We start from the raw sequence: 1,153,433 nt of genomic DNA, 5'->3' as shown, positions 1-1,153,433 counted from the left end.
ATTTCTATCACTATAGATTAGTTAAGCCTATTCTTCAACTTGATGTAAATGGAACAATAAAATGTGTATCTTCTTTTGTCTTTTATATGGGACCTAAAATGTGAATCATCTACCCTGTTGTATGCAGCTGTAGCTTTTTCTTTTTCATTGCCCTATATAATATTCCATTATGAAAATGCCATCATTTATGTTTCCATTCTGCTGCTTTGATTGTTGTAAAATATGTCTTTTGATGGGCAAAGCACTCTTTTTGTTTTAGTGGACTTTAAGTTATAGAGCAGTTTTAGGTTCACAGCAATATTGAGCAGAAGGTATAGAGATTTCCCATCCCCTTCCCCCACACATGTACAGCCATCCCACTAACAACATCCCCCACGACAGTGGTACATTTGTTATAATCAATGAACCTACGTTGACACACCATTACCTAAAGTCCAGAGTCTACATTAGGTTTTACTCTTGGTGTTTTGTACGCTTAGTGGGTTTTAACAAATGTATGATGATGTGTATCCACCATTATAACATCACACAAAATAGTTCCCCTGCTCTAAAAACCTTCTGTCCTCTGCTTATTCATCTCTTCCTTCTCCCTAATCCCTGGCAACCACTGATTCTTTTACTGTCTCCTTACTTTTACCTTTTCCAGGATGTTGTATGGTTGGAATCCTGTAGTGTGTAGCCTTTTCAGATTAGCTTCTTCTACTTAGTGAAATGCATTTAAGTTTCTTCCATATTTTCTTATGGATTGATAACTTAGTACTTTTTAGAACTGAATATTATCCCATTGTCTGGATGTTCCATAGTTTATTTATCCAGTCACCTACTGAAGGACATTTTGGTTCCTTTTTTTTTTTTTTAATGCTTATTTATTCTTGAGAGAGAGACCAATAGAGCATGAGCGGGGGAGGGACAGAGAGAGAGAGGGAGACACAGAATCCAAAGCAGGCTCCAGGCTCTGAGCTGTTAGCACAGAGCCAGATGTGGGGCTCAAACTCATGAACCACAAGATCATGATCTGAGCCAAAGTCAGATGCCCAACCGGACTAAGCCACCCAAGCACCCCTTGGTTACTTCTAACTTTTGGCATTTATGAATAAGGCTGCTGTAAACATCTATGTGCAGGTTTTTGTGTGAACATAGTTTTCAACTTCTTTGGATACATTCTAAGAAGTACAGTAGCTGGATTGTATGGTAAGAATACATTTACTTTTGTAAGAAACTTCCAATCATCTTCCACAATGGCTGTACATTTTGCATTCCCACCAGCAATGGATACAAGTTGCTGCTGCTCGTTATCGACATTTGGTATTTGTTGGTATTCCAGATTTTGGCCGTTCTAACAGGTTTGTAGTGGTAACTTGTTATTTTTAATTTTCATTTTCCTAATGATATATGGTGTAGAGAATCTTTATATGTGCTTACATACTATCTGTATGTCTTCTTCTGTTAAAGTCTGTGACCCATTTTTTTAATTAGGTAGTTGTTTTCTTATCGTTGGTTTTTGAGAATTCTTTGTACATTAAAAATAATTTTTTTTAATGTTTATTCATTTTTGAGAAAGAGAGAGAGAGAGAGAGAGAGCGGGGAAGGGGCATAGAGAGAGGGAGACACAGACTCCAAAGCAGGCTCCAGGATCTGAGCTGTCAGCACAGAGCCTGATGCAGGGCTCAAACTCACGAACCACAAGATCATGACCTGAGCCGAAGTCGGACTCTTAGCCGACTGAGCCACCCAGGCACCTGGAATTTTGAATAACAGTCCTTTATCAGATGTGTGTTTTACAAACACCTTCTCCAATCTGTTGCTTATCTCTTCATTCTCTTAAGAGTGTCTTTTGAGGAACAGAAGTTTTTAATTTTAATAAAGTTTTTCAGCAGATACTCTTAAAATGATTTTTACCAAGCTTCATCTCAAATTTGTTTATGGTAAGCAATGTTCATCCCAAGTTTTGCTGGTAGGGAGTTATGTTTCTTATATAGATTATGCCTCTGGTATTGCATCTAAAAAGTCATCACCATACCTAAGGTCACCTAGATTTTCTCATATGTTATCTTCTAGGGATTATATAGTTTTTCATTTTAAATTTAGTTCTATGATTCATTTTGAGTTAATTTTTGTGAAGGCTAAAGTCTGTCTAGATTTTTTTCATGTGGGTGTCCAGTTGTTCTAGGATGTCTAGTTGTCTAGACATTCCATTTGTTGAAAAGACTATCTTTTCTCCATTGTATTGCTTTTGCTCCTTTGTCAAAGGTCAGCTTTTTATATTTATGTGGGACTATTCTGGGGTTTCTGTTCTGTTCTATTTATCTATTTGTCATTTCTATCTGTCTATTCACCAATACCACACTTGATTACTACAGCTTAATAGTAGGTCTTGAAGTCTAGTATTATCAGTTCTGTGACCTTGTTCTCCTTCAATATTATGTTCGCTATTTTGCATGTTTTGACTCTCATAAAAACTTTAGATTCAGTTTGTTGATATCCACAAAATAATTTGCTGGAAACTTGATTGGGATTGTGTTGATCTATTAGACTGTATTGGGAAGAACTGGCATCTTGATGCTATTGAATCTTCCTATCCATGAACATGGAAAATATCTATTTAGTTCTTGCTTGATTTCTTTCATCAGAGTTTTATAGTTCTCATATAGATCTTATACATATATATTAGATTTATACTTAAGTATTTCATTTTGAGGGTGCTAATGTTCATGGTATTATTTTTAATTTCAAATTCTATTCATTCATGCTGGCATATAGGAAAGTGACTGACTTTTGTATATTAATATTATATCCTGCCATCTTACTATAATTACTTATTAGTTTCAGGAATGTTTCTGTCAATTCTTTCAGATTTTCTTCAGAGACAATCATGTTGTCTACAAACAAAAGACAGTTTTATTTCTTCCTTCCCAATCTTTATAACTTATATTCCCTTTTCTTTTATCAATTAGTTGATACTTCCAGTACAATGTGAAACAGCAATGCTGAGAGGGGTCATCCTTGCCTTGGTCTTGTTCTTAGCAGGAGCTTCTAGTGTTTCACCATTAAGAATGATATTAGCAGTATGTTTTTTGTAGGTACACCTTATCAAGTTGGGGAAGTTCCACTCTATTCTTAGTTTGATGAGAGTTTTTATCACAAATGGGTGTTCGATTTTGGCAAATACTTCTGTATCTACTGATATGATCATGTAATTTTTCTTTTTAGCCTGTTGATGTGATGAATTACATTAATTGAATTTTGAATGTTGAAACAGCCTTGCATATGTGGCATAAATCCCACTTATGTAATTCATTTTATATAGTGTTGAATTCAATTTTTTAATAATTTGTTGAGGATGTTTGCATCTATGTTTATGAGGGGTATTGTTCTATAGTTTTATTATAATATCTTTTCTGCCTTTGGTGTTAGTGTAATTCTAGCCTCAGAATAAGTTAGGAAGTATTCCCACTGCTTTTACACTATGGAAAAGATTAAGGAGAATTGGTATAATTCCTCTTTACATGTTTGGTAGAATTCACCAGCGAACCCATCTAGGCCCAATGCTTTCTGTTTTGGAAGGTGATTAATTATTGATTTAATTTAGTTAATATACATAGGCCCATTTAGAGAGTCTATTTTCTATTGTGTATGTTTTGACAAATTGTGTCTTTCAAGGACCTGGTTCATTAAATCTAGGTTATCAAATTTGTGTGCATGATTATTCATAATATTTCTTTATTATTCTTTTAATTTCCATGTGATCAGTAGTGATGTCCCCTATTTCTGATAGTAATGATTTGTATCTCCTCTCTTGTTTTCTTAGCACAACCAGAGGCTTATCAATTTCATTAATCTTTTCAAAGAATGAGTTTTTGGTTTCATTGATTTTCTCTATTGATTTCCTGTTTAAATTTCATTGGTTTCTACTGTAATTTTTATTATTTATTTTCTTCTAACTTATTTTAGATTTAATTAGTTCTGTTTTTAAAAACTTTCCTAAGGTGGAAGCTTAGATTATTGATTATTGATTTTAGATCTTTCTTCTTTTCTAATACATGCAATTCAATGCTATAAATTTCCCTCTAAGCACTTCTTTTGCTGAATCCCACAAATCTGGTAAGTTGTATTTTAGTTTTCATTTAGTTAAAATTATTTTTTAAATTTATCTTGAGATTTCTTCTTTGACCTGTGTTTTATTTAAAGGTGTGTTGCTTAATCTCCAAGTATTTTGGGATTTTCTAGCTATCTTTCTATTACTGATTTCTGGTTTAATTTTATTGTGCTCTGACAGTAGACATTAAATGATCTCTCTTCTCTTAACTTCATTTAGGTGATTTTTATAGCCCATAATGTGGTCTGTCTTAGTGGATGTTTCATGTGAGTTTAAGAATATGTGTTCTTTTGTTGTTGGACAAAGTAAGCCAAAGATGTTAATTATATACATTTGATCGATGATTCTATTGAATTCAGCTATGTCTTTACTGTTTTCTGTCTGCTAGATCTGTCCACTTTTGACAGAGAGTGCTGAAATCTCCAATCATAATAATGGATTAACCTATTTCTCCTTGTATGTCTACCAGTTTTTGCCCCATGTATTTTTCAGCTCTGTTGTTAGGTACATACATTAAGGATCGTATGTCCTCTTGGAGAATTGACCCCTTTATCATTATGGAATACCCTTCTTTATTCCTAATACCTATTCTTGCTCTGAAATAGCTAGCTATTCCTGCTTTCTTTTGATTAATGTTAGCATAGTATATCTTTCTCCATCCATTTACTTTTTATCTATGAATGTCTGTATTTAAGGTGGTTTTCTTATAGACAATATATAGTTAAGTTTTGTTCCTTGATCTGCTCTGACAGTTTCTCTTCTAATAATATATGAATCACTATATCATATCCCTGAAATTAACATAATACTTTAAAACATAAAAATAAAGTTACACTTACATAAAAATAGTATGCTTGACCATTGGCTTTAAAGTTACTGCTATAGTTGGATTAATAGCTACCATTTTTGTTACTGTTCTCAATTTGTTGCCTTTGTTCTTTGTTCCTATATGTTATTGAGGTATAGTTGACATATGACATTATATTAACTTCATGTATACAAGATAATGATTGGATATTTATATATGGTGCAAAATGATCACCACAAGTCTAGTTGACATCTATCCCCATACATAGTTACATTCCTTTTCTTGTGATGAGGACTTTTAAGATCTACTCTTAGCCACTTTCGCTTTGTTCCTATCTTTACATCCCATTATTTTCCATATTTTGTGATTGTAATTAAGCATTTTACGTGGTTATATTTTCTCTCCTTTCTTAGTGTGTTGATTATACTTCTTTTTTTTTTTTAACTTTTTTTGTTTGCCCTAGAGATTGTAATATATACTGACAATTATTCCAAGTCTACTTTTGAATAACAGTATACCACTCAATGTGCAAAGCAAATACCTTTCAATATCAAAATAGTCCCCCAATTATATATATATATATACATATATATATATGTATATATATATATGTATTTGCTATTATTATTTTGAATAAACTATTATCTGGTAGATAATATCTTCTTACTTTTACTTACTTTATGTAGATCCTAGTTTCTGACATATATCATTTTCCTTTCTCTAAAGAATTTGTTTTAGCATTTCCTGTATGTTTGTTTGCCTGAAGAAGTCTATTTCTCTCACTTCTGAAGGATAATTTGGCAGGATACAGAATTATGAGTTGGTGGAGTTTTTCTCTCAACACAGGCAATATTTCACTGCACTTTCTTCTTGTTTGTGTGATTTCTGATAGGAATCTGATATCATTCTTATCTTTGTTCCTTTATAGATAAGGTGTATTTTTCTTCCAGCTTTTTTCAGAATGTTTTCTTTATCTTTGATTTTCTGAAGTTTGAATATGATAGGCCTAGGTGTGTGTGTGTGTGTGTGTTTTTTAAGTTCATTTGTTTATTTTGAGAGATAGAGAGCAGGAGAGAGTAGAGAGAGAGAGGTAGAGACAGAATTCCAAGCAGGCTCTACACTATCAGCACAAAGTGTGACATGGGGCTCCAACTCATGAACCACATCATGACCTGAGCTGAAATCAAGAGTTGAATGCTTTACCAACTGAGCCACCCAAGTGCCCCATAATATGGGGGTTTTTGTTTGTTTTTGTGTGTTTGTTTGCTTTGGCATTTATCCTACTTGGTGTTCTCTGAACTCCCTGATTCTGTATCTGTGGTTTGGTGTCTGACTAATCTGGGGAAATTCTCAGTCATTATTGCTTCCAATATTGTTTCTGTTCCTTTCACTCTTTCTTCTTCTTGTACTCCCATTGTGTGCATCTTTTTTTTAGTTGTCCCACAGTTCTTGGGACACAGAATAAAATTCTATATATTTTTTCCGTCTCTCTTCTCTTTGCTTTTTTAAGCAAAAAGCAGTTTTAAAAAATTTTTTTTTAATGTTTATTTATTTTTGAGACAGAGCGCAAGTGGGGGAGGGGCATAGAAAGAGGGAGACACAGAATCTGAAACAGGCTCCAGGCTCTGAGCTGTCAGCACAGAGCCCGATGCAGGGCTCGAACCCACAAACCGTGAGATCATGACCTGAGCCGAAGTCGGGCACTTAACCAACTGAGCCACCCAGGTGCCCCTCTTTGCTTCTCAGTTTTGAAAGTTCCTATCAACATATCCTCAAGCTCAGAGATGCTTTCTTCAGTCATGTCCAGTTTACTGAGTCCATCAAAGGCACTCTACAGTTCTGTTACAGTGTTTTGTTTTATCTTTAGCATTGCTTTTTGGTTTTTAGAATTTTCATCTGTCTGTTTACATTACCCATCTGTTCTTCTATGTTGTATCCTTTTTCCATCAGAACTCTGTAATACTGTGATAGAATAAGAAGTATGTATTTCATCTTCATCTCTTCCTGGTAGACCTTCTAAAACTTGTAAATTCTAGAGTGATAGGGATAATAGCAGTGTCTTTTGTTATTCATAATAAGCCCCTTTCAACCATACAAGAATTTATGCAAATAAGTTGATACTTGGAGCACTGGAACTTTCAGCTCCACCCCCTGAACTCCAGGGATGGGAGGCAGGAAGGAAACTGAGTTAATCACCAATGGCCAAGGACTTCGTCAGTCATGCCTACCTAATGGAAACTCCATAAAACCCTAAATGATGGGATTTGAAGAGCTTCCAGATCAGTAAATGCATCCACATGCTGGGAGTGTGGCACACCCCAAACTCTATGGTGACAGAAGCTCCTGTGCTTGGAACTCTTCTGGACCTCACCCTATGTATTGCTTCATTTGGCTATTAATTTGTATCCTTTAAAATAAACTGGTAAATGTATGTAAAGTGTTTCCCTGAGTTCTATGAGCTGTTATAGCAAATTATCAAACTCAAGGAGAGGTTGTGGGAACTCCTGATTTGTATCCAAGTCAGACGACCTGGGAGCCACTACTTCCAATTAGCATCTGAGATGGAGAACAGTCTTGTGGGACTGGGCCCTTAACCTATGAGGTCTGTGCTAACTCTGGGTAGTTAGCGTCAGGCTCGAATTAAATTGCAGGGCACCCAGTTGGTGTCCACAGAGAATTGGAGAATTGCTCAGTGTGGAAAAACCACACATTCGGTGTCAGAAGTATTGTGAGTAGAGACATAATCTTCCTTTCATCCTTTAGCATATTAATCACAATTGTTTTATTTTATTTTATTTTATTTTTTTCTTCGACGTTTTTATTTATTTTTGGGACTGAGAGAGACAGAGCATGAACGGGGGAGGGGCAGAGAGAAAGGGAGACACAGAATCGGAAACAGGCTCCAGGCTCCGAGCCATCAGCCCAGAGCCCGACGCGGGGCTCGAACTCCCGGACCGCGAGATCGTGACCTGGCTGAAGTCGGACGCTTAACCGACTGCGCCACCCAGGCGCCCCCACAATTGTTTTAAATTCGTAGTCTGATGTGTCCAACGTCCCTGCCATAGCTGATTGTGATTTCAGATACTTGCCGTATTTCTTCAAAGTGTGTTTCTTTTTCCTTTCGGTATGCCTTGTGACTTTGTCTTGATAGCTGGGCATGATGTACTAGGTAAAAGGAACCTCAGCATATAGGGCATTAGTGGTGTGGTGCTAGAGGAAGGGAAGCATTCTACCTACCATCTTGTGATTAGCTCTCAGTGTCTTTTTGTGAGCAGTGTCCCTGGGCTGTGAACTTCACCAGTGCTTCTCAGTTCTCTCCCGACCCAAGGCTAGAGTGAGCTGGGGTTGCATGTTTCTTTTCTCCCAAGTCAGTCTCTGACAAAACTCAACAGGCTAGGCTCTGGTAAGTTTCTCTTGAGGTCAGTCCTTGCTAAGAAGAATGGAATGCTCTGGTTTATTTCAAAATGGTTTCTTTTCCCCTCTCCTTTGCTGAAAGCACGAGGGGATTTTTCTCTGACATTCACTATGAGAATCTGTTAAAGCTCCTAGAGCCCAAACTCACAACAGCATGCCTCCTTCCAGGGGTGCCTGGGTGGCTCAGTAGGTTGGGCGTGAGCCCCGTATCAGGCTCTGTGCTGACAGCTCGGAAGCTGAAGCCTGCTTCAGATTGTGTGTCTCCCTCTCTCTCTGTCCCTCCCATGCTCACTCTTTCTCTCTCAAAAATAGATGAAAACATTTAACAAAAATTTTTAAAGTATGCCTCCTTCCAGACTAGACCCCTTCCCCTGAGGTTTTAAGCTTCAGCGATGTCCACACCAAGCTTCCAGCTATTTGTGGGTTACAGTTCAGGTTTTCCTATCTCATTACTGGTTCCCGTGGAAGTTTTTGCTCATGGGTTTCAGCTCCAGTAAAAATTGTGATTCTCCGTATTTGCCCCCTCCAATATGGGGGGCAGCTCTTTGCCCTATGACTTCACTTCTCTGACAGATCAAAGAAGAAGAGTTGTTGATTATTCTGTTTGTTTACCTTGGTAGGATGGAGTGGTGACTTTCAATCTCCTTATATTCCAGACTGGAAACTGGGCTATGCACTTATTTTTGTCACCTAAGAATGGAATTTCTGGGTCATGAAACATTTGCACTTATGTTTATATTGATGGGGAGTTTTCCAAAGTGGCCATACCAGTATACCCTATCTTGAGCAGTGTGTAAGACTTCTAGTTGATCCACAATGTCACCAGCTCTTGGAATTGGCCGTGTTTTTATTTTAACCATTCCGCTGTGTGTGTAGTGGTATTGTATTGTGAGAGATGATGATCACGATGCTGAGCACGTTTTTATTCCATGCTGTGTTTAGCTTCTATTTAAGTCCCTTCACTTTGGATTTATTTACCTAAACTTCTTCTTGCTTTCTGAAGGTATTTGACTTATATTTCCCCTTCACTTCATGCTTACTGCTATGTGCTGGCTCTGCACAGTAAATTCTCCTTCAGCTTCCAGGGTATTTCAGCCTGCCTTCTGCTCCAACTACCTGGAAGGGTAGTTAAGAAAGAACTAAATGCCAACACTCTCTTCCTCCAATAACCTTCACCCTACAACTTCCCACCAAAGTTCCCTGGATTCTTCTGTGAACAGACCCCTGGGAGACCAGCAAGTTTCTTTGACATATTTAATTATGCCCAAGTTGCACAGTGAGTACGGTCCCATCTCAAGCTGGAGTTCTGCTACCCTTAAGTAAGTCAGAGGCACAATTAAAGAGTTTTGAAATTTGATTCTGTGGATTTTTATTGAACAGAAAGTACCAGAGATAGAATTAACTCCTCTTGGACATGGCTAAGTGTTTCCCCAAAAACCCAGTTGGATTTTGCAGTTCACAAAGACCCTCAAACCCAAAGTTTAACTATTGAAGTGACTGTCATCAACTTCTGCTATTGTAACTGGTTATTGTGATGCCACAGGCTTGATGAAGTCCTTTTGCTAATAGAGATTGTCTTGTACCTTTGTACTAATAAAAATATATTTTTGCCTGGGGATGATTTTAGTTTGGAGAAGGTAGTAAAAGTCAATTATAGAGAGAATTGGCTTAATTTGGAATGAAGTTGTTTCCAGTTGCAGTACTCATGCATACTACTGGTCACTATATTGAACTGAGATCCCCATTCTTTGAGCAAACTAAAAGTGATACATTTTCCACAGTGAATTATGAAAAACTATAAACCTTACCAAGAATACACAGAGTATATAAAAATAGCTGAAGGGAACAGAGAATATCATGAGTTTTAAAATTAAGTAAGCAAAATCTTTTTTTTTAAGCTTTATTCATTATTTGAAGATTGTTTTCAGTAGTAAGTTGCTCAATTTTTCTCTGTGTAGCATTGAACTAGCTCCAAAATAAAAATTAAAGACTTGGTCTCAAACCCATAATAGTGAATCTTCTGTATTTTAATAGCCTGGAACAAACTCCACAACATCAATCATTATGCATCTTTGAAATATAGAAAATTATTGTTATGAAAGTTGAAATGAAATTTTAAGGGTTTCAGTGGGTCTTTTTTAACATGTGAATTGTAGCATTCATTCCCCAAAGTGAATTCTAAAATAATAAAATGCACCCAGGGATATTGTAAAAATGTAGATTCTGATTCATTAGAACCTGGGAGGGGCCTCAGATTCCGCATGTCCACAAACTCTCAAGAAATGCCATATTGCTGGTCCACAGATCACACTTACAGTAGAAAGGGTAGGTGACCCCTAATGAGCCCTCATTATTTATGAAAGCACAGTGGGGAAGGTAATGTGTTGCAACAGGAAGAGCAATGACTCAGTATCAAATGACATTAGTTCAAGTTTAAGTTCTGCTACTTGCTTGCCGTGCATTCTGGAATAAAATCATGCACTGATAGTGAACTTCTGTTTTCTCATCTACTTTGTGTGTGCAATTTCTGCCCCTACCCAGCTCAAAATAGGGAGGGGTTCTTCCAACTTGAAGTTTACATTCTAAATAAACATGTAAGGCAGAAATGTATATATGCATATACTCTGTGTGTGTGTGTGTGTGTGTGTGTGTGTGTGTGTGTGTGTGTATGATCTGTATGTATATATGTGGAAGGACATTTAAATCTCCCACTGTGTATATTATTTCAATAAATCCAACACAAGTACATAGAGGCTTTGTGTACTCATCTAGACGATCATCTCTTCCTGGACAATTGGCATCATGGTTTGTTGTGACATCTTTTAGTTCCAGTGAGGTTCACATTACCTTCTATCACCGGGAAAGGGTGGAGAATACAGTAATAGTACAAATCCCCTAAGGATTGCCCTCTGATCCCCAAAGACACAAGAGTAATTTCAAATTAACTTTCAAATACATTTGTATAAACGGTTGTTTTCTTTTTCAGAAAGAATAATCCACAACATTCACTTATAAACAGAAACTTAAATTGCACCAGATGTTTCCTTTTTTGAAAAGGTTCTTGAATTCATTGACAGACTTTTGGCTAAACTGATGAATTAATTTGTCCAGGCCAGAATTCATAAATCCTCTAATAATTCTTCCCTTTACACATGTTGACTTGATTTTTGAGAACTACAGCATGTGGTTTCAAAGTTTGAACCTTTACTACTTTAATCAACTAACATTTATTGTGGGGCTGGATGATGACCGATCACCGAAAGATAGTTAACTCAGACATAAAGTCCAATTCGTCAATTAAACAAGCCTGGATATCTAAATAATAAGCGGAAATCAATCAGTGTCACTGAATTTTGAAATGTTTGGCCATTTTGATATAACTCTTTTTCTTCCAACTATATTGAAGATAAATTTCTAGGTATTACTACAAAGCTTGGAAATGTATATCATTGCTACATTTAGATGTGGTTGGTTTAGCCTAGCTGTATACAAGCCAGCTATTAACTATACAAAAAATTTTTAACTAAACTGTAAATAGGTTTATTTATAATTCGTCAGTTTCTTTTTTTTCATTAATACATGAAAGCTAAATAGCAATTTAGCAGGGTTCAAGCCAGGCTTCAATAAAACATTTAGCAAAGCTTTAAAAATTTTAGTCTTGTTAACTCCCTACACTAAAACCAGAGGTAAACATTGCTCACCATAAACAAGTTTAAGATCATGTTGGGTAAAAATCTTTTTAAGATTATCCGTTAGAAAACTTCATTTCTACAACTAAGTTAACCAGTTATCATGGGTCTTTCCTTGTGGTTAATTCTAACAGGTCAATGGGGAAAATATACTGGATCACTTACTAGTTATAACAAATATGGATTTAAATTGGTAACACTTTCCTTTTTGATATGAATCAAATGTCTTGGAATCCTGTTAGATAATTGTAGTGAGACTAGTCATAATTTCAAGATTAAATGCCTTCTATGCATTGGGAAGTCCAGATTATGACTGTCCCATTCTTATGTTGGTTAAGTATAAGATAAAGGATAAAACCCACTTAGAATAGTGGTTCTTAAATTTGGGGATACATTAGAGCCACCTGGAGGTCTAGTTAAAACACAGATTGTTACCAGGGTGCCAAGATCGTTCAATGGGAAAAGGACAATCTTTTCAATAAATGATACTGGCAAAATAGAACATCCACATACAAAAGAATGAAGCTGAATCCTTGTACCACATACAAAATTTAACTCAAAATGGATCAAGGACCTAAGAGCTAAAACTAAAACAAATTCAGTCTATACATACAATGGAATATTATTCTGCTGTAAAAAACAAACAAACAAACAAACAATGAAACTCAGATAGATGCTACAACATATATGAGCCTTGGAAACATTATGCTAAGTGAAATGATCCAGATACAGAAAAAAAAAAAAAAGTGTTGTATGATTGCATTTATATGAGGTATATAGAAAAGGCAAATTTATAGAGATAGAAAAGTAGAAGTAAACAGAGAGACTCAGAAGTGGGGTGGGAGGAATGCGGAGTTATTATGTTTAGGATGATGTTATGTTTAGAGCTTATGTTTAGGATGATGAAAACGTTCTGGAAATGGATAGTGGTGATGGCTGTACTACAATAGCTGTGCATTTAATGCTACTGAACTGTATACTATACAAATGGTTAAAGGGTATATTTATATTACGTTTATTTTGTAACAATAAAAAAGATAAAACTCATGGACTCCTAGGCTCTGTCCCCAGGGTATGTAATTAGGTCTGGGTTAGAGCCGGAGAACTTACATTTCCTTTTTTTTCTTTTCTTTTTTAATGTTCTATTTATTTTAGAGAGAGAGAGAGAGAGAGAAACAGAGTATGAGCAGGGGAGGGGCAGAGGGAGAGGGAGACATAGAACCTAATGCAGGCTCCAGGCTCTGAGTTGTCAGCACAGAGCCTGACATGGGGCTCAAACTCACAAACCACAAGATCATGACCTGAGCCAAAGTCAGACGCTTAACCGACTGAGCCACCCAGGCGCCCCCATGAGAACTCACATTTCTAACAAATTCCCTGGTGATGCTTATGCTACTGGCTTAGAAACCACACTTGAAGAAACCTTTCGTTTAAAGACTAGTTCTTCCCACCCAATAAAAGAAGGCATTCGAAAAAGGATTTAAAAATATATGTACTCCAAATTGTGGACCAATTCTGGTTGAAAGTGGTAGATACGGTGTTCAGAAGGATTTTTTTTTAATGTTTATTTATTTTTGAGAGAGACAGAGACAGAATGTGAGTGGGTTAAGGGGCAGAGAGAGAGGGAGACACAGAATCCAAAGCAGGCTCCAGGATCTAAGCTGTCAGCACAGAGCCCGATGTGGGGCTCTAACTCACAAGCTGTGAGATCATGACCTGAACCAAAGTTGGTCACTCAACCCACTGAGCCATCCAGGTGCCCCCAGATGGATTCTTGAACAATGTCTAGGCTCAGTGGGAAAGAGCTTTAGGACAGAGTAGCAGTGCACATGATATACAGGAGGAGCAGTGGACAGAACAAATGCCACATATTTATTATCCACAAGGTTGGTTGGTTTTGATCTTGTTCTTATTGTATCCATTTTATAATACAGAGTCATTCTTGCACTTGAATTTAATTCATATCACAGAACTATAGCTCTTTGGTGCTGGCTTCAGCCAAAGTTAGGTCGATGCTGCCCAGCCAGGTCAGGGTGTAGGTTTGTCTTGTGTAGGGGTTGGGGAAGATGGTGAGGTGGGGGAATGGAGGAGGAGAGAAGAGAATCGGACTAAAGACAGTGAAAGCTGATAGGATCAAGTTGGAGAAAAGAGTAGCAAGTAGAAAAGCATGTGCAAAGATTTCTTGTGAATTCTCAAGCACTCAATTAAAAGCAGGCCAAAGCTGGAGAACTGGGTTGAAGGCTAAAGACTGTGTGTGGGAGGCAGAGGTGGGTTAAGGGTATGCAATGCATTTTTCAGGGACAGGCCCCAATACTGGCTCAGAATCTCTTAGGCATGGCTTTTTTAAGGCAAGTCGTACCCAAAGCCTGGTTTACATCTGGAATTCAAGAACTCTCCGTGTTTTGAATATGGCCTAGAGAACACATGTGGTCCACAGGCTGCATTTTTGCCACCCACAACTTTGGGCCACATTTGTAGGAGCCAGCAAAAGAATCAATCTGCTGAGTCAGGATAAAATCTCACACTTTAGAAAATATTATCCAAATAAGCATTCATACATGTTGCCATATTAAGCACTCAAGTGGCCCCGTTAATAATAAACTCTTTAGACACAGAAGCACTTACATCACAAATTATGTTATGAATTATAAATAGAGGATAAAACAGCTGAGAATGTGAAGCCAGGAGTTCTAAGTTCTGTTGCTAGCTCAAGCATAGGGCTAAAAAAAAGGCACGCACCTCTCAGTTCAGTTTAAGAATTTTCCTTGAGTATTTTTTTACAAGGCACTTAGGCAAATGGTATATAAATGAGACCAAGTGTCTGTCTTGAAAGTGCTTAAAGGGGCGCCTGGGTGGCGCAGTCGGTTAAGCGTCCGACTTCAGCCAGGTCACGATCTCGCGATCCGTGAGTTCGAGCCCCGCGTCGGGCTCTGGGCTGATGGCTCAGAGCCTGGAGCCTGTTTCCGATTCTGTGTCTCCCTCTCTCTCTGCCCCTCCCCCGTTCATGCTCTGTCTCTCTCTGTCCCAAAAATAAATAAACGTTGAAAAAAAAAATTAAAAAAAAAAAAAAAAAAGAAAGTGCTTAAAATCTAGGAAGGGGGTAAAATAAATACACAAATTAATACGTGCAAGACATGGAAATAAAATGTTATGAGAGAGACACAAGCAAAACACTGACTAAGGTTCAACAAAGGAACAAACAAAAACAGTGCATTATTAACTTCTCTGTATCCATTAGATTCTCTTAGCATGTTTGGTTCCCAGGACAGAGTAAGCATTTGATAAATGGTTTTTTGAATGACCTAAATGATCATGTCTCTTCCAGTCCTAAACAGTTTGCTAGTGGCCCGGTCGGCAATTTATTTACTCTTAATTTGCATTATTAGACCCAGTATCTATTTCTGTGCCACAAAGTCACACATAGGTCAGTGCATGAATAATCGTGAACTGGTTTATAGTCCTGTGCTCCTCCGGTGGAAGATAAGCAACTTTGGTACAATCTATTAAATAGAATATAATTCAAAGAGGGATTTAAATAAAAGAAGATATTGATAGAACCCATAAATACAAATACAGGAAAGAGAAGTTAAGAATTGCATGTAGGGTCAGTAGAGTTGGAGGAAATGATTATGTACGGTTTACCTCCAAAACTCACGTCTATTTCTACCAGAGGAGCTTGGAACAATTCTTACAACTGTGAAATACTAAGAGCCATGTATGAATCAGTCATGCAAGTTCCTCTTAGCATCCGATTCATATCACATATCATATTTGGCATACTGACCCATTTTTGCAGGAGGCCAAGCTGGAATGTGCCTGATAGTTGAAATCCTTTCATTTTGCAGACTGGAGATTCCTGCAGATGAGGTTTCATGTGCTTGGCAATATGGAGACCATGTTGCAAAGGAAAAGCAAAAGGAGTTCGGTTGCTGGGAATTTCTTGGCTGTGGAAAACATCTTTTAAAGAGAAGTGACTTCAAGGCAGTGTTCTCAAAAGTTATGAAGTTCTAAATGTGTTTTAGCAACTTTTTTTAAAGGCAAAGCTCAAAACTGATTAATTTATTTCTGTTCCACTGAAGAGTACAATAAATATGTTATGGTTCTTAATCTTACTAGGCAAAATTAATCTTTCTAATTACATAAGCAAACATGAATCCAGAGCTAGTAAAACTGCAACCACAAAGGATAACAAATGGAGAGAATCAAGCCTTTTGGCAGAATATTATGATACAGTGTTGCAATACAAGAATTTTATTATCTGCTCCACAGTTTTTATGATAACAAAATTACAATTCCTTTCACTTTTTTTGTCTATTTAATGCATTACTATTTGACAAATAATTCAAAGTCTAAATCAGTAACATAACAATATCACATCTTACCATATAAATTTTTAGGTGAATAAGGCATCCCTTCGGCCACTGACCAAGCATCTACACCTAGGGAAATTACCTGGCTTCTCCAAACTTTCTCCAAACTCTGTTTTTATGTTCCCCAAGAAGCAGACCCTGAAACAAAGATCTGAGTGCAAGCAGTTCTTTAGGAGCGGGGAGAGAAGGGGTGGGTGTGGAAAGCTGGAGGCAGCTCCTACTGGCTGGTGAGAACTGACTGTACACATTTCTTCTCAGGTCCATGTTCAGTGATGTCACACTGAGAGCTTGAAATAGGCCACGGCGGGAGCGTTTACACCATGGAAAGCAGCAAGTGCTAAACATCAAGGCTGTTTTTGTTTTTGTTTTTGTTTTTTGTTTCCTTTATGCTTTGAGCACCATTAGTACAGGATACACAGTAACAGAGTGGAGCCGTGAGTAAGACAGGAAAGAGACACACTATTCAGGACACACTAATAAGCCTGTTGTCCGTGGACTTAAGCTGCAGTTTAATTCAGTTTAATTCTGCGGAGAAACTGTGGGCATTGATAGAGGACACACTGCAAAACTGTAGCACTGCTGAAGGTAGAATGAGCTGGGCATTTATATACCCACTCAGTCATTGGAAAGGTGTCTGGGCATGGGTGGTTGATTCCCCCTGACATATCTGCCTCTAGTGAGTGGGGAAAAGAGGCCTTGCCTATCCTCACCCAAGAGACACAGGTCCCAGCAGCTGGAAAGTGGCCCAGCGGCCACTGAAACAATAGGACCCAGGAATATGGGTGGGGCCCCAACAGCATCTGCTATAGTTTCTTTATAAAATAAAAATAAAAGCATCTACCATCTCATTTCACTTTTTTAAAAACATTTTTAAACGTTTATTTATTCTTGAGAAAGATAGAGACAGAGTACAAGCAGGGGAGGGGCAGAGAGAGAGGGAGACACAGAATCTGAAGGAGTTCCAGGCTCTGAGCTGTCAGCACAGAGCCCGATGTGGGACTTGAACCCACAAACCATGAGATCATGACCCGAGGCAAAGTCAGATGCTTAACCAACTGAACCACCCAGGTGCCCCTTTTTCACTTTAAATTAATGGAAATATTCTAATGTAAATATATATATGCTTACATATGGGTATTTATTTATTAATTATATACTTTTTTTCTAATTTTTTAGTCGATGCACAATGTTACATTAGTTTTTTATAGAAATACTTGGCATTCCTAAGAGAAAGGCAGGATGTTCTCTCATTGTATTACTGTTATCATCATAAACATGATAATGAATAATAGCAACCCATCAATTTAGAGAGCCAGAGAAATGAAAGAAAAAAAACAATTCCTTAATGGAAAGACTAGTTTACTTTTTTATAAGTAGAATGTCACCACTGGAGACCAACAGTTTGTGAAGGTGACATTGACAGGTAGGCACGTTAGGGGCACAGACAAGACCTCTACTTAAAATTACCTCCTCTGGACTATTTTGACTCCAAAATCTCCCCCATTGGTTCTCTGTCTGGGTTTGGAGCCTGACAGGCCCTGATGATGATTAAGTAGGATATTTAAAAATAATACATGAACCCACAAACTTCACTGATATTGGTGCCCTGATGATTTGTCAGGATACTGGATGCTAAGGAATCAGACTGTAAAAGGAAGTTTTATAGGAGAAGAAGGTTGGGAAAGTTCAGAGCCTGGAATTCTGGGTGAGGACAAGGCAAGTGCAGAATGCAGAGGTCAGAAGAATGCCACTCTGGTCCCAGCTTTTTCCAGAGCTGTCCCTGCGTCCCCTTGGCCCTCCCAATAATTGCCTACCACTGTCGCGGGCTGGTCTTAACATATTGGATAAAGTAGTTGGGTGGCAACAGACACTAAATTACCTCCCTTACTCTTTTTCTGATGCCTGAAGTTCTATTGTCAAAATTTCTTTCTTGGACTTAAAAGAGAATTCTCTGAAATTGTAAGCAACTAAGTCTTAACAATACGTTAATAGTTTGCTCCCAGGTGTGTGGGTGAGGGGAGAAGGCAGAGAGGAGAGGAGAGGACCAAGAGGTAGGAGAGCACAAGAGTGCAGGATCCCTGCAAAGTCCATAGGGTTTGAAGAAGATACTCAGAAAGGATAGAAGGAAGGACACTAGGAAGAGAAGAAACAGACATGTTCCAAAATGACTCAAGCCAATCTGGCCATGTACCACTCGTAGGTTCCCTTTGGTCCTAGGTGAGAGCTGCTGAGGATGAAGTTTTCCATGGTAAGGGTTAGTGGCATCCCTCCAAACTCACTGTCAGGTTATAACAAAAGCAATTCTCAGGGAATTCTGCTACCTTACAAACATTTATCAAACACACATTCGCAGGCAAGAAGGTCCCAAACATTTCTTACCACCTGTTTCATTGGCCCCACAAGGTCCCAGCCTCCTACCCTTCTAGGTGCTCTGACCACTACGTTTCATGAAAGGCTCATCTGAGAAAAATGCGACAATATTCCACAGGCAGGATTCTATTCATCTTATTAGTTCTCTCATCAGAACATAAACCAAAGACTGGACATAGGACTGTTTAGGGATTAAGGACCATTTAGGGATCAAGCATGAACATTATGGCAAAAGGCACTGGCTATAGACTCATTAGATTCTTACATCCCTTACATTCGGGGGGCGGGGGGGGGGGGGAGAATGTTTAAATTAAAAACAAACTTTTGATTAATCTTTAAAAATTCAACATTTAGAGCTCATGTATAGCGTTTGTCATGACAGTCAACAGGCCATTATTTTAATCAATAAAAACTCATTTTCAACATTCACTAGCTAATTAGAAAAGCCCCATGTGTGGGCAAGGAATGGCCTCTGAGTGTGTCCTCTCTGTTAGGATTCAAGCTCACCATCTTAGATGGGAATTCCTGGTTAGAGCAACTCATAGTGCCGGACTCAAGGCCGAGTATTTTGTGGCCAAGTGCAGACATTCTAATCATCAGCTTTCGGAGTGGAGAGGGGAGTGGGGGCACACCAAAGACAAAATCCACGAACTTAACGATTTTGAGTAAAACTAACCTACCGATTGGAGTTTCCCATCCAAGTATTTTTCTGTTTAACTCTATTAAAAACATCCTATCAATTTGATTTCTCAGGCTTTGTGTTTTTGAACAAATAAAACTGTTGGCTCTTCTCCAACAAAGAAAAATGTATACTCTTTTCTAATCACTCCTGGAGACGTGCACTTTTCTCACTTCACTCCTTCAGTTAAGCCTAAAAGATAAAAAGTTGAAATCCTAACAGACTTTAAAGAATATACTTTAATCTTATCCACTGCCTGGAGTGCAACTGCAGGTTACCTAGCTGATTTTTATAAAGTTATCTTTCAATAACAATTTGGGACGAATGACTACTTTTCATTGTTGTGTCTTCTTGGAGTTAAGACATCAAAACTGCAGAGATATTATGCTCACATCAGGTTGGAGGCATTCTGGGCAAGTAATCTAAATCTTACTAATCTGGGCAATGGTTCTGCTAATCTACCAACAAATAATCTAAACTGAAAAACTAAGTGAAGTGTCAGGAAAGGAGGAGTCAGAGAAGAAAACACTTGTCCAAATCCATGTGCAATCACAAGTAATACTGTTTATTGGCAGAAAAGTACAAGGGAACTTCTACTGTCATTTCCCATCAAGAGAACAGATGTAGGGATTATTTATAATTAACCCATGAACTAGGCAGCAAGATCGTTAATTCCTACTTAACATATCCATGAACATTCAGGTTCGGAAGGGTAACTAATCATGTGTCGAATAACTACAAGGGTTAATGAAACTGAAACAAAGTGAAGGTGTCCTGAAGTTCATAAAACTTACTTGGTGGAGCCAAGAATTCATGAGCCTTGACTTGGCTCTTTTGTTGGAGCAGCTTCCTCACTAGCCATGGTAATGGGCAGTCTAATAGACAAGCTGTGACTACGCCATGCCTGGCAGCCCTGGCCTTGATTTAGTAGACACTTCTGGAACAAATAGTCTGGCTAAGTAAGAAAGCTTCGTAACTATAATTCTCAAAAACAAACAAGTCCACTTAATTTTGAAAGTAAATTCATCTTTTAAAATATAGAAGTCAATCAAATCTCAGTGGAAGACAGCCACCCAGGCTACAAGTGAGTGAGGATGTAGGGCCACGATGCTGCATGATGGGGAGCTGGTGTGAGATTCAGGGTTTCATAGTTAGAGTCTGGTAACTTTCAGTTCTACCCATCCTCAGTACAATACAAATGGTTATTAGTAATCATTTGGAAAATGGCATTCAATGAAGATCTTTATGCCTTCAGAACTGTTTAAATCCTGCTATGGACTTGAACTTCCATAACTATTTATTGCAATGAAACAACAGGTATCACTCGTTCAAGGTGGACTCACAGGTACCCCATCTGATTTTCAGAAGAGTCACTCTCCACCTTACTCAATCACATGGCTGACTCAGCATGTCCACATCCCCAGGCTGGAGGTGTCTTCATCTGATGTTTTTCAGGAGGGTCAAGCAGCCTTTTTTTTAGTGGCAATGAGTTTCCGTAGATCTTTTCCATACTCAGCTTTTTCTTATTGAGAAAGTGCTTGAAATGTCTCTCAGTATTTACTAATCTGACATGGTAGGCTAAGCTGTATGATCTCAGAAGATTCCAGAACACAAATATTCTGTCAAAGACTGTGTGGTTAAACCCTAGTAGAAGCATGTATATCAGAAAAATAAAAATCAGATTCCATTCTTAAGTGGTATAAAATTAAGATACTGTCCTAGCTCTCCTTCCTGTTAAACTTAAATCTGTATACTAATACAACATGCCAATGTCATGGTTTTTAATGATATAATCCAATAGGTATGATGAGAAACAATGACTGTTGGTTAAGTGTTATTGGGAAAAATGCCAAAGAGGTTACTGCCTGTGTTCTCTTCTAGGATTTTTTATGTTGCAGGTCTCACACTTAGATCTTTAATACATTTTGAATTTATTTTTGTGGATGGTGTAAGAAAGTGGCCCAGTTTTCCTAACACCATTAATTGAAGAAATTATCCTTTCCCCATTGTAGATTCTTGGCTCCCTTGTTGTAAATCAGTAGGGCATATATACCTGGGTTTATTTCTGGGCTCTCTATTCTGTTCCATTGATCTATGTGCCTGTTTTTATGCCAATACCATACTGTTTTGATTACTATAACTTTGTAATACGGTATGAAATCAGGGAGCATGATGCCTCCAGCTTTGTTATTCTTTCTCAAAATTGCTTGGGCCATATGGAATCTTTTGCGGTTCTATACACATTTTAGGATTGTTTCTTTTATTTCTGTGGAAAATGCCACTGGAATTTGGGTAGGGATTGCATTGAATCTGGAGATTGCTTTGGATAGTATGAACATTTTAACAATATTAATTCTTCCAATCCATGGGCACAGAATATCTTTTCACTTATTTATGACGTTTTCAATTTCTTTCATCAATGTCTCTAAGTTTTCAGTATATAGATCTTTAACTTCCTTGGTTAAATTTATTCCTAGGTATTCCATCTTTCTACCTCTTGTCTCTCATTGTTCGAAGTTTGCCAGGCAGGTTCTTTTTGGTGCTGGAGAGACCAAAGGTGAGAATGCATGGGGCTTTCTATCTAGCAAGAGTGAGGAGCAGAGGGGGTCAAGTGAAGCTAGGGAAGCTGGGGTCAGTGACAGCGATGATCCCAAGTGTAGAATTTAGCGTCTGTCTTCACAATTTTCCTCTGATCAGTTCCCCTGGGCTCAGGCCTGAGTAATAATAATCAGGTGCTGCACCAGAAGAGAGTATGAAAACAAGAAGCTGTACCACTAAAGCCGTTATAAGCGTCAGCAGCTTTGGCCCCAGTGGCACCACAACATCAAGAGATAGTTACAGGTGCCATGGCAGAGATGCCTGGTTTCTGGCTTCTGTGGCCACTGAAGATAGTAACAGCAGTTTTAGCAGCAGTAACAGAGAGCTGCCTGGGTATTGACCATGCTAACTTTGACAAGAGACGTGAATGAGCCACCCCACTGTGGAAGGTCTGGGTGTCAGTGGCAGTGGCTGTGGCTGTTTCAGTGACATTAACTGTGGCTCTGACATGGACAGCAGGAGGAGACCTAGCTGCTGGGAGTCTGAGTGAGAGAGGGGGCAGTGGTGATGCCAGTGGCTCCAGTACACAGACCACCCTGCCAGGGTGACTGACTGGTATAATCACCATATTTTACCCTTAAGTGGGGCGGTTCTACCTGGCATAAGAAAGATTTTGCTTCTTGCTATCAAGGAATGGATCTATTAGGGTGAATCAGAAAGAGGTCTCTTCATCTCAGCAACCCAGAAACCTTCTTCTCATCAGAAATTAGCTTTTGAACTGTACAAAAGTCACGTTTTCAGCATCAACCAGAAGAAATATGAACTTAAACTTTAACATGCCAGGGGTGCCTGGGTGGCTCGGTAGGTTAAGCGTCCAACTTTGGCTCGGGTCATGATCTCATAGCTTATGAGTTCGAGCCCTGCGTTGGGCTCTGTGCTGACAGGTCAGAGCCTGGAGCCTGCATCAGAATCTGTGTCTCCCTCTCCCTGTACCCTTCCCCCACTTGCACTCTGTCTCTTTCTCTCTCTCAAAGATAAATAAACATTAAAACATTTTTTAAAAAAACTTTAACATGCCAAATCCCTGTTCCTCTTCTTGGATCCTCTTGTACTGCAGCTTCTGGGTGGCTTGGCCTTATCTTAGTATTCACCTTATTGGTTAAAGACATTGAAGAATCATACAGTTTCATTACATTTTTTGGGTAATTCTCAGCTCCTTGAAAGGGGTAGAGACCACACTTCCATGGAGAAGCGATTTTTTAAAAGGAATTTCATAGTCAAGAAGGAGAGGAACACTTGGAGTAACTGACTGAATTTATTCAAAGTCACATCCAAGAAGGACAAGTACCACTCAGGGGAGGAAGCAGACTATTCTGTAACATTTCATCTACTCATTGCAGATCTGGATCAAGAGGTGGGACATCTGGGCAGAGGTACAAGTGCAAACTGCCAAGTGATGAAGGCTCTGACATGTCTTCGGAAATGTTGCAGGATGTAGACCAGTGTCCTTATCAGGACTCCTCAAGGAGAGTGTGTCATGTGGCCAGGAGGTGGGGTGGGCTGGGGGAGACCCAGCCAAGCATAAGCTTAAGGAGAAAAAGATGGCCAGTAGTTTATCTTCAAAAGCGTACAGCATTGCCTTGAAGAACTTCGGCTCTGCCGCCACAGCCTTCCCTGGTCTTCACACAACACTTTGATCCTCCTTTAGGTAGATATTGAGGAGCAACTATTAAAAAGCAGACACATCTGGGGCTGACAAATGACAAGCCTGCCCTAGGCTCCGCCCACTTTTACCCCATCCCGGGTGCTACCAGGCAGAACTGGTTCTGGCCCCTCTGGCCTCTCCTCCAGACTGCATTTCCTGAGGCTCCAGCCATCTCACTTCCATGTTCCCAAGCCGCCAGTGATTTCCCATCCACAACTCAAAGAGGCCCATCACCTCATTCTACAGTGTCCAGAACTTGCTCCTGCCACCATTTTAACTTTATTTTCAGTTCCTCCCTCTCCGTATCCCTATTCTGGTCAAATTAAATTCTTGCTGCTTTGTTGCACACCATGTGCATCAGCTTTTTGTGGCTGTGCTCATGAAACTCCTTTAGGTGACATTGCTCTTGGTGGATTTCCTCCCTCACCGCACCCCTGCTCCTCCACATCCAAATCCATCCTGGCCTTCGCAGCCTGACTCTGTGCCACCCCACCCCCCACCCCATACGGAATCTTCCATGATCTACGAAGTCTAACAGCTGGACTTCAGGTGCATTTCATCTACACGACTCCCAAGAGATGGACTGTCGTGTAGATTGTGTCATGGCTGACTAATGTTTGTCTTATTCCCCCGTGATAAGCCTGTCAATTCTTGGAAGCTCCCCCAGGAGTCAGTGTGACTTCTTGGTGGCCATCTAATCCAGGACCAAGCATCTTGCTCCTCCTATTGGAGGAATGTTGGCAATTAAAAGATGTTTAAAACGAAATGACTATGTGTAATTCTCCCTCGCCTACCACCAAAATAAGCTTATCATAGTGAATAATGATATAACCTGCCTTAATAATATGTGAGTATAATTTAAAAAAGAAAATATAGTCATAGGTATAATCAAGGGATGCAGAATGTCTGAGAGATCAATGAGAAAATTACCTTTTTACATTTAATATTTATCACTCTTGCTCAGGTCTAAAACTATACACACAAAAGGAGTAGGGAAACAGTTCAAAATGTTCAAGAAAGAACTATCTAGTTGATTGGAAAATTGACATTAAAGGAAAACACTCAGTGTGTCAAAAGGAATATTTCCATCCTGAATTGGGACAATCAGAAGTATGATTCTGATTTGCAGCTATGTGAATGCCTGTTAAGTAAAGCAAAGTGAGAAACCCCCAATGAATAGAGAAAACCATTAAAGCAGTACTTTGTGTTAGTGTAGGAATTTAGTAGATCTCTGCTGTCTTATTCTAGCCCATTCATTCACTATACACATAGTTATTAAGCTCCTATGAAGTGTCATTTACTTCTCTAAGCACTGGGGATATAACAGTGAACAAGGCCCTGCTTTCATGTGCTTCTATTTACAGAAGAGAAATGAGCCATAACCAGCAAACACATAAATGAGTAAGTTAATTTCGGGCAGTAAAAAGTGTTATGAAGAAAATAAAATAAGGTGATACGAGGGCAAGTGAGAGAGAGACTATACATAGTCTGGATGGGTAGTCAGAGAAAACCTCGACAAGGAGGTGACTTTTATTCTGAGACTTGAGTGACACGGAACCAGCCGTGGAAGGGCATACAGCAGGGTAACTCAACCATGACACCAGTGACATTTGGACAGGATGACTCCTTTGGGTGACTGTCCTGTCATTGTAGGGTGCTTATTAGTAGCATCCCTGGGTGCTGTTCTCCAGTAGCAGCAACCTCACCCTCCCCACACTTATGACAAAATGCCTCCAGATTTTGCCAAATGACCCCTGGGGGCTAAAACTATGGTTGGGAGCCCCAGAACCGGAGTGAAGGCTCACAGTAATAATCAAGCTTAAGGTGTCCAATGTACAGAGACAAGGTCAAGAGACATTTTTAGCACTTGCTCCCTCTATATGACAAAATTATTTTCTATAATAATTATGTAACAATCCATAGCAATCATTTTATTCATTCTTCAGTTATAAAATAACCAGCAATTAAAGAAGAAGAAATTTTGATTTTCCATTTTGAATACAAATAAAAACTTCAAATAGATACATACAAAACAGAATAGAAACAAGTCAACTCCTGTTTTTCATCTTTACAAGCATTTCTGTCTCATTGGGTTGGCTACATACTGTGTCTAAAGAGAGCTTGAATGATCCTGAACTGTTACAAATTCACTCTTGGAACTAGCATGCATAGTAGAGTCCTCCCTAACTGCTGTATCTGGGAGTACTCCAAATTAACCTACACGTAAAATACAAAGTGCATTAAAGGATAAGGGATAAAAAATATGCTCCCTTAAAGCCTACCTATATATCATTAAAACTCTACATACTTTAAATAATTGTTCAGAACTCAGACCAACACATGCTTTTTGCAAGGAAAGAGTATTTTTACCACTTACATAGCTTAGAATTACTGGCTCATGGTGATAATAAAAAGCAGACTAAGTGGGTTTTACCACAGTTTTTAAATTTTCTGTAGCAAATGCATCCCCTTATTGTCCACACCCAGAGCTGACCGTTCCCCTCACTCTGCCCTTGGGGCGGGCAAGGCCACAGTGTGTATGACTCTGGAAGCCCAGGGTAAGGGTTTGGGATTTTATTTTTACTTGAATGTTAAGTGCAGAAGAAAGCCCCTGGGCGGGGGGGGGGGGGGGTGGGGGGGGGTGGGGGGGTGGGCAAGGCGAGGGGGGGATTATGGATCAGAAGAGTAACTTCATGTTGGCAGGAGCAGACACAGGAAAATGAGTCAGAGACTGACACAGGAGTCCAGGTAAGCCCTAGCAGTGGCCAAGACGAGGAGGACAGTCAGGCAGAGCCATGTGAGCCAAGTCAGTAAAGGTAAAATCCAAAAGAGTGAAGTGCAGGTCCAGAGCCCAGGGAAGAGATCAGTACCCGGGATTTCCATTTGGGAGTCACTGGCATGCATATTGTATTTAATGCCTCAGGCGTCCAGGGAAAGTGTAGCTAAAGGATTGTAGCCTCCTTGCAGACAAAGAGGAGCTAGCAAAGGAGGCAGGAAGGAGAAGTGACTGGATGAGGTGCCCTGGTTTAAGGAGGAGGGAGTGGCTCTATGTCATCCTGGTGAGATGCTAACAATGACAGATTACAACCTGGCTTTGCATGCTGGGGATTATCAGAGGACATGGGTGAACTTGGGGATGCCCATCTGTGCAGTAATGGAACAGAAGCCCACCAGGTGGATGATAAGAGCCCAAGGTTGTGACAATAGGCAATTCTTTTAAGGCATTTTGCTGAATATGAACAAAGAAATAGAACAGAAGCTGGAGGAAGACATGGGAACATTTATTTTCCTTTCTTCTAGTCATGCCATTGACTTTTTTCCAAGGAACCTCTCCTCTCCCATGCTCAGCACATGTGGTTCAAGAAAGGCTCAACCCCTACTCCAGGGACAAAGCATGTGACCCAGCTTGACCAACTACAACATCATATTCCATGGCCACAGTGATTGGTTAAGAAACGGGTACATGACTTGAGTTGGTACAACCCAGAACTTCTTTGGAAGCTACGGAGAAGTCACCTTCCTAATTCACCTGAATTTGATCTGGGAAGATGTGTGTCTGGATCTGCAAGCAGCTGCTACAGGAATTCTTAGAACACAATGAAATATTCTGAGCTGAGAGATAGAGTCCTTTGCCTGGATTCATCTACCCTTTGAGTCAGTGAATTTCCTTCGTTTTACTTTTCAGTTTGAATTTTCTGTTTTCTTGAAAGAGAAAGTGTCCTGACCAGTAAGTTCTAAAATTTACAAAGGGCACCCCTACACAATTTGCATTAAGATGGTCAGGATGGGGGGTGCCTGGGTGACTCGATCTGTTAAGCATCTGACTCTTGACTCAGGTTAAGGTCATGGTCTCATGGCTATTTGAGTTTAAGGCCCACATGGGCTCTGTGCTGACAGCACCAAGCCTGCTTGAGATTCTCCCTCTTTCTCTGAACTTCCCCTGCCTTCACTGTTTCTGTCTGCCTCAAAATAAATATTTTTTAAAATTTTTTCCAAGTTTTTCTATAAAGTCCTTATTAATTTCCAAGAGAAATATAACTTACTTTTTTCTTTTTCATTTATTTATTTATTTATTTAATATGATTTATTGTCAAATTGGCTTACATACAATACCCAGTGCTCATCCCAACAAGTGCACTTCTCAATGCCCATCATCCACTTTCCCCTCTCCCGAACCCCCATCAACCCTTAGTTTGTTCTCCATATTTAAGAGTCTCTTAACAGTTTGCCTCCCTCCCCCTCTGTTGGTAACTATTTTTTTCCCCTTCCCTTCCCCCATGGTCATCTGTTAAGTTTCTCAAGATTCACATTTGAGTGAAAACATATGATATCTGGCTTTCTCTGACTGACTTATTTCACTTAGCATAATGCCCTCCAGTTCCATCCACGTTGCTGCAAATGGCATGATTTTATTCTTTCTCATTGCCAAATAGTATTCCATTGTATATATAAATCACATTTTCTTTATCCATTTGTCAGTTGATGGACATTTAGGCTCTTTCCATAATTTGGCTATTGTTGAAAGTGCTGCTATAAACATGGGGATACCTGTGCCCCTATGCATTAGCACTCCTGTATCCTTTGCATAAATACTAGTAGTGCTATTGCTGGGTCATAGGGTAGATCTATTTTTATTTTTTGAGGAACCTCCACACTGCTTTCCAGAGTGGCTGCAACAGTTCGCATTCCCACCAACAGTGCAAGAGGGTTCCCGTTTCTCCACATCCTCATCAGCATCTATAGTCTCCTGATTTGTTCATTTTAGCCACTCTGACCAGTGTGAAGTGATATCTCAGTGTGGCTTTGGTTTATATTTTTCTGATGGTGAATGACATTGAGCATCATTTCATGTGTCTGTTGGCCATCTGGAAGTCTTCTTTGGAAAAATGTCTATTTATGTCTTATGCCCATCTCTTCACTGGATTATTTGTTTTTCAGGTGTGGAGTTTGGTGAGTTCTTTATAGATTTTGGATACTAACCCTTTACCCAATATGTCATTTGCAAATATCTTTTCCCATCCCATCAGTTGCCTTTTAGTTTTGTTGATTGTTTCCTTTGCAGTGCAGAAGCTTTTTATCTTCATGAGGTCCCAATAGTTCCCAATAGTTTTTGTTTTTAATTCCCTTGCTTTTGGAGATGTGTTGAGTAAGAAATTGCTGCAGCTGAGGTCAAAAAGGTTGTTGCCTGCTTTCTCCTCTAGGGTTTTGATTGTTTCCTGTCTCACATTTAGGTGTTTCATCCATTTTAAGTTTATGTTTGTGTAGGTGTAATAAAGTGGTCTAGTTTCATTCTTCTGCATGTTGCTGTCCAATTCTCCCAGAACCATTTGTTAAAGAGACTGTCTTTTTTCCATTGGAAACTCTTTCTTGCTTTGTCAAAGATTAGTTGGCCATACATTTGTGGGTACAGTTCTGGGTTCTCTATTCTATTCCATTGGTCTATGTCTGTTTTTTGTGCCAATACTATACTGTCTTGATGATTATAGCTTTGTATAGTAGAGGCTAAAGTCTGGGATTGTGATGCCTTCTGCTTTGGTTTCTTTTTCAATATTACTTTGGCTATTGGTGATCTTTTACGGTTTCATAGAAATTTTAGGATTGTTGTTCTAGCTTTGAGAAGAATGCCGATGCAATTTTAATTGGGGTTGCATTGAATGTGTAGATTGCTTTGGGTAGTATTGACATTTTAACAATATTTATTCTACCAATCCATGAGCATGGGATGTTTTTCCATTTCTTTGTGTCTCTTTCAATTTCTTTCATAAGCTTTCACAGATCTTTTACATCTTTGGTTAGGTTTATTCCTAGATATTTTATGGTTCTTGGTGCAATTGTAAATGGGATCCATTTCTTTATTTCTGTTTCTGTTGTTTCATTTTTGGTGTAAGGAAATGCAACCGATTTCTGTACATTGATTTTTGTACCCTGTGACTTTGCTGAATTCACATATCAATTCTAGCAGTCTTTTGATGAAGTCTTTAGAGTTTTCCATGTAGAGTATCACATCATCTGCAAAAAGTGAAAGTTTGACTTCTTCTTTGCCAATTTTGATGCCTTTTAGTTCATTTTGTTGTCTGATTGCTGATTGCTGACTTCCAACACTGTGTTAAAAAACAGTAGTGAGAGTGGACATCCCTGTCGTGTTCCTGATCTCAGGGAGAAAGCTCTGTTTTTCCCCCATTGAGGATGATATTAGCTGTGGGCTTTTCATATATGGCTTTTATGATGTTTAAGAATGTTCCTTCTATCCGGACTTTCTTGAGGGTTTTTATTAAGAAAGGATGCTGTATTTTGTCAAATGCTTTTTCTGCATTTATTGACAGGATCATATGGTTTTTATCCTTTCTTTTATTAATGTGATGTGTCACATTGATTGATTTGTGAATATTGAACCAACCCTGCAGCCCTGCAGGAATGAATCCCACTTGATCATGATGAATAATTCTTTTTATATGCTGTTGAATTCGATTTGCTAGTATCTTGTTGAGAATTTTTGCATCCATGTTCATCAGGGATATTGGCCTATAGTTCTCCTTTTTTGTGGGGTCTGTGTCTGGTTTGGGAATCAAAGTAATTCTGGCTTTATAGAATGAGTCTGGAAGTTTTCCTTCCCTTTCTATTTTTTTGGAACATATCGAGAAGGACAGGTATGAACTCTGTTTTAAATGTCTGGTAGAATTTCCCAAGGAAGCCATCTGGTCCAGGACTCTTTTTGGTTGGGAGATTTTTGATAACTGATTCAATTTCTTTACTAGTTATGGGTATGTTCAAATTTTCTATTTCTTCCTGTTTGAGTTTTGGTAGTGTGTGGGTGTTTAGGAATTTGTCCATTTCTTCCAGGTTGTCCAGTTTGTTGGCATATAATTTTTCATTGTACTCTCTGATAATTGCTTGTATTTCTGAGGGATTGGTTGTAATAATTCCATTTTCATTCATGATTTTATCTATTTGGGTCATCTCCTTTTTCTTTCTGAGAAGCCTGGCTAGAGGTTTATCAATTTTGTTTATTTTTTTCAAAAAACCAACTCTTGGTTTCATTGATCTGTTCTACAGTTTTTTTGGATGCTATATTGTTTATTTCTGCTCTGATATTTATTATTTCTCTCCTTCTGCTGGGTTTGGAGTTTCTTTGCTGTTCTGCTTCTAGTTGCTTTAGGTGTGCTGTTAGATTTTATGTTTGGTGGTTTTTCTTGTTTTTTGAAATAGGCCTGGATTGCAATGTATTTTCCTCTTAGGACTGCGTTTGCTGCATCCCAAAGGGTTTGGACTGTTGTGTCTTCATTTTCATTTGTTTCCATATATTTTTAAATTTCTTCTCTAATTGCCTGGTTGACACATTCATTCTTTAGTTAGGTGTTCTTTAACCTCCATGCTTTTGGATGTTTTCCAGACTTTTTCCTGTGGTTGATTTCAAGTTTCATAGCATTGTGGTCTTAAAAGTGTGCATGGTATGATCTCAATTCTTTTATATTTATTGAGGGATGTTTTGTGACCCAGTATGTGATCTATTTTGGAGAAATTTCCATGTGCACTCAAGAAGAATGTGTATTCTGCTGCTTTAGGATGAAAAGTCCTGAATATATCTGTCAAGTCCATCTGGTCCAGTGTATCATTCAGGGCCATTGTTTCTTTATTGATTTTTTGTCTGGATGATCTCCCCATTGTTGTAAGTGGAGTATTAAAGTCCTCTGCAATTACTACATTCTTACCAATAAGGTTGCTTATGTTTGTGATTAATTGTTTTATATGTTTGGGTGCCTCTGAATTCAGTGCATAGACATTTATAATTGATAGCTCTTCTTGATGAATAGACCCTGTAATTATGACATAATGCCCTTCTTCATCTCTTGTTACAGCCTTTAGTTTAAAATCCAGTTTGTCTGATATAAGTATGGCTATTCCAGCTTTCTTTTGACTTCCGGTAGCATGATAGATGGTTCTCCATCCCCTCACTTTCAATCTGAAGGTGTCCTCGGGTATAAAATGGATATTTTGTAGACAGCAAATATATGGGTCTTGTTTTTTATACATTCTGATACCTTATGTCTTTTGATTGAAACATTTAGTCCATTTACATTCAGTGTTATTGTTGAAAGATATGGGTTTAGAGTCATTGTGTTATCTGTAAGTTTCATGCTTGTAATGATATCTCTAGTCCTTTGTGGTCCTTGCAACATTTCACTAACAGAGTCATACTTGTAGGTCTGGTTTAGTGGTGATGAATTCCTTCAGTTTTTGTTTGTTTGGGGAAACGTTTATCTCTCCTTCTATTCTAAATGACAGGTTTGCTGGATAAAGGATTCTTGGATGCATATTTTTCCTGTTTATCACATTGAAAATTTCCTGCCATTCCTTTCTGGCCTGCCTAGTTTTAGTAGATAGGTCTGCTACTACCCTTATCTGTCTATCCTTGTATGTTAAGGCCCACTTATCCCTAGCTTTCAGAATTCTCTCTTTATCTTTGTATTTTGCCAGTTTCACTGATATGTCCTGCAGAAGATCAATTTAAGTTATGTCTGAAGGGAGTTCTCTGTGCCTCCTGTATTTTGATGTTTGTTTCCCCACATTGGGGAAGTTTTCAGGTATGATTTCAGGCAGAAGTACACCTACCTTCTGCCCCTTTGTCTCTCTTATTCTTCTTCTTCTGGAACTCCTACGATACAGATATTGTTCCATTTCATTGAATCACCTAGTTTTCTAATTCTCCTTGTGATCCAGATTTTTTTTATCGCTCTTTTTCTCAGCTTCCTCTTATTCTGTAATTTTATCTTCTATTTCACCTATTCTTCCCCCTGCCTCTTCAATTCTCACTGTCACCACCTCTAGTTTATTTTGTACCTTGTTTACAACATTTTTAAATTCATCATGACTATTTTTAAGTTCCTTGATCTCTGGAGCAATAGATTCTCTGCTGTCTTCTGTGCTTTTTTTCAAGCCCAGTGATTAATCTTATGACTATTATTCTAAATTCTCATTCATTTTTGATCAATTCTCTGTCATTTCTTCTTGGAATTTCTTTTGAGGAGAATTCTTCTGTTTCATCATTTTGGCCAGTTTTCTGTCCCTTATGTGTTTTAAAAGCTCGTTATGTGTCTTGCACCTGCGAGCACTACTATATTAAAGAGGGATCATATGCTGTCCAAGGCCTGGCCCTTCAGGAGGTGTTTTTTGGAGAGTTGCTTGCTCTCCATTGTTGTTACTGTGGTTGCTTTATCTCCCTACTTGTAGTGATGTTTTGGACCCTCCACCAGGTGTGCTGTGATTTGTTCATTGAAGTAGCCCTGGAAAGGAAACAAACAGACAAACAAAAAACAAACAGAAAACAAAAACACGCAAACACACACACAAACAAAACCCCAAAAACAAAAAACCAGAAACACCAGCTACAAATAAACAACAGGGTGGAGGCGCTGCTGATGGAAGAGACCTTATCCCATACAAAGAGAGAAATGACAGGTGTGGAGAAAAAGAAAGAATAAAAATTGACCAGAGAAACTATAGGGCTTAATCCAGAGAGAGAGAAAGGAAAATAAAGAAGAAGGCAGGGATAAAGAAAAACAAAATAAAGTTATCTGGACAGAGAAACTATATGGCTTAATCCAGAGAGAGAGAGAGAATGGAGAATAAAGAAAGAGGTGTGGAACATGTATCAAGAGAATGGATTAAATATGTCTGCTTAAACAAACCAACAACCAGAGTAACGAGACTAGAGGAGGGAAGAGATAAGAAGAAAAGGAAGGAAGAATATATTTATATAATAAGAATTGTCCAAGAATTAAACCAGGCAATGAAGCAGCACAGGTCTGGAGGAGAGGCTGTCTGGTTCATCAGCGTCAATCCCTCCCCAGTAGATACCAGGCTGGAGGGGCGTGGTTTGGTGTAGGCGTCCCGCCTCCACTGTGGGCTGGCTGTCCAATCCCTGAGGCCCCATCTTGGGGGGTTGTGGGGAGAAAGATGGTGACACCCCAGTCTCTCCTCCACAGAGTACTTTGTTTGAGCTGGCATCATTATGCTGTGGAGGTGGTTTGTCCCACTCCACCAACTCCAGTGACTGACTTGGCTGGGATTCAAACTCTTGTGCTTCTTGCCCCAGTACTAGGGAAGTGTCTCTTTGCGATGCCCATATGTGGTCCCTGGCTGACAGGCACAGGTAGGCTTTGTCTTGTCTCACAGCAATCCAGGGAGGAATCGCTTTCTCCTACTGCAGACTGCACCCCTGACCTAGCCACCCAGCCCAGGGGTGGCTCCCCTCCTCCCTAGGTGCACAATCCAGGCAGCTGGCCCCTGTTCCAGAGCAAGCCCTGCAGTTAGAGATTGGATTTTTCTCTATCCACGTCCAAGGTTTTTCTCTTGTCCAGATACAGTCCTATGCTTTCCCAGCAGCAATTTCTCTTCTCTTTGTCTCTCCACAGAAGGAGATCCCTCCCCACCATTCGTTTTATCTCTCCCAGTTCACAATCATGCACCTATGGCCCATCAGTTTGTCCCATTGGGTCCCTGGAAGCACAACTGTCTCTTTTCCTCCTGAACTGTTGGGATTCAAGGTCCTTTGGCTTCAACTCTTCTTTATTTGAGAGACAAGGGAAGTTTGGATTCCCCCTACTTCTCCACCATGTTGGCCCTTCCTCCCCTCTCTCAAAATTAATAAATACATAGAAAGAAAAAAGAAAGAAAGAAAGAAAGAAAGAAAGAAAGAAAGAAAGAAAGAATGAAAGAAGGAAAGGAAGAAGGAAGGAAAGAAAGAAAGAAGAAGAAAGAAAGAAAGAAAGAAAGAAAGAAAGAAAGAAAGAAAGAAAGAAAAAGAAAGAAAGAAAGGAGGTGGGGAGGCACTTGGGTGGCTCAGTCGGTTGGGCATCTGACTCTTGATGTCTGCTCAGGTCATGATCCCGCAGTCATGAGATTGAGCCCTACATCAGGCTCCACACTGGGCATGGATCCTGCTTAGGATTCTCTCTCTCTCTCTCTCTCTCTCTCTCTCTCTCTCTCTCTTCCCCTCTACCACCCAAGTGCCTCCCCACCTCCTTTCTTACTTTCTTTCTTTCTTTCTTTCAGGAGGAGGACAGCCTTGTCCCAGTTTTAGGTTTGTGTGAGGAGCAGTGGGAAGTTGTGTCAAATTCCAAGAGTTGCAGATTACTATCACATTGACAGAGGCTTTTATTCCCCATCTCCTTTAATGGTCTTGCATTCAATATTTGGATGATATGATTTTGTGTCACTGCATGGCCCCAGGGGCTCCTCCTCCAGGCCACATCAGTCGGTTAAGCATCTGACTTCGGCTCAGGTCATGATCTCATGGTTTGTGAATTCAAGCCCCTGTCAGGCTCTGGGCTGACTGCTCAGAGCCTGGAGCCCACTTCAGATTCTGTGTCTCCCTCTGTCTGCCCCTCCGCTGATTGCACTCTGTCTCTCGCATTGTCTCAAAAATAAATAAACATAAAAAAAATTTTTTTTAAGTTTACCTAATTATGTTAGAAGAGGAAGAAGATTTCTAAAATATTGCTGATTTTTTAAAAATAACCTACTTTCTGACTATTTTATGTGTCACATACCCAGATGCTGAAAGAATTCAGGAAAAGGCCAAGAAAAGCAGACAATAAATGTAAAAGAACATAATCATTTATACTCTGTAAAACCCATGCCCTTGAGTGGTAGTTTACATGTAAATCTTGATCTGGAGCTGAAGGGGGAGGTGTCTTGATATGTTTGCATCCAGTGGTCTCTGGCTCTCCCAGAAGAGGGTCAAGGAAAAATTAGAAAGCTGATAATATTTTTTAATGCAGATGGGCCCCAGGAAATATGGCCAATAAAAATTCATTGCATTTAGCATAGCTTCCAGAAAGCTCCCCAATATAGCTTACCTTTCCAGTTTCATGTCTTCCTGTGTCCTTTCTAGGCTTTGTTCCAAGGACGTTGACCCATTTACAGATATATATTTTGTTGCTTTGTGTCTCCAAAACTTAGCACAAGTCCTGGACCATAGAAGCCACACAACAGATGTTTGTTGAACTGATGGCTGAACAAATGGAAACCTAACCATTCAATATAGATTGGATCTCATCACGTTCTTTCTGATTCCCTTGTACCATGGAGGGCAGGATTAATATGGTGGAAAGCATCAATAATAACTGGAAATGTGAGGAGCATTATTGTCTGGATAAACGATGACACGTTGAACCATCTCAGTCCCGTCTCATAGAGAATTCCTCAATTTCAGCTGAGGAGAGAGGGCCTTGGGCATTTGGAACCATTAATTCCATAACAGGAACTGAGAAGCTCACACATTCACTGTCTTAAAACATATATACGGCAACTGATGACAAATGGACTCACAAATCCTTCTCCAAATCTTCAATCTCACCCACATTATGTTCATACTAGGGAATTTTTATTGGTCTTACTTCCTAGGGGCTCTAGGCTTGGTGAATAGAAAGGCCCAGCTCCTTTGCAGCCAGTTGAGACAAACTACCATGTACCATACACTATAGAGTCCCCTATAGGATTAGGCTGATGCCACCACCACCCCCACCCCAGGCCTCAGCCTGAAATAGCTCCCCTGTTTGGCTTCCACCCCTTACTGCCCTGCTTCCCTCCCTCCTGACTGGGCTTCCCACAAGTACTTCCTTAATAAATCCCTCAAAATCCCTCACACGGAAATCCTCATCTCAGAGAGTGAGTTCTGGAGAAACTAACCTTACAAGGGTGTTTACTATGTGGGTGTATGAACATGTATAAAATGTTGCAACAATTCTTGAGGCCTTTTCAACCAAGTTGAACTTGATTTGAAGTTGTATACTTATTTCTCATTGGAAAGTAACCCCCCTCAAGCCTAGGAACAGCATGATTGTATAGGTATTCTTGGAGTCCCGAGGACAGTCCTTCTGTTTTTACAAAGAGCTGCCTGCCTCATATATGGCAGTAGGTTTGACAATTTGGCCTTGCCTCACTAAATTAAACAAAAACAAGCATTATCAAATGTTTAGATTTCCTGGAGTCTTGGCTTCAAGTAGCTTGATGAGTCATTCCTGACAAGTTCATATACAGACCTCTAGTTCTATTAAGGCCTTAAGCTTTGTGGTGGTGAGGTGAGTTTCCTTTGTTTTATTTTTAAATCTAACAACACAAGCAATGCTAGCCACACCAATTAAAACAAGGAAAGAGTAAACCTTCGAGATGACCACAGTCCAGATGGCAGCATAAAAGTCACCAGAGCCATTTCATCTTCCAGAAGATTTATCACTGCAGAAATCCAAGTCTTTCATGTGGATTTCTGCCACAATCCATATTGCACACTCACACAAGGAATCTGGAGTTCATGAGTCTGAAACAGCACTGCGAACACGGATTTGTGCTATAAACAGGACCCTGGAGGCGCAAGGTTGGCCAGGAAAACGATGCAGCTTTTACAAAATCAGGATATGTGAAGACAGGTGCCCTGATGACAAGAATATCTGAAGCCCTTGGTGTCACTTTGCAGGCACCCACTGCTTTGCTCTCCTGCTTTTGCCTCCGGTCCTCATTCTCAATCTTGCCAAATGCCTCTTTTTTTTTTTTTTTTTTTTTTTTAGCTACAACACATTCTCTTTTCTCTCAGTTCCACCCCAGATGTTTGCCCATGCTCTGTTCCAAAAGCCTCAGTTTCCCCTTCAAAAGCTGTTCCTTAAGAAGTATTTTCCTTCAGGAATCCCAAGCTGTGGTGTCCCACACTGGTAGTCTGGAACCCAGGGGAAGAAAAGAATTTAAAGTGCTGCCTGGCTTTTGAGCATTGGGGTAGCACACTAATGTCCTCATACCCAAGTCTTGTTTCAGACACCCTGAAATCAAGTTTAAGAGCTCATTCTCAATGGTCATGAAATTTTACAAAATGCTACAGAGAATCAAATTTAAATGATGCAACCACTTTATTTTCAGTACAATGTATTTTTAGCTGAAATAGGTTTTCAGAGGAAAACCATATCTTTTATGGGATATCATGCTTGTCAAAAGCAATTAAATAGTACACGGAGGCCTCAGAGTGGGCTCCAGCATAATCTGGATATAGTTTGGGTACATGAATAAATATAAATTTGATGAAACCTCCTCGTATATGAAATGTAGCCTAAAACATACTACTTTTGAAAAGTAATGAAGTTATTCAAATACTTTGATTTCAAATTGCTTCCACCAGTCATTGATTTATAAATGTCATTTGCCATGTGATTCCAAATGACTTTACAGACTACAGAGCATGGAACTATGGGGATAAAGGAGACTTTAATGATCTTACATAAACCAGAAAGACTTTATTTAAACTTTATATAGAACAATGTATTGATTGTTTGGTCTAAGAACCTCTTGTTTCAGACACCTGTCATTTGAAAGACAGGATTTAAGAGAATACATGGCATTCCTAGAAAACTGGACCACAGTTTATAACAAATAAAGAATGAATTTGTTGTTTCTATAGTCCAATATATTTCAAACCCATGGCACCCATTGCTCATTCCTTTTAGACACGTGATCTTAGGTCCGTTTACACCATCCAGACAGCCCAAAGCAAAATTATTAGTCTTGTATTTTGCTGCATAACCAACTCTCCCAAACTTAGTAGCATAAAACAACTACCATTAGATTATGCTTATGAATTCTGTAGGTCAAAAATTTGGAAAGGACACAGAAAAGCATGGGCATACAAGGACTCCATGATGTCTGTGGCACCAGCAGGGAAGACTGGAACAGACCGGCCTGAAGGATTCACTTCTGAGATGGCTTCTTTACCCATAAGTCTGGCTTCTGGCTGGGCTGCTTGGAGCTGGGTCCCTGGAGCTGGTGACCCAGGTGCTGTTATGTGCCTCCTCTCTGTGCCATGACTTCTCACAGCATGAGAGATAGGATCCAAGCGGGAACATTCCAAAAGCAAGCATTCCAAGAGCAAGGGTTCCAAGAGAACCAGATGGAAGCTGTCTTTCTGATCTAGTCTTGAAAGTTATATAGCATCATTTCTGCCATACTTATTGTTTAAAGTACTCACATTCGGTTTTGAATCCTGATGCCTCCACTTCTAAATGGGTGACCTTAGGCAAGTGGCTTCATCTCTTCCTCACTCTACAAACACAGATGCTGATCGATCACAGGGTTGCTATGGATAAACACAAATCCATGTTAGAGTGCATCACTAATTTATAAACAGTTGGCTAATTCTAATCCTCTTTCTTGTTTTCTTAGCTACCTTTATTTCCCACATTTCTCAGGCAGGAGTATGTACAATCTCCCTGCAATAATTCCATCAAAATCTGCCCTCAAATCCGTTGTTCAGAAGGTGGAATCTCAGGGGCGTTCCTCAATGGCTCAGGGAAGAAATGGTAGATGCCCACTGATGTTGCACCTTGCAGAGACCCCCTACTCCACCACGCCTAAGAGCCTGCCCCTCCTTCTGGCTGTGTTAGAATTCCATATCTCCTCTCTTGTGACACCTGAAGGAGCCATTGACAGACATTCTTTAAGCCCACAGGAATTTACTTTTTCTTTTAAAGAAAGTGAAATGGAATTCCAGAACAGGGACCCATGGGATGGAGTTTTTCTGAAGTACATGTTTCTGTTCTTTCTACTTCCCATCCCCACCTGGTGTCAAATCAGTTGAGGAAAGGGCACGTTCAACCTGGCTTTCCTCTCTGCCTAATTTCTTTGAGCACATTACCCAAATCTTCTCCAGTCACTGGAGCAGTTGCACTTCACTGGTCTCTTTACTGTCACTACTGGTCTTCTGAGATTCACCTTCATACAAGAGTCAGAGATCCTTCTAGAAGCAGCCAGGCCACACTGCTCCCCTACTCAGAACCTGCAGTGGTTTCCTATTGCACTTGGAGTAAAATCTAAGGTCCTTGCAGTGGCTTACAAGGCCATCTACAGTCAGCTCAGATATTTCTCAGACTTCATATCCCTCCTGAGACAGGGCCAGCCAGGCTGACGTGTGCAGGTGCCCAGGCCCTCAGCTTAGAAGGGCCACACACTCATTTCATTTTCATTAATCTCTTCAGTGCTCTGCTATTGCTATTTTGAAGGTTTTAATAATTTTCAAACAAGGGCCCTACATTTTCATTTCATCTTCATTTGGCACCGAGTCCTGCAAATCATATAGGGGCTCTCTCTGTAGCCACACAAGACTCCTCCACTCTGCAAATGGGCCAGGCCGTAAGCCACTCGTGCACCAGGAATCAGCCCGGTGCTGCTCCTTCCCGCTTCTGGGAAAGCTCTCCGTGATATGTTCGCTCGGCTGCCTCTCTCCTTCGTGCAGGTCTCATATGTCCCCACCGGAGAAGCCTTCTGTGACCACCACGTCCACGCTGTCGCTGCCTCCCCACATGCAGAAGTATTTCTTCTTCAAAGCACCCTCACCGCCCACATTATGGAGTAGATTTACTTGGATGCAGTTGTTTCTTCTTGGTCCCATAGAAGTTCCTCCAGGGCGCGGACTTAGCAGCTTGGTCATTTCTTTGATGTTGGGGACTAACACACTTGCTGGCACATAGCTATTTCCCAGTATGCTTTTGTTGAGTTAACTTATTCTTCACTAATACCACACATGCTGCCCTTCACAGCAGGAGCACATTTTAATTCTATGAATTTGGTTGTGAGAAAAGTTCAGAGGACACATTTGGAAATACACTGTTTTGCTTTCACTGTGGTCACCTGGCTTTTCTCAGGCTGCCACTCATCCCCATTCAGCTTAATCTTTCTGCCTTCTTTTCTCTCTTTCTCTCTCTGCTTTGCAATGACTCTAACTCTATGCTTCGAACATTCGAAGTATGGAGACATTGAGATTCGTTTTCTGATTTTGGAGAGAGAAACAAGAGAAGTCATAGGAAGTATCAGAATGATGCCTACTTCAACCTGAATTGGACCATCTCAGCTGGAGGAAATGGCAGCTGCCCAGTGTCCTGACTACTGACCCCAGTGCCTTGCCACAACCCACACAGCAGCAGGGATGTCAGAGCCAGAGGCACCTTTGATATCATCTAAGGCAAACTCATGACATCTTGTGTTCTTTCAGGAAGGAAAGGATATTTCAGGTTAGAAATAGAGAGGAGGGGAGGGGCGGGCAGGGAAAGGGAGGTGAAAGGGGGAAAGGAGTGATAAAAGGTATGCTTGAATCATTCTAACCCCTGACAAGGAACGTCATCTCTGGAGGTCGCAAAACTGATTGGTTGTAAGCCAGGTGCAAAAATTCAAATTTTCTGACTTTCTCTTTGATATTAAATGTCCTTTAATTGAAGAAATAATTGTTGGCTTCAAATTTCCAATATGGTCTGGTGTTATTACTGTCCTCCATGTTCATTTTCTACCACTGCTTACTTCACAGTCTTTTAATCAGGAACTGGTCTTCCTGCGAGTAGGTGTCAGGTGGCCCTGCCTGCCAGGCAGGCAGCAGACTGCACATGGGGCCTGCATCAAGGTCAAAAGGGAGCCAGGTTCCTTGGCAGAGTCCCCACGATGTCACATCTCTTGTCCTCTTGTTCTCTCTGCCCCTCGGGTAGACAGAAATCTTAGGTTCTTGACATACTCTCATCAATGGTCCATACATGCCCTTCTATGGTTTATGTGTACATTTGTGTGTTTTTAATAATTGTATCAACTCACATGATCTCACCATCCAGCTCAGGAACTGGCCACACTGCTATCATCCACGTGGTTCTGCCCATCCAAGCCCCAGAGAGAGGTGGTCACTATCCCGAGTCTTATGTTGCTGATTCCCTTTGTTCCAAACCACTGTCTTTCATGAAATATATGACATTTTTGCACATGTTCTCAAAAGGCACATTTAGTTTGGGTTGTTCGTATCCACGTATAAAAGTCTCAAGTTGTAGGTAATTTTTCAGGACTGGCCCAGGAAGGGGAACTGACTGCGTGTCGAGACCAAATCCTTCTGTGTCAGGTCGGGTGGAGAGGCCCCAGCCGTTAGCTGGATCTGGCCCTGAAATGACCCACCAACGTGGAGAGGCCTGCCGGACCGCTCCTGCCTCTGCGGAGGGAAGCCCACAACACCAGAACACACAAGCCTCTTCCTGGGTTTGCTTTTCTTCCAATAGCCCACCTGTGCTCCAGGGCAGAGCTCCCAGCCACCCACTTTGTGAGGCTGCTCGCTCCCCACCTGTGCAAACACAGGGCTTCCTGTCACCACGTGGCCCAAGCAGAGCAGGCCTGCGGACGCCCAGCTTCGCATTTTTAATTTCCTAATGAGAATGATTGCAGACCTGGAAAACAGCTGTTATCCCAGGGGCCACGACACAATGTAATTCAATTGCACCTTTTTGATTTCTGTCTTGTCTTTCACAATTTCCCACAAACCTGAAACGTGTTTCGCTACTCACTTTCTGCCTCAGAGCGATCACAGCACTTGGCCCTCAGGGAGACTCTTGCATCGTGAAATGGCTTTTACTCTGCAAATCCCAAGTGGAAATGAGAGGATATTGAGTTATGAAATCATGGTGCAACACAAAGACGCCAAGGCTGTGAGGATAACCCAGTCCTAGGTTAGGGTCCCCTTCCGTGTCCTCTGTCACCACCTATAATTAACTACTATTAAAAACAAGAGGCTGGGGGCACCTGGCTGGCTCAGTTGGTAGAGTGTGTGACTCTTGGTCTTGGGGTTGTGACTTTGAGTTGGGTGTGGAAGTTACTTAAAAATAAAATCTTTAAAAAACAAACAACAGAAATAACAAGAGGCTGATGTGTCACGATGAGTAGAAAGAACAAAGATTTTGATGCCAGAAAAAAAAAAACAAAAAAACAAAACATGAGTTCAGGAGTGCATGGGTGGCTCAGTTGGTTGAGTGTCTGACTCCTGATTTCGGTTCAGGTCATGATCTCACAGTTTATGGGTTCAAGTCCTGTGTCGGGCTCTGTCCTGACAGTGTGGAGCCTGCTTGGGATTCTCTCTCTCTCTCTCTCTCCCTCTGTCTCTGCCTCTCCCCTCCTCACGCACACATTCTCTCTCTCTCTCTCTCAAAATAAATAAATAAGCTTAAAAAAAATGAGTTCATATCCCACCTGCATCCTTTGCTCCTTATGTGACCTTGGACCTCTCAGAGTTACTCTCCTGCTTTGAAAAATACCTACTCTGTAGAATATTGGGAGTTACCTGAGGAAGGTGCAGAATGGTGAGCTCACTTGGCCTGTAGCATGGTTACAGACTAGGTGCTTCATCACTGGGGGCCTTTCTCATTTCCTCACACCAAGTCTACTGGTCCCTGACCCTCCAGCCTCTCCGTTCTGATCAATCACACGTCACAGACAGATGAATCATCCTGAAGCAGCATTGGTGTATATCACATTTCCCCACCTCCCTCACCAGATCCAGACCCCCAGACAACAGCAGAAAACTTCTGTGGTTTCCCAGTGCCATTAAGATGTCCAAATCCCTTAAATTGACCTTTTATCTCCAGCACAATTTAGAATCAATGTACCCTTCACAGTGGCCTTTTCTTGCTCCTATATCTGAATCCTGTGTTCTAGGGAAACTTCGTCTCTGAACATGCCAGATACATGTCAGGCCCATCTCTACCTCCGCATTCATACTGTCCCCTTGCACACACTGCTTGCCTCCCCCTTTTCACTGATATGCATTCCATCCTTTCTTGGAGGTTCAAGTAAAGTCCCCACCTCTCTTCTTTCCTGCCTTTCCTTCCTGCTGGCTAGTTAGTGTGTCTTACCTTGTTTTGTCATTAGTCATCTGTGTATGCAGCCGCTGACACCTCGCTTGGGTTCTATGGAAGATGTGCAGAAGCATGTGGTGATGATTGCAAATACAGAAGCACAAATTTCAAAGACACTTCTGTTTAGAAATGCATTTGTAAATTCACCTGGAATTTGACTTATCACAATTTCCTTCCATTAAAGTTTTTTCAAAATTGTTAGCAGTAGCCAGATCGAAATAATCAAGCATTGAGTTTGTGTTGCTGTTAGGGTGGGGTGTGTGTATGTGTGTGCATGTGTGTGCATCAGGGAGCTGCACTGACTGGGTTAGCTTCACATCAATCCCGGTGGGAAACAGTTATCTGCACTCTGCTCTCCTTTGCCACTTTCAGGTGACAGGTTTCATCAGCTCACATCGGTTGTCCAAACATCCAAGATTGTACTGGAATTTAAGAAAGATAACTGAAGCAAGTATGAGCCTGATGGTTGATCAGTATCCACCATTTTTTGAGCAGATCACCTCCCTGCAATGGTTTAATCTTGTAATATGCCAAGGTAAGTTGACTTCGCAGAGTTCCCTGGCAGGACCTCAGGCAAACGAGTGGCTGTATTGGCAGTAAAAGGACATGAGGAAGGGGGTTCTGTTGAAGCTCTAAACTTGGCTGTTTAGATTCCAGGTATTCTTGGGAAGAGTTATACCTAAACCTGAACTTGGGCAAAGGCCAAAAAATTATGCATTAGCACCATACCCAGAATATCTGGGGATGCTGTCAAGTTGAAAGTTGGTCAGAATCCCTGTGCAATGGTGTAGCCTGAGCGGTACTGAATTTGAAACAATTAAGCCTTGAGTGAGAGGCTGTTTAGGAGGCTGTTAATTGGTGTCCATTTTTTTTTCTTTTTCTTTCTTTCTTTCTTTCTTTTTTTTTTTTTTTTTTTTTTTTTTTGCCTAATAATGGAAGAGTTTTAAGTCTCAACTCCAAAAAGGAAGACATTGATCCAGCTCAGAGATTTGCAATAACTTCATCATACAGAAGGTTGCTAATGCTCTCAGAAGAAAGCCTCTACCAAGGAGAATATTTGCATATGGAGCCCTCCCAGGTTAGCCTGAGAGAAGCATGCTATGTCACATAGCGAGAGCAGCCCTGGTAGCCAATAGAAGGGATTAAGACTTGCAGAGCACTCCAAAGTTGTAGAACTGATACTGATGTCCAGTCAAAGATGGCTGGTCAAGCACACACCTCAGGCTTAGTGAACAGCTAGTCCAGATGGAGCCAGTCAGAAAGCTCTGGGAATATTTCTTCAAACAGATAAAACTGATTGCATCCCAAGTGCATTTGAACATATTCAGAGGACATCATACAACTTTTGAATTAATGATAAGTCAATGGGAAGCTAAGAAAATGAAAAAAATAGATAGCTCAATATCACCTCTGGGACAAACAAAATTTTATTCAAGAAAGGAAAAGCATCCATAGTATACTGCAGAGATCAGTTTTATATACTATTTCCATTTGTCCTAATTATATAAACACTAAATATTTATCTATTTAAACTTGCAACATAACTATTTTTTGGAGGTTTGGAAGGGATGGGTAGCTGGTGTGCAGCAGTATGGAGAGGGTGGGAGAGAAGGAGAAAGAGAGTGGAATATTCAAATTCCAAATTGGAAACTCAATAGAGAATGTCTATATAAAATATCAGATAGAAGTATGTTATTTAAACATATTACGGTTGGTTCTGGGAAAAAGAAAAGAGGATTTAAAACAAAGATATATGGATGAAAGACAGGTTATGCTGCTTTAACAACAACAACAACAACAAACACTTCAAAATACAAATGCTCAAATGACATAGGTATATCCTTTCTTGTTTGATATGGTCCAGAGAGAAGCATTTGGGGGTGGAAGGTTGATGTTATGACCCTCAATGTGGCTTCCATGTCTGGGACCACAGCAGCAATTCTGGTTCTTGTCATTCCAGCCAGGGTGGGGGTGGGGGGAGGTGGGGGGTGGAGAAGAGGGCAATAGGTCAGGGAAACACATGTGCATACTTTGACAGAAACACTCCCCAGAAGTAGCACAGATCTATTGGCCAGACTGTGGGCATATGGCCTCACTGAGCTGCAAGGGAGCCTGGGAAATGCAGTAACTAGCTGTTGGCTATGTGCTCCACTAAAACATGGAAAAAGACAGGAACTAATGTCAGGGCTCAACCAGCAGCCGCTGTCAAATAAACTTCGTAGAATTATTTGACACTTTTAACCAAGTGCCTATGTAACTTCAATACAAACTAAAATGGAATTTAAGACAGGGTGCCTCAAGATCATCTTTTGAACAATGAAATAAATGAACAAAATGTAGAAACAGGGTCCTGAAGCAGAATGCAGGCACCACCAGAATAGACAGTACAGATGGCACGGAACCAAGAGGATCCAGTCCTGTTTGTCACTATGCTTTATGTCCTCCCATTTCAGGATGCTTATAGCTCCTTTTCTGGTATGAATATGCTATACATTCTGCAAGAACACATGGGCACCCCTGCAAACCTATGATTTTATAGTAAATCATTCCAAAACAACAAGAGTCTGAGATGGAGATTAGTGTGTAGGACGTAGGCAAAGGGAAGGAAGCAGGATTGGGCAGGGGGAGAGGCTGGGAGTTCTGGAGCTGGGATGGACCAGAGGTATCAAGGCAAGGAAACCAGACTTTTATATCCCAGTATCGATCAGTCTGGATGCTCATTGTCCCAGGAACTTGCAACATTAGGGATTAACCTTGTACAAAGTAGCTGTCTTTAGCTTGGGCAGTTCACAGAAGGTCTGAGAAGTTTGTCCTGCCTCTAGCAGAACTACTACCAGCTCAGGGAACAAGTTCTTCATTACTGAAGAAGCATCTGAGCAATGTATCACAGCCTCTACTGTATGTGGATCCTAGTAGCTGTCTCCAGGTCTCTGTGAAATCAATCATTTAGATTTGGGTTCCAGCAGGAGTGGCTCTTCCATTCCTCTAGAGGAGAAGTTCAATGGTGGTGATCTCATGAGGACAACAGAGGGGTTGGGAGATGCCAGAGGACTTGGATGTATGTAGCAAGTATGCTCTTTGGCTTAGGTTATACTTTTGCTGGAGGTAGCTTTAAGACTGCTGTTGGAGATTAAAGGGAAGGGTCAAACCAGATACAGGCAAACCAGATAATATCTATGATTATACTTTGCTTTCATCTATGCTTTAGGATGATTAGTCAACAGTTGTTGGTTAACATATAAAGAACTCTTATGAGGAGTTTAGGCTCCCGAAGAAACAAAAGCAAGGGCTTCAAATAAGCCTATCTCCATCTGCCTCAAAGGGTATATTTGTTACCAGAAGGAGTATTAGAAGTAAGTTTGTTCCAGAGAAATGAGTGGTGTGAAAGCCTGTGGTTGGCTAAGAAGATTTCCAGGGGCACCTCCTCTTTTGATCTGGCAGACCCAGCAGTCAACACCTTTGGAATGATGCCCTAGGGATAGAATTCTGCACTGTAGTCCCCAACTAATGGAGGGCAGGCAGTCTGTCACCTCTGTCACCTAATCCTGATGTCAAAATTTCATCGTGACCACATCAAACTGAATATTTCCTGCAAGGGGTTTGTCAGCGTTCCTAAAAAGACAAGAGAATGGGGACAAAAGGTTGAATAGTTTTCTGTGGGTACCTGCTAGTACACGTTTGAGTGTAGGCGGCAGGATTTGGTCTGAGGCTTGTTTTCATTTAAACATATGTCTTGTTGGTGAGGTTGTCTGGGGAGGGGACACAGACCTTTAATGGCCAGAGGCTATCAATATTTTTCAAAAGAATCTCATAATTGTGAATAGTCAAATTAGCCTAGGGGCTAATTTGAATGATGGCTCATGTTATTGCTGGTTAACTGTCCCAATAATTAACCTGTAAAGTAATGACACCTGAAACAAATGTGATTATTAACACATTGGTTTAGTGCAATGATTGATTATAAAAATTAACTGCCCTGTCTTAGAAATTCAGTGCATGATATATGATAATAACAAAGTAAACCTAACTTGATCATTCTAGTTACTCGTTTGACACTTACGTGGTCTCTGTTATCAGACTTGGTCTTGGGCAGGTTCAGTATCTGGCTCAGGCTCTAGAATAAAGTCTCTCATGTACCTGATGATCTGTGGCATGGCTGTGGAAAACTGTTTCATTCCTACATGTGAAAATCAAGAGGATTCTAATGGGAGAACATCACAGAAAAGTGAATTCACAGGCCTGCTTTTGTTGATGTGGCCTGGAGGAAGGGCCCCTGGGGCCGTGCAGTGACGCAAAATCATACCATCCAAATATTGAATGCAAGCGCATTAAAGGAGATGGGGAATAAAAGCCTCTGTCAATGTGATAGTAATCTGCAACTCTTGGAATTTGACACAACTTCCCACTGCTCCTCACACAAACCTAAAACTGGGACCAGGCTGTCCTCCTCCTGCCCCCAAGGGCTTACCCATAGATTCACATCTTGGCTCAGAAATCTGATTGCTCTTCCGTCTTCACAAACCCTCCCCACCCTTCAATAATCTTGTCTTCATAAACAAAGACAAAGATGTCTCCCCCAGCTCCATTGGCCAACATTAATCCCTTTATGTGAACTCCCTTCATTTTACCACTTACGTATCTCATGCTTTTTCTTTTTGAGATCCTCAGTCCCAGGAAACTGAGGAAGAGCTTGTATCTGTCCAAGGCATCTTCATAGTGCCTTAACATAGGCTAGGAGATCAGGAGGTCCTCAATGTGTGCTTGCTGAGTCTCAGAGGTTGGAAACTCAGAAGACCTAGGAGAGCTGAGCAGGAGCAGCTGGGCTAAGGCAAACTAGAGAAGGAATTCAAGTTCAAATGATTTTTTTTAAAAAGCAGTTATAGCAAAACAGGACTGCTGTTGATCTGCAAGCATCAGGTTTGCAATTCCTGGTCTTTAAGAAATTAGCAAACAATGTCTGGTCCCCTACACTGGATAAACCAATGGAACAGCAGAGAAACATTACTTGCTTCACTCTGGACTTCTCCCTTAACCCAGGTTTGCTTCTGGGCAAAGAGGCACCCCAGGAAGTCACGTTCAGATGATGTAAATGCATCCCTCTGTAAAGGGGCCATTATGCTCAAGGTACTAGTGTCCTCCAGATCTCACCCTGACCCTGAGTCCAGCTCTTTTGTCTTCTAGAATCTGCGCTGGGTGTCTGCTCCAATATAGTGTGCCATGCAGCTATGGGGGTAGTGTCAGAGGGCAGGTGGACAAAGGATGGAAACCAGCAGACTTTTCCTGTCCATGCAGTGCTGCCTGAAGGCAGAAACCAGCTTGTGCTTCATTCCTAAGGGTTTGGGATGGTGATGTTGGCATTTGGGAAAACAGAGAGACGTAGGTTAGTTGAGGAAGAAGGTAGAACTATCTTCTGAAAGAAGGCTAAATGTGGAAACATACCCCCAAAATGTGGGAAAATGGGAGTCTTTATATTTCATGTAAACAAAGAATATAAGACAATCGAAAGATGAATGCAAGTATCTTTTGATTTGCTTTTTTAAAGATACTCGTGTGAAAATAAGATCATGTGGAGATGAGATGACATGTCTGACTGTTGCTAACAACAGCTCTTTTGGGGCCAGGAGATGTGGAGCAAAATGTCTTCAGAAAGAGATTTCTCTCTAAAAACCATTACTCACTGCCCTGCTGCCAAGGTCACTGAGAGCTGCAGTTTTGCTGCTGTGAAACTGTTTACATCCAAGGATACACAGGGACACAAGGTCATGGGAGGTAAGCAAGCCTGGAGACCTCAAAGTCAAAAGACAATAAACACACTAACTTCCAGGGCTTTTAAAGAAGCTCAGGCGAGGCAGACAAATTTCCACTTCAGATGTAGATTCACAACATCTTGTAGCAGATGGAAATAGAAGCAGGGCAAGAGTTGGTTCAAACTGAAGTACTATTAAGTTTTATCAGAACCAAAACAGGCACCAGAGGGTTAAGGTCTGGAATGGTTCTTCAAACATGTCTGGAATAGAATGAAAACTCAATTGGCCTGGAGCACAGGGATTAAATTCAGGAGCAAGTTTCCAAGGAGACCTATAAGAACCCAGGGAGAGGAAAACCTCTTTCAGAAAATTCATAAAATGTAATGAGTCGCCACTGAAGCAATGGAAAGAACATGAAATGGCCAAGAGTGGATGGAGGCTTAGTGCAGAGACTCAACTATGACCTGAATAGGTGTCTCGTCAGCAAATTATTTAGGTATATTTAATTGAAATGCATTTGTAGCAAGTCACCTCCTACAAAAAAATGTGAAAATATCCTTCCTGGAAATAATATGGAGTTTTGTCCTAAATTTGACCACTCACATTAAGCAGTCTGAATAAATATGGCAGGACTTGGCACCCTTCTGAAGCATCATCTGCTAAAAAGAGAATGCTTTTAAATCTCCTAGAACTCCAAGAAAAGGTGCAGAATGCTTGGTTTCATGGGAGCCCAATGTCCCTGTCCACAGCATATCCTGCTTGCTTCTTCTCTCTCGCCATCCCGTGCTAAAGTTCTTCCTAAGGCATAAAAACAAATCTGACTCACTTCTTTCTTACTGAGAATCACAGCAACTTTTCTTTGAAATTCAACTTTAAGGAAAACAGAAAGGCTATTTTAATCAGAGAAAAACCTCAAGCTGAGTGAAAATTACTCTGCTGGTCCTGTTGAATGTAGACTAGAACCACTTTTGAAGTGATCATTAATTTTATGGAAGTGATATACACCAGAATGAACTTCCATCCTACTTTATAATCAATCAGTTAATCAACTAGTCCCAGAGGAGTAGGAATACTTTGCATTCTCTGTAATGCTGCGTGAGGTTATGGAGAACAGAGTGTCACTGTGTAGTAATTGAATGTTCAGGGCTGGATTCAAGTAATTTTAACCACAGAATTGAAATTATCAGGTAGAGAGAAGGAAATGCAGAATGACTTAACCAACTACTTCATGAAAAGGAAACATCCAGGACCTGTTTCTATGTCCTCATTTGGTGGGATTTCTTTAAAAATGTGGCAAATTATGATACCTTTGAAAAAATCTTTAAACTTAAGCATTTCTAAAAATATGTGTGCAACCATAGGAAACACCAGAAAATGCATTTTGTTTATGGTTTATGCACATTCATTTTATGTATTTTTTCCTGAAATCACCATGCATTAGTATTTTTCAAAATTTTTTCTGTAATATTCTTTTAAAAAGCCCTAATTCTAGTTTATCACACTTTGAAACAACTTTTTCTACGCAGATTCGACTAGATTCCACAGTATATTTCACATGCCAGAGCAAAAGTTTTCTTGTACAAGGTCATTTCTATTAGACTAAAAGTGTTTGGGTTTATCATTTATAAGTTATTTTAAAGAAACAATTAAACTTCGAAAGTTAACCACCTTAGTTGTTGTTGTCAAGACTGTATTCCCATAAATGTGGCCCTGAAAAAGAACATTTGCTAGTGTTTCTTTAATGCATAAAATTGTAAAGAACACACTAATGTTCTGAATTCATGTAGATAATGAAAAATTTAAGCTGTACAGAAAGTAATACAATGAAAGTAATATTCTACTTCCTTTTCTGGTTATTCTCATCCCAGTTATTAGCAATTTCTTACAGTTCTTCTAGAAAACATTTTTCCTCATACATCAAAATAAACATTGCACTTACACATCCATGAACACACAGATGGACATATTTTAAAATTTTTATAGGGGGATCATACAATCAATACCTAGAGTGCCTCATCTGGTTTGTTTTCACATAATAAGATGTTTTGAAGAACTTCCACGTTAGCACAAACAGACCGGACTCATTCCATTTAGCAGCTACATAGCATCCAGTTCTGTTGGATGTTGTATATATCCAATATATTCTACAACATATTTCAGTATCCCTTTGTTAATTGACATTTAAACAGTTTCCAGGTTTTTCTGATTAAAAAAATGCTGACTGAAGATCCCTTTATAGCTTGGCTTAAAAAAAGGAGCGTATTAGTAGGTTAAATTCCTAGAAGCGGAATTTTCTTCAAAAAGAAGTTTTCTTTTTCAGTCTATTCTAACCTTTAATGTTGCCTACAATTTAGAAGGGGAAAGCTTTCTAATTTTGCTTAGGTTAGGGGAAAAAATGGAAAATACCGATGACACCCAGTGTAGAAGTCCAGCGGCATTGATTCGTTTCAAATTTAAGTGGGGAGGCGCTTATCTTGAAGAGGTGCTTAAAGTGAGGTCCTTAACAACGTTGTTCTCACTCTAGAAGAACACAAAATGAGCTATCAAGTGAATAGCATTTCCTGCTTAGCAGGCTGTGGAGAAAGTTCCATAACATGGCCATCTAAAAATTATTGGTACCTGATCAGATCTTTGTGATTAAGTCACACTGAAGGCATTAGCTATCTGGTCTCTCTCAGATAAGATTTATGTGAAGCTTTTAGACCTGGTCCTCAAGTGGAGTCACCAAGGAGATTTCTTTGGATAAAATAACTCCCCTGTGTATATCATCTAAGTGGTCCCCGGGCCATGTGTAATTTTACGAGACCTAGATGTTGTAGGGTAGAAGCCAATTTTAGAATCTTGCTTTCATTAAATGCAGAATGTTCATCCTATTGGGAAAAACTCAACTCCTTTTGCCAGTATTAGCAGCCAGACCAAACCTTCTGTATATCAGCACCATATGACAGATTCAAATTATGCCTAAGTCACTGGGGTTGGCAGAGATCGAAGGGGACTGTGTCCTTAAAAAAACAAAATTGCTGATGTAAGTCTGAATATAGAAGTTTCATTTTAGGAAAAAGAGAAACTTTTCTGGGCGAGGCTAGATTTGCTCCATAAATCAGGTCAGGCAAATTCCCACAAGGCCAGGCCCTTGGGTGTTTCTAAGAAGAGCAGACCACTGATACCCCTTTACTCAATCCTGGTCTGTTTGTGAGCCCAACTGGGCTCCCCTAGGTGATAGTCTTTCGGACATTTCTGGGAGTTCGAGAAAACTAACGCTCCATGATCTCCTTTCACTTAGTTGTGACTAGGAACCATTCTTCCATAGGTTTTCTGTACTCTTAGTACGTGAACAGTCAGAATTTGGATGGATGGTCAATGATATATTTCTGTCCCTGAGAAATTCCCACTGAAAATTAGATATGGATCTCACATAACAAACAGGAATAAAAAATATGACAAATGGGAAATTGCAGAAATAGATGGAGGTACCTATGGAGCAAAGCAGACTTGAACTGCTTTGATTAGACGTCCTGGTCCATTTTATTCATTAAACCTTTGACTAGAGGCACCTGGGTGGTTCAGTCGGTTGAGCTACCGACTTCGGCTCAGGTCATGATCTCACAGTTTGTGAGTTCGAGCCCTGCGTTGAGCTCTGTGCTGACACTCAGAGCGTGGAGCCTGCTTCGGATTCTGTGTCTCCCTCTCTCTCTGCCCCTCCCCCACTCATGCTCTGTCTCTCTCTGTCTCAGAAGTAAATAAACATAAACAAAATTTTTTTTTTAAATCCTTTGAACAAGTATTTTTGAGCATCTTTTCATCAGACTCTTCCAGGTATATGTATTCAAAGATTTTTACACCATAAATAAAGTAATGCTTTGAGTTTAAAATGATTTCTGTCACAACTACCACAGTACAACAGTAGGCTGGACAAATAGAAGATCTACAGGAGCAAAAACATACCAGACAAATAATAGAAAAAATAAGGAAAGCTAGGTTTTAAAAATATAATATAAAATGAATATTTATAGAATCTGAAAAAATAACTTCTTTTTAATGATAAAGGAATATATTTTGAGGGGTGCCTGGGTGGCTCAGTTGGTTAAGCTTCCGACTTTGGCTCAGGCCATGATCTTGAGGTTCGTGAGTTTGAGCCCCGCATTGAGCTCTTGGCTGTCAGCACAGAGCCCACTTCAGATCTTCTGTCTCCCTCTCTCTGCCTCTCTCATTTTCTCTCTCTCTGTCAAAAATGAATAAACATTTTTTAAAAAAGAATATTTTTCCCCAAAATCCAAGGAACTTATATAAAATTAACCATATATTAAGCCCGTGTATCCCAATAAATATTTTTAAAATGCAGATCACATTCCCTGATCATAATACAGGGGGAGGAGGAAGGGAAATTACTTAAAAAAGAAAGAAAGAAAAGAAGAAAGAAAGAAAGAAAAAAAAAGAAAGAGACAAAGAAAAGAAAAGAAAAGAAAAGAAAAGAAAAGAAAAGAAAGAAAAGAAAAGAGAAAAGAAAAGAAAAAGGAGCACCTGGGTGGTGCAGTCGGTTAAGCATCCAACTCTTGATCTCGACTCAGGTCTGATCTCACAGTTCATCAGTTCGAGCACCACATCAGGCTCTGTGCTGATGGTGCAGAGCCTGCATGGGATTCTGTCTTTCCTCTCTGCCCCTCCCCTGTTTGTGCTCTGTCTCTCAAAATAAATAAACTTAAAAAAAAAAAAAGAAAAAAAGAAAAAAGAAAAGAAGCCAGAGGCCATAAATCCTGTCAACCTCTGGATCAAACCATACCTGAAAATAATTTAACTTTGGACTTGTGGGTTATTTTCACCAGAACCTCCTACTCCTCCTTTTAAAATCAAACTTTCCGATGCTTGCAATAAAAATATTCTAATATTATCATCTGGAAATTCTATATTCCATCTAATTATAAATCAAATGTGACTAAATAATAAAGATATATTCAGACCAAGTTTAGCTCTCATATGGCTTTTCTCAGGATGAATAATACCGGAATCTGAGACACAGAGAATTGAACCCAGGAGAATGACAGAGGGAAGTTCCAGAATGCAGCTGTGCAGCAAACCTTGAAGAACAGTCAGTGTGGGGGAGCTAGGTGTCCAGGAAGGAGGTGTCTTGGAAAAGAAGATTTCGTACATTTAATAGTATTCTTTGGAGAATGGGGGGAAAAATTAAAGATGAAGTAAAGCCAGCAACGGCAGAATAAATAAGCAATTAGAAGCTCCAGGAGGAACAAGAAAAAGAAATATAAACGTAGAGCATTCTTTGGATCTGCAGTGAACAATATTTACATGGTCATAATAACATAAACACTTTATTGAGTTTCAGCTTTTAGAATCAAAGCCTTGGCACAGTCCAATGGATTTAACCATTTCAGAGCAGAGTCTAAATAATAAATAACATCAACCTTGATGATGTGGAATTTTCTTTTTTTTTTTTACTTTTTTTAATTTTTTTTTAATTTTTTTTATTTTTTATTTTTTTTATTTTTTTTATTTAAAAAAAATTTTTTTTTTTCAATGTTTATTTATTTTTGGGACAGAGAGAGACAGAGCATGAACGGGGGAGGGGCAGAGAGAGAGGGAGACACAGAATCGGAAACAGGCTCCAGGCTCCGAGCCATCAGCCCAGAGCCTGACGCGGGGCTCGAACTCACGGACCGCGAGATCGTGACCTGGCTGAAGTCGGACGCTTAACTGACTGCGCCACCCAGGCGCCCCTATGATGTGGAATTTTCAAGGACAGACCACAGAACATGGGAAGCAGAAAGGGACAAGTGACAGAAGAGGAAAATACCAGGAGCCTCAAGTCCTTACCTTAGGAACTAACCAAAAAAAAAAAATGTGTAAGAATATTATTCAAAGTTACAAAAACAACCACCAGAGATAAAAATAGTGATGCGACTGTATACAAGATGGGACAGGAGATGAGCTAAATCCTTACTGTGGCAGGAAGTCAAGAAAAGTTCACTTCTTAAAGGGATAAATCAAGAAATAGAGGTTTATATAGTTTATTTAGAGGTAATGAAAAAATTTAAAGACATTGAGAATCACATCAAGAACTAAAATCAGAAAATATTACAAGAATAACATGGTTGATTGGGACTGAGATTAGGATCTTGACTGAGATGGGGCTAGGGACTGATATTTTCATTTTAAATTCTTATGATCCAAATAAGTATTTAAACCATGTGTAGATTGCTTTGATAAAAATAAAATTTCAATGCTTAAAAAAAGAAATCAGACTCAACCCCACTCATAATTAAAGGAATTCAACCTAATCACTTTCAATTGATCAATTTTACAAACATATGCAAAAGGCCAGGATATGAGGAGCAAGGAGGGAAATTACAAATATTTTAGCAACCAGAATAGAACAGACACCAGCCACTGAGAACTGATGCTGGCCATAAAATACCACATGCCCATCCTGGTGCATGGCAACTTCATAGCAGTCTAAGGGAAGGCAACTTGGTTGCTATTGGTAGGGGTGTATGTTGAATGCAAGCCTTCTGAAGGACATCACTGTCTATTGTGTATTCTTTTCAAAGCTATTAAGAAAGATTTACTGTTTGAATTAGCATATTCATCTTCGTAAAACATAAAAAGGATATGATTTTTGTAAAAGTCTTATTGAAATGTAATTCATAAACTACATATTTCACCAATTGAAAGTGTACAATTCAAGGGATTTTAGGTTATTCTATTCCCAGAGTTGTGCATCTTTGCATAATTGATTTTAGAACATTTTCATCATCTCAAAAACAAACTCTTTTAGCTATCATTTGCCAATGCCCCCATTTCTCCCAGTCATAGGTAATCACTAATTGACTCTGTCTATAGTCCCCCACCTTTTTCTGGACATTTCATATAAATAGAATTATATAATATGTGGTCCTTTGTGACTGGTTTCTTTCACTTAACATAATATTTTCAAGCTTCCTCCATGTTATACCATGTATCAGTAGTTCATTTCTTTTTTTTTTTTAGTTTTTTTTTTTTAATGTTTATTTATTTTTTAGAGAGAGAGACAGAGTGCAATTGGGGGAGGGGCAGAGAGAGAGGGAGTCACAGAATCTGAAGCAGGCTCCACGCTCTGAGTGTCAGCACAGAGCCCAACATGGGGCTTGAACTTGCAAGCCGTGAGATCATGACCTGAGCCAAAGTCGGACACTCAACCTACTGAGTCATCCAGACGCCCCAGTAGCTCATTTCTTTTTGTTGCCAAATAACAGTCCATTGTATAGATATGCTGCATTTTATTTATACAGTCATCAGTTGATGGACACTTGAGTTGTTTCCACTCTTGGCTATTATGAATAATGATGCTATAAACATTCATGTAAAAGTTTTTGTGTGGGCATATGTTTTCATTTTTCCAAGCAATAGAGCAAGGAGTGGATTTGCTGGGTCAAGTAATGCAGTATTTAACTTTTTGAGGACTGTCAAACTATTTTCCAAAGTGGCTACACTGTTTTACATTTATTCCCACCAGCAGTGTATGGGGGTTCCAATTTCTCCACATCTTCTCCAACATGTGTTATTATCTGACTTCATGATTTTAGCCTCCTAGTTTATCGGCCATTTGTAGTATCTTCTTTGGAAAGCTATTCAGATATTTTGCCCATTTTTAAACTGAGTTGTCTTTATCACTGACCTGTAACTGTTCTTTATATATTCTGCATATGAGTACTTTTTCCAATATATGATTTGCAAATATTTTCTCCCATTCTGTGGGTTTGTACTTTTACTTTATTGATTATATCCTTCGAAACACAGAATTTTTGAAGTCCAGTATATCTATTTTTATTTTATTTTTTTTTTAATTTATATATGAAATTTATTGTCAAATTGGTTTCCATACAACACCCAGTGCTCATCCCAAAAGGTGCCCTCCTCAGTACCCATCACCCACCCTCTCCTCCCTCCCACCCCCCATCAACCTTTAGTTTGTTCTCAGTTCTCAACAGTCTCTTATGCTTTGGCTCTCTCCCACTCTAACCTCTTTTTTTTTTTTTTTGTTCCCCTCCCCCATGGGTTTCTCTTAAGTTTCTCAGGATCCACATAAGAGTGAAACCATATGGTATCTGTCTTTCTCTGTATGGCTTATTTCACTTAGCATCACACTCTCCAGTTCCATCCACGTTGCTACAAAAGGCCATATTTCATTTTTTCTCATTGCCACGTAGTACTCCATTGTGTATATAAACCACAATTTCTTTATCCATTCATCAGTTGATGGACATTTAGGCTCTTTCCATAATTTGGCTATTGTTGAGAGTGCTGCTATGAACATTGGGGTACAAGTGCCCCTATGCATCAGTACTCCTGTGTCCCTTGGATAAATTCCTAGCAGTGCTATTGCTGGGTCATAGGGTAGGTCTATTTTTAATTTTCTGAGGAACCTCCACACTGCTTTCCAGAGCGGCTGCACCAATTTGCATTCCCACCAACAGTGCAAGAGGGTTCCCGTTTCTCCACATCCTCTCCAGCATCTATAGTCTCCTGATTTGTTCATTTTGGCCACTCTGACTGGCGTGAGGTGATACCTGAGTGTGGTTTTGATTTGTATTTCCCTGATAAGGAGCGATGCTGAACATCTTTTCATGTGCCTGTTGGCCATCCGGATGTCTTCTTTAGAGAAGTGTCTATTCATGTTTTCTGCCCATTTCTTCACTGGGTCATTTGCTTTTCGGGTGTGGAGTTTGGTGAGCTCTTTATAGATTTTGGATACTAGCCCTTTGTCCAATATGTCATTTGCAAATATCTTTTCCCATTCCGTTGGTTGCCTTTTAGTTTTGTTGGTTGTTTCCTTTGCTGTGCAGAAGCTTTTTATCTTCATAAGGTCCCAGGAATTCACTTTTGCTTTTAATTCCCTTGCCTTTGGGGATGTGTCGAGTAAGAGATTGCTACGGCTGAGGTCAGAGAGGTCTTTTCCTGCTTTCTCCTCTAAGGTTTTGATGGTTTCCTGTCTCACATTCAGGTCCTTTATCCATTTTGAGTTTATTTTTGTGAATGGTGTGAGAAAGTGGTCTAGTTTCAACCTTCTGCATGTTGCTGTCCAGTTCTCCCAGCACCATTTGTTAAAGAGACTGTCTTTTTTCCATTGGATGTTCTTTCCTGCTTTGTCAAAGATGAGTTGGCCATACGTTTGTGGGTCTAGTTCTGGGGTTTCTATTCTATTCCATTGGTCTATGTGTCTGTTTTTGTGCCAATACCATGCTGTCTTGATGATGACAGCTTTGTAGTAGAGGCTAAAGTCTGGGATTGTGATGCCTCCTGCTTTGGTCTTCTTCTTCAAAATTACTTTGGCTATTCGGGGCCTTTTGTGGTTCCATATGAATTTTAGGATTGCTTGTTCTAGTTTCGAGAAGAATGCTGGTGCAATTTTGATTGGGATTGCATTGAATGTGTAGATAGCTTTGGGTAGTATTGACATTTTGACAATATTTATTCTTCCAATCCATGAGCAGGGAATGTCTTTCCATTTCTTTAAATCTTCTTCAATTACCTTCATAAGCTTTCTATAGTTTTCAGCATACAGATCCTTTACATCTTTGGTTAGATTTATTCCTAGGTATTTTATGCTTCTTGGTGCAATTGTGAATGGGATCAGTTTCTTTATTTGTCTTTCTGTTGCTTCATTGTTAGTGTATAAGAATGCAACTGATTTCTGTACATTGATTTTGTATCCTGCAACTTTGCTGAATGCATGTATCAGTTCTAGCAGACTTTTGGTGGAGTCTATCGGATTTTCCACGTATAATATCATGTCATCTGCAAAGAGCGAAAGCTTGACTTCATCTTTGCCAATTTTGACGCCTTTGATTTCCTTTTGTTGTCTGATTGCTGACGCTAGAACTTCCAGCACTATGTTAAACAACAGCGGTGAGAGTGGGCATCCCTGTCGTGTTCCTGATCTCAGGGAAAAAGCTCTCAGTTTTTCCCCATTGAGGATGATGTTAGCTGTGGGCTTTTCATAAATGGCTTTTATGATCTTTAAGTATGTTCCTTCTATCCCGACTTTCTCAAGAGTTTTTATTAAGAAAGGGTGCTGGATTTTGTCAAAGGCCTTTTCTGCATCGATTGACAGGATCATATGGTTTTTCTCTTTTTTTTTGTTAATGTGATGTATCACGTTGATTGATTTGCGAATGTTGAACCAGCCCTGCATCCCAGGAATGAATCCCACTTGATCATGGTGAATAATTCTTTTTATATGCCGTTGAATTCGATTTGCTAGTATCTTATTGAGAATTTTGGCATCCATATTCATCAGGGATATTGGCCTGTAGTTCTCTTTTCTTACTGGGTCTCTGTCTGGTTTAGGAATCAAAGTAATACTGGCTTCATAGAATGAGTCTGGAAGTTTTCCTTCCCTTTCTATTTCTTGGAATAGCTTGAGAAGGATAGGTATTATCTCTGCTTTAAACGTCTGGTAGAACTCCCCTGGGAAGCCATCTGGTCCTGGACTCTTATTTGTTGGGAGATTTTTGATAACCGATTCAATTTCTTCGCTGGTTATGGGTCTTGTTCAAGCTTTCTATTTCCTCCTGATTGAGTTTTGGAAGAGTGTGGGTGTTCAGGAATTTGTCCATTTCTTCCAGGTTGTCCAATTTGTTGGCATATAATTTTTCATAGTATTCCCTGATAATTGTTTGTATCTCTGAGGGATTGGTTGTAATAATTCCATTTTCATTCATGATTTTATCTATTTGGGTCATCTCCCTTTTCTTTTTGAGAAGCCTGGCTAGAGGTTTGTCAATTTTGTTTATTTTTTCAAAAAACCAACTCTTGGTTTCATTGATCTGCTCTACAGTTTTTTTAGATTCTATATTGTTTATTTCTGCTCTGATCTTTATTATTTCTCTTCTTCTGCTGGGTTTAGGCTGCCTTTGCTGTTCTGCTTCTATTTCCTTTAGGTGTGCTGTTAGATTTTGTATTTGGGATTTTTCTTGTTTCTTGAGATAGGCCTGGATGGCAATGTATTTTCCTCTCAGGACTGCCTTCGCTGCATCCCAAAGCGTTTGGATTGTTGTATTTTCATTTTCGTTTGTTTCCATATATTTTTTAATTTCTTCTCTAATTGCCTGGTTGACCCACTCATTCGTTAGTAGGGTGTTCTTTAACCTCCATGCTTTTGGAGGTTTTCCAGACTTTTTTCTGTGGTTGATTTCAAGCTTCATAGCATTATGGTCTGAAAGTATGCATGGTATGATTTCAATTCTTGTAAACTTATGAAGGGCTGTTTTGTGACCCAGTATATGATCTATCTTGGAGAATGTTCCATGTGCACTCGAGAAGAAAGTATATTCTGTTGCTTTGGGATGCAGAGTTCTAAATATATCTGTCAAGTCCATCTGATCCAATGTCTCATTCAGGGCCCTTGTTTCTTTATTGACCGTGCGTCTAGATGATCTATCCATTTCTGTAAGTGGGGTGTTAAAGTCCCCTGCAATTACCACATTCTTCTCAATAAGGTTGCTTATGTTTATGAGTAATTGTTTTATATATTTGGGCGCTCCGGTATTCGGCGCATAGACATTTATAATTGTTAGCTCTTCCTGATGGATAGACCCTGTCACTATTATATAATGTCCTTCTTCATCTCTTGTTACAGCCTTTAATTTAAAGTCTAGTTTGTCTGATATAAGGATGGCTACTCCAGCTTTCTTTTGGCTTCCAGTAGCATGATAAATAGATCTCCATCCCCTCACTCTCAATCTAAAGGTGTCCTCAGGTCTAAAATGAGTCTCTTGTAGACAGCAAATAGATGGGTCTTGTTTTTTTATCCATTCTGATACCCTATGTCTTTTGGTTGGCGCATTTAATCCATTTACATTCAGTGTTATTATAGAAAGATATGGGTTTAGAGTCATTGTGATGTCTGTATGTTTTATGCTTGTAGTGATGTCTCTGGTACTTTGTCTCACAGGGTCCCCCTTAGGATCTCTTGTAGGGCCGGTTTAGTGGTGACAAATTCCTTCAGTTTTTGTTTCTTTGGGAAGACCTTTATCTCTCCTTCTATTCTAAATGACAGACTTGCTGGATAAAGGATTCTCGGCTGCATATTTTTTCTGTCTAGCACACTGAAAATCTCGTGCCAATTCTTTCTGGCCTGCCAAGTTTCAAAAGAGAGATCAGTCACGAGTCTTATAGGTCTCCCTTTATATGTGAGGGCACGTTTACCCCTTGCTGCTTTCAGAATTTTCTCTTTATCCTTGTATTTTGCCAGTTTCACTATGATATGTCGTGCAGAAGATCGATTCAAGTTACGTCTGAAGGGAGTTCTCTGTACCTCTTGGATTTCAATGCCTTTTTCCTTCCCCACTTCAGGGAAGTTCTCAGCTATTATTTCTTCAAGTACCTCTTCAGCACCTTTCCCTCTCTCGTCCTCCTCTGGGATACCAATTATGCGTATATTATTTCTTTTTAGTGTCACTTAGTTCTCTAATTTTCCCCTCATATTCCTGGATTTTTTTATCTCTCTTTTTCTCAGCTTCCTCTTTTTCCATAACTTTATCTTCTAGTTCACCTATTCTCTCCTCTGCCTCTTCAATCCGAGCCGTGGTGGTTTCCATTTTGTTATGCATTTCATTTAAAGCGTTTTTCAGCTCCTCGTGACTGTTCCTTAGTCCCTTGATCTCTGTAGCAAGAGATTCTCTGCTGTCAGCTATACTGTTTTCAAGCCCAGCGATTAATTTTATGACTATTATTCTAAATTCACTTTCTGTTATATTATTTAAATCCTTTTTGATCAGCTCATTAGCTGTTGTTATTTCCTGGAGATTCTTGTGAGGGGAATTCTTCCGCTTGGTCATTTTGGATAGTCCCTGGCATGGTGAGGACCTGCAGGGCACTTCCCCTGTGCTGTGGTGTATAACTGGAGTTGGTGGGCGGAGCCGCAGTCAGACCTGATGTCTGCCCCGAGCCCACCGCTGGGGCCACAGTCAGACTGGTGCGTGCCTTCTCTTCCCCTCTCCTAGGGGCGGGATTCACTGTGGGGTGGGGTGGTCTGTCTGGGCTACTTGCACACTGCCAGGCTTGTGATGCTGGGGATCTGGCGTCTTAGCTGGGGTGGGTAGGCAAGGTGCACAGGGGCAGGAGGGGCAGGCTTAGCTTGCTTCTCCTTAGGTGATCCACTTCAGGAGGGGCCCTGTGGCAGCAGGAGGGAGTCAGATCCGCTGCCGGAGGTTTGGCTCCGCAGAAGCGCAGAGTTGGGTGTTTGCGCGGAGCGAGCAAGTTCCCTGGCAGGAACTGGTTCTCTTTGGGATTTTGGCTGGGGGATGGGCGGGGGAGATGGCGCTGGCGAGCGCCTTTGTTCCCCACCAAACTGAGCTCTGTCGTCAGGGGGCTCAGCAGCTCTCCTTCCCTTTGTCCTCCAGCCTTCCCGCTTTCTGAGCAGAGCTGTTAACTTATGACCTCCCAGACGCTAAGTCGCGCTTGCTGTCGGAACACAGTCCGTCAGGCCCCTCCGCTTTTTGCAAGCCAGACTCAGGGGCTCTGCTTGGCCGGCGAGCCGCCCCTCCGCCCCGGCTCCCTCCCGCCAGTCCGTGGAGCTCGCACCGCCTCGCCGCCCTTCCTACCCTCTTCCGTGGGCCTCTCGTCTGCGCTTGGCTCCGGCGACTCCATTCTGCTAATCCTCTGGTGGTTTTCTGGGTTATTTAGGCAGGTGTAGGTGGAATCTAAGTGATCAGCAGGACGCGCGGTGAGCCCAGCGTCCTCCTACGCCGCCATCTTCCCTCAGTATATCTATTTTTAATTTGTTGCTTATGCTTTCTGTCATATCTAAAAATTTATTATCAAATCCAGATTCACAAAGGTTTGTCTCTATGTCTTCTTCTAAGATTTTTACAGTTTGGGCTCTTCCATTTAAGTTTTTCATCCATTTTGAATTAATTTTGTCTATGGTGTGAGGTAAGGGTCTGACTTCATTCTTTTTCATGTGCCTTTCCAGTTGTCCTATCACCATTTTTTGAAGAGACTATTCTTTCCCTCATTGAATGGTCTGGACACTCTTGTAGAAATCAATTAGTCATAATTGTATAAGATTACTTTTGGACCTAAATTCAATTCTATTCACATCTATGTCTAGCCTTGTGCTAGTTCTACACTCCCTTAGTTATTATAACTTTGTAATAATCTTTGAAATCAGGAAGTATGAATCCTCCATCTTTTTGTTTTTTTATTGTTTTGGCTATTCTGGGGCCCTTCCGTTTCCACATGAATTTTAGGATCAGCTTCTCAATTTCTACAAAGGGATTTTAATAGGGATTGTGTGGAATCTGTGCAGAGTTTGGAGAGTTTTTGACATCATGCAGAGGCCCACCTATGGTGTTGGATCAAACTGAATGTTCCAAACTTTGAGAAACATACCATTATTGCCCATGTCTGCTTGTCTGGTTCACAGACTAGCGAAAGCTTAGATGGGAAGAAAAAGTCTTTGGCCTCTGGGATTGGAGGCATAAGTCTGTACCCCAGGTCATAAGGAATTGGTCATGAGCATGCCTTTTGACTAGAGGTAAGTTGGTTCCTGCAACCTGCTTAATCTTATTTATGTTTATGATTTTATGCTTAGCCTTTAAATGTCTTTAAGTGTCTTTTCTATTTTGCCCACCCCAAGGATTCTTTATAAGGGTGAAGCCAAGAAACCAGTGTAAAAAAAAAAAAAAAAAAGTAATTATCCCTTCTTTTCTCACACCTTTTTTTTTTTTTTTTTTTTCAGTCTCTCCCTATCCATAATCAAGGCCGGCAGAGACAGAACTTCCAAGAGTACTGGGGCAGAGGCAAAGCAGAGCAAAGGGTTGGGTCTGGGACACAGAAGAGGATGGGAACACCTCACCTTAATGAATCTCGTCTCCATGATATTAGCATATCATTCAGGACATTTCCTACCAGAGCTCTTGATAAGTACAAGCATTTTCTTGCCTCTTCTGCCTCTGGACTATAAGTTCCTCAAGGCCAAGCATTTGTTCAGAGCTATTTCTCCAGTACTTAGCAGAGTTCATGGCAGGCAAACTGGTGCTCAAACATTTGTTGCATAACTATTGTCATGTTTCAGATGAGAGTACCTCGTGTAGTTGTAATGGCCATCAAATCAGATGATGCATGGGGAAATGATAATAATTGTAAGGACCCACAAATATAACACATTTGTTTTCAAAAAGACATTTTTTAAAGAAGCAAAATGTGAGTAAGATATCACCTGAATAAGGTGTTGGAAACACCTCCTCTGAACAAGAAATGAGAACGCTGGTTCAAATGAAATATGATGATTATAAACACATCATCAGATCTGAAATGTTTGTGATTCCTGTGATGTCTCATGCAGATTCCCAATTTCAACATATGTTGGTTAAATAAATGAAGAAAGGTCAGATCTTTTATGACTAAATGTTTATAACAATGTATATTTTAAATCTTATCTTTTCTTGACTGTCTTTTCATACAAGTTTGTTTTTATTGGACCACCGGCAGCAAATTCCTGCAATTTTATAGCCATGTGACATTGTTGTCATTGCTTTTAGCACAGGCATCTGTTAGTAAAGAGACTAAAAGTATTCTCTTATGAGTCACTAAAATACACTTGCCAAGACCAATTAAACTAGTGCCAAATATGACAAGTCACCAGAAGACTTTTAACAATTTATACTGTTTTTGCTGGGGAAGGGAAATAAAGAAGAGAAAGAGGTAAATTTGCATAACACTTTTTTTTTTTTCTGGTGAGCCTCAAAAGCTATAATCACTGAAATTCAGTAATACTAAGTGCATTACTATTTCTTCTGGTATTTTCTACACCATAAACCAGAGATAATAATTAAGATTCTTGGTGGTTGGTCCTTTCCACCTCCACAGTACAAAATATGCCTTGTTTTTCCTGAGCAGGAAGTGCTAACCAAACATGAATGAACAAAGTATAGAAGAAGCAATGCTGAATTTTAGGTTTCTGAATAATTAGGGGTTGGCCATATACTTAACAGGCAATAAGGTAAAATTCTGCAAATGAAACAGCCTGAAGGTAGGAAATTTAGCTCAAATAAAGGTTTGGAATATAGTTAAGAGGACTTACAGGGTTAGTATGTTGCCGCACCAGGTTCAAAAGTAGTAACTAGTTGGCAGGACTTTCAGGAAATGGGACATCTCATTAAATGTAAGTCTTAAGAAACAGTATAAATTTGTCACAATGTAAAATATAAAGAACAAGAAGACATTTGATTTACCTTGTATCTTACCACTGAAACCTCACTCCTCAAATGGAAAACTGAGGCAATTATGTCGACAAAATTGGGACTCTGGTATTATTTTTTCAAAAATATTCTAAAAATAGAGGAAAATATATACCTTTGGAATCCTGTGACCTGGAGGCATCCTGGCTGCTTTGGCAATGCCTGATTATCCTTGGAATCCTGTGGTCTGAGACACTTCACATCAAATGGGCACCCACAGGAAACATTGCCCCTGAAGACCCCTGTGGTAAATTCTTCAGGTCGGTCAAGTGCTATGAAACAGTCCCCCAAAGTATACCTTGGCTGAGATTGAATTTAAAGACATGAAAATTGCTGCAAAAAAATACTTCAGGTTGGCTTTTTTTATTTTAACCAACTTCATTCTGGAATAATTTTAGACATGTATAAAATTTGCAAAGATAGTAGAGATAGCCCCTGAAGTTCACTTAGCTTCCTGAATAGTAACATCTTACATCACCATCGTAAATTTGTCAAAACCAAGAAATTGACAATGGTTAATCCATAGCCTTTGAGGGTAGGTTAAGTTAGGATAATTATCAAACTTTTTAGAGGACATGAAGAAAAATTTGTCATATGGACAAAATAAGCACTATTTTCTTATGGGATGAGCCCAGGAAAAAGTAAAAGTTTAACACCTTTCAAAGTCCAAATTTCAAGTCTTTAGCAGGGTGTAATCGGGTGAACCAGAGCAATGCTTCTCAAATTTCAATGTCCACATGAATCACCTGAGCATCCTCTTAAAGTACAGATTTTGTGGGGCACATGGGTGGCTCAGTTGGTTAAGCAACTGACTCTTGATTTTGATTCAGGTCATGATCTCACTGTTTGTGCATTTGAGCTCTGTGACACACAGAGCCTGCTTGGCATTCTCTCTCTCTCCCTCTTTCTCTTCCCCTCCCCTGCTCGCTCTCTCTTTCTCTTTAAAAATAAATAAACTTCATTTTTTTTTAATATCTAAAAAATACAGATTTTGATTCAATACGTCTAGGCTGGAACTGCTCCTCAAGCTTTCCATTGAAGCTGATCCTGTTGACCCTAGAACACACTTGAAATAGCAAGAATATAGAGAAGTGCTTCCAATAGAACTTTCTGTGATGATGGAAATGTCCAATGTGACAGCCACTAGCTGCATGTGGCTATGGAGCACTCGAAATGTGGCTACTGCCACTGAGGAACTGGATATTTCATTTTAGTTAGTTCAAATTTAAATAGGCAGGGTGGCTAGTGACTACCAGATTAGACAACACAGAATTAGTGTGTTTCATAATCAAAAATATTCTCCCTCATTCTGAAAGATCTAGGTTTTTAAATACTTCCGAGAAAGGAAAAAAGAGAGGAGGACACAGAAGGAGAGATGGAAATATGTTTGTATACATTGCACATGATAATAAGCAACAAACTTCAAAACAAAGTTACCCATTAAGATTAATCTGGATGGGTGGGGGCCTGGGTGGCTCAGTTGGTTGAGTGTCTGTTGATCTTGGCTCAGGTCGTGATCTCATGGTTCATGAGATCGAGTTCCATGTTGGGCTCTGAGCTGACAGCACAGAACCTACTTGGAATTCTCTCTCTCCTTCTTTCTCTCTGCTCCTCTCCCATGCTCTCTCTCTCTCTCTCAAAATAAATAAATAAACATTAAAAAAAAAAAGATTAAGTGTGCCTGGGTGGCTTGGTTAAGCATCCAACTTTGCCTCAGGACATGATTCACAGCTTGTGAGTTCGAGCCCCATATCAGGTTCTGTGCTGACAGCTCAAAGCCTGGAACCTGCTTCAGATTCTGTGTCTCCCTCTCTCTCTGCCCGTCCTCTGCTCGTGCTGTCTCTCTCTCTCTCTCTCAAAAATAAATAAACATTAAAAATAAAATAAAATAATTTTTTTTTAATTTGAAAAAAGATTAATCTGGATGGGCAGTGACAGGGGCTTGACATTACCACATGTGCCAGTGAATCAAAGATGCCTCATCCCACTGAGCAGACAGCCAGTGACAAAATTATCTTTCTTTTCAAATGAAGATGCTGCAAAGTGCTGACCTAAACTGGGGCTCTCCCATTTGTCCTGTGGTGGAATGGGAACCATTAAAGATGCATTTCCAGGTGAATGGAGTCTTGTTACATGGTGACCTTGCAGAGGGACATTCTGTTCAACAACAGGTAGCCCACCTATCTCTCTGTGAAAGTCTTCTGAGTCCCTTTTTGGCTCCAGCTAAACCATGGCAGCAGTTGGAGCTTGGCAGAAGTCTATCCACTGAATGAAGATTCAGCCCCAGAATCTAGCCTCAGATGTACCATTCTGCATTTATTTTGCACACACTGAAAACTGAAAGCTACCCTCAGTCAGTCCCATTTCTACTTTTGGACCCCTCTGGTTCTCTATTGAATCAATTCTCCAAGAATAACACACACAACATGTTGTTCCTGAGCACTTTGTGATCTGAAAATGTACACCGTTGCATGGAGGACCCCCTGGTATCACTAACACGAGGACCTGGAGCCTGCCTTTCATGTATATCCTTAGAGTAGGTCATGGCAAGCTAGACTCTCCTAGTGATTCTGCCATCCTTTGCCAAGAGCAAAGGAAGGTGTCAGCATATAAAGATCTTGAGTGCTCAGTGGACACTGAAGGTTTGGGTAAGTTCTGATTGAGAATACCCAGGACGCTCCACAGGTGACAATGCCCCCTGGAAGTGTAATCCAGGACTCAAAGTTTCACTTTAAGTATTCTCCTCAATGTCAAGACCAACTCTACTCAAGAATATGCCTTCTATAAGTTGAACCTTAATTGTGTGCCACCTATTATTTCTAAGTGTGGGGGATACAACAATTAACTCAGTAGATAAAGCTTCCTGCTTCTACAGGCCTATGGTTAATACCTTTTAAAACTTAGAAGAATCATAAAATATAATTCATATATATTCACTAATAAATTATCATTTCAACTTGGATCCAGTTAGGAACATCATCTTTCTCAAAAACAATTTAATAATGCTAAAGTTTATTTTTGCCAGAGGAAAAAGTTTTGACATTTCCTGTAAGAACTGAAAACAACAACAACAACAACAACTAACATTGAATACATTGAATATTTCTGTGTGCCAGGAGCTATACTAGGTAAATTTACATAAATTATCTCTTTGTATGCTCATAACAATCCCATGAACTAGGCACCACATTATCCCCAGTTTACAGATGAAGAGCATTAGGGGAATAATAAAGCAATGAATTTATGGTTTCAAAAGCAGAAGCCAAGCCCAGCAGATTTGGAGCACAGAGACTCTTCCAAGGTGTAGGTAAGGCAACTCTTCATTACCCTGGGAAGTAAAGTACAGTGTAGGAAGATTTCTGTTCAGCCAAGAAGAAAAAGAAGGCCAACCAGAATGAAGGACTGGAACTCACCATCTTTGCTTGGGGAGAGGTTTTGACTGTCTCTTGGCTGTTAGCAAACCACACCGACTTCCTCTGACAGCTATGTGACAAGGTTTGAGGGTTTCATGATAAAGAGTGGAGGGAAGGAAGGGAAGAATATATTACGTCTTGAGTACAATATGACTTCAGCCTGCCTTTGGACTGGTCAATATAAGATAATACATTTCGTCAGTGCTTCAGGCAGTATGACTTAAAGGTCCAAAATCCTGATTGATATGGTCACACCACTTCAGAGACTGCAAGCCATGCATCCAAGCCAGGGGCCAGTTGGGAGACAGGCAGAAGTTTAGAAGTGTCTGGGGCATCAGTGAGAGTGGAGAAGAAGGTCAGTCATTGAGGACACTGGAGTCTACACCAAGCCAGGAGAACAAACTGTCAGTTATCTCTCAGAACTCTAGGACAGCAGCTCAAGGAGCTGTGGAACCAGACGACAGCCTGATGGAGATAGCACCAAATCAGAATCCCAGAGCAGCTCCCATGCTGCGGCTCCTCCCTTCAGCCACCAGTTTCCAATCATGCTTTCCCCCATTGTCATATATCCAGGTACCCTCTTGGGAAAAGCAAGATGAGGAAGTAAAAATTGGAAAGGCCAAATTACCCACATCCTCCCCCAAAAGACTATTTAAATGAAAAGAAAACTGAAAAAAAACAAAACCTGGCAAATTAAAGTGGTTCCCAACACCTCCCTCTTCTCCCTGCCTCCTATCTTTTCCAGCTATTCAGCAAGGTGAGTATTTGCAGGATCCCTTTAGAAAAGAAAGAGCCTTTGTCTTTTTTTGTTGTTGTTGATATGAGATAGTGTGTGTAAATGTGAGCCCTACAGCCCCACAATGTAAGACCTACAGAAGTCACAAAAGTGCAGCAGGATTTGAAAACAAGCAATATGACTCAACCCTTGCTGGTTACCACTGTTCTAATCTACAGGGGATGCAAATAGTTGGACTATGTGCTACCTCTTTCCCCTGTGGGGACCCATGGCAGGTACCGATGATTTATCCTTTATCCTTTGAGTCCAGACACTGCCTCAGAAGCCTTCTCAACACAGTGTTCCACGAAGCCACTACTGATCGATCAGAGTCGGAAAATAAGTGGAAAAGTATTTGCAAAGCTCTTTGGTAAACATCATGAATCAACATTCTTACCCTCGTTTCTTATTAGAAGGAAGTACTTCTGGGAGAGAAAGTCCAAAACTCATTCTGAAGGACATCACTGCTCTCCAGGGCAGGGAGAAACGTCTGCGGAATTCACAGCTTTGCTTAAAGAACCTGGATTTTCATACTGACTCCTTCTATCCAAGCAATGAGCAGGCCTTTTATTCTTCCTTCCTCTCGCTTGTCCCTAGGCACCATAAAACACACAGCGTAAACTCTTCTTCAAGGCTTTTCAACTGGTTCCAGAACCATACGTAACACCGCTGTTTTTAAGACACCTCACTGCAGCCAAAAGTTTAACCTTCTGGTGTGGGCTTCCCTTGACTTTCAGTGTGGTTGAACATCTGACAACCATTTGGTGGAATAAGTGAAGGGATTAGAACAAGAAACACAACCTTTTGTTGACTTTTCTGCTGAACCATTGGAAATTCATTTAGGCCCACACAAGCTTGCCGAGTCTTCCTTTAATGTTAAAAATGCAATTTTGCAGGAGCCAGTTCCCATCTTGGAGGTCATAGATGGCTGTCAACACAGGATTCCTAAAGAGGAGTCCTCTCTCACCCTTGTCTTTGCCCTGCCACCTTTTAAAATTGTGCCAGCATTCTTGAGAAGGCTCCAGGTGGATGGCCTCAGCCAATGATGTCATTTGTTCACTACCAGGCTGGAGCGCCTCACCAGGCTGCCGTGTCACAGCGTGGAAAGCTGCCTCGCCCAGGGAAGCAGTTCCAGGACTGCCTCTAGGCAGCCTCACTTCCAAGGGGGGCTGATTCTACCAGGCCTACAGCCCTAAACTGACTACATCCTGGTCATTCCACAATTGGTTTCTGACCCCTCCAGATCCCCTCCTTATCCTCTCTAATGAAACGTGCAGTACTTCTGTAACCCAGATTGTCAGAGTTGCTGAGCACATTAAATCTGAAAAATCTTATAATTCTCTTGGCCCTTCTAGAACTCTGAAAGCTACCCACGAACCTACAGCAGGCTCTGGGAGAATTTCCCAGGAAAAGTGGTCTGTCCTCCGAGAGAGGTGGTTCAAGGTAGAGTCAAGAGTATAGCTATGTGCCCTTAGACAGGTTGCTTAATCTCTCTGAGCCTCAGTTTCCGCATTTCTAAGAAGCATTGTAGTAAAACCTGCTCCTTGGGCTTTTGGGATAATGGAGAGAAATTAGGGGAACAAATCTCTTTTCATGGTTCTTTGCTTCTCTCCTCTACCACCCTCCGCACATGCAGAGGGGAGGAAATCTTCCGGAAAAAAAATCCACTCGTATCATTTCACTGTCGTTACTTTCTGGCTGGGAAGAAGGGGTTGCTGTCGGGGTGAAGGGGATCTGCTTGCAGCAAAGCAAGAAAACAGAGCCTCAACCTCTTGCGCCTGCTTGGGGCATAGCTTCTTAAGTCTGGGAGCCCATGCAGAGCCTGAACATGGAGCTTTTGGGGTAACTGCCTCAGAGGGGGTCCTCCCATCTCACCGCTCGGCCCCCGGAGCCCAGCCTGGCAGTGCAGCAGCCAAGGAAACCTGAAACCGGCTATTGAGTTCTGCTGTGGGATTTTCACACAGGCCTGGGAACCACCAACCTGGGAGCCCGCTGACCCGGCGACCTGGCAGAGAGGCCAGCTTGGGTCGCATTACCACCCACAGGCCCTCCAGGCCTCAATGCCGGCCAGGCTGGTCCCTGTAAGTCAGCCCTGTCCTGTGCCGTCCAGTGGCCCTACCCGGCTCCCAAGGAAGGTTCGTGGGGAGATCAGGAAAGCCAATTTTCAAAATGTAAAGTAAAGTAATGAGTGGGCCCCTGGGTAGATTTTCAGTGCTGCTTTCATCTGGTTTAAGCGGTAGGTACGTTTCAAGGGGAGATCTGATGATGTGGCAGGAGGCGAATGGCAACAGCTGTAGTGCCCAGGCCCTGGGTCCATGGATGTTAGGCGCTGGGAGCTGGCAAAGGAGAGTGGTGGTGCAGCCCCTCACTTTCCAGATGATAAAACTAAGGCACAAAGAGCTGAATTAGTAGGAGAATGGAGGCATGGGGCTGGCACCCAGCTGTCCAGTTTCTCTCCTGCTGCCTTCCCACCAGCATCTCCTGAGGTATGTTCCATCTGGTATGAACCCTAGTGAGGGATGGCGATAGCTGTTCTAGAAAATAGCTGTGGTCAGATGGCTGCACATTAATGCTGCCTCTTGAGATAAACAGTGCAAGAAAAGGAAGCATGGCCATTCAGGAACTGCTAATGATCGGCCACCTATTGGGAAACGCTGGAGCAAACAAAAGGATGAATGTACCGGCAGCTCCACGGTATCGGGTACTAGACTGACACCTGTCTCAGTTCTCATGGTCACAAGATGGCAGTCACAGCTCCAGGTATCCTGTTCTCTCACACAACCTCGCATAAAAGCAGAAAGCAAGGAGGTGTCAAAAAGGAAGCACTATCCCTGCATTTCTCGTTTTATTCCCAGAAGCCTCCCAAACCCCCATCCCCTTAGTAGGTCTCATTGTCCAGAAGAACTGAGTCACATGCTCATCCCATACTCATCCTTGGCAAAGGAGACCACAAGTCCTGTGACTGCCACAAAAATATTGTGATTCATTCCCTGAGACTGGGCCCGTTATCTCTCAATTCTTCTTTTTTTCTTTTTCTTTTTTTTCTTGTATAGTTTGTTTTCTCTCTGATGGCAAAAAAGGAGGAATGGCTTTTTGGAAGCTACTAATGGGGTCTACCATGATAGAGTTCTGTACTCCACAACTTCTGAAAGCTTTTATATGTGAATGTGTACTGTTTGTGGTAAGAGGCAGAACTAATGTACAGTTTCCCAAACTTAGCTGGCCACAGAACCCTTCTGCCACTAAGCATCTCATGAGACTTGGTTCTACGGAACACACTTCGAGAAACATTGCCCAATGTGTCCCCTCAGCATTTCCCTTCGTAATTTACGTGACATCACTTTTAGGCTAGACAGAAACCTCTTCAACCTTGAACAAATACAATTTTCATAAATTTCTGTATTCTTGATGTTTTCTTAAGTCTTTCCCTTTCCAAGTCAAACTTAGATTCAGAATGACAATTTTTCTGTCTCTGCCAAAAACCTCTCATTTAGACATTTATCCTGAAATATCTTCAGTACCCACAAAATTCTTCAAAGGTTTAAAAATAAAAAAGGCAAGAGGAAGTCCTGAAACCTACGTTTCAGCAGCTGTTCTAGAATGTTCTAACAATTCCATCCAACCATGGATGCCATGCTCACCCTGGCATATGTTCCATGTGTCTCTGTCTTTTCTCTCTAACTAGCTGTTTAAATTTCTTTTCTTCCAGGAGCCTGACTGTGGTGTACACTCAGAGTGACTAGAAACTCCGTAGTTCAGACCGAGAGAAAAACTTCAGCTTGTATTGACTGAGGTTCCAGAAAGCCTCTCACCTTCTGCACAATGATCGTGAACTATTACAGCTATCACTTACCAAGCAGCACCCAAGGATAGTGCTAAGCATTTCATCTGCATGATTTCCATTCTCCACCAAGCTGTGAGCCAGCTAGTATAATCATCTCCAGTTTTACAGATGAGAACACCAAGCCCAGGGCTGCCTGACTCCAGAATCTGCGTGTAAGGTAAAGACTGCTGGCTCGCTGGAAAAATTATCTATCTGCCCATTGTTGGGAGACACGTGGGGTAAAACTTTTTCTATTTTAATTTTTTTAATGTTTATTTATTTTTGAGACAGAGAGAGACAGATAATGAGCAGAGGAGGGGCAGAGAGAGAAGGGAGACACAGAATCTGAAGCAGGCTCCAGGCTCTGAGCTGTCAGCACAGAGCCTGATGTGGGACTCGAACTCATGGACTGTGAGATCATGACCTGAGCCAAAGTCATCAGACACTTAAAAAACTGAGCCACCCAGGTGCTCCGGGGTAAAACCTTCTCTATTTGAAAGTCAACCTGGGCTCACGAGCTCCCTTCATGAAGGGGTAACTGCAGGCCTAGTAAAATTTGCTGATTGCTTCATAGAACTTTTTTTATTTTAAGGCCAGACTTGGCACAAATTGCAAAATGTGTAACCAAGCCCTCCTTGGGGAATATTTGATGTCTGTATGTGTATGAACCAGGGGAGTGGAGTTATAATCACATTTTCCCCCTAGTAGGTAAAGTCAGTTCAGAAGTTCCATTAAGGGAAACCTTGAAAGAAAGCATTTCTAAAAGGGGAGCTTGTGATATTTGCAAAGCAGCAGAGTACCAATCCCACTTATTAACAAAATAAAAATATGTAAAGCCAACATTTTTCGAACATCTCCTATATGAAAGACACAGTGCTACCGACATTAAATACTTTCCTTCAGGTTCTTACAACCATCATTATTACTCTAACTTAACATCAGGAAACCAGAGTTTCAAGAGGTGAATTGGCGAGGTGATATCACAAAGCTAGATTTTTCATCAAATTCAGAGTTGAGAAATACATGATGATTATGGGGTGAGGAGTCTAGGCTCTAGAAGCTAAGTCTACCACCTTCTGTCAGGCCATGGTGGCCCTCCTGAGGCACTAGCCCAAAGCTGGAGAGTTGCCAAGACAAGAGGTTTGGGCAGTGATACAATGGCCCCCTCAGCTTGGGAGCGAGACTGAGCAGGATCGGGCTGGCCTGTACCATTTCCGTATACTCAGGCTGAGATGCCAGGAGCTTGAGGGCATGTAGTAGGTCCTTGGTTCCCCATTTGCACAGAAGGATAAGTCATTACTACTTGCTTAACCAGCTGACAAGGTACTCACTTGCCTTGCAAATTAACAATGCTTATAAATCACCAGGAGCAACTTAACTTGGAGGAAGGCGCTGTTCCACCCAAAGCATTATTTGACTATGACGCTTCTCGCTTTTACCATGCAGCCTATATTATTAAAATAGACTCTGAAATGTCTACTTGAATTGGAACATCCTTTTCAATGGATCACTGAAAATGCCCATTGTCTTGATTTCTGGAGATATTTCATGTGCGCCACACAATCTCTTAACAAAAAGGAAAAGCCAGAAAGTAAATTCACCTCGACATAGTGAAACAAAAGAGCACGTCTGTTTCATATGATCATGCTTAGGCTTGGCTGCTTTTAAGATGTTTCAAGGGATTTTCTTTCTTTTTTTTTTTTCTCCTTCCAAACTACCTTCTTTATTTAAGGATCCCTATTTGCCCTCGTGCCTTTTCTACGGTGTCACTTATTGCTTTGCCAGAAACTAAATGAATGTGAGGACACAAAGGGACAATGAGATTCGTTACCCGAGGCAAGAAGCCACCTGCATGCATTTAGAGAGGCTCCTTCTCATATATCTTGCCAGTTTGTACCAAAGGCATTAAGAGGAGGGCCACCACTCAGCTTTCTTACCCAGGGTGGATGAGGGAGGGATTATCCCAAACTGAGGAGTTCTGAAGAAGCCAGGGCAAAATGCACCCAAATTATTATTGTTGTTGTTGTTGTTGTTGTTGAGATTATTCACTCCAGTCCTTTCCTGCTACGAAGAAATTACAGAGAGGTAGTGGTAATTGATCCATCCTGATTGACATTAAATGCATCTAATTATAAGTTATTTTTAGGCATAAAGAGGCCAATGCCATGTAGGCCAGACTGAAAGGGCAGAGATGTTAAGTGACCTGCCCAGTTCATTCCTCACCACCTTTACCCACTACCATATGGCAAGTCACAATAATATGAACAACTCAAGATGTCTTGCTCTCAATAGTCAATGGTAGTTAAGAGATTGCAGACCCCTTTGTCTTTCAGCTGAACAACTGGCTTTGTTTCTCCCTTTTATTCCTTATTCTCTCTTCTCTCCACTCCTTGCCAAATTCTACAGAAATGAAGTTTGGAAATATTAGGCAGAAAGCATCACACAAAGCCCACACACTAAACACATTCATAACCGCTGCTTTCAAAGACAAAATATAAAGGAAAAGCTAGCAGGGGAAGTCTCAGTGTAATGAAAGACCCATCTGGGCAGTGACAAGTTATCTAGCTGAGAGTAGGAAGTCAATGACCGTTGTTTACATGGAATAAATGAAGGCACTATTTATGCAAGAAGCCCCATTGTACCCAGCTGAGACGAAAGACACAGAGAGAGAAAGTCTGTGTGGTTTGCTCACTTCAGATTTTGCCAAGCATGAAGAACACCTGCGAGATCAACTCATGAGGCATTTGTGTGGTGGGCAGGGCAGGTGATGGAGGAAGGTCTCACTGTCAGGACATGCTGCTGTCAGCATAAGTCACTGCAGGGTGAGCACTTCCAGCACAGGGCCTCCTGGCCCCCGTCCAAGGTGCCTCCTTACTGAATTACCAAAAGGACTCCTGATCAGGCGACCCTTCTAAAAGGTCAGCCATCGTGCAGCCCCAGGGATGACATGACGGCAAGGCCCTATTACAGCTCTCATCTGGAAGCTAACCTGCTTCCCAAATGATTGGTGTTCGGGAAGAACCAATGACTGGAACCATTATGGAGTCTGGCTCATAGCAGGCATTTAATATTTGTCGAATGAGTAAATGACCACAATTTTAACTGTCACCTATGGAAGATTTAGTCTCACGTTCTAAGTTTGCTGATTATTCGAGAAAGTAGATATCTGAGAAATTGCAGTGTTTTCCTTCTCATTCTATAAGCTACAATATAGGTGCTATATGCTAAGTGGCACAAAATAAAGAAGGAAGGAAGGAAGGAAGGAAGGAAGGAAGGAAGGAAGGCAGGGAGGGAAGGAAGAAATATTCTCCCAAGTTATTAAACAAAACACTGTGTTCAATTCCCCAAGCCAAGGAAAGGTGAGAGGGGCCTGCACCAGCAGTCAATCTAGAAAGCTGGTCCGTGAGGGCCAGAATTATCTTTTATTCATAATCCAATCAGGGCAGAGCCTATGGGGAGAGGCCCAAGCAGGCAATTAGAGCCTGAGACATCTGAGACCATGTATTAAGACCCTAGCATAACCTGAACAGATATTTTTCCAAAGAGGACATACAGATGGTCAACAGACACATGAAAAGATGCTCAACATCGCGCATCATCAGGTAAATACAAATCAAAACCACCATGGGACATCACCTCACAGCAATCAGAATGGCAAGTAGCAAAAAGACAAAAAAATAACAGGTGTTGGGGAGGATGTGGAGAAAAGGGAATCCCTACACACTGTTGGGAATGTAAATTGGTGCAGCCGCTGTGGAAAACAGTATAGAATTTCCTCAAAAAGTTAAAAATAGAACTGCCATATGATCCAGGAATTCCACTTCTGGGTATTTACCTGAAGAAAACAAAAACACGAACTTGAAAAGATGTATACACCCATATGTTTATTGCAGAATTATTCACAATAGCCAAGGTATGGAAGCAACCTAAGTGTCCATCAACAGATGGATGTGATGTGGTATATATACATGATGGAATATTACTCAGCCATAAAAAAGGATAAGATCTTGCCATTCATGATACCATGGATGGACCTGAAGGGTATTGTGCTAAGTGAAGCAAGTCAGACAGAGAAAGACAAATTCTATATGATTTCACTTACATATGGAATCTAAAAAACAAAACAAATAAATGGAGAAACAAACAGAAAACAGAATCAGAGTCATTATTACAGAGAACAACAGGTGGTTGCTAGAGGAGAGATGGGGAGGGAAATAGGTGAAATGGGTAAAGGAGATTAAGATGTACAAACATCCAGTTATAAGTAAGTCACAGGGGTGAGAAGTACAGTACAGGAAATGTAGTCCATAATATTGTAAACTTCGTATGGGGACAGATGGTAACTACTCTTACCATGATGAGCATTTTGTGATGTACATAATTGTTGAATCACTATGTTGTACACCTGAAACGACTGTACTATTGTATGTCAACTATACTTCAGTTAAAAATAAAGCAAAATTTAAAATTTAAAAAATTAGGGGCACCTGGGTGGCGCAGTCGGTTAAGCGTCCGACTTCAGCCAGGTCACGATCTCGCGGTCCGTGAGTTCGAGCCCCGCATCAGGCTCTGGGCTGATGGCTCAGAGCCTGGAGCCTGTTTCCGATTCTGTGTCTCCCTCTCTCTCTGCCCCCTCCCCCATTCATGCTCTGTTTCTCTCTGTCCCAAAAATAAATAAACGTTGAAAAAAAAAATTTTTTTTTAAAAATAAAATTAAAAAAATTAAAAAACATAGACCCAGACAGAGCCAGAAAGTAGTTGAGTGAGAAATGACAGAGGGGGAAGGGGAGGAAGAAGGGTTGAGTGTAGGGAGAAGTAAGTCAGAATATGAAGAATTAGAGGAGTTCCGTATAAAACCTGAGGAGTTGAGCTGAGGAATGGGCGAAACCAAGCTCTCAGGTTAGGCATGTTGTGAATTTTAAAAGTAGTTTGGGGTGCCTGGGTGGCTTGGTCAGTCAAGTGTCCAACTCAGCTCAGGTTTTGATCTCTTGGTTTGTGAGTTCAAGCCTCGCGTTGGGCTCTGTGCTGACAACTGAGAGCCTAGAGCCTGCTTCAGATTCTGTGCTCTTCTGCCCCTCTCCGACTTGTGCTCTTTCTCTGTCTCTCAAAAATAAATAAATGTTAAAAAAAATTTTTTTTAATTCAAAAATAGTTTTAAAAATAATGGATTTTATTTTGTATTCCCTAACCATATTTTCTCTCAACATTTTATTATAAACATTTTCAAATATAACAGAGAAGCAGAAAATTATACAGTGAATACACCACCTCATAGTTGCTTTACCACAAATTGATTCATCCATCCATTCCTCTTTCCTATTATTCACCCATTCTATTTTTGCTACTTTGTTTCCAGCATTTTCCTATGAAAACATAAGTCTATTGTTAAATGCTCATTGTTTTTGTTATTCTATCCAGGTGACGGTAGATGGGACAGCAAATTGTCTCACAATATATATTTTCCTCTATTTCCATAGTAACAATTGTAAAATATGTATATGGAAATTTAGTATAAAAACTACATTCCCCAGCCTCCTTTGCAGCTAGGTATAGCCATGTGACTAAATCATGACCTGTAAAATAGGAAGTATCATGTGACAGCTTCCAGGATGTTTCCCTTAGAGGCAGCATGCCTGGTTTCCCATCTTCCATTCTGCTGCCTGGAACATGGATGTCATGATGTGGACAAGGAACACAGCCTAAAGATGGCATTGTGCAGCTGTGAGCTGGGTGAAGTTTGCAGTTTCGAAGACTGCGTGGGGCAGAGCCATCATAACAGTCCTGGACTGCCTACCTTGGACTAAATTTATATGAAAGGGAAGTCAACATCATTCTTATTTATGCTACTGTTATTTTCAGTGTTCTGTCACTTGCAACTAAACCTAATTCTAACAAATACAACAAGACAAAAATCAAACAATACAGAATGTCACTTGCTTAGAGTGAAAAACAAGTGACATTTCCCAGGACCTCCCTAGCCCCAGTTGAGCTCCCTACAGGTACACTTTTAACTCTTTTAACTACTTACTTCCACATCTCTAAATAATGTTTCTATTTTTATGTCTCCGTTTTTCCATTGTAGGCGCCATCTCTTGACTTCAGCTCACTGAGCCTCTCTTCCATTCCTTTATGCTTCCTGTCAATAAAAGTTCATTGCCATTTTGATTTCTCTATTATTTGTCCTGGTAAATGGAGTATTATTTATACTATTATTTCTTTTTCCATCAACTAAAGATGAAATACCTTGTTTCTCTGCTTTGTAGATGAGGTCATGAGCCTGCCTACCTCCTAAGTCTCTCCACTTCTCTGCTGTCATCTCAATCTCCATTGTTTTCATGTTTCCACTGTCTACACTGGTGCCATTTGCATGCTTTGACTGACAGCTTCACTTTAGAGTGAGGGGTGCCTTCCTTTCTTTATTCTTTTCGATTCTGAAATGCCGGAATGTAGGGGAGTTTGCTCTAGGGTGTCAACTCCTACCTTTGGTGGCCTAATTTGGCTGTGGTCCTCTAGCTTTCAATCTAGAACTCACACAGTATACTGTAATTATGTGTTTACATGTCTATACAACCAGGCCCTTTATCCTTAGGCACACCAAGTGTGTGGCACATGGAGCTATAATGGATGACCAAGTTTTTGATTGACAAAACTGAACCAGAACCCTGGTAATTTACTTCATATCCATTGCTCCTGGAGATTTCTTGAAAAGTCAGTGCTTGAGGACCAATTTAGCAAGCCCACGTTTTCCTGCAATACAATCAGCTCTATTACTTCTTGGCAGATAAAAGTGAAGTTTGCATAGACCCATTAAGCATGTTTCTCTTTCTTCAAGTCTCAGGGACTCTAGAAACCTTAGTGGACACCCTGGAAACACCATGTTTGAGATGAAGAACCACATCTCTGTAAAGTTAGGATCAAGCTGAGAGTACAAATGCCTGTTTGGTGGCCACAGACAGAGGCTTTTGAAATCATAAGACACAGCTCCAAACATGCTGCTGGTTCAGCGCATGTTTTCTCCACAAAGAGACATGAGAATGCAGGAACTTATGTTCAGATGCATTTAAATGGGAAGAATGGCAGGACTCTCATGTGTATTTTTGGCACAAAAATTCAAACCATAATAAACATAAGAAGCACATGTTTCTGAAGACCACTTTTAATTTGGTGCTATTAGGTTGTTGAATGAAGATGGAGATAGGCACTCTAAAATTAAAAATATGTGTACTGAGGGGCGCCTGGGTGGCTCAGTCGGTTAAGCGTCTGACTTCAGCTTGGGTCATGATCTCACGGTCTGTGAGTTCGAGCCCTGCTTTGGGCTCTGTGCTGACAGCTCAGAGCCTGGAGCCTGCTTCGGATTCTGTGTCTCCCTCTCTCTGCCTCTCCCCAACTCATGCTCTCTCAAAACTAAATAAAAATTTAAAAAAATATGTGTACTGATATGTGTTCCCTACTTTGTTTCATGCAAGTTCAAGCCTGTCTGACTTCTCAGACCAAGTTGTCAACAGCTCAGTGGAGATCTCAGGGCTGTAAATTTGGAGAAGACAGTGAAAGGTAATGGCACCCATCCTTCTCATCCCAGGTGAGACAGACTCGAAACCACTCTGGAAGTCTTTTGCCCAATCCTACCTCCTTCCTTGCTGATATCATTACATCCAGACCATAGGCGGGAGTGATCAGTGGGTAGAGCTCATATAAGAAAGTGGAAACATGAGTGGAAAGACAATGAAGTGACCCCAAAATGAATGACCAAATGATTCAAGTAGCAGAGAAAAATCCCAGACAGGATCAGGCTGTCCCAGAAAAGGCACTGTGGTGATGTGCCAGTCCTCAAATAACACTTTCTCCCTCAATCCCATATGGCAGTGTGCCTACCATAGTGCAGCTACATGCATGAACACTCCACCTCCTACTACACTGCCCTCTTTACAATGCCCGGGCCCACAGGGTTCTCAGGGGTCAGTGGCTCAGATCCCCTCAGCCAGTCAGCCATTGTTACCACCCTCTTGCTACCCAGTGTCCCTTATTTGGCAAAACTGTGCTCATCTGCTGTGTCATCTACTATATCGCTATCCCTCTCAACCTACTCTCTAGACTGCTAGCTATTCCTCGAAGATCCACTCCTTCTTCCTGTGGTAAAAGAGTAACCAAATTTTAACTGGCCAGATGGCAACCTAGCAGTAAGACTACATTTCCCAGTCTCCCTTGCTAACTGGTGTCATGTGACTAAATTATTGTAGGAATATGTGTAATTTCCAGGTCTTGTCCTTAAAGGGAATGGTTGTGCTTTCCCTTTTCTCCTTCCTGCTGGCTGGAATGCAAAGCTGTCATAGGTGTCTGGGAGCTAAATGAACCAGATGAACACCACAGGAGAAGGCACAGTGCCCAGGCGGAGAGAGCCTGGTGCCATCAGGCTACCACTGCAGCCCTGGATTGCCTACCCAACCCTGGATTAAGTAAAAAATAAGATTCTGTCTTGTTTCAGCCACTATATTTCCAAGTCTTTTTGCTCTGCAAAAGCAGCACCACTCCAGGTCATTTTTACCATGTTCACGACCTACTCCAAATGCCATAACTCTGTTCCCACATCCCTAGCACCTCACTGCACCCTTCCATTACCCTCAACCAAGTCCTAACTTTCCCCACGTTCATCTTCCTTTTGTGCACTGCGCTTGGAGTGCTCAGTATTAGAGTAGTGGGGAGTGCTTGTTTAGGGTGGTAGTTCTTCATTAAAGGGAACCAAAAAGTACATTTGAGTTCATAGAAGGTAACTAGTAAGTGCTTGTCAAATGAATGTATGACCAGTACAAAGTCCTACCTCCTACCATTAAATGCAAAGGAACCAGCTAATAGAAATTTCCCCCTCAAATTCTTTAAAACAATTATCAGCATCGTTATCTTACATTATTTAATTAATGTGCTAAATTCTGTGCTAGTAAGCAATTTGCATGCATTGTTTTTTAATCTCAAAAGAATTTGATAAGCTATGTATTATTTTTTTAGTTTAATTTTTATTATTATACCCATTTTACAGAGGAGGAAACTGGGCTGGGAGAAGCTAAGTAAACTTGCCTTAGGCAAGCTCAGGGGCAGAGCCAGATTCAAAGCTACGTCAGCCTTGTTCCAGTCTGCATTTTTAAAAAAATTTTTATTTTGTTTTTATTAATTTTTTTAATGTTTATTTATTTTTGGGACAGAGAGAGACAGAGCATGAGCAGGGGAGGGGCAGAGAGAGGGAGACACAGAATCCGAAACAGGCTCCAGGCTCTGAGCTGTCAGCACAGAGCCCAAAGCGGGGCTCGAACTCACGGACCATGAGATCATGACCTGAGCCGAAGTCGGACACTTAACCGACTGAGCCACCCAGGAGCCCCATCCAGTCTGCATTCTTAATCACGGTGCTAACGGCGGTGGTTGAAGACCAAGAAACAGGTAACTGCAGAATGAGTTTCTGGAGCTCTTTCTCTTCATATTTGCTGCACTGGGAAGTCCCCCCCCAAACCCTTGAGAAAGTCACTGTGGCAGATCATGCAGAGACCACTGTTTGCCACCTAAGAGCAAATGGCCCAGATATCCCGGGTTCTGGATACACAGATTTCCAGAAACACTTAATACTTATTTCAAGTTATTTTTTAAAGCAAAATAACTCACATTTGTTGTACTTTCTGGTAAATAAATGTTTTACAAACCCTAGCTCACTTAATTCGTAAAACTATCTTATAACACAGTCGGGCCTATGATCTTATTCTTCCCATTCCCCAGAGGAGGAAACCAAGACCCAGAAAAATTATTGACTGTGCCAGTAAGTGGCTGAATAGGGATTTGAACCCAGGATTTTTGCTTCCTTCATGTCTCACGCTCTTCCTATTTAGCCCACTAACGCTCATCTGTCCCTCACCCACCCCCTTCCCTGAAGCAAGCTACAGAGAAATTGTTTTCCGGAAGGAAAAACAAATAATACTAAGTTTTAAAATACTTCGAAATGGTTTTTTGGAGGTATCCAGTCCCGATAGCTAGGAAAGCTGTTGAAAGCACAAAGTTGAGTGGTGTGAATTCAGCCAAGACTGGGGGAAAAATGCCATCCATAGTTTTCACTTAGGTGGCCAAAGCTACCTACGTTTTTCTAGTAGTTTCTGGCCAAAGCCCACATCTGACAAACCATCTTGAACCCTGACAAGTCTCCTGCTCGCCCACCTCCACAGAGAACAGGATGGGTGAGGTCCAGGTAACGGGAAGCCAGCAGGGCAGGGGCCGCACTCTGACGCCAGCGCGGACGGGCGCCGGGCACCCACAGGATGCCGGTTTCCTCCGGTGCCAAACACGCATGAAACGCCCAGTCTTTTATTTCTCCATATTCAGGTCGGATGCAGAGCCCGTTCACCTGGACACTGAACTTTTTGGTTGAAAGCTTACCCGAAGCGAACAGGGAGTTTCTGTGCTGGGTATGTTCCCGGGGCCGTGGGTCCACGGGGGTGAGGGGAGGATCACTCAGCGGCGAACAAAGGCCTGCCCGAGTCACGCTGGGCCGCTGCTGAGGACAGCAGAGACAGCGGAGAAGAACGGCCGCAGGCCCGGGGAGGGCAGCCGCCAGAGCTGTGGGTTGTTTTCGGGAGACACCGCTGGGCTCGGCCGGTCTGCTCCCGGGGCCGCAGGGCCGGCGACCGCCGACTCGGGGAACGTGGGGACGTAGGGACGTGAGGTCTAGCCCAGGCCGGGCGGCCTCCTGAGGCCAAAGCACTGTTAACAAGAAAGAGAAGGGGCCAGGCCAGGGCAACAGCCTAAGTCAGGACAAGGGGTGAAGGTGTGAGAGCAGAGAGAGCAGGGGGAGAGCGGGATCCTGGGTGTGTGTGTGTGTGTGTGTGTGTGTGTGTAAGAGAGAAATCCTTTGGGGGTGGGGGACAACCAGGTGAACTGGTGGCCCCTGGGAAGTGGTGGACATCACTTCCTCTCTCACCTCAGGCCAGTCCCTGCCCTGGCCACTGCATATCACCACCTCCACCCTGCCACCCCCTACCCCCACCCCTGCGGCCTTCCTGGTCCCAAATGCCCCAGGAATCGCTCAGCCCTTCATCCCTCCTAGCAAGCACCTCTTCTGTTTTCTCAGCACTGTTGAAGAAGGTTGGGACACTCTAAACAGTCCTTTGGGCACCTTCCAAAACTATACGTCTAAAAAGAAAGGGGGGTTGTAAAAGAAGCCTTTTAAAATGAGGGCTCCCTCACCTTCCTTGACTAGGAACAGACTCAAATCTCCGCAGCTCACTGCTGTTTCTCTCTTAGGAAAGATGTTCCCCCTGCCTGCCCCCCTCCCTCAGGCTGTCTGTCGGCAGGGAGGGAGGTTTGGAAAGCCTTCAGGATAAGCAACAGTGGGAACGCTGAGCTTTCACCCAGAGAAGGCCACACACGGAGACAGTGCACGAAGAAACACACACACACACACACACACACACACACACACACACAAATACGTGCAAACAAAAAGAAATCTCCATTCAGTCCATCTTTCAACACGAAGCAAACGCATGGCAAACATTGCAAAATCTGGGCTTGGCTGGAGGTGGCCACAGGGTCTTTAGATGGGTATTAAAGCAATTGGCAGACATTAACCCTTTGTGTGCTGTTTGTCATTTTATTCTTCACACGAGAATGGAGGGAGATACTGGGTTTTAAGAAAGCCTCAAAAACAATCAAAAGTGATGGCGTCAGAGAATGCAGTTAAGGAAGAGAAGCAGGACACTAAACTGAACATTTGAATGATATTAAAATAAAATTAAAATGTTTTAAAAGTCGACGACTGCCGTATTAATTATTGCGTATTTATCCCAACTTTAGTAAACATATAAACTACCAGGAGGTGAACTCAAGTGTGGTTGTGGGATTATCTAGCTCAGGGCTTCTTAAACTTGAATATGCACACAACCCCGCTGGGGGTCTGGGGAAAATGCAGAATCTGATCCAGGAGGTTGGGAGTGGGGCCTTGCTGACAAGCACCTGTGGGACAGCAGCGGCTAGCCAAGGGTACATGGGTTTTTCTCTTCTTTCCATCCTATGGTATTTTCGAATCTTCTCTAATGAACCCAGTACTTACTTTAACAATCGTGAGGCTATTTTCCTTCTGGAGATAAGGTATTTGTAGATGGAGCCCGGCACCTCATCTGACCAGATCCTGGGAGATGAGACTTCGCAACAGGAAGGGCAGTTCAGAAGCTTTGATCCTCAGCCTAGAGTAGGGGTCACTGGGGAATCCCTGGGAAGCTTGACAAAGCGTTTGCCCCCTGGGGACTTGTCGGAATGGGGTGGGGGGAGGCTGTGTAATTGGAGCACTCCTGGACCACACACCACGCTGGTTCCCCAGGGCAGAGAGCCACCACTGCAGACACTCTGGCTCAGACTTTCCACTTAACTCTCATTCAGATCTAAGCCTGCATGTGGCTCTGGCTGCAGTGGCCTGGAGTGGCAGAATAGAAACATACCATATTTTATGTTCTCAACCAGTAAAACCCAACGTTTATATAAGGAGGGCCATTCACCCCTCACACTTTGTGTTTGTGCTAAAGAAGCCATCCCACAACTCACTTTTATATAGAATTGGGAAACATAAAGAAGTGGCAGTGGCCGAGGGGTGAAGGGGTGTGGGAGGTACAGACTTTCAGTTATGGAGTGAGTCAGGAGGACCACAGGTCCAGCGCAGAGAATATAGTCAAGGGGGGAAATTTGGTGTGAGCTTGTTGCTATCATAGTTGCAGACTGAGGCAAGTAACCAGACAGGACCCTGGGTTTTAGAGGTTTACAAAGTGGCACCAAGAATCTGATAGTTACAAAATACCAGATAAATGGGCATCTTGGTGAGTCTTTCCGTCAGTAGGATAATGTGAGAATAAGCCCACTGACCCAATCAAAGGAGGGACACAGAGACTCAGAGCACAGTGAAGAGAGGCTTTAATCAAGGCATTTGCAAGAGCAGGTGTCTGATGGACAGGCACACTTGGGGCAGTTACAGCAGGTAATGATCTCCTAGCAGGCGAGTCCTCTCCTGGTTCCTCATTGGCTGAGTACTACAGAGTCACAGCCTTACCCGGAGGTCACCTATGCCCCCGAGAGGCAAAAAGTAGTCTGATTGGAATAAACATACATTCCTTGAGGTGATGCAGAGGCTTTCAGTCCCTCCTCCCTTTATCCTATGGTGCATGCTCATTGCAAAGCCCATGAAAATAAGCCCATGAAACTAAGCCTATGAAATGGAAAGAAGGAGAAGAACCAGGAAGTGAAGTGTGTACAGGTTTGGGATTCCATTGTAGGGGGTGGGGAGAGTTCGTACATATTTCCAGTAGGTTGTAAACCTACTGTTAACTGGCCAGCTTTTATTTAGTATTTCTGAAAATGAATCATCTTTCTTACTTCTCACAGATAAGTCAGAAGCATCACTGCCCAAAATGTTCCTCTTTTATAGAAATACAGAGAAATTGGGTTCATTCAAAATGCTGTCATAGCAGATGATAGTTACACATGGGGTGAGCATATCATAAGTATAAACTTGTGGAATCACTATGTTGTAACCCAAAACTAACATAAAATTGCATGTCAACTATACTTAATTTTTTAAAAAATATAATAAATCCAACTGCTCTGCAGTGAAATGTAACTGATGTTAAAAACAAGACAACGGGTTCAAAATGGAGTCACTTATGCCAAGCCTCACATCACCCAACCAAGACTTAATTATAGTCTTAGCTCTCCCAAAAATGAAATTTTAAACCCGTCAGTCAGGAATCACCTGATCAGCACTAGTTAAACTGCCTAACAGATCCCTGCCATCCCCTGAAGAAAAGGGAAAGGAAAGAAAAAAAACTTTGCAATAACCAACCCACTTTTTTGCCTACTATAACTTCTTGTATCTGCTCCCTTCTGTCTATTAAAGTCTTTAATTTTGCACAACTTGGGCCTCCTATTTACTATATTGAATTCTGCACAGTTTGAATCATTTTTGCTCAAATGAGCTCTTAAATGAAAAAATGCTGTCACAAATACAGCAATATTAGTTTAATCATCAGTAATGTGCACATTTACATTTTTTTTTGTTGTCATGCTTCAAGGATAAGGAAAATGAGATAGGTTGGTTTGTGTGCTATATTCTCTGTGTTTTATTTGATTAGTCAGGTCTCCTGCAATTCAAACCAGTGTAAGAAAATGAGAATATATTGAATTATGTAACTGAAATGTCCACCTTCAGACATAGCCAGATCCAGAAACTCCAGTGAGGCCATCAGAACTTAGCCTCATTCTTTCCCTCTCAGTTCAGCTTCCCTCCATGTTGGCTGTTTTATCAGGCAGACTGGAGACAGATGCCAGGAGGTTCAGGCTTATTCTTTATCCTCTGAAACTCTAGAAAAAGAAGAATCTCTGTCGTAACAGTTCAAACATCCCCTCATTGAGTCTTATTAGGCAGGCTTGGATTACGTACAGGAATCTAGACCAATCACTCCGACATGGGAAATGCATTCCTCAGGCCTGGGGCAGGTGTCCACCTCAGATCCAGACATAAATGTAGTCAGGGATTTAAGAGTGGAGAAGCATTCTGGAAAAATATGGATTCTATGATTAAAAGGAAAATATTTCTAGGCAAGAAAAAGAATGTGTCCAGTTCGGTATATAATTATCAATATACTAATATTCATAAATAGTCTTTTTTGAACTTTACAATTCAGGTTGATTAGCTGGAGCAGTGGTTCCCAAACTTCTGTATGTCTTGGTTCACATGGAAGAATTAGAATGTGTGTAGGCAGCCTGGGGTGGAGAGGAGTTGGGCTTTGGGATCCCCACGGTGGCTGCTGATCCCCTGGCCAGAAGTTCCAGGCATCCCAAGTTCTGAGAGGAACAATAACTTGTTTTGCAGTCAACTCTTGGAAACCTCTAAGTTTGGGCACAATATGGTGCTTCAGGCCAAACGTGGCCATTAAAAAAGAAAGAAAGAAAGAAAGAAAGAAAGAAAGAAAGAAAGAAAGAAAGAAAGAAAGAAAGAAGAAAGAAAGAACTATTGCAACACAGTTCCAGGTTTATTGCTACCTACCCTAATAACTTCCCCTCCTCACCACACCCCGCCTTGCCTCCAAACAATCATTTTCTGAGAGCAATTATTTATTGAGCACATGCTGTGTGCCAGACAGTTTTAGGACCCTGGAGTATATTCGTGAATAAAACAAAGATCCTCATCTGGCAGAAATTCTTTCAAGTATATGTAGGTGGGTGGAGACAGACCATGAGTAATAAACATAATACATGAGTAAATTAAAAAGCATATTAGAAGGCTGTGTTAGGGAAAGAAAGAAAAAGTAGAGTAAAAGAAAAAGACTATTTCAAAAACAATTCAAGAAATGGCTCTGCCTCCAGTAGTTTCAGAGCTTTCCTTGTCTGTAAATTTCAGGAGACTTCGGGACAACGGATTTCAGTGCCCACATTTGGGCATCAGAGCATACCTGGAAGTTCTAGCCCAGGTCTACAGAGGAAAGGAAGGGCAAGACTTTTGCTCAGGAGAAATATAGCTAGTATCAAATACCAATATGGGCAAGCCATCACAGTCTCAAGCTTCAGACCTGCAAGGGATCTTCTAGGTTAGAATCACTTGCTTGTGCTGTAGATGAGAGTAGCACCAGGCTGGTCTCTGACTCAGGGTCTTGTGTGAGGGGACACAAGTCGCAGCTGGGGACTGTATTTATTATCTCTTGTTGCATAATAGATTATCCCCAAATTCAGTGTCTTATATAAGAATGACTTATTAAAATCGCAAAGTTTCTGTGGGTCAGGCACCTGGGCATGGTGTTAACAGGGTCCTGTTCTTCAGGGTTGACAAGGTGTTGGCTCCAACGTCACCATGAACTTTAAACAGAGATTCTCAACTGGGGCAGGATCTACTTCCAATCTTGCTGGGTGGTTGTCTGCGGGATTCGGGTCATCCGAGGCTGCTGGGCTGAAGACCTCAGTTCCTGCCACATGGGCAGTTTCATCAAAGCCAGCAAGAGAGAGAGGGTGCTAGCTAGATGGAAGGCACAGTCTTTCGTAACCTAATCATAGAGCAAGTCAGTAGGCCCAGCCTGTGCCCAGGGCGAGAATTGCATCAGGTTATGACTACCAGGAGGTAGGAATTGTTGTGAACCATGTTCAAAGTCATCTACTCCAAGGACCCTGGGCTCTGCCTTCAGGATTTCTCTGTTAGGTTTCCTTGGCCCCTCACATTCTGTTTCTACTAAATGACAGCACTGCCAGTCCCACCACATAATTTCTTTAGTCTTGAATGCTAGGGCGTGCTTTCATTCCCTCCCTGCATCTGCTTTTCCAGGTTTCTCTTAGTGAAGTTCACCCAAGGAGGTCGCCTCACTCAGAAGCTGACCGAAACTCAGCGAGGTCCGCATGGCCAGACGACTCTCACTTACTCAGCTGGTTTTAACTCCATTTCAAACTCCTAGCCCCAGTCAGACCCCACACCCGCCAAACCCACTGAGACACTTAGGAAGAAGGGGTTTTCCCCACAGGGAATTTGGAACAGGAAGCTTTTGTCAAACTGAGGAGTGAGGCCCCGACAGGGAGGATCAGTGGAAACATTTGGTCGGTGTTCATTGCTCTTGGGCATTTCCTGAGAGGATGGTTTCTCACGAACTGGCAGATAAATGATAGTAATGGATGGTTCTAAATAAAGAGAATTCTAACAGCCCTGCTCTAGCCTTGTCCATACAGGCCAGATTGCATTGTAAAGAAGACACAATTGAGCTTTCCTTCTGAGATCCAAATAAGGCAATTCCACAATTGATAGGGCACAGATTTGGGGGATGGCTGTAATCTCTCATGGTCCTTTCATAATGGGACATAGAGAAACACTGCACAGTACTGTGTCTGTGGCCCACAATCTAACACTATTCTGAACACATGCAAATGAAAACTTTGATGTGCTGACACACACTTCCTTTGTCCCTCCTCTTTAGTCCATTTCTTTTTTTAAATTTTTTTTAATGTTTATTTATTTTTGAGAGACACAGAGTTTGAGTGGGGGAGGGGCAGAGAGAGAGAGAGACACAGAATCCCAAGCAGGATCCAGGCCCTAAGCTGTCAGCACAGAGCCCGACGCAGGGCTCGAATCCACAGTGAGCCCAAGTCAGATCCCCAAATGACTGAACCACCCAGTCTCCCCTAGTCAATTTCCCATATTTTATTATATATTTTCTTTAAATTTTTTTTTAATGTTTATTTATTTTTGACAGAGAGAGAGAGAGACAGAGCATGAGCAGGGGAGGGGCAGAGAGAGAGGGAGACACAGAGTCGGAAGCAGGTTCCAGGCTCTGAGCTGTCAGCACAGAGCCCAACATGGGGCTCGAACTCACAGACTGTGAGATCATGACCCGAGCCAAAGTCGGACGCTCAACCGACTGAGACACCCTGGCGCCCCTATATATTTTCTTTAAAACCCCTTTTCTATTATGGCATCTACCCATAGTGGCCATTTTGAAACTCCATCTGCTAAAACATTTGGGTCACTTATGTCTTGTCTCCCTCCCTCTCCCTTCCTTCATCCTTTTTTTTTCCTTCCTTCCCTCCCTCCCTCTCTGTCTCTCCTTCCCTCCTTCCTTCTTCCCTTTCTTCCTTCTTTCCTTCCTTCCTTCCTTTCCTTCTTTCCTTCTTTCTTGCTATGATGCCCATGCCTTTCATAACCTTGAATGGCTTTCATAAACTAAACTGACTTTTCCAAAGCAGTTTTTAAAAACGCATCTGAAGCAGAGAGGTAGTGGTTATAATGTATTCCCCACAGCCCAGTGTGGTCACCAAATGCAATCCCTTGAGGGCTGGGTTCCCTTTGATTGTACAGCCTTCACCTCAAGATCACTGTCTGACCTTCTCGGGCAGGATGCCACTGACACATCCTCTTCTATTCTTCTTGGGGTACCCACATCTCTCCTCTTATCCTTACAGCCAGTTTTTAAAGAAGGCTTTCATTTCCACTTGGAGTCTCAAGCATGTTGACAATGTCTACTTTGGTTATTCTTTTTAAAAGATTTTTCTGTTTCTTTTTCTTTAATTACTCGTTTGTGTACATACTTTTCTTTCACTGGAAAATCGTCATTGTGTTAGCGTGCCAGAGCTGTCAAAACATAGTACCACAGACAGGGTGGCTTAAACAGGAATTTATTCCTCACAGTTCTGAAGGCTGGAAGTCTGAAATCAAGGTGTAAGCAGGATTGGTTTCCTCTGAGGCCTCTCTTCTTGGCTTGTAGATGGCTGTCTGCTCCCTCTGTCTTCACACAGTCTTCTCTTCCCTCGTGTGTGTCTGTGTCCTAATCTCCTCTTCTTGTGAGAACACCAGTCAGATTGGATTAGGGCCCACCCTAATGGCCTCATTTTAACTTAATCACCTTTTAAACGCCGCGTCTCCAGATGCAGGTACATTCTGTGGTACTGGAATTAGGATTTCAACAAGTGAGTTTTGTGGGTGGACATGATTCAGCCCATAATAGCCATAAAATACAAATAAACAAAAAGAAGATAAAAAATCACATAGAATCACAATTTTTGGCCTTCCAGTGGCTTCTGATTGTGCTTCGCATAAATTTTACCTCCTTATTTCAGCTACAGCTCCCTACCTGATTTGACCTCATCCCTCTCACACACCTCCTTGGTCACTCACACCCGTCACACTGGCTTGCTTGCACACGCCCAATGCCCATTCTCCTCAGGGTCTTTGCACTTGCTCTTCCCAAATATGTGCATGTCTGATGCCTTCTGATGTCTTCTGATCATGGACTCAGTTCATATATAGAAGATATGAGCCTTCTGTGACCCTCATCTGATGTTGCCCTCTCCTCAGGGATTCTAGAACAGAGCTTCTCCACCTCAGCACTGCTGACATCTTGGGCCAGTTAACTCTTTCTTGTGGAGGCTGTTCTGTGTACAGTAGGATGTTAGCACCATCCCTGGCTTCTACACACTAGGCAAGTTGCGACAATAGAAAATGTCCCCGGACATTTCCAAATTCTCCCTGGGGGGCAAAATTGGCCCCAGCTGAGAAGCCCTATTCTAGAGAAACAGTGTAGTGTGGTGGTGAAGTGTAGGCATGGGAGCACCAATCCTCACTCTCATCTCTACCTCAGTTTTCTCATTTATAAAATGAGAATATCAATCATTAATGATATACTAACTCATTTTATATGAATTGGGTTAGTTAGTTTATTTTTTTTTAAATTTTTTTTTTTCAACGTTTATTTATTTTTGGGACAGAGAGAGACAGAGCATGAACGGGGGAGGGGCAGAGAGAGAGGGAGACACAGAATCGGAAACAGGCTCCAGGCTCTGAGCCATCAGCCCAGAGCCTGACGCGGGGCTCGAACTCACGGACCGCAAGATCGTGACCTGGCTGAAGTCGGACGCTTAACCGACTGCGCCACCCAGGCGCCCCTGGGTTAGTTAGTTTAATATGAGGTAGATTATTGTGAGGATTCAATGAGATAATATACATCAAGCGCTTGGAGCAACACCAGACCCAGAGCAGGCATTCAGTAAACTTTAGATGTGATTGTTCCCTCTCACTATCTGGATATTTTCCTATATATGTGTTTATTTATTAGTTTGTAAATGCCTCAAGGTGCCTAGAACACTGAACAGCACATAGTGAGTGCTCAATGACTATGTGATGAGTGAGGAAACAGAGGTCTGTCTGCACCAGAACAGAAAGCCATTGTCTATTGTGTTCCAGGACACACCTCAAGTGCAGATGGCACACAGCACATGGCACATAGTAGGTATTCAGTAATTATATGCGCTGATTTATAGAACATATTGAATGAATGGAGAGATTTATTGTAAACTCAGGTACATATTTCCTCAACTTGCCTTTTGTTATTGATTGCTCTTCCCATCATCCTTTTCTTTCCCCAGGAGCTTTGGAGGAAATCAGAGAACAGATCTGGCCCCTTTTCCTTCCCTGAAGGGACTCCTATGCTGAGGGGATCTTTAAGGTTCCTGACTAGCTCAACGGTCTAAATCTCTGCTTGACTTCCCCTTCTCTGAGCCCTGACAACCCCCACTTACCCTGGGCTCCTCCCCATCCATCCCCATCCGTGCCCAGAGCAGTGACCATCTTACCTGCTTCCTGCAATGAGCCATGGCCTCTCCCTCCAATAGCTCACAGTGAGTCTGTGGTTACACCATCCTACCAGGAGGTGGATTCACAGTCATCCACAGAAGCACAGGAGATATCCAAGCCCCGAATGTCACTGCATGGAAGTTACCAAATACCTGTTTCACAAGCATCTCACATAGTGAAGGAAGGTTCCAGTGGACTCTTCATGATGTCCATAAGTGATGTCTGCATTCTGGTCATTAAACTGCATTAGCTCTCTGAAGCCCATCTGTAGCATAAGCAGGCCATTGTTTAGTATAAAAGTGACACCAAGCACATTCGTGTTTGCTGTATGTCAGGCATGGTTCCAGTGCTGATTGTCTCCTGTACTCCTCCAACCACACTGTAGGTTGGTTACTGTAGTAATGCCCTCACTTTATGGACAAGACACTGTCTATAAACTTCCTCCAGTTTAGGATGGCCAGCTTGTTCCTGTTTGCCCAGGACTTTCCTTGTTTCAATGCTATAAATCCCATAACCCAGGAAACCTCTCAGTCTCTGGCAAACCAGAACAGTTGGTCATCCAATTCATGTCACCCAGCCTGTAAGCAGCAGAGCTGGGATTTAAACATCTGCCCTCGTCAGTCAGGGGCCTGCAGAATCCATACTCTTAACTCCTATGGAATGTGGCCTCCAAGGTTTTGTGATGTACAGTAACCTAAGAAAACTCAATCCATCAGTTAATCAAATTCAGGAAGACCCTCTGAAATAAATCTTATTTTCATAATGACAAAAAGAAAAAAAAAGGTGGGTCTGCTTCACCAAAACCATCAAGAGTACAGAGGAAATGAAGTTGACATTCCCCCTTGGCTAAAATTATCCAGTGTTTGCCTCAATTTTCTCCCTTGTCCTTGGCCACGAAGACCTAGTCATTCATTTTATGATCTTGATCCAGAAGCTATCCCCATGGCTAAGAGGATGAGTCAATGATCTCACATGTTGATACTAGATGAACATAAAACATACCTAATTTGTTTCTTCACTGCATTGCTTACCTGGCAAAAACTACTGCTGGGGCGCTTGGGTGGCTCAGTCGGTTAACCATCCAACTGCAGCTCAGGTCATGATCTCATGGTTCGTGGGTTCAAGCCCTGTGTCGTGCTCTGTGCTGACAGAGCCTGCAGCCTGCTTCAGATTCTGTATCTCCCTCTCTCTCTGCCCCTCCCCCACTCAAGCTCACTCTCTCTCTCTCTCAAAAATAAACATTAAAAAAAATAAAAAAAAAAATTACTGCTTAAGTATTTCCTCCAACCAACAGGATTGTTTCCTGAAGCTAATGGTACAGCTTAAAATAATAAAATAGGGATAAATAAAATAATAAAACAGTGTCAGCTGTTGGACTGAGTTTAAATCTGTCTTTAAAAAGGACAACACACACACACACAATTGGTTTCTCTTGATTATTATTATTTGTCTTTTGCTCAGCGCATATTAAACTCATTGCAAATATGCAGCCACATACCCTGGCTTCCAGGCTTGTTCTTAAAGTAAGAATGGCATTCTTGACCTCTCTCTGATCTAAAAAATTGAACCTAAAATCTACTCAGGGGTCCTGGGCTGCTTGGCACTCTCTCTTTGGCGAACTGTTCTTCATAAGTCTGATTCTTGAATAGCCCGGGAAACGGGGCAGGCATGGGTCCTTCCCAATTCTGAATGATACTGAGCTCAGCTCTTGCCTTCAACTGTCAAGGGTATTCCTGGTGTTTGAGACAATAAGAAAGCTAGGAGATTAACGAAGAACCACCCTCTTTAGGAGTTAAACTTTACAACAAGTTTCTGCAGTAGCTATGCTAAAGAACCAGCTGGGGACTTGAATACAATCCTGACTGTCCCACCTGGAGGTTCTGATGCAGGGGTACCAGGGTGAGCCCAGGCATCTTCATCTTTAGCAAGCTCCCCAGATGACTCTGATGGGTTTTGCAGTCTCAGTGGGAGAAACTCTGCCCTGAGATGCCAATTAAAGTTTGTCTCAGAAGGTGTTTTCTTAAAATCTCCCATTTAGGAAGAAATGGAAATCTAAAATGTAAAGTGTTTCCCAGATTTTCTCTTTGTTGTGAGTTTTGTGGGACACCCTCATCATGGGTGTCTGGGCAGGCAGACCATCACAGCACACATTTCACATGTGCAGGTGTAACCATCCATTGTCATTGTGGTATAATACTCCAGAATATGGCCACACCATAGTGTACATCTGAGTTGGTTCCAGCTTTGAGAAATTATGTACACTGCTACTATGAATATTTGTCTACAGTGTGATCTTTCTTTAAAAAGGCTAAAGGTGGGGGTGCCTGGGTGGCTCAGTCGGGTAAGTGTCCGACTTTGGTTCAGGTCATGATCTTGCAGTTTGTGAGTTCAACCTCCGCATCGGGCTCTGTGCTGACAGCTTGAAGCCTGGAGCTTCGGATTCTGTGTCTCCCTCTCTCTCTGCCCCTTCTCCACTTGTGCTCTCTCTCTCTCTCTATCAAAAATAAATAAAATGTAAAAAAAAAATTTTTTTTAAAGGCTAAAGGTGGTCAAAGGATGGAAAAAACCAAATGTCCATTGGCTGATGAATGGATAAAGAAGATGTGGTATATATATTCAATGGAATATTACTCGACAATCAAAAAGAATGAAATCTTGCCAGTTGCAACAACATGGATGGAACTAGAGAGTATTATGCCAAGCAAAATAAGTCAGTTAGAGAAAGACAAATACAATATGATTTCACTCATATGTGTAATTTAAGATACAAAACAGATGAACATAAAGGAAGGGAAGCAAAAATAATATAAAAACAGAGAGGGAGACAAACCATTAGAGACTCTTAAATACAGAGAACAAACTGAGGGTTGCTGGTAGGATGTTGGGTGGAGGGAAGAGCTAATGGGGTGAGGGACATTAAGGAGGACACTGGTTGGGATGAGCACCACTGGGTGTTATATGTAAGTGATGAATCACTAAATTCTATTCCTGAAAATATATATATATATGTGTGTGTGTATATATATATATATATATATATACACACATTATACATATATATTATACACACATATATATGATTTAAAAAAATCTTAAGAAAAAACGAAGTTATAGTAATCAAAGCAGTTTGGTACTGGCACAAAAATAGACCATAGATCAATGGAATAGAATAGAAACCCCAGAAATAAACCCACAACCATATGGCCAATTAATCTTCAGCAAAGCAGTAAAGAATATCCAATGGGAAAAAAGAGTCTCTTCAACAAATGGTGTTTGGGAAAACTGGAAAGCTACATGCAAAAGAATGAAACTGGACCACTTTCTTACACAAAAAAATTCAAAATGGATTAAAGATTTAAATGTGAGGTCTGAAACCATAAAAATGGTAGAAAAGAGCACAGGCAGTAACTTCTTTGACATCAGCCTTAGCAACTTCTTTCAAGATATGTCTCCTGAGGCAGGGAAACAAAAGCAAAAAGAAACCATTGAGAGTACATCAAAATAAAAAAGTTTCTGCACAGTGAAGGAAACAATCAACAAAAATAAAAGACAACATACTGAATGGAAGAAGATATTTGCAAATGGAATATCTAATAAAGGGTTAGTATCCAAAATATATAAAGAACTTATATAACCTAGCACTCAAAAAACAAATAATTCAATTAAAAAATGGACAGAAGACATGAACAGACATTTCTCCAAAGAAGACATCCAGATGGCTACAGACACACAAAAATATGCTCATTATCACTCATCATCAAAGAAATGTAAATCAAAACTCCAATGAGCTATCACTTCATACTTGTCAGTATGGCTAAAATCAACAACACAAGAAACAAAAGGTGTTGGCGAGGATGTGGAGAAAAAGGAACCCTCTTGCACTGTTAGTGGGAATGCAAACTGGTGCAGCCACTGTGGAAAATAGTATGGGGGCTTCCTCAAAAAAGTTAAAAATAGGGGTACCTGGCCGGCTCAGTTGGTAGAGCATGGGATTCTTGTTCGGCGTAGAGATTATTTAAAACTAAAACCTTTTTTAAAAATGATTAAAAAATAAAAAGACTAAAAGTGGAAGCCCATCTTTACAAAGGCCATCTCCAGTAAAGGCAAGGGTCAAAGACTGGTTAGAGACCAGAGACTGGGGACAAAAGACCAATAAGGCAGAGCAGGGGTCTCTGCAGAGAGGTGGACATGTCTATATCATCACCTTTTTAAAAAATGTTTATAAGGAATTAAAATAAAATGAAAAATAATTTATAAGAGACTAGCTTTAGTGTTGAGGAATGTCTGAGCTGGAAAGTTCTAGGTAATCAGTGCTCTAATTTCACAGATGTGGCCCTGTGAAGTGATTTGCCCATGGGCAAGAAGAGGTGTGAGAGAAAGAAGAACAGGACTAAATTATTTCACCAGGAAGCACTCCTTCGGAGAGGTTGGTGCAACTGTGCGCAGGTGGTGGAGATCAAGCTATCTGCTGTTATTTCCTTTCTACTTTTGATGTTCAATATCCCTGCATTTGAAATGTGTAGAGAAAACTGGTGTTTCAAATGTTTTTTTCAAATGCTGTGTCTGATTCCTGCTGGCTCCATCATCTCAGCCACATCTGTGATGGAGAGAGACGTCAACAACATCGCCGGGCCACAGCATCTGGGACTGAATCTAGACTGGGCCCCACTATGCAGGTGCCCACTCAGTTCCCTTATTTTGGAGGCAGTGGGGACAACCATTCAGCCATGCTCTACTTTTTTTTTTTTTTAAGATTTTATTTTTAACTAATATGCACCCCAGCCACACTCTACCTTAATGAAGCATCTCTTTCTTCACACATCTGACACAAATTCAGTAGGCATTGGACATCTATTAAGTGTGGGCACTGGGTACACAAAATGAAGATGACATGATCCTGTCCCCAAGTACTAGTAGGCCAGTGGGGAGGTGGACAGAAAATGCCCGAAAACCAGGTCATGTAATAAAGGCAAGGTGCCCACAGAGATACAATTGTAAAGTATTTGCAGTGACCTCCTTTGCGGCCATCAGACTCTGATGCCCCTGGCAGCTCCCAGCTGCCTGACCTTTAGTATCAATGCAAAACGCCAAGAGGTGGGCCACCACCAGAGGGCAGTGTGGGGATGTTGGCCTGCACATGCTCAGTTTTTTAGTTTCCCCCTCATTCTGGGATTGAGGATTGCAAAGTGGATTTCAGCAACAGTATCAATTATAATTTTTTCTTTTTCTCTAAGAAACAGTGCATATGACTTGCACAGCAGGCTGCTATGGTTTAATTTATAGTCTGAGGGGTGCCTGGATGGCTCGGTTGGTTGAGTTTCCAACTTCCACTCAGGTCATGATCTCACAGTTCGGGGGTTCAAGCCCCGTGTGGGGCTATGTGCTGACAGCTCAGAGCCTGGAACCTGTTTCAGATTCTATGTCTCCCTCTCTCCCTGCCTCTGCCCTGCTTGCTCTCTCTCTCTCTCTCTCAAAAATAAATAAACATTAAGGAAAAAAAAAAAAAAAATATATATATATATATATATATATATATATATATATATATTGAAAAAAATGAAGTCCCATAACTTTCTCGTTTGGATTGCAAAATTTGTATTATCCAAACCAACATTTTCCATTGTTTTTCTCTTGCTTTTTTTTTTTTTTTCTTCCTGGCCCCTGAGGCATAAAGTCCTGTCTGTAACAACCATATTTAAAAGTTTTATCATCTTCATTTAAAAATGAAATAAAGCAAAATGAAAAAGTAATGTCTTTCCATTTCTTTACAGCTTAACTTAATTTGCTTTAGACCTCTGTGGACATATTGATTTTTATGACAGAAACAATGGCTTCATCAAACCACCTATGGGCAACTTGATCTAGGATTTCTCTGGTGAAGAGAAATTCCTTGTGTAAAAGAGCAACATTACTTAACAGAAAATGCTAATTCCCAAGCAAATTAATGAAAACTGTCCCTTCCGTGCCTGCCAGTTGGTTATGGAGGAAGGAACAAAGGTATATGTCAGTAGCAGAGATATGTTGTGATGGGCTCATATACTATTTTCTCTATCAATACGAGATCATTATTCCCTGATTTAAATTACAGAAGAGGGCAGGAAGGGTTGAGGCCAACGGATTATACAATAGAGGATCCCAGCTAAGTGCTCCAGGTGAAAATTGAAAAAAAATGCAAAGTTCCTGCCAAAATGCCCTAGAGAGAAATTCCTTCCAGAACCCAAATTTGGCAAAAACTTCAACGCAGTAAAAATCACCATAGCTCGGTTTCTGATTTCATTTTCCCCTGAAACTATATGGGAGGTAGAGTGGCTCTGGCATGCCTGTTAGAGCAGAAGTGGTAAATACTAATCTTAAATTCTAACTCCTAGTTACTGTGAACCCTTGCATAATCCATGTACTTTCCTTCCCCAAATATGTAAATGATATTTTAACAAGCGCATGGATGAAACTGGCCTGAGAGTGACTTGGAAGACAGGGGTATAGGTTTCACTTTTAGAAAATTATGGAAATTTGTCAAAGAATTCAGTTAACAAAAATTTACAGAGAAATACTTTGTAGTAATGGCAAAGAATAAATGTATATTGTCTCTTTTTCCTTTCAGAAATTCCCTTTGCTTTGCAAAATAAAAAAAAAAAAAATAGGGTATATTTTTTAACTTAGCAAATAAGTATAATTAACCTGGATGCTTTTGCGAAAAAAAGACCAAGATTTTTTCTTGCTTTTGTTTTACTTTTCGAAGTAGTGAACCAATAAAATTTTGGTATTTGTGAGAAATTTGGTAGCAGAAAGAAAGATTAATATTTAACATGTATCAGAAAACTTTCATGCACGGGTACTGTATTAGCTGTAGAAAAAAGCAAAAGCCTCACGTAAAAGAATTCCTACATTAAGATGTCGAGAAAGGATATGAGAAAGAATGGGGAAGGCGTGGTGGCCTTTTATACCAACCAGACCTAAGTTTGAATCCTAATTCAGCTATTCACAAGTTGTATGACTTTGGATAAATTGCTTAACTTCTCTGAACCTAGTTTTTGACAGCTGGGCAAAAACGATCATGAATTCCTAATCCCACTTTGGCAAGGCTGTGGCCTGACAAGAGTGTGTCTTCAGAAAGCAATAGCTAATGATCCATTACATAATTGTTGCTCACGACAATGTCCACCCTGCCCTGCTGCCCTTGACACGATAACAGCCTAGTTAGGGATGTAGGGAAGCAAATGCACACCTTCCAACTCCAGTTCTGTATTACCAACTACTTGCTAGGTATTTCCATTTGGGTGCTTTGCCCCTAAATTCAAAGTGCTGTCCTTTGCTTCATTTTTCGGGATTGCTGGTTTCTGTCTAAGGTATTTTCCCCTTACCTATCAGTCAGATTCAGGCCTCGCCTCCAGCCTGGTCTTGCTGACTGTCCTCACAGAGCCCAGCGGACTCCGCGCTCTCTCCCATCCCCCTCTCCAGCTGCCTCTCAGCTGCCCACTCCTTATGCTTGGACTCCCTCAGGCATCTTCTCTTTTCAAGGTATCTGACCTTTTTGCCTGACCCACCTTTTCCAGCCTTTCCTGCTCAGGCGTTACAAGGGAAGGACTGACCTCTTCAAAGAGGATTCAAGCTCTTCACAATATGGCCAGAACTTGCTTCCCTAATGATAACTTTGACCATCTTTGGAAGCGAAATCAAGTCAAATTTTCTTGAAGCCTTCCTGCTCTTTGGCTCCTTATGCCTCCCTTGACAACTCTAGTGACATTTATTCTCTGGGCCATTGCTTTGCCAATTCTCTATGGCCTTGAACGGTTGATGATCTTGTCCATGAAAGGTCTTCTGTCCAGCCCAATTATGGGTTCCCTGAGGATGGTTTCTAGCCAGACTTCCATAGCGTCCACAGTGCCTTGAGCCTTAAGCTTTCTTGTGGCAAATAAGAACGTCGATGTAGAGAAGTTAAGATATGTGCTAAAGGTCCCATGGCCTAGTAAGCGTGGAAGGGTCTGGATCCTAGCTCTGTGGGTACCTGCCTGGCACCCTTCCTGCACCATACCATGGCCTAAAAATTAGCCATCCCTAGGCACCACACGGGTGGCTCAGAGCCTCTGAAAACTCTGGTCATACCCAGTTCCCAACTTTGGCTTCCCTGGAAGATAAAGGGAGAAATCAGAAATCTCAGGCTGGGTCAGCTGGCTCTGCCCACTCCCTCACTTCCCCGGTGAAAGGACAGGCGTCATTTTTGTTATTTAAATGTCCAGGGCCCTTCTTCCCCATTCCTCACACCATTTGCATTTCCAAAACTGCCCCGTCAGACTTTTAATCCAATAACTGCCAACCTGGGGCAAGACAGTGGTTTAGCTGCAACCGTAGTGCATTTACTGAAATGCTTCTCTGCACCAGCCCCTACAAGCACAAGTCTGGATCTGCAATTGTCTCAGACTGTCAGCATCTAAATGCAGCATCCCTATCCTCGCTTTCTTTCAGTGGCGGGGGAGAAAAAAACCCAAACTAAGTGTGTGCGTGAAAGCTCACTTTTTAGACAACTCTGTCCATGCATTTGAGTCCCAAACTGAGATTTGCGATCTCAACACACATGAGATATTTTAGGGAGTTCTAGCTTTGGAATTTCCTTTTCACCACCAAACAGCTAAGGGAAAAGATCTGATGCCCAGGGAGTCTGAAAGTATCCAGGGCTGCTGTCATTATCCACAGACACAGCACCTCCGTAGGGCACCCCTCCCTGCAGACAGCCATTTGGACATCCTGTAACCTGAAACACATACTTTCAAACAGTTGAGAGGGGGCTGCAAATGACAGTCAGCTACACAAATAATTTGCCCCCCAAATGTTTGTCAGCTCCCTGCCATGGCCACTTCCATTTATAGCTTATAAATGGTTATTAGCTGGCTCCTTCACATCTGATAACCCAGCCCCAGAGCAGGTGGCGAGAACGGTGGGTGATTACAGGGCCTCCCAGGGAGGTGCTGTGTGCTTGCCTGTGGGTGGTCTTCCTGCCTGAGTGCAGTGCCCACATGAGAAGACATTGTAGAAAGCCTCCAATTTGGAAGATAACAGTCTGTGTTGTCTGTTTGTGTAAAGTGCTGTCCAAGTACAGCTGGCTTTGCTTTCTGGCCAGCAAACATTGCTAAGAAGGGTTGAAAGTTCAGCATCAGCCCCCCGAACCCAAGCCCTTCCCCCTCCCGGTTTGGCCAAACAGCCTCAGCGTTCATGTTCCGTGGATTCCTTAGGAGGTTTGATTGAAACTGAAAATGTTGCCCCAGCTGAGACAAGGCCCATACCCCGGCCAAGAACACGGATGCCAGAGCGGAATACCCAGTCAGGAGGAGGGACTGCTCAAAATGCTCTGGCTGTCTGTGATTTTGTTCTTTGGTTTAACAAAGCTTTACAAGTCCTCACGACTCACTTTTCCCAAAAACACTGCCTGGTGCGAGAGACCAGTCATCAGGCCCGCTCTCTTGGTGGTTCTCAAGCAGAAAGGGCAGGAAGAATGGAGGTTAGACCAAGAGTTTTCTCAGCATCAGTACTACTGTTTGGGGGTAGATCCATCTTGGTTGTACGGGGCTGGCTCATGCATTTCAGGATGTTTCACAGCACCTCTGACTTTCGGCCAGGAGATGCCAGTAGCAAATCCCACTCCAATTTTGACAAACAAAAATGCCCCTAGATATTGCCTAGGAGCTTGGCAAATTCATCCCCAGGGAAGACCCACTGGGTTAAATCCATGAGAAATAGAAGTTAGCCTGAACTACCCTGATAAGATAGGAGAAATTCACCATACTAGAGCAGTGTGTTAGAGCAGTGTAGAATAGACTGTCAGTAAATATTTATTAATTAGCCAATAAAATTCTGATTATGTTGTCTCTTGACAAAAAATGGTGGTCAGTTAGTGAATCAAAAACTAGACAATTCTTGGTAATAAAATCGAAAACAAAATACAAAAAAACAAAACAAAACAAAACAAAAAAAACTAACATCCTCCAAAATTTAAGAAGTGACTATGGTGATGATAATGTGATTAGTTAAAACAGTAAAGATAATTGCTAACATATTCGAGGATTTTCTATGGAACAAGAACTGTGCTAAAATATGCAGTATTTTCTTTAACCCCAGCCACTGGAAAGGAGGTAGGTCCCGTTATCATGGCAACTTTGTAGATGGAGGATCTGAGCCTGATCCAAGACCACTGTTCCCAGAGTGCTTTTCAGAATGTTCTCTAACTCCAAACCATTTCCTATTCTCTGAATCCAAACATGAGCTGAAGAGTTTGAATGTATGTGGATAATGGGCACTAGAAAATAGGATTTTAGAAAATCCTAAACTCAAAGTAATAATAAAAATAATATGAGCAGTTACCTTTAGTGATTGCTTCCTAGGAGGCAAACCACCTGCTAAGTGTGTTGCAAACATTCTTTCTTGAACCCTTGCAATCATCTTGAAGGAGGAAGAACCCCTTTCATAGGCAAGGAAAACAAGAGGTTAAGAGACTTGTTGGAGGTCCCACATCAGAGATATATTTCAACCCAGCCCTTTAGGTTCCAGAGCTTGAGATATGGATGCTTCTGTTCCACTAACGTCTCTCACCTGAGCCCAGCTGAGGTGACAGGCTGGTAGGACTGCCCATCTCAGCCCAAGATGCCCTGTGGTCTCTCTCTGATTCCTCCTTAGCCTAATTTAGGGCTGAAGGTCTTTATGGTGGGATCCTATGTCCCTGGCCCCCATTCTCATGGCAGTCTTCTTCCTGGTCCCCATTACCTTCTATTTTTCTGCTCCCTGTTCTGTTTCAAGACTTGCTTCACTGGTAAAGGCAGTAAGGAGTCACCATCCTTTGGTGGGTGTCATTGGGCTTGATATTCATTGGGACCCCTTAGTATGTGACCAAAATCTCCTTTAGGGGCAGCTGAAGTAGCCCATGTGCACAGGTCTTCCCTGAAAGGGCATGGGAAGAGGGTCCCCTTGCTAGTGCCCTGACCAACCTCTGTAGGCCTGGCTCTTTAGCATCACGACTGTCCATCCAGAGGCTAGCTGACAGGACTGGTCACCTTCTAAGTTCTTTCTTGGAGGACAAACTGCTCCTGCAGGATCCCATGCTTCTGCTTGAATTCTCCGACGTTGAGGATCTTGCATGCATTTTTGCTGGTCCATGCCACCCTTGGAGAGCTATGTTTGTTGGGATGGGGCATTCTTACTCTTAGGTTGGGTATAGATCTGCCTCCCTGAAGCTCCACCACTGGTTCAAGTTTTGGCATTCAAGACACCACTACTTTCCCACTCTCCACACCCTCCTTCACATAGGTGTGAGGGAGCAGATGTGGAGGGAAAGGCATGGCTTTGGAAACTTACCTAAACTCAATACGATTCCTACTTACCTACAGCGTGAACATGGGTGTCACCAACCCATGACAGTTGGTGTTCTTATCTGTAAGATAGGCATATACTTAGGCATATACTTATACATATCCATAGGTTTGTGGATTCAAGCCCTGCATTGGGCTCTCTGCTGTCAACAAGGAACCTGTTTTGGATCCCCTGTCTCTCTCTCTCTCTGCCCCTCCCTTGCTTGTGCTCTCTCTCTCAAAAATAAATAAAACATTTAAATAAATAAATAAATAAATAAATAAATAAAAACAATAGCAACAGGGGTGCCTGGGTGGCTCAGTTGGTTAAGTGTCCAACTTCGGCTCAGGTCATGATCGCACGGTTCATGAGTTCAAGCCCCAAGTGGGGCTCTGTGCTGACAGCTCAGAGCCTGGAGCCTGCTTTGGATTCTGTATCTCCTTCTCTCTCTGAACAACCCCTCTCGCTCTCACTCTCTCTCAAAAAATAAATAAACATTAAAAAAAATTAAAACAACAACAAAAATGAAACATTGTAAGAATCACAAATAATATGTGAAAGGCCCAACATGGTCCTTCTCGAATAGCAACACATTTTTTTTTTTTTTTGGCACACCCAAAAGGATCAACAGGTTAGCATTTTTTAAAAGGATATAATTTGAAAAGTTGGAAAAATGACTTGTATTCCTAACTAATATAGTCTTCCCTTGGCTTCCTACCATGTCACGTTGGCATCACAGTAGAGCTAGTCACTGCCCTGACAACACTGTTTTACATCCTCACTCTCTTGCTGTGCCCTAATGAACATGACACCTTTCCCTGGCTAGGCTTAACCCTACGGTCTGTCCAGTAACTCACTCAGCAGGGTGCCCTTTAACCTCCCCTTCTTCGCCCAACCAGTATAACTTAACACCCTGACCTCCAGATGGTATCATAATAGTGCACACACATAGCCTTGATTGTAGGTAGAATACATTTGTATATATTGATCAAAACTTGGTGGGGTTTTCTCTGGCATGATGGTGGAGAAAGTGCCTGTACATAGAAGGTACTTAAGGGGCGCCTGGGTGGTTCAGTTGATTAAGCGTCTGACTTTGGCTCAGGTCATGATCTCACCATTTGTGAGTTTGAGCCCTGCATTGGGCTATTTGTTATCAGCATAGAGCCTGCTTTAGAAACTCTGTTCCCATCTATCTCTGCCCCTCACCCACTCATGGTCTCTCTTTTGAAAACAAACATTTAAAAAATTATATAAAAAATGAAAGTACTCAAAAAAGGCAATTATTATCATCATGGAAAACTTTAGGGACTGTTTTCAGGTTTTTCTTCTTTAAAAGCACACAGGACTTGGGGTGCCTAACTGACTCAGTCAGAAAAGCATGCAATTCTTGATCTCTAGGGCTGTGAGTTCAAGCCCACATTGTGTATAGAGATTATTTTAAACATAAATAAACTTAAAAAAATAAAAATTAGTAATAAAAGCACTCAGATCTTTATACTGCTTCTTGTGGAAATGGTCTTTGAGTCATTGCATTATGCCTACCAACTCAGCACCAACCTCTCAAGATTCCAAGTGCCCCTGTGTGCCCTGGAAACACAAAGTTGAATCAAACTTGGCTTCTTCCTACAAGAAATGGCTGTTTCCTCAGTTACTCTGTGGATTTTGAAATTGTAGCTCAGAGTTCCCTAAAGTAATGGTGTCTGAGCCTAGGTGTGTAAACAAAGGCCTTGAGTTCTAAATAATTGTAAAAAGCAAATATAGGCCTTACATGCCCTTGAGTCTTCAAGACTAGACTTTGAGATGTACTAGGTGGTATAACCTTGGACATGTGGGATAACTAGCAAAGTTGCACTTATGTCTTCTAAATAGGCAATAATGCTTACCCTGACCACTTGAAAGGCTTGTCTGAGAAACATAGAAAATAATGCTAGTGAAAGCATTTGCAAAATTTAAAATTACAAATAAATTTTTTCTTCGTAAAATGAAATGTATTAAACAGACTCTCTTAGGTCCTTTCCCCTGTAATCTACTAGATTTGCAGGATGGATCAACAACGCAGTTTGAAGCTGAGGCATGTGGGAACACGCTGTGCGCACTGGCAGCTGCTTTCTACTACCAGGGATTCAAGATTTTCCTGAATGGGGGACAAATGATAAGTGGTGGTGTATCAAGGGTGGGGCAACGGGAGCGGTCCAGCCAAGTGCACAATGGGATGGAGTGTTCGAGGGAAATTTAAAAACGATCATAAAGCCCACGCAAGCAAGGTGTGGCCGGCTTTTTACTTTCTCCACGTGCAATCATCCTAAACAGCACCAGTGATAAAGTACTCCTGGGGGGTGGGGGGGGGGTAGGGGGGTAGGAATTTGTTGGTCTTTGTAAACAATTGCTGTGATTACGGTGGAGTGTTAATGGTGTAGATGCTTCACATCAGCATGTTTTTGGACTTATCCTTTAATAACATTGCACTGTATATGAGGTTACTTTGGAGTGCTTCCACTGACTGATACAGGTGACCTCCAACACATGAGGGCCCAGCTCTACTACGGTTTCATCTTAAGACTGAGTTCAGAAGGCTTTGGAATACTTCAGGTAGGAATCCTTTCCAGAGCAGCCCCTGTGGCACCATATTCCTGGAGTAAGCGGCAGCTTTGCGATCCACGGGGATAGCCCAGTGCGTGTAAAGATGAGAAGCTCAGTCTAAGGTATTCAGTTCAGGTACTCCAGGTGATCACTTGGAGTGTTTGTGTTTAAAATTTAAAACTCTGGTGTGAATTGCAAGGGGTAGTATCTTTTCATTAAGTGTAGATTTTGCTTCATCCGCGAACCATTTTAATGAATGTGAATCTTATCTTTAAATTGCAACTTACTGTTCTTTTTAAGTTGTTTTAGAACTAATAAACAAATTAGGATAACCATGATTATGAATGATTAGTACTGAAAGTAATATTACTATGCAGAGGGGGTATTAAAAAAAACTAACCCAACTGGAGTCAAATACACCACCAAAGATGAGAATGATGTTTATTTCTCTCCATCACCATGACTAATCAATCTGGAATTGCAGCTAGTAGGACATGGCCAATCTCCTTCCTTAGGTCTCAGATGGGTCTGCACCCCAGGGGAGAGTTGATTGGCTGACTTGAACATTTCTATGATGTTTCTCCTGAGACATACAGTAAGTAGTGCAGGTACCCATTTTCTACCAAAGAATAGCAGAAGAATGGGAACTATTCATTCATTCCACTCACTCACTCACTCACTCACTCACTGATTTAAGAAATCTTCATGGACTGCCTACTACTGCATATCCGACACTCTTCTGGAAGTTTGGGGGCATAACGTCTTTAGCCTCGAGGAACTTCCATTCTAGTTTTTGGAAGAGGGGTGCAGGGAATCAAACAATCACAACCAAAATATACAGTAGGTCATAGGTGGTGAATGATGTGGGGAACCGTAAAGCAGGGAAGGGGGACAAGGAGCGGCACGTGTGTGTGTGTGTGTGTGTGTGTGTGTGTAGGTAGGCTTGTTTAAATACAGTGGCTGGGGAAGGACTCACTCTAAAAGGGTGACACATAAGCAGAGGCTCAAAGGAGGGGAGGGAAAAGTACTTTAGAGAGCCTGAAATTTAGGGAAAGGGAATTCAGATATCTGTCCTGGTAGTGCCACGGCTCTGAGGCACATTAGAACGGAGGAGGCCCACGTGGGTGGAGAGAAGGGACAGCAGGGGAAGAGGCAGGGAAGAGTGCCAGAGAAAGTAGGGTCAGGTGTGCAGGGCCACATGCACTGAGGGCCCTTCCTGTTAAGCTCCGGGAGAAGAGCTGAGAAAGGACATGATGCGGCAGGTTTTACAGAGATCTGGCTGTAGCTACATGATTAGATCAAGGGAGGTACGCAAACCTGGGAGCCACATCTGGTCTTCCACCTGTTTTTTTGTACAGTATAAGAGATAAGAAGAGCTTTTACATTTTTAGGTAGTTCAAAAATGTCCCCCGAAAGCACTATTTTGTGACATGTGAAAATTTGTGAAATTTGAGTTTCAGCATCCATTTACTTGTGTCCATTTTCTGTGACTGTTTATGTGCTCCAAGAGCAAACATGAGTAATTGTAACAGGACCATAAAACCAGAGAAACCTAAACTATTTACTGTTTGGCCCTTTATAAGAAAGAGAAGGTTTGCCAACACGTGCACTAGACCATAGAGGGCGGATGATGATGGCTTGGGCCAGAGTCCAGCAGAGGTGATGATGAGAACTGGCAGGACTGGGGATGTATTTTGACAATAGAGGCAACAGAATTCAGTGACAAATCCAATAGAGCATATGAGGGAAAGAAGGAGTCAAGGGTGACCTCCAGAGGGAGGAGCTTGTGCATTGAGCATTGGGGTTGCTTTTGACTAAGATAGGGAAGCTCCAGGGAGAACAGGGATTTTTGTGGGGGAGGAGACAAGAGTTCTGTGCATCACGGTCCTGCCTTGGTAGTGACCTTTGTGTATTCTTTTTCATATTCACTTAATTCAGCTCTCTTAGCTGCAGCGATCTAACATAAATGACTGGCTATAATTATCAGGTCCTCCTACTCACTGACATGCAATTTAAAGTCACCTGTATGTTAGATAGACCAAGAGACTCCAGTTAACCTAAGAGACATTGCACGGAAAACAACTATTACACATTGCATTAGGATCGGTTTCCCTGGAAGCTGATTTTGAGACACATTGATGTGCCCCACTTCATTTAGAAGACAATCTCAGAAACCAAGGAGGGGCACCTGGGTGGTTCAGTCGGGTAAGCCTCCTACTCTTGATTTCGGCTCAGGTCATGACCTGAGTTGGAGCCCTGTGTCGCGCTCTGTGGCAACAGTGCAGAGCCTGCTTGGGATTCTCTCTCTCCGTCCCTCCCCTGCTCACTCTCTCTCTCTCTCTCTCAAAAAAAAAATAAACATTTAAAAAATCACTTTTAATAAAACAAAAGGAAACCAAGAGGAGTAGAGGGGGAGTGAGGCAGAGAGGAGAGGAATGTCTTTACAGGCAGCAGGTCACCGTTTCTGACAAGGGTCCAACCTGCTGGGAACCTCTAGGAGACAGAGGGTGGGGGGGGTGCAAAACGTGCCTCTGAGTTGTCATTTTCCAGCTCCTCTCCGTTGTTGGGTTGTCGGCCGAGAGTGACTCCAGGGGCTGTTAGCTCCCTGACACTTCCAACCTGTCTCACGTGTGGATTCAGCATGATCCTGCAGCTGAGAAAGCCTCTTGGAGAATTGGAGAAGTAGAATGAATACTGAGGAGATGCAAGTTACAGGTGAGACACCGAAAGGCTCCTGCATTATAGTCATTGTAATGCAAAAGCCCTCTGGAGCTGATCCCAGGGATACCGATAGACTCTGGGGAAATTTGGTTTATCCAGGAACCTGTTTCTACCTACAGCCAAGGAACTTTCTCAAGACCAGCAGGAGTTTTTGAAGATCCAGGGAATTGTTGCTGTTTTTGGCCCTCGTGGACTCAAATTAAGGTCTCTTTGTGACCAGAGCTAAAACGTCTTTATGCAATGTGCTTCCTAAACTGCCCAAGCATTTTCAGTTATATAGCTTCAACATCTATTTACCTGGAAACAACACATATTTTCTTTTTGTCTCTTGAAAACATCACTTCATTTACTGCGGACAGTGGCAAAGTTTTCTAGGATGCTGACCAGAGGCTAGAATGACTCCCATTTGTGCTAATCAGCAAAGAAGCATTAAATGTAGGCTAGTGGATAGAGCTGAATTGCCATGAAGTGATAAGAGGATTTTGTAGGCAAAAAGCACTTTTAGGGGTAGAAGCACATTTCACAGACCTCTAACTTAATTTATAAATATCTGAAAGACTGAACACATTCCACAAACTCATACTTCCTGATGTTTCTAGAAATTATTCAGATCCACCTCTAGTTAGATGTAAGGAAAATAACAATTAAGCTGTCCACATAGAAGGGTGAACAAATAAATGGGGACCCCAGAATTAGGTTGGTTAACTACTAGGAAACACACACTCATAGACACATACACTCACGGGGACACACACACAGAAGCTCATTTGCACAACTGTGATACCATGGTTTATACTAAGAAATATATATTTGGTCTTTACCCTGTTTCTGACACAGAGCTCCTAAAACTCTTGGAATTTCCTAATTAAGTGCAACGGGAGTATCTTTTGTTACATCATCTGGTCTTAGTTGTCCTTAGACATCTGTTGTCCTTAGTTCCTAAAATAGTTTTAAAACATAAAGGTGAAAGCAGCATCCTGTTATTCAAAATGAGCCCCTTTCAACCAAACCTGAGTTTACATTGACTTTTGGAAAGCCTCCTGGTAACTTAAGGATGGGGGCTGGTTGCCAGGAGAACCAACAGTGCTTGGAGGGCTGGAAATTTTCCCACTGACTCCCACTGTGACCTCCAGGGAGGGGGGAGGGGCTGGAGATTAGTTCAATCACCAATGGTCCATGAGTTCATGATTGATGAACTTTTATGTCATGAAGCCTCCATGAAAATCCAAAAGGGGGATGAGGTTTGGAGAGCTTCCAGGTTGGTGAGCACATGGAAATCTGGGGAGAGTGGCATATCTGAAAAGGGCATGGAAACTCCCAGCACTTTCCCACATAGCTTGCCCAATGGATCTCTTCCATCTGGCTGTTTTGAGTTATATCCTTTTACAACAAACCTGCAATCTAGTAAATAAGTGTTTTCCTGGGTTCCGTGAGCAGCTCTAACAAATTAATTGAATCCGAGGAGGCCCTTGTGGAATTCATAGGTAGTCAGAAGCACAGGTGACAACCTGGACAGGAGATTGGCATCTGAAGTGTGAGTGGTGGGGGGAGGCGGAACCAATCTGCTTGTCTCCAGGTAGATAGTGTCAGAATTCAATTAAATCGTAGGACACCCAGCTGGTATTGCCGAATTGGTTGGTGTGGGGAGGAAAACCACATATTTAGAGGGCAGAAGTGTTCAGAGTAATGTGTATCACTATAGAGTTCTTCCCTTACAACAACCCAATGGCTCTAAATGCCAAATAAGTCACTGAAAGCCTGCCAAGTTCTGAGTCTTGGAACTAAAAATTGCTTAAACATTTTTTGTTGAATCATCCAGATCTTTTAAAGATTTCCATTTTTCCTACCAGTTAGGAGTATATAAAATATGCAGTGATTTAAGGAAAACGAAACTCCTCGGTCCATAAAATTATGAGGGTTGTCATGAAAAGGATGTCAGTAGAGAAAGCCGTGAATAGGAAACATGGTAGGAGCACATTTCAATTGTGCATGCTTAAATGCTTCACTCAGTCCTCAGTATGAAGTTAATGGAGAACTAGAGGAAAAGCAGAGTTCCCCAAACACAGTATTATTTTTAGTTTAGTGATGAGCCACCATCGTTTGTTAGAGAAACCAACCAAGCTTTGCCATTTCTGAATCCTGACTAGATCATTAGTGTACTAGATCAAAATACATGCATTTTGATCAAAAAAAGATTTCAGCTCAAAGAATGTACAATTAATTAAAAACATATTTCCATGAAAAGATTACTTTAAAAAAAACTGTTAGTTAAGGGGTGCCTGGCTGACTTAGTAGAGCATGTGACTTTTAATCTTGGGGTTGTTTGAGCCCATGTTGAGGGTAGAGTTTACTGAAATTTAAAAAACAAAAAACTTCTAGTCAAAACAGCTCATATGTGAAAGGATTTCAGCTCCTCATTAATTCAGACCAGATAATATTTTGTGGAAGGAGGTCTTTAGAGTGGGGTTCAACAAATGTCATCCACTCACCTTGAAAGTGTGAAAGCTAGAGCATTCCACCTGCTGGTAGTGACTGGAGATCCAAAACTACCCCCATTCTCAAGATTCTTCCACTGTCAAGAGTCAGAGATGGTGTGGGAAAGGGAGGTCAGTGCAGGGAAAGGTACTGGATAGGCAAAGCCAGCTCAAGAAGCCTGTTCAGCGAGCTAATGCCAGTCAGAGCCCAGAAAAGCATCTGGGCTTTGTTCCCATCAATAGCAGTTCTTTGGGGTGGACTGCCATTAATCTAGCACAATGAAGAGACACCAGCTAAACTCGGAGGCCTGCAGAGGTGGGCGGCTGCTGGCTGAGGGGCAGGCCAGGAATTCTGCATGCCAGTGCCTTCTGGAAAGGACACAAAGAAATGGGACATATGGCCACAGTAGACTCTATCCAGCAGAAGCTGTGGGATACAAGGAAGTGGGAGAGACACCTGTGCTGGTAAGGTGGTTCTTAAAGGCTGAGGCCAGAAAACCTTGGAGGAGCCACTCAGAGTGCTTTGAGCAGAGGTATTTTGCAGTGGCTGTAATGGACAAGGGGATTATTCTGCTGCATACTCGGCCTCCAGGGCTTCACAAGAAAAAAGCCCGTAAGGATACACCTCTAGGAACCTGCTCTCACATCTTCCTAGGTCCAAGCCAACATCTAATGCCCTGAGGCAGGACCATTGTTTCTAATCACCCAACTGTAAGCCATGAGCCACTGTTTCCCTTGCAACCTCAGGCCACCCCTTCTAGCAGAGCTAGGACCACCTTTCACAGGGATGTTACCTTCATGAAGCCTGGACATTTTGTTTTCAATATCTAATGGCTTTCCAGACTTATATAAATTGTTTACAGCTTTTGCCCATTTTCCTGGTGAAGTGCTTGTCTTTTTCATATTGATTGTAAGAGCTTCTTTATGTTAGCAAAAAGAAATGTCAACTTGTCTTAACTGTTGCAAATCTTCCTTTAGCTTTTCATTTCTAAAAACTTCTGTGGCTTTTTATGACATGCAGAATTTTATATTTTTATGAAGTGATAGCCAAGGTCTTTAGTTTTATGATTCCTTTCTTCACTCTTATGTGACTAGGTAAATATCCACCTGTATTTTTGTAGTTCATCGATGTTTTTATTTTACACATTTAACTCTTCAGACCATCTGGAGTGCATTTTTGTGTGAGGAAGGAAATTTAACATTTTCCCCCCAAATAGTGAATCAGTAGTATCAGCCATGAGCTACTGACTTGTTAGCAAGGTGAAGAATTTTATTCCTCAAAATGCTTCTTGAGTTCTTTATTGAAGTGAGAAAACAGCTCTATCTCCAAGGACTTGCCAGATGCTTTTGTCCACAAGAACCAAGGGATGGTCAGGAAGAGGGGCAATTCTAGATTCTCTGGCCATCCTAGAGAGATCTAGGAGAAGAGGCAAGTGGACACAGAAGTCCTAGTGGCCAGTGAGGTACTACACTGTGATACAGTGTGGAAGAGAGAAGAGCTTTAAAAAGAGAGAGTAGGGGAGCAATGAACATGCTGCATCCATCCATGCTGCATGGATGAGAGGAAGGAGGGAGATTTGGTAGCTATTGGGAGTATTGAGCTTTGGGAGGAGAAAATATTTCTAGAGAACTTTGGGAAGTTTTTTAGAGATGAATTTTGTTAAGAAAACGTATAGTAAAATTTCCATCATTCTTCAAAGCACATTCATTTGAAAATGTTTTCTTTGAATGGGACTACAAAAACTGGCCCACGCGGGACATATATTTGGGTTACCTTTGGAATGGTGCCTCATTTGCAAATGCATTGTTTATGTATTCTTTTACTTCGGTTGTACTACTAAATTCTTAAATCTACTAGAATCTCCTCTGAGATGTATATTCTGCTCCTTCCTTGTACTAGTGCCTACTTGAAATAGTACATGAATTCTCATCATTTTTAACTTTCTGTAGTCCAACTCATGAGGGGAATCAGTCAATCATGAAGAGACATCCAGATGATAGTAGAATTGAACCCTCAGCAAAATACTGTATGAGAAACACAGCTGGAAATGGTACCTGGTTTGCCAGGTAAGAACAGAGGGGCACTCTTTCTTGCTTTTTATCATGCTGGTCTGAGCAGAAGAATAGATGCTGGTGGTGACAGGAGTGCCTGGCTGCCAGAACCAGTTAGGCTTACAGTAGGCATAACAGATCGGGGTGAGAAGGAGGTTTATACGAGTAGGGGTCACAATACTGAGTACTGAAGGGCAAAAAACTATGACAACAGGATAGCAATATAGATACAAGATCCCAGGAATATCACCGGGAACTGAAATTTAAGAAATGCAAGGGGAGTGCCTGGGTGGCTCAGTCGGTTGAGTGACTGACTTTGGCTCAGGTCATGATTCCACGGTTTGTGGGTTCAAGCCCCGCATCAGGCTCTGTGCTGAGAGCTCAGAGCCTGGAGCCTGCTTCTGATTCTGTGTCTCCCTCTTTCTCTGCCCCTCCCCCACTCATGCTCTGTCTCTGTCTCAGAAATAAAAATAAAAAAACATTAAATAAAAAAAGAAATGCAAGGAAAAAGTGTGTCTTTCTGTTACCATCACCATAAGGCTCCAAGAATGTCCCTAAGTATATCGTGGACTTGGAAAACATTCTGAGCCTTCTGTTGATCTGGAGTTACTTTTTATTCCTTTTATTTTAGACTCTTTTCTTTTGCACAGGATTTTACTGGGAAATCTTTAAGAATATTCAGACTTAAAGTCAGAATTTGCAATGAGGTTAAGAGAAAGTATTGCGATAGTAAAAGTAAAAAAATTTTCAATAAAATTCCATCAACCATTCTTTTTGTGCTAATGTATAGCAAATATGTCTTTTTTTTTCTGGCTATGTTATCTTATAGTATAGACATTCATTGATGTCCTATCATTATGGACAGTAACTTGTTTCTAACTTTTTGCTATTGCAAACAAATCCGGATTGAACAATTTGTTCATAAGATGAATCAAATCAATTAATTGCTTTAAAACCATTATTGGCTATGACCCTGTTGCCCTTTGGAAAACCCATCCTCTTAAATCTGGCACGTGAAGCTCTTTATAATCCAGCCCCAGTTCACCTTACAGCCTCCTCTCCAGCCAGGCTTTACACCCCCAGTGCCTCCAGACTCAGCTCAGATGTCTCTTCCTTTGTAAAAAGCTCTCCCACCTTTTCCCAGGTCAAGTGTTATTTCCTTTCTCTGAAGAACCACAGATCTTTATTCCCACATCGATAAAAACTGGCATCATAATTATTTTTCAGGATACTTCTCTTGCCCCAGAGTCAGAGTTTAAGGCTAGTAAGTGGATTTACTTTCCTGTTGTATAGCCAGTCTTGTGCACAGGGCCTGACACAGAAAAATAGTTGCTCAGTAAATGCTTGTTGAGAAAATGTATGATTATTTGATGGAGTTTTGTTAAATCACTGAGATTTTTGGCTGAAGTTTAAATTTTCTCTTGGGTTTACCCCTTTTTAAAAGTCAGTAGACTATCATCCAAGAGTAAACAGAAAAAATGAGACTGTAACATCAGTAACAGTCCTCTTATAGCTGCCTAGAGTGTTATAAAACCATCTCAAAGATCCCCTAGTCATGGTTTGGTGGGTTGGGCTAGACAAATGAGAGAGTGCGCTGGAAGGAAAAGAAAAAAAAGCCCAAAGTTTTCCTATGAGATCAGTCCCAGAACCATGTCTGCAACAGTTTCCCAGACAGAAGAATCCAAAGTCTACTGTAGGATGTACCACAGCATGTATCTAGGTAATATATTTTCTGAGGCCTGTCATCTTAGCAGGAAGTAGGAGTGTGGTGCTAGTTGGGGGACAGCAGCACTTTGGGACATGGAATTAGGAGTGGAAATGTTTTTGAGAAACTGGAAACATGGGGACAGATAGGACCCTGAAATCTAGCAGGGCACCTGACACCAGCCCATGAGGCCAAGTCTTCATGGCAAAAACTTGCTTGTGAGTTTAAGACTTTGCTTTTCAATAATTTAGTTCAGTGGCTTCAGAACTTTGCAGTGATCCACAATAAGAAATACATTTTATGCCCCAAGCCAAAACAAGCATACAGAAATAGGCATAACTAAAACAAAGTTCTCATATTTATTTTCATATATGCAACATAGTCTGACCTATTCTATTCTATTCTATTCTATTTTAATTTTTAATGCTGGTCATGGCACATTGCATTGATTTCAGGACCTGAAGTGTGAAAATCAGTGCCCAAGGATAACGGAAAAAAGAACAATATCTTAATTTCATGACATTAGGAGTGGTTAGCTGCCAAATGGGAGGTTATTACACAAGGACGACTGTCATGTGTCCCATGACCATTAACCTTAAGTAAGTGATGAAGGCTCAGAATCCTCAGTTGTTAAGAAAACACTGGCCATAACTTGTAAAGTTTTAATTGCGTGTTGGGAAGAGACAAAGAGATTGAGAAGGAGAGAGGAGGCGCACGCTTGGAGAGAAGAAAGACCCTTTCAGAAAGCCCATGTCTTTCACGAGTGGAGTGGCTGATGCAGTAGGAGGAAGACATAAAAGACAGAGCAGAAGGTCAAAAGAGTCTTTCTGAAGAAGAAATTACTCATACTCATCTTTTTGCTAAGCACACAAAATCACAATCTGCTAGTTGAGTTAATCTGGACATCGAAGCTCATTCCTGGTCCAGAGAAAAGAGGAGATTATAGGTAGGAGCTAAGCAGACAGCATGAACTTTTTAATAACAGAAAGTTCACAAATATTTTTTTTCCCACTCCTGGGAAAGTAGAAGGAAATAAATTAGAGGCACATGCCAGGACCTTCAACCTCCCTGCCTCCCACTAACATCTAGAACAACTAAACATCAAGCATCCCTTAGTGGTTTCCTCTTTGTGTGAACATGCATGAGCGATGGGAAAGAGATATACTTGAGGCCAGTACATTTTTAACTCCCTGGGAGGTATTTTTTTAAAACTAAACAAGCCTTCATTTGGACCTTCAAAGATGAAATAATGAAGCAACTTTCCTTGAGTGCCGTATCTTATTCTATCAGCAACTTTTTGTAGACTTGAACACTACATCAATTAACACCTTTTAACTCAGGATAAACTCCTCCTCTGGGAATAGTTCTATCCTAAAGGAATGCAGATATAGGAAGGGCCAAAGGTGTACTGTAGTTGTGGATTTAGGCATTATCCTCTATTCCAAGCAGCAACAGTAGAGTTTGCTGTGTTTAGAATATCCCACTGCCAAAGGCAAGTGTGCCAAAAACAAAAACAAAAGCAAAAACAAAAAAAACAAGAAACAAAACAAAAAAAAAACCCCATACACAATTTATTTTTTTAATTTTTATCTATTTATTTGGGGGGGAAGGGGCAGAAAGAGAGGGAGAGAGAATCCAGGCAGACTCTACCCTGTCATTGCAGAGCGTGACGCGTGGCTCGAACTCATGAACCATGGGATCATGACCTGAGCCAAAACCAAGAGTTGGACACTTAACCCACTGAGCTACCCAGGGGCCCCTTATTATTATTATTTTTTACATAAAACTTTATTTCTATTTGAAACCCTCATTCTACCACCTGGCAGAAGCGTAAAGTGCAAAATTCTTTTCAGCATTTTCCAGTTTCCCGTTTCTCTCTTGGGTTGTACCTTACATTCTGGAGGACTTATGTTGGATTCCTGGCTGTCAGGGATGACAGCCTGCCATTCCCTGAGGCGCCACAGGCCCACCCGCCTCCAGCTGGGCCGGCCACATGCTCCTGCTCCCTGCTGCACACCCTCAGCTGAACAGCCAGTCCTTAGCAGGTCCGTGTGTCCCACTTTCTCCAACATCCTTTTGGTGTTTCAGGAATATCCACCTCTCCACTGAGGTGGAAATTCTCATAAGGTCCCAGAAAAACATACTTGAAGCTCCAGGATGCGAACTCCAAGTCTGATTTCCTTTCGCTTGAAAATATGTGAAATGTAATAAGCAGGGAATATGCTACTTCCTTGGGACCAAGTCAGTGTAGTTGCTTCTGGCCAACAAGCACTTCAGGGTGAGGAAAGTGAGGGTGCTGAGTGTGATCTGCTCTGCCCTCCTGCGTCCCACCGTGCTCTGTACTCTGCCATATCTTCCCTCGGGGCTCTGCCCCAGGCTCCAGCAGCTTCAAGCAGACAGGCACTGGCAATAGATCAAAGGGCAGGAGGAGGGGGAGAGGGAGGTACTGATCTCCCCGGCTCCTTTCTTTCTGAGTCACAGGTGGGCAGACACTGTATTCCTCTCCTGAAAGCCGTGTGGTTGTTGTGTGGCCGTCTCCTGCAGACACAGCCACCGTGATGGCTACAGCTCTCTCCAGGCCCCGGTGACCTAAAGATGGCCGTGGGTCTCCAACGTGTCACCACTTTATCCTGCCCACCCACAGCTTTGTAAACAGTTCCTTCACTGAACTCTCTCTAGTCACCCTGCTCGCCTGTTTCTGTTTCATCTGTTTTCTACTGGAACCTGACAGAATGAGTTCATTTTACAGATATTCAGCAGTGGGAGGACCCTGCTTTCTGTAGTTCTAGAGCAACCCTTCTTGGATCTGGGGTGGGACAGGTGTTGGGTGACGCAGAACAGAGAGACTGTTCACACCCCATGGTACTATACCCAACACATCCATCCTGGTGACTGCCATACTTATAGCCCCTTCAAAGGGACCACCCTGTCCTCAGCACCTGATGCAGAGACAGCCCTGGGTGGCCATTTCTTTCCCCATGTGTCTCTGTGCTTTTTTTTTTCTTGTCCCCATCTGTGTCCCTAAAGCTGGCTCAAGACCTCATACCTGGACCAAAGACAGTAAGGTCTTAGGCTCGTGGAAAGCTATGCCATACTCAGCTTGAAAAGTCAAAGCAGACCTATCAATATCTTCCTTCCAAAAACTGAATCTGAAAAAATATAAAGTGATTGGCAGCTGCACCTGAAGTGGAGAGGTGGACAGAGAGTCATTGGGCAAAACAAAGTCCACATGTTAGGGAGGCCAGCCTAGTTCTGCCAACCTGAGCCTCTGAGGAAGGTAGGAGGTGGTGGAGGGGAGTGGGGGGAAGCTGTGTATAGTAGAGGGAGACAGAGTGCAGGTAGGGGGTGTTGGAGGCCACAGAGTGACTCTGCTGAGCGGGGTAAGAGCAGAGCCCTTGAGAAGAGAGTCTTCTGAGCCTTTCAGAATGTTTGTCTAGAAGAAGCAGGGGTGGACTTCCCGACTGCTCCTCATGAGGCCTGTGTTTACATGGGAACAACGCTGTTCTTACCTGGAACGTTGTGTCTATTTAGAGTGACTTCAGAGGACCTGATAGTGGAGGACCTCAGTGGGCCCAGGTATGGCCCCTGAGACCCCAAATTCCTCATGCTCCTACAGCTCCGGATCTTCTCGGAACAGCTGTCCTGGTTCCCCGGGGACGAGTTTCCTGGGAGATTGCTGAGCAAGGTCATTAAGAGCGTGGCCTCTGGAGCCAGTCTGTCTGGGTTTCTAGCCCAGGTTTGCCACTTAACTACGTGGCCTCTGGGCAAACTGCTAACTTCTCTGTCTCTGTTTTCTCATCTGTAAAATGAGGATAATAATTGTATCCCTCTCATGGAGTCACTGTCAGGATTAAATAAGTTAATACATACAATAGTGATTAAGACACGATGTTTCCTAAAATTGTTATTAGTATTACTTGCACAACCCCGATTCCCCTCATTCATTAGATGGTAGTGAAGGTGGGGGGGGGGGGGGCGAGGGGGTTGGGGGAGGGGTGGTCAGTGGTGATCAGTGGTGGGGGACTGGTTGGCAGCAATGGTGCAGTGGTTAGCACTGGTGAGATGTAGAGGCTTCAACATTAGCCTGCCAGTTCACCATCTGTATTACTAGCTGCATGACTTTGCAATTTACCTCATTTTCCATTTCCCCACCTACAAAATCGGAATAATAATACCACCTTGAAAGGTTGTTGGACGGGCCCAGTGAACAATGTACAGGGAAGGAAATGCATTGCCAGAGAAGGGCCCAACACACAATAAATGTGGAGGAAAACTGAAGTGTTCTTATTGTTCCAGTGAGAGTATGTGAACCTCTCTCCATTAAAGCGGTCTGTCTAAAACAGGACTATTCCACTTACATGGTGCTTTTTAGCCTAAGGTGTATCTTTGCTTCGTGGTAGTTCTAAAAGTGAGCTTACATTAATACTTCCCTTCCAAAATATAGAAAACGTATGTAAGTTATTAGTGATGTCAATGTCTAGATGCCTTCAAAATCTAAAATAATGAAATCTACTTATCAGACCCTAGAGTTGAATACATGCCTTCCTGTCCTATTTATTGAGCACCCATTGGCCTTGACCCAGAATAAAGATGAATAAGATCTTACCCCTGACCGTGAGGAGTTCATAGTTTAGGGAAGGAGATGGGCATGTGAGCACATAGTTCCCGTATGACATGATACTTCCTCTGAAAGAGAAATTCACAAAGGGGCAATGACAGCTCAAAGGAAGGAGTAATTGACTCTGTCTGCAGGCAGGGTTGGGAGCAACCTCTAGGAAACCTTAATATATCACATTTCAATTGGGTCATGAAGGCTGCACAGGAGTTCACTGGAAAGCCAAGGAAGTGAAAGGAATGCATTGCTAGAGAAGGAACAATGTGTCCGCAGACCTGAAGCTGTCTAGGAAGAGGTAGAGAGAGAGGAGGGGAGGGAAAGAGAAGAAGTTGGAATGAGGTCAGAGCTAACTCAAGAAGGGCCTCCTAAGAGTGCAAAGGAATTTGGAGCCCATCTGCAGACAGTGGAGAGGAGGTCAGATGTTTTTAAAGACAGTGTGACCACTTTCTTGTTTCACTCTGGCAGTAAATATGGTGGACAAGAGACTAGAGCAGAAGAAGGTAAGAGAAGGAGGCATGGTGTGCAAAAATGACCTGATCCCAGCACACATGAAATGCATATGTGGAAAAGTTTAAAAGCATAGATCTTTTCCATGGGATGTTTGGGAGCCAGTCCAATGTGAAATGTCTCACTGTCTCTCATGAACAAGAATCCACTTTGGGGTGATGGAGTTCAGTGATGCATTCTAAGGAGGAGGAGAGAGAAGGATGGGTGAGGTCCCCATTCCATGGCCTTAATTTGGTCAGGAGCTCTGTTATCACACTGCCATCAGGTGGTGATTAACTCAACCCAAGTTCAAAGACACCCACCACAATCCCAATAAGACAAACCCTTGGACCTTCTTTCTCAGGTGTAGTGGATGCAAATCTTCTCCACTGTTCCCAATAGACATGTTTAAGAGTTTCTGGGTCAGCCGAGGGCTGGGCAGCCATGGAGAAGGGAGGAAAAGCTTTGGGGCCACAGGGAGAGTCATGAGAAGGGCAGCTCTCCTGGGATTCACCAAGGTCAGAAGAAGCAAGGAGAGCACTTTGTTAGAAGGCAGCCTCAGCTCTGTTCACTAGAAAACCAGCCAACGTAACTACAGTCAGCGTTAAATGATTTTGGCAGGTGAACACAATGAAATCACAGAGGAAAAGGCAAAACCCCAGAGACCTCTGGCCCAGGTGCAGAGTTTAACCAGGTCTTCACCACAAGAGGGGTCCCCAGATGCTGCCCAGAGGAACTTGAACATGCCCACTCCTTTCCTTCTTCATTCTTCAAATACACCACAGGAAACATGATGCTAATTTTTCAGAGGAAAATTGCACCATACTTTACTGATCAAAATGGTACAAAATTGTGATAAGCTCTGTGTACAGTCAGATTCTAGTAGCTGTTGTTCTCATAGCAATCTAACTGCTAGAGATCAGGGGCCCCTAGGCTTTTTTGCGTGTTTGTTTTTTTAGTGCACCTATATACAGGTAATCAATTTAAGACCTACCAGGTCATTTCCAATTCCTGAACTGCAAACAACCATTTCAAATTGGAAACAGCCCACAACCAGCAAAATGGACCCCACATTTAGCTTTGGACCTCTCACCAAAGGCCCTGCCTGGGCACCACACACATACATCTGTGTCCCCATATTACAGCTGCATCAACAGAGGCACGCGGTTAAGGGACAGCCCCGGGATCGCCCAGAAAGTCCCTGTCTGAGCCAAGAATAAGATCTGGGCCTCCTGACTCCTGCTCAATTCCCTTAATGCTCTCTGCCCTTATAAGGTGATTAAATGGTCCTTTTTCTCCTTAAAAGGGGGGGAGTGGTGGGAAGTGGGGAGGGGGAAGAAGAAGGGGGCAAAATTAATTTGAATGCAACTATTTTGCACAAGCCTCAGAACACTGTAGTTCTTTTATTCGTTTGGAAGGAGTGGGTATACAGAACAGCTTTGTTTTTCAATTCATTCACTTCCACAGAAAAAGGCCACCCTTTCTGTTTATACTAAAGGGACTGGATGTCAGAGCCATCGCCATGTGTGTGGTGTAAATAAGAAAGGCCACCGATGGAGATCCGTCCCTTTCAGGATGGGAAAATAAAAGTTAGTTACTTGGGATCCAGGGGAAGTTTCTTCCTTACCAGATGTCAGCTTTTATTTTGTGTTTTCCAGTAGGTAAAAAAGCTGTGGTTTTAAATTCATTCCCTTTAATTTTTAGAGCCCTGGTGACTTCTAAAGCACTTCTACAGACATAAATGCTTTCATGGAAAAGGAAGGCATCCAGAAAATGCGCCCTAGATGAGAGACATCCAGAGAACAAAGTACTCAGGGTTATCATGGGATAATTACATCCCTGCAGCCTTGAGCTCAGAGCTGGGTGTTAGTAATTCCTCAACCAAGATAACCAGGCCCCCAAGGAGCTCGGTTATTACTGCTGTAACATCTCGGTGGGAAAGGGATGCAAGATTTGTGTACATCTGTTGCAAGAAGATAAATCTAGTTGTGCACATGGGCCAGAGGTGACATGGGGATATCAATAACAGATCTGGACTTTTCAAATGCTCCATCTGTACAATTTGCTCCAGTCCAGTTCTTTAGAGCCCTTGCCCCAAACAGCAATTCTTGACAAGGTTTGCAACGAACACGATGGGGTCACTCATTTCATCGTCCAGCCCTCTCTCCAAACAAAGCTCTTAACTACAGCATGTTTATTATTCATCTCCAGTTATACTCGCATAATTAAAATATATAGCAAAGAAAACATTTTGGTAATGTCAGTGTTGACCTTTGAACTTGTGCTTTGCTCCATCAGTGTTGTTTGATTTACAAGGAAGTGACAGTTTGTTTCTGTCTTAAGCTTGTAATTTTCACTCGAGTTCAGCAGTGACCTCCAAGGCACAGGCCAACTCTTGTGATCAGGGTGGGTCAGTGACTCAGAAAACAGGCTTCATGTCCAAGTAGTAATGCAGGGAGTTTTGAGGAGGCTAAACTTCACAAACTTCCAGGCTGGAGGTTCGAAGGCTGAGGTGGTTAATTATGTTTGAATAAGTTTGGAATAAGTTCCCAGTCCCTTGAGTCCCAGGATCGCACACCACTTAAGACAGGTGTGGACTTGAGAAACGAATCTCCTCCCTCACCTTCATAATGCCATTCTTTTCACCCTATCATTTCCTGTCTCGCCCTGGTGGCTCTGAGCCGGCAGGATGGCTGATAAACTGGTATATGCCCTTGTTAGCTTGGTTAAGGAGCAAATGCTGGAAGAACCTGGTCTGAGAAACCCATCTTAATTGTTCTGTGACTCTTCACTTTGATCCTACACAGGAAGATTGAAGCCTCATTAGCATTCAGAACCCCTTGTCCCCTATGGGTTGAGGCTCCCACAGCTAGTCCCCAGAAACAGGGTCTCCTGGTCAGTGTGCTCAGTGTTAATCATTCTACCCAGAATTCTCCCCTCTGTCTGATGCCCCTACATCCAGCTCTTATCCAAGACGCCTCAGTTCTACCTCCACTGTCTGTCCTCGACCATCTGTCCCCTGCGCTGAGAACTGCCTCTCGCCGCATCGCCTCAGGCCCTACAGCGCTCTCTACGCAGCAGGCAGCTGGGGGTGATCTTTCGGAAACATAAATCAGATGGAGCCAACCCCCCACTTAGAATCTTTTAATGGCTTTCTGTTGCACCAAGAATAAAGCACAATTTTCAACATGACTCCTAAAACTTCCGGTGATCTTGTTCCTTCCTGCCTTCCCAGCCTAGCTGTGGGCCTCTTTCCCCTGCCCACACTCCAGGCCAACAAGGCCGGCCTGTATTCGGCTGCTGGACCATGGCAGAGCCAAAGTCTCCTGGACCCCTGGGATTTGCCAGTGCTGCACTCTCTGCTGGGAATGCCCTTCCTCCTGCTTCTGTGCCTGGATGATGCCTACCCACCAGTCACACTCACGATCAGAGTCGCTCTGCAAGAGCAGGGCTTCCTAAACACTCCTACCCTCCAAACATGGGCTTTGACTCACTCCGGTAGTTCTTTTCTTGTGCTTCTCACAGCAAATCATTATATTTATCACTGTTAGATTAATAGCCATCTCTCCCTGTGGATGGGTGGATGAGCCTTTTCATTAAGGATGAAAAGTCTGCATTTCACACTCTTCCCTGTGGCTGGCTGTGGCCAGTTAACTAGGTTCTGGATAATGACCTGTTCCCTTCCCCTTCCATCTTCTTTTTTGTGGCTGGAATGTGGTGGCAGAAGTTTGGGTGGCCATCTTGGACCTTGAGGTGAAAGTCAGAGGCTTACAATGCTGTCACAAAAGGAAAGAAAATGGATCCCTGGAGATACCAAAATAGCCTCCGTACCAGCCTTGGATTGTCATATTTCATTACCCCCTTCATCTGAGAGAAGCAAACTTCCATCTTGTTTAAGCTGTTTTTGTTGTTGATCTGATTGAATGAATATCTACAGAAAAGTGAATGCTCTATAGTGTGAAGGATAGGCTAATAATTGAGCCCATCTCATATCTTCTCTGGGGAAAGAAAAGGGAGCATGAGCAAGGTTCTAGATCTTTAGAACTTTGGGGGTCTTTCATGCGCCATGGGTTTTCGATCTGTTCAACATCTTTTTTACAGTCTCACACATCTTTGGCAAAGGTTTCTTTTCTCTCTTTGAAAAGCTGAAATTTCACTTTGTTTCTTACCATAATCTGCTTGTAAATTAGGTCACAATATTTATTGAGCCAGCTTTTTAGAATGTATGTGAGTTAAGATTCTCAGATCTATGTTATATAGGAATATGTTCTAAATATAGCTTCATTATAATGAATAAGTGAATTTGTAAAGAGAACACCTGCAGATCATATGTCTCAATAAGGTCCTGACATCCCTGAAAAGGAAACTGGCGTCCAGAGAGGCAACAGGCTTTGTCCAAGGTAAGGCTCATGTTGGTTCAAACACAAATGCTCAAGGTCAGTCTGAAGTCGACATAACATAGTGCCTATAGAGTTGTTATCCACAAGCTTCTTAAGTTAATTTCTAACACCAATAAAAAAAGGGACTAGTGCTTTAGAACATTGTATCAGGGCTTGGCAAACTATGACACACGAACCAAATCCAGCCAACTCCCTTTATTTGTAAATAAAATTTTATTGGAACACAGCCACACCCACTTGTTTATGTATTATCTGTGTCTACGCTGGGACTTTAATGTAAGTAGTTGAAACACAGACAGTGTAGCCCACAAAGCCAAAAATATTTACTATCTGGCACTTTATGGAAAAAAATTGCCAACCTCTGGTTTATGTGATAGGGACATGTCTTTCTCAGCTACGTTTTTATTGCTCTAATTAATGAGAATTAGAATGTTCTCCCAGAAGTACACCTCACATGCCCAAGTGAGACCCTATCCATGCCTGCTGTATGTACTTTGGATTTTTGAACTCTATCCTGTGGGGGGTCTCTCAGTTTGTTGTGTGTGGTACATCTCTAGCCCCTTCTGTAGAGACAGAAGGAAGGTGACCTTAGTCCTTCTCAGGAGGGGTCCTCCCTGCCCTCCCTATTTGGGGGCTGCTGATGTCCAGGGAGGAAGAGCTTCTCCCTACCTATCCTAGGAATGGCCCCACCCCTTCCCTAGACTAAATCCACGTGGTGGAAGGTGGAAATCATTCTTTGCTGAAGAGCAAGACTGTGTGGATGCCCTTTAAAGGTGCCACCAAGGACAGAGTCCCTCTCCAGCTGTGGTCTTTCCTGCAGGGGTGAGGCCTCTCCCCTTGGTCCCCAGGAGGTCTCCAAAAGCCAGGACTCCAGCCTGGGGGATGGCTCACGTGGAAGTGCTCCTCTTGTCTTTGGTCTCCCCTCTCCTCAATCTCAGGGTGCATTTCCTCTGAGCTCTCCTACCTCTCCTACCCCTACCTCCTACCTTTCCTACCTCCTCTTTCTGGTAAAGCATGAGTTTGTCACTCCCACAGAAACTCCTCTCCTTGTCTCTTGGCATGTTTTATCTTCAGAGGCTGCTGGTATGAGGTAAAAGGTTAGCACTGGCACCCCTGAAAGCTTCTATTTGGTTCAATTGTTTTTGAGACTCTATTTCTGGGAAAGGTTTGCAATGAGCCTTTCCAGGTTAGTGGGTAGAACAGTCTTTTTTATACCTCCCTCTCAAACAAGTCCTGTCCATACAAGCTTTTCCCAGCCATTGCCAGTCTCTCTGACCTCAGCAGATGGCCCTGGAAGAAATGTAGAAGCCAGGTTTATGAATCATTTGGCATTTAAAGACCCTGGGATTAGTGCTGAGCATGAAGGAAAAATATAATAACAACAATAATAATAGTATTAATAGCTGACATTTGTTAATTATTTACCATTTCAGGCTTTACATATATCCTGTTACTTGATAAACAATTTCATGTGGTAGGAACTAGTATTATCCCATGTTACAGAGGCACAAGATTAATCTTCCAGGGTTGACTCAAGCACAGGAAATCTCCCTGCGAATTCCACCTGCACCCTGTGCTGCTGCTGCTGCTGCTGGCCCATAGGCATGCAACTTTCCCAGGAGATTCATTACTGCCATGTTTCAAAGCCTTGGACCTGGCTTTTCTACATTCTGGAACTTTTCCAAACCAAACCAAAGATGTGGGCAAATATGTCTGTATAAGAATGCTCATAAAAATGTTTGTCATTCATGTAAACAATTAATAATAACCTGAATATGCAACAATAGGGCATTAATTAAGGAAATTGAAGAATATATTTATGATAGATTATCAGAAAACTATTAGCAATTATAGTGTACAAAGATACTTATGGAAATGAAATACCTTTTATTCTATGTTGGGAAGGGAAAGCATCAGATTATAAAACAGTATCCCATAATCCTAAGAAAATGAGCACATAAGGACAAACAAACTGGAAGATCTCCAAAAATTAACAGTGTTTAACTCTGGGTGGGGTATTTTGATGTTGTTTCTTTTTTTTTTTTTTAATGACGGTCAGTAAAAAAAGTTAACAGCAAAATCTTGACACTTACCTATGTAGAGGTCTATTCTCAAATCTCACACACTAAAAAAGATTTGCTCTATCTCTCACTTTTATTTCCATTAAGCTACTACACTGTCTGGAAAATGAAATTCTCTGGATTCTGCATGGGCAATTATCTTTTCATCTCAACTCTGAAAAAAAAACCAAAATAGATTTTTCACTGGTGAAATTCCTTCATAACTGGAATCGAAAAATAATACCAAATAGAGTCTATCAGCAAAGACATATAATATACCCATCTATTCTAGCCTACCTCAGCCAGAAGCAGTTACTCAAGACTGCCTTAATCTATTTATACAAAATTTAATTTATGCAAAAAAATAGGGGGAAGACATTGCAGAAAAAATATGCATTTAACTGTTTGCAATGCCTCTGGCTCTCTAAGTTTTATTTGATAAATAAATATTAGTGCCACCAACCTAGATTTCATGAGGAAAAGCTATAATAACAAATCTTTGGGAAGATATCCTTTGAGATGATTGAACTCAAAATACAGCTGGCAGATGGGAGGAGGAGGGAAGAAGGAGAAGGAAAGACAAGCAGAGGAGGGAGAGAGGAGCAATGGGAGAGGGAGAAGGAGGAAGAGGAGGATAGGATAAAAAGAAATATGGACCCAGCTAGGATGAGATGTAAGCTCTATTTTCTATAAGGAAGCTGAATTGAGGCAATGTTCCATCTGGAGATCTTGAGCTCTTCCTGAACAGCCAGTACTGTAGCACCAACAGCATCATCATCATCACCTGGGAGTCTGATGGAAATGCAGAATCTCAGACCCCACCCTAAAACTACTAGATCAGAATCTGCACAAAATTCCCAGGTTATTCATACGCACATTAAAGTTGAAGAAGCACTAATCTTCATGTTGTCCAAAGCCCATGGCTATTCTGGAATACTTAGAAAAAATTGAGACTGTCTCCCATCTCTCTTTAGTGACCCCTAGTGGTAAACCCAAAAGATCTGTGTAACAGAATGGCTGAATTTTGATCTCCAGCATAAACCGAAAGGTGTCCAACTTTCTGCCAGTTGATCTACCCAAGGTCTCAAGAATGTGGAAGATTAGAATCCTGGCCATCCTGGTGGAACATCGGATGTAGTCCAATGCAAGCTGTGGCAGTAATACTTTTCTGTATATCGCTGCTGTTGGAATTTAAAAATAACATTCCTGAATGAGATTATTCTCTAGGAGTATCTGTAAAACACTGATAACTAACTTTGGGTCTCTTGACTGCAGACGCATCCATATAATCCATATTTTTATACTACCGAGTGCATCTTATATACTGCCTCTTGAATTGGCCCAGTGAAGTCTTTATTTAAGAATAAAAACATGGGCAAGGCCTGGGTGGTTCAGTCAGTTGAACATCTGACCCTTGATTTGGGCTCAGGTCGTGATCCCAGGGTTATGGAATCAAGCCCCGAGTTGGGCTCTGTGCTGAACGTGGAGCCTGCTTAGGATTCTCTCCCTCCCTCTCTCTCTCTGTCTCTGTCTCTGTCTCTAAAATTAAAGAAAAAATTTTAGAAATTAAAAAAAATAATGAAAAAACAGTCTCCTTTGTGGCTCAGTCGGTTAAGTGTCCAACTGTTGATATCAGCTCAGGTTGTAATCTCTCAATCTTGAGAGTGAGCCCTGTGTCAGGCTCTGTGCTGAGCACGGAGCCTACTTGGGATTCTCTCTCTCTCTCTCTCTGCCCCTCCCCCACTTGCACACACATGTGCTCTTGCTTTCTCTCTCTCAAAATAAACGTAAAAAAACTAAAAGTATAAATTTCCAGGTTGATCAATGTTCAACTAGCCATAGAATTTATGTTATGGTTTCAGTTTTATGAGAAAAGTAGGTAAGTTCAAGGTCTTATAGAGGTGAAAGAACTACCTAGACATCATCTGAAGCATTTCTCAAAGTGTATTTCATCTGCAGAATATTAATAGACATTACAAAAAAGGGGTTCAGGGTCAAATTAGTTTGGGACACATTGGGGTGAATAAGAGTGGAAAGGTTTCTTTACTGTAGGAGTTCTCAGAGCTTTTATTAAATTAAGATGCCTTGTAGGTCTCCAAAGCAATTTTTTCATAGAACACACACACCTCTGTTTGTTTGTTTCTTTCTTTGCTTGTTTTGTTTTGTTTTGTTTACTCTTGGGGAAATTTGGGTATCTGGAGCCTCTGAGCTGTTGACTAGTTCACTGTCAGTCATCATACTGATAACAGTGCCCACACCTTCTGATTCACAGTCATTGCTCTTTGCACTGTATTATGTATGCTGCACCCTAAAATTGTTTGCCATTATTATCAGTTCTGATCTTATCCATCAACCTATCCACCATTTTGTGTTCTATGGTTAAATGCAGAAGTGTGGAGGAGAAAAAAAGTAGCAGGGATAAAAGAAAGGAAAGAAAAAGAAAAGAGGAAAAAGAGGAAAAGGTAAAATGAGAAGTTTGCATCAATTTGGAAGTGAGGACTTGGAAGCAAATCAACCAAATGGAGACTGACTTTCTTTGATGTTTTCCTCTCAAGCAATGAGCTGCTGTGAACTGGTCACAAAAATTCACATGAGACCACTAGTGCACGGTTCAAGTAGTCCAAACTGCTACCCCATGTTGATGGACACAAAATACCTTTTCTTCATTTCACAAGGAGCCTGTAGACATCGCTCCCATACATGTCACTGCTGGATCCTTCAGTACTCTCGTGGCATGTCTTTACTGGTAGCTTCTGCTTCTTCAGAGGAAGTCTGTGTACCATAAGTATGCTCCAAAAGGATTCTTAGAAGTTATCTGGCATTTATGCCTTTTATTTGACTTGATTCCCACCAGATGATTTCAGATCTGCCCACTGTGTACTGGATTGTTCTATTGTTAACTGTGTGTCCTTGAATTCTCTTCTCTTTATGGTTCCAAGTTAGAGTTGACCAAAAATGTCTCTGCACAAGACTTGGGGTACAGTAGTGAAATAGTACTTTTGTTTCCTGAAGGTCATTGCTCAATGTGGAGCAAGCAGTGCCAGTGGGTTCCAGTTTCTCCTCACCCCTCCCCAACTCCATATCTATCTGTCCTTCCCAACTGCTGCCCTGATATCCAATGGCAATGTCAGGTCCTCCACCATATGCACTGCCATGAACTCACATTTCCATTAGCCTCAAGGGACCAGGGACTCCCCTTCTCAGTCCCAGTGCAGGACCTGAATGTGCTTCGCTTCAAGATTTCCTGAAAACTCTGACTCATTCACCAGCATCAGGGCTTTTCACCAAACCTTCAACTCCCATTTTCAGATTCTTGCTTCTTCATCTCTGCCCACGATTGCATAAAGTCCAATCTCTACACTAAATTCTTCATTCCATGATATTCATCATAGTTCAGCTTCTCTAAGCCCTGGCTGATAAAACCCTGAACCCTGGCTCTTGTGTTCTTCTGCTCAGATTTTGATATTTCCTATTGGCCTGCCCTAATATTACAGTCCAGTTCACTCTGGTTTTCTTTCACAGGCCATTGGGCTTCTTCCCAGCCTTCACTTTTGCTTTGAACATCCTGCCCTGAAAATGGCATCTTTAGATACTGCCTCCTGCCACAAGTCCAAGATTTTTTCTATTTCTCACCCTCTCACCAGTGTCTGACAAAGGTCTCTAGTCAAAAAGAAAGCGAGTAACTTAACACTACATGCATACTACTAAAGAATCTAAAGACAATATAAAGGTTTACTTTCTGTGACTGAAAACTTCAAGTCAAAGATTTGTAGTAGAAATAAAGATAATAAATGTGGTTCAATGAGCAGAGATCCTTCTAGTTGGTGCTGTGAGAATAATTCATTATAGGTTATAGCCTAACTGCTTCAAGTACTAATTTCTAGTCCTTATTAATATGTGATATCTGAACACTTCTCTTCAATCTTGGTGCAATAGCAGAATGCTAGTTTTTAACATCAGACTTGAGGTGATCATCTGATCATCAAATCCTTGGGAATAAATGAGTGCTCTGACTTCATCAGAGTTAATACCCTAGAATACAATGTTTAAAAAAGCAGGGGGATTATAGGCTGTTCTATCAGTGCAGTGCTACTGGGCATGTCCCTTTGGCTTCCCATTGACTAGACTATTTTACAGTCTGTAGGAAAAGAGATTAACTTGTAGAACACTGATAACAATGAGAAATGATTCTTGTTTGAGGGCAATGCAAATTATTCCTACGTATTACAACACAAATGAATTGTGCTCAGTAGAGATGCATCCAGTTTCCATCTAATGGAAAGGATAGCCCCAATCAAACCCCAGACATTACAGTTTATTACTCTGTAGAATACTAGTTTCACTCTGTTAGCAAGTTTATTTCAGCATTTTTTAGTCTGAATATATAAAGCTGTTCTTCACAATCTCCTTTGAACAAGTCTTAATATTCTACTGGTTTCCTCACCAATTAATGAGTTATATACAATTTTTAATGTATATAATTTATATTTGAATAAAAGAGTCATCATGTTTTTAACTTTTTGAAAAGTACATTGTATCAATAGCCCAAGTTCTAGTCATTATTTCATTTATAGTTGCTTGTGGTATTTATATCATGTTAATATAAACCAAGCTTGATGTTCTGACATCTGGGTGGCTGGTTTCAGGGACATCTGGGTGGCTCAGTTAGTGAGGCATCCGACTCTTGATTTTGGTTCAGGTCATGATCTCATGTTTTGTGGGTGGATCATACTCTGCACTGTCAGTGTGGAGCCTGCTTTGGATCATCGAGCTTATAAGAGGGAGCTCTCTCTCTCTCTCTCTCTCAAAAATAAATAAATAAACATTAAAAAAAATAATTTCAAAGGGAAGGGCAGCTCTTCTGATCTTAACTTCTCTTCCCATACATTGTAAAATACTTGGATGCCTTATAGCCTAGTCTATCTCAATATTCCAGGTATTCCAACAATATGAAGTTTCCTCAAAAAAATTTTAAATTTAAATATCATACAATCCAGTAATTCCACTACTGGGCATTTACCCAAAGAAAACAAAAGCACTAATTCACAAAGATCTATGCACCTGTATGTTTATTGCTGCATTATTTACAACAGCCAAGAATGGAAGCAACTTACATATCCATCAATAGACGAATGGATAAAGAAGATGTGCTGTATATATACAATATATTACTCAGCCTATGAAAGAATGAAATCTGGGGTGCCTGGGTGGCTCAGTCGGTTGAGCGTCTGACTTTGGCTCAGGTCATGATCTTGCTGTTCATGGGTTTGAGCCCCGCGTGGGGCTCTGTGCTGAGAGCTCGGAGCCTGGAGCCTGCTTCAGATTCTGTGTCTTCCTCTCTCTCTCTCTGCCCCTCCCCTGCTCACGCTGTGTCAATCTCTCTCTCAAAAAATAAATAAACATTAAAAAAAATTTTTATAAAAAGAATGAAATCTTGCCATTTGTGACACATGGATGGACCTAGATGGTATTATGTTAAGTGAAATAACTCAGAGAAAGACACATACCATTTGATTTCACTTATTGTAGAATCTAAAAAAAAAAAAAAAAAAAAAAAGAACAAACAAACAGAAAACAGACTCATAAATACAGAAAACAAACTGATGATCACCTGAGGGGAGGGTGTTGGGGGGAGGGAGTGAAATTGGAAGAAAAAAAATGTCAAAGGGCGGCTCTCCTGGTCTTAACTACTCTTCCATATATTCTAAAATACTTGGGTGCCTTACCACCTACCTAGCCTGTCTCAATATTCCAAGCACCATAACATACCTGGAGAGGTTAGAGACCCACCCAAGGTAGATTGGGCCATCCATCTTGACTCAGTTATCAATTACACTGATGAGAACATGTAGAAACCACTGGAGTTTGAAATGTCCAAATCTCTTAGTTCTTTTAGGATAAGATGATAAGAAGAGGATTCCAGGCAACCACAACTGAGTAGACTCAAGAGTAAAGAAGTATCACAGTATTTATTTTACCAAAACAAATAAGTGAAATAAACAAATCAAGCACACAAATTGTACAAGGCAACTAAAACCATAGGAATTCACTTAAGTTCCTCTTGTACTTTACCTCTGTAATGGCTCTTACCATTCAATTCTTTACTAGATTCATTTACAGTTGGATGTTACCCAATCCTTTCTGTATCAAGCCCCTTGATGTTGGGGAATGTGTCCCACAAGACCTTTCCTCCTGGCTTTCTTGCATTCTTTGCTCCTCCCTTCTTCCACATTCTACCCTGCTTCTGCAGGATACATGCTCTTTCTCTACTATCTGGAAAGTCCTGTGTGTACACACACACACACACACACACACACACACACACACACACACTCCATGACTCCTCCTCATCCTTCTGCTCAGCATTTCTCAAGGAAGTTTTTGTAGCCATTGCTGACCAGAGCAGACTGTCCCATTTTACACCCTCACAGACTGTGCTTTTCCTTCCAAGCTCTTGTATGTGATTATTTGTCTCTCTCCCTCATTGTCAATAAAATCCGGGATCATTGTATCACCACTGTATCCCCAGGCCTGGCAGAATGCCTGGTACATAGAAGGTGTTCTTGAATGAATTAATAAGGACTCAATGCCTATTTGTTACACGGATGAATAGATGGTTGTTTGGTCTGTTATAGTCCCTAAAAGCAAAAGAAGCTGTTAAAATAGTGTGACTCTGACTTACTGTTAATGTCTGAATAAAAGAGACCATTCAAATTTTAGACTGAGTTTGACAATGTACTCTGTTGGTGAATTGTGAGGAGTCATTCCCCTGCATTTCTAGGGGGAACTGGTAAACTTTTTTGGAGGACAGTTTGGCAAAAGCTTTAATGCTGACAAAATTCTTTTGACCCAATAATTCCACTTTCAGAAATATATTTTCTTTATGTGCTTCACATTCATGAAATAATCTTTCAGTGGTATTTATAAGTGACATCTTATATGATTGAAACAATCTAAATATCCAAGGATAGGAGATTAAAATATCTCATAAGAAATTACATATTATTATGCAATGAAAGTTCCAAGCAACAGAATACTCTGCAGCCATTAAAAAGAATGAGGTAGGTTTGTACATATTGATATGAAATAGTCTCAAGGATTATTATATCTTTAAGCAAAAGAGCAACTCTTATGTATGTGTGCATTTGTGTATGCATGCGATGTTTCTGAAAGTATCTCTAACGGATTGGTCCCAGGAGTTGTTTTGGGGAGGGGAGATGTGTGGCTGAAGGGCAGCAATAGGAAGATTTATGTTTCAGTGTATACACATTTTTAACTTTTAGTGATGTACCATTATCATGCATGATTTACTCCAGCAACTAACAAATACAAGTCTAAAAAATATTTTAAAAATAATATAATTATTGATGTAGTAATTTAAAAATGTTAATGAGGGTTAGAGCTAGATTAGGTTTTATTGATGTTTCTTTGACTTTCTCAATCCCAAACTTTCACACATGGACTCTTAACGCATTACTGATGTAAGCGGTTTTTTCAGTCATTTCTTCTCTCCCTATCTCCCCCAAACCTTTCAGACTTCCCAGCAACCTCAAAGTCTTATCTAATTTGGAAATGGGGGATCCCTTATTTGGGAGGCTCCAAAACAGGACCATGCCTGGATGAACACCAAGGCTCTTGACATAAAATCTCACCACCGTTGTGAAACCTGCCCAGCACATCCTGGCCTACTGTATTGACTTTGGCAATACTTGTTGGCCAGGTCTTGCCAATAATGTTATTGAAACTAAATTGAATGAGCATGTAGCTATGTCCTCCAAATGTTTTCTGATACAGTTAAATGGAAAACTGTAGATTACATTTATTTATTTTGTGATAAACCCTTTGTTTATGTTGCTGGTGATCCAGAAAAAGTGGTCTCTTACAACAGGCTATGACCCAAACAATGACAAGTTGAATTACTATTTCATTTACCATAGGAGACATTCCACCGTGTATTTCACAGAAACAAATTTTGACACAATTTTAGCAATGATAAATTACACCCAACAGAAACAAAAGAGAAACTTGGAGTTTTATAGCAGATGATTGTAAAGAAAACAGTTATTTGCTTCTCTGTCTCCCACATTTTCAAAAAATACTATACTTGAAACAAAAAAGACCCAAGAATAGTAAAAACAATTTCATTTTCCTCTTATAATTGGAAACATTTGGAAATGGCACTTTGTCTACTCAGGCTGCATATTAAGGGCTTAATTGTACATAGGGAGTATTACTAAACCTTTTCCCCTCAATTCATTAGTATTCTAATTTTTACAAATGACAAGTATTATGTCATTGAAACAAATGAAACAAATACATCAGCATTCCCATACATGCACATACCAGCATAGCTGTCTTTTGCATTCCAAGGCATTCTGTTGAAGTATTTACCTAGTCTGCAAGTTCATACAAAAGAAAGAAGCAGGACTAGAAATGCTTTCCACACCCCTATCAGTAACAATAACAATTGTGTGGTCAAGTTGCATGAAAACAACATGAACTTCTGGTCATTGATGCACACACAAAGTTATCATAAAAATCAAGAATGGCATGAAAACACTCACAGGACATCAGGACATCAAAGAATAACTCTGATTTTAAACAGGCTTATGATGTTCTGTATCCTCCCTTTCCTTTAAATTATCTTTTAATTATCTGAAACTGCTTTGGAAGGAACTACATGCATGTTACCTGATTGTCAGTTAGACAAATACTTTTATTGTTAAGAACCATTTTATTGTTAAGGAATAGAATTGAGTGCTATTTTTCAGAAATAATGACATTAGAAGTGCATTAACTTTTTGGAAGCTAAAATCATTATATTTAAAATTTTTTTTTAAGTTTGTTTATTTATTTTGAGAGAGAGAGAGAGCAGGAGAGGGGTAGAAAGAGACGGGGACAGAGGATCTGAAGCAGGCTCCACTCTGACAGCAAAGAGCCCAATGCAGGGCTCGAACTTACAATCCCTGAGATCATGACCTGAACTGAAGTCAAGAGTCAGATGCTTAATTGACTGAGCCACTCAAGTGCCTCTAAAAGCATTTTCTTTAACAGTGTCCAGAATCAAATCTATTTGTATTTATTAACCTCAAGCTGGAGATGAATCGATTCAGTAATCCAGGGATATATTCTCCAGCTCAATTATCCCAGTAAGTTCACTGAGAAGCCATGTTTTTGTTTTTTTGTTTTTTCCAAATCAATTGGTTCAAGATAGATATATTGAGGACTTACATGGCTCTAATGGGTGACTAATTATTCCTGTTTTAAAATTTTAGCGATCAAAACCTCTTTAGCCAGGTTTTAGGCCATCATATATTGAGAACTCAATTAAGCAATGATTCCCATACTGTAGTTGGCACAAAATTATTTCCTGAGGAAAATTCTGACTCTACGAATGTCCCATCTCTGTTTGCTTATGAGTTGGCAATCCCTGATTGGACTTTTTATTTTCATAACAGGATACTAACCTCATCAACTGCCTGGTTTTTTTTTTTTTAAGTCCACAGATTATCTCCTCGATTATCTCCTCACAAAGGTTAAAGGTAGAACTGCTTTCAATAGCAAGAAATAGGTAACGCCTCACTGCCAGAAGGATAGACCATATTTATGATTTCTTATTATATTGCTATTACTTTATTGTTTACTTAAGAATCTACTAGTGGGCTGTCTCAAGATTGGACTGACAGCTCAGTGTCAGCTCTCTCTCTTTTCTCAAGGACTTGCTCCACTAGTTGGCTTTTCAGTCTCACACTTTTTGCCCCTTGATAGCTACCACTGTGCCAGGCATCACATCCATGTTCAAAACGTGAAGAAGAGAAAAGAGGCTTTTATAGAAAAAGACAGGCAAGAGAAATGAGGTTTGGAATAGAGGTTGTGTTAGCCAAGCGATGAGTGGCTGCCTCAATAGGCAGAGAACCAGGACTTCCAGGCTCCATCAGTACTAATCTCTCATCGAGCTTACAAGAGAGTCAGGCATTCTCTCCACTCCTCCAGAAACTCTGAGATCTATCCTTGAGTCACTAAGGATTACACGTTTGTCCTTTGCAGAATCGCTGTCACTTAACTGATGTTAGTGGTATATCTTAAATGCTCATGGAATCTCTTATACTATAGGACCCAAGCCCATGAAATCCATTATTGAGATTTGCTGTAAAATTGTTCTTGAGGACAATTTCCACGCATTGTTCCTTATTCCCAAAATTAAGCCCTGAGAGATTTCTTTTAGAGCTCAGTGCTGGGAAAGAGTCTATTGCTGTAGGGAAATTGGCATGCTGTCTTCTTTCAAACACAAATAATGTAAAGCATGGTCCCATCCACGTAGCCTTGGGTACCAGGGAGTACAGATCCAATGTTGGACCACAGCTGTAACAGTGCATGGCCCCAGGAGAGGCTTATTTGTCTTCCTGTTCTTCCTGACATGGTTTTCATTTTGTTATTGTTTTATTGACTATATCCTGTTATAACCCACATCAAGTTTTCTGTAAAAAGGAACAATCGGTAGCTGGGGAAGAGAGAGAATTAATGTGTTCTTATTTCAACACGTTTTATCAAAGCCAACTCAAAAAGCTGCAGTCACCACAATGGTAAATCAAAGGGGCCATCCTCAAAGAATAATTTGACTGAAACACAGCACATTTTCTTACTATGTAAAATACTCCCAGCTTAAATGATTCCTTAATGACCAAGGACTGGGTTCTAAAATCCCTATTTTGAGGATGTGTTAAATAGGTGATGAGGATTAAGGAGGGCACTGGTGATGAGCCCCAGGTGTTGTATGTAAGTGTTGAATCACTAAATTGTACACCTGAAACTGTATGCTAATTATGATTTAAAAACTTTTTTTTCATTTTTTTTTAATATATGAAATTTATTATCAAATTGGTTTCCATACAACACCCAGTGCTCATCCCAAAAGGTGCCCTCCTCAATACCCATCACCCACCCTCTCCTCCCTCCCACCCCCCATCAACCCTCAGTTTGTTCTCAGTTTTTAACAGTCTCTTATGCTTTGGCTCTCTCCCACTCTAACCTCTCTTTTTTTTTTTTTTCTCCTTCCCCTCCCCCATGGGTTCCTGTTAAGTTTCTCAGGATCCACATAAGAGTGAAACCATATGGTATCTGTCTTTCTCTGTATGGCTTATTTCACTTAGCATCACACTCTCCAGTTCCATCCACGTTGCTACAAAAGGCCATATTTCATTTTTTCTCATTGCCACGTAGTACTCCATTGTGTATATAAACCACAATTTCTTTATCCATTCATCAGTTGATGGACATTTAGGCTCTTTCCATAATTTGGCTATTGTTGAGAGTGCTGCTATGAACATTGGGGTACAAGTGCCCCTATGCCTCAGTACTCCTGTATCCCTTGGATAAATTCCTAGCAGTGTTATTGCTGGGTCATAGGGTAGGTCTATTTTTAATTTTCTGAGGAACCTCCACACTGCTTTCCAGAGCGGCTGCACCAATTTGCATTGCCACCAACAGTGCAAGAGGGTTCCCGTTTCTCCACATCCTCTCCAGCATCTATAGTCTCCTGATTTGTTCATTTTGGCCACTCTGACTGGCGTGAGGTGATACCTGAGTGTGGTTTTGATTTGTATTTCCCTGATAAGGAGCGACGCTGAACATCTTTTCATGTGCCTGTTGGCCATCCGGATGTCTTCTTTAGAGAAGTGTCTATTCATGTGTTCTGCCCATTTCTTCACTGGGTTATTTGTTTTTCGGGTGTGGAGTTTGGTGAGCTCTTTATAGATTTTGGATACTAGCCCTTTGTCGATATGTCATTTGCAAATATCTTTTCCCATTCCGTTGGTTGCCTTTTAGTTTTGTTGGTTGTTTCCTTTGCTGTGCAGAAGCTTTTTATCTTCATAAGGTCCCAGTAATTCACTTTTGCTTTTAATTCCCTTGCCTTTGGGGATGTGTCGAGTAAGAGATTGCTATGGCTGAGGTCAGAGAGGTCTTTTCCTGCTTTCTCCTCTAGGGTTTTGATGGTTTCCTGTCTCACATTCAGGTCCTTTATCCATTTTTGAGTTTATTTTTGTGAATGGTGTGAGAAAGTGGTCTAGTCTCAACCTTCTGCATGTTGCTGTCCAGTTCTCCCAGCACCATTTGTTAAAGAGACTGTCTTTTTTCCATTGGATGTTCTTTCCTGCTTTGTCAAAGATGAGTTGGCCATACGTTTGTGGGTCTAGTTCTGGGGTTTCTATTCTATTCCATTGGTCTATGTGTCTGTTAAAAACTTTTTTAAAAATCCTATTTTTGTATTGCTTATACTTTTTATACTTTTATATATTTCATTTCCCTAATTTTTTTCACTAATTTAATGCTTAAAAATCACCAAAAGATTGCTATTAACATCTCTTATGTTTACTTTTACAGGTGTCTGTGTCTGTGAAGGACCACCTAGTTATCTGTCAAAATGCAGCTTCTTCTTCCATAGAAACAGAACCTCGATTTAGTTGGAAGTGCCAAAGTGCCCACCTAAGAAACTGTATTATTTCCCAATTTCCCTTGAAGCTCAGAATGACCACACATCCTGATTCTGACCAATGAATGAGCTGGAGCTTATTAGAAAGGGTTCCTAGGAAAGCCCCTTAAATGGGGTGGACTCAATTGGTATCCTAGTTTGGGTTCTCCCAAAAGATCCTGAGATAAGGACTTAGGTGCAGGTGGTTTACTCAGATAGTGATCACAGGAAACAGAAATGGAAGGTAGAGTAGGAAGGGGAATGCAGAAGGGCAAAGGAAGGAAGCATTAGGGAGCCAGTTGCCAGTGGTGGCCTCAGTCCAACTAGGGACCCTAAGAGGAGCTGTGTAGAACATGCCTCATGACCATCTCACTGGAGGACAAGTGAGTTGGCACCCTTTGTACTCCATTGATTGAGATCTACACTAACAAGTTGTTCTTGCTTGTGGTTGAGTAGTCTTCTGTGACCCCAACAAAGCAAAGAGATGCTGCAGTGTGGCTGGTATGTAATGCTTATAATGTGTTGGCTGGCTGAAATAAAGGGGGCCAAGGGAATGTGGTCAGAGCATCACAGCATCTACCAGAACCGGCACACATCCATGTGCATTCCACTTTTTCTTTTTCCTTCTGCCCAGATTGTAAACATGACAGCTGGAACTCTAGTCACCATGAGCATGAGACGAGGCCATACCCTTAGAAGGGCTGAGTGGAAAGTTATTAGAAATCTAGGCTCCTGAGTCACTATGGAGCTAATAAAGGCTTGGACCATATAACACTAAGTGTGTTACATGACAGAAAAATAAACTTTGATGTTATTTAAGCTTCAGTTACAGGTTTTCTTGTAAATATTGCTGAACTGAACCCTAAGTGATACACATCCCTAGTACCATCCACACTCACCAAGATCACCTACATGGGTACCATTAATAAACCACTGATTTCTCATTGTGACAAACACCCTCTGATTCAGTTCAACCTGGGTTCCTTCTCAGTGAAAGCTACCCAGAGGAATCTTTCCCACTTTAATTTTCCTAAGCTGCCTGGAAATCAAGCAGCATCCTCCCCTCCATGTATAATATTAAAAACATTAAACATCTGAGTTCATGGAGTTTCTTCTTTTCAACAGATTTTAGCATAGGCTAATTACTGCAACAAAAAATGCTGAACTCTCAGGGGCATAGCAAATAAAGGTTATTTCTTGATCACATTACAGTTCAAAGCAGGTTGGAGGAGGCTTCCCTCTCCCCAGGCATTTGGGGACCAAGCACCATTTTTGTGGTGGCTCTGCCATGCGCTCAGGCCTTGCAGGCCTCCACTGGATCATCCACGCCTGAGCAGGAGGAGAGAGAAGAACAAGAGGGCAGGGGATTCCACAGGTGGTTTCATGGTCTGTACTTACATGTGGTATACACCACACTATGAAGTGAAGGATGTTCCTTCAGCCACATCCTCTGCTCAGAGCTTGGGCCCATGGTCCCACATGTCTGCAGGCGAAATCTGGGAAACAATGTCTATCTGGGTGCCCAGGAGGAAAAGAAAGCAGAGCTTAATGGACATTTAACATGCCTCTGCCACAGATGTCAATGTTTACAAAAGGTTCCAAAAGAAGCTTTCCAACAGTGATCAGGGTGAGGACAATCTTGCTGCCATGACTCCAGAGATTTGCGTTCATATCCCCCTAAAACTGTGCTCACAAATTGTGTACCCTTTTGCATTTTAAAGTTTGCACCTGAAATTTTTCACCATAAGTATAAAATAGTTGTGAAAGCATATAATCCTAGCATATTATAAATAGGATGTTTGTAATGGTTGCAGTGAGCTGCCACCCAGATCCCCCTTCAAGGAAAGACCTGCTGCCCCCAAACCCCCTGATGCTGCGCTACAGCCCAGCCAGGGTCTGTCTCAGTTGCAGAGCTGCCTCATCCAAGGTCACATCCTTTCCCAGCAACCTACCACTTCTGGATGATTGTGATAGGCATAGGGCAGGGGCAGGCAATGCTGACAGACCTTTTTAGTGGCAGAGCTCCCTTAGGATTGGCCAAGGCTGCACCAGGATTGTGCAGCAGGTTGACTTCTTCTGCCACTCCTGCTTTCCCCCTCTTCTTTCAATTGAGGTTCCTCTCAAGGGACCCCCAGAGGACATTCTTTCTGCACACAAAACTCAATGTCACAATCCCCTTCCCAGAGATTCAATCACAATGCCACTTCAAAATAAAATGGTCATCCTGGGGAGCCTGGGTGGTTCAGTCGGTTGAGCATCTGACTTTTGATTTTGGCTCAGGCCATGATCTCATGGTTCCTGGGATTTTCTTTCTCCCTCTCTCTCTGCCCCTCCCCTGCTTGTACTCTCTCTCTCTCTGTCAAAATAAATAAACGAATAAACATTTAAAAAATAAAAATAAAATGGTCATCCTATTCCTCTGTGGCAAAAATACATAAATCCAAATTCATTTTTTAAAACATTCCTTAGGACCATAAGGTTTCAAATAATTAAAAATGTAGTCTGGATTGAGTTGTCATTTCATTGTTATTACAATTGATTGAAAGAAATGTTGATATTAATTTTGATGATCTTTAAAAAGAAAAAAGTAACTTTTTGGAAATGAATCTCTTACTGTGATGGAGGGAGATTTTGTTTTTTGGTCCCTAGAATGGAGGATCCACATTAGGAGACACTAATATTTTAACTATGACCTTGGTAGTCACTCTGAAAGTTTTCAGACCTTGAAGCAATTCACTTGAGAATATTCAGGAAGAATAAGGATATGCTTTGCTTTTGTAAAATGGGAGAAGGCTGATTTTAAAAGTAAAGATGAGCAAAGAAAAGCAGTAGAATATCTCCTGATCAGTTTTAGGAAGAGAACAATACAAGTTGACTCTCTGAAAACTATCCAGATCTGGATCACAGATCACACTGCTAGTGTACCTTTTGAAAAATGTGTGAACCTTACTTGAAGACTGCTGTCCACTGCACAGAATTCTACCTCCATTTGTTCTTCCTTTCATCTCTGTTCTAGACATGTTGATCATATCAATCAATTCCAAAGCATGTTCCCAGCGCAACATCCTTTCCCATGGCCTTCTGAAATGGCATACCCTGCAATTGTGGTCCCAGGGACACCTGCCGCAGCTATAGCACAGGTGGCATCTGATGGGACAAAAGCTAATCTATAGGTGGGCCAGCAATCAAGGGCCTGGTACAAGATGATAAGCTGAGCCCATCAGAGGCTCTCTTTCAAGGGGATTTGAAGAGGAGACATGGGACATGAAGAAAGCCATGCATTTAGAAGACAGAACAGAAGGTAAGGGGGCTCAGAAAGAGAGGACCCCAAGGGCAGACTCATGGCCACAAGGGCCAAAAGGCACAGAGCCTGTGTGGGGCAACTGTAATGCCCTGGAGTCTCAGAGCTCTGAGTTCCTGGCCATCCATAGTCATAAGAACTATTCTGGCTCTCTGTTGCTGAGCAACAAACCACCCCAAAATTTAGTGGCTTAAAACAAGTCATTTATTTGGCTTATGAATCTGCAGTTGGGCAGAGCTTGGCAGGAGCTACTGGTCTCTGCTCCATTATGCCTGGGGCGTCAGCTGAGATGACTGGGGGCCCAGGTCACAGAGCCAGTGATCCCAATTCAGATCTCTGAGTTCTAACTTTGACACTCGTGCCATCTTCAGGCTGCTCTCTGGGTGAAAGGTGGACGTCACTGGGATGTACAAGTTGCTGGAGTTCTATCACTCCTTCCTTGTTCTTCCAGGAGCCATTTCCCCTCACACTTCACCTCCACAGCCAGCACAGAGTTGTCCACAGTTTCAAGGATGTAGAATAATAGCTGCAGTTAAAGTCAAATTGTCTGCAGTTTGGACTGCACATTGCTGATTCAGGGCACAGAGATCATGTCCAGTGGGTGGCCTGAGGCACAACCTGGCCAAAAGAGTTCCTACTTCACCTTGGAAGACTTATTAACGGAAGTGCTGGGAGCACCAAGGGAAGAATACAGAAAGAGCACAGTGCTCTACAGAGGGTCCCAGCCAGCCTTTCATCCAGAGGCCTCAGAATAGCTGGTGGCCTAAACAGCCCACAGACATATTTGTTTGGTCCATACTGTACTTAAAAAAAAAAAACCAAAAAGTAATTGCCAACTTTTATTGGGAGAAAATGTAAAACCTTAATATTTTATTGAGAGAATTTGCATTTAAAAATAACTTTCTAGGGGCGCCTGGGTGGCTCAGTCAGTTGAGTGTCTGACTTCGGCTCAGGTCATGATCTCACGGTCTGTGTGTTCAAGCCCTGCATGGGGCTCTGTGCTGACAGCTTGAAGCCTGGAGCCTGCTTCAGATTTGGTGTCTCTCTCTCTCTGCCCCTCCCCTGCTCGCCTCTCCCTCCCTCTCAAAAATAAATAAACTTTTAAAAAAAAATTAAAAATAACTTTCTAACTTCTCTTTAAAAAACTCAAAGTTGTAGAAACATGGCCTACTTTCTCATACATTGTGTGTCCTCTGGTGCCGAGTGTCCCTGAGTCTCCAAGTGGCCTGGTTTCTCCTCACTAGACCTCCTGCATGGCTCCTCTGAGCTTCCAAGTTTGAGATTCCTGTGTTTTGTAAGGAAACATGAGTTTAGAGAGAAGCACCTCTGTATGGTGAAGTACAAACTCTCCCTTTTAAATGATGCCTGATGAACTTGTAGCCTGGCAGGTTAATTATGGCAAATCGGGGTCATAGGTCATAGTTTAGCTTAAAGATTATTGTCCAAAGGTTGGGTATGAGGACACTGCAAGCATGAAAGTGGCACATTTGTCATGAGGCATTAGCTTCTCCTGGCCACATATTTGGACTATTTTTACTGCATTCCTCATAATCATTTTATTACCTATTAAATGCAAATTCCCAGGTCCTAATCTTTTACCCTATGACAACATTTTTGGCACAGCAGGCCATTTAGATCAGTCCCACTGCCTGCTGGAGGGGAGGCCTTTCTTTGTCAAGAACCCTGGAGGCTGTAAGTCTTGCCCTCACTCTGGGCTCCAGCAAAGCCAGGGGGCTTTAGAACTGAGGCTTAAAGCAGAGTGCTCTTGCCGAGTTTGGTCTTGTTTCCTCAGAACATACAAACCTGTGGGGTTTCTCCTACATACTGAACATGTAGCCTTTCAGTAAATTTGCCATCTTCTTCTTAGGATGCTGTTGCTCTCTTGTGGCACCTGCAGTTGAAGCCACTCAAGCTCCCTGGGGGCTATCATGTCCATATGTCCATGCAATGGCACATCTGGCATGCTGGCTACATGTGGCTCCAACAGAGACCCCCAGAGAAAGGACTGTCATCACCCCCAGCCTCACAGCTGCTCTGTCACACAGGGCAGTGAGGCCTGCGCCCCACACTGTGTAGCTCTGAGCTTGGAGGACTAATGCAGCCTCCTTTCCCAGGACTCAGTAATGGTCCCTGGGGCTGGGCTGAGGACAGTGTGAGTAGTTGACATCATGATACATATTCAGAGCCACCCTCCCATCCACCGGTCCATTGTTCTTGAGCCAAAGCTGGGCCCTCAACTATTTCTGCCACAGCATTTCCTCAAGTTCCCTCAGCCCCCACAACTGGTCTGGATACCAGGCCCAAACACAGATCAGGTTTCTACTGGGATCCTGCACATGGGACCACCTGCCTGGGGCTTTCCAGAATACCAACTACATGGGCTGTTTTCCTGACTGCCTCCAGATAAATGTCCCCCCACTTCTCCAGTACCCCCTTTCAGTGTCCTTCTTCTGTTTATGCTTTTCTCCTCATTGTTTCCTGTCATACAATATCTTTCTTTTTGGTTATCTGTTTCCTATCAACTAGAAGATAAGCATCATGAGCAAGGACACTGATTTTGCTGAATGTTGTATTCCTAGCACCTAAACAAGTGCCTAGCACACAGTAGTTGCATAATAAGTACATTGAGTGAAGAATAGAGGGGGATTTCTTTTCCATTCCAAAAACATGATTTTTTTTTTAATTTATTATCCACAGTTAAGAAATGGAAGGCATAGAGAGTAGAAGATAGGATAGGAGATACTCCTTTTGTCTACTTTTTACATTCAGCATTGGCCATAACAACGCCCAACAAGGAAAGGTAAAGACGTTAAGATTCTTCCCAAACTGATGCAGACTTAATCACTTTGGATGATGATGGTGACCCTTTGTGGATGAGCCTCTGTGGGATGAGGAAAGATTTAGGTCTCCAAACCTGAATGTAGGGGATTGTCTGTACCCAGTTTGCCTCCTGTGAGCATGGACACACCCATATTATTTGCTATTATATTGTGTTGTACTATTTCAATCAATATCTGTGGTAGAATGATAATGTAACCAGCACTGTGCTAGGCCCTGGGTGCAGCACCTGGTGGGAATAGTTGCCTATTTGTGGCAACCTGACTCTGTTCTCAGAAGATTGATCTGATTTGGACTATGGAAGTAAACACTTTAAATTACTTTCTAAAATATCTAAATCCAACCAGGAAACCAAGAAAGCTTGACCTGGAAGCCTTCATAGTACTTACAAATTCACCGAAAATTCACTGGCATATATTATTTTCTTGTTAAAGATGATTTATAGGTCAAATCTGTGTTCATGATTCTATCTCACTTAGCTTACTCATTTCCAATTTTTTAAGAGGCTCTATTTTAATAGGTATTAGAATACTTATTTATTGAGGGTCTGCTCTGTGTCAGATATAGGAGAAAGAGATTCAGAAAGGAGATACATCACGGAAATGAGAGATTCTTCTTGGTGTAGGAGATTGTGCAGGGGCTTTGGAATCGAGCAGATCTGGTTTGGGAACCTGTCTCTTCCTCTTCCTTACTGGTTGCCAAATCTTGCCTCTGAGCCACGTTCTTCTTTTATAAAATAATCATACCCAACTTGTAGAGTTGTTAGCATATTTAAACAAGATAAATCATGTAAAGTACCAACCCCGATGGCATTACATAAAGGATGTTCCATCAAAGGACTCCCTGAAACGCTCTGAAACACTCTGGTTGCTAGGGGCCAACAGAAGTCTGGAGCAATTCAATGGCATTTTATACCGAAAACGGACCTAACATTTTAGGAATTGGTACAACTAGAGACTGTCAAATGTCATCCAGTTTCCCAGAATGGTGGGCAAAGGAAGCCATGGTATTGACTGGTGGTGGTCCATTTTCTGTTCATGGGACATAGACCACTCACCTGGAGGCAGTCAGCTTCTATGAGGGCTTTGCTCCCTTTGGGCACAATTATCATACTTCATGACAATGTGGAATATCTAATAATAGTCTTTTTCCTCCCAAAAAGCAGGGGGCTGTTTTGCATAGTTTGAATCCTTTGTAGAGCCCTAAATCACTTTGTAATGTGAAACATGTCTGTGGAGAGCCTTTGTGTTGTTTGTTCTTATGGTTTCATGCAAGGATTGAGCAAGAAGAATTTGTTATAAACAGCTTGCAATTATTTAGTGAAAAAATATAAAAATAAAGTTGGGAGGGCATCAAGCAAACTTCTGGACAAATCCAAGCTCCCTCAACAAGAATGATCAAGTGCGGTGGCACACAGGGTTCTGACCACAGACCTACATTCATCCTACTTTAAAACTGAGGACTGTCTGCTTCTAGAGCCTCTGGTCTATACATGAGTGGCTTGGAACCATGGATGACCCCAGACCCCATACACCAGGACACATTAACCAACATGGAAAGTCAACCTCAGAAAGATTTGGAAGAGTGATTCTCAGCTTTAGGAGGCCAGAAGTGGGGAAATGAAGAAATTCTGTAAAAGGGATAGTGTGGGACTTCTCATCTACTTTTTTTTCTATATAATTTCTAGTTCAAATTTTCAAGTTTATGAGTTGCAAACTCAATGTGGCTTTAGACAAGCCATCTGCTCCTTCTGCCACTTACTTCATCACCAGGAATCTCCTGGTGGAAAAAGACAAGCAGGGTGTGTGTGTGTGTGTGTGTGTGTGATGGAGAGAGTCTCTTATGGTTCTACTGCTGTGATATTTTTGAGAGTAACTGCAGTAGCAGCAAAAGTCTTGATATATGTGTTCAGTAAGCCATTGTGACAGAAGAATCGCTCAGGGAACTGATCTTTTGAGATGATGGTCAGATTGCCAAGTGCAAAGATATTTTGCTAATTGTGCCCATACCATTTTTGATAAACAGACTCTAGTCTTTGCTCTATCCTGACATAGTTACTGCAATTTGCACATGACATTTCCATGCTTCTGCTGAATTCATTAACTGTGATCGTTATCCTTATAAACTTCATAAACTACTTTGTAAATAACTGTATTAACTAAGAGTGAGCTCTATTTCCACTCTTGCTATATCATTTTTCTGATTTCTGCCGAGAATGCTTTATGAACTTTTGATGTCTCCATAGTTCGTACTTAAGAAGAATAGCATGTTCTGCTGTAGATGAAGTTTAACATTTTTCTTTCCACAAATGGAACCTGAGAGGAGCTATTTCCCCTACATTCTTTCTCAAATGGAGCCACTAATGCAGACGATCTAAATGACATAATTGTATGTATGCTGTGTGTGTATGTATATTTTGACTAACCATGGGAATACTGTTCTGGTATTCCTGAGATTGATTACTTCTACTCCAAGATTTTCCCATCAGCTCTGGGCCTTTTGTCAGAGGCCTTTCTGGTCGAGTGAGAAAAGCAAGACAGCGATGCACTCTGCGGAGACAACACGTGCTTTATGTTCACGGGCGGGGAAAGGGTTTGCCACCCCAAGATGACAACGCGAAGATGAAGCAAACAGTCTCCACTTTCCGGATGTAGACAGTAGCTTTGGAAAATGTGTCTTCTGGAATTCCACCTCCCCCACCCCTGCCATCCAAACAAGGGCCCTTTCCAAGAGAAACATCAGCAGCTCCAACTCTGCTTCCATTGTCTTGCAAATGAAGCCTCTCCGATTAATAAAGTTACCTCTGGGTGTGTTTCAAGGTTTCCAAGAATGGAATAAGTCAGTGTGCTGCCTATTAGCCTTATTAGTAGTTGATGACAGCTATTTGTGACCCACAGAGAAAAACACAAGTGTGAAAGAGACCAAAGTTCTTGTGATATTTTAACAAAATCCTGCCACCCCACACCAGTCACACACAGACTTGGTCACCTCTGCATCTGCTCCCAGAGTTCTTCGTTCACACTGCAACTGGGGAATACACATTTAACACTTCTGCCTGGGCCACTTAGCCATGACCTCCTCAAGCTTAAAGATGTGCTTGCTGACTTTTGATCCTCAGTGCTGAGGGCAACATCTAAGACATAAAATAGATGCCTGCTGATTGAGTGGCCATATAGAATTTCAACCCTTTTAACACTTACAAGGACTTCCACATACATGAATATATCTGAAGACTCTAGAAGCTCAGAGGCAGACAGCCTCTTCTGGCTTTGGCTGTAGTAGCTTTTTGGGTCAGCCTCAGCCTCGCATTGACCCAAACCAGTAGCTCAGCATGGTGAACACCAAACAACTAATCAGTTAACTGATCTTCCACTATTCAGTTGACTTGATGCTTTGCCTGAACTTTAAAATCAATTAATTTATAAGTACAAAGCAGCTCTAGAATTGCTTTGGTATCTTGGGTTTTATCTCATACATTAACAAGAAAAATAGAATTATCTTTTAAGAAAAGTTACAGAAAAATATTTTTACATGTTTTATATGAACTGAATTTTTCTAGTAAGTGCTTTTTCACCTATGTTGACAGAAATAAAATAAATAAAGCAAATAAATAAATAATAAATTAATTAATTAAATAAATAAAATAAAATAAAATAAAATAAAGTGGTTCTCAAACTTTAGTGAACATCAGAACCACCTGAAGGCTCTGTTAAAACACAAGTGGCTGGGTAGGTTGTGAGAATTTCCAGTTCTGGCAAGTTCCCAGGTGATGGTGATGCTGCTAGTCTGGACACCACACTTTGAGGACCACTTGATGTGGAAATGTTGGGGTTCAGAGCCAATGGCCAAGAAAGAATTCTTGAGACGTCTTTGGTGCAAATGGGTGGTTTTCTTAAGGCATGGGAATAGGACCTGTGGGCAGAAAGAGCTGCACTGGGGTTGTGAGCGGTGACTGATTATATACTTTCAAGTTGGGAGGGAGTTAGGGACAGCATAAGTCTCTAAGGAATTTTGGAAGCAAGGTTTCCAGGACCTTGAGGGGGCTAGCTGCTGTTAGGAAAAGGTCATTTTTTATTATCTAATAAAACTTCAGTCATGAGACCCTTCAGATATGTATCAGTGGGCCATATGCTTGGACAATGATTGCTAACATATATCTTGGGAAGTAGAGATAAAGGAAGTTTCCAAAGGAATTTTATATGTTAAAGTAGACTTACAGGATCCTGGAGGTTGGGATAATGTTAAGCTAAGATTCTCTTTTGCCCCTAGCAAACTGTCAACATGGAGGCAGCTGAACTCTTAGAAGAATGTCACTCTGCCTGTCTCAAGGACTTGTCAATGTGCTATAAGTTGTAAGGAATTTAATTGTTTCTTTTTTGCCTTTGTTTCCCACATCACACTGACCTAGATAGAGAATTCAATCAGGCAGTGATTTTTTTGAACATTTATTTATTTGAGAGAGAGAGAGAGAGAGAGCACAAGCAGGGGAGGGACAGAGAGAGGAGAGAGAGAATCCCAGCAGCCTCCGCACTGCCAGCACAGAACGCAACGTGGGGCTCCAACCGATGACACTTAACCGACTGAGCCGTCCAGGCGCCCCTAATCAGGCAGTGATCTTAATGGTTCAGAATTAAGTTTATCAGCTGTTTGACTTGATATAATTGGGTTGATGTCCTATCATTGAATAGATAAAGGCCTCATTTTTATTTGTCTTATTTCCTTTCTTCAATGAGGAAAGGAAGGCATGTATTGGGTGGACACATGCAATTAGTAGGATGGCAGAATAGTGCAGTGGTGAACAGAAGGCTCTCAGCAACAAGAGAAGCCCTGAATTGTAGCATCTGCCTCCTGTGATGTAAATCCCCCTGTGGTGGACAAGCTACCAGCACAAACCCTGGGGTCTGGGGCTCGAAAGGGAACCACACACAGGGCTGGCAGTAGGTGCTCTGAATTGGAGAGGCTCAGCCCTGTTACCTACTAGTCATTGACTCTGGGCATGTTGCTTAATCTCTTTAAGCCTCAATGTTCTTATCTGTAAAACAGGTAAGAAGAGCTCCTGGTACTGATGGGAGGGGTAGCAGAGCCTGCCAGGGGCACCTGGCACATGGCACTCCATGGGCAGCAGCCGTGGCATTAAAGGAACTGGCAGTCTGACCTGGTTCTCAGATAGTTATGCTTTAGCTGTCTGGAGTGTGGTCTTGTGTAAGAAGGCTGCTGAGAACCCGAACATCTCCAAGGTGTCTCTCATGTATGAAACCGCCTGTGGGTGTGCCCTAGTCAGGGCTTACCTGTGATTTACTTCATTTGCTCTAAGAGTTTGTTGAGCGACTCTCTCAGCTCTGCAGGCACGGCATTCGTCACAGTAAAAATTTGAGCGGAATGTCCTGTTAATGCTTCTCATTTCCACCTGCATTGTTGATTTGGTTCTTTGTTCATCACCTGGAAGATCTCATCTTCTGGGTCAGCCACAGAAGGATCATTGGGCTCTCTTTTAGCTACTTATCCCCTGCCTTTCTCGGGCAAATTTATAATCTGAACATTGGTCTAGTGCTTGGATTGTAAATTATCCTGCATTCTTTCCACACAACAGCATGCTAAGGGGTTGGCAACCTGTAAGCAGTTAAAAGTAGGCATGGGATTTATAATTGTGAAAAAAAAAACCCAAAACTGGAAACAGCTCAAAGGGCCAACAATCGGGGATTGGTTAAGTAAAGTCTGTATAGCCACAGGATGCCCACTATGCAACAATTAAAAATGACATTTGTGATGTGTTTCTAAGAATATAGGAAAATGCCATGGCTTATACTGTAACAAAAACAGTACAACACACACGTACTGTGATCTCAACTCTGTACCAGAGACAACAATGCACAGAGAAAAGACTAAAAGAAAATATGTTAACATATTAAAGTTGGCTGTGACTGGGTAGAAAGATGAAGCATAATCCTTGCTCCCCCCATCTTCCTCCTATAATTTCCAGATTTCATGTAATAATATCTCCTGTTTATTGGGCACATGTGTGCCAGACCCAATGGTAAACCATTTGTGGATATGGTCTCTCATCCCCAGGACAGAAGTCAAGGTCAGTTTGATCCCTCTTGTACAGGTAGGCAGACTTAGGTAGAGAGAGATTGGCCACCTCGTCCAAGACGACAGAGCAGTTAATGAGAGAACCAAGATGCGAAGTAACATCTGTTCGACTCCAAACGCCACACTCTTTCCACCATACCACGCTTTGAAGATTATGCGTTGCTTTTATGATGTTAAAGCCATGTAACAAACATTGTTTTTAAAAAGCATAGTATGAAATTTTTGTTTAAATAGCTATGAAAGCCAAGGCTAGCACTCATTTAAAGGCAGAAACATATGGGTGGAGAGGGTTGTACTCAAGGCCACTGCTTAATAAATCTTCTGTATAATTTAGAAAACTGCCTTTCCTTCCCACCAGCAGAGTCAGCCCCACATGGAGGCACATGGCTCAGGGTGCAGGCTCTGGTTCAGCCGCTTTTCCCTTTTGGCTGAGTGCACTGGTGCAATAAGCAACCTGTGCTACTGCACTAGGCCACCACCCTGGCTGAGCATCACAAGCAACACACCCCTGAGAGATAAAGCCAGCATCTCTTTCATCTGTGTCCTCACTGTTACCTCTCAACATCCCTTTCTCTGAGCTTCCTGTCACCTGGGTTTCTTCCTGGCTGCCCTCCCTCCCTGTTCCTCTCTTTTTCCCTCTCCTTTTTTAGACAACACAAGCTTTATTGCCCTCTCTTTTTTAATGCCTTGTGTGCTGAGAAAGGTGTGTGCTGCTGTATCCTGCTCTTCAATGCTCTTCCTCAGATGGTAGCATCTTCAGCTTGTGTCTCAGACAACAGGTTTACGGGAAGAGGCTTGCAGTGTTTAAGATGATAGTTATTTGCCCTGAGGAGAATGGACTTGTATTACTTGTAAAGTGCGCCTGGGTGGCTCATTCGATTAAGCATCAGACCGGCTCACGTCATGAGCTCATGGTTCATGAGTTCAAGCCTTGCATAGGGCTCTGTGTGGACAGCTGAGACCCTGGAGACTATTTCAGATTCTGGGTCTCCCCCTCTCTGCCCCTCCCCTGCTTGTACTCCCTCTCTCTCTCTCTCTCTGTCTCAAAAGTAAATAAACATTAACAAAAATTTGTTAAGAGTATACTGTTAAAACCAATGCACTTAGACCCTAAGCTTAAACCCTCTCCACTTATCACAGAGCCTTTCTTTTCTTCTTTCTTTTTTTTTTTTTTTTTTTTGAGTGTACTCAACATGTTACATTAGTTTTAGGTATACAACATAGTGATTTAATTTCCCTGTACATTATGCTAGGCTCGCCGCAAATGTAGCCACCATCTGTCACCATATGATGCGATTTTACAAGGTCATTGACTATATTCCCTATGCTGTACTTGATATTCCTGTGACTTACTCATTCCATAACTGGAAGCCTATATCTCCCCCTCCTCTTCACCCATTTTGCCCATCCCTCCACCCTCCCTCCCTCTGGCACCCATCAGTTTGTTCTTTGTATTTACGGGTCTATTTCTGTTTTTTGTTTGTTTATCCACTTGTTTTATTTTTTTAGATTCTACATATGAGTGAAATCACATAGTATTTGTGTTTCTCTGTCTGACTTATGCCACTTAGCATTATGCCCTCTAGGTCCATCCATGTCACAAATGCAAGATCTCATTTTTTTATAACTGTGTAATATTCTAGCGTGTGTGTGTGTGTGTGTGTGTGTGTGTTTGTTTGTTTGTATCATGTCTTTCTTATATCATCCTTTTAGCATCCTCTGGGATCCCATAATTCTTTGCCCATCTCTATTATTGTATACATCACACTTTATTGTGATGATCTGTTTTATGTATGTTTCTGCTGTTTGACCATGAGCTCTTTGAAGGCAGGACTGTGTCTTCCTATCTGTACCCCTGGCACATGGATTTGGTCAGAAAGGATATGAATGACTTCATCTAAAAAAACTAAGAAGCCACACATGACCTTGAGCATGTGTGTCCTAGACAAGAATCACGAATAATTGGGGACAACACAAATCATTGTTCTTAAGGTTGCTCATGAATTTATCTCTTAGAGAGCACAGACCTCTCCATGTCCCACCAAATCCTCCCAGCTTGGATCTCAATCTCTTCCCTTTTTTTCAGTCCTGAAGGCCACAAAGAATATTGATTGGTACTTATTTTGTAAAAACACTCACATATGTATATCTATTTTCACTTGCCTTGTTCCAAGAAAGATTTCAGTTGGCTTATAAGAATATAAAACCTCTGAGGCACCTGGGTGGCTCAGTCAGTTGAGCGTCCAACTTCAGTTCAGGTCATGATCTCATTGTTTGTGAGTTTGAGCCCCGCGTCAGGCTCTGGGCTGACAGCTCAGAGCCCAGAGACTGCTTTGGATTCTGTATCTCCCTCTCTGTCTCTGCTCACACTCTGTGTCTCTCTCTCAAAAACAAATAAACATTAAAAAAAAATTAAAGAACATAAAACTTCCAACATAAGAGCATGAAAGTAGGAAAAAAATAGAAACTAAAGAAAGAGAGAAAAACAAAAGTGGGGATATAATCATTCTCATATTGAAAGGAAAACGTTCTTATGAATATAGTCAGCAGCTTCTTAGCCAAATGAACTCTTGTACAGTGTCAACTTTGACCTTACATTGAATTGAGCTGCCCCCACCTGCAGTTAACTATGTCATCTTCCAAAAAATTCAGGCATGGTGGTTCTGTGACACAAACTGAATTTCACCCCATTACCAATTCCCACCAAAACCTGCCCAAAGGACAAGATGACCAGATTTCTCTCAGTCCTGCTGCTGATTGGTTTGAAGCCTAATCTGAGTCATTGTATGCCTTGCTCAGGCCAATGAGTATGATGGTAAGACAAGAGTGAGGCCATAGTCTCAGTCCTCTGGCAGGTTCACGTCAGGAAAGGAGGGATGCACAGGTATCGAGTAAGAACTTTCTAAAAAATCCACAAGAGGTAGAGGGGCGCCTGGGTGGCGCAGTCGGTTAAGCGTCCGACTTCAGCCAGGTCACGATCTCACGGTCCGTGAGTTCGAGCCCCGTGTCAGGCTCTGGGCTGATGGCTCAGAGCCTGGAGCCTGTTTCCCATTCTGTGTCTCCCTCTCTCTCTGCCCCTCCCCCGTTCATGCTCTGTCTCTCTCTATCCCAAAAATAAATAAACGTTGAAAAAAAAATTAAAAAAAAAAAATCCACAAGAGGTAGAGACTTCTTAGTTGTTTGATAAGCAGACAGACACCAAGAGGTGACCACAAAGTGTACAGCATTATCCTAAGAACTATGGATGTTTCCATTTTTAAAAGTTCTTTAACATAAAAAGAGTTGTATACCAAAGGAGGGTAGCAAAATATCCCCAAATCCTTGGGCACCAGACATGCACACATTTTAAGTATATAGATATAGTGGAGTCATAAGTTGGCCTGAGAAACTTTCCTCCCGTTTAGGAGAAGACAAATTGTCCTAAGTAACTCTGCATTACTTGGGCAACAGGAGGAGAGAGGGAGGAAACAGTGACCCATTCATCATGAACCTGAGGGACTTTCCACAATGGTTTTGTTCATTATTCCCTTATAATATCACATGGGCGAGAACTTTTATTTCAAAACTTAGAAATTCTCAGATATTCTTGATCACATATCCTGAGAAAGGGAGTTGATGGGGATGGGGAAGTCAAAGGAAACCACTGGATTGGTCAGATCCTTTGGTCATAAGTCACAGGAACCAGTTTAGCTCAGGAAGAATGCGGGATTTATCTCACAGACTCTGCAGGAGAGTTGAACAACCCAGTCATCAGACAGAGAAAGAGCTGGGGCTCAAAAAAACTAGAATATGGGGTGAACCCTGACAAGATTCTTGCACTCTCCCTCTCTTTTCTGCTTCTTTCTGCATTTCAGCTTAAATCATTCAGGTTGGCCTTCTCTACTTGGTAATATATATGTCTTCCAGGCTCTGCTATACCTTTTATCCCTCAGCATCACCATCAGAGAGTGGTCCAACCCTTTTCCACAGCTGCACTTAAAAAGCTGCCAGGGAAGGGCACTGATTGGTCAAAACTAGATCAGGTAGTCAATCAGCTATGGCCAGATGTGTGAGAGCAGAGCACTAGGATTGATGAAAAGTTGGTCAGGGGACTTCTTTAGCCCAAGAAATGGCATTGAGTAAAAACTTGGAAGCCCTCACTTGAACCGACAAGCTGGAGAAGTGAAAGCAGCACTTCTCTGAAGAAAGGGAAAAAGAGTTGGACTGACAAAGACATTAGGTGTCCATCACAGCCACCAACCACCAACCTATAGGGCTCACATAAGGTGCCAGGCACAACAGAGTGGACAAGCTTGGCAGATGGAGTAAATATTATAATTTGTTATTAAAGCCATCTATTTGCTGATAGGATCCTCCCTCCCTTTACCTCCAGCAGGATAGACAGAAACACCCTGGGACAGAGAGGGTATGGGACCCTGTAGGTCAAAGACCAGAGTATCTTTATTCACATATGGAGTTCAGGGCATGGACCTAGAAGGGTATAGGAAGTTCTTCTTTCTCAACATTTTTCAGGAAATAAGTACTGGGTAGAAGATCAAAATAAGAAAATAAATTTATGTCCATATTACTTCCTAAATGCTACAGAAATGGTCTGAATGCAAATGACCAAATAATGTAAATGTAGTAATGAAAACAGTTTTAAAGATTGCTCTACAGTAAATGGTTTTTTAAGTATGTAACAACAACAAAATACTTAATTGTCTGTAATAACTCTCAGTCTTTGGTTGGGTGTTGTCTCTGTGACCTACGACAGCTCTGCCAGGTATCATAAGACCTTGCTGCTAAAAAGATGGTGGCTTCAGTCATTCATTTGACGACAGTGTCCATGTTCTGGGCCAGCACTGTACTCAGTGCTATGAGACAGAAAGAGCCCTGCCCTCACAGAGTTTGCATTCTGATGGGGAGTACAACTGTAAATGAGCGTAGCAGATGTGATCCTAAGGAGAAAAGGTTCCAGGAACCATGAAAATTTCAAATGGGTGAACCTGCTGTCACACATGAAAAATGTTCATTATCATGGAAGAAAATCACAGGCCTGTCCTGGTCCAGGTTACATATTAGTAGACCTGTCCTCAGAGGACAGGACACCTCCAGGCACACATAGACCATTAAAATAGGGAAATATGGGTTGAAAGTGCCAGATGAGGACTTGTTCTCAGTGGTTCTCTGTATTCTCTCAGTTCCCAAAACTAAAATTAAACCATGGATTGGGGAGTTTTCATCCACTTGCAGCAAAAATGCTTTCCAGGTGGTAGCTGTGTGTTCAATTCATTGACAAATTGCAGGAGAAACAGAAGAAAGTTCTTCTGTCTTGGATATGGGACAGTGAGCTATTTGTTCCCCTTCAAATTCAAGATAAAAAAGCCTATGCTTGTTATAAACAAACAACTGAACTCTCTAGACAACTACTTAAGAGAACATGGACATGAGATGTGAGATGTTTTCAAAAATGTCAGACTCAGAGCTTCAAGAAGATAGGTGTTTTTGAAAGATTGTGATTCTGAAGAATAACCATGTATCAGTCAGGATCAGTCTAGGTCACACTGCAGTGACAATGACCCTCGTGGTCTCAGGGGTTTCAGCAACAGTGGATTGTTTCTTGCTAATGCTACATATACATCCTAAATTGGTGGGTGACCTGGCCCATCGTAATCCCTCAGGGACCCAGGTTGGTGATGCCGCCATCCCATACACATTTCCACAGTCGCTGGGGGTAGGAAAAAAGGAAATGGAAAATCATGTATTGGTTCTTAAAGCTTTTGCCTGGAAATGACATGTCACATTTACGTTTATTTTATTTTATTTTATTTTATTTTATTTTATTTTATTTATTTTTTATTTTTTGGCCAAAGAAAGTCCCATGGATATACCTAATTTTTTTCTTTTTTGAAAGGTGGGGGAGGGAGAGGGAGAGAGAGAATCTCAAGCAGGTTCTGCACTGTCAGTGCAGAGCCCAACACTGGGCTTGAACCCACAAACCATGAGATCATGACCTGAGCCAAAATCAAGAGTCGGATTCTTAACTGACTGAGCCACGAAGGCACCCCTATATCTAATTTAAGTGGAACAATAGAATGCCTTACTTACTAGTGGCTGACTTTATAGAAAATGATAATAATTCAGAATGATACTTCTTAAGGATTGGAAATCTAATTCAGCTATATTTAATGTTCCATATGTTTTAATTTTTAGAAGCCACTTTCCAAGGCTTTAATCATTTTAAGTAGGCACTTGATTAATACATGGAGGGTTGGAGTCTAATTATCCCCTCTTTGAATCTGGGCTGGTTTCAGTAAACTGCTGGACTGACAGAATGCAGCAGCAGTGATGTTATGGGACTTCTGAGGTTATGGCATAAGAAGCTTTGCAGCTCCTACCCAGACAGAGCCTGTGCCAGCTTAGGATGTACACGTAGCATGAGGCATTTGCTCTTGGAGCCCTGAGCTGCCATGTAAACAGCCTAACTACCCCAAAGTCACCATGCTGGGGAGGCCACTGGAGAGACCACATGGAAAGCCCAGAGATTACGTGAGGAAAGAAATGCTCCCAGCTGGACACCAGCTTATTTCTTCAGTTTGAATCTTTTGGATTAATGTATTTCCGCCTTCTAGATGTTTAAAGTATAGGCATCCCCGGGCATAATCATCCATCTAATTGACTTCTTTGGACTCTAATTCCTAAGTATGAATAAATGGATCAGATTTTTTTCTTAGGAGTTTTGGAAGGAATAGAAGTCTTAGTTCTTGAACGGAAGGGAGAAGAAAGAAATAGTTTTGAGGCTTGAACTATTGCCTGTGGCAGGGCATACTTGTGTGGTGAGCTACCAGTAATCAGTTAAAAATGAAGCACACCCAAGAGTGAGATCCTCAGAGGACTTCCCACCCTCACCTCCACCCACGTTATGCTTGGACTGCCCAGAGCTGGCAGCAGGGTGGGCTCTGAGCAGATCTGAGGTGGATCGTGGATTCAGTCTTGTCTCCTGGAACCCCCCTGTCACACCATGGAAGCTGTTTGGGTCTTTTGAGGAGAAACAATAAATAGCAGCCCTCTCCCCGACCTGAGCTTAAACCAATAGAGAAAAAATAATCCCCCCGCCCCACCACCCAATGTGTGTGAGCCGGGGACTGGAACTTCACATTCCTTCTGATAAAGCTGATGAGGGGGGATGCAGCTTCAGGACTTATATGCTCATGGGCTTATGCTGTGAACCCCAGAATTAGGTAGGCATCATCATCCAGCCAAAGAAAGCACTGGATGACAGGGGGCTCCCAACGTGGTGAAACTTATGACATGGAGGAGCACAGGAAAACACATACTTCTGTGCGCATCTAAAAGAAAAGAGAGGGGCTGAAATGACAAACCCCAATGTATTCCTCTCAGCTTTATCAAAAAGGTAAGTCCTTGGGGTGCCTGGGTGTCTCAATCGGTTAAGTGTCCAGCTCTTGACTTCAGCTCAGGTCATAATCTCATGGTCTGTGAGTTCGAGCCCTGCATCAGGCTCTGTGCTGACAGATTGGAGTCTGCTTGGGATTCTGTCTCTCTCTCTCTCTCTCTGTCTCTCACCCGCTTGCTCTCTCCATTTCTCTCTCAAAATAAATTAAAAAATAAATTTTAAAAAAAAGTAAGTCCCTGTATGTCCCTGGACGGAGTAAATAAAGTGGCAGAAAGAGACCAGGAGCCTACACTAACTGTGCACCCTCCATATGGAAAAAAACAGCAAAAGTGGGAAGGAGCATCTCCCCCACTGGTAGAGTTGACAGTCACCTTGAAACTTGGGCACAGGCTTCATCGCAGCAACAGAGATCTGGAGCAATCACATTGGTCCTGAGATCTGAAATATAGGTTCACTGGATCTTATGCTTGCTTCTCATTTCATGTCAGCAAGCATTCATTAGATGTCTGTATAAACATTAGTCTTTGGTTGTATGATTCTAACTAAGACCTGTGTGAATGAGGGTATACTGCTATAACCAACAAATCCTAAATACAAAGGGTTTATGCCAGACACTTTAACTAGGTTCTGGTAAAATGAAATAAATAGGACAATATCCTACTGTTCAGGTGTTGTATATTCAGTAAGTGAGACGGGCAGGTATAGAACAATAACACATCCTGGGGACATGTTCATGGCATCACAGAAATAAAGAAACGATCACTTTTGCTTGCTGGGTTGAAGGAGGTGCACAAGGGAGGTGATGGCTGAGCCAAGCCTTGAAAGAAGGGTGGGGATTTTGCCAAGTTAGGGAACAGCTTGAGGGAAGCCATGGTAGTAGGAAAGAGCAAGTCATATGCCCAGACTACAGCAGGGTCCCTCACCCAACAGGTGTTTATTAAGTCCTCCTGTGGTTGGTTTTAGGGATTTGATGCTAAATGAAATAGGCACAATCTCTACCCACGGGACATTTATTATTCTACTCTGGAAAAGAGAGAACAGTGGGAGGCAAGACTGGGAAAGTAGGGAGGGGTCAGATTATGTAAGGCCTTGTATATCATGCCATGGAGGTTGGTATTTACCCACAGCCTGTTCCCAGTCCATTATTGCCCACATCATGCTACAGAACAAACTTGTGATGGGGATGCACCACATCCTCTTTGGGTCCAAAGGAGGATGGTGATGAGAAACAGGATTTTCAACAAAGCAACGGCCTTTCATGTTTGAGAAATTCTAGTACGCGGGATCTTTTCATCTTTTTTCTCAAGCCAAACCATAATGACAATGAGTGAAAACACTAGTGAAAATAAATCGAAATTAAAATAAGTACTTGCACCATTATTACATTTAACACTGAAATCAGGATGTAAAAAATTTAGCAAATCTTTTTAAAGTACTAAAAGGATTAAATTAACTCTCCATAGTCTCAGAATGTCTTTCTGGCCAACAGAGAAAGAAACAAAGAAAGGAGAGAGTTTTCTCCAAGTTAAAAGTTAAAGAGGGAAAAACCAACTCAACACCAAATTTTTATTGGACACCCATATGCTCTAGGTTTGGTGTTGCAGCATGGGAGAAAAGAACACTGGCTCTTTAATGAATATTTAATATTTAGTGTTCAGAATTTAATGAATAAAATGTCATTATGCTCAGTATAAATATGTTTTAAAAGTAAAGTTCCAGGGGTGGCTGGGTGGCCCAGTTGGTTAAGCATCCAACTCCTGATTTTGGCCTAGGTCATGATCTCATGGTTTGTGAGTTCAAGCCCTTATCAGGCTCTGCGCTGACAGTGCAGAGACTGCCTGGGATTCTCTCTCTCTGCCCTCCCCTACTTGTGCTCTCTCTCCCAAAATAAATACATAAACTTAAAAAAAAACTTAAAAAAATAATAAATAAATAAGTAGGTTTGGATTTCTATAAGAAGAAAAGAGATATTCTTCACTGAAATTAGTTCATCTGAAACAATTGTGGGAGACACACTGCTGAAGTGTTTTAAGAATACGTGTAATCCCTTCTGAAAATTTCAAGTCTTTTCTGATGCTCCTTTTTATTTTATTTTATTTTAATTTATTTTTTTTTTAAACATTTATTTATTTTTGGGACAGAGAGAGACAGAGCATGAACGGGGGAGGGGCAGAGAGAGAGGGAGACACAGAATCGGAAACAGGCTCCAGGCTCTGAGCCATCAGCCCAGAGCCTGACGCCGGGCTCGAACCCACGGACCGCGAGATCGTGACCTGGCTGAAGTCGGACGCTTAACTGACTGCGCCACCCAGGCGCCCCCTGATGCTCCTTTTTAAAAAGAAAATATATTCCTTTCTGATTGGGGACACAAAGATAATGATGGGAATTCATATTGCTGACCTGTAGCTGTACTGTTTGGTGTAACTGTCTCTCTGTTCTGGCTTTTTTCAAGCTGTAGGGAGGGAAAAGTGTGGTCTCTGAGGTTCTCATCCCAGTTGTTAAGCAAAAGCCAGACATGACTGCGTTCATTTCCAACAACTTCCTGGATACGTGGTAGTCGTTAGGATTTTTCACAAATATCTTATTTCGCATCTCTCTTCTACCTCACTGTAAGTTGGAAGCCTCTTTGAAGGGAGGAGTGGTCATGTGACTTGCTTTGACCAATGAAATGTGAAAGCTCCAACTGCTAGTGTGTGACTCCCCACGTTCCCTTCTCCACACATCCACAACCGTGGAGGCAGAGGGCAAGTTGGCACCTCCATGCCCCAGTTCATTTGATGAGAATCTTTCATTCAAGAGCGAGATCTGGGAGTTTGCTATTCCGGTGTAATGGGACCTCTGTTGACAGTTGTCCACTCTGTACCCAGGCTCCAAGGACACCACAGTGGTCACACAGTATCCTTCTTCTGCAGAAACTCCTAGCCCAGGAAGAGAGAGAGAGACAGGAAAACAATTATGAGTATTAGATAGCCACAGGTGAATGGTAAACCTAGCCTCAGGGGAATTAAAAAGTGAAGAAAAGTGGTGAGAGATGTTTCTTACCTTTAAATGTGAAGGAAAAAGATAAGGAAAATCTTTTATGTATTTAGTTACCACCTGATCTATACTTAAAATAGTCTCTACTATTTATAGTAAAATGACAGAATTGTTCATGGAGAAAACTTGATATTCTACTTGATAAGGTTAACTATTTCTATGAAAATTCTAGTTCCAAGATGGCAAACAAGAGCCATATTTTGAATCAATTGCAATAGAAAAGTAGCGGCTGCTGGCATTTTATTTGAGAAAGATTATGATGCTGTATCTCAACTCAGGAGCAGAGTAATGGGATCAATTAGCAATGTCTGTCTTGTGTTTAGAAGACGGGAGTAGCAACCCATATGTTACTATTTGCAAACCTACACCTAGCTGAAACAGAAGAATTTTCTGACAGCTTATCATATTTCCCACCTCCATAAAAGAATGCAATAGCCTGGAACACTCACATCCATAAGCTATGGAATATGCCCCTGGAAAATAATAAGGAATATATGATGCAATTTTAGCTCCCTCCCCCCAAGCAACATATCTATATAAACAAGGCTAACATATGAAGAAAAAATACACCTATCCTCTTGGCTGTGCTCTCTTAACTCTATGTACCTGTGATGGAGAATAGGCTAGCTGCTGTGACAGAAAAGACCTCAAATACAGTGGTATTATTTCTTTGATGAAACAGTCCCAGAGCAGCTCTGCCATCCTTGTCCTGTGGTTTAGTCAGGGACAGAGGTGGCAGCTCTAGTCTGCATGGGTGGTGATGGCTCCCAGAGGAAGTCTAGGGGAAAAAGCCCTTATCTCTAGTGAGCAGGAGTCATCTCTACTCACATTCCATTGGCCTCACTTTGGTCTAAAGTCACACCTAGTTTCATGGGGATCAGAAAACATAATCCCCGGCTGGACAGCCACATACTCAGCTGCACTTTGGGGTAGTCTATTACTAAGAGGAAGAAAAGAAGGGTTCTACTGGAAAGTCAGCAGTAACATGACTGCTGTTTGAGAACAGAAAGACCACTTTATTTTTTTACTTTTTTTAAACTTTATTATTTTTATAAGTTTATTTATTTTGAGATAGAGAGAGCACAAGCAGGTGAGGGGCAGAGAGAAAGAGAGAGCTAATCCCATGCAGGCCCTGTGCCATCAGCACAGAGCCCAATGTGTGGCTCAAACCATTGAACTGCGAGATCATGACCTGAGCTGAGGTCAAGGTTCAGATGCTTAACCGACTAAGCCATCCGGGTGCCTCCAGAGAGACCAATTTATACCAAAGAATTCACGGAACGTTTTTATGAAGGGATGAAAAAAAGCAATAAAGGATCTAAATTGGTAGAGAAGACAGAAGAGAGGCTCAAAACCAAGATTTTCTAAAATGTTCACCAATGATATTCACCAATTGTTCATCAGTCATCACCAATAAGACACATCAGTATCATGTACTTCCTGATACTATGCACTGAGAAAGGCACAACATCCTTCTGTATTCCTGCCAAAAACGTATAACAGCAAACTAATAATGAGGAAATATTACATAAACCCAAACTGAGAGAGTTTTTTCAAAACAGCTGGCCAATTGTCTTCTGAAGTGTCAAGATCATGAAACATAAGGAAAGATGAGGAACTGGCCCAGATTGGAAGAGATAAGGAGACGTGAAAGTTAAATACAGTGTGGGATCCTGGAACACAAAAAGAACATTAATGGGGAAAAAACAAAATCGAATGAGGTGTGTAGATCAGTTACTTGTATTTTGTCAACATTAATTTCCTGGTTTTAGAGCTGTACTATGGATTTGTAAGATGTTTACTTTAAGAAAAACTGGGTGAATACTCTATAGGACCATACCTACTATTTTTATAACTTTTCTGTAAGTCTAAAATTATTTCAAGATGAAAAGTTTGAAAATGTCTCTGTCATGTCATATCAACACATTTCACATAAAAGGCTGAGGAAGGCCATGGAGTCAGAGACCCAGGCCCTATGAAGGACATCCGCCTCCTTTCCTTTCTCGGCTATTCGAAAAGTCATTTAACTGATCTGCATGCCTTTATTCACTCCCCAACCCCACAGCCTGAGCACTCTATTTCCAACACAGGTCTGATTATTCCACTGCCCTGCTTGGAATCCCCTATTGGCTCCCCTTGTCTGATGGATTAAACCCACACTCTTCACAACAGTCAAAGGCTGTTAATGTTCAAGCCCAAACCTGCCTCTCCATTCTCAACTCCTACCATTTCCAGACATCCACTGCCCTCTCAACCCCTCAGAACTTCTCATATATTTTCAAATATTCCACTTCTATCCATACCTGCTGAAATTCACACTTACTGTTTTGATTACCTACAATGCCTCCCCCAAGCTCCTCTTCCCCTTTGCTTTCTTATGAATTCCTATGTTTCCTATACCCTCTATAATTTTTCTTAGCAATATTGTTTCTTATCAGTACTTTTCTCTCCCAACTCTTATAGCTTTTATTATTAATGTTGTGATTTATCTATTCTTTCATGATTAAGTGTTGTTCTTGGTTCTTGAATAACAAAGACAAAGAGCTCCTGATGGAGTGGGTGAGGCTAGTGTATGAGCCAGCAGTCATAGAACAGTGTGATCAATAGTGCAATAGAGGTCAACACGGAATAGTTCCTCCTAGTAACAGTGAGTCAGGAAGCTTCTCAGGGAAGATTATCTATGAGCTGGGTCTTCAAGGATGAATGTGGATTTCCAATCTTTCCATTGAAAGGCTAGTTCATCCTATATCTTATTGCTTTACTTCTTACTACTTTCCTTATCCAGCTACTCAAATTCTTTTGGACCCATCTAGTTTAGTTGCCAGTTCAATTCAATTCAACAACTTTCCTATATATCCTTTTATGAAAAGCATGAACAATTATGACAAAAATTGACCCATACATGCTTAAATATGGTGGTATTCTCAAAACTATAGGAGACAGACAACTACTTGTCTTGACCCTCCTTACCAATGAGGAAATTCTTTGCTAGACAAGTATTACAGATGATCAAAACATTTAAACTTCAAACAAAATCACAATGAAACACATTATACAGTTTTCAAGATAACTGCTGAAGTATAATAAAAGTTGTCACTGCTAATGATGAACCAAGGGTGTTTATTACTATTGATTGTATCCATGGTTCTCACATTATGTATCAAGGCTACCATGAACACCAAAGGACATAACAGAATATGTTAGATTTTTGAAGAAAATGTGGAGCCACTTGACATCCTTTTGATGGTGCCATATCTTTGCAAAACTGGGTTTTTTGTGGTTTCTATGATTAAAAGCCAGTATTGCATGAAAACCAATGTGGAGGAGGAAATGAGAGGGTGATGGCCAATCTAATTCCAAAGTCTGAGAAGTTATGCAGTATCAATAGCCACACACACCCCAGTAGTAACTGCGGTTATTAAAGAATGAAATAAAATATTTTTTTAATGTATGTGTTTTATTTTTTCAAACAGTTACTAAGTTGTTAGGACATAAATATCTTAAGGTGTTTGGACTCCATAAATGGAATTATTTGTTATTTCTTTTGGCCTAGAGTGCCATGAAAAAGTTACTGTGACATTAAAGGTGCCTTGAACTAAAAAAGTTTGGGTATCTCTGGCCTATTCTGTTATTGAATTGACTGCTATATTGCTCTTTTAGTAACTATTTCATCTGTAGGCCACTGGGTGGATACTTTTGGATTCCAAGGACTTTGTTGGTTTTCTAGTGCAAAGACAAACGTAAAGGCCTAACAGAATGAACTCTTTGCATAAAGGAAATTCAAAGGACCTGTTTTGTTACCTTTGGTTTCACCAGTGGCTTCTTGCAACATAAAATGTCCCCATTCTGCAGATTCAGATGCCATTCACAAGCTTTATCAAGGAGACACAACAATGGGCTTGGACTATCTTGCCCTGTCTACTTGTGACAAAAACCAAACCAAACCAAACCAAACAAAACAAAAACCCACTAGACTTTCCAGGTTTGAGGTCGCTTTCTGTGACTGATTAGGATATAGTGAAATTTTTCTTGTTTTGCTTTGCATAAAACTACTTGCCTTGTTCAGGTTTTACCTCACTACCTTGACCTCAACAGCACTCTGATCACTGTGATTACTGTGATTTAATAGATAAAGCCACCAGCTCTCTTTTAAAGCTAACTCTGCTATGCAATTAAATCAGCTGATTGAGTCATTAAGTGAGCATAATTAGTCACAGGAGAGAGTCCAGATTGGGATTCGGGAGAGAAGGGGAAATGCTAAGTGCATTTATTTCAGCAACAATGAGTTAAGAACCTCACCTTTTTCCTGTAACAAGAGAAATAGGCAAAATTACAACTGCAGGGAAATAGTTGACTAATAAATGTACTAATAAAAGTATCAAAAACCTTTTTTTCAATATGTGAATAAAATTTTCAATTAAAGAAAAAGCCTGTGTTCTAACAGATCTTTATTCTTTTAAAGCTGAAACAAATATTTACTAATATTTCAGAATGTACCTAAGTAGGTAGACTAATATAAACAAGTTATTTTTGTATCCTGCATGCCTCGCAGTACCAGATGATTTACTTGTTTATTAGGGTCATTGTTGGCCATCCATTCAGCACACTTACTGAGAACCTGCCCTGTTCCAGGTACTGTACAAGGCCACACGACATGCTGACAAATCTGAGATTTGGGAAAGGCATGAATCCAAGTGGATTAGCCTCATCTTTCTTGCCCAATAAGGAGAATGTAGGGAATTACACTGTGGTTACACTAACACAGTGTCCTCTGTAGATCAAAGAAGGGCGTTTTCCCCATGAGGCTGAATGACACACGAATTTGGGCAATGGCAGAAAGACTATGTTCTTCCTTGGCTTAGAGGGATCTGTTCAAATATCATAAGAGTGTTTGTCATGAGTGTCCACCACTGATGAATTATAGAATTGTCCAAATGTTCTTTTTTTCCTGGAACCACATCCTGTTTCTAAAGATTGAGGCAGCAAATTAAATGAAGAGTTCTTGATTTGAGATTCTCCAGACTCTTTTTGTGTTCAAATTAGGAGCAATAGATGTTTATGAATAAATGATACTATCTAAGAAATGCCTTTAGCCCCTTATGAAATGGGTAAAGTATACTATGTCATTCCAGGTTATGGAGACCTAGAAGTGATTTCCTTAGGCTAGCAGCAGGGTTAATACAATACTTCTTACGATATCAGGAAGAAATTACTTGGCAGATTCGTCATGATGCCAATGAATGTTGTTTGGATTGTAGCAATAGAAAACCAAGCCCTGAAAAACTTAAAAAGAAAATATATTGGCTCCACATGGAGCCAAACATTCACTACAGTATGAAATTCCCCTTCTCCAAGAAGGACCAGTCATAGAAGGTATCTTCATGGATTGTGAAGTCCATGAAGTAAGTTTTAAAACACAACTCTGTTTCAATTGCTCAAACATTGAAAGAGTAGGGATTCGAGGCAGAGTGTTGGGAAGTGTCAGACAGCCAGCATTCTGGAGAGATTATTGGTAGCATCTGCTGATGTTCATGGTGTAAACACTCCTACCATGGCCCATTTCAAGTTACCAACATGGTGCCACTGAGTGTGTTGCCAGCCCTCATGAGCTGGTACAAACCAGTATAAGCTGGTGCCAGCACACCACTGACAATGAGTAATGTTCATAAGAGTTTTGCAAACTGAATACCTTACTTATGCCACCAAAGTGATAGCAAAATACCTCAAAACATACTAAATTAAGTCAGACATGAAGGTTGGGGTAAGGTTGGGTAGGGGAACAGTTACAAGAGGTATCTTTGTCACTTTGTCAAAAATATACATATTTTTAGCTACTTTTGATGGAAACCATGCAGATCCATCATTTGGTTGGTGTTATAGCCACATTAAAATAGCCTTCCTAAGTCTAAATAAAATGTTGGAGAAAAACAGCAATTATGTGGCCACAATCCCCTCTGTCCCTATGAACTGCTGCACAGTCAAGCATTTCTGCACACCATGTCCCCCGAGATGTCACTTACTCCTCAGGGTGGTCTCCTAGGCTCAAAATTTTCTGGCCACAGAAGACACATCTGTTTGTTGATATTTTTCGAGACTGCTAATTACATGAACCCTATGATTTTCCACTCTGGTGAATGAACAAAAACAAGGTTCGCAGTCAACGCTGCAACTCAGAACACTGGTGACTTGTTATGAACGAAGAAATAACCACAATGGCTGAGACTAAGGTAAAACTCTCACTAAGAAAAACCATCTTAAAGGTTTAGGCTTGTTCTTTGCAGTCAGCTCCTCAGACAGCACACTGAGTGGACATGTCCTCAGGTTTGTTTGGGGAATACAAATAAATTCCTCTCTCAAGTTTTTCAGGAAAACCAACTCTCCATGACATGCTGTGTGTCCAGATCTTACCCATCTGAAGCTGAAGGTAGGAGTGACCTCTGGAAAGAAGCAACCACCCTCAGATTGCTTCTTCTTCCATCCTGTTGGGCCCTGCTGTGGGGACATCTGAGTCATAAATACAACCAGTCAGGAGTGATTGGCAGAAGGGATGTATAGTTGGGGGAAAAAAAACTTCTCAAGATTTCTTCTTTCCCCCATCTTTCAACAGGGTTGCATACAATCTGGGGTGTTATCCAAATGTAATAAAATAACACAGTTCCAAATATGTGCTTTTGCATTTCAAATCCCAGAGCACCAAAATAGTGGAAAATCACCTAGTTCTTCCCCAAATGTCCATGTGGTCACACAATTTGCAGTAGCTAAAGTGAAGATTTACAAAAACAAAAACACAAACAAAAACAAAAAACCAAATTATTTAGTGTGTATCAGAATGCCATCTAGGGTGGGGCACCTGAGTGGCTTAGTCAGGTAAGCATCTGACTTCAGCTCACGTCATGATCTTCCAGTTTGTGAGTTCAAGCCCTGCGTCAGGCTGTCTGCTGGCAGCACAGAGCCTGCTTCAGATCCTCTGTTCCCCTCTCTCTCTGCCCCCCCCCCCACATTCTCTCTCTCTCTCAAATAAATAAACATTTTTTAAAAAATGTCATTTTGGGGCGCCTGGGTGGCTCAGTTGGTTAAGCGCCAGACTTCAGCTCAGGTCATGATCTCACGGTTTGTGGGTTCAAGCCCTGTGTCAGGCTCTGTGCTGGCAGCTCAGAGCCTGGAGCCTGCTTCAGATTCTGTGTCTCCATCTCTCTTGACCCTCCCTGCTTGTGCTCTCTCTCTCAAAAAAATAGATAAACATTTTTAAAAATTTAAAAAATAATAATAATAAATTTTAAAATGTCATTTCAGGGAAGAACTTGAATTGAAATCCTTTTCACCTACTAACAGCAGGATAGTAACAAGCTTCTCAGTGAGTCAAACTGCTTCATAAATCCAACCCAGCTCTTCCAAAGAATTCAGAGTCGATCTCTAAACGTAGTATTATTAATAATAGTAATAATAGCTAACACTTATTTCAGGCTTCTTTTGTGCCAGACACCAAGATATGCTTTTTATGTGTATACTTTAAGTGTTTATTTATTTTTTTTGTGTGAGAGAGAGAGAAAACAGGGAAAGGGGAGAGAGAGTGGTGGACAGAGAATCCCAAGTAGGTTCTTCACTGTCAGTGCAGAGCTGGATGTGGGGCTTGAGTTGAAATCAAGAATCTGACAACCCACTGAGTCACCCAGATACCCCATGAGTAAACTTTAAAGAGTGGTTGAAGTAGGTTTACCCCCACAACAGCCCATGGGATAATGTTCTATTATCCTTATTGCATAAAGAAACTGAGGTTTGGGGCACCTGGTCGGTTAAACATCTGACTTCGGCTTAGGTCATAATCTCACGGTTCATGAGTTCAAGCCCCACGTCAGGCTCTGTGCTGACAGCTCAGAGCCTGGAGCCTGCTTTGGATTCTGTGTCCCCTTCTCTCTCTGCCCCTCCCCTGCTCATGCAGTCTCTCTCCCTTTCTTTCTCTCTCTCTCTCCTTCTCTCTCTCAAAAATATACAAACATTAAAAAAATTAAGAAAAAAGAAACTGAGTCTGAAAATATTCAGTGTTTAGATGAAAGGTCATAAAATTAGTACAGCCAGAACCAAAGATTAAAATGAGTTCTGGGGCACCTGGGTTGGCTCAGTTGGTTAACCTTCCAACTCTTGATTTCGGCTCAGGTCATGATTTCACCATGGTGAGAACTAGCCTGGCAATGGGCTCCGTGCTGAGTGTAGAGCCTGCTTAGTATACTCTCTCTCTCTCTCTGCCCCTCCCCCATTGTGTGTGTGCGTTTGCGCTGTCTGTCTAAAATAAAAACATTCAAAAAAATTCAAACTGAGTTCTTAATCATAGTGGATTTCCAAGTCAATTAGACAAAAACCTGCAAAGTACATAAAAGAGAAAGGATGAGGAAAAGATATTTGAAGGCAATGCAGCTATAAATACACAGACAAGTTCAACCTTTGGGTTAGAATGATAATAATTAACATTTGCACAGCGTGCTTTAATTTGCAAAACATTTCCGTTACATTTGATCTTCATAGCAATTCTGAAACACAGAAAAAGAAGTCTGTGATTTTCATTTTGCAGAGGTGAGGTTGAAGTTCAGGAAATGACTTATGACAACAGATCACTGCTCTGCTACTCTAGGTCAGCAGAAAAGTTCCTCCGTTCATTTTGAAGTCTAAGACTGCCATAATACCAAAATCTGATAAAGACGGACAAATACTACAGACTAATTTCACTCATGAATATAAGTTCTAAATAAAATATTTTCAAATTAGTATAAACACAGAAATTCTAAATAAAATATTTGCAAATAGAATCCAGCAGCATATAAAATAATTACAGTTGACCCTTGAACAATGTGGGGCTTACAGATGCCAACCTTCCACTCAGTTGATAATCCACCTATAATTTTGGATTCCCCCAAAACTGAACTGCTAATAGCCTACTGTTGACTGAAAGCCTTACTGATAATATAGTCAACACATCGTTTGTATGTTACATGTATTATATACTGCATTCTTACAGTAAAGTAAGCTAGAGAAAAGAAAATGTTAGGAAAACTGTAAGGAAAAGAACATACATTTGCAGTACTACATTAAAAAAATCTGTCTCTAAGTGGACCTGCAGAGTTCAAATCCATGTTGTTCAAGGGTCACTGTATATACTATGACTCCCTTGGTATACACCATTCTGGAATGACTCAACATAAAAAAGCTCTCAATATAGCATATCATGCCAAGAAATTAGGGAAAGCATAATACAGTGTCAGCCTCCTAAAGACACATTTGAGGGGCTCCTGGGTGGCTCAGTCGGTTGGGCGGCCAACTTCGGCTCAGGTCATGATCTCGCGGTCCATGAGTTCGAGCCCCGCATCGGGCTCTGTGCTGACAGCTCAGAGCCTGGAGCCTGTTTCAGATTCTGTGTCTCCCTCTCTCTGACCCTCCCCCGTTCATGCTCTGTCTCTGTCTCAAAAATAAATAAACGTTAAAAAAAATTTTTTTTAATAAAAAAATTTTAAAAAGACACATTTGATAAAACTCAATAACCATTTCTAATTAGTTGTGTGTGGGGGGACCATGATGCTTCTACTCAGTGCTTAGCACTCCATCTCATACTACACAGCAAGGTCTCAAGCATTTGGTAAATCAAGAACACACGCTCTAATATAAGAGAAGAAATGAGACATTTAGACCCACTATCAACTGAACATGAAGGATCAAATACACTATATATCTGACATATATGCTTAACTTATCTGTACAGGAAACGTGCAAACAAAGCCACTAAATTAACAGGCAGCAACCTTGCTCAGCCCTTCCTGGCACAACCACCTGTCTATAGGAAGGTTTGGGGATGCATGCAGCTTTATCACTAAGCAGCTCGTGGTTGGATGAGGCGAAAGTCTATCAGCCATGATCAGTGGGTGCTCTCCCCCTCTATCATGGGATGATAAAGCCCTAATCAGCCCATGGGGAGATGACCCAGGGACATCTTTATTGGAGGGCACGCCAGCAGTCTCCACAGTCACTAGTCCCTAAAATCTAAGGTTGCAGGCAGTAGAAAGAATGGCAGTGACAACCTTCTTTCTCTTCGATGGGGAGTGGCAACAGCCCCAGCCAGATCATGCCTCACCCAGCCACGGAACTAGTACAAGCACTCCCCCACCATGGCAATCTCTGCTGTGCCACAGATCAACCAACCAGCCCCAGGGGTCAATGCACAGAGCCAATTTTGAGAATAGTGGTGTCCATGCACACGTAGATGTGGCTGCTTGGTTCACGTGAGAGAGAGCATGGTTTGTGCACTTATGGTTTGCAACGAAGCTATAGGTGGAACACATCACTGTGCCATCTGTCTTAGGGGTGCAGAGAGTGGACTGAATGGTGGGTCGTGAGTGGTCTTGAGCCAAAGCCCAAGCTTCTTTTGGGAATCTTGTTAGCTCATCAGAGTGTTCAAGGAATGTAAAGAGCAATTAGTGTAAAATAAGCACTATTTTCTCACCTCCTTCTCCTCCTTCCCTAAGTCACAGAAGGAATACAGTGACCCAGAAAGTTCTACCTGACCTGCAATTTTTATTTCAAAAATGCTGAACAAGAAAACTGTTCATTTCCTCTGAGACCCCCAGAAAGAGAACTGATTATTAGCAGCTGCCTAATTGTTATACTAATGATCAAACTTCAACAAAAGTAAATTATTTTTTAAAAACAGGGTTTTTCAAAAATTAAAACTAAACAAAGCAGCATTAGCCTCATAGCTAGAGAATATTATTTCTTTGGACTCCAGCTAAAATACAAGCCTCACATTGCCTTATGCTTTATTAGTTTATAATAATTTTATATAGAAACATCAGGTTCTTTAGCAGGTTTTGAACACTATGTAGAATTTTGTACCTGACCTGCGTGGCAGTATGCCTGTGCCAGTTGAAGTGTTCTAGTTCACTAACTCTTGTGTATCCCCAGATATTTGGTTAGCTGGGTCAAAATTGCAGAGGCTGTTTTAAAATGCATGACCCAAGTGTTTTTGCTCAGCAATATTATAAATCTAAAAAGGCAATACTGACAATTAGACTAAAATGGATGCATAAAAACGAATCCTTTAACTTCTACATGCTTTTATTTAACCAATTTAAAACGTGCTTACATGTTTGAAATGTCCTCAGTAGCAAAATCTTTCTTCCTAATTTTGCAACTTGGATATTCCAAAACAAAATAAATATTCTAAGAACTACTGGTCAATTAATTATAGCCCAATATGAAAAGATACCATTCTACTTTTCTCAGTTAGAAAACCAATTAATTTACCTTAAATATTTCCACTTGCTAATTTTCTCCCTAAAAGATTTGATGTATAGGAAATATACTCTTGTATTTTTTTTTGGTTATCACAAAGACCCAAAGTTTCAACAAAATTCCATTCCTTGTAGAGGGCCAGTATGTATGCTGAAGGGGAAGCAGTGTTTGTTGTGGAATTTGAAATCCCAGCTAGTGTAAAAGATTAATAGTAATTATTTGAGTCTTTTCTTGGTTCATCTTTTTCATATCATGAGAGCTCCTCTTATATACACACTATCCACGGGCACATTTATAAAATACTGTATATTTACAGAGTTTAAAAAGCAAGAGGAGTGCAGAGACACAATAGAAAGACTAGGAGATAACCAAGTGGAATAAATCCAGTTAAGTGTTCCCATCAATTCTCATGAATTTGAGAGCAGAATGGTCCAGTTTGGTATGCTTCCATGGTGGCAAATAAGCCAAAGTTCTATGGATAAAAAACAGTCTTATAAAAGTTCAAGAGCCTATGAGTAAAAGGCTAAAAACCTAGTGAAACCTTTCCATTTGCTCTTAATACATTGGAAAGTTACAAGCCATCTGAAAGAAAAAAAAAGCTTCTGTTCACCATACACACAATAGTCTTCAATACGGTCTATTCCCCTCTAAACATCCCATGAGTTATACACAAGTAGGCAGCTAAGAAAGCTTAGCACTCATTCATACTTTTAATCAATATTTGGGCACCTCGTATTACACACACTCTGGCAAGTTCTGGGAAGACAGAGGGAATATCAGGATAAATAGGTAGTCTCTAATGAGGAATGCATGGCAGGTAAACTAATAATCATCACATAACATAATTTACTATCCAATGAGAAAGGAGAGTATGAGAGAGAGAGAATAGTTAACTGTTTCAGAAGAAGAGATGACATCCTAGAAGAAATACACTGAGTTGCACAAGAATGAGGATGCATTAAGGTAGGGAGTAAAAAATGATCACCCTGGGGTCACTCCTTGAATGAAGAGCAGAGAGATCTTAATGGCCACAGGAAATGAGGAGCTCTGTCTTTAACTTCTGGTCCAACAAATGCAGAGCTGAGAAATGGTGGTGACAAATAGATTTATAGACATGAGGGAAGAGTGGTGGCTTAGGATTTGGATGACAGGGCTATAGACTGCAGGGTCAGACAATACAAGTCCAGGCAAATTTGAGGTCGACAGTCTTCTCTGGCTTTCAGTAAAGCACATGACCACTGTGACACACTGATTAAACTGGTGGTTTTAGCTTGGTGAGGATACAGAGCCCCTCCTCAAGCCCTCACTCACTGTGCCCCATTTGGCACCAATAAAATGGTGGGGATGAACATTCCACATGCAGATCTTTGTAATGATTTTATAAACTACAAAAAAGAAGAAATGAAAGGGAGACTTCACCCAATTGTTCATCCAAAACAATAATGAAATCTCTTTTAAGATCATAAAATCTTCATAAATTTGATTTTGAAATTTTGCCTTCATCTTACAAGCTTTTGTCAGATTGCAAAACACCATAATATGACCCAATAATAATAACACTTCTACTGGAGTGTTCAGTGTTTATGGCAACATAATTTGTGATGATAAAACATTCAAAACAGCCAATATATAGGACAAATCAGAAATGTTAAATTATAACTAACCACTGTCATTTAAAAATTATCTTACATTTAATGATGTGGGAAACTGTCCATAATATGAAAAGAATTAAAGTTTACATGCTATATATCTCTTTTGGTCCCACTTTGGTAATACGAAAAGAAAAAAAAAATTGGAAAGCAATTGCCTCGGGATCAACAGTGATTCTCTGTAATCAGTGCAATCAAAGGTCAATTTATTTTTTTTCTTTACACTTTTCATCATTTTCTAATTTTTCTGCAATTAACACCTATTCACTTTATAATCAGAGAAATACTTTGCATTTTTAATCAACTGGATAATAATCAGAGAAATACTTTATATTTTTAATTAGCTGGATAAGAATAATTAACTGGATAATAATTAAGGAAAACATAGATGCTCAAAACTCTACTTGCAAAAGATGTCCTGGAATTGTAGCGACAGAAGTTCACTTTCTACACTGCTGAAGCATTCATGCCAGGTTTTGACAATAGTAGTGATTAGGGCATGTTATGTGCTATTAGGGGAAGATCCTCCTGTTGACCCATATGATGAGGAAACTCAGTAATCTATGGCTGACAATGATGTTGAGAAAGCAGAGATAGATGACCGTCCAACTAATGTCCCTAGAGTCATGGGGAACCATAATACTTGGACCAAGCAACATGAATTCCATGTACAAACCAAACTTAAATGGTTTAAAATGTTCCAATTTAATGAATTAGAAACCATCTCACAAAGTTCAAGCAGTAGCCTCGGACCACCTAAAGGTCCCTAACCACAATAGCAAAACTGCTTCAGCAGCCTTTTTGGAACGCCACAAAGGTGTTCTAAGACTAATTTGACAAAAAAGCCTTAACTATGAGGCTAAAGACCAATGAAGCACCACAGAGGGAATTATGTCTAAGTTGGGAATTGTTCAGGAAAGGGTATTAGAAAAATGAAGATACTATATTGCAAGAAGGGAGAAGAGGAGGAAGAGAGGAGAAAAGAGTAGATTATTCAAAATAGTGATTACTTGCATGGTGAAAAAAAATCAACATGGGGAAAGAAATTTGAGTCAGACCCAGAAATGGGACCAGCAGAAACAGACACCAAGAGTGGAGAATCTAGATAGCTAGATGTTAAGTATGAGCAAAGAGTGGAATTTTTTTTTCAGAAATCTACAAAAAGAGAGAGAACAAAATTCTATGCATTCAATTTCATTCATTAGCCTTTAAAATGCTCTGTCCAAAATAAAATTTATAGCACTTTCCAACTTCTAATGGTGTTCTGTAAGCCAAGCATGATCAAAGTTGGCTTTCTCCTAGTAGCTGGAAGCCAAGACCAGGTTCACAGAATGACACAAAAGCTGAAAGCCTCCAGGCAGAAGAGGTGACCCCAGCTCTCTCCCTGAGAGGAGGTCAGACATCTGGCAGCCACAGCTGGCCCCGAGCGAGGCAGCAGAGAACGGTAGAGCCATGTGCAGATGGTTACGAATGAACCTCCCAAGGAGAAGGGCAGTGAAACGGAGCAGAGAGGAGTATCTGGACAGACTGGTTTACAACTCTACAACTCCGAGGTCCAAGGTGGCTGCAGCAGCTCCCAAAGAGGAAAAAAGGCCACAGCTTGAGAGTGGAAAAGGGCTCCTCGATCCTAAGAAATCTCATTTAGGAACTAAAATCTGACTCAACTGGTGGTCTTGTCTTAAACAAAACATGTATTTATCTTCCTCCACACACTTTTTAATGGTTTTTTTCTTTCAAATACCAAAAAAGGACAATAAAAGACATTTGAATCTTTTTTTTTTTAAGTATTTTCCTGTGGTTTTAAACCAACCTTTTGAGTGAGTTTACTGTCATTGTAGATGACGCTCCTGGTTCCCTCGCGTCCTGTGTTCCGCACTCACCGGCACCAGCTCGGAAACCTGTGGTCTCCGTTTCCGGCGCTTGGAACCCCTAAGGTCCAGTGCTGGCAGGTGTAGTGTTGTTGCTCCAGGACTCCACCAGGGCTTACAGTCCACTGGTCTGCCTTCACCGTCCCTTTCTCACACCTCTCTTTAGAACCTAGAATCTAGGATTTGTCATTATGCACACCCCCTTGAATCCCTCCTCGCCTCTCTTGCCCCTGCTTCACCTTATACTCACCAGCTGCAGCGGGCGCTGTGGCCCGCTACCCTTTAGAATGGAGACCATGTTCCCATAGCTGCCAGAATCACTGCTGCCTGAAGACTCACAGCTCACCTGCTCTCTGGGAATGGCTTTTGGCAATAGGGATTTGTCCTGTTCAATCGTCCAAAGCATCACTACCACCCCCGCCCCGCCCCTCTCCAAGGGCAGCTTGCATCCATGACAGGGGTGCAGAAGCCTGGCTCCCTAGCCTTGACCTCAGACAACACTGAACAAGCCCAGCTCCAGAGTCTGGTAGGACTGGCTGAGACCTTGGTTGCACCTGTGTCACAGTACCTTCACCCTCTGCCCCATCCTGCTTCCCTTGCTTCTTTGTCAAAGGATTTCCCAATAAACCTTCTGCTCGCAAATGTTCTCTCAGAGTATTCTTCCAGGGAACCAGACAGGGAACCTAGCAAAGCCCAAGTCTGCCTCATCAGTCAGGGTTCTAAAAACAAAAAATGCCCTCACATCCAAGAAGGATGAAAAGTGAAAGTCAGTTTTACAAAGTCATGAGCAAGGTTGAATGGAACAAGGAGTGTTGTTGAAATGGGGGTTGATATAGAAGAAAGAAAAGGATCTTCTTTAGTTCTTTAGCTATTGATTCTAAGTCTAAGTCAATCCCACTAAATAAAAATGAACATTCATGACAGCAAGGCTTTACTTTGTTTCCCATTCCAGTTGTATGAAAAATCAGTTAAACCCAAGAATATGTACTGAGCATCTACTATGTATCAGATAATATGCTAGGCACAGTGCAACACCAGAATGACCAGTTATTAGCAAAAAAAGTCAAACATTCAGCAAATCTGGGTACATGATACTCATTGATTTGAAAATTAAATGTACTGAATCAACACATTCTTTTGGAATCTGGTAAACAAAACCATAAAAATATAATTGGCACACCATTCTCCATACAAGATTAAATTTAATCACAAGGATAAAATTGTCTTGCAGACATTTCTTTAATCCACCAACAAATGTAAATATACCAGCCAGCCTATAAGAGAGAAAACTACCTCTCTCCACTGCCTTCACCTGTCATCAACTCTGCCTTTTGTTATATTATACTGTGATGCTATATTCAACCCTTTACTTCTTAATTGATAAATAAAGCTCCTCACTATGTTCATGTTAAAGTTTGGGGGCTTGATTTTAGAGTCCAATAGTTGTGATTTTTAATGAAGACTTTATACTTTCAGAGAAGCTGCAGTATTACTTAACAACGACTTGAGTGTTTTGGCAACATCCAATTCATTAATTTCATTAAAGATTTCAGTCCAGTGTCTAATGGGGATGTCCATTTTCATAAATTTGTTTTCTCAGTGTCACCATTTCACTGCTAGAGGATGCTCCTTACCTATTCATCATTCAATGAAGTACAATTTCTTTTTTTTTTTAATTTTTTTTAACGTTTATTTATTTTTGAGACAGAGAGAGACAGAGCATGAACGGGGGAGGGTCAGAGAGAGGGAGACACAGAATCTGAAACAGGCTCCAGGCTCTGAGCTGTCAGCACAGAGGCTGACGCGGGGCTCGAACTCATGGACCACGAGATCATGACCTGAGCCGAAGTCGGCCGCTTAACCCACTGAGCCACCCAGGCGCCCCTGAAGTAGAATTTCTTGAGTATCTGCCATACTCAAGACTGTGAGGGCACTGTGGGATGTCAATGAACTAGCAACCATGATGGGACAATGACATGGACACTTAAATACTGAATGATAGTGACAAATCCTACACTTTGTACTAGGCTGCAACCCACTGGATATCTCTTGCTTGTCAAAGGTAACTCACTGGAAACCACAGAAATGACCACATTTTTCTTGTATTCATTACTTGATTTCAGGAGAGATATTTGAAATCTGTGCCCTGGAGTCAACATTTTAAGGGGAAGCCCACCAATCTTTGTTAATTGCAAAATAAACATCTTTCCAACAGAAATAGAGCCCACATTGGCATTATCTGTTGGGCATACATGTTCACTCTAGCTAGCCTCCATGCTAAGTTTAAAGAGGAGAGAGAAATTTGAAGTGAGATTTGAAAACAAAAAGTGCTCTGGAGGCTCATTAAAGATGCATATGTCATGCTAAAGCAAGTATCCATAAATGGCATCGGACTGAAATCTGACCACAATGGAATTAAATCAGAGATCAATAATATGATGCTTTTAGCAAAGATTGCTAGAAAACATCCAAGTATTTAGAGATTAATGACACATTTCTAAATAACAAATAGTTTTTTTAAAGGAAAGGGTCATCAGAGACCTAGAAAGTATTCGCACTGAATGATAATAAAAACTCAGCATGTCAAAATTTGTATGTAGATGCAGCAAAAACAATCCTTAGAGAGAAATGTGTTCTTTTAAATGCCTATATTAGAAAAGAAAAATGTTTAAAATCAGTGATTTAAGCGTCTACCTTAAGAAGCTAGAATAGGAAGGACAAAGGAAAAGAAAGGAAAAGAAAGGAAAGAATATAGATAAAAATGGAAATCAAAGTAATAGAAAAAAAATACAGAAAATCAACAAAGCCAGATGCTGGTTTGTGGAAAGACTTACTTTAAAAAAAATGCTTCATCACACATATAGCACATGTCCACTCTTATGTTTTGTTCAGAGGGGAAAATTGCTCCAGAAAGATTAGCCATTAATATTTATTCCATTAAAAAAGCAGGAAAAAAATCATATTTATGCATGCAATAAATAGTTTGGTTTCATATGTCTGGTCAAATTGAGTAGCCCACAGAAAAAGACCTAAACCACATTTTAAATTGAAACACATACACATACACACCACATGTGGGAATTTGCCCAAAATATTGCTATTTTTATTAGAAAAAAAAATAAGATCCAAGGTTGCTTTTAAAAATAGAGGATTATTTCATTTCTATATTTTTTCATCTCATATATGAAATAGAGCTGTTTGAAATCATTTATAACTACAGTGTAGACACTTTTCTCTCCACCCTTCTGGTAGTTTTCATGTTGCATTATTTTTTAGTATAAAACTCTCTACATAACTAAGAAAACTTTCAGGGTTCCATTAATGGCACACTTGTCAGAAATAATGCACTAAATATATAATTTTTAAAAGCTATAGTTTAAGCTGCTTAGAACTCATCTTGATGAATTACTGCCTATATTCAGTAGGAACAGGAGATCTTGGTACACTAGGGAGCTTTCCAAAAATCCAGCCTAATTGTAGACGAGTGGCAATTGCTCAGCAACATGGGAGGTGATTGTCGTCACAGTGACTGGATGGGCGCCCTAGGCGGTAAAGCCTCCTAGGTTGTGGGCAGAGAGACCAAGAAGGGGAGGATGGGAGTGCCAGGAAGGCCAGCCGTGGCATAGATGAACAAAGAAACAACAGGTCACTGTGAAGACCAGGCTTCCCTGTGCCCTTCTGTCAACGCTGAGGCCAGGAGAAGGCAACAGAAAGAGAAAACACCCAGGGGCCAGAGGAATTCAGGAACAAGTTTCAAGGCAAAGGTAGACTGGACCTGTCTTTACATGGACATGATGTGGGCAGGAACATCCAGGTTTTGACCAGTAACTCCAAATAAAGGACTGAGAAATGATTAGCTAGAAGGTTCTGTCGTGTTGCCAGTTTGCATGAGCTAGGAGAAACAGCAAGTTTACTTAAAACTATGCACAATAAATTCCCTTTTACATTTATTTATTCAATCAACAAATATTTATTGAAGGTCTTACATGTGCCAGCTCCCACACTAGGCATGGAGATAATTAAGACAAGCTTTTGTAAAGTTTACATTCTCATGGTGGAGGCAGACAACAAAAAGAGAAAACAGATTAAAGGGATACTTTTGGAACATAATATTGCTATAAGAGACATAAAATAGGGTGATACGATATGGTGTGCCTTGCACAGTGTGTATGGAATGGGGCTATTTTAGATCCGGGATCTGAGCAGGTCCCTGAGACAATGCAGTCACATAGGACCCTATGTTCAAAGGGGCCCCCCCACTCTGAGATTAATACCCTGCAGTTGCCATATTAAAATTCTTGGTAATTCTATCTTTAGCTCTGTGTTTTGTAAGTGGCATCTGATGGGTAATGGAGCATATGCTCGAGGATGGTTTCTCAGGGTCTGTGCCCAGCAAGGGCTGTGGCACCAGCGCAAGGAGGCGCGAGGTTAAGCGTGACCCCCAGGAGCCTGTGAGGGTCTGCACTTGGCCTACAACTTTCTTCACGCCCAAGGAAGCATGACATTAAATAGCAAATAAAAACCCCATGACGGTCAAAGAAGAGACCATAAGAAGAAAGGTACAAGCTTGTTTCCTGCTTTTAAAACCAAGGGACCCACATTTTCATTTTGCACTGAACCCCACAAATTACATCCTTGGTCCTGCTCTGAGAAGGGGCATTTGGAGTAGAGGTTGGATTATTCCAAAGAGGGAGAGCTGCAAGTGCAGAGGTCCTGAGGTGGGCATAAGCTCAGTGTGTTCACAGAACAGAAAGCTGACAATGGCAGGAAACTCTGATCAAGGCAGAGGCTGGAATGAGCGACAAGAAGAAGAGGCACAACCAGGGGCTGAGGGAGGACTCCATGGGGTGGTCCAGGAGGAGTTTTCAGCTCTGGAGAGAGGGGACAGTGATGGGGGAGGGGAGTAGGGGAGGAGCTCAGGTGTAAAGACTGTCCACTTCCCTTCCTGAATTGGCCCAAAAAGTCCCAGGGGGCCTCAACCTTCTGAGATCTGTCACCTTCCTGGGAAGCTGGGAATCCCATATTCTACACCCAAGCTGGCTTTGAGCTATGGGCTGCTTCAGTCGTCCACATTTGTCTCTCCATAACACACACTAAATGATGTGCCCCACCTCTGTGTCACAGCCTATGTTCCATGTGCTGCTCTCCCCTGCCCCTGCCACTGGATCTTCATCCCAGGCTCCCAGGCCTTCTTTCTGTTTTCAGAAGGACCACACTTAACATTGTCCTGGGCTTGCCTCCACTCAATGACTTCTCCTCTCTGCCACACCCAGCCAATTCTGTTCCCCTCCTAAGACTCTGCATAAATGTCCCTTCAGAGTCCTTGTGCAAACCCCCAGCCTGGCTTGGGTCTCTGCATTGTTGGTCCACTTCTTCTGTAGCAGTTGTACATTTATTCATGTGGTCATTTGATTAGTATCTGTCTCTCCAAATGAACTGTGAGGTCTTTAACGGCAGGGAACAGGTCCCTTTTGCCTACACTGGAGTGCTTAGCACCCTGCCCAGGGGAGGCATATGCAGGCTGTCAGTCATGAAGGTCTAGAGGAGCATGGGGTGGGGAATGAGCCCTGCTGCAGAGCTGGTACTTTGAGTTGGGCTTTCAGAAATGCAAAGAAGGGAGTAAGGGATCTGCCTTAAAAAGCGATCTTAAAAAGATCTGCCTAGTTTAGAATGTACTCAACTATGAAGGCAGAGAGGAGGGAAGAAATGGACAGGAGAAGACCTTTTCCCTATTGCATGCAAGGTCCTGGAATGTGAGAGGTGGCCAGCAGAGCAGCAGAGGCCTGCCAGCCAGGACAGTCACCCATTCCTTCCTTCCTAGCCCTTTCAGATCTCCTCAGCAGGCTTTCTGGTCCTGTCTTATTCACTGGCAAAAAGCAGTAAACCAGGTCTCTCCTTGGAACATTTGGGGTGAAAACCCAACACCCTGGGCTGCTCAGAAAAAAAGATTCATGGAGTGCCTTAGGTGGCTCAGTCAGTTGAGTGCTTGACACTTGTCAGCTCAGGTCATGATCTCACAGTTCATGGGTTCAAGCCCCATGTTGGGCTCTGTGCTAACAGATGGGAGCACATCCCATCTGTTAAAAAGATCCCTCTCAAAAATGAATAAACATTTTTTTAAAAAAGAAAAAATGATTCATTGGAAAAGAAGCTTTAAGTATCATATCACTCTGATAAGAATATAAATTAAGGAGAAAATAGCTCTGTGTGGTAGGCAGCCTCTAACAGGTCCCTCGGAATGCCCACCTTCACATAACGACACCCTGTGCAGCCCCCCCCCCCCCCGAGTGTGGGCTAGACTTAATAAGTTGTTTCTAAAGACAGAATGACAGCAATGATCAGGTGACCAGGCTGGGATTCGGTTATAAAAAGATTTTGCCTTCTGCCTTACCTACCTTCTTTCTCATGCATGGCTTGCCCTGGGGAAATGAGGCAGCAGCCTCATGGAAAGGCCCACATGGCAAGGGACTGAGGGCTGCCAGCAAACACCTGGGTGGGCTTCAGAGAAGGTGGCCCCCACAGACCTGACCTCAGCCCCAGCCAACAGATTCACAGCAACCTCATGAGAGATTTGCGCCAGAGGCACCTAGTGAAGTCCAACTCAGATTACTAATCCACAGAAACTATGAGACTAGAAATGTTTGTTGTGTTAAGCCATTAAGTTTTGCAGTAATTTGTCACACAACACTAGATGCCATACACTGCTATGCATCATTTCTGAACTCTACACCTGTGCTGAGGATTGAGACTTGAGCACCAATAATGTGCTCGGCACACTGGCACGTGGCACAGTGTGAGCTGGAATTTCTGCCCAGTGGGGTTTAGCAAATAGCAAACACAAAAGGAATTATCTTGCTGAGGAGTTTTTATAGTGCTGGTTATGTGAGCAATGTTTAGAAATCCACAATCATTACCGATATCCTTTCCTTAAAAAGAAACTCATGAAAGAAAAAGGAATTTGGGAGTTTTGATTCCCTTTTTAAGAATATATTGAAGCATGTGTCCACAATGTGTAATGCTCAGTGGACTGGGCCAGTTCTTTCTCATCCCAAATTCACATTGTGAACAATCCATTGCATACGTGGCCTTTGCAGGTCTTGCCTGTTCCCTCTCTCTCCTTCTCTCTCTCTCTTTTCCCTTCCTTCCTTGCCTCTCTGCCTTCCCTCCTTCCTTCCTTAATATTACAGGTAAAGCATTAGGAGCCCTTTGTCCATTAAATAAAGTATCCCTAAATGATGGCAGCCCTCAACCTAACTTTTTTAACTTGGGCATCTCTCCTAACCCACGTAGACAGAAAAAGTTTAATACAAACAAGAAAAGTTATTACAAATCATATGTTTAGTTTAGTACTAATCCGCCTCTGCAATGTAGTGAGCTCCTTAGAGTAGTGCTTCTCAAATCTTATTTATACAGATCACTTGGGGAATCCTGTTAAAAGATAGTTCAGTAATTCTGGGAGGGCCTGAGATTTTGCATTTCCAACAAACTTCCAGTCAAAGCCCATGCTGCTGGTCCCTGGCTCACACTTGAAGGAGAAAGGCCACCCCAGATGGAGACATTTTCTTATTTCTGGGCCTGAGTAACTGCCACTGTCAGATGAAGGGTTGCGTTTACTGACCTCTTAAATCCTACGAACTCATGAGCCTCCCCTGGAGTCTGCCTTTCCTTCTCTTCCCCCGTGACCCCCGTTGCAGTACTTGGTGCTACCACCTGCAGTGCCACTTGTCCCCTCTCATGTTCCCCTCACCCCCCGGCACACCCACATCTGATCCATGTGCAAGCCCTGTCACTTTTATGTCCTGTATCCTTCCTTACATCTCCACCTACCTGTCTTTACCTCCAGTTCCAGCCTCCACTCCACCTGAGCCATTTGCCCTCTTACCTAAGCCAGTGTCACCAACCCCCAGGGTCTTTGGATAAGGCTCATCTAACTACATCATCTCTCTGCTTAAACCCTTCAATAATTCCTTAAGGTGGCCTATGTGAAGTTCTTCTAATAACTCAAGATCTTTTCAGCTCAGAGGCCTCTGCACAGGCAATCCATTTGCCCTGAAAACACCGTTCCCCAAGTTTATCATCCTGTGGGTGGGGCTCTTTTGGAAGGCCTGCCAGACCTTCAGAGTAACTTAGGTATCTTTATTATGCAGTCTTTCAACAAGCTGTATTTTTCCTTCATAGCATGTATTACAATTAATTTATTAAATCTCACGTGAGTGTCTGGTCTATGACTAGGCTGACATCCACACTCACTCTGGGTCGCTGATCTTTCCTCAGTGTTCAGCACAGGAGTGGCACATGTGGGCACATGATGGAAATTCTTTGAATGAATTATTTCCCACCCAATTCAGAATTCCAGATAGATATCTCTATAGCGTATCTATTACGTTCTAATGGGAATTAAAGCGTTAGTTAAAGATTTAATCTTGGCCTTGCAACATGGGGATGTTAGACATGCTGCCTTATAATTATTGTACAGTTTCCTTTCTAGGAAGGCTGTGCATGCTGTGGCTAAGTGTGATAATAATTAGTGGATGGATGCAAGGGGCGTATGGCTCATATACTGAAGTTCCAAATAATTGACACAGGAATTCTAAATATTGACACGAACAACGCATAGAGAACACGTGGTTTCCAGGCCTCCTCGTTTAGAACTTTAGTTTGCCTCTGCTTTTTTTTTTTTTTAACAGTGAATTAAAGAAGTAAATCCCTTGTCTATCAAAACCCCGGACCAGTCGCAGACACAGACAAAATTCATGGCCAAGGGGTGTCTATCTGGGAGGTCTGAGTAGAGGGCTGGGCCCCCCCCCCCACAATGTGTCCACAGTACCTTCCTAGTCACCTCAGTTCCACCAGAATAAATGTGTTTCTTTAGAATTTGAAGAGCCCTGTTAAAATGCAAATACCCTTTGGATAGCTGAGCCATCCAAGGTTAGAGAAACAGTTTCTCCTCAAGCCAGAGTTATGTGTACACAGACAAAATAGGTGCATTTTCCTAGAGTGTTTGTTTTTTCTACCCTAACAAACTCTAACGTAATTTATATTTTAAACCAAATACAGAAATATTATAGAATAATACCAAAATTTGCATGAATCTTCAAATGAAAGGAGAGATTCAAGGAAATGTTATGAGGAACACTAATTCAGGCCTGAGGTATTAAGGACCTGTCTTTGTCATACTTACAAAGCACAGACAAGAGTGTTCTCTAACCAAACCAGTCAGCCCGTGGGGTTGGTTGAGGGCGGCATGGGTTTGCAGGGAGGGTGTGTGCTGGGGACTGCTGTTATGTACTGTCCTTTCAGAGTAATAGATTCCTTGTTTTATTTTATTTTATTTTATTTTATTTTATTTTATGTTTTATTTTAGAGAGAGAGAGAGAGCATGCAAGCAGGGGAGAGGGGAAGAGGGAAAAAGAGAGAGAATCTTAAGCAGGCTCCACACTCAGTGTAGAGCTTGACATGGGGCTCGATCCCATGACCCTGGGATCATGACCTGAGCCAAAATCAGAAGTCAGACGCTCAACTAACTGGGCCACCCAGGTGCCCCTACATCCCTCATTTTAACCTTGATCCGTCACCAGCCATGCCCAATTCTGGATTTCCCAGCCTTCTTTGCAGCTAAGCACGCTTCTGTGACTAAATTCTGGCCAAGGTAACAAAAGATGAATTGTGATGAGACAATTTCTGAAATTTTCCATAAAGACAACTGGCAAATGGCCCATCTTTCTTTTCCCTCTGCCTTCCTTCTGGCTGACTGCCGATTTCCTGTGGGGCTGAGGCTGGAACAGCCAGACCTGGCGGTGGGAACTCTTTACATTGGATGAGTCAGACAGAAGGGGCAAGACTTGCATGCAAGCCCTGGACAGTCAGCCCCAGACTTTACAAAAAAGAGAAACAGAAGCCAATCCCTTGCTGAGACCGCTGCTGTTGGGAAAAACAACAAAACCTGGAAACCTAAGCCTAACTAGTACAAAAAGTAAAAAGAATTACAAAGCAATTTATTACCCCACCTGGGACACTTTTGGAGGGAAATGGGCATTGAAACCATTAAAGTTATGTCATTTTGAACTATTTTTTATTGACTAGCATTGGTGTTACTATTTTGATGGATCTACAAAATAGTTCAAGAACTGTTTTCAAAAATAAACTTTTTAAAATAATAATTAATACATACCTGTGGAGTCAAACTTGAAAACTTCTTCATATTGATTATCTGAGTGCTGGAAAGTAACATAAGTAGGATTATTCTTGGTGCCTAGCCCCTTGCTCTAATTAGTTTCTTAGCTAGCTCTCTCTTGAATGTCATGCCACTAATATTTTTGTCTGAAAAATATACTTTCTTCAATTTGCTTTTGGTATTACCTTTTATCTTTTTTATAAAACTGCCAGCAGTCTTCTTCAAAGTCACTTTTTGTGGTTAATAAGTCTTAAAGCATTAGCATCTTCAAGGCATCTCAATAGACCATAATATTTTTAATTGAGAAAACTTTTCTCTACACGTAAGTAGTATATAAATTCTGCTAGCCAGAGAATATTCGCAATTCTAATTTCTGTAATGGAAATGTGTAAATATTTCCACCCAAGCTTTTATAGTCTCTTTTTAACCTCTACTCAAAATAAAGTTTTACTGATTTCCACTTCCAAGGGGCAAGGAGCAATTGGAGAGCTAGTGGAGTGAATTTCACTGTTGCACATGGGAACATAAAGGAAACTTTTTTTCTAGAAGCACATCTTAATCCACAACTCCTACGTTGAAAGAATAAAGCACTTAAGGTTTTCAAGGTGCTTTAACGGATAAGTCTTCCTCCAAAGGACCAGGTTGGCCCAACTGTCCTCTTATTTTTGTATCACATGGGCCATCTATTATTTGCAATAAATAACATACATGCAGGTAATTCTAAACCACAAATTGGCCCACATCATGTCTGTGCTTAAACTTTTTAGTCACTCTGCAGTGCCTGCAGAAGAAAATGTTAAAACTCCTTAAGCTGACTTCATATGGAAGCCCCCCTAGCTTCAACCTCTTCTCTCTTCAACCCACTGCTCTTCTCTTACACAGTTGTGTTTTCTGCACTCTCCCTGCCTCAACATGCCCATCCTTAATCGTGCCCATGAGGCTAACTCCTCCCTGACCTTCAAGATTCAGGCCATGCCTTATTTCATCTTGAAAACAGCTTCCAACACCTCTTTCCCATCTCCAACCCCTCCCCAGTCTTTCTCCAGGCCCCCACCTGTTTGTTTTACATATGTTCACAGTCCTCAGGACGCAGATCTGTGTTAGGTGACTGTCGTGCTTGTCACCCCAGGGCCAGGAACCCCTTGAGGGCTGGCTATCAGGACTGTGTCCCTGGAAACAAACACAGCATCTGGCCAAAGGTGGAGACATTCATGGAGGGTTTGGTGGAGGAGAAAATCTCAATCATGGCTCTCAGCTGGCTTTGGATGCATGAAAGTTCAAAAAACTGAATTTATTCATCACAAGAATCACTTCTTATTTAACTTCGAGATCAAATTTCATTCAAGCTTGAAGCTGTATTCGCTGACATATTTCTTAGTTTAAACTATGGTTTTATAAATAGTCTTCAGGTCTCTAATCAATCAGCATTGTCCAGCAACTAGAGGATCACCACACCAAATGCCTTCTATTCTCGTGCCTTTGAATGTGTCTAAAATAGAGCAACTTGGGAAACAGGGATGAGGGACCGTTTCTTCCCTTTCCAGCGGAACTTTCTGAGCTTCTGTGTGTTATTGAAATGAGAGACACTGAGAGATGAGACCACAAACCAAAAGTTACACCCTTTTGGTCTGAAAGGTTTGGACAGACACTAGCGTTTCTGGAAGACAAAGAGAATCCGCAAACATGAGAATGTGGGAATGGATGTTTGCACACAAAGGAGGGCACGTTCTGGAAGCATATTTGTAGACCATGGTGTAAAAACACTTAAAACTCACCAGTAAGAATACATGTGAGACAAAGGGCTTTGACTATAGGGAAGGGGCTCGAGCGCACTCAGAAGAAGGCTAGCAGATTCATACTTCCACGGATGAGCAAAACAAAGCATAAAAACGAAACTCCAATAGTCATTTTCCCTATACATTACATCCTGGTAGAATTCCCATCTCTTAAGAGGAAACCTCTGTGACCACATAAGAAAAAGACGTTTTTAATTTCATTCCAGTTTTTAAACGAGTCCAAACTAAAACAAAGATTTTATGACTCTCTCAGTCTGCCATGCGGATTTCCGCCTCTGACAAATGCCAGGAATCCTTGTGGCTACTTTAGATGTTCAAACCATTTATTAAGAGTAAAAGAGTGCCATGTCGGAAATCGGGCTCCAGAAAGGTAGCTGAGGCCACCACTTTGGACACCAGCCAGAAGAAGATTTCTTGGCAACCAAATGGGCAGTTTTAGGAATTTCACAATTGTTTAAACTCTCCTGTGCAGTTTAAGAACAGTGTTTTCAGTGGCAAGGAGGTGCCATAGAGCTGCGAATACAGATGGAAGTATTTTCTCCAGATCATTGTATTAAGCTGAAAATGAAAACTAAAACACAATAAAATGCTGCCATTATCCACCAGAGGCTTCAAGAGGAGCCAATTCTGTTCTAAGAATTATTGGGCTATTGGATAAGCAGAAGAAGAAACTGAACACGAATTTTGAAAAACACAGACTTTGATTTTCAGTCGAATCGACACCAGAATTTTGGTGGGAGGGAAAGGTGTATACTGTACATTGGACACAGCTGTCTTTAAACCATGCAGTAACTGGACATTGAGAAAATTATCTCCTTTGGATCTATGTGAGTCCAGGATTGAATACCACTGGAATGCATTTGGATGTAGATATAAGGAGGCAGGAAAAGAAGTGAGATCATATGGTTAGCTGCCGGCTAGATGGAAGAAACACTTGGCAGTGATGGAGGCCATTCAGTTATCCAGACAGCCCCTGGAAGCAAGTCTACCACAGTGTCTGAAACGCACACACACGTTCACACACACGCACGCACAATAATGTCTCATTTGGTGAGAAGTAAGGCATATTTTCAAAAATGCAGGTGCAATCTGGTGAAAGCCAAATTAGGTCCGCACCTGACTTAATAGTATTGTATCAATGTCAGTTTCTTCGTTTTGCTAATGTACTCTGTTTCTGTAAGATATAATCACTAAGGGAAGTGCAGGAACTCTTTGTACTATTTTTTGCGACTTCCTCTGAGTTTGAAACTATTTCAAAATAAAAAAGCTATATATATAAAAAAGTAAGGTGTAAGATACATTCTTGACATGCCACACGTTGAAGATGACAGTCTCCGTCAGCTTAGGCCCAGGGTGGCTCTGCTCAGGAGGACTGTCGCACTGCCTCACTGACCAGCCTAGTACCATCATGTGAGTGAGAAATAACTTCCATATTGTTGCCATTACATATTTAGGTATCTTTGTTACCACAGCCTAGCCTACCCAGATTGATATGGTCCCTCCTTCTCCCACTAGTCCATGACTGAGCTCCATCTATCAGAGTTCTAAAAGAAGAGAAGGAAGAAGGACAAACTTTCAAATGAACTAAGCTTGTGAAAAAACATTGAAGGCAATTTAAATGTCTTCCTTTAGTTATGTTCATGCAGCAAGAGCTGACTAGGCAGAGCTTTAGCTAGAGGAACTGCAGTTCAAAAGTTGTCTTCTAGGCAGAGGGGCGCCTGGGAGGCTGTCAGTTAAGTGTGCAACTCTTGATTTCGGCTCAGGTCACAATCTCATGGTTTGTGAGACTGAGCGCCACATCAGGCTCTGCACTGGGCGTGGAAACTGCTTGAGATTTTCCCTCTCTCTCTCTCTCTCTCTCTCTCTCATCCCTCTCCCTAGATGAAAGCTCTTGTTTTCTCTTTGTCTCTCTCTCTTTCTCAAAAAAAACAAAACCAAAAACGGTTGTCTTTTAGGTAAGGACAGGAAGACCCCTCCGAGCAGGACAGAATAATGTGGTCATGGCTGTCTTGGTCATTCAAATTTAGGGAGTCCCAGCCCCCTTTGCCCTGGGAGGGAGCGTGATGGGGCTTTTGTGGCATGGCAGAGACTGCCTCTTCTCCTGTGGTTTGGAGACCTGAAAAACTGGTAAACTTGTACTGGAGACCAGGACAAAGAACTCAACCCCCACCTTATTGGATTTGGGATGTTCTCACTGATGTCTGCAAGAAAAGCATGAAGGGCCTTGCAAAAGAATATATCATGAGGGAGGGGAATGTGGCTGGAGATCTGGGCTCACACCAAAGTCTGGGCGATCTTGAGAAGAGAACTCTTTCTGGGCCAAAGTATGGCTGAGCTCAGATGGACCTTCTGACCCAGCCACCCTGGTATTCAGACCACTTTGGACAGTGAATGGCTTAGGAGGATAAATCCAAAGATTCTTACCTTGGAAGACCAAGAATGGAGTATAATGCTTCAGGAGCCAGGACTGTCCATCTCAGAGGCACTGAACTAGCAGAAGCACCATCCCAGCAGTGCACAAGGGTAACAAACTGGTGTGGGAACAAGTGGAGCTAGCGAATAAATCAGATTCTCCAACAGTGTGTACACCAAACAAAATAGCACCCTGAACTGGCTAAAACCCTGGAAATCTTGAAAAACTGTCACAGGAAGATGGGTTAAGCAAGTATTCCAGACGAACTGAGTATCCTGCTAATTTAATACATATTTGACTCTGAAAAATAGCCATAAACTTTTTTTTTTTTGCAGTTCTAAGCTATGATGGATCATATCAACTTCGCTTGAAAAACATGTATAGAAGAAGTAGATCTTCCATGGAAACCTATATTGTAATGTTGATGGATGGCAAAAAGCAAGTATGAGTTTGTATTCTCTTTCAAAGACATTACTTTAGCAAAAAGAGTATTGGTTAAAGGGAATTGAACTCTGTAGCACTCTAAGATGAATTCTAGTCTTCTGATCCAGATAAATCATACCTGAGGCTAATGGTAGAATCAATGCCTAGCCATGACCTTGGAAAATAATGAAGACCAGGAGAGGGGCCAAAAGACAAGAAATGGGCAAATGCTATTTCAATTTCCAGAAAGAAGAAAAAGGCATATTCTGAATACCATATGATTTCAATCTCAGGCAAGCAACATGAACAGATTATTTAAAGACCAGTGTGATTGTTATGAGCTTTGATAGGCTCACTGAGAACAAGCCATTTTAGATTAACCTCATTTCCTTTTTTGAAATGGTTGTTAGACTAGTAGCTTAGAGAAATGTGGTTGATGCAGAAAATGTTGATATCAGAAAAAACATTTGACAAAATCATGATAAAATGTGGGCAATGTGGATGAAAGGGGATAGTGATGAGTGGGTTGATGTATGACTGAATCAATTAATTCATTCGTTTCATTAGTGATGCGTCACAAGATTCAGACCTGGGAATTGTCTTGTTCAACGGCTTTTATTTATTTTTAATTTTTTAAGTTTATTTATTTATCTTGAGAAAGAGAGAGAGAGAAAATGACAAAGAAAAAGGGAGAGAGAGAGAGAGAGAGAGAGAGAGAGAGAGAATTCCAAGCAGGCTCCACACTGTCAACACAGTGCCTGATGCAAGGCTCAAACTCACAAACCTCAAGGTCATGACCTGAGCCAAAATCCAAAGTCAGACACTTTAACCAACTGAGCCACCCAGGTGTCCCTAACATTTTTTAATGATGTAAATGAAAACATAGACTACGTATTTATTAAAATCTCAGATGATGGGCAGACTATCAGAGTCCAAAATTATATCAAGTTGAACCAAAGGACCAACTAACAAGATAAGGATTTTAAAAATTATTCAATTTTCTTAATAATCAAGTTTTGATTCCTTTTTTCCCCTAAAAATAGTGAAAGCCAAAGCTAAAAATTTAAAACTGTTTTGTAAACTTAGTAAATCATTTCCAAATTATTCAGGTAAGGATATATTGCCCAGTGTACAACAGAACATAATAGGAAACGACATTCTTTTGAAAAGGCTAATTTCTTCTTAAATCTCTTCTAAATCAGTGCATTTCATTTCTTGGTAATTCATAAAAGCCAGAAGAACCCTGTATTTTCTTTTTCTTAATCCTCTCAGAAAAGACTCTTTAAATGAAAATTTTTGTGCTAAACCAGATGGATAATTTGTTTCCCAAATGAATAATTTAGAGAATGCTTTTCCATGGAGCTTAATATGGATGGCAAGAAGAAAGTGTTCCACAGGCCAATAGATTGGGAAACCTTGGGTCAAACTTGGCTGATGCATTTCACTTCTGCAGAGTTTTGCAGTCTTGGAATGTGGTTAACTATGCTAATATAAAAAGGAAAGCCCCACCAGGGGCTACAGCAGGATTCCAACCAATCCCATGGTTGGTCTTTCTAGTGACCAGTCCCATCCTGAAACCATCTAGGAGTAACCAGGATTTCCTCATTAGCATAACAAAACACTTCTGAGCTGGGTGAATTCCAAGAGTTTTCTTTTTTTTTTTTTTTTTTTTAAATTTTTTTTTTTTTCAACGTTTATTTATTTTTGGGACAGAGAGAGACAGAGCATGAACGGGGGAGGGGCAGAGAGAGAGGGAGACACAGAATCGGAAACAGGCTCCAGGCTCCGAGCCATCAGCCCAGAGCCTGACGCGGGGCTCCAACTCACGGACCGCGAGATCGTGACCTGGCTGAAGCCGGACGCTTAACCGACTGCGCCACCCAGGCGCCCCGAATTCCAAGAGTTTTCAAAGCTCTGAGACAGGAAACGGGAAAAACACTAGATATATTTGTTTATTATACTACACTCCGTATCCTATAAATTGATATATCAAATCTAGACTTGACAAAATTTCAGGTTTGAATTTTTGGCAAAAATACTGCATAGGTGGTGTTTCATGCTTCTGTCAGGAGGCACACATAATGTCTGGTGGCTGGAATGGGACATTTTAAAAACCAAAACTAGTAGTCCTATTAGCTACAGAGGAAAGCTTTCTTTCAGCCAAGGTACCAGGAGGTTTGTCATCATATTCTCCATCCATGGTGCAGTACCTGCTAAGTACCTCTTACCACCTGTAACTCATTTCCTTTTCTTAGTTACATTTTGCTGTTACCATGTTCAGTTCCAAATTGTGTAGCAGGGGTGTGAGAAATAAGTCCATTGACACAATCAAAGGGGGGACATGGAGACTCGGACACAGTGCAGCAAGGTTTTAATCAACGTTCCTGCAAGAGCAGGTGTCTCATGGACAGGCATACTCCAGGCCATTACAGCAGGCAATTTATCTCCTAGCATGAAGTCCCTCCCCTGGTTCCTCATTGGCTGAGTACTACAGAGGTTACAGCCTCATCCAGAAGTCACCTATGCCCACATAAGGCCAAAAAGTAGTCTGATTGGAACAAATGTACATTCCTCGAGGTGATGCAGACACTTCAGTTCTTTGGTGCCTACTCATTGCAAAGCCCATGAAAAATAAGCCCAAGAAATGGAGAGGGGAAGAACCAGGAAGTGAAGTGTCTAAGGGTTTGGGACTCCATTGTGGAGGGGGGGGGGATGGGTTCATACATCTTTCCAATAGGTTGTTTCCAATAGGTTGTTTCCAATAGGTTGTAAACCTGCTATTAACTAGACAGACAGCACAGCTTTTATCCAGTATTTCTGAAAATGAATCATCTCACTTACATCTCACAAGGAATAAGTCTCTTTTAGCCCCTGCAGGAGAAACAGCTTATAATGAGAGAGGTGATCTACAGCTTTTCCACTCAGAATGTGTCTTCTTATTTCTTGGGATTTCTGTACCCAGTCAGTCAGAAAAAGAAATGGATGCTTACATCTTGATAAACACCTCCTACCCATAAGTTGGTATCTTAGAGAAGATCTACACAAACGGTCTTTCAGACTAAGTGGAAATGCAGGACAGTGCTGTTGAGGTGTCACTGAATGTGGGTCAGCATCAGCAGCAGGGTGGCAGCCTGATGGCACAGAAGACATCAGGAACTCAAGTCCTCTTGAGAAACATAACCAATCACTTGTTTTGAAAGAAGGAAATCAACCTCATCCTTCAATAGATGGTTGATTATTGGGCACTTAGAACCCCTTTGATTTCAGAGATTAGAGGAAATACAGTCTAAGACTGTGCTATTGAGGATAAAGAGTGTCTGCATTCCAGGTGCCTGGGTCACCGACGATGCTCAGTCGGTTAAGCATCCAACTTGGGCTCAGGTCATGATCTCACCATTAGTGAGTTTGAGTCCCACATCGGGCCCTATGCTGACGGCTCAGAGCCTGGAACCTGCTTCGGATTCTGTGTCTCCTGCTCTCTCTGCTCCTTCCCTACTCATGCTCTGTCTCTCTAAATAAATAAATAAATAAATATTAAAAAAAAAAAAAAAAAAGAATGCTTGCATTTCAAACCAAGATGCCATTCAGGGAATTTAAGCAACAGTAAGTGGAGTAAATGAGAGGGAAGTAAAATTCTTTTTCATTTTCCTCTAATGCAGGTGAGCCATATGTCCACCTGCATGATAAATAATAACCCCTTTTCCCAGACAAGGAAGCCAGAATGCAGGTGAAGTCAGCAACAAACACCATGGGAAGTAGGAGGAAGCCAGTAAGGCAGGAGCCCTGTGCAGAAACAGGCAGTTGAAATGCCATCTTGAGGACAGCTGCCACAGCCAGGGAAAGGGAATCCATGGATAAGCCCAAGGCTGCAAAAAGCAGAGTCTGTCCCTGCATGTCTAATACTATTTCAGGGGCTAAGGGGTTCTTTCCCCCAAATACCCCTCTTAACACATTTAGTATCACCTGAAACTCCTTTCAAGAGGAATCATCCCAGAAGAAGACTTTTGAAAGTTACTGCTCCACACATATTACATGGCAGAGGTGTTACTACCACAGGTCTGACTAGAGCCATGGTGACCAGGCACTAACCTTGTGGACGTGTAAAGAGGAGAGTTCTTGGGACCAGTGCCTCCAGATCTCCCGACCGGCCCTCAAATTTTCCTCTTCTTTTTTTGTTCCCTCCCTTCTCAGCAGCAGAGGTGGTTTGGGAGGGAGAGAACCAGAGCTGAACTCATCTTCATACCCCCCTTCTCCCATAGCGGCATCTGGGAGGCTGGGGTAACCCAGTGTCACTTCCTAGCCTGGGACTGGGGTGACAGGAATTGCTGCAGTGAGCTGGTGCCATCTAGATCACAGGGCTCAGATATTTATCCCTGACATTCAAACAGATTCCTCACACTGGTGTTGTGACTGCACTATGAATAGGAGAAGATCACTTATAAACCATCTGTAGGACTTTGGAGAGTCAGCACAAGAATAAAGGCTGTGGCGTTCCCAGCCTCAATGGAACAATTGTTTTCAGCAGAGAATACTGCCCTCTGCTATAAGGCTAGTCTTTAGGAGCAATCTAGACTTTTCCAGTCTCATGGCTCATCCCCAGTGTGTCCCCTACAATGCTTGGTCAAGTCTCCTTCCTACACATCCATGTGCATAAGCACACACACGCACACACTCCCACACACGTGTGTGCTTGCATACACACTGCTAAAATACTCAGCCTCTCAGACTCCCAGGATGTCAAGTGAGCCATGAGATGTGGAGGTCCCTGGGATGGTCTTACCTTCCTGAATAAAATGTCAGTAGGAAACAACTCTTACTGGTCAGTCTGCCCCACCTTGTTCCAGCCTAGTGTTGCAGTAACAATCCCGTGACCCTGAGGATAAAAACCACACACTAAAGACAGTGAAGCAGCAGACAGAAGGAAACCAGCTCCTGGGGCACATTTGATCACATTTGTCATCAGCCAATCAGCTGCCTACCTACAGACTTCTGCTTATAAAAGAAAAAAGAATCCCTTTGTTGAACATATTCTTAACTGACAGTCCCCTGACACCCTGGATTTCACTGACGTGCACATTGGCATCATGTCCTTGGCTGTCATTGAGAGATGCACTAAGGAACTCTGCTGTAACTGTTGCTATTGATTCTATTGCACAATATAACTTGTCTCTGTGTCTGGTCTTGACCCCTCCAATCCACTCTCCATTCTGCGGTCAGGATGGCCTTTGTAAAATTCAAGCTTGAGCATACCACGACCCTGTTAACAACTCTCCAGGGGCTTCCTGCAGCAGAAACAGCTGACTGTCCTCCAAATCCCACGCCCCCTTCCAGAGTGGGGAGATACTGCTGCCAAGTGGCTGCCCAGCCAGGGATTATCTTTCCACTCCCCCCTCCTCCGGCATGTAGGGGAGACTCTGGGACAACTTCTTACCACTTACCAGCGAATTATGTGGAAGCAACAGGAGTCATTTTCAAGGCCAAGGTGATTAAGACATACCTATGTTCTCACGACTTCCCTTTCACCCCCACTATCAGCAGAAGATGGAGGAAACACCCAACAGAGTCACCACCTGAGGTAAAACTGCCCATCTACCAGAAATACGGTGTCAGAGCACTATGAGGGTTCAAGGTACACTAGAGTGTGCACTGAGCCACCAACATCTTGGGTGTTATTCACTACAGCAGCTGACAGTACACTAATACACTCTACATAAACCGTAAGGCAAAGTCCAAAATCCTTAACATGGGCACAAGCCTTATCTCCACCTTACCTGGAAACTTCCTTACCTGCTCTTAGACCCCTGTGCCTCGCTGTTCTTCCACTTCTTTGGTACTCACTGCATATGTCAATATTTGCACCCAGTGCCAGACTGTGAGCACCAAAAGCACAGAGGCATTTCTCTCTGGCTTACAACTCTCTTCCTAATTGACTAGTACAGAGCCGGATAGGTGGCAGGCAATCAGTGAATACCTGTTGAATGCATGAGTAAATGACCTGATATTGTTAGAACAACTTTAGTCCCCCTGTTTAGGGAGGTTCCTGGGAAACATCACTCATGTTGCAGGCATTGCTAGCAATTTTTAAAATTCTATTAACAATGTTATTCTTACATGATCATCTTTCCCTCTTTGCTCTTGCCACTAGCAAACTCAGAGACAGAATTACAGCCTGCCTTTAAGAATTGCACAAGCCCTAAGCCATGTATATGGCTTTACATATTTTCCCTTGATCTAGTTCCACATAGTAATTCAATCTTATCTCTCTCACTATCCTGAGTTTATTATTCTTTACCTACAAGTTCTTAAAGTACTTTTGTGGAGTCTCTGAATGCTTTTCTGTGCAGAGTGGCATGTAAAAATTTTTGTTTCATTCTTAACGAGAGGGTTGGCTTATAATTCCTCTATGCTTATGTTAACTTGGGAATAGTTAAAATTTATCTCTTCCTTTATTTTGCTGATAAATATTGAATCTTCCCTGATACAACTTAGCACAAAGATGCCTATAATGGATTTATATTACTTACCATAAAGGTGACTGTGACATAAGGCAGATGTTTAAAAGATATTCTTTATCAAAATCATAAAATGTAAAGATGACAGAGCTCAAAAAGCATGTAGGGACCATATAGTCTAATTCCTTCGCATCATAAATGAGAAAAGCTAAAAGCCAGAGAGGTAAAATGACCCTCCAAAGGCCATACATACGGTTCTGGATCTGGGGCCCAACTCAAGTGAGCTAGATCCTAAATTGGTCTTCTTTTTACAGCAGCCCCCAAGCCTCCAGTTACTTTGAACAGGGCAGTGGGAGAATGAACAATGGCCCCCAAGATAGCCACATCCTAATCCTTGGAACCTGTAAATGTACTTACATGGCAAAAGAGACTTTGCATAAATGATTAAGTTAAGCACCTTGAAATGGGGAGAGTATCCTCAGTTATCCAGGTGGACACTAAATGCAATCATGGTGTCCTTGTAAGAGGAAGGCAGAGGGAGATGTACCTACAGAAGAGGAGAAGGCAATGTGACAACAGAAGCAGGGACTGATGTGGCCACCAGCCAAGCCTGCTGCCATAGAATCCAGAAGAGAAGGGAACCCGAATCTCCCCTGGAGCTTTCAGGGTGAGTGCAGCCCTGCTGATATCTGACTCTAGCCTAGTGGTAGTGATTTCCTGCAGTGGGAGAGAAGAAAACTGTGTTGTTTATGTGCCACTAATCTGCAGTAATCCGCTACAATGTTAAGAAGAGACTAATACACGAGAGTTGGCAAATGATGGCCAATGGACCAAATCTGGTCTGTTGCTTGTTTTTTGTAAATAAAGTTTTATTGGAACAGAGCCTTGCCTATTCCTTTATGAAATGTTGCTGATTGTTTTTTGCTACCCTAGCAGAGTCAAGTGGTGTGACAGAGACCACATGGCCTGCAAATCTGAAGCTATTTACAACCTGGCCGTTTACAGAAAAAATTTACTGACCCTGCTTTCAGCTACAAATTATTTCCATCTTTTCTCATATTTTCATTGTCCTCTTGCACTGGAAATAATGCATGTTCATTATACAAAATTAAAACACTACAGAGTAATGTTTTAACTGGAAAGTAAATTTCCCCTGACAACTCTCATCAAAAGTGTGGGGCATGTTCCCCATTGGTTCACTTTCTCTACACACATGATAACCTTTACCATTACAATTGTGTTATCAGCGTTTGTTACATTGATATATATTCATAAATTACAAAGGACTAAAAACTTCAGAAAGATGATACAGTCGTGACATGTTTTAATACGTGAGCCAGCAGCAAAAAGAATAGCATAAATTTGACAGGTGCCAAAGGTCCGTGCTGGAGATCCACGTGTGATGTCCAACTGGGAGCAAGTGGGGTGAGTGGTTAATGGCTGAGACTTTTCATCTGCCAGACCCAGTCCAGATACCCTCTCCTCCTGTGGGGCTGCCCCTTTGCCTCTCTGTGTATCAACTGCCTCATGGATAAAATGGAGAGAGTAAGATACATGGAGCAAGGTCATTAAGTAACAACTGTAAGAGATAATAATGTGAAGCACTCCACACAGTGCCTGGCACACAGTCAGACTAGATACAAAATGTTGCCATAATGTAATAAATATTGCAATATTTTGGTTTAAAATAGCTAAGGAAAATGATCTTTTAAAAATAACTGCACAGAAGCACCTGGCTGGCTCAGTCAGTACAGCATGCAACTCTTGATGTCAGGGCTCTGGGTTCAAGCCCTATGTTGGATTTGAAGATTACTTAAAAATATAAGCTTAAAGGGGCGCCTGGGTGGCTCAGTCAGTTGGACAACCGACTCTAGATTCAGGCTCAGGTCATGATCTCACCATTGTGAGATCAAGCCCTGCAGTGGGCTGGGCGTGAAGCTTGTTTGGGATTCTCCCTCTGCCTCTCCCCCCAGCCCACCCAAATAAAAAATTTTTTTAAAAACTGTCTTTTTAAATCACTCACTCAATCAATCAATAAAATCTTTAAAAATAGATAAAATCTTAAATAAAGAAATAAAATTCAAAAAAATAAAAATAACTGCGCAAAACTTTTCAAGTTTAGTTTTTGCTAACTATAAAATTATTATTGTAGATAATTTAAACATAAGTGAAATCACAGAAGCATTAAAATTAATCTCATCACCCTAAAATTACTATGCTTACTATTTTATCGTATTTCCTTCCAGTCTTTCTCCTGTGTCTACATATTTATGCCCATTTACAAAAAAAAGTGAAATACTGTTATAGGTAAAGTTTGTGCCTGGCTTTTTTCATTAAAACCATTTTTCTCCATGCCATTAGATGTTTTGGGAAAAAAGATTTTAAGACCCAAATACTGACTGAAGTGTTTTCCATGGGTGTATTTCAAGTATTTTAACCATAAGTATGTCCTAGGCACCTACCTATTCCATGTTAGCCTTTCTGGCTGATGTTGAAACATGAAAGAGGAATTAAATGTTTTGCCTGCCTTCAAAGAGCTTATAATTTTGCATATGCAAAAAATTTTTTAGAGAAGCAAGGACATTTGTAGCTCATAATACAAGATAGAATAAGGTAGATAAGCAGAAATTTTAAAAATAACAGCACAATGGGCTCAGGGATGAGTACAAAGTAAAGTTTTTCTCCCCCTTTGAATTTTTGGCTACCTAGTTTCCTCAGTCAGATTAAAAAAAAAAAGTTACCATCATTTGAGGGGTCACAAAGCTAGCAAGAACATTTTTTGCCAAGAAAGGAGAATGCTACCCCCCAGTGAGCACTCTCTGGGAGATATTTTGGAAAATGCTACAAGTTCTTTTAAAGAAAAGGAAATGAGGAGATTGTCATGTCTGTCTCACCTTAAATAATAAAAGCTGGGTCGGCATCAGAAATTAGAAACAAATTCTAGGAAACGTCTCTGAAGTTTCCACAAGGTGATCCAATTAAGATATGACTGGCAGCCATGAAAAGCTATGATATTGCCAAACCACAGCGAAATTGTAGATGTAGAAACACAAGAAATATCTTGCTGGATAACCAAATAGTTTTTAGAAGAGCCATATAGTATAGACTTAAACTTCCAAGACATCACTGACTATTTTTCTTGCCCTCCAGCCAAAGATAACCTAAGACAAGGGAAAACACTGGCTATCCCACGAAAGCCAGACAAGTAAACAGAAATTTGCAATGAATCTTTCTTAGCCTCAGCAAAGGCCAGGCCTAAAATCCATCTTCAGCACATTAGAATGGAATCTCTTAGGTCAACTAACAAGACCCCCCTCCTTGCAGGGGTGCTGACATTGAACCACTCTGGAATCCCCTACTCCACACACCTCCATCTGCTGTCATAAAGTGCTTTGTAAACTGGGCACCAGATATTCCGGGCATCTCAGAGAGCTACCAGCTCCCCCTGACTCCAGAGAAAAACCAGCTCCCAGATCAAATAACATCTGGTCCCATATATAGTGAACGCATCAAGGCGGTATCCTTCGAATTGGATCATTCTAGATGACAGGTGATAGCACTAATGAAGGCCAGAAGAAGTAGACATCAAACCCACTCCACAAGCAGGGACATCAATTTTTAAAAAGTCAAAGTTCTCCTGATTCTTTCGTATTCTTGAATGGTCACACTGAAGACCAAGATAAGCAGGATAACCTGGAAACTTAGGAAAATCTCCCCAAAACAGGATACTCTAGTTGGTTGTATAATAAAATCCCATTTTTCTTAAAAATACATCATTTTTATATGATTTCAGCTGTACCCTTATTAAACTTGTCCCATCAGTTAGAACATTTTGAGATCATGAAACATTTTGAGATTATTTGTTGAGTGCCTTTTGAGAAGAATTAGATTCTTTCTGGAATGTGATCAATCAAGCAATACTATGAAGGGCTGGCCTGCTGTGAGTACACAGTAGGCTATTCATTGTGTATATAGGGAAATGGGGCAAAGAGTCTCTATCCTCAAGTTTAAGTTTCTCAGGAAAACAGAACAAACACAAATGTCACTGTAGCAGATATTTTTAATTGCCAACCCAATATCCATCAAGACTGCCATTTCCAGTCTTCTAACAGACATTAATTATGGACAGGTATAAACCCTACAGTATTATGCCCATGACTTCAAGGAGAATGGCCCAAGTACCACCCTCAGGGGAAGGGCCTGGTGAGTCTAACTCAACAATGACAGTCCCATTTCCCTTTGCATGTCAGGCCAATGAGATGGCCAAGTGAGGTTTATTGAGTGGCTTCTGAGAAAGATCCTCTTGCTTAAAAAAAGAAAAAAAGACAATAAGAAATGGATCTTCATCCTCTAGATTTTTCTTTCTTGATGTGATGCCTAGAGCAGCAGCAGCTGTCTTGAAACCATGAGGTACAACCATGAATAGGAATACTTACTACCTCAGGACAAAGCTGGTTGTGTTGAGAATGGCAGAAAAGGAAGACTTTGATGAATTATTGAGCTGGTAGTGTAACCCATTCTGGACCTGTCTTCTCTGCAAACTTCTCGTAACATGAGATAATACATTTTCCTTAAAGAATATGCCATTCCAGGATGAATTTTTTAATACATACAGCTGAAAGCCTCCTGGGTGATACAGATGCATAAATAAAGATGCTTTGTCAAAGCGTACTGTCAGCTGATGCAATGGAATAAGAATTCTGAAAAGAGCAACTTGGCCATAAAGGAGAGCATATGCAGAGATGTGTAACTCAGCTGTTAACAATCCAAGTGTTTTGGGGGACATTGTAAGAAATTCCTTTTCCTGTTTTTAGTTCCAGGTTACCAGTTAGGCAGGCCAAGCATCTTATCTAGACAGATATATCTTTGGAGAAAGAAATTTCATAACAAATAAACTAAGAAATATTTCAATTTACACCAGTTAGAAGAATGTGTAAATTAAGGAAGTAGGTGAAGTAAGATGAGTAACTTCTTTAGGTTCTTCTGATAAAATGGAACCCAGTAGGTGAATTTTAAGAGCATTTTATATTTTAATTATTTTCCTTTTTTATTTTTATTTTTTTTTTAACATTTATTTATCTTTGAGACAGAGAGAGAGAGAGCATGAACAGGGGAGGGTCAGAGAAAGAGGGAGACACAGAATCCGAAGCAGGCTCCAGGCTCTGAGCTGTCAGCACAGAGCCTGACGCGGGGCTTGAACCTACAATCTGCGAGATCATGACCTGAGCCGAAGTCGGACGCTTAACCAACTGAGCCACCCAGGCGCCCCTATTTTCCTTTTTTAAAGCATGACTTATACAGTGTAGATGTGCTGATCTTACATGTACCATTCAGTTTTGAAAAATGCTTATTAAGACACAGAACATTTCTGTTTCCCCCAAAATGTATCCTCATGCTCCTTCTAACTTACATTATTTTTATGATCTGTGCTTTCTGTATCCTTTCCAATGCATTTTTGCTTAGCCTGAAGTCATGAAGATATCCCTCTAGGTTTTCTTCTAGTAGATTTATTGTTTTAAACATTACATTGAGATATTACATCTATGTCAAATTGATTGTTCTGCATAAAGTAGGACACACATAATAGGATACACACATAATAGGATATTCATATACGTATGAGTCTCATTGTTCCAGTACCATTCCTTGGAGAGATTTTCCTTTCCCCATTAAATCACTTTAACATTCATATCAAAAACTATTTAGTCATATATTTGTGGATTTATCTCTGGATGCTCTATTCTGCCCCATGGATCTACATGTCCAGCCTGTCATCAATACCACTCTAATCTAATTAATAGTGTGGAAGTCAAGTAGCATGAGTCTACCAAATTGGTTCTTTTTCAAGATTTTTTTGGGCTGTCCTTGGTCCTTTGCTTGTCCAAATAAATTTTATAATTGTCTTATCAATTTCTGGATAAAAGTCTTCCAGCAATATATTAAAGGTGATGGAACAAAGCTTTGCTATGAGAAAGATGAAACAAACTTTGAGGTGAATATCCTGGTGGCAAGCATGTGCCTGGGGATAAAGGGAGCAAACAACATGTGCAATGTCAAGGGCAATTAGAAGCTTTTCTTGATTAAAATCTTGCACCATGAGCCAGAATGAGGACTGCTTAGACTGAATCATGTCCCTTCAAAAATCTGTATGTTGAAGCCCTTAACCCTCAGTGTGATGGTATTTGGAAATAAGGCTTTTTTTTTTTTAATGTTTTTATTTATTTTTTAGACAGAGAGAGACAGAGCATGAGCAGGGGAGGGTCAGAGAGAGAGGGAGACACAGAATCTGAAGCAAGATCCAGGCTCTGAGCTGTCAGCACTGAGACCGACACGGGGCTTGAACCACAAACTGGGAGATCATGACCTGAGCCGAAGTCTGACACTTAACCGACTGAGCCACCCAGGCGCCCCGGAAATAAGGCTTTTGAGAGCTAATTAGGTTTACATGAGGTTATGGAGGTAGGTCCCTTATGATGGGATCGGTGCCCTCATAAGAAAAGATACCAGAGAGTTGCTTCCTCTCTCTCTTTCTGCCATGTGAGGACCCAGTGAGAAAACAACTGTTTACAAGCCATGAAGGGACTCCTTCCCAGGGACCCAAATCACCTAACACCTTGATCTGGGACTTCCAGCCTGCAGAACCATGCGAAATAAATTCATTGTTTAAGCCCCCACCCAATCTATGATATTTCATTATTGCAGTCTGGGCTGGCTGGCACAGAGATCTTAGGGGAAATTATCATGGTCCTTAAAGTTGCTGGTTTATTTTAAGTCAAGGGGCCATTAGAACTTACAAATGGCAGATTGATTGTATGTATTTATTGCCATTCCCTTCCAAACCCTACTAAAATGACAGGAAAGACAAATATCCAACCCATAAATGCTAGAAGAATGGGAGAGGAGATATGTCAATCAACTTTTTTAAGGTGGAAAGCCGATGGGGAATAACTGACCTAAACAGAGCAGAGGAAGCAGAAGCCGTTGAAACCAAGAGCCTACACTGGGGAGAAGCAAGTGATTTGTTGTGCATAGTCCAGAAAGGACTGGGAACTGGAAGCAATGGCTCCCATTAACACGTGGGGCTGAAACAGTAACAGTGTAGCCATGGGTCCCATCCCTGCAACCACAGAAGAACAGCTCTGTGAAATAGGAATATAATGCAAGCCACGGATGTGATTTCAAATTTTCCAGCAGCCACATTAAGAGAGGTAGAGCTAATCTTAATAATACATTTTACTTAACCCAATATGTTATTATTTCAATATGTAATCAGTATTTTTAAATGTGTAATGAGATATTTTAGTTTTTTTCATAAAGTCTTTCATGTTTGTGTTTTACTCTCACAGCACATGTCACTTCTGACCAGCCATTTTTCTGTGGCTCCATGGCCACATGTAGTGGGGGATGATGGTATTAGACAGCATGGGTCTAGAGCAATGGAACCAAAAACCCCTGAACTCAAAGACACAGGCACAGGGCAGTCTCAGTTCCCGAACTGAACTGAACTGAACAGGAGTTCTAAATAAAAGTCTGCATTCCAGCTTCCTCTTGCCCCAAAACCAGAATATAAGCACCTGTCTCTTGGGGTGCCTGGGTGGCTCAGTTGGTTAAGCAGCCAACTTTGGCTGAGGTCATGATCTCACGGTTTGTGGGTTTGAGTCCTACATCAGGCTCTGTGCTGACAGCCTGGATCCTGCTTCAGATTCTGTGTCTCTGTCTCTCCCTGCCCCTCCCTCACTCATGCTCGGGCTCTTTCTCAAAAATAAATAAACATTAAAAATTTTTTTTCAATAAAAATAAAAAATAAGCGTTGGTCTCTTCTTTGGCCCCAATTCAAGAGATTGGGTCCTTCTTAGGGCCTTGGAAGAAACAAAAGCAATTTAAAGGGCTAAATAAAAACTTCAGAAATCACAAACCTCAGAGAACTAATAGAATATATTGCATCCATAAAGCAATACCAGGATACTGTAAATATTAATAAGAAAAGTATTTTGAAAATTAGAAAATATGGTAGCTAAGTAAAAATGTCCATGGAGAATTGGATAACAAAGACAAAGGAATCCCTTAGATGAGGGTAAAGATAAAGAGATGAACACGAGAAAAGATAAAGAATTTAGAGGATCAACCCAGGGGATTCAACATGCAAGGGAGTTCAAGAACAAGACAGGAAATTCACAAAGAAAATGAGGAAAAATTTCCCAGGAGATATTACTCTTTTTGTTATAAGCCTTATGGTGCTATTTAACTTTCAGAAGTATGTACATATATAACTTTGATAAAAATTTAAAATCATTTTTAAAAAAACAAAAACTGTTATAAAAAGGAAAAAGGACTTTGCTTAGGATGGGTCTGACAGAATAATGAGCTGTTCATGATGGACACGTGCCTGTTACTAGTACCTGATAAATATTACATGACCAGAGGCAACAAAACCATCAGAGAGGTGGCCTCCTCCCCACCCCATGCCTGGTTTTATAGCACTGTTTTAATGCAATAGCAACAACAAAGGTCTCTAGGCTTCAAACTGACGAAAATCTCAGGTGCCTGGCTGGCTCATTCAGCACAGCATGTGACTTTTGATCTCAGGGTTGTGAGTTCAAGCCCCACATTGGGCATAGAGCCTACTTAAAAAAAAAAAAAAAAACTCTAAAAAAATAATTTAAAAAATTGCAGAAAATCTCATTTGAGCTTCAAGACGTTTTCGTTTCGATTCAGAACTTGTGGTCTACACATTTCTGTGGCACTTGTCATCATCCTATCAGAGAAAACTCAAATGAAACAAAGGACAGAATATGCCTTGGCATCCCCTGGAAGGGTCTCTGCAGGAAGCATCCACACCTTGACAGGCAGGGCCTGTCCCCAATGCTGACTGTGCCAAGGCTGCCAAGAATGAGGAAGGCAAAGTGGCAGCCAAGTTCCCATGTTCAGGGGGCCTCAAGGGGCGGGATTCAGGGGTTCAGGGGCGGGAGCATCCACGAGTGCCCTCAAAGGGTCTCCATCTTTGAGAACCAGCCATATCAGAATATGGGGAGCAGGCTGTCAAAGCACAGATTCCTGGCCCCATCCTGGACCTGCTGGATTGATATGTCTGGAGATGAGGCTCAGGAACTGGGTTTAAAAGGACCCCGTACCTCCAACGCTGCCCCCATTAATTTCCATGCATGCCAACCAAAATTAGAGAAACAGCATGCAACTGTGGGAACTCAGCATGGAAAAACCTAACTTCAGGCTCTGAAGCTTACATTAACCTCAAACTGTGTCTCCATGAGGTCCTTCTGGTGGGCCTCTTGAAGAAAACATTTCAGATGAGATCTACAGGCCAGAGCAACCATCTACTTCATGGGCTAGAAGAACTTGACATGGTAATCTGGGTCCAAATACCCAGATATATCCCAAGCGAACACTCATCCATTGTATCTACACTCATGAGTTTAAAAAAAAGCAAAAAGAAAAAAAGACATGTTGCGAATAGGGCTTGCCTTGGACTTAACTATCAAGTCAGGAACTTTTATCCCATTTCCTTCTTGTTGGGTGACCTTGAGCACGTACTGCTGGGAGAGGAAGTATTTATTCTATCCATTTATTTAAACCATCTCTGCTGAAAAAATAGGCTCATCATATGCTTGGGATCTTCATGTTATGACGGTGGGTGGTACGGCCACATGTGTGAGGGTATGTGCGTGTTTATGCAAATGCCTCTCACACACAGCACTCAGGAATTGGAGCTAAGCCAAGGGCAGATATTAATGAGACACTTGATTAAGATCAAGCCCTGCCCACTCATTTGAAGTGTGTGTTAACAAAGCATCAAGAAAAGGGGCCTGAGTGCCAGTTCTCCAAGAACATGTGGGGGGCAGCCCCAGTCTGTGTGTGTGCTGGCCGGGAGGCAAACATTCACATTTCCAGCTGCTGGGAACCAGATGAGAGAGTGGCCCGTGTCACACCGCTGCTGCGGGTGAGGGAATGGGCCTCTTGAAGAAAACATTTCAGATAAGATCTACAGGCCAGAGCAATGCTCCCGGGAAGTTCAAAGGCCTGCGGAGAGAATGCAGCTCTCTCCAAAGGCAAGTGTTGGCCTTTGCCTCCCTGGGGCACTCTGGTTGAGGCTGTCAGCTCTGCATGGAGAACAGAGACTGAGAGGAATTATAAAAATGACCAGAATGAGGGTGCCCGTTGGTCTCCAAACAAGACAAAGCTGCCTGTGTCTAGGAGCTCTGGCTGCCCTCTTGCCTCCAGGAAGCAGGATGCACCACAGGCTCTCAAACTTGGGCCTTAATTAATCCTTCTGTGTCTCTAGGGCTCTGAGTGTGAGCATCAGGCAAGACTGCGTGCAGAAAATCTTACACCTAGAACATGTGAGGACTCGGATCGTACTCAGGGATGTCTTGGGCGCTAAACATGATCCAAGCCCATCTTTGGCAAGGTTTGTTAATGAGCTCTCACATTCTTCTGGAGAGAAAGTCTATCTGGGAAAGGTAGGTCAGATGATGAGAGATATACGTGGCATTTGGAGGGAGGGGACAGGTAAAAGTTTGCAAGACAGAAAGAGGGAGTGCAGTCTGACTATGATTAGAATTCTGCACCAAGGATATTCTCAATGTATCAAAATTAGAATTTTGCACCAAGGTGATGATGGTGACAATGACACTATTTTCTGAGCACTTCCAATGAACCAAGCCCTAAGTACTTTACCTATATTTACTTTGTTTATTGTTACAAAAGTCCTGGTACCACCTCCCTTTTTTTTTTTTTTTTTTTTTTTGGATGAGGAAGCTGAGGCCCAGAGAGGTTTAATTACTCATCTAAGGCCACGCAACTATTAGAACTGAAGTCGACCTCACACCAGTACCCCTGAGAGATACTATCACCACAGTTCTATCCACATGAAAGATAGCTTATTGTTTTTCAGTTTTGCTCTGTCTTGGAGAGAAGAATAAAAATGAAAAAACTTAGAATGGTTTTGAGAGAAATCTGGGAGGAGTTTAAATGCAATGAAAGAGTCCTGGATATGCTAAGGAGTGAGAATGATGCAGCGAATCTTACAGGCACTACCTTCCTGGTAAAGGAAAATATTGAGTCAGATTGCTCCAGGGCCTAAACCTCACTCTTGGGAGTAACATAAACCCTTTTGGAGTACTCAGATTAGCCAGAGGAACATCTTTTGCCTATGAGCCTAAGTGCCCTGAGACATCACCGCAGACTTCCAGGAGGGGTGTTCCATGCAGAGGCCTCAGCAGGACGACCACAGTGGGCACCTTTCAGCCCAGTGATACATGACTGGAGGGTGTAAATGCTACTTTTCTCAAGGTTGTTTTGTGACACCAACTGACTGTCTTCACTGCAGATTCCCACGCCCCTTATTTTTTTAAAAAATTCTGCATGGATTTCTTTGTTATAGAATATCCATTTAAATATTATAGAAGTGCCCCATGGACCATATGCTGGTCTGGGTGCTGTTGGTGGTAACAAACATGAGACAGGCTCTTCCTTCAAGGATCTCACACCCATTTCTGAGACAGGATTGACTCACATCATGCGACCAGAGAACGAAATAAAGAGAGTTCTTCTGGCCCATCAGATGCTCTGTGCAAACTGGAAAACAGAGATGCTCCCTACTCCAAGGGGATTTACTCCTGCTCCCACTGCTTGTGAGCAGAGAGCATGGACTGAATTTTTGTCTCACTTCATCCTCTTAGCCAGGTGCCCTATGTGCAGTGAACAACTTACACAACCTTATATGAAGATAAGACCCAATAAATTAAATTTAATCAAATTTCACTATGATTATCAATAGCTGAAAAGAAGATGACTAGGCTGTAATTATCAAAGAGCATTCCACACTTTAACGTCTAAATCTACCAACGTCACTGCGCCTGCCTCTTATGCTCCACCTTCTTTCTGACTTTAATGTGTGGATCATCTGGGCTTCTAACTTAAGGTGCAACTTCATTCTCTGTCACTGACTCAGAGACCACACACCTATACTCGAACAAGGGCTTAGCTCAACAGTTTCCTTTTTCTATTAAATAATTCCAATCAATAAACAAATACTGGGCTATCTTTCAGCTTAAAAAACAAAGGCTGACCTCATCTTTTTCAACTGTTGCCCCAATTCACTCTGCTCCACTTCTCAGCAAAACTCCTCAAAAAGTTGTCTAAACTCCATCTCCATTCCCCCCACCTCCATTTGATTGTTTTCCCCTTTGCAAGCCTGGAACAGACCATGTCCAACCCCTCACTTACAACAGGGTGGTACCTGGCACTTACTGTATCCTCTATCCTTGGCCTTTGGGCTTTAGTCACAGCTGAGATAGAAAGAGTCCCAGTTTATCATCCTAATACAGGACTATCAAGGAGCTCTAAATCTGGGAAGCAATGAGACTCCCTGAGTTTTTCTTACAGCCTTCAAGGTTTTTATTCCTCTTTTCTTCTTTTGTATTTAAATATCTGTTAGATCAGTCGTTCCTTGTCTTAAATGCCTTTCAGCAACTTTGAGTTTGAGGCATAAAAGCCCCTTAGGGCATGACATGCGAATACCCACAGTGTCCAGGCAGGGGGCATGAATGAATGAGACTTGCTAGGAAGAAGCAGGTAGTAGATAAAGAAGATAGACACTGGGCTTAGAGTTGGGGGTGCAATAAGGAGTAGTGAGACCACACTCAACTGCAAGGGGACAGCCACTGTCCTATCCAAACGGGATAACCACTCACTAGTTCAAACCAATTATTGCTCTGCTGCTCTGCTAATGTTGCTTCAAATTTTGATTTTTCAAAAGAAGTCGTAAATCTGCCTTTTTACGTGAAATCTCCAAGTATTTAGATACTGGCTACTAATTCAGATTGTCTACCCAATGCTGTGTGGACTAACCAACCAGAAGCCCATCAAAATACGTATGGGGACTGGAGCTGGCCTCCAGGTCTTCCGTTTGTAACCTCGATCTGATATTTTCATACTGAATTCAGCCTCTCGTTGATTATGTCTCTCAAGTTTCCCCACGGTTTTATTATTTCTTCCTCATTCTCTCAAGCTCTTTTCTTGGTTCTTGGAAATTAGAACCAGGAAATAGATGGACAGAAAACAATGTTTTATCCCACACACCAAACGTAGAGCTTTGTTACTGATTCACATTATACTTGTGAGTCAAGATTTGTTGCCCTTTTTCTTTCTTTAGCTTATTTCTGTTCTCAATCAGAGCACAAAGAATAAAGTTCCAGGGTGACCTACCAGATGACAGAACCACCCAATGGAAATCACTCCCATTGTTTGTGAGCTGAAAAGCCCCAAGCATAAGTCTGACTAGAAAATTAAAAGGCAAATGAGACAAGCTCTGGACCCAAAAGAATGAGTGCCTAGCAGTTTTTTCTCATTCAACGTATCACCAGTGAAACTTCCTTCTGTGTTGATTTCTTCTAAGAGTGATGGCTTTTCGAGCAAGGGTTGAGTACAGTGCAGCAAGCCATCCTTACATGCATTCGCCTAAATTTCAGGGGCCTGGAAATGAAGAAAACTCCAATGTCAACCAGTAAAGCTAGAAAAACACCTCTCCCTAATCCCTTCAGGTTAAGAAGTTTAGCCTTCCCTAAAATACAAAATTTCTGAGGCACCTGGGTGGCTCACTCAATTGAACGTCTGACTCTTGATTTCAACTCAGGTCATGATCCCAGGGTCTTAGGATCAAGCCCCATGTCAAGCACTGCACTGGGCATGGAGGCTGCTTAAGATTCTCTCTCACCCTCTTCCCCTCCCCTACTCATGCTCTCTCTCTCTAAAATAATTTTTTTTTAATTTTTAAAAAATATTATAAAATTCCTTAGGAAGAGGCCATGTTACTTTTGTACCTTAGTATCGAGTAGGTTTCAAACCGTTCCTGAAAGACTTATTGCAGAGGAGAAGTTTCACCAGGAGTTGAGAGGGACATTTACTGCAGACCTTTCAGAGTGCATTAGTGCTCACTGATATCCACATGCGCCTTCCTATTTCCCCTATTCCTTCATAGTTAAGTTGATTACATGACTAGTTTGGCCAATGAGCTAGCACTTCTGGTTGAAGTGATCAAGTATCTGGTATTCCTTTTATCTTCTCTCTTCTGCTCACACGACTAGAAGCATTCGGCCCAGACAGCAAAGTCACGCAATGATTTCGGAATCACTGCTTTGGAGGACAGCTGCCATGGACTTCACGGAGTGAATAAGAAACAAACTAGTATTAAGTCACTGGAATCTGGGGATATTTGTTACAGCAGCTATCATTACTCTAACTAACACAAAGAGAAAACAGAAAGAATAGTGAAAATTTGCTGTTAACCATTCCAGTAGCCACTATGCTACTGGAGTTCTGAGAAAGAGAAGCTATTTACTATTCCACACATACAGGAAAAAGTGCAACTTATAACTCATTACCCAAGTTCTCAGACCAAGTTATGAGACAAGGTCCATCTTTTCTCTGGGATTGTGTTGTCCAGACTTGCAGGTCCTTGAGACCCATCTCAAATGTGGCTTTCTCCACTGAAAAGCTCATATGGTTACCACAGTTTTTCATTGTTGGAACTTTAACATTGTTTGTAAGCCCCATGCAGTTCTGCTGAGGTAAGTACAGCTCACATCAAGGTTGCCAGTGAGCTCAGGCAATGAAAAGTTGTTTTGAAAGAAAAGTGTCTCTCCAAAGCCCAGGTGGAACAAAGGAAGATTCACGCCTGACTGCAAGAAAACTATGCCGTCTGCCATAGGTGATGGAAGAAAGAGAGAGACGCCATGACTTAGGTCCTTCAGCTTGTTTTGTTCAACTGGTTTGACATACTTTCAGCACTGGCTTCAATTCCAGAGAACCTGCTTCAGAATGACGAATTTGGTTTTCAGACTCCAGTTATGGAAGCTGAACCCCTCAAACTCTGATCATCCAGAGATAAACAGAGACCCTTCTCTCAGCTAAATAGATACACTAAGACAAAGAACTGTAACCTCAAACAAAAAAGGTCCATCTTTGTCCATTAAAAGAAAGAAACAAAAAAGAAAAAGAGGAAAAGGAAGAATAGGAAGAAGAGATTCATGCCCTGTCTTCCTTATTTGACACAAATGCAGAAAGGCGTGTATATTTGGCCATGCCAGAATCCAGTATCCCATTATTTGTTGAGAGTTCTCCCAGTATTTCTGACTCATATTCTCCCTCAGTCCACCACTATTTGAGGATTAACTTGCTCCCCCCAGCTCACTGATTCAGATAGGTAAGAAGAACTCTACTTCCTGCTAATTTAGCACCAGGCCAATAGGAAACATTAACTTTAGTCTTTCTCAGAGCCAAAATGAACAGGAACCATGGCTGCTGGGTGAGGGAGTGCATGTATCAGCTCCAACACATGTCCTCACTCGTGACACTGCTCCAGATTTGACACCTAACAGGGAGAATCCAGCCATCCCAACTTGAACAACAAGCCCACCTCCTGGCTGGGGAGAGTGGGGCACTGTGATTGACAGTCTACCAACTCGGGTGAGCTAATTCCCTGGAATGCACAGAATGGGGATGAGGTAATTTCCTGGAAAGGAAATGGGGTGCTATTAGTATGAATGGGGAACAGCAAAAATAACAAATGTCCACCGCACCTCCTCCCTAAGTTAATATATTTGATTTTAACCCAAGGCTCCTGGAGACAGATTGACATCCGTGGAAAAGCAGGAAAGCGTCCCTTGGCTTCATCATAAAGGAGAGAGCACCATCCCATAAAACATCCCAACACTGGAAACTTACAAGGTGCCTGTATGTATATTTCCTCCTGGGAAATTATTAGTCTCCTATTTCACAAATGAGGAAAGGCAGACAGGGAAGAGAGAAACCCTGCCCAAGATCATCAGCTAAGCAGAAAGCCTGCCTGCCATGCACCAAAGAACTCAGACATCTCTCCCTATTGAAGGGAGAATTCATGGGTATCTCTGCAGAGCCCCTCACTACCATTGGAAAAATTTCCCAAGATACACATCCTTTTGGGGGTGGGGTGTGCAGCTGTAAGACAGGCCTCTATGTTGACTGTTACTGCAAGGGTTTGAGGGGTTAGGCAGCGGGTGGGGAGGGGAAGGGACCCAACATGAAAATTTTCAAAGGTGAAAATATTTTCCTGAAATACAGTGTCTGTGTGCAGTAGGTGTCAATATAACTGACCTTCTGTCTTGAGCTGGAGCTGGGAATGGATTTTTTTACAGGAAAAAGGAAATGCATGGGTGTGGAGCTGCCAGCAGCAAAGGAAGTTTCCAGGCGACCTGTCATGGCGCAATTTATAGACATAAGTCTCTGAAGGGCTGTAGCGAGGCTGTGGAGAGGGTGTGATTTGTTGGTTGTGGAGCCTGGCACCTGGCATCCGTCCATGCTGACTTAACTCAGCATGCACATGTATCGCCCCTATGCACAGCAGTATCTGGGCAGTTAGAATGAAAGGAGCAGAAAGAAAACGCACTCATCCAGAGGGAAAATTTAAAATGGAACCCAGAAAGGAGCAAAAATCGTGATTGTGGGGACGGGTTGCTGGAGGAAATGGCTGGAGGGTAATGAGCCTCCCATGGCCTGAGACTTGACTTAAAGCAGCAAATTCAACTTGCCTTTCCATCCCAAAAGACACATAGGACAGATGCTTCAAAGGTCTTCTGAAGAGAAGGCAAGTCCCTCTTAGCTGTTAAGTTGGGTCCACTGGGAAGTGAACAAATGAACAAAGGGACAGAACCAAATAACTTGACGCCCATCACCACCCCCAAAGCTTCCCCACAGAACAAGGGAGTCCAGAAAGAAGCAGCCCATAGCTCTTCAGCAAGAACCAATTAGGCAGTAAGGCATGACAGTCAACACACGTCCTGGGGGAGAGGCCATGCAGTGTTTACAGAGCCTGGCAGCTGGTGCCAGAGCTAACAACCCACACGCACGGCCCATCTGGGCAAGTTTGAAAAAGTAAACTCGTTTCCTCTGGGTCTCGATGGCTGCGGCTCAAAACATTCTGCACAGCCACATTTGCTTCCCGCCTCTCAGATTCCTTCCAGAAAGCCCACACATCTGTATACACACTTTAAAATAAATATGCATAAAAGCAGAATCCAAGCTGAGGGGAGTTGGGGGGGTGAGAAGGGCCTCTGAGGTTCTTCTCTGGGTGGACCCTGACCCAAAGCTGCTTTCCTCCCCAAGGAGAGCCACCCTGGACAGACTCTAATTGTAGCATTTTCGAGAAGTGTGAGAACTCGTTAGAATATCATACCTGCTTTGTGGTTCCCCATTCAACACAAATACAATTTTGAGGTCTGCAGCACAAATTCCCCCCCCCCGCCAAAGACATCTACAAACTTCTGAACTCAGCTCAGAGGGTAAAAACAGCCTGAGTTTCTCTTCAAGTTCATTGGAAACTCTCCAACCCAAGACCCATCCCCACCCCATCCCCCCCACTTTACCAAAGTTTTTCTTCCCACTAAGACAGGACAAGCCAAAGCTCTGCTCCTTCTCTTTGAGAGCTTATTCTTGTCCATTGTCCAAATCCAGTCTCAGATTGACCCCACAGATCACAGGGATGGAAAATGCCGCCCCGAGTTGTGGAAGGCTGAGGATGAGTAGTTGCTCTTTTGATATACTGTGGACCCTAAGATTGCACTTGAGGGCAAGAGAAAGAATGAGGTTGGAGCCAAGCTAATTCAGGGCACAGCTGAACAATGAAAAGGTGCTACAGTTTGGCCAACGGGCAGAGAAAGTGGAGAATAATACTTAGCGCATCTGCCAGCATATGGCAGTGTCTCCTGGAGGCTAAATTGTGGACCCATCACTTAACTTCTTCTTTCACTCAGGTCCCTATAAAAGGGCCAAGGTATTAGTTCTCACATTCATGAGGCTCAAAGTTATGGTAATGGGCATACTGGTGAAAATGTCAGGAGCTGGCTTCATGCCCATAAAACATCAGCCTCCCCAGGCTGGCAGCTGCCAAGGGCCCTCCTCCGCCTGGCAGACACCTTCCGCCATCTGTCTAGGTCCATCTCACACATCACTCCCTCTTAAAGCTCCACCCATCTGAGCAGATCTAGTTGCCCCTTGTCTGGCCCCCAAGAGCTGTGGCCTCCTAAGTTTTTGGTTTGCGTGCTCCCCAGAAGCGGTTTGAATATCCATACACCCTCTCACACAGTTTTAAGATGACATAAAAAACTTTTACTGGAAGTTTAAATAGTTCCAGAGGATGTCATTTCCTTAGTATTGTAAATATTAGCATTTTAAAATAAAATTATTACATTGCTCTTTAAATGTTGCCAAAGGGATCTAGGTATCCGAGCAATTCTATACTCCGAAACTTTATCAGTTTTAAAAATACGTGAAAAGTCTTCTTTTTTATTATTTATTTATTTTCTTTATTTATTTTTAACCAATCTCTATCCCCAATGTGGAGTTGGACAAGATCAAAAATCTCACACTCTTCTGACTGAGCCAGTCAGGTGCGCTCATGAAAAGTCTTCTTTATCAACTTATTGGTCCATTTTCTACTTGAACTCACATTTCCATTCTATTTACTCTTTGTACATTTTAGCAATTGTCGTATACTTTCATGTTGGAATGTTTTTTTTCACAAGTGATCATTGTACCATTCTTTTCTGGAACAGAAAATGTAAATACGTTGAAATTTTAATTTCATTATCACTGTAAATAAGTCTGTGAGTTTTAAGCAGCTTTTTTCTACACCAACTTATAACTTCAATAATTATTTATAAATAACCATTAAGCACAACGGTAAATTTTGTTAAAAATTCACATCTTAAAGAATTTAAATGGCACTTTTTTTTAATCCAATTAGATGTATCCATGGTTGAAAAACATTTATTACTAGGATGAGATAGGGTTCAGAGTCACTTCTATTCCTATTTAATATTTCTTGAGGCACTTCTGGGCTGGCTCAGTCAGTTGAGCATCCGACTCTTGATTTCAGTTCAGGTCATCTCAGGGTCATAGGATAGAGCCCTGCATCAAGATCCACACTAAAAAATAATAAATAATAAAATAATAAAATTTAAAAAGTAACATTGGAAAAAAACATTTCTAGAGAGGAAACTCTGAGAAACATTGTTCTCCCCAAAATAAGATATGAATGAGAAGTTTTATGATGCCAAAAATTCCATGACAATCTCTAAAGTTAGTAGTGACCTATCACCTGACAAACCAGTCTGATCTTTAAATTTTGTTGAAAGAAAAGAATTAGAAACCATAAGAGCTGAAAATACATTTGTTACGCAGTCATTAGTCATTTGCTTTCCTGATTCTGGGAAATACACCAAAAAGACTGTACCCAAACTTCTCAGATGACTGCTAATTATACCTGCTACTCATTTACTTAGAGCCTTCTTGTTTAAACTGAAAAGGTTGGGAAAATTAAAATGCTTGTTATTTCAATACAACTTTGCCAATACAATATTTTTTTTTACTTTTGAAATTGAAATATAATTCACATATTATAAAACTCATCCCTTTAAAGTGCACAACTTAGTGGGTTTTGGTGTCTTCACAAAGTTATGCAATAATTATCAGTATCTAATTCCAGAACATTTTCATCAACCCAATTAAGAACTCCTACACTTTATGAGTACTATTCCTCATTGCCCATCCCCCAACTCCAGCCAAAACAATTTTTAATAAAATCGCATGCTTTAAATATATTTGCTTCAAAAGCTTGGATTTTCAGATTTAGCTGATTCTGTTCAGGGAAACGTCTCCTATGCAACCTGTCTGGCAAAGTAGTCCATACTGTCAAGCCAAGCAGCCAAACCAGATTTAGTTTCAGTTAGAAAAATGCTGATTTCAATTTCAAATATATGTGTTAATATGCATCCCTAGCCAACAACCTTACTTCTGAATTTGAATTCTGAAACAAGAGATCAATACATAGGCAAATAAATGATAGACCCGTTATCCAATCAAGAAGGCACGGCACCATGTCACGAATTATCTTGATGAAATAGGCCTTTGTTATTGCTTATTGGTGCCCCCTTTACTTCATGTTTGAGACTCTTTCTTTAGGAGGTATATATCCTTTGATGTTATTTTGAGGATGGAAGAGGAGAAGTTGTTGAGCAGAAATCCTCATCACTCCCACTGCCTCACTCTACAAATCATCTAAATTCACAGGCCCAAATACTTCCTTTCTGAGCACCACATTTCACCCTTAGCAGAACTGCATACAACACAGCAAAAGTGTGGTAGACATAACGATGCACCATGAAGATCCCCTCCAAGGAAACCCTGGCTGCCCAAGTGTGGGAAGTGAGCCAGCAGATGGCCTGCAACTGTCAGCTCCTTCAGGGCTGGCCTCAGCCTCAAGAAAGCCAGCCTTGTGTGCCTTTCCTGCCCAGTGAGGACCCATCTGGTAGTGCTTGCTCCAGAGCTCCCCAAGAGTTGCCAAGCCTTTGTCAGGCTTGCATCTCAGTTTGACTTCTTCTGCCCAATCTTGTTTCTTCCCCTCTCCTATGGCAGGTGTTGATTCCTATAAATAGCTGGCATCCCAAACTCTGTTTCAGCTTCTGCTTCTGGAGAACTCAGCTTATAACACAAAGACACTAGGTTCTCTGCAGGTCAGTGGTGTCCAGTTACAGAAGGTTTGCCAACACCAATATGTTGAGTCATAATTTTACTGCCCCAAAGACTTTTACACCCCTGTGCAAGACCCCATGGAGAGACTCATAATGAGTAAGAGCCCATACCTCTCTCCGGCCAGGTGAATTGGGAGTTGAGGAAGGTGATAGGCAGCCATTTTTTCAGCCAATGTGGAATTTGAGCATCTGAATTTGATTCCCTTAAAACCAGCTCAGCCCACATGCACCCTGGAAGGCCTTTGGATTTACAGTTCAAAACTCCTTCCTATACACGTTGTTTGCCCTAATAATCACATACTATATTTTAATTGATCTATGTGAACACCTTTCTTTTCCACTCACACTATTCTCTCACAGAGAGCTTAATGGAAAGCACTGAGCTTCATTCATGCATTCATTCATTCATCCAGTCAATCAGTTACTCAATCAGTCACCAATAACTTTTTTTTCAAACAAACATGTCCTGAGTACTCTCTATGAACTGAGGGTCCATGGGTGAGTGACACCTGACATCTACCTGGTGTAGATGACCATGCTCCCAAGAAGCTCACAGTTTTGTAAGAGAAGGAGGGAAGAATGAGGGGAGTGTAAAGAAACCAATGACCCAGAGGCAGTGAGAACGAAGGCAGACTCTAGACTCAGTCACACTGAAAAAGGGAAATGATGACTTTTATTACTTAACTCTTGAAATCTCAGTGTCTCCTTAGATAAAGTAAACATTGTCAGCTGCTTTTCAAATAGAATTTTATTTAACTGAAGTAAATACTGGAGAAATATTGGAGCACCTAGATTTTCCCCCTTTAGTTTACACAGATTTGATTTGATTTGATGTGATTTGATTTGATTTGATTTTTAGATAGAGAGAGAGAGCATACATGCCCATGAGAGGGGGTAGAGGAAAGATTCGAGGGAGAGAGAGACTCAGCACAAAGCCCAACATGGGGATGGATCTCACAACACTGAAATCATCACCCAAGCCCAAACCAAGAGTCAGATGTTTAACTGACTGAGCCATCCAGGTTTCCCAAACATAGATTTTAGTAAATAGTTAATCTACATGAATATTCAAGAGCTTTAGTCTTTAAGAGTTAGTAAAATATGGTCCAATTTACATTTAAATTTATCTCAAACTCCTGATTGTCAATGGTACTTTTCTCCTTTTTGCCAATTTTCACTTCAAATCTCAAAGTACTCTTAAAGAAAGGTAATATTACATAAAAACAATAGTAGCTAATGCTTATTGAAGCTTACTATGTTCAGACACTCAACTAAGTGGTTTTAACCTTCATCGTTATTTACTCCTTGAAATAATCCTATGACTCACATACCATTATTGTCTCTACTTTACCAATGAGGAACCCAGGCTTGGAAAGTTCAAGATGCTGCTGGAGGGAGGTGCTCTGCAGCAGGTTAAGGGGAGAAGAGAGTCACACCCCCACCTGGCTGCGTGCCTCACCTGCCCCTGCCTGAGATGCTCTGTGCAGGTCTCAGGTGTCCAGAGTCCTTCTCTGGCTCTTCGAAGCATCAGGTCCATGCCGCCCCAACAGAATGAAAAGGCACAGGCCAATGTCACCCACAAAGACCCAGGCTAAAAGGAACCTCATCTACAGGCAGGTGATTAGAAGTAAAGTTGTCAGTAGCTACTTCACTATAGCTCTGTCTTGACAAATTCATTTCCAAAATAGCAGAAAATGTTCCCCAAGGTCCCCCTCTTCTCTGTGACTTCTCAATGCTGGAGGTGCACAGCTCTTCTCTCGATGACATCCATATGCTACAGGCTGGCCCTGGTACATCTCCAGCCTGAGCCTTGCCCCCAGTCTCCAATCATGTATATCCACTGGCACTTTTGGACATTCCTACTTGGGTGTTTAAAAGGCTTCTCACACTTAACATGTCCAAAGGGCGTTCAGAGGGTCTCCCAAAATAACGTCCTTCCACAGACTTAGTTCATGGCAACCATCTTATATTCTCTGGGGAGATTTTAGGTTCATCTTGACTTCTGCTTTCCCTCACACCCGACACAAAACCCATCAAGTCTATCAGAACCCAGTCACTGTGATCTCTCCTTTGATTAGTGCCCTGGCTCCCAGACTGTCTTCCTGTTTCTGCCCTTGCCTCTCTTGTGTCTCTTCTCAACACCAGCCAGTGATTATAAAGCACAGGACTCCACTGGTCAAATGCTTAACAGGTTCCCATTTCACTGAAAGGAAAAGCCAGACTCCTCTCAGATGGCCCTTGGGCCCTGAACAATGGGCATCACTGCCCCACTCTGCCTCCATAGCCCCCCCCCTCGATCCCAGCAATGTGACCTCCTTGCTGTTCCCTCTGCTGGAATGTTCTACCCCAGGTACTTTCCCGGTTCATCCCTTGCAGTCTCCGTGACTTTACCACATGGCATCCCCTTGGCAGCACCTCTCTGGCCACTCTGCTCCAAAATGCAACTCCTGCTCTTCCTGTCCCTCCTCCCACTTTCCTGCTCTTATTCCTCTTCGCAGCACCTACCACCATGTGATACTCCACACTTTTACTTAAAAATCCTGCACCCTTGGGGTGCCTGGATGGCTCAGTCAGTTAAGCGGTCAAACATCTGACTTTCGCTCAGGTCATGATCTCACGGGTTCATGAGTTGGATCCCTACCTCGGACTCTCTGCTGCCAGCACAGGACCTGCTTCAGATTCTTTGTACCCCCCTCTCTCTGCCTCTCCTCCACTCACTTTCTCTTGAAAATAAATAAACATTTTTTTAAAAAATCCTGCATCCTTTGCCATTCGGACAGAGAGCTCTTGTCTGCTTTGGGCTCTACTCTTTCCAGATCCCAAGATATCAGGGCTGAGTAAGGAGTCACATGGCAGGAGAGCTGAGAAGGGCTGCCTGACCCCAGTGAGAGTTATAGGTGTGGAGTTTGTTCCCTTAAAGCCAGCACACCTTAACCCAACGCTTTGTGTTTGTTGAGCTTGCCCTTCCCTGAGAGGTGGCAAGTCAGTTACATACCTTCAGGCCACGGAATCACAACTGCTAATCGAGATGCTACCTTTCAAGTAGCTCCAATTCCCCAGCAAAGCTGTTTCATGAGCTCATAAGCTATAAAGGAGGTGAGAACAGGATTCTGCCAAGGGGTACACATACCCTTGGCTGGAGACCCAAACTGCCTGCACCTTGGTGCCATAGATGGGGAGAATGCCTACCTTGTCCACCCCAGGAAGTATTGTGGAATCAGATGGAATGAGGTCTAGGAAAGGATCTGAACTGTTCTCCACACTGTTAATACAGTGATAAGTTCACTTTGCCCCACAAGGTGTGCGTTCTTGCCTTTGAATCCAGAGTACAGTTTACCCCAGGAGCTCACCAAGGACTTTAGTAAGCTGCCTGACACTTCATGACCTTAGTGTGTGCCCCCATGAGCAAGGCAGGGAAAAACCATCACAGTTCTTCACTAGCTGAAGAGGAATCCATGCATCTCTCTCTCTCTCTCTCTCTCTCTCTCTCTCTCTCACACACACACACACACACACACACACACACACACACAGAAAGCAAAAATAAAAGGAAAACTGGCATCCTGTATTCTTGATTTCCTTCTTGATAATCTTTCCTTCTAACAACTCTTGCAGAAATTTCCTAGTGGATCAAATGGAACCTCTCCCAGGGAAGACCCTCTACTCACAGGTGGCCACTGACAAAGCAGCCAAGAGCAATCTGCGGTGATTTTCCTTCCTCACACAGCCCAGCTCGCTCACCCCACTCCCAAACTCTGCCAACAGGAGATATAAAGAACCACCAAGCAAAGCTATTTATTTCAGACTCCCCACTTGGCTAAGACTCCTCCAATCACAGACTTCCTCTTTACCTTTGACAGTTCTCCCACCCAAGCTGTGGGTACAGATATTTTTCTCTTCCTGGTGTAATCCTGTCACCCTGGCACCTTATTGTGGCTACAGCTTTTGGGGGCCAACACCCACTGAGCATACCGCTTTCACTTCTCTCTTTTTAAACATCTCCAAATATCAGGAGGTCTCTAATCCTTCTTATTTAGGTTGGTGGCTTTCACGGGTAGAATGTTTTGGGTTTCTATATGAAAGGTGTTTAGGTTGGCACAGTCACAAATGGCACGCCAACAATGTCAATTCTAAAACCAGTTCTCCCCCTTTTGGGTGGCAATGGGGTCTATGAATTCAGACACTCCCTGAGATGCCAGACAGCCTCCACTGCTCCCTTCCAGTTAAATCTAGATAGCGAGAGATAAACACCTCCCCTGTCCCATGAGTATCTCCCCCTCATGTTAATACTGCCAAGGGAAATGCCTCTTAGAGCCAAAGCCTGGCCAGTGAAGGAAAGAAGAGACGATACTTGCTAACGACCAATGTCAAGACATGATCCCCAGGGAAGACTCTCATGGGCCCTGAATCACCCACTGACCTGGCGGGGATTTTTTTTTTCTCTTCTGGAACTCATCTTTGTACCATCCAAGAGATGTGAACCAAACTCAGTGTCTTTGAAAGAGGAAACTGAGAGCAAGAAAGTTTCCCTGTTCTGTAAGTGAGTTTGTTTCCAGAATAGGAGCTCTTTTCAGGAATGGAGAGGTGGCCACCAAAAAAGCAAAAGTAAGCTGAGCAAAGCCAGAAACAGGCAGCCATGCTGTGGTATAAATTAAAATCCAGCAGCCCAGAACCCTGGTTCCAATCTTACACCTTCAAAACAGCCTGCTCTCTGGCCTGCCTTTCAGCTAAATTATAACACAGAACAGAAGCCAAGTAAAATTCAAAAAAAAAAAAAAGTGTTTTAATCTTTAAAAGGCTTTCCAGAGCATAAATTAACAGGCCATGATAAAAATATGGGGTGAAGGAAGCAATTTAAGTGGCTGTTGAAAATTCCTGTCTGTATGATTCTGAGAGAGTCATCTCTCAGATAGAGCCTTGCTGGACACTGGGTTCCCATCTGCTTGGAGAAGGAGAGAGTTTAGTCTTTTCTGCCTTTCCTAATGAATTCTAATCCATTCACATATAATGTTGATGTGCTAGCAGTGCTGAGATTCTGAAACTTGCAGTGGTGAGATCTGACTCCCAGATCAAGCTGCAAAGCCTCTACATAGAGCTCAAGGAAAGGTTGGAGAGCAGGAAGGCCAGTTTTAGGGGCAGAGAAATGAATTCATTATAAGGCAGGTCACACCTCTGAACCACAACCCTAGATCCAAAGCAAGCAGTTAGAGAGAGTGTGTCTACTGGTTGGGAGACCTTGCTCTTAGATTCATAGAAAATGCTTGTGAGGGCATTTTGTGAGCTCAACAGCACTCTTTGAAATCCACTTGTTCTTATTTGGGGCTGTGAAAGAAGAACTCCTCTGGAGGCTTGAACCCTTGGAGTGTAAGCAGCTGACATTAAGATTTGATTGCCAAGGCACCCATTTTAAAGACCACATCTCAAATAAAGGTATTGCCAGCTGTGTGACACAGCTACTAGTGAAACAAGCAGATAAGGAGCCAGGCTGCCCCCACCTGTGAGGTTCCCTGTTTAGAAAGCCTTGGATGAACTAAATAGGAGATCACTTAAGGGACCCCACTCTTCCCTTCCCATGGCTTAATTCCACTCTTATGTTTTAAATTCACCAATGAACGTGCAAAACCCTAGACACCAACCCCTCAGCCCCAATAATGGCATAACCCCAGGTCTGCTTGCCCTCTTTCTCTCTCCCTCCCCAACTCCACCCCACACCTCACTGCCCCACAGGCATGCTATGTACCCTCCAGCACTCCCAGGCATTCCTAATTGATAGCATCTGTATTTATAGGCAGAGACCAACAGGAAACAACCCTTCACGACATCTGCTCAGGTTCCTTCTGCCAAGAAGAGCTTCCGCCAAACATGACCACTCCCTTCAAAGTCCATCTCAATTTCCTATCCTTCATGAAGTGGTTTTAAGCTCCCAAAACATTTATCCTTTTCTGAATCCCCCAGAGCCTTTTATATATTTTCAGTAGCATTCATATTCTGTCTTGCATCAGTCGTTTGTGTACTTATTGTGCCCTTCAGTAAGGGTTTGTGTCTCTATGTCATTGAGTTATGCTATTCAATCATTGTGGAAGTGGAGCAAATCAAACCCAGTGTTCTGTGATGGCAGGAGAACCTTCTAGCATGATAGGAACTTCCACTTTCAAAGGTGCTCAATTATACAGAAGGAATGGTATATGTCCTGGGGCAATATGCCTAAAGCAGGTTGGGGGCCTGGGGTGTCCAGGTTCCCTCCACATTGATTGTAAGAACTGAAAAACATTTTCTAGAAGTCCATTCCAATTGCTTTTAAAACTCCAGCATGGAGGCACCTGACTGACTTAGTTGGTAGCGCATACAACTCTTGATCTTGGGGTCATGAGTTCAAGTCCTTTGTTGGGCATAGAGCTTACTTAAAAACAAAACAAAACTGCAACATGATCATTCACATGGAGATTTAGGATGTTGTCCACTTTCAAATTATAATCCTACATATCCGTTAAGAAGTACTTGTTAATTTGCTCACTCATTTGCATTTCTGAAAAACTAGAGAATCAGAAAATTTACAAACAGCGATTAATGGCAACGCTCTGTGGAACAGTAATTTTCCAAGGCTGTCAATCATGCAATTAGAGAATCCACTGACACCATGCCCTTGTAATAGGAGTCTTTTGTTTGTGCCTGCCCAATATCTATTATCCCTTCTTCTGATAATGACACCCAACCCAGTTCTCCTTAGGATTATCCCCCCAAGCCTCCTTCTGGTTCATGTGAGTTTACCAGTCCCTGGATGCAAGGTCAGACACACGACCACAGCATGACAAACATAGTCAAATATTCTGGACACAATAATTGGAGTAGAGGTAGGAAGATAATATACCTAAATCATTCACATTAGAATAATATGTGAGGTGCCTGGGTGGCTCAGTCAGTTAAGCATCTGACCTCGGCCTAGATCATGAAATAGTGATTTTTGAGTTCACGCTCCTTGTCGGGCTCTGTGCTGACAGCTCGGAGCCTGAAGCCTACCTCGGATTCTGTGTCTCCCTCTCTCTCTGCCCCTCCCCTGCTTACGCTCTGTCTCAAAAATAAATAAATGTTAACAAAATATTTTTTAAAAGAATAATATGCGAATATGCTAAGCAATTGGAAAACATGTCCTTTTTCTCCCAAGGTTGCTCAACTGTTAGAATATAAATGTGGATCTATTGATGTCTATCTTTGCTCCCACTTGAATGAAGCCAGCTCAAAGGGAAGCAGCCTAAGAGGTGGAGAAAAAGAAAGACTGAGTTCTCATGAAAATCAGTTTGAGCATTTAGATTAAGTCGTGCTTGAAATTCTAGACTTTACAGTTAGATAAACCAGTGAAGTCCCTTTTGCTTATGTCTTATTGTGAAAAGGTTGACGTCACTGTGACTATGAATCCTGACTAATGCAGCACAAATGATGATATGTTAATAGTAGCTACCATTTATTGAGGACGTAGTATGTGCCAGGCAGATTAAACATATATTCTCTCTAAGCTTTAGAGCCATGTAAGATGGCCATTATAAGATTGGTTTTCCTGGTGAGGAAACTGAAGCTCAGAGAGATGAATGTTTTGTCCAAGATCACACCATTAGTTCGTAGGAGAAGTGGGATTCGAACTCAGGTTTTCCTGCCTCCAGAATCCATATTCTTTTCCCTACACCAGGCTATCTCATCAAGGAAAGGATAATTTTTCACCAAATCTTTTGCTGTGTTGTGTGACTTCAATGCCCAACAAGGAACTCTGGCTGGTCTTACCATTCGGAAGGAAGGAAGGAAGGAAGGAAGGAAGGAAGGAAGGAAGGAAGGAAGGAAAGGTACGTGAGATCCAGACTCCAACACCCTCTGTTAGGCTGTGTGGTTTGGACTCCTGGATTATGAAGACTGGAGCTCTATTACACAGCCAAGGGAGAGGTGAAAATTTTACTCTGACACCAGATCAACTTGCCAACTCCAGGGTCCCATCCATTCACTGGAGTCAGCACCAGAGGGAGACAGCTTGTACTTCAGCAGGCATCTGGCTGCCCAAACCTTGATGATGTATGAGTCAACCCCATTGAGGACTGTCATCTTCAGTAGGGAGATTATCTGGGATTATCAGAGATTAAGGGGAAGGGAAAAAAGAGTACCTGTTTAATCCCACGGCTAATGAGTTGAGAAGGAATTCTCTGTTAAAACGAATCTGCCTGTTTTACAGACCACAAGTCTCTTTTCTCCCTGTGGCCTGAGGCAAAGCCAGATTCGAATGCCAGCTATGGGATCACTTGCATAAAACTGGGTTGCCAGTGTCCCAGACTCATCCTTTCCTCCAGAATGCCTTCTTTACTCCTTAGTGAAATCTAGATGTGTATGGAAAGGAAGATTCTTTAAGCCTTTACTATTTATTCTTCCTGTAGCAAAACTGATCAAAGACACTTAAAAATGAGAGAGTAGAAGGAGTAAAAAGCCTGTGAGAAAGCAAGGGGCCACCAACTCTGGGGAAGGACTTCCCTACTTTACTAAGGCTGCTGCTGGCCCAAACCATAAGAGCAATGGGAACTTGGCAGAGCCTCCACCTGTTTTGCTTCGGAGTCAAAGACTGAAGTTACAGAACTGCAGCAAGAATCCTCTGCTCCTCAGTTATTCAGGGGATGGTCAATGCAGAGTTGTCAAAATGGCACCCCTCAACCAGTGATCATAGAATGAGCTGCTTTCTCTCTTTTAACCATCATTTTTAATTTAGTGTTTAATTGCAAAAATAACACACAAATCCACTCTACTTTTAACAATTAAAGTATTTGGATATTTCTCCAGTCCACCACCCCAATCCCACCCCCTGAGGTAGCCAGAGTTAGAGAGCAACTCCTTCTAGATACTTGTGTGCACACACGTATACATGCACATGTGTGCACATATATGCTCTCAGAAACCTTATAGCATTTTTGTGTAAATTTTATGTCTTTACATAAATGGTATGTTACCCTTCTATGATTTGTCTTTTTCACTCAGAGAAGCATCCTGGGGGTCCATCCATGTTGAAAGCCACTGTACCCTCTACCTGGACTTCTTGAAGCAGAGCCAAGTACCGTGACGTTGCATGGCATTAGCTCATCCACTCACCATGTTCCTGCTCTTTCTTTCTCGCTCAGGCCGGGTCAACACTGCTTCAACAGCATTACTTAATCCACATTGGGTCCCAGTTAAGTCCAGATAAAAGGACATGCCCACTGTGGCTCAGGAGTGTCCTCCAGCACCTTTCCACACCTGTGAATACCCACCAGTCTCTCTGCCAAGTGGCCTGGGGAGGTGGACTTGGGGACACCATAGCCACTCCACAAGAGTCCTCTCTCACCGGCCCATTCCTACTATAGAAGATTCCCAGGGGCTGGGCCTTCCATGAAAGCCAGCATAGAACAGCGAAAAGGACATGTATTTCAGAATTGGCAGATTTAGGTGTAGATGCTTTCACCCAGCCCATTTACTTACCAGCTGTGTGTTCTTGGGCATCTTATTTAACTTCCATAAGCCCCAGTTTCCATGTCTGGAAAATGCAGTTAATTCTAGCTACCTTGCAGGGTGTCTCCTTACACCAGTATTTGAGAAGAGTAAGCTGTTCTTTTGATGACATCATGAGCTGATGCATCTGCAGGGGGGCTCAAGTTATCCAGTTTAGGGGTCAACCCAGGAACTTTCCAGACCTTGACAGAGGTAACTTTGCAGGCAGAGTTGCAGATGCTTCACGGTTACATCAGGCCTGAGAATTCACCTAATAGGCACCAGGACCCTAATGAACCCCAACCTACCACCAGAGAAGCCTATTGGCCATGCAGCACCCACCACCCATGGCCTTCCAACCAGCCACACTATGGGGACATATGGCCTTGGGTGCCACAGGCCTTCTCTGAAGCATCAGTAGCTCAGGCTTTCTGCCTTTAGCCTCTCTCTGCCCCTTGCTCCTCGCTCATACATTGGTGTCTCGAGGCAAGAAACTCAAGATGAAATGAATCACACCCTTGGACTTGCCAGTTCAGAAAACAGCCTGAGCTGTGATAGAAAGAAGGCAAAAGTTTTCTTCCCAAATTTAAATTTTTTAATAAATCAGGGGTAGATTTTGGGTTTGGTTTGACAGGCATGGCAATATAGCAGAGTGGTTAAGAAGCCAGCTTTGGAGACTGAGCCGTGTGAGCTCCAACGCAAGCTTGAGCACAGTATCCTCTGATCTGAGCCTCGATTTCCTCCTCCCTCACACCTCTACACACCAGCCCTGGGATTGGTGCATGGTCAGTGCTTGATAACTGGAATCTATTCTTCTTTTTCTCTAACACCCCTGACTCTTCGGTAACATGTGTGTCCATGAGCCGGCTGAACAACCAATTTCTTAAACCCTTTGCAAATGCTTTAATGTGAGTCAAAGGAAGAAAAGAAACAAAATGAACTCCAACCACAGGTTGTCATATTCCAAAATGAGGAGGACCACCTCGGAACCAAGATTTAATTCCACCAAAAAATAATGTTCTGCAAATTGTATGAGCACTTCAGAGTTAAACAGAAATCACAAGAGTGTGTCTTTGCCTGTGAAATTTCTAAAATCAATGTGAGAAGTGACCTCACTATCCTCATACTGCTAGTATCTTCTCTTATTTATTGGGAATTCTAGTAACACCTTACTCGGGGACAAACCCACCATACACGTTTAATCTTTGGCACAACTTCTGAGATAGAAGTACTATTACCCCTGTTTAATGGATGGAGAATTGGGTGCCAACTCAGTGGTGGGACCTCAAGCTCTCAGCCTCTATTTGGGGACTCCTTTCTTCACCAAGGTTCCTTCTCTGTCTCCTTAAGGTGTGTGTGTCCCACTGCCTCACAGCATTGGGACAACTTCATGACAGGAAATGGAGTCGGGGTGAACAGGCTGGGACTCCGCACCCAAAGGTCTTGCTTGTAGTCTATATCCAGCCTTTTGAGCATGAGTAATCTCCCATCTCAGCCTCCATTTATTAATCTGTAAAATGGACAAAACCATTCCCCACTGGGCCAGATGACATAATGCATGTAAATTATAGATCACTCCACAAATATAACGCAAGGCATGTAAATTATCAACAATCCACAAATGTAAAGCTGCCAAGGCCTTGGCAAGAAGTGAGATGAAAACTGGACATCACGAAGTATCTCATCAAACATTTACTGGACCCACAAGACCTGAATCAGAATCTCTGAGGGTGAGGATCAGCATGTGAACAAGATCCGCAAGTGATTCTCATGCACGTTCAGGTTTGAGAGTTGCTAGTTCACAGGTGTCATGGCCTAGCATACTTTCTGTCAGTCACAAACAAGTAGATTATTAACACACCTCACCAAGATGCAGAAGAGTCTTTAGGTTAAAGTGGACTTAGGGCAAGGATGCGCCTGTGACCCGGGCAGCTGGAGATCACTCACCATGAAGAGCTGGGGTCTGAATTTAGCTTGAGAGAACAAAGGTAGGGAGAAGTTAGTGGTGGGAGACAGCAGTGGGGGAAGCATGGGCCAAGGATGGAGCTACTGATTTGAGGGGTGGTCTCCCTTGATAAGACAGCTGTGACTGGCCTCCCAGCAGATTACATGAGGCTGAGTGTCATTGCAAGAATCATGCAAGGTACTATATGTAAAGCACATGGCAGGTGTTCAGTTAGCTCCTGTGACCTTCATTGTGATTTCCACAACAGCCTCCACTATCCAGCACAGGCTGTGTCCATGCATATCTGTATGAGTCAACTTCTCCCCTTCGTGTGTACCCGTGTTGAGAAAGAGGTCAGGAAAGGGCATTTGCATGTTTTAAAACAGGCCCTTTGATCATTTGTAGAAACGCCTATCGTCAATAGGAACCTCAGAGGGAAATTGGGGTCCTGTTTTGTGCCCTCCAGGCCTCTGCTAAGAGTGACCCCATCATCAAAGGGATCGTGGTAAACCAACTGCAAACCAAACGAAACTGGTTTCTATGAGGAGAAGTGATTCAGAGTGTGTAGCAGCTCATTAAAAAAAAAAAAAAAAGATTTGCTAATGAGTGCAGAAAATGCCAGTAAATGAGAAGGACCCCCTCCATTATGATGGTCCCAGAGTTGCTCAAACCTAATTTTGCAACAGCAAGGACAAAATAAAAGCACCGAGAGCCGGTTGTCCTCGGCTCAGAGACAGGATAATCTTGGAGAAACATTTTACGGTGTATCGCTTGAAGAAAAGTGCATTAGTCTTTCCTGAAAAAACATTTGGTTGACCTTGAAAATAAAAGCATTCATGAGAAGTATGAGCAGAAGTTTTCATTCTTCCTTAAGCCCTCGCTTCAGAGGGACAAAAAATTCCACCCTCCATTGCAACGCCACAATGCCAAGTTGCCAAGCAACTGATCTTTTATGGTGGATCGCCACGGAGACCGATGTAAACAAAATCATAAATCCCATTACCCTGCTAAATACTGGGTCTGGGTTAGAAAGGGAGCAAAAAAAAGCTGCTTTTCAGGTTAAAAGAGATCATATGAAACGGTGAGCAGCGAGATTTTAGTCCGAGTAAATTGTCATGGGTGAGACTGTAATTAATGTAGCTCTTTTTTTTCTTTCAATGGACAACAGCCCTTGATTCTCCTGTATCAAAGAAAGCAGTCATAGTTGGAAGAGTCATTTCCACCTGAAAAATTAACTCCACCACCCCCGGGGCCCAGGCCCAGCCATGGAAGAACCAGTCCATTGTGGCTCTTCTCAGATGGCCTCCAAGTGGACCTTCTCCAATACCCACTCAGATCAGCGGTCAGCCATGACACAGCTCCTTGAAGAAGGCTCTAGAAACTACACTGTGTACTTTGTACCTTTTCAGACAAAGGGAGAGACAAATGGCATTTATGGAGTGTGACTCTGGTAGACACTGTGGTGATGACCGGTTTGTGGGATTTCATTCATTCTTACGACCCTCCTGAGAGGTAGACAGTGCTATTCCTACTGAATCTACAGGAAGCCAGAGGCCCAGAGGTTGAGGACATCTTATCCCAGGTCACACAGTTAATGATCAGAAGAACGGAAATTCTAACTCTCAAGTTGAATTAAAGATTCCATGAGGCCCCCACCAGCTTGGACCTAAGGCCCTCTGTGTGTAGAGTTTTCTGCCTCAAACTGGGCAACAAATCTCACGTTGGGAATATTAATCCCTCTGAAGGCCACAGCTCGTGTCACGTTTCCCATTAGAATGACATGGGGCTCTTTAGGGGTGTGCTGGTTAATGTCTAACAACAGGCTCCCTGGAGACACAGAGTGAGCTCTGGTCACTGCGGTGTAAATACTTCTACCACAGTCCATTTCAACAAAAGACACACCATGGGCTCTCCTGAGCTGTACAAGCCTACTCTGGCACGCACCAGCTGTCTTAAAAAATATCAGTACCCTGGGCCAACCCCAGACAAGTCAAACCAAAATCCCTGGGGATAAGGCCCAAATCTTGGTATTTTTAAAATGTTTATTTATTTGTTTTTGAGAGAAAGAGAGAGAAAGAGAGAGAGAGAGAGAGAGAGAGAGAGAGAGAGAATCCAAAGCAAGCTCCACTCTGTTAGCGCAGAGCCCCAGGTGGGGCTCAAACTCACAGTGAGATCATGACCTGAGCCAAAGTTGGAGGCTTAACTGAATGAGCCACCCAGATGCCCTGAAATATCTTGGTATTTTTAACAAGTAAGGCCAGGGTTTCAGAACCACTGGACTAGAACCTTCATACTCAAGGGCCTGTTGGCCTTTTTGGCTTTGTTCAGTTAAGAAGGTACCAGGCTCCTGAAATAATCATAGTCCATGCATCACCTAATAGCAAGCCCAGAGCTCAGCAGCCCCAACATCACCATTCTGTCAGTGTGATTTAGCACAGGGCCATATGCCTTTGCCCCAAGTCTAGGACCCCGGCCATCTCTAGACAGGATCTCCTCAAGCCAAGGAAACCAACCAAACCGGGTCAGTGGAGATGTAGAAACCTGGAACACACAAGCCCCATCTGAAGGGGGCGGCAGCTGCTCAGTTAGGGCGGCTTGTTGGCATGATGAGAAAGTGCTGGCATCATTAGCTGCATCTTCCAACTTTTCCAGACGAGACACAAATGTGGACTTTTATGTGAACTCTTTTGGGTTTGGCAACTAAATCAAGTTCAAAAAATTACAGGCCAAACAAAATCATCCCATGGGCCAAGTCCAATCCAAGGGTCCCCTTCTGCCACCCCTGCATCTGGATCCTTAGGCTGTGCTTCCTGTCCCTTTGGCCTCCAAGAGAGGGGGTTTGCTCTTCTGTGTTCTCAGCAATGACACTGCAGGCCTGCAGGACAGCACAGGTCCTCATGTGCCTCTCTCACCCCTGCTCCTCAGGGTTTTCACTCAGCCAAAGATCTAACCCAGAGCAGCAGTGACCAAGAGGAGATAGCATGCTCTGCTGTCCTGAAACAGACCTCAAGAGAACGATTCCAGTACTACTGTTTTACTTGGGAGGTAATTCTAAGAGATGCTGGTCGGAAAATGGGGAATCAGTAGAGGAGGCAGTAAAAGGTTTGCTTAAGCCAGCTATTCCAGAAGGCAATCCCTGGGGGAACCTTGGAGGCAGTGTGGAGCATCCTCAGAATTATCCCAACCAAGAGGCAAGAAGCTAGGGCATTTATCCGATGCTTTGTCTGTCTTCTGGAACATCAACTTCACAGCACTTCTGGCCAGTCTTGAGCATATCCCATGACCAGAAAAAGCTTTCACAGGTGCCTACTATGTGCAGCCTTGGTGCATGGAGGTGAATGTCAAGGGGAAGTGGGTGGGGCACGGGCAGCCTCTACTCTAAAAGGAAACCAAAACGTCAGTGTCAAAATCAGAAAGCTGGGTGAGGAGCTCACTCTGGGGTACAGAGAATAAGAAAGTGACCTTGACATCAAGTTTTAACTTACAAGATGGAGAATGAGGACCCCAGGCATGATAGAAGAGGTAAGATCAGCGGGGTCAGGGTCAAGACCTGCTATACCTCCCCAGTCTGGTTGTGGGGTACAGCCTCTGTTTCCTGGCCCTGCCCTTCCTTAGCCTCTTGGGTGGGCTTCCAAGGGAGGCCAGGACGCAGCACCTGAGAGAGAAATCCTAAAAAAAAGAAGGCCCCCAGAAAGTTGTCAAGCAGCCGGATGAACCCTTGGGGCCTCTTTCTCTGCTTTCTTCTCTCCCTTTGGACACTCCAGCCCCTGCCTGCAGAATGCTCCAGCTGGGGCCAAAGCCAAGATGGCCAGAGACAACCACAAATTGTGGAGGAAGCGGCAGTTACCCCCTAAGAGGACGTAAGTACCTGTGTTGGTGCAGGTCTGAGAAGCAGATGCCGAGACAGGATGAAACATGCAAGGATTTTGTTAGGGAAACGCCCAGAGAGAAAATTGAGCTGGAGGCGGCTGGGAGAACCAGCAGACGCAAGGCAAGACTGACTGGTTAGAGAGGAAGGAGGGAAGAAGAGCTGGGTGGGAGCAGCCCCAGGGAGGCAAGGCCCTCGGGGAGTCTTCAAGCCAGTCAGCTGTCGGGCTCTCTCCAGACAGGTCTGCCCTGCAGAGTCCTGGAAGCCGCCTCAGCACAACCACTGTGATGGATTTCAGATCCCAGAGGAGGAGGGTGGCCTTTGGCCAGTTAGCTCCCCCTTCTCCACTGCACACGCAGAATGCTGGGAATACTGAGAAGGGCACTGGATTCCCCCAATTCGAACTGATGAGGACCCAAGTAACTTTCACTCAGAGTTAAAGGAAAGAGGAAAAGATAATTAGGTATATAAAAAGGAACAATTATTATCTCTAAGTTGTGGGATAAATAATCATTTTTCCTTAACCTTCCCTATATTTGTCAATTCCCCTATAGTAAGAATTACTCCTGTAACTGGTGGTAGAAGGTGTAGTAACTCGGATCCCATTCGTCAAGCCAGCACACCCACCCATCCCAGCCGTGTCCGCTAACAGCTTACAGCCTTCTCAGCCTGGATGCCAGCCTCTGGCCCTGGGTGTTCGCCCATCTTCCATCTATCTCCCCAGCAACTGACACAGGAGTGGGAAAGGGCGCCCCCTGCCTCAGTGGACCAGTGCTGCTGTGCAAGTCCAGCTCCAGAGTCCCCTGGGGCCGGGATCCTTCCCTGGGCCCTGCTTCCCTAGCCCCCCTCTCCTGAGACCGCCAGGAAACAGATCCCTTGCACAAGAATCTTTGGCTTGGGCTCTGCTTCTAGGAAACCCAAGCTAAGACAGGGAATTATTTGTTTCCATCCCCGCATAGACTCCAGTGAGGCGTTACTCTCAGGTTTACAGCCTTCGGTCTGCTGTACAATTTATTTGTGCTATGAAGCAATTGCTTTAATTTTCAAATTCCCATGCTTGCTTCTTGAAATGAAAGATGACTTTATCTCAAGAGTGGCAAAATCCAAAATCCAGAAGGCAGCGAATGGCAATACAGAAGGCCCCCCTGGTGGGGACTGAGATTGGCTGGAGAGTGATGGCCTCATCTCAAAGGGGCGCCCCTGGCTGCTGCCACACTGGAGTGTGGACTGGAATGCCTAGGCCTCCTGAATTGTTAGGACATTCCAAAATGCAGATATTTATGTGAAATCACCCGATTTTTAAATGTTGGCTCAGAGTTTTCTAAAAACCCAGTATGGGCCAAGCAAAACACGTCTGCGACTGAGTTTGGCCTGAGAGCTGTCATTTCAAGTCCTTTGTTTTCTTGAACAAGTTGGGAAAAAGAAAAAAAATCCCCTCTGCCATGTACCCCCACATGCTTACTGAAAAGGGGATATTTCTTTGCCATTGTCCCTTGTCCTTTCCCCAAACCCGACCAGAAACCTCTCAGGGGAACCCCAGGAGACTCTGATCCATGTAAGAGGAATTCCAAACACACACTCCATCTGCATTTCTGAGCTGACTTGGGGGGTCCAGAGGCTTGCTGTCTCCCCATCTGCACTGAGATGTTTCTAGGGTGTTCACAGAGGCAAGAAATGAACTCATTCCTATTTCCTGATCATAAACTCAGGAAATACTAAAGGTTTCCCACACAATCTCCTCAAAATGCTTTTTCAGGTCAAACTTCCCAACCCTGGCCCTAAACTAGGGTTCTTTAGTGCAGAAGGCCCTGCTGCCTTCTAGAGGCTCTATGGGTCGGAGGAAGCCACACAGACCCCCCCAAGGGTAGCCCCCACCTCCGCTCTGTGCCTGATGAATACTTTCCCCGAAGTAGTCAAAATTGACTTCAGTGAAGGGATTTTACCACTTCCTTGGGACCCAGTGGCACCATATAATCAGCTTTCCTGTGAGAGCATTTTCCTTTGCTCAATTTCACCCCATTACATGTAGTTATATCCCTCTGAGTTCAGAGACCACCCAGGACCCTCCAGTTGTTTGGGCTAGTTTTTAAAGTACTCCAACTTTGACCAAATATTGTTCCCGTAAAATCAATCTAATTCTATTCATCCCTTTGACTCATTTTCTGCTGTCCCATGCCGAGGCGGCTCCCAGGAGGCCGGGAGGGGAGGTTCTTCACTGATTCAGTCAGCAAACACAGAGCCAGGCACTGAGCTAGGCTCCTGTGACCTCCTGGGTGTCACTTCCAGTCCTGGGCCCTTGTTCTCCCAGGTGCCCCGGGACTTCAAATTGCCCAGGACCCTTGAAGGGTCAGATTGGACAACGTTCCAGCCCTCTATAAGCTGAGGTTACAGTGTCAGGGAAGGACTCTCTAAGCCTAGAAGAACTCAGGAAGTGGCCTTGGGAGACCCCAGGACTTGGCCTAGGGGCACCCCCAGCGTTGGGGGTGACAGCATCTGACTCCTGAGGAGGTTTGAAAATTAGATGAGACAGAGGAGAGGAAGTGCTTGGCACAGGTAAGTAGAGTGTCAACATCAGACTTGATGCTGACAGAGGCTGTGTGGGACAAGCTGGATCCATCCCCAGGGCAGAGTGTGACAAACAGGGTGGCGTTCACCAGAATACACTTTCCCTGAGCGTCTAGCTCATTCATTCATTTTACAGGTATTTATTGTGTCCCTTCTGCCCTGAGAATATGATTTTTGAGTGAAGACCTGCAAGAAGAAGTGAAGGAGCCACACTGAGTCCTGGGGAAGGAAAGGTATTCCCAGCAGCAGGAACAGCAAGCACAAAGACAAGGCATAGTCCATGAGAAGCAAGGAGCCCAGCCAACTAAATGAAGTGAGCAAGGAGACGTGGGGATTTGCATATGTCAGAGCAGGAACTTTGTCTTTTGCTGTGAGTGAATAGGAAGCCGAGGCACGACATATCTGACTTACATCCTAATGGACTCATTCTGTCCACTGTGTTGAGAATAGACTAACAGTGTCCAGGGTTTAAGCAGAGAGATAGTTAGTGGTTCATGGTGGCCTGAGCCAGTGATGTGACCTTGCTTGCAGTGAGAAGTGGTTGCATTCTGGGGCACCTGGGTGGCTCAGACGATTAAGAGTCCGACTTCAACTCAGGTCATTTTCTCGCGGTTTGTGAGTTCAAGCCCCACGTCGGGCTCTGTGCTGACAGCTCAGAGCCTGGAGCCTGCTGCGGATTCTGTGTGTGTGTCTCTCTCTCTCTCTGTCCCTCCCCCAGTCGAACTGTGTCTCTCAAAAATAAATAAACAAAAAAAAGCTATTTAAAAAAAAAGAAGTGGTTGCATTCTGGTTACGTGTTGAACAGAGTCCACATGATTTGTTAACAGATTGAACATAAAGGAGTGAAAGAATGGGAGAAATCAAAGTGGCTCTTTGGTTTTGGACTGAGCAATCAGAAGGATAAAATTTATTTTGAGACAGAGTGAGAAAGAGTGCACACACACAAGTGGGGCAGAGAGAGAGAGAGAGAGAAAGAATCCCAAACAGACTCTGTGCCATCAGCACAGAGCCTGACGTGGGGCTCAAACTCATTAAACTGTGAGATCATGACCTAAGCCAATATCAAGAGTCAAACACTTAACCAACTGAACCACCCAGGCGCCCCAAGGATGAAATTTCTATTCACGAGGATAGAAGAGGAAGCAAGGATTCTTTTGGAAAATTAACATCAGTTCAATGTTGGGCATGCTTAGTGGGTGAGAACTATTACACTTATCAGTAAAGTCCTCAACTTAACAGTTGTATAGGACTGGAGTTCTTAGGACAGCCCTGACTGAAAACTGATATATTTCAATTTATCAGGTTCAAGATGGGATCTATAGACATGGAATTGAGTGGGATCACCCAGAGGGTGAATATGGAAAGAGAAATAGAGGCCCAGGCACAGAGGCCAAACATGTCATCACAGCATGGCTTTAAGGGGTTATTCAAATACCAGTTTACAAAAGAAGTAATCCTTTCTAACAAATCCACAGCCAGAGAGTGAAGAAAAGAAATCAACAAAAACAGCCCACATACACACACACAAACCATTCACTCCTCTCCCAGAAGGTAGTCTTGAGGAATTTAGTCCTGGAGAATATACATAAAATGTTCCTTTTTTTCTCTCAGTATTTATTTCATGATTTTAGCTCAGCCGTGAACTTCACAGCCCCGTTCATGACTGCTACATTTCATTCCCTCTGGTCCTTGCCAGGCCAGCTTTCTTAGATGGCCATTGCTGAGCCTTAAAAGTTATCCATAAATTCTGTATTATCAGATCTCATCGTTTGCGTTTCTGCACGAACAGTTCTACTGCAGGCCTGCTTGGGTCAACTGGAGACTCCTCCAAGCTACATGGTGAAGCTGTGGCATGGGCATTCATGCTTTCTTGAGTTGTGTTAATGAAATAAAGGGCACAAATCTCATCTCTAACGACTCTGTGATATTTAACATTATGTGTCAGCTTGTCTGAGTTAAAGGATGCCCAGATAGCTGGTGAAACATCATATCTGGGTATGTCTGCTAGGGTGTTTCTAGAAGAGATTAGTATTTGAATTCATAGCCTGAGTGAAGAAGATGGCGCTTGCCAATACAGGTGGGCATCTTGCAATCCACTGAGGAAGGGGTGGAACAAAAAGGCTGTGGAAGGGTAAGTTCGCTGTCTGCCTGAGCTGAGCTATCACTCTTCTCCTGCCTGTGGACGTTGGTGCCCAGTTCTCAGTTCTTCAGTTTCAGACTGGAACCACAGTATCACGGACTTTCCAGAGCCGTCAGCTTGCAGACAGCCATGGTAGCAGGTCTCAGCCTTTATAATCACCCAAACCAATCTATCATAACAAACCATCTTCTATATATCGATATCTATATTGATATTGATATATAGATATAGATACAGATATAGATATACCTTATTGGTTCTGTTTCTCTCAAGAACCCTGATAGACTGTATCTGTTAGCTTTCTCAGTATCGCTGCAAAACAAAACGCCTCCAGCTGGTAGCTACAACAATAAGCATTTATTGTGCCTTCCAGCTCACATTTCTGTGGTCAGCCAGGCTTTGTGCTGAGCCTGAGTCCAGGCTGCAGATTTGCTTTGGTTCTGCTTCTCACATTTCCTTGTCTTTGGGGATGAACAAGATTTCCAGAGCACATTATCATGGTGACAAAAGAAGCACCAGAGGACAGATCTAATCTCACAAGCGCATTTCAAGTTTTTGGTTTGTTTGTATTATATCTGCTAAATAGCCCACTAGCCAAGCAAGTCACGGGGCCAAACCCTACATCATTTGAGCAGGAGAGCAGTCACCATGTCCAGTCAAAAGGAAAAGGACATACCCAGAAGGAGAGGTTAAAAAAAAAAAAAAAGGGAACAATTCTGCAATCGGCCATATCAGCTTTTCTTTGACTCTATAGCAATGCCACATGGTGTCAGACATTTCACAGTTGAGAATACACATGTGTTCATAGTCTTTGCAAGTCAGTAACAAGATCGAATATGGCCGGGGAACTCTGTTCTTTGGAAGCAGAGCTGCCGCCTTGAACCTGACTTGCTAATGCACCCAGAACGTTTGTGAAGTTGAATAAAGAATTACATCTCCAGGGGCGTCAGGGTGGCTCAGTCCATTGAGTATCTGACTTCAGCTCAGGTCATGATCTCACGGTTCGTGGATTCAAGCCCTGCATCAGGTTTGCTGCTGTCAGCAGAGCCTGCTTTGGATTCTCTGTCTCCATCTCTCTCTGCCCCTACTCAACTCGTGCTCTCTCTCAAAAATAAATAAAACAATAATAATAAAAAAAAAAGAATTACATTTCCAGATGAGAAAGCTGGGTCACAGAGGTAGACGAGTTTCTTACAGGATGGTTGGATTTCTGCAGTGTGCCGTAGAGGAGGCTGGGATAAGTGAAATAGGGAAACCACTCAAGGTATCCTGTTATGGTTATTAATATAACTTTTCTCACCCGGGTTTTACAAATAGAGGCCATAAGGAAATTGGCCCTGGACATTTCACACCCAAGTGTTTGCTGATTTGACCTTCTAACCACAGGATTAGCAAGACCCATTTACTCTGGCTAGTTCTGCAAATTCTTCCGGTTTCATAATTCAATCAAAGATAGTAGTAAAAGGGATGAAAGGCTGCTCATGGGAAAGCCAAATGCAGAGGGGGAACAAAAATAAGGGGAATCAAAGACTTAAATTTTATGGATGTCTTGAATTGGTTTGGCAACAAACCAAACAGAAAAAATTTCTTCCCCTCCTTAGCTGGCATATTTCCACATCACAAAAGCATTGTGCGGTCAGGTTCAGCTCTGAAGCTTCTTCTCACGGAAGCCCCAGCCTAAGGGAAAGCCCAGATGTGAAACACAACTTTCAGACTGCGGTGTGCAGGAAAATGGGTTGGTGGCTCGCTTCCTGCATCCAGGGATATCCCGTCCCCAGATGAAGAGGCTCCCAGGAACCCACTAGTTAACAATTCAAAGAAAAACAATGTTGTTTTATGTAAGATCTCCTCAAGTGTAATGGTCAAAACCATGTGCTTTAGAATTAAGGAAACCTGGGTTCAAACCCTGAAACTGTGATGTTGGGCACGTTACTTAAGCTCTCTGATCCCCAATTTTCTCATCTGTACATTGGGGGAAATACTGGAACCTGCCTCGTAGGGTTGTGGTAAAGATGAAAGGAAATGGTGCATGGACAGCATTCACACAGTGCCTGGGTACCTGGCAGTTATTATACCTAGGAAGTTCTGGAGGAAATTTCGTGCAATCACAGGTACTGCTGTCCAAGAATCCTTCCAATTTCCTATCTCCCCTGCTTTTATTGGAACTGAAAACAAAATACAGATCATCTTCATAAACGCCAAAGACATACAAGGGCAATATTCCACCTACCTGTGGAAATCTATCCAAATCAACCCAAAGAAAGCACCTTCGAGGCTGGCAGAAGAGGCAGGCCTACAACCAGTTGGGATAGACACCAAGCTGGACACCAGTGGGCCCTGTGCCTCTCACACTTCAAAGGACTCGTTTGGCCCTTCTCTAACCACCCTGCGCCTCCCCGTCCTCCACATGGAGTGAAGAGGCTACAAGCTCAGGACAGGCCCACCTGGAGCCCAGATCTTCTTTTTCTAAACTACACTCTTGGTAACTGGGACCCAGGTTTCTCTGCCCAAAGAGTTTTCATGCCTGCTTCCGGGGCCTGTGGGTCTCTTTCCCTGATTTATCTCCCATGATGACTTTTGCTTCCTGTGCATACATGTTAAGCCCAAGAAATGACCACGAGGTGGCTGTTTGCAGGAGGCACAGATAGGGCTTGAATATGCCAACTGGCATGTTCACCCTCACACATTCAAAGCCCGTGTGGTGGGAACAGCTGGGCTGTGAAGCAAGCAGGGTTTGGGCTGAGGGCTGAGGACTGACTGGTTCTCCCCACTCAGGAACTCCCAGGAATCCCAAGAAATCCCAATTCAAATGTAACCTTCCAGGTTGTTATGAAGAGTATTTGACAAAAGGGCAAGGTAAGATATTTATTTAAGAATTAGTTCATAAATTTTATAAATACAATGTATGTATTTGTAAATTGTAAATGTTCAGACATCTGGTAGGTAGGCCACCATGTGTACATTTGCTTTGAGCCCTATAAATGTTAGGAGCGGGTCTATCACCTAATAAACCCCAGAAGTTTGATGAATATTGACTGGAATCTGACGTTTCTTCCGTTTATTCACTTAGAGATCTCTGAAGCAGAACTCTCTGGTAGCTCACCCAAACCCCAAACACCTCCACACCACCAGGGAGCATATGGAGCAGCCATAAATGGTGGTCTCATTTTGGCTGGCTAATTCCAGTGACAAATAATGCCAAGAGGCTCATGAGAGTTCCAGAGTTTGCAGAATCCCTGGAGTTGCACCCCACCCCATAGACCAGGGCCCAGTTAGGAGACCGTGGCACGTTACGTTTTCCAAAAATGGCTGTAACATTTTTTCCTTTCTCATGCTTTTCTAGGACCTTGCAACTAACCCACCAAGAGATGGACAAGCCTTGAACCTGCTCACACTGGTAGAGTCTGTGGAAGTGATGCCCCTTGATTTCTAAAGTTAGATCATAAATGGTGACAGAGCATCTCTGGGGTCTCTCCTTCTGGGGATTTGCCTCTTGGGAGCCCTGAGCCTCTCTCTTTAAAAGTCCCACCGCTCTGACATGGACATGCTAGAGAGTCCCCATGGAAAGACCTTGTAGAGATAGAGATGCTTAAGGAAAAGACCCACCCTTAGAGTACTGACATGCAACCCAAGATAGGGCCGCACAGATAGAGGCCAGTGCCAAAACCACAGGAACCTACAGTCAGATTTTCTATATTTGCAGAGACTAAACAATTGTTCTGATGATCTTTGATGGTAGCCTGTCCTGCATTCAAGGTGGGACGGTGAAGTCTATACAAGTGACTGTTGTCACTGGTTTCCATGGCAACTGAGTACTGTGATGCTACTAATAGGTATCCTCAAATCTGTACAAGACCCCCAGCTTGGCCCCCTCTCTGCACTTGTAGGCCCCAGGTCACACAGTGTCAGCAGATTTCTCCAGCAGACAGCACCACCAAGCCTTGGCCCCAGGCCAGGCCCAGACCAGAGACTTCACACAAGGGCTGGCCTGTTGAGTCCTCAAGTGTCTTGGGCTTGGTCATGCAAGTCCGAGGGTCGGTCATGTGAGAAGGGGCCCCAGATCAAAGTCCTGGCCCCTCCTAGGTTTGAGGGAGGATAGAAGGAACTACATATATGAAAATAATGGCAAGAGTTTTCAATACTCTCACAAGCCAAGCATGTGCAGGTCATAGCTCTCTGGGGAGAAGTGGGGAAAAAAAAACCATTTATATCTTATTTTTCTTTATGCCATTTTTCATGAGTACATCAGGTCAGCCATTACTTATGCACCCTGGGCTGGGAGTTGTGTGGTCTCAGTCAAGAATCACAAATGTAAGCACCCACCAGGGCCATGGCAGAAATGTGACCAAGTGCAGGAGACTGGAAAGAGTTAGTGAAGAACTGGAATATAATCCACTTCCAACAAGTGGAAATGTCAGCCTACTTTTGCCAGCTGTTCACATTTCTTCTTCAAGAAACCAGAAATTTGGGGCCCCTGGGTGGCTCAATTGGTTAAGTGTCCGATTTCGGCTCAGGTCATGATCTCACAGCTTGTGAGTTCAAGCCCAGCACCGGGCTCTGTGCTGACAGTGCGAAGCCTGCTTCAGATCTTCTGTCTCTCTGTCTCTCTGACCTTCACCCACTCTCTCTCTCTCCCTTAAATAAACATTTAATGGGGAGTCTGGGTGGCTCAATCGGTTAAGCATCCGACTTCAGCTCAGGTCATGGTCTCTTGGTCTGTGGGTTTGAGCCCCGAGTCGGACTCTGTGCTGACAGCTCGGAGCCTGGAGCCTGCTTCGGATTCTGTGTCGTCCTCTCTCTCTGCCCCTTCCCCTGTTCATGCTCTGTCTCTCTCTGTCTCAAAAATAAACAAAAAAATTTTTTGTTTAATAAATAAACATTTAAAAAAAGAAAAAAAAGAAACCAGAAATTCATATTTTGCATAAAAGCCCTCATTTTTAAAATTTTGGCAACCAAAAAGAAACAATGGGTGCTATGCTCAAATCCTAGGGCCTCACTATTTCAGTGTGTGCAAGCTGACTTCCCAGCTGCCAGTAACAGCATCTCTGGGCCTGGGAGTTTCTCTGAAGCACTGGAAGCCCTGTTGTCTGTGTGCAGAGGCTGGAATTATCAGGGAATTAATGTCCCAGGAGCAGGCCTCACCAGCTGATAGGACTTGGTGTATACATGCCCCAGCTCCCTCTCTCTAGCTGGGATAATTCCGAGGCCTGTATCCTACAGTGCTTCCCAGACTTTCCACCAGGAGAAAGGACCATTACTAAAAAGTTTGATCATGGATCTTAATTGTCTTCTCAACTTTCTCTCTCTTGTGTCCATAATCCTCTGCTGGCGTTTTCTGGAATCACCTCCCATATAAGCTTTATGCACTTGAATCTTGAAACCTACTAATGATTTTTTTAATGCCCAGAGCCACTGTATAAGGTTGTACATCACGTCCATTTTTCAAGGACATCCATGAAGGGATAGAATGTGTGGAGGGTAAAATCCAGCCTAGCTTCTCCCACCAAGCCCACTTTAACAGCACTTGAGTGAGAGTGGTGTCAGCCAGAGACCAAAGCACCTTTCTGGAATTCACACATAGATGTCAAATGTACTGCCAGGAGCCAGAGAAACATGTCAGAGGCCAGAATGGCTCCTGGGTGACCAGTCTATACCTTCTGACATAGAGGATGCCTGAGTCTGCCTTTGCCATGGAACAGAGCCCAGTCCTTGTTGCCATAACCCATCCTGCCTCCTCTCCCATGGATGACAGTTACCTTCCAGAGTTTTCTTATTTTCTCCACTATTTCTCATCAAAATTCCATCTGAAGGAGGTAGTAAATTAATTCCTTTACAGGTAGGTTTATATGATGAGCCAAGGTAGCACTATTGCCCAATGTAGAGGTATTTATGTTTTTTGGAAATGAAAAAGTCAACACAAAACATTCCTGTATTCGTTCATATAGTAAATATTTACTGAGCACCAGGCATTGTTCTATGTGCTTGGAAATAAGTGAGTGAAGAACATAGATAAGGGGGCATCTGAGTGGTTCAGTTGGTTGAGCATCCAGACTCTTGATTTTGGCTCGGGTCATGATCTCACAGTTCATGAGCTCAAGCCCCACATTGAGCTCTGCACTGATGGTGTGGAGCCTGCTTGGAATTCTCTTCCTCCCCCTCTCTCTGTCCCTCCCCTGCACTCTCTCTCTCTCTCTCTCTCTCAAAATAAAGAAATAAACCTAAAAAAAAAAAAAAAAGAAAACAGGTAAGGGTCCCTGTCCTCATGTCACTTAAATTCTTATTAGAGGAGACAGTCAATAAACAAGCATACTTTATTTTACAGAGCTTTATTGAGATATAATGCACATACCAGAAAAATCCATTTAAAGTATACAGTTCAATGGTTTTTATTATACTGAGGTTTGTGCAGCCATCATTTTCTTCACCGCAGAAAGAAACCACATTCACATAAGCAGTCAGTCCCCATTCCACGACCCTCCCCCTCACCTCAGCCTCTGGCAACCACTAATCTGCTTTCTGTCCCTATGGATTTGCCTATTCTGAATATTTTGATATAAATGGAATCATGTGACATGGGACTTCCTGTGACTGACTTCTTTCAACACTAGCCTAATGTTTTTAAGGTTTATCCATGTTGGGGTATATATCATTCATTCCTTTTTATAGCCAGATAATATTCCAATGTATGGATATACCACATTTGATTTATTCATTCACAAATTAATGTTTATTTGGATTGTTTACACCTTTGGGTTGTCATGAAGAGTGCTGCTGTAAACACTCATATACATGTATTTGTTTGGGGACATATTTTCAATCCTTTTAGGTATATTCCTAGGGTGTAGGATTGGTAACCCTGTGTTTCACTTTTTGAGGAACGACCAAACTATTTTCCATAGTCACTGCACCAGTTTGCATTTCCACCAGCAATGCACGAGCACTCCTATTTCTCCATACCCTCGCCAACACTTACCTTCTTTTCTTTTCTGTTATTGCCATCTCGGTGGGTCAGAAGTAGTATCTCACTGGGATTTTAATTCCTATCTCTGCAATGACTAATGACATTGAGCATCTTTGTTACATGCTTGTTGGCAATTTGTACATCTTCTTTGGAGAAATGGCTCAAGTCCTTTCAGCGTTTTTGAATTGGGTCGTTCATCTTTTTGCTGCTGAGTTAAAAGAGTTCTGCATATAATCTGGATACTTCTCAGTTGTAGGATTTGATAAATATTTTCTTCAACTGTGTGGGTTGTCTTCTCACTTTCTAGATGGCATCTTTTGCAGTACAAACTTTTTTCAATTTTGATGAAATGCAATTCATCTACTTTTCTTTTGCCACCTGTGCTTTTGGTATCATAAATAAGAAAGCTTTGTTAGCCCGAGGTCACAAAGATTCACTGCTCTGCTTTCTTCCAAGAGTTTTATAGCTTTAGCGGTTACATGTAGGTAGAGGTTTAAGATGCATTTTGAGTTAATGTTTTGCATACTGTATAAGGTAAGGGTCCAACTTCAGTCTTTTGCCTGTGGATATTCAGTTGTCTGAATTTTTCTTTCATCATTTAATTGCTTTGGTACCCTTGTTGCAATCAATGGAGCATAAATAGAGGGGTTTATTTGTGGACTGTCAATTCTATCCCATGGATCTATACAGCAAAAAAAAAAGGGGGGGCAGTTAAAATTCAGATAGAGATTGTATTATCTATAAATCAATTTGGGGACTATTTTCATCTTAACAGTATGATGTTCTCCAGACAGAAACAAGAGATGCCTCTCCATTTAATTCTTTGAGTTCTATTTTCTGACTTTCAGTGTACAAGTCTTGCACTTCTTTGTTAAATTCATTCTTAAGTATTCTATTTGTTTTGACACTATGTAAGTGGAATTGTTTTTTTAATTTCATTTTTGGATTGTCCAGTACAATTTTTTTACTTTTTAAATTTAAATTCAAGTTAGTTAACAATAATTTTTTATATTGATCTTGTATCCCACAACCTCACTGAACTCATTTATTAGTTTTCATAGTTTTTTAGTGGATTTCTTAGGATTTTCTGTATATCATGTCATCCTCAAATAGAGATAGTTTTACAACTTCCTTTACTATCTGGCTGCCTTTTGTTTTTTCCTTGTTTAATTGTCCTGGCAGACATAATTTTTATTTTTTTTATTTATTTTTTTTATTCTTTACTTATTTTTGAGAGAGAGAGAGAGAGATACAGAGTGCAAGTAGGGTAGGAACAAAGAAAGAGGGAGACACAGAATCTGAAGAAGGCTCTAGGCTCTGAGCTGTCAGCATAGAGCCCAGCACAGAGCTCAAAGTCACAAACTGCAAGTTTATGACCTGAGCTGAAGTCAGACGCTTAACCGACTGAGCCACCCCAAGCAGACATAATTTTTAAAAAGTAAACAACACAGTATGTTAGAAAGTGACATGTACAATGGAGAAAAGAAAAAGCGGGGGTGCCTGGGTGGCTCAGTCGGTTCAGCGTCCGGCTCTTGGTTTCAACTCAGGTCATAATCTCACAGTTCATGAGTTGGAGCCCCATGTCCGGCTCTGGGCTGAGAGTGCAGAGCCTGCTTGAAATTCTTTCTCTCCTTCTCTCTCTGCTCCTCTCTGTTTCTCTGTCTCTCTGTCTCTCTGTCTCTCTGTCTCTCTCTCTCAAAATAAATAAATAAACTTAAAACAAAAGAAAAAGCATATCCAGGTAAGGAGTATGGGGTTTCTGGGGGTTAGAGTTGTGATTTTTAATTGCTCCTCAGTGAGGAGGTGACATTTGAAGAAAGACCTGAAGGAGGTGATGGAGTTGCAAGGGTTTAACATCCCAGCAGTGGGAACAGCCAGGGAAAGAGCAGAGGCAAGAATGTGACAGGCAGGTTCTCGAGGAACAGCCAGAGCCACTCTGTGGCTGCAGCAGAATAGCAAGGACGTCCCACGTACAGTCTTGTGATCGGAGGGGCTGGAGCAGAAGAGTGGCCTCACCTGACTTATGGTTTGGAAAAGATTGCTGAGGTTGTTGTGCAGAGAACCTTCCAAAGGGGTAAAGAAAGAATCAGGGAGGTTAGCTGGGGGCTAATGCAGTAATCCCGAGAAAGGTGACAGTGGACCAGGGCAGTATCCAGGGTGATAGTGATATTGAATTCTACATATATTTTAAAAACAGAGTTGACAAGATTCATTGACAGTGTAAAAAAGAGGAACCAAGATGAGCCCAAAGTTTTTGGCCTAAGCAACTGAAAGGTTAGGGTTGCCATCAGCTCCCTGGTGACAGCTGCAGAAGGAACAAGTTGGGGAAAGACCAAGAGTCACTTGACACGTTGAATTTGAAATGTCTATTCGACTTCCAAGTAGAGCTCTCAGGTAAAGAATTAGATAAACAAGTCTAGATTCCAGAGAAAAGCCTGAGTTTGAAATATAAATCGAGAATCTTTACCAACTAGATGGCATTTGAAGCCATGCAATGGAACATGAGCCCCAAGGGAGTGTGTCCATAGAGGAGACAGGAGGCCCAAGGTCTTAGGTGTGGAGTCTTCTGGTGTCAACAGGTTGGGAAGAAGAGACTGAACCTGGAAATGAGGCTGAGACGGAGCTGCCAGTGAGGTAGGAGGGAAACCAGGACTGTGCAATGACCTGAAGACAGGTGAAGAAAGTGTGTGGAGGAAGACCAAGTGATCAATTGTATCAACCACTTCTAAAGGTCAAGAAAGATGAAGGCCAAGGTCTGACCGCTGGCAAACTGCCCAAGGAGGGAGCTTATCATTTTAGATATCACAACATGGAAAAAGAAGGCTTTTTTCTCTATATTCCTTATTGTTGCAGAGGGGCACAGGTGGGCAGGGCTATGGGACAAGGGTAAGGGCCATAACGAAGCATGCAGCCAGAGATAGTACCTGGTTCTCTGGGGTCTGTTTAGCTTCCTACTGCTGCATAACAAATTACACCCAGCTTAGTGGTTTGAAACAACCTGCTCATCTCAAAGTTTCTAAAAGTCACAAATCTGGGCATGGCTCAGTTGGGTCCAAGATGTAAGAACTGTGGTCTTATCTGAAGGCTCACCTGGATGAAGGAGCTCGACTGCATGGTTGTCAGCAGGACTCAGTTCCCACTGGCTGTTGGCCAGGAACAGAGAGCCGACAAGATGGAAGTCAGGCTTTTTGTTGCTTAATCACAAAAGTAACATCTCAGCACTTTTTTGTTTGTATGTCATTTTGTTTTTATGGGTTTTTTTTTTTTTTTTTTTTGACATTCCAGCATTTTTGCTGTATTCTCTTTGTTAGAAGCAAGTCACTAGGTTGAGCCCACACTCAAGGGGAGGGATTACACTGGACCATAAGTACCAGGAGGCAGGGGTCATTACAGGTCATGACAGAAACTGCCCACCACAAGCAGGTCCACTGCTTCCAAATGGAATTGGGGCGGGGGGGAGCCCACACCACATTGACTGGCATTTCTTTAGTGCATATAAACAATGAAAAACAAGGAAGTTATTTCTACTCAGGAAATGAACTTATCAATGAAGCTCTTTGTCAATACTTTTCATGTAAATCCAGGTCTTAATATGCCAAAAAAACTTACCAGAAGGAAATGTCTATCCTATTGATGGTTTTATTCAACTTAAAGCAATGATGCTCATCACGAGCACCACAACTAAATGGAAAGTTCTTTGAGCACAAAGATAATCTTCTTACAACTCAACACCAGCATGCCACCTTGCATACAATTTGCATACGTGAATGACACATTTTGCAATGTGGCAATTCTCAAAAACAAGAGTGGCAAATTATGGAAGAGGTAGGTTGGGTCATTCCTGTGAGTCCAGTTCCATGAGGTCAAATTTGGGCTCTGTGACTTATCACCCGTGTGATGTGGAGCAAGTCATTCCACTTCTCTGTGCTACAGGAGCTGCATATATAGAATGCAGGTACTAATCCCCATCCCCCAGACCACTATGTTGGTTAAATGTGATACTGCATGCAAAGATACTAAACACAGTCTTGGACATCTGGTCTACCACAAGTGCTTGATCAAAGAAGGTCATCATTATTACTGCTATTTTAATGAACATAAACTGTATTTTTTTAAATTTTTTTGATGTTTATTGTTTATTTTTGAGACAGAGAGAGACAGGGGAGGGGCAGAGAGAGAAGGAGACAAAGCAGTCTCCAGGCTCTGAGCTGTCAGCACAGAGCCCAATGTGGGACTCGAACCCACAAACCGTGAGATCATGACTTCAGCCAAAGTCCGATGCCTAACTGATTGAGCCACCCAGGTGCCCCTAATGAACGTAAACTATAATAACTGAAGGCATTTGTATGGAATGAGATGACTAAATAAATTAAAGCATAAAAGTTCCTTTACAGGTATACAGTGTATACCTGGCTCATAGCAAGTGTTTAATAAGTGGACATTAATATTATGACTATTAGCTTTAGGCTGAAAATGATAATTACTGAAGAAATTTGCATGCATGCATACTCATTTACTCTTAACTATATCCATTCTTCAAGAACAGTCCTCAGCACACCTCTTCCTGGTATCCTTCCTGATTGGTCATATCTAGTTTCAGTGCCTTTAATAAAACTTTACCTATCATTTATCTGTAAGGAAAATTTGTCATGCTCTGTGCCTATGTGCCCCCAGATGCTGAATGCTATTCTCAGGCCTGTTCTGGGCATGCCCTATTTCCCTCATTTGGTTGTGGCACCTCAAGAGCTGGACCATGTTTTCCTCCCTCCACACAACCCCAGGACCTGGCCCTCTGTTGTATGCCCAGTCCTGAGCCACCCAATCCACGTGCCATACCGCCCCAGACACAGTCGTTCAGGGGCACAGCCAGATACTACTGCTGGGAGATCATTCGAGCAGGCTGCCCAGAGGGTGAACAGCAAGGCTGATGGAGGGCTTTAGAGAGGGCAGGAGATAGACGAAGAAACAGAAGCATGCCGCCAAAAGGGCAAAGGCAAGCTTCATGGTCACATTCATCCTTACAGAGAGTGGTGGCCATGGGTAACAGCTGCTCCTGCACCAAAGCCTCCCACATGGCCATGAAGTTGAATGATGGGGATTCAAACACGGCTCTGTCTCAGCCTGCTTCATGAGGTACAGTCATTCCATGGTGAGGGGAGCCTTTGAAAGTGAATTTGGTCAAAAGGAGAGGGAAGGTTCTTGAATCAGCCAGCACAGCTCTGTCAGAACCTGTGTGGCTTTAAGCAGCTAACTTAACCTCTCTGAGCCTCTCAGTTGTCATAATAGCTAATACTTACTAAGAAATTCCCATGTACAAGGCACTGTTCTCAGCGTTTAATATCATGATAAGCCAAGTAGATAAGTATCTATTTTAATGATGAGGAAACTGAGGCAAGGGGAGGTGAAAAACTTACCCTGGCTCATTTAGCTCAGAAGTGATACAGGCAGGATTTGAATCCACATTCCCATTATGGTTCTAACTTCATGCACTAGTGAGGGCTTTCCAGAGAAACAGAACAAATGGGATATGCAAAAAGAGATTTATTATAAAGAATTGAGGCACACAATTAGGGAGACTGACAAGTCCCAAGATCTGCAGAGTGAGGTGGCAAGTTGGAGACTCAGAAGAGCTGTTAGTGTAGTTCTAGTTTGAAGGCCAACAAGCTCAAGATGCAGGAAGAACCAATGTTTCAGTTTAAGTCTGAAGGCTATAAAAAGCTGATGTCCCAGTTTGAAGGCTGTCAGGAAGAAAGAATTCTCTCTTAGGGGAAGGTCAGCCTTTTTGTTCTATTCAGGTCTTCATGATTGGATGAGGCCCACCCACATTAGGGAGAGTGATCTACTTTATTCAGTTTTAATTTAAATGTTAAACTCATTCAAAACCACCTTCACAGATACACCTAGAATGTTTGGTTATATATATCTGGACAGCCCATGAGCGAGGCAAGTTGACCGTAAAGTTAACCATCAGGTCTCACACGTGTTACTTAAGAATTAAATGAGACACTATTTGCAAACGTTTAAAAAAGGGGGGTGGGGGCTGGCAAACAGTGATCAGTAAATGGTAGCTTAAAAAGAAAAGATGGGAATGCAAGCTGGTGCAGCCACTCTGGAAAACAGTATGGAGGTTCCTCAAAAAACTAAAAATAGAACTACCCTATGACCCAGCAATTGCACTACTAGGCATTTATCCAAGGGATACAGGTGTGTTGTTTCAAAGGGACACATGCACCCCCATGTTTATAGCAGCACTATCAACAATAGCCTAAGTATGGAAAGAGCCCAAATGTCCATCGATGGATGAATGGATAAAGAAGATGTGAGATATATATATATATATATATATATATATATACACACAAATATACACACACACACACACACACACACACACACACACACAATGGAGTACTACTCGGCAATCAAAAAGAATGAAATCTTGCCATTTGCAACTACGTGGATGGAACTGGAGGGTGTTATGCTAAGTGAAATTAGTCAATCAGAGAAAGACAAAAATCATATGACTTCACTCATATGAGGACTTTAAGAGACAAAACAGATGAACATAAGGGAAGGGAAACAAAAATAATATAAAAACAGGGAGGGGGACAAAACAGAAGATACTCATAAATATGGAGAACAAACTGAGGGTTGCTGAAGGGGTTGTGGGAGGGGGGATGGTTAAATGGGTAAGGGGCATTAAGGAGTCTACTCCTGAAATCATTGCTTCACTATATGCTAACTAATTTGGATGTAAATTTTAAAAAATAAAAAAGAAAGTTAAAAAAAAAAGAAATGTAATGACTCTTAGGTACATCAAAAATATATGCATTCATGAGACTGTATGCACACACAACTTTGAGTTGTCCAATTATAAAATTTAAAAATATATATTATATATTAATGTATATGTATTATTAATTATGTATTATATAACTACAGATTTTACTCAACTTATAATGGGGATGCCTCACAATAAATAAGTGCATCATAAGTTGAAAATAAAAAAAAAAAGAAAAGAAGTTTAAAAAGAGGTGAGTGACTCAGCCTCATTATTAATAAGTAGGATTGAGGTTCAGGGTTTGGCATGGGTTTTACTCATTTGTTATTAAATGTGCAGCCTGGGACGCCCTCCTAGACCAGAAAAATCCATACAGGGGACATTAGACTTCCAATATTTGGTACAAGAAGGCCATGAGAGAAGGGTCACCCATTCATCCGAACTAAGTTTCAGCGGGCATTTATTAAGTGCTTGCTGCTTGCCAGGCAATGTGCTGGAATCTCATCTGCTCACTTCCTGCAATCTTCACAGTGCCCCATGCACAAGTCGCCATCATTCCCACATGACAGACAGAGACAGAAGCACAGAGAGCTGGAGTGCCTTATTCAGGATCTCTGAGCTGATGAGTGATAGAGTCAACACTTGAGTTCAGATCCACAAAATATGTCCCTTCATTTCTATGCCAAAGATGTCTACCTGGTTTCCAAGGATCTGGCAAATGCACCCCAAATCAGGGCTAAGATCTTGCCCTAAGACCTTCCACAAACTCACTTTGGTCAAGACGAAATAAATATGCATGGGCTCAGGTTTTAGTAATCGCCACTTTGGAACCTACTCAGTCGAGCAGAGGAAAAACATCAGTTATTTCAGTAAAAAACGTTTTTCTTATTCTAGTCCATCAGTGTATCGTCCAGAGTTACAGAGGAAAAAAAACAACCTGAGGGAAGTTCTGTCCCCTTCCTGTACGCTTACTCTACTCCAGAATCAGATGGACGTGCTAGAGAGGTTGACTGTCATACCAGCTGTTTTTAATGGTAACTGCACTGCCTTGCTCCCCACCTAAGAGCTCTCTGTGGGAGAGAAGAAAACCTGAACTCAGAGCTTCTCTGCGAGGCAGCCCACAGCAGGAGTCAGGATTCTGCTCTGCAGAGGAGGACCCAAGGATAGAGAGGAAGAGACCTGTTCCAGGGCAGAAGGTGGACACAGGGGATCTCTAGAGGTGAGCCTTAGATCACAAGTCTTTTAAAGAGATGGACCTTTCAAGGGAAGGGAGCGCAGATGGCCTGACCTATGATGGTGGCTTCCCACTATTCCCTGTGCTGTGAAGCAGCCTCACTGCTGGGTCTGTGTAGCCCTCAGAAGCACATCAAAAGTGCCTGGGGTGAGTTTAAACATTTGGAAACTAAGATAAGAATCAGAGGCAAGCAGCCGATGCTTTTCTCTTCCTCTGGGGTCAGTTCCATTTTCAGAGCCCTCCTGGGTCCAGTGAATGACCTTTGACTGCCTCCAGAGAGGCCAAGACCAGGAGGGCAAGTGGTCTGGCAAAGGGCATGAACCGTCTCCAGAAGTCCTGGGCGTCTTTTGTTACTTTCACACAGCACATGGGGTTAACATTCCCACTGACTCAGGGAAGATTCTCCAAGGATAATGAGTGCAATATGAAACAGGGCTTCCCCCTCTCCCCCCCCCCCCCCCCCCCCCCGCATCTGGGCTTGAAGGGGGGAAACAGCAATCAGGACTCACTCAAGTTCCAGGCTTCTCCCGGAGGGAAGAGCCCCCAGAAGTTTCATTTCTTTTGCTCAGTTTGGAGACATTTTCCCCCAAATCATTCTGTTCAGCCCATCTTCAGCCACAACTGGCAGAACCTACAACATGGTTCTCATGAGCTTTAGGAATCCAGCTTCCTAATTTTTTCCAATTCCAAATATAAAACAAACCAAAAAAGCATTAAAATAATTGTACTTCAAAGACTCTTTCTAATTCCTAGTGGCCACAATGAAATTAAATAAGAATCAGTCTCTCTCTCTCTCTCTCTCTCTCTCTCTCTCTCTCTTTCTCTCTCTCTCACTCCCTGTCTCAATCTCTCCCACTCTCTCTCTACTTTTTCTCCCATCTTTAAGGAAAGGAAAATAAAAGCTAAAGGACACAGGGCCCATGCAAGCCCAGGAAATACTTGCATGAAGCTTCTTTAGCTTCTAACTAGCATTTGTAACTGGGGATTAGCAGAGCAGCCTCTTGTAATTACTGTTGTTGCCCCATTTGTGGCTATCTCCGTGAGGCCAGTAAATCTTGAAATTACAGGCTGACCACCCTGGAGAACTGAGACAGAGTCAGCCACATCTCTCAAAGGCACTGCCCTGGGCGATTCCCACCCCCCTCAGCTGACTTGCTTGCCAGGGAGAGGGCCCCGCCTGGGAGTGACTCCCCAGACCTCACAGTGGCTTGGAAGTAAATAAAACCAGGGTGGGTGGCCCAGGAGGCCCTGCACCCCTTGTGAGTAGAACATGGGGCAGCTGGCTCCTAAGGTCCCCGTCACTTCCATCACCCTGCCCCAGCTTGGACTCCTGGTTAGGGCCCCAGAGATGAACCAGGAGGACAGACACATAGAACTGAGAAGGGGAATGTAGAAATGCCTTGAAAAGGAGACTTTGTCTCTTGAAATACTGTTCCTCTCTATTGAGGAACATGGTACCTGCAGAGGACAATTAGGTTAACATTACCTGTCATTTTGTATAAATGGAGCTCAACATATGACTTGAGATTTAACCACAATTGTGACCATGACTTTTTAAAAAAATTTATTTATTTATTTTGAGAGAGAGAGAACGTGCCTGTGCGTGGGGGATGAGCGGAGAGACCAGGAGAGAGCATTCTAAGCCGACCCTATACTGTCAGCCCAGAGCTGGACATGGGGCTTGAACCCATGAACCATGAGCCAAAACCAAGAGTTGGACGCTTAAGCACCTGAGCCACCCAGGCGCCCCTTGACCATGAATTTAAATGAGAAGTTATAATGGATCTTCATAACATGTGACTATTCTAAACCTCTAAAAAAACGTCAAAGTATTCAAAATCAAATAGCCAACACCTACTGACTGTTGCTCAGGATGCTGTCTGGGCTATTTTTGAAATGACACTCTTAGTTCACCTTACACCTTCACGAGGACAAAGATCAGGAATGACATTTACATTTTCTCTCTGCAGGTCCTTTAAAAGGAAACATTTTTTGTTATTTCCCCCTATAGTCTGAGGCCTTAAACACCACATTTAAATACATTAAGAGGACCAGGATTAGGAGATGTTAAAGGCCCTCCCAATGCCAAGAGCCTATGATAATGAAAGGCAATCTCAGTGTTCTGCGCCTGGTGATTTTGCCCCCTTACATGACGCATTTCATTCAGCTTTTTCAGTTCGGTTACAGATACCTACGAAATCTGCTTTACGACTGCCTCTTTCAATTCTGCCACTTACAAAAGCACAGTAGCATATTATTTTGTGTGAATTCGTATAAATAACACATGGAGGTATACATTAAAATAATATTTCCCAAGCCATTTAGCACTTAGTAGTGGCTGGCTGTGCAGATAATCTGTCTTATCTACTCTCAGCTGAGGTCTGCCAGACCCTGCACTCAACGTCCTAATTCCCCACCTACACTCCCTTCAGCATCTCAGAACAGGTGCCACCGGGGGCTCTGAGGAACCCTGCCTGACAAGGCGTCCCGTAGGGCTCGAGTCTTTGCCTTCTTGCGAAGAGAATGACCCAGAGGTCAGGAGACTTGTCCAAAGCCACAGAACAAAAAAGCCTAAATAAATAAATAAATAAATAAATAAATAAATAAATAAAATGCTTTCTTCCTACTGTCCCTTCTGCTGTCCTCAGAACACTGGAGGTCTGAGAAGCGCCCATTCAGATCTGGATACTGCTGGCTTTTCACTTCAGAGGGGAGATCCATCCACCACACTGATTGCTGCACTACACAAAAGGCTTTCTGTACACAGACAACAGGAAGTTCTGAATTATGATTCTTACACAACGTTGCATTTTAAAAAATGACCAAAAACGAAAAAGAGAAAGAGACGAAACAGGGCAAGAGGGTGGAGAGAGATGTAGGAAGGGAGGAAGAAGCGCAGGGGAAGTCCCAGGAAGCTGTTTTGCAAAAGAGGTCACAGGGCAGTCGCTCCAGGAGCTGCTGGGAGGGAAAGGGTGGAAGCCCAAGAATTCCCTGCCGGCCGGGGATCACTTTGGAACTGTTTACCGCGAGAGAGCCCCCAGGGCGGGAGCAGTGCCCCCTGCGGCGCAGACTTCAAAGTGCCGGTCGGACATTAACATACTGATCCTTCCGCCCCTGCCACCCCCAGCCTCAGGGAGCCTCTGGGGGTGGCAATCTGCCGCGGGGAAACTGAGGAAGAAAAAGGAGCCAGTGGAGAAAGTGGGGATAGCTCCGCGACTCGCCAAGACCCATTACTAACACCAGCCATCAAAGGTTACTGCCCTTTGTCATCAGCCGCCGGCCTGCACGCCCCAGGGCTTGAAAGAGACAGTTCTCTCTGCGGCCAGAGATACAGGAAGTCCCAGGTGAATAATAAAAATCCAGTAGTTTCCAGGCCCCTTCCATTCAAGGCGGGCTGTCTCGGTGGCCCACTTTGATACCGACCCTTACTGAATTCCTAAGGACTGGCAACATCCCGGCATGCCCTCCCGCAGCCCCCCAAATATTTGCATCCATTCAATACTTGGATTCCCTCTCGGCCTCCTACAGAGAAAAGGCTGCTGGAAACCCAGACGCCCCGTGGAGGGGACTGGTGCCAAGTCGTCTGGGGCCCCCTCCCCCGGGGAAGCAGGAAGCACAGCCAGCCTTGTCACCATGCCCTAAAGTAGGATGGATGGCCCCGGTAAGCCGATCCTCGCTAATGTAACCATAGGTGCTATTTCATATAAATACATCCACCCAGACATTTCCCATCAGCACAGCGCCTTTCCCCGAGGCCGGCTATCCCGCCTCTGCCCCCTCCACAGCCTCCAACCACCCGGGTTAATGACATGCTCCGGGTGGGGACCCGAGTGTGTGAAGTGTCTTCGCAATGGCAAATAAGGGGCCCCCAAAGCCTTCCTTTTCTTCATTTATCATTTTCTATAATGTACCTATCACATCCCCTGCTCCTCTCGTCTTTGCCAAACTAAACAGCCTTAGTCGGGCTAATCTCTCTTCAGATGGAGACCAGGGCCATAAATCTAATCACTGTGCAAAGAAAGCCTTCCCTGACCATGCCTTGGGCGCTCGGCACAGCACATATTCTAACACACACAGCAGATAATGGTAGAGCCGCTGTCACAGGGCACGTTATAAAATACAGATGTTGCAATAATGCCCCTGTTGTGAAGTTTCAGCTGTAAATTGGCCAGCCCGCTAAAGGGATAAAGGCCATTTAATTTGCTCATCAACCCCACCCTCTCTCTCCTTTGTCCTTTGTCTCCTTTGGCACATTATGTTTGAATGAAATTTGGGGTGGAAACTGGAAAAAGAGGACTAGGCTCTGGCTGTGTGAGGATAACACGGAATTAAATCCTATTAGCTTCTTGAATTAATTTTAAAAGGTAATGACTTCAGTTAAACATGCTGTCTGGGTGCATTTTTTAAGAAACAGGATACCTTCTCAAGTCCCCAGATCTGATTTAACACTTCCCACACTCCCGTGACGTGCGGAGGCATACTTTCCATTCACCTTTTTCTCCCAGTCATCCAGGCATTGACAAGGGATGTCGTGAACTTATTAATGTCTTTTTCAACAAATACTAAATTTTCCTGGTGTTCTGCTTTCAGAAAGTGAGAGGAAGGGAGACTTTTATACATCTTTAGAGAAGAGCAGCAGTGGGCTAAATCTCACAGAACATATCTCAGAGATGCTAATGTAAGATCTTCAAGGAAGGCAGGTTTACTGAGAGCTTCCCTGAGTCACCAAGGAAACCACATTCTCCTTTCATCTTTCTCCTCTCCCAATCCTCCTCAAAAGAGGCGAGTAGTTCCAAGAGATAGAAAGTACTGGAAAGAGGAAATATGAACACTTTGTTACTTTTCATGCTTTAAATGTCTGCCTGGAGCAAAGAGCTGAGTTTGAGACTTGGGAGGAATGAGTTATGGGCCACCACCGGCGCCCAAGAAACAAATCACCTGGCTCGGCTTTCCCCACACAGGGCCATGGAACTGAAAAACCCCACTGTTTTGTCTGGCTCTCATCTTGAACATAAATAGCCTGGAAAAGACCTAGGTCCCAAGTTACCTGATGACCCAGGATTCCCCAACGGGTCAAGGTGAGAAGCTGGGAACTACCAGAAAACCCTCAATTCTAAGAGTAAGGGTGGACCATCTTATCGAGCCATCAATTTATCTGATGGTAAGCACTTGAAAATATTAACGCATACCTTAATTTTCTGTAAACGTACACACCTAATGTATGTACCTAAAATATTATGCATATATTTATTTTGTATTAAATGTAAAATTCACATAAACCTTTATAGAGAGATGGAACAATGCAACAAATTTTGAACGTATCCCTTTAGAAGTCTCACAGCTGGCAGGTGCATCCCTTCCTCCAGAAGTCAAGTTTGAGAAGCATCTTAGTGGGCCATAGCCCATCCCCTAGAAACACAGAGCCAGGAAGGAGTTGGGGCCTAAAGAAGAAAATTAATGTTAATATTGCAGAGGCCTGGGTGGGGAGTAGCTGAGCAGCACAGGAAGCTGCTCAGAGGAACACAGGGTCCAGGATTGGAGTCCAGGTGTTCCAAGAATTATCCCGATGAGGTACAGGAGCCGTAACAAGATAAATAGCAAGAGTCAGGACCTTTCTTGTAGTAGATCAAGAGAGATCTTGAGAGAGCTTCCTCTCTCTCTTAGTTTGAGCTCCCCCTCCCCCACTGCTCCAAGCACACCCTGAGATAAGAATTCAAACACAAGCAGTTTACTTAGTAGGGGATCCTAGGAAACACCAATTGGGAGTGGAGAAGTGAGATGGAGTAAGAGAGGCCATCCATTAGGGATGCATAGTCAAGCAAGCTACCACAGTGAACAACTGGAGCTTGATGTCTCTGGGGAATTCTGGAAGATACCATAGAACACATGATTCCACAGCATCTCACTTGACGTGCAAGGGCACTGGGGTACTTTACACACCAACTTCCAACAATCACTGGTTGGAGGCTGTTGGGGGTGAAAAGTGGTCATGAATTCCCTGCATTTGGGCCTGCTTGAGTAGAGCTCACTCCAGAAGACCAAAAAAAGCCCTCAGGCAAAGAGAGGCCAGGGCTGGCAGTTTGAGATGAACATGCCCTTAAAAGGGTAAGGGTGAGGGGGTATGGGCAAGGTGGACACAGCAACTGCTGTAGCCTCTGCATGGAGGGCTCTGGTCCTCCTAATGATTGAGCATCATACACGGTGGTTGATCTTTAGATAAAATGATGTACCATCACCACCAAAAGCTTTGTATCAGGCAATGTAGATGCTTTCTATTTGGTTCTCCCAACAAACCTATGGGAAGATGCTATGATTACAGACAAGCTAATTGGCCATTACAGTTGAGTAGCTTCTGCAGAGTCCTGCCATGGGTAAAGCTGGGATCTCAACCTCAACTCTGTGGTTATAACCTCTGCATATGTGGCCAATATAGAATGCCTGCCCAGTCACACCCTCTTTTGCAGGTTACTGCCTTATCCATGGCCCTGCCAGGAGGCACAGTTAGGTTTTTGTAACATGTGCCTGAGTTTTCCCACCTTACCTGTCACTTGAGGTCCCTCATACAGTTGTAGCCAGCCTATAGCTGAAGCTGAGTTCGTCTGAAATCTTCTCCACTCACCCGCATGGTGCCTGGTCTGAGATGTCTGAAAACGCTTGAGACTGGCTGGGCATCTCTCATTCTCTCTCTCTATGGCCTCTTCATATAGCTAGCTTGGGCTTCCTCACAGCATGGTGATCTTGGAGAAGTTGGAATTCTTCCATGGCTGCTGGTTTCTCCCAGAGTGAGTGTGCCAAAGCATTGCTTTCACTGTATTCTATTTCTCAAAAGTCACCAGCCTGCTCAGACTCAAAGGATAGAATACCTTCCATCTCTCCATGAGGGAATGTATGCATACAGGGAAAGAGCAAATTGAGGGAGGGTAGCCATCTTGGAGACAAACCATCCCATAGCCACTGGCTTTTTACTTCAAGCACTGGCAACTCTATTTGAGACATTATCTGCCTATGGCAGATGGCATTCCAGAGAGTTCACACTCCCAGGAGCAGTTCTTAACTGCAACTCAAAGGGAGTCTAAATGTTCCAACTTCCTCACACTTGACTGAGCTAAATCAGAGGTAGAATCTGCATAGTCCCCAGAGTGATTGAGCCACAATCACCCAGAGTAGACACCTGCTTCTTGCCATACCCACAGTGGTTGCCTTACCCTCTCCAACTCAATTCTCCACTGTTCTATCTGCACCTCCTGAGATCTCCTCTCCCAAAAAAACAACTTCACCAAAAAGACTATTAGAACTAATACACAAACCCAATAAAGTTGCAGGATACAAAACTAATATACAGAAATCTGTTGCATTTCTATACACTAATAACGAAGTAGCAGAAAGAAAAAATTAAGAAAACAATCGCATTTACAATTGCAGCAAAGGGGCGCCTGAGTGGCTCAGTTGGTTGAGCGTCCGACTTTGGCTCAGGTCATGATCTCAGGGTTTGTGGGTTAGAGCCCCATGTCAGGCTCTGTGCTGACAGCTCAGAGCCTGGGGCCTGCTTCAGATTCTGTGCCTCCCTCTCTCTGCCCCTCCCCCACTCACACTGTGTCTCTGTCTCTCAAAAATGAATAAAAAAATTACAAAAAATAAAAAAAATTACAATTGCAGCAAAAATAATACAATAGGAATAAATTTAACCAAGGAGGTAAGAGACGTGTACTCTGAAAACTATAACACTGATGAAAGAAATTAAGAATGAGACAAGTGGAAAGATATTTCCACCCTTACAGATTGGAAGGACCAATATTGTTAAAATATACATACTACTAACGCAACCTACAGATTTAATGCAATCTCTATCAAAATACCAATAATACTTTTCACAGGACTAAAAAAAAATCTGAAAATTTTTATGGAATCACAAAAGACCTGAATAGTCAAAGAAATCCTGAGAAAGAAGAACAAAGACAGAGATATCACAATCCCAATTTCAACATATACTACAAAGGTATTGTACTCAAAGCAATAAGGTATTGACACAAATATAGACACATAAATCAATGAAACTGGTTATAAAGTCTAGAAGTAAACCCATGCTTATATTGTCAATTAATCTTTGACAAAGGGGACAAGAATATACGATGGAGAAAAGACAGTCTCTTCAATAAGTGGTGCTGGGAAAACTGTACAGCTACATGCACAAGAATAAAACTGGACCACTTCCTCACACCATATATAAAAATAAATTCAAATATATTCAAATAAATTCAAAATGGATTAAAACCTATATAAAAAGGAAACCATCAACAAAACAAAAAGGCAACCTGATGAACGGGAAAATATTTGCAAATGATATATACAATAAAGGGTTAGCATACAAAATATATAAAGAGCTTATACTACTCAACACCAAAAAAAAAAAAAAAAAAAAAAAAACAAACAATGAAAACAAGCAGATGACATTTTAATAAATATACATTTTCCCCGAAGGAAACATTCAGATGGCCAACAGACACGTGAAAAGATGTTCAAAACCACAACAAGACATCACCTCACACTGGTCAGAAAGTCTAGTATCAAAATGACAAGAAATAAGAAGTGTTGGCAAGGATGGGGAGAAAAGAGAACCCTCATGCACTATTGGCAGAAATCTAGACTGTGGTACAGCCACTGTGGGAAACAATATTTGACTATTTGGGGTCTTTTGTGATTCTATAAAAATTTCAGATTATTTTTTCTAGTTCTATTAAAAATACTATTGGTATTTTGATAGGGATTGCATTAAAACTGTAGGTTGCATTGGTAGTATGTATATTTTAACAATATTGGTCCTTTCAATCCATGAGGGTTGAATACCTTTCCATTTGCTTGTCTCATCCTTAATTTCCTTCATCAAAAAATTACTAGAAAATACCGTATAATCCAGTGATTCCACTACTGGGTATGTACCTAAAGAAAACTGAGAAAACACTAATTTGAAGAGATATATGCATCCCTGCATCTATTGCAGTATTATTTGCAAAAGGCAAGATATGGAAGCAACTTAAATGTCCATTGGTAGATAAATGGATAAAGAGGATGTAGTTTATATACACAATGGAATATTACACAGCCATAAAAAAGAACAAGATCTTGCCATTTGCAACAACATGTATGGACCTAGAGGGTATTATGCTAAGTAAAATACATCAGGCAGAGAAAGACAAATACTATATAAGTTTAAAAACAATTTAATGAACAAACAAACAAAAAAAAACAAAATAGACTCATAAATACAGAGAACACACTGGTGGTTTCCAGAGGGAAGGGGACTGGGGGGATGGATAAAACAGGTGAAGGGGATTAAGAGGTACAAACTTTCAACTGTAACATAAATAAGTAACAAGGATGAAAAGTACAGCAGAGAGACTATAGTCAATAATATTGTCATAAGGTTGTACAGTGACAGAGGGTAACTACACGTATCATGACGAGCATTAAGTAATGTATAGAATAGTCGAATCACTATATTGTACACCTGAAACATTGCATGTCAGCTACACTTCAATAATAAAAATTAAAAAAAAAAATTGCACCCAAATCTTTTTCTCAAAGTCTGCTTCTGAGAGAACCTACCAAACACATACCCCATATTCTCCCAAAATCTTCCTTTCTTGGGTAAATTAACTATAGTTGCTTTCTTTTGCTTTCAAGCAAAGAACCATAAGTGATAGAGTCTAGAAAGGAGACAGAGAGAGAGTATGAGAGCCACAATTGTCTGAGTGCCAGCCGGCATCGTTGAGGGACATAACAGTGAAGCCACAGAGGAGGCTGCTCTGTGGAAGAGATTGGGGCAACCATACAAAAAGAAATGACTCTTCAGGGAGGCCATACTGCAGTTTTGTTCCACTTGTCACTTGTGACTCTCAGTCTCTATGGACTGTCTTGCCCTTGGAATAAGAATGTGATTGGGTCGCCTGGGTAGCCCAGTTCGTTGGGCATCTGACTCTTGATATCAGCTCAGGTCGTGATCGGAGCCCGTTTGGGATTCCCTCTCTCTCTCTCTCTCTCTGCTCCTCCCCCTCAAAATAGATAAATAAACATTAAAAAAAAAAAAGAATGTGACTCTGTCTCTTCTCTCCTGTCCCATCCCCTATAGGGATTGGCCTTATGTGTGAGCTCTGTGACTTAAATAACAAATGGAATGTCCTCTTGTCCCAAACATCTCCACTAACAGAGACGTAGGAGGATTAACAGAAATAAGGACATTTTGTCGCTTTCCTAAGGTATGTCTGGGGACAATAAAGTTGATAAAATTTGACCTTTCATGGGATATAGTGAGAGATTTAGTGAGGGCTGATGGAAGAGGTTATAGAAGCCCAGAGGACAATCTGGGGGACATTTGGCACGATTTGTAGGATTTCTGGTCAGAATTAGATGGTAAAGGATTGTGTGGGTATCTAACCAAGGCTTCTATTCTACATTAGGTATTTATATCTGGGGACCCCAAAACTCTAAAAACACAGACATTCCTCTTCCATAGAGGAAAACATTGATTTGAAAAACACAGGAAGCACCTGATATAGAAAGGTTCAGTGACTTATCCAAATAAAACCTATGAGACTGGGTTCATAGTAGAGTATCCAGATAATTTATCATCTAAACTGGAACACTTTTGAAAGTGAAACAGGGAACTATGAATAATTAAGCCAGGACAACTGGCACAAACCAGGATGTTCCAGGCAAATTGTGACATGAGTTTAGGAGCCCAGGGCACATTCTGCTTCCCCAACTGGAAGACATGTTTGGCTGCAAGTGAAAGTCTAGGATCTGCAGTTAAATAAAACTGGTAAGTCCCATATTCCTGCTTGGTAGGTATGGAATCATGGAAAATGTGGGAAATGCACTGGTCTTAGAACTAAAAAGACCAGCATCCAAGCCCAACTCTACACCTCCTTAACTGACAGGACTTGGGCAGATCTCTTTACCTCAATTAACCCAATTTCCTCTTCTGTAAAATTGGGGTGATTCCCCACCATTCACAGGGGGTGTTGTGGAGATCAAAGACTGATGTAAGAGAAAGCACTTTGTAGGCTCTCATCCAACAAATGGGCGGTGGTGTTGTTATTTGTCCATTCCGCAGCAAATCTGGGCAACCTCATTGCATGAAAAAGGTCAGATCTGATACGTGATTTCTAGCAAAGTTATGGGAAAAATTGCCCCCACATTTCCATTCTGTTGACTTCATCTTGAGGCATGTCCTTTTTCAGACCACAAGGCCCCTCCTTTCACTCAATGTGAAGGCAGTTTTGACCCTTGAACTTTTAGCACCTTCCTCATTGGGGAGAAAGAACAGCTCCACATTTAAGTGAAAACGCATGTATATTCCTTGACTCTCTGCCTGACACCACTCACTTTCACCAAGAACAGGCAACAGGAGTAGCTTGTGTTCAGCACTGGACGTCTGCGTGGCCAGCTTGAAGGGTAACATGGAAAAACTTATAGGGGCATGAGGAGAATAATATGGAGGTTTTCAGCTGTAAAAGAAGACCACACACATGGTCCCATGTGGATTGCGCCCTGGACCCTCTTCAAAAACATGGAAGTTGCACGCTCTGCAGCCATGCGTAGGCCTGGTTTAATTAACTGTAGGCCACAAACGGGCTGGCAAACATGACGTCGAAAGGCTGTCCATTTCTGTGGTAGAAATTTCCCATTGCTCTGTGTTCCCTGATAAGATACTATGTGTGGAGAGTACAACCTGAATGCTTGGCAGATGGTTCCATCTGTTTTTCCATCATTTTGAATTTAGCAGGAAAACCCCAAGATGTGTTTTGACACAAGCATGCTTTTTTCCTTCTCTGAATTTTGAAATGGCTGTGTTTGGAGGCTAATTAAATCCATATGCTTCTGATTCATTTACACTTAACTCATCAAAATGTTGTTTTGTAATAGTCATTTGAAGTCCAAGGCGCCTCTCTTGAGCCTTTTTTTCTAAAAACCAGGAAGCTATGGTTTGCCAGCCAACAGCAGGGTTCTCATACCAAAAGGTTCAAATATGGTTCAAGACAAGACCCTACACCCTGGAGATTCTAGCGGTTAGGAATTGTCCTAAAACATCACCGTCAAGTGTAGGGTGTGACTGAATCTGCTGTTACTCTCCAAAGACACTGTTCAGAATGGTAGAACACAATTTGTGAGAGAGAAAAATTGTGCTAGAATCACTGGGCCCCATAGGGAAATTTAGTTTAAGTAGCAATTGGGTGGTTCTTCCATTTTTGAAGAAGAGTTTTCATTAAGCATCACTAAGATTTATAACTGCAGGTTTCATGCCAACCCGTTAATAGCCTCCCCACCATTGATTTTTGCTATCAAATGTCACTTAACGCTTCTTAAAAAAGTATCCATAATGCGGACTTAAAGCAAAATCATAACTCCTATTCTTTCAATGTCATAGCAGAGCATTATCTAACCAGCCCACCTGATTTCTGAAGTTGGTAATCTATGTTTGACTCAATATTTACTACGGTTTGGGCCCTAGACTCTGTAAAGTAAGATATTAAGTTGTAGAGTTGAAAATTAGTGTTGTCCACTAAAAAAGCAAATATCTCGATCCAGGAGAAAAGATATCTGCAAAGCTTGCCATTTTGCTGGGCTGTAGGACATTAACCAGTTTCGTAGCTAACTTGGCAATATGATTTCAGCACTATTTTCTTTGACTGACTGTATACACCAGTCTTTCCTATCCTCCCTCAAACCTGCTTTACTATCTGCTTGGTTTTCTCATTAACACAAAGATTTATTTAATCACACTCAATGTGTGTAGGAGGGTCCTTTAACTTTTTGAAAATGATGCTTTGAAATTTCCTAGGGCTCGATCCTGGCTCATCTTATAGACCCTTCCTTCTGCTGCTGCTAGTCGGAAACGTATGTCAAGCAAATAAGCACTCAAAGAGTTGAAAATTGAACAGATGCAGCACTAGAAAAGGCCCAGAAACTCAGTCTAGAAGGAGGGAAAGGAGAGGGTTTTGAACACTGAATGAGTTAACCTATGTGGTCTCCTTTCAGCCATGTAACAGCTCTGATGCAAAGGCATCAGCCCACTTTCTAGGTGAGAAAATTGAGGCAGGGAGTGGTTAAGTAACTTGCCCAGAATCACACAGCTTTTGGAAATGGCAACACCCAGGTTTGAACAGGGAGCTGTCAATTCCAAACCCACGTGTGCTCGTCCCTCCACATTCCCCTCTGCCATATTGTTAAAGACTTCAAGGGGTGAGGCTGTAAAAGAATCACTGAAGTGGAGAGAAGAAGCAGGCCCCACCAGGCCAGGATGGAGAGCAAGACAAGCGGGGCTTGTTCCACAGAAAAGTAAGTCACGCATGTTCACACTGACAGGAAGTATGCCCAAATCTCCCTGTGATTGGACAGTGGCTCAGAATAAAATTTTTTAACGTTTATTTATTTTTGAGAGACAGAGCAAGACAGAGCATGAGTAGGGGAGGGGCAGAGAGAGGCGGATACACAGAATCCAAAGCAGGCTCCAGGCTCCCAGCTGTCCGCACAGAGCCCGATACGCGGCTAGATCTCAACTGCGAGATCATGACGGGAGCCAAAGTCCAAAGCCTAACGGACCGAGCCACCCAGGTGCCCCAGAATAAATGCTTTAAAAACAAAAGCAGGGGCGCCTGGGTGGCTCAGTCGGTTAAGCGGCCAACTTCGGCTCAGGTCATGATCTCGCTGTCCGTGAGTTCGAGCCCTGCGTCAGGCTCTGTGCTTGTGGTGACAGCTCAGAGCCTGGAGCCTGTTTCCGATTCTGTGTCTCCCTCTCTCTCTGACACTCCCCCGTTCATGCTCTGTCTCTCTCTGTCACAAAAATAAATAAACGTTAAAAAAAAATTTTTTAATAAAATAAATAAAAACAAAAACAAACAAAAAAAAGTCTTACAAACCTAAATGACAACCTGAGTTGTCCCTGTTGGAGTCCCTGGCTCCGGTCTGCAAAGGGTTGGGGTGGGGGAGGGGAAGGGGTTGGTTGGTTGGGAAGAACTGGGCATGCTCGGTGCTGCCCCCCCATCTGCTGGAATTGAAGGTGTCTGCAGGGGCTGGGTTGATGCTCTGCGGCATCTGTGATGTTATCCAGCTCAGTCTAAGGCCAGGTGGCCAAGTTCCATTCTGGGGTGACATGTAACACATCCAGGCCACAACCTCCCATCTACCTTGTATCAGTTACAGAGCTGACATTTTGATCATCTGTCTGACTCCTGCTTTATCTATACTTGTTAGGTTTTACTGGTGTGAATCACACCTCTCTTCCTTCACTGAGTTTGGAGTACTTGATGCTATAGGAATATGCTACACAAATTAACAAATTATACATAAAAATCTATAGAATTCAAGGTAGCAACACTAATTAACATGATGCGAGAGATGGATTCTGTTGTCTCCTAGACATTAAACCACTGGCGCTCTTGTTGGCATGGTCCCCTAGGGAGCCCCACCCACTCCATCATTCTCTTTCCTACCAATTTGACACTTTCCTTGAAAGGTACACCTTGGTATCATTTTGCCTTCATTGAGTACAAATTCATCATTAATAAGACTACCTCAATTCTTGCCCTATTAACTCAAGGTAATGAAAATATTTCTATTTGGCACTAATATGTCCCCAAACATAAATGCAGACACAGGCCTATACATACACAGTAGTTCTTGGGTTATAAAGTGTTGACCTAGATCATTGTTTCTCGAGTTTTTCATTATTATCCACTCAATGAGCTTCTTGAGACATATTTTTCTCCTAATCCCATCCATGAAATTTTAATACCATAGACATACGGTATATTCGTTATATGTCATATGTATAGTTAAAGATTTTAAAAGATTACAAATTTTTCATCACACTCCTCTAAGAATCAATTCTTACCCCCTAAGGAATAATATCATGCCCTTTGATAATGCATAATCTAAATCAGTGCTGCCCAACAGAAATCTAATACAAGCCGCATACTGCATATAATTTTTAAATTTTCTATTAGCCATATTAAGCAAATAAAAAGAGACAGGTAGAATTAATTTCATAATATATTTTATTTAATTCAGTATATCCAAAATGTTATCTTCCATCAGATAACAAGTACGAAAACTTCCTAATGAGATATTTTATGTACTTATTTCTTACTCAGACTTTAAAATGTGTTCTACACTTCAATTACAACTCAATCTCTATTAACCACATTTCAAGTTCTCTATAGCCATATGCAGACAATGGCTACAGGTATTCACTTAACTCGAAATGATCAACTCATCCAAAAGCCAGGCTTACTTTCAGAAAGCTTGCAAACTGAAGAAGATATGTGTGTGGACCTCCAGAGACCCATAGATTGCAGTTTGGAGAAGCACTGACTTGGACAGTAAGAGTTTATAAGAACCCATCTAGTCAAACTTCAGTGAGCAAAGGAACCCTGCTCCTGCTGGTCAGCAATTGCAGCAAATCAAATGGTCAAGGGAGACTCTCAAAACCACTTGTCTCCTTACTCAGCTCCTGAGTCCCCACCTCTACTCTCTACTCTCTGTTCCTCGCGTCATACCCCATGCTCCTCTGCCTCATGGCTTCTCATTCTTGTCTTCCTTCCAAGTGTACCCTCCCCATACCCCCCGCCCTTCCACTGGCTGCCTCCAATTCCAGCTCTGATCTGACAGGAGCTGATTGGGTGGGGAGGTGGGCATCTTTCCAGGTTATGGCACCTCTTCGAAGTGGAGCGCTCCCTCCACCACCTTGATGGAGGTCCCCTCAACAGAACAGGCTCCAGGCAGGAGGACAAAGTGAGGGAAGAGCCTGCCTACGCTGCCCACTCTAGACCCCCTTTTCTTGGAGCCCCAGCCAGCCTTCCTGGCTTTCCAGAGCTGAAGGTGTCTCCAGAGTCTTACTTCGCCAGCCACACTGAGAGGAAAGAGAGAAGGGCGAGTAAGAGAACAAAGAGACAGCCACTATCCTCCTAAAGTTGCAACTCAAAACTTGCCACACACACACACACACACACACACACACACACACACAGTGGTCCCATTTTTTATGATCTTCAGGACTCTACTTTGTCCTTGACCTGTTTTCAGAATGCCACTTGCTTGAACATGGGGTTGGGTGGAAGAAAGGAAGAGAATGGAAATAAGAGAACTTCCAACCATCTGGTTTTGGATTGCATCAGAGAGCGATTTTTGTGGCACAACCCCCTACACACACACACACACACACACACACACACACACACGTACATATAGCTACCAGTCTTTGTGTTTAGGAGAACATTAAATGCAGTTTGCATTCCTTTAGGACAGTGATTGGACTCTCCCCTGCCCAAGAGGATATTTGCAATATCTGGAGACATTTTTGGCTGTCACAATTAGGGCTAAGCATGCTGGTAGCATGTAGTGGGGAGAGGTCAGGCATGCTAAGTATCCTGGAGTACACAGGACAGCTCCCCGTAGCAAAGAATTATCTGACCCAAATGTCAGTAGTGCCAAGGTTGAGAAACACTGAGCTTTAGGGAAAGAAAATTTGTTTCACTGGTGTGAGGTTAGGGGGACCTAAACGCAGAAGAGGGGGAGTAAAAAAATGAGGGGATCTCAAAGCATGTTGGACAACTGAGAGAGAGCAGCCTACCATTGAAAACACAACCCCCATTTGTATGCTGGAGAGATGTTTTTGCTACGTTTTTGCAATAGGGGGAAGACACGGGTCGCTAGGATGACCCAGAAATGGGATGGAATGTAAGCCTCTGAAAGTCTGGGTGCCACGCTTGGGCCAGAATCCAGAACTTGTTGAAAGATGAGAGCTTGTCTACTGCCCCTGATACTCCACAGAAGAAATGCAAAAAATACTGGTGTGAGTGGGGTGTCTGGGTGGGTCAGTCCGTTAAGCATCTAACTCTTGGTTTCAGCTCTGGTCATGATCTCATGATTCTTGAGATCAGACCCTGCGTCGGGCTCTGTGCTGGCAGTGTGGAGCCTGCTTGGGATTCTCTCTCTCTCTCTCTCTCTCTCTCTCTCTCTCAAGGGTGACCTCTCATCACACTCTCTCTCTGCCTCTCTCTCAAGATAGATAAACATTAAAACAAAACAAAACAAAATAAAATGATTAAAAAAAAAAATACCAGGGTGAGAGATGGCCAGCCCATAAAAGAACACAATAGCTTGTGTTAAACTTCTGAACCAGTCACGGGTAAATCCGAGGGGCTCTCCACCCTCTCTTCTCAGGGCACATCGCACATTGTGTACACACACAGAGCCTTGTGGAGATGGGACTTCACGATTCCTGGTAGTTTCCCCATTTGTTCTTCTATGAGTCCAGCCTTCTTCTAAACTCTTTTCAACATGCTGGGGAAGGCCCTACTGCCATCTTCATCTTGCAGGTGGGAAATCTAAGGCACAGAGAAGTTAGGTCAGTGGCCCACGGCCATACAGCTGGTGAGACGTAGAGGCAGGATTCAAACTAGGTCTGTCTGATTTGATCTCTCCTGGCTTGACACTTGACCACCAGGCCATGATGCCGTTCGGCATGGAGATCTCAGTTAATGGAGGCTGACACCTTCAGATTATTAAAGCCAAGACAAGCAGATGTTTGAATCCACCGAGCATCTCCCCTAAACCATAGCACTGACAGTTCGCTGGGCCCAGGGAGAGCACAAGAGGCCAAGCTCTCACAGACTGCCGTGTTCTTCCCCTTCCCCTCTCCCCTTGTGCCTACTAATTGGAAAGTCCAGGCACCACACTTTATCTGCACGATAGAAAGCAAATTTCAAGGCACAAGAAGGCAAGCTTGTTCCCAAGGACTCTCTCAGTAGTTTTAAGGAGTAATTGAAACTCGTAGTTGACCCCAAGCCTGTGGAGTTGGCACCAGGAGGAACACAAGCATTTTATAAATGCTCTTCCAGGAGGGGAGGTGAGCTCACTTCCTGAGGGAATTACTGCAGGGGGTGTCTGCGGGGGCCAGCCAGGCCCGGCTTTCAAACATCTGAAACGGCCCACGGTGTAATCAGGCATGAATATTGATTCAAATAAATTATGCATGTTTATACACTCGTTTATTATTTTATTCACACGCTCGCTCCATGTAGTTAGCCTGGGCAAGTGCCATGGGGCTAGTCAGCTCTTGGATGCTGTAAAAATCAGTTGCTTTGAAATATTTGGTGGCCAAAAGGAAATCCAAGTCATTAGTGAAAATTATAAGCAAAATGACAGCAAACTTCTATCATCTGGAAGGGCCTTGGCAAGTCCAAGTCATCGGGGTCAGACATTGCCCTATTCCTCGGGCTTTCATGAGACCATGGAAGAGTGAATATGGACGGCTCCAGAGCATTCTAGCAATTATCATTTTAACAAATAGGGCTCTTTTCTAATATTCACATTCCTTTCGCATGGCCTCATGAAAACACAAACATTCACTCCATCCTCAAAAAATGCAGGCGCTCTGGGAGGAAAGAGCTACCCGCTCAGCCCTGAAGCCAAGCTGGAGGAACCAGAGATTGGTGTCAGGTCTTGGGTTATGAAGCTGATGGTTTCCGACTCAGTTGATAAACTAAACCATACCTCTGGGGGCATTGTCTTGCCCTGCTCCAGGGGCCCTTCAAGAAAGAAGACATCTCTTCCAGAAGAGACCCTTGGAGGCACCCTTCCAGAAGCTTTGGCTTACCTGTTGGGTGACAGTAGTCAAGAGTGGGCAGACAGGCCTGTCTGCTCCCAGATGGGAAGTAAGGTCACCAGGGAGAGCCAAGGCCCTGACAGTTCTGTGAGTCTAGATGTGCAGACTAAGACCCGAAGGAGACCCTCCACATGGGAAGCTGGGCTCTGATGGTCAGGGTCTGCCCTACAGATGGAGCTTTCCCCCAAGAAGATGCATTTAAAGCTATTCCCAAAGCCTTGTGTTTTGAGGGCTAAAGCTGATACTGCCCTTTTCACCCTCATCTGATTTCTGGTGTTTTGTCATTCAGTTACCAGCCCAAAAGGGAAATAGAACAAAGAATTCCGCTTTCCTCAATACGTGATACAAGGAAACTTATATGCTTCTACTTACTGAAAAGTCCCTGAAATTAACCTCAGTACACTATTTTTTCTCTTGATAATTATTTCAGAAAGTACTCACACCCCAGAAACTTGCATTATGGGTTATGAATGTTTAAATTAATACATGAATTTACGTCTGTACTTTTTATGGATTATTTTCAAATTTCATGGTCTGAGAGAATTGAAAGTAAAGTAGATAAAACCCAAGAACAACAAACTCATCTCTGAAAGAGATAAAAGTTTTCACTTTCTATGTTATGTGTTTCTACAGTTTTTTAAAACAACGATGTGAATTATTTATGTAATAGGAAAAAAATTGTTTTTAAAGAAATGAAAAAGCAGCAACACTTAATTGTAAACACTTAGACTCTTGGAGAAAAGAAACAGTATCCCAAAATTGGGAGGGAGAGAAGGAAGGAAGTTTAAAAATTGTGTCACTATAATCCCAAAGTACAATTCTCAATAGTTTTTCACTGAAAAGATTGATCGCTCTAGTGTCATAATGGACCCAACCTCAGAGTTAGAATCCTAAGAGCCTGAGATGGAAAGTGGTCCTTAAGTAAGTGCCCTCAGCGGCACGTGGACTCAGCTGTGGCTTCCAGGCACTAAATATTAATGGAATGGGCATCTGGACATCTCCGGACACCAGCGGAAAGGAAATTTTCTAATGGAAAATTCTAGGTGCTAATGGAAGAGAAAATGGTAAATGTGAACCAAATTAAGAAAAAAGATCAGCATCGGGCTAGTTACATCAGTAGAGTGTATCTCTCTAATCACAGAAAACAGTGTGGCCAACAGGCCTTTGAAGCCAAATGTCCAAGTGACAGATTTGAGTGAAATTAATCCCCAAAACTCATTGCCAAGCTGCATGCTGCATAGTGTTGCCTCTGTAGCGATACCTCCTAGGGAGACATTTTTCTCAAGCTTTTCTCACAAGGCGATCCTATATTGGCAGATTTATTAGTCGGTGTTATTATCCTTACAGAACGTTCTATACAGAAAGGGAAATACTTGTTCGTTAACTTCTTTGTACATTCTTGACTTGGAAATAGTTGTTAAGAGTGATGAAATGGAGTGAGTCCTAGAGCAACGTCCCTCTATTGCATCACTCCTTGTGAGCCCTCCTTCCCCTGGAACCCCCCCCCACACAGGTAGGCCAACACAGAGGAGGGGCCGGCATCCACACCCACACACACAGTGTGTGCATAGGCAGACCACACGTGTACACGCACCACACACACATACCACATACACATCACACAAACTACACACACCACACACACATCACACAAACTACACACACCACACACACACTACACACATACACACACACACACACACACACACACACCACATACACACCACGTATACCCACACCACACAAACTACACACACCACACGTACGCAGCCACACACACTACACTCACACACCACAAACACATATACATCACACACACACTACACGCCACACACACACACACACACACACCACACACTACATACACTACATATACCACACACATACACACCACACACACCACATACACAGAAATACACCACATGCACTACACACACCACACATATAAACCACACACATACATACATAACACACACGTACCACATACACACATACACATCACACACACACTACACATACCACACATACACATATACACCATAACACATACCACACAACACCGCACATATACACACCACACAAACTTCACACACCACATAGATGCAACCACACACACTCCACACAGCACACATACACAACCACGCACACAATCCATGCACATACGCGTCACACAGACACACTCCACACACCACACAGACACACCATACACACATATACACCACACACTAAACACACAGCACATATACACACACTGAACACATACCACATATACACACCACACACACACATACCACACACACAGATACACCACTTACATACACCACACACATATATATATCACACACACCCCACACACACCCCACGTATACACATATACAACAACACATATACACATAAACACACACATTCACACACCACACACACATTCACACACCACACACACACTACATGCCACATATACACGCCACACCACACCTACACACACACCGCACACACACACACACACAGGTACACACCACACATACCACGTGTCCACATATACCACAGACCGCGCACACATACACACACTACACATACCATACATACACACATGTGCCTGTAAGCCCTGATTGCACAGGTAGCAACCCCACTGTGCCAGCCTGTGGTCAGTATCTGAAGAGTGAACAAGGGCTTAGCTAGTGCAGGGCCTAATTTCGGAGACCTTTGTGCCACTGGGTAGCCAAGTGTAACAACATCCTGTGCTACTTCCAAGAGCACAATAGGCTGGGCCTCTTTCAGCTGGGAGGGGTAAAGGGAAGGGGGAAGACATTGTGAGTCACGAATTTTACCAAAACAAAGTGGACTGCATTCCACATTCTAGAAAGTGTGAGCAGCACCGATTGTATGAGTGTGTGAAAAGGAGCAGGAAAGCCCAAAACAAGCTGAGCATTCTTCTCAAGCATTTTTAAAGCAAAATGAACACTTTTTTAGAGAGGCAAGCTGTGATTTGCCATTTTTCTGGGAAGTCCCTACGTTTTCATCATTAAAGGAAGAGTTAAAAGATGGTAAATACTATGAGCCCTTAAATAAAGTGAGATTCATCTCCAAAATCTAGTGTCCAGCAGGGAAAAAAAATCAAGTGACGAAACCATGCATAGATTATCATCCCACTTCTGAGGAAAGAGAACTTTATTCCATGGCCACATCTATGTGTGTGAATGCACAGAAAAATGACTTGAAGGATCCACCCCAAACTGTTAACAACTGTTGTCTCTGAAAAAGGAAACGGAATCCCCAGTGAGGAGAAGCCAGTGATGAAGAGGCTTTTCACAGTATTCCTAATTCATTTGACTCTCCAAGAAAGAAAAATTCACTCTGGTATTACCTGCAAAATGACAAAGGCAAGAAAAAATAATAGAGGAGGGAAAAAAGAAATTGGATTTACACACATAAATAAGAATTACAACTTGTTTTTTAAACGTCATGCCTCAGTCGGCAGGATGCCCTGGTATTTTGTGTGTTTTTAAGCCGAAGGCACTTTCAAGGTCACTAGTGGAAAGCAAAAGACTTATAAGACACCGAGAGCTTCATTGTAAGTCTCTTGTGGGTCCCTAAGCTCTGAGCTGAGTCTAGGAGCTCCAGGGGCTTGATGGCAGCAGACATCACTGTAGGCGGAAAGGTTCCAACTCCACCTCGGCCTCTTACCTGCTGGGTGGTCTGAGCTATTCCCTTCCCCTCTCTAAGCCTCGATTTCCCAGTCTGTAGAATGGAGTTAAAAATAGTATTTACCTCACCGGTTGAAAAGAGTGACAGAGATAAAATTCTATGATTCAGAGAGGCACTTAATGGGGCACTGAGGATATACAATAGTTGTTCTAGAAATATTGACTACCGTTATTAAAGAAGCACCATGAGGCATTCCCACCAGAATGCATGATATCATCCCAAATCCAGAATGAACAAGAAGACTCCACTCACACACTTAGCCGTCTATGAGGAGTTATTGAGCACTTTCCATGCACCAAACGCTCCTGGTACTGCACTTCAGGAGTACTCACTCCAGGAAATGAGCGGCAGTTCCAGCAGAAGGAAAGGTGCTAGGTGCCTCAGGAGCACATGGGTGTGGGTGGCGGAGAATTCAGGCCAGTCTTAAGAGAGGGGAATCAGGTCAGGATTCTCAGAGGAAGCAACATCTAAAACTGAAAAAAGTCAGGTAGAATGAGAATATGTCCCAGACAGAACTCAGGAGCAAAGCTTAGCTGTGCAAGCAACTCAGCAGGCAGCCAGTAACACAGTTCAGGTGGAGCAGGCGATGCGAATGCAGGGGAGAAGCTCGGGAGGTAAGCAGAAATAAAAGATAGTGTATATCTAATAAATTCTCCTCCCCGGCACATTACACACCCAGTTATAGGTTTCCCCTGCTGAGCTGAACACTGCAGACTGGCTCATTGCTCTGTCAATGGAAAAGCTATGTGTCAGGTCAGGGGAGGAGCCTTTACAGCAACAAAAAGGCAGGACCAGGTTGGGAGATATTGGGGGAAACTAATGCCCACAGGTAAGAAGAGACATCGTCGAGTGTTTGTGAGTGTCAGGTATGAGCCACAGACAGATGAGGGTAACTAAAACCTAAATGATATGAAACTCCCACCTTAGTCTCCCTTTGCAGACACTTGCAGGTCAAGATCTCCCAAGCCTCATCTCAGGGAGTTTCTAACACAGTGTACTCAGCTGGGCCAACACAGTAGGAAAGTGCCAAGGTGACATGTAGTGGGGAACAGGTTCTGGCTCCTTCAACAGAGCACTTGTGGTGCCCAAGAGAAAATCAACAGACCTCCACTTTGAGTTTGAGCAGATGAGCACGGGGAAGGGTGAATTCTTGGAACTAGAATGAAGCCCAGGAAAATGAAGAGGTTGATCTGATCCCAGATTCTCTAGGTATCAAGAATAAGGTCATCAGTATTCCTACCTTACCTTTTGCTCCCTTTTCAGTTAGGTTAGAAAACTATGGCCCGCTGTCTAGTTTTCCTTTCTGTCACCAACACTGGTCTATGGATTGTTATGGACTCAGCTTCAAAGCAATAACAGGTTGAGGAATCCCAATGTCCAGTGCTCACACAGGCCCCACTGTCTCCAAAGACCTAGGAGCCATATGTTGTATCACAGGCTCCCACCCCCACCACCCACATGATCGGACCTGGGTGTAGCCACTCCTTGGACTAGCCAAGTGAGAAGGAGCTGGGCCAGTGAGATTCTCTCACTCTTGCAAACATTACTTGAGAGACAAGAGAATCCAAGCTGAGAACCCGAGCCGAAGGGATGCAGAGAGAGGAGACACATGAAGTACAGTAGAAGCCACAAGAGGCCATAAGCAAACTGAAGTTATAAGGAAGCCACGTTTTGAGGAAGAAGACAACATGAGCCGAATGGAGAGGAGCTGGTTGGTAAACAAAAGAGGAGCAAGAAGACACCATTAGAAGGAAAGGCTGAGAGAAAGGCCACGAAGGAGAATGTAAAACACTCACAAAGAGATGCTGGTGCTCTCAGGAACAATGCTGCATCAGGGAAGGAGCCCCAAGTGTTTCCCAGATCACCATCTTTCACCTCCAGAGAGGCTGGCTCCTTCACTAACATGGTGGGCTCAATACTTCTCACCTACCTCAGCCAGCCTGAATGCACTTCCTGTCCTGGGGTCCAAAGAACCTGGGAACACAGATGAGAGACTCTGAGAGGCCTGGAGGAAGACATACACCCTAAGGACTAGGAGAACATGGGTATTTTTCACCAAGTCTCTGCTACCAATTTCTGAGGAACTGTGAAACATAGGAGTAGTGCCAAAAATACAGACATAGAAAATCTTTGTCTGGGTTTTATGAGGGTGGGCAGGTCGTGGATCCTACCACCTTGTGAACTTGGACTCTATTTTGTGCAAGATTCTAGGGCAGAAAAATCAGACCAAAGGAGGTGGTCATAGGAGCCAGCAATGGCTTATGAAGAATTGTTTGTAGCAGATTTAACACATCTGCTTTTCTAAAACTGGAATGGAAATTCAAAGAGTTTCTGCTAGACTATGCTTTTAGAGGAATTGACTTTTTCCACCTTTGCCCCCGTGTGGAAGCCATTCTTTAAAATACAGACTTTAAAATCAAACACATCCCAAAATGTGGTGAATTAGGCACTATGACTCTTCAGTCCTTGAACATTGTGTCCTTCAAGTTTGACTTTCTACATCCAATAACATGTGATTTGTCAGCCTTCCTAAATTCTCCCTAATTACCACTATTTTTGTTAATAAGAGAACATACCAAATATGTACCAGATAGCCAGATAGCCAAATTTATTAGTTCGCTAAGACTCTTCTCCTGCAAGTCCTCTTTTTTTGAATAGTAAGCAGCTTTTATCAGTAATTTATTTCCAGAAGCCAAAAAGGCTGTATATCAACTTTCAACTACCTCCTGTCCCCAGAATCCCCCACTCTCACAAGCATGGAAAAACTAGTTTGTCTTACTGTTTTCAAGGGGCCCAGCCCTGTCTGCCTTCTCCTTGGGCATCCCAACTATGAAACCTGGCAGCAATTCTGGTTTTTGCCTCAGTGCCTGATGCAACTCTTCAGTGAAACTGGGTTAGGGTGGGAGGAGATATGTCAGAGCTCAGGTCTTATTGGAAGCTGAACCATGACTAAGACATAGGAAATCAGGACTGAGGCTACCAAAGATCTCTCTCTTCTGTCTCAATAGCTTGGATCTTCACTGGTCTTATCGTTCTTTATGTTTCTAAATCCGATCCAGGATTTCCACTGCTGGCCATGGACCCAGCTCATGAGATGAGCCAATAAACTTGAGCACATTCCTAGTTCAAAAGCTCGAAGTGATCAATAAGACATTTGCTACTGTCCCATCTATCTCATGGAATGAAATTTATGGAGCCATATTGGGATATATGGTGATATTCTCAAACCAGACATCAGACTCATCCTTGAGGAGATCATGGAGGTATTAATATTTTGAGCCATCAAGATCTTTCTTGGTTGAACTCCAGTTGAAATCAATCGTTGTCCACATAGTCTTGTTCTCTTCCTATCAGATGAGGAAATGCTAGTACTGCTTGAACCACTGCATCACAGCCTCAGCACTGGGGGCTCTGACACAATGGGATACAAGATTTTTTTATTTGTCACTGTATTTTTGGTCTCTGACTTATTTTTGTTGTTGTTGCTGTTTCTAAGGATTTCCATCTTTCCACTTCCACCTGTTCTTGCATACTGTCTACTTTATCCATTAGAGCCCTTAGTATAATTTTTTGAAATTCCCAGCTGGATAATTCCAACATCCCTTCCATATGTGGTACTGATGCTTGCACTATCTCTTCATATTGTGTCTTTTGTCTTTTGCTATGCCTTGTAATTTGTTCTTGATAGCCTGACATGGTGTACTGGATGAAAGGAACTGCCATAAATAGGCCTTTAGTAACATGGTGGTGAGGCACAGGGGGTGGGGGTGGGGGTGGGAGGGAAGCATTCTATAATTTTGTGCTTAGGTCTAAGCCTTTTAGTGACACTATGACCCTGGACTGTGAACTTCACAAGTGTTTCTCAGTTTTTTCTCCTTAGATGGGACAGGATGGCTATAGTGGGCTGGAGTTGGGTATTTCCTTCCCAGGGTCAGGCTCTGGTAAAATAGTTTCCACTGAGTGCAGGCCCTGTTAAGAAGAGCTAAGTGCTCTAGCCTATTTCAGAATGGCTCCTTTTCTTGTCCCCTGCTGGGCAAAGGAATTTTTCCCAGATATTTGATGTTTACTGTGAGGACCTGGTCAAGCTCCTGGAGGTAAATCTCACAAAATTGTGGAGAGTTCTCCCCCTGGAGAGTTTTTAACTCTTAGACTTGTCTACTCTGAGCCCCCCACCATTTACCAATTCCGGTTCCTGCTCTCCCAGGTGGCACTGGTTCCCATACAGCTTCTACTTGGCTCTGCTCTAGTAAGCCATGACCTCCTATCTCCCCAGCCCTGGGGACAGAGGTTTGCCCTGTGTCCTCACTTCTCTTACAGATTCAAGAAGAGTTGTTGATTTTCCAGTCTGTTCAGGTTTTCACTTGTTTTTAGGATGGAGTGGTGGCCTCAAGCTCCTTCCACGAAGAGCTGGAAGCGGAAAGCCCCAAGAATTTTTTTAAATCCCCTTTGTCTCCACCATTATACCATGAAACAAGACAGGGAGCATGACAACCACCATCCACATTTTATGTTATCTTTGTTTTTAAGATGTACTTATTTGAAATGTATTGGGGAAGTTGCAGCGAGTGGGGAAAGCATGACTTTTAAAATTATAACAGCTTCATTACAAATAATTATCTCCATTACACTCAACATTTTTTTGAGTTTTTTATTTATTTTGAGAGAGAAAGAGACAGCCCAAGTGGGAGAGGAACAGAGACCGAGAGAGAGAGAGAGAGAGAGAGAGAATCCCAAGCAGGTTCCATACTGCCAGCACAAAGCCCAAAGCAGAGCTTGAACTCTCAAAACCATGAGATCATGACCTGAGTTGAAACAAAGAGTTGGATGCTTAACTGACTGAGCCACCCAGGCGCCCCTCCATTACACCCAACATTTTATGTTATCTTGGAGTACATTCTGAAATATGCTTGAGAAATAAAAAATACCCTCTGATCCATGATCTGACCTAAACCAAAAAACCTAACAGAAATCAGGGAAAATAAAGGCCACTGAGCTAAAAGTAAGTGCTTGACCCTTTGGTGTCCAAGGGCCTTTCATGGAAAGTAGGGATTGTCAAAGTCTACTGGCTTTACATGGATGCTTAACTGTTGTGCTCTGTGCATAGTGACGCGACTGGTTCTGGCAGAGGGAATGCCTGAAAGGACAATGTTTGGGAAATGCAGGCAAGACCCAGGTAAACATTTCTTCTGAATGGAATTAGTGCTGGGAGGAGGAGAACAGTGATCCGAGAAGACCGTTTCTTTTGGTGATTTTGTTAGTTGTCTGCGGCAGATACTGCATATTATTTCAAGCATCATCTCCTACTCTGTCTAGTACAGGTCCCTGCTCTATAGAGTCTTAAAAGGGGGAAATCCATCCTTCCCAGACTCCCTGAAGAAGCACTTGTTGCTCTCCAATTGGATCTGATTATTGTCTGCATTTTTATGGGAGTAAGCAAGCGTTCTAGATTATACCAAACAGATGCATCCATGAGAGACTTGGAAAGCGTCAGTGAGTGATGGAAGGCAGCACTCATGAGGGAAGAAGGATCTGTGGCAGCCATGGCCAAGGTCTCCTCTATGGTCCCAGCAGCATGTGGTCTGGTTAGTTGGCAGTGGGGGCAGTGAGGTTTCTGCTAGAAAAGTCTCATTGTGTGGTTGGTGTTTCTTCTGGTTGCTTATTCCTGACTATGTAGTGTCCAAGCTTAGCTCCCTGGTCCTACCAGAAATTCTGTACTAACTCTGTTTGAACTAGCTGGGTGGATTCTGTTGTTTGCCTTTGAGAATACTTGGCCTCCTCATGGTTTCCAGGCAATGAGGTGGCAGGGAATGGCCACACAATCCATTCATATCTTTCTCTCTTCTCCAGTGCTTCCACATGACCAGATAAGGCTCTGAAAGATGAATCGTCTGAAAGATGATTCTGATGGGCCAGCTAAGAGACCTGAACCTAATCTTTAAAAGACACTAGAAAGACCAATGTGAAAAGTTCAGAATTTCCTCACAAACTCTATCCTGAAAACACTGCTGATATCTTTACGTTTGAAAGAACCTATCTTGAAGAAATTAATCATATCCTATATTTTATACAGGAAGCCCACTTCAATGAGCTTCATAATAGTTAAAATTTTTTTAAGAAAAAGAACACTTAAAGGAAAATATGCAGTCCAATTCATTAGTGAAGAGTTTGATAAGTTGTTTTTCTTTACCCTGTCACTTCTTTTACATCTCTGAATTCAGAACTTTTTATTAGGCTTTAACATAGGGTTTCCATGTTTCATTGAGGTTCTCCTCAAAAGATTTTTTTTTAAGCAACTGCATTTATTCTGAGAACATATCTATCTCTGCTACCTTCCCTATTAGGGCAGCTTACCCTTATTTAAAATCTGGAAGTTGACCTAGGGCTATAGGTTTACATAATAAAAAGAACTCATGGGGCATCTGGGTGGCTCGGTCAGTTAAACATCCAACTCTGGATTTTTGGCTCATATCATGATCTCATGGTTCATGAGATCGAGCCCGTATCAGGCTCTACACTGGCAGTGTGGAGCCTGCTTGGGATTCTCTCTCTCTCCCACTCTCTCTGTCCCTTCCCCGCTTGCTCTCTATATCAAAGTAAATAAATAAACTTAAAAAAAAAAAAAAACTCATTCACTGAGTCTCACGTGAAAACCATGACCCAGAAGCTCTGGGCACAGAGCATATAAATACTCAGTAAATAAATAATAATTATGGAAGAGGGTATGAGTTTGTAAACAAAAACTAGATGCCTCTTATTTTGAGCCTGAGTATAGAACGATGTCAGGAGGATAGGGACGAGAAGGTTTTAAGCACTAGAAAAGGAATTTGATGTCCATAAAAAAGATTTCACCATCTTAGGAAAGGATAGCTCCTCTCGCTCAGTTACCGATGGCAGAAACCTGGTAGTTATTCTCCACTCCTGTCCCTTTCTCACTTCTCATAGATGATCCATCACCCAACTTCTCCGTTCCAGCTCCAACATGTTTCTTGAATTCATCCATGTCTTTCCAAGTCTTCTGGCAACGTCAAAGTCCAGCTGAATATCATCTCTGGCCTGGACAACCGAAGCAGCCTCCTGACCAGCCTGCCTGCTTCCTTGCCAGGCCTCCTACCAGCCATTGTCTTCATAGTAGCCAGAGCCAACGTTAGCCACAGGGCAGCAGGCCACACCTGCCTCCACACCATGCTTGGGTCCTGCCCACCTTGCCAGGTTCATCTCAGTACCATCCACCATGCTTCATCACGTTCCCCTTCCCATTAATTACAGGCCAACCTCCTTTTTTTCTCAGAGCCCACACAGGAGAACATCTTATCTGCCTGGAATGTCCTTCCCTGACTCTTTGTGGCATTCACTCAGCTCTGAGCTAACTGCCACTTTTCAAGCCAGGCTCTCTCCCACCCCCTCCCCCACACCCCCATACCTCATGGTATGTCCCACCCCACTGCCCCTTATACTCTCCCAGCACCTGTTCTTTTCCCACAGATTGTCTCAGAGTTTGTAATCATATATTTACTCGTATCTTATCCTGCTTATGTCACTTCCCCACTAGACTTTAAGCTTCTCAAAGACTGACCCTTCCCTATTTTATTCACCATTGTGTTCCTAGAACGTAACATTGTTCCTGGCACATAGCAGGTTCTTACGTGTATCCATTTTAACTTCTGGACAGATCAAAAAGCTGCTTAGAATATTCATTCAGAAGGATTTAGCAATAAGCAACAAAGGGGGAATTAAACTTAAATGAAGAAAACTCTGGTTGAAAACCGGATCTGGCCAGTACCTCCAGAAGCTGGGGGGAAGAAATGACAACTAATTACATATACTGCTCACTCTGTGTTGTTTCCACCTGCCAGTCTTCAAAAATATAGATAACGGTCCTTGAAATTGGAGTTGCAATAACCAGTTTGTAAAGCAGCTCACATTATCTACTAATGTTACAGATAAGTGTACCCAGAAATCCACTCTTACTGTATAAGCAACAGACGCATGTGCAGGAATGCAGGAATAATACTTAATTATTCGTAACAGTCCTACACTGGAAACCACCCAGTGACCACCAACAGTAGGCTAGATACATAAATTATGGTTTAGTCATGCAGTATAACACAACTACCACCATAGACGGCAACAAGGATGAATTTCACAAACTCAATGATGAGGAGACAAAAAAAAAAAAAAAAAAAAAAAAAAGTCAGATGCTCAAGCCACAAACTGTATGATTCCATTTATACAGAACTCAAAAAAACAGACAAAATTAAACTATGGTGTTTAGGGATACAAGCTTAAATGTAAATGTATTGATCCTATTGATCCTAAGAGAGCAAGAAAGTGATTGTCATAAAATCGGGGTACTAGTTACCTTTGGGGAGCAGTGGGGCCATGAGGGGGTCTCTAATTGCTGATAAATTTCTATTTCTTGACCAGGGTGGTAGCTAAATAAGTGTTTGCTTTCGGGTAAATATTGAACGGTGTTTTTAAAAACTAAATATGCATAAGAGTCACTTATTTTTGTTTTGGAATAGAGAGAATGAGAGAGACAGTGGGGAAGCGGCAGAGAGAGAGGAAGAGAGAGAGAGAGAATCCCAAGCAGCATGGAGCCCGATGCAGGGCTCAAACCCACGAACCCACAAACCGTGACCTGAGCCGAAGTCAGACGCTTAACTGACTGAGCCACCCAGGCGCCCCTAAACATAACAATTCTCAAGCCCGAGACCCAGAGAGTCTGATTCAAAGAGTATAACTGAGGCCCAGGAAGTTACACTTTTTTTTTTAATTTTTATTTATTTTTGAGAGACAGAGTATGAGCAGGGGAGAAGCAGAGAGAGAGGGAGACACAGGATGCAAAGCAGGCTCTAGGCTTCGAGCTGTCAGCACAGAGCCAGACGCGGGGATCACTCACGAACTATGAGATCATGACCTGAGCCGAAGTCGGACACTCAACCGACTGAGCCACCCAGGTGCCCCCAGGAAGCTATACTTTTAACAAAGGACTTGAGAGATTCTAAGGCAGGTGGTTCTCAGGCCAGACTTGGGAAAATAAAGATTGACAACCTCAAAGTTGGAAAGGACTTTAAGGGACAGTCAGAAAGCTTACCCAGATTCCCAATTTATCGCTTGGCATGAAGGGCTTGGGGGCTTCAAGGTCCTTCCTTCAAGCCCTCCTTTGATCCAGGCATGGAGCCCATTGGTAGGGGACAGAGATACAAAGACCACTTGCAACCCAGCAATGGTTTAAGTAAACTTAGAAACAAAGTGAGGGAGAAGCTCAGAATTGTACTGCAGTGTCTCTAAGGTCACAGCTGTGTGTCTCATGAGAAAATTAACCATTGCAGAGTTTCTTCACTACATTTGATCACTTTTGTAGCTTTTAAAAGAGTGGCCTTATAATCATCACTGGGCTCAGCATTGCTTATTTGTCAGGTGTGAAGGGCCATGATCTTGCAATGTGCGATATAGAAAACCAGGCCCGTCTTGGTGGAGGTGTTAAATCTGCAAGCACCCATGTCCAGTACAGCTGTGCCCTGCTGGAAAGACTGGTTTCCTAGGGAAATGCAGGCAGATGGAATGCACAGACCCATTGTTTCCTTGCCTCTCTAACAGAGAACTTCCCAGAGCTTTCTCTCTGGGCAGCAAGCTCCTGGGCCCCAGGCCTCTCCCAGGTGCCCTCCCCACCCCCACCTGCACCCGCAGGGCTCTGTGCCTCACAGAATGGTATGCAAGCAGTGGTGATAACAGGGAGGCTGCCGATCAACTTTGCTGGGCTGAAGTCACCATTGAAAACCACTCAGCCAGAACTAGCCAAATATACCCATTCATCAGAACCACTTGCCTCTTAAAGTTAGGTCCTAATCCCTAATGCTACTCACCAAAGAAGCCTGTGTTGTGTCGTGTTGTGCTTCAGTTCCCTGGAGACTTGTGATATCTGCACGCGGTGGGGTCTTCCCTTTATTTTTTGCCTGCTCCTCAACCCCTCTTGGGTTCTATGATTTTTCAAGGACCTGTGCTCAGGATTCCTCCAATGTTGACTGGAGCCAGACATGTCTGGGCACATCTGGAATCCCTATCTTTCCTTTCCTGGACTGAGCGGACAGCTTTCTCTGAAAACCCCTCTACTCTGATGATCCCACCTGCCACCTGGAGTCCTCTCACAGCCAGTCCCCAACCCCACGCTTCCCAAGCCTTATTGTTGCCCGGATTGTTTCCCACCAGCCAGAGGAGTGTTTTGTGTTTCAACCTCACCCTCCCCTCTATAACCTCATAAGCAAAGGGAAGCTGCCGGAAAGGGAGTATTCCTAAGCTGGAGAGTTACAATCAGGGTGGGCTTTGAGGAAAATGATCAGGGGGCAGTAAGCTTCCATTGCTTTATTGAATTTGGAAAGTCTGTGAAGGAAAAAGTATTATGCATATGCAAGCATAACCTCTTAACGCATTTTCCAAGGATCTCAAATGAAAAAATTTAATACACAAAATGGGAAGAACTGCAACTTTGTGGGTGGTATCCTGGAAAAAGCTTTGGGCCAGGACGAGAGAGAGAAGGATTCTCTTCTCATTTCTGCCAATAAATAGTTTGAGGCCTTACGCAAATTGCTTGGTCTTCGGTTTCCTTATTTCTACAAGGAAGCATTTGGATTTACCAACAATTTCTTCCAGCTCAGAAATTCTATAAATTTATGGGTACACATTATTCGTATTCTATTACATGTAAGGACTATGTGAGCAAAAACTTGACCTCAAGACTTAACTGTGCTACTTGTCTCCACCCATCTTTTCCCTCCCTGTCCCAGGCAATATTAAATTTCCAACAATGCCTGCTGGGCCAGCGTCCCACTTGCGCACCATGCATGTATAGTCATTTGTGTCCTCAGTAATTAGCTTATTTCTCTCCCACCTCATCCCTGGATTGCAAAAAAGAACAAGCTATACAGTATAACATAACATAATAGGAGCAATTAGGGTTGGGGCAATGTCAATAAGCCTGGAAACTCCCAACGAGAGAATAAGATATTCAAGTCCCATAAAGTTGTTATCGTTCCATCTCAGATTTGGCCCCAAACTTCCTGGAAGCCAAGGAGAAAAAGGAAGCCCCACAGATAGACAATTAGCACCTTAGAACAGAAAGTTCACAAACATATGAACCAGCGCTTTCAGGGATGTGCGGCTTCCCTATATCCTATTTCCAAAAGATCTCTGGGGCTTTTCATATGGGAACAAAAGTCAACAAAGTGGATCCTGCACTCAGCAGCCGGCCCTCAGTGAAATCGGTGGGAGAGAGCATCTGGCTTATTTTTGTAGCATTTCTCATAAAACCTGCAGTAGTCTGACTATAGCTACAAAGTCAGGTGATAACCAATGCTACACACGAAAAGGAAGAGGCTTAAGGGGGACAATGAGTGATGAAGTTGACCAGAACTGTTTTCATAGAATAGTTAGGCAAGTCCTTTCTGATTTGGTGGCATCTGAGCAGAGATCTGGAGGAAGTAAGGGAGAGAGTCTCCAGAATCCCTGAAAAGAGCATTGCACACACAGAGAGAGCAGCAAGTGTAAAGGCCCTGAGGAAAATACTAGCAGGAGGCCAGGGTGACTAGAGTTGGGTAGGTGCTGGGACTAATGATGGGGAGATGGCATCAGAAAGGAATAAGGTCAGAGGCAGCGTGGAGGACAGATTGTGTGTGGCCAGCAGGGCTTTGGCTTTCACTGTAGGTGAAATGAGAAGACATTGGAGGCTTTCAAGCCCAGTGTGATTGATGTATGTAGCCAGAAATAACTGCAGCAGGGGCATCTGGGTGGCTCAGTTGCTTAAGCCTCCAACTTGATTTCGGCTCAGGTCATGATCTCCGGGTTCATAGAATCGAGCCCTGTATCAGGCTCTGTGCTGACAGCATGGAGCCCCTGAGGGATTCTATCCCTCTCTCTCTGCCTCTCCCTTGCTCGCACTCTTTCTTTCTCTCTCAAAATAAATAAGTAAACATTTTTTTTAAAAGAAATAACTGCTGCAGCTTCTTCCTCCTTCTGAAACCCCAGAAGCTACAGAGAGAGCCAGGACCCCTCCTCTGCCATTGATGGGATCTTCGCAATCCAACCCGAAGATTCAAGGTATGCATAGCCCTGAGAGTGAGCAGCTCCTTAAATTTTGCCTCACCCTGGTCCAGAACTTGGCTCCCAAGACCAGAACCCCAAGAGGGCTAAGACAGTAGTTTCCAATTGGTCTTTGTTCCTTGTATCCTGTGGGTTCTTCAGAGAGATAAGCACCCACCCCTGCTTGCTTGAACAAGTATGTTCTGTTTCCATCTGTGTCAGAGCTTCTGTTTTTTTGTTTTGTTTCGTTTTTAAGATTTTATTTTTAAGTAGTCTCTACACCCAATGTGGGACTTGAACTCACAGCCCTGAGATCAAGAGTTGCAAGCTCTGGGGCGCCTGGGTGGCTTAGTCGGTTAAGCCTCCGACTTCAGCTCAGGTCATAATCTCGCGGTCTGTGAGTTCGAGCCCTGCGTCGGTCTCTGTGCTGGCCGCTCAGAGCCTGGAGCCTGTTTCTGATTCTGTGTCTCCCTCTCTCTGACCCTCTCCCATTCATGCTCTGTCTCTCTCTGTCTCAAAAATAAATAAACGTTAAAAAAAAATTAAAAAAAAAAAAAAAGAGTTGCAAGATCTACCAACTGAACCAGCCAGGTGTCCCAGAGCTTACGTTCCCTGTCAGTCAGTTATTGCTTGCAAAAAAATCTGTCTGGGAAAAAGGATTGCAGGATATTCACCAGACTGTCCTTGGTTATCTGTGGTCATCATAGGTGGGTATGGGAGGGAGGATAGAGGAAGCCAGCAGGCAAAGGTAGAAGTTATTCTAAATTGTTGCAACTATGTACTATAACCAGGCATAAATTTTGTTCCTTTTAAGGGAACATGAGGGGCACCTGGGTAGTTCAGTCAGTTAAGTGTCTGACTCTTGATTTCTGCTCAGGTCATAATCTCACAGTTCATGAGGTCGAGCTCCCGAATAGGGCTCTGCACTGACAGTGGGGAGCGTGCTTGGGATTCTCTCTTCCTCTCTCTCTCTGTGCCCCTCCACTGCTCATGTTCTTTCTCTCTTGCTCTCTCCTCTCTCTCAAAATAAATAAATAAAAATTAAAAAAAAAATAAAGGAAACATGGTATGAAAAAACTAAAACCTGTAAAATTATTGGAAGATGCTGGGATATGACCATTCTGAGGTGGTCCTTCGTGGGTGCTGTTCAGTCTGGATAAGGAAGAGAAAACTGGAAGGGAGAGAGGACGGGGAGTGCTTTGTCCTGGTGGACACCCCAAAAATTCTGGATTTAATAGTAATAAAATGTTGAACTTGATGATTCCACAGGAAGCGTGTTGAATTGGATGGTTGTCTGCCACAGACAGAACCAAACAAGAAGCAGGGTATTGAGAAAGCAAGCCTCTTTATTGGTATCCTCAGGCTACCTTAACAAATGCTGCAAACTAAGTGGATTAAAATAAGCAAGTTGTATCCTCTCATCTTTTGGAGGCTGGAGGTCTGAAATCAAGGTATTACTAGGGCTGTGTTCCCTCCAAAGACTCATGGGGAAAAGCCTTCCTTGCCTCTTCCAGCTTCCCACAGCTCCGGACATTCCTTGGTTTGTGGTTCCAGTTTCAGCCTCTGGCTTCACATGGCCTCTTCCTCCTTTTCTCTAAGGTGTCTCTGATAAGGATCTTGTGTTGGACTTAGGGCCCACCCTAAACCTAGGATGATCTCCTCTGGACAGCCTTCATTTAGATATGACATTCCAAGATATGACATATCTTTTTGGGAGCCACAATTCATCCCATCCAAGGGACACTTCTAGAGACAACAGCCCACAATAAATGGTAGATGTTACGGCCTCCACCACCTGGGAGAAGCAGGAGTGCAGCCCAAGGGTGTTGCCAAGATAAAGTGAGATGTCCAGCACAAAGTAACTGCACATAGTAAGAATTCAACCCCACACGTGTAAAAAGCAAGGGAGAAGCAGGGGAGAAACAGGAAGGGGCACGAAGCCAGAAAGCAAGCAGCTAGATGAAGGCTCTGAAGTCAGGCGAGCAGGTGTGACGGGATCAGCAGGTCAATGAGGTAGCTGGCACAGGGGACAACGTGATGAGTGGGTGTGGCACAGCAGTTTGGGCCCTGGCTGCACTTTAGAATCACCTGGGAACTTCTTTAAAAAAAAAAAATAAAACTCAGTCCCCTCCCTCAAAGATTCTGATTTAATGGGGTTGAATTGGTGCCAGGGCATTCATACTTTTTAATGGTCCCCAGGGGATTCTAACGTGTGGCTCAAGTGGAGGAACACTGGTAGCTGAAAGAGCAGTTGAGGGAAGTTGTCCAAGACCTGGGTTCTTCTCCAGGCTCTGATGCTCTCATTGGACCAGTAAATTCACTTCTCCCTGGTGATGTGGTGTCGCTCAGAGAAAATAACTGAGGTTGCTTTTTTTGTGCTTGTTAAACACTCCCTCCACACGATCATCTTAGCTTTGCTCCTGCTGCAGGGCCAGTTTTGAGACCTTTCGTGAAAGCATACTGCTCTGATTTTGCTTTCCATAGGCTTCTGCACAACTGGAGTGATTGCACTATGCTTCGGGACTCCAGCGTGGCCAGCTGTTCAAATTGTTACAAGATTTTAATGTCCATGTGATGTGCCTATCTAAGGAGACCCGTATTCTTTCAGAGCGTTCCCCAAGTGTCAGCCATGGTTATTTAAAGATCCCCTCCCCATCGACGGCACGGCACCATGGCTCACTCCTTTGTCCCTCTATTCTGAGTACTCTTTCCTCTGGGGTCTGAGGAAATGTCTTTTTTTTTTTTTTAATGTTTAAAAGAGAGACAGTGTGATCGGGGGGGGGTAGTGAGAATCCAAAGCAGGTCTATGCTCTGAGATGTTAGCACAGAGCCCATTATGGGGCTCAAACCCACGGACCTTGAGATCATAACCTGAGATGAAGTCAGACACTCAACCGACTGAGCCACCCAGGTGCCCCTAAAAAAAAATCTTTTATTCTCATATCTAGCTTCAGCAAGAAAGAAGACACAAACTCACCAGAGCTCTTTGTATTGCAATACTTACTCATCTCTAGGCCTTAGAGTTTTATTACCTATGTAAAAGTGTTACGGGTGACCATACAATATCTTGAGATACTAAATTAAGTGTATTTTTTTTAACCCTCTCCCCCATGCAAGCAAGTAGCCAAGCCTGTGTTGATCCTCACAATCATGCCCTGGATCCTCAGAGGGCAGCTCAAACAGAGCACAGTCTTGGGTGTGCCCTCTTGGGTGTGTTCCCCACGAGAAGCAAGCCCAATGAGCAACATCCAGCATCCTGGGCTCTGAGATAACCCACTGAGTGTGGCCAAGGAGCTCTTCTATTCAGAAGGGGCCCTGCCATCCTGTTTAGACATTCTAAACACCACACCTGAACTGCAAAACTAAGCTACATTGGGAACAGGATAAATAATCTGTCAGGGATTGAGAACTAACATAAGGCTGAAAATAAAGATTAAATGAGCCCCTCCTGGGACAGAGAAGAGGTAGAGGTAGGAGTTTCCTGGGATTGGTATCAGCATAAGATTTGAATGACTTTTTATTTTTTTTAATGTTCTGAAATTCCACAGTGAAATATCCAGGTTTAAAAATAATGCTAAGCCCCCTAAGAATGCAAGTAACAGAGACAGGAAACAAACAAATCTCCTGTGCTGTGGTAGAAGAGCACTGAATTGGGAATTGATATAGTTGGGCCAGCCTTCAGTGCTACCTTGTCATTAACTACTTATACTTATGTCATTAACTACTTAGGTAAGATTCATAACCTTTCCAGGGCACATGTTTTCTCACCTACAAATGAGGAAGTTGAATTACGAATTATTAAAATGGGCTCCTAGGGCACCTGGGTTGCTCAGTCAGTTGAGCGTCCAACTCTTGGTGTCAACTCAGATCATGAGCTCATGGTTCTTGAGTTCAGGCACTGTCAGTGCAGAGCTGGCGTGGAATTCTGTCTCTCCCTCCCTCTCTTTCTGCCCCCCCCCCCACTCACTCTCTCTTTCAAAACTAAATAAACATTAAAAAAAACTTTTAAAAAATAAAATAAAATGACTTTATACTGGCGCCTGGCTGGCTCAGTCAGTTGAGTACCCAACTCTTGATTTCAGTTCAGGTTATGATCTCATGGTTCATGAGATCAAGCCCCACATTGGGCTATGTGCTGACAGTTTGATGCCAGCTTAAGATTCTCTCTCCCCCTCTCTCTCTGCCCCTCCCCTACTTGCACACATGCACTCTCTCTCAAAATAAATAAATAAATAAACTTTGAAATAAAAAATAAAGTAAAATAGGGGCACCTGGGTACTCAGTCGGTTAAGCGTCCAACTTTGGCTCAGGTCATGGTTTCACAGTTCATGAGTTCAAGCCCTCCATTGGGCTCTTTGCTGTCAGCATGGAACCTGGAGCCTGCTTGAGATCCTCTGTCTCCCTCTCTCTCTCTCTCTGCCCCTACCCCACTTGCTCTTGCACACTGTCTCTAAAAAATAAACATTAATAATAATAATAATAGATAAAATGGATTTATACATTTAGAGGTACAAACTTACTTTATTTACAAGGTAAATAAGTCATGGGGATGAAAAGTACAGTATAGAGATTATAGTCAGTAAGATGGGAGTGGTGTTGTTTAATGACAGAAGGTGACTACACTTGTGGTGAGCACTGAGTAATGTATAGAATTGTTGAGTCATTATGTTGTATACCTGAAACTAATATAATAATGTATGTTAATTATACTTCAATAAAAATGAATAAATAAGTAAAAGAATTATGTTAGACTCTTAACAATGATAGGTAGATACACACATACATAGAAAGATACATAGATACATAAATACATAAGTAAATAGATAAAATGGCTTTCTACATACACCATAATCCAAATCCATGGGAGTAAGCTAAAAATTAAAAGGGAATTATTATTTGTTTATAGTGAGGACCAGCATTGAGCTGGGTGTTCAGTGAGATCTGTTACCTCAATAAAATTTTACAAGCTATAATGACACAGGTGGTTGCCCCACTCTATATCCCTTCTACAGCCGAGAAAACTGAGGTTTCTTGGCTTAAGTAATTTTTCCCAAAGTCACACAACTTGTAAGAGGTGAAGTTTGGGATTGCCTAGCTAGGTTTATTTGATTCCACAACTCGTTAAAACATGATTCGCTATACTTGCGATTTTGTTTGTGAGTTTTCATTGTTAGTTGGAGCCTAGCACAATCCATGAAACACAATCCATCCAAAAACATGGTTTTTGGGGAACGAATGTTGACTCTATAATCTGTGATCAAACTGGTTCACCAGAAACCCACAGCAGCTAGAATAGTGCCTAGCACACAGTAAATGGTCCATAAATATCTGTTGTTAGTAGACTACTCCCCCAACATATTAGCCCAACATGCTGCTACAGCTAAAAGGACCAACAGGTTCAAATTTTTGGTCTAGAAGGATACCAGAAACCATGAATAAAGCAGAAATAGCATATCCTTAACACAACAGGCTATGTGCTATTCACCATGCATTGTGGCTGGCCCTGCGAGGCTTTATTTCCGTCCACTCTCTGTACCTGCATAGAGAAGTGAAGGAACTGGAGAAAATTCAGAGTTGAAAGTGCTTTTGTGAGTGAACAACCTTAGACTATGGACTCTTCAGGGATCCTGGGTGGCTCAGGCAGTTAAGCGTCCGACTCTTGATTTCAGCTCAGGTCATGATCTCACGATGATGGAATCAAGCCCCACATCAGGCTCCACGCTGGGCATGGAGCCTGCTTAAGAAACTCTACCTCTCCCTCTGCCCCTCTCCTCATTCACACTCTCCTTCTCTCCCCCCTCCCCCCCCCAAAAAAAGACCATGGACTCTTCAGTCTCCAATGCTCTCTTCTCAGTCATCATTGTCTCAGCCAATCAACAGAGTTGCTACTTTTTCAATACGTGGTTTGTCTCTAGTCAGAAAGCTACCAGATGATCTCCAAGGCAATGTTTGTGTTCAAACATTCCAAAAAGCTAAGCTGAAAAAAGGCAACTGTGCTTGACATGACACTTACACTGATTCAAAGATACACTGAATTAGATCACCACAATCTAATTTTAGAATATTTCCAATGTCCCTCAATGAAACCCTATACACATTTGGAGTCTTCCTGGTCCCTGTTTAGCCATCCCCTTCTCCAGGCATGGATTTGTATAGACGATAGATAGCTAGCAAGCTAGATAGAGATTCATTTATTACATATATGTGTTATGTATGTAATGTACTACATGTATATTTTGTTATGTATACACTACCTATATATTATATATTATATACATACACAGTTGACAGACAACATGGGGGTTAGGGGTACTCACCACCCACTCAATAAAAAAATCTGTGTATAACTTTTGACTCCCTCAAAACTTAACCACTGATAGCCTGTTGACCAAAAGCCTTACTGATAACATAAAAAAGCCTTATGATAACATAAACAATTGATTAACACATATTTTATATATTATATATTATATACTGAATTCTTACACTAAAGTAAGCTAGAGAAAATAAAATGTTATTAGGAAAAGCATAAAGAAGAGAAAGTACATTTAGAGTACTATACTGTATTTATCGGAAAAATATCCATGTGTGAGTGGATCTGCCCAATTCAATCTTGTGTTTTTCAAGGGTCAACTGTATATTTTCCAGAGAAACAAAGTCAATAGTATATATGGAATGATGTAGAATATATGATATTTGGATATATATTATATGGCATATACAAGGATATATATCCAACATATTGAAATATACATTATATGAAACATATATTAAGATGTAGTTGTTTCTCCAACTGATAATATTTCTCTGAAGAACTCTGGCTAATATACCAATCTTTCCCCTGAACTGATTCATTGTCTGATTCCTGTATCTTAGGCTGGATTTCTCAGGAAAGACTTCTGGGACTCAGATATACGTGGGCAAGTCAAGGAAGCAGCATACCTTGCTCAGGCAGCTTTCTTGGGCTGACATCAATTCCCAGAGAGCGACTTCCCTGTGAGTTATCAGCAACATTCCTGGAAGCTTGGAGAATGAGTGCCCTGTCTTGAAGGGGGAAATTGGGCAGCATACGACAGCATCCACTCTACCTTAAATGTTCCCATGTTCGCCAAATCAATGTGAAATTTGAAGATGTTTTGACTAAATCAATCGAGAGATAAAAGTCATCCTTTGTAGTCTGTGAAGAGGTCTTCCTTAGCTGTCTAAGAGCTTAGCAAGCAAAGCTGAACAAGAAACAAAGAAAATTCGTCCTTGCTAAGGGACAAAAGAATTGTACAGCAACTGGCAAGGGCACGGAGAAGCTAGTGTTTAGATATTAAAAGAAAATCTTTACTTACACAAAACACTGGCAGTCAAAATGGAGTCTCACACACAAACACAGGCAGGCTGACAGACTGACAGAAAGACCAGTCGTTCTCAAGGCAAACATCTTAAGTTACAGCAGCTCTTGGCTTATTTATTTTCCCCATTAGGTAGTGCATTCAAAGGACCTTCATGTGATACACTGAAGATCAAAGTACATTTTTTCAGAGGAGAGGAAAAAAAAACCCAGAAAGGACCAACTATTCCAAATATACATATGTTCTGAGTTGTGAATATTTTCCATCCTTTGTTGTAGGAAAATAAGTTGAAGACAGGAAAGAACTAGGTGATAGAATCAATTGTGTACATATCTTTGTCAAGAGAGGACGACGCCAGATTCAGCACAATGTGAGCCTGTCTGGAAGCCGAAGCTTTCAGAATGTAAAATAATCAGTGACTCCCTTGCTGGCTATATCGTCTGCTGCTATTACATTTGAGACATTTGTAAAAGTCAATTTTCTTTTAAAGAAAAACAATAGCATATTGTGACTTCTAGATACCAAAGCATTTTCATGGTCTCAACCTTTTTTTTTTAGCCACAGACAAGAGCTTTTTCTTGCAGAAAGTCCTATTTCCCCTTCTATTTCAAATATAGTTTAGATTAAAGGGCCTCTTCTACATTACACTCGTGCTCCCACGAAAAGAAAAATCACACATTACATTCTTGAAAATTCCCCAATAGAAAAGTATTCTAATGTACATTTAGCAGCACAGTTCAACACATATTGATTATTGGCCTTCTGTGTCAGATATTACCGTAGGCACTGAGGCTATACTCATTGGCTAAGACACAGTTCTTTTACATATATATATACACACATACATTTATTTATTTATTTATTTAGAGGGTGGGGGGGGCAGAGGAAGAGGGAGAAAATCCCAAGAAGTCTCCAAGCTGTCAGCGCAAAGCTCGACGCAGGGCTCAAACTCGTGAACTGTGAGATCATGACCTAAGTCAAAATCAAGAGTCAGGCACTCAACGGACTGAGCCACCCAGGTGCCCCAAGATACAGTTCTTACTTTCAAAACATGAGGAAGACAGGCAGCCCCAATGCTTGGTGGGAAGTTTCAAGATAGCACATAAAGGACCGCTCTCATGACGCCGTGGAAGCCGCCTGCCCGGTCCTGGGGAGGGAGTTAGAGGACAAGGTAAGGTTTCATGGAAGAAATGACACATGAGCCTAGTCTTAGAGGCTGAGCAGCAGTGATGCATGGGATGCATGAAGCAGGGATGCATGAAGAATCCCGGGAAGGACCTTCTAGGTTTGGGGAATTGTAACCACAGGCCCCTCCTTGTTATTGTCGTTCAAAGAAAGGACAGGGTGGGAGGAGGTGAACTGGAGATGTGGGCAGAAGACAATTGTGGAAGGCTTTGAATGCCACATTAAGGAGCTTAGAGTCATTAAAGAGGATCACAGCCAGATCTGCTTTTAAACCAGTCCTTCAGGCAGCCGCACGGAGGAAGAATTTAAAGGATACAATACAGAATCAGAGAGACCAGCAAGGTAGTTCTTACAGTCCAGGCAAGAGATGGTGAGAGCCAACCAACTTCATTAGGCAGGGGCACTTGGGAGCCAGACAAAAGGGCAAATGTGACAACAATTTTCGAAGCATTAGGAGGACTGGATTACTGACAGGTTTCAGGAGTGAGGGACAGGGAGAAATTAAGGGTGGTTCCCAGGTCTCCAGATTGGGCAACTGGGTGGAAGGATGGATGCGCAGGCTGTTGGACAGTCAGAATTCAAGGGAGTAGATAACAGAACAAAAGGATAAGGAGTTTGATTCGAGGTATCTTGAATTTGTGGAATAGTTAGATGTAGATGTGTCTAAATCTTTAAAGAGAAGTCTGAGCTGAGCATGAACTTGGGACTCATTCTCATTTTCAAGCATTTTAAGGGTATGGATTTTTGTCTATTGTTATGTGTTTTATTCACTGCTCTATATTCAGCCCCTGGACCAGTGCACACCATAGGTAACTATCAGGCGAACAGCAGTAAGTTTATGGGAGTGAGGGAATTGTTTAGGTAGAAATGCAGAATAAGAAGTCGCCAGAGGACACACGGTCACATTGAAACAGATACTCATTGGGCATCTCCACTTCTCACACTGCCAACACCAACTTTATATTTCAAGTTTAGTAGAAACTACAAAGGAATTGCCAGTTAAAATTACACATCATAATTTCAGTACTTACTGGGGCACCTGGGTGGTTCAGTCAGTTGGGCGTCTGACTCTTGATTTCAGCTCAGGTCATGATCCCAGGGTCATGGGATTCAGCCCCACATTGGGCTCATGGAGCCTGATTAAGATTCTCTCTCTCCCTCTCCTCTGCCCCTCCCCACATGCTCTCCCCTGCCCGCACACGCACACACACTCTCTCTCAAAATTAAAATTAATAAAAATTTTAAAAAATAATTTCAGTACTTCCCATCATGCAATTACCTCCAGAGTAATAAAGCACAAGAAAAGCATTTTCTTAATCTACAGTGGGGAGACAAATCCATTTTATGTATTTCAACTGATTTTTATGAGCTAACGTGGATATTACAAATGGATGAGAAACGCACACAAGCCCTTGCTAGTGTTTCATCTAATTTTTAAAAACTTGGAAAGAACAAATTACATAATAATAAAAATGAACAGTTTGGTCTCCAGATCTATGTATTCGTGCCAGCTCAAGAAATCCACTTAGGTGGCACCTGGGTGGCTCAGTCAGTTAAGCGTCTGATTCTTGGTTTTGATCTCCATTTCGTGAGTTTGAGCCCCGCGTCAGGCTCTGTGCTGGCAGCGTAGGGCCTACTTGGGATTCTCTCTCTCCCTCTCTCTCAGCCCCTCCCCCACTTGTGTGCACTCTCTCTCTCTCTCTCTCTCAAAATAAATAAATAAACTTAAAAAAAAAACCCTCCATTTAGAAGACTCAAATACACTTCAAAATTATTATGTTGAAGAGCGAATTTATGATCTTGCCCCCAACTCCTGGTGAATGGCAACATCGTGCATGCAGAAACACAAGTCAGAAAACTGAGCCATCTCCCACACCTCCCTCCCTCCTGCTTGTCATAGCTACACTATCCCCAAGTCCTGTCAGCTTCACATCTTACCTACCTCTAGAACCAAGTCACTTTCTCCCCCTCACTCCACGCTACTCCAAGGAACTGCCATCTGCCCCCTGGACTTCCCCCACAGCCTAGTAATTCTCCATCCCTCCCTGTATTGTCTCTGACCTTCCCTCCCTCCACCCCAATGTATTTGGTGCCAATCTGAGTATTTCTGTTTTTTCAAAACACAAACCTGTCACATTTCCCTCCTATATGAAGCCCTTCATTGGCTTCCCAAGGCTCACCCAATAAGGACAGATCTCCTTAAATGACCTAGAAAGCCTTCAAAACACAGCCTCAGCCTCTCTCTCCAATCTCAACTAGCCCACTGCCCACACTTGCTCTGGGCTCAGACTTTCCTTCAGAATCTAATTACACCATCCCCCTCCTACCCCAGGGTTTTTGCACTTGCTATTCTCTCCATTTGGAACATTCTCAGCCCCCACTCTGTAACCTAACCCATTTGGGCCTTGGTAACCCTACTATCCTTCATGTCTCAGCACAAACATTCCTTCCTCAGCCTAGGTCAGATTCCACTATTAGGGGATTTCACGGAACTCTACTGCTATTCGTCAGAACACGTGTCACTTTGTAACTATACACATTCTTCACAATATAATTATACATTCATTTGTTTAATTAAATAATATCTGTTTGTTGGACCATAAGTCTTATGTCTGTTTCTATTTTTTTTAATTTTTTAAAAAAAAATTTTTTTTTCAACGTTTATTTATTTTTTTTGGGACAGAGAGAGACAGAGCATGAATGGGGGAGGGGCAGAGAGAGAGGGAGACACAGAATCGGAAACAGGCTCCAGGCTCTGAGCCATCAGCCCAGAGCCTGACGCGGGGCTCGAACTCACGGACCACGAGATGGTGACCTGGCTGAAGTCGGACACTTAACCGACTGTGCCACCCAGGCGCCCCTAATTTTTTTAAATGTTTATTTATTTTTGAGAGAGAGCGAGCACGTGAGCAGGGGAAGGGCAGAGAGAGAGGGAGACACAGAATCTGATGCAGTCTCCAAGCTCTGAGCTGTCAGCACAGAGCCCCATGCGGGGCTTGAACCCACGGATCATGAGATCATGACCTGAGCCGAAGTCGGACATTTAACCAACTGAGCCACCCAGAAGCCTTCATATCACTTTCTTGAACCCTATTATACACCCAGCTCCTAGATCAGTGCTTGGTACATAGTAGCTGCTAATAAATATCCACTGAAGTAATAAATGCATGAATGAGTAGGTCTGTGCATTTTTCTCTACAATGTCTACTTTGGATATTTGGGAGGATTGGGAATTATTTACCAAAAAATATCTCCCAAAACATAAGTACCACATGTTTTTGCACCTACCTCAGTTATTATACAAGCTATGCCCACACCTACTCCTTGACAAAAACATTTATTTATTGGTGATTCATCTGATTTAACCTTTCAAGTTGAAGTGAAAAACTAGATCAATACTCATGTAAGAATGTCAGAGTCCCTCCCCTTAAACATTCTGTCACTAAAAAGACGGAATCAACGAGAAATGGCAAATCAAAAGCTAATTCATTCCCTCCTTTACCATAATACATAATATGGACACTTTTTAAAGTCAAAATAAAACAAAAATATTTTTTAATGTTGCTTTGAACAATCCATATAACTTTATGGAAAGTTAATCAGGATATTGCTGGTTAAATATAGAATTTTAAAAGTGTTAGGCAAGCTTTGGAAATATGTTTTAAAGAACCCATACCTATATACCTTAGTCAGTGTTTCACATGGTTGTTTTTTCAGCCATAGCGGGAGCAGGACTCACTGATCTTTTTATTGCCAAGGGCTCAGGCCCACATGCTCACCACCCACTAGCAATACATGCTCCTGGAATAAATAACTGCCAGTTTCAAAACTTTCATTAAATGCTTCCTCTTTTTTCAAAAATAACTAGAAGGCATTCAGTTCAAAATAGTGTCCAGAGATTGAATCTTTAGTGTTTATATTTATTATTTTTCCTATCTTCCTCAAAAAAAAAAAAAAAAAAAAGATACTCTGTTTAATCAGAGAGAGAGTTGTGATGTTTTTCGCACCACCTTCTAAGGTCAAAGCTGCCGGACAACAGATAACTCTGTCTCAAGGTAAGAAGGATGGCAAATCGAACATCAAGAATTACTATGTCAAGAGAACAAATCTGGAAGAGATGGGTAGTCTTTTCACTGCAGCAGCCCCTGGAGAGTTGCCCTTTAGATCAGTTGTGCTAATTAAGAAGAAGAAAAAAAAACAATTTATGACTCAATTGGTTAAAAGGCCTCAAATCCTGCTGGCAAGAAGGTTTCTTGTAGAAATTTTGGGACCTGGACCTGTATAAATAGGCATGACTGAGTCCAACATTGACAACAAAAGTCTTTCCTCATGTTCAAGGTGAATGTCTTAATGTATGTTTCCCCAGAAGCAACTCTGAGGAAGGATTTGGGTACAAATAGCTTATTTAGGAGTGGCAAGTGGAGAAGTGCAGTAGAGAGAAACAGAAGGGAAGACAGCCAGCAAAAGGTCCATTATCAAGAAAGTCATCCCTGTGTATTACTGGAACTCAGTCCCACTGGGGAATTCCAGAGCCAGGCAGAAGCATGGGATTCTAATTTATTCCAGTCAAAAGGCAGGAGATCTGGGGTATGTATACACCAGTCTGACCTTACTAGAAGGCTACCTCCAGAGTTGTTCATTCCTCAGCTTCTCCAGCCTGCTGTGAGGGCAACAGAGCAGGTTTGGTGGCCAGAGAAAGCCCTCTGGCAGAGATAATGCAGCTACCAACAGTTGGATTGGGCTAGCATGTGCTACTGGAGTAGGGACAGAGGATAGAGCAGGGGCACCCGTTCATAGCATCTGCCACGCTGTTGAATGGTACAGAAATAATTCTTATGCCTTGAGTGCTTGCTCTGGGCAGAGTCCTTTACATTTATGATTTCGTTTTCCAAAGCACAGCAGCCCTGGGAGGTAGATATTATTATGATAATTTTAGAACTAAAGGGAGAGGGTAGGAACGTCTCCAAGGTCATGCACTAATGTACCGCTCCAAAGTCTAAGTTCCGAACCACTACCCTATGCTGGAAGGATTATCCCTGCACCTCAATAAATATACACATACCACCCATTCCTACACCGTGGAATTCACGCAAGACCAGAGTATCCTTCCTAACCGTCGGGCCATTGCACTCTTTGCCTTTACTGGTTCTTTCACGTTGGCATCGAGAGCTGTGCCAATTATTCAACAGTCAGTTGACCAAATACAGGACAACTTTGTGCAGGGTAGCGGAGCTCTATGGGCCTTTCACTGAAACTTCCAAATGAACATTCCGTGTGGCCAAGTGCTCAGCGAGAAAGAAGGTCTAATGAATCTGCATGGCGTATGACTAAAAGCAGCGCCTGAACCACCCGAGCTTGAATACAATTATAAGGGGGTCGTCCCAGTGCTCAGGGCACAAAGTAACTGTTATCTGAAGTTGGAAAGGAATTTCCTGAAATAGCTGGTAATTGTACAATGAATCACATCATAAATGCTTCCTATCCCCCAGTCCCTGATCATGACGACAAAATTGGACCAGTTAGGGCATTGATCTAGACCATGAAATTATTTTCAGAGGCTTTCCCTCCAACAGAGAAAAATCCATGTACCTAAAATAGCCTCCCTTTAATAGACTGTTACAGTAATAAAGGGGTTTATTTGATGGAACTTGCTGTGTATACTCAAAGTGAATTTGAACCAACCAAATTTCCATCCTCCTGAGAAAGTATGATAATAACTTCCTATGCATTTATGCATTAAAGTCATAGCATTTTTATTTTGTTTTGGGAAAAAAGTTGAATTATTCAGAAGTTATACTTCTAACTTCTCAGAATCCTCACTTTTTCTTTTATAATTGCTTAAAGAATCTCCCTAAATTCTTTGACTCTATGGAAAGCCCACTACTAAGAAAAAAATAATAATCTGTCCCATAATCCTTTTTAAAACTACAAAACTATTAAAAAACAACTAAAAAGGTAATCGCATCCAATACAAGATCAAATGTTTAGGAGAAGCAGGAGCTAGGAGCTCAGCTGACACAAGGAATCTTCCAGGTTCTGCCTGATGCTGTTAACGTTCTCTGTCATGCAAAGTTTCTACCACGGTTTGCATTCTCCGGAGGCCAAAAAAAAAAAAAAAAAGTGTGAACGGACCCCACTGTCTGCAACAATTAATTACTAGAAGTGTTACTGCAGAAAGGCATCTGGAACAACTTGAAAATCAAATTAGATCATGAAACATTAGGGTCTTCTGAATTCCAGCTGATAAGGAGTCCCCTGAGATCACCTCTTCTAGAGGGAATTTGGTTTGTTCTTTTAACATAGACGTTGTAAAAAGGCTAGTGTGTAGTAGCATGAAAGAACATTTTAGCTACCCTTGGGAGGAAACCACCAAAACGTGGCCTTAGGAATGACTGTTTCATAAATGCAGTGGTGGGGACTCCTGAGGTCTCTGTGATGTCCTCTCCCATTTAACCAACGACCATCTCCTTTTCTCCCAGCCACAGCAGGCTTCCTTTAGAGACACACTCTTCTGAATACTAATTCAAACACACTGTGGTTCATGCTCATATGTAAAGGATGCCCTTTCTCTACTAAAATGTTCTCCTCCATAAAGCAGTGGAATAGCTCTAATTTTGAGACGAACTGGCTAGGCTTCACATGAAATAATAACTCCTAACTCATAAAAACTCAATCAGAAAAATAAATGTGGATGAAGAGTTTGTGGTATGGGGAAAATCACGAGGTATTGGCATCGCCATCATCAATGTTGTCGTCTTGATTGTGACTTGTGCCAGCCAAATACATCACCTGTGCATATCAGCACAGATGTGGCCGTAAAAGCACTAGGCTGTGCTAAAAAAGATGCTAAGAAATAAGAGACTCATTTTTTAAAAAATGAGTGAGGGTAAAGCTGCAGTTTATCTCATACCTAAAGAAAGGCAACTCCCTATCTTCAAGCTCAGCAGATAAAAGATAACGCAAAAAATTAGAAACTATGTACATTGATATGGAAAGGAATATTTAAAATTTTTTTAATGTACAAGATAGAGCAGCAGTTTGATACATTACCTTTTGTATTAAAAAAAAGGGCATATATGTATACAGGCTTAATTATATTTAAAAAAATCCAGAGCCCCTGGGTGGCTCCGTCAGTCACCTGACTTCAGTTCAGGTCGTGATCTCACAGTTCATGGGTTCAAGCCCCACATTGGGCTCTGTGCTGACAGCTCAGAGACTGAAGCCTGCTTCAGATTCTGTGCCTCCCTTTCTCTATGCCCCTCCCCCGCTTGCGCTCTGTCTCTCTCTCTCTAAAAAGTAAGCATTAATAATAATAATAAAAATAAAAATAAAAAATTTTTAAGAGATAAAATCCTAAAATGACGTCTGCCTCTGCAGGTAATTTGGAGAATTTGAAGTCAAGAGTAGAACAAGGACACTTTTCATTCTCTCTCTATACCCTTTCATGCTGCTTGGCTTTTTATCGTGTCCATATATCTCTTCTTTTTAAATACTGAATATTTGGAAATGCACAGCCTGTTTAGAAAGCAGGAGCAGAGGGGTGTCTGGGAGCATCAGTTGGTTAAGCATCCAACTCTTGATGTTGGCTCAGGTCATGATCTCATGGTTCAGTTCTTGAGCTCGAGCACCGAGTCGGGCTCTCTGATGACATCATGGAGACTGCTTGGGAATCTCTCTGCCCCTCCTCCCCCCCCCCCAAAATAGATAAACTTAAAAAAAAAGAAATTCCTTATTATAAAAAAAAAAAGAAAGCAGGAGCAGAGAAGCAGAAAATCCAACCTCACACATGTTAGAGTTCCAAAAATTACACAGATTAGAAAGAATAAGTGGCATGGAATTAGTATTCATCTTAGGGAAAATTAAGACCTTGATAAGACACTAATTTGGGGGGGTTGGTGAGAGGCAGAATACTGGTTCCCCACATCCTAATCCTGAGATTAATAATTGATTAATATGTTACATTACCTGGAAAAAAGAGACATTGCCAATGTAATTAAGTTAAGGGTCTGGAGATGGTGAGTTTATCTCTTGGGTGGGTGAGTGATGGGAGAATGAAGCTTAACCCTGCAGGGAAACTCTGGGCACAAAACACAAGCCTCGGAATTATCCAACCCAAGCTGAAATAGTGGGGTGTTGATGCACCATCCTCCGGCATTCTGTCTGAAACAGACGCCGCTTTGATCTGCTACATGGGTGGGGGTGAGGGTGGGGTTTGATTCCTGGGCGCTGTGGGGCAGTGTGGGTTTGGTTCCTGGGAGGGAGAAGAATCTTCAGGCACAGTACTATAATCTGTTTCTACTCACAACACTTCTGACACAAAATGTGTGCGGTTTCCCCGCCAAGCAAGTCTGTCATTCTCCATGGACACTAACTGGGTGTCCTACAAGTTGATTCAATTTTGACCCTAACTACCCAGAATTAGCACAGATCCCACAGGTTAAGGGCTCAGCCCCACAGGATTGCCCCCCACTTCAGAAGCCAACCACAAGTAGTGGGTCCCCAGGTCATGCACACCTTTGTGAGGGGTTCCTACAGCCCTATCCTCAATTTGTTATAATGACTCTCAGGACCCAGGAAACTGTTTTACTTACTGTTTCCAATTTATTATAAAGAATAAAAATGAACAGCCAGGTGAAGAGGTACATATGGAAAGGTCCAGAAGGGTCTGGAGTACGGGCATTTCTATTCCCATGGAGTTGGCACATGGATATGTTCACCAACTCAGAAGCTCCCCAAACCCCCACACTTAGGGGTTTTGTAGAGCTTCCATCACATAGGCACATTTGATTACATCATTGACCGTTGGTGAGTGAACTCAGTCCCCAGTCCCTCTCCTCTCCTCGCAGGCTGTAAAAAGCTACTGATACAAATGAAGGCAGGGAGGCGGGTGGTCCAAAACTTCCAGCCTTCTGATCACAGGGTTGGTTCCTCTGGCAACCAGTCCCCTCCCTAATGCCCTCCTGGGGCCCACGGAGAGTCAGCTCATTAGCATAAACTCAGGTGTGACTGAAAGGGGCTTATTATAAGACATTCTTCTCACCACTGTCACTCAGAAAATTCCAAGCGTTCTAAAAGCTCTTGTGCAAAGTCCAAATATGCTCCAGTACAATATCACACGCAGAGATGCAGATTCTAGCAGCTGGAAACTGAAGAACACGCTGATGAGTCATGGAGGTACGACGGAGCACTGCTGGCAACCACTCTTTAAAAATTTTTTTTTTAATGTTTATTTATTTTTGAGAGAGAGAGAGCGCACGCGTGCACTTTTGCGCACGAGCAGGGAGCAACAGAGAGAAAGGGAGACAGAGAATTCGAAGCAGGCTCCATATTGTCAGTACAAAGCTGGATGCGGGGCTCGAAACCACAAACCATGAGATAGTGACCTGAGTGGAAAGCAAGAGTTGAGCACTTAACGGACTGAGCCACCCAGCCTCCCCTCCTGGCATCCATTTCTGAGGTCAATGTAGTGACCTACCAACCATCACTGGGTGTCTCTGGCAGATACCTCTGGATGGTTCCTAACATTTCTGGGGCTGCATCTGACAGGAGCTTTGTTTATGCTTTTACAAGTTGTGACAGCGGGATCCGTGGAAAGCAACACAGGAAATAAAAGAGTTAAAAAAAAGGGTGAATGTTGAGGCCAGAACAGCAGTGGCAAACACAAGGTCCCTGTGCTGTCATCCCACTCATAGAAAACACTACTGATCAGTTATGTCACTCTCCTCTTTGACCTGAACTAACTCAAAGTACTCTCCAACATCAGATGATTGGAAGCCACTCACAGACTATCAAATTTGGCTCTTAAATTTTTAGCTACAAACTTACCTAAAACAACACACACGTATTATTTTATTGTCTGTAGAAGTCTAACTCAAGTCTCACGGGGCTAAAATTTAGTGTCAGCAGGGTTGTGTTTCTTTCTCTAGACTCTGGAGAAAATCTGTTTATCTGCCTTTTCCAGCTCTTGGAAGCTGCCCATAATCCTTGACTTGTGGCCCCTTCCTCCAAAGCCAGCAATGGCAGGTGAGGTCCTTCCCAAATGGCATTTGACCTCTTCTGTCCCCCTCTTCTGCTTTTAAAGACTCCAGTTTGGACCCACCCATCCAAAAAATCCAGGATAAACTCCCCATCTCAAGGCCCTAACTTAATTACATTAGCAATGTCTCTTTTTTCCAGGGAATGTAACATATTCACAAGTTCACAGAATTAGTATATGGACCTCTTCAAGGAACCAATATTCTCCCACAAAATCCTCCCCCCCAGTGGTGTTTTATCAGTGTCTTAAGTTTTCTTAAAATGAATCCAGATTCTATGCCATCTCACTTATTCTTTCTAATCTTCATAATTTTTGGAACTCTAACATTCACAAAGTGGCATAAAATTTTTACCAAAGCTGTTCTGGATGAGTAGGCAGAAATACTCTAAAGGTTTGTTAGCTATACATTGTGAAGACTAATTCAAATCGTAAAGTCATCTAAGTGTTTAAAGTAGACAGAACTCCCTCAAATAATGCAGATTGGATCAGAATCTATCTTCTAAAATCAGCTTTATTATGGGGCGCCTGGGTGGCTCAGTTGGTTAAGCATCCGACTTCAGCTCAGGTCACGATCTTGCGTTTTGCGAGTTCGAGCCCCGTGCTGGGCTCTGGCTGACAGCTAGGAGACTGCAGCTGCTTCAGATTCTGTATCTCCCTGTGTCTCTGCCCCTCCCCTGCTCATGCTCTGTCTCTCTCTACCTCTCAAAAATAGATAAATGTTAAAAAAAATTTTAAAGAAAATAAAATAAATAAAAAACAAAATTAGCTTTATTATGGAGGAACTGACACCAGCAAACACTGGCTCGACCAAAACTCATATTGATGAACATGTAAATATCTTTGAGCGTACAAAGAGATATTCGCACACCCATGTTCATGTAAGTGTGATCAGTAATAGCCCAAAGGTAGAAGCACCCCAAGTGTCCATCAATGGATGCATGGATAAACAAAATGTGGTAAATCCATACAACGGAATACCATTCAGCCTTAAAAAGGTATGAAATTATCACAGGTTACAGCACAGATGAACCTTGAGGATATTACGTTAAGTGAGATAAGCCAGTCACAAAAGAACAAATACCGTTTGATTCCACTTAGATGAGATACCTAGAAGAGCCAAATTCGTAGAGACAAGAAGTCAAATGGTGGTACCTAGGGACTTGGAGGAGAAGGGATAAGGAGTTAGTGTTTCACGGGCACAGAGTTTCTGTTTCACAAGATGAAAAGAGCTCTGGGGATGGATGGTGTGATGGTCGCACGTCAGTGTGAATGTACTTCATGCCACTGAACCAAATACTTAAAAACGGCTAAAATGGCATGTTTTAGGTTATGTGTACTTTACCACACTTTTAACAATGAAGATCTTTAAAAAGTGTTTAAATATCTGTAAGCCTAATTGTTTTAAAAATTGTTTACAAAACGGTTGCAAGGTTTCCCATGATAATATGAGAATACAGAGAAGTTCTTTCCTACGAGCAGACGCTTTTCAGCAACACAGAAACTGGAGAGTGAGATTTACATACACTTCCAATGCTTAACAGTCTGGAGAAAAGCTATTACCGCATTGCCTCCACCAACTCCTTTGTCCTTTGCACAGGAAGTTACAAAGCCCCAGAAAGTCCTAGAGTTTTGTTTTATTTTGTTTTGTTTTAACCTACAGGCTCTGTGGTGCAACACCCAGGCAGCGATTATTGGTGTCTGGGCATGAGCACAGGTGAGAAAGTAGGTCACCCAGGGGAAGCACCTGGGGTTAGGGCTTCCAGTCAGTGAGCAGGCACTGAGTTAGACAAGGCTGTGGATGGACATTGATAGGAAGGTGCTGGCAGCTAGGCTGGGCATTCGCCTTCCTTCAGAAAGTGATGGGACCGATTGAAGGTTTTTGGCATAGGGCTTGCTTGAAAAACCTGTGCCTGAGGAATGGGATTTTGTCATCATGCATGAGAACCAGCTGGAAGACTATTATAATAGTCGTTGGAGAAGTCCTGAGTGCCGGGGGGGCCAAGAGGCACCTATGAGGGAAGAGAATGAGCATGAGCTAAAGGACAGCGGGAGGGGTGGTGGGGTGGAGGGAGCCATGCGACTGCTTGAATGGGGGTAGGGAGTAAGCCGGCCAAGAGAAAAGAATAAAAACAGGAGTGTACATAGAGTGCCAGGCATGGACGGACATTGATGCCTTTTGGGTGGGGGATGGGAGGGAGAGGAGTGATATTTTGGCTAGAGCATGACAACTGAGATAGAGATTATAAAAGTCCTGAGTTATAAAGGAATTGAAGGACCAGAACGTGTGGCCATACAGCACCCACACCCCTGCGTGACCAAACTCTGTCTGCTGGAGCTCAGTAGCTGCCGGTCCTTCTGGACGGGACGCAGCAGTTTGCAACACTATCACTCCCTAGTGTTTCCCCTAGAGAAGCTTGTGTTTCTCTGGCCACTTAGTTTATTATATTTTTTACCACTCAAAAATATTTAATTTTTTGGGTTAAAATACATCTTTTTTCCCCCCTCTTATTGACTGAATTTCCTACTTCTCTTAAAAGAGCTTCCTTGGGGCGCCTGGGTGGCCCAGTCAGTTAAGCACTGTACTTGAGCTCAGGTCATGATCTCATGGCTCAGGAGTTGAAGCCCGGTGTTGGGCTCTGTGCTACTGTCCCTACCCACCAGCTCCTGGTAACCACTGTTCTGCTCTGTTTCTAGGAGTTCCACTTTTATTTATTTATTTTTTTAGATTCCACATATAAGTGGTACTGTGCAGTTTTTGTCTTTCTTTGTCTATTTTACTTAGCATAATGCCTTCAAGATCTGCCCATGTCCCGCATAGCAAGATTTCTTTCTTCTTAATTTTTTTCTTTTCTTTTTTTTTTTTTTTTAGAGAGAGAACATGAGTGAGGCTGGGGGTAGAAGGATAGAGAGACAGACAGACACACAGAATCTCAAGCAGGCTCCATGCTCCATGCAGCCCCAGATGCAGGGCTCAATCCCACAACCTTGGGATCATGCATGACCTGAGCAGAAATCAAGAGTAGGACACTCAACGGACTGAAACACCCAGGCACCACTTTTATTTTATTATTTTATTTTATTTTATTTTATTTTATTTTATTTTATTTTATTTTATGTAGAGAGAGATTTCCTTCTTTTTAAAAGCTGAATAATAATACTCCATTGCTTATATATACACCACATTTTCCTGATACATTCATCCATTAACAGATATTTAGGCTGTTTCCATACTTTGGCTATTGTGAATTACGCTGTAACAAACATGGGGGTAGCACAGATGTCTCTTCAAGATAGTGATTTCATTTCCTTTGGACATATACCTAGAAGTAGGATTGCTGGATTATATGGTAGTTCTGCCTTTAATTCCTTGAGGAATCCCCACACTGCTTTCCACAGTGGCTAAACTAGCTTGCATTCCCACCAACAGTGCCCGAAGGTTCCATTTTCTCCCCATCCTCTTCAGCATTTGTTATGTCTTGCCTTTTTGAAAATAGCCATTCCAACCTCTCACACATAGGTGATATCTCATTGTGGTTCTGATTTTCATTTCAACAGGTACAAATTTTACATGCTTAAACAAATTTTTAATGTTTATTTTATTTATTTTGAGAGAGAAAGAGAGTGCACATACACAAGTGAGCGGGGGGGGGGGGCAGAGAGAGAAGGAGAGAGGACCCCAAGCATGCACGGCAGTGTCTGCCGAGCCCGATGTAGGGCTTAAACTCAAGAACTGTGAGATCGTGACCTGAGTCCAAATCAAGAGTCAGACACTTAACCGACTGAGCTACCTAGGTGCCCCTAAATTTTGCATGCTTAAAAAATGTTTTTAGGGGTGCCTGGGTGGCTCAGTCGGTTGAACATTCGACTTCGGCTCAGGTCATGATCTTGCAGATCGTGAGTTTGAGCCCCACATCAGGCTCTGTGCTGACAGCTCAGGGTCTGGAACCTGCTTCACATTCTGTGTCTCCCTCTCTGCCTCTCCCCCACTTGCACTCTGCCTCTCTCTTTCTCCAAAATAAATAAACATTAACAAAAAAAAATTTTTAACGGTTTTAAATTTCTGCCACTTGCTCATGCAAAGTTTTAAAACATGGTAACTAGGAAGAATTTTAAGAAATCATCATTTAATCATCTTGAAGAGACCATTATTTAAACCTTACTCAGAGTCATTTTAGGCATAAAAGCTGACATTAAAAGTGGTATTCATGGAAGGCAGTCCAGGTTTCTCAGTCAAACACTTGAAAAGGTTTCATTTGGAAGTTTTATACAGATTTCATATATAATGTTTTCCCTAAATTTTTATTTATTTATCTAGTTACTTATCTTTGTTATAATTGCATAACATAAAAAGATGTAAAAATTCCAAGCCCCCCACAGATAGGTGCCTTCACATCTCCGCCAGTTTATTCCATTGTGTTGTACCAATTCTTTCTATGTGCATCATGGCATAAAAACGTTGGAAAGCACTAGAAACACCAGAAGAGAGAGTATCAAGAAGTGATTGGTGGGGCCAGATAGAATTGTATGTCTGCAGAAGAGGTGGGGGGCAGGGATATGAGTGGAACACTCAGTGGTGGGTGGGCTGGTAGCCTGTTTCAAATCATGAAGGTTAAACAGAAGTGTTCACCTGTATAAGCAAATAATGAACTGCAATCCATAAGCTGCTTTCTCCTTGGCTTCCTCCAGGCCAATACTTGTTTGTAACTGAATATTTCTTAAGCAGTCTGTCTGTCATTTTACCCATAGCTAAGTCACTTCTTAATAAAACATCCTATCAACATGCAAATTCACAAGGGAAGAGAGTTGAGGTCGCCATTTTATGGATTTTTACTATTACTCACATTTAGAACCCCTCATAGTGTTTATAGTAAATTAATAACATTGCCTTACATACAAAGAATAACTGAAATGTCATTGTAAGATGATCGCATCAAAGAGTTGGTTGACTTATATAATGCAGCGTGTTTTTTTTTAATCCAGGTTTGAGCCCATAAAGTGCCATCAACTACACACATTTCCTGACTTTCAGCTTGTATAGCCTCATTCCCCTGGAAAAGATTGCTCGGGTTTCTAGTCTTTACCTAGGGTATCATGTTGATACAGGAAAAGCATGAAGGTGGTAGCTCAGAGCTTAGCCAAGTCGGGGTCCAGAAATAAGGACTTCTAAGAATAGGGTTTTCTTTCAGGTGCCTCTGGCTCTCCCCCTCCCCCACCCCCCAAGAATGCCCTTTTTCTCTTCCTTTGACCCGGTCAATAACCCTCTTCCTTTTCTCAGCATCCCCCTCCCTAGACCCTGCCCTCTCAGGAGACAGGGCTCAGACTCACATTCCCTGTGCTCCTGGGTCCTACACCAGTCATGTTATTCTACAGTTAATTGTTCTTCTTCATACCCTGTTCTGCTATGAATTTGTCTAGGACCAGGATAATGTCTTTTTTTAATGTTTTTATTATGAAATAGATCATGAATTCGAAAGTATATTTGTCACCTGTATGTACATTTTAAAGAACAATAATAAAATGAATTTTTTTTACAATTTCTTTCAGTAGGCTCCATGCTCAAGGTGGGACTTGAACTCACGACCCTGAGATCAAGAGTCGTGTGCTCTACTGACTGAGGCAGGTAAGCACCCCAAAGTGAATCATTTTTGAAGCTTCCCAATCCCTTTGCCTCCTGCACCCCTAGAGGTAACCACTTCTCTGAGAGGGTTTGTCAAGCTCTTGCTTTTCTAGGTACTACCTGGTTTTGACCTTTGTATAAATGGAATTCATGTATGCATTTTTATGAGAATTGCATCTGACCTAGGTATTTCACCCAAGATAACGTTTGTAAGATTCATCCTTGTTGCTCTAAGGTAGCTAGGTCTCGTTTATTTTCACCTCTTGGTAGAATTCCATTGTGTGATTTCTCCATAGTTTACCTTTTCTACTTTGATGGATATTTTAGTCATGTCCATTTTATGCTATTACGAAAGATGATGCTATGAACGTTCTTGAATGCACCTCCAGGGCCTCATCTTTCTCGTAGAGATATATCTAGGAATGGGATTCAACCTTTCTAGGGGATGCCAAATTATTTTCCAAAAGCAATTTTCCAGCCTGCACTCCAACCAGTGGTGCCCCAAAGTTCCCACTACTCACAGTCTTGGTTAAACTTGATATGCTCAGACTTTTAATTTTTTGGCCAATCTGATGGATATGAGATAGTATTTCATGGCGTTTTTAAGGAAGATGGCTTTTTCATTCCCCAATTCCCAGCACCCAACAGAAGACTCTGCAGTAGGAGCTCACAAATCTGTTATCTGATGAATCAACAGCAACAATGCAAGGTGACAAGTGCCAGTAGAAACGAGAATGTTAAGAACATATTTGTAAATCTTTCTGCGTATCAGGATCACCCAGGTATCCTTTTATTTTCTCATTGACATTTTATATGAACAACTTCAAACGTACAGCAAAATTGGAAGGATTTTACAGTGAATACCCAACCTGGATCCTACCATTAGCATTTTACCACACTTTCTCTAAGGAGTTTCTTTTGAAGAATGTCAGTTCCCCAGGGCTGAGACTCTGATTCTATAGCTCTGGGATGGGAGCAAAGAATCTCATTTTGTTTCTTCGTTTCTGTTTTTAAACTCCCCAGGTGATTCTGATGAGCAGCCAGCCTTAGAAACCACTGCCTGAAGGAACTTGCAGCAATAAATAAAGAAGACAGATTTATAATTAGCCTAACAGGGCTCATTCTTTGTGGGGGGATTAGAGTTCTGCTGCGTGCCTAAAGCCATTTTCCTAGACCACCAGCATTCCTCGGAAATGTGTCACCCCATGTCAGATTGGCGGAGGTGTGCACAGGTTCCTGGGAAGTGGTGGGTCAGGTCCTCCTCGCCCCAGAAGCCAAGAAGCACCCAGGTCCTGTCCACCCTGTTCCCCACTCTGATAGTTGCAGGAACTTGCCCTTCAGATCCAAGCCAGCTCCTTTCAACGTTTGGGTGTTTTTAGGGGCTGAACTATATACCCCCCAAATTCCTGTGTTGAAGCTCTAACCAGTACGCCAGAATGCGACTGTGTTTGGAGTTAAGGTCTTTAAAGAGGTAATTAAATTAAAATGAGGTCCCATATGATGGGTCCCAATCCAATATGACTGATGTCTTCACAAGAAGAGGAAATTTGGGCACAGACACGCACAGAGGGAAGACTACGTGATGACCTAAGAAGATGCCAAAGAGAAAGGCCCCAAAGAAACCAACCTGGACAAGACCTTGATATTGGACTTCCAGCCTCTGGGACTGCGAGAAGATAAATCTGTTGTTTAAGCCACCCAGTCTGTGGTACTTAGTTATGGCAGCCCTAGCAATCTGATACAGGTGTAGATGGGAAGGCTCCAAGTGTGGGGTCAGATGGCAGGGCAGGCAGACCCAGGCTCCCACTCCCTTCTCCCACAAAACAGGCCTCCATCAACAACTGGCCATGGTTGCAGGAGAAGGTGCCACTGGCCCCAGGGCCCTCCCCACGGGGCTGCTGGGAAACAGAACGTACCTTCACTCCAGGCCCTTGTTCCTCAGAGGGGTCTACCCCACAAACACAAGGAAGAGAACTGTCTATACGTAGGAGGGGTCTTCAGAGCTACCAACAGTCCCGCCTGCAGCTGACTGGCCCCCCAGAGAACAGCACCGTGACAGGGCTCAAGAACGTTTCACCCCTTACACCTCAACCCTTTCCCCTAAAAGCTCACCCACATGGAGCCTTGATTCACACAAACTCTCTCACTCACAGCGTGAAAAATGAACTGTGGCTCATGCACCCAGATTTTGAAGCACGTAGCTTAGGTAAATGCATTTCGGTTCTGTGCCTCTTCCCACCGGTCTCAATCATGACAAATGATGAATTCTGAGTAGCAATAATGCCAATTGTGTAAAACAGCCCTTTGTGTCAGACAGAGGCTGTTTGTTTGTTTGTTTGTTTGTTTGTTTTGTATATACCACATTTAATATCTCTTTTAGTCTTCCTAGGTACAATTAGAACCTCATGGTAACTTTTCGGACCTGCTTGATTGCAATCACCTGTTTCTCCTGGCCCTGACCCACCAGCCACCACCGTCACCCTCCCCACCAGCCAGCCTGGCCACACCTGCCTCCCACAGTTTAAAAATCTCCTTTGGCAGTTCATTTCTTACCACATTCTCCCTTGGCAAGGCTTGTCCCCTGCAGGTCTTGTACATAGGGGATTGTCATCAGGATTCCTAAGTGGACTCTCTACACGAGCCCTACATGAGCCTCTCCACTCAGTAATGTGGTCCCCTGGAGCCTTTGGTTTCACACTTTGCAGATCTCACCCCACCCCTTTTGTTTCTAAACTGTTTGTTTGGATTCTTCTATTCTGCAATCCCGTTTTACTTCTTGTTGCTGTTTAAACAATTCTCCTTTTACTATTTCAGCATACTCAGCACTGCTATTCAATTGCTCACTCGGTCTCCTAATTCTAACCAACCACCTTTAAATATTCCTTACCCCTCCAGGCTTCAAAGCCCCCCGCTCTTCAAGTTGGCTTGGCTGTGGGTATCTTCCTGACAGGAAGGAGGCAGAAGGTGGGGGTGGCTCATTTCAGAATTGGGATCCCTACACTGAACAAAATTGCTTTTTATGAGAGCTTGATCTGTCTATCCAGGATCAAAGAATGGCTGCACCTGAGGTGACTGTGTGCAAGAGTGGTGGATAGCTTCTTAGATGTGGACAAATGTTTCTTCTGAACCCTCAATCAGTCATCTGAAGCATTCCAGTCGCTGGAGGTTGCTCTGAGGGAGGGATTGAGTGAACATGTTTGGCACCCACTTTTAGCGGGAGCCAGGAAAGAGGGGAACACACAGTGAAGAATGTGTCTGGGAGCACCTGGGTGGCTCAGTCAGTTAAATGTCCGACTCTTGATTTGGGCTCAGGTCATGATCTCAGTTTGTGTGATCCAGCCCTGTGTTGGGCTCTGCGCTGACAGCGTGGAGCCTGCTTGAGATTCTCTCTCTCCCTCTCACCCTGCCCCTCTCCTTCTCTCTCTCTCTCAAAATAAATAAATTTTTAAAAAGTTACAATGCAAGCATTAAAAACTAAAGAATATGTCTGTGTGCATACGTGTGTGTGTGTGTGTGTGTGTGTGTGTGTGTGTGTGTGTGTAAGTAACAAGGTTAACAACTTAATCTCAAGTAGCGACAGATAGTCCAAAGGCAGAGCCAGGGATGACCTTGCCCATCAACAGATTTGATTACGCCCATGTGATTTGTTTCAGACCTGTTTCAAGAAGTCCCTCTGTTATCTCCTCTTTTGATGTGTCCTTAATGTTCCCTCTGGTCCTGCCTTAATGCCCTCAAATCTCCAACTTTAGAATTACTTCTCTGGATATAGGACCACAAGTCCAAGTTGACTTGCAAAAATATTGCCTAGTAGCCTTGTCAGCCATTAACACTTTGATGCCAATTGGCTTATCAGACTCACAGGCTAGAGCTGAACTCTGTTGCCTGGAAGCCTTGTCAGTCATTGACACCTCCATACCAAGTGGGTTATCAGACTGGACAGTGCTAGAGCTGGTTTTGCAGGAAGGGATGGGGCACAAACAACTTTAGAAGGGTGGAGGCAGCTGTTTGGTGACAAAGAGCCTGCCCTGGTGGGGAGTCTCAGAGAAATGCCAGAAGGTAACAACATATGGGGCTCTGGGCCCTGCAGAACACACATATTTCAGACTTGATGATTTAACATTTCTAGCATCTAGGAGTAGAGGGAAGAGGGGGACAGCACCGAGATTATTTTCAAAGGCTGATTTCAGAGGAAGGAAAAGACGGGCAGGGAGTTCTCCTGCTCTTGGGAGAAAGGATTTCCAGTGAGTTCCCTCCTTGCTGACCTTTTAGGTTCCAACACCACAGGCTTTCTCTCCCTGTTTCTTTACATCACCACTGGCCAATTCGAACTATTTACACTCAAACTGTCTTTGCTCCAATTATAAAGCATTTGACTGAAATAGAACATAATATGAACACATTCAGTATGAACTAATGGATGTAAGACCACAAAATCTGGGTAGCTCTGTAATCTCCCTGTTCTGCACTATAAAGGGGACAGGAGGCTCACGCAGCTTCAGGGCTCTTCCCTGCACAGACCCCGTCCAAAGCCAAGGACTGTTATTTTGTGTTTGTAATTTTGAGTCCCTAAAGAAGCACCCCCATCCCAAACTGCATAAGCTCAGGCCCCACCAAACGTGGACCCACCCCTGATTATCAGCCTTGGCCACATGCTCAAGGATCATGTGGCCAAGTGTGCTTGCTGAGGGTGGGGAGAGGGGCTCATTTTAATGAGGAAAGGCAAACTTCACAAGGTCTGCTGGAATTTCTCTGCAAAATTAGCATACCTAGTGACTTGATATTGTGGACCTTTTAAATATCCTTTGCTAAGCTGTTTCTCTTTTTTCTTATTCCCCACCCCCCTTTCTCTTTCAAATTCTAGACTACTCTATTTGGAGACGTATTTATATCTTCCTCTTCCTCACCCCACCCAAGTTTATAGGAGGTTCTGAATAGAGTCTTTTGATATGACACCAAAATGTAGTGTTTCCGAGTGAAACGTTGGTGGGTTTGTTTTTCCAATTATTATGACTCTTAGGATTCCTGCTCAGCTTGGATAAATGGATAATATCTATTTAAGACCATTTTTTACTTAAGTCAATTGGTATGAAGTGACTTTCTGGACCAGCCTAATTCACAGGGCTGCCCAGCATTCCAATGCTTAATTACCTAGTGCGTCTCAAACATAAGCACTCTGGAAACTCAAATAACCCTGTTAAAGAATGGAATATCATCTTTGGGACAAGGAGACTTGTCCTAGGGACCGAGGGACCTAGGAGACAACTGTGACTCCTAGGTTGGTTGTATGCTTTTTTTTTTTTAATAACACCACACACACACACACACACACACACACACACACACACACACACACCCCTCCCTAATCACACTGTCAGCCCAGAATGAGGTGAGAAAAGGCTGGTTTTACCTAAAGGGCAGCTAGTTAACTCTTTATATTTTCAAGAAATTATCTTACCGTCCCCCTCATCTGTAATTCATCTATATTCATAATGTGGACCATTTAAAATAGCACCTTTCATCTGTGTGTGAAACACAAGTGTAGCCTGTAGGTTTGAGCAGATGAAATGTTAAACACTGTAGCAGGGTCTCTCCGGAATAGGACTTTCCATTTAGGGCAAGAGGCTGAGAGCCCTTCCGCATGGAGGCACTTCCGTCTAACCCCATCACCCAAGCTTGCCTCGTTTGGGAAAGCAGCGTGGGTGGGAGCATTTGGGTGGCATACCCCAAAAACCACAGTAATTGGAAGGGAAAAAAAGCAAATATCAATTAGTAATTCCTCAGCCAGCTACCAATCTTGGTTTCCAAGGGACTCCACCTTGGGCTCTTCAGAAGCAGCAGCTTCCCAGGGACCTCGGACAGAAACGACGCGAATCTACATACATCTTGGTGCGCTGAACATTTCCCCAAGGGAGGCTCTTGTTATCTGCCCGGCTTCCCTGGCTCTCTGCCTCCCTGTCAGCCTGTGGGCCTGTCAACCAGAATGATCCCAGCTTCTCAGGGCTTCCGTGGGAATGCGAGCAGGAAAGGGCTTTGAGAATTGAGGACAGGCAAGGTGGTGGTGTTCGGCCGCGCTCTGGGCACCCCGCATTTCCCGGAGCGCTGGGGATGCTGCAGTGAGCTTCCCCGCTCCCCTAGCAACCCCCGCCCCCGGGTTCGGGCAAGTGGCTAAAAGTTAGCAAATAAGGTGGGGGTGGGGGCAGAGCACAAGGTGGGGAAGGCGAGGTGGCGAGCCGAGACCCCCCGCCCAGCGGCCCCCCGCAGACAGGGCCGCGGGGGGCGGGGAGGGGGCGGCCGGGGCTCGCAGGAGCTCGCGCGGCTGGGCGCCTCCCAGGAAGGCGGGGAGGGGAGCGCCTGTTTACCCAGGAGGGCTGTGCTGATAGCACGTTCCTCGAGTTTACTTTGCTTTCCTTGAGTTTATTGTAAAGGGGTAAAGTTTTCGGATCTGTCACGTGACCCTGACAGGTCCTGCCTATGGCGCGGCAGACCACCCACGCCGAGGGCCATGGAACTGCTTAATAGAAACAGGCTTGTAATTGTGAGTCCGCGCTGCACTCCGCCGAAAGCCTCCGGCGGCCCAGCGCGCCGGGGTTTTTACACTTTCCGTTCCTTTTGTAAAGACGGAGGAGGAGGAGGAGAAGACGAAGACGAAGACGAAGAAAAAGACGACGACAGGGAAGACAAAGAGACCCGCAGCGACAAGGCTAGGGGGAGACGAGGGAAGACGGGGAGAAGACGGAGGAGCGGAGGACCAGGAAAGGGGGGCGAGGGGAAAAAAGGAATTGATGTGAAATCCAAGCCCAGCGTCCGCGCCATCGGCACCCGCGCTCCGGGCAGGGCTTGACGGCCGGCTATGGTGAGTGCAGCCGGCGCGGCCGCCGCCGCCGCCACCGCCGCCTTGCCCTCGCGCCGCGTGCGCCCCCGGGGCCGCGGGGTTGCGGGGCCGGGCGCCCCGCGCGGCGGACAGAGGGCCGGGCGCCGGGCGGCAGGGTGGGGGGCGGCGCGCCGGGGCCGTGGGGCTGGGTGGGCTGCGCCGCCGGGGCGCGGGAGCGCCGGTCCGCGTCTCCACGCTCGCTCGCTCGCTCCGGGCCCCCGCCCCCCGAGGCCGGCCCCGCAGAGCGGGGCGGGGGCCGACGGCGGCGGCGGGCCCGGCCGGGGAACGGCTCCGGGGGGAGTTCTCACGGAGGGGGTCGCCTGGGATCCCATTTTCACGCTTGAAAGGGTCGCCACCTTGGCTTCCGCTCCGCAGCCTGCTGGTGGCTCCCGACTCGCCAGCGGAGGCAGAGCTGGGTCGGAAGGGCTGGTGCGGAGAGTGACAGCGCCGGGGGGAGGGTGCGGGCCGGGAGCGCGCGCGCACCGGACCTAGTCCTCTCGTCTTGGAGGCGCTGGTGGAGACCTGCTGGAGGGCACGGGCGCACGCTCCCGCACCCACACCCGGACGCCTGGAGTGCGACACCCTGGGCTAGGAGAGAAGCACCTTAAAATCCCGGAGCTCACACATTCCCCCCTCCTTCCGCCGTAGGTGGGAAAAAGGGCCAGAGGTGCTTTTCTGAGTACAGGAAGGGGGCACGGGTGGGAGAGAGGTACGTGTTGACTCTTGCGCCCACGGAATCGGGCGTTCTGGTGCCTGCCACCCATTAGAGAGGTCGCCGGCTAGCCGGGTGCTGAGTGTGGCCTCAGGGGAGTCCTGAAGTGGGGTGGGCTGATTCAAACCCCTTTAGACCCGATGCCACACTGGGCCCACAGGACCTCCAGAGACTGTACCTCTGGGATGACATGTGCTATGCCTCCAGGTATTTAAGTTCATGCTAAAAACGACTCCTAGTGTGTGGATGAGCAATCAGTCCAAAGTTTTCAGATGTCAATTTACAACACCTAAGAAGAACCATATGGATTGTTGTCTATGGAAGACACCCAGAGACCAATCTTTTCCTAGACCTGGGAGAGAAGACTTTCTTCCGCTTTTATCCTCCCCGGGGAGGGGAAATCTAAAAGGACTAGACAGAAATAAAGACCCACAATGGGTGGCTCTAAATTTTAATAATTGTGTAACTGAGGTCTTGAACTACAATAGTGCTTTTTCAGGACTATTGCATTCTGTGTGTGTTCCGTTTTTGTTTTGTTTTTCCTCCAGTAGTTCAACATGCAATTAATTGCCTCCACAAAGAAAGACAATGCTTTTTGGTGTCATCCTTTGTTACTGTAACTTATTATTTCTGGGTGGTACCTCAGGATAAATTGTTGCCCCAGGTGCATTGTGCACCCATGTTGTAAAACAAGGGGCTTTCAATTGAGAGTTTGTGTGTGTTCAGTTGTCACCCAGCTTCCTTCCACAAGGCTGTAAAATGCCTTTGAGTCCAAGACCTTTTTATATTAAAATGTTGAATCAAGGTGGACACCAATAGACCCATTCTCAATTTGGGGTATTAGCTTCATTTCAAACTCACTGTAAGAAGTGTATCTAATTTCTGGTTATAATCTAGTCCTAATCTAACAAGCTATTTGAATAGGAGTTCACACCATTTGGAATGATTTTGTGGGGGGGGGGGGAGGCTGTTTTTACAAATTGTCTTCAACTTTCTACAGATAGCAAAACAATATGGATTAAAATATCTGTCTTCCCTGTTTTTATCCTCATTCCTCTCTCTCTCTCTCTCTCACACACACACACACACACCTTTTATTTTCTCCCGCCTCTGCCACAGTGTATAAAGCCCTATTGAGACATGTAGGCGTGATGTGTAAACCGGATTAGCAGTATGAAAGAAAGACACACAATAAGCTGGAATTGTTTTACTTCCCTTTCATTTCTCATGCCTATATCTCTAATAAATTTGTTGCTCCAGCAGTGGGTCAAAGGGATCATGTTGCTCAGCTTCTTTTTCATGCAAGACCCAATGGCAGAGATCACTGAAATGAATGGTGTACCTTCTGCCAAATGCAAAGCTTGATACAGATATATTAGATGGGGAGATAGAGATGAGGCAAGAGAGAGATGGAGAAAAAAATGTTCAAAGTCTGGGTCTTTCCAGAATACATCTCTATCCACTGGAGCAATGTGGGTAAGAAGATACTTGAGAAGGGGGGAATCAATACAAGGATCAATGCTGTGTTTTCTTTCAAGTTCATTGTAGGCTCTGGACATTTTCTCTGCTGCATAAAGTCTAATTCCCCTTTTCAAACTAGTATTTGAACCTGGAGTAATAAATGTGGATATTTCTGGGATCTTCTCAGGACATCTCCCCTCTGCCACCCCACCCCAGGCTCACTACAGACTCAAAAAATGCCAGTGTTCCTGGGTTTGTGCTGTAGACCCCTCATTTACTCCTTTGTGGAATTGGGAGCAGCTTCCCATTAAAGGAGATCAGGGGTAATTAGCAGCATTATTTTGACAAGTTGGCTAGAGCTGTTCCCTTTCCTCCAGTCCTGGGGAGGGGGGAATAGGGGAGGAAACAGAAGGTAGAAGGGGAAGGGGAGGGGAGTCATACTTAGGGGTTTCACATTCTGTGGCTGCTGAGTCTTTTTTTTCACTCCCACCCCTGAAACCTTTTAGACTCATTTTCTACCATCACCTTTTAAATAAATACAAAAACTGCCATTGAGAAAATAATAAGGCATTCTTAGGGAGCCAAGAAAATGTGGTGGATGGTGGCATACTTGCTCAAATAGAATAGACTAGTTATCCAAGGTACCTGCTTTGAACTGTTCAGGCTCTGGCCCATCACTCACATCTTGCACCCTGGGCTCCCCACCCAGAAACAGACATTACATCAAATCCCCAGTTCCTCTCCCCATCCCAGCCTCTCAACAGGCATACTGTGGGACTTAATATAATACTTGCACTTCTTTGCATTTGAAAAGAATATTAAACTCAGGCAAAATTATAACATGGCCCAGAGATCAATTGACTGGAATACATTTACCCCTTTATTCATTTCTACTCTGCAAAAACTAGCTAAATCACACTAGATTTTAAAGACCCATTTAGTTGCATCTGAGTAACCAGTGAAAAGTCAAATCTCACTATGGTTTCTCATTACTCAGCCAAGTCCACAATTGCTTATCATTGCAATGTCCAGATACAAAGGGCAGATATTTCATTTCCCAGTGTTATCACTTGGATAACTGGATGTCAATTTTGAGATGTGTGTGGTGTGGCCATGGATATTTGAAGTATTGGAATGGAGAAGGGAAAATATATGAAGGATTCAGATTTTAAAAGTTTAAGAATATCTGTTTGAAAACTACAGACTCCTATGAAGTCTTGGATAATGATGGGGAGACCCAAATGACAATTGATAGATTGAGACGATACATTCCCCTTTACTTGGAAAGGGGAAAGACAGCACTCAACTGTTGCTCCAAAGAGGGCCAGCAACTCCTGCTGGTTGAAAAGGCCCCAAGCTCTCACTTATCTGGTAACTCTCAGGAGGGGAGCCACCCTGCAGAAAGGCCAAAAGGGACTGTCTTCCTAGCAGACACCTTCCCAGGCCTGGCTGCTTCAGCCAGCCTCATTTCAGGTCTGGAGAATCCTTATGGCTAGTTGAAGTTAACAAACCCGGTGTGGCACAGCAGTCCCCTGCACAGGGCATGCATATTAAAGCCGACAACGCTTACAAATGTAAATAAGGGCAGATTGATTAGGAACAACATTATCGCTGGGAATGTCGCACTCGCATGCATCAGCAATGAGGCAAATTGGGGGCAGCCTCAGCCCTGACCACCCAAGTCGAGCAGGCTTTTACACTGGCTCCTCTTCCCTTTCTTAAAACGTTACAGAAACAAGGCCAATTAGATCCTCAAAGTAATTCATCTCTGTGTATGAAAAAAGCAGACCACAGGGGAAGCGGCGGGTGGGGGTGGGGAGATTAAGATAGCGCTTGTTAGAGCCCAGGCTGGGGACTGCGTCCTGGAACCGATGGGTAGAATTTACAGGCCTGGACTATTGTCTGAGATGCTGAAAAGTTAACCTATCAAACAGCGGGTGAGGAGGCTGAGGGCGCTGAAAACCCGGGAGATCAATGTTCAAAACGTTTAGGAATTAAGTCAAACTGAGGGAAATGAGCCCGAGTGGAAGAGGCTTTACCATTGAAATGGTGCACATGTAGAAGCAGTCAGAACGAGAGGATATGCAGCTGCGTGCAGAGAGTAATAAGTAACCATGATGTGTACATAGCCTATAATTTCAGTTTAGAATTCCATAATCCAAGTGGCTATACTAAAATTGCTATAAATAAAAGATTAGGAGGCACAACTAATGTTCTGGTCTCAAACGCTGTAAAGGAATTTGAAAAGACAAACATAGCAATAGCAACCTATGGCTACATGATTACCTTGCTACATACATACAGCACGACTCAAATATCAAAAGACTGACATGTAAAACTAGGGGCACAACCCCCAACTCTCTGAAAAATAATTTCCAGCAGCAAGCACTTAAGAGTTTGACTTGAAACGTCTGCAGAACCAGTCAGTAAAAAAAGTTAGAATGAATCACCTTTCCTGCTTTATGTTCTTTATCAAACAAAGATCAGGATATCGCTTCAAGATTAAACTTGATATGTGTCGAGCCCAATCTTCCTGCGATATTATATTTTAAGGTAGTGTCATTTTAATTGCACGGTGCTTGCCTTCCCTTCTGGATTTTAGCAGCCCTCCCAGAGCTGCGCACAAAATCACGTGCTCCTTCAGAGTTTTGAGTTTTGAATTTCCGCGCTAGCCGAGTGCTCCGGTCCTCCTGTTGATCTCGAAAACATCCTCAAGACACTTTTACTGTCTTTGTCTCTATTCTACGAGCCACCCTATTCCGCCCAGGGTCCCCCACACGTTCCGCCGGTTTGGGATTCAGGAGACAGGGCCTCCCACTGACACCAGGACGGAGAAAAAGCTAGAAGGAAGGTGGTGAGGCTGGGTAGGGAGGAGAAAGGGTTCACGTGAAAGAGGAAAAAGAAAGGAAAAGGGAAAGGAGGGAGGGGGAAACCGCCAAAGAGGAAGGAAGAGAGCGGGGAGGGCTGCCGACAAGCCCCCCGCAGGAACCGCGTGGGCCGCCCGGGTGGCCGGCGCGCCCCGCTGCAGTCCCCTTCGGGCAGGGGCCGCGGACGCCCGGCAGCTGAATGGGAAGGGAACCCGTGCGCTCGGCCATTGGCCGGCTGCAGGGAGGCCGCGCGGACATTGGGCAACGTAAGGGGGCCGGACCGCCTTCAGGAATGTACTACGGCGCGTTCGGCACGTCCGTCCGCGCCGGCGGGGTGCGAGCCTCGTCTGGGCTCCCGGGAGGCCGCGCTGGAGACTTGGAGTCCGCCCGGCTCGAGCCAAGCGCACCGACTTCCCTACCTGCTCCGCCTGGGCCGGGCGGGGAGTCCCGGAGCTCGGGTGCGCGCGCAGGCGGAGGCACGCGCGCGCCTAGGCCTCCCGGCAGCCGAGTGCGCGCCGTGCTGGCCCGGCCCTGAGTCACGTGGCCGCATGGGCTCCGCCTTCTCCCTGCTCCTCCCCCTTTCCCTCCATCTGGGTTTCTTTCTTTCCTTTCCTCTCCTTTCTTTCTTCTTTTTTTTCAATGAACACACACCGTGTCTATCTTAAAGCCACACTGCTCCAATTCACTGCTGCGGTCGGCTTCTAGCTGCCGCGGGGTCCCCCTCTGCAGTTCAACCACGTTTTTAAAAAAGAAAAATACTAAAAGGAAGCAGAATCGAATTTGCGGGGTCTGGTCCCTATCTCAGGGAGGAATTTAATAACTTGCAAACTTAAGAAAAGCAAATTACACTCTTCAAAAATTCTATTTTTCAATAAAAAGCGGAACTGTGTAGATAGTTTAATTTGTCCATGGCCCCAGGATCTACTTCAGAGGGTCGCGTGTTTTCCTCCCCAACGGGAAGCGAATCCCCGGGATGTCTCGGTGACACTGGCCGCAGTGTCCTGACAAGTCCTCGCAATCAGCGCACAATTTGTTTCGAATGAATCCAACATCAAAGCCTTTATTCTCCCCAACGTCACGCTATTATTAAATATAACAGGATGCGTACCAATTTTTGAAAAAAATAATAAAACTTTAAAAACAGACTTTAAGTAAACAAAGGCACATGAGTAATAAAAGGGGGGCGTCCAAACGAACCCCAAATAGTCATGAAAACTTTTTTCTCTTAAGGAAACAGTTCCGTTGCTCCGGATTGTTAAAAAGATTCTGTTGTTTCTCTTTTGCATATGTCATATTAAAGATTCAAATAAAAACGCCTCTGCCTCCACAAGACTACTTCGGTGTCTGGATTCCACGTTTTTAAAACACTGACTCCTTCAAACGGCGACTGTGCTGCCGTGGGTTTTGGTGTGGGGTGGGGGGGAGGATTTTAAGAAAGGGTGGCTTTCCCCAACGTCCTTACTTTCCTCTTTAACTTTCCATTTTGTTTATCTTAATGCGAGGCGTTGTTCCCTGCGAGAGCCTAAGTCTTCTCTTTAGTTAGAAAAGAAAAGAGAGGAGAAAAAAAAAAAATCTGGCACACACTGGCGCACTATCCACCACCCTGTCATTATTGGTGCAGGCCTGGGAATTCAAGCCGGACCTCCCAGTATTTGCTGCAGCTTGAGGCCAAGGTGCCTCTGAAAGGGTTTTCTTTGAGGAATTTCAGAAATTGTTTAAGCGCTTAAAAAAATATTACATTTCCCCCCGTGTCTATCGCGAGGCAAATGCTCGTGGATGTGTGTGTGTGAGAGAGTGTGTGTGCGCGCGCAAAAGGCGTCTTACAAAAAGAGGACACTGTTGAAAAGAAAAGAAATAAGAAAGAAAAGGGAGGGGGGAGCATTCCTTAATGGAAGTATTGCATGCGAGAAGGTTGGCGCTCTCGGAGGCTCCCCCCGAAGCCGGGGATGCACACACTGGGGTTGCCTACCTGGGTGGTCTCTCTACTTTGGTGAGCTGTTGCTAAGCAGCTAATAATAGTCATGTTTGCTGAGTAATTTCTGCCCTCCGCGAGCCAATCGCGTCGCAGAAACCCAAGCCATCTGACAGCCCCGGGGGCGGGAGCTCCAGCCTTTTTCTCTTTCGCTCGGTCTCTCCCCCTCCACCCCCTCCCCTCCTCCTCCTCTTTCTCCAAATGGAGAGAGTTCTTTTTTTTCTTCTTCCATCTCATCTATTGAATCAAGGAGCTGCTGCGGCCGCTGCCCGCTGCACACACACAGAGCGGAGTCCCCAGGTCCCGGGAGCGAGAGAGGCGCGCTGCACTGGGGCAGAATGGTCCAGCGGGTCGGCGAGGAGCACAAGAAAGCAGAGTCCGGGACCGAACAGCCACCGCGAACCCAGCAGCCAGAGCCCGAGCAGCCCGAGCAGCAGCTTCAGGAGCCGCCACCGCCAGCAGCAGCCGCCGCGGGAGCAGCGGCGACGGCGGCTGCCCCGGCCCGGCAGCGCTGAGACCCGCCGGGCACCTACGGACCCTGCGGCAGTGGCTCTGCGCTTACCCTCCGCGGCCGCTCGGGCGACCCGGGAGGCGCCGAGGGAGACTGCGAGGCCGGCGGGAGCGGCGGGGATTTGCTGGCGCTTTCTGCAGTGAAGGGGTCGCGGCGCGGGGCGGGGGGCGGGTAGGGGGAGTTGGGGACCGCGAGGAGCTCCGCGCGAGCGCCCGAAGGACAGGCTGGCTCCGCGCGCCGGCTCTCGCCTTCCCGAGAACTGGATGTGGGCAGCGGCGGCCGCAGGGACCTCGGGACCCCCGCGCAATGTGGCAATGGATGGCGCAGGGTCTGACTCCCCGGCAGCGGCTGCGGCCGCAGCGGCAGCAGCGCCCGCCGTGTGAGCAGCAGCGGCAACAGCAGCAGCAGCAGCAGCAGGTCTGTCAACCCCAGCCCGAACAGCCGGCGGCCAGCAGCGTCCTCGCCAGCCGAGCGCCCGGGCGCGCCGGGAGCCCGCAGCGGCGGCGGCAGCAGCGCGCCGGGCCGCCCGGGAAGCCTCGGTTCCCGCGGCGGCGGCGGCGGCGGCGGCGGCGGCGGCGGCAACATGGCCTCGGCTGGTAACGCCGCGGAGCCCCAGGACCGCGGCGGCGGCGGCAGCTGCAGCGGGGCCCCGGGCCGGCCGGCCGGCGGCGGGAGGCGCAGACGGACCGGGGGGCTGCGCCGCAACGCCGCGCTGGACCGGGACTATCTGCACCGGCCCAGCTACTGCGACGCCGCCTTCGCTCTGGAGCAGATTTCCAAGGTGCATTTCAGACTCTCTCCTCTCCTCCCACTCTTTCTTCCCTCCTCTTCCTCTTTGGGATCGCCCCCGACACACACACACACACACACACACACACACACACACACACACACGCACACACACACACACACACACCTCTCCAGGAAAAGAAGCAGACAAGTGGGGATTGAAAAATTCAAACCCTCCCTCCGGTCCTAGGAGGAAAGGGCTGTCTGAGGTCCGCAGGGGGTGGAGGGCGTGTGTGTGTGTGTGTGTGTGTGTGTGTGTGTGTGTGTGTACACGCGCCCTCCCCGGCAAGCCTTTTCCGGAGCACTGGAAAGCGGTCCACAGAGGACCACCTCGAGGGCGGCCTCAGCGCGGCACAGCCCAGTGCCCCCAGCCCCGTAGCCCCCTGCTCCCGCGCCCCTGCCCCTATTTGCAACCTAAACCCCTGTAATGCTGCCACATTTCTTAACATCTTGGAGGGGGAGGCGGAGTGGAGAGAGGCGGAGAGAGGAAGGGGGGGGAGGGAGCCGAAATAAAGGTGGTTTCCTCTTTTGGCAACCGGTTTTGCTTTTGTTGAACATGAGATCTCTACCCCCTTAAAAATTATCCTTGGAAGAGGGCATCTCCCCTCTTCCTTTTTAGTTTTTGAGCCACCTCTTCTCAGAGCCTGAGGGGAAAGGGAAAGTTGTAAACAAATTGCCACCTTAAATCCGCGGTACTTGTCTGCCAAGCGGCCGGGTTCATTGTGTTTACGAGGCTCGCTGAAATGTGTGGAATCCAGGGAAGGCGAGCACCCAGACGGGGGCCCGCCGGGGCAGCGGCCAGCGCCGGGGAAACGCCGCCGCCGGGAGCAGCCAGCGCCCAGCCAGGACCCCCGCCTGCGCCGGCCTGGGCCCTTACCCTGTGCACTTGGCTACTTTTTACGTTTAACCAGATGGGAAGGGAGAGGAGGGAAAGATCCATGTGGCTGCCCTCTTCCGATCACAAATGTTGTCGTAAGTTGCAGATGGCTGCCCCACTTCCTAATTCAGCTCACACAGCGTCTCCCAACGCTATGGAAATGCGTCGCGAGTGAGCTCCGGCGGCCGCGCTCACCACGTGGATCCCCACTTACTACCACGCGGGGCGGGGGTCAGGCTCGGGGAGCCCGCAATATATTGTTCCCAGAGCGCGCTCGTCCCCCAGCCCCCATCCCTGCCGGGGCACCCCGAGAGGGGTAAAAGATGGGGCTTGACTTGCGGGGAAGGGACCCTTGGTTTGCTGGTTCTTAAATGGTGGGCTCCATCGCAGACATTGAGCAGCCCCTCCCTTCCCGGCTCCGGGGTGAATATTGCCTGTGATGAGTGATTTCTCTCCTCTCTGCCTCGGCTTCCCTTCCCCCTGTTCTTACAGCCCTTCTCCCCAACGCCCCCAAGACACCTTCGGGGATGTTGCGCGGGTCGAGCGGGGGGTTGCCCCTGCTGTCGCCAAGGTGCAGCTCCCACGCTGCAGCCCCACTTTGATTTATGTCCAGGCGCCCCCCACGCCGCTCGCCTTACCCGGGGCCAGCCTGGGTTCCAGTCCCGAGGGCACCCCCCACCCACGGATGTCGCGGGATCCGCGGGCGGGTGCGCGCAAGCGGGCGTGGGCGCGCGGGCCGCGACTCCCCGGCGCTCACTCCTCCCTTCTGCTTCATCCTCAGGGGAAAGCTACTGGCCGGAAAGCGCCGCTGTGGCTGAGAGCGAAGTTTCAGAGACTCTTGTTTAAACTGGGTTGTTACATTCAAAAAAACTGCGGCAAGTTCTTGGTTGTGGGCCTCCTCATATTTGGGGCCTTCGCTGTGGGATTAAAGGCAGCTAATCTCGAGACCAACGTGGAAGAGCTGTGGGTGGAAGGTAAGAGACCTAGCGCCCGCCGCAGCGCCCTCTCGTCCCCCAGCCCAGGCCCCCTTCCCGTCCTCCTTCCAACTGATAAAGATATTTGCCAGCGTACACCTAGAGCCTTTCTGTGGCGAGCGAGAACCCCCTGCCCGCACCAGGGGGAATTGTTTATTGTTTGGGCGCCTGGCTGGGAGCCAGGCCCGCCCGACAAAGGCCGCGCTGTAATCTACTCGGGACGCTGCGCTTTGCTAGGTGTTGTGGGAGAGAGTGGCGAGGGCGGGCCGGCGGGGGCGCCAGGCCCCTCCGCGGGACGGACCACTCCGCGCGGCCGGGGACCCCTGGGGCCTGCCGCCGCCGCTGCTCGCCTCCGCCGCGCCGGAGACGCGGTCGGAGGAAGGCCTCTCGGCTCCTGGCTCTCTTCCTCGGCGTCCTTCCCTCCCCCACCCCCACCCACCACGTCCAAAGAGAATGAAGGGGGGGGCAGAGAGAGGCCACCCCTCCGGCTGGAGGGAGTGCGCGCGCCCCCGGCGGCCGTGGCCGCCGCGCCGCGGAGGGCGGGGGGCGGGCGCAGCGCGGGCCTGCGGAGGCGGCGGCGTGTGTGGTCCTGTTTTTGGACAGCTTTCAACTCTGGGGGAAAAAAACATTTGTCTCAAGGTACAAAAAAAAAAAAGTGGGGGTGGGGAGGAAAGGAGTTGAAAAAAAAACAGTAAAGCATAGACTGGAACGCATGTTTGCAAAGTAGATTAATGTTTCCTGGCGAGTGGGGGCTTTTTAAATGGTATGATTTGGGGGCAAGGCTGCGTTTTGCAGGCTGAAAGAAATGAGTTTTAAGAACGCGGGTTTGGAGGGCGGGGCCACGCGGGAGCTCTCCAAGGCTTTCTGCCAGTGTTTTATACACATTCCTCAATTTGGGGGTTCTCAAAGTGTTTTTTTTTAAGCAGTTGTAAATTTAAAATAGATCTTCCCCCCCCCCGAAACATTTTACATTCTTTTGGTCGCACGGCTTTTTTGTTTCGGGTGGGGGGGGGATGTTATTGGTGGTGGTTTTTTAATTATTTTCTGGAAAGTAACAGATTTGCTATTGGAAACATTTAACCCCTAAACACTGCCTTGGATATCTCTGACAATAGGATGGGAAGGAACGATTGAGGTAATTATGCAGATTTTTCAAAACAATATCTTGAGCATTCCTAGGGAAAGCTACCTAACCCAAAATTTGGAAGCCTAAGAGTTATATGTGTAATTACGTGAATGATTCCTTTTAGGATGCTGAGAACTAACCTTGGAGAATATTTTGTTAACTATGCCTTGTTTATGAAGATTCAGCTCTCTGTGTTGCAAGCATATGGTGGAGTCTTTAATTGAGAAGTGACAATTAAAATAATAGTCCAAATAATTAAGGAAGGAAAACATTCTTGCTTTAAGTAGCTTGATAATTAATACAAAAGTATTCTTTGGATTGAATCCATGGGGTAATTTACCTCAGTTGAGCACTTCAGCATCATTGGTAGATAAAAGAAGGGTTTTATTGAACACCTATGATATCTTAACACCAAGCTTACTGAGCACCAATAATGTCCCCAGCACGTGTTAGGTACTGTAAGGGTCACTGAAGTCTGTGAGACACTCTCTGTGCACAAATCCACTCACTTACAAAATACTAGAGTTGAATGGGCTTGCAGTAAATTTGAGCTCACGGTTGAAGTGGGCCATGAAAGTCAAATGGGGAAAAAAAGCTTCTGCAGAAGTGAGGCAAATTAGGGTGACCTGGAGAGAGAGAGGAGAGAGGGAGTTCTGCACAAGAGCTCAGAAAGGGGGTCAAGCAAAGCCCAAGTGAGTGGAGGCCCCTAGTGTAGTGGGAATAGGGTGCCATGGCTCATGTGTGCCCTGGAGCGCAGGGCTGTAGTTCAGAAATGATGTGATTGGCTAGGCTGTGGGGAGCTGGACGAAACAAGGGATGAGCAGAGGGGCCTCCCGGCTCTGTCCATATGTTCACACTGCACCACTAAGACCAATGAATTTGCTAAGTATCAGTGATGATGACAAAAGATAATTTTTTGCTGTTTTGAGCAAGACTTTTAGGTAGACCTTTAATACATGTAAAGAGAAGTGATGCTATTTATTTTCTTAACATTGTATATTTCTGGAAGCAACTGTGTTTCTGCATTACACACTTCATTTCAAGTCCTGAAAGAAGGAGGAACATGATTAGGGGCAGTCTCTCTGAGCTGCCGCTTAGTGAGAGAGTATTAAGGCGTGATACCTCAGACACTCATGACTCAGTTTGCCAACTTTGGGCCTCTGAGTTTTGGTATTTTCAGCGTGGCTCACAAGTTCTTTAAGCAAATGTTATTTTACTTAATGCTATCACTTGTTGAGCAACTGCCATTACTGTTTATTATCTATTATCACATGCCTTACAACTCAATAAAGTAGCCATCTATTATATTTATTTTTATAACATGATAGTGTATGTGGTATTTCTGCATGTAATAGCTGAATTCTTGTTCCATTTTACAATGGCAAAATGTCCACTTTGCCTACTAATGATTTAAGTCAACTTGGCCTCTTGATTTCTTGATTTGTCATCACTCATTCATTCATTCATTCATTCATTGGGCATTAGATTCTTCCCGGTAGAAGAAGCAATAGTTTCATAAATGCGAGTACACCCTACCAGGGATCCCATGAGGCCACCATACCATCTTATAATTTTAACATAAATTCAAAGAAGAGGTAACAGTGAGGAGGTCTTGTTTATGATGTAGTGAGCTTGGTGTTCATATCAGCAATAAATAGTGTAAGCATTTGTTTTCAGGAGTTGGAATTTCCTGCTGTCCTACACTGTAGCAGATTAAAATGAGCAGCAACTCAGAATTTAGGTTAATTTGTACTTTAATCTCTTTGATAAATTCTTCATCACTATCAGCACAAGAAGTCTGTTAGATGGTTGTTTTCTTAATGGAGACTGTAAATGTTCTGAACATAAACATGGGTGCTTACTACTCTAAATAAACCAAATGAATAGAGATTGCGTATTTCCCTAGTTAAAAAGCAACAGACTGAGAAAGCATAAGAGATTTTAAGGGGAGGGGAATGCTGAGGGACAGCTTGGAAAAATGCTATTTCCCTTGTGATATTTAAAAATATGACCTACCACACACACTACATAGATAAATATACAAAGGCAACTAGAGATACATATATCTACATACCTACACACGAATACATATTATATACCAGGTGATTCCTGCACAATATGTGGGGTTAGGTGCGCCAACCCCTCCACAATTAAAAATCCGTGTATAACTTTGACTCTTCAAAAACTTAACTACTAACAGCCTGTGTTGACTGGAAGCCTTACTAATAACATAAATAGTCAATCAACACATATTTTGAATGTTACACACATCATTTGCTGTATTCTTACAATAAAATAAGTTAGAGAAAAGAAAATGTTATTACAAAAATCAAGAGGAAGAAAATATATAGATATGGTAGAGTATTTATATCCCGAAAAAATCTGCATATAAGTAGACCTGCACAGTTCAAACCTGTGTTGTTCATATATCTCCACTTATATTTGTATTTGTGTGTACACATAGACTTACTACATCTATCTTTGTATCTGCCAAGATAATTGTTATCTTTTTAATATTGTCGGCAAATGAAAGGGATCCACTTATAGGCTACTTCACTGATTTGACTTTCATGCTTTTAACATGCTGGGGAAATGTGGCTTTATAAGGACAGTTTGAATACATTGGCCACAATGTGCAGACCAATATAAGCTAGATAAGTAAGATTCTGTCCTATTTTTATCTCATTGGTGATAAGAATTTTTTGATTCTCTTGTTAAAATGTTCGTACAACGATTGCTGTCATCATTGTAACAGCAACCAGTTTCTTTTAAGAAACTCAACATACATTAGATGTTAGCTTAGGTCTCAGGGTTAGAGTATTTGCAAGTCAGAAATACCAAATTTAGCTCACTTGTGAATAGAGTCATGAGGTTTAGTAAAAGAATATGTGGAATGATGTTGTGGACATCTGCTGTTACTGAAGCACATGCCAGTGGTGGCAAGGTCCGGGAGAGACTAATTGTTATTTAAAAATAAAAATATTCGGGGCACCTGGGTGGCTCAGACAGTTGAGAGTCTAACTTTGGCTCAGGTCATGATCTCACCGCTTGTGAGTTTGAGCCCTGCATTGGACTCTGTGCTGACAGCTCAGAGCCTGGAGCCTGCCTCAGATTTTGTGTCTCCGTCTCTCTGTCGCTCCTCTCCTCCCCCGCAAATAAACAAACATTTAAAAAAAATTTTTTAGGGGTGCCTGGGTGGCTCAGTCGGTTGAGTGCCCAACTTCGGCTCAGGTCATGATCTCACAGTCTGTGAGTTCGAGCTCCGAATCAGGCTTTGTGCTGACAACTCAGAGCCTGGAGCCTGTTTCGGATTCTGTGTCTCCCTCTCTCTCTGCCTCTCCCCCGCACATGCTCTGTCTCTCTCTGTCAATATTTATTTTTAAAAAATTTTTTTTAACTTTTTAAATAAATAAAAATATTCAGCACATGTTCTCCATGGCTGCTCTGTGCCACGCATTGCATGAGGCTCCAGAGAGATGTTAGTGAAAGGCCACAGCCCCTGCCCTCAGGACCTCCACCCAGCAGGCACATAGACCACTGGCACTAGGACAGGGGTCTGAGCCAGGCACAGGGGCTGGAGAGGTGGGGGTGCTGCTGGGGCATTCCAGAACAGAGGAACAGCTCCTGCAAAGGCTCAGAGGCTGGGGGTGTGGCCTCCAGGAGAACTCCCAAGTGCTTGACTCCAGTTGGGACATCCTGTCTGAGGCGGGGAGCCTTGGGGCCTGGAAGGCCCAGCTGCATGGCAGAATGGTTTCTGCTGTGTGCAGGGCATTCGGCTGAGGGGCTACCAGCTCTTCCTTTTAGTCATTCTTTGCCTGTCTCATTATCTGTACTAGCATATTTGGCCTCTAGTGCCCTCCCCGGGACTGGAGTGCTTCAGCTGGATTTCTCTCTGGGCACAGAAGGGAAATACTTTATTTTTATTTTTTTTTTTTTAATTTTTTTTTTTCAACGTTTATTTATTTTTGGGACAGAGAGAGACAGAGCATGAACGGGGGAGGGGCAGAGAGAGAGGGAGACACAGAATCGGAAACAGGCTCCAGGCTCTGAGCCATCAGCCCAGAGCCTGACGCGGGGCTCGAACCCACGGACCGCGAGATCGTGACCTGGCTGAAGTCGGACGCTTAACCGACTGCGCCACCCAGGTGCCCCTACTTTATTTTTAATCTTGCCCATTTCTCTGTTGGCTTTTCCTTTTTTGCTTAGCACCCATATCTTCCTGTCTCCCTTAATAGCTACTACCCCCCACTCCAACCCTCTCTCAGATGCAAGTTTGTTGTCACAACTCTCCAGTGGCAGAACATTCATTTATCTCTTTGAGATTTGTTTTTCCCCTCAAGCTTTGCCCAGCCCCTGGCGTCCTTTACTGCAAAGGGTTATAACAGCCTTGAAATGAATCCATATTGTGTTGTGTTTGGTTATTAACATCAAAGGAAGAAGGCACAAGTTGTGACTCTGATTTTTTTTTTGTTGTTGTTAAGGAAAATTTAAAAGATGTTCTTAATGCCTGCTTGATGCTTCTAAGTGCTCTCAAGTTTGTTTCTTGCTGGTATGATGGTTTCATTGTTCTTGGCTTGAACTCAGGCAGTTGTAGGAGATAAATGAGCTTCACCATCCTTTCTTTAAGTTTAGAGCAAGTTTTCTCTTGACATTTTTCTGGATAATTCTGTGTTATGGGGGCTGCCCTAAGCACCCCAGGATGTTTAGCAGCATCTCTGAACTCTACCCACTAGATGCCAGTAGCAGCCTCCCAGTTGTGACAACCAAAGATGTTTCCAGTCATTGCTAAATGTGGCGTGGGGGGGGGGGGGGGAGCTGCACAAAATCACCCCAATTGAGAAGCACTGGTTTAGATAATAGATTCCAATTGGAAGACTCATGCTGTGCAAATGGAGGGCTTTTATTATGATGACATTGTGGCTGCAAATACATTGCCTTACATGCAAAGGAATTTTTTTTTCTTTAAGATAATGTCCCCTCCCCATCTCCATATTTACTGATCTAGGTAACTAATTTTTTATGCTAATAATTTAAGTTTTTTGTTTTTCTTAGAATTACATTAAATATCAAATAAAATGCATGACAAGTTGACAGAGGGAGGGAGGCGGGGAAGACACTGTATGGGTGGGGGCCAGCTATGCAAGGAAGAGAAAGCTTTATATTAGAATAGATTTTCTTCAGGTAACTTAATTTTGAAGACAGACCTTGTTGCATTTCAAGAAGCGTAGGATGAAGGTTTTATTTAGCATGAAGGTGACTTTGTAAAAAGCAGGAAAAGACACCACTAAACTTAGTTCAAATTGAAATAAGAGCTCCTTTTGGAAGCCCGCTCAGTACATTAGCTCTTCGGTGGTCTAGCTCTCCTCCAGATGTTCCTATGACAAACCGCTTTTCCCCGGGTGCCCTTTTGCAGCAGAACCAAAGGGATGGTGAGGGGCTGAGACCTTGAGCCCATATGGGCAATATGAGCTCTGATTTTACTGCCAGTTTCTGCTCTGCAGGGCTGTCAGTTTGGGTGCATTTCACAAGGAACAAGGGACACAAGACCTAATGAAATGCAGCATATTCTCCTTGGTCCCCTAAGCACTTTGAAAAATTAAGAATATGTTTATTAGCTAGGTATTGATTAGATTGCAATAGCAGGCGCACACATACAGGTGTAAGGAATTGTGGTTTTTCTTTTACATCAGGAGAAAAATAGCTGAAAAATTTACATCCAACAATAATTGCTTTAAAATACCAAATAGCCTCAGGTGCCTTCTCCCCAGGGCAACTGACTCTGGGAATCTTCCGTGTCTCTTTACTGCCTGCCACTCTTGACCCTGCCAAGGAGTGTAGAAGCCAGGTTGGGCAATGGGGTGTTTCAGATCCACGGACCGCCGCTTGGAGGCTCCAGAAGATGACAGCTTCCAGATGTACGAACCGCCGGATCCGTTTGTTTGGATTATGCACCACAGCTGATGGCGAGATTAACGCTGGCTGGACAAGCTATGGGAGATTTGTCTGGTTTCCACAATGCTGTGTTTATATTTCATTGGGATTTCTCCTTCAAAGCTGACCTCCCCATGACCCCCAGAGCTCTGTCCACTCAGGCCAAGCTGTAACTTGTCTGCCCTTCTTCTCATGTTGGGGGGTCACAATTGTGCAGCGGAAGGGGCTGCTTTCATGGTTTACCACCCCCCACCCAGCTCCATGCCAGCTGTTCACCCAGATTTAGCCCCAGAAAAGTACTCTTATTTTATGAGGGTGGGAGGTGGGGAGGTGGAGGGGGGTTTGATTTTAAAAGTCTTTTTGGCTTTTAAAACAAATATGGAAATGTTTTTAAAATACTTAAAAAAATTTTTAAATGTTTTATTTATTTTTGAGAGAGAGAGAGAGAGAGAGAGAGAGAGACCAAGTGCAAGTGGGGGAGGGGCAGAGAGAGGGAGGGAGACAATCCTTAGCGGTCTCCAAGCTGTCAGCAAAGAGCCTGACATGGGGCTCGAACTCACAAACTGTGACATCATGACCTGAGCTGAAGTTGGCCGCTTAACTGACTGAGCCACCCAGGTGCCCCTAAACTTACTTTAAAGGACACCATATCTAATAGGGGCCGTTTTGCAGAAGTATAATATTTGACTCAGCACTAGTGTGATACTATGTTGAAAAAAAGACATCCCTAAATAATCGCCATGCCTGTGTGACTCTGTTATTATAACACTATTTCCTTTGCCCCTCACTGGCTCCCAGAACCTCTTCTCCCAACCCCCCTTTGCTCCCTCCCTCCCTTCTTTCCCCCCACAGACTCCTAAACTGCCCTAATCATTTCTTCCCAGTAGATCTCTGGAGTTACTAGTGTGAAATCTGAAATGGTAGTAAATCTGGTTAATCACAAACTGACAGGAGGGAATTAGAACATGTATTATTTCAAACCAGCTGTGGGAGATACCAAATCCCAAGCTGCCATTTGCATCCTTGAGGTTCTTGTCTTGGTAACGGGTGGTACCCGGACCTCACTCTCTGATTGGGTCTTGTCAGCAGAAGATGTACTTCCCCTGTTGAAGAGTCATGGCATCCTATGGACTTTTGAAGTGCCTTAGAATTCATTGACAAATGGAGTGTTAAATAAGTCTTGGTCCCATGTGTTTAATGTGTTGTATGGAGTATGAAGAATTGGGCCCCTTAGCATTTCTTGAGATGGTAAGTGAAATGTAAGCCAATACATTCCAACCCAGGCACCATACTTCAGGCTTTGCATGGATGGAACTCTCACCAAAGGCAAAAGGAACATGGTGCTTGGGCATAGATGGAAGAGGACAGATTTCCTTATCCAAACTTTGGCCGACTCTGCAGCATTAGATGGTCCATCCCACATGAGAGGTCCCAGAGAGCAGAGGGTTTTGCTCATGAAGGCACTTCCAGCAGTTCATACGGAGAAAGCTCCCTGGGATTTTCTTAGTGGGAAGCTTCCCTGACTACACAGGTACCATCAGGGTCATCAGGATATAAGCACTTTTATTACTTGTTCTTTGCTTTAGAACTTTGAGTTTGGGCCCTTCATCATAAGACCTATTTATTACATTTGTTTCTCTTAAACTGGATTTAGGATTGTGTTTTTCTTTAAATGGCAGTTTGTTTCCCTACATGTATGCATCTTTAGGTTTGACACAAATAATTTCATCTTCCAAAACAGTAGAATGCTGCATTGGGAAACTGCTTGACTGTCATAGAGATTTTTAGGAAAGATGCATCCTGTCCACAACCTTTCAAGACTCTGACTATTTTGTTGTATTTGGGTTCAGAGCATAGCTGGAAAAACAGCTGTCATGTGTTAGGGAAACTGTGTCGTTTGTGGGCAGTCAGGCACCTGCTTATGAGTGACAAGTTAGTTGCTGGGGAGATTTATAATGTGGATGTAGGGCCCTATTTCTAGAAACCCAGTTGTGAGTTGACCCAGATAGTCCACACTGCATGTGGGTCCCAGAACACCACTGGCTATGAAGGTGAGGCTAGTGAGAAGCAAGTCTCCATACCACAGCACAAGCTTGATTTATTCTCGTTAGGATAAATGAAAAGAAGCAGTAGGTTTCCCCAATTTATCAGCCAACATAGTTTTCAGTTATTGATGAAACACGTACAAAAGCAAGCAAAAGGAACTGGAAGTAGGCTTTGTTAAGTCAGTGTGCATGATTTTTTTCCCCTTAAATCATTGCTTAAGGGCTTCTGGCCCCTAGCTCAGGAATCCTGCCCAAAAATGCCAGATGTATTACACAGTCAAGTACTGCAATGTAAACAGTGCTCTGTGCCATGAGGCAGGGTGGTCCATCTCCTATTAAAGAAGAGCGAGAGATTGAGAGGGAAAGAGAGGTAAGCCCTCTGCAGTGGCACAGTTGTGGTCGTGTTGTTTGTGTTTTTGGCTGCAGAGTCAAGATTTGGAAGTACAAAAACCTAGATGAATTAATACTTTTTACTGGCAAAGAAAAGCAGCTTGAATTGGGATGCCAAAGAGAGCACGATGTGGCTTGGATAATGTTGCTTCATTGGGTCAGATAAGTTTATAAAATGTTGAACCGAATGGGGAGGGGCTGATAGGAACAAAGCTGTTGTTTTCATAGCAGCATCTGTGAGCATCACCCTTTTCATCTGCTGTGAGCTCAATTGAAAGGTGAGTGAAGTAAGGCAGGGAGAGACCAGCTTCTTTCACCCCCCTCTCCCGTGTATAAGAAAGCCTCCTGGCTTGGTGCACCTTCTGTGTGTAAACCTAAGAGGTATCATCACAAAGCTTCTCTGGTGTTTTGTAGCACTGGGGGGGGGGGGGGGGGGGGGAGGGGTAGCCCAAGATCTATGTTGCAGAATAAATGGCCTTCCAGTTTGCTCCCAGTTCCTAGATTTCAGTAAAGCAGCTACTAATGATGTTCGTTTGGAGGTAAGAAAGTAACTGGACGCTTTGAGCCACCCCTCCAAGTAGAACTCGTTTTACAGTGCTTCGGGCAACCCAAGGAAATTGGAACGCCTAGGCATTAGCTGTACATCCAAATAATCTAACACTAAGCAGTCCTTAGACTCCCTAACTTTAGGATGTTTAAACATTAATATGAAGGTATTTTGGGAGTTAGGAGGAAATGGGGTTTCAGTTTGAATTTGGGGAGTTGTTAAAACAACTTGCAACCTGCGATAATATTATCCTGATTTTAGAAATCCATTCTGTAGAGTGATCTGAGAAAATTGCTTTTAGAAACAGGGATGGGAAATAGGCGTTTTGAGATTCAGGAAAATGTAGGCTTCTTGACTCTGGCTCTCCCCCCACCTCCCTCCAGCACTTTTTTTTTCTGTTTTGAACTCTCCCATCTCCCCACCCCCATTCCCTGATTTCCTTTGCTCCTTTAGTGGGGAAACCAGGAAATTTCACAAAATAGACATAAATATCACACAATGTCTTTTGAAATAAAAGCATTCTAAGAGAATAACAAAAGAATTTTCCCTAGCTGCCTAAGAAATTATTTCTTCTCTTACCTGACTTTTCTCCATGAGGTTCATACATTGTTGCACTAAGTTTAAAAATGATAAATATGATGCCATCATTTTAGGCTACACATGATCCAGAAAAAAAAATTGCACGTTTAATATGTTGCTTAATTGCAAACAAAGCTTGCAATTTGAGAGAATTGGGATTAGGGCTAAATATCTATTAACTGCTCTTTCTAGAGATTTGGGGAATAGGATGACCCTTTTTTTTTCTTTTTTTTTTTTTTTTAAATAGGCTACAGTTTCACATGGCTCCCAAAAGAAATCTCTCTCCCTTTTTGTTTCCCACACCAATTGATTTATCATTTTGCTTGCAAGCAGATCCAGAATGTTAGGGCAAGAACACACTCACTTTTTTCTCGTAACTTTTTTGTTGCGGACCGAAACCAGTTGACTTGAATAAATTTTTCTGAGGCCTGAATGTAGCCAGCAACGTGGAAAAATCTTGCCATTCAGGGCCGTCTGAATGTACATTTCAGCCACACAGTAAGCTGCATTGGTAGGCACTGGACTGCTAAATACAACCATTTTTCGCAGCAGCGAGTTAGACAGGTGATTAGCATAATTAGCACCGAGCAGCTATACATATGGTAATGCTGAGTGTGTAAATGCCAGCTGCGGTGTAAAATTTATGTCAGGGGTCGGCAGGGCTGTGCGAAAGTATTGTGTTCCAGCTGCAGGTCAGGGCCGCCAAAGCTTACCTCCTTTTCTCTTGTTGGTGAATACGCCAAACAGAAGAGAAAGACAGAAATATAACAGATACGGCTTTGATGGAACAGCCCAGTTCTGTGCAAGAAGGACTGTTCTATAAAACACACACATACACACACCCTTGCACACACTTGCAGAAATCCCGTTGCTTTCTCTACAAATCATGTTTACTTCATGCAGGGTGCATGTAAGCGGCAGCCAGGATGCGGGTTTGGGGAGGTACAAGGACCAAGTGATTTTTCTGGGAGGAAAAGTTTCAGTCACTGAATTTTTACAAGGCGTTAAGAGTTGTTCTGTTTCTTTCCATCCTCTTGCTGACCGCCCCCCCCCCCACTCCTGCCCACATTGTTTTCCTTCAAATTAAATGGGAACACCCCTACCTCCCCCACCCCCACCCCATGGGATAGGACTGTAATATAAGGTTCCAACAGCAAGACTCTCTTCCCAAATTGCTTGACTGGTTTTAGCAAAGGACTAGAAGTTCCTTTGTGTTGTTTTTCTGAGGCAGCTCTGCTCACCACTTCACTGCCACTATCAGACCCATGACATCCTTTATAGATAAGAAAAGAATCAGTAGGGCTCTTGCTGGAAAGGAGGACAGTCTTGAATGGTTCACACCCTTGGGAATGCATGATGGGGGAATTTATGGCTGTGACGAGTTCATGCATTTTCTCTGCTGTCCCCTCCCCTTTTTTTCAGTTGGTGGCTATAAGGAGCAGTGGTGGTGACAGAATATAGTTCACACCATGCTGACCTGGTGATGAAACTTCCTCGAGGCACCAGGGGGTCCTTATGCATCAGTCCCTAATCCAGCTAATCCTGATGGCAACAAAATCATGAAAGTGGCCCCCAGGGAGGGTGTGGGAGATAAAGCAGGCCAGCGTGATGTTCCTCAGGGCCCTGGGAGCCTGCCTGTGGAGGTGGGGACTCACATTGTCTTCTCCCCTGTGCGTGCTCAAGTAGGAGGCCGGTGCCAAGAGGCCCAGGCCGGATAATGGCAAGAAGACTGTTGAGAGCAGAGAGGTGATGTCAGCCCCACAGAAGCTGAGAGAAGGGAGCTGGGGTTAATGTTATGCAGCAGCCCGAATGCTGGGGTAGAGAGCCCGCAGCCCGGGCAGGCACTTGGCTTTTGTCGTGGTTGTGTTGTGTTCTGTTTTTATTTTTTGAGTGAAGAATTTAGGAGGCCTTAACTAAGGACTTAAAACTGGATAACAACACTGTCTTTGGTCCCTGGGTTCTGCTTCTTGGTCCAGCTTTGCCTCTGAGCATGCTGCTCTGTGTCGAACCCTCCCAGGCTTGCTCAGCTCCTGCAAAAGGACAGGACTTGAGTTTGCATCTACTTGCTTATAGACTGGAGCACTCAGGTGAATCTTGGTAGTGCCTGGGACAGTTCCCAGTGGGGCAAGCGTGCAGTTAGGGATAGAGCAGATCTCCATCCCGTTCCAGCCTGCCGGAAGCCAGGAACATTCTTGAGTCCACAGGCTGTGGCTTCACTCGGCCTGTCTTTGAGGGGGTGGGGCCGGGGGAGGGGGGGTTGACCGCAGCCCTCATTTGCCACAGCAGCAAGTGACCAAAGAAGAATGGGTCTCCTAACAGATGCAGTGTGATCTTGGGAGTGCTGGCCCTGGAGAGAATACCAGGTGGGGGGAGCTGTGGCAGGCAGTAGGTCCGGTGTGGGCACAGTGCTGGGCTGACCTGATCGTGTCCGACAGGGTGAGTGGGCAGCTCCAGGGAAAGCCATTCAGAGAAGCAGCCTGGGCGGTAACAGATGGTACCACAAACAGCTGGTGTGGGGGCTTGTGGTGGGCACATGCTCAGGCCTGCTACCCCTTCTACCACGTTCCGCCCTCCTCACCACCACCACCCCCCTCAAGCTGTCCCTGGGGAGGTGTGGGGATGTGTCCTGCTCTTGTCTTGTTTTTGTGGTTTTCACTCACTGGGCTCACTTCATGAAGGCAAATTCTCTTTGGGCTATCTGATTCTAGCATTTTCCCATGGCAACACCCAAGGGCACAATCCCACGAGGAGAAAAACAGCCCTGAAGCTTAAGCAGCAGTTGGCTAGTCATGAATAAAAGAGATGGCTGGAAGACTGACTAAAACTCACAGCTCAGGAGTTTTCAGCCAATTGCCCAAATTACGGAATCTTCATTTTTTTCAATTTAGAAAACGAGCTGGTGCTAATAATTTTGCAGTTACACCCTTTGGAGATTTGTAGTTTTTCACCCTCACAATAACTAATCGCAACATTGAAAGAAGGACCTGAAGTAACTAAAGGGGAAGAAAAAAAAATCTCTCTAGAGGCTGTTAGATAATTCATGGGATTAATCAAATGCAAATGCTCCGCTTGCATATACACAGACCCCATTTTCCTAATTGGACTCTGAGTGGGTACTTTTCAGGCTGAAAGGGTCATTTGTTTTGACTGATTGACTTTTTGAGGCTTTGGGGAGAATTAATATCTTATACAGATGACTGCCTGTTCCCAAGGCTCTGTATTGAGGCTGTTCATTCATTTATTCCTCTGACACACTGAGTGTGCGCATGCGCCTGGTGTGCCGAGATAAGTGGGCAGCGGGCAGTGCCTCCCTGAAAGGACTTGGAATTTACTGGGGAAAATACTTCGTTTGGTCCCTCAGATCACCTTTATGTGGATCACAATAAGCTTTTGCTAAAAGTTTTGTGCATGAATGCTGCAGCCGTTTATTAAGCTCTGGGCAAGGGCCATGCTGAAGAATTGTACAAGGTGGGAGAGCATCATGAGGGGAACATCTCTTGTCTACCATGGAATGGAACAGCACTGGCCCAGAGGTATGGACCCCTGGGTGGAATGGTTTCTCACCTGTGCTGGCCCTTCTTCACCTTGGAAAACCATAATGGTTTGATTTAGGGAGGAAAGGATCAGCAGAGCTTGAGCAAGAACTTCTTTGGGGAAGTGATGCTTTTTACCCCAGCTCTTTCAAAGAATTGGTTTAAGCCTCAGATTTCTGGAGAATTTGCAGGTAAAGAGGCCTAAAGCTGTGTACCCTAGTCTCTCTAACCCCCTCCTCCAAATCAGGCCCCTCTGGGGACCCCAAGGAAAATGGGGGGCTGTTACTGCCACCCATGAGGTTCTACTGAAAAAACTATCTCCTCACAGTGGCAGTAAACACTGTGGGAAGCAGTGTTGTCCTTTAAGCAAAAATGCCAATCGTTGTCCTGTGTAATACTCTGGTGCAGGTGCATTCTAAAAGCTCTAGCTATGAGCTTGACACAGTCTGGTATATGGAATTCAGGACTTCTAAACTCATATCCTCAACTAGTGCTCAGAAGCCACAAGGCTCTCTCCAGGCAGTTGGACTAGGGTTGAGGGTCGGTTCCACCTCCTCTCAGCTGGGGGACCTTGGGCAATTGCAGCTACTTTTCCTCTTCTGTAAAATAAGAGTGATGATACATGCCCTGTGATGAATAAGCAACAGAATGAGTGGATGAGTTCAGGGTTTGGGAAATTTCATAACACATTGTTAACACTCACACCAATTTATGAGGTTAGTAGTATCATTTTCATCCCATTTCATAGAGAAGGTTACTGAAGCCCAGTTATGTCACAGGGACTCATCCCAAATCTCAGTGCTGCCTTTCTGGTCCTGGTTCCCACCACCTGACTGTCCAGTCAGCTTGCCCAAGCTTGATGAGGGAACAGCACCGCACTGAGCAAAATATTTATAAATAGGTAAAGAATGAGTGGGAAATGGGTTTGCAGATGAAAAACATACACAAATGTAAAAGGCTATTTCGTGTCCCAGGATCCTGAGACAACATTTTTCATGAGTCTTGTTCAAAGAGTTTGATTGTTATTTTATTGTTAAGAGTTATTGCATTTGGAAGAAGGAAAAGAATATAAGAGGACTTTAGAATTTAATGAATATGCATGTTTTGTTTTGTTTGCGTTGAGCTTTTTAATTCAGATCCCTACCAAGTACCTTTCTTATTTTTCTCTTTTTGTCACATGGAAGTCTTTAATTATATGGGTTCTTTGCAGAAAAATTAAGAAATAGTGATAACCCTCAAAAAGGGAAATGGGTAAATATTATCCATAAACCACCACACAGCAGTAGTGGCTGTTCACATGGCTGTCAGCATTCATACATCTACATCACAAATACTGGATCGTATGGTTCATTCTGCTCAGTAGTCGGAAATAATTATGCAGTATTTCATGAACAGATTGTTTTTTAAATAGAAAGGACCTTGACCTTCAACATGGGACAGAGAAGGGAGAAAAACCATCTCCCCCAGACTGCACCTGTAACTTCAGTCGCTTGAAATGGGGTCTGTGGGGCTTCCTGCTGATGGAGCATCACGCTGATGTGTGATGAGGAAGACTCACAAGAAAAGGAACAGCTTTGGGCTGTCACCCCGTTGTGATTTAGGATAGGCATTTGCTAGGGTAGCAAAAATCAGGGGAGTCCATAAAGTTGCTCTGTCCAGAGAGGTTTCTGTTTCTGGTAGCTTGTTCCAGAGCACCTTGGGTGAATACTGATGTAAGACCATACGAACGCTGAGCAGCTTATGACACAGGTACACCCGAGAAGGAGCTAAGTCTACCAGTGCAACCAAATGAATGACATAATTATGGTCTCACCAAGCTCCAGCCACACTGGCCTCCTTTCTCTTCCTGCAGCAAGCCAGACATGAGGGCTTAACAGTTGCTGGTTCCTCTGCCCAGACACTGTCCCCCCCAGCTCATCAAAGTCAGCTTAAATGTTACTTCCATTTAGGTCTCCCCGGGCTACTCCATTTGAAGGGGGCTTAACCCTTCCCCACCACCCAGTAACTATCCTGGCATTACCATCTGTGTTGCCTCCAAGGCACTTGTCATCCCATGAGATTATCCTATTGATTTGTTTGTCTACTGCTTGTGTGCTTCACTGGCCAGCAAGCCTTTTGGAGCAGAGAACGCACCGGTCTCACCCCGCATAGCACCCCACTGTGTAGCACACAGCAGGCACCTTCATATGCTCACTGGGTGAGTGTTAGGACTCTTTGTCAAGTAAAGCGGATGTCAATGAAACTTTTTAAAAAGTTACCATATAGTTTTGCAAAAATAATAGATGGAATGTTAAATAAAATATGGCCATGTCGTATGTAAAACCGAACTGAACGCTGCTGAAAAGTAGGATACAGCATAGGTGCTGGAGGCCATTCAGGGTTTTTGAACTCCAGTTGCTCAGTCTACCTATGATGAGAGTCTTGGTTGAAAATGATTGTCACATTAGCAAAATATTACATTTATCACTAGAGCAAAGAAATGAAGGAAGAAAAAAATATTTTCAGTTCCAGAGACATGATAGACACCTTTATTAAAAAATATACATCTTTAAATATACATTTTAAAACATCTAAAAAGTGACACTATAAAGCCCTTGAGGTACGTTTTATATCTTGTAGGAAATAGCATCATTTTTGAAAACCCCTGTAATAAAATAATTGCTCGAATGTGAGGTTGGTCTGGAAGATGTAGACAGTTCTTTTCAGGAGCATGAACCTTGCATTTGATCTCTATTTTTGTGTGCACTCGTCTCTTGGATCCTCACCTTATCGGTTATAGTTAGAGGCAGCTGCTATAAAGCAGGAGAGGTGGGAGGGAGTGTCTGTGGTCCCACTCTGTTGATGTTTGTTTTTACCTCATGGTTGAATTCACCTGAAGCTCTAAGCGTCAGGAAACATAAAGGAAGTAGGACTTTGTAAGCAGAATGAGGGATCGTGTGCTGTGCCAATGCTTCAGGAGCTGGTAGAAATATAGATGATTTATAGGTGTGGGGTATTGATGTCAGGAATATAGCCAGGAAAAAGGAAGGAGTTGAGGTTTTTTTCAAAAAGGCTATTTGGAGATCTTGGCATGGCAGTCTGTAGCTTTTCAGAAGTGACCTCTGGACTAATAATTGGCTTTTTAGCCTCAAATAGCCTTTTTATCTCCAGAGAATGTGGATTGAGTCTAATTCAGTTCTCTAGTTAATTGCTTGAAATAATACATTGTGATTCCTGCCAGAAGGAGCCAGACCCTGCCTGCAGGCAGCTTTAGAAGAGCATCCTGAAAAGGCCTAGGACTTCATGTAAATTTATCCTTTGTTGCAAGTTTCCTATGTTTTCCTGTGGTCTTTCTTTAACTTCAAATTGATTGCAGTATCCTGGGCAATTCCCCAGGGCATTTGTCAAAGTTTTCTGCGCAAGGAATCTTAATACTTTCTGTAACTGATAATATCCTTCCCTCTGCCCCTCCCCATTTCTCCTTGCCCCTCCCCGCTCCTTCTTCCTCATCCTCCCCCTCCTCTCTCCTCTTGGACACACCCAACAGTATGTTGGGCCTCACCTCACAGTATTCCGCAGTGGCCTTGGCCATCTGCGTGGACCCACACACATGATCCTGCCAGTCTGTGAATCTGGACTAGCTTTCCTAATGAGGGCATTATTTGCTTTTTAGCCTGCCCCCTTGTTTATAAAATATGCCAAGAGAGCTAAACAGCCCGCTGTTCCCAGTACTTCCTTACTTGCCCAAACCAAATGTTTATGTCCTTGAATGCTAAACTTGAAGAAAAAGGATTCCTCCTCTTGGGAAAGCTTACCATGATTGCTGAAGGCTCTTTCTACACTGTAGCTGAAGGCCTGTTTCCCAGTAAACATGCAACTTACCAGTGACTTTAGGAACTCTTCAGACTCACTGTTCAGACTCATCAGCTGGCCTTGGAGTGTGTGTGTGTGTGTGTGTGTAGGGAGGGGGAGAAGGGTAGGGGGTGCTGCTTGCTCTAGGATTGTCTCTCTCCTGCCTTCCCAGGCCTTTCTGGAACAGCCCCTTCCCTGTGACCATATTGGATCAAAGCATGCTCTCCAGAGCACTCCCAACTGCATCCCCCCACACCTACCCTGTTGGGAAGTGACACTCCCTCCCAACCCCCCCCCCCCCCCCATACCTCCCAGCCAGGTCCAGCATTCTGAGCTTGGCTTATTCTAAAGCCATAGTTGAAATATAACCTAAGACCTGAGAAAGAAAACAAAAAGCGTACCTTGTTGCCCTCACCTGTAGCATGCCCCACTGTGGCCAGCCTCCTGGAGAGCCCGGTGCTACTGGGGCAAGGCTTCTGGGCTTGCAGCAGGTTCAGGATCCCTGGGGAGCTTCTGGAACACAGGCTGCCTGCTCACAGGCAACTCAGAACCTGGTACCTTTGTTTCCGGATGCTGACCAGGTGAGTCTGATAGAGCCAGGATCCAGAGACTGGCTGTCCTGGCCACAGCTGAGACATTTGGTTCCTCTCAAGTACATCTGATGTAAATCACATTATTTATCTTCTCCTGGCAAGTTTTCTGCCGAGCACACATTTGCCACCTTTCTTTGTTTCTTTTTCAACAGGGAGAAACATTTCCTTGTTACCTTTACTAGATTATTTAGGAGGAGAGTGTAAATTGAAGCCATTTATCTTGAAATGTGCTGCCGGGGCACATTGTTTACACAAGTGAAAGAAATTGTAACAGGGGTATTTGGTCTTGTCTGCAAGGAAAAGGTGTCTCAAGTTTTCCTTCCCCTTCCCCCTTTATACATATGGCACATTAGTTAGAAGGTGCACAAAGCACGTATGCATTAGGTTTGCATATGCAACAGACAGGACAGTTGTTCATGGCCTTAGTATTTTTTCCGTGTTGTTTTTTTTTAATTGGTGAAATGAACATTGCCAGTAATAATAAAGTGAACGTTATCCCCCAAACATCAGCCCTGCATTTTCATGACCAGAGATAATTTATCCTGTATCCTATACCTCTTAGTGAGATAACAGAACATGAATTCATGGGGATATTTCTGTTCTAATTGAAACCTGTACATGTTTGTCAGTTGGTGGACGAGTAAGTCGCGAATTAAACTATACTCGCCAGAAGATTGGAGAGGAGGCTATGTTTAATCCTCAGCTCATGATTCAGACCCCGAAAGAAGAAGGTGCTAACGTCCTGACCACGGAAGCTCTCCGACAACACCTGGACTCCGCCCTCCAGGCCAGCAGAGTCCATGTATATATGTACAACAGGTAAGGTGGCGGGAAGAAGCGGCTGGTTTTACTAAATAAGGTTGTGCTGGAAATATGCTTCCAGTGTTCAAGTAGTTTTCTGATAAGTGGGATTTTCTTAAATCTTGAATTTCATTTCTAGAGTTTGGTAACAGATCAAATATGTTATAATGTATTTTCACTAAGTATCTTGGCACTATATACCCAAATGAGTATGAGTTTTCAAGCAGCCATTTGGGTGGCTATACAGCCATTCTGAGGATCTTTCCTGCTTAAGATATTTTTGGAGCAGTTACATTTTGAATTGCCTTTAGTCAAAAAGACTGAGAAAAGAGGGGCATCTGAGTGGGGCTCAGTTGGTTAAGCATCCGACTTCGGCTGAGGTCATGATCTTGTGGTTCGTGGGTTCAAGCCCTGCATCAGGCTCTATGCTGACAGCTCAGAGCCTGGAGCCTGCTTCGGATTCTGTCTCCCTCTCTCTCTGCCCCTATTCCACTCACGCTCTCTCTCTCAAAAATAAATAAACATGAAAAAAAATTGAAAAGAATGAGAAAAATGAAAGACTTTATGTATGGTTACTTTGTATTCACTACAGATATTGACAGCATGTGTCACAAAGCATATAGCGGTTGAGTCACTATGGTGAATTCTTACTGACGGGTAGGCAGATATGGTGGAATTATATATATATATATTTTTTTAATTTTTTTTTTCAACGTTTATTTATTTTTGGGACAGAGAGAGACAGAGCATGAACGGGGGAGGGGCAGAGAGAGAGGGAGACACAGAATCGGAAACAGGCTCCAGGCTCTGAGCCATCAGCCCAGAGCCTGACGCGGGGCTCGAACTCACGGACCGCGAGATCGTGACCTGGCTGAAGTCGGACGCCTAACCGACTGCGCCACCCAGGTGCCCCAGATATGGTGGAATTATAATACAGCCTCACAAAATATTTCCCTTTAGCTTCAAAACTAACTTAACAGTGCTGTGGGTATAATAAAAGCATATGAAGAGTTCGGGAACAAAATTGACAGTCCTTCTTCTCTATTTAAACAGTGCGTTATTCAGGGCAGGGACCACATCGTGTCCATTCTTCCACCCCCAGCATTTAGATCAGAATTTGTTGATTGACTAACTGCCTAGATTGATACATTTGAACTGGATCTTCTCCCTGAACTATTGGGATGACTGTCACTAAACCCTGTTTTCAGGGGACTGCTTACTCAGTTGGCATTTGCCTAACCCCAACCTGTCCCTCACCTCTTAACTGACTGGTTGATGATACAGTTTTTCACAGGGGAGGTGAGGAAGTGCCACTGTATACCTATTCAGAGGCCAGGGAGAATGAGGGGAGAAAATAAAAGGAAAATCTGTACTTGTCCCTGCTACGGTAACCTCCACTCCCCATGGTCTTCACTGGATTGTCTCTAAGACCCATCTAGCTGGAGACAGCACCCTAAGGTCCAGCATGAGTCACATATCTTTGACATGCTCTTGTTTCCTCATCTGTAAAGTCAGTTACTGATCAAGTGTGGTCTATTATCCTCAGGAGGTTCTGAGAACAAGATATATAATGTATGAAAAGGAAAATGTAAGAAGGTATTCTAGCACTCTTGTCAAGCAAACTTGGCTGGTGAGCACATCCCCGATCTTATCAGCACATCCCTCCCATTCTGCAGTGGAAGCAACTCCCCAGGGCAGTTTTGCAGAACTTTCAAGTAGAGGCCCTGCTGGGAATTTGGAAATAAATAAGTTCCAGGGCCACTGAAAGCATGCTGTGACCCATTCTTAACACAATGGGACCCTACCTTGAAGGACTTGTCACTTAGACACTTAAGGAGAAGATGTGAGTGTCTGTACAATGAAATTAGATTCTTAATCTGAGATGGAACCAGAGAACTTTTATGTGTTGGAATGAGCTTTAAAGAACACCTAGTTAAACCCATCTCATTTTTTAGATGAGAAAACCAGGAATTAGATTAACTGGACCATTTGTCCAAGTTCATACAATTTTTAAACACTAGAGCCAGTTTTCAAACCCTTTCTTCTGGCTCCAAGCCCAGGGGCTTTTTTAAGGCACAGCCATGACCTCTCAAGCAAGTGTAAATGAGTTCACTGATCAGGTGATATTGACAACCCACTCAGGCTAGATGGTCTGTGTTGATGCTATGTGGAGTTCAGTATAAACATACACATAGATACATGAGTAGGTGGGTGGGTGGATGGGTGGGTGAGTGGATGGAAGGATGGATGGATAACTTGGGCCCTGCATTAGGAGCCAATGGTCTAGTTAGAAAGAGGAAAGTATCACACCATAGATGGGCATGTACGAAGCCAAACACAGATACTCCCAAGTCCAGGTGCTCCACGTATCAAACAGATCAGACCAGCAGTGTTCTGTGGTTCATGAGAAAGGAGTCATTTTCAATAGCCCTGGGCAAAAAAAAAAAAAAGCCTAGTGGGAAGGTGTGGCATTTCAGTGAGGACCCTGAGGGATAGATGCGAAGGTTCCACAGGGAAGAGGGCTAAGTCCAGAACATTCCTTTGGGTGACCAATAAAAAAAAAAGAAAAAGGAGATGAATAAATAAATAAACTAGAGCAATTTAGAGAGACTCAAAAAAATTTTTTTCTCTTGGATTTCCCATCCCTATACTTTCCAAATTTCTTCTTTTTTCAAGTTAAACTCCCTGATACACTTGCAAAGGCATGTGCTTATAGAGCATTTTTCTAGAGATGTCAGAGTTCTTTAGTATTCTATAGATAGATGATAGATAATAGAGATAATTGGTGATCAGTATATTTAATAACATTTCTATAGAACAAGAATAAAAAAACTGTAAAGTAGGAAATCTGTCTACCTGGCAATGCTGTTTACAGCATTCATGGTTCAGAGCAGAATTCGTTTGGAACACTGTCTGTTAATAAGGACGTTAACTGCCAGTAAAAATAAGTCAGTTACGTTTTCCCACCTAAATATATGTTAATACATTATAAACCTTACTAATTAGTCTCCACGTATTTTGAATTTGTGATAATTCAACTGAATTATCTGCCCTGAAGTTGTTCAGTGTATGTAGAAAAGCAGATAATGGCGTAAACAAGATTATTGGGAGAACACTTAAGAAAACAGGACTTTTCAAGTACTTTGGTAGCATTCATTTACATAAGCACCCACATGTTAATTACAATTGAGTATTATCTATTCATTAAATTAAGCTTGTTGAGTCTTTACTTGCCAAAAGTTGTGTTCATTTTGACAGATACCTAAAAGTGATCAAAATTGCAGTTCTTTCTATATGTTCTGTTGTCCTGATTTTGCATGGATTTCCATACTTTATTACAGTGACAAATGTTTGTCTCTCCTTTCTATTTTAATAGGCAGTGGAAATTGGAACATTTGTGTTACAAATCTGGAGAACTTATCACAGAAACAGGTTACATGGATCAGGTATATTTTCTTTTTTTGCATACAATTCTCAAAAATTCCTCAATGCTATGCAATAGCCTAATGTGTGGCCTATTTTTTTTTTTTTTAACTTTGACAGATAATAGAATATCTTTACCCTTGTTTAATTATTACACCTTTGGATTGCTTCTGGGAAGGGGCAAAGTTACAATCTGGGACAGCGTACCTACTGTAAGTGTGTGATATCATTTTCTGATGTCTGATTTCTGAACTTTAGAAGGTTTCTGTGATGTTACTTCATCATTGTTTATTCTGTTTTAGTTTTGAACAAGAAATAAAAACATTGAGATTCCATGGGCATGTTTTGAGTGAATAGTTGGGGGAGAGGGGATTTTAGCAGAATGTTTTTCCTCTTTTCAAAAAAAAAAAGTTCTGAAGGCATCATTAAATTTCATTCACTTTTACCAACCTATTTATATGCAAATAAAATGCAAATTATTTCAGAGTATGTATGATTTTTAACTCTTTAATAAGATATTTGCAGTTTTGCTGACCAAGCCCTTCCATAGGTTTAGTTTATTTTTTAAGCAGAGAATTTATTAGTGCGTGCATGTCAGAATTAAACATATTGAGTTAAAGTTCAAGATCTTCCTGTGAAGTAAAATACTAACCTTTCTTTGGATCACATTAATGGCATTTAAGGGGGAAATCCGCTATCTTTGAAGGCCGTAGCAGGGGATGCTTCACAGTTTAGCAGTTGGATATTATACATACCACGTCATTTAAGGAATAATTGTTAATCAGTGTAGACATTTTCAGTTAATTATGCAAGAGTTCGTGCTTGGGTTATTGTTTCTGTCCTAGCTTGCACATATCTGCAAAAGCAATTTGCAGTGGCCATACCCTGACCTTCAGTGTACAGTTTTAGATGGGAAATAAGGGGTTTTGTGTTTTCTGGTTGGGAGATTCTGAATAATGACTTCAGCCTGGTTAAGCAGCTACAGTGTGGTTTGAACCACATAACAGGCAGCCAAAAGCCTTTCTGGTCTGTCAACAGCACAAATTCAAAAGTGAGTGTGGGGGGAAGTGGCCTTGATGGTGGTGATGGCAGAGGCAGCGGGGGGCTTTCGGGGTCGACTGCCAGGCTGTCAGAGAGAGCTCATAAGTATGGGATTATTAAAGGTAATGGAGATCAAATATTTTGATTGATGACATTTACAAAGCATTTATTAGGCTGGCAAGTGCTAATTTGACATTGTGATTCCTTCTCCCACCCACCCCCCACCCCCCCTAATTTTGGATCTCAGTCTTTTGCTAGGAAGTGCCCTTTGGCTAATTCTGTAGTAGGTATTAAATATGACATATCAGCCAGTAAAGATTCTTTGATCACTTCATTAATTTACAAGCTCTCTGCTTGGCATTTTTGTTCATGAATTACTTTCCTGACTCAGGTTTGCATACAGATACACTGGAAAGGAGCATTTATTTTGTATGCCAGGGTCCCAGAATTGCAGCACAACCAGAAAGCCTCATGCAATCCAGACACAATATATACAATATACGCCGTCTTGGAGGCTTGGAAAAGAGGCTTGGAAGCCTCCTTTCATGGTCTCGCCTCCTAATTTCTTTCACAGAGGTAAGCCTCCTTTGCAGTGGACAAACTTTGACCCTTTGGAATTCCTAGAAGAGTTAAAGAAAATAAACTATCAAGTGGACAGCTGGGAGGAAATGCTGAATAAGGCCCAAGTTGGTCATGGTTACATGGACCGGCCCTGCCTCAACCCGGCTGATCCAGACTGCCCTGCCACAGCTCCCAACAAAAATGCAACCAAAGTGAGTACAGTCCTCGATTCTTTCCTGAGAGAGAAAAACTTGATGTCTTTCCCCCATTTGGAGTTCTATTATTTTCATTTTTAAGATTTGATTCTTAACGACTTTTTTTGTCTATGGAGCTAAGTTTGTTTATAGAGCTAAATTTTGCTGTAAGATTTGCCATACGCCTCTCATTAGCCTTGTTATTAATGTTCTCTCTGAAACAAACAAGCCCTTAAAGCACTGGATTTTAACAAGGCATGTGACCTGCCTACTGATTCCCGTAATTATGTGGCTGTCTTTTTATTTTAGCCTCTTGATGTGGCCCTTGTTTTGAACGGTGGATGTCATGGATTATCCAGAAAGTATATGCACTGGCAGGAGGAACTGATTGTGGGTGGCACAGTCAAGAATAGCACTGGGAAGCTTGTCAGGTAATCCAACATATGGAGGAAAAATCCAAGCCGTCTATTTTTTGTCCTTTCCTCAGAAACCACTTCCCTTCTGACATCTGCAAGTGTATTTGCATTAATACCTAACTGTTATCCTAGCTAGCCGCCTGGTGTAATAGAATCTTAGGAAATATTACTGGACCAGACCAGCTTGAAAGAACACCTTGTGGGGAATTTTTCAAGAGGAGATTTGTTGTTTTCATTGAGACTCTAGTTAGTGACTATAGGTTTTTAGAAGACCTGTCAGGTAGAAGATCAGGACAAGTGTAAAGTGGGCAGAAAACATTGGTCATAGCCAGTGGGGTGAAATGCTGTGACAGCTAAACAAGAATGATCCTCTGTGCACTTGCGGACTCTGCTGCGGCAAGCGTCAGGCTCTCCGTCTGAGATCTGTCCCTTGGGAGAGCCGTCGTCTGGGATTTCTGCACAGGCAAGCACGCAGCGCTGAGCCCAGCATATCTGGTCAAGCTATCTACTCCCCGACCCTTCCTGTTTCACTGAATAGAAACTGAGAAAGGAAATTGCCTATTAATTTAATTTCGGGGTATATCTGTAAAAGGTTTGTAAGGTTACACCTTTAATATGGTACATCAATCTATTAAATAAAATAACCATCAGGTCCTGTTTAATGGAAACATGTGCTCACATAGAAGGAGAGAATGGCCACAAGTGAATTGGGGGTGCTTGTTTGTGATTCTAAGCTGTGAGAACTACTTCCTGGAAATGCTGATGTTGTGTCTTTACCACCCATCACAGTGCCCATGCCCTGCAGACCATGTTTCAGTTAATGACTCCCAAGCAAATGTACGAACACTTCAAGGGGTATGAGTATGTGTCACACATCAACTGGAACGAGGACAAGGCAGCAGCCATCCTGGAGGCTTGGCAGAGGACGTATGTGGAGGTAAATCGCCAGCATTCCGATGCCTACCTTTGAATCTGGGTACAAACCCCTTAGTTACTAAATACTTCATTGTAGCAATGTTTTAAAAGATTTTTTTTTCATTAGAATTTATTTTCAAAGCAAATTGTCATTTTGGGTACTTGGTGGGATGGAAACTTTTTTTCCTTTCCTAGATAGACATTGAAAATCTTAATGTCTGGGTGATGCTAATTCTAATTGGGATGCCTGAAATATTCTGAGTAACCAGTTGTGAACTCCAGAACTAGGCATAACAGTGTTTAAAACAACAACAACAACACTTGGTTAGCAAGAAAAGGTGTCTGGAAAACATTAGCAAGGCATAGAATCTATTCACAGCTGCAGTCCCCTTGGTTAGGTCATATGACAGGAGCTGGCCTTTGTTTCCCAAGCAGTGACCTCTGCTGAGCTGCATGTGACCTTTTAAAAATGGCCAGCAAACAAAGTGGGGAGGAGTCACCACAGGAATGAGTTATTTTAGATTAGTGGGGAGCCGAGGGGACCCACAGATCAGTTGTACAGTGGCAGAGAGGTGAATGGGTGGAGTAAATAAAGCTTGGAGTGGGCTTCAAGGATTCTGGCTCACCGCAGCACCAGATTCTCACCTGATTAGCAATGGCCTTCATTGTTCCAGGCCCAGGGTCATTTCATGTTAGTCCAAGTTCAAACCTGGATCATGTAGAACTCTTTAATGCATCAGAAAAAAGTGAGGGTTGAGTGGAGGGGGCATGTCCCCCAAGATCTGTGCTGTCAAAGCCCATTGAAGCTTTAATTCCATGTCGGACTTTATCCTTATGTTGTGACCACAGGTAGTTCATCAAAGTGTCGCCCCGAACTCCACACAGAAGGTGCTTTCCTTTACCACAACGACCCTGGACGACATCCTCAAGTCCTTCTCTGATGTCAGTGTCATCCGAGTGGCCAGTGGCTACTTACTGATGGTAACAGTCAATTCAGTTCTCCTGGGGGATGGGGCGGTTGGTTTGGTTTTTAGTTTTTATCTTTCCATGACCGCTCCTGCTTTTTAACTGCTCTTAACACACACGTGCATCCAAGACAGAGAGAGCTCTGCTTCATAACGGTTTCAAAAGTGGTCGTGTAAAGCGTTTTCTCCCATTTGTAGTTTGCCCATCTCTGACTCATATCATTTCATGTGATGTCTGTAATGTAAATTTTTTGTTGTTGTTGGATTCAATAAGTTCTACTTTTTGATTTGGGGTGATGGGTGGGGGAAAACATTAGAATCCTTACACATTCTAATGTTTGGCTTTTGTTTTGTGTCTCCCCCCACCGCCCCCCATCCCCCCTTGTTCCTTCACCTGCCCCCCACCCTGTGGTTCTGCTCGCAGCTTGCCTATGCCTGTTTAACCATGCTGCGCTGGGACTGCTCCAAGTCCCAGGGTGCCGTGGGGCTGGCTGGCGTCCTGTTGGTTGCACTGTCAGTGGCTGCAGGATTGGGCCTGTGCTCATTGATCGGGATTTCCTTTAACGCTGCAACAACTCAGGTACTAAAGGAGACATCCATCCACTATTTATTGACAAACACCCCTCCCCAGGCTTAGCCCTGCGACCTCCTATGTGTCCCTGTCACCTAAAGAGTCTTCCGTCCTTTGCCACCAAGATGCCACACTTCGGGGGAGGGGGCTGCTGCCTCAAAGTGGAGCTCTTGGCAGTGGGGGGGGGGGTGGGTGGGTCTGAGTGGGCTTGTTGCTTGGTTGAGGCACTTCACTTATCAGTGAAATTAAGACCATTTATTAGAGCCGTGGTTCCCAAACTTAGGTGTTTGCTAGAGTCACCTGGAGGGCTTGGACAACTCAGACTGCCCGGCTCCACCCCCAGAGTTTCCAGTCATCACTTCTCAGTGATGCCAGTCCAGGGCTCATGCTCTGAGATCTGCTGCTTTCCATGAGTCAGATTCTTTCTCATTTATTAATTTTAAAAAATATAACGGAGCTTAGAAATAGAAATGCACAAGATCTCCTGTGCGCTAAAACAGCTCGATCTGGGGGATTTAAGCCTCAGAGAAAACTAGATTCAATGGTGTGAGCTGTCCTTTGGGGAGCTTGGTGGGGGGGGGCTCTGGTAATGTTTTCAAGGGCTCGGGAGTGGTCAGAATTGGGCTTCACACATCTAATCTGCTGCCCTTTGTTTTTGCCGCAGGTTTTGCCATTTCTTGCTCTTGGTGTTGGTGTGGATGATGTTTTCCTTCTGGCACATGCATTTAGTGAAACAGGACAGAATAAAAGAATCCCTTTTGAGGTAATAGAAAATAAAAAGAAGAAAGCTTTGGGGACAGCCAAACTCCCCTCTGTTCTTGAGTTTTTGTCCTCTAATTTTCTGTAATCTGGCCCAATAAATATTTCAGTCCCAAGTCAGTGACGTGGTACTGGCTCTAAATAAGTAAAAGAAGTTAGAAGAATCTCAGAACACTTATTCTAAGGCCCAAATTTGCTTTTCTGTTTGTGTGTGTGTGTGTGTGTGTGTGTGTGTGTGTGTGTGTGTCTCACTTTGTCCCCATCACACCCTCCCCCACACCTTTTTTTTTTTTCAAGTGTATTTATTTTGAGAGAGAGCAATCGAGGGAGGGGCAGAGGGAGAGAAAGAGAGAAAGAATCCCAAGCAGGCTCCACACCTTCAGCACACGGCCCAGTGTGGGGCTCAAACTCATTAACCTTGAGATCATGACCTGAGCTGAAATCAAGTGAAGACATTTAACTGACTGACCCACCAAGGTGCCCCTCCCCCACACCTTTTAAATCTGAAAATTTTACTTAAATCATTATCTTGCAGCTCTGTGCTTTGGATGTCAGAGCCGTGAACAACACATAACCATGTAGATAATCCTGAGAACTTTCTCAATGCCAGTGTTAGGGGGTAAGGCAGAGATCGCCCTTTCTTTCTTACACCCCAATGTCAGCATTATCGACTCTCTGCTGTCTTACTTTGTCATGTATGTGAATTGTTCACACGGTCTGTGCTCTGAGGGCACCCTGTCCTGTGCAGTTTTCAGCACTGTGGTTTCTCGTGCTCAGGACAGGACTGGGGAGTGCCTCAAGCGCACGGGAGCCAGCGTGGCCCTCACATCCATCAGCAACGTCACTGCCTTCTTCATGGCCGCATTGATCCCGATTCCCGCTCTGCGGGCGTTCTCTCTACAGGTGAGTCTCCAGTGATGAAACCTATGGTGAGCACCCCACATTGACTTTTCTCCATTAACACGCTTCTAGTACTGCTGTAGCATGTACCATATGGAGCTCGTGTGGGTGGGTGCTTCTTTAAGCCATAACCCTCACAGTCCCCCTGAAATACAGCCCAGGGTTCTTCCCTTCCTTTTAGTCCTGTAGCCCAGATGCCTGTGGCCTGAGTGTCCTCAAGACCTGGTGCCTTAGGGAGCGGCTCTTTCCTTTACAGTTAAACTAAAATGACACCAGAGCTGCTCCATATAGGATGCCAGGAAGCCCCTGCTCCAGATATCCAGAAGTCCTCTGGTCTCATCCACAGTGCGGCCAGCTTCTGGCCATCCCTGCTTTGAAATCCCACTCGGTTTCTGTGCTTACCCCAACATGCCACCCTCTGTCTATTTCCCTAAAGCAGCCTCAACACAAGGCAGTTGTACAGAACACACTTCATTGACTATGAAGACGAGCTTGCAGTATAGACCAGGCTAGGCGATCACTTAGAATTGAACACATGGGGGTTATAATGGGTGCAGATCCTCCCCCACTCCTGCAGTCCAATCTACATATAACATTTTTTTTTTTTTTTCTGAGAGAGAGAGAGGCAGAAGGAGAGGGGGAGAGAATCTTAAGCAAGCTGCACGTCCAGCGCAGAACCCTTCATGGGGCTCAATCTCACAACCATGCAATCATGACCTGAGTCAAAATCAAGAGTCTGATGCTTAACCTGCTGAGCCACCCAGGCACCCCTGCATATAATTTTTGACTCTCCCCAAACTTAACTAATAGCGGCTGTTGACTGGAAGCCTTACTGATAACATAAACAGTCAATTAACACATATTTTATGTTCCGTGTGTTATATAGCGTATTCTTACAGTAAAGTAAACTAGGGAAGGAAATGTTATTAAAATCCTAAGGAAGAGAAAGTACTTTTACAGTGCTGTAGTCTATTTATTGAAAATAGCCTCCAAGTGGACCTGTGTAGTTCCAACTTTAGTTGTTCAAGGGCCGGCTGTATTAGCTTCCACTGTGCAGATGTATTGGCCACCCTCTGCCTGCAGGGGGTTCATTGGTGGGCCCTTGCTTGCCAGCTCTCTCCTAGTTCCCCCACAGTCTCTTCTGTCCTCTCCTCTGCCTTCTTTTGGTCTCCTCGTCCCCTCTCAGGCTGCACAAAAAGACTCAGAATTCCTTTCCCTTCCTTATGCAGAGCAGTTTGGCTCCTGCATTGTTCTCCTTCCAAACTAGGCCCTTTCAAAGCACCAAGATATTTTTTGAACAAAGAGCCAGCTTATGTGAACGGTAGGAATGGAGAGCTCCCTGGGCTGGGGCCATAGCAGTGGTCCATTCTGTGCTTGGCCTGCAGTGCCGGTATCGCCCTTCAGCTGCTTGAAGCCCCCAGGGATCCGGAAATCGATCAGCACAGCAGGTGAAAGCTCACCGCCCAGTTTGAGATGTGGCCTTCCTGAGCCCGAGATGGTTTTGGGTTTTGATGTCTCAAAGACGTTATTGCAGTTTTGTGAATTAAATTCAAATTTTATCTTTCTTTTTCTCTTACAGTGTGATACGTAATTTATGAGATGGCCAGGTTTTTAAAGGAAACTACCTTTGGTGTCACTTTTTAAGCCTTATTACGTCCGTCGTCTTCATGTTGCTTTACTCTTGTAAATCACCAAAAGGTGATTGTGACCAGGAAGAGAAACGGACAGATGATAAATTATGTTTCTCTTTATACTTTGTCAACACGCTTCGCTCTTCTGTAGTCTTCATATTTGAATTTCACTTCACTAATGGCTAATAAAGACCTAAGCAAGTAATGATGCTACTGAATTTGGGATGCTAGACTTAATATTTAGTGTAAGACAAGACATGAAAAAAGATTTTTATACCAGTCACTATGACCACCACCCCCAAAAGAAAAAGGGTTTATTACAAAAATATATATAAAAATAGAAGCAGTAAGTGAATTAATGAATAAAGGTAAGCCTTTAATGACCAAAGCACAGGAAAATGAAAATGTAAGTGCTCAGTAATGTGGAAGATGAGTGAACATTGCCACTAAATTATGGGTGCAACCAAAGTTCTAGAATGCCTTTTTGCATGGGCATCTGCGCCCCCACATTTTGTCTCCCATTCTTATTACATATAGAGCAGATTCTAGTATTGAAAAATTGTTATACTCCTTGGACAGTGGGACCCTGTCTCCAACCTCTCTCCTTTTCTGCTTGCCTTTTTCTCACTGTTCTTTATTTCCGCTCTGCCTCACACTCCTTCTTTTCTTCTTGTGTGTGTCTCTCATTTTCTCCTCTCCTCTCTCAGTATGCACTGATGATTCATCAAGACATACTCTCCTTTAATGATATCCTATGGTGTGGTGCTGAAAAGCTACATGAGTTGTCCTTACGTCTTTTAGAAAATCCAGTGCGCTAAATTCTCCCAAGGTAAGCACCTTACCAAGAAGAGAGGAGTACTGTGAGTTTTTTATTTCTATTCTGAGCCACTGGGGTACCACTTTAGAAAATTGAAGACTTCCAGGAGTCTTCATTTATTAAAGACTGGCTCCACCAAAGCACTGGCTCATGCTCTGTCAAAAAACTAACAAAAGCAAAGAAAAGGAAAGAAAAAAGAAGATAATGTAAAAAGAAAAGAGACAGAATGTGTTTTGCAGTAGCCATCAGAAATTTACATTGGTTTCCTTTTAAATACACTGACATTCAAAATCGACCATTAGGTAGCTTCTTCTCTTTCTTTTAGTGAATAACATTAAGTTGTGCCTCTGGGTATTCATTTGTGTTTATATTTTCAGGATACTACAGATTAAGCCTCAAAAGAGCTGTACAGTGGTTCGGTCTAATAATAAGTCCATGTTAATTTAGGATTATTCCCTATGGAAATTTTCCAATTGTCTAACTTTACAAAAATAAATAGAAAAATTTTCCCCAAAGAAACCATCTTAGACTTCCTTGTCAATGTCCATCCATCTGTCCAAATACCACCTCTGTGCCAGAAAGCAGTGGCTTTGGTAACCAGTGCCCCGCACTGGCTTTGCTGGTAACTGAGTGGTGTTTGTTCTTCAGTGAAAACTCCCAGAACAGAATGTCTTATTGTTCCAGACAGTATGAGGGTTTCAATGAGGGCCCCCCTAGGCAGGGCCCAGTTGTCTCCGTGTCGCAGCAGGGCCACCATGGGTGGGTTGCGGGGGGCAGGGTGGAACACGGAGGATGGGGACATTTCCCTTAAGCACCGGAATTAGAATTGCTTGACAGTGCAAATCATCCCCATCATCTTTTCAGATTTTCTACAATTTCTTAAACTCCCCTTTGCTCCAGCGATTACACGTGTCCCTTGCTGAGAGACCTTGCAGTTATTTATTTATTTATTTATTTATTTATTTATTTATTTATTTATTTTTACTATTTTAGTGCACTTGAACAGGGCACTGAAACTGTGTCGTTTTCTTGTCAGAATATGTGCTACCTGTGTATGTAATATGCCACTTGACAGTAAGCATGGGCGAGATGCTACACTTTGGAGTTCTGGGGTTCTTCATTTCCCCCACAGACTCCTCCAGTGGATATGGCTGTTACCAGATGTGTTCCACAGTCACTGTGGAAGCATCGGTGTCATTCGGCCCAGATCACCTGGGCCACTTGCGTTCCTCATCCTCAGGAACTTCTGTCCAGAGTGAGGCCCAGAGTGTTCAATCCGCATTCCACCCCTGAATTCTGAACATGCCTATCGTAGAAAGAAAAGCTGAAGGGATTCCACCTCTGGGACTGAATTTTCCTGAAAAATCTCCTTGAGAATCAAATCCGTTCTTCCCAGCACCCCTGTGGTCAGATTGGTCAGGAGTCCTAACCCCGCCTGCATCCATCCCCTCAGGAGGTGACCAGGTGACAAGAACTCCCAGGTCTCAGGCTGAGGGCTTTGACATCAAGCCTGTATTTAAATTCTGTTTACTCCATAACCTGAGGCAGGTGACCATCCTCTGCACCTCGGACTCTCTGTTAGGTAATAGTGTCAACAGCAGTAATAACGGCTGACCTGGTTGCTGTGAAGACCGGATGAATCATGTGTTAATTCCCTGGTCTCTCATTACTCCCCCTTTTACTCCTTTCTCTTTTCCTCCACAGAATTTTACGTGTCCCCCTCAGACACCGCTTGTCAGTTTCCTCCACGTGGTACATCCTTCCTCCTTGCCCCCCAGAGTCCTATTTTTGTCTTCTACACCTCCCAAGTACCTGCCTTGACCACCCTCTGCCCGCCATCCCCACACGCACCCGCACCTGCACGTTCTTTCCTCCTCTGAGCTGCTCTGAAACCCTGTGCAAGCTTTTACTACTGTATATATCAGCCTGAATCATAATTTGTTTAAGGGTCTGGCTGTGTCGGTCCTTGGAGAGCACCAGGATTTTGTCTTATTTCTCTTTTTGTCTTTAGTACCCAGCTCAGTACCTTGCCTTTTCTTTTTAAAGTATTTGCCTCTTGGATGAATCCTCCAGGCAAAATAGTGATTTGCTTATTAAAACAAGTCTGACCTTCCATACATTAGAGTGGTTAAGTCCACAGGTTTCATATGTTTTGAGTTGATGAGGAATCTCAAAGCAGATTAAGAAGAGAGAAGTTATGTAATTTTTAGCAGAAGACTTGATAATTTTTTGGTTTTGTAGATTTGACAGGGAATAAATTATTGAAGGTCCCTTTCCAGAACTTAGACTTGCTCTCTCGCCTTGAGCATAAATTCACAATTACTATGAAAAGTTTTTTGCAAAGTTCTCTTCTAATTCTGTTAGGTATCAGTTATAATCAGTCAGGTTTTCTTTTCTCACCTGGAGATTTACCCAGTTGGAGAACGTTTTAGAACTAAGTAGTTCTTCAGAAAGCTTCCTAAGAATTTTTAATTTGCAAAAAATTTTCTGATGATTTCTTGGTTACTTAGCATTCCAGTTGCTTTTTTTCTTTATTGTGCCGCTTCTTTCCATGCTTTTCTGAAGGGGAGAGCCCTTTCAACTGTCCTCTGTTGACTTTCCCCTATTAACAGCCCAATTGTATAATTTTTACTAGGTCAGCAGGAGATTTGCCAAAGCACTACAGAATCTAGCCCCATGTTTATTCTAGGTTATGGAGTGACTTTTGAATCTGTACTTATTTATTCTGCATACTATAATCACACGCAGGAATTTCTTTCTGCCTTACTCTCCTTGACCTTTTATGTTACTGTGCTCACATACCCCACAGGCTGCTCCAGAGGCTATTTGGAATGTGCCTATTAAAAACCTCAGGGGATGTGTTTGAAATTTTATTTCATGTTTTAAAGGTGACATTTTTGATATACCCAATCCACTTTACATATAAATATTCTAAGTATAAAATCAGAGTTGCGTGAAACTCTTAGAAATGTTCTGAAAGGGGAATGTTTGTTTTATTTTTTATTTTTTTTTTTTTAATTTTTTTTTTTTCAACGTTTATTTATTTTTGGGACAGAGAGAGACAGAGCATGAATGGGCGAGGGGCAGAGAGAGAGGGAGACACAGAATCGGAAACAGGCTCCAGGCTCTGAGCCATCAGCCCAGAGCCCGACGCGGGGCTCGAACTCACGGACCGCGAGATCGTGACCTGGCTGAAGTCGGATGCTTAACCGACTGCGCCACCCAGGCGCCCCGGGAATGTTTGTTTTAAATTAAAACATCTCAAGTATATTCTGTATTCTGCCTTTGTAAATTTGGTTTGGTTAGGTTGCTACCAAGACACTCATTTCATTCCTGTGTTTGTACATCATGGGTTCGTGAAATTCTAAGAGATGGAAAGGATCAGAACGATGGGGCCTGTTCTAGTCAGATGGTCTCTTAATGATGGAAGAGAAGCAAAATGATGAGAAACTCCAACATCTATTTCAGCTTTCTTTCATTTCCTTACTGAAGTGTTTATAAAGATGATGTTTAATTTTTTTTAATTTTTTTAATGTTTGTTTATTTTTGGGAGAGAGAGACAGAGCATGAGCGGGGGAGGGGCAGAGAGCAAGGGAGACACAGAATCCGAAGCAGGCTCCAGGCTCTGAGCTGTCAGCACAGAGCCCAATGTGGGGCTCGAACTCACAAACCGTGAGATCATGACCTCAGCCGAGGTCGAATGCTTAACTGACTGAGCCACACAGGTCGCCCAGAAAGATGTTGTTTAAAACATCTTTATTTTCAGAGCAGTCCTCTGGCATATTGGTGACCTCTGCTTTTTTTTTTTTTTTTCCCTGCTTCTAGGCGGCTGTAGTAGTGGTATTCAATTTTGCTATGGTTCTGCTAATTTTTCCTGCAATTCTCAGCATGGATTTGTATCGACGGGAAGACAGGAGATTGGATATTTTCTGCTGTTTTACAAGGTACAATTTCTGGCTGCTGTGACTTTTATTTGTTGGGTACAAAGTGGTAGGGTTTAGAGAGGTCTTTAGTCTGTGGACTTGGAAGAAAATGTAATCAACAGGGCTTATACCAGCGTGATGGAGGCAGAGGAGATAATGGACGGAGGATGCTTTTTTAGGGATATCGAAAGACTGGGGCTCTCCCTGCCCCCTCTGCCCCGCCCCTGCCAACAGAAGACACAATCACAGCCCCAGGGTTGTGATGTGCATGGCCATTATTTCTCCTGTGGATCAGTTTTGCTGATTATCAGGAGTGTGTCATATCTGTATGGATTCAGGCAGAACAAAGGTTTGAAAACCAACCATCCAGAAAAAATACACCCCTTTGGGTGTTGTGGGATTGAGGGGGGGGTGTTTTGGGGCAGTTTTTAGGAATTATGCTTTGAAGGGGTTCATCAGCGTGTAACTTGATTTTGTCAGCCAAATTCAGGTTCGGCCATCCATTTGGCTTCCTTTGACTTACTAGTGTCTATGTCCAGATGGTTAAATCAGGTGACGTGTGAAGTTGAGCAGTACGATATTTTCCTCCTAAATCAGAGCTATGTAAAATGGATCTTGTCAGTCATTGGCAAAAATGAAAGCACTTTGTTTCCCTGTTTCAGTTATACCACTGCAACATATTTTTCCCTCTCAGCCCCTGCGTCAGCAGAGTGATTCAGGTTGAACCTCAGGCCTACACGGAGACTCACGATAACACCCGCTACAGCCCCCCGCCCCCCTACAGCAGCCACAGCTTCACCCACGAAACCCAGATCACCATGCAGTCCACAGTACAGCTTCGCACAGAGTACGACCCCCACACGCATGTGTACTATACCACTGCTGAACCACGCTCTGAGATCTCCGTGCAGCCCGTCACCATGACCCAGGATACCCTCAGTTGCCAGAGCCCCGAGAGCACCAGCTCCACGAGGGATCTGCTTTCCCAGTTCTCGGACTCCAGCCTTCACTGCCTTGAGCCCCCCTGCACCAAGTGGACACTTTCATCTTTTGCCGAGAAACACTATGCTCCTTTTCTCTTGAAACCAAAAGCCAAGGTAATCTACCAAAACAGAAGATTCTTGTCTTCAAGAAATGGCAAAACAGTCTCCTTTGGAATTCATCAGGTTGCTTCTTTGGGTGTCGCTTCTTTCAGGCCTTCTAAAGAGTCCATCCATTTAGCATGTGAGGCCATTTTAATGAGCTCATCTTCTACAGCAGTGAATCTCTATGCAGCAAGTGCTTCTGTGAATTTAGTTCAACTTCTTACATTATAAACATTTCATTCTTCATGAGCTTATTTTTAAAATGTGCTTACTATGATTACTTGTTTTTCCCTGCGGGAGAATGACCCCTACATGCTGCATCCAGGCCATTGTGGTGATAAAAGTGAGGTCTAAACCAAACAGCTTGCTTTTGTTGAGGGAGAGTCTATCCCATCCTCTGACTCTGATCTTGTGCCTTTTACTGTGTTACAGGTCATGGTGATCTTCCTTTTCCTGGGCTTGCTGGGGGTCAGCCTTTATGGGACCACCCGAGTGCGCGATGGGCTGGACCTTACAGACATTGTGCCTCGGGAAACCAGAGAATATGACTTTATTGCTGCACAGTTCAAATACTTTTCTTTCTACAACATGTATATAGTCACCCAGAAAGCAGACTACCCAAATATCCAGCACTTACTCTACGACCTTCACAAGAGTTTCAGCAGCGTGAAGTATGTCATGTTGGAAGAAAATAAACAGCTTCCCAAAATGTGGCTGCACTACTTCAGAGACTGGCTTCAAGGTAAGGTACTGCTAGAGGGCGTTTGCCCTTTGTAAACTCACCCTTTGGCCCTTGGTGTGTTCAGCGTCCACAAGTTCCCTTTGTTCGCTTAATTAAAGTGTTAGATTATAATGTAACACTGACGTGTTTCATTGACTCCTAAGTGTTGCTTAAAATTCTTATATAGACTGTTTCTGGGGCAGCCTCCCAAATCTGGCTTTCACCTATTAAATGATGCAAACAGTTCACACGGGTGACTCAGGAACTTCCGTAAGAATTTATGGGTGCACATTAGAAAATGGGAAAGTATGTTATAAAATAGGGAGCTGGGTGCTTCTAGTGCTCTTTTTTGGATGGTGGTCAGTTGGATGACCAAGTGAAATCAGAGTGATGGAATTTCTAGACTGACTTCTTGTCAGATTATGGCTTACTATACCAGCGGATTTTGCATCATTGGTGAATATAATGTAAAATTCCATATTTTGACCGTCTTTTGATTTGGCGTATGAAATAAACTTATCAGTGCTTAACCACATCTCACAGTACTTCATACTGTAATAATGAGTCAAATTCTGCTGTAAAATGCCTTTCTTACTTCTTACCTTGTTCTTAGAAACATTTCTAGGAAACGGTAGTCAGCTGAAGAAAAAAAATGGCTTAAATATGCTCCTAACTGCTGACTGAATATGAATGTATTCAGTGATTCAAAGAACATCTGTTCATTTATTCCGTGTTGACACATGCAAAGTGAAGTGGGGAATCAAGATAATTATCCACACAATTCAAGCAAAAATGCTTTTACTGAAATACCCAAATAATTATGGCCCCCAACATTTTTTGGCTTAAGTTATCCAAATGACTGTCTTAATTTCCCACTTAATTAGGCTTGTTTAAACACAGATTTGAGTGCCTTTTTTGGTCTTAAGTCAATACACTTGTATGTAAAGATTAAGCAGCCAATTTCCCTGTGAGTTTGCATGGAATGGTAAACAACTTGAGTTTGATTGAAAATTCTTCAGTACAGTTTTTCTGGCCTTGACTTCTGTTCTTACAGTTTTGTTCATACGTGTATACCAGATTTGACCTCTTTTTTTGAGGAAGGCAAAGAGAACCACATGATCTTAATACTATTTTTTAACATGCTCTGAGATTAACTCAAATTTGTTCAAGTCTTATTTTTGACAGTAGTTTGGGAGGTAGTGTTTTTCAGATAATGGGTCAAAACAGGACCAGACAGTTGAGAGATTCCCTGCTTTTCATTTTTCCTCCGTTGGCCAAAGACATGCAAATAGCTTGCCACGAATGACAAAAGAGTGCACTGCCAGTATCTGAGCAAAGGAGGCTTGTTGTAGAATTGATTTCAGTGTCTTCAGCCATTCCTTTGGAAGCTCAATATGGCATGTTAGGCGGAGCTTGGGAAGAGGGCAGAGGGGTATTGTCTGCAGGCAGTGCTGAGGGCTAACCTTTTTATAGCGTATTGTAAATTATCCCTATGCTTTCATCCATTTAAAGACCTAAAGCAGTTGGACTTGATAATCACACTTTTTTAAAGGTGCCATTGAATCATGTTCTGATTGCTAAGTGAACAGCACCCACCTAAACCAAGTGAGACCTGTTCATGCTCCCAAGTCAGGGTCCCAGCCAGCTCTAGAACTCTGCTTGTGACTCTTAGGAGGTCCCGCAGAGAGCACTGGACACAGAATGGCCAGATAATGGGACACTTGGGTTGCCTAGATACTTTTCAGGCCTGTCAAGTGGTTGATTGGGTCTTTGGACACTTCCTGCAAGGAATCAGCTCTCCTTGAATCATTCAGAACTTACTGTGCGATTGTTAAGTGTTGGGAACCTTGTTGGTTTTTAGTGGACTTATCACTAAAAACCATGTCATGCTGTTAATCTTTATTGACATTCCAGTAGTTTGGGAGGAGTAGTTAACTCATACAAAATACATAATGGTAATACCACATGTTATCTTTAAATGCACGTGCAAGGAAGGCTAAGTTGCAGGTAAAAACCACACTGTACATCATGTCCAAGTGGTGTTCGTTTATATTTCACACTGAATTATGCAGATAAAATTTAAATTAATGTTTTCTTTTTAAGGTTCCATATCAAGGAGAAATTGACAATTGGGATAATTAGCTCAAAACTCTCACTAGAAAATGAAATTTAGTATAAAATTTAAAATGAGACAGGTTCTAGCTGAAACTTTTACGTTTTGCTATAAGATGGCAGTGGAGGCAAAATCCGTGTGCCTCGTTTTGTGTATAGAATCATATGTTATACATGCATCTTAGGCCAACTCATTGTTACTCAAGCTTTTTAGTAATTAGTCAGAAAATAAAATAATCTGAGTATACGGACTTAACTTTTCTATGAGGTCAGTGACTAGTTCTCATTGGTGTTTGTACTCCCAAATAGAGTGAATGGCGTGGGGAGGCCGGCAGCATGGATGATGAGTTGAGCTGAGTTGCCGACAGGGTTGACCTCCCCAAATCCAATCTCTCTTACTTTGGTTCACTGTAGGGTGTCCCCAGATCCTTAGTGCATAAGTATCTTAAACTTACACTCAGATTTTTGGAACACCCTGTTTGCCACTAGACATCATCGGTGCCCACGAGAACTCTGCTGATCTTATTCCTGCCTTCAGCAAATAACTTCCTGAGCACGTTACTGTGTTCAGGGCAATTTAGAGCAGCCACGGTTCAAGCCAACCCTGGAACTCTGGATCCTGCTGCCTGGATCCAAAGCTTAGCTCCAGCCCTGGCCTGCTAGGTAGCCTTCATCAAGTTGCTTTCCAAGCCTCAGATGAGGAAACTGAGTGGAACCATAATGCTAACAGGGCTGTCTCATGAGGTGGTTGTAAGAATTACACGAGCAGTGATCAGTGTAAAATGTGAGACAGCTCAGTGCTCACTGAGCACGAGTGGCTCCCTAGGATTAAAGGATCAAGAGGGAAAGGGTTAAAGTACCACACAGGCCATGAAGTGATGAAGTTTCTATTAAGGCGAGGAAAACAGACCAGGTCTCTTTTCTGGGGAGAGGAGGGGTTGTTTTTCCTCTCCTGTTTATTTTTTTTCAAAAACAAAAAAAGGCTTTAGGTAATAAAATAACATCTGTTCCATACGGCTTGTTGTGTGCATGCCTCACTGTGAAAAACAGTCTGTGTGAGAGTTGGGAGCACGGCTGCTCCGGTGGTCCCCCCCCCTCCCCCCCCCCCCCCCCGCCCACCGCTCCTCCACACTGGGCCTTCTTTCACCACCGAGCCCACGGGCCTCATCCCCACATTGTTCATGTAAAAACAATGCCCACAGCAATGTCAGCAGGAAGGTTTAAAGAGAGAGACAGGGAGACAGGGTCCTGTGCCGCCCTCTCACCCTACTTCATACCCCAAGAGCTTAATTATTTTGAGCACTAAGGGAGCCGGTATTTTGGGGGGTGGTGTCTTTGAAGTCACTCGAGGCATGTCATGAAATGAAAGGAACCCTTCTCCCTTCTTACTGGCCATGTCTAACCCGTGCATACGCAGCTTGTTCAAAAGATGTGGTTTCCTGAGCTGCCGGGGCTGGGGAGTTCTACTTGGGAGGGGATTTGGGGGAAGCAGGGCAGTGGGAAGGGGGTGGGGTGTCAGGGGGGTGTGGTGGGGGGAGAGTGTGTGCACACGGGATCACTCAGCCCCTAAGGCCAGGTCACCAGGGCCCTGTTTTCTCTTCCAGCACGCTTATCTCTTTACAGCTGTAGCCAAACCATCAGGTCTGTAATGATGGTTTTGATTACAGAGGCCAAGCACAGCTGTGTGTGGTGGGCTGGTGGGCTCGCCCATCCCCCACCCCCAGAAAGCCCTTTCCTTCCCCTCCCTGTGCTTGCGGTTTGTCATCTGTTCTCACAGAGCCCCCTTGTATTGGCCTGTGGCTTCCTGTTCTCAATCTGATCCAAATTTACCCCGTGAGGCATTTCCCTGCGCACACGGCGCACCCGAGATCCCTCCCCTCCCCCTCCTCCACACCCCCCCTTCTGAGGAAGGGTGGCAAAGAGGAACAGTCGAGAGTGAATAGGTGTTGGCTGTGATCTTTACACAACCTGGCAGCCGATCCCACAGCTTGTATTAGCTCCACAAGTCTAACAGATGGAACAAATTGACAGAATCGTGTTCACTCACCCTGGGCTCGAGAAGCAGCTGAGTTGCTGTTTGAAGTTGGGAGTTTGAATGCGTTTTTCCTTCTCTGAGTGTACTGAAGAACCCACGGCTTCAGCACCTGACCGTGGCATGAAGTGGCCAATGAGCCCATGCGTCGTCCTCACCCAGCCAGCTGGCTCTCCCAAGCTCTCTCTCTCGCTTTCTTTCCAAATAGCCATGGGGGAGAAGCAGGGGTTTCTTTTTTTATGTAAAGGTAAAACACGTATATTTGATTCCCAGAAATGACTATTCCCCTCTTCTGCCTTTGAAGCAGGGATTGTTAGCAACCTGAAGTTCACTCATGAAAAGTCTAATAGTGTCACTTGAACTTGATGTAGGAAAACAAGTAGAACAGAGAGTCTTTGAGGTTGACGTCAAGTACTTCCTTGTTCTGCTCAGCGTCCTCAGCCCATCCCATGGATCGTTTTTGTTAAGAAGTGTAATGTGTTATACACGTTTGCCTTTTCTAGGACTTCAGGATGCATTTGACAGTGACTGGGAAACTGGGAAAATCATGCCAAACAATTATAAAAATGGATCCGATGATGGAGTCCTTGCCTACAAACTCCTGGTGCAAACCGGCAGCCGTGATAAACCCATCGACATCAGTCAGGTACTCTCATGGCCTGACACCCTGGGGGTTTCAGAGGGCATCGTTGAGCAGAGCTTTGGGGAAGCTGCTATACTGAAAACTGTTCGACAGCCTACCATCCCAGCCTGCGCTGTCTGGAGACCAGAGGCATCAGGGGCTGAGAGAATACTGAATTGGCTCTAATTCACTTCATCCCATCAGCTAACTGTGTGACCGCAGGCAGAGTGCCTCGCTCTGCTCCTCTGTCAAGTGGGGACAAGTGTGTTACCCTCCCTCGGGGGCAGTTGTTCTAACCAAGGACCCTCAAGGCAGTGCAGGCTCTTTCGGATCCTAGAAAAGCTGTGTTGTACTGTTCTCTTTTGAAAATAGTACTTGTTACCATGTTGGTCTTTATATTCCGACTTGGAGGGCTAGTAGCAGTCATTTGAATGAGCAGGATTTGGGGCGGATGTGTAAGTTAGGAGACCAGAGAGGTTACTAGAGGGGAGGATTGGTTGCATTCAACTCCTGGGGTCACCCTGGCCCAGCAGGTAGAGGAGGAGGCTAGGCACGTGGCTCTATGGTGAGGCAAACAGAAATGACGGCTGTTGGACCCTGAGCGCACCCACTGCTCTGATCACCCCGCTAGCTAATAGGAGCTGTTTCAATTTGGCGATCGTATTCTGCAACTGCATCTGCACCTTCGGTGATGCCTGCATCCCTGCATATCCCTTTTGATTCCTCGGGCGTGTTGGGAGTGTGTTCGGACCCTTCAGATTTCACATGAGTCCAGCATTACTACTGGCTCTCCCCGGATCCCATTCCCTCTGCTCCTTGCAGCTTACTTATTTCCCTCAGGCAGAAAACCGTCATGCTAATGATCTTCCCAGCAGCTCTGTTTATTGTCTCCCCTTTTTTGCTGGCATTAAAGGTGACAGATTTACAAAGTACATTGTTCAGAGTTATTATGGAGTGTGAACTTGGTGCTTTATGGCCGCATGCAGCAGGCTGTCAGGTTTGACAAGGATGTGGGCAGAGGAGCCTGTTGGAGAGATAGCAGGGGGATGCCCAGGGGCTGGGCCAGGCTTTAGGGACCAGGGACAGGGAGGAGCAAACTTGCTTGGGCCAGGCCCCCGGATATCACTTCCTCTGCCTGGGAGGGAGAAAAGCGTGCTGCGTGCACGGAGGCCACGAGCTGTGCTATGTAATTCCAGAGACGGCTTGAAGACATGCAGTTGTTACATATCCCGGGGATTAATTGAATCCAGACCCCTGAAATTTCGTTTTCTCGCTCTACTCTTTCTTCCTTCACTCTTTCTCTATTAACTGCTGTCACTGGTGTTTTTCATTTTGTTAAGAAGGCCCAAAGCATTGGAATCAGGCCTGCACCTAAAGTAAACAGGAACAATATATTTGTGTGTTTGTGTATGTGTGTCTCTCTCACAGTGTTTTCACCTAAGCAAAGCCCACAGGACCTAGTATTTGCCATGCCCGGGATGGGGCATGCTAAGCGTGACCACATCCCTCAGAAATCAGGTTACCCAGAAAGAGTGGAGCCATGCACAACCCCTTCCACTCTCTGGCGATGGGCATTTTGTGAATACACAGGTCATAGGAGGCTAGTGTTAGCAAAATTTATACAGATGTTGTTTTATTTTTATAGCTCTCCTCCATTTACTGGGTGGCATTTCCTTCAGTGTTAACAGCAGAGGTTAACTGCACACAGACGTGTATGGGGATTCTTGCCAGGTTTTTTTTCCCCTTCCCCTCCTATAAATATGTTTCTCCAGATTGTTCATTCTCTGCCTTGGCTGCAGACAGTCTTTTAGCATTCAGATTTAATTGGTTCAGTCAATTCCTGGACCATCTGCAGAACTGTGTGTGTGTTATAAACACACCGATTACTGCACCCTCTGATAAGTGCGTTTTGAAAGAAAGCAAAGGTGCTCTGATGGGATTTTCTACATGTTCAAAGAAGGGGCATTCTAGTCATTATTGCAAATGCTGGGACAGGGTTCTGCTCCCCCCACCCCTCCAGGGAGGAGTATGTTTACCTCCAGCCCCATTCTGAAGGACCCCTGTTCTTCCCGTTTCGCAGTTGACCAAACGGCGCCTGGTGGATGCAGACGGCATCATCAACCCCAGTGCTTTCTACATCTATCTGACCGCCTGGGTCAGCAATGACCCCGTGGCTTATGCCGCCTCCCAGGCCAACATCCGGCCTCACCGTCCTGAGTGGGTGCACGACAAAGCTGATTACATGCCGGAAACCAGGCTCAGAAGTAAGTAGCCCTCCAGTGGGGCCCGCCGGCAAAGGGCCTTACCCTGCTCTCCCAAGCTCTGTCATGGCCCTCATCTGCTGACGCTACCCAGGGTTCAAAAGTGTAAACAGAACAATATATTTCTTTGAGTTTAAAACTCTGGGAGACACATGAGGATGTGTAATGGGATACAACCCGTGCTCTGTCACGTTGGGAAGTGAGAGCCCCTAACCTCCGTTTGTAACTTGCACTCTAGGATGTCCACCAGGCAGCTCTCTTTAATGCCAGCTGTTCCATGTGAAAGCTGGGGACGCCTCCAGGTTGAGTGGTATTTTACTATTGCAGAGTTTTATCGCTGGGGATTATATGTTTATCTTTACTTTGTCAACTCTGGCGTTGAAGGGATTTTTGGCAAGTTGGGTCATTCCTATAAGCCACCAAGCACCTGTATTCTGTCAAATCTGTTGAAACTGGAGCAGAATAGTTCTGTACACAGCAGCATCCTCTTCCTTTCCTCTCTCAGCCGCGACCTGGAGAGGTGGTCCCATACGGATTTAATTTGCATTTATGTTTAGAGGCGTTAGTAGCTTATACCTTGGATATGAGGCCGAGGGAGGATGTGACAAAGAAGACTGGTCCCTTTGCAGACATGGCTGGAGAGGAAGCGGGTTGTGCTTCTCTGTATCTAAACCCCAGAGCCTTGTGGCAAGCAGCCAAGGCTTGTGTTAATGAAAATTTATAGTTGAGATTATAATAGGGCAAATCATGTTTAGCAAGTCAACTGAATGACCCCAAAGGGTCTGGAACACACAACGGCAGTAACTAAATGCTTGTTGTGTGAGGATTTCTTCCCCTGCTGCTGAAGACTTAGCATTGCATTAAAAAAGAAGCATGGAAGGTTTAAGTGTGTTAGATCACTAAAAGGATAAGAAAGTTAAGCGTTTTTCTCAGTAAAGCATGACTTTCGAGTTATTTTGTTCTCATAAGTGATTGAGTAAAACAGTTTGAACTTCGTATTTTCTCTTGTGTCAGTTGAACAAAAAAAATGCTCCTGCCATTGAATTCTTACAAAAGTGACTGCTTCTAGAAGATTAAAATCAAAGGTTAAATAAATACACAGATCCTGGGCTCCTCTTCTCCCCAAGCAAATTAAAAAAAAAAAAAAAAAATCAAATGTTGATTATTAAAACCTTTTTGAACCAAAGATTAAAACTGTAAAGGCCCGAAGACTGCGCTCGGTAGCTCGTTAGGGGAGAAGTGCAGCGAGGGACTCTGTTGCACAGTTCGTTGTCGTGGCGGAGAATGCAGGATACAGATCTGGGGATGGCCGCCAGCAGGGTTTGCCACGTCTCTTCCATGCCTGGGGCGTGCCTGTTGACCAGAGCCTTCAGCCACAGCCCCTTCCCCCTGTCTTGTCTGTCCAGTCCCAGCAGCAGAGCCCATTGAATACGCTCAGTTCCCTTTCTACCTCAACGGCTTGCGGGACACCTCAGACTTCGTAGAAGCAATCGAGAAGGTCAGAACCATCTGCAACAACTACACGAGCCTGGGGCTCTCCAGCTACCCCAACGGCTACCCCTTCCTCTTCTGGGAGCAGTACATCGGCCTCCGCCACTGGCTCCTGCTATCCATCAGCGTGGTGCTGGCCTGCACGTTCCTCGTGTGCGCCGTCTTCCTCCTGAACCCCTGGACGGCCGGGATCATTGTGAGTTCATTCGGAGGGTTTTTGGGGAAGTCGGATTCCTTTCAGCCTAGCTCTTGCTGCAGCCGGGAAGTTGTGTTTATGTCTGGGCCTCTGGAGGAGGGTATAGATTGCATCATTCTTACTATATTTATTCTGCTGGAGGTGGCAAGGTTCGTGGTTAGGTGGTAGAGCCTTTAATGGCCTTCATCTTGTGTCCCTTCTCCTACAACTTTAAACTTTCCATGTAAAGATAGGGGAGTTTTTAAACACATGTTCTATAACAGCTTCTAGCATTTATTAAACACAAACACTCTGAGCATTTATTAAATACAAATGTAATTAAATTTTTTTAATCTTTTTTTTTTTTTTTTTTTTTACTTAAAGGGCCTTTTTGTGACTATATCCCAGACCTAACATAGAGAAGATTCTTCTAAAACAGGGGAGGGGGAGTAATTAGAGAAATTAGGACCAGGGGTACAGAGGTAAAATGGGTTTTGAGATGGTTTTGTGGGTGGTATGTGTTTCAAACATTGAAGGATAATGATGAACTAGTATTGCTGACCGATTTTTTGGCATCCTTCTTCCAAGTATAATACTCTCAGATTTGAAGTAAGTTTCATAGAGAGTCTAATAAAATCATGGCAGTGTTTAAATTCCATGAACTGTGGTATAGACTTCAAAATGCCAAAATTATAAAAACAGAGACCAGGACTGGTTTCTGTACCATAAGTCTGTGCAGCAGGTATGTTAAAAGGTAAATGTTTAGTCTGCAGGGGTTTTCATGGTACTTAAGCAATTGATGTTGTCCATCTTTCATTAGCTTACTAAAAGAAAGCAAAGGAAACTTTTATCGTACTTGCTCCCCACCCCCGCCACCACTGTCCACTGCCCCACCCCCAACAAGGAAAGACCATTCACTCCTTGTCTTCCGCCCGGGGAAAGTTTACCATTTTATTTGGATTTTCTCCCCTTTGACTCAAGAAACTCCAGTGTCTACCTCACAGATTTTCTTTCCATCTCTGCGCAAATTTTTACAAGGCAGATGGAAGGCAAATAAAAGCTTTTCCTTGGATTTAACTGTCTGCTGTGTCCACCCGCCTCTCTCCTCATTTCTTCAAAGTGAAGGCGCCTGTAACCTGACCCATGTCAGCTGACCAGAAGGTCCTCTTTTTCCCTAGCCATCCTCTCTTAACCCATGGGCTCTCCAAACAAAAGCAAGGCTGCCTTTGCGTAAAAGAACTTTTTTTCACCCATCCTGTCTGCTTTCTTTAGGATGCAGGGTACAGAAACCCAAAACACTAACGTTTCAACTCTGTTATAAGTTTGGAAGGACACTTTCTGATGATTAAGATCAAAACAGAATGAAATACCCTGTTTTAAACTGTATTAGATTTGTAGCTAGTGACGAGTCCATGTTTGTGTAATTCTTATATGCCTCAAATGGAATAATTGTCATTTTTTTTTCGTTTTCTAGAGCAGGTGTGTTGGAAAAACAATTCTTGGTAGAATACTAAGCGTTGCCTCTATGTACTCCTTGTACAAGCTGATGTCCCAAAGCAGCTGTCCCAAAACTGTCCCAAAATCTCCCTTGTCAGCAGGGACACGGTGAATTAGAAAGTAAAGGCAGGTGTCCAAGTTAAAGCAAGTCAGCGCCTGCCTTCTGTCTGGGTCCCGGGTGTTTGTCCATGCCCCACCTGCAGCGAGCCCTTCCCTCCTTTGTCTTCAGCACCTCCAGTGTGCGTGTGTGTGCCCATCCACTCATGCTGTGCATCTTCCTGAAGGTGACGGTCCTGGCTTTGATGACGGTCGAGCTCTTTGGAATGATGGGCCTCATTGGAATCAAGTTGAGTGCTGTGCCTGTGGTCATCCTGATCGCTTCCGTGGGCATCGGAGTGGAGTTCACCGTTCACGTTGCTCTGGTATGGTGGACCTCTTCACTGAGAACTTTATGAAGAGGCAGCGTGTTTCCTCTCACTCTCGTAGTCTCCCAAGTTGGAAACCTTTCCATTTTCTCCAGTGTCAAGGAACACACATAATGACATGTCCTAGTGAAAAGGCTTCAGAGCACAGGCAGTCCTGTGCTGGGACAGGCTGAAATCTAGGCGGTGTCCTTCCCCACTGGGAAGGGGGGAGGCCCTCTAAGGAGAAGGGCACGGAAGGTGAAAGAATACTGGGCCGGGTCAGCGTGGGCCAGGAAGGATTCTGCTTATTTGGTGCCCTTAGTGTCAGGTCCATAAGTTGTCACCTTGGTTCCTAAGTTCCATGCTGAGAGTGTGTGTGTGTGTGTGTGCGCGCGCGCACACACGCACACACACACGAATATACATGGGTAAAGTGAGACCACACTCATAGGCCTGGCAGGGATGGCGTGACTGAGGGTGAGGCAGGTCAGCAGCCAAGGAGATACCCTGGGGCCGATAAGGCAGAGGAACTCCTTCTCCCAGGTAAGCCCACCCAGTTCCTTCAACATCCCGGCCTCCAAATTCATGAAAGCAGAAAGTAAGAGAACTGGGGTTGTTCTCAATGGCATTTCTCCCCACTCTCTCATTCTGTGCCTAGTCCCGTGAATGGTTTGTTGGAGGAAGTTAAACGTCAGGGTCTTTAATCCGAGAGGCAAACCAATAGTGTATATTTCTCAGAAAATGATTCAAAAGCCTCCTAGCAGTGTGTGAGTTCTGTGCACACTCGCACTTATTACACCCTCATCCTTGGGGTTATTGATAGGTGCTCAATAAATAGTTGCTGACTGAGTAAATACTCATGTTTGGAATGCCCTACCTAGGAAACCTAGCATTGAGCTTGGGTCAAAGTCCTTTTGGCCTTGCTTTCTCAGTCACTAGCATTGATTTTCTTTGGGCTCAACACATGGCATATGCATGTGTATATGTGTGCACATCTGCACATCTGCTGTGTCGTGTACCTTCTTAGTTTCTCCACAGGAGTCTTTCAGGGCCATTTTTATGGACTTTGGAGACTGTAAACTTTTGTGTTTCAAAAAAAATGTTTTGTTGAGGTTGTCCTGTTTTTCCTCAGTGTATAAGGAACAGCTGATAATACAGAAGCAATATTCTCTAAATTTGGAGCCTACCCCAATTTTTTTCCTCCATTGATCTGAGAGGAGGGAGAGGGTTTTTTTTTTTTATGTAATGTTTATTTATTTATTTTTGAGAGAGAGAGAGAGAGAGAGAGAGACAGTGACAGAGAATGAACAGGGAAGGGGCAGAGAGAGAGAGGGAGACACAGAATCGGAAGCAGGCTCCAGGCTCTGAGCTGTTAGCACAGAGCCTGACACAGGGCTCGAACCCACAAACCATGAGATCATGACCTGATCTGAAGTCCGATGCTTAACAGACTGAGCCACCCAGGCACCACTGAGAGGGGATTTTTTTTAAAAAGAAGAGCCCACTAACCTAGAGCTTAGAATGTAAATAATTCTTAGTATCATTTCTTCAAAAAGGAGAAAACCTTGAGAGTTAAGAATCCACCAGTCATTTTATTCTGTGAATGAAAATTACCTTTTTAAAAAAACTTTGGTAGCTAGCAATGCAAATAAGAGCATTCTAGAACAGGTTGTTACAGTAAAAATGAAAATTGCAGCCTTCAAACTGTTGTGGCGTCCTGGGCCTCACATGTGAGGTAGTGTGAACATAAATGTCCATACCGGTGCTGGGTAAACAATTGAGGAATGCTTCTACCAGTTGTATAGATTTAATTCCAAGAATTTAAGGACTCTCAAGAGCCAACTCAGCTTTGCAAGCAGTAACCCCCCGCTCAGTGCTGGTAGCCCACACTTTCACTGAGACACTCTCTACACTCAGGATATGGTGTTCCTACCTGATCCTGTATGTGAAGATCTATTTAAAGCAGGCAGTTACTGCTCTTCCAAGGTGTGTAAAATGATGGAATAAGGTTGGTGAGGAGCACTCTTCAGGGAATCAGTGGTTCCTGTCAGCTATTCCCACAGCCTAAGTTGTACATGAGATGATAAAACCCTGCTTGACCCCTGTGGCCTCATGGCCCAAGTATGGCACAAAATAACATGGTTCCAAACCATCTTGTTGCTTTTCTCCCAAAAGAAGAAAGGTAATTGTGTTGACCCTAAAGTCAGCCCCACTCTGAAAGAGCAGATACACTTTAGAGAAAGTATGGACACACATAGCACATTTTTGTAAACGTTTCTTTCTCCATCTGCTCAGAAGAACAACCTTAGTGTTCTTCCACAGGCTACCCAAGGGATGGGAATGCCCCCAGTGTGTTATAGACCTTGATTTATTTTTTTTATTTTTTTTTAATTTTTTTTAACGTGCATTTATTTTTGAGACAGAGAGAGACAGAGCATGAACGGGGGAGGGGCAGAGAGAGAGGGAGACACAGAATCGGAAGCAGGCTTCAGGCTCTGAGCCGTCAGCACAGAGCCCGACGCGGGGCTCGAACTCACGGACTGCGAGATCGTGACCTGAGCTGAAGTCGGACGCTTAACCAACTGAGCCACCCAGGCGCCCCTAGACCTTGATTTTTAAGGGGCTGTGACCTGCAGTGTGCCCGAGCTGTCTCATCTCGGCATGTCCCAGGGCAGCCCTTAAGTTTCAGGCAAAGAAAGGACTTGTGCCAGCCTCAGTCCTCTCTGTTGGGGCCCCACTGAAAGGCCACGCAGGGTATAACAGTAACTGACTCACGTTAAAATGGTCCTGGGTCACACTGTCAAGCCAATAGTCTGATTGGTGTCAACAGCATTCTTGACCTAGCAGAGCTTTAGGAAGGTAAAGGAGGTGGGGATATAACCACATGGAGTTAAAATAAGCTTGAATTTCTTTTTTTTTTTTTTTAATTTTTTTAATGTTTATTCATTTTTGAGAGAGAGAGAGAGAGTATGAGTGGGTGAGGGGCAGAGAGAGAGAGGGAGACACAGAACTTGAAGAAGGCTCCAGGCTCTGAGCTGTCAGCACAGAGCCCGACACGGGGCTCAAACCCACGAACCGAGAGATCATGACCTGAGTTGAAGTCAGATGCTCAACCGACTGAGCCACACAGGCGCCCCAAAATTGGCTTGAATTTCAAGTCCTGTATTTTTCTTGTGATACTTCCAAGGTGTTTAGAGAACACAGCAACAGAAATGCCACGTCATCCACGAGGAAATACGTACTTAGCACCCAGTTGCATGCAACCCTCAACTAAGCCTACTCGGAAGTAAGATCTTGACCTGCCACAAAATCAGAAAGAATGCTGTCATTCTCACACCACAGCTCTCCCATGTGAATGCTGTGTGCTCATTCAGGTTGGGGGGGGGTGGGAAACAAGGGGAGTAGCAGTGAATAAAGGGACATTTTGCTCCTTTTTGTATAGTTTTGGTTTGGTTTTTAATTTAAAGTAAATATGCTTGGGGCGCCTGGGTGGCGCAGTCGGTTAAGCGTCCGACTTCAGCCAGGTCACGATCTCGCGGTCCATGAGTTCGAGCCCCGCGTCAGGCTCTGGGCTGATGGCTCGGAGCCTGGAGCCTGTTTCCGATTCTGTGTCTCCCTCTCTCTCTGCCCCTCCTCCGTTCATGCTCTGTCTCTCTCTGTCCCAAAAATAAATAAACGTTGAAAAAAAAATTTTTTTTAAATAAATAAAGTAAATATGCTTTCTGTCTTTTTTTGTCGTTCAAGATTTGCGTCAATATCAAATATGATGCAATATCATGAACAGGTCATTTTAGCGTAAGCCTAGATTTAGGTACCTGAGCAGCCCGGATTAAGTAGCCCAGGAGCTAAATGGGAAGCTGTGAGGAGGTCCGTACAGGTCCATACAGACCAATTAAAATAGCTTGTATGTAGCATGTTGGACCAAGCTGACCATGGACCAGGCCCAGTCCGGACATCTGCTCACCCCACGTCTTCTCCTTGCACAGGCCTTCCTAACAGCCATTGGTGATAAGAACCGCAGGGCCGTGCTTGCCCTGGAGCACATGTTTGCACCTGTCCTGGACGGCGCTGTCTCCACTCTGCTGGGAGTGCTCATGCTGGCAGGATCTGAGTTTGATTTCATTGTCAGGTAAGCAGAAGGGGAGAGAATCCTTATTTTCAAGAATTGTTACCACTGTTAGGATCTCTGTTGCTTACTTCCTTGTGTGTCCGGTAGACAGCAGCATGTCTTCATTGTGACTCTACTCTCCTTCCCCCTAGACTGATGGAGGTATAACTGACAAATCAGAATCGTAGTGTCTAAGGTATACAGCATGATGTTTTGATATGCCAACCAGTACATTGTGAAATGATTACCACAGTCTGTGACTCCACTTTCTCTTGCATTTATTAACTCAGAGATATGCTGAGAGGTATAAGGAAAAGGTCTTTTTTAGAGGCCTTTTAGGGAACATCTTGGGGAGAAGAGACGGAGAGTCTGTGGCCAGCAGCAAAGACAGCTCCACAGCTTGAAACCAGAGGGCCACCCAGCACCCCGGTGTTGACCTGGGTTCCCCTCAACTGCCCAATTTTGACCTTGACTTCTCTTCCGAAACTATAGAAAACTTAAAAATACCTGAAATTGTCACCTACATTTTATTCTTTCAGGAAGCAAAGGTGGCATGCCCAGATTTCACATTCAAGTTCTCACTAAGATTTAGGGAGTCTTGGGTATGTGACTCTGGTGCCATGTGTTTGAAATCCAGGCCTAGTTTGGATACTTCTCCTTGGAACCCAAGGCAGGCAGTTTCTGGTAGATTTATGAAGAATGCGAGTTTGTGAGGTAGAAAAGGAGGGCCAAGGTTTCCTTCTGAAAAAAACTTGACAACTGCAGGGAAAGACCATTTTCTTGTCTGAAGAGCCTCCACAGCATCGTAAAGTAGCTACTCTTGGATGTGACAGTGCTGCTCTGTGGAGGGACAAGGCCAGAATCATCAATAAGTGAAAGGCCAAAATTAGAACCGTGGTAAAGCAGAACCAAATGTGAGACATGACTGCATTGTTTGGGATGCTTCAAATAATCTGGAGAGAGAATAGAAAAAGGCTTTCTTGGTGTGCATGCCTGTAATAGGTCTTTGATTTTCAAGTAAAAAGAAGAGGGTTTAAAGTTTCAGCCCAAGTTCCCTTATTACAGAAAAAAGATCTATCCATTGGTCTGTGGCATACCCCATAACCCGTTGGGCAGTTCGGCAACAGAGAGTTAGCCTTCCTTGAAGGAGTGCCGGAGTTTACTGTGTGTAGTTTAGTACAGGGTAAATGAAGAGGTAAAATAGCTCTTGCATCGTGGACCAGTACTTCTCACACCACAGAGTGCTTATGAATCATCCAAGGCTCTCTGCAAATGCAGGTCGGATTGCACTGGGTGCAGGGAGCGTGTAGAGTGGGATTGGCATTTCCAGCCAGCTCCCAGGTGATAACCCAGGCTGCCAGTCTTCTCTGCACACACTGTTAATCACCTAACAAGCCAATTAGTACATTCTTGTTTGCCAATACCAGGTAGATAGATGTATGCCTAAATTAGATCAAGGTTTTGGCCTGAGTTTTATTTTCAGCTCTTAACTTCACTTTGGCTTTTCCTTTATTTCCTTAGCACACACATATTCAGGCATTAGTCGATGTTTCTTTATGGTATAAAACCCCTGTGTCAAGCAGAGTTTCTTCTGTGTTTTTCCTCACTCGACACAATGCAGTTACAAGCACCTCAGTGCCATTTTACACAACGAATAATGTGGACCCCGACGGCCTCCATGTAGCTTACAGTCTCTGGGGGGAGAGAGTTCATGACACTTCAGAACCATGGGAAACACTGAGTGTGATGGGGTCTCAGAGGATCTAACTCAGCCCTGTGGGGACACTAAGTGAGACACAGAGGGGAAACGTAGCCAGAATTAGAGCAACCAGCTGGGAACCACGATGGAGGGCAGAATCCCAGCTCTCATCCAACCCATAGCTTCCTGTTCTCTCCCAGAGATATCAGGGTTCTTGTTTCAAGCACTTAAAAGGGCTTCCCATTTTCTAGAACTGGATGGATTAACCTGATAAAGCCCTCACTGCGGTCAACTAAATGAGCAGACATTGTATACGCTAAGCCGTCAGAAATCTAATTGGTCTGTTTATTCTACAGTTAGATGGATGGGATGCAAATGTCTTAATGCCTGCTGCTGATATATGCTTCAGCCTAAAGTTCCAGCAGTTTACATTAGAGCAAGACATTGGCGGCTTGGTTTTTACTAATGCAGTTCAGAAGTTTCTAGTGTTTACAATAGCTGCAAGGTATTTGTGTTTTTATAGGGAATCTCTCTCCTTTCATCTAATGTCGAAACATATATAGTCATGGCAAAGTTTGGTGCCTGTTCTGTTTTATGATCAAGAGGACCCTTAACAGATAGATATCTTGCCCTCCCTCTTCCCAGAACATCCTGAGCTCTCCGCCCCTCACTGCAGCCCCTCCTTGCAGCAAAATCGCCCTACACTCAGTTCCAGAAATGCACGTTTGCGTGGAGCCCACTCCCTCCAGCTGTGTGGAGTGTCCTCCAGCAGCTCTCCCGGGCTGACAGGTTTACCTTGGTATTCATGAAGGATCCCAGACCTTAGCCCTCAATGGTGGGAAAGCAGGGCCACTTGCGCACTCTCCCCTTCTTCATGGTGCTGCGGCCTTTATGTTTGAATTGGCTGACGCAAAACAAGAGTATTCAGAGATGCTAAATTGTTCAACAAAAGCTTGGCCCGCAGAGCAGCCCCCTCATTGTGGACCGCCCTCCCCCACACAGAATGGGCAGCGTTTTCTCTGCAGAAAGCTGGTTCTTGTGTTCTAAAAAGGTTGCAATTGGAGCTGTTTGGTAAAACTGGAACTCACAGAATTCTAGGCAGAAAGTTGTGATTAATGAAAGCCCAGGGAAAGCCTTACCTGATACGCTAGAGACTTAATTAGAGATTCTGCTCTAAGATGCTGAAGCATTTCACAGTGGATTAGCTGCCTGCAGAAGTGGGCTGCTTTTCCTCCTGAGCTAAATTGTTTAAATTCTACACCCTTCACTTCATTTGTTTGCTTCTGCTGGGTTTTCACGGACGGGGCCCCTCTGCATTGTATTTGTGCTTCCAATCTGCTCAGCCATTCAGCTCACATTCCATATTTTTGTGTTTGTGTAACACATTCATAAATAACATTACATGCCAGGAGATTTCAGCAAATTAACAAACTAATTTTTCTCTCTTCCCTTCACGAACTAACACTTTGGGTTGTGGAATGTAGTCCTCGAGAGTCACAAGGTAAAAAGAGAAAAAAAACTAATGTCGTGCTGAACCACAGTCTTTTAAACTGTGTGGGTTTTGTTAATTTGGGGTTTTGATGCGCTGTGTAATATTTGGGCACGTGAAGGCTTGCTGCTCTTACTTTTGCCACAGTGAATGTTCCTGTGTCCCTTTTATCTTCAAGGTATTTCTTTGCTGTCCTGGCAATCCTAACAATCCTGGGTGTTCTCAATGGACTGGTTTTGCTTCCAGTCCTGCTGTCCTTCTTTGGACCGTATCCCGAGGTCAGTAATTATGCCGGGCTGTAATGGACAGTCCCCAGGCCACCTGAATGCTGTTTTTCCTTGTGTCACTGTTCGTTTAGATCTTTAGGCAGACCCACATTGCCGATTGTTTACTTTTTCAACATATTTCAATAATTATGAAGTTTTTCATAGAAAAACTATGGCTTTTTTCCTCTTCAATTTAATAGTTTGGGAGATGCAGGACTAGTTTTGTTTGGGTTTTTTAAACCAACTGGCGGCCTGAGTCGTGTAGTTCGGTATCAGTGAAGCATTTTCCACTCAAGATGAATATCTGGGCTTGAATCGAAGGAAGAGGGTCACAGCCTGCCTTTCCAAAGTGTAAAAGCAGAGGGCAGCTCTTTTGCTCCAGCTGTCAGGCCTGATGGTCCTCGAGGTGGCAGAGTGGGGGAGGGGATAGCGGGAGAGGCTGGGGCAGTCGGGGGATGGGTGCAGAGACCCCTGAACAAATACTGTGCTTTGCACTTTAACTGTGACCAGCAGGTAAATGGATGATCACACTTTTAACATGGAATCTCCTTCAATAGGTGTCTCCAGCCAATGGGCTGAACCGACTGCCCACCCCTTCCCCCGAGCCGCCCCCCAGTGTGGTCCGGTTTGCCGTGCCCCCTGGTCATGCAAACAATGGGTCCGATTCCTCTGACTCAGAGTACAGTTCTCAGACGACAGTGTCGGGCATCAGCGAAGAGCTTCGGCACTACGAGGCCCAGCAGGGCACCAGGGGCCCTGCCCACCAAGTGATCGTGGAAGCCACAGAAAACCCTGTGTTTGCCCGCTCTACAGTAAGTCACCCTAGAGGCCAGCCCCTGCCTCCTCTATGCAGCAAATCCCAGACAGATAGGATTTAAAAATAAAGTATAGGTTAGGTAGAATCCTATGAAATTGCCAATCTTTGACTCCAACTATAAAAACATGAGTTGCGTGTGGTTCTCTCTCATATAGATTGAAAAGGGCAGGGGCCAGTAACAGTAGCTACAAAAAGCATTGGTATGTGTCTTGTTTGGGCTAAGTATAATTTGAGTTTAAGGGCCAGAGGTAAAGCATGCTTTGCTTTTTTTTTTTTTTTTTTTTTTAAGCCGTATATCATTTTAGAATAATACTTTTTGTTTTTAATGTAGTGGTATTTTTATTGCCAACAGAATGATTTTTTTTTTTCCTCTCACTTCTGTTACTTTTAATTGCCCTTGGTACAAAATTATTTCAAGTATTAATGTCCAAGATTTTACCAGAAGGAGCTGGAGGGAGCAGAGAAGCTTAGCCTTCAGTAATTCAGGACAGCCATAAGCAGCCTGGGAGCCCCTTCTTGGAGGCTCTGAGAGCCGCAGCCATGCTCCCTAGGATGTCCTTAGCCCCCCAGGCCTAGAGCACAGCACACAAAACCCGAGGAAGGTTCTAAGGCGCGTGCTGCTCCAACTCAGGGCCTCCTGCTGTCCCTCCAGGAAATGGGTATTCCAGTCCCAGGCCAGAGCAGCCCTTCCATGAAAGAGAGAGAGGCCAACCAAATAACCTAAATTTTCCTCCTCTTACCCCCCGTGACGATGCCTGCTGAGCTGCAGTGTGAATCTGGTTTTGTTCAGCGGGAGCCTAAAAATAGGTACAAGCTGAACGACTTTGAAGTTGGTCACGGTCCTTTTGATTGATGTGGCCACTGTGTTGCTCCATGCTTTGTATAGAGACCCAGAAACCAGATTCCTAACAACCGGACAGAGCAGCACTGCCCCATGGAACTTTCTGCGATGATGGAAACGCTCCCTCTGTGCTTGCCAGTATAGTAGCCACTCACCACATGTGGCTGTTGAGCACTTGAGATGTGGCTAGTGCCACGAAGGGACTGAATTTGGAATTGTTGTTAATTTAAATGCAAATAGGCATATGCTCCTAATGGCTACCGCCCTCAACAGCATAGGTATAGACAGTCCTGCTGACGTGCTGCATTTACGCGAGCCGGAGCCAGATGCTCAGCAGTTCACAAAGAGGACGAGCTTGGGATCTGACTGTGCCGCACAGGGTGGAGTGGCAAACCGAGAGGGGGGCAGCCCGGGTGCTCTCCGACCACAGCCCTGCATTTATGGGCAGCAGCTGTATGTGTCTGGCCAGCTGTGCTACAGAAAGCCTAGACATAGGGTCCAAATAAGGCCTCTGCCACGTCGTGGAGGTTCTAAAAGAACAAGTTTTTCTTTTGTGGGTGGAAGGCCCAGTTGGCTCCCGGGGGCCTCTCCCAGCCGTTTGTGGGGCTGACTGAGCACTTGGTGAAGAGCTGTGTGTGGGTGGCCGGCGGGAACCGGAGCCAAGAAGGGAAGGCTGGGAGTGGCGGGGGGCGATGCCCCGCCTGGGGTTAGCACCCCGCCTGTTTTAACCTGCCCTCGCCCTCTGCAGGTGGTCCATCCCGAAGCAAGACATCACCCACCCTCAAACCCTCGACAGCAGCCCCACCTGGACTCAGAGTCCCTGCCTCCAGGACGGTCAGGCCAGCAGCCCCGGAGAGAACCCCCCAGAGAAGGCTCACGGCCACCCCCCTACAGACCGCGCAGAGACGCTTTTGAAATTTCTACTGACGGGCATTCTGGCCCTAGCAATAGGGACCGTGCGGGCCCCCGGGGAGCCCGTTCTAACAACCCTCGGCACCCAGCATTCACTGCCATGGGTAGCTCTGCGCCCAGCTACTGCCAGCCCATCACCACTGTGACGGCCTCGGCGTCCGTGACTGTTGCCGTGCACCCGCCGCCTGCCCCCGGGCCCGGGTCCGGTCGGAACCCCCGAGGGGGTCTCTGCCCGGGCTACGGGGACTACTCTGAGACTGACCACGGGCTGTTTGAGGACCCCCATGTGCCTTTTAACGTCCGGTGCGAGAGGAGGGATTCCAAGGTGGAAGTCATAGAGCTGCAGGACGTGGAATGTGAGGAGAGGCCCCGGGGCAGGAGCTCCAACTGAGGTATGTGCGGCTGGTGGGTGGGCCTCAGCAGCAATGGAGGGGCACCCAGGGGCACGGAGGGCAGAGCTCCCTGGGAGTTCTTTAGGCTGCATCCTTGGGGAGCCCCTGGGCATTGGTATGTCCCACACTGAGCCCCAGTGACCTCTCATCTCCCTGGCAAGGATGCCATGTCCAAGCTTTGCCATCCTCGGGGAACCCATGGAGCCCCAAACTGGGTGTCACACCTCGCTGCTCACCTGTTGAGGGTTAGTGCAAGTTAACAAAGACGCTAACAGCTGCACCTTTCACCTGGTTTTCAGGCTTTATAAAGCCCCAACGCAGATATGTATGCCACACATAACAGCTCGATGCGTCGGTTACATAGTGAACACATCCGTGTCGCCAGGCCCCAGATCAGCCTCTCATGCCCTCCACCCAGCACCCCCAGCCTGAGTTCTAATACCAGTGAGCAGTTTGCCTACTTCTGTGCTTTCTGAATATACAGACTCGTATACCTATTGCTTAGTTTGACTTCCTTTTTTTTCTTTCAAAGGGTGAGTAAAATCTGAAGCAAAGAGGCCAAAGATTGGAAGCCCCCCCAACCCCCCCCCGAACTGCTTGAAGAAAACTGCTAAGAGTTATACAGATGTGCGCACCAGGAGAGCAGTTCAATGTTACTGTAACCGACTGTATTATTTTGTGAAATAGTTCTATAAATATTTAAGAGGTGTACACATATGTAATATACGAAGGAACCGATGTAAAGTAGTGCGATCCGGGCTCTCTCCACTCCTACCCCCCGAGTGGGCGGTGGGGAGGCCACAGCGGGGCCCCTCCTGATTTGTACATTGGTCTCTGTGCCACAACCAAGCTTAACTTAGTCTTAAATTTCAGCATATGTTGCTGCTGCTTAAATATTGTATAATTTACCTGTATAATTCTATGCAAATATTGCTTATGAAATAGGATTATTTTGTAAAGGTTTCTGTTTAAAATATTTTAAATTTGCATATCACAACCCTGTGGTAGTATGAAATGTTACTGTTAACTTTCAAACACGCTATGCGTGATAATTTTGTTGTTTAATGAGCAGATATGAAGAAAGTACGTTAACCCCGGTGGCTTCTCCAGGTGTAGTTGGATGCGATTCTGTTTGGCTGTGCGTGTGAACACGTGTGTGGTTTCCCGATGTACTGTACTGTGATTTTTTTTTTCTTTTTTTGTTTCTTTTTACTGTCTATAACCCATCGTGGGCTCCGCCCTAGTTAGGCTGGAAGAGTCAGGATATCTTTATTGCTTGGTGCTGGTGGAAAGCTAGCCCTGAATGTCGCCTTATCCCTCTGCCCGACTTGCTTCAGGTACAGGGCGTCTCTTACGATCATTGGCTGCTATCCAGACACTCCTAGTTCATGCCTCAGAGGAGATGGGCTCCGCTGTGTGGGTCATTGTAGTGGACGTTGGAACCTCAGGGTTTAGAGCTAACATCTGTTCATCTTCATTGGTGTTAAAGAGTTCTAGAACGTGCTTAGTGGTGAGCCTCACCTGAGCCATGAATGTTACTCTAGAGTAGGCAGCATCATTGTACCTCTCGTGACACACACACACACACACACACACACACACACACACACACACGCCCACACACCCTCAAACGTTCAAGAGCAGATTGGAAATCTTTTGGAGACAATGATCCTGCTATGAGTGGAAAAACCTGTTGATTCTGGGTCCACAATAAACCTGGAGGTGATGTTTTGAGTTCCTACAATTTAAACTCCCCTCTTCCTAAATTGCACAGTTGGTGGGGCTTTCTAGATCTCTTTGTATCTTCTTTAAAAATAAGTAGTGAGCATCCAGTGTGGTGGTATGGAGTCGGAAGTTCTACAGGATGAGAGCTTCAGAAGGATCCTTCTCAGTGCGTTAATGTTAACATTATGAGTACACGCTTCCTAAATAAACTGTGTCCCTCCTCTCAACCTTATTAGTGTTCTTTCAATGTGACATTGATCGAAGAGCAGGGAGATGTTAATTGCATACACCCCACTGAAGAATGTATACGGAGGCAGATCTGTCAACCAGGCATTATTTTTAAAGATTTGCTTCTGTATCGATTCTGTTGTCTTGCTTTGAGGTTTGGTCTTCCTCAGCTCTTAGCCAGAGACCAGCAACTGTCGGGGAAGCAGTGGATACCCGGACTAAGCTACTGTAGGAGCACAAAAATGGCAGCTTCCATTGTGCCCTCCTGTTTTACACGGAAAATCTCAGTCAAAAGTCAATGGGCTCCCAGTAGTACCGAGCAGTATAGTGACCTCAGACCCTAAAACTTGCCACAAAACTGTAAGATACTAATTGTAAGCCACCTGTGGCCACCAGGTGTGTGTGTTAATGTGCCAGGGGCCCCGACGGGCCCACATCTACTGTTTGGTGCCTCTGTCAGCCACACTGTCTGTCCACCTAATAGCCAGCTCTGCTCAGAAAACTTACGTCCTGCGTTCAGGAGAGAGATGATGCAAAATTCTGAGGTCTGCTTCCCTCTGGCTCGTGGCATGCCCTCCTCGCTCCTTTCCTGAGCCCAGCTTGTGTGGCGCATGACAGTTTGCACAGCCCTGCTTTCTGCACAGTGTAGAACTTTCTCCCGTAGTCACATTGGCAAAGGGAGAACTCGGAGGTTGGCAGGCAACTAGAATTTCTCTCTCTCTCTCTCTCTCTCTCTCTCTCTTTAAAATAGTTTTATTTTGTCTGTCTTGTTTGTTCATTTGGATGTTTTAATTTTTTTTAAATCTTTGCTGATATTTATAATTTTGTATCATAAGAATGTTTTCCTACAGTATTTGTCATGCCAGTTTATAACAAAAAATGCAGGGATTTTATTTCTATTGGAAACACTATTACAGCTATGTTTTACTTTTGAACAGAATTTTTATTTGTATAGAGTGCTTACTAATGTTAAATAGTTCAGAGTATATAACATCTTCATTAAAGACTCATGGTAGGTTTTAGTGTAAGGAGTTTAAAGGAAATAAATATTCAAACTGGGTCTCATTGTCTGCCAATTTTGGCAGAAATGGGTTTGTGTCATTTCAATTACAAAGATAAAAGTATGCCATATAATTTATTTATATGAAAATTTATTTTTGTAGTGTACATAGTAGTCATCAAGTCTTTTGACAGAAGTATATTTTTAAAGAATTTATATGTGATGAATCCATGATGTCTGGAACTTTGCTGAGACATGAGTGGGGCACGCTTTTCATTGTAAAGTACAGCAAGGAAAAGAAAATGCTTAACAGTGTTAAGAGAGTGAGATGGAGTAAATATTCATGCAATTGTGAAATGTGTATTAGTTACCATTTGTGACCTAGTGTGGTTCTCATTTTAAACCTTGGAAGGCAAAAATGTACAAACTCTCTAAATATTAATGTTCAAACACTGATAGAAATTCTAACATGAATAAAAAATAATATAACTTGTTGGTTATGTCTTTGTTCATGGAATGTTTTTTATTACAGTGTTTTATGTAGGCAGCACGTCAGGCCATCATAAACTTTGTTGATTTGTCTTAGTAACATTGCTAAAGAATCCTTTCTTGTTCTACCTCATGGAGGCATTGTTGATATACGAAAAGTTCTAGGTTTTTATTTTCTGACACCGAGAAAGTTCCTCAATTACAATTCAAAGGGATCCCCTCCTCATCACTTAACATCTTTGTATGTGATGCCTAATAATTAGAGGGAACATTTATAAAGATAAATTTGATGACTATTAAAATAAATGGAGGTGCCATACTTAAATAGGAGGGCTGATGATACGGGGCTAATTGAACCTGATCTAGAATGTTTTCTTCTGAATGTTTATATGATTACATCCCATCTTTACTAGAGCCATGGAGAAAAATAAGACCAGGAATATCATAGCGATCTGAAAGCAAAGAGCGGTGGGGAAGAACTCAAGACCCAAACTGTTACAAACACATGGTGAGAGGTCGGCAAACTGCAGTCCATGGGCCTCCTCCTGTTTTTGTAAAAATTTATTAGAAGACAGACACACCCATTGACGTGCAGATTGTCTGCCTATGGCCTCTTTCCAGCTACAGTAGCAGAGTTGAGTAGTTGTGACACAGTGTACAGCCTACAAAGCCTAAAATAATTTACCGAGTGGCCCTTGGGAAAGAGTTTGCCGATCCATTTTAAGATAGGGTCATCCTAGGCTGATGATACTCAAGAGGGGCTCATGGATCGGCAGCACTGGAGTGTCTTGGAAGTTTTCTAGAAAAGCAGAACTTTCACTGCCACCCCAGACCTACTGAGTCCTGGGAGTGAGGCCAGGAATTGTGCTTTAACCAGCTGTCCATAGTTCTGATGAACGAGCAGAGGCAATCCCTAAATTCCTTCCAGCTGAATGTGACCATGGTTCTATTATTCGACTCAGGCTACACAATCAATGCAGGCCAGATCGGAAAACAGCATAGACATCCCAACTCCTCTGGGTGGTCTTTCCACAAAAACGCATGTTCATCCCCGGGAAACAGTGGAGGAGACCTGTCAACTGCATTTGTGTCTGGGAGGCCAGAGAGAGGAATTCCTTTTTGGTGCTCTACTACTGCTGTGGGGCAGGACGGACCTCAGTGGAGGGTGTAGGCCTCAGACCCTCATCCACCCTTCCTGCTGAGAGGGTTACGGGTGACCAACTCTGACTTGGGCAATTCTCTTGAAACCCTGGAGCTTCTTTTTCCTCATCCGTATATAAACTAAAGATAACACATATCCTTTACAGACATCTGAAGGTCAAAAGCTGTGATGGTTGTGATGAGGTCTGGCCCAGAGGGGACAGTAAGAGTCAACTGAAAGAATTGGAACCTCTGTGGACCCTACACTGAATAAGATGCTTGGGTAATACAATGTCTTCCTTGATAGATGCTTTATCTTAAAAAAAAAAAAAAAGTCAAAGTGTTAAGCAGGATTTTCTATCTTATAACCTCATCTTCCTACCATGGGTCTAATCAGCAATCTGTTCCTAAAGCCCTTCAGTGGTAAATTTCATGCATAATGCTCATTTGGTTCATTCAAAAGTCATGAGGAGTTGGTACTCCCTAAAACTGGCATGGAAAATATTAATTGCATTAATTGGAATTCAAATTGAGAGACGCTTTCTTTTAGACATGTTTTATACCACCAAATGCCCATTCATTACCATCCAATTTTATATTCTTTTAAAATTACATATACCTAACTAAGTAAGCTAATTTAGTTTTTCATGTTGGCCTAGGGAGAAGTTTTTAATCAGATTTGTGTCCCAAAATCCACCATATTTATTCAGGACTTAGGTAAACATAAGGCCCCATTATTTTTGGCACGATGGGCATATTTAACAGCTTTGGGAATGCTGCATGCTGCTAAATTTCGGGCAGCAGCCACGTTGATGTAAAGGCAGGTGTTTCATTTTTGGTAACTGGCATCTGACCTCCCAAAAGGAGAAGAGGAGATGGCCTATTAATCATCCAAAAAGAATATTTGCCAAGTTTTAATTACTTTTAATGAAGGTTGCACCTAATGAGAACACGCCTAGAACATGAATCTGTTTAATCGTTCACATTAGAGCCTGTTGGACGCCATTTTCTGCCTCAGTTCGCTGCCGGGAAATTACAACAACTGCCATTACAGGGGTCTTGAAGGGACATTCCAGTGTGTTAGGAACTCGGTAGACCTCAGGAAAACGGAGGGACCCAGGGGTCTCTGTTCCATGAAGAAGTGATCAGTAGAGATGACCCGAATTAAGTTTGGCCTGGCCAAAGCATGGGCGTTCTACATGGCAGGGTGTTTTTTATCATTGATTCCCACCAACTCTTTAGGAATTTCTTTTCTTGGGGCAAAGAGAACAAGCCTTTCAACTGAGAGGGAGCCTGTGCCCTGACAATGAGACCCCCCCCGCAACCGCATAGGAAGCAGTGTAATCTAGAAGAGGCAACCACAGCCATATCTTTCTCAAAGTCGACCAACCCCTTTACATTCCTTTTTCCTGGAGTGTGTTCTCTTCATTCATCTGCTTCCTATTTACAGGACTCAAGACTGAGGACATAGGAGTGTGATGTAAGTTATCGATGAGGCAAAAAGGAAAAAAAAAAAGGCAAAATAAGAGTTCACACTAAAGCAAGCCCAGAAAATACCTCTGTCAATAGTACCATCTTTGTACACAGTGGACAACAGCTTGTGTTCTCATGGAAAAGGGGGTGGGGGTAAGAACCGGTTTTATTTTTATAAAGAGAAAAATCACGTAGATGGAGGAGAAATTGATGAGCAAGTTCTGACTGGTGAGTTATTATAGGAGGATTGCAGCCTGAAGCCCACACTAAGATGCCAAAAGAATAATCTTTGTAATTACAAATTTCAATCAGCAGCAGCAGTGGGTAGACTCCTGGTGAGAGCCTCTTTTGCAGCAAGAGGAGAAGCAAGATGAGGCAGGAATGGAGAAAGGCAGGAGGCCCTCTGCTTCGCAGTGGGAGAGAAAACAGCTATCTATCAGAGGGCACGCAGCCAGATGTCCAGAGTGAGGCCAATACCGTGGAAAAGCCCAAAGTGCCACCCAAACTAGGAAAAGACCGTCAAAATGAGGAAGGGGCATGACAAAAGAGAGGAATAGAACACCGAGATACGAAGATCTTCTTCAAAACGTCCACGGGCTGCAAGGGCACTTGCCATCCCATAATACTTCCATTGTGACCAAAGCGTCAATGAACACACCTGGCCCTTCCATCCGATGGATGCTTTTTCTTTTTTTATTCAGCTCCCACCTTACGTGGAATCATGGAAGGTTATCATGAATCATGAGAATTTGTCATGGATCATGGAAGGCTAAAGCCATAGGAGTCCTTACCCTCTGGGACTGGAAAAATCTGGAGAAGTGATATGACATTCTTAACATTAGCCAATGCCTTCAGTAGTCAAGTCAGGCTTCGGCCCTAGATCTGGTGCGGTCTGATGTTCTTATTCTCTCCTATTGCCTTCATTTCCCAGCCATTTGTTTTACGTGTTATTTTCAAAGGTATGGGTGACTGCTACACAACTACACAACTACTACAGCAGAAGAGCTTCTGGACACCTCGGCTCCCATGTGTGTGCCCGATCCTGTGCACAGAGAGTATATGTCTGCACTGAAGGCAAACAGCTGCAATGGACGAAGCAATTAGCAAATCTCTGAAATATCCTTCTGATTACACTTAAATTCCAAAAGCTAATTGGCTAAAACGTTCCTCCTTAATTAGAAGCAATTAATATGTGAAGCTAGGTTTGCATTTCACAAGAGAGTTTGCATTTCATGATTGAAATCTCATAGTTCATTTACTAATGGTCTCTAATGGCTCGTAATCATAAGGCACACACAATTAGGGTGGGATTTTCAAAGTGTAAGTAAGGGAGGATGGCTGGATTTATGACCTATTCTTCCACTGCTCAGGACATAGCCCGCATCCACCTGGGACTACAAAACACACATCATGCCTGCACACGCTAGCCCAAACACACCCACACATGTAACAAGTCCCGACCTGCCAACTTTGACCCCTTCCGAATTTCCTCCCCTCTCTCTTGTCCTCTCTCCCCTGAGAAGGCTTGTCTTGTCTCCCTTACTTGGTCAAGTCAGACTCTCAACAGCAACGCCAAGAGAAGTCTGGATAGAGTACAGATAGATGCTACTGGTGGAGGCCCAGCCTGGGGAGCAGTAATACTGGTATTCTTGCTCGGCATGTGTCAGGCCATTGGTTATTTCACCGAACAAACCCGATACACATGACACTGACAGAGACTCCGAGTGCACAGCGAAATAGGGGAAAGAGAGAAGGAAGAGATAAAGCAGGGAGCTGAGGAGGGAATGAAGCCACAGAGACATGAGGAATGACTGTGGTGAGTTAAGAAAGAGAAGACAGAGGGGCGCCTGGGTGGTTCAGTCATCATCTCACGGTTCCTGAGTTTGAGCCCTGCATCGGGCTCCGTGCTGACAGAGCCTGGAGCCTGCTTCGGATTCCGTGTCTCCCTCTCTCTCCGCCCCTCCCTAGCTTGTTCTCTCTCTCTCTCTCTCTCTCTCTCTCAAAAATAAATAAACATTTAAAAAAAAGAGAGAGAGAAAGAGAAGACAGAGGCAAAGCCTGAGTCAGAAGCGTCATCTGAGGAGTCGAGGCCATGATAGGAGTCCCTCACCCACACTCAAGTAATTTCCTGAGAATAGTGGTGAATCTGAAACCAAGAGAGAAGACAGAGAATAAAAGAACAGTTCCTTTGTTGTATGTGTTCGTTGTTTCCTCTTCCTTTCACTTTCCAAAATCTTAGAGTGAGAGATGTAGTGTAGGCCAACTACAGCCTATAGGCCAAATGCAGACTGTCACTTGTCTTTGTAAGTAAAGTTTTATTGGAACACAGACATGTTCATTCACTGTTCTATTGTCTATGGCTACTTTCATGCCACAGTGGCAGAGCTAAGCAGTTGTCACGGAGACCACGGAGCCTATGAAGCCTAAATATTTCCTATGTGGCCATTTAGAAAAAGCTTGCCACTCCTGATTTATAATATAACGCCTCCATATCAAATCAGGTGTCCACTCTGACCACTGGACAGACAACGATGTCAATCCTTGCTATTCCTCAAACAGGCCAGGCACTATTTTGCTTCAGGACATTTGTACTTACTCTTCACCCCACCAGGACTGGACATTTTGTCTCCCAGACAGACACAGGCTCAGTCCCTCATCCAATTCAGTCTTTGTGGAAACGTCACCTTCTCAGGGGGTCCCTGCCATCCACTTTAAAACTGCAAATACACTCCGCACCTCTCCCCCAGCACACCTCTCTCCCTCTTGTGCCTAATTTTCTCCACACCATTTAGTATTTCCTAATATCCTCTATATTTTGCTGACTTATCTGTTTATTGTCTTTCTTACCCTAATAGAATGTTAGCTCTTTGAGGACAGGGATGTTTGGCTCTGGTGTTTCCTACTGTATCCCTGAAGACTAGAACCATGTAAGTACAGTATTTGTTAAGAGAATGAACCCTACAAAGTACCTACTGTAATTACTCCCATTTTATGGATGAGAAAACTAAGTCCCTATGGGGTTACGAGACTTGCTAGAAATTGTAATGCAGGTAATGGATTTCTGAGCCTCCAGGCTTAAGTATGACCAGTGGGAACTCTTTCCATTGCTACTTTTTGCCTCTACTGTGCATTCTTTCCACAACTAGCGACTGAGTCTAGTACCCTATCTAGATCCAGGCACCATTCCAGATTCTGGGTAGGATAAAAAGAGTAACAGGGCCACAGTCCCTGATACAAAGAACCTTAGACTCTATTTCTATTTCCTACGAATATATATAAATATAATGACACATATACGTGCATTTTTGTTTTGTTTTACTGTACTTTTTATTACAGAAAATGTCAAGTACACAAATATAGCATAGGATAATGAACCCCCATGTATCCAGTTCCAACAACTGGTAACATTTCCCCAGTTCCGTTTTGTCTGTCCTCCTCCAATTTCTCATTGTTTACTGGAGTACTTTAACACAAATCCCAGACATCATCCCATTTCACCTACAGATACTTCATTACGTATCTCTAACCAAGAAGGATCTTTTTATTATTGAAGTATAGTTGACACGCAACGTTACATCAATTTCAGGTGTACAAAACAGTGATTTGACAACTGTATATATTATGCTATGCTCACTACTTGCTAGCTACCGTCTGTCACCATACAACTATATTACAATACCATTGACTCTATTCCCTATGCTGTACCTTTCATCCATGTGACTTATTCATTTCATAACTGAAAGCCCATACCTCCCACCCCACCAGTTTTACCCAACCCCCTCCCTCTCTCCTTCTCTGGCAAACTAACCACCCTGCTATTATTACACCAAACAGAATTGCCAATAATTCCTTTAAGTCACAGAATACCCAATTCATACTAGAACCCCCTGATTGTCCCAAAGTTGACTTGTGCATGTGTGTGTGTGTGTATTTATTTTCTCGTATGTTTTCATGCAAACCTTCCCATAATTATTCAAAATAAAACAAAAAAAGGTGGAGTGCCTGGCTGGCTCAGTCAGTAGAGCATGCATATGGCTCTTGATCTTGGGGTCACAAGTTTGAGCTCCATGCTGGGTGTAGAGATTACTTAAATAAATAAACTTTAAAAAAAACAAAAACAAAAAAAGGAAACAAATGGTTTTTTTCAATTTTAGAATGAAATATGTTAGATAAATGAAGATAGATATACAACCAAATATAATATATAATATGATACATCATTTTTAAAAAAGGAATAAATCAAGCAAAATGGGACCCAAGGGATGAATAGATCAGGAAAGATGTCATGAAGGAGATGGCATTCAAATTTGCCCTTGAGAGATAGGATTTCAGTAGGTAGAGATTGCGGGAATGACATTATCAATAAAAGAAACAGGCTGAGCTAAGTCCCAGAAGATAAGAAATTGAGGGTGTGTCTGAAAAATGAGAGGTCCATTTTGTTGGAGCAGATGTCATCCATGAGCTATGGTTCTCAGAGTGTTGTCCTAGGACTAGTGGCTTCAACATGACCTGGGAAATTGCTGGAAATGTAAACTCACGGCAAACCCCCACCCCCACCCCAAGCTCCACTAAATCATAATCTTTGGGTTGGAGACCCAGGAATCTGTTTTAAGAAGCTGTCCAGGTGATCCTTTTCTTTCTTTCTTTCTTTCTTTCTTTCTTTCTTTCTTTCTTTCTTTCTTCTTTCTTTCTTTCTTTCTTTTTTATTTTAAAGTTGTATTTGTTTAAGTAATCTCTATACCCAACCTGGGGCTTGAACTCACAACTCTGAGATCAATGGTTGTGCTCTTTCAACTAAGCCAGACAGGCACCCCTTTCCAGGTGATTCTTAAACTCCCAAAGGTTTAGGAAGGGCACATGTAGGACACATGGGAAGAAAGTGACCTCAAAAGCTAGCCTACAGATAATGGCCTTATCTGTTTGCCCTCTGGAAAAGTGTTAAACAGTTACCTGATTGTGCCTGTGTTTCAAAGCTCTGAAGGATGGGTGAGAGGTACAGAAATAGAACCTTGAAGCAGGAAAAGCACAGGAAGCTATTGCAGTGGCTGTAAAATGGAATTATAGCAGCAATCCATTGTTTGTGTCTCCCAACATCCATTTACTTGTTGGGTTCCCATAACCCAATTTTCATCTGGAGGAACCATCCCTTTCCTGACCCTCAGCCTACTCACTGCAGGTACAGTTGTCCAGGGTCCAGGGTTTATCATTGACTCAGACTATCCAATAAGTGCATAATTACTTGGCCACAGTGGTTGGTTCAAGGACGGGAGCAGGAACCAATTAGGATCTGTTAGATGTTGTGAGACTTCATCTGAAACTTGTAAGAGTAGATGTGCTTTGAGAAGATGTGCTACCCAATGGGAAACATGCACCCATCTTGTGAGTGGTGTGGAAGACTGCGTTTCTGAGAAAGGAGCCAGTACAGTGGAAGAAGGCACAATCAAGGAAATAAGACGATGAAGTCAAAACTGCTTCCATCATTTGAACCCTGGATCAAGCTCTACCTAAAGCTCAACATTTTCGGTTCTGAAAGGCTTTGTGGTCTGGCCAACTGGAGGCAGGGTTTTTTGTCCTGAGTGACCTAAACTTAGCATGGCATTGGGCTTGATGAAGGGAGCCACAGATTCACAGGACACTGACTTGGGATTGTCACTAAGAGAAGAGATTGAGGAAGCCAAACGCGATTGACATTGTTGCAGGTTGGATTCCATGAGAAGCAGACTCTGAGAAGGACATGTGTGGGGGGCGGGGGGTGGGGAGGAATGTTCACTGGAGACAGTGAAAGAAGCAAACACTGAGCAGAGGGAGAAGTTGAACTGCCACACAGCTGGTCCTATGGGGACTGAGATGGCCCTTCAGAGTTGAATCAAATTATAGCAAGGAGGCCAGAGCTCTACACTCTCACATTGACCAGTCACTGGATATAGGCTGCCTCCAGAAAAGGGGCATAATATTGGGCCAGGTGTCTTTCTTCCACCAAGTGCAACTCCCAAAGAGAGACTGAGCTGAGCCATCAGCCACCAACAACCCCACAGCTGGGGAAGAGTGCTGAATCTGGGTGCGGAAAGAGCAGCCCAGCATTCATGACATCCAGGTTTCCTGCCCTAGTGTGCAGCTGTGAGGACAGGAATGCCTGCAGTTGAAATGAGGGAGGGAGGAGGAGTTGATGCGTCTGGGAGAGGGTGGAGGCAGTTTTGAACTGGTTTAAACCTCTGTTTAAACATTTAAGGAGATGTTCCCAGAGGTCCAGACTGACATCCATCTGGGGAGCACTGGAATAGAAAGCAGAGTTGACAAGCACCTGCCAAGAGTGATTGGAGGTTGAAAGGGAGGAGGATGGAGACTGAGGAGTTCCCCATTTAGGGAGAAAGGAGAAGAAAAGGAAACCATGAAGGGAGAAATGAGGAGCAGTTAAAGAGGTAGCAGATTCAGGCAGTGCTGCAAATTCCAAGATAGTCATACTAATAGCAAATACAAATATTCCCTCCGTGCCAGGCTGTGATCATTTGTGGGCAAGGAACTTAAGGTGGTGGCAGACGAGTTGGGTGGGGGTTAATCAGTTGATGAGCGGTTAAATTAAGGAAAGAATCTGGAATCTGGGCATAGGACAAGTGTACTTGAAGCATGTGTATTGGCTGACTAAAACATAAAAGTCGTCAGAAACAAGAGTATGTTTTCTGCATAAATTTTCTCTCTACTCTGTTTTCATTTAATAGCTTTATTGGGATAGAATTCACATACCATACAATTCGTTCATTTAAAGTGTACAAGTCAATGGTTTTTAGTGTATTCACAGAGTTGCACAACCATCACCATGGCCAACTTTAGCACATTTTTGCCTCCTTTTAGCTGTGACTCCTCTAGAGCCTTCCCATCCCCCTCAGCCCTGAGTAACCATTAACGTATTGTCTGCTCTGTTTTGAACATTTCGTATGAATGGAATCATATAGCATGTGGTCTTTTGTGGCTGCCTTCTTTCACTTAGCGTAGTGTTTTCAAGGTTCCTCTGGGTATTAGTAATCTTCACTCCTTTTTATGGTCAAATAAGATTCCACTGCATGGCTATACCATGTTTGTTTGTTTGTTTGTTTGTTTGTTTGTTTGTTTGTTTTTATCATCAGCCAGCTGATGTACATTTGCGTCCTGTTCATTATCTCCTAAAAATATTCATGTACCAATTTTTGTATGGACATCTTTTTTCATTTCTCCTGGGTACTGCTGGGTCATGTGGGATATCTGTTTGTTTAATCATTTGAGGAGACATTTATAGGAAGATTGGGAGTGTTTCCCATCCAAAAATGCATGATAATAATAAAACCAAACAAATGACCATCCTAAGGAATGACAACCTCTGAGATTCCAAATCTTCAGTCCTAAAGAGATAACCCCATTTGGTCACAGGGTAGCCATGAATTTAGCTGTTTCCCCACCCTTTCCTGTCACCACCTGTTCTTGGGGGTGGGACGAGTAAAAGAAGAATAGAACAAGTCCTTTGATCCTAATAATGTACCTATTTTACTTGCAAAGAGTATTATGCTGCTTATGATAGAGTCTGGAGTTGGAGTCAATCTATCCAGTAGATGCCCTAATCTTTTTAAGTTCCTCTGTGGGAGCTGGGAGGGAGTAAATGATGCATGATACTGTGTATCAGATGAGAAAGGATACTAAATGGCAGGTCAGGTTAAACTTCCGGAAGAGGTAAGCAGAACCTAGAAATTCAGAAGCATGAAGGGTCATTGTGAACTGGCAGGGTCATTTTGGTATTTCTGTGGGAGGCAGGACTGGTTTTTGAGGTCACCGATCTGGCAGAGCTATTGGCACCCTATGAATAAATGTTCGGATCAGATGGGAGTAGAGAGAGTGTCCAGAATAGAGCTGACATATTTGCCAGGTGCTGGGCTTTACATTCCCTCTCTTAGGTAACCCTTAGAGCCAGCCTAGTGTGAAACCGTAAGTCCAATCACGCAATTAATTATACTAAGGTTCAGAGAGTCTGTCAGTTAGGGTCCAACAAGAGAGGCAGAGCCAATAAAAGACATGACAGATAGGGGCGCCTGGGTGGCGCAGTCGGTTGAGCGTCCGACTTCAGCCAGGTCACGATCTCGCGGTCCGTGAGTTCGAGCCCCGCGTTGGGCTCTGGGCTGATGGCTCAGAGCCTGGAGCCTGTTTCTGATTCTGTGTCTCCCTCTCTCTCTGCCCCTCCCCCGTTCATGCTGTGTCTCTCTCTGTCCCAAAAATAAATAAAAAACGTTGAAAAAAAATTAAAAAAAAAAAAAGACATGACAGATAGATGATAGATAGATGGGTAGTTAGATAGGTAGAGACACAGGCGGATTTATTACAAGAAATTGGCTTATGCAGTTGTGGGGACTGGCTAAGCAAGTCCAAGGTCCTCCTTAGGGAGGACAGGAAGGGAAGATAGTGATCAGGCTGGAACCCCAGAGGCACGAGCTGAAGAGAATCTCTAAACTCAAGGAAAGCCTGTACCCTCTGTGGAAGGCCTTACAACTGATGGGTCAGGCCCACTCATGATAATCTCCTTTTTAATCAACTTAAAGGTGATCAATTAGGCATTGTAATCACAGCTGTAATATTCCTTCACAGCCACACCCACGTTAGTGTTTCATTAAATACTAAGAAAAGGTGCGTGCATGTTACAAAAAGGCCACTGCTTCCTTTCCAACCCCCCAATTCTCAAAGGAGAATAACCCAAGCAGAAACTAATGAAAGAGAATGCTGGGGACTGTAGTTGAGCCTTCACAAGGAGACACATCAGAAGTCACCACAGAAAGGTTAAGGAACTCTGTTGTCTCCATTATGAAGAACAGAATCCATTCTTACTGGTTTAAGCCAAAAGAGATTTCCCACAAGGTAACAAATGATGGAAAATAGTAACAAAGTTAAAAGGCTGGAGAAAAAAACTGAGAGCTGTGTTGGGAGAAGCACTGCCAAAGCCACCGAGGCAGACTACCAAGAGGGTTTCTGCCTCTTTTAGGATCAAGAAGCTGGGGCACCTGGGTGGCTCAGTTGGTAAGCATCCAATTCTTGATTTCGGCTCAGGTCATGTTCTCACAGGTTTATGAGTTTGAGCCCGCATCTGGCTCCTCCCCACATATGACTGTGCAGAGCCTGCTTGGAATTCTCTCACCCTCTCTCTCTGCCCCTCCTGCACATGATCTCTCTCACAAAATAAACACATAAACTTAAAAAAAAAAAAAAAAAAAAGGTTTTAAATAAGATCAAGAAGCCACCAGTGAAACCGGCCAGTTCTTGACAGCTCTTGACTGAAGCCACCACAACCATGCTACCCAGGAAAAACACCAGAAGCAACACAAATATGTCCCCAGACTCACTTCTGCTTTCTGTCTTCTTTGCACCAGATGGGTGAGACTAAATCAGATCCTAACTCCTGGCTGCGAGGGGGCCTGGGAAATGCTTTCAGTTCCTCACCTCTGAGATGTAAGATGGATGTTAGGCATCAATCCACCACAATAATATACAAGGTCCTCCAGCCATTAGAGAGCAAAGCCAGTATCCATGACAGGCTCTTAACCCCCACAGTACACTTCCCATGATCCAGAATGGTCTTTCCTCCCTTTTCAGATTTGGGACTTTTTTTCTGGGCCTTGTCTAGAGATATTCCTGGTCTTTACTATCTAAATTTGCATTCACCTATTATAGACAGTTTTCATTGTTGTCATTGGCTGCAGACTTCTCTGAAACCACCTATCCAGGAGCAAACAAAAACAACCCACTGTGTTTCTACCTGCTCACATGGCCTCAGGCACTGGGTGAGGCTGCGATTATGTGGAACCCTCTCTTCCTGAGCCAGTCACTCCAAAATCTTCTGTTTATGGAAGCTAGCAAAGGGGTCACTGGGCAATTAAACCTAGTGGTCTTAGTGATACTTGGAATGAGAAGAAGCATTTGGGAAACAAACAAACAAACAAACAAAAACCCTTCTGGCAACAGTGTAAGGAGAATCAGGTCTTCTTGGATCTTCTATTTGTGTCCTTTTTGTGTCCTGGTCATATCACCCCAAAACTCCTGAATAAATCCCAGTGAACACACCTAGGCTAGCTAGGTGGGCAGTTCATGAATGAGGAAAGATTTACACATGGGTCAGTATGAAATTTAGTTCCTTTGTAGCCATGAGGAATTCAGAAATAGACATTATAAGGTCTCTAGAGAGAACCAAATCAGCATTCCTGGCAAATATCCCCAATATCAAAGTTCTAGGTAAATGATACATAACTCCATAAATCTAAGCAAAGAGATTTTTCTGGCACAATTGTACAACTTCTTTTTGGGGAGGAATCTCCACAGTAAGTCTTTGTTTAAGGGAAATAACCTTGCTTCATGTGGCTTGTTCAGTAAATACCACACGTATATAATTTGGCTGTATACATATGAGGACTGATAAGTCACACAGCAAGACCTATGTACATATTTATTTGGAACAAGTTGATTTTCTGTAAGATCAGAAAAATCTTTGTGGGTCTGAAGAGATTATATGTTTACTGACACTGAAAAAAGTTCATGGTCAGTTAAAAAGCAGACTACTGGGGCGCCTGAGTGACTCGGTTGGTTAAGACCTGACTTTGGCTCAGGTCATGATCCTGAGTTTGAGCCCCTCATCGGATTCTGTGCTGACAGTGTGGAGTCTGCTTGGGATTCTCTCTCTCTCCCTTTCTCCCTGTCCCTGCCACCTGCCCCCCACCCCCCTCCACTCTCTCAAAATAAACAACAAATAAACTTAAAAAAAAAAAAGGAGATTAAAGGGGCGCCTGGGTGACTCAGTCGGTTGAGCGCCGGACTTCAGCTCAGGTCATGATCTCACCATTCCTGAGTTCAAGCCTTGCGTCGGGCTCTGTGCTGACAGCTCAGAGCCTGGAGCCTGTTTCAGATTCTGGGTGTCCCTCTTGCACTTTGCCCCTCCCCCGCGCGCGCGCGCGCGCGCGCGCGCGCGCGCTCTCTCTCTCTCTCTCTCAAAAATAATAAAATAAACATTAAAAAAATTTTTAATAAAAAAGATTACAAAAAGTATATACATTATAATCCTTTTTCTGAAAAAAAGTATCTTGACAGTAGAGGCAAAATCAGAGAGAGAGTACGTTTTCATGATGTGATTCTTACAAATAGTTTTCAATATTATTTGTTGATATTAATGTAATATTATTTAATAATTATTATGTCATTACTTAATGTGTTGCCTTATTCATTGTTTCTTCTGTTATGTCACTTCAGTGTATCATTGTTTCAGGTGATTTTATGTTTCGTGTGAATCTGTATGTCTTAATTACTCTGCAAAAAACAGCTTTCATGTTATGAAGAGAGACTTTATTATTTTCCTTCCTCCCTTGCTTTCCCTCTTCTGTCCCTCTCCCCCACCCACCCATCTTTCCTCTTTTCCCCTTTCAAACTAGCATTTTGAAAACTAGCTTTCTTCAGGGATTGCTCACAAGAACCCATGGATCATCATGGAAGCAAGGAGCCTCCTAGAACTTCGTGATGACCACAGACATGCTCTGGGAGAAACGAAGGCAGCCTGGCCCCTGGGAGATGCTGTGAGGCAGGGCCGGGCTGGGGTCTGCCATCAGACAAAGGGACCGCAGCACATGGGAGGCGAGCAGATGCCAACAGACAGCTTTTGTGAGTCCCTTCATGTTAATTAACTTTTGTGAGAACTTTCATGTTAATTAACTTTGCTTGAGCTTTCCCTGGACTTGAAAGCTTTGGAGTGGTTTGTTTTTGCAAAATGCTTTGACTCCAGGGAGAGCCGCTTCAAGAGAGAAAAAAGGAAAAACAAAAAGAAAGAAAGGGAAAATTTTTAAGTGGGGTTTTACTTACCAGGAAATTTCTACCCTTGGCTCCGTCTCTCCCCTCCCCCTGCAAGGACTGACTCAACCATCAGAGAGAATTTTAATGGCCTTTTTTCTTTCCCTAAAAAATAAACCAGAACCAGACTTCCATGCAGTAAGAACTAGCTTTGCCTCACCCAGGCGAAGACAGGTGTGTGTGTGTGTGTGTGTGTGTGCACGTGTGTGTGTGTGTGTGTGTGTGTGTGTCAAAGGAAGCAATTTCAAAGTATGAAGAACTTTGGCCTAATTTATTTCAAGCTAGAGAAAAAGGAAAACAGAGCTAGATTTGTGAAGGCCAGTTCTGTAGGTGAATAACTTGCCCATCCACAAAGTGGCAGGACCCAGGTGAGAGACAGGTGGTGGTTTCATTCTTAGTGTTTCCAAGATTTTATGTGACAGAATGGGACGGTAGAAGCTAACAGGGGCCAAGTAAAAAGAGAAAGTGCTGGAAAGTGGAAGATCTAGTCAGCCGTCTAGTTATTAATAAAGTCTACACAACATCAAACTACTGACTTACTTTTCTTCCTTCCTTTTATTATGAACATGTTCAAACATATAGAAAAACAAAGTTGAAAGAATCAGATACGATCTATATTCTATAATGAAAATTTTGCTCTATTTGCTTTTTTTTTTTAGGAGAAAGAGGGAGAGGAAAAGAGAATCTCAAGGAGGCTCCAAGCCCAGTGCAGAGTCAGACGCGGGGCTCCACACAGGGCTCGATCTCACAACCCACAGTGACATGGTGAGATCATGACCTGAGCCAAAATCAAGAGTCAGACACTTAATCAACTGAGCCACCCAAATGCCTCTGTTCCATCTGCTTTTATCATGTATGAAATCACCCATCCATCCCTCTCACATGTCCATCAGGCCATCTTATTCTATAAGATTCTGAAGTTGCTGACATTGGTATTCTTTACCTGTAAGCACTTCAGTGTGCACCTATTAATTAGAATTCAATATTTGTTTATGGTTTGTGGAATTTTTTAGATAAAATTTACATACGGAGGAATGAATATATCTTAAGTGGACCTTTTGATGAATTTTAACCAAAGCATACAATTTGTCTTTTTTAAAAAAGTGATTTCAAATTTTAAAAAAAAGTTGCAAGAATAATACAAAGACCTCTCATTTGCCCTTTTCCCAAATTCACTACTTTATTTTTAACTAGTCACGAGTAAGTTGCATATGTCATGTACCCTTACTTAATAATTTTGTGTACATTTCCTAAGAGCAAGTCTATTCTTTTATTTAGGAAGTTTGACTTTGATATTACACTTTTAATCTACACTACAGTCCATATTCCAATTTTGACAATGATCCCAATTCTTCCTAGCATTTTCCCCTCTAATACAGGTTCCATTCCTCTGTGAGTTATGGTTTTAAATTTATTGTGCCTTTCTTTATCTTGCTTAATGTTTTTTGGCTTAAATTCTACTTTGTTTTAAATCATAGTGATGATCCTTGAATTCTTATTGTTTCCATTAGCCTGGTAAATCTTTGTCCATCTCTGTATTTTTACTCTTTTTGATTCACTGTGTTTTAGGTGTGTCTTTTGTTTTTTAAATAATTTTTTAAATTTATTTGCTTATTTTGAGAGAAAGAGAGAACAACCAGGAGAGGGGCAGAGAGAGAGGGAGAGAAAGAGAATCCCAAGTAGGCTCCCCTCCGTCAGGGCAGAGCCCTGTGTGGGGCTCAAATCCATGAACCACAAGATCGTGACCTGAGCCAAAATCAAGAGGCAGACACCCAACTGAGCCACCCAGGCGCCCCCTAGGTGTGTCTTTTGATCACAGCATGGAGTTGGGTTTTGTTATATAAGCCAATTTGAAGATATTTTCATATATAGACAAGTTAAACCTATTCACATTTAACAAGATGACCTATGTTTGGTCTCAACTTTGTCATATTTTTAAAGTTGTATTTTTAAAGTTGTATTTGCTATGCTTCTTTCTCTATTAAGTCTATGATCTATATTAATTTTAAAGGTTTTTTGGTATTTAAGAATTTTTGTTCTAACCTTTTTTTTTAAGTCGGCTCTATGCGCAATGTGGGGCTTGAACTCACGACTGAGAGTTCCATGCTCTACTGACAGATCCAGCCAGGTGCCCCAAAGAATTTTTTATTCTAGTTATTACCTTTGTAGTTATACATTTTATAGTTTCCCTAACTCCATTTTTTTTTTGCTTATTCTCTTATTATCTGACTCCTCAGTGGTATCTTCTTACTCCCACTCACCACCATACATAACGATTTTATGCTGCTTTCCCCCTCTTTGACCTGTCTCCTTGCATTTTTAGTTGTTTTCCTTCTACTTTGTCAGAACATATAATATTTATGCTTTCCACCCATATTTGCTCTCTAATTTACTCCCAGATCTGCAATTAACTATATTAAGTGTTCATCATTGGTTATTTGGCTTAAGTTTTCTCTGTTACCACTTAGTTGGATGAAGTTCATTCTCTGCTATATTCTTCAGGAAGGGCATATGCAACAGTATTTATTCCACAGTTTGGATAGTCTAGGTGAATATAAAATCTTTGACTAGCATTTTCTGTCCTTGAGCATCATGAAATTGCTGTTTCACTATTGCCTTACTTCGTATGTGGCTCATGAGAAGCCAATACCCTGCCTGATTTTCTAACCTGTAAGTAATTGGATCTTTTTGCCCAGAGGCTCTGAGGATGTCTTCTGTTTTTGTTTTTGTTTGTTTCTTTCTTTTGTTGTCTTAAAGTCTAATGGTTTTACTAGGATATGTCTTGGAGATAATTATCTCATATCAGTTTTCAAAGTTACACTATGGTTGTATATGTAGACTGAAATGTTCTTTTATTTCCAGAAAATTGTCTTGGATGATAAATTTAAATACTAGTTCCATTACAATGTTTTGTTTGTTTCTTCAGAGATCACATTATCCATGCATTGGACCTTTGTTATTTGCCTTCCATTTTAGCCACTTTGTCTCAGGTCTTTTTAACCTCTTTATCTCATTTTAATTCTCTTGATTGTTTATTCCTTTTTGATATTCCTTAATAAGTTTCCACTGAAATTTATTTTCCACTGGATTGTAATTTATTCTTTTTTTTTTTTGTAATTTGTTCTTAATTTCTTAATAATTGCATTTTTTTTCTTCAGTATCTTTCAATTAATTCATGTTGCCCTTCTTGTTTTACAACCATTTCTATTCTTAGGGGTTTAATTTCTTTAATTTTATGATTCGAGGATTTAAAAAAATCTATCTCTGGGGCACCTGGGTGGTTCAGTCGGTTAAGCTTCTGACTCTTGACTTTAGCTCAGGTCATGATCTCACAGTTGTGAGACTGAGCCTCATGTTGGGCTCTGCTCTGGGTGTGGAGCCTGCTTGGGATTCTCTCTCTCTCCCTCTTCCCTCTGCCCCTCCCCTGTTCACATTCTCTCTTTCTCTGCCTCAAATAAATAAATAAATAAATAAAATTTAAAAATCTATCTCCATGTACGTGTATTTGCTTTAGGATGCTTAATTCAGTTTAGAGAGTAGCATTAAGTTTTCTTCTGCTTTGTGAATAGTTTTTGTGAGGAGAATTTTCATTAGCTCAAATGTCATGATTAACATGCTCTGTTTTCTTTTTATAACTAACTGTCTCATAGAAAGTCTGCTTGATTTTTTTCAATTTCTAACTACTTGGGGGCAGTTATTTTATTCCAGTTTACTAAAGTGTATCTTCTTTAACAGATGATATTGACAGTTGTGGTGGTGGCGGGGTGGGGTGGAGAACTGATTGGTGCAATAGTGTAGTGATAAATGTTTAACAACCAGATCTCCAGTGGAAGAAATAGTCTGAATTCTAACAGTTGCCAGTTTCTGTGGTGCATGTCCTCCCTCCATGGTGGATTTCAAACTACCAAAGGGATGTTGCTGAACACAGACTTGGGAAGAGATGCTGTCACTCTTTGTGAGCCATTATATCTCCTGAACATCTTGTTTCTCTTTTATTTTTGCGTGATCTTTAACTTCCCCTCTCATTTCCTTCTTGTCCGTCTTGGCAACATCTTCAGGCACAATTCTCATCTTTCTGTTTGATTTTTTCCATGGAAGCAGCAATGTTTCTTCAATGATGCCACTTCTGGTGCTGCTTATCTCAAGTTTCTCTGCTATAGCTGGTGCTTTGAATTATGAAGTCCCAGACATGTGTTCAGTATTTTGACACTTATTGTTGGACTCCTCGGGAGTGATTTTGCCTATGCTTCAACTGCATTTTTTCCCTCTCTTATTTTTTATGGGTCACTTAAGTCTTCTTTCTAACCACCACAGCAGTGGTGGGAGTATCCCGGAACTTGGTATTTATTTCTTTGTTTACATGTAATTTGAAGGTCAAGGAATTCTCTGTGTGTTAGTAATGCTGAGAGAGTGGGTCATGCATGGTTTTATTTGCACTTCTTAGTAATTTTATGTTTTGGGAAATAGATGTATAAGGATAGAAACAGAGATTTGGATTCAGGCAGCCATGATTACCTCTCAGACATGAAGACTCTTTGGGCTTGACTTTTCATTACCAAATTCATTGACTCTTTCAAAGTCATGTTGATATAAAATGTGGGTTTTTCACTTTACCTCACTTCAGATGAGTTTAGCCCCTTAGACTAAGTCTGTGTGTCCCAGTAAGTAAACCATGATTTTAATAATCAGGCAGAATGTGAGTGGTGGACTCATCCCTACAATTCTGGGTCAGTGGGACTTGAAAATTGATCCAACCAAAACTTCAGATCAAGTCTCATCCAGCTGCTCATGTCAGCCTGACCCCAATGTGTACCAAGTAGGCAGAAATGCTTGACCTTTGATGGCACTAATAGAGGGGGAGAGAGTGAAATATGTCAAAATAATAGTAATTTAAAGCTATTTTGGGGGCACCTGGGTGGCTCACTCAGTTAAGCGTCAGACTCTTGATTTCGGCTCAGGTCATGATCTCAAGGTTCATGGGTTCAAGCTCCACATGGGGCTCTGCGCTGACAGTACAGAGCCTGCTTCAAATTCTCTCTCTCCTCCTCCCCCTGCATGTACGTGCACATGCATGCACTCTCTCTCTCTCACACACAAAAATAAACATTTTTTAAAAAGTGCTATTTTTAATTTTGGTGTACAATGGAGTAAGGTAAGTCTTCAGTTACAAGCTGTTCAATGTTCCCATGGCTCTCAGTATTCACAAATGCATTTAATGTTCATTTGTTTTTTAATCTCATCGCAACGTGTTCCACACATGAAGATTTATCCATCTTTGTGTTTACAATCTCTGTAAAAAAAAAAAAAAAAAGTCTGTGTGCACGGATCCATGAGTAAATTTGTTGATTTGTTGACTTTATATTTTAAAAAATTTTTTTGTTTTTGAGTGAGTGCCACACAGTCATAAAATCAGTGACTCAGCAAAACACATAGGCTACACCAAACAATCTATAGCACAGCCTACAACTCAATGTGCTCGCACACTAATTCACTCATTCATTCATTCAGTCCATCAACAAACATATTCTGAGCACAAGCTCAGGAACGGTTCTAAGGACTATAGGAAGAGGAAGTGACTCTGACATAGGCTCTAACCCGAGATACCTGGACACTCAGTTCCTTGCTGCCTTTCTGCCTTCAATTTCCATTTCAACTGTGGGTACTTACTGTGTCTATATAGCATTCAAGGACTTGAATAAAAAGATGGAAATTCTGAAACTTAAAGAGGGCAACACAAATCAGATGTCCATCCAAGGGATTTTTAAATGTATATATACATCTCCTTTGGATCTTCAACAATGTGATTTTCTTTGCAGAGATTGTCTTGCACATGATATAGGCCACTCTCAGTAAGCAGCTTGCTCTGAAGCAATCCATCATGCTCAACTCCTTCAATCTTGTAATTTTTCTTGCTCATGATACATTTACCAACAGAGCCCCTTAATTATACATGCCACTGCAGGGTCTTATTATGCAGCTCCAGCTTCCTTCACTGACTGGGTGAGGGAGACCCCATTCGATTTCCTAGTTTCATTGAAGTGGAGAAATGCTTCACTACCCCTCATCTTAAATGTACAGCTACAAAGCTCCCTTGCTTGAGTTGTATTAAAAAGTTTATAAAGAAGCAAAATGATTAAAGCTGGAAGGGGTCCACTGGCTTTTGAGATTACGGATGATTTTTTTATACTTCTCCACATTTTCTAATTTTTTTTTAGTGCATGTGTATTGCTTTGTTCAAAACTGCACAAATTTATTTTAAATGCACACACACTAAAAATTGCAAGGAAATATACCAAAATTATACAGTTGGAGAAATTTTTATATTCTGCATGCTTTTAGTATTTTTTAAATATTATTTTAAAAAATAGAACAATTATATACAAAAAGGAGCCCATGAACTACTTTAAAAATTTTTCTTTATGGAAGTCAATGAGCATTATAAAGCATACAATCTAGCATTTAGATTCCCATTGTTTACATACTCTATTTCAGATAACCCTTCTTGATGAATCTAAAGATTTAATTTAAGACCTTCCCAGCCTTATTGACAGTTTTAATATTTTCAATACACCAGACTATTCACTGCATCCCTGAGGCTTTTGAAAAGCAAGCCTATCTTCCCTTCCCTCCAACACACACACGCACATGCACACACACACACACACACACACACACACACACAGGCCACAGTGGTGATCTCTAGGTAGTAGAAATAAGATTTTGGTTTGTTTTTGGTTTTTGTTTATCTCTATTTTCTATTTTCTTCAGTGTTGCTTCCATATTAATAAACAGTTAAGAAAATAAATTGATCATGTAAATAACTGCCTCCCAGGCAATTAAATAAAACATTGTTCCATTTTCTTACCAACATTTAATATTATCAGAAGTTTCCATTTCTAGAAATCTGGTGGGTAAGTAGTATTACCCAGAGTGATATTAATTTGCATTTCCTGATCATTAATAAAACAACCATAGGTATATTTGTCTAGCTCTGCACAAAGTTTACACTGTCATAATTACACCACTAAAAAAATAAACTTATGATATATGGTAGAGTAGCGTATCTAAACTTGATCTAAATCTGCACTTAAATACAGTAGCCCTTGGGGCACCTTGGTGGCTTAGTGGGTTAGGCGACCTACTACAGCTCAGGTCATGATCTCGTGGTCTGTGAGTTCAGCCCGCGTCGGGCTTTGTGCTGACAGCTCAGAGCCTGGAGCCTGCTTCGGATTCTGTGTCTCCCTCTCTCTCTCTGCCCCTTCCCTGCTTGCTCTCTGTCTCTCTCTCTCTCTGTCTGTCTCTCTCTCAAAAATGATAAACATTAAAAAAAAGAACGGTAGCCTTTGAAACGTGGCTGGTTCAAATTGAGATGTGCTTTAAGTCTAAAATACACTTAAGTACAAAAGACTTGGTACCAAAGAAGAATGAAAAACATTTGTTAATAATTGTTATATTGATTACATGTTGAAATGGTAATATTTTGAATATATGGATTAAATAAATTACATTATTAAAATTAATCATACCTGTTTCTTTTTACTTTTCTAAGTGTGACTACTAGAAAATTTCAAATTACACAGATAGCTCACATTCTCTGGCTCATGTTATATTTCTCTTGGACAGCACTATTCTAGAACAGTCAATTTTTTTCTATTTTTTTAATATCAAAATTAATGTTACACATTTTCTAGAAACATTACTACCTTGTAGTTTTCAAATGTATTAATGTAGAGTTGTTCATAATATTCTTTTATAATCTTATTTATTTATTTATTTATTTATTTATTATTTATTTATTTATTTTTGAGAATGAGAGAGAGAGAGAGCACCTACAGAAGGCACAAATAACAAAAATCAGGAATTTTATGAAGAAACATCTCTACAGATGCTGTAGACATGAAAAAGATTATAGGGGTGCCGGGGGAGGGGCAGAGGGAGAGGGAGAGAGAGAATCTTAAGCAGGCTTCCAACACAGAGCCTGACACAGGGCTCCACATGAGGCTCGATCACATCACTGTGAGATCACAATCTGAGCTGAAGTCAAGAGTTGATGCTTAACCGCCTGGGCCCCCCGGCACCCCTATAATCTTTTTCATGTCTACAGCATCTGTAGAGATGTTTCTTCATAAAATTCCTGATTTTTGTTATTTGTGTCTTCTGTCTTTTTTTCTTGAGCAGTCATGCCAGGGATTTGTAAATTATCAATCTTTTAAAAAAACCAACTTTTGATCTTATTGATCCTCATTTTATATGTCTGTTTTGCATTTCACTAACTTCTGCTCCTATATTTATGTCTTTCTTCATGCAAGCCTCTTCATGTTTACTTCACTGTTCTTTTTCAACTTCTTGAGAACGTATACTTCAGTTGTTTATTTTTAGACTTTTTTCTATTTTAATATGTTTTACATTCCCTATGTTTTAATATGTATTATTTTGTTCAGCTTACATATTTCCTAATTTCCACTGTTGTTTCTTATTTGACTCAATACATTTAGGAGTCTTTATCAGCATTTCCAACCAAAGAGAAATTCTTTCTTTTTTTTTTAAATTTTTTAATGTTTATTTATTTTTGACAGAGTGAGACAGAGCATGAGTGGGGGAGGGGCAGAGAGAGAGGGAGACACAGAATCCCAAGCAGGCTCCAGGCTCTGAGTTGTCAGCACAGAGCCCGACTCGGGGCTCGAACTCACAGACTGCAAGATCATGACCTGAGCCGAAGTCGGACACTCAACCAACTGAGCCACCCAGGCACCCCTAGAAATTATTTCTTTTAATTATTGATTTAACTTTTAGTGACAAATCTCCAACATAATTTCATTGTGGTCAAAGAATATTCCTCTGTAAAATTTATTGAGACTTGTTTTTATGCCTTACTAGATTGTCAATTTTTGTATGTCTCCAATTTGCTTGAAAAAGACTGTGTACTCTGCAGTTCTGTACTCTACAGATTCCATATATAATTTAGGTTGAGTTTGTTGATCATGCTCAAATCTTATTTTTTTAAGATTTTACTTTTAAGTAATCTTTACACCCATCTTGGGGCTCAAACTTACAACCCTGGAATCAAGAGTTGCATGTTCTACTGACTGAGACAGCCCTTTGCTCAAATATTCTATAGCGTGATTTTTTTTCATCTGCTGAGAGATATGTTTTTAAATTTCCTCCCATGATTATGAGTGTGTACATTTCTTATTTCAGTTGCTAAATTTTAGTTAAATATATTGAGTCTATACTATTAAGCATTTATAAATATAAAATTATTCTTGTAAGTCTAGTCTGTATCATTAGGAACTGGCTCCTCATCTTTCAGAGTGCCCTTTGCCTCAAAGTCCATTTTATCTAATATTCATAAAGCTACACCAGCTTTCTTTGGTTAATACTTGTATGGTATATGTTTTTCCATCCTTTATATGTGTCTCTCTTAAACAGCATATAGTTGAGTGTTTGTTTTAATATATGACAGACTGATAATTTTTTTCTCTTATCTGAAGAATTTAGTTCATTTATATTTATTATAATTATTGGCATATTTTCACTTAAATATACAACCTTATCATGTGTGTTCTGTTTATCCCACTTTTTCCTGCATATTTTACTGAAATTTCTTCCATGTTTTTCTCATGGACTATTTTTACATCCCTCTCATTTTTCTTCTTTTGCTAGCTTAGACGTTATAGATGTTTCTATTTTATAGTGATATAAAAAATTACAATGAGCGTATTTAATTGATGAAAGATAAAGTTAATAAATACTATTCCAAGCTTTCTCCAGTGTTCCCGGTCTCAGTTAATGATAACTTCCATTTTCCAATTGTTCAGGCCTAAAACCTTGATCAGGGTTGGCTTCACAGGTTTGTGACCTATGCAGTCACACAGGGCCCCACAATAAAAGAGCAGTGAGATTGGTTTAGTGCCTGCTGTGGCTGTCTTGAAATTCTTTATAAATTCTGAAGAGGGAGCCCTGAATTTTTATTTTTCCCTGAGCCCTGAAGATTGTGTAACTAGTCATGACTTTAATATGTACTTGACTCTTCTTTTTCTTCATGCTTTACATCTATTCCATTATCAATTCCTATTGGCTTCACCACCTAAATATATCCACAACTTGACAGTTTCTCTCCACCCTCCTTCCCACTACCACCATCCTAGTCCAAGTCACAATCATCTTTTGACTGAACTAAGTAATCCTAAGCAACTAAGTAGTCCTCCTCAAACTCAAGTCAGATCACGTCAAACTCTCTGAAGCCTCCTTCTTACTCAGGGTAAACCTTACCAAGTCTTTATCATGACATAAAAGGCCCTACAGGATCTGATTTCCTATTTCTTTTCTCACTTCATTTCCTACTACTCTCCCTCTCTATTCAGATCCAGCCATGCTAGCATCCTTCTTGATCTTTGAGCACTCTAGGTATGTTCCCAATTCAGAGCTTTTGCAGCTTTTCTTCTTTCTACATGGAATGCTCTGTTCCTCTATCCACCATCCTCACGTACTCACCCCACCCCACACCCCAGATATCCACATAGCTTGCTTCTCAATTCTTTCAGATTGACTCAGCAGTCACCTCCTTTGTGCAAATTTACCTAGCTATCCCATCTGTAATTTAAAAGCCAAGACCCAATATTTTACATTCCCCTGTTCTGCTTTAGTTTCTCCTATGCATATCACTTTACAAGATGAATTTTTTGCTTTTATTTCTTTCTCATTTTCTTTGTTCTAACTAGAGTGTAAGTAAGCTCTATAAAGGTAAGGGATTTGTCTGTTGATCATTACATTCCCAGTGCCGAGAACACTGCCAGATACATAAAAGAAGCTCAAAAACTTTTGTTGAACAAATGAATGAATGAATGAATGATAAGACCAAATTTGAACACTCTGACTTCATGAATTACTCCAATATATTATTGTTGCCTTATATTTTATTCTACTTATTCTTTTTAAAAAGTAGACATTATTGTTGTTTCTTTACCATCAGAATCCATTTAAATTTGCCTATATTTTTACCACTTTCTTTGCTCTTCATTCTCTCTTGCATTTTACACCTACCATCTATGATCAATTTCCTTATGCCTGAAATATATCCCTTAGAATTAAAGTTAATAAGTGTGTGCTTGTTATAAGATTTCTCAATTCTTTTCTCTAAAATTGTTTTTTTTCCCTAGGTAATAGTTACCTTCTTTCAGCACATCAAAAGTGTCATTTCTCTGACTTCTGACTTTCATTATTGCAGATGAGCTCTCAGTCTATTAATCCATTGAAAGAAATTGTCTTGATTATTTAGTATGTGTGGTAGGTGGAAAATCACCCCCAAAAACATGTCCATGTCTTAATCTCTGGAATGTGCCCTGTTACTTTATTTGGAAAAAGAATATTTGCATATGTAGTTAAATGAAGGATCTTGAGATGAGAAGATTGTCCTGGATTATTGGGTGGGCCTTAAATGCCACCACAAATTTTCTCATAAGAGAATGGCAAAGGGAGACTTGACATACACACAGGAGAGGAGGCAATCTGACTATGGAGACAGAGATTGAACTGATTTGTCTATCAGCCAAAGAACAACGAGTGGTGGTAGCCATCAAAAGCTAGAAAACTCAAGAAATAGCTTCTCCCCCATAGCCTCAAGAGGGAGCAGCCCCACTGACATCTTCATTTCAAACTTTCGGTCTCCAGAATTGTGAGATAATAAATTTTTGTTGTTTTATTATTTTTTAATTATAATTTATTGTCAAATTGACTAATATACAGTGTGTAAAGTGTGCTCTTGGTTTTTGGGGTCAATTCCCATGGTTCATCGCTTACAATACTCAGTGCTCATCCCAACAAGTGCCCTCCTCAATGCCCATCACTCATTTTCCCCTCCACCATCCCGCATCAACCCTCAGTTTATTCTGTTTTTAAGAGTTTTTATACTTTGCCTCCCTCCCTCTCTGTTTGTAGCTATTTTTCCCCCTTCTCTTCCCCCATGGTCTTCTGTTAAGTTTCTCAAGATCCACATATGAATGAAAATATAGATCTATCTTTCTCTAACTTATTTCACTCAGCATAATACCTTCCAGTTCCATCCATGTTGCTGCAAATGGCATGATTTTATTCTTTCTCATTGCCAAGTAGTATTCCATTGTATATATAAACCACATCTTCTTTATGCATTCATCAGTTGATGGAGATTTAGGCTCTTTCATTAATTTGGCTATTGTTGAAAGTGCTGCTATAAACATTGGGGTACCTGTGGCCCTATACTTCAGTAATCTTGTATCCTTTGGATAAATTCCTAATAGTTCTATTGCCAGGTCATAGAGTAGTTCTATTTTTAATTTTTTGAGGAAGCTCCACACTGCTTTCCAGAACAGTTGCACCATTTGCATTCCCACCAACAATGCAAAAATTTCCCGTTTCTCCACATCCTCGCCAGCACCTGTTGCTTCCTGATTTGTTCATTTTAGCCACTCTGATCAATGTGAGGTGGTATCTCAGTGTGGTTTTGATTTGTATTTCCATGATGATGAGTGACATTGAGCATCTTTTCATGTGCCTGTTGGCCATCTGGATGTCTTCCTTGGAAAAGTGTCTATTCATGTCTTCTGCTCATCTTCACTGGATTATTTGTTTTTCAGGTATTGAGTTCGGTAAGTTCTTTAGGGATTTTGGATACTAACCCTTTATCCAATATGTCATTTGCAAATATCTCTTCCCAACCTGTCAGTTGCCTTTTAGTTTTGTTGATTGTTTCCTTTGCAGTGAAGAAGCTTTTTATCTTGATAGGTCCCAATAGTTCATTTTTGCTTTTAATTCCCTTGCCTTTGGAGATGTGTCAAGCAAGAAATTGCCTGCTTTCTCCTCTAGGGTTTTGATGGTTTCCTGTCTCACATTTAGGTCTTTCATCCACTTTGAGTTTATTTTGTGTATGGTGTAAGAAAGTGGTCTAGTTTCATTTTTCTGCATGTTGCTGTCCAGTTCTCCCAGAACCATTTGCTAAAGAGGCTGTCTTCTTCCATTGAACACTCTTTTCTGCTTTGTAAAAGATTAGTTGGCCATACTTTTGTGGGTTTAATTCTGGGGTTTCTATTCTATTCCATTGGTCTATGTGTCTGTTTTTTGTGCCAATACCATGCTGTCTTGATGATTACAGCTTTGTAGTAGAGGCTAAAGTCTGGGATTGTGATGCCTCCCACTGTGATTTTCTTCTTCAATATTACTTTGGCTATTTAAGTTCTTTTGTGGTTCCATACAAATTTTAGGATTGTTTGTTCTAGCTTTGAGAAGAATGCCGGTGCAATTTTGATTGGGATTGCATTGAATGTGTAGATTGCTTTGGGTAGTATTGACATTTTAACAATATTTATTCTCCCAATCCATGAGCATGGGGTGTTTTTCCATTTCTTTGTGACTTCTTCAATTTCCTTCGTAAGTTTTCTATAGTTTTTAGCTTACAGATATTTTATATCTATTCCTAGGTATTTTATGGGTCTTGGTGCAATTGTAAGTGGGATCTGTTTATTTTCTTTCTGTTGTTTCATTATTGGTATATAAAAATGCAACCAATTTCTGAACATTGATTTTGTACCCTGTGACTTTGCTGAATTCATGTATCAGTTCTAGCAGCCCTTCAGTGGAGTCTTTTAGGGTTTTCCATGTAGAGTATCATGTCATCTGCCAAAAATGAAAGTTTGACTTCTTCTTTGACATTTTTTATGTCTTTTACTTTTTATGTCTGATTGCTGATTCTAGGACTTCCAACACTATGTTAAACAACAGTGGTGAGACTGGACATCCCTGTCATGTTCGTGATCTCGGGGGGAAAGCTCTGTTTTTCCCCATTGAGGATAATATTAGCTGTGGGCTCTTTATATATGGCTTTTATGATGTTTAAGTATGTTCCTTCTACCCCAGCTTTCTTGAGGGTTTTTATTAAGAAAGGATGTTGTACCTTGTCAAATGATTTTTCTGCATCTATTGACAGAATCATACAGTTCTTATCCTTTCTTTTACTAATGTGTTGTATCACATTGATTGATTTGTGAATATTGAACCAGCCTTGCAGCCCAGGAATGAATCCTGCTTGATCATGGGGAATAATTCTTTTTATATGCTGTTGAATTTGATTTGCTAGTATCTTGTTCAGAATATTTGCATCCATGTTCATCAGAGTTTTTGGCCTGTAGTTCTCCTTTTTTGTGGGTCTCTGTCTGGTTTGGGAATCAAGGTAATGCTGGCTTCATAGAATGAGTCCAGAAGTTTCCCTTCCATTTCTATTTTTTGGGGACAGCTTGAGAAGGATAGGTATGAACTCTGCTATAAATGTCTGATAGAATTCCCCAAGGAAGCCATCTGGTCCAGGACTCTTATTTGTTGGGAGATTTTTGATAACTGATTCAATTTCTTTACTAGTTATGGGTATGTTCAAATTTTCCATTCCTTCTCATCTGAGTTTTGGTAGTGTGTGGATGTTTAGGAATTTGTCCATTTCTTCCAGGTTGTCCAGTTTGTTGGCATATAATTTTTCATAGTATTCCCTGATAATTGCTTGTATTTCTGAGGGCTTGGTTGTATTAAATACAGTTTCATTCATGATTTTATCTATTTGGGTCCTCTCTTTCTTTTTGAGAAGCCTGGTTAGAGGTTTATCAATTTTGTTTATTTTTTCAAAAAACCAACTCTGAGTTTCATTGATCTGCTCTACTGTTTTGTTTTCTTTTTCTTTTCTTTCTTTTTTTTTTTTTTTTTTTTTTGGATGCTATATTGTTTATTTCTGCTCTGATCTTTATTATTTCTCTTTATTATTCCTTCTGCTGGGTTTGGAGTTTCTTTGCTGTTCTGCTTCTAGTTGCTTTAGGTGTGCTGTTAGATTTTATATTTGGGATTTTTCTTGTTCTTTGAAATAGGCCTGGATTGCAACGTATTTTCCTCTTAGGACTGCATTTGCTGCATACCAAAGGGTTTAGACTGTTGTGTTTTCATTTTCATTTGTTTCCATATATTTTTAATTTCTTTAATTGCCTGGTTGACCCATTCGTTCTTTAGTAAGATGTTCTTTAAACCTCCATGAATTTGGAGGTTTTCCAAACTTTTTATTGTGGTTGATTTTAAGTTTCATGGCATTGTGATCTGAAAGTGTGCATGGTATGCTCTCAATTCTTTTATATTTATTGAGGGATGTTTTGTGACCCAGTATGTAATCTATCTTGTAGAATGTCCCATGTGCTCTTGAGAAGAATGTGTATTCTGCTGCTTTAGGATGAAAAGTTCTAAATACATCTGTCAAGTCCATCTGGTCCAGTATATCATTCAGGGCCATTGTTCTTTATTGATTCTCTGTCTAGATGATCTGTTGATTGTTGTAAGTGGAGAATTAAAGTCCCCTGCAGTTACCACATTCTTACCAATAAATTGCTTATGTTTATGATTCCTTGCTTTATATATTTAGGTACTCCTGAATTCGGTGCATAAACATTATAATTGTTAGCTCTTCTTGATGGATAGACTCAATAATTATGATATAATGCCCTTCTTCATCTCTTGCTACAGCCTTTAGTTTAAAATCTAGTTTGTCTGATGTAAGTATGGCTACTCCAGCTTTCTTTTGACTTCCAGTAGCATGATAGTTCTCCATCCCCTCAATTTCAATCTGAAGGTGTCCTCAGGTCTAAAATGGGTCTCTTGTAGAGAACAAATAGATGGGTCTTTTTTTTATATATATATCCATTTTGATACCCTATGTCTTTTGATTGGAGCATTTAGTCTATTTATATTCAGTGTTATTATTGAAAGATATGGATTTAGAGTCATTGTGTTATCTGTAGGCTTCATGCTTGTAGTGATGTCTCTGGTCCTTTGTGGTCTCTTTGCAACATTCCACTCACAGAGTCTCCTTTAGGATCTCTTGTAGGTCTGCTTTAGTGGTGATGAACTTCTTCAGATTTTGTTTGGGAACAAAACAAAATCTCTTTCTCTTCTCCTATTCTCTTTATCTCTTCTCCTATTCTGAATGATAGGCTTGCTGGATAAAGGATTCTTGGCTGCATGTTTTTCTTATTCAGCACACTGAAACTTTCCTGCCACTCCTTTCTGGCCTGCCAAGAGAGTCAGTAGATAGGTCTGCTACTACCCTTATGTGTCTACACTTGTAGGTTAAGGCCCCGTTTGCCCCTAGCTACTTTCATAATACACTCATTCTGCCAGTTTCACTATGATATGTCATGTAGATCAATTCAAGTTATGTCTGAAGGGAGTTCTCTGTGCCGCCTAGATTTCAATGTCTGTTTCCTTGCCCAGATTGGGGAAGTTCTCAGCTATGATTTGTTCAAGTACACCTTCAGCCCCTTTCCCTCTCTCTTCTTCTTCTGGAACTCCTATGATACAGATATTATTTCATTTCATTGAGTCAGTTCTCTAATTCTCACCTTGTGGTCCAGAATTTTTTTTATCTCTCTTTTTCTCAGCATTATCTTTTTCCATAATTTTATCTTCTATTTCACTTATTCTCCTCTCTGCCTCTTCAATCCTCACTGTCACTGCCTCTAGTTTATTCTGAACCTTATTTACAACATTTTAAAATTCATATGACTATTTTTTAGTTCCTTGATCTCTGCAGCAATTGATTCTTTTCTGTCTTCTATGCTTTTTCCAAGCCCAGCAATTAATCTTATGACTATTATTCTAAATTCTTGTTCAGTTATATATTTTTTTATCTGTTTTGATCAATTCTCTAGCTGTCATTTATTCCTGGAATTTCTTTTAAGGAGAATTCTTCTATTTCATCACTTTGGCTAGTTTTCTGTCCCTTAGTGTTTTAAAAGCTTGTTATGTGTCCTGCAACTGTGAGCACTACCATATAAAGGGGGGTCATACACTGTCCAGGGCCTGGCCCTTCAGGATGTGTTTTTTGCAGTGTGTTACTTGCTCTCTGTTGTTGTGTCTTTGGTTGGTTGCTTTATCTCCCTACTTGTAGTGATGTTTTGGACCCTCCACCAGATGTGCTTTGATTTGTTCATTGAAGTAACCCTGGAAAGGAAAACAAACAAGCAAACAAAAACAAAAGCAAACACGCAAACAAAAAAACCCAAAAACAAAAAACCAGAAACACCAGCTGCAGCAAAACAACAGGGTGGAGGTGTTGTTGATGGAAGAGGCCTTATATGATACAAAAAGAGAAATGACAGGGGCAGGGAAAAAGAAAAGAAAAGAAAATTGAGCAGGCAAAGAAACTCTATCCAGAGAGTTAATGGCTTAATCCAGAGAAAGAGAGAGAGGAAAATAAAGAAGGAGATATAGAACAGGTATAAAGGGAATAGATGAAATATGTCTGCTTAAACAAACCAACAACCAGAATAACCAGACTAGAGGAGGAAAGAAATATGAAAGAGAAAAGGAAGGGGAAATATATATATATACATATATATATATATATATACATATATATATATATATATATACATATATACACACACATATATATATGTATATACATAATATAATAAGAATTGTCCAGGAATTAAATCCAGAAAATGCAAAACCACTGGGTGCCTTGGAACCAGTGACAAAGCTGTTTGGGAGGAGAGGCTGTCTGGTTCATTAGCATCAATTCTTCTCCAGTAGATACCAGGCACAGAGGGGCATGGTTTGGTGTAGGCAGGTTCTGCCTTCCCTGTGGGCCTGCTGTCCATCCCTTGAGGCCCCACCTGGCGACATCCCAGTCTCTCCTCCACTAACCAGGTGTCCCAAACCACTCTGTTTAGGCTGTCCTCACTGTGCCGCAGGCTCGAATGAGTTTTTCCCCGCTCCACTGATTCCCACACCTCCCTAGTGTTTGGCTGGGATTTAAACCCCAATGTCTTTAAGGGTCCTGTTCCATGTGCCCTGGTTGGGGGAAGTGCCACTCCTCGTCCATAAATGGTCTCCAGCTGGTGGGCACAGCAGTCTTTGTCTTTTGAACAGTTACATACCTCTTCCCACAGCACTCCAGTGAGGGGATCGCTTTCTCCCACTGTGGACTGTGTCTCTGAACTACTGAGCCCAGAGCTGGATCCCCTACTCCCCAGGTGTGCGAACTGGGCAGCTGGCCCCAGTCCAGAGGAAACCCCACAGAGATTGGATCTTTCTCCATCCTGGTCCGTGGCTTTTCTCTTGTCCAAATACAGTCCTACACTTCCCCAGCCTCTCTTTCTCTTCCTTTTGTCTCTCCGCAGAAGAGGATCCCTCCCCTCCATTCTTACCTGGCCCATTTTATCTCTCCCAGTTCGCACTCACCCAAGGCCTGCCAGCTTGTCCCGGTGAGTCCCTGGAGGCATCTCTGTCACTCTTGGAATTCAAAGTCCTTCGGCCTCAACACTGCTATGTTTGAGAGACAAGGGAACTTTGGGTCCCCCTACTACTCTGCCATGTTGGATCCCCCTCCTTTGTTATTGTTTTAAGCCACTATATTAGTGATAATTTCTTACAGCAGCCACAGAAAATGAATACAGCATGTTTGAGGTTCAGTGTGCCTCTTAAATATGTGAATATATGTCTTTAGTCAGTTCTAGAAAATTATCCATTATCTTTTCAAATATTGCCTTTGCTATTTCTTTCTTTCTTCCTCTTTTGGAAATTAAATATATGTCAGATTTTTCTCAGTACATTAAGCTCTTACCTTCTTTTCTATATGTTCCATTTTCATATTTTTTCTTTATACTACATTTTGTTTTTGTTTTTTAATTTTTTTTAACGTTCATTTATTTTTGAGACAGAGAGAGACAGAGCACGAACGGGGGAGGGTCAGAGAGAGGGAGACACAGAATCTGAAACAGGCTCCAGGCTCCGAGCTGTCAGCACAGAGACTGACGCGGGGCTCGAACTCACAGACCGCGAGATCGTGACCTTAGCCGAAGTCGGCCGCTCAACCAACTGAGCCACCCAGGCGCCCCTCTTTATGCTACATTTTGGATAATTTGTTCTGTTCTGTACTGCAGTTCATGGATTCTGTCTTCTAAAGCTAGTATTTTATTTACTGATTTTATTAAAGCATTTTTTACTTCAACGAGTTTTGTTAGACTCATTTTTTACCTCAATATTTATTTATTTTTGACAGAGAGAGAGAGAGAGAGAGAGAGGGAAGGAGGGGCAGAGAGAGAGGGAGACAGAGGATTTGAAGCAGGCTCCATGCTGACAGCAGAGAGCCTGATCTGTGGCTTGAACTCACCAACCATGAGATCATGACCTGAGCCAAAGTTGGGCAGTTTAACCAATAGAGCCACCCAGGTGCCCCAACTCATTTTTGTATGTGTAACATGTTTCCCATGTTTTATAACTTCCTGTTCCATGCAGACAAATAAGTTGGCATCTAGAAGACCCTTTAAGCTAGATAACAGAGTTCCTAGGAGCCCAAAGGGTGCATGGTTCCACAACAGTTTGATGCGCCTAATTAACAATAAGTCCAGAGAGAAAGATGTACCTCAAAAAGAACTGTGTTGTGACTTTTGCCACGGAGTGGAATGAAATACATAGAAATCTATAGTGTTTTTAAATTCATATTGGTTAAAGTGATGCCAGCTCAGACTAAAAGAGGAGATTGATGTTATGATCCTCATTTTCATAATAGGTTGTAAGATTTTAACTGGTACTGATGGTCCTCTCCCCACACCAATTCCACTATTGAGTCTATGTTTCCTTTTAATGGAGAGCTTACTTTCCAGGGTTATTTATCCAATGGACTGACCCAAATCTTTATTAACAGAAATGTAAGCCTTTAGTCTCACTGCACAGGGTTTCTGTGTTCTTCCGCTAATTTTTTACCATTGAACATGGTCAAACCAGTAGATGGGTCTTCTGACTTTCACTTACACTCTTCCCTATTCCTGTTGTGTGACATAAACCCTATTCCCCTGGAAAATCAGAATAAATCAACCCATCCAATGCTTAATCTAACTTTTTCTTGATTACTTAGTGGTTATAGAAGCCTCAAATGATCAAGATGAAAGTCGTAGCTAACAATTAAGTGGTTGTGTACCCATTGGAAGCATTCCTTTCTTCAATATTAAGATTCTAAATCAAGAGACCCTAAAGTAGCAGAGCCAATAAACAAACTTTGCAAGTGACAATAAGGGAAAAAAATTGAAGTGGGTGATAAATATAATAGTGAGAGGTGTCATGCCTTCTTCAACTCATTAATTCTGGCAATGGGAGAAACCACACTATTGGTCATTGATTCCGAGTATATAATGTATCCCTTAAGATAACATGTCAACCTCATAAGATGTTGGCCACACACTCAATCTTTAATTGGCTATTTTGTTGTAAAGTGAAATGCTTTTGAATATGTGGGAAGTGAAACCTATTTCATTTTTCCATTGCCTTACTCCTTTATGGAGTGAGCTTCTTTGTCAAAAGCACAAAGATCATAAGGAATTCAGTAAGATCATGAATGCAATTGCTAGAAGAAACATGGTAGTTGGGAAGCAAATCCAAACCCAAAGTATGTATCTATTTAGACTCATCAATTGTAACAAATGTACTCCTGTGATGGGGAATGCTATTTATGGGGGAGCTATGCTTCTGTGGAGGCAAGGAATACCTGAGAAATAGCTGTATCTTCTGCTCAATTTTTCTGTGATCCTGAAACTGAGCTAAAAAATAAAGTCTATTTAAAAAAAAAAAAAAGGTATCTACTTCATGATCATGCCCCCTTCTCTGTAACCAACTTGCCATGGGTCAGGCTGGCTTGTCCTCCCAGGCATAATTGACTGTTATTGGGAAGGCTTCTAGTCATCAGCAGGCTATTAGTAGTTACATTTTCTGGAAATCAAAAGGAATGCAACATGGATGAATCTTAAAAAATATTATGCTCAGTGAAAGAAGCCAGATTTCCAAAAACACTTTTTATATAAAATTCTAGAACTGGCAAAACATACTCAATTTATTGTGATTGAAATTAAATCAGTGGTTACTTTGAGAGTGTGGGGTGGGCTAAACTAGGTAGCAGAACAAGGGAGCTTTCTGGTGGATAGAAATTTATTTATTTATTTATATTTATTTTAAGTTTATTTATTTTGAGAGAGAGAAAGCACAAGTGAGGCAGGGGAAGAGAGAGAGGGAGAGAGAATCCCAAGTAGGCCCCCCATTGTCAGTGTGGATCCTGATGTGGGGCTCGAACTCACAAATGTGAGATCATGACCTGAGCCGAATTTAGACATTTAACTGACTGAGCCACCCAGGCGCCCCGGGGATAGATACTTTCTATATCTTACTCAGAGATATTAATTTGTTAAGTCCTGTGGAGAAATAAAGTTAAGATCTGTGCTTTTTACTGAATGTAAGTGACATCTCAATAAACTTAACACATGATATATGTATGTGTATGTATACAAATATATGTGTATACGTATATCTGTTCTTTGTCCCACTCCTTTCCATTCCTCCTTTGAGAAGATATAAGATCTAGGATCTAGATAATACAATCCCAGAGAAAGGAAATTCCAAGGCCCAGATGGAGAATAGAGGTCTGCAGGAGGGAATTCTCTAAATAATGGAACAGATAGATCCCTTCACAAGGAAGCCTTAGGACTTCTTGTGGAAAGTTGTACTGAGAGGCAGGTGTGGGAAAGAAAACTAAGGAAAAGAAAATGAAAGGCAATCATTAACTTCAAAAAGGAAAAGGAAACTACCATGATCAGAGTACTCTATAATACTCAGCTGAGGGTATGGGGCACCTGGGTGACTCAGTCGGTTAAGCGTCCGACTTTGGCTCAGGTCATGATCTTGCGGTTTGTGAGTTCAAGCCCCGCATTGGGCTCTGTGCTGACAGCTTGGAGCCTGGAGCCCGCTTTGGAATCTGTGACTCCCTCTCTCTCTGCCCCTCCCCTGCTAATGCTCTGTCTCTGTCTCTCAAAAAATAAACATTAAAAAAAATTTTTTAAAATACTCAGCTGAGGATAATATTTACATAATCATAATAATGTAAATACAACATATTAACCAATCCTAAAATTTGTAACATAATTATATTGGGGGACAGAGGAGGGAAGGCTGAAGGGATGGATCCGCTACAGTAATATGAGGTGAGTAGATAAAATAGATGAATGAAAAGTAGGGTACACACATTAGAATTACATACATGTAAATGCCAGGAAAAAGTAGCTTAAAAAGTTGAAAGTCGTTGCTCGGAGGAAAGGAATGGAGCATGAAGAAAGCAGGAAACACCGTGCTTTGGCACAAACTATTGACTATTATTTCTCTTTATGAATATTATACACATGCCACATTGATAAAATAATAATTACCTAAAAACTGTTGTGGACTTTAAATTGTATTTACAAGGTAACATTAGCCTTTTCCAACTATAGAGTTCAACCTTCTAGGGATGTTTCTAGAGCAACTTGAAAACAAATCTGAAGCCATTTACTAAGTAAGGTAGTTTATTAATTCAAGAGGCTCTGGAGACACACACAACAGACACTGCAATTTATCTTCACTCATTTATTTGTTTACTTGTTTCAGAGATTCAAGCTGAAACCATATACACAAACAAACAAACAAAACCATTGAAAGCAGCTCAGCAGGAAGGAAGAAATGGGAACACTTAACCTCCCTGCTGTGAGTGGGAGTAAGGACGCTCTCTCCTTAGGCAATTTGCAGACTGGAAAATCCCTTTACCACCATCAACCAGTCAATTAAATAGGGTACTTCCTCAATTCTAAGATCATGCATTCTGATACCCAATATTAATTTAATAACAACTTTGAGTCAGGCAGAGGAGGGGTGACTGGCAAGCCTACTTTGGCATGAATTGCAAGATGCATGCCAGGTTCAGAAATACTAATATATGAAGACTGTGCATCTTTCAACTGAGGGAAACTTTAAATACCTTGTTTCTTGATTTTCCACATGTCCCATCTGGGGCCTATTGGTTTCAATATATACATATTTTTCAAATTTTATTTGAGAGAGCGAGAGAGAGAGAGCATGTATGAGCAGGGAAGAGGGGCAGGGGGAGAGAGTCCCAAGCAGGCACCATGCTCAGCATGGAGCCGAATGCAAGGCTCCATCCCACGACCCTGGGATCATGACCTGAGCCAAAATCAAAAGTCAGACGTTCAACCAACTGAGCCAGCCAGGCGCCCCTGGTTTCAGTATTTTTATACAGCTGTTTTACTGGAAGCAGTCTCCAGGGTCTAACTGAGGACCTTGCTCCCTCAGCTGTACTGTCAGCTGCCAACAGCTCTTGACAGAGTCCTTTCCTATGATTTGCCTTTGGCTCAGAAGAGACATTTTCCCCAAGTTCATGCCCCCTCCCCAGAACAGCTTGCATCGCAGAATTGTGAGGGAGGGGTGTGAAAGGCCTTTGAGCCCCAGAGCTGCCTGGGAGTTGGCTGAGGCCTTTGTTGAGACTGCCGGGCACCTCAGCTTCTCCCTCTGCCCAATCCTGCCTGGAGGATCCCCTCCATGCATGTAAATCCCGAGAACACTCCCCAGCAGAGCACCAGTATGCAAATCCCTCAGAAACAGCTTCCTGGGAAGCCAACCTGGAACAAAGTCGAAGTCTAAGTTCAGATTTTGGCCTCCTTTCATGCCGAAGGTAAGATTCTCTTGGCATGTAAGGTTTTTAGGCCTGAGGACATCATCCGTCTCAGTGTGAAAATGAAAGCATCATACCTGAAGCCTTGATTTACTTCCTAAGGCCCAGGGCTGGTGCTTTTCTGGGCCAAAGCCATTCTCTTAAGTTCCTGAAGATGTGACTCAGAGGCAGGCTACCATCCTGCTGTACCACTGAAGTGACAGAATCTGACTTCTGAAAATTACTGTCCCTGAGCCTTCATGTCCTTTTGTGTAAACTGAGGGTAAAAGAAAGAATTGCTGGAAAGCATTTAACACAGGCCTAGTGTGTGGCAAGGGCTCACAGAGCATTCTTTCCCATTCCCAGTCATCCGCCCTCACCCATGAGGGCGATTTGCTCTCAACATCCTACATAAGGTCAGGGAAATGGGCTCAGCCTGGCTCAGAGAGGTTGCCACTTGGGGCCTTCAGTTAGGGATAGAATCAACTGGACAAGCCTTCCAAGGTGCAGCAGGCCACGGAGGGTGCTGCCTGGGGTCTCACCCCAGCCCCAGGGAAAAGGCCACTGCATTCAGTGACCCAAGAGGCATTGAGGAAAGAGCTTAGGCTGCCTCTGGTTCCCTTGGGAACTGGAGGGGGTGTCCGGATGTGTCCCCTTTCTGCGTTCAGCTGGGAATGAGCTGGTGGAGTATTTTCCCCTCCAAGCAGAGAATTATCTGTTCCTCCCCCACCCCTCCCCCACCTCCTGCCCCATCCACTCGTAGCTCACTGGTTCTCTGGGCAACCCCAGTTAGCAGTTTGGGCCTTTCTTCCTGCACACAATTGACATGGAACTCCCGAATCTGGTCCATTCAAACATCACATGGAACACTCCGTTTTTGTCACTGAGCTTCTAGAAACGTGATCTTATCCAACCCAGACAAAATGGAACTGGCTTGTCTTCTCCCAGTGACAGTGTGTTTCCTCCCATGGCATGGCATTTTCTGTAACTTTTAGATTTAACATTTCAAATTATTTTTAATGGGGGCTCCTACAGATGCTAGCTTCTGGTTATTTTTTTTTCCCCAAATGCTGAAAGGTTTGATTCTCCCATCTATCCATCAACAAATCTCATTGAATGACGGTGCTCAGTGACCCAGGATGCCACCGGAGACAAAACAGACCATACATATTTTCTGGTCTCCCTGGAAAATTAGTGCAAACACTTTCATCACTGCAGAGAAGGAAAATATGCACGGGGAGGTGAAGATTTGCTTTTGTTTTGTCCTGTTTTGTTTTCCTAAGAAGAGACTTCCCCCTCATCCAAACAGTGAAATTCATATTGTTCTTATTTGTCTGCAAATTAACCAGTTAACTAGAATCCCTACATTCACTCATTTTTGCAAGCCAAGGCCCTTTTTTCTCTCCACCTCCTAGTCACCCTTATTCTAGGATCACCGTCTTTCTCCCCTCCAGGACTGTTTGGAATTCATTCTGGTTTTGCCCTGCCGTGTTAAAAGTAACATTTAAAATATTTTAATTTGATTTCTTATCCCATCTGTCTTCCTTTTTTAACCCCATTTTAAAGAATCCCCTTTACTCTACGAACAGCCTGCTTTTAATTCGGTGGAAAACTGGTTGGATTGCACAGTCCCTTTTCTCTCTCCTGTTAGATTTTCCCTTTTATGAAAGATACAATCTAACCCTCTGGAAATGAAGCAGGAGGAGAAGCAGGGGCTCCTGGCCTCACTGCAGCCCTCACGTTGTGCTGTCTGGGAAGTCGTCCCCTCTGTTGGGTGGAGAGGACAATTAATCTCTTCCTACATGGAAGTGGTGCCTGAATGCTTTAAGATGAAAATGTTTGTGTACGGGGTGGTCTATTTAAAACAGTTCCCATATGATGCAATGCAACTTGAAAAGGAAACCCTTTCAGATGACTCACCCATTTAACAATAATAATTAGCATTGGAGAATCTCATTTAGAACACTCAGAAGAAGAATAGTTTATGATTTCTTAAGAGTTCACACACTCCCTGGAGCTTCAACCAAGGCAGCGTATTAAAGCCTGACATTCATTTTCATTTGTAAAAATTTGGAGAAGAGGAGACCAGGTTTACTGACAATTCAAGAGAAAAGGACTTAGGGAGTTTAGGAGACTTCAAATCCAGCTAAGCCATTAGGGCAACCTAGTTATTCAAACAGCCAATAAGATGTTGGGATGCATTAATAAAAGCATAACGAATGTCTCAAACAACAGAGGTGATGATCCCATTGTTCTCTTTAATGGTCAGGCCATATTTGGGGTATTTTTTCAGTTATAGGTGATGAATTTTAAAATAGATATCAATAAACCAGAAAGCAGCCAAAGAGGACAGCCTGAGAAATGAAAGATCTAGAAACCATACAAAATAATCATTCCTAGATTAGCTAGGAGAACAAGGTTCAGAGTTAAACAGAATTGGGTTACAGGCCCAGCTCTATAAATTACTAGTTGTGACCTTGGACAACTCACTTAACCTTGCCTCTGTATTATCATCTATAAAAATGGGTATAATAATACCCAGGAATAAGATCATTCATGTATACCTGATGCCCGGTGCCTGGCATATAACATGTGCTCAATAAGTATTAGTATTATTGTTAACACTGACAACAAAAATCATCATTATGCTATTACTTTCTAGTTGTGTAACAATTTATGTGTAACACATAAATTGACTTTGTATTATCATGTTTTCTAACATACACATGTAATATGAGTTGGGCACTGCTGTTCTCATTTTCAGAAGTAGAGAACCTCCTTGGCCCCAAGGATCCTTTCTTTTATGCTCAGCTGCCAAGCACCAATCTCCTATGCCGCTGCCACAAAGTCCTCACAGCCAGCACCAGCAGCTGACAAAGTGAAGCCACCGTAAGTCTGAGGAGGGGCTGTGGACAGCCCCAGATGGAGAGTCACTGTGATCACAGAGCCTCTAGTCAACCTGGTCCTAAATGTCCACTGATGGATGAGGGACAAAACAAATGTGGTATATACGTACAGTGGAATATTATTCAGCCTTAAAATTTAAGGAAATCCTGTAATATGTGACAACATTGGATGAACCTAGAACATAATGCTAAGAGAAATAAGCCAGTCACAGACAAATATGCATGATTAGCTAAATTAATCAAACTCATGGAAGCAAAGAATAGAACTGGGGTTGCCAGGTGCTGAGAGGGGGGTGAAAATGGAGTTGCCAATCAATAGGTATAAAATTTCAGTTATGCAAGATGAATGAGTTCTAGAGATGTACCATACAATAATTGTGCCTATAGGTAACAATGCTGTATGGTACACTTAAAAAAAAAAAAACAGGTTAAGAGGGTCCATCTCATCTTAAATATTCTTACCACAAAAAATAGAGAGAGAGAGGGAGAGGTCTAGCCAGCAAGAAAAGGCAACTTCTTAAAGTGATATGTGTGTGTATGTGTGTGTGCACCCATGCACATATGACAGAAAGAGAAAGAGAGAGATGAACTGATGTATCAGTTCAAATTGTACCAGCATCCTTTTAGGTTGACCGAGGTCATATCAACACTCTGCCTTAAAATAGAACAAATAGGAGCACTGGGGTGGCTCAGTTGGTTAAACGTCCGACTCTTGATTTTGGCTCAGGTCATGATCTCACGGTTTGTGAGTTCTAGCCCTGAGTCAGGCTCACACTGACAGTGTGAAGCCTGCTTAGGATTCTCTCTCTCTCCCTCTCTCTCTCTTTCTCTTTGCTCCTCCCCTGCTTGCTCTCTCTCTCTCTCTCTCTCTCAAAATAAATAAATAAACTTAAAAAAATAAAGCAAACAGTATGGCAATGCCAGGAATAAAAATAAAGGCATTGAGAGTTAACCAACTGTTTTTTAAAAAAGTATTGTGTATGTGAGTGTGTGTGTTCATGTTTGAAAGGGAAAATATTTTAGGGTTAATATTGGTTCTCTCTACTTAATAGATTAAAGGTATTTTTTCTGTTTGATCTCAACTGCACTTTCCAATTTTTAATTTTTTTACAACGAATTTGTCTTACTGAATAATAAAGGACAAGTAAGACTTTCACGACGGTCTTGGCTATACTGATTCACAGAAACTAGAAATGCCCCAATTTCCAAAAGATGGCAAGTTGACAGAGCCTACAAGTGTCCATCCAATATCCATTTTCTCCTTGTCCCTTACCATCAGCCTGAGACTTTACATGGGTCAGCACTGGGCCCAGAAATCACTCACTTTCCTTTGCATCCTGGGCTGGTCACACAACCCACTTCTAATAGATAAGATGTGAGCAGAAGTCACTGGGTGGGTTTTAACTTTATTCACCTGTAGCAATAGGAAGAGTTTGTATGAAACATGAATTCATGCATTTTTCCTACCTAAGAAAACTAAGACAGAACTAAAGATCGTGAAAGGCAGGTGGGCAAACACCTGGAAATAGCATATTGGACAGAATCCTTAATAAGGTACAACCCCCCTTTGCCTTCATTGCAAAAATGTAGAACTGCGGTTAGACTCCACCATTTTGGGGGTCTTTTCAATTGATCTAGACAAAGCAGTGGTAGAAACCAAGGTAAAGGAGGCTGGTGAGGTGTGAGTCTTTTCCTCTCCTAAATTTGGTAATTCTGAATGTCACAAAGGTCCTTTGTTTCAGAACACTGTGTGTTCCAAGCAATTCCCGGAATTTTTTAAATGGCTTCCATTTTCCTGGAGGAGTAGCTTGTAATGATCTGCTTGGCTCTCTGCCTTTAACAGCCCTCTACTGGAGTCACTTAACCCCCAATTTGTAGATTCAGCCCTGCTCCCAACCCTGTCCTCAGGCGGAGGGAAGGTATGTCCACCCAGCCTCTCCTACCTGTTTTTACTGGTCACCAGCTCATCTATGAAGAGCAAGGATCCCTGTTAGTCTCTGGCAGAGACGGGCATTTACTCCTGGCTAGGAATGAAAAACAAAAGATGTATTTTTAAATGTCTGTTTGTAAATGTAAAACAAAGGTGAAATCTTAGAAAAATAAGTACTCCCAAACACTTGGCAAGTATCAGCCTTCCTAGGTGGTCAAGGCGTTTAGTGCATGGGGACCTTCTGCTTCCAATTGGTCACAGGAGGCTTAGGGGATCCTTTAGGATTTATTCTAATTTTCCAGGAAATATCCCACTTAAAGGGAGAAAAAAATACTAAAAAAATAATCCCATGAAGCCTCCATTATACAAGACTTAACATACAGCCTCTTCCTTTAAAAACTTGCACATTTCCATACTATCCTGTTTTTATTCAGCACAGTCAAAACTGTGCTGCTTTTTTTTTTATAATTTAAAGAAAGTAATTTGATGAAATTTAACAGCCCTAATGAATTAAGCTGAGGAAAATGCAGAAGGCTTTAATAACAGCAAACCTATTGAAATGAAAGAGCCTATACATTGTTCTACTGACAGACTTACTAGCAGAGCAAACCAGATGTAGGTTGCCAAGGGAAGTTCAGCTTGTAAATTGTAAGAAAAGAATATATTGCCAGGCTGTGCTGGGCTCTGTTATTTCTTCATTAAAATGCACTGTCAATCAGGTTGAAAAGAAATGTCTAATTAACACCATAGGGCACCAAAAAATTTAGTGTCAGAAACTCAGCTGCTATCCCCCTTTACAACTGTATCTCTCTAAGCAACTCTATTCCTCTCTTTCAACCCTCCCCCAACAACAGAACCCCTCCCCCATATCCTACTTGCTTATGATCAAAAGCGTCAGAGAAATTGCAAAATGCATTGCATTACACAATTCCCTCTTTATAGCTGTGAACCAGCTAGAACTAAAGTTTCCAGCAACTTCTCTTCTTTGTATGCCTGGTATCCATGCAAAGACTCAAATACAATGGAACATAACGATGGTCCATCTTGAGATCTCTCCTTCCAAGATACGGAAGAATTAAAAGAGTTCTAGCCTGGCAGAGTCTAGTCCTGGCTTTACTACGAAGCCACTTGTGGTCTTGGGGGATGTTCCTTCATAGTACTAAGCCTCAGTTTCACCATTCATAAAACAGAGATAAGTAATAAAAGGTCTTGTCAGTCCATGTCAAGGATTGCTTCAAGGATCAAATGAGACAAGGTGTATACAAGGGCTTTGTAATATTTAACGCACGATTATTGTTACCCCAGTGTCAGCAGAGTTGTCTGAAGTCCATATGTGTTTGGTTAGTAGGAGGCTTACTGCCTCCAGAAGGGTCATGGTCCCTCAGCTCTCCTGTGCTCACACATTGCTCATGCCCAGTGATGGGCACTCTTAGGGACTGAGTGGAAGCTGAGTTTGGAGGAAGTTCTAGAAAAAGGAAATACAAGATGTTAATTAGAGACTCTGAAATTTAGACTAGAATCCTCTCCACTCCTTCAACATCCAGGCACCAAATACTGTTGGTTTCTCCATCATAATGCCTCTCTCCCTTCCACACATTCTTTCCATTTTCATCTTCCTTAGGATCACACACTGGCATTCCTGCCATGGACTTGCTGATTGATTTTTGTGCCACCTTCTCCCTCTAGTCTCTTCTGCACATAGCTATCAGAGTAGTCCTAGTTAAACCCCACTCAGCATACATCAGTCTCACTTCTGCAGATTTCAGTGATTCAATTGGGTCTCTATACAAAGGACCATATTCTTCACCTGGCATTTGAGGCTCCCACATATGCCAGTATGTGCATCACAGGCTCACCTCCCATCACTTCCTTTCTAAGTCTGTCTGGTCATTTTTAAGCCTTTTGTTCCTTACTCATACTTTTAATAGCCCTTTTTATTTATTCAAATATAATCCAACATAGTTATTGTATGTTCTGTGTGTGATCATTCTAATGTTTGATGTCTTCTCTGGTCTGGTTCTACTGTTTGCTGTTTTGCAGACTCTTATTCATGGTACCTTGTTTGTTTACTTACATGTTTTCTGATTAAAAAAAAAAATGAAGCATTATCAATAATAACCAAACTGGGGCGCCTGGGTGGCGCAGTCGGTTAAGCGTCCGACTTCAGCCAGGTCACGATCTCGCGGTCCGTGAGTTCGAGCCCCGCGTCGGGCTCTGGGCTGATGGCTCGGAGCCTGGGGCCTGTTTCCGATTCTGTGTCTCCCTCTCTCTCTGCCCCTCCCCCGTTCATGCTCTGTCTCTCTCTGTCCCAAAAATAAATAAACGTTGAAAAAAAAATTAAAAAAAAAAATAATAACCAAACTATGGAAAGAGCCCAAATGTCCATTGACTGATGAGTGGGTAAAGAAGATGTGATACACACACACACACACACACACACACACACACACACACTGGAATATTACTTAGCCATCAAAAAGACTGAAATCTTGCCATTTGCAACAATGTGGATGGAGCTAGAGTGTATTATGCTAAGTGAAATAAGTCAGTCAGAGAAAGACAAATACCATATGATTTCACCCATATGTGGAATTTAAGAAACAAAACAAATGAACATATGGGAAGGGGAAAAAAAGAGAAAGAGAGAGAGAAGAAAACAAACATAAGAGACTCAACAATAGAGAACAAACAGCATTGATGGAGGGAGGGAGGTGGAGGATGGGCTAGATGGGTGATGGGTATTAAAATGGGTACATTTTATGATGAGAACTGGGTGTTATATGTAAGGGATGAATCACTATATTCTGCTCCTGAAACTAATACTGTACTCTATGTTAACTAACTGGAATTAATATAAAAATCTGAAAATAAATTGATTCACATTCTCTATAATTTTATCTAAAAAATTATTTGAGGACTGAATTTAAGGTACATTCTTCCAGAGAGAATTTTAGTTTGCATCTGCCATGCATCTGTGCATTTGGTTCACTTTGAACGAAATTCTTGGCTTCAGGTTTAACTCTCAGCAACTTAGGAATGCTTGGCTGGCTCAGTCAGTAGATCATGTAACTCTTGGTCTCAGGGTTGTGAGTTTAAACCCCACATTGGGCATGGAGTTTAAAGGAAAAAAAAACAGTAATAACAAACCTGCAGCATGGTAGGAATACAGGGAACTTCAATGATTTGGTAAAAATATCTACAAAAAAAGCAACAAATAACATCATATTCTATAGTGAAGTTCATAACAGTTTCCCTCTAAGGTCACAAGCAAGACAAAGATGACAGTTCATACCCATCTTATTCAGCATAGTACCATAAGTGCTAGCCACTGCAATAAGACAAGAAAATGAAATAAAAGGTGTACAGAATGGAAAGGAAGAAATAAACTGTTTCTGTTTGCAGATGATATAACTGGCTATGTATCCCAAGGTATCTATACAAATTTCCTAAAACCGATGAGTTCGGCAAAGTTGTAAAATGCAAGAGCAATATATAAATATCAATCATAGGTTAACAATGAACCTATGAAAAATGATATTATGCAGTATCAATTATAATCACTGCAAATAAAGCACAGTATCATTTATAATCATTGAAAATAAAACAAAATACTTAGGTATATGCTTCATAACGCATGTGCAGAATTTGTATGTTGGAAATTACAAAATGCTGATGAAAGAAATCAAAACAAACCTAAATATATGTAGATACATACTATATTCATGAATTGTTCCCAATTGAAAAATATAGTAAAGATGTCATTTCTCCTTGAATTAATCTATAAGCTTAATGAAATACTATTAAAATCTTCATGAGACTTTTTGTAGACACAGACAAGTTTGTCATAAAAATTAAATGGAAAGGCACAAGCCCTAGAATAACTAAAACAGTCTTGACAAAAGAATAAAGTGGGTAGATTTACTCTATTTGAGGCTTACCATAGTAACTATGGTAAGACCATGTGATATTGGCAGAGGCATAAACACAGAGATGAATAGAACAGAATAGAGAGCTAGACCCACACAAATATGCTCAACTGATTTTTGACAAAGGTACAGAAGCAATTCAATGGAGGGAGGATAGCTTTTTCAACAAGGTGCTGAAGCCCTTGTGCATAGACATAAACTTTATAACTGATGCAAAAACCAACCCAAAATGGATCATGGAATTAAATGAAAAATGTAAAACAATAAAACTTTGGGGAAAAATATAGAAAATCTTTAGGATCTAGAGGTAGACATAGAACTCTTAGATTTGATTGTAAAAGCACACTACACTAAAGGTGTACTAAAGTGTACTAAAAAGTACACTAAAGGACAATTTGATCATTTGGACATTATCAAAATCAAAACCTTTTTTTCTGTGAAAGTCCTTGTGAAGAACATGAAAAGACAAGTTACAGACTGGGCGAAAATATTTGCAAATCACCTATCTGACAAAGGACAAGTACCTAGAGTATATAGAAGTCTCAAAACTCAACAATAAAATAAATAAATGAAAAAAAAACAAATAAATAAATCCAATTGAAAATAAGCAAAAGATACAGATATTTTGCCCAAAAAGGATATACAGGTAGCACATGAAATAAGCATATGAAAAGATGCTCAACATCTTTAGTCATCAAGGAAATGCAAACATTTTAAATACAATGAAATATTATTATGCACCTATGAGATTGGCTAAAATAAAAAATAATGAGAATACCAAATACTAGTAAGGATGTGGAGAAACTGAATCACCCATACATTTCTGGAGGAAGGTAAAATTTTACAGCTGCTTTAGAAAACAAATTGGTAGTTTCTTACAAAATTGAACATGCTATCACTGTATGACCCAACAATTGCACTGTTGGACATTTATCACAGAGAAATGAAAACTTATATTTACACACAACTTATACATAAACGTAGGTAGCCCCTATATTTGTAAGAGCCAGGGTGTGGATGGTTAAACAAACTTTGCTGCATCTATATCATGAAAAACTGCTCAGCAACAGGAAGGAACTATTGATACAGGCAACATGCAACAAGTTGGATGAATGCCCAGGAAATTATGCTGAGTGAAAAAAAAACCCACAACAATCCCCAATGGTCAAGGAGGGTGGAGAGGTCACGTGGTGTGCTACGAAAAGGCAACAGAGGAGATCCTTGTGGTGGTAGAACTGTTCTGTATCTTGACTGTATCAACATCAGTATCTTGGTTGTGACACTGTACATAGTTTCTAAAGATGTTACCATTGAGGGAAACTGGATAAACACTATACAGATCTCCCTGTATTATTTCTTATAAGTATATGCAAATCTATAATTATCTCAAAATTTAAAAGCTTAATTAAATTTAAAAATATTTGTGCACACATGGTAATAGGAGACAGAAATGTACATAGAGGAAGGAATGTAATTCTTCCAGTGTTAAGCAGGGAATTAGGAAAGTTTTCATGGATAATATGGCCTTTGGCCTGATTCTGACAAGGTGAGTGAATGTTCTCCAGATGGACAAAGAAAGAGAGAAAGAGCATTGAATCAGAGGAAGTATTCCTCCCAGATGGGTAGACAAATTTGTCCACTGTGGGGGAAAAAATATTTCATGATGTATTCCTCCCTTTTTTTTTTTTTTTTTAGTTTATTTATTTATTTTGAGAAAGAGGCAAAGAATGGAGAGAGAGAATTCTAAGCAGGCTCCACACTGTCAGCACAGAGCCCACTGTGGATCTCAAACTCACAAAACTGAAATCATGACCTGAGCTGAAGTCAAGAGTAGGATGCTTAACCAACTGAGCCACCCAGGTACCTTTGTATTATTTTTTTTAATTGGTATTTCCAGGGATGCGTAAAATCCTCCAAAAGAAATCGTCCAAGAACAGAAGTAATCAGGTCAATTTAGCTTAAATGAAACTGTGTCTCTTCTAATCCATTTTAGTAAAATAAATTAACTTGCTGATAAAGAATTCGAAATTTGGAGGTAACTTCTGAGTTATGATCAATGTAATTATTGTGTTGATTAAATTATTTGTTTAAGTTTATTTATTTTGAAAGAGAGAGAGAGAATGAGTGCACAAGCTTGCACAAGCAAGGGAGGGACAGAGAAAAAGGGAGAAAGACAGAATCCCAAGCACGCTCCACACTGTCAGAGCAGTGCCCAATGCAGGGCTCCAACTCAAAACTGTGAATCATGACCTGAACCGAAACCAAGAGTCAGACGCTTAACTGACTGAGCCACCCAGGCGCCCCGAAATCATTTTTCCTCAAATATAATTAGGAGAAATAAATGGGTCAATGCTTTCATTTGAGACTCTGTGACATAAGAGATTTCTATAATAATGTATTTATTATAGGGGTATTTTATTTATTTTTAGCAAAGTAGCAATGCCTTTGAGGGCGTCTTGCCCCTCTGTTCTGCCTGAACTCTCCATAGGGAGGTCTGAGATTCCAAAACACATCATCATTTTGAAACACAGGTTAATACAAAGATGGGATTAAGATAAACAAATTACCTTAATATCCACTTTGGAATGCAAGTCTTCCAAACAGTGGAATATTTCTCTGCTTACTGTGATCTCATCATCTCATGAATTAATCGGCCTAGAGAAGATCCTCCCTGACTACCACGTAACTGGAGATAGATTTTAAACCACAAAATCTGATGACACTCCAAAACTAGTTCATGAGACTCCTCTGAGCATATCCGATTATCTACGAATAAAGGAAATATTTGCATTGTTAGGTGGAAAATCTGCAAGTTATTTCATCAGCTCTTAATACATCCATGAGCAAAGCAATGCCAGCAATCCGAAGCTGGCAAGGATGCAGACCTCAACAGACCAGCAACTGCAATACTTTACCCAGGGCTGGGGGCACCTTTTAAATGTTATTCAGTTATTTTTTTGGTTTTCGGTCATCTAGAATGCTTCATTTATTATCAGACCCCAGACTGAAACTAACTTGTTGAGGTTTATCAGGGCTGACCGGCCCTAGGAAAATGGAGAGAGAGACACAAGCCTCGTGTTTGGCCTCCATCCCCTCTTCCAACTGGTTTTTTTTTCCCCTTCACCTTTCTTTAAACTCCCCACGCTCTGGGACACCCCTCCCAATCCACCTGCCTTCTCCTAGAGATCTCCTGGAAATATGGATTTGGAGTGTCACCAGCCTGACCAAGGCAGAGCATCTGCAATACAGTTGAGTTGTAGATGGCCTTTTGTTTTATTCTTATTTTTTACGTATTTATTTACTTCAAGTAGGCTTCACGCCCCCTAACCTCTGAACTCAAGACCCTGAGAACAAGACCTGCGCTGAGATCAAGAGTCTGGACACTTAACTGATTGAGCCACCCAGGCACCCCAGTGAGCTTTGGTTTTAAATCAGCTTTGAGAAAAGACACAAAGCAACATGTGTGGGGCCTGGAGAGATCATTGATTTGGTGGCTATATGATGATCCAATGTGGCTGATTCCCAATTGTCAAACAGCGTGGTGGTGTTCTTCCAACACACAAGAAGTTTTAATAGGCATCTGCCCTGTTCCGGAGGCTCTGCTAGGTACTGGGGACAACAAGAAGATGTAATCCATGCCCTCAGGTGGCTCAAGTTCTACGAAGAACACAGGGACTAACGGAAACAATTAGAACACACAATTAGTTGCTCCACCTTCTAGTTTCCACTGCACTAGGCACAAACGTCTGTTGGCACTTACCTCACACCATGGCTTCTCCAGCTTCTAACAGTGTCAGCCACATAGGCTCTCAGAAGTACCTGATGAAATAATGAATGAATAAACAAATGAACAAGCAAAACATTATTCATGTTACCAACACAGAATGTGGTAGAAGCAATTAACTGGCTGGAGGAAAAGGGAAGTTTTATAAAAGATGGTGATTTGAATTGAGACTTAAAGCACATACACAGTGTCTGACTTTGAATGAGCTTATAAGCAAAGATAGTTTGATTAAGTGGAAGTTCAAGTGGAGAACAGGCATTTGGAGGCAAGTGGAGAAGGTTTCAGGCAGAAGTACCTTCAGTAACTAGCTTAGGACCTGGCACATGGTAGGAACACAAGAAGTATTTACCGAAAGAATGCATGAGTGAATGAATGAATTGATGAACGTAACAAATAGCATAGACAAAGTCACCGGTATTGTAAAAAAGTCAGCATATTTAGGGAATGGTATATTTGGAAAATTATATAATCACAGAAGAGAGAAAGAAGACAGGTGGTTAGAACAAAAATAATGGTGGATACAAGAAAAGCATAATGCAAAGAGCAGAGCTTCTTGGAAAGAGAGGAAATGGACAGGGAGAAAAGAAATTTTTTTAATGAGAGCATGGGAATAGTTCAGGTACTACAGAACCAGAGGTCTGGTTGTTGTGAGAAATGAACTTAACGATTGTATATCACTAGTCAAAAGAGCTTTCAGGCAACAGGACTTGAAAAGGAATAGAAGTACATAATTAAGAAAAGGCAAAACCTAACAATCATGGTCCAGAAGGAGCTGACCCATAGGAAAATAAAAATAAGAAGAGTCAGGAGAAAATTGATTGTCTTTAAGCCAAGGCAAACCTGAGCGCGCTTTCTTAGACTGTGTATTAGTTATCTGCTGCTGCATAACAAATTAACTCAAAAGTTAGTGGATTTAAACAGAAATAAACATTTACTACCTCACACAGCTTCTGTTCATCAAGAAGTTTAGTTGGTGGTTCTGGCCCAAAGTCTCCCATGAGGTCGCAGTGAAGGTGTTGGCTGGGGCTGATGTCATCTGAAGGCTCTACTGAGGCCAGAGAGTAATCTGCCATGTATTTGTGGGAGTCCTCAGTTTTGCCCTTCAGGGGAGTCTCCACAAAGCTACTGATGTCCTTAGGGCATGAAGCTGGCTTCTCCCCAAGCAAGTATCCCAAGCAAGAGGGCAAAGTGGAAGCTGCAATATCTTTGATGACTGAGTTTTGGAATACGAATTCCCATTATTTCTGTAATATCTTATTCATTACACAGATCAGCTCTATTCAAAGTAGAGCCTCCACAAGGGTGAATAATCATCCAGGGACTATCTAAGAGACTTTCTTGGAGGCTGGATTGGAGGCTGGTTATCACAAATTACACTCTATACCTAATCTGATGTTCTCTAGATTTCTCAGACAGGTAGGTTCGATGGCAGGTGACAAAAATGGCCTTCTACAGATCTGAGATTATGACATCTTTCTCATGGCTGGTAATCCTCTAAAAGCAAAATATTGGTTCCTAATCGTTCTAGCCAGGCTTTCAAAGATGGGACTCATTGGCCTGGCTTGGATCCAATAAACAACTATGAATCAAATCACCATGATGGGGTGGAGGGGAGGTGTACACACAGGAAATTCCATCTGTACTGCATGTATTGAGCATGAGGGATCTACCAGCAGTGTGGCAGGAGCTAACTCTGGTCAGTTCTGGTTCTGGCCTGGTTCCCCCAAAAAGAAAAGATGCAGAGCAATTAATGAAAAAGGTGGCAGATTCTCTCTATAACCTCAATGTTAAAAAAGACTCACTCTGCTAGGTCTAAGGTCTTCATTGGCTGGCATAACATCACACATGTATCTCCTTGTCTCTTTTTCATCATCATATTTTTACCATCTAAGCATATTGAAAATATAGGTATATCATTTAGCAAAGTTGTGCAAGACTTATACACTGAGAACTATGAAACATGGTTAAGAGAATTAAAGAAAAACTTTAAAAAATACAGAGATATACTATGTTCATAGATTGGAAGACAGAAGATGGTTAAAATGACAGTTATTCCCAAATTGATCTGTAGAGTCAATACAATACAAATCAAAATTGTTGTTCAGATTGATAAGGGGATTCTAAAATTCATATGGAAATGCTAAGGACCTAGAATAGCCAAAACAACAGTAAAAAAGAACAAAATAGAGAACTTATATTACTTAACTTCATAAAGCTACAGTAATTTACACAATGTCTTATTAACATTAAGATAGACAAATATATTAATGGAAGAAAATAGAGTCCAGACATAGATAGATAGATAGATAGATAGATAGATAGATAGATATAATCAGATGACTTTCAACAAAAGTACAAAGGTGATTCCATGGATAAGGGTTGTCTTGTCAATAAATGGTGCTGTAACAGTTGGCTATGGATATGTTAAAGAAGGAAATTCAATCTATATCTTACACAATATATAAAAATAAACTCAAAATGGATCACACACTGAAATTTAAATCCTAAAACTATAAACGTTCTAGAATAAAATCTTTGAAACTTTGGGTTGGTCAAAGCTTTTATAAAACAGCAAAAGAATAACACATTTTTTATTTTATTTTGTTATTTATTTATTTTTACATTTTCAAGTTAATTTTTATTAGTTCCTATAAAAAATAGAGAGCACAAGGCAGGGAGGGACAGAGAGAGAGGGAGACACAGAATCCAAAGCAGGCTCCAGGCCCTGAGCTGTCAGCACAGAGCCCGATGCCAGGCTTGAACTCACAAACCATGAGATCATGACCTGAGCCAAAGGCTGACACTCAACCAACTGAGTCACCCAAGAGCTTAATACATTTTTTTTTTTTTAATGATGCTAGACTTCATCAAATTAAGATCTTCTACTCTTCAAAAGACAGGTTAAGAAAGTGAAAAGATATGCCACAAAATGGGACAAAGCATTTGCAAATTATATATTGATAAAGGATTTGTATCCAGAATATGAAGAAAAAAACCTCTCAAAACTAAGAAAACAATCCATTCTTCAAAAGTCATCAAAAGATTTGAACAGACTAATGAAAATATTCAGATGGCAAATAAGCCCATGAAAAGATGGTCAACATATTAGTCATTAGGAAAATGCAAATTAAAATCACAACAAGATACTAATACATACCTAATTAGAATGACTAAAATTAAAAGGACTAACTATACCAAGTGTTGGTGAGGAGCAACTGAAACTCTCCTACCTCTCTGGTGGGCATATAAAATGCACAGCCAACTTTGGAAGACAGTTTGGCAGTTTCTCACAGAGTTAAGCACCTACCTACTGTAAGACCCAGCCATTTGATTTCTAGGGATTAAGATCCAAATTTCTTGGAATTTATTCAGAGGACATAAAAGCATAAAAGAAGTTGTACATGAATATGCATAGCAGCTTTATTTATAATAGTCCCAAACTGAAAACAATGGAAATAAAAATCAATAGATGAATGAATTAAAAAATTGTGATGTTATTTCATGGAATATTATATATATATATATATATATATATATATATATATATATATATATATAATGCCATGGAATATTATTCAGGGATAAAAAAAGGCATGAACTATTGATATAATACAACATGGATGAAGTTCAAAATAATTATGTTGAGTGTACACCCTCTATGATTCCATTTTTATAAAATTCTAGGAAATTCAAACTAACCTATAGTGTTAAAAATACCATTGGTTACTTGGGAATGGGGGAGAGGCATAGGGAGGACCAGGAGGGAGGAATGACCAAAGGGCAGGAAGACTCTTTTGGGGTGATGGATATGTTCATTGTCTTGATTGTAGTGATGGTTTCACAAGTATATATATGTGTAATTTAAGTCAGTTATAACTCAAGCTGTAAAAAAAATTATGAGATCTTAATTTACCTCCCACTTTTCCCACTTCCACCCTCTGCTTTTGACAACCACTATTCTGTTCTCTGTATCTATGAGGTTGTTTCTTTTCTTTTCTTATTTCTTTTTTCTTTTCTTTTCTTTTCTTTTCTTTTCTTTTCTTTTCTTTTCTTTTCCGCATTGACTTTGTTCATTGTTTATTTAATTTACATTTTTCAAACACATGGTATGCTGCTCTATACTAGGGGACTACAAAGATAGCTGTTAGGGGAAGAAGATAGCAATAGAAACCATCAGAGCTCAGAGGAAAAGTATTGGAGAGTTCGGAAAAAGGTGTTATTAACATTTTCAAGGAAGAAATACGTGAAGAAGGTTGGAAAGACAGTCTTGAACTGATGCTTGAGGAATGAATATGAAGCTTTTTAATGTTATAATCTTTTATCATCTATTAAATTATAAGCAATTCAAGACAAGCACCATGCCTTATATTTCTCAGCTCCCCTTATACCTGCCAGCCTTGCATGGAGTGTGTAATGAATATGTATTTGTGAATTAATAAATTCATATGGATGGACAGATACCCAGACTTCTCAACTTAGAATTTCATTTATACTGAGCAATTCCCACAGTTATCACTAAGCTTTGCAAATTTGTGTTCTTTGACACACACTGAGATAATCTAATTTTTTGAGAATGTGATGGTGACGTTGCCAAAATAAAAATGGGAGCATCTTAGACAATATGGAGATAACAGCTGCCCTTCTGTTATATTAAAATGTTAATCTTGTTTCCTTTAAACATTTTCAATCTGAGGGCAGAAAACATTCATTAAAATGTGAATGGAGTCATATGCCACTAAGGTGTGAAATATTTCAGGTTCACCTTTCAAAACCAAAGTCCACAGTGACCGTGTGGGGCAGGTCATTACTGTTAAAAAATAACTTATGGGTGTCCACCTGCTGTATTCCAGCAGCTACACCTCAACCGGGAACACCATGAGTCTACTAATTACATGCTTGTGATAGCATCAAGTACCAAGTCAATGAAAGAAAAAAGTGTTAGCAAATCTGTTAACAAATCTGTAAGACACAAATCATAAATTCTGCTTTCTTGTGTGGGTGACTGCCTCACATACCTACTTGTTATTTTTACCTCTGGGTGTTTCCTGAATCAAGAGAAAGAGAAAGAAATATAGGGATTGAGGGTGTTGCATGTTTAAATGGTAACACCACACCCCTAAGTGACCCCAGGTGGTGAGTAGGAAAGAAGTTTCTGGCCTGTGGAATAAAAACCAGGTTGATACTGGTTATATAACTCTATTTCAACATGGAGAGACAGTAAATCATATATAAACTATTAGCAATGGTTTGCCCCAGACCATGTGGGTTCTGGGAAGCTAAAACAACGTAAATAACATCTGAAATTTGGAACTGGCATAAAGTGCTCCATGTCATTCAATTCTTTTAAAATTGATACCAATTTTATTTACAAATTGAAGCAGACAAATTCCCTCCCTTGATGTTTAAGAACTTACTGGATTTCAATTTTAAATAACCAATTCTATCTGGCTCCTAGCTACTTGAACCTGTTCCAAGTAAGAATTTTTTCCTTGCTGCTGTCAATGTATGCAAATATATTAAGTACAAAATAATTCTTCAGGCTCATTCTGCCCACACATATTTTGAATTCTCACTCTTCACACAATGAGATGCCAGAAGTACCATAAACAAAATTGGCATGCTGCCAAAACGTGGTTATTCAGAAAGGACAAATGCACTTGTCAGATGGAGACACTGTAAATGTAGTTGGGAAAGATGATTACAAAGTGTTTCCCAGCATTTGTGCCTGGTCATCGAGAAGAGATTCACTCTCAGGCCCTCCGACTCCACTAGCACAACTTCTTGCCCCGGTGATTTTCTAGCCTGGTCTCAAAGTGGTGGTGCGCAGGGGGTGGAGTACATGACCTCCAGAGTAGATCTCCACATCTCATGCTGAGTTTCCACAATCAGGAAAGTGACAGAGTGCATCTTGTTGACATAGGATGTGGGCATATTTATGTAGGTCTCCATTAGACCCACAGCTTGCCAGCCTGGCTAACTGCCCAGGCATTTCCTCTCAGAGGAAAATTTCCAGAGGAAGTGGGCAGGGTTGGGCACACTGGGATATAGGTATGGAGAGATTCATTTGGCTCCAGGTGTGAGGAAAGGGATGCCAGAAAACATTATCAAGCCCTGAACTTCTGGAAACACTGGAGTCTGCAGAAGGTGAGGAAAGTAGGTTTTTATTTCATTACTTGTAGAAATATCAAGATATAGCCTCCAAAAGTGTTTTCATAATGAATTCAGGAAACACTTATTGAGTCCAATTGAACCAGAAGCTGTGTGAGGTGCTGGGATCACGAAGATGTTTCTCTTTGGCAAAAGTTAAGCAGATACAAAATTACTGAGGAAACATTGATGGATATACAAGTAACTGATGCAGGTTTATGTATCAGCTAGGATGCTTCTGGCTGGAAATAACAGAAAGCCTGATTCACTGTCAATGATCAGTGAAGTATCCTGGCTCAAAGAACTGAAAAGTCTCTAAGCAGGGCTATCTTAAGGCTTGATCCAGAAGCTAAGTCATGTTACCAAGGCCTCAGCTTCTTTCTCATTCTCAAAGCTGACCACCCTTCACTGCTTTCCCCTGAGATTTGGTCCAGTCATGGTTCCAAGATGGCTGCCGCCAGATTCTAGGGCTACAGTTTGTCTACATCCAGCAGGAAAAAAAGAGTGGTGTTGTTACACCTTTCCCCTCAATGTCCTGAGCACAATGCTGACTGAACCAACACAGATCGTAAGATCTCCTGCCACCATGCAACAATTACTGTGGCTAGGAGGTGAAATGTATTATCTGAATTAACCTCTAGATCACATGTCAACCACAAGGGTAGGAAAATAGTTCATTTATCAAACACTTGGTTGGAGATGCTGGTGCAAAGGATGGGGCGGGTGGTGGGGGGGAGAGACAGACTTCTGATTCTGCCTGAGGAAGGGTAGGTGTGAGTGGGAAAGACGAGGTTGGGGAATCCTTCTCCAAAGAGGAGATGACAGATGGGACCAGAATGTGAAGAACCTTGAATGTCAAGCTAAGAAATTTGGACCTTCAAACTATGAGCAAAGAAGTTGGTAAAGCAAATCCATAGCATAAGTCAGATGGACTTACCAGTGTCAAAGCATAATTTTCAGTAAGTTAAAACATGACTCTCACATAGATATAGGATAAGAACATGTCAAAAAGTCTATTCAGTTCATTAATTAATGAGGAATCCACTAATAGTGTAAAGAGTATCAAACTGGTTTGAAGAGCATCTGAGGGACAAGGGTTTATATAGCTCATCAGGAGAGGCATTTAAAAAAATAAAAAGGATATTAAAAGAACAGCACTTGATTAGAAATGAAACTTGTTAATGTGTTTTGGGACAATGAAATCATAACCCTTGGGGTTATCTTCTCCACCTGAGAGAAATGACTTGCCTTTCTACTGGACAGGACACAAGTTAATACTTAAGTCAGCATAGAGTCTGAGTCTTAAAAAAAAAAAAAGTAGCAAGCAGGGGCAGCTGGGTGGCTCAGTCAGCTGAGCATCTGATTCTTGATCTCAGCAGAGGTCGTGATCTCAGGGTTGTGAGTTCAAGCCCTGCGTTGGGCTCTGTGCTGGGTGTGAAGCCTACTTAAAATATAAAACAAGGGGGCGCCTGGGTGGCGCAGTCGGTTAAGCGTCCGACTTCAGCCAGGTCACGATCTCGCGGTCTGTGAGTTCGAGCCCCGCGTCGGGCTCTGGGCTGATGGCTCAGAGCCTGGAGCCTGTTTCCGATTCTGTGTCTCCCTCTCTCTCTGCCCCTCCCCCGTTCATGCTCTGTCTCTCTCTGTCCCAAAAATAAATAAATGTTGAAAAAAAAAATTAAAATATAAAACAAGGGGCGCCTGGGTGGCGCAGTCGGTTAAGCGTCCGACTTCAGCCAGGTCACGATCTCACGGTCCGTGAGTTCGAGCCCCGCGTCGGGCTCTGGGCTGATGGCTCAGAGCCTGGAGCCTGTTTCCGATTCTGTGTCTCCCTCTCTCTCTGCCCCTCCCCTGTTCATGCTCTGTCTCTCTCTGTCCCAAAAATAAATAAACGTTGAAAAAAAAATTTTTTTTTAAAATAAAAAAAAAAAATAAAATATAAAACAAAACAAAACAGTAGCAAGAAAAGTAAAATAATAGTACAACCTCCTAGACCTAGAGAATTAAATAATCCTTAGGTGGGCCTGTTAAAGAATGCTTTAGTATAATATTAAAAAGATGACTATCTTCTTGGCTTTCTTTCTAAGTTTTCAATGTTTTTCTTAACAATCTATTTAAGACAGTTTGAGATTTCTCTAGGTGGACTTGAACCTTATAGAACTTGCATACCAGTGAATACTGCTAATTACAACCAGTTTTAATTAGTCATTAAAAGAGGTTTGAGGAAATCTATTCAAAGAAAGACATTTTGACTGATTTCTGGAGGGGAAGGTAAATCAATTCAGCCACCCTTCACTGGAAGGGGAGGTCCCCTGCTACTGTCAGACAAGAGAAGAAACAAGAGAAGCCAGTAGAAAGCAGAAGTCCTGGGCCTCCAGCACCCACAGAGATGACTTTTCCAGGGGGTTATTCAGAAAGCAGCTGGAGTGGAAATCAGGGCCTATTTCAACACTGCCAGTCAAAGAAACATCACTTCTGAACCCATGTTAGCCTGCAATAATCCCACCTCCTGGTCCCTTTCTCACCCATAATGTGTTTTGGTTAAAAAGGAAAGACATTCTATACATTCAGTAATTAAGTACGGCCAAGCTAAGCCATGTTTAGACCCACATTTTTGAATAACAGATTTATTAATGATCTGGTTGAGAGAATCGAACCATTTGGTGTTTGGAAAAACTGGAAATGTTTAAAATAAATATCTGACATCCTTATTCTCTGACTGCTACAATATGTCCAGTTATTTTTAGGGGTAAAATGTCCATACTGAAGATGAATTTAATAGAAATTACATAGCAGTTTTCCACTAAAAATATGGCACATAGTATTAAAAGGCTAATATCCATTTTTATAAAATGGAAACCATTTATTTCAAAAGCAGTTCACCAGTGCAAAAATAATTTTTTTTTTATTGCTAGAGTCTTTGGTGTAATATTTATCATGCCATAGAAGATACACTCTATCGATATTCCCTAAAAAGAGGGTTGCTACATTTAGCAAATAAAAATACAATATGCCCAGTGAATTTGAATGTCAGAAAAATACTGAATCATTTTTTAGTATAAGTATGCCCCATGAATATTTGGGACATATTTGTGATTGAAAAATGGTCCATGAAGATGTCCACATTCTAATCTCTGGAACCTGTGAGTGTGTTACCTTACATAGCAAAAGGGATTTTGCAAATGTGATCAAGATAAGACTCTTCAAATGGGGAGATTATCCTGGATTATCCTGGAGGGCCCAAGGCAATCATAAAGGTCTTTGTAAGAGAGAGGCCGGAGGGTCAGAGACGGAAAGAGATTGGAAGATGCTACAATGTCAGTTGTGAAGATAGAAGGATTCCCAAGCTGAAGATTGCAAGTGGATGCTAGAAGTTGGAATAGGCAAGGAAACAGTATCTCCTTTAGAGCCTTCAGAAGGAACACAGCTCTGCCAACAGCTTGACCTTAGCCCAGTAAGACCCAGTGGAATCTCTGATGTACAGAATTGTCAGGTAATAAATTTGCTGGGGTGCCTGCGTGGCTCAGTTCGTTAAGTGTCCAACTTCAGCTCAGGTCATGATCTCACAGCCCATGAGTTCCAGCCCCGCGTCGGGCTCTGTGCTAACAGCTCAGGGCCTGGAGCTTGCTTTGGACTCTGTTTCCCTCTCTCTCTGCCCCTCCCCCACTCATGCTCTTGTCTCTCAAAAATAAATAAAGGTTAAAAAATTTTAAATAAATATGTTGTGCTTTTAGTCACTGAGTTTGTGGTAATTTGTTACAGGAACAATAGCGAAAGTCATACAAAACTTATACTAGAAAATTATTTGTCATTAATTTGACATTCAAATTTTATTTGAGTGTTCTGTGTTGTATCTGGCAATTTAACTAGACATTGAAGCAGTGGGGTGTGGCAGAAAGCACTCTCAGAGGAGACAGGTGACTACAGGGATAAAATTCTTAACTTTGGGCCTGATTCTTCAGGTATAAAATGAGGGGTTTGACCTAGCTGATCACTGTGGTTCCCTTATAGTCCATGATTCCACTGAAGAAATATTCTATTGCCAATACAAAATAAAACGAACAAATTTTTAAATGTTCATAGTTCAACACCAATAATGAAGAAGCAGAAAGAGAAATCAAGGAATCAATCCCATTTAAAATTGCACCAAAAACCATAAAATAGAATGAATGTAACTGAAGAAGTAAAAGATCTATATGCTGGAAACTATAGAAAACTTATGAAAGAAATTGAAGAAGACACAAAGAAATGAAAAAACATTCCATGTTCATGAATTGGAAGAATATATATTGTTAAAATGTCTACACTATCCAAAGCAATCTACACAATCAATGCAATCCCTATCAAAATAACACCAGCATTCTTCACAGAGCTAGAACAAACAATTCCAAAATTTGTATGCAACAGAAAAGACCCCAAATAGCCATAGCCATGTTGAAAAAGAAAACCAAAGTTGGAGGCATCACAATCCCGGACTTCAAGCTGTATTATAAAGCAGCTTGTAATCATCAAGACAGGATGGTACTGGTCCAAAAACAGACACATACATCAATGGAACAGAATAGAGAACCCAGAAATGGACCCACAAGTGTATGGTCAACTAATCTTTGACAAAGCAGGAAAGAGTATCTAATGGAAAAAAGACAGTCTCTTCAGCAAATGGTGTTGGGAAAACTGGACAGCAACATGCAGAAGAATGAACTTGGGCCCCTTTCTTACACCACATACAAAAATAAACTCAAAATGGATGAAAGACCTAAATTTAAGACAGGAAACCATCAAAAAAAAAATCCTAAAGGAAAAAACAGGCAACAACCTCTTTGACCTTGGACATCTTTGACCACAGCAACATCTTACTTGACATGTCTCCAGAGACAAGGGAAACAAAAGCAAAAATGAACTATTGGGACCGCATCAAGATAAACAGCTTCTGCACAGCAAAGGAAACAATCAACAAAACTAAAAGCAGCCCACAGAACAAGAGAAGATATTTGCAAACAACATATTGGATAAAGGGTTAGTATCCAAAATCTATAAAGAACCTATCAAACTCAGAACCCAGAAAAACAAATAATCCTGTGAATAAATGGGCAAAAGAAATGAACAGACATTTCCAAAGAATACATTCTGATGGCTCACAGACACATGGTTCAACATCACTCATCACCAGGAAAATACAAATCAAAACCACAATGAGATACCACTCACACTTGTCAGAATGGCTAAAATTAACAACTCAGGAAACAACAGATGTTGGCGAAGATGTAGAGAAAGGGAATCCCTTGAATTGTTGGTGAGAATGCAAACTGGTGCAGCCACTCTGGAGAACAGTATTGACTTTCCTATACCCCATACCCTATACCCCAGAATTGCACTACTAAGTATTTATCCAAAGGATACAGAAATGTGGATTTGAAGGGGCACATAAACCCCAGTGTTTATAGCAGTACTATCAATAATAGCCGAATTATGAAAAAAGCCCAAATGTTCATCCACTGATGAATGGATAAAGAAGATGTGGCATATATACACAATGGAATATTACTCGGTGATCAAAAAGAATGAAATCTTGCCATTTGCAACAACATGGATGGAACTAGAATGTATTATGCTAACTGCAGTAAGTCAGAGAAAGATAAATACCATATGATTTCACTCATATATGGAATTTAAGAAACAAAACAGATGAACACAGGGGAAGGGAAGGAAAAATAAGATAAAAACAGAGAGGGAGGCAAACCATAAGAGACTCTTAAATTCAGAGAACAAACAGGGTGGCTAGGGGAAATCAGTGGGGGGGGGGGTGTGCTAAATGGGTGGAGGGCATTAAGGACAGCACTTGTTGGGATGAGCACTGGGTGTTATATGTGAGTGATGAATCACTGAATTTTATTCCTGAAACCATTATTACAGTATACATTAACTAACCTGCATTTAAATAAAAAAATTTTTTTTAATTAAAAGAAATGTTCATAGTTCAAGACGATTGTCTTCAGTTGCTGAATGCATTTGTGTTCTGTCTTCTTGATCTTTAGCCACTCACCCTAAAATGACCTACCCTTTGAGCTGTCTGTGTGTGTTACATGACCAGAGCATGGTCCTTCCACGGCACTGTGTTCTCATACTTCTTTCTGTCTCCTCACTGCAGCCCTCTTCACCCCTTCTCCTTCTGAGCTCTGTGGCAGACAATACTATTAGATACTGTATTAGTATTCTATGACTGCTATAGCAAATGACTCCAAATTTAGTGGCTTCAAACACCACAAGTTTATGTTATAGTTTTGAAAGTCAGAATTTCAAAGTATGTTTCACTGGGCTGCAATCAAAGTGTCACAAAGCTGCATTCATTCTGGAGACTCTAGAAAATCCATTTCCTTGCCCTTTTCTACTTCCAATAGCTGTCCACTTTCCTTGGCTTGTGGCCCCACCTCACTTGGACTTGTTTCATCCTCACATCTCCTTCTCTGACTCTGACCTTCCTGCCTCCCTCTTCTAAGCACCCCTGTGACTATATTGGGTTCACCCAGATAAACCAGGAAAATTTCCCCATCTGAAAAGCCTCAACTTAATCACATATGCAGAGTTCCTTTAATCATGTAAGGTAACATAATCACAGATTCCAAAAATTAGGACACAGACATCTTTAGGGAGCCATTATTCTGCATACCACATCTACCCAACCTCTATTCTCTCCTAATTCCTTTCTGACAGAGTATATATTTGTTCATGGAGACGGTAAGATTGGCTTCAAAATTTATTTCAATCTCTTGAAGCTACATATGTGACATAGTCTGGCCAATGAGATGTTAACAGTCTACTGGCCAATGAGAAGTAACATTCTGGCTTCCAAGAAAGCTGTTATTTTCTTGATTAAAAGAAGGAGATTCAGCTAGTGTGTACCTTTTGCCCTCTGCCATTAACTCTTCATTCCGCTTGGAAAATCAACATGATACCCAGAAGGACAGCCACTATATTTTGAACATGGGAATGAAAATCACACATGAAAGATAGTGAAGCCCAAACAGTCAAAGGATCTGAGATTCCTGATGGCATCGTGGAAATGCTACATTAGCCTGAGCTTGCCAATCTATAGACTTGTTACCTGAGAAAAAGGCACCCTTAATTGTTGGTGCCAGAATAATCAGTTTATGCAACTGAATCTGGTTCTAATAGACACAAGTTCTATCCAAATAATCACTAATCAAAATGTGCCCCATGGGCCAGCAGCAAGGATATCAACTGCCAGTGTTGGAATGTAGAATCTATGGCCCTTTTGCAGATCAGCTCAACCAGAATCTGCATTTTAACAAGAAAGTTAGGCACTTTCATTTTCTAGGAGTGATATGTATGCACTTTAAAGTTGGAGAAGCACTGCCCTGAAACTCACAGAGGTCAGAGAGGGAAATGGCCCTGAGTTCTTCTGCCCTAGGCTGGAAGATACGGTCTGTCTGGAAACAATGCTACCTTTGGGATTTACTGGGATAAATTTCAAACACTGGAAGGTTGGTGCAAAATTGTATATACACAGTCATTAAGTATGTTTCTCACACACCACCCCCCCACCAGTTACCTTGATTACTTTCTTTCCTTGTTTCTACTATAAAGTTATATTTCATTACTAGTCAACCTAAGACCCTACATGTATTTTATTTAATCAAGACCAAGTTGATAAGGAATTGAAGGCAGGGTGAAATCAGGAAGGGGGGGGATGATTACCTCGTCATTTAAATTTTAATTAGTTTAAATTTTAATTAACATTTAAATTAATCTTTAAATTTTTATTAATTTAACTTTCTTTTAAATTTCAATTAATCTTTAAATTTTAATTAATATTTTAAATAGGTAAATCCAAAAGATACAAACGAGTATACAGTAAAAAATCCCTCCCTTCTTCAATCCTTCTGTCCAGCTGCAAAATTTTTCTCCCTTAAGGCAACCACTATGACCAGTTTCTTGGGAATTCTACCACATGGGACCTTTGCATGTTAGAAGAGGCAAAGAAATGCAGCTAAAAATCAAAAGTGAAGGTAGATTGCTCTGAATTGTACTTGCAAGCATACATTAAGATTAATCTTCCTCATTATCCAACTGCTTTCTGTTAAGATCTTTGCTGGCATTTTAGTTTTCTCTGTCATAAATAAAATATCTGTCAAGGAAAGATCAAGGATCTTAGCACCCACTCATCCCAGAGGATTAAGGAGATAGCATTTATAAAAGCTTTGAGAGTCTCAGAGGAAAGCTGAGTGGTTGTTAAAGCTGTAGCCCCTTTTATCTGATTTGCATTTTATAATTGTCCCCTCATCCCCAAGCCTACCACACACTCCCCTCCACCCTGTCCCCAACACCTTCTAAGGGTGAGAGGTTCATAAGAAAGGATGATTGACATAGGGCAAGGTTACATAGAATGTTTATGTAGAATGAGGACTTTTGTTTTGTTTGCCTAAAGCTTCCCAACTCACTTGTTCTCTAAGAAACCTGGAATTTCTTCCAAAAGAGAGACACCTAATTGCAAACTTCATAGTTTTCTGGCTTTATTTAATAATTCAAAGAATTTAAGACTATTTTCTATTCTTTTTAAAAATAGTTTAATAATTCATATTCTTTCTTCTTTCACTTAGTAATATATTATGGGCCTCACTGTTCTGAACAGCTGCATTGCATGGCATTTGAAACTAAGAATGCCTCCTGTGTTCAAAGACACATACAAGGAGACTTGGTTCACGTTTACACAGTCCAATCAATATGTTTTTGAGGGCCTACTGTGTGCTGAAAATAAAGTGTATACTGAAGAGACCCAGGGTGTTTTTCTGTCCCAGTACAAAGCCTGTAGTGACAAGTGTGAAACTGAAAGATTCAGGGGGAGTTCTCTGGGACCTGAGAAATGAGAAATGCTTAAATTGCAGTGGTTTGGGAAGACTTCTTGACTTTGTCCCAGATCATTTTGAGTACCCAAGTAGACTTACAGACAGATGGCTAGACTTTTCTAATCATAAACAACTAAAGTAGACAGAAATTAATAGACCTATGTCCTTTTAAAACACAAGACCTTTAATTACAGCACTGTTGGGCAGAATGCTGAATGATGGTTTAAACCATCTGATGGGCCAATGTACAAAACAATAATTGCCATGTACATTCCAAATTAAAGGGCATAGCCCATAAAGATAGTATTAAGAGTTTATATTTCCTTCTCCTTAATCTTGTACTATAGTTAACCTCTTAGACCCAAGACATTTCTAGCAATTAATGATTGGTTGAGGTTAATAGTTCTGACAAAGCTTTGGTTCATTGATCCTCCTCAGATGGTCATTAACCTCTAGAATCTGGTCATTAACCTCTAGAAACAGCTAAGTAGGATGCAAAAAAGCATTTTACCTGTATTCTTTAAAAGGTTGTATAATTGTTTCATACACATAGTTCGAATGCAAGAAAATGTCTCTCTTTTATTGTGTAAGTATATACATGATGGATTGAAGTTTTTCTACATTTTTATTTCTAGGATTTTCTTCCAACACAAAAGAATAATTTGACATAAATATACTACCTTATGTAGAGAAAATTATTACCAAGATCTGGCATCCTAAAATGTTTATATTGGCCCAAAGAAAAAAGGGTGTAAAATTCACTTTAAAAAATGGAAGTGATTGTTTTTGTCTTTAATACTGGGAATGATTTTATTAAAAGTTACAGTGAGATGAAAATTGGATTGTACATGGGTGTCCCTTGAAAATGGTGCCATATGTGTCCCATGTTCTTAAAAGAACAGAGTATAAAGTGTAGTTGAAACATTACAAACATAGGACAGTATATTATTGTAACCACAAATTATATTTTTACAATAATTTGTTCTGATACAGGAATTTTCATAAGGAAAGATACAAAGTCTCAGTGGATCACAATGTTGCTCACTCCCGATTCAACATTTAATAGGCTTTCTGCTGATTTTTACATCCTGAGTCCATAAAGCTTATTAAATGACACTTCAAAATTTCTTTCGATGGTGGAAGCTCTGGTTAAGTGAAAAAGCCTGTTGGGGTTTTCCCCCTGTAGTTTCCTAATTAGGGCTTCCTTATTACATCACGAACATTAATCACCACATTATCCAGTAACAGATCAGACTTACCCTATCTTTCAGATCCTCATTAATCTACCAGTAAAGTTATGAGCTCCATTAATATGGTTACATTTAGAATGTCTCCCTGAAGCACAGTCTATTCATTCCTGGGCTGAATAACTCAAAAGCCATACGTATCCTCCAGGCTGAAGATGTTTCTAAAACGTCAGCTCTGGGCAGACCAGCCTTCCCCACACCCTCCACATTAAGATTCCTACAGAATGTTTATTTACTGCTTTGTTTCCTATCTTAGTAGGAGGAAAATTCTCTGAGCAGGGTAAGTGTGCATCTTGCAAAGACCAAACCATGTGTTGCTGTCCAGAGTTTGACTGTTTTCCACTTGGAATGCAGAGCTAGCCCCACTTGAGAAAAAAACGTGACATCTTCCTACAGTGGGATCACCCCATCAAGCAGAGGGAGCACTGCCAGTTCCTCACAATCCTAAACCGGCCAGAGCTTCCTGAATACAAATTTCCTTGGATGAATGACAGTGCAAATGGCAGAGCATGGAGTTCACCTGGCCACAGTCACATTGCTGAATGTGGCCAGTTCAGATGCAGAGCCTAATGTGGTCCTACAAGAGTGCCAGTCATAGAAATGAAAGACTCTCCAACCATTCACAGTCTGTGGGGCTCCCATAAATGCCTATCATTTTATTGGGAGTGTGGGATTTTCTTTAGGAACATGACAGGAAGAAGTCTCTGAGTCTCTCAGGTTGCCTTAGAGTTCAACTCGCTGCATCCATGGCTGGATTCAGCAGTTACTTTTTGCATTTTTATTTTCTGTAGAGCAGTGTATGGATTAAAGCATGCCTTTGCCAACTAGGGGATGTAAAAATGAATAAGTAGTTAAGATATATCCTATATGCGTATGGTGTTTATCATAAGACTCATCCCAGAGAGCTTAAATAAATATAAAGATACTCTCAAGCAATTTTAGAATATTAGAAAATATTTTTCTGAAAAGAAAATAGTGAGGTCAATAAATATTTTGTCCAAAACGTCACATGGATAAGACAAAACTCAAAGACAGACAAGGTGAAAGAAGGAAAATATCAGTAAAGGCAGAAGTCTATTAAAACAACTCAGCGATCACTTTTTTAAAGACTACATGTCAGGGGTGCCTGCGTGGCTCAGTCTGTTAAGCATCCGACTTCAGCTCAGGCCATGATATGCTTTGTGGGTTTGAGCCCTGCATCGGGCTCTCTGCTGTCAGCACAGAGCCCGCTTTGGATCCTCTGTCTCCCTCTTTCTCTGCTCCTCCTCTGCTTGTTCTCTCTCTCTCTCTCTCTCTCTCTCTCTCTCTCACACACACACACACACACACACACACATTCTCTCAAAAATAAATAAGTAAACTTAAAAAAATCTTTGAGGACTAAATTTCAAAGACCAGAAATTATAGTTTTGTGAGCAGAATAATGTGAATATCAAAAATATCAGCAAAATAATCTAGTCCTGAAATTTAGGGGGCTCATTTCATCCTGGAGATCAAGGAAGCTCCTGTATTATTTAGTGAGGTATAATGAAAGGTGAGGAAAAATTAAACAGGTCTGGAAATAAATGAACAGTTTCCGGGTTTCAGACAGGCATTTCTCAAAGTCTGTCACAATTTTCTTGTGGAATATGGGGAAAACTAAGGCCTGGATAATGGTACAGTTTGGCGGACTCATAGCTGATCACACCATAAAGGTCAAAGGAGCAACGTATTAATATTACATGGAAAGGAAGGTCTGTAAAGGAGAGGTCTAGGGTTCTGTATTTGACCTTGCACCAGAGAAGTGTGCCTCTCAGATTTGTAAAGTATGTAAAACTCAGGATTCAAAAAGATCTCTCAAGATTATACAGCTGGTCAGAAATCAACAAAATGAAACGTAATGCAAACAATGAAACTAAACACCTGCATTTAGGCTGAAAAATGCCACTGTAAAGTACACAAACTAGCATAAGAATTTTATATGAAAAAATGTACATGCACATGTGCAAACACACTCTAGATGTTTTAGTTGATTTCAAGGAGAAAATGAGCCAAAAGTGTGAGCTGGCAAATGAACTACCTAATGAGATCTTAATTTATACTAACAGAAGGATGGCGTCCAGATCAAGGGAAATAATCATCCCAATAGGTGGGTCTCTGGTCAGTCCACATCTGGAGTTGCAATTCTGTGTGTCACCCTGGGGAGGCCAGGCTGGGCCGAAGGGTAATGGAGAACAGGCAGAGGTCAGCTATGAGGGAGGTCGAGGGGATGATTAGGGGGGATGCTGAGAGAAGCAGGCTAATGAGAATCTAAGTCTTTGAAAACTTGGGAATTTCCCATAACAGGAGACCAGACTTATTTTTTCCAGAATGAAAGTGGAATGTTAAAGGGGCTAAGAGAAAATTTAAAATAAAGGAAATTCACTATTATATAGTTCTACCACTCCAATGCAAGTTCAACAGCACCCTGATGTAGTAATTAAGAGGCTCCTTCAACAAATAAGTGACCTGAGAAAGAGAAGAGAAATGGATGTTTTAAAAGAGCCTTAAGATGGGGCACCTGGGCGGCTCAGTCCATTAAGCATCTGACTTCGGTTCAGGTTTATGATCTCAAGGTTTGTGGGTTTGAGCCCCGTGTTGGGGTCTGTGCTAACAGCTCAGAGCCTGCTTCAGATTCTGTGTCTCCCTGTCTCTCTGCCCCTCCCCCACGCTCTCTCTTTCTCAAAAATAAAATACTAAAAATAATAATTATTAAATAAATAAATAAATAAATGAGGTTGAAGAGATTTATCAGCCAACCAAATCATGTGGATCTTGTTAGATCTTGATTCCAACAACTACCTGGTAAATCAAAGAATTTTGAGATATTTAGGGAAATTATTATTGTGTTTTAATTTATTTTTTAAGGTTTTTTAAAATTTTGTTTTTTGAGACAGAGAGAGAGAGTATGAGGGTGGTGGGCAGAGAGAGAGGGAGACACAGAATCTGAAGCAGGCTCCAGGCTCAGAGCTGTCAGCCAGAGACCGATGTAGGGCTGGAACTCGTGAATGGGAGATCATGACCTGAGCCAAATTTAGTCACTCAACCAACTGAGACACCCAGGCACTCCTAGGGAAATTATTTTTCAATAATAGCTCTACTGAGATATAACTCACATGCCAGAAAATTTACACTTTAAAAGTGTAAAATTCAGTGATTTTCAGTATAGTCAGTATATTGTATACCACTCACCACTATTTAATTCCAGAACTTTTTATCACCCCACAAAAAACATCCCATAGTCATTAAGAGTCACTGGGCATTTCCCCATTATCCCAACCCATACTAAGAATTAATCTATTTTCTCTCTCTATGGATTTGCCTTTTCTGGACACTTCATATAAATGGAATCATACAATACGTGGTCTTTTGTGTCTGGCTTCTTTCATTTAACATAGTGCTTTCAAGGTTCATTTATGTAACATGGTATCGGTACTTTATTTGTTTTTTATGGTTGAATAATATTCCTTTGTATGGATTATACCACCTTTGTTCATCCATTCAGCAGTTGACAGACATTTGGGTTGTTTCCACTTTTTGACTATTATGAATAACTCTACCATGAACATTCATGTCTAAGTTTTTATATGGCCATATGTTATCAGTTCTTTAAGGTATATACCTAAAAGTGGAATTGCTGGGTCATATGGCACGTTCATTTTAACATTTTGAGGAACTACCAAACTGTCTTTCCAAAGTGGCTGTACATTATACATCCCATCAATAATGTGAAAAGATTCAAATTTCTCCACATACTCACCAACATTTGATGTTATACCTTTTTATTACAGACATCCTAGTAACTATGAAGTGGTATCTTATTGTGGTTTGGATTTGCATTTCCCTAATAATCAATGATATTGAGAATTTTTTCATGCACTCATTGGATGTTTGTATATCTTCTTTAGAGAAATGCCTATTCAAATAATTTGTTGATTTTTATATTACTTTATCTGTTTTTGAGTTGTAACAATTCTTTGTACATTCGAGATACAAGTCCCTCACAGCTATATCATGTGAAAAGATTTTCTCCCATTCTGTCAGAGTTGATTTTTCTCTTTCTTGATGATATCACTTGGCATAGAGTTTTAATTCTTGATAAAGTCTCATTTATATAATTTTTCTTTCCTCAGTTGTATGTTTCTCTGTGTTTCTATAATTGGATTTTAAAAATAACTTTTCCAGGGGTGCCTGGGTAGCTCAGCAAGTTGAGCATGGGACCCTTGATTTCAGCTCATGTCACAATCCCAGGGTTGTAGGATTGAGCTCCATGTCCAACTCCACACAGAGTGTGGAGCCTGATTAAGATTCTCTCTCTCTCTCTTCCTCTCCACCACTCATGCTCTCTCTCTAAAAACAAGAAAATTTTCCACCAATTAATTTCATGTAGTGAATTAAATAAGTTATTAAAAACATGAAACAACAATTGTGTTGTAGTTGTGGAGATGGTAAATGCAACACATTTGATTTTATAATGGTAACTTATGAGACTGCTTTTCATGATAAAGGCGTATACCTAGTCAACTTCAGTTTTTAAATCCACATTATGTCAGCAGTTCAATTATCACAATGATTTAGTCAAATCTGAAAGGGAATGGACTCCTCTGAAAATCACCATAAATAGAAACACACTCATATCATTTGACAATTGTTTCCCTTGCCCCAAATTTCACAGAACAGTTGTTCATGAATAAGGAGGGGAGGGAACATCACTTCTAAAATTATCCTGAACCTAGTAATATCAACCTGGGAAGGTCACCTGTGCTTCCTCCCGCCCCCAGAAGGGGGAACTAATTAGAATCAGGAAAAGTGAGAAAATGTGATTTGAAGTACTTTATATTCAATACTTTATATTTGAAAATAAAAATAAAATCTTAGTTTTATAATTCAAAATATAAAAGATGCAGTTTAACAAATATCTTCTAGGCTCTTAAGAGAAACATTGCAGAGGGGGATGGATGAAGTAGGAGAAGGGGATTAAGAATGCACAAGGTGATGAGTTCTGAGTAAGGTGTAACATTGGTGAATCATATTGCACATCTGAAACTAATATAACACTGTATGTTAATTATACTCGAATAATAGAAAAGAAAAAGAAATTCATCAGAAACGGCAAGGATGGGGGGAAATGGTGAGTTTTATATTTGTCCAAAAGAGATGTGAGTTTTATAATGTTGGGAAACAGGGGTACCTGGGTGGCTCAGTTGGTTAAGCTTCCGATTTGGACTCAGGTCATGATCTTACAGTTCTGTGAGTCCGAACCCCACAGCAGGTTCTGTGCTGACAGCTCGGAGCCTAGAGCCAGCTTCAGATTCTGTGTCTCCCTCTTTCTCTGCCCCTCCCCTGCCTGTGTTCTGTCTGTCTCTCAAAAATAAAATAAAACATTTTTAAAAAATGTTGGAAAATAGTGACCCAGTGGAATAAAGGATTGTTGTAAAGGGTCAAATCACAATGCTTCCACCCATCATTTAACCATGTTTAAATGTCTTTAAAGAGTAGATACTTAAGATAAACTAAAAGATAGTATTGTATAAAAAATATATATGGAGTAAAACGGTTCCATTCAATAATCATTGTCCTCACATTAACTCAATTCCATAATCCCTGGGTCATTATATATAACTATGTGCTAAAAATTACATACCTTAAATACAGATTTTAATTTTAATTAAGTCAGTGATTCATCTTCATAAAACGAGCAGTTTTTTTTCCGAGCAGTTTTTTATAATTACTACAACCAACTGCTCTAGTTTAACCTTGCCCTATGGCTGATTCTTATTTTCACCAAAAACTGAAATTCACATTGGTCATAATCTTATGATTATGTCTGGTGTCCAAACTATACCTATTTTCTAGAAGTCGTGTCAACTGTAAATTTTAATTAGTTTTCAAAGAGATGGGAAATCTGAAAAATGACCCTTCAAAGAAAAATGGAAGTTTTTTTTTACATAAATATTATTTATATGGGACATAATTAAATATGGTGATTAATACATTTTCATTTTTGCCTCCTCTCAAAACCCCACTAAAACAGAACAAAATAAATTAAGCAGGCATGAACCCAGAAGAATAAAAAAAGCAGCAATAGGTAACAAAGGCGAGATCTCCACAAAACTTCGGAAGCCCGAAAGCAAATCGGTGGATGGCACCTGTCGTAGTAAACCAGAAAGTACAATCTCCGCCTGCTGGGAAGATCAGCAATGAACAAGTTTGCGCTGCTAAACCCTGGGATGGCTCGGGAATCGGAGGTGCTAGGTACTTCAGAAGCACGAATGCAGAGCAGGGCTAAAAGTGGGAAGAAAGTTGGTGGTGTGTGTGAGAAATAGACCCTCAAGCGGCGCTCCATCCCCTGCCCCCCACGCAGGCAGAGAATCACCCCCGCTCCTTCGCTGGCAAAAGACAAGGAGGGGGGTCACCACATGGACTCTGATATTGGGGACACACCATCCAACCTAGGGCAGGGATAAAGTTTGTCCTGAAAAACGCAAGTGTAAATGTACACACGGAACCGAGAGGCCCCCAGCCCCCTGCCCCTGCTCACGTCCCCTAAAACTGGCAGCCAGGGGTATGCTCCCAGGCAAGAGCTAAGCTTATTACGGTCTGCTGGGAAAATAGCCAGCCCCCTTTTCCCAATTCTGTAGATACTGATATTTGAGGTTCCCCTATGGAAAGGACAGGTTGACACCTATCAGGACCCATTGGGGTCCACTCACTGATAGGTTCCACCCAGGTATGTGGAGTTTCCTATAAGCCCTAGTGCCTCAGTCTTAAATATGAATAGACAAAGTTTGTCATAAATTTGAAACAATCTTTTGGTATGGAAAATAAAAACAAAAACAGAAATGCAGAGAAAACAGCTAATTCAAGAAAACTTCAAAATAAGAAGGTATTACATCCATGATATGAACAGATTATAAACATGGGATGTTTGGAAAACAAGAAAGCATTTGACAATAATATATGATGGCAGAAATGTAAATTTTAACATAATATTCAAAACTAAAGTTGACGAAGTATCCCAGTAACTAAAAGGAAAAAAGACAATTAGAAAATTAGAAGAAAAATTATAAGACAAGTAGAGCATCACTCATTCAGTCAGTCAGTCAGTCAACCAATACTCATTGAATGTCTGCTTTGTGCCAGACACTGGTCCAGATATTCAGGCTACAGTAGTAAACAAACCAGTGGAAGATCTCTGCCCTCTAAGATTTCACATGTTAGTTGGAGGAGTCATAAAATAAACAATAAACATAATAAATAATTAAATTATATTTTGGGAGCCGGGTAGGGTATTGGGAGCATGGAAGGGTTTTTTGTTTTCATTTTAAATAAGACAATCAGTGCGTATCTAAGAAGGAACATTTGAGCAAAGACAGGAAAGGGGCGAGAGGAACAAAAAGCAACAGCTAGTACAAAGGTTCTATGGTGGGACCTTCCATGGCATGTTGAAGGAAGAGAAAAAGACCAGTGTGCTGGAGTACAGCAAGCTAAGAGGGGTTTAATAGGGGCTAGTGGCAGAGCAAGAGCAAGAATTCACACCCTAAGGGCCCTTGTGGGCCAAGCTTTGACTCTTTAATTTGAGTCAATATAGGGTACCACTGGAGGAGGTCCGGTAGAGGAATGCCCACTTTGGCTTTTAACATGACTATGTGGGGCACCTGGGTGGCTCAACTGGTTAAGTGACAACTTTGGCTCAGGTCATGATCTCAAGGTTTTTGAGTTTGAGCCCCGCAATCAGGCTCTGTGCTGACAGCTCAGAGACTGGAGCCTGCTTCAGATTCTGTGTGTATGTCTCTCTCTCTGCCCTCTTCTGCTGACTCTCTGTTTCTCTCTTTCTCAAAAATAAACATTTAAAAGCTTTTATTAAAATAAATAAATAAATAAATAAATAAATAAATAAATAAATAAATAAAATGACCATGTGGCTGCAGGGCATTTGGGTGGCTCAGTTGGTTAAGCATCTGACTTAGGTCATGATCACATGGCTCAGCTTGTGAGTTCGAGCCCTGCGTTGGGCTCTGTGCTGACAGCTCAGAGCCTGGAGCCTGCTTTGGATTCTGTGTCTCCCTCTCTTTCCACCCCTCCCCGACCCATGCTTTGCCTCTGTCTCTGTCTCTGTCTCTCTCAAAAATAAATAAACATTAAATTTTTTTTTAAATAAAATGACTGTGTAAAAAAATAAAAATAAAATAAAATAAAATAAAATGACTACGTGGCACAGAAATCCAAGAGCAAGGCATCACAGTGATCCAGGTGAGAGACAGTGCTAGCTGGAACCAGACCACTAGCAGTGGAGTGGGCCTCTTAGGGGACAATGCAGATGTCGATAAATTTAAGAAATCAGTAGTGGTAAATAAATACAAGTACAACGGCTGCTGAGAAAAAATACTGTATAACTGAAATAGCAGAAGAAATCTCAGAGCATCCAATGGAAAGCAGGAACAGAGAACAGAGTTCATGGATTCAGGCATATAGAACAGAGCTTTGGGGCGTCTGGGTGGCTCAGTCAGTTAGGCGTCCGACTTCAGCTCAGGTCACGATCTCACGGTTCATGAGTTCGAGCCCCAGGTCGGGCTCTGTGCTGACAGCTCCGAGCCTGGAGCCTGTTTCAGATTCTGTGTCTCCCTCTCTCTCTGTCCTTTCCCTGCTCATACTGTCTCTCTCCACCTCTCAAAAAATGAAGAAATGCTAAAAAAAAAAAAAAAAAAAAGAACAGAGCTTTGAATTTGTTGAATTTATTTTTATTTATTTCTGACTAGTCTATATTTCCTCAAATAAACCCATATTACTTTTTAAATGTTAAAGAGCTTGCTTTTGCTCTTAGGGTCAGGTCCTGTTGTGAGTCACTTTGGAAAACTGGACGTGAACCTGAGAACTACCTCACCTGCCCAGAGTTCGGCATATAGTAGCAGAACTGGGGTTGAGGGGAGGGAGTGGTTAAAGCGAGAAGGAAGGCCCACCTCTGTGATCTTGCTCATTAACTGGTTCTGCAGACCTTACTCAAAGTTTCCCTCCCCGAGGTGCTCCCAGCACAGAGCTGGCTCAGTGCTTCCCGAAAACAAGGTGGAACACCCAGAACAGGGGCCACAGACTCAAATACTTTTGGGGTCAGCCAAGTAACAGATGTGGCAAGGTTGAAACTGTTCAGTCATATTATAACTCGGGAGGGTGGAGAAAATGCATGTCTTAGGTTGGTTATCCAGCAACAGGCCTGGTGTGTAAGTGATTTACTAAGGAGGCCCCTCAAGAAACCAGGGAGGGGATGGAGGATGGACAGGAGAGGGGAAGAAACCAAGCAAAGGTTCAACGTCAGAGTCTGCACCTGCAGGTGAGGTAGCTCCTGGAGCCCACGTCCAGTTTCCAAAGCAAATCACTGCAGGGCCTGACCTTTAACACAAAAGCAGGGAAGCGAAAAGAGGTAACGGGAGCTCCTGCAATTTCTTTGAGTCTACTTAATAAGATCTCCTTCATGATTCCCTACCCATTGGTTTGTGGTGGGGGTACAGAGCAGAGAAAGAGTTAAAAAAAAAAAAAAGGAACTGTTAGTTCTATCTGGCTTAAAGGTTCTCATCCGTTCACTTGGTGTAGTCAGTCTTTTTAGGTGGGCTTGGCCTTCTCAGATAGAAATATTTACTTGTTCACTTGCCCCACCCCTCCCCCCTTGCTTCTCTTCTTAAGGTGGTATCTTGAACTGTAGGGGGTCGAGTATGCTTTCTATAACTCCTATGACAGAGAAGGGCTGGGGGCTCCAGTTGAGGAGTCCTTTGACTTCTCTGGCCTCTGGGATGACGGCTCTTAGTCCCTCTGTAATTCCCCCAGATGTCATTCCCCTGGTTTGGTCTCTGTCAGTTTGATCACAGTCTGGGGTGATTCCCTCCTGACTTGGTGTCAATCACACTGGCCTCCACCAGCTGTAGATCCTGGGGTCTGTGCCATGTTGTCCTTCCATCCTTCAGGCTCAGCAGCCACAGGCTTATTTACTGCTTACTTACTATCCACTCATTCAAGTCTTAACTCACCCCACACTGGTGTGGGGAGCGCCAGAGGCAAAAAATGTGTTGTGGAAAAAAACAATTTTTATTGTGGTAAAATTATATATAACTTGAAATTTGTCGTTTTAACCATTTTAAGTGTCAAATTCAGTAGCATTAATTCAATTCACTGTATTATACAACTATGACCACTATTTCCAACACTTTTTCAACGTCCCTAATAGAAATTCTGATTACCCCTTTCCCCCAGCCCCTGGTCATCTCCCACCTACTTTCTATCTCTCTGAATAGAGATATTCTAGATATTTCTTGTTTGTAGAGTCATACAATATTTGTTCTTTTGTGTGTCTGGCTTATTTCACTTAGCACAACGTCCTCAAGTTTCATCCATGTTGCAGCATGTGTTGGAACTTTATTCCTTTTTATGATTGGATTATGTTCTGTTGTATGTATATACCTCATGTGGTTTATGCATTCATCTCTTGGTGGACACTTGGGTTGTTTCCACCTTTGGCTATTGAGAATAATTCTGCAGTGAACACTGGTGTACATGTATCTGATTGATTCCCCGTTTTCAATTCTCTGGGGTAAGAATTCTTTGGGGTAGTAGCAGATTTTTGGGTCACATGGTCATTCTCTGTTTGAGGAACTAACTGCTAAACTGTTTTCCACAGCAGCTGCATCATTTTCTATTCTTTTTTTTTTTTTTTTTTTTTTTAATTTGAGAGAGAGAGACCACACACACACATACATGCAGGCAGGGGAGGGGCAGAGAGAGAAGAAGAGGGAGTCCTAAGCAGGCTCAATGCTCAGGGCTAATCCTGATGCGGGGCACCATCCCACGACCCTGGGATCATCATTAAAGCTGAAATCAAGAGGTGGATGCTTGAACGACTGAGCCACCCAGGAACCCCAATTTATATTCTTACCAACAATTTATGAGAATTCCAATTTCTCCACATCATCAACACTTATTTTGCTTGTTTGTTTTTGTAATTTTTTTTAAATAAGAGCCATCTTAGTAGGTATGAAGAGGTTTTGATTTGTATTTCCCTACTGACTGATGAAGTTGAACACCTTCTCAAGTGCTTACTGGCCGTTTGTGGATCTTCTTTGGAGAAATGTCTATTCAAGTTCTTTGCCCATTTTTAAATCATGTTGCTTGTCCTTTTGTTACAGGCAGATTTTAAGAGAAGTATGAGGACAAGAGACCCTTGTGCCTTCAGTGAGGGCCTTACAGAGTCCAGACGGCTCACATCCCGGACTGAGTGTCTCTCATGTCTCTGTATTCTTTCCTCAGTTCTTGGTGCTAAAAAAGGTTGTGCTTTTCTATTCCTTTTCCTATAATATACTCTCTTTCTGACATTAAGAGTGATAGGTAAATTCCATAGGTAAATTGGGTTTTCCTGGCCTAAGCCAAGACAAGTTACCACATTTTTTTTGTTTGGATATTCTTTGCTATTTTAAAACTCTTTCTATCCATGTAGAAGAATGCCTCTGATTCTGCACTTAGACAGGCAAAAGAGAATGGCATGTTAATAATGTTCAAAGTATTATTTCCATGATACATAAATGAGTTAGGCCTGGCCTTAGTGGTGTGTGTGTGTGTGTGTGTGTGCGCGCACACGCGCGCGCGTGCACACGTGTGATGGGAGCTATAAACTCCATCTAAAGCAGTACTTCTCAAATTTTAATATATATTCAAATCACCTGGGTATGATCCTTGGTTCACAAGACCTTTTAACAAGCTTCCAGTTGACAGTAATGCTGCGGGTCTGTGGTTTATCCATTGATTAGCAAGGTTTTAGAGGACAACTTACACATTAGAAACTTTTTGTGAATATGCCCTCAAGTAGTTCATGGGCCAAATATGGGTTTAACAAACAGTTTCCATGCTTGAAAAATGAAGGGATATGCTAGATCACTAAAGATTTCCACAAGGTACCTAGTGCAGGAATCTCAAACTCAAGTGCTTATAGGCATCAGTCTGGGTTCAATGGAGACCATTAGGCTGGATAATTTCTGCGTGTGGACAGTGCACTCTGCTCTTGAACTCTAGCTGATGGTTCCCAGGCAGAAATGCTGGCACAGAGTGTCCACACTGTCCAATTTCTTAAAGAGAATTGGGATATAGAAATTTTTGTGTGTGAAATCCTCTAACTTCTATATTTTCCATTAATTTTTTTCGAAGCATCCTTCAAGCTAAAATAAGTCTGTTGGCCAGATGCGAACTTCGGGGTGCTTGCTTACTCTCTCTGGTCCAGTATTTTGCCAGACCCTGGAGAGATGTTTTAAAAAAGGACCTGGTTTCAGCTACTAAGATAAGTGTGGCCTTGTTGAGAGCTAAGACGGATGCATATGAGATAGCCAGGAAGCAATGCAAAGATGTGTGTCTGCAAGTGTGAGGAAAAAAAGATGTAAGCCGCTTAAGGAGGCTATGAAACCAAGCCCCAGTCAGAACGCAGAAACTATCCCAGAGCTGAATCTTATGATTTGTAGAAATGTCCTATGGATGGAAAATAGCTATTTATTTGTCTTAATGGGTTAATTAGTGCTGATGGATAGACAGTGGAGCTATTACTGTTCAGTACCAACTTTGATAGTTAAGTAGGTAACAGTGACTTGAGGCAATTCTGGTTTAAGAAATAAGGGGGGCTGCAGGGCAGCTGGGTGGCTCACTCGGTTGGGCATCTGACTTAGGCCTAGGTCATGATCTCGCTGGTCCTGAGTTCTAGCCCCAGGTTGGGTTCTGTGCTGACAGTGTGGAGCCTGGAACCTGTTTCAGATTCTGTGTCTCCCCCTCTCTCTCTGCTCCTCCCCCACTCACACTGTCTCTCTCTCTCAAAAATAAATAAATATTAAAAAAAGAAAGAAAGAAAGAAAGAAAGAAAGAAAGAAAGAAAGAAAGAAAGAAAGAAAGGGGGCTGGGTGGCTTATTTGGTTAAGTGTCCAACTCTTGGTTTTAGCTCAGGTCATGATCTCATGGGTTTGTGAGTTTGACGCCCACGGTGGGCTCTGTGCTGACAGCTGTGGAGCCTGCTTGGGATTCTCTGTCTGTCTGCCTCTCTCTCTCTCTGCCCCTTCCCCTCTGACACTCTGTTTCTCTCTCAAAATAAACAAATAAATGTTAAAAAAAATAGATTCATCTGCCAATATTAGTGGAATCTGTCATGAATACTACAAGAAACAGAGTCCTTGCAGAAAGAAAAAGATTTTCTAAATATTGTATGGTTTGCAACTGTCTTCAGTATTATGGAAACATACAAATAGTATTATGATCATTATCTGAAAAATGGAGTCACAAAACTTCATTTGAATAAACAGATGGGGTGTGGTAGGCTGAAAAATGCACCCCCCTGCCAAAGGTGTCCATGTCCCAGTTCCTGGAAATTGTGAATGTGTTAACTTATATGGTAAGTAGGACTTTGCCGGCATGATTAAGTTAAGGATTTTGAGGTGGGAAGATTATCCTGCATTATCTAGGTGGTACAATGTAGTCATAAAGGTCTTTATAAGAGGGAGGCAGGAGGATCAGAGTCAGAAAGGGAGAACTGGAGGACGAGGCCATGAGCCAAGCAGTGCAGCCAGTCTCCAGAAGCTAGAAAAGACAAGGAAACAGATTTTCCTCTAGGACCCCAAGAAAGGACATAACCCTGCTGACACCTTGTTTTTAGTCCATTGAGATTACTTGGGACTTCTGACTTCCAGAAGCCCAACATAATAAATTTGTATTGTTTTGAACCATTAAGTTTGTGGTAATTTATTATAGCAGCAATAGGAAATTAATACAGATGACAAAGAGATACAGAAGACATGAAGTATGAAAGTTTCTGAAATTTTTTAAGTCTCAAACATAAACAGAGGAAAGTGGTTTTCTATTTATGATACTCTTGTCACTTGCTGTCTAGAATATTTTTTATAGTTAAAATGATTTCTTGTGATATACCAAATCTCTATTGACTTGCATGCAAAATAGGAGTGACATTTTTAATACACTGCCATGTGATGAAATTATGTCAGAGAAACTAAATCAAAAGAGACAATAAATGTTAATGTGGTTAGCAAAATGCCTTATAGCAAGTGCTCATTAAATGTTAGTTCCCTTCTATTTGTCCTTACAGAGCTTAGATCTTGAGTAATAAAAGCATAATATTTATACATGTTGTTGTCATGCTTGAAGTTTGTTTTTTTTTTAATCATACAGCAGTTTTTTTAGCTTGATTGAGATAAAATACTTAAAACATTGTATAAGTTTAAAGTGACAACGTGATGATGTGATACATGTGTATATTGCAAAATGATTACTACACACAATAGGGTTAGTTAACACCTCCATCACCTCACATAATTACCTTTCTCTTTTTTTTTTTATTTCTTTGGTGAGAATATTTCAGATTTATCCTAGCAGTTTTCAAGTATATAAAACAGTATTGTTAAATATCATCACCAAGCTGTACATTAGATCTCTAGAACTTCTTCATCTTACAAGTGGGAGTTTGTACCCTTTGACTAACATCTTCTCATTACCTCTACCCCATGCAATTGTTTTATTGTATGGCATGAATGTACCGAAATCTTAATTTACTACATCAATAAATAGAAAGATGAAGTTAGCTAGTCTTGTTGGAAAACACTAGGCAATTAAAGGTTCAGTCTGAAACAGACAAAAGATTGGGATGAAACTTACTTATTTTTGACTTAATAGTTGCCAGAATTAATCGAATCATAAATGTGCATAATTTCTTTTCATTTGGAATTTTAAAGCACCTATTCTTAGCAGTTCTTTAATATTAATTTCATGTTAAATGAATCATTATGAAATATGAGGAAAAATATTTTCAAGCCATGTGCTCATTTAAAAATATAATTTATTACTTTCTGCAGGCAATAAAAATATGCTATATTAGTTACAACATACCATGATGGGTGGGAATGCACGTTCCATATAGGAATGCATTTTTACTGAACTAAAGAAAATCAGATTAACACTGCCTTAATATGTGTATACTTTTTGAAACACAATGTATCATTGCTCAATGAAAAAAAGACAGATTTTTGTTTTCTGGGAATTCTGTGTCAGAGATTGTACAATGATAACGTCATTTCCCCATTCTACAATGTTGACAGAATTTAAGCAAGTGGTTATGAGAGTCCCTTGCCTTCCTCTCTCTTGGTGTGGTTTAGGTCCCCTCCCCTACTTTTATTTGAAATGTGCTATTCTCTTGAGTTAATCTCATTTTAACAAACATATGTCTATTGACCTATGCTGCTGGAAAACAAGGTGTTGATTAATTAAAGGCAGACTCCCTTCCCTAGAATGAACTTCACAAGACCAGAGAATATATATATTTTTTCACCATGTTAACCCCAGACCCTGCTATAGTGCCTCAGCTGAGTTCAGCTACAAGCAAGAGATCTAAAATAATGCTAGTGGAAACAGATTTATTTTTCTTTATTGTAAAAGAGCTCAGTTTTAGGCAAACTAGGTGACTCCCATGATTACTGGGGACCCAGAATACTTCTACTTCTTTTGCTCTGTCATCCCTACTCCATGACTATCATCCTTGAGGATACCTTATGTTCCAACACTGCTGGAACTCCAGCCATCTTGCCTGACATTAGTTAGGAAACAGCTGAAAGGGGGAAAGGGCTAAAATAATAAAGCTCTTTTCCCTTTTCTTTCTACCTTTCAAGAAGCCTTTCTGAATGTCTCCTCCAACAGTTTCCCTGTATCTTTCACTGGCTACAATGTAGTTACATGGCCTCCTAATAGCAAGGGCGTCTGGGAAATGTAGTTTTGTTTTGTTTTTAAACTGGGCACATTGCCTTGCTAAGTAGTGTTCTCATACCAACAAGGGGAGGAAGTGGTAAAATGAGATCAATAAGGACAATGTAATAATTTTTCTGTGAAGCAAATTTATTGAATTAACAAGAATATTCCTTGATACTTGTACCCCCCTTTTCTTAAATTTAAAAATGTTTTTTTAAAAACTGAAATGATGGTAATTTTCTTTTTCCCTCCTAAAGTCTTTACTTGACCAGATAAAAAGTTGTTAACTGTTAGTCTTCTAATATTATTGACATTTTACTGGTCCAAGAAATTAAAAATCTACGGAATTCCTGGGACTGTATAGGTGACCTAGATTTCTGGGTTCCAAGATACTCAGATGGATCTGTCTTCAACATAGCCTATGTGCTTCATGCCTTCTGCTTAGAAGTTCTCACTAGTGCTTAATTTATGAAGTAGCCTCAGCCAGTGCTAATGCTTAGAGACAAAGGAGCTGCCACCTCCAGGTCCTTAGGGATTTCTTTTGTGAAACTGAATAAACGTCATTTAAAATGGAGTCGGGGGTGCCTGGGTGGCTCAGTTGGTTAGACGTCTGACTTTAGCTCAGGTCATGATCTTGCCATCCATGAGTTCAAGCCCCATGTAGGGCTCTGTGCTGACAGCTCAGAGCCTGGAACCTACTTCAAATTGTGTCTCCCTCTCTCTCTGCCCCTTCCCTGCTTGCACTTTGTCTCCCTCTCAAAAATAAACATTAAAAAAAAAAAAAAAAAAAGGACTTAAAATGGAATCAGTAGGTTAGAAGGGGGAGCTCTCACCCTACCATTTGTCCTCTATTGCAGACCTCAACAGAACTAAGCCTATAGTTTCTTACCTCAACAGGAGGAAGATTTTCTCCTGTCCCAGCAACAGCCCAGCCAATGAGAGACTGTCGCAACTCAACCAATGAAAACTGACTACACTTGGAACTCTCACTTTGGACTTTTTATTTATAACAGCACCTCCTAACTCCCCCTGCCTCCTTTCTTCTATGAAAGAGTCTTTCTCTCCTTTGTTCTTCAGATTTGCCTATGGTTTTGCAGAAGCTTGCATGTTTCAAATTGCAGTTCTCTGCTGTTTCCAAATAAACTTTTTTTTTCTGGTCAAATAACTGACAGTTTTATTTTTAACGTTAACACTTTGCAGCAAGTGAGAGAAACTCTTTGAAAAATTAAAGGTGTAATTGTTGTGAGGATATGGGGGAATCTCGTGGAGAGCTATGAACAGAAAAATAGTTCGCCTTACAATTGGGCTTTAAAAAAGCTAGGAATGGAAGCTACCTGTATTTCTCATGGCATGACGTGGCCTTTCAACTTTTTTTGCTTTTCTTGGTGAACCAATATTTTTTCTTCCCCCAGTAAGTTTGGTTGGCATGGGGGTTTGGCTCCTGTGGTATAGAAGAGGTACAGTCTCTCAGTTCTGCCATTCCAAATTCCCCAGCAATAGCTTCATTGAATCAGTGCGGGTCAGGTTAGCATTCCATTGCAAGGAGTGAGGCAATTAGTACCAATGTGTCCTCCTAAGGTGCAGTCTTTCAGCAGCCCCTGCTGAAAGTGAGCATGTGAGGGGAGGGAGATGTACCTGCAACAGTTAAAATACATTTCCATTTTTCCATTAATTTCCACCTCTGGCTGCCCTCTGTTTCCTGATCTCAGGTGTTTTCCCCTATCAGGGTGGGAGATCAAAGACCTTCACTATTACTTGCACCATTTCTTAAAGCATTTTGTGCACATTCTTATTGTTTTCTTCTAATTCCATGTACATTTCTGAAGACAGAATGCTTTAAGAGGAAAGCAATGTGGTGATTACCATATATAAGCCTCCAGGGTCACATCATCTCCTCCCCCACTTCTGCTCCACCAAGAACTTAGAAAGTGCTCTAGTTCTCAGCCTGGGGCATGAGCAAGAACACAGCAAGTGGTAATAAGCAAAGCACCAGAGTAAATCTATCTGGATTTGAAGGTGCAACACCTCCTTAGTAGAGTAGCAGGAGGTAGAGCTCTGCATCAGGGAAATTGGAATACTACCTACCACATAAAATCACGGTAATAAGAAAATAATCACCCTAAGGAATCAGCCCAGTGCCTGGGACTTAATAACACTCATTAAATATTCACAGTTGAAATACCAGAGGCAAGTATCAGAGCAGGGGACAATACAGTGTTGAGGCATCAAATGAAAGTTGAAAACTAGGTGCGTGTCTGGACTAACCCTGGAAATAGGAGTCTTACTACAATAGCTAGAATCCAAGACAGTTGATTCTATTTGTTGTTGAATTTTAAAGATTTGATATCAAGAACTTTATTTCTTTAAAGTTTATTTATTTTGAGAGAGAGAGCGCGAACACACGTGGGGGAGGGGGACAGAGGGGGAGAGGATCCCAAGCAGGCTCTATGCTGTCAGCAGGGCTCACTCACAAACCATGAGAGTATGAACTGAGCAGAAATCAAGAGTCGGGTGTTTAACCAACTGAGCCACCAGGTGCCTCTGATATAAGGAACTTTGCAGCACTAGCTGTGATGTTTTCCCCTCCAGAATATAAAGATTCTAATGGATAGATCCCATTAGAATAAGTTCTAATTATTTCTAGGAATGAAGTAATTTTCACCTACACATGATATTTTTCATTTTTGCCACATTATTTATGATTAGACTCTGTACTAATTGTTTTTAGACCCAAACAATTGGGTCTAAACCCAAAATTGTTTCTAGAGGTACGCACATTCAATTTTGTGTGCCAATTAAAACTAGGACTTTTATTTAGGTATTTGTTTCTCAGGAAACTTTTCAGGCATTTTACAAAAAGTTCATTTCATTACTGCTTAAAGTATTTGGATAGTTCTATGCATACGGATGCCAAATAAAATGAGTATTTATAAGTCTCCATAAATTTACATTTATGTATTTATACATGTTACTAATTTAGGTCTAAACTAGGCCTAAACATGACATCTTTTCATCTACTGTAAAGTTGAATTAGTCTAGCAATGCTTTATTAACCACTGAATCAAAACCACATATAACTGCAATATGGCAAGACTTCAATTATTAATACTACAAATACTAGAAAAGGACCTGAATACCACAATAGATATTTTCTCTAAAGAAATAAATGGCTTGTTTCCTTTGCCAATAGAAGCAAGTCTTTAAACATTAACTTGCTCACATTTGTCCTCACAAACACAATGACTTTCTTCTTATCGTCAAGGTACCATGATTAGTGTCATTCAAGCATGTATCTAACACAGGCTCTGCTTTGGATTTACCCACAAAGAACTATGCACATTAGTATAGCACAGACCTCTTTAGCGGGAAGGGTATATTTTCAAGAATGAATTCCTTAATACAGTTGCAGATCCTGCCAATTTTGTCTCAAATTCCCAATTGGGCTCCTTTTGGATCTCCCTTTATGGGAGGGAAAAAAAAAAGATTGTTGCTACTGATGAGGCTTTTGGGGTGATAGTGGGGTTCATGGGGTCTGGAGCTGATGGCCAAGAAGGAATTCTTGAGACGTCTTTGGTGCAAAAATGGTGATTTTACTAAAGTACAGGGACAGGAACCATGGGCAGGAAGAGCTGCCCTGGACCCTGCAAAGAGACAGGTTATATTTAGGAGTTGGGGAGGTAAAGTCAAGGGGAACTTTCCAATGAGATTTTCATATGCTAAAGAGGACTCACAGGATACTGGAGGCCTAGCTTATTGCCAAGCCAAGGTTGTTCTTCCCTCTAGCAAAGCATTAAGAGAGTAGGGAGTTCCTGGAGAAACACTTCGCTCTGCCTGCCTCAAGTATTTGTCAGAGCTGCAGGTTATAAATAAATTTAATTTAATCTACCATTTCCTTCTGCTTTTGTTTCCCACATCACTATCACTAACCTACAGGGTAACTTTGTCACTTACAATTTGTGTAAACTTGATAAATTACCTAATCCCTGTATTCAATTTATTCTTAGGTAAAATGGGTATTCCTTCATCATAGAAGGCTAGAAGTGCTTGAGTATTTTCATTACATGCATACACTGCTTTGCAGTAAGTTGTTTTGAAAGCAACTATTAAATTGTAGTTTTAAGATTAGAAAGCACTGATTTAAAAAAAAAATATTAAGATTAAGGTTAGATCCCTGATTATTTCTTTTTACAATTTAAACACCTATGAAAAACCTCCATACACTGCTAAGTTAAAGAATAAAAAGAAAAAAATTCACCAAGACGAGGTAACATTAAGAGGAATGGAAGTTTACCGAAAATGTTTTTATTTAAGTGGTTTCGTTGAACTGATCTGAAACCGAAACACACTGTATGGAATTGATTGGGAGGGGATGGGTAAGATTATTAACGCCCCCCAGAGATTCCTTAGTTCTGTATGACCACAGCTAGCAAACCATATTCTAGTCCGTGTTTAGAGGTTTTATCCCTGGACAAAGACTCAGTTTTTCTTTTAAAAAAACGATTCCCATTTTACGTCTTCCGCATTTTGGGCTGAGTCTTGCAATACCTGGGCAGCAACCTGATTAATAACACCAAGTTTTTCCTCCCCGGGTCCTTCCTGCCGTCTGGTTCTCGGCCGTGAGCCCAGCAGCGATCCCGCAAAAACTAAGACATCCGCTGCTTCCCCCACAGGTCCTGCAGAGCGCCCGGCTAACTTCCGGCCGAGCCGGGGCTGCCCCCGCCCCGCCCCCACAAGCGCGAGATTCGTTGCAATTTTCCCGCGATGCCGCGGGGGCGCGCGGCACCGCTCGCCAGGCCCCAGAGTGCACTGCGGAGAAGGGCGCGTGCGCGCGGCTCCACTGCCGAGCGACCGCGGGAAAATTCCAAAAAAGTCAAACAAAACAAAAAACCAGTACGGGGCAAAGCCAAACTTGCAAGCCACAGAACCCGGGCGGAGGCGTCCTTTCTGCCACTGCCCAAACTGCTGAAGCAGCTCTGGCTGGCGCAGACCACCCGGTAAGCGAGAGGCCGCAGAACGAGAGCAAAGACGGCTGATTCCCTCGGGGGTCTGGCCGACACGTCAGCCGAAGGGTGGAGGTAGGGTAGGGGGAGGGTAGGGAGGGAAGACTCGCGAGAACGTTCGCCGCGCTTTGCGCATCTAGTTAGGTGAGCTGCGCCCCGGCCGTGTACAGGGGCTGAGGGGAGGAGGTGGGTAGGGGCTTGATGTGGCGCGAGCCCGCGGAGGGGCGGAGCGGCGGGCGAGGGGCGTGGCCAAAGAGTGGGCAGGCCTGGGGGTGGGCCCGGCGTAGGGGTCACGCGGAAGAGAGCCCCCGGAACGGTGAGAGCTGGGAATTGGCGCTTTGGTTCTGTTGGTTCAGTGAGTGCTGGCAGCTATGTCTACTTAAAAGGAGAGGAGCAAAGGTGAATTTCTTCGCCCCGGATCCGTGGGAGCTGTGAAAAGCTCTCGTCTTCTACCCCATCACCCTCTACAGCTGGCCGCTTGCTCTCCGTCGCCCTGCCTCTAGGGCGTTGGGAGGGGGCGAACCTGTTACCCCTCTTGCCTTCCAGGTCTTTTGTCGCTGAAGGGCAGAAAGGTTCTCATGGGTGATTGTCTCCTTGCAACTTTCTTTCTTTGACCGCCAGGCCAAATCACGTCCAAAGCCCTGATATTTGGGGGGTTGTTGTTTGTTGGCTTGCTTTTTTGTATTTACGTGGGCGCTTTTACAACCGTGAACCCTCTGTGGTCATCGTGTATGGGCTAAAGGTTTGGATGGCAAAAGATTAGGAGTTTTTGAAACATGACAAATTTGGGACCAGAATTTTGAAAGAGGCCGAGGAATTTTCCAGCAAAGACCTCCATGTGCCAGTGATTTTGTCCTAATCTGAAACTCTCGTGCTCCAGCTTTCACTTGTAACTTCTGTCCCATTTAGTGCATCTTAACTGTGATATGATTGACTTACCATTTATCACATGAGCAGGGCACTTTTGGGCCACCCAACTTCAGCTATTTATGGATGTCACTCACCCTCAGTGATGGGCAGCTCAGAACCTTTTCTCACTATCCTCTTCAGGAGGGGAGGAAAGGTTGTTACAAATGGTAGAATTCATACCATGTGTTGGGATCATTTATTACATAAACATATAGAAAACATGTTCATTGTGACTTTATCCATTAAACTTAAATTGATGTTTCAAAATAATGGGCTGTGCCAGATTCACATGGAAATAAGCATTCATATGCGTATACAAGAAAGACCACTTCAAAACAATTTGCTTTTCCTAGTTTTATCAAAGGCCTTTTCCTGTAAAAGTTAGGTCCTGCTTCTTTAGAATTGGACTAATTATACTTTAGTATATATTACACTTTAATTCATTTTTTCATTATTCAGTCCTATTCTTGTTTTCTTGAAAAACATTTACCAGAAGTCCAGAAAAGAAAGGCAAACTCTATATTGGAATTTTTTGTTCTCTAATAAAAAGCATTAACTTGATTGATTGGCTGGGTGTGGAAGATGTGTTGCTGCATGTATGTGAAACTGTGCATGTACGTTTTAAAATAAATGGTATTTTAAAACAGTTCCATATTTCAGCAAGTAGTTCCAGTAACAATTATACAAATTTTGTTATTTATGGAAACCAGCTACAAGGAGGCCAGCCTGGCCAGTAGAAAGTTGGATTGATTACCTAGGCCACAGAGAGCACCAGAGAAATCTCACATGGCGTGGCAGTTCCAAGTTGGTAGTGGTGGAGCTTCAAATCAGGCTGGAAATCAGTACCAAATGGATTTGTAAAATTTTAGTCTGGGGGTATGAATATTCTCTGTTCTTGTTTATGGATCCTGACTGACTGACTTTTTCTTTTTCAATTTTATTTATTTTGAGAGAAAGAGAGTGCAAATAAGGAAGGGACTGAGAGAGAGGGAGATAGAATGCCAAGCACTGGCAGCATGGAGCTGGATGTGGGCTTGAACTCACAAACCCTGATATCATGTGAGCCGAAACCTAGAGTGGGACACTTAACCAACTGAACCACCCAGGCGCCCCTGAATGACTGATTTTAATGTGAAAGAACACCTATGGGAGTAGTACATTGAGTTTGCAGTGTTTTAATAAAAATATAGTAGAAATTGAGAAGAAAAAAACTTAAAAATTCATCAGAAAAGTTAGATAACACTACAAGTCTTGAGCATTTTATTTTCTAAATATCAATTATTATTATTTTTTTGTGCTCTGGAAGAGACCTTGCAAGTTTTCTGGTCCATTCTCTCAGACTCTTCATAAGTCCTGCTGAGCGTGTAGAAATTTCTCTGTTAAGATCAGTGATACAGGAACATCTATAATCTTGGTACCTTTCTCTAGTTATAGGAAGGCAGAGTTTTAAAGGACATTACCTTTTTTGAAACTGTATACTATGTATACTCTGTTTTCTAAAGAATTCAGTGGTTTTTAGTAAATTTAGTAGATTTTTAGAATTGTGCAGTGATTAGTACAATTCATTTTTAGAACGTTTGCATCACCCTAACAGCTTTGCACGTGCAAATTCATAGTCAATCCTAACTCTGGCTTTCAGCCTCAGGCAACCATTGATTTGCTTTCTTGTCTCTATAGATTAGCCTTTTAGGGGCATTTCATATAAATAGATTCATAAAAGTGCTGTCTTTTGGTTTCTTTCACTTAGCATGATGTTTTTGAGATTCATCCATTTTGTAGCATGTATCGATAGTTTGCTCCTGTTTATTGCTGAATAATATCCCATTGTATGTCTCTACCACATTTTGTTTATCTGTTCATCAGTTGATGGACACTTGAGTTGCTTCTACTTTTTGGTTATGAATAATGCGCAGTCAGTATTCATATGTAAGTCTTTGGACGTATGCTTTTATTATTTTTGGGGGGTGTTTATGAGTGGAATTGCTGAGTTGTATAATAAGTTCATGTTTAACTTTTTAAGAAAGTGTCAGACTTTTCCAATGTGGCTATACCATATTATATTCCCACCAGCAGTGTATGGGGGTTTTAATTTTTCCACGACTTTATTTGTTAATTGTGTCTCTTTAAATAGCCATCCCAGTGGGTGTGAAAGTAGTATCATTGTGATTTTAATTTGCACTTCCCTATTGGCAAACGATGTTGACTATATTTTCATGTACTTATTAGCAATTTCTAGGTCACTTTTGAAATGTCGAAACATTTTGTCCATTTTTTAATTGGGTATGTCAGCCTTTTAAAAGTAAAAGGTTTAAGAAGTAAAAGGTGATTCAGGCAGCAAAATCAGGTTTACTCAGGAACAGCAGAGGAATTGCAATTCTGGACAAGCAAACTATGGTGAACCTTAGGTGAGTCCTGAGAACAAAGCAGGAGAGTGTCCTTTTATAAAGGAAAGGAGTTTGAGAGGGTCTGTTTTGAACAAAAGTTCATTGGAAGAAAATGAGAATTTGAAGTGGTGGTGGCTTCTAATTGGTTGTAGGTGAGGGCAGCTTGCTGTTGCTGGGCAGAAAGGAAACCTTCCTTCTTCCTGCTGGGAGTACGCAAGTTGGGATGAATGATATGTGTATTAGTCATCTCTTCATAGTTTCCAAACTCCAGTTTTCAGTTAGGGTTCCTTATCATATTTTCACACTTTTCTTCCAATCAACTCTTCACCAATCAAGAGTTGGGTCATCTGTTCCTCGTTAGAATTGTTTTTGTCTTTCAGTGTCAGGAAGGACACTTCCTGAATGTCATGTCCCACATCAGAGGGAAGTGCACAGATTGGAAATCATGGAAGCCACGTTTGAGTAACAAACAGTGGGAGGGGGAACTCTCAGGTATTTTACATCCGAAATCTGTATCCATTCAAGGTTATAAGCTAAAAGGAGCAAAGGACCCTACCTAGATCTTCAGGTGGAATTTATTGTAGTCAGTGTGCTTGTTCCCTAATTTTATGTGATTGGGTTTCTACTTTGGAGGGTTTGTCCATGTGCAACAGGTGGTGTTTGCTATTGTATAAATGCTTCGTTTGGCAAGTAGGTAATCAAAGGCTATATGCATATCTTGAAGATATTGTGGGTTCAGTTCCAGAACACTGCAATAAAATGAATATTATAGTAAAATAAATATTGCAATAAGGTGAGTCAGATGGATGTTTTGGTTTCCCAGTGCATATAAATATGTTTATATTGTACTGTAGTCTATTACGTGTACAATAGCATTATGTCTAAAAAAATATATATCTTAATTAAAAAGTATTGCTAAAAAACGGCTAACCATCTGAACTTTCAGCAAGTTGTAATAACTGATCACAGATCATTGTAACAAATATAATAATGAAAGAGCATGAAGTAGCATATTACTAGAATGTGACACAGAGACACAAAATGAGCAAATGCTGTTGAAAAAATGGCACTGATTGACTTGTTTGACAAAGGGTTGCCACAGACCTTCAGTTTGTAATAAAAGAATATAATATCTGTGAAGCACATTAAAGTGAAGCACAATTAAATGAGGTATACTTGTACTTTAGCCAGTGAGTTAAGTGTTGTTGGGCTGCTGTTGCCTTAGGGCTGGGGTTGGCAAGTTTTCCCAATTCCAGAGGGAGATTTCTAATCATTTGTTTGTTGTGGTGAAAGTCCACAAAACGGGTAACAGCCGTTCTGATGGAGGCAAATCCAGAGTCACATATGCCTCCTGGGAATTATCTTTTAATGTGGTGATGAAGTTTTAATGGGGAAAACCTGAAAGACTTTAGATTTATTGTGGATGTCCCTGGGGACAGTTAGAACACCCCCCCCCCCCCCCCCCCTCCGTATGCATTGTCTTACAATCCCCAGTGGTCTAAACATTCACAGGCCCAGTGATTCACCACAGAGAAAGATAAAACCAGGTAGTGCATACATAATGTATGTACACACATACATACATAATAATCCTGCTAGGGTTTGATCACTAATAATGATGTTAATTGGGATTATTTAATTGGCCCTTTTGAACCAAGGGTCAGAGGTGTTTAGGGAATAATTAGGGAGAAACCATCTTGTTCTGTGGACTTGGTTCTTGAAGGCTGTACAAAGGGGGGTTATTTTGCTGCAGCAGGTAGACCTAAGGTAGTAGTAAGAATGAGGAACTGTGTAGATGGAATGGGTATGATTAGTTGCATTGAGAGTTAGGACAGGTCAAAGCAAGGTACAGGAAAACCTGGTTGTAGAAGTTTGACTCAGAAATCTCCCAAGGGGTGGTGGCATTGGAGATGAGGGAGAAGTTTGCTACAGGGAAGACTAAAGGTTCCTAGCTGTCAGGGACAGATCAGGGTTTCTGAGGACAGATCTAACAGAAATGTTTCTTCCTTTGGCCAAGGATTGGGAAATTTGTGGTGTGTCTCACATGATCGGATGGGGCCCCTAAAATGTGGGGCCACCCGATGGGGTGGAAGCTGGCTGTGTAGGCAATGGAAAGATTTACCTGAGGCATAACAGAGGAGACATTTATTGAATACATTGCAAGGGAGCATCGGGCAGGCAGGATAGCAAAGGAGACATTGTCTGCTATGAGGTAGTGGATGCAGGCTGTTTTTAAAGGGGGGTGGTGAGGAGGTATGAGCAGATGGAATTTTCCCAAATTTATTACCTGTGCCTTATTGTAAGTATCCCATTGGTCAGTTAGGGCTTATGGGTATTATGGATATTATGTTGGCCTAAAGGGCCTGTCTGTATTTAGCCAGGTGGTTGCTGTGGGCCCTTGTGCCTTGATTAAGTTTCCATTGTTCAAGTCTGTTGTCTAAAAGTGACCTCTACAAAATGCAAACAAGGTCATTGTCTCTCCAGCATAGAGAAGAAGAAAATAAATTGAGAAAAAGCAGAAAGGGGAGAATATACAGGTCTAACCTCATCATCTTGGGAAAACTGTTTCAGCTGTTGTTTGATTCAGTTCCTGGAAATCTTTAATTTTAGGTCACTGTTGGTGTGCAGGTTTAGTCAGCATTTGGGCCTTCCTTTAGATGAGACACATGGGTCCAGGAGTCAACTCTGGAGTTTTGATGGCACAAGAATTGGTCAGGAATATGCCTTTACAGTGTGGTCGAAGAGAGTCTTTTTGAAGACGTCCTTTCCAATGGATGAAATCTTCAGGTTACAGGGTGTGGTGCTTGGAGTCTTCATTTCCTGGGAATGTGCCATGAAAACATTGCCCTATAAGCGCATGATTACTTTCAAGGGATGTAATGAGACCTTTGCAATACTGAAATATACCTTTTTTTTTTTTTTTTTAAGTTTATTTATTTTGAGAGAAAGAGAGAGCATGAGCAGGACAGGGGCAGAGAGAAAGGGAGAGAAAGAGAATACCAAGCAGGCTCTGCACTGTCTGCACGGAGCCCGATGCTGGGCTCCAGCCCACGAACTGCAAGATCATGACCTGAGCCAAAACCAAGAGTCAGATGCTGAACTGACTGAGCCACCCAGGCGCCCCTGAAATATACCTTCTTTTATTAGCTGTAGGTCAAAAAAGAATGAAGCTGGATGCATGGGGTACTCAATAATTATATCAAAGGTGCAAACTTGTGGGTTCCAAAGGGGGTGGATCTGAGATTAGGATGGACCAAGGCAGTTCTTTTGGCCAGGGTGTTTGGAGGTTTTCAACAAATTTTGCCAATTGAGTTTTGATAGTGCTGTTGATTTGTTCAGCTAGTCTTGAAGACCGAGGATGAGTGAAGGATGATAAGTGACAGTGAAAATGCTACAGAACTGGTCATACAGCAAAGACTCACCATAATAATCTGCCAATAAAATGAATTTCTTGGTCACTATGGAGCTAAGAAGTGTTTCTCCAGTAGGTATGATTTTTTTTTCCCCCAAGCAGGATTTTAGCTACTGAAGAGGCAAGTAGCTTGTCTACAAGGAAAGGCTTTGACCCAGTGGGAAGAAGTGAATCACTGCCAGGACATATTTGTATCCATGAGATGGGGGTAGCTGAATAAAGCCAATTTTCCAAATCTCGAATGGTCCATTAGGCAATTTAAAGTACCCAGTAGCAGTGAGGATAGGTTTTCTTGGATTGTATTTTGGGCAGGTGGGATGATCAGAGTAGACATTTTTTGTGGTTTTCTTACTATTTTGCCCACTAGTATTCAGAAACCTTATCGTTTTATCCATAGACCAGTTGTTTAATGCATGTACAGTGGTCAATAATGGGAACTTTAAAAATAAACTAAAAAAATTGAGGGCACCTGGGTAGCTCATTTGGTTAAATATCTGACTCTTGATTTTGGCTCAGGTCATGGTTACAGGGTTGTGGGATTGGAGCCTCACATTTGTGTTGTCATCGCAGAGCCTGCTTGGGATTCTCTCGCTGTCTCTGCCCCTCTCCTGCTTGTGTGTGCCCGTGCACATGCACTCTCTCAAAATAAATAAACATTAAAAAAGTCAAACTCAAAATGGATTAAAGACCTAAATGTGAGACCTGAAACCATAAAATTCCTAGAAGAAAACAGGCAGTAATTTCTTTGACATTGGCCATAGAAACATTTTTCTAGGTATGTCTCCTGAGGCAAGGGAAACAAAAACAAAAGTAAACTATTGGGACTACATCAAAATAAAAAGCTTTTGTACAGCGAAGGAAAGCATCAACAAAACAAAAGGTACCCTACTGAATGGGAGAACATATTTGCAAATGGCATATCCAATAAGGGGTTAATATCCAAAACATATACAGAACTTACACAACTCGACACCAAAAATAATCCAATAAAAAATGAGCAGAGGACTTGAATAGACATTCCTCCAAAGAAGACCTACAGATGGACAACAGATACATGAAAAGATGCTCAACCATCAAGGAAATGCAAGTCAAAACCACCATGTGATAGCACCTCAAACCTGTCAGAATGGCTGAAATCAAAAAGACGAGAAATAACAAGTGTTGATGAGGATGTGGAGAAAAAGGAACCCTTATGCACTGTTGATGGGAATGTAAATTGGTGTAACCATTGTGGAAAACAGTATGGAGTTTCCTCAAAGTATTAAAAATAGAATTATCACTTGATCCAGTAATCCCACCACTGTTATTTACCTAAAGAAAATGAGAATACTAATTTGAAAAGATACATGCACCCTATGTTTATTGCAGCATTATTTACAGTAGTCAAGATATGGAAGCAGCCCTGTATCCACTGATAGATGAATGGATGAAGACGATGTATTTGTGTGCATATATACACACACAGAATGGAATATTACTCAGCCATAAAAAAGAAGAGATCTTGCCATTTTCAACAACATGGACATACCTAGAGGGTACCTAGAGGGTATAATGCTAAGTGAAATAAGTCAGGCAGAGAAAAGACATACCATATAATTTTACTCTTATGTGGAGTTTAAGAAGCAAAAACAAATGAACAAAGAAAAAAAGACAAACAGACTCCTAAGTACAGAGAACAAACTGGTGGTTTCCAGAGGGGAGGTGGATGGAGGGTGGGTGAAATAAAGAGCGAGATTAAGAGTATGTTTTAAACTTGTGGTGCTTGGGTGACTCTGTTGAGTGTCATACTTCAGCTCAGGTTATGATCTTGCAATTCATGAGTTTGAGCCCCGCATTGGGCTCACTGCTGTCAGTGATCCTTGGTCCCTCTCTCTCTCTCCACCTTCCCCACTTGTGCTCTGTCTCAAAAATAAACATTTAAAAAGGAGTAAACTTCTCTTGATGAATACTTAATAATGTCTAGAAGTGTTGAAGTATTATATTGTACCTGAAACTAATAAAACACTGTATGTTAATTGTACTTTAAAAAGGGGAATAAAAAATGAGAGTTAAAGAATTTCTGGTGGAACTGGGTTTTTATTTGGTCCTGAACATGTTTCTCTTTTTATCATATCAACAACCATTTGTTTGTCAATATTGTTTTTCCTTTTCTGGTGGAGATTGTTGTGTGTCTCTAGTTAGTTTCTCCAGACTACCATCTGGAGGTGAGTTCCTGTGGACTGTAACAGAGGTTTGACTTTTGGACCTTTTGAAGGCAGCATTTTTTTGTGGAAATGTCAGTGAAGCGATTTCCTTTACCTTCCAGTGAATGAAGCTTAGAATGCTCCTGGACTTTAATAATAGCCAAAGCAGCAGGTAAGAATATGGCATCCAATAATTACTGAAAGTAAGGGCTGTTTTTAATGTTATCTCTGCTGGAAGTAAAAAAAAGCCAGGTTGTTTATGTAACATTCCAAAATCATGAGCCACTCCAAAGGCATGTCAGTGCAAATGTTTCAATTTTGCCCTTGGCTAGGATATAGGCCGGTAAGAGTGCATATAATTTGGTCTGTTGGGCTGAAGTAACCAAAAGCAAAGGTGCTGCTTCAATTATTTCAGAGGTCAATATTGCATATCCAGCACAATATTTACTATTTTCATCTTTCCAATATGAACCATCAGTGAACTATGAAAAATCAACATCTGAAGTTTTATGTAAATAAATAATCACATGGATCAGAAGGTGATCTGTCAGTATTTAGCAGTTGTGGGGGCTTTCATGAGTAGAGGAGGGGAGAAGAGTAGCAAGTTAAGGTTATTACAACAAGCAAGAGTGACATAAGGGGCATTTAACAGGGCAATGTCCTAGGAAGTGAAATGGCTTAATGAAAGATACTGAGTATGATGAGAGTTAAGAAGGGCTTTGGCAGCATGTGGCACAGAGATGGTTAAAGGGGATCCCATGATCATTCTTTCAGTGGCTTTACAGGAAGGACAGTAGCAGGTATAGCTATAAGGGGGGGAGATATCTCTGGGCTATGGGATTTAGTTGTTGTCTCTAATATCCTGCGGGCCGGTGGTGATCTCCATGCTCTTGGGTGAGTACCTCAAGGGCATTCCCTTTTCCATATACAAAAAAGAAAGGGCGTTGATAATTGGGGTGTCTAAGGGTGGGGGGGGGTTGTTATTAAACCAGATCTTTTAAGATTTGAAAAGCCATGTCATTTCAATCTTCATTGATTAATACATTTTAACAAGGTCTATTAAGGTTAGGCCATAAGGGAAAAGTTTGGGATCCAGCTGCAACAATATCCTGCCACTGTGAGAAAACCTCAGGGGACATTGGTTTTGTTTGGGCTTTGAGAAGTTTAGGATGCCATGAAGCCTGTCTGGATCTAGATGCAGTCTTTATTGTAAGATTAGATACCCTAAGTATCAAACTTGAGTTTGAACAAATTGTAATTTTTTTTTGTTTTTATTCATTTTGGAGAGAGAAAGCGAGCACACGTTAAGTGGGGAAGGGGCAGAGAGCAAGGGGAACAGAGGATCCAAAGTGGGATCTGTATGGACAGCAGAGAGCCCAATGTGGGGCTCAGACCCACAAACCATGAGATCATGACATCAGCTGAAGGCAGACTCTTAACCGATTGAGTCACCCAGGTGCCCCTGAACAAATTGTAATTTTTTTTAAGAGATTTCATATCCCTTTTTGGCTTGGAATTATAGCAAATGGATGCTATCTTCTTGTGAGGAGGCTTGGGAAGTGGAGCAGAGAAGTCATCTGCATATTATATTAAAGTGGAGCATCCAGGGAACTTGATATCATCTGGATCAGCCTTTAAAGTTTGTGAGGAAATAAGGGCTTTCTGTTAGGATGTCCTTGGAACCACAGTAGAGGGGATGGCCGTCTTGCCAGTGTAACCCAATGAAAAGCCCCTAGCGGCGCAACAGAATGAATTGAAGGTCAACCAATCACCCAGCGCCAGCGCAACCCAACGGGAAAGCCCGGAGTAGTGCGCCAGAATGAATTGGAGGTCAACCAATCACCCAGCGACAGCACGACCTGACGCGAAAAAGGCCCACCCGGACCTAAACCCGGAACCGCTGCAGCTTAAAAACCCCACCCCACCACACCGGGCGCGACTTCCCTGACTCCTCTCTCTCTCCCCCTGTGAGTCACGGAACCTCGCCCCAGACCTTAGTTCCCAATAAAGCCTTTGACTGCTAAAATTTTAGTTCTTGACTCTTACATTTACCCTAGCCTACGCCTGACCCTAACACTTTCCATGAAACCCTGGGGCATTACTGTCCAGGTTAATTGCTGTTCTTTCCAAGTAAAGGCAAAAAGATACTGACTAGTTTTAATCTACTGGGATACTGAAGAAAACACTACATGAATCAGTCATGAAAGAAAATTTGCTCTCAGTACGGATGAAGGTTACTAAGGTGAATTGGGGACAACAGAGTGGCAAAGCAATGACAATATTGTTTATGACTCAGAGGTCTGATGAGCCTCCATCTGTGGCCATTTGGTTTCTTCACAGGTAAAATGGTGTTGCAGGGGATAATGAGGCCCTGGGTCTTAAAATCTATTATTGACTTAATGACATGAAGGGCCTCTTTATTTACAGGGTACTGGTTAATTCTGGGGAGAATTTTTGAGGAATCTGTTTGGATCTTTAACAGGTGGGGCACTGTGGATTCTGCAAGTTATCAGTTGAGGGTTTTGCCCACAGGGACGGTGATAGCTGATCCATCAGGGACAAATGATTAGTGTCCTTGGAATTAGCTATATTGGTGTCAGAGACAGAGCAAATAAGATGTTGAAGCATCATTTGACTTATCTAGTTGGCTATTTTGGTTGCTGTTATCAAATTCTAGAATTATTTCCCCCTTTTGGGAGAGAACTCCCAGCATGATATTTTTCTAAGAAATGTTGGCCCAATAAATGAATAGGGTCAGAGAAACTTCAAGGAGAAAAGGGTGGGTATCTTGAAATGCCTAAGCAAAAAGGGATAGGGTTAGAGATAGGAACCCATTGAGATTTATTAGAGACTCCCACTATTAGAACTGTTTTAGTACTCTGAGGTAGAGGATGTTTAATGGTAGTGGAGTTTAGCACTGGGAACGTAGCTCTAGAATCAGTAAGGACAGAGAGAGATCGGTTCCTAATCTGGAGAGTGGTTTCACCAGGTCAACTAAAGGAAAGGACTGGGTAAAGTCTTGAAGTTCATTGGAGTTCCTTCACTGGGGTTAGGAGGACATTGGAAAGGCTCGTTAGAGGGCTGAATGAAGGTGCCTGGAGCACTTGAGCTTATAGCAGTCTTTCTTCCAATGTTTTGGCTTTTTGCAATAATGGCAGAGACCAGGAGGATTTTAGTTTTGTTTAGGAGACTTCATTTGTTGGGGTTCAAATGAAAGGTTTTTGTGCTTTTCCTTTTATTTAAATCATCTAGGATGTAGGTGACCTTGTTTACTAAATTAATTCAATCTGGAGTAGACATACTTTTTCATTCCATCCTGATCCTTTTAATTAGAATAAAAAGATCCCAGTTCAGCCTGTTAACGAACATAGCGTTAAAGGCTATCCAGGTGAACTCAACATCCAAAGGAAGACCAGAATTTTCTTTAAAGATAATTTGGAGCTGGCATAATATATAATAGTCATGCATGGGCTCATTGGGCTTCTGGGTACAAGCCTGAGTCTTACTCCAGTCAGCTCACTTTGGGAAAGTTCCTGAGAATTACCAAAAGGGGTCACTTGGCAGTTCCTCAAGTCTGATTATATAATAAGGCAGCAAGGGTTTCTTTGTCCCCATGTTGTAATTCTAGACTTCTTGGAATCATTCCATTTGGTAGTTTTCATCCAGTGTTGGGCCTTGCCTTCGCTAACAAGCATATGGACTAGCTGATACAAACCAGAGAAACCAGGTTGATAAGTTTGAAAAACTGCACTAAATTCCTCAGCAAATCTATGGGGATCCTCAGTTACTTTGGGAAAATCTTTGACTATGGCTTGTAGTTCAACTTTAGCCCAGGCAACATAAGAAATTAAGGGTTTAGCATTTGGATTGGCACAAGATCTGATTTTAAAGGGGCAGGTTTTAATAGGTTCAGGGCAGAAGGTTGTGGGGAGAGGTTTGGAGAAAAAGGAAAGTTCAGTGAGGGGATCAGAATGAGAAAGCCGAGGATATAAAGGAGGTGGGGATAGTGCAGAAGGGAAAGAAGCTGTCACCAGAGACAAAGAGCACAAGGGAGGGGGAAAAAGAGGCCTTAGAAACTTTTTTGACTTTTCTTTCAGTTGTTTGCTTACCTTAGTTAATTTGGAAGTGGTATTTTGTAAAAAGGTGATTTTAGAATCTTGGATACATTTGGAAGCCTCCAGGTATCAATTAAAATAGGCACCCCATTCAGTCTGTTTAATTTCAAAGCTATGGTCTTCTAATTTGGTTCTGAAAAATACAAGTTTGGGTGGTTGAAGATTCCCCATGATGGCGTTTGGAGTTCTAAGTTATCTTTGGCCAAGTTGTTACACTTAGTTAAGGATGCACAAGAGGAGGGACTGTAGTTTTTTTTAACATAAAACTGGCCAGGGTCCCAGAAGGAGGACCGTCTTGAGAGAATTTAGAGGATTGAATCTCAGAGAAGACTTATCAAACTGAAAGGGAGAAGACAACTCACAGAAGCACAAATTGGTGCCACACATAGTACTAGGGGTTGTTAGTTCCTTGCGGGTTCATTGCCTTTGAATCCCACTTCTGACACCATGAAATGTCAGTTTTTTAAAAGGAAAAATATAAACGATAACCAGCAAAATCAAGTTTATTTGGTAATAGCAGAGGAATTGAAACTCAAGAAAACTATGTTCATGAACCCTAGGCAAATCTTGAGAACAAAGGAGGAGAGCATCCTTTTATAGAGGGAAAGAGGTTGGAGGGGTTGTTTTGAACAATGTCCATTGGAAGAAAATGAGAGTTCAAAATGTTGATGGCTTCTAATTGGCTGTAGGTGAGTGAAGTGGTGACAGCCTCTCATTGGCCACAGGGGAGAATGGTTGCTGTTGGGTGCCTGCAGCTTATTGCTATGCAGAGAGGAAATCTTCATTTTACTTGCTGGACTAAGCAAGCTGTAATGAATGATATGTATGTGAGAGCCCTCCCTTCATGACTTCCCAGTTCCGATTTTGACTTGGGTTTCCTTAACACATTTTCACAGTAGTTTGCCTTATTATTGGATTGTAAACATTCTTTGTATATTTTGAATAGAAGCCCATTATCAGACATGTGTTTTGCAAATAATTCTTTCCGCTTGTCTTCATTTTCTTCATGGTATTTTTTGAAGTACATAAATTTTAATTTTGAGAAAGTCCAATGTATCAATTTTTTTTCCTTTTTTTTGATCTTAGGTTTATGATCAGTTTCCATGAACTTTTGTGTGTGGTATGAGATACGGATCCAAATTCATCTTCTTTCTTGTATGTGTATGTGCAGTTGTGTCAGCTTTGTTTGTTGGGAAAAAAAAATACTGACTTTTCCCTGCTTTTGTCAAAACTCAGTTGGCCATAAATTATTCCTAGACTCATTTTTGTTTCAGTGATCTGAACACCTATTCTTATACCAGCACCACACTGTCTTAATTATGGTAGCTTTATAGTAAAGTTTGAAATTGAGTAGAAGCTGTCTAGTATTCTTATTCTTTTTCAAATTGTTTTGGCTATTCCGATTTCCTTACATTTCCATGCAAGTTTTAGTATCATCTTGTCATTTTTTTTTTTTTTTTTTTTTTTTGAAAAAAGCCTGCCGTGATGGATTTTAGTAGAAATTGCATTCACTCGGTAGGTCTCTTTTGAGGGAGAAATAAAATTGTAATGTGAACATGGAATGTCTTTTCATTTGTTTAGATCTTTAATTTATTTGAGCATTGTTTTGTAATTTTCATTGTACAAGTCTTGTCCTTTTGTTATCTTTATTTTATAGTGTTTTCTTTTTGATGCTTTTGTGCATAAAATTTTTTTTCATATCCCATTTTTAGGTTTCTCATTGCCAGTATATGAAAATAAAATTGTTTTTTATATATTGGTCTTGTACCATGCAACTTTGATTATTACTTCAAGCAGGTTTTTTTGTGAATTGCTTAGAATTTTCTACATATACTGTCATGTTATCTGTCAATATAAGCAATTCTATTTTTTCCTTTACATTTGGATGCTTTTTTTGCCCCTTAAAACTTACAGTACATTGCTGAATGGAAGTGGGGAGAGTAGACATTCTTGACTTGTTTCTGATCTTAAAGGGGAAAGCATCTAATCTTTTACCAATAGGTCTGATGTTAGATGTAAATTTTTCATTAATGGTCTTCATCAAGTTGAAGAACTTTCCTTCCTATACTGTTGAGAGTTCTTATTATGATTAAATGTTGGATACACAAAATAAAGAGATGTAAAAAAGGATATCAAAATATAAAATGTTGGAAGAGGTAGTAAAAATGAGAGTTTTAAAAAGCATTTACACTTAAGTTGCTACCAACATAAAATATACTATCAATATATGTATATAGAGAGGCTGTTAATGTGAACTTCATGGTAACCAGAAAGCAAAAACTTGTAGTATATGTACAAAAGATAATGAGAAATGAATGTAAATATGATACTATGAATAAAGTCATCAAACCACAAGGGAAGAGAGCAAGAGAAGAAGGAAGGGAGAGGAACTACAAAACAGCCAGAAAGCAGTTAACAAAATGGCAATAAGTGCATACTTATCGATAGTTACCTTAAATATAGGTGGATTAAATTCTCCAATCAAAAGGCATAGAGTGGCTGAATGGATTAAAAAAACCAACAAGACTCATCTATGTATATTGCTTACAAAAGACTCCACATCTAAACAAATGTACAGACTGAAAGTAGAGGGATAGACAAAGATATTCCATGTAAATGCAAACAAAAAGAAACGATTTTACCTAAACTCCTATCACACAAAGTAGATTTTAAAAACAAACTGTAATAAAAACAGAGAAGGGCATTGCATAGTGATGAAGGAGTCAATTTAAGAAGAAGATTTGGGGTGCCTGGTGGTGGCTCAGTTGGTGAAGCATCTGACTTCCACTCAGGTCATGATCTCATGAGTTTGTGAGTTTGAGCCCCACATCTGCCTCACTGCTGTCAGCACAGAGCCTGCTTGGGATCCTCAGTCCCCCTCCCTCTCTGCCCCTCCCTTGCCCTCAAAAATAAATAAATAAAACATTAAGAAAGAAAAGAAGATATAACATTTATAAATATTTGTGTACTCAACATAGGAGTTGAGCTGAGCAAATATTAATAGACTTCAGGGGAGAAATGGACAGCAATGCATTAACAGTAGGGAACTTTAATGGCCTACTTATATCCATGCATAGATTATCCAGCTTCCCTAAAAAAACCAGGAAGAAAACATTGGGCTTAAATGACCCATTAGATCAGATGAACATAATACATATATACAGAACATTCTATCCAAAGCAACAGAAAACACATTTTTCTCCAGTGCACATGGAACATTCTCAAGATAGGTCACATTTTAGGCCACAAAACAAATCTCAAAATTTAGGAAGATTGGAATCCTGTCAAGCATCTTTTCTGACCACGGTAGTATAAAACTAGAAATAAGTTACAAGAAAAAAATTGGAAACCATACCAAAATGTGAAGGTTAAACAGTCTGCTACTGAACAACCATTAGCTCAACAAAGAAATCTAGAGGGAAATTAGAAAATACCTTGGAACAAATAAAAACAAATAGAACATTGCAAAATCTATGGGATGCAGCAAAAGCAGTTTTATTTATTTTTTAACTTTTATTTATTTTTGAGAGCGAGCGAGCGAACACATACAAGCAGGGAGGGGCAGAAAGAGAGGGAGAGAGAGGATCTGAAGCAGGCTCCATGCTATCAGCAGAGAACCCAATGTGCGGCTCGAACCCACGAACCATGAGATCATGACCTAAGCTGAAGGTGGATGCTTAACTGACTGAGCCACCCAGGTGCCCCACAAAAGTGGTTTAAAAAGGGAAGCTTATTTACAGGCCTACCTCAAGAAACAGAAAAATATCAAACAATCTAACTTTTCACTTAAAGGAATTTGAGAAAGAAGAGTAAAAGTTAAGCCCTAACAAAACCCAAAGTTAGTTGAAAGGATGAAATAATAAAGATCAGAGCAGAGATAAATGAAATAGAGACTAAAGAAAAAAATAGAAAATATCAGTGAGACTAAGAACTAGTTCTTTTTTTTTTAAAGACGAGTTAAATCACTTGAGTTCATTTTTTAAAAGTTTATTTATATTGAGAGAAAGAGTGAGGAGGGGAGGGACAGAGAGACAGAAAAAGAGAGAATCCCAAGCAGGCTTTGTGTTGTCAGCACAGAGCCTGATGAGGGGCTTGATCGCATGAACCATGAGTTCATGACCTAAGCTAAGATCAAGAGTCAGATGCTTAATCAACTGAGCCACCCAGGCACTCCTAGGTTTTTTTTTTTGTTTTTTTTTTTTAAGTTTATTTGAGAGAGAGTGTGCACACACATGCAAATGAGGGAGGGGCAGAGAGAGAGAGAGGGAGAGAGAGAATCCCAAGCAGGCTTTGTGTTGTCAGCACAGAGCCTGATGAGGGGCTTGATCGCATGAACCATGAGTTCATGACCTAAGCTAAGATCAAGAGTCAGATGCTTAATCAACTGAGCCACCCAGGTGCTCCTAGGTTGTTTTTTTTTTTCTTTTTAAGTTTGAGAGAGTGTGCACACACATGCAAATGGGGGAGGGGCAGAGAAAGAGAGGGAGAGAGAGAATCCCAAGCAGGCTTCACACTGTCAGCCTGGAACCTGACAATGTGGAGCTTGATCCCATGACCATGAGTTCATAACCTGAGCTGATATCAAGAGTCGGACACTTGACTGAGCTACCCAGGTGCCCCAGGAACTAGTTCTTTGAAAAGATAAACCAAATCGCCAATCCCTAGCTAGACTCACCAAGAAAAAATGGAGGGCTCAAATAGATAAAATCAGAAATGAAAGAGAAGTTACAGTTAATACCACAGAAATACAAAGGATCATAAAAGACTGCTGTGAACAATTATGTACCAATAACCTGGACAACCTAGAAGAAATGGATAAATTCCTAGCAACATAATTTTCTAAGACTGAATCATGAAAAAATTAAAAATCTGAATAAATTTATTATTAGTAAGGAGATTGAATCTCTAAACAAAGCACTCCCAACAAAGGCCCAGGACCAGATAGCTTCACTGGTGAATTACCAAATATTCAGAGTAGATTTAATACTTGTCCGTCTCAGACTCAAAAAATTGAAGATTTGGAAAAATGTTTCCAATCTCATGAGGGGAGGAGTTAGATGGTGGAGTAATAGGGCGACCCTGGGCTTGCCTCGTCCATTGAAAATAGCTAGATCAACATCAAATCATTTTGAACATCTAGGAAGTTGGTTGAAGGATTAAGAGAACAATCTGCATGTTTTGAGGGAGAAAACTTGGCAGCTACAGGTATGGAGACTTGAATTGGGAGAAAGAAAAGCCTCAGTACTGCAGAAGGGAGGGAGCCTTTTTTGTGGAGAGGAAAAGGAAGAGGGGAGAAGAGAGCAGGATGTTGGGTTCACACAAGAGAAGCACTCCCCCAAAACCATTGACTGGGGAATCAGGAGGAACTATCACAAGTTTTTGCAAATGGTGGAGCTCAAATTTGGAGGTTTTGAAAGTCTGTACCATTAGCTGAAGTCAATCTGGGTGGGCAGCTGTGCTTCTCGGGAGAAGGGCAGAGCCCTAGGAGTGGACAGCAGATAGCGTGGTGTTGGGGTCCCCTGGGTTGCACTGGGAGAGAATGTTCCCCTTCCCAGAGTGCATTTGGAAGAGGGTGTATTTCCTCTCCAATGATTAAAGACCCAGCTGGTGCCTTTGAGCAGCCGTTCAACAGCAAGGGACAGAGGCACATGTAGAGGGCAGATAATCTGGTTGCAGCTTTCTGTTGTCATTCACCGTAAACTCCAGGCAGCTCTGTGGCTGTGTGACTACTTTTCTGGGACAGAATGGTGCTAAGCACAGTGCTGCAAGGCTCTCTTCTGGAGGGGGGCAGCAGTCTGCCTTTAACTCCTTTAAGATTTGGAGTTTTGAATCCTGGCTGCACACCAGAGATAAAACACAGGAGAGCTGTGGCTGTGTGTGTGTCAGTGGCTCAGGCACAGAAGGGTTGAGGGCAGGGTTCTGATGGAAGTCTGGGACACAGAAGGAGAGATCATTTGCTTGTCTGGACTCCCTGAACAGTGGCAGGTGCAAGCTACCCTCCCTAAGGATAAGAGAGTGGGGTGATGCCATCTTCCCTTCCTGCACCAGCGCAGCTGGACTTCAGTGAGCAACATAGTGCCCCCAGTGGAGGCTGCAGCCTCTTACACCAAACCCCACCCCCCTGCACCCTGCTAGGGCAAGTCTGACTGTGTGAGCCAGTGCAGCTGGCCTCTGCCCCAGAGGACCAACACAGCCCCCACTGCCGACATGCACCAAGTCTACTGATCATAGAGTGCTTAGTTCTGGTGGAAACAGGACCAAACTCATTTTATAAGGCCATCACTACGTTGATATTAAAACCAGACAAAAACAAGATAAAAAGAAAATCCTAGGTTAATATTTGTGATGAACTTACACTAAAAATTCTCAACAAATGTTAGCAAACCAAATTGAAAAAGGATCATACACCATGATCAAAGGAGCTTTATTCCAGGGGTGCAAGTGTGGTTCAGTGGCCATAAGTCAATCAATTTGATACACCGTGTTAACAAAATGAAGGATAAAAATCAGATGATCATTTCAATACATGCAGAAAAAGGACTTGACAAAATTCAACGTCCATTTATGATAAACTCTCAACAAAGTGGGAATAGAAGGTGGTATGTACCTCAACATAAATAATGCCATATATGACAAACTCACAACTAACGTCATACTCAACAGTGAAAAGCTGAAAGTTTTTCCTCTAAGATCAGGAGCAAAGACAAAGATTCCCACTCTTGCCACTTTTATTCAACATCGAATAGAAGTCATAGCCACAGCAATTAGGCAAGAAAAAGAACTAAAAGACGTCTAAGTTGGAAAGGAGTTAAGTAAAATGTCACTGTTTGCAGGTGCTGTGACACTGTATAGAAAACCCTAAAGGTTCACCAAAAAAACTGTTAGAACCAGTAAATGAATTCAGTAAAATTTCACAGTACAAAATTAAAATGCAGAAATCTGTTGTTTTTACACACTAATAATGAAGTAGCAGAAAGAAGAAATCCCATTTACAATTGCAAATAGAAGAAATACCTGTGAAAAAATTCAATAAGGTGAAATATCTGTACAATGTAGACTATAAGATATCAATGAAAGAAATTGAAGAACATACAAATAATGGGAAGATATTCCATGATCATGCATTGGAAGAATTAATATTGTTAAAAGTGTTCATACAACCCAAAGTAATCTACAGATTTAGTGCAGTCCCTATCAAAATTTCCATGGCATTTTTCACAGAAATAGAACAAATAATTTAAAGATGTGTATGGGCCTCAAAAGACCCTGAATAGCTAAATCAATCTTAGAAGAACAAAGTTAGAGGTATCATGCTTTCTGATTTCAAACTATACTACAAAGCTATAGTAATTAAAACAGTATGTTATTAGCATAAAATCAGTCATTGATGGGATAGAATATAAATTTACACATATATGGTGAATTAATTTCTGAAAAGGAGCCAAGAGTTGCAACTGGGTAAGTCTTTTCAGTAAATTGTTTTGGAAATGGACAGCCACATGCAAAAGAATGAAACTAGACCCCTATCCTGTACCATATATAAAAATGAACTCAAAATAGTTTAAAGACTTGAATGTAAGATCTGAAACCATAAAACTCCTAGAAGAAAACATAGGTGGTAAGATCCTTGACATTGGTCTTAACATTTTATTTTTGGATTTGATTTCAAAAACAAAAATAAACAAATGGGACTACATCAAACTAAAAGAGCTTCTGCACAGCAAAGAAAACCATCAACAAAATGAAAAGACAGTCTACTGAATGGGAGAAAATATTTGCAAATCATCCATCTGATAAGGGGATAACATTTAAAATAAATAACTCAAGCAAGTCAATAGCAAAAAAGCCATACATTCTGATTAAAAAATGGGTAGAGTATCTGAATAGACATATTTCCAAAGAAGACCAGCAGGCACGTGAAAAGATGTTCTACATCACTAATCAGTGAAATGCAGATCAAAACCACAGTGATATATTACTTCACACTTGTTAGAATGGCTACTATCAAAAAAAGTTTTTGAGGATGTGGAGAAAGAACCCTTATGCACTGCTGTTGGGAATGTAGATTGGTGCATCCACTAAGGAAAATAGTATGGAAGTTCCTTACAAAATTGGAAATAGAACTGCCATATGATCTATTATCTGAAGAAAATGAAAACACTATCAGAAATATATTGTACCCCTGTGTTCATTGTAGTTCTTATTTACAGTAGTCAAAATATGGAAACAACTAAAATATTCATCAATAGGTAAATGAATAAAGAATATGTGGTATATATACAATGGAATACTACTTGGCCATAAAAAAGAATGAAATTGTGCCATTTGCAGCAACATCGATGGATCTGAGGGTATTATGCTAAGTGAAATAAGTCAGAGAAAGACAAGTACATGATTCCATTTATATATGGAATCCAAAAAAATGAAACAAAAACCTCATAGATATGGAAAATTGGTGGTTATTAGAGGGGAAGACGGTGGTGGGGTGGATGAAATGGGTGAACAGGGCAATTTTATGGTGGTGGATGGTAGCTAGATTTACTGTGGTGATCACTTTGTAGTGTATACAAATAGCAAATCATGTTGTATACCTGAAGCTAATATAACATTACATACCAATTTTACTTCAAGGAAAAAAAAAAAGTGAACCTTGTGGAATATATTAACATAAGTCATAGTATGATTGAAGCATTAAAAAAAAAAGTCACCAGGGGTGCCTGGGTGGCTCTGTCAGTTTAGCATCTGACTCTTGATTTCATCTCAGGTCATGATCCAGGTGGTGGGATCGAGCACCGTGTCAAGTCCTGTGCTGAGCATGGAGCCTGCTTGAGATTTTCTCTCTCTCCCTCTGCCTCTCTTGCACATGCTGCTCATAAAAATAATAATAAAAAAAAAAGTCACCAAACTTCGTGTCTACCTTGTAATGGTATTTTAAGTAAATCCATATAAAACATGGTGGAGATGATAAGGCAGAGAGCGTATCTGCTTTGCATTTAAGTTTTGTGTGGCTTGCTTGATGTTTAAGATTTTTTGAGTCATTTACAAACACTTAAACACTAAGCAATTTCACCTTTAAAATCCGTATTTTCTGGGTTTCTATTAAGGCAGTCTGGCAACTACATCTGACTTCTCTTGGCAGCAGCTGGTAGGAGCTAAGTTCTGGCTATCTTCTTTGGATGGTGCTCTTGTCTTCCAGTAGCCTCAAGCCCATCTGATTGCTTTACTCATTTAACTTACCCATTCTGGTTATTTTAATTTATGACCTTTGTCTGAAGTAATTTAGTAACACTTGAATCATTTTGAAATGCATTCAGTTGTCAAAGTAATACCTAGGGGGGGAAATGGGTAATTCTGAACAAATTTATCATACTTATTGTGGAAATTGCTACAATAATCTTTGTTCTCTGGTAAGTTCAAAGTTCATACTGTAGAAACTTTATTATTCCTGAACAATAATATGCTATATATCCTTCAGAAATCAGAGCTTTTGCCCTATTGGTTTTTAAAAAAATTAATTGATTTTATAAGCATGGATTTTTTTTTTTAATTTCTTTTGGTTTCTTGGTTCATTTGTAGTAGTACTTTGGTCATAAGCCCTGTTCAATGTGTTTTGCACTTTCCAAATTATTCTCATACAGATTGTATTTGATTCTGATAGTAACCACATGTGCCAAGGTAAGAGAAGCATTAAAAAAAGAAGAAAATAGAGTGGAGGCTTTTCAAAAAAATTAATTTGGACCAGGATTAGAAGTTCCTGAGAGATGGCCCAAAAAGAGGATAGTGCTGAAGAACTTCTGGGGTTACTTCTGTTTTTGTAATTTTTGAATATGTCTTAGTTATTACAGCATGATAACCTTTTCAGTTTCTAAAGGAGCCGAGCATTTCTGGTTACCCATACTCAACTTATTTTAGCAGAAAACATTCACCTTCAATAATAACTTCTCTTTGAAATGTTTACAGAGAAGGAAACTGAGGTTAGTGGCAAAGCTGTTGATCATTACCCCCAGAAACTGACTCTGGTCTGGTGCTCTTCTCATTGCATCAGCAGCCCCATGGCCAAGGATTGCTGATGCTCCCTATTGGAATATTCTTGAGCCAAGTCTTTGGCAGACTTTTTTTGTTGCATCTTTCTACTGTGTAAATAAAGGTATTAGAAGAAATGTAGTTTTTTGAATACTGCCCAACCAGTTTCTGCTTGGTAACTTGCCCTGAGACCCTGTGAATGCCAGCAAGTAAATTAGATCCACAGTGTGTTTGATATGCATATTTTCTCCCCAAACAAAATTTGAATTCCACAAACACAAATTGAATCATTTTCTAAATGTTTGTATATGAATGGAAGTTTCTGTCCTATCCTTCTGTAACCAATACCATAAAACTTCTTAAGGTCTATGATGCATTTGTTGTACAATGTTAATCCAAAACAAAACTTTATTCTGACTAAATTTGTAGCTATAGAGAGATACCAAACTCCTTTCCATTGATCAGTACAACATGTTTGTACCAACCAGATCTAAAAAATGTGTAAAGGAGTGCCATGCTGTAAAGATCTTATTATAGTTGTAAACACAAGTGCAGCTGTTACAAATCTAGCAAAACCTCAGATTAAACAATTTAAAATTTACTGAAGATGACATTCCAGAGCCATTTTTCATAATATAAACACTCTGGGACATGCCTTTGAAATGAGTGGGATTGTCATTAATATTAATGCCACTGAATTCAAGGCTGGGAAGTCATTTCTTTTTGAGCTTTATTTTCACTCCTAATTTTGGAATAGAATATGTTTTTAACCTGAAGTGTGGCATGTTTATTCACACCCTGAAAAAACTTGATCCTATTGCTTTTGAATTGTAGGAATGCAGAAATACGGTGTAAGTATTTTATTCTTTATTTAAGGTCTCTTAAATTAGTTTGTTAGAATTAAGTTTGGCAAAAATTAGCTGTTAATGGAATCCAATTGCCTTAGTCAATTAAAAAAAGTAGAAGGAGTTGATATTTTAGAATTATATCAGTTTGACAATTTAGAATGCTGTATTTAAGGGAAGAATTTTATTCTAAATGATTTTGAGCATGTTTCTTGTGGTCTTGTCTTTCAGCTAGACTGCGGTAGGACAAGTTTTCAAAATCTGCACTGCTCTAATTTGTTTTTCTCCTTATTTTCCACTTAAGTGCAGTTACTGGTGGGGTATCAGTTGAGCAATATAGTAATTTCTAGAGCTATGTTCTGTGCTTTGATTTCTTATGAAATCTGGTATGATTTTTTTGTGTCAAATTTAAGAGTATACAAGAGTCCACTGGAAGCTCTTTGAATGAACTGGGTCAAATAGTTCTGGGAGTGTGTGTGATTGTTTTGCTTTTGTTTGCTTATTTATTGATGACTGCGTTTTAAAATGCCATTTGTGGGGCGCCTGGGTGGCGCAGTCGGTTAAGCGTCTGACTTCAACCAGGTCACCATCTCGCGGTCCCTGAGTTCGAGCCCCGCGTCAGGCTCTGGGCTGATGGCTCAGAGCCTGGAGCCTGTTTCTGATTCTGTGTCTCCCTCTCTCTCTGCCCCTCCCCCGTTCATGCTCTGTCTCTCTCTGTCCCAAAAATAAATAAACGTTGGAAAAAAAAAATTAAAAAAAAAAATAAAAAAAAATAAAATGCCATTTGCCTTTACTGAATTACTCTACTGGACTGTTGAGGAAGCCTCTAATTTGGGTAATAGAACAGTTAAATGATTATTACTAAACTATCCTTAGTCCTTGATTAAAAAGAGGCAACATTTTTATCAAGAGGAGGCAGTTGACTCTCCCTTATTTACACTAGTTCTTCAATTTTTGTTAAACATTTTCTGATCTGAAGAATTGAAGCCAACCATTGTCAAATACCATGTTGTAACCTAAAGTTGGTAACTGTGGAAGCTCAGAGCTGGTCAGAAGAACTGGCTTTTTCTATCAGTATAGAAGACTGGTGTATACCTCAATGATTGCTGTTGCTTTTGTCTCCTCCTTTCTTTTTTCTTTCCTTTTTTTTTTTTTCTTTTTAATTAAGAGTTTGTGGAGGTTTCTTTGAATTCTTTCAGCGTTTACATAAAATTCTGCATTTTGGGAAGGAAATCTGGGCAGATACAAAAGCTTCTTTTCCTGTTTTAAAACTTTTCTCAGTAATTCTAGGATTTTCCTTTATTATCATCTATTCTTCTATCCTTTCTCTGATACCACATCTTCTTGTTTCTCTTTCTAGGTTTATTCCCTGCTTTTGGTGATGGATATCCTCTAGTATCTTCTTAAATGGTGTGTGAAAGGTGAGTTATTTACTGGTCACTGCCTATTGAATGTATCATTATTCTAGTCACGATTGATAATTTGATGAATATAGAATTCCATGTTGGAAACAATTTTCCTTCAAAATTGTGAAGGCATTGTTGCATTTCCATTTACCTTCCAATGTTTTTACAATTTTATGTGGTGTGCTATGGTGTGCTATGATGTTCTTTTCATCCAATGTATTGGGTACTTGGTTTGCCCTTTAAATCTGGAGACTCTTGTCTTTTAGTTCTGAGAAAATTTGTTTTCACTGTATCCTCTCCTCCATTTTCTTTGGAGCTCCTTTGTTTGGAATTTGACCTCCAGGGCTGATCCTCTGATTTTCTTATCTTTCTCCTGTTTTCTCTCACATTGTCTTTTTGCTCTACTTATGAGAAATTTTTTCAAATTTAAATTCTTTCTTTTCTTTTAACAAATTTTTTTTAATGTGTATTCCTTTTTTTTTAAAGAGAGAGCGCGCATATGCATGTGTGCCAGTTGGGGGGTGGGGGGTGGGGCAGAGAGAGAGGGAGACATAGAATCTGAAGCTGGCTCCAGGCTCTGAGCTGTTAGCACAGAGCCTGACGCAGGGCTCGAACTCATGAACCATGAGATCATGACTTGGCCGAAGCCAGACACTTAACCGCCTGAGCCACCCAGGCTCCCCTAAATTCTTTTTTTTCTATTGAGTTTTTCATTTCTACTATGGTATGTTTAATTTCCAGAATCATTCTCTGAATGTTCTTTTGTTAATATTCTGTCCTTATGTCATGGGTATAGTGTTATTTCTTCTGTATTCTGAAAATGTTAACGTTAAGACTTTTGGAAAAAGATTTTAAAGTCTCTTTCCTTCCCCCCACCCCCCCTTGTGACTTCCATGTTGCTTTTTATCTGTATATTTTGGTTTCCTCTTTTATGTTAGAGGTTTCTTCAGATGTCTGGTAATCAGTCCTTGGTTGTATGCTTATATTTGCAACAGGGAGCTAAAAATCTCATTCTGAGTGCATGGGAGACACTTAACTGACTTAGATTCCCATTGAGATGGTCAGGTTTGGCCAAGTTTTGGGGAACTCTCACATATCAGTAGGCATATCAGAGTTGCTTGTCAACTGTAAGTCAGATTGAGTGGGGTAGGAAATTTGGGGAGGGGGCAGATTTCAGCATTCAGTATCCCAGTTTACATGTTTTTATGTAACTCCTAACCCTGTACCTCTACCCCACCCCATTCACTGCCCCCATTTGTTGAATTGTAGCTCTGCTCTCAACTGTGGCTATTGACTCCTGGTCCAGAGACCCTGCGTTTTATAATCTCCAGAAAATAAATCACCTCTTTTTGGTCAGGTTGGGGCTGGACTGCCAAGAGTTGGAATGATGTGGAAATGTGGATATCTAACTGCCTCTTAGATAGACTTTGAACCAGTTGACTTTATTTTTGGTCTCCTTCATCCCTATTTCCAGATGTCCCAGATTTCTTTACTTCCTGATCTTGTTAGTGGTCGAGCAGTATAAAATGGGATGTACAATGAGCTGGTTTTAGCTTTCTTGTTGTCCCTCTGGGATTCTGTTTTTCCAGTCTATTAAGTCAGTCACCACTTGTCTATCTGCTTTCTAGCTTGTGAAATTCTATTACTGTTTTCTCCTTTTCTATTTTCCTCATCCATGTAAGTTTATGCCTTAAAAAAAAAAAAAAGAAAGAAAGAAAAAGAAAAGTAAATTTCTTTATTGTCATCTTTATAGGGTTTCAGGAAGGATTGAAACCTGTGTTTATTAGTCTGGCCATCTATATCTGGACGTTCCTCCAGCAAACACCTCTCTTTTTTCTTAAATATATGTTTTCTATATATATTTTCTCCCTAAAATGGCTTGCTTGTTATTCCAAACTGTGTTTTGAAAATTCTAATTCATATATAACTAATAAATTGGGATTACTGGTAGTGACATTTCTATATGCAGCCATGCTACCAGCAAGGTGTTCCATTCTGTTTGCTGCAGGTCTGATAGATGGATGATGATATTAATTTATTGAATGAATATTTATTAAATACCTGGTCTGTGCATAGCTTTGCACCAGGCTCTACTATAATAGTGAACTACTAAATAAGAGCAGGGTAGGCTGTAATACCAAAAAGACATGTTAAAGAAAGAATTCAGAGTCTTCTAGAACTTAGGATTGCTGTGATATAGTAGCTGTAGACATATCAATTGAACTGTAAAGCAAACAGACCTAGATGATCTTTTTGAACACACATGTTAAGAAGAATATCAGTCTGAGTGATTGGTAGGCTCCATAGATATATTTGTCCTCTAAGTGGTTGGAAGTAAGATTCTGGGGCTTAGGACAGGTGATAGAGCTGAACTTAAAGGTGGATGGATCATCAGTAGAAGCTCATGTTATGAAAGTAAATGGAGGGGCGCCTGGGTGGCGCAGTCGGTTAAGCGTCCGACTTCAGCCAGGTCACGATCTCGCGGTCCGTGAGTTCGAGCCCCGCGTCAGGCTCTGGGCTGATGGCTCGGAGCCTGGAGCCTGTTTCCGATTCTGTGTCTCCCTCTCTCTCTGCCCCTCCCCCGTTCATGCTCTGTCTCTCTCTGTCCCAAAAATAAATAAAAAACGTTGAAAAAAAAAATTAAAAAAAAAAAAAAAAAAGTAAACGGAATGGTTTGTGGAAAGTGAGATGAAAGAGGCCAGAAGATGGAACCCCCTGGATCACTAACATTTATGGGTATTTGGAGGAAGAAGAAGTTTACAGGCAGATAGAGTGCTCTGTAGCTTCTTCCCTTGTAGAAAGATCAAGTAAAATGAGGCTGAACATGGAGAAGTGCTTGGGAACACTATTTTTACTAAAAGATTTAGGAAACAAACAGTTTTATATTAAAAAAACCTCACCCCTATCTCTTAGAGAATATTCACCCCAGTTATAGAAGCCCTGATATATAGAGAGATGATGGTCATCTTAGCCTGATTGTGATAATTGTAGAAAATGGACTGGATAAGGCCAGGGCTGAAAGAATTATGGGTTGGAGTGGAACCTGGGAAGATTAAAATATAGGTATATGGAGTTCTTTTAGTAGGGATAGATGTTTGGTGATGTGAGTTAAGAAAGTGCATTGATTGAAGTGTTAGAGGTCTTCCAGACTACTCCAGCTTTGATGATTCACTAGGAAGACTTCACAGAATTCAGCATGTAGTTGTCCTCATGATTATGATTGATTACAGGGAAAGGACACCAAGCAAGATCAGTGATGGGAAAAGATGCATGGGATGAAGTCCGGAGGAAACCAGGCACAAGCTTCTAAAGAGTCTTTTCCCTTTGTAGTCACACAGGACATATTTCCTCCAGCAGAATTGTGACAATGTGTATAATGTCATCCCTCAGGGAAGCTCATTAGAATCAGTGCCCAAGGTTCTTACTGGGGGCTGATCACATAGTCATCCTCTGCCTAGCAGGTACGAAATTCCAGACCCTTAGTAGGAAAGTAGATGTTCAGCATAAATCACATTGTCTGTACAGCTTAGGCACTGTGAGTCCCTCTTAATAGTTAGGGAGGTGGGAACTCTTCCAGTATCCAAGTTCCCAGGGTCTAGCCGAGTACCAGTGTTACAAACACCCCTTTCTGAGGAGATGAGTTTTAGGCCTGCTGTGTTAATTCTTTTTTGCACAGTCATTTTAGGAGTTAAGCCATTTTGAGGGTCCAAGTTAAGTTTTAACCTTGGTAAATTGCAAAGGTGTCTGATGGCAGGGTTAGAGTCCTGTGTGGTAAGTGCAGGCAAACGACTAATAACTTTCTAGAAGATTATGAATTCAGGGTGAGAAATATATTCCATGGAATATTAGAACTCATGATAAAAAAGGTAATTATGGGTGAGTGGAAGGTTATGCTACGGACTGAATTTTGCCTCCATCTATTCCCTGCCGATTCATATGTTGAAGCCCTGATGTGACTGTGTTTGGAGATCAGGCCTTTAGAAGCAGTAATTAAGCTTAAATGAGGTCATAAGGGTGGGGTCAGAATCTGGATTAGTGCTTTAAAGGAAGGGGAAGGGAGATCTCTTTCTCTGCATGTGCACAAACTAGAGGTCATGTGAGCATACAGAGACGGTGGCCATCCACAAGCCAGGAAGAGGAACCTCACCAGGAGCCGAGTCATCCAGAACCTTGATCATGGGCTTGCCAGCTTTAAAAACTAAGAAAATAAACGGTGTTGCCACGCTGTTTTTGTTATGGTAGCCTGAGCAGCGTAAGGCAGATTGGGATCAGATGAGGACCTCAGCTTTATCAAGGTGAACTCTGTGTGGAGCAGGAGAATATTAACATGGCACTGGGTTTCTGTTTCTGTTGATTTTTGGTGATTTGCTGGATACTTTTTTTGTCTGTTTGCTTTTTTTTTTTTATTTTTTTTTATTTATTTTTATTTTTTTTATTTATATATGAAATTTATTGTCAAATTGGTTTCCATACAACACCCAGTGCTCATCCCAAAAGGTGCCCTCCTCAATACCCATCACCCACCCTCTCCTCCCTCCCACCCCCCATCAACCCTTAGTTTGTTCTCAGTTCTCAACAGTCTCTTATGCTTTGGCTCTCTCCCACTCTAACCTCTTTTTTTTTTTTTTTTTCCTTCCCCTCCCCCATGGGTTCCTGTTAAGTTTCTCAGGATCCACATAAGAGTGAAACCATATGGTATCTGTCTTTCTCTGTATGGCTTATTTCACTTAGCATCACACTCTCCAGTTCCATCCACGTTGCTACAAAAGGCCATATTTCATTTTTTCTCATTGCCACGTAGTATTCCATTGTGTATATAAACCACAATTTCTTTATCCATTCATCAGTTGATGGACATTTAGGCTCTTTCCATAATTTGGCTATTGTTGAGAGTGCTGCTATGAACATTGGGGTACAAGTGCCCCTATGCATCAGTACTCCTGTGTCCCTTGGATACATTCCTAGCAGTGCTATTGCTGGGTCATAGGGTAGGTCTATTTTTAATTTTCTGAGGAACCTCCACACTGTTTTCCAGAGCGGCTGCACCAATTTGCATTCCCACCAACAGTGCAAGAGGGTTCCCGTTTCTCCACATCCTCTCCAGCATCTATAGTCTCCTGATTTGTTCATTTTGGCCACTCTGACTGGCGTGAGGTGATACCTGAGTGTGGTTTTGATTTGTATTTCCCTGATAAGGAGCGACGCTGAACATCTTTTCATGTGCCTGTTGGCCATCCGGATGTCTTCTTTAGAGAAGTGTCTATTCATGTGTTCTGCCCATTTCTTCACTGGGTTATTTGCTTTTCGGGTGTGGAGTTTGGTGAGCTCTTTATAGATTTTGGATACTAGCCCTTTGTCCGATATGTCATTTGCAAATATCTTTTCCCATTCCGTTGGTTGCCTTTTAGTTTTGTTGGTTGTTTCCTTTGCTGTGCAGAAGCTTTTTATCTTCATAAGGTCCCAGTAATTCACTTTTGCTTTTAATTCCCTTGCCTTTGGGGATGTGTCGAGTAAGAGATTGCTACGGCTGAGGTCAGAGAGGTCTTTTCCTGCTTTCTCCTCTAAGATTTTGATGGTTTCCTGTCTCACATTCAGGTCCTTTATCCATTTTGAGTTTATTTTTGTGAATGGTGTGAGAAAGTGGTCTAGTTTCAACCTTCTGCATGTTGCTGTCCAGTTCTCCCAGCACCATTTGTTAAAGAGACTGTCTTTTTTCCATTGGATGTTCTTTCCTGCTTTGTCAAAGATGAGTTGGCCATACGTTTGTGGGTCTAGTTCTGGGGTTTCTATTCTATTCCATTGGTCTATGTGTCTGTTTTTGTGCCAATACCATGCTGTCTTGATGATGACAGCTTTGTAGTAGAGGCTAAAGTCTGGGATTGTGATGCCTCCTGCTTTGGTCTTCTTCTTCAAAATTACTTTGGCTATTCGGGGCCTTTTGTGGTTCCATATGAATTTTAGGATTGCTTGTTCTAGTTTCGAGAAGAATGCTGGTGCAATTTTGATTGGGATTGCATTGAATGTGTAGATAGCTTTGGGTAGTATTGACATTTTGACAATATTTATTCTTCCAATCCATGAGCAGGGAATGTCTTTCCATTTCTTTAAATCTTCTTCAATTACCTTCATAAGCTTTCTATAGTTTTCAGCATACAGATCCTTTACATCTTTGGTTAGATTTATTCCTAGGTATTTTATGCTTCTTGGTGCAATTGTGAATGGGATCAGTTTCTTTATTTGTCTTTCTGTTGCTTCATTGTTAGTGTATAAGAATGCAACTGATTTCTGTACATTGATTTTGTATCCTGCAACTTTGCTGAATGCATGTATCAGTTCTAGCAGACTCTTGGTGGAGTCTATCGGATTTTCCATGTATAATATCATGTCATCTGCAAAAAGCGAAAGCTTGACTTCATCTTTGCCAATTTTGATGCCTTTGATTTCCTTTTGTTGTCTGATTGCTGATGCTAGAACTTCCAGCACTATGTTAAACAACAGCGGTGAGAGTGGGCATCCCTGTCATGTTCCTGATCTCAGGGAAAAAGCTCTCAGTTTTTCCCCGTTGAGGATGATGTTAGCTGTGGGCTTTTCATAAATGGCTTTTATGATGTTTAAGTATGTTCCTTCTAACCCGACTTTCTCAAGGGTTTTTATTAAGAAAGGGTGCTGGATTTTGTCAAAGGCCTTTTCTGCATCGATTGACAGGATCATATGGTTTTTCTCTTTTTTTTTGTTAATGTGATGTATCACGTTGATTGATTTGCGAATGTTGAACCAGCCCTGCATCCCAGGAATGAATCCCACTTGATCATGGTGAATAATTCTTTTTATATGCCGTTGAATTCGATTTGCTAGTATCTTATTGAGAATGTTTGCATCCATATTCATCAGGGATATTGGCCTGTAGTTCTCTTTTTTTACTGGGTCTCTGTCTGGTTTAGGAATCAAAGTAATACTGGCTTCATAGAATGAGTCTGGAAGTTTTCCTTCCCTTTCTATTTCTTGGAATAGCTTGAGAAGGATAGGTATTATCTCTGCTTTAAACGTCTGGTAGAACTCCCCTGGGAAGCCATCTGGTCCTGGACTCTTATTTGTTGGGAGATTTTTGATAACCGATTCAATTTCTTCGCTGGTGATGGGTCTGTTCAAGCTTTCTATTTCCTCCTGATTGAGTTTTGGAAGAGTGTGGGTGTTCAGGAATTTGTCCATTTCTTCCAGGTTGTCCAATTTGTTGGCATATAATTTTTCATAGTATTCCCTGATAATTGTTTGTATCTCTGAGGGATTGGTTGTAATCATTCCATTTTCATTCATGATTTTATCTATTTGGGTCATCTCCCTTTTCTTTTTGAGAAGCCTGGCTAGAGGTTTGTCAGTTTTGTTTATTTTTTCAAAAAACCAACTCTTGGTTTCGTTTATCTGCTCTACAGTTTTTTTAGATTCTATATTGTTTATTTCTGCTCTGATCTTTATTATTTCTCTTCTTCTGTTGGGTTTAGGCTGTCTTTGCTGTTCTGCTTCTATTTCCTTTAGGTGTGCTGTTAGATTTTGTATTTGGGATTTTTCTTGTTTCTTGAGATAGGCCTGGATTGCAATGTATTTTCCTCTCAGGACTGCCTTCGCTGCGTCCCAAAGCGTTTGGATTGTTGTATTTTCATTTTCGTTTGTTTCCATATATTTTTTAATTTCTTCTCTAATTGCCTGGTTGACCCACTCATTCATTAGTAGGGTGTTCTTTAACCTCCATGCTTTTGGAGGTTTTCCAGACTTTTTTCTGTGGTTGATTTCAAGCTTCATAGCATTGTGGTCTGAAAGTATGCATGGTATGATTTCAATTCTTGTAAACTTATGAAGGGCTGTTTTGTGACCCAGTATATGATCTATCTTGGAGAATGTTCCATGTGCACTCGAGAAGAAAGTATATTCTGTTGCTTTGGGATGCAGAGTTCTAAATATATCTGTCAAGTCCATCTGATCCAATGTCTCATTCAGGGCCCTTGTTTCTTTATTGACCGTGTGTCTAGATGATCTATCCATTTCTGTAAGTGGGGTGTTAAAGTCCCCTGCAATGACCACATTCTTATCAATAAGGTTGCTTATGTTTATGAGTAATTGTTTTATATATTTGGGCGCTCCGGTATTCGGCGCATAGACATTTATAATTGTTAGCTCTTCCTGATGGATAGACCCTGTCACTATTATATAATGTCCTTCTTCATCTCTTGTTACAGCCTTTAATTTAAAGTCTAGTTTGTCTGATATAAGTGTGGCTACTCCAGCTTTCTTTTGGCTTCCAGTAGCATGATAAATAGTTCTCCATCCCCTCACTCTCAATCTAAAGGTGTCCTCAGGTCTAAAATGAGTCTCTTGTAGACAGCAAATAGATGGGTCTTGTTTTTTTATCCATTCTGATACCCTGTGTCTTTTGGTTGGCGCATTTAATCCATTTACATTCAGTGTTATTATAGAAAGATATGGGTTTAGAGTCATTGTGATGTCTGTATGTTTTATGCTTGTAGTGATGTCTCTGGTACTTTGTCTCACAGGGTCCCCCTTAGGATCTCTTGGAGGGCCGGTTTAGTGGTGACAAATTCCTTCAGTTTTTGTTTGTTTGGGAAGACCTTTATCTCTCCTTCTATTCTAAATGACAGACTTGCTGGATAAAGGATTCTCGGCTGCATATTTTTTCTGTCTAGCACACTGAAAATCTCGTGCCAATTCTTTCTGGCCTGCCAAGTTTCAAAAGAGAGATCAGTCACGAGTCTTATAGGTCTCCCTTTATATGTGAGGGCACGTTTCCCCTTGCTGCTTTCAGAATTTTCTCTTTATCCTTGTATTTTGCCAGTTTCACTATGATGTGTCGTGCAGAAGATCGATTCAAGTTACGTCTGAAGGGAGTTCTCTGTGCCTCTTGGATTTCAATGCCTTTTTCCTTCCCCACTTCAGGGAAGTTCTCAGCTATTATTTCTTCAAGTACCCCTTCAGCACCTTTCCCTCTCTCTTCCTCCTCTGGGATACCAATTATGCGTAGATTATTTCTTTTTAGTGTATCACTTAGTTCTCTAATTTTCCCCTCATACTCCTGGATTTTTTTATCTCTCTTTTTCTCAGCTTCCTCTTTTTCCATAACTTTATCTTCTAGTTCACCTATTCTCTCCTCTGCCTCTTCAATCCGAGCTGTGGTGGTTTCCATTTTGTTATGCATTTCGTTTAAAGCGTTTTTCAGCTCCTCGTGACTGTTCCTTAGTCCCTTGATCTCTGTAGCAAGAGATTCTCTGCTGTCAGCTATACTGTTTTCAAGCCCAGCGATTAATTTTATGACTATTATTCTAAATTCACTTTCTGTTATATTATTTAAATCCTTTTTGATCAGCTCATTAGCTGTTGTTATTTCCTGGAGATTCTTCTGAGGGGAATTCTTCCGCTTGGTCATTTTGGATAGTCCCTGGCGTGGTGAGGACCTGCAGGGCACTTCCCCTGTGCTGTGGTGTATAACTGGAGTTGGTGGGCGGAGCCGCAGTCCGACCTGATGTCTGCCCCCAGCCCACCGCTGTGTCCACAGTCAGACTGGTGTGTGCCTTCTCTTCCCCTCTCCTAGGGGCGGGATTCACTGTGGGGTGGGGTGGCCCGTCTGGGCTACTTGCACACTGCCAGGCTTGTGATGCTGGGGATCTGGCGTCTTAGCTGGGGTGGGTAGGCAAGGTGCACAGGGGCAGGAGGGGCAGGCTTAGCTTGCTTCTCCTTAGATGATCCACTTCAGGAGGGGCCCTGTGGCAGCAGGAGGGAGTCAGATCCGCTGCCGGAGGTTTGGCTCTGCAGAAGCGCAAAGTTGGGTGTTTGCGCGGAGTCAGATCCGCTGCCGGAGGTTTGGCTCCGCAGAAGCGCAGAGTTGGGTGTTTGCGCGGAGCGAGCAAGTTCCCTGGCAGGAACTGGTTCTCTTTGGGATTTTGGCTGGGGGATGGGCGGGGGAGATGGCGCTGGCGAGCGCCTTTGTTCCCCACCAAACTGAGCTCTGTCGTCAGGGGGCTCAGCAGCTCTCCTTCCCTTTGTCCTCCAGCCTTCCCGCTTTCTGAGCAGAGCTGTTAACTTATGACCTCCCAGTCGGTAAGTCGCGCTTGCTGTCGGAACACAGTCCGTCAGGCCCCTCCGCTTTTTGCAAGCCAGACTCGGGGGCTCTGCTTGGCCGGCGAGCCGCCCCTCCGCCCCGGCTCCCTCCCGCCAGTCCGTGGAGCGCGCACCGCCTCGCCGCCCTTCCTACCCTCTTCCGTGGGCCTCTCGTCTGCGCTTGGCTCCGGCGACTCCGTTCTGCTAATCCTCTGGCGGTTTTCTGGGTTATTTAGGCAGGTGTAGGTGGAATCTAAGTGATCAGCAGGACGCGCGGTGAGCCCAGCGTCCTCCTACGCCGCCATCTTCCCTCTCCCCCCTTGTCTGTTTGCTTTTTACTTAGCTAACTCATCCCCATATCACCCTTTTTGAATTAGCATAAGTTATTAAACCAGGGTTCTGGATCTGTGCCTTCCAGTATCATAGTCAGTAGCCACATTTGCTTCTGTAAATTTAAATTCATTGGAATAAAATAAAATAAAAAATTCATTCCTTCACTTGTACCTGCCACATTTCATGTGTTCAGTAGCCACATGTGGCTAGTGGCTATCTCAGTGGATAACATAGATATGGATAGAATATTACCATCATTGCATACAGTCTTGCTGGGCAGCACTTTTCTAGATTGTTGCTTCACAACAATTCTCTCTTCTTTATTTTCTGTCTTGGTGGTTCTGAGCTTTTCCAGGTTCAAGGCATACTTCTGACTACTAAGATTTTTGATGGGCTTCTGAAAGATTTTAAAACAACACTAAGAAATGAACAATAGTTGCAGTGCAAATTCGGCTAAAGCACAGTATGTCAAGCAGAGTCTATAACAGTATCTGTGATTATCATGCTATTCATTTGGTCACTTTTCTGCAGTATGTGCCTTTAAAAGAGATGTTTTCTATCCCTAATGGGTTTGCTTATATATCCATAGGACAAAGAACTTGGATAAGCACACATTTGTTCTCTGATACCTGTTTTCCTGTTTTATTCTCCTGGAAGTGATAAACAGGAAGCATCAGTAACCAGGCTGATTTGCTGTGAGCACTGGTTAGTCTGAGGAATCCTAGGCCAAGGGTAGGTCAGTGAAAGCTACAAATGATCTGGCATTGTTTGGAACAGATTGTTTCATGAGATAGTAAGTAAAATAATGGTCAGAAGCCTCTTAATTCTCCATGGTACCCCATTCTACCAGTCCATGTCGTATGTGGGAGCTGTTCTTGAGAATCCTCAGAACAACCCTGTGAGGTAGGTATTATTTCATTTCTGAAGCCAAGTGAAGGCAGCATTCAGAAATTTCATATAATTTGCCCTGGGTCACCAAGCTAGTAAACAGAGATGCTGGATTCAAACCTTTCCGTTGGTCTTCACAGCTTGTGTTTTTTCCACCATAATGCAGCTGGACTTGGCCAGGGGCCCCATCTCCCCCCTGGGTGGGAAATAGCTCTCTCAAAGCTGTGTTCTTTATAAAAGGGGTTCTTTGCAAATTCCAAACACATTTAACTCCAGGTAAAGACTGAATGACCTAGAAAGGGATATTTATCCTTTTATTTTAAGGGATCATTGTTTTTATTTTAATTACATTGAAAACAGAGAAACTTTTTTTTTTTTAAAGGAGAAGAATCACTCATTATACCAGCACTTATTTTGGAATCATTTTCCCCTGCTTATACAGACACATATCATGTATTATACATATTTGTCTGCAGCTTCCTCATTTGACTTAGGAAGTTAGGATGAACATCTCTAAGTCAGTCAGGAATAGTCATTTTGTAGTTAACTGCTCTGTTACTTGAAAAATGTATTTTGTTTTTTAAATGGTTATTGTTATACCCACTTTAACGACTCTTCTTCATTTTAGCCTCTAGGTCTGTTTTTTCTTTGTATGGGGTTAGTGAGAAACAATTGCAAGACAGGGACAAAGTCTTAAATTTGGTGGCACTCAGCACCAAATAATTCCAGATGTTTGCTTTTCCCTGCATATAGAAAGAACTCAGTCTGATGCCGTGTTTGTTCTTCTCATCCTCCCTTGTCTTTATTTCTCTTCCATTTCATTTAATTTTAACCTCAATACCAGACTTGTTTTGTGCAGTCCTTGGCCTGCTGCTGTGCTGTCTTTGCCACTGGCTCTCCCTCCAGCCCCCAGTCACTGATGTGTTTCTTGGCAGGGAACGGAAATGATGGTGGTCCTCTCGGTTGACTCCAGAGCACCCCAAGTCAGCAGTAATACTTGGCATAACAAGTACCAGGGTGGGATAACCACACATCCCTGGCCTGGGATTTAAAAGTTGTTAGTTGTCCTGTGAGCTGTGGTTTAGCGATCTACTTAAGGGAGAGATTGAATTTATTTCTTACAGGCTTCTTTTTCTTGGTCATCGTCTGATATTATTGCCTTATTATTATTTTATTACTTTTTGTTATCTTTGGCTCAAATTTTCCTTTTAGCCATTTTTCTTTGATCATTTTTTCTTATCTTCCCCTTTGCGACTCTTTAGACTTCTCTATTTTATTAAAAAAATTTTTTTTAATGTTTATTTATCTTTGAGACAGAGACAGAGCATGAGCTGGGGAGGGGCAGAGAGAGAGGGAGACACAGAATTCAAAGCAGGCTCCAGGCTCTGAGCTGTCAGCACAGAGCCCAATGCAGGGGTCAAACTCATGAACGGCGAGATCATGACCTGAGCCCAACTTGGATATTTAGTTGATGGAACCACCCAGGCACCCCTGGACTTCTCTTTTTTAAATCAGCCTTATGCTAATCTGATTTTCCTTCTGCTTGAATCTAATCTGATTTTTCATTGGCTCGGGACAGGGAGGGTAAGGTGAGGAAGGTGGAGGTAAATACTCCACCTGAGAATTATTTAATACAAAACAAAGTATTTGATTCCTTGTGTTTGAGAGACCATAGAATAAGCTAGCCACTAATATCAAATGGATTTTGAATGCAGTCTTACAAAAAGAAGACTGATAAGTCCCTACCTCCTAGGAGATCAGGATGCATTGTGGGAGAGAGGAGCAGGCCACGTAGGAAGTGTAAGAAAAATATGTCAGCAAAGGTAAACCAACATGTGAGGGAGAAACTGTACTAGGAGATGCATTGTGAATGGCTGATAGAGAAAAATGGAAAGGCTTTCAGAAGCAGATAAGTTTTCAGCATATAGAGATGTTTTATGTTGGTGATAAATAGAGCTATACTGTTAACTTTTATTTGAAGAAAGGTTAAATATTGACTACGGGAAAGAACCTATTCTGGGGCTTGGAAAACAAGGTTTTGTACTCAGAAGACAATTAAATATAGCTAACAACTTTAGTACTGAACTGCATAAGTTTTTACTTTTTTTTATTTTTAAAATGTGGCTGGAATATTGTTATATATTATATGTAACATATCTAGCAATAGAATAATTGTTAGTGAAGCATTTGAAGAGATATACAGATGAATCAGAATTTCTTAAAATAACATATTTTTCTTCTTTGGGGAAATCCTAGTTAAAACTGGAAAAACTTCAAGCTTTATTATAGCTCATTACAAATTTTGGGAATTTTGATATTGTCCAGCAAAAACTTCAGTAGATTTTAGAAACTAGTTATTAATTGACCTCAGTTCTGCACATTTTTGTTGTTTTGCAAGAGTACCCTTAAGGTTTAAATCAAGTTAAAAGTAGGGTAAATGGTGTGTGCCTGTAAGGTCAGACTAAAACTATATTTTTTCCTGTCAGCACCTGAGTAGAAAAAAACTAGTTTAAGAACTTGACTATAGTTTAGAATCTTACACAAAACCACATATACTATAGTACTTTTAAAACCTGGATCCAAAATGTAGAATCATTTTGTTTTATAGAACTTAAAACTATATCTGATATTACTATGTCTGTGCTGTCCTGATACAGTTTTGGATTGCATTAGTGGTACAAGAATGATTCCTGTATTTAAGTAACATACACTGCACAGATGGTATCAGTTTTGAATCTACTAAGTAAAAGAAAACTAGAACAACAATGATTTGCCAGTTCACTTTTACTGATTTTTATTTATTTTGGATGACTGTAGTCACTGTAAAGGTGGCAGACTGAACCTGGAAACTAGAGCCAAGAACAGAGTGGGTGGGCGCCCCTCCTGTTCTCTACCACATGTCTGCTAATTTTTCCCGGGAGAACTAGCGTGAGTTCTCTCGGGGTCTAAGACTTTGCTCCTTAACATAATACTGCCATGATTAACCCCCTCTCCCCTCCTTGTTTCTTCAATTAAGTGTCTACAGGTCAATTAAACCCTTCGTAGTTCTTACATCCCTATTGTCCTTTGCCTAGTCTTTTTTTCTTATCATCCCTGGATTATGTCATCCATTTCCATGGCTTTCATTACTTTCTATGTGTGGATGGTTCCCACATCTATGTCTTTAGCTCAGATCTGTCTCCTATAGCCCATTGCTTGTTGGACATTTTCGTTTGGAGGTCCCAAGTATCTTGTACTCAATATGTCCTAAACTGAACTCATCTTTCTATCCAAGCAAATCCTTACTTCTCTGTTCCCTCCTTCAGTACATGATGGTACTGTACACCTAGTTCTCTAATCAGAAACCTGAGCACCATCCTTAACTCCTCCCTATACTTTTTTTGCTGTGTTCAGTCAGACACTAAATATCGCATTACCCTACATCTTAAGTGTTTCTTGGGGTGCCTGGGTGGCTCAGTCGGTTAAGTGTCCGACTTCAACTCAGGTCATGATCTCGTGGTCCGTGAGTTCAAGCCCCACATTGGGCTCTGTGCGGACAGCTCAGAGTCTGGAGCCTGCTTCGGATTCTGGGTCTCCCTCTCTCTCTGCCCCTCTCCCGCTTGCACTCTGTCTCTCCCTCTCAAAAATAAATAAACATTTAAAAAATGTTTTTATAAGTGTCTCTCATATCTAGGCACTTTTCTCCATTTTTTCATGCCATTCAACTAGGCCTTGGGTAACTAGAAGATAGGTCTTTCTGTTTCCCCTTCTAGCCCATTTTCTACACTGCTTCTGTGTGATCTTTCTAAAACACATATCTGATTATATCACTTTGGTGCTAAACATTCTTCAGTTGCTCTTACAGGAGCATTCCTATTGCGCTTACAGGAAAATCCAAGGTCCTTACCACATCTTATAAGATCCTTTCAAATTCATCTGCTTACCTGAGCAAGATGACAACCTTGGTTAGATTTGCTTTTCAGACATTTGGGTGGCTCTGTTGAATGTCAAACTCTTGATTTCAGCCCAGGTCATGATCCCAGGGTCGTGGGATGGAGTCCCTCATCAGGCTCCATGCTGAGGTTAGGGTCTGCTTCGGATTCTCTCTCTCTCTTTCTCTTTCTCTCTCTGCTCCTCTCCCTTGCTTGCAATCTCTCTCTCCCTCTCTCTCTCTCAAGTTAAAAAAAAAAAAATTGCTTTTATAGTCCAAAGTCCCCCTAACACCATTCATGAAATTTTATTGTGATCTATTGTCCCTTAGTAAGCCCCTGTCAGATCTGTGCACCCTTCTTCCTAAAGATAAATCATGCATATTGCAGCAGGTAGTTGTAATGGTTGGCAGATTCCTCTGAGAAGTCTCCATCTAGAAGTTATGCTTGATATGCTGTTTTTATTACAAACTATAGAGAATCTATCTGCTGATCATGACAGATAAAGTTATGGAGGTGATTAGATGTCACCACAGCCTGTCATTTTTCCCCAGAAGTAATAAAAGAGTTAACCATCTGCTACTTGTGAAGCAGGTTTTCAAACAGGCCAACAGAGGTTGACTGTAGGAAAGGTACATTATTTCTCGCCCAAGAGAATGGGATTCCTGAAAGTCTTGGGAAGAAAAGAAGGAAGGAACAAAGGAATGAATGTCACCAGTAGAGGGATAAAAATGGTGAGGTCATAGTACAAAAGCATTAATAGAGTAGTCCTTCTGCTGGTCTCTATCTTGAGATGCCCTAAAATGTTTGTTTTCATTATTAAAAAAGAAGTCAGTGTAGGCGTCTCTCAGAGAAGGGGGCAATCTCTGATTTTGGCAAGACTGTAAAACAACTGCGTTATGTCTTATTAATCTATGCTTTGTCTGAAGACAGGTCCTCTTACCTCAGTCTTTTACAAATGCTCTTCCCTCTGCTTGGAACATTCTACCTACTGTTTGAACACTTGTATATGGTTCAGGTCTCTTTCCCTGTAAACCTTGCTTGACACCCCAAGTTTAGGTTAAGTGCTCTGCTGAGTGTCCTGTGCCATAGAATGCTTCTTATACTGCAGCTTTAGTTTATGGTTTAAGTTCACTGATATGACTAATTTTATTATTTGAAATGAAAGGGGTTTCAGGAATGTTTTCCAGAGGATTGACTAGAGTCATGAGACATTTTTCCACTCCACCACTAAAGCCATGAATTTTCTTTAAACTTAATTACAATTTTGAAATATTTGTGATATACCATACTATAAGATATTCTGTGAATGAGAGCCAGCCAATCTGAGTCCAGTTGTGAATGTCTTGAATGTGAATGCCAGTATTCACATTTGATATTCTTTTTTTCTTACGTTTATGTATTTATTTTTGAGATGGGGGGAGGAGCAGAGAGAGAGGGAGAGAGAATCCCAACAGGCTTCGTGCTGTCAGAGCAGAGCCTGTCACTGGGTCAAACCCATGAACGGTGAGATTGTGACCTGAGCCGAAATCAAGAGTTGAATGCTTAACCACCTGAGCCACCCAGGAGCCCAAATAGTTCCTTCAAATGTGATTTTCTTTTCTACTTACTTTACCAAAGCCATCTTTGTCATCCAAAGGACATCTGGCTCTTTGTTATTTTCCTAGAAATGAAGCCTCCTCATACATTAAATCTGTATATTTTTATTGTTGTATCATTTTAAATAGGAATTAATATAGAGAGGTTTTAATATACAGCAGACTCTTGATATTTTCAGATTTACCTCGTGCGGTTTTGACGGTTTGCAATTGATCTAAAAAATTGATGACATACACTAAGTTGTGATTTTGCTAAGTCTCATATTTGAGTAGTAGGTATGATAAGACAGATTTGGGGGCGTGGGACATTGAGATAGTCAGTAAGCCTACCATACCCCTCAGAGTCTGCCTCTCGGGGTACCTTTGGTGTGTACACATAATCAGAGCTTATACATCACTTCTTATGAAACAATAAAGCATTTTTTCATGGTTTCATAAAGCCAACTGCTAGTCCTTTGATGAAAGAGAAGAAATAATATTAAGATCTAAGGAAATGTTGGTTCTTGGTGTGAACAGTAAAGTTTTGGGTAAATTGAAGACTAGGATGTCTAATTAAGTTGTGGTTGTGAACTAAAATGAGAGTGAGTCCATGATAGTCATCAAGTTGGTGAACCTGTTTCAGTGAGTACCCTAACCAGTGTGAAAATTGCTCAAGTGAGTGGGAGAATGTGGAAGTTGGGTAGGTGATTCATTTGTGCTCTGAGGATATGAAGAATTTCATTATTCTTTATGGAAATATCTTTCTGTAGAAAGTCAGGGCTGGATAACAGATATAAAATATCCAGTATTGAAGGTACTTGTCAGTTCCTGAAATAAATTTTAATGTGAGTACAGTTTGATTTCATTATTTTAACATGATTTGATTTTCTTTTTGTAACACAGATTTAATGTGAAGCATCAACCCATCATAGTGCTAGGGACAATTTTCCTTTTGCATTCTAGAAGATGAAGATGTTATAGTCTGGAAATGTGCTCCACACAGATGACAAAGGTGGAGACAAAGACAGTGATGAAGAATATGAGTAAGCTATGTGTGATGTCCATAACTCTAGTGAAGTAGTCTAATATTAGAAGTTGCTAACTGACATGTTCATCACTTGTGATATATTAATGAAGTGGAGTTTTAAGAATGCCTGAGTGGGGGTGCCTGGGTGGCTCAGTCGGTTAAGCATCCGATTGTTGATTTCAGTTGAACAGTTTGTGAGTTCCAGCCCCATGCACTGACAGTATGGAGCTGCTTGAGATTCCTTCTCTCTCCCTCTATCTGCCCCTTCCCTGCTCACTTGCTCTCTCTCTCAAAGTAAATAAACTTAGGTTTAGAACATGCATCAATAAAAGAAAGGACAAGAACCATATGATCCTCTCAATAGATGCAGAGAAAGCATTTGACAAAATACAGCATCCTTTCTTGATAAAAACCCTCAAGAAGGTAGGGATAGAAGGATCATACCTCGGGATCATAAAAGCCATATATGAATGACCCAATGCTAATATCATCCTCAATGGGGAAAAACTGAGAGCTTTCCCCCTAAGGTCAGGAACAAGACAGGGATATCCACTCTCGCCACTGTTATTCAACATAGTATTGGAAATCTTAGCCTCTGTAATCAGACAACACAAAGAAATAAAAGGCATCCGTATTGACCAGGAGGAGGTCAAACTTTCACTCTTCGCAGATGACATGATACTCTATATGGAAAAACTAAAAGATTCCACCAAAAAACTGCTAGAACTGATTCATGAATTCAGCAAAGTTGCAGGATATAAAATCAATGCACAGAAATCAGTTGCATTCCTATACACCAAGAATGAAGCCACAGAAAGAGAAATCAAGGAATCGATCCCACTTAACGATTGCACCAAAAACCATAATATAACCTAGGAATATAACCAAATCTAACCAAAGAGGTGAAAAATCTATACACTGAAAGCTACAGAAAGCTTATGAAAGAAATTGAAGAGACACAAAAAATTGGAAAAAAGATTCCATGCTCCTGGATAGGAAGAACGAATATTGTTAAAATGTTGATACTACCCAAAGCAATCTACATATTCAGTGCAATCCCTATCAAAATAACACCAGCATTCTTCACAGAGCTAGAACAAATAATCCTAAAATTGATATGGAGTCAGGAAAGACCCCAAATAGCCAAAGCAATCTTGACAAAACCAAAGCAGGAGGCATCACAATCCCAGACTTCAAGCTATACTGCAAAGCTGTAACCATCAAGACAGTATGGTACTGGCACAAGAACAGACACTCAGATCAATGGAACAGAATAGAGAACCCAGAAATGGACCCAAAACTTATGGCCATCTAATCTTTGACAAAGCAGGAAAGAATATCCAATGGAATAAAGACAGTCTCTTCAGCAAGTGGTGCTGGAAAAACTGGACAGCGACATGCAGAAGAATGATCCTGGACCTCTTTCTTACACCATACACAAAAATAAACTCAAAATGGATGAAAGACCTAAGTGTACGACAAGAAGCCATTAAAATCCTCGAGGAGAAAGCAGGCAAAAACCTCTTTGATCTTGGCCGCAGCAACTTCTTACTCAACACGTCTCCGGAGGCAAGGGAAACAAAAGCAAAAATAAACTACTGGGACCTCATCAAAATAAAACGCTTCTGCACAGCGAAGGAAACAATCAGCAAAACTAAAAGGCAACCGACAGAATGGGAGAAGATATTTGCAAATGACATATCAGATAAAGGGTTAGTATCCAAAATCTGCCAAGAACTTATCAAACTCAACACCCAAAAAACAAATAATCCAGTGAAGAAATGGGCAAAAGACATGAGCAGACACTTCTCCACATGAGAAAATGCTCCACATCAGTCATCATCAAGGAAGTACAAATCAAAACCACAATGAGACACCACCTTATACCTGTCAAAATGGCTAACGTGAACAACTCAGGCAACAACAGATGTTGGCGAGGATGCGGAGAAAGAGGATCTCTTTTGCATTGTTGGTGGGAATGCAAGCTGGTGCAGCCACTCTGGAAAACAGTATGGAGGTTCCTTAAAAAAACTAAAAATAGAAGTACCCTAGGACCCAGCAATTGCACTACTAGGCATTTATTCAAGGGATACAGGTGTGCTGTTTTGAAGGGACACATGCACCACCATGTTTATAGCAGCACTATCAACAGTAGCCAAAGTATGGAAAGAGCCCAAATGTCCATCGATGGATGAATGGACAAAGAAAATGTGGTATATATATATATACAATGGAGTATTGCTGGGCAATCAAAAAGAATGAAATCTTGCCATTTGCAACTGCGTGGATGGAACTGGAGGGTATTATGCTAAATGAAATTAGTCAGAGAAAGACAAAAATCATATGACTTCACTCATATGAGGACTTTAAGAGACAAAACAGATGAAGGGAAGGGAAACAAAATAATATAAAAACAGGGAAGGGGACAAAACAGAAGAGACTCATAAATATGGAGAACAAACTGAAGGTTACGGGAGGGGTTGGGAGGGGGGGATGGGCTAAATGCGTGAGGGGCACTAAGGAATCTACTCCTGAAATCATTGTTGCACTAGATGCTAACTAATTTGGATATAAATTTAAAAAAATAAAAAATAAAACAAGTTAAAATATAAATAGATAAATAAATAAATAAATAAATAAATAAATAAATAATAAAATTACATTGCCATCAACGTAAAATAGACTGTTATTTACACAGGCTATTTTAAGTGAACCTCAGAGTAACCACAGGAAAAAAATTTAAAGTAAATACAAAAAGAAAAATGAGAAAGGAATCTAAACATAACATCAAAGCCATCAAAACACAAAGAAAAGAAGAACGGGAACAGAGAGGAATTTTTTTAAAAAAGGCCAGAAAACAATTAACAAAATAGTAATAACTACATGCTTACTAATAAAAGTAAATGGACTAAATTCACCAATCAAAAGACATTCGAAAGGCTGAATGGATTAAAAAAAAGATCCACCATATGCCACCTGTAAGAGACTCACATCAGAAGTAGGAACAAACATAGACTGAAAGTGAAGGGATAGAAAAAAATATTCTGTGCATGTAAAACTGAAAGAGAGCTATAATCACATCAGACAAAATAGACTATTTTTTTTAAGTTTATTTATTTATTTTGAAAAAGAGAATCCCAAGGAGTCTCCACACCATCAGCAAGGAGCCCAGTGTGGAGCTCAAACTCCTGGAACTGCAAGATCACGACCTGAGCCAAAACCAAGAGTCAGCTGCTTAACCAACTGAGCTACCCAGGTGGCCCCACAAAATAGACTTTAAAACAAATATTGTAGTAAAAGAAAAAGGAGGGCATTACTTAGTGATAAAGAGATCAATCCAGCAAGAAGACACAATACTTACACATGTACCCAGCAGGGATGCACCTAAAAATAGGAAGTGTATATTAACAGACCTAACAGGAGGAACTGAAAGCAACAGAGAAGACCTTAATACCCTGCGTTTATTGATGGATAGATCATTCAGACAAAAAAAAAAAAAAAATCAATATGGAAAAGTGGGCCTTAAACAACATATTAGACCAGACGGACTTATGAGATATATTTAGAACAATCCATCCAAAGCAACAAAATACACATTCTTCTCAAATGAATGTGAAACATTCTGCAAGACAGATCACATTATGGGCCACAAAACAAGTCTCAATAAATTCAAGAAAACTGAAATCATATCAAGTATCTTTCCTGATCACAATGGTATGAAACTGGAGTTACAAGCAAAAAATGGGAAAAACCAAAAAACATGGATATTAACACACTACTCAACAACCAATGGGTCACTGAAGAAATCAAAGGAAAAGTAAAAAATGCCTAGAGACAAATGAAAATATAAATATGACATAACAAATATGACAAAAATGAAAACAAATATGATATCTATGGAATACAACAAATGTGATTCTAAGAGGGAAGTTAGCAGCAATAACAGGCCTACCTCAAGAAACAAGAAAAATCTCATGGTACCTGGGTGGCTCAGTCGGTTAAATATCCAACTTTGGCTCAGGTCATGATCTCACAGTTTTTTAGCTCAAGCCACACATGGGGCTCTGAGCTGATAGTGCAGATCCTCTGTCTCCCTCTCTCTCTGCCCCTCTCCAGTTTGCGTGTTCTCTCTCTCTCTCTCTCTCTCTCTCTCTCTCTCTCTCTCCCCCTCTCTCCCTCCCTCCCTCCCTCCCTCCCTCCCTCCCTCTCCCTCTCCCTCTCCCTCTCCCTCTCCCTCTCCCTCTCTTTCTCTCTCAAAACTAAATAAACATTAAAAAAATTTTTTAAACAAGAAAAATCTCAACTTTATGTCAAAGAGAAGAACAAAACCCAAAATTACTAGAAGAAAGGAAATTAAAGATCAGAGTGAAAAATGAAATAGAGACAAAAAAAAAAAAAAAACGCAGAAAAGTTCAATGAAACTAACAGTTTGTTTTCTGAGAAGATAAACAAAATTGCCAAACTCTATGCTAGAGTTACCAAGAAAAATAGAACTCAAATAAGGAAAATCATAGAATGAAAGAGAAATTACAACTGATACCACAAAAATACAAAGGATCATAAAAGACTACTATGAACAATTACATGCCAACAAGCTCGACAATCTATAAGGAATGGATAAATTTCTAGAAACATATAATCTTCCATGACTAATCATGAAGGAATAGAAAATCTGAATAGACTGTAAGGAGACTGAAACAATATCAAAGAATTCCCAACAAACAAAACTCCAGAACCTGTTTCACTCAGGTGAAACATTTTAACAAACATTCAAGGCAGATTTAATACCTGTCCTTCTCAAACTCTTCCAAAAACCTGAAGAGGAGAGAAAATTTCTGAACACATTTTAGGCCAGAATTACCCTGATACTAAAACCACAGACACCACAGAAAAAGAAAATTATAGCCAATATCCTTAATGAATACAGATGCAAAAACCCTCAACAAAATATTAGCAAACCCAGTGCAACAATATATTTGAAGGATCATCATCACAATCATGTTGGAATTTATGCCAGGAATGAAAGGATGGCACAACAGTCACAAATCAATCAACATGATACATCACATTACAAAATTAAAGATGAAAATTATATGATCATTTAATAGGTGAAAAAAACCCACTTGACAAAATTCAACATCCATTTGTGATAAAAACTCTCTACAAAGTGGGGATAGAGGGAACACACCTCAACATAATATAGGCCACATATGACAAACCCACAGCTAACATCATACTCAATAATGAAAAGTTGAAAATGTCTCCTCTAAGAATAAGAGCAAAACAAGGATGCCCTTACTCTTACCACTTTTATTAAGCATAGTATTCAAAGTCCAAGCCACAGCAATTAGGCAAGGAAAAGAAATAAAAAGCATCCAAATTGGAAAGGACTAAGTAAAATGTCACTGTTTGCAGATGAGATGAGATGATATATACAGAAAACCTTGAATATTCCACCAAAAAAACTGTTAGAACAAATAAATGAATTCAGTAAAGTTGCAGGATGAAAAATCAATATACATGGGCACCTGGGTGGTTCAGTTGGTTAAGTGTCTGACTTTGGCTCAGGTCATGATCTTGCAATTTGTGAGTTCAGGCCCCGCATCAGGCTCTGTGCTGACAACTCAGAGACTGCGGCCTGCTTCAGATTCTGTGTGTCCCTCTCTCCCTGCCCCTCCCCTACTCGAGATCTGTCTCTCTCTGTCTCTCAAAAACAAATAAAAACATTTTAAAAAGTTAAAAATGAGTCAGTATACAGACATCAATCCCATTTACAATTGCATCAACAAAATGAAATATCTATGAATAAATTAAACAAAAAGCCAAATGACCTATATACTAGAAGACCTAAAACTATACAAACTACACAAAAGACCTAAAAGTATAAGACAATGAAGAAAGAAACTGAAAAAGATACAAATAAACAAATACATTTCATGCTCATGGGTTAGAATACTATTAAAATGTCCACAACCACCCAAAACAATCTATAGATTCAATGCAATCCCTATCACAATTCAAATGGCATACTTCACAGAACTAGCACAAATAATTCTAAAATTCGTATAGAATAAGAGATTCTGAATAATCAAGTAATCTTGAAAAAGAACAAAGCTGGAGGTACCATGCTCCCTGATTTCAAACTATACTACAGAGCTCCAGTAATCAAAATTGTATGGTATTGAAACAAAAACAAACATAGAAATCAATGAAACAGAATTGAGAATCCAGAAATAAACACACACATATATCGACAATTAATCAATGACAAAGGAGCCAAGAACATATGATGGAGAAAGGACAGTCTCTTCAATAACTGGTTCAGGGAAAACTGGAGAGAATGTGCAAAATAATGAAACTCAACCACTGTCTTATACTATACATAAAAGTTAACTCAAAATTTATTAAAAACGTGAATGTAAGAGCTGAAACTATAAAATTCCTAGAAGAAAATGTAGGCAATAAGCTCTTTGACATCAGTCTGAGTGATATATCTGACTCCAAAGGCAAGGGAAACAAAAGCAAAAATAAACAGATGAGACTACATCAAACTAAAAAGCTTCTGCACAGCCAAGGAAACCATCACCAAGACAAAAAGGCAACCTACTGAATGGGAGAAAATATTTGCAAACCATATAACCAATAAGGAGTTAATATGCAAAATATGTAAATAACTCATATAATTCAACAAGAAAAAAACCTGATTTTAAAAATGGGCAGAGGATCTGAATAGACATTTCCCCAAAGACAACATACAGATGGGCAATGGGCACATGAAAATATGCTCAACATGACTAATTGTTAAGAAAATGCAAATCAGGGGGACCTGGGTGGCTTAGTTGGTTAGGCGTCCGACTTCGGCTCAGGTCATGACCTCACGGTTCATGGGTTCCAGCCCCGCATTGGGCTCTGTGGTAACAGCTCAGAGCCTGGAGCCTGTTTCAGATTCTGTATCTCCCTCTCTCTCTGCCCCTCCCCTGCTCGTGTTCTGTCTCCCTCTGTCTCAAAAATAAACATTAAAAAAAATTTTTTTAAAGAAAATGCAAATCAAAACCATAGTGAGATATCACTAACATCTGTTAAAATGACTATTATCAAAAACAAAACAACAACAACAAAAAAAAAACCAATAACCAGTGGTGATAAGGATTTGGAGAAAAGGGAAGCCTGATACACTATTGGTGTGACTATAAATTGGTGCAGCCACTATGTAAAACATTCCTACAAAAATTTAGAACTGCCATATGACCCAGGTATTCTACTTCTGCATACTTTTCCAAAGAATAAAAAACACTAATTCAAAAAGTTATACTCTCTCCTATGTTCATTGTAGCATTATTTATAATAGCCAAGATATGAAAGCAACGTTAAGTGTCCACTGATACATGAATGGATAAGGAAGATGGGGCATATTTATACAATGGAATACTACTCAGCCATAAAAAAAAAATGAAATCTTGCCATATGTGACAATTTGACCCCAAGGATATTATTACACTAAGCCAAGTAAGTCAGACGAAGAAAGATAAATACCATATGATTTCACTCATATGTGAAATCTAAAACATCTAAGAAACAAAACAAGACAAAAACTCATAGATACAGAGAATAGACTAATGGTTACCAGAAGGGAAGACAGTAGGCAAAATGGGTGAAGGGGGTCAACTGTGTATGGTGATGGATGGTACTAGACTTTCAGTGATCATTTTGTAGTGTACACAATGTTGAATTATATAGCTGTGTATCTGAAACCTATTTAAATTTTTTAAAAATGATTTCTCTCCAGAATGTTTGGTTACTGAGTAAATACCTATCACTCATTCTCACATTTTTTTTTTTATCTTTGGCCAACAAGTCTTTCCATTTATTTCGCTTTCTCCTAGATATCAAAATATTTTTTTCCTCTCTGTAGGAGTTATTCTATTTTTTTGCTTTTTGCTCCCCCCACCCTGCCTTGCTCCTTGGCTCAGACTCTTTAGTTTCTTTCATTGTACTTGTAGATGGGAGAGAAGAGGGAGTCTTAAAACTCAGAGAAATGACCATCACTGTGACATCAAATTGGACACTGGTCTGTGAGCCTGGGTTATCATTAATTGCAAACATTAGTTCCCTAACAAAATGTCATCCACAATCAACAGCTAAATATGTGGCATACCAAGAGCAAATGGAAAAAAAAAGAGAATCTGTCAGCATTTCTTATATATAAGGAATATAACTTTTAATATTTTGAGAGATGACCTTTTTACCAATATATTTTAAGAACAGACTCCAGAGTTCAAACAATCAAATAATAATTTTCAACATATCATAGTATAGAAGGCAAAAACTAACCAGATATACATTTCATTAAAAAAAGGAGCCTGGGTGGCTCAGTTGGTTAAGCGGCCGACTTGGGCTCAGGTCATGATCTCATGGTTTGCGAGCTCAAGCCCTGCATCGGGCTCTGTGCTGACAGCTCAGAGCCTGGAGCCTGCTTTAGATTCTGTCTCCTTCTCTCTCTGCCCCTCCTTATGTGTGCTCTGTTTCTCCATCTCTCAAAAATAAATAAAAGTAAAAAAAAAAGAAAAAGAAAGGAGGGGTGCCTGGGGGCTCAGTCGATTAAGTGGCCGACTTCGGCTCAGGTCATGATCTCCCAGTTTGTGAGTTTGAACCCATGTTGGGCTCTGTGCTGACAGCTCAGAGCCTGGACCCTGCTTTAGACTCCATGTCTCCTCCTCTCTCTGCCCCTCCCATGCTCATGCTCTCTCTCTCAGTCTCTCAATAAATAGACATTAAAAAAAATAATAAAAAAAATCTAAAAAAGGAAAGGAGATGAAACTGTCTCAATCTTTATGTATTACCAAATTCAAGCGTGGCCTATACAAATAATTAGGTCATAAAATCATAGTTTTTGAACTGGAAGCAACTTTAGGGATTGACTAAACTCAAATTCCCAGGTTCACAAATGAGGAGACTCGGACCCTGTATCAACTAAACCTAAGAATGATCAACTAAACCTAGAATGATTTAAGGACAGTCAAAAGCCATGTATTATAGGGGCACCTGGGTGGCTCAGTAAGTTGTGTTTAACTTCGGCTCAGGTCATGATCTTGTGGTTCATGAGTTTGAGCCCCGCATCAGGCTCTGTGCTGACAGCTCAGAGCCTGAAGCCTGCTTCGGATTCTGTATCTCCCTCGCTCTCTGCCCCTCTCCCACTTGTGTTCTGTCTCTTTTCTCTCTAAGATAAATAAACGTTAAGAAAAAAAAAATTTTTAATGCCACGTATTATAGAGCAATAAAAACACACTGAAGAGAGGGAGATGACCTTGACCCAGCCCTGTCATTGCCATACTTCCAGTCTTTATTCTATGCTACTGCCTTAAATTTGAGGTACACCTCCACTGGGGATCTACAGAGATTTTCTAAGGAATACACAGGCACAATTAGTTTTAAGATCAACTTCTAGTGTTTCACCTTTCTTATGTACTGTTATTCTGTTCAGGTGACTGTTAAAAAAATACTGCAAATGGGGTGGCTTATAAATAACAGAAATGTATTTCTTACAGTTCTGAAGGCTGAGAAGTCCAAGTTCAAGACACCATAGATTCAGTGTCTAGTATGGGCTTACTTCCTAGTTCACAGACAGCCATCTTTTTGCTGTGGACTCACACATTAGAAGGGATTATGTGGCTCTCTGGGTCCTCTTTTATAAGGGAGTAATTCTACTCATAAATGCTCCATCTTCATGACCTAATCACCTCTCAAAACCTTACCTCCAGATACCATCACTTTGGGGATAAAGTTTCAAAATATGAATTTGGCATCACTCTCTTTCCTAAAAACTCTGCAAGAACAAGTGAAGTCTAAGCCCCTGTTTTCCTCCCTCTCCTGTCATAATCATTTCTCTCCCACTTTGCAGAAGAAAGTTGTGATGCTATACTGTGAAGTAAGAAATATGTTTTTTGGTCTTTATCCAATGTTCCTGGCTCACAACTCCCAAACCCTTGGAATTTCCTAAGTGATAAGAGTAATGGGAACATCTTCTGTTCTATTTGGTCTCTAGTTCTTGGTTACTGAAATAGCTTCACAGACATAAAGGTGAAATGGGTGTCTTGTTATTTATAATAAGCCACACTCAACCATACTTGAGTTTATGTTAATGCTTTTGGAAAGCTCCTGAGGATAGAGGCTGGTTGCCAGGGGAATCAATCATGATTCACAGGTTGGAACTTTCAGCCTCACCCCTCCACACATACCTCCAAGGAGGAGAGAGGGGCTGGAGGATGAATCAATCACCAATGGCCAATGATTTCATCAATCATGCCTCCATAACAAAGCCTCCATAAAAATCCCTGAACTTTGGGGTTTAGGAGAGCTTCCGTGTTGGTAAAAAAGAATGCATCCACGTGCCGGAGGGTGGTATACACCAAACTCCACAGAGACTGAAGCTCCTGAACTAGGCACCCTCTGGACCCTGCTTGTCTCTTCATCTGGCTATTCATCTGTTTCTTGTTATATATACTTTGTAATAAACTAGTAATATGGCAAGTAAACTTGTTTTCCTGAGTCCTATGATCTGCTCTAGCAAATGAATCAAACCCAAGGAGGGGGTGAGGGGAACCTTCAATTTACAGCTGGTAGGTCAGAAGTGTGGGTGACAACCTGGACTTGTAATCTGTCCGAAGGGTGAGGAGGAAGGGCAATCTTGTAGGAGCCAGCTCTTAACCTGTGCAATCTAACACTGTCTCCAGCTGGTGTCTGAGAATTGCTTGGTGTGGGGAAATCCCTACACCTTTGGTGCCCAGAGTGTGAGAAGTGAAATAAAGTATTATGTGAGTACAGTATTAACAGCAGAGGAGAGGCAAAGGAAGGGAAATGGGTTTTCCCTTTACAGAAGCCATTCCTGACTATTACTCCACCTGACTCTCCCTGAGGTACATAATAGTGCTAAGATGTCAAAACCAGGGCTCCAAACAGGGACCACTCAAAAGATTAGCACTGACACATTTCTCAAGGAAAATATCACCACCATCCCATCCATCAAGAGCTGCTGTTCACATAAAATCTTACTTTTACGTTTAACAGATTATTTTCAAAATTTGTAAAATGTTTACATCATTTTAATCAACTGTGTATTAGGAATAATTAAAAAGATAATTCAGAAGAAACTTTAAATGTATAATCTTAAATTCCATGCATTTTTATTGCAGAATCTTTTGAAACTCTATTATGTGTATTTTTTTTTTAACGTTTATTTATTTTTGAGACAGAGACGGAGCATGAACGGGGGAGGGTCAGAGAGAGAGGAAGACACAGAATGTGAAACAAGCTCCAGGCTCTGAGCTGTCAGCACAGAGCCTGACATGGGGCTCGAACTCCTGGATCGCGAGATCATGACCTGAGCTGAAGTCGGACGCTTAACCGACTGAGCCACCCAGGTGCCCCAATTACGTGTATTTTTGTATTCACTGTATTCTACTCAGTCAGAGGCAGTTTCTCCACCCTTTGAACTGTCTAGAATGTCAACTTCCCCACACTTGCCTCATTGTCAGCTGAAATTGCATCCTTCCCTGAGGGCTCTGAGACCCCTGTCTTTTCCCACCCATGCTCTACTACCCCTATCTTTTCCTTCCCATCTCTTTTAAGACTTTTCTCCCTATCCATCATCTCCTTTTCTCTTGGCCTATTATAAACTTTTCTTTCCCCATCCTAAAAAGAATAAAGCAAAAACCTTTTCTTTGATCATGTCATCCTACTTCCTACTTCCTTCTTTTCCTTCACAGTCAAGCTTCTTGAAAGAACAGTCTACACTCACTCATTGCTGTCTCCATTTCCTCAGTAATTGTTCCTCAGTTTCCAGAAATGACTTCTGCTCCCACCATCATGTTGAAGATTTGTGAACAAAGATCAACAGCAACTCTGTGTTACTAAACCTCCTGGGACAAGTCCGGTAGTAACTGTTCAGGCCTTACCTTGTTTGCCTTCTCTGCAGCAACAAAGAGCTTAGTACTTGCCCTACACGGGTCCTCCTCCCTCGGTTTCATGAACACCACTCTTCCTTTCTCCAACAGCTCCTTCTAGAGTCAGTCCTTCTGAGGGCTCTTCTTCCTCTGGCCATCACACAAAACATGTTTGTCAGGACTGATTCTCTGTCCTTGCAGATCTTCAACTGTGTAAAACATCCCACCTCTACACACACAACATACCACAAAAGCCTATCCCCATGCCATTTTAAAAACTTAGGCTGACATTCTCTCCATGTCCTTGCCCTGGAAGAATGACCTTAACCATTACCAAAGCAAAAGCTCTAATTCTAAGACCAAAAGGGATATTAAGAGAGGCCTCTGCAAAAGACAAAGAATAGGGAGAGATTTATGTCTCTGGATCCCTCTACCCTCTATGTGTTACTTATGATCCTAACTCCATATTCTCCCCCAGGCCTGCTAGTGACACCTGATTGCACCACACACTACTGCCTTGGGAACAAATGGAGAATCAATTGTACCACACCCGAACTGACCAATTATTATCTGACCAAGGACCACTTTAAGCAACAGACTGGCAAACTGGCAAAACTGCACAATCTGCTATTTTCAAAAACTGGGTTGGAATTTTCAGTTTAATCTAACTCATTTACCTCAGTAGTTTTGATGACAATGAGGAGGACTGGTACAGGACACAGGGTAATATTAAATGCCCAAAGATGATAAACTACCCACTAGATTTCAACCATGGGAAGAAGGGGAAGGTGAGATCAAAACAGTGGTCTATAATGAATCACTTCCAATCATTCACCATTATCATTATTAGCATGTCACTGGTGGTAAGTTGGGCCAAGATTCCTCCTTCTTGGAACTAGACTTGGCAAGAGAACAAGACCGACTGAGGACAGACAGACAAGGATGAGAAGGAAAAATCTCCTGAGCTTCAGGAAGGAGTGAAGAAGCAAATCTCAAAAGTAACCCTATAGCCTGGCCTTTGATTTTTTTTGTTAAATGTAAATGCCCTAAGAAAGGGCGTCCCATACTTTTAAACATTAATATGAATGTCTTAGAAGGGACTTACTGACAGTGAGTAAAGATGGCGGGGTACCCTACCCAGTAATGGGAAAGGCAGAACAGACCAACGTGCCAGTGGTGGGTGAAATGAGAAGGTGTCAAAGACAAATTCTGCCTATAGCCAACCTGGGCAATTTCAAAATATTCAGCCTGCCATTTCTGAAATATTCAGTGATAAGGATGGAGTGCAAGACCAATAAGGCATGGTCTACACTACTTGATCATTCTGTGACTATTACTATGATTCTGAATCCACTTTTCAAAATTTTGTTTTAAACACTATCTTTCTAGAAAGTCATTTTGTTTACTGGAAATGCAAGCTTACCTAAATTTATATAAACACAAAAAATATGATTTACTCATTATGTTCCACCATAAGATTAGATACAAGACAACTCATCCTATATGAGTTAAGAATTTAATGAATGGTAATTACTTAACTATTTTGAGCTGCTACTAGGCATAAAGTAAAACCTTTCCAAAAACGTGAACAGCTATTTATGAGTCACCTATGCCTCCTTCTTTACATCTAATAAATGCCAGTATAACAGAATGATGAAGGAGGCTGACTCTGGAGGTAGACGGCCAAGGTCTGAATCCTCACTCTGCCATATACTAGCCCTGTGACCTTGAGAAGTTATTTAACCTGTCTGTTCTTTAGTTTTGGGATCTGAAAGATAGGAAAAAACCTAATATGACTACTGTGAATTTTTTTTTTAATGTTTATTTATTTTTGAGACAGAGACAGAGTGCAAACAGGGGAAGGGCACAGAGAGAAGGAGACACAGACTCTGAAGCAGGGTCCAGGGTCCGAGCTGTCAGTGCAGAGCCCAACATGGGGCTCATGCTCACAAACTGTGAGATCATGACCTGAGCCAAAGTCAGATGCTTAACCAACTAAGCCACCCAGGCTCCCCAGGGCTACTGTGAATTTTAAAATGGGTCAATATAGAGAAGGACTTGGATCTGTGCCTGGCACACTGTAAACATTCAAGCAATGTTAGATATTATCATTTCTAATAAAAAGCAGCTGATGGTTTCTCCAAAATTTCTCCACTAGGTAGAAATAATATCTCGTCAAGCCTAAATGTCAGCAAAACTGCTCATGAAAGCAAGGGAGTCAACAATGAGCATAAGTATCAATATCCTGGACAGGCTATGCGCCATACAAACCTGAATGCCCCAAAATTGTTTATTTTATTGTACCACAAATATTAGAGTCAGAGGTTTCAAGACTTTGCTAAGCCAGTTCCTGCTGCATTCAAAATATGGAAATATAAGATGGTTTGGTCAGCTGTCAAGTCATGGGTTGTATAAACATTAGTTTACAACAAAAATTACTACAAAAGTGCTATGGTTCTTACTGGTTTATTAAATTATATTTGAGGTCTTTTATTTTTCTAGCTGCAAATAATAGGGAGAAGAGTCTACTTGAGAACAAGAACCAAGTTTAAATAAATTATAAATTTCAACATAACTTGGAAACCTCAGCTCACCTTCTTTCTACATGCAAGACCAAACACAGTACAGTTTATAATGTGAAATCCAAACACATCACTAACAAACTAGGTTCCAATCTCAACTCAACCACTATTAGCGTGTGGCCCAAAATATTTCATCTCTGTATGAAAGAAAGGGGTATTGATACTAATCTCATAGAACCAAAAGAGATTAAATGAGAAAAATGTTAACAGTAAATAGTAATTATTACCATTAATAAACAGGAAAATGTCATTTAGTCAATCACACACACACACACACACACACACACACACACACGCGATTACAGTAAAAAAGAAAAAAATCTAAGCCAAGAAGTAAAAAAATAATTTTAAATTCTTTCTATATAGATTTTGATACCTGGAAGAATGTGAAGATCAATAAAATGTTATGTTGCCAAAGCAAAGAAGTATGGGTAGGAGTCACATACGTGAACTAAAGAAGATGAAGGAATCTGGAAAGAATTTATTTCTCATTCAATATCAAAGGTGAAATCTATAGCCAGTAGGATGTTATGATGGAATAACTTGTCACAAAAAGAAATGAAGGTTCAACATGAAGAGTAACTTTTGTTTGTTTTTATTTGTGTCAAAAGCAGAATTCTTCAGAATATTTTGCTTCTTTTCTTGCTTGAGAAGGAACTATCATTTTATTATGAGCATTTGCATTCCTCACTTGTGTCCACATTGCTTAATTCCTCCCTTAAGTCTCTCTAACAGCCCCATCCCACCCCATCCCACCCCATCCCATCCCCCCTCCTCAGTGCAAACAGTCTCCTGCTAAGATCTCATTGGGACCTTCCAACAGTCAGAGGCTATCTCTCTGTCTTCTGTTTCTGTTTACACATCCCAAGTTTACCTACCCAAACTTCAATAGGGAAACCACAACGTCTGCCTCTGCCAAAGGATAAAGGGAGCAAAGTGTTTTCCACACAGTTTAAAAGAATTCCATTTGTCAAATCAATCCAATGATGCTAGATGAACAGAACACTTCCATCTCACTACCTTACCATTCACTATTTAATATGAAATTGCATAATTTCCAAAATGGAAATCATTCAAATTTTCAAGGAGTTAAACTAGAATTTTTTTTCTTTTTTGTTGACAACAAAAAACCAGGCAATTGTAAATAAGAGACACATATCTGCAATACGCTTTTTTTTCCCCTGAATAAGAATTTGTTTCTATTCCCCTTGTATAAAAATTCAAGACAGATATCCAAAATAAGGGTTTGGCATAGATTTTTTTCTACCATTGCCATATAGTAGTAAAATCAGTTTTTCCAGCTGATTAAGTTTCCCTCATTCACCCAAGTTCAATTCAAAATTTCAAGACCTCTGAAATTTTAATTCTCAGCTGAAAAGATTCATGTTCCAAATTCTTAATAATCTATATATTAGAAAAGGGATATCAAACAATATCAATGCTTAGCATTTAATATTAATAGATGGGATAAAGGGGCGCCTGATGGCTCAGTCGGTTGAGCGTCCAACTCTGGCTCAGGACATGATCTCATGGTCTGTGGGTTCAAGCCCCATATCGGGCCCTGTGCTGACAGCTTGGAACCTGGCGCCTGCTTCTGATTATGTGTCTCCCTCTCTCTCTGCCCCTCTACCACTCGTGCTCTGTCTCTCTCTCTCAAAAACTAAATAAACATAAAAAATAAATGGGATAAGAAATTATTTTTTTGAGAGAGATAAAGAGTGTACATAAGCATGCACGCAAGCAGGGGGAGGGGAGGGGCAGAGAGAGAATCCTAAGTAGGCTCACACCCAGCATGGAGCCCAGCATGGGGCTTGAACCCGTGACCATGGTAAATTCAAGAGTCAGAGGCTTAACCGACTGAGCCACCCAGGCACCCCATTTCTTTTTCTCTAAAAACATTCTTGCTTTCTCTAAAACACAGACTAATGCTCCAGCAAAAAAGTACAATTTGTAAAGTAGTGTTTTGTTTACAATTTCATTGTCCATGCTGATCATGTCTTCTTTACATAAGATAATCTGTCTTTACTAAGACGATATATAGAAGAAAATTCAACTTACTATGGCTAGGGTAATTTTGTTCCAGAAGTATTTTATCTGCCCACGTACTTGAAAACCACTGGACCATTTCAAGGTGGTGACTTAATCTTAGCATGCACTGATCCAAACTCCACTGGCAAGTTGTACTTTCATGCAGGCATTTACGGTTTTGTGTTTTCCATAAGTTTCCTTTTGCATGTTCTCATAATAGGTAATACAGTATTTAGCACATGGATTCAACGTGTTTAAGTCTGGTCCCTGATGGCTTGAATTACCAAGCTCTTGCCATGACATACATTTCTATGCTCTTCCACCCTGAGTACAGTTTGTTGAGTATTTACATCTCCTGCCTCCATCTGATTAGTCCTATAACTTTTCATTCTTTTTCTTATTTCCTTGTTGTACTTCTCTTCACTGTTCTCTGTTCATTTAAAAGTTTTATTTCAATCTATGGTTTCTCCTTTTATATGTTATCAGTGTGTCTCCTAAAGTTTCTCGCAGGTACTTCAGCTCTTCTTTTTTTAAATTTCCTGAACCTTTAAAATATCTGGCGAGGTATATGCTCAGAAGCGTATGTAATTCTTACATATAGCATTATCTGTCTACTGACGGTGAAGTATACATAAATTAACAAGTAAGGTTTTCACATCATCACTATATATCTGCATATCCACTGGGTTAGGAGTGGGAACTGAAAAACTACCCAATGGCACCTTGAAGAAATACTCATGAGTATATTATAAAAACAGCACTCTACAGAAAGGCAGTTGTCTTTCAGAGGGGAATAATAATTTCATGCATTAACACCAATAAGTTAACTTAAAGCTTATGATCATGCTAAAATTCATAAATCATTCCTCTCTACAAAACTCATATAAACCCCCAATATTCATAAATTCTCTGTTCTTTCAAATTAAAAAAAAATTTTTTTTCATTTTAACCTTAACTGTAGGATATTCCATATTTCAGAATGGAGCCTGAACATGCCTGAAAGTTAGGCCTGCTAAGACACTGCTCCCAGAAAACTAGTCTTCATGTGTATCCAGTCTTGCAGTAAACTCTGAAGAATGTCTGGGGATTGCTGTTCATCAGTTACTCTAACCGCCTGGGTGGGCAGGCATATTACTGGGTTCCAGAGCACTAACACTCAAGCAAGGGTTGGGGAGGATGGCCAAAAATGTATAAAACCTCATGAGAACAGCTGGGGATGGGGGCAGCGCTTCTCATGCATGGTAGATCCACCATTTGGGAAACTCTGGGGGAACTGAGAAACCTACATATCTGTCTAGGATCAAGTATGCTCTATCTCGATCCACAGGTTTCCAAATCTTTCACCATTAAGGAAACTGAACATCTCCCAAGTATATCTTTGTGTCACCCAATACACACACTAATGCACAGATCCTGGAAGCTTAATTAATCCCTAGAAAGATAAATGACTTATTTTGGGTTCCCTCGAAGCAGATGTTGAGAAAAAGATTTCAGTAGAGGTCATTTATTTGGAAGGTGACAACTGTTAGGGAAGTAGAGAAGTGATGGAAGAAAAAGGGAGCTAATAAAGAAAGAGTTATTAAGCCGACACCAGGGTGGGTAACTTGGGCTCAGTCTAAGAGCATTCTGTGGGAAATGGTACCAAACACACTCCTTAGAAACAAAATATATAGTAAAACTGCAGAAAACTAAAGGCAAAGAGGAAATCCTAAAAGCAGGAAGTTTCAATATTCTGGATGAAACTGGTGACCTACAATTCTATACACAGCAAAAATATTTTTTAAGGATAAAGATGCAATGAAGACATTATCAGGTAGATTTTTAAAGTGGGAAAGTTCATTCCTGCAAAGAAAATTCTGAGGAATGTTCTTTAGGTAGAAGGAAAATTACCCCAGGAGGAAGGCAGAAGGCAGAAGATGTAACAAAGAAGAAAGCGATCATGTATACAATATAGAAAACTGACAACAGCAATAGCACATAAGCTAGCAGGTGAATTGCTATAAAGTGTTTATATGGTTTGAGAGAAAAGGAAAGGTAAACTTTGGTAAATTACACATGCATGCTGCAATTTCTAGGATAACCATGAAGGAGAACATAGCATAGGGGTGCCTGGGTGGCTCAGTTGATTGAGCACCCAACTTTGGCTCAGGTCATGATCTCACAGTTCATGGGTTCAAGCTCCATGTGGGGCTCTGTGCTGACAGCCCAGAGCCTGGAGCCTGCTTCAGATGCTGTGTTTTCCTCTCTCTATGCCCCTACCCTGCTCTCACTCTTGTCTCTCAAAAATAAACTTTTAAAAAATTAAAAATAAAAAAGAGTATATAATTTTGAAACTAAGAAATACACTATGGAATGGCTTTTTAAAATCATCAAAAGATACAAGAAAGGAAAGAAAATGAAATGTAGAATAGTGGGAGTTAAAGAAAAAAGGAAATAAAAAGCATGCTTAAATCCAATGGTATCACCAGTCATATTAAATACAAATAGACTAATGGAGAGGTGCTTGGGTGGCTCAGTCGGTTGGGCTCCCTCTTCAGCTCAGGTCATGATCTCACGGTTTGTGGGTTCATGCCCCATGTTGGGCTCTGTGCTGACAGCTCAGAGCCTGAAGCCTGCTTCAGATTCTGTGACTTCCCCTTTCTCTGCCCCTCCCCTGCTCACACTCTGTCTCAATCTCTCTCAAAAATAAACATTTAAAACTATTAATAAAAAAATTAATTCAAAATGGATCAAAACCTTAATATAAGGACAAAAACTATAAAACTCTTAGAAGACAACATAGGGGAAAAGCTGCATGACACTGGATTTGGCAAACAATTTTCTTAGCTCTAACATCAAATATACAGGTAACAAAACAAAAAGAAACTGGGTTTCATAGAAATTAAAAACGTTTGTGCATCAAAGGACACTATGTAGTGAAAAAACAAACAGAATGAGAAAAATATTTGGAAATAATGTATCTGATGAGTTAATAACCAGAATATATTTTTAAAAACTCCTATGACTCAAGCAACAACAATAAACAATTTAAAAATGGGTTAAGGTCTTGAATAGATATAACCCCAACAAGATATACAAGTGGCAAATAAGCACATGAAAAATGCTCAGCAACACTAATTAGAGAAATGAAAATCAAAACACAACGAGATACTACTGCACACCCATTAGGATGGCTACCATCAAAACAAATAAAACAAAAAATAACAAGCGCTGGCAGTTTTACAGAAATTGGAATCTGTAGGCACCGCTGGAGGTAATGTAAAATGGTGCAGCCACTGTGGAAACTGGAAATACCTCTGAATGTATATCCAAAAGAACTGACAGCAGGGACTGAAACATGTACACCCATGCTCACAGCAGCATTATTCACAAAACCCAAAAGGTGGAAACAATACAAATGTCCATCAACGAATGAACTGACACACATAGTGAACACACACACACACAAAAATTATTCAGTTTTAAAAAGAAAGGAAATTCTGATTCATGCTACCACAGGGATGGACCTTGAAGATAAGATATGCTAAGTGAAATAAACCAGACACAAAAGGACAAGTATATTTTGATTCCACTTCTTAGAGGTAGCTAGAATAGTCAAATTCATACAGTAGAATGGTGGTTGCCAGGGGCTGGGCAGGGGGATGAGGTAAAGAAGAGCTGTTATTTAATGCGTTCAGTTTCACTAGGGGAAGATGAAAGTTTCTGAAAATGGATGGTAGTGATGGTTATATAGCAATGCGAATGTACCTAATACCACTGAAAGGTACACTTAAAAATGATTAAAATGGTAACTTCTGTGTTTATGTATATTTTATAATAATATTTTAAAATTAATCAGTTAGGTATCCATCTCAAGAAGGTTTTTTTTTGATTGTTTTTTCAGGGGCACCTGGGTGACTCAGTTGGTTAGCCTACGACTTCAGTTCAGGTCATGGTCTCAAGGTTCGTTTGTTTGGGGCCCGCCTCGGGCTCGATCTGAACCAGAGCCTAGAGCTTGCTTCAGATTCTGTGTCTCCCTCTCTCTCTGACCCTCTCCTGCTCACACTCTCTCCCTCTCTCAAAATTAAATAAACATAAAAAAAAAAAAAAAGCCAAGTCATACAAAATTCTGCCATTAAAATCAACTCAATGTTACATAACATCATTACTACAGAAGCATGGAGCATCCATTTACTGAACTAAGAGGTATCAAAGTGATTCTAAATGATGAATGACAGTGCTTTATATTACTATTCATGCTTTATGGCTGCACCCAAGATGAAACATCCAAAAGAGCATGTTATAAACTCTTAATTTTATTTTTTTAAATTTACATCCAAATTAGTTAGCATCTAGTGCAACAATGATTTCAGGAGTAGATTCCTTAATGCTCCTCACCCATTTACCCACCCCCCCCCCAAAACCCCTCCATTAACCCTCAGTTTGTTCTCCATATTTATGAGTCTCTTCTGTTTTGTCCCCCTCCCTGTTTTTATATTATTTTGTTTCCCTTCCTTAGGTTCATCTGTTTTGTCTCTTAAAGTCCTCATATGAGTGAAGTCATATGATTTTTGTCTTTCTCTGACTACTTTCCTTAGCATAATACCCTCCAGTTCCATCCACGCAGTTGCAAATGGCAAGATTTCATTCTTTTTGATTGCCCAGCAATACTCCATTGTATATATATATATACCACATTTTCTTTGTCCATTCATCCATCGATGGACATTTGGGCTCTTTCCATACTTTGGCTACTGTTGATAGTGCTGCTATAAACATGGTGGTGCATGTGTCCCTTCAAAACAGCACACCTGTATCCCTTGAATAAATGCCTAGTAGTGCAATTGCTGGGTCCTAGGGTACTTCTATTTTTAGTTTTTTTAAGGAACCTCCATACTGTTTTCCAGAGTGGCTGCACCAGCTTGCATTCCCACCAACAATGCAAAAGAGATCCTCTTTCTCCGCATCCTCGCCAACATCTGTTGTTGCCTGAGTTGTTCACGTTAGCCATTTTGACAGGTATAAGGTGGTGTCTCATTGTGGTTTTGATTTGTACTTCCTTGATGATGACTGATGTGGAGCATTTTCTCATGTGGAGAAGTGTCTGCTCATGTCTTTTGCCCATTTCTTCACTGGATTATTTGTTTTTTGGGTGTTGAGTTTGATAAGTTCTTGGCAGATTTTGGATACTAACCCTTTATCTGGTATGTCATTTGCAAATATCTTCTCCCATTCTGTCGGTTGCCTTTTAGTTTTGCTGATTGTTTCCTTCGCTGTGCAGAAGCGTTTTATTTTGATGAGGTCCCAGTAGTTTATTTTTGCTTTTGTTTCCCTTGCCTCCGGAGACGTGTTGAGTAAGAAGTTGCTGCGGCCAAGATCAAAGAGGTTTTTGCCTGCTTTCTCCTCGAGGATTTTAATGGCTTCTTGTCGTACACTTAGGTCTTTCATCCATTTTGAGTTTATTTTTGTGTATGGTGTAAGAAAGAGGTCCAGGATCATTCTTCTGCATGTCGCTGTCCAGTTTTTCCAGCACCACTTGCTGAAGAGACTGTCTTTATTCCATTGGATATTCTTTCCTGCTTTGTCAAAGATTAGATGGCCATAAGTTTTGGGTCCATTTCTGGGTTCTCTATTCTGTTCCATTGATCTGAGTGTCTGTTCTTGTGCCAGTACCATACTGTCTTGATGGTTACAGCTTTGCAGTATAGCTTGAAGTCTGGGATTGTGATGCCTCCTGCTTTGGTTTTGTCAAGATTGCTTTGGCTATTTGGGGTCTTTCCTGACTCCATATCAATTTTAGGATTATTTGTTCTAGCTCTGTGAAGAATGCTGGTGTTATTTTGATAGGGATTGCACTGAATATGTAGATTGCTTTGGGTAGTATCAACATTTTAACAATATTCGTTCTTCCTATCCAGGAGCATGGAATCTTTTTTCCAATTTTTTGTGTCTCTTCAATTTCTTTCATAAGCTTTCTGTAGCTTTCAGTGTATAGATTTTTCACCTCTTTGGTTAGATTTGGTTATATTCCTAGGTTATATTATGGTTTTTGGTGCAATTGTAAGTGGGATCGATTCTTTGATTTCTCTTTCTGTGGCTTCATTCTTGGTGTATAGGAATGCAACTGATTTCTGTGCATTGATTTTATATCCTGCAACTTTGCTGAATTCATGAATCAGTTCTAGCAGTTTTTTGGTGGAATCTTTTAGGTTTTCCATATAGAGTATCATGTCATCTGCAAAGAGTGAAAGTTTGACCTCCTCCTGGCCAGTATGGATGCCTTTTATTTCTTTGTGTTGTCTGATTACAGAGGCTAAGATTTCCAATACTATGTTGAATAACAGTGGCGAGAGTGGATATCCCTGTCTTGTTCCTGACCTTAGGGGGAAAGCTCTCAGTTTTTCCCCATTGAGGATGATATTAGCATTGGGTCATTCATATATGGCTTTTATGATCCCGAGGTATGATCCTTCTATCCCTACCTTCTTGAGGGTTTTTATCAAGAAAGGATGCTGTATTTTGTCAAATGCTTTCTCTGCATCTATTGAGAGGATCATATGGTTCTTGTCCTTTCTTTTATTGATGTGATGAATCACATTAAGTGTTTTGCAGATATTGAATGAGCCCTGCATCTCAGGTATAAATCCCACTTGGTTGTGGTGAATAATTTTTTTAATGTGTTGTTGGATCCAGTTGTCTAGTATCTTGTTGAGGATTTTTGCGTCCATGTTCATCAGGGAAATTGGTCTGTAGATCTCCTTTTTAGTGGGGTCTCCGTTTGGTTTTGGAGTCAAGGTAATGCTGGCTTCATAGAAAGAGTTTGGAAGTTTTCCTTCCATTTCTATTTTTTGGAACAGTTTCAAGAGGATAGGTGTTAACTTTTCCTTAAATGTTTAGTAGAATTCCCCTGGAAAGCCATCTGGCCCTGGACTCTTGTTTTATGGCAGATTTTTTATTACTAATTCGATTTTTTTACTGGTTATGGGTCTGTTCAAATTTTCTATTTCTTCCTGTTTCAGTTTTGGTAATGTATATGTTGCTAGGAATTTGTCCATTTCTTCCAGATTGCCCATTTTATTGGCATATAATTGCTCATAATATTCTCTTATTGTTTTTATTTCTGCTGTGTTGGTTGTGATCTCTCCTCTTTCATTCTTGATTTTATTTATTTGGGTCCTTTCCTTTTTCGTTTTGATCAAACTGGCTAGTGGTTTATCAATTTTGTTAATTCTTTCAAAGAACCAGCTTCTGGTTTCATTGATCTGTTCTATTGTTTTTTGTTTTTTTGTTTTTTTTTGGTTTTGATAGCATTAATTTCTGCTCTAATCTTTATCATTTCCTGTCTTCTGCTGGTTTTGGGTTGTATTTGCTATTCTTTTTCCAGCTCCTTAAGGCATAAGGTTAGGTTGTGTATCTGAGGTCTTTCTTCCTTTAGGAAGGCCTGGATTGCTATATACTTTCCTCTTATGACCGCCTTTGCTGAATCCCAGAGGTTTTGTGTTGTGGTGTTATCATTTTCATTGGCTTCCATATATTTTTAATTTCCTCTTTAACTTCTTGGTTAGCCCATTCATTCTTTAGTAGGATGTTCTCCAGTCTCCAAGTATTTGTTACCTTTCCAAATTTTTTCTTGTGGGTGATTTTGAGTTTCATAGCATTGTGGTCTGAAAATATGCATGGTATGATCTCAATCTTTTTGTACTTAGGGCTGATTTGTGTCCCAGTATATGGTCTATTCTAGAGAACGTTCTGTGTGCACTGGAGAAGAATGTATATTCTGGTGCTTTAGGATGAAATGTTCTGAATATATCCGTTAAGTCCATTTGGTCCAGTGTCATTCAAAGCCATTGTTTCCTTGTTGATTTTTTTATTAGATGATCTGTCCATTGCTGAGTGGGGTGTTGAAGTGTCCTACTATTATGGTATTACTGTCGATGAGTTTCTTTATGTTTGTGATTAATTGATTTATATATTTTGGTGCCTCCACATTTGGCACATAAGTGTTTACAATTGTTAGGTCTTCTTGGTGGATAGACCCCTTGATAATGATATAATTCCCTTCTCCATCTCTTGATACAATCTTTATTTTAAAGTCTAGATTGTCTGATATAAGTATGGCTACTCTGGCTTTCTTTTGTTGACCATTGGCATGATACATGGTTCTCCATCCCCTTATTTTCAATCTGAAGGTGTCTTTAGGTCTAAAATGGGTCTCTTATAAACAGCTTATAGATGGATCTTTTTTTCTTATTTATTCTGTTACCCTATGTCTTTTGATTGGAGCATTGAGTCCATTGACATTTAGAGTGAGTACTGAGAGATATGAATTTATTGCCATTATGATGCTTGTAGAGTTGGAGTTTCTGGTGATGTTCTCTGGTCCTTTCTAATCTTTGTTGCTTTTGGTGTGTGTGTATATATATGTATATATACATATATAGGGCTGGTTTAGTGGTCACAAACTCCTTTAATTTTTGTTTGGAAAACTTTTTCTCTCTCCTTCTATTTTGAATGACAGCCTTGCTGGATAAATAATTCTTGGCTGCATATTTTTCTGATTCAGCACATTGAACATATCCTGCCACTCCTTCCTGGCCTGCCAAGTTTCTGTGGATAGGTCTGCTGTAAACCTGATATGTCTTCCCTTGGAGGTTAGGAACTTATTTTCCCTTGCTGCTTTCATGATTCTCTCCTTGCCTGAGTATTTTGTGAATTTGAGTATGATATGCCTTGTTGATCGTCGGTTTTTGTTGAATCTAACGGAGTCCTCTGTGCTTCCCGGATTTTGATGTCTGTGTCTTTCCACAAGTGAGGAAAGTTTTCCGCTATGATTTGCTTACATAACTCTTCTACACCTATTTCTCTCTCTTCCTCTCCTGGGACCCCTATAATTCTGATGTTGTTCCTTTTTAATGAGTCACTGATTTCTCTCATTCTTAAATCGTGCTCTTTTGCCTTAATCTCCCTCTTTTTTTATGCTTTATTATTCTCCATAAGTTTGTCCTCGATATCACTGATTCTCTGTTCTGCGTCATCCATCCTTACTGCTGCAGCATCCATTGGAAATTGCAGCTCAGTTACAGCATTTTTTATTTCATCCTGACTAGCTTTTACTTCTTTTATCTCTGCAGAAAGGGGTTCTAATCTATTTTGGGGGCGCCTGGGTGGCTCAGTCAGTTAAGCAGCCGACTTCAGCTCAGGTCATGATCTCTCGGTCCGTGAGTTCGAGCCCTGTGTTGGGCTCTGTGCTGACAGCTCAGAGCCTAGAGCCTGTTTCAGATTCTGTGTCTCCATCTCTCTGACCCTCCCCTGTTCATGCTCTGTCTCTCCCTGTCTCAAAAATAAATAAAATGTTAAAAAAAAAAATATTTTGGACTCCAGCTAGTATTCTTTTTTTTTTTTAATTTTTTTAATGTTTATTTATTTCTGAGACAGAGAGAGACAGAGCATGAGTGGGGTAGAGGCAGAGAGAGAGGGAGACACAGAATCAGAAGCAGGCTTCAGGCTCTGAGCTGTCAGCACAGAGCCCGATGCGGGGCTTGAACTCAAACCGTGAGATCATGACCTGAGCTGAAGTTGGTTGCTCAACCAACTGAGCCACCCAGGTGCCCCCTTTTTTTTTTTTAATTTTTTTAATGTTTATTTCTGAGACAGAGACACAGCACGAGTGGGGGAGGGGCAGAGAGAAAGGGAGACACAGAATAAGTAGCAGGCTAGACTCTACCTAGTATTCTTATCATGGTTCTAAATTCTTGTTCAGACATCTTGCTTGTATCTGTGTTGGTTAAGTCCTTGGCTGTCGTTTCTTCTTGCTCTTTCTTTTGGGATGAATTCCTTCGTTTTGTCATTTTGAAGGGAGAAAGGAATTAATGAGGTAGAAAAATTAAAATGAAAAAAATATTAAAATTAAAAAATTAAAAACAAACACACACACACAAAATTGAATAAATGATGCTAGATCCTAGGTGTGTTTTTGTCTGGGTGTTGAAGGTTGCTTGATAGATTAGAGGAAAAAGGTGGGGGGGGGGGGAAGAAAAAGGGAAATTGTTTGAAAATTTGAAAAAAAATACTGAAGTAGACTAAAATGAAATGATGGAAGTAAAATAGAATTTGAAAAAAGTTACACAAAAGTAGAAAGTATAGTAGAAAAGATAAAATATTTTTAATAAAAATTGAAAATAAAAATGAATTTTTCTTTCTTTATTCAAGAAAAAAGAGAAAGAAAGAAAGAAAGAAAGAAAGAAAGAAAGAAAGAAAAAATAGAATAGTTGGACCAGCTAACATTCTGAAATACGACTGAAATTACTTCGATTTCCCCTAGAAGTCAAACTATTAAGTGCTTTATAGTCTATAAACTAAGCAGGCAGTGAGACTTGTGTTCTTGAAGAGCGAGGTTGACACAGTTGGGCAGGTTTTAGTGTAACGGCTCTGTTCTCCACCAGATGGCGCTGCTACCCTACTGGGGTGGATTGTTGTGGCACTTGTAGGTGCCTATGTGCATGTGCAGGAACAGTGAAAATGGCGTCACCCAGCTACCCAGTCTGTAGTAATGGAACTCTGTTGTCCCCTATCAGCAATTGCACACCCGTCCTTCATCTTTGGCTTCTGCCCACTCCTTACTTCCACACTGTCTGTGACCATGCCCCAGGCAGCACCCCCCTCCCAAGTTTTGTCTCAGATGCAGCTGCCTTCCCTTGCCCCCTACTTCTGAGGGACTGTGGCTTTGACCCACTCTGCCCCTCACTGAGCAATGGACAGGTGCCAGCTGCACCCAAAAATGCTTGTGGGACCGCACTGCTGTGGGTGCCCAGAGACTGGGGCCAGGTGCCAGCCCGCCCCAGAAAAAGTTCATGAGATAGTGTAGCAGCAGCCCTCAGGGATTATGGAAAATCACAGCACACATCTGGCACCAGGCTTCACCCCCAACGACCTTGTTCCAGCACAGTGACTGTGGCTGTTCTTTGGGGTCTGCTGGGCCCAGGTGGCCTCAAAGCCTCTACCAAATGTACTTCCAACAGTGGAACCACTTCTCCCTGTGTGGCCCGAGAACCTCCCGGACCCCACTCTGCTCCTGGGGATTCACCCTTCCCACCAGAGCACCAGGAGGTATAGAGCTGAGGAGATTCCAGACTCTGTGCTCCCCCTGTTTACAGTCTTAATGGAATTTAAACCCTCTGCTTTCTCCTTTCTCCCTTTTTCGTTTAGTCCCTGTGGCTGTTTCCACTTTTCCACTTTCTTTGCAGCTGCTTTTGGCAGGGGGGTGCTTTTCCTGAACTCTCTCCCCATCTCTGTCCTCTGTCCACAAGCAAAACAACTCCCTGTCCTCAGTGACTTCTCTTTCCCCAAGTTCACCTCTCCAAGCTGTGTACCTGCTGAATTCTGTGGTTCAGGTTGTGCAGATTGTTGTGTTAATCCTCAGATCAGGGGCGCCTGGGTGGCGCAGTTGGTTAAGCATCCGACTTCAGCCAGGTCACGATCTCGCGGTCCGTGAGTTCGAGCCCCACGTCAGGCTCTGGGCTGATGGCTCAGAGCCTGGAGCCTGTTTCCAATTCTGTGTCTCCCTCTCTCTCTGCCCCTCCCCCGTTCATGCTCTGTCTCTCTCTGTCCCAAAAATAAATAAACGTTGAAAAAAAAAATTTTTAAAAAAAAAATCCTCAGATCAGTTTTCTAGGTGTTCAGAATGGTTTAGTGTTGGTCTGGTTGTATATCATGGATGCGCGACACACAAAATACTTCCATGTTGTTCCACCATCTTAGCTCCTCCTCCCCTCTTTGTTTTTAATATAGGCATTTACAGCTATAAATATTCCTCTGAATTCTGCTTTAGCTGCATCCCATAGATTTTGGTATATTGTGTCTTCATTTTCATTATCTCAAATCATTTTCTAATTTCCCTTTTGATTTTTTTGACCCATTGGTTATTTACCATTGTGTTAATTTCCACGTATTTTTGGTTACTCCAAATTTTTCCTGCTACTGATTTCTTATTTCTTTGTGGTCACAGAACATTCTTTATATTACCTATCCATTTATAAATATATTAAGGTGTGTGTGTGTGTGTGTGTGTGTGTGTGTGTCTTTTGTTAGCGAGGTATATTCCCTAGCATGTGGTCTATCTTGGAGAATGTTCCATGTGACCTTCAGAAGTATATATCCTTTGGGTGGGTGAAGTGCTCTATAATTGGTTCTTAGTCTAGTTGGTTTATAGTGTTATTTTAGTGTTTCCTTAATGATCTTCTGTCTAGTTATTCTATGTATTACTGAATGTGAAGCTTTGAAGTCTTCAACTATTAACATTAAAGTATCTATTTCTCCCTTCATATCTGTCAGTTTTTGCTTTATGAGCTTTGGTGCTCTGTTAGCTGCACATGTTTATACTTGTTATATATTTCTCATGAATTGATACATTAATCATTATAAATATCTTTTTTTATCTCTATTAACATTTTTAAATTTTAAAGTCTGTTTTGTAGGGTGCCTGTCTGGCTTAGTTGTTAGCACATGCAACTCTTGATCTCAGGATTGTAAGTTTGAGCCCCACAGTGGATGCATAGATTACTTAAAAAATAGAATCTTGGGGCGCCTGGGTGGCGCAGTCGGTTAAGCGTCCGACTTCAACCAGGTCACGATCTCACGGTCCGTGAGTTCGAGCCCCGCGTCAGGCTCTGGGCTGATGGCTCAGAGCCTGGAGCCTGTTTCCGATTCTGTGTCTCCCTCTCTCTCTGCCCCTTGCCCGTTCATGCTCTGTCTCTCTCTGTCCCAAAGATAGATGAACGTTGAAAAAAAAAAAAATTAAAAAAAAAAAAAAAAAAAATAGAATCTTAAAAAAAAAAAGTCTATTTTCTTTAATATCAGTGTGGTCATGCCACCTTTCTTGTTTTTGCATGTTTTCATGATACATCTTTTCCATTTTTTTTTTTACTCCCAATCTACTTGTATTTTGAATCTATAAATTATGTCTTCTGTAGGCTGCATATAGATTTTTTATGTGTTTTTGTACAGTCTGATAATCTCAGACTTTTGGTTGGATTGTTTATTCCATCACATTCAGTGATGTTACCCATATATAGTTGACCTTGAATTACAATGGGTCCACTTATAGGTGTGTTTTTTATAAATACAGTACAATACTGTAAATGTATTCTCTCTTATGATTTTTAATAACCTTTTTTCTTGCTTTATTATAAGAATACAGTACATAACACATATAGCGTATAAAATATGTGTTAATCAACTGTTTATGCTATCTATAAGGCCTCTGGTCAATGGTAGTTTTTGGGGAGTCAGAAGTTATATGCAGATTTTCAACTGCATGTGTTATTCCTTCTCCCCCTATGTTGTTCATGGGTCAACCATAGTTGGATTTATTTTTGACATATTTACTTTGTATTCTCTGTATGTCTCTTGTCCTTTTTATTTGTCCTTTATTGCATTTTTTTTTTACCTTAAGTGAATATTTTTAAATATAGCCTTTTAACTTTTTTAAATGGTGTTTTCACTATACTTTTTGAGTATTTTTATTAGTGGTTTTCTAGGGCTTACCATATATATCTTATCAAAATCAGCTTCCAATTTATACCAGATTAATTCCTATTCAGCAGTATATAGACGCATTATTCCTATATAGCGCTGTTCCCTTCTCCTCCAACACAAAAAGTTATACACATTGCGTCTTTTAATGTTATAAACCCAAAAATGTATTGTTATAGATACTACTTTACCATATGTAGTAATTTCTTTGGCCTCATACAACTGTGTTCCTATATACCTCATTTGCATTGGTATTGGCAAATATATCACATATATCTTATTTTTGTATGTTACTGGCCTAATGACATGTACATAGTGTTTCATACAGTTGATACTTATGTCAGTTATGATATCCAGGAAGAATATGCATTTATAATGACTTTTACTGGTGTTCTTGTTTTATTATGTGGATTCATATTACCTTCTGTGGTTACTTGCTTTCAGTCTTAAGAACTTACTTTCATATTTTTTGTAAGGTACGTCTTTTAGGAGCAAGTTATCTCAGTTTTTGTTTATCTAGGAAAGTCTTTTTTTTTCATATAAAGTTTTGAAAGATAATTTGGCTGGATATGAAATTTTTGGTTGACAGATTTTCCTTCGAATATTTTGAATGTGTTATCCCATTCTCTTTTGACTTGTATCATTTCTGCTGAGAAGTCTGTTGTTAATCTTACTGGGGTTCCCTTGTAAGTAATGGGTTATATTTCTCTTGCTCCTTTTAAGATTTTTTTCTTGCCCTTGACTTTCATCGTTTTTATTATGACATGTCCATTTGTAGATCTCTTTGCATTTATAATGCTTGGAGTTTGTTGATCTTCTTGGATTTTTTTATTCAGTACATTTGATAAGGTTTAACCATTTCTTTGAGTGATTTTTTTTTCCTCTTCTTTCTATCCGCTCCTTGTGGTACTCATTACAAGTATGTTGGTGCACTTAATGATGTCATACATTCTTCTGAGGCTTTCTTCATCTTTCTTCATTCTTTTTACTGTGTTATCTCTCTCTTGATTTCTATATCTTGAAATTTGCTTATTCTTCTGTCAATTCAAATCTGTTGAAGCACTCTAATGAGATTTTTTTGTTTTTTTCTGTTACTGTATTTTTCAACCCCACAATTTCCATTTGGCTCTTTTTTGTAACTTCTGTTTATTGATATAATTTATTTGATGCAATATTGTCATCATACCTTCCTTCTTTATTGTTTTCTGTAGTTTTGAGAATATGTTCATAATCATTGTTTTGAAATCTTTTTCTGATAAATCAACATCTTATTATTCTCACAAGCTGTTTCTGTTGTTTGCTTTTTTCCCCTGGGTATGGGTCATGCTTTCTTGTTTGTTTGCATGCCTCATAATTTTTTGGTGGGAAATTGGACATTTCATGTAATATACTGTACCAGTCCTGGGCACTGGTTGTCCTTTACTGCTCCCTTTCAGGACTTGTTATGTTATTTGTTTGTTTATTTATTTATTAACTGGCTAGTCTATTTCACTTCCTACAGTGTTAAGTCTCTTATGTTGCTCCTCAGCCGCTTTGGATATGTCCATAGTTGCCCTGGGATGATAGTGATAATGGTAGGGCTTTCCTAAACTCTTTCTCTGACTTCACCCAGCTGTTGCGCTCCACTGATAACTGGATAATTACCCTATTGTTTTTAATAATGCTTGGAGATATAAATTGCTCTATAAATGAATCCTGTCAAATTGTGTCTTCTTTGAAGGAATCATTTCTAAGGTCAGTGTTTGATATTTGTTCCAACCCCAGGAGGGCTTCTCAACTTATTTCCAGTTCTTTCCTGCAAACTAGCTGGCCTGCAGTTTAGCGTGTATCTTGAATCTCCTCCCAGTTGCCTTTCACCACAGTCTTTATGTTTTGCAAACACACTTAGGCTTGAACTTCTCTACACTTTGTTGCAAATGAAATAAGTTCCTTTGGTTAGGGATTAGAAGCTATCTGTTATGGCCTGCTTCCCCCTTCTGGCAAAGTCTCTGAGCCAGGGCTCTGGAGCTGGGGTGGTGATAATGAAAAGCTTCTCTCTGAGTGACCTTCTTGCTCCAGGAGGTGAATGCTTAGTGTAGGTGCAGCAGCCTGAGGTCTAGTCAGCTGCCAGTCCTGGTGTGGAACCACGGGGGCAGGAGTGTTTAGGGCCTCATTATTTTCAGTGTGACACACTCAAGTTAGAGCTGTCATTTCACAAGTGGGGTCTGGGTGGAAGAAGGGAGCCTCCACCTAATAGTCATTCTCCTTTGGGACTTAGCCTCAGTAACAGGTGGCTGGCAGTAGTTCCCCTGAAAGAAAGCCCTTCTGGCTAGTAGCTGGAGTGAGAGGGAGCTGTTCTGGCTGTTGTAGTGTGGAGTGTCTTCTTGCTGAACTGAGAGGAGAGAGGAAGTGTTCTTGGTTCAAATATCACAGACTCTTTCTTATCAAATTTTCATTGATTTTTCTTGAATAGATACATTTTTTTCATTTGCTGTTTGTCCTTGGACCATTTCCAGAAACTTTAAATAGTTGTTGTTTTAACAGTTTTCATCAGTTTCGGGGGGAGCAGATCAGCAGAACTCCTCACACTGTCATGCTGGAAGTAGATCCTTTTTTCCATAGGTTTTTAACAAGTGTGAAGTGATAATGGGTTTAGGCTCAAAAAAGTTTGGGGAATGTTCTTTGATGTTCCCATAGTATCCTCTACTTACTCTTTTATAAAATACATTATATTATCATTTCTTGTGTAATATAGTTCTTCTGCTAGAGCAGAGTTTTTAAAAATTTTTCAATTATGTTCCATAAGAAATATACATATATCCTATCTTGAACACATACATATATGTATTATTTTTTTTTACAAAAGTTTCACCAAGCACACTTGCTGTTTCTATGGATGATATACTGTAGTATTTTCTATTCTGTCTTTTACTTCATTAAAAAAAATTGCTTGGTTGCTATTAATTGATCTCACAACTTGCAATTTAAAAAACACTCTCTAGACTAAGACTCCTTGAGGCAAAGGACTATGCTTGGGATTGAGATTTTATCACTAATTTCTGGCACAGTGCCTGGCACATGGTATGCACTTAACAAATGTTTCTTGAATGACCGTGTGAATGCTGGACTTCTCAGAGTTAAGTTATGGTGTACTGAGATGCCCTAAGAGAGGTTACAGCATAGAATTAGAACCTCGCGTGACCCCTGAACCTCTTGACTAAGGAGTCCCTATAAATATCTCTCAGAAATGGTGCTTGGGAATTGTTTTAGCTGACTGAGAGTATGGTTTGGTAAATTTCTTTTTCCAATGCAAATAAAGGGTAAAACCCAGGAAAATACCATGTAAACATTTTGTACTTTCATTGGATCTTTTCTTCCCAGATACTTAAAGGAGGAAATCTGTACTATATGGAAGGAAGCATAGAAACAAGAAAATGTAGACAAAATTATGTGTGGACTAGTTTATTCTCAAAACTTAACTTTAGTTAACCAAATGTTACAATTATGCTTTTTTAGCTAGTGGACATTTGTCAAGATCTTTCCTCACAGTTGGTAGGCAAAGTAACTCATACTGTTTCTTGACTTAGTTATTTTTTTGAAATCCCCCCAAGTGGATATAGTTAAACCTTTTGAAGATTGCCAGACCAAGTATAGTTCTTGGGGTATAACAAGGAATGAGCAGTAGAACTCTATTAAGACTTAGGCTGTGTACATACATACATACATAATCAAGCTGTTACTTAAGATTACCTTGCCCCTAAATGAGTGGTCTTGAAGATGATGCAGGGTAGGGTAAGAGAAAGACCAGGTTCCCTGTGACAGAAAGAGAAGCATCTATTAGAGGAAAAGTTTAAAGAAAAGTCAGCTTGTGGAATTAATAATGCCGGAGGCCATATGGTACTGTTAGATTATCTCATAGTCTAAGTCAAGATGAGAACTTCTTTAAGAACAAACAAAGCAACAAAAAAAACTTCATATGTTAGATGTGAGAGGAGATCTCTGCTCTGAAATTCTTAGTTGACATTGAAAATGCATATTACCTTGGGGGTAGAGTTAGGGGGAGAACCAATAAAAACTTTTGTATTTAATTTCCTGGTGGTTGAAGAGTTCACATTCTAGACTTGGAAGCAGATAATACCTCACAGTGCAACCTCTGTGAATTATCCTGTCTAGAGAAACCAAGCATCTGGCTGTATGAAATTGGAACTCAGAGAACTGATTAATTTTATTATATAGGGTGTGAGGGCTGTGGCTCCTGCCAGATGTAGTTGAGATCTTTCTCAGTCTCCTCTGATATTTCTGTTCTTTATGCCCACAGAGTTTAGAGTAGTTTTGAATTTTGTTGGTCCAGAGTATCCCTGCCACCATGGCCTTTTTAAATACCCTTTTCTTACAGATGGGAGTGAGTGTGGTGGGTTTAGGTTTACAACCAAATTAAGCAGGAAGTACAGAGTTCCTATATATCCTGTCCCCCTCACATGTATAACTTCCCCCACTATTGACATCCTGTTCCAGAGTAGTACATTTGTTGCAATTGATGAATCTACATTGACACATCATAATTATCCAAAGTGCATCGTTTGCCTTAAGGTTCACTCTTGAGGTGGTAACTCTATAGGTTTAGATAAATGAATAATGACATGTACCTGTCATTATAGAATACAGATTGGTTTCACTGTCCTAAATATCCTCTGTACTCTTCCTGTTCATCCTCCCTTCCCCTCCACCTCTGTGAGCCTTTTGCTTTTATTTTTAAAATTACTTATGGAACCAGTTCTGTTATAATTTCACTCCTGTGTTGAACTGTTGAACTATATGTACTTTGACTATAATGTAGTTCAAAGAGTTTCTCCTTAACTAAAGTTTCTCCTTAACTAACTGCTCATATCTTCCTTTTATTCCTTTCTCTCCATTCTTTCTCCAAATGGTAGCATGTCAGCGTATATTGTATAAAAGAGATATGCTTTTATTTCCTGAGATTTCCTTGATGGTCTGCTAATTAGAGGTACTTCTGGACAAGTGATAAAGTCTGATAATACAGCCCTAAGTAGCAAGGTTTTGCTCTAGGCCCATAGAGCTAGAAGAAAATTTAAAAATGGTTCCTGTTCTCTGTTTACAGGTTGCAGTCACTTCTTGTACAGATCTCAAATACAGAAATGGTATGTTCTTCCTACATAGCCTTACCTAAAAGAGCTATATATTTCTTGGGTACCTTAATGTACATGCTTATCATTTCCTTCCTGCTGCACCCTTTTTTGAAGAATCTGCCCAGACTTTACTACCCATTGATCACCAATCTTTGCCAGATGAGCAAGTGATCTGGTGGAAACCAATCTAGAGATTCCATTGGCTGAATTGAGCCCACTAGATTCTCTTCCCTGAAAATGGGGACCTTGAGATACTGAGTTAATGAAATGATGATGAATCTTTGTGCTGAAAGATCACCTAGAGCTGTGACCAGGCTCCAAACTATACCATAAACTTACATAACTTAACAACATGTGCAAGCCAGGGGGATCAAAAGTCATGAGTCAGTAGAGGAAGGTGGTCTACACAGAGGAGCTGACAGTGGAGGACACATGTGGAGACCCATGAGCAATGGTGACAAGAGTTTCTAGTCCCAGTTTTCATTTGGTCCAGCTTAACTTTGTTTTCTTTCCTTGAGTATCCTTGAGATCTTTTGTTGTAGCATTTTCATAACATTTCCCTTCCCCATTTGACTCAATCTAGTTGTGTGGGTTTTTGTTTTACAACTGAGATGCAGTGCCAGTAGTAAAATAGATTCTTATAGAATTAAAATCTTGAAGACTCTGGATTGTAAGACACAAAGAGAGATAGAAAACCAAGGTTTGATTATCAGTGCAAAGTAAGTGTATATGGAGTAGCCTTTTGTCAATGTTTTCTTTACTTGCTGGCATTTATTAGCTCATTCACTACTCTTCCATTTTCTAGGCTAAAGAATGCCTATATCATTTCATCTTTTCTCAAAACAGTAAAAATTTCTGTCCTTTTCTGCCTCTTTAGTTATCACAGTTTTCTTCAGTTTCTTTATATAACCTCAGGGAGATTGCTGAAGTAGGTGCTAGGAGACCTGGATTCTGTTCTTGCTGGGACTCCAACCAAATGGAGATAGTCTTAAGAAAGTACTTCAACTCTCTGCACCCTATTACCTCTTCTATGAAATGAAAGGGTTGGGCTGGATCACTGATTTCTACCTGTAGCTCCCAGACTTCTTAAGGGTAATATTCATAGGCTGTGGGGCTTAGGACAGGGACATAAATTTTGGGCATCACTATTTAGCCTACTACAAATGAGATGGCATAGTTAAAACCAGTTTTTAAACCTTTCTGTTCCATAGGACCACAAGAATACTTCCATTCTTTATCTGAAACATAATGTGGAAATACTATCTTATAGTGATTTACTTAGTGTGCTGTAGCATGAATCACTGCTTTAACCCAATCAGAACCCATTTTTGTCTCCCCAAAATCTGCTGGCTAGAAAATTACAAGTCTTGTTAGGAAGCAAGAAGGTAGATAATGGGTGCTAGACAGGTAACCACAAAAGTCTACTACACCTAAAATTCTAATAAGGACCAAAAATGGGTCAAATCTGGAAGGCTTGCTAAATTTTGCTAGATCTCTGTTAGTGTATTCTAATATTATGGTCTTTTACCCAATATTATGCTTTAAAAAAAAAAAATCCTTGGGGCCATGAATCCCAAGTTGTTGGTTTTGTTGTTGTTGTTTGCTATATTAATGCCAACTTACCAGTTGCTCCTTATCTTAGAATTTTTGTCCCTGCATAACTTCATTCTTTTTCAATAGGTCTCTTCCCTGAGATTTTCACATTCAGTAGATTTATCCTCCTTGCAACGCTCTTGGTTGCCCCTTGCCATGGGGCATTAGCAAACACACAGAGCAGTACAAACTGCATTTAGCATCGCCGTTTATGCACTAGAGAACTGTGACTGGAGTTTTTATAAGTGTTTTTACCCCCTTGTGAGGTAATTGAAATAGAATACAGACATTTATTTTGTTTCGAAGTTTCTGTGATTTACATATGAACAAATCTATAATTCGGTAGGTATCAGATGACTGGTATTTTGGGGGGTATATGTTTTTCTTCGTTGACTGTGCTGTGTAGAGATCTTTTCCCTATTTTCATGAGAGTGCTCTGGATCTAGGACTGGATGAGAGGGTGTGCAACATGATTGGGAATAAACACAAGCTGCTGCTTTTTTATTACAGCTAAGGCATAGTAGAGGTCATGCATATAATGGCTCATAAATAGAGTGCCCTCCAGCAGATTGATAAAGTATAACAAAGCGAATGACATACAGGCTAGAATTTATACTAATTGTTCAAGTCAGGCTATGTCAGCGTTTTTGTAATTGGCAATACCTTGGTGTTTCACACAAGCCATAAAGGGCTCTAGAAGGAACTCTTGTTTTTGTTTGTTTGTTTGTTTGTTTGCCATGGTTTTAGTTGTATTCTATATGTGTACAGCATAGCAGAAACAATCCACTCTACCCTGAGTGTTACTTATCCCATAAATCATCTTCCCTACATACTATTTCCTGTTTACTAATAGATTATTTGGCTTCCAGCTTTGCTGGTGTAGAACCTTTATGTTCATCTTAAACTCCTTCAGGGTGGGTGGGGGGTACTATATTATAACCATCTTTGAGTGAATTGAAAAAGCACAATTCCCCATTTGGGCTTAAAATGAAAGACTTAACTGAGGGACTTGACTTTACATATATCCTTCCCAGATCTGTTAGAACTACTGCAGCTTCTCCCCTTGAGTTTTTCTCAGCTTCTTGGAAAACTAGTAGGGGACGAGATCTAGAAGTAGCAGTATTCACTAAGATAACTGAAGATGCATAGGAGGGAAAAGAGGACATTGTACTGGAAAGATTTGTTTTACTATGGTTATTAAAGCAAAAATGGGAGGAGCAAGGAGAAGGCATACTGTTTCTTTCTGAGGAGGTTAAAGTTTTAAGAGAAAGAGACAGCCAGTTGTGTTGAAATAATTTGACGTCCATCCCTCCATGGTCATATTTTTTTGAAGCCAGGGTAGACAGTTGGGTAGAGATAGGTATATATAACCCTTTTTTTAAACAAATGGACTAACCCTTTTAACCCTTGGAACTATTTCAGTAGGTGGTGCTCTTGTGCCATAACGTAACATAGGTTTTAGAGAGGTTCTGAGACCACGGTGGGTAGTTCTAGGGCCCTTGTCCCTGTTGATCCTGTGGGTCACTGTCAAGTGCATCACTTGGATAGCAGCGTATGGGTGCTTTTTTGTGAGAGATTTTTTCCTTTGTCTGGAAATGAGGTGAATTCAGGTCTGTACCTTCTCTAAAGCTACCTGAGCTCTGCTTTCCAGGAGAACCTAACTGAGGGGTTTACTAACCTTTCAAAAATGTGGCTCTAGTTTTTATTCAAACAGCCATGATATGTGTTGTGTTACCAGTTTTCTATGACCATTTTTTTTTTAATTATAAATCATTGGTGACCTCCACATCAAGTTCCTTTCCAGATAACTCAGGCATTCTTGTTTCTTTGTTTTCCTTTCCTTTAGCTTCAGTAAAGGAAGTTTATTAAATTTAAATAGTTAAATTTAAATGTAAAATTAAACCCAATAAAATTAAATATGTGGTAGAGAAATTTGTAAATGATGAAGAAATATGGATGAAAAACTTTGAGTTCAAATAGCAGCCAGTGATAACTATAGCTGACAGTGAACCTGGTTGGCATCAGTCCTTTGCCTCACTTCTTTTGCTATATATTGAGATCTTTTGTTCGGAGTTGGTTGCAATATCATGATGGTGAGCAAGGTATCCAGTGAAGTCCACATTTGGTGCTGCTGGCAGAAGTGTAGTGGGCAAGGAAGAGAAATTTAAATCCAGCTATCCAAGCAGGACAAATCTCTTATTGCCAGTAGTTGCCAAAAATATTTAGGGTTCTGCTTTTTCAGGAAGTTTCTTGGGGTTGTCTCTAAAAGTGAAAAACAGTTGCTTCACCTTGTGTTTACCAGCCATTAAGTAAGAGGCAAATGCTTGCTGGGTGTGCTCACCTGAGCTGCTGATTCCTGTTGTCTCCCCATTGAACTTGGCTGGCCCTGACTGCAGTGCTGGCAGCCAGCCTGTTGAGATTCATGACCCAGCAGATCCAATGGTTGTTCAGGACACTCTCTTGTAGCTTTTGAGATTTTCTTTTTATAATTAATACTTTAACTTGTGTGGATTTGTTATTGACTTATTTAGTTATCTGCTTGTTTTTTAAAATTATCGTAGTATTCAGAATGTGCTTTTAATCTGAGAACTCAGGTATTTCTTGAACATTCTTAGCTTTTATCTCTAAATATTGCTTCTCTTCTGAACTCTCTTCACTTTCTTTTTCTGTGACACCTCTTAGGTGTTTGTGGAGCTATCACTCAGGTTTCTTAACTGCTTTTCATTTTTTCTCTTTTTTTTTTCTGGGCTGCATTCTGAGTGAATTCCTTAATATTATCTTCAGATTGACCAAGTCTTTCTTCAATTCTGTTCAGTCTGAGGTATCTTGTTTACTGAGTTTTTAAACTTTTATGACTATATCCTTCACATAATTTCTAATTGATTCTTTTTAACCATCTCTTATTTTAATTCTGCCTTTTTGTTTTATAATTTTTAATTATTTTTCAATTAGCTTTCTAAAAGCATCTTAAATATACTTATTTTATTGGACTGTTTTGTAATATTAATTTCATCTGAAATGAATTAGTGGCCTGATGACTGATTTTGTTAGTTGCCTTTATTAGCATTAGATTTCTTCATGTACTTTAGAACTTTGGTTGAAGGGCATGATTTGTTTGAGATCTATTTTGTATTGTTTTTATTCATTTACTCATTTTCCACTTCTTTCCTCTTTGCTCACTCTTTGTAGCTATTTTGGAGTTGTCTTGGGTGGCTTCCACAGAGCCCCACTCTAGACCTGCAGTGGTGGTTTATACTTGGGCAATCACAGGCTGTTTCATTGGGTTCCTGATCGCTGGTTGGCCTGTGTCCTCCTTCCTCCTTATATCACTGCTCCATATGAAACAAGGAGCTGCCAACCTTCTTTCAGGAATGGAGGGGTCTCCTCCTCCAGTTATCACCTTGACTGTGCTGTCACACAGCTTTGCTAGGTCTGACTCTTTGTGGATTATGTTTAGCCTCAGAACCGTGTAGGATTCATATTTCCAGTTTTAGTGCCTGAATCGTGATCTTAGAAGGCTCAAGGCTTTCAGTTCGAGGACTTTCCTCTTTGAGTTTCTGCCCCATGTCTATTTTACAGCAATAGTTATATTGTTTGTTAGCTTGCCTGCATCCTTTTGGTTTTCTCTTCTTATGTTTCCCCTCTCTGTGCTGTATGTTTGGAGTAGAGAGGATCCATCAGAGTAAATTTACTGTGCCATCTTAACTGGAAGTCATATGGGCTGAGGGATTAAAGGAAATAAAGTGAGATATTTGGTTTTACATAGCACTAAAAGCTAACCACAAAAATGCTTTTTTGTGTGAGTTCAGTGACCCATAGCATACGGTTATTTAAACTTCTCCTTCAGAGCCTTGTAGACCCCAAAAGATGAGTAGGATTAAGCAGGTGGGATTTATTAGGATTCTATGGTTCTCTGCAAGGATTTCACCTTTTATTTTTCATTTGGATGGTAATTTAAAAATCCACTTGTTCCCAAACACCTAAATGCCCACAATTCTAACTAAATAGTGTCTTAAGATGTCAGTGCCTGCAGCTGTGTTTGTAGTGGCACTAAATAGCACTACTTTTAGATATTGAAAACAAACAGAGGTAAAAAGGTAAATAATACGTTTGAGCTGGGTGAGAGATTGCTGTTTCACAGTAGTTCAAAAAGAGAAAAGGGTGAATTTAGGCATCCCCACATATGGTAGGACCAGCAAATAACAGAAGCTGCTGGTAGCTTTTGGTAGCCAGTACCAAGTTTACATGACCAGTCCAAGTGGATTCAGTAACCTGAATCATTGATCACATTGGATTCATTTTGTTGATTGAAATTTTATTCATTTTGTAGATTTGTTGGTATTTGTGCATGTAAAGATTTTGTAGATGTATAAGAGCTATATAAGCATAATGGTTTTACTAGTTTTGTACTTATTAGTACAGGATAAAAATTCTTTTTCAGTTAGCTTCTTAAAAGTATCTTTAAATTAGCTTTTAAAAAGCATCTTTTAAAAGCCGTCTAAAACAGCTCTGAGAGCCCCCAGCAGTTTTTTTCTTCAAGTTTGAGAAACAGGGATCAGGGGTAACTTAACTCTTCCTATGCAGTGTAGGAACATCCTGTGTTTGGTTTTTATGTTTTTGCCTGGCTCACCCCTGGTCATACTTCATAGTTTTACTTAGCTTAGGCATCCTTTCTACCTGGAAGCGTCTGACACCCCCGTGCGAGGTGAAATGCCCCTACTCAATGTTCCTTGTAGCACCCTGTTTCCTTTTTCCCAGCCCTTCCCGTAAGGGATTATGTTTTTTTTCTGTTTATAGATCCTGATTTTCTCATTAGCAACAGGTTGCTTGAGAGCAAGGAATTATATTGCCATCTCTTTTTACTTTCAATGTTTTTGAGAGTTTCTGTCATAAAGTTATCTCCCAATAAATTTGTGGGATTTTTTGTTTTTGTTTATTTAGTAATAAATTATGAGTACAACCAAGGGTGGGAAGAGGCAGAATAACTTAGAGCTGAGTCACCAGTGACAAAGGTAAGAAGATTTCTAATATTTTAATATCTAATGTGCCCCTCAGCCCATTTGTTAAACTTGTGGTCTCATTGAACACCACAGTCTTGCTGTAAGATAAGACAGTTGAGGACAAGAATGCAAGGAAAGGAAGTAACCACTATTTATTCCTAACAGAATGTATGTGGGAAGACTGGCATTTAAAAAAAATTTTTTTTAATGTTTTTTGTTTTATTTTTGAGAGAGCGAGACAGAGCACAAGCGGGAAGGGGCACAGAGAGAGGGAGACATAGAATCAGAAGCAGGCTCCAGGCTCTGAGCTGTCAGAACAGAGACCGACGTGAGGCTTGAACTCATGAACTGCGTGATCATGACCTAAGCTGAAGTTGGACGCTTAACTGACTGAGCCCCTCAGGTGCCCCAAGACTGGTATTTTTTTGAGTCCCATTCGTTGCTCTTTGGTGCTCTGATGGAAAACAAAGTCAGGGGTCTCTGTCTTAGTAGATCCAAAAAACACACACTATCATGAAGGGCTGTTTCTCCTTGGAAGCTAGGTCTGGAGAGCAAGCTCTTTTCTTCACATGACTGGGGACATGGGCTGGAGAATGGACCTCCATAAATCCCTAGACAGTTATCTGCTAGATTAAATGTCCTTAATTCTTTGCAAAGTCATCTGAGGAGTGTGTACACTCTGCACCTGGATTGCAGTTGACTCCTCTGATTCCTTAGACCTAGATTTTGTTTATGATTGAGGTTTGTTTGAAATTATCTGCAAATTTCACGTCTGTGTTTTTGATTAGACCATCTCGAGGAGAAACACAGCTGACTCAGAGAAAAAGCCAGCTCCTCCTAGTGGAACTTTTCTTAAAACCTCATTGTTTTTAGAGAGAAAATATCATTTCTTAAGCCCTTCATGTGGAAACAAGAATATATTATTGTGATTTTTTTAAAAGTTACAAACAAACAGGGGCAAATTGATCACTCTTACTTAGTGAAGCAAAGAAACATTACTTTTTAGTAAATTAAAAATACTGGTATCAGGCTTTCAGTAAGGCAGAGGAAGAATGTTGTCAACCTTAAGCATAGTTGAACATAAATTTCTTAATTTTAGATTTGATTATATTCCTGGAGGTTTTAAATATTTCCTGATAAGGGCATTGTGCCCCTAGTTGATGACATTAATTGAAGGCTAGGTATTTAATTTGTCTTTTTCTTCTTTCATAAAGTGTATTTTGTAGCATTCTGTCCTTAAATCTGTTTGGTGCTTACTTCATGGGAGAAGTGACTTCAGTTGATTCATGCTCAGAGGAAATGGAAAAAAAAGTAGTGTTTTTTTTTTTTTTTTTTTTTTTTTTATCAGTTTGCCACTTTGGTTATGGGCCGTATTTGGCATGTATAGACTTAACCTCTCATACCTCTGGCTTGGAGATGGGACAGACCATAGGAAAGCAATTTCTAACTTTTTTGGCCTCTGACAGGTACACATCCATTTTGATACCACGAGGTTTTAAATGAGCTTTGTTTGAAATGTTGACAATCTGGGAGCTACACGGGCTTCCATCAACACAAAATCAGTTCAAATTTTATCTTAGTCTCTCCTCTGCAGTAGCCTTAGTGGGTTTATATTCACACATTTGTTCAAATATTTATTGAGTTTCTGTGTGCCAGGTACTGTGTACAGCAGTGCTTTTCAGAACTCCTAGGTTCTGAGGAGATGTACCAGTTAAGATGTGTTTGACCGCACGTAACAGAAAACCCAACAAAATGTGGCTTAAACCAAAAGGAAAATAAAATTCCAAGGTTGACTACTTTATTGCCTCAGCTGTGCTCTCAGGCTTACTTACTGCTGGGTCCTAGGGCGACTACTGCCATTCTAAGTGTCACATGGAGACCACAGTGTCTAATACAAAAAAAATGTGAATTTATTCTAGGTTGAGAAAGACTCTGTCAGAAACCTTCCAGCCCGAAGCTCAGTTCTCATTGTTCTATGTAGACTAACATTGGCTGTTCCTGCATTGGTAGGAGGGCAAATGGAAATGCCATGACTGGTCTGCATACACCAGCCATTCTCAAAATGTGACTCAGGAAACCTTGGGTATCCCTGATTCCCTTTCACGAGGATCATAGGACGAAACTATTTTCATAATAATGCTAAGACATTATTTGCATTATCCACTCTCATTTTCTCACTAATCGACCATGGAGTCAAAGGTTACATGACGTATGATGATCTCATTGCTCTAGCAGCTAATGGAATGTATGTGTGTATAGTTTTGGGTCTTAAATTTTTTTTTCAGGTTTAATTTCTAATGTGGTAAATATTGATAAATATAACCCACATTAACAAAAGCCTCTCAGTAATGTCCTTAGTAATGTTTAAGGATATAAAAGGATCCTGAAAATGTTTTTGATTTACTGGTCTACATTAATCAAGATGTTCACCCACGGCGTTGGGGCACATCCCAGCTTCCCCAAGACTCATGCTGTGAGATTCCTCGATAAACTGATTCTGTTAACAAAGAAGCAGTTGGAAGGGTTAGGGCTGTCAGGTAGACAACCAGCATTGTGTGCAGGACTATTCTGAGGAGGGGCTTGGAGAAGAGGACATGGCAGGGACATAGGATATACTCCAGGCCCTGCTTTGACCAGAGCCACTCCAAGTCTGTGTTTATTTTTGTAATTGTAGCACAATATACATGACATAAAATTTACCCTTTTAACTGTTTTTTAAATATATAGCTTAGCGGCATTAATTATATTCATAGTGTTCTGCAACTATCACCACCATCCATCTCCAGAACCTTTTCATCTTCCCAAACAGAAACTCTATATCCATTAAATAATAATTCCCCACCCAGCGCCTGACAGCCACCATTCTGTTTTCTGCTTCTGTGAGTTTGACTACTCTGGGTATCTCCTATAAGTGAAATGATATAATACTTGTCCTTTCATGTCTGGGTTATTTCTCTTAGCATAATGTTTTCAAGGCTCATGCATGTATGTATCAGAATTTTCTTCCTTTTAAGGCTGAATAATATTCCATTGTATTTATTTTGTGTATTTATTCATCTCTTAATGGACATTTGTGTTGTTTCCACCTTTTGGCTGTTGTGAATAATGCCAATATGAACATGGGTATACAAATACCCATTTGAGTTCCTATTTTCAAATCTTGTGTGTGTGTGTGTGTGTGTGTGTGTGTGTGTGTGTGTGTGTGGGTGTAAGTGTATAAAGAGAAAGAGAGAGATGGAATTGCTGGGTCATTTGGTAATTCAATGTTTAACTGTTTAGGATCCGCCATACTGTTTTCCACAGCAGCTACACTATTTAGTATTCCCACCAGCAATGTGCAGGGGTTTGGTTTTTCTATACTCTCACCATTACTTGCTATTTTTTGTATTTTCTAAGTAAGTCACCCTAATGGGTGTAAAATAGTATCTCATTGTGGTTTCGATTTGCATTTCTATAATGATTAATGATTTGAACATCTTTTCATATGTTTCCTGGCCATTTTATCTTCGAGAGATACCTTATTAAGTCCTTAGTCCAGTTTTTTAAAACTGGGGGTTTCTTTCTTCCTTTGTTTTTTTCTGTCTTTGAATTGTGGGAGTTCTTCATATATTCTGGATATTGATCTCTTCTTTCATATATGATTTCCAGAGGTCTGTCCATTTTATATGTTGAACTTTTATGGAAGGTTTCATTTTAGGGGTGCCTGGGTGGCTCAGTTGGTTAGGCATCTGACTGTTGATCTCAGCTTAGGTCTTCATAGCAGGGTCATGAGTTCAACCCCTGCATTGGGCTCCACGCTGGGTATGGAGCATACTTAAAACAAAAAGAAAACAAAAAAAACCCAAGGTTTCATTTTACTAAAGATTTTTAAAAAAGCTTTAAAGCTCTGTGCCATTGTTGCCATTCTCACTTTTGTGACCTCATCCTAGATGTTTACCTGCTATACTGGTTTAGAAGACATGGATGGTAGGACCTGGGTAATTACCTCATATTATAAATTACTTGGTAATTTATAAGAACTACTTTTGAATTTCTCACACTATTCAAAATGTAGCCCTGGCTACTCTTACTTGTGTACATGGCTTTATAGGTTACCAGCTATTTGCCATGGAAGAAAACAATGATGATTCAGACTAAATGATTTTTAAAATATTTTTCCTTTACATCTGTGGCAATCGTAGCCGTTGACAGGACTTTACAGGCACCAGATTCCTCACCATATCAGCTGATTAAGGAGTCTTTTTAGACTCTTCATAAAATCTAAAAACAGTTGAATTCTAAGTTGTCTCTAGATGGGACAGCCCTTTGAGACACAGAAGTGCCTTCAATAGCAGTGCTAATGGAGGATCAGAAAATTGCAGGTTAAATTGTGGAAGGGATTTTTCCATCCTGAAACTTCGTAAGTTAGGAGAGGATAATAATGTCACATAATGTTAAATGAGAGGCTGGAGTTGCTGGCTCATGTATTACTGGTCACTTCCAGTGCTGTGGTAGACTGGACATCTTGCATGGGCCTGCCTGGGCCTGCAGGGTTTACTCTTTGAAGTCAGGGCTGCTTAAATGCTCGGTGTCAACATGGAACTTTGGGAACCCACCTTGCTTTCTGAAAGTTAATTTGAGAACCACTGGTCTAGGGGCTGTCCCTTGCTAGGGGCTGTTGTCTTAACAGTTGATTTCTAAAGTAAGGGAAATGGGGGGCTCATGGGTGGCTCAGTCAGTTAAGCGTCCGACTTCAGCTCGGGTCATGATCTCACAGCTTGTGAGTTTGAGCCGCGCATCGGGCTCTGTGCTGACAGCTCAGGCCCTGGAGCCTGCTTTGGATTCTGTGTCTCCTTCTCTTTCTCCCCCTCCCCTGCTCTCTCTCTCTCTCTCTCTCTCAAAAGTAAATAAACATTAAAAAAATTTAAAAAAAAATTAAGAGAAATGGTGTTGTTTTGTTTTTCAGTGAATTCGGATACTTTGCCCCAGTTTGTAATGACAGGCTTGTTTCTTTCTTCTTAATTATTTTCTTCAGACACTGCTCAAGTGTTGTTGTGATACTTTTATTTCCTTTATCACCTCTCAGGAATTGTGCTTGGTAAACTCCATGTTCTTTGTGAAGCACATTTCCATGAAGTTTTTGAATATCCTTTTCCCAAAGAATGTAAATCACCAAAATGGGGAACCTTTTAGCACTGAAGCATTACCTTTTTCACTTGCTGTACTATGAATCCAAGCCATGCTATCCTAGCAACTCAGACTGTGAACTCTCATGGACAGTGGTGTATCTTTGTGCCATGGTGATTTGAGTTCATAAAACAGTACTTGCAAGCAGTAGAGTAACTTTCAAGCAATTTAAAAATGAGAGAAGAGGGGAGAGACAGTGATTCTAAGCAGACACCATTTTGAACCAGCCCTGTTTCAGTGTCTCTGATTGCTGGCTCTCCCTGCCACTTCATCCCCCTTCCTTCTGCCTCCTTCTGTAGGATCTCCTCTAATAGCGGGAAACAAGGATGTGAACAAGCACATGGGCATCCTTCACTGGATAGTGGTTTGCACGCAGGTTTAGGACATTTTTTATCTTTTCTCTATGGCAATTTCTGAAGGCCATTTTATTTTCTCCTGGAAATATACAGTGAGGGGACTAAGACCTTTTGTTATTTTTAGTCTGTATATGTGGAGAAGGTGAAATCCTGGTTTTGATTCCTTGGGACTGGGTAAATGTGCCAAAAGAGAAATAACTCAAGAAATGGAAAATGGGGACTTCCTTCCAACTTTCCATGCCATTTGCTTTTGCTACATTAATATATACAGTTTGTGTACAAAATGCTTGTTAAAATCCCAAGTTTTAAGGAAATAATGTGATTGACATCCACCTTTTTTTAAATGCTCTTAAAAGATGCTTAAACAGTATTTCTCTAGTTGCTCCTCTGAAATGGATATGGGCATAGACATCCATGTGAGGGCGTGCACACTAAGCAGAGTCCTAAGAAAGTCAAGGATTTACATTGGGGCTAGATGAAGGATTTGGTATCAATCAAAAAATGTATAGTCAGATCTCAGTTGTCTAATAAGTGTGCAGATGAACTAGGATAAAAAAATTAATGCATTTGTGAAAAAAGTTAAAATCGCCATCAATCTGAAGAATCCTGTCTTTTTTATGAGGCATGCTTTTTTTTTTTTTTTTTTAAGCTGCCTGGACACTGCCTTATTTTATCTTCTTGAGTACAGACCTCTCACTAGTTATCCTTCCCTGAGTGATGAATTGGATGTCTCTTCCTCCTTATGACAATAGCCCTCTCAGGGCAAAGCAGTAGCCACATAGCTTGGGGAAAGTGGGAGCAGATAGAGAAGCCTGTGGATTTACTTCTCCTAGAAGCCGGGGCTAGGAAGATGGAGCTGTTATTTGAGGATGGGAAGGAAGAAGAGAAAACAAACCCTAGGTTTGTATCGCTGGCCAGTTCTGATAGTTGTAATATTTTCAGAGACTCAGCTAGAAAATAGAAAATACTTACAGAATCTTTTGGTAATTAAAATTTTTAATTGTATTCATCAAGTATTTTATGTATTGATTAGCATTTATACGCTATGACAGCTTTTATTTTTTCTTTTGAGGTAATATGTGTGTGGTAAATGTATATCTAGAAGTTAGAGAATTTGTGTGTGTGTGTGTGTGTGTAATGGAAAATAATACATACAGGAAAGCACATAAACATGACTTACAGTTTTTTAATTATTGAAATGTTAACACACATGTTAGTGGCATCCAGGTCAAGAAATAGAATATTGCCAGCATCTTGAGAGCCCTTCATGTATACCTTCCCCATAGTACTTCTTCTCTTCTTCTAAAGGTAATACGTTTCCTGACTTTTCAGAGTAATCACTACAGTTTAGTTTTACCTGATTTTTTTTTTAAATTTTTTTTTCAACGTTTTTATTTATTTTTGGGACACAGAGAGACAGAGCATGAACGGGGGAGGGGCAGAGAGAGAGGGAGACACAGAATCGGAAACAGGCTCCAGGCTCCGAGCCATCAGCCCAGAGCCTGATGCGGGGCTCGAACTCCCGGACCGCGAGATCGTGACCTGGCTGAAGTCGGACGCTTAACCGACTGCGCCACCCAAGCGCCCCCTAGTTTTACCTGATTTTGAACTTTATGTAAATGAATCACATCTTATATATTCTTATGGGTTGGTTTCTTTTTCTCAACATTATGATTGAAAATTCATCTCTATGCCTGTGGTAGGTCCTGCATTGTCATTGCTGCATAGAGTTCCCTTATATGAATATATCACATTTAGTTCATTCATTCTACTCTTGACTGGCATATGGGTTCTTTTCAATTTGGGTCTGTTATGAATAATGCCGCAGTGAACATTCTGCTAGTGTTCATAAACACTTAACAAACTTGGAGTGTTCTTTGAGGGAGAGTTTGTAATTTGTGGATTTTTGTATGATTATGATTTACTGAGAGAGATGTGTGAAAATTCCCAGTATGAATGGAATACTTTATTTTTATAGTTACATCAATTTCTGTGTTATATTTTGAGCTTTATAGTTTGTTTTGTATTTCCATATTACTGGAGCATACAAATTTACAATTGTTTAATCTTCCTGGTGAATTGAACACTTTATCATTATGAAGTGACCCTCTTTACCTCTGGTAATTCTTTTTGCCCCAAAGTGTATTTGAATTGATACTGTTTTTTTATTTGATTCCTTTGGTTAGGTTTGTATGTTGTTGTTGTTGTTGTTTTCCTATTTTCCTTTTAGCCTCTCTGAATCACTATCTTCTTATGTTTTAGATGTGTGTTTTATAACATGTAGTTGTTTCTTTTTTTAATTCAAAACTGATATCGTTGTCTATAATGGCCCAGTTATGGAAACAGCCCAAGTGTCCATCAATTGATGAATGGATAAAGAAGATGTGATACACACACACACACACACACACACACGCGTGCACGTGCGCACACACTGGAATATTACTCAGCCATGAAAAAGAATGAATTCTTGCCATTTGCAGGATAGAGAGTATTATGCTAAGCAAAATAAGTCAGAGAAAGATAAATACCATATGATTTCACTCATATGTGGAATCTCAGAAACAAAACAAATGAGCAAAGGGGAAAAAAACAGACACAAACTGAGAAACATAACTCTTAACTACAGGGAACAAACGGATGGTTACTAGAGGGGAGGTGGGTTGGGGATGGGTTAAATAGGTGACGGTGATTAAGGAGTACACTTATGCTGAGCACCAGCTGATGTACAGAAGTGTTGAATCACTGTATTGGACACCTGAAACTAATTATTACCCTGTATGTTAACTGACTGGAATTTAAATAAAAGCTTAAATAAAATAAAAAATAAAAAATAAATAAAAAATAAATTTAAAAAGTGAAAAACCTGATAATCTTTGGGATGTACTTGGGAGTTTAAGTCATTGGCATATTGTATAATTACTGATGTATTTTAGTTTAAATCAACCATCTTACTGTGCGCTTTTTTAAAATTCTTTTTAAAGTTTATTTACTTATTTTTTCAGAGAACACGCGAGTGGGGAGGGGCAGAGACAAAGTGAGAGAGAGAATCCCAAGCAGGCTCTGCACAGACAGCCCCAGTATGGGTCTCTAACCCACCAACTGTGAGATCATGACCTGAGCCAAAATCAGGAGTCAGATGCTTAACCAACTGAGCCACCCAGGCACCCTTGTGGTTTTTTAAATCTTGTCCATTCTGTATTCCTTTTTCTCTCCAATCTTGCCATTTTTTTATTATAAACTTTTCTCCTTTGATAATTTGGAAATTATATACTACCTGTTGATATTCTATTAGTGGATATCCTAGAAATTACAGTATGCATACTTGAATTATTTAACACTTTTATCTTCCTTTTCCTGGAAAATGCAGGGACTTTAGAACTCTGACTCTATTTTTCTCCAGGTATGCTATTGTTTTTATATATTTTAATTTCTTTTTTTTTTAATTTTTTTTTTCAACATTTATTTATTTTTGGGACAGAGAGAGACAGAGCATGAACGGGGGAGGGGCAGAGAGAGAGGGAGACACAGAATCGGAAACAGGCTCCAGGCTCTGAGCCATCAGCCCAGAGCCCGACGCGGGGCTCGAACTCACGGACCGCGAGATCGTGACCTGGCTGAAGCCGGACGCTCAACCGACTGCGCCACCCAGGCGCCCCATATATATTTTAATTTCTATATATATTTAAAAACCCCAGGGGCGCCTGGGTGGCGCAGTCGGTTAAGTGTCCGACTTCAGCCAGGTCACGATCTCGCGGTCCGTGAGTTCGAGCCCCGCGTCGGGCTCTGGGCTGATGGCTCAGAGCCTGGAGCCTGTTTCCGATTCTGTGTCTCCCTCTCTCTCTGCCCCTCCCCCGTTCATGCTCTGTCTCTCTCTGTCCCAAAAATGAATAAACGTTGAAAAAAAAATTAAAAAAAAAAAATCCCCAATGACACTATTCTTATTTTATATCATAAATGTTAATTTAAATTTTTTCATGTATCTACCATTTTTTTTGTTTTTCATTTGTTCTTATGCCTGCAGAATTCTCTCTGGGATCATTTTCCAATTTTCTGAAGAGCATCCTTTAGTTAGATTAGGCTTACTGGCATCAGACTCTCTCAATGTGTCAAAAGATTTTATTTCACTTTATCTTGAAGAATATTTTAGTTAGGTATAGTATTCTAGGTTGGCCATTTTTTTTTCCCCTTTGACTGTATTGAAGGTATGTTTTCTGGTCATCTTGCTGTATTTTTATGTATCTTACCCATTCTTCTGTGTTTTCCATTGTTTTTACTTTCCATGTGAATTCTGGGTAGTTTCTTCTGATGTATGTTCCCAGTTCACTAATTCTATTTCCAATTGGGTCTGATCAGCTATTAAACCCATGTGTTGAATTCTTTTTTTAAAGTTTATTCATCTATTTTTAAGAGAAAGAGTGAGCAGGAGAGGGGCAGAGAGAGAGGGAAAGAGAGAATCCCAAGCAGGTTCCATGCTGTCAGTGTGGAAACTGATGTGGAGCTCAAACCCATGAACCATGAGATCATGACCTGAGCTGAAATCAAGAGTCAGTCGCTTAACTGACCAAGCCACCCAGGTGCCTCTTCATCTGTTGAATTCTTAATTTCACTTCCTTTTTTCTTTTCTTCCGGTTTTAGAATTTCTACTGTATTCTTTGTTTTGTTTTGTTATCCTCCATTGGGGTTCTTTCTTGTGTGTTCTTTTCTTCCTGTGTGCTTGATTGTCTTTCATTATATAATTTTTGTTGTATTTGAAACATAATTTTTGGGGAGCACCTGGGTGGCTCAGTGGGTTATGCATCTGACTCTTGGTTTCAGCTCAGGTCATGATCTCAAGGTTTTGTGGGTTTGAGCCCCGCATAGGACTCTGTGCTGGCAGCATGGAGCCTGCTTGAGATTCTCTGTCTCCTCTCTCTGACACTCCCCCACATCTGCCGTTTCTGTCTCTCTCAAAACAAGTAAATAAAACTTGAAAAATTATTTTTAGAAATAGTTAGAAACCTTGAAGTTATTTTCCTTCAGAGAGGATTTTTGTTTGCATCTTCCAGGCACCTGGCAGCAGACCTAGAAACCAGGGACCACCTTAGTTTAGCTTTAGTTTCATAGTTAGACTGTAGTATATACAGGTTGGTTCATTTCTGGTTTCACCTATCCTTCCAGGGTGTACCCTCATAGGCACCAACTCTAAGTGTGGGGTGGTTTACCAGGACCTCACTTTGGTAGGCCTGGGCTCCTACTTTTACTTTCTGGCAAGGCTGCAAAAAAAGCTTTTTAACTTTTGCCTTTAACCACCTCTTCAGGATCAGAAATGCCTTCCTAGGCCTGTATAACCCCACGTGTCAAGATCTTTCTCAAATAATTTAACACTGTCTTTCTGATTCTTTGTTGATCTTTTAAAATTTTTTTAAATGTTTATTAATTTTTGAGAGAGAGAGAGAGAGAGATGCAGAATCTGAAGCAGGCTCCAGGCTGTGAGGTGTCAGCATAGAGCCCGATGTAGAATTTGAACTCATGAATTGTGAGATTATGACCTGAGCCGAAGTCAGATGCTTAACTGACTGAGCCACCTAGGTGCCTCTTGATGATTTTTTTATTACACTTCCATACTTCATGTAACCATATAAAATAGTGTTCATCAGGAAGGTTGGTTTCAATTACAGAGTCTACCGTTATCTGAAGTAGAACTGAAATTGGATGCAATTTTACTAAGTGTGTTTACACTTAAATATATTCTGTACTTTTGTTTACCTCATCCATCCTGGTTAATCAAGAAAACTTACATAGACTTTTACTTCCAGCTTTTTAGAGTGGCTAGAAGAACCAGATAAAACATCTTTTGAAGCCATGGGAAAACTGCAGAGATGCCCAGTACTCAAGGGGTTAAGACCCTGGCAGTGAAGGGAAGTGCAGAGCACTGAGTAGACATTCTTTAGCAGCTTTTCACCCTTAGGGCAGTTTGCCATTTCTGGAGAAGCTAGGGGAGACCCAAGAACCTGCAAGAGGGCCTATGCTACTGAGTCAGTGAAGTTAGCAACTCTTTTGGCAGTTTCACGGGGTTGGACAGACATACATTGGATTTCCATAGGAAGATTGTTATTCTTACTACCTACAACTGTAAGGGTTCTATACATCTAGAAATATCATAAAAATAAGCCAATGGATAAAATTAGAAAATCACTATTTTTCAACCCCTAATGGATCTAAAATGATCATCAGTGGATCCTAAGACCATTCAGGAAAGAGTTGATAGTGAAAGGAAAGTATAATGGATGGATTGGGTTGACAGTACCTGAAACAGCTGATCTGTTTAATTCAAAGGACACACCACTACAAATGAAGTATTCTTGGAAAAAGATTGACCCTGAATCTAAAAAAACCTCTAAATTGTGCTCTCAGTTTGTATGCAGTATAGGGGAGAGCAAAACAAGCTAACACCACAGGAAAGCAATCAGCCAAATACACAAGTATGAAACGTTCTATTAGTCAATACATTGGATTCTATTAGCCTTTTCGATTGGTTGGTTTTTTTTTTCAGGGGATAAATAATATGAAAAGATTAAAAAATAAAAGAGGGGCAATTGTTACAGATTAAGGGAGACTTTACATTATTTTGTTACAGATTAAAGGAGAAATATCAATATTGGCCATATGTAATGTGTGGATCTTGTTTGGATTGTAATATAAACAACCCATTATGAAGGAAAATTTTAAAGAAATTTGAACATAGATGGGCCATTAGATGATATTTATTGTGTTTATTTGGCTGGATTTATTAGGTGTGAAAGAGTGTACTCAGGTTTCTTTTTTTTTTTTTAAATCCTTAGAAAAAAAGAGAAATCAAAGTATTTTGGATAAAGTGGTGTGATGTCTGTGATGTGCTTTAAAATGGAAATTTTTGATAATTGTTTGGACTAGTTAATGGATACATAAGAGTTCATTTGGCTGTTTTGTCTACTTTTTTGGTAAATTTAAAAATACTCATTAAATAGTTATGAGAAAGAAACATCATAAACAAAATTCGCTTATAACATAGCCTGTGCTTTAAGTGAGACCATCATAAGCTGTTCTCTCTATTGGGTAAAAGTCTGTTGTGTATGAGTGGTGTCAGAAAAAGAGACAAACTTCATTTTATTTGCACAGCATTCTTTCCTGTTAGTCTTATCTGTTAGACCTGTGTGGACACCTTGATCCATAGTCTCAGACTATATGGAAAGGAAGAAGGAAAAGGAAGAAGCAAAAGTAGGGTGAGCTCATATTGAAGGAACAGGAAAAGGGTGCTAGGTGGGCAAAAACCACAGAACTCCACTACCTTTCACTTGTTGGTTACTCAGTACACTCAGACCTACTGCTTTCTACGCAAAGAATTTTTAAAACACTTCCAACTAACATAATTCAGCTTTTCCTTCGAAAAGGGAGATAATCTGAAGTAATGCCTGGTTGATGCTTCTGACTTCAGGTCCAGGAATTCTGGATAATGTCAGTTCCTCTTCCTATCTCTGTTATAGTCTGTCAATTATAGACTTTGGAAAATTTATCTACTAATGATATACTCTGTAGGTTCACTAGTAGCAGAGGGAAAAATGAAAGGGAAGGGAATTTTAAAAAAAGTATATGACACAGAAAGCAAGACATACACACAGATAGCATCCAAAAACCTCACTTGTGCATTTTGCCCAAGCAGGCATAATTTGCACATTATGATGGAGTGCTGCTGGGCACACCCGGCTTTGTGGCTTGAGCGATCAGTCCAAGTCACTGAGGCCTGCTGTAGGCTCTTCACAGAATCCAGATCTTCACACATACTTGAAGCAGCATTGGATCTGCTGGGTCATATGTGCTTAGTGGCAGAGCGCTTCAGCATGGACCAGCTATACAGTGATTCTTGCTCTGGGCCCTTCCCATATTTTCTCATTGCCTGACAAGTAGGTAAAAGCAGATAAACAGTCTAAAGCCCAGACAGTTTATGTTCAGAATCCCAAATATATCAGCCAAATGTTTTGCCTCTTAGCGGGTGTGAGGTATAGCAATTATTCACTTTCTTTGTTGTTTGCCCAGTGTTACAATTTTGAGTCAGTAATTAGTATACATAGAATTAAATTGAAAAGGTGCAAAAAGGTGTATGGTAAAACCCAAGTTTCTTTTCTGCACCTGTCTTTCAGCTACCCAGGTCTCCACATCGGAGGCAACCACTGGCACTAGTCAGGGCATATCCTGACTTGGCACGGACCATTGGATCACAGGAGACTTCCTGAAATGGCAGGCCCTGTATGTTTATGGGATTTATATCCCACCATCTGGAATACATGCAGGGTACCTATGTCTCCTTAGTTTCCAGGTTCTGTTAGCAGCTAACTTCACTGTGGTAGACCAGTGTAGTAACACCATGTCCTGAGTTGATACCTCCAAGAGAGGTAAAAGTGAACTGCTTTCTCATATCTTCTGGTTATCTTTATGGAGAAATACATTTACTGCCAGCTTCATAACTGCATTCTAGGTGACTAGGGTGGTTTTAATTTGATCCAGTTGGGATCCATATCTGAAAGTGCAGTTTGAGCTGGAGTCACCATTTGAGTATGTTTATGATAGCCTAATATCGTTGACTAAGACTCACTGGTCCCTTGGTCGGAGAAGTAGGGTTTTCTGCAAACCACCAGACATTGTTTTTTGATAATCCAGTGGCTTTCGCTTGGCTTCACTTTATACTAGAAGAGTATAATGAGGTAGTGGCCCTGATCATAGGCAATACCTCATTGATCTACATTACCTTCTTGTTCCATGGACTTCTGGTTTCCAATACCCTAATATGAACAGAAGTTTTCCTGCCATTTTCCATGATTTGGGCCAGTAACCAGTTCTAAATTCTCCTTCTTTCTTCAAAGTTTTGCTGCCTGCAGCCCGCTATCTGGTTTGTATTAGATATTGTATCAGTATATATTTGACGATATTAGTTTGTGAGTTTTTTTTTAAATCACAGAAGTCAATGGTGGTTAATTTAAGAAAAAATAAAAAAAGGATTTTGTGGCAAGCCCCTGGGTAGTGGACAGAATTAAAGACAGAGCTGAAGGGTGCCTGGCTGGTTCAGTTGGTGGAGCAGGTGACTCTTGATCTCGGGGTCATGAGTTGGAGCCCCCTGTTGGGTGTAGAGATTACTTAAAAATAAAATCTCAAAAAAAAAAAAAAAAAAAAAGAGAGCTTAAAACTATACCTTGTTAAGGACGTGATGTAGGGTAGCCTTAGGGATCTAGACTAAGAGAGTCTTTGGAATGACTTAGTTCCATCCTTATGTCCATATATTCAAGACTCAGATTCCCAGCACAGAGTCTGGTTTGCCTAACTTGAATCACTGCCTCACCTCTTAGCTGCTGCCACAACGTGCCTTGATTAATAGACTCACCAAGACTTGTAGAAGGGAGGAGAGGTTCTTTCCTCAAGGGAAAGAAGGAGGAGGAATACGCAACCAGCCAATCAACAGATGCCCCATTCCAGAGTGTTCAGATTAGGTCAGCAGCAGTAGGGTTGTCATTGGCCTTTGGGGGAAGACCATTTCTCTTCGTGAGCTGCTGTCCCAGAGTATTGCAGTATGTTCAGCATCCCTGGCTTCTGGGCACTAAATGTAAGCAGCACCCCCACTGCTAGCCTTCACAATCAGGGCACCACTTGTTTCCCAGCTATCACCATCTCCCCCCTAGACATGCTGTGGAACAGCCCATCAGGACCACTGCACTACATGATCCCTAAAACTGTTTGCATTTAAAACAACCAGATGCATCCCCATTGCTAGGCAAAATGTTGTTTGTAATTTGGCTATAATAAAATAATGTTTCCTGTCACCTCTACCAAAAAGGTCTTCAGTTTAGTGTCCCCAAATATCTAAACAGACCTGCATCTAGAACTGTATGAAATATATAAGAAATTCATTAATTTGTTTCTTCAGTTTATTTCTTTGATTAAGGGCACAGACTTTAGAGCCAGATTCTCTGAATTCAAATCCCACAACCTGTAATTCTGCTATTTACTAGCAGTTACTTCCTTTGGGCTTTTACATAATCTTACTTTGAGCAATTACATAATCTCTCTGTGCCTCTGTAAAATGAGGACAATAATAGTACCCATTTCATAGGGTTGCTATGAGGATTAACATAGCTAATGTGCATAAAGCATTTAATAATATGTATGTATAAGCTATTACTATATTTATAAAATGGGATATTAGTAATTAAGTTTCCCATAGATATGCCTTTAAATTTTTTTTCTGGGGAAGTTATCTTTTAAAAAGTTAATTGCTCTATCTGGAAAAGCATTTTGTTATTTTGTTACAGCAGTTTAGAACTATACTTTGAAAAATATTCGTGAATTATTCATTTCTTTACTCAGTATTTATTGTTTGCCAGGCATGTGTTAAATCTTTTTTTTTTTTTGTAAGTTTTTTTATTTTGAGGTGGTGGGGGGGGGGTGAGGGAGAGAAGGGAGAGAAGAGGGAGAAGGGAGAGAAGATCCCAATCAAGCTCCGAGCTGGATGTGAGGCTTGAACTCATGAACTGTGAGATCATGACTAGAGCTGAAACTAAGAGTTGGACGCTTAATTGACTGAGCCACCCAGGTGCCCCAGGCCCGTGTTAAATTCTAAGAGACAGGGAATTTATATACTGGTGGAAGAAGCAGTAACTAAATGAGCAAATAAATGTCCAGGATAATTACTGATGTGATAAGAGCTGTGGAGGAATCAACAGAAAGCCCCGGAAACAGGGAAGGATTCCCTGTGTTGGTGGAACAGAGGAGAGGCCTGGACTGGACAGTGAGCAGCAGAGGAGAGGCAGCATGGGAAATGGGAGGGTGTGGGCCATGTTTTTGCAGGACTTTAGAGACTCCAACAAGGAGCTGGGGTCTTTTCTACAGGGAGTTGGGATTTCTTTCAAAGAGCTATTGAAGTTGGAGTGGGAAGGTTTTAAGCAGGAGCGTGCTGGGTCTGATTTCCTTTTGGTAAAGTTGGTTTTGTTGACTGTAGACAATAAATTACAGAGGGCCAGGTGGGACCAGGTAGAAGCCTCTAGGGAAGAAATGAATGGGGATGGAGATGGGGATGGGATGGGATAGGATAGGATGGCAGCAGTGGAGCTGGAAAGAAGTGGATGAAGCTGAGTGAGATCATGTATTTATTTTGGAGGTAGAATTGACAGGTGTTGATGGCTTAGATCAGGAAGTCAGTGAGAGAAAGGGAGGAATCAGGGAGAAGGCCTAGATTCATGGCTATTATGTGCCGTTTGTCACTATTGCTAAACCTTTTTTTTTTTTTTTTTTTTTTACCTCATGGTCCTTTATAAAACTAAATTTTTAGTACCATTTAGTACAATTTTTAGTACCTGGTCTCAAATTTTTTGCACTGCAACCAAATTTTATGATCTCTTTAAATTTTTTTGCTTTCTTATTTAATAATGAAACTCCCTTTGTTGATGTTTTTGGCACTTAATTGGGACCATTTTATCTGTTAATTACTGCTGCTGAGAATTTGAACTCACTCACCATTTGCAGAGCTGTCTTTTGAAATCAGATAACTGAGTATCACCCCTGCCCCTAGAAAGTAGGAGAACTTGCAAAAGCCTGCACCTGATGAGAAGCAGCCCTCCTTTCTCTGCCGGGTGTGGTTCTTCTAGGTGAGGACGGTGAGGAGCTGGGATGGTGGTGGGGCACCTGCGGTTTATTTACCTAGCTCTGCCTGAGGTGCCTGCTCACTTCACAACTCCACTCTTCTTTTTAACATGTACTTCCCATGTGGTAGGTCAAGTTTATGAGCTATTTTCTGTCATGTAGGACTAGTACACCTCCTCAATAATTGCAATTTTTCATATTTCACTAAAGCATTTCTTCTCGTGAAAGAATTGAGATCAAGCATAAACACTAGTCTTTAATGAAATAGATTGTTCAAATTGATCCATATGGAATGAATTATTTTACTCTTTTCTAAAAAATGAAGAGAAACTGGAAGAAATGTCAGTAATGCATAGAGATTTTCTTTAACACGTAAATGAGAAGCCAGAAATGCATATAAAACATGGGAACTTCAAAAACATTTTTTAGACATAGACTATTAACACACATGGATGTTTTTGATTTCCCATTACATTAAAATATCCAAATGAACTTCATGTTCAGAACATTTAAAAATAGCTCTATCTTGAAAAGAAGATATAAAGTATTATCAGCTGTGCTTTTTGTGCATAATTAGCATGTGTCTGTGAAAGTATAATGACTTCTAGTGTAATATTACTCTGATAAAAAATTCAGATGGTAAAAATTGGAGCTACAGCTGGGTGACACATTTTAAAATAATTCAAAGGTGACTCCATAAAATCACGCTACTTTAGTCCCTTGTACTCCCCCTTTCACTTGTCAGTAGAACATGAAGTCACCAATAAAAATCCCTTAAATAATGTTTCATTTTTCCCCTCTCTTATAGATTTGATGTGTGCCCACTGTTTCCTTCAGTGCTTGGCGGGCTGCTGTGAAGATACATCACCTTTTCCCTTTTTCCAAGATGGCTCAAGATTCAGTAGGCTTTTCTTCTGATTACCAATTTTGGATGCAGAAACTTTCATTGTGGGACCAGGCCTCCACTTTGGAAACCCAGAAAGACACCTGCCTTCATCTGCCTCGATTTCAGGAATTCCTGAGGCAGATGTATGAAGTCTTGAAAGAGATGGTAGGTAGTAGACCAAAATAATGAATCTCTACTACATTTCACCAAGCTTGAATGTTATCTAGGGTCAGGAACTTGTGGTATTGACCTGATGGATTAGAAAGACAAATTACCTGTAAGTGATATGGATGGGATGGTTTCCTTATCTCTGATTTCTTATGATTTCAGTCTTTTCTTCTTGATTAATTACATTGTCACATGAGACTTCCTGACCAGTAAAGTTTTGTTTTTTTTTTTTTTAAAAACAAGACTGTGACAATCGTTGTCAGGTAAGAATTGGGATTCTTTTAAAGACCTTTGCATCTATTAAATATTGAAAAGTTTTCTGAAATGCTTCTTTATTGTTGTTCTTTAATGCTGTCTTAGATAAGGTTCTACTAAGAGGTAATAGGTATAAGATCTCTTATAGGTTCTACTAAGAGGTAATAGGTATAAGATCTCTTCTTATGAATATTTTAAGTGGTCTTTTCTGGTGAATATTAAGATTTTGAGTATCTTCACTATTGTTGTATAATGTATTGTTCAAAATTTGATATATTTTCATTTTGACATGATTTCTTATTTTTACTTCAGTAGATATTTTTATGAATTAACCTGCTTTCATATTATGAAAATATTATTTGTTTTACACCTACTTTGTAATTTCAAAATGAGAAGCAAAATTGTCATTTAATGTAAGTGTTCTTGTGTTACGTTTTTCTTTTAATCTAAGAAGCAAGTCAGAAATTTGAAGAATTATTCATGTTGATGATATGAGTTCATATGTCTTTAGCAACTAGAAGGAAAGATATGGTCTGTGTGATCAACCAAAGCTAACTTTTAAAATTGTTTCTCTATAATTCGACTTCTGCAGCTTGGCTTTAAATTGGTCCCAGAAAGTCTAGGGCTGGCCTTGATGCTAAGACAAATGTGAAGAATTTATTGGTACAGCAGCTTACATTTCAGCTTATGTACATGTTACCTCATTTAGGTCTTATTTTTGAACTTTCTTGAGAGGTAAAGAAGTGGGGAGAGGGCCAGTTGTATAACAGCATGTACATTTTTTAATCTTAAGCTGTTTTCTATTTGGTTGATCTTTTTCATCTCAGGTTTTAGGTTGTTGTAGATTAAGTATGATGTCATTAAGCATGTAGCAACTGAAATAGTAATGAACAGAGATATATATCTTTATGCTTGGGCTGCTTTTATTTCTTTTTACAAGTTCCAGAGTTCTTGTCCTCCCAAACCTTCTTTGAAATAGCCCTAGTGAAGCTGAGTTAGGAATCTCTCTTATGTTAGAGTGAAAAACCAGGTTGAAAACATGGGATCATAGAACTATTAATTGCTCACAATATTTTGTTCACTGTTATGCAATCTTTGTTATTTTTAAACAAATTGACCTTTCCTAAGTATGAGTAAAATAAAGTTAATTTGTATCAAGATTTTACATAAATGTGCTGTACATTTTAGTTTTGGTGATGTGGTTTAAGGATGAAATAAGATGGTTACTTGTTAAATTTTATTTGAATCTCCTACTTTTCCGAAATACATACTAAACATTCAAACTCCCTCAACCTGTAGTGTCAGTTCAACCTTTCTAAGTTGCATATTGTCTTTTTATTGACCAAAACGTAACTTTCTTTTACAGGATTCAAATACGATCATTGAAAGATTTCCCACAATAGGTCAACTGTTGGCAAAAACTTGTTGGAATCCTTTTATTTTAGCATTTGGTAAGAATCCAAAGCCTGTTCTCTCAAAATATAAACTTCTAATGATAATTTTAATCTTTGCATTGTTTAACAAAATACAGAGTTTCAAATTATAAATTTTCTCCTATTTTTTATGAAACAGCTATTCAAATGTATTCATTGTTCCGTTAGAAAGATAGCATCCTTTTCTTGTCCATATATGTTTGGATAGATAATCACACACACACACACACACACAGATCTGTAAGAAAATAGGACTCCTTATATTATAGAGTAGACTCTTTGAGATGATTATCATAACTTCATTTTTAATTCAGTATAAAATGGTTATAATAATGAAATAATTTCTTGTTTCACAATTTCACATTAACTTGCACACTACTGTTTTCCATGTGTAAAGTCATTCTTTAGTATCTGAATCCTCCTATGGCCCTGACATTATTTAGGGGTAACATTTTGGTTTTACCTACGGTGAAGAGGAACCTGGGGACACATTGGGGGAGGTGTTCTTTCCCTGACCTCCTGTCTACCTGTCCAGCCTCATTTCCTATATAATCCTCTGCAACCACACCACACACATGGTAGCCAGGTCAAGTTACTAACAGTGCCTTGAAAGCACATGATATCAGGGCCTGCAACATGTGATTCCTTTGTTTGGAGCTCTGTTCTCATCTCCTGTCCTCTTAAACTTTCTTTGAAATAGTTTTGCTTGGGGCTGCTTTAGGAGCTTCTTTAAGTCTCTTCGTAGCTGATAGCATCCCCCTTAACCATAAAACTTACTATACTGTTTTGTAATTATTGGTTTGCCTGTCTGATGTCCTGGAAGACTGAATGCCTCTCAAGAGCAGGAACTGTGGTTTTAGTTCTTTTTGTCATCCTAGGGCCTAGAATAGGGTGGAGGAGGCACATCTGAAGGTGTACAGTTGAGGTTTATTGCCTTGACTTGGCTAGTTTAATATTTACTTTTCATATTGTTTAAAGTCAAAGACTAATTGCATAATATAATGAGATGAGAATAAAAAAACAAAGTCAGTATTACCCTATGATATTATAAAGAATTGTTCAATTTCTCTTTCCTAGCCTATCATAAATAATTACAAGAAACATGAACTCAGGGGGGAAGAGACAGGGCTGCATTAGGTCCCGGGAGCATACATACATGGATGCCCTACACAGACAAACTCACTCACTCTGTCCCAACCCTCATCTGTCCCTCTTCCTCTCCACTTAGTCCTCTTGCTTCCCTTCCCCTTTGAGTGGACTCTTCCTCCCCTACCCTTCCCCAGCTTGTTGAAGTTCTTGATCTAATATGGCCAAGTCATCACTGTATTTGCCCACCAGGGCCATACCTACCTGCCCTAAGTTCATATATTTTAACTAGGCCAGTGTTTCTCAAATATCCTTGACCAGAAATACATTTTCTGTACATGTATACATGTATATACGCATACATACATACACACAGACGTGTATACACACACACATTTCATGAAAGGATGCTTGTTTTGATTTTGTGTAGCCACATTCACTATACTATTTTAAAAATAGTTTTCATGACCCCAAATTATTTTTACAACCCCCCGGATGGGTCATGACCAAAAATGTGAAAAACACTGAGCTAGACCAATGATACTAATGGCAGGAGAAAGGAAAAGAAGTTGTTGACTTTCCTCCATTTAAAGGCACCGTCCATTGTGAGATACTTCACACATTGAATAGCCACTTTTTAGAAAAATAAATACTACATCCTTTAAGTGTATATGGTGAATGTAGAATACAACTCTAATTCAGAAATGTTAAGATGTGGGAAAGTTTGTGCTATATAATAAAGAAGTGGAATGAGAGGCATTGCTGATGTTGTGCTAGGCACTGTTCTCTGTGGATTGCAGAGTGGATCTGAGTCCTTGATAGTTTTGTGTATTTATTTTGAGACAGAGTGTGAGGTGGGGAGGGGCAGAGAGAGACAGACAGACACACAGACACAGAGAATTCCAAGCAGGCTCTGCAGAGTCAGCGCAGAGCTGAATGTGGCTCTCGAACTCAGGAAACCATGGGATCGTGACCTGAACCGAAATCAAGAGTCAGACGCTTAACCGACTGAGCCACCCAGGTGCCCCGAGTCCTTGATAGTTTTGCAGGATAGGCAATTATGGGTTAGAGTAAGTAAATCCTACCCCATAATGTAAAACTGATAAAAGCCAGGATCCCACCCCTCTAAAGCCTGCATTGTTGTGATGATCTGGCCTGTGGATCACACCATTGTGGTTGAAGTAGTCTAGTTCTGGCTTTAACACTAGCCAGCCTCACATGAAGTATATATTCACTGGGCAGATATTTGCTAAGCTTTTTTTTTTTTTTTGTTCCCCAATATGCCAGGCCTAGGAAAACATGGCTCATAATTTCTGCCCACTGGAAGCATCCAGTCAGAAAAGAGACCTCAGCGAATCAGCCTGACTCAGGCATGGCTTGTGTTGTGGAGCCATGAACAAAGAGCTAAAAGAAAAAGGAGTTTGAGTTGGGGCCAACTCTTAGGGGACAGTAAATGAGATGGGATTTTTCTGAGACAAGCTGCCAGACTTGCTAGGTTTCAGATTCCTTATTTGTAAAAGTGGGAGGCTAGACTGATTTATCCCTATGGCCTTGAACTTGTAAGTGTCTGTGGTCTTTCCTTAGCACCTATCCTCATTACATTGGGCCCCTCTGACAACCAGAAACAAATTCTCCATCTCTTTTTGTTTCAAAGCTTGTGTTACGTTTTGAACTTTGAGCTTCCTGTTTGAGGTGTGCCTTTGGTGCTGAGCTTAGTGGAGACTGACAGGCAACAGAACTCCATGATGAATCAAGTCTTGCCTATGTTGCTACTTTTGTTTTGCTAGTTGGACATTGTCCAGGAAAGGATCTTTTCTTATGGTTTTAAATTTTATCAAAGTCACTTTTTAAATACAGGAAATGTGACAGTTTCTATCAAAGAAAGAAGGAAACCTCTGGTAATGTTAAATGAGAATTGGATCAGAGATAAAGACAATAAGGAAGGAGGAAATTTGGAAATCTAAAGACACCACAAAGAGACCAGAAAAAACATAATAGAAAGCGAGGGTACACCTTTTATTCAGGGTTGTTCTCTGCATAAAATTACAGATTTCACCTTCTTGGAATTCTGGCCGGTTGTTTCTAGTCCTGCCCTCACGATTAAGCATGTAACAGTTATAACCTCACTATTTGCTATTTATTGCTATATAACAATTTGCACCCAAGCTTGGCAGCTTAAAATAATAAATATTTATTGTCTTAAAAATGCTACCTTCACACTTTTAAATTACAGATATAAAGTTTACAGAATTAATTTAGCTTTTCATTTGGAATTTTAATTCAAGATATCAAAAAATAGGGGCGCCTGGGTGGCTCTGTCGGGATAAGCATCCAACTCTCTGTTTTGGCTCAGGTCATGATCAGGTCACGGTTTTGTGAGGTCAAGCCCTGCATGGGCTCTGTGCTGAGAGCATGGAGCCTACTTGGGATTCTCTCTCTGCCCCTCCCCCACTCATGCTGTCTCTGTCTCTCTCAAAATAAATAAACTTAAGTAAAATAAAATATTAGGTGGCAAATGTATGTTGGTATATTGTTTTCCCTTCCACTCATTTTTAGAATCCAAATTTGTACGAAGATCTGCTGTCAGTGACTGCTTGCGTGATGAATCCCAGGCATTTTCCCATCTCATTTAACTGCCCTGCAGGATGTCCACTCTGGATCTTGGGGAGGAGCCTGACAGATGCCTTCTCCCCTGTAGTGAGTGTTGGAGGCACTCAGGAATAGCAAGTGATGGCTTGCACCTACCTGTAAATACCTAAAGCAAAGTAAACTCATTAGCAGTACATTTCAATGAATTTCAGTACTTTGAGCAAAGTAAGACACCTCCTAAAGATTGGGTGAACATTTCTCTGGCTGCTCTCTCTCTTTTTTGTTTTTGTGTTTTTTTGAGAGAAAAATTAAAAAATGATACATTTGTTGAACTAAATGTGCAGACTCACTCAACACCTAGGGAAAACTTCCATTTTTAGATTCTATTAGATTTAAGGTCCATAAAATAACATTTTCTTTCTTTGTCTTCTCCTTCTCCTCTCCCTCCTCCTCCTCCTCTCTTAGAGGTGAGTGTCTGCTTTTTGGAAATGCTCCCCATTGGGTTGCATTTTTTCTAACAGGGGAAGCCTTATGTAGTAAGCATATCATGGGATCTGCCCAATACCCTGTGACATGAAGATAATTAGAATTTATTCTAATATTTAAAGCATTGGAAGTACAACAGTCACAGTTTTAATCAGTGACATTGGTTCAACCTCAAGAATCCTAGGACCTTCAAAAGTTAAATTACATGATTTGTGAGATAAACTTAAAATAGGCAAGCCAGTGATGTATTTGAGCTAATAAAAACTAGGAAAAAGAAAAATGAATGTCCCTCAGAATAATGCCTGATAAAGTTTGTTCAGAGGTATTACCAGGAGAGCACAAACTTATGATGTTTATGGCGAAAAAAATGGGTTTAAAAATTACTATTAGTGTCCTTTGGTGTGTGGTTGAAAGTGCAGAGGTAGCTTGCTGTAGTTTGTATTTTCCTTATTTCTTGTTAATGTAACCCTTAGAAATGCTGTGTTTATGAGATTGCAGAAGGTAAGAAGGTCAAGGGCAGCAGGTGATTCTGCAGCGGATTGAGTCCAGGTGCTTGGTTTCCTCAGCTTCTTCTACTCAATGGCTGTCCGATAAAGGCCATAGTTTCTTGGCTCTAGTTTAGGTACTGACATCTTCCATTTGAGGCATCATTCTTGCTTCCCAGATGTGTTGTGAAATCTCCAATTGGAATGGACTCAGTTACCAAAAGAGGAAAAAGAAAATGGCTCACTGAGTAGATATTCTTGCCAAGTATAAGATTTCCAAGTTCAGTGTTTTCAATACATATTTGGTAAAGTTTTCAATTTTAGAGTAAAGAATGAGGAACATGTAAGAGACTTCTATTTTATCCAAGCCATTTAGTGTTAAACAGAATATATTTTAAAATGATCATTTTGTTAAATTTTTTTCTAACAAGTGAGGGTATTTTGGGAAATTAGAAAATTAAAAGAGTAAGACAGAAATGTAGACTACTATCTGTAACAGTTATTGCCTTAAAAAGGTTGAAATTACTAATGGTTTGAAATATGCTTTGAAAGAAATGATCTTGAGAAAAGCCCAGTTCTTTTAGTTATTTCCATCATTCTTTTCTGGCTTTATCAGAAAGGGATTGACCACACAAGGGCTAAGCATAAGTGATCCCAAAACCACAAGAATAAAAAACCCCTGCAAAGTAAAGTTTCACACATGGTCCTGGATGCTTGTTCAGTAACTTTAGTAGTTTGATATTTTCATAAAATATGATAAATATATTTCCTTTAGTATAATGTTTAAAAATTTTTTAGACTGATTATCTTTTTGTATTTGCTAAAACCTAATTTTAGTTTTCCTTTTTGCAGATGAAAGCCAAAAAATTCTATTATGGTGCTTATGTTGTCTGATTAATAAAGAACCACAGAATTCTGAAGAACTGAAACTGAACTCCTGGACACGGGTAAATCTTGTCCTGCACTGCTTTGCATTAAATTGATTGTTTAAATGTGCTGCTTTAGTAGTGCAGTTCTGTGACATTTTAGAAAATTTTTCAAATACAGGCTTCACTGTCCCATTATCTTGCTGGGTGTTATTCAAGAGATTTCATTTTTGCTTGATTGTTAATTCCAGAAGATAGTGGACTTTAAGGTGAACTTTCCCTTGCCTGGAAGACCTAACTAATGTGTGATTTTGTAAAGTTACTTTCAGGTAATTAAAAGAATGTTCTCTCTTTCCTTTAAGCAACTGGTATACTTCAAAAATTGTTTTTCCCTACTAACCTAGTTTATTTATTTATTTATTTATTTATTTTTTCTACTAACCTAGTTTAAATACTTACATAATTTCTAAGTACTTCTCTGCGTCTCTTGGAATCTAATCTGTAGTAAAACAAAAATTCAGAAAATTCAGTTGCTGCCTTTATTTTATGTCCTGAAGTTGGTATCCAGGCTAGGGTGCTCAGACTAGCACCTGGTGCTTGTTGGCTACCGCTCCTTACACCTTCAAATCGGTCAGTCAAATGTGCTAGTGCATGTAGCTGACAGCTTCCTGCACCCCCCTGTCTGTTTCTGCTGTCTCTTGAAGGGCAGGCACAAGTTGGCGAATGTTGTAGGGCTGGGCTGTGGCTGCCCTCACCACTAGCAAGTTGCCTGATTTTTTTCTCATGCCCCCCACTGTCCTGCTGTAACAACCCTAAGGACTTGCTGATGCCTGTCAGACTCCACTTAGTATGCATATGGTTCAGATTAGCTGCTTAGTATTATGAAATCACCCACCCAGGTGCATATGGTTTTGTCTATCAGTCTGACTGGTGATATCATTCCATTCACTGCTTTTTACTATTCCTTTGTTTTATACAAAATTGCCGACTGAGCTGACAAAGACAGTGTTTGTATTTTACTGTTAGATTGAAAGAAGAATTGAAGGGACAGTAGAAGTGAAAAGGTTTGGATCAGGGAAGGAAAGGGTGCAGACTTTAACTGGAAGGTAAGTTACTGTAAAGAACTGAAGAAAGGTGATTTAAGTAGAATTAGGGAAGAAAAGCTATGAAAAACAAGGCTGTATCAACAGAATAATGTATTTAGTCTTTAATCTTTTTAATTGTTGCTTTTATAGTTGATGTTTCAATGATTATTTAGAATATATGTTTGTATTCGCTAGCTTATGAAGTTCTGAAATAGGCCATCTAATAAAGTGTTTTTAGGGTGATCGGACTAACTTTCTTCATTTAAACTCATGACTTTATTAGCTTATTTTAAAATTTTTACCTTATATTTTATTCTGTGGATTTCCTTTAATACTGCATCCATTTATCAATAGGTACATATCAAAGTATAGCAGAGGAAGGTTAAATGAGACTTAATTCCTGCTGCATCAGGGAATTCATAGACTGGTAACCAGAGTTATAGATAGGTGTGATGGTGACACAGAGGACACTTGCTCAGACTTGGGGGTTTGGAGATGTGTCCTGCAGGAGGTAATATATCAACTGAATTTTGAAGGATGACCAGGAGAGCAGGAATAGAGCTTTAGGAAAGGATATTCTTGTCAGCAGAAAGAGCATGCACAAAGATGGTGGCAAGAAAGCCAATGTCATATTCAGGGAACTACAGGTACTTAGATGTGCTTGAGCTTGGGATTTTGTAAGGCTGGTGATGAAGCATGAAACCTTATGTATAATAATAAGTTTTTCTTTTATTTTGAGTCAGTGGGGAAACCAAAGTATTTTAAACAGAGAAATCATCTGGCCAGGTGTGAATTTTAGAAGCTTAACAGCAAAGGGAAGTTGATTTGGAAGGAGCAGGGATAGCATTTTGGAAGCTATAGTAGTGATCAAGTGAGAAATCATGCAGCCCTGAATGAAATGGAGAAGAGGGGCCAGATTTATAATATGAATGAGGTAAATATTCAAAAGGTGTAATGGCAGGCTAAGTGCAGATCGCTTAAGTGTAGGTGGAGTCGAGCATGCCCTTCTCAGGAGAAGAGCTGATTTATACTTAGAGGGTTGACAGTCTTCAGGGTATGGGAACAGTGGAGCCTTGGGTGAGGGTGAGGTTGCCCAGGACAGTGGGAAAGGGAAAAGGCCTGGGACAACCCTGGGAGACACTGGCATTCAGGGAGTGAGTGGAAGAATAAGTTACCCTGTAGGTTAAAAACAGGGAGTCAAAGAAGTAGAGGAGAGAAGCAGCAGTGTTTTGAGAAGGAATGAGTGGTCATTCATATCTGATGCTATGGTGCAGCAATGTCCAATGCAAATAAAATACATACTACATGGATAATTTAAATTTTCCAGTAGCTGCTTTAAGAAACAAAAAGAAATAAATGAAATTAATTTTAATAATATTTTATGCAACTCAGTATTTCCAAAATACTATCATTTCAACATATAATCTATAAAAATTATTAACGAGATTATTTTATAATCTTTTTGCACTAAGTCATGGAAATCCAGTCATGGAAATCCATGTGTTACACTTACATTTTACATCTACATGTTACATCCTAATTTTCACTGGAAGTTTTTTTAATGTTTGTTTATTTATTTTGCAAGAGACAGTGTACCAGTATGAGTACTGGTACTCAGGAGGGAGAGGCAGAGAGAGAGAGAGAGGGAGAGAGAGAATCCCATGCAGGCTCTGAGCTCTCAGCACAGAGCCCAACACGGGGCTCGATCCCACCACTGTGAGATCATGACCTGAGCTGAAATCAAGAGTTGGACACTTAACCTACTGAGCCACCAGGTGCCCCTCCCTGGAAATTCTTGATCTGTATTTCAGTTTCACAAAATTTACAGTTGAAAGAGTAGGTTCATATACCCAAATTGTTACAGAGAAACTTATGACTGAACCAAGTGTCAGTTTTTAAAGTTAAATTTAATTAAAATTTTAAAAATTAAAAACTTCCTTCCTTCCTCGTACTCACTACATTTGAAGTGTTCAGTAGCTACGTGTGGCTAGTGGTCACTGTATTGGACAGGGCAGCTTAGAGCATAAAGCAAGGTAAGGATTGAAAAGCAGTGCTTGGATTTAGCCTCTAGGAGGAATGACCTGGGTGGGAATGGGTTGAGTGGGAGGTGCAAGGAAGTTGCCAGATTGCTATAGTTTGAGGAATGAAGGTAGTAAGGTAAGGAAGTGGAGATGATAAACTTTGGTTACTTTTTGAAGAAACTTAGCCCTGAAGGAGGGAGATAGGAGGTGGTAGCCAGACCAGATCATACAGTTGACTTTATTGAAATTGAGAAGTCCTGAATATGCTTTACCCTGAAGAGAAAATGCTAGTAGGGAGGGGTTGAGGGCATATGAAATTGGGAAAACAGTTTCCCTCCTCAATGTATTAGGCATGCCTGTAATATTACCTGATAAAAACATGTATAAGAATAATACTGTTTAACTTTTAACAGTCTAAAGCTAATTGCATATACCTATCACAAATCAGTACCCACACAGTTGTATATTTTTTGGCCATAATTGCAGTAAGACAGAAGATGTTTGTTGGTTTATGAATCAGTTGTACTTGTCTTGGATATACATTTATCTTAGAAGTGACATTTTCTTCCTAAAAGTTTTAGAAGGACATATTATACATTAAGTATATGTAACTTGTCATCCAATATCCTTCTGAAAATTATACAAGTCATATATATTTTTTTGATTTTTTATACCTTTATTTGCTTTCTTTTTTTTAATATGAAATTTATTGTCAAATTGGTTTCCATACAACATCCAGTGCTCCTCCCAACAGGTGCCCTCCTCAATGCCCATCACCCACCCCCCCACTCCCCATCAACCCTCAGTTAATTCTCAATTTTTAAGTCATATTTTAATAATATTTGTTAGTTCACTCAATGAGCATTTATCTCGTGCCCGCTACATGTGCTAAGCAGTTCTAATTGTGGTAATAAAATCTTAGGTCATTCTGTATTCCTGGAGCATCACAAGTGTGATTGAAACAGCCTAAGTCAAAAAGTAAGAATTTCTTCCGTAAACTCTAAACTTTAGTAAAATTCAGATTATTAAATTTGAAAATGTTAGATTGAGTTGTATAGGTTGTATTTTTAGAGCAGAGATGAAATAAGGGGCGCCTGGCTGGCTTAGCTGGTAGAGCGTGTGACTCTTATCTTGGGGTTGTCCTTTCAAGCCCCATATTGTACTTACAACAATAAAATCTTAAAAAAAAAAAAAAAGAACAAGCAAAAAAGAAAATTACTTGCTGGCCATATGCTAGCATATGTTAACATGTTATGTTGGAAATACATTAATACAATGTGGGGTGTTTTTTTTTGAAGTTTTACTGGTAACCTCAAATGTACCATCAAATAACTACCTCAGTGGCTATTCTTAAAATTTAGAGATTTGTTGAAGTCACAGGACTCTTTTACATCTTTTCAGAATACTTGATTCTTGTAAAACTTAGTTTTACTGGTGAATCAATTGAACAGATATTTTTTGAGCACCTACTGTTTGTCAGGCACTATAACAGAAGCTGAGGATACAGTAGTGGATTTAAAGATAGTCTGTTCTGAGAGTTTATAACCCAAGGGGCAGATCTCCAGGCCTGCCACATTTAGGAGATACCTGTCCTTTCTGGGCAAGACCATACCTCTGTAATTTTTATTTTGAAGAGAAGAAAACAACAGAATACCAGGGGTAAGGTCAGTTAAAAGGGTTTTACTTTGTCTTTTTTCCCTTTCAAAATGTAATGCTAAGCAGTATCCAGATGCTACATGTATTGCTTTAGTCTTCTACTTCATCCCTCTTAAAAAAAAAACAAAACAAAAAACAAAAAACAAAAAACAACCCACATAACTTTTAATTTTTTTTTTAACATTTATTTAGTTTTGAGAGACAGAGAGGGACAGAGCATGAGCAGGGGAGGGGCAGAAAGAGGGAGACACAGAATCTGAAGCAGGCTCCAGGCCCCAAGCTGTCAGCACAGAGCCCAGCGTGGGGCTCGAACTGATGAATGGGGAGATCATGACCCAGGCCGAAGTCGGACACTCAACCAACTGAGCCACCCAGGTGCCCCCACATAACTTTTGAATTTTGAAATCTAACACATGTGCAGAAAAGTGCATCAAGCATAAATGCCAAGCTTAAAAATCATTGCAGAATAAATACCTTTATAACTACCGCCTAGGTCAGGAAATAGAGCATTACCTGCCTCTTATAAGCTCCCTGCCCCCAGGTGCTCCTTCCTGCTTCTGTGCTCCTCTCTCCCCCTCTGGTGGTAACCACTAGTCTAGCTTTTATTTACATTGCTTTATGGTTTTACCACTTAATTATGGAGTTTGGCTTAAGATTTTAACTTGATATAAATGAAATAATATGTAATATATTGTTCTGTGCTTAACTTACTTTGTTCAGTATGATGTTTGTAGGGTTCACCCATGATCTTGGATGTATTTGTCACTTGTTCATTTTCACTACTGTAGAGTATTCCATTTTATTAATGTACTATAGTGTGTTTATCCATTCTGCCTTTGATGGGAATTTGTTTCTGGTTGGGGAGAATTAGGAACAGAGTTGCTGTAATATTCTCTCCTGTATATCCAAGTTTCAAAGCATGTATTTTTTTTTAATGTTTATTTATTTTTGAGAGAGAGACACACACACAGAGAGCACAAGCCTGGGGGGGGGGGGCGGGGAGCAGAGAGAGAAGGAGACACAGAATCTGAAGCAGGCTCCAGGCTCTGAGCTCTCAGCACAGAGCCTGATGCAGTGCTCAAACCCATGAACCGTGAGATCATGATCTGAGCCAAAGTCGGCGCTTACCCAAGTGAGCCACCCAGGTGCCCCTGTTTTTTGTTTTGTTTTGTTTTTTAGAGAGAGAGAGAGAGAGAGCATGCACAAGCAGGGGGAGGGGCAGAGGGACAGGCAGAGAGAGAGAATCTTAAGCAGACTCCACACTCAACATGGAGCCCAATGTGGACTTTGATCTCACAACTGTGAGATTATGATCATGAGATCATGACCTGAGCTGAAATCAAGAGCCAGATGTTTAACCGACTGAGCCTCCTAGGCACCCCACAAAGCATGTATTTTATAAAAAACTACAGAGGAAAAGAAGAGCAGCTGGAGAAGGAAAGGATGTGTTTTGTACATAACTTCAAACAAATACTGGTGAACATGCCTTGCACATGCCCTGTTGTGTCAAAATAAAGAGCATGCAAAAAAAAAAAATGGAATTGTAGGTTATTTAATATGTATGTCTTTAATTGTATTAGCTCATACTAAGTTGTTTTCTACAGTGGTGGTACCAGTTTAAATTCCTATGATGAATGTGTAAGAGTTCCGTAGCTTCCTGGTCACTTGGCATTGTCAGACTGTTAAAGTTCAGTTATTCTAGTAGATGCATGTGGTAGTGTCTATTATGGTTTTAATATTTCCCTGAAGTATTTCCCTGAAGTTGAGCACATGTTTGTGGAATTCCTGTTCCGATTTCTTAATAACTTTTCTACTTGGTTGTCTTTCTTACTGATTTGTAGAAATTCCTGTAGATGTACTGAATCTAAGCACTTTTTTAATTTATATATATTGTGGCTATTTTTTTCCACCTTGTGGTTTGTGTTTACATTTCTTTATTTTCTTTTAAGGAAGACATTTTAAATTTTATTGTAGTCAAATTTATCAATCTTTCCCTTTGTGGTTAATAATTTTGTATTTTGCTTAAGAAAATTTTCCCCACTGCAAGGTCATGAAGACCTTCCATATTATTTTCTAAAAGTGTATTGATTTGCCTTTCCCATTTAGGTCTGTGGTCCACCTGTAACTGTTCCTTTGTATGGTCTAAATAGGCATCCATTTTCACTTTGCTTCCACACAGATACCCACTGTCCCAACACCATTATTGAGTTCTTTCCTTGCCGGTAGATGGTGCTACCTTTGTCATAAGTCAAGCATCTTTGTATTTGCACATATTCTAAATCTCTCCATTGGTCTCATTGATCTGTGATGATTAATTTTGTGTCAACTTGACTGGGCCATGGGGTACCCAGATATTTCATCAGACATTATTCTGGGTTTTTCTGTGATGTATTTTTGAATGTGATTAACATTTAAATAGATTGAGTAAAGTAGATCATTCTCCCTAATGTGTGTGGGTGTCTCATCCAATTAGCCAAAAAGGCTAAACCCTCCTCTGAGGGTTTTCTCTGTATTGGAATCTAATAAACAGTGGTTTTTGAGTGAACCCCAAATTGTATGTTTTGTTATTTTTGGTGTAACACATCATTGTCAAGGCATTCTACAGTCCTGACTTTTTAGAAAACTAGTGGTTTCAGAGATGTTGGTATTGTATATAGCAAGTTGCAAGACAGGTAAGGGGCTTAGAGGAGAAAGTAGGTTTGGAACAAGTGCACTTGGGACTGGCCAGCCAGGGGACAGACACTGGTACTTGGGAAACGTGATTGTGTCTACACTGTAGATAATTTCTATTATTATTCATTTTCGTGTTGTTTGGGATTTGAAAATGCTAGCCTGGCTCAGTTCAGATGTTGAAACCTAGGGAAAGAATTATTGCCCAAGTTTTAAATGGTAATTTAAAAGGGAAAATATCATATTTCTTGAGGGCAGTTAGTAAGACAATAGAGGCAAGGTAAAATTCAGGGACAAGGCTGGAGATGATGGAGATTTCTCTTCCACACCTCTACTCTGGAAAAACATTGGCAATCCTGTATGACTGTGATCTCTTTTGTTTTGGTTTTACTTTCAAAGTAACAAACACAGAACTAGTATCTTTTTCTTTGAATTTTTGTATTCACACATACAGTGGACAGTAATTAATTGCTTTCCCAGTATCTATCTCTGTCCTTTCTTACCTTCTTTTTTTTTTAATGTTTTTATTTATTTATTTTTTTTAATTTTTTTTTTTCAACGTTTATTTATTTTTGGGACAGAGAGAGACAGAGCATGAACAGGGGAGGGGCAGAGAGAGAGGGAGACACAGAATCGGAAATAGGCTCCAGGCTCTGAGCCATCAGCCCAGAGCCTGACGCGGGGCTCGAACTCACGGACTGTGAGATCATGACCTGAGCTCAAGTCAGACGCCCAACCAACTGAGCCACCCAGGCGCCCCTCCTTTCTTACCTTCTTATAGTACCCTGCATTTCTCAGCTGTGCACTGTGCATCTGAGGTGAGACTTACTGCACCAAGGTCTTAAGGTTAGTCTTACCTTGCTTAACCAAGACCACCCTTCCCCTTTCCCTGGCCACAGTGATTGATCAAGATGGACTTATAGCCCACATTGGAAAGTCAGTCCTACACCTTTTGTTTCAGTGGTTGGGGAAGTAGATTTTATCTTTCCTGCTGAACATGAATTAGGTAGCACATAGTCCCTGAAGTTGCTGTCAGTCATTGTGGGACCATGAGGACAGAGCCTGCCTAGGAAAAGAGTTAGTCCTGAGGAAACACAGCTGAAAAAAGGAGAAAGAGGGTCACGTTCGGGTTGGTTTTGTTTGGGCCCAGGACCAAGCCACTCCTGGACTTCAGTGCTCTAATACATTCCCTTTCCTGTTGAAGCCAGTTTGGTTTAGAGGTTTGTTTTGTTTTGTTTTTCTCTAGCAGCCAACAACATCCTAATGTAGAAAACAGACTTGTTTGGAGTCTTCATAAACTATTTTTTTGAAGGGTTTCGAAACTCAGGTATATGTGTACGCAGTTGTAAAAGAAAAAAAAATCTTATTTCCTCAAAGGATACTATGAATAAATAGTGAATTTGACAAAATATTTACAGTTGCTTAAAAGTTCCTTTAATTCATACTTGGCTCAGAGTCGTTTTCCACCACCACTGATTATGAAGATGTGTGTTAAAGAAGTCATCCTGGGAGAAGATGGCAGCATCATGGCAGCATAAGATGTTCTCATTTTTGTTCCTGCTAATCATTTAAAATTCGACATTTTTCCGTGAACAGAAATGCCTGTGTGGGAGCTGTGAGATCCAGTAGCATATGCCAAGGGACCCAAGTGGACTCTCATCCACTTTTGTATCAGATAATAGGACAGACAGACCCCAGTTTGGGCTGTGGACCTGGCTGGAGCCTGTGAACTGGCTTCAGCCCCACAGCAGAGGCACCTGGAAAACGCTGACTTAAGCAGATACCCACAGATGCCAGAGCCTTGTACAAGTCCAGGTTTCTCTCCCAACTAGGTTACAAGGCCCATGTGAGTAGAGACTTTGTTCTAAAATTGTAGAACAGTATCTGCCACATAGTAAATATTCAGTGATTATTTGCTGAATAAGTGAATAAATGAGTATGATTTTAGATGGTAAATGCTAGTGGTGGTGGGGTTCCACTTGGAAAGAAGATAGTGAACAGACAGAAGGTTGGGTATAGTCAAAAAAGAATGATTATTCCATTTAAGCTTGGGAAGAAAAAAAAGCTTAGGGAGAAAAGCAGAAATTAAGGTTAGAAAAAAAACAGTTTGGGAAAAATTTTGGAAGGCCATGAATGCCAGTTTGTGAGCTCGTTCATAAATTAGCATAGGGCAATGGAAGGAGCTACTGAAAGTATTTTAACTGTGGCATTGGGAGAGGGGCATTTGTTGTGATTCATATGCTTCCCTGTTTTCTCCCTTGCTCTCCTCTAGTCTTTTGCAATCCTTCATTCATTTATTCCATAAATATATCCTGAGTGCCTACTGTGTACAAGCAGATATTGGGGGATATGAAGGCCTTGCCTTGAAAGGTCATGTGGTTTTGTTGTAATGTAACAAGTGAAGGAGTAGACGAACAGCATATAGAAGGTACTGTGGTAGCCCAAAGCAAAGGGGAAAAAGCCTTGTTGGGAGTTAGGGAGGTTTATAGGGCTGGCCAGGAAGGCTTTCAGAAGAAGACAGTTGAGGCCAGGGGCATACATGGAACTGGAAGAACTGAAAGTGATATGAGATGCATGTAGGAGAGGCGGCAAAGAAAAAGCTAGAAAAGGTCTTCCTGGTAATGATAATAAGAACGGGCTATCCCATGTGTCATATACTGACTAGGCATGAGAGGGCTAGATCCTGAGGGCTCAAGTGGCCCACAGTAAAGAATGTCTGTCCTTAATCTGGGAAGCAAGGATTTTAATTGGAGGGGTTTAAATTGGGAGTGAGGGACACTTATATTATATGAATATGAATTAGATAGTGACTTAAATGCTGAAAATACATTTGAGAGTATAGGAGGGCAGGACTTGGTACTGATTGGTTGTTAAGGAATGGATAGAGGAGCAATTAAGGATAATGTTGAGATTTTAGGGGAGTAATAAATAACACTTCCATCTTCTGAGTTAGGAACTAGTTGAGATACATCAGAGTTAGGTAGTTGGTTATGAAACATTAGTCCCTTAACTCTTAAAACAGATTTAAGAATGTAGCTTATGTCTATGGTTCAGTCGGGCCCATCTACCTATGGTAGCCAAGTCAGCTAGTCACAGCTAAGATGGACCACAATAGGGCAGCAGTAGACCAGAAAACATACTTTTTGCAGGTAAGGCAAGTTGGAAGGACAGAGTCGGGAGAGGCATGTGTGGTGCTGGGCATTTTTAGTTTCTTCTCCCAAATTGACCAACTAGTTCAGTTCTTTTGGGGAGAAGAGAGTGACAGGACTGAGAGATGATGTCATAGGTTGGGCTTTCTGGAAATCTGGCCTTGAGATGGAGAGTGCAGGGGGTAATAGCTGTGGAGGGGAAAGGAGGGATGCAGGATTGTGCAGAGGAAAAAAATTCAGCTATAGTGCAGTCTCAGTGGAGACCTCTCCTGTGCCTACAGGGACAGAGATAGGAGACCCTTCAGAGCTTGCCTGCTTTTGGGACAGGAGGGCTGGGCCTTAATGCCTCTGCTTCCATCAATCATTTGAATGTGGCCATTGTGGGAAGGAGGTGTGACCTTGGGCAAGGCAGAGATGGCTAAGAATGATATGGATGTGATATCACAACATCCTTCGCAGATACCCAAACTGTTCCTAAAGCTTTTTGCACCTAAGGAGTGAGGTGGACATTCTTTCTTCTCTGGAAACATGAGGATGGGCAATTTGTTTCCCTCTAATCTAACAGAGAACTCCTAGGTTTTTGACTTGAACATCATGGTGGATGGTATGACCATTCACTGAGAAATATAAGGGAAAGATGTGGCAGAATCCCTAAAATAAGCCAACTAAGAATGTACAAGAGGGAGGAGGAGGAGATCTGGTAGCCCAGCAGCTGTTGCATATTCCTGTCCTGCACCATCTTCCAGGACCATGGCATGCAGAGACCCTGTTTTCTCTCTTGCCTTCCTCACTGTCATTTGGTTTGCCTTTACCTCTTGGGACTTACATAGTGCAGAGACTGTAATACAAATTGAGTCCTCTTCCTTTTCTTGTCTGTTATTCAATAGAACTGGCTGGGAACATGCAACTGAAAAAGGGAAAGCGTGGAAAATTTCTTTATAGCTTTGTAAGTGTGTTTTCCCCAAGGCTTTTGGAAACCACTGAAGCTGTCTGCCATACTGTGTTAGGGCAGTGATATCTAGTAGTAGGTACTAGCAGCAGGTACTTCAGTAACTCCATGAAATAGCATCTGCCTTATTAAATATCATGTTCTTATTTAGTCTGATAAAGTTTCCTCAGCATTCCATGGTTTTGCAATATAAATATGGTATTTAGCATCTTGCAGCATTCTGGAAAATGTGCAAACCCTGCTATTGTTATTCCCAAGTATTTTACATCCATTCGATGTGATCAGCTGTTCATTCCACACACACACGAAGTTGAATTGTCAATGTTTATCTTTCTGTGTTTTAGGGAGTGGTAACTGTCTCCTGAATCATTAATGTGAAGACACTGAACTTCCTGGAATAAAAATTTGCTTCCTCTGAGAGGGCAAAATGAGATACCATTTGTGTTCTTGGCTAGGTTTTTCTTTCTCATTTCATTTAGGTGGATTTCTAATTCTAAATTGTAGCAGATTGTTTTTTAGTAAGTTGCTGCTGCTCAAATAGGCCAGATCAAGACATTTATTGCCAATTAGGAACAGGATGTTTGAGATGTTTGGTGATGTTCTCCGGATGACCTGTTTTATGTTTTCTGTTTATTTTGTTTTATTTTTGTTTTATGATCATGTTGGCTTTTCCATTAAACTATAACTTTAATTGACTTGGCTTGGTTAATAGAACATTGACCAGATCCCCTTCTGTAACTCCCAGCCTTCTCCCTATTACAACCCCCTCACCCAGTTCTCCTGTTGTGCCCCAACCTCAGTCTGGAGTAAAAGGGGAATTTTTAGGTCTGTGTGTTACAGGTGTAATATATGTTTCTAAGACATAGGCTCACTGTGTTTCAATCTAAATTTTCTGGATAGTGCTCCTTGGACTGTTTTGGGATAAATCCCTATGAAAAGTAAATTTAAACAGTAATGTCTATAGTAGAGTTATTTCTTAGTGAATAGCCACCATTGAGGGCCATGTGGATGTCTGCACTACATGTGGCGACATGATCTGTACATCTGTTTTGAAGTTCAGTTGTTTCCCAGACCACATGTGCATTTCTTTAGGAGGCTGACATCTATCCCTCCCAAGATCCAGGCATTGTAAGCTGGTAACTATAACTGGCTTACTCTCTTTGACCTAGAGATTGTTACACTTTATCTTAGTTTGACTGTTGTTCCTATCAGATCTGGTTCTGTTTAATATTGACAACATTGGAGTTTCTATAAATTAGCAGCATAGCAAAAGAACCAGGCATATTTAAATCCATAAATCTTGATTTCCAGGTATTTTAAAGGCTTTGTGGTTTAAGTAGTCCTTCACTCAATGGTAGACATAAGCAGTACTTATAAAAATGCTGGCTATCAGGCAGCTTTTGTAGCTCAACTGGAACTAAAAAATAACCTCACATGAGTCACTCTTTTAAGAATCAGGAAATCCAGATCTCTTCTGGCTCTGCTAGTGAAATATTACATAAATTATATACCTTGTTTCCATATCTTAAAAAAGGAGAATACTACATGATTCTACTTACATGGGGGTATATCTAAAGTAGTCAAATGGATGGAAACAGAGTAGAACATGGGAGTTTCTAACGTAGTCAAATTCATGGAAACGGGATGGAGGAAAAGGGAAAAGGGATTTGCTTAATGGGTATAGAATTTAGTTTTGCAAGAAGAAAAGTTCTGGAGATCTGTTGCACAATAATGTGCATATACTTAACACTGTTGAACTACATATTTGAAAATGGTTAAGATGGTAAATTTCATGTTACATGTTTTTTATCACAATTTAAAATTTTTTTAAGAAACTTTAATGGATAGTGTTACTGTTAATTGAGTGTTTAGTATGTGTTTTAGATGCATTATGTTACTAAATGTTCACAACTCCATGAAGACCGGTATCATTACCCTTTGTTATAGACAAGAGAGTTTAGATTTAGAGAAGTAACTTACTGGCTAATGAGTGGCAGACCATTTTGGAGCTAGGTCTGACTCTAAAGCCACTCAAAAAATATATTGCCGCCACCTAAACTTAAGCCAGCCTATCTCTAAGGCTTTTTTAGCTCTGGAATCTATGATTCTATGATTCTGAGATGTCTTAGGGACCCTGCAGAGATCCTTCAAGTGAGAAAAAAGAAAGTTCAAATGTTTAGGTGTTCAAAAATCACCCGTTTACCATTTATAGTGAACTAAAATTTCATGCTGGGGGGTGCCTGGGTGGCTCAGTCAGTTAAGTGTCTGACTTCAGCTCAGGTCATGATCTCACAGTTTGTGAGTTCAATCCCCATGTCGGGCTCTGTGCTGATAGCTTGGAGCCTGAAGCCAGCTTCTGATTCTGTGTCTCTCTCTCTCCCTCTCTCCCCATCCATCATTCGTGCTCTGTCTCTCTTAGAAATAAGTAAACATTAAAAAAAAATTTAAAAAAAATTCATGCTGGATTTAGTCTTTGGTACATCAGTAACACCAAATGCTGTTTATGAGAGGCCAAGTTGGTCTTCAAATGTTTGAATAGTTAAGGGGTTAATAGCGATTACTCATGTGGAAAGTAGAGACTGAGAAGAGCCTTTACTGTTTTGTTATATTTTTTTCTGCTTTTTGAGTTTTTAGTAACAAGTATAACTTCTGTTTTGGGTTGAATTGTGTTCCCCCAAAATTCATGTACATTCAAGTCTTAAATCTCAGAACCTTAGAATGTGATCTTTGTAAATAAGATCTTTGCAGGTGAATTGATTAGTTAAGATGAAGTCAGCTGAAGTAGGGTGGGCCCCTAATCCAGTGTGACTGGTGTCCTTATAAGAAGGGAAAATTTGGACACAGACATGCACAAAGGCAGAATGCCATGTGATATGAAAACAGAGATTGGGGTGCCAGCCAAGGAATGCCAAAAATTGTCAGGAAACTACCAACATTGATGTCACCTTGATCTCAGAACTCTAGCATCCAGAACTGTGAGACAATAAATTTCTGTGGTTTAAGCCACTCAGTTTGTGGTATTTTGTTACAGCAGCCCTAGCCAAGTAATATAAAATTTGACAAGTGAAAAAGAAAAAAAAGTTAGCCATGACTCCTGGGAGTTTATCCCAAACAGTATGCAAATTAAGAAAAGAAGTTTAGGGGCGCCTGGGTGGCGCAGTCGGTTAAGCGTCCGACTTCAGCCAGGTCACGATCTCGCGGTCCGTGAGTTCGAGCCCCGCGTCAGGCTCTGGGCTGATGGCTCGGAGCCTGGAGCCTGTTTCCGATTCTGTGTCTCCCTCTCTCTCTGCCCCTCCCCCGTTCATGCTCTGTCTCTCTCTGTCCCAAAAATTAAAAAAAAAAAAACGTTGAAAAAAAAATTAAAAAAAAAGAAAAGAAGTTTATACATGATGTTCATTTTAATAATTTTTATATTTGGAAAAAAATGAGAAGCAATGTACATGTCTAAAGATTAGTGGATAACTAAATTATAGCATATCTTTTGAAGAAATACTATGTTGTCATTTTGTATAGCCTAACAAATAATGTGAAAAATGTGTATTGTAAAATTAAATGTTGGATGTCAAATTATTTATACAAAACAATAATAGCTGTGCAAAATATATATGCATTGACTAAGATTACAAGCAGAAATGAAAAAGCTTTGTAAGGATAGTGGGATATGGGTGGATTTTTCCTTTTAATATTTCTTTTAATTTGTTGCTTTTATTTCATTGAATTATGATAATGTATTATTGTGGTTATAATATTATCTTAAAAATTGACATTGTGGCAAACTTTACATACAATAAAATGTATCCTTTTAAAGTATACAGTTTGGTAGTTTTTATAAATGTATATACATCCCTCTGACCACCACCACAATCAAGAAATAAAACATTTCTGTCATCACAAAAAATTCTCTATTGCCCATTTACAATCAATCACTCTTCAACCCTGGCCTTAGTCAATTACTGATCTTTTTTTCTATCACCACAGATTTGCTTTTTTCCTATTATTTCATATAAACAGAGTAATACAGTATTTATTCTTTTGTCTGGCTTCTTTCATTCAGCATAATGTTTTTCAGATTTTTTCCATGTTGTAGTTTATCTGAGTAGTTGGTTCCTTTTTATTGTCTAGTATTCCCTCGTATCAGTACACCATTTTGTTTATCCATTTATGTGTTGATAGCAGTTTGGATTGTTTCTAATTTTTGGCTATTATGAATAAGGTGCTATGAACATACTTGTATAAGTGTTGCATAGTCATGTTTTAATTTCTCATGGATAAATGCTTAGGATTGGAATTGCTGGATTGTGTGTGATACACATATACATAATGGCATAAGAAACTGCCACATGGTTCACATTCTTTTTCCAGCACTGCATGAGAGTTCCAATAGCTCCACATATTCAACATACACTTAGTATATGTATACTTAATATACTCAGCAACACAGTATACTCAGTTTGTGTTTGTTTTAGTCATTGTCATGGTTGTATAGTGGTCTCCTTTTGTGCTTGTAATATGCATTTCCCTGATGACTTGATGTTAAAACATCTTTTCATGTGCACATGATTCTTTTGTGAAGCGTCTATTCAAATATTTTGCCTAAGAAAAAATTGCCTTAAGTGTAAGCATGCTTTAAAAAAATGTTTGTTTGTTTTGTTTGTTCAGAGAAAATGAAACTCAAGCAGGCTCTACATTCAGTGTGGAGCCCAATGCGAGGCTCATCTCACAACCGCAAGATCATGACCTGAGCCGAAAAGAGTTGGTTGTTTAACTGACTGAGCCACCCAGGCACCTCAGCGTGCTTTTATTTATTTATTTATTTTTTTAATGTTTATTTTAATTTATTTTGAGAGAGAGAGAAAGAGTGAGAGAGAGAGAGAGAGTGCACCAGCATGGGGAGAGGCAGAGAAAGAGAGGAGGGAGAGAGAGAGAGAAAATCCCAAGCAGGCTGTGCACCATCAGCATGAAGACCGACTCAGGGCTTGATCCCACGAACCTGTAAGATCATGATCTGAACTGAAATCAAAGAGCTGGGGGCCCAAATGACTGAGCTTTTGAAAAAATATTTTAGATACTGTTTCTTTGTCAGATATATATATATATAGGCATATCTATGTGTGTATATATATATGTATAGACATATCTATGTGTATAAACATATACATATGTATATATATGTATAGACATATATATGTCTCATATATATATAGATATATACACGAGAGAAAAAGAATATTCACTTCATCTGTGGCTTGCCTTTTCATTTTCTTATTAATACACTACAAAGTCCATAAGTTTTAAATTTTGGTGAAATCTATATTTGTCTATTTTTTTTATGAATCTTAACTTTTTGTGTCCTCAGAAATTTTAGCCTGTACTAAGTTTATAAAGATTTTTCTCTTGTTTTCTTCCAAAAGTTTTATAGTGTTAGCTTTTATTTATATTTAGATATATAATCTACTTTGAGTTAACTTAAAAAAATTTTTTTAATGTTTTATTTATTTTTTTGAGAGAAACAGAGCATGAGCAAGGGAAAGGCAGAGAGAGAGTGAAACAGGATCTGAAGCAGGGTCCAGACTCTGAGCTGTCAGCATAGAGCCCAACGTGGGGCTCAAACTCATGAACTGTGAGATCATGACCTGAACTGAAGTTGTATGCTTAACCAACTGAGCCACCCAGGTGCCCCAAGTTAACTTTTTCATATGGATGTGAGGTAGGGGTAGAGATTTGTTTTCTAAATTGATATCTAGTTATTCCAGATATATTTATTAACAATTTTTTCAAAAATGCTTCAGAAGATTCTGATTGGAATCTATAAATCAATTTGAGGAGAATTGACATCTTAATATTAAGTGTTTCAACAGAGGAGCATACTATAGCTGTCTATTTGTCTTTCTTTAATTTCTCTCATCAGTATTTTGTAGCTTATAGTATGTCTTTTTTAATTAAAAAAATGTATTATTATTTTCTAATTTCAGTGTAGTTAACATACAGTGTTCTATTAGTGTCAAGTGTACAATATAGTGATTCAACAATTATATGCATTACTCAGTGCTCATCATAAGTATATTCTTTTTTTTTTAAAGTGTTTATTTTGAGGGAAAAAGAGAGCCACCAGCATGGGGAGAGAGAGGGGAGAGAGAAGGGAGAGAGAATCCCAAGCAGGCCCATTGTCAGCATGGAGCCCAGTGCAGGCTCTATCCCATGAACCTGTGAGATCGTGACCTGAGCCCAAATCAAGAGTTGGACACTTAACTGACTGAGCCACCTAGGTGGCTATATATATTTTCTATCTCTATCTCTATCTCTATCTCTATCTCTATCTCTATCTCTATCTCTATCTCTATCTCTATCTCTATATATCTTGTCTATCCCCTTGCTTTCAATCTGCATGTGTCTTTAAGTCTGAAAGGAGTCTCTTATAAAGACAGTGTAGAGGTGCCTGGGTAGCTCAGTTGATTAAGCGTCCAACTTCAGCTCAGATCATGATCTTGCAGTTTGTGAGTTCGAGCCCCGTGTTGGGCTCTGTGCTGACAGCTCAGCTGGAGCCTGCTTCGGATTCTTTGTCTCCCGCTCTCTCTGCCCTTCCCCCACTATACTCTCTCTGTCTCTATCAAAAATAAACATTAAATTTTTTTTTAAGTATTAGAAAAAAATAAAGGGAGTATATAGACATGTCTTGATTTTTACCCATTCTGTCAGTCTGTGTCTTTTGATTGGAGCATTTAATCCATTTACATTCAAATAATTATTTATAGGTATGTAGCTATTGACATTTTGTTACTTGTTTAGGGGTTTTTTTGTTTTTGTTTTTGTTTTGTAGTTCTTCTCTGTACCTTTCTTCTCTTGCTGTCTTCTCTCATGGTTTGCTGGCTATTACCAGTGTTTGATTTGTGGTTACCATTAAGTTTTTATATCAAAACCTCTTATGCAAATAACAGTTTATATTAAGTTGATGGTAGCTTAAGTTTGAATCTATTCTTTGCTCCTCCCACACTCCACGTTTTAGGTATATGGTGTCATATTTTACATCTTTTTATTATGTGAATCCTTTCACTGATTTTTATATACATACTTGATTTTACTGGTTTTGTGCTTTCTATTCTTCTTACTCCTACTTATGGTCTTTTTTCCCCACTCAAAGAGTCCCTTTTAACATTTCTGTAGGGCTAGTTTAATGGTCATGAATTTCTTTAACAGTTTTTGTCCAGTGAACTCTTTATCACTCCTTTTCTGAATGATAGGCTTGCCGGATAGAGTATTCTTAGTTGCAGGGGTTTTTTTTCAGGATTTTGAATAAATCATGTCACTTTGTTCTGTCTTGCAACATTTCTGCTGAAGAACCAGCTGATGGTCTTATGGAGTTTCTCTTGTATGTAACTTTCTTTATGCTTCTTTTAAAATTCTCTTTGTCACTACTTTTTGCCATTTTAATTACTGTGTGTCTTGATATGGACCTTCTTTGGTTGATTTTGTTAGGGGTTCTCTGTGCATCCAGATCTAGATTTCTTTTTCTTTCCCCAGATTTGAGAAGTCTTTAGCTATTATTTCTTGAAATATATTTTATGCACCCTTTCTCTCTTTTCTCCTTTAAGGATCCCTGTAATTGAAATGTTAATACATTTGGTGGTATCTCTGAATTCTCCTTGTCTGTTGTTATTTATTATTATTATTTTTTTCTAGCTCCTGTTCAGTTTGATTGCTTTCCAGTTTTCTGTCCTCCATGTGACAGATTTGTTCCTCTGCTTCATTTAGTCTACTATTTATTCTATGTTTAATTTCAGTTATTTAGTTCTTCATCTATGATTGGTTCTTTTTCATGTTTTTAGTCTCTTTGTTAAAGGTCTTCCTTAGGTCCTCCACTCTTTTGTCAAATCCAGTGAGTATCTTTATGACTATTTGTTTAAATTCTCTATCAGGCATATTACTTATTTCCATTTCATTTAGGTCTCTTATGATTTTTGTCTTTATGACCATTTGTTTAAATTCTCTATCAGGCATTTTTCCATTTCAGGCACTTATTTCCATTTCATTTAGGTTTCTTACGATTTTTGTCTTTTTTTTTTTTTCATTTGTGACATATTCCTCTGTCTCCTCTTTCTGTTTAACTCTCTGTTTCTATGTCTTCTGTTCTTGAAAGTAGCAACCTTATGATGAAGAAGAGGTCCTGTAATGCCCTGCAATGCATTGTTCCCTGTTTATCAGAACCTGGCGTTTCAGGGGTATATGCTATGTGTGTTCCATGCACCCTATTGTTTTGGCTGAGCTGCATTTATTTGCCTTCATTCCAGTCATCTGCAGCAGCTCTCTTTGCCTGTTGTGGGCAGGGTTTGATCCTTGTGTTAATGGCCAGTCTGGGGTTGCCTTGGGCTTGAGTTTAATCATACTATGTATTTGTCAGAGATGCAAACTGCAGGGTGCTCTCCCTGTGTTGTCCTTATTTTCTTTTTTCAAATGTTTATTTATTTATTTTTGAGAAAGAGAGTGCAAGCAGGGGAGGGCAGAGAGAGGGGTGGGGGGGAGACAGAGAAACCGAAGCAGACTCCAGGCTCTGATCTGTCAGCACAGAGCCCGATGCAGGGCTGGAACCCATGAACTGTCAGATCATGACGTGAGCTGGAGTCTGATGCTTAACTGAATGAACCACACAGGTGCCCCCCTGTGTTGTCCTTTGAAAAGCTTTCATTGGCAGGCAGAGCCTACAGTCAGATCTGATACCTGCCTCCAGCCCACTTCTGGACTGCAGTTGGACTGGTATGTGTTATTATTTTCCCCTCTTCTTGGAACAGGAGTCACTTTGTGGTGGTGCTGGCCACTGCTTGATCACTGCCAGGCTTGTGGCACTGCCTTGGATAGGCTCTGGCCAAGGGTATATTGGTGCAGGTTCATAGGAAAACACAGGGACAGAATATTAGGTGCCAGCAAGGTCAGTCTTGTTTGTTGCGGGAGGGGACCTACAGCTGCCTGGGAAAGATCCTGCCAAGGCCTGGCAGGTTGGAGTGAGTGGGTTCATAGGAGAATGTGGTGGTGGGGGTGGGGGAGGGGGGGTGGTATCAACAAGATCGTGATGGTCCACTGTGGGGGTAGGGGACCTGCAGTCACTAAGAAAAACTCTTGCTATGGCCACAATGGAAAAAGTCCAAAGAGGAGTATGGGGACTGGGCTCACTGTTAGCAAGCTAGGTAGAGAGTGTTGGTGCTGTGCTGGTTCTCACAGGTTTCCATATATCTAGACTGGGGGCAGGCCAGGGAAATGGTACCCACTAGCTCTTTTATTCTTGCACAGGTCTTTCAAAGATCCCTGCCCTCCAGTACACACTTCAAGATTGGTAAATAAATCTCCTTCCTGTATACTCCATGTATTTTTCAAACTGCTGCTTCTATGCCGTATTTCAGTGGGGATGTTTGTTGTACTATCTCTTTAAGCAAGAACTCTGCCCTTCTGGATCTCCCAGAGTCAAACCTAGTGAATTTTAAAGTTCAGCTGTTAAGTCCCACTGCTTGTTAAGCCCCTCTGGTTTTCAAAGCCAAATGATACAGGGATTCGGCTTTCCCGTGTGGGACCCCTTTGCCTGCTATTCTTGGCATGGGGATCTGCTCCTCTCCCCACTCTGTGCCCATTGTGTCCCTCCTGCAGACATCCCATGCGTATCTTTGTCTCCTAACCTAACTCCTTCTCTGCTCTTCCTACCCTCTTCAATATGGCTTCTTCACTACATTTAGCTGTGGAGAGTGTTCTGCCAGTCTTTGGGTTGCCTTCTGGGTTAATTACACAGACATGGGTGTTATCTAGGTGTGTACTTTGGACAAGGTGAGCTTAGGATCCTCCTATTCTGCCATCTTTCCTGGAAGTCTATACTGTACATTTCTTGCACATATTTTGTTAAATTTATATCTAAGTGTTTTATATTTTTGGATGCTTATTTATTTTATTTTACAGTTTTCTGTGGCCAGTACATAGAAATATACTTTTGTTTATTGATTAAGTATCCTGGGGCCTGGCTAAAGTTACCAGCTTTTCATAGACTTTTCAAGATTTTGTACATAGATAGTCATATTTTAATTTTTACTTCCCCGTCTATATGCCCTTAATTTTTTTTCTTAAGTAATTGAACTTGAAAAATCCTTCGGTATAATGTTGAATACACACTTTGAGAGTAGACACCTGGCCTGTTTCCTGATCTTAGGGGGAAGCATTCAGCCTTTTAGCATTAACATGACCTTAACAGTGAGTTTTTCATAGATGTTCTTCATCAACTTGAGAGAATTCCCTTGTATTTATAACTTATTGAAAGTTTTATGATAAATGAATGTTGAATGTTTTTTATTTTTTCTTTTACTTAATTTGCAAAAATTGTAGTAAAATACACATAACAAAGTTTACCATTTTAACAAGTGTACATTTCAGTTGCATAAATATGCTTACAGTGTGCAACCATCACTACCATTCCTCTTCAGAAAATTTTTTATCTTGCAAAACTGAAACTTTATATCCGTTGAATAATAACAGCACGTTCCCCACCCACCCAGCTCCAGGTAACCACCATTCTACTTTCTGTCTTTATGAATTTGACTACTCTAGGTTTCTCATAGAAGTGGAATCATACAGTGTTTTTTTGTGACTGGTTTATTTCATTCAGCATAATGTCTTTAAGGTTGTGTCATATGTTAGAATTTCCTTCCTTTTTAAGGGTGAATAATATTCCTTTGTATGTATATATCACATTTTGTTTATCCTCTGATCTGTCAAGAGGCATTTGGGTTGCTTTTACCTTTGTATTTTGTGAATAACGCTGCTGTGAACATGGGTGTAGAAATATTTGTGAATCTGATTTCAACCCTTTTGTATATATACCCAGAAATGGAACTGTTGGATCATGTAGTAACACTCTAATTTTTTTGAGGAACTGCCATACTGTTTTTTATATTGACTGGAATAATTTATATTTGCATTGTATGAGGATTCCACTTTCTCTAGAGCCTCCCCAACACTTATTTTCTGATTGCTTCTTTTTAATAATAACCATCCTAGTGGGTAAAATGTCATTTCTCATTGTGGTTTTGATTTTCAGTTCCCTAATAATTAGTGATGTTGAAGACCTTTTCATGTGCTTATTGGCCATCTATAAATCTTTAAACAAATGTCTGTTCAAATTCTTTGCCCACTTTTTTAACTTGGTTGTTTGTATTGTTGTTACTGAGTTGTAAGAATTTTTTATATATTCTGAATGTTAACCCTTTTTCAGATATATGATTTCCAGATATTTTCTCCTATTATGTGGTTGCATTTTACTATATTGATAGTGTCATTTGACACACATAAGCTTTAAATTTTTTAGTGAGGTACACATCATGTATTTTGTTGTTGTCTGTGTTTTTAGTGTCATACTAAGAAATCATTGCCAAATGCAATGTCATGAAACTTTTCCTCAGCGTTTTCTTCTAATAGTTTTGTAGTTTTGGTTCTTAAATTTAGAATTTTGATCATTTTCAGTAAACTTATGTTATGGTATAAGGGTCCAGCTTCAGTTTTTGTGGGTTTTGTTTTGTTTTGTTTTGCTGTTTTTGCATGTGGATATCCAATTTTCCCAGCACCATTTGTGGAAAAGATTGCCCTTTCCCCATCGAATGTACTTCACACTCCTCTTGAAAATCATTTGAACATATATGTGAGAGTTTATTTCTGGGCTTTCTAGTCTGTGCCATTAGTCTGTTCCATAGGACCATAGTTTGATTAATGCACAGTTGTAGTAGCTTTTGTAATCAGGAAGCAGGAGACCTCTACTTTGTTCTTCATTTTCAAGATTGTGTTGGATATTTAGAGACCTTTGAGAGTCCATTTGAACTGTGAGTAGATTTTCTAGTTTTGTGAAAACTAGATTGGGATTTTGATAGAGATTACATTGAATTTGTAGATTGCTCTGGGTAGTATTGACAATAATATTAAATCTTCCAACTCATGAATAAAGGATGCCTTTTCATTTATTGGAAGCTTTAATTTCTTCCAGCACTGTCTTGTAGTTTTCAGTTTAGAAGTCTTTCTTCTTTTTGGCTAAGGTTATTCCTAAATATTTTATTCTTTTTGATGCTATTGTAAATGGCATTGTTTTCTTAATTCCTTTTTGGGTGATTATTGTTCATGTCATGAGAAACACAATTGATTTTGTGTGTGGTTTTTTTTTGTGGAATCTTTAGGGTTTTCTATATATTACATCATGTCATCTGTGAACAGAAATAATTTTACTACTCCAAGTTTGGATTGCTTTTATTTTTCTCTATTACCTAATTGCCCTGGCTACAGCTTTCAGTTCTATGTTGAATAGAGGTGGCAAAAGAGGACATTTTTGCTTTTTTCCTGGGGTTAGAGGGAAAGCTTTCAGTTTTTCATCTTTGAGTATGATGCTAGTTGTGGACTTTTCACATATGGTCTTTATTATGAGATAGTATTCTTGTATTTCTAGTTTGTTGAGTGTTTTTATCATTCAGAGATACTGAATTTTATCATATAGGTTTCCTCTATAAATTCACATGATCATGGGTTTTTTTTTCCCCCTTCATTCTGTTAATATGGTTTATTTCATTAATTGATTTTTGTATGATGAATCATCTTTGCATTTGAGGAGTAAATTCTACTTGGTCTTGGTGTGTAATCTTTTAATGTGTTGCAGTTTGGTTTGCTAGTATTTTGTTGAAGATCATTGCATCAGTGTTCATCAGAGATGTTGATCTGTAGTTTTCAAATTTCTACTTTTTTTTTTTTTTTGCTTATTTAAAAAATGTTTTTTTTTTTTTTTTTTTTTTAACATTTATTGTTGAGAGAGAGACAGAGCACAAGCAGGGGAGGGGCAGAGAAAGAGGGAGACAGAATCAGAAGCAGACTCCAGGCTCTGAGCTGTGAACACAGATCCTGGCGAGGGGCTTGAATCCACAAACTGCAAGATCGTGACCTGAGCTAAAGTTGGACACTTAACCGACTGAGCCACCCAGTCGCCCCATTTGTTTGCTTGTTTTTAAGTAGGCTTCATGGTTAGCACAGAGTGTAAGGTGGGGTTTAAACTCCTGACCCTGAGATCAAGACCTGAGCTGAGATCAAGAGTCAGACACGCAAATGACTAAGCCACCCAGGTGCCCCAAAGATTTTATTTATTTATTTTTTAAGCAATTGCTACACCCAGCATGAGGCTAAGCTCACAACCCTAAGATCAAGAGTCACATGCTCTACTGACAGAGCCAGCCAGGCACCCCTATAGTTTGTTGTTGTTTTATAGTGTCTTTATCTGGATTTGGTGTCAAGATAATACTGGTCCTCATAGAATGAAGTTGATAGGTTTTGTTGTTGTAGGGATTTGTTTATATTATCAAAATGATCCAATTTGTTGGTATACAGTTGTTTAGAGCACTCTTTTATAATCCTATTTATATAAAATGTCTTCTATTTCATATCTGATTGTGTTGAGTCTTCTCTCCGTCTCTGTCTCTGTCTCTTTCTTATTCAAGCAGGGTAAACATTTGTCAGATTTGTTCTTTTTGTGTTCTTTTCATAGAGCAAACTCTAGATTTCATTGATTTTTGTCTGTTGTTTTTCTATTTTTTGTTTATCTCTACTCTAATGTTTATTGTTTTTTTCCTTCTGGCAACTTTGAGTTAGTTCCTCTTTTTCTGGTTTCTTAAAGTTTAAAGTTAGGTTGTTAATATCCTTCCCTTTTTAAAATATAAACACATCTATAAATTTCCCTCTTACCACTTATTTTGCTATATCCTGTACGTTTTCATATGTTTTGTTTTTATTTTCATCTGTCTCAAAATGTTTTCTAATTTCCTTGTGATTTCTTCTTTGAACTAATGATTGTATGAGAGTGTTGTTAAAAAAAAGAGTATGTTGTTTAATTTCCACATTATTTGTGGATTTTCTAGTTTTTCTTCTACCATTATCATCTAATTTTGTCTCATTGTGATTGGAAAAAATAGTATGATCTCAGTCTTTTAAAACTTATTAAGATTTGTTTTGTAGTCTAACAGGTGGTCTATCCTGGAAAATATTGTATGAACATTTGAGAAAAAGTGTATTCTATTACTGGGAAGAATGTTTTGTATATGTCTCTTAGGTCCAATTAGTCTATAGTGTTTTTTTAAGTCCTGTGTTTCCTTATTGCTTTTCTGTTTGGTTATTCTGTACATTATTGGAAGTAGGATATTGGGGTCTCCTACTCTTATTTTAAGCTATTTTTCCCTTAAATTCTGTCAGTGTTTGCTTGCTTTATAATTTTAGGAGCTTTGATGTTTGGTGCATCAAACATCATATTTATAGTTGTTATATGTTTTTGGTGAATTGGCACATTCATCATTATATCATGTCTTTTGACTCTTGTATTAGTTTTTGACTTAAAGTCTTTATTGTCTAATGTGGTATTTCTACTTTTCCTTATTGTTTGCATGAAATTATTTTTTTCATTCTTTTGCTTTCAATCTATGCCTGTCCTTAGGTCTAAAGTGAGTCCCTTTTAGACAGCATATAGTTGGATCCCATTGTTTTTGTTTCTGTTTTTTAACCCATTCTGCCAATCTATGTCTTTAGACATAGTTTAACCCATTTACATTTATAGTAATTACAGGAAGGACTTACTGTTGTCATTATGTTTTTGTTGTATGTCATAAGTTTTTGTTCCTTATTTCCTTCCTTACTTCCTCTTTTGTGTTTACTTGATTTTTTATAGTGATGTGTTTTGATTCCCCTCTTATCTCTTTGGTTCAGATTCTATATGTATTTTCTTTGTTGAGTCTTTTGTAAACTGATACCAGTTTAACTTCAGTCACATACAAAAATTCCTTTATAACTCTGCCTCTTCACTTTATGATATAGATATCACAAATTACATTTTTATACATTGTGTGCCCATTAACTTTGATTTATTTTCTATGCTTCTTTCAACTTTTCTGAAAGAATTAAAGTGGATATACATATCTAAATTTCAATAATACATGATTTCATGCTTGTCAATGTATTTAACTTTATTGTAGACCTTTGTATTTTCATATGGTTTTCAGTTTCTGTCTAGCATCTTTTCGTTTTAACTTGAAGTACTCTCTGTAGCATTTCTTGTATGGTAGGTCTCGAAACGAATTCCCCTCACTTGTTTATCTGGAAAGGTCTTAATTTCTCCTTTGTTTTTGAAGGATATTTGTGCCAGATATAGTAATCTTTGTTAGCAGCTTTTTCTTCAGCACTTTGAATATATCACCCACTCCCTTCTGGCATATAATATTTCTGCTGAGTATCCCATTGATAATTTTATGGGAGCTTCCTTATTTGTGGTTAGTTCCTTTTTCCCCTGCTGCTGTCAAGATTCTCTGTGTTTAACTTTCAACAATTTGATTATATGTCTCACTGTGGACCTCTTTTGGTTCATCCTAGCTGGAGTCCTTTATGTTTCTTGAATTTGGATCCAATTCCTTCCGCTGGGAAATTTTTGACCTTTATATATATTATCTGTGCCTGTTTCTCTCTCTCATCTCCTTCTGGGACTCCCCTAACGCATATATTGGTTTACTTGATGGTATTCCATAGGCTTTCTTTACTTTCTTCATTCTTTTGTTGTTATTGTTCCTCTGACTCAATAATTTCAAATGACCTCTCCTTAAATTCATGATTTTTTATTCTGCTTGTTTCATCTGCTATTGAATCCCTTCAGCAAATTTTTCAATTCTGTTCTGTTTTTCATGTCTAGAGCTTCTACTTTGTGGTTTTTAATGAGATATTTATCTCTATAGTGATATTCTCATTTTGTTCATTTGCAATTTTTCTGATTTTCTTTAGTTTTCTTGTTTTTCCTTAACTTCTTGAGCATATTGAACACAGCTTTTATGTCTTCTTTTAGGAAGTCCAAAGTCTGTGTTTTCTTAGGATCAGTCTGGAGATTTATATTGTTCCTTTAAATAGGCCATATTTCCCTTTTTCTTTGCATGCATGGTTATATTTGTTGGAATTTTGTCATTTCAAAAAGCCAATTTTCTTAATCTTAACAGATTTGCTGTATGTGAGAGAAAACCTTCACTAGTTAGCCTGGCATGAAGGCTTAAGGTTTTCTTAGGCCTTTTCTGGATGCATTTTTTCTGGGCCTGTACATTTCCTTTTTCCAAGTTTTCTGTATACATGGCTTCTTTAAAATGTCTTAGTATGTTTATGAGTCTCATTCCTGCTTCAGTATAGGATGTTGGGCATTCTACTGTTTTTCTTTTCCTACAATCTTACCTCTAGGTGTCTGTAGGTCTCCCATCTTCTGTAGTTTTTACAGGTTGTAGTAAAAACTGCCTTCTATGATTTTAAACCTGAAATCCAAACTGTACCACCATTTGCATCTGAGCTCTGAGTCAGGCAATAGAGAAAGCAGTCCCTTGGACAGGCCACAGGCAGGCCTTAATATTACGAACAAGTTTCACTCTTTTTCTGTTGTTGTGAAGGAGGAAACTAGAAATTGGATCACTTCCTTGTCAGCTGCATCAGGGAGAGGGTGGGACAAGGGCAAGCAAAAACACCATGAAATTTCCTACTGTTTTGAGTGTGGCTTTTCCTTGATTGTGTATTTGTTTGGTGCTACAAATCCTTGACTGCTTTTCAAGAGTTCCCACAAAGTTGTTTTAGTCAGTCGGTAACTATTTTCTTGATATTAACATTGGGGGAGATGAGGGCCTGGAACTTTCTAGTCTGCTGTTTTGATGACATTACTCCATCAAATCTTGAATATTGTAAAAAATGCTTTTTATGTATCAATTGAGATAATCATATGACTTTTCTTCTTTATACTATCAATGCTAATATAGCAAATATTGCATTATTGCAATTTATTTTTTTCTTGTTTTTTAAAGTTTATTTATTTTGAGAGTGAGTAAGTGGGGGAGGGGCAGAGAGAGAGGGAGACAAAATCCCAAGGAGGGTCCCTGCCATTAGCACAGAGCCCGAGGTGGGGCTTGAACCCAGGAGCCACAAGATCATGACCTGAGCCAAAACCAAGAGTTGGATGTTCAACTGACTGAACCACCCAGGCACCTCGCATCATTGCAGTTTAGATTAACTTCACCTCTCATTACTGGGATAAACCCCATTTAGTGATGTAATGTTTTCCTTTTTATATATTGTTGCTTTCTACTGCTAAAATTTTGCTAAAGATTTTTGCATCTATGTTCACATGCATTATTTGTCTCTCATTTTCCAATAATGTGTTTATTGGCTTTGATATCACAGAAATTCACCTTTATTTTCTAAGTGAATGTAGAATTTTTTCTTAAATGTTTGCTTAATATCAGTATTGAAATTATCTGGTCCTGAGATTTTTTTTTTTCTGGGAAGTTTTTATTTATCTTTTTAAAGTTTATTTATTTTGAGAGAGAGTGAGCGAGTGGGGGAGGGACAGAGAGAGAGGGAGAAAGACAATTCCAAGCAGGATCTATGCTGTCAGCACAGAGCCCAGCATGGAACTTGAACTTATGAACCATGAGATCATGACCTGAGCCAAAATCAAGAGTTGGAGACTTAACCAACTGAGCCATCCAGGCACCCCTTTTCTGGGTGGGAAGTTTTTAAATTTTGAGTTCAGTTTCTTTACTAGGTAAATTCTGTTAAGGTTTTCAATTTCATCTTGAGTCAGTAACTTTTGTCTTTTAAAGAATTTATCCATTGCACCTTTCTTGACATGATATTTTTTTTATATATAATGTTTTTTTAATATCTATAGGATATGCAGTGGTCTTCTCTCACTTTCACTTCTGACATTAGAACTTGCATCATCTTTTTTTGTTTGTATTGTTTTACAACTTGCAACCTCTCCCTTTTTTTTCCCATGACTAGAGTTTAACAAATTTACTAAGTTTTTAAAAAGAACCAGTCTTAGGCCTCACTGATTTCTATCTCTTGTTTGTACATTTTTTAAATTTCTTTTATTTCTGCCTTTGTATTTCTTATTTCCTTTCTTCTTATTTTGGATTTACTTTGATCTTTTCTTTCTAACTGTTAAGCTGAAACTTAAATGGGACCTTTCTTCATTTGAAACCTAAATCTTAAAGCTATAAATTACCCTGTAATCACTGCTTTACATCTCTTGAGTTTGGGGGCATTGTGTTTTCATTTTAATTTTCCTCAAAATATGTACTAATTTTCTCTCATAACTTTCCTTGACTCTGGTTATTTTGAAATGTTTTGTTTAATTTGCAAATATATGCGGATATTTCAGATTTCTTTCTTTTTAAAAAAGTTTCTTAAACTTTATTTAAGAGAGAGATAGAGTGTGTGTGAGTAGGGCAGGGGCAGGGAGGAAGGGCGACACAGAATCCGAAGCAGGCTTCAGGCTCTGAGCTGTCAGCACAGAACCCATTGCGGGGCTCAAAGCCATGAACCATGAGATCATGACCTGAGCTGAAGTTGAATGCTTAACTAACTGAGCCACGCAGGCGCCCCCAGATTTCTTTCTTTTAGTAATATATAATTTAATTCTGTTGTGTCTGAGAAGATATTGGTATTATTTTAGTTATTTTTAATGCTCTGGGATGTGTTTTATGGTTCTGAATTTGGTGTGTTGTGGTTACTTCTATGTAAAGTTCATAGTAACATTGGATGGAGTATTCTGTAGATGTCAGTTGGGTCAAGGTGGTTGATAGTTGTTGAAGACTGTGAAAGTCTGAGATTTTTTTTCCTCCTTGAATCCTAAGAAGTTAGTCTGTCACTTTTAAAAAAAAAATTTTTTTTAATGTCTGTTTATTCTTGAGAGATAGAGACAGCATGAGCAGAGGAGGACAGAGAGAGAGGGAGGAGACACAGAATCAGAAGCAGGCTCCAGGCTCTGAACTGTCAGCACAGAGCCTCGACACGGGGCTCAAACCCACAAACTGCGAGATCATGACCTGAGCTGAAGTCAGATGCTCAATCGACTGAGCCACCCAGGCGCCCCAGTCTGTCACTTTTTAATGACTGTTGGTACAAACAAAGGGCTATATTACTCCTAACAAAGAGTATGACTTTGATGTATGTGTCTTTTCTCTTTGTCCCCTGTGTTCTCTGATGTGGGGGATGCAGAGTTCCAGGTACATACTGTTCATATATATGGATATGAGTCACAGCTGAGAAACCTTCAGCTTGGAGTAGTGAAATCTTCTGTAATAGGCTGCGCATAAACTTCCTTTTACCCTGGAGGGAGATATTATTTTAGAAGTAAACAAACCTGCCCTTTGCTTCTGATTAAGACCCTACCTCTTTTCTTCCAAAGCTGTTTGCTTCCTTGAAAAGATTGTATAGCACAAAGGCAGTCACTGCTTTGGCTTACAAAATGTGCAGAGATGCAAGAGACTTAAGGAGCATTGTCTCCCAATGACACTGTTATTCAAATCTTTTGTAGCCTTACTGATTTTCTGTTTTCTGCCAGTTACTAAGAGATGATGTTGAAGTCTCCAGTTACAGTTGTGAGTTATTTCTATTTTCAGGTTTGTCATTTTTTTGGTTTCATTTATTTTGAAGCTTTGTGATTGGGTGTAAGCACATTTAGAATTGTGACATCTTTGATGAATCAACCCTTTTATTATAATGAAATGTCTTTTTTCTGGTAATAATTTTTGTTCTGAAGTATACTTTGATTTTAGAGAGAAAAACAGGAAACACACTTTGTTTCTTTTGATTGGTGTTTGCATGGTATATCCTTTTCCATCATATTATTTTTAGCCTATTTGTGCCTTTATAAAGTGGGGTTTTTGTAGGTAACATATAGTTGGTTCTTGGTTTTTATCCAGTCTGACAATTGCTGCCTTTTCATGTAATGTTTAAATATTTCTCCTGATTATTGGTGTGCTGGGCTTAAATCTTTTGTATTTGTTGTTGTTGTTAAGTCCCAAACCATCCCAAAATTAATAGCAAAAAAGAGTAATCATTTTAATTCCTTTTTGTTTTCTATCAGTCAGGAACTCAGAGAGGACACAGTGGGGATGGCTTTCTCCACTTCTCAATGTCAGGGGCCTCAGGTGGGGAGATTTGAATGCTGCTAGTAACTGAGTTGAATGACTTGGGGTGGAATCATCTCAAAGCTTACCCTATTAATTAATGGTGGTTGATGATGGCTGTTAGCTAGTACTCAACTGGGGCTATTGGCTGGAAACCATCTACACACAGCCACTGTGTAGGGCATCTTGGCTTCTGCACAGCATGGTGACTGGGTTTCAAGAAAATATCTCCAAAAGAACCATGTAGAAGCTGCCTGTTCTCTGTAACTTCCTCTCAAAAATCACAGAATGGCACTTTTACTTCAATCTGTTAGTAGCAGGTACAAGCCCCTACCAGATTCGAGGGAAGAAGACAGAAACCCCACTTCTCAACGTGAAGAGTATCAAAGATGTTTAGGGCTGTGTTTGAAGACTGCCATGTCTAGTATCTTGCTTCTTGTTTTCTCTTTTTCTCATTTGATCTTCATCACTTTTTCCTATACTTTAAAAAATATTATTTTTGCTATTCCATTTTATCTCTACTATTAGCTTAATGGCTATACCTTTTTATTTTATCTTGTAGTGGTTGCTCTAACACAGCACTGTTTATTAGAAATATAATGTGAATCACAATTATGTACTCTCTATGTAAATTTAATTTTTCAATAGCCACATTAAAAATTAATTAGAGACGAAATTAATTATAAAAATATTATATTTAACATAATACAACCAGATTATTATTTCAACATGTAATCAATATTTACAAATAAGATATTTCATTTTTTTCTCTATACTAATTCATGAAAATTCAGAATGTAACTTATTTGTAACAAATCTCAATTCAGACAAGTCATGTTTTAAGTTTCAATTTGCTACAGGTGGCTAGTAGCTACTGTATTGGGCAGCACAGCTCCAGGATTTATAATATTTTGTATCATATAAGTATTTATTTTATTTGAAAGTATAATATATACATATAGTATATATGTGTATATTAGAACCTTACAGCAATTTACATCCATTTCTTCTAGATTTTGTTGATTGTTATGGTAGATTTTACTTATGAAAATTTTATGAACCCAGAATACATTGTCATTAATTTTGCTTTAAGCAGTCAATTATTTTTTTAACAAAAGTGAAAAGTAAAGAAAAAATCTTTTAGGAGTGCCTGGGTGGTTCAGTTGGTTAAGCAACCTGACTCTTGATTTCCGCTTAGGTCATGATCTCACAGTTAGTGAGTTTGAGCCCCACATCGGGCTCTACACTGACAGTGAGGAGCCTGCTTGGGATTCTCTCTCTCCCTCTCTCTCTGCCCCTCCTGTGTGTGTGCTCTGTCTCTCTCTCTCAAAATAAGTAAATAAACTTAAAAAAAATCTTTTCTATTAATACACATATTTGCCGTTTTCAGCACTCTGTTTCTTTGTGTAGATGCTCATTTTCATTTGATAACATTTTTTTTTTTGAAAAACTTAATGTTGCTTGGAGCATATGTCTGCTATTGAGAATTCTCTCCATTTTTGTTTGTCTGAAAAAGATGTCATTTCATCTTCATTCTTGAATGACATTTTCACTGAATATACAATTCTGTTTTGGTAGGTTGTTTGTCCTTTTATTTTAAAGATGTAATTTGATTGACTTCTGTCTTGCATAGTTTCTGAGAAAGCTATTGACATTCTTATCTTTTTGTTTATCTATGTCTTTTTCTCTCCTGGCTGCTTTTAAGATTTTTTTTTTTTTTATCACAGGTTTTCAGAAAATTTATTATGATGTATCATGGTATGGTTTTCTTTGTGTTTATCCTAGTTGGGATGTTTTGAGCTTCCTGTATTTGTGCATTTATAGTTTTTATCAAATTTGAAAGAAGTTCAGCCATCATTTCTTTAAATGCTTACTGTATCTTTTCCTTCTTTTCTAGGACTCTAGATACATTATACATTAATGTACTTGATATTTTCCCAAAGGTCATTGAGATTCTTGTCATGAGTTATCCTATCTTCTCTCTGTGTCTGCTTCATTTTGGATAGTTCCAGTTGCTGTGTCTTTTAGTTTAGTGATCTCCCTTTTGCAATATTTAATCTGCTTTAATTCAATTCTGTGTATTTTTCAGTTCAGGTATTGAAGCTCTAGAAGTTCAGTTTGGTTACAAGAATACCTCATTTTGCTGCATTTTGCTTTGTTATGCTTCACAGATAACTGCATTTAAAAAAAAAACAAATTAAAGGTTTGTGGCAACTCTGCATCAAACAAGTCTATCAGCACCATTTTTTCAGTAATATTTGCTTACTTTGTGGGTTTTTTGGGCCACATTTGGTAATTCTTGCAAGATTTTATACATTTTCATTGTTACTGTATTTGTTATGGAGATCTGTGATCATTAACCTTTGATGTTACTATTGTAATTGTTTGGGGTCTCCCTGAACCATGCCCATATAATATACTGAACTTCCACTGGTGCTGGTGCTCTGCTAACCAGCCATTCCTCATCTTTCCTCCTCACCTTAGACCTCCCAACAACACAACAATATTGAAATTAGGCCAGTTAATAACCCTACTTACAGGCTTGTAAGTGCGCAAGTGAAGAGTCACAGGTCTTTCACTTTAAATCAAAACCCAGAAATGATTAAGCTTAGTGAGGAAAACATGTCAAAACCTGAGATAAACCAAGAGCTATGCCTTTTGCACCTGACAGTTAGCCAAGTTGTGAATGCAAGGTAAAAATTGTTGAAGGAAATTAAAAGTGCCAGTCCAGTGACCAACACACAAATGATAAGAAAGTGAAACAGCCTTATTGTTGATATGGAGAAAGTTTTACTGGTCTGGATAGAAGATCAAACTAGCCACAACATTTCCTTAAGCCAAAGCCCAATACCGAGCAAGGAAGGCCCTAACTCTCTTTAATTCTATGAAGGCTGAGAGAGGTGAGGAAGCAAAAGGAGGAAAGTTTGAAACTAACAGAGGTTGGTTGGTTCGTGAGGTTTAAAGAAAGATGCCATAGCCATAACTTAAAAGTATAAGCTAAAGCAGCAAGGGCTGATATAGAAGCTGCAGCAAGTTATCTAGAAGATCCAGCAAAGATAAAATATCGAAGGTAGCTACATTTAACAGATTTTCAGTGTAGACAGAACAGCTTTCTATTGGATGCAAATGTTATCTAGGACTTTCATAACTAGAGAGAAGTCCTGGCTTCAAAGGACAGGCTTGAAACTCTTGTTAAGGGCAGCTGGTGACTTGAAGTTGAAGCCAATGCTCATTTAGCATTCCAAAAAAGTCATAAGCCCTTAAGAATTATGCTAAATCTACTCTGTGCTCTAAATGGAACAACAAAGCCTGGTGATAGCACATCTGTTTATAGTATGGTTTACTAAATATTTTAAGCCCACTGTTGAGAAATACTCCTTAGGAAAAAAAATCCTTTCAAAATATTACTGATCATTAAAAATGCACCTGTTCACCCAAGAGCCCTGATGGAGATGTACAGTGAGATTAATGTTTTTTCTTAATGCCTGCTAACATAATATCCATTCTGTAGCCATGGATCAAGGAGTAATTCCAATTTTCAAGTCTTCCTCAGATGGATCTGGACAAAGTCCATTGAAAACCTTCTGGAAAGAATTCACCATTCTAGATGTCATTACGAATATTCATGATTTATGAGAAGAGATCAAAATATCAACATTAACAGGAATTTGGAAGAAGTTGATTCCAACCCTCATGGATGATTTTGAGGAGTTCAGGCCTTCAGTGGAGGAATTAACAACAGATGTGATAGAAGTAGCAAGAGAACTAGAATTAGAAGTGGAGGATGAAGGGGGGCCTGGGTGGCTCAGTTGGTTATGTGTGTGACTTTGGCTCAGGTCATGATCTCCCAGTTTGTGAGTTCAAGCCCTGCGTCAGGCTCTGTGCTGACAGCTCAGAGCCTGGAGCCTGCTTCAGATTCTGTGTCTCCCTCTCTCTCTGCCCCTCCCTCCCCACTTGGCTCTGTCTCTCTCTCTCAAAAACAAATAAACATCAAAAAAACATTTTTTTTAAGTGGAGTCTGAAGATGTGACTGAATGGCTGCAATTTCATGATAAAATTTGAAGGGAAGAGGGGGTGCACCTTACAGAGGGGGAGCAAAGAAAGTCGTTTCTTGAGATCTCATCTGCTCCTGGTGAACATGCTGTGAAGATTGTTGAAGTGACCACAAAGGATTTTGAATATTATATAAACTTGCTTGATAAAGCAGAGGATTGACTCCAATTTTGAAAATTCTTCTGTGGGCAAAATGCTATCAAGCAGCATCACATGCTACAGAGAAATTGTTCATGAAATCAATAGTCCGTTGATGCGACAAACTTTATTGCTGTCTCTTTTAAGAAATTGGAATAGCCACACCTGCCTTCCGCATCTGCCACCCTGATCAGTCAGCAGCCGTCAACATCATCAAGGCAAAACCTTGCACTAGCAAAAAGATTCCAGCTTGGTGAAAACTCAGATGGTGGTTAGCATTTTTTGGCAATAAGGTGTTTTAAAATTAAGGTATGTACATTATTTTTTTAGACATAATGGTATTGCACATTTAATAGACTACAGAATAGTATAAACATAATTTTTATAGGCACTTGGAAATCAGAAAATTAATTTGACACACTATATTGTGGTATTTTCTTTATTGCACTGGTCTGGAACCAAACCCACAATATCTCCAAGATATGTCTGTGGTTTTGTTGTTGTTGTTTTTAAAGTAAGCTCTGTGCCCAATGTGGGGCTCAAACTCACTACCCCAACATCGAGAGTTGCATGCTCTACTTGACTGAGCCAGTCAGGCGTCCTGGTATGCCTGTGTTTTTTAACCACCCATTTCTCCCTTTATGATGTTCATAATTTTCTTTAACATCTATAATTGTAATATATGCAAATACCTGCTAAGGTCTTTGCTTGCTAATTGCATCATCTCTGCATTTTCAACCTCTTTATTTAGACTGATTTTCTTCTTGGTTATGTGTCATACTTTGTTGCTTCTAGGCATATCTAGTAACCTCTTATTTGATGCCAGATATTGTGAATGTTACATTGTTGCATGTTTTGATTATGTTGTCTTCTTTTTAGTTTAGTTTTGTTTTGTTTTGACAGACATTTATGTTCCTCGAAGATTAGGTCAATCCTTCCCAGGCTTCATTTTATTTAAACTGTATTGCGGCGGATCTGTAGTAGCCTTCCTCCAGGGCTAATTTTAGCCTATTATTAAGATGTGACCCTTTCTGAGTGTCTAATGATTGCCTGAACACAGAATTCCAATGTCTCCCAGTCTTGTGTGATATCTGGGAATTGTTTATCTTTTTGTTATGGAACCTGGTTTGGATCACCTGGTGGAAGAACCCAGGGGCACTCAGAGATCTTGGAAGGCAGGAGGTTTATTTCACACTGGCGGTCTCATAGGAGATCACTCTCCAAAGGTCTGAGTTCCGAACTTGAGCATGGGGGACAATTTATAGTCTGTGACTTCCATATTAGTAGTAGTTTGGCGTGCGCTGGGCAAGCGGGGTAGGAAGAAGAACCTGGAAGGGGGAGTCTTTGGGCGGGGACTGGAATCCCCTGATCAGTCCTGTCTGCCACCTTATAACATAATTTTTCCCTATCATTATCACTCCCTGGCAGTTTTTTGTTTGCCCTTATGGATTTTCACCTGTATATACATGAATTATTGTTCAACCAAAGGTACAACTTCCATGTTGATTTCTGGAGGTTTTTCTCTGTCTGGCTCCCTTCTTTGGAAACACAAAGGCAGCTGGAATTTTAGGGCAAAGTCCATTATCAGTCTCCTTAACTTAGTGAGGCTTCTGTGCTCTGCTTGAAATGGCTCTCCCTGCTCCATGCTTCAGAAAGTGCATCCAGGCAGAAAGCCAGCCAATCATAGGACTTACCTCATTGGTTTTTCTACTTTCAGGGATCAGGCAGCCTGGTGCTTCCTCTTGTCAAATGTCTGAAAACATTTTGTCCAGTTTCCTGTCCAGGAAGAGAATAAATGCAATAGCTGCCTAGGATTAGAAGTACGGAAGATAACTGGAGTACTTTAAAAACCTTGAACAAATTTGTAAGAGTTTAGGAAATTGACAAGTCAGTTTTACAGATTAGCGTATGTATTAATATGCTACTTGCTGTCTGTGTAGTTAACATTTTCAGGTTACAAAGCTCTATTGTAACCTGTTCATTAGCATATGAATTGTAAGAGTTTACAGAATGTCCAGGAAATACTTTAAGAGTCTTTGTTTTTGTTCTGTAATCATTGTCCTTCCTTAAGGTTGTAAAATTAAAAAAAAAAAAAAATTGTTGGGCCTCTAGATCAGATCAAACAGGAATTACAACGTTTTGCGACTGTGTAATGCGGGATGATTATGCACAGGCACTCTGCAACAGACTCCCTGGGTTTAAATCCTGGATCTACCACTTAATAGTTTGGTATTACCTGAGACAAGGCACAGAACTTCTCAGAAATACAATTTCCCATCTGCATGCAAAAACAATTTTGCTACCTTATAATATTGTTAGGAGGATTAAATTATTATATATGGTGAGTGTATGTGTGTAAAGTTTTAAGAGCAATGCTTGACGTTAAGTGATCAACAAATGTGAGTTATTATTTCATTGTTGTAATTGTCGTACTAAGTTTCTGATTAGATTAAGATTTATTCCTTTAAAGCTCAGAATTTTTTTCACCATTTTAATTGGAACATCCCTTGTTTTTTTTTAACATGTACATTGTAGAATTTAAAGAATAATGAATACTTGTCTCTGCCATTCAGCATTAGCAAAAGAATATTATTATGTTCAAAGTCATCCATACAATTCAACTCCCATTATCTCTTACCTTGAATTTTCTTTTTATGATTGCCTTGCTTTATAAAACATAATTTGACTACATATTGAGTCATAAAGAACATATAATTTTTCATGCTTTTTTAATTTTATGTAAATATAATGACATGTATTCTTCCACTAGTTTTGCTCAGTGTTTTTTCATTTTTGTTTTTTGAGATTCATCTGTACTGGTGTACATCAAGCTATAGTGCCTTCATTTTCACTGCTGTATAGTATTTTCCTTATTTCTAGGTTTTTGCTGTAACCCACAGTTAGCTCTGAGTATGTCTGTACAGGCCTCCTGAGTTAGAGTTTCTTTAAGTACATGTCTAGAAACAGAAATTTCAGGTTGTAATCTTCAGCTGGCTGCCTGTGGGAGCAGATCAGAGTGGAAGTAAGTTGTTGCAGTATTCTAGGCAAAGGATTATAGGGGCTTGAACCAGAATGGTTGTTAAGTGATGGAGGGAAGCAGGTGTATTTCAGATTCATTTTGGAAATATAATCAACAGGTGTTGACATTTCATTTCACAAAAGTGGGAGCAGGGTGAAGAAGAGGGAACATCAAGGATGACTCCCAGAATTTTTTAAAAAGTTTTATTTATTTGAGAGAGAGAGAAATAGTGGGAGTGGGGGGAGGGGCAGAGAGCAGAAGAGAGAGAATCCCAAGCAGAGGTTGGGAGAGAGAGTATCCCAAGCAGGCTCTGCACCGCCAGCACAGAGCCAGACTTGGGGCTCAAACTCACAAGACTGTGAGATCATGACCTGAGCCAAAACCAAGAGTTGGATGCTTAACTCACTGAGCCACCCAGGTGCCCCGACTCCCAAAATTTTAAGTGGAGGTGCATTTACTGAAATGGGTACTGCTCCCAACAGTTAAGGCATTTTATTTTGTTTTAATTCATACATGGGTATTTCTTTTTTCCTTTTTTTATGGTTATCTCATTAGCTGTCATTCCTAATGTCATGGTGCTTGCCTGTAGAATGCATTATTCTGTTTCCAATATGCTGCTTTAGATCTGATCTAAACATAGTAAGAACTAAGTAGTTTGCAGTTATATGTAATGACACTGAATAAAGACTCAAAAGGCTCTCAGGAATATCCTAACATTTGGACTTGTTATCTCTTGAATACATAGTTAGCTAAGTTTCAGATAGGTGAAGTATGATCCCATTAAGGTCTTTTATTCATACTTAAGTAATTTTAAATGCATTGACACTTAGCGGTGCCTGGGTGGCTCAGTAAGTCAAGTGTCTGACTTTGGCTCAGGTCATAATCTCATGGTTTGTGGGTTCGAGCCCCATGTCCAGCTCTGCACTGACAGGTCAGAGCCTGGAGCCTGCTTCGGATTCTGTGTCTCCTCTCTCTCTCTGCCCCTCCCCGTCTCATACTCTGTTTCTCAAAAATAAATAAACATACATTTTTTTTTTTTAAGTTTTAAATGCATTGACATTTAGAGGTAGAAAACAATAATTTATATGCCAAGGGACATGGTAAGTACCAAGTCTGAAGCTGTGGACTTGAATCTTGGCCCTGGTGCAAATGAGCTACATAGTAGTTTCCTATTGCTTCTTTAGCAAATTACTGCAAATTTAGTGGCTTAAATGATACATTTTCATCTTGCAGTTCAGAAATCCAGGTAAGTCCTGCTGGACTAAATTCAGGTGTGGGCAGAGCTATGTTTCTTTTGCAGGCTCTAGGAAAGACTCCATTTCCTTGCCTTTTCTACCTTCTAAAGGCTACCCCACTTTCTTTGGCTTATGGCCCCTTCTTGCACCTTCAGAGCCAACAAGTCCTTCTCAGACTGCCGTCTCTCTGATTCTCCCGCTTCAGGCTCTGTGCTGACGGCTCAGAGCCTGGAGCCTGCTTCCGATTCTGTGTCTCCCTCTCTCTCTGCCCCTCCCCCGTTCATGCTCTGTCTCTCTCTGTCTCAAGAATAAATAAACGTTAAAAAAAAAAATTAAAAAAAAAAAAAAGAAACGTATTATAGACTCCAAGGGAATAGGACACATGTGTGCATGTACACACATACCTGCCACAAACTTGGTGCTCACAAGTCAGTCACACGGGCAACTTGAGTAGCTTTCTTATCTATGAAACAACAACAACAGTAATGATGATGAGATGATGATGATAATGATGATAATGCCACCAGTATCACCTCCAGATTTAAGTGTACAGGTGCGGTTTTTTGGGGGGGCAGTACTTGTTTAAAAAGTAAACAATTTGCAAATGTAGCAGGTATTATTTATGTTATAGTTTATACTGAAGCCAGTATATAATTCAAGAAAACACTTAAAGGCTCATAATACACTTTAATCTTTTATCTCTGTGTCTATAAATCAGGCACTTTAAAATTCAGGAGATATGTATGGATTTTAGTGTATTCTGTATAATGTGTATAAATGACATATTTAAAGTATGCATAAGCTCTAATCCCCATTTTATTTATTTAAAAAAAATTTTTTAAGTTTATTTATTTTGAGAGACAGAGTGCAAGTGGGGGGAGGGGCAGAGAAAGACGGAGAATCTCAAGCAGGCTCCACACTGTCAGCACAGAGTCCATGCAGGGCTTGAACTCCTGAAACTATAAGATCATGTCCTGAGCTGAAATCAAGAGTCAGATGCTTAACAGACAGAGCCATCCAGGTGCCCCCCCCCCCCCATTTTATTTTTATTTTTTAAGCTAAGTAGGTGGGAACAATAACTTTATGAGCCCAAGACCAGTGGCTCTATTGCAAACTTCTTAAATTTGAAATTGTATCAGATTTATCAAAAGGAAAGAAAACAGCTTCCATATTAGAAGGCATGTAGTAAAGAATATATATGGATGATTTTTATCTTAAAATGCTTGTGGGTTAGCACGAGTCATTTAAAGAGTTTAATGCTTTACTCCTCTCTGAATCCCTTCCCTCTTCCCTGAAACGTTTAGTAGAAGGTGGAGACGAAGAGCCTGACTGCAATCAGAGCTGTTTGTGTCCTACTTATAAATGTAGTCTAATCTATTAGTAAAGTTCTAAAATAACATTGAAAAGGAACTGTGAATCAGCCTGAGGCATTTAACTCAAGTGCATAATTTTATGAACATATATATGTATATTTTTTTCTCCATTCATTGGAACAGGGTAAATTTTGTTACATTAAGCCTCTAAGCATAAACTGCTTTATGGTTGTTAAGGTCAATGCATAGCTCACACAGCTTTGTGTCATTTTTTACTTTGTAGCATTTTGCCAAAGATAAAGCATATAATGAAGTAAGTAGGGGAAGGTTGTAACACTGTGAAAGAGATACTTGGGACCATCCCTTCTTGTCCCTGCCCCAGCACTGAGTAATGGAGCCATCTGCAATCCACGGGAGCATACGTCCAGGAGAGAGATGGAAATGTTAAGGCTCCTGGAGGCCAGCACAGTTCAAAGTTGGTTTTCTCAGTCTCGGGCTTGTGGTTTTGGGAGATTTTATGGCTTTCTGAGGTATGTTTGGGAAAGAAGGATCCTCATTCCTTGCTTAACCTATGCAAATAATCTTCAAGGACTTTGATCACTAGGAAGAGGGAGACTGTCATCTGTCTTCCAGATGAAAGGCTTGTCTTGGCAGGAACGTTACAGAGATGGGTCACAATTTTTTGGTTGTTTTGATTTTATGCTTCTAGAAAGGATCTTTAAAAAAATTCTTATGGTTGTTTTGTTTTCTTTAATTCTTCTTGGTTTCTTTCCTTTTTAGTGATGGAAGCCACCGCTAGCTCTCTGTGTGAGCTCACTCACACACCCCTTCCTTCCAAGGGCCAGGGCCCTGACGTAGATGAGTTTAGGTGGAGGTTTGGAGGTCTTACCCGCCTTTGGGGCAGGCCTACCTGCCAGTTTCTGGTGGAGCCGACTTGTCCTTTTTAAAAAAAGACTTTTAGGAAAAACTTTGTATTGCCTTACTCCTACAGAGAAGACCTGCCATTCCTAGGTGACAGCTCCTTCAGCGAGGGTGGGAGGGTGGGGTCAGGTAGGTTGGTGAGCCAGGATTTGGGTGTGCTCCCATCCTTTTCTGAATGCCTGTTCTTGGGTGTCCTGACAGATATTTAAGCACCACCTGGGAATAACACTCCTCGAAAAGCATGTGTTTAAAGCCATATTACTGTCGTAAACACAGTTACACAGAAAGGAAAGCAAATTTTTGATAGAAAACAAAAGTTTGGGGTAAATAGAGTTTTATACCTGTATCCCTTAGTATTCTTTTGTGTGTTTAATCATTGGACAGAAGTAAGGATAAGTTGTTCCTTAGTATATGTTTAACCTACATCTTAGCTACTTATTAAGGAATTTAACTTGGGCTGTTTATCTTCTTTAAGAGGATTGAAAGGGAATTTGGCGTGGCATATCTGTTTTCATGGTAGTGTTAGATGTATGGTTAGTTGAACCATTTTTGTGAAAGTTGAAATTGTAATATTAAAAGTATCCAGTTTTCTAGCCATTTGTGCACATTAAAAATAGCTTGCTATTCATGTTCAGTGGTTTTCTTGTTAGACAATGTAGGGGACTTGCCACAACACATGCAACAGATTATAAAAAGACTGCAAATTTAATAATTACAACATGGCGCAGACTGTTCTGGCAGATACTGGAGTACAGCACTCTCTTTAATCACGGTGCTTCCCATAGTGTGGGTGGTCACGGTCCGCAGACCTTTCAGGCAGCCCAGTCCCCTTTCGAGAGGGGTTGTGAGGCAGAGCTCAAGTAAACAGCATTCCACAGGCTTTTCAGGATTTTCTTTTTGAGAGAGGATAGCATTTCTTTTTAGCTTGCTTTTTCCTCTCTCTTCTCCTTTTCTAGACTCCTCCTCTAAATGTTTGTTGCTTAAATTGTTTGCTTTTATCAGAGGAAGCAGATGCTATTGCTTTCCTTGTCCAGTGACTTAAATATTTTTTTTCAAAATTATGTTTTACACTTCAAAATTTTCTTTCAGCACAAAAGCTGAAAATGACCTGTAGGATATGGTGATCATTACAAGTTAGCAACTTCTACTAGAAAGCCTTGGTAAATGAATTTAATCAGTTTATTTCCTTATTTTATTTTTAAAACATTCAATGTCTTTCCCTTGTTTCCTTTGATGTTTGTTTGAATGAAAATCGGAATCATTTGCAAAGTTTTTTCTTCCTTATTAAAACATGTTGTCCTTGCTGGCCTGTTTTGATATTTAGTAATCCGTTTTCCCCTTTTATAAGCTTTTATTACCCTAGCCTTTAGTGTTTATGAATTATTAACAAAAGAAGCAAGTGATGGAAATGCAAAGTCATTAGTTTTTGTCCATGAGAATTAGGAGTTTATTAAAGCTTTGGTCAGTTTTCCTGGGGAAGAGTTATTTTTAATGATAAACTGTATAAATGGTAATGTATTATATGAAACTTTAACATTTTCTTCCTAAAAGAGTGATTTTTAAAAGAAAGCCTTGGAAAAATAGATACGTTAATAGGAGACCAGTTAATATTACAAATGTATACCCTTACCTCCTCACCCCTATTGATTTCCTTAAGGGGATAATGTCTTATGGCTTAAAATTATAAACAGCTGTTCCTAGTCTTCAATTTGTTTTTTATAAAACAATACTTTATACTATTTTATATTAGCATACATAATTAAGTAATATAAAGGAGATTTTTAAAAAACCAGAAAATAGTTTGCAATTGTATTTCATAAGATACAGTCCCTAATAAAGTCATATTATACTGTACTTTTTTCCATAAACTGATTATAAATAAATTGCCTACAATTACAATTGTTAATGACATTGTCAAAACCAGCTTAAAGAGAAAGCAGAATGATTATACACTTTAGAAGGAATATCTTCCTTTTAAAGTCATGCCTGTAAAAAATCCATTGCTATAGTAGTTTTTTGGAGAATTTAATTGTTTTTCATGAAAGCACTTACAAAATACTTCAGTCATTTTCATTTTACGATAAAGCTAATCTAATTCTCTGTTCTGATGCCACTAGCCAAGCTTTAGATCACCACGGCTTAATTTAAGAAAAAAATTGCTGGCTAATCCCCTTTGGTATTTTGAAGCTATTTTGGGCACCCTTTGTTCTGTGGTACGTTACTGTCTGTATATGGGGAGCCATCCTGTGTTTGATGTGGGACCCTCTGGCAGAGGGGATTGGAACTTGAGAGTCTGGGTGCAACTGGGACAAGTTAACGATGCTGAATTTAACTTTCTTTTGGAATTGTCTTTCATCTATAAATTGAAGGATTACATTTAATTTTAAATGGAGTACGGGTGAGGCAGGTTGGTTTTGGTTTGAGAAATTACCATTTGGAGCTTAGTAACCATATCAAAAGCAGGGATGTTGACATTTTTTATTTTAATAGTACTGGTTAACATATACTTAAGACTAAGTGTTCAGTCTCCCTTTCCCTGAGCTTCCTGATGGGTCTCAGAATTTGCCTTAGGACACCAGGGTAAACCCTCCTCCACAGAAAATGTGCTGTAGAGTTCTTAATGCCTCATTTCAGGCACATGTTGTGGTTCCCATGGAGTGGCCTGTTTGAGACCCAATGAAGGTTCAGCAGGTTTCTAGTCATAGATGTGCTTTCAGAACATTTCCCTAGTTACCAGTATGTAATTAAGCTGATAATGTCCTCGTAGCAGAGATTCATGGGTATATATAGATGTACCTACCCCTTGAATGCCTTTCATAAAAAAGATGCTTAGCAATATGAGAGACAGAAGTAATATGAAGACTAAAAGACTGGATGTACTATATACTTTTTGGGGTTTCTTGAATGAAATTAAAGTGAATATATTACATGAATTTAGATTACTATTCTTGAAATTAATTTCCTTTCCTGGTCTTTGGTCTATAAAGAACATACTGACATAGTACAACATGGTGTTTAATATGCTCCCAGTGATGTTTGCAGTTCTGTATTACCCTTACTCCACCATAAGTGTAAGTATTCATCATTGTGTTTTGTGTTATTGATTAGTGTCTCTCAAAGTGTGGTCCAATGATGCTTTGGTCTCTAAGAGATCTGCCATATCAGTCCTTTTCTAGCTATGTATCTTTGTGATGCTGAATTTTTTTCAAATATTGAGCCAAAGGAACGTATCACAACAGATTGAATGCGGCAGCAGATATGAGAATACAGGTGTTGTCTTTAAGCTAGACATTAAAAAGATTTGCAAAAAATGTGAAACTGTGTCACTCTACTCAGAATTATTTTGTTTTGGAAAATATAGTATTTTCATAAACAATATTGTTACATGTAAAGGGTTTTATTATCTCTAATGAATAGATAACATTGTAAATATTTCTGAGATTTATTTTCCAATAGGGTAAATATTAATAGATAAAACCTATGTAAACAAAATCTCTTTGGGGATCATAGGACCAAAAAATTTAAGAACTGCTATTATAGATATTGGGACTATTGGTGTGGTTCTCAAATTAATACTCTGTTGGTTTTTCTGAGAGTCTGATCCAAGTGAGCCTGTAAAGCATATGAAATTAGCCCATAGCCATGAGGTATTAACTGTCCACTTTACACTTTTAGGACATTTTCATGATGTGTCTTTTTATAAATGAAATATCTATCAAGTAAAACTTCCAGCGTCCTCTTATAAATTTAAGAAGGACCTATAGGTAACATAGTTATGATCCCTTTCACTTATTTAATGGATAATTCATTCTAGTTTGACATCATCTGTACCCATTTGTATTTTAATACATGGCTTTTATTTTAACAAACATAGATTGCCATCTTTCGTGACAATTCTTTGGCAATCATAGAATCTATAGCAATTGAAATAAGTGTAGAATACATCAGTCTTAGATGTAGTTGGGATATTTCTAACCACATTTGTCTCAGTTACCTAAATTTTTAAAAATTTTTCTATTGATTTCCAGTTTAGGGATGTAAAAGAAAAAGAAAGTAACTGGCAAAATAGCCATTATTTTTGCTTTTATTCTTACTTTAAACCTTCTATTTTTAGTTTATCTTGCTTTGTAAATGAATCCTTTAGAATGTGATTACTTTTGACTTGGGAGGGGCTAACTGCCCCATGGAGCAAACTTCTGTATTGAAAATGGAGATAGATAAGATTTCGCATGGTTCCATTGCCTCTATTTAGAATTGCCATAAATCTTTAGAACAAGTGATTGCTTATCTTCCAAGTATCTTCCAGAAACAGACTATGCCTTGGAAAATTATGGCAGTGTGGATTCACTATTTGTGTAGGAAGTTGTGAAACTTCTGACCCATACCGGGAGAGCTGGCTCTTTCTTCAGACCAGCCTTTCTCCAATTAACCCCCTGTCCTCTGTGCTCAGAAATCCCCACTTCTGCTGGGTATATTTCCCCAATTCTCCTCATAGCCAGCAGCACCCCTGAAGTCTTCCATTGAGTCTCCAGTCACATGGTTGGGGAGGAAGTTTTCCTCTTTCTCTGAGCTTAATACAGCAATTTTGTATATGTGGCATTTTAGGTGATTTGCATGATAATGAGTTTACTATGCTGTTTATTGAGTTCTGCCAAATATCTAATTAATTTTTTTAGTTTTCTTCCAAGATTATAGTAGTCAAGAGCCATCTGTCTTCTGTATTACATAGTGCAGCTGCAAATGCTTCTTTAAGCAGAATGTAGGTGTGTATCTTATAGAAAGCAATGCAACATCGCTAATCTGAGGTTTGGAGTATATTAAGGGACTTGGTTTCTGGAAATCTTTTTAAACTTGGAAACCTTTAAACCTGCTATTACCTATCATTTAAAAAGGAATCTACAACTGTCTAAGCAGGTGGCCTTCTGTGTCTTGACTGGTATTAGAGTGTGGTGTTTCTTAGGCAAAGGGAACAAATTTAAATCACTAGGTGCTAAACCAACAGATTTCAGTGTGGATTAGTTAAGAACTATTGTAGTTCTTGTTATGTGGTGGCATAAATGTGGTTTTGTTCCACATTTAATTTATATAGAATCTGTCTTTGTTCCTTCTTCCTTCCTCCTTTCCTTTCCTTTCCTCCTTTTTTTTTTTTTTTAACTGAAAACAGAAATAGCAATTTTGTTAGTGGATTGCTTTGAAGGAAAATGCAAAAGGAAGGACAGAACTGACTGGGCCTGTGATTACATTTTGTGAGTGTGGATAAGCACAGGCTTTAGGGCTTGCCAGGCCTCCAGTTATTTGGCTTGGTTTTTTTTTTTTTTTTTCCCTAACATTTCCAAAGGTTTTGTTAGTGACTTTCAAATGGAACTTCAAGCCTTGGAACAGTTCCATTAAAAAGTTGTGTGGTCTCAGCCACAGTAGCAGCACAGTTTATTTTTCCTGTACTAGTTTCACAGAGGTTAACTGAGCTGGAATTGATGAGAGACTAGCAGCGCAGGGGGGACGAATGTGTTATATGTAGCTTTTTCCCTCTTGACTTATTTAAAAAAATGCCTTAGCAGAGTTAACATTTGCCTCTTTCTGAAAAAGGAAACAAATCAAACAATTCTAAAATGCTTAATACTATACTTATACTACTAAAGTTTAAAGCTTTCAAAAATGACCTCTCTTTTGCTAATTGTATTTAAAATTTTTTTTTAACGTTTATTTATTTTTGAGACAGAGAGAGACAGAGCTGAATGGGGGAGGGTCAGAGAGAGAGGGAGACACAGAATCTGAAACAGGCTCCAGGCTCTGAGCTGTCAGCACACAGGGCTTGAACTCATGGACTGTGAGATCATGACCTGAGCCGAAGTTGGACACTTAACCGACTGAGCCACCCAGGCGCCCCAACTAATTTTATTTTTATATTACAGAGTACTAGATTGCATTATATGGATTTGCTTTCTTGTTGGGAGAAGTACTATGCTTTACAATTTGGCATCATCTCAGGTACTTGTTCTAGAGAGTACATTTTGATTGTCTAAATCCAGAAGAACACTTGACTATTACATTCATGATTGAAGCAGGCTTATTCTTCAGGTGCCTTTTATTCCTTAGATTGTTATATGTTTTAAGAAAAAGTTATCTTGGGGCACCTGGGTGGCTCACTTAAGCATCTGACTCTTGATTTCGGCTCAGGTCATGATCTCACGGTTTGTGGGATTGAGCCCTGAATTGGGTTCTGTGCTGACAGCATGGAGCCTGCTTGGGATTCTCTCACTCCATCTCTCTGCACCTTCCCCACTTGTGCACTTGCTCTATTTCTCAAAATAAATAAGTAAAAACTTATAAAAATGACACAATAATCTGCTATTTATATGTGATCTGCTTATTATACATGTATGTTACTTGAGAAATTACTAGATTCTAATAAAAATAACAATTATATTAATACTTTAGATTTTGTTGCTGTTTTGTAGATTTCAAAGCAAATCCACATCTCATTTAATTCTCAGGACGACCCTATGATACCTGCAGGACATGTAAAATTATCTCCATATTTTAGATGAGATGAGACATGTAAGGAATTTGCCTGAACTCCTCCCCTTCCCCCCATTTGGTATGTGAAAGTACTCCACTAAACATCTTACAGTGCTTCTATGAAAGTGAAACAGCCAGTCTGGCTTCTGGGTACACCTCCTTTGTATTTTATAAGATGTCATGTGGATGAACAACAGGGCTATTTTTTATAATGCACATTTTTTGACTGTTTACAAAGTGACACACACTTTGAGATAATGTCTAAGATTCAGGATTCCTAACCGCTGTACTACATTAGCTCTCAATAGTGACTCATTTGCACAGGTATTCAAATACCAAATATTCACTGATATTTCTGATAGCATCTGTTTGCATTTGTCTGTAATTTTGAAGATATGACAATGAAAATTTAGAAATAAGAGATTTTATCCTTTAGATTTATACCAAAATAAAGAAAAACAGTTTTAAATGCTATTATCAGTAGCTATACTACATGGAGTAGATAGATGGCAACTAGTATAAACCATCCTAAAAATAAAACAGGTGTTTCCTAAGGAAAAAAGAAAGCTCATATGAGCTGTGAGAACTTTTCACCTAATAGATGACCATTTTCTTGTATAGAAGGTTCTTATAATATAAAACTTTGCAGGGAAAGTAAAATATGGAAAGATCTCATCTAAACAAGAGTCACTGTACCAAGGTGGATGTGCACCTTTCAAAACCTGGAAGTAAATGCTCATTCTTTTTTTCTTTTTCTTTTTTCTTTAAGTAGGCTACATGCCCAATGTGGGGCTCAAACTCATGACCCTGAGATCAAAAGTCAGACGCTCTACCCACTGAACCATAGCAAGGCACCCCTATAAATGCTCATTCTTAGAATGGAAACCAGGGACCAGTGTTTTTCCCCTCCTTCATTCTCCAAATGGTATGCCTATGGACACTAGGCCCTACCTGTGCTATGCTGAACACACAGTGGCACTCAAACTGACCCAGGCACTGCCCTGTGGAGCATATTGTCCAGGGCACAGATTGCCATCAGTTAGTGCTGACTCAGACCCAGCGACCCTGTAATCTAGCATAGTAGCAAGCAAAGGAAGGGGTGGCGCCCGCCTGGCCCAGTAGATGAAGTATGTGACTCTTGATCTCAGGGTTGTAGGTTCAAGCCCCATGTTGGGTGTAGAGATTACTTAAAAAATAAAATCTTTTGGAGAGCCTGGGTGGCTCAGTCAGTTGAGCGTCCAACTTTGGGTCAGGTCATGATCTCACACTTTATGAGTTCAAGCCCTGCATCGGCCTCTGTGCTGACAGCTTAGAGCCTGGAGCCTGCTTCAGATTCTGTGTCTCCCTCCCTCTCTGCCCCTCCCCTGCTCACATTCTGTCTCTCTCTCTCTCTCTCTCTTTCTCTCTTTCTCTCTCTCTCTCTCTCTCAAAAATAAGCATTAAAAAACATAAAATAAAATATTTTAAGAAAAAACAAGGAAAAATCATATTATCATATGGTAAATCATTATTATGTCCATTAACACAGCAAAAAGCAGTTGATTAAATCTAACACCCATTCATTACAAAAATTTCTCAATGAGTTAAAAATAGAGGGGAATTACCTTAACTTGATAAAGAGCATCTACCAGATATCGATACTAAGAGTGTCATATTTAATGGTGGAAAGTTGAATGTTTTCCCCCTTTTTTCTCATAGCACTGGAAGTTCTAGCCACTGTTATCAGGCAAGAAAAAGAAATAAAAACCCTACATACTGGAAAGGATATTTTTTTTTAATGTTTATTTTATTTTTGAGAGAGGGAGAGAGCACGTGCTAGCGGGGGAGGGGTAGAGAGAGAGGGAGACAGAGGATCCGAAGCTACTCTGCTCTGACAGCAGAGAACCTGATGCCAGGCTCGAACCCATGAACTGTGAGATCATGATCAGAGAGGAAGTCAGACGCTTAACTTACTAAGCCAACCAGGCACCCCACTGGAAAGGGATCTTAAGGACTGTGGGGACTTTGAAAGTGTGGCCTGAATGAAGTATTGTTTTAAGGACGGTGGTACATAGCAGAATTCTCAACACTTTTAGACTCAATGCCAGTTTTTTAGAAGACATTTTATAATGTCTCCTTAGCTATCCTGAAGTGAAATTCATACTCTTCCAAAACAAAGCAAAACAAAACAAAAACAAAAAAAAACCCACACAGTATGTCACCTTTACTATAAAATGCATGAAATAATATACATTTCAAAATGTAAGTGCTTTGACATGACCTTAGAAGACATAATAAATAACCTGAGGTATGTATCTACACACACACATATGAGAATGTAACCACCACAAACGTAGACTGATATAAGAGAGTGATGTGGCAGTGGGGAAAATACAACGAGTGGTCTTGCCTTCTGCAGGGTGATTTTCCAAAATGACAGACAACTCCTGACAAAGCTCTGACTAAAATGCACTAAAACCTCCCCTGATAGACATTGGAAGTTACATTTTTTGGGAAGTAAGAGGATGTCAAAACATGCAAAAAATGCTTTGTGTTTATATGTAAAATAAATTCAGGCTCTAAGGGTAGGTATTACATACCTGAAAGTACAGTGGGACATATGAAAGTTGTGTCTGACAGTTCACTGTTACAAAACATATTTCTAATCCTCCTTGACTAGTAAATACCAGTAGAGCCACAAATTTGGGAGGGGAAAAAAGGTGGGTTTTGATTGGCCCCATTGAGAACCACTGTTCTGGTCTACAGCCCTTTTCTGCCTAATATCTACAGTATTTAATGCCAGTCAAGTGTGGTAGCGTTTTAGAAATTCCATCATCCCTAGCTCCTGCTGGGTCATGAAGCATGTCTTACTGCTGTGAGTGCCGGCTTTGGGTGCCTTTAGTCCATCTCTAGACCTACAAAGCTATGGCTATTGCATCTGGCCTGAAGCCTTGTGCCCATTCTAGGGGTCTGAGTCTCAAACCTCTGATTATATTTTTGCTTGTAGGCCATCTACCTTCCTGAGGTTGGCCTCTCCTTTAGGGACTCTGGAAATTGGTCATTGTTGGACACTTCACTATAATTTTGGGGTCCTATGGCAACCTGTGCTGTTTTGTTCCACCTACCAGGAAGGTCTCTTTGGATGGCTCCAATCAGTTTATTTATTTATTTTTTTTAATGTTTATTTTTTTTTTCTTTATTTTTTTTTAATTTTTTTTTCAACGTTTTTATTTATTTGTGGGACAGAGAGAGACAGAGCATAAACGGGGGAGGGGCAGAGAGAGAGGGAGACACAGAATCGGAAACAGGCTCCAGGCTCTGAGCCATCAGCCCAGAGCCTGACGCGGGGCTCGAACCCACGGACCGCGAGATCGTGACCTGGGTGAAGTCGGACGCTTAACCGACTGCGCCACCCAGGCGCCCCTTTAATGTTTATTTTTGAGAGAGAGAGTCAGAGAGCAAGTGGGAGAAGGAACAGAAAGAGAGGGAGGCACAGAACCTGAAGCAGGTTCCAGGTTCTGAGCTGTTAGTACAGAGCGCAACGAGGGGCTTGAATTCATGAACCGTGAGATCATGACCTGAGCTGAAGTCGGACACTTAACCGACTGAGCCACCCAGGCGCCCCATGGATGGCTCCATCAGTTTAAAATGTGCCCAGATTTACACATTGTTTTCTGGCCTCTGCATAGTAGCTCCTTTATGTTGACTCAGGGTTCAGCGTTACAGCAGCAGTGGTAGCAGTAGAAAGTTCTCCTGTCCATGCACCACTGGTTTTCCTAAGGAGCCAGCCCAACACTTTCATACCAACAAGCCATGCTTCCTGCAGAGACTATGAGTGTGTGCAAAAATAAGCACGATTGTAGGGCTGTTAGCATAATGCCTAACACAAAGTGGTCAGTACCTGTGGACTCTGATTAGCATGCAGTTCCTTTTTCTTTTTACTATATTTGGCTTTTTAACTTGAGAACTTTGAACCTGGGAGTTCATAGATGGGCTTCAGAGGGTCAGCAAATTCCATGAAATTGTATTAAAAGGTTATTGGTATGGATAGCTTTCCTGGAAGTGTGTTCACAACTTTCATCAGATATTCAGAATAGGTCATATGGAACTTCTGTTTCTAGCTATTGCAAACTCAAAAACTCTCCTCCTGAGAATGAGAAAGCCTGGACAATATATTAAAAACATGCCTGAAGGCATGGAAAAGCCCATAAAATAGTAAAGGCTTACCATATCAGGATCCAAGTAAGGACAGAGGCCAAGGGAGGTGAACCCATTGTTTGGGGCTGAAGGTGTCCACAAATTCCGGAGGAATCAACTTAATAAGGAGCAAGGTGCTTTTAACAGCATTGTGGGGCAAGGAGGATACGAATTAGAGTCCATGGGCTACCAGTGAGGAAGCCCTGTGGAGCCCTTCACTTTAGGTTGGGACCTTGAGAGTAAGTATGAACTGAAGTAGACGGGTCCTCACAAGGAGTGCAGCTTTGCTTCAGATCATCTTAGTTTGCTGAAATTGGATTAAGATGGTCCTGAATTGCTCGTGCTTCAGGTCTAATAGAAGCCTCCTTGGAAGTAGCTCATATCATCTTGGTACCTCAAATTATTTCTACCAAGATTTAGTAAATGTAACATTGGCACAAAATAAAAATAACTAGGCACACAAAGAGTCACAACAGCAAAATTGAATCCATAGATACAACAAGACAGCAACACGGACACATAGAAATTTTAGATACTGGCATTATAAGTCTCAGACTTTAAAATACCTATACTAGGGGTACCTGGGTGGCTCAGTTGGTTGAGCATCCGACTTCAGCTCAGATCATGATCTCACTTATGTGTTTGAGCCCCACATCAGGCCCTGTGCTGACAGCTCAGAGCTTGGAGCCTGCTTTGGATTCTGTGTCTCCCTCTCTCTCTGCCCCTCCCCTACTCACACTCTGTCTCTCTCTCAAAAATAAATAAACATTAAAAAAATTTTTTAAATGCTTATACTAAATCAATGTGCTATACCATTTTAATAAGCAAAAGAAGACAAATCATGTTTTCATATCAATTGATGCAAGTTAAAAACATTTGAGGAGATCTAGTACCCTTTTATGACAGAAATCTCTCAGTGAGTTAGGAATAGAGGGGAATTAACTTAATACAGAGCATCTACCAGACACCTACAACTAATAACATCATACTTGATGGTGAAAAATTGAATGCTTTCCCCCTCTGATCAGTGACAAAGCAAGGGTGTTTATTTTCATAGCACTGGAAGTTTTAACCACTATTATAAGGCAAGAGAAAGAAATAAAAGGCCTATATTGAAAAGGAGAAATAAAACTATCCCTATTTGCAAATGATATTACTGTCAATATAGAAAATCCCAAGGAACCTACCAAACAAAAAAAAAAGGAAAAGAAAAAAGGAAACAACTCTTAGAACTGATAAGTAAGTTCAGCAGAATTGCCAAATAAAAGATCAACACACAAAAGTCAACTACCTATCCATATACTAACAATGAACATGTGGGAACTGAAATTAAAAACAATATCACTTATAGTCACCCCTAAAGAAAATGAAATGCTTAGTTATATACTTAACAAAAACAGGGCTGTATAATCTAAAAATGATAAAAATAATACAATGCTGATTAAATTAATTTAAAAAGACCTAAATCCACAGAAAGACATATAGTATTCATGCAGTGAAAGACTCAACATAAGAAAGATGTCCGTTTTCTTCAAATTGTTCTGTAAGTTTAAAGCACTTCCCAGCAAGGTTTTTTGTACACATAGACTTATCCTAAAACTTATATGGAAAGGCCCAGGCCCTAGAATAGGTATAACCATCTTGACAAAGAAGAATAAAGTGGGAGTAATCACTCTTTTCAATCATAAGGCTTCCTATAATAGCTACAGTAATTATATCAGGTGTTATTGGCAGAGGCATAAACACATAGATGATTGAAACAGGATAGACTGCAGAAATACAGCCGCGCAAATAGGCTCAACTGATTTTTGACAAATACAGAAGCAACTCAGTGGAGGACTTTCAACAAGTGGTGCTGGTGTACTTGGACATCAGCCTAAACATTACAACTTACACAAAAATTAATTCAAAATGGATCAGGAACCTAAACATAAAATGTAAAATTATAAAACTTTTGGGAAAAAATAGAAGATCCTTAGAAACTGGAGCTAGGCAAGGAGTTCTTAGACTTACTACCAAAAGTACAGTACATGAAGGGAACAAAAGTCTCAAAACTCAACAGTAAAACCACAAGCAATTCAATTAGAAAATGGGCGGAAGACATGAACAGACATTTTACAAAAAGGAAGTACAGATGGTAAATTAAACACATGAAAAGATGTTCAAATCATTAGCCATCAGAGAAATGCAAAAAATAAAATCACAATGAGATATCACCACACACCTGTCAAAATGACTCCAAAATAGAGCAGTTAATGCTCGTGAGGATGACGAGGAAGTGGATCACTCATATGTTGCTGGGTAGGAACATGGCAGTGGATCCAGTTTCACACTAAAAGCAAGTGCCTTACCTCTGTCACTGTGGTACCGGCTTTGACAATTAGACTGACTACTGACTTCTCAGAGAAGTCATGAAGGCTAGAAGACGGTGTAATGAGATTTTCATATGCTGAGGGGTGGGGGTGAAAAGGCTGTCATTCTTTTCAGAATTAGATATTTTCAGACAAAAAGCAAGAGAATTTATCACCAGCTGACCCACAGTAAAGGAAATGCTAGCGTTGTTCTTCCAGAAGGAACATGACCAAAATAATCTTCCACCCAAAAAACAAACAGAATCAATTCTGGTTTTATACTCTGTTTGGGCCAGTGAGTTTCAGCCTTGGCTGCACATCAGAATCACTGGTGGGATTTTTAAAAAATAACTTCCGTGTCCTTCTTCAGGGGGTTTGATGTGTGGCCTGGGGTCTGATGATACTGATGCCCAGCCTTGGGTAAGAAACAACTAGAGTGTTGTTGGGCTGAAATAATACAGTGAGGTAGCAGAGTGGTAACTGTAGCATGAGAAGCAAGTGGTATCATGGCTAAAATTGAATCTTTCCTTTGCCTGGGCCTCTGCCTTTATACTTCGCGTGTCTTGGTTGAAAACTTCCCCACAGTTCCTCCTCTTCTCTTTCATTCAAACCAAGTCCTGTGCATCCCACCTGTGTGGTATGTCTCCCTTTCATCCTTTCTTTTCAGTCCTTTGTTATCAGGGCACTTCAGGCACTTGCTGCCTTTTGACTTTACGTGATAGTTGGCTGTTAATGGCAACCTCCAATGTCTTCTTCCTCTTCTAGTATGCCTTGCACAGTGTTGCCAACCCAGTCTTCGTAAAGCATTGCTTATGCCAATACCCTCCTCAGAAACATTTTCATTGCTCTTCATTAGCTGCAAAATAAAGCTTAAATTTAATAGTTTTAAAAATATAAATCAGATCATTTTCATTCTAAATACCCTTTAGTTTCATCCTGTTATGCTTGAAATGACATCCCCAGTTCCTTTTACCACAGCCTTCAGGATCCTACGTGATTGGAACCCTGTTTTACCTCATCCTGTAGCATCCCATTCTACTCCCTGCTCACACGGCCCAGCAACACTGGCCTTCTTGGGGGTTCTGCAGTGTACTTTCTTATTTGCCGTTGATCTGAACTTGCTGATTACTGGCCTGAAATGCTATTTCTTCCTTTTCTTTAAGGCCTTGGTCTCATGCTCAGCCTTCAGAGTTGCCTCCCTTCCTTATATACAGTAAGCCTACTCTTTCTCCCCTTTTTTCTAGTCACAGCATCCTGATCATCATCTCTTATCATTGTGTATTTTATTTATCCATTCCTTCCTACTTCTCTCCTCACTGGAAGGTAAACTCCATGAGTGCAGCAACTTAAACTGGCTTGTTGACTGTTATATCTCCAAAGTGAGGTACATATTAGGTGCTCAGTGCCCTCTAACTTATTTTGAATATGGATACATTATGGTAGAGTTTTAATAGTAAAGCAACTCTCTCACAAGAGACTCTTGTTTTTCCACTGGTGTTAACAATATATGAATTTATGGTTACTGACTGAAATCCATTCTCACATGTAACCTTTGGATGAAGAGAGGCCAGGGAGTGTGGTGGAAAATGAAACTGTGTAGGAAAAGACTGACAATCCGGGGGGAAACAAGCTGGGAATAGAATTCTGTATTTAGGCCAGTTCCAAGAATCTTCACTTTGTGTGCATAGTTGTGTATCTCTGAAATTTCCATAATGATCTTTACTCTGTCGCTTCTATAATTGTTAGTAATAAAAAGTTCAGTTGCATCAAAAGTATTTTTTGCTTAAAGGGCATGTCAAAGGGGGTTATGTTAAAAACTCAAATTTGTGTGGTGTTCTACAGTTTGTTCATACATAAATGCATTTAACAATCCCTTGTGAAAAATATATATTCATTTTGAAAATGAGAAAGCAAGGCTCTAAATGTTAAGAAACATTTAGAAAGCTGACTGGGTTGGAAACCAGGACTTGGGTCTTTGGACGTGTAGTCCACTTTCTGTTTTATTACTGGGTTTCCCATTATTGGGTGTCAAGTTTCAACTGAAAATATCTATGGCAGGAACTAGAGAGTGAACAGACTTTCTTGTCCTTGAATCCTGGAGTAAGTGAAGGTGACTACTGCCAGGTCAATGCTCTGAACCACGTGATGGCTACCTAGTGATTTCCTCCTGTTGTTAGCTCCAGGAAACGAACTGTTTACCTAGGTTTAGCTGAACCACAGTGGTAACTGAGCTTCTGATTTTCACATTCTGGGGGCTGATCTCATTGTTCCCTGGATCTCCATTCCATTAGGAAATCAGTCTCATCAAAACTGTTACTGCACTCAAAACTCAGAGAATTTCTCACTATAATATTGTTTTGCCCCTGAGAAGACTATATCCTGACACCCCTTCTTGTTGCCTTATGGAAAATGGATCTGGGTGGAGGAGGCAAGAATAAAAAGAGGGAAAGCAGGTAGCAGGCTATGACAGCATCTAGGTGAGAGATCATAGTGGAAGGGATCAGAGTGAAAGCAGTGGTACTAGATGGGGCACCTGGGTGGCTCAGTCAGTTGAGGTCCAACTCTGGGTTTCAGCTCAGGTCGTGATTCTACGGTTTTTGTGAGTCTGAGCCCCACATCAGGCTCTATGCTGACAGTGTGGAGTCTGCTTGGGATTCTCTCTTCTTCTGTGTCTCACTGTCCCTCCCTGGCTTGCATTCTCTCTCTCTCTCTCTCTCTCTCTGTGTCTTGAAAAATAAATAAACATTAAAAGAAAGGAAGGAAGGAAGGAAGGAAGGAAGAAAGGAAGGAAGGAAGGAATGGTACTAGAGAGAAGGACACCAGGACAGCTGATAGATCAGATATGGAGGATGAGGGAAAGGGTATGAAGGATGAATCAAAGGTAACAGCTAAAATTTTGACTTGAACAACCATGTGGATGGTGACATTTACTCAGATGACAAAGACGAAAAAGTGGTTTGGGGAAGGTTGGAATAATAGTAGTCTTAGACTTGTTAAATTTGAGAGATCTGTTCCACATTCAAAGACATCAAGTAAGCCAGTTGCATATATGAATCTGGAGCATAGGAGAGGGAGCAGGGCTGGAGCTAGAATTTTGGAATGTGTTGCAGTCACCCAACAAGAATGAGATGGACCTCCTGACGCCCTCCCTAAATTTGGTTCTGATGTAGAGATCAGTGGCTCACACTTAAACCAAGAGGGCACTGCACACATACTAAGAGGGTATGAAAAGATTTAGTACTCATATAATGGGGCTTTCTAAGAAGATGAGAGCTGGCTCCCCAGCTGTTCCAGAAATGACTTGAGAGAGGAAGAAAGGAGACTGGTTTGACTTTTATGGTGGTTAGAGGATGGACTTGGGCAGGAGTTGCCATGTGTAAGCCACAGGAAAGAGCACCGAGGCTTTCTTATCAGCTTCCTTGTTAGCTGTTGAGATATAGAGCAGAAGGGGAAAGGGAGCAGTGGGACTTGAAAGCTCATAGCAATCTGATATCAAAAGTGGACTTAAACTCTTTATAACAGAAGACTTCAGTAGTAAACGGTGTCTAAAATGATAGAACTAGAAAAGATCTCCTGGAGGTTCACAATGAACTCTGAGGGCTCCAAAACTTAAAAATCAGGTTGAGGAAAAAGTACCAGCATATTAGACTGGATGAAGAGAGAAACGTGTATAGTGTAGTATGCCACCAGCTAAAACAAAAATGTTTCAAGCAAATGGAAGCCGGGGACACAGTGTGCCCCACCCCACTGTGGCATGTGCTGAGTGTGTGTAGAAGGTGGTGGCTCTGGGAGAAGAGCCAACACCTAGGGCGCTGCTGAGGAGGTGAGCAGTCTAAGGATAGAGGCGGGTCCGTTGGTTTGCATCATGGAGTTTGGATAAGTGAAATGGTGGAAGCCAGATTGGAGAAGACGGGGGAATGAATGTGAGGTGGGGAAATAGAGAAGGCAAGTTTAGACAGCTTTCTCAGGAGACTGCTAAACAAGGAGCAAGAAATAGGCAGTAATTAGGAGGGAGATGTTGGATTAAGGAGAACTTTTTTTTTTAAGTTAGATCTTAGAGCATGTTATGAACTGATGTGAACAGTCCAGTGATGATTCCAGAGAGCATGAGGATCACTGCTATAGAGAGTCCTGGCGAAGAAGGTAGTAGGGGGTCAGAGCCCACTTGGACACCTGTACTTTGTAGGAGCAGAGACACACTTCTCCCCTTCAGAATAGGGGGAAAGACAGAAAACGGGGCTGTTCGTATAGGTAAGTTTATGAACTGGTTGGTGATGATATGAGAGAGTTCCAGGCTAATTGCTGTTTTCTCAACTATGAGACGAGGTCCTTAGCCAGGAGTTGTGGGAAGGGGGCAGTGGTGTGATGAGAGAGGAGGAGATATGAAATAATTGCTCAGAAAGTTGTGGAGCAAATTGACCACAAGCATAGGAGGGTTGTGAGGCAATGCTGAGCCCATTCATGGGGTGTGGTGATGAAATCAGAGCCAGAGCAGGCGGCTCAGGTGTCTGATGTTCTCACCAGTGTCAGGTGTGTGGGGTCTGGTGGAGACAAGGTAGAGATGGGTTCACAGGGTTGGGATTTTACAAGGCAAGTACTTCAGCACGTCAGGGTGAGGGTGGCAAGCAGGCAACTGAGGGTGCTTGCAAAGGAGTGATCATTTAAGCTTGGCAACATGGTTATTAAACACGTGACCTGCTTACAGTAAGTATAAAGCGTACGTTTCTATGTCTCCCTACCTATGTCTTTCTATAGTATGTGATTATAGATATATTTCAATGCCATTGTTTGAATCATTCATACCGCTATTTTAGTTCAGGCTTTTTGATTTAGTTCAGGCCTTTTGATTTTGGTTTTTGGAAAACCAACTGTATTTCTCCCCCTGCCTCCCCTCCCCCCGCAGTGAGCAAGCAAGAGGTTCTGTAAGCAAAAGTAAAAGTTGAAGACTTTGTTATGATTGGACCTGTGTTTGGAAATTCTGTGAATTGTGTTATGTCAGCATCCTGCTCATGGAATAGGCTATGTAAACAATGGGTGTTGGGCGGTTCTATGAATGAGCAGCCTTCCTTCTCACTTAACACACTTAACCACTGCAATTCTCCAGATTTCTGAGTGTTTATTTCATAGTAAAAAGGGCTCTAAAAATACCAGGCCAGTTAGGTTTTTATTGTAGATCATTTCATTGAAACTGCAGTGGGACGTATAAATTTTAAAAAGAAAAAAAAAAAAAAAAAAACCCTGAAAGCAGGATTTTGAAGGAAAAGCTACAGAAATCTGTCTGTAGTAATTTGTTTTGGCTACGGATGTGAAAGTGTAAAAGAGATGTGAGTAACTTTGCTTCATCTTATTGAGATCAATTGGTACGTTTAATTGATCTACAAAGGATTTGAATAATAGCACACCGGAATGTCCAAATACTATGCAATCATGACAGTGTTGCATATACCAAGTTTTAAATTAAAAGAAATTCTCTTTTAGAAGTTGATTTTCAATTTATTTATAACATTATTTTTTTAATTGTAGAGGCATGTCAGACCATAATTTTGAGTGTTCAGAATGAAATGAGAAAAGGATTAGGGTGGATTAAGCATTAGGAAAGGGACCAGGACCACAAGTCATACCAGGAAAGATTATTAGTTGGGGTATGCAAGCTAGACATGAGACCCGGGAGCACCGCAGGGAGTAGAAGTTAGTAGGAAACAAAGAGATAACCTTAGAGAAAACAGACTCAAACATTTCATTGTTTCAGACTGCCAGATAACAACAGGGATAATAAGTTGTATTGATTATGAAGATTAAAAGTATGGACAGGAATACAAAATACAAAGAAAACTAACATTTTCCTTTCACTGGGCAGGAATTTTTGCCTTCCAGGAACCCTGACCTTCTTCACTGGCCCTGTGGACTCTCTGACAATGTCCTCTCCCCAGAAGCAAGGACAGATGAGGTGGGAGGGAGGGTATTTTGAAAATGAAGTCATGATAGGAGGGAGGTGGGACAAGAGCCAATGAGAATTTTTTATGGAGAGGCCTGCATGAAAAATACCAGCTTGCGTGTATCCTGAAGCTGTGGCCACAGTGACACCACACTTGCTTTCCTGGGAACCCCAGAAGACAGAACTTAGGGAGAGAGAGTGCAAATCATGTCTCTAATTTGGAGACATTGAAAATATTTAAGTTCGATAGAAGCAATTGTTAATGTTTGATTTGTGGGCAGATTATGAAACAGAATGCATCAAAGACTCTTCTCTCTCTCAGTCTCTGTCTCTGTCTCTTCCTAAAATGGGCAACTTGTAGATATTTGGCCTGTCTCAAAGAAATTGGGTCAGCCCTGGCACTGAACCATGAGAATTAACATTTATTTAGCACCTACTATGAGCCAGATCTCTAGCCGGGTGATTTTCCTACCTGATTTCTTTCAGTCCTCCTAACCTTGAGAGGTATTATTTTCTCCATTTCAAAGATATCTTAGAAACTGAAGCTTAGTGACAGTAAATGATTTTCTCCATTGAGCAACAGAGCTGCTAGGTGAACCTAAGTGTGTCTGACTCCAAGTTCCGCTCTGGGATATTTCCACTCTGAACGTATTCTCATTCAGCTGCTTGAGTAATCTTACTACATGGGATGGTGTAAGGCTTATTTGGATCATTGTTAGAATAGATTTTGGATCAGAGAAGGATTAACTCCAGCAAAGGTAGGGAGGTGATAGGAAGATGTGGGCTTCTCTCTATTGTCTCAATTTTCCCGCCAGTGCATAAAAGATAAATACACAGGTGTTCAGGTTGTGGTCAGCTGCTAGAGTGGTGATCCTTAAACTTCACAGTGCAGTGAGGTGGGTAGTGGTCCTCTTGGAGAAGCTCTATACCCAGAGGTTTTGATTCAGTGGAATGTCTGCATGGTATTGAGAACCAGATGATGCTGATTGAAGTGTCTCCACATCACACCAGGAGAAACACTGAGGTAGGCGACTTCATTTTCACTGGTTCTTCCTCGGTCTCTTCATCTGTTTCTTACTTGATTATGAGATGATACACCTGAAGATGATAGCCCCACTGTCAGATGAATATATGCAAGACCCAGCATTGTGATGATTCAGAGGGCAAAAGGTGGACCTTGACCATGATAATGAAGACAGAGAAGGTTAGAGATACCCCAAACCCAAGAACTGAGTTACTTGGCTGGCTGTTATATTCCATCCTAACTCAAACTGAGATTTACAACAGAGCAGCTACCAATGATCAGGGACGTGCTATGAGCCAACACTCTGTGCTGGCTACTTCCCATGCATGTACCTATCTTAATTTTGTAACAAATGTATACAGTCAACTTTATCATCTGCATTTAATAGAAATGGGAACTGGGGAGGCTATTTAAAAAAAAATTACCCCAAGATCATATAGCTAGAATCAAAATCAAAGTCTTCCTTTTTCCTTCCTTTCCTTTTTAAATTATACAAATAATACATCAATATAAATGTCTCACAGACCAAAAAAAAACAAAAACAAAAACAAAAAAAAAAACAGAAAACAATTCAAACATAGGAGACTTCATATCCCTCCACAGAAGAAATATCTGGTATCAACTGACTGTACAGATAGTCCCCAACTTACAAGGGTTCAACTGACAATTTTTTGACTTTATGATGGTATAAAAATGACCGCATTCAGGAGAGACCATACTTTGAATTTTGAACTTTAATCTTTTCCCAGGGTATCAATGGGTGATCAATCCTCGTGATGCTGGGCAGTGGCAGCTCCCAGTCAGCCAGCGATTGTGAAGGTGAACAACCCCGTACACTGACCATCATTCTCTACCCACATGGACAACCATTCTGTTTTTTTCCTTTCAGTACAGCACTCCATAAATTATATAAAATAGTCAACTTTGTATTATAAAATAGGCTTTGGGTTAGGTGATTTACCCCAACTGGGGGCTAATGTAAGTGTTCTGAACACATTTAAGGTAGCTCTGGCTAAGCTGTGATGTTGGGTAGGTTAGGGATATTACATGCGCTTTCCGTCTTATGATATACTTAATGGGACATAATGCTATTGTAAGTCATGGAAGATCTATAGATCCTTCTAGTCTTTACATTTATATATGAAAATACATTATTTTTTTATGTTTCTTTTCATATAAATGGAAGTATGCTGCATGTGTTATTCTGCAACTTACTTTCTTCACATAATACTAACTTCTGTAATTCTTCCATATCAATTACAAAGTCTTCTTTATATTGCCAATACTCATCTTTATACCAGAAACAACAGGAATATGCAAAACCTCTAATCCAAACTAATTTTAAAAAGCAGGTGTATGTTTAAACCAGAGCTTCTTAGCTGGGACTGTTTTGCTCTTGAGGGGATTCAGCAGTATCTGGAGACAGTTTGGGTTGTCACAACTTGGAGTGGGCATGGCTACTGGTGTTTAGTGGGTAGAAGCTAGGAATACACAGGACAGCTCCCAACAACAAAGAATTAGGCCCAAAACGTCAATAGTGCAGAGACTGAGAAAAATCTAATCATCTTAAGGGTATTTCAATAGCCCCATGAAGGGGCTAGATCAGTACATAGTTTCTCAGCACTAACCTTTACTTAAAAGAGTGCTGAGTAATAAATCCATTTGTTTTAAATGGTAGGATTTCAAGTTTTCTCAGGAAAAAAGCAATTGTACTCTGTCCTCTTCCCTGATTTGGAGTCATATTTGAACTTTAATACCTCACAGTGTATGGTTTATGAGAATGGCAAAATAATCAATGACTACTTATTGAATCTTGCTTCCTAGTTTCTTGAACCATACTTCCCCATGTAATAGGGAAAGGTGTTTCTCAGTACATGTTTTGTATGATTAATTTTCTTTCATAGTAAATTGCTCACTAAATTAGACTTTGTCCACTTTGGCTTAAGTAGATACTCATTCTAGAAAATTAAAAATCATTTAATAGTTTCAATATTGAATTGAAATAAAAGGAACTATGGTAATTGCAGATCTATTAGATTGAACCTATCATACCCAAATGAGACTAATAAGACTGTTAACTGTTGGAAACAAATTGTCGTGTTCCAAGTTGGATACTGGCATTGTTTAGGTTAATTTATTCAGACTAGTGTTTTGGGTTGAAAGAAATAATGTAGTAAGTTCTTTATTTTTAAAACTTTACTTTTATTCTAAAGGAATAGTTTTGTGTGTGTGTGTGCGCGTGTGTGTGTTGAAGTTTATTTATTTATTTTGAGAGAGAGAGAGTGCGCATGTGGAGGAGGGGCAGAAAGAAAGGAGTGAGAGAGAATCCCAAGCAGGCTCCACACTGTCAGCTGGGAGCTTGATATGGGGCTCAATCCCACGAACTGTGAGATCAGACCTGAGCCAAAACCAAGTCAGGAGCCTAACCAACTGAAGCACCCAGGTGCCCCTCAAAATTATGTTAAATTAAACATCTGATTTTTAGAAATAAATCCATATCTTTAACTTAGGACTCATTTCTTCTTGATTTGGATTATAAATTATGCTAGTATCTGATGGTATGCCAGTTACATGTGCCAGTTGCATTTTGAAATATTTTTTAATTCTTAATTTATAGAAATAACAAAAAAATACTGTGGAAGCTTGGAAAGTGTTTTTAATTTACAGGATGCTAAATAACTTCAAGCATTTGTATCTTATTTCTTTCTAGTTTTATCAATAACAGTGGGTATTGCATTATATCATAATATGAAAACAGTCTGCCTTATAATTTTAGATAAGGATTTCAGATTTTAGAAGAGTTAGCAGTGAAACTACATCACCACAATGATATTTTTTCCTTGAGAAATCTCAGTATTATGGGTGCTTCAGACAAACAGGCACAGAATCATTGCGATGGTGTAAAATATTTAATTCGCTTTATCTCACTCTGTCTCTTAGAACTTTTATCCAGAAGTAATTTGCAGAATTTGTAGTTCTGCCCCTTGTGTATGTGTCCCTGAATAGCACCTTGTTTAGTGTACCTGCTTTTAAACTTCATGGAAATGGAGTCATGCTGTGTGTTTCTGTAATTTTATTCTTTTCCTTACCATATGTTTGAGTACTTGCTTTTCTCTGTGAGTTTTAGACAAGCTTCAGAAGTCCCACCAAACAAAAACCTATTTAGGATTGTTAATGGCACTCCATTGAGTTTGTATGAGAATTTACTTCTTCATGACATTGAATTTTTCTTGCTGAGGCTATAGTATATCTTTCCATTTAGGCAGGTCTTTAATATATGCTTTTTAAAGTTTTGTAACATTTATCTTCTTTGTTGTTTTGTTGTGTAGTACTATGCACAGAGCACTGCTGGTCCATTTTACTTTATAGAGGATTTTTCTTCTTTTTCAGTGAAGTAATATATTTAGGTGGTGCTTAGATGTTAGTCTAGATTCTAGACTGTGTTTCTTGTCAGGGGGCAATGATAATTTAAGATTGTGTTATTAAGAAAATTAGCCAATTTTCACTATGGTATCTAATTTAGGAAACTAAATCACTTGCAATGATATAATTAATTGGGTATTTTAATATTACTTAAGTATAACAAACAGGATAATAACATAAATGTTTTACTAGATATTTACATAAAATGCCATGGGAATATAAAAAAAAGTGACTAATTCAGTATTTGGGCACATGTATTTTTATACAATAAAGGAACCTGCCAAGTATTCAAAATGGTAGCAGTTCTATTGGCCGACACTGATAGACCAGATGCTTTGGTAAAGGCTTGAGAGAAGATAAGATTAAACATGTTGTGTTATACCTTGAGGATTAAATTTTTTGGTCAAAATTTATTATTTTATCCTGTAATGAGGTCACAGAGGAATCCTGCAGTGATTATATTGTTCAGTAACTGTAAATGAGCAATTCATTCTATTTATTTTATTAAGCTAGTGTTTATTTTTATTTTTTTTCTTAATTTTTTTTATGTCTTTATTTTATTTTGAGAGAGAGACAAAGTGCAAGCAGAGAAGGGGCAGAAGGAGAGGGAGACAGAATCTGAAGCAGGCTCCAGGCTCTGAGCTGTCAGCACAGAGCCCAAGGTGGTGAACCCACAGAAGTCTGGCGCTTAACCTACTGAGCCACCCAGGCGCCCCAGGCTAGTGTTTATTGAATGCCTATTATGTGCAGTGTAGTGGGCTAGCTTTTGCTCTAAGGAATATAAAGATAGTAAGACTGTCCCTTTCTTGGGGAGCCGGTGGGCTAATGAGTAGAAGAGGAAACAGGTAACTACAGTGCAAGGCAGAACTTGGTAGGCACTGTCAGAGAACTACAAATAGGGTACCATGGAGATTTCAGGAGAGTACAATTTCATCCTGTCAGGCACTGGAACAGGAGTTTGGAGAAAGATGGATTTTTGAAAAATATTTGTAATTTTGGCAGCTAGAAATGTGTGGAGGTTGTTGGATTTCTCAGGATAAGGAAATGGTATGGAGGTGGGAAAGGGGAGGATGAATGTGGTGACCAGCAGGGAGCCTGCTGTCACCAGATTGCAGAGATCAAAGAGAAAGACCAGGAGAAGTAAGTTTGACCAGGTGGGCTGAAGCCCTGTGTGGTGCAGGGGTGGGAGAGGTAGTGGGTGAGCTGTGCTGAGGCATCCAGCAAGGGCTGGGAGCAGGAGGATTGACAGGAGTATTTGCCATGTGTCTTTGCTCTGCCTACTATGGCCCTTCCCATAGTTCTTTCCCACCAGTTCTCTCTCTCCTTCCCTAGTTGTTTTCTCTGTCCGTCCCATTACACAGCCTATCTTTTCTCTTTCCCTGCCTCCTTCCCCTCACTCTTGCTGTCCTTACCCAGCTATCAGAATCAGCTCAGAAGTCATCATCTCTGGGAGCACTCTGAAACCCTACAGTTGGAATTAATCATTACTTCCTCTGTTCCCACAGTGATTGTCTTACCCCCTCGTTGTAGCACTTACTGCATTCTGTCTTCTATTATGGCTATTTCCATCTCCATCTCCCTTCCATGGGCTGCAGGGGCTTCATATCCCAATACCGTAGGAGAGTGGCTTGAATACAGATCACACTCAAAATGTTTGTTGAATGAATAAGGGATCTTTGTTTAAACAGTTTTTTATTTATAGTATGTATAAAGAGCTAGATGCAATAGAGACCAAAGTGATGGAAATTCTAAAAGACTTTAATGATCAGATGAAGAAATTGTTTGGAGAAGCATGAAATATGTGCTTTGTCTCAGTTCAAGAAGATTGACCACAGTTTGGCTTTCCTAACCCTCTGCCTGAGCAGAAACCACAGCCCTTCTTCCACAACCCAACAGTGAGCCAAACCACAGCCTCATTGGTCCAACTTTCCTAACCCGCTTGTGAATGTGCTGCCTGTTCAAGATAGAGCAGATACAGTGAGGTGAGGACAAAAAGAGCACCTGAAAACAAGGGCAGTGGATTTTCCTCTGGTTTATTTAAAATGTCTCGGGGCGGCTGGGTGGCGCAGTCGGTTAAGCGTCCGACTTCAGCCAGGTCACGATCTCGCGGTCCGTGGGTTCGAGCCCCGCGTCAGGCTCTGGGCTGATGGCTCAGAGCCTGGAGCCTGTTTCCGATTCTGTGTCTCCCTCTCTCTCTGCCCCTCCCCCGTTCATGCTCTGTCTCTCTCTGTCCCAAAAATAAATAAACGTTGAAAAAAAAATTTTTTTTTAATGTCTCTCCTTAATGAAAGTTCACCATAAATGGTATAAGCATTTTTAAAATGGCTTTTTAAATACTAGCAGAGTTCCTAAAACTCCTGCATGAATCAAAATTGGACTTCAGATGTTTTGCCCACAGCTGTGTTCATTACTGCACCTTCCACCCTTGAAGGAGCTTAGACCACAGCCAGGATGATTGAATGATTTGCACTTTTTCTTTAAGCCCTTCAAGTCAGAGCCTGTTTGTTTACATTCATGTCCTTTTTGTTGATATTGATTCCTGTATTCAGAAAACTAGTTCTTCATCAGTTCATTAGTAAAATGAGAAGACTGAAATAGAGAATCTCCAAGACTGCTCTGTTGGCATTTACAAAAGAATCAATTATCATACGACTGTAGGAATGAATTTTTGTCCAGGCGTTAGATGCCTACAGAATCTTGAATGGTTTTGTGTTTAATGGTTTTCTGGTAGCCACTAGGTGGCAGTAAAAAAAAATTCTTAACAATGAGAACTGCTTGTCAGTTTTTAAGTTTACTTTAAAAAAGAGATTTGAAGGTCTAAAGTTTGAGGTGTCTGGAAGTTATGTAACCATAGCCAGACCTCAGTATGCTGTTTCTCAGGACCTATGCTTATTTTATCCAGGAATAAAACTCTCTTGGCCCTCATAGCAGTTTGTATTAGGGAATTATGGGAAAAACAGACATAAGTTAAAGCATGTAATTTTATTTTATTTTTTAAATTTTTTTTACATTTATTTATTTTTGAGAGACAGAGTGAGACAAAGTGAGAGTGGGGGAGAGGCAGAGAGAGAGGGAGACACAGAATCTGAAACAGGCTCCTAGGCTCTGAGCTGTCAGCACAGAGCCCGACGCTGGCCTTGAACCCACAGACCGTGAGATCATGACCTGAGTCGAAGTTGGACACTCAACAGACTGAGCCACCCAGGCGCCCCGCATGTAATTTTATTTTACAAAACATTTTTTTTTAAATGTTTATTTATTTCTGAGACAGAGAGAGACAGAGCATGAGTGGGGAGGGGCAGAGAGAGAGGGAGACACAGAATGTGAAGCAGGCTCCAGGCTCTGAGCTGTCAGCACAGAGCATGATGCGGGGCTTGAACCCACAAACCATGAGATCATGACCTGAGCCGAAGTCAGTTGCTCAGCTGACTGAGCCACCCAGGCACCCCTACAAAACATTTTTTATGATAAAAAGTAAGCCGTAGAGGATCTTAAGCTGAAGACCAATCAGATTTGCATTGTTATGATAAAAAAAATTATTCAAGCTGCCTCATGTAGAGTGGATATAGGGAGGTTCCTTATAAGTTTTGGCCATAGAGTAAGTAACCCCAGCTTTGGTAATAGTAGAAACTTTGGAAATGCAGATAGTTTAAAGAAGAAATTTTAAATCACTACTAGAAAAAAATCCGTTTTAACTATTGGTTACATTTCTTCCTAGCATTTTTTTCCATACAAAATTAAAATCACATCAAACACAGTTTGACACCTTGCTTTTTAAATTGTTGCATTGTCATTAAATATCTTTTTACAACGTAATTCACACTGTTGGATAAACCATGATGAATTCAACCAGTTCAGTGTTGTGTGGAGTACTTTTGTTGCTTGCAGTTTTTCACTGTTATAAGTAATGCTGCTTATGAACCTAAAACATTCATTAAGATATATTCTTGGAAATTAAATAACTGGGTAAAAGGATATGAATTTTAAGGTTTTGGCTACATAACATCAAGTGACTTCCCAGAAAGGCTTTATAAATTTGTGCTCCCAACAACAGCAGAGTACCCCTCTCACCACATCCTTGCCAACACTGAATATTACAGTATGGGGTTTTTTGTTTGTTTGTTTTTGTTTTTTAAACAGGTCAAGAGGTGGGGTGGGGAACTAATATTTATAGCATTTGATTTTTTAAAAATCAGTTTATACCCATATCATTTTGGGAATTTAGGCCAGGACAGGTCTGACAATTAGGTTGTTTTCATTTTTCCAAGACCTTAGGTGTTATAGTCAGCTTGCATAATACAGGCATTGTGAATACTGTCTAGGGAACTGTTTATGGCTACTTTAAATATTTCTCAGGAATTAGTTACAATTCCTGGTCACCCCCTCTGAATCTATTGAATGTCCTAGATTTTTTTTTTTTTTAACATTCATTGGCTCAGCTACCAAAGTAACTCCTGCACTTTTGGGAAGCCAGCCTCCACTCACTGGTCCAAGGCCCAGGATGTGAGTGCTTCTGGGAGGCACTGGATTTATAGGGGAAAGCCTTGGCATGGTTTTCCTTAGGATCTACAGTCGTAACTGATTCTTAACTGTTGCAGCCTTGAAATCAGTTTCCTTCTATTGTACATACACTGCATTACTTTTTATACCAACTAGGTCTGTAGTACTTTGTGCTTTAACTTTTTAAGGGTCAATCGTGTGAATTATAATGATAGTAGCCACCTGTTTATAGGTGGCTTAATTGAAACTTGCTTAATTGAATTTTTATTAAAAATTTGATTTATGGGATTTTAACTGAGATGCCATACTTAGAGAACTTAGCACAACATTTCACATATGGAAAGCAGTCAGTAAATTTTAGTTGTCTTAACTGTTAGAATTCCCTCAAGAAGTGACATTTAAACAGGTCTGGAAGAACCTTCATGGCAGAGAGAGTAGGACATCGTAAAGTCCTGAGGGGCCAAAGAGCCTACAGCCCTATGTAGCTTCAAACAAGCCAGTGAGGGAGAGTCAGCCTTTGGTGTTTTTAATGCTTATTAAGTGTGATGGTAGGTGAAATTTATTATATTATTTTATTTCCCTAGGTTTAGTCCTATCTAAGTATATGTGTATGGACTCACAAATTTAGATGCACATACACAAGTTTATTTTATCTTGTAATGTGTACTTACAGAATGCAGTGCAGGAGTTAAAAAAATAAAGTGGCTTATTTCCTTGTGAATATACGAAAAACCACTGAGTTGCATACTTTAAAGAGTAGACTTAATAGTATATGAATTATATCTCAATAAAGCTACTACTAAAAAACAAAATGTTTCCAAGTATAACACTTTTTCAAAAAGTAAATTTTTTTTCCTGAGTATAAAAATAGTACACATACATGCATAGGAAACTGGAAAATATACCAAAGTAGAAAGAAGGAAAAATATAGGGGCGCCTGGGTGGCTCAGTCGGTTGAGCGTCAGACTCTTGGTTTTGGCTCAGACTGTGATCCCAGGGTTGTGGGATCAAGCCCTGTGTCGGGCTCTGTGCTGACCGTGAAGCCTGCTTGAGATATTCTCTCTCTTTCTCTCTCTCTCTCTGTCTCTGTCTCTGTGTCTCTCTGTTTCCCTCCATCCCTCTGTCCCTCTTCCTGCTTGCACTCTCTCCCTCTCTTAAAGGAACAAAAAAAAAAAAAAAAAAAAAAGGAAAGAAAGAAAAAATATATATCCATAATAGCACCATCACAGAGACTATTAATATTTGGTGATAGTTTCTTCATTATTTTTTCATTTCCATGTATGGTGTGGATTATTTTTAAATTGATGAGATTGTTTCTGTGTATTAAAATTTGCATCTTCCTTTCTTCATTTAAAATTGTAATATAACCATTTAAAATGCTCTCATAAATTCTTTATAAACATTTTAATGGTTTACAATGAGCCACTGAATGAGGGTATGATAAATTAGTCTCTGCTGTTAGACATTTTTCACTGAGAAAGAACATTGTAGTGAACATCTTTTGAGTATAATCCCCATCATCATATTTAGGTTTATTTCCTTAAATGTGTGCCAGGTACATTAAAACTTCTGAATGCTTTTAAAAAACCTTTAATATATATTTTCAAGTTGATCTCTATAAGGCAGGCCTCTATTAATCTATAAGGCGCCTTTGTTCAGGTTATAAACCTCTGGGCAGACATAGCCCTGGCAGTCCAAGCTTGGGGTGGGTTATAGGCTGTGTTATACCCACTCACACTCTCTGGGGGTGCCTCAGTGTGGTTCACAGCAGCAGGATATATGGATACCCATTTATATTTTAATAGCTCACACAGAGTACCTGTTTCAGAGAACCCAGATGAGCATTTGGTATTTAGGTCTGTAAAAATCTTTAATTCATTAAGTGAAAAATGGTATGTTGATGCTTAAATTTACCCTTTGAGTTTATGAGGGTGAAGAATTTATCCATGTGTTTCTTGCACGTTTGTATTTTGTCTTATGAATTATCTGTTCATACTCATTTTTTATGTATGTTCTTAGTGTTTGTCATATGATATTTTGCACAAGAATTTGACTACTTATGGTTATATGTTATTGTTAAAATTCTTCCTAGGTTTTGCTTATATTATTTTCTGAAGACACAAGATTTTATTTCTATTTAGAACAGCCAATGATTTGCTCTCTTAATTTTCCGTTTACAAAGTTCTTCCCCATTCATTTAAAAAAATTTTTTTTTGATGTTTATTTATTTTTGAGACAGTGGGACACAGCATGAGCAGGGGAGGGGCAGAGAGAGAGGGAGACACAGAATCTGAAGCAGGCTCCAGGCTCTGAGCTGTCAGCACAGAGCCTGACGCGGGGCTCAAACTCACAAACCATGAGATCATGACCTGAGCCAAAGTCAGACCCTTAACCAGCTGAACCACCCAGGCACCCCTTACTTAATTTTTACATTGATCCCTTTAATTTACATTAAGTTCAGGTATATTTTAATGAATGACATAAGGTACAAATCTAATTTTTTAAAATATTTTTCCCAGAGCACCATTTATTAATTCATAACCTTTCCCTAGTAATTTGTGGTGTGTTCCTTGTCATGTGTTAAATTATTGTATCTACTTTGATAAAAATATTTTGCTGAGTTAAAAACAATAAAGATCACATTCTTAATATGGGTAAGCATTGTTCATTCATTATTTTTGCTTCACTGTTAACATTTGTTTAAAATGATCTATTTTGGGGACACCTGAGTGGCTCAGTTGGTTGATCATCCAACTCTTGATCTCTTGATCTTGAGCCCGTGTTGGGCTCTGCCCTGAGCATGGAGCCTGCTTGAGGTTCTCCCTCTCCCTCTCTGGCTCTCCCTCTCTCTGGCTGTCTCTCTCTCTCCTTCCATCCCCCCCTCTCCTTCTCTCTTTCTCTCCCTCTTTTCCCACCCCCCCAGATGTTCTCCCCCACCTGTGTGCTCTCTCTTGCTCTCTATAAAAATAAAGAGAAAAAATAGAATAGTAAAATAAATGACCTATTTTAATATGATAATTTTAAGGCCAACTTATTTCTTTATATCTTGAATCCACATGAACTGGGTATTTGGACAAACTAAGGTTATTCCTTTCATAGAGATCACCGCATTTACATAGGACATGGGTTCTAGGCATTATATGTAATAGGCACATGCCACTTGCACTCACTTTTAATAACTTTTTCTGTTCATTTTTTTAAGGGCTTGCTATCTCATGTACTGTCAGCGTTCAAATTTGATACAAAAGAAGTTGGTCTTTTTATTCAAGGTCTTGGATATGCACCTGCAGATTACTATCCTGGTTTGCTTAAAAATGTGAGTATTTTTAATGTATTGAAATTTTTGTTGTTTAATGTACCATCAGCAAAAAGGGTAAATGGAAATATTTCACTCTTCCAGGAGAGATGTTTAACTTTTCTCTGTTTATCTCTTCTTACCTTGGGCAGACTTATAGCCATATAAGGAAGAAACCTGAGGCGGGAGATTCTGAGAAAAAAGAGGGAAACCAGGAGAGGTTATTCTAAATCACCCAACCCCTTTCTTCTCTTAACAGATCTCATTTATTCTCTCAAAGATTTTTGGAAGAAGAGATTTCCTTAAACAATGTAAACACACCCTTTTACTGTTGGACGCATTTTGTATTTAAAATTCCTGATAGGAATTTATGTTAAAGCAAAAAATTCAATAAATGACAGTGTTGTAAATAGTGTTATATATTCTCATCTTATTATTAAAGCTATGTTTTCTTCTGCCTTGAATTTTAGCCAAATTCAAGAAATTTTAACTTATGATCTTAACTCTTCTAAATAATGTTTGTTAACTTTTCTGGTCTTTTGGAAACTTTATACATAAATAGAATTTTTAAAAGATAAAGTACTAAATTAGGCAAGAAAAAATAAGCTAACTTTAATGTGGTTTTTTTTTTAACAGGTTTGGTTTTCTTAGGAAATTAATGATCTATTGTTCATTTGCTTACATTGGAATGCAGAATAACAGACATTAAAAATAAAATCCAAGTTATTTGTAAATGTGACTTGGCACTGCTTTCTTTTCATTTTGACAAAGTAAAACAAGGAGAGGACGGGTAGGGGAGAGTAGGGAATCTCAACGGAAATATCACTCACACCAAGAAAAATAGAACTGATGTAATCCTGTTTTGCAGTGTGAGTTAACCTGCAACTGATTTTGTTTTACAGATGGTTTTATCGTTAGTGTCTGAACTCCGAGAGAATCATCTTAATGGATTTAACACTCAAAGGCGGTAGGTGTTAAACTAAACATCCCCCTTCTCAAGTTTCAAAATGTATCAGTTTGGTTATGAGAGAAAAATTTTATAATTCTTAGGAAATTCATGTTCATAGTTACAGTTATATTCTGTGTGAAGAGATTATTTATACATGGCAAATTTGTGAATTTTATGAAACTTTCTTTTTAAATCACTATTCTTTCAGCTTTTTAGGGCAGTAAATCATGCAACGTCCCTTGTGACCCTGAGTAAAAATCCCTACACATACAGTAAGGGATACACAAACAAAGGAAGGACTCAGTTCAGAGAGTGTGTATGTGTTTGTGTTATACATACAGTATACATACACATACAAACAGTATTTCCAAGGCCACAGATAGTTGATGTGCATATATGACTTAATACAGCATCCTTTCTTAATAAAAACCCTCAAGATAGTTGGGATAGAAGGAACATACTTAAGCATCATAAAAGCCATTTATGAAAAGCTGACAGCTAATATCATCCTCAATGGGGAAAAACTGAGAGCTTTGCCCCTGAGATCAGGAACAGGACAGGGATATCCTTTCTCATCACTGTTGTTTACCAGAGTGTTGGAAGTCCTAACATCAGCAATCAGCCAACAAAATGAAATAAAAGGCATCAAAATTGGCAAAGAAGAAGTCAAACTTTCACTTTTCACATGACATGATACTCTACATAGAAAACCCGACAGACTCCACCAAAAGTCTGCTAGAACTGATACATGAATTCAGCAAAGTCACAGGGTACAAATTCAATGTACAGAAATCAATTGCATTTTTATACACCAATAATGAAGCAACAGAGAAATAAAGAAACTGATCCCATTTACAATTACACCAAGAACCATAAAATACCTAGGAATAAACCTAACCAAAGATGTAAAAGATCTGTATTCTGAAAACTACAGAAAGCTTATGAAGGAAACTGAAGAAGACACAAATGGAAAAACATTCCATTCTCATGGATTGGAAGAATAAATATTGTTAAAATGTCAATACTACCCAAAGCAATCTACACATTCAATGCAATCCCAATCAAAATTGCACCAGCATTTTTCTCAAAGCTAGAACAAACAACCCTAAAATTTGTATGGAACCACAAAAGATCCTGAAAAGCCAAAGTAATATTGAAAAAGAAAACCAAAGTGGGAGGCATCACAATCCCAGACGTTAGACTCTACTACAAAGCTGTAATCCTCAAGACAGTATGGTATTGGCACAAAAACAGACACATAGACCAATGGAATAGAATAGAGAACCCAGAATTGAGCCCACAAATGTATGGCCAACTAATCTTTGACAAAACAGGAAAGAATATCCAGTGAAAAGAAGATAGTCTCTTTAACAAATGGTGCTGGGAGAACTGGACAGCAACATGCAGAAGAATGAAACTAGACCAGTTTCTTATAGCGTACACAAAAATAAACTCAAAATGGATGAAGGACCTGAATGTGAGATAGAAAATCATGAAAACCCTAGAGGAGAAAGGCAACAACCTCTTTCACCTCAGCCGTAGCAATTTCTTTACTCGACACATCTCCAAAGGCAAGGGAATTAAAAGCAAAAATGAACTGTTGGGACCTCATCAAGATAAAAACCTTCTGCACTACAAAGGAAACAATCAACAAAACTAAAAGGCAACCGATGGAGTGGGAAAAGATATTTGCAAATGACATATTGGATAAAGGGCCAATATCCAAAATCTATAAAGAACTCACCAAACTCCACACCCGAAAAACAAATAATCCAGTGAAGAAATGGGCAGAAGACATGAATAGACACTTTTCCAGAGACGATATCGAGATGGCCAACAGGCACATGAAATGATGCGCAATGTCACTCATCAGCCAGGAAACAGAAATCAAAGCCACGCTGAGATATCACCTCACGCCTGCCAGAGTGGCTACAATGAACAAATCAGGAGACTATAGATGCTGGTGATGATGCGGAGAAATGGGAACCCTCTTGCACTGTTGGTGGGAATGCAAACTGGTGCAGCTGCTCTGGAAAACAGTGTGGAGGTTCTTCAAAAAATTAAAAATAGAGGGGCGCCTGGGTGGCGCAGTCGGTTAAGCGTCCGACTTCAGCCAGGTCACGATCTCGCAGTCCGCGAGTTCGAGCCCCGCGTCGGGCTCTGGGCTGATGGCTCGGAGCCTGGAGCCTGTTTCCGATTCTGTGTCTCCCTCTCTCTCTGCCCCTCCCCCGTTCATGCTCTGTCTCTCTCTGTCCCAAAAATAAATAAACATTCAAAAAATAAATAAATTTAAAAAAAATAAAAAAAATAAAAAAAATTAAAAATAGAACTACCCTGTGACCCAGCAATAGCACTGCTAGGAATTTACCCAAGGGATACAGGAGTGCTGATGCATAGGGGCACATGTACCCCAATGTTTATAGCAGCACTTTCAACAATAGCCAAATTATGGAAAGATCCTAAATGTCCATCAACTGACAAATGGATAAAGATGTGGTTCATATATACAATGGAATACTACTTGGCAATGAGAAAGAATGAAATCTGGCCATTTGCAGCAATGTGGATGGAACTAGAGGGTATTATGCTAAGTGAAATAAGCCAGGCAGAGAAAGACAGACACCATATGTTTTCATTCATATGTGGATCTTGAGAAACTTAACAGAAGACCATGGGGGGAGGGGAAGGGAAAAAAAGTTACAAACAGAGAGGGAAGAAGGCAAGCCATAAGAGAATCATAAAACTGAGAACAAACTGAGGGTTGATAAGCGGTGGGGGAGAGGGGAAAGTGGGTGATGGGCATTGAGGAGGGCACTTGTTGGGATGAGCACTGGATGTTGTATGGAAGCCAATTTGACAATAAATTATATTTAAAAAAAAGAAACATAATATTCCAAAATCTAGACTAAACAAATCAAATAGATTCAAACAAATTAAAAGGCAACGAATCACATTACAAAATGTTCTTCACTGTGTAAGAGAATTCAAAGTTGTCTTCATTGGTGAGCATTTCATTTTTAACGAATTATTAACTAAGAGAAGCTGGGAACAAGGGACTTTTGTCCCTTTTTGTTTTTGTAAAGCTATTGCCAATTAAAGCTATATCACAAATTGTCTTTGCCTTCAGCTTATAGGATCCTTTGGATCTGAACTTTAAAGTAAACTATAAAACTCTTAAACAAAAACACTGGAGAAAATCTTAATGACATTAGGTTTGGCAGTGATTTTTTTTTTTTTTTTTTTTTGGATAATGACCCCATAAGCATAAGCAACCAAGAAAAAGTAGATAAATTGGACTTCATTAAAATTAAGAATTTTTATGAATTTACAGGATACTATCAAGAATGTAAAAAGGCAACCTAGTGAATGAGTGAAAACTTTTGTCATGTATCCAATAAAGGATTAAAATCTAGAGTATATAAAGAACTGAAACTCAACAATAACAAAAAGCTCAATTCAAAAATGGGCAATAATTTGACAATAAAATATATTATAAAAAGCAAAACAAAACAAAAACCCCAAATGGTCAGTAGAGTTGTTTAAACATGTCTCAAAAGATGATATAGAGCTGGCCAATAAGCACATGAAATAATGTTCAACATAACTAGTTATTAGGGAAATGCAAATCAAAGGCACAATGGGTACCACATCACATGTACCAGCATGGTCTGTCATTTAAAAAACAAACAAACAAAAAAGAAAAATAATAAATGTTGGCAAGTAAGTTAAAAATGTAGAGCCCTGTGCATTGTTGCTGAGAATGTAACAAACTATAAAGATGATTCCTGAAAGAATAGTCTTGCTGATGGGAATGTAAAATGGTACAGCCACTGTGGAAAAGCTTGGCAGTTCCTCAAAAAATTAAACATAGACTTAAAATAAGACCCAACAATTCCACTCTTAGGCATATATTCAAAAGAAATGGAAGAAGGGACTTGAACAGATATCTCTCCGTACACCAGTGTTCATGGCACCATTATTCACAATAGCCAAAAGGTGGGAACACTTCAAGTTCCCATCAATGAAACATGAAGTGGAGAAACAAAACAAGGTATATAAGTACAATAGAAAATACTGTTCAGCTATAAAAGGGAATAAAATTTTTATATATGCAAGAATATGGATGGACATTGAAAACACCATGCTTAGTGAAATAAGCCAGACACAGAGGGGCAAATATTGTGTAATTCTATTTATGTGAAGTACCTAGAAGAGGCAAACTCAATAGAGACAGAAAGCAGAACAGAGGTTATCAGGGGCTGGAAGGAATGGAGTTACTGTTTAATGGCTCTATAGTTTATGTTAAGGATACTGAAAAGCTTTGGGTATGGATTGTGGTGACAGGTACACAGCATGTGAGTGTATTTAATGGCACTGAATGGTTACCAAATACAAATGATTAAAATGATAACAATTATGTATGTTTTACTACAATCAAATAATTAAGCAAGAAAAAAACCCAAAAATGATACCAAGTGTATCTCCCTCAAATGACTAAAATTGGGAACACTTACATCAATATGTGTTGGAGAAGATCTAGAACCACTGGATCTCTCATCTGCTGTCTGTGAGAATGTGAAGTGGTATGACCACTTGGTAAACAGTGTAGCAGTTTATTATAAAGTTAAATATACACTTGTCATATGACCCACCAACTCTATTCTTGAGTATTTACTCACTACAAATGATAACATAGGTGGTCACAAATATTGCTATACAAATATTTCTTTAAAAAAAATTTTTTTAATGTTTATTTATTTTTGAGGGAGTGAGAGAGAGTGCGAGCAGGGAAGGGGCAGAGAGAGAGGGAGACACAGAATCCCAAGCAGGCTCCAGGCTCTGAGCTGTCAGCACAGAGCCTGACACAGGGCTTGAACTCATGAACGGTGAGATCATGACCTGAGCCGAAGTCAGGCACTTAACCAACTGAGCCACTCAAGCACCCCTCTATACAAATGTTTGTATACAAATGTTCATACAAATATTAATTTTGTAATAGTTCAAAACCAGAAATGATCCAAAGGTCCACCTTAACTGGATGGATTAAACAAATAAGTATTGTCTGTTACCACCATTTAAAAAATGAAAAGGCAAGTCATAAACTGTGAGAAAATAATTTCAAATTATGCATCTGATAAAGGGTTCCTATCCGGAATATATGAAGAACTCAGTAATAAGACAACCCAGTTAAAACAATAGGAAGGGGCACCTGGGTGTCTCAGTCAGTTGAGCGTCTGACTTTGGCTCAGGTCAGGATCTCCCTGTTTGTGAGTTCAAGCCCCGCACTGGGCTCTGTGCTGACAACTCAGAGCCTGGAGCCTGCTTTAGATTCTGTGTCTCCCTCTTTCTCTGCCCCTCCCTGGCTCTCACTCTGCCTCTCTCTCTCTCTCTCAAAAATAAGTAAACATTAAAAAATTTTTTTAAATAGGCAAAAGATTGGAATACATGTCATCAGAAAATATGTACAAATGGCTAATAAGCATGTGAACACTTGTATACAGATATTCATATCATTATTCATAATAAACAAAAAGTGGAAGCAACCCAAATACCCATCAACTCATGAATGGATAAACAAAATATGTTATGTCCACACAGTAGAATACCATTCCTAAGTAAGAAAGGAACAATCTACTGATTCACACTGCAACATGTGTGAACCTCAAAACATTATGCTTAGTGAAAGAAACCGGTCACAGAAGACCATATATGATTTCATTTTTACCAAGTGTCCAGAATAGGCAAATCTATAGAGACAGAGTAGATTAGTTGTTGCCTGGGGCTAAAGATAGGAACAGAGATTTACTGCAGATGAGCCCAAAAGATCTTGAAGTGATGGAAAAGTCCTAAAAGTGGATCATTAGTGGTAATAGTTGTCCATATATAAATTATACCTAAAAAGTAATAAGAAGAATTCCAAGGGGGACATAGAAAACATTTACAGTCATTTGTTTACATGTCGGGTGCAGACTTTGATTTTACCTTGAGATGAATGTTGAATAATAGAAATTTATTAAGAGGGGTACCTAGGTGGCTCAGTCAGTTAAGCGTCTGACTTCGGCTTAGATCATCGTCTCACAAGTGGGTTTGAGCCCCATGTCAGGCTCTGCACTGACAGCTCAGAGCCTGGAGCCTGCTTTAGATTCTGTGTCTCCCTCTCTCTCTGTCCCTCCCCTGCTTGTGCTCTCTCTCTCTCTCTCTCAAAAATAAAATAAAATAAACATTGAAAAAATAATTAAAAAATTGAAAAATTTTCTTTAAAAACAAATTTAGTAAGAGACTTAAAACATCAGTAAGAGGCAATGTGTATGTACTCTACACCATCCTCCCAAAATATGTCAAGTTGACGATTTTTTAAAAAACTCAACTAAGAACAAACAAACAATAAAACAAAAACACTGTTAAGTGGAAAACATCAGCCACAGAATTGGGAGATAATTTGCAACCTGTAAAACAGATAAAGGATTAGTATACAAAGTATAATAATCCTCCTGCAAATCAGTCATAAAGAGGCAAACACTCCAGTATAGAGATAGACAAGAAGGATGCCTGAGTGGCTCAGTGAGTTAAGCATCTGACATGGTCATGATGTCACAGTTCGTGAGTTCGAGCCCTTCATCTCTGTGCTGACAGCTCAGAGCTTGGAGCCTGCTTTTAAAATTTTTTTTTAATGTTTATTTTTGACAGAGAGAGAGAGACAGAGCATGAGGGGGGAGGGGGAGGCAGAGGGGGAGACACAGAATCCAAAGCAGGCTCCAGGCTCTGAGCTGTCAGCACAGAGCCCCACACGGGGCCCAAACTCATGGACCGCGAGATCATGACCTGAGCCAAAGTCGGACGCTCAACCGACTGAGCCACCCAGGTGCCCCAATAAAAAAAATGTTTTTAAAGGAATGGACAAGAAATATAAGCAAGTTATTACCAAAAGAGGAAAACTAAACAAATAAACATTTAAAAAATTCAAGAGTGAGGTCAGCAAGACAGAATAGAAAGCTCCAGTCCTTGTTTCCCTATAGAAACACTGACTCAACAATAGTATATGACCCAAAGAGCCTTTATTTGAAAACTCCAGAAACCAATTAAGAAGTTACAATACTCCAGGCAAGCTCAAAGTCAAAAATGGCCATATTGAAATGGTAAGAAAGCCATTTTATACCAACCACTGTAGCCCTTCCCCTAAGCTGGCTCAGCTTGGTGGGACTGGGAGGAAAATTCTAGCTTTCAGCTTGTCCCTTGAGGGAGAAAGAAAAGAATGGAATATGTTCAATGTTCTTGCTTTTGGGGGGGCTGCCTGAGGGACTGCCTCAGGTAGCTTACCTGACTCTGACCACTGATGGGGAATGAGCAGACTTTCAATACCTGGAGAGCATGAATGTTAGAGAGCCCTACACTGCTTTTTGTAGCCGCAGGGAGCTGGCAGTGCTGCAGATGGAGGTTGGTGTAAGGAGAAAACACCCAACTCACAGCTTCTGTCTGGGTGGGTTGGGGGGTGGGAAAGAAGAGTAGAATGTGTATCTAATGTTCCAGCTTCTGAAGGGGCTACCCTAGGGATTGGTTTTTGTCTCCCTTGACTTGAAGCAGCCCACTTTGAAGGTCAGAGGGGCTGCAGAGAACAAAAACTTAGTGGCTTGTTGTAGCACGAGAGAACCTGCAGTACCACAGACAAACACCAGAGGGAGGAAGAGATTGCAAACTCCTGAAAAACTGGCAAGCTCTCTGGGAAATTACATAAGCCCAGAGAAGACACATCCCCAGAAAAGATTCAGAGGACCCCCAGATTCTCTCACCAGGTTGATTAGTGAAAGTTCCCCTGTACAAAGCCAGTGCATAAAGACTAGAAGAAGTGGCTTTCTTCAATTGCATAAAACACAACAAAAAATAAGGCACACAAAGAAACAGGTAAACATGGCCCAAAGGAACAAAATTAATTTGCACAAACCTACCCTAAAGAAACGGAGAGCTATGAATGAACCACCTGACAATTAAAAATAATCGTCCTAAAGGAACTCAATGCACTACAGTAGAATACAGATAAACAACTAAATGAAATCAGAAAAATGTGTAAACAAAATGAGAATATCAACAGATACAAATTATTAAAAACAACCAAACAGATATTCTGGAGCTGAAGAAAAAAATAACTGAATTGAAAAATTCACTAGAGAGGTTCAACAATAGACTGATCAAGCAGTTAACTTGAAGACATGTCACTTGAAATTATCAAATCAAGGAATAAAAAGAAAAAAGAATGAAACGTTAATTAAACCATAGAGCTTATGAAACATCATCAAGTGAACCAATTGTATGTTTTGTGGGAGTCACAGAGGAAGTGAGAGAGAAAAAGACAGAGAACTATCAAATCTGAAGAAGGAATTAGACATCCAAATTCAAGAAGCTCAAACTCCCAACTAAAATAAACCCAAAAAGACCCATGGCAAGTTATGTTGTAATTAAACTGTCAAGAGACAGAGAATGTTGACAGTAGCAAGAATACAAGGAATGTAACACATATAAGGAAACTCCAGATTGTCAGTGGATTACTCAGCAGAAACATTAAGGCCAGAAGGGAGTGAGATGACATAGCAAAGTGCTAAAACAAAAACCTGCCAATCAAGATTATTATATGCTGCAAAGTATCCTTCACAAATGAAGGAGAGGGGTGCCTGGGTGGCTAAGTTGGTTGGGTGTCTGACTTCAGCCCAGGTCATGATCTCACAGTTTGTGGGTTTGAGCCCCGCATCAGGCTCTGTGCTGACAGCTAAGAGCCAGGAGCCTACTTGAAATTCTGTCTCTCCCTCTCTGCCCCTCCCGCTCTCACTCTGTCTCTCTCTCTCTGTGTCTCAAAAATGAATAAACATTAAAAAACTTGAAAAAAAATAAAAGGAAAGTGGAAAATTCACAAATATGTGCAAATTATACAACACGTTTTTGAACAATGAGTCAAAGAAGAAATCACAAGGGAAATTAGAAAATATGTTCAGACAAATGAAAACACAGTATACCAAAATGTATAAGATGAGGGAAAAGCAGTACTAAGAGGAAAGTACATAGCAGTAAACATCTTGTTTAAAAAAGATGATCTTGGGGCATCTGGGTGGCTCAGTTGGTTAAGCGCCTGACTTTGGCTCAGGTCATGATCTCAGGGTTTGTGAATTTGAGCCCCGCATCGGGCGGCTTCGGTTCCTCTGTCTTCCTCTCTCTCTGTCCCTCCCCCACTTGTGCGTGTGTCCTCTCTCTCTCTTTCTCTCTCTGTCTCTCTCTCTCTCAAAAATAAACGTTTAAAAAAATAAAAATAAAAGATCTCAAATCAGCAACCTAACTTTATACTTCAAGGAAGTAGAAAAAGGAGAATAAACTAAACCCACAGATAGCAAAAACAATGAAATAGTAAAGGTTACAGGAGAAATAAACTAAAGAGAGAATGGGAAAAAAACAAAGAATTCGATTTTTTAAAAGATCGAGAAAACTGTCAAACCCTTAACTAGACTAAGAAAATCAGCAAGAAGACTAAAATAACAAATATCAAATGAAAGAGAAGACATTACAACTCATTGCAGAAAAATAAAAAGAGACTACTATGAACAATTATATTGCAACAAATTGGATAATCTAGAAGAAATGGATAAATTTTTTATAAACATACAGCCTACCAAGAGTGACTCATAAATTTAAAAATCTGAACAGATCTACAACAGGAAGGAGAAAGCCCAGAAAAGCCCAGAACTGGATGGTTTCACTAGAGAATTCTACCAAATATTTAAAGAATTAATACCAGTCCTTCTCAAACTCTTTCAAGAAATTGAAGAGGAGGGAACACTTCAAAACTCATTTTATGAGGCCAGCATTACCCTGATACCAAAATCAGATAAATACACTACAAGAAAAAAAAAAACTGCAGCAATATTCCTGATGAATATTCATGTGTAAAAATCCTCAGCAATATACAAGTCAACCAAAGTCAGCAATTAGAAAGATTCTGCATCATGGTCAAGTGGGATTTATTCCTAGCATGCAAAGTTGGTTCAACATTCAAAAACCAATTGGTGTAATACACCTTATTAACAGAATGATTGACAAAACCAAATGATAATTTCAATTAAAGCAGAAAAAACTATTTGATAAAATTCAACATCCTTTGATGATAAGAACATTCAGTAGAGTAGGAATACAGGGAACATACTTCGACAAAATAAAGACAATGTGTGAAAAGCCCACAGCTAACATCACACTTCATGGTGAAAGACTGAAATTTTTTCCTTCTAAAATCATGAACAAAGCAAGGATACCCTCTCTCACCACTTCTTTTTAACACAGTACTAGAAGCACTGGAGCCATTAGGCAAGACAAAGAAACAAAAGGCATCCAAATTTTAAAGGACCGCTTATTCTGCTTATACATGACATGATGTTATATGCAGAAGACCCTAAAGATTCCACAGAAAAACTATTAAAACTAGTACATTTACTCAGTAAAGTTACAGGATACAAAATAAATACTCAAATATCAATTGTGTTTTATACACTAGCAGTGAGCAGTTTTACAAAGAGATTTTTTTTTTATATAAAAAACCCATTTACAGTAGCATCAGAAAGAATAAAATGTTGAGGAATAAACTTAAGGAAATGAAAGACTTATATACCGGAAGCTACAAAATGTTGCTGAAAGAAATTAAACATGACACAAATACATAAGAGGCATTCCGTGTTGAGGGACTGGAAGACTTAATATTGTTAAAATGTCCATACTACCCCAAGCTGCCCATAGATACAATGCAGTCCTATTAAAATCCAAATGGCATTTTTCTTTTGCAGAAATAGATTTTTAAAAAAGTCCTAAAATTCATATAGAATCTCAGAAGACCCCAAATAGTCAACAACCTTGAAAAGAGAAACAAAACTAGAGGCCTCACCCTTCCTGATTTCAAAACATATTACAAAGCTAGTCATTAAGCCACTTTGGTACTTATATAAAGCCAGACACAAAGACCCACAGAACAGAATAGCAAGGAAGTGGCAAAAAGATACCTGTAATGTCATCATTACATAAAGTTTTAAAACACTCAAAACAATACACACATATAAAGTAAAAGTGTTAAAACTAGACAGAAAGAGGGCGCCTGGGTGGCTAAGTCTGTTGAGTGACTCTTGATTTAAGCTCAGGTCATGACCTCATAGTTCCTGAGATCAAGCTCCACATCACGCTCTGAACTGACAGCTCAGAACCTGCTGGAGATTCATTCTCTCTCTCTCTCTCTCTCTCTCTCTCTCAAAAATAAATAAACATTAAAAAAAAAAAAAAAAAAAAACTAGACAGAGAGGACTCCCATCGTTAGGGGAGTGCTAACTCCTGGGAAGGGGAAGAGAAAATGAGACAGGAGAGGGTGTTCCAACTATAACTGAAACATTTTTATTTCTCTAAAACATCAACTAGAAATATCACTAAAATGTTAGCATTGTGAAATCATGGCAATGAGTGCATAGTTGATGTTATAGTAATTCCCTATGTTCTTCTATACATCATAATTTTATAATTAGACTTTTTAAAAATGAAAATACAGTGCTAGCTGGCAAAATACCAAAAATTAAAAGATAACATTCATAATAAAGGAATAATTTCCTGCCACAGGGTCTTATTTCCAAAATGGCAGTTGTAGTTCATGAAAAAAAATCATTTTTAATCAGCCTTAGATTGCTTAATATTGATTCCTCTCTGCACTCTGCAGTATTTTTTCTCCTTTACAGTGTCTTTCTGCACTGTACCCATTATTTGACTATACTGGTCTTTCAGATTCTTTCTTCAGAATGTGTACTTTTCATTTTCTCACCCTCAGGACAGAAGAGGACAGCAGTTCAGAAAGGCATCTAAACTCCATTGACCACAATTAGGAAAGCCTGCTGGAAACTATTAGCTAATATACTCTTTACATCTGAGAAATTTCCATTTGTGCCAGATTGGGTCATTTTGTGGGGCAGGTTAATTCCTGAGTTTATGATTGCTTCTTCAGTAAGGATGTATGTTTTTTAAAAAATAATATGCACATTCCCTGGCACAGAGCAGTTTTCTGAAGGATGCCCATGCTGGCACCCCAGCTGGCAGTAGCATCAAGGATAACATGGTGATTAATTTGGTAATAGTTTAAAAACATTTTTAGTCAAAGCAAATCATTGATGTAATTAGTAGAACTCTTAACTGAATTTACCAAGAATATGAGATGCATATGCTAGTAGAATGTCCTTTGGACACTGATACATCTGATACATTCCTAATTTGCTCTTTTGAATAGTGTTTACTATGGAGTCTTAATTTTTAGAATTCAACAAGAAATTTTTACAGGTATTTTTTTGAATGTGTTGAATTTTTAGAGAAATTCAATTAAGTTCATTTATAATTATCAGAAGATTGAATTTAAAAAAGCAATTTGATGCTCAGCATTCCTTTTGAGTCTCTTTATGAGTGTTGAAAGTTCTACTTTTAAGACCTCAAGCCAGGAAGTTCTGTTCTCCATCCATAAAAGAACCTGGATCCCTTAAAGCTTATGTGAGACTCAGAACTCCACATCTACAGCTCTCTAGTGAATTATAAATCCAACCAAGTGTGTTCTCTTGTCTCAGTTAGAAACTGGTTAATGAAATCAGGTAGTGAAATGCCATCATGATAACATTTGAAAGAGCTGCCAAACATGCTGGAGCCATTATATTTGATGCTGTCATAAGTTATAATAATAACTAAAATATGCATCATAACAATATAAATTTGCTCTATATATATGAAGTTATCTGTGCATTTCTAAGATTTAAAAATCAAAAAAGTTGAATAAGAATATAGCATAGTGGGCAAACTACTTTCCAGTACATTTGAATGCAGATATTCCCATTATTTATGAAACTTGAATTTTATCATTACTTACCTTCTGCTTGGAAGACTTGAAATGTTCAAGTCGCCAAGGGCCTCTCAAACTTAAACACCATACAAACAATGCTATTCTGTTTTTCTCTGTTGTTTTTTTTTTTAAAGAGGGCATCTGTACATTTTTTTCACTTTTTGCTACTTGAATGTTTCAAGTTCATTTCAAAAGACTCAAAAGTCTCTTAGAAAATATAAAAGTTAATCTCATAACTTTGATGCATAAAATGTCAGAGGAACAAAAAAAATAGGAAAATCTGTTTGGTTTCCTTTTGCATTCTTTTTAGACGCCTGATAAATGGCCTTGTCATAGCATTTTAAATAGAATTTCACTTGCCACCAACTAAAATCAACAATTCGATGACAGAATGTTTAAATTCTCTCCTGTTCTTTGCTATAAACCGTCTAGAAGGAATGACATTCTGGACTTTCTGAGCATCATCAGTTTATCTTGTAGTTAGTTCTGTGGTTTGCTGCAGATGGTTTGGAAACTTCAACATAGCCACATGAGAATGATGTTTCTAGCAGTATATGGTTACTGTTGAACCTTCTGCAGTTGAATTCTTGTGCAAAAATCATTTGGAAGTGTTGCTCTGGCAATTAATCAAGACATAATGCTTAGTGTACTCCAGTCTGGAAAGTGTTGCCTAACTCTAGTTGAAGTTGGATCTCCACACTCTGGCAAGCTCAAGACCAAAAGAGGGAGCCATGAAGGCTGTGAGCACCTTGAAGCCCTTCAGAACATTATCAGTTGACCTGCATTTAGGTAGGTCAACTGAAAAGCTACTGAAATTTATATGAAACTTTAGGGTTTTTTAAAAAAAATTTTTTTTTTCAACGTTTATTTATTTTTGGGACAGAGAGAGACAGAGGATGAACGGGGGAGGGGCAGAGAGAGAGGGAGACACAGAATCGGAAACAGGCTCCAGGCTCTGAGCCATCAGCCCAGAGCCTGACGCGGGGCTCGAACTCACGGACCGCGAGATCGTGACCTGGCTGAAGTCGGACGCTTAACCGACTGCGCCACCCAGGCGCCCCTAGGGTTTTTTTTTAAAGTAGGCTCATGCCCAGCATGGAGCCTCATGCAGGGCTTGAACTCACGACCCTGAGATCAAAACCTGAGCGAGATCAAGAGTCAGATGCTTAACCAACTAAGCCACCGAAGCACCCCAAAAGACTTTAGAAATTTTCACAAAATTCTCTTGGACCTTTTCAGCCTGATTGGGAGATACAGTCTGCATCCCATGAATTTCAGTGCTTGATAAATGCCCTTGTTGCCAGGATTGTCTTTTCCATACACCTAGTAGCCAGTGATAGTCTCTGAGCCCTCTCTTCTAAGGTAATGAGAGAATGGTAAAAATTTTAAGATAATGAGGGAAAAGTTGGACTTAACAGGTTCTTCCAGAGAGGATTGCTGAAGGGCAAGATCACCACCTCCCTGCTTCATTCAGAGTTCTAGATTTATTGAGTACGTGTAACTATTTTTCCATTTCTCAGATACACATCAGGCCCTTAATACTCTATGCAAAATATTCTGCTAGATTCTGTGCAAAATATACATGAAAAACAGTCCACATTACAGACATACACACAACAACTCTTCCCTTCTCCAATCCCACCCAGTAAGTTCATAAATTCCAAAACTTTATGGTATTTACAACTCAAGCTAAATATGTCTTTTCATTAAACTTAGATAATGGACTCAAAAACACAATTATTTTTAAATCTAAAACCACCTTGGTGGTTAGAGAAAGACAGTAAAGCATAGTGGAAGATACCTGTGGTTGAAGAGACCTCAGTCATTTAGGAAAGTGGTAAAGAACAAGAAGTGGATTTTGCAAAAGGTAATTATTTGAGGAGAAAAGACAAACTGTTTGCACATAAGAAATCATTAGTGTAGTTTGACAAAAAATTTATCTCTGAGAATTTTATTGTTGATTATCAAGAAAATATAGCTAAACTAAAACAAAAAAGACAAAACAAAAAATCTTAAACATAGTTCTATCATGTCTATTAAAGTATTCAGATTGTTACTAGAGATTGATAATCATCTAGTTCTCGGGACTGCTACTGAAGAAGTAGTGTGGAGCAATGTTTCTCAAATTATAGTAGGCATAAGAATCACCTGATGTTAAGATGTTAAGGAACAGATTTCTTGGCCCCATTCATAGGGGTGCTGTTGCTGGTGATTCTGAGGGCCATATTTTGAGTAGCTCTAATGTAGAGAACTTGGCCAGATCCTAAAGATTAAAGTGCAAGAGAGTAAGATGAAAATGTAATATAAGAGACAAAATCAAGTGGTGAACTAAACTCATGCATGGCCTAGCATTCACTTTATCCTCCCAACTCTTAGCGTTGATGGAGAAATTTTAACAAATATATAATACTAATAAATAAGGGAGCATTTGATGACCCACAAGTTACAAGAAAGACTTCAAGTGGCAGGTTATGGGATATTTTTGAAGGAAAATATCACAGCCCAAAAAGCTTGCAAGAGAAAACTACTGCAAAAGGTAAAAGTAACATTGGAGTGGATTCATGGAGCAGGAGGTACCTGGCAGCCGACAAGACCGCCTGTTGCACTGCCTCAATTTACAGAAGCCAGCTAAGGGCTAGGCCCTCATGCAGTCCTTATCTGCTGCCTTCAAACAAGAGACAACAGAAGTGTCCTGTTTCCAGCAGAAAGGAGGGAGAAGATTTGGAGGAGGCATGAGCATCAAATGGCTATTAATTCCCAGCCATTCTGGGGGTGCTCCAATGCCCAGAGTGCAATTTATTGGCAACCCCAACCAGGAATACATCGTGACCCTCTCCACAAGTACCAGAGGAGGCTGTGGTAAAAAGCAGTCATGGAGAGGCTAGTGGGAAATCCCAAATTCCAGAGAGGGGAAACAAAAATCCTTAGATATTGATGGAAAACCAACACCATAAGGAAAGATGAACTAAATGCCACAAAACAGAAGATACATTACCTAAGACAAGCAAGTGGTTTAAAGAAAACGGGGGAATGATAATTAATGTCTTAAAAATAATAAGAGAAACCGTCAAATCCTTGAAATAGAAATAAATTGGTTATGTTTTTAAAAGAGGGGACTCATAAACGAAAAAAAAGTAAAAGACTGAATAGGGGGGCGCCTGGGTGGCTCAGTCGGTTAAGTGTCCGACTTCAACTCAGGTCACGATCTCGCGGTCTGTGAGTTCAAGCCCCGCGTCGGGCTCTGGGCTGATGGCTCAGAGCCTGGAGCCTGCTTCCGATTCTGTGTCTCCCTCTCTCTCTGCCCCTCCCCCGTTCATGCTCTGTCTCTGTCTCAAAAATAAATAAACGTTAAAAAAAAAAAAAAGAGTGAATAGGAAATACAGCTGAATGGTAAGTAATGACTTCAAAGATTGAGCCAAATAGTTCTCCTAGGATAAAGTACAAAAGGGCAGAGTAGTAAAAAGTAAGAAGGTGAGGGGTTGTTTTTGTTTTTCTTTTTCTTAATACAAGAGATCAGAAGGGGATGTCAGGGAAGATGATGGAGGAGGAAGTACCAGGAATCCATCCTTTACTTAGACAAAAATTTTACTGACAGACTGTGTCTGATGTAACTGTTCTGGAACTCTGAAGTCTGTTTGAAGGCTCACAGCTTTTGGGGGAAGGCTTGGCCAGTAAATTGTTCATTTCAGCTATTACCATGGTAGAGACTACCCATAACCAATCCCCTAGACCCGTGGTGGACAGTTGTACCTGCATTTCTAGACAGGCTTGCAGTAGCCGGGGTGGACAGTGCTTGAGTTTTGATCTCGTATCAAAAGATAATACACACATATGAAGCAGCCATTATAATACTCCTGCCTTGTGGGGCAACTGTGTGGTTCAGTCAGTTAAGTGTCTGATTCTTGATTTCGTCTCAGGTCATGATCTCATGGTTTGTGAGTTTGAGCCATGTTGGGCTCCATGTTGACAGTGTGGAGACTGCTTGGGATTCTCTGTCTCTCCCTCTCTCCCTGCCCCTTCTGAACTCACTCTCGCATGCTCTCGCTCAAAAAAACTAAACTTAAAAAAATTTTTTTAATGTTCTTGTAAATTAATCATGAGAGATTGGTCATGAAAAACTTAATAAAAGGATTGGAAGATAAATTTGAAAAGTTCTTTTAAATCTAGAGTAAAAAGACCAAGAGATGAAAAATAAGAAAGAAAAGACAGCAAAGTGTCCAGGGAATTCAATATCCAGAATCATTGGAGTTCTCATAGAAAACAGATTGAAAAATGAATAGGAAATTGTCAAAGAAACAATCTAATAGAACTTTCCTTATTTAAGATCCACTGAGTGCTGACCACAATGAATAAAAATAAATCCATACCAAAACATATCAGTGTAAAATTTCAAAGAGGATTTCCAAAAGCCTCCAGGGAGTGAAAACAGGACTTATATAAAGGATGAAAATTCATAATAGCATGGAGCTTCTCAGAAACAACACTGGAGGAAGCTAGAAGGCATTAGAACCACACCCTCACAATTTTGTTGGAAAATTACAAGATTTCTATACTCAGCCAAAGTGTTAATCAAGTGTGAGAGTAAAATAAAGATATTTCCAGACATGCAAGGTCTCAAGTACTTTATCACTCATGTACCTTTTTCCACATAAGAAGAATGAACCAAGAAAGAAAAAGATATGGGGTTCAGGAGAGAAGTGAAGGAAATCCCCATGACAGAGGCCAAGATGTTAACTGTACAGAGGGAATAAAAAGCAATCTGCCTGGATTGGAACAGGTCAGAGGGTTCTAGGAAAAATTTCTTTAATATGATGAAAATGGTAGTATGTCAGATGTATTTGAATGTATTGCAAGGAGATTATGCACTTGGGTTGGAGTTTGGGGAAAAGTAAACTGGTAGTCTCTTGGAATGCAGTTAATATGCAAATACTCACACAGGGTCACTGATAGACATATGCATAGATACCACTGCAGCAGTGTTTTTAGTAATAAACTATAGCAGTAATAGTAACAGTAATTCTCAGCAGTAGTATTGAAAAATTAGAAATAACGTAAATGCCTATAAATAGAGGCTTTGTTAAATCATAGAACACACATTTAAAAAAATTTTTTTTAATTTTTTTTTAACGTTTATTTATTTTTGAGACAGAGAGAGACAGAGCATGAATGGGGGAGGGGCAGAGAGAGAGGGAGGCACAGAATCCGAAGCAGGCTCCAGGCTCTGAGCTGTCAGCACAGAGCCTGATGCGGGCTCGAACTCAGGAATCATGAGATCATGACCTGAGCTAAGTTGGACATTTAACCTGAGCCATCCAGGCGCCCCTAGAACATACATTTTTTAATATGAGGCAGCAAGTAAAAAAAAAAAGTGAGGAACAGCTTTATGTTCTCTGCTATGGTTCCATTTGTGTTTCAAAAAGCACATGCTAAATTTCTAGATTTATATATGACTATAGCTAGGAAAAGCTCTAATAGTGTACATCTCAAACTTTCATTTTATTGATCTCTAGTTGATTTATTCATGTAACATCTATTTCTTGAGCATATATGTGTATGTGTAAGGAATCATTTCCTGTATGCTAGAAATGGAGCAGAGATCAAAATAGAAAACGTATCTGTCCTTATAAAGCTGATATCCTAACAGGAAGAAACAGATGATGAACAATAAATAAATGAATAAATACATTATAGGTCAGGTGATGAAAAGTACTCTGAAGAAAAGTAAAACAGGGTAAGTGAGATCAGAGATACACAGTGGGGTGAGATGGCATTTTCTCTATTAAGCTCTGCTGTCCACTGGGGCTTCCTGGAGTTATGGACAAGTTCTGGAAATTTGCAGTGTTCAGTACTGTAAGCCACTAGCCTCATGTACCTGTTGAACATTTGTTATGTGGCTGGTGCAACTGAGAACAGGAATTTTGAATTTTCTTTCATTTAAATTAAATTGCCACATGTAGCTGATTGCTACCATATTGGTAAGTACATTTAAATGGGATGGTCAGGGATGCCATCACATAAAGCAGCATTTGAGCTGAGATTGATATGGAATGAAGGAGCTAGCTAGCCATGAGTTCTGGGCAGAATGAACAACAGGACCCACCTGGAGTAGTTAGAGGCCTAGAGGACTGGAGTAGGATGAGCAAGGGAAAAAGTGGAAGGAGATGAAGCCAGAGAAACAGAAGGGGCCCTGTCATGGAAGGCCTCAGCAGCCAGTATAAGACTTTGCTAGTTCTCTGAGGTGGGAAGCCATTGCAAAGCTTTGAGCAGACAAGTGAAGTGATCTGAATTTTTAAAGAGTTGCTGGAATTGTTTTAATGATAAACAGTGGGAGTGAAGACAGAAGCAGGGAGAACTTAGAAGGCTCCTACGGTAACCTAGGCTGGAGGTGATAGTGAATTAGGGGGTAGTGAAGTGCATGTAGGGAAGTTGTCAGATAAATTGATGGTATTTACTGTTGGATTAGGTAAGGGGCATGAGAAAGGGGGGAGTCAAGGATGGCCTTCAAAGCCTGAGGAAATGAGATTGTCAGGACTGGGGAAAGAATGTTTGGGGAAGGAATTCAAGAGTTCTGTTTTGGGCATGGTAAATTGGAGGTGCCTCTAGATAGTTATGCCAAAGTCTTGAGAATAAGTGGTGTTAAAATGGGACTAAAGGATTTCTTCTAGAGAATGGAGTAAGAGAAGAATTCATAGATGGTGTTAGGGTAGCCCCCTTTATGTGAGGGACAAAGCAAGTAACTTGTCAATCTTAGCATGAAGATTTTCTAAGATTTGGATAATTATTTGTTATTCATTCCATAGAATGGCTCCTGAAAAGATAAGGTTCCTGTCGCGAGTTTGTGTACCACTTGTAACTCTGCCAGATATCCAACCACTGGTGGAGGCTCTGCTCACCTACCATGGACATGAACCTCAGGAAGTGCTCTGGCCTGAATTCTTTGATGCTGTGAATGAGGCCTTCTTGCTGTAAGTGATACCATTTACTCTCTCATCCAGCATTGTTTTTCCTTTTCTTAGAATACTTCAGCATAGGGGCGCCTGGGTGGTGCAGTCGGTTAAGCGTCCGACTTCAGCCAGGTCACGATCTCGCGGTCTGTGAGTTCTAGCCCCGCGTCAGGCTCTGGGCTGATGGCTCAGAGCCTGGAGCCTGTTTCCGATTCTGAGTCTCCCTCTCTCTCTGCCCCTCCCCCGTTCATGCTCTGTCTCTCTCTGTCCCAAAAATAAATAAACGTTGAAAAAAAAAACTTTAAAAAAAAAAAAAAGAATACTTCAGCATATTGGAAATGCGGTTTTCAAACTTTGGTTCCAGTACCACTCTATGATCGTAGAGATTATTGAGGATTCCAGTGAGTTCTTTTTTTAAAAAATGTGCATTGTATTTATCAATATTTTATCATATTTGAAAAATAAAACGATATTCTAAAAGTATTCATTTTCAAATAATAAATTGATTACATGTTCACATAAATAGCTTATTTTTATTAAAAAGTGATCTTTTCCAAGAAAATATGTATACCAGAAGCAGCATTATTTTACATTTTTGCAAATCTCTTTATTGTCTGATGGAAGACAGCTGGGCTCTCATACATGTTTCTGTGTGCAGCCTGGTACAGCCTGGTATGTTGTTTCCATTGAAGTGTAGAAAATTCAGCCTCATAGAGATATATTGGAACAGACAGGAATACTGCAGTAGCCATCTCAGATAATTGTAGATTTTCAAAATGTTTTGAAAATGGTAGTGTTGTAAGGTTAGTTGCTATGCTGAATCTGAAATTATAACAATGAGCTTTTCATACTGTTACATTGAAACCCATTGGATGTCTGTGGTATACTTTTAAAAGCTCTTTTGCCCAAGCAGGATCTTGTAGCCTTATGCATGGTTCATTTGGAAAATACTGGTTTATTAAGTTATGTAGACCTTTTCAACCTTGACATATTTCATTTTATAGTATCAAAACTTACATTCATTCTTGTCAGCACCAAGCCCATCAGAAATGTCTTCAGGTGTTGGGGAGCTGTCAAGCTCCCACTGACAGGAGTGAATTTTCCAGGATTCAAAGTCTGCTTAAACACTCACATTTATCATTGGCTACAAAATACTGTCATTTGTTTTCCTTGAAGTACAAGGGTCATTTCACTAATTTTTGAGAAAATGTGTGCCAAATACTCAACTCTGAGCAGCCACTGTTTGCCATTCTTCCATGTAAATTTCCATGACAAAAAGGTGGCCAGTTGATCTTGCAGCTCTTACACTTCCAAGTGCTTTTCCTCGGGACAACCACCCGGATTTGTCATGCAGCAGAAGGGCATTATGCATGCTTTCCTTTTCACCACACACAATGTTTTTTTTAATCAAAAGTATTCGCCAGTGTAAAATTCAGTAAGATTAATATTTTACGCTGCTTCATCAAACACATTTTTGTGTGAAACCGGCAGTGTTACTACTGTACACAGAGTGAAGAACACGGTGACCGTTTCCCTATTTGACTTGTGCTGGGCACAGTGGTTTTGCTCACTAGTGCTGCTGCACTTCGAGTGCAAATGTCAACACGGCTGTCCCAGGAAAAACCTTGAGCTTCGGAATAGTTATTCAATACGTTGATATTTCTCTACGACATGTGCGTACTGCCCAGTTCCCTTAACAGAACTCCTGTTGACACCTGTTGTTGTTGATACCAGATGAATACGAGCAACATAGCAAGTTCATCCACCTCTAGAGATTCAGTTTTAAGGCAGCAGTGTAATCCTCTTGATGAAATATTAATGTATTTCATCTATGTTTGAATTATTTTATTCCTTTTTGTTTAGACTCTGAATGATTGGTCTCAAATTGGTGCCACAGTTAACTAGTACTACAACAGTAATTTGGAAACATTCTGTTCAATATGGCACAATGAGGTAAATTATTAACATCTCTGAAGCCAGGGGAAAAATCGCTTTCCTCATATTTGCTTTCATTTATAGTTTAGTCCAGTTCCTTTGGAGTAGTTGTCTCCCTGTCATGAGTCAAAAGAAATACCTGATGTATTGGTTTCATCTTTTCACAAACAGCTGGAGATGAGAAAGCAAACACTTTAATTCTCCTTCATAAAGTCAATGATCCATTCTTAAGTGTAAGAAAATATATTATAGGGGTGCCTGGATGGCTCAGTCAGTTAAGCATCCGACTTCAACTCAGGTCATGATCTCACAGTTTTCTGAGTTCGAGCCCCGCATCGGGTTCTGTGCTGACAGCTTAGAGCCTGGGGCCTGCCTCAGATTCTGTGTCTCCCTCTCCCCCACTCATGCTCTGTCTCTCTCTCTCTCTCAAGAATAAATAAATGTTTAAAAATAAAAAGAAAATATATTATAAATGAATTTTATTTTTGAATAAGATAACAAATTATGAGAAAATCTAAAAATGTCATATTTATATATTTCTGAAGAATATCTAAGTATATGTACACCTAAAATAATTTAGATAAAATTTAGAAGAGTTTTCCAAAAATGTTTAAGTATTATTGCAAAACTAGACAATAAAGTGTACTTGCTTCCTGTTATGTTTCCATGTAGGTACAAGAGGAAATATCAGTTTGTTTAGTTATTTATCTACTTAATTATTTACTTACTTACATCTCCTCCACCTCCCCCCCCCCCCGCTTTATTGAAATATAATTGACATATAACATTGTGTAAACTTAAGATGTACAAGTTAATTTGATACACTTTTTATGTTATAAAATCATTACCACCATAGCTGAGCTAACACGTTCATCATGTCACATAATCACCATTTCTTTTTGGTGGCAAGAACATTTAAGATCTTCTCTCTTAGCAACTTTAAATATTGTTTCAACTAAAATTATATCAACTATAATCACTATAATGTACATTAGATCCCCAGAATTTATTCATCTTCTAACTGGAAGTTTATACTCTTTGACCAACATGTCCCCATTTCACCACACCCTAGTTCCTGGTAACCATCTTTCTAGTCTCTGTTTCTGTGAGTTCAGCTCTTTTAGATTCTGCATAAAGTGATATCATACAGTATTTGTGTTTCTGTCTTATTTCACTTTACTTAATGCCTTCAGGTCCATCCGTGTCACAAATTGCAGGATTTCTGTCTTTCTCATGGCCGAATAATATTCTACTACATAAATATATCACATCTTCTTTATTAATTCATCTACTGATAGACACAGGTTGTTTCCATATCTTGACTAATGTGAATGCTGCAGTACACATGGGAGTACAGATATCTTTTTGAGATACATTTTCATTTCCTTTGGATATATTCCCACTAATGGGATTGCTGGATCATAGAGTCATTTTAATTTTAATTTTTTGAGGTATATCTGTTCTGTTTTCCATAGTAGCTGCACCAATGTACATTCCCACCAATTGTGCACAAGGGCTCCCTTTTCTTCACATTCTAACCAACACATTGTTATTTGTTGTCTTTCTGATTCTAGCCGTTTGGACAGGTGTGATGTGATGTTTCGTTGTGGTTTGATTTATATTTCCCTGATGATTAGTGATGTTGAGCATCTTTTCATGTGTCTGTTGGCCATCTATATGTCTTTTTTGGAAAAATGTTTATTCAGGTCATCTGCCTATTTTTTAATCAGACCATTTGTGGGTTGTTTTGTTGTTTTTTTGTGATGAGTTGTAGAAATTCTTTATATATTTTGAATATTAGCCCCTTCTCAGATATATCATTTGCAAGTATCTTCTATTCAACAGGTTGTGTTTTCATTTTGCTGTGCAAAAGCTTTTTATTTTGGTATAGTCTCAATAGCTTATTTTTGCTTTTGTTTCCCTTGCCCAATGGAACATACCCATAAAAATGTGCCTAAGGCTAATGTCCAAGAAATGACTGCCTATGTTTTCTTTTAGGAGTTTTGTGGTTTTTGGTCTCACAGTTAGATCTTTAATTCATTTTGAGTTTATTTTTGTGTATGGTATAATAAAGTGATCCAGTTTCATTCTTTTGCATGCAGCTATTCAGTTTTCCCAGCACCATTTATTGAAGGGACTGTCTTTTCTTATTGTATATTCTTGTCTCCTTTGTCAGATTAAAGGACCATATAAGCATAGGTTTATTTCTGGTCTCTCTATTCTATTCCATTGATCTATGTCTCTGTTTATGTGCCAGTACTGTAGTGTTTTGATTACTACAGCTTTATAGTATATCTTGAAATCTGGGATTGTGATACCTCTAGCTTTGGTGTTCTTTCTCATGATTGCTTTGGCTGTTCAGGTTCTTTTGTGGTTCCATACAAATTTTAGTATTATTTTTCGTGTTCTTTCCCAGCTTCATTTATTGATGAGACTGTCCTTTCTCCATTTTATATTTTTGGCTCCTTTGTCATAAAATGCATATATGCATAGACTTATTTTTCAGTTCTCTGTTCTATCACATTAATCTGTATGCCTGTTTTTATGCTAATACCATACTGTTTTAATCACTATAGCTTTGTAAAATAGTTTGAAATCAGGGAGCATGATGTCTCCAGCTTTGCTCTTTCTCGAGATTGCTATGGCTATTTGGGGACTTTCAGAGATACATATAAATTTTAGGATTGTTTGTTCTGTTTCTATAAACTACCATTGGAATTTTGATAGTTGATGCATTGAATTTGTAGATTGCTTTGGGTATATGGACATTTTAACAGTATTAATTCTTGTTAGGTTTTTATAGATATTCTTTATCAGTTTGTGAAAATTGTCCTCTGTTTCTAGTTTACTGAGTTTTTGTATTGAATGGGTTTGGATTTTAGTAAATACTTTTTCTGCATCTATTGATATGATCACATGATTTGTCTTTTTTAGCCTGTTGATGTGATTGATTACATTAATTCATTCTCAAAAGTTAAAACAGCCATGCATACCTGTGACAAATTCCACTTGGTTGTGATGCAGAATTCTTTTTGCACTGTTAGATTAAGTTTGCTAATATTTAGTTGAGGATTTTTGTTTCTATGTTAAGGAGAGATATTGGTCTCTAAGTTTATCAAATTTATCCCCATAGAGTTGCTCATAGAGTTCCTTTATTATTCTCTTAATGCCCATAGTGATGTAGTGATGTCTTCTCTTTCATGTCTGACATTAGCAATTTATGTTCTCTTTTTCTTTTTTTTTTTTTTCAGCTTAGCCTGGATGGAGACTTAAATTGATTGTATTGATCTATTCCAAAAACCAAGAAAATCATTGATTTTCTCTATTGATTTCCTGTTTTCCGTGTTGTTATTATTTCTTCTGTTTACTTTGCTCTTCTTTATCTTAATTAAGAGCTTAATTTGCTCTTCTTTATCTATATAGCTCCCTGAGGTAGAAACTTAGATTGTTGATCTTAGATATTGCTTATTTTCTGAATATGCATTTAGTGCTATAAATTTTCCTCTAACCACTACTTTTGTTGCATACCACAAATTTTGATGAATTGTGTTTTCATTTTCACTTAGTTCAAGATAATTTTAAATTTCTCTTGAGGTTTCTTGAGCCATGGGTTACTTAGAAGTGTGTTGTTGAATCTCTACATAATTTGGGATTTTCAAGTTATGTTTCTGTTACTGATTTCTGGTTTATAATTCCTTTTTGGTCTTAGAGCAGATACTGTATGATTTCTATTAATTTAAATTTGGAAAGGGGTGTTTTATAGTCAGAATGTGGTGTATCTTGGTGAACGTTCCTTGTGAACTTAAGAAGGATGTGTGTTCTGCTCTGGTTGGATGAAGTAGACTACAAATGGCAATATATATAGTTGATTGATGGTTTTTTGAGTTCAACTATGTCCTTACAGATTTTCTGTCAACTGGATCAGTCCATTTCTGATAGAGTGATGTTGACATATCTTCAGCTATGATAGTAGATTCATCTCCTTGCAATTCTGTTATTTTTTACTCATATAATTTTATACTCCATTATTAGGCACACACCAGTTAAAGATTGTTATATCTTCTTGGAGAATTTATGCCTTTATCTATATGTAATGAACTTCTATATTCCTGATAACTTTGCTTGCTTTGAAGCCAGCTCTAAAATTAGTATACCTACTCCTGCTTTCTTTTGACTAGTGTTAGTTATATTTTTCTCCATCCATTAGTTTTAATCTGTCTGTTTCTTTATATTTAAAGCTGGTTTCTTGTAGACAAGGTATATATAGTTGAGTCGTGTTTTTTGATCCACTCTGTCAGTCTGTATCTTTAAATTGGTGCAGTTAGACCACTGAGGTTCAACGTGATTATTGACATAGTTGGATTAATATCAATTATATTCCTTACTGCTTTATATTTGTTGCTTTTGTTATTTGTTCCTCTTTTTGTCTTCCACTCTTTTACTGCCTTTTGTGTTTGAAATATACATTTATAGCTAATCTAAATCCACTTTCACATAACACTACACCACTTCACAGATAGTGTGAGTACTATTCAATAATAAAATAATCCTAATTCCCCCTTTTTGTTTCTTGTATCATTATCATACATTTCACTTATACATAGCATACATAAGTGCACACACACACATAATTGAGTACCTTGTTCCTATTTAATATTATTTGAACAATTTGTTTTCTGTTACATCAGCTAAGAATAGGAAAAATAGGGTTACCCATGTGGCTCAGTTAAGCGTCTGACCCTGGATTGCGGCTCAGGTCATGATCACACGGCTGTGAGATCAAGCCCTGCATCATGCTCTGTGCTGGCTGTGAAGTGTGCTTGGGATTCTCTCTCTCCCTCTTTCTCTGTCCCTACCCTACTCACGATCTCTCTAACTAGATAGATAGATAGATAGATAGATAAAATAAATTCAATAAATAAATAAATAAATAAAATATTGAAAATAGGAAAATAAGTTTTTATTTTGCCTTTATTATTTTTTCTTTGATGCTCTTTATGTAGATCTGAATATCTCATCTATATTATTTTTCTTCTCTCTTTTTTATGTCTTTATTTATTTAATTTTTTTTAAATTTACATCCAAGTTAGTTAGCATATGGTGCAACAATGATTTCAGGAGTAGATTCCTTAATGCCCCTTACCCATTTAGCCCATCCCCCCTCCCACAACCCCTCCAGTAACCCTCTGTTTGTTCTCCATATTTAAGAGTCTCTTATGTTTTGACCCCCTCCCTGTTTTTATATTATTTTTGCTCCCCTTCCCTATATTCATCTGTTTTGTATCTTACAAAACATATGTCTTCATATGAGTGAAATCATATGGTATTTGTCTTTCTCTGACTAATTTCGCTTAGCATAATACCTTCTAGTTCCATCCACATAGTTGCAAATGGCAAGATTTCATTCTCTTTGATTTCTGGGTAATACTCCATTGTGTGTGTGTGTGTGTGTGTGTGTGTGTGTGTGTGTGTGTGTGTGTATCTGTGTGTGTATATACACAGATACACACACACACACACTATATACACACCACATCTTCTTTATCCATTCATCCATGGATGGACATTTGGGCTCTTTCCACACTTTGGCTATTGTTGATAGTGCTGCTATAAACATTGGGATGCATGTGTCCCTTCGAAGCAGCATACCTGTATCCCTTAGATAAATACTTAGTAGTGCAATTGCTGGGTCTTAGGGTAGTTCTATTTTTAATTTTTTGAGGAACGTCCATAGTGTTTTCCAGAGTGGCTGCACCAGTTTGCATTCCCACCAGCAGTGCAAAAGAGATCCTCTTTCTCCACATCCTCGTCAAGATCTCTTGTTGCCTGAGTTGTTAATGTTAGCCATTCTGACAGGTGTGAGGTGGTATCTCATTGTGGTTTTGATTTGTATTTCCCTGATGATACGTAATGTTGAGCATTTTTTCATGTATCTGTTGGCCATCTGGATGTCTTCTTTGGAGAAGAGTCTGTTCATGTCTTTTGCCCATTTCTTCACTGGATTATTTGTTTCACTGGATTATTATGTGTTGAGTTTGATAAGTCCTTTGTAGATTTTGGATACTGACCCTTTATCTGATACGTCGTTTGCAAATATCTTCTCCCATTCTGTCGGTTGCCTTTTAGTTTTGCTGATTGTTTCCTTCGCTGTGAGAAACTTTTTATTTTGATGAGGTCCCAGTAGTTCATTTTTGCTTTTGGTTCCCTTGCCTCCGGAGATGTGTTGAGTAAGAAGTTGCTGTGGGCAAGATCAAAGAGTTTTTGCCTGTTTTTTCCTCGAGGATTTTGATGGCTTCCTGTCTTACATTGAGGTCTTTCATCCATTTTGAGTTTATTTTTGTGTATGGTTTAAGAAAGTGGTCCAGGTTCATTCTTCTTCATGTCTCTGTCCAGTTTTCCCAGTACCACTTGCTGAAGAGACTGTCTTTATTCCATTGATAGTCTTTCTGCTTTGTCAAAAATTAGTTGGCCATATGTTTGTGGGTCCATTTCTGGATTTTCTATTCTGTTCCATTGATCTGAGCATCTGTTTTTGTGTCATGTCATTCATTCACTCATTCATTCATTTATTATTTTGAGAGAGACAGAGGGAGAGGGTGGGAGCAGGGGAGGGGTGGAGAGGGAGAGGGAGACAGAGAGAGAGAGAGAATGAATCCCAAGCAGGCTCTACACTGTCAGTACAGAGCCCGATGTGAGGTTTGAACTCACAAACCACAAGATCATGACCTGAGACAAAATCAACAGTTGGTCACTCAACCAACTGAGCCACCCAGGTGCCCCTCTCCTTCACTTTTAAAGAATAATTTCACAGGGTACAGAATTTTAGATTGTGTATTTTTTTTTTTCTCACAACCCTTTTAATATTTCAGTCTACTCTTCTTGCTTGCATGGTTTCTGAGAAGTTGGATATAATCCTATCTGTTTTCCCTATAGTTAAGATGTATTTTCCCTCTGGCTTCTTTCAGGACGTTTTATCTTTGATTTTTTTTTTCTTTTTTTTTTCTTTTTTTTTTTGTAGTTTCAAAGTGATATGCTTAGGAGCAGTTTTTGGCATTTATCCCACTTGGTATTCTCTGGGCTTCCTGGAATGGTGATTTGGTATCTGACATTAATTTGGGAAATTTCTCCGTCATTTTTCAAAATTTTTTTGTTTTTCTCTCTCCCTCTTTTCCTTCTAGTACATCAATTACACATATATTTTTTGTAGTTGTCCCACATTCCTTGAATATTCTGTTCTGTTTTTTTCAATCTTTGTTTCTTGTTTTTTCGGGTATTTTTGTTGTTGTTTTTTGTTTTTTTGGGTTTTTTTGTTTTTAAGGTTCCCGTGGATATATCCTCTAGCTCAGACATTTTTTCCTCAGCCAGTCCACTATTTAGCCCACCAAAAGCATTCTTCATCTCTGTTAGTGTTTTCATTTCTGTTAGTGATCTCTAATAGTACTTTTTTTTAAAGATTCCCTTCTCTCTGCTTACATTGCCCATCTGTTCTTACATGCTGTCTATACATTAGTGCTCTTAGCATATTAATCATAGTTGCTTTTAATTCCCAGTCTAATAATTCTAACATCTCTGCATGTCTGGTTATAATTATTGCCTTGTCTCTTAAACTGTGTTGTTGTTGTTGTTGTTTTCCTTTTGCTATGCCTTGTAATTGTTTTCTTGATAGCTAGATATGCTGTACTAGGTAACAGCAACTGCTGTGAATAGGCTTTTGTATTTTGGTGGTGAGATATGAGAGGAGGGGAAGTGTTCTATAGTCTTTTAATTAGGTCTCAGTCTTTTAGTGAGCTTATGCCTCTGGACTGTGAACTTCATGAGATTCCTCAGGTTTTTTTCTCCGCCTAACTTAGTTGTCCAGAGCTGACTGGAATTGGTTATTTGTCTTCCCCTACGTCTATTAGGTTCTGATAATACCATATGAGGTTGGGCTCTGATTAACTAGTTTCCCTTGAAGGCAGGTCTTGTTAAGAACGGAGTGCTCTAGGGGTGCCCGGGTTGCTCAGTCAGTTGAGCGTCCGACTTCAGCTCAGGTCATGATCTCACAGTTCATGGGTTCAAGCCCCACATTGGGCTCTGTGCTAACACTCAGAGCCTGGAACCTGCTTCAGATTATGTGTCTCCCTCTCTCTGCCCCTTCCCCACTCATGCTCTGTCTCTCTCTGTCTCTCAAAAATGAATAAACGTTAAAAGAAAACAATTTAAGAATGGAGTGCTCTATTGTATTCAAAACCTAAAGTAGAAGTGGAATTACTCCCACTGTTTACTCTGAGGACCTGGTTAAGCTCCTAAGTTTCATAATTTTGTGGGACCCTTCCATAACTGGATCCCACTGGAATTTTTAACTCTCAAGAGTTATCCACACTGGGCCTCCAACCACTCACTAATTACAACTCAGGTTTTCCTACCTGGGCACTGGTTCCCATGGCAGTTACCACTTGTGGATCTCTACTCCAGTAAGTCACAATTTCCTGTATTTGCTTGTCTGTCTTTCCAGTCTTGGGGGCCAAGATTTGTCCTGTGTCCTGACCCTCTCTTAAGGATGCAAGAAGAATTGTTGATTTTTCAGTCTGTTTTGCTTTGTACTTGTTGTTAAGACAGAGCGGTCACTTCCAAGGTCCTTTCATGCACAACAGGAGACTGGAAGTCTCCATATGCCGTATATGAAAATCTATATAACTACAATACCATTATTATATTTAAAAATTGATACTAATTCCATAGCACCGTTATGTATTTATTTAAAATTTTTTTTAACATTTATTCATTTTTTGAGAGAGGGAGGGAGGGAGACAGAAAGAGAGAGAAAGAGAGAATGTGAGTGGGGGAGGGACAGAGAGAGGAGACACAGAACCTGAAGCAGGCTCCAGGCTCTGAGCTGTCAGCACAGAGTCCGACTCAGGGCTCCAACTCACAAACCATGAGATCATGACCTGAATTAAGTTGGGTGCTTAACTGGCTGAGCCAACCAGGCGCCCCTAGCACCATCATGTATTTAGTCAGACAGTAAATTCTCTTGATTGTCCCCCATTTTTTTTTTTACAGTTGATTCTTTTGGAATCAGAAGTCAAAGCTGAATTTGGCTGATAGGTTCAAAAATCTCTTTCAATCTGTAGGTTCCCAATTTCTCTTTGTTTTTGTTTTGTAAAGTATTTGTTGAAATAATATGGTTACTTTTCCCCACCGTCAGATTATAGAGCATTCTGCCATCTCCAGTGTAATAAAAGATGCAAACTCCTCTCTCCCTTAATCATACATTCAATTTCTGTGTGCATTTGGGCCTATTTTGTTATTTTCTATTCTCTCCCTCTTTTTTTTTTTTTGACCTGTTGTATATTCACACACCAGTACCACTTTGTTTTAATGGTGGAGCCTTTCTAATATACCTAATATAAAATAGGGCTATTTCTCCATTTCTCTTACTTTTCAGGATTTTTCTGACAATTCTTGCTTGTTTTATATTTTAAATAAACTTTGAAACCAGTGTGCCTAGCTTTAGGAAAGATAGCTAATGTTATTTGGGGGAGGCTTATGTTAAATATATAGGTTAACTGAGGGACAACTGACATCTTTCTGACATTAAGGCTTTCGTCTACCTATCCAGGAACACTTATGTCTTTTGGTTTGTTCAGATTTACTTTTTGATCTTAAAAGAGTGTTTTAAATATTTTCCACATATGTAGGTGTTAGGCATTTTTTACTCCCAAGGTTTTATTGAGTTTTGGGGCTTGGGGGGATTTTTTTGCTCTATATAAGTGTATCTTCTTTCCAACTTTAAATTGATTTTTATTATATCATCGTATTTGGAAAATAACACCTCAAAACCATCATCATTCTTTCAGTTAACCCGAAGGAAGTAGTTACCAGTGGAGTATATGCTGTTTTTCATGTATCACTCTTAAAAATTAATGTAAGAATATAAGTTTTAATTTCATTTTACATGAAATGTTATAGTACAGGAATTTGTTAAGGTAATATCTTAGAAAAAGAGATAGAAGGTTAAATTATTTGATGTTGAAAAAGAAGTCAAAACATAATTCTCATGGTTAAAATATGCAGTCTTTTTTTCTATCTACTCTAAACCTCTGTCAAAATGTACCCAAAAAGTGAGTTTCCTTAAGGAGTCTGATCAGTTATCTTTGTTATTTATGTAAAAGACTGAGTAATAATCAGTTTAAAAGCTTGTATAATGTGATAAATGTGCTCCACATGTGTGTGCCCTTCATACCATTTCATACTTCAGTCTCCAATGGCTTACCCCACCAGCTTTCATTTTCCAAAGCAGTTTTTCAAAGTATTTATTTTTAAGTAAAATGCTCTTTGTCTTTCACCATGGCAGCTCTATTTGTGATTTATTTAGTAATACATTTCATCAAATTATAGGGTCTTAGCAACCTATACTTTCAGCCTTTTTCAGCAAGAATTTAATTAAAGGGAAATGGGAGGAGAATGCCCCTAGGTATTCCCTGTGAAATCTCTCAAAGCTGTTTCAGAAATTACTGGTGAGGAAGAGACGTGCTCAGAAAATAGCTACTTTTGCTCCACCCACAGTGCTCAGATGGAAAGCTGAGGGCAGTGGCTTCATGAGTGGGCCTGAACTCCTTTGCTGTTTATTTTACTTCTGATAGCATGTTCTCCCTCAGCAACTAATAAAATTTATTTGGTTTGGAAAATTATGTCTGCTAATCCAAAGGGGACAGACAGTCCAGAAATGCTGGGTGGCCTTCAACTTGTCCAATTCCTATGGCTTCAGCTCAGCAAGTTCCCCAAGCAGTGGCGTAAGGGCTGGAGCCTTTCCATGGACACTTTCCCATGGACTGAGCATCCCAGCCACATGTTGACATGGGGAGGCTGATTCAATCAGTCAGTGCAGATTACCACCCCCACACCCAACTCTTCTCCGCACCACCCCCCCCCCCCCGCCCCTTGAACAGTTCCCCACATGTGCTGTGTGGTCATTTAGAAACTACATACTTTCTTTGACCAGTGCACCCTGCCCTATGTTTAGACTTCCAACTATTTGCCTACCACAGTACACCAGTGGAATTTCATGTTTTACCATTGGCCGGGTGTCTTTGGCCTTGGCTTCCAAATACAGTCATGTATTTTCAGAAATGGGCTGCCTGTGTTCTTTTAAACAGCAGATGGTTGTCCCTCTCTGTGGTTTAGATAACCTAGAAGAAATTTTTTATTCTTGGCCTAAAAATCAAACCTAACTTCTCAAGTCTATCCCTGGTGTTGCTATCACAGCCCCCTGCAGGCTGCAGGTTGCAAAAAACCTTTCTGGGAGAGCTGCTGAAATCCTTCCATTAAGTCTGTGGAGTGTAAGTAATTCAGCATGACCTGACGTCTCAGGTAAATCTAAATCCATTGCTTCAAAAATATTGAGAAGTTTGATGACTGGATGGAGACTTTTTTCCTACATACTAGAATGAATGAATCAATTGAACAAATCAAAGGAAGAATGGATGCAGGACTGACGAACCAACTGGCCTCACGGTGCGACTGTGAATGTGCTTTTTTAGCTCAGATAAGAAAACTCAGGCTTTCAGTGTTGTTGAATAATATAGGCGAATGTATATAAATGAAAGGCTAGTGTAATACCATGGACAGAAAGGTAGCAAACAAGTATAGTAGTAACTAAAACTCCCATTTCTATTTATTTATTTATTGAGACTCCCTGAGAGCCTCTTTTTTTTTTTTACATTAATAGGATAACAAAATTAGTCATTGAAAAAGTTGACTTTTCAACTAAAACCTGCTGATACTGATTTGTAATAGACATTACAGTGTGTTTGGGTTTGTGTTTGCTTGGTGTTGCTGCTGTTTGCTTTGAAAAGTAATCTCTCTGCACATGTAAGTGGTGATAATGGCACAGTCCTCAAATTTGGCATGCTTCTTAGATCAAGTTTTCATGGAAATACACCTTTGGGAAAGAATACATTCTAGTGCCTTGGAATTAAGTAGTTATCCAGAAAAGCTGACCCCAATTTTTGTGGGCTTCTCTGGCAACCCAAATGGCCCTGATCTCTTTCTGGTTTGGAAAGGTGAATACTGCCTGTGTTTATCTTGAGTGAGGAAGCTTCTTCCTTCCCTTTGCCTCTCTGGCATTCCCTACCAACAGGCACTGCCCTCATTAGGAACTGTTCTTGCAGAGAATTGAATTCCGCGTTCTATTTTTATTACAGCTATTAAAAAACATTTGGAGCCAAAATTATTTAATAAGCACCTGAACTAATTTCTTTATTATACTGCCTCTTTTTGGAAAAGATGGGGCAAACAACAGTCTCAGTATTTTGGAGAGACAAAGTACAGTTTTCTAAATGCCAAGGAGCCATCTATCTAGAAGACTCTAATAGCAGAAGATGTTGGACACAGCAGAGTGCCCTGTCAGGCTTCCCTGCTTTGTGTCAGAAGTTGTTACTAAGGCTCAGATGTTCCACATGAAAGCACTGACTGGGAGCCTCTTCCTCGTATTTTAAATGAGAAAATTATAATGTACCACACATAAGTCCCAAACACCCAATCTCATTTTCCTAAAACATAGCTATAATGCAGAAAACCTCCCCTGATTAGCTAGAAGTCTGAGAGAGCCAAGTTTTTAGCTTATCATGTTTTTCTTGAATCCATTATTTTGATCAGTATCCAGGCTAGATACTGATAATTGGCTTTTTAAATTTCCATAGAAATGTATATTCATTTTATCTGGTCAGACAATACAGTACAGATGTGTATGCAGAAAACTTTAGTTATCCCCTCATTATCACCCTCTAGTACTTCTGATAACCATACCTTATACTCTTGGAGACATAGACATCTGTATAAAACAATTTTTGTCTTTTTTTAAGTAGTTACATAAACAAAAAACAAAAACAGCATCACACCCTACACATGACTCTGGAACCTGTTTTTTAACCAATATATCTTGGATAACCTTCAAGGGATATAGATCCAGCTCATTTTTATAAAATAGGAACATATTCCCTGATATGAATGGACCTTAATTTATTCAGCTGCTTGTCAACGGATGCATTCAAACTGTTTTTAATTTTGTTTTTATAGTACTGCTGCAGTGAATATCCTCCCAGTGATGCTTTTATTTCTGGCAGGCAGAGTCACAAAAGTATGGTTATGAAGGCCAGGAAGATGTCTCTTTCACAGTTCATTATGTGGTATGACACAACCAAATGAACAAAACCGTTCCCTGTCTCACCTCTGAGAACATATGTCCCCTGTACCTACTTCAGCATGGATGTCATTCTTTGAAACTTTACTGATGTGTGAGGATGAAAATGATAGCTATGTTAGTTTACCTTGCTTTACTATTAACAAGGTTGAAATCTCCATATTTTTATTGGCCTTTTGCATTTCTTCTTTGGTAATTTGCCTTCCCCCCCCTGGTTTTATTGAGATATAATTGACATATAATGTAATTTGCCTTTTTTATTTCAAAACCAACCTGGTACACTTTTAGAACATTTTATATAATCTGAATATGTTGGTCCAGTCAAATTCTGTTATGCAAATATATTAAGATCATATTGACTTGGTGATTTCTGCAACCAGTATTGATTATAAAAAGTTATTTTCTGGTGTTTGGGGGGCAAAATAGATTGTTTTCATTCAAATACTAAACATGGGTCCATAAATTTAATAATTCACAGCAAATAATCGAGTGTAGTCTGAATCAGAGGCAATAAAAGATAATTGTTAACATACACATTTTTTAAACTGTGAGAATAGAACAAAAGCATTATGTATTTGCTGACTTGAATGTGTAATTTTGCAGATCTTATATAAATTTTTAAGCAATATCTTTTATTTCAGATATTTGGTGGAACTACCATTTTACCTTAGTTTCCTTGTTACATGTGTTCATGTTTATCTACTGCTCATTCCCAACAGCTCCTACCTTTGTGCTGCCAGGCATCACTCAGCCACTGTGACCTGATGGTAAAAATCACATTTAATGCTCACAGCTGCTCTGAGAGCCTAGGAATGGTGCTGCCTGAAAACTGTCACTGAAGTGAGAAACTTCTCTAATGATGTACATAATTATTTCATATGGATCCTGAAAAAAGATAACATGTGGTGAATGCAGGTCAAAAGACATCCCTGCTGTTTGGGAAGGGAGGAGCCACTGAGCAGCCATGTTCCCTATGCACCTCAGAGTTTCCTGCCTCTTGGGGGCTTCCTGGCTCCATGACAGAGGCTACAGATCCCCTTAGCCCCTGCCCAGTAGTGTTCTACTTTAGAAAGCTGGATGGAAACCGCTCCCAAGGGTCTACTAATGTGACTAAAACTGGCTGACAGCCTAGACTTTGAAAAGACTTCCCTAAATACTGGAGGGAGTGAACACAGGGTCCAGGCATCTGGGCATCTGGCTTACATGGGAAGTCCATCTGCTTGCTCCCCTGGGCCCGGGCCCCTGTTCCAAGCAGCACCTCCACTCTTCAGTCTGCAGAGTGGAGAGGCTCATGTATAACCTTAGGTAGACAACCAGCTCCAGCATCAGACCTCCTGGGTTCAGATTGTAGCTGTGAGTCCTTGGTCTCTCTCCAACTTCAGTAGCCTTTTCTGTAAAATAAGGATAATAATGGTACCTGTTTTGTAGGATTAAACTACAGTTAACATGCTTAGCATGGTTTCAGGTGAATGCTTAATAAATGGTGGCTACCAGTCTTTAAGCCTCTCCTGTTCCTCTGCATTTGGCTTACCAGTCAGCTCTGCTGTCCCACACACTACACCTCTGTGCAGCCTCCTGGTGTTGCTTCTGTCACAGCTGTCCCTCTGAAGACCTGTCACCAGTAATGGCTGCACTTCCATCCTCTCTCATTGACTGCTCTTGGCATCTATCAAAACCATGACCTTGGGGAAGTCAGAGGGGGCCTGTCCAGTGCAATGCATGTGGTTCCCTCCCCTCCCATGTCCTCAGTCTCAGCAGTGCTGATCAGAGCCAGACCTTCCTTCTCTTCCTGGATGACATTATTCTCTGCTTGTGTATGTCCTACCTCCTCTGTCTGCAACTCCTCCTTATCTACCTGTTGTCACTGCTCAGGGCACAGACCTGGGCCCTCTTCTTCCCTGATGGAGTTCCCCGATGGGCCCTTGGAGTTCTCCACTCTTGTGTCACTCCATGCTGGCTGACGGTTCCTTAATATGTAACTTCAGCCCAGATAGCTCCCCAGAACTTTGAACTTGGATATTCAAGGGCCTACTTTATCCCTCTTTTTTGAGCGCTCCTCAGATATTCTAAATTCTATTAAAAAATAAATTTAAAAAAATGGGGCACCTGGGTGGCTCAGTCAGTTAAGCATCCGACTTTAGCTCAGGTCATGATCTCCCAGTTGGTGAGTTCAAGCCGCATGTCGGGTTCTGTGCTGACAGCTTGGACCCTGGAGCCTGCTTCAGATTCTGTGTCTCCCTCTCTTTCAGCCCCTCCCCTGCTCATGCTCTCTCTCTCTCTCTCTCTCCCTCAAAAATAAACATTTAAAAAACAAGTAAATTCGTACACCCCAAACTGAGCTCTTAGTAAATCTTCACAAATCTTCTCTTTCCTTCTTTCCATTGGAGTAATGCTAGATCCATCCAGCTCGTTGCTCAAGAAACCTGGGACAACTTTGATTCCTATCTCAACTTCACCACCTCTCATCAAATTCATTGCCAGTTCCTCTTGATGTTACTGCTAAAATACATTCCAGATACTCTTCACTTCTCCACTGCCACCTGGGTCACGCCAGCTACCAGCTCCCCCTGGGCTCCCTGCACCCATTCTAGTCCCGCACTCTGTTCTCTGTGCTGCAGCTGGAGTGATCTTTGACTGTAACTCACATCCTGGCACTCCTCTGTGTAAAGTCCTTCAGGCCAGAATAATCACTGAATAGAATCCCAGAGCCTTCCTTCCTTTGGTACCGCCTCATCACAGGCCACCTCACCTTTGCACTCTGGGGTTTCTCTCTTCTTCTGACCTTGCTCTTCCCTGTCTCGGGACCATCACAGCTGCCATTCCCCCAGCTGGAATGCCCTTCTGGCTACTCTTCACCTAGCTAATCTCAGCTCAGCTGGAGAGGCAGTCCCTGACCACCCAATCTAAATTGGGACACTTCTCTTATTCTGTTTTACCTCAGCCTGTCCTTTTCTTTAATGCCTTTTTCTCAGTTTTGGTGTGTGTATGTGATGTGTACCTCCCACCGGGCCCCAAAACAGACCTAGTCTGTTTTGTTCCCAGTTTTCTGGCCTGTACCTGGCACACAGAAGTGTTCCGTCATCTTCCTTGAGTGAATGACCACCAGCTCCTTGCCATTGATTATAACAGGGGAGGTGGCATGGGAATTGCAGCCTAGAGCACCAGTGGCATCCATGGTGTGGCCCCCAGATGTGCCAGGTGATGCAGGGGTGGGGGCACCATGGCAGTTCTTTGCCAGGCGTGGGGAGATGGGGGAAAGGGGTCCAGCAGGACTTCCCAGGAGAGTTGAAGCTCAGGGTGAGAATGTGAGATCAGAGAGTCAGAGGGGGGCCTTTATCCTGCCCTCTGTTTGCTTCTGTGAGACTCATTCCAACTCATCAGCTTTGTCTAGCCTTGCCCCAGAGTTAATCCAGGACAGAGGTCTGCAGGAGTTATGCTGAGGGAGAAGAAAAAAGAGAAATCACGAGAAATTGCACCGTGACTCCGCCTATTCATTTCCTGCTCCTGCACCCATTCCCTGGGCTTCATGCCAGCTCCTGCAGAGAAATGGCCCAGAAGCCATGGTGAAGGGAAAGCCCTGAAGGGGTTTTTGGGTAATAGGGAGGCTTTGTGCCCTCAGCTTTTGTTTTTCTTACTAAAGGCAGTAAACATTTTTGGCAGAACCTGGAAAGCACTCTGCTGTCTGTGGTGCTGCAGGTGAAGAGGCAGGAGGCCTTCCTTGGGAAAGTAGGGCTGAAAGAAGAAAGAGAAGTCTCACCAGGCCAGAACAGGCCCACTGTTCACAGGGAGGGCCCTGTGGGGACGGCCACCAGTGGCTCAGAGTTAGACAGGTGTCTCCTCACTCTACCTCCCAGGAGGTAGAACCCCTGATTCACCGACCTGACACAGGAGGAACCTCCACATACCTTCTTCTATGGAAACACAGCTCCACAAAATGTTTGGGGCCCAGAGTACCATGGTAGGGATCAGCTCTGGATCTACCAGGTCATAACCACCATATATGAAATTGTTACTAAAGGAAAAAAATTTTTTTTAACTTTCAAGCAACAGATTTGCAAATACAGTTACTGAACGTTTACTAGATGTCAAGCATTGGGCTAATCTTTGTACATGTATAATTACTGCATTTGATACTTCTGAGAACACTATGAGGGAGATAGGCCCATTTTACAGATGAGTAAGCTGAGGTTTGGAGGTTAAATAATTTTCTCAAAAGCCATCCAGTTAGTCGGTGGTAGCTCTGGGACTCAAACCCAGGTCTGATTACACATATTAAATCTTTATGATGTACTTTAAAACATAATTTTTTTTTAATTTACATCCAAGTTCATTGGCATATAGTGCAATAATGATTTCAGGAGTAGAATCCAGTGATTCATCCCCTATGTATAACACCCAGTGCTCATCCCAACAAATGTCTTCCAAACATAACTTTTTTTTAAATTAGGGATGTATACCTCAAGGCCTTTTTCCATCTTATTTTATTTTTTTTTTTAATTTTTTTTTCAACGTTTATTTATTTATTTTTGGGACAGAGAGAGACAGAGCATGAACGGGGGAGGGGCAGAGAGAGAGGGAGACACAGAATCGGAAACAGGCTCCAGGCTCTGAGCCATCAGCCCAGAGCCTGACGCGGGGCTCGAACTCACGGACCGCGAGATCGTGACCTGGCTGAAGTCGGACGCTTAACCGACTGCGCCACCCAGGCGCCCCTCCATCTTATTTTTTAATCACTTTCTTCCTTCACTGATATTTGTTTATCCTTTTTGAAAGCATTTTTTTTCCTTTGAGCATTTCTCTGATTTCTTGAGTTGAATTGGAAGCAAATTCACATTATTTTGCAAATGGACACTTGGTGAATTTCATGGATACTATAAATATTAACTGCTACTGACCATGATGAAAAGATTCACAAGCTGGATTCGTGACTGCATTTTGATCTCTCTCAGTCTTGCTTTCTCAGTAACCCTCTTCTGTTTAAAATTTTGTTTGTTTTTTGCTGAAAGGAAGAAGATTTCTCTCCCCACATCAGCTGTCATCTGCCTCTGGCTTCGGCACCTTCCCAGCCTTGAAAAAGCAACACTGCATCTTTTTGAAAAGCTAATCTCCAGTGAGAGAAATTTCCTGAGAAGGATCGAATGCTTTTTGAAAGATTCATTGCTGGTACGTGCTGGGCTTTGATTAGGAGAAAACTCCTTAAAGAGGATGCTGGGTATCATCTCTTTTTCTCAAAGCAAGGGGAAATGTAAACAGAGAATTTTAATGTATCTGCATTTTGTTGTAGAAATACCAGTGGCCGGGCTTTTCTGCATACTTGGAGTGTGTATTGAAAATGGGGGCTTCTAGATTTACTTGACTGATGCACCTTCTATTGCATATTCACAAGAATTGATATTAGAGCACACTGTTTTCAAACAATATTTCTTATTTCCATATGAAAAGTTAGTTTTAAAAAATGAAGATCTTATGAATGAGAGGAGGAATAAAACAAAACCCTAGAAGAAATATTAAAGCAACAAAAACAAGGAAGAATTCTGTAAGTTTTCTTTTGGTATAAGCCTTCCAGCCTTGAACCCTCCTCCCCTGATGTGGCTCGCCTATCCTCCCTTGTACTTGGGACTTCTTGGGCCTGGGAATTTGGGGGCTCAGTGGGCCAAATGGAATGGCCTCATTGCCTAATCCAGTGTTAGGTGGCAGGGTTCACAGGCAGCCCTCAGAACCTGAGGGGTGGGGCTGTTTTCCTTTTGTAGGAGGCAACTCTGTGGAATTTATGTGCATTTTTGTAAGAGCAGGAATAAAGACCAATGCTGCCTGAAAAAACCAGTCAAAAACTAAGGGAGGTGCCTTGCTCCCTGTGCCTCTGTTTTACCAGAACCCCTGTGGTTTCTAACATGCTTTCTCATTAGCTGTCATAACCTGGGGAAGATAGGGCGCACAGATTTTCTTCCTGCTGTACAGACGGAGAAAATTAGTTCAGAGATGGGGAAGTCAGATCTTCAGTTGGGGGCAAGGAAACTGGCAGGAGAGTGTATTCACCTCCCCACTTGAGCTGAGACTTTGGAAGGGGGAAGCTCTGAGGTTGGCTCAGTTTCCACAATGCCCACCTCCCAGACACCTTCTATTTTTTATAATTCAGTTGGAACATCCTGTTTTCTTTCTCTTTCAAATTGGAGGCTGTGTTAGGGAATCCTAATTGAAACAGTTGCCTTCTTCCTATGTCCATTGTTCCTTGTAGGTACCCCCCAGCTCTCATATGTAACTGTCCAGGCTTTCTCTCTTACTCCATAGGCTTCTTTCTGCCTTCACGGTCTGGGGTCTCCCAGGTGACTGTGGATGGTGCTATAGTCACCGTTGGCCATGGACCTGTAAGTTAAGTGGCACAAACTGAACCCAGCTGATTTGAAGTTTGCAATGTTTGACAGGAAAAAAAAAGTAAGGAAGGGAGGAAGGAAGGAAGATAGGGACAGAAGACTGAGAGAGCAGCAGAGAGGTTTTTGTTTTTAGGAAAATGACTGCTTGACCTCACCATTCAAAAGAGTTGCATAGTACCTTACTAGGTGAGAAATAAGAATGCACCTTACATAATAATAATTATAGTAAAATTCAAAATGAACAAAGGTGTTTGTTTATATAGCCCATTTCAAACATTACTTTTATTATCAGGTAAATCTCTATTTCTATTTTTAACGTAAATGTGATGGTATAATTTAATTTTCTCTAGTCCTTTTTCCGTGGCAAAATATAGTACCTGAGTTATTTCCTTGCTGTCAGGGTCCTTATTAAATTGTCTTTAGATCCTCTCCCTGTGGATAAATTCCAGTTCTATCGACATTCTGAGTTGGTTTGATTCTGCGGCCCTTCATTGGTCCTGTGGTTCTTCTCTGAACCTCCCCCATGTCCTTTTTACCTGGGCCCTCGGGCTTGAGAGCCAGGAAGCAGGCACCCCCACGGAACAGTGCCCTTACACAGCCTTCAAGTCTCCAGCTTTTATAGTTTGATCTCCCCTAGGCAGACAGCTTCGAAGGCCGTTGATCTACAAAAGTATTTATCAGGATCCTGTGTGTAGATTTCAGAGCTTCCATTATGGTCAGAGGAGGATTCCAGAGGGTGTTATTTGGTTTAATTTATTGTGGCATTGGCAGGATGTGACCTCTCTATGCCTTATCGTTCAAGGAGGTAATTACAGTGCAGAGTTGCAAGTCCCTGGTTGGCGTGGGCTGTTCTCCTCAGGCATCCTGGGGCTGCAGTGCTAGAAAACCAGGCAGGCTGGAAGATGGCTATGACGTGACTGAGTGATTAGAAGGGTAACCTGAAGAACCTGCTTCCTAATTGCATCATCTCATTCGTTTATCACAGCATGTATCTCCATGCAGTGACAAGGCCATGCGGAAGTATCAGAGAGATCTCCTAGACTCTGCTAGCAGGGTCCTGCTGTGTTTGCCTCCAGAAGAAACTTGATGCCTATTACATTAGGGTTGGATTCTGAGAGTAATTAAAGTGTGATGGTCTACGTAACTTGTATTTTATATGGAGCACTGTTAATTATGTTTCCATCTTTTGGGACTGTCCAGAAATAGCCCTGGAAATTCTATAGTTACAAGATGTTGCAAAAACAAAAGATAAAAGTGTGGTACAGGTTGTACAAAGGGAAATGATCTCCCCAAATGTTCTTTGGCCTCTCAGTGACTTGAAAGCTTGGTATTTTCTTTTCTCCTTTTTTTTTTTTTTTTTTTTGTAGTTCATTTTTTATTATTTTAAGTTTTTATTAAAAAAAATTTTTTTAATGTTTGTTTATTTCCGAGAGAGAGAGAGACAGAGCACAAGTGAGGGAGGGGCAGAGAGAGGGGAAGACACAGAATCCAAAGCAGGCTCCAGGCCCAGAGCTGTCAGCCCAGAGCCCGATGTGGAGCTCAAACCCACGAACTGGGAGATCACGACCTGTGCCAAAGCTGGAGGCTTAACCAACTGAGCCACCCAGGTGCTCCTTAAGTTTCTATTTTAATTCCAGGTAGTTAACAGACAGTATTAATATTAGTTTCAGGTGTACAATATAATGATTCAACACTTCCATATATCACCCTGTGCTCATCACAAGTATACTCCTTAATCCCCATCACCTCTTTAACTCATCCCCCACCCACCTCCCCTCTGGTAATCATTAGTTCTCTAGAATTAAGAGTCTGTTTTTTAATTTTTTTTCTCATTCTCTCATTTTTTTCCCTCTTTGCTTGTTTGGTTTCTGAAATCCACATATGAGTGCAATTATATGTTATTTGTCTTTCTCTGACATTATACATTAAGCATTATTCTATCTCCATCCATGCCATTGCAAATGGCAAGATTTCATTCTTTTTTATGGCTGAATAATATTCCATTGTGTGTGTATATATATATATATATGTGTGTGTGTGTGTGTGTGTGTAATTGTGTGTATATATGTATATACATATATATTTTTTTTTCTTTTTTTTTAATTGGTGTTCTTGTATTCTTTGGGTAAATACCCAGTAGTGTGATTGCTGGATCATAAGGTAGTTCTATTTTTAACTTTTTGAGGAATCTCTATACTGTTTTCCATAGTGGCTGTACCAGTTTGCATACCCCCCAACAATGCCCAAGGCTTCCTTTTTCTCTGCATTCTTACCAACACCTGTTGTTTCTTATGTTGCTGAGTTTAGCCATTCTGACAGGTGTGAGGTGTTTGATTTGTTTTTCTCTGATGAGTACCTTTTCATGTGTCTGTTGGCCATCTGTATTTCTTTAGAGAAATGTCAGTTCATGTCGTCAGCCCATTTTTTAATTGGATTATTCATTTTGGAGTATTGACTTTTATATGTTCTTTATAAATTGGATACTAACTCTTTATCAGTTATGTCATTTGCAAATATCTTCTCCCATTCCATAGGCTGCCTTTTAGTTTTGTTGATTGTTTCCTTTGCTGTTCAGAAGCCTTTTATTTTGATGTAGTCCAAGTAGTTTATTTTTGCTTTTATTTCCCTTGCCTCAGGAGACATCTAGAAAGAAGTTGCATGTCTAGAAGTTGCTGTAGTCAATGTCAAAGAAGTTACTGCCTGTACTCTCTCCTAGAATTTTTATTTTTCAGGTTTCAGATTTAATTATTTAATCCATTTTGAATTTATTTTTGTGTGTGGTGTAAGAAAGCGGTCCAGTTTCATTCTTCTGCATGTAGCTGTCCAGTTTTCCCAACACCATTTATAGAAGAGACCATCTTTTTCCCATTGGTTTTATTCTTTACTTCTTTGTCAAAGATTAATTGACCATATAATCGTGGGTTTATTTCTGAATTTTCTGTTCTGTTCCATTGACCTATGTGTCTATTTTTGTGCCAGTACCATACTGTTTTGATCACTACAGCTTTGTAATATAATGTGAAGTCCAGAATTGTGATACCTCTAGCTTTGCTTTGCTTTGCTTTTTCAAGATTGCTTTGACTATTCAGGATCTTTTGTGGATCTATACGCGTTTTAGAATTGTTTGTTCTAGTACTGTGAAAAATGCTATTGGTATTTTGATAGGGATTGCATTAAGTTTGTATATTGGAAAGCCTGCTATTTTCCGTTAAGACAGGCACCAACCTAATATTACCTGAATTCTAAATGCATATATATCTTTTTGACTTCCAAAACAAAAACAAGTTTTCAAAACTGCTTACTTTTGAGACTCACCCTTTGGCTTCCATGGGCTGGGCTGGCCCCAAGTTCATGGCTACCTGCTGCATGTGGTGGCTCCTAAATAAATTGCAGTATTAACCTCAGTTTGTCATTTACTGTGCAGACTGACACCTCTCAAAGCAGATGGTCTTGTGTTTTCCTTGACAGAATACACACTTCAAGACCATAATCTATAGCTTCAGACCTACCTTAAAAACTAATGTCACCAAAAGCAGTGAAAACTACTTGCTAATTATACAGGGGTTTTTTTTGACACTGGTTTCCCAAGGCTGACCCAAATCAGAAGGATGTTATGTTTTCTAGTTACAATTCTGTCTGTGGAGCCCAGAAAGCTATTGTTTATATTCCACATTTGAATGAAAAGTGCTGGCTGGGTGGCACAGTGGTGCTGTGCTTGGCTGCCCTGCTGCATGCCAGGGCCGGGATGTACCCTCGTTCCCATGCCCTTTCATTCTACTCCTCTGTTGGCTGACCCCACATGCCGCCTGCCCCTCCAGCTGGGTCCAGAGGAGCTGGTCCCTCATCTTCACAGATAGATTTGCCCATGAAAGAAAGGGAGGAGAGGGGGAAGGGAGACTGGGTTCATTTTGTTTTTGTTTATTCGGATTTTAAATCTGAAAATACTCCTCATATTCTCTCCTACCCAAAAGTCTTCACAGCTCAGTTAAAATTCTTTATCTTGTCAAGTATGCCTCAATAAAGCTGGGGGGGAAATTAATTCTTAATCTAATAACAACTTAAGAATAAAAAACATGAAGGTATCTCAGTGTCCTTGTTAACCTCCCTGATGTGAGATAGAATATGTTCTTGTCTTCGTCCTCCAAAGAGCAGTTGTAGCCACTTCAAAAAGAAAAACTTCCTTTACACAAAATTCCAAGCACAGTTCCCCATTAATAAAAGATTATACTAAAGAATTAACTCCAGATCCCAGATGATGTCAGTTTTCTGTACTTGAATAACTTCTTACCAATGTTCTAGGGTTTTCTTTTCCATATTTTTCATTAGCAGTTTTTTAAGCATTTCTTTTTTGAGTGCTTTAATGTGGCGCATGAATTTAGCAGTGATCGAATTGAAAGTGTGGTGGCTTATGCTTGTAACAGAAATGTAAAGAATCTGCATCTCGTACAGTAGTTGCACTTCCCATCATTGACCTCTGGGGGGCACCAGACCCCGCTCCCACCCACCCCCACCCCCCGCCCCAGCATTGTCTCTGCAAAGGAGGCCCAGATTGCAAGTGCTGCTTTACTGTTGGGGGGTTCAGGACTTTGCAATGGACCAGTCAAATGAAGGGAGAGAAAAAACAAAAAAAAGCACAGTGTTCGACCTGGGGTTTTAGTGCCACTTAGTCACTGAGCCAAGAAGCAGCTCTCAGGTTGAGGGACCATCTTCCTGCTCAAGCTGCACAAGCTAACTATATAGAGTCCACTGGGCAAGGCTAGAAAGAACTTCAGGTTTTAGGGATCTTGTTCAACATCCAGAGCTGGCATCCCTTTGTCTTAACGCCCTTGGAGAGCATGGGTAAATTTAAAATTTTAAAAACTTAAGTTTTTCTTTAAGCCCAGAAATGATACATTTATCACTAACTAAACAATAATTACATTATGGAATATGGAAAAAAATTGCTTGTAGTATAAACAACATCTGGTAAAGATTTAAAAGAAAGAAAAATTTTTCCAAGCTCAAATTTATTGAAAGAAACTTGAGTGTCCTGAAATGTAAAAGGGATATTTACAGTCTTCTTTTTAGCATTTTGGAAGTAGAAAAGAAGAAAATGGCATCATAAAACATACATATTTATAAAGGTGCCTTATTTTACACAATAGATACGAAGATTTTATATAAGTAGGTATTTTAAAAACCAAATTGTTTTTCAACTCAATAAAGGAGCTTACTATTGAAATGAATCTTATGAAGAATCCCCTTTTTAAAAGAGCAAAGTTATTTTTTGATAAATACAGTCACCCTTTAATTATATTACAAGACAATATATTATATTATATATTATATATATTATATATAATATATATTAATTATAATTATATATAATATATTATATATAATTATATATAATATATATTATATATAATTATATATTATATATATAATTATATATATATTATATATGTAATATATTATATATTATATATAAATAAATTATATATAATTTATTATATATTATATATTATATATTATATACATATTATATATAATAATATATATTATATATAATATGTATATATATAATATATTATATATAATATATATTATTATATATAATATGTATATTATATATAATATATATTATATATAATATATATATCTTAATATATTATATTAAATTAATTATATGCATATATTAACACAAGGGTTCCCACCTGTCAGGGTTTGGAGGCTGCTGGGTCAGCTCAAGGGGGAGCTTCTAATCAGCCACTTCTTTTTAAAAGAATGACCATTCCTAACTAAAAATAGTTAACTATATTAAAATAGACCATGAAAGAGAATCTGTTCCAGGCTTCCTGTACCTCATTTTACCTCTCACCTCTCAAATCATATTATAATATCCCTTTTTGGTTTATATTCTCTTTTTCCCCTCCTCCCCATACTCTATCTTACACACACAAGGAATCCGAAAATGATAGAAAAGAGGACAGATTTCTTCCATGAGAGTTATGTTCTTCCATGTTCTCAGGCCTCTCTTAAGTGACAAGTGGCTTGTAATAATCCTCGATAAATTGGGATGGAAATAACAGATTGGACGTCAAGGACAGTTGGCCTCTCCCTCACCTTCCCCCCGCAACACAGGACTAGAGCACACCGCCACCACACATTTCTTCTGTGTGGACTTTGTCATCCCTTGTTTTGTTGAGGGATGGGAATGGGCTGTCCTAGGCAGAGAGGAGATACACAGGGCATTTTGGAATCGCTGTGGGAGATCGGAAGGGGATACACTCCCAACAGAACAATCTGGTCCGTAGGAAGAGGAAGTCAGAGTCTGGAGCCCTCCATCATCATCCTCTGTTAGTCCTCTGACATTCACTGAAAGGATTGGGGTGGTGTGAGGGGAAGAGAGAAGGGCAAAACACGTGTTATTGATGGCCTCTTGGTGACATAGTTTCCCTAGATTTGAAATAATCTGAACATGGAAATCATTAGGCCAGTTGGAGAAGAGCAAGCAGAGCTTGAGAAGGAACAGATTTTGGCAGGATGGAGAAAAACAGATAAACAGATGGAACCCAAGAAAGTTTTTCTTGCCCTCATTTTTACAGGAAAGATAATCCCCTGGATTGTAGGGCTTCAGAGCTAGGGTTCGAGGTAGGTTGCAGAGTGGCCTGTGGTGTGTTTACTGTAGGGTCCCCTTCCACAAATAAGCCAGGACACAGAGGGGTTAAATGTTCGCCTCTTCCCTCACAAGGATGCTGTAAAGATTCAGAAGGGAAATTTATGGCTTCCAAAGAAGCATAAATTAAGACTTTAATTCTATTTGGAGGATTCTCTTGATAGGAAAAGCAGCTTAAGTTTGCTTTTGTGATTTGATGTCACTGGGACACATGCCTGGCCTGTGAGCACTCCAGGCCTCATGAGGGGACTCACTGACCCTGAAATTATGTGCTCGGGAAGTGTAAAGAGTCTTGTTTTAAAAACCATCCGTAAGGGCTGAGGATGAGAAAGAGCTGTTCACGGCTCTGGAACAGCAAGGAAGACTGTTTTTTAAATCAAAATCTCTGCCACTGCTGTTTCAGCAAGGCTTCCCTGCCTCCTGGCGTCTTACCTGTTGTAAAAGCTGAAATGGGTTGTAGAAGCAGGTTGAGAGCAACCAAAAGTCTGACATATTTAGACAGAAGGAACTCTAAGAGAGTCCATTGGCATGGAGAGAGCAGGCAGCTCCACACATTCTGGAGACATTTAAAACATTGGATTGAGCGGTTTTGATAGAAAACACTGCATAAAATAGAAGTATGTCCAAACTCGAATTCTCTTTTAATAAATTGAGTTACAGCGTCCTTTCTTCTCCCCCTTGAGTTTCATAGTAGCCCTGTTCTACACAGTGGATCATCCTCTCCTTTGCCATTTAGAAATCTGTGATCAGTGTTGAATGATTTTCTAGCATCAAATGTATAGAGTGGCTCTAGATTCGTTAGACCATTCTCAAAAGGAATGGTTCTGTTTACCATTTCTAGTTTTGGTTTTCTATCAGTGCATTTTCAGGCTCTGTGTATCTGTCTGCCTGTGGGCATTTGACAGTATTTGGTCTTAAACACTTAAGAGGCATACTGTCCATCTACGAAAGCTTGAAAAATTTTTGGCGAATTTGATGAATCACTTTAAGACATACAGTGTGCTGGGGTGCCTGGGTGGTTCAGTTGGTTAAGCATCCGACTTCAGCCCAGGTCATGATCTCATGGTTCGTGAGTTTGAGCCCCACATCAGGCTCTGTGCTGAGAGCTCAGAGCATGGAGCCTGCTTCAGATTCTGTGTCTCCCTCTCTCTCTGCACCTCCCCCACTCGCTCTCTCTCTCTCTCAAAAATAAATAAACATTTAAAAAAAAAGACATACAGTGTGCTTTTCCCTTCTTGTTTGATTTTTCCATTATGAATATGTAGAAACTTTTATGGTATTTTCTGGGCATTTATCCAGTGACCTGTTCATAACTGTTATTATTTACAGTGGGTCTGAGACTCCAGGAGATTAACAGACTTGCCTGAGATCAAAGCCAAGAAATAACTTGCATCTCTTCTGTTGAACTGTGGCCCTGCCAGATTATTTCTTGAGTACATAATGATTTTACCTATGAGAATTTTTAGTTGGTCTCTTTTAGATAAAAATTCACATCAGTGAAGGATGAGGGAGCATGGGTTACTCTACCTAGAGAGTAGAGATTTGTAACTTACAAATCACAAATCTCTCTCTTCCAATAATTAAAAGGAAGTTATCCCATCATTTTAATAAGTGGTGGTGCTCTTGCCTGGAGCCTTCTGTGGCAGGCTGTAGTGACGGTGTATGAACACTAGATGGCAAACGTTCAATGTTACAACTCAAAATGCCCAGCTCAAACCAGAGAGTAGAAAAGAAAATCTGTGGAGATAGGTTCCATTCTTTCTTCAGCGTGGTCCGGAAAACTTGAGAGGCAAAGCATATCCTTTCTTCTTTTTTTGTTGAGGGGGCTTTGAAAAAATGTTTGCCAAAGCTGGTCATATCAAGTACGGTATGACTCAAAGAAATTCCTTAATCCACTCACATTTGGATGCTACTGTAAAATATGTGTTTGTTTCACAAATGGCATTTTTCATCTGGCTAACTCTCATGCTTTGAGCTCTGGCTGAAAAGACAGGGAACCTGAGTCAGGCCCATTAAAGCCCTACCTAAGCTATGGTGGGTCAACTTCTGCAGGCTTGAACCATCAGAACCATCACAAAAATATTCATAGAATAAATTAGATCACTTCCCTTGTTCAAGATGATGGTATCTATATTTTGTGTTCGTTAACCCCTTTTCCATTGTAAATAATAGAAGCTGCTAAATTCTTTTCTTTTTAATTTTTTTTTTTTTTTTTTTTTTTTTTGAGAGACAGAATGTGAGCAGGGCAGGGGCAGAGAGAGAGGGAGACACAGAATGTGAAGCAGGCTCCAGGCTCTGAGCTGTCAGCACAGAGCCCAACGCATGGCTCGAACCCATGGACTGTGAGATTGTGACCTGAACTGAAGTTAGACGCTCAACTGACTGAGCCACCCAGGCACCCCACTAAATTCATATATAGTTCCAGATGGTGGTAGTCCCTGCTTTCCTTACTAATAATCGTCAATTACTATGTTGCCACTGCTCAGTAAGGAGGAATGAAAAGATAGCAGGCCCAGACCTGACCTTGAGGCACTTCTAGGCCATGGGAGGTGGTCAGGTCCATGGGCACTTTGTGTAAAACTGGCAACGCACACAAGCTCTGCCTTCACTACAACATGCTGGTGAAAGGCATTTTTAAATTTCCCATGATACTTATTGACCATGATACTTACTTTCCCATGATACTTATTGACTCTTTTTTTGGATCGTATGGGCTTATTGTGGAAAATGTGGAACATACAGGAGTATAACGAGGAAATAAAGCTTGTCCATGATCTCTTTGCCTCAAGAGAACCCATTTGCTCCATGCACTTGGATTTTTTTTTCTAACCCAAAGAAATATGCCCATTTTCTAGACACTAGCAGTTCTAGACAACTTAGACAACTCATCTCCCCGATAATAACCAGTCATTATGTTATCAGTGAAATGCTTTTTTTTTTTTTTTTTTTTTTTTTTTACGTTTTATTTATTTTTGAGACAGAGAGAGACAGAGCATGAACGGGGGAGGGGCAGAGAGAGAGGGAGACACAGAATCGGAAACAGGCTCCAGGCTCTGAGCCATCAGCCCAGAGCCTGACGCGGGGCTCGAACTGACGGACCGCGAGATCGTGACCTGGCTGAAGTCGGCCGCTTAACCCACTGAGCCACCCAGGCGCCCCTCAGTGAAATGCTTCTGATATTTTACTTTTGGTCTCTTTTACAGCCTGAAGCAGCCTGCTACCCTGCCATATTCAGAATTGTTGATGAAATGTTCAGGTAAATGGTGTGCTATTTCTGCTAATAATTGGCCTAGAAATGCTCAGTTTCCAAATATGAATAAAAGAATTTGTGGTAGTCTCTGGCTATACCATGGGGAAGTTAGTTTCTGATTCTGTCTTACCCATCCAAGCTATTTGGTAAAACCCAAATGCCTAGTGTATATTTAAAAGCCAATGCCTAAGAATTAAGATAACTTTCTTTTTTTTTAACAATTTAAAAATCTAGTAATGGTAGAAAGGCAGAATTGAATTCAATATTAAATCATTAAATATTCATGTAGGATTTTTCTCAGCTCAAAATAAAGTGTAGCAGTGTACTCCCTTCACCACATGAGGGCTGACCAATCTTTTTAAAAGATTTTAAAGTTAAGAAAAAACAAGAAAAATAAGTAAGGCAATTCTTAAGAGAGCTCTTCTGAAAGGCAAAATCAACTATGCGTGCTATCCTCTGACACATTAATTTTGCAAATGTGAATACTTCTTGGGAAGTACGTTGGATTTATAGATGATGAGAGGTGAGAGCCCAGTGGATACCAGGCAGTGGGTACCATGGCTGGCAGTTAGTGGGAGCTTGTTACCCAGAGAGGGTTTCTGTCCTCTTTTGTGGGTACTGGTGCAGCCCTGGTACTCACCCTCCCCCACCCGTCCCCCTTGGCATTCACCAGTAGAGCCTCCAGGGCAGACAGTAACCCTGGGGAAAGGAATTTTTACAGCAGCCCTTAAGTTGGTCTTGAAACATACCAGCTTCAAGCTAAATGAGCATAGGAATAAGTCACAATGCAGTTTTTAGTTTAAAGTGGGCAAGGTTTGAGTTGATTTCTTTTGTTTCAGTATAAAGTTAGTTGTGTGAAAATGCGCAGAAACCAATCCAGGTACACACAGATTCTTCCACCGTTTACTGGGTAGATTTGACCCTGACAGTTTACCCCCTTGGAACTCTTTCTCCACTTGAAAAAGAAAACGGTCTGTTGATTTTGCATGCCTGGGCATACAGTGTACAAATACTTCTAGAGAGCACTCAGGCCTATATGGAAGGGATATGCAGTGCTTCATAATTTAAAAACCAAGCAAGGAAGCTTTGCAGATTGCTACTTTAAAGAAAGTATTCCGGAAAGGAGTGACGCACAAGGACCGAAATCTAATGAGCTAGGATACTGCTGAAGCTTATGGCACACACAAAAAATGTTTCCACTCTTCCCTTTTACAGTTCAGAGTCACATGTTTGCCAGATTAATCATTAAATGTGTGTAATCTGGCTTTGTATTGCTCAGGTATGCACTCCTGGAAACCGATGGAGCCCCAGAAGTACTAGCCGCTATTCAAGTGTTTACATGGTGCTTTGTGGAAGCTCTGGAAAAACAAAACAAGCAGGTTTGTTATATTGCACATATTAGTCATTTCCCCCAAGCGGGGGTGGGGGGGGAAGGCTGTTAAGAGTATCTGGCTAATCACCAGAAAGGAGCACTTAATTTTTAGTGATTTTGATAGACTGTTTTGCTTATGAAGAAAGCTGCCAAATGAATGCCCCAGCAAAGGTAAAACCATTTTAATTGAAAATGAATCCAGATAGTTCTTGTCTGCCTTGCGCCCTGGTACCCGGAAGCATTTATCTACTGTTGTGTAAGAAAACTGGCGTGCCGGCATGTGCCACCCTGGAGGACACATTTTCCAGGCCCTGTGTTGTATGCTCTCTGCTGAGCGGGACTCTGCCCTTATCAGGCCAGCAGTAGTGTATGTAGTATGTGCTAAGAAGGAAATGCCACAGAGTACAGAGCAGTGCTGGACATTCTTAATCATCAGAGTTTCCCTGCCTGGGAGGAACCCAAATGTGAACTGGGTTCCAGGAGAGAAAGGAGCCAGTGAGAATGACTAGGAGAGATTTGAATGATTATAGAGAAGCAGCTAGGAATGACAATGACCAAGAGGTGTGAGGTGGTCACAGTCAGTAAGAAGCCACGCATGGGGGGCTGCAGGAAGGCTTGTACTGTAGGGCCCCCTCAGCAGACACCAGGCAGCTGCTGCCAAGGGCCAGTGACCGACTAGAGGGACCTTGTGAAACAGGAAGCATTTCTACCAGAGCTTTTGCTTTGGGATATTTTAACTGACCTTTACTGTGTGTGGGGTCCACTGCAGCTCCCCAGGAGGTGGGCCATGGTCCCCTCGTGGTGGCTTTCTACAGCCTCACATAGGAGAGCAGTGCTGTGCGATGCTTGGCCCTGCTGCAATCCCACACATCCCTACACCAAAGAAATCTCTCAGGTTTTAGCAGATGTTCTGCTTTTTAAGACAATCATAAATATTTATGATTTTCTCTCATCCTTTTTCCCTAGAGAGGTTAACTAGACTGTAGCAAACCGCATTTCAATACCCAGCCTAGAATTTGGGAGGAGAGCTCTGCTGAAAAGCACTTGTTGGCCCTCACACCTATTTTGAGGCATAACTATAAACATCTTTTATCCTCCCTATACATTCTCTGTATTCCCAGTTAGGAACCAACCTCTAAAAAACCTGCCCCTTTGAGTCCTGAAGACACCTAGGTTAGGGCAGATGACACTGGTTAAAGCATTAGCTTAAGGGTGTTTTTCTTATCAGCCTTGCTCCTGACTGTTGGCCTTGGGCACTGTGGATTTGGACTAGAGTTACAGTTGCTTTTAATTAATTTGTTAAAATTATTATTTTTTTAATGTTTACTTATTTATTTTGAGGGAGAGAGTGCACGGATAAGCAGAGAGAGGAGTAGGGGCAGAGAGAGAGGGAGAGAGAGAATCCTAAGCAGGCTCTGCACTGTAAACACAGAACCTGATGCAGGACTCCATCTCATGACCACAAGATCATGAGTCATATGCTTACCTGACTGACCCATCCAGGCACCCCTTAATTGATTTGTTTGTTCTTATTTTTTTTAGTCTTTTTTTTTTATTGAGGTATGATTAACAAATACTAGTTTCAGGTGTACAACATAATGATTTGATATTTATATATATTGTGAAATGATCACGATAAGTCCAGTTAACATCTGTAACTAGAGTTACAAAACTTCTTGTGATGAGAACTATTAAGATACAATCTCTTAGCAGCATTTCAATATGCAATACAGTATTATTAACTGTATACCATACCATACATTACAGCCCCAAGACTTACTTATTTGTTAACTAGAGGTTTATACCTTTTGATCACCTTCATCCATTTCACCCACTCCCCAGCCTGCCTCTGGCAACCACCAATCTGTTCTCTGTATCTGTGAGCTCAAGTGGTGTATTGCTCTGTTTTGTTTTTTTGATTCTACATGTAAGTGAGATTATATGGTATTTATCTTTCTCCGTCTGACTTATTTCATTTAGTAATGAAATAAGTCCTCAAGTTCTATCCATGTTACAAATGGCAAGATAGCACTTTTTTTTTTTTAAGGCTGAATGTGTAGAACACATTTTCTTTATCCATTCATCCGTCCGTGGACACTTAGGTTGTTTTCATGTCTTTGCTGTTGTAAACAATGCTACAGTGAATGTGGGGGGTGCAGATACCTTTTTGAATTAATGTTTTCATTTTTCCTGGGCAGATACCTAGTAGTGGGATTATTGGATCATATGGTATTTCTGATTTTTTGAGGAACCTCCATACTGTTTTCCACAGTGGCTACACCAGTTTACATTTTCACTAACAGTGCACAAGGGTTCCATTTTCTCCACATCCTTCCCAGCTTGTCTTTTTGAAAATAGCCACTCTAACAGGTGTGAGGTGATATCTCATGGTGGTTTCGATTTGCATTTCCCTGATGATTAGTGATGCTGAACACCCTTTCATGTACTTGTTGGCCACCTGTATGCCTTCTTTGGAAGAATGTCTATTCATATCTTCTGCCCATTTTTTGATCAGATTGGGGTGTTTTTTTTTTTTTGCTATTGAATTTTATGAATTCTTTATATATTTTGGATATTAACCTCTGATCAGATATATGATTTGCAAATATTTTCTCCCATTTAGTAGGTTGCCTTTTCATTCTGTTGGTGATTTCCTTTGCTGCACAGAAGTTTGGTTTTTCTTTAAGTTTATTTATTTATTTAGAGAGAATGCACATGTGTGAGTAGGAGAAGGGACAGAGAGAGAGGAAGAGAGAGAATCCCAAACAGGCTCAGCACTGTTAACACAGAGCCCTACACGGAGCTCAATTCCACAAACTGTGAGATTATAACCTGAGCCAAAGTCAAGAGTCGAACGCTCAACTGACTGAGCCACCCAGGCTCCCCTGTGCAGAAGTTTTTTTAATTTGATATAGTTCACCTACTTAGTTTTTCTTTTGTTCCCTTTGTTTTTGTGGAGTCAGAACCAAAAGTCATCGCCAAGACCATTGTTGAGGAACTTACCACCTGTGTTTTCTTCTAAGAGCTTTATGGTTCCAGGTCCTAACATTCCAGTTTCTAATCCATTTTGAGTTTAGTTTTTGTATATGTTGTTAAGATAGTGGCCCAGTTTCATTCTTTTGCATGTGGCAATCCAGTGTTCCCAGCACCATTTATTAAAGAGACTGTCCTTTCCCCTTTGTATATTCTTGGCTCCTTGACCATATATGTATGGGTTTATTTCTGGGCTCTATTCTGTTCTATTGATGTGTGGGTCTGTTTTTATGCCAGTACTATACTGTTTTGATTACTGTAGGTTTGTAATAAAGTTTGAAATCAGAGAGTATGCTGACTCCAGCTTTGTTCTTTCTCAAGATTGCTTTGGCTATTCAAGGTCTTTTGTGGTTCCATACAAATTCTAAGATTATTTCCTCTGTTTCTGTTGCTTTTCTGTTTCCCTTTCCTTTCCTTTCCTTTCCTTTCCTTTCCTTTCCTTTCCTTTCCTTTCCTCTGCTCTCCTTTCCTTTCCTTTCCTCTCCTCTCCTCTCCTCTTTTGCTTTTTCTCTTCTCTGTTGCTTTTCATTTAGAATATTACCCTGCTCAGGGTACATGGGTTTAGTGGTGTGGAGGGGCACATACTGAGTCCCAGTGGAAAGCAGGGCAGAGATCAAAAAAAAGAATTCATTGCCCTGGCTTTGGACTCAGAATAAGAGGGCAATAACCTCTTACCTTTGCACAGGGCTTCATATACGTATATTATATCACTTCCCTTTCTAGGGCTGTTCCTAATTGTCTGCCTTTTTAATTGATGGCCATTTCTCATCACTGATCCCCTGCCTTCTCAAGTGCCCATTTTAGATTAGTCATAATCCTTGATGCATAACACCCTGTGTCCTGTGTGATCCATGCGTAACGCTCTTTCCTTTCTGTGTTTTATTCATTCATTCATGTATTTATTCTTAATAAAATGAATATGAATCCAATATCCAAACAAGACCTGGACTGGTAATAACAACTTAATATGTATCCATGTAGCCCATCTCTGTTTTATAGCCCTGCCTTTCTCCTCCACTTTAGCCATAAATGTTTTGAATTTATGTCTGTCATTCCTTTGCTTTTTCTGAAAATAGTATGATCACATATATATGATTTCCCAAACCATGCTTTCTTTGCTTTTTTGCACTTGAGAAAACAAACAACAAACAAGAGAAGTATACTGTATGCAGTCTTTTGAATCTTGCTTTTTCCACTCCTTGTGATCACTCTGTGTTGTGTGTGGCCATGGTGGGGTGGTGCCACGTAATACTTTGTTGGGAAAGTGGTGGTAAGCATCCAGATTTTGTTTTCCTTTAGAAATGGTGTTGTTCTGGACATTCGGGATATGTTTAGGAGTGGAAGTGCTGGTTATTAGGTATGCGAAGATTCAGCTTCTGTAGATGGTGCCAAATTGTTTTCAGATGTGGTTGTGTCAGTTTATACTCCCCCCAGCAGTTCGTGAGAAATCCCCTTCATCCACGTTCTTTCCCATTGTCAGAAATGTTTATCTTCAGTCCTTCTCATTCTCTTTTTGTCCCTTCCTCATGCCTGTCGTATTTGATGAGTGCGGTGCAGTTCCGTCAATGTGCCCAGTTGAACTAGTGTTGCCACGACAAACCACTTTTTTGTAAACTTGCAAAATGGCTCAGTACAAACAGCAAATCACTTCAGGTTCTGGTTCCAGCAGTGGCCGAGTCTGATAATGTATTAGACTAAAGTTCCAAAAAAAAATTATAGAGTCTGATCAAGATATATTTAAAAACTATTTGAAGGTACTAGAGAACAACCAAAAAAGCAGATGGAAACTACAGGAGATTTAAGCTTTGAAAAAGGAAACCACATTGGGGTCTCTATTAACTGTCTCCTTAGGTTGCTCATGTGAGGAGTGGGAGGGGGTTGTGTGGGGCCAGGGGTGCCCGGAACTGAAGGCACAATCTGATTGACTTGAGGTGTCAACAGACAGGGCCGTGAGCTGCCAGAGGAACAAAAACAAAAACAAAACAAAACAAAAAGGACTAACATCAAAAAAAGAAAACTAACGTCAAAAGATAGACTTCAACACAAACATACTAACAGTATGTTAATGGCAAAAATTAAATAAAAATTAGCTAAATGTGCTAGTACAAAGGTGCAGATGTCAGAGTAGATAAAAACCAAGATCCAACTGTATGTTATTTTCAAGAGACTCATTCTAATGCTAAAATCGTAGATTGAAGTAAAAGAAAGGAGAGCTAGGTTGTGCAAATAATAAGCTGGATGGCACTACTAGCAGCCAATGGCATAGACTTCACAACAAGGGGTATGACCAGAGACAGAGAGGGACGTTTTCTAATGCCACAGAATGGTCAGGTCATCAGGAGAAATACCAATTAACGATGGATATGTGCTTAATAACAGTTTCAAAATACATGAAGCAAAAATTGACAGAAGTAAGAAGAGAAAGACAAATGCACAGTGACCTGTAAAATACTAAGAAGTAAATTTAACGACAGATGCATAAGACCTCTACATTGCAAACTATAAAACATTGCTTAAAGAAACTTGAATATGTAAGGAGAGAACCCATATATTCCAGAACAACGGAACAACTTTGAAAAACAAATGCAATAAAAAAAAAAAGAAAGAAAAGAGCAAAATCAGAGGACTCACACTACCTGATTTCAAGACTTTAAGCTACAAGACAGTGAGGTATTGGCAAAAGGATAGATTGGTGGAACTGAAAAGTCCAGAGAGATATATCCATAAAAAGTTTATACGTGTGTGTGTGTGTGTAGTAAATTGATCTTTGAGAGTGACACCAAGGCAATTCAATAGGGAAAGTTTTGAATAGTTGTGCTGAAACAGCCAATTATCTAAATGAGAAAAAAATGAACCTCTTAACTCACCAACACAAAAATTAATTTGAGGTGGATCATGGACTTCAGCGTAATGCTAAAACTATAAAGCTCCTAGAAGAAAACATAGGAGAGTATCTTTTTTATATTGGAACAATCTAAGATTTCTTAGGAGGGATGCAAAAAGAGCACAAACCATCCAAAAAAAAATGGGTAAATTATAGATTTCATCAGAATTAAAATCTTCTGTTCTCTGATAGACATTGTTAAGAAAGTGAAGAGGCAAGCCACTGAGAGAAATTCTTTTCTTTTTTTTTTTTAATGTTTATTTTTGAGAGAGAGAGAGCGCACATGAGCACGTGAGTGGGGGAGGGGTAGTGAGAGAGGGACAGAGGATCTGAAGCCAGCTCTGCACTGACAGGCTGACAGCAGTGAGTTTGACCTGGGGCTCAAACTCACAAACTCTGAGATCATGACCCGAGCTGAAGTTGGACACCCAACCGACTGAGCCATCCAGACTCCCCAAGAAATTATTTTTAATACATATATTTGACAGAGAATTTGTGTCCAGAATAAAAATCTCTTAGTCCCTAAGAAACAACTCAGTTTTGTGAAATGGACAAAAGAGATGAATACACGCTTCAAAAAACATATATAAGTTGGCAATAAACACATGAAAATTGTTCTACATCATTTGCCATCAAGTAAATGCATAGTAAACCCATAAAGTGGTGACAGTTCATACCCACTGGAATAGCTGAAGTTAGTAAGATTGAAAATATCAAATGTTTGCAGTGTGTGGAGCAACTGGAATTCTCATAAATTGCTGGTAGGGGTGTGAGATGGTACAAGCCGTTCTAGAAAACTACATGGCAGTTTCTTATAAAGTTAAACAGCGTGTACTCCATGATCCAGTAATTCCATTCCTGTGGTATTTACCCAAGAAAAAGCACATGTCCACAAAAAGACATAAATATGAATGTTAATTTGCAGCTTTATTCATAATAACCCCGCACTGGAAACAACCCAGGTACCCATCAATAGGAGAATGAATAAACATTATGGTATATTCATACAATGATTATGTCAACAATAAAAAAAGAATGAACTACTTATGCACATTAACATGGATGAATCTTAAAAAAAAAAAAAAAAAAGTTTGAGCCAAACCAGACACAAAAGAATACATACTCTATGATTCTATTCATATGAAATCCAAGAATAAGCAAAACAAATCTCTTTTGTGGAAATCACAGTATTGGTTGCCAGGGAGTGGTGGGACCACAAAGGAATTTTTTGGGGTGATAGAAATGTTCTCTATTTTGACTGGGGTGATGGTCACATGGATTTACAGATTTACCAAAACTCATCGAAGCCTATGCACTTCACTGTTTCTAGATTTTCCCTCAATTTCATACAAAGTACTTCAAAGCCTCTGTGCCTTCTGAAGGCGTAAATAACTATAGCACTTTGGCCCTCAAAGTATAGCGAGCACCATTGTTGTTTCATGCTTATTTTTGTTGTTAAAAAATCATGCTGGAATATCTAATATCACAACTGCCTTGGAAACTCTCACTTAAATGGATTTATGTGCATAATCTGGTTCATTTGAGGTAAAGACCTGCTGTGAAGACATCAGGAGGATAACTCTATTTTTCTTAAGCTCCAGAAGGTGATTTCAAAAAGGTTCATTTTTCTAGAACATATTTACAAGTTTATTGGAAAAAAAAATTTTTTTAAATAAATGTTTAAGAAAACATTCTGACCATGTTAGTACTAAGCAGTCATTTTGGGGCAGATGATGCAAGATTTTGTTCTTTCTTAATACCCCTTTCAACCCTAACATTCATTTGGTTTTGAATTATTGTAGCTGAAGTTTACACTCAAGACCTACTTTCCTTATGCTTCTCCATCTCTTGTTATGGTGCTGCTTCAACACCCAAAAGGTATGTGAAAGTTGATTCTGCCTATATTAAAATAATTTCTGGGGCGCCTGGGTGGCGCAGTCGGTTGAGCGTCCGACTTCAGCCAGGTCACGATCTCGCGGTCCGTGAGTTCGAGCCCCGCGTCAGGCTCTGGGCTGATGGCTCAGAGCCTGGAGCCTGTTTCCGGTTCTGTGTCTCCCTCTCTCTCTGCCTCTCCCCCGTTCATGCTCTGTCTCTCTCTGTCCCAAAAATAAATAAACGTTGAAAAAAAAAAAAAATTTAAAAAAAAAAAAAAAATTTCTGAGAAAGAGGGCTGACAAATCATAACCCTTCCCTACCAGTTCCTTCTCTGTAAAACAAGGGAGATGGAATCAGTCATCTCTAACATCCTTTTAAGCTCCCAGGGTCTCACATCTGTGGGATTTTGATATGAGAATTTGCTGGACTTCCCAGTTACCATTACTTACCAAAAGAAAGAAAAAAAAAATGTCCTCTTGTTAGGTTTTGATAGCCTGCTCAGGATAACCCAGGCTTATGCTGGTGCCAGCTAGATCCACCTGAATGCCAAGAACAGGCTAAGACTTGGCTGAGGTAGGTTAGAACAGTACATTTATTTGTATTTCATTCTTTCCGCTCTGTGCCCCTTGTTACAGAAGAAAAGATAAAACGATGAACAAAGCCAAGGAAATTTAGGGGAAATTTCTCCTAACCAAGCCAAGGGAAAAAGACTTTTGAAAGAATTCAGTAAGTGTATTAAATCATGGCCTTCTCTGGTCTCATTTGCCAGCCTTCCATTGGCCACATCCAGTTGGGAAATTGATGATCCCATCTTTAATCCAACTGGCATTGGTCTGTTAACATGTCTGAGAACTTGTGTTTAGGAAACATTTCAGGCATAGAGAATAAAGGTGTCCTTCCCCTTCCACTAAAGCCTAGAATCTGAAGGAAAGGCAGCACTGACACAGCACTGGCTCTGTGCCAGAGAAGAAGGCATTTTAACTGTCTGTGGAAGGAAAGAGGGAAAGAGCCAGTGATATTTCCTTTTTCATGCCATTTTTACTTGCCTTTTTCCTGAGTAGATTGATTCATTTGAGAAAAGTTTCAAGAGTATTTTACAAGAGTATTTCAAGTTTCAGAGTATTTTACAAAATTCAAATTCCTCTTCATTTTCCTTTAAATATTTATTTTATTTTATTTTATTTTATTTTAGAGAGAGAGCAAGCAGGGAGAGGGGCAGAGAGAGAGAGAATCTTAAGCAGGCTTTAGTCTTCAGCTTGGAGCCCGATGTGGGGCTCGATCCCACAACCCCAGGATCAGGACTTGACCTGAAATCAAGAGTTGGACGCTCAACTGACTGAGCCACTCAGGCACCCCTTCTCTTTGTTTTTCTGAAAGATGTAGGTTTTTACCCAGAATGACCCATCTGACACTGTCCTCTCAGATGCTGGTGGTGGAGGTGGTAGTGAGGCTGCTGGGACCTCTGATCAACAGTTTGGTGAAATTTAACCTGTGGGAACACAGTGGGAAAACTTGGATAACAAATTTCTCTTTCTAGAAGTACACTTTACAGCTTAGGTCAGATTAGAGAAGCCTGAGGTCAGCCTATGAGCTCCAGAAGAAATATTGGAGTTATTATTTTGTAAGTTGGGAAACCTATAAACACAAGACTAAGGGGGTACCTTGGGCATGGAACTCACCTATTTACCTTTTCCTTTGTGTGATGGTCTTAGATTTGTGTCCAAAAATAAATAAGTAAATTTAAGCAGAAGTTGCTCCTATGCTACTTTTCAGCCTATTCTTTTTGGAAAACATGAATGTTTAATTCACAAATTGAAGTATTTTTTAATAGTAGAATCTTCTATTCATCAGAAATTGATTTGGGGCCCTGTGGGACATAAAAGTAAAGTCCTGTGGGGCGTAAAAGATAGATCACTTACAAGTCCTGACTATCCAAGAGCTACAAGTGGGGGGACATGAAATAAGTATCTAAATAATTAATACAAAGAAGAAAATGAAAAATGCTTTCAAAGGCTACAAATCAAGAGTAATGGGCATTCAGAGGAGGGAAAGGTGATCTTTTCATCTGTAACACTTACGGGGTAGTTACAGTGGCTGCCTTATCACTTACATTATCTTCTCGTGTATTTAATTATAGAATCTATCACTGTATGGATATGTGGTAACTTTTTCAGATATTACTTAGAACTGCAGATACGTGCGTATCTAAAACCTTGGGATAATTATGAAACCAGAAAAACTAAGAAAAGACATTTGTTCACATGATACCCATGTATTATTTTTCTGGCCCATTCTTCCCTATAAACCTGTAATCATATTCTGAATTCAGCACAGTCATAGAAAAACAATTGAGCAGCCTATCCTTAGTTCCTTGTTGACTTTTATTACCATCTCCATGTACTTTGAAATCACAAATTGTCAGTGATAAGGAGTGAGGGGTTGGGTAGAAAGGAAAAAACGTGAGGTATCTGCAACGTAACATTTTCAGCCCTAGGGTGGGCTGCTTATGGAGTTTGTCTACTTCTGTGTACCTGAGTTAAAGAGCCTTTGAAGTTTAGTTCTGTGTAACACTGAGGATCTTCCCAGGCCTAAGGGATGGATGCTGGCTGGGAACAGCAGGAGACCAGTGGTATGGGTCCCATGGGCCAGGAAAAATATAGCCTTTTTCCAAAGCTCTTTTGGTCTTAGCTGCAGACGATCCTAATAGGTTTGACTTTTCTTCAGCTCCCTCTGGTTTGTCTTTCCACCCACAGATATCCCACAAAAACTGTGGCACCAGCCACTGAAACATATTTCTGAAATGCTCAGAGAAATAGTTGAAGACCAGACTCATGGGTAAGCAAATCCTAATGACGCCTAGGTCCATCTCACAGTGGTTTCTCTTGATCCTTATCATCTGTTTGAGGAGGGCCAAGGGGAAGGCATTACTGGTCTGTGACCACGCCCAAACAGGTAAGCACCTTGCTGAGTGAGAAGTGGAAGAAGCACATAGCTGCACGTGTGTCACTCTGAGCAGCTCAGCAGCAGTGCATATGTAAATACCTTGTATAGAAACTGTCCTGAGTAGTATTGGTATTGGATCTTGAGATGTACAAGCATAACGAGAAGAGCAGACCCTAGGAAAACAGCAGAGCCCGCATGCTGCCGCCGCCCCCAGCCATGCAGAGGACCGTGCTCTCTGGGCCCCTTGGTCTTCTCCCTTCTTCTGTGATCTCTAGGGAAGGAAATTCTAAACTTCTCCTGCACAATAGGGTAAAATGTCCCTTTTTCCTCTTCTCTTTAATAAATATTTGTTTAGGGGCGCCTGGGTGGCTCAGTGGGTTGAGCGTCTGACTTTGGCTCAGGTCATGATCTCGTGGTCCGTGAGTTGGAGCCCTGCATCGTGCGCTGTGCTGAGAGCCTGGAGCCTGCTTTGGATTCTGTGTCTCCCTCTCTCTGCCTCTCCCCGACTGATGTTCTGTCTCTCCCTGTCAAAAATAAACTTTAAAAAAAAATTTTAAATAGATATTTGTCTAAAATTAGAATTATATTCTAACATAAATTAGTTTCTAACATGATATTAAGTACTCTCATGCGTTAATTTTCCTAAAAGCAATCCCATTTAGGCTTTACTAACTTCTTTGTGACATAACACCCTGCACCTTCCTCTTGATTTACTTTTTTTTTTAGAGTACAAATATTTTGTTGTCTGTACTAACTTACTAAGACCGTCTCTATTTGTTCCTTTTGCCACTATTCCCTCTTGAAATTCTCTGTAATCTGCTCGCTGAGCCATCACATATTACGGTTGGTGCTCCTTATGTTCATGATCACTGATGCACATTTGGTGCCGGTTACTCACCACCCCGCACTCAAGATTCTTACCAATAAAGGAGACAAAAAGAACTGGCAGACAAGTGGGGTTCAGAGTATCAGCATGGTAATGGCCTGTAACACCTGTCAGTCCCATGTGCATGCTTTCAGGTTGTCTCTGGTGAAAGAGCAGGACCTCAACGCAAAGCCTCATGGGACTCTTACCTAACTTAGATCTGCCTTAACTAGATTTCTGGGTCCACCTGCAGGGAGGGGCCAGTGAACAGGTTCCGGTGCTTTCTTAGCCAGCCACTAGGACTGCCTCACATGCTCAGTTACTGGTAGAAAAGAGGAAAAAGAACCCGGCCCATTTCTGCAAGGCAGGCCCTGTAGCCCCTGTCCAGGGAGTGTGAGAGAGCCCTGCTGCTCAGCTTATAGTGAGGTCTGTAGGGAAGATCCTCTGTGGAACCCATTTCTGGCTTTTCAGCCATCATAACCCAGCAGACCACTAATGTGGCCCACAGAGCACCAGTTCTTCCTCTTGTGGGACAAGTAAGATTAATACTCACTCCCCTTTCTTCTTCTCTCCACTGTTCCACAAGCTAGGTGTTAAAACATTTAGTCACTTGCTCTCAGAACAGACATAGCAGACCCAGATCCAACCAAGAGGGGCCCAGAGCTCTCCTGTTCCAGGAACCTCCCCGGTTCAGAAGAGAAGTTCTGATCTTAGGCCAGTCCCACTCCATTTTCCCTAGGGGAGATGTTAAGCTGCTGACACTGTCACTGTGCATATTAATAGGTCCTTTCCTTGAACAGAGTCTATCTCTTAAATAGCCAGTGTGCCTGTCCATTCCCAGCATGGCAAAAGGATAGCTTCATAAAAGTTTCTAACTTTTCAGCTTCCCATACATGACAGGAAAGAATATACAGTATGCAGCCCGTTCAAAGTTCATCATTGCCAAAATACTGGCCAGAACCTTGTGTTTTGTCAGAAAGGAAATAACATATGTTTTTGTCTGCATCCCTTCCTCGTCTCCATCTGGACCCCAGGGAGCCCCCTCATTTCTTGCTCTGGAGCTACCTGGGTGGCTGCCTCAGGGCTGGGAGGCCCCCTCTTCACAGCAGCCCAGCTGTACAGGCCTTGCAGAAAGCAGAGGGGGCCTTAAAGCTCTCATCTTGTAGCATTCCTGTTGGTCATGGCCCAGAACCTTTCTTTGTCGAAGCCTGTAGCCACTCATGGTCCTTGGATATAAAGATTTAAGTGTCTAAAGTCCTCGGGACACATGGGATTTTGAAAGACCTGCCTTTGAAGGTCCTGTGATGGGTTCAGAATGGCATTGTGAGCTATTTTTTAAATCTAACTTGTATTCCTTGCAAGATGTACCTCAGTGGATAAGAACAATTTAAGCCAACCATTCGCAGACATTACAGCTGCTCTAAGAACCAAAAAGAGAAAGAAGTCAAGTTGCCCAGCTGCCATGTGTTTTGGTTCTGTTCCAGGTCCTACGGAGGCCCCTTTGAGTGCTGGTTTTTGTTCATTCACTTTGGAGGATGGGCTGACATCGCGGCTGAGCAGTTAGTGATGTCAGAAGCTGAACCCCCGGAAGCCCTGCTGTGGCTCTTGGCCTTCAGCCACAGTCCACGTGACAGGAGTCAGCAGCGAGCACAGACCATGGTGGGTGGCAGGACGTGCTGTGTGTGGTGCTCTGGGTTCGTCTCTTGGGATCAGAAAAGATGCTGCAGGAAGGGACCTGTGGTGGGTTTGGCCTCCAGTAACCCCCAGGCACCTAAGCACTGGCTGTTCACTGTGCTCACGTGTGGTAGCATGTACACATCCACCCAGATGGGTAAGTGCACACATGCTAGGTTTGTGGTTGGAGACATCTTCTTGCCTCACAGAGTTGACTAGACATGGGAAACTGCCACTCTGCTTTCCTGGGAAGCACCACGGAGATGAGGCATAGCCCTTCTGTCCCCTACATTGTTTTATCTGTTCTTGCTCAGCTGCCACCAATGCCCTTGTTTACAGTCAGCCCTGGCCCAGGGGCCAAGTCCTCTAGCATTTGCCGTGCAGAATCTGACCGCTCCTCTAAGGAGCACTGTCCTCTCTCTGATCAGCAGCCTGTCCCTGTCTGCTTCCGTCTTGACTTACTGCTTTCTTGGATCAGACAACAAATCCTCACATTACAGGCTTTGTTTAGCACTCTTACTAAAGTAATCTGATATTAACCCCTTAGCTTCTGAAAAAGGACTTGGGCATTCCCTAAATAACAGAGCAGCTAATACAGGACTGGCTGTCTATGGCAAATCGAGTTTTTATTTTATGCAGAGTATAATGACTACAGGAAGCAGTGCTTTGATTAAAGGCATTGGCACCTCCCTTGCAAATGTTTATTTTCTGGTTTTTAAAACTTTAGCTGCTAACACTTTTTGCTAATTTTAATAATTAAAGGGAGCAAGTTTCTTTATGTAGAGAGTAAGTTTCCTATTTGCTTCATGTTTTCTGTTTGAAAAAAGCAGAGACTAGTACAGATATGTCTGTATATTTTTCTTATTTAAAGACTCGCATGGCATGGGGTGCCTGGGTGGCTCGGTTGGTTAAGTGTCCGACTCTTGATTTCGGCTCAGGTCTTGATCTCACAGTTTGTGGTTTCGAGCCCCATGTCATGCTTGAAATTCTCTGTCTCCATCTCTCTCTCTGGCCCTCCCCTGCATACACTGTCTGTCTCTCTCTCTCTCTCTCTCTCTCTCTCCCAGAGATGGATAAACACTTAAAAAAATGAACGAATACTTGCATGGCAAAGGAAAGAAAGAGTTTTAGATTTTAAAAAGTTGAAATTTGGTGATAATTTATTTTGGATCAAAAATACGTTTTTAAGAAATTATCATAATCCACATATGTGTTTGAGGGTTGCTTTATGACTAAGAAGAAAGCTTTCTATCTCCCTTTTTAAAATATCACATTAAACTTATTAAGAGAAATCCTAATTATGTTTTCATTATCTTATTTTTAGTGATAATAGTTAAAATGTATATGGCACTAATGATTTTCAAAGCCCTGTTATATATACTTTATATTTGATTCCTTATAAGCTAAGTTGGTAAGTTATATGTTAAATTCCTGATCAATCATTGAAATGGACAGAGATTCACTTTTGAAAGGTAGAGAAATAAATTGTCCAAAAGAAAGGTAATTTCTAGAAAGCTCTGCATTGGCATGTCTAATACTTACCTTGGCTTTTTTTTTTTTTTTTTTTTTAATCTGTACATAGTTCTTACTGCAGGGATGCTGTAGCATACTGGATAAAAATAGATTAGTTCACTCAGAGTAGTTTAGCACCTGCATGTTTGCTTCCTTCTTAGCTATCCTGTGAGAGGGGCTATCTGTCTTGTGACTGAAGACACGTTTCATGTTTGTGAGCCTAAAGCCTCTTCCTCCTTGGTGCCCAACCTGAGGCACTGGTGTGTGTGACATCCTGGGGAGCAAGTGAGCCCAGTTTTCCTAGTTTAGTAATACATACCTCTTTCTCTCCTGGGTTTTGTGAACTTTAAATCCCTTTGATGGTCTGTTGGGTGACTTGAGAAACAAACTGTGAGCTGCCTTTGAATGCATGTTTATTGTGAGATTTGAATGAGCCTGACAACACCTGTGCCCTTTCCTCAAAAGGTGTCATTAAATCCTGGTTAATCACTCAGCCCTGACAGCGTATTGTGGGCCAGCCTCCACTGGCCATCCTTGAGGTTCAGTAACAGGGAAGCAAGGGCAACTGCCGCACAAAGACGCGCCCTTCTCTCTGCAGACCCTGTTTGCTGCCAGCCAGTGTTCATCTTCTTTTGCTAACTTTGAATTTAATCATGATAAAAACACAAAATGCCAGGGGAGGGTGGGTGATGGGTATTAAGGAGGGTACCTTTTGGGATGAGCACTGGGTGTTGTATGGAAACCAATTTGACAATAAGTTTCATATATTGAAAAAAAAAGAAAAACACACAAAATGCCTGTGTTTGAATACCCATAAGAATTAAGCCAGGGTTCATACTCTGACTTTGTTATTCCACCTCTAGGAATTATCCTAGGGAAGGAATTAGAGATCCATACAAAGATTTATGTGTAAGAATATCATTACAGCATTGTTGTAATTGCAGATGTTAGAAATGGCCTAAACTTTCAATAGTATGGAACTGACTAAATAAGTTGTGACATATTCTAACCATGGACTAACATTCTGCCATGAAAAATCATGTTCTCAAAGACTTTATGTCATAGATACGTGAAATTACTTACAGTGCATTGTGAGAAGTGTAAGCAAACATGCCACATAGTGAGCTCTGGGTTCACAAGGCCTGGGGAAAGATGAGAAGGTTGTGAACCTGGTTTCCTCCATCTCCCCTGGAGAAAATGGAGCAAGACCAGCCTGAGATTAAGTTAGATCAGATCTTTCATTTGGATGGTGGAGGTACATCATACCTTGTTGTTCAGACTTTCTAGTGAACATATGTAAATTTTCATAATGCAGGATAAAAAGTAATCCTTAGAAAAGAAAGCTTATCTCTTTTACTAAAAACAAATTAAAAAGCATTTAAAGTTTTGGCATGTCAGGTGAAAGCTTATGGATGTGGAAGGCATTTGAAGGGAAAGATGGTCTGGGATGAAGACAACCAGTACTGAACAAGGGTAGAAAATCAAATGCCAGTCAAGAAGAAAATGGATATGAAGGCATAGCTTCCTAAGCCCTGACATTTTTGCAGACCTTTTAGATGGTAAGATGGTCTTGGGCTCCCATAGACGCCATCAGATGAGGGCAGGCTGGGCCCAGCTGACAGAGGAGGTGGTGAGAGAGTAGCCCTCTCCTATTGGAATGCTGCCATTCTCCGTGGAAGAGCCCCATGGTACAGTTTCTCACGGTCTTGGATTGTGGTCAGAATAGCTCACACAGCACTCCTAGTGTATTGGAGTTTATGACAGACTTCATTGAATGAGGCTTTAACTTCCAGGGGGAAAAAAAGACGACTCACACAAAATCCATAAAATTGGTCATGGGAATTCTCAGAATAGGCCTAAGTACTCTTTCGAAAATGATGGAACATAGCTGTTCATGAGTTCCATGTGGCATTTTGGATCTATGGCTTTCAGTTTTTCTTTGTTTTCCACGTCACATCTTGATGTACTATTCTTATAGCAAGCAGAAGTCTCAGCATGAAATAAGTACTTTTTATGCAAAAACAACCCACAGACCTATAACGATCACATTATGTGAATTCTACAGACTTGTGACCTCTGCTTATGCTTTCAACATGTATGAACACTGTCCCAGTGTCTAAAACAAAACAAATGTGGTGTGTGTGTGTATGTGTGTGTTTCCTCCCCTTAGAGATAACAAAAGGCAAAAGGCAAACCTCATTCTTATCAGAACATTGGCTCAGTGGAGGTCCAGTTGCATGGGGCTTTAATTGATTTGTGGCTATGATAGAGAGCAAGTCTTCAAGGAGCCTTTTGTTCCTTTTCCCACAATATAAAAATCTGACTACATTCTGCTGAGGATTTTTCTCTGTCTCTTTTCTTACAAAAAAAAAAAAAAAAAAAGGTCAATTCCTGGCGTGGTGCCTTGGCTGCTTAGCAAGACGAAAGAAAGTCAAGAAATTTCCATTACGCCCATTTGGGTTTGTGTGGAACAGAGTATAAGCTCAGACATGAGTCGCCTCTGTCTGCCTTCCCTAGGTCGCCAGTCCTCTCCTCTTTCTAGGGCTTACTTCAAAGTCCCAAATAAATCCTAGAACCATACAGGTCCTGACTCTTCCCTAATCTCTCACCTTTGAAATTATACTTCCCAGGTAGAGGTAAAGGCAGTGCTCAGCCACCTCAAGAAGCTGCTCAGAAGTCCAACTCTCTCAGCCAGGGATCTACAGGCAGCAGCTGCAGAGAGCCAAGACAGAGACCCCAGACCACCTTCATGTCAACAGCTGATCAGGCACCTCCTCCTGAACTTCCTGCTCTGGGCTCCTGGAGGCCATGCGATTGCTCGAGAAGTCATCACCCTTGTAAGTCTCCCCTTTAATAGTGTGCTAATTCTCATTTGCATTCCAGGTATGAGGATTGCCTGGCCTTTGACAAGTATGTGTACCAGGGTGCTGTCCAAACATGGATGGACAGGCAATGAAGTTGAAAGTTGGGATGGACCCCAGAGCCTGCCCCTTGTGACACCTTCATAATAAGGAAGAAAATGGAGGCTCTGAAAAAAGAGGTCACAATTACTGTCAGAGTCCATCGTAAAGCCAGGTCTTCTGTCTTCCCATGTACTTACTCTTTCAGTTACATTCGTCATGAAGACAGACAAGACTTCAGTGAGAAGTGTTCACTATAGCAATCCAAAAAATTTTGTTAATTAAAAAAACAGTGTTTGCTAATTACAAAGAATTCTTTCTGAAACCCAGCTGACATGAGGGATAAAGAATGGTCCAAGTCAAAAGTGAGTATCATTCATGGCATTGGGTTAGGCAATGACTTCTTGGATAATGTCCCCAAAGGCACAGGCACCACCAACAAAAAATAGATAAACTGAAATTCATCAAAATTAAAACATGTTGTTCATCAAAGATACAAGCAAGACAGTGAAAAGACAAACTCAGGAATGGGAAGAAAATATTTGGAAATCACGTATCTGACAAAGGGGTTAGTATCCAGAATATATTGGGAATTCTTACAACTCAACAACAGCAAAAACCCAATTCAAAAATGGACAACAGATCATAAATAGCTAATAACCACCTGAAAAAATGCTCAACATTATTAGCCATTAGGGAGGTGCAAATTAAAACCCATGATGAGGTAACAGTCCACACCCTCTAGGATGGCTATTACAAACAAAATGGAAAAAACAAGTGTTGGTGAGGATATAGAGAAATTGGAACACTCCTATATTTCCAGTTGGGAATGCTAAAATGGTACAGCCACTGTGGAAGAGTTTGATAGTTCCTGAAAAAGTTAAACATAGAATTACTATATGATCTGGCAATTCTACTTCTGTGTAAAAGAATTAATAGAATTAAACACTTGGCCACCCTGTTCATAACAGCATTATTCACAATGGCCAAAAGGTAGAAACAACCCAAGTGTCCATCAACAGATAAATGGATAAATAAAATATGGTCTGTATATACAATGGGGTATTTTTGAGCCTTAAAAAAGAATGAAATTCTGATATATGCTACCACATGGATGAACCTTGAGGACATTATTCTAAGTAAACTAAGGACACAAAAGGACACATGCTATATGATTCACTTTTATGAGGTACCTAGAATATGCAAATTTATAGAGACAAAATGTAGAATAGAGGTTACCAGGAGCTGGGCAGGGGAGAGGAATGGAGAGTTGTTTTGGATAATGAAAAAAAGTTCTAGAAATGGATAGTAGTGATGGTTGTACAATATTGTGAATTTACTTCATGCCAATGAACTGTCCACTTCAAAAGGGTTAAAAGACCAAATTTAAAAAGTGTCCACATGCTAGCTTTTGGAATTTTTATTTGCTTTTGTTTTTATTTTTTACTGACATATAATATACATACAGAAAACATACAGCTTGATTAATGTTCATAAACCAAAAATAACCATGCAGCCAGCAACCAAATCAGGAATGTTCTCAGCATCCAGAGAGCCCCTTCTCGCTCCTTTCCCTGGGCAGGTTCTGTTTGAATGTGAATATGAAGAGAGTCCCAGTGATAAGTAGGACTGCCAAGAACCTCAGAAACCAGCACCCAGGAGGTTCTCAGTCCTGGTAAAACAGTCAGCATGGAGCAGGCAGGCCACAGCAGCCAGCCTGTTAGTCCTGCCTCTCATGTTCAGACAGAAGGCTAAGAGCTAAAAAAATGTCCATGTGTCCATAGATCTTGATATCAACCAACATTACCTCTGGCCAGCTATAAGTAATAATAGTCACTTTTCAGCCACTATCTCAGCCAAGTGATCAAGGTCAACATGACAGTCATAAGACATGTTGACTATAAGTACCCTTAATATAATATAATAATAATATAATGTGATGAAAATGGCCCTTCTGTGATCTTCCTCCCCTAAACTTTTATAATCCCAGTCTAATAATGAGAAAAACAAATGACAAAAATACCTATGTAGCACACTTCAAAACTGTCCAGGCCATCATCAAAAGGAAAGTGTTAGAAACTGTCAAAGCCAAGAGGAGCATAAGGAGACATGAAAACTAAATATAATGTAGTATTTTAGATATTATCCTGGAACAGAAAAAGGACATTATGGAAAAACTGAGGAGATGAGAAAAAGTCTGTCCTTTGGTTAATAAAATGTATCCATATCAGTTTATTAATTGTGATAAATGTACTATACTAATTTAAGATGTTAATGGAAAACCAGATGTCGGAGATATGGGATCTTTCTGTATTATCTTTTCAGTAAACTAGAAGTCTAAAACTGTTCTAAAATTAAAAGCTATTTCAAAAAGTCAACAGCAGGTGCTTTTGAATCATGAAGGTATTAGAGCCATTTTTATCACCTGAAACAAATGAAATACGATGAGACAAATGAAAATGGAAACAACTTTCCAGAATTTATGACACACAGCAAAAGCAGTTGTAATAGGGAAGTTCGTAGCAATACAGCTCCTAAGATCCAGGAACAAGGCAAGGATGCCTACTCTCACCACTTTTATTCAGCGTAGCACTAGAGGCCCTGCCCACAGCAATCAGACAAGATAAAGAAAAGACATCGAAATTGGTAAGGAAGAAATAAAACTGTCACTATTTGCAGATGACATGATACTATATTTAAGAAACCATAAAGACTCCACCAAAAAACTATTAAGACTAATAAATGAATTCAGTAAAGTCACAGGATACAAAATTACCCTACAGAAATGAAACATCAAAAAGTGAACAGTCCCATTTACAATTGCATCAAAAAGACTAAAATACATAGGAATAAATTTAACCAAAGAGATGAAAGGCCTGTACTCTGAAAACTATAACATACTGATGAAAGAAATTGAAGACAGTACAAATAAATGGAAAGATATTCCATGTTCATTGATTGGAAGAATTAATATTGTTACAGTTATTACCCAAAGCAATCTGCGGATTCATTGCAATCCCCATTAAAATACCAATGGCATTTTTCACAGAACTAGAACAAACAATCCTAAATTTTGTATGGAACCACAAAAGATCCCAAATAGCCAAAGTAGTTTTGAGAAAGAACAAAACTAGAGGTATCACATGCCCTGATTTCAAACTATACTACAAAGCTTTAGTAATTAAAATAGTATGGAACTGGCACAAACAGACATATAGATCAATGGAATAGAGAGTTCAGAAATAAATCCACATATATACAGTTAGTTAATCTACAAAAATGGAGGCAAGAATATACAATGGGGAAAAGACAATAAATGGTGTTGGGAATACTGGACCACTATCTTATACCATATGTAAAAATAAATTCAAAATGGATTAAAGACTTGAATGTAAGACCTGAAACCATATAACTCCTAGAAGAAAAAACATAGGCAGTAAGCTCTTTGACATCATTCTTAGTGGTGTTTTTTTGGACCAGTTTCCTCAGGCAAGGGCAACAAAAGCTAAAATAAAACAAATGGGATTATGTCAAATTAAAAAAAGCCTTTTCGTGGTGAGGGAAACCATCAACAAAATGAAAAAGTAACCTACTGAATGGGAGAAGATATTTGCAAATCATACATCTGCTAAGGGGTTAATATCCAAAATATATAAAGAACTTTCACAACTTTAAAAAAATTGATTAAAGTTGGGCAGAGGACTTAAAAAGGCATTTTTCCAAAGAAATACAGATGGCCAAGAGACACTTGAAAAGATGCTCATCATCACTAGCCCTCAGGGAAATGCAAATCAAAACTACAATGGGATATCACCTCACACCTATCAGATAGGCTATCATCAAAAGGACAAAAAGGAAGAGTTGACAGGGATATGGAGAAAAGAGAACCTTATATACCCTGTAGGTAAGAATGTAAATTGGTGCAGCCACTATAGAAAACAATATGGAAGTCACTCAGAAATTTAAAAATACAACTACCATACCATCAAGGAATTCTACTTCCAGGTATTTATCTGAAGAAAATGAAAACATCTATTCGAAGAGATAACACGTTGCACCCCTATGTTCATTGTAGCGTTATTTACAATAGTCCAGATATGGAAGCAACCTAAGTGTCTGTCAATAGATGAATGTGTAAAAAGGTTATATATGGTATGTATATGGACTGTTATTACTCAGCCATAAAAAAATGAAAAAAAATGAAATCTTGCCATTTGCAAACACATGGGTAGACCTTGAGGGTATTGTGCTAAGTGAAATAATAAAGAGAAAGACTAAAAAATAATAATAAAAGAGAAAGATAAATCCCAGATGATTTCACTTATATGTGGAGCCTAAAAAACAAAACGGGCGCCTGGATGGCTCAGCTGGCAGAGCATGTAACTCTTGATCTCAGGGTCATGAGTTCAAGCCCTACAAGAGCTTACCTTAGATAGATAGATAGATAGATAGATAGATAGATAGATAGATAAAATGTCTTTAACTATTTAAGAAAAAAGTAAAAATTAAAAACAAAACAAATGAATAAGAAAAAGTGGAAACAGACTCATAGATACAAAGAACAAACTGATAGTTACCAGAATGGTGGTTAGGGAGTGCAGGGGGGGGGGGGGGGGAGCAAAGTAGATGAAGGGGATTAAGAAGTACAAATTTACAGTTATAAAATAAGTAAGTCATAAATTCTGGTTCAAGATGGCAATGTAGGAAGACACCTATTCCACAGACATACCAAACCTATGCCTATTTATAGAGCAATTCCTCCTGAAAAACTGAAGGCTGACTGAAAAGCTTCTGCACAACAAAAGATAGGCCATAGAGAATGGCAAGAGAGATGGAGACATGGTAATGAAGGGAACACACACTGCAAACTACAGTGGAGAGGGTCCCTCAGTACCATAAGTAGATTCATCTGCCCTGGGGCACAGAAAAAAAAAGTCATGGTTTAAAAGGCTAACTAAAATATAGAGGAATTAGCCCTAGACCCCTGCCAAATGGTGGGGGAGCTGCTGGAATTCTTTGGGTTTGAGAGGCTGGTGAGCATCATGATTTACGTTCTCCCTTCATCTTCATAGCATAGACTGGCCAGTATTTAGGCACCACAGCCAGCCTGCCACCTCAGCAAGCCCCATGCCTCTAGCCCACACAGCACCAGACACCTGTGAAATAGGAAAAAACAAAAACCTGTGGTTTAAAAGAACAATTAGAACATAAAGGCTCCAGCTCTAGAACCCTGCCAGTGTGTGTGTTTTGGGGGGTAAGGGGTGAGGGGTGGTCTGGTGGAACTCTCTGGATCAAAGGGCCTGTCAAGTGCCATGGTTTACACTCCCCCTCCACCTCGGTAGCATGGATGGGAGCAGGGTCCAGGTGCCCCAGCCAGCCTATCACCACAGTGAGCCTGGGTCCCTAGCCCATACTAACCCAAGCCTTCCCACCAAGGTGGCCTCAGCACAGTGCCGACAAGGGTACCCCTGGTCAGCATTCACTGTAGCTCTAGCCATCTCACCAAGGTGACACAGATGCAGGACAGCACTACTTTGGTTCCAGACAATTTGCTAAGATACCCCCAGTGCAGGGCATCCTGGGCCCTCCCAGCCTATTCCCACCTTGGCCTCTGCTGCCCCATCAGGAGCCCCTTGTACTGAGCATCTTGGGACTGCAACCTACCTAGACACAGATCTAAGCAGCCAGCCAAAGTCACCAGGCCTACATTGTCTACACAGAAGATGGCCATTCTTTCAGGTTGAGGAGAATTAACTGTTTAACTGAATTCATCAAAATACAGTCCAGGCAAAATGAAGAGATGGAAAAATATGCTCCAAACAAAATAACAAGCACAAAACTCAGGAAAAAAGCTAAATGAAATGGAGATTACCATTCTTCCTTATAAGGAGTTCAAAGTAATGATCCTAGAGATACTCACCAGAATGGAGAGAAAATTCAGTTAATTTACTGAGAACTTTAACAAAGACATAGATAATATAAAAAAGAATGAATCAGAGGCACCTGAGTGACTTAGTTGTTTAAGTGTCCAACTCTTGGTTTTAGGTCAGGTCACAATCTCACAGTTCATGGGTTAGGGCTCCATGCTGACATTGCAGAGCCTGCTTGGGATTCTCTCACTGTCTCTCAAAAATAAATAAATAAACTTAAAGAATGAATCAATGAAAAATAAATAAATGAAAAATACATTAGAGGAAATCAACAGTAGATTAGAAGAATGGATCAGTGATCTGGAAGACAGGGTAATAGAACAACACCCAAGATGAACAGAAGACTTTTTTTAAATGAGGTTAAGGGCTGTCTTGGACAACATCAAGTGAACAAATAGAAGAAGAGAGAAAGGGGCAGAAAATTTATCTGAAGAAATGATACCTGAAAACTTCCCCAAAGTGGGGAAAGAAACAGACATCCAGGTTAAGGAAGCACAAAGAATTTCAAACAAGATGAACCAAAGGAAGTCCACACCATGACCATACTAATTTAAAATGTTAAAGATTAAAGATGAAGAGAGAATTTTAAAAGAAGAGAGAGACAACTAGTAACATAAAGGGAAACTCCATAAGGCTTTCAACTGACTTTTCAGCAGAGACTTTGCCAGGTCAGAAGGGAGTGGCAGCATGATAGATTCAAAAGGATGAAAGGGTAAAAAAAAAACATACAAGCAAGAATACTCTCTTGGAAGATTATCATTCAGAATTGAAAGAGAGTTTCCCAGAGAAAAGTCAAAGTAGTTCATCATCACTAAACCATCCTTACAAAAAAAATGTTAAAGGGAATTCTTTAAGTGGAAAATAAAAGGCCATAATCAGAAATAAGAAAATTATAAAAGGAAAAAATTTCATGAGTAAAAGGAAACACATAGTAAAGATAGTAGAACAATAACTTATAACTTGAAGGTTATGAGACAAAAGTAGCAAAAAGTAGTAGTACATATATAACCTTGGATGGGATGGTAAAAAGGAAGTTCTTTTAGAATGTGTTCAAACTAAATGACTATCAATTTAATATAGATTGCTATAGGGGCGCCTGGGTGGCGCAGTCGGTTAAGCATCCGACTTCAACCAGGTCACGATCTCACGGTCCGTGAGTTCGAGCCCCGCGTCGGGCTCTGGGCTGATGGCTCAGAGCCTGGAGCCTGTTTCCGATTCTGTGTCTCCCTCTCTCTGCCCCTCGCCCGTTCATGCTCTGTCTCTCTCAGTCCCAAAAATAAATAAACGTTGAAAAAAAAAAAATTAAAAAAAATATATATATAGATTGCTATATAACTAGAATGTTATGCACGAACCTCATCGTAGTCATTAACTAAAAACCTATAGTAGATACACAAAAAATAAAGAGAAAGAAAGCCAAGCATAACACTAAAGAAAGCTGTCAATCATAAGGAAAGAGAAGGAGAGATGAAAGAATAGAGAAGAACTACAAAAACAACAGAAAACAATGAACAAAATGGCAATATATACATACCTATCAATAATTACTTTAAATGTAAATGGTCTAAATGCTCCAATTAAAAGACAATAGGTGATGAAGTGGATTTAAAAATACTCAAGACCCTCATCTACATGCTGCCTACTAGAGACTCATTTCAGACCTAAAGACACAGACTGAAAATGAAGGAATGGAAAAAGATATTTCATGCAAATGGAAACAAAAAAAAGAAGAAAAGTGAGGTAATAATACTCATATGAGACAAAATAGGTTTTAAAACAAAGACTGTAACAAGAGACAACGTCATTATGTAATGGTAAAGGGATTAATGTACCAAGAGGGTATAATAATTATAAATATCTATGTACCCAACACTGAAGCATCTAAATACATAGAGCAAATATTAACACACATAAAGGGAGAAATTGCTAATAATAGTAGGGGACTTTAATATCCCACTTATTCCAATAACTAGATCATCCAGGCAGAAAGTCAATAAGGAAACAGTGTCTTTGAATGACCCTCTAGACCAGATGGACTTACATATATACAGAACATCACACCCCAAAATACCAGAATACACAATCTTTTCAAGTGCACATAGAACATTATCCAAGATAAATCACTCGTTAGGCCACAAAACAGGTCTCAGTAAATTTAAGAAGATTGAAATCATACCATGCATCTTTCCCAACAACCATGGTATGAAACTAGAAATCAATAACAAGAAAAAATGAAAAGAAAAATAAGAAACAAACATGTGGAGGCTAAACAACCGGCTGTTAAACAACCAATGGGTCAATGAAGAAAATCAGAGAGGCTATCAGAAAAATACACAGAGACAAAATGCAAACACAATGGTCCAAAATCTTTCAGATGCCGTGAAAGTAGTTCTAAGAGGGAAGTTTATATCAATACAGATCTACTGTAAGAAACAAAAAAAAAATCTCAAACCATCTAAACTTACACCTAAAGGAACTTGAAAGAGAACAAAGCCCAAAGTTAGTGTAAGGAAAGAAATAATGAAGATCAGAGCAGAAATTAATGAAATAGAGAGTAAAAAAAAAAAAGGAAAGGAAAGGAAAAAAAAAAGATCAGTGAACCCAAGAGCTAGTTCTTTGAAAAGTTAGACAAAATTGGTAAACCTTTAGGCAGAAAAAGAAAAAACTGAAATAAAAAAAAATCAGAAATGAAAGAGGACAGGGCAACTGGGTGGCTCAGTTGGTTAAGCACCCAACTTTGGCCCAGGTCATGATCTCGTGGTTTGTGAGTTTGAGCCCCTGTCAGGCTCTATGCTGACAGAACCTGCTTTTGATTCTGTGTCTCCCTCTCTCAATGCCCCTGCCCCACTCATGCTCTGTCTCTCTCTCAGAAATAAAAAAATAAACATTAGAAATGAAGAGGAGAAGTAACAATCAGAACCACCAAAATACAAAGGATTATAAGAGACTATTATGAAAAATTACATGCCAACAAATTGAACAATCTAGAATAAATAAATTCCCAGAAACATAATCTTCCCAAATTGAATCGGGAAGAAATAGAAAATATGAACATACTAATTACTATAATGAAATTTGAATCAGTTTTCAGAAAACTTTTCAGCAAACAAAAATCTATGACCAAATGGATTCACTGGTGAATTCTTCCAAACATTTAAACAAAAGTTAATACCTATTCTCTTCAAACCATTCCAAAAATATGGAAGAGGAAGGAAAACTTCCAAATACATTCTATGAGGCCATTACCCTCATACCAAAACCAAAGGCACAAAAAAAAGAAAATTACAGGCCAATATTATTGATGAACATAGATTCAAAATTCCTCAGCAAAATATTAGCAAATTGAATTGAATTTTCAGTTTCACATGGAACATTGTCCAGATCACACATTAGGCCATAAAACAGAATTAAAAGTACAGTTTCCCATGGGGTGCCTGGGTGGGTCAGTCATGGCAAACGCAGTCAAAGCCATGACTTTGGCTCAGGTCATGATCTTGAGTGGTTTGTGAGTTTGAGCCCCGCGTCAGGCTCTGTGCTGACAGCTTGGTGGAGCCTGGAGCCTGCTCCAGATTCTTTATCTCTCTCTTTGCCCCTCTCCCCCTCATTCTCTCTCTCTCTCTCTCTCTCTCTCTCTCTCTCTCTCTCTTTCTCTCCCTCTCCCTCTCCCTCTCTCCCTCTCCCTCTCTCCCTCCCTCCCTCTCCCTCTCTCAAAAATAAAAACAAATTTTTTAAAGTACAATCCCCATGATCAAGTGGGATATATGCCACGGATGCAAGCATAGTTCAATACTTGTAAATCAATCAATGTGATATACCACATTAACAGAATAAAGCATAATAATCATAGTCATTTTAATGTTTGCAGAAAAAGCACCTGACAAAATTAAGCACCCATTTATGATAAAAACTCTCAACAGAATAGGTTTAAATGGAAGGTATCTCAATAAATGACAAACCCACAACTAACATCATACTCAATAGAGAAAGTTAAACTGAGAGCTTTTCCTCTAAGATTGGGAACAAAACAAGGACATCTACTGTTGCCAGTTTTATTCAAAATAGTACTGGAAGTCCTATCTACAGCAGTCAGACAAGAAAAAGAAATAAAATTTATCCAAATTGATAAGGAAGAAGTAAACTGTCACAGTTTGCACATATGACATGATGCCATACATAGAAAACCATGGACTCTACCAGCAAAACTATTAGAATTAATAAATGAGGGGTGCCTGGGTGGTGCAGTCTGTTAAGTATCAGGTCAGATCATGATCTCATGGTTTGTGAGTTTGAGCCCTCCATCAATCAGGCTGTCTGCTGTCAGCACAGAGCCCATTTTGGATCCTCTGTCCTCCTCTCTCTCTGCCACTCCACTGCTCGTGCTCTCTGTCTCAAAAATAAATAAACATTTTTTAAAAAGTAAAATTAAAGAATAAATGAATTCCATAAAGTTTCAGGATACAAAATTAATATGCAGAAATCTGTTGCATTTCTATATACTAACAAGAAAGTGGCAGAAAGAAAAAGAAGACAACTCCATTTACAGTTGCACAAAAAAGATTAAATACCCAGGAATAAACTTAACCAAGAAGTTGAAAGACCTATACTCTGAAAACTACTTTCATCAATGAAAGATCTCAAACAATCTAACAGTACTACTTTGATGAAAGAAATTGAAGATGACACAAACTGAAAAATATACCATGCTCATAGCTTGGAAGAATTAATGTCCATATTACCCAAAGCAGTCTGTAGATTCAGTGCTATTCCTATCAAAATACCAATAGTATTTTTCACAGAACTACAACAAATAAACTGAACGTTTGTATGGAACCACAAAAGACACTGAATAACCAAAGTAATCTTGTGAAAGAACAAAGCCCAGTCCCAGATTTCAAGATATACTACAAAGCTATAATAATCAAAACACTATGGTACTGGCTCAAAAATAGACACACAGATAATTGGAACAGAGCAGAGATCCCAGAAATAAACCCATACTTATATGGTCAACTAATCTATGACAAAGGCAAGAATCTACAATGGGGAAAAGACAGTCTCTTCACTAAATAGTGCTGGAAAAACTGGACAACTACATGCAAAAGAATGAAACTGTACCACCGTCTTACACCATACACAAAAAAAGACCCAAAATGGATCAAAAACAAATATGAGACCTACAACCATAAAACTCCCAGAAGAAAACATAGGTAGTAATTCCTTTGACATTGATCTCAGCAACATTTTTCTAGATATGTCTCCTCAGGCAAGGGAAACAAAAGCAAAAATAGACAATTGGGATTATACCAAAGGAAAAAGCTTTCAGAGTGAAGGAAACCATTAACAAAATGAAAAGGTAATCTACTAAATGGAAGAAGATATTTGCAAATGATATCTGATAAAAAGCTAATATCCACAATATATAAAGAACTTACACAAGTCAACACCAAAAATGCAAATTATCCAATTAAAATGGGTAGAGGACCTGAATAGACATTTTTCCTAAGAAGGACATACAGATGGCCAACAGACATGAGGAGATGCTCAGTATCCCTAATCATCAGGGAAGTGTGAATCCAAATCATGGTGAGATGCCACCTTAGACCGTCTCTGAATGGCTAAAATTAAGACAACACCAAGTGTTAGTGAGGATGTGGAGAAAAAGGAAACCTCGTGCACTGTTTGTGGGAATATAGATTGGTGCAGCCACTGTGGAAAACAGTATGAAGGTTCCTCAAAAATTTCAAAATAGAATTATTTTACAATCCAGTAATTCCATTACTGGTTGTTTGCCTAAAGAAAACAAAAAGACTAATTTGAAAAGATACATGCACCCGTATGTTTTTTGCAGCATTATGTACAATAGCCAAGATATGGAAATACCCTAAGAGTCCATCAGTAGATAAATGGATAAAGAAGTGATACATGTACACAATGGAATATTATTCAGTCATAGAAAAGAATGAGATCTTGCCATTTGTGACAACATGTGTAGACCTAGAGGGTATAATGCTAAGTGAAATATGTCACACAGAGAAAGACAAATATCATACAACTTCACTTATATGTGGAATCTAAAAAATAAAACAAATGAATAAAGTCCATGAGGCTGTCATGTACAGCATGGGAAATATAGTCAATATTATTGTAATAACTTTGTGTGATGACAGATGATAACTAGATATCACATCATTTCATAATGTATAAAAATATTAAATCACTATGATGTAAACCTGAAACTGATAGGATATTAGTTTTTCAACTAATTATTTTTCAACATTATAAGTCAACAGCAGGCACTTTTGAATCATGAAAGCATTGGTGGCATTTTTTGTCACCTGATCTCTGACCTTCTGTCCTTGTCCTCAGTACCTGTGGATGGAACCACAGCCCTGAGGGGAGCCTTCTCAAGCCTGGCAGCTGGGACTCAAACCCTTCCTCCCGGAGCCTGTGCCCTCCTTCTCCCTGGGGAACTCCTGTTCTGCTGGTCTCCAATTCTGTCACCTTGGGAATGGAGAAGCAGACCCTTGCTGGAGTTTGCCTTGCTTTACAGGCCAGAGAGATGATGGTGGGCCTGGCCTTGCTCATGGGGTGTGAAAGGAAGAAAGTGGCCCAGAGAATGCTCTTCAGAGACACCCAGTTATTCCAGTCACATATTCACCCATTCTGGGGAAACAGTCACATTCAGAATGGACCACCTTTAAGTCTCTCCCACAGAGAAGCTGCCGTGAATAAGGAGCTAGAGTATTCCACAAATTCAGGTTGTGTCGTGCATTCTCACAAAATAGTCCAGCTGCAGACCTGTGCGTGAGGCTGAGGGAAGTTTGAAAACCCGGTGAATCTTCATAAAGTATCGTAAGTCAGCTCAGCTGCAAAAAAAAAAAAAAAAAAAATCATTGAAGGAAAAGCACCAATGTTCCTCTTTACACATTGGCCTCTTAGCAGGTGCTAGCTGTCTGGGCACCTTGGAGCCCATCATGGCCGAGAGAGCCTCCTAGACACTGTCCTTGCAGGTGTTTTGAAACTATTTTTAGTAACATACCACACTTCTTAACTGGAAGGCTTCCTGCAGTGGCCCCATGACAGGTTGAAGACAACCTGGCTAATGCAGCTACAAACAGAACAGAGGGCAGGAGTCCTCCACATGGTGCCAGCTTCTCATGGGTTTCTCCTCGTCCCCCCATCTCATCAGTTCCTCTCTCTGGAAGCACCCTGGCAGGAGCGCTGGGCCAGGCTGCTTGGCCGGGAGCAGGCAGTGGCCAGATGGTAGAAGTGTTGGCTTTGGAAGGACGGCCTTTCTCTTCCAGCTGCCCTGAGGACCCCAGCCCTGACCCAGCTTTGATGTGAACTCAGGCCCGAGCAGAGCAGTTCCTGGGCCTGTGCCCTATCTTATCCCTCTTCTCCCAGCACCAGCTTTGGGGAGCACTCTATGCTGTGGACAGAGGGGGCTGCGTGTCTGAACCCTGTCTCTTGAGGCCTCCCTATGTTCCTGTGCCCCAGCCTTTGCCGTAGGACACTCCCTACGAACCACTTCCTTTGGCTCCTGCACAGGCCCCAGCGATCAGCTTCTGCCTGTCCTGGGCTTCTGAGAATTTCCACTGAACTCATTCTTCAGAAGCCCTGTCTCTTCTAGTGCAGTCTTCTCCTCCTCTGGCTCCTACGTTTCTTGCCCCACTCACTTGTTTGCCATCTTCACGTGCTCCCTTCCTCTGCACCTCTTTGACCCGGATGAGGCACAAGCAGCTCAGGCGGTGTTCGGTTTCCTCCTGCCCCTGAGGCTTGCTCTCTCTGCCTTCTGTCCTGCTCTGAGCTCATGTTTCTCCCTCCTTCTCCTTCTGTCTTTGTTGCTGGACCACAGCAGTCACAGGTAAAAAGTTAGCTAGCATCTGAAACGCAGAGTTAAGTTCTGTTGTTGTTGAACTCAAATGAACTTAAATTCAGCCAACAATGCAGATTGCCTACTTCAGCTGCAGGGAGGTGGACACGTGTGACTAGAGACCGTGAGTGGAACAGTGTGGAGGTTGAGCTGTCTCATAAAGATGACACGAGGTCCAAGTGGCCAGCCTCCACAGTCAGCTGTCATGGCTGTGCCACTGCGGTGCTTCCAGCCCAATGGAGGCCCTGGGATCAATGGCAGTCTCTCTGCACTTGGGGTCTAGGAAGTACATTAACTCTTTTAAGGTGTCTCAGGTAGGTTTATGCAGTTTCATCCACAGAGACAGACTGTGTCTGACAGAGGTTACCCACAGCATCTGTGATTCTGAGTAAAAACCATGCAGTGGTAATATGGACACCAAGAGCCACAGTGAACCCCACCTAGGCTGGTGGCCTGCCCCCCACCCCCCAGCAGAGCCCCTCCCAGCTGAGGTTGAAGAGAGCTAATGCCATCAAGGTATGCCCCACGGTATCCTGTGCTGCCTGAGCATGTGCCTTGACTGCCGGTCAGAGGTGGTGGCCCTGGATTGAAGGGTATCCAGGGCCACGCGATAGTCCGAGGGCAGTCGGTCACCCTACCAGAAGGCCCTCTGTGGCGATGGAGAGGAAGCTGACCTTTGGCTGCTGTGGCTAATCAAATATATGAGTGGTCTATAGAAACTGCCACACACAAAATGAGTATGTCGATTACTGTCAAAATCAGGGCTTCTTAATGTGCTTGTGTCTAAAAAAATCACAGCAAACTCAACACAATTCAGTTGTGAGATTCCCACCCTTCCCTTTTTGCTGAGCTGAAATTCTTAGGAAAATACACCTAAGAATGCCTTGAGGCTGTATTTAGCAGAACTAACAATTCCTGTGTTTCCTGCTTCCCTTGAGAATCAGGTGTTAAAACCTTAGATGTCTATTAAAAAGCAAGTGGACCCAGGTTGCTAGCCCAAGAATGCCATTTATAAAGCTGTTTGTGTGAAAACAGGTGGCATTTTCCTTTCAGCACTTTCCAGTTCTCATATTCGTGTGAGCCTTTTGCAGACAGGCTGCAGCACGGCTTGCCTCTGCTTCCCCACAGCAAATACTCGCACAGCCTGTGACTGGCATTCCAGGAAATGTGGGGCTTATTTGTAGCCTTTGTGAGTCTGGGGCCATTCTGTCAGAAGAGGGTGATCATTAGGAAATGACTCTGCTCCCTGGATGGCTAACCTCTGAGAACAGACTGTCTTTGCTCATCACCTTGAAAACAAAACGAGAGTCATTGAAAGCTAACAGGAATGCAGCTGCTTTTCGGGGAAGGACGGGTCCGGTTGGTCCACTGGACAAAGAGATGAATCTGTCTAGTTAGTGTTTTAGTTTTCTTTCTCCTCTGTACTCATTGCAGATGGCTCCAACCGATGAGCTAAGCCACGAGATTGCTGGCTTTCTTGACCAGACTTTGTACAGATGGGATCGCCTCTGCCTGGAAGCACCCAGGTCAAGAAAACTGGCCCGAGAGCTCCTGGCTGAGCTGCACGGTCACATCCAGCATCGGCCGGCTGCACATGGAGCTGCCGTGCATGCAGCAGGCTCCCCGAGATCTCGTGACGAAACAATGAGACTGATTCGTCGTGGAACGAGTAGTAAGGATGAGCCATAGACATCTTGGTGAGAGCTGCTAGAACATATTTTATGAAGTCAGAAGACAAATTCCTTAGCCCAAACTCAGTCTGGCTTATTAGTTCATGACTAGATTGTGCCTTGAGCATTCCCTACCTGCTCAGCCCAGCTGCCAGAGAATCACTGAAGACAAGCCTTGAATAGGAGAACACTTTCATTTCCCTTTTTCCTTATATCACATGAAGATACACAACTATTACTTGAGTGGTTCAAAGTCTTTGGACTGAGAAATTGGTCATGAACCACGATCAGTTTAGAAGTAACTTAGTCCTTTTCCACAGATCTCTTTTTTCAGAAATCAGACTACTGTTATTGGTGTTTCTTTTAATCCACAGGGCTTTGAGATAAAGCCACACTCTTGCTTCCCTAAGAAATTCTTCACTAAGGAGTCTCTCGGGCACCTCCGAGGGGAAGCAGAGGCCATCAGGCCCAGTAGCAAGTGGTAGTGACTGGGGCCACTGCTGTGGTGGGCAGTCAAGCCAGCTCGGCTGTGGAGAACAGCACTGCTTAGCAATGAAATAAAGCCGGTTCCAATGCTAACTCTTTTTGCTTTCTGTTTGCTAAACACTCCCACCAAGGGAGCTCACATTGCCTCAGAGAGGACTGATGTGAGAATATAGGATATGTTCTGGAAGAAGACATTATATTTCAGTTGTCTAATTAACTGAGGTGGGAATTAGAAATTCCTAATAAAGAACAGGTAACCCCAGGGGCGCCCGGGTGGCTCATTTGGTTGAGCATCTGACTTCAGCTTGGGTCATGATCTCACGGTTTGTGGGTTCGAGCCCCACGTTGGGCTCTGTGCTGACAGCTTGGAGCCTGGAGCCTGCTTCTGATTCTGTGACTCCCTCTCTCTCTCTGCCCCTCCCCTGCACATGCTCTGTCTTTCTCTGTCTCTCAAAAATAAATAAATATTTTAAAAATTAAAAAAAAAAATAAGTAACCCTAATATTTATTTCATATCAATTGAAAATTTTTTCCCCTTCCAAGTTTGTTTTTTTTTCTTACATGAGCTAAAATCCTCCCAGGACCTCACTTTTTTTTTTTTTTTTTTTTTTTTTTTTTAAGTTTAATCTTCGAGTGAGCAAGCAGGAGAGGGGCAGAGGGAGAGGGAGAGGGAGAGAATCCCAAGCAGGCACTATCAGTGCAGAGTCCGATGTGGAGCTCAAACTCAGCAAACCATGAGATCATGACCTGAGCTGAGATCAAGACACCCAGGTGCTCCTCAAGTTTATTCTTCATATGCATTGATTGTGTACTCTTTTGTGTGTACACACTCTTTTGTGTGGGTCGAATCAGTCAGGACTTTTATGGCTACTTTGTTAGTGTTAGTAATCTCTGAGTCTCCTGCAATTTGAGCTCCTATTTGAGGTGTGAATAGCGTTTTGTTGTATTAGAGGTCGTGGTTTTAGGGGAGTTTCCGTTTCGGTATATGGATCTACCTAAAGATCTGAAAAACTCAAGAACTTTTAACTTTTGAGAAATACTGCAGTTTGAACAGTGCACTGATAAAATACTTTAGTCATGACTACCAGCATTCTTACTTTCATAGAAAAAGTCTTCCTCAAAATGTGTAGTAGTTTTGATAAAGGAGTTTTAGGCTTCATTTAGAGTCAAGGATATCTCTCCTATGTTGTTTGCCATGGAAGCTGTGACCAGCCTCTGTGGGCATGAAGAAGGGAATCTGCTTAGTGGCTGTGAATAGTCCCTAAAGCTTGATTCCCACCAGGAATCAAATTCCCTTGTGGGTGTGCTCCACTAGAAATCCAGTCATGCTGTATTCCACAGCAAACAATATAAACAAGACTGTTACCCACCTCAGACTGTTGAAGCTGCATTTCTGGAAGGTTCCTTCCTGTCCTGACCTTACCTCAGCCTGTTTGTAGTATCTTCAGTTCCTTTACAAAGCCTCTAAGTTCTCTCAAGCCTTGGACATGTGAGTCAGCACCTGACCAGACTATCTGATCTGGCAGCCAAGCAGTTCTTGGGTCTCAAGTGAACCTTCATTGTCTGTGAAGGCTTTCATGAAGGGAATAGGAGGCACTGGTTTGTGGACTGATTTTGTTTTCTCTCCTTGCCCTTTCCCACTAACGAGGGAGAATGCTTCACGGGGGAAACCAAGGAAAATAGGACTGCTCCGCAAACTGGAGGGGCAGCTGCAAAGCCTCACAGGCAGTCAGGCCCTGGTCATCACTTTATTTTTTTTTTTTTTAATTTTTTTTTCAACGTTTTTTATTTATTTTTGGGACAGAGAGAGACAGAGCATGAACGGGGGAGGGGCAGAGAGAGAGGGAAACACAGAATCGGAAACAGGCTCCAGGCTCTGAGCCATCAGCCCAGAGCCTGACGCGGGGCTCAAACTCACGGACTGCGAGATCATGACCTGGCTGAAGTCGGACGCTTAACCGACTGCGCCACCCAGGCGCCCCCCCTGGTCATCACTTTAGAAGGGGTTACCCCATCATTCCATTCACTTCTCTGAGGGGGAGGGAACCTCCCAAAGGGCAGATGGAGGGGGGCACAGGGCAGAAAGGTGGGAAGCGACACCCTCCACTTGACAACCCCAAGACAGACACCTTGTGCTCCCTCCACTCCCGAGCAAGCCCATACCCAGCTACCAGTACGGAAACCCAGTCAGGGCAGAGAAAGCCAGGGGCAGGCTGGAAACTCCACCTCCTCATTCAGTTGCCTTGGATTTGGCGGGGAAAGTCTGGAGACATGGGTGTTTTTCAGTTTCTTGAAAGAAGATCTCGCTAGAAAAGGGCTCTGGTGAGAATACACATCAAGGCAGGTGGCATGAGCGAAGCGAAGGCCCTGTAGGCCACTGAGCCTTGTCCCCCCTCCCCCCGTTGGAGAGCCAGGAGCACGGAGGCCTACAGCGTGCATTAAGCAGCAGGGCTGAGGCCCAGAGGCTGTATGTGGGGTTGACCGGACTGGGTTTCTTTCCAGCACAGGGTCTGTGCCAGGCACGTGCCTTTGGCTTCCGCCAGCAGAATATCCAGTGAGGAGTGGCTTAAACAGGCAAGACACCTGATGGTGTCAGACACACAAAACCCAGAGAGGTGGCTAATTCAGCCACTCAACAATGTCATGACTGCAGATCAGCTTCACTGGAGTTCTGGCTTTTCTCTCCAAGTTCAAGAAAGCTGCCAAGCCCAGGCCTGACAGCCTCCAAGAAGGTTCTCGTGTCTCTGCTCGCAAGCCCACACCAGACCCTCATGTCATTGGCAGACCCAGCCACTGCAGAATGGGGCTTGCTGCCACCCTGTTGATAAGATTTATTGGGACACTAATGAGGCTTGAGCTTCAGGGCCTTGCACCACCTGGCCCCTCCCCAGGCCCCGGGAGAGGCCCCGGCATTGTGCTCCCAAGGTCGTCTGTTTTGTAAAATCTGTAAAGAAACGTTAACTGCAACTGGCAAAAATGCCTCCGTGTGCTCCTACTGTCCCCCCTGCCCCTGGGCAGTGTGCACCTTCTGCGATCCAGCTGAGAGAAGCCAAGTTGGTTCGGCACCACTTCGAGGCACAGTGAAGTTACCGTGGAGGACCAGCTTCCAAGAATGCCGGCACCAGCCCGGCCAGTTCAGCTGGTGCTGGCCCAGGGGCCGTGGCACAGCAGAAGGGTGGCCTGTGCCACCACAGGCCCGCAGGTGCACAGGAGCAACAATGAGGAAGTGTGAAGAGTCCTTCCAAGACCTCTGGCTTGGGTCTGGGGCGAACTTGATAGAGGTTTTCGGAGACCTGACAACAGCTCTACAATTCTGTGTTCCCCACAGCAAGCCGGGAAGCTGAGTAGAGCTTTCTAAAGTCTTAGTAATGAAGTTTTAGGTAAGCGTGCTGGAGAGACTGTGGGAATGTATAAAATCACTGTGCCAACAAGAGGTGATCAGAGAGGACAGAGCTGCCAAAAACTGGAGAAGAAAGGCATGACCGGCCACGTATTAATGCAAAGGCTGTCACCCACTGGTACTTCATGGCGTGTGGCATGTTAGCTCTTTTAAATCTGGAATTTATTTTTTCATTATAAATAAGTCACAATACATGTGAGTTTGTATTCACTAAAGAGTACAGTCTTTCTCAGAAAAAAGCTTCCCTTCTCTCCTCAATTATGGGAGCTCAGGCCACACAAAACCTGTATAGACCTGCCCCCAGAAAAGACCAATTTGGCGTAGCCTTTGGGCCTGAGAATCTTGCCGTCAGATACCTACAAACTGGGGTCCCACAGCCAGGGAAGAAGGGAGGGGGCTGCAGGGAGGCGGTTGGCAGGGGCTGCTGGAACAAAACGACGTGCATCGTACAGGTCTTTCTCTTCTGTAAGCCAGCCTCCCATACTACCACCCAGTGTAAATGGAACTGGCCTGTATACATTGTTCTTCCCCGATTCTAAAGATGGAGCTCGTCCGACAAAGCACAGCCCACACCCGCTGTGCGCACCACTGTTTCCCAGACTTGTGACCCTCATGCTGCAGCCTCCACAGGGTCCCCTAGGAGTCATGGGATGGAATCCCCCCGCCCCCCCCCCCCATTCAGTGGCATCTGCCGGACCCAGCCCACCCTGGTTCTGCAGTCAGCTGGCATGGGTTTCCTGGATGGTCGCTCTGCTTCCTGATGTGCCACCCCACACCTCTCCGTTGGCCAGAGGCACCTGAGCAAGCAGGGGGCAGGTGGCCAAGATGTGTCTCTGAAGAAGCCCCTTGCTGAACTGTCCTGGGCTGTTCATGTCATTGTGCATTTTTAGCACTTCTTGGCCCCGTTGCTCACTGGTGGGACAAGGATGCTGGGACAAAAATGGAAACATGTCTAGAGGGCAGGAGGAAACCATACCTTCTGTCACGGTGGAGAAGTCACGAGCAGAGGCTTGAAAGGGGGGACCACTGCAGTGGCCAGAGATGTGAAGGAGATCAGAACGGAGCCTGTCCTGTTACCCAGAGGGGCAGGGGGCGAATGTGAGGAACGCTGGTCCTTGTTTGACAAGGAATGCGAATTGATTTTGCTTCCAGGGAAGCAGAGACATGAATTTTCTGTGCTTCTCTCCCTTCTTTTACTCTCTTCCCTCCTGTCCCCCTCCCTCCCGCCCCGCCCCGTCAGCGTGCTGGCAATAGCCTTTTCCTTGCCTGACACTGGTTTTCACATGGATTCCACAGACTGTCAAAACACTTGTCACTTATTACTCCACACCAAGCCACTTTACTCCTAAAGAACCAAAAGCAAGGCAAAATAAGTATGTGTGTGGTAAGGCCTTCTTCTTAAATCCAATTCCACAATTTTATACCGTGAGTCCAAATCCTATCCCTCATACACAGACTGGTAATGAAGTCTACAATGTCAGCCTTTCCTTTTCCCCAGTCGCAACATAATCATGATGATAACTTCCTGTATTTGGGGTTTTGGGTAGGGCACTCAGATTCTTTTATGCGGAAAGTTTCACATTTAACTTTTCTGTAGAAAAGCAGAGTTAAATCAGTGTTGAACATCTCACTGGCCTCTGGTGTTTCCCTCACTATGACGAATCCACGGATATCAGCCGGGATTCTTGGTGGCAAGCCACAGGATTGGACACAATGTTAAAAGTAAAAGGGAACTGATCAAAAGTATCTAAAAGCCTACAGAATTGTCAGGCAGACAGGACTTGGTGCCAGGCAGCTAACAACAGTGCCCAGACCTGGCTTCAGAATGACCTGTGAGGAACCTCCTGCTGTCGCCACCAAATCCTGCCACATAGAACTTTTGTGGCTTGTTTGTGCGAGGCCCACCACCCCCACAGGGACACAGTCCCTGTCCCCACTCTGGGGCACCAGTGCATCTGACAACCTGTACGTTGGCTGGAAGGGCACCTGGAAAAGCACGTGTCTGGCTTATTTTGCTTCCATGACATTACTGGACACCTTGGATACCAGTGGTCTCCTACTTACAGGAAGGGGTCAGGGCCTAGGCAGCTAGAGAGAATAAAAACTCCACAGTATGTATCACCTACTCTTTAGCATTTGAGAAGGTTGAGTACCATGAAACAGCCCGACTACTAATCCAGAAGAGGTAGAGAAGGGCCCTTGGCAGAGAGCCAGTGCGCAGACACCTGAGGCCGAGTTTCTCCAGTGTGGCGCGATTGACAGTGTAGAGCAGGTGCATCCATGTGGGGGTGTCATGTGCGCTGGAGGGTGTTAGCAGCATCCCTGGCCTCTCCCCACTACGTGCCAGCCCAGCGGCGACAAGACTCTCTCCAGAATGTCTGGGGGGAACCCCCCTCACCCTCCGGTGGAGAACCATTGCTCTAGCTGGGGGGTTGTTGTTTCCGGAAAGACATCCTGGAGAGAAACACAAACAGTTTCAGACATGTAAATTAGACTTAATAGGATCCTAATAGAACTAGATAATCTGAATCCAAAATTCTTAGGGAAAAAATAAGCAATCAGGAACAGGCAGGAAAAATCTGACAGTAAAGTGTAATGCGGTATAAAGAGATGGAACAAGCACTGGCATGTGCTTTAAGGCTGCAGTGTGACCGCAGTGTGGTAGGACCAAGGGAGCTGCACAGAGAGACCCCCATCTGGGTGGCGAGCCCCTCCTCATGGACCCAGCCAGAAGTCCTCAGGTCCCGCACAGGCCTGGGCAGCCTCTAATCCCGTCAGTCCCTGTTTCCTCCCTGCCAGTTTTCCCTTGGCTGGCAGAACATTCTAGGGCTTCCCCTCAGCTGGAGAGCTGGTCCCTGCTTGTCCCCTGACCTTTTCCCGGGGAGCGCTCCCAGGCTTCATCTTTGCACCTCTGCCCTGTGTACTTTCCCTGCACTGGGCCTTCACGTAGTATCTTTGTGCAGAGGGGCCACACCCTCTCCTGGACCACAGGCCTGGACGTCCCACTACCCACTGGGCATCCCCTGGAGGTCGGATGACCATCTCAAATTAACATGTGCAAAGCCGATGCCACCAGTTCCATGCCACCCCACTAAACCCATGATCTTCCCACGTCAGTGGATGGTAACTCCATCTTTCCAGTGACTGAGACCCAATTCTGTAGTTACTCGTGATTCTTCTCTCTCTCCCACATCCAAGCCATTAGAATATTCTGACCATTTCTTGCCCTCCACTCTTAGACACCGTCATCTGCCTGGCCTCCCTGCTCCTGCCCACCTTGCTGCAAGCAGCCTTAGAGATCTCTCTCCAGTGCAACATGGCATGCCGCTGTTCCAGGCATTCCAAGTGCTCCGCACTTCACGCTGAGTAAAACCCAACATTCTTAAAATGGCTTTAAGGCCCCACACAATCTGGACCCCTTTTACTCTCTGACTTCTCCTAATTTTCTCTGCAACTCCTTCACCCACCTACCACCACCACCACATGGGCCCCCAACAGTGACTCCACACATGGTATACTCCAACACCAGGGCCTTTGAACGGGCTGTCCTGAACCTCCTAGACGTGCAGGCCAGTTCCCTTGTCTGCTCACAGGTCACCGTCTCCATGAGGCCTCCCTGACATTGACCATTGCACTCCACTCTCCTCCACTTCTCACCCTTCACTACCTTGGCTTTTGTCCCTGACACACCACTCCTAGACACCAGGTAATCTACTTACACCTTTTGTCTATTCTTGTCTCCACTACAGGTGCCTGAAATAGTTGCAGGCATATCAAAGATGCCCAATAATTATTTTTTGAATTGATCTGTAAAGGGATTTAGTATATGATAAAAGCATTTTGATCAACAAGGAAAAGATGATGACGGGAAATCCAGTTGGATCTCCACTTCTTTGATGAAAAGACACATTCCAAAATAAAATGTCCAACCCTCTTTCTTTACCAAATGTCAGCATCTTGAAGTCTGGGCTGGGGTTCTCTCCACAGAAGGCTCTGGCAGTTCTGCTTGGAACTGGGTGGTAGGAAGGCTGCTGCTACTCTGGGAAGAGAGCCTATTACTAAGATAAATAAAAAGCCGTTTATAGAAGCAGAACCTCCCTGATGTAGAAAGAATGTTTTTCTATTTCATTTAGAATTCCTTGCTTCCCCCTCCCCCCACACCCACGTCCCTGCCTGGGTCTGCAAGTCGAAGTCCCAGGGCCACAGCTTCCAAGAAGGCCTCTTAGTCCTTTGTGGGGAGGCCAGGGAGGAGGGAAGGGGGTCTTCCCCTGCCCGAGGTGGGGAGGGCCTGAGGTCCCACCCATATCACATGGAAACTTCCACAAATTCTCCATTTGGGGCCCTTCAGCCAAATGGGAGCACTTTCTATGTAAGATAGAAAACCCACGGGCACCTGGGTAGCTCAGTCAGTTAAGTGTCCAATTCTTGATTTCATCTAGGGTCATGATCTCACAGTTTATGAGATTGAGCCGAGTTGGGCTCTGTGCTCACAGCATAGAGCCTGCTTAGGATTCTCTCTCTCTCTCTCTCTCTCTCTCTGCTCCTCCCCTGCTCACATTCTCTCTCTCTCAAAATAAATAAACATTAAAAAAGAAAACCCAGAAACCAGGACACCTGGGTGGCTCAGTCAGTCTTGGTTTCAGCTCAGGGCATGATCTCACAGTTTGTGGGTTTGAGCCCTGCATCGGATTCTGTGCTGTCAGTGCAGCCCTGCTTGGGATTCTTTCTCTCCCTCTCTCTCTGCTCCTCCCCTGCTGGCTCTGTCTCTCTCTCAAAAATAAACATTTTTTTTTTTTAAAGAAACCCCAGAAACCACAGAAGACAAATAAAATTGACCATACAGAAACTTTAGCCAAAAATCCAGGGCACCTGCATGGCTTAGTTGGTTGTCTGACTCTTGATCTTGGTTTTGGCTCAGATCATGATCTCATGGTTTGTGAGATAGAGCCACATGTCAGGTTCCACACCTAGCATGGGATTCTCTCTCTCCCTCTTTCTCTGCACCCCCCAAATAAATAAAAAAATAAAAATTTAAAAACAAAATAACCAAAAATCTAAATAGAAATGACACTCTGGGGGAAATCATTTGCAACACATGACAAATAACTAAGTTTCTAACTGTAAAAGCTCTTCTACATCAATAGAAGGCCTCCCAACCCAGAGACTGATGGGCCAGTGATACAAACACTGCACACAATTAACAGGAGAAATACAAAGGACTCTGGCAAGACTTTTAAAAAATATTTAACACGGCTATGAGAAACTCAATTTTTTGTCCCATATCGATATGGTTGGAGAAGCCAAAAGGACTGACACGGCCAGATGGGTGAGGGGTGGGACACAGGCACTGTCCCACATACAGAGAGAAGGACAAGTGGTCATGTTGTAATATTTAAAATGTATACATCCCTGGGGCGCCTGGGTGGCTCAGTCGGTTAAGCATCTGACTTCAGCTCAGGTTGTGATCTTCTGCTTCGTTGAGTTCAAGCCCCACATCAGGCTCTGTGCTGACAGCCTGGAGCCTGCTTCAGATTCTGTGTCTCCCTCTCTCTCTGCCCCTCCCCAACTCGACCTCTGCCTCTCTCTCTCAAAAATAAAATTTAAAAAAAATTTTTTAAGTAAAATTTAAAAAATAAAATGTATACATCCCCAAAACAGTGTGGTAACAGAATCGCCATATGATCCAGCAATTCCACTTTTAGGTGTATCCCTGAAAGAACTGAAAGCAGGAACCCAGAGGAGTATTTGTCCACCATGTTCCCTGTGGCTCTACACAGCAGCCAAAGATGGAAACGATCCAAGGGTCCATCGACAGATCAGTGGATCAACACAGGGGTCTATCCGGACAGAGGAATATTACCAGGAATGAGGCTCTGACACCTGCTATAGCATGGACAAAACTTGAGAATATTTTGTTAAGTGAACAAAGCCAGACACAAAAAGACAAATACTGTGTGATTACACACAATATCTATAAGAGGTGCTCAGAGTAGACAAATTTATAGAGACAGAATGGAGGTTGCCAGAGGCAGGGAGGGGGCGGTCTGGGGATGGAAGTTAGTGTTTATTGGGGACAGAGTTTCACCCTGGGGAGATGAAAAAGTTCTGTGGACAGGCGGTGGTGATGGTCGCACAACACTGGGAAGGTACTTAATGCCACTGCACTGTATGCTTGAAAATGGTTAAGACAGTAAATTTTCTTATGTAAATTTTCCAAAATTAAAATATTAAATAAAAAATTTTACATATCCTGTTCTCCATTAACAAATATCCAGTTCTTCAGAGCCACCGTTTTCCATTTCGGGTTGCACGGACCCCGCCGGAACCCACCCACAGACACACTGGTGCCGTGAATACCCAGAATGCCCAGGGAGACTTCCTGCAGCACTGTTTCAAATAGGCGCTCACTGAAAACAGCTCGAAGGCCCCGCGGTAAAGGGACGGTTAAACAGACCAACAAATGAACAAAGAGGAACACACACCCTAACAGTTGATGCTAGGCCCTGTTATCAGGGTTTTACATCAATTCATTCATCAAATTCTCACAACCACCTAACAGAGTTATCCAGTTTACAGATGAGGAAACAAACCCAGGGAGATGCACAGACGACGTCTGGCAGGGCCGGGCTCTGAGCAAAGGAGCCCACCAGCTATGTGCCACTACTGCCTCCTGAAGGGTGTGATGTTCAGACCACAGGAACGTCCAAACAGAAGTCAAGCTCCTCCTGCGAGCCAATCTTGAAAGTCTGTCACGTGGAAAGATCGGTGTGCGTTCTGCTCCCATGTGGGTACAGAGCCGGGGCCGTGGACGTGCGCTTACCGGAGTGCATCTGTGGAGTCAGTCTGTGCGGGGCCAGGCCCGTCAAGCTCCTAATGGTGAAGGTTTTGGAGAAGGGACCAGGTGAACATGTGGCGGGAAACCTACTTTTTGCTCTACATATTGTTTCTATTTGTTTGCATCTTTGATGTATACCAAGAAAAAAAAATTGTATTCAGCAACACATACAGGTGGATTCAGGTTTGCCTGTTGCAAGACAGGCTTATGTCAACCGGTGCTAGGAGGGAACGGGTGTTCAGGGCCACCTGGAGCTGCACAAGGGGACACCCTCCCTGGTATTTCCCGCACTTTGCTCAGCACCATGCCATTTTACAGCTTATTTAAGGGACTTATGTTCTAGCCTTGAACATTGAGTCTTCTACTAAAAGACAACCTGGTTGCATCCAGATGCCAGACTTACAGGGAAGATGGCCTGAGGACTGGGGTTTCCCGAGCATCCCCGGTGGGAGCAGGGTGTGGGCCATGACCCAACATCCCAATTATCCTCTCATTTATCCCCATGACACACACTTACTTTGAGAGCCTCTCCTTACCGTACCTGATGTTCAAGTCCTGGGAGACTGAAATCAGGCGGTCGGGTGGTGGAGCCTGAAGCATCAGGCTGAGGAGCGCTGAGGTCTTAGCCCAGAGGGCTTTCTTTCCTTCTGTCTTTCCCATCTCCGGGGGTATCCTCTCCAGTCCTAGGACACTCCTGCCCCCGAGGCCTGTTCTGCCAGACCCGGTGCAACAAGGGAAGACTGTTAGAACGGAAAAGAACTTTCTGGAACACGGGGCTCTTGGCAGTACTGCCAGGGCCCAACCACATGCGGTTCCGGCACCTCCCGCACAGCCCACAGACAGGAACGCCTCCTGGGCTGGGCTCTGGCAGAGGAGCCACCGCCATAGGCCGGCAGAAGGAGCACAAGGAGGCTTAAGAAAAGAGAAACCGCGGCATCCTGCACCCCCTCAGTGTGACAGCGGAGTAAAGTGGCAGAGCCGTCGGAAGTGACTCAGGGAGCTGGGGCAGGTGGCGGGACGAGCCTTTTGAGAGTTCTCCGTCCCTTCCCAGTCCTGGAGGCTGAGGAGCCAAAGCCCTGGGCTCATTTTATCTCCACCAGGGCAGTGTCACGTGCTCTGTGTGGGACAGATGGAAATCTGCGGCCGGAGAGGCTTTTACTTGCATTTCTGCGTTCTGCTTTGCATCACGCATGCGCGCGCGCGCGCGCGCACACGCACACGCACACGCACCCACACGCCGGTCTTGTTGCTATCACCAGCCCTTCCAGGCCCGGCTCCCAAGCGTGGGCTGCTCCGGCAGATCCTCTGCACCCGTGCTCCGACACCAGGGTGCCCGATCCCCACCCGCCATCCTGGCAGGAGGCTCTCAGCTACCAGTGCTGGTCCTGGGAACGTCTAGTTTTACAGGAGTTTCCTTCCGCCCCCGAGCTCGGCTGATGGCCGCCTCCTTCTTTTTTCACACCCTCTGGACTGGAACAGAAATGCCTTATTAGCCGATCAATCTCCCAGACAGCACCAAAGGGTGGGAAAAGATCTATAAAACCCCCGCCTATGAATAGCCCGGATCCGCCTCTCCTCCCATTCCACCCTGTAAACCCCCAGGGCCCAGCCAGGGAAGGCCCAGGTCATTGTCCTCAGGACAGTGGCCTGGGGCGGGGGCCATGAGTTCATGCCCTCCCCGCTGAGCTTGGCCTCGGGCACCACCCTGGGAGGTCCAGACAGCCCTTTAAACCCACACCTCCCTCAGGCTTCTCTCTACCCCCCCAGCCCCGACCTTGGGCTGAAGGGGCTCCAGAAGTCTAGGGTCCCTTAGGTATGGAGTCTTTACCATAGCTGGGCACCCCGCCCCCACCCCGCACTGAAGCCCCCCCACCTCCCCCTCTGTAGCAGGAGCCGGTTCGGCCCAAGGTGTCCTGAGGAGAGGGCACTCCAATGGACCATCTAACCCCAAAGCAACTGCACTTTGTCACCTGCCTGTGACAGCTGCAGCAGCCCCTCTCTTACTTCTCAGGAATGGGGTGCGGTGGGCCCTGTCACCCCAAGCAGGCTGGCTAGCAGAGGCCACAGGCCTGGGGTGCCCAGAGATCTGTCAAGCAGGAGGCCTGTTGGGACAGACTACTCACTCACCAGTGTAGGTCTGCCCTGCTGAAGGGGTGGGCAGACCCCCTTCATGCCCCTCCTACTCCTACCCGGCCGCTCATCTACTGAATGAGCAAGTGGTTGGCCCAGAACATAGAGCTCTAAAAGCACTGGCCCTTGATCACAGCTCACTCAGCTTTTGCTTTCCAGCTGCCCGGTGGGTTTCAGGTGTCTTCGGTGAGGCCGACTGAGGCCGAGGCAGGCACTGTGAGATGGGCCGCCCCACGCGGCTCCCCACGGCTCCAACCCAGGCGGAGGCACAGCCTGCACTCACCCTTTGCCAAGTGTCCACACTGAACCAGGCAGGCCAGGGAAGAAAGCCAGAACGCACTGGAAACATCTGTCTGAAGCCTCTCTTTTGGAGCTCTGTTCTTCATTTTAAAGGGATGGTGGAAGGTTAGGGATGCAGTTTACTATTTCTGGTTCCTATACTTGGGGTACCGGGTTCTTCTTGCTATTGTGACATGTCTGTACCTCATTTGGGATGGAGACTATTACTTCGATGTTTTGATTTGAAATTCCAATAAAAATAAATGCTTTGAAACCCTGTAATCCTAAAATAGAGGCCAAGAGGGAGAACTGAAACATCTTCCCTTGTATTTCTTCCCTGCCTCCTCCCCCACCTCCATTTCCAGTCCTGGTACAGACAGAGCTCCCAGCACTTCGGCCCTGGCTGAGGCCCAAAGCCGGGTGGTGGGAGCCGGACAGGCAGCGGGGGCTGCCACACCTCCTCCTTCTGAAGCTCGGCCCCTCAGCCTAACTGCAGAAGAGGGGGCACAGGACCACCTCAGGCTGGCCAGGGGGTGGCAGCCAGGGCTCAGCCAGGCCAAGCACAGGGTGGAGGACCCAGGGGACACCAGAGGCCTGGCCACTGCCAAATATGCTGGAAGCCAAGGTGAACCGGGGAGATGGGCTCCTGTCCCCAGCCTGACTTGCTCTTGGAAGACACAGCGTCTGCTCACTAAGGGGTGGTGGCCCCTGGTTCTAGAGAGGTGGACGGTGTTTGGCAGTGCACCAGTCAACTCAGAGAACAAGACTGCTTCTTGGATAATTTCTGGTAGAACACCACCCGTCCTGTGCTTGACCGCCTGGCTGGGGTGGTGGCAGGCTCCCGCAGTATCCCTCACATCCCTTGCAAGGGCTCGGCGGGCCTGGGCTCCTCCCAAGAAGGGAGACTGCTTACAGACTCCACTCCTGGTGGGGATCCCCCGACAGCCCCCGTGAAGCGACTGGTTCCTGACAGCCAGTAAAGGCTGAGTGTTTCGGGGTCAGAGTTACCACTTAAGGAAGCCGTAAGGGGCAGGCACCACGGTTGCTAGGTGTTTCTTTGCTTTGCTAGACCAGGGAACCCACGGGGATTTGTGGGACCCTCTGTTGGGGATGTGCGATCTTGCTGGTAAGAGGCTTGTTCCTCTTGGTTTACTTCCCACGCTCATTCTGGGGATGGTTCATCCCGTCACATCTGCTTCACATGGGAATCGTGGCAGGGGTCAGGGGAACCACCAAGGCCAGAAACGGGGTCCGGGGGAGCAGACAGCAGAAACTGTGGCACCGAGAAAGTGTGCCAGACTGCCATGCAGACAGGTTTTTTGTGACTCCTCCACGGTGACTTGAGTGCATCTGACTCAAGTTGCCATTTTCCCAAAGCAGGTCACCTGGGGTCACCTGACCCCACCCTGGCCCAGGCCCATTCTGACAGCAAATGGGATGAAGAGTGAGGCCTGTCAACCCTCAGCCCGTTGGTGAAGAGGCGGGCCGTCCCTGACAAGTGCAGCACTGAGTGCACAGGCCGCAGCATGTGGTGCAGTCCCAGGGAGGAAAATCCTGAGACGTGGACCCACATTCATACGCTGCCTGTCACTTAGTAGGACACCTCGGGGATCTGGCCTGTTAAACCCGTCGAGGTGAGATCCACAGTGGGAACCAGGATAGGGCAGGCTCACACCCAGATCCTGGTCTCCACCACAGCCCATCTTCTGTCCCCAGGGCTCCTGGGTCTTCTGCGAATTCTCCGGCCTGGACCGAGGCCACTCTTGGGAAGTGCCACGTGGTCATGTGAAGAAAAGCAGCCCAGGGAGGGCAGGGTGCTTTCCAACTCAAATCCTACTACACGCCCTAGGTGACCCGCCACAGTTACCAGCGTGAAGCTTTTTTCTGCAAGCAGATGAAACATTTAAAAAAGTAGCATGCCGGCCTTAGAGACCTGCCTCCTGGCTGACGGCGGCCACTCTGCAATCCAGCAGCCCCGCCAGGCTCTGGCCGCGGGATCCTCCTCCGCACCCTCGCTGCCCTCCTCTTAGGAGATGCTGAGGTGCAAGCTAGGAAAACCTGTTCAAGATTCTGAAGAAACTCGGAAGGGGTGGATAACGGGGTGTGGTCGGAGCACCAACAGGAGGTCTCCGTGCAGGCCCACTCACTCTTCCTCCCTCACCTTCCCTGTGGTCCCTGTGGGGACCACACCCGACACAGGTAAGGATGCCCGCGTCTGCAAGCCGAGAAGGCAAACAACCCACGGGACTCAGCCGAAGCCGTGACCGGGGGCGTCAGTTCAGATGACCCCAGAGGACTTGGGATCACGGGAGCAAGGCAATTAGCTGTTTTGGTGCAAAATCTCGTGCGTGCGGTAGCTCAGCTCTGCCTCAGTGGTTTCTAAGGACAAAGGAGGCTTTCACAAGAAGAGGCTAAGCACTGGGCCGGCTGGTTGCCCACAGCCCACGAGGAGGTAGTGAGTGGCTGTTGTGCACACAGCCAGGTGGGCAAGCGCTGTCGGTGCCTCTGGGTCCCTTCCCGCTCCACCTGAGACAGCCGAACACTCACACAGACCAGAGGGAGACAGTGTCATTTATCCCAACGCTTCCCAGGAAGCAGCTTTCTTGCATTTATTCAAATTCACAAATAAAAATCTTTTTTGAGGGAGAGAACATGCAAGCTGGGGGGAGAGAAAGAGAGAGAGAGAGAATCTTAAGCAGGCTCCACCCTCAGCGTGAAGCCCAACAAGGGGCTCGATCCTATGGCCCCGGGATCCTGAGCTAAACTCAAGAGCCAGGTGCTCAATTGAGTGAGCCACCCAGAGGGCCCCCAAAATTTGAATCTTGTACCACTATGGCTAACAAAGCACATACAATCATATGCAACGCATGTAACAGAGAAGAGCAAACCCCTAGGAAACCTTCTAGAGTAAGTCACCGTTAAAAGAATTCTGGAGACCAAGAGCTTTTAATGAAGGAATGTGTTAAAACCACGCTTCTTCCCACAAGCCCAATGCAGAGCCGGGTGAACACAGCCTGGAGCCGCACTTGAGGCTGCTCTCGTCCAGCTTGGGCTCTGGCACAATCTCGGGATGGTACCAACCACTAGGGCTTCCTGCGGTTTCACACCACCCTCCCTCCAGAACAGCGCCTGGAAGCTTGGTTTCCGTGTGCGTGTGCGCACGTGTGCGCCATCAGAGCAGGAGCATACCCTTCACGCTCCCATGGCCACCTGGGAGGGTGACAGACCAACCGGTGGACAGGAGGGACGGTATCAGGTTGCAGAGAATACCCCTGGGGTAACGTCATTTTTCTTTTTAAACAGTATTAAAAAATAATAAAAAGTATGAAATTCAGAAGCACGCAGGAATACAAAAATAGCAATCATGTTTTATTATGAACACATCTTGGATTCTTACCCTGCCCTTTCAGAAATAGCTAAAGAACAAGACCTAGCGATCAAGACAATCCTGTAGGATCTTTCTGAAATGACCCAGAGAAGAATACCAAATGGTGTTCACTGATCCCAGTATACAGAATCTCTGACTTCCTGGAATTCTAAAAAACATCCAGTGCAGCCATATGCTGAGAGGATCCATGCAACAAGTTCAGCAGTTTTTCTGATTTTTTTCTCAGACAGCTTTCATCGTTTGTGTGAAAGAACTGCCTTGACCTCACAGAAGAGATCCAATTTAGATTCCGTGTCTTGGGGTGGCAAGTTCAGGGCAGGGGACAAAGGCACCACGCGGTCCGTGAACTCCAGGGACAGCAGCCTCTGGAAAGAGAAGCACCAAGGCCTGGACACTGCTGGCTGTTGGCTTTAGCAGCCCCAACACCCTTCCTTTGATGTCCAGGGTCAATGCGATCCTGGTCCCACCAGGGCTAGGAGTAGATGCATGAAAAAGAATCTCGCTGTGATCTTTCCTGCAAAGGAAACAGCAATAAAATTTACAGCCTGGTAACAACGGAGAAATTCTTGTAAACCAGTACCGCTGCGTGCCTTCGCTCTCCACTTTGGAGACAAGACTGAGAGGATGGGATGAGACCCGCCGCACCTCACGACCCCACAGTGGGGTTCACAGCCGCACTGCTCACACACGGCTGTGAAAGCCAGCGACCGTAACCCGGGCCCCATTCTTTGCACCTGCTTCCGCAGCCTGAACCCAGCGCACAAGGAGGCAGCGTGGCCAGGGTCCCGTGAAGCGCTAACCGCGTTCTGCCTTTAGGAGCGGAAGCCCGTCCCCTCGTCCCCTGCGTGTCAACATATCACTACGATGCCACCAACATCCACACCCCAGGGCCACATACAGACGGGCGCCGCCGCTGCCGGGGGTCCAGGCGCGCGGTCTTCGGTGAGCGCAGTCCCAGCTCCGGAGCCTCCGGGCACTTACACACAGGAAGGCTTTTTGCTCTAGGGCTCGACTCCTGTTCCTGCTGAACTGAGCCAGTGTGTAAAATGAGAACTGATATCAGCTCAGTAGGCACCGGAGGGCGGGTCCAATCGACAGCCCGGAAGCAGTGCCTCAGCTGGGAGCTCCTGCGCCAGCCCGCGGGGCTGCGAACACAAAAGAGAGGTTACCATGCTCGGGAGGAGGGGGAGACCACAACCAGGGGTCTCCTCTGAAAACAACAGCCCTACTCACATGCAACCAACTGCTGACAGTTTTGTCTGGACTTTTTGCCGGCGCATTTAGCTTTAGTTTGTATGTAAGAAGAATTTTTGCAGCTTTCAATACATTTGACCGTTCAGACAGGTGTCTAATCAGTGGACTGATATTTCCGCAGACTTTCGGTACACTCGTGCATTCACGACAGGAGAAAGTGCATCCTCGGAGCCACGCGGGCGTCGCCTCGTCCGGAGCGGCGCCCGGCGCCTGAGCGGACCACCCGGCGGCGGCCTCTGCCCCAGCAGCTCCAACTTAACTGTCCCCATCTCACCTTCTCTTCAGGTGCAGAACTTAGCCACTGTGAACAAAGCGGAAACCAGTCACTGTTCACCAATCAGCTAAGCTCTGCACCTCGTCAGAGAGGTCGTCGGCTGGGCACACTGGGGGGGGGGCCGGCGAGCATCTTCCACAGCCGTCGGCTTCTTCCGTTTCTGGAGAAGAGCTACAAGATGAGTGTGTTCTCCGAACTGCAGAGAGAGAGAACTATGGCTTCCGGAGGAGCAGCCAAGGTCGTGGTTGCGTGGTAATCCCTGGCAATGTGATTTTAATCTGAAGTCACAAATCAGCATGCCAGGAACCCAAGCAGCCAGAGCACTCGGAGCAGCGCCGCGCCTGCTCACCGCCCGCACCGCACGCGCTGGCTTCCTCACGCACCAGGCGCCGACACCGCTCCGCCCGCTACCGCGTGGCCTTGACTTCGCCTTGTTGCGCGTTTACCTGGCGTCCCAGAGGCCCAGTGTCTTAAATCGAAAGGGCTCTGTGCAGCCTTGGAGCACAAAATTAAAAAGGCATCGAGCGGCTGCCCCTGCGGGGTTTGCCGTCTGCATCCGCGGGGCTGGCAGGTGCCGTCGTCGCTGAGGGACGGCCGAGGGGCGGGGCACGCACGGGGCCCCAACATTCACCCACAAGGGGCAGGAACGGGAAGAGTTCCCAGGAAGGAGCAGACTCGTGACCACCTCCCCGAAAACTCACGACGAGGAACGGAGAGCCATGGTGCCCGCTGTGGTTCTCCACAAGCTGGAACGGGGACAGTGGGCCGAACAGCCCGCCCCACTGTGTTTCAGTCTTCAAGAACCCCAAAACTCTCCATGAAACCAAAAATCTAAAGAGAAATATGATCTATACTCTTACTAGAGGGGGCCCACCACAAGGGAACCGGTCCCTCTCAACTGGCCCGGCCCTGAAGGACCCGAAGCCACCAAGGAAAGGGTCTGGGTCCCGCTATACAGGACGCACAGCCATGGCAATCATTTCCACTACTCTGTTTCCTGGGAAATGTGGTTCCTGCACTCTTATGGAAAAAGAGGATTCTACTTAAAAATCCCTTTTCTCCCCTTCATATCACAGTTCTTTCAAATAACTAAGACACTAACACATGTTAGAAATGGTCTTAATATACAGCAAAACATCAGAAGCAAACAAAATCTGACACTGGGTTAAGAATACCAACATAAAATATTAAATAACCATTAAGAATTCTACCTGTCGATAAGCTGTAGAACATGAAAAATGCTTGAGATCTGATGTGAAATTAAAAAAAAAGACAGAATTAGACGGGCCCCATTACATCATGTGAAACCGTGAAGAAACACTGAGAAGGTAACAAATGACAATACACCCACAGCCCCACAGCTGCACTTAACAAAGCTGCACATACCCCTGCTACATGACTTGTGAAATGCAGAAACCCACAGTTAAACACTCCTAGAATGTACATCTAATAGGTCAATTCCAAGACAATTAACAGGAAGCAGCTTAAATAACTTAGGACTTGCACTGCAGCGTAGACCAGGAGGAGATTCCACTCCAACGTGAGGTGAGAAATAAACCAGGCACAGCGGGGTCGAGGAACACATGGCACACCTTGGCAGGAGGCCCTCAAGTTGGTCAGACCCCTCATGTTCTCATACAGATGGTGGGCTGGGGATGGACCCAGACGCCTGCACGGAGCTCAGGGTTCGAGGTAACCCAGCAACGTGCTCCCGTGTGAGCCCTCACCAGAAGACTGGATCAGTGCTTCCACTGTCCAAACCTATTCCAAATGCTCTCCTGTGTTTTTGTCCCTACAAGTAACAAAACCTAAAGTGGCCAAAGCAGTGCCCAGGGAAGTGATTCCGCCGGGGTGGGCAGCCTCTGCTCCTGGGGCCAACCTGGCCAGCCTGGCGTGAGTTCTGCCTGCACTCCCAGGCCACCAGCCACTGAGGAGTGGAGGACCGTGGCTCAGTGCCTCCTTATCGACTCACGTGGCTCCTACGAGGAATCTCTGGTTAGAACCGAACAGTGGAGAAACGGAAGAGAGAGAATCACCTCTTCAGAATAACATCTCGGCCACCACCTGGGCTGAGGATCTGTCCATCTGCTCCTTGGTCAGCTCGAAACAGCGGCGGGCGACCTGCTGCTGCCGGGAGTCCTCGCTCACCATCAGCTCCCCGTAGAGGTAGATGCCCATGGCCTGTGGGGCACAGAGCACAGAAGGGAAAGAAATGACACGTCCACACGCACACGGTCTGCGCTGCTGGAACACACACTTGCCCGTGTGGAAACTACAAAGACCCTAGGGAAGACGGCCGAGTGGCTGTCCTCCTGAAGCCAACAGTTTTCGATCCCTTCACTTTCTTGTTCACACTGAAGCCCCCTGGAATTCTTAACAATCAATTCCATCAACAGGACTGTGGTGGCAATCTAATCGGTGACAGAATGACGCACGAGCATTTCTCCAGGGATGACTGTGACGGGATCACCAGGGAGAGTCAGGGAGGTCCCCACAATGCCCACCACGGAAACGTGCGTGGCTGAAAGTGGCCTCCGAGGCGTGGTGTGCGTGTCACAGGGTTGAAGGACCTCTCTCAGGGAAGTACGCCCTGAGGTGCGGCTGGAGAATGAAGACCAGCACGTCACATGGCACCACAGCAGGGAAAACGTCACCCCACCCAGGGAAATATGTCCGCTGCGTCAGCCCAGCCCGACAGAGCCCCTCAACCATCCCTGCCGTGGCAACAAACACCGCCTCTTCAGTTCCCAAAACAATGTTCTCCACACATACTTTAAATGAGAGCCACTGAAGACATGGACACATACTGTGACAGCTAAGCCACGGCCTGACCCAAGACTTGGGGATGCTGTGAGTCATTTGGTACTGACAATGGTCCACAGACATGCACATCTGCATTTTTCCTACAGTTTTACAAACAGCCAGTTAGGTTCTGGAAGACCAAAAGAACCCTTTGGTTCTGCCTCTTCTCTGATTCCAAGCTTACTTATGCCACAGGTTACATTCTGTTGGAGCAAATTAGAGGGCGGATCTCAAAAGATCCTTTCAGCACAAGATAAAAATTTGGTAGTATGGGGCTCAAAAATCCTTTCCTTAAAAAGCTGAGTTATGGTCATCCTTATTTGGCAACGGTCTTGGCTCTAAAAAGGAGTTACTTCTGGTTTTCAGAACAGACCTTAAGTTGCTCTTATATTTTGTCTTTGTTGTCTGTGTTTCCAAACACCTCTGCTCCAACTGTGCAAATGTGACATTTCTCCTAGTACAAAGTCATGTACTTTTCTTTGTGGGAAGAACGAGCCCTTACTTGCCGGCTGCCCCCCATACTCAGGCCCTATCAAAAGTCCCTTTGTTTGCCCCACCCCCACTGAAGCATGGCTCCATTCTCTCAGCCCACAGTACCCGGCGGAAAGCTCGCTCACAATGGTCACGCTAACAGCAACCAGCTGCGGTCTGCCTTCCAGCAGCTGACAGAACCCACAGAACACACATCACCATGCACGGCCGTGCGGGGCAGACGTGGGTGGTGCAGAGGACGCAAGGCAGACACCCCCCAACACGTTCATGCGCATACATGTTTCCTGCAGGCTCCTTGGAAGGTGACTGCCTTCCCCTGGTGAACAGTGAGGTGTGGCAGGGTGTGGCTGGTGCAGGTATAGACCAGACTGTCCTAGCCAGGCCGGCTCTCCCTGACTAGTCTCATGTCCACGCATACTTTAAATTAGAGCCGCTAAAGACACGAACACACACCGTGACAGCTAAGCCACAGCCTGACCTGAGATTTGGGGATGCTGTGAGGTCTGCATGTGTGTCATTTAGTAATGACAGTGGTCCACAGCTGGGTCAAACCACCAAAGCTTTTAAGAGGTGTAATTCATGCTTTAGAGAGACAAAGTGGGGGGAGACGGGGAATCAGCTCCAAAATGTGTTAGGTAAGCTCCTACCTACTTCTTAAAAATCTTTGGAAAATGCTTAAGTATTTGTGATGAAGAAGATGTTAACGACCTGGGTCCCTGTGTTAGTAAATGCACTGGACAGTCAGGAGACAGCATTAAAAGAATTCCCATCTGCTGAAAAATGAAACTTACCTGATCCTCCTGGAGGAATCTCTCCACATCTTTGTATGCTTTTGTGTATTTATGCTTTATGATGAGTTCACACCACCGATGGCGAACCTTAAGGAAGGAGAGAAAATCCAGTAAGCAACAAGCTGGTGGGTTTCCTTAGCCCATCTTAATGACAGAATTTGTATTAGCAAAAGTTACACTCTCAAGAATATTAATGATACTTTGTTCCAAATCTCATTTTAATTTCTTCTGCAAAGAAAGGAACCATGTCCCTCACTGGAAGGCTGTCAATTTTAGGAGAGCAAAATACACGTTTTAGTTAGGTGTTTTGATGTTTTTAAGTGCAATTCTGCAAGACAAAACAGATAAATGCAAAACATAAGTGGGAAATGAAGTGCACATCCCAGCCAGGTGACTGCTCTGTCCTCCAGCGTGCAGCCAGTGAAGGTTCCCTTTAAAACCGCAACTGCTTAATTTCCTGCAATAACCAATCTGGTTCAATGCTGCTGACTGTTAACAATAAACACGGTAAATTCAGGAAGACACTGCTCTCCACATTCCCGAAAAGATGCACAGCTCACCTCTGCAGCATTTGGGGAGGGCGCCCGGGGACAGGAAGGAGAACAGGGCACTGTGCCGCAGGTCTGTGCAGCCTGCCGCCAATGAACAAGCTAAATGTGGGCGTCGTTCAGTCCAGATCCACTTGACTAAAGGTTTACCAGAACGCACTTGCCAGGAGCTCCAGCCCCTACAGACAATATGGGGGTCTAGTCCCAACACTAGCTAGCTCTGCTGATGCAGGCAGAGCCCCAGCCAGCTCTTGGCACTTCTGGCACATTCTTCAGCTGGAGTCTACCCGAATTTGGTTTTCAGAATCTAGTTGCAGGCCAATGCCTCAAAGCCCTCTCAATTATCCCCAGTGAGGAGTTCACCACTTTCTATTCCATTCCTGGCTCAACATCAGCCATACATGGAAGTGATTACAAGCACCTAACTTCCTTCCTTCCCTCTGTTTTTCGTTGTCTTTGAAAAAAGGAGACCCTGCATAGTAATCCATTTGTGGCAATGGGATAATGTAAGCAATTTCAACATTCTGACTGGGGCCCCTGTAAATTATATCATTACCCACTGCTGGCCGGATCTCTCCTTTAATCTACTATAAATAGATTTGTACACAAACAAGTAAGTATGAAGAAACAAATCTTCTGGGAAGAATCCTTCCCCTGGGCTACAATCCTCTCCAAGACTGGGTGTTAACTCCGGGGATCTGGTGGTGCTGCTTTTTGCTTGTGGGCAGCCGAGCCCTTTGAACTTCTAAGGACAGGATGCCAATGAATTTACATCTACAAAGGAATTTCAGAGGCGAATGGAAATGAGCTAATAGCCTCAGAGCATCACAAGAAATGGGAAGAGGTTGGACTGCACTGGTCTTGGCAATCTTTCCATCTTCCACAGAATGTTCTTTCCTATACAGCCAATAGAAATGAACAGACCATGAAGGGCAGCCCCTAAAACGGTCTCACAAAAAAGACAACTGAACAGAGCTCCAAGCCAGCTCGTCCCATTACACTAATCAGAAGCCACCAGAACCACCAGACCCCTGCTCCTACACTCTGGTTCGAGTACCACAGGCTGAGCCCTGGAGAGCACCTGACCAGCACACTTAGACGCCACCCCCCCCCCCCACCCCGTTTTCTCCCTATCACGGTAACCTAAACACCTCAGATACCGCTGGCCATATCTTGAGAGCTTGGTGAAAGTGGGGGCCAGCTCCCCAAGGTCAGGAGAAGGACCGGCAAGTCGGTGTGGCCTGGTGGGATGCCCCCTGGGGAAGAGCAATCCCCTCTCACACCTGCACACTGGAAGGCTTGCACCAGCTTTTGGTGGGGTGATGGAGAGCTCCGTTGGCTTTCCAAGTGCTCTGACCTGACCGCCTAGGTGTGTGTGACGTGCCCACACTGTACCTCTCTGCACTCTAACACCTGGGGAGGCTATATTTTTTAGATCTGATTTTGAAATGGAGGGTTCAGCCTCTTATTTCCTCTTCCCGTGCTCTCCTCTCCCAATCTACACAGACAGAGATAACAAGGCCTAAACAAGGGCCTATTTCCTGGTAAAGACAGACCCCCCAGGCTGGCGGAAGGTGGGGTGGTCCCACCACACTGGGTGAAGGTCCAGGAGCCCCAAGTGAAGGCTCCTTCACACCAACATGAAGTCAGTATTGCCACTTCTCTTACTGTTAAAAAGGGTCTATTGTCACGATTAATAAGAGATCTAGTCTTCTGACCCCTGAGGGCCAACATGGCATCCAGGAAGCACAGCCCAGGCTCCCCTCCCCTCTAAGAGCAGAAAAAACAACAAGCCTTTTCTTTACAAAAGAACTCAGTGCATCTCAGTATTTCAGTGACAGGATGTTTAAAAGACATCACAGACATGCTGTGTGAGGCTAAGGGCCTGACACATTTCTTGCTTGCGCACAGGGTTTTTACCTCTCTTCATATTTCGCTGACAAAGAAAACTCTCACTTTTTATCCCCTAAACTTGAGGACCCAATTCGCATGGCCACTTGCCACCACACGTAATGGGGGTCTTGCTGAAAAGCTGGCAGCAAAGTCACACCTATCTTAATTTTTCCTAGCAATTATTTCCATAGTGGGCACTGCCAGAATAGTCCTTCTCCAGATCACTGAGAAACTTGAACAGTCCTTGACAGAGGCTGTCACATACTCGTACTAAGTTCCTGCCCCCTCTGGAAATGGGGAAAGTGAGGTTCTCCATGCTGTGGAGCCAGAGCCAGAGAATTTCAAACAGGTCTCTGAGGAGAGAGCTGTCCATCCTGTACATTTGCTCTTATTTCTAATTAATTAGTTAATGGGGGTAGTGGTCACTTGGGACTTTTAACTTCCTCCATGAGATGAAAAATAAACATCGTGCATGTACATGACAGTGCGGGCCCAGCAGCCCTCCCACAGCACCTGTGGCTTCTCGACTCTGCTCATTTAGTTCCAATGTTGCAGGTGCACACACACGCCAACACTGACCAAATTACACTTCAAAGAGTCACGTTTTATTACACCGCAGTTATGCTGATAGAGATGAAAACTTTTAATGACCTTTTGAACTAGACTCAAATTCACATCACTCCCAGTCCTGCCCCATAGGAATCACCCGAAAACCCGGAGTCAGCCAACAGGTTAGCCCCGAACACCGTCAATGTGATCAGGCTGGATGGAGAAGTAGGGGTGAGGACCACGTGGGGAGGGAAGGAAAGGCCAAGAACCTGAAGAGAATGAGAAAAGGGACAGAGCTGCCCATGGCAGCAAAGAGGGGAGTCCCAGGGACCTTGAGTGCCCGTGCCCTCTCTCTGGCTGCCTGGGACCGAGTGTGTGTGGGAGGGTACCGGAGGCCTTGTTTCCAAGGACGTGTCCACCTCCCCACCGTTGCGTTTTCAGGATGGGTCCTGGCCCACCTCCCCAGCAGTGCCGGGACAAGCAGGCACACCCCACAATGGCCACGCAGGGGGTTCCCAGCACACACACGGAGCACTTAGCAGAGCATGTGGCACTGGACTGATGAAGGATATGGAAAAAGAGAACTTAGGTTGCTGGTTCTTCCAGGAAATGTCGCAATGAAGTTGTGGTAGACAGACATGCATATACGGTTGTGTGCCCACAAATACTTTGGTCCGATAAAAATTAGTCTGAAAATCTGCTTTCTAGAGTTCTGCTCAAAGGACACTCTGAACAGAAAAATGATGTGGATGTTTCAGTGCACAGGTGGGTTTTAAAACACATGCTAATCTGCACCAATGGAAATGGATTCCAGAATCCATTTCTGGGGGTTTCCAAAGCCCCCACAAACAATGATGAGTGCACAGACATCATTGTTCTCCCGAGAGTGCCAAACAACGTGACTGGTCCTTTGGGGTTGGGTCCAGATGGGCAGGTCTTAGAATCGGGAGTTGGGGGGGGGGGGGGGGACAATGAAGGGTAGGTGTGCAGAAGCAGATTCATCAGACCCACTTTTGGTGACAGAGAATGAAAACCCTCCAATAATCCACATAAGTGCTCCAGGATGGTGGATCCCTGAACCTCAGCAGGGACTTCTCCAAGAGGATGGGCTGTGTCTGTGACAACAGGCCTGAGCCTTGGGGGACGTGGTAGACATGTGGCCTAGGTGTCCAAACAGTCCCCTGCATGTGATGTGTATACATGTGGATATACATGCACATAGAAAGAAACATGGTTCTTTGCTTAATCCTTTCCCCTACTCAGGTATTTTGTTCTTCTTTATGCTATTTGGTACTCAATTGATTTCATGACCCACTGGGCCCTGAGTCACAGAGCCTGAGGCCCCAGGCTGGAGACCCAGGTAAGCCACTCAGCAGCTCCGTCAGCTTGGCCCTGCTCCCCGGGGTGGAGGGTGGGGGTGGGTGGGTTGTAAGTGTGCGTCTCCTCTGGGCTATTGTGAAAATGAGGTCACCCACTGTGAGTAGCGAAGAGTCCCATATACTGTCTGTCACTTTAGCTGGAGTGCCAGTTTCTGGCTTTTTCTACTTCAGAAGTTCTGTTACTTATTGAAATTATGAAATCTTGGGAGTATCATCTCCAAGGAAGTGTTTGTTAACTGGTGAAATGATAGAGCAAGGCGCCTGTGCTGAAGGTAGAGAGGGCAGCCTGGATGGTGTGTGAGGGAAGGCAGGTGTGTGAGAGGGCTGGGCTCTCTCAGGTGGGCTGGGGAGGGGATTCAGGAGTCTGAGATTCCCCCTGGGAGAAGCAGCTGGGGCACCACCAGGGAGCAGCCGAGAGGCCCAGGGAAGCTGGCTCTTCAGTCCTGCCGGAAGTACACCCAAGGGTCAGGCACCTGGGAGTTTCCCAAACCACCTGTGAAAACAAAACCCTTAGCTGTGCCCCAGCCCCCTGGCATTTCTGCCATTTCAAGAAAGTTATTACTACCCAAAGGGCTTGGCCAAGCTTAACTGCTTCTGGCCTGCTCCCCTGATTTCCAGCAGTGCCCAAAAATTGGCACCTGCCTCACAGGGTCATTTGTATTCCCAATCCATGTCTCAGACTCAAGGGGACAAGTCCCATGACCCAGTGGGGCCTCCCTGTGATATGACCATGACCTTTGTTAGGAAGTGCTAGTGCTCCCTCTCATGTAATTATTCTCTCCTGGAAACAGCAAAGAGAGATTGCTGGAGAAGAAGCCCACCCCCCACAACCCCAATCTCTTTTCAACGTGACAATTTTCATGCATCCAGAACCAGTTTTGTATCGAACTCTGAACAAGAGTTGGCAAATTTTTCCTGTCAAGGGCCAGAGGTGAGCGTTTCTTGGCTTTTCAAAGCCCATCTGCCATTGTACTGCCAAAGCAGCCTGGACAGTATGTAAATACATGGTGTGAGATCTGCTATCTTCAGATAAAGCTTCATTTACAAAAACAGGGTGGGCTGAGTTGGCATGGCTACATGCTACAGACTGGTCACCTGCTCTAGGACGGAAGGAAGCCCAAACCCCAGCCCCTGGAGTGAGGAAAGGTCTAAGTGTGCTGGTAAAATGTTCAACCTCCAAATCTACCTGCACCATGTCACAGAACACAGAGCTGGGAGGTCCCCGTGAGCTGGCTCAGGCCTGCTTCAGCCCGGTCCTGCCCGGAAATCTAGGATGTTCCTGAATGTGGGGCTTCTGAGTCCCATTTTGCCTGAGTTAAACTCCTTCTGAAATAGAGCGTCTCTTGAGCCGGTGGGCCCAGCAAAAACGCGGATGGTTAGGCATCACGCATGGGTGAGTGACAGGACACTGAGGAAATGAGGTCTTTAGGAAGAGTGACCCCCTCAACCAGCTCGCTCGTCTCCCCACACTGCCAGGGCTCCCCTCTGTGAATCACCACACACCCCAGATCCCATGCTTGCTAACGCTTCACAATTCCCAAGGCTCTTTTACAGCTTTTACCTAATTTTCTTTCTTTTCTTACTTCAATTTGAGTGTTTTCCATGAAGCTAATTTCAAAGAACAAAAAACTCTTCTATGGGAATGCTCCCTGATAGCCTGCTTACTATCTAACAGACTAATTTTCTGAAGTGATTTTTAAACTTTTCTTAAACGTAGTTTTTCTAACTTTTATTAAAAGTGTACTCTGGGGCACCTGGGTGACTCAGTTGAGGGTCTGACTGGATTTCAGCTCAGCTCATGATCTCACAGTTCTTGGGATTGAGCCCTGTGTCGGGCTCCGTGCTGACAGTAGGAGCCTGCTTGGGATTCTCGCTCTCTGCCCTCTCTGCGCCTCTTGCACGTGCATGTTCTTCTCTCTCCCTCTCTCAAAAAAAAAAAAAAAAAAAAAAAGGTGTACTCTGGAACCTCCTAAAGACCAGTTTGAGAAAAGAATTTAAGTGGTTCTTCAAGCAGTCTGAACCTCTGTGTCAGGTAGGAAACACCTTTAAATTAAACAGTAAACTCTGTGGGGCCTTGCAGGCAGAGTTTGAAAAACAGAGTCTCACAGAGGAGTTACTGTGCCTGAAAAATAAATGGAATCACACAGAATGAGCAGAGACTGCTGTATATGTAAGACAAGAGATTAGTTCCAGTAACTTGGCTAATACCTTAGACTTGGCTCTGATAGCCACTGTGTCACCAACACCATACATCAGTCAAGGTCAGAGAGAGAGTCAACCATGTTGCTTCTGTCGCTGTGGTTTGGGAGCCAGGGTTTGGTTTGATGCACGTCAACATCCAAGCCTGAGCAGGCACCTATGGCTCCTGTAGGAAGCTGCTTCCCTTGCTTTATCTTTAAATGTTTAAAAATTACAAACACATTAAGTTTGCACAAATGGAGAACCCAATGAACATGAAATTCTAGCCATTCAGCCAAATTCATTTCTGATCTTAACAGCAGCATTCAACATGGATAGATTATTTTGCATTTCTCCTTTTCCCTACCTGCCGCTGCTGGGTTTGCTCGCTGAGTGCAGCCTGCACACCATCACTTAAAAACAACGGCAGGGAATGCTCCCCTGCTAATGTAAAGTCTCAGTGTGTCCCAGAAAGTCCCAAAGTATGTTAAGAGACTATGGCTTTTTAACAAGCAGGCTGTGAGGGGCCAGCACACAGGAGGGGAGGGGACAAGGACTTCTGCTGTGACACTAGACGGCCCTGCTGTGGTCCCACTCTTCCCAGCACACCTGTTTGCTCTTTGGATCTTGTACATGTGCATCCCTGACCTTGCCTCTGTGGCCCAAGTTCATCAGCACTCCACCACCACTGGCCACGTGGTGTTGTGCCTCATGGAACAGGTTGCATCTCCTTGTTTGCCTGTGTATGCAGTGTACAAGCTCAGTGAGAGCAGGGGCCTGGGTGCCTTCAGGTCATCTAAAGATGACCTGAAGGCCTCATCTCAGTGCCTGGCACACAGTACACGCTTGATAAACGGTTCTGAATGAATGAATCACTATTAAAGACTCAAATGCTTCCCAGCGACTTTGGAATTATAAGGCGCAGTTGGAAGCTGTAAAACGCTGTGAAGAATACCACCCATCCTATTTATGACAGGAAGTACTCCCCTTTCTTCTCAGTCCTTTTGATTTCAAAACTGACTGTTAAAGGGGAAAAAGTCTGTCTGGGGAACATGATCTGGGAAGCCCATTAAACCTCATTTAGAGTTCCATTTTATATCTGTAAACAGAAAGACCAAGGCCCATGGCTTTTGGGAGTTAATAAGTCTAATACTGCAATAAATGAACCTGCTTTTTCCATTTGTGTCTGAAATTAGATTTAACTTTGCTTTAAAGTGGCTTTACGGCTGGTGACGGAGGCCTGCCCAGCAGCGCAACGGCAGGAAAGCCTCTGCAGTGACTCCGGGACAGACGGCATCTCCGACCAGCGTTCTGTTTGGGGCTGGGCACGCCTCGTCCGCTCTCCCTCACGAGGAAACATGGAAGATCCTTCAGCCGTGTGGCCCTCACATCAAGACCCCTAGCACTTCTCCTTTTCTCTTGAAGACCAGAAGTCTTTACGCGATTTTTTGAAACAAAAAGAAATGAAAAGTTTCTGCACTTGATGTCACGAAGCCAGGTGGGCAGATCCCTCTGCCCAGGGTAAAGGCAACACGGGAGGCCTCAGAGGCTCTCAGCAATTTCTCGGGACTCCTACCAACCATCCGTCACACTCTGGTTATGTAAAACCGGTCATAACTGGTTACAGCCAAATACAACTCATGCTGAGGCAACTTGCAAAACAGAGATCCTTCAGACGGCTGTGGGGACCCCCACACTGGACACGTCCACAGAGAGTGACAAGGAGGATAAATGTATGACAGACATCAAGGATTATAAAGGAGGCAGCCCTATTCAGAGTTCTCTCGGGCAAGTTCTAACCCTTCTTGCTTCTCCTGTGGATATACTATTTACCTTAATGAGCAAATTATTATATTATTTATATAACATATAAATAATAAACATACACATAAATAATATATAAATAAATATTTTATATTTATGTATTATAAATTATATTATTTCTCAGAGCTGTTATTAAAAACAACTCAAGAGCCCAACTGGGGAAGGCTGTTTCAGCAAAGGGCACTACTATGGGGTCTCTTTTTAAAAAAAATTTTTTTTACATTTATTTGTTTTTGAGAAACAGAGTGAGACAAAGCGTGAGTGGGGGAGGGGCAAAGAGAGAAGAAGACACAGAATCCAAAGCAAGGCTCCAGGCTCTGAGCAAGCAGTCAGCACAGAGCCTGATGTGGGGCTCAAACCCACCAACTGTGAGATCATGACCTGAGCCGAAGTCAGAAGCTCAACTGACTGAGCCACCCAGGTGCCCCCAGGGTCTCTTCTTGAGGGAACTACCTGGTGTCCTGACAGCAGGGCTGGGGCAGGGCCGGCTCTGGCCTACTGCTTCCCGGATGGCAGGCTCCGCCTGTGCTCAGCACGGTGGGCTGCTTCTCCCTACAGAGGGGTGAGACGGTTGGTCTACCGAACATGGGTCCACGTGGTTCAAGGCTGCAGTGCAGCAACATGCAGACAAAGTAGCTTAGAAGAACCAGTTACAATGCCACCCCATAAGGTTTAGCTGATCTTTAAATTTCACACACACACACACACACACACACACACACACACACACACACACAACACATGCCATCATTTGCATATAAACGAGGACTCTTAAATTTTTAAACAATTTAAATCCAATATCATCTTCTTTGCCATCAGGTACGGGCACAAACATTCGCACGTGAGAGGCACACGCTGCCAGGAAACTGTGTGGGGTCCACAGAACACTGCCCCCTGCCTGCAGCAGCTGTCCTGGGGAAGACTCCCTGCACACACACCCCCAGGAGAGGCTGTGTTCTGTGTGTGGTGCATAGGTACTGACAGCTCAAAGGCTACTAACCCAACCTCAACTCCTGATGTTCCATGGAACTAGAGAGCAAGGAAAGTGTCCAGGCAAGGCACTGGAGGGAAGAAAAGCGATCTGGAAAGTGGCAAAAGTGAGTCCTCTATTTTAGGGCACTTATGGGACACTTTATGTGTGAACATGGCTCATTTTATAGTTGTGGGGGAAAAAAAGGGCAGTGTTCACAGACAATACAGTGCTTTTTTGGTGTGTATTTCAGCACAGAAATACAAAAATATGTAAACTACTGGAGGTATAAAGAGCCCAGAAGAACGAACAAAACCCCCCAGTGATTTCACTCATGAGCCCTTTAAAGACAAAATCGACATGAGCTGTAGCTGGGTTTTGGGCTCTACCAAAAGAGCATTAGGGCAATGTTATCTGTAACCCCAGAAAATGTGTTCATCTCTGCATCTTGCTGAGAAAATCTGTACAGATTGGGGGTGGAGAGGTATATAGCAAGATTAGATGATGCCCCTTAAAGTTTCCATACCACAAGACCTGCTGCTGAGCACCAAATGGCCAAAAACAAAGAACAGGAAGAGACCAGGAACGTTTCTAATCAAGTCTGGCTGAGCCTATGGCTAACCACCCCTCTATTAAATGTTCCTTTCCTTTTTGTTGTATTTACAGATAAATTATAAATAGTATGAACTGATGTTAAGTGTTTATTTAAATGGTCCTTAGAAGAAAAACTGAGACTATGCCATTAAGTGGCTCACTTTTTCCTTTATCTTCATCATTTAATACATATTTCAGCAGCCCCAACATACTGTAACAATTCAAGGTAAACAAAACACAATCCCTGCCTTCAGAAACAAAAAGGAATATTCATCTAAAAAATAAAAGTCTTTTAACTCTGTCACTTTAGATCACTTTTTGAAAAGTTCCTTTATCACACTATAGCAGGGGAAACTAGTCATTGCAAGATTTCCCCAGGAAAATTCTAGAGGCACTGAACTGAATAATCAAGAAAACTCCAAGAAAGAAAGACCTAGAGAGATCTTCCTGACTTGGAAGGAAATATTCTAAAACATTGTTTCATAAACCAAATACAACAAAGAAAAAAATATAACTAAAGAATTATATAAGAGCTCTGTTCTTTCCCACATCATAAAAGGCACAAAGTTTAAAGACAGGTATATATCTAAAGCAACTAAAGAAAATTACCCTGATCTCTTTTTTCAACTTGTACCCCACCCAGCTCTGAAAACTAGAAAAGGAAATATGATGCTGTGTCAAAGGGGCAGCTGAGTGCCCCCCACAAGCACGGTCTTGGCTTTTTAAAAAGTGGGTATTATTTCACACTATTTATAGCTCACATCCTAAAGTTTGGGTTCATTAGCAGTTGACCTCTTGATTTGCAACCTGAGCTTAACCACATCAAGGGGCCACCAAGCCAGACCCCTTGTCCCTGCAAAAAAACTGTGACAAAAAGCCCAATGCTGGATATGGCAGATGCCAACCTGCCTTTCTGGAAGCTCCCGCCCCATATCTTACCCTGGTAAACCATCTCACTAATTATTACCACACCATTCTCACTCTCCATAATGGTCTCTTCTTTCACGTTTAATCCCAAAACTGCCTCGTGGGGCTCTGGGCCAGGATGGTGCCTCTTGACAATGCTGGTTGAAGACCTGGAGATGTCCTGGGGTACGTGTACAGCAGAGCAGCCTCTGGGAGGGAGGGAGGGAGGGAGGGAGGGAGGGAGGGAGGGAGGGAGGGAGGGAAAGAAGGGTGTCACTGCAGGCGTGTCTGGGGCATGCTGAGCCCCGGCACTGGTCCTGCCCAGTGTCCCTGCACCATGCAGCTCTCACATGGCACCAGGACTACGGGGCCAGATGTCAGCAAGGCCACAGCATCTGCCTTCGTGCTGCTTAGATTGTGCGTGGAGCCAGAGCAGAAGGAGGCATGGAGTTCAGTGGACTGCATTTTAACAAATGCAACCGACAGAGCAGCCTGAGGCGGCAACAAGACCTAAGTGATCACATCTAATCTCTCCTCTAAACTGTTCTGTGTGGAAAACAAAATAGGAGTGCTTTATTTATTTTGTAGCTGGAATACTGTGGGAAAGCAAGCAGCCTAGGAAAGGGGTACTGGGAGCTCTGCATGACAGGGAACAGACCGGAACACCCTGCAGAAGAAGATGGTAACCTTGAATGGAAGGAATGTTAGCATTAAAAGGAATGGGCAGAGTCACAACTATGGATCAATTTCAGAATTCAGAGATATAACACCTTACACTAAAGTTTTATTCTCTGCCCTTTTATAACATGTCAAGGTCTCCGAACCATGAAATTCTCTCAATTCATAGAAACTATGTTTTGGGCCTAAACGAAATCAGAAATGGGCACCAGAGCTGTCAGACCCTTGCATTCCTGGAATTATCCTGTCTACCTCTGGACTACAAAGAGAGCCTGTCGTGTTTTCTGTTCAAGCAAATGAAAAATTCTCTTAGTAACGATGTATGCAAATACGTGCCCTCCCTGCATAGGCAAAGCCCACCGTGGGAGAGGGTTCAAGGGCTCTTCATTGGGAAAGAGAGGAAAGGCAGCGGTGTGGGAAAGGCCTGCAAGGTTGGATGTTTTTCCATTTGCAATCAACCTTGAACGTGTCCTTTTCAGAGCAGAGCCCATTTCAGAGCAGAGCCCACGGATGCTGGCAGGGCTTTTTCTGCACACTAGCGGTAAAACAGGTTTGCCCTTCTTTGCTAATCTGTTTCCTCGGCTTTATTTGCTACTACTACTTTAGTCATAAGTTCCTTCTTTTTCTTCCCTGTAAGAGATTTTGTTTTCACCTCTCCCAAGGTTACACTGTTTGGAGCCTCATGAGTACGATGACTCAGGATGGCCCTTACACGTTGTTAACGATCTTTCTAGCTCCTCCATGTTGTGTTGTAACCACTCATCAGACGCTTTATTAGATGAGAGGAAAAAATTGCCTTTTGTGAATCAGTTGGGGCTATAGAGATGGGGTTCTTAAATGGGGTGACTCTGCCCCCCAGGAGACACTTGGGTATGTCTGGAGACATTTCTGACTGCCAGATCAGGGGTGGGTGGGCAGCACACCTGGTAGCATGTGAAGGCCAAGGATGCTAAAGTTCCTGCAATGCCCCGGCCACCCCACCACAGTCCAGAAGGTTGGCAAACCATGATTCAGAGCCAGTTCTCCCCGGCATCGTACCCCACAAGCCCACCACACCCCCAGATCAAGAATTCTGTGACCAGATGCTTAGGGGCTCCCAGCAGTTAGGTAGCCTATGCTTCTTTTCTCTCTTTCTCCCTGACAGATTAAAGGAAGGAGAGAATACAAAGGTTGTCCAAGCTAAATAACATAACTTGACCACTTCACAACAAATGAGAGACTGTGAGTCTTACATGAACACACATTATGTTAAAGCCATGGATGCTCACAGACGTTTTCTCACAGCATGTTGCTGACGGTCCCATGAAGAAGGGGTCATGGCTCTACTTTAATCCTGAGAAGGTGGAGGCACAGGATCGTCGTCCACAGTCCGCAGGGCGGAAGCAGGGGAGCTGGTGAGGACCCCGACATCACCTCATCCGGCATTTTTCAAACTGTGGCTGGCACCCATTTGGTGGGTCATAAACTAAGTTTACGGCATCACAATGCACGTTTTAAAAGAAAACAAAATAGGAAATTATAATAGACAATGTAAGAGTAAAACTGGTTTTGTGAAACTCCTTTTTGCCAGTTGGCTGTGGTCATTCAAGCTGGAACACCTGATGTCTGGTCCCGGCAACAACTGTGCGGACACGAAGACGGAACCCAGCAGGGGGACGACTTGGCTGTGGTCAGTAGCCTCTTGGGGGCCTGCACTTGAGTGTAGCTCGTTCCTAAGTCAGTGTCTTGGCCAGTACCAGATGCTCTGCGGGGGTGTTAAGAGGAGATCATGGCATGGAGAGTGGCTCCTGAGGTCAGGAAGAGGCGCCATCCTTCCCTTCCAGTCATGGGAGCACATCCAGGGAGACTGAGGGCTAGCGCCCAGCTGTCCCATTCCAACCTAACCCAGGAGACCTCTCCTTTCAGCCTTCAGTACTTCCCCAAACGCAATGATGGGGGGGAGCTGATGCTGGTCATGGCCTCTCCCAAGAATTAATTTTCTGGCTCAGTCTACCAACTGAAGCACCAGGGCAGGGCATGACACCTTGGGGACCTTTCTAACGTCCCCCACTCTTACCTAAGACAGATAAGACACTGAGTTGCTGATTCTGAATTTCCTGAAAGTTCATCGGAGGTGTGCCCCTAATTTTGAAGTGCTTGGCTGTAGTCTGTAGGAAGAAGTTAACTTTGTGGCGCCTGGGTGGCTCAGTCAGTTGGGTGTCCAACTTCGGTTCAGGTCATGACCTCACAGCTCGTGGGTTTGAGCCCTGCGTCAGGCTCTGTGCTGACAGCTCAGAGCCTGGAGCCTGCTTCAGATTCTGTGCCTCCCTCTGTCTCTGCCCCTAACCCACTTACATTCTGTCTCTGTCTCTCTCAAAAATAAACAAACATTAAAAAAATTTTTTTTTAAAAACCAAAACACTTGTTTAGAAAGAAGTTAACTTCCAGGTCAGTTGTGGGGCTCTTGGGGAGAAAGGTCCCAGAGCCACCTTGCGTGGACCCTCACCTCACTACCACAGCAGCTATTTTTACAGTTTTGAAGGACCTGCTGAAGAGGGCAGGAAAGTCTTCACTTAGAAAGGAACTTAGAAAAGATCTTTTGTTTCAAGAATCAGTTAAAACTTGTATTTGTAAACTTCCATAGCTCTTTATTTGGGCCAATATGGTCAAAAAGTGTAGACATCATATTTCTGTGAACTAAATTTTCCCTCAGCTCATTTTCCATCTTGGTTAAAGCAGCCCCACAATAAGGTTAGTAGTTTCGGTAGCTAAGGATGTAAAAGATGGGTGACCCTTGTACTCAACGATACTTTCCAGGCTAAGGAAGGCAAACATTCCCCCACCACCAGTGCCCGTTTCAGATGGTGGCAACGAGAGCAGGCAGGCAAGGCACAAAGTGGCCTAGGAGGACACCCATGACCGCCCAGCTTCCAATCGCATTTGTACTCCGGCGCTCTTCTTGTAAGACTGGGAGCAGACCCGTGTATTCACGCCACAGGTGACACGGGCACAGGGAAGTCAGAAGGCCGACACCCACCAATCTGACACACAACACCCTGGTGAGCAGACGGCACCATGCTCGGAAACCCTGACACACAGAGCAGACGCTCTACCACAGCTGACACACAGAAGCTGCACAACAGGCACCGACACTGAGCTACCTGGAGAAAACAATGAGACAAAGCCTTCCTCGTGGGCCTGCACTAGGCTGTCCACACACAGGGAAGGAAGGAGGGAGGGGCCGAGGAGGGTGACAGCGAAGAAGCTGAAGCAACTACTGAACAGAGGGGCCCCATTCACGGCAAGACAGGCGCCTTAAATAGGTGAGAATCTTCTGGTGGGATGCATCAAGGACGTGCTGTTCTGCCAAAAAAGGAGGGCTGCAGTGATCAGGGGCATGAACAGCTGAAGACCCCACTGCCGCAAGCTGTGGAAACACTGTAGCAGCAAAGCCCGGGGAAGTGGGCTCCCCTGTCCAAGAGGACTTTACACATACGCTTTCAGGAAATAGGCCTGTTCAAGAATAAGGGGAGACACCTTGGAAACATGGGGGATGACACTCCCTGCTGTGGGCCATAGAGCCCGGCAGTTCCTGGGGCTCAAGTCTTGATCCCAAGGTCACAGCACCCTGAACAAGGATCACGGGGCTTTAGCCTACACTGCTCCCGGGGAAGCCCATCCAGAACCCTTTCCCACAGGCGTGCTCCACACACAGCCTGCCACACTCAAGTTCCGCCAGCTTTCCACCAACTGCTATTTACTACATGTTTAAAAGCCCTGATAACAACCAAAGGGGACTATCCTTATTGATCTAGGTCAAGGAGAAACACTGAGAATAAAGTCAGAATCCTCAAGCCCTTCCAACCAAATAACAATTCTTTCTCCCATGAAATGTTCTGTCATTTAAAACAAAGGCAGATGGTTATTCAACTAAATTCCTGCTAATCAATGTCACAAGAAATCACACTTAACTAATGAAGTTTCTAGAAAACACCCTGGTTGGCCAAAATCCTGTTGCTTTTCTGGTTCTGAGTGACATTTCAAGGAAACTTCACAATGAGACAAGCTGTCAGCATAACCAACTACATGCCAGGACCTCAGAGAACCTGGGGAGGGGGCGAGGCGAGGGCACATTGTTAGAAAAAAATCCCAACCGTGCACCACGGCCCCAAGGCCCTCCTTGATCTGGCCCCTGCCCACCCCTGACCTCAGCCCTGCAGGCCTCAGCACAGGGGTCAACAAACCCCGGATAAGGCAGGCCAGATCAGCCTGCAGCTAGGAGCAGTGTGTATGCTTTTAAATGGTTTTTAAAAAGAACAACAACAAAAAGAGTATCTTGGGACATGTGATAATTATATGAAATTCAAGCTTCAGGGTCCACAAAAAGTTTTACCCGTGCACGGCACATGTTTGTTTACATGCCATCTACGGCAGCTTTTGGACTACAACAGCAAAGTTGAACAGCTGCAAAAGAAAGCGTATGGCCTGAAATATTAAATATCTCCTTTACAGAAAAAGTTTGCTGACCCCTATCCTAGCACATGCCGAGTTCACACCTTTGTACTTGTGGTCACCCCTGTATGGAAATCACCCCTGGCCCTTGGGCTTGATATGGCCAGTTCCTTCTTGTCCTTAGGTCCTGGCTCAAATGTCACTTTTTCTGCGTGGCCTTTCTGGAGTAGTCTATCTAGAGACACCTAGCCCGGCTTCATCCTGTGTATCTCTTGCATAGTTCTTACCTGAAATGGTCTTATTCATTTACTTATGAGCTGTCTTTCCAGAAGACTATAAACTTCATAACGGTGACCCTCGCTGCTCATGACCACTGCTGTCACCCTAGTGCCTGGCAGACCTAAGTATCTGCGAAGAGCAACAGGGACTGCACTAGTTATACAAACGGACTAAAGCAGGCCTCAGGCCCCAGGCTCTCGCCAACAGAGACACAAGCTGGAAAGCCTGCCCTGGCTTCAGGTATCCTGGTTTATAAGTTTTGTGAGATATTGTAAGTAACCAAATTAAACCTGCCCTACTTCTCATAGGTTTAAGAGGTTACAGGTAACAACTTCGTTGAGCTGTAAGTGAAGAACACGATGTGTTTTATGCCAAAAGGAAGGGGGAAAACAGGGTCTCCCACCTCCTGGCTTCCGGGCAGAGAGTGACAGGTGCCCGGCGCCTGCTGTGATCCGCCTGCCCTTGCCTTGGCTGCTGCCGGTCACAGGGACCTGGCATTTCAGCAGCATTCAGCTCTGATTAAAACATAACCTCATGCCTATAAATAAAAACGTCTTTTAAATACTAATTAAAAATAACACGCTGGCATTTGGAAACTCCCATAAACAAAAATATAAGAGTTGAAATAAACAGCAACCGTTGCACGTTTGATCTGTGCTCAGGTGGGTAAAAAGCTACATGGGTCTTCTCTGGAGTTTTCCATTAATTCCTGAATTTATGGGGCTTTAAAATGCATAACAATGTCCATCTTACCTTTTAATCTAATAACGAGGGGGCTTTTCTCAATTTACTTCATTTTAATGACTGTAATTAGTTTTAATAATATTTTATTTAACCCAACGTACCAAAATATCATTTTGACATTGTATAAAACAAGAAGAAATTATTAATGAGATAATTTGCTTTTTTACACACTACGTCTTCAATATCCAGGGCGCATCTCACGCTCTCAGCACGTCTCCGTTCACGACAGCCATGTATCCATTACTCAAGAGCCACACGTGCCTGAAGGCTGCCACGCTGGACTGGACGGTTTTTAAATGTTCAGTTATCTCAACCAGACACAAACCAGACTTACTTGCATTTTAAGGGTTTTACATAAAAGAGCTTTTCTCTTTTTGATTGGGTGCTTGTTTTTTTCTTCAGATGACTTACTACAATAACTATTTACTATTTTATATATAAAAACTCCTGGAATTCACCTTAGGATTCACACTGCATTCTTCACAATAAACTAGAAGATATTATGAACCACATCATATTGCTTTCCACAAGCATCCGATTTTGCTTTTCAAACCACGGCTGTTAGATTTAGTTTTCATTTCCTTCACACATGGCTCCTTTCCTGTCCTAACTGAACACGACCGAGAAGCTGTGGCACATCTGAGCCAAGTTTCCTTAAACGTGCTGAGGGATGGTGCACATTGTGCACAAAATGACCGCCTGAGTTATAATTCAGAAACACCGCACCCTGTCTGCTCATTCCTTTAGGAGACTTATTCTATCCTCATGATTTGAGAAGTAAAAAGGGAAAACTTAGGACGGCAAGATACTCTGGTGAAATGAGGAGCAGAGGCCCCCTGCTGGAGCAAACACAACCGGGGGAACAGCTTACACTCGGCTCCAAGTACCTGCTCTTCATCATAACCACACAGCAAGGATGCTGCTGATGGAAACAGAAGCTTTAGCAGCATGGGGGCGATGGGACCACCTCTCTTCCCCAACAGCGAGGGCCCAGCGTCTAAGCTCCAAGAGCACTCCTGGTTACCTCTGCATCCTGCTGGGTAAGGCGATATTCCCTTTCAAGGCTTTGAAGAGTCCGGGGGTTCAAAGTCTTCTGCTCCAAGAGATGCTCCAGAAGTAAGACAAGCTGGTCTGGAAGGAGCTAAAGGCAAAACCAAAAAGCTTGTGAAAAGACTACAAACTTGACCTTGGTAAAACCTCAGGGCTTACACTGTGTTCCCAAAGACACTGCATTCCGGGGCCTGATTAAGCCCTATTCTCCATGGCTTTTCATGTCAGTTCTAAATTTAGAGCAGATCAAAATATCTGGTGTTTATCTTTTTATTTTTAGGTTGTACAATGTGATTTTTTTTAAAGGTGTGCAACATGACAATATACATATACACTCTGAAATGACAAAAACTGTACTTATCTTAATAAAACAATATCATGGTTTATTAAACCTTTCTTTTTGGCATATGCCAAAAAATGCCATTTAACCTAGGTAAAGATTCAAGAAGCCATCTGATATTAAAAAGCAGCTTTCAGATTTCCTTTGTTATCCCCTAAACATTGCAAATGTACACCAAGAAATAAAAAGCACATAATGGAGAACCATATCTCACAATCCTCCATTATAAAAGTTGTAAGTTTATTATTCCATCAAAATTTTAAAATGATTGTACACATGATTTTACACATGGATGTACGTATGTATGTATAATCACACACACATACACACACACAACACACACAAGGTCACCCTTATTCCTGAGTTTTTCATAAGGATGGGTCAAAAGAATGGTGTTTAATACTTAAAGGCAAGGAGAGAATGTTTTTATGCAACATAAAAGCAACAAAAACTAATTTGTGAGCAAACAATATTTGTGAAATCCAAGGAAAAATGTCTTTATTCAAAACTGAACCGCACGCAATGCCTAGATCAGCCTCTATCAAAGAGCAGCACTCAAACAAAGGAGGAAAAAATTAATCTCAGATACATCTTATAGGAACTGAAAAATATCCATTCTAAAGTCAAGGTTTTAAACCTATTATGAATTCCATTATTCTCCACATTAAGCTGCCCCCTCCCTCCTTGCTTGCACCCAGATAATCCCTGTCAGCAAACTCGATCTTGTCAGTGTGCAAGTCAATGCTAGATCAACAGCATGTTCATACCACCACCTGGATGTTAATCCCCACTTTCTGTTACTTTAGAAGAAAATTTAAAAATCATTGGCTTCTCTAGCTACCTTTCTGCCTTTTTGTCCCCAAGTGGCACTCCGCCCTACCCTCACTCCCAAACACCACATACACTTGCCCAAAATGTACGTGGAGGAACATCAAGCAGCCTTGTAAGCATAACATTCACCAGGCAATTCCACAAGGAAAGCATTTCTTGTATTTTCTCACTATGCCCATCTAAGTGATAATAAAACTCCCACTTTTCCTACAGATAGACACAGAAGCACATCACTTGATTCCTTGGCATTTGTATTTTACAGCAGCACTTCATCTACCTTAGAGTCATGCTGTGGATCCCCTCTCAGGCTGACAGGATCAGAACAAGGTGCCTTCAGCAAGAATAGAGGGTTACAACCAGCACTGACCTGTGAGGTCCTGTAGGAAGACTCAAAGAATAGCTAACACTTCATTTCCTTTCATTATTAAGTCATGTGCCTTTAAGATGTTCCAAGGGATCAAATCACTACGTAACAACAAGAAGTAAAAACGCCAGTTTTTCATTTTTTATAGTTTCAGACACGAGACTTTTATATTTTCAAAAAATTTGTTTCTAAAACAGCCCAAATCCACCAGCCTCTAGGGAGCCTCCTCATCCACCAGTTCACACCATGAGCAATTTCCTTAGGCCCTGCATGTACCCAGGCTCTGTCAGCCCTCCTTCCTACCCACAGCATGCTGCAGCTCCCTCTCTGGATCCTTCCTTCCCCCATTCTAAGAAGGGCTCTTCTCTAGCGGAGGCTAATCCTTCAGCACTGGCCTTGAGTACAACCCCTCAAGTCGCCTTAGGTCAACTCCTCAATTGTCCTCCTGCATTTGAACCCTCTTCAGAGAGCTGGCCTTTCTGCCCCATCAGGGTTCCCACCCCCTCACTACTTTCCTTTACAAAGTGTGCCCCAGTGGCCCCCACCTGGCGGTGACCTAGCCTGGCATCTGACTCTGTGGGGGCTGTGGAGAGGAGAGCCCCAGACTGACTCAGGGGCCCATCCAGCCCTACACTCCCTCCCCCCAAAAGGCACTCTCAAAACTGGTCCACAGCACTTCCACAGCTAGCCAACACCAGGAGCAATGGCTTCGTGCCGAGGCCACTCTGGATACAGGAAGAGGGCTTCTGGGGAGGGGCCCACCTGATACAGCATAGAACACTACTCATCAGCTGGGGGTGTGGGACTTGTTAGCTAACTAAATACAGCAGAAACTAGCCTGCCAATATGCAGAGTTACAGGGAAGGAAAGAGAAAGAAGGAAAGCATCTCCTTATTATGTGCACACACGTACAAAGAGGCCTATTGTTACAACTCAAGTCTGGGATTTGGTTTAAAGTACAGAGACCCACGGAGGAAAAAACCCTTGAGTAAGACGAGTCGCTTGGTCCTTAACTTACCCCCAACTGGGTTTAACCAACAAACACAACTCCAATTTGCAAATGAAGAATTACTAACGTGAATCTATCAAGATACCTGGATTCACACTTTTATATCTCTCGCAGTTTTCTTCTGAGCAGAAAGGTCACACATCCACACAGAAACAAAACCACAAGGATCACTGAAAGCTTTTGTCCTCTCCAAATTTTCCTCAATGGAAAAATATTTAAAGCCAAGCCCCCTGCTTTAAGAGAGACGGCGGAGATGGATTAGGGAGAGGTGTGTGTGTGAAACCTTCAGGGCTCTCTAACACGTTTCATTTCCTCTAACTGGGGAGAGGCACAGAGCAAGCTGCACACCCCGCCAGGGAGCGCCCCCTGCCTCTGGCCCCTACTGATGAGAGAGCCGGCAACGAGGGCCCACACAGAGACTTGAGACCATTCCTAACACAGGGAGATCTGCGAGTCCTACGCTTCGGGATGGACTCTTCTAGATGACTCTCCCTTAGTAAACAACCTGTTTACTAAACCGAGTCTGGCTTTCAGCTGCAGCTCTTCTAATTCACCAGGAAAACTGTAGTTTCTAAACAATGGGAAAACTAGAGAAAAATCAGTAATCAAATGCTACTTTAGTACACAGACAATAAAACTGATCAAAGGTCTTTCATTCACAAGTAAACGTGACATAATTTTTTTACATGACATTACAGACCCTGAAGCGACGATATTAAAGCAAAGATGTGGTAAGTTGTTCACTTTAATACAGTACATTTCCCATTGTAAAATCAACATTTACTCCCCGTAAAGCCACCCTACAATGAGAAAGAAGTATTACGTAATAAAGCGAAATGTTTTGCACAGCAGTTCAGAGCTCACACACCAGCCAGTGCAGTGCTGGGCACCACCGGCCCGGCAGCTGGCACAGGAGCACTGGGAAACGTGGCGTGGGTCACTCCACTTCCACCCACGTACAAATCAAATCAGATTTCACGTGATTTCTAGGCCAACTGTGCTTTAACGCAGCAGTGCTGAGAGCTTCCGTTGCACTACAAAGTAATTAAGAAAAATAAAGTACGTGTTTCAGGGCGTTATCTCCTGAGAAAGCAGCTCCTCTAAACATTCTGAAAAGAACTTGCCTTTACTTCTGAGGGTCTAATGGTGCTTACACCCACAGTTCAACAGTGACAAGAATAGAAGGTCCTTTCCTTTTGCACAAACAAGGAATTCATGACGGGGTAATTATTTTTTCCATAGGGAAACTGGCTCGGTATTTTAAAAATTCATCTGCCACAGAAACTCCGACAAAATAAGACTATGGGGTGTCCGAGTCATGTGTGTACTTTGTGTGCGAAAGAGAACTTCACAGCACTGTCAAACTTACTCAAATACAAAAAATAAAACGGTAAAGGGGGGTCAGTCAACACAAATGCTGTTTGTTAAGGATTTAAAAGTCTGTGTTCTTATTTTAAAGAGAAAGGATTCCATAGTTGCTAATTACCCAGAAACGTACAAAGAAAAAAGGAGTCTACCTGGTATTTTCCCAGTCAACTTAAGAACTGAGGCAAGCCACACAACTCGGAACGGTTTTAAAGAGTTTCCACACAGGCTCTTGGAAAGAAAATATGAATTTTCCTAACCCACCCTCCTAGTCTACAAGCAGCACAAAGCAAACAAACCCTGACTCTTCCAGAAGCCCCTTACTGCTGTCACAGGGACATCACTCACTCCTGGCTCCCAGAGGACCACCCACGCAACTGAGCCCCTCCACCATTTCTTCCATTAGCAGAATGCAGAAAAGGCCAGCTTGCCTCCTAGATCAGAAAATGTCACCAATGCGTCTCACTACTGACCTTCCAGAGGCAGGAACCGACACAAGGAATCCGGTGCCACCAACGTCCAAGTCCCACCGCCTGCACCCCTTCAAAAGGAAGGGACCTCCCCTCCCGGCCCAGCTGGCCAGGCTGCAGCCGCACACGAAGGAAGTCTCTGAGAGGCTCCCAGGCAGGGAATGAGCCTGGGACTAAGGCAGCCACCGACTGACAGTGGCGTGAGTTCTATTATTACCCCATTATCACTCTGGATCTGTGCCTAAATGAAGCATGCTTCCTCCCTGCTGCCATTTCCTTTTATCCTGGCTGGAGACTAAAAGCGGATCAATGGGGGCAATACATATGATGTCACTTCAATTTACAGCAACAACCTCCCTCCTTCAGTGTGTCTGAAATACACAGAAAGATCAATTCTTCCCAAAAATGGTTAAAAAATGCTTAGGGAGCATTCTTCTTCCAGAAAAGCATTCTCTGCTATATTTGTCTATGTTACTACGGCAGGAACTGTTTACACTGAACAAAAACAGAAGAAATGGGGGAGGGAGAAAAATCTCAAATTCTCCTGTATGCTGGAGACTTGCTGGCTGAAATTCAACAGAAGCAGGGTCCAACCAGAATTGAAGCTGTTGACCTTTCAAAGTCACAGGCTCTGGGGTGTAGGGGCACAATAGAGACAGCAGTTCTCTGGCCTTTGGATTAAAAAGGTAACTCATAGATATAAAAAGTCATTTTTGTAAGATTTCTCCACAAGTCCACCAAATTCCTTTCCATTCTTCCCAGAAAACTCACACCATACTACATAGCCTCAGGTGTCCCCACAGTCCAGAGCGAGAACAACAGTGCCCCTTCATGCACTTTTCTCACTAAGGGCAACAAGGGACTGACTACAGGACACAAAGATGGAGACTTAAGTCAGCTTTCAGACGGTGCTCTGACCCCAAATGAAATAAATAAAAATCTCTAAGTTGTATAAATTTTTGTAAGATGATTTTTGGAAATGGGTAAAATTAAGATATACTAAAAAAAAAAAAAAATCCTCAAACCATAAATGCTTCTTCTCTACAACCCCAAAAGACACACAAAATCGTAAGAGTATCAGAACCTTGGTGAAGTTGACCTTATAGACTCCAGACACTGGGCAGGACTATGGTCTTCACATCATTAGTATATAATCTTCCTTCATCTGTCACCTTTTATTTTTTTTCCAGTTTATTTATTTGAGAGAAAGGGCGCGCACGTGTGTGTGTGTGTGTGCGCGTGCGCGAGCAGGGGAGGGGCAGAGAGACAGAATTCCAAGTAAGTTCCATACTGTCAAGGCAGAGCCTGACACAGGTCTGGATCCCATGAACTGTAAGATCATAACCTGAGCCGAGATCAACAGCAGATACCCAAATGACTGAGCCACTCAGGCGCCCCTCTGTCACCTTCTTAATGATAAACGTTGTTAGCTGACAAAAATGAATTATGTAATAACATTTACACAGGAAAGTCTCTGCCTAAGAGCTTTTATCAACTAAAGTATCATGATAGAATTAAAATATTTCTAGTTTAAACTGGTAACTTCTGTAGAGGAAAAACAATTGGCTTGAATTTCTGCTGAAAAACTAAAAACAAAGCCTACAAAAGAAAAACCATCCCCTGCATGCTAAAGCAAAAACTGAATACATTTTAAAGAACTGCGAAATTTTAAGAAAAGAAGTCATAGTTCATATAATATTGGGGACATGAACTTGATTTACCAACAAATGAAAATCACCAAATAATTAAAAGCAAAAATAATTTCTTTCAAAATAAGAAAGCAATCTATCTATAAATAAAAATTCATATAGCACAGTTTTGATTGTCAAACATCTTTAGGGAGTAGGTCTGTGGTCAAATTTTAATAAGAAAATTTAAGCAGAAGCAACTGTTCATATAATTCATTTCACACCGAAAAAAAAGCGTATCTACTACAAAACAAAAATACAGTAACTCCCCTCATACACACTTCTTGCCATCTTACCACATTACGGGAACAGTTCCATCTTATTCTTTTTAACAGCTGCATACTACTCTATTATGTGGTTATATACCATGGCCACAATCTGATGTACAAAACCAGCTGACAGTTCTCATGATAAAGGTACTTGCATGCTGGACTTTAGGGGGTCATAAAATCATATGCAACTAGAATTTTGAGTTAGAAGCTATTACTATGTACAAGTTAGGAACTCTAGCTCATAAAACACACGCACTTATTCAAGACAAAGACATCAGTTATTCAATACAATATTATTAATTTAAGTGAGACAATTAATTCCAAGGAAACAAAAAGATTTCTGTTAAAAAAAAAAAAACTGCAAATGCAAGAAAAGTTAGAAGTATTCTCATACTTTCAAGTGTTCCAAATTCTTTAGAAAGCTTTATGAAGCCCTATACTGAGCATGCCACTGTTGTCATGGCAGAGTGAATAGACTGCATCACTTAGGAATTTATAGTTTCTTCTTCACGAGTGAGGTTTTTTTGAGAAGCCTAAAATTCAGATCAGGAATGGTCACCCTGTGGCCCCTTTGGTTACTGATTTGGCAGGTTCCTGGGTAGGGGAAACAGATATAAAAACTCCTAAGCACTCTGGTAAAATTCTGGTAATTTTCAACACTGAGTGTTTACAAAGATTTCTTTTCCAAAATACATAATGCCATAAATGATTAACGTACATGTTTATAAAAGCTGTGAGAGGATTGCATTTTATGTAGTTTAAATAACAGGCTTTATGTCAGCATATAGCCTGGATAATACTTTGATAAAAGTTGGTGACATTAAGTTAGCACATGAAAATGTGACTCTATGTGACTCTTATATAATGTGTACACATGAGACTGACTTACGCCAGTAAATTATATCAGATACTATTTATTTGCTAATGATGGTGTCTGTTTTAGTCTCTGTGGGGTCACTTTTGGAGGTACTGACCCCACCCATGACTCAAAAGTACAGTACATGAACTGCCTGGTCTTGGTCTTTTCCCTTTTTTCTGCCTCCAGCTGAAGCGAACCATTTTTCTTAAGTCAAAAAACATTTCCCAATTTACTTAATAAAGAGAAGATCTACTTTATGAAGAAATTCAATACCGCAATCTAAACTAAGCACTGAAATGCATAAACGATTGAAGCACATGCTCTAACGAAGCCTGCACCTGGAAACTGGGGGCTTCTGTGAAGAGGTTCAGTCAGTACAGGCAGAATCTCTAGCACTAGTGTCACAAGAAACCTGTTGGCAACCCTCTACTCTTAGTCATAACAACAATATTTGAAAATAACCCAGATCTCAAAAGTTCTGATTTCAACGTTACTATATGAAGATGAATGCTAGCACCGTTAAATATAAGACGTCAGTTCTGTGCAAGCAAACGGCTAGAATTCTACAACCTTGAAATGCTTTCTGTATATAAGGCATTGCATCAAACAGCTGCACGCTCAGATTTTTATGTTGTCATTTACAACACAGATGAACTATCAAATACGTTCAGTTTTTTCCAAGAGAAAAAAGCAAACAGTAATTTCATTCAAACCGAGAATTTTCTTCCCATCTTTCTCTAACTTCCTGCATTACCCCTCAAATGTCAAAATCAGATAGTCTGTGGAACATTATTTATTACAAATTAAATACTTTAGTGAATAATAAATATCAACTTTAATGCCTCTTTGTAACATTTGGTTGAATATATTTCAGCCCTATGTTCCTGGTAAAGAGTGATCGATCTATGTAACATGCACAAAAGGTGTTCATAAGTACAAATATGTAACCCTTAGGAACATTCAGTCTAAAAACATACTTTTTTCTCTAAACAAGTAGTTAGCAAATGGGGGGGGAGAAACTTAAGTTACTGAAAATATTCTCTTCAGTATTTTATGGACAAAAATAAGATCCTTATAAGTTTAATCAAAGAATAGCCGAGTTCAAACAAAACTATATTTTAATTTCCATAAAAAGTCTAATAAGGCAACTCCTTTCAGACTGGAACCGACAGTGCTCATTTATTGCGCCATCTACCCCAGGCCTGACATGCACGTTTATCAAATTTAAACAAAGGACTTAATGTACAATGTAGTAGGTGGAGTAATACAGTAAAAATGATGGCAAGAATGGTTGTCAGTCAACGATTTGGTGATTTAAATCTATTACAAAAAAACTTACAGCTACAAATGAAAATTCTAGCCAGGAGTGATTCTCATGTCTAACCTAAAACAAATCCAAAAAATACAAACATTCAAATACATCAATTTAAAGAGTTTTTTTTTAAGCATTCTGTATAATAATAGACGTGGTAGAGGATTCTTAAACGGTAGAAATGCCTCTTCAACTGTAATCGACTGTATTCAGTGAAATGATGGCTCTGTAATGTTCTTAAAGAGCTAAAAAGTAAGTTACGCTGTATGAGGAATTGCAATCACCCGTTCTGCTCTACGTGCAAAAACTTGATAGCATCTCTAAGAGAAACCTGCCTTTTGCTTTCCAGTCTCCTTGTTAAAACTTGCTATTCAAGATTTTTTTCAAATTAGAAAATTACCTGCCAAAAAGAAAGTAAGCCACAAAATCATTTTAGAGACAATGACACATATGAACAAGACTTTAAGGTGAGAAAGAAAACAAGAAACAGGAGGAGGGAGAAACCAAGTCAACCACTGGCCTCAGCTTACAAACCGACTCAGGCACAGAGGGACACACACATTGGTGTTTTTAAAGTGCAGAACGTAATTTATAAACCAATTTCATCTTTGGGTGTTTATTCTGGTCTAGAATGCTCACATTCCATTACTGCTAGTTCCTGCCCTTTCTTCTTCCCAGGCATGTAGTCAAAACAACAGAAATATCTTTTATCGACTTTATTTTCTAATAGTCTTTCTATATTTTCTACCAAATTCAAACTAAGCATGAGTTTAGCCACATGCCTACAATGTGTTGCGGTTTCTGTCATGAAGTTGACATGACACATATCCCTAAATATATGTATAGCCAACCACAAGTAAGGAGGCATTGTGGGAGTGGGAGGCAGACAAGGGTGGGGAGCCAGACTGCGTGAATGACTCTGGGGCAATAAAACAAAAAGTTATTTTTACCTAATAAAAATGCGTTGAGAGTACAGTTCAATGGACTGTCCAATGTCTCAGGGTTATTTCACAGAATGTATATAAAGCACACGAATCAGATTTCACTCAAATTCTGTATACTTCTGGATTCAAGTCCAGACATTTTACATCCACGACTAACTGAAAAGTTTTATGAAGAATAAAGGATGAACTGGTTAAGGGTCACTTGGACACTTACAGCAATTCGTATTCTTGAAAAAGATGTGGACTTAAGAACTTCAAGAGAAAGAAAGGTAGAGAACAAGTTTCACATACTTTCAAGAAATGTTTACTTCATTTTTAACTTCTTTTCCCCCTCCTCCATATTAACACCTGAGGGAAGCGACACCCCTAGAGGTCAGAGCTCTGTATAAAGAGAAGGGGATGTCTTGTGGTTGCACATCATGTAAGAAGGTGAAACAGTGAATGGGAAACAACAATAAAACCACACGGACACCATCGATGCCAGATTTGTTCACACCAAGTTGCATGCTCTGTACAAATGGTCAAGTAATTCACAAATTAATGTACTTCTCATCACAGCAGAAACTATTCCCAACTGAACAAGTAGATTAAAATAGTAAGCTTAATAAAAATGTTCTTTTGGAGCAAAATATCCACTTTATCACTAGGAGAGTTCACACACTATAATCTTAAATCTACTGTGAGCTCCAGCTGGGATTTGAGGCTCGCAGCCCCCCCGGGGAGGGGGGGCAGCCTGAAGCTGATATGGGAACAGGAAATCTGAAATGCGGCCCTGTTTCCTGCCATGGAAATATTTTCTCATCTGAATTCAAGTACTGGAAAGTCAATCCAACAGAAGTAAGTCTTCAAAGATGCAAACAGATACTAACCATGGATCTAAAATCCTGGTAGGTCAGAGACCTTTCTAATGCATGTTGGCACGAACATGATTAAACCCCACAACGTGCTTTCTAGTGGCAATCTAAAATCTCAAGGATGTGCGAGTTATCCCTAATAGATTCCTAAAGAAATTTCATAAAAATTGTTTTAGATTTTCCTTTATTTATGTATAATGTGCTCATGTAAAAAAAATATCAGTATTATTTTACTGGAGTAATACATTTTAATAGCACAGAACAACTCTTGGAAGTTACAGAACATGTTAAGACATTTCTAAGTTTCCTGTTTATTTAATTTCAGTGGAAAATAGTCCATTGGAAAAGCAAACTTTCCCTTCCCCCTAGTATCCTAAATTATCTGTATAAGTTAACTTGGAATTTATCTTTACAAAAAAAAAAAAAAAAGAGATTTTCAAAAATTTTTTCTTACAGAATTAAAACTAAAAAGAACTTAAAAAAATATTTACTCTCAACATTTTAACACAATTTTTGCTGTCATTATATCAAAGTTACAACACACCAATCATAATCTACACGTTCTATATCAAAGTGAAGCTTGACTTATTTAAAATAAATTAATTTGAAAAAACAGTCCTCACAGATTCCCCCAAAAATGAAAAAGAAAAATGGATACACATACTTTTTTTTAATGACTAAATGCAACCTTACAGGTTGAGAACCATTTCTCCTCCGATTTCACAACGTAGGGTCTCATCTCAGAACTTTGTTAAGGAATAGTTGAGACACAAATAAAAAACAAGTTGCTCCTTCCTGGGCAACCCAAACAAACTTCTCTTTAGAGTCAACATTTAAAATGCAGGTTTTTAAAAATTGTTTGTGGTCAGCTGCCCAGCATTAAGTCTACATTTCCATCCAAGAATGCCTCCTAGGAATTCAAAGACCAGAACCCCTCTTGATCAGCACACACCCTTGACAGAAGAAGAAAAAGGAAAACAGTTCTCTAGAGACTAAAGTTACCCTATAGAACATTTCTAAAGAAGGCTCCCGCCAGAAGCAGTAATTTTTGTTACTCCTTTCCTGATGGATTTGTCCTTTAAATGAGTTTTCTTGTGTGCATCCGAACACACTTGTTTACCTGGTCTTTTTTCCTTGAAGGCTTGGTGAATATAACACACCAAAAATTACAACACCGACGCAGAGGCCATGGAACACACTCTGAAAGTTAAAATGTTTACAGCAACTACAAAGGCAGGATAACAAAGGCAACAAACAGCCCGTCAGAAGCCCCCTACAGCATTTCTGAAGGCAAAGGAGAGCTCCCATTCACACGGAACGCTATCACCATGGTGGTGGGAATGCAAACTCCACAGAATGGGCTGCTAGCTGTCAGCAAATAAGGGCACGATCATGAAGCAGAACCAGTAACAGTAAAGAAAACTTGGCTTCCTTTCCCGCTAAAGCTCATCTGGTGGAAAGACTGAGGTTAAAAAGAGGCAAGCAAGAAAGGATTTGGTAGAAGGAGAAGAAACCACTCTAATTCTCCTAACGAATACCACTTGACGGCCCGGGCCCCCGCAGCTGTCAGACCGGCCGGGCTGCGGCGGGCGGGGCCGCCGACCTGCCTGGGGGAAAACGTCTTACTTACTGAGGCTCCAGTCGGGACGTGGGCCGGAGCCTGGAGTCCGCTCAGACGGGTCCCGGCGCCGGCTGATATCTCCCGCGGCCGCCCCGCGCGCCGCCTCCGCCTCTGCGGCCAATCCCCGGAGAGGCCGGCCGCCGCGCCCCGCCCTGCCCCGCCCCGCCCCGCCTCGCGCCGCCAGTCCGGGCCCGGCTCCCAGCGCGCAGCGCCCCGGCCCGGCCACACCCCTAGCCCCCGCCCCGCCCCGCCAGTCCGCTCCCGCCCGGTAATTACTCTAATTAGAAGTCTTAGTCTCAGCAGTTAAACAATGTACGAACCAGTCCCAACACAGCCTGCAATTCAAGTGGCTTTGAGAACAAAGACAATCATAGCTGTAGCAATTTTTCCCCTAATTTATAGAATGTGAAGACTTTCTCTCTCTGAACGTTGTACTTAAAAAAAAAAAAAAAAAAAAAAGTTTAACCTCTGGTATACATGCCCTTTCACAAAGATATCAGCATTTCTGTGGAAAAACACCAGCACATACCAGCTACATGTAACAAAAGAAAAAGAAACAAATGAATATTAAACTTGTAAGTTTGATCCCTCCTGCAGAACCAACGTTCTTGGATCACTTGGAAATATGTAAGATGTACAGAGACGTGGAAGGACTGTTTTTCTAACAGTTTATAGATTATATGAATGAAAGGGAAACAAACTACCCGGGGCATCTTTCTAGCAAGCAATCTGCACAATTCTTTACTAGTACCGGTGAAGGTTGCTAACTGTTCATACTAATATCAGCAGAGTGGCTACCTTCCAATCCAAGGGAGGCAAACACCACAGGATTGTTTCCTGGGTGCAAGAGCAACAAGCTTTAATGCCTAATGACTAGCATGTTCGCCAGAAACAACCAGAATATTTCAACAGCACACAAGAGGCCAGTCTTGTTTCCAATCTTATAGCAATCCCAGTAGATAAAGATCACCAGAACAGATTCCAACAACAAAATCAAACACTGCAACTACCATCAACTACAGTAACTATTTCAAAGATTGGGAGAAATGTATTTATCAGGAATAAGGCATTTCTCAAAGAGAGATATACTTCACAATAAAGTCAAAAAGATAACATGGCCCCAAACCCAAGGAACTCTCAGGAAGGGATGCGATCAGGCCTGTTTTCCCTAGAAAATTATAATAGCCCATTCACAGCTCTTCTGGGTATTAAACTCTTTGTGCTAGCTTAAATGTACACTGGAATTTTCAGGACGAGTAAAATTATAACCGTAAAGTATGTGTTAGAAAGACTTTAAAAAACATCAAAAACAAAAAAGCCTTTCTTACTTTACTTTCCAGTACTAATTTGATCTTTAAAGCAATGTGCATCCATTTTAGAAGAATTACTCAACAACGTAGAAGTTTACGTGAATGATTAAAAAAAAAAAAAGCAATGAACTATTGGAGAAATAAAAGCAACCACTACAAAAATGTTGCACAAAATAGGGTATATGTCTCAAGTCTTTCCCTTTCATTACATTTTTTTTCCCCAGATTTTAAGTTTTTCAAAGTTTCAGGCATAAGTACAAATTTCAGTTCCACTCCATGCATTTACCAGGATATACCTGAAAGTTTCTCCATTTTTAAATGAAGGAAATCTTAACTGTTCACATTATGAAATACTAATTTAGTGCCTTAGTTTGTTACAAAATGTGATTTTTGTTTAGCAGCTGTTTGCCTCTCTAAATGTTAATTAAGACAAATACCTGAACACAACTTAGTTTCATTGCAGTAATCATTTAAAAAGTTAATCTCTTTTAACAAGGAAAACAACTAATTCCAAGTTAAAACAAAGAAACAACTAAAACCAAATGGAAACACTTTCAAATGCTAATGTGCCTACCCCGTTTAAAAGGATAAAGCCCTGAATATAAGATAATATTCTTAATTAAACACTTAAAGTAGATCAGGTGCTTGCGAAATACATAGAAAGGACTTCCCAACACTTGTTCTGCAGATGAAATAAACATAGTGGGCAACTGAGAACCAACACAGGGAGAAACCTCTTTCAGAAAAAAAAATATTTCCCCCAAAACTTATCCTTCCAAAATTCCCCACTGAGCCAACATCTAAATATTTAAATGGCTTTAAAGTCTTCCTTAGCTAAGCCAATCTCTTTGCGTACAAGACAGGACAGCCTCCTTTAAATTAGTAAAGAACATTAATCTGCTTTTCAAAAGTGTAAGAACGTAAAAATCATTCAATATAACACTTTTTTAAAAGTTTGTTTGAAAAATCCATGTTATCTTCCTTCAAATAATAAACATAAATATTCCGCAATAAGAGACAGAAAAGAATAAAGAATTTTTACAAAATATACCAAAATGACTCATAAAAGCAAACCCCTAACAGCCAAGTACCCATGCTATCAGCCTCATCACTGACACAAACTTATTTTAACATTTACTTTTAAAAGCAAAAAGCTACTGTCGATTAAGCTATTGGTCAAAGCTGCAATTTTGCTTTATATTACATTGCAAGGTAACGAGCAAGAGTTAAAATAAAATACCACATACCGTCCTGAAAGTATCTCCACTTAAGGCAGAGTTCTCAACATCAGAGATTTCATTTCTCGTTGATTCCAAAACTATTTGCTCAAGCTATTATTATAATTACCATTTTCCCCCTTTGGAAGCCAAATGAATAGCCCTACTCCATGAAATTGTTATTTATTGGGGGGGGGGAAGCAGTATTTAGGAAACGTTTGCCCCCCCCTCCCCCTCCTAAGCAGAGCGCTGTCCTGAGGGCCAGCACTGGGAAACCACCTGCGCAGCACCCTGCGCTCCCACCTCTCTTCAAAGCGGGGTGGGGTGGGAGTGGGGGTGACACCTCTCCAAGGCTTTTCAAAAGCAAGTCCCCAAACGCCAGTATCAATTCCACAGGTCCCGCTGGACGATGCTGCCCTAATTCTACACGTCTCGCTCCACGCTGTCAACCAACTTCACCTAAGTTTAAAACGAGGTAGGACTACACTGACATCTGTCCCCGAGCACATTTGTCTCTGAAGCAAAGAATGACCTAAGTTAGAAAGCAGGGGACAACAAATTATGAAGGGTGGAGGGGGGCACAAAATTAAAGTACCAGCTCCTAGGAGCCTACGGCTGTTGCGTAGAATCCATGCGCGAATAACGCTCTCCGGTTACGAAGCCGAGACCCTGGGTGAGCACGCCGGATGCCTCCACGATACGCACAGAAGCCTTTTCGCCAGGAGAACGGAGCACCCAGCGTCCACCAGGAAGGCGCAGTCGGTTCCCGCAGGGAAGAAGAACAAAAGGGATTTAGGGAATCTCTGGGGTGCCCAAATGCCTGGATCCGAAGCCGGGAGCACCCCTAATACAAGAAGGTTTCAACCAAAGCAAGTCGTGTTGGCTCTGGGGCCCCACCGGCCGCGGTTCGTCTTCCCCGACCCGGACCCTCACGCGACACGAATCGCCAAGCCCAGATAAAGTCCGCTCCCGCGCCAGTGTCGGGGCGGCCTCGCAGCCCGAGAGTGGGCCCATGCGCCGCAGGGGTCAACCTACCGAGGGAGCGGGTGGTGGGCGGGCTGCCGGGGCTCTCACGGAGGGGGCGGTGTCCTCGTTCCGCTCCGGCCCCGCCCAGCCTCCCCCCAGGCCTGCAGGTGTCTACCCGGCCGCGGCACCCTCCCGCACCTGGCTGCACCGGGCGGGACGGGGGGGCGGCTCTCGCCTGGTGCAGGCGGTAAGACTGCCTTGCCTCTCTTTAAACAGAGCGTCCTTTTCCTCCGAACACAAACAGCAGGCAGTAGGGGCGCCTTCAGCGGGCGAGTCAGAACCCGGGTCTACTTGCCTAATGACCTTGGGCGCAAACTGCGAGTTCCATTCTCGCATCCCCCAAAACTCTACCCAACTCTTAAGGGTGTCAAGAAATACTGGCCAGCGTACTTCTGGGCTCGTGACCCACTTTGGTCCTTGGCGTGAATTTACAACGGCCCACCCTCCTCCCTCATGCTTCCCAAGAACCAACTGTGCCCACAAGGAGACAAGGAGCGTGGAGCACTGAGTGAAACCGGTGACTCTACCAAAGTTAACCACCAAACGTAAACCAAAGCAGCTCTTCATTCTCCCTCCCTCCGTGGTTTGTAGCGCCTCCCGTTGTGCGGGCCCCAGGGCCTCGTCAGGCCTGCGTGACGGCACGGATCTGGATTATAAACCAATGTTGCCCAACCCCACCGGGCAGGTGGGTGTCGCTTACGCACAACTCTGATTCTGGCCGCCTCTTCTCTCTGTTCTCTGACACAGTGACCTGTATACCCCAATGTGTGTCATTCAATACGTTCATTTCCAGTTCCAATCCTCTCAGCCGGTCAAGCTTTTTTTCCAAACTGATATGAATTGCTAATAACCAGTCCCTCTGCCTGGAATGCCCTCAGATCCCCCTAATCACTTTTCAGGGGCTACCTTTTTCAAGAACCCTTCCAGAAACAGTTTGTGCTTCCTGGGTTTTATTCTCTCCCCTATTCCCACGTGAGCAGTCCCGCTCTGACGTATAACAGAACTGTCAGTGCTGCTGTGCACACACGGAGCTTCTGAGCTCCTGGAAGGGCCCCCGGAGGTCTTTTCTTTCAGTCGCCCCACCCTCAGCACCCAGCACAGCCAATTTGCATGATTCGGAATTAATGTAACCTGTCTTGCAGCAAGATCAAAGTTTCAATCTTGTGCCCATTAGCACTGATTTTAGCAACTAAAATGACGAACATTTGTTAAAACAGGATCAACTTTAAAACAGAAATTCAAAGATAATTTTTTTTTCTTTTTTTAAGCCTTACACCATTAATTTCACAGGCAAAGAAAGCCATTACAGGTAAATGTCATATCTACTTCAGGGACATTTTCTACTCGGAAGCTGTTGACAGCTTAACCACTGCAGCTCTGCTTTATGCAAATACAGATGGTGCTTTTCTCCCAGAGAACTTCACACATCTGCTATCTCAGTTGATTTTGCCATGGCCTTGCAGACATGGGCTCACACCACCCAGGGCCTTCAAAAGAGATGACTGGGGCAAGGGCCCACAGTCAAGCCACTTACACACAAGAAATGCACACAGTGCTTAAAACTATGTAAAACTTTTACAGATGTGAGCACCAAAAAGGATCTTTATAGTGCTAAAAACAGAGTATCTTTGTTTTTTAAATAGAGTATCATATTTTATCTCCTGTGAAGTGGGGTGTTAATGACAAATTATAACACAAAAAATTCACAAGACAAAACATTAATTCAATTATTCTCAAGTCAATGAAACTATAATTGGATCATTCTTTTGAATAGAGAAATGCCATTTCCCCCCAAGCTAAAATTATACATATGTATATGTCACACTTAAAGTGTCTTTATATTTACCAATTGACATTAGATATTACAGTAAAATAGAAACCCACTCAAGCTAAAAATAAAGATCTTTTTATTTATTGGTGTTACATACCATGTGTGTTCATGTACATATATAATTTTTCCAGATAGTAGTTATAAGAAACCTTAGTAAGAAGCTATGAAAACCCACTTCTAATACCACACAGCCTGTATCTACTATCCAACTCTATGAACTCCTAATTCACTAATCTCTTACATTATCAATACTCTCTAGTGTGGTAAACAAGATAATGGCCACACCCTGATCCCTGGAACCAGTGAGTACTTTAGGTTGCCCGGCAAGGGAGAGTTAAGGTTGCTAATCAGCCGATTTAGAGATGGGATGATCCTGGATTACCGAGTGAACCTGATGTAATCACAAGGTCCTTAGAAGTGAAGAAGACAGGCAAGGAAGAAAGAACCAGAGAGACAGTAGCGTGAGAAAGACTGGCCGGGCCTTGCTGGTTTTGAAGATGGAGGAAGAGACCATGAACCAAGGACTGCAGGGACCTCTAGAAACTGGAAAAGGAAAAGAAGTGGATTCTCCCAGAGCCTCCAGAAAGGCCTACTGACACCCTGAACTTCGCCCAATGAGAATGATTTTGGACATCTTACCTCCAGATACCGTAGGTAATAAATCTGTGTTGTTATAAGTCACAGAATTTGTGGTAATCTGTTACAACGGCAACAGGAAACTAATACATGTGGGTTCTAAGTTCCTCTTAGAATCAACCTCACTGCTGGTTTGTGTTTGGCTCAATATGTGAGGAAGATAAAAACATTCTTTAAAGGCTCTCAGCTACACCTGCACTCTGACCAGTTTCCTCCTAAGAGGGGAGGATTCCTTCCTGGGCCCTCCCCTCATCCCCAAGGACACAGCTTCATAGGGAATTTCAGGCTTGACTCTAGTGGCTGAGAAGTTTGCTGGAGTCGGTGGGCTGAGATGAGAAGAAAGCTGGATAGGGGGTCTAAAAGCCCTTTAGGGTCTGGTTCCTAACTGCTTCACTGCTTTTCTAGTGCCATGGAGGCCAGGGCAGAGCATGTCAATGAAACAAAGGACAAACATGAAACAAAACGCCATGGGCAACCACGTCTTGATCAAATCTAAGAGTGATTCAAGTTAATAAGTAACATAACCCCACCACCTTTTTCATGGCTTTAATTATTACAGCCAGTAAAAAATATTCAGGCCATCCCTGTTTAGTGATGTTTTATTTACCCCTAAAGGCTAAAGTCTTCATTAAAAGCAGAAGAGTTGTGTTCAATTCAACACATATGGTGAGATCACAGCCCAGTTTATTATAGTTTTTTGAAATGTTCACTCGCCCTCCCCCCAAAATACACACAATCGAGGAATCTGAATACACAGCACTGCAATTACAATTGGCCCGTATCAGATTTTTAGTACATAATTGATTTAAAACACAAACTTATTTTTGAATAGATCCCCATGGTTTCTATTTTTCTAGCACAAATCAATCTTTTCCTAAGGCCATTTCTTCCACTGTTCAAAGGGAACAAAGCTGCTGTTGAAGGGGTTTTCCTTTGCCCCAGATGTTTCACTCAGGTGTGCTAAACCTGGCCAAGTTCCTGAATAGCCTGACACCATGTGGTTGCAGAAGCCAGACAAAATGCCTGAGCTATAAAGGAACAGGTTAAGAGGACAGAGCAATCCACATGTCCACAAGATCAGTGCCATTAATTTCTTTTTTTTTTTTTTTTTTTTAATTTTTTTTTTTTTCAACGTTTATTTATTTTTGGGACAGAGAGAGACAGAGCATGAACGGGGGAGGGGCAGAGAGAGAGGGAGACACAGAATCGGAAACAGGCTCCAGGCTCTGAGCCATCAGCCCAGAGCCCGACGCGGGGCTCGAACTCACGGACCGCGAGATCGTGACCTGGCTGAAGTCGGACGCTCAACCGACTGCGCCACCCAGGCGCCCCTAATTTCTTTTTTTTTATGGTATACAGACTTTATCACGGAACTGCCCAATTATGTTTTCCAAATCTCACACTTTATGTTTTCCAAAGAGAATTAATGAGCCGTATCTTTCCAGGTAAACTCTTCACTGAGGAAAGAAGTGTAATTCTTTGTCATGTCCTATATTAGAAAAGCAATTGTTTCCAATCATACCTCACTTGGATCAGTGTTTTTTTTTAAATACCTTTGGCTCTCTTTTGGCATTACTTGGTCTGTGAAGCTAAACCAGCAGGAGAGGAGCTGGAATCATTCCAAATTAAGACCCTCCCTCCTGCAAGAGAGGAAGGCTGAGCGGGGAGGGGTAGTTCTGTCACGAATGGCCTCACCTCCATGAACACTCAACCGGAGGGAGGGGGAAAGCATCCTTACCAGTAGGTGTCTCTTGGAGCACTTGGTCAGAAATGAGCAAAGGAGTCAGATCTCCCTGCTCTTTAATCCCAGGGATGGAGGCAAGTTCTGGAGAAGAACTGGAAAATGTGGAACCTCAGGCACTGGGAAGCAGCCCAAGATGAAACACACTTGGACCTGGGCCTTGACATTTTTCTTTAGAAAAAAGTGCTTATCGTGTGGCTGTACAATGGTCTAAATGCTGGAAGCATTCAGCTGGAAGCTAAACTTGGCTTTGTGTTTGACCATCCATTTTTATTAGCAGAATTGCACACCGTGAAATACAGTCCTCCTTCGTCCCTAGTTCTCAGAAAACCATTCCTGATAGCAATGTAATTCTAAACGGGAAAAAAAACCCACAGGAAAAAGAGGCCAGGCATTAAATTTTACAAAGCACAGGAAAGTAACTGATGTTTGATTATGTATGGACGGTTATTCCTATCAATGTAGACACAAGCCTATGGGAAGGGCTTGGGGAAGCAGGGCCCTCTGGTGAAGCTGTGGCCTCAAAGCCACCTGACCCCTGTGCTCCTCTCCCCTCCTGAGGTCCCCTGGAACTGAGGAGAAACCGTCTCCACCTGGTGCTGCTTGTGTTCGAGGAGGGCTAACAAGACCCGTGCTTCCTCTTCTAGCCCTTCCTACAAGCCCCTACCGCTATTCTTATTATATTCCCAGAATTAAATTAAATTAAATTAAAATAGCATCCTTAACATGCTTTAGTTCTGTGGGAAAAGGAAATATATCAATCATGTACTAACTTAAGAAATTTAACATCCTGAAAAGTTTTTACAAACTCTGAGAAATAAAAAATAATGTCAGCAATCTTAGTCTGCCGTTACAAGTCACTGTTCTTGACAGTAAATGACACCAGGGGCCATTTTAAAGACTTAAAAATTAATAACATGAAAAATGAAGGAATGACAATAAACAAACATGATGTCCATAGCAGGGGTAAACAAATTAGTAAACTCTTAAATTGTTTCTATTGTATAGCCTGCCCTAAACACTTTAGGAGAAGTATTATTAAAGTAAAATGTTGTGGGTTTTCTTTTTGTTTTTAAGTAGATTTCAAGCCTAGTGTGGAGCCCAGTGCAGGGCTCGAACCCATGACCCTGAGATCAACATCTGAGCTAAGATCAAGATACAGCTGTGTAAAAATATGAATTTATTAACCGTTTCTATTAGTAACACAGTATATTGATTTATAATTTGCAAAAATAGGACTCTTTAACCCGCCAGTGCAGTTTAAATCACTTCATTTTTGTCCTGTGAAAATAAAGATTATCTTGTGGACACCTCCTTTGAATACAGGACATAATACAAAGATGGCAGGATGTCTGGCTTCCTCACTACAGGAGAGTTTTGAGAGGCACTCAGTGACTTGTCCAGAGGCACAAAAGCTAGAACCCTGCTGGCAGTTCATCCCCAAAGCCTCAAACATTGTTGCTACTAGACAGAAAAACTCTCCTCATAGATCTTAATGTTTATTCTCTAATATTACCTCTCTTTGGACCTTTCCCAACTGATCCACACTCCTTGAGATGCAGACTCCCAAAGTGCATAAAGCATACTGTCTGATCCCTCCCAGCCATTACACTATTAAATATTTAGAGGCACTGGGCAAATCCCCACAGGTGTCCCATTCAACTTCTGTCTGCCCAGTGGATCCACAATAACCCTGCTTTCAAACCTAGGGCTGGGAGTTTCCCACATGAATCTAAACAGTGCCTGGTCTATCAAGATCACTGCGACTGCCACATTTACTGGCAACTTTATTAAACCTGCCTCACCTATAAACTCGCCACGGTTATCTTGAAGTCCAAATCCCCAACACCAACAGTCAGCCACAGTGATTCAGGGACTGCTCCTATCATTTCCCTCCCTGTGGCAGTGTAGGCCCCGATCCATCCAAACAGGACTCTGTGAGTCCTGAGAGCCGCTACAGGAAAAGGTAAGATAAGCCAGTATTCAAGAAACCATCCAGTACCCCTTCATGGACAAAACATGCTGCTGTCAATAAAGAGATCTACGACTTCTAACAATCTTAATACAGGACAAATTAAAAATACAGGAAAAGAAATCTCCCTTAATGAAAGAAACCATTTCCATGAGGAGATCCCTTCTCTTGCAGGGGATCCTGGAAGCAGAATACCCACGATTTGTTCGTACCATAGAAATATTAATCATTTTGCAACAAAAGGAGTTATTTACAGCTGCTTTGTCTTCACTTCCTAGATTTAACCACCAGAATCTCTAAATAGCCAGGTAGTGGCCTGGATTTGTTTGCTGTAGTTACCAAGAGTTGTGGCAAACAGGGGTTGTGTCATTAGGCTTTCTATCATTGTATTCAGGAGGGTTTTTTTTTGGTTGGGGAGGGGAGGGGAGAGTTTATATGTTTATATTCAGATTTAAAATTTGTGCAAGTTGCCTAGAAACCAAAGCACAGAAGAATTCACAGTCTGATGTATGTGAAATTGCAGCTGCTGGAAACAGCATGTTCTCCCAACTACACTCTGGGCTGGGCTCATTCCTATCTAGCTCTGTCATTCAAGGTTGATGGGATCTAGTTTTCCAGGGCGTTTGGTTTAGTTTATACCATCACCTTTGGTATAATGACAGGAATCAGTGTTGTTTTCCACCTTGCTTGAATGTACTTTATTCTTTAGGAAACTTCCGTTCCTTCTCCTGTCTCAGGACAGTACATACATGTAGCTTTACTTTTGAGAGATACAGGCCTTGCACAGAGTGAGGATGGGTGGATGGGTGGGTGGATGGATGGATGGTTTCTCACACTGAAAGCATTCTTCACGCCAAGCAACTTTCACTGAAAGAGCTCCATGTATTCTGTACACATTGGAGGTGCCAACATTCCCCACCATGGCACCATACTCCTGGTCACATTCGGTAAGTAGGGGCCCAGTAATAATGCTGCTCAGGATCATGATGAATCAGCAAGTGAAGCCAGATAAACGTTCAGGAATTTATGAGCTTGTCTGCCAGGTAATGGGCTACACTATACAGATAAATCACTTATAATGTTGCCATAGTTTTCAGGACTAAGCACTTCCTTCTCCAGGAGCGTCTGAAGGACTGCAGAGAGCAGCTGAAGAGAAATAAACAGCACTTACGGGCTTTTCCTTTCTAGTTTAGCAAACTGGACGATTTACCATCCTGTCCCCGTCCCTCAGCCATCTCCTGGAGGCACTATGCCCAGAACAAAGATGATGCCTTATTTACTCCACAAACTGAGAGGTGGAGAAGAAAGGTGAATATTCTAGGGAAAAATGCAAGTTAAATTTCTGTAGCACACCGGAATTCATCAAGCTCTGGTGCCCAAGATACGGTGTTATTTTTTACACTATAATCTCAAACAATAAAACCCTGTACAACCTTTATGACCGAATGTGGCAATACTTCTGATGACTTATATGTCCTAAGGACACAAATATTTTCTGTAGTTACTTGTATAGCCTATTATTTTCTATCAATGAACTCTAATCAGCTTTTGGGTAAAATAAGCAAAGGATGACTTCAGAAAAAATTCTTAAGATAAAATAGACACTGATAAAAGAAAATCCGTTCTTTTTTTCCCCCAACTTAAAGGCGAACAAAAAAATACAAAGATGAACAAATAAATACATTTTTCCTGAAACATCATAAAACAGTTATTCATAACCAAACTACCAATACCGTTCTGAGGTCATGCTGGTAAAAAACTTCAAAAGCCTCTGTAGGCTCTCTACAATCTTCATGCCCACAGTAAGGCTGGAGACACCTCACACATGTGTGATGTTCCAACAGAACAGGGCCATCCAGGTTTCAAATGAAAAGTTTAACAGATGCTACCACTTTCTGCAAGTAGCGCATTCAGAATGCGCAACCTGCCCAAACGCAGTGAGCATCTGATCCCCTAACAGTTGAGTTGGCAAGAGAGGGACATTCAGGGCCTGGACTGCTAAAGTGACCTGTGGCCAGGCTGGGACAAGGAGGCCAAAGGGCTCTCAGAGCCACAGCCCTGCCCCCACCCCGGCTGACTTCCAGCCCTGTGGTCTCCAGGTCAGACCTGGAGCTCCCGGGCCAGGTTTCCTCCACTTCTCCGTTGTGTCACGCCTGGTGACGTCTGCAACAAACTAGTGTTCTCCCTGCTTAAAACAAAAATATCCCCACCATTCTGGTAGCTGCTGAAAGGAATACAACACCACACTTCTGGTTTTTAAGAGCAAGTAAATACACACGTTTTATGGCCAATTACGTATTAAGCTAATTAGGGAGCAAGGAAAGATTTTTCACAAAAAGATTAAATACCTTTATAAGGGATGAAGGACATTCCCCCACCCTCCATTATGATTCCTGTCATTTTAAGGGTTGCTACTCTTAGAAAGTTATTTAAAATTTAGGATTTTTTTCCATAGGTGACAATTAAAAGCAAGGACCTTGGAACCTGGGTGGCTCAGACGGTTAAGCCTCGGATTCTTGGTTTCGGCTCTGCCCTGGCAGGGCGGGGCCTGCTTGGGATTCTCTGTCTCCCTCCTTCTCTTTCCCTCCCCAACTTGTGTTCTGTCTCTCTCAAAAATAAACAAACATTAAAAAAAAAAAAAATCAAGTGAAGCCTACCAAATTCCATCTTCAAGAACTACAACCTCAGATAATAAAATCAAAAGATTGTATTTTCATACTTTCAAATAATTAAATTACAAAAAATGTCCTTCAGAGAAACCAGTAAGATCTTGCAAAAGCAAGCAAGCTCACTGGAAGATTCCAACTGCCCTCAAGCTTAGAGAAGCTTAGGCTTACAGGAAATGTGCACACACAAAATCACATGTGCATCCTCATAAAGGAACCCTTAAACACAGCAGGAATTCTTAAAAGACACCTCAATTACGAGATAGCAAAAATCTGGGGAGATATAAAACACGAGTATTTGTACAGTCTTTTGTATTCAAGAGAGTTCAGTGTGACCAACGTCACAAGAGCCTCTCCCCGGGGTCTGCAGTCTCTCATTTTCATTTTCTGGATGAAGCATCTGAAAGCATGTGGTGTAGGGGGCGAGTCTGGGTCAATGAATGATGAAAGGGCAGTGCCTGCTCTTACTGACAGACAAGCTATGCTATGCACTGATTTCTTTTAGAAAATATTGTTGGGCGGCTGGGTGGCTCAGTTAAGGATCCGACTTCAGCTCAGGTCATGACCTTGTGGTTCATGAGTTTGATCCCCACATCAGGCTCTGTGCATGACCACTCAGAGCCTGGAGCCTCCTTCGGATGGTCTCCTTTGCTCTCTGCCTCTCCCCTGCTCACACTCTTTCTCTCTCTCTCAAATAAATAAACATTAAAAAAATTAAAATATATATATTGTGTGAATCTGGTGTCAACGGGATTCATTTTTAAAAATAGCAAGGCACCAGTTCAAAGGAAATTCCTTAGAGAGTTACTACTGCTTAGATCTTCAAGGTGTTCCAACTGGTCCTCAACCTGAGTTAGTTTCTGACTGCTCCCATAGGATGCATCTTTGGGGCAGATTTTTCAAATACGCCAACAATTAATGTCCAGTTTCAGGGAAAAAATGAAGTGTGACTACTGTTAGAAATGTTTTTCTTCCAAATTATTAAACGAAATGCTAGATGTATAGGATGTCTTCCCACTTCCCTCCCAGGTTCATAACAAAACCAGAAACATATCAATCAATCCAATCTAGCCTTTAGCAAGAATCACAGCAAGGCCTGCCTGTCAAGCTCCTCTTTCTAGAGATGTGTATTACGTCACCGAAACAGTATGTGCTTTCTCTCAGCGTGGCTCATGTGAAATCAAGGACTGTCAGTTGATCAGAATTGAAGGCATAATCGTTCCAACCTTTCTCCATTAAAAAAACATGAGGATATTTACATCTTCCAAACAAGTGCCTTTAGCCCACATAAAAACTGATGAGCCAAAGGAGGCCTCACAGGCCACAGTGCATGGTTTAAGGGAGAAATTATTAATGCCCAAGTGCAGTTTCAATACTAGCTCATCTTTACTGTTCAACTGTTTCACCCTCACCCTTTATGCCATTTCTGCCCCATTTATTGTCTCAAACTGTAAGGAACATGGTCTCAAATTCTCTCACCTCTGTGATCTGTGTCAGAAAACTCAATTTGTATTTACCAGTTTTGCCCTTTCTTATATCTTGATGTTATTTTTCAAATCAACCTATATTACCAGGAGTGAGAAAATGGGGGTGAAAAAGTATGTTTTAGTGGTTGTCTGAACCCATTCTCCTTTGTGAAGGATCCACTTTATGAAGATACCGAAGCTCTTATTCAAAAGTGTAATAAGAATAAAGATGAAGTAATCACTACTTACATTTTGGCTTTGAACAAGAAATAAAAGTACGATTACGTTTCAAATATAACTGAAAACTCCTGGTTTTCAAATATGCACCCTAAAGAGAAAACAACATGAATGCCAGGACTCGGAACCAAATCTCTAAACAGAAGACAAAGCAGGGACACGTGTCACCAACAGGTCACATAGAAAGCAAGTCTCTTAATTTAGGGGACAGAACTGCACTAACACAGGTGACAGCAAAATGGGCAGAGAACATACAACATGTTAGAACCCCTACTTGATTAAGCAAATGATGCGGTTTGGCATTATAAACTGCTATGTACAGTATACTAAATTTAATGCCCAACACAAAGAACTTTGGACATTTGACTTCTGGCTATATGATTTTTATCATTTCTGTATATTAAATTGTTATGTAATTCATACTCTAGTCCCATTTCTGATATGGCACAAAATAAATACAAAAAACAGCACTGTGATTCACTGAATCTTGCCAGATTCAACATAAAGCTCATATTCCTAAATGTCAAATATTCCCAACGGGATCTTTCTGGTGAAAGGAATATTAAGTAGACTAAATTTATTATTAATTAGTGTCAGATAATTAACCTAGTATTTCATTTCCAAAGAGGGGAAACTGAGTTATGGAGTTAACATGAAGAGTCACTGACCGATACAGAGAGGACCACACACACGTAAGCCCATCAGTGCTACTGGGTTAACACGTCACCTGTGGTGGAGAGGCCGTCTGGTGGAACATGACTGGGTGGAAGGAGAGGGAAACCGGACAAGAAGATTCCGCAGGACGGAAGGAGTCACCATGTGGGGTGCAGGGGAGCGGGGATAAGAGAGGAGAATGGAGAGAGGAATGCTGGGCACCCTGAGGGGACGAGCCACCCAAATCAGCAGGTGGGGGGAGAGGCTAGCACCAGAAAGGGGAACAAGGGTATCAAAAGAAGGGGTGAAACGAGGACACACTAGGTGGACACCTTGGACGTGCCACCCTCCAGCCTCTGTGACCCAGTAGGAGAGAACTGCCTCTGAGATTAACAGCACATGGTAGCAGGGCTATTCTTAGCGATCTGTGCTGACTGGAGTTGCAGGTACCTGCCCTCAAACCACGTAAGGCGTTCCTCTGACTCCACTGTTTCTAACTGAAATCTCCTCAGAAACTACACTGGTGCTCTAAAAAACAGCCATTCTAAAACGAACTCGGGTGTTCCAGCACTTGGCACAGTATCAGGAAAGCCCGTCCCCATTATACACACACACATGCACACGCACATCCAGAGTCAGTAAAGACCTCTGGGAATCTTTCAGGGCAGCACAGCCTATAAAATCAGTGAGAAGGCTATTTTATCATAGAGTAAAGGCTATTTCATCACAGCACACAACCGGGTACAAGAAATCACCCTGCCCTGACTTTATTCAGTCATGTATTTACCGATTTATTTCAGAGAACGTGTCTCTATTCCTCAATAGCACCTACTGTTTACTGGTTACAAAAACTAGCCTCTGGCACTCCTCAAATGTGCCACGACTGAATCCCGTGCCTCAGAAAGACCTACAGAGCAGAGAGTATGCTGGAGGAACATCAACTCTTCTGACCAGTCCCACTGGACACCCAAGGTGAGGGTGAACAGCGAACACTGCTGTCTTTCCAAGGACAGAGAAAAACATCTCCAGATTTTAGCCAGTGGCTTCTGTGTCAATAGAAATACCTCTGAATGGCAGAACGGCAGACCGTACTTAACTGAGAACATACCCACGAGGCATGTTTTAAAAACAGGGCTACGGGACCCTCTTGTTTCCCTGGAGGCAAAAGCCCACTCTGCTCCAGAAGGGATAGGCTTTCTGATGAGCCACAAGGCCCCACAGACTGCTGGGTGTGGAACAGCTCCTCCACACCTGAGGAATACCTGGTCGACCCCAGGGCCCCAGGGGGGCCAGGACTTGCACCTACAGCTCCAAGAGGGGTGACCCAAAAAGGAAAGCCACACTACCGGAAGCATTTGGCCCTGGTTGGTCAGGACAAATGGGGCTTTCTCAGACATACACAACAAAGTGTGTTTTTAGGCACACTGGAGAGTTTCTGGGCCACTACACATGAGTCTGATATCCTTGGACTTGTGCCTTCTGATCAGGCCCCTTTCCATGTTATGGTTAACACAACAGGATGAGAGAAACCACAAAGTACAAAAAAACTACAGGGGACTGAGCAACTTATTCATGCCCCCTATAAGCACTGGAAAAAGATGTCTTTAGCAGAAATACATGTAATCAAAAGAAAGGGTGGGGGCTGTGGGACACCCAAGCCCCTCAGGGTGGCACAAGGTCCACAAACAGGATAATCCTCCAAATAGTGGGGACAAGTTGAAAGATGGGGGAGCAGATAGCATTTGCCTGTTGGAATGGAGATACACTCCCAAAAATGACCCTCAATGACATGATCGAGTAACAGTTTAGGAAGCTCGTGTTTTAATCCTGCCACCCTCTGGGAGCTGGGCTGGGAAGAGTATTCAAGATGCACAGGGAAGCTTCTGCAATTCTTTGGTTCCTCGGGGGACTAAACCCCAGTGGCCCCTTTCATTTTCATGACTGTGCAGCTCTGACGTCATGCTCCACCAGCTGGCACTGTTAGGGCATTGCCAAGGAGCTGTGCACCTGACCTTTCACGGAGAGCCACGACTCGGCAGGTATCAGCTGCTGTAAAATTTTTCTAAGGGACTTGCTTTCTTCTCATGTTAAAATGAAGACCTACTGGACATCACATTCTGGCATGCTGGGAACACGTGGGCCGTGCCTAACCAAAATATGTCCTGCAACAAAAGAGAGCCTACCTAAGACTCATGACACTCTTTTTAAACTAAAAAGAGTAGATGCACCAAGAGCAAAAGCAGACAGACACACTGACTCCATTTAAGCCAATACTGGTAAATACTGAAAAATCCATTCATCGCCAAAATAATCGCCACTATTCACCCACACAGATTTGTGTATGACATTCACTTTGTGTGGTAACACTACCAGGCCCATGACGATGTGTGTGTGTTTGCGCACACGTGTGTACCTGCACACCCCAAGGATGAAATGGGCAATGCACATGCCAGACTTTCCACTAGCCTGGGACGAAGCCTCTCTGGGAGGGGTTTTCACCAATGTAGAGAGCAAGATAGCCAGAAAAGCCAGCCTGGCTGCAAAAAAAAAAAAAAAAAAACAAAAAAAAAACCAGAGGCACAGCATCAGTTATACCCCTGTTCAGGACTCAATTATACTACTTTGAAGTTAAGACTATTTGCATTTTAATAGAAGCCAGAAAAGACAAGATGGCTGTGTAACTGCATATTCCTTAGAAACAAGCTGGGAGTATCAATTTCAGCATAACTCCTGAAGTGGAACAGAAATAGCCCCATATTTAACTGCTGAACAGAGACTCATCTTCCATAGTTCCCATACTGTGACTGCAAGCTCGACCCACAAGTCATGAGGCGAGCTGGTAGCATACCCTCAGATCCTGAAATGGATGTCTGTCTGATTCACATCGAGAGAGGAAGCAGAGACACAGCATGTTGCTGCCACTGTTTACACCAGTGGCCACACGCAGAAAGTCAAAGGTAAAAGGAGTAACCCACAAGCGCTGGACACCCACTCCTGCCATCCATTCGTGAGATGGTGACATTGCGTTTACAAAGGTTTACTCTAGTACACACAGGGTCATTTCCACACGGATTTAGTTAAGGTACACAAGTCCCTGGGAAAGCCAGGATTCCAGCATTCACTGTCAAGCAAGTTAACTTTTTATGAAAGGTATAAAACAGACCTTTCCAAAAAGGCAGAATTTCAAAATCACTGAATTCAGTTAATTAGGAAAAAATAAAAAGTAGCCTGAATGAACCACCTTTGAAGTCATAAAGACAAAACACACTCCTATTCTTTTTCAATAAGTTTTTTCACTAAGAGACTTAAAAGACAAACACCAAAATGTTAAGAGTAAGTAGCTCTCCGGGTGACTGGATTACTGTCAGTTTTCAACCCTCTTCTTGATCCTTTCCTGTATTTCCTAAGTCTTCTCTAATTGACAGTATACCACTTTTGCAACAAAAAAATGTTGATTTTCTTGGCTCACGTTGGTTTGAAACGGGAAACAGAGCTAAACATGCTGAAGTAAAAATACAGGAAAGGTGCCACACAGGAGAACAAACTGAAGTTACTTTGTGTAGAAACTGGGGACATACCACTCTGCACCAGTTAGCTCAGCACTCGATCTAGATGTCCAACAATTCGAGCAACATAAACTGGGATCCCCAGAGAGCCCACCCAATCAGCCCCGTGGGGCGGGCATACTGTGGCCCAAGCTACCCTGCAGTGTCATTCAGATTTTACCAAGAAACTCTCAAAGGCCTACGCATGGCTTAGTGGAAACTCAAGTTGTTCTATTAACAGTGGACTTGGGTTATTACAAATAAACTAAATTAAAATTAATTCTAAGTCCCTGCCCCAGTAAATCTTTCTCAGGAGCTTCCATGAGAAAGCTGAATTAATTTTTTTCCCTCCTTGTGTCCCTAATAAGCTGTTGGAGAAGGCACTTATAAGCACTGAAATGCCCAAAATATCAGTAACAATTAGAAGGAGAATAATTAGTATCGGAAAATCTGCAAACTTGAATCAGTGCTAAGATCGTTAGGAGCCGGTCAAATATCACGTCTCGAAAACCCAGGGATGAAGAGGGACTGGCATGGCACAAAGTGGCCCAGAGTGATGACAGGCTGGCAGGTGTCGGAGGGCCCAGGAGGGGAAACCATCACTCACAGGGAGAAGGACACTTGCAGGTGAGGGCTCCGAGTAACTGCCCTGCTAAGAAAACACAGGCCCGAAGGGGCTGCTCCAGTGTGTATAGGGGGCACAGCTCCTTGTCAGGAACACACACAGACAGAAGGGCCAAGGCTGTGAAAACTGAGACTGGTAAGATGATTTAATGTGTGCGTCTATGCAGCGCCCCTAAGGAATTAGGTAATGTCATCATGAAGCCTGACAGCTAAGTTCTTCACTCTCCACTCTGCATCTCTTCTCAGAAATATGTGACTAGCCTCGTGACCATCCCCCCGCCCCCCTTCCCTACTGAGGGGAGGGTTCTGCACTGGAGGAGACAGCAAGTAGTCCCAGGGAGTACTACAGAGCCCACAGGAGAATCCATTTACAGCAAAGGAGCACAGCTCAGTGACATGCAGCACCCCGCCCTCCACAGGTATCTGCAAACTCAGCTCCCCCTGCACCTCCCATCACCTGGGACACCCCCTTCCACACACACCTGTAACATGGACTGAAAGCCTATTGGAACGTGGAGCCAACGGCTCTCATGGTATCAGAAACAATGCCTCGCTTTTAAAACTAACTCAAAGAGAAATCTTTAGATAGCCTAACACACATACTACAAATAATGGGAGGGAGAACTTAACAGAATGCCCCATCTGTAACATAAAGGAGAAGTCAAAGGAAAGCAGGTCCAAATGTAGTAATGTACACTGCGGTATTTACAAACCCGTGAACCCTAAAAGACATAATGAAGCAATGAGAGGCCTGAAGAATCCCCATACACACACAGCTATTAATGCAAACTGAATCAAGCATGCTGTGTAGTTACTCAGACACAAAAGCATTCCCACTGAGGACAAAGTTTTCTGAAATGGCAAGCACTTTGGGAAAAATTCAACAACATACAATCCTCACAGATTTACTTGGCAGTCACATTCCTAGAGAAAATTGGTAAATATTAAAACTGTGTATACAAGAGAGTTAGATTAGAGCCAGGATTTTCACCTGTGTAACTCTCCAGCAGGCACCTAGACGCTGAGGAAAGCAGCTGATTCCTCACCACCCTGAGAAGAACTACGACTGTAGGTACACGGTTCCTGGATGCAGCCCACTAATGGCCACAGTGCCCCCCAACTGCCGTGATAACCACATCATCCTCATGGGGGCGGTTCTGCCCCTTGAGAACTACTCCTTTATACCAAACTGCTCCCACATGTCAAAGTGCCAGAACAGATATGGAGACTAGGACAGTTCATGCCAATTGTATTCAGCTGCGGTGGTCTCTTCAGCCATCAGGACATAGGAGAACATCTCTGCTGCTGTTTCCTTCCCATGGACTTCTGTCACTTGGCACTCGGGTACCCCTCTCATCCTTTCTTCTTGGGAGGTCAGGTGCTCTCATCCCTGAAAAACCGTTATCTTTATCCAGTCACTGCTAAAGCCAACTCTGGACAAACACAGATTCAAAAGACAAGCAGGCCTGCAGGTGTCCCGAGGCACCCATGGAGCAGCCACAGACATCACCCAGGAAGCTTGGCTGTGACTAGGACGTGCTTAGAAAATGCTTATTTGATAAGCTCACTGCCAGAATAAAACACACCTGCAAATCCTAGAGTACACAAAAATAATAAGCAACTTTTACCACTTGGTCTTGAAAGTGCACAGAAATACCTGCCATGTCAAATTATGTGATAAATTATTCCTGCACAACTTTTGTGATGCCTCTGGAAATGGCCCAGATTCATACAAAAACCTCTACTTGCATTTTTAACAAAGAATGTTTAAAAGCTACCTAATTCTATAAACTAGAAACTTACCATTTGATTAAAGTACCATAAAACATGGTTCTACAACACATGTGTCTACTCTATATTAAGACAATCTGTATAGTTAGAAATATAAACTTGGGGTGCTTAGGTAGCTCAGTCGGTTAAGCATCTGACTCCTGACTTCTGCTCAGGTCATGGTCTCACGGTTCGTGGGTTCGAACCCCGAGTCAGGCTCTGTGCTGACAGCGTGGAGCCTGCTTGGGATTCTCTCTCCCTCCCTCTCTCTCTGCCCCTCCCCCACTTGTGTGTACTCTCTCTCAAAATAAATAAACTTAAAAAAAAAAAAGAAATATAAACTTATAACCTTTTGTCTGAACAGAGAAACTAAAAACAAAAGTCCAAAAAATAAAATCCCTTCTCAAAGTAAACTAATTTAATGTTGAGACAATTAACAGCACACATACACACATACCCTGCATACTTCATATCAAGTCCACACACACACACACACACACACACATATACACACAAAACATAATTAAATGGAACACTGTAAAACTACTGCAAACTATTGCACCACTGACTGGTGGTAGACCCTGGAGATTAGAGAAGACAGAGTACCAAGGACTACAATTTCGGTTAAATTGTGTTAACAATGCTTGAAAAATTGCAAAAACACTAAAACAGTTTCTACCTTTCTTTTATGCATAGAATATCAAATAAAAGTTAAAAATTAAGGTTATTCCTTAAATATAGCCTGTGGTTAGGGTGTGGAGAAACTAGAACCCTCATACATCACTCACTTCTGGGAATGTAACAGGATATAGCTTTTTTGGAAAACAATCTGGCAGTTTCTTAATAAGTTACACATAAATTTACTGTAATACTCCTAGGCACCTACCCAAAAGAACCGAAAACACACGTCCACACAAAAAGTTGTGTGAGTCTTTATAGCAGCAGCATCTATGATAGCCCCAAACTAGAAACAACCCGAATGTCTATCAAAGAGTGAAGAGACAGACAAAATGTGGTATATCCATCCAACAGAATACTACTCAGGAATAAAAAGGAACAAACTACTGATACATGCTATAATATGGGTGAACCCCAAAAACGTTATGTTAAGTGAAAGAAGGCAAATGTATTAAAACCACATTGATTCCACTGATAGGAAATGTCCAGAAAGGCCAATCTATATGAAGAGCAAGTAGATGACTGGTTGCCCATGGCTGGGGAGCAGGGGTGGGGGGAAATGGGGAGGGAGCCACTGCTAATGGGCACCAAGGATCTTTCAAGGACGACGGAAATGTTCTAACACTGGAGTCTGGTGATGACCGCACAACTTGGCAAAATTATTAGAAACCAATGAATTACACACTGAATTTCACACTATTTACATTACACCTTACACAAGCTGTTGAAAACATATACACACATATACCCATAGAGCCTACAGCTGAAGCTCTGGACAGCTATGAAATGTTAAATCTGTGTTTTGGTCATCCCTCTCTCTTGATTCCAGACTGGAAAAGATGACATCAGGCCATTAACATTATGAGAATGCAGAATTTTGCTATTCAATTTCCTCTTAAAGATAATAAAGGAGCATGGCAGGGAGGGAGGCACACAGGGGGAGCAAATAAATCTGCTCTTTCCTCATTATGGAGTTCAAACCGGGTCATGGCCCTATTAGCCGGTAACTACGAGTAGCTTACTTATTACTGCACACTGCCGGCGGGGACTGTGCTGGGGCCTGGGAACGCAGAGTCCACTGCCCTATGAACATAGGACCTTTGTAATGGGCAAACCTAGGCCAGGCACTAGGATAAGCATGCTAATGGACACTCTGAACAATTAAGAAATGAGAAACTAGGGAAATGCTTATATTCAGTTTATGTGCCGAAAATCTAACACAAGCCACTTACCTCCCAAACCTCAAAGTTAGTTTTATTTGTTAAAATGGGTACCTACTTAATAATTTTACATAACGACAAACTTCAGTCTGGTAAACAGGCACACCGTGTACGATGCCCTAAGACGACCTAGCCTGCCTTCCCCTCCCATCTCCTACCGAGTCCACTTTTGCCAAGCACCTCCTAAATACACTCACTGCTTTGCTCAGCTGGGCAGGGCCTCGCAGCCAGGGTGCTAGCTGCCTTCACAGCAAGGTAACACACTGGATGGCATCCGGCACCGTTCCTGTGCACAAGGAACAGGTTCTGGGCACTGTGGGCTGATGAAAGGGGCAGGGTGACAAGCACATGGAATAGCCCTCTAGGAAATGGGTCATGGAAGAAACAAGGACAAGGACAAGGTAGTCAGTATCCAGAATCTCTGACCATCCATAGCTAGGACACCAAGACTGCTCCTGCCATCTACTCACGGGAGGTCCCGCCGCAACCCACGATACCTGTGCCACGTCTATGGACAAGCACCTTCAGGACCACCTTGTACAAAAGTTTCTGAGTAGGAAAAATAAACAACGGTAAGTACACAAGTGATGAGAGGGCCAATCTGATAGAAATGGTAGACAATTATCTTCTGTTGAAGTTGGCAGGATAAAAATCCATCTTAAGAAAAATGAAATGCTGTGAAGAACAGTAGAATGAGCAGGAAAACGGAAACGCTATATTTATCCTCCTCTCTCCCACCACTCTTGAGTATTTCCTCTATTTTCAGAAGCAATAAAACCAATAAAACTGTTCCCCCTACCAGCAATCTGCCTGTACTCGGAGACACACTGGCCGGCAGGGCCCCCACTTGGCCCAGAGTATAGGAACATGCCATCTCTGGGGCAGTCAGCGCTCACACGGGGTCACAGTGCTGCCCTCTGCTGAGCTCCCCCCCCCCCCCACCCCATCCCCCATGAAATCCTTCCAGTGGCTCTCGCCACTCACAGAGAGGTAAGGCACTGCTTGGGAGAAAACGGGGACAATGTTCCAGCGACCGCCTCCTCAAGGGGCCCCACAATGCCCCTTACTGCTAGCAAGCCTGCAGCTGAACTGCTGCTGTCAACAGAGGTAAGAATATTCCAAGAATGCCAAGGACGAATGAAAAGGACCAGCAGTGTTTTCCCATGATTCATTCCCCTCGTTCCAAACCTACTTTCTCTCTCATTCTTGAATCTCTTATTTAAAATAAACTTCACAGAGGAAAAGTAGGGATCAGGTGAGTAAAAGCAGCAACGTGCATAACCTGATAGAGCTAGCTGGCTAATATAACGTTGACATGAAAATTATCCTACATAAAAAAATAATTTCTTTCCCATAAAAAATTCAAGCCTGTTCATAATTTAGAGGGTATGTGGAGTTTCAATCCTTAGCAATTAGGGAGCAAAGTCAGTCCACTGGGTTTTGTCCAATGACCCTTTTAACTACTTGAAAATGATGTCTGATTATCAAATAATGTGATGGCTTATCTATAAAAACTTCTTTCTAAAAAATATTGATTCTTGATTTACATAAGCAAGGACATTCTGAGAAGCCTTTTTAAATCATGCATAATACATTACTTATAGTTGAGAAAAACACTGGGCCCATTTCTTCAGTGTCTGAGTGGGTTTCTATTAGTAAGTCTGCGCCTGGGGAAACTCACTATTCGGAGCCAGCTCTACATAAGAATAATAGTTATTGTAAACTCAGACCTCTATGGTTGCTGGGGGGCGGGGATATCTCAACGCTTATTTTTGATAACTTCCTGGAATTCTACAGTGCTCAGACACCAGCACTGTATTTCTGGATAGCCAGACCTTTTGATGATTGAGATGACTTTAATTAAGACCTCAACCCAAATCAATAAAACCTCTCTGAGGACTTCCAACTAAAACTGTCTCGGAGGAGCCTAGTGGAAACTTCCAACAGAACCCAAAGCAGCATTTGTCTAAAGTAGAGTGGCCCCACAGAGCAGACTCCTGGGTCAGCTTGGGAGAGAGGTGCACCTTTAGGCATAGCTGAGACCTGCCAGAGAAGTCACTGGGCTGCCTCCCTGGTCTTAATGCTGGGGACACTCCAGCTGGTCCAGAGATGCCAAGCTGATGTTCCCAACGTGGCCATTCTTCTGTGGCTACATTTCTTGATCTATCCTACTGCTTCTCAGGGCTCCTTCTGTTCTCTTAATACACCACATATGATAAATGCCTTTCACCCCTGACGATGGTATTGGAAAAGCCTATCACCAATAACGCTGATAACTAGTATCTGTGAACAATGATCTAGTGGCAGCTCTTTGCTAAATGCTTTACAGTAACCATTTTACGGATGAGGAAATTGAGGCTTACACTGGCTAGTTTGTCCAGGGTGAAACAGCTAGTAAGGGATAAAGATGGGATTTCAATTCATCTATCTGACTATGAATTCCATGTCGTGAAGGACAATAGAGGGGGAGAAATGTACTGTACCATTTCAGTTCAATTCTAGGAGCACAGATGACCCATAGGCATCAGTGGTGGCCATCTCCAAAGTTCTGTGGAGAAAGAAGTTAATGGAAACCACACATGTTCTGAGAAGAGGGGAAAAAAAAGTGTCCATCCACAACAGATTAACATTTTTCTTGCTAAGAAAACTAGAGTCAGAAAACTGTTTGGGAGGTAAATGCTCTTGACACATGAACTCTTTCTACTGAGCTATTATTAAAATAACCACTTTATTTTGATTTTCAACTATTTCTGATACTAAAATGAATGGTCTTTAAAAAATGAGGAAGTGTTTCCATATATGCTGGTAACTGTTTTTCATAGGAAAAAGTCCCATCAAAAATAGCATAGAGATAACTCCTTTATTCTTAACCCTCTTGTAAATGACATGCCTCACCCTCCCGATTATTGGAAGTTCCTTTTGAATACAAAGAATTTGAACACTGAAGTTTGCACGTATTTATAGTACATCCCCTTCTCTTCTCTGCAACAGTACACGATCACAAAACAGGCTCGATACAAAAAACCGGAAACTGAGAAATTATGGATACATGTTCAAAATCTACAACAATCACTTAGTTTACTCTCCTCCCCTCCTCCTGTTTGAAGAATGCGAACACAAGAGTGAGGAGTCCTGCAGCAATGAGCCAGATCTCTCTTCTAGCATCTCCAACTCTAGCAGGATGACGGCAGTTCTCAGAAAAGTGACTACGAAGTTCAGCGAAACTAAACAAAAAACATATCTTTCACCCCCTGTTCTGGAGCCTGCTTTGCTCCACCGTCACTTTTTCCACCAAACCTCTCCCTCAGATGGCTCACAATGACAATGACTTTGCATTACGCACAGGGAGCATGAGTCAGACTCAAACAGTGCCAGCTGTGGAAACAGAGCCTGCAGCTTCCCTCTGAGATGGGAGACAGTGGTCACAACAGCAGGCCTCAGCCCTAACCTCCCCTGCTTGGAGGCCAGAGGTCGATGGAACAGGTAAATATGTGTGCACATGCGTGTGTGCGTCTGCATGCATACCAACCAAGTTATATGTGCGTGCGGGTGCAGCAGTAATCCTTTGTTGAAGGACAGTTCAGCGTCATCGAAATTTGTCTTATGATAATCTGGTGCTCTAGGACTGGGTAATGCTACTGTTGACCAAGCCAGGGACTTGATCTCTAAAGAAGACTCAAAGTATACCAGATCAGCAGTGCAGGAATCTCATCCCGTGCCTTCTCTCCAGCCCCTTTCATTTTGCTGGGAGTGAGGGGACAGGGTGCCTTCTGCAAGTCTAAGGCAGCTCAGTACCCACTCCCCCTTTTCGTCTGCCCATTTGGGGCACTATCCTTCTGTATCTGCCAGCTGTGTTGCAGATAAAACACAAGCAGTTTTTCCCCTAGATCATAATATTCCTACTCACTTTGCCCTGCCAACAGTACAGCAAGTTCTGGGAACTAAACCTTTCATAATCCAAGTTCAGCACTGGTTTTATCAATACTGTTTTGGAGGTGGAGGTGGTTTGATTTGGCCTGTAAGCCACGAGCCAAGTCAGAGACACTGAAGAAAAACATAACTCTAAATGTGCGATACATCGAGGTAGGAATATGTAGAAACACAGAAAGCAGCCTTGCATTTTAGAATAAACATTGAAGATATCTGCACAGACTGAAGAAAAGGCATTTGTGGGTGTGCCTTTACCACATTCCAAAATAAAATGCCTAGTAATCTGGTCACACTTATGTCTGATTAAAAAAACTACCCCAACAACATTTTCGTGTTGCAGTTGCCTGGCCTGTGATAAGCATCACAAAAACTTCAAATAATCTGTGCCTTGTAAAATTCACTCATTTATTATGAAAAGCAAATGTTCACGTCCACCCTTGCAGACACCCAGTTGTCTCACCATGAAGTCTTTCTCTGCGTTCGGACATGACTGAGCCCTCAAAATCAGACCTGGCCCGTGCCTACCCAAGCCTCTGTATGCTAGGAAAGGGCCCTCACTCCGGATGTGTTTCTAGGTGACAAGGAGTGGCCTTGTAGGGACATTCTGAGTCCCCCAGACCTTCTTTCCAGGCCTCCCGCAGCTGTCCATGCCCTACAACAAAACAAAGACCAGCGGGACCCACTTCTCACCTGGAGTCCAAAGCCGCTCTGCCCCCATACCCTGCTTTGGGGGAAGTGCCCAGGTGAAGACAGCAAAAATGGGGACAGACGCGGGCTCTGGTTCCAGGTGGGCACTCCAGCCTGGGACTGAAATGTTCTCAAGGCCCCCGTGTTTTCACATGTAGAAAGGCTGGCCTTGGAGAAGCCGTAAGGTCTTCCCTGTGTCTAACAGCTCCATCCCGTATGGCCTCCCAAATAAAGTGGTGTGAAACCGGAGTTGTTCAACTTTCCATGGGACATTCCCCTCCATTTCCCCCCTCATGGTCCTGCGCGCTTAGGACCTCCAGTAGCTCTCATAACATTACAGCCCTGCGCACGCTCCTCCAGTCATTTTAGACAGCTCCAGGGGTGGGGAGGCTAGTTTCTGAAGTTCTCAACCTTTTAGCTCCTGTTCTGTGCAGCAGCCAGAGACCAAGATGAAATTTTTCACAGATCCAAAAACCACGTTCCCTTTTAACACTTAGAAACTCAACGTGACCAAGAGTCATTTCAGAGAAAATCATCATCTCACAGAAAACTATCTAGAATTCACTTTTTGTCATGAAATAAACAACTCTGGCCAGCAAAAGGCAACAGAAGTTAACTGGAACCTTCTCTTCAACATGACCTGCAAAGTGACAATGGAGTGGGGAGGTGTGCCCCATATTTAAGTGCTTTTCATTAGCTGGGTATTTGTATAAACCCCACCAGCCTTCAAAGGAACTTCATATCAGAACATTTTGGTCCAAAGAAACAAAAGCAATGACACGTTGAGTGTAAGAAATGATTATAGACTGATCTAAAGCCGAACTTTGCTAGAACACAGATCTTACAGCCTAAAGAACACTTTGAGCACTTCAACTTGGAACACGAACAACAACACCTTATTCTACCAGAGTGGACAAACCGAAGAGAGACCCACATGAATTGATCCAGTAGCTCTGAGAAGTAGGATTAGTCTTCTTGAGTGAAGCCAAAAGACAGGGACTAAACATACAAACTTATAAAAGTACTACTGCTTGCTACATTTGCTGCAGACCAAAGAACAATAAGAAACTATGGCTGATTGTTTTAATTAGTAAATAAATTTAAGAATGTTTTCCTGCCTCACTGTACAGACAAAAAAAACCATATGACTGGTGTTACCATCCACACACCACAAGATAATCAGACCTTCACAGTCATCTGAAGAGGTGCTGTAAAATGTATTAAATATTTAGTACATGCCAGCTGTTTTCGATAAGTCACCTCACTTGACTCCCACAAGGCTCTGGTGAGGCAAGCATCTACCCCCTTTGACAGGATGACACGTGGTGGCACAGTCCACAGGGCCCACCTTGGGAGCCAGGCCTGAGCCACACAAGCCTGTGTACTACAGCTAAGGAGCACCTCTCCAAGACACTAGCACATCTCTGCAGAAAACAACTGGATTTCATCAGACAAAATTCCAGAGAGGATAAGAATGGATCATTCTACAAAGATCAAAAGAAAGCCACACCCAACAAAGCTATGAGGACAAAGAAGGCCCTGAGTCACAGGGAGCCATGAGTTGGAAAACAGGCTGCTGTGTCCCCAACTGCTACATGAGGACTCTAAGCTCAGTGATTCATTTGGGGATCTTGGGTGAGACATTTAGATTCTCCAGGTACTGCTCTACTGCCTTCTGATCTGTAAAATGCGGGACACAAGCATATTGGGGTATACAAATACTTTGAGATCCTCACAAGAAATAAAAGTATAGAAAGCATAGTTCAACTCCCATGAGAATGGTTAAAATAAAGATGTCTGACAATTCCAAGGGCTGATGAGGAGACAGAGAAACTGGGAACCTTAGGAGCGCCTGGGTGGCTCAGTTGGTTGAGCATCGACTCTTGATTGGCTCAGGTCATGATTCCAGGGTTGTGGGATTGAGCCCTGCATCAGGCTCCACGCTGAGCATGGAGCCTGCTTAAGATTCTCTCTCTGCCCCTCTCCCCAGCTTGCACTCACTCTCTATAAAACAAAAAAAAACCAAAAAAAAAAAAAAAAAACAAACCACACACATACACACAAAAAAACCTGGGAACCTTAAACACTACTGGTGGAAATATGCTGCAGCCACTTTGGAAAAACAGTTTAGCAGTTTCTTGAAAAGTTAAAGATACCCTTACCCTATGGCCAAGCCATGCCCAAAAGAAGTAGGTCTACATAAAGACACTTAAACACTATTCATAATAAGCCAAAACTGCAAAAAACCCAAATGTCTATCAAGCAGTAAACAGATAAACAAAATGCAGTCCACCCACACAATGGAATACTACTTGATAATGAAAAGGAACAAACACAAATATACGCAATACTTCTGATACTCAAAACAGGATGATAAATGGAAGCAGCCAGGTCCAAAAGACTAAAGTGTGTATGATTCCATTTATATGAAATTTGTGTAAGATGCAAAACTAAAGACAGAAAGCAAATTGGTAGTTCCCTGGGGCTAGGGGTCAGGATGGGGATTAACCACAAATGGATACAAGGGAACGTTTTGGTGATGGAAATGTTCTAAAACTAGATTGTGATGATGGTTGCACAACTGTGTAAGTGTCTTAAAACCCAACAAACTGTATGTGGGTGAATTTTATGTCATATAAAAGACACAAGACATTAAATTCAATGAAACTGTTAAAAGAGAGAATGAGAACCATAATCTTCTGTTGTCTGTGGAAGCACTCAGCATCCTTTACCATTAGCGTCAGGAATAAATGCTCACGCCATACCTTCGACACTGAAAACTAGAGTTTGTGTGGCTGACAGTTAAGGAGAAAAAGTGAGAAACCAAATTGTACACGAACTCAGTCCAGAGCTGTGACCTGCTTCTCTTCTAGATTTGTGCTGTTCCTTTTTGACTTCTCCTGCTCCTCATGGAGACCATGAATTTCTTTCCTTGGACATCAAATGAAAATGGTCACAGAAAGCGAACAGCATAAGCTTTCTGTCTTTCAGTTATAAAGGCGGCTGCCTAAGAGGGCTACTGTTCCTGTTTTCTGCGAAAATGCCAGAGAAGTACAAACATATTCTAAGACTATCTTTTCCCACTTTACATAGTTTCCTTGGTATTAACCACTGCAAATCAGGTTGTTTTCCTGCTTCGTGTCTATGAAGTCTGAACCTTCACGTACCCATGATTTAGAATTTAACACTCTGAAAAACAAACCTTTCTTGATTTGTAGAGAGACATTTAAAATGTTAATGATTTGGATGTGCACTTAATGCCATTCAGTGGCTCGTTCGATGAGTCTGTGCTCATCGCCAGAAAGGTAAAAGGGGCATAGAATTATTTCCTTAATACTTTTCTTTTTTTTTAAAGGTCATGCTATATTTCTGGTGCTGAAACAAGTGCGATGCTTTGTGAATAACACGATCCAACGTTCAAGAATCACAAGAGGAAATGGGCTCTAGAGCTTGCAGTCACCATCCCTGATTCTGAAACCAAAAGTTTAGGGAAGGAAAAAACTCCAAAACTTAACGATGCAAATAAAAGGGCAAAAATAGAGTGAAACAGACTGAAAACCTGACGTCCTCAAGCCCAGAGATAGCATGACCTGGCGGTGGCACTTTGCAAAACCCGAAGGGAAGTGCTAACTGCAGCGTCAGTATGTTCTCGGGAAGACCATCAGAATCTTGAGAACCGAAATGCTGGTACCCTCAATTCTACAAAATAACAAAAGCTGAATAAACTTGAATATTTATACCCTGCTATCATCCGGGACCAGACTTACGGATAACGCAAAATGCCCAAAGTGAGAGGGTTCCCTTTCCTTACAGAGATCCAAACTACTCTGTGCACATACCTGCGTTACCACTCATAGACGTTTGATTCAGTTCTGTTTCCCACTTTGTACAGGTTTTCACACCAAACTGTAAACTAGTTGAGGCCTATTTTCCATTCATCTCTGTATTTATGCATACTCCTTATTCGGGGTTTTGTGTGCTGTGGATATGCAGTTAAGTCAGTAAATAAATGGTTCAAATAAAAATAGAATTTAATAAGGAATGTGTTAAACATGGAATTATAGGCAGTATTATATTTCTAGCCTTGCGTTTTTGAATGATTCTGGTTCATAAGTGTTAGCAGAATTTCTATGATAGGTTCCAGCCTTACTTGGAAAACATGGATGAATTTATTTTTAAGAATCACATTTTCAAATAAAGACACTAACACTATTTACATGTACGTCAATCAAACCCCTATCTGTGCTTACAAATCATGTAAAAGCATTAAAATGGATTCAGTTAATTCAGTTACCCAATTTCCCACCGCAACTTCCAGGCTGCATGTGTAAAGGTTGCTTTATCAAAACAAGGCCCAGGCATGGAAACTCGAGTCCAGGGTAGCCTCAGGTAAAATGCATCATATACTCATGTCCTTAGTTTGTGCCACACTGGTTTGAATTTATCACACGCTGCTTTGTAAATGATCTTTGATATGTGTGTGTTTTATCTCCCATGGCCAGAAATGACATCTCCTGTGTCTCTGGTATTTTCCAGCAGCTTCTTACATAGGACTTATGTACAGCAAATCCAAGAAAACATGTTGGCCGATGAGAACTGACTTGAGTTTTCAGCCCTCATTATTTGAAAAACAAAATTTTTTTTTCCTGTGTATTGTTCTACACGTAGACCATGGTCATGTAAACCCAGTTTTATGTGGGAAACTAAGTGTGAGAAGAGTGTGAGTAGAATATAATGGAGGAAGTGTTTTCTATGTGAGATTCCTTCAAAAAGCACCACTGTTTTTAGGCCAGAAGTTCTCCACGCATGGGCACAGACCGCCTGCTTACCGCAAGGAGTCGGCATGCACTTATACATCGCTAAAATGCAGACAAAAGACTTCAGAGAATCCACTTTAGATTTATCCCAAATATAAAGCCAACTCAAGTCCAAATGCCCATAAAATACTCTAAATTTTAAAGTTCCTAACAACAGGGGACTTTGAAGAGTCACAGAAACTAAAATAAATGTAAAGCACTTTATATACAGTATCTTAGGTGGTCTTCAAATCCACTTTCTTGAGTAGCAAAAAAAAAAAAAAGTTACCATTATTCTCATTTTACAAAGAGGCAAATAAAGCTCAAAAGCCAATGGACAACTGTGAAAACTAGCCCACAACAAGACATACCCAAGTAACATTTTTGGAATTTAAAGAAAAAATGATCTGGATGTCCAAGAGAAAAGACCAGGTCACTCTGAGGGGAAGAATTGAGACCAGCAGAAGACTTTATGCAAGACAATGGAGTAACATACTCAAGACACTTAAACAAAGAAAACATGAATCCAAAATTTTGTGTCTAGTTGAACTGACCCTCACATGGAAAGAGCACAAACTTATTAAAATGCAAGACCTCAGGAAATATAGTTGCCCCAAGCTCTTCCTGAGAAATCCACTCTGGAACTAGCTTCAAAAAATCCCAATTGCTGAAGATCAGTTATATAAGGGCAGCTGATGAGCATTATAAATTTACTTGCAGAATTAAATGTGATATATGTGATTATAATATGGGATTTTATAAAGCATATGGTATACTATGTCTACATGCGCTGACACTGTAAATCTAGTACAACTATCAAAAAAAAAAGAGGAGGAAATGGGAAGACTGTATAAATACTATCAGCTTGTTGGCTGTGTTAAAGGTGTTTAACTGGAGCAAAAAAACAATATTTCAAGTCACACGACAGAAGATCAAAAGAGGAGGGACAAGAAAAGGTTAACATCTAATTTCACTACTGCTCACAGCAGGAAATCAATACACAAGAGCAAAAAAATAAATAAAGTGAAGGAAAGAAACCAAAATGTATTATTATGTCAAAGTAACCACTAGAACAAAAATATAAGCCTCCTAAATACCAAAAATGGACGAAAGAAAAATTACATCATAAAAGTATAAGAAAGAGTCAAGGCCAAACACACACATTAATCTTATCATTAAGGTACACTGGCCTAACTGGCCTGTTAAATGAAAGGATTTTCAGATGAAAGCAGAAGTCAAGTGACAAACTCAAGGAGCACATGATTGGGTGGCAGAGTTGGGACCAGGGTCAGGTCTTCCTGGCTCTGAGCTCTCTTTATAGAAGAGATGAAAAAGATGACCCACGACAACCAGGAAAGCTCTCCCCAATGTGCCTTCGTGAAAACCTCTGTCATTAAAGATCAAAATAATTAAACAAGAACTGGGACATTACAATTTTTAAAAAATGTAATCGCCAAGTATGATTTAGGAAGGTAAGTGCCATGTGTGGGAATCATTCATCTAACTCATTCAACAAATAGTAATCAAGGCTGCATGTAATCAGGTCCTTCCTAAATGCTGGAGATAAAATAAAAGGCTTGAGTGTCAGTTCTGCTGCACTCAGAGACCCAGAAACGTAAGTGAAATACAGGTCAGCTATACCTAAAGACACATAGTAGTGTCCGCCTCCTGAAATAGAAGATGAATGGAAACATTCACAGGTCCTAAATGACACTGACATCAGTAGGTACTACTAAAATAATGCATCTTATTACTGCCGTATGATGCTAGGCACAAAACAGCAATCATTAAAACGCCTGAGATGAGAATGATAGCCAAGTAAAGCATTCTATCACAGGAATGTAACTAATGCTTCCTATAAAAGTAACTAAAAAGGCATGAGATTGTTCTCTGCCCACCTCCCTGTTCCAGCCACACTCATGTTTTATATTAAAATGGCTTTCATCTTTCATGGCACAGAAGAGTTGCTGGCTGCTGGCATCAGATCCGCTAAAATCAACAATAGTGTAATTATCTGCACACTTTCATGTGTTTTCAAAACATTCGCTGGCTAGGATTTTCCTCATTTAGAGATGCGTCCTTTATGCTCATGGTCTAGGGCTATCAATAGCCTGGGCTAAAAAAAATTTGTTTAAATCTTGCCCAAAGCATTCTTTTCTGCAGCAATTATTTGATTTGTTTATACCTCACCTACTTTCACAAAGCGTTTGCCCCCGTCTACAACATCCTCATAGCACATTGCTGGTTGGTGGTACTACTGTAATGGTACATTTACATGAGCGGGTACATGCAAAGCACTTAGAATAGAGCTTGACACATGACAAGTGTCAGCTATTATTATATTAATAGTCCCATTCACAGATTCTTTTTAAAATACGTGAATAAGTGCGTGAGGTAAGTGGATGACTGTACTTTAATTTTCTCCGTTATGCTAGTTGAAAATGGAAGGAATTTCAGTACACTCAAAATTCTTAGAACATTGTCTTAAAGGTGCAGATTCTTAAAAAAATAAATCTATGGAACAGATGAAAATTTAATGGCATAAAATTATGCAGATCAGCCTTCTTTCCCGAGGCTACCAAAAATACATTTTCTCAGCCATTCTTCCTCGGTCCAGTTTTTAAAAAAAAAAAAAAGGCAGAAAAAGCCAAGATTTTGTAAAACCAAATCTACTTTGAGACCTAGGTATAGAGAATTTAATAAATTATGTATTTGCCAGAGATTTACAAGGAAAAAAGGGAGACCCACAAATAAGACCCAGTTCTAAATACTGCAACAATAAAATAACGAATTGCATATTAACAGCGCTGTAATTACTCTTTTTGTTAGGTTTCTTTGTAATTACTTTTAATAAATTACCCTGCCTCTCTCCATCACTCAAGTAAGTTGTCATCCAAAGGCACAATCAGTACAACACAGGACACAAAGCCACTCACAGATAGGGAGGGCGGCTGGTGCCTCAAGAGCAGTGACTCATTAGAACCCATAAAGCTTTTCTATGGAGATCAAGTATCAATGAAGCTATTGTAAGAGATTACAGCTATATAAATGTAGACTAGTTATGAATTCTCACAGGGCAGGAACATTTTCGAAAAGAGGCAAGGGCACCGATGCCTGGGAAACCACTCAACACCAGTGCTGCCTCAGTTGCATAAGGGTGGCTGCCTGCAGCCTACCATTTTGCTAAATGTGGGGTAGCTCCTGTAAAGTGAAGGGACCCTTGGTTCAGCACTCTTTAAATTCGTCTTGTGCCATTTTCTCAAGCTTTGTATCCTGATCGCTCCAGAGTCAAGCCTAACACAGTCACCGTCTGCTGTTACAGGTCCAAGAAAGAGCCAGATAATTTTTATTAGTCTTAAATAGTTTTCCAGAAATCATAAACTTAATATAAAACAGACCTTTGTCACAAAAGACAAACAGCAGTAAAGCACTTTGTTAAATAGTTTAAAATTTGTACCTACCTTTAACGTGTTGAATATTTCAATATTAGAATTGTAATAAACGCATTTTCTTAGAACATATAAAATTTTAAAAGGAGCAATAAATGTGGCAAAATGCATAAGCCAAAATGGGTTCTATACACATTTTTTAATCTGTAAATTATTATTCATACCAAGATAATCACTGCAGTTCAGAATCAAATGTGAGGAAAGAACACATGAAGTAAAACTGAGGGAAAATGCTCCAGATCACAAAGAAAACTGTCTGCATTTTCTCTTCTCAAAGACTCTGAGATGGCGACTAAATACTATAAAATCCACATTTTCACAACCATCTCTCTAGATCTTTATGTTTCACTCGATATTTCAAGGAAAATTTCACCACATTTTTAACAATCTTATGCTCTGGAGTATTGTTTTTAGGGTTCTGGCAGGAAAGAACAATTAAGGTAACCTTAAAGGGTGCTTTTGTTAGAAACCATTTGCACCTCGTGTTCCTTATGACTAATCGTAACACAGGCCAGACACTCAGCCTCGCCAAGACCACTAGCTTGGAAACAAACACACATAAAAGATAGCTTGTTAATAATAATAGCCAACCTTAGTATCACTGAATTTTCAATGTTCTGAAAGTCTGCCAATGAATACCTGTGACATTATATATACTCGATGATGACCAGAAATGAATATCTTAAAATTTATCCTCTGTACATTATCAGGTACGTATAAAACATGATTTCAGGTGCTTCTCTGCAATCTGAAAATTGGCATTTTCTTCTTCTAAAGGAATCATACGTCATTCACACATTCTTCTCCTCAATATACTATTTATTATTGTGTAGTATAGTATTACTAACCCTTAAAATTAAAAAAAAAAAAACTATTTAAAATCTTTATATTTCACATATATTTATAAAAGTATATTTTTCCTTAATCTTTGAATGTGATGGATAATTTGAATTTTTGAATCAGTGAAAGATAAAAGCAGGGAAAAAAATGTTCCTCTTCCAAAACCAACAGCCATTTAGAAAAATCTATTAACATTATTTAAAAAAATACACATACAATTCACTTTTGCAACCACCATTGTTTCACTGCCCCTTGCAGAGCTGAGCCATTCTCCCTAATTGTTCTTTGTGTAGTTGTTCCTGCTCTCCTTGCCTTTCTGCTGCACAAATTATTGAAACTAAATAAAAGGAACTTGAAATAACATAAAAGGAAGAACATCATAATGTAAGGAGAAAACACCTGAGGACCAGAAGCAAAAGAGAGGTGAGTTTGTAATTTAAAATGAAGAAGACAGAGAACAGTATAAAGGATCTGAGCTGCACCTAGTGGGAAGGGGGCTAAAGTATGAAGAGAAAATAAAATGAAAGTAAGTATCAGGGAAGACAGAAGACGCGTAAGACAGCACTATGAGCTTCAGGAAGAGGAGAAGCGAAACCTGTAAGACAGCACTGGGCCTCCGGTGGCTGGGTGGGAGGGAAGGACTCAAGGACTCGCACAGGAAGGAGAACAGCCTGGAAAGGCCAGGAGAGCATTTTAAATCACTTCTCCCGGTAGAACCTCTCACTCACCCAGTTTACTTTATTTCATTATTCGTTATTTTAACCCACAGCTGAGAACAGGGTAAGTTTGTTTTGCTTCCCCTTCTGAGTTCACTGAAAAACTCAACTCCTAGATCAGGCCGTGCCTACCACTTAGCACCTTCGTGATTTTCTTTACGGGGGGTGGGGTGAGGGGGACAAATACCTCCTGTAAGATTACATTCGCCACCTATAATTCCTCGCCCGCTGCCCGCTTCCAGACTGTGGCCTCGCACTGCTGCTCGGTTTTCCTTCCGCGGGCAGGTCAGGAGACTCTGCTCTCCACAAGTCAGTAAACACTGCAGGAGAAATGTTCCGACCCTAGCACAGTAAAACACAGACTAGTTAACCAAGTTCAGTCAGATCTGGGCTGAGTCCCACGTGAGCCTGGAAGATGTAAATACAGACTTGGGGGATGGAGGAAGGGCGGCGTGGGGGAGAGACGGGGCAAAGAAAACAAAGTAGGCAAATAAAAGCGATGGGTAGACTGAAAATTATGCCTACCAAAAATGACTACCACTCGTTTTCATATTTTACAGTAATATAAAATGAATAAAAGCTGAAAATACCACAGTGTTACTTGAATGTTGTAGAAATAGACAGTGGATGCAGGAAAAAGGAGAAACTGGCTAACGTGCCTCTACTTGTCGCGTGGCAGACATTTAAAAACACTTACTAAACTCAACAGAGAGTTAACTACTGAGATTCCTACTAACAGGTTCAAATCGTAGCAAAAGGTTAACACATGACCTCGGTTTAAATACTCATTACCACACAGAATTTGATCTGTACTTCAGAATAGACACTCGGGCAATCAGGGGACGGCACCCTGGCTTCCAGCTGCAGGGTGGCCTCTGTGCCTTTCAGAACTTGCTCTGATGCCCTTGGTCACTGATCGCACTCCATTTCACCTTGCCCTTGAAAATATCGCAGGCTTTGCCTCAGGGAGCTCCAAACCCTCTCCTGGCTGTAACACAGGCAAAACAGTGGGCAAAGGGCTCGGCTGCCTCGCAGAGCCAGGAAGAAAGACTGGACACGCTGATAATTAATATTCTCTGATACAACTCTGAAATCTCCCATCTTCTGACCTCTCTACCTCCTCCCTCAAAGCTTCAGCTTTCAGCTTCATTCTTTGAAGTGAAGTTCAGTGTGTTGATCTCAACCTACTTCATTTTCGTATCCTCTTTAAAACTGTTGCCCACGTTTTCTAAGAAAAGTCAAACGTGCACCTTGCCCATAAGCTCTAATACACAGCCTCTACGGAGCCGAGAAGGCTCAGCAAAGAACCCCATTTTCTTGGTAGGTGAAATCCTCAGCACCCCCTTCTCATTCTCTGAAGGCGTCACAATACTTCAAGTTCAGATTTGGGGAGTGATGGTACCTAGTAATCCACAAAGGTAACGGCTTCCCTTCATTCACACCTGGCATACGGTCTACTTGAGTAATCTTATTTTTGGCTTAAAAAAATCATAGCTGGAAATTTTTTTTTTGCAATACTAAGCAAGCCATAAAACTTTTCCCTTCTTTGGACATTTTATGATCAGATTCATCACCTTACATTTTTTAAAACACCTAAAGCATGAAAGTTAAACAAACACAACCTACCACAGCATGCCGAGGTATGGTCAGAAAACTCAAGTCTCTTCAAAATGACACCTTTTTCTATTACTGTTTAACTGAACTGACAGATATGACTCTGTTTAAAAAGGTTAGGGCTGGGGTGCTACTTTTCACACACTGGATGTCTCCCTACAAATGACCAGGATCCTAGGCCAGTTCTTTTCCCCATTCTCTTAGAAGCTGGCCTTGGTATCCTTACATGCACTCTGGAACTCTGGGATCACCTTCATTATGATGTGCTTTGTGCACATTCTCGGACGCTGCAATGCCCATACTAAGGCAACACATCACAGAAGTCAGCAGCAATGCTATCAGCAAGAACTTGGCTTCAGAACCAGGAGTGATTCATCATACATTCTAGCAGCAGAAAAACAACACACATCTATTTTAATCCCCTGGTGCTATCAAGAATCAAAAAACAGTACAGTAATTAAGTAGGCGCAACAAAAATTGTATCTGCTATAACATTTGTGAAAACGTTATTCACTTTTAAGAGCTTTCAATAAAAGTCACTCAGAAAACAACAGACTATACTTACCTTATTTCATACTATTTATTACAATGACAAATCAAGTTTTAATTTAATATAATTTCAGGAGAAAATAGGTAGTCCAAACTTCTGCAAAGTAACATATTGAAATTCTAAATTTAGAAAAACAAGTTTTTCATGTGCTTTACAGTAAATAAAATCCCTCCTAGGGTTTCAAAAGAAATCCATCGTCTCCCTCCATTTTTAAGATTACTCTAATTTAAAGTCCCAAAGCTAAGTGAGTGTGCTGTGTCTATCACAACCGAACAGAGAAACCCGATATTGTGGGCAATTTATTCAGAAAGCCCCCCCCCGCCCCCGCCCGTCTAGAAGTACCTTAACAACTGCCATAATAACGACTACTGGTCTAACATAATAACGGAACCCGCTTATGTCCCATTGCTCTATTTAATGGACATGAAACATAGCTCCATCCGGGGTCATCCTCTTCCTGACAACATAGTACGTCCATAATCAATAGCACTGTCAACCAATTTTTCTGTGTAACTATGCATGTTAATTTACAGCCTACTGTAAATTTAATTAAAACTTAAAAAAAAAAAAACAAAACGCTACTCTATTGTTGTGACCAAGTCCTCTGGGGCGGACAGGGAGCTTTCTCAAGAACTCCACCCGGTGCTCTCTCTCGGGGGCCCTACCTTTTCAAACAGTTCTTCGGTCTCCCTTCGCTTCCGTTTTCGGGGTCTCCGGTTCATTCGAATCCATTTCTCGACCTGAAGTTCAAAAACCACAGAGCATTTTAAACAGGACGACGGGTCGTCAGGGCCCTTCCTCGGCGTGAGAAAGAAACGATCGACCGCCTCGCGACGCAGCCTTCCTGCGCTTCACCTGGGGAAGCCACGGGCACCTTCCGGGCCCGCTGGGCGGCCTCAGCGCCGGGGGCCCGGGAGGCGCGCGGGGGTGCGACGCACCCAGGCCGTGACCTTCGCCCGGGCCGCTCCCTCCGGTCACGGGCCCGGCTGCCCGCCCCCGCGCCGGTGCGCGCCGGAGCCCCCCGAACGGGGCCATCTTACCCACCGCGGTCGCGCATCGCGCCGCGGGGACTCCGCGGCGGGGATGCGGCGCCGGACCCACCGCCCCAGGGAGGGAGAGGAGGGAGGGGAGCGCGGAGAGCGCGCCCCCCGCACTCACCTCGACGCTCACTTGCCGCGCAAGCCCGCACTCCGCCCCGGCCTGGCGTTCCCTCTGCAGCGGCTGCGGGGGAAGGGGACAGAGTCAAGTTTACCCCGGCAGCCGCCCCAGCCTCCCTCCCCCGCGCCCCACCAACTCGGCGCGGTGACCCACTACCTCGACCGCGGAAGGTGAGGGTGAGAGCCGGGACCCCGCCGCCCGCGCCCAGCGCCCGCCGCCCGGCCAGCCCGCTCGAGAGCAGCGGGCGCGCGGGGCCCGCAACACCTAAGGCGCAGCGCGGGCGGCGGGCGGCGCGGGGCCGGGGCGGCGGCGCGGGCGGAGGGCGGGCGCTGGGGCGGAGGCGGGGCCTGCCTTAAAGGTATAGGCGGCCGGGCCGGCCTCCCCGCAGGTCGCGCCCGCCCCCGCCCCCGCCGGCGCGTCCCTATTTTATTGTTCTCTTTGCGAACGTCTTTCTTCCTCTCCGCGAGTCCCGCCCGCGCCCGCGCTCCCGCGTCCTCCCACGCGCGGACCGACCCGGGCGCGCACGCCTTACCTTTCCAGCCCCCACCCCCGCGGGCTCCGGGGAACCCGCGAAAGGGTTTCTCAGCCGCTGAGCGTGCCGGAGCGCGGCCCGGCCGCAGGAGAAAGGGCTTAGCTTGAGAAGGGCCCCCACCCCCGCGGCCAGGCCACCTCGCTTCTCCGGTCAGAAACCTAAGTGTCCAGATGGCCTATGCGGAGCGGAAAGGAACTTTCCTAGTGGACTTTTTTTTTCCGGGAATGGATTAGACGCCATTAAGTAGACATTTTTCAGTGGCCCCTCCGGACTCCGGGGCTGTGGCAGGTGACCTCCCCAGGGAGAAACCGGGAGCGCGTAAAGTCGAGCCCCGCGCACCGCCCGCGCTTCGACGGAGCCTACACGCTCCGGTTAAGCGCAGTAGGCACCGCACGCGCTCTGCCCATGGAACCCCACCTCCACCCCACCCCCGCCAGCGACAGGGGGAGAATTTAAAGGGGGACATTCTGTATTCCTTATTAGGGGAAAGTTTCCCCTTAGTTTGTAAAAGTCTGCGATACTCCCAAGTTTTTCCGCCGATCCCCAAAAGACTTTCTTCCTATCCGCATCAGAAGTTGGCTGAACCAGAATGGGGGTGAGCGCTTGGGGAGAGGAGTCGGGTAGCATTTCTGTTTGTTGATCTTGACCATCCCTTTAACTTTATCGCATTTCTTTAAAGAAAATCTGTCTTGCCCTCTCTTTATTGCTACCCCATCCTTCTTTCAAGATCAAAAGCTTTAGATCAAAGCCAAGATCAAACTCACTACTTTAAATAGAAGCAACTTTGCCACGGAGTATTTTACACAAAGAGGAGCTTCTTAATGGACACATCAGAGTGGAAAACTTTATTTTATCCCTTCATCCCATATTCATAACTGGACTACTTAAAATTACATTGATGATGCACTTATATGTCCTAAAATAAACAACAGGTCTGCTCAAATGGGGGATTCTTAAGTGTTTGTGCTTCCAGGAATACAAAGAAAAAAAAAAGTCACTCTATAGAGTTAGATAGGCATATTAGCCATTTTGTATCATTATTAGCTAAGTACTATGAAATGCGTGCTCATTTGGTAAAGATTTTTCAAAGTGGTAGTGAATCCTTATGTAATGTACAACTATCATATACAAATTTTCACTGTAAAAGAAATGCATAAAAATAGTGAATGTCTTGCAAATTTCCAGTGCACAGTACACGTATAGGCAGATAAAAGTTACAAATGATGAAGTGGATTATGTATATGCAGAGCTGCTTAATTTTAAATGGAAACAAAACCTTGAACTATTTGAGCTTCCACGCTGCTAATTACAGTTCCAGAATCAATAGAAATCTATATACTGGTAAACACTTCCCTTTACTCACTAGAATTTTTTTCCTTGGGAATTCACTATCCCTAAGAACTCTGCTACAAATCGTTCAACACTGACGTATTAAAACAGCACCCTGCCTAAAGTGGACCTTCCTTAAGTATCCTTTTTGTTGACTTATCAAAAATTTTTTGACACGTAGCCTTAAAAGAAACAAAAAACAAAATAAATTCCAACAATCCAGTAGCAGGAATGGATAACTATTGAAAATTAAATCCGACACAGATTTCTATGAAAGTCTATTATTACAGCTGGATAGTTAGTACTTGAAGGCTTGTTTTCCCTTATAATTCTCATCTTATTGTAGTCTCAAATACACACACACACACACACACACACACACACACACACACACACACACATGATTGTTCCTCATTCTAAAAATCCCACTGAGCTGCTGGAAAGATCTTAGGAATGGAGACCTGGGAACCCCATCTTGCTGCCAGTTAACAGTCTTCTGTCTTCCTAGCCTGTGGCTCATGGAGAACCTAATGGCTTCTGGCTTAAGCTGAGCAAAGGAAAGAATCCTAGTCATTCTGTTCTACTACTACTTTAAGTAGATAAAAGCTATGGTCCATTCTAAGTTCCTCCTAACTTGTCTCCTTTGTACTCATGCACCCTCATGACCACACCCATGATCCATCCTCCATGGAGAAGCCAGAAGAATATTTCCAAAGGTAGTTCAAATGATATCACTTTGCTTCACCAAGAATGTACTTCTTTCTCTTCTCTGCCTGGCTGGCTCCTACTTATTCTCTAGTTCTGACCTTAAACAACAACTCCAGAAAGGTCTTTCCTTATTCCCCAATCCAAATTATGTCACCCCTGCTATTCCTTCTAATAGCATCCTGTTTATTTCTTTTAAATTGCTTATCTTTTAGAGCTATTAAATTTTTTTTATTTTTAATTAAAACTTTATTTTTTAGAGCACTTAACAGAAAAATTTATGCAGAAAGCAGAGTTTTCATATGCCAACATAACACACAGTTTTCTCTGTTACTAACATCTTGCATTACTGTGCTGCATGTTACAATTCATGAACCAATATTTGATCCATCATTAGTAACTACAGCCCATGGTTTACATTAGGGCTCGCTCTGTGTTGTACATTCTATTAGTGCTATTTTTTATTAATTTGTTGAATGTCTATCTCCCAAACTGGCTTTAAAGTCCAGGAAGAAAAAAAAAAATAAAGTCCAGGAAGAAAGAGATACTGTCTCTTTTGTTGTTGATTTTTGTCCAGTCAATAAAAACACTGCTGGCACATAGTAGATACGAAATACATATGTTAAGTAAGTGAGTGGAAGACATAGGAACAAATGGCTAAATGAATAGCGTATGAAATTTCAAGGGGAAGAGTCTCAAGATGAAGATCTTTCTAATTAGCTCCTGTTTGTTTTTCCACTAAAATACCTTGTTTTGTAAAGAGCACAAAATTGTGCATTTTTTAAAGAGAAAGACCATGGACATCAGTTCATTGCTAGGGTACTTCTAAAATGACTTAAAAAAATAAAAACAGAAAAGCAAAAAGCAAATAAAAATAGAAATGAGAAATAAAGATTCCTAATTCCCTAATATTAATCATAAAAATTATATTCTAAAATGGTGCTAGCAGCTGAATTTAATTTGGAATAAAGCAGTAACATATTTCAAAATTATTGGGAAAATATTATTAGAAAAATTTTAATTCTTTTTTTGTGTTCAATATAACTTCCACACATTTCTCCTTTTGCCCACCTGAATCTCTCTTTCTTCATGGGCTGACCCTGACAAAGGTAAGGTGTGGAGAAACTGGAAGAAGACCACTTTTTAAAAATTGGAATTCTGTAGTCAGGGATGGATAGTCTAATAACTATCTTTAAGAAAGTGGTGAAAGCACTTTAAAGCTATATTTTAAAAACAGATGTTTTCCATTTGAATTATGTTTTGAAAAATGTTTCGTCTAGTAGAGACGCAAGTTTTGAAAGGAAGTTGTTCTAAGAAACTTTCTTGTCAATGCAGTTTATAATAGCTGAAAACAATTTCAGAGGCTGAGGAAAATGCCATTGCTTTAGAATAAAAGCATTACTTAATCTAGTGGCTGGAGACTACTTTTGGAGAGAAAACCTTTTTCTGTTTTTTTTTGTTTGTTTGTTTTGGTTTTGTTGTTGTTGTTGTTGTTGTTAAGAGGAAATGACTCCTTTCACTGTAATAAGATAGTGATATCAATGTCGTGTTGTTAGGATGGATATGTGCTTCTGTTTCATGATGAGCTATAGTCCGGAGGAATGAGAAGCAGCAGCACACTTGCCTAGTCACCTAGAAGGCTGAAAGGGCAGACAAGGGGAGCCCTTTAATTAGTCCAAACAGCCTCAGATGGCAAATTACACTCCCTTGGGCACAGCAGAGGAAATCTATCTACTGTAAGAAGTCAAGAGACCTTTTAATACCAAACAAGGTAGAGAGGTCCAGAAGCTTTTGCTGGTTTCAGAAGGGATCTATAGCCAACATATATCGAGGGTAAATGGAAAAGTAAGCATCTACACAAAACTGGAAATAAAATCAAGGCTAGTTTAAGTTGCAAATAACAACAAGGAAGTAATCCTGATTGGGGTCAAAGTTCTCATATGTCTATGGCTTTAAACTTTGCTCTACCATTTTAGAATGTAGCATTCCTTTATGATATCTTTTGTTTGATTTTAGAAAAGCTATAATTTCTATTATTGCCCATTTTGTGTCTCTGTAAGAATGAATGCCTAATTCTCTCTCACAAGGATTTTGGCCCTGCCCAATGGACCTCTTAGTGGAATCCTTATAAAGCATGGTTTTCAAAAAAGGAAATTCTTCCCACATTTGTTCTGCAGTGAACGGGCTCACAGAACCTCTTCCTCTCAGCTATCATAACCCCAAACTGTTAGAAACTTTTATGGAACGTGCCTGAGGGAACATGCTTGGTTCTTGCATTGGTAGATCCCCTCTGAGAATCTGAAGCATTAGCTATCAGCTGTTGGCACCCTAGGAAAAAAAATACCCCTACAACACACACGGTCCCCTACCCACTTCCTCCACACACATAAATTGTCAGAAGGTTTACAGATTTTTCTGATTGCCCAAACCCTTACCCTAGATACTCTAAGATCCTTTTGGATTAGAGCAGACCACCATACAGCTGGCGCAGGACTACATCTTACTGGTGCTCTGTGAAATTCCTTTTATCGCATTATGTTCTGGTAAGAAGCCATCAACCTTTATTGAGGCGCATTATAAGAAACAGCCCCATAAAATCCATCACAATGTTTACCGTAAGGATGGTTTCAGAGGATTGTTTATTACATTAAAGAGTAATTTTCTGAGAGGACCCACAGGAAAAACTTCTCCCTGGTATCAACATCAGGAATAGCTGGACTGAGGCACCTGGTTTGTTTTACCTCATGAACACTGCAAATTGATCCCTTTTCCCTCTTCTAGAAAATTCTGTGACCTTACACTAAACCAAGCACAGGAACTGCAGGGAGTGCATACTGTATGCTAATTTAATTCCTGGCCCCATCTTATTTTCTTGCCATTATTTTCACATTGCTTCATTTTTAATATTTTAATTTATTTTTATCATGTTGTATTTTGCTTTGGAAGCTGTCTTAACTCCGTTTTGGGCAAGGAGGAATAAGAATAAATAAAATATTCTTGGCTTATTTTTTCTTTCTTTAATTTTCTTTTTCTTTTCTGGGAGAGGAAGGGGGTCTGGAAAAAATGTTATGGTTCTAATATTTCTCTCCATTAAAAACACTTAGAAGTGAAGCACAAAAGGTAAGGACGTATGATTATAGTCATAAAATTCAAGGGAAAAAACTGTTAAAATATAAAACAAAAGTAAATACAATGCTATACAGACATCACACTGAAATACTATAAAAATGTTAACCAACCATTTTATCTTTTTTGATATCAAAACCAGAGGAAATGAGCTCTGACCTCCAGAAGAAGAATGTAGACTGGACATATGGACAGGTTAGTCACTTAACAAATGTACTGAGAGCCTACTGCAAAACAGAACACTAGATTGTGAACACAGAGATGAGTAAGACACGGTCCCTCACCTCAGGACACACATGTGACCAGGCAGTGACACGGCATGGTAGAAGGAGCAGGCAGACAGCCTTTGAATGCAGGCTCTGCCAGATATCCATCGTGTGAGGTCTAAGCCTCCTTTCTTAGAGAGTTGTGAAAATCGAGAGACACGTGTGATGTGCAGTTGTTATTTATCAAATTCTAGACTGTTAAAACTAAGAATACAACATCGCTAGAAACTGGACAGAAGAGACCTTAAGACACAAAAAGTACTGAACTGCTACGTATATCAGAGATGACGGAACCTCAGAACTGGTAGAAAGAACCAGGGTGGTCAATTTTGTAAGGCTTGCAAAGTGCTTCCACATGTAGGCCATTCTGTTTGTTTCCCACACAGTCCCATTTTCAGGATGAAGAAACTGAGTCTTGGGGAATTTTTGGACCTTAAAAAATTTTTTTTTCATGTTTATTTATTTTGTAAGAGAGAGAGAGAGTAGGGGAGGGGCAGAGAGAGAGAGAGACAGAGAGAGAGAGAGGGGGAGAGAGAGAGAGAGAGAGAGAGAGAGAGAGAGAATCCCAAGCAGGCTCCATGCTGTCAGTGCAGAGCCCAACATGGGGCTTGATCTCATGAACCCTGAGATCATGACCTGAGCTGAGATCGAGTTGGACGCTTAACTGACTCAGCCACCCAGGTGCCCCTGTATCTTTTTTTTTTAAGATTTTATTTTTAAGCAATCTCTACACCCAACGTGGGACTCGAGCTTACGACTCCAAGATCAAGAATCACATGCTCTACCAACTGAGCCAGCCAGGTGCCCTAAATTTTCCTGTATTTAGTACTTAATACTGTGTGGCCCTTAGATCTCCTGGCTGTAAATGTAGTACTCTTTCTACTCTAGCATGAGAGCTTAAGGAACATCTAGCATGACTGTCTTACTTTAAAATAGTTGCTTATTATGTGGATCTGATCAACGTCAGATCAAAACACAGCCCATAAAATATTATCCCATACCATAAAAATCCATTGAAACGGCCATTTCAGAAAACAGATATTGTATACCCCTTCAGCACCTGTATGACTGCAATTCTTTACAGAAGCTTAACATTCACGGACACTTTGACCTTAAAGAGTTTCACAGGTGAAATATAAAGTTATTTAGGTGTGGCTTTAGATCAGTGGGTCCCCTGACTGCTTCTTAGAATCACCAGGAGGGTTTACAACCCCCAAATGCCCAGGTGGCACTCCAGACCACTTAAATTCACATCCTGAGAGTGGAACCCTGGCATCAGTCATTTTTAAAGCCTTCCCCACCCCCATGCCTCCCCCGTGATTCCACTGTACTGCCAGTGGTGAGAACCCCTGGTTTAGATCATTTTAATGATGACCTATCTCTAACAAGTTACTATTAAGAAATTCCAGATGTTTGGGAGACATCTAAATTTCAAGGTCAGTGCCACAGAGGACAGCCATCTATTAAGTTCTATTTCAATAAGTCTCTGGGTAGTCAGCAGACACAATGCTGTCAGCCTGACCCAGCGTAGCATTTCCTATAGTTTACACATAGGGATGAACTTCTCAGCAAGATTAGTTAAGTACACACATAGACAAAAGATTGAAAAGAAATGGAAGATCTCAACACTAACCAGAAGGGAGGCCAGAATGGATGGGTATTTGGCTTTTCAGAATTTTTTCCAGGTTCGCAGTTAATACAATTCTGGATCCTGAGTGAAAGCAGCATAGATCCTTGCCTTTCAGGGAACCTGGAAAGCTGTATATATGAGGTGGTTATTTCCCCACTCATCCCCTGTAGACAATGTTCTAATTATGTCGATGGCTGCCACCTATTCCCTGGAAACAAATATCTTGCATTTGGAAGATTTCTGGCCGTGATTAAGGGTCAGTGTGAACCAATGGAAAAGACCCTTCGTTATGTGCAAAAGCTACTGTTCTGCACAGGCAGCAACCCAGGTTGATCCTACTTAGTGTTGGACACCATCCTCTTACCAGATGGGCTTCCTTATTTAGAAAAACACACTACAATGATGCTATAGGAAAACTACTCTGGCAACAAGCCTTACAGAAGATATTAGTTACTATTTTTTAAAAGCATAAACATATATGTTAATATTTCAGTAGCTTGAAAAGCAAATGCTCATGCCTAGGTCCCTTTGGTTATTCCCTAAGATGGAGTGGGTGTGGTACCTGTAAATATTTGCACTGGGAGTGCCTTGTGCTTCATGGTACCTTTAAAGGAGGCTATGCATTGGGAGTCTGGGGCCCCAGCATGTCTATTTTTAAAAACATTGGCACTCAGACTGGCTTGCCTCTCATCTGGCCTCCCAAGAGAACCCAATGAAGTCAATTTGCAAACAAGCACAAGGGGCCTAAATCATCCCACCTCTGTTCAGAAGTAAGAACACACACACACACACACACACACACACACACACACACACACACACACCACACACAGAGTAAGGAAAGTAAAATCCATCACAATGGGAGGGTGGGTAGGATGGCTGTCCCAAATATAAATAATACATGAGAAAAAGCTATTTTCCAGACTGTTTGTTCACCAAACATTTAGATCCATAGAAGAGGTGTTCCAGGAAAATAACGGGAAGGGCCGGAATTAATTGGCTGCTAATCTCTTCACTTTTTGTAGGATGTTTCCTCCAGCAGTGGATTAAATCAATGTTTAATGCTACACAGGCTCAGCTGTGTCCATATTAGGAAAGCCCAAGCTCACATCTCTTTCTCAGTGAAGAAAGGACCCAGCCTCCCTCCTTTGCTCCGCTTCCACCCCCCTGCCTGTGTAGGTGGGAGAGTAGGAGCCAGAGAATGTGAACTTGATCCAGCATTGATCAGCCAAGCAGCAAACTCTCATTGTTCTTTAGATACCAAACATAACTTCTCTCTACTAGGGATCAACCCGGCCATTCTGCATACAACACAGCTTTTGTGCTCAGTAGTAGGAGAGATGAAAAAGAACCACAAAGAACATTAAAGCTTTATTAGCCTCATCATAAGCACCTAATATGCAGAATTTAAGAATCTACCCAGGGAATTCATATTCATATTAATATTACGTATGTTAGATTCTCTTAAACCTAACAATCTGCTGGTCATTTCTGTCTTTACAATTATGGATTTCAATTTATACCATAAATACTGAGGTCTGCTTTAGTTTTGCCTTCCATCTGAACATTTCTTACCTCACTGCCTTGCTCTCTGAGATCCAAGAGCATTGGAAACCAGGCTAATATACCACTAGATATGCTGTTGTTGCTTTTAAGTGCTGTCTTATGAATGTGGCTTAACAATCTTTGAACAAAGCCATGTGTAATAAGAAATATACAGTTCAGAATTTAGACCTCAGCGACCTCCATCCTTGCCAGCTAGAAGCTGTGTAACCTCGGGCGTGTCACATGACCTCTAGGAGATTATGCTGTCTGTCTTGCAGAGCTGAGGATGAAATGAAATAGCCCATAAAGCAAGAGGCACAAAGATGGGCCGGTAGATGCTAATTCCCTTCCTCTTCCTCCCACCCCCCAGCCCCAGAACAAAAGCCTGGGCCTTATGTCTGATATTCTGAACTTAAGTAAACTTTCAAAGGTATCAAATCAATGAGATGTGACATCATGATGCAAAGCCTCACCTGACCACCGCACAGATGTGATGCCACTGATGGGGCCTACGGTGATATGGCACGGCTGAGCTACAACCAACAAGTGCCTGTCCCTTCCCAAAGGACTGGTGGACGTGAGGAAGCAAGTTCTCTTTCTCATGTGCCTTATTATAAAGGGGATCATTCTGTCTCTGGTCCCATCTCTCTCAAAAACAATAAGCCCACTGTTGTTCTAAGAATATTGTAAAATGAAATTTGATATTTCCAAATTGTTCTCTGAAGGTACCAATATGACCAGGTGTTAGATGCAAAAACATCTAAAATCCTGATAGTAGCTACGTGCATTTAAAGCTAATGTAATAATTAAGAAGAGAGAAAGATTAAATTGATAAATACAATTCTACACAGAGCTATCTAACCTACATGTTCTTGGATTTACCCATTTACAGGTTTTTTTTTTAATGTTTATTTACTTATTTATTTTGAGAGCGAGAAAGTGAGCAGGGGAGGGGTGGAGAGAGAAGGGAGAGTCCCAAGCAGGCTCTGCACTGTTAGCACATAGCCCGACACACAGCTCCACCTCACAAACCGTGAGATCGTTACCTGAGCTGAAATCAAGAGTCAGACACTTAACCAACTGAGTCACCCAGGCGCCCCCATTTACACTTTCATTCACTAGATGCATTTATACAAAACTCAGGCAGACATCTTTCAGTCACAAAATCACCGACAGCGATGAAGAAATACAATCTGAGGAGGAGAAACTCAGCAAGAACTCTGGAGAAGCCAACTTTCCAGTAAGTATAACCAGGAAGAGTCTTACAGAGAATGTATCTTTGCCTGGCCACAAGGAATATGAAAAGTGACTGCACACACAACTGAGGAAAAAGGAAGAGAATACAGAGCAAAGGAGATGAAGACCAGAGGAGCTGCCAACACGGAAGACAACCTCTCCCCATAAACAGGCCATGGGAGTGAGGGCCTTTCTCTCCAGTTCAACCCTATTATCACTTGTTGCCCTGGAGTCTTAGCCCCCAAGTCTGATGTATTGACTCTGGTCTCCCTTCCATGCATTTTCATGCCAATAAAGTTGCTGAGATTAAGAAGTGAATTGTGAAGGTTCCTGGCATAAATAATGTCGTATTGCAAGGTCAGGACTAATGACAACCAGGATGCCCTAAATGCTCTTTAAGAAAAACCATCTGATCTATGTAGCTCTCAATGTGGTTTGAAATTCCCTTAGCCTACAAAGGAAAATATTTTTAGCATGTAGCACACTTTGTAACAGACATATAAATGCACTGAAAATATAATTTTAGGAAAGCATCTGGGTTTGATCATTTCTTGTTATACCTCAATGCCAAATAGGTTCTACTTTGTCAATATAAGGAATATTGCAACATTCTGTTACAAGCTCAGAGATCACTGTAGCAATTTCTCATAAACATTTCATTACTGGCTCTGCTTGGTTTTATTTTTTAAAGTGGTAAATAATCTACAGATTTAAATATAAAAGCAGCATAAAAAATGAGATGCTCCTTCTGGACCATTTGGCCCCAATGTCTTCCTCTCCCAGAACTCACTGGACATTTTTCCCCCCAAGGTCATCTGGACAACAGACATAAGTGAATACTTATTTTTATGGCTCAAAATGTGTCCTAGAAATAATAGCTGCCTCTGTCTAAGGTAAACTCACCTGCAGCTTTTATTGATCTGCAGGCATTTCAAGACATCGACAACCCTGGCAAAAATTTTTTTTTCACTTCCTGCTGGCCAAACAGGTCTGTGAATAACTGATTTGCAATAGAAGTAAATGCCTATTCTTCAATGATCAGCCAGCCTAAACGCTCTTGCAGATTGATTATTACCTATGATTTCTCCTAATAATCATTTCAAATAGCAATTCGCCAACTGAAGAGCAAAGAAATACACACACGAGATTTCTTGAGAGTATACCTTTGTAAAACACCACTCAGGAGGAAACATAACGAAAACTCTCCCAATACCACTCCAAACTAAGGGCAATTCCACAGATTCCCAGGTAAGAAAGGAAGATGCTTAGAGGAAAAGCAAATCCCAACTTTGTTCCTCTCAGAGGCCACCAGGCTCATCTGGAGCTCACAGCTCAGCCAGGTACTGGGCACAGCATACAGTAAAAAAGTGGCTCTGGCCTTCACCCAAGCCAGTGCCCCCCATTCCCCAAAGAAGCAGGAAGGGCTCAGAGAAGGCAAGTGGTTCACCCAAGGCCACACAGCTTAGTGCAGTACAGGACTGCTTGCAAAGCTGCATCTAATGTATCAGTTGCCTCCTGCATCCAATATAGGATTAAGTTTGCAGAACAAAAATTCACTACAGCGTGCTTTGTGAAAACAGCAAATTGGATACAACACAACTGACTCTCCTCTCCTACCCAGCCTCTGTTCCTGCTCCTTAACCTCAAAATAATGCAGCCTTGCATTTTATGCATCAAATTGTCTGGACCCCACTTAGATATGGTGGTGGTAGTTATAAATAGGACCAGCAGCAGAAACACTGAGCCTGTGAAGGCCCAAGCTGGAAGGCCGACCTGGAAGGACAGGGTCTTCTGTTGAATGAGCCGAACACACCCACTGCCAAGTGCCAATAAATCACAGACAACTGCCATACAGAGATATGTGTGTGACATGCTGTCCTGTTTTAAACACGTATTTGGATTTGGGAAGTTTGACAATCACGAACTATTATCCTGACCTGCAATACACTTGCTGGTGGGTCACCATCGGGCCGTGCACCCCAATGCTCTCCTGCTCTGGGGAAGTGGAGGGGACAAAATGAGAGCAAAAGCCAGGGACTCTAGTTGGAATTTGCTTTTGAATGCAAGTAAGAAGATAAAGGATGCATCCCTTAAATGCTTTAGAAAGTACATAAGCACACATTTTTGTTAGACCAATTGCTTTTTCTCATTTGTTATCTTGGTGACCTGATATTTATTACCTAATTTAGTTGCCATTTCAAGGGAGGAATAGCTATGTCTTTCTAAAGGCAAAGACCTAAACTCATCTCTACACACACTCCTATTTTTCACACCAAAAAATGCCGTAAAGCCATAAATTTCCCATGCAAAGTAGTCAGTCAGATACACAGGGCTACTATTTAGAAACATCCATTGGAAGAAGGATGTATATACACCATGGCACACACTTACGAAAAGCCCTGGAAAGTAAGGTTCATATTACTGCATGCACAAGGCACATTTTTGCCCACTAAAGAATAAAGAACAGATTTAGGAAAAGGAGCAGTCATTAATTACATTAAAAATCACCACCGCTCAGAGCTCCCTGCTGTATTCATTTGTTATCTCTTCATAAGTCTTGTAAAACTGAAGACAAGGATGGGATCAAGCTGATTTGGATTAAAAGTAACCCTGCTAAAAACACAAAATACCTTACTTGGATGGACAGACGATTAAGGGTCCTAGAGCTGAGCTGTGGCACTGTCATCCACAAGAGCTATCAGCTTGGGCAGATCAGGCCACCACTCCTGGGGTGCAGCTCCCCCATAGGAGAAAAAATGAGCTCCTCACCAAGACTTGCTCCTGTCTAGGATTCTAAAGCAGACTGAAGGCTGTGCAACACCAGAAAAGACTAATATTTAACCAGGAAGCAATAGAGGCCACACCCAAGAAGCACATACCACGCGCATAGTAAATATACACCTATTTCGTACGACATAATGTCTTTCCACAAAAGAGAAGGGGAAAAAAAGGCCTGTGGCCTAAAATCAGCCAAGTGTTCCTAATAGCTTTCCTTGTCAGCAGGTGCTCTGGCGGCAGGTGCTGGCGGAAGTCCCTGTGAGCATCGTGGAGGGCCACCATCAGAGCCGCTGCCCAGAGGCATGGGATGCAGAGCTGAACATCAGTATGTGCAACAATGCTGTGCAATGTCAAAGTGCCAAGGGGCCCTGTGTGTGTGTGGGTGTGTGTGTGTGCAACAAGTGCACAAGTCACCACACTACTGGGTCTCAGGGCTTTCCCCAGATGTGGGAAGAGTACAAGGCAAATACAGAATAACCAGCCTTTGATAAAGAGTCTACAAGAATATGCCTTCAGGCTAATAAAACAGAGAATAGGGGCAGTTCTTCAAAAGTAGAATCAAATGCTTTTCTATTGACATAAAGGTTTACAACCTAAAGCTGATATCTTTGTGCTAATTCTTTGAGTTTACATTGCTCCTTCTTTCCAGAGATGCCTCTCTATGAAATAGATAAAGCACCATTACAATGAAGTCCTGATAAGTGGTTATCACTATGATTGCTTCGATGTCCTTACTTAGGTGAATCTCTCTCATGGGTACACAGTATATATGAGCCGGAAAAACAAGTAACACCTGTAGATCCAAACATGGACTACCAGACTTTATACCTTGAGGCCAGTCATACTGGCTCCCTTGCACATGAGCTGGCTGACTTGTGACCCAGTGGGGCACAGCTGAGTCTCCTGCCTCCAGGCATGCAGTCTTCCAATGGACTTAGTCTCCTAGCTGAATGTGGCAAAGAAGTCAACCTCTTTGATTCCCCTAACCCTAACCCTAACCCTTTTGCACACCTGGAAAAAATGGTTGGTTTGTAGATGCCCCCATGGGCCATGGGCTCATGAGCAGAGCTGTGTCCTTTCCGCTCCATAAGCCCACTGTCTAGCACAATGCGTGGCATAATGGTTGAACAAATAAACCCGAAGCATACTGCCAAATAATTGGATTGCCCAGGAGGAATGTAAGACTAAAGGATCCTAAGAGCTTAGATTATACTCAGTGAATAAGAAAACTTCTTTTGATTCAATACATTCCAGAATATGACCTAATTATGGATTCTGTCAGTTGGTCCCAGCCCTACTTATGGAGAGCATCATTCACTAGGTAGGGTCTGAGTCCAGGGTCCGTAGTTTTAAACAGCTTCCTGGATGATTCTGATAACCAGGTCTCAGCACGACTGGGCTTCGTGGACTTGTGGATCTCTAACCCAAGCCTACAAAGCTATGGTTCTAGAAAATACCCACACTTATCTCTTTATTAAAAACCATGTGTGTACACAAGCCCCTACCAACTGTCTCTATCAACTGGATGAAGCCAAATAGACTTTTCAAAGCTAGTGGCTCCTGCTTCCTTTTCCTTCTGATTCAAAAGGAAGCAAATATTGTTTTTCTCTCCATAGTGTCATACCCTGATCATGTTAGTGTCCCTCTGGGCCAGTTCAGAATTTTTACTCTTTTTTTTTTTAATTGTTTTTCACCATTTATTTTTCAGAGAGAGAGAGAGAGAGAGAGAGAGACAGAGAGAGACAGAGTATGAGTGGGAGAGAGGGGCAAAGAGAGAGGGAGACACAGACTCTGAAGCAGGCTCCAGGATCTGAGCTGTCAGCACAGAGCCCAACATGGGGCTCGAACTCACAGATCGGACTGTGAGGTCATGACCTGAGCCAGAGTTGGATGCTTAATAGACTGACCACCCAGACGGCCCCAGAGTTTTTATTCTTTTTAAAGAAACAAGTTCTTAAATGCTCTTTACCCACCTGAGACAGCCATTCCCATATGCCTTCCTGAGCTCACTTTAAAAATAGGTGTCCAGGGGCGCCTGGGTGGCGCAGTCGGTTAAGCGTCCGACTTCAGCCAGGTCACGATCTCGCGGTCCGTGAGTTCGAGCCCCGCGTCGGGCTCTGGGCTGATGGCTCCGAGCCTGGAGCCTGTTTCCGATTCTGTGTCTCCCTCTCTCTCTGCCCCTGCCCCGTTCATGCTCTGTCTCTCTCTGTCCCAAAAATAAATAAACGTTAAAAAAAAAAAAATTAAAAAAAAAAATAGGTGTCCAGGGCACCTGGGTGGCTCAGTCTGTTAAGTGTCCGACCCTTGATCTCAGCTCAGGTCATGATCTCACAGTTTGGCGGGGGAGGGTTGGGATTCTCTCTCTCCCTTTCTCTGTCCCTCCCCTGCTCATGCAGATGTGTGCACTCTCTCTCTCTCAAAATAAATAAATAGACTTAAAAAAAAAAATAGATGCCCAATCTGAGATCCTAAAGGATGCAGGCCTCCGTCTAGGTCAATATCCTCAGTGTTCTCCCTCATCACTTAGCAGGATTCAGGCATGTTATCTGCATTACATGAACTTGTGCCTGTTTCACATGGCTTCTTACTTATTTCTCTATCTGTTGGCCCACTGCATGTGCTTTCTGGGGAGACACCATTGGCCATCCAGATACTGAATGATGCTTTTAAAAAGCATCCATGTAAATGAACAGTTCCTGGACATAAGAGTTCGAAGTTAAAAACCATGGGGTGAAAGTCACTCCCTCACTGTTCCTCTCACTTCACGAAACTCCCTAGAACCCGAATGGAGGAGTGAGGCTTGGCCTTTCATCCGGGAGTCTTCCTTTTCGCCAGGCTGCTTGCACATCTGCAAGCCTCTGGCGGCCCTCAGTGGCTCTTGAATCTTGTGGGAACCCTCCAGCATCACATCCAAGTTCCTGTGCAGCCTGGCAGGGTCCTGCCTAACTAATCAATGCCCTTTGCAGATCCCACTCTCCACGAAAAGCAAGCAACAATAAACCCGTCCCTGACAAGGGAAATGGAAGGGGGAAAGATCACTATTCCAAACCGTGGCCAAAATGCATTCACCTAGAGCCCCTGGGTGGCTCAGCTGGTTAAGTGTCTGACTCTCTTGATTTCAGCTCAGGGTCATGGGATTGAGCCCTGTGTCAGGCTCCACACTGAGCATGGAGCCTGCTTAAGATTCTCTCTCCTTCTGCCCCTCTCCCCTGCTTTTGCACACTTTCTCTCTAAAAAGAAAAAAATGCATTCACCAATTATATTTTTTTATCACTACAAAAAAAAATGCACTGACCCTTCTATTACTGCGGGCAGAATGACCTTGTTTAGAATGTGGCAGAGGCTGGGAGGGAGCAGGGAGTGACAGTGAGGCTGGCTAGGAAGCTGCTTTCCCCCCTCCCTTCCATCAGGATACTGCCTCCATTCCTCCATTCCTCTGGGCACTACCCACCGAGCCTTAATCATGCTTATGACAAACTGGTTCCTCAGCCCCACCTCCCCATCATAGAGCTCTGACTCCAACATACATGCTCAGTTTTCCACCACCAGACGCTGGTTATGGCTCTCCTCCTGCCTGGAATGGCCTTCTCTCCTACGTGTCCTTCAAGATTGCCTTCAAATGGTACTTCAGCCCTCCCTGCTTCCACACATGGGAAATGACCTCTTTCTTCCAAATGCTAAACTTTAGTTCATTTTTCACAAGTTACTGCTTTCTGCCTTAGGTTGGTTATTTGTGTATCTGTTTTCCCTACTGAATTATTAAGCATGTTGAGGGCAAAGCCTGTGTTCTCTCATCTTTGAGTCATCCACAGTCCCTCATAAAGGACAGCCATACAGGCTTTATTTGTGGGAAGAAGGGAGGGGACAGAGGGAAGGCACTGGAGTAGGTATGATTTCAGACCCTGGAAGATTCCTCTCACAAATCTCATCCATCTGGCCTGGGATGCTTCACAGCTCTGTAGAAGCCTAGGCTCCAACACAGTTACAAAGGAAATCTTCAAGGGAGAGGAGACACTTTTCATCCTTATTATTCCCTTGGAGTCTCCTCTTAGACTCTTGTGAATGAGATTCAAATTCTTTCTGGAAATCGGGTTTTGAAAGGGAGAGAAAAGAAGGAAGGACACAGAGCTTTCATTGGCACACCAAAGGGAAATGCCTCCTGTTTCCTCATGGTGCCTTATGCATTTAGACAGTGTCAGATCAGATGCCCCCACTAACACGCAATGCCCAGCACAGACCTTCAGTTGCCTAGTACTCTCTGGGAGAACAGACCCTTCCTTCCCATATTTCTTTCTCTCTCATTCCACAAGACAGAATGTCATTTGGGACCCCCCCAAAACTATAGACACCCAAAATATACATCCCTAGGGGAATAAAATATAGTGAGGTTGACTTGAGTGATATTTATTGGCCATTTTGAAGGGATTCACAAGAAATGTGGAACTAATCAGGGAAGTGTTGGGAATAAACATTGCTAAGTACTGAAGTTTTCTCCCCAAATTCGCATGTTGAAGTCCTAACCCTTAATACCTCGGAATGTGATTGTATTGGAGATAGGGCCTTTAAAAAGGTGATTAAGGTAAAATGAGATCACATTAGTAGGCTCTAATATAATCCAACTGGTGTCCTTATAAGAAGAGAAGATTAGGACAGAGATCTGTACGAACACAGAAGAAGAGACCACGTGAGGACAAAGCGAAAAGGTGGCTGTATGTAAGCAAGGAAAGAGGCCTGAGGAGAAACCAAACCTGCCCACACCTTGATCTTGCACTTCCGGCCTCCCAAACCATGAGATGATAAATGTCTGTTGCTTAAGCCTCCCAGTCTGTGGGATTTTGTTGTGGCAGCCTGAACTAATGCGAGCATGAAGGCACAGACGCCTTCATGTAAAATCAGGCTACAAACGAAAACTCTCTGTCTCTTGTGACTGTGGAACAGTGTATCACTCTGAGGGGTTTATTCGATAAACCATGGTGACTCAACATTACAGGCCCTGCCCAAACTGAGGCCAGAGAATCTAGTCAGTGTATCTCAAAGTACTCCTTACAGGATGTCTACTCACTTAGAAAACATGAGTCGAACCACTGGACAAAAATGACAGCAAAATTATTAGGAGCCCCCAAAGCTCACCTCATAATGGTAAATGCTATTATTGATAAAAAAAAAAAAAAAAAAAAAAAAAAAAAAGAACTAATACAATTTCTCTGGAATTTGTAAAAAACAAACCAACCGGTCTCAGTTTTCTTGAATGACCATTAAATGTAGAATTCTTGGGGCGCCTCGGTGGCTAGGTTGATTAAGCGTCCAACTTCGGCTCAGGTCATGATCTTGCAGTTCACGAGTTCGAGCCCTGCATCAGGCTCTATGCTGATGGCTCAGAGCCTGGAGTCTGCTTCGGATTCTGTGTCTCCCTTTCTTTCTGCCCCTCCCCCACTCATGCTCTGTTTCTCTCTCTCTCTCTTTCTCTCAAAAATAAACATTAAAAGAATTTAAATGTAGAATTCTTATAGACACCACTGAGATGGAGTATCCCAACGGGCCTTAAAATAATGTTGGTGTTATGGCACAAGAACAAACACTCAGATCAATGGAACAGAATATAGAACTCAGAAATGGAACCACAAACGTATGGCCAACTAATCTTTGACAAAGCAGGAAAGAATATCCAATGGAATAAAGACAGTCTCTTCAGCAAGTGGTCCTGAGAAAACTGGACAGCGACATGCAGAAGAGTGAACCTGGACCACTTTCTTACACCATACACAAAAATAAAAAAATGGATGAAGGACCTCAATGTAAGACAGGAAGCCATCAAAATCCTCGAGGAGAAAGCAGGCAAAAACCTCTTTGATCTTGCCCGAAGCAACTTCTTACTCAACACGTCTCCGGAAGCAAGGGAAACAAAAGCAAAAATGAACTATTGGGACCTCGTCAAAATAGAAAGCTTTTTTCTGCACAGCAAAGGAAACAATCAGCAAAACTAAAAGGCAACTGACAGAATGGGAGAAGATATTTGCAAATGACATATCAGATAAAGGGTTAGTATCCAAAATCTATAAAGAACTTATCAAATCAACACCCAAAAAACAAATAATCCAGTGAAGAAATAGGCAAAAGACATGAATAGACACTTCTCCAAGGAAGACATCCAGATGGCCAACCGACACATGAAAAAATGCTCAACATCACTCATCATCAGGGAAATACAAATCAAAACCACAATGAGATACCACCTCACACCTGTCAGAATGGCTAACAATAACAACTCAGGCAACAACAGATGTTGGTGAGGATGCGGAGAAAGAGGGTCTGTTTTGCATTGTTGGTGGGAATGCAAGCTGGTGCAGCCACTCTGGAAAACAGTATGGAGGTTCCTCAAAAAACTAAAAATAGAACTACCCTACGACCCAGCAATTGCACTACTAGGCATTTATCCACAGGATACAGGTGTGCTGTTTCGAAGGGACACATGCACCCCCATGTTTATAGCAGCACTATCAACAATAGCCTAAATATGGAAAGAGCCCAAATGTCCATCGATGGATGAATGGATAAAGAAGATGTGGTATTGGGGCGCCTGGGTGGCGCAGTCGGTTAAGCGTCCGACTTCAACCAGGTCACGATCTCACGGTCCGTGAGTTCGAGCCCCGCGTCGGGCTCTGGGCTGATGGCTCAGAGCCTGGAGCCTGTTTCCGATTCTGTGTCTCCCTCTCTCTCTGCCCCTCGCCCGTTCATGCTCTGTCTCTCTCTGTCCCAAAAATAAATAAACGTTGAAAAAAAAATTAAAAAAAAAAAAAAAGAAGATGTGGTATATATATATACAATGGAGTATTACTCGGCAATTAAGAATAAAATCTTGCCATTTGCAACTACATGGATGGAACTGGAGGGTGTTATGCTAAGTGAAATTAGTCAGAGAAAGACAAAAATCATATGACTTCACTCATATGAGGACTTTAAGAGACAAAACAGATGAACGTAAGGGAAGGGAAACAAAAATAACATAAACACAGAGAGAAGGACAAAATAAGAGACTCTTAAATATGGAGAACAAACTGAGGGTTACTGGAGGGGTTGTAGGAGGGGGGATGGGCTAAATGGGGAAGGGGTATTAAGGAATCTACTCCTGAAATCATCATTTCACTATATGCTAACTAATTTGGATGTAAATTTTAAAAAATAAAAAATAAAATTAAACAAACAAAAAATAATGTTGGTGTTATTACCTAAACCGTGCAAAAACAAGCTTACAAGTTATTCGCCTAATGAACCACTGACTTTCTCTGTGCTACAAGCACCACATCTTATCAAATTTCCTGTTTTGTAACCAGCACACTTTCCCTAGGAGACTTGAGTTTTCCATCATTTGCTTGTGTGGCCTTTGGCAACTTGTAGATGTGTGCTTAAAAAGAAGTGGTGTTTTCCAAGACAACACAATAGCCTGCTGTTGTAACTTCTGGGATGCAGGAGCAAGTCTGGGAGCTGCTTCCTGCCTATTTCCCAGACACTCGATGTGATCAGCTCTCCCCCATCTTCTCTATCCTCATCAGTGCCACTGCTGCCTGTGATTTTGCCATTTCACATGTGCTGAGCACTTCCCCCAGAGCAGACAGAGCCAGAGATGGGCCGTGAGGCGCTCTGGTGTCTGTGTGCTACTTAATAGTACCTCGGGAAACAGGTTGCCTGGGAGTTGAAATGAAGAGCTGAAGTGAGGCTGGTAATTAGTTCATGCCCTTCTGGATGTCCACTGTGAATAAGCGCTCCCATCCATGCATTATAATCATCTGTGCCGTCAGAGCATATTGAAGGGCGTGTATGGGTTGGTCAAGCTGTATCTTTATCCATACATCTGACAAAAATATAGATGTTTTCACTTACATTTATTTGGTGGGGGATTTTAAGGCATGGTGCACTCAGATTTTAATTCAACTAATAGCTTTAGAGCAGCACTGTTCAATAGGAATATACGCAAGCCACATTTGTCATTTAAAATTTTCTAGTTGCTGAATTTAAAAAGTAACATGTAACAGCTACAATTAATTTTAATAGTATTTTTTACTGGGTGTATATGCATTGGGTTATGATGTAGCCAAAATAGTATCATTTTGACATGTAAACAATATTTTTAAAAACATTAAAGAGATATTTACCCTTCATTTTTTTATATTAAATCTAAATCTGATGAGTTTTCACAGTCCACCTCAAGTGCTAAATTTTAACCAGAAATGCTTGAACTGTATTTAGATTTCATAAAATTTAGTTTAAAAAGTAGATTCATTAGGGTGCTGGGGTGGCTCAGTCGGTTAAGTGTCCGACCTCGGCTCAGGTCATGATCTCACGGTTCGTGAGTTTGAGCCCCACGTCAGGCTCCGTGCTGACAGCTCAAAGCCTGGAGCCTGCTTCAGATTCTATCTCCCTCTCTCTCTGCCCCTTCCCAGCTTATACTCGGTCTCTCTCTCTCAAAAATAAACATTAAAAAAAAAAAAAAAGTAGATTCATTTACATACCCAAAGTTGTTCCAAACAAAAACTGAATTATTCTTTTAACTTTAGATTTAGATTCAATTAAAAATTCAGCTCTTCAGGTACACTAAATATTTTTCAAGCACTAATAACTGCATGTAGCTAGCAGCTGCCATATTGCCATAGACCCTGAGCACCTACTATGTGCATCACAGCAGGTAAGGCAAGGATGAATCAGACACAGCCCTTGTTTCCTCTGGCGGGGGGGAGGGGGGGGTCGGGGGGCGGGGGTTGGGCAGCCTGTGGATGAGGCACAACACAAACAGCAACAATGTAAGGCAGGCTACCACACTTGCTAAGGACACAGAAAGGAAGGCATTGCAGGGAGAGAAAAAGGCATGCGCAAAGGAAGGCTGGGGGCAAAGAAACGATCATGTAGAGATTGGAAATTATGGTTGGACATACGCCTAGGAGGGTAGAAATTAAAGTTTAAAAAGACAGCCTGGGGCAGTTCTGCTGATAGCCTCAAATAGCAGGCCAAAGAGTTTGTTCTCAATCCACTGTCAGTGAGGAAAAAAGTTCCTGGTGAGGATGAGTCTTTTGGAAAGATTCACTTGGTATTGATGCAGCAATAGATGGGGGATGGTTTGGTGGCTAAAAAACCAATTAGTTACTGAACCAGTCCAAGCAAAATACAATGAAACAATGGGGGAGGTGCTAGGAAAGGAAAGAAAATTCAAAATTTAATAAATATGTACATAAGGATACCAGGACTTGGCAATGTGGCCAGGAATTCAAAGAAAAAGAGGAGTCGGAGAATTCTGTAGCAGCTAAAATAAGGAAGTAGAGATGAAAGACTGGATGGTTCAAGTTATTTCTAATGTATCTGCATATAAATGTTTTAAAAGGAGATTGGAATATGTGTACATATGGGCTGGTAGGGGGCGGGAGGAGACCTTTGGGCAGACATGAAAAGAAATCAAAATCTATTTATAGAATGGCCAAATTAGCAGAATGGGTGACTTTCTAAGAAATAATGTATACTATTCCAACAGTGGGGGCGAGGAGGGAATCTGAGTAAATTAAATTACAGTACCGTTTGTTAGAAAGCTATGCAGCTGCAGGGGCACCTGGGTGGCTCAGTCGGTTAAGCCTCTGACTTCAGCTCAGGTCATGATCTCACAGACCGTGGGTTCGAGCCCTGCGTCATGCTCTGTGCTGACAGCTCAAAGCTTAGAGCCTGCTTCAGATTCTGTGTCTCCTTCTCTGCCTCTCCCCCGCTCACACTCTTTTTCTCTCTCAAAACTTAAAAAACTTAAAAAAAGAGAAAGTTATGCAGCTGTTAAAAATTATGGCTCTTAAATTATATCAAAGGATATGAAAAACTGCTTAAGATATACTTTTAAATGAGAACTTTCAGTTTGAATAAAAAGATTCCAATTTTATTTGAAAAGGGTATGCACCTAAGGGATGCCTGGGTGGGTCAGTTGGTTAAGCCTCCAACTCTTGATTTTGGCTCAGGTCATGATCTTGTGATTTGTTAGATAGAGCCCTGCACTGACAGCACAGAACCTACTTGGGATTCTTTCTCTCCCTTTTTCTCTGCCGCTCCCTCGCTCTTTCTCTCTTTCTCTCTCTCTCAAAATAAATAAATAAACATTTTTTTTTTTAAAGATATGCACCTACATTCTGTATATCACATAAAATGTGTGGAAGGACTCATACTAAGTGGTTAGCAAGCATGGATGAGCTCTGGGGAGTAAGACTGAGGGGGCAAGGGCTTTTGCTTTTTATATTTTGCTACTGCTTGAACTTGCTACAGAGGACATCTTATTTTGAGTTTTAAAAAGGGAGACAGGGTACCTGGGTGGCTCAGTTGGTTGAGCATCCAACTCTTGATTTGGGCTCAGGTTGTGATCCTGGGGTCATGGGATTGAGACCCATGTTGGACTCCACACTGAGTGTGGAGCCTGCTTAAGATTCTCTCTCTCCCTCTCTGCCCCTCTCTCCTGCTCACGCATTTACTCTCTCTCTCTCTCAGAAACAAAACAAAACAAAACAACAACAACAATAAAAAGGGAGACAAAGATCAAACTATGTATTCATAAATCAAAAAAAAAAAATGACTGAAGGGATTTATCCCAAAAAATTATCTCTGGGCCATTTTAATTTTCTTATTACAATTTTTTTTATATTCTAAAATAAATATGTAATACTTCTATAATTAGAAAAAAGTCATAAAAGGAAATAACCTATAATACCAATGGTACAATCAATTTTAAATCTGTTTGCAAAGCCAAAGGTTACAGGGTTGGGTGTTCTTTAAAGAGGTTTGGATCCAATTTCTTTTACTTCTTTGGGGCTCATGCTTACTTTTATTGCTGCTGAAGTGATTTCCACATTTTTTTTAATGATTTCCATTCAGTGTGGCCAAAAAGGAAAATCGAGGCCAACCACAAGGCAAGCCTTCCTGAGAGGAGACAAAAAGCCTCTGTAACCTGTGGAATGAAAACTTTACCAGGAGAACGTGACTCTTTTGTCATGAAAGACTTCAATTGCTGGTGGACAGAAATTTTTAACGAGAACAAAGAGCATCGAAGCGATTTCAGTGCCCTGGTTGTCAATCCAGGCCAAGCACACTAGTAACTTTATATTATAACGATGAGGACAAAGAACAAGGTGTCCCATTCACTGCCAGGCTCCCGCAACCAGAGGGTCCCGGGCCTTTGCAGAACCTTTCACTGAGGTGGAAGGGAGAAGGAACTCTCAAGGAGCACAAAAAGGGCTGTGAGCAAGTAAATCAGCATCAACCGTATACATAATGGCAGAGAATGGGTACAGAGATGAAACGATGTCGTCTGATCATTCACCAATGGAAAGATGTGCACTAAATCAGGGTCTTTTCTGTCTGACGCTGTTGTTTTTACTGAACAGTTAAGTGCCCAAGGAAATACCAGTTGGGTCTTAAAGAGAATTTATAGCTGGGTTGGCCTCGTTGCACCTGGCTGTGTTTTGACAGCAGGTTTCGTCAGTTTATAGCAGAAATTCTTGTCTACACTATAAGCTGTCACAAACGCAACTAGACCTTGGAAAAAATGTACCGCTCAGAGGCAAATCTCCCTTTCGCCGCACCCCTCCCACTTTTAATGAAAAGCAAAAGCCTCCTGCTGGTGGCACAGCCTCCTTCTCTTCAGGGGAAATCAGGGAACCTCCTGGGACCAAGAGGGTCAGCCCCAGTGTTACAACCCAAGCGGGGTGCGCCTGCTTCTGGGCACCCGATTAAGGACTCTTTCTTTCCTCTTCCCTGAGGGCTAACTGCTGAATACAGCGGCCTTGTTGTTTGGAGCCAGGAAATTTCAGGATTCTGCTCTCTGAGCTCCCCACTCTTCCCAGCTGCCAGGCCGCGGAAAGAATGTCTGGGCGCCTTGCAACCGCCTGGCCTCGGAGCACAAGGCATGCAGCTTTGGTGAATGCCCTCTGCCCCCATCTAAAACAAGAAGGCAGTGCTTGGCTAGTTGGGATCAGACAATCCTTAACTTTGTTTTTGAGATTTTTCTAGTCGGCAAATGGCCTGGCAATGACTTCGGCAAATGACTTCCACCACCGTGGAAGTCACAGAACCTCCTTAAAATACCTAGGAGGTGAGAGCACTGGCTCCCGGGACAAGGTGCTGCCTTATCCACCCGTTTTGTTTCGCTTTTTTAGACCTCAGGATTTTATTCTTTTCTGCTCCCAAGGACTGGGCCAAACAAATAACTTTTAACAGGTGCCACGCATCCCCGAACAGAAGGCAATGCGTCCTTTTTAGGAATGAGTTCATGGTGGCTGGTGGCCGACATCTCCCCCCGTGGGACAGAAAGGACAAAGATGCAAAGAGAGGATGAAAAGGTAATGGAGAGCAGCCCCTCCTGTTCCTTAATTTCATGGTTCACAGACATTCATTGACATTCAGACACTCCCAAGGGGAAGCTCATATAACCAGCCATGAAACTAGAAACGAGCAAGCTAAGGGGGCTGCTTGCCTGGACCCAGGGCAGAGTTTCTCACAGCCATGGGGGTCCACTCCCAGACACTAGGGCCCACTGTGATGGGTCTGCAGCTGCTCGGGGGACCAGCCCAGATTGGGAAGCTCCAGGCCTGCAGAGTCCTTTGACCAGCCCCACGCAGGATGCCTCCCTCGACTTCCCAGGGCCCCATGCTCTAGTGAGGGTCAACACTCGGGGGCTGCCCTTCAGGCTCCAGGAAGCACAGGACCTGGGAAGAGTGGAGAGAGAGGAGGCCTCAAGCCAGGTAGTTCCTGTGGAGCTGAGGCTGGGTGGGAACGTCTCTCCCACAGAGGTGCCCATGGGCCGAAAGAGGAGGAGACAGCAGAACCTTCAGGAGGGGCAGGTCCTGGTCCCTAAGACAGAGAGATGAATCTAAATAGCGCATGCAGATAGGACCAGCTTGAGGCAGGGATGCAGAGCCAGAGGAGGAAGCTGAGGAGCTAGCTGCACCCGGGAAATGATGGGGAATGAGGGCACAACAGGTCAGAGGAGAGCTGCAGGCGAGCCGGCTCACTCATTCATCCGGCTGTGTCCAAAGAGCAGAGCTGGAGGCCACCTGCTCAACCCACTAGTAGCCTCGAAGTGCTGCCTGGTGACAGCACCCAAAACATACACCACACTTCGTAAGATCTCATTTAACACACCGCTCAAGGTCAACCAGGTGCCCTCCTACAGCACCACTTGAGGCAGAGGCCAGAGGCACACGTCATGATGGCAGGCCGACAAGGGTGGGAGACTGTCATTTTCCCGACTCAGGGATACTCCAACTCAGCCAGATGATTAATTTTATATTTACACACATAAGTAAATCACTGTCCTAAGCAATACACCAAGCAGCAAGCTTTACTATCCTCCACAGACTCTCCTGAGCAGCAATGTTGGGCGCACCTGGGGTATTCCAGAACTCTCAAGCCAGTCTCGGAAGATGTTCTCCACAGACAACTCAAGCCTTTAAAAATAAAATGAAAAGGAAAGGATTAAAAAGGTACAGAGCACTTATTACATAGCACGTTTCTATAGTACCTCACAGCATCTGTCTTCCAGAGAGGTAGCTGCTCTCTGGAGAAAGCAACGCTGTCCCAGGTTAAAGTGCAGGGGGGTACCCAGCCACACTCAGGACAGCTTCGGTCAATAGGAAGGTGCACCATGAAATCTAAACATCAGAGGCACACCATTGTAGGTGCTCTCAATGCCTTGGCAGGAACTGTTTGGTTGGGAGTACCGATTCAGGGACTATAGGGCATGTCCACAGGACACATCAGGCGTGACCGCTTCCCCCAGAGCTGACGGCACAGTGAAATCCGAATGCTATAGCACTAAGTACACCAAAATGACATTTCAACTTTATCGTGACGAGGGGCTGTGACAGGCATAAATGGTGCAATTCACCGTCAGAGCACAGACGGGCTTGGCTGCAGGAGTGCACACGGTTTCCATGCCTCTGTTTTAAGCAGGCCCACATTCTGCTTTATTTGAAACATTACAGTTGCTTGTTAAGTCTGACCCAAAGTCAGCTGAAATTCTTTTTTTTTTTTTTTTTTTTACGTTTATTCATTTTTCAGAGATGGAGAGAGAAAGAGAATGAACGGGGGAGGAGCAGAGAGAGAGGGAGACACAGAATCTGAAACAGGCTCCAGGCTCCAAGCTGTCAGCACAGAGCCCGACGCAGGGCTCGAACTCACGGACTGTGAGATCATGACCTGAGCTGAAGTCGGCCGCTCAACCGACTGAGCCACCCAGGCGCCCCAGCTGAAATTCTTTTGGTTTCAGGTTCTGCTGATTTGAATACTCCTTACATTTGTGAAATATCCAGTATATTTAGGGTCAAGAGACCTTAGGTTGTGTCTTCCTGTCTTCCTGGGCTAATGACGTTTAAAGCAACCCCAGCCCACTTCTAGACAACTCCCACTCATGCCCCGTATCTCTGCTCACAGAGGCCTTTCCCAAGCCCTCTCCCAGGCTGTGTGTGACACCCACTGTGCTCCCTGTCCCCTGTGCCACAGCATTCATCAGTTTGTAACTGTCATTTATTTAACCACTTGCCCTTTACCTGTCCCCTCACTGGGTTGAAGCTCTCTGAGATCAGGGTCTAATGTCTGTTTTACTCACTTCTCTAAATCCAGAACGGAGACCAGTTCCTGGTGTAAGACGATTCCCACTGGTATTTTTTATTGGAATGAGTGAAAACACATTTCACAGTGGACTCAATAAAAAATATTCCCTCTTAATTTAAAAATTACCTTTCCCAGTAAGAGATTCCCAAGGTGTTAGGCTCCAAAACGTTAAAAAACCTCCCTCCCTTTAGGGGTTGCAGAGACGCTGTGGAAAGATACAGTGCTGTCTGCATTGTGAAGGTACTGAAAGGCCAGCGCTCCTTTCTCCTCCCAGGCTGGGAAGTGGTGGGAAAGGGAGGAGGCAAAAGTGGGTGGGGGTGGGGAAGAGGGGGCCGGGCTGATATTTTCACTTCTTTTCTCGTCCCCAGTGCGAAGCAAGTCGCTGGGTGCCTTGGTCTTCTCGGGGCCAGGGCAAAAGCCAAGGTTGCCGAAGGGCTCAGCTGTTGGTATTTCCAAACAAAACGGGGCAAGAGGGACTACACAGACAAAGCGGTTTGGATTCATTTTCAAGGTGATGTCCATCTGTGGGATGAACAGCAGGGGAAGGGGAGAGGCCAGCGGTGGAGAAGGGGAGAGTGACGACCTCCCGAGGCTGCTCACCCTGGGCTCATCCAGGTTCCCAGACTCAGTGGAATTATTGGATGTGCCTCGTGTGCAGGTACCACCGGGTGCCACTGTCCCCGAGCCTTGCCCCACCTCTTTGTGGCTGGTTAGCAGCATCAATCCAGGTGTGAGTGGCCAAGCTCCCCCTCATGACCATGAGAGTGTAGAGAGGTGTGTGCATGCACGTGTGCACTCATGTGCCTGTGTGTGTGTGTGCAGCACATGGGGCAGGGGTGGGTGGATGACTGGAAGAGAGGAGGTGGCTCCCAGAACACCTTAAATCCAGGTCACTGTTCCTTTTTGAGCTTGGTTGGTGGCACGGAGCAGTGCTGGAAATGCCTGTAACGGGCCTGATTGATCTGCTGGGGGGAGTAGGCAGGGCTGAAGGGGCCTCTTGGAGAAGTATCTGAGGAAACTCAAAGTGGTCTTATTTTCTAAGGAAATGTGAGGGGCTGCAAAGGCAGAGACTGTATAATTTCCACTGAAGACAAGGTGCTCCATGCAAGGCCTGAATGCAGACCATTCCCACCTTGTCTGGCACTCAGGAGGGCGGGTCATTTGGTGGTGCTGGGTTCCTGCCCTGGGGCCTCAACAACTGTGGGGGGGGGGGGATCTGCTGGTGCTCTAAGTTGTCTGTCCTGATTGAGAGGCATGCCTGCTTTCTTCCTGTCCTTCCTTCCCAGAAGCTTTGCTGAAGCTTCTCCTAAGCCGCCCATTCATCTGCTTCCTTTCCTGGGTCAGGAGCCCTGGGGCCAAAAGCTCCTGTTGCCATCCTTCCAGCGAACTCAGGAAAGCCAAAGCAAGAGGCTCACTCTGACCTGAGCTCTGTTGTGCTGTGGCATTCTAGAAAAACAGGCATTCTTAAACCTTGCACAACTTGAGAGGAAGACAGGGAATTTAGAAAGGATTTAGACAAGAGTGGTAGTGAGGATCAAAGGGCCGAGTGCATTGGATCCGCAAGGGAGGTCAAGGGAACTGGGATTAAATGTCCTGAAGAAGAGAAGTCTGGGAGTGACTTCATGGCCATTTTTGAGTGATTTTACAAAAGATGGCGAACAGCTGTTGTGCCTCCCCGTGGAGGAGTAAGAGCACGGACATAAATTTCCTTCAGGGAATTTTAGCTTAAAAACATGTTGTTAGGGGTGGCATGGAGAGGGGCTGAGGAGTTGAGTCCTGGAATGCTACTGAGCAAGGCCCAGTCTTCACCAGAGAAAACTGAAGAACAGGCAGTGCCTCCTGCCTGCGGGCGTTCATTCCCTGCATAGATCTATAGGGCACAGGGTTCTGGGGAAGGCTCAGATCGGAAACCCTGGGGCCTGTCTGGTAGGGACACACAACAGACATAGTCACCGTGCTGCCAGGGCCTGCGCGGAGAGGTGGGACTATGTGTGGAAGGGGCGCCGGCTGCATCAGGTGCGACAGCTAGAAGGAGGACAGTGGGAGGTGTGTTAGGGGAGCCTTTTTTTTGAAGCTTATTTATTTATATTGAGAGACAGAGTATGCTCATGCAAGCAGGCTGCTGGCAGAGAGAGAGGGAAAGAGAGAGTCCCAAGCAGGCTCTGTGCTGTCAGTGCAGAGCCCTACACGGGGCTCGATCCCACAAACCGTGAGATCATGACGAAATCAAGAGTTTGATTTAACTGACTGCACCACTCAGGCATGCCAGGAGTCTTCCTAAAGGAAGCAAAGCTTGGACCACGTCATGGAGGAAGGCTGTGCCGTGCCCAGTGATGGAGCAGGACCAGTAAAAGAGAAGGAAAGTGCATGCAGGTAAAGGGAGCTGAAGCAGGAAAGCGCAAAGCCATGGTCGCCTGGGCTGGCACACGGAATGAGGTGAGGGAAGAAAAGGGGTAACCTGTGAGAACGCTGAAACCCTGTCCCTGGGCCTGGGCTTCATCAAAGAGGCACTGAATATGGCTGCAGAATGGCACAAACAAAATGGAGTCGAGGAAGAGTACCTGAGGGAAAAGAGGCTGGAGGCAGGGAGACCAAAGTGGAGGCTGTGACTGTGTTCCCATGAGAGGCTATGTGAGGAGGATTAGACAGACGTGGTGTGCTGGGGATGGATGTGGAGGGTGGCACCGGATGAGTGAGAGACCATGTGCAGACGCTGGGCCCCATCGCTCTCTGCAGGATGATTCCCCATGGAATGAATATACATGCTGGTGAACAATTTGTGCTACGGTCTACAACCTGAACAATGGACCAGGCCAACTGTGTGGGTTATTCCGTTGGAAAGTATTAAGGCAAATTTTGCTTTGCCATATTTAGTATTTGCACACACAGGTACTACTATACCATGGCACCAAAAACAAAGCAAATAAGAACTCCTCTGTCCACTATCAAGTAAAGGCATAAAAGTAGCAGCTACTATTTATTGAACACCTACTATGTACCAGGCACTGTAGCGAAAATCTCATTTACACTTTACAACATTTGTGCAAGACCAATACTATTATCCCCATCTCAGAGATGAGAAAATACAAATTCCAAGAAGTTAAGGGATTTATCCAAGGCCACACAGATGGTACTTGAAGAGCTGGGATCCAAGTCTATGCTGCCTGGCTACAAAGCCCCCGCTTTTCTTTCTATGCTGAACCTAGGCATCGTGATATGTTGGTCGTGACTTTCGGTGCAGGCAAATCTGTGGAAAAGAAGGGCCTGTGCTTGCTCCCAACACTCCTGCCTTCTTGCTCATGTCTCTCCTGCTGAAGGTGGCCTGGCCCCTGCTGTAGTCACCCTGTTTGTCTGCCCTTCGATTTCAGTTCTGAAGAGATGGAGAGACCCTTAGGAGGGGCAAAAGTGCGAAGGCAGGAGAGTTCATTGTTCAGCTGCATCCAGGGGCAAAAGACACTCTTCCTTGAATGAAAAGAACATGTGTTTTCAGATCACTTTCCTTTGGAAAGGTTCAAAGCATCTTATAACCATTATCACTTCATTCCTCATAATATCCTTGTGAAGTGGGTGTCAATTGTTGTGTGTGGCTTCTAGCAGATGGAGAAACTGCAGCATGAGAAGACTGGCCAAAGTTGGGCCAAAGGGCCAAAGAAAAGACCCAGGTTTCTCGACTCCCAGTGCCATGCAGATGTCAAACCGCACTGATGCGTATTTGGGAATTGCTAATGGGGAACGGGACGCTGAACTATGAGAGGAAGATGAAAGCAGTAACTCCAGCTGCTAAAAAAACCATTATTTTTTAAGGTACTAGAAGTGGCTTTACCTCCCAAAGAAGTTATAAGGGATGTGTGATTAATGCCTACTTTTTTTTAAGTAGGCTCACTGCCCAACATGGGGCTTGAACTCACAACCCCAAGATCAAGAGATCTACCGACTGAGCCAGCCAGGTGCCCCAATAATGTTTCATTTGCAAGGAAGAAATGGACTGCATGTTTGGAGGGAAAAAGTGACAATTATGCAGTTTTTGCTGTTTTGTCATAATTATTGAGGTGACAGTGCTGGTGAATTTTTAGGTCTGGACTTGGATATACAGCCATGGTAAAGCAAAAGTTGGCTTTTTCAAATCAAGACACTGAGTCTAAGCCAGTGGTGAATGTTTCCCCTCTGAGATCATGTGGCTTAAAGCATCACAACAACAAGCAGAAGCATTTCCACTTCGCTGGGACCCAGGACTTACAGGAAATTACTCTTCTGCATGTCTGATCACTATGGAAATTGATTTTATACAGATAGCTAAAAGTACACAGGCCCACGATGCATGCCCCCATATTTGTACTAGCGAGCGGTACTTCTGCCTCATTACCCAGGCCTCCTGGATATCTGGAACAGCACGTTGTTTCACCCTCCGGCTGGGAGAGTTCCCTCTCTGTACTCCTACATCCTGTAAGGCAACTCTGCATTTCAGGCGTCTGTCTCCAGTCCCTCTGAGCTATAAATGTGGTCACACATAGTTAACACGGCAGGGGAAAGAATATGCTGGATGCCCTGGCATAATGCTGGCTAGAGAAATAAGCTGTGTTTAAAGCTGAGAAAGTTTAAAGGCAAGGGCTCTTCTCTCTGTGAGGTTAACATGCATAGAAATAGACCCAGGCTTGTGTGAAAATGGTATTGCGCTTGTGGTATTGCTTGTTCAGTTGATATCTGAGGGCAGAGTGACGAGGCTAGGTGGGCTGACCATCAGCTGTTTCTGCCACTTGTGCCTCTCAGCTTGTTGCTGACCAGAAGAGATGTCTTTATCACTCTGGCTCCCACCTGCAGCCTCTTGAGGTTCCAAAGATCACACACTCTCCATATCTCTAAAGGAAAGCACAACTTGCGCAACTTTGTAAAGCCCCTTGCAACTTTCACGTGAACTAAACTACAGATGGAACGGACTTTGGAAGTGCAGGTACTAGATGCACTCAAGCACCGGGACCCTCAGTGCTCTGGTCTAAAATGGAAATGCCCTTGTTTGGCACATGACTGACATTCTGCATGGATTTTCAAATTTTAGTAATTTATGTTCTGGTTTTTAAAATTTTTTTATTTTAGAGAGACAGGGAGCGTGAACAGGGCAGAGGGGCAGAGGGAGAGAGAGAATCCCAAGAAGGCTCCACATTGTCTGCACAGAGCCCAATGCAGGGCTCAGTTCTGCAAACCTGGGATCATGACCTGAGCTGAAGTCAAGAGTTGGACGCCCAACCAATGGAACCACCCAGGTACCCCGATAATTTGTCTTTAAGTTTTCTCTCTACGGTAGATACAAATAGTGTGCATCTCAGAACCGTGCACATGGTTACTTGTTTCTTGATCAAAAGGAGTCATTTGTGCTTGGGTAGATAATGAAGATTGCTGAAGTCACATTTATAAGCAAGTACTCCCTAGCTCTGTGGGGGAGGAAGGGTAGTGAATTAAACCAAACATAGGAACATGCACACACAGACATAATAATTGATGAGACCCACTGTTGATACGGCTGCAGTATCAGGTGGGCAGGGTGCTCTTGTATCAGGGCTGGTTGGCACCTAGGATCCGTTTGGATTTCCTTCTAAGCCCTTTCAGCTTTTTCTTCCCTTGGTCTCATAAAACATTAGCATTTAAACAGAAATCTCACGTTGAAGATGTGTGAAACACAGCTCCTCACCTTCCTCCCTCCACCTTCAAATCCTCTCCCTTTCACTCCCTCTGCCCCATACTGGTTCCTGAGACAAATCTCCCCTCCCCGAGCTATGTTTCCAGCGCTACCTCAGAGAATAACTGAGTGGCCAAGAAAGGTAGGTCAGGTCGTGCTGGACTCCTCCCTATAACTCCAAAAACAACCAACCAAGTCTTACCTGTGGCCCCTCTGGAATATCCCTCAGATCTGCTCATTATTCTCAAACCCTCCTGCCACAACCCCTGCCGGGTTCCAGCTCTAGATCTTGCTGGGTGAACAACTGTCTTGGTTTCTCATTGGTGGACTTCCAGTCCCTCCCACCCACATCTATCTTCCACAGCAATCCCCCCCCCAACCCCCCGCCCCAGTATCTTTCAAACCTGCTGATGGCACTCTCCTACTTTAAACCTTCAGAGGTACTTCCTTGCCTCCAGGCTCGAGGCTAGGACATGGGGGGGGCCTTTCCCTGTATACCGAGGAGTCTGAAACTCCCAGGAGTCATAATGATCTGTTTCACGTGTATCTTCAGCAGTGGATTAGGAGATCCCTGCGGGCTGGGCATGGAATCTATTCCTTCCCATCCCCTAGTGTCCAGCCTTTATATAAAGCCTGGTATGGGAGGTGCTCAAGAGATAATGCTAAATTAATCAAAGCAAAAGAACAACGCAAAAGCACTATGACACACAGGATGCTGGCTCCTGAACACTAACTGGTCTAATCTGAAGAACCTTGTCCCGATCAGAATGGCTCACGTGCCTAACAGATGTGCCCAGGGATCAGTTTGCAGCAGAGCCACAGATTAGAAGCTCTGGGGGTAGGTGTGGGGCCTTCGGAGACCCAGATAAAATTGGTACAATATGCTGCATAGGTAAAAGGGCAAACGGTCTGTTTTAATAGCTGAATTAGATTCTCAGTTTAGTTAGCAGGAAAGATGTTTGAGTCTCAAAAACTATTCTGGTATACTTGCTGAAACAGATTCCTTGTAGGGAGGAAATGATGTTAACTTTTAAGGGGACTTTCACAAAGAAGCTTAAACCTGCTAGCCAACACATGATCCTAACTGGGAGAGGCATCCTCTCCAATGGTGAAGGTTGGTGGTCGGTGGCCACTATCAAACAGACGGGGCTCTTCCACAATCGCAACAAAAGTCTCTTGATGGGTCCAACAGAATGTCCCTCAGTAAATATTCACAATGATAAAATCCAGGTCCCCTGGAGCCAGAGGGCTCAGGGCCATCCAAATGAACTTCATAACCTCAGTAGCAAGAGGATGAAAAGAAAGACCTCCCAAACCAAAAATGCACTTTGTTGCTTCCATGAAATTTGCTGTATTTGTGCCCTAAGAGGTTCTTCTGAAAGAATGCATAGTAACAGACTTCGGTAACAGCAATACACGATTTCTATTAATTTTCTTTTCTTTTTTTTCTTGCAATAACTTCTAAGGAAACTGTTTAATTCTACCAGAGGGCATGAAAACTTATTTCAGGGAGGTACAGAAGAAAAGAAAAATATATATATATATGTGTGTGTGTGTATATATATATATATATATATATATATATATACACACTATTGTTCTTGACCTTAGGAATAATGGCCACATCTGATGTGATTTTTGCATAAAGAAAACCCATATCTCTGCTTTAAAAGAAAGGATTGTAGGGGCGCCTGGGTGGCGCAGTCGGTTGAGCGTCCGACTTCAGCCAGGTCACGATCTCGCAGTCCGTGAGTTCGAGCCCCGCGTCAGGCTCTGGGCTGATGGCTCAGAGCCTGGAGCCTGTTTCCGATTCTGTGTCTCCCTCTCTCTCTGCCCCTGCTCTGTCTCTCTATGTCCCAAAAATAAATAAACGTTGGAAAAAAAAAAAAAGGATTGTAAATCTGAAACATTTTAGACTTTCCAAAACAAACCACACTTCCTTCAGGAGCAGCCTCCTGAAAAGCTAATTATCTTGGCCAATTACTAAGCTCCATGCAATCTCCCCGTATAAGACTTCCTACAGCATCAAAAGGCATGAACATGAAGAGGTAGAAATAAAGGAATTTATCAAATAATAGAGGTATGTTCATTCTGTATGGTGCACTGGTTTGCTTTATGTGTGTGTGTTCACATCTAATTTTATTTTATTTTTAAAGTTTATTTATTTTGAGAGAGAGAGACAGAGTGAGTTAGTAGGGGAGGGGCAGAGAGAGAGAGTAAGACAGAGAATCCCAAGCAGGCCCTACACTAACAGCATGGAACCCAATGCAGGCCTCAAACCCACGAACCGCAAGATCATGACCTGAGCCAAAACCAACAGTCAGACGCTTAACCAAATAAGCCACCCAGGCACCCCCACATCTAATTTTTAAAAGTAAGTGGCTAATTGGAATTAGAAGTAGAATTGGAATTGGAATTAGAAGGTGAAAGATGGGAGTTAAGACAAAAGGGCAGGCAAAAATCTAACACTTAGAAAAAAATCTTCATGTCTTCACAGCCCCTGGAAACTCCCCTGAACCTATATGTCACCTTCTGGTGGCATAAACCCTGCCACCTTCCCTTTAAGACATTCATCTGGACTGCCTGCAAGACTGGCCCACCTACATGGAAGACGACCTTGTGTGGGTCCAAGTAGTGTCTGTGTGAAAGAATTCATTTCCACATTTGGAGACCCAGTGTGAGCATAAAAACATAGTTAAATCTGTGGGTCAGAAACGAGAGGAACATTGGCTCCACTTCAAAGAAATGTTTGATTTCTCAAGATGCCCCCCTTTAAGGTTAAATACCAATTTTGCTATTAGAAATTATGTTTCAGGGTATTCACTTTTACTGTCTAAATGAAGACAGGAAATTAGAAGGAGAGGGTTGGAATGAACCTAGTCTAAACTTTGATGTAGGTCCTAAACCTCCTCCTCCTGTACGTGGTCAGCTCCTCGTGCCTCAGTCCTCTTACTGGTAAAATAGGAGCAGGCATGTAATGCACCAAACGGTGTTGGATGGAAGGTTAACTGAGTGTCTGCATATAGAAACCTTCCAATGAGTGCTGGCTCACAATAACCACTATGATGAGGCGCCTGGGTGGCTCAGCCAGTTGAGCATCCAACTCTTGATTTTGGCTCTGGTAGTGATCTCATGGTTGTGGGATTGAGCCCCACGTTGAGCTCTGTGCTGAGCATGGAGCCTGCTTAAGATTCTCTCTCTCCCTCTCTCTGCCCCACTCCCCTGCTTGCTCTTTCTCTGTCTAAAACAAAATTAAAAAAATTAAAAAAAATTAACCATTATGATGATGGTGGTGGTGGTGGAGGACTGTAATAAGGATTAAATGACTTACTGTATATAGATCCTATATACAGTGACTGATACACGGAACATGACTATTGTTTTAACTGTATCAATCATTGATTGAGCACCTACTTTTCACAGGTATTATATCCTTTAATCCTCCCAAGGGTGAAAAACTGAAATTTGGAGGCATGAAGTAATGTGCTCCGAATCTCAGATCTAGGAAGGAGCCACAGTGATGTAAGAACCTAGGAGAACTTGACTTCAAATCCCAGGCTCTTATTACTACACTATGCTTTTACCTTCAATTAAACAGTATTTCCTTATATTAAGCTACATTAACTAGAGAACCCTAACCTAGAACTCTCCTCTCCTCCATTCTTTTTCACAGTAACTAAGGCCACAAAGTGTCCTTGGCTTGCCTCTTACACTACTTTCAGGGCTCATCTATTCTGGGCCCTCCCAAGGCTGCATGCCCTAACTCCCAACACCCACCTGGGCCTCACTCTCGGTCTGGTTGACTGTCCTGGGACTCCCTCCGCCTGGGAGGGAGTTAGTTAAGGGAGGAAGATTGAATTTTCTAGATTGTAACAAGCCAAACAACGGCAGGATCCTTTTTTAACATTAAAAGTAAAACGGGGCTCTTAATTCCTAAATTGGTCCTCACCTTTTTTCTTCTGGGATGTTCTCCAACAGCATTTGAAGGAAATCCTGGAATAAGAAAAAAGCAAACCATTAAAGATGTCCATCAATAAATAACTCTGTCCGGAATCATGCCAGAGACCGGGTGCTCCCAGCTGCTGACAGCTTACCTGGTAGGGAAGCCAGGCCTATGTTGACTTATTATATGATATATTGTATTTATTAATTTACCAGGGCTTCAATCCAATCAGTTAAAGAGATTTGTTTTGTAAAACCCACAAACAAATTGAAAAATGTACTGTTTGTTATTTTGACCTAACCCACCAGTTTATTTTATTTCATGTTTAACTATTTTCAAAAGGCACCATCCTCTCTCTACTCAACCACGTTCTCCTCATGAGCTTTCCCTAGAGATCCTGTTACAACTGGACAATCACAAGGCCAAGGGGCTAGTGACTAACTTGCAACATTCTTGCATTACTCTAAGGAAACATAAAGACAGGCACCTGGCTCGCTCAGTCGGTGGAGCATGTGACTTTTGATCTCAAGGTTGTGAGTTCGAGACCCATGTTGGGTGTAAAGATTACTTAAAAAAAAAAAAAAAGATGAAGACAAAAATCAAGACAATTAATACCCCAGTGGAAGAACAAAGATGTCACAATTACAAAATGTTTCATGGGCCCATGCCTCCACCTGCAGCCTCTTCCATGCTGCTGTGAAAACGTCAATTATTTCACATTTAGGATCTTTCACTAATAGATTTTTCTAAACTAAAGGTATGACTTAAGACACACTCATTTTTCCCTTTATGATGGAAAATTTCAAACACACTCAAAAGTAGAGAAGAGTATAATTAACCTTCATGTACCCATCAACCCATGGCCAATCTGCCTTAACCTCTTACCTGCCTCCTGTATTATTCAGCAGTGAATCCCAAATGTTACACAACTGCATCAATCAATGTTTCAATAAATTATCTAAAAGATAAGGACTCTTTAAAAAAAAAAATAGCCATGGGGCGCCTGGGTGGCTCAGTCGGTTGAGCGTCCGACTTCGGCTCAGGTCATGATCTCAGAGCTCGTGAGTTCGAGCCCCGCGTCGGGCTCTGTGCTGACAGCTCAGAGCCTGGAGCCTGCTTCTGCTTCTGTGTCTCTCTCTCTCTCTGCCCCTAACCCACTCGCATTCTGTCTCTGTCTCTGTCAAAAATAAATAAACATTAAAAAAAAAATAGCCATGGGGCACCTGAGTGTCAGTCGGTTAAGTGGCCAACTCTTGATCTTGGCTCAGGTCATGATCTCACAACTCATGGGATGAAGCCCCTCGTCAGGCTCCTCGCTGATAGCACGGAGCCTGTCTGGGATTCTCTATCCCTTTCTGCCCTTCCCCTGCTCTCAGGCAGGAGCTCGCTTTCTCTCTCTCTCCCTCTCTCTCTCTCAAAATAAATAAATAAACACACATTAAAAAAATAAAAATAAAAACATAATCACAACACCATAGGCCTAAAAATTTCACATATAAATGTTTAAAGTTACATTTATATTTAATTGGCACCTTAAGTACTGTGACCAATCTTTTCAGCCCCAATCTTTTCAGCCCATCTAATTCTAGAATCTCGATTTGGTCTCAACTAGGTTTGTCAGATAAAATACAGGATGATCAGTTAGATTGGGGGCATACTTACACTAAAAAATTACTTGCTGTTTATCTGAAATTTGAATGTAAGTGGATGTTATGCATTTTTATTTGCTGAGTGACCCCAGACTAGTGTTAACCCTAAGTTATCTGCAGGGTTTGATAATTCTCAGTCTGGATAAATGTAGAATATGAAAGAGAGAAGATGAATATTAAAGTTTCTAGGGGCTTGATATTGAACAATAAACAAGGTCTATGCATGAAGTTTTTCTTTTAGTAAATTGAAAACAACCTTTTAAAATAGGTCCTTTAAAGAGGGACCTGTGTGTGAGCCCAACTGATCAAATAAGACACTACCAAATGACTCTCTTCAGAAAGAAGCCCCACCCCCTGCCCCAGCCCCAAGAACCAAGTCTTCAGATCCAGGGTCAGCTCGGGGCTCTGATGAGATCCATCTAAGTCATGGTGCAAGATGGAAGCAGCACTGACCTTCATATTACAAACAGATGGAACTGCAGAGGAATGGAAATCTGCAAACAATTTGTATGACAAGGTGTTCTCTCTCCATCATGGCACCAAGCATAGCCGCCATCCCTTTCTGTGTGTTTACAGGTGGTTAAGGCCATTTCTTCCACAGGCAAAGTCTCTCTAGTTGGAATACTAATGAAAGGTTTATTTCTCCTAACCTCCCTTCTCCTTCCAAGTTATTATTTGTCTACTGCTGCTTCACCTACAATAAATGATACAAAGAGCAACAAAACTAATTTTTAAAAAATGTATTGTGTAGTCAGAATGGAAAAGGACAACTCCAAACAGAATAATGCCTCACATCTAAAGTCCTTCCTAGCACCTTCAGTAGATATATGGAGAAAAAAGAGGAAATGAATAATATCTAGAATGTGAGGAATTAGTATTTAAAAAAAATTTTTAATGTATATTTATTTTTGAGAGAGAGAGACAGAGTGTGAGTGGGGGAGGAGCAGAGAGAGAGGAAGACACAGACTCTGAAGCAGGCTCTAGGCTCTGAGCTGTCAGCACAGAGCCCGATGCGGGGCTCGAACTCATGAACTGTGAGATCATTGTCTGAGCTGAAGTTGGACACTTACCGACTGAACCACCCAGGTGCCCCTGTGAGGAATTATTTTTGTTTGAGGTTCTTAAAGTCATTATTTTTATAATTTAATTTTTTTAAATGTTTATTTATTTTTGAGAGAGAGAGAGAGAGAGAGAACAAGCAGGGAAGGGGCAGAGAGAGAGGGAGACACAGAATCCCAAGCAGTCTCCGCGCTATCAGTACAGAGCCCAATGCAGGCTCAAACCTGTGAATCATGAGATCATGGCCTGAGCCAAAGTTTTATAATTTAAATAATTATTTTGTAAAAAAGTTAATTTAGAAATTAATTTGTCACAATGTGGTATACTGATTACTTTGCAAATATTTCTTTCATTGGCTTACTGATAGTATTCTTGCTTCTTAAAAATCTGAGTGCTGAGGCATGCCTGGGTGGCTCAGTCAGTTAAGCATCAGACTTCAGCTCAGATCATGATCTCACAGCTTGTGGTTTCAAGTCCCACGTCGGGCTCTGTGCTGACAGCTCAGAGCCTGGAGCCTGCTTTGTATTCTGTGTCTCCCTCTGTCTCTCTTCCCCTCCCCTACTCACACTCTCTCTCTCAAAAATAAATAAACATTAAAAAATTTTTTTAATCTGAGTGCCATAATTATAATTTACTAAGTTTGCTTCATCATCTCCTTATAGTCCATACTGACTCATTCTATATTCATTCAGTAATTTATGCTCAATTATATAGGAGAGAAAGTGACGTTAACTCAATGACAAGGAGGAGAATTTAACTGCAGGAGAAGCAGGTAATTCAGAGTTAACTTTAATTCTTCCCTTTTGCATTTTTCAATCACAATTGGATCTTTCTTTATAGGACTACGGAACACAATGTTCCAGAATTTTGTGTGAATATAGGAAAAGTATAGGAGGTCTCCAAGAAACCTTGCTTCATTTTTAAGAAAGCAGGTGGTCATCTGCCTCATCCTGCCTCAGGGTTGAGACCTGCAGGTCACATGGCAGCTTGCTGGTGGCTTCCAACCAATGCTGGGGACAACAGGTCTAGAGGATCACGATGGATCACAAAACCCCAACACCTCGAGCATCTCTAAGTCATGGTGCCTGTATTCCCATGGGCTGTGTGAATGCCATCCACAGTGCTAGATCCATCCAATCCAAAGACATTCTTGTCCCCATTGCTGTATCAATGGAATCAACCCTGCTGGTCCTTCTTACTCCTTTTATAGACCTAATCATTAACCACAACCTGCTAGTTTTCCTGGCTCTTTTTGGAAATTGGCATATACCCCAGAGTGGACTCATGATAGAAGCTTTCCCCCTCTTCTCACAACAGGAAGACATAAAAGGAAAAATGTCTCCTATGGTTATTCTTTCCTTCACTACCTCTTTTCAATTCTCCCATCCAGCTTCTTTCTTCCCTTCAACATGTTGGCTGAATTTTAAGTTACAAATCTTAACTGGACAAGGAGGACTTTCCTTAAAGCCTGATTCTAGGATCATTGACAAAGTTAGCTAACAACAAATGCCAGAGTCCCAGTTTGTCACCTCTACAGTATGCCTGAAAAAAAGATTAAAACCAAAGGCAAACCAAACCAAACCCAAAACCCAAAACCCCTGTTGTTTTGACAGTGGGCTAGGATAAACTTTTATCTGGATCCTTGGAAATTGTTACAAGCCCTCATCCCAATCAAAAAATACATTCCTTGTGAATATTTTGTCATTTCCTACTGTCATAATAATCTATATTCCTACTCTTGTAATAACCTATATAATCAGGTCAGTCCCAGATAGCTTAGTTTGATTAATACCTAATAACAGTGAATTAGGCATGATTAAAAAAAATACACTAATTTTTGGCGCAAGGCTAATTTGGTAATTTCTTTTTTTTTTTTAAGTCCTGGTAAAAATATTCAATAAAAAGCAGGTACACATATATTCTACCAGACAAACTGACAATGGCTTGATAATTGCACAGGACTAGTGATTTCTTTCAGATGTTTTATGAATAATTACCATGGTCATGGGGAGAGGGAGGTAGGAGAGGCAAAACAAATAACCAAATAATTTAAGCAAGGACAGGGTTGGCAGGGTGAGAACTGAGAAATGAACTGGTCAGCAAGAAGTCATTGTTAACATGTAGTGGGGACTGGGAAGATGGTAATACCATAAAATATTGGACAGGTGGGGTTTCACAAGGGATATGATTAAGAAGTAAACTGGAAAAAGAAGAAATTGAAGGACTTCTTCTTTTTAATTTTTTTAAATGTTTTTATTTGTTTTTGAGACAGAGAGAGACAGAGCATGAGCAGGGGGAGGGGCAGAGAGAGAGGGAGACACAGAATCCGAAGCAGGCTCCAGGCTCCGAGCTGTCAGCACAGAGCCCGACGCGGGGCTCGAACTCACAGAGGGCGCTATCATGACCTGAGCCAAAGCCAGACGCTTTACCGACTGAGCCACCCAGGTACCCCTGAAGGACTTCTGAGCAAAGAACCTGGATCACAGCCTTACTCATCATTAACAAGTAAAAAAAAAACCAAAAAACAAAAAACCATCAAAAAATAAAAATTAAAAAAAAAAAAAAGACAAAAAATGGCACCGGCAGCATCCAAACAAGGAAAGAAGTACAGCGTCACGGCATAAATTTGAAAAGGAGACAATACTAAGGAAAGAAACATAAGAATCCAACACAGCCTTAAGCCCTCCCTCTGCACCACGCAACCTCATGCTTAGCAGTAGTGGGACTGGTAAATTGCCCAAACCCTGAAAATTCTCACAGATACCCACACATTTGGAAAGAAACAGGACTATCTTTACCTTTCCTCTACCACCACCACCACCGAGTCCTCTTCCTCCTTCTTCTTCTTTTTATTTATTTTTTATTTTATATATCTTTTTGACCATGAAGGGACTAGAAATGTTTACTAGAGAGAGATAAGCAAAACCTGGGAAATAAACAACTGAGGAGGATGCTCTTTGATGGACTGTATAGCTTCTAGAGATCCAAGCAGAACTGCAGGAACACTATTGAGAGAGTACCTGCAGTGGGAAAAAGCTGCACCCAAATTAGGTGATGAGAATCTTTGCTGGGGACATTTAACAGAATTTCAAGAGTTAGTGCAGCCAAATATTTGCAACAAAAGCTGTATGTAGCTCCAAGTGGAGCTCTTGCCCTTCACTCTCTCCGTGCATTAACACCCAAGGTTTAAACTATAGCTCAGAGGGAAAGAAAACATGTCTATGACAAGTTGGGAAAGAAATCAAGAACAAAGTTCTAATACATATGAGAATAAATAAAAGGTCAGGACAGGGCTACTTATACTGAGAATGAGCAAGAAGAAAAGTATGGCAACTATGCAAATTAATGCAACAAAAACCCACATAAAGAGAGAGAAAGAACTAAGAAACATAAAATAAAAGACAAAGACTCCAGTCTTGAAGAAAACCTAATCTAAGGAACAGAAGAAAATTCTCTATGAACATTTACACTATAAAATAATTTAAAGATTATAATAAGAACATAAAGTCAGTAAAATGAAAGCTCAGACACAAGATGACAAATCAACGAAGTGAGATGAAAAGAGAGATTTCTAAGCAAAGAAAATAAATTAAGGAGCAAAATAATACCAGTACAGGAGCACCAATAATACAGAAACAGCAATAAAAACAGACATTAAAGAAAAAAAATTGCTATAATGTTATAACAACATTAATAACAAAAATAATATCATTTGAGATAAACACAGGCCATCAAGAACAAAAAGACAAAAGCAATTAGAAAATAAAAGATATGGAAGGCAAAGATGATATAAAATAGAGGCAGGTGCCTGGGTGGCTCAGTTGTTAAGCATCTGACTTCAGCTCAGGTCATGATCTCATGGTTTGTGGGTTCAAGTCCCCACATCAGGTGATCTTAAGCCCTGCTTTGGGTGAACACAAGCCCCACCTTCAGGAGAGGCCCGCTTCTCTCTCTCTCTCTCTCTCTCTCTCTCTCTCTCTGCCCTCGCTCACTTGCATCCTCTCTCCCAAAAAACAAAACAAAGATGATGTAACATAAGGATAACTGGTAACCTTGAAATTCAGGACCCTTCAAGGGAAAAAAACCCAAATGTGTTCAAACATACAGCTAAGACAATTTTACCAAAAGAAGGAAGAACAGAAGGTAAAACTGGAAGTGCACACTCCTTTCTAGGGAAAAACAAAAACATAAAACTGATGCAGACTCATAGACACCGAGCTATTTTCTGAGTCAATTACTAAATGTCACAGATAAAAGAAAAAGAATCCTTCTTTCATCTGAATGGTATATAGAGGAAAAAGTAGTTTCTACAGCTTTATTAATGTCAGGAGGCAGGTTAAGTAATATCCACAAAGTTCTGAGGAAATGAAAATGTGACCCGAGAATCTTATACCAATCCAGTTTGTAATTCAACTATAAAGGCAACAAACATTCTCAAGCACATACGAACTCAAAAATCACAGAAGCAGTGTGTCTTCAACTTGAACATCAATTTGATAACAAGTCCAGCCAACAAAAAGTCAAATCAAAATATGGCACTCCTAAATACATAAGCATGAAACAGTGACAGGGGGTGAAAGTGAAGTCCTTTACATACAGAGCTAAGACTATACAACTGTGAAAAGTATGGCTACAGCACATACTGTAAAGGATATAAACCTTAACTATGTGAAAATATTCACTAAGAAAAGTTTCAAATTGGGGGAAAAGTAGTAGAAAATACATAACTGCTAACTTCTTCAGCTTTTACAGAAGTGAATAAACAAATGCTTTCTAAAAAGAAAATAGCTAAAGAGAAAAAAATAATTTCAACCTCAAAGACTTTTTTGTAATCATCCTTCTTAACTATAGAAGACTCTTTTCTCTCTTACATGTATCTGAAGTTCAGGAAAGTTTTTTGCATTCACTAGTTTCTTTTTCATTTGTTAAATTCAAGTAAAATAAAGTTGAAAACACTTCATTAAAAAGCACATACAATATAATCCTATTTTTATAAAATTATTTTATTTTATTTTTAATTTTTTTTAACGTTTATTTATTTTTGAGACAGAGAGAGACAGAGCATAAATGGGGGAGGGTCAGAGAGAGAGAGGGAGACACAGAATCCGAAACAGGCTCCAGGCTCTGAGCTGTCAGCACAGAGCCCCATGCAGGGCTTGAACTCATGAACTGCGAGATCATGACCTGAGCTGAAGTCAGACGCTTAACTGACTGAGCCACCCAGGCGCCCCTATAAAATTATTTTAAAATATTTCTTTGTGTCTATACATGTGCACACGCATACACACACATATATATAATATGTACAGATACACATCCAGATACATGTATACATATCATCTATAACATATAGAAAGGGAGAAATAGAGAGTGTAATTCCTGGAATGAAGTTCACCTAATATTCATTATGGGTATTTATAGGTGGTGGGATTTTAAATATTATTTCACATTCTTCTTTGTACTTTTATGTATTGCTTGAATTTTTTTTTATAATGAGTATGTGTCAGTAAAAAAGCCATAATTTCCAAACTTATTGTGGTACTGGCAGAAATAGAGATTGATGGAATGGAATTAATAGTCCAGAAATAAACTGTAGATAAAATGAAGTCAACTGACTTTCAGCAAGGATGCCAAGATAATTCAATGGAGGGAAAGAATAATCTTTTCAACAAATGGTCATGAGACAACTGAATATTCACATGCAAAAGAATGGAGTTACATCCCTACCTCACACCATATATAAAAATTAACTCAAATGGATAAGAGACCTAAATGTAAGAGCTAAAGCTATAAAACACTTAGAAGAAAACATAAGAGTCAATCTTCACAACTTTCAATTAGGCAATGGTTTCTTACATATCATAGCTAATGTGTAAGCATCCAAAGATAAAAAAGATAAATTGTACTTCATCAAAATTAAAAGTTTTTGTGCTACAAAGGACATTATCTTGAAAGTGAAAAGACAGCCCATAAAATGAGAAAGAACATTTGCAAATCATATATTTGAAAAGGGACCTGAATCTAGAATATACTAAGTACTCTTAAAACTCAAAAATAAGAGACAACCCAAATGAAAAATTGGCAAAGAATCTAAATAGACATTTCTCCAATGGAGATAGACAAAAGGCCATGAAAAGATGCTCAATATTGGGGTGCCTTGCTGGCTCGGTGGGTAGAACACCGGTCTCTTGATCTCAGGGTCATGAATTCAAGTCTTGAGGGTGAAGCCACTTTAAAAAATGCTCAACATCATTAATTCTCAGAAAGATGCAAATTAAAACCACTTCACACCCACTAGGATGGCTATTACAAACAAAACAAAACAAAACAAAACAAAACAAAACAAAACAAAACAAAACAGAACAAGTGTTGGTAAGGATGTGAAGAAATAGGAACCCTTGTGTACTGCCGGTAAGAATGTAAAATGATACAGCTGCTGTGGAAAACAGTATGGCAATTCCTCAAATACAATTAAAAGATAAGAAGGCAGGGAGTCAAACAGATATTTGTATACTAATGTTCAAAGCAGCATTATTGACAAGAACCAGAAGGTGTAAATAGCCCAAGCATCCATCAACAGATGGATGGAAGAACAAAATGTGGTTAGATACATACAATGGAATATTGAGTCATAAAAAGGAGGGAAATTCTGACATGTGCTCCAACATGGATAGACCTTGAAGACATTATGCTGAGTGAAATAAGTCAGACATAAAAGAATAAGTATCGTACGATTCAAACTCATGAGTAGTCAAACTCATAGAGATGGAAAGTAGAATGATAGTGGCCAGGGGCTGGGGGAAGAAAAGAATGTGGAGTTACTGTTTAATGGATACAAGTTTCAATCTGGGAAGATCAAAACATTCTAGAGATGGATGGCGGTGACAGCTGTACAACAATGCGGATGTACTTAATGCACCCAACTACACATTTCAAAATGGTTCCAATGGTAAATGTTGTTATGTACATTTACCCAAGTTTAAAGGGTAAAAACTAAAATTAAAAAAGAAAGATGAAGTACTGCTACGTGCTACAACATGAACCTTGAACACACTGTACTACATGAAAGAATCCAGCGCAAAAGGCCACATATGATATGACTCCATTTTCACGGAAGGCCCAGAACAGGCAAATCCATGGAGACAGAAAGTAGGTTAGTGGTTGCCTAGCGCTGGGGGGAGATGGAAACGGGGCGGTGGCTGCTAATGGATTGGAGGCTTCTTTTGGGGGTGATGAAAATGTTCTGAAATTTCAGCGTGGTGATGGTTGCATGATCTTGTGAATATACTAAAACCACCAACTTGTACACTTTAAAAGGGTGAAATTTATGGTATGTGAATTATATCTCAATAAAGCTGTTACGTGAAAACAATAAAGCTGTTGTTCACAGAAGATAAACAACAGAAAAACCGAGCAATTTGGTGGAGGGGGGCACTAAGTATTTCACGAGAAGTTGAAATCGGAACCTCCGAAGTCACGGTAAATGTGAGGCACTCATTTAACAATGCAGAATCTTGGTGAGAAGTGGTTTTAAGCAGTAGGAGTTTGGGCTAATCAGTCAACCAAGCATATAAGACTTCTGAGCCCCTTTTCGAGATGTCTTTCCAAATATATGCTTAGGAACACCTTCCTTTCCCCCGCAACCAAAAGAAAAAAAAGAACGTAGAAGCAAGGAACAGCCATCCAGTCTTGTCACATCATGCTATTCCCTCCACAAGTGTTTAGACTGTGCATGCACATCTGTTACATCTAACACTGTGGGCAATGTGACTTCAAGACTGTGTATGAGCACCACTGTCAAATAGCAAAAATACCCATCAGACTAATCTGTGCTGAGGCTGCATCTTCTATTCTGTATCAGTTATGAGTGCTGTTTTCAGAGCCTCTCTCTCTTTGTTAACTTCCTTGCTATGTGCAGCCCGGCCTCATGCCAGTATAAGCTGACAGTGTCTTTCTCTGATAGTTTTGTGGCCAGGCTATCTGACTATGTCAGTGTATCTTGTTATTAATCTATTTGTTTATCAAATATATATGGCACATGTACTGTACCAACTGTATATTAGGTACTGGTAACGTAAAGAGCATGGTCTGGCCTTGTTGAACTTATACGCAGAGTGGAGGAGACAGAAAAAAGCAAATGGACCCACAAATGAAAATATAATTATAAATAATGGGAATGACAACGAAGGTTATGATTAAGGGCAAAGGGGAAAGAATAACACGGTGGGTGCACCTTTGCTTGCAAAGATCATTCCAGGTAGAGAGAAGGGAGGGACTGCGCTGTTTCTGTTTTTAGGGTCACTTAAGGTGCAACTATCCACACCACTGTGCACAGGAACAGCTTTGGGTTACAGCCTGTCCCAAAGCTATAGGGAGGTCAGCCTCCCTGAAACAACACTGCCCTGTGTCCACTTCGTTAACTTCCTATTTTTCTTACTGCATTAAATCGTAAATCTTTCCCCTACTTTTTAATACTCACATAACCTAGTCCCTACATACCACACTCCCTCCAATTATATATCATGGACTCATGATGACTCATAAATTACCTGAGAAAGAATCAGCTGCCCATGAAAGGTGTGCACAAATTTTCTTAAAAATGCAAAATAGGTGTCATCTCCAAGTCTTTGGGCAAGGAACCGGAGAAGGAAATAGCCCTAGAAGAAAGGAGGGGGAAAAAAAAAAAGATGCCTGTCATGGGTTTGTGAGAAAACACAGCCAACTCTAACTCACCCACCAGTGCTTTATGCACATGTAAAGTGTTCTTTCTGACCTGTCCTGGGCTGCCTTCCATACCCTTACCAGTAAGGCGGGTCCTGGAAATTAAGGAAGGCCTACTTTGCTTGCAACTCTTCGGTTAATGGTATCACCATCTTGTTTTTCCTTTGTTTACATGAAGCCTGATGTCCATCATGGACCAAAAGTGAAGAGGGGCCCAGCTCCTGCCACCCTCAGCTATGAGGAAAAGCCTTTGCAATGTAAAATACTTCCTTATTACTCCTGTCTTCTACTTGGAACCTAACAGCAATTTCAAGATTATGTTCTTCAAAAGTGACAGGAAGCAGAGAGAAGGGAAGTGCAGGGTAGGGAATTTGATTCATGTCTCATTTGGGGGGTATGACATGTTTTAATTATGCGACAATCAAGATATCTCCCCAGTCAAGTGACATTACAATGTGGATAATGTTTTTGTTTGGCACCAGCCATGTGATTAGTCTTCCCTGTTTACATGTATAACCTAAAAAGTGCTGCCCCATAACAACTGGCCTCTGCCACTAGCTACACGTACCTTTAAATAATGAACCTGCATGAAGACCTTCTCAGGATTGAGCCCATGTTTGACGACAGATGATCCTGAGTCACTCACATGGCCAGTCTTCTCTTTATTGGGTCTAAAATGATGCAGAAAAATTTTAAGTATGCACATTCTGAACTAATTAAACCGTAACATCATCTTATTTCTTATTTTCAAAGTTGCTCAACAGTGTCTGAGTTCTGTTCAATTGTACCAGGTATAATTTAAAACAGTTTATATTATAAATTCATGTACTAAACAAGGAGGGATTTATATTTGGGTTGGCAACCTGAGGTTGGCTATTGGCAATATTTTACATCATCTTATCCAAGATTAAAGCTTGCCAGACCCTCAAGGAATCTGAGCTCCAATATGAATTATTTAAGAACCGATGGGCTTTTCTTTCAGTGGGAGTGATGAACTGGGAAATGCAATGGAAAATGCAGCTTTACTTGGAAGGATAAAGAATTAATATCATTTTCAAAAAATTCTGAAAGCCCCAATGTTATCCACTTCTCTTAATTTGCATTTAAGTAGTTCAAGGCTTAAGAAATGTTTGTACTCTGAGGCCATTTTACAATCTCAAAAACAAAAACAGAAGTTGTAGAAGCCCACGTTTTTAGAACTGGAAGACATTAACATCCTACCTGTTAACCTTCTTGCTTCACAAATGAGGGAAACTGAGGCACACCAAAATTAAGTCTGCATCCCCAGTCTCCCAGCTTGTTTCGACTTGTGGTGATATCAGCATTGAAACCAATGTCTGCTTATTATCTATCAGGGTGCTTTTCATTTTGCTCTATAGTGTCAAGTATGTTTTAAAAATCCCTTTAAAAATATAAGTGCATAACAAAGAAGCTTCAACAACTAGCTAAACTCAAAATAAGTGGCAAGGTATTTGCAGCCTTCAGCTGTTCTAAAACCAGTCACTTATTGGACACACTGAAGAGCATGATTTGGGGTGAGGGGAGGGAAGGGCTGACCAGAGGGCTGACATATCAGACAGGGGGGCGCTTATTTTTCAAAAGTAGTGTGGTGTTTCAAGGTCCATGGCCTTTAATCTGAGAGACCTGGTGTCGAATATCAACCCCACTTCTTACTACTTGTTAATTACTGGCAGATTACTTAAATTCTCTTGTCTTCAATTTACTCATCTGCAAACCAGGACTAATCCTACCTAACTCCCCAGGTCCTATGGAGAATAATTGAGAAAATACATGCAAAGCCCCTAGCAAGGGCCAGGGATGCAAAATTTACAAAAATTTACAAAAAAAAAAAATTTACAAAAATTAATCAACTTAATAAAATATTTGAAAGCAACAAATACTGCTAAATTCAAGGTTGATCATCTGATATTAGAGGCAATGGATTTCAGTGGCTCACCCATGCAATCCATATGCTCACAGACACAAGGGTGTAAGGACGCTGTACCCAAATGGAAGTATCTGAGGATGGCCCAGCTTGCCAGTCAGTACCTTTGCAGTGTGTTCAAGCTACCAAGCCAGAACCTCTGATTAAGTCTCTGCTGAATATTCTAGTACATTATCCCGGCAGACACAAGGCACGGGACCAGCAGATTCCTAAAGGAGAGACAACAACTGGCCGATGGAGCTAACTGCATAGTTTCCATTTTTGTGCTTGATCCCTGACTTACATACATGACCATACTTGCGGCTATAACTAGTCTCTTTCATCTTCATTTAAGACTCCATTGAAACGCATCGGCTTTATTCCTGCTCTCAAGTTTGTCCTGGGATTGAGCGTTTTTATAAAGAAAGCCGCACTGGCTTTGATAGGGAAAGCCCACCACCCACAGCCTTGGCAGGAGGAAGGCTTCTCAGAGTCGGCTTGAATTCAAACCAGCTTTCCCAGCCCCAAGAGAGGCAGACTTGGCTGTGAGTGTCTTAGGCCTTAAACTTTAAACTGAGACTATCAGAAGGGGAGGGACACAGAAGACCAATGTAAATGTCTGCTCTGAAGGTTGCCTTCTAGCTCAAGTTCCTGACGACACCTTCATTTTATTTTATTTTATTTTATTTTATTTTATTTTATTTTATTTTACTTTATTTTATTTTTAAAGTTTATTTATTTTTGAGAGAGAGAGAGAGAGAGAGAGCAGGGGAGGGGCAGAGAGAGAGGGAGACACAGAATCTGAAGCAGGTTCCAGGCTCTGAGCTGTCAGCACACAGCCCGACGCGGGGCTCGAACCCACAGACCGTGAGATCATGACCTGAGCCAAAGTCGGACGCTCAACTGACTGAGCCACCCAGGCGCCCCTGATGATGCCTTTAGTTGGTGCTTCTTTTTTCCTTTGCCTAAAAATGTCTTTCCAGAAAGCGTCCCTCTCTTACTTTGTTCTTCCACCTTCTCCAAATGAAGAGGTGTTCAAGAAAATTCTTTTATGCTCACAGCATCCAAGGCAAACGTACAGGTCCCCAAGAGGTTCCTTTTAAAGTAGACGTTGTGGCAGAGAGCAGTGTGCAGGCAAGCTTTGTGAGAAATCAAAGGGAGTGGTTTTTACAAGGAAAAGATACTCCATGAGCGGGAAGAAGGTGACTTGCTCTGCTGTCCTACTTCGGTTCTCATGATGCCATTTACCCCCAGGTCTGTGCAGAGAGACAAAGCACAGAGAGAAAGCAGGAAACAAAGGAACTACCATTCCATGCAAAAACAGATGACTCTCCTGGGTGAGTGACAGGAGGCACACCTAAAAAGAGCACATGCCAATGTATGATTGCATTTAAATAATTGTAGTCAAAGAACAGGCAAAACAGACCTGTGAGAATGGAGATCAGAACAATGGTTACCCTTGGGAGCAAGTATTGACAGAGCAGGGAAAAAGAGGAGGGTCTCTGAGATGCTGGGAACATTCTATATATTGATCTCAGTGGTACTTTCACAAGGATACATAGGTAAAAATATACTGAGCCATCTAGAAGTATCTTTGTGCTTCATGCATGTTACATTTCAGTTAGAAAGTTAAGAAAAAATAGACGCACGTGAAGCAGTACACATTTTGTGAGAATAAAAGGGAATCTGTGTAGAAAGGGAGTTTGCTGTTCATGTGCTGAGAACACATGACTAGCATTAACGAAGCCCTCTACACCTGAGGACCAATGAAGTATGTTTTTCTTTATTTTAATTTTCTTTAATGTTTAGTTACGTATTTAGAGAGAGAGAGAGAGAGAGAGAGAGAGAGAGAGAGGGAGGGAAGGGCAGAGAAAGAGGAAGAGAGAGAATCCCAAGCAGGCTTCGTGTTGTCGGTGCAGAGCCCAACTCAGGGCTTGATCTCACGAACTGCGAGATCATGACTTAAGCCGAAATCCAGAGTTGGCGGCTCAACCGACTGAGCCACCCAGGTGCCCCTGCAGTATGTTTTTCAAACGACACTGTGAGAGGCAGGAAGAGCTGTGGCAAATATAGTTTGGCTCAATCCCATTCTCATCCACCTTCTCTCCTGCCTCTTATACAATTAAATCTGAAAAGTTAAATGCTCACTTTCCAAGTGTCCTGGCAGCTATGAATAGTCAGAAGACATGGTCCAGGTCAATGAGACAAAAGCAGATGTCTACTGTGGTTGAAGTGGGGTTCTTGGAAAGCTTTTGCTTTCCTTACAAAAGAGGGAAATATGACTGGAAGATGGAGGTACAGCAGCCACCTTGCAACCTGGAGGCAGTAAGTCAATATGCTATGGAGACTAGAATCAACCAAAGAAATAACGTAAATAGTCTTTAATGGTATCATTCGGCTGCTGGCCAGCCCGAGACTGACTGCCTTCAAGCTTTTTATTGTCTGAGAAAAAGAACCCTCATTTGTTTAAGCCAAAATCGCTTTACTATTCTATTAATTGTAGCCAGATTCATTCCTAATGGATGGAAAATGGAACTAATACTAACAGCTACCATTTCCTGTGCCAGGTACTCTGCAGAGTTCTTCTTACATATGACGTCCTTCTACCCTCACAAGAACCTGCTGGGACAGGTACTATGATTATGTCCATTTAAAGTGCTGGAAAGTGAGGCCTGGGGAAGACCACAAAGCCAGTTAGTGGCAGAGTTGAGGCTGGAACACTGAAGCCCTTGCTGAACTCTGAGGCGTCCCCAAGATCCAGGCCCCCGTGGTGGATGCGCCAAATAGAAGTGGAGAAACTGGGACAGGTGGCTTACCCTCCCTGAAGCTCAGTTTCCTCACCTATCCAGAGCGTGATGACGCTCAGATAACATGAAGGCACTTTGTGAACATAAAAGTGTTAAGCATCTCTCTAACATGACACACCAGTGTTTATTTCCTTGGCTGGAATACATGGAATGTGGGAGATCAAGTTACCAAGGTCGTTTGGGCTTAAATGTCCTTGGTCTCTGTTGGACCTGGCACCAAATGCAACAACCGAGATTAGCATGACCTTTCCCTTCCTTGCCTCCTTCCTTTTCCGCTGCGCTCAGAAGCAATATGGACATTGAAAGAACTGTCAGATAGCAGTGATATTTGATAACACAGTGATTTCACTTAGACTCAAACCTCCCAAAGAAACGACCGATTCTGTAGGAGTATCACCAAAGGTGGGATTTGGGAAAATGCCTCCGAAAGGTGCTCAGGCGTGTCAGCTTGGGTCTGAACACCTCCTGTTCTGCCACCGCCCAGACGGGCCGTCTGCCAGCCTTCTCCATCTCCTACCCCTTGGCAGTAGAAGTGAGAGCCACGAGATATCTTCATCTATAAATTCTCCACTGTTGTGCCTGAGCCAGAAACTAAGCATCCCAGAAATGAGAGAGAAAGAAATGAGACCACAGGCCGTTAGCTTTTCAACATGCTTATCTGTCTATCCATCACAGCTGACCTGCCAGGTGTGAAAGGCCGGGAGTTGGGCCTCACTCATGCCCCCACAATGGAGGAAGTTAAACACTACCTTTGTCCAGAAACTGGCCTCCTTGTACTTATCTGAGCCCCACATGCGCATGTGGGACCTACAGAGGAAGCAGTGTAAACACTGGGTAAGAGTTTGGGTGTGAATTTTAACTCTGCTGCTTAAGAACCACGCAAGTCAAGCAACCCCACGAAGCCTGTTCTTTCATCTGTAAAAAAGGGGACAGCGATCGTGACCATGACACCTCATCAGGCTGTTGTAGCATCTAGTAGCACTTAGCCAGAATTCCTGTTGGCATTTTGTAAGCACAGCATGAATGCTGTCATCGGCATAATGCATTCTGACTGGAGTTCAGGGAACACCAGCTGACCCCGCCTATGACAGGCAAAGGCATTAACAAAAGACCTCACTCTGTGGTCCTACATGTTATCATTAGGGGAAGCTGGGCGAAGGGTACACAGAACCTCTTGTTTTAATAACTTCGTGTGAGTCTAAAATTATTGCAAAATAAAAAGTATTTTAAAGAAGATACGGCACATTAATGAGGACTTACACCTTCCCTTTGAGAAACCCAATTTTGAGTGTAAACCCTGCAGGGGACAGTCTTTAAATCTGCTCCTTGAAGAATCAGCAGAAAATGAATAAAAAACAACAAATTTCAGGTGTTGCCTAAAGTTCTTGTGAGCTAGGTCTGGGCATATTTCTGACACACAAGCCTATAGTCTACACCACTCTGTGAGAAGATTTCTAAAATCCTGGGTAAAAAATGAAGGCGGAAATAATTCAAAGTACAGGAATCTTATATTCTCCATTTGTTTGTGCAGAAACTTTCCCATCTATAAAATGTGCATCCTTGCCACCAACCTGACTTTGGACTGTGCTACCGGAGAGAAGTGGACAGAAAGTTGTGCACACCTTTAACTAATGAAGTTGTATTGTGTCAGAGCTACCGTTTGGCAAGTTTGATTATCTGTGTGCTTTTCACAATGGATTTAACAGTTATCCAGCCTGAAGGTTCTCTTCCCCATCAGGGACCATTATCCTGTAGCAGACACAGCAGGATATTACTCTGGTGTTGAAAAAGGCAATTGCTAAGATGATTTAAGACAGAAGGAAGCTTCCCTCCAAGGAGCCAGAGAAAAGTGCAGACGTATGTTGTAACCCCTGATGGTGAAAGGAGCCAGTGGTCAGAACCTATAGAAAGAGAGGTCAGTTGCTGAAGGTGACCAAGGAAAGATCTGTAGTTAGCGGAACTGTAGAAAATACAAAGTCCACCAGCTCTGAAAAGCAGGGTAGGAAAATGAAGGATGAAATTTCGAAAAGCAGGAAGCAATGAGCATCAGTACAAAACCAAAATAGTGCTCAGGTTTTGAGGGCCCATAAATCAGAACTCCCTAGGAAACAAAATCCCAGAGGGGAAAAAAAAAATAAAATAGAGATTAATACAATGGTCTGAGCCGTATATCACCACAACATAGCCAGAGGTAATTTGGACATGTCTTCAAAGGACATAAGGAAGACAACAGAGAGCAAAGACACCAAGATGGCTGCCTAGGAGGTTTCCAATGAGGTGAATTTTCAGAGGCCATATTCGAAAGATGAAAGCGGGGGATGCTGGAGAGAGAAAAAAACCAAAGCTAAATATAAGAGCCCAGAAACTATAAAATCCTTGTCAGGAAGGCAAAAAGTCAGAAGGAGCTGATGCTAACGGAGAATGTTTAGGACGACAAAAGGGGCTTTAGAGGGATTGTTTGGAGCATAAAAAAGACCAGGTGTGAAGATGCAATGGAACCAACAGAAGTACTTGAACTCCCACTTTGCTTCAACTTTCCTGCCAAGGAGAATGATTTTCAAATTGCACATGGCAGAACAGCATTGTTCTGTGGGAACTGATGCCTGGGACAGGTGATGGGGGCTCCCTCCTCCTTGAAGAGTTCTGATGCCAGGCCCCAGTAAGGGACATGTCACAACTCTGAAAGCTTCCATTGGCAATCATAGACCTCTGGGGACATCACCAATGGAGACAACAGGAAAGGGACTGGTGGGGACAGACAAATGTTATTCTCATTTGCTAAGGAAAAGGGGTTAAGAGGAGGAAAGACGAAATTCGTGACTGTGACTCACGCAGAGCTTGTGAGCTCTTAGAACAGAAAATGAGGAACTATAGGAGTGAACATAGAATCTGGAGGGCCACTTCCAGAAATTCACTGCGGGCATCAGGCATCCTGACAGAAGTCAGCTGGCAGAATGGATGTAGCAGTGGTGAGTGCATAGTGGTTGTTTCATGCCTTTTAGGTTAAAAAACAGAACTCAAGGCTGTTGATTAATTACTGGCTAGAACCAGGAGGGAGTACTACTTAGGCTGAGCCCCAGGAATGACGATGTACTGGTGTAACAGATTTGCATTTTAGTCCAAGCTGGGAGTCTAGCTGGTTGATTGACAGCATCCACAGGCAAGAACAGCAAGCACATGCTGACATGAAGATCCAAAATTAATAAGACAATAGTTAATAAGAACAAAGAGGTTTGAAAGAATAAGTCTTTCCCCATAAACTCAACAGCGATTGATGTGACTTCCAAAATAATAACCACGCTGGTAGGTGGGCTCAACAGGAGCAACGAGAAGGTAGTTGGAAGTACTGCTGGGGAGGGCATCAGACAGCATCCAGAGCAGTGGTCAAGAGCTGAGCTCTGGAGCCAGACTTTCCTCTACTTGCATCCCGGCTTGCCACCTACTGGCTGTAGAAAAGTGGCCAACTGCTTAACACCCCTATGCATTGGTTTCCTCATCTCTCACATGGGAAGAAAGATGGTACCAGAACCCATCTCATAGGGCCATTTTGAGGACAAAATGAGATCATGTACATAGAGTGCTTAGAAAAGTGTTTGGCACATCGGAAGCACTCAATGAACGTTACTGAGGAGAGAAAAATGTGTGGGGATTGGAATGGTAGGACCACCATTAGAAGGTGTAGAATACTGGTTTAAAAATGAAATATGGTATATATGTGAGTGCATCCAACTTGATCAGTACTTGTCCATTCTTTTCTGGCCTAGCCGGACAAGAGAAGCAGGAATAGTCCCACTGAATTCTTCAAAGGTGTAACTGCAAACAGCACTGTGTTCAGTTCAGGTGTCATATCTGGAGAAAGTCACTGTCAATGAAGACAACAACAAAGGACCAAGCCCAGGAAGGCAAGGGTTCTCCCAACCTTGCATTAGGTATGACAGATTTCCAAATCTTGGGACCTAGTGACCAGGAAAGGAAAGACAATGGTCTTCACACATGTGAATTTGTTTGGGTGAGAACAAGGCAAATCCTGTGCAACTCTGGAGGTAAATAAGATGACCTGGCAGAACTTACAAGGAGGCAGTTCCAGCCCAGTCTGGGGAAGGCCATTTTAAGATGGGCATACCCACAGGGAAATTGCTGCTTGCCAGAGAATTGGATCCTGGAAATCCTTTGGTAGAAGCTGGGTAGCTGTCTGTCAGGGATACAGAAGGTTAGGCAGAATCACTTTCAAGGTCCTTTCTGACCCTAATGTTCTAGGATTTTAGGAGATAAAATAACCCAGAATTATTTAAGCTGCAGTATTTAGATGTAAAACATTATTCATCCACTATAGTGGAGTCAACAGGTTTGCTATGTAGCCTTGGTCATGCCAAATCAGCATCAAGGGTGATTCTGATTAAAAATTCTGATTAAAACAAGCACACAAGGAGCTTGGTGGTTCAGTCAGTTAAGCATCTGACTTGGGCTCAGGTCGTGATCTCACATTTCTTGAGTTCAAGCCCCGTGTTGGGCTCTGTGCTGATAGTGTGGAATCTGTTTCGGATTCTCTCTCTCCCTCCCTTTGTGCCCCTCCCCTGCTCTCTCTCTTTATCAAAATAAATAAATAAACTTCACACACACACACACACACACACATACACACACACACGTAAATGAATTAGAGGAAACTTAATTTTATTCAACCACATATATTTGGGGATAGATGTAGCGTAAGAGTATATGATCCAAGCATGAGAGGCTTTCATTATATTTTTTACAGAGTTGTAGTCTAGGAGAGAGGGCGAAGGCAAGAGAGGTGCATATGCAGTAAACCTGAACTGGAATCCTCAGAATCCAGGTTAAAAGGAGCCGCATACTCTATTCAGGGCTAGGGTGATCATGACGAAAAGCAAGCTGTCCATCAGCTATACACATTCAGAACATAGGAATACAGAGAACTTGGAAATTACAGGAGGTGATTTCAGGAGAAAAGGTAATAAGGGAAAACTTTTTTGTACTGCATCAAAAAAAAAAAAAAAAAAAAAAACCCATGACACTATCCCAGAAAGAGACAAATGAGACAAACACTGGCTTCATTTTGTAAGGGGGGCTGGAAGCACTTTTTGAACACCAACAGCATGTGTGCTGCTGTGTGCTGAGATGGTGGGAAGATTCGTCTCATCTTATGACTCAAAGAGGAGCAGATGGTCTGTGGGAGCTGGAGAAGGACTTTCCCTCCTTGGTGGAGAATGGCACAGAGCTGAGGACTGGTAGCCACAGGGGGGTGGAGGGCTTGCCTGGGTTTGAAGCCCAGTATGCACCAGGATGTAAAACAAGATGAGTAGTTGGGAGAAGAGCTCTCTTCTCAGCCTTGCGGGCAACTGAGTACTATTTAGGTCTTATATTTAACATGCTGTGCATTAACAATAAGACCATTCACCACAGTATTGTTTGGAAAAGCAGAAAGCTAGAAATCACCAAAATGTCCAGTGGTTGACAAGTGGTTAGTTGGTTGTGGGACACTCATATCCTGGAATATTCTGCAGTAGTTAAAAAAAAAACAAAAACAAAACCTACGTGTGTTGATAATAGAACTAGAGTCAGGACTATATTATTATTATTTTTTTAGTTTTTATTGTGGTTATTAATTTGAGAGAGTGTGTGAGCAGGGGAGAGGGGCAGAGGGAGGGAGAGAGGAAGACACACACACACACACACACACACACACACACAGAGAGAGAGAGACAGAGAGAGAGAGAGAGAGAGAGAGAGAGAGAGAGAGAGGGAATCTTAAGCGGGCTCCACACTCAGCATGGAGCCCTATGCAGGGCTTGATCCCATGACCCTGGGATCATGACCTAAGCTGAAATCGAGTTGGATGCTCAACCAACTGAGCCACCCAGGCACCTCAGGTTATTAAGAGAACAATGGAAGGGACGGTATGTGGTGGAAACAAATTGACACACACACTCACTCATGTGTATATACTTGTACTTGAGGGATGCTTTCTTGGAAGTGACTCATCTCTAGGTGGGGTTGTTATACCACAAACCCCATGGAGATATCTTCCAGGCATCCAGTGCTAGATATGGCTCCTTGGGGCTCATCCAATGCCCTGAGGAAATCAGTTGCCTTCTGCCATAACTTCATCTTCCATCTCTCCTTCAGACACTGCTGGTCAACCCTGCTAAGGCTGAAATGATGTTATGAAATGTTATAAAATATGCAATGATTTCCATCAATCCCTCTCTTTAAAAAAAATTGAGATATAATTCACGTATCATAAAATTCACCATTTAAAAAAAGTTCAGGGGCATTTGGGTGGCTCAGTACAGTTAAGTGGCCAACTTGGGCTCAGGTCATGATCTCATGGTTTGTGAGTTCGAGCCCCACATCGGGCTTGCTGCTGTCAGCACAGAGTCCGCTTCAGATCCTCTGCCCCCTCTCTCTGCCCGTCCCCCACTTGTGTTCTCTCTCAAAATTAAACATTAAAAAAAAAAAAAACTAAAAACAAGTATAATTCACTGGTTTTAGTATATTCATAAGGTTGTGTAACCATCACCAGTACCTAATTGCAGAATATTTTCATCACCCCCAAAAAAGATCCCACACCCACTAGCAGTGGTTTTCCATTTTTCCCTTCACTCCAGTCCCTGACAACCATTAATTTACTTCTTGTCTCTATCCACTTGCCTATTCCAACTATTTCCAATAAATGAAATCATACAGCACATGGCCTTTTGTGACTGGCTTCTTTCACTTAACATAATGTTTTCAAGAGTCATCTATTTTTGTAGCACATAACAGTACTTCATTCCTTTCTATGGTTGAATGATATTCCATTGCACAAATATAACACACTTTATTTATCCATTCATCTGCTGATGGACATTAGGGTTGTTCCTACTTTTGCTATTAAGGACAATGTTTCTATGAACATTTGTGTACACGTTTTTGGCTGGACTTTTGTTTTCACTTTTCTTGGGTAAATACTTAGGAGTAGAGTTGCAGGGTTGTATGAGAACCCTATGTGCTACATTCTGAGGATCTACTAGACTGCTTTCTAAAGGAGCTGCACCAATTCACAATCCCACCAACAATGTACAAGGGTTCTAATTTCTCCAAATCCTCTGTGGCACTTGTTCCTATCTGACTTTTCAGGATAGCTGTCCTAGTAGGTATGAAGTGATACCTCACTGAAGTTTCGATTTGCACTTCCCTGATGGCTAATAATGTCACATTTTTTTATGTGCTTATTAGCCATTTGTATATCTTCTTTGGAGAACTGTCTATTTAAATCCTTTGTCCATTAAAAAAATCATTTGAGAGAGAGAGAGAGAGAGAGAGAGAGAGAGAGAGAGCACATGAAAGGGGGAGAGGGGCAGAAGGAAAGAGAGGGAGAATCCCAAGCAGACTCCACACTCAGCATGGAGCCTGACACGGGGCTTGATCCCATGACCCTGGGATCATGACCTGAGGCAAAATCAAGAGTCAGATGCTCAACTGACTGAGCCACCCAGGTGCCCCCTTTTGCCCATTTTTAATTTGAGTTGTCTTTTGAGTTATAAGAGTTATAGGAGTTCTTTATATATCCTGAATACTAGTCCCTCATATATGATTCACAAATATTTTCTCCCATTCTGTGGGTTGTCTTTTTAGTTTCTTGATGGAGTCCTTTGAAACACAAAAGTTTTTAATTTTTATGAAGTCCAATTTATTGATTTTTTTCCCCTTTGGTCACTTGTTCTTTAGTTTAAGAAACAGTTGCTTAATCCAAGGCCATGAAGATCTATACCTATGTTTTTAGCTCTTACATTTAGGGGTTTGATCCATGTTGAGTTAATTTTTGTATGTGGTATGAAGCAGAGGGTCTAACTTCATTTTGTGCATGTGGCTATCCAGTTACCCCATGGCCATCTGTTGAAAAGACTATTCTTTCTCCCATTGAATGGTCTTGGCACCCTTGTCAAAAACCAGCTGATCATAAACAGAAAGAACAGTTTGTTTCCAGACTCTCAATTTTATTCCATTGGTCTGTATGTCTGTCCTTATGCCAGTATCACACTGTGTTGATTACTGTAGCTTTGTGGTAAGTACTGAAATTGAGAAGTATGAGTCCTCAATCTTTATCAAGATCATTTTTGTTATTCTGGGTCCCTTGAATTTCCGTATGAACTTTAGGATCAGCTTGTCCATTTCTGGAAAAAAAAAAAAAAAAAGGCAGCTGGAATTTTGACACTGAGCATTGCCATTTTAACAATCTTAAGTCTTCCAATTCATGAAGACAAGATGTTTTTCCATTTACTTCATTCTTCAGTTTCCTTCAACAATGTTTTGTAGTTTCCACTGTATTGCACTTCTTTTGTTAAATTTATTACTGTTTCATTATTTTTGATGTTATTGCAAATGAATGTTTTCTTAATTTCATTTTCAGATCATTTATAGCTAGTGTATAGAAACACAATGGACTTGTGTACATTGATCTTGTATCCCGCAACCTTATTGAATTTGTTTATTAGTTCTGCCAGTTTTTTGGAGAGGAAATTCCTTAGGATTTCCTATATATAAAATAATTTTGCCTGCAAAAAGAGATAGTTTTATTTCTTCCCTTCCAATCTGGATGCCTTCTATTTCACTTTTTTACCTAACTGCCTTGGCTAGAACCTCCAGTGCAATCTTGAACACAAATATAATCCCTCTTTTTTATTCTTTATCTCCTCCACCACTGACTTGAAAGAGGAAGAAGCCCTTATAAAACTTAACACGTAGAAGATTCTTTTGATGTGTCCTTGCAGCAGTCCAGTCAAATACCTGTATTGTTTGTCAGCCGTTCTTGGTCAAAACTATTGGCCAAAACACAAACTAAATGATGGTGTTGGGGGGAAGTGTACAGGGAGGATGAGAGTTTTTCTGAGCGGGCAACTAACACTCACTAGCCATGAATGTAGTGTACATCATGCTAGGATTGGCTGAGTGTGTGAGATATCCTCAGAGGCAAAATAAGAGTGAATTATTATAGATTGGTTTATATACATGAATTATTATTATACAGGACTAGTATTATGTTTTAGGAAAATATTTCACAGGCAAATAGTGTTATAATGAATCAGTCGCACACGGGGGAGCAATACAGAAGTATGCGTGTATACTTACAAAATTTATTTTTGGAAGGATTCACAAGAAAATGCTAGCAGAGATTATCTTAGGGTGAATGAAGACTGCAATGGTGGGGATGGAATTAACACCTTTCTAAACTGTCTGGGTTTTCCTCTTAGTACTTTTATTACAAAAACAAAACAAAACAAACCCACCCCCACACCATGGTTAACTAAGCAGTGATTATGAACTACTTTATTTCTTCTTTAAGTTTTTCTATATTTAAAAAACCCTACTAAATGTAATTGTAAAAATGAAACACGATGTACAGTAAATATGTAATTAGGGGCCTATCAAGGAGAATTCTATCCCTCCCTTAGAAATACCTGAGTGATGAGTAACCAGGGAATGGTTCAGAAAAATGAACAGGGAGTGCTATTTGAGTTCAAATATTCAGGACATGTCTATCATCTTTGCCGGGTAAAAGAAGTGTGAACTGAGGGTGTCCCTCCAACAGGAAACAGGAACTGAGTGGGCAGCTCAGGGGGAGGGAGCTGGCCTTTGAGACAGGAAAGGGCAGAGTCTGTTTCTGGCTAGCTGAGAGCCTTAAGGTTTTTCAGAAAATGCTGGCACAGGTACAGCACCATCCTGTCACGAAAGGGTAGAAACCGTCTCTACAGCTAGCTTGCTAGTGTGCGCAGCTCAAAAAAAGAGAACAAGACAGAAAAAATGGGGTGAAGGGGGTCCCGGGCTTGAGGGATGGAGTGGAGGGTAGGAGTTCCAACGTATGTATGTAGAGATCCCAGGAAGTGCACAGGCCAGTGCCAGCGGTCAGAACTCAGGTAAGAACGCTTGAAGCCATAGAGGCCAGAATTGTTTTCTCCTCAGGGCTGTGGTCAGATTCTGCACAGAATGCCAGGGGAACTGTACCGAGCGAGCAGCACCAGAGGGGACACCAGTGTGGCCCTGATGTACAGATCAGGGCGAGTGAGCAGCACCAGAGGGGACATCAGTGTGGCCCTGATGTACAGATGAGACCAAAAGTAGGTTCCAGGAAGGTATGAAGATTCCATTTGTCTTAGAAGCATTGCCAAGGTAATTCTTGCCTCAAGCTATTAGTTTAAGCATCTTTGTTTAATGTTCAAACTTTTTGGGGGGGTTTGTTTTTGTTTTTAATCCCATCTTTTTCATTGGTAACCAGGCATTCTTGCTCCCCCACCCCCTCTTTAAACATCCTCTTAACTTCTTGGGGCACCTGGGTGGCTCAGTCAGTTGAGTGTCCAACTTCGGCTCAGATCATGAGCTCACAGTTCGTGAGTTGGAGCCCCGCGTCAGGCTCTGTGCTGACAGCTCGGAGCCTGGAGCCTGCTTCAGATTCTGTGCCTCCCTCTCTCTCTGCCCCAACCCACTCGCATTCTGTCTCTGACTCTCTCAAAAATAAATAAACATTAAAAAAAATTAAAAAAAAATCCTCTTAACTTCTTAATACAATTAACTTTTCGGGGTGCCTGGGTGGCTCAGTCGGTTAAGCATCCGACTTCAGCTCAGGTTGTGATCTCGTGGTTTGCGAGTTCAGGCCCCATGTTGGGCTCTGCACTGACAGCTCAGAGCCTGGAGCCTGCTTCAGATTCTCAGATTCTGCCCCTCCCCCACTCTGTCTCTTTCTCTCAAAAATAAATAATGAAAAAAATTTAAGTTTATAAATTAACTTTTTGAACATTCTTGCCAATTCCAAGTTAATCAAGAGGAAAAGTAGTGTTTCCAGGCTCCAGTTGCTAAAGAGACAGGAGAAGAGTGCCTTTGTGTTCACCAGAGGAGGACAGCAGCAGTGAGAGAAGAGACAGAAACCAGAACAAACCAGGAGAGAGAGTGGGGCTGACTGCGAGGGCTGTGTCCTTGTGCCCTCCGTCGCTCGTTGGGTAAATATTGACCAAGTGTCAGAGGGTCTAGATGACAGTACCTAACATGTGTTGAGTGTTTACTGTAGGTTGAATCATTGGAAACTGACACTACTGAGCCATTTTAGATCTACCAAAATGGCAATTCTCTGTGACTCAACCCAATATATGTGTTCTAAGTGATTTGTACATATTCATCACATTATCCCTCTTACTCATCTATAAAGTAGAAACCATTGTGTTATCATCCCCATGTTAGAGTGAGGAGACCAAAGCTTATTATGCTGTGTACCTCTGTCAAGGTCACTCAGCAAGTGGAAGAGTCAGAACAGGACACAAATCCAGGCACTCTGGCTTCCTAAACCCTAGACTACTCTCCAGGGTTGAGACCTGAAGACTGACAAGCTCTGGAGAGGGTCCAGACCTTCATTCGCAGCTGTTGTTTCTCTAAAATGAGGCAGGACAGACCAGGCTTTGGCCAATAAGGAGCTGGGACTATTGCCTTTCACTCTGTTAAAGTCATAACAAACTTCACAAAGCCCACATATTCAACCACTTCCTTTAGTGGGTCAATCCAATCCTTATCTGCAATCAGAGAAAGCTTTACATCCTATTATTAGAAGCCTTCTCTGAAGTTGTATGGACTCTCCAACCAGTTTTGAATAGCCCCAAATGAGCCACTTAGAGCCCTAGGCCAACCAGAAAGAGGATCCTAAGCTCTTCTAAATTCAGGTGTGGGTTCCTGAAATGGCTTCTAGTCTCTGTCTCTCTGATCATGTGTGATCTCACAGGCTGGATAATCTTCCCAGAACTCTCATTTTCATTATGTCATTCTTGGAACTGAAAATAGCTCCCCAATGCCTGGATGGTCACGTGCAAACTTTTGAATCTGGCATCTAAGGAACTCCATTACTTAGCCTGTCCTTCCCTGGCCCCCTTCAGTCTCATGGGGTTCCTGATGGCTATCCTTTCCAGGAAGCTCATTCTCACTTTAATGTCCATTTCCACAATTAATTCACTGTTTATGCCTGCCATGCTTTGCTCCTTGAGTTCCCTTCCTTCCAGCTCTTTCCCAGTCTCAATGTTAGCCTTTCTTTCCATCCCAGTTCAAACCTCACATCTTCCCAGCCACCCTTTCTAGCTAAACCTGCCAACAGTAATCTCCCAGTCCTTAGAACTCTGAGGATACAGCCTAGGGTTTTTCTATCTACTGTCTTCTGACCAATATTTCAACGCTGCAAATAATATAGAAAGAACCTCAGGGACAGAGATCATTGTTGTCTAGGACATTCATTTCTTCAACATTTATTGAGTATCCATTTGGTGCCAAACCCTGTGGTATACAGAGGTGAAGAAGTCCCTGGATTCACAAGGCTCATGACTCAGAAGAAAGTTGCATTAGGTTGGACCATATGAAACTAATGTGTTTGTAGGTTAAAAAGGGTCGATAATTGGCAATATAACATGGCTCATTCTGAATTTAATTATCAAATAATGTAGTAAGATGAGGGATGGAGATACAACCAGAACATTTAGGGGGTACAGATGAGGGTCACATGCTTATATTGTCAGGAGAGAGCCTGAGACTTTTGGAATGTGGTGATATCTGTGTTGAATCATGATGATTTGGGGTCATGCAATAAGGGGAGGACATTCTAATAGAGACCACATGAAAACAAGGCAAGGAGGTTAAGAAAGAACAGGCAGACAGTAGATGTTATGGGCTGCATTACATTTCTCCAAAATTTTTATGTTAAAGCCCTAACCCGCCCTACTTCAGAATGCAACTAAATTTAGACACAGGGCCTTTAAAGGGCTAGTTAAGTTAAAATGAGGCATTTGGTTGGTACCCTTTACAAGGAGAGGAGATTAGGACACACAGAGAGACACCAGGAATGCAGGCACACAAAGGAAAGACCATGTGTGGGCTCAGAGAGGAGAGGTTGCAGAAGAAGCCACACCTGCTAACACTTTGATCTTGGACTTCTAGCCTCCAGAAGCATAAGAAATAAATTTCCACATACCAGTCTGTGATATTTTGTTATGGCAGCTCTGGCAAACTAACACTGTAGGGTTCTATATGACCTCAGTGAGGGGGCTGGGGTGAAGCAAAAAATGGCAAGAGAAGGGACTGTAAAAAACAGGTAGGAGTGGTGGCGTGCAGGGCTGTGCCTGCTGTATTAAGGAACTTGGAAGTTTTTCCAGGAGGTGAAGGGAAGCTTTTGGAGAGTTTTAAGTAAGGAGGTGGCGGAATTAGAAGGTGTTTCAGGGAAAGCCCCACGGTGGCAGTGAGGAAGGCGGACTTGATGACTAGAGACAGAAAGAACAATTCGGGAGCTGTTGGATTGGTGCCAGTGAGTTAAGTTCTAACCAGGGAGACAGCAGTATTAGGAGTGGAGAAGGGCCCAACTGAGAACACTTGTGAGAGAAGTTCATAGTGATGACTTAAACCCTCCCAGGGCAAGGAGGAGAGAGGAGGGAGAATTGGAAGACCCCCATTTTCAACCTGGGATGAACGTGAGAACCTGAGCCACCACTGATGGGCTCACCACCATAGGAGGTGAGCAGATGGGGCCCATGGGACAGGGTTACCAGTGTGAGATGGCTGTAAGGCCAGCAGGAAAAGAGGATGTCAAGTGGGCAGCTAAGCAGTCATATGTGATCTTTAAGAGAGAGTGGGGCTGGCCTGGGGATGTGTGAGCCTCCAGCACAGAGAGGAGGTATAGTCAGCAGTGCCCATGCCCCACTCACATTCTGTGGGGCCTTTTTATTATCTGTGTGCACATTAGCTCTTGTCCTGCTCTCCATGACTCTGTCAGATGTGGCTCTCTGGTTGCCTGAGGTTCTTCTACCTGTAAACACAAGAGACAGAAGTACCTCGGGATGTACATATGTCCAAGCAATGAGGATAGGCAAAGGGATGTACACACGCTGAACCACACCCTGGTGGGGACAACTCTGAGACTGACCCGCACTGCCTCCACAGCAATCCTATGTGACTTGACTTGATCCTGGCTTGGCCTCCTTTCCTTCTCCTCACTTCTACTTCCCCTCCTGGGAATACTTCCTAATAAATCTCTTCCCCATGAATCTTGTCTCAGGGTCTGCTTCTGGGGAATCCCACCTAAGGCAGGGGGTGTAGATGAGACTACTCCAGAGGGATGAGACTACTCTAAGAGTGGAGCCCCCGAGGAAACAAGAACTCTGAAGAAGAGCCAGAAGAGGTAAGCCAGGTGACTGAGATCCCCAGAAGGCAAGAGTTATCAATAGTATCAAACAAAGCAGAGGAGTTCCAATAATATAAAGGCCGGAATACATTTACAGAATCTGGTGATCTTAAGGGCAAAATGGCCTTAGGAAAAAAGTTTCCCTAGACTCATGACCCCAGCCCATGGCCCAAAGTGATGGCAACTTCGTTCTCCCTTCATATATGGATCCCCCCCCCCCCCTTCCCTTCTTCCTTATGGGCAGAAGGTTTAAAGCTCACCTAGGTATATGCAAGTTCTAGACTTGCGTCGATGCACATGCATTTCCACTTCTACCTCTGGAATTAGAAATTTGTCTGTAACTGTATTAAGACTGACAGGTTGCCTTCAGGCATCTGAGAGCTCAGGGAGAAATGGATGTTGATGCATTTATAGAATTGAAGGGAGAACATGGCTGATGGCTTCAGTTTTCCCTGGGGAACAGGAGGCAAGAGAAGAGAGAGCAGGAAAGGTCTGGAATAAACACTGAAGCCATGGGGAAGGAGCTGCCCAGGAAAGAGTGAACAGATTTGTTCCCAGGCTGTGGGGCTGGTGGAGACTGAGGTGGGCACGCTGGGAGTCTTGGCCCCAGGATGGAGGAGCGGCGGAGGCTGAGCCTCTGGGCTGGAGGTGGGTGCGTGACGGCAACAAGGGACTCTGGAAGGACGGGAGCTTTCCCATGAGGCAGCTTTGTGTGGCTATGAGTGGCTGAGTTCCCACATGTGGGTGGGAAAAGACTGCTGTGTTCTTCAAGGATCAGAAATAAAAATTTTGAGAAAAACTTTAAAGGCAAAAGCTTCATGCATACCAGAGGTGTACACATAGACTGATTTCAAAAGTCTTACTGTTTTATTATTTTTTTTAATGTTTACTTATTTTTGAGCGAGAGAGAGAGAGAAGACAGAGAGCAAGCAGGGAGGAGCAGAGAAAGAGGGAGACAGAATCTGAAGCAGGCTCCAGGCTCTGACCTGTCAGCACAGAGCCCGATGGCAGGGGTCGAACTCACTGTGAGAGCCGCGAGAACCGTTTGATCATGACCTGAGCCAAAGTTGGACGCTTAACCCACCGAGCCACCCAGGTGCCCCCAAAGTCTTACTGTTTTAAATGGAACATCCAGTGTTCAGGTGTCACGCAAACCCACAGAACCAACGGCACAGCACGCATACTTCGTCTTGGCTGTGGAGAGCTGCATACGCGGGGTTCCCCCCATTATTATGGGATGTCTTTTTGACCAGGGAATGAGACATTTATGAGGAAAGTAGGAAAAGATATTGGTGTTTCTCTAGAATTATATCGTCTGTGGAGGCAGCAGCTAGGAGAAAGAGCCACATCAGACTCTGGGCCTGTCAGCGCCTTCTCAACATGATATATTTTCACGTTTTTCTCAGCATGAGCTTGACTTTAACAATGAATCCAGAAAAGAGGGGAAGTGATAATAAATCACAAACAATAAAAACCAACAGAGATTTCTCCTGACCCTGCCACTGTAGCTCTTCCGTCCCGCAGACCTGTCAGAGTATACTAACACTCACAGGGTAAAGCTCTTTAGAGAGAGAATGCCAGAATCCAGCAGCGCCCCAGGGACCAAAGGCATGGGAGTCTTACAGAAGGCCCTTTGCATCTTCCCTGGCAAGAGTCACGACTGCTGCACAGTCAAGGGTGGGGCGGGGGTGGAAACAACAGGAGAGCAGAGTGGTGGCGGCCAGGTAGAGTAGGACAGCAGTAAGATCAGCTTTGCCTTGTACAGTTCTGTCCAGGGTCAGTGGACAGGTGAGGCGGGGGGGGGGGCCGGGGGGGGGGGAGTCTAGGGAGAGTCGCCGGGCTCTCATCTATGGGAAAAGCATCTTTAATAATTAACAAATGAGAAAAGACATGGAGTGAGTAATGTGACCCCTAGCATTTTGAAACTATGAGCAAATCGTCATGCCGCAAGAGCCTGCCGCCACATTACAGGCTCCCCAGCCAAGGAACGCTGAGAAGGAAAACACAGGAACTGTTGTAACCAAATGAAATCTTACAACCAAGTCAATCCAGGACATATCCGATGAGAGCCATGTTCAACACCGGGTGTATGGAAGACACAATTGGGAAACAGTTATAACATTAGCACGTCAGAGCCAAATACAATTTTAGTTTTTCTCTTCTCACTTTGTTAATACTCCAATATCTATAATCAACACAATGTTGAGGTTTTTTTTTTTTTTATAGCTACTGAAATAATCAGACACATGCACTCATGTGTAAAAGACAAAGATGCTTGGCCCAAGGATACTTTTTTCTTTCAAGTTTTTTTTAATTTATTTTGAAAAAGAGAGAGAGAATGCAGGGGAAGGGCAGAGAGAGAGGGAGGGAGGGAGAGAATCGCAAGCAGGCTCCACGCTGTCAGTGCAGAGTCCAACACGGGGCTCAAACTCACCAACAGTGAGATCATGACCTGAGCCGAAATCAACAGTCAGATGCTTAACCAATTCAGCCACCTAGGCGCCCCTAATGATAATTTTTTTATCCCTAACCTTCGTATCCTTCCATGGTTCAAGATACCTTCAGGGTTTGTTTTTTGTTTTTTGTCTTTTTTTTTTAAATGCAACTAAATGCTATACCGAGTTCCTTGAAAGCAGAGAGAGAGAGACTAGGGAAAAGAGGGTCGTTTCCATCCCTAGGTTTCAATCTCTGCTCTGCTCTTTATCAGCAGTATGATGTTGGACACCTTAATCTCTCTTTCTGAGCTATGAGTCATCTAAGTGAAGATGTTGAATAGCCAGCAGGAGGGGTGGGGAAGGGCTGGCATCGGAGTAGAAGGAAATCAGGGAGAGTGTGACACACAGAAGCCAAGTGCAGAAAGTGGTTTTAGAAGGAGGGAGTGGTCAACCATGTTGAAAGCTACTGCAAAGATGAGTAAGAAAAGTTTCCATTTTGTCTGTCAACACCGAGGAATGAGGAACATAGCAAGACACAAACCAAACTTCTAAATTGTTGTTGGTCCATCATTTCAAGACCATGGGGTATCTTGAAAGAGAGGGAGGAGAAAGATAGCGTCTTTGATTATGGTCTTGTCTTAAGCGATTTCTTTGCATATTAAACCAAAATAAAACCTGAGAACAAATTCTCATAACTCTAATTCTTTTTTTCTTTTTCACTTTCGGTTATTTCTAGGCTCTCCATTCCCATTTAAGGGAGAATTCCACAGGATGGGAGTAAACTAAACCTAGACTATGTAACTCGGGGCAGGTTCAGAAACATCTCATCTCCACCGTAAGCGCATCTGATAGCCCTGGTTTCTATACTGATGTGCAACAAATCTTTCAAATGCAGCCATTTCATGGTTTGCCTAAATTTAGGCAAACACGATTTCTGAATACTAAGACAAAAACAAATGCCATAATAAGCTTTCCAGCACAAGGGTCTAAATATAGTGTATTTCTTCTCCTGGCTCTATACACACAGGAAAAGCTCTTGGCCCTCAGAGACTGGGTTGATCACAGCCCCATGGAGTGCAGAGATAAGGCTCTCCTCATGTGTGTGATGACTTCTCTGTGTGCGGTTGGCCTGCTTATAAATTGGGAGCACATTTCATCAACTCACGTTCATTACGATGCCCCACCCCCCTTCCACACTGATTTCCAGAGTTCCTCTGCTGGCTCCCCACCTTCCTCCAACCTCTTCCCTTGCCGTCCTCTCTCCCTGGTGATTTCAATGTGCTCAGTTTTAAGTATTTATAGTCTGAATGTTCCAATCTCTCCAGTGAGCTGCTGACTTGTAGACCCCACTGAGTTCTCAATATTGAGTATCTATTTGGCATCCCAAACTTAACACATACAAAACTGGGATTTTTATTTTTCCTTCCGGTATCTCGGCTGTCTCACCAAATGGCCTCACCGTCTACCCAGCTGCTCAAGTCAAAAGCCTGGAATCATTCTGGACACTCCCATCTCCCTCTTCTCCACATTCAATGACCAAAGATCAGGCAGCTCCACCACCCAAACCTGTCTCAAATGGGTCTATTCCTTGCATCTGCCCCCCACCCCCAGGATCTCCTGCATGGATAACTGCGGGTTCTAACCCCTCTCCTTGCCATCCCTCTGCTGCCTGTAACCCCCCCCCCCCCCAACTGCCAGAGCAGCACTGAAAACACAAGACAGATCATGACCCTTCCCTGCTGCAGGCACTTGGAGTAAGGCTTGCTGACCTGACTCCTGCCTGCCTCTCTCTGCCCATCTGGCCCCACCATCCCTCCGGCACTAGCATGTCAGGCCCTTTCCTACTTCAAGCCTTCATGGTCCTTAGAGACACCTTCCCTTCGTGCCACTTCTCAGCATAACTAGCTGTGAATATGACAGAGTCCCGCTAAGTCGAAGCTCCATGAGATCAGGGACGCTGTCCATATCAGTCCCACGGGAGGTATAGCCGTCCCACTGGCTGAGTGCAGAGGTGTACAAACAGTGGTGTTGGGTGGGGGACACGGGGCTCCTGGCTCTGGCTTTGGCTCTGGCTCTGGCTCTCCGAAACAATGGATGAGTCAGCGGACCGCAGAGGTTTGCGTGCGAGCTGGGGGGACTTGTCTGTGGGAAGAGTGGCCACGCCCAGGCTGCAGTGCTGCTCAAAAGCACCAGCCAGCCTCCCTGGGGTCGGGCTGGGCCCCATGCATTTCCCTCAGACTTAGCCTCAGTGGACACTCACTGTGGAGTGGGGGTGTTCATTTAAAAACAACAACAACTGAACCATTTCAGGCTGGCCCTGCTGGGGAGGCGGACTGGCCTTCAGGGTCGTCATCAAAAATGAGGGGCTATTGCTGGATGGCTGCCTTCCCACCTGTCAGACTGAGGATTCCACATGCTTGGCTCTAGCAGGATGAAAGCTTCTGTTGTCATAGCAATCGTGGCGTTCCTAGGGCCTAGTCTTCGGGTTTCAGAATAACAACTATTTAGAGAAGTGAAGGAAATGAGCAAAGCAGAGAGGGGCAAAAACGGAAAAAGTGCAAGAAGTAATCCTACAAGTAAGTGCTACAAGTCACACTCTGAAAACAAAACTCAGGAGCTAGGAGTAGAATCTTCCCCAGGCACCGGAGCGGCCTCCTGCTGGGAAGACGGGAAACAAAAGGCCCCATTGACACAAACATCTGTTATTACTAAACACTTAGGAATCAAGTTTTTCCTAAAGGTTGTTGGTTTTTTTTTTTTTGGCTTTTATTATTTATTTATTTATTTATTTACTTATTATTTTGTCAGGTCATCAGACCCCAACCTTGTCTGAGTCCTCAGCCACCACATAAAGTGACTCTTAGAACGTCAAATGAAGAATTTGGTCCTGGAAACGGCCTTGTGTTAGTTTTTTCCTGGCCAGAGACACCAGGAAAATGTCAGAAGGCAAAGCCCTGAAAGACGCAAAACACAACAATCACATCCCTGGGATGGGGAGGGTGGTGGTGACCTAACCCAATTTGATTTAAAAAGGAAACACAGCAGATTTCACAGATGGCCAGGAGGTGGCTGGAAGGAGAGAAGGAAGGAGGTGGCAGGCAGAGGATGAGAAGGTAAAGAGATCACCTGGCGCTTTACCTCAACACCTGCATCTCCTCCGGGGAGTTCCGCACCTCGTCCTGGAGACGACACCAGCGTAGACAAGCCTTCAGCTCCTGCTGCTCCTGGGCCTCGTGGGGGTCCAGCTGCTTGGGCCACAGACACACAAACACATGTGCACAAAACACGGTCACTGTTGTCCTTGTGTGGGTCACAGCCGCCCAAAGCAGCAGCTTGCTCAGTTTCAGGGTGATGGTCTCTCCACCGTGCCTTGTGCCCCACCAGAAAAGTCAGAGGGCAGAGGGGGTCTGGCAGGTCCTCAAAGAGCCAGCTGCTCACTCTTCTGCTGGTGGCAGAGCTGGGCCTGGCTGTTTGGAAGGTGCCCCCTGGTCCTAGACCCACCCTTCACACAACCCTGGCCCCAAAAGAGCAGGCTTCCCTAGGGGGCCATTTCCACTCTGATTCCATCCAGACCTTTCCTGCTTTGTCTTTCTGCACAGGGTGGGGCAGGTCCCCTCCATTTACCTCCTACTTTTCCCAGCCCTCAGTTTTGTTAAGGGCTGTTTACAGTGGAGCCTGCTAATGCAGCCCAGATGATTCTGTCTGCATATAACCAGAAAGAGTGTACTGCCTGGACTGAGTCTGGGGGAGGGGAGCACCATCACTCCCTGCCCTGCTAGTGAGAATCGGGCGGCTGTCACTGGGCTCATGAGGCCCTGCGGCTAAAGTCTCTGTAAGGGAGGGCAGCAGAACATCCACCAGGGAGGGAAATGTCAGTATCAACAGGCATTTCTGGAAACTAAAGAGCCTTAATGGTTCATTCAACAGATATTTACTGAGTCTCTGCCAGGCCCTGGGTACATTACGGACACAGCCTGTACTCCAGGAAGACTGATAAGAACACCAGCCATTAGAGTGCAGTCATGGTAGAGGTTAAGGAAGAATCTAGATGCCCTCTGGCCAGCCAGGTGAGTCAGAAGGCTTTCCTGAGGAGATGCTGGGGCCTGTGCTGATCCCCAGGGACAGGAGGAGTCAGCCAGGGGAGGAGGAAGTTCAGGCAGAGGGAAAGCATGTGCAAGGTTCATGGGGCCTAGAAAGAGTGTGATGTGTTTACAGAATGGTGAAGGATATGGTCAGGCTGGGAGCACGCTATTATTGGGGAGGGACAGAGGTGCCAAGTAGCCAGCAGAGGCCAGATGATCAATAGGTTCTGTGTGCTCTGTTGCTATGGAAAATTCGTATGTTGAAGCCCTAACCCCCAATGTGACTCTGTTTGGAGACGGGACCTTTAAGTAGGTAATTAAGGTCAATGAGGTTATTAGGATGGGCCCTGGTCCAACAGGAATGGGGTCCTTACAAGTAGAGGAAGACACGCCAGAGCTCTCTCTCCACATGTGCAGAGGAGAGGCCATGGAAGGACATAGTGAGAGGTGACCATCACCAAGCTAGGAGAGAAAGGTCTCCCCAAAACTCAAGCCTATCAGCACATTGACCTTGGATTTTTAGCCTCCAGAACTATGAGAAAACAAGTGTTGTTTAAGCCTCCCAGTCTGTGGCATTGTGTTATGGCAGCCTGAGCTAAGACACCTGTGAAGGAGTTTAGATTTTTATCAGGGTTGATGACAAGTTATATGATACAATCTTGCAGCTAACTCAATTCACTTCTCCCTATGGAATGCCACTTTCTATCTCCTCATTCAGTGACTTCCCCCTCCCCACTTTGCCCTGCTTGCTAATGTTCAGTGCTGCACAGCACAGTCATCTGGGCAGCCAAGTGGCCAGTGTGCCTCATGACCTCTTCCCTGGTGACATCCACTGCTGGCCAGGAGAGTCCTGTGAGCTGGTGCACCCTTCCCTGACCCAAAGAGCCCTCTTCTCATGCTTGGGAGGTCTGCTGCACACACTCAGACCTCCCTTCAAGGAAGGAGCTACAGTGATCCACGTGCTCTGGAAATGTTTCCAAACTTTGTGCTAAAATCCGGAATGGCCACTTTATTTCAGACCAAAGTGTTTTCACATATAGAAGAGTTATTGCCCAGAGAGTAAAGGATGATGAGGTGGGTTGTCTCCTGCGCCAGGTTAAGGGGAAAGGAGGGATAAAGAAACCTCAACTCCAGCTTTCCCTTTGAGGCCCATGTCAGAAGTCACCTCCTCCAAGAAGACTTTCTGGATCAGCTCAGACCTGACCTCTCCCACCTCTGAAGCCATACAATATTCGGTGTTTACCTCTCTCTTCTAACTTATTGTCTACTGTGTGCTTTTCTTATCTTCACAGTTCAACTATGACCTCTTTCAGAGCAGGGTTGTGTCATATCCGTCTTATTATCTCTACAGGTCTAACACAGATGGACACACAGAAGGTATGCAGCTGTGAGATGAGGCCAGACTGGCTTCATGTCTCTGCTAGTGGAGATGGACATATTCAGGGCCGTAAGAGGCAGGACCTATGCAATGAGACTCAGGCGTGATCCCCTGGAACTATGGGCAGGGGCAAAGCCAAAGGAGGAGCGCTTCGTGGGGATGGAGATGATGAACAGAGAGATCATCATTACATGCCTGAAATAAATTTCACACTTATCAAGAATAGCACAAATCTGATTGTCTCAGGACAGAAGCACCTGAGAAAAGGGATGTTGATAGAGGCTCATTGATATTAGCCTATTTAACCCTTGCTAAATGTCTACTGTGCGTCAGATGGTGGAAAATACAAAGAGAAAGAGAGCAGAAAAGGAGAACTGGTATTTCTTGCACAAGCTCCATGTGTCATTCATAATTTTCCCATTCACAGTGCAAATGTTTATTCTTATACCCATTTTCCAAATGAGGAAACTGAGGCTCAGGGAGGCTACATAAATTACGCACACTTACAGAGCTGGTGAACAGCAGAGGTGGGATTCCACACCTGGTCTGACTCCAAACCCAGCCACCTTTCCCAAACCTGCCACGTGGCTGCTCTTCACTGTGTGGCAGGGGACAGAGGGTGCATGCTGCAGGCCAAGGGGCAGAGAGGGTGGGAGGGCGAGTAAGATGTAGCTCCATTCGGGAAGAGGTCACAGTCTAGTTGCGAGGTTTGAGGGAAAAAGAAAAAAGTGAGGGAAAAGAGGCAGGTACCAAATACTGGGGGGAGTTCAAAGCTTCTAGAAGAGTAAGTATTGAATTGGGAGTGGACTGATCGGTCTGGGCTATTCAGAGTAGGTGATCTTGAGCTGGTTAGTGAAAAATAAACAGGATTTCAACAGGCAGAAGGAACTCGAACAAAACCACACAGGTATGCACAAACTTGAAGATTTCAGAAAATGTTAACTAGTCCAGTAAGCGTGTAAGGGGTGGGGATGGCAGGGAAGAGAAGTGATCAAATATTCGGAGCTAAAACATAAGCAGGAACCAGTTTAGCTGCCATATCCTCATTAGCACTGGCATCCAATTCTTTAAAGCAGAGGTTGTAAACTGGGAAAGTGTTGCCCATACCTCTGGGTATGTTTGCTTGGCATAGTATTCTTTAAATTACTAAATTTCACATAAAAATCCAGATTGAGAACTTCCTTTAAACAACTACGAGTCCAGGCTCCCCCGAGCCCTCCCGTCCACACGACGACAATTGGCCCTCACTGATGTGCAGCTCCCAGTTGGCCTGAGTCCTCACCCCTCCCTAACCTATTACACCAGCCGCGTTTCAGTCTTCATTAGTTGCCAGCAGACATCTGAGATGACAGCTCCCGATTTAAATTTTTATCTTATTAGTAAAGAACCAAAACCATACACAGTCAACATCACCACAACCATAACCACAAGGGAGTGCCTGGGTATGCCACAGCCTGACCTGAGCTCCTAGTCTTTGCTCAAATGTCCACTATCAGAGAGCCCTCTAGTGCCTTCTAAAACTCAGCTTCCCACCACGCTCTCCGGCTTCATCTGCCTTCCAGTCCTCACCACCTGACGTGTTACAGATGTGCTTGTCTGTTTCCCCATTCTCTCTCCTACCCCTGCATTGAGAACCCCCAGGGCTCAGGGACTTTTCTCTGTTTACACAGCTCTCTCCCCAGCAAGCAGCACAGTCCTGGTGCACAATAAGCCCTCTACATATCTGTTGAATGAACAGATGCCTGTGAAGAGAATCTGACTCTGGGTGGGGAAATGCTTAGGGTCACTGTAAACCTACCTGCTGTGCTTTGGCCCAGAACACATCTTCCAAGTGAGTGGCGAACCCTTCGCTCAGCCACTCCTCCGTCCAGTCCCGGGCCCCGATGGCTAGCCCAAACCAGGCGTGAGCAATTTCATGGCAGAGACGGGTCCCACAGAGATGGCTGTTTCCCGTCAAGACGCTCTGAGAGAGGAAGATGATGTGTGGGCTGTGGATAATGGGGGAGAAAACACACGGAGTCTTGTTAGAGCCTGCCCTCGTGGTTGCCCCATGGGGCGGCTTTCTCAGCCTGGTGAGCCTGTTATTATCATGTGCATGCCAGATCATGACAGATAGGCTTGCAGCTTAGATGCTTTCAGAAACAAATAAAGTGGCAGTTTACGTTTCTGGCAGCGGTTCAGGTGGCCGTTTGTGCCAAGCAGTCGTCTCCGTCACCCAACGGCTATTACCTGTAATGAGTAACCTGCACCAAAGTTTTATGCCGAAGAAATTACAAGGCAATGGAAGCATTTACTCTGAAATCTGGACTGTAAAAGAAGAGCAGGTGTGAGACTGTGAAGCCCATGCTGTCAAGAGAGTGATCAAAGAAGCCCCTTCAGCCAAAAATCCGAGCAGCTTACACGCAAATTGAGAAGTCATGCAGAAGGACAGGAAAGGCCGAGAAGAATGGAACCAAAAATTTTCCATTTCGGACTGGGGCTGGTTATGGAGTTAACACACTAACAGGTGCCGTGGATGGGTGAGGTTTCTGAGAGACTCAGATGAAGGCCCAGTCTCTGTAAGGCCAAGATTTTCAAAGGTATCATCTCCTATCTATAGCTGCTTATACATTCACATGACATAACAAAATTAGGCAGGGGGTGGGGGGAGCCAACACACCCAGGTGTGCAAATGGCCCCAGGGCTGGCCCCAGCTGGGGAGATTTATCTAATCTCATTTTCCATACCTTGTTTTAAAACCCCAAATACCATGATTAGATTGCATAGACAAATGGGAGGAAGGGAGGCTGAAAAAAAGAAGAGGCAGATAGAAAACCTCCTCTGCTTCCACCTTCCACATTTTTCATTTATCCAGGAGTTGTTTACACTTTTATTAATGAAGAATTTGCCTTAAAAAAAAAAAAAATCCCTCCTCCTTCATTTGAACAAGAACAGTTGGGAAACCTCCCAAATTAAGAAACTGTACACACGGGTTCCCTCCTTCAAAAGCCATTTGTTTGCTACCACGCCGGCTCTGCACAAGCCGGGACTGCTCGCAGATTTGTCCTCCGCCCCCACGGCCACCAGTAGAGAAAACCCCACCTGTATTTCCCTTGCACAACATCGCCCATTCAGCTCGGAGAGCTCCACTGAAATCGTAGGAGCCACGTGTGCCAAAATAGACAGCTTTCATGTGAAATAATAACAGGGCAAGCACACAAATGAAGTGTCTGCCAGGCCCTCGGCAGAGTCCACCAGAAACCCCAGGAATTAAAACGTGTGGTCGGGGCATTTAGGATGCGGTGGGTGGGGGAGGGGGGCAATGCAGCAGCCACCAGCAGTAGTTCAGAGGGCAAAGTCAGAAAACAAAAAAGGAAGGCAGGGAAGAAGGGAGGACGGGAGGGCCGATGGAAGCAAGGGAGGAAGGAACTGACAGGCACAGGAGCTAACCTTCTTACTGAGAAAGTCACCCCATAGAGAAGACAAACTGTGAAACCTGGCATTTTCGAGTAAATGACCGCTTGCTCTGGCATGTGCAGCGCTACAAAGGAAAGCCACAGAAATGTACCAAGTAAATAACATTCCAGACATACTGCTGGCAGCGCTTGGCCCTTTTGGCTAAAACAAAACAGAAGTAACTGCAGGCCTTGTAAACAGGCTCAAAGAGGAGTCTGCATCGGAAGGGTCTGCTCAGAGACACAGACGGTGCGCACGTAGTTACAGAGACTGGACGACTGACCCGTCCACTCAACCCACGAAGGTTACACAAGCTGATGACTGTGAAGTCACGGCCAGACTGTCCACAAAGAAAACGCCTGCCCCGTCCTCGGTGATGGCTCGCTGTTCTGTCCCAACGTGGAAGTCCAGCCAAGGCCCATTTATGCAAATATCAAAGTCTAGAGAGCCTGAAGGAATGCACAAAAGCAGCTGCGTGGGGGGTGAGGGGTGGCTGTGCGCTTTCCTGCCCTTTAATCTTTTCCCTCCAACGGCCTTTGTTGTCTCCGCCAGACCTCCCTCCCCACCTGCCAGTGCTCTGGAGACTCCACCCGGCCTGGCCTCCGTGCGTCTTGGCCGGGCTCAGGACGGGACCGGCGTGGCTGGAATCCTACGTTCCCACTTCCCATCCCCAGACCCTTCTTCCTAGCCAGGAATATATGGATTTCCTACTGTCTTCGGAGAAAGATCAAAGCTTAAACATCCTCCTGGGTCGGAAGGAAGGGTGTTTCATTTGATATAAGTGACCCTATTATCAGTGGAAAACATGACCTTCTCCCTGAAAAGCAATTTTCCAGTTGAGAACCAGACCCCAAATCCTCCTGCAGTGGAGTCTGCACTCTGGAGCTTGGCTTTTTACCTGTGGGCGACTCTGGGGTGGTATTTCCCTATGAAGAAAATGGCTTCTTTCTTAAAACTAAATTAAAAACATGGATTAAAAATGGAGTAAGGTTTTGATAATCTTTCTCAAGGGTTATTAACAAAATTCTGACACAAAAGGACCAATAGAATTTACTTTTAAGGAGAATTTCCTCCCCTCGACCCTAAATGTCAGAATTGCTCATGTTACGTACGATTTTTACCGTTGTTTTTTTTTCAACAGTGAGTGAGGAAAAGTATAATGCTCTTAAACTCACTTTAAGGAGTAATATTAAATACTCCTTTACCGGCAGATAATCTACTTCCTGCCCACCTTCAAAACAGGATGGATGTTTAGAATTTTCTACTTCTACCTTAACCTTGATTTATAAGTTTCACCCCTGGGCTCCTCACACATTCCCGCATTCTCAGAACCTTATTCATGGTCCTAATCAGCCAGTGGGTCATCCGTCTTCTCTCTGACAAGGCCCATTTGAAAACAGGTTGTCTTGTTTCCCCCTAAAAGGGCCTGTGTCAGCTGCCTCTACAATATGCCAAATTGTCGATTCATCACTGCAAAGGATGAAGATAATCACTTCAATGATATCTTCATCCTAAAAACTGTTTTCTTTTTAAATTCACAGAGTTTATCACTTTTCCCAAATAAGAGATGGGCAGAAAAGTAATACTTCCAACTCTCAAAAAGCAGAAGCCTCCTGGGTTGTATCATAAATTCTTCCTTGCTACAAGTGGTCGGAGGAGGACAGGGGGCAGAGGAGGGGGGCGGCACAGAGCGACAGCAGGACACGTGTTCCTATTCTTTCCCAGGAGACCACCAGCGGGGCTGCTCCCGACAGAGGCCACGTGGTGGTGGATGTCTGCTGCCTTGCCCCTCGAGATTAAAAATATCATTTCTGGCCTGAAAACAGCTTCCCAGGACTGTTCCTAAAAGCTACCTCTCCATCCAGATTAGAAGGCTGTGTCTGTTAATGTAAAACATGCTTCTAGCAGAGGAGGAAGGAGTGCCTTCATTACTCTCAAGAGCTGCTCCAATCCTTCGGGAGGAATTCAATTTGGAACGGAAATGGAGAATTTCATCAGATCTTAAGCAGGGGCTGGTGTGTGATTTATTTCTGCTTTGTCCAGGGAGACGTGACCAGCTTGGCCCATCTTGCTGCCCAGGGAGAGGTACAGCATTTAGGGGCTCCAGCTCCACGTTGCCGCCCAGCGGGTCAGAGCAGGCTGCGGGTGGGACCGGGACAGGAAATGGCTTTTGGTTAAGGCCACCCCTCCCATCATACTGGAGCTGATCCCAATTCCCCCGGGGTGGGGGGGTGGGGGGAGGAGGAGCAGATTCACTTTTTCTACAGATCCTTGGGAGGGGCATCCAGGAAACAGATTTACACTCTTCGAGCTTGAACTTCTTAGCGGTTCAGTTTTTCACAATCTCAACAATACGTGGACTCCAATGTCCCATTATGGGGAGGAAGAGGCTCTTTTCCCTGCCAAGTCAACCTGGATAGTTTTAAGGGTCTCAAAATCATGTGAAAGCAGCTTTTGCTTGCATGACTTAATTACTTGCTAATTTAATTTGGACAGCTAAAAGTAAATTCGTAGTAGCCTGGGGCAATCTGCAAGGGAGACCAAATCTTAGTTACCACTCCCTAAGATTCAGAATGTGTTTTCTCTTTCATCCTTAAGGTTAGCATGATACATGTCAAGCACTTCAACCAATGTGTTTACAAACAAAAATGCTCAATCTGGAGCCCCTCTTCTCTGCAATGAAATCCTGTAGTCCCTATCTCTGGCATGCAGTCTGATGTAGGGGAGGCATCTGTGGTCCCAAAAGCAAAGGGGTGGCCCAGATGACCTGGAGAGCCCCTGCTCCCATCTGGCTCCGAGACTGCTCAGTAGGAACTAGTTATGCTTCATTTGCCCCATCTGGCATCCCACTGTGGTCACACAAGGTAGTCTTTACACTGGAGCTGTAGGAGATGAGGGAATGTTCTTTCAGGGATATGGCACTTTCAGGAGCTTGAGGTAGAAACCAGCTCTAAAACCTTGAAGAAAACCTACTACATCTGATCAACACTGAGATCTAGGTTTGGGAGAAAAGGCTAATATTAGCATAAGTTTTCCTTTAAAAATTCTGAATAGCAAACAGGTGGCAAAACATCTACTCATTTTCCTAAATGAATTCAGGTTTTTAAGGTTTTATTTATTTATTTTGAGAGAGAGAGGGAGAGGGAGAGAGAAAGAATCCTAAGCAGACTCTGCTGTCAGCGCAGAGCCTGATATGGGGCTCGAACTTATGAACTGTGAGATCATAAAATGAGCCAAAACCAAGAGTCAGACGCTCAACCAACTGAGCCACCCAGGCACCCCTACCTAAATGGATTTTGGCTGAAACTACCAACATAACTACAGCAGAGAGTGACTAAGAGAATCCCCAGGCCACATTCCAGAGGCTTCTACCAAAAGCAAATCTTCCTTCTAAAGATTCATATTGCTTGAGTGCTTGCTATGTGCTGGGCACTATATGATATATATATATATCATCTCATCTGATCTATCTCATGACCTCAGGAGATAGATTTTATTATTATCCCCATTTTACAGATTCTAAAAGTGAGGTAGAAAAAGGTAAAGTGACTAGCTGAAGGTCACATAGCAAGCAAGTAATGGAGTATTTCTATTCATACAGTCTTGACCCTGAAGCCTTACTCTGCCCAACTCTGCCCAGGGTCATTTGGTGTAGATCTGCAACTTCTGGGCTCCCATCCCTCTGTGCTAGCTCAAGCCCAGTGGTGCAATAATGTCCTTGATGGAGCCCCATCTTCAGAGTCCACCCAAGGGAAGCCACCAGCCATGCCCTGGGACCTCTGTTCCCTAAATGTATGTCACAGCCAGAACCGGCCAGGGTTACCAGACTTTTGATCGGTAGACATTCAGCCTCTTCCTTGTGGGAAAGCAGGTGAGGATGGAAGGGACAGGGGGCAAAGCGAGGAAAACATTACCACTCCACTTCTGATGCCCTCAAAGGGCCTAAATTCCTGAATGTAGCACCTCATTCTTTCTACCCTGTCCTATGCCAGGAGTCCCTCATGGACCACCACAAGGGGATGCTTAGACAAGCAGGTGCAAAGGTGCTCAGGCCCATCCCTAGGAGGCCAGGAACACGCCAGACTCTCCCTGCCTTCTATCTCCCACCCATTTTTGCTAACTCCTGATGTTCCTTTTCCTAAATAGACTTTATTTTTTAGAGCTGTCTTAGGTTCAAAACTTAGGTTCTGCAAAATGGAGCAGCAGGGAACAGAGAGTTCTATATACCCCTCTGCCCACAAATGTATAGCCTCCCCTACTATCAACATCCCCCACCAAAATGGTGCATTTGTTATTGTAATTGATGAATCTACCTTGATGCATCATTTTCACAGTCTACAGTTTACATTAGTTTCACTGTTGGTGTGGGGCATTTTCTATGGGTTTGGACAAATGTATGACATGTGACCACCATTATAGCATCACACAGAGTAGGTTCACTGCCTGCAACAATCCTCTGAAATTTTTTTCAAGAAGAGATGGTTTAAAGCAGGTCGCAAGCTCAAAGGTTTACAGGAGCCAAGAACATAATACGATGAGGGATGCAGAGATGGGGGAAATGGATAAAAAGATAAGGGGAGTAGACAAAAAGATGGGAGGAGCACACAAGGAGACAGAGAAATAGACAAGGAGAGGGGGAAGAAGTCAAGGAGAGGGGGAAACAGATCAAATGAGAAAAGCAGATTACAAAAGGAAGGAGGAAATAGACAACAAGATGGGAAGCAAATAACAAGATGAAGGAAGTAGATTAGAGGGTGATAATAATATAGGGAAACAGGTAACTACAAGATAGAAGTAGAAAACAATAGGGGGAAATAGGCAGCAATTTTTTCAAACCCCAGGTCAAAGCAAATAAACCTATGGACAGGGGCTACAATCTTTCTCCTCTCTGGTTTAAAGCAGTAACCTTAGGTGAAGAAGCTCATGGTTTCATTGCACACTGAGGTGTGCATCCTACCAGGGTTCAGTATGGGGCTCATGGAAGACAGAGAAAGGCTCAATAGCTGAGCACAGATCACAGCTGGGAGGAGAGATGGGGTTCCAAGTGAGGCACAAGGAGGGAAAAAGGGTTGGCGCTGGGGACACCAAAACATTTTTGCCCGCTTCACAACTTTGTTTAGTGTTGGCCTTGGCCTCTTGCTAATGAGAAAAATCATAGCATGGCAGCAACAAAACGCAGAGACCACCTCTCGTTCTAGCAAACACAAAGACCACTTCCGACTTGAGAAAACAGAGATTGTCTTTGGCAGAGTGCTTAGCTGTCAAAAGAAGAGCAATAGACACCGTACTCCTGCACTGCTGGGCAATCAGTCCATTGGGAATGCTGTCTAGACCTCAGCCCTGAACGAAAAGTGGAGACAGTGCTAGCAATGAGCTATTAGGAGTTGGCTACATCTAACTGGGGCTACCCTGCCTGAGGAAGGCGGTGGCGGTTGGTATCTCGTGGTTATGCTGATCTAAAAAGCTAAATAAAGCCACAAGTGAAGCTTAAGAATCATAGGTAGAACTAGTATTTGAATTATCCAACCAGATTTGGACTCCTTTCCTTCTGAATCCTAATGTGCAATGTCTACCTAAGGAGTCTTTGGATTTTCACAGACGAAAACAAAGAAAGAGTTTTTTTTTTTTTTTTTTAAGTTTATTTATTTATTTTGAGAGAGACAGGGAGAGAGCACATGAGCTCGGGTGGGGCAGAGAGAGAAGGACAGAGAAGATCCCAAGCAGACCCCCTGCTATCAGTGCAGAGCCCCACGTGGGCTCAGACCGTGCGATCGTGAGATCATGGCCAGAGCCAAAACCAAGAGTTGAACACTTAACCAACTAAGCCACCCAGGCGCCCCAAGAAACAGGTTTTTTTGAAGTTACTGAACACTCTGATGTTTTGGACACTGGGGACCTACCCATACCAAAACTACATGAACAATATTTATTGTAGCTGAGCATGTCTTTTGAAATCACTAAATTACTTATGAACCAAGAGCTGTGTTCTGCAGGATCTGGAGAACTCTCCTGGTAAGTAATTACCAATTAAAACATGTTGGCAGCCTCCACTAAAGCACACGGATGACAAAATGTGATTCCACTCCTTCACCCCCTGCTCCCGTCCTCCCCAACCAGGGTGATGATGTTTGTTCCCGTAAAAAGAGCTAATAAAATTAGCTTCCCCTGTGATACAGGGGAAATTTTATTTAATAAAACAATGCATTTTGCTTCATTCTCATATTAGCAACAAAATGGTGCAACTCAGCACCATAATATCTCATCCAGTCGGTTTTTGCTGCGTGTACAGGTCTGTCATTCGTGGCCAGGTGGAAGCCTGGAAAGCTGCTTCGATGAAGGAATATGTTCAGGCAGTTTGCACCACCCTCAGTAAGAACCACATGGTTATGGGTTTCCCTTGAAATATGGTGTGAGCACTCTTTGGATCCACAAACCACGTCCTCCCATGTTCCTTGTCTAGAGAAAGAAATTGCGGGAATTTCCCCAAGAGTACTTAGAAATTTAACTGGGGTGGAGGGGGGGTCATCAGTTGCTTCCACCACTGAGAGGCACTCTGGGAATCTGAAACCTCAAGATGTACTTAGGAATATGTTTAAGTGCTGTGCAGGGGGCTGATGAAAGCATACAGGGGGCAAAAAGGTGGGTCTGGACAGCGGTAGGCCTGAACACAGCAGGGTGCTGCAAACTGATAGAATGACTCCTGGAAGCAGATCTGTGCAGAAGGCACAGGGTCCTCCTGCCAGACAGCCACACTGTCAGCTAGCTTCCAAAGCACTAGGGTACTCTGTGTAGGAACAAGCACCAGAGCTACCTTAGGGTATGAGGTAACAGACTCAGATCTCTAACTAAATCAAAGGTAGATCCAGGAAGACAGAATTAAAGGAAGCTGAGTTCAAGTACTCCCTGCTGGTTGGTCCAATGGTGGTGGCGGTAGTGGAGAAAAATGAGAGGAAAAACAAAATAATGATGATGGTAAACTCTGAAGACCTTGCTTACTCTCACCCAGGCATGGTTCTAAATACTTTACATTCACTAACCCGTTCAATTCTAACAATCCCGTGAGGGAGATATTACTATCCCCCATTTTACACACAAATAAACCAAGCCACAAAGAAGTTACATCGCTGGTCCAAGATCCCATAGCAGATGTCAAATCTGACTCAAACACAGGCAGCCTGGCTTATGTATGTGTTTTGCTTGATCAACATCAGTGTGTTTCAGAATCATCCAGAGGTAGGGTTGCTAGATAAATACAAGACACCCAGTTAAATGTGGATTTCAGGTAAACAATGAATAATTTTTTAGGGTATGTCATGCCCCGTGCATTATCTGCTAAATCTGGCAACCCTACCTGGAGGGCTCGTTAGAATAGATCATCGGGCCCCCACCTCCAGAGTCTGACTCACAGGCCTGGTTGGGGTCTGAGATTCTACATTTCTATGAGTTCCCAGGTGGTGCTGATGTTGCTCGTCCAGGGATCACACTCGGAGAGCCACTGATTTACATTGTGGTGGCTGTATTGCTCTAATAAAAAAAAAAAAAAAATCCACCGTCAAAGTTTCTAAGTGGGAATATTTCACCTTGAGATCCAGATTTTCTAATTATACTGAAAATTTGAAAGATTTGGCCACACTAGACCCATGTTCCCATGTAGCAACTGCAGCTGAATAGCAGGTGACCCTCTGAGTGGGAGCCTGGGCCCTCAGACCCCAGCTCCCCACCACTCCTTTCTGTCTCCCCACCACTGGCTGAGTCCACTTGTGTGTTTTTTCTCCCCCTTTCTTACAGCAGGATTAAGGGCAAAGTGAAATATTTCTTCTACCTGCGTCTCTATTAAAAGTAGGCAGAGAAGACGAAGTGTTCTAGGGAATCCTCTGCCATGCACTCATTTTCATCTGCTGCCTCACTCCTTATAAGCATGTGGATTTAATCTCTCAGTTTTTCATGAAACATTCTACTGTCAAACTTGTTGGTGTCTATAAAACAGTTTAGCAGACTCTTGCTTTGTGGAGAGGACAAAGACACAAACTCCTGCCTCGCTCAAGCCATTCACTACAAATTCCATATTACTAAGAGTGGAATTAATCAGGTTGATTGTATTTTTGAAATCCAAACACAGTTTCAATTATTACTAGTCACTAATGGCTTATAATGAAGGCAGAGCTTGTTAGCTAAGCAAACAACTGGCATGTTTGTTTAAAGTGTAAATAGAAGGGAAATTCATGAATTAAATGAATGAATTCACTGATTGTTCTCTTTAGGCTGTAAAAGAGCATTCAGCTGCCACAATATATATCACCACCTTTGCTGAAAGGATTAGCCTGCTCAAGTTGTCTTTATCAGGTCAGGGATCTTCTTAGTAATTGCTCACGAAGTAAATGTCTCTCTGAGTTTTTGAAAGTACTCATCTGCATCAGTAAGTGCCATTAAGGACAAGGAATCACCTGACTGTTGGAGGTTCATAAATAACTTTGCTTTTAAGAACAATAGCCATATTCCCTAATCTTTATTTGACTCCACAAATAGACTAACAGCATGCTTGAGGATATAAACAGACAATATGCCTCATATTTTCCAGGGTGGTCCTAGAAAGTATGGGGCAGAGGGTCATTCTCAGAGGTTTTGAACTTAACAGCATTTCCCTTTAAAAGGTAATAAAGTGCACCAGAAACGAAAAATAAACAAATAAAAGGTTTCACTCTTCAGTCTTCTGGTTTTTAACTAAGCTTTTCATTTAACAGAAAAGACAACTCACACTGGTACACACGAAGAGGGGTTCTCTTCTTTCCTATAACAAGACGTCCGGAAGAGGGTGGTTGCTGGGGTTGGTTCAGTGACTCAGCAATGCCAGTCAGAGCTCTAGATCTTTCTATCATCCCATTCTGCCAGCCGTCCTTCCTATTTTCACTTTCGTCCTCACACCTGCCATCTCATGGTCTCAACTTGGCTACCGCAGCTCCAGGCATCACATTCATGTTCAACATAAAACAAAAAGGCAGGAGAAAAGGGGTGCTGTGCCAGCAATATCTATTGCTTTCATCAAGAAAGCAAAACTTGCTCCAGAAAGCCCAGAGCAGATTTCCTCTCACTGGTTACCCAAGGCTGTAAAGCAGCATGGGGAAGAGTCTCTTTGGCTTTTTCTGATTCCATGGCAGAGGTGGGCAGGAAGAAGGGGTTTGCATTTAGGTGTAGGGCCAGCCACAGCACCCGAGTTCAGCCGTCCTTCTCATAGATGTTAAAGAGCCACTCCTTGGGTCTCTTAGAATGCAAATACTTCCAGAAGAGCTACTGTGCTAAAAGAATTCACCCTTAAGTGTTAGCAATGTATTTCATATTTTTCTAGACAGGAGGCAGTTTGAACGCAGGGACTGCAGGATGGGCAAGAGTATGTACTTCAAGGCCATATTCTACCTATTTCCCAACTTACCCTGATGCTGGCTGACATCTGGACTCTTATTTTACCTTCTTATCCTCCACAGAAGACTGAAACCCATTCAAGCTAAAGGTAATGCTATCTATATATTATGGTGGTTTTTAAGAACTCAAGCTTTGGGGACAGAGCCATGGGTTTAACTCATGGTTCTCCCATTTACCAGCTGCAACACTGTATCAGTTTCCTGTTGCTGCTATAACAAATCACTACAAATTTAGAGGATTAAAACAACACAAATCTCCATTTTACCATTCTTCAGGTCAGAAGTCTGACATGGGTCTCACTGCTTTTAGAAGTCAGGACATTGGGCCTTGTGTGTGTCAGGAGGGAGGTGACTGGAAGGAGGGGGGGCATGGGTTCTTCCGGGGCATTGGTCGCATTCTGCTTCTTGATCAGGGTGCCAGTTACAAAGCTATACTCAGTTTGTGAACGCTCGATGAGCTGTACACTTAAGCTGTGCACTTTTCTGCAATGTGTTGTCCTTCAGTGAAAGGTTAAAAACAAGCAGACAAATATCTTGGGGGGAGCTGTCTCCATTTTCTTCTCGGAAAAATCAAGGCAAAGATTAAGCCAGAGTCCCATCAGTAGGGACAGGAACGAGACCAGAGACTGGGAAGCCTTCCCCTAGTTCTTTGAGCTGAATGTAGTCCAGGCCAGTTTCCAACACTAATTATGTATATACTTTAAATCTCTTGAGAAAACGTTTTTTTTTTTTTAATTTCTTTTGCCATAGAGTCACATTTCTATTGCAAGTAAAAGGTACCTTGTATCCTTCAGACACACCTGTAAAAACAGAACTGATACTGCCATATATCCATGTCTGCTTCATTTTCTTTCAGACACACTGGAAAACATGCCACAATAATAACCCCCTTTTCCATCCTGGCCAGCTGGAAAATTACGTTATGATTGAAATGACATCATACAGCTATGACACTCAGCCAGCGGCCGCTCTGAGAAATCTGGGTGAGGCAGTGACAGCATGGATGTGAACGCCACTCGCAATGAATCCCACCTTTTATTAGCAAGTGACTTTTTTATTGCCATGACATTTTGAAAATGAAACTGTGGCAGCCACACTGTCGGAGGCCATTGATCACCCAACGTCCCCTATCGCTACAACTAACCACACTGGCCAAACAAGACAAGAACGGGACTAGGAGAAAGTTCATTTTAAATAACTAGTTCCAAAGGCAAAAGACCAGGGGCTGAGGCCATGCCCACAGTGACTCTTAGGGGGTGGGTTAGCATTCCCTCTACTGCTATCAATTGTTTCTCAAGTGACCTCCAGTAGTAGTCATCATAATAATAGCATAAGGAGTAGCAGTAGTAGTAGAACCTACACTAACATCCTTCGATGTAGAACACTGACATTTCTGTAACGTAACACTCCAAGCAAAACCCAGCATGCTGATTAGGCAAATAAAAACAGGACAAGGCCCTGACTCTCCTCCATCTTTACAACTTTTGGGACGAACCACATGAAACTGCTGATATTTGACCATTCTCAACGTCCAAAGATGAGCGATCTCATATGGCTCATCCTATAGACTGTCCCTCCCCCACCCAAGATCCTGCTCTGCAGCAATGTCAGGAGCTGCCACGAGATCTGGGAAAATTCCCATACTTCTCAAGCAGCAGGGAATTAGAAACACTGTTGCATCCCACTGCGGAAAAGTGCAGATGACAGATCCTGGGCAAATGACACTGCGTTGTCCTCAGAAAGAGGTGGACCCTGCCTAGGTCAGTGCCCCAGATCAGAGCCCTCTCTGGCCAAGGCCAACTCAGTGTGAAGCTAGGCATCTCAAGTCAGGAGCAGATCCTGAAGTCAAAAGCAAAAGCAGGAGTGGGCCAGAACAGGGAGACTGGAGCAGCGATCACTCCCACGCCCTGAGGAAAGCCGAGTGTATCCGCAGCTGATGCGCTGGGTGCCTTATAGCCACCTAAGACCCATGTCCGGAAGCCAGAGGCAATGAGGCTGGGGTGCCATGGCAGAGAAGCTGGAATCGCAACCGAGTGGTGTGATTTTAGTGACCCAGCCTCACAAAGACACCTGACCCTTCCGTAATAGAGTCAGCCCCCATGGATTCAGGTATTACATGGTCCCAGGGCCCAGGGGGAGATAGACAGCACACTGTTTCATAGCCACTGTGCACAGGATGAACATGCACGCGATATTTGTTTAGCCAGCTGCCAGGAAGGGCTCTGGGAAAGAGAACAGGTTCATTTTGATGGAGGACTGGAGGTGGGGAGGAAAGGTGAGCACAGGGAGCACTGTCAAGGAGAAAAACTCAGCCCATGGGGGTCATGGGGGTGAGTAAGAGGAGCAGATCCGGGGCAGGAACACGGGATTCAAAGGCCTGGGTAGAATCTGGCTCACAGGTGGGAGATGGGCTGGGGCAGGGAGATGAGCTAACACTGAAGCTGGGGAAGGTATGAGACTGGTTCTGGAATCCCTGGACAGTCCATCCAAAAGCGATCTTAGAGACCTGCCCCTCCCCAGTCTACATATGAGAACACAAAGACCCAGAGAGCGAGCTCATTCATTCCACATGGTGAGAGCTGCCTGTGCCACAGCTAATTCATGTCAGACCCAATTCTGCCAGACATTTTATTCTAAAGTGTTTCACAAAATCCCAGTCACAGCAGAACCAGCGGAGCCCCCTTGCCTGAGACTGGTGTCTCACTCAAAGCTCATGGCGACTGAGGCCAGACGTTGGTGGACGCCATCTTCTCTAGCCATGGTCACAAAATGCTTCTGAGATGGATGTTACCCACCTAACAGCCACTGATTACTGGGATGCGCCCTCTGGTAAGATTTGGCTTTTTCTCCTACTGACAGAGGGCTACCCTGAAGGAAAGCTTCAACCACATTGTTTTTGTCTGTTTTTTTTTTTTTTTTTTTTTTTCCGCTCACCAGTTTCACATAGGAGGAAAAGAACAACAAACAAGAAAAAGAGAACACTTCATGCTATTTTCTTGGTATAAAAGGTGTCATACCTTCAGTGTGTAACTAACGGTTTACTTAACTGTTTTCAAATTTTCTCTCTTGTTCTTTAATTCATTTTTTTAAGGCTCTGCAAACTGACATTTGGGTTGAACACACCTATGGAAAGAAAGCCTGGCGTAAAGAAAAACTGGGTTATGATGGAGCGTCAAGGCAGGTAACCTTAACTACAGTGTTTGCAAAAGCAAACACTGTAACGTATGAAATAAAATATTAATAGCCATTACCTCAGTTCTTCTGAGAACAGACCTGACTCACAGTTTTTGTGTGGCGTGATTTCCACACATGAGCCTCACCGTGAACACTGCTCACGTTACCAGGCGATTGAAGCCTCAAAGCAGGAGAGACCAAGTCGAGTGTGTGTTTTTATTCCATAATGTCATGGGCAACGTTGCTTATTTTGGCGACCAAGTTCAGTTCTCCTGAATTTACCACGTAGTGCACATTTAAGACTAATCACCTAAACATATACTAGGAGGGTTGGCAAAATTATTTTCAACTTAAAAAGGAAAATATTGGAATAAGATGAATGTCTCCTGGTGATTTATCAGTGGCTAGAGATGCAATCACTCAGCTGAACCCTCTGACATTTGAAAGCACAAAGAGGGCAAAATATTTGTGTTAGTGGATGTATTTCCAATGCCTCATATGTGGGAGTTGCGAATGAACATAACTAGATTTTTTAATTCTGTGTGGATGGTGTTAACGTACAGCAAACACATTCAGCTTCTCGGGGGCTTATGGTAGGTCTGGTTTCTCCTTTTCTCCCTCTTTCCACTGTCTTCCTGAAAAGTTTTAGGTTCATAGTGGCCTAAAAAGCAACTGTTTTGACAGTTTTGTATATGATGATTATTTAGCTGAGTTAAATAAAGAATAAGAGTCAAGTGCCTACCTCAGTACCGGCACACAGAAAACTTGCCACAAACGTTAGTCCCTCCTTCTTATGCTGTCTCTTAGACCGCTAAGTGCTTTCAAGTCCGTGTTTAGAATTGATTCTTCAAATCCCCCATGAGATAGTGTAAAGTGAACAGAACAGTCCGCTTTTATTGGCGGGGGGCCCAGAGGGAGAGGATGGCTAATTTACTCCTCCAGACGGGATGCTGGCACAGTCCACGGCTGGACTGAAACTAGCTCTCTCGGCCACAGCTTAGCGGCAGGGGTTCCTGAGCTAAACTGCTTCTTGAGGTGGCCTGCCACACCGAGGTGTGTTTTTTAAATCTGTGCAATAAAATTTGGTGTGGTTGGAGAGGTGGCGGCGGACGGGAACCCACCCACAGGCAAATGACGTCAAAAAGCTAGAGGGAAACATTGGGCTTCTCTGTTCTCGAGAAGCTTCTGCTATGTTAAGCAACCTGAGAAGGAAGCTGACTTTCCATTAAAAACCAGCCGCTTTGGCAGTCGTCAGAGACAGCCTGGGGTCTATACTTCCCCTCTCAGGAAAAGTGGGGAAAATAATTTCCATAAGTTGGAAAGGAAGAAACCTGGAGTTCAAAGAGTCTTAGTGCTGGAAAGGCACTTAATGGTCATTTGGGGCAACTACCACTTCCAAACAGCAAGGAAGGAAACTGAGGCTCAGAGCAGGTTGGGGACTGAGTCTTGGCTTCTGGATGTCCAGGGCAGCTCCTTCTCCAGACTGTCACAAAGCCAGCTGCCTACCTACACCTTTGTGAGTGGCTCAAAGGAGAAAATACCTTGCACTCCAGTTTGCAGAGGGATCGTTTCAATAGAAGTTCATGGATGACTGAAGGGGGAAATGTGCTGTCCCACTGATACTCTGAGGCCCAAGATCTTGCTTGCGAAGAAGCTCTGGAGAGGCTGGGATGTGTGTGTGTAAGGGGCACACCTTTGCCCATAACAACGTGATGTGTGGGGTTGATCACACTTTGCAGTGGCCCCTGCACCCTGCAACTCTGGGAAACCATACTGCGTGGGAACCGGGGCCAACCACCAGATCTCTCAGATCTTCAGCTTTCTCCTTTGCAGAAAGGACCCTGAGATGACAGCTAAGGAACGACTGGGAAGCAGCATGCAAAAGTCACCAAGCAGCATTGTCCACACATTCCACACGAGGCTGCAAGTTCAGCTTTACTCTGTGTGTTGGGAAATCAATAAGCCCGATTTAAAAATATCATTATGTCGCTCACAAATGTGTTTGTATTTTCTTTAGTAAATTAACTCTCCCATCAGTGACTTCCCAAAAGAGACATTCTTCAATTAATAAATTGTAATATCCTTATAATTTTAAAAGGCCCTTCACATCCATCTGTTCTTTCTCTTTTTAACTGAACCTTAACAGCTTAGTGAGGATTGTGGATTTTTTCCCTTTGGGGGAGAAAATGAAGGCTCAGAGAGAGGAAAAGACTGACCTGAAACAGCAAGCTCATGGGTAGGAGCTGGAACTCAAGCCCAGCTCCTCTTTCTAACTGGACTCTGGACATGTGTGCAGTAGGACCAGCGTTGGTTCCATGGTCTACAAAGTGAATTCACTCAGGGAACAGAAATTCTTGGTCCAATACTGGGTTGCACAAACAGGACACATAGGGTGGACACTGGTGCTGATCCATCCATTCACTCAGCAGATGTTTACTGAGAGCCTGCTAAGTGTCAGGCTCTGTGCTGGGTGCCTGGGATACATTCATGAACAAAAGGGGCAGAGGCTGGGGTGGTCAGAGAGATCACAGTCTAGCAGGGGAGACATTCAGTAAGTGGTACTTACTTTCCCTCCCTTGGTTTGTGTTTTTTGTGGTGCAAAATCAGATCTGCACCCCCCCACCTGCTTTATGTTCTGCTTGCTCAAGGGCCTCTGTAGCCCTCCCCTCAGAGGCCCTGATCTCCACTCCCTGTGGAAATGACAGTGGTGGTGGATGGTTCTGCACAGTGTCTGACTGCTTTAGTTTGAGTGGTGGCAGTTGTTAGTGATGGACATTATTATCTGATCACTGATAGATTTCATTATGTGTAGCTTTCTATCATGGCGTTTACTGGAAGTGTGTGTGTGTGTGTGTGTGTGTGTGTGTGTGTGTGTGTGTTTCCCAGAATACATTTTATGGTAAGTTTTAAAATGGTTGGGGCAAAAGTGTAAGGTGAGCAACTTTCCAATAAGGGCTCGATGATGCATAGACAGAAGGTGCATTTGAACAACAAGGTTATCCCTGTACATGTAACTATAGAAAAGAGATGACAGAAGAACATGTGTTTTTACTGTTTTGATTAAACTAGACTTTTAAGTCAAATTTTTATCTTTTTTCTTTTCTATATGCAACTCTTAGTTTCTTGATCCACACAGGCTGGCTCCTTCCTCTTACCTCTATTATTGGAGGGGTTAGGACAGTTATTTAATGCAATCCCTACATAATAACTGCTTTTATAACATTTTAAAACCACTTTTCTTAAACAATATGTAAGTGGAGCATAAAGAAACCAATATTTTAAATTTACTAAAAGATCACTGATCGCTCTGGAGCTTGTTCCTGTGGTGAATGAAATGCATTCTTTAATCAGGGGGGGGAAAAAGGATGAGAGGGAAAACAGCACATAAAAGCATAAGTAGCAACTCAAAAATTATTTTCTTGGTTTATTTTATGTTGCAGCTACACAAGCCATCCCTTTTTGTGTACCCATCAATAAGATATCTGTTGTGCTTTTGTACAAAGAACAAAGATGCTTTTATCAATTCTCAAAAGTCTGTAGGACAAACCATTCATGCTGTCAAACCCCCTAAAACCCTTTCAGCAAATAATGAAATCCATCAGTGACAAATGTCAACATACTAATTTGTTAAATGCAAAACAAAAGCAACATTCAGACAAGGCGCTTCATTTCATGTTATATCAGCACTCCAATTTGTACCAAGTTTATGGCAACCCACGGATCATGCAATATTAAACAGGACTGTATTATAATGACTAAAACTGGAACAATAAACTCTCCTTAGCTAGAATGCTAATAGCAGCTGAAATACTGGCTATGATTTTAGTACATTCAACTGCTTCCAAACTATCAGAATTTCCATGAAGACACCTATTTGTAGTAAAGAGTGGTGGTGTACATGACCCAAATACATGGATTCCTCGTGGATAAAAAAAGAAATTTGAAAAATAAAATGGAAGTCATAGGGAAGACTTAGAACTCAGTTCAACAAGACCACTTGGAGCAAAATGAAATTCTTAAAGGTCTGAAATGTACAATGGAAGGATCTTCCTGATTTTTATTGTTGATCATGATAAAAGGACATGTACTTTTTAATTTGTTCCTTTTTTTTTTTAGTTTATTTATTTATTTTGAGAGTGAGAGAAAGAGTATAAGCAAGTGAGGGGCAAGGAGAGAGAGAGTCCCAAACAGGCTCCACACTGTTCAGCGATGTGGGGCTTGAACCCACAAACCATGAGGTCATGACCTGAGCTGATAGCAAGAGTCAGACACAACCAACTGAGGCACCCAGATGCCCTGATAAAATGGATATTTCAACTGAGGTTGTCATATTCTGCATTATGGCAGATTTTAAAAAGAAAAGCCAGAAGAGAAAAGGGGATGGGTGATGCTGAGAGGCGGGGCTCTATACTTAGTGAGAGAGAGAGAGAGAGAGAGAGCCATTGACGTTTCCTATGATTTTTTTTAAAAACAGCTTCAGATGATGCCCAGTGCCCTAGAGGACTCTCAGTGAAGTAGTCAAAGAGCTAGTGGGTCTGGCAGGCTTCGAGGCCAGACAGAACTTGAGTACAAATCCTGGTTCAAGTGCATGATAAGCGTGTGACTTCAGGCCAAGTTCTTTACCTCTCTGGGCTGCAGTTTCTTATCTCTAAAATGGACATCACACCCACCTTGGCAGGGAAGCTGTAAGGATTTCCAAAGTCATGTACAATATTGATACATGAATGTCTTGGCCAGACTTCCCTCAAATCATTTCATTTTACCCCCTTTACTTTCAGAGAGATTAATTTAGTTGGGCTTGTGGGCACTCAACTGAAGATATAGCAAAGAGCACCATTTTGGACAAGAAGAAGGCTAAATTGTGTAGTTATGGTGTGCAGTCAAATCGCAGCAAATGGCAATCACATGGCAATCTCAAGTGTTTTACTGATATTTTAAAAAGTGTATCTAGTTTGGATTTCCATGTATCTTCAACCAATTCAATTACCATAAAGACAGGGTAAGGATGACACCTGCTGTGTATGACCACAGATCCATTTGCTACCATTCTCCCCCAGCACGGGGGCCTGCTGCCCTTTTACAATCTTTAAAACAGAAGCAAACAAGCAGAACTACTTCAAGAAACAGAAATACGAAAAGTTATCACAGAAAGATAAAAATGAGCTTCCAATTTTCTTCCCTAAATGGAGTGTGTGTACACGTGCGCATACATACACATTAAGAAAATCGTAGGAAGCTCAGGGCCAGAAAATGTGCCTAAATTGTGATGAAAGAGGTAGACAAACATATCTTTGTAGAAGATAAGTTACACAAATCACACCACTAATGTGTTGGGTAAATTCCCAATTGGGCAATTGCCACCTGCCTGTTTAAAGTCCCATTCCTTGTCATTTCTTTTGGATACAATACCTGTCTATGCTTCCACTCCTAAAAGGGGGCATGCTGTTGGGGAAAACACTGAGCAGCTGCTGTGTTTTGCCCACGCACTAACCTGTGTTTTGGCAGCTGACCCGCTCACCTTCCTCAGGAGCTGAAGCAACAACACACAAAGCAAAATCTAGCCAGCTTCATTATTTTTTTTCTCACTTTCTGAGCATCATTCACATGTAACCCTATTCACCCTTTTCACCCCTTTTCATTTATGTGTGTGTAAGAAACAATAAATGACATACTCACTGGAAATTGAAACATGACTTTCTTTCCTGATTAAACAGTTAACAGCACACACAAGTTCAACTGCAACACTTTGACACTCAAAATGTGGTCTGGAACGAGGACCATCAACATCTCCTGGGAGCTTACTAGAAATGAAGAATCTTGGACCTATCTCAGCACTGCCAAATCAGGATCTGCATTTTAAACATGATCCCCAGTGGATTTATACACATATTAAAATTTTAGAAGCACTTTCCTAAGTGAAAAGTACATGTGTTTTAAGTGAAATCAATTGAAGAAGTCAGATTTTTTTTCATTCTCTTATGGATAGCAATATGGGTGTGAGACACTGGAGGGGGTGTGGGTTAGTCCTAAGGACTCAGGGTTAATCCCACATTCAAAAGATAAAACTCACATTTAACAATCAGAGGAATACCGGCCACATATGGAACACTGAGCCAAGTGGAAGGGGTTTAAGGATGATATGTATAGGGCCTGTCCTTCCATTTAAAACACTCACTATATCCTCAACATAGTAAAGGCCATATATGACAAGCCCACAACTAAAATCACAGTCTACAGTGAAAAGCTGAAAGCTTTACCTCTGAGATCAGGAAAAACACAAAAATACAACTTTGGTCAATATTAGGAGTCCTAGACTTCTTCTAATAATATTACAAGTCCTAAACAAAGCAATTAAGTAAGAAAAAGAAATGCAAATTGGACAGGAAGAAGTAAAACTGTCACTGCGGATGACATATTATATAAAGAAAATCTAAAAGATTCCACCAAAAAACTAGTAGAGCTAATAAATAAACTCAGTACAGTTGCAGGATACAAAATTAATATACAAAAATAAATTGCATTTCTATATACCAATAACAAACTATCAGAAAGAGAAATTAAGAAAACAATCCCATTTACAACTATATTGGAAAAAAATAAAACAGCTAGGAATAAATTTTTTTAAATCATTTTATTTTTTTCATCATGATAAGGGTACTCTTTAATTCCTATCCTCTATTTCCCCCATTCCCTCCCCCCAACTTCCCCTCTGGTAACCACCAATTTATTCTCTATACTTAAGAATCTGTTTCTTGGTTTGTCTCTCTTTCTCTTTTTCCTTTGCTCATTTGTTTTGCTTCTTAAATTCTACATGACTGAGATCACACGATATTTGTCTTTCTCTGGCTGACTTATTTTGCTTAGCGTTATACTCTTTAGTTCCATCCCTGTTGTTGCAAATGGCAATTATCCATTCATCTATTGATGGACATTTGGGCTGCTTTCACAGTTTGGCTATTGTAAATAATGCTGCAATAAACGTAGGGGTGCATATATCCCTTTGAATTAGTGTATTTGTATTCTTTCGGTAAATGCCCAGTAGCGCAATTCCTGGATCATAGGGCAGTTCTATTTTTAATTTTTTGAGGAACTTCCATTCCATTTTCCACAATGGCTGCACCAATTTGCATTCCCATCAATAGTGCATGATGATTCCTTTTTCTCCACATCCTCACCAACACTTGTTTTTTGTGTTTTTGATTTTAGCCATTGTGACAGGTGTAAGGTGATATCTCATTGTGGTTTGATTTGTATTTCCCTGATGATGAGTGGTGTTGATCATCTTTTCATGTGTCTGTCGGCCATCTGAATGTCGTTTTTGGAGAAATGCCTGTTCATGTCTTCTGCCCATTTTTTAACTGGATTATTTGGTTTTGGGGTGGTGAGCTGTATATGTTCTTTATGTATTATGGATACTAACCCTTTATTGGGATACATCATTTGCAAATATCTTCTCCCCTTAGTAGGTTGTGTTTTATTTTTTTAAATAAATATTTATTCTGAGAGAGAGAAGGGGAGAGAGAGAGAGAGAGAGAGAGAGTGAGCGCACATGCAAGGGAAGGACAGAAAGGAGGGGAAAGAGAATCTCAAGCAGGCTCCACACTGTCAGCTACCCAGGCACCCCAGGTCGTATGTCAGTTTTGTTGATTGTTTCCTTTGCTGTGCAAAAGCTATTTATTTTGATGTAGTCTGAATGGTTTATTTTTGTTTTTATTTCCCTTGCCTCAGGAGACATATCTAGAAAAATGTTATTATAGCTGATGTCAGAGACATTACTGCCTGTGCTCTCTTCAAGGATTTTTATGATTCCAGGTCTCACATTTAGGTCTTTAATCCATTTTGAGTTTATTTTTGTGTATGGTGACAGAAAGTGGTCCAGTTACACTTTTTGGCATGTAGCTGTCCAGGTTTTCCAACACCATTTGTTGAAAAGACTGTCTTTTTCCCACTGTATATTCATTCCTCCTTTGTTAAAAGTTTAAGGGGCGCCTGGGTGGCGCAGTCGGTTAAGCGTCCGACTTCAGCCAGGTCACGATCTCGCGGTCCGTGAGTTCGAGCCCCGCGTCGGGCTCTGGGCTGATGGCTCAGAGCCTGGAGCCTGTTTCTGATTCTGTGTCTCCCTCTCTCTCTGCCCCTCCCCTGTTCATGCTCTGTCTCTCTCTGTCCCAAAAATAAATAAACGTTGAAAAAAAAAAAATTAAAAAAAAAAAAAAAAGTTTAATTGACCATATAATTGTGGGTGTATTTCTGTTTTTGTTGTTGTTGTTCTATTCCATTGATCTATGTGTCTATTTTTATGCCTGTATCATACTTTTTAATGCCTTGTAATATAACTTGAAGTCTGGAATTGTTTTGAAGTCTGGAGTTTTGTTTTTCTTTTTCAAGACTGCTTTGGGCCTATGAATAAATTATTCAAGGAGGTGAAATAACTACACACTGAAAACTGTAAGATATTAATGAAAGAAACTGAAGACACAAATAAATGGAAAGACATTCCATTATCATGGATGATAAAACCTAATACTGTTAAAATGTCCATATTACCCAAGGTGATCTACATACAATGCAATCCCTACTAAAATTCCAATGGCATTTTTCACAGAAATAGAACAAATAATCCTAAAATTCGTATGAAACCATAAAAGACTCCAAATAGCCAAAGAAATCTTAAGAAAGTAGAGCTTTCTTTTTTCTTCTTTTATATTTTTAATTTTTTAATGTGTATTTATTTTTGAGAGAGACAGAGACAGAGACAGAGAATGAGAAGGGGAGGGGCAGAAAGAGAGGGAGACACAGAATCTAAAGCAGGCTCCAGGCTCTGAGCTATCAGCACAGAGCCCAGCGTGGGGCTCAAACTCATGAGCCATGAGATCGTCACCTGAGCCAAAGTCAGATACTTAACCAACAGATGGCCAACAGGTATGTGAAAATGTGCTAATAAACATTATTAATAATCAGGAAAATGCAAATCAAAATCACAATGAGATATCAATCCACACCTGTATAGGATGGCTATTATAAAAAAAAGACAAGAAATAACAAGTGTTGGCAAGAATGTGGAGAAAAGAGAACCCTTATGCTCTGTTGAAAGACATATAAATTGGTGCAGGTACTATGGAAGTTATTCAAAAACTTAAAAAAAGAAATACCATATGATCAAAAAAAAAAAAAAAAAAGATACCATATGACCCAGTAATAACACTTCTGGGTATTTATCCAAAGGAAATGAAAACAATAACTCAAAAATATATCTGTACCCCCATGTTCATTGCAGCACTATTTACAATAGCCAAGACAGAAACTACCTAAGATAACCTAACATTCATGAAGGATGAATGGATAAAGCAAATGTGGTGTACATACACAAATGGAATATTATTCAGCCATAAAAATTAATCCTGCCATTAGTGACAATGGGGATGGACCTTGGGAATAGTAGGCTAAGCGAAATAAGTTAGAGAAAGACAAATACTTTATGATCTTACTTACATGTGGAATCTAAAAGAAAAAACTGAACTCATAGATACAGAGAACAGATTGGTAGTTGTTAGAAGCAAGGGGTGGGGGATCACCAAAAGGGTGAAGGTGGTCAATAGCTACAAACTTTTAGTTATAAAATAAATAAGTCCTGGGGATATAATGTACAGCATGGGACTATAATTAATAGTATTGTATATTTGAAAGCTACTATAAGAGTACATCTTAAAAGTTCTCATCACAAGAAAAAACTTACATCACAAGAAAAAAACTATATATGGTGATGGATGTTAAATAGACTTATTACAGTGATCATTTCACAATATATACAAATACTGAATCATCAGGTTGTACACTTGAAACTAATATGTTATATGCCAATCATATCTCAGTTAAAAATGAAAAACAAAACTAACATTTACTACACTACACTATACTAGGTTAGGTTATTAAAATTGCTAATGAATTGGAAGAATGAAAGAATGTATTGAGAGGTATGGGGGCCCAGAGGAGGAAGCAATCAATTCTTTTTTAATCTGAGCAAATCCAAATACTCTATTTTTTGTCATTGCCCATTAAAAGGTAGAATTTGCCATAAATACAAGCCAACTCCACACGAGTCAGGGAAGATTATAACATTTGACTTCCTGCTTGTTGACCGTGAGTACCACATTCTACTTAATTGTTTTGATGATATCTCCCATCTAACCACTTAGTGAAGTGATATTTTGTACTAGTTACTCAACTTTGCATGGATTAGAAATAGAAGCCTAAATGGTACCCACCTCCTGACATTAAGGAATACAGAAAGGTCAGTTTTGCCAAGATCTGAGAAAAAGTGAGCTAATCCAAGTATGGAGTTATTGTAGGAAAGACTTGAGCAAGGTCTAAGAAACGGGGCACCTGGGAAGCATCCCACTTAACTTGTGAGTCAGATGTATCCTCACAGCGAAGCTTCGTGATTTTGTTTAAAGTCAGTTCCCAGAATCTCAGATATATCCAGAACTGGAAGCTAAGTAGAAAACACTCTGAAGCCAAATATAGATGACATTTGGATGATCAACACTCCCCATTCTCTTCTCTTAGGGAGAAACCTGAAAGTTGATGAAGATACAGATATGCAGAGAAAAATGTTTCAAAGAATTATCAGTACTGAATACTATGACGGAAGTGATAGCTTGTGTCCCATGATTATCTTCTATCCAAGTACCATAAAATACTTTCCTAGTGCAATCTGGGGCAAGTGCGGTGAGAAATGGGGAAGAAGATGATAACAACACAAGAGATTCTCTGGAGAGGGAGGAAAGCACAGGGAAGTCCTGAAAGGCCCAGAAACGTAAGAAAAGAGACTCTGTACTCCCCTTCATGAGGTGTGAAGAACCACCAGCTCTCTGTAAGATACCAGCAAGGGTCTAGGGATACTATTGTTTTTGTCCGTTAAAGGTGCACTTTGCTTTTTTGTGCGTGTCTTTTTGTTTGTTTCGAAAGTTTATTTATTTTGAGAGAGAAAACGGGAGTCGGGGAGGGGCAGAGAGAGAGGGTGAGACAGAGAATCCCAAGCAGGCTCTGCACTGTCATTGCAGAGCCAGACGTAGGGCTCAAACCCAAGAAAGGGGCACTTTGAAGAATAATGTTTACGTTAGCTAGCTAATGTAGTCATCACAATCGCTTTGGGGGCATTAAAAGTTTACAGAGTGGAATGTACATACACCACAGAATTTGATAACTGGAAGGGACTTTTGCCACCACCTTTTACCCAGTGGTTTCATTTTACAAAGGAAAAAAGAGCCTCAGAAAGGATAAGGTGCTTGCTAAAGTCCCATAGTGAGCAAGCTGGTCGCAATTAGTAGTTAGTGGTGGCATTCATTGTCCTGACTCCCTGTCCAGTGCTCTTCATATTATAATAGCAGTTCCCATCCTGGGTTCCCCAGACCCCTGTGACTCCTGTAAGTCCATGGGAATAAACTATGTTCAGTATTTCAAATGAAACTATATTCAGATTCAAATGAATCCATATATTTGCTGGAGGTAGAAAGAAAAAAAAAGAAAAAAAAAAACAACACAGATTCAAGTGCCAAGTCTCTGCTTTTCGTTAAATTTATTTTAACTCTGTTAATTCTAGTTAGATAGTAATTTGGGACTCAAGCAATGTAAGTTTTAACACTCTGTGATACTTACTGAAAACGGTTGTCTGTAATTTGTTTCTATTTTTTGTTTTTGTAATTTTAATAATGAATAACATGTGCACCGTTAAAAGATCTCAGTGTAAAAAATTAACAAACGATGAGGAAAATTCTCATCAGTCCTCCCCTTTGAGTCTTTCTTCTCCAAGACGAAGTGTTAAAAACTTACTGTGAATCTTTCCAGAAAATATGTTCAGGTGTATAGGACAAATCATAATGCCTCCTGCATCTTGCTTAAGATGATACCGTGTTTTGGAGCTTCTCCCACTGTAGTTCTTCTACCTTATTCCTTGGAAGGCTACAGAAAAATCCACTGAATGGTGTGGCAGCATGCAGTTATCCTGGCCCTACTAATGGACACTTGGATGGCTTATAGAGTTTTGTTTTCACCAGCAATACTAAACTGAACATTCTCGCCCATTCACCCACCCATTCTTTTTTTTTTTTTTTTAATTTTTTTTTTCAACATTTTTATTTATTTTTGGGACAGAGAGAGACAGAGCATGAACGGGGGAGGGGCAGAGAGAGAGGGAGACACTGAATCGGAAACAGGCTCCAGGCTCCGAGCCATCAGCCCAGAGCCTGATGCGGGGCTCGAACTCGCAGACCGCGAGATCGTGACCTGGCTGAAGTCGGACGCCCAACCGACTGCGCCACCCAGGCGCCCCCACCCACCCATTCTTTGGTGAAATTCCTAGCAGTGGAGGTGCTGAGTCAAAGAGAATATGGTTTTGAAAGTTTGGTAAATATTGCCAAATTGCCTTAAAAGTAATTACAGCAATTTCTCCTCCCACAAAAAAAAAAAAAAAAGTCAATGCCAAGTCATGTGCCCAGTTTTCTTTTGGGTTACATTAGATTTTCATTTTGGGGAGAGAGATTTTTAAAGTACTTGTTAGAATACTTTAAAAAATAAGGAATCCAGCCCTTTATTTGTCATGCGTTATATATCTCCCCCCCCCTTTTGTTTTATTTCTTCCAGTCTTGTTTATGGCATTTCTTTCAATAAAGAAGTTTAAAATTTTGATGTAAACATATTTATCACCATTTCTTTATGGTTTCTGGGTTTTATCATTTGACTATAAAAGGATTCCCACATTTTAAGAGCATAAATAGTCATGTTTGTATATTGATGTGGTTTGTTCATTTATTTGCTTCCATTTGATGTTTGGTCTGGATTTTTGTGAAAGAAAATATGGTGTGCAGCTAAACTTCCAAATTGCTTATAAGTTATTTCACTAACATTTACTGATCAATCCATCTTTTCCTTGCTGATTTGAAACGCTACCTTTCTCACATAAAAATAGTTCTCAATGTATTTGAATCTAGTTCCTAGTGCTATTCTATCACATTTCAAGTGTTTAGTTCCATCTCAGTAACAGACTGTTCTGACTAATGTCTCTTGGTAACATGTTTTCATGTTTGATAGAACTAGAACCCTTTATTAATCTTTAAAAAATGTTTCCCCATTCATTCTCACGTTTATTTTTTCAGATGACTTTTAGTGTTTTTCTTCCTTTTCTTTTTTTTATTTTTTTATTTTTTTATTTTTTTAAACAGGCTCCAGGCTCCGAGCCATCAGCCCAGAGCCCGACGCGGGGCTCGAACTCACGGACCGCGAGATCGTGACCCGGCTGAAGTCGGACGCCTAACCGACTGCGCCACCCAGGCGCCCCTCTTCCTTTTCTTTTTAAAAATATTATTTTCATCAGAAATTTATTGAGGCTGAGCTACATACCTTATTATTTCTTACATTCAATTTGTATACTTTTTTATTTACACTTTTTATTTTAGAGTTGTTTGATTTATGGAAAAGTTGGGGAGACAGTAGAACCCCCATCCAGTTTGCCCTATTGTTAACGTCTTACATTAGTACATTTGTCAAAATGTATACGCAGTTGTAAAGGTATTGGTCCAATTGTATACTAGTACCATGAACCAATCCTAATACATTATCATTAAAGTCCATAATTCACACAGACTGAACAAACTTAGCTTTTATTGAATGTCCCCCCTTTTTTCTTTTTTTGTAGGATCCTATTCAAGGGCACATTACATTTAGCTGTCATCTCTCCTTGGCCTCCTTTATTGTGACAGTTTCTCAGACTGCTTGGTTTTCAAGAACTTGACAATTCTGAGTGGTCAGGTATTTTAAAGAATGTCCTTCACCTTGGGTTTGTGTGATGTCTTCCTCATAGTTAGAGAGAGGTTACAGGTTTTGCAGAGGAAGACCATAGCTGTAAAGTGCTGTTCTCATCACACCATATCAAAGGATGCGATATCAGCATGAGTTATCACTGTTGACATTGGCCTTGATCACAGGGTTGAAGTGGTAGGACAATCTGTCAGGTCTCTCCACTGTAAACTTCCTTCTTGCCTCTTGCCATGTGATATTTTGGAAGGAAGTCACCATGCACAGTCCACACTTAAGATGTGGGGCATTATGATCCACCTACTTAAAGTATAAGGTATTTGTAATTCTGCACAGAAGATTTGTCTTTCCTCCCTCGTTTATTTGTTCAATCATTTATTTATATCAGTGCAGACTTAAAGGTATTTATTTTGTACTTTGGGTTATAATCTAATACTGCATTATTTGTTTATTGCTCAAATTATTCCAGGTTTGGACAGTGAGACTTCTTTCAGTTGGCTCCTGCGTCCCACTGACATAACCACATCACCATTAGGGGCTTTGATGTTTTCAGTACTTCCTTAGTTTGTGGCATTCTATAGGTTTCTATAGGTTTATCTTATATATTCCTGGTCCTAGCCCTAGAATCAGCCATTTCTCCCTGAGGAATATGGCTCCTTTTACTGGAAAATATATATTTTTTTATTTTTTTAATGTTTATTTATTTTTGAGAGAGAGAGAGAGACAGAGCATGAGCAGGGGAGTTACAGCAAGAGAGGGAGACACAGAATCTGAAGCAAGCTCCAGGCTCTGAGCTGTCAGCACAGAACCCAACGCAGGGCTTGAACCCACAAGCCACAAGATCATGACCTGAGCTGAAGTCAGACGCTTAACCGACTGAGCCACCCAGGCGCTCCAGGAAAATGTTATTACTAATGCCCAAATCTATGCTGACTATGATTTTTCCTGCTGGGGTTTTCTTGGCTTCTAGGTCCTATGAGCTGACAGAACCATGATATGGAAGTGTGCATACTAATCCATGTATATGTACATATTTCCATATGCACCCATCTGTATCATAATATTTAATATCATTTAAAAGTCCCTCTTCCCCCATCAGTTCAACCCAAAACCTACTGATACTTTAATTGGTATCAAATTGAATTTACAGATGACTTGGGGCTGGGTTTTTTTGTTTTTGTTTTTTTATAAAAGGCTAATGTAAAATAAGTGACAATGAGAAATATTTTTATAAGTCTTTCTATCCTTTTTCTTTTGTTCTGATCCTCAAGAAAGTTTAGGTTTTCCTTCACATGTTTCCATATTCCAAAAATATTTTTTTCTGTGATTTTCTAAAGCTTTTCTTCCATTGTAACTTTTTATTGTTTGTAAAGCAATGATTTTCAAGAAACTTATTTTGTAACCATCTGTCCTGTTGAATTTTCCTATTATATTTATTTTCTGTTCAGATGATAGTTTTGGGTTTTATATGTATCTTTTGCAAATAATGATAGTTTTGCTTCCCCCTTGCAATATTTATATATCACTTGGTCTTATCTATTTGTATTATCTAGAACAGAGATGAGAAAATTTTTTCTATGAAGAGCTAGATAGTGAATATTGTGGGCTTTATCACATGTACCCTCTCTCACATCTGTTCAATTCTAGAATTGTAGTGTGAAGGCAGCCAGAAACAAAATGTTAATGAATGGGCAGTACTGTTTACCAATAAAATTTTATTCACAACAGGCAGTTGGTACACAGGTGGTATAATTTATTGACCACTGCCCTAGAATACAAATTATGTTACATAATGATGGTGATGGTGGGTACCTTTCCTTGTTTTAATCCTCATTTTAAACAGCACATTCTTGGGGCGCCTGGGTGGCTCAGTCGGTTGGGCGGCCGACTTCGGCTCAGGTCACGATCTCACGGTCCGTGAGTTCGAGCCCCGCGTCGGGCTCTGTGCTGACAGCTCAGAGCCTGGAGCCTGTTTCAGATTCTGTGTCTCCCTCTCTCTCTGACCCTCCCCCATTCATGCTCTGTCTCTCTCTGTCTCAAAAATAAATAAACGTTAAAAAAAATTAAAAAAAAATAAACAGCACATTCTTCTGTTTTACTATTAAACATAATGCTAGCATCTGATCACAAATACACACATACGTACACATAGTTTAAATAATGTTTACAAAATCCACCTTGCCCTATTTTCTCTAAGAGTATTTATTAGGAATATTGTTGAATTTTGTTAACTGCCTTTTTTTTTTTTTTTTGCAACTACTGAACTTTGTAAGATTATGGTTCTAGTATTTTGCTGGCTTCATATATATAATTTAAAAGACTTCTTTTCGGGGCGCCTGGGTGGCGCAGTCGGTTAAGCATCCAACTTCAGCCAGGTCACGATCTCGCGGTCCGTGAGTTCGAGCCCTGCGTCGGGCTCTGGGCTGATGGCTCAGAGCCTGGAGCCTGTTTCCGATTCTGTGTCTCCCTCTCTCTCTGCCCCTCCCCCGTTCATGCTCTGTCTCTCTCTGTCCCAAAAATAAATAAACGTTGAAAAAAAAAATTTTTTTTTTAAAATAAAAGACTTCTTTTCTATGGAAATATTTTTATGACTAGGACTTACCAGTTTATTGAAAATCTGAGCAAATTCATGTATGAAACCCAAGTGGATCTGGTGTTTTTCCCAGGGAAATCTCAGGTAACTTTCTCTATTTCTTCCATGGATATTGTCTAGTGATAGTTATTCTCATGCCAATGTTTGGTGATTCATTTGTTCTTAGAAAATCATTTATTTCACCCAGATTGTCAAAATTATTTGCTGAAAAGTTCAGAGAGTACTATATGATTTTTAAAAAAATTTCCTTGCCATCTGTTGTTGTTTGCCATTTTTCATTTCTAACCTTCTGTGTTAGTTCCTCCCTTTCTCCTCTTAAGTAAGCTAGCCAATGTTATCTTTGCTTTATTGGTGTTGACAAAAAAGCAACGTTTGGATGCATTCATTAATTTTGGTTTTCTTTTTCATGCTTTCTAATTCATGTCTGCTTTGACCCTTGCCTCTTCTGTGTTCTTTAGGTTGACTTTATCACTGTTTTCTAAACTCTTAAGGGGTGATTTGGGCTACAAATTTTTCACCAAGAACAATTTTAGTGGCATCCCTTAAATTGGGCTAGATGGTGTTTCATGTGATTTCTAGATATTCTCTGCAGTTTAGGTTTTAATTTCTTCTTTGATGCAAAGGTGAAGAAAGAAGATTTTAGGAGAGAGAGATATTGGTCCTCTTTTCTGGTTTCCTAATTTATTATTTTATTGCATTGGGATCAGAGATAGTCTTATTTCTTTTGGAGAACTGATCAACACTTTTAGTAAGTCCCAATATAATTAGTTTCTATAAATGTTCCATGAACTAGGAACACTTTTTAAAGCAGACAATTATAAGTGCACCTGGGTGGCTCAGTTGGTTAAATGTCCAACTCTTGATCTCACCTCAGGTCTTGATCTCAGGGTTGTGAGTTCAAACTCCACACTGGGCATGTATCCTACTTAAAATAAATAAATAAAATAAAGCAAACAATTATACACTTCACATTTTTCTGTCTAAGAACAGTATAGAGTTGTTTCTGTATGACTGGTTTCTTTAGAACAGGAGACCTATGTGATTCATGTTTGTATCTCTAACACCCGGTACTATGCTCGGTACACAGTTGTTCCGTAAGTGTTGAATTATTGAATTAATGAATGAATGCTGCCTGTATTCAGTGAGCTTATTTTTCTGGGGTTAACTGGCTCTAGACAGTTTCTCTTCACACCAATACAAGACTGACTGACTACGAAGCCATTTGCTTCATAGCGATCCATGGTAAAATGTGTCAATAAAAAGGTTAAAACGGGATTTGGTATGTAGGTTGTTAAAAACCTAGTTGTATACTCTTCTTGTTTCTTAAATGTCTTCTCTTCTGCTCATTTTATACTCATCTTTTAAGGCTCAAGTCTTCACTCATACATGAAATCAGGCCATCTGAGTTTACTGAGTCTCTAGTCTTGTGACTTTCATTGACTAGAATCATTTTGGCATGTGATTTAAAGGGCTTTGTACTGTTACCCAGCTGTTTATTATCTCTCTTGTCTTCCTGGTAAAACAAAAAGCTCCTTGAGAATCTTACATTCTTTTGTATCCAACAGTGTACCCAGAAGAATGTTCAGTAAACACCTGCTGTATCAACAAGATAAAAGTTCAGAGAAACTAGTACTTTGGTTGACATTCTACCATATCACGTTCTTGTGACTTCAGCTATTTAATTTTACATCTCTGGAGCTCAGTTTTCTAAAAGGGCACACTAAAGCCCTTTCAAAGCTTAAGAAACGCAATCATTTTTGTCATATGTTTGATTCTATGAAGGAGAAAGAGAGGCAATCACATGAAGGAAACAGCATAAAACATGCATCCAGTTGGTCAAGCAACAATAGCACCATTGTTCTACACAGACGTCAAAAACCACCCTGTTCCATAGTTTGTTTCTACTTTGCTCTTCCACCGAGGCCCTCCTCAGCTTTCACTCCTCCTTCTTGCTCCACTCACTCACAGAATGTCAACTGTCACTAACATGTGCCTCTAAAATGTGCTCCCTCTGGGCCCACCTCTCCAGAGCAGCCACAGACATCCAATTATCAGGCATTGTGCTGACAGATACACAATGTATCTGGGTGTTGTGCTGGTTGCACACATTCATTTCACAGAAGCTCATATTTTGACTCCCCTATCCCCCAACCCATAACCAATTCCTTTCCCTGATGTTCCTACTTGTTTTAATGCCCCTACCATCCTTCTCAGAGTCCTCTTTGGTTCTATCCTATCCCTCAACTCCCATATTCAATCAATTGTCATGTCATCAAGAATCTACCTCTCCACCATCTAGAATCCATGCTTTCATTTCTATTCCCTTTGTTACCACCTTACTGAGGCTTGCATCACCCACTTCTCAGGGCAACTCTAATTGCTTCATAACTAACCAGTTTCTGTATGAGCCAATCAATCATATGCAACACTGCCAGATTAATCTTCCTACCGTACAGTTCAATATGATGACATTGATTAACTGCCTATCATGTCTCTGTGTTGGCTTAATTAACCAATCAACCAACCAATGAAACAATCAATCACAAGTAATTCTCCATGTTCTTCTAAAACAATTTGATATACAAATTTCACTCTGGAATGAACCTGTTTGGATTAATTCGCCACCTGTTAAATATACAACCGGTGTCCCTGGGCAAAGTAGTGAACCATTCTGTTTTTACAACTGGGGAAAAAAAAAAAAGGACAATAGAAAATAATGACTAACACTTAATGAATATTTTTTATCTGCCAGGTACTATGCTAAATGATCTATATGTATTAAACCACTTTAAACCTCAAGCAGCCTTATAGGGTAGATACTGCTTTAATGCCCACTTTTTAGATGAGGACACAAATCTCAGAGAGGTTAAATACCTTGCTGAAGGAGCAACTGTTAGTAAATGGTAGAGGTGAAGCCTAGAACTCGGTTCTCTCTGAGATATTTAGTGAGCTTTGGGTTTTTTTTTTAAATTGAATTAAATTTTATATACAATAGAATGAACAGATATTAAACAGTTTGATGATTTCTGATAATTGAATACACACAAGTAACAACCACCCAAATCAAAATTTAGAATATTCCCATTACCCCAAAAGTTCCTTCATGCCTTGCTCCAGTCAATCTCACCCCTCCCCAAAGATAACTACTGAGTTCCAGTGCCTAGATTAATTTTCTCTGTTGTTGAATTTCATATCAGTGGAATAATATGCCTTCGTTAGTAACTGGATTTTGCTCACCAGAATTTTTTTTTAAGTTTATTTATTTATTTTGGGACACCTGAGTGGCTCAGTCAGTTAAGTGTCCAACTTTGGCTCAGGTCATGATCTTACAGTTTGTGGGTTCGAGCCCCACATCTCCCTCTGTCTCTGCCCCTCCCCTGCTCATGTTCTGTCTCTATCAAATAAATAAATAAATAAATAAATAAATAAATAAAGGTTAAAAAAAAGTTTATTTCTTTATTTTGAGAGAGAGAGAAAGAGGGGGTGGGCAGAAAAAGAGGGGAAGAGAATCCCAAGCAGGCTGTATGTTGTCAGCACAGAGCCTGATGTGGTATGCCATGGAACCACGAGATCATGAAAAGAGCCAAAATCAAGAGTTGGACGCTTAACCAGCTGAGCCACCCAGGTGCCGCAGAATGTTTTTGACATCCATGTTTCTCTTGATGAGTAGTACTTCATTGTACTAACATACCATAATTTGTTCACTCATTCTCTTCTTAGGAGGCATTTGGGTTGCTTCCAGTTTGGCGCTATCAAGTATTAGGCTGCTATAAATATTTTTGTACAAGTCTTTTTGTAAATACATTTTCATTTCTTTTTATAAGTTCTTCAGAGCAGGATTGCTAGGTCATATGGTAGGTGTGTTTTTAACTTTGTAAGAAAGTACCAAAAAGTTTTCTAAAGTGGCTGTATCATTTTACAATTCTATAGGCAATGGATAAGGATTTCAGATGTTCCACATACTTGCTAACATAATCCTATCCACCCATTAGTCATTCTTGTGGGTATAAATGTTATCTCATAATGGCTTGAATTTGCATTTTCCTGATGAGTGACGATTTTTTTTTATATCTTTTCATGTCCTTTTGACCATTTCTAATTTGTGTATGTGTGGGTGGTGACTATTCAAGCCTTTTATCATATTTTAAAGCGAGTTGTCTTCCTTATATATTCTGAATACAAGCCCTTTATAATGTGAATAATTGTGTCCCAGTCTATGGCTAACCTGTTCATTTCCAAATATTCATAATTAGAATTGTTAAGTTTATTAATTTTATCATTTATTGTTAGCACTTTTATGTCCTAAGAAATCTGTTTGTATTCCAATGTCACAGGAATATTTTATATTTTTTTCTAGAAGAGTTAGGACTCTAATTTTCATATGCAGTTTTTGATCCAACTCAAATTAATATTTGTTTCTGGGGTGAGGGAAGGGTTTAGATTCATTTGTTTCTATAGTGATATCTAGTTTTTTCAGCCCACTTCCCCACTGATTTCCCTTGGCATTTTTGTGAAAAACAAAGTGACCATATGTGTATGGGTCAGTTTCTAGATTCTGTATTCTGCTCCACTCATCTGTCATCCTTACAGCAATACTGCCCTGTGTTCAGTTTCCATTGTTTCTAAGAAGAGGTCTGTCATCATTTTTAATGTTGTTCCTCTGAATGTAATAATTCTTTTTAATCTGGCTGCATTTTAGATATTCTATTTATCTTTGATATTTAGCATTTTGACATGATATACTTAGATGCAGTTTTGTTTGTAGTTTGTTATCCTGCTTGGGATCTGCTGAACATCTTAGTAGATATGTGGGTTAATTTCTTGGATAAGTTTTATAATATTTTTGGCCCTTATTGCTTCAAATATTTTGTTTCTTCATTCTGTCTCTCTTTGCATTCTGCAACTTCAACTACACATGTGTCAGACCATTTAATAATGTTCTACAGTTCTAAGATGCTCCATTCATAAAATGAAAAAATGTTTCATTTTATTTCAGATAAAATCTATTGATTTGTTCCTAAGTTCACTCATCCCTTTTCCTCTGTGTGTAGTCTATTCTTTACCCCATTATATAAATGTGTCACTTATGATATTTTTAATTTTTGGAGATTCCATTTAGTTCTTTCTTAAAGTGTCCTTTGTTTTTGTTGTTGATATTCCCCATCTATTCATTCATATTGTCTACCTTTTCTATGAGATCCTTTAACATATTTATCCAGTCATTTTAATGTCCTTGTCTGCTAACCCAACATCTGGCTGTTCTGTGGTCTGCTTCTAATGACTGATTTCTTATTCCCCTTCCTTCCTTCCTTCCTTCCTTCCTTCCTTCCTTCCTTCCTTCCTTCCTTCCTTCCTTCTTTCCTTCCTTCCCATAATTTTATTTTTTACTGTATACTCAACTGAGAGTATAAGAAAAGTAAAAACTTAAGTAGATAATATTTATTCCAGGAAAAGCTATTCCCCTTTCTTTGTCAGGCTAAATCAATACATCCTGTAGTCTAACTGCAGCTTTGTTTTGTTGCTGTTTTAGTTTGATTCAGTTCACCACTGACTTTAAAATGTTTTGAGGGGCGCCTGGGTGGCGCAGTCGGTTAAGCGTCCGACTTCAGCCAGGTCACGATCTTGCGGTCATGAGTTCGAGCCCCGCGTCGGGCTCTGGGCTGATGGCTCAGAGCCTGGAGCCTGTTTCCGATTCTGTGTCTCCCTCTCTCTCTGCCCCTCCCCCATTCATGCTCTGTCTCTCTCTGTCCCAAAAATAAATAAACGTTGAAAAAAAAAATTTAAAATGTTTTGAGGTTGGGATCATTAATTTCCCCTCAGTTCCAAGAAAAATCAGATGCTGGAATTATCTCACGAGGATTTTAAAGCAGCTGTCATAAAACAATGCTTCAATAATTAATTAAAAATTCTCTTGAAATAAATGGGAAAAAATAGAAAATCTGAGCAAAGGAAGAGGAGTTATAAATAAATGGAAATTATAGAGTTGAAAAAAAACCCCAATAACTAAAATGTTAAACACAATAACGCAATAACTCACTGGATGGACTTGACAGTAATTGGAGATAATGGAAGACGGAATCAGTAAACTTGAAGGGTAGATCAATAAAATTTACTCAATTTAAAAAGCTAGAAAACAGATAAAAAAATAAAACTATAGAACTTTGGGGCTCCATGGGAAAATAACAAAAGTTCTAACATTCATATCATCAAAGCCTCAGAAGCAGAGGGGGAAGAGTGTGGGACCGAAAAAATATTTAAAAAATAAATATTCAAAGAAATAATGATTGAACATTCCCCAAATTTGGCAAAAGACATAAATCTGTAGCTTCAAGAAGCTAAGTAAATTCCAAATAAGAAAGCCAAAGAAACCCTCAAACACATCATAATTAACTTTCTGAAAAGCAAAGAGAAAGAAAAAAATCTTGAAAAAAGTCAGAGAGAAATGACACATTATTATAAAGAAACACCAATGCAGCCTTGTGGTAATGGTGTACTTAAGTACCTTGATTGTGATGGTGGTTACACATGGTGGAAACTATATACAGAATGTAATTGCAGACAGCTACAAACACACACACAAATGTAGAGAGAAATAAATGTATGTACAGCCGATCCTTGAATAGCACAGGTTTGAACTGTGTGGGTCCACTTATATGTGGATTCTTTTCAGTAAATACAGTATTGTAAATATATTTTTCTCTTCTTTATGATTTTCTTAGTAATATTCTCTTTTTCTAGCTTACTTTAAGAATACAGTATATAATACATATAACAGATAAAATATGTGTTAATCACCTAATTATGTTATCTGTAAGGTTTCCAGTCAACAGCAGGCTATTAGTAAAGTTTTTGGGGAGTCAAGAGTTACATGTGGATTTTTGACTGTGTGGAGTCAGTGCCCTCAACTCCCACATTGTTCAAGGGGCAATTGTCTAACTGCTAAAATCTGGATAAACTGTGTAATGTATCAATGTCAACTTCCTAGTTTTTTCTACAGTTAGGCAAGATGTTAACACTGGAGAAGGCTGAATGATACATACATAGGACATCCCTGTACATTTCTTTGCAATTTTCTGTGACTCCATAATTATTTCAAAATAAAACACACACACACACACACACACACACACACACACACACACACACACGTGCTTCGTCTCAATTTATTCTATGATGGATTAACTTTACATACGCGTCATGGCCAAAAATGCTTAAAGTCTCATTTTTATGGAGAAGGGAATAAAATTCTAATTGGTTGACACTGTCACCTCAGCTGTTAATAATAGATTTTTTTGTCCACTTTCATTTTTACTCCTTTCCTTGTCATTAATTAAATGCTACTATAATTAAAGTAATCCTCTTTTTAAGATGTAATATTGGAAAAAAGGTGAAAGTCTGGTGAACAGACATATTTTTAACAGTCCGTCAAGGCAAACAATGGCCTTATGATTAGAAAACTTTCAGCATGACAAATCCGTTCCCAATAAAACCCACTGCTCACAGCCTAATGAGGGAAACTTCCAGTGTTTATACTGGATTTCTCTATGGACTTATTTCACTTAAACATGAATAGCTCTAGCTTCTCTTTGTACAGGCTGAAGTTCAAGAAAAGAGTCTAGTTTGCCCTCATTACTTCAGATATGTTAACACTGTTCTGTGCATAAGTCCATCTGATTATGTCTGTTCCTGGGCAGAAAACACAGGACTGAACTACTTCCCTGGTTTGGTTATCCAACATAACTTCCAGCACAGACTCATGAAAATTCACTAGCAGTAAGACTGACATGGTGCTTGCCCTTCTGATACTCTCAATCTAGTAGGGACCTCTTGATATGTATAGCCCATTAGAGTTTACATACCATTTCATTTGATCTTTAATACAACTTACGAAATAAGTAGTAGCCTCATGTTACAGGCAACAGAGGTAAGGCTTAGAAAGAGCAAATGACCTGCCCAAGGTCATAAAATGTCAGGACTTCCAACTCAAGTCCAGTATTTGTTCCTCTACACCATGGAACTCCATCTTTCATGGATTTAATTTACATGGATTAAACCACACCCACACATAAGAAAAAACAGACACTAATAATTTAAATAGTACCATGAGATAATACGTGCAAGTGTATTTCATCACCATATACTAATCTGCATTATACATTCCTATTACATGATAGATTATATAAACATATCTACATATAGTATATTTTATGGATGTTTTAAGGCATTTTAAAGATAATTTCAAATATTGGGACTTACAAAACTTAATATAAAGTGTTGTATTAACCCTGTCGAAAACTGACTGTACTGTCCCACAAATTACAACAATACTAAGGAGCAAAGAACAATCCCACTGTAGGAAATCAGTCTGAAGCCATTTTTTAAAGAAATTTTGCATGATATCACCTTCTTTTTTACTTTTCTTTTAAAACTGATATATTTGAAAAGAAAAAAGCATGAAGTCAGGCCATGTCTATTCCAGATTTTTTAAATTATCACAAGTTTGCTTTCATACACATATAACGTGACCTGATAGGATGACCTACTTCAAAAAATGAGTAACTACTTAGGCTAATAGACCATGGAAATAAAAGGTTTAGCCTTTTTTGTAGGACTTGATTACATAGATATCTTTTTTTATTATTTAAAAAAATTTTTAAATGTTTATTCATTTTTGAGAGAGAGAGAGAGAGAGAGAGAGAGAGAGCGCACGAGCAGGGGAAGGGCAGAGAAAGAGGGAGATACAGAATCCGAAGCAGACTCCAGGCTCTGAGCTGTCAGCACAGAGTCCAATGCGGGGCTTGAACCCATGAACCATGAGATCATGACCTGAGCTGAAGTCAGATGCTTACCGACTGAGCTACCAGGTGCCCCATAGGTATCTTTTTTAAAGCATTAAAACTGGATTTCTACAAATGCAGTTTATAGACATCTTCTCAAAAGTGTTTATACACCCAGCAAAGCACATCTGGCCCTTGGCTATATTTTATTTGTATGCTTTAATAACTGCCAAAGAAACTCCATTGCCTACCACCTGTCAGATGCACATTACTTTTGCTTTTCTTTGGGGTTAGCTTTTTCATCAGACAATTTTCTACCGTTCTGACCTTTGTATTCCATCCAGATCTCTCAATTTTCCACAATGCTTTGTGGTTTTAATTTTCACCAATACTTTCTGGTTTCAACTGCACTAACCTCAGATTGTACTGACATTGACCCTGGCCATGGAGCCAATGGAGTGAATGTAGATTTTATTATAATGGTGGGTCAGTTGTTACCGAAAAAAGAATGTGTTTCACATCTTCTGGCACTGCTTTGATTTCACACATTGATATCCTTTTCAATTAACATAACTCTTTAAATATGAAACAAAACTAATTTAATTTTGATGATTTTGTAAGACTTTTCAAGTAAAAAATTTAAGCCACATATTTCAATGTTTAGTTAGCAAAATACATGTTTTATTACATGTATCACATGTAATTTACGCACTTGATCTCTTGAAAAAGCAAAAAAAGCTAGGGGATTACTGACGGGTTTTAGGGTTGTGGCAGAGGATTCTCTTCACCAAAATCCACTCTCCTCTTGTTACTGGACTCTCAATGTTAGGCTATATTTTCTAGCTTCCCAGGGAGTTAGCTGTGGCCATGCGACTGAGTTGTAGCCAGCAGAATATGAATAGGAGTGATGTTCGCCATGACCAGGGCTCAGCTCATAAAAGCTTCCTGTGTATACTCCATGCTCTTTCCCCTTCAACGATCTGAATGTCAGTAGATAACTAGTATAAGCTATCTATCTATCTATCTATCTATCTATCTATCTATCTATCTATACAAAACAACAATGACAATAGTAACAGCAGCAAATATTATTATAGCATCTACTTTGTGCCAGTCCCTGATTGTAGAGCTATACATGCATTAATTTCTTTCATCGTGACAACCCTGTGAGATAGGTACTATTGTCCCCACTTCTCAGATGAGGAAACTGAGATGCACGGAGATTAAGTGACTTCCCTAAGATCACACGGTTAAATGGCAGGGCTGAGGTCAGCACCCTGAAGTTCCAACTCCAGTGTCTGTGCTCAGTCTGATTCTTTTTGAATTGCTAACACATGTCTCATATTTTGTGATAATTCAAGGTTAGCCTAAATATGTGTCCAGTCTGAAAGCCCTAACTGCCTAAGAGAATCTCATCTTCAGCTTTCCTAGAAGTCAAGTTGGGGTGCCACAGCCAATTCCTTAAGAATTCATTCTTTAGTTGGTAAAACAGCTTATCTTGGGTATGGATTTCAAAGCCTCACTGAAGCATCTTTATTTAGCAATATTACCTGCTAATATATGGGGGGAAATCTGAGACAAAGGAAGAAGTAAACAGCAGCATTAAAAGGGATTTTATGGTTTCTTTGGTTTCTTCCTTTCTCCATCTCTCTCCAGACCAAGAGGGGAAGGGCTTTTTCCTGGGCTTGTGGTCTGCTTAGTGCGATGAAGACAGAGGCCCCCAAGGAAGATCCAGGTGGCAATTTGCATCCCAAAGCAGATGACCACGAGTTAGTGATGCTCCTCATGAAATTCTAAGCCTTGAGTGCTTCCATCTTCGGGTGTAGTTCTGAGAAATAAAGTGGTGGCCAGAAGGCTGCCCTAGGTCCCAGCTTTCAGAGCCTGTGGCTGGGATGGAGGTCTCAAATACCCATCATTCTGTGGGGTCTCTCCTCTCACTTTCTCTATATGGTCTCTAGTATGTCAGACAATATTAATCTGATCTCTATCTCAACCCTCAATTCACGTTTAAAATTTTTAACTAATATCTTCTGCCACTGACCTAAATTATTTCATAGGAGTATACTTATGCTAGACACATAGACGAGAGAGAAACATATTTTTCTGATACTTAGAAGTAACTACCTTATTCCCATTACTTTATTGTTCTCATACTAATGATCCATACTCATAAAAATATTTTCATACTATTCTTGAACTGGAAGTGGAGGAGTTAAAAAGCATGTGGGTGAAAAACTATGGACCCTGAGTTGAAAAAGAGCCCCCAACCTAGTCTTCTACTTTAACAACTCACAAGTAGCTAGACGGGCCATTGAAATCTACCTACCACAGGAAATCAGAAAGACAATAAAGGCTAAATCTTGAGACTGTTAGGCAACAAAATCTTAATGTATACTTCATAAGCCTTTTAATTATTGGCAGCTTATTTTCCTATCCTTGGCCTGAGAAATATTTACAATATTTACAATATTCTTCAGCCAAGAATCCATCCTTGATCATCTTTCCCTACACAGGTGAAAGGCATAAATTCATGTTTGGCAGGATTATGAGAAATAACATAACTGCCCTATTAAAAAAATAAATAAGAAACATACTCATTAAAAGTCAATTCAGCAAAGCAGTCTGCTTTCTGAATCTTGGAGTAATTCAGGCCTCGAAATCTCCTGAATGCCTTTCTGGACCTTCAAAAATGTGTAGAGATTTCCATCTCTGGTTTTTAAGTTGTAGCATGTGTTATTGAGAATTTCGAAGAGCTTTTCTATGGCTCCTTCCTTCATCCACAGAGTGCCTAGTGGGTTGGGATAAAACCACATTTCTTCTGGCTTTTAACAAACAAATGAACAAAAGAAAGAGAGAGAGAGAGGAAGGGAGGGAGGGAAGGAAGGAAGGAAGGAAAAGGGGAGGGAGGAAGGGAGGATGAAAGGAAAAAAAAGAAAAAAGAGAGTCCACATGTCTTAGGACACAGTGAGTTCTTTGAAATCAAATGGAAGCAGAATTACTGCCCAATCTTCTAAGTGATGAGTCAACATTTGAAAAGTGCTTGAACGTTTTGAGATGAAAGACCACAGATCTGTATAAAGTATTATCATTATAAAAATAACTCTATTTTCCTGTGGTTATTTTTTTCTTTAAACAGGAATGTTCTTTTGGTTGCTGTTTATAACCAATTAAAAAAAATAATAAAAACCCCCAAAAGGAGGATATTCTTGTAGAAGAACATTAAATCATCAGTACTTTTCTAGGATTAAAAAAAAGGGAGTAGGTGGTTGAGCAATGCCTTTGAGAATGCCAGGATGGGAACACTGGAGAATTGTATAACACACTCAAAATTTTTTAATAATCATATCAATGACCTTTAACAAGTAATTTTCTAATCACAGTTTTCCACCTTTTTTCTATTTAGTTTTAGAGGGAACCCATATTTCTCCATGGTCACAAAATAGAACATAATTCTCTCATATTCTTTACATGCTCCGGGCTGTACCTTCTGTTTTTGAAGAGAAGCTGTGTTCCTCGTCGAGGCCGCACACAAGACGGAATGTCCTCAGTCAACATGGTTTACTCACCCTCCACTGAGAGCAGGGCATGTTATCTCATCACTTCACTGAGCACAGTGGCCGGGACTACACTGAATTATGTCAGGAATTTAGCATTTACTACCTACAACGTTTTATAGCCATGCTGGTGAAACAGAGAAGATATTACTGTTTCAAAGAAGCAGTTTGAAAACAATTATACTAAGCATTTTCTCAGCCTTTATTAAGTTAGTGTATAACACATGTAAGTCAAACAAACAGAATAAAGAAAACAAAAAAATTTTTGATGGTCCCCAAGTAATTGCTCTAGGTTCTGCGAGTTGGTGAATTCTTGTGAACGAACCAAATATGGGAGAGAAAAGTGAAATGAAGAGCAGCAATTTCCCCTCCTCTTTGTTCCTTCTTCCAACTTGGCCAAAGTCCCTAGCTCCTTCGCAGAGTTACCTCCTAACCACCCAGGCAACTGTAATTTATTAAGTTATGCTTTGGCTCCAAAGACGTCAGGTGCTTCCCGAAGTGATGAGATAAAGACCACACCACACGTATGTTAATTCCAAAGAATTCTAGAATCAGAACTTTCACGTCATATTCTTGGGCAAATAGTATAACGCCTTCTTTCAAATCAGAGAAATAAAAGTCGAGGTTTGGGGAAAGCATTCAAGTATTTTCGCAGGGAGTTTTCGCCTCGGTTTCCTTTGGCCACCAAACCAAAGCATTTTTGACAGATAATTGGCCTGGAAACAGTGGCCCTGGAAACCATCAGCCAGCATTCCCACCCATTAATTAGGTGATTCATTTTCATCTTTTTTTTCTTCCCCATTTTTTTCCCCGTTTCCTTTTCCCACCCTTCCTTGTTGGTTTTTTCTTTGGATCGTCCATACCTCTGCTATCCTTCTTGATCTATTTATTTGTGTTATAACTCACTACCCCCTTGGATGTATTTTCTGTTCTTGTTGCCTCTCCTGACCTGTGGGTTCCTCTTTGACAAATCTTCCTGTCTTGCTGCTTAACTTCCCTGTGGAAAGCTTAACTATCCTGCAAGTGAGAAACCGCTCCGGAAGCCTCCCCTGACTGCTCCAACTTGCAGTGATTTTCATTTCCCTTAAAGTTCATGGCACTAATGGTTGGTACCACACAATTAGCACTTTATTACTGCTAGATAATCTTTTGTGTCTTTTCTTTCCAAATGAGCATTTCCAAATTATAATCTTTTTTGTCTCTTCTTTCCGTTCAAGCACAGGGAATAGTACAGCTAAGTCTCAGAAAACATGCAGTATCACTTGAACAAATGGTCACTGATTGAGTAGGACAGTGAATATATCTCATGGAAATAAGTGATGGCCTCTTTGGGGGTAACAGGATTTGAGGTTAAATGAATTTTAGATATTTAAACTCTTTTACTTGAGAATATAGGAAACACATAGCTATGAGGATAAATAATAAGAGTATAGAACTCTGGCCTCAAAGAGGCATTTCTATTGCTTCATCAGTTAGTGACCCAATATTATGTGGAAGTGAGGTTTCAAAATTTCTCCTAGAAGTTCTGCATGTATGAACTCATGAGCCCTGGGTTTGAGCTCATTTCTGCTATGAGTTATATGAAAAACCATGAGTAGGTCAACCTTTCTTGGCTTTGGTTTTCTCCTCTGTAAAATGAGGGAGTTGGATAGATGACATTTAAAAACGAAACAAGCCAAAAAAAAAAAAAAAAAACCAAGACTAAAGAATCAGTACCCCCATTTCAATTTTTATCGGAATAGTGTAATCTATCTAAACATATGCCCCATTCGGAGGACCACCTTTTCAGATACACAAAGATATGCCACCCAAACAAGACCTGGAGAAGAGAGGATGAAAAGTCATATGAAAATTCTAGAGTGTACTTTTTACTGTCGTAGAACCATTTAGTTCCTATCTTGTTGGACTATAAAAAACTAGTAAAAAAAACTTCAACTCATCATATTTCTTATTATTCTATGAGATACAAGACAAGGAAAAAACCTAATTGTCATACTAGCAAATATCAGATAGGCAAAATACTTTTAAGTCTGGAATGATCAGGTTGGTAAGGGGTTGCAGAAATTCAAGCCCAACTTGACACATCAATGTTAGTAAAAATAGTACATGCCAGAGCTACTTTCTTAAATCAAGCAATCACTGTGGTAAAGCAAAAAGGATCAAAATATCAAGACAAGCATGCCATTGGCTTGAGGTATGTGTCAGATTTATTGTGGCCGAGAAGATTGAAATCAGGCAACATTAAGGAGGGTGTGTACGTGCCGCATCAGATGTCAGGAAGTCTGAAAATTATGCCATCAACCCAGAGAGGTTCCTGGGTGGATGATAAATGAAAGACACATTTAAAACAGAAAGGCCGAAAAGCACCCATGGCGCAGAGATCCTGTGATCGCTTGAGTCGCAGCATTACCTGTGGCTATGGTTAAGAGAGAAAAGCTAAAGATAGCAAGATGAATCAAGGTCATATGAAAGAGCTATAATGAGAGTGAGTAGAAAAGTTGCTGACACAGGCTCAAAAATATGATGTCAGGGTGGGGCACCAGAATGTACTCCAGCGTACAGACCTTTTTAGAGAATGGAATTGGAAGTTACTCCCAGGTTTCAAGAGTTGGGGCAGAAGGCCGAGAGAGGGATGGAGAGTAAGAGGAACGGCTGGCCATTATTTCTGCTGGAGCAGTGGATACTGGCCTAACCCAATGCAGGCAGAGAGAGGCGGGTGATGGCTCGACCACCCTTCAGAAGCCAGCCAGCTACTTGAGACAGACCTCAAGTAGGGCAGGGATCCTTCCAGGCCAAAGGCGGGTCTGTAAAAACCCAAATCACAGTGACTTTTTAGTTTTTCTGGCTCTTCCTTGGAAACCACATAACCACTAACATTCTACTTCTTTTCCCACTGAGAGGACACACATCCAACTTATATATTCCCGATCCACAAGAGACACGGCATACATGCAGTCATCGTGCTGTGCCAGGCACCAGTGGTGATTCCTGCCTAAGGCAGGGCTGGGTTGTTGCTAAACTGTGGCATCAGCAAGCTTGGTTTACTGGAGTGTGGAAAGAGCCCTGCCTCTGTGGACACATACATCCGGGTCCAATTCTGGCCCTCCCATTACCAATTCTGGGACTTGGAGGGAACTGTCTTAATGTCTTTGAACTTTTTTCATTTATCAAATGATGAAACACGTATTTATTCTGCAGGGTCATTGTGAGGACTAAGTGGAATTTGAATGCATGTAAAACACTTAGTATGTGCTGGGCATGTAATTGGTACTCTAGAAATGGAAACAATTATTATCAACTCACTGTACTCTTGTCCTTTAAAAAAACTGTGTAAAAAAATAAATAATTTAAAAATTAAAAAAAAAAAATCGTGTTTTGACCATTTCGTCTCCCTTTAAAAAACATTCATGGCTTTCTCCTGCCCAAGTGCTGAGTGCCCTTATCGTGCTCTATCTTTCCTGTCAGGAGAGAAATCAATTTGATAATGTTACTCATATCAAAGGACGATGCTCAATATTACAGACTTTAAAAAGCAATGCATATAATGGTATTGGGCAATGATTACATAAAAGAGTAATCTGTGGAGAGATAGTCACAGCAGATAGGCTGTCCCCAAATGGCACTCTATAGATGAGTAATCATTCATTCTGCTTTTAGGTGAGATGAGTCTTAGCTGGCTTGGATTCTGTATCTCGACATGCTTCCTTTTATACTAATTCAATCTAATTTAAAGGTAAATGGTGTGATTAAAAAAAAATTACCCAGCTCATTCTACACGGCTGTGCCATCCACAGCAAATGACTGCCAACAGATACTAGTAAACTTTTCCAACACATATTTTGCCCAGACAATAGGCTGAATGGAAAACTCAATGGAACAGATAAGGGTTGATGACTCAAGCCTCCAAACAAATTTTTGGTTACATAAAGTTTCAAAGGCTAATCACTAGATGCAATCCACCCAAGCTAGAAATAGGGCATTCACTAACAATCAACAACCCTGTACAAGATCAAAAACTTGGAACTTCGGAAACATAAAATTAAACTGGACACAAAGGCTGCCACAGCAACATGGACACATTTCAAAAACATACAGTTTTTGAGGGTAAAAAACAAGCTGTCGGATAGGAACTGAATTCACATTCATGTTAAGCTTTAAAACATGACAAGAAATACTAAATAAATGTTTTGAAAGTATATACATATGAAGTAAAATTGTAGAGAAATGAAGGAGAATGAGAAAGAATAGGGGTTGCTGGAGGGAGGGGCATGGAGAGAAATGAAATTGGGGAAGGTAACACAGGGAACTTCTGTTGTATTTGTAATGTCTCAGGTCTCATTCGGATGATGGGTGCCCTTGGATACTTATGTAATTCTCTAAATCTTTTTCTATTTCTGAAATATTTCATGCTAAGAAAATACAAAAAATAAAAATAATTCCATGGTGGGAAGCTGTTGACCTAGGAGAGAAATAAAGTCTGATAATATCTGTAAGCTCTTAGTGATAATAAAATGGACCCCTGCAATTCTTATTTCCATTTCACTAGGTTGGGTGGGGAGTAAGACTGGATGAAGGTTTGATAAGAGCTGAGCTAAAGGGAAGAAGACCCCCCTGATGCCCCCTTCCCTCCCCCCCCCCCCCGTTGGATCACTTGTTGATGGGGGCAACCTGGGTCAGGGTGGGGCATCAGCCTCTGGCATCTTCTTGTTCTCGAGGCCTTCCCATCAGGCAAAAAAAAAAAAAAAAAAAAATGAGACCAGTGAAGCATGAAGCCTTACACCTTTTAGGATCTTGGTCTACACTGGAAGTCAGCTAAAGCACAGGAGTACTCAGGACAAACTTCATGGGTGTGCTTCATGGGTGTGCCACCTGTGCACAGGGCCCTGTGTTCCCTGTGCTTGGTTTAATGTCTCAGTCTTGAAATTCTTAAATAATGTTATCTTTGAACTTGTGTTTTGTAAGCCAAGACAATGGGACAATGGAGCATGCACATGAGCAGAGAAGCTATTATGTGCATCATATGTGTCTGACTATGGTCCCTGCCACTCTATCTGCACAGAGCAGTCACAATGCCCATGAACAAAGAATTCTGGTGGACCCACACTGCATGGGAGTTCAGGAAGACTCAAAGTGAGCACAAGGTAGCTGTGCTATGGCTGAGACTGAGTAAGTGGGATTGCCCAAGAGGCTCTGCTTTCCATTTGAGCCAGAATTTTCTTCGGAAAATCTGAAGCCAGATTTCAGAAGCCAGAAATCAAAAAGAGTTCTAAGAAATACTAACAACTGAGAAACCCCAGCTAATCATTTTTACTCCTGTTACTTCCCTGTATTAGCCAACCACAGATGCTGAAAATGATGGGACAGAAGAAAAGGGTAGGATAGGGTGAGCTATAGTTCATTTTCTTCTTAGTTCTTCCTCAGTCATCAGGAAGTCAAAAGTAGACAGTGTTGGTAGAATGTGCATGCATCGAGAAGTGAAATAAAAAAGAGTGAGCTAGTTTTCTGCAGCCTTTCCACTTCTGGTAAGAAAATCTAGGTATGTATATGCTACAAAGAACTATGTGATTTCAATGACTTTGCATGTGAGTTGACTGTTCTTATATTTGCATTAAAAATCAGTTAGGGACGCCTGGGTGGTTCAGTCGGTTGAGTCTAACTCTTGATTTCGGCTCAGGTCATGATCTCACAGTTCCTGGGATCAAGCTCTTGTAGGGCTCTATGCTGACAGTGTGGAGCCTGCTTGGGATTCTTGCTCTCTCTCTCCCTCTGCCTCCTCCAGATCTCATGGGCTCATTCTCCCTCTCTCTCTCCCTGTCTCTCTCAAAATAAATAAAAATTTTTAAAAAGCTTTTAAAATTGGCTTTGCATAATATAAAGATGAGTTGTAATAATAATTAAATTTGTAAAATTTTTCTTTACTTAAAAATCACATTAAGCAATGAATAAAACATAGAACAAGTTGAGACCAAGACTGAGGAATAAAAGGAAAAGTCCTCTATATTAATACCTTTCTCCTGGCATTTGAATAAGGGGCCCTGAATTTTGATTCTGCACCGAGCCCCACCAATTATGTAGCCAGTCCAGGGAATACTTAACTACCAACTTCTGTCCCAAAGAAGTATGGTTTCTAATAGTCTCAAATGAGCAATTAACTGATAGTATCTGTATTTAAGGGCAACTCCTGAATAGCATCTTGGACTGTGTAAGTTTTGAATACATGCTTTGAAAGACAGCAAAATTAAAAAGAAACGTCAGCCATTTTATTCGTTTTCAAGATTTAAAAAACATTTTTAAATAATCTCTACAACCAACATGGGGCTTGAACTTCCAACCCTGAGATCAAGAGTCACATGCTCCACTAGGCCAGCCAGGTGCCCGAGTCTGCCATTTTAAAGAGAAGGCAAGAATCTAATTGGAATATATCCTTCCTTCCCTAATGTTATTTGGTAATGCTAATCACATTCTCTTCTGGAACCACCTTTTCCCCAAATGTCATTAAGTAGTTATGGTTATACTTTGTGGTGAAGCTACCTTGAATACCTCTGTGTGAGAGAGAGAGAGAGAGTGAGAGAGACGGAAAGGGAGGGAGGGAGAGGGAAAGGAGGAGGGTGAGAAAGAGAGAGAAAGAACACTCAGAAGTGCACACTCAGCAGAGTGGGGCTTAGAGGCCTAGTTCTGGGCTGCTGGTAACTCCCTTGGGTGCCTCCTCAGATTCCCAGCTAAGAATCAGGGCCCCTAGTTTTACCTTCATTTATCCTACTTAAAGCATTTCACAAACATTCCTCAAATGGCTCAGAAGCCTGAGAGACATGTGATGTGTAATGGCAATGACTGGAAAATCAACGTTTTGAAACATTTTCTCCAAGTGCAGAAAGCACAGTCCTCCAGATCAAGGACCGGCAGGTATTCTTACTACAGCAGACTGCCCTGCCCACACTGCAGAACTGTGCTAGGTCTGGAAAAAAGATGGAGCCACTTGTGGCTTTCCTGGGGACTGAGTGACACAAAGGCCTGCCCACCCTGGCTGTTATGCTCATTAATGCTAATGAATCTTGGGAATTGCTAATTTTGGTCAACTGTTTCACCCAGCACGGGTTTGTTTATTTGAGCTTTGCAATTTTCCTTAATAAATAATCAACAAATCCTTAAATTGGTGGCCACTGTCTGTAGGCAAATCTCCAGAGTGTTCTGACTGTCAAAATGGAAAACAGCCAGGGAAGCAACGATTGGGAAAACAAGAAGGATTTATATAAACATTACGTATGTATATGTATATGTATATGTATATGTATATGTATATGTATATGTATATGTATACATATACTATATTAGATTATGTTATGTTATATTACATTATATTATATCATATCATATATCATATCACATCACATCACATCATATCATATCATATCATATCATATCATATCATATTATATTATATTATAAACATGTTAACTCTCATTTTCCTAGCTGGTCTGATGTCATACCTTTCTGTGATACTTTGGCATTTTTGAAATGAAAGGCAACTGGCTTAAACCCAGCTATAGGAAAATCAATGCGCTAGCACATAAGTACCCAGGTTCATTCACCAAGAGAATGTTCCTTGGTGTTCTGAGTCAGAATGGATCCTATCAGAGCTGGGAGGACTCTGGTGACAGTCTTAAGGGGTACTGACCTAGTGGCATTCCTAACTTCAGGTCAAGGTGTTTGGAAAGGGAGCAGTCAGCCGTCCTAGCTAATAGGCCAGGTGCCTCCCAGGCAGGAAAAGAGTCAGACAGGATAGGAAATCAGACAGAAAAATAAACCTACTCTTCAGAATATGAGGTGAATTTTATCACTCTTTCAATGTATATTCAAATAATTTAGGTTAAGGAAATGAAGTAGGGGGGAATGCTTGGATAAAATATTTTCTTTTCCTTGGCCAATTGCACGGAACAGGCAGACTTATGTGTGTGCCGGTGAGGTTGACACTGAAGTGACCTCTGAAAGCAAACACCCCAGTGAAACTGTTATGTAAACCAAAATGACTAGACATTCCAGGCCACCACAGCATAGGGCAGGCTGTGCTAATGACAACCCGCCACCTGTAAATAGCAAGTATTTCTGAACACAAAGGGGATGGATGGATGGAAATACCCTCTCTGATTTTACATTAGTGATAACATTCTACGTTGGATACAATTTTGTAAGTAATGGAGATCGAAAATAGCTCAAAATTTTAGAGAAAGGCTTTATAAACGGGATAGGTGGTAACAGGAGGACTTTGAGGTTTCAAATCTGAATGGCAAGAACCAAATTTAATCAAAACAGCAGGCCACAGGCTGGAAAGGGTATAATATAATATGGACTAATGTGTTATTAGCCCATGTTCACGACAATGAGATTAACTCCCAACAGCATCATAATCAGATCTTGGTATTTTGCTGGGTTAGATCTATGTCCAAAGGACATACAGCCAGAAGTAAGTATGATGCATTTCACACCAAAATTCTGACTTACTTAAGTAAAGTTGCTTTTAAAACAATCCTTGATTTTATAAACTGATTGTGAATCACCAGACCCTTCAAAACTCCTTAAGTAAAAGGTCTAAAGAAAAAAATCCTTTTGGACAGTGGTTACATTGATGCTGCTTATATTTTTAATCAACCAATGAGCTTTCCTAAATCAACGAAAGACTTGGTTTAAAAAAGCCACAAAAATCTGCATATCCAAGTGAGCTGCTTTAAAAACAAAATAATCCAAAATCTATACACTGATTGAAGTCATCAATCTCTCCTAAGGGTTTTTCTTAAAGTAAACAATCTAAGATAATTTTTTTTGAAAAGTGGCTTCACTGATGCTTGCTATATTTTTGATCAACCAATAGGCTTTATTTGTAAAATTCAAGACTTGGTTTACAAATGCTACCAGGCCTGGGCAGAGAGGAGCCCTGCATTTCCTTTGTGCATGAGAGTTAATAGGATTAAAGCTTGAAGAATTGAATAAAAACCCTGAGCTGGTTAAGATGGATGTATCACATTTCAGGCTTCCCATTTCATAACCGGCACGCCCCACGTTTCATAAAATAAAACATGCTGGTGAGCTTATTTAAATGGTTCTTCAGGAATACATTGATTTCAGAACCTTGAAAAGGGAACGCGTGGCCATTTCCTCTCTTGAGCCATATGGCTTTTTGTGTACTCAGCCTGCCAGGTTTTAGGCTTGTTTCTGCTTCACAGTCAGGGACTGACTCGCTGCTCCCGTCCAGTTACATGGAGAAGACAGTCTACACCTTTTGTGCTCAGCGAATTTTTGTTTATGAATTAATCGTTCCTAACTTTCACAACGATGCAATTTGCACTGGTCTTAATCATCTATAAATATACCAAAGCCAAGCTAAAATGCCAAAGCCCTGTTATCTTCCTCCAGATCATGTAATGGAACTGGGGGTCTGCTGCTTTCTGTTATCAAGGTGGTTATTATCAAGTATAATTTGTGGTTGGGAATGTTTGGCATTCCTGTCTAGCAGTAGCCCAGAATGTTTAGAGTAGATTTTTACATAGGAGTTCAAACATCTGTCCGTTTTAGGTCAGGTTTCTGTGAGAACTTATGCATTACAGTCTCTAAACATCTGCAGCTGTCTGTCCCAGATTAAATGGGAATGGTTTCTTACATTACGATGACAACAAAGGGTCAAGTTTAAAATTAAGAATATAAGAATAAGGCTAGGAATGGTAAGCAAAATGTGTTCCCATTCTTCCAAATGCCAGATAATGTCACCACTTATAAGTTGGGCTGGAAGGCTGTTTAAACGCCATCCCAGCGTAAGACTGGTTAATGAGCAGTCTATAACACCAATTTGCCTACGGACTAATATGCAGCATTGCAATTTCATTATAGATTCCTTTCATTTGCAATTCCTGTTATAGGAACCTGGTTCGTCTGAAGGGAAGAGCGCTTAGTAAATGAAAGCTGTATATAAAACTGCAAAGAAACATAACGTCACATGTTGGAAAGGAAGTTAAAGAAGAATTAAAACAAGCTGTGATGATCTTAACAAAGACACACAAAACCTGTTACGAGGAAGAGTTGTTTGGTCAAATTTCCTGTTTTTCCCTAAGCCCTGGTTTGTTTTAAACACGTCTTCAGCGCACAGTTTACTGCTGCTGATTAACATTCCTACGTGTCCAGTCCAGAGTCCTCCAGTGCTCTCCAGGACTTTTTACTTAAAGATACTCTAAACAATGTGGATGTTCTCTTTCTTCTTCAGATTGAGGAGTTGACCATAATTAGAAGATGATAAACCGTGGCCTGAAATAGCTGAAAATTACTATTAGAAAGTAGAAAGTTATTCAAGTATGGGTTAATAAAAGAGTCACACAATGAAAGTTTCACAAAGTGTCTCTTTAACCCTAAGCAATCTTACCATAGGATTCGAGAAATCAGCTTGGACTGCTACAAAGCACATCAAATCAAAGCCACCCAACTGTTGCTGATGGCTCTTTGTTTTGTTTTATTCACTTAAAAAAAAAAAATCCTTTGCAAAGACATATCTAACTCTGATGGCAACCTATTATAAAATTTAAATAACTTAATTATATACCATTGTGTCTGGAACATAGGGAAATAAAAATTCCTCCCTTGGGGAAAAAAGTATAAAACATTAACATTTTTCTAAGTATTTTATAAATTACACAGCTTTATTAAACACATAGCATCAGAAGTCTCTTCTAGAACTGACAACACTTTGCTTAATGGTCGTTACATGTTTAAATAAATGGCTCCTGAAAATGTGCATTTACATTATATAAATAAAACCCTAATTAATATAAACATACTCAGATATAAACTTTTTAGAAACGTGAGCTTAAAACTATCCAGTCTAAATAAATCTTCCTATGACTGGTCTAGCAAAGCAATTTTAACACATTTATTCACCTAAAAAGCTCATAGAGATTTAGAAGCACAATCCAAGAGAGAAACCAAAATAGCTTTGAAGAAGACTGTTTCCTTCATGTAGTAAACAACTCTAAGCATACCCAATGGATAGATAGTTTTTAAAACCAACCAAGGCCATGTGATTTTCTTTTCTTTTCAGTACTATTTATGGCTCACTTATTTATTCTCCTGCTTACTGTTGTCTCCCCAACCTGAATGTAAACTTCCTGAACGTAAAGACCACATTTGTCTTGTTCTCTTCTCTACTGTTAACACACAGCATAGCAACAGGCACACAGTCGATGCAAAGAGTGGCGCACTGGAGAATTCTTGAACGGCCTGATGAGACAAAGCTAAAAGGACTCAGTTATTCCTGTGTACCTCACTTTATCTAATTGGTCGCATGTGTCAGAGTCTCTAGCTGTATTTCCCCTTCTTCCTTAATACCCCCAAGTTTCCACTGAATACATGGCCACCTAGAATAAAGCCTACATTTTCCAGCCTCCCTTGCAGCTAGGTGTCACTAGGTCTGAACTAATAAGATGCAAACAAAAGCATTCTGCAGCAGCTTCTGGGAAAGCTCCTTGGGAGGCAGCTGATGTGAGCCTTTTGTCCCTTTTTCCTCCTCCTCCCTCTCTCCCTCTTCCTGCCTAAAACGTACTCCTAAAATGGTTGGAGCTCAATCAGCCACTGTAGATTATGTGTTGATCTTGAGAATGAAAATCACTTGTTATGGGGCAGAGCTGCAAGAAAGAGAAGGCTAAGGGCTAGGTGCTTGCCCTGTGGGGTCCCACCCACCCTGGACTCTTCCCTCTGCCCTTCCATCGCATGGAAAAAGAAAGAATGTCCTATCTTAATTAAGTCATACTTCCAGTTTTCTGTCTCATGCAGCCACATTAAATCTTAGCAATATGATTTTGAAAATAATTCGGAAAATGAGACACAGGTAGACTTTACACGTGGCTTGAAAAAATCTATTACTTGACAAAAACACTGACAACCAACAAGTAGGCAAGTACTTGTGAGCACGTATTTTGTCCTCAGAATTAAGTCTGATACTGTCAGAGGATACAGAGTAATTCAAGACTTAGCTCTTCCCCTTAAGATGTCAGTGATTTAGCCAGTGAAAATGAACACCCACAACCTGCCCATCTTCCCGACAGCCACCCAGAGGAAACAACACACAGCAGCAAAAAACAAAGTGAAACTATGTGCTAAGCCTGCAACTGTGGAAAGAATGCAGAAACCAAAGGGCCAGTGAAGACAAGGGATCTTGGCGAAGGTTCCAGGGATGAACTGGCCCTTGAGGTGAGCCTTGCAAGAGGGGCAACCTGCAGAAGCAGTGTAAATGGGCTGGGTGTCCCCAGGGTGGGGACCAACAGCAGGGAAGCCTCTGTTTCAGTAATGAGCACAACATGTTCAAGGAGACTGGAAGGAGGTCAACCAGATGTGTGGCCTCTGGAAACCGAGCCCTCCCTTTTCTCAGAATGTGGTCTCTCAGCCTTAAAGAGGATCTCGTAAAGGATGGCTCACCTCACCATTCACCCCCCTCCTCCCATTTAGGAGAGGAATCTCTGCTCCAGATTCTCCCTGCCTTGCATATAACACATGCCTGATATTGCTTACAAGTCCCCTGAGCCTCCTCTACAATATGCCTCAGGCCCAGGACCCCTGCTTTTCTTTAAGGATCCTGCTCAGACCTCAGCCCAGTAGTGACTTCTAGAGAAATGTGCTTCCTCCCATACAACAGACCCATCTGAAGTCTTGCTTACATCCTCCGATGAGGTGTTTTAAATTAAACTGTTAGGTAGGGGTAGGGTGCTGTGCCTCCTACGTTGTGAAATAACAATAAAGCCACAGACTGACCGCTCATTGCTTCCAAAGAAGAGGCCAGGGAATTAGATTACTCACAAGCTAACCACAATCACAGGATGAAGCAGCAACTTTCCTAATAAGTTCCCTTTCAGCTGTTCCTCATAAACAAAGCCATTGTTCAGTTTTTAAAAATCAACCAATCAACACCTGAGGAAAAGGAAGGTGCTGTCGAAGCTAATGGAAGACCTGGACACAGGCTTCCCTCACAGGATGTGTTTCAGGAGAGCAAGTGCCGTTATGACCACCAAGGAGCCCAGACGAGGTCAGCTGAACAGAAGGAGCCCTGTGGAATCAGGGCCCAGCCAGGTTTACTTTGAGTAATAAAGCACTGACTGAGGAGAGGAGCCCAAAGTGTAGCAAATTACATACAGTGTTTTTATATCCGGGAGTGTGGAGGAATGAATAATCTCTCAAGGGGTGGGCTCTAAGACGAATGAAACCAAACTTGACCCTTTTTCCAAAATTGGGCCTAAAATGGCTCCTGGAAACCATCCCTAGCATCCTGGTGGGGCAGGAAAGCATGGGCCAGGTGTGAAAAGACTTGAGGGCAGGCATGGTTCTGGGGCTGAGGAACTTGGTGTTGACCTTGCTTTCTTTATCTGTCAGTGATGAGGAGTTGGACTCGAGATGATCTATCCCTGAAACCCACTCTGCCAAGAACAGACGAGTGCACAGGAAAGAAGGAAATAAGATTTTCTTTCTGACTTCATCTTCTTTTCTGCCCGTCGCCATTTCTCCATATGCCCCAAATCACATTAATTCGCCAATTAATAAGCAGCCCTCCTTGGCCACAATCTCCTCTGCAGCTCAGCGAATTTCATGCTTGTCTGGTGACAGCAGCAGCTGCTGGTCTCCTCAAACCACATCCTTCCCCTTCGTCATGAGGCCTCCTCACTAGCCACAGTTTGCCTTGGCCAGGGCTCCCCCTGCGTCAGCTTCCACCAGAAACTGCCACCCATGTGCAGGGTTCTAGTTCATCGGCCTCTCTGAAGCAGATCCAGCTGGCCAGAGCAGCGTCCAGGTGGTCAAGACCAAAGAATTTCATAGCATCGTAGGCATATTAAAGCTGAAAGGGACCACAAAATGCATCCAGTTCAACTGCCAATTTATAGATGAGGACACTAATGCCTAGAGAGGTTTATTTATCTGAAGTGGCCTAGCCAGGGCTAGAACCTAAATGTACAGACTTAAAGGCCAGTTATGATTCGAAAATGACTAAAATAGAAGCTCCTATTTCCAGTGTGCTCCGTGCCAGGCACTGTGCCAACTGACTTCTTCAAGGTTAGCATATACAAACTTGAACTCAGGATCTTTTGTCTAAATCTGCTCCTCCATATGTCCTCCTGCTTTCATCAAATGGCACCCCCTCATCCATCTAGCTGCTTATGCCAGGAGCCTGGAATCATCCTTGACACCTCCCTCTTCCTCATGACTCTCTCACATAAAACTCTTGAGTTTTTGAGACCCCCCTGTCATTTCTCCAGGGCATATTTTGCATCTCTCCAATGTTCTCCACCATCAATATCGCCAGTCCTGGTCCACGCCAACTTAGCCTCTTGTCTGGAACTATGGTCACACCTTGGATCTCACCATGCCACTGCCACCACCCTCGTCCTGTCAACCCATTCTCCAACCAGAAGGCAGAGTAATTCTGTAACAACATAAACAAGATCATGCCATGCCCACCTGTTCCCACCCTGCCACTATTTAAGCTTCCGGTCTTCCTAGTGCACTTCGGATGAAGCTCACATTTCTAGAAGGCCCTGCCTAGTCTGACCCCTGATGACATCTCCAATCTCATTTCACTACAGTCTTCCCACAGCTTTGTAAGTTCTACCAACACTTCTTTCAGTTCCTCCAAAGCTCCAAGCTCCTTCCAGCCATAGGCTGGCCCTTTGCATGAAATGCTCTCCTTTCTATTCCTAGCCTGGCTTACTTCTCACTGTCCTTCAAAATCTCAGCCTAAACATTACTTCCTCTGATGGACCTTCCTCAGGACCCTGCTAGAAGCTACCCCTTCTGTGTAGCATTTACCAGTGTGTGGTACTGTATTTTTTCAAGTATTTGTTTAATGTCCATCTCCCCAACCAGACTATAAGCCCCATGAGGGAAAGGGACCACATCTATTTGTTCATCATTGTAGCCAAAGAATTTAGTGGCAGGCACATAGTAGGTCCTAAATAAATATGTGTTGAATTAATATATGTTTGGTTTTAACACTTACCAGATTGCATGGGAAGAGAGAGAAGATATAGGAGCCTTGAAGGTTAGTTGATTCATTTGGAACAAATGGAGTTTGGGATAGGCTAAAAAATGACCCCCCCCCCCAAGAGATATCCTTGCCCTAATTCCTGAAGTCTATGAATGTTAACTTATATGGCAAATACATAAGAAAGAAAGAGAGAAAGGGAAGGGAAGGGAAGGGAAGGGAAGGGAAGGGAAGGGAAGGGAAGGGAAGGGAAGGGAAGGGAAGGGAGGAATAAGGGGGAAGATCTTTTAAGAAGTGATTAAGCTAAGAATCTTGAGATGAGGAAATGATCCTGGATTATCCAGACAGGCCCTAGATACAGTCACAACTGTCCTTAAAAGAGAGAAGCAGAGCAAGATTTGACACACAGAAGAAACGGGGATATGAAAATAGAGCAGAAAGGGATCTGAAGATGCTGGCCTTGAATGGTGAAGTGATGTAGCCACAAGTCAAGGAATGTTGGTGACCAACACAAGCTGAAAGAGGCAAGAAACAGGTTTTCTCTATAGACTTGGGGGAAGAGTGTAACCCTGAAAACAGCTAGATTTCAGCCCAGTCATACAGATTTTAGACTTCTGGTCTCCAGAACCACAAGAGAATCAATTTCCATTGTTTCAAGCCACCAAGTTTGGGACAATTTGTTACAGTAGACCGAGGAAACTAGTACACAGTCCATAACATTACTTTGCTAAAATGCAGCGGTTTACATCTGGAAAAGTTTTACCCCTTCCCAATATCCCCCGTCTGTACTGTGCCATACACTGTTCAGTCACAGGTAAACATGGCACCACCATGGCACTCGTGGCACCACCTCTACCACACACGCCCTAAGTCAAGAATTAGCAGTGAGGAATGAGAGAACTGTAAGGCAAGACAGAAGAAACCACTGACCACTAGGGGTAAAAATGCCTCAAAGCTGAGGACTTGTATAAAAACCAAAGTGAACAATGTCTTAGTATTGCTTCCAAAATGTTTAGGATCCATGAAGATCTTCTGTTTTCACCTACATAATACAGTAAAACATTTACAATAGATAAACAACTGCTTTAGAATAGCTCGAGAATTCAATTCCATGAAAGTAAAGGCCTTGTACTTTCAGATTCGTCCTTCGGCTTGCCTCTTGGTCATGGTCCTGCCTCATACATTACTAGTTCGGATTTGGCAGACAGATAACGTACGCTGCTTTAAGACAATCTACAATTCTGTAAGACAAGATGCCTAGAAATATAAATTTCCAATGACTCATTTTAACATTATAAAGAAGTCAAATAATATTTATGAGGTGAGACACACTGTGAAGAAATACATTTTAACATACCCTCAATATTCCCACCCAGAGGACAGGGATAATAGCCCTCTTGCCGGAGCAGCCATCTTGCTATTATTCCGTTCAGAGCTTCCAGATGGGAAAAGGATATTAAGTCGTTGGAAATTAATCCTGCCAAAGGAAATCGGAAATTTTCAAAGCTGTTGTCAATATGGCTCTGCAGTTAAAGATGAACATACATGAGGTGAATTCACAGCAGTTAAAATCTGGTTGAAGAAACGATGATCATAAGAACTGCTGTAAGAGAGCATAAAGAAAGCTCCAGATGAGAGGGAGTGAGAAAATATGGTTGAGGCAATTAGGTGCAGTGGTTCAAGTTTGCTGAGTCTTGACAGAGGGCAGGGCAGGAAGGTGAGGACATTTCAATGTAAGAAAATCTCAGCAAAGATGATTCTCACAGAGCCCAGAGCTTATTTGGGAAGCAGTCAGATATATTATAAAGCACTTCACTTGTCATGAGATTTTGAAGGTAAAAAACGAAACAAAACTCTGAAGATCATTTAGCTCAACTGCCCCATTTTATATATGAGAAACTGAAGCCACCAAGGGTTTCCCAAGGACAGTCTGCTATCAAGTGGCCGAGCTGGGGCTCAAACTCAGGTCTGTTCGACCCTCCTCTGGTGCTGTGTGCTCTGTCCCTCCACATTGATTTCAGACGTGAGAGGTGTGTCTGCTAGCTTAAATAATGACAAGCTACCTTTTATTTCTAGAGGCAAATTGATATTTAAGCACTGTAGACCTATTCTATAATGAGCTATTTCAAGCTGATTGCTTTTTATCAATTCTTTTCAATATGATGTTCAAACAGATGTAGCATCTCGTCATCTTCCTGCGTCTTCCTTTACCCTTGGTCTCCCCTTAATCTCCTGGGTGGTAAATAGATACTTGGCCAAATAACTTGTTTTCACTGAGACGATCAAGTTTTTACACCTGAGTTATTATCAGCCACCCTGAAGACAGCAGCCTGTGTTGACAGGAGCAGATGCTGGGTGGGTGTGCTCGTGCATACTGGTCTGTGAGCATGTGGCCTGAGTCGTATCACTAGATGATGTGTGCCCAGCTGCAGTGCTCAGGGGCACTGACCTCCCTGCTGCTGTGCCCCTACTCCAGAGCTGATGCCCAGGGCATCAGCCTCCCTAGCAGGAGCTTGCTTCTTGGCCTTTGGTAGAAAGAACTTTGGTGTGTAACCCTAAGGTATGAACCCCACGTACATGCCCCTTTGCCAGGTTTATATTCTAATGCTTCTTCAGTGATGACTCATGAACATCTGGTGACAAGAGAGTGTCTCTCCTTTGTCATATATTCTTTGGGTCTCACGCCAGAGTCCAAGAGGAGGACACCTGTGACTTTGTATAATGTAGTTTTTATAAGGATAAACTGCAAATACATTCTTTTTATCTATCTCTAGGCCATTATTTATCAAACATAATGGGCATTTGACCCACACATCGACCAACAGTTCTAGGTATATGAAAAATAAAATTCCTCATGACCCCGGGTGGATCAGTCGGTTGAGCGCCAGACTCTCATGTATGTTGTTCTTAAAAAATGTTCCAGGGTGCCTGGGTGGCTCAGTTGGCTGAACGTTCAACTCTTAATTTTGGCTCAGGCCATGATCCCAGGGTTGTGGGATTGAGCCCCATGTTGGGCTCCATGCTGATCATGGAGCCTGCTTAAGATTCTCTCTCTCTCTCTCTCTCTCTCTCTCTTCCCCTCTCTCCCTCTCTCTCTCTCTCTCCCCCTCTGCCCCTGATCCCGGCTTTCTCTCTCTCTCAAAAAAAAAACAACAACAACAAAAAATAAGATTCATTACAATTTTAAAGATAAACTAAAGCATATTACAAAATTATCATTTTTTAAAAAATTTTGTTTAATATTTATTTATTTTTGAGAGACAGAGAGAGAGAGGGAGACAGAGTGCAAGCTTGGGAGGAACAGAGAGGGAGACACAGAATCGAAGAAGGCTCCAGGCTCAGCTGTCAGCACAGAGCCCGATGTGGGGCTTGAATTCACAGACCTGAGCCAAAGAAGGATGCTTCCACCCACTGAGCCCCACAAAGTTATTTTAAATTAGTTCACATCAGTGAGAGGGATGATATGGTATATAAGTATTTACCTAATGTATATGTGACATTATATCTATAATGACAAACTAATTTGTCAGACATAAAATGACAAATAGTTTGAGCTGTCTTCTACGTAGTTTCTTATTCTGTATTTCTACTAAATCAGAATCCTTGTATGTAGAGACTGTCAGAAAGGGCTACAAGTGTTTGGTAGCTCTGTTAGATACATTTGGATATTCAGATTCAGCACTGTCCTAAAAATTATGGGGTGATTTCTCACCAAGGAAACATAAATTGGGCTTGGTAAACACAAACTGATGAGCACATCAGATCCAAGAGCTGGAACATAGGGCTGAATGTTCCATCAGGGCAGAGAGCAGCCGATAGACGTCAAATCTATTTTTTGGTTGCATTTGGCAAGCATGTAGCAGCATTTGGATATGGCTTTAAAGCGTAACTTACAATACACCATTAGTTCTTTCTCTGAGGAATAAAGATCCATTCACTCATCAAATATTTATTGAGCTACTGCGGACACTGCTGGGCACTAGGGTCACAAGATAGGGTCTCTCTCCTCATATATCCACAAGATAACAGGATTTCTTGTACTTAACATTAAATATCTTAATGTTCAGCCCCCAAATAGCATATGACTTGAAAAAGCCACCTAAATAATAGAAATGGCTTTTACAGACACTAATCAGGGTCATGAAGACATGCTTATAACTCATATCATGTTCCAAAATCTTTTGAGAGGGACCTTTGCCTCCACTGTGCCACATGCTGCCCATTTTCTTCATTTATGAGAAATTGTCACACTTTTTGTTATTTTTTTTCAACTGTAATCAGGATCAAGAGGCATGTTACAGATCACAAACTGTTCTCTGAGAATAAAATAATGTTATCACATTCTAGTGTAACTTCTTTTATTCATGTGGCGGTGTTCTTTTTCCTCCCGAATCTGTCACTACTGGTCCCTCCTTACCTTTTTCATTGCCCTTCATGGCTCACAACATTATCATTAACCAAAGCAAACCTTTTCTGGTGACATGGGTTTTCATGAACAAAAACTCTTCAAGCAATTCCTTTTCATATAAGTACTGCATATATGCCAAGAGTCTCTTAATCTGCACATCACTGGCTTTGCCCAAATGTGAAGTAAAAGATCTACTAACGTGTACATCCAATAGTAACTGCTTTTACACATTTGTACCATGGATGTTTTGCAATTTCCATTTCAGAGAATTTTGCCAAATTCCCTAGTCTGCTTTCTTTGAGAATTAGACTCACCACTAACTTGGGAGAGAGTCTTATGAACTCTTCAACAGTACTGTGACTTGTGCCTGCTTTTCTCTACATGAAGTGGGGCACCGAATATTGTCTCGGTCAGTGACAGAAAAGCCACTATTTGATAAAAAGGGCAGTTTACAATGAGGTAGGGTTGAGGGGATGGCTGTCTCAATAAAATCTAATTTTAGATATCCATCAGCATGCTTTTCATCCCTATTTGGTCACTTACGTTAAATCATCCTACTCATGGAATCATTTGTCCCACCAGCTACAGATACATATTCTATATTTTCACTGGTGTCCTGTTCACTGTTAAAGTTCTAACATTACTCTGAGTGCTAATATGACTCATTCCATTCTACTTTTTCCCTTCACCATTGAGCCATTTTTTTTTTCAAATTGGCGGATAGCTGTGATACATGAAAATTTATGTGAACAATAATGGCAGATGAAATAAAAACATGTCAACTGAGATGAACTTCATTCAGCTGACCACGTATTGTCTAAGACAAAGTGACTGACAGTCTTTCTAGCACAGATACTATCTTTAAGAGGGTAAAGATTATTAAGAACAGGATTCCCATGAAAATAATATTATTTCTAATAAGTAAAATGTGTATGAATAAAATGACTTCATTGGTTTATCCCCCAGAACTGCCAAAGCACCTGCAGACCACCTGACGGAATGGAATGGGGGTGGGGAGATCCAGATAAGCCACACTGAAAAACTGCTCTCAGACTTCCAGCTTGACTTGGGTCTATGTCACACTCCACCAAAAACTGTCATGGATCTCAGACCCACTGTCAACTCAAGCTGAACCTCATGAAAAAGTTATCTTCATATCTTTTCCCCTCATCCCTTACCCTATGTCCAACTTCCAGCCAGCCCTCTTACCACCCCTGGTCTATGCAAACTTACCCTCAACATCTCAAGTCAGGAAGCTTGGGATAACCTCTGCTCAATTTCTCATATCGAAGTGTGGTCAAGTTCTATTGGTCTTTCTCTAAGGCAGTAGTTCTCAATCTTGGCAACTCATTAGAATCACCTGGAGAGCTTTAAAAAGATTAAAAAGTACCGTTGCCTAGACTCCACTCCGTATCAGTTTGACCACAATCTCTGGGATGAGGCCCCAGTACTTATGTTTTTACAAAGCTTCCCCAATGACTCTGACACGTAGGCAGAATAAGAATCGCTGCCATAGGTGGCACTGCTCGAAGGCATCTCCCATAGTGGCCCCTCCATTACTATGTCTGAATATTCTCACCCACCTGCTGGGATCACCATCTCTCATCAGGGCTACTGTGACAAGCCCCCTGCTGGATTCTCTGGCTAGTGGATCTACTGATGCTGGTGCCTTTTACACCTATTGTTGCCACAGATCTCAAATGGCCTTCATCATCTTTCCCTCTGGCTGTTCTTCTCTCCCTCCAGGATGGTGGTTCTCAACTTGACTGCGCTTTGGAATCGTTGGGGCCTTTCAAGTACCAGCATCCAGGCCGCAACCCACACCCAATACATCATCACCTCTGGGGATGGGAACCAGGCACAAGTGTTGCTAAAAAGCAGCCCAGATTGAGAATCAATACTGTGGGACCTGAAGTATCTTTCTATGACCACGTCTAGCTTCATTTAGCAATGACTACTGAGCTCGGTTCTGGCTTCCTGACAGCCATTCTCAATAGGGAGATTTCTTCACTCAAGAACTTCTAGTCCTACTGGCAGAGACAGACTTGAAAAACCAATCTTTAAATCACAGTGATGTCAGTACTACAACAGAAATATGAAAAATCTTTTATAGGACACAGAGGAGGGAGCAATTAAAGGCCTGAGGAAGGCTTCTTGGAGGAAATTATACTTGAACGGGGTCTTGAGGGTGTCATCAGACTGGAAGAGTAAAAGGGAAAAAGGATGTTTTCTTAGAAACATATGTTTATCTTTTAAAATACTTTTATTCTTGGGGTGCCTGGGTGGCTCAGTCGGTTAAGCTTCTCTCTCCCCTCTCTCTGCCCTTCCCCCACTCATTCTCAATTTTTTTTAAATATATTTTTATTATTGACACACTGATGCAGAATATATTTTTTAAGTTTTTATTTTTTTAATGTTTATTTATTTTGAGAGGGAGTGCACAAGCGTACGCAGCTAGCAAGAGGGGGAGGGGCAGAGAGCGAGAGGGAGAGAGAAGAGAGAAGGAGAGACAATCCCAAGTAGACTCTGTGGTCAGCACGGAGCCTGATGTGGGATTTGATCTAGCGAACTGTGAGACCATGACCTGAGCCAAAACCAAAAGTCCGATGTTTAAGTGACTGAGCCATCTGGGCACCCCTAAGTTTTTATTTACTTAAGTAATCTCTACACCCAACATGGGGCTCGAACTCATGACTCCAGGGTCAAGAGTCGCATGTCTTCCAACGAAGCCAGCCAGGTGCCCCCATAATACTTTTATTATATATTTTTGATAACTTAGGACAGGGTTTCCCAACCTTTTTTTCCAACCAATATAGCTAACTGCCACAGCCATAGGTACATTTTCAACTTACTTCTAAGGCTTTTTGTGTATTTTGACTTTTTAAAATAGACTTTATTTTTTAGAGTAGTGTTAGATTCACATCAAAATTAAATGGAAGGTACAGAGATTTCCCCTATAGCTCTTAACCCTACACAGGCGGAGCCTCCTCCATTATCAGCTTCCCTGCACCAGAGTGGTACATTTGTTACAACTGATTAACCTACATCGATACACTATTATAACACAGAGTCTACAGTCTACATTAAGGTTCACCCAGGTGTTACATACTATGGGTTTGGACAAATGTAAAATGATATGTATCCACCATTGTAGTACCATATGGGACAGTTTCACTGCCCTAAAAATTCTCTTCACTTTTCCTATTCATCCCTCCCTACCCTCAATCCCTATTAACCACCGATGTTTGTACTGTCTCCATGTTTGTTTGTTTTTTTTGTTTTTTTTTTTGTCTTTTTCAGAATGTCATGTAGTCAGAATCATACAGTATACTGTAAATTGGCTTCTTTCACCTAGTAATATGCATTTAAGGTTTCTCCATGTCTTCATGGCTTGATAGCTCACTTCTTTTTGGTGATGAATGACACTCCACTGTCTGGATGTACCACAGTTTATTTATCCAATTCACCCACTAACGGACCTTTTGGTTACTTCCAACTTTTGACAGTTATATGAAGAAAGCCTTTATAAACACCAGTGTGCAAGTTGTTGTGTGGACATGTTTTCAACTTTGGTTACAATACCAAAGAGTGTGATTGCTGGGTCATACGGTAAGAGTGTGTTTAGTTTTGTAAGAAACTGCCAAACTGTCTTCCAAAGTGGCTGTACCATTTTGCATTCCCACTGGTAATGAATGAGAGTCCCCATTGCTCCACCGCCTCACCTGCATCTGGTGTTTGGCCATCCTAATAGGGATGTGCACCTCCTAATGGCATCCTAATAGTGCACCTCATTTTTGTTTTAATTTGCATTTCCCTGACGACATGTGACGTGGAGCATCTTTTCATCCTCCCAACCTTTTCAATGCCACGATACACATAGAAAATATCTGTAAATTCTCTGGATTAAACACCAAGCTTGCCTGTGGCTAAAGGTAATAGGTCTGGTCCTGGCTGCCCCTGGTCCTTCCCAGCCACCTGAAAGCTGAGGGCATCTAGATTTCAGCATACCTGTTACACATCTACAAAACACCAGCATGCCATGGCACACCTGTGGGGATGCTCCGAATGAGGATGCCTTTAGCTACCAGTAACAGAAAGCCAATTCAAACTAACTTAAATAATGAGGGGTCTTATTCTCTCATATAACAAGACAGGCAGGAGCTAAATGCTTCCAGGTATAGAATGTCAGGTCCTGTTCTGCTTCTCAGCCACAGTCTCTGCAGTGCCTTACTCTGGGTATTGGCTTCCTTTTTAGGTCAGTGGCAAGACGGCTGCCACATTCCTAGGTATCACATCCAAATGTGATCGAGAAAGGTCAAGAGAAAAAGAGAGGTGTCCTTCCTTATGTGTCTATTTCTCTCAGTGAACAAACCCCTTTCTCTTTCTCGGAAGTATGTAAAAAGTCACCCCTTATAGTCCTTGGCTAGAATCTTGTAAAATGCCCCTGCCTAACCACATTCTTGACAAGGGGAAAGAGGACACCATGACTGGCTCAGATGAAGCAGGATTTACTAAGGGAAATGTGGACAGGATTCATCTTCTCTGAGAAACAGAGAGGGGCAAAGAACCAAACAGAATCAAGGTTCTTCCAGCAAGCAAGACAGTGGAACTGGATTTTAGGCCGGCAATCAATGGGGTCAGCCTCAGTGTACTTACTTCATGTTGGAAACAGGCTATAGAGCACAGTGGCCAAGGGAGTCAGGCAGTGGGCTCAAATCCCACTGGACCATCGACTAACTGGATGTGCAGCCTTTAGTTTCTTCTCTCTGAAAAAGGAATAACCAGAGTCCCTAACTAAGAGGGCTGCTGGCAGGAATAAATGTATAGTGCTTAGAACAGACTCTGGCATACATTAAGGCTTAATCAACATTAGTGGTCATCTTCACCTCCAAGGCATCTGTCATAGATTATAAACAACTAATGGGCAGGGACCAGATCTGTGGGGGAGAAGACTTCTCTCTGATGAGTACTGAGCCCAGTACCATGCTCAATTAGGCATTCAATAATTCATTTGTGCATTTTTTTGCATATTAATAACTTAATTAAATGGTAAACTTCTTCTTTTTTAGAAAAATGTTCAATGTGTACTTTTGAGAGAGAGAGAGACAGACAGACAGAGCATGAGCAGGGGAGGGACAGGGAGAGAGAGGGACATACTGATTTCAAAGCAGGCTCCAGGCTCTGAGCTGTCAGTACAGAGCCCGACACAGGGCTTGAACTCATAAACCGGGAGATCATGACCTGAGCCAAAGTCAGATGCCTAACCAACTGAGCCACCCAGGCACCCCAAAAGGTACAGTTCTTCTTATTGCTAGCAAAAGCTGTTACTGACTAAAAGTAACATTTTACCATTACAAATACTTCAAAAACTCTATTGCTCACTGAAAAATATATTAAGAGAAATACAATAATTATTATTACTTACAATGAGTATTTACTGAGCCTTTACTATGTGCTGGAGACTGCTATCAATGCCTTACATACATTATCTCATTTAATCCTAAAACCAATCCATGGAGTCAGGTTTGCCAGTAAAATACTTTTTTTTTAGAGAAAGATAGAGAGTGCATGAGCAGGATACAGGGCCAGAGGGGGAGAGAGAGACAGAGAGAAAGAGAGAGAGAGAGAGAGAGAGAGAGAGAGAGAGAGAGAGAGAGAGAGAGAGACTCTCAAGCAGGCTCCATGCTCAGCACAGAGCCCTATGTGGGGGCTCGATCCCATGACCCTGGGATCATGACCTGAGCTGAAACTAAGAGACACTCAAGTGACTGAGCCATCCAGGCATCGCTACCAGTGAAACTGTCTTAAAGCTAACCTCAAACAAAATACAGATTTGTCTTCAAAGTGTTAATGTTTCCACAGTACAACATCAAATGAAAACTTGAGCTACCTAATTTCTAGTTTGTCTTCTGCCTCCCTTCCCTACTCCTATTTTAACATTGCTAAAATCAGAATGCATCTTACATTCAATGTTTATATTTACTATAGTAGAGTGTGTGTGTGTGTGTGTGTGTGTGTGTGTTTGCGCGCGCGTGCGCGCGTATGTATTTGCCCGGTTATGATCTTGGAAGTGCACTTGCATAAAGAAGGAAACACAGGGGGCGCCTGGGTGGCTCAGTCCAGCGTCCGACTTCAGCTCAGGTCATGATCTCACGGTGAGTTCCAGCTCCATGTTGGGCTCTGTGCTGACCGCTCGGAGCCTGGAGCCTGCTTCAGATTCTGTCTCCTTCTCTCTCTGCCCCTCCCCCACTTGTGCTCTGTCTCTATCACAAATAAATAAATCCAAAAAAATTTAAAAAAAAGAAGGAAACACAGCAGTTACAGCCATCATGGAGTCAGCCTCCATGTTTTACTCATTAACCCTCATTAACCAAATGTATGCTGATGAGATGCTCTCTTCTACAGACGGCCTTAAATTGGGAACTGAACAACTAATTGGAGTATCACATTTCCCCTGGAGCCAGTAGCCAAACAATTCCCATCTTAATTGTAGAAATTATTGTGAAGAATAATTGTGAAGCAGTGAGGGCCTGAACGTTAAAGAGTGAGGATATGTCCCCGATCCTGCAGGTGGTTTACAGTCAAGATTTAGCACTTTGCTTCAGTCCAGGGACCAAGTGATGAACTAGAAATTCAAGGACACCACTTAACTCCTGGATCTATCACTAATTTGCTGGATGCTATGGGCAGTTACTGAAATGCCCTGGGCTCTCATTCTTCATCTGCTAAAGGATATCAACTGTCCCTACAGAATGTCTAAGGATATTAAGAGTAACTAATGAAATTGTTTCGGTTCCAACATAACTCAAATTTTCTCCCACTCATATCTGTTTCCTCTCTTACCGCACAGAAGGCCCCCATCTCCCACCCCATTAATGATTCAACCCATTAAAGAAATCAGCTCCTCGCCTGGCACCTAATAACACAGTTCTGCTTCATTACTTTTTGAATGAACTTCATTCTCTTCAATCTTCTATAAGAATCTATTCAATTTCAAAAAAGTAGATGTTAACAAGAAATCAATAGCATAAAGAACTAAAGAGAGATGTCACCTGTTCCAAGCAATGGCCTCTGAATGTCCTCCTGCCCCCAGGCTTTCTCCACCTAGTCCCATGTGGGGAACAGAAGCAATCGACACAGGACTCCCTCACTCTTTCACCACCAAATTTACCACCCTACCTGTACCCGCCTCCATGTTTGCCTCCTCTTCTCTGACAGGGAGGTGAGCCTCTTCTGCTCCCATCGAAGGTCCACTCTGCTCTAACTCTGGACCCCCATCCCTTGTGCCACCACCACGCATGTGCCACCATCACCCATCCTTTCTCTCCTTTCTCATCACTTCTTCCTCTTTACTCAGATCATTCTCATCAGCACACACGTGTGCTCTGATACAGTCTGTCCTTGAAACATGTCCTTGAAACATGGGACTTCGCAGGTTGCCCAGCAACTTCTCCAGCCCTCTGGTCCTCTTTACAACAGAACTCTTTGAAAGAGCTTCCTGTACTTATGTCTCAACTTCCTGCCCCCATCCTCTCCTTAACTCTCTGCAAGTAAGCGTCCTTTTCCACCATTTCATCACCATTGCTCTTTTCAAGGTCACCAGTGACCTCCACTGGACCAAATCCCACAGTCCTCATGTAATCCACTTCTCAGTGGCTCACACTCTTGCCCACCACATCTCAGTGCTCACACCTCTTATCCTCTCTTTCTACCTCCTTCTACAACATGCTCTTCCAGCCATGACCTTAAATACCATCTGCATCCTAAACACTCTCCAAATTTATATCTCCAGTCAGGGGCTTCCCTTTGAATTCTAGTGACAGTTCCACTTAGACATCTCAAAATCAATGAATTTAAAACGAATCTTGATTTTCTCTTACAATCTTATTCTTTCCCTGCTGTTTCCATCTCAACAAAATGGCATCAACATTTTGTTCAGGCCACAAATCTTTAAGTGGTCCCGGTCTCCTCTTTCTTTCCTGTCTTACACACAATCCTTTCCAAACTCTCATCAGCTCTATTTTCAAAATATCCCAAATATGAACACTTCTTACCTCATTCACTACCACCACCCCAGTCCAAGCTATCATTTTCTCTCACATGGATTTTTCCATTTGCTTTCTAATTTGTTTGCATGCTTCTTCTCTTACCCGTCCCTATCCCCCAAACCAAAATATCAGGCATCCATCCAGAATGACCATTTCAAGGTATAAATCAAATCATGTTACTAACTACACAAAACCTTCAGGTGGTTCCCCCTACCACGCAAAATGAAAGACCTAGAAGGCCTTACACAACTGGGTCCTCAGCAACTTCTCCATGTACACTTCCTGCCATTCTTCCCTTTAGTCATTCAGCATAAGAAACCTGGCCTTCTTGGCAGTTTTTCCAACTTGCTAAATACGTGTCTACTTCAGGGGCTCTGCTTCACCTGGCCCGCTCGGCTGCTTCCAACAGGTCTGTGCTCAAATATCACATCATTAGAGAGTTCCCCCTGAACTGGCCATATACAATAGCAACTTCCCCCCATAGCCAACATCATACTCAATGGTGAAAAGATGAAAGCTCTTCTTCAAAGATCAAAATAAGACAAGGATAAGGATGCCCACAACACCACTGTATCAACACAGTATTGGAAGTCCTGGCCAGAGCAATTAGGGAAAATATAAGAAAGAAATATAAGGCATCCAAATTGGAAAAGAAGAAGTAGAACCACCACCATTTGCAAAAGAGCAAGTTCCTTACTCTTAGTGCCCTTACCCTGCTTTATTCTACCTAGCACTTTCATTATCTCCCCACATACGCACTCATTTACTATTTGTCTCCCCCAACAGGACTTAAGCTCCATAAAGGAATGAACTTTGTCTGGTTTGAACAACTAGAACAGTATGTACTACATAGTAAGTGTTCAACAAGTATTTGTTAATTGACAGACTGCACGGATGACTAAATTCTTGGGCTTCTTTACTGTTTTTCTGAAATGGACACTTTTTAAGTTTCTACATGGTATTTACTCACTGACTGGCACAGGTAACTTATGCCCTGCCTAACAGGCTTCACACCATTCCCCCTGAACTCCACGTCCACAGGCAAGCCCCACCCTAGCCCCTCAGAGCAGGCCCATCTGTCCTTGGGGACCGTGAGTTCCTCCAGGGCACATTTTCTGCATTAATTTGCATCCCCTGTGCTAAGGGTTTCTGGCACCAAGTGGCTGTTGACTACGTGTTTACAGATTTAAATAATATGCCCGGTATGACTCGGCAACTCTGGGGAGGGAAAATAAATAACCCAGCTATAGTGAGATAAAGCAATACTGTACCTAGATTTATCAGAAATTATTTTCCATAGCATAGATCTTACCAATACTGAGATAGTAATAGTTGAAAAAAATAACACTGAGATGCATATAAAAAAAGAAGGGAAGGTATACTGGAGGGAAATAAAAAGCCAAGTGTAAAATCTAAACTTTGGCTTGTGGGGGGGGGGGGAAACAAAAAAAAAAAAAAACCCAAAACTATGAAACAACATAATCTTTTCTGTTCTGAAGAGTAATAGAGTACTCAAAAGCTATAATCATTACAGCAATATCAGACAAAGCAAAAAAAGAGTCTTGGTTAAATTGAATAAATTTTATCTATAATTTCCAAAAAAAACTTGGTTTCGAAGACTCACAGGCATTCTGTGTCTGGTACTCAACTTACCCAGGAGACTGAAGGAGCAAGAATGGCAACAATAACAAACTAGTTATACACGGTTGAGCCTCGTCTAGATGCCAGACACTGTGCCAGGCGCCGAGGACAGAAGTACAAATAAGACACAGTAGACTGTGAGTTCCTTGAGAACCGGGCCTATGAGAAGGAAACATGAACACAGACCAACACAAGAATGAAAAGTACAGTAATAGAAACATGTAGAATGTACCATGGGAAAAGAGGAGGCTGGGATGAACTCACGCTGAGGGATCAGAGATGGACCACTGAGGATGATACTCCTGAAGCAACTTTTCAGAGATGAGTACAAGCTTGCCAGGCAGCAAAGGGGGTGGGGGTGGGGGTGGGGGTGGGGAAACAGGGACAAGTTGGGCCCAAGGAACAAGATGTAAGAAGATGCAGAGGCCCAAAAAACCTGGATGGGGGAGGAATCTGAGCTGAGAAGAAATCTGGTTCTGTGGGGTGCCGTGTTATGACCTGGGCACAGGCAGGCAGGAAAGGGCCTTGTATACTGTGCTAAGGTGATCAGCAGCCAATTCTAGTCACTTTTCAGACAGGTTGGATAATCAGGTTTGCGATTTAGGAGGACGGTTCTGTTATGGTGAAGAAAACAGATTTTGAGGGGAGCAAGGCCAAAGGCAGGGGCACCCAGGAGGAGGCTACCTCAAAAGCCAACTGAAATGACAGGGTTTCTAATCAGGAAACACCCTCAGAAGGGAGAAGAGAGGGCTCAAAAAGCCCTCAGGAAGCTCAGGAAGCGTCTGATGACTGACTGATGGAGTGAGTGGGAGGTCAGCAAGAGTTCAGACTCATGTGGAGCTTTGTGACCTCGGTCACTGAGTGGATGGCAGCGCCACTAACCAAAAGAGAAGAGGGGAAGACGGAAGGGAGGAGGGTGACAACTATTAAAGAACTGGTGCATCCATGCACTCACCTCGGCCGGATCGTGGCAGTGGGGCCTCCATTACACTCGGGTTGTTCTCTGGAGCTTCCAGAGCCAGCCTGAGGAGAAAGTAGGTGGGACAGCCCTGCCTGTGGCCTCTCTGGAGAGATCTGGTCTCACAGGGTCAAGGGCATTGCTTCCCTGGTACTGTGCCCCTACACTTGTTGCACTACACAAAGGTCACAGTAAATAAAGCAGAAGTGACATAGTTGACCTCACCTGCTGAGAGAAAGTGAAAAACCACAGGACTTGGCTCCCCACAGCCTTCAAACAATGCAATAAGTTTACTGGCACATGGGTAAGTTGTTTGGAAGGAAGCATGTAATTTTTGAAGACTTCAACATTTTCTTACTACCTCTGTTTGTTTCTTCTTCAGTATTATTACTTCCATATAAGATAAACATTTCAGTCATAATATGAAAACATTTTGGAATTTTATCCAGTTTTGGTGAATAAAAAAGAATTAATAAATTGTTAACCTTCTAAACTACCACTATAATCAATTTCAGTAAGTTCTTATTAGTGTCATTACAATGCAAACTACAAGCAAAAGTTAAGAATACCATAAAGTCCTTTGAGGAAAACTCTTGGTCCACACAGGGGCCCCACATGTTAATGAAAAGAACACAGGCCCAGAGGATTTCTGGTTGCAAGTCAGGTGGAATAAGCTCCCATCACCCCCCCTCTCCCAATGAAGGCAAATCTGAGATATTGACAGATGCATGGAATGACTATTTGAAGACTCTGAAAAAGAAATAGCAGAAAAAGTTGTAGATAAAGACTAGAACTCAAAATACTATGGAACCAGTGAAATCTCCATTTATCACGCAATTATTCCCCAGGCTGGACTCAAAGCAATGATAAGGTACTAAAGATCCATGCGGGGAGGGGGGCAGATGACAAATTCCCCATTTCCTCTTCTTTTCTTTTCTCTGTTTGCTCACTCCCTAGCCCGAGGCAATCTACAGTGGCTGTGGTGACAGGCAGTGGAGACAGCAGGGGGGAGGAGGGGTGGTGGAAAGCACCTAAAACTGAGGGAGGTAAGCTTCCTTTGAAGCCTTGGTCCAAAAGGCTGGGGTAAACACCTACTGCTTTTTTTTTTTTTTTCCTATGTCAATACTTCTGCTGTTTGACCCTGAACAAGGGCACAGATGTGGGCAGTGTATAACAGAAGGGGGCAACTAAAGCCCCAGCTTTCTGGTCAGAGGACCAAAAAAAAGGAGACCCAGGTAACCAGATAGTAAAGGAAGACTGCAGAGAGGGAAGGGCCCAGCACCCAATAACACTGTTTATAAACTTCTGAGTTTACTCCCAACCCAAGCCATGTATGTGGGGATCTGACCGTAAACAGCATACCAAAGAGTTTGAGAACTGCACAAAAGACCACTAGGCTTCCCATAGGGTGGTACAGAGGATGGACAAATCCAAACAGCAGTGCAAAGACTTTTAAAACAGGGCAGACATTGAAACCGTAATCTACAAACGACTGGTCAGAATTTCTAGCCTAAACCTAACTGCACTGGTTGCATGCTTAAAAAAAAATAAATTATTCATAGATTTAAACAAGACACAAATCTCATTAAAATTTAAAGTGTCCTGAATATAATCCTAAATTATTTGTCACGTGAAGAATCAAGACGATGTCAGTCACATGAAAAAGACAGTCAATGCATGACAATGCAGAGATGACAGAGACGTTAAAATTATCTGAGAAAGACTTTAAAGTAGTTGTAAAATGCTCAAGGAAGTAAGGGTGAACACTCTTGAAATAAAATGGTAGAAAGTTTCAGCAAAGAAATAGAAGATACAAAGCAGAAGCAAAAAAACAAACAAAAACCCTCACTGGATAGGCTCAATAACAGATTAAAAGTGACAAAGGAAAGATTCAGTAAACTTGAAGATACAGTGATAGAATCCAAGCTGAACAACAAAGAGGAAAAAAAAATTAAAAAAAAAAATGCTCAAAGCTTCAGGTTCCTGTGTAATAACACTAAAAAAGTTAACATTGTGTCATTTAAAGTCCCAAAGAGAGGAGAGACTGCAGTGCAGGAAAAAATACTTGAGGGGCGACTGGGTGGCTCAGTCAGTTAAGTGACCGACTTTGGTTCAGGTCGCGATCTCACAGTTTGTGAGTTTGAGCCCCGCATTGGGCTCTGTGCTGACAGCTCAGAGCCTGGAACCTGCTTGGGATTCTGTGACTCCCTCTCTCTCTCTGCCCCTCTCTTGCTCTGTCTCTCTCCCTGTCAAAAATAAATAAACATTAAAAAAAAAATTTTTTTTAAATATTTGAAGACATGATGGCTGACAACCCCACAAATCTGCCAAAAGATATAAACCTACAGATTCAAAAAGATGGGCAAGTTTAAGCAAAATCAACTGAAAGAAATCAATTCCAAAACAAATCAGACTCAAACTGCTGAAAACTATAGATGAAAAACTCCTGAAAGCATCCAGAAAAATCACTTATAAGGGGACAATGATTTGAATGACTGTGGATTTCTCATCAGAAACTAGAGGCCAGAGGAAGTAACAGTATTTTTAAAGTGCTAAAAGAAAAGATATACCCAGGAGTCTACGTGAAAATATCCTTCAAATAAAATAATGACACACTCAAATGAAGGTAAATTAAGATAATTTCTTGTTAGCAGATGTGCTCTAAAATTGGAAAAGAAAGTTCTTCAAACACATAAAAAAAGACACCAGAAGAAAATCTGGAATATTAGAAATGAAGGAAGAACAAGAGAAATGGCAAATGTCTCTATAAATATAATACTTCTCTTACTGAGTTCTTTAAAATATGTTTGACAATTGGAAGTAAATATAACACTGTCTGGTGAGATTTACAATCTTTGCAGATGTTATATACAAGACAAGTACAACACAAGAGAGACAGGTAAAGGAACGCTTATACAACTCTGTCTAATAACAGCAGAACAGAAACTCTTTTGAAGTGCATGTGGAACATTCACCAAGACACAACATATCCTGGGTCATAAAAACCTCAAATTAAAAAAAAAAAATTGAAACCACAAAAAATTTGGTCTCTGACAATAACAGAATTAACTAGATATCAATAATAAAAGAGGAGAATCTCCAAACAATTGGAAATCAATCAACACCTTCTAAACAGCCCATGGGTCAAAGAGAAAGTCTCAAAGGAAATTAAAAAATATTGAAGTGAACAAAAATGAAAGCATAATATATCAAGATGTGTGGAATACAGCTAAAGCAGTGCCTAAGGGAAATTTATGTCATAAAGTGTTTATATGAGGAAAGAAAGGTCTCAAATCAACAAGCTAAGTTTCTATCTTTAGAGATTAGAAAAAGAAGAGAAAAATAAATACAAAGCAAGCAGAGGAAGGAAGTAATAAAAATACAGGCAGAAATCTATTAAACTATAAACAGAAAAAACAACAAGAGAGAAAAATCAAAGAAACCAAAAGTTGGTTCTTGGAAAAGATCAATAAAAGTGATAAATCTCTACTCAGAAAGACAAAAATAAACAAACAAACAAACAAATAAATAAAGACAAAAGAAGCAAATTACCAATATCAGGAATGAAATTATCATTACACACTCTGCAGACATTAAGAGAATAGTAAGGGAATACTATCAGCAATTCTACACACAAAAATTCAACAACTTAGATAAAAGACAACAAGTGCATGAAAACCACAAACATTCAAAACTGCCAAGATGAAACCGATAACCTGAATAGTACTGTAACTTTAATAAAACTGAATTCGTAATTAGAAAACTTCTAAGAAAGAAATTCTCTAGGCCCAGATGGTTTCACTGGTGGTTTCTACCAAATGTATAAAGAATAAATAACATCAATTCTACATAATCTCTTGCAGAAAACAGAAGAAGAAAACAAAACAACAAAACAAAACAAAACAAGCAAAAAAAACTCCCACACTTCCCAGCTCAGTTTGATAAAGCCAGAATAACCCTGATATCAAAACCAGTCAAAGATAATATAAGAAAACTGTAGGCCAATATAGCTCATGAACATAGATACAAAAATCCTCAACAAAATATCAATTAATTGAATCCAGCAGTATAGAAAAAGAACCATACACCACAATCAAGTGTGGGTTTGTCCTGGAAATTCAAAGGTGGTTCAATATTTGAAAATCAGTCAGTGTAATCCACCATATTGACAACCTAAAGAACAAAACCCAGGGGCACCTGAGTGGCTCAGTCCGTTGAGCCTCCGACTTCGGCTCAGGTCATGATCTCATGGCTTGTGAGTTCGAGCCCTGCGTCGGGCTCTGTGCTGTCAGCTCAGAGCCTGGAGCCTGCTTCGGATTCTGTGTCTCCCTCTCTCTCTGCCTCTCCCCCACTCATGCTCTCTCTCTCAAAAATAAATAAACATTCCAGAAAAAAAATTAAAAAAAAAAAAAAGAACAAAACCCAGATAATCATATCAGCTAACACAGAAAAAAGCATCTGATAAAGTTCAACATCCATTCATGTTAAAATTGCTCAGCAAACTAGGAACAAAAGAGAGTATACTCAACCTGGAGAGGACATGTACAAAAACCCACAAGTAATGTCACACTTAATGGTGAAAGACTGAATGCACTTTCCTTAAGATCAGGAACAAGGCAAGGATGTTTACCCACACCAGTCCTTTTCAACATTGTATTGGAAGTCCTAAGTGTGCAATAAGGCAAGAAAAAAAAAAGTCACACAAAGTACACAAGAAATAGAACCACTCTTTTCCTCAGACTCCTAGAACTAATAAATAAGAAATAAGATCGCAAATAGAAAGTCAATGCAATTGTATGTATGTGTACTAGCTATGAAAACTGAAAACCACAGTTTAAAAAGAATACCAGTTATAGTAACTGTAAAAAGTGAAACACTTAGGACTTGATCTAATAAAACAAGTATAGAATCTGTATGCTATAAAGTACAAAACACTGATGAAAGAAATCAAAGAAGACCTAAAAAAAATGGAGAGATACACCATCATGTTCATGAATTGGAAGACTCAAAGTAAGGACTCACAGTAAAGATGTCAACTCTCCAAATTTATCTCTGGATTCAATGCAAAAATGATCTAAATTCCAGTATATGTATATATTTTGCAGATACAGATAAGTTAATTCTAAAATTTATATGGAAGGCCAGAAGAATTATACTAGCTAAAACAATTTTTGAAAAGAATTAGAAAGTTGGAGGAATCATACTCCCCAATTTGAAGAATTATTATAAAGAAGCTTCAGGAATCAAAGCAGGTATGCCATTAGACACAGATCAATGGAAGAGATTAGAAGGTACAGAAATAGACCACAAAAATATGGTCACTGATTTTTTGACAAAGGTGCAAAGGCAATCCAATGGAGAAAGAGTAGTATTTCAACAAATGATGTTAAAACATCACTGGGCATACATAGGCAAAAAAATGAACCTTGACCTACACATTACATCTCACCAAAAATTTTTTCTCAAATTGATCGCAGATCTAAACATGAAGCATAAAACTATTAACTTAAAAAAATTTTTTTTAATGTTTATTTAGTTTCTGAGAGAAAGAGAGAGACAGAGCATGAGCAGGTAAGGGCAGAGAGAGACACACACACACACACACAGAATCTGAAGCAGGCTCCAGGCTCTGAGCTGTCAGCACTGAGCCCCATGTGGGGCTCAAACCCATGAACCGTGAGATCAAGACCTGAGCTAAAATCAGATGCTCAACCGACTGAGCCACCCAGGTGCTCCTAACTATTAACTTTTTAAAAAAACATAATAGAAAATCTCCATGACCTGGAGTTAGACAAAGAATTCCTAGACATAACACCAAAACAGAATCCATGAAGAAAAAATTGATAAATTAGACTCCATCAAAATTAATATCACTTTCTCTTTGAAAGAGACTTTAACAATATCCATGAACAATATGAGGGAATGAAGAGACAAGCTACAAGTGGGAGAAAATATTAGCACATCACATATCTGACAAAGGACTTCTATTCAAAATAAATTATGAACTCTCAAAACTCAACTGTAGGAAAACAATCCAATTAATAATAGGTAAAATATCTGAACACACATTACACCAAAGAAAATAAGCATATAAAAAAATGTTTAACATCATGAACTGTAGGGAAATGCAATGAAAATCACAATAAGATACCACTATCTACCTAAAAGAATGACTAACGATTTTTTAAAAAAATTTTAATGTTTATTTATGAGAAAGAGAGAGAGAGAGAGAGAGAGAGAGAGAGAGAGCGTGAGCAGGGAGGGGCAGAGAGAGAGAGGTAAACACAGAATCCGAAGCAGGCTCCAGGCTCTGAGCTGTCAGCACAGAGCCCAACAGGGGGCTCGAACTCACAAACCGCAAGATCATGACCTGAGCTGAAGTCAGATGCTTAACCAACTGAGCCGCCCAGGCGACCCATGACTAAAACTTTTTAAACTGACAATACCAAGTGTTGGCCAGGATGTGGAGCAAGGGGAACACCTGTTCATTGCTAATGGGAAGGTAATACTGCAAAAACAAGTTAGGAAGTTTCTTAAAAAGTTAAACATATACTTAACATATGACCTAGCAATCCTGCTTCTAGGTATCTACTCTAGACAAATCAAAACTTATGCTCCTACAAAAACCTGTATATGAATGTTTGTAGAAATTCTATGCATGTCTTAAGTTATGTGGCAATTACCTTTTCCTGGGAAAAGGTATGCACTTGCAAATATGCATGTATGCACACACACATGTGCACACACGCACACAAGCCACGAGGGGAAAAGGTCAGCCAAATGTGTGCAATCTCATCAAGGTGCTTTCTCCTGCAGATAAACATGTCCAGCTACACATCCCTCCCCTACACCACTACATCTCTGAGTTCAAGATTCCCTCAACTGGGATTGACTGATTTGGGGATGCAAAGAGAACAAAGGCAAAAACAAGGAACAATAGAAGAATTAAGAAAAACCCACTAAAACATCAGAGCCTCTGAACTCATCACTTGGAAGACACACTTGGGACTAGTCATAAATACAGAATTGCCTTGGCTGTCTACTCCCTCCACTCACCTGCTCTTTGGGATTTTACATAGATACCATTTCAACTGAAGCAAAAAGAAAAAAAGTTCAAGCACTCACCTAACTCTGTGTCAAAGTCTTTGCTCTTGTCTGGTTAATAGACCAAAATTTAAAAATAAGCTGAAGTCTCAGTGCATCTGGGTGGCTCAGTTGGTTAAGCATCCGACTTCGGTTCAAGTCATGATCTCATGGTTCCCGGGTTCAAGTTCCACATCAGGCTCTGTGCTGACAGCTCAGAGCCTGGAGCCTACTTCGGATTCTGTGTCTCCCTCTCTCTTTGCCCCTCCCCCGGGTACACTCTGTCTCCCTCTCTCTCAAAAATAAATAAACATTAAAAACATTTTTTTTTAAAAATAAGCAGGAGTCTTAATGCATTTCTTAGCAAAGTTTCATACCTCTAATTTAAGTCACTGAGAAATGCAGGAAATTAAGTTAGAGACCATGAGGGTAAGTTAGACTACCTTTTTTTGTTTGTTCATGTATTTTTGAGAGAACGAGTGCAAGTACAGGCACGCTAGCAGGACAGGAGCAGAGAGAGGGAGACAGAGGATACAAAGCAGGCTCTTTGCTGACAGCAGCAAGACATATGTGGGGCTCAAACTCACAAACCGAACCATGAGATCATGACTTGAGCCGAAGTCAAACGCTCAACTGACTGAGCCACCCAGGCGCCCTGCTTTTTTTTTTTTTTTTAATGTTTTACTTATTTCTGAGAGACAGAGAGAGATGGAGTGTGTGCAGGGGAGGGGCAGAGAGAAAAGGAGATACAGAATCTGAACCAGGCTCCAGGCTCTGAGCTGTCAGCACAGAGCCCAGTGCAGGGCTTGAACACACAAACTGCAAGATCATGACCTGAACCAAAGTCAGACGCTTAACTGACTGGGTCACCCAGGCACTCCTTAAAAACATTCTTTTTAATGTTTTGTTTCAGGTGCCCCAATTTTAAAGGAGAAAAAATAGAGGCTCATTTGATGGTGGAATATTTTCTGTGCTCTCTTCCATCAATCACCAAATTCTCCCCAGTGTCCTGTTGTTTCTAGTGATGTAGAGACTAAAGGCAAATATTGGCTAAAGCTAGGAAGGCACAGACCAAGGATGACCACACAACAGGCAACAGTTGAGCCAAAGAAAAACTCTGACTCCATGAACCCTTAGTAAAGAGTTAAATACACATTGCTGGGGTGGGGGGCGGGGGACAGAGGACAGAATCACTCCTGTACATCCTGTGGTGGCACTCCCCTAGCTGGACTCTTACCCATCCAATCTATTCTGCTCACTCAATTACATACAATAAAATGCACTGGTTTAAAGGGTACATTTTGATAAGTTCTAACAAATATGTACACCCACATAACCACCCAACAGTCAAGATACAGAATATTTTCCATCTTGCCAAAAAGTTGACTTGTGCCCCAACTCAGTAGATCTGATCTGCTCTCTGTCACTAAAGATTTACCTTTTCTAGAGTTTCATATGAATGTAATTATACCATATATGCTCTTTCATGTCTGGCTTCTTTTAGCATAATGCTTTTGAGATACAACTATGTTGCTAGATGTATCATTTCTTTTTATTGTTGAGTAGGTTTCTATTATATGGATAGCATGGATATAACAAATTTGTTTATCCATGCACATAACGGTGGACATTTGGTTGTTTGCAGTTTAAGCAGCAATGAATACTGGTGTGTAAGTTATTGTGTGGACATTTACAACTTTAATTTCTCTTGGGGAACTAACTAGGAGTGGAATGGTTGAGTCATTTGGAAAATGTATATTTAACTTATAAACTGCCAAACTGTTCTCCAGATTTATTTACAATTTTGCATTCCCAGCAACAATGTAGGAGTATCTCAGTTGCTCCGTATCCTTGCCAAACTTGATATTGTCAGTCAGTCTTTTTAATTTTATCCATTCTAATATGTAGAGGTCAACTGAGGTATCACTGGGGGGGGGGGGGGTCAATTTGCATGATCCCTTTTCAAGTATTTGTTGACAATCTGTATATCTACTTTTCTAAAGTATCTGTTAAAAAATACTTGTTAATTATTTATTGGATTATCTTCTTATTGAGTTATAAGAATTATATTTATTGTAAATAAAAGTCCTCTGTCAGACATATGTATTATGAATATTTTCTCCCAGTCTTCTGGCTTGCCTTTTTAATTGTCTTCACTATATTTTTCAAGTAGGAGAAATTTTCAATTTTGATGAATTCTTATTTATCAATATTTTCTTTTATGGTTCATGTATCTTGTATCCTAAGAGATATTTTCCTATCCAAAGGTCATGAAGATTTTCTCTTCTGTTTTTTTGTAGAAGTTTTATGTTACCTTTAATTTAGGTTTATGATCTGTTTTAAGTAAATTTTTGTGTATTGCATGAGGTTAAGGCCACTATTCATTTTTAGTACAGTAATCTAGGGTTGTGGGGGTAAGGCAAATGGGTGAAGGGGGTTAAAAAGTATAAACTTCCAGCTGTAAAATAGTAAAATATATAAATATAAAATATAAATGTATATAAAACACAAAAAAAGTCCTGCAGTTGTAATGTACAGCATGGTGACTATAATTAATATATAATACTGTATTATATATTGGATAGTTGCTAAGAGAGTAGATATTAAAAGTTCTCATCACAAGAAAAAAAAATTTTATAACTATGTATGGTGATGGATGTTAAGTATACTTACTGTGGTGACCATTTTGCAATATACACAAACACCTGATCATTATGTTGTATACCTGAAACTAATATAATGTTATATGTGAATTATATATCTCAATTAAAAAATGTTTTAATAGGGGCGCCTGGGTGGCGCAGTCGGTTAAGCGTCCGACTTCAGCCAGGTCACGATCTCGCGGTCCGTGAGTTCGAGCCCCGCGTCAGGCTCTGGGCTGATGGCTCAGAGCCTGGAGCCTGTTTCCGATTCTGTGTCTCCCTCTCTCTCTGCCCCTGCCCCGTTCATGCTCTGTCTCTCTCTGTCCCAAAAATAAATAAACGTTAAAAAAAAAAAAATTAAAAAAAAAAATGTTTTAATAAAAACAAAGTCCAAGCTTTCTACTGAAAAAAATTAATTTTTTTAAAAAAGGCTATCTGGTTGTTCCAGAACTATTTGTTGAAAAGATTGTCTTATCCTACATGAAGTAACCTGGCATCTCTGTCAAAAATGAATTGACCATATATTTGTGGGTCTTTTTTTTTTTTTAAGGTTTTATTTTATTTTTTTTTTTTGAGAGAGAGAGCGCACGAGCAGGGGAAGGGCAGAGACAGAGGAAGACAAAGGATGCAAAGCGGGCTCTGTGCTGACAGCAGCGACCCTGATGCAGGGCTCAAACTTATGAATCATGAGATCATGACCCGAGCCAAAGTCAGATGCTCAACTGAACTGAGCCACCAGGTGCCCCTATTTGTGGGTCTTCTTATAGCATCCCTGTCCCCTGTCCTTTACCATGTCTCTTCCTTTTTCAAGGATCTATAATGGCTCCTCATTGCCCATCAAAACAAGTATAAAATTTCCATTCTTAACAGTCAAAGTACTTCCAACAACTTTTGGGTTCAGTTGGACCTACCTCAACTCCACCTCCCGCCCCTCCACCCCCCCCCCCCCATTCCATTCCCTGAATACAGCATTATCAGCACTGCCCTATCATCCTGGGGATCCATGCCACTCTTCCTGTCATCCTAGGATGCTCCTCTTACCATCCTTAAAACATTGCCTGCTCTCCTCCAGCCACGAAGCATTCCTTGATAATTGTATGTATCAAAAGATTTCTTCTCTCACTTTCTACAGTTCTCATTAGACTTACAGTACATGCCAATATCATACTCTTCCATCCTTAAATGTGATTCAATATTCATTCCAAAGAGCTACTGAGGCTCTACCATGGCAAAGCATGGTGGTAGGCACCTCACGAGGAGAAAGAAATGAAAATAAAGGGTCATCATTGCCCAGAGACTTATAGACTAGTGAGGAAAGAATCAAGTAAACAGACAAAAATAATTCAATATATGCTCTCTCATACCATTCACTATAACACGTTATAATTGTTTCATGATGTACATTTTGTGTCCCTCAAATAAATATTTCAGTATGTAGCTCCAGAAGGACTCATTTTTTTCCTTAAAGTTTATTTTGAGAGAGACAGAGACAATGCGAGTGGGGGAGGGGTAGAAAGAGAGGAAGAACAGAGAATCCCAAGCAGGCTCTGCACTGTCAGCACAGAGCCTGACATGGGGCTCGAACTCACAAAACCATGAAATGGTGACCTGAGCCAAAACCAAGAGTCAGACGTTTAACCAACTGAGCCACCCAGACACCCCTAAAAGGACTCATTTTAAAACAAAGCTACAATACTATTCTTATACCTTAAACATTGTATTTACATCAATATCATCAACTACCTAGTGTTAAAATTTCCTTAATTATCTCATAAATGCTTGTTTACAGTTGGGTTTGTCTACACTGAAATCCAAATAAGGTCCATAATTAGAACTGGTTGGTATTTCTCTAAGTTTCTTTTTAGATTCCAATGCCCCTCTTCTCTGCAATTTATGTGAAAAACCAGATTGTTAGTCTTTAAGATTGCCCGGATTTTGCTCATTATATGCCTGTAGTGTCTGTCATTTAATTTGTTTCTCTGTCCTCTGTATTTCCTGTAAATTGATAATCACATCTAGAAGCTTGAGCAACTTTAGGTTGGTTTTAGCTGGCTAAGAAAATTTCAACAGAGGTGCGCACCTTTGTCCCCCGCATTAGTAGGCCTAAATGATCACTGCCTACATCCATTAATTAAGCAGGGGTTGCAAAATGGTAATACTCCATTCTATCATCACTTCTTAATTTATGAGCTGGAATTCTTCTATAAAGAGAAACTCCCTTTCTTAACAATTTGATTATGCTGAGATACAGCTCATGCAGGAAAGACAGGATAAATGCTTGATTCTTTCTCTTTATTTATCTGTTTTCAAAATAATGAATTCATTCTCTGGCACCATTAGAGGGTGAGCAATTATGTGAGTTTATTTTTATTATTATCAACTCATGGATCTAAACATGTTTGATGTATTTTAAACCATTGCAGTTACTATCCTATTAATGCTCAAATTGCCCCAGTGGGCAAAGTCTTCAGTTTGGCTCTCAAGTCCTTTGATTGTGGCTCCAGTTGTCTTTGACAGCTTCTTTGCTTTCTGGTATGACAAAAAAGAAAAAAAAACAAAAACAAACAAACAAACAAACAAACAAACAAACAAACCCAAAAACCTTCAGGCACAAGTTGTACATTTCCTGACCCAAATTTGGAAACAATCATTTCTACTAGGAGTCCCAGGTCCCTTTAGCGAGAAATGGTATTTAGAAACCACAAACTATGTGCTAGAGATGCTCACTGCTACACTATCCCTTGGCCTTTCAGTTGACACAGACAGGAAAATTTTTTTTTCCCAACATGAACTACATGATAAGCCCATAAACACTTCCATCTCAAATTCATAACTATGGAGTTTTTACTTAACTTCCATCAATTTTACATCTGGATCTTCTTTCTCCAATGGCTTAAATCTCAGTCCTCAAAGACCCCAACGTAATTACTCATTTGCTTTATCCTACAATAGACAACAGCCTCAAATTAACATCATCACTACCACTCACGATATAATAGAACAGAGTAACTCCACTGGAAGTATACAATCAAACTACTGTACTTTAAAGTACTTGGAATAGTTACTCTGTATAGTCATGCTGCCAATCTGAAACACAGTTAAGTTCATTTGTTTCATTTTGCTTTCAATTTTTAGGGATTGCTTAAAAAAATACCATAGGTTTACAATTATGTATAATATTTTCTCAGTTCCAAAGTCGAGTCTCCAACACAAGGTGTGGTTAAAAGAAGTCTAGCTCCTATCTCTGTCCCTATCATCTGATTCCCTTCCACCAAAAGTAACCATTTTAAAAACTTTTATCATTTATATTTCCATTGTTCTTGTTAAATATCAAAGGAATTGATGTTTAGTATCAATTTAACAATTGATACTGTACATACTTTCTCTACCTTACTCTTTTCATGTAACAATATATATAAAGATTACATGGCCTTTGAGACAGTCTGCAATTTTTTTTTTATAGCCGCATAGTGCTCCATTATGTGAATGTACCATAGTTTCTCTAAGTCAGTCAAATTGGTGGGCATTTGGGCTGCTTCTGGTCTTTTACTGTGCCAATAAATAACCTTCTTACATGAGTATTTTCTTGTTTTTGCCAATGTATCTGTAAGATAATTTCTTACAAGCTGGACTGTTGAAGAAAAGGACTATCTAATTTTGTTAGATATGTAAATTCCCCTCCATGGAGGTTAAACTGTTTTGCATTTCTACCAGCAATGTAAATTGCCTGTTTCCCTGCAGCTCCACCAGCAGTGTATGTTGTCAGACTCTTATCCTGATAGGTAAGAAATGATAGTGGTTTTAATGTACACTTCTTCTATGATGAGCAAAGTTGAGTGTCTTCTCATAGCTTTAAGAGATACTGGATTTCTTTTCTGTGAACTGTTTGTTTATATCTGCAGTTCATTTTTCTATATGGTTATTGGGGTTGTTTTTTTTTTTCCTCTTTCATTTTTAGAAGCTCATTATTTATTTGTCTACGGCATAAACTACAGATATTTTTTTTTCCCAATGAGTCATTTGCTTTGCATTTTTTTTTTTTTTTTACATGCAAAAGCATTTTGTTTTCAGGTGCCCTAATTTATCAATGTTTTGTTTTATCGGTTCTCTATTTTTGAACCTAGAAGTTTTCTTCAGCTTGAAGTTAAAAAAGGAATTCACTCATGTTTTTCTTCTAGAACTTAACACAATATTTTTAATGATCTTCACCCTTTTGCCTTCAGGCCCTTTGAGTATATACAAAAAGTCTTATATCCAATCAATTCACAAGTTGTAAGCAACTAATTTCTCATTTTAAAAGTCAAACGTCTGATGTAGTTCACGTAGTCTTTCTGGTAATGCTGTTCTTTCACATGCATGATCCCTTGGATTGTACAGGCAAAGCACAGAGACATGCATGTGAATGTATCATTGTGTTTTCCTTTACGGAGCTCCCCTGTGTCACCTGCAGTCATAACGTCAGGTGAAATCCAAACCACCAAGGGCCTCAAATACCAAGAGAGAGCTAGAGTCAAGGCATTTTATTCCATCTCTATCCAGGGAATGAACAGCAAAGGAAATCTAGGAGCAAGGGAATAATGAATTCTACCTAAGGCCAATCGGGATCTGCCAAGTGGCCAGGGTGAGTTGGGGGTACTCGTGCAGTCCTTTTGTGGGTGTTTTTGTGGAAGAAAGAAGAACTTTGGTTGAATGAGCAGCTGCAGCCAGCTGCTCAGGGAAACTCTGCCCAATGCCCTGGCATCATGGGCATGGCCTGTTTTGTGAAGTGCATCCAATTTAGGAATGGGGAACAGTTTCTAACGTCCCTTTCCAGACACAGATCATGTTTCCCATCTAAAACATTTCTTCATCAATAGGCTTTTAGGAGAATGACTTCCACAACTGCAGTCTGGTATGTGGTTAGACAATAGCCTCACTTCTTTGGATTTCAAAATAAGACCACAAAAAAGATCTGATTTTTTTTTAATGTTAAAATATATAAATCAATGTTACTCAGATATTTGATAATAATCTAAGAGGAAATAATAACCAGGCCTAGGTGGCTTCTAATATAAAGCAGTGTATCTTAGGGGCGCCTGGGTGACTCAGTCAGGTTGAGTGTCCAACTCTTGATTTCGGCTCAGGTCATGATCTCGCGGTTCGTGGAATTGAGCCCCGCGTGGCGCTCTGCACTGACAGCGCGGAGCCTGCTTGGGCTTCTGTCTCTGCCCTTCCCCGTGTGTGTGCATGAGCACTCTCTTTCTCAAATAAATGAACATACGTTTAAAAAAAATTTTAAAAAAATAAAGCACTGTATCTTATACCTAGTCATAGAAGAATCACATATATATAAAATCACTCTGCTCTCCTGACAAGTATTCCAGGTAATCCTAACGCAGGTTTCCTCATTTCCCAGTTTTTTTCGGAAAACCAAATAAAACAAAACAAAAACAAACTCTGCTCAAAAGTCTAAATCCTCTGAAAGTCTACCTTACCCCCAAATTTCTTAAACTGCCTTTTTTGTCCCCAGGTTCTGAAACACTCTGACACTGATGATTATTTTGTTGACGGTTTTCTCCTTGGCAGGCATCTTTCACAATGCCTGGCACACAATATGTATGTCATACCTGTTTGTTACATGAAGGAATGCGAATCTAGGGCAAGTGGGCATCTACATGCAAGGGATGACATTCTCATGCCACACACAACACTTGACTCAAAATGGATGAAAGACCTAAATGTAGGAGCTAAAGCTATAACACTATCACAAAGCACGGGTGCACATCTTCATGACCTTGGATTGGGCCATGGTTTCTCAGATGGGACACCAAGGGCACGAGCAACCAAGAAAGAAACAGATATATTGGACTTCATCAAAAGTAAACCTTTATGCCTCAAAGGATATTATCAAGACAAGTGAGAAGACAACGCACACAACAGGAGGAATACACATCTATCGCCTGCTTCCATGCTTCCTATAAAAATATTCCCCAGCGCCCACTCCAAAACCACTATTCTCCATCATTTCTTTTCTAGCCTTCTGTCTCTGGTCTTTTCCATTTCTTCTCATCTTTCTTTTCTTTTTGCTCCCACCCCCTTCCTCCTTTTTCTTATTCTGTGTCTAGGGAATGCAATTTATATTTTTATTTTTATAAATAGGATTCTGGTTTTTTGTGTTTCTTTTCTTTTTTCTTTTTTTCTTTTCTTTTCTTTTTTTCCTAACATCACCAGGGAATTTGTTTGAGGGTTAAAGATCCTGGGTACCACAGAGTCTTTGCCATACTACAGGTCGCCCGCTTCTGTGTACTTACCCAAGGCTCACGAACAGACACACACAAAGTAGGCCTTTGATCCTGAAAATGGAGGGATCCCACTGGGATGAGGATAAATATTTATCTCTATTTGCTTTTTTCTGTTGGGCCTGGTTTCTGGCTTGCCCAATGTCCTATTTGGCCAAAGACCAGCCAGGTCAGGAAAAGATCACTCCACAGTTCTAGCCTTGAAAACATGCGGGAAGAGCCTCCAAACAGTTCCCATATGAATCTTAACAGGGTCATCTGAGTACACGATGAGTATAAGGAAATATGTAGGGAGCAAAGACATTCTCTGCACTCATGCTAAGTTACAGCAGAAAACCAAATATAGAATAATCTCTTATGAATTTCTTCCCATACCCTTACCTAAGGAAAGATAAGAGATATTCCAGAAAGTCCTAGGAGGACTGAAAAGTTATCTTGCGGCCACAGTGGAGGAAGAAGTGAAAAGGGTTTGATGTCACAAAGGTCACCATTTTCAAGCCCCAGTTTTGCTACCTATGAGCCACGCTTCACTTTCCTAAGCTGCAAAACAAAGATAATAAAAGCTTGCCTTACAGAGTTGTTGAAAGGATTTACAGACATGATGCATGGAAAGCACAGGCATAGCTCCTGGGACATAGCAAGCAATTCAATTTTGGTAGAAATATTACCTATGTCCCGCTGTGTCTCTAGTAACAGGTCTAGGGTTCTAAAGCTTCAGATCACCATGTTCCTAAACTGGGAGCCACAGAAAAGAAGATGAGTTGTTCTCTGGCTCTCAAAGGGAGACCTGCCCTTTAAAAAGGGCGTGTAATCACCTCTCCTGTAAACCAAACTCATTGTTCACTGGAAGGCGAGATCTATCAAAAGCCAGTTGTTGGCTCCACTGGGCATACTGCGTGTTGGGAAAGCACAACAAACAGATTCCCAACGCCACTGCCTTTGCAAAGAGCCTGGGCAGGCAGAAGTTTGTCATTCCCAGTGTTGCCATCACCACCATCACTGCAATGTTGGTACCGCCACGACAACCACTGTGGCCATCGCCTCCTCCACTAGTAATACCATCAACCCAATCATCAGGACCTTCCCCCATCACAACCACCACTACCATCATTATCACCACAGGGCATCAATCAAAACCCCAGCTACTAAAGAAGGAATGACTGAAGGTAAAGCTGTTTAGCATGAAGCCTTAAGGAAGGTTCTATTTGGTGGACTTCTGAATCACGTGTGCAAACAGGATCACACCCATCTCTCAGCAGGAACAAAAATGGCCCCACCTAAAGCTACTTGCCGAAGCAACTGCCAATGAGCTTAAGAGAGATTCTCAGAGGGGCAATCTCCCTCTTCCCCTTCCCTACACTCACAGAGCAACGGCTGGGAGACGGTTCTCAGGCCCCCAAGTGGATCTCTAACATGGTTTTGTACTGGGGCTGCTCACCGTATCCCCACATGCGGGGGCCAGAAGGCTAGGGCTGGGTGGGATGCGAGAGTAGCCCCGGCCTCGTAACCGGAAGGACTGGCTGTGTTTCCACGCGCGAGCAAGAGGCTGCTATGCACTCCTCAGCCAGGAGTTCTGTTCCAATGACTTGAAGTCCAATGGCAAAACAGTTTTGCCAGGACTCCTATGGGAGGCTCATGTCTTGGAAGACGAGGCAGGCATTTACTAGTGCCCCGCCTGTCGCCATGAGGAAAACTGAAACAATATCCGTTTAAAATATCTTTCACAGAGATTTTGCCGTATTTTCCTTTGAAGACGTAACAAATCTCGAAGAACCTTGCCCACATTTTTAAAAATGGGTCACAACTTTTTGCTAAAATAAAAAGAAGCTATTTTTATTTCCTTGTATCCTTGTAACTTAACAGTTATAAACAGCTAAACTGAATTTTTAATTATCCTTTTTAAGACTTTTTAAAGCGTAAAGGTTATTCCTAGGCTGACATTGAATATGCCAGGTCTGTAGCTAGAAGCAAGTTTTTATAGCGGGTTATAAACCCCTGAAATATGAGTTTATATTGGAAAAGCTGAAGCAACCTTAACTCTAAGTACGCCGATGGGCGCCACTTTAATTACAGTCCCAGAATCGAATAAAACACAGTCTCTCTTCTACAGTAGCATCACAAAGAACCCCATTAACTCTCCAATTACTAAATGAGGAAACAACATTTTCTAGAACCCAAGCCAAGGAAAAAAAGAACAGTGCATGTTCCAACTTAAAACCTTAAAACTGGGCTTCAAAGTCACAGTCTGCCTAAGGAGGCACTCCCCTGCACGGTAATGTTTACTTCACTTATTTAAAATAAGTGAGTGTCTTTGCCAAGGCTTACATAAGGCTATTTGTTTAACAAATAAAGATGTGTGTTTCCTGGAGTGTTTCTAATTGGGGTTTCAGATCCCACCTCCTAGGAAATTCTGGGCTTGGATACCTCCTGCACGCATGATGCCTTTGACCATGTGGGTATCCCATACTGAGGGGAGTGGAGGGTCTGGTGTTCATAAGGGAGCAGGCACATGGCAAAATCTACAGAACAAATGGTTTGTGTCCCAGCAACGCATCCATCACGCTTTCAACAGGAAAGAAAACTGGGGAAGGTCAAAACGATATCCAGTAGGATTGGTAAATCGAGCTATTCAGTAGGCAAGCAAACATTAAAAATAGCAACTTGGGGGAGGCCATTCTTCCCTCATCTCCTCCCTTCTCTCTCTCCCTCCTGCCTCCCCAATCTGCCCTCCTGCCCCCGCTGTCTTTGCAAGAGCAGTTAAGCAGCCCAGTTCTCAAAGCCACGATAACTTCTTGGGAAACGCCAGGGCAAAATCAAAGATTCTTTGGCTGGGCGTGTAATGTAAAACTTGAAGTTGTTCCTGTTAAATAAAAACAGCCATGTTAATTTTGGTGCCATTGAAAACACAGGAAAATGCTGTTGCCAAATGGAAAAGGGGGAAAAAAATAGCTTACCAAATGGGAAGCAGTTGTATTTTCAAGACTTGAGAAGGGTAAATGACAAAAACTAGACAGTGAAATTGAAAGAGGAAAAAGAGATGTGAAAGAATGGTTGTTTTCTCTTTTTAATTCTCTTCCTCCATCAAGGTAAAGGAATGCACCCTCAGTTCCCTGGAGGAGACAGGGAACTCAAGTCTCGGGGTTCACTGCCTTGCTCTGTAAATAACGAAAAGCCTTCCCAGCCCAAGCTCCTGGTCCCACCCTTCTGCAAGTGCTCTCAATAACACACTCCCATGGTTTACAGATTCCGTGAGCCACGCGGCAACCAGAAAAAATATTCTGTACTCAAGATCCTGCTCTGAGCTGAATGTGACAAACAGTTGGAAGAGCATAATCGTGGAGGCAGAAGTTGTTGGGGCGCCTGGGTGGCTCAGTCGGTTGGGCGACCAACTTCGGCTCAGGTCATGATCTCACAGTTTGTGAGGCCCCCGTGTCGGGCCCTGTGCTGACAGTTCAGGGCCTGGAGCTTGCTTCGGATTCTGTGTCTCCCCCTCTCTCTACCCCTCCCCTGTTCACGCTCTGCGTCTCTCTGTCTCTCAATAATAAATAAACGTTAAAAAAAAAAAAAGAAATTGTTTATTTTCTGGTTCCACTTGAAAGTTAGCAACTATTCCCAGCAGTGTTTCCAAGTACTTCTGAGTTCTTAAACGCAGTAGACACCACACTGTACTTGTAATGATGGGTATAATTGCAAGCGATTTGCAGGAGACCATCCTTGGCGGATTTTAACATCTTTGGGCAAGAAACCAGAGAAGGAGAGAAGGAAAGAAAAGCTGAAGACCAGAGACTCTCGAAATCCTTGTTTCAGGGGCATGAGGAGATTCTGGAACATTGACGTGTTGTTGTTGCTGCTGCTAGTCCTAAAATATGTTACGAGAACTTTTTTTACTTTAATTGTAATTTGGAAGATAACTGTAATGGTGATTCCTGTCTTGCCTTCTCTTGCTTAAACTGCTGTCCAGACACTGGGGAGATTACACTAGCTATCTTTGCCAAAAGTAAAACGACCTTCATCACTATTGCTATCCCTCCGGGCATTCATTCTTTCCTTCACTTTATTTTTTTTTTTTAATTTTTTTTTTAACGTTTATTTATTTTTGAGACAGAGACAGAGCATGAACGGGGGAGGGTCAGAGAGAGAGGGAGACACAGAATCTGAAACAGGCTCCAGGCTCTGAGCAGTCAGCACAGAGCCCGACGCGGGGCTCGAACTCACATACCACGAGATCGTGACCTGAGCTGAAGTCCGACGCTTAACCGACTGAGCCACCCAGGTGCCCCTTTCCTTCACTTTATAAATAATAAATAAATCAACTGAATGTCCTCTATATGCCTGGTACTGCGTAGTGTGCTGGCTGTGATACAATTCAACGTCAGGTGAATATTTTTCATAGGTGGTATTTTTTCATTCCAAAGGCATGGCTTGCACAAAATGCTATCTTGGCAGTGCCCCAGGTTCTCGGTGAGAGCCATGAGTGCATGATAACCCTGGCCTTGAAACAAAATGCAAGTTAGTTTTCCCCAGGTCTGAAGTTACTGTGAAATTCTCCCAAATTTGGACTGGGCAGCCCACGCTGTGGCTCACGCTACACATCCTTCCGTTCCATATGCCATGGAAACCCAGGGAAGGACCAAGGGAAGTGTGCGGGTGACATCAGGGAGGGCACTGGTCACCCAAGACTCCCAGGAGGCACTCGCCAGGTAAGAGACTTCATTAGATCCTCCAGGCAATTGAGCTAAGAGAGGTTAACAGCTTCTTGAAAGGCTTGAATTCAAATTCAAGGAGCATCAAAGAGCTTAGAAAAGTAGTTAAATAAAATGAATTTCCAGGAACATGTGCAGACCAGTCTGAAGTAAGGAATGATGAACCATGTGCTAATAAAGTAGAAAAAGGTGGCCATAACAATCTTTAAATGGAAAGCAAGACAGCTACCCAGCACAGTTGTCAAACATAAGGACCTGGGATTAGTGAATGAAATCACGGCACCGGGGAGACATGGCTCAAACTGCAGCCTCCACAGTCAGATACCCTGGTTGAGTTTCAGCCTTGTAACTTGGGAGACTGAGCAAGACCCAACTAGTCTTTTTGGTTTCCTCATCTATCAAATGCCAATAATACTAGCCTCCACCCAGCAGCGGTTGTAAGGCTTACATGAGACAGACACACATGAAATGTCCCCAGCAAGTGCTGGGCCTAGAATTAAGTGCTCCATAAATGGATCCTATATTCACCAAGGAGATACACTTTTGTAGCTTCCTGGGCCTGGTTTGGACTTTCCAATTTCTGGGCAATGAAGAGAACTAGAAAGTGATCCAGAAGAAGGAAAGTGAGATGATTAAAGAAAAGGAAAACAGAAATTACGAAAAGGAGCTCGGTAAAACTGTTGGGATTATCTAGGCTGGCAAAGCAAAAGCTGGAACAGGCTTAGCAAGAAAGCAAAACAGCAGTAAGGCACCCCGTTATTCAGCTTGGGGTGACCAGCTGTTCTGCTGCTGGAGTTCGGTCACGGTAGGACGTATGTTGCTGCAGCAAGAGGAGCAAGGGTTAGCTGTAGAAAAGGACTCACTTATAATTTTCTTTTTATGAAGAGTCATTTCCCTTGGCCTCAGAGTCAGACAAGCACGAGTCTATTTCTCACCACACCAGACATCCATTTGAGAGCATAGGAAAAATGACCTTCCGGCTTCTAACAACATCACCACATCCCTCAAGGGGCCTAGGGGTCCTGCCAGGTAGGGGAAGTAACACAAATGGCCAGTAGCTCCCCTCACCGTGCTCTCCGAGCCTCCGAGCCTTTCTGTGATGGCTCTCTCTGTCTGTTCCCCGCAAGTGATGACTGTCCTTAACAGTGTCACACACAAAATACAGTGTCCTGCCCAGCCAGGATCACTGTATTTTGTGTATCTCTGGTAAATATGTACCAGGGAGGTCAACAGGCTGAATGCTTGTGTGTGTGTGTCTGCGCACACGCAGCACAAAGGCCTGCAGTTCGTATCAATTTTGAATCCACTAAGATGGTTGCCCTTTAGAGATTAAAAAAAAGTATTTGCTACGCTAATAAAGAACATCTTCTGAATTTGTTCTTCAGTGTCATGCCTTATTAAAGCTGAGATAAATCACATCCCTTGCTTACCTCCCGTTGATGTCACTGAAAAAAATTAGATTATTCTAGCCAACATGAAACCATAATGGGGTAGCTGCCTAGCCTCTGCTCACTATTTAAAATTGAGTTTTGGGTGACATGCTCTAGAATTATGTGGGGGGTGGTATATGGACATTCATCTGGACTTAGAAAAACATGTCTCAGCAACTCTGCCACAATTCAACCCATTCCTTGAGAAGCCGGGAAATTCGGACACGTTTGGTTGTTTCCATATCCCACTACTTTCCACTTCCCTTTCTGGCATTTCATTCCACTTTTTCTGTTTTCGGATCATGCTTGGCTTTCTGCCCAAGTCTGAAGATTAAAACCATTAAAAATCTCTGTCTTCTCAACATCCTCCTATTTACAAAAAAGAGCCCGCATTGGCTTTCCCCTTCATTTTTCTCTCTTACAAGGTTAAAAGCATATTTCTCCTTTTCCTCTTTCAAACTTTTTGACTCGAAACCTACACAGCAGCACTATTTTATAAGACGGGTTGCTGACCTTTTGGCCTGGGCTCAGCCCGGCCCCTTGCCTGCCCACCTCCGTGTCTCTGGAGTAAACACCCGGCTGCCGAGAGCCCAGCTGTGGGTCCCTCCACCAGCTACAACCATTCACTCAACACCAGGGCACAACCCAAATAAATAAAACCAACAGTCCAAATTGTATAAACAATATTTAGTTCTCTTAACCAGAAAAATAAATGGCATTTCTTAATGCGGTTGAAAAGAGATAGCTATTAAATGGGCTATTTAAAAATGTCAAACATATAGGTTCATTTTTAAAAAAGAGGCTCTCTCTCAATTTCCCAAGTTACTGAGAATGGGATGAATACATCTTTAAAATTGCTGAAATTAAGAAATCTGAAAAACAACATCATTACCAAACACTGAGAAGGGATCATCCATTGTGGCTTGGGTCTAAAGGAAAAAGAACCTCACCATGGAATGTTAGGTTTGAGGTGAAGATTATTATTCTCGTTTCCATCCCTGCTTTATTGCATGTAGGTTCCTCCAAGTTTTGGAGAGCCACACGGAAGTGCTGACATTTGACTGCTTTTGAAACTTCCTGAGAAACTTCACGTGGTCCCACCTGTAGTGGGGGATGAATAAGATGCAGGCACAGCCCTAATTCTCACAACTAGCAGGCAAATTAATGGAATCTCTGTGCATTTACTGACTCCTCAAAATGCACCAAATACTCAGTGCAGCATTGTTGACAACAGTAAAATACTGGGGGGAAAGCTCAAAGATCTGTATTTTGGAAAAATAAAAAGGGAACATCCTCAGAGTAGAACACCAATGCCACTAAGTTTAAAAAAAGAGAGAGAGAGAAAAAAAAAAAAAACTTACTAGGACTTACTGGTAGAAAGCAGCCCAGGATGTAATGTGAAGTGATAAAAAGCACAGAGTAAGCAGGGTGTGTGTGTGCTGCCTCCTTTTGTGTAAGGAAAGGGAGGGGTGGTAATATCCATATAGTTTTACTGGGTGTTATTGCATTTGCATGAAGAGACACAGGAAGTTATATAAAAAGCTAATAAAAGTACCTAAAGAATGAGGAATGAGGTATATGGGAACAGAGGTTAGGAACAAAAATAGAAAACAATTTCACTATAGAAACTTACTATTCAAAGGCCTTTTAAGGTTGATTCCTTTGCAAAAGTATCTTGAGCCATTCCCATTCTGGCCTACAGGATTATCTCAACCAACACAGGAGAGTACTACTTACAAAACGCTGTGTGTGCTTCTGGGAGAGGGGCCTTGGGAAGGCAGCCTGAGCAGGGCTGGCATTCAAAGCAGAGCAGAGCAGGACATCACCCCGCCCCGCCGCTGCTCGCCCCTCTCCAGCCTGGCCTTCTTCCTGATTCGGAGCCTCTCTGGCTCCATTTGGAAGTGGTGGGGTGGTGACACAGGTTTTTTTTGGAAGTTTCCATCACATAGTCCTTTCAAGCATAGGTCAGATAATGCCTCCGATACCACCGAGAATGGACCAGACACTGCTGCCTCAGGAGTGGACAGGGCTCCATCTCTGATCCAAAAGCCACAGGAAAAGGGGTCAAGGACACAGAGCTTTCTCCAACTGCTGGACCCAGAGCCCCAGGGGGCTCGGACAGTCCAGCTGAGTCCGGGTGGGATCCCAAATCCCCAGAAGTTCAGGATTTCTTTTAGATGTGGAAAAGGAACTAAGAAATGAATGTGACCTGAATCAAAAATGTCTGCTGGTTTTATTCTGCTGCCATCTTCAACTTTTTTGGGGAGGAGGAGAAAAGTTAATATGTGATCTACTAAAGTTCAGCTACATCCTTTGAAGGGAGACCTAACAAGAATGTAGGCGCTACTCTAAAATGCTCCACTGAATTGAGAAATTCCATTTGTATGGTCTGAGTAATGTGGGCTCAATAACTCTTTGTAACAAACCATTCATGTTTTCATAGTACCATGGTAACTTATCACACCTATTTTTATTTTTTCCCTGGAGCTATTACTTCAGAGAATCATGGACATCCTGGGTTGGTAGGGAACCTTAAATTTTGTGATTCATACTAGTAAGCAGCCTATCATAGAGGTGCTTTCTGATCCATAAAACTACCAAATGTCTCCAAGCCTACCGAAGCAAGGGACTGATATCTGCCAAGAGCCTACTATGCACCAGCTGTTACACGTGATCTTATCTGATGCAAACGGGAGTCCCGGAGGTGAGCAGCCACAGAGATTTTACAGACGACTAACTGGGCCGAGTGTTACAAGTCAGTGGCACAGCTGCATGACACACAGTCTTTCCTCACTCCAAAATCTGTGTCTCCTTCCATCATCTACGTCCCAAGGACGGAAGGACTGATATAGGCTCTGAAAAAGTGTGCAGTAACAGCACAATGGTTCAAAAGGCTAACCAAGGAGAAATAAACCACGGGAAAGGATATTAAGTGCACGTCTTGCCCCTGCTTAAGCTCACAGTCTGTGCATGGGTCTACAGGTTTCTATTCCTCACCTCAAGCAAACAACCCACCATTAGAATCCACTTGCCCTTGGGGCGCCTGGGTGGCTCAGTTGGTTAAGCGACCCACTTCGGCTCAGGTCATGATCTTGCAGTCTGTGAGTTCGAGCCCACGTCAGGCTCTGTGCTGACAGCTCAGAGCCTGGAGCCTACTTCGGATTCTGTGTCTCCCTGTCTCTCTACCCCTCCCCTGCTCACACTCTGTGTCTCTGTCTCTCAATAATAAATAAATGTTAAAAAAAAAAAAATTAAAAAAAGAAAGAATCCACTTGCCCGATGCCTCAGAGGCTAAGAGTGACAGAAGCCCAGGTCCTGATCCTGGCTGTCGGCACCTGCTGAGACTCATCGCCCCACAAGATAAACTCCTGGGCCAAGCAGAAAGCAGAGCTTGCCCTGCCGGGGGGGGGGGGGGGGGGAAAGGGGGGGAGAATGGAAAATCATGACAGGCGCTGGGCAGACAGGCCTCTCTGAGTAGGAGGGATTCCATGAGGAGAGCCATGACAGGGCTGGTCCTGAAGGTAGCTTCGGGGAGCCTGTGACAGCTGGGCCATCACAGGGCTGAGAGGTTGTCTGTGAGGATCAAATGACAGAATATATGCACGAAGACCCTCCGCAAGCTGGGAAGAGTTGGTCAATGGTATTACCATGTAAGAATTGGATCCCAAGTTGCTCAAAGCCACTGACTCACCTTTGCAATCCTAAGGTCTAATGATGCTTTGTCTGTACATGTGAAAAAGAAGTAGCCCTTGTAAATTCGTCAGGGCCCTGGGTTGTAAATGACAGAAAACCAACTCAACCAGCTTGGACCAAACAGAGCCCCGTGGGAAGGTTCGCAGACCCACGGGAAGAGCAGGGGCACACACATGAATGCCATTTCTCGCCCAGATTTCTGCTCCTCTTCCATTCTGAGACCAGGCTCCTCCTGCTAACAGAGACCCAGCCGGATCACTCCCACCCCACACATTCCTCAGCCCCCTCTGCCCCTCATCCCCGACTGGGAGATCCCAGGGAGGAACTCATGCCCATCTTAAGGTTCTAGTACACAGGTGCCTTGGGGGAGAAGTTATGAACATGAGTAGCACGTGGCTGTGGGAGGGAGGCACTGTGAGGTACAGCCACGGCCTGGGAAGGTTCCTGGGGTCTGAGGAGGACAGGCTGACAAGCACCAGTCTCCTCTCAGACCCTGAGTCAGACCTCGGTGAGACCCCCCTCCTCTGGCCACCTCTGTGAACACATCGTGCTGGTGGCAATGCCGGTTAGGTGACTGTCTAGATCTGGGCCTCTGGAGGAAGTATTACAGAGCGAGAAGATAGACACTTGGTCTTGAGTCTTGACAACAAGCACCTTCTTTGTCATCTCTTCTTTTAGAAATGAATTTGACCTGAACCAAAAATGTCTGGCGGTTCTATTCTGCTGCCTTCTTCATCGTTTTTTGGGAGGGGGACAGACTTCCTTCAACAACTTGGGGCCTCAGACATGGAAGCCACAGAAGAGGCATTCCTCAGGTGAAGAGCCATCATCTGTATCCTCAAATAACATGAAACTACCCCGGTGCTGGCAGGCACGAGGCTGGATCCAATGGGCTCCTTTTGTTCGTCCGTTCATTCTCCTCACCCCAAGTTCCAGCACCACCATGCACAGCTCAGAAGCAGAGGGGAGACTCGAAGTTGTAAAAGATAAATTTCAAACAGATACAACAGAGGTGACCCTGGACCACATAGGTAAGGTAAGACTCCTTCCCAAACATGTCTCCCCAGATAGCACTGAAGCTGAGGAGGTGCCCCCACCCCCTGCCCTGGAGAAGGGGGCCAGGCTGCAGGGTCCTGGAGGCTGGCAGGCTTTCTGGGCCCGATTTCCTGCGGTGGCCTGGGGCCTGAGCCCCCTACCAGGCAGTGTGCCCTGCTGAGCTCTGGGGCCCATAATCTCTTGATTGCTTGCAGCTCTGCAAGAAGATATCAAAGCCAGGAAGAAATGGTTTGAAGCCAAACAGAGGGGTGAGAGAGCAGGAAAGGCTGATTGGGGGGGGGGGGGGGGGGAGGGAGTCTGGACGGGATGGGTGGGGAGGGCCTGAGGGTGGGGAGGGTTAGGCCAAGGGAGAAGAGAAATCAGAATTAAATGAAAACAGTGTCTGTAGCTGGGCCCCTTTCAGTAAAGTCCTGCCATGCATGCATTAACCCTCCATCGATGAAAACAAAATCCAGGGACCTGGGGCTGGCCTGCTGGGGCACATAAAGCTTAGGGGATATAATATCTTCCAGGTGGGTGTGCCCAGAAGCACACAAAGGTGCTTGACAGGTCGTTTAAAACTGACTGTCAAGGTCAAAACAACACCACCTGCAGGTACAACTAAAATGTCTTCATCCATCCCCTCCTCTGGGTTCTCTGTTGTTGTTTGTTTTAAACCAAAGCACAGTTTGAGCGGCAGACAAGCCTGACAACTGTTCAAACATATGTACGTGCAACTTATTAGCTTGCAAATGGAGGTATCTGGAGGCTAAAAACAAGGGGTGGGGGGAACAAGTTAGGTGCCATCTCAGAGGGGGTGAGGGGAGGGGGTCTTAGTTGTAAATGGCTGGGCTGGAGGGATGAAGGCCTTTATCCACGGAGCGTGCTCCTGATGCGGTATTTGGAAACGCTGTTTTGCACTGACGGTGCGCTGAGCAGAGGCGGTTATTATGAAAGGAAGGGGCCCTTGCCCTTGAGATCTGTTTATTTTGCAATTAACCAGGACTAAGAGAGGCCCCTTCTGAACCTTCTGCTTGTGGGCCTAAAATTTAAACGCCCACTGCTGCCTAGGTGCCCAAGGAGTACAAGAAAATCCCAAGCTTATGACTAACTAGCTCTTACAACAAAAAGAAAATATATGTGTATGTAAATTGCTAAATGAAATTGAATCACCTCCACTCCTGTTCAGCATAAAAACTCAGCATAAAAACCTAATTAAATCAATGAAGGTTAGGGCTCTAAGACACTCTGCAGGCGATTCTAAATCGGCCCCTTCCTTTTTCCTGGGATCCTGGCCTGTCACTGGGTTCAGCTCCTCCAGAACACCCCTTCCTTTCGAGTAACAGACAAGCAGGGAGCCTTACCACGGAGCATCCCTGCTACCCTCTTTCCTCAGTCTGACATTCTCACCTGAGAGAAGATGGCAGGGTGTGGAGTCTCAGAGCTTCCCAGGAGAATTTAACCTGTCCAGAGATGCCTGCCAACCCTGCACAGTCCCCAGTGCACACACTGCTCTCTAACACCTGAGCAGAATCACCTGTGTGGACGTGTTAAATTTGCTGATGGCAAGACCCCACTGCAAACCCACTGAATCTGAGTCTCCGTGGTGGGACCCAGGTTCTAGGGATGCCAGGGCTCTAGCCAACCCACTAGATGCAAGGAGAAATAGAAACTCCTTAAAAATTTTCTCATCCTATCTCATTTCCATTTTTGTGTGCATTTTAAAGTGTGCCCAAGTATATTAACGCTGTATGAAATGTATATAACTTATAAACACCTGTAAATTCCTCGTGCGGGTGACAGTTCAAAAAGAGATGTAGAATCAGAAAAGTGTAGGGCCTCCTGCACTAAACTGTGAGCCCATCTTCCTCACTGTGATAAAGCAAGGCTCTCACCAGTGCCTGACACATGGCAGGTCCTCAACTGACACTGACACTGACACAATGAAAGGTGGATTCCACAGCCAGCTGTACAGTGGGCTCCAAGATATTTTGGAATAGAATCCCTTCTCAAAGTTCTGTTTTGAGGAGGTTTTTTTGAGACCATAAGAGGAATGTACACTGTAAAGGAGAATCCCTGGGCACATAAGGAGGGATACTGCACCTTCTGGCCCATCTTCAGTAGGCACATATACACCAGGATATTAAATCAGGATAATAGGATATTAAAGGCTTTCTTAGAAGCCCTCCAGCAAAGACTCCATTTTAACTCTGTTTAATCCATTCATTTCCTGAATTAATTACGCCACAGTTCCTTTTCCCACATTATTAACATTCCACAAAACTAGTCTTCCTTGGAACCTACTGTAGAAAACCCTAATTTAGACTAAAGGTCTCCTACTTCCTTGCAGCCACAGAATCACCAGCATTCATCATACCTGTCCATTGATATGCATCTACTGAATGAATTCTTGGCTTTGCCCATCCAGGCCTTTCCACCTGCCAGCTTTCAATAGGATGTTCAGAAATTGCACATGTGTGATAAAAGCCAGGAACTGCAGCTGGCTCATTCTCAAAGCAGGTTCTCAGGGTCTCTTCTTGGAGTGGACCAACTCAAATATGAGGATCTGCCAACCACAGTCCCCACAACTCAGCAAGCTGGCCTCTAAGGAATAAAGGCCCAGTGATGGGCCCCCAGGATCACAAGAGCACCCCCTCTTCTTTGCCCATCCCAAATCCTGGCTGAGGAGCCCAAGTATCATTCACACTTTCCTGAAATGGAATTCTAAGTTTTCCATTTTCTGGTGAGAAGGGGAGGTGGTTATTTTCAGCAAGCTAACTGGGAAAGTGAAGGGCAGATCTGGCATTCTGTCTTCCCGGAACAATGTCTAGACTTTCTGAGGAGTCACCTCTATAAATAGCATGGTTAGTTAACTAAGAAATATAACATGCTCTACTCTGAGCTCCACTCGGGTTAAATCAGGGTGAACTTTTGCATTGTACCCGCAAGTCCCACAAAGCAATCAATTTCTTAAAAAGTAATCCATTTTCGAAAGGATCACATCTTTGGCCTTTTAAAGTGAATACTACTTTTTATAAAAGGTAGCTAGTACACTCTTCCAGTTACATTTCAGTGGTGGGGTAAAGTGACAATCACCCACTTTATGCACACAGGCCTCTGTGGCTCAGGTGTCGGGGGGTTGCAGGTGCATATTGGCTGTAATACAACAGAGGCAATGTTCCCACCGAGCAGAGCTATTCATGCATTGTGCCTTGCTTGAGGACTGTTTCCAGAGTTGGTGTTTTCCCCCAAAGGAGTCTACTCCATGCCCACATACATATATAATACAGTCCAGAAGCTGGTAGCATTTGCTCACTCTGTGTAGTGGTCTGAGGAGTGAGAACCCACAAGGTTGGGAACATTCCAACTCAGGCAACTTTGCGCACTGAATTCCATTGTTCTTTTTCAGCCAGGGAGTGTATGTTCTATTTAGTAACGACGCTTCTGTGGAGAAATAAGTGGGAGGGGGAAAAAATAAAAGCCTTTTCTTTGCAGTGGAAAAATGGAAAGGTAGTGCCGACTGGCCATCTCAGGCTCAAGGGCTGGAAGAGATTAGGGGCCTATGGAGAGAAGAAGATTACAAATGTAGGCAGAGGGATGATTGCTTCAGGAAGGCCTTTCAAAGGCCTGACAACTTCTCTTGAAGGATGGCCCCAGCAGTGTTCTGTGAAGGTAGGACTGTCAGTCTATGTGTGTGGAGAACAGTTCAAAGAAAACAAAACACTTAAGCCTAATCTTTCAGAGGGTGAGGAATCGTGGCGTAATGATGATAAAATGCTACTTCTGGGTCTGACAAGCCGCACAGCTGTTTGATGGCAAGAAGAAGATTCTGGCTAAGCCAAAAGCTGTGAGTTCACTCTGCTGTTGTTCCAACAGAAGAGAGAGAGAGAGAGAGCCTGGCCCCAACTTACTCATGTGATCCAGGAATCTGCCTGGTTACCCAGACTCTGTGGCTGCCTCAAAATGGGCCCACGGTGAAAGCTGAGCTTCAGGTAGACTCCATGACACTAGGATTCCCAGGGAGAGACCCTGAAGCAAATACATACACCTCAGAGAGGGTTCCAGAAAACACTCACCTAAGTCTGAACCCCAGACTCTGACAGCCATCCCGTGATGAGGCCGTTTTACTTCTCTCTCTGACGTGCTGGCTTTAAGTGACTTGGAGGCATCATAGATCCTCCTGCACCTGCGCCATGAAGAACGGAGCACACATACACCTTCTCACTACCTGCCCCACTCAGTATAAACTCGTATTGTCAAAACTAACCAAATAATCACGGCCAAGGGCTTTCAAGGTCTCAGAAGAATGTGACTGTAGGAATACCAGTTTCTATTTCAAGAAAGAAAAACAGAAGAACTAGAACATGTTAGACCCTTCTCTGTAAGACAGTATGGAAAAGAAGTCAGATAATTTTCTCAAGAAGAAAAATGGAGATCAAAAACGAAATGGAGGAATGAACACAAAGGAAGCCACAAAGGGGACACTTGTGAGCTAAGCCTCCTTGCGTGGGACCTCACCACTCACCCACATGTTGCTTGTTCATCACTATGGCAAGGGCTGGCGTGCCAGTAAACACAGGATTAAAGTCTTTCAGGAAAAAGAGAAGGATGGTTCGAGCTGCTTTCTATCATTCACACCCACCTACTTGAAAAAACACAGAAGCGTTATGCTGGAAAACACGGGAACGAAATGCCCCTTCAAGACATTTTTAAAACCAATCCACTCAGAAAGAAATTTGAGAATTTGAGAGTTTGGGAAACAAACAGCAACAACAAAGAAACAAAACCCACACACAGACCCCCCATATCCTCAGCACATCAGAGAGAGGGGAAGAGCTGGCAGCCTTGGTGAACAGAAAGGTGCCCTCATTTACGGCTCAAATCAGATTCCTGAATGGAAGAATCACTACAGTTGCATCCTGCATTGAAACCATGGGGTCACATCCCCTAAAATTTAAAGGGCTATTTAAAAATAAGGCGGTTTCGGTTTGCGGGGAGGGGGTGAAAAAATTCAAGTAGAAGCCAACAAAGAACAAGCAAAGAAAAATTCCCAAAGCTGTGAAACCTTGCTACTTAAGATAATGACAGAAATTTATGACTGCTTCCTTCCCCGGCAAAAAGGAGCACAATTAGAAGGCTGAAAACAACAGGCCCTTTGTACCAGCATGTTATGTTTTGCTTATTCTATTACACACTGGCTGGGAGATAAGAATAAACAGGACAACACCCTGTCTAACCCCAGGAGGAGGGGGCGGAGGGAAAGCTGGTGACGTTCATTCTTGGGCATGTATGTGCACACCATTCATTCCCAAATTGAGGTACTTGAGAAAATTGTGCCTGCAATAGTCAGGAACTAGTATAAGCACCCAGAAGCCTTTTATTGCACAATCACATCTTTTAGGATAAGCCATGTATAATAGGGAGCTTTATAGTTTTTCTCTGCTGTGAAGTGCACTGAAGATATTTAAGTAATTAGTGATTATTTCTCTATGCTCTTTATCGATCCTATTTTTGTTCAGTCTTTGAAAAACTTAAAAATTAGGATGAGTAGGGGCACCTGAGTGGCTCAGTTGGTTAAGTGTCCTACTCTTGGTTTCGGCTTGGGTCATGATCTCATGGGTTCGTGGGATCGAGCCCTGTGTCAGGCTCTGTGCCAAGTGTGGAGCTTGCTTGGGATTTCCTCTCCCTCCCTCTCTCTCTGCCTCTCCCCCTCAAAGTAAGTAAGTAAGTAAGTAAGTAAGTAAGTAAGTAAGCAAGTAAATAAATAAATAAATAAATAAAATTAGGATGAGAGCATATAAACACAGCCTCCTTCCCTGGATCCAATGTGTCAAAAAAGCTTGGAAGGAATCAATCAGCCACTGGGAAAGGCCATGTGGTGGCCTGAGACTGTGTTCTCTCTTCTCCACAAGAGGAGAGTTGCCAGTCCTTGCTCCAGGTGTTCTGATGCCCCGCGATGGAGAATTCTGCTCAAGGACAGCAAATGCTAAGCCAAGTCAGGTTCTAACTAGCCAATCACAAGATGGTATGGCACTGTTGGTCCTCACAAAACGGAGAAAAGATCTGACTTCTCTTGCAGCTCTCTCCCCATAACACCTCACTGCCTGGAACCATCAATCCCCACTCAATCTCTGCCATTTCTTGGTCGCTCTTCCTAGTGCTCCTCATGAGGGTGTGCAGGTGGCTCGGTGACCCAAGCACTGAGGGACCATGGAATCTCCTGGCACCCAAAATGAGTTTATGGAAGGAGCTAAGAGAAGCCATTCTAAAAGCTCACTGCTCTCTTTCTGCCCCTCCAGCCCATTTCAGTGGTTCTCATCTCGGGGCCTTTGGACCTGCACTACCTCAGCCTGGTGATTGCTTTTCCACCAGACCATCACAGGCTGGCTCCTTTCTGTTCTTCTGTCTCATAGCAAACATCACTCTTTAAAGAAGTCTTTGCCTCCCCACCCTAACGATCACCCTGTCACTTACTTGGTTTTCATTCTTCATAGCACACATCTTAGTTTCTTGTTTTTAAGTATACGATTTTCTCCCCTGACCAGCATGTAAGTTCTGCAATGACAGAGATCTCATCCATCTTGTTCACCCCCATAGACTCAGCATCTTAAATCCTACCTGGCACACAGTATGTGCTTAATAGAAATTTACTGAAAGGATGACTAGATAAATAAATAGGCAAACAATGGTCAAACAAGACAACCTGCTATGAAACCAGTGGAAAAACAAGTCAAAGCAGAATTGTCACCTAATGTCAACCACAATGCCACTGTATTTTTTTTTCAATTTTCCAAGCCGAACCAGGGGTGAAGCTACATGCAAACAGTAGATCTGAGAAGGAGACTCACAGAAAACACAGCTTTTTTTTTTTCTCCAGTGCTCTAAACACAAAACCGCTCTGAAATGGTGGCAGAAGATTCTTGAAATTCAAATAGAGGAGGAAAAAAAAGAATGTATTTGGATGTCAGCAAGGTAGTTCTGCCAACCTAATTATGCCCCGTGACATGTAATTGTGAACCGCTGAAAGACAAATGGCAAAGCAAAGCATTTATTATAAACACACACAGAGGTAAGACTGAGGTGTTAATTTTTAAGCAACTGTCATCAATCTGGTTCCAGGATATTATTCCATTAACATTATTATTATTATAACAAAGAATGTAAGCACGATGATGAGTTCCTTTCATGTATTTCTCAATACCTGGGAAACGAGGCTTACTCGTCAATCTCTAGCTGAGACACCTGAGAAAAACATGAGGACACAATGAAAATGGCAGAACACTAATTATACCCACACAAAGAGAGTGGATCTATACATTGGAGGTTCACTTAAAATGCATTCACGTCTTTGGCTAGACACCCTATTACTCAATCCAAGAAAGGTATACTCCTTATATGGTAGATTCAACCTCTATGGAAGGCACAAGCAAAATGAAACAAACAGAAAGCGTACACGCACCAAGTGAGAAAATTAAGGGAATGGGACTAGTCAGTAGTGTCTCAGGGGCAAACCGGTGATTCTTCTCAGAATCAGAAGAGAATGAAAGCATCTCTCCCCGGAACAGTGACTGAGAAAAGGAGGTTGATAAGTAATGGCTCCTATTATATTAAAGGTGACCCAAAAAATGAGGTGCAGTTTTTTCTTTTTAATTTTTGTTTTAATGTTTATTTATTTTTGAGAGAGACGGAGACAGAATGCGGGTGGGTTAGGGTCAGAGAGAGAGGGAGGCACAGAATCCGAAGCAGGCTCCAGGCTCTGGGCTGTCAGCACAGACCCTGACGTGGGGCTTGAACCCACACGCCATGAGATCATGACCTGAGCTGAAGTTGGATGCTCAACTGACTGAGCCACCCAGGTGCCCCTCTGAGGTGCGGTTTTGATAGATGTTCTAGTTACTGCTGTGTTTGAAAAGCCCGCCAAATTCTAAAACACTGTGTACGTGTCGTTTGCCTTCTTATAAATTGATTTGTCATTATCATATGTTCAAAGTATCATATTATACAAATGTGTTTCTCCCTACTTTACTGAAATATCAGAATCAGGCTCCAAACAGACTCAGAGAGGAGAGTTTTAAGATTTTTCCATACAGGGGCGCCTGGGTGGCGCAGTCGGTTAAGCGTCCGACTTCAGCCAGGTCACGATCTCGCGGTCCGTGAGTTCGAGCCCCGCGTCGGGGCTCTGGGCTGATGGCTCAGAGCCTGGAGCCTGTTTCCGGTTCTGTGTCTCCCTCTCTCTCTGCCCCTCCCCTGTTCATGCTCTGTCTCTCTCTGTCCCAAAAATAAATAAACGTTGAAAAAAAAAAATTTAAAAAAAAAAAAAAAAGATTTTTCCATACAAACTACGATATATAATATTTGAAATACAGTAGAATCTTTATGGATATCATCCAAAATTTTTGAAAACTCTTGAAAATGGTTACCAACAATTTACCCATTTTAGTTCATGTGGGAATGTTTAATGCCATTCACCAAAAAAGAATACTACAATGGTAAAAAATGGTATTCATTATGATTAAGACCTAATCACTCGAGAAGTCCAGAGGTATGGAATTTATGATCTTGCTTACATGTTTATAAATGTGGACTCGGCAAAGAACCATTTAATCTACCAAGAAATCCTTTGATCTCTAGTGCATTGCAATTAACAGGACAATGGCAAGTTTCAGTGCAGAGGTCTTTTTGGATGGCTCCTACTACACTTGGGATTTCTCTGTTCCTGTTTAGGGTACAGGGCTGACCTACAAGACTGTCATTTTTTGTTCCAGCTTTGCTTTTACAGAGCCCCAAGCAAAGCCCTGACCATAAATAAGGCAGCAGGGCCCCCGGAGCCAGCTGAGTCATAAACCCCACTCACTCGCATGTGGCTTAAGGTGTTGGGATCCCGCGAGAGTCAAGCCAAGCAAGTGGAATCAATTTAGGCCACAGTTAGGAAAAACAGAGTGCTCCCCCAACCCCTGGCTGGCAGTGGAAGATACACAATCCCCCCTCCACAGCTCAAATATGGGGAACCGTAACTAAGCCCAGGAAAACATCTAGACCAGGGCAGACTACTTCCACAGTCTAAAAGGGAAGAAAAAAATGGGGGGAAAATGACATTTGACAACCAACCACAAAATTTTAAATGTACGGGTCTCCTGTTTTTAAAGCATAAAAACGGTCTTGTTGCTGCTGAGTTATAACCATCACATTTTCTGACATTTGTGCCCAGTACCATTTGGCCTTAGGGTTCTTAGGCTTATTACTTTCAAAATACAGAGCAAAGCATGTTTAAGTCACTTTAAATATCTCAAAGAGCAGCAAACCCACTGCCTACCTGCTTGGGCACGCAAACTCGAAAAGAGAGGCTTTCCAGAATGGCCTGCAGGTCAACAAATTCTGGTTTTGGCAGACTGCTGTCAGGAAGGAGCTACAGAAAATGAGGTCCTCTGTACGAAAAATACTCTGCCTTTGGTTCCCTCACGTCAGAACTTGGAACTGTTAGCAAACATGCCCTGAAAAGCTACAACTCTCATAAAGTGCTAAAAACCCCCAAATAAATAGAGCCCCTCAAAACTAGGTACAAATGAGAAACATTTAATGAACAACCCTTTCTTCGCCAATAATTCTGCTTAAATTAAGTCCAGCAGACTCTTCAAAGGGACCAAAGAATCCCCCTTGTTAAGACAAATTCTATATATAGACATCCAAAACAATATTGATGCACATAACCAAATATATATAATTATCCTAGTTTCTACGTTCTCATTATCTTCATAAATACAGGATAAAAATCAGCCAAAATGACTTTCTCAGACCTCCTCAAGGATTAAGACTAGCCAGCCAGCTTTAAAAAGTATACGTATGTAGTAAAGATCAAAAGCAAATGTTCTGGTCAGTTCTTTTCTACTCATGGGTCTTACTAAGAATGTATGCAGTTTTCAGGGAAAACACCACAAATGACAGCTGTTCAAAAGCATGGAAATTAATTGGCAGCAGGAATTTCCTTGACTAATAGGGAAAAACTTAAAGTCACATGTTTTGATGAGCTTATTTTTCCTATCTTCAGTCAAGCATATTCACTGTTAATGATTAAGATTTTCACATAGAAATATAACCAAGTGAAATCCTGAGTATGTAACAAGTAAAATGCTGAGTGGAACACAGGTACCTATTATTGAAGGAACAATAGCATTAACGAATGGGTTTTAGGTGTCAATAATATATAGGGAAAGGTTCACCTTGCAGGCCTGGATTATCCACGAGAACTAAAGTGAGAAAACAGTAAGAATAATGCATTTATTACATTAAAAAATATTAGCAAGACAAGTGACCCCCCCCCCCCACTGCCCCACCCCCCGGTAAGCCATCTGCTTTGAGCTGTTTTTCCAGCAGTGGTGATGGATTTACACTGATCCATCCACAGTCTCTCTGACACAGGGGCTCTCAAGTCGTTGCCCTTATGACCAATGGCGAGAATGGATGAGACAGCTGGTCAGGATTAGGCGAGCAGCCTGTGGCCCAGGAACTAAGTCGTGTTCCTCTGCCCAGAGTTGTGACCTTGGGCCCATTAGCATTATGCTCTCACCACAAGCTAACCAGTCACTCATCAGCCACGATCCAACATACATCACTCTGGGGGCACAATGTGTTTTCAATCCAAGCAACAATGTGAGCTTGTTATTTTCAGAGCAGCTGATTGAGCCCACGACACCCAAAGGCTCCCGCATGGTGGAGGCTACACACAAACTGTCCCTCGAGGCAGCAATGAGATGTCCAAGCATGAGCAACTGTGGCCCTTCCATCCTAATGGAGCCCTGACAGAGCCCAGGGAAAGCAAGAAATAGTCAAAGGATGTCCAAAGCATGTTATCCAAGTGCCACAATAGAACAACGTACCTGGCCATCCCCAGACTCGGAAAATTGCCGGGGACGATGAGTATGTCCAGCCTGGAGAACGGGTGTGTTCCCAGGACATGGTGTGCTGCTGAGAGGCAAGGAGGGACCAGTTGCAGAAGGGTCTCTTGGCAGGCACCCTTGAGGCACAGTGGGGCAAAGACCCGATGAGGAATAATTTCCTGGGTGGTGGCAGAAGGATTCTGGAAGCGGCAGGGGTATTCCATGTGACCACAAATGCCAACATATCTGGGAACAACACGAAATAAATAGATGCACTTTATGGTAAATCAGGTTTATTCTTGCCATGGAGGTGGGGAACTCTCACAGACATGCACAACTTCTAAGAGACGGCAGTTCAGATGGGCTCACGATCAAGACAGTTCAATGGAATTCTTGGCTTGTCTGTTTCTCTGCAGCAGTGAAAAACTATAGGTCAAAATACTTATTGATGTGCTGAATTGACCGAGTAGCTTCAATCTAAACTAAGTGAAAGTAGATTTTCCTACTTATTTTAGAGTAAACAAGGAACACCTCCCAAGCCTCAAAACAACAAAACAACCCCCTCCCGAAAATAAAAAGCAAAATTTCTGCCCCTCAGAAATGTGCTTTTCAAGTATCACCATGGAAAAAAAATCTCCAAATCAGAAACAGTTCATAACTTAGAAAGGCAAGGATGGTGCAAAGCCAAATTAAAGATCCCATTCTAGAATTGCCTAGAATAAAAAATGAACCAAATGACAGGACAGGTTTCGACTTTCCAAAAGAACCCAGTCCATTTTACTAAAAAAGTAATCCAGATGCTTATGTTAAAAGCCATCAGAAGTTGTGCTCTTATGGAATACAGAGACACTTTTTTATTTTCCCCAATCCACTTTTGATACAAATTGAACAGAATCAACCTTTTAAGGAAACAGATCAGAGCTCAGCCTGTACCATCTGATCGCTGCCAGTTATTCTGTCAAAGGTGGAGCTGAAAAAGAATTCCTAGAACTTGACTCACAGGCCTCGAGAGAACTCATCTACCCAAAGAAACCCACATCAAAGGGAACTCTATTTTTTTGCCTGTTAGCACATCCTTTATTCAAACACAATGGAAAACCCCTCTAATTTTAATTTACAAATTATAATTTTACCTATGGGTGCTTGTTGGATTCACAGTGAATAATGAAAAACCTTAAAATGCTGGCATGTCCCAATAGGGGCAGGCCACAACAATAATTCCTCTCCAAGTTTCTGAAGTGGCTTTCACTTATCCAAGGCCAGCACTGCCCAAGGAGATCCACACAGCTATGGAGATGTGCCTTGCCCTCCCACAGCCTGGTGCATAGAACACAGCTTCCAGCACCAGTGACATTTCACCGCTGTTGAGGGTAAGAAAAATGGGTGGAGACCCGTAAACACTTCTGCCAGGATAAGGCAACAGGGAGAATATAATTATTGACATTGAATGCTAGCCAAAGCCCCTGGGTTGATAACCTTGCTTTATGGAGAAAGTGACTGAAGGTGCCTGTTGGTAAACATTTACCTGAAAAGGCTTCAAATGTCCACCTAATGACAAGTACTGTACTGGTGTATACATTCAAAGGTCTCATTAAGTAAAGAAGTCTATTTATTAAGGGGTGCCTGGGTGGCTCAGTTGGTTGAGTGTCTGACTATTGATTTCAGTTCAAATCATGATCCCAGGGTAGTAGGATCAAGTCCCACACCGGGCTCCACGCTGAGCATGGAGCCTGCTTAAGATTCTTTCTCTTTCTCCAACCCCCTTCCCCTGCTCACGTGCTCTCTGTCTCTCTAAATAAATAAATGAATAAAATAAAAAAGAAAGCCATTTATTGAGTTAACCACCTAAGATATTTACATAGGGATATAACGGGCTATAATAATTAAAGCTTGCACTTCCTGAAAAACTTTCAGAGCACATTAAATAATAGAGAAACTGGAGGTGCGGAGGCATCTTCAGTACAAAGGTGGGGCATAAGTTTAAATTCTATGTGTCAAAGCACAGTTTCGCAACGAGGCATTCCACTGGCCTATCTAGACACATACCACGGGGCCAGACTATTTCCTGCAGCCAAGAAAGATCAGAAAATAATTTGAGGTATCAAAAAAAGTCAACTTGTTGAAGAGAAAAGGTGAGTTAAATTCTCTCTGGACATGAGCGGCACTAGCCAGGGGGAATGAAGGTTATTCCAGTTGTGTGTATTAGCACCATTTTTTAATAATCAAAGCCTGGGAGAAAATGCAGGACTTTAAGGTAATCAACCTATAGATAAATGAGACTATTAAGGCTCTCCCAATAAAAATGTACGTGGCATCAGGGAAGGCCACACATAAGTTCCAACGTCGGAATCAGGAAAGCTGGGCTTCAGTGGCTGTTCTCACACGGGCTAACTGTGATGTGAGGCAAGCAACTCAGTGCCCAGGGCCCCTTTCTCATCTCTAATGTGGTCTCATGAAAATGGCTGCAGGGGGAGGGGAGGAACTGACCGGAAAGGAGGTGAGGGAACTACTGGATGCTGGAACGTCCTCTATTAGTTTAGGGTGTAAACAATTGGCAAAAACTCAGACTTAAAATCTGTCCACTTTGTTTTATGTTAATTATACTTTCGTTAAAAACAAACAAAAAAAATGGCTTCCAAGGTTTCTTCTGGTACTGTGATTCTCTGACAACTCTCCACATGAGGCCCTTGCCCCTCTTCATATTGTACGTTTATGAAGTCATGAATAGTCCTCTATGAAAGCAGTATGAACTCAAAGATGCTTCTTCTCACACTCACCTTCGACCGTTCATTTCTATAGCTGTGCCTGCTCCAACCCACTCTTAGTATCATCAGCAAGTCAAGCATTTGTAAATAGCTATTCCCTGTGCCCAGGCTCATAATCAGGGTAAACATTTTAATAGTTAAAGATTAATAATAATGCTTGATTGTTATTTATAAATAATCCATACTGATGAGAATTAAGAATAGTAAACAATAACTCCTACCACAACTGCTATTGAACATTCACTGTGTGCCAAGAACTGTTCTGAACACTTCATGTGCATTATCCCAATTAATCCACACAGCATTCCTGAGGAATAAGAACTGTTCTTTTCATCACATCGTGAGTCATCACAAGCTCCTCCCTCCCGACCTTCCTTCCCCACATACTCTGTTAATCTTCTTGAGTAAATTTGGATCCTAGATTTTTCTAGAAGCTGAGCTCAGCTGCTCTGTGGTTCTCTGGTTTCCTGCTCCTCCTTGTCAATATTGCCCATTAATATTGCCAAGAGTGGGAAGAACTGGTGAAATAAATGTTAGGTTGGTAAATGATGGGAACCAGACGACTGGTTCCCTCTCCTGCGATTCCTGGGCTGAAATCATTTCACATGAGGTCTTTCCAAGGAAGAAGAGTGACCAGGTTTTATTCAGAATCACAAGATTGGACGCTGCCTACAGAGGTTCTCCTCTGGTCCTCCTCTTGTTTCCAGAATGAGATGTATGGAAACTAGCTGACAAAGACATTTCCCTGTCATAGGCTCAAAAGGAATCACCAAAATTTCCCTTAGGGATGCAGGTCCTTTTTTGACAGTTCAACTCAATCATTTAGTAATGATTTCCTGCATTCTTGCTCTACTCGAGGCACCCCAAAGGTGTGCCACGTATACACATAGGAATAAATTTCTGACCCTACCTTTGAAGAGTTTACAGTTTTAATGGAAGAAAAAATTTAAAATTCTGGTACATACAATGACACTCTAAGATGTTTGGACAATTTATTAACATATTTTAGCAAGCAGAGTAGATGCTTGCATACCGTAAAAATCACAAGTGTTCAAAATGCCACCACCAGCCACCAGTGAGCTGTTGGCAATGATGACAATACATACGCAGTGATGCAGTCGTATCTGAAAGCTGGATGCATTTCCTAGGGGAATTCTCATATAATGCAAAGCAAAATTCAGGATGTACAATAAAAGCCAGAAAGCTGAAATATACCAGGGAGCTAGAGCTGGAGAAATCAAACCAAGCCAGGAAGATTTGGAAAGGCTTCTCTACAGCAAAGCGTGTACTGGAAACTGGCATTTTCCCCTATGATTTATATATCATTCGTTCTTTCCTAGCCTTCCAAAGACACAGAAATAGGGCCTCACCCTGCAAGGTTCACAAGGCAACTTTCCACAGACTCCACAACTCTAAAGAAAACTGCTTCCCTCCCGCCCCCCGCCCAAGCTTTCCCTTCTTTAGGATGAGCAACCTCAATGCCTTTTCTTTGTGGTGCTTATTTTCCACGCTTTTAATCATTTTTCCTGAGTTCCTCTGGACTTTATCCAAGTTTCCGTGTCATGCTTAAACTGTATGGGCCCAAAGCGAAGACAATGCTTTAACAAAGGCCTCCAGAGGTTAAACATAATAAAAAGATTCCTCTGTGGCCAGAGAAGGTTATATTGCAGCCGAAGAAAATTAATAAAACTTTCAATGGTTTACCTAAGTGCCTTCTAATTAACGTATTTATGAAAATGCTCACCCAGAGTGGGCTGGAGCACGTGTGGAATTGAGCTGGAAGAGGGAATGTTCTTCCTATAATTTAGCCCACATGAACAGTGATCAAAAGTTCAGTGACCAATACTTTGGCCAAATTTCTGGGACCCAGATGAACACTTTAGGTAAATGAAAGCCTGTGGTATATAAGGCCCCTATAAAAGTTACATTTACGTGCATTGAACTGGTGGTCTTGGGAAGGTTTGAAGTAGAAGAGGGGGGTGGGGAAAGCAAGGGGACCAGATGTGAACATAACCAAAAACACTGTTGCAGTTGGCACTTCAGAGTACCTTTGTTGGCAAACGTAGCATGGAGCCAGAGATTTAATGGATAAAAACACAAAGCTACCCTCTGATGACTAAAGACAGCACACATGAAGCACGCAGCCAGGGAAGGATTAAGCAAATGCAAGCTATTATTTTATCAGCAGTACATTTTTGATAGACAAGCACAGTGATAAATGAAGGGAAAACTTAGTCATAGCATGTCAGACATGGAAGGGAGTGTGGGAAGGACTCCGTTCCTCAGGCCTCTCCACACAAGGACATGCTCCCCTGAGTGGCACCTCTGACCTCTCCCCAGCTGCTCTGACTGGCTTGGCCACTCTGGGCTGCCTCTTTTCCTATCTGCTTGCCCACAGACGGGGTACTTTTTGGCCAAGTGGCAGGCTGCGTGTATCTGTGTTGTGGAGGCCGGAAGCAGTCCAGGTAGGCAGGTAACTGGACGGGTAAGTTTGTCTAGTTTGGAAATGGAGTATTAGAAAGCCCACTGTGACTGTATACCTGAGTATTCCCAAGTCCAGCTTCTGTCAGTAACAAAACCTTTACTGTGCTCTCCTTCTATGGTGTCTCAGCTGGCTATAAACTCTAAAGGACAACATCCCCTTCCCCTGAACCCCAACGGGAATTTCAGATGCCATCTCTTCCCAGAATGCCCAATGGAAATGGCCATGGCTTCCTCCTTCACAATTATGGGCGCAAAGTGAAAAGCCATCTCCATTGCTACGGGCAGTAGACAGAGCACATAAGAAGTGGTCCTGCCCGCTCCCCAACCTCGTATCCCTGGGAATATGGCTAGAAGGAAAAAATAACAAATGTCTTTCTTTGCCTTGCACTACAGCGCACGGTTTTCAACTGCACACCTCCTCTAACAGTCAAGCAGCCCTGAGGCTGTAGGTGAAGAGCACAGTGCTTCTTCATCATGAAGAATTTGACAACCCCAAGCAAAGTCTTTATTCTACAGAGCAGCACAGTACAGCTTTGCCCCAGGAAACCTACCCAACCAGTAGGGACAGCACCCTCATGCTCAAAGGCAGAATTCTCAATTTCTGTCTTCTGTTCCAAGGCGACTCATTCCAATCAATAAGAGTGACTCAGACATGGCAGTGACTCTCCAGGTGGGAAGGTGGATCAGACTCCAAGTAAGGCATGGACATTATACACAGTTTTTAAAACTCCCCAGGAAAGATTTTGAATCACTTCTATAGGGGATCAAGCCCAGATGGGAATCCAGGTGTTGTAACTCAGTAGAGATATGAACACGGACACATTGCTGTCTAAAACCTCAATACCTTTATCTATAAAATGGAGATAATAAAGCCTATCTGTCTTATAGGCTTATCCTCAGGACTAATCAAGATGACATTTAAGTCAAGACTTTTCCTGATTTCAAGCATCCAATGACTTCTCTATCATTTTGGGATAGGCTAGACTATGTTGCAATAACAAACATCCTCAGTGTTTCAGTAGCTTAACAACAGAAAAAAGTTTATTTCTTGCTCCTAACAAGTCCACTGAGGATCGCACTAACTCTCTAGAGCACCTGTCCTCCCTATGCAGAAATTTTGCCACCCAAAACAGAGTAAGCCACATTGGCCTACTCTGAGCTCAGTGGCGGGAAAGGGTCTCACGTGCAAGTAAGTATTCCCACGTGAAAGTAATAGTGTCACTTCTATCCACAACTCTCCTCTTCCCAAGAGTGCATAAGTAAAATCCAATAAGCAATCTAGGATACTGTGTATAGCTCAGGGAAGACTAGTCCAAAATAGGCAAGTTACTAAGCAGGAAGTGGAAATCCCTTCCATTCCTCCAAAAAGCAAAATGCAAGCGGTAAGACATGCCTGTCATAGGAGAGGGCTCAATGGCTTTATGTCCTAACAGTACCAACCACCACCGCAACCACTGCAGTAAGAGTGAAAACAACATGGCAAAACACAACCAACACAAGGGAATTTGCACTAAAAGCGTATCTTGGTTGGTTTACTCTGGGCTTTCTCTACCAGAAGGTACTGGACATAGTGACTGTGTATAAACAGGAAAAGTGGTTAAACTAAGCTGGGTGTACAAGTCCCAGGAATGAAGCATGATGCAATAATGCACAATTTGGACACTTCGTACCTCCTATGTCCATTCCCTTCCTCCCTTTTGGTTCTCAAAGCTAGAAACAGTTGAAGGTCTGGGGAAGCTGCAAGTGAATATCCAATGGCCCATGCTGATTTTTAAACACTTTAAACTGATTTTCTCTGGTCCACTTTGAAAAAGAAGGAATCACTACTCAAGTAAATGGAGTCCTAACCCAGGAGGTTACTTGTAACCATGACCTTGTGACAAGCTACCTTGTGTCCTGTGCTCCAAAGCAGACTGACAAGCCCCACTGACGGAGGGCCACCCCTACAAATGCACTGCTAACAGCAGTCCTTGGAACGAAAACAGTAGAGTGGCCTACAAAGTAATCCAGCAGACAAGCAACTCCTCTTTATTGTGTTTTTGACCAAATTGGCATTGAAAACCAAAATTAAAAAGTGTAGAAGGAGGGAAGGCATTGAATCTGAGGATTCTGTTGACTTAACCAAACACATAAAAATATTTCACCTGACTTCACAGCGGATTTCATATATACTTCTTTTCTTTTCTTTCTTTCTGCATAAACAATATGCCCACATTTCTGCCTCTCAACTCCCTTTCCCTCCCAATAGGGTTTTCCTGCTTTGATTAATCATATTTTGGTTTAGTTTCTCAGCAGGGATGACTCACATTCCCAGTGCTTGGAATAAATGCATCATACTGCTCCCTTAAGTGTTTGTTTTTCAGCAAGTTCCCAAATACCAACCTGAAGTCGGCCTCGGAAGGTGACAGAGATCTCTCTGCTGCCAGATCATTGGATGAGCAGGTCTCTGGCTTCATTTCTGTCCAGGATCCCACTGCGATTGTGAAGGTGGAGGCCGGCATCGGCATGGTTACATAGTAATGCCAGCTTGAGCACCCTATAAACAGAAGGAGAAAAACCATAATGAGGCCAATGAATGGTTCTGGACGTCACTCTGTACCTTTTCGCTTTAGGCACTTAAAGAATTTGTGTGATAAGATGGCATGAGCTACTCCTGGAGATGGGTCATATCTACTGAAGGGGCATCACTGCAGTTCTCAGGCAGAGCCTAGAGGGATGACAGTTTCAGGGCAGCTAAGGAAGTTTGTATCTCCTTAAAGACCAGGGATCAGTTTGAAGCACTTCAAGTGAGGCTATAAATAAAGGGTAGTACTTGAGATGGTCACGTAAGGGCTACAAACATATAAAGGGCACAGGCTGTATGCTGCTATAGAGACAAGAACATCTTTTCTTCATACATATTGCCTAGAGCAGTGTTTGGCATAAAAAAAGATGCTCTGCTGAATACACAGATGAAGAAATGAACACATGAATGATCACTACTGTGTTGCTAAACTGTTTTGTCTAAATTCAATTTAAGTCCATCTAAAATGGATATGGTAGAGAATGGAGAGACCAGGGAAGGAAGATACCTGGGTTTTAGTCCCAACTCTGAAACTAATTAACTGTGGAAGCTTAGGTTTATCCCTTATCCTTTTTATCTGTTCAGGTATTGGGCTGCCCCCCCATTCCTTAAGGAGCAGATGAAAACCAGGCCTAGAGAGTTTCAGGGGAGCCAAGGACTCCCAGCTAGTTTGTAACAGGCCTGGAATTTCAGCTGAGGCTCCCCACCCCAGCCAAGGGTGTGCGTTCCACTTAGGCCAAAACATAGTGAAGGTGTTTACAAAAAAAACAAATGACTGATAGCTTATAACACTATACTTCTTACTTCTACGATGGGAAAATGCTTTCACTGTTTCTGATATCTGAATGCACCCTACAACCTGATCTAATACAGTATTTTTTTTTTTTCCTGAGCATCTGCTATAAATTGATGATGTGCTTAAGGAGAATTCATATCACCTCTTGTTGTGGAACACACTTCTCCTTTCCTCATGTTCCATGTAGGGAATTTCCATTACTCAAATAGCCCTAGCCTCTCTTTCAGCCCCATACTAATTCTTTTGCAGGAGCTATTCTTGTCATTCTTTTTTTTAAGTAAATATATATTTTTTTTAACGTTTATTTATTTTTGAGACAGAGAGAGACAGAGCATGAACAGGGGAGGGGCAGAGAGAGAGAGGGAGACACAGAATCTGAAACGGGCTCCAGGCTCTGAGCTGTCAGCACAGAGCCCGACGCGGGGCTCAAACTCACAGACCGTGAGATCATGACCTGAGATGAAGTCGGACACTTAACCAACTGAGCCACCCAGGCACCCCTTTGTCATTCTTGTTAAAAGTTTTAGAGGGCCATACACTCATGGAGTGGCCTGTGATTGTCCAATATGATCAGTGAGTGGATAAGATGTCAAATTCAGAGTCAAATAGTAACATGCCCACATTGGCCAGCAGACCTAACATGACATTTTTCAAAGTGTTTTACTTGTAAAAATCAATAATAAAGGTTAGATTTCGATCTCCCTATGCTTGTCTTCTCTGTCTCTCAACTCATTTGAAACTCCAAAAGCTAGAGGGGTCATTATTTATTATCCCCTGAAACTACCAACTTAGATCCAAAGAAACAAAATTTTAGGGGCACCTGGTTGACTCAGTCAGTGGAGCACAGAACTCTTGATCTTGGGGTTTAAAGTTCAAGCCCCATGTTGGGTGTAAAGATTACTTAAAAATAAAATCTGGACCAGCTGGGTGGCTCAGTCAGTTAAATGTCCAACTCTTGATTTTGGCTTGTATCATGATCTCATGGCTTGTGGGATAAAGCCCTGCGTTGGGCTCTGTGCTAACAGCAGAGCTCTCTCTCTCTCTCTCTGCCCCTCCTCCCACTTGCACGCGCCCGCTCTCTCTCAAAATAAACTTAACATAAAATCTCGGGGCGCCTGGGTGGCTCAGTCAGTTGAGCGACCGACTTTGGCTCAGGTCATGATCTCACAGTTTGTGAGTTCGAGCCCTGTGTTGGCCTCTGTGCTGACAGCTCAGAGCCTGGAGCCTGCTTCGGATTCTGTGTCTCCCTCTCTCTCTGTCCCTCCCCTGCTCGTGCTCTGTCTCAGAAATAAATAAACATTAAAAAAATAATAAAATCTTTTTTTTTTATGTTTGTTTATTTTTGAGAGAGAGAGAGACAGAGCACGAGCGGGGGGGGGGGGGGGGGAAGGGCAGAGAGAGAGAGGGAGACACAGAATCTGAAGCAGGCTCCAGGCTCTGAGCTGTCAGCACAGAGCCCGATGAGGGGCTCAAACCATGCACCGTGAGATTCATGACCTAAGCCAAAGTCAGATGCTTAACCGACTGAGTCACCCAGGTACCCCAAAATAAAATAAAATCTTAAGAAAAAAATTTAAATAGAAAACAAAGGCTTAAACATAAAGAAAAACTATGATATCAAGTTTGAATAAGTATGATAGGACATGAAGTTTGGAAGTCACTGGAGGAGATATTTGATGAAAGAATATAGAAGGGCATACTCAGAACTACTGGAAACCCATCACAGAGGCAGCCATGCTCCCAAACCTGTTTGTAAGTTCATCCTGCTTCTGGAGTCAGAACAGCCAGTCTAAGAAGCTGAAGGCACACTCCTCTTTAAAGAGACAACCAAATCCAGTGATGTTGGAGCCAATCCGGTGATGTGTGTAGCTTCTACTCAGCTTGAAAGAAAGCCACAGCTTTAAAGAGAACAGCTGCTCTGATCCCCAGCCAGTAAGAAGAGGATAGAGACAGTCACAGCAGACCTAATAAAAGCATGACATGGACTCAGCATGACACGCTGCACTGAGCCCACCTCCCTCGTTTTCCTACCTTCCCTTAACTACCTCATTCCCTGCAACCTGATGCCGCCCCATGGTTGCTCCATGAAGACCTTCAGTTTGGACTGAACACGATGAGAGGTTGAGGGGAGGCTGGAGATGAAAGAAGAGGAAAGAAGTTGTGGGTGAGGAACTAAATCTTTGGAACAGCCTCAGTTTAAAAGAAAAATCTTGACTAACAAAATTCTCTTAATCAAAGGGCTGTGGTCTGGTCATGCTTTCTGTGACGTACACTTTGCAGTGTTTACCGTGGGCCATTGAATTTTCCTTTTAAAAACTTCAGACACTGGGCATTCGATAAATGGCAATGGTGAGGCTTTCAGGTAAAAATGGAAGACTGAACACATGAAGCTACTTTTGCCTCCTCCCAAAGCCCAATTAAAGGACAGTAAAAGGATTTTTTTTTTTAAGATTTTTAAAATTTTTAAGTAATCTCTACACCCAACATGGGGCTCGAACTCACAATGTCAAGATCAAGAGTCGCACACTCCAATGACTGAGCCAGACAGGCACCCCGTAAAAGGATTAAAAAAAAAAATCCATACACCAAGAAGAACAGGGAGAATAAAATAGGAGACAGTAGCTGCAAAATACTGGAAGCTGCCATGCGGATGGAGGCAGGGCTGATGACGCAGCCGATCTGAATCCTGAGTTGGCAACGGAGAAAGACAAGAGCCACCTCATTTTATCCTCTAGAAACCCCAGAAAGCTGGGGGTGGAAGAAGCACAAACAAAACTAAGCAGGCCTGGCTGAATGACCATCTAAGAAGGGCTTAGATCCCCAGATGGACTCCCCTACTCCACACACCTGTGCTAGTTCCCCCCCCACACTGCCCCCCACAACACCCCAGCAAATAACTGGAGATTTGTTTTCTATAGAGAGTAAGAGAGAAGGCCTCTAGACTGGGGGCGGCTGTGGGTGGGGGTGGGGAAGAAGGGAGGAAACCGGCACAGTTGAAGGCAAATGAATGGGATTAGATGAACATATGCATATCAGATGCTGAGACCACCAGGCAGCTTCTCATTTGGTTCCCAGAGTGCAGGCAATCAGTCTTTTACCCTCCAGGCAGAGGAATGAAAAAGCTGAACAGCCCAAGAGAAGGCAACTAAGGAGACTTAAGTTGGAGGTGTCCTATGATCAGCCTATGGTGAAGCTAGCTCACAGCTGAGAAGCCCTACGTGGGCACAGAGCTTCCGGTCAGTATTTTAGTCCCTACTCCTGAATGCCTACAGACAAATCAAGCACCTCCAGGACATCTAGAAAGCCTCTGACGTGAAACAGAGATGAAAATGAGCAACTTGAAGGTCAGTGGTCTTGCGAGGAGAAGAAAACTTCAAAGAACACCAAACATATACCCACTAAGTATACACTGCTAAGTATTGCAGTGCTGAAATAAGAAGAGTATAATATAAAAAAGGAGCATTCCAAAGTAAAGAGAATTAAAACCACTATAGAAGAAAAGAAAAATTCAATAAAGGTGTGAGATGGAATGGAAAGCTGAGGAAATCTCCCAAAAAGTAGCGAAAGAAGAAAAAAAAAAAAGAGGGAAAAATAGAAACCAGTTCCGCAGGCCCAATATCCAAGTAATAGAAGCTCCAGAAAAAGACAACAGAGAAAAGAGAAAGGGAAAAAAATCATCAGTTAAAAAATTTGAGAAGATTTCCTCAAATTTAAGGGGCCATGAGTTTCCAGATTGAAAGGGCACATAACCCAGGACACTAGATACAAATCAATCCACATCAAGATACATCATTTTGAAATTTAGAACCCTAGGGACAAAGACAAGATTCCACAAGCTTCCAAAAAGAAGGAAAAAAAATCAACATATAATAAGGACATTTTCAGACATGCAGTTTCACAAAAAATTCACCTCCCATGTATCCTATTCTCTGGAAGCTACTTAAGTATGTAAAATATGCTTCACAAAGATATAGTAAACCAAGAGGAAGGCAGACAAGCCAATACAAGAGAGAAGCACAGGGAATCTGTAGACTAATGGAGAAGGGTGATCCCAGGCGCCAGCTATGCGCCCAGCAGAGAGGGTAACCCAGCTCTTCAGCAGATTCCAGGACCCTGGGAAAGACTGCTTCAGGAGGAAATTGATAGGCAACTTGATGTATTCGAGCACCTTAGAAGATTGAAACAACTTTCAACACCTCTGGGGTTGGTAAATACTAAGCAAATAGGAAAAACAAACAATAAAACAATGATTAACGCCATGAAAAACTAACATGTTGTACAGAAACAATAACATAATCAAAGCTGTACAAGACTCAGCTTCTAAGAACATAGATATAATGATGTGAAGAACATTGATCTAATCAAGGTTATGAAATTTATTACATCGGGACGATGGGATTTGGGGAAGGGGGTATGTGTGTTACAAGGGCATGGAGAGAGCTAAATCCTCACCTGCCAGAGTGGGAAGATCAACCCTGAACAGTCCTGCATCTTACTGAACAACATGGACATATATATCAGATAATCAGCTAAAAGATGTGAAAGGGGTTACTTCTGAAACAGAAGAAATACAGTAGAGGTATTTTGGGGAGGAGTATAGTAAACCCAATAGAACTATTTCACTCTTTGAATATGTGCCTTTTTAGTATAAAAAAATAAAAATAATCAGTCAACTAATGAAAAAAGAACAATATTTTTGGTCCTAAGGTTATACTGAAATGATAACATACAACTCAGAAGTAAGAGGCAATTTAGAGATAAGGAAGAGGTACTAACCTATTAGAAAGTCCTTCTAAGAATAAAGCACTGGCAATGACTCTTTGGATATGACATGAAAAGCACAAGCAACAAAAGCAAAACTAGACAAGCAGGACTACATCAAACTAAAAAGCTTCTGCACAGAAAAAAAAAAAAAAAACCCACGAAAATCATCAACAAAATCAAAGGGCAACCTACAGAATGGGAGAAAATATTTGCAAACCACCTATCTGATAAGGAATTAATATCCAAAACATATAAGGAACTCCTACAACTCAACAGCAAAAAATACGATTAAAAATGAGTAAAGAACCTGGATAGACATTTTTCCAAAGAAGATATTCAAATCACCAACAGGTACATGAAACCATGCTCAACATCACTAGTCATCAGGGAAATGCAAATCGAAACAACAGTGAGAGATCACCTCCCACCTGCCAGAATGGCTACTATCAAAAAGTCAAGAAACAACAAGTTTTGGTGAGAATGTGGAGCAGAGAAAGGGGCCTGTTGTGCACTGTTGCTGGGAGTGTAAATTGGTGCAGCCCTGTGGAAAAGAGTATAGAGGTTCCTCAAAAAAATTAAAAATAAAACTAACATACAATCCAGCACTTCCTCTTCTGGGTTTGTGCCTGAAGAAAATGAAATCACTATCTCAAAGAGATTTCTACACTCCTATGTTCATTGCAATGTTCTTTACAAAGGCCAAGGCATGGAAACAACCTAAGTGTCCATCGACACATGAATGGATAAAGAAAGTGAAGTATACGCGCACAACGGAACACTACTTGCCATAAAAAAAGAAGGAAATCCCGCCATTTTGACAACATGGGTGGACCTTGGAGGCATTATCCTAAGTAAAACACATCAGACAGAGAAAGACAAATACTGAATGACCTCACATATTTGTGGAATCTAAAAAAATCGTCAAACTCACAGAGACAGATTATAAATTGGTGGCTGCCGGGGTTGGGGGGCAGGGGAGGTGGCAGAGAAATGGGTGAAGGTGGTCAAAGGAAACAAACTTCCAGTTACAAGATAAATAAGTTCACAGGGTGTAATGTACAGCAAGGTGACTACAGTTAACAATCCTGTATTGTATATGTGAAAGTTGATCAGAGAGTGGATCTTAAAAGTTCTTAAAACAAAAAAAAATGTACTTACATGGGGTGATGGTTGTGTTAACTAACATTATTGTGGTAATCATTTTGCAGTATATACAGATATCAAATCATGACGTTGTACACCCTAAGCAATGTTATATGTCAATTATATCTCAGTAAAGCTGGGAGGGAAAAGAGAGGAAACCGTGTGCACAACAGGCTTTCTCCCTACACTCTGCATTGAAGTTTTGATCTGATGTTTGCTGTCTCTTTGGTTCTTGTACCATACAACTGGCACATGGGCAAGAGGAGGCTTCTGGAAACAGCAAGAACTAGAACTGCTTTCCAGAGAGAACAGTGCTAATGGAATAAGTGGTTTCTGTTAGATGCCTATACAAGGTCACAGAGAGGGCCCAATCACATCCTGCCCCAGGGCCTTTACTGGAATGTCTGTATCCTAGAGGTGATGTGGGGAGGGCACTGGAAGCCAGAAAGAGATGTGGCAGGGAAGAGGGAGAGATCAATGTGTTTGTTTTATTTTATTTTATTTTTTTTCGGGCAGAAACCTTAAACGACCTAAAGTTTGGGAGTGAGATAGCAAAAGTGATAGCAGAACCTCAGTCAAGCCCAGCAAAAATATATCCAAACTGCCACTGCTCCCTTGTAGTCTTCTCTGAAGTTAAACAATGGAAAGAAAGGATTTGGGGGGCAGGGGCAGGATGTATTGAAAATATCACTCAAACCCATATCTTAAATGTTCAAGATGATTTTCTTCTATATGATCCTCAGGATTTTTCATTTTTTAAGATTCTTAAAGTTCCTTTACTTAGTGGAGGTCATTTAGAATAAACTGTTTCATATTTCGAGCCTTAACAGCAAAAAAGTTTCTCTAGGCTACCAAGTGACGGTTAAACAGGGGCGGATCAATGCACTGGGCCAAATAAAAACTGGCTAGAAACGCGTTTCCCAAAGACCCTTGTTGGACCCTTCACAGAGGCTCCCCAAAGCTGTCCAGCCCTGGGCTTCTTGCCCAACCCTGGGTGAATGTTGGAGCGACCTCTGTGACAACTGAACGCTTTCAGTTCTCTGGGGGAGGTTTTTACTAGTTTCTTACTATGAGGGCATGTCTGGTAGAAAAGTCTCATTGGGGTTGTCTGTTAATGGAGTATTCCACTGAGCCCAATCTTGTATGAAGACTGCCCACTGCCACAGGGAGCTAGCTGCTCAAGGAATACCTGATCTCATCTTCGAACCCAACGGCAAAAAATGCAAGTAACAAGGTGGAAATACTGCCCCAGAAAGCAGAGCATGCATTCCAAAGACAAAGAGAAATAATTTCTGGATTATCTATTGTTTGGGATAAGCCTACCTTGCAAAGAGAATTGATGAGAGCTTATTTCTTCTGAATATGTCCATTGATTGAGTTCCAGCTCTGGAATCTGACTGCTGGGGTCCAACTCCCTGAGCCACACTTACCAGTTTGGGCACATTGCTTAATCTCTCTATGCATCAGTTTCCTCATCTATAACAAGGGAATAATCATAGTATCTGCCTCAGAGGATTATGTGAGGATTGAATTAGATAATATATATAGAAATCACTCGACATAGTAATTGGCACATAATAAGTGCTGAAGAAATGTTAACTGCTGTTGTCTTTACAACTACCTCCCCCTGTTGCTTGGGCTGACTGTCTGGAGACAGAGACAAAGAATGTTGAAGGTATGGCTGCCACATGTGCACCAAAGCCTGTGGCCTGATGAGGCCCACATATGGGGGTTTAAGGTTGAATGGCATTAAAACGCAGTGCACACAAAGCGATCCATTTAAAGGAGAATGACAGCCCAAAGGGGGCATCCTGTATGACTTCATATAGAATGGGCCATTTGGAGACTATTTAAATGGTGTTTACTTTAAATGAGCCATCCTCGATGAAACAGACAGTGAATGCCTTCATTTTCCTTTTTGATTCAATCCACTTGCCCTAGACTCCCTTGCTACACCAGCTGCAAAACAAAGAGAACACGCTGTACTTGAATTAACCCAGAGTTTTTCCTCTGCAAAGGCCAGAAGCCCATCACACCACTGGATGATTTCACGGCCAGGCCGGATTCATTAGCAAGACTAACAGGGAGGGGGGAGGTAGGAAGGGGCCCAGAGGAAGTGGCACTCCCTAACCAAGCAGGCTTGAGCAGCCACCCATCTTGCCTCCCTTCTGGGCCTCCTCAGAAAGCTCCTGAATACCCCTTCACCACCTCCTCAAACTGGAACTTACTAAGGGTGGAAAATTCTTACACTCCGATGGTCTCACGGGTAAGACAGATACATCATATCAAGTATTGTTCTTATGATCACAATAGCAGCTGCTATAAGATCCAAATAGACCTGTTCGTGTCCAGAACGGAATTGAAATTTTCTTTGAAGATGATTGTATTTTTTGTAGGTATGATAAGGATTTGAAATAGGTCACTTTTTAAATCATAAGAGGCAGTTCAAAATTTAGTTTTAAAAATTCTTGTAACTGGAGTGTTAAAAAATTCCCTTAATTATTTTCTTATTTATCACATTTTAAAACACCGTCCTACGAATAGTTTTAAAGGTTCAGTCTTCCTCCATCGGAAGAGGAAAGAGGAAAAAGGAAGAATTTGATGGAATCAGCCCATGGAGGCAGAGAGAACTTTTTTACACTAAGCCTGTAAAAAACCTTGCTCATTATTTGGGAAGATCACTTTTATAAAAAGAAAAGCAGAAGAAAATTAAGATACTGTAGTCATTTTGACACATCAATTATGCCCACTAATAGTAAATTAAATACAAAATATATGGAAAGTCATTATCCTATTCTTAGGGGAGTCTTGGAAATACAAAACACACTGTAAAAATACAGCCACCCCATCCACAACCACCCTGCTTCTAGAGGCAAAGGCAGATAATTTATCTTTGCAAAGTTAAACATCTCACAGAATTTTTTTGTTATTTAAGGAGTTATTGTTTTCCCTGAAAATTAAAACAGGCACTTAAATTCTTCCTATTAAAAGCTCTCACTTTATCTTTTAAACCCTTCCACTGTAGGTTAGACAAATAACATGAAGCATTTGGAAACATCAGATTGATACATGCTTTTACTTAACATATCAGGTTTCTTTCCTCAATTCTTCTGTAGCCCCTGCTTGTTCCCTACCTCACGACTGATTTTTTTTTCTCCAGCCCCTCTTCTTAATTTCAGAATTTCCTGACCAAATTATTCCATGTATCAAGCTATTTTATGATTTTGCAGTATCTTTGTATTACAAATTAAAGGTGCTTAGCAAGGTGTACAGGAACATGTGTATAAAGGAAAATGTGTATTTTTGCGTGTATAGAGACAGTCACACCATACACAATGTGCAGGTTATATACGTGTTGTGTTTGTTTGTTTGTTTGTTTGTTTTTTTAATAATCACAGATACATAAAAAGGAGGGAAAGGTCCCGGTTTGGGTTGCTCTTCCTCTCTTGGCTTGCCTGTCCAGTGCTTGGGTCTTTCAGCAAACCCCAGCCCTTTCTCTTTCAGTACTTTTGAGCTGCTGAGTCTACACGGTCTGGTTTTATGAGCTAGTGCCACCCTCTTGAATACCCATGGCGTGACTGTCTTTCGTTAGTTCTTCTCTGCTGTTGCTCAAGGGCGGGAACTGGCACCAGAACAAAGGAGACAGTAAGAATGCCCTGGGCTGGTATGCACCGGCACTGCCTAACCAGGGCCAAGTGCCAGGTCATGCCACCACTTCTCAGGCACTGATGCCACCCAGCAGGGCTTCGGGTTTCCTTCCCCGCAACATGGTACTGCCTGCGGCACAGGACTCCCCGAAGAGAATGACCTTCAAGATCATTCTTGTGAACCAGGTAAAAGAGCGCCACCTACTGAACTGAGAACACAAGTACCTCCATTGGTTTTGAGGTTTTCCCTCGCGGTTAATGAATACCTAAAGGAATACATCGCATTTCACCAGGCTTGTTATTCCACATCTCACCCACCAGTCTGACCTGTGACACAGATTACCCAGTTCCCCTTAAACTTAAGTGCAAAATGGGTCAGCAAACCAGGCACCAAATCATACTGCTCCAGATGGTCACAGGTACACTTGAGAACTTTATTCACATGAGAAAATTCATGAATGTCAAGCCTAAGACAAAAATCCATAGCAAAAAGAATCGGTCCATGCCTGTTGTAATCATCATTACCCAAAAGACATCATGATGACTTCCCGTATGCCAAATATGGTAAGTACAGCACTAGGAGGGCAAGCAAGAGCCAGTCAGAGGCAAGTCACAAATGAAAAGAATGAATGGACAAAGATTTAGAAAGTGCTGAGACATGATGTGAGGCCTTAAAGTGAGGGATGTAACAGAGCACAACACTGTCTCGATCACCAGGAGCTTTCTAAAGAGAAAAAGGTGAATGCATTCACTCTGTACTCCTATCCCTTGAAACATATGTATGTGTGCTAGCTCAGAATACAGTTTCCTCAGTTCTAGAAACAAGGAGCTTTCTCTACGTTGCATTCTCTCTTTGTGGTGAAAACTCTTAATCATAACCATTCCTAAACGTCTTTTACTTTGTCATTTCCTTATACGTAATTCCTGGTTGCATACTGTGGGAGCAGTCTAAGTAGTATTGCTCATTTTGAGCCATCAAGAGGAAAGAAAGTTGGCTTTCAATTGCACACAGGAGGGTCTGGACCCTGAAATCCTGGCTTTTTCCTGGAATTTCCCCACACAAAGTCAAGAGAGAGAATGTCAGAGACTTAGTCTATTGGGCAGGCCAGAGTAGCATTTTGCCCAGGATGAAGTAATGTCTACAGTTTCTTACTTTTGCACAGAAAAATGAAATCAGATACTATGCGAGGGCACATAGAGTTTTTAACACCTTTCTCTTGTTCATATGCTTCTTCTCCTACTTGTGTAAGCAGCTTAGGTTAGTTTTATTCATTTACATCAGGCTTTCCAGTGAAAAATAAGTGGAATGTTTTATTTACCTAGTTAGTAGGAATACACTAAATTAGACTCTACAAAAATAAAACTAAGTTAGACTCTACAAAAATAAAATAAAACTAAACTAAACAAAAGAATTGCAGAACAGGGAAAAACAAGAATGTTGTGCCAGTTCTTTTTTCTTTTATTATCTATTGAGCCTAGGAAAAAAGGCATAAACTCTAAACAGAAGCATAAGTACAGAAATGACCCCGAAATCTTTTTTGTTACTATTCAGTAGTGCTTTTAAATGCTCCTTCCATGAACTTCTATCTGATTATACAGAACATATTTTTTTAAGCAAGTATTGAGCACCTATTACATACAAAGCACTTTTGGGGGGCAATGGGTCTCTGTGCATAATAGTTGAGCTACATTTTGGCAGGCAACAGAGGCCAACCGTAACATACAAGCTAACATTTCTATCTGCCCAAATGAAATTATGCTGGGGAAGTTAAATAATAAAGGGGCCAAACCAGCCAATCTAAATCGATAGCTTTGATGTAGCCTTCTTGAAAAAAGGCTAGTGACTTCTGAGCTAATAAAATTCTTATGATGGTCATCATGCTGCAATCTAAACCATTAGCCTTCTTTTTGTAAAGAGCAAAGAGGAATGATTTCCCTCCTGTAGCAAGGGCTCAGAGGTCCATCTTCTGATGTCTGTCCCCTGCCCAAAGGCTGCTGTCATTTCTGTTGCTGTTATCTGCCTCATTACATTATGCTGCTCCCAGGCGCTTTGCTTCTTTCGGGAAATCAGCTGGTGCCTGCCAAATGTGCTAATCACGCTGATGTGTCACTGTGATGGCAACTGTGACTTGGGGGCCCAGTTTTCCGCTCATGTTTTTGAGGGGAGCTCGTCGTTTTAAAGGGCATTGTGCATAACAGAGTGGAGGACCTAGGAGACCACTCTACAATCTAGAAAACATAACTTAGAAAGGAAGTAGTATCATCTTGTAGCCACATACCCTTTTTCTCTAGGGAGCGCACAGAAATTTGGAGGCATTATTCCATCCTCAAGATAGCCATTTTGGAACTAGCAAAGAGCTTTGCTAGTACTCTTTTCCGGTTGTCCTTTGGAAAACCTCAGCTGTGGTCTGTAGGGGAACTGCAGTATTAGGCATTAATATGAGTATTTTTCCTTGTCTCACTCAATCCTTTCTCAGTTTGAATTGGTAAAGTCTACTCCATGATATCACGTAAGTGTAAGTGGTATGAACATAAGCAAATCCCAGTAGGCATCTCCTTTATTACAACTCTGCCCTGAATTGGTTAATTCTGAAAAAAAGATTCTCAGATATATTCCTGCAGGCATGAAAAATTTCCATGAAAATTTTAAAATCAATTCTTGTTCTAATTTTGATAATCTTCAAATAGACAATTATAGACAGATACGAAAGGGGTCAGAAGGCTTTTTTTCTGTAATAAGCTAGTTAATAAACATTTTAGGCTTTGCAGGCCATACAATCTTTATCACAACAGTTCAGCTCTGCCATTGTAGCACGAAAGCAGCCATAGGCGATGGCCATGTTTCAGTAAAACTTTATTTACAAAAATAGGTAGCAGGCCAGATTTGGCAAGCAGGCTGGATCATCCAGATATAACTGAGTACTGGTAAACAATTTCACAGTTTACATCTGCACTAGTGTATATGATTGCACAGGGACATGCAAAACTGCCTTAATTATTGAAAGATAATGAGAAAAGAACATAAGGATGATGTTTTTGGTGAATAAGGACTAGATGACATAACAGTATGCTGTGTAAACAAAAACTTTACAACACGTGGAAGAAAAGCGGTGGAGGACAAGATCCTTGTGTGGCTCAGGGTAGAAGACGCACAATAATCTCAACAGAACCTTCATGGAGGTGTCCACACTACAGTTATAGTGAGGGGCAATTTCATTTCAGCGAAATAATAATCTTTACGTTAAATTAAGTTGCTAATTTGAATTTTATTGATTTAATAGTTTGGTCTATGTTTAGTTTATATTTGATTTTGGCTTTATAGATGTGTAAGAGTTATTACATAATAATAACATATATAACAAATATTATCGAAATATATAATAATAAATATACTGACCATATCACATATATCGTAATAATATACATCAATAATATATCCATAATGTGATATAACATATATTATGTAAAAGTTTATACCCAGTCTTCCATTTATACTTTCTAAAATATCATTCTAAAACAAGTAATTTAAGTCAACTCCAGTGAATCAGGGGATTTTTTTTTCCCCTCTAAAAAGACAAAGAATACTCAAGTTTGAGAAACACTGCCAAACACAGCCTTATATCTGAACTGCAGAGCCAAATTATGAATGAGGAAGTATGTAGCCTTGGTGAAGTGGGAGGAGGGAGAGCCACACAGCATCTGAGGAAGTGTAGTTATCACAAGTAAACCACAATAGGCAGCCACAGAGGCTGGAGGAGTTCAGGTATCAGTGCCTGCTTGAGGCTGTGGCATTTCATATACTCAATCAATTCAGCATGTCACGGAACCACATAGGGAGGGTAGAAAAAGATCCTGTGTGAGCCCAGCAGAAGTTCATCAGACAACTTGCAAGAAGGCACCAGAGCCTGGATAAAGGAGCGGTGTGCTTTGTAACCTCTCCTGTGATTAACAGAGAGAGGGTTTTAGGCAGCATATAAGTAGACAGTGAATGGAATGCAGGGAAATCCATAGACTTTATCCTGTCTGTTGGTGCATAGCAGAGAGGAAAGCCATGAACACTATTAAAAAACAAAAAACAAAAAACCTCAAAATAAAGGTCAAAGAAAACATTGTTCTAAGGACTCAGAGGAAGAACAAGCCTTGGAAGTCAATTTACTAGACCCCAAACAAGTTCAGCAAACTGGCATTCCAATTATGATACAAGATATAACTTCTATTAAAAAAATAGTAAAAAACCACGTGAAGGCAACAGGCTGAGACAGTGTAACATAGTGAGATCAAAAGACAACAAAGTAATGAGATAAAAAAGATGAGGAAGGATTGCAAGAAACTGTTACAGAAACAACTTAATCTGTAATGGAATTACTACAGAACAAAACGTCTCTAAGGAAAATCAGTGTTATATTATAGACTACTAGTAAAAAATGAAAAGGCAAGCCATACAGACTGGAAGAGTGTATTTGCAATACATATATCGGACAGAAGGCTTATATCTAGAGTATATAAAGTATTGTCACAATCTAATAATAAAAACAACCAAAAACCCACATTTAATAAATGAGTGAGTTGAAGAGATGTTTTTTTAAAGGAAGATATAGGAATGTACAAAAAGCACATGAAAAGTTGCTCACCATCATTAGCCGTCAGAGAAATGTGAATTAAAGCCACAAGGAGAAGTTTTTTACCACCAGCTGGAGGGCTAAAATTAAAAGGACTGACAACACCACGTGTTCTGCTGGTGGAACAGAAAATGACTCCATCACTTTGGAACTAGTCTGGCAGATACTTACAGAGTTAAAATATACATATATGATCCCACAATTCCACTCCACGATTACTCAGAAATATATCTGAGTAGATATATTTTTTGCAGATATCTATATCTGCAAAAAGACTTATAATTGAATGTCCACAGCATATGCTCTGTGATGGTCAAAAACAATTCAAATGTCCCTCACCAGGTGGGCAGATAAAACAAAAAACAAACAAACAAAAACCCCTGCAGTTCATTCATATAATGGGTGACTACTCAGCAATTATCTTATTTAAAAAAACAAAAATGTTCCAAGCAAAGTCTACCCCCGACATGGGGCTCAAACTCACAGCCTTGAGATTAGAGATATGCTCCACCGACTGAGCCAGCCAAGCCCCCCCACCCCCACCCCCGACCAATTTCCTTAAAAGAGTAAACTATTGGGGCGCCTGGGTGGCTCAGTCAGTTGAGCGTCAGACTTCAGCTCAGGTCATGATCTCACGGTTCGTGAGTTCAAGCCCCGTGTCAGGCTCTGTGCTGACAGCTCAGGGCCTGGAGCCTGCTTTGGATTCTGTGTCTCCCTCTCTCTCTGCTCCTCCCCTGCTTGCGCTCTGTCTCTCTCTCAAAAATAAAGATTAAAAAAAAATTTAATAAAAAAAATAATAAAAAAGTAAACTATTGACACCAACAACAATATGGATGCAACTCACAAACATGCAGAGCAAAAGCAGCCCAACATGAAAGAATAAGTCCATTTATGTGAATCCACAGGAGAGGCAGAGACATGGAAATCAGAGCAGTGGGAGACTGGTGTGCGGCTGGGGAGAAATGACTTAAGGAGAGATGGCAAAGGCATGGGGAATTTCCAGGGGAACAGAAAGAGTCTACATCTTCATAGGGGGGCTGATTAATTACACAGAGATATATATTTGTCACACCTCATGAACAAGGCTTAAATGAACGAGGTATAATACAAAAACAAAATATAAAGATAATATCAGTCCCAAACCACAAACTGTATTAATTAAAACTGGGGAATGTGGTGAGGGAAGAGGAGAGAAGTAAATGCTCATTAAATTTATTATTTGATAAAGAGTGAAGTCAAGAGCTATCAGTTAACTAAATTGTGAAACATCCATTTACAGAATACTCTGTAGTCATAAAAATAATGAGGAAGTTCTTTATTATGTTCAGATGTAAGATTAGCTATAAGACACATTTATTCTAGAGGAGGAAGCATAATACAAAAAGGTGTATAGCATGTTATGATTTGTGCAACAAAAAAGGAGAAACTATACCATCCACAAAGAAAATTGGTCACCTTGATTGCCTTGGGGGACAATTACTGGGTAGGTGGAAATTAGGAGCAAAAAAGGTAACTTTACTGCAATTTTCTTGTCCTTTGTTCATTTGTTTAAAAAATTTTCTAATTTTTTTAACATTTATTTTTGAGAGAGAGAGAGAGAGCAACAGAGTGTGAGTGGGGGAGGGGCAGAGAGAGGAGGAGACCTGGAATCTGAAGCAGGCTCCAGGCTCTGAACTGTCAGCACAGAGCCTGATGTGGGGCTCAAACTCACAAACTGTGAGATCCTAACCTGAGCTGAAGTAGGACACTTAACCAAAGGAGCCACCCAGGCACCCCGGTCCTTTGTTCATTTCCAAATGAGCCACGTAAATGTGACCAATTTTTAAAAGTAAAAATTTACTTACTATTTTTTTAAATTAAAATTATAATTATTTTTATTATTATTTTTGAGAGAGAGAGAACGTGAGCTGGGAGGGGGCAGAGAAAGAGGGGGACAGAGGATCAGAAGTGGGCTCTGTGCTCTCTGTACAGAGCCCAACGCGGGGCTTGAACTCACAAACTGTGAGATTGTGACCTGAGCCAAAGTCAGATGCTCAACCGACTGAACCACCCAGTTGCCTCAAAAATAAAATTTTTAAATATATTGCTTGTTTTGTTTGGCTTTGACCTTGGGAATCAAGTAAACAGTCACTGAACCCTCCAGTACATGCATAAAACTAGTTTCTGACACAGGAGATCTCACAAATCAAAAGATAACACTTGTCATGATGAGCACTGAGTACTGCACAGAATTGTTGAATCGTTAGATTTTACACCTGAAACCAATGTAACACTGTATGTTAACTATACTGGAGTTAAAATAAAAAACTTAATTTAAAAAAAGGAGAGGGGTGAGCCTGAGTGGCTCAGTCCGTTGAGCGTCCAACTTTGGCTCAGGTCATGATCTCATGGTTCCTGAGTTTGAGCCCCACGTGGGGCTCTGTGCTGACAGCTCAGAGCTTGGAGCCTGCTTCAGATTCTATGTCTGTCTGTCTGTCTGTCTGTCTGTCTGTCTCTCTGTTCCTCCCCCACTCTCCCTCTCAGTTTCTCTCTCTCTCTCTCTCTCTCTCTCTCTCTCTCTCTCTCTATCTCTCTCCCTCTCAAAAATAAAGATAATTTTTTTGTTTTAAAAAAGGAGATACCACAAGTCAGCAAAATCTAATAAATGATCTTGGAGCAACTGGTTTCCTATTCGGGAAAAAAAAAAGTTTAGTTCTCATTTCATACAGCTGACCAGAATAAACTGCCAACAGATTAAATTACAAAAATTAAACTAAAATTTAAGTAAAAATATTAGAACAAAGCAGATGAATCTCAGAGCAACAAAAGACTTTCTAAGAGAAACTTGACAGATTTGACTACATAAAAATTAAAATCTCCTCTAGGTCAAAAACATTATATGAAATTAAAAGGCATATTATAAACTGGGAAAAATACTTTCCACAAATATCATAAGTGATTAATAATTTTATTTTATTTTATTCTTTTATATAGGAGATGAGCTTACAGATTTGTTTAATATAAGTTTTATGTGATGAGGGGGCCCCATAAGGAAACAAAGAGCCAAAGAAACCCTCAGCCAGTGTACTTCTCTGCTACGTTTGATGAAGAGTAGACAACTCAGGAACAGCTAGATGGAAGAGACACATATGAGAAGAGACGTGGGAAGATGCACGAAACATCCATGCCTCTCCCTGCATCTTCACGTTTACCAACTTGAAGGCTCCAGTATCTTTATTTTTTAAAGTCCCAATCAAATTAAAAGGTGAAACAAACTTTCGAAAAGCTTCACTAAGGCTTATTTATTAGAATAAAAATGGGCAAAGGAAGTGAATAGTTAATGAAAATGGTTAAGAAATCTACAAGGACAGGTGCAACCTCACTGATAATCGAAGCGATCCAATTAAAGAGAGACTTTCTCTTGCCTGTCAGACAGGTGAAGCTCCAGGTTAACCTCAGAGCTAGACAGGTATGGAAATTGGTGCAACCTTTCTGGAAAATAACTTGAGATATGTATCAACAACCTTAAACACGTTCAAAACTTTTGACTCAATACACACTATCTCATTTTATACACACTATCTCCTCAGGAATTTAATGCAACTTTATTCGTAATAGGAAAAACACCCTGGAAATAATAAAAATGCCTGATAATGTGGAAACATTAAATAAAATCTGATATATATACAACAAAATTATTATGCAGACATTAAAATCATATTTTTGAAAAATACTTAGTGGCCTAAAAAAATTCAAGATACAGTACAAGTGAAAAGAGTGGAATATAAAACTCTTATGTGCTACGACGACAATTTTGAAATGATAACACGTATTATACATACTGATTTCAAACACTGGGGGGAAATGCAGCAAAATGTTAGCAACCACTTTCTCTAAAGTTATTTTGTATTACTTCTGCTTTTCTATAAGTGTTAAAGTTTCTATAATAAGTACATAGGAGGAGACACCATATTTTAAATGAAGAAAAAATATGTAATATAATTACAAAAGTTTTACCTGGCGTCAACACACTCTGGATCCTAACTGAAAATGTTAGCTAGTGCAATAGGCACGTGACTCGCAGACAAAACGTTGATGCGTTAGCACTTGCCTTCCATCTTTCTTACACACCTTTGGTTCAGAACCGAATCAGCAAACAGTGTGTAGAACAGATGCCTTAGCAGGGCATCTCCGGTGGGTCAGCCAACAGGAGTTCGATGGCTCAGTGCAATGAAAAACCTGGTACAGGCTCCACGACTGAACTCCAGACAACCCAACTGTAACAGTGTTTCTGTGACACATTTGCCTGCCCAAAAGTCTTCAGCTGAGACCACCCGCTTATGGCCCACAAACCACCAGGTGAAAGCAACTGCTAAAATAATCTAGGAATTGATAACTCTGGCATGAAGAGCCCCGCATGCTTTGTCCAGACTCTCAAGTGCCCCTCCCCATCCCCTGCTGTTTTCTCTGGCAAAATGTTTTTAGTAGGTTCATTCCAACCCAACTAATCAAGGAGCTCTTTAAAGTTGAGAAAAACATCGCGTACTGGATCCCTGGGTCCAGCATGTGCGCAATACAGAAAGAAGCACAGAACACATGTACGGTACCTTCCCGAAGCTGTGTTGGCTTGGCAGAATTTTCCCCACTCATTAAAACAACAAAAGATGCAGCTGCTCGAACTGTAGCTTGCCATGTTGACATGGCAACGGGTGGCTCCTGGCAGGGAAAAAGGGCCCTGTTGTTTATGGGAGATCCCATAGTATAAACACATGGCCTGCAGAAGAAAGACAAAGAAACAAAAGGGGAGAATCTTTAAATGAGTTGTCACTTTTCTCACCACCGCCATAGTGAAGGTTAAGTTGAGCTTTTAAAGAGAAAACATTTGAGGCTTTGTAGTTGACTGGTTTCAAAGCATTTTGAACTAAAACTGCCAAGGGCTGGCTATGTGAATAGCTGGGTAGTAACTTCTCCCAAATGAATTACTTAAGTATGTAAAGAGAATTGTTGTTGTTGTTTTTTTTTTTTAAGGGAAGAATATATTTTTGGATATAGCTTTAAATACCATTCTGTCAATTTATTTTAAGTTTATCTATATATCTATTTTTGAGAGAGAGAGTACAAACAGAGAAGGGCCAGAGAGAGAGAGAGAGAGAGAGAGAGAGAGAGAGAATCCCAAGCAGGGAGCCCTACGTGGGGCTCGAACTCACAAACTGTGAGATCATGACCTGAGCTGAAACCAAGTGGGACGCTTAACCGAATGGGCCACCCAGGTGCCCCACTATTCTGCCAATTTAAAATTTATATTACCCATGCCCCTGCCCTTAGGCCCTTAATACCTTCAGAAGAAAACAAAAAGGTTTAGAGACATTCTTACAAACCTTTTGGAAAACATTCTGGAAAAGAAAATATGTTTAGAGATCACTGAGATATTAATGTTTGGAAAAACAAGCTGGTGGTCTCAAATCCAGTTGCTGGCGGGCAGATATCCCCAATGTTGGAAACCACCATCTCAGATGGAACCCTTGTGGGAATCCTTGTGTGGAGGCCAAGAACAGGGGTTGGCATATAAACAGGACTGTAGGTCACAACAACCAAGCTTGTGATGGGAAGGCCAAGTAGAGTCATTACCAAAGCGAGTGGAGGAAACCAAATAGTATGACGTTAGGGCTCGTTCTGCAACAATTAAAAATTACAAACCCACCCATACCAAGAACGATCCTTTCCATGATTAAATCAGAGGACAGAGATGGAAAAGATCCAGGAGATCAAAGAAATCCATTCCTTTGACACCAGAGTTGAAGGCACACAACTGACCGTCAGGAAAATGTCTTAAGAAAATGTCTCCACTTTTTTGCTTTTCAGGAATTATGACAAACATGACGTAGGGTTTTTTTTTTTTTTTTACTTTTTAAAATTTGCATCCAAATTAGTTAGCATATAGTGAAACAATGATTTCAGGGGTAGATTCCTTGATACCCCTTACCCAAAAATATGGAATGCTTCACGAATTTGCGTGTCATCCTTGCGCAGGGGCCACGCTAATCTTCTCTGTGTCGTTCCAATTTTAGTATATGTGCTGCCGAAGTGAGCACAACATGATGTAGTTTTAATCAGCTTGATTTATAGAGTAAAGGAATAGAGCAGAGCACTAACTCTCTTGGGTAAACTGGTTTTCCTTTTTCATTAACATGGTTATGACTCAACATTTATTGTGTTCCTATAATGTGAGGGAACACACAGAATGATGGTCCTACTCCATCATTCAGGGCCCAGTAAGGAAAGGACACACCAGTCTAGATCTTACCAAACATAAGTAATTTAACATAGGCAACTGGCTATACCAATAATAGAAGAGCTGAGAAGCCAGAGGAAAATGAGGCAACCCGGGGATTAGCTGAAGGGGTAAACAGCAGTGAGTCCTCAGGCTGAGGGAACTGGTGTTACTGGGAATTACTGGGTTGCAGCTCAAGGGGTCATGTGGCAGAAGCCAGAGGCACAGTGGGGACTGTCCAACGGGTGCTGGGACCAGGGGAGACTCAGTCACTACTGGAGATGCCAAAGAAAGCAGGGAGGGAGGAAGAAATACCTTGTTTCTCACCAACTCCTGCTCTCAAATTTTCCACCAGTGACCCAAACCGTGGGCCAAACCTAGTAGGAGGCAGAAGACAAGGCAGCCTGGGAAATGAGGTTCCTTGTCATTCAGAGGTCACAAGGAGGGCAGAAACTGGATGTCAGAGCAAACAGGCAGCTGTAGCCTCTCTGTCCAGGCAGTGTGCATGCCACTGTGCTCGCACGTCCAACACAGGGCAGGGAAAGATTAGAAATGATGGAGCCCGTGGTCCTGGCCAACTTATCAAATGACTGTGAGAAAGTCCCTTGACCTCTCCAGAGTCCCAAGTCAAACGGCGATGGAGGGCAGAACCGACCTCTATTCTGGGCCATAAACTTATGATTCTGGTCCCAAGTTTATAAATCTAAGAACAAAGGTAAATTTTCATAGAAGGCCCAGAATCTCCCACCAACGAGTTCTGAACTCCCACCTTGGCCTCCTTGGACCCTTAGTCGGTTGACTTAATCTTGGTTAACCATCCAGCTTTAGACTGTTGAAGAACCTAATGAGGTTCTCCCAGCTTCCTCCCAGGTGGGGCTGGTAGTGGTGGGTGCATGGTGGGACAGTGCTGTAGCAGCTCAAGTAGCTCACGGAGTTGGGGTTCAAGGTATGCCTACTTCTGAAACTCTACTAACTGTTTTGCTTTTTCCCCCAAAGCCCATCTTATAGGAGGGTCTCAAGGAAGAAAGGTATCATCGGTGGAAATGGGGTGTATTCCCACCAGCCAAATGGCAGGTATAAACTCGTTTCCTCTGACAATGGTAGACATTGAGAATCAAGGCTTTCTTCCTCACTGAAGCAGAATGGATCCCACAACTTTTCTCAGTTCAAGAGCTCTAGGAAGCCACTTCCAATCTAAGTAGACATGTGGAGTTAAACCTATTTGTGACATTTACAAGGAAGTGACAGACCTTTGACTGGAGATCTCCTGAGACTTTCTCTGCCCAAGGGGCGCCTGGGTGGCTCAGTCGACTGAGTATCTGACTTCGGCTCAGGTCATGATCTTGTGGTCTGTGAGTTCCTGCCCCGCATCGGGCTCTGTGCTGACAGCTCAGAGCCTAGAGCCTGTTTCAGATTCTGTGTCTCCCTCTCTCTCTGCCTCTCCCCTGCTCATGCTCTGTCTCTCTCTCTCTCAATCTGTCAAAAATAAACATTAAAAAAATTAAAAAAAAAAAAAAAAAAGACTTTCTCTGCCCCATGCAAAGGGGGAGCTGACCTCATATTATGGTCTTAAATCCTAGGTGCTTAGGTCAAGTCTGAAAGCACCCGTGCTCACTTGCTATTGTGCTCAGCACCTGGTTTCTGTAGGGTGACTCTAGTGTTACATGTCTCCCCTTCCCTGCACAGGGAATGAATCCTCCCCAAAAGACTGGCTTGCCAAGAGGTATGCTCTCCTTCTCCCTATAAGTTTGGGCTGGAGCACAGTATTATATATTCCCCCTGTGCCCTTAGGTGTGTGGTCCCCAAGGCTTCCTCCATCAGCCTCCATGCCTCTTCCCTGAAGAAACAGATTTCAGATGCTGTCATATCTGAAAAACACTGTAGAGGAAGAATCAGAAGGACTTAATGATCTGCTGAAGGAGAAGAAGGAAAGGAGCCGCTCAGAGATAGCTGCTTCCAAGGTGGCCCCCAATAACCCTTGCCTCCTGGTATTCATACCCTTATGGAGTCCCCTCCCACACTGTAGCAGGGTTGGTCTGTGTGACCAATAGGATATGGCAGAAGAGATGTCATTTCTGAGATTAGAGAATTTAAAAATCTGTGACTTTCATTTTAGGGTCTCTCAGTGTCTCTCTGTCCCTCCCTTCCTCCCCCCCCCCCCCCCCCCCGCCTGCCTCCCTCCCTATCACATGCTCTGGAGGGCACCCAGCTGCCATGTCAAAACAGTAATCACACAGCCTCTGGAGGGGCCCATGTGCTAGAATATAGAGACCTCTGGTGTACAGTCAGGGAGGACCTGAGGTCTGTCAATAACCATGCAAATGAATTTGGAAGAGAATTGTCCAGCTGAGATGCCTGTGGCCCTGACAGATAGCTGACTGCAACCTTGTAAGAGATCCTGAGCCAGAACCACCCGATTAAGCTGCTCCTGGAATCTTAACCCTCAGAAACCCTGTGAGATAATAAATGTTTGTTCTTTTAAGCTGTTAAGTTTGGGGTAATTTGTTATGCAGCAATAGATAAGAGAATTTTCTCAGGTTTCTGGCTCAGGTGATAAGATGGATTGCAAAGCTATTAAGCAAGAAAGGAAACTCAAGATGACAAGCAAGGTCACAGGAAGGAACAAGGAAGAAGAATTCCTAATTAATTTGCCCATACAGGGCTTTACACACTCTATGGCAGAGGACACTTGTATGGGCACAGAGATCATGATTTTCTAACCACAAACAGTACAGTGTTCAGCAATGGGACTGAGTGTTAGAAATCAGACCGATCTTAGAAAACTGAGGAATGATGGGTTTATGAACTAACTACTGATGCTGCTGGCAGATTTGAGTCTGGGTACCACCCACAAATCAGGGAGTGTGTGGGGAAGGAAATCCTTCCATTGGCTGGATTTTTAAAAAGCACTGTTATCACCATCCTTTCTTCTCCCATTCTCCATTATTTACCCTCTAAATGGTCTAGTTCTAGATACTTTATTCTAGAGTTCTGTCTTGACCTCCCTGGCATCCTCTTGAAGGCTCTTTCTGTCCTATTGTCACTGGGTTCCAGGACTCTCCCATCAAGGAGATTAGTTATGCAGCCAGGCCCCCAGAAAGCTCTTGCCTCCCACCCCCCCCCCCAACTGTCCTCACAATCCTCTTCTGCAACCTTCTCTTTACATGGGGGCGGGGGCATCCTTGCTGCTAGAATCTATGTGTTTTAGGGGCGCCTGGGTGGCTCAGTCAGTTGAGCGCCCAACTTCAGCTCAGGTCATGATCTCACAGTTTATGGGATCAAGCCCCGCATCAGGCTCTGCGCCAACAGCACAGAGCCTGCTTGGGATTCTGTGTCTCCCTCTCTCTCTGCCCCTTCCCTGCTCTCTCTCTCTCTCAAAAATAAACATTAAACATTTTTTTTCTTTAATCTATGTGTTCTCTATTTTCTGTAGAGGCCACTTTTAGGCAACAGGCTTCAGTAATGGAATGTAGAGGAAGGCAAAAGGGCCCACAGCAACCACCTGGCTCATCAGGTGACAAACCTCAGAATATCCACAGGCCCCAATTGACTTATGAGCTACTTACAACCAGGTGCAGGTACGAAAAAAGGGGAAAATTCCTTATGTCCCCATATGTCCTCACCTTCCCCCTTAAAAACAGCCCCAACCACAGCCTCGATGCAGACAGTCTGTCCTTTGCTGTCCTCCCTTGGGCTCCCTTGCAGTGTATTCAGTAAACTTCTATCTCCCTTGCTCTGCCTTTGGTGAATTCTTTCACTGCCCATGCTGCCTGCCCCCACCCTATCAGGACGCCCCACATTTGGGGACCCCCCCCCACCATCTGATTAGGAGAAACACCACACTTTCCCCTTGGTCTCCAGAGCAGTAACTCTGAAAGTGTAAAAGCCCCATCCATAAATATAGCCACGTCTGATAGAAGACCTCATTGCTTTCTTATTGGAATGTTTTCGCCAATAGGAAAATAATCACCAAAGAGGGAGGTCCTAGGCAAAATTTCTTGAAATCGCAGATTATCTTCGTGCTCTCAGCCTCCTCCTTTCTTGGCCTTTTCTTCTTTCTCAGTTGCAGCCTCTCTCCTTCCTTCCCAACATGCCCAAACCAAGCACCAGGGACTTTATAAGCAATGGCGCTTTGAGCTTTTACAACCTGGTATCCTTATGCATGTCACATGCCCTAGTGCAAATATCTAATACAATTTAAAGTTATGTAACTATATTTTAACAGAGATGAAAACTTTAACCTCTGGATAAAACTCTAATGGTGGAATTTTGGGCATCCAACAAAAAGTGGAGAATGGGTGAATGTAGGGACTTCACTGAATCATGAAAATCTTACTCCCCACATAGTGATTCAAGAGTAAAGATGGCTCCCATCATGCACACCTACAAACAAGAACTACAGACAGCTGATTTCCTGTCCCCCACCCCTGGTGCCCCAAGAGGGGAGGAAAATCTATGTGCATTTATAAACATGCTCTGCAGCTATCTGGATGTGTAATCACAGAAATAAATGCAGCTGTGTTTATTCAACATGCACAGCCTTGCACCTCGGCCATGTTGCTAAAACGCTCACGGGACAGATGTGCAGGCGCCAGTCTCCAATGCTTAGAACTTCATTATTTCCAGACTGAAAAATTCCTTCTAGCACGCAAAGGAAAATTCTCCCACACCAGGGCTCATCCCACATGCCCTGGGATAGCCACCCAATGAAAGACTTCCTGGAGAGCTCAGTTAACTGCACGGGAGTTGTGGGAATGTGGAGGAAGACACTGAAAATCAGAAAAAGAACAGGGTAAGACAGCATGAGAGCGGCCCCATGACTTGCTGCCATTAAACAGCTTCTAAGTTGGGGGGTGCCTGGGTGGCTCAGTTGGTTGGGCATCTGACTTTGCTCAGGTCATGATCTCACAGTTCGTGGGTTCGAGCCCCCCCTCTCTCTGCCCCTCCCCCTGCTCGTTGTCTGTCACTCTCTGTCTCTCAAAAATACATAAACGTTAAAAAATAAAATAAATAAAAGAGAACTTCTAAGTGGAGGAAGAACTTGCCAGAATGGCTACTACTTCAGTTTGACACGTTTGTGTTCGTGGAGTGGTCAAACAAGGGTGAGACACACTATGCTGCTATGGGCTGAATGTGTCCCCTCAAATTCCTATGTTGAAATCCTAATGCCCAATGTGACTGATGGGATTATAAGGTGGGGCCTTTGGGAGGTGCTTAGGTCACATGAGGACAAGGATTGCATGAACGTGACTGATACCATTAGCCCCTAAGCCCCTTCCCCCATGCTAGAAATCAGCAGTCTGCAACCCAGGAGAGTGCCTTCATCAGAACCTGACCACACTGGCACCCTGATCTTGGACTCCCAGCCTCCAGAACAGTAGGAAATAAATTTGTGGCATCTTGTTATAGTAGCCCAATGGACTATGACCTATGCCTTCCAAGGTAAGAGGTCGGCAAACACTCCCATGCTTGCTCATTGTCTTAAGGAGCCACCTTATAGATAGAAGATAAACCTCTAGATAGAAGGAACACTTGAAGGGGATTGATTCAAACCACATATTTTCTTTTTCTTCAGGTGATGATTATATGATTTGTCTTTTTGCAGTCAGTGTGAAAAGGGGGTTATTCTTAGTTTAAATAACATTTCAAATTCCACCGCTTTCCATAAAATCACCTGTTTTCAGAGACTTGGTTCAGTGACTGGGGAGAGGGCTGCTTCAGGAGAAGCGGGCAGGAGGTGATGAGCTTGAAGCTGCCATGAGTGTAGCTTGTTGGGGTGTTTTCCCATAATGAGATACTGATCTGGTCACTGGAGGCTAAGGGGCCGCAGATGTTAACAGTGCTGGTGGGTCGGATTCTTTCATAAACTTGCCAGGGTAACAAAGTCATCAGGCCTCTTCCAGTTCATTACCATCTCTTCCCTTTCCAGCACCTGATCTTTTGTAAGACTCCATGTTCTCCTTAAACCCAAGTTATAGGCAAGCAACCCTCTTGCTTTCTTGTGCCACAAAAACCAAGAACCAAACTACTAAAATAGGAAATGTCAACTATGACTCACTCTCTCCCCTCAACTCTCCACACACACCTTCCTCATTATATTCTCCTTCATGGCATAATTACTGAAACCAGGATCCATCAATCATACTGGACATGTGGCAGGTGCAAGGAGAATGCTACTTTGACTCAGATTTTGTGTACAAAAGGAACTGGACTGAATGGAAGTGGCTTTGAGTCGGAAACTCACCACTTTTCAGCACAAGTGTTTTGGGTACAGAATAGGCAAGTTGTTTATAAAGGCAAAGACAGTATTTCTCATCTGGAAGTCTCATCTGGAGATCCTACAATGAAATCTCTTTTTAGCACATGAGAAAATTAAGCTCGGGGAAGTAAAATGCCTTATCTGAAGTCAAACAGCTAATGGGCAGCACGGCTCGGACAAGGGACAAGTCCTCAGGTCTCCTGGCTCTCACTTTCCAGCTTCTTTCCAACATACTATGCTCTTTGGTATAGGTCATTGTGATTTGTTATTTTCTACTGATGTTTGGTTATTCAGGGTTTTTCTGTTTGGTTGGTTAGTCACTTGGGTTACTTTTGTAAATTAAGACAGTCCATCCTTGCCTTTTCTCCTGGGATTCTAGGAAACAGAGATATATCTAGAATGTCAGCAAGGGGAGAAAGAGGCTAGAGTAGAACGCTTGCAAACTTTTAAGTTTGGGACTATCACTTCCTCCTCTTACAATGGTATCACAGCATTATTGTGCATCCCTACCTCAGTCCTCATGAATTTTGTATTGGTTTCTTGAAGCAAGCAAGAAAAAAAAAGGATTAGCTGTAGAAATGTTCCTTTCAGACCTGAAATCTCTTCCAAAAGATCTGCTCAATTCTCTTAAATCTTTCCTTTATAGTGAGATATTAAACAATGAAACTCCTTCAGTGGGGGAGGGGGAACATGTTTTAACATCTGGTTTTGCTATCAAACTAAAAATACTCCTGAAGTCTACATTTTCCTTGGTCCAATAGCTAAATAATAAACATAATTGAAAAAAATTATTCTCTTTAGTATCTTGCCAACTTCATTCTGGTCTTGTCTAAAACAACATCATAGTGATGTAAGGAATTAAAAACTTTTAATATTACTTTAAATTATAGTGTATTTTCCTAATCAGTTTCCTTATCTTTAACGATGATCCAAGTAAGTGGGGCTTTAAAAATAAATTTCCTATATTTAACTGAATTTCAACTCCAACTCCTGTTCAGTGATGTCATCAGCTTAAACCCAGAGTATCTACACCACTTGGCTGGTTCCACGACTATTATAATGATCCTAAGGGAAAAGAGAATGGGTTACCAGAGAGAATGCTTTGGTTTTAAATAACATTTTATTCAGTGGAAAAGAAAAGTAAATGGAAACGTACATAAACTTTGAATTAAAGATTTCCATTTCTTTTTTTTCCCTTAAATTTATTTATTTATTTTGAGAGAGACAGAGAGAGTGCAGTGGGGAAGGGGCAGAGAAAGAGGGAGAATCTCAAGCAGGCTCCACACTGTCAGCACTGAGCCCATGTAGAACTCAGACTCAAGAAATTGTGAGATCATGACCTGAACTGAAATCCAGAGTCAGATGCTTAACCGACAGAGCCACCCAGGCACCTCTTCTTTATTTATTTATTTTTTTTTTTTTGAGAGAGAGAGAGAGCATGCACTCGCTCCTGCAGAGGAGGGGCAGAGGTCCAGAGGGGAGGGGCAGAGAGAGAGAGAGAGAATGAATCTTAAGCGGACTCAGGCTTGATCTCATGGCCATGGGACCATGACCTGACCTGAAATCAAGAGTCTGACACTTAACCAACTGAGCCAGCCAGGCACCACCCTTAAAGATTTTCATTTCTAAAAGTTTTTTTCTTAGGTACACTAGGGATCTAGAACCAAAGATATTAAGTCCCCTTCCTTCCCAGCTTAACAATAACTCCTTAACACATTCTTGACTCAGTCCCTGTTCTGAAATAGTTCTTCAAAATAGTTTTAGAGGGCACACACTGACACTACACAACGTAAACAGGGTTTTCAAGAAGCATGTTGTATCGAATTGTTACATACGTGTTTGTTTTGGCAGCCCTTTTTAAATGTCACCTGTAATGACTGAGGCAAGAAAGAGCATTTCGGTTCAAGATCTTCCATAATCCCACAATGGCTAAACCTAGGTAGGAAACTGTAGCTTTCACACTACCAGATATCTCACTTTATTTTTTTTAAATGTTTTTAAATGTTTATTAACTTTTGAGAGAGAGAGACAGAGAGAGAGAGAGAGAGAGAGAAAGAGAGAGACAATGCGTGAGCGGGGGAAGGGGAGAGAGAAAGAGACACAGAATCTGAAGCAGGCTCCAGGCTCTGAGATGTCAGCAGAGAACCTGACGCAGGGCTCCAACTCACGAGTGGTGAGATCATGACCTGAGCGGAAGTCGGATACTTAATCGACCGAGCCACATAGGCACCCCCAGATATCTCACTTTAGAACTAGAATAATGGGGAAGAAGAAATTACTGAAAATTATTGGAAGAAATACTCTATTATAGCTTCAAATACATTTTCAGTTCCCCAGAAAACACGGTCACTTGATAAAAATCTCCCTTACAAAAAGGAGATTTTAAGGTATAAAGATGGTGACTGCTTTCCAAATTTGTAGTTTATTTTTTTAATAAACATTATTTTAGATCAGGCTTAGATTTATTTTTACAAGTGCAAAGATAATACATAGATTTCCCATTTACCCCGTACTCACTTTTATTAACATTTTCCGTTAGTATATTTGTCACAACTGATAAACCAATATTGACACATTATTAACTAAAGTCTGTATTTTATTCAGATTTCCTTGGTTCTCCCTAATATCCTTTTTCTGTTCCAGGATATACTATTTTTATCTCCTTCATGTCTCCTTAGGCTTCTCTGGACTGTGACAGTTTAAGACTTTCTTTTCTTTGTTTATGTTAGCCCTGAGAGTTTTGAGGAGTACAGGTTGGGTATTTTTTGAATGTCCCTCAACTGGGATTTATCTGATGTTTTTTTCTTGGTTCCATTGGGATGATGGGTTTGGAGGGAGGACAATCACAAAGATGTCATTTCATCACATCATACCAAGGGTACACACTATCAACATGACTCATCACTACTGATGTTAATTTTGACCTCCTCACTGACAGGTCATGGTTGTCAGGTTTTTCTAATGTAAAGTTACTCATTTTTCTCAGTCCATACTTGGTAAGGAGCCAGGAGTTATGTTCCATCTCCTTGAGGATAGAGTATCTACATAATTTGGACAACTTCTATACCTTAGATTTGTCTGTTCGCCTCCATTTGTTTATTCAAATATTTATATCAATGTGAACTCATGAATATTTATTTTATACTTTAGGTCATCATCCAAAACTATTTTACATTGTTGCCCAGCTTTGTTCATTAGGAGTTCTTTCAGATGGCTCCTTGGACCTTGGGCATATACTTGCAATTGCAGGCTACTACTGCTGCTGTTTGAGCACTTCCTTATTTTCTGGCACTACAAGGTGTCCAGGGCTCATCTTGTCTATTTCCTCCAGTCCTGGCCATTCCTCCAAGAAGCCCTGGTTTCCTTACTGGAGAATGGTAAAAACCAAGATCCAGGCACTGTGCTTTTAGACCCTCTTGGCTGACAAGCAAGGAAATTTATGCTTTCATGCTAACCCTTGGAAAACACTTACTTATAATTACAGTATTTCTACATACAACCATCTGTATCCCTCTTATGCCAAACATAAGTTTACAGTGATGCCTCCAATTCTAATCTATCAGCACATAGATCATTCTAGGGTCCTCCCCTGGCTCTCTGTAACCTCCCACTTCAAAAGTAGGAAACCTGGTTCCCAGGTTTACATAATTGACTGAATTGCTCAATTCCAGTAGACATGTATAGTGGTCCTGGACTTGTTAACCTGTATCCCCATGGGAAATACCTTAATCAATTACAGCACAGTACTGAGGTGCACTGCCTTTTGCCTTTAGTTTTACAGACTCCCCTCATTTCCAAAGTGACAGGTCAGCACCTTCTCCCCCAACTCCCGCCAGCGAGGTTGTTTCATACATTTTTAATACAGTTAGATTGTTTGGTCACAATGTGCATTCCAGCCTGGGATCCTCTGATCTCCTAAATGATAATTATTTATATATTATCAAATTAAATAATTTAAGTTTTATTTTCAACATGGGGCAGGGGGAGGGTGACAAGGGGAGAAGGTACTGATGGAACTCAAAAGGGAAGGTATTAACAATTTAGAGATTTTCTTAAGTTTCTACTATCTGATTAAAAATAGAAATTTATTGAAAACTAATGTAATTATTTTTTAAACATATTGAAATCTTTGCACATAAAAATGGACATGGTAAAGATCAAAAGTAAGAAACATAGTTCCCTCTTATAATTGAAACATGGATTTTTCTAGGAGCTTTCAGTAACTTTATCCAATTTTCCTAATTGCAAAATGAGAATAAAACATTTCTTATCCAGGACTAAGAATTTATGGTAGGTATGCAGATAGTATTCTGCCACTCAAGGATAAAATGTTAGTTTTAATAAAAGCAGACTCTATGCCTTGGAGAAAATAAGCTCTACCCAATTATATTTTTCATACAATAGTAAAATTTTCTATTTTCATACAATCATATTCATAAAGCCTAGTAACCCTGATGATGATTAACTTCTTATCACTGAGGAATTTTTTCTGTCTAGCAACCTGGGATCCTTAGGCATTTTAAAGTCCTTAAACTATCCAAACAGTTACCAATATACACCTAGATTTATTCTTAAGCATGTGGGAGAGTTTAAAAAGATTTAGTGGCCATAAATTACCCAAAAAAAAGACAAAAGGGAGAGGAAACATCTTTTGAGGATTTCTTTTTTAAAACAAAATTTATTATCCTCGTAAGGCTGCATAAATGCCATTTATTTACTAACAGATAATCACAAATTTCCAAGGATACAGTTTAAACTCCTGCTATGATCATGCATTTTATTGAATTATCAGAAGAGGAAACATTACAAGTAAATTTGCCAAGACAACCTTTGCAGGAACAAGATGTGCCCAAGCACCCCTTCAGTTCCTTTACAGAAAGCAGCATTTATCCATACATAATTCACACCTGACATGGAACGTAATTCAAAAATCTAATCTCTTTCTGTGTAGTGAGCACTGAGAAGGAAGCCATGTGTGAAGCCATTAATGAATATTTCTTCCAATTACTATTAATAGATTCTTCTTCCCCATTATTTTATTTCAAAAATGAAATATCTAGGAGTATTAAAAACCGATTTCCTAATCAAGTATTCAGAGACCATATGTTGTTAAAGCTCACTGAAAACCCTATCCTTAATAATTTCAAAAAATTTTAAAGATACAATTAGAACACCTGTTTCTTTGAGCCTGGCTAGCTCAGTCAGTTAAGTGTCCAAGCTTTTGATTTCTCCTCAGGTCACGACCTCCCGGTTTGTGAGATTGAGCCCCGCGTCAGGCTCTGTACTGACAGCATGGAGCCTGCTTGGGATTCTTTCTCTCCCTCTCTCCCTGCCCCTCCCCTGCTGGCACTCTCCCTCTGTCTCAAAATAAATAAATAAACTTAAAAAAGAAAAAAAAAAAAAAAAGAAAGAACACTTGTTTCTTTCTCTCCTGGTTTCCCAAGAATATCCAATAAGTTATTCTATACATAAATCAGTATGCTTTTGTACTGGTGTAAGTTTGTACCAACCCTGCAATTTCCCAAAGACTGTCTCAGACTCCAACAGAAAAAGACAAGAACTGAACTCATTGTGAGTGGGAGACCAGAGCAGAGAGGTAAGATTGGAGGCAAGGAATAGGATAATTAGAGCCCAAAATTAAAGTGATGCTTTAAATAAAGCAAATCTAAAAGGTTTGAGGGGGAAGGGGGTTAGGGAAGAGATCTAAGCAATTTCCAGAGACGACCACTTCTGTCAAGGGAGTCTGATGCCATAAAAGAAGGCGCTCAAAACAAGATCATGGAGATCAGCATTCCTATCGATTTGCAGTACATTAGCACAAAGAAATAGGTAAAATAATGAGGAATCAAAAAAGTTTGATTTAAAAATTCTCAAATTCTAAAAACCTCGAATAATTGTGGGAGGAAGGGCAAGAAGAACAGAACAAATGGCTGCCTAACCTAACGTGCCCTTGGAAATTGATGCTTCATCAATTCCTTCTCTCCACACGAAAAACCCAGAGGCTCCTGGTGTCAAATAGGAAGAATCAGCGCCAAAGGAGCAAGTGTGCAGTCTCAGCAGGACCGCCACACCCCACAGAAACACACCATTCCAGTGTTGTGGGGGTTCACGCTACCTGACAACCGACAGTCTGGGAGGCACAGCTGCCAAGACACAGGTACAGTAAGAAAAGTCCCCAAGCAGAGCTGGCGTTATTTGGAACCACTTTAGCAGGCCTCACACCAACAAAACTTGGCGGCAGTTTGTTCCCTCAGGGGGAATCTGAAGGAACTTTGAGAAAGTATTTGCTCAGAGCCACATACCGCTTCCATCTACAGCACTCAAGTCGCCAGCAGAGATCCCAACAGAGAGCTAGGCTCGGGATTTAATCATTAGGCTTGCCTTTCAATCTCCTAACTCAGAAATACAGGGGCTTAATAAAGTAATCTTTTCATCCTGACTTAAGGGAAATAATCCCATTAAGAGTTGAGCATGCCTGGGAATTTACCTGCTTCACGTGGGTCTAGGGATTTGAGGCTAGATGGGTAATGCCACAGAATAAAGAGGAGCATCTTTGCAGAGACTGTCCCCTGTCTGAGAGTGTCCCTGCAAAGGCTTCTCTCCCAGTGTGTGAGATGAACGGGCAGGGGGCTGTGGGGCGCCCAGATAACCTACCTGCCACTCTGGTCTGAGGTCCAGGTAACTGATCGCCCCTGGGGTTTGGTGCTGTACCGTATCCTTATGGCGTGAGGAAAGTCAGTAGCTGTCTGAGCCCCTGTCTTCCTGATCTGCAAGCTCCAAGTGTCAGTGTCAAACAGGAGTTCCCCACAGCCAGGAGCCTGGCTGCAACGAGCATAATAGTCTAACTGCTCCCTCCAACGATCTGCAGGCAGAGTCACAAGTTCACACACAATCTGATTCCTGAGCTCCTCAGAAACAACTGTGAGCTTGGGAGACCTTGTCAATTTTTCAATACCTGGCACAGCAGCAACATCCACCTCCTCAACCTTTAACACAGATAAATCACAGCAGTCCAATACTAGCAAAAAATCCTCACTCCCATGATTCCCTGTGTCACAGCAGTACTTTGAGCTAGAAATCCCAGAAGCCTGTTCCCGGTTGTCATGGTTACCATCTTTACCAGAAGTATCTTTTTCACCTTTACCACAGATTGTAAAATCATTAGATCTTGTTTTAGAGGAGAAGGTCCTCGTATCTGTCACAGGACTATGGCAGGGTTCAGGCATCCTAAATCTGCAGGCTTCGTTTGACTCTGTTCGGCAGGGTTCCTTGGTGGACCCACTCTGTTTCTTTCCAGACTCAAAGAAAAGCACTATGGTGCCCTCGATGATTTGACTTTCAAAGTCCACATCTAAATCCAGTACATAGTGCTTCACAAGTATGTGGCTGGTGTTGGCCATGAGAGGTAGGTCATCCCGGGAAGGGTCCAGCTTTGTGTCCATGGCGTTGGTTGTTGTTCGAGAGCTTTGTTAAAATCTCAGAAGGGGCTTCCTAGCTGCCTTAATCTTCCAGAATCATAAATGGCCGCTTACCAAAAAAACACCTGATGTCACAATTATGGCTCTTTCAGTCCCCTGGCAAAGAAGAAAAACACCATTAGACAAAATTCCAAACAAGACCCTAAGTGTTCCTACAACCACTGCTTCACTTCAGCAAACTGACTCCCTCCTTAAATAATCCCCCAATGTGGTAGAAGCTCATGGCTAGAAGGCAGACTAATCTTTCTGACTGACATCAAAGAAGGCTGCATTATGGGCTTCTAAAAATATTTCAATTACCAGTGGAATGAAAGGGGCCTCCACAAAGCCTGAAGATTCTTGCTCTTAACTAGAACAGTCCTTGTTCTGGGAAAGAGCAATTGTTATGCAAAAGCATAACTGAGCATCACTGCGCCTCTTGTTTTAAAAGATATTAAATGCATCATTTCTAATTTTGTGCATCAAAGATAAGTGATTGTTTCTCTCCTGTGATTCTAAGTAACAAATGTGAACGAAGGCTAAATGGCCTCATACGTTTTATTCTTTGAGAGTAATAATTTAATACATAAAATGTAACTCCAGGGATTAATGTACTTTTCACATTAGGCCTGCTCTCATATCAGCACTTCCAGTAAATTACAGGAAAATGAGCCAATTTACCAGGAGTGCATTCTAAGTATTCCTTTGAGATTGTTCATGGAGATTTTTCAAATTTATAGTTAAATACTCAAGGTATATCATTACATCTTAATAGCTGAAAACCCATTAACATTCTGGATAATAGCCTTCTTGTGGCAAACAAAAAGGTCTTCTCATTTGAAAAAAAAATAGTATGCAAATACCTATAAAAGGAAAAAGAGAAATTAAAATGTAGAAACAGATGTTGTAATAAAATGCCCAAGTTCTTCATAAAAGTTCTGAATCAAAATGTATTCTTATTTTATAATAGCAATCCGGCTACAAGAAAAATTATTTGAAATTATTTCAGTCCCTGTTGTGTACCTAATTTCTTTCAGCGTATGCTGTTCTTTATTTTTTATTCTTTTACCAAAAATGAAAACGGGGGAAAGAAATAACAACTCTGACAGGGTAGATATATTTAAAATAATCTTTGTATTTCTACATATCAGGAGGTATTCTTGTATCAACTACAAAACAACATTGCTTGCTTGACTTTTCAAGTAAAACTGAACCCTCCCTTTTTATTCTGTTTAACTCCTCCTCACTTCCCCTCAGATTTTATCTGCCTGTCTACTAGACTCTTATTTCCTTCCTTTTAGAATCTCATTCCAGAAACCAAACCTATTGAATTTTCATTTTCTACCTCTCCACAGGCTACTTCCTCAGGAAAATCCTACCTACCCTAAGCAGGGAGGGGGGTGGAAAACCTGGCTTCCTGCATCCTTGTCCAATCTGGTTTCAAGCTATTTTCCCGGCATGGAGACCATACTCCCTTTGCATCCGTGTCCTCTAGCCAAAGGGCCTGCTCAACAGCCTGTCCCTAAATATGACCTGCTCTTTCGACTAGGCAGTGGCCATACCTGGAGTGTTCCCATAGCCACCTGCCAAATTCCATTCTGTCTCCACACCCAGTTCAAGTGCAATCACCTCCTGAAATCCTTCCTTACTCTCTATTCTCCCACTCTTCACCAAACTGTATGTGGCAATATACAGTTTGACTTTAAAAGTAATAGGAACAGAGAGAAATCAGGGATGCAAAGAATATTTTGAGATTACTTTATAAAGAAGTTGGCACTCGCCTGGGCTCTAGAAGAATCAATAGGCCAAAGGAGGAAGACAGTGTTTTCTTTTCTGCATGAAAGCAATTGAACTTGTCATGTAAAGAATAATTCATAGTCTAACCCTAATAGATCCTTTCATTTACTTGTAAAAATTAATATAATTTAAGAATAAAATGTATTCTATAGAGCAGTTGTCACCACTTTTGTCCCTGGTGGCCGATAATAAGGCAGCCTGAGAATCCCATCCATCCAAGCCTGTTAACATCACCTTGTCACCCTAACTGGAATCATTTGCTTCTCTTCCTTGGATTCTTTTTTTTTTTTTAATTTTTTTTTTTCAATGTTTATTTATTTTTGGGACAGAGAGAGACAGAGCATGAACGGGGGAGGGTCAGAGAGAGAGGGAGACACAGAATCGGAAACAGGCTCCAGGCTCCGAGCCACCAGCCCAGAGCCCGACGCGGGGCTCGAACTCGCGGACCGCGAGATCGTGACCTGGCTGAAGTCGGACGCTTAACCGACTGCGCCACCCAGGCGCCCCTCTTCCTTGGATTCTTGAGTACACTCCCCATAGCTGCAGTTCTAAATCGTTTCTTCTTTTAACTCTCCAGTTCCATGCCTGCTGACTCATTCTCAGCTAATTATTTGGCCTCCCACTTTACTGAGATTATTTCAAATCTCTGAAACTCCCTCATGGCTCAAGTATCTGTAGTTCTTCACAACTATTGCCTTCTCCTTTTTGACTCAAAGAAAACAACAGTATCCCTTCTCCCCAAAGCTAATTCCTTTCCCCTTGAATCCTAGCTTCTGGGGTATGAAAGGGCCAAATGAATAGCACTCTTCTTGCCCACTGAAATTCTGAACACACTGAAATATAAGATGAGGCTATGGCAGAGGGATACCAAAATATCACTATTATTACAGGTGGAGGTTAAACTGGAGAATATGGTTTAATGTGGGAGCCAAAGGTACCTGAAAACTCAATCCCAAAATTCAACAGATTTACCCCCAGGGTCACAGGAAACACTGGATCAGGTCAAAGCTCCCACAAAAGGTACCCTCTCCAGGTAAGAATTAGGGCCTGGAGAAGTAAGGAGAATAGCCCTCCAAGGTCAGGACTGCTGGCCCAAAAGCAAAAGGGAGGAAACAGAACATGCTCGATTTCTTCTTCCCGCTCCACCTCCTTTAAGAGGGAAGGAGTAAAGTGATCAAGAATTTTTCAGTAATTAAGCACCCTTCACAAGACAGGAAATATCAGAAATAAGAAGCTTTCCCTCAAACTCTATCTCCTCCTACTAATTTGGAATCTTCTTACACTTGACAAAAAATGTTTTTCTCTTGCCAACATCTTCTTCCTCTCAGTGTTTCTATCCTATTCCCAATGTTTCAAACACTCCCAGGGGCTGCCATCTTCAAAAACAAACATTGCAATATATCCATATCAAAACACTATGTTATACACCTTAACCTAATACAATGTTGTATGTCAATTACATCAATTAAACTGGAAAAAAATAAAAACAAACAAAAACATTCGACCCTGCTGCCTATGTTAACTAAGTTTTTATTTCTTTGCATTCTGGAACTGACAGATTCCTTAGGGCTTAGTGTAACTGTCTAGTTCTACAAATCATGACAATGAGGCCCAGAGAGGTAAAGCAATGTGCCAAGGTCACTCATTTCTGATGCTTTTCTCCTTGCCAATTCTTTCCCTTGCAATTCTCATCCTCCAGCTCTTGTGGCCATTTTCTTTATGTTGTCCAAGTCATAAATCAAATGTCACCTCCTAAGACTGTCTTCTGTATTCCCATGCTCCCTTTCCTATCCTTCAAGTCATATGGACTAGACTCATTTCATACCGTAATAGCTTTGTGGGGAAAGGAGAATTTTTAGGCCAGCCCCAGAAGATTCAGAAGATCACGGTCACCTCTGCATGGTTTCCGACCTAAGCTGTGTACAATATGTATGTAAGTCCGTTAAACTCGCTGCTTATTACACCTATTTCCTCCTTGCCTTGGATTCTTAGAGGACCTGAATCTCCTTTCTCGACAAGTTCACAACTCTCACTGATGTCAATCAGGGTCACAGCCCCACGTTTAGGGAAGAACTGAACTAACTGTGGTTGCAAATGCGAGTACGTGGCCACCTTGTAAGGCTTCTCTCAGCAAATAGTAACCATATTTCTAAGCAGTCTGTTGACTTCAGCACTTTTTGCTATTATTGTGCTCCAATTTAAAATGCCAGTTTGTCTCACTGAAGCATTTTTCCATTCTCTGTCATAAGCCATAACATATAAAATTCCCCCCTTTATCAAACCCAATGGTTAGTTTCCAGTGGCTAACCACTGCTGCCTCTAAAATAAGTGTACTGCGTGGTATGTATTTTAAACGCTTAAATGATTGTCTTAGCAACACCATTAAAGGCTTCAAAAGGATTAACATACAGCAATATTTTTCTTGAGCAAGGTGGGAGGAGGGGGCAAAAGAGAGGATCAAATACTAAACAGTTATGGCACACTGAAGAAACTGCCCTGCCACTTTCACTCACCAAACAGAAGTGCACACACCTACAAATGTGTAAAATAGCCTCTGTAGAGCCATTCCAGATACCTCTAAAGAAAATAATTTCACTCTCCTTTCAAGCTACAAAGCCACATGTGTGATCCTCATGACCCTTCCCTTATCCTGCCTCATTCTGCAGTTACCTCTACCCTTCCATGGTCTAAAAACAACTAGAGATTCCTGATTCATCTTTGTATGCATGGCCACGTTGAGTAGAACGTACACAGTAGGTTCTCAGCAAATATCTGTGGAATTGACATCTGAGGTCATTTATGACTTCTATGTCTAGCTATCTACAGAGCAGGGATTCTGGCTTGCATAGGTTCTAGTAGAAAGCTATGGCTTAGGGGCGCCTGGGTGGCGCAGTCGGTTAAGCGTCCGACTTCAACCAGGTCACGATCTCGCGGTCCGTGAGTTCGAGCCCCGCGTCGGGCTCTGGGCTGATGGCTCAGAGCCTGGAGCCTGTTTCCGATTCTGTGTCTCCCTCTCTCTCTCTGCCCCTCCCCCGTTCATGCTCTGTCTCTCTCTGTCCCAAAAATAAATAAACGTTGAAAAAAAAATTAAAAAAAAAAAAAAGAAAGCTATGGCTTAACAAACATCAAAAAACATCTTTCTCCAAATGGTTCTCACTTTTTCTTCTCATACCTGTCCCTCTTTATGCCACATCTCTTTCCTTGTAAGCAAGTCAAGGGAAAAGGAGAAATTTACCGTATACCACTGAGCACACTATGAGTGGTTACAAAATATTTCATTCTACAGACTACTTGTTCAGAGGAAGATAGCTTTCTGCTATTCCAAGTGTGTTCCTTCTGTAGAATACAGTGATTGCTCTTAATGACAGCCAGTTTACTTGCTGAAGTATACTGTTTCTGGGCACAGTTCCTCAGACACTCAAATGCATATAATCATAGGAACATAGCTTATTGCTGTGAAATTTGATAAAATAATTTCAGAATTAGAAGGAATCTTAGAAGCACAAATGTATTATTTTGTATTTACAAATGTCACACTGACATATTACTCTGTAACTTATTTCTTTCACTCAGTGGTTTTGAAATACAGCCATGTAGATGCACATAAATCTGGCTCATGTCTTGTAAATGCTGCTTAGTGTCCCTACATGAATATTCTACAATTTATCTACACATTTCCCTACTGATACTTAAATCCTTTTAAATTTGTCATTATTATATACCATGCTACAATGAACATCCCTATATAGGTCTCCTGGTGCAAGTGTTCCCTGGGTGAAACACCTAGAAATTCCATTTGGCCTCAGATTAGTATTGCCACACCAACTTTCTTTTGGTTTGTTTTTAACTGATACATCTTTTCTATCTCTTTATTTTTATTGTTAACTGCTCTGGGTTGTTTTGCCTTGAGTATCCTTTCAAAGCAACAGTTGGCTGCATTTAAAACATACAATTATCATTTTAATAACTGAGGTTAATTTACTTACATTTATCATGATTACTGCTATAACAGCACTGATCTCATCTCAACCAATTTATTTTGTGTTTTCTTCCTTCCTTTCTTTCTTTCTTTCTTTCTTTCTTTCTTTCTTTCTTTCTTTCTTTCTTTTTTAAATGTTTATTTATTTTTGAGAGAGAGAGAGAAACAGATCGTGAGCATGGGAGGGGCAGAGACAGAGGAAGACACAAAATCCCAAGCAGGCTCCAGGCTCTGAGCGATCAGCACAGAGCATGACACAGGACTCGAACTCACGAACTGTAAGATCATGACCTGAGCCAAAGCCAGAGGCTTAACTGACTGAGCCACCCAGGTGCCCCTATTTTGTGTCTTCTATCTACCATGATTTCTTTGCTACTTAGCTTTTACTTTCTGCTTTTTCTGCATTTTTTCTGAAATATTTTTTCCCTCTACTGTTTCATAAGTTATACAATCTATTTCTTTAACATGCCTACTTAAAGTCAATCTCTAGTAGTCTTCTAAATAATAAGACCCTAGAAAGTTTTACCCTCAGTCTCTCCTCTTCCCCACTCTCTATCAGCTCCCACATTATTGTTGCTAATGTCTTAATATCACATTGTGGGTTTTTTTAAGTTTATTTATTTTGAGAGGGCATACACGCAAGAGGGGAAGGGGCAGAGAGAGACTGGGAGGCAAGGGAAAATACCAAGCAGCCTCAGTACTACCAGTGCAGAGCCCAACATTGGGCTCAAACTCATGAACTATGAGATCATGACCTGAACTGAAGTCAAGAGTCAGACGCTTAACTGAATGAACCACCCAGGCAGCCCAATATCACATCTTTAACAACCCTCATCCAACTTAGAAAAAAAAAAAAAAGTTAATACTTACTTGTATTTGTTTACCAGATTCCTTACTCATGACTGATTTATGCATTCCATTCATCCTGTCAGGGTTCAATTTTGTCCCAGTTGCTATTGCTACCTGAAAAATTAACTCAAGACTTTGTGGCTTCAAAAAGCAACCATTTGATTCTGTTCTGTGGGTCAGGAATTTGGGTAACACTCAGCTGGGCCATTTTCTGTATCTTCTGAAAATGACTACGGCACTCAGTGGTAAGAGAATGGCTCATCTGGGGGCTCTGATGACCAGGAGCAGTCATACACAGCCCATCTAACATAGAGGTTTCAGAAGAGCTGGACAACTTATATGGCAACTGGTGGGCCTCAGAGCACGTGTCCCAAAGGACCAGTTGAAAGCTGAATGACCTTTTCTGACCTAGCCTCAAAAGTCACTGTGGTATCACTACCATATCCTATTGGTTTCAAAAAGAGTTGTATAGCTAAGCTAGTCCAGATTCAAGGAGAGGGAACTCAACTTCATGTCTTGATGGGAGAGTGGCTAGGTCATACTGCAGAGTGGCCTGTGAGAAGGTAGACACTGTTATGGCCATTTTGGGAAAATACACGCTGCCACAATTTCCTTGTTACTTAAGTATGTCTTTAGTAATTCTTTCAGGAGTCCATGAGTAGTAAACTTTCAACATCCATATGTTTGAAAATGTCATTATTATATCCTCACTATTGAATGATCACTTAACTAAGTATAGATTTTATGCTGATAGTTATTTTCACTTAGTACTTTGAACATATTACTATACTATATTCTGACATTTCTTTGTGCTGATAAGGCATTTGATATTAATCTGCATTTCTTGATATGTATCTGTTTTTTTCTCCCTAGTAGCTTTTATACTTTTTCATTATCTTTGATGTTCTATTGTCTCATTTGATGTATTTAAATGTGAATTTATTTTTATATGGCTTGCTCAAGATTCAGTGTGCTCCTTTAGTCTGAGGAATTCTTTCCATGCATAACGCCAAGTAGACAGAAATTTTCCTTGCCTCTCTATTGAGACAGTGTAATGGAATTTTCTTTCTCCATTTGCCCCTTCATGGCTTCTGGCTTTATACAGGTATCTCAGTTTCAGTTCTCCACAGGTACTAGGTCTATGGCCAAGCACCTCTTCCTTGGTATGTATCAGGATCCAACCCCCTTGCGATTAAGCCTACACTTTCCCTCTCCATTTGGGTTAACTAGGATAACTCTTTCTTGGTTGTGAATCTGCATGTGCGTGTGTGTGTGTGTTGTTATACTTTGTGCAGCATTTCTAAATACTTGGTAAGTTTTTTGTTTGTTATTGTTGTTTTTTAAGTAGGCTCCACACCCAGCATGAAGCCCAACACGGGGCTTGAACTCACAACCCTGAGATCACAACCTGAGCTCAGATAAAGAGTCGGACGCTTAACCAACTGAGCCACTCAGATGCCCCCAGCATTTCTAAATACTTGAAGGGGGGGGGGCGGGATTCCTCATAATTCAGTTCATCATACTGACCAGAAACCCACGAAATCCACTTTACCAATTAAATGGTCCACAGCCACAAGTCCCCTGGCTTAAGAAGTTTTCATGCAGGCCATGGTTTGCTGTATAACTTTCTAGGCACCATAGCGACAGATTCCCTTTCATCATCACAGAAGCCTAGAGAGATGATTAAAGACTGAGGGGATAAGAATACATGCAAAGAAAGAAGCCAAGATGCAAAGAACGCTGGAGTATATTGCTCATTCATTGAACAACTATGTGGAATCCTCTTCTATTCTCTTTATTAACTTTTTCTCTCTCCCAACCATGTCCTCAAGGAAAACTTTCCAGACCTCACTGATTAAGTCAATTTCCCTATTATTAGATCTCATAGCACTGTATACTTCTTTATAGCACTATAGTTTTCATTTTACATTTTTTGTTTGATTGTTTAATTAATATTGTTCTTCCTCTTAAATGAAAGAGAGTACCACTTCTGGTAATAGCAGAGTAGCTTGTATCAAACCAATCCTCTTATTGATAGCACTCGTAAACTCTAGATAACAACAAAAATCTGAAGGTACATGAGAATGAACAGAAAGCTGACAGAAACTGTAGGGAGTTAACACATGGGAGAAGGGAATGGCACTGAGTTTCCTGAGTTATTGCTTTTCATCTGAGGGCAGGCCCTACTTGGCACTATACTACTAAAATTCAGACTGAAACCTGCAACCTTACTGGCTAAAAAATCAGAAAACAGAGTTCAGGACTGACTCAGTACCTGGAAAGTAAAGAAGGAAAACTTCAGAAAAGGTATGAGGCCCATATTCTGCATATATACTGCCTAATTTTCTATGGAACCCCTGAACCATGCATTTAGAGGCAGACCAAATAGTCCAAGTATGGCTAAATGAACTGAAGTAAGATTTCTGCTGCTGCCCACTTCAGGGAAGGCAAAGTTGAAAGTTTAAGTTCAGCCAAGTTAATTGCTTCCTAATACAAATACAAAACATTAATACTCTTCAGAGGAACATAAATCCAGTTTCTACTAAAGTATCAATCACAATGTCCAAGATAAAATCCAAAATTATTAAACACAAAAAGAAACAGGAAAATATGACCCACACTTAAAAAGCAATCAAATGGAAACTGACATGAGTGGACCCAAATATTAGAATGCTAGAAACAGCCAACAAGGACTTTAAAGCAGTTATTAGTATCATAATTAAGGACACAAATACCATAATGAATGAACTAAGGTACACTCAGCAGAGAAAAAGAAATTACTTAAAAAAAAAAAAAAAGGAAATTCTAAGAACTGAAAAATACTACATCTGAAATAAAAAATCCACTGAAGTTTAACAGAGATTATAGAAGAATAAGTAATCTTGAAAATATTTATATAGCAAAAATATTTATATGGCAATATTTATATAGCAAATATTATTATTAGCAATCTGAAGACCAGGGAGAAAAAATATGAACCAGTGAACAGAGTCCCAGGTACTTTGGGTCAAAGATTTAACATATATAGAACTGAAGTCCAAGAAGAACAGGTGAATAAGAATGCTGCAGCAGGGGCCCCTGGGTGGCGCAGTCCGTTAAGCATCCGACTTCAGCCAGGTCACGATCTCGCGGTCCGTGAGTTCGAGCCCCGCGTCAGGCTCTGGGCTGATGGCTCAGAGCCTGGAGCCTGTTTCTGATTCTGTGTGTCTCCCTCTCTCTCTGCCCCTCCCCCGTTCATGCTCTGTCTCTCTCTGTCCCAAAAATAAATAAATGTTGAAAAAAAAAATTTTTTTTAAATAAAAAAAATAAAAAAAAAGAATGCTGCAGCAAAGAATACATTAAAAAATAATGAGCAGTGACAATAACCAGCACCCAGATTACGGTTCCTAACTACATTTTCCAATGAAAGGAACTCCTAGGAGGAAGGGCTGATTCTAGGACTGGGGCAGGAAAAACAGAAGATGAGCCTACAGCATCATATAGATCCCAAAAGTAAGAAAGCTTAAAAAAAAAAAAAAAAAAAAAAAAAAGGCAGTGGGTGGGGGAGAATGGGCATCTCAAAAGGACACAGGAACTAACTGCAGGAGCTTCCAATAGCCAAAAGTAGAACAATCTGAGCAGGAAAATAAATACTGACAGTATTGGATTAGAACCCAAAGAATACAATAAACACCTATAACTCAATTCTGATAAAAACAAATGATTGATAAATGGGGAAGAAGGGAACATCTTCCTTAAATAATTCCAAATAACAGAAATTGATACTACCTCTTCCAAAAGGCAGGGGTAAGGCTTAATTTCCTTCCCCTTGAGTATGAGCTCCGCTTAGTGACTCACTTCCAAAGAATAGAGAATGGAAAAGAAGAACTACGAAGTTTAGAGTAGAGAAATGTGGCAGACATAATCTTAACCACGTTATCGAGGTTAGTATCACCAGTGATAAGTCATTCTGGTATCATTATCCCATCCTATGATTCAATCATTGAGAAGGGCACCTGACCTCTGTAGTGTTCTTCCCCAAATCCATAAGCTCAGTTTAAGTATTATAAAACATCTGACAAAGCCACACTGAAGGACATTCTAAAAAATATTTGTCCAGTATTCTTCAAAATTGTCAACACAATGAAAAGTGAGTAAAATCTGGAAAACTGCTACAGATTGAAGGAGGCTTAGGGTATGATGATAAAATGTAATGTAGTATCTTAGACTGGATCCCAAAATAGGAAAAGAAGAAAATAAAAAAGGACACTAGTGGGAAAACTGTAGTTATTAGTGGCATTGTGCCAATTTACTTTTATAATTTAACAAATACACCATGATTATATAAGATTATGGGAAGCTGGGTGATATGTATATGGGAACTCTATAGTATCTTTGCAAATCTTCTGGTAAATCTGAAAGTATCACAAAAGAAACCATTTATTTTTAGAATAGTTAAAATTTTCCAAATTTGGTGAGAGATATAAATCTAAAGATTCAAGAATCTGAGAACTCAAGCAAGATAAATGCAAAGGAAACCACAGCTAGGTGTGACACAAACTGCTAAAAACCAAAAATAAGGAAAAAAATCTTGAAACTAGCCAGAACAAAATGATATTACATACAGGAGGAAAATGACACAAATGACATCTGGCCTCTCATCAGAATAACACTTATCAGAAATCATGGTAGCTCAGAAAACAATGGAATGATATCTTGTAAGTGTTTAATGAATTTGGGGAAGCACATTTGCCTCAAATATATTAGTCCTAAAATACTATTTATTTTATAAGAACAATTTGCTAGGAAGCTCTTGTTTTTGTGCTTAGCATGACGGCAGCCCATTTCCGCTTAAATTATCCAAACTTCTGAATAAAGGGGGCCTGGACCAATTTCTACTTTATTTAAAATTGGTATTTCCTCTTATTTACTTTTAAATTTTTAATTCTTTGTATTTAAAGACAAATGTATACTCTAAAAGACTAACCCTCTCTCCAAAATATCTGGCTCTTTCCTTCCTCAGTAGAAATGCTCATGAATCACGGACAAGTTGACATAGCATGGAGCAGGTTTTCTACCCAAAAGTTTGAGTAGCTATTAAAGTGTCTGGCCCCTCAGAACTCTTCTTTCAGCTGCTCATTTTAATACCTTTGATAGCAATGGTTCACTGATGCCTTAAACAGTTAATAAACTTTCAAAGTTGAAGTTATTTTTAAACAGCAGAAACAAGACAATCAGATAATCACCATTATCTCTGGTACAGTTTTGATCTTTGAGTTTAGGATATGCCAATATGCCTTCAGTCACTTTATTTGGTTTCCAGCGTTTTAACATTAAGCTTTCCCCTTTTGTTCATTTCTTTTTATTTTTCTTCTACTTCAAGTAAAAATGCAGTGTTAAAACAACATTAAGCTATATGTTTTAACTGAACAAAGTACCAGGATATTCAGAGTTTAAATTCCCTCTGGAACCCTAATTCTAACAGCCTGCACTGCACCCCCACCCCGCCCGCGGTATAAATATATGCTACAATAGGGTCTTTCATTGCAAAACTCATACCTGTGAGGCAATGTCATTTATCACTGAGTAAATAATGCAAGATAACATACTGAAAAGGGGATTTTGCTTTATTCCCTTAACTATAAATAAAAATATGTAGCACTTTTCAGGATTACCATGTGGTATGATATGTATGATTTAATAAAGATTAAATACCAATCTTTAAACCAAACTGTAAACAAGATAAACTATGGTCTCTGGTCTCAAGTTTTAAATAGACTCTCTTTTCTTTAAATTTACTGCTTTCATGAAGCATATAAGGGTGACTGCATATAATTTGTGATCCTGCAATGAAAGAGCTATTGTGATATGTATATGTGGGGAAAAACACACAACAACTGGAGTTAATGTTGTTGTGGGAATTAAAGAAAGTGCCTGTGATGAAGATCAGCGCAGTGAGGCCAAGTCAGAACTAGAGTCAAAGGCCTTTTTCCGGATAAAGAAAGCAAATCACTGTCAGCTGTGGCTTGATTTATATATTATAACCAGTCGGGGCGGGGGAGCGGGGGGAGGGGGAGGGGGAGGGAGAGAGGTCTAACGTGAAAACAGAAAACAAAAACTGATTTTACTCACATCAGTATATGACTACCCTGAATTATGTTTGAACATGATGTGATATGATGGAATTCAGCTTCCCTGATGGCAGCTTGTGTTTATTCTGGCTATTCTGATCCCATCTCAGCATCCAGATGCCATTCCTCTCTGGTGCCTAATGTGTTTATGCTCACAGTATCAGCAGGCATTGGGTTGCAAAGATCAGATTTGAAGTGATTTCACTCTATTTTCAAAGAGAAAAGAATTTATCCCTTTGATTGCTACTTGCTTGCAAAGTAGAACTTGTTCCAGTTTTCTAAAAGTGCCACTTAAACTAAATTATAGCAGAGTGATAGCAAAAGGATTCCTAGGAGAACACATTACAGTTACAGAAAATAGAAATTTCACTTTTCTACTCCTTTTTGAAGAAGTCATACTGACCAGCAAAGGCACTGGAAAAGTTCTTTACCTGCTGAACTGCAACATCTCATTCCTCCTTAGGAGATGTATCTTCATCAACACTGATTTGTTCCTGGCACTAACAACAATTAAAGGTTTCATATAAACATCTAAACTTTAAAACTAGAAAACAGCTTTTCTGTGTCAAAACTGTTAGACATGTCAATAGAACACAACAAAGAACTCATCAATCATAGTGTGGCCTGTTGTGGATACGCCTCTCCAGACAAGCTGACTTTGTCCTCACAGAATCCCTTTATCCTTCCTCTTTCCCGTGCTCTTTGCTGTCTTGCTGATGGCACAAGACCTACTAACATATACAGACAACTCTCCATTATCCAGAGGCAAAGATCATGATTTGTCAGGTTTTTTTTTAAGTGCCTTTATGAAAAACTGGACACTAGCGAAGAGCAATGAAAACATCTGTTAGAGACAATCTATCTAGAAGAAGAAATAATTGATGTTTACTGAGTGCTTACTATGTATCTGACACTCTCCTAATCCCTGGAAATCTTTTTTATTCTTACTATCCCCTTTTACAGATGAGGAAATGATGTGGGGAGAAGCTAAGTGTCCAAGATTACCAAGATTTGAACTCAAGTAGTTGGACTCCAGAGTGTTCTTGCCCTCTACTGCAGGGCAATCCTACAGAGTAACCACGGCATGCCACCATGTGTTAATGTCACAGGTAAAACCAAACAGAAGCCCATCATAGAAAACCGCAAAGGTGAGGGGAAAACCTAGAACTGGGTACAGGAGTATGAAGGGAGCAAAATTAGGTCAGGGAAGGGAGGGGTGAGGACAAACAACAGACACTGCATCTCTGCCCAGCTCTTGTCCCGTTCTAATACTTTTTTTTAAGTTGTTTTTTTGTTGTTGTTGTGTTTTTTGTTTTGTTTTGGGTTTTTTTTTTGAGAGAGAGAGAGAGAGAGAGAGCAGAAGCAGGGGAGGAATAGAGAGAGAGAATCCCAAGCAGGCTCTGTGCTGGCAGCACAGAGCCTGATGTGGAGCTCGAACCCACAAACCATGAGATCACGACCTGAGCCAAATCAAGAGTCAGATACTTAACCAACTGAGCCACCCAGGCGCCCCTCCCCCATTCTAATACTTAAAAGAAGAGAGAAGTCCATGAAAATGAGAAATTAATTAACAGATGATTTTGACAGGTAGAGGTAGAGGATTTTAAGGTACATTTCAAATATTATAATGTTTACAGTACCTAAAACATACTTGTATTTTTTCATACTTTTAATGAATAACAATTGTGTTTCTAAATATCAGATGTAAGTTTAATTAAATAATTTTATGTTAAGTCCATTTCTTACCACATTTTTATTCTTCTTTGAACCATGTTGGGGATTATACGACACCCACTCCCCATCTCCCCAGGACTCTGTCTCTCAGTAGCTCCTATTTACTGAGTAGTGATTGGAGTATGAAGCTGAATTTCCCAGGCTGGACCCATGCTGTTTCGAGCCATTTCACCAATGCTCTCAGCAGGGCTTCTGAGTCCCTGCTCACTGAACTCGGACCACATCAGTGTTTCACCCCTGTAATGCCCTACCATGCATTTTCCGGTTTTGAAGCCACAGAGACTTGCGAGTTCCCATCCATTTCTCCTGCTAACCACCCTTAGTTTGCCATCTACCAGCAGTTACTGGGTTATTCTCCATTCCTGTTCAGGCAGAGCCCATTCCCACCCCCCAGGCTCACTCATGACCTCTGCTCTCCACTCCTGCTCCTGCCATGAACACGACCACCACCTCCTTCCTTCCCACATCTACTCTCCCACCTCCCAGCTGATAGGAGCCTTTAAAGCTGCTCAGGTTCTCCTACAGCAAACAAAACAAAACAAAACAACAACAACAATAACAAAAAACAGTAACAGCAAAATATGTTTTCCCTTACTTGGCCCAACAGTACCATTCTAGCTTTTGCCTCTGTCTTACTATCAAACTTTCCCAGCCAATAGCCCATACCCTCTTCTATTTTATGATCACACATTTCTTACAATGTTGAAATCTGGTATCTGACCATGCCACTTCACTAAAAGTTTATTTTTAAACATTCACAGGGATTTTCTTCTTGTCAAATCTAGCTTGACCTCAGTCCTTTCCCTTGACTCTCTGTGGCATCTGTCACTACTAATCTCCCATCACCTCCAATGATTCCTAGGAGACTATACTGTCTACACCCCCTCTTACACCTCTGCTCTCAGACATTGGATGTCCCCCAGGCTCACAGTCCTGGGCCCTCTTCTCATTCTGGAATCTGTCTTTTGCTCACATCTCTGGTACTCAACTAACCTCCCTATGGAAAGGACTCAGCTCCTTACCTCCAGCTCTGTCTTTAAGTCCCTGTCCTTACCTTCAAAGCAATACTTCTCAAACTATCTGTGGCGAAGGGCTAGTTATTTTTTCCCGTTACAGGTCAACACTTTTGTAAAACATAATGAAAACAAATCACAAAAAGAAAAAAACCCTACAAAACACAAGCCCTGATTATTTTATCATCGGATTTAACATAAGCACAACCAGAATAAACCATAACATGGGAAAGAAGAAAATAATTACTATAATAGTTTTTTTAATGTTTATTTATTGAGAGAGAGAGAGAGAGAGAGAACGAGAGGGGGAAGGGCAGAGAGAGAGAGAGAGAGAGAGAGAAATCCAAGCAGCATCCGTGTTGACATGGGGCTCAATCTCAGGACCATGAAATCATGACCTGAGCTGAAATCAAGAGTGGGACACTCAACTGACTGAGCCACCCAGGCACCCCACTATAATAGTTTTTAAATGATTACTCTCTATTTGAGCACTGGCTGGCAGACTACTCCTTAAGGAGTATTGCTCCATTCCCTACCATTCCCTAACACATACCAACTTCCACACTTCTGTCTGCTATGGCAGCATCACATTCCACTGGGTCTAAGAGTTCTGCCTCATCTTGACTCCTCCCTCCTTTGTAACTCTACCCAATCAATTATCAACCTTTAAATTCTACTCCTTCAAATTCTTTCTTTTATCCAGCTCTTCTCCACATTGCCTGGGACAACTCTAATCCATACACTAAGACCACACACTTGAACTATTATACAACAACCCTCTAAATGAGTCTCCATAGGTGGTGAGCAGTCATTAGTGCTATTTACAAATATTTCCAGTTCTTCTTCCCCAGTCCCTAATCCTCATACATACAAGGACTGCAATTTCTGGTAGCCTGTGACTGCCATCTAGTTCTAGCCAATAAGTTATAAATGGAAGCATGAGTGTCACTTCCAGGCCTAATATTTAATTGCTAGTGCATGACCTTCCAGAGTGCTCTCTTCTCTCTTTGGGCAAACAAAACATGAGAGGGTGGCTATTCTGTCAGCCTGGATGATTATAAGTAGAGTCCCCAGTTGAGCTGTGATAGACATGCAGCATTAGCAGGAAACATACCTTTACCTTGTTAAAACCACAAAGATTTTAGAGTTATTTGTTACTATGCTAACTTAACCTATTCTGACTCATACACTCTGTACCAAGCCTCTCCTCTCTCTAAAACCATACTTACCACGACTGATTCTTGAAGTGTGAATTTAATATCCTGGCTCTACTAAAAAAAAAAAAAAAAAAAAAAAAAAAAAAAAAAAAGCACCTTGAATGAATTTTTATTAAAGAAAAATGCAAACTCCTTGGCATTCAAAACTCTTACCAACCTATTTTTTCAGTCTTATCCTACCAGACTATAACCTCTCATTTCCTGAACTGTCAGGCTCCCTTCCAGTCACCCACCAACCCACGCCCCCCAAAAAGGAACACTTCCCTTCTCTCTTCTCTTTATGGTAAATAATCAATTCTATCTACTCAAACTTTCCCCCACAGCTCTACCAACAGCTAACACTGAATACTTGTTAAGTGCTAGGTTTTGTTCTAAGCATTTGTCATGTATTAACTAATTTACTCCTCAAGTAACTCTATGAGATGAGTACTATTATTATTAAACTCATTTTACAGATGAGGAAACTAAAACATGCGGATTAAGTAACTCGCTCAAAACCACACAGCGAATAAATGACAAAGCCGGATGAACCCAGCAGCCCATCCTCCTAACCACTGCCCTCTACTGCTTCCAGGACACTGTCTCCCCTTCCACTGAACTTCCAGGACACTCTGGAGATCTCCCCAGTGCATAACCTTGTGCCCTGCATGACCAGTCACTGATGCGTGCAGGCTTTCTCTATTAAGCTAGACTGTAAGTTCCTGAAGGTCCGGGAGCCACGTTACCATGTTTTGTATCACTCAGTAAAACGCTGCTGAAAGAGTCCCTTCTGTGATAAAAGCACAGGTCTACCAGACAGGAGATCTGTTAATCATGGTTTTCATTTTTTGTATTTGATGATGCTTTGACATCTTGGGGCCCTGCTGCCCCCAGACAAGTCTTTCCAGGGCTAGCCGATATGCAAATCAACCAATCCAGAATTCACATCCCCAACCACCTCTTTTTATTTTTATCTTTTTAATTTTCTCTTTATTTTATTTTTCTTAATATAATTTATGGTCAAGTTAGCTAACACACATTGCATACAGTATGCTCTTGGTTTCGGGGGTAGATTTCCATGATTCATCGCTTACATACACCACCCAGTGCTCATCCCAACAAGTGCCCTCCTCAGTGCACATCGCCCATTTTCCCCTCTCCCCAGCCCCCATCAACCTTCAGTTTGTTCTCTGTATTTAAGAGTCTTTTATGGGTTTGCCTCCCTCTCTGTTTGAAACTATTTTTTTCCCCTTCTCTTCCCCCATGGTCTTCTGTTCAGTTTCTCAAGTTCCACATATGAGTGAAAACATAGGATATCTTTCTCTGACTGACTTATTTCACTCAGTAGAATACCTTCCAGTTCCATCCACGTCATTGCAAATGGCAGGATATATATAAACCACATCTTCTTTATCCATTCATCAGTTGATGGACATTTGGGCTCTTTCCATGATTTGGCTATTGTTCAAAGTGCTGCTATAAACATTGGGGGTATACGTGCCCCTATGAATCAGCACTCCTGTATCCTTTGGATAAATTCCTAATAGTGCAATTGCTGGGTTGTAAGGTAGTTCTATTTTTAATTTTTTGAGGAACCTTCACACTGTTTTCTAGAGCGGCTACACCAGTTTGCATTCCCAACAGTGCAAGAGGGCTCCCATTTCTCCACATCCTCACTAGCATCTGCTGTTTCCTGAGTTAATTTTAGCCACTCTGACCGGTGTGAGGTGGTATCTCAAGGTGGTTTTGATTTGTATTTCCCTGATGATGAGTGATGTTGAGCATTTTTTCATGTGTCAGTTGGCCATCTGGCTGTCTTCTTTGGAAAAGTGTCTATTCATGTCTTCTGCCCATTTCTTCACTGGATTATTTGTTTTTCATGTGTTGAGTTTGGTTAGTTTTTTATAGATCTTTGGATAATAACCCTTTATCCAATATGTTTGCAAGTGTCTTCTCCCATCCCGTCGGCTGCCTTTTAGTTTTTTTGATTGTCTCCTTTGCAGTGCAGAAGCTTTTTATCTTGATGAAGTCCCAATAGTTCATTTTTGCTTTTATTTCCCTTCCCTTTGGAGACATGTTGAGTAAGAAGTTGCTCCCAACCACCTCCTTTAATACTCACACACCAAGCCAATATTCCCCCAGCCCCAATTCTTCCCAGGGCAAGCTATCAAGGACTAGGGACCACCCCAAAAGCCCAGACCCCTCCAAAAGGACTCAAACTAGCCAGTCCTAAGTCTGCTGATTTTGTCCTGCCTGGTCTTCCCCAGAAACCACAATAAAGGCTCAGGCTCCTGCTCTACCCTTGCTCTTCTGCCTCCTGACCAACCCTGGTGCTCCCATGTGTGGCCTTAGGGGTATGCCCCCTCCTCTTGGAAACTGTAAATAAGAAACTTTTCTTTCAAATTTTTTTTTTTCAACATTTATTTATTTTTGGGACAGAGAGAGACAGAGCATGAACGGGGGAGGGGCAGAGAGAGAGGGAGGCACAGAATCGGAAACAGGCTCCAGGCTCTGAGCCATCAGCCCAGAGCCTGACGCGGGGCTCGAACTCACGGACCGCGAGATCGTGACCTGGCTGAAGTCGGACGCTTAACCGACTGCGCCACCCAGGCGCCCCAGAAACTTTTCTTTCAAAGAAAACTCGTCTCCATGTCTGTCACCTGATCATACCTGATTAAAACAAATACCGGGTCCATGTTAAAACATGTTATCATCCTATCAGGAGCTCTTTGGGAATGCAAACTACATACTTGATATCAGGGAGGATTCTTAAGTCTCTCTCTTGATTCCATCAATCTCTGTGTTGTTGGAAAGAAGGATTTTCACTGGGGATAGAAGAGATAGAAAAAGGATTTTCAAGGGGGTAGAAGAGACAAATAATATAGAATAGAATATATTTGGTGAGCTTCATGTTCAGCATAAGGAAAAGAGAAGCCCCAGTTATTTTTTAATTGTCTTTCACTCTTAATTGTAACAGTTACTATCTTAGCACTGAATTGGTAACTATAATTGTAAAAACACCAAATCTTTAAATGACTCTGCATTTGTTAGCCGCCTTCTATTTTTTCCATAAGGATTAGCAGTAAAATCCTGAATCCCACAAGGATCCGAAGATAACCATAGGGGCAACAAGGAAAGGTGAAAGCTAAGGATAGTGTAGCCTATCTGCAGCCAGTCTTGGGAAAAATAAAATCCCAGGAAAGGAGTGGGTGGAGGCAGTTCTGAGAGAGAAAACCAGGATAAGCCCCTGAAACCTGCCACCAGGAAAAGAGCATGAAGATCCTACCTTGATTTGAGAAGCAGTCTTAGCAACAAAAGCCAAGGGGTTTCCTAGCACTCTCCTAGCTAACTAGGACTCCAACGGGTTTCCTAACACTCTCCTAGCTAACTAACACTCAAAGCTAACCAGTATGAATAAGTGCTTAATCGACACTTGTTGAATGAATACCTCAATCTTATAAAATTGAGTATAGTTTTATGACACTCATGAAGATTTAGATATAGTACACTTTGTCATCCTATTAAACTCTTTGTGTCCTTTACTATATCTCCCTTGAGACAAATATACTGCTTTTCTCCTGTAGCATAAGGTGGTACAATTTTTCAAAGTGCTCTGATATATTTCAAAGTGTTCTTGCAATATTTCTTTGGAGTATCTGCACATTCAGCCATGGACTTTGAAAAAATGCCAGAGAAACTCCCATCCCACAAATGCTCCATGTTTCAGAGGTTCCAGGAACAAAGTGTGGAAGATATCCAGATTATCGCCAGCCAGGAGAATGCCATTCACCCAAAACTTCCCTAGAATGTGTTGGTCCCAAACAAGCAACATGAATCTAAAAGTCCTTGGAAAGACCAAGAAGACCAGAGTCTTTTTCCTTTGGGGACTCAGTCAATTCAGAACTCATCTGGACTATTTAGAAATCTTTGAGAAGGAACTTGACCTTTATATCCCGGTATGAATAACAATTAGCAACTGCATCTAACATCTATTGGGTACTTGCTATGAGATAAGCAAGGCATATTAAATACATAATTTCATTTACTCCTCACTATCCAGTGAGGTCCATTATCTCCATTTTACAGATGAGTAAACTGAAGCCCAGAGAGGTTAAGATAACTTCCTTAAGTTCACAGTTATTAGATGCCATAGTTGAAATTTAGATTCTTATGGTCTGGCTCTAGACCCTAGATCAGCACTACACTGTATTACCTCAAGTACAGTCCAAGCCTAGATCAAAAATACCCATTTCAAGCGCAGCAAAGCTCATTGGATCCTAACCCTGTAAGTTGAATGACACAAGCAACAGTGAAACAGGTCAAGAACTATCCCCATATCCCCATACAAACATGGACACCCGCTGTTACCAGAGTCTTCCCCACCACTCTTAAACAACACCATATTCTGTTGTTTATGGGCAAGGGGGTTTATACTATTCTATAGATCCTACATTTCAAGGAACAACAAAATCTTCCTCATACACCAAATGCAAAGTAAATTTAAATCCTGACCTAATAACACAACTACATAAAACTGTATTATACCAAACAATGCTACATGTTTGTATTCTATGTGTTGAAGATAAAATCATGCATTCATGTAATAATGTAACATTCCATATATCCATGAATAGCCAAAATACTGTCCAGAAACCATTCTTACCATCAGACACTGGACAAGATATTCTAGGAACTGGAAGATGGTGGAAAGGTATTCAAGGATGGAAATTAGAACACGAGAACACAAACCCATGTTGTAGGCCTCCTCAGCTGGCAGAAGTACCAGCCTTGTTGACATATGCGTCTTTCACGCCAACTTCCCCCACCACTCTCCAGAACAAGACAAACTCGGAATGGCTGGGAGAGCCCTCATGATACTGCCCAAGTCTTCTCTTCCAAGCTCAGTTCTTTCACCTGCTACTCACCCGACAATGGTTCTAAAACCTTCATAATCCCAGCTCATGCTCAAATTCATTCGCTGTCCTCACTGCAGAATTTGAATACAATGGTTGAAATCAGGTAGGACTTCAGCAGAAGCAAAAGGAAGGGCTATTATTCCATGAAGTGCTTTGTACACTACAGGTCCAAGATAAATAACTATTGAACATTTTAATAGACATAATTCAGTTAATACAGCCTTTAAACATAAAAAGCAACCTGGGTGGCCCAGTCGGTTAAGCATCAAACTTCAGCTCAGGTCATGATCTCACAGTTGGTGACCTCGAGACCCACAGTGGGTGAACTCGAGCACTGCTTTGGGTGAGCCCCGCTTCTCTCTCTCCCTCTCTGCCCCTCTTGGGATTCTCTCTCTCTCTCTCTCTCTCTCTCTCTCTCTCTCTCTCTGCCCCTCACTGCACCCTCTCTCTCTCTCTCTCTCAAAAAAAAAAATAATAATTAATTAAAAGAACTGGCTTAATATTTAATAAAGATGAGGGTTTTATCAGACCACCCAGGAATTTTTGTGCTAGGATAAAAGTTAACAAAACTTTTCAAACTCCATTAACAGAATTAATATAATTTATTATTATCTATAAATATTCATAGAGTGGAAACAAGATCTAGATTAATAGAGCTGGGTTACAGAGTTCAGTAGGGTAAAAATAAAGAAATCGGAAAAGAAAATATAGACAAAAATATCAGCTTTTTCCGTAAGATTTCCTCTTCTAGGATTCTTGAAAAACACTATTTTTAAATAGAAACTATTTTGGAAACTCAGTACTTAAAGAGGTATTGTGAAAATAGTTTATTAATGAACATTCTGCGACGGAGAAAAAGTCACTGCTCTGGCTCATAGGAAAATACATTTTACTAGCAAAAACAGATGACAGATACAGACTCCTTGAATCCATGACAACAAGAGACTCAAAATTCAGTTCCCACTCACTGCACGAGGCTCCTCTACAACACACCGACAGAAGTCATCTAGTAGCTATTCAAAGATTCCAGGTATTTCAATTTATTTTTTTTTTAATTTTTTAAAAGTTTATTTCAAGAGAGAGTGAGAGTGGGATTGGGGCAGAGAAAGAGAAGAAAGAGAATCCCACTGTCAGCACAGAGCCCAATATGGGGCTCGAACCCATGAACTGGGAGGTCATGATCGGGATCAAGATCAAGAGTCAGACACTTAACCAACTGAGCTACCCAAGTGCCCCAAAGACCTCAGGTATTTTAAAATATTGTTTAGGAGTCCAAAATATCTTTTGGAGTGATGATAATACCTGAAAATTAGACAGAGGAGATGGCTGCACAACTCTGTGAATATCCTAAAAGCCACTGAATTATACAGTTTTAGAGGCTAAATTTTATGGTATGTAAATTACATCTCAACAAAGCTCTTTGTTTAAGTAGGCTCTACACCCAATTTAGGGTTTGAACTCATGACCCGGAAATCAAAAGTTGCATTCTCTACCAATAGAGCCAGCCAGGTGCCCCAAAGCTATTATTTTTAAAAGTGGCAAAAAAGAACAGCAAACTGTTTTAACAAAGTCTTACAGTGGTTTTCTTACCCATGTCCTACAAAAGATAGAAAATCTTACATAATTTAGAAAAGACTCAGTAAAAACGTATCAATGATATTAGCAAGGATTAATATAAGCTTCATGTTTTAAAAGGGCCATTTAAAAGAGATGTACATTGGGGCGCCTGGGTGGCTCAGTCGGTTAAGTATCCGACTTCGGCACAGGTCAAGATCTCATAGTCTGTGAGTTTGAGCCCCATGTCGGGCTCTGTGCTGTCAGTTCAGAGCCTGGAGCCTTCTTCGGATCCCATGTCTCCCTCTCTCTCTGCCCCTCCCCCACTCATGCTCTGTCTCTCTCTGTCTCTCAAAAAATGAATAAACGTTAAAAAAAATTTTTTTAAATAAAAGAGATGTACATTGACTTGATAGGAACTTGTAGTTAAAGATCTATGCTACACCCAGCGCACATCTTCCAACATGGCATGGCATTTCAACCTCAGAATTTATTTGGTATATTGCTTTAAAGACTATTTCAAAAAGTGTAAGCCCTGAGTATCTCCCAAACTTCGGTCATGTATGTACCACCTTCAGTAGTTTTGCCATCTTCATACCACCTTGTTATTTATTAAATACTTTTTCTTCAATTCACTTTACCACTGACTCAACTTTTATAATATCCATGAAATCATGGGTTTGACTGGCTAATTTACATTTTCCACCGTATATTAAAATGGACACATAACTATTAAAATTCAAAAGATGCTTATCCATGTACCACTTTAAATCATCTTGCACACAAGTCAAGAAAACACTGGTTTTAAAAAATCAGCTGAGCCTGGTAACATATCTGTATCTACACTTTAAAAACTGTTAAGGAAATCAGAATGTTCAAAAGCCACTTTGCAGCAAAATTTAGGACTGTGCTACTCTATGAAGGCACATTATCAGTGGGAGCCATAGGGCTGGCATTCAGCCAAGAAAACGTATTTGAGAATAACACTGGAGTGGATGGTACAGAAAGATGGCAGGCAGTAGGCCTCCATGAGGGAAGCAGCTGAAAGAACAAGGATGCTAGGTCCTCTTTACAAATTCTTGGGTTCTTGCTACAGCCATGCTCTGCTTATCAGAGTTGAACTTGGCAGAAGACCGACTGCCTAATGGACAGGTGGGCAGGGCTTTTTATTTATCCTGCTTCCTTCCTGCCAACACCAGTACTGAAAGCCTGCAGAAGGGCCCACTCCTAAAGTAGTACTCTAGGGCAAAGAAAGAGTCTGGGCTCTACCACACCTGTTCCTCCCATCGAGAAGAAATATGGGTTAGATTTCATTCTGAAATATTAGCACCGTAGGTGGTTTGAAACAGCTTCCTGAAAGGAGCTTACCCCCATTCCTGATGGGGAATGTCATGATACCATGCCCTCACACCCCTCAAAAAAAAAAAAACACCCTGAAGACACTGGATATTTAACCACTTTTTTTTTCACTTCCTTTTCACACTGCAAAGAGGACTACCTCTTTTTGTAGTTATCTATCCTAAATAGGTGACACAATTACAAGTCACTGCCTTTATTCTTATTCATTTCAAGAAGCCCTGAGTCCTAGGTAGTGAGGCATAGAGAAAGCCGGTAACTGAGGCTGTCTCCAAAGAGAACTGGGAGAGGGAAGAGGGGAGGGTGAGAGAGAGAGAGAGAGATGCTTCCTGCCCCAATTTTTGTTCTTGAATCATTTTTCTGGTAACTAGATAAAATAATTTTTATATAATTCTATGCAGTAAAAAATCATACATCATTTTAGATAAATCTACTCCTGCCCCAACAGTGAACTTAGGGTACTAGCCTATAGGCACACTGACACAGTATTTTCTTAATACTATTGATCCCTTTTTGGCTTCTAACACATGGCTTGGAGACTGCAAAAAGATATACTTTTCCAGTATTTTCTCAATTAAATCCATTCCTTTTCTGTATAAAGTTTTAATATGTAGCCCCATAACTATAAACATAGGCTTCCTAAAGACTATTTGGAAAACATGAACTATATAACAACAAATTTTTAAATCTGACTGGTTTTGTGTTATAATGTTATACTGTCCAACTGGCCTTTGGGGGGCATCTTTAACCTAGGAAGAAAACTCATGATTTCTAGAACTTTATCCCAAGCATCTCTATACAATTTACCAATGAGTATTAAATATTCAGAGAGCTTCACTGCTAGCAATTAAGATTCATATCTGTGAATATCTTCAGCAATTCAGGAACACATCTGTATCTTAGAACTCCTCAAGGATAAAATTGTAATCCAATAAATTACTGCTCTTCTCAAAGATCTAGCACAGTGTTTCTCAAAGCGTAGGCTGAGGATCACATGCATAAGAATGATCTGGTGAGGGGCACCTGGGTGGCTCAATCCATTAAGCGTCTGACTCTTGATTTCGGCATAGGTCATGATCTCATGATCATGGTGGGGTCAAGCCCCGTGTCATGCTCTGCAAGGACAGCACAGAACCTACTTGGGGTTGTCTCTCTCCCTCTCTCTGCCCTTGCCCTGCTCATGTGCTCTTACTCAAAATAAAGAAACTTAAAAAAAAAAAAATAAATAAGATCTCGTTAAAATACCAACTAGTGAGCTCCAAGAATGTGCATTTCTAACAAATTCCATATTGACGCTGCTGGTCTAGCAACCAGACTTTGAGAACCACTGGCTTAATCTAACTCTGGTTATAGTAACTCTGGTCTCTTCCCAATCAACACTATTTAGGATTCACTGTGGAGTTCAATGATGCTAAAAAATGGCTCCACTTGGCAAATTCTCTAACCACTTTCCATAGGGCTTCTTGTGTAAGACTCTTCTCAGTATCTTCAAGAAGTTTCCATCATTCAGAACTTGTAGTATGGGTGAAAAGTTTGTCCTTTCTTGGCATCTGCAGGGATAAATACCCTTCACATCCCTCCCCTACTTCCTGGACTCTGTCTGACCTTACAGCCCCCACTTCCTACCCTGCGTGGACAACCTTCTGTCCTCTATAGGAAACCATACTTCCTACTGCAGGAAAGCTGTAGGAAGGGCAAGAGGTCACTCTGTTCCTCTTAGGAAACTACATTTCCTTTAGCCAGAAATCAAGACAAACTCCCTCTACTTAGTGATTTATTTGGTGATTGTCACAGGGCTACAGCTACAGACAACCAAGGACAAGGAAACGAGTACTGTACCCAAAGGCAAAATTTGACAAAATTAGATTCTTTAGAAATAGCATTCAGATCTCAATATTTACACTCTGCTCTTCCATGGGAATAAGTATATAACAGATTTCTCCATTGAGAGATAGGTCCACAATTTACACACTACAAACAGGTGTCCCATTCTCTGTAAATGGCTTTCAAATCCATCTCACTGAGGTTTAAAATATACTCCTAGTGATTATCATGGTCTCAGTGGTGAACTGAACATATATGCAGTTCATCCTTCCCAAGAAAAGAGATTTCAACTAATTCCTAGAAACTGAAAAGCATTTGGGAGAAAGATAAGAAAGAAAACATATTTGATATAGCTTCAATATCTTAGAAGATCTCCAGGATCTCCACTATCTTTTCAATTTGAATATACAACTGAACATGTGTAATTGGAGACCATGTTAAAATTAATTAGGATGATTTAAAAGGCAGGTTAAACAGTTTATTTTTCAGGGCACCTGGGTGGCTCAGTTAAGCATCCGACTTCGGCTCAGGTCATGATCTTGCAGTTTGTGAGTTCAAGTCCTGCGTCGGGCTCTGTGCTGACAGCTCAGAGCCTGGAGTCTGCCTCAGATTCTGTGTCTCCCCTTCTCTCTGCCCCTCCCATGCTCTTGCTCTGTTTCTCTCTGTTTTGCAATAATAAATAAACGTTAAAAAAAAAGAATTAAAGGGGCGCCTGGGTGGCGCAGTCGGTTAAGCGTCCAACTTCAGCCAGGTCACAATCTCGCAGTCCGGGAGTTCGAGCCCCGCGTCAGGCTCTGGGCTGATGGCTCAGAGACTGGAGCCTGTTTCTGATTCTGTGTCTCCCTCTCTCTCTGCCCCTCCCCCGTTCATGCTCTGTCTCTCTCTGTCCCAAAAATAAATAAACGTTGAAAAAAAAAAAAAGAATAAAAAAAACAATTTATTTTTCTTTGAGACTTCGATATATGCTTAAGGAAAAAGTGTAGACCTGGAGAATGATACAGAACAATAGCAACAGGGAAGGATATTTAAAAAAAAATTTTTTTTAATGTTTTTTATTTTTGAGACAGACACTGACAGAATGCAAGTGGGTTAGGGGCAGAGAGAGAAGGAGCCAAAGCAGGCTCCAGGCTCTGAGCTGTCAGCACAGAGCCAGACAGGGGGCTCGAACCCACAATCTGCGAGATCATGACCTGAGCCAAAGTCAGATGCTCAACCAACTGAACCACCGAGGTGCCCCAACAGGGAAGGATATTTTTAGGAAAGTTTTCAATTAGCAATAATCACGCCTCAGATAAACCTCATTGGCTACGATACTGCCACTGCACAAAGCTGGAAGGATATTTTTAAAATGTTAGCCATAAACTGGTTAAATGCTGCAAATACTGCATAACATTAACAATTTACCAAGGAGTGTGAAAAATATGACTTTCTTAAATCATTGTAAGAAAATGACTAAACAAAACATATTCTATGACCATGGTATTTCCAGAACCTAAAACACTCTATTAGAAGAGTCATTAAACCATGTTCAGAATCAAAATGATTTGTTACTAACAACAAAGTCCTTGGGCATATGTGTGTTCGAATGCCATCACTGAAGAATCTTATATTTGTCCAATACTGAGTGTGGTTGCAGACTGAGCACAAAAATCGTCAAGTGTCATCCACCGCTAGAGAACAACCGATGGGGATGTAATGCTGCTGCTTTTTAAAGCATAACTTCTGCGATAAAATGTTTCTGGCCTGCTTTTGTACTTAGGATGAATGTCCATTTTCGTGGTTTGGAGAGAACAACTCATTTCTCCTTTGAGGTGTTAGATCCTAAATACCAAAATTAAGTCCTCAAGAAAAACTGGTCATCGTTCTTTATTGAAGTAACAGATTAATCTTTTTCTTGGAAATCCTCATATTTAAGTATAGAAATAAGGTCATAAAAAATCAATTCATCACCATTAGGGGATTTAGCCATAATAGGATATTCCTAGACAGAGCTACTTATTATACTAGATCAAATATAGTATAATACTGATCAAATAGATCAGCACTCACAAAAAATAATTCATGTAAGAATCAAGTAAAAATGTCAAGGCTTTTAATGCCACCTACTTACTTCCTATTTTGCAAGACTTTTGCAAGGTTTATTTTGCAAATAAAACCTACATCAGCTGATATCTGTGGATAAGTTTTTTTTTTTTAATGCCTTGTAAAAGAGGTGGGAGTTATTGCACTCTTTCTTGATGAATAATGCAAAGTAAGCATTATTACATAGGAAAAAGCATCTAAAGGTATATTCCATGAATATGTCCAGCTTACTGAGTCCACTGTAATTACTTCTCAATCAACACCACACATACATATAATCACAGCTTAAAAATAAATATGAAACAGGGGCGCCTGGGTGGCTCAGTCGGTTGGGTGTCCGACTTCGGCTCAGGTCATGATCTCACAGCTTGTGGGTTCGTGCCCCACGTAGGGATCTGTGCTGACAGCTCAGAGCCTGGAGCCTGCTTCACATTCTGTGTCTCCCTCTCTCTCTGCCCCTCCCCTGCTCACACTCTGTGTCCCTCTCTCTCTCTCTCAAAAATAAACATTAAAAAAAAATTTTAAATAATAAATATAAAATAATAAAGAGCAAAAGAGAAAACAATGGGGTGGGGGAAGGCAAGGGAAAAGAACATCTCTAAGAGGTTGTAAGATTTAAGGATATGTTGATAACGTCTTCTGCCAAAGATAGCAGACTTCATAATGAGGTGCCCAAATGCAAAAGAAATACCCTGAAATTAGGTCACACAGCACAGAACCTGGGCTTATTGAAAAGTAATATACTTATAAGTAAAGGATCACAAAATCAGATCAAGAGAATATTGAAAAAGAAACAAAAAAGAACTCACCTAAAAAATACTACAAAAACCAAGCTGAATAAATTCCATGACTTTAAAAAAAATTTTTTTTTTTTACATTTATTCATTTTTGAAAGACAGAGAGAGAGAGACACAGCATGAGCTATGGAGGGGCAGAGAGAGAAGGAGACAGAATCTGAAGTAGGTTCCAGGCTCTAAGCTGTCAGCACAGAGCCTGATGCGGGGCCAGAACCCACAAACCATGAGATCATGATCTGAGCTGAAGTCGGATACTGAGCCACCCACGTGCCCCCCCTGCCCCCACCATGACTTTTTAAAACAGTACAGAAGGAAGGTCCATGGTCAGGGAATTGATAATGTTAGAAAAAGAACTGAGAAACACTTAATGGATAGAGTAAAGAAACAAACATCCAAAAAATCAGTTCTGGCAGCTGCTTTCCCAGCTTGTTCCGTAACTATAGGCTTTCTCTCTCTCCCCAAATTACCTACTCAGTGCCAACAACCTTTGCCTTCACTCCATTCGGTGAACCAATGGTCCATTCTTGACATTTTCACTACTTGGAACAGTTCCATCACTTAAATACTTCATTTCCATAATCTTATATCAGAGCATGGCCTCCTATTCTCCCTATTCTTTCTCTTAATTATTCACCAACTCTTATTATATTGAAACTCCAGTCCCTCAGCTTTTCCATTATCTTCAATGCATCTGCTCCCTCTGGTTCTAGGACAGAGGCTCCAATCGGGGAGTGATTTTGCCCCTCAGAGGGTATCTGGCAATGTTTGGAGATGTTTTTGATGGTCACAACTAGAGGGGAAGGCATATAGTAGGTAGAGGCCAAGACGGCTAAACATCCTACAGCGCACAAAACAGCCCTACAGCTTCTACATTTCTGAAGTTGAGAATCTCTACTCTGTGGTCTTCTTTAGATAATGTGGTTCCTTTCTTCAATCACTCTTAGAACATTTTAACCTCAATTCTCTTGCTCTTTCATCCTTCTGATACCTATTCTATAAAACCTTTCAACCAACTGAACACCCAAGTTTTCTACTTCTAAAGTCAGTGTACTGAACTCAACCAAAGCTAAAGAAATAAATTATTAAATAAATATCACACGACCATGCAAAAGGTGGATGCTACATATTCACAGATTCCAACCTCAATGAGACCCCCAGCATTACCAGGCAGGCAACCTTTCATGTGTTTCTCTCTAGTTGCCCCCTCAACTCCTGTTCTTTCCCCTCAGTGACTACTCTAAACTTTTACCTCTATCCCCAATCCTCCACCAAATCAGCACTCAATATCAGCAAATTTACCCGTTTCATTTACGAAAGTTTGCTACCATCAGATAAGAATTTTCCCATATTCCCTCCCCACCTACAAACTTATTCACATTTATCCCCACCCTTTCCCAAGCAGTCCCTTCCAGGAAGGTGGAGTAAGTGTCCTTCCTGTCCCAGGACTCCCCGATCACAGCCTGTGACATCCTCTCCCACTGGCCTTCTCTGGAACCCTGCTTCATCAATCATCCAGCCCCTAAGGCCCCTCCCTCAACTTCATCCTCTCTCTCTCCACCCTTTACATCTCAGAAATAAGTGATTGTTCCAATCTCTTCTTGGGGGGGGGGGGGGGCGGGAAACATGAACAAAAACCCTTCCTTACTCCCACATTCCCCTCCAGCTCTTCTCTCTCTCTCCCCTCACAGCCAAATTCCTAAAAAGGACTGTCTTCACTCCCCACCCCCATTATTCCATCTCCCTTCCAGTCCACTGCTTACATCCTACCGTGCCACAAAAATTCCACAGTGGAGGCAAATGACTTCCTGTTTATCAACTGCAGTAGGTTCTTCCAGTCCTGAATTCTGGAGCATTAACACACATGACCGTACCCTCCTTAAATTTCTCTCCTCTTTTGGTATTTGTGATACGATTCTCCTCTATCCCTTCCTGCCAGTTTGGTGCTTCCTTCTCCCCCTTCGTAGATGCTGGTGTGTCCTCCAGCTCTAGCTTCAGTTTTTCTCATGTGCAATCCATGCTCTATTCACTCTGACCTCATACACCCAGTCCTGATCTACTCTAAGTTTTCCTAGTGAACAACACCACCATCTACTCAGTAACCCAAGTACCCCAGATTTCTTACTCTCAGCCACACGTGAACAATTGCAAAGTCTTACTGATTTAACTTGAATATCTCTTGAATCCATCATATCAATTCATTCTCTTGGCAACCTATCCAATTCAAGTCATTCTCTCTCACCTAGAACGTATTATAAGATTAAGTACATTTGAGTAAAAATGGGAGTCCCTCTTACAAGTAAGGATGCTACATACATACAATGAGGTATGATTAAAAAGAACACAGAACATTGGAACTCTTTTTAAAAAAATGGATTCTAATACCGTTTGAATATAGGGAAATCATTTAAGCATCCCAGGCTTCAGATTCCCAACTGCTGAATGAAGGGTATGAGAGAAATATCTAAGGACCCTATGCACCCTTAACATTCATTCTATAATTCTATTTCCGCCAGACATTACTCAGACAGACAGTTGATACCTCCAAATATGCACCATACTTGCTACATATGCAAAACATTATTACTGCAAATGAAATAGGCTGATATATCTCTCTTTTGCTGCCAAAATCTATCAAGCATATCCCAATTCCCATCAGTTTCAAAAACCAAACCTTCAACTGCAAGTGTCAAAGAAATAAAATGTAAACAAAGGAAAAAGCCAAGAAAAAATTATAATGAAATTGATTATATATATAAAAATGTTACTGAAGATAATTTCTTCAGGAATCAAACCATGCAGAGTAATGAGTTAGCAACAAAATGAATGTGCCATAAACCATCCTGACAGTAACATTATAAACAAAAAACTCTTTTTACACACAGAAAAAGAGTGCGGGAATTGTGCGACATCTAAAGTCAAATGCCAACAAAATATATATGCAATATGAGATCTTAAAACGTTTCAAAATCTGTTTTTTCAAAGACAGGCTCTCAGAGAAAGATAATATGAACTAAGCTTTGAAAATGCAGTTTGAATGCCATTCAAATGTTATCGCCCAGCCAAAGAAGAAGCACCTGTCATCCTTTTGACAATTTGGGCTCAGAGGCTCTTCTGTTACCTACTGAGCTCAGAAGTAATGTTCTATTTTAAAAATGGTATAAAAAGAGAAGGTAGAGGAAGAGTGTGGCAGGCAAGAGAATTTACCTTGCAAAATTGGTAGTGAGCCAAATGTCAACACAAAACATAGGATAAATCAACTCTGGAGCCACCCAGCCTGAGTTCAAATCCCAATTTCACCACTTTGCCAGCCTTGCAATTTTAACAATTCAATTACTTTTCTCTGTGCCTGGTTTCTTCATCTATAAAAGAGAATGGTGATAGTACCTACTTCACAGGTAAAGTGCTTGGAATAATGCCAGGCATGCTGTAAACACTATAGAAATACTATGTAATGTTATCATGATTATTATTTCCCTTATTATATTTAGACTAAATAATAGGTGAGAAGAAAAATTACACTATAATGCATGCTCAAGCTCCAGTTTAACACTATTACCAGGCATTTTGTTTACTGTTCAATAACATTATTTCAAGTATTTCCATTCCCATCCTCTAGAAGTTCACAAACCAAATCACCAAGTATTAAATTCATACTATATGGAATGAGAAGTCTATAAAAGCATGATTCAATATGCATCAAAAGTATAGTATATGCTATATACATACAATGGAATGTTACTCAGCCATAAAAGGAATGAAATTCTGATAGATGCTACCACACAGATGAACTCTACTACAACATGGGTGAACACTGAAAATATATGAAGTGAAATAAACCAGATACAAAAGGATAGTGTATGACTCCACCTAGAATAGGTAAATTCATAGAAACAGAAAGTAGAATAGAGGTTACCAGGGGCTGGGGGGAGGGGGGAGAGGGGAATAGGGAATCATTTTTTCATGGGTATAGAGTTTCTGTTTGGAATGATGAAAAAAATATGGAAATGGATAATGGTGATAATTAAACAATACTACAAATGTGCTTAATTGCAATGAATTATATGCTTAAAAATGGTTAAAATAGTTAATTTTATATTATGAATATTTTACCACAATCAAAATCTTCAAAACATACAACCTACATTTTCAACAGGAAGTTTTAACATGAGTATCAGCTTTAATGGTACTAAAATTAAAAAAGTAGATCACTTATTCTCAAGTTCCTGACTAGGGATACCAAAGGAGTCAATATCAACTCCTAGCTTGAACTTGGTTTAAAATACATGCTTGAAAATGGGTACACACTTTGTAAATTCAATACGGAACATTATTTCATTTTGCTTATAGTCAATTTTTTTTAGCTCATTGAAGACAGAAAAAAGAGAATTACACTGAGAAGGTAGCTTTATATGTGACCAATGCATAATGGTAGTTCTATGAGGAGGTATTTATCCACATAGAATCATAACATGAGAGCAACAGCATACCTGTGCAGAGCACAATAAACAGATGTATAAATCAACTGGTATTCAATTCAAAAGTAGAGTGGGTTCCCATATATTGGTAAACCATAATTTAAACCACTGAAATATCCCCCAAATTCAAAACAGAAATTAAAAGTCTATTAAATACATATAATAACATGAAATATTTGAAGTCTTCACTCCAAACAGTGCAACCAAAAAGCATATTGCATTTCAAAGACAAAATGAAAGTAAATTTAATAAATTAGCATTTTCCCAGAATGGCTAAGGTTAAGGCACTCTAGTTAGGATAATTTAATTCTCCAGTAAACTCATAAATATTATATATCAAATATCATTCAAAGAATAACAATTTTCAGAGAACTAGAATGCAATTTTCAAAGAACCTAAGGCCCAAATTAGACTAATAATATTAGCAAACACTTACATGGCTCTTCCAATATGCCTGATTTGTTCTAAGCTCTTTTCATAAACTAACTCACTTTATCCTCACAACATCTTCTGATAAAAAGTATCTTATTATTCCCATTTTACAAATGAGAAAATTGAGGTGTAGAGGGGTCAACTGTCCTGTCTGGGCTCACTGAGCTGCTAGTAAGTGACAGAGCTAGGACCTGAATAATGGAAGTGTGGTTCCCCAGTCCCTGAATGTTTTTATTTTTTTAATGTTTATTTATTTATTTTGAGAGAGAGAGAGAGAGAGAGAGAGAGAGAGAAGGCAAAGGGCAGAGGGAGAGGCAGAGGGAGAGGGAGAAAAAAATTCCAGGCAGGCTCCATGCAGCCAGCGCAGATCCCAACGAGGGGCCTTAACTCACAAAGCGTGAGATCATGACAGCCACCCAGGAGCCACCCCACGCTCCCCCCAACCCCATCCCTGCTTTTAATCACTATGGTTTACTACCTCTTGGTGACAGTGAGGAATGGAATACATAAAGTATAAGTAAACTCCAAATGCAAAGCAGTTTGGGTGGTTAAATATAATAAAATCTCTGAGGAAATTACCAAATTATAACACAGGACACTAAGAGGGCACTTGTTGGGATGAGCACTGGATGTTGTATGTAAATGATGAACCACAGGAATCTACCCCAAAAACCAAGAGCACATTTCACACACTGTATGTTAGCCAATTTGACAATAAATTATATTATAAATAAATAAAAATAAGAAATAAATTAAAAAAATTTTAATTAAAAAAATAAAATGACTGCTCTGAGCAGCATCAAGGTGGTTCAGTCAGTTGAACGTCGGACTTCAGCTCAGGTCATGATCTCATGGTTTGTGAGTTCGAGTCCCACATTGGGCTCTCTGCTGTTAGCACAGAGCCCACTTCAGATCCTCTGTCCCCCTCACTGTGCCCCTCCCCTGCTTGAACTCTCTCCAAAATAAATAAATATTAAAGAATAAATAAATAAATAAAATGACTGCTCTAAGACATTAAGAAAAGATTAAAATACATCAGTATACTTAGTATTTAAGAAGGCAAGGAATTGTTTAGGACATTTAAAATTTTTCTATCCAAAATAGTCAATAGGATTTTCAATTCTTAAAGGGGTAAAACTTTCCAAAATCATGAATTACACATTCCCTGAGGGGTCTAAAAAGAAGAAAGAAGGGTTGTACTGAGCAATCGTGCTTCCCACTTATCTCATTCTTTTTATTTTATTTTTTTTTAACGTTTATTTATTTATTTTTTTTGAGACAGAGAGAGACAGAGCATGAACAGGGGAGGGTCAGAGAGAGGGAGACACAGAATCTGAAACAGGCTCCAGGCTCTGAGCTGTCAGCACAGAGCCCAACGCTCGAACTCACGGACCGCGAGATCATGACCTGAGCCGAAGTCCGCCGCTCAACCGACTGAGCCACCCAGGCGCCCCCAACTTATCTCATTCTTAAGGATTGTGTGTGTGTGTGTGTGTGTGTGTGTGTGTGTGTGTGTGTGTGTGTGTCTAGGGGGAATCATAAGCTTTCCAGGCATTTTAATTCCAGGTATATAAGAACTTAATACTAAAGATATTACAAAGTGTCAAATCATTTAGATAGATGAGTGAATAAACTCACACAATTAGATGTGACTACTGTGAAAAGGCTGGAATTTTATCATTTATAGTAGAGTCATTTAAAAACAAACAAACAAAAAAAAGGTATATGCTTTGAAGTCATACACGGACCTGAACTTAAAGCCTGGCTCCAGCATTTAGTTAGAGTTTTTGGCAAGTTAACCTCACATACCTGCGCTCGTTTCCTTCTCTGTAAATTGAGGATTAGTAATTCCTAACTCACACAAGGTTGTTGTGTGAGCTAAGAAGAAAACATATGCAAAGTGTCAAATGAAGTCCCTGAGACACAGCAGATGGTTAACAATGAGTGACTATTATTATTCCATAACCTTATTCTACTTTGTCCCCCTAATATTAGAAGAATCTAATCTTACCAATTAGCAAGTAATTGGCAGGCTTCTCAAAATTATATGAAGATATGCTCTATTCAAAAATGGACGGGGCGCCTGGGTGGCGCAGTCGGTTAAGCGTCCGACTTCAGCCAGGTCACGATCTCGCGGTCCGTGAGTTCGAGCCCCGCGTCGGGCTCTGGGCTGATGGCTCAGAGCCTGGAGCCTGTTTCCGATTCTGTGTCTCCCTCTCTCTCTGCCCCTCCCCCGTTCATGCTCTGTCTCTCTCTGTCCCAAAAAAATAAATAAACGTTGAAAAAAAAATTAAAAAAAAAATGGAACATACTTAAAGACAAACACAAAACCAAACCATCACCAGATCATAGATTTCAGAATCCTGCCTTTCCTCCCATATCTATTCTGGTTGGTTTTGTAACAACCGGTGTCCCATTGTCAACAATTTTTTTTTTTTCTGTCTAAACATTCCCAGTGGGGTTCTGATACTTATTTTGCTGACTAACTTTGCAAAGGTACTTGTCACCACCGCTTGAAAACCAAAAAGAAAACTAGGAATAAAGAATATTTTAATGAGATGCTGTAACTGTTCCATCCATCTCAGCAGTTGATTGGATCCCATGTGGATCATTTATTATCACACTAGATTTTCACATTCCTTCGCCACTCCCTTATTCAACAAATACGTGCGTTAAGGAGTATAATTGACTGAGAAAGAATGCTCTTTAGGGACACCAAAATTCAAAGCTTGGTGATCTCAGTAAGGATTCTTGGGGCGGGTGTTGGGGGTGGTACAGGGTTGGGGGGCAGGGAAGGTGGTTGGGCTTCACTGCAAGTGGAAATTAAGAGACCTGTAAACTGTTTTTGTCTCCTTAAACACGACTGGAGATGAGTCTTGTGGAGCTAGGAGCGGAGAGGTGGGGGGGTGGGGGGGGGGGGAGTGGGCCTGGAGGCAAAAGAAGGAGACAAATGCAGGCTGAAGAAGGGTTTGTGCCAGTGGGGAGAGGAGAGGTCAGTGCCCATCGCCACCCCAAGAGCTGACGCGGAGAGAAGTGGCAGCTCAGCCCAAGTCCCCAGGACGGGTTCAGCCTCAGGAGTCTGAGACGACTCAGAGGGGATAGGGACCCCACCGACGGAAGATGAGGATTGAGGAGGGGTCCCGGTCGCCTCTAGAAGAGGATGCTGCTGTCCCCACCGCCATCGCGGCGCGAAAGGAGAGGAAGGCAAGGACCCAACTGGGAGCGTACAGGTTACCTGTGTCAGTCGCCTGCCCACCGGTCTCCACTTCCGCAGACTCTGGGTTACCACGGGCTACCCCGGCCGCGTCGAGTGACGTCATCCACGCGCGCCCGGGCCGCTGCCGGCCCGGTCCACCCCTTCAGGAAGACTGGGCGGAGTCTCCGAGGGGAGGTCTGCGCAAGCGCAGAGCTGCGGCGAGCATGGGCTGGTGGGGAATGCTCGGCGGGTTTTGGGAAGTGTGGGGTTGCCCTTGTTTCTCGATTATTTCTAATTGCAAAGTCTTACAAGTATTTAGGAAAGGAAAAGTTACTGAATTACAGTAGTGCACTTTTTTCCTTTTTTTTTCCGGCCTCTGTTATATATGAGTGTAGTGTACATATTCACTCCACCACAATTCATTAAAATCCAACTATGTGCCCGGCAAGCAGTCTGGGGTACGGCAGTGCACAAAACAGTAATCTCTTTGTGGAGATTGCTTTCTAGTTGAGAAAGTACATATTGAATAAGTCAACAAATCTACATGCATTCGTAGAGATCAGAAGTGTGTGGAGGGAAAAAGTTGCCGCAGAAACTAAAGGACAGAGGGTGCCCTATTAGTTTGAGATGTTAAGGAAGTTAAGAGACTTGTTGAACGGAGAAGAAGCCAGCTCTGTCAAGATCTGGAGGAAAAACAACCAAGAGAAGTGTTGACATGTTCGCAAGCTATGAGGAGGGAATAAAATGTGGTGCCCTTGAGAAAGTTAGAAAGTAGGGTAGGGAAAAAAACCGAAGATGAGAACAACAAGGCAAGGAGAGTCCTGATATTGCAGAGCCTTTCTGGGTTATCATAAGTGGCATGGGTTTTATTTGAAGTGTAATGGGTAGACAGTGAAGAGGTTTAGACATGCAAGTAACAGGATCTGATTTTATAAAACCGCCCTAGCTGTTGTGTATACAATGAACGATATTGTGTATAGTAGCTCATTGGAAGACAAGAAAGGATGCAAAGAGACAATTGCTTTTGCAGTGATGGTGTAAGGAATGATGGAGAAAAGTTGACAAATTTAATAATTTGGGGCTAGAGATGGCAGCCTTGGAGATGGATTACATAAGGCGATAAAGGGAAAGAAAGGTGTCAAAAATTACTCCTAAATTATGGGCCAGCTCGCGAATAGAGACTATGGAGAAATGGAGTTCATGGTCCCTACTCAGCTCTAGATGATTTTTGCCAACCAGCAGTGCTGGCTTGGTGATGTCAGATCCTCTCATTTTTAAAGATAAATCAATATATGGATAAATATACAGATACTTACATAAAATTTCTTAAATTTTAAATGTTAGTCACTAATTCAAATTTTGTTAAATTTTTATTTTGGGCCAAACAAAACACATCTGCAGGCTACAACTTTGCCTCCTTGGTGGATATTTTCCCAGCAGGGTGACTTCATCTCCTCTTGTGGGACTACAACTTGTAAGCTGATAACTCCCAAGTCTGTTTCTCCACCCAAGCCTTTCTAAAATTTCCTATTGAAATACTCAAACTTCACCTAGACATCCAGTTCTCATCTCAAAGTTGACATTTAAAACTGAACTCATCATCTACCCTCACCCTCAAACCCAACCTACTTAGTAATTCTCTGTCTCTGTTAACAGTATCAACATCCACCAAGTCACCCAAGCCTAAAATCCAGGATGATCCCAGACTCGTATCTCTCCCTTATCCCACAGTCCAACTAAACATGTGCTGACCTTGATCTTCTCAATATTTATCACATCTGTCCATCACCTCCATTCTTAACTGACTACTGCCTTTGATGAAGCATTTGTATCTCTCTTTGGGAAAGTCACATAACCTTTCTGGGCCTCTGTTTTTTCACTTGTAAAATGAGAGCATTGAGCTAGTTGATTTCTAAGATCTGTTCCATTTGTAAAATTCTGTCTTCTAAAGCCACTAAACATATCACAATCACTGCCTAGAATTTTTTTGTGGTTTTTGCCTGGCTGTTTTAATACCAAAGATATTGTGAATAGGTTAACAGGGGAAAAAAGGACTTGATTAAAATAAGCAATACAAAATGAAATTAACAAATAGCTAAAACTACACACAGTTTTGTTATAGAATAAAAAATGAAAGAAACTACTGGTTGGTAATATTGAAAACTGGAAAAATTGAGAAAAACAGACATGGCAAATACAATTTCTCTTTTATTAAATGTTGATGGGAAAACAAATATTCTTGACAAAATTTAAATCTACAAGGTTTGTGCAGAAAAAAATCTGTCTTGGTTAATTAACTGCAAAAGAAAGTTCATAATACCAGAAGCTCTAATGGCTATAATTTTTCATGAAGAAAAAAAATACTGAATTTTAACTTTAGTGTAAAGTTTATATGTAAAAAAAACTGAAACTGATTCCAGTAAAAATAATTTTGGTACAATGGAAAAACAAGAAACAAATTTTATATAAAATCGAACATGGCATTTCAATAGCATGATGAAATTTGCCCTTTTTTTATTCTAAAGAATTTAATATCTGATTTTAAAGATTTCGAGTAGAATTTTAAAACCTGGAGTTGAAGTTGAGAGTATGGTGATTTCTGATATTAACAGTCATTAGAAGTTGGTTTACATGCAAAATTTTTTCATTTTGGGATGCCTGGGTGGCTCAGTTAATTGAGCGTCCAACTCTTAGTTTCAGCTCAGGTCATGATCTCATGGTCCTGGGATTGAGCCCTGCATTGGGCTCTGCACTGGGCATGGAGCCTGCTTGGGATTCTCCCTCTCTCTCTCTCTCACTCTCTCTCTCTCCCTCTTCGCTGCCCCTCCTCCCCCCACCCATCTAAAAAAAGGGGGAAAAAAGAGTTTTCTCATTTTGATGATTCAGAGTAAAAAGAACTCAGAAAAGTGGACAAGTACTCACTTAAAACTCTGTGTATGGCAGCTAACCAACAACTATAGCCAAGACAACAAACCACGTGGTAAAAGCTACCTTGTTTTTCTAAGTTATTCATGCATTACCAATTATATTGTTGTTTGTTACTCATAAGAATAAGAATAAAGGTCCCCTTCCACTGTCTTTTTTCTTCCCACCTGTTTCTCATGTTTATATAGGATAAATTATATTTTACAAAGTAACTTATTATGACAAAAATGGAATCTTTTTTTAAAGGAATAGATTTCTAGGATTTGACTCTAGCCTATATCAAATGGGTATGTTCTGTGAAGACTTTTTGCACAACAGTTAAGACTATAATTACATAAGTGCCATCTTTCCTATACAGAAGATGCATTTAAATCTGAAACATTAAAAAGTCCAAATATTTTTGTGTCAATTTCTCATATCTCAAAATACATAGACAAAGATATTTTTAAGTTACTTTATATTCTTCATACACAAACAGCTATGTGATAAATGTTTTCTTTCAAATACGATTTTGTAAATGTCAACAAATTTTCACTCTTCACACAAACATAGATTAAGAATGAATATTTAAAGAATCAAACTCACTGCCTTTTTAAACACTCTGTCCCTAGTTCTACATTTGTAGCTTCAGTCTTCAGATATTTTAAAATACGGTATTTGTCTTTTGATGGAAAAGAATCCCTCAGCTTGTAAAGCTGAAGTATCCAGGCCACCAAACTGCAGAAGTCCACCCATCCCTGCTTTTGGCTTACCTTAACTTGCATGTTACTTCTTTTTTTTTTTTTTTTAATGTTTCTTTATTTTTAAGAGAGAGAGAGACAGAGCATGAGTCAGGGAGGGGCAGAGAAAGAGGGAGACACAGAATCCAAAGCAGGCTCCTGGCTCCAAGCTATCAGCACAGAGCCTGACATGGGGCTCGAACTCACGAACCATGAGATCATGACCTAAGCTGAGGTCAATGCTTAGCCAACTGAGCCACCCAGGCACCCAACTTGTGTGTTATTTCTTAAAGATAAATCTCAAAGGTCTCTCAAGAAATTTCTCACAAAAAGCAAGTATTTTGATTGGGTTCAAGAGGGTTCAGGAAGTTTATTTTGAATGCTGCCATAATCCATTTAAAAAACAGTTTTCTAGAAAATACTGTTTTTCTTTAAAATTGTTGATGTAGGCATAATTTTGATTTAAATGTTTATGATCACATATACAAAATCATCACCCCACAGAATCAAAATGACAGAGTCAACATCTTATATTTATTCAGTAACTCTTAAAAATCTTTAGCCGGTCTTTCAGTTCTAAAACTCACATTTATGAGTATTTATTCATGCCGCAAGCAGAGGTATTTCCTAAGTTCTGGAATAATTGGAGTACATATAGCAGATATGCTTTTCATTAATGACTGTTTTTCCCCTTGAGGCTATCAGCCCATGAAATCTGTTGATATCCACTGCAATTTAGTGCACTGGAACATTTTCAAGGGAATTTCTGGCTTGGCTCAGGTGAACTCTGTATAATAGAGGAGGGGAAGACAGAGACTGCTGGCTATTCCTCAATATCTAATCTCTTTTTTTCATAATAATAGAACCCTCAACTTTTAAATAATAGAAAATCCTATCTTAGCCAGACACATGGCCACTCAACATAAAGACAGTTCTGGGGCAGCTGGGTGGCTCAGTGGGTTAAGTGTCCAACTTTGGCTCAGGTCGTGATCTCTCGGTTTGTGCGTTCAAGCCCCACGTCAGGCTCTGTACTGACAGCTCAGAGCCTGGATCCTGCTTTAGATTCTGTGTCTCCCCCTCTCTCTGCCCCTTCCCTGCTCACACTCTATCTCTCTCTCTCAAAAATAAATAAATATTAAAAAAAAGTATCTAGACTACCTTTCAGCCTCCCTTGCAGCTAGATGTGGCTCTGTAACTAAGTGCTGGATAATGGCAGTAAGAGTAAGTATAATGTAGCAACCATCCTTTCAAAACAGATGGGACAGGGGCACCTGGGTGGCTCAGTCAGTTAAGCATCTGACTTTGACTCAGGTCATGATCTCATGGTTCATGAATTCAAGCCCCGTGTCAGGCTTTGTACTGACAGCTAAGAACCTGGAGCCTGCTTCAGATTCTATGTCTCCCTCTCTTTTGCCCCCCCCCCCCCACCGCTCACGCTCTGTCTCTTTCTCTCTCCCTCTCATAGTTAAGAAAACATAAAAAAATTCAAAACAGATAGGACATAGTTTGTGTTCTTCCCATCCTCCTGTCCATTGATTGGAACACAGATGTGTTAGTTATTCCTTTTTTTTTTTTTTTTGAGAGAGAGAGAGAGGGTGCAAGTGAGTGAGGGAAAGAGAGAGAGAGAGAAGCGGGACTCCCCCAAACCTGGGCTTGAACCACCAGAAGCAGGGCTCAAGCTCACCCAATGTGGGACTCAAACTCACGAACCATGAGATCATGACCTGGGCGGAAGTCAGATGCTAACCGACTGAGCCACCCAGGCGCCTTGGTTATTCCCACAGTAGCTATCTTGGGTTATAATTCAATCTTCAGAACCTTAAGGAAAAGCACCAAGATGGAAGTCCAGACCCCTGAGGACTTTGTGGACAGAACCACCATACCAGCTTTAAAGAGAAACCACCAAGAGAAATAGGCTGCTTTCTTTTTAAAGTCACTTTATTTTGGGTTTGTTTCTTCTACTAAAACTAACTGATATGAGGACTAGGGGTCAAAAGAAAAATACACAGTAAAGGCATTTGTGGATTTAATGTAGACCTGAGTACCAAAAAGAAAAATCCTCTCAGAGGAAGTGGAGGCTCACTTTTGTAACTCCAAGCCCCTGAGAGAACATAACAGAGGCCTGTAAGAGATACTGTCTGAAGGCATTAACTCCTAAATTCAGTTTCTTGATAAATCAGGTACTTCCCTGTTGTAGCCTCACTCGTATCCTACGTAATATCCCTCATTTCCCCCGGTAACAGAACCCTGATTTTGTGGAAGAAAATCCATTGACCTCAAAGAAGGTAGGCCCCTCCTTCAGTCTCAATGGATGAACAGTTACAAATCTAAACTGGTTATGGAATCCGGTTCCTCTCTGCCCTTCTTCATGGTCCCAGCTTTCCTTACAGCTAAGTTAGGCCATGTGGGACCATCTGGGCAATGAAAAGGAAGGGGAAGACTGCTAAGTGCTCCCGGGACAGATTTTACCTTTCTAACAAAAAGATAGTCATAAAAGAAGAGCTAGCTGGCCTGAGGACAAAGATGCTGGAGTGTGGCAGCCATCTTGACCTTGGATGGTAAGCCTAAGGATGAAAAGGTGGGTGCCTGGGTGGCTCAGTCAGTTAAGCATCCAACCCTTGATCTCGGCTCAGGTCACGATCTCACAGTTTGTAAGTCTAAGCCCCGCATCAGATTCTGCGCTGACAACACAGAGCCTGCTTGGAATTCTCTCTCCTTCTCTCTCTCTGTCCCTACCCAACTCGTGCCCTCTCTTTCTCAAACTAAATAAATACACTTAAAAAAAAGTTAAGAAAGGATGAAAAGTCAATGTGCTGACAAAGGAGGAAGAGAAAGAGAGTGGATCCTGAGTCATTGCTGACATTGAGATGCTGACCCTGATATCTCTTTGGACTTCTTAGTAAACAATACTGTTTCTGGCTTTTGCCCGTTAGTAAGGTTTGTTGTTGCTGCTGCTAGTTGCAATTAATTTTTGTTGTGTGGAATTAAAAAGGGGGCATAGGGGTGCCTGGGTGGCTCAGTCTGTTAAGTGTCTGATTTTGGCTTGGGTCATGATCTCACAGTTCATGAGTTCGAGCCCTGCATTGGACTCTGTGCTGACAGTTCAGAGCCTGGAGCCTGCTTCAGATTCTGTGTCTCCCCTCTCTCTGCCCCTCCCATGCTCATGCTCTATTTCTGTCTCTCGATAAATGTTAAAAAAATGTTTTTAAAGAAAATAAAGGGGGGGATAATTCCAGCATTTGGGGGGTTGTGGATTTACCTCTTCACTCTTTTCTATACCAAGCCTTCTCTTCCATGTTTAAATAGTACTCCGTGCTGATGCTTCTGCTGTTATAGTTGTTCTTGCTTTTTTTTTTTTAATGTATTTATTTATTTTTGAGAGAGACAGAGAGCATGAGCAAGGGAGGGACAGAGAGAGACGGAGACAGAGAATTGCAAGCAGGGCTCCGTGCCATCAGCTCAGAGCCCGATGCACAGCTTGAACTCATGAGTTGTGAGACAATGACCTAAGCCAAAACCAAGAGTCAGACGCTTAACTGACTGAGCCACTGGGTGCCCCTCTCCTGTTCTGTTTTCGTTTTTATTTTTGTCACTGCTACCATCTTACTCTTTGAATGTGCTAAATAAACACTTATTCACAATTTACTCTTCTGTACACTAGATTTAAACAATCTTTACAATACCCTTTTGCCTAGCTCTAATACCAGTGCGGTTTTTGATAAACCATTACCACTTTTTTAGGATGAACCATAAAGAGTTCACAGAAAGGAAATGGGTCTTCGTGTTCTCTAGAAGATAAAGTTTGTGCTTTGCCTTGTTATAAGAGGCCCCAGGATTTCTGGTATGAGTGGTCTACTAAATTCCCATCCACTAAAGGAAAATTCATAATTATCTCTGATTCTGTCACTATCTGCATGGCCCCAGCAACTTACTCATCTTGTCTGAGCTTGCATTTTCTTCATTTGTATAATGAGAAAATGTCACTAAATGATTTCATGCTTGTTGTCATTTTTTCTTAATTTCAAATTTCTACTTTTCTAACTTCCCCTAACTACCAAACATAGTTACATAAGCCTCTAAACTCTTAATAGAATTTCCTTAAGAATAAGAAATTAGGGGCGCCTGGGTGGCTCAGTTGGTTAAGCGTCTGACTTTGGCTTGGGTCATGATCTTGCAGTCTGTGAGTTCAAGCCCTGCCTCGGGCTCTGTGCTGACAGCTCAGAGCCTGGAGCCTGCTTTGGATTCTGTGTCTCCCTCTCCCTCTGCTGCTCCCCTGCTCACACTGTCTCTCTCTCTCAAAAATGATAAATAAACATTAAAAAAAAGTCTTAAAGAATAAGGAAATTAGCTTAAAGCCTGTGTGCCATGTCTCTGGCCCATTTAATGTCACCATAGTCCAGCCACATGTCACACCAAAGGGAGTGAGCATGTTAGAACCCAGCATGGGTTGCATGCCATCATTTCCTAAGGCAGGAGTTGTGGCAAAAAGAATTCTCTCTAAAAATCCCTATAGATTGATGAGAGACAGGTGGGGTGAATGTGTCAAAATATAAATTCAGGATATGAAATATTTGCAAGTTTTTAAAAGGAAAATCATACCAGAGAAGGATGGTTGGTAAATGAAAGTTGAATATAATGATTGGCCTAACAAACACGGGCCACAGGTCATCTCAGTGATTTGGTCAATATAGATTGAAGAGATTACTATAGATTTTATATACAGTCAATCCTCGAACAACAGGGATTTGAGCTGTGTGGGTCCTTTTACCACAGATTTTTTCTTTGATAAATACAGTTCAGTAATGTAAGAAGTGTATTTTCTCTTCCTTATGATTTTCTTGATAACATTTTCTTTTCTCTAGCTTACTTTATTGGAAGAATACAGTATGTATTACATATAACATATAAATATATATCAATAAAACCAATTTATGTTATTGGTAAGGCTTCTGGTCAACAGTAGGCTATTAGTAGCTAAGTTTTGGCAGAGTCAAAAGTTATATGTGTATTTTTTGATGGCACAGGGTGGGGAGGGGGTCAGTGCCCCTAACCCCCAGGTTGTTTAAGGGTTAACTTTATACTCATATAGCAGTTTAGGCCACAGATCTTATTGCCACATTGAGGCTGATGTGAAAAGTAAACACAGAAGAGATCCTGTGGCTTAGAGTGACAGGGTCATTTCCAAGAGCACTAAAACTGAAAATGATGATCCTTTTACTAAAAGTAAGAAAAAAAAGGCACAGGAAGCCATCAAAGTATTGTCAAAATGGATGGAATACAGTGATTCCTAGAAAGAAAGAGAGTGGCATTCATGATAAAATATTTATTTTTACCAGAGAAGGAAACAACAGTTTTCAGAGGATTCCAGTGAAAGCAAACACTAACGTGGCTCAGCCATAGATGGCACAGAGCCTCTGGCTTCTAGAAAAGAAAGTCCTTCTACACTCATCTCTGGTCTCTCTTTTCTTCTCTAACGCAGGAGTATGTTCAATGGAGAAGAGGATATGTGAGACATAAGATTGATACATTCCTTGCTAACTGGATGTGTGTCATATAGCCACATTCATTCTTTTTCTTTTAGCAACATTTCCTGAGTGCTGCCATGTATTGGGTACATTTCTGGGGTCTGAGGATACAAAGATGAAAAATATGTCCCTGACATCAAAGAACTTCCAGGCTATTGTGGAGATAAAAGGGGTCTATTTCATTAGAGATCAGAGCTCTGGTATTGTGTCCTAGGTGGGTTCCGAATAGCAAATCCGGGATGGTGAAAAAGACAAACCAGGACATGAAGATAAAATTGGGCAAGGGAGATGGATATTGAGGAACCAAGAAAGCTGAAGACAATCCAACATGGCAGAGAAGTACGGAACCAAAGTTCCCCTGTCCCTCAAACATAGCGGTGTTGAGGCCAAAGGACCTTGAACTCCAAGAGTCTGGGCAGCAAAGTGAGAGGGACGCCTCCAGGGACCCACTGGGACAACATGACAGGCCATGGCCATGTGACTGCGAAGCGGGAGACATAAATTGGGCGGCGGAGGAACAGAGGGGAAGGATGCCCTTCCACAGAGAGACAAAGGGAAGAGAAAGAGAGGTTGGAAAGCGTAGGACTGTATCTGGACAAGAGAAAAACCACAGATGGGAATTGGAGATAGACCCAATCTCTAACTGCGAAGCTATCTCTGGACTGGGACTGGCTGCCCTGTTCCCACACCTGGGGAGGAAGGGACCCAGCCCTGGGCTCAGTAACTAGTGCAGAGGCGTAATCCACAGTAGGAGAAAGCAATCCCCTCCCTGGAGTGCTGTGGGAAGAAGTATATAACCATTCAAAGGACAAAGACTGCCTGCACCCGCAAGTGCGTCCCTTTAAGACATCGGGGTTTAAATTCCAGCCAAGCACCAGGGAGGCGTGGGAGTCGGTGGAGCAGGAAAAACTGCCTCATTGGTGCCTGAGGCGCAGTGAGAATGGGATGAACACAGTGGTTTGGACACCCAGTCTGTGGAGGAGAGACTTGGGTGTCTCCATTTTTCTCCCCATCACCAACAAGATGGGCCTGGGACAGGGGACCCACAGGGGAGGCGATACCCGCCTGCACCAAACCACGCCCCTTTGCACCTTGTAACTCCGCATCTAAGAGAGCCGGATTGATGCTGAGGAACCGGACAGCCCTTCCTCCGAGCCAGACCAGCACTGCCACGGGTTCCAAGGCACCCAGCAGTTTTGCATTGCCTGATTTCATTCTCAGACAATTCTTATATATATATAATATTATATATCTTTTATATTATATTATATTTTATATAATATATTTATATTATATGTATTATATAAAATATAATATGCAATAATATAATATATAATTTAATATAATATATTTACTGTGTTCTATTCTATTATATATATATTATATATATATACATTTATTCCTTCCTTTTCTCCTTATTATCTCTCCTCTCCTCTAGTCTGGTTATTCAGGTTGTTGGTTTATTTAAGCAGACATATTTAATCTATTCTCTTTATACCTGTTCTACACCCCGTTCTTTATTTTCCTTTCTCATTCTCTGGATTAAGTCGTATAGTTTCTCTGTCTGGTCAGTTTTATTTTATTTTATTTTTCCTTGCCTCTGTCATTTCTATCTTTGTATGGGATAAGACCTCTTCCATCAGCGCCACCCCCAGCCTGCTGTTTACTTGTAGCTGGTGTTTCTGGTTTTTTGTTTTTGGGTTTTTTGTTTGTGTGTGTGTTTGTTTTTGTTTTTGTTTATTTTTTGTTTGTTTTCCTTTCCAAGGCTACTTCAGCGAACAAATCAAAGCACACCTGGTGGAGGGTCCAAAACATCACTATGAGTAGGGAGATAAAGTCATCCAAGTCACAAAAACAGAGAGCAAATAACACTCTCCAAAAAACACCTCCTGAAGGGCCAGGCCCTGGACAGTGTATGACCCCTCTTTAATATAGTAGTGCTCACAGGTGCAGGGCACATAACAAGCTTGTAAAACACATAAGGGACAGAAAACTAGCCAAATGACAAAATGGAAGAATTCTCCTCAAAAGAAATTCCAGGAAGAAATCGCAGCTAAAGAATTGATCAAAACAGATATATACAATATAACTGAACAAGAATTTAGAATAATAGTCATAAGATTAATCACTGGGCTTGAAAAAACATAGAAGACAGCAAAGAATCTATTGCTACAGAGATCAAGGAACCTAAAAATAGTCATGATCCATTAAAAAATACTGTAAGTGAGGCACAAAATAGAAGCGGTGACAGTGAGGATTGACGAGATAGAGGGGAGAATAGGTGAAATAGAAGATAAAATTATGGAAAAATATGAAGCTGAGAAAAAGAAATAAAAAAATTCTGGGCCATGAGGATAGAATTAGAAAAGTAAGTGATTCAATGAAACATAATAATATACGTATCATAGGAGTTCCAGAAAAACAAGAGAGAGAGAAAGGGGCAGAAGATGTACTTGAACAAATCATAGCTGACAACTTCCCCAGTTTGGGGAAGGAAACAGACATTGAAATACAGGAGGCACAGAGAACTCCCTTCAGATGTAATTTGAATCGATCTTCTGCATGACATATCATAGTGAAACTGGCAAAATACAGAGATAAAGAGAGAATTCTGAAAGCAGCTAGGGACAAACGGGATTTGACCTACAAGGGTAGACACATAGGGGTAGTAGCAGACCTATCTACTGAAACTGGGCAGGCCAGAAAGGAGTGGCAGGAAATTTTCAATGTGCTGAATAGGAAAAATATGCAGCCAAGAATCTCCCTTACCGAGCAAGCCTGTCATTCAGAATAGAAGGAGAAATAAAGGTGTTCCCAGACAAACAAAAACTGAAGGAATTCATCACCACTAAATCAGCCTTACAAGAGATCCTAAGGGGAACTCTGTGAGTGGAATGTTGCAAAGACCACAAAGGACCAGAGACATCACTACAAGGATGAAACCACAGATAACACAATGAATATAAATAGTTCAATAATAACACTGAATATAAATGGACTAAATGCTGCAATCAAAAGACATAGGGTATCAGAATGGATAAAAAAAAAAAAAAGACCCATCTATTTGCTGTCTACAAGAGACCTATTTTAGACCTGAGGACACCTTCAGATTGAAAGTGAGGGGATGGAGAACTATCTATCATGCTACTGGAAGTCAAAAGAAAGCTGGAGTACCCATACTTATATCAGACAAACTAGATTTTAAACTAAAGGCTGTCGGGCGCCTGGGTGGCTCAGTCGGTTACACATCCAACTTCCACTCAGGTCACGATGTCGCGGTCTGTGAGTTCGAGCCCCTCATCGGGCTCTGGGCTGATGGCTCGGAGCCTGGAGCCTGCTTCCGATTCTGTGTCTCCCTCTCTCTCTGCTCCTCCCCCATTCATGCTCTGTCTCTCTCTGTCTCAAAGATAAATAAACATTAAAAAAAAATTTTTAAACTAAGGGCTATAACAAGAGATGAAGAAGGGCATTATATCATAATTATTGGGTCTATCCATCAAGAAGAGCTAACTATTATAAATGTCTATGCACCGAATTTGTTGGCACCCAAATATATAAAATAATTAATCACAAACATAAGCAATCTTACTGGTAAGAATGTGGTAACTGCAGGGGAATTTAATACTCCACTTAAAACAATGGACAGATCACCTAGATAGAAAATCAATAAAGAAACAATGGCCCTGAATGATACACTGGACCAGATGGACTTGACAGATATATTCAGAACTTTTCATCCTAAAACAGCAGAGTACACATTGTTCTCGAGTGCACATGGAACTTTTTCCAAGACAGATCACATACGGAGTCACAAAACAGCCCTCAATAAATATAAAAGAATTGAGATAGTACCATGCACACTTTTGGATCACAATGCTATGAAACTTGAAATCAACCACAGGAAAAAGTTTGGAAAACCTCCAAATATATGGAGGTTAAAGAACATTTTACTAAAGAATGAATGGGTCAACCAGCCAGCTAAAGAAGAAATTTAAAAATATATGGAAACAAATGAATTGAAAACACAACAGTCTAGCTTGATTGGAGGAAGATGGCGGCGTAGGAGGACGCTGGGCTCACCACGCGTCCTGCTGATCACTTAGATTCCACCTACACCTGCCTAAATAACCCAGAAAACCACCAGAGGATTAGCAGAACGGAGTCGCCGGAGCCAAGCGCAGACGAGAGGCCCACGGAAGAGGGTAGGAAGGGCGGCGAGGCGGTGCGCGCTCCACGGACTGGCGGGAGGGAGCCGGGGCGGAGGGGCGGCTCGCCGGCCAAGCAGAGCCCCCAAGTCTGGCTTGCAAAAAGCGGAGGGGCCTGACGGACTGTGTTCCGACAGCAAGCGCAACTTAGCGTCTGGGAAGTCATAAGTTAACAGCTCTGCTCAGAAAGCGGGAAGGCTGGAGGACAAAGGGAAGGAGAGCTGCTGAGTCCCCGGACGACAGAGCTCAGTTTGGTGGGGAACAAAGGCGCTCGCCAGCGCCATCTTCCCCGCCCATCCCCCAGCCAAAATCCCAAAGAGAACCAGTTCCTGCCAGGGAACTTGCTCGCTCCGCGCAAACACCCAACTCTGCGCTTCTGCGGAGCCAAACCTCCGGCAGCGGATCTGACTCCCTCCTGCTGCCACAGGGCCCCTCCTGAAGTGGATCACCTAAGGAGAAGCAAGCTAAGCCTGCCCCTCCTGCCCCTGTGCACCTTGCCTACCCACCCCAGCTAAGACGCCAGATCCCCAGCATCACAAGCCTGGCAGTGTGCAAGTAGCCCAGACAGACCACCCCACCCCACAGTGAATCCCGCCCCTAGGAGAGGGGAAGAGAAGGCACGCACCAGTCTGACTGTGGCCCCAGTGGTGGGCTGGGAGCAGACATCAGGTCTGACTGCGGCTCCGCCCACCAACTCCAGTTATACACCACAGCACAGGGGAAGTGCCCTGCAGGTCCTCACCACGCCAGGGACTATCCAAAATGACCAAGCGGAAGAATTCCCCTCAGAAGAATCTCCAGGAAATAACAACAGCTAATGAGCTGATCAAAAAGGATTTAAATAATATAACAGAAAGTGAATTTAGAATAATAGTCATAAAATTAATCGCTGGGCTTGAAAACAGTATAGCTGACAGCAGAGAATCTCTTGCTACAGAGATCAAGGGACTAAGGAACAGTCACGAGGAGCTGAAAAACGCTTTAAACGAAATGCATAACAAAATGGAAACCACCACGGCTCGGATTGAAGAGGCAGAGGAGAGAATAGGTGAACTAGAAGATAAAGTTATGGAAAAAGAGGAAGCTGAGAAAAAGAGGGATAAAAAAATCCAGGAATATGAGGGGAAAATTAGAGAACTAAGTGATACACTAAAAAGAAATAATATACGCATCATTGGTATCCCAGAGGAGGAAGAGAGAGGGAAAGGTGCTGAAGGGGTACTTGAAGAAATAATAGCTGAGAACTTCCCTGAAGTGGGGAAGGAAAAAGGCATTGAAATCCAAGAGGCACAGAGAACTCCCTTCAGACGTAACTTGAATCGATCTTCTGCACGACATATCATAGTGAAACTGGCAAAATACAAGGATAAAGAGAAAATTCTGAAAGCAGCAAGGGGTAAACGTGCCCTCACATATAAAGGGAGACCTATAAGACTCGTGACTGATCTCTCTTTTGAAACTTGGCAGGCCAGAAAGAATTGGCACGAGATTTTCAGTGTGCTAGACAGAAAAAATATGCAGCCGAGAATCCTTTATCCAGCAAGTCTGTCATTTAGAATAGAAGGAGAGATAAAGGTCTTCCCAAACAAACAAAAACTGAAGGAATTTGTCACCACTAAACCAGCCCTCCAAGAGATCCTAAGGGGGACCCTGTGAGACAAAGTACCAGAGACATCACTACAAGCATAAAACATACAGACATCACAATGACTCTAAACCCATATCTTTCTATAATAACACTGAATGTAAATGGACTAAATGCGCCAACCAAAAGACATAGGGTATCAGAATGGATAAAAAAACAAGACCCATCTATTTGCTGTCTACAAGAGACTCATTTTAGACCTGAGGACACCTTTAGATTGAGAGTGAGGGGATGGAGAACTATTTATCATGCGACTGGAAGCCAAAAGAAAGCTGGAGTAGCCATCCTTATATCAGACAAACTAGACTTTAAATTAAAGGCTGTAACAAGAGATGAAGAAGGACATTATATAATAGTGACAGGGTCTATCCATCAGGAAGAGCTAACAATTATAAATGTCTATGCGCCGAATACCGGAGTGCCCAAATATATAAAACAATTACTCATAAACACAAGCAACCTTATTGATAAGAATGTGGTAATTGCAGGGGACTTTAACACCCCACTTACAGAAATGGATAGATCATCTAGACACACGATCAATAAAGAAACAAGGGCCCTGAATGAGACATTGGATCAGATGGACTTGACAGATCTATTTAGAACTCTGCATCCCAAAGCAACAGAATATACTTTCTTCTCGAGTGCACATGGAACATTCTCCAAGATAGATCATATACTGGGTCACAAAACAGCCCTTCATAAGTTTACAAGAATTGAAATCATACCATGCATACTTTCAGACCACAACGCTATGAAGCTTGAAATCAACCACAGAAAAAAGTCTGGAAAACCTCCAAAAGCATGGAGGTTAAAGAACACCCTACTAACGAATGAGTGGGTCAACCAGGCAATTAGAGAAGAAATTAAAAAATATATGGAAACAAACGAAAATGAAAATACAACAATCCAAACGCTTTGGGACGCAGCGAAGGCAGTCCTGAGAGGAAAATACATTGCAATCCAGGCCTATCTCAAGAAACAAGAAAAATCCCAAATACAAAATCTAACAGCACACCTAAAGGAAATAGAAGCAGAACAGCAAAGGCAGCCTAAACCCAGCAGAAGAAGAGAAATAATAAAGATCAGAGCAGAAATAAACAATATAGAATCTAAAAAAACTGTAGAGCAGATCAACGAAACCAAGAGTTGGTTTTTTGAAAAAATAAACAAAATTGACAAACCTCTAGCCAGGCTTCTCAAAAAGAAAAGGGAGATGACCCAAATAGATAAAATCATGAATGAAAATGGAATTATTACAACCAATCCCTCAGAGATACAAACAATTATCAGGGAATACTATGAAAAATTATATGCCAACAAATTGGACAACCTGGAAGAAATGGACAAATTCCTGAACACCCACACTCTTCCAAAACTCAATCAGGAGGAAATAGAAAGCTTGAACAGACCCATCACCAGCGAAGAAATTGAATCGGTTATCAAAAATCTCCCAACAAATAAGAGTCCAGGACCAGATGGCTTCCCAGGGGAGTTCTACCAGACGTTTAAAGCAGAGATAATACCTATCCTCCTCAAGCTATTCCAAGAAATAGAAAGGGAAGGAAAACTTCCAGACTCATTCTATGAAGCCAGTATTACTTTGATTCCTAAACCAGACAGAGACCCAGTAAAAAAAGAGAACTACAGGCCAATATCCCTGATGAATATGGATGCAAAAATTCTCAATAAGATACTAGCAAATCGAATTCAACGGCATATAAAAAGAATTATTCACCATGATCAAGTGGGATTCATTCCTGGGATGCAGGGCTGGTTCAACATTCGCAAATCAATCAACGTGATACATCACATTAACAAAAAAAAAGAGAAGAACCATATGATCCTGTCAATCGATGCAGAAAAGGCCTTTGACAAAATCCAGCACCCTTTCTTAATAAAAACTCTTGAGAAAGTCGGGATAGAAGGAACATACTTAAAGATCATAAAAGCCATTTATGAAAAGCCCACAGCTAACATCATCCTCAACGGGGAAAAACTGAGAGCTTTTTCCCTGAGATCAGGAACACGACAGGGATGCCCACTCTCACCGCTGTTGTTTAACATAGTGCTGGAAGTTCTAGCATCAGCAATCAGACAACAAAAGGAAATCAAAGGCGTCAAAATTGGCAAAGATGAAGTCAAGCTTTCGCTCTTTGCAGATGACATGATATTATACATGGAAAATCCGATAGACTCCACCAAAAGTCTGCTAGAACTGATACATGAATTCAGCAAAGTTGCAGGATACAAAATCAATGTACAGAAATCAGTTGCATTCTTATACACTAACAATGAAGCAACAGAAAGACAAATAAAGAAACTGATCCCATTCACAATTGCACCAAGAAGCATAAAATACCTAGGAATCAATCTAACCAAAGATGTAAAGGATCTGTATGCTGAAAACTATAGAAAGCTTATGAAGGTAATTGAAGAAGATTTAAAGAAATGGAAAGACATTCCCTGCTCATGGATTGGAAGAATAAATATTGTCAAAATGTCAATACTACCCAAAGCTATCTACACATTCAATGCAATCCCAATCAAAATTGCACCAGCATTCTTCTCGAAACTAGAACAAGCAATCCTAAAATTCATATGGAACCACAAAAGGCCCCGAATACCCAAAGTAATTTTGAAGAAGAAGACCAAAGCAGGAGGCATCCCAATCCCAGACTTTAGCCTCTACTACAAAGCTGTCATCATCAAGACAGCATGGTATTGGCACCAAAACAGACACATAGACCAATGGAATAGAATAGAAACCCCGGAACTAGACCCACAAACGTACGGCCAACTCATCTTTGACAAAGCAGGAAAGAATATCCAATGGAAAAAAGACAGTCTCTTCAACAAATGGTGCTGGGAGAACTGGACAGCAACATGCAGAAGGTTGAAACTAGACCACTTTCTCACACCATTCACAAAAATAAACTCCAAATGGATAAAGGACCTGAATGTGAGACAGGAAACCATCAAAACCTTAGAGGAGAAAGCAGGAAAAGACCTCTCTGACCTCAGCCGTAGCAATCTCTTACTCGACACATCCCCAAAGGCAAGGGAATTAAAAGCAAAAGTGAATTACTGGGACCTTATGAAGATAAAAAGCTTCTGCACAGCAAAGGAAACAACCAACAAAACTAAAAGGCAACCAACGGAATGGGAAAAGATATTTGCAAATGACATATCGGACAAAGGGCTAGTATCCAAAATCTATAAAGAGCTCACCAAACTCCACACCCGAAAAGCAAATAACCCAGTGAAGAAATGGGCAGAAAACATGAATAGACACTTCTCTAAAGAAGACATCCGGATGGCCAACAGGCACATGAAAAGATGTTCAGCGTCGCTCCTTATCAGGGAAATACAAATCAAAACCACACTCAGGTATCACCTCACGCCAGTCAGAGTGGCCAAAATGAACAAATCAGGAGACTATAGATGCTGGAGAGGATGTGGAGAAACGGGAACCCTCTTGCACTGTTGGTGGGAATGCAAATTGGTGCAGCCGCTCTGGAAAGCAGTGTGGAGGTTCCTCAGAAAATTAAAAATAGACCTACCCTATGACCCAGCAATAGCACTGCTAGGAATTTATCCAAGGGACACAGGAGTACTGATGCATAGGGGCACTTGTACCCCAATGTTCATAGCAGCACTCTCAACAATAGCCAAATTATGGAAAGAGCCTAAATGTCCATCAACTGATGAATGGATAAAGAAATTGTGGTTTATATACACAATGGAGTACTACGTGGCAATGAGAAAAAATGAAATATGGCCTTTTGTAGCAACGTGGATGGAACTGGAGAGTGTGATGCTAAGTGAAATAAGCCATACAGAGAAAGACAGATACCATATGGTTTCACTCTTATGTGGAGCCTGAGAAACTTAAGAGAAACCCATGGGGGAGGGGAACAAAAAAAAAAAAAAAAAAAGAGGTTAGAGTGGGAGAGAGCCAAAGCATAAGAGACTGTTGAGAACTGAGAACAAACTAAGGGTTGATGGGGGGTGGGAGGGAGGAGAGGGTGGGTGATGGGTACTGAGGAGGGCACCTTTTGGGATGAGCACTGGGTGTTGTATGGAAACCAATTTGACAATAAATTTCATATATAAATAAAAAAAAAAATAATAAACAAAAAAAAAAAAAAAAAAAAAAAAAAAAAGAAAACACAACAGTCTAAACGCTTTGGGATGCAGCAAAGGCAGTCCTAAGAGGAAAATACATTGCAATCCAGGCCTATCTCAAGAAACAAGAAAAATCACCAATACACAGTCTAACAGCACACCTAAAGTCACTAGAAGCAGAAAAACAAATAAACCCCAAGGCTAGCAGAAGAAGAGAAATAATAAAGATCAGAGGAGAAATAAACAATATAGAATCCAAAAACAAAACAAAACAAAACAAAACAAAACAAAACAAAACAAAAAAAACGGTAGAACAGATCAATGAAACTAGGAGCTGGTTTTTTGAAAAATTCAAGGTTCCATCGTGTAATGGTTAGCACTCTGGACTCTGAAAAATTCAATAAAATTGATATACCCCTAGCCAGACTTCTCCAAAAGAAAAGAGAGGGAGCCCAAATAGATAAAATCATGAATGAAAATGGACTTATCACAACTAATCCCTCAGAAATACAAGCAATTATCAGAGAATACTATGAAAAATTATATGCCAACAAACTGGACAACCTGAAAGAAAAGGACAAATTCCTAGACACCCACATGCTACCAAAACTCAAACAGGAAGAAACAGAAAATTTGAACAGACCCATAACTAATGAAGAAATTGAATCAGTTATCAAAAACCTCCCAAGAAATAATAGTCCCGAGCCAGATGGCCTCCCAGGGGAATTCTACCAGACATTTAAAGCAGAGTTAATACCTATCCTTCTCAAGCTGTTCCAAAAAATAGAAATGGAAGGAAAACTTCCAGATTCATTCTATGAAGCCAGCAATACCTTGATTCCAAAACCAGACAGAGACCCCACAAAAAAGGAGAATTACAGGCCAATATCCCTGATGAACATGGATGCAAAAATTCTCAACAAGATACTAGCAAATCAAATTCAACAGCATATCAAAAGAATTATTCACCACGATCAGGTGGGATTCATTCCTGGGCTTCAGGGCTGGTTCAAATGCAGAAAAAGCATTTGACAAAATACAGCATCCTTTCCTAATAAAAACCCTCAAGAAAGTTGGGATAGAAGGAACATACCTCAACATCATAAAAGCTATATATGAAAAACCCACAGCTAATATCATCCTCAATGGGGAAAGCCTGAGATCTTTCCCCCTGAGATCAGGAGCACGAACAAGATGTCCACTCTCACCACTGTTGGTTAACATAGTGTTGGAAGTCCTAGCATCAGCAATAGACAACAAAATGAAATCAAATGCATCAAAATTGGCAAAGAAGTCAAACTTTCACTTTTCGCAGATAACATGATACTCTACATGTAAAACCCAAAATATTCCACCAAAAGTCTGCTAGAACTGATACGTGAATTCAGCAAAGTTGCAGGGTAGAAAATCAAGATACAGAAATCAGTTGAATTTCTATACACCAATAATGAAGCAACAGAAAGAGAAATCAGGAAATTGATTCCATTTACAATTGCACCAAACCCATAAAATACCTAGGAATAAACCTAACCAAGGATGTAAAAGATCTGTATGCTGAAAACTATAGAAAGCTTATGAAGGAAATTGAAGAAGACACAAAGAAATGGAAAAACATTCCATGCTGATGGATTGGAAGAATATTGTTAAAATGTCAATACTACTTAAAGAAATCTACACATTCAATGCAATCCCAATCAAAATTGCACCAGCATTCTTCTCAAAACTAGAACAAACAATTCTAAAATTTGTATGGAACCACAAAAGACCCTAAATAGCCAAAGTAATATTGAATAAGAAAATCAAAGCAGGAGGCATCACAATCACAGACTTTAGCCTCTACTACAAAGTTGTAATCATCAACACAGCATGGTATTGGTACAAAAAACAGACACATAGACCAATGGAATAGAATAGAAACTCAAGAATTAGACCCACAAAAGTATGGCCAACTAATCTTTGACAAAGCAGAAAAGAGTGTTCAATGGAAGAAGACAGCCTCTTTAGCAAATGGTGCTGGGAGAACTGGATAGCAACATGCAGAAGAATGAAACTAGACCACTTTCTTACACCATACACAAATAAACTCAAAGTGGATGAAAGACCTAAATGTGAGACAGGAAGCCATCAAAACCCTAGAGGTGAAAGCAGGCAATTTCTTGCTCGACACATCTCCAAAGGCAAGGGAATTAAAAGCAAATTGAACTATTGGGACCTCATCAAGATAAAAAGCTTCTGCACTGCAAAGGAAACAATCAACAAAACTAAGGCAGCTGACAGAATGGGAAAAGATATTTGCATATGACATAATGGATAAAGGGTTAGTATCCAAAAATCTATAAAGAACTTACCAAACTCACACATGAAAAACAAATAATCCAGTGGAAAAAAATGGGCAGAAGACATGAATAGACATTTTTCCAAAGAAGACATACAAATGGCCAACAGACACATGAAAAGATGCTCAACGTCACTCATCATCAGGGAAATACAAATCAAAACCACACTAAGATACCACTTCACACCGGTCAGAGTGGCTAAAATTAACAACTCAGGAAACAACAGATGCTGGAGAGGATGTGGAGAAACAGGAACCCTCTGGCACTGTTGGTGGGAATGCAAACTGGTGTAGCCACTCTGGAAAACAGTGTGGAGGTTCCTCAGAAATTTAAAAATAGAACTACCCAACGATCCAGCAATAGCACTGCTAGGAATTTATCCAAACGATACAGGAGTGCTGATTCATAGGAGCACCTGTACCCCAATGTTTATAGCAGCACTTTCAACAATAGCTAAATTATGGAAAGAGCCTAAAAGTCCATCAACTGATGAATGGATAAAGAAGATGTGGTTTATATATATGATGGAATACTACTTGGCAATAAGAAAGAATGAAATCATGCCATTTGCAGCAACCTGGATGGAACTGGAAGGTATTTTGCTGAGTGAAATAAGTCAGTCAGAGAAAGATAGATATCATATGCTTTCACTCATATGTGGATCTTGAGAAACAAGAGAAGACCATGGGAGAAGGGAAGGGGAAAAAATAGTTTCAAACAGAGAGGGAGGAAGGCAAACCATAAGAGACTCTTAATTACAGAAAACAAACTGAGGTTTTCTGGGGGTGTGGTGGAGAGGGGAAAATGGGTGATGGGCACTGAGGAGGGCACTTGCTGGGTTGAGCACTGGGTGTTGTATGTAGACCATGAATCATTGGAATCTACCCTGAAAACCAAGAGCTCACTTTACACACTGTATGTTAGTCAATTTGACAATAAATTATATTTTTTAAAAAAGCTGAAGACAGATTGAGTGCAAGAAGCCAAAGGAAGATAGCCTGCGTGGCCCTAGGATGGTTTTTGTGGTTGTGGTTGTGGTTGACAGAGTGGGAGAGACTAAGTGGTTTGCCAGCCTCAGGCTAGTGTGAGCAGCTGATCTCAACACCCAGTTCTGACTCATCCAGAAGGTGCTCAATATGTTTATTTATTAAAAGAATGGGCGGGGGCACCTGGGTGGCTCAGTCTGTTAAGTGTCCAACTTTGGCTCAGATCATGATCTCGTGGTTTGTGAGTTCGAGCCCCGTGTTGGGCTCTGTGCTGACAGCTCGGAGCCTGGAACCTGCTTCAGATTCTGTATCCCCCTCTCTATCTGCGCATCCCGCATTTACACTCTATCTGAATGCAAAAACTTGCTATTTGTCTCAACCTAGAGAGATATATTCCTAAGAATCTATAGGATTCAACTTGATTGAAAGCCCTTCAAAAGTCACTAATTTTTTCTAGTTTCATTACTGTCAGTAATAACTGGTTTTCAAACCCACTTAAAATATAAACACTTCCATAAAAGGATTGATAAACACTAATCTCTTGTCTTGTAACAAAAGGTTACCACTGGCTGGATGCTTGTATTAGTTGTGACTCTGGTTTCAAGTATCATATAAGGGAATTTCTTATAAAAACACAGTAGTGACTCACAGAACCCAAAGGCAGGAATGCATCTGGGTCAGAGGAACCATGGGAAGCCTGTAGAGCTGTCTTCTCTCTTCTCTTGTTTTCAAGTATTTCTGCTTTACTCTTTTTTTTTCTTCCTAGATACACTTTTTCTTGCTCTGTAGCCATGTAATAAGCAAAGATGATCATCTCAGAATACTCAAGTTTATATCTCTTCCTTCTAAGAGATAGCAGATCTCTTAATTCCAATTCCAAATCACTGAAAGAAAGAGCACGATTAAGACCATTTTAGGTCAAGTGTGTATGCCTAATCCACTCATCTCTGGCCAGGGAACACAAACATCGCTGCTGAGTGGCCTTCTCTGGAAGAGGATGGGAGGAGAGAGATCCCCAAGTCTCATGTTTAATTGCCAGGAGTGTGAAAATACCCCACCCAGCAGATGAAGCAAATTCCTATGCTAATCATGCAAATTTTTAGATAAAATTTAGACACCCGGTTCTAGGTAATCATTGGCCTATCGTATAGCAATATGAGAATGTTGGCTTACAGAGAGGACAAAGATAAATCTTGGCAGCTGGACAGTATTGCTGCCTCCTATCCTTCACTGCACCCCCGGAAAAGCTTGACTAAAATCTGCAGGTCACCAGATAAGATCCCAAGTCAAATGCTTGCATACCCCTTGGGCTGTATAACCGTGGTGTTCATTGTAAATAAGACCAACAATAGCACAAGAATTTCAGAAAAGTTTCTTGCACTGAGCACTGTTTTACTTTTGCTGCCAGAAAACTAATGTGATTAATCACATCACGGAGATCAATAGAGATTATACAGTCTGGCCTATTTCTATGTTCTTTCTCATAAGCTTCAGTCTCTTTTAAGTTATTAAAACCTAATTTCAGAGGAAATTTTTGTTTTGTTTTGTTTATTTATTTTTGGGACAGAGAAAGACAGAGCATGAACGGGGGAGGGGCAGAGAGAGAGGGAGACACAGAATCAGAAACAGGCTCCAGGCTCTGAGCCATCAGCCCAGAGCCTGATGCGGGGCTTGAACTCACGGACCGCGAGATCGTGACCTGGCTGAAGTTGGACGCTTAACCGACTGCGCCACCCAGGCGCCCTGGAAATTTTTTTTTTTAATTCTCAAGAATGGAAAAGATAGAATCAGTTGAGGAAAATCACAACCATTCTTTCTCTACCTACCTTTAGCCTTTTCAGAGGAAGGTACCCTGTGATGAAGTTGCATGTGGGACAACGTGAACATTCACTGTTCTGGTTGGCGGTGTTTATAGATTTAAAAAAAAACATGTAGCTTTCTATTACTAACTAAGTTTTAGAGAGCAGGAATCCAGGGACAGAGTCACACTGCAGAGGCTCTTGAGAGATTCTTTTGAACACAGGAAAAAAACACATTAATAGGTTCCACCATATCTCCTATTCTCCATCAGTGTTTTTGGTTTTCATCCAGAGAAACTGATAATTCAATATTTTCTTCTGGCTAAATTAAAAGAAAAGCAGACATGAGTAAGTATTTTCATTGACTGAAATGTACTCAGAAAAGGCCAATGGTCAAAGCAGCTGTTGACTGTGAAGTTCCTCATTACGGGGAAATATAGTAATATTTTGAAAAGATAACATATGTATAAAAGGAACTTCAAGCAGTAAGCAATTTTTCTTCCTACATTAATAATGAATGGATATGGGTAAGATATTAAACCAGCTTTTGATGAGATGATTATGGTAGGATATTAATTTGGGGTCTGTTCTTAGTGCTGTAGGAATGAGTGGGGAGTAGCTGTCTTTCCCCATCCCAAGAGGTCTTCGTGTTCTGCATTTTATCTCCCTAGCCTTAGAATGGATTTTCTCTTGGAAAGCTGAAGTTTAAGGTGCCTGGAAATTATCCCCCTGCCATCCAGTGATGATAATGGGTGATGGGAGAGCCAGGGTAGTGTGGGGTCGAGGCAGAGCTGGCCTAAGCAGGGAGAAGAGTGAGAAGAAGAGTTAAGTGGTGAAAGTTCAGGTTAGCTTAAGGATGTGAGGGCTGAAGAGCATTCCAGGAGGGACAGTATATACAAAGATCCTGTGGCAGACAGGTACATCCAAGAAACTTACAGAAGAGAGGAGGACAAAGGTAGGAAAGAAGACTTGAGTTAATAGGGAGGGTGTCAGGTTTACATCGTCTTGTGCCTTGTGTTGGTCTTTTCCCTAAAAAAAAAAAAAAAAAAAAAAAAAAAAAAAAAAGGCATATCCTGAAGGTAATGCAAAGCCATTGAGGAGTTTTAAATAGGGGAGTGATGCAATCATATTTGCCCTATAGGCATTTTATCTTTACAGTATTTCTCTAAGGTAAGTACAATGGAACTAGCTTTAGGGAAGCTTAGCAACCTTGTAATCTTTACCAAGCACCCCAAATAAACATGTATTCTTATAATGCAACAGTGTGCTTACAATGGAAATGCAGCTTCTAGACAAGTCCTTAAGCACTCCTTCCTAACACCCTGGGATCTGGAACTGCCACTAGGTGTGCACTATTATTATTATCCTCCCAGATGAAGAAATCAAGGCTGAGAGAGATGAACCACCTTAGTCAGGACCAAACAGCTAGTAAGTTTCAGAGTGAGGCTTTGAATCAAGGTCGGCCTGACCAGAGTTCTTGTAGCAGATGTGATTGGTGCTCCACCAATACCCCCTTGGCCCACCAGGAGGGTACCTGCTGATGACCCCCCTCACACCCACCTCTGAGGCCCCCTTCAGTCAGTCCCCACACACCCACCTGGGAGGTCACCTGCAAAGAGTCTCCCTCTATGCCCCACAGGCTTCTTGGATATCTCTGCGTGAGGGTCTTCTCTGGTTACTGGCACCCACTTGACCTGTGCACAGAGATTTAATTCACAGAAGTGACACTCAACCAGTGAGGACAAGAATTGGTAAATGAAAAGGTCAGCTTCCTCACCCCTCACTCAGGTGATTCTGAGGTATGCTGTGCAAAGTCTCTCAGAGGATCCCCGGTAGAAATTAGCCTTACTTGCCCACAGAGATAAGTTGATCAGTAATTTACCTTTTATTGGCCTTCCTCCGTCCTTAATTCTCCCTCAGTGCTTGATCAGCTTTGGTATAAGTTACTTGCACTTAAATCCCTGTCTCAGGGTCTGTTGTTGGGGGAACCCAAATTAAGACAACTCATAACGAGTACAGTCTATGCCTGTCTTAATAGCAGTTGGAGAATTTCCAAAAACTTCCCTTATTTTGAGATCAATTTAATGAGACTTTAATGAGTACATGGCCCTGTACCAATGGGTACAAAGGAGCCATTTATGACTCCTAATGGGTCCATTATTTTGGGTAGAAGGTGACAACTTCAAAGAAGGAACAGAAACAAATGATGGAAAGAGAAAGATGACAATTTTGCATGTAGGTGGCCCTATATGGGGGTATGATAGAGCAATAGTACTTATTTTCTAATATATTCCTCTTTGCTCTGATTCCAGGACATTAAATATCTCCATCAGTGAACATAATGTCACACCATTAAGAATTAATAATATACACTCTTCGATGACAGTACCCTATTAATTCTAGTTCTATCTCCATTGAACACAAATGCTATTCAGTGTTTGGATGATTTATCAAGATATGAAGTAAAGCTTGCCAAATCTCTAGCTAGAGTCATAAATAATTTCACCATCTTTTATTTCACATTTTCTATTTAAAAGACCATATATTGGCAAACATGTCATGGGTGGGCTTTATGCCTCAAATTATAATTTGAGCATGAACTCCAGTCTTTGAAAGTGGTATGCATTTGGTGGCTTTTCTAAAAGTACCTATCCAATGGCACAATATAGTGTCCTACTTGAATCTTTTAAGGTTTGCAAATCTACTTTACTTTTGCAGACACAGTGAGGGTGGCTTTAGTCGTTCTTAGAGGGAACAGCAGATGGCTTGGCTTGAGCCATGCCAGCTTCCAGAAAGGAGTAGAGTTTACTGCACAGTTGATTGAAGACACCTTGACTATTCCAGTCTTGGATTTCCACTGACTTCTGAACTTTGTTCAAATAAGCCCCATGGCTTTAATTAAAGGAGCATCTGTGTAATTTTGTCTGTGTGTGTGTGAACACACAGAACTCTAGAATGTCCCAGCATATTGTTACCATTCCTAGTGTGCTGGGGTCCTAGGGAATTCTTTTACTTAGGGGAGGGAGGCTTTTAAGGTACCTGGAAGTGGAAAAAAACTATGGTCACCTTAAACTACTCCAAAACTGTTGTCGACTCAAACTAGTACAAAATACCAATTGTAAGAGAAGAGAGTCTTCAGAATGTTTAATGTCCCATGAGGATCCAGATCACTTGGACCACCCTGGAGAGACTTTTTCTGGAATCAATTTATATTGCAGCAAACCTAGGGTGAAACTAGGCAGTCTTGAGTCACAAGAAAAAATTGCATGAAAGGCAGGGTGAGACAAGGTTATAAAATCACAGGTTCAGTGGTCCTGAACCAGCCAAGGGAAACTTCTAGATATCCTCAACAATTTGAGGGCAGAGGTAATGATAGAAAAGAGGAGAGACAAAGATAATTCGCAGAGATACTGGAGAGGTAGGGGCACTGAAAGATTTCAAGGAATAATTCTTTGCTGATATCATACTCAACTGACTGACGTTTCCAAGAAAGAAACTACACATGATCATGGTTGAAATTTTTAAACAACCGAAAAGGGATGAAAAACCACGCACTAAGAGATGGAAAACTGTGTAAGTGGCAACATGCACCTACAAATCAATACTAAAGGAGGGGTGGACTCACATAGACAGCAAGACTGTCACCGCCAACCGAACACACGAACAGCTCATGGCATTATTTTCTACCTTGATGAAAAGTTTGCAGTTTTTGCATTGTTGCAGACCCACTGCATCAGCAGCTAACATTTCTCAGTGTGCGTTGCCCTTTCCATGAACTTATTTTGATACTTTAGTTTCTTGACAGTACCATCATGCTTCTAGGAGTTACAAAGACAATCTCCTTTGCTGTGAAGCTGCCCAAGAAAAGCACCCCCCACATTTCCCCTCAACTCACATAACACCATGATTATCAGTCAGTATTTTTTAATAGCTTTATCAAGGCATAATTGACATATGACAAACTGCACACATATTTAAAGTGTACAATTTGGTATTTTTTTGATAATTTGCATACCTGAGATGTCCTGTCATCCCAGAAAGTTCATCTTGTCCCTTTGTGATCCTCTCTTCTCCCGCACTCCTCTACCTTCCTAGGCAACCACTGATCTTTTTTTCTTTGTCACTATAGATTGTGTGCATTTTCTAGAATTTCACATAAATGTAATCCTACAGTATGTATTCTTTCTCGGTCTGGTTTCTTTGACAGCATAATTATTTTGAGATTCAGCCATGTTGTAGTGTGTGTCAGGAGAGTTGACCTTTGAACAATTCAGGGGTTATGGGAACTGATTCCCCAAAACCTTAAGTACTAATACCCTACTGTTGATTGGAAGCATTACTGACAACATAAACAGTTGATTCACACATATTTTGTATATTTTATGCGTTATATTCTATGTTCTTAAAATAAAGTTAAGCTAGAGAAAAGACAATGTTATTAAGAAAATCATAAGGAAGAGAAAATACATTTATGGTATGGTACTGTATATATATATATATAATCCGCATGTAAGTGGACCAATACAGTTCAAACCCCTGTTATTCAAGGGTAAACTGTAATTCATTTCTCTTTATTACTACATAGAATTCCATTGAATGGATATACCACAATCTGTTTATCCATTCACCTATTAATGTACATTGCATTGTTGTCAGTTATTAGTTATTACAAATAAGGCTGTGACAAACATTTATGTACAAGTCTTTGTGTAGACATACACTTTCATTTCTTTTGGGTAAATACCTAGAAATGGGATGCCTGTATCATGTGTTTACTTTTTAAAGACAAAAACATGATTTGTTAGACAAAATAAAATTGACAAATTGGACTTTATCAATTTAAGACCTTACACTGTTTGAAAAACACTTTACAATAGTGAAAAGACAAGTCATACACTAGAGAAATATTTTCAAAGAATATACGTGATAAAGACTTATGCAAGAATATATAAAAAGTGCTCAGTAATAAGGAAACAAGCCAACAGAAAATTGGCAAAAGATTTCAGGGGCTCTTGGGTGACTCAGTTGGTTGAGTATCTGACTTTTGATTTTCACTCAGGTCATGCTCTCACTCATGGTTCATGGGATTAAGCCTTGTGTTGGGCTCTGTGCTGACAGTGGTGAGCCTCTTTGCCCCTCCCCTGCTCTCTATCTCTCTCTCATTCTCTCTCAAAATAAATAAACAACAACAACAAAGAGAAAATGGGAAAAAAATTTCAACAGACACTTCACCAAAGAAGATATATGGATGGCAAATATGTGCATGAAAATATGTTTGATATCATTAGTCAATTTTGATATCATTATGCTTGACATCATTACAGATATGCAAATTAAAATCACAACATTGTACCATTACAAATTTACTGAAATGGCTAAAATTTTTAAAAACCTGACCATACCAAATGTTGGCAAGGATGTGGAGGAACTAGAATTCTTATACACTATTGGTGGCATTTAAAATGGTATAACTACTTTGAAAAACAGTTGGACAATTTTTTTAAATATATTTTTTTGCATGTGGATATCTAATATCTTAAGCATTTTAGATAAGTTCCCACATGGTATTGATTGTTGGTCTGTGGGGCCATACTTTGAATTGCACTATAATAGAATGTATGCAAATAATTAAGGATATAAAGCTAGAAAAAAAAACAAAGAAAATCTTATCTAAAAAATTAATAAAAGAAATAAAATGTAATCATAATACATTATTTGGCTCTGCAGTGAGTATATGTATGGTTACATCAGTCTACTCAGGCTGCTATAACAAAATACCACAGAGTGGATAGCTTTAGCAAATATATTTATTTCTCAAAGTTCTGGAGGCTAGGAAGTCTAACATCAAGGTGCCGGTAGACTCTGTTCTTGGTAAGAGCTCTTTTCCCGTCTTGTACACTGCTGCTTTCTCACTGTGTCCTCACATGATGAGAAAAAGGGGGAGAGGGAGAGAAAAGGGGGGTAGGGAGAGAGAGACAGACATGGAAACAGAGGAGAATGAGCAGTCTGGTCTCTCTTCCTTTTCCTGTAAGGGCACTAACCCCATGTGGGGCCCCACCTTCATGACCTCATCTAAACCTAAGTACTTCCCAAGGCCCCTGTTTCCAAATACCATCACATTGGAGGTTAGGGTTGCAACATATGATGTTGAAGGACATGATTCATTCCATAGAAATAATGACAATGATGCAAGCATGTGATTATTGATTTCCCTAAAAGTGGTAATAAAACCAGAAGGACAGAATGGGAATAGTGGGAAAGAAGTGAAATCCCTACTTACTAAAAGGAAACTCAATATATAATGCCAAAAACTGAAATAACATTATATGGCTATTTTTTAGTGATATGAAGGTAGCCACTGGACTTATGACTTCACCTTACTCTTGGTTCTAAGGAGTGAGTGGATCTAGGGTTCAGAGGAGGGCATGGCAGAAGCCTAATATTTTTTTTATTATCAGCCTTTTAGTGTTATTTGATTTTAACAATGTATATATGTTCTTTGCTTAAAATAAAGATAGATTTGAAAATACAGGTATTCTACACAGTTTGGTGGTTTTGAGTAAAGTTGGGCCTTTTTCAGTTCATTGTTTTACTGAAGGGGAGGGCTGAAAGGCTTTTCAGGATAATTAAACCAACTGAATATGGAAAATCATCCTTTAATTAATTAATCAACTAATCTAACTATTGGAGCTATAAGCACCATATAAACCCCAAGAATAGGGTTGTCAGATTTAGCAAACAAAAATGAATATGTCCCACGTGGGTATTTGAGACATAATTCTATTTAATAAAGGATTATTTAATGTTTACCCGAAATTCAAATTTAACTTGCCATCATGTATTTTATCTAACAACGCTATCCAAGAAATACGTGGTTCACGAAAATTGCTAGAGTGGGGCACAGCATGGGGGTAGGAGGTGGAAGATTTTTCATTTACTCATCCTCAGTGGAGGTGTTCCAGAGTTGAGCTCAAAGTATTTCTGGGGTGAGATCCTGGCATCACCATACACTTCTTTCCTTTGTCTACACAGGTTCTCAGAGTGTGCCATAAATAATTATAGCAAATGTGCTTATAAGAGGAAATGGTCAGGTTGTAATCCTTGAAAATGAATCTTGGCCCTCAGAAAAGTGACAACTTCTGAGGGTCAAGAAATGGCATGGTCAGAAGTGACGCAAGTGTAGGGGCGCCTGGGTGGCTCAGTTGGTTGAGTGTCCCAGGCTCAGGCTCTGTGCTCAGGCTCTGTGCTGACAGCTCAGAGCCTGGAGCCTGCTTCGGATGCTGTGTCTCCCTCTCTCTCTGACCCTTCCCTGCTCACACTCTGTCTCTGTCTCTCAAAAATAAACATTTAAAAAAATATTTTAAAGAAGTGAAGTGTACATTTCTTTCTTTCTTTCTTTCTTTCTTTCTTTCTTTCTTTCTTTCTTTCTTTACTTCATCCCAAAACTACAGCATTGTGGGTGTTCTGAGCAGAAGCAACTTTGATCTGTGGTTTTACATCTTGTTGTCCAGTTGTGACCCTTACATCAGATTATTCTCTTCTGGGAGCTCCTGGGTGGCTCAGTCAGTTAAGCATCCAACTGTTGATGTCAGCTTAGGTCGTGATGTCATGGTCTGTGAGATCAAGCCGCACGTCGGGCTCTGCTATGACAGCATGGAGACTGCTTAGGATTCTCTCTCTCTCTCTCTCTCTCTCTCTCTCTCACTCTCTGTCCCTCCCCTATGCAATCTCTCCCCACCTCCAAATAAATAAACATTTTTTTAAAAAGGATTATTCTTTTTTGTAATGTAAAGAAAAAATTTAATTATATGTGGAAAATTTAAAACATACAAAAGTAAAGGGAATAGTTTAACAAACCTTCATGTATCCATCATCCCAACAACAATCAACTCGTGGCTGGTCTTTCTTCATTTTAATTCCTACTCTTTATCCCTCCCCAGTTATTGTGAAGCAAATTCCAGACATCACCTAATTTCATCTGTGAATATTTCAGTATGTACTTCTGACATACAAGGACTCTCCCTTTTAAACATAACCAGAATGCCCTCATCACACACGCTCCAAAATCAACAGCAATTCCAAAAAAGGCACTTTAAATAAAATTTTCTGGATGAAATAGAAATGCTCTCCCAGGATTTTAGCCAGCAGAAACCTTTCTGGTATTAATTACACAATGTGGACAAGCTCAAATACCATTCTGTTACCACTTCAGGGGAGGTAAATTCAAGCACACCAATCAACTATTCAAAGAAATATTACTATTGTTCACTTACTCATTGATTCAACGGGCATTTATTGAATGCCCATCTTGCTAGATGCAGGATACCAAGATCCACAAGATCTGACCTTTGCCCTTGAGGCCTATGGAGTATACAGGTTTACATCCAAGTACATGTGACTCAAAGCAGGAGGAACCAGGCGTGAATGAGTGTACACGTAGCTTGAGCAATCAAAGAGTTCTGAAGGATGTGTGCCTCTTCTGAAGTAGCAGAAGAGGGCTTTTCACTGGAGGAAGGAGCATGAACAAAGGCATAAAGAAGACAAAATCTGGGGCGCCTGGGTGACTCAGTTGGTTAAGTATCCGACTTCGGCTCAGGTCATGATCTTGCGGTTCATGAGTTCCAGCCCCGCGTGGGGCTCTGTGCTGACAGCTCAGAGCCTGGAGCCTGCTTCAGACTCCTTGTCTCCCTTTCTCTCTGCCCCGTTCCCTGCCTGTGCCATGTCTCTCTCTCTCTTTCAAAAATAAAAACATTTAAAAAATTAAAAAAAAAAGAAGAAGACAAAATCTCCTAAATTATTTATTCTTCAAGAGCAAAGACTAGGCCTTCCATCTTTGCAAATCTGCTGCCCTGGCCTGTGACACCTAGCACAGTGCCCGACATGCAGTGGCTATTCAACTAACATTTACTGAAGAAATGAATGTAAAATTCACTTTTTACCCAAGGGACTATTAATATTAACTCTCAGCCAGTTCGAAAACTCCTATGTGATATTGCATTGTTTTCATACACAAAGACTATGCCATAGGACCCCTGCAACCACTACTGGGAAGAAGTAAGCATTGAGCTATTTTACAATAAGGGATGGATTGCACTGGACACTTTCAGAAAGAAACTGCTCTCCTTAGACTCGGAGTTCCTTCAGAAGCCTAAGCAGTTAGTTGGTGATTTTTTGCTGATCTCCTTTATTAGTTTAAAAGATGATCAAACTGTCTGTGCTTCCCCAGCTGTCATGACCTGCCCATTGGCCTTCTAATGAGCAGCTATGAAATTTGCTTCCCTGACCATTTTCTCTGAAAATAAAAGAGTGAAGCTTTGCTAATCCCATGACTGAAATTTATTTCCACAGAAAGGATTTCTCGTGTATGTGTTTGTGTGTGTGCGTGCGTGTGTGTGCACGTAGGGTTTGGCTATAGCTGTAAATTAAAACTTAAATAGCTATCTGTAATCATTACGAAGGGACTGTACTGTCCTGAGTAAGATTTAATCCCATCTGTTCCGTAGGAGAAAAGGTCTGAATATTTACCAGCTGGCCAGGCACGGAGTAAATTTGTATGGACTTATTTTCCATATCATTTTGTTTATTTATATAGGCCCGATTAGACCCTTTTAAAGGCTTAACTTAGTGTGGCTGCTGCAGACAGCTAGTTTACACCAAGTCCTGCTTGGCAAGACTTGAAAGCAAACAGTAAATGGTGTAAACAATTGTATGTGATTATACACTGCCAAATAGTGTGCATCTGGGAAGACAAACAAAACTTATTAAACAGACAACAAATAGCTGAGGTAAATATCAAATATGTTAACTCTACAAAATACAGGGCTGGATTTCGTCAAAGTCTTATTAACTCAGCACAGCTGGATTAAAATAAAAAGCATTTAGACTTAAAAGCGGGAGATCCCCAAGTTAGAAAGTCTGGATTCTGTTCCTGTCTCCATCACTAATTCACTAAGTGACATTGATTATTACTTTGATTTTTGTTTGAGTTTTCCCATCAATGGCAAGGGAATTTCAGGCCTGCTCCTGAGAGTATAGGAGAATGGTCGCCATATGCCTTCCCTGGAAAGGAACAAAAGAGAACTGCGGTCTGGTCACCTCCCAATTTATCTTGCAATCTCTAAGACCCTGAAGTCCCATGGAAACTGAATTGGCCTAGGCAAAAATTGATGAAGGAGATGACACTTGCAAGTTAGGTCACCACCTGGCCATGGCAGGCTTTGAGGGCAAGGCAACAATAATTACTGCTGACCAGATCTGCTTCTGAGTGTATATGGGAAAGGGAAGCAGGAAGTGGGGGAGGCTGTGGCAGCCCCAAAGTTTGTAGTCATGCAGAACACTTGTCCTATCTCTCCAGAGCCAGAGGCTTTGGAACCATACATGGTTATAGCCATCTCTGAGTGTTTTAATTTTTTTTAACACTTATTTATTATTAAGAGACAGAGAGCACAAGCAGGGGAGGGGCAGAGAGAGGGGGAGACACAGAATCTGAAGCAGGCTCCAGGCTCTGAGCTATCAGCACAGAGCCTGACACGGGGCTCAAAGTCACAAACTGCAAGATCATGGCCTGAGCCAAAGTTGGACGCTTAATCGACTGAGCCACCCAGGCGCCTCCCCCATCCTTTTTTCATCTCTGCGTGTTTTTAATAGGACTTGCTTTAACAACAAAGCTTTGTTGATGAATTCCTTGCCCTCATTTATCTACTCTTGTTCCTTTCCTGCCCCATGCCCTGAAATGTTATCTCTTCACACCCCAGCGTTCCCACTATTCTTAGATCAGAGATGTTCAACTTGCCTGAACATAAGAATCATCCAAGGAGACTTTAAAATTAATGTCGGGCTCCTGGATGGCTTAGTCAGTTGAGCATCCAACTCTTCCTTTTGGCTCAGGTCATGATCCCAGGATTGTGGAACTGAGCCCCGCATTGGGCTCCATGCTTAGCCCGGAGCCTGCTTAAGATTCTCTCTCTGCCCCTCTCCCCTGTGGGCTCTCACTCTCTCTCTAAAAATAAAGAAATAAAAAACAAACCAACAAAAACCCAATGTCCAGGTCTGTACTCCCATAATCTCAAAGGATGGGACCAAAGCATTAGTATTGTTTAAGTCCCCTGGGTGCTTACAAAGTGCAACCACATTGAAAAACTTTGAACTAATAGTCCAAATGACTTATCATAATGTAAAGTAGCAGTGCTCCTTAATCTTGGAGATTCCCTTGTGACGACACTGGTAATGATTTTAAATGTCACATTTGCCTGGGTCACACCGTCTGGATATAGCCTAAATGTGACAGTCCCCTTCTCTACTGCTCCCATCTTAATTCAGGCTACTAGCATCTCTCTCCTCTACTTCTGCAACAGTATCTCTATTTGCACAGCACCCACAGTGAATCTGAAGTATAAACCTGATCACTTAACATCCTGCTCACAATCTTTCACACTTAGAATAAAATCCAAGGTTATCACCACAGCCAATGGGCCCTACGTGACTAACCCTGCCTCTTTCTCTCTAGCTTCATTGCCTCCTACTCTGCAATTTACCTAATTGTCTGCAGCCTCTGTGCTATGCCTTTGACCTGCCCAGCACATTCTCACCTCTGGGTCTTAGCGCTCGCTCTTTCTTCTACTTAACATCTTTCTTCCCACATATACACAGGGCTTCAGTTTCTTCATTCAGGATTTTATTCCTTACTGGATACTTTCTCTTGACTATAGCTATTGCAACACCTCACTTCATTTTGGCCTCCTAACCTGCTGTATTCTTTTTCATGGTTTATACCACTCCCAGAAACCATGTTACTTGCTAGTGTATCTATTGAGTGCCCATTTCCCCCCTAGAAAATGTAAGCTCTAGGAGAACTAGGAGTTGGTTTTATTTGGCTGTAACCTAATATCTGGAATAGTGCCTGGAACATAGTAGGCACTCAACACACGGTGAATGAATGAATGAATGGGTAAATGTCCCCTACTTTCATTCCATTCTCATAGCCAAATATATCAGAATTATGACTCTATCTCAGAAAGAGGCTATTTAGATCAACCAGGTTGCTCAAATAAAACAACACGTGGATGCATTTTTGCTCTAATTTATTTGGTTTCCTTTAATTTGAAACCTGTCTCGCTAGATCTCACCAGCCCATAAATATACTGGGCCACATAAAGCATCAATAAAAATTTATTTTTATTGGAACAGGTGATTGCCCCAAACTACGACCATCAGATTTAGCAAATAAATTATAAGTTGTCCAGTTAAATTTGAATTTCTGTTAAACAATGAATAATTTTTTAGGATCAGTACGTCCCATGCAGTTGGGAACACACTACAAAATTACTTGTTGCCTTTCTGAAATTTGAATTTGATTTGGTGCCTTGTATTTTATCTGACAACCTTAATCTAAAATGCGATGGAATTTGTTTTAATATGGGAGCGAATATGGACTCAGATAACCTGGGTTTGAATCTTAGTTCAGCCACTTAGTTCTGCAAGCTTGGGAAGTAATTTGACTTTGTCAGGCTGTAGTTTTCCCAACTCTAAAATGGGGATACTAGTAATACCTACTTTGCATGGTTATTATGAAGGTTAAAATTGAAAACGATCTAAATCACTTACCATAGCACCTGGCCCATAATGAACACAAATAATATTACTGTCATCATTGTTACCACATGCAGGGGCATCAACCATCTCAGACTTTTCCAGGATTCAGGGCTTCCCTGGGATGTGGGCCTTTCAGTGTTAAACCTGAGGAAGTTCCAGGCAAACTAGGACAGTTGGCCATCTTAGCAGCTGCTCAGAAAAAGTTAAGTACTGCTATACTATTGCACTTACTTTAAACTTCAAGTAACATATGAAGATTGTTTTCTGTCAATTATCAAGAAACGTTGGGTTGCAATGGAAATTTTTCCAGCTTATATTTTAAAAAGCAAATTTATTCCTATTAACCCTAGTCACGTTTAGATCTCCATTACTGGAAAGAGGTGTGTTTGAGTTCTACATATTTAGAAGCTTGCTCAAGGGGCACCATTAAATGTTGATGAATACACTTGGAGATCATTAACAATTAAAATGGGGCATTTGACTGCCAAAAGTTCTGTGTGTTTGTAGTTTGGTGCTTTGTTCCCTGCAACAGAAAACCTTGGGTGGTGGGTTTGTTTGGCAGGTGAAGTGGTGTTAATTTACACAAAAACAATGATTGAAGAAGCAAGGTTCAAGGTTATATCTTGAAACTCTCTGTCTCTCTCTGTCCCAAAAATAAATAAATGTTGAAAAAAAAAATTTAAAAAAAAAAGAAAAATAAAAAGAAACTCTCAGGCCAGGAAAATGAGTAGGATGCTAAAAGTCTCTGTTATGATTGTCTCCCCCAATCAAATAGGTGCCTCTTTGAGCTGGTGCTTGGTAATATAGTTGACTTTGGAAAGGAATACATCTCTTTGGCAGGGACCAAGAGTAAAAGAGTGGTCACCTCTGTGCATTGGATTTCCAGTTCGAGAACTAGTCTCAGTCAAAGCACAGAAGACATGGTGGAGGTTTAGGCCACATCTTGGTGATATAATGGAAAGGCTGTAGCCAACAGAAGGTGGAGAGCAAGAAGTGGGGAGAAAAGGAGACAAGCCCCAATTAGGCAACATCCTCATCTTATAAAAGGGGAAGTTGCTGGAATAACTAGAGATTCAAGTATACTGTTTATTATCTTATAATAATATTTAAGTATAGTATATTATTTATAGTTAAACAGTCACTCGTAGAAGATCTAATAATCACCATCTAACTCTCAAGCACTAAAGAAGTAGAAAGAAGTGATGGGGGAGACAAAAGTCAACTGAAACATCATCTTTCTTACCAGAGTTAGTAAAAAAGTCTCATGTTAAAGTCAAGAAATTGAGAAATAAGCATAAAATACGGAGTTGTGATAGAAACCGCCAGAAAGGGGCGCCTGGGTGGCGCAGTCGGTTAAGCGTCCGACTTCAGCCAGGTCACGATCTCGCGGTCCGGGAGTTCGAGCCCCGCGTCGGGCTCTGGGCTGATTGATGGCTCAGAGCCTGGAGCCTGTTTCCGATTCTGTGTCTCCCTCTCTCTCTGCCCCTCCCCCGTTCATGCTCTGTCTCTCTCTGTCCCAAAAATAAATAAACGTTGAAAAAAAAAAATTAAAAAAAAAAAAAAAAAAAAGAAACCGCCAGAACTAAACACAGAAATATCACTTTATTTTTTCAATGACGGGAGCAGAATGAGCGGGGCTGTGGGGAAGACTACTGATTTTATCAGGAGCTGCTCTGTGTCACTCACTCACTGTCATGGGCACAGACTGATAAAAAGTCAAGAAAAAGATGTTGCTGTTGTGGCACAAAGATGTGGTTGTCCTGTTCTCTTTAGGCAGAAGTGAGCAATGTCATCAGTGGCGTCTGTTTGGTGAGCTTTCAGAAAATTGAATTAGAGTTGTTTGCATTTGTTTTGTGCCTCAAGGCCCTTAGAAACTGCTTGGCAAAGCTCAAGCTACTTAGCAAAGAGATATTTTAGAATAGGGAACAAGGGGGAGAGAAGGAAAGGGAAGAAACAAGTCCAAGGTCACTTCCTTGGTGCCATCAGTAGTGGAAATATCTCCCACTAGCTTTAAATGTCAAAAACCTTAGTACTGACCAAGTGCGTGATACACTTGGGGAAAAACATTCTATCATGTGTCACCCATCCTGGGCCTCCTGGCTTCCTCTTGTTCTCATTCTCTGCCTCTCTATACCTAGGCCCTGTTTATTTGGCACTAAGCAATTTGCAGATGTTCATTTCTCTTCACTTTTCATCGGTATCAAATTTTTTCAGATACACAGTATTATCCTCAATGGGTCATTTATCAGCTGCTGTGTTTAAGAAGGGCGCACCATCTGCATGAGGAAGACGACTTTTTTTTTTTAAACCTGGAGCCTTTGGTCTTAGCATCAAATCAGCGTTCCTCATTCTGAGTGTGTTTACTGCCAGAGAGGATAAGAATAAATCCCTCTCTGTCCAGCTGTTCAATGAGTACCAACAAGCCTAGGCTGGGAGTGGAAGACTCCTGCTTCACTCCTCATTTTTCTTTCTGACTTGAACTTGCATTTTCCTTCCCAGTCAAGAGCTGTGATGGTTCAGCCTGTTCGTGTGAATTAAAAGCCTTCCATACATAAAGGAGTTCCTCTTAGGGTTAGAGAATCATGTCAAGCTCAGATGCACTTGATAAGGGACACATCTCCAATCACCATCAAATTGTCTTCTTTAGAATTCGCTGTCCTTCCTTCAGTCAACCCTTCTCATTCAAGGATTTTTTCCCAGCACTGCCTAGTTTCACACTGTCCTGGGACCTGGGAATGCATTCCTTTGCAAAGAGCAGATAAGTAAGGGTTGGGGGAGTGGGAGCCTCTGTTGTAGGAAGCCAGGTGGGGGACACCTGTCTCTCTCCCCCACCCCCAGAAACTTTGAGAAATACAGACACTAAGCCCTCACAATTGTTGCTGTGGCATTGAACTATGGTGGCAACGACAGTTGTGACTTCATTGAAGAAGGCAGAACAGCTGGCAAGGCCTGGTGGGTGTGCTCCTAATTTGTGCGCAGATAGCTTTGTAGTTCACAATGGGTTCCGGCTGCAGTGACTGAAGCCAGACAAAAAAAATGCCCTTCTATTGAAAATGTGGCTTCCTTCTTCTATTGAAGTCAGTGTCAAAATTTGCTTTTGTGAGGGCCAAAGGGCTGAGCCCAATAGTTTAAAAAAAGGAACACACACACAAAAAAGCAGTTTTCAAGGCCGACCATGCTTTTCTCATGCATTCTGAATGCCCACTGCCTTCTCTTGGCTGGTCAGTGTGCAGAATAAACTTGAAAACTATGGATATGATTTCTGAATAATGCTGATATCTCTAGAAAGATAATTCCTTTATTTCCAAATAAAAATTTTAATAATTCTTTCTACTTGAGAAATCACCCTTGGGTCTGGTCTGAAATCACCACCTTGGTAGACTGGTCTTGCCTATCACATAATCCTTCTTTTATTGTGTTATTCCCTCTAGTGGACATCTATCACTTTTTAGCCACCCAGTAGCCATTCTTTCTTCCTAACAGTACCTGGATATTCCTTTATGAAATCTCTCCTTCCTCATTTTGAGCCTTATGGTTTAGAGGGGATAGACCCCTCTATGGTTTAGAGGGGATAGACTTCTCCTGGCTTAGACTCAGCTTTTTTCATTTATCTTACTTCTTTCACTGGTTCCCAGATATGCCAGTAACCCAGTCAGATCCATCAAGGCACAAGGAGACATTGAGACCTCTATCTTACACAGGTGCTACCAGAAAAGATATTCATTCTTCCTCTGGAAGATGTGGGAGGGGATCTGGAGTCTGGGATTGCTACAGCCATTTTGCTACCACAAGTAGCCTGGAGCTGCCAGTGAGGCAGATGGGATGGGAAGGAGGGACAATATGGCATGTGAAGATGGAGATGACATAGAGAAGTCCCCTGATGTCCTTGTTGGGACTGCTAGATCAAGCCTCACTGGAGGCCAGTATCACCTGTGGATATTTCCATTCTGTAAGCCAAGAAGGTCACTGTATTGTTTGGGCCAGGTCAACTTGGCTTCTCTGTTGCTCATGATAAAATAGTCCCAGGTAATGTAAGTCCTTTGTTAAGAAACTTCTATATCTCCCCATTGTCTATAAAAACAAGTTTAAATTCCTCAGCTTTGCAGTTGAAATAGTCCATAAAAGGAACATAACCAACCTTTTATTCTAGTCAGATGTCTGGTAACAGTTTCCACTTGTTTGTTCCTTTTCTCTGCTTAACCATCCTTACAGGTCACCGCCCTTAAATTTTACATCTTCCCTGATCTTCATAAGCTATATTTACCTCTTTTGACCTTGTTTTCATTCATGTTCTTCCAGTTATTAATTTAAACTGCTGCATTTCTCTGCCCTTTTCATAGGCTTATGTTATTAATCATCTTAATGTGTGTTTAGTTTATTTTTTTGTGAGCAGGTGTTATTGCTTTTGGATCAATGGCTATCTCCTAGCACTTAGAGCCATGCCTTACACACAGTACAGGTTAGTAATATGGGCTGGGTAGTTGGTAATAGTCACATGTTTTGATCAACATCAACACAAATGGTTATATCTGGGTAAGGTTAAGGACTCAACTACTGCTTAGACACATGAAAACAATAAAAGCAGAGGAGTCTGACTACATAATTTTCACCTGAGAATGAAATCAAGCTATCCTAATTTAAGGAAATCAATTGTATGAAGCAAACTTGGTTAGTGGATTATAACCTAACTCTTAACTCTTCAAATCACAGAGTTCATGCAAACAAATGAGGTAAACCGATTTGACTAATATATCTCAATTATGAAAGCCCACTGGAGCTTGCTCAATTATAAAGAGGTATCAAGGGGCCACGTAATAGAGCCCTATAACTCAAGAGCCACCTGTGGTCAAGTATATCTGCCAAGAAGGTGTGTGATTTGGCAGTCCCAATCCTCAGTTCTACGTAAAGCCTTTGAGTCATTCAAGAGGCCTCCAGACCAAAAAGCCTGCAGAGTGGCAATGCAATGCTGTTCACTTCATTATTTCCTGCATTGCTTCCCACCTAGGTTCCTTCTGGCTTCATGGAATCTGTTTACAAAGAGAAGTAAGTGCCCATACTCTGCTTGGCCTCCATGTAGATTTTATTGTAGCGCTGTAAAGCTTTATGACATTCTGTGGCATATTTTCCTGGCATTCCAGCATGACCCATAGTACAGTGGAAATAGGCTGTCCTTGGCATTTCATAGTCTGAACATTTAATGACATCATTCTGTGAGATGAAGGGAAAGCTATAAGAAAAATCCAATTTGGCTTGCTCTCTCCCCAGTTGCCTTAATTAGCCTCCGTTTCTAATGCAATGAAAGAAATAAACCTAAAGATGGCTGGCCAGGAAAATTATGAGCTTTCAGGTATGCTTGGTTACTGTGATTTTTCTGCTGGTAGAAAACATTGTAAAGCCACAAATTTGCTCTCTATCTTGAGAGCACATACTAGAAGGAGAAAGGTACACACATAAATTTTTAAAAAGGCATTAAAGTATGCTATGTGGTACCATCCCCATATTGGCATCTCCTTTTTTCCAGGAAGCAGGAGCACTTTCTCTTTGTGTTGGTTCCTCCTTCTCCTTGCTGTGAGCCTTATAATTTTGTGAAATATGAATAGGTAATATTGAGCTGGATTGGATCTACTTTTCACTATAAAGCTGCATTGTCTGTGCTGGCATCTCTGTGGAGTAATTCTTAAGCAAAGAAGCATTTGGAAGATCAAATAAAATAAGGCACATTTTCTCTTAAGTGTGGGCTTTATTCTTCTAAGTAAATAGATGCTTCAAAAGCAGCCAAGTCTCCATT

At 41.6% G+C, this 1,153,433-nt stretch overlaps 3 protein-coding genes, 3 long non-coding RNA genes and 2 other non-coding genes across 26 annotated transcripts; 3 read left to right on the top strand and 5 right to left on the bottom strand.

Annotated features, from left to right (window-relative positions):
* The first annotated feature begins 43,733 nt into the window (after positions 1-43,733).
* Positions 43,734-64,537, top strand: LOC147574791 (uncharacterized). Its single transcript, XR_015243307.1, has 2 exons — positions 43,734-43,892; positions 63,839-64,537. It is a non-coding gene; the product is annotated as an uncharacterized LOC147574791 (long non-coding RNA).
* Positions 64,538-319,978: 255,441 nt separating this feature from the next.
* Positions 319,979-392,159, top strand: PTCH1 (patched 1). Of its 5 annotated transcripts, none has more exons than XM_086685166.1 (24): positions 319,979-320,109; positions 330,098-330,290; positions 349,495-349,684; positions 353,043-353,112; positions 353,210-353,301; positions 354,705-354,903; positions 355,195-355,316; positions 356,091-356,238; positions 357,066-357,197; positions 357,606-357,761; positions 358,417-358,515; positions 359,289-359,414; positions 365,685-365,803; positions 366,477-366,879; positions 367,300-367,609; positions 372,236-372,378; positions 374,435-374,618; positions 376,022-376,302; positions 378,063-378,200; positions 382,169-382,311; positions 385,657-385,756; positions 386,302-386,556; positions 388,151-388,706; positions 389,239-392,159. In XM_086685166.1, exons 1-23 carry the CDS (start codon positions 320,107-320,109, stop codon positions 388,703-388,705), a joined length of 4,161 nt encoding a protein of 1,386 aa, XP_086541292.1. In that variant the 5' UTR covers positions 319,979-320,106; the 3' UTR covers position 388,706; positions 389,239-392,159. The 5 variants fall into 5 exon arrangements, with proteins under 5 accessions (XP_086541292.1, XP_086541290.1, XP_086541291.1 ...); XM_086685164.1 differs by lacking the exon at positions 319,979-320,109 and adding an exon at positions 328,102-328,431; XM_086685169.1 differs by lacking the exon at positions 319,979-320,109 and adding an exon at positions 329,160-329,411.
* An 87,350-nt stretch (positions 392,160-479,509) lies between these two features.
* Positions 479,510-750,702, top strand: FANCC (FA complementation group C). 4 transcript variants are annotated; one of them, XM_086685161.1, is made up of 16 exons: positions 479,510-479,701; positions 504,939-504,999; positions 582,575-582,817; positions 584,442-584,526; positions 590,007-590,101; positions 663,330-663,443; positions 664,325-664,389; positions 684,052-684,216; positions 704,320-704,476; positions 715,546-715,598; positions 716,872-716,971; positions 724,684-724,759; positions 727,510-727,591; positions 730,049-730,223; positions 734,381-734,587; positions 749,888-750,702. In XM_086685161.1, exons 3-16 carry the CDS (start codon positions 582,653-582,655, stop codon positions 750,140-750,142), a joined length of 1,794 nt encoding a protein of 597 aa, XP_086541287.1. In that variant the 5' UTR covers positions 479,510-479,701; positions 504,939-504,999; positions 582,575-582,652; the 3' UTR covers positions 750,143-750,702. The 4 variants fall into 4 exon arrangements, with proteins under 4 accessions (XP_086541287.1, XP_025787437.1, XP_086541289.1 ...); XM_025931652.2 differs by lacking the exon at positions 504,939-504,999; XM_086685162.1 differs by lacking the exons at positions 479,510-479,701; positions 504,939-504,999 and adding an exon at positions 578,308-578,430.
* Positions 750,703-755,325: 4,623 nt separating this feature from the next.
* On the bottom strand, positions 755,326-762,686 carry LOC147574790 (uncharacterized). Of its 2 annotated transcripts, none has more exons than XR_015243510.1 (4): positions 761,362-762,686; positions 760,657-760,879; positions 757,953-758,067; positions 755,326-756,463 (listed from the first exon to the last, which is right to left on the bottom strand). It is a non-coding gene; the product is annotated as an uncharacterized LOC147574790 (long non-coding RNA). The 2 variants fall into 2 exon arrangements; XR_015243509.1 differs by having other exon boundaries at positions 761,386-762,686.
* A 3,915-nt stretch (positions 762,687-766,601) lies between these two features.
* Positions 766,602-1,110,924, bottom strand: AOPEP (aminopeptidase O (putative)). Of its 11 annotated transcripts, XR_015243504.1 has the most exons (19): positions 1,110,826-1,110,923; positions 1,072,674-1,073,593; positions 1,058,097-1,058,263; positions 1,038,361-1,038,514; positions 1,030,730-1,030,975; positions 919,976-920,165; positions 915,856-915,962; positions 891,920-892,022; positions 891,180-891,287; positions 879,929-879,972; positions 869,083-869,143; positions 842,540-842,602; positions 842,047-842,121; positions 790,252-790,368; positions 783,162-783,304; positions 779,411-781,177; positions 778,832-779,016; positions 772,255-772,341; positions 770,306-770,350 (listed from the first exon to the last, which is right to left on the bottom strand). XR_015243504.1 is itself a non-coding variant. In XM_086685154.1 (17 exons), the coding sequence occupies exons 2-16, from the start codon at positions 1,073,459-1,073,461 to the stop codon at positions 770,210-770,212; spliced, it is 2,451 nt and encodes an 816-aa protein (XP_086541280.1). In that variant the 5' UTR covers positions 1,073,462-1,073,593; positions 1,110,826-1,110,921; the 3' UTR covers positions 766,602-767,155; positions 770,206-770,209. The 11 variants fall into 11 exon arrangements, 6 of the variants coding, with proteins under 6 accessions (XP_086541280.1, XP_086541282.1, XP_086541281.1 ...); XR_015243503.1 differs by having other exon boundaries at positions 778,832-781,177; XR_015243506.1 differs by lacking the exon at positions 783,162-783,304 and having other exon boundaries at positions 770,318-770,350; positions 778,832-779,540; positions 781,079-781,177.
* On the bottom strand, positions 818,761-839,397 carry LOC147574789 (uncharacterized). Its single transcript, XR_015243508.1, has 2 exons — positions 819,376-839,397; positions 818,761-819,124 (listed from the first exon to the last, which is right to left on the bottom strand). It is a non-coding gene; the product is annotated as an uncharacterized LOC147574789 (long non-coding RNA).
* LOC112868745 (U6 spliceosomal RNA) lies at positions 1,059,475-1,059,581 on the bottom strand. The gene has a single exon (XR_003224342.1). It is a non-coding gene; the product is annotated as a U6 spliceosomal RNA (small nuclear RNA).
* Positions 1,100,991-1,101,135, bottom strand: LOC112868741 (U4 spliceosomal RNA). The gene has a single exon (XR_003224339.1). It is a non-coding gene; the product is annotated as a U4 spliceosomal RNA (small nuclear RNA).
* Positions 1,110,925-1,153,433: the final 42,509 nt, after the last annotated feature.

The sequence above is a fragment of the Puma concolor genome, chromosome D4 (genome assembly GCF_028749965.1).
Source record: "Puma concolor isolate L17-30 chromosome D4, mPumCon1.1.hap2, whole genome shotgun sequence".
Taxonomy (NCBI): Eukaryota; Metazoa; Chordata; class Mammalia; order Carnivora; family Felidae; genus Puma; species Puma concolor.
This window is presented reverse-complemented; position numbering and strand designations above follow the sequence as displayed.

Excerpts from the sequence above, each read along its gene's own strand:
- FANCC (XM_025931652.2), top strand. The coding sequence starts at position 582,653 with ATGGCTCAAGATTCAGTAGGCTTTTCTTCTGATTACCAATTTTGGATG. Across the intron at positions 684,217-704,319 it reads GTGAATGAGGCCTTCTTGCT|GAAGAAGATTTCTCTCCCCA; the intron begins GTAAGTGATACC and ends TTTTGCTGAAAG. Across the intron at positions 727,592-730,048 it reads GTTGAAGACCAGACTCATGG|GTCCTACGGAGGCCCCTTTG; the intron begins GTAAGCAAATCC and ends GTTCTGTTCCAG.
- PTCH1 (XM_086685164.1), top strand. The coding sequence starts at position 328,234 with ATGGCCTCGGCTGGTAACGCCGCGGAGCCCCAGGACCGCGGCGGCGGC. Across the intron at positions 353,302-354,704 it reads TCTGGGACAGCGTACCTACT|AGGTAAGCCTCCTTTGCAGT; the intron begins GTAAGTGTGTGA and ends TTTCTTTCACAG. Across the intron at positions 385,757-386,301 it reads TCTTTGGACCGTATCCCGAG|GTGTCTCCAGCCAATGGGCT; the intron begins GTCAGTAATTAT and ends CTCCTTCAATAG.
- AOPEP (XM_086685154.1), bottom strand. The coding sequence starts at position 1,073,461 with ATGGACACAAAGCTGGACCCTTCCCGGGATGACCTACCTCTCATGGCC. Across the intron at positions 915,963-919,975 it reads TCTGGGCCAAAGCACAGCAG|CTGGACCCCCACGAGGCCCA; the intron begins GTAGGTTTACAG and ends TGGCCCAAGCAG. Across the intron at positions 770,351-772,254 it reads GATTCCTCCAGGAGGATCAG|GCCATGGGCATCTACCTCTA; the intron begins GTAAGTTTCATT and ends TGTGCCCCACAG.